This window comes from Camelus bactrianus, chromosome 15 (assembly GCF_048773025.1).
Source record: "Camelus bactrianus isolate YW-2024 breed Bactrian camel chromosome 15, ASM4877302v1, whole genome shotgun sequence".
NCBI lineage: Eukaryota > Metazoa > Chordata > Mammalia > Artiodactyla > Camelidae > Camelus > Camelus bactrianus.
The window spans coordinates 31,838,124-32,986,419 of NC_133553.1; the positions used below are offsets into that span (position 1 = coordinate 31,838,124).

Consider the following 1,148,296-nt stretch of genomic DNA (forward strand, 5'->3'; position numbering starts at 1 on the left):
GGGAGGGAATAGATAAACAGTTCAATCTTTCATGTTTACCTACCTGCACAAGCTCTTCTTCAATCAAGACTACAACATAAATATAGTTTGGGAAAAGGATATTATTTTTTCTTAAATATGTGTGTGTGTGTGTGTGTACACAGATATATGCACACACATATATATATCTCTGAAGTCTATCTCTGGCCAAACTCAGAAAACATAGATGTTTATCAGACATGATCTCCAGTAAGTATCTCCTTGCAAGCCATTGGATTTTTGTCTCCCAGAGGAGACACTTTAAAAAGGTTGTCACACAATTTCCAGTCTGACAGCCAGAATTTCTCAGGCTGTGGCCCAGAGTTCATGACAATCTGACAAACCAGTGGTTTTATATAGGGCTGTGGGAGTCAGGGAAGCCTGCTAATAGTGTTAAGCTGGTGACTTGCAAAGGAGTTGTGGGTCTGTGTATGTATACGAGTAGCCTCCTGGTAGTCACGCTTATAATCAGGACCCAGAAATGCCTTTTCTTTACTGACATCTTAATCATCCCCTTACATAAAAGCATAAAAATAGTGTTAAATTGGCACTGAGTCCCATAGGAAACATTCCTGTTCTCTCTCATCATTTCTACGGCACCTTTATCTTCAGTCCCACATGGTATTTGAAATGGCAGTAGTACTCAAATCTTCCACACAGAGAAAACCCCAGGGTCTCAGGAAGCAGCTGGGCTGGTGTTTTCTCTTCTTTAGATGCCACGGCAAAGCTGAAGAACACCGGGTGGTGGCTTTTAAAACTTTGGCTTACACAAGTGTAAATTACAGGTTGTAACGTGCCCTATACACATCTTAATTTTAATAAATCTGTCACTGTTCATCTTTGCCAGCTGACCCTGAAATTTGGGGGTTTATTCTGTGATATTATGCAACTATGATCTTAGATCTCCTCCTGCCCACCCCACTCCCCTCACCCTCCAACACACACACACACACACACACACACACACACACACACACACACACATACACACACACACACACACACACACAAGAAAACCCTGGGCCATGTAAACCAGGACTTTCTTTTTTTGGAGGGTGAATGCAGTGTACTTTATTGATGGTACATGACAAGATAGGGCTCCCTGAGCACCTCACTGTCTTCAGGGGGTTTGGGATGGAAACCGTCTCAAACAGGAGATTCTCATTGTGTTGGGGGATAGATCTGGGGCAAGGACTCCCAGCAGCTGGAGCCCTCTCTCTCCCTCTTGCTCTCTCACTGGGGCTTGTGGTCCAGGGAGCTCTTATTCCTTGGAGGCCATGTGGACCATAGGGACCACTCCTCTGTTGCTGTAGACAAATTCATTGTCATACCAGGAAATGAGCTTGACAATGTGGTTGCTGAGGGCTATGCCAGCCCCACCGTTGAAAGTGATTGTCACTGTTAAAGTCATAGGCGTAAACCTGGTCCTCAGCACAACCCAGGATGCCCTTTAGGTGGCCCTCCAGCACCTTCTTAATGTCATCATATTTGGCAGTTCTTCCCAGGTGGCCCCATCAGACCCACGAATAACACATTGGGGGTGAGGACATTCCCATTCAGCTCAGGGATGACCTTGCCCACAGCCTTGGCAATACTAACAGAAGCAGGAATGATGTTCTGGGCAGCCCCATGGCCATTAGACCCACGGTCTTCTGGGTGGCAGCAATGGCATGGACTGTGGTCATGAGTCCCTCCACAATGCCAGTGTTGTTATAGGTGACCTGGGCCAGGGGTCCAAGCAGTTGGCGGTGCAGGAGGCATTGCTGACAATCTTGAAGAAGTGGCCATACTTCTCATGGTTCATGCCTATCGCAAACATGGGGTCATCAGCAGAAGGGCAAAGATAGTAACCCTTTTGGATCCACCCTTCAAGTGAGCTCCAGCCTTCTCCAAGGTAGTGAAGACCCCAGTCACTCCACAACATGTTCAGCACCAAGCATCACCCTGTTTGATGCTGGTGGGACTTTACTCCTGGAAGGTGGAGATGGGCTTTCCATTGATGACAAGCTTCCTGCTCTCAGCCTGGACTGTGTCATTGCACCTGCCATGGATGGACTCATATCGAAACATATACAGCATGTAGTTGAGGTCAGTGAAGGGTCATTGATGGCAACAATATCCAGTTCATCAGAATTAAGAGCATCCCTGGTGACCAGGCTCAATATGGCCAATCCGTTTACTCTGTCTGACCTCCACCATCAAGTCTCAGGGCTGTGGCTGGCACTGTACAAGGCGTGTACAAGACATGGCTGTTGGTTGAAGAGGGAGGAGCAGAGAGCCAAACCAGGACTTCCTTGACTGAAGCTACAGAAAATCTTGTGAAGCAACGGGGCAGGTTGTTGGTTGCTACTAATGAAATAAAATTCGTATTTTATGGTAAAACCAGAAAAATTTAAACATAAAAATTTTCTCTCCCATTTGGGCCTCCTCCCTCCCCTATAGTATGTGTTGTACATCTGCATTAACCAGACCTCCTTAGAAGATAAGCTTTTTTCTTAATCTTGTAAGGGGTCACGATGACCCACTCTCACTTTATGTGTGCAGATCTGGACTGTGTAAATATGCCATTTAATGTACAACCTCTTGTCCCCATAATTGTGCTTAGACCTCTAATGGTGGAGTGGTCCTCAAAGTTTCTGAAAGACTGTTTCCCAGGTTATAATCCTCACTTTGGCTCCAATAAAATTTTCCATTTCTTTCTGAAATAACTATTGATTAATTTTTTTGTCCACATGCATGGTGTAGCTGGCAGGATATCAGAGATACCCACCAGAGGACACCTGGAGTCTACCCTGAAGCGGTGCTCTGTACCGGCACGGGCCTGTTGAGGCCCACAGGCTTCTCAGTGCTCCTCAGGTGTTCGGGTGAGTTCTCCTGATACCTGGATCTCATTGTTTTTAAGTAACAGTCCTAAAAATTTTATTCAAGCTGTCTCTACTTAAGGCTTGGAGTCTTAAGGGGGCGCCAGTGCATTTCCGAGGTAGGGGCCTAGAGGGACCTAGGGCAGTAAGTAGGCCTAGGGAAAACTTAGGTGGCTGAGTTTTTGTTAAATTTGGCTTAAGTTGAAAAAAAAATGTTGATATATGGTCTGAATAGACCATTTACTTGTGAAATAAGAGACTGAATTATCCAGCTCCGAAGAATAAGGAACATTTGTTCCTTCTGGCCACAAGGTGTCCTCAAGTGACTGAGAACCTGACGGGAAGCATCTGAGAACCCTCCTGACTGCAGTGGCCCTTCAGGGGAATCCCATTACAGTCATTTAGTAAATACCCGTGCATCAGTCCTCTGATACCCTTTAGGTGGCCATGCAATTCTTTGAGGAATTAGAACCAGCCGTCCTTGTTTTACAGACCTAGTCTTTACAGGACAGGTGTGGCTCCAGAAACAATTCAAAACTCAACAATCTTTTTACCACTCCCAAACCTCCCCTATTTATCTTAAGAGGCAAGTAAATTAAAAAAAATTCTGGCCTTAAGGGAACAAACGTTCCTCTTAGGAGGAACTTGCTTTTCTCCTCTGCACCTGAGATGTTCTACTTGGTCTCTAAGAACTCTTATCTAGGCCATCTTTTTAAAATGCAAATTTCAGGACTGTAATTTATTAAAAGAAAAACCAAAAGGGGGATAAGTAAATTGGAACTTGACTTGTCAAGGACAAAGGCAAATCTTAGGTGTCTTCTCCATTAATCTAAACAGGTGGCTTTAATTTCTTCCACCTGCCAGAAACTCAATTTGAATCCAATTTCTTTTGTAACTGTTGGGTTTTATATTATTGTACCTGACTCATGGCTGAACTTTTGGATTGGAAATTATGGGGTCTTTGTTTGTGTCCGTTTGTATGTTTGTATGTATCTATATGTGTGTGTGTGGTAGATGTGTGGTATTGCCAAAATTAATTTGTAAAAGATCTCTATTTAATTGGCTTAAAGGAAATTAAGTGCTTATATAAACACTCAGAAATATAAAAGAAACTTCCCCAAATGAATTTCCTGTGGTCTAGGATTAACTTTTAATGAATGAAAATGAATTTAAGTTTGCTAGTTTAAGACAGATATGTCTTTAGAGTCATCAACATTAAGTTGAATACTTTTATTGTACCTAAGTTTACTAGAAGTAAAATAAGATCCTATTGTTCCTGTTACAAAATTTATCTTCAAGAAAAACAATATGATAAAAAATTTAAGTAAATTAAATGTAAATGAGATAAGAGGTTTTTTTAGATGAACTCTTTAGGAATAATTATATTTTATGGTGTGTCTATACAAAAATAGTTTCTGCTGTACTGGGTAAGAAATTAGAGAATTCTAATAGAAAACATGGTGGCTTCATAAAACTGTTAACAGAAGATTAAGATCAAGAATTACTTACATAGGATTGTGTGAACTAATGAATATGGTTATAATATGGGGGGCTTTTTGTCTGAACTATGACTGGTTTTTGTTTTTTTCTTGCTTTTCTAAGTTTTTTTTAATGGAAGTATAGTTCATTTACAATGTTGTGTTAGTTTCTGGCATACAGCAAAGTGATTCAAATATATATATATTCTTTTCCATTATGTTTTATTACAAGATATTGAATATAGTTCCTTGCGCTATACAGTAGGACCTTGTTGTACATCTATTTTATATATAGTGCTTTGTATCTGCTAATCCCAAACTCCTAATTTATCCCTCCACCACCCTCTTTCCCCTCTGGTAATCCTAAATTTGTTTTTTATGTCTTTAAATCTTTCTGTTTTGTAAATAAGTTCATGAAATATTACTGGTTTTTAATCATTTTCCAGATATAAAGACACCCTTCCCCTCAAGCCAATTATGATTTACAGCAATTTGGTAAATTATACCTTTGTAAGTAGAATTGAAACATTTATCTTTTCTCTCTACCTAATCCCTCCAGAAACTGGAAACTCAAGTTCCCAGCAGCCTTATCAGGTGAATAAGAAAGAATGCCTCCTAAAAGGTGCAGGAATCTCAAGATATTTTGGGGACCTTGAGAAGTGAGGAGTCCACCCAAATCTATAAATATCTCAGGCAGAATCTAAGGGCAAGCACTTGGTGTGGCTTTCCTTGCCTTGAGAGGCCTTTTGAAAGTTCAATTTGAGATTCCTTATAAAGAGTTTCAGCATAGCCAATTTAAAAGAGCCAGAAGAATCAATTACACTTAAGTAAATAATCAGGCCAACTTTATTGAAATTAGACTTATTTCTCAAACAAACTGGCCTTAATTTGGCTATATTTGGTAGAAATTAGGGTAATTTTACAGAGGAAAAAATTGTGTCAGTGGATATTAAGTTCTAGTGTTGTCTTTGAGGTTTTTTGTGTTTACTGCCTAAGACTCACTTTCCAGATGGCTCCTTTTTGCTAAAAGTGACATTACTGTAAAGTTTAATTGGATCATTAAAAGCACATTCTAAGTTTGTTTCTGAACAGATACCTTATGGCCTATAACCAGAATATGCATAATGAAGAGACATCAGACAAAGGATTCTTAGCCATATTGGAAGGGCAATATTAGTCCTCCTCTCCTGACTGAGCTGCAACTCCTGTTTCTGACACCTGACTTCAAGTAAGGCCAGCACTACCAGACCAGGATGAGAAGACAATATCTAAGTTAGATAGCTGACCAAGATGCAGGACTAGTCCTGTATGCTAATTACTTTGATAACTGCTCACACTTTTGCTAATGAACCAAATGTATTTCTTCCTTGGGCTCAATTGTATGCAAGTTTCAAAAGTCAATCTGATTGCTGGGTTTGTGGCCAATTACCTATGTCTGGTACTGCTCGGTGACTTTGGTGGGTTTCTCCTTTCCAAGGCTCTAATTGTATGGCCCTTAGAAATTTTATTTTAGAAGAAAGAAACTCTAGTACTGTGCAAGCTACTACCAATATCAGTAAGTGGGACTCTCTTACCTGCCAATTAATGACACCTGTTCTGAACTTGGCCATAAATGCCCCCTTTGACTAGATGTTAACTATTGGGTAGTTCCTAACAGGACCCAGTGGATTTATGGAACATGTTTATGGCCTTAGCTCTCCCCAGGTTGTTTAGAAAGATGCACAACTGATTTCCCTCAGGCTCAAGCTCACTTACGGGTAGCCTTGGAAACAGCCCTTGCCTATCTGCCTTTAATGTAAGCACGCTGGGTTCCATCAGTTTTCCAATGGTATGATCATTTGGCTGTGGTATTTGTTCCTTCACTGGAAATAGAAGATACCATTACTCAAATAGAGGCTTCAGCAAAACTCACTCAGTAAGCTTTGTGTGATAGTAGTCAAGCTGTTAGCATGCTCAGTTCAGAAGTTTCCATGATGAGAAAAGTGGTCCTGCAGAATCACATGGCCTTGATTGTCTAACCGCTTCCCAAGAGGGAATCTGGGCTATAATACATACTGAATGTTGGATTTTTGTAACCATTGTGTCTTCTGATGTAACTCGTCTTGTGACACCTATGAAGAATCAAATTTCTGCTCTGAATGACCCTCTTCCCAGTTTAGGGAAAGTATTAGGAAAGTGGTTTGCTTTAGAAGGATCTTGGCTTAAAACTTTACTAATGACATTGTTACTCCTACTGGCAACTTTGATTATAATTTGTATAATTTATAATGTGATTGTTTCTTGCCTTCTGCACTGTGTATCACCTACTCCTACTAGATAACCTAAGCAACTTGAAACTACTGATTACATCTGTAATTCTCTCTAAATTAATGGTCATGCACGAGGTACATGCAAGGTAAAACTGGCATAAGTTCTATTGAACAACTTGGAATTGGCTGTTAGTCCTTGCCAGACATCTTACTAGAACAACACTCTAAAATTAGGAAAGAAAAAGCTGGGCTATTTAAGACCCGACATTGAGGGACATGATGGACCCAGGTAGGTAAGCAACCATCATCAAGGGATCAAATATTTGATCACCTAACACTTTCTATCAAAAGACTAATAATTAAAAGGAAGGAAAAGACTGTCTCCATGGTTATAATCCTTAGATTGACTCAAATAAGATTTTCCATTTCTTTCTTAGGTCGACTGTTGATTAAGTTTTTTGTAGGCACCGCTTTTAGGCACTAGCCTTTTCTTGTTAATGGAACTCTGATTTTGTTAAGTATGGGCTGGCAACAGACTCAGGAAAGATGGGGGTGTCACCCAGTCTGGTTGCCAGATTTAGCAAATAAAAAGATAGGACATTCAATTAAAGCTAAATTTCAGACAAACAACCAATAGGCAATCCTATCTCCCCAAGTTCTAAGGATGAACTCTGGTTAAGACAAACGAGGCAATCCCTTTCTCCTTGCTAGTGGTTGGTTTGGGGATGGGCATATAACAAAGTTGGACCAATTGCATCTGAGGAGAAATCTGGGGGCCTTTGGGAAAGATTTTCCTCCCTGATTAAAAATAGAGAGAGAGAAAGGAGAGAAGTGTGAGAAGTCCTTCATTCTTCCTGCCATCGGTAATCTCATGTGAAGATGTGGTGCTGGGAACAGCAGCAGTCATATTGTCACTGTGGAGTAAGAGTCATGAGAAAGTCAGAAAGACTGAGCCAGAGCTCTGACATTGCTGAACTTCCAAATTAGGCAGCTCTGGAATCTTTTCTCCAGATTTCTGTTTTATAAAATAATGAATGTCCTCACTGTTTGCGCCTCTTTAGTTGGGCATTCTGTTTATGCTGCTGTAAGCATCCTAAATGATTCAGCTGAAAGTGTTTTGCATCTCACTCAGCTGGTGTCAAATGTCTGTGATTCTTAGATAGACCTAGAACTCAGCTAAAGAATTTTACCCCATGCAGATAAAGTTATTTTTATTATGAGATCTACTGGCCTAGTAGTATCACATGGGTCTTTCTCAACTTCTCACACTTTCAAGAATCACAGAAACCTTCCCACAGACTTTGGAAGGTGGATGGGAGACAGCGATTCTGGCCTCCTGGGATGGAATAGTTATTAACAGTTCTCTATCTCCTCAGTGTCACTGACAGCTTCGGAGAGCTCTGCTGGCTGCATGAGGAAGTGCTAGCCAGGCAGGCCAATTTCATGGGACAAACAGACATTGTTTCACAATTTTAGTTGTGAAATGGACAACCTTTAACCCAGAAGAAGTTGGGATTGGTGATTCTGAGATAGTATTAGCATCTGTGGCATCTGTGCTGTCAGTTTTGATTACAATACCCACTGTTTGTTGGTTTTATTTCTAAACATTCTATAATGAAGAAAATTTATCAAATGTTTAGTGGCCATATTTTTAATATATGGCAAACATTTTTATTTTCAAAAAGTGCACATGGCAACTATAGAATTCAGACCAGTAAGTCTCCCATCCTAGTCTCCTTTTTTCATTTTCTAGAAGCAACCATTGTTATGTTTCTTGTGTATCCTTCCAAACATTTATATACATAGACAATTATATAAATATGTGCAACTTTTCAAATGCAGATGGTAGAACATAATACATATTAATTATATCATGGAGATCCTCCCATGTCATTACTTTAAAAATTGCCTTATTCTGTTCATGGGCTGCATAGTATTCTCATGCATGGTTACATTAATTACCTATTAGCCAATCTCCTGTTGATAAACACTACAATGGACCTTTGTCATGTTTTCTGGTTGGCCTGCTTCTCTGGAACACTTCTCATGTTGGAGGAAATACTTACTCTCCAGTTTCCTTGGAAGTTCCCCAACAAGTAGCACCCAGGCCAGTCTCCAAATCAGAAGTGGACCCCAGGGGGGGAAATGTGCTTTGGGCAGGACATCCATTTTGCTGGCAAGGGTGTAGAACAGCCTTATGATTTTGAGGGTAATAGGTTTTACAAAGTGAATTCCTGGTGCAGAAGAGATATTGGTGGTACTACTGTGAGTCATAGTTGCAGTTACAGTCATGTTCTGGGTTGCAGTGCAAATTGTGGCCTCTAGTTCTTGGTCACAGCACAATGTTCTGGGCCTTTTACTCATCAGGCTATTTTTATATGTGATTTGTGGCTTTATTTCTTGAGGTTTAGTATCAAGCCTATTCTCTAGCCCTCCCAACAATTATCTTTACAATAAATGACTACCTGCTGATAAGAGTCACTTCTGCTTGCAACCAAGAGCCCTGTCTGAGATATTTCGTTTTCCTTCTAATTTGTTATTTTTTTAGGAAAAAAAAAAACTTCAATGACAATCTTTCATATTCATCTTTGTGCTTGTGTGGGGGTAAATCTGTGGCATAACACTCTAAAAATGGGATTGCTCTGAGAGAAAATATTGCAAAAGACACATTTGATGAAGGACTGCTATGCAAAATGTACAAAGAACTATTAAAACTCAACAATAAGAAAATAAACAACCTGATTGAAAAATGGGCCAAAGACCTTAACAAACACCTCATCAAAAATGGCAAATATGCATATGAAAAGATGCTTCACATCGTGTCATCAGGAAATGAAAATGAAAACGTTACACACCCATTAGAACGACCAGAATCCCAAAACACTGATAACACCAAATGCTGCCGAAGATAGGGAGCAACAGGAACTCTCATTCATTGCTGGTGGGAATGTAAAGTGGTACAGCTACTCTGGAAGACAGTTTGGCAGTTTCTTACAAAATTAAACACTCATACCATACAATCCAGCAATTACACTCCTTGGTATTTAACCAAATAGGTTGAAAACTTGTATTCACACAAAAATCTGCACATGGATGTTTCTAGCAGCTTTATTCATAATTGCCAAAACCTGGAAGCAACCAAGATGGTGGATGGAGAGGTAAAGTATGGTACATCTAGACAATGGAATACTATTCAGCATTAAAAATAAATGAACCATCAAGTCACAAAAAGATACGAAGGAACCTCCAAAGCATACTGCTAAGTGAAAGAGGCCAATCTGAAAAGGCAACACACTGTGTGATTCCAACCATATGACACCCTAGAAAAGATGTAACTACAGGAACAGTAAAAAGATCAGTGGTTGCCAGTGGTTCTGGGAGAGGAAGGGATAACTAGGTGGAGCACAGGGGAGCTTTAGGGCAGCGAAACTATTCTGTACAATACAGTAATGGTAACAACAGGTCATTATACATTTGGCAAAGCCCATAGAACGTACAGTACAAAGAGTGAACCGTATCGTAAACAATGGACTTTAGTTAATAATAATGTGCCAATTTTATTCATCACTTATATTTACACCACTAATGCAAGATGTAACCAGTAGAGGAAATTGTGTGCTCAGGAAAACAGGATACGTGGGCAATCTCTACTTTCCAATCAATTTTTTGGTAAAACTGAAACTGCTCTGGAAAAAAAAGTAAAATATTAAAAAGACCTATAATGAAGACCACTTTATACTCTAGGATAAAAAAGATGAACAATAATAAGAATTGGCAAAGATACGGAGAAATAGGAACTCTCAGGAATGAAGTACTGATAGATGTTACAACGTGGATAAATCTTGAAAACATTATGATAGGTGAAAGAAGCCAGTTACAAAGGGCCACATATTGTATGATTCATTTATGTGAAGTGTTTAGACGAGGCAAATCCTTAAAGTCAGAAAGTAGAGCCCCACCCCCACTCCCTGGAGACCGGTAGGGAGCACCTCTCCCCCTCCCAGCTAGGGTGTGCCATCAGAGGCCTAGTGGGGAGCCTGCCCTTCCCAGGGTGTCAACAGAGGCTCTGTGGAGAACCTGGACTTCTACTCTCATCTGACAACAAGGTGATTGTATGTAATTATAATGTCAAGTACAACCAGCAAATACAGGTTTGAGAAAAAAACAGCTGATTCTTGGCAAGCATACAATACAACCAGTGGGAGCCATGTGCATGTGATTACTTTAGAGAGTAGTCTATTGGCTCCTGCATTTTAATGGGTTTTGGCCACTGGTCTGTTAGCAGAATAAGCGGAGAATATTTCTCAGTTGCTGAGGTGGTCAAGTCAAGACTAGTTAGGGTTGTGACTGCAATTCTGCATGGAAATATTGCAAATTAAGTGAGCCTTTTGCATCTAACCCTGCTTACTACTTTGAAGTTACAGTGCCTATCCAAAGACAGAGCAGAGCACACTATAAGCACCATTCATACTTTGGATATTGAGGGCCCCTTATGGACAATTCACAGTGATGGCTCCTTGGAATTACCTGTCAGAATCAAATACAAAAATTCACAAAGGAGGCTCTGCATGATCTGGTACTCACATTGCCCAGGAAAAGCTGTTTCTATGCTATTATTATCCAGGACAATCAAATTAATCTATAAATTTAATGCAATCCCAACCAAATCTTAACGGGACTTTTAAATTGGAATTTAAGAATTCTGATTCTCTTCTAAAAGAAAATATTCAATAGCAGTCAGAAAAAATCTGAATAAAAAATACTGCATGGGAATTTGCCCTACAATATCAAAAATGTAAATATAAAAATACATAAAGCTATGTTAAAATTTTACAAATAGATTTATCAATGTAAAACTAAAGAGACAGAAATAGACAAATGGATCTGTGGAATAAAACACAGAAACAGATCCACATGAAGCTTATAACAGAGGTGACATTTAAAAATCTATGAAGGAAGAGTGGCTTTTTCAATAAATTATGTGAGATAATTGGCTATCCACTGAAGAAAAAATAATTTTAGTTTGACCCTCCTGGCCCATCACATTGAACACAGATGGTACAAAAAGGAAAACAGTTAGGGAAAAAAAGTTAAAATATTTTAAAGGATTTAAAACTATATTTTTAATAATATTGGGGTGGAGAAAGCCTTCCTAAACAAGGTACAAAACCCAGAAACCATTAAAAAAACAGATTTGTGCTTATAAAATTTAAAACTTCTGTTAAAAGAAATACTATAATAAAAGCTGAAAGAAAAGACAAAGTGTAGGAGAAAAAATATTGTTGCATTGAATGAATATCCAGAATTCTGACAACAATTTAAATCAACAGAGGATATGACTAGGAAATTCATAGAAAAATGCAAATCAGAAAAAAAGAAAGAGGAGGAGGAGGAAGGAAAGGAGAAGAGGGAGGAGGAAGCAAAGAAAAGAAAGAGAAAAGAGGAAAGGTGCTCAAACTCAATAGTAGTTAATAAAAGCATATTAAATGAGATGGGTTTTGCCCATCAGATTGTTCAGCATTTAGAAGATTGCTTAAAGACACAGTTTTTGCTATGTAATGCTTGAGTTGCAGGAGGTTTCTAAATGGTTTATAATTTCCAATACGATTTGTCTTTAATTCAGGTGTTACTTAAAAGTATATTTTAAGCTTCCAGATGGACAGGGCTTTTAAAATATTTTAGTATTGGTAATTCATGAATTGTTCAACATGTATAAAATCAAGTCAAAAACACAGTGTATAAAAAGAAGCAGAAAGATGAGAGAAAAGGCTCCCCTCTCAGCCCCATCTCCTTATCATCCCACCCCCACTCACAGGCATACATCTTTGTTTCTTCGATACCCTTCCAGAGATAGTTTGTGCATATACAAAGAACCATTAATGTAGGCTTTTCCTCATCATTTTCACTACAAAGGGTGGCATAGTAATATTACTACATGTTTCTTCTTACGAATATATTGGAAATGAGAGCTATGTCGATGACTATCGTATATTGTTTTTAATTACTGAGAAATATACCTAGAGCATATGAGATACATTTGTAATGCTTAACGTGAATTTTTATGATATTCCTACCCAGTGAGGAGCTAGAACACTGTACCTTCAAAGCTCCACCAAAATCATATCATCCACCCTTTTCCCTTGAGGTAACCATGTTCCTGTCTGTTAATCATTCCTTTGCTTTTCTTTATGGTTTTACTTCCTTCATATGGGTCCATAAACAATACAGCTTAACTTTTTTTCTGCTATGAACTTTAACAAATGGAATCACAGTGTTCGATGACTTTTTTTTAAATAATTAACTTTATTTATTTATTTGTTTTATTTTAATGGAGGTGCTGAGGATTGAACACAGGACCACGTGCATACTAAGCATGCGCTCTACCACTGAGCTACATCCTCCCCTCCTCAATGACTTGCTTTTTTTAAAAATCAACACTAGCCTGTTTATGAGTATGGCTGTGGTTAATTTTTTGTCATTACTGCGTTAACATTCCTTTAAGAATGTAACACTAGCTTTTACAGACTTTTGGATTGTCTCCAGTTTAGGGTTATTAAGTTGCTATGAAAGTTCTTGTACCCTCTCCTGGTTTAGAGCAACAATCCTCAAAGTGTGGTCCATGAACCCCTAGAAGTCCCAGGGATCTTATCAAGGAGTCACTAAAGTTAAAGCTATTTCTTACATGATAGTACTAAGATGTAACATGTCCTTTACACTCTGTGGACATTTGCACTGATGGTACAAAAACAGTGGTGAGTAAAACTGTAGCCACCTTAGCACAAGGCGAGCAATCCAGTTACCTTACACGTCAAAAATACAAATGATATGGGGTGTACTTCTCTCCCAAGGTATAAAATCAGGTAGTACATGAAAAGTGCTTTGAAAACTCCAATAATTATCATGACAATAATTGAATTTAAGGAATGTGTAAGTCCTTTATACACAATATAATTTTGAATCCTTAACCCTGTGAAATTCATGCTTTATAGATGAAGAAACTGAAGCTTAAGGTTAGGTAAATGAACCAGTATTTGAACCCAGGTCTGTCCACTAGAATCCACGCTCATAATCATTAAATGGCACTTTAAAAATGCTATGTGAAGATAAAATACTGCACTAGAAAAGAAGGAATATCTATATTTAGTTAGAGTTTCAATTCTTCATATGGAAATGAATCTTTTCACCATTCCCCTTAAATATCATAATTCTTGAAAGTTTTGAGTCCTATAGGGTTCCCCCTCTTTTCTTATGCAAAGATAGCTAAAGTGCAGGAATTTGAGACTAAATTTGGCAACTTTGAAATACCAATGGTGGCACAGTCATTTCCTTACCTGTAAAATGGCAGCCAAGGTAAGGTCCTTGCATGAAGTGGGTGATGGATAAATATATTAAAGAATGAACAAATGAGAGCCCAGTTAGGTTTAGAACTCTGGCAGATTGGTGGGTAGGACAGCTAGCCAGGACCAGTGGCCCTCAGCCCCCAGGTGGGGGGCTGTCAAGAGGAGGGCAGACCTCAGGGCAGAGTCAACCTGGCATTTTCTGGTACTAAGTCTGCTGAGGGGCCTGGAGAGCTTGTGCAGAGCTGGTTCCGGGCAGCTGGATGGGGCCAGGCAGAGGTAGAGACCAGGTGTGGGTGGCCATGAGCACAGTGTTCTTCACAAGACCATAAAAGTCTACCTCGAATGTTCTATTTTTAAAGCCAAATAGTAGCATTCTTCCTCCTGCCTCCAAGGTGAAAAATCTCAGAGCAGCAGTGATTGTCCTGGTGGAGGACAAAGTGGGCGAGCCAGGGAACAGACTGAGCCACAGGGGAAGAGAAGTGGCAGAGGGAAAGGGTGCATCTTCCGCCTTCAAATCATGATGCTACTCCCTGCAGACACCCTGGCCATAGACACTGGAAACCTCCCCAAGCCATCGCTGGTCCCCTGTGCCCCTCTCTCCTCAGCAGAGAAAGACCTGTGCACGGGAAGAGGGGCTCTTTATCCTTGCCAGGGATGGGGCTCAGGTGGACAAGAGCAGCTGCAAACAGTACAGGAGCCCAAATTCTAGCCCAATGACGGTTTTTATTCCCTAGGAACAAAGATGTGGGGAAGAAATTCCAAAAGCAAACAGAAGCTTGAATGACGACACTTAGGGTGATGTGGCTCAGGAGTCAGACAGACAGCATACTCCACAGTGGACTTGGTCAAGCCCTGGCTTCTTGGATCAATATTTGCCCCATCCCCAAGTGCCTATTACAGAGGTGGAGGGCGAGGGCAGCGAGGTGGAAAGTTTCCCTATTCTACGCGAAGGAGATGAACGTAGCGGTCTATTCGGAGAGGCCTCTCAGGGACACTAAAACCTCCCTTTCAAGAATGGAGGTAGACAGATAAGATTGAGAGGGGCCTGGGTATCACAGACTCCCTGAAAGTAGTGTCACAGGGGCCCTTTGTGGCTGACAGCATCTGTGTTTCGATGAGACAGCAAGGGAAGCAACAGCTGGCCAAGGCAGCTCTGAATTTTATGGGGAGATGATCAGTCTTGCCAGAGTAGGCCCAGCACTGCTGTTTCTATTCACTTCAAAGGAGCTTGGTGATGCTGAATCAGAAGCCATTATCCTTTTCCCAGAGGATTCGCCGCTAGCTTCTTTTCTGGCAAAATCTTGCTCTGTGCAAGCCTCGTTCTCTAGAGAGGAAAAACCCTGTCCTACTCAAGCCTCCTGTGACGTGACAGCTTCTACTGCAGCACAGACCCCCTAAGAACAAGGTGCTTTGGTGTGGGTTAGGTCATCCAGTCCTCGTCAGGGAACTCATCCCTGTACCACAAGGTGGCCTCTGGGCTGGATCCCGAGTCCCGATCACAGTGAGGTCTCCTGGAGGATGAAGGTGGGGCTGATACCCTGGTGGGCTGAGCCTTCCTCAGCCACTGCCATGGCCTCCTTGTCCCTGCTGCCCCTTAGCACCCCGTTACTCATCTTCTCCGGAAACGCAGTGGTGTCCACAGACAGGTCCTGGGGAACACAGAGCAAAGGGAGCAGTGGGGTGAACATGAGACAAAGGGGTGGTGCGGGAGTTCATGCAGGAAAGGCGACCCTGCTTTGTCCTGACAGAAAGGAGACCAGCGAGGGGCAGTGGGGAGGAAGTGAGAAGCAATCCTGCAAACCCGGAGGTGAGCACAGGGGCGGGCAGGGAGAGGAAAGGCCAGCAGCTCTGGGCCCCCCTGCTTCTTGGGGCCAAGACCCTCCTGCCCACCAAGCCCCTGCTCCCCTGTGGGAAGGAGCCGGGGCAGCTGCTGCAGGATGGCCTAGACTCAGGCCAGTCATCAGAGAAAGGGGGGCTGGGGAGGAGTCAGAAAAGGGAGGGGAGGGAACCCCCACCAAAGGCCCAGCAGGAGTCTGAGAGGGAAGGGAGGGGCCATCTGGACGACAGAGGTCCTACCTGGCTGCGGGTTTTGCAGTGCAATCGCTTCTGACAGGACAGGGGCAGGAGGGCAAGGAGTCTTGGCAACACTGGGTAAATGGTCTGAGGGTTCAGGGTCCGGCCCCGCATTCCCCCTGAAGACAAAGCACCCCTGAGGCTCCAACTGTGCAACCAGTGCCCACCCTGCAGCCATTTGGTCTCGGTGCTCCGAACCCCCACCCCCGTCCACCTCCTAGAGCTTAGCCAAGACACCTGACTGTTCCAGACGCCCAGGAGCCCAGGATTCCCTGAGCGCCCTCCCTCAGCCCATCCTTTTTCCTCTGTGTCCCTATCCCACACCCCCTCACCAGTGAGCAGACTGACAGCCAGGCCCACCACAATGACCGTGGTGGAGTTGTGAGCGCTGTACCATAAATACGAAAGGGAGTAGAGCCGCTGCAGCCCTGTGGGCCTGGGGAGAGCAGAGGGTGAGGGCAATTAGCAATTCACTGACAGGGCGCTCCTCGGGCACCTGCCTCCCCCAACCCCACACTGTCCCAGGGTCTTGGGATCCAACACCCAACACTTCCCTGGGCCTCTGGCAGCCCACCCCTTAGCAAGACCCTGGAAAACCTCTCAAAAATGAGCTATTATCCCCAAGGAGAAAGAGAGTGACTCACTTGGAGAGGGTGGTCGAGGGCATCACTGTGGCCAAGGTGACAGTGGTCAGGTTGCTGGGCAGGGAGAAGCTGGACCCATTAAGGGGAGATGGTGCTGTGCCTAAGTTCATGCTGGTCACTATGCTCCCAATGCCGATCCAGAAGGCCATGATGAGTCCAGCCAACAGGCCTATGATGGCACCCTGCCCAGAGACACGGCACACTCTCCTGTCCCAATGCCAGTCCCTCTACATCTTCACACCAGTGCCCAGCATCCACCGTGAGAGCCCTGCCAAGCCATTCCCCAGATCCACCTCTGCACCTGACCATGGAGCCAGATGACTCACTCACAGGAGGGTTGGCACAAGGAAAGAACATCCCAAGGCAGAAGAGTCCGAGCAGCGGGCCCCCAACCATGCCAAAGATGCTGAGTGCTGCCTGTGGAGGACAGGGTAGAGAAAAAGAGAAAAGAACAGACAGGCTCAGAGACCCCCCCAGCCTCACCACCGCCACTCCCTCAGAGCCCTCCTTGTCAGAGAGCAGAAATGATTAAGGGACGGTGCTTTGGATTCTCCTGACACTGCTCCTTGGATGTCTCTAAGCCAACAATGACCCTGGGGCTTTTGGCTACTTGGGAGTCTGTTCACAGCTAAAGGCAGCCCATCAAAGGGGAATGTCTGACACCACTCCCTATGTCATTGCTTTCACAAATGCTGTCTTCTTCAACTTCCAGTTTCAATCAGCTCCTGTTTGCCCTTAAAAATTGCTTCCTTCTTTCCATAGTCATTACCTGCAGCACAGGTCCCATCTGGGAGGAAATATAGGCCATTCCCAGACAAAGCAGCCCATAGCCAAAGGCTGGGGAAAAAGAAGGGAGGAAATAAGCAGATGTGAGTTAACATGATAAAGAGGGGGAAACAGAGCAAAGCTCTGTCCCCAGCCAAACTGGGACCTCTGTGTCAGGACCCACTCCAGGTCCCCCCACCCCCTGACCTCACTGCTGTGTGACTCAGAGACCTCCCCAGGAAGCTCCCTGACACGTGAACAGGGTCCGTGCTTCATGGGCAGGTGCCGAGCCCAGTAAAGCTGATGCTTCAAAGCAGATGGACGACAGTGCTTAGGGTGTGATGAGGAAGCATAATCCCACCGATGATTCTGGAAAGCACGGTGGCCCGGACTTCAGAGAAATGAGGGAACCAGGGTCGAATCAGGTCTTCCAGCGTAACAGTTGCCAATGAATTAAAAGCAGAGGATATGGTGCTGAAAGGAGGAAGAGAAAGACGAGGCTGGGAGCTGAGAAGGGCAAAACTAACAAGGGACCCCATTGAGGGAAGAGTGCCCTGAAGGCAGGAGAGGACATGTGCAGCCCAAATGCCATCCTGACAGCTGGCAGCCAAGGAAGAGGCCTGGGAGGCAGGGACAGCTGGCCTTTTCTGAGTTGGGTACAGGTATGGTTCAACTAGATCGATTCCTGGTATCATAAAAAAAGAATTCTTCACCAAAAAGGGGCATCGCCAGGGAAGGGATATGCTCTGTCCCACACAGGTGAGCTGTCCCTTGTCATCCACACATGAACAGGCACAACAAGAAACTCAGAGGGATCCTCTCCTCCACCCGTCACCTTGGACCAAGTAGGGTTCAGCACTGCCAATCTGACGGAAAAGGTCAGAGAGTGTACCTGAGGGAGCCACTGAAGAGGCAGGCGACAAAGAGCCCAGGCAGGCCCGGCAGGCCTCGCAGGAGATCCATCACAAAGTACAAGACGAACTGCAGGCAGAGCAGAAGGGCACAGCTCTCGTCAGAAAGGAGCCCTTCCCCAGGGTGAGCCGCCCTTCCCTGCATGTGCCAGCCAGTCTACAGAGACTGGGGGTGTTAGGAAGGGGGCCAGGCACTGAGGGTGACCCCACAGTAAGTAGAGAGAAAGCGAGCTCTGGAGAGAGAAGGATGCAACCCACACCCCAGCTCTGCCCCAGCGAGTGGCATGACGAGCATGCCAGCTGCCATGTCCGGCCTCTCTTCTCCTCTGGAAAATGAGGCTGTTGGGAGAGTTAGACAAGACCAGCGTGACAGCTCCCTGCAGAGCACGTGGTGCAGGGCGGTGAGTCTAAAGGTAGATCCCCACCCCAGTAGGGTGAGCACTGTGATTAGGTGGGGGCTGGGATCCTAATGTTGGACTGTAGAATCCCAGAGCAGGAAGGACTTTACATCCATTTCTCCCCTAGACTGGGAGTCCTTTCTGCAGTAACCCAGACACTCCTCTTCGGGGGTCCACGACAGGGAGAGGGAGGCCTTCTCACCTGGTCAGGGGCTGCTTGAGACTGCTGGGTGCTCATGGGATACTCCTGATAGTAGGCAAACATGACCAGGCCAATGAGGCAGCCCATGCAAAGGACCACCTGCTGGCAAGGGAAGACCACGTAGCAGGACCTGCAAAAGAGGCCGGTGCCAAGAGGGCACGTCCCTAAGCCCCAGAAAGCAGACCCACGTCCTGCCCAACGGGTGTGTGTATGCTCTGGCATCCTGCCCCCACCCCAGCTGCCCTCTGTGGAACCAGGGCCCACTCCCCTCCCCCAGCCCAGGCGCCCCCATCTTCCCATCCCCGCACTCACAGCACAGCAGCCTTCTCCGTGCGGGAACTGAGGTAGCGCTGAACCTGAGCCTGGTTCACTCCATACAAGGAGAGCATCATGAAGACACCCCCGAAAGCCAACGTCCAGAAAGTGTGCCTCACAAAAGGGTCCGGATCCAGCCTGCCATAAATGCCAGTGTGTCAGTGTTGCCCTAGAAACTCAGCCTTCCTCGCCCCCTACAACCAGAGGCAGGAGGCAGGGCAGAGAAGAGACACTGTGAGGGCTGAGGAGCTACTCAAGGCAAGAACTGAATGGACTAGAGACAGGGCAGCAAGTTGGAGGGGGGTTTCCATTTCTCCTCCAGTCCAGGAACTCAAACCGACCTGACACTCAACCATCACCTCTGCAGTGCCAGCTTCCCACCGTTCTCAGTGCTGCACCCAGGCTTCCACAATGTGCCCTCTGCTTACTACGGCCCTGGGCGCAGGCTCTAGGATGGGCTCAGCTCCCAGCACTACAGACCCTGGCCAGGGGAAGGGGTGTACTTACTCGATTCCAGAGATGAGGCCGTGCTGGGAAGCCACATCCCACACATGCCCCAAGCCGCCCACCTTGGCCGACCCCACAATGATAACCACCAGCTGCCCTAGGAACATGACCAGTGTCTGGAACACATCTGTCCAGATGACTGCCTTCAGTCCACCCTGCAGGAAAGACAGCATGCCTGCCACAGATGTCTACGAAACCAGACCACCAACAAGGGCACTATACTGCCGCCAGCTGTGTATAGTTGGTGAGACCCTGCTGACATCATTCCCACTCCTTCCCTTCCTGTCCCATTATGGTGGGATGCTCATGGGATACTCCTGACAGCAGGCAAACATGATCAGGCCAATGAGGCAGCCCGTGCAAAGGACCACCTGCTGGCTGCTCCACCATAATCCCATCCCATTTCCTACATCCCATTTCATCCTATCATAGAATTTCATGCCATCTCCTCACCTATATTCTTATCTCATCTACCACCCACCTACTTATCTCATCCCTCTCTTCCTTTTCCTCCCATCTCTCCTGATTTCATCTCTTCTCCTCCCTCCCCTAAGCCTACCTGCACTCACCAGAGCAGTGTAGATGGTACAGACAATGCCTAGGGTCAGCACCGATAACCAGAGATCAAAGCCGGTCACTGCAAAACATATCAAAGTCACATTCCAGCCTCTGAAGGAGGGTTTCCCAGCAGAGAGGCCAGGAAAGCCGTGATAAGACATGAAGCATTTGGTCATTAAAGATGAAATGAATCATTTACCACAATGGAAAAAAATGTTTGCAAAGCTCCGCCAAAAGGTGTTGATTAACCAATTCAGATGGGGCCTGGTAATGTTTGATTAGCTTTCAAGCGAGGTAAACCAAGCCTGCCTCCTCCTCTAGTAGTAAACAGCCAAGGGCCCAGGCTGAAGTAATTCCCTGGCTAAGGTTAGATTCTGTTCCTCTACTTGCCCTTCCAAAAGGCTTTTCCCCAGCCTGCTGTGGCTAGGAGCCCGGGGTTGTGACTCCTTACCTGCATTGAGGGCCAGTGATGGTGCATAGAGGACGACACCCATGTAGATCACCTGTTGGGTACAGAAAAGAGAATGTGAGGGTAGGCAGAGTGGGAGGGACAATGGACCTTGGCTCCAGTAACCCAGTGGCCTCCCTTCACCTGGCCTCACTTCTCTTTCCCCTTCTAACTTTGGCTTGCTGCCACCATAGTAGCTGTGCTGGAAATGGAAGAAATGGGAAACCGGATGCCTCTGGGGGGCTTCAGTGACACTGAACCCCTGGCAGGGATTTCAGTCTTGCCAGTCTGAGAGCAGGGAAGGCTCCAACTGCCTCAGCAAGCCCAAGTTCAGTCCCCCTACTATGCCTCAGGCTCAATTTCTATCCTCATTCCACTTACCATCTGAAAGATGAAGGTCACGGTCCCACAAACCCGCACAGCTGTATTGAATCGGAGCTCCAGGTACTAGGTAGGAGTAGATATATACATTAAAAAAAAGGTATTCCTGCCCACTCCACCCCCGACAATTCACACACAACTTCCGTCAAGAGGCCCCGGAGCAGAGGGACTATCCAAGTCATATCCACTCTGGGCCCCACTCAGCACAGCACCCTTCTTCTCTCCCTACTCCCACCCCAGCCTGACCTTGATCAGAAACAACTTGTAAACACATGATGTGTTCCCTGTCACTGTCATTAGGCAGAGATCTGGGGGCCCAGACCTCTCATATGTCCCCTGTTCCTCCTCTCCATCTCTGACCCTGGGCATCCTATGTGCTCCTTCCTTCCTCCCTGCTCACCTCATAGGCACTGGTGAGGTGCAGTCGGTAGAAGACAGGGATGAAGACGTGTGCAGGGATCAGCAGTCCCAGGAAATAGGAGCAGCCCAGGAACCAATACTGGGTCCCGAATCGGTAGATCTCAGATGGCACACCCAGGATGGCCACGGCTGACTGGAAGGTGGCCAGCAAGGACAGCGCCACAGGAAGGCAGCCCATCTTGCGGTCTGCCATTAGGAGCTGGCCGATGGAATGCCGGCCCCAGCCACGATAGGCATGATACAGCCCAATGGCAAGGGAGAGAACCAGCAGCAAGACAAAGACCACATAGTCCACCACGGAGAAGGTGGATGTGATCACGTTTGTGTCTGAGGTTGGGGAGAGGGGAGTGGAGGTGGTCACCCCCACACTCATATCCTCTCTGCGTCTGTGACCTGCAGTCACTTGCTGCTCCTGGGCTCTGGGCTGCCACTTGGCGGGGCGGTGGCAGGCAAGTGGCTACAACCTGACTCCCAGCCACAGTCTCACAATCCTCTTCTCTCACCAAGTGACACTGTCCGGGGTCAGCTGCAAAGAAATTAGCTCTTAGTCAGGCCTATTCTGGCCGCTCACCCTTGGGCCTGTGCACCCCACACCCATCAGACTTAGACCAGCCAGCTTGGTGGCAGCCCTTGAAAATCTGGAGGTACTGATATGGGTTTGGTAAGGTAGAGAGGGGAGGGAGGAAGCAGAAGAGTGAGACAGCTAGGAGACAACTAACTGGCCAATACCTTTTTGGGTGTACACAGCTGTGAAACTAAAGAACCTTCTTAGGTCTCCACCCTACTAGCGAAAGAAAAGTCAACTCTAGTCCACATTTCTTCTCAGAATTCCCTGCCCCCACTTGCAGGCACAGACCCAGTCACTACAATGCACTCAGCCAGCAGGACCTAGCCTGGCGCCACAACCCAGCAGAGAAGAAGAAGCAGAGACTAATGACAGCCTGGCCTCAGCCCCCACCTCCTATGATCCCCTGGGTCACCTTCCTAACAGCACCCCTTCTCAGCACCAATCACCAGGGAGATCACCTCCATGGCAGCCCCAAATTCCATTCCAGGCATCCCCAGTCCAACCTCTCTGTTCTCCCCAACATCACTAAATAAGCCCTGCTAACCTCCTCTCAGCTCCTCTACCTTCAACAACCTAGTCGACAGCAGATCCGGGAAGAGTGGTGGGATTCAAACGTGAGAGGGCAACGTGCTGGAGCCAGGGGTTCAGAGTTACAATTGTAGGGGCACTCTGGAGAGAAGCAAACCAGGCAGGGAACTGGGGGCAAAAGAAACAGTCCGGGAAAGTGGTCTTATCCCACTGGGGCAGACACCTACCTTAAGAGGCAATCTCTGTTCGGAGGCAGAGCTGCCTGCAGAAGCTGTGTGTCTGGAGCCGGGCAGAGGCTGAGGGTCTGCTCTATAAGTGGCTGAGGTGAGATGAGGAACTGGGGGTGGAGTGAAGCTCAGAAGCTATTTGTTCTGGCCCCTTCAGGGAACCAATCACTGTGGTCCAAATGGCCCTATCACCCTAGGGCCCCCAAACTCCAGCTCAGCCCCAGAGGCTCCAGAATGGGGAGCAGGGAGCTCACATTCAACAGCATTCCTGGGTGGATTAGGCTTTTGCTGCAAGTTACACTTGGCACTGTGTGCTAGGGGGAATTGCAAAGGAGGAGCTGGGAGAAGATGGGGAAGTTGCCTTTCTGAGTCCTGCACAAGAAATACCAGTCCTCAAAGAATGTACTATTACCCTCAGAACAAGGACCAGAATTTCAAACTGAAAGAAATCTTAAGAGATCACTATTACAACTCCCTCACTTATCGACAGACACTGAGGCCCCATGTATTTAAATAGCCTAACATGATGAGTTAACATTTTTTGAACACCTGCTACCTAATCCAGCAGTGCACTACATGCTTTATAAGCACTAGTAATAATAAATATTGAAAAAATAACCATAGCTCTCACTTTCAAAACACAATGTCTCAGGTTGTGCACTTTACATGAACACTCTCTAGTTTTCAACCGTTACACAGCGCGATACAAAACAAGGGAGAAAAAACGGTGTGGTGATTCACATGGCCCCTTCCTCCCAGAACCAGTGCAGGAGCAGTGTTAACTGTGGTCAGTCACTCATGGAACAAAGTTTAGATTTCAACGACTCTAGAGGCAGATTAACATAAACTACATTTTCTCTTCTTGCCTACTAGGAGAAAGATCAGCCTAGCTGTCTTCCAGCTCTCCTACACTGTGCTCTTGGACAAATGTTGCCTGGCTGGTAAGATATGGCCTCACACAGACCAAACCTGATCTCTGAACCTCTTGGGGCCAATGAAGAGAGGAAATTAGAGTTGGCAGCTCTTGGATCACATGTTCTACTGAGTCACAAATGTTACTCTTCAGAACAACGTTTCTGGCAGGCTAGTCTAGTCTAAGCGAAAGATGCCCCGGGCCTTTGTACATTGCAACATCTGGAGTTTTCTCACTTCTCTTTAGCAAGTTTTTACTGTTAGGGCAGAGATGACGGGAATTACTGGAGATTAAGAGGAGAGAAGATCTCTGCCATGTACAAATAACAATGTGTAGAGGTCAAGGGTTAATGATACGGATAGGAAGGCAGTTAGAGAAAGGAGGAGTGGCCCCAGTATAGAATGGAAAACACGTGTACAGAAATGGAGACCCTCTACTCCTAGGGTAAACTGGCAGGGCTTCCTGAGAATTCTATTTGCATGAAATGCAAAGAACCCCCCTGGATGGCTCAAGAAAGAAAGAGCCAGAAAAGACAGCAAAAACTTGACCCAGTAGCAAAGCCTTCATTAAACATGATTCTAAGACAGGATAGTGGCTTTCTAAAAACTCTACACTAATCTAAACCCCATGGACTTGCATCTCTCTGAGGGGCCCAAAAGTAAGAGCTGAGTTGTTTGACTATAACTGTAACACACAGGGCACAAATAGTGGGCTGTGGGACCCTTTTTAAAAAGTCTAACATATATACATTCAAGAAAGAAAATCACTCTTCACCACTCTAACCCTATCCTCACTTTGGTTACAACTGGATTGCTCTGACTCCTACAAAAGGCAAAAGCGCCACCGCAGGACCAACCTTCCCAAAAAGATTCCTTCAAAATCTGTCCTTGTGCCTAGAATTCCTCAGGGTCTTGAGAGGCTTTAGGAACCCTCATTAAAATACTAATAATTACTAATGCCTTAGAAAATGGGCCAGCCCTCTGAAAGTAAATCATTTGAGGAGATTCCAGACACCTGGGGGTAGGTGGAAGGGAAGCCAGGCTACTAAAAATGAGCTTTGGTTAGCTTTCATGAGCTTTTGCTGGCTCTAACCAAAGCCAACCTCAGCCCCTCCCGGCGCGGGTCTCGCTTTGCGCCCTTCCATCAGGGCCCTGGGCCACCCAGGGCAGCCCTGGTCTTCCCCTTACCGCTGTGGCTCAGCCAAGGCTAAGAAGGTCCCGTCTTCCCGAGATCAGCATCGCTCCCTTTTTCTAGGAAGGCAAAGAAGATGAGGAGTTAGGGAAGCGTCTACCCCGTCCCTACCTCCACGTGGGCTAGGGCTCCGGACGCCGCGTGGTCTCAGGACTGGGGTGAAGGGGACAGGGTGTCTGGGCGTCCCCAGGCTCGTCTCCTCCCGCCGGGGTTTGCCCTTGGCCCGTCGCTCCTCCATCACCCGGCATTACCCTCTTTATTTCCTGGCTTCTCTCCTTCCCTCCACATGCGAGGTGGCGAGACCACTACTACTTCGCCGCTGGCGCCTCAGACCTTCCCGGGCCCCCACGCTGGGGGCCGGCTCACCGCGCCCATCCCCTCTCAGCTCCTCCCCGTCCCTCCCTGACGCCACTCTCGGAGCCTGTGCCCTGGCCCACCCCCTCGCGGCCCGCCCCCGTCCGGCCCACCTGCCGGGTCTCCGCACGTGGGTCCGGCGGCCGCGGGACAGCCAGCCCCGCCGCACGAGGCCGAATGACAGTGGGACCCCGCCCCCTGCCCGCCCCCGCCGCCATGTTTACTGAGGGCGGATGGATTGTCCGCGAACTGTTGCGGGACGCGACCCAGACGTCCATGCGAGAGGAACGCAGGGCCGAGAGAGCGGCAGCGGGGAGGCCTTCGCTTAAGAGGGAAAAGGAGAAGGGGTTGGTCAATCTCCCCGAACGAGGACTGGGGCACTCGGAGAAGAGCGCTGACCTCCGCAAGCCGCAACGACCCTCAGCCTGCTCTGGGAGCACTGGCCATGCGGAGTAGCGGGGCTGGAGGACTAGACCCCGCCCGGGCGAAGGCGCTACAGGGTAGGGGCGGGGCCACACGCGCAAGTCTCGCGATCGCCTGGGAAGGACGAAGGGAACGGAAAATGGCCCCTGGCAGGGTCTACAGTGACTTGAGCTTGGTGCCCTGGGCTGCAGCCCTGCTCCTGGTTCTTATCGTGGAAAGGGCTTTGGCGCTACCCGAGGTACTGAAGCAAATTAGAGGTTGGGTTGAAACAGAATTGCTCGCCTGCCCTCGACTCTCCCCCCTACCCTGCCTGCCCGCAGCCCCGATTTCGTCCCTGGGGCCTTGCCCGCGGTAGCTCAGCCGGCTCCCACTCCCGAGTACTCACGCTGCTGTCTCCCAGCACCTTCACCCTGCTGACGTCCACAGAACTTTGAAATCTGACCTTTTTACTCCTTAATCTTTGAATAACTTTAAGTTGTTCTTTCCACAAACGAGTCCTCTGGCCATTCTGACGAATGCCATATATCGTGTGGTGGCAGGACTACTTTCTGTAATGCTTAATGCGTTCTTTGTGTACCTGCAGTCCTTTTACACCCGGCCAAATCGGGGCTGGCAGATTGAGAAGTCATTGGAGAGGTCATAATAAATATGTTCGAATAGTAATTCTCATAGATGACGTCCTTATCTGAGTGAAGTCTGGTACAGAATTTCTCAGGTGCGCTGTTTTGGCGCCTGGCTCCAGGGGGAAGAAATGCGTCTTCTAGTAAACCTGACATAAAAGTAGGAGGACACTTGTCCTGTGTTAGAGGAATTCTGGAGAGTGTACTGACAGGTAACAGTTGATCCTCATTTGTTTTTTTCTTGGTTTTTCTTTCTGAAGTCCTAATAGTTTTCTCTTTTCTGCAGATATGCACCCAGTGTCCAGGAAGTGTGCAAAATCTGTCAGAAGTGGCCCTTTATTGTAAGCGGACACCACAGCTAATGCTGCATGCCCGCTGCTGCCTGAATCAGAAGGGCATCATCTTGGGGTGAGGGAAGAGAAGACACCCTTGCATACTGGAAAAGAGCTCCCAAACCAGATTCTTCGATCCTTGCCTGACTGAGATAAATTTTGGTGCCTGTTTTGGAGACATCTAAACCATGAGTCTCAGACTTTTACATCTGTTATAGCATTTTTAGCTAGTAAACAACCCTGTGGTTCTTCCTGGTTGGAAATGCATAAAAGTCATAATTTTTGCCTTTTTTTTTTAAAGGCTTTTACGGTTTTGTTTTTGTTTTTTGTTTTCAAAGCTTGTTTCTTTTGTTTATTATAAACTCTTTGGATTATTTCCTGTGTGTCTCCATGAAATGACTCTTAGCTTCCCGGACACTATGAAATATGGTTTTCTTCCTTTTCTGATTAATTCATATTCCCCTTCTTGTCCCCTTACGTAGGTTAGTCTCTGCTCTTTTTCCCCTTTATACTCTTGAGAAGCCACCTATTATTATGGCTTCAGCTGTAACCATAACAAAGGTGTCTCCCAAAACTGGATCTCTTTTAGTATCCTTTGACCTCTCTCCAAGCTCCAGGTACTTGTGGGTACCTCCTGATTCCTATTAGACATTTCCTCTTTCAATGCGCCCTCACTTCAGACTCAAAGTGTCGTGTGTCTTGCTTCCATTCTCCTCTTTTCTTTATCTACCTAAATACATCTTTATATTAAACTTTCTGAAAACCAATTTTTTTTCCATTATTACTCTTTGGTTTTAAAGTTAGACTTACAATTGTCTGTTGCCTTAGGATAAAGTTCAAACCAGGAACTACCACAGACTGGCCCAAACCATCTTTCCAGTATTACTTCAAATTATTTGTCCACTCAATCCCTCCATGAGGGTCTGGCTTCAGCCAGACTCAACCTACTTCCAAAAGCATTCCACCTTTGTTTCTTTGGTTAGGCCTCTCACTACCTAAAATTGTCCTCCACCAAGTTATGACATATCCATCCTTTAATTCCAACCTCTCCTGTGAATGCTCCCTAGTACTAAATACCAAAAGAATATCTTTTTAGTTTTTTTACTTCCCTTAATCCTTAGTGTCTGTACCACTCAAATTTAGTTATACACTGTCCTATGATTTCTTTCATATTGTAATTTAATGTTTATATTATTTTTATTTTTGATGATGGTCTTGTTCCCCTACTACGCTGTAAGCCACTTGAAAGCTAAGATACTGAATGTTATTTTTAATTCTCCCAATTTTTGCAGTTAGTAGGCACTAAGTATTTGTAGAATCAAGGAACAAATAGTATGGTCCTTAATATCCAGTAGTTTACATCCATCCAATCTGTGGTAGAAGATGCACTTGGGGAAAACTTTCATTTATGTGACTTGAATTTTCTTTCCATATGAAAGCGTTTTGTGGATCTGAGAATCATATTGCAATGTAAGATTTGCTAATTTGGACAAGAAACCAATTTCTTTCAAAAAATGCATAGGCATACGGTTAAGGACAGAACTGTCCAGTGGAACTTTCTGCCATGATGGAAATGTTCTGTACCTGTACTCTCCAGTTCAGTAGCCACTGGCCGATATTAGTAGTTACTGAACACTTGAAATGTGGCTAGTGAAAATGAGGGACTGAATTTATTTTCTAACTTAAATTAAATTAAATAGCTATATGTAGCTAGTGGTGACTGAATTGGTCAATGCAGTATTAAAACATCTACCACAGTACCTAGTTTGTGGCCCTGACACAGTTGTGTTCAATTGATATTAGCTGAAAAGGGAGTTATATTAACTTACTGTGGATGAAGGGGAGAGACATAGCTTAGCTTTGCTGATTACTTTATTTCCTCAGGCTGGATCTCCAGAACTGTTCTCTGAAGGACCCTGGTCCAAACTTTCCTCAGGCACATACTGCTGTCATCATGTAAGTCATTAGTTATTCTCCCTCTCAAAAGGTGACTATGTCAAAGGGTTGATGGGAAAGTCTTTGAGGACAGACTCCTAAAAAGATGTTTGAATATTGTCTACACTTGGATAGCTCAGAATGAGAACTGGATTACCAATCCAGAAAGATATATGAATGGAAGTAGGGTGTTTTTCTAGAGCATGGTGCTAACAGTGTGTGCTTTGCAGAGACCTGCAGGCAAACCCCCTCCAGGATGAGTTGGCCAATGCCTTCCATGGCTTTATTCAGCTCCAGACTCTGTGAGTAAGAGTATGGGGTGGGGGAGAGAATCAAAGAGGGGCAGTGCTGTGAGCTCAGCACCTTTAGGCTGCTTATTACATCTGTTTATGTTGTGTTCAGGATACTGCCACAAGATGTCAACTGTCCTGGAGGTATTAATGCCTGGGATAATGTCACTTATTATATAAACAACCAAACCTGCCAAGGACAAAGGAACCTTTGCAACAGCACTGGGGACCCAGGTATGTTGTCTCACCTCCACTCTTCTGCAAACTGCCCTTCCTTCCTTGTATTTTGCACTTTACTTCAGAAAGACAGTAAAATTGCCTTTTGTTCAAGTTTCTGAAGCTTTAACCCCTTGGAAAGAAAGGTCTTAAAATATATTTTGTTATGATGGTGATGTTCTGATTATTTGTAGTTTTCTTTTGTCTTTGACCTAGAAATAGTTGAGAGAATCAAAGTTGAAGCAGGTATTTGAGAAATATACCTAAATAAGATCCAGTGATGTTCCCTGTTTTTCTCTGGCTCCCAGAAATGTGTCCTGAGAATGGATCTTGTGCACCTGATGGTCCAGGTCTCATGCAATGTATTTGTGCTGATGGCTTCCATGGCTACAAGTGTATGCGCCAGGTGAGAAATTAGGCCTTCTATTTAGAGGTAAGAGGAATGCATAGAACAAGGACCTCTCTGAAAGAAGAGCCATAAGACCAGGAGCTGATGCAAATCACCTAGAGAAGGAAACTAGAATTGCCCTGGGTGAGGGGTCAGGTATACTAGGAAAGAACTGCGTGTTAGGTTGTAAGCCCTTGGTGTGACCCTGTATGAAGTTTTTTTGTATGTTATTCACAGGGCTCGTTCTCACTGCTTGTGTTCTTTGGTATTCTGGGATCCACCACATTATCCATCTCCATCCTGCTTTGGGGGACCCAACGCCGAAAAGCCAAGGCTTCATGAACCACACAGGTCTTACTATTGACCTAAAGATCATCCCCATCTATCTTAGCCCAGACAGGGAGATTTGCTTTCTAGACATCGTTGGTCGGCGGGTCCTCACAAGGCATAAGCCACCTTTGGAAGGAAGATGGAAACTCGCACAACTCTGGGGTGTTGTGGACACGCCAGTCCCGGAGTGGACTAGTCACCAGGTCCCATTTGTGCTGTTGACCATAATAAACATTTCTTTTTCTTCTTTTTTCTCCCCCAACACCTTTTTTCGGGGGGAAAGGCGCCCAGGCTTTGGCTTTGTGTGTTTCTTGGTTGGAGTGGGGAGAGGCTACCTTGGGACAGCCGGTTTTCTCAGGGTTCCCTTAGCTTTGCTCCGCGCAGAGGAGGTGACCCCACCCTGTGCTGCCCTGGCCCCGCCCCTTACGTTCCCGGCCCCGCCCCTCACGCCGCCAGCTGCCCGCGCCGCCGCAGTCTGCCGCCGCCCAGAGCGCCTGGGCTACTGCGCCTTCCGCGCCGCCCTTGCTGCAGACACCGGCGCGGTTAGCCACGTGGACCGACTCCGGGCGCGCTGTCCTCACGTGGTTCTAGCATCGGCTGGGGCTTACTGCGCTTCCCGCATCTCTGTACTCACCCCGCCTCTGAGCTCCGTTTCCATGGCGGCCCTGGTGTTGGAGGACGGGTCGGTCCTGCGGGGCCAGCCTTTTGGGGCCGCTGTGTCGACTGCCGGGGAAGTGGGTAAGCAAGTCTAGGCTAGCCGCTGATCTCATCCCACTCTCTCTTGCCTCTCTCTGCCCAACCTGTCCTGCCCAGACCCCGCCATTTTCCCGCCTGCACACCTTCTCCCTGGCCATTCCCCAGCCCAGACCCTTTTATCCGTCACAGTCAAGGCAGCCTCCACTGGGGCGTTCTCATCGCGCGGGGCAGTGCTCCGAAGAGTGCCGTGCCTGAGCCCCAGCCCTGCCTCTTTCTTGCAGTGTTTCAAACCGGTATGGTCGGCTACCCCGAGGCTCTCACTGACCCTTCCTACAAAGCACAGATCTTAGTGCTGACATATCCTCTGATCGGTAACTACGGCATCCCCCCAGATGAAGTGGATGAGTTCGGGCTCAGCAAGGTAGCCACACCCAATGTTTTCTCTACATTCCTTTTCAAATCAGTAATTATTAACTGTTAGTGAGGTGAAGACACTGATATTGGCTAGGCATCCTGGAGAAAATAGGTAACACACTGAAATGATAGACCAGCACTATGCAGGGCTGTTAGGTACCTTGAGAAGCAGGGTGCTGGAGGCCAAGCCAAAGAGTTTGGGTTCTGGTAGGGAACCAGTGAAGATCTTTTTGCAACAGAGTAGTGTGGTAGGAGCAATGCTTTAAGAGTACATGAATTAATGGGAAAGAGACTGGAAATGAGGGTCACTCCATTCTCAGTGATGGTGGGTCACAATTCATCTACCAAACTGGTGAAGTTAATTGTCATCCTCTAAACTTGCTTTCCTTACCACGCCCCATTTTTTACTACTTTTCAGTAGAGTTCTTAACATCTAGATAAGAAAACTTGGTTTTCTCCTCAATGAGGTTTCTCCTATTCCTCCTCCTCTGGAATTTGGAAACTAAGTTGCCCTCTGAGAGTTCAAGCAATAAAAAAAAAAAAGGTCAGCATAAGTTAATTGTAGTCACCATAGCCTAGGTGCAGTAGTCCTCAAAACTCATTTTATCCTGATTCTAGGCTTACTGAGCCTATAATTCTTAATATGCCTTCCCAGTCACCCTGACACTTGAGAGAGGAAGCTCTAGGAAAGTAACCTACTTGTAATTCCTTGAGGGACCATTCCTCATCACAAGCCTGTAAATTCACTGCATTCTAGTTGATAATGCACTATCTTAGTTAACTTAAGACAGTCTTCAGCTTAGTCAACTCTAGATACAATGTCAAAATTGAGTTTATACACTTGCAAAATTGAGGCCCTGACAGAACCAAGGTGATTAAGGCCTCCTAAGCCCACCAGGAATGCTTTTGTAGCACATGTGCTATAAATGCTCTTGTCCATACGCAGACTAGTCCACCTGACCATGGAGGGTTCTGCCAAACTACTCTTCAGGTTCCTAAAGAACAGTCTCAACATTCGTCTTTCTTTAAACCTTCCACTACTAAGCAGTTGTGATTTAAATATGCCACTTCCTCCCACATAAGCAACCTGCTCTCTATTTAGTTTATTATATGCTTATCTATTGGGTAACAAATTTGTGTTACCTTTTCTTGTTTTTAACTTTTGGGGAGGGGTAGGTAATTAGGTTTGTTTGTTTATTTACTTTTTTAATGGAGGTACTGGGGATTGAACCTAGGACCTCCTGTATGCCAAGCACGCACTCCACCACCGAGCTACACCCTCCCCCAACCCTCCTCCCCCAACCCCCGTATTACCTTTTTTAATGATAATCCCCTATTGGGGGGGGTATAATCATGCCTAGTATTATACCTTGAGCCTTTATTTAGTAAGGTATTGTGCCCCTACCTATTTTACACTCTATTTTTATCACGCTGTCATTATAATCTTGTTTATCCACTTTACCTTGTTAATTTTCAGGTTCCCTAAGTAGCAAATTAACATCATGAAGATAGGGACTTTTGTCTTTTTTCCTGCTCAAATTCCTCCGCCAGCATCTGTTATAATGCCTGGCACCAAGTGGACACTCAGTAAATGTTAACTGCAGTCATGTGTGAGGCAGCTTGCTCTTGAGTTCACAGTTCTCTGATGAAGACATATGGACACATTTATAATACAATGTAAATAGCAAGACAAGTGGAAATAAAGTGAGCTTAGGTATAAATGCACCCTAAGGAGGAGGCACAAGCTGCAGTGGGTGAGAATGGGGGTGACTTCACGGAAAAGGGAATAAAAGGAAAGGAACATATCATTTCAGTTATTAATCAGGCACCCCAGGCCCATGTGTTCAGGGTTTCACCTAGGGGACACCGTCGCTGGTAAAAGGCAGAAGCATGAGGTGCTTGGTGTGTTAGAGGAATGACAGGTCATTCAGTGTGCCTGAAGTACAGGGTCCATGGCCTTACAGTGGGAAAAGATGACACCAGGAGGTATGTGGCCCTGAGCTCCTTACAGTCTCCTCCTTCCATCGACAGTGGTTTGAATCCTCGGGGATCCATGTGGCAGGACTGGTGGTGGGAGAGAGCTGCCCTACACCCAGCCACTGGAGTACCACCTGTACCCTGCACGAGTGGCTGCAACAGCATGGCATACCTGGCCTGCAAGGTATGGTGCAAGCACAGGTGTGTCTGGGTGAGGCACAGGAGCCCAGATGGAAAGAATCAAGAGGTCTTTGTTGACTATTGGGAGTTGAGTCAAAGGTTGTGATAGAAAGTACCTGATTTGAAAGGTTTAGCCTGGGGTCTGGGCTGCAGGAAGAAACTGAGTTCTCACTCAGATGGAAAATTTCCAACGTACAAAAGAAGAGAATAGGAAAATGAATCCCCAGGTTCTGTAATCATCAGCTCAGCTAAGCTTGTCTCATCACCACTGCTACAACCCCTAGATCATTTTGAAGTAAATCTCAGATGTAATATCATTTCATCCACAAATGGTTAAATATATTTGAAAAAGGAATCCTTTTTAAAACATGATCATGATAATATTACCATACATTTTAAAAAATAACAATAATCCCTGAATATCAAATATCTAGGCAATGTTTAAAATGTGCTAAATTTCAATTTTTCTAATTTTTTAAAAACTTTATTTGAATCTGGATCTACACAAGGTCTGTACATTGCATTTGGTTGATATGTCTCTTTAATCTGTGGGCCTTGTAACCTATTGGACACAGTTTTCCTTTAGAGTATCCCACAGTTTGCATTTTATTGATTATATTCCTGTATTGTCATTTAGGGTGTTCTTTTGTCCCTTGGTATTATTTTCTGTAAACAAATAGATCTAGAGTCATGGTTCAATTCAGATGGGATATTTTGGGGCAGGAATACTTCTTGGTAGTATACTTCCAGCAGGACAGCCTGGGATTTTGATGCCCGTAGAACACCTATGTGACTGGAGGCTCTGGAATAGAAGTGCTCCTGGAAGCCTAACCTCATACATGACTGCTTTGAGGGGGTGATCTCTCAGAGTGTGCTGTTTTGACAGGAGTGGACACTCGGGAGCTGACTAAGAAGTTGCGAGAGCAAGGGTCTCTGCTGGGAAAGCTTGTCCAGGATGGGACAGAGCCTTCAACCCTGCCATTCTTGGACCCCAATGCCCGCCCCCTGGTGCCAGAGGTCTCCATTAAGGTACAGAGGTAGAATGGGAAGAGTATTCCAGGCTATAGCACAGTAGTTATATTCTGTCCTTACCAGGGATGAACACCTGAGGGAGGATCAGAAGAGGCCTTGAAGGTAGGGGTTGGTGTGTGTATATTATACCTACTAATCACAGCTGTCAATCATTGCCCTTTATTCCTCTATTTCTCAGGTTCCACGGGTATTCAATGCAGGGGGTACCCCTCGGATCCTTGCTTTGGACTGTGGCCTCAAGTATAATCAGATCCGATGCTTGTGCCAGCGTGGGGCAGAGGTCACTGTGGTACCCTGGGACCATGCATTAGATAGCCAGGGTGAGTAGCTGGGGTCTAAACAGGACCACGGACAAGCAGCATGGGTGGGAGATCTGTCCCTTGGTCCAGTTACTAAGAGTCAGTGTGAGTTGCGGGGAGGAAGGTGGAGATAAGGGCTTTTGCTCCAGTGGTGTGTCTCTCTAGCCGAACTACTGCTTTTGACATTATCTTTTCTGCCCACTCCAGAGTATGAGGGTCTCTTCCTGAGTAATGGCCCTGGTGACCCCACCTCCTATCCCAATGTGGTATCCACACTGAGCCGTGTCTTATCTGAACCTAACCCCCGACCTGTCTTCGGGATCTGTCTGGGACACCAGCTGTTGGCCTTAGCCATTGGGGCCAAGACTTACAAAATGAGGTGGGATTTGTGGGGAGAGGAAGGGCCTGTACCTCTGATGTGACGGACAGGGAATCTTGGGAATGGGAATAGAGTTGGTGTTTATTAGTAAACAGGAGTGGGGGCTGCTGAGAATCACAAGAGCAGCAAGAGCTGGGTTTGGTACAGTGGTGAAGGGAGGGTGAAAGGGGCGTATGATTCAGTGTGTTTCCATATCCAGATACGGGAACCGAGGCCATAACCAGCCCTGCTTGCTGGTGGGCTCTGGGCGATGCTTTCTAACATCCCAGAACCATGGATTTGCTGTGGAAACAGATTCACTGCCAGCCAGCTGGCTTCCTCTCTTCACCAATGCCAATGACCACTCCAATGAAGGCATTGTACATGACAGCCTGCCCTTCTTCAGGTGAGCCTGGGTGCTTCTGGCACGATAACTGGATCTGTACAGCTCTGAAGCCCACTGAGACTTGAAGATCAAAACGTAAAGCACAGCAGCGGGCCCCAGTGATCTGTCCCACTACCTACCTGCCTCCCTCCGAGGCTGCCGATGATGATGGCAGTTTTCATGATCCAATCTATTTAACAGTGTCCAGTTTCACCCGGAGCACCAAGCTGGGCCTTTCGATATGGAAGTTCTTTTTGATATTTTTCTGGAAACGGTGAAAGAATCCACAGCTGGGAACCCTGGGGGCCAGACAGGTAAGCACCTGAGTCGAGCTAGGTTGTGGAACTAAGAACAGAGTTGGCTCCAGGATAGGCATAGGTGGACATGCCTCAGGAAACTGATAGATGTTTGGGAGGTTAAGGGGGTGGGGAAGAAGGGCAACCAAGCCAGGATGGTTCATTTATGCTTCTGCTATTCAAGGGAACTCCAGTCACAAGTCCTGGCTTCTGGTCCTGCCTCTGCCACTCATTAGAGGCATGACTTGTTCTGGGTTCTTCTCTAAAGTGAGGGGTTAATCTAGATGATCTCTGAGGTCTCATTCAGCCCTAAGCTATGACTTTTCTTTGCCTCCATAGTTCGAGAGCGGCTGGCTGAGCGCCTCTGTCTTCCTGGGATTCCCACCCCAGGCTCTGGCCTTCCACCACCACGAAAGGTTCTGATTCTGGGCTCAGGGGGCCTCTCCATTGGCCAAGCTGGAGAGTTTGACTACTCAGGCTCTCAGGTAAAGCGTGTCCGTCCCTACCTCTCTGGGTGTGTAACCCTCAGGGATGGATAGGGCTGAGGCATGGACATTGGTTGTAGGGAGGAAGTGAAGTGACCTAGGAGGCCTGGGGAATGTGTGGAAAGGTGAGGTGGTGAGGAACAGAAGTGAGTTACTAGGGATTAGGAGTCCAGTGAGGGGAGAAGAAGAAGAAAAGTGCTTCTCTAAAACTGAAAATCTCACTTCTGCAGTCGAGGCTGATAACGCCATTTGTGTCCTCTAGGCAATCAAGGCCCTGAAAGAGGAAAACATCCAGACATTGCTGATCAACCCCAACATTGCCACAGTGCAGACTTCCCAGGGTCTGGCCGACAAGGTCTATTTCCTGCCCATAACACCTCACTATGTGACCCAGGTATGACTGGGGTGAGTCTGGACTGAGGAGGGGACTCACGTGGGCAGGGGGATCCTGTGGTCACTCTGGGTTTCTCAGCTTTGATTCACTCCCAAACCCCGGGGTCTTAATGCCTGTTATTCCTCTCTCCTTCCTCAGGTGATCCGTAATGAGCGCCCAGATGGTGTGTTACTGACTTTTGGGGGCCAAACAGCTCTGAACTGTGGTGTGGAGCTGACCAAGGCTGGGGTGCTCGCTCGGTATGGGGTCCGGGTCCTGGGCACACCTGTGGAGACCATTGAACTGACCGAGGATCGGCGTGCGTTTGCCTCCAGGATGGCAGAGATCGGAGAGCACGTGGCCCCCAGTGAGGCGGCGAATTCTCTTGAACAGGTTCGAGGGGTGGTTGGGGTTGACAGGATTGTTTTCTTTACATCATATTTTCTCTGGGTCCAGGAACCCTCTGCACAGCACACAGTCAAGGCCTGATCTGTTTGTTTATTTCTTCTCATCACAGGCCCAGGCAGCTGCCGAGAGACTGGGGTACCCTGTGCTGGTGCGTGCAGCCTTCGCCCTGGGTGGCCTGGGCTCTGGCTTTGCCTCTAACAAAGAGGAGCTCTCTGCTCTCGTGGCCCCAGCCTTTGCCCATACCAGCCAAGTGCTGGTAGACAAGTCCCTGAAAGGATGGAAGGAGATTGAGTATGAGGTGGTGAGAGATGCCTACGGCAACTGTGTCACGGTGAGTGACGGAGGAGAGGTGACAGTAGTGTCAGGCTGTGTGAGCCTTGTAGGAGCAGGCTCCAGGGCTGATATCTTTGAGAGTTCAGTGTCCCCCAGACCCAGGATGGGTGCATCCCCTGAGACAAAAGGACCCTGGGATGCAGCCTCCTGCCTCTCCTGACTTCCTTTGGCAGTGACCTCTGTGGGACCCTCCCTTTCCAGGTGTGTAACATGGAGAACCTAGATCCACTGGGAATCCACACTGGTGAGTCCATAGTGGTGGCTCCAAGCCAGACGCTGAATGACAGAGAGTACCAGCTTCTGCGGCAGACGGCCATCAAGGTGACTCAACACCTTGGAATCGTTGGGGAGTGCAATGTGCAGTATGCACTGAACCCTGAGTCTGAGCAGGTGAGACTCCAGGCCGTGGAGCTGCTACTAGCTGTTGGACCTCCTTCCATAATTTTGGGGCCTCTAGACCAAGAGGCCTTTTGACCCTACAGACCCTGGAGTAGAAGCCGGGATTATCTTTGGTAGGGTTGGGCCTTGGGTTGGGAGTGCAGCTTTATTTTCTTGCCTTTCTGAGACCTTTCCTAGGCAGGCCTTTGAGGCCAGTTACCTGGGAACTCTTGCCGTGTTTTCTCTCTTTGCAGTACTACATCATAGAGGTGAATGCCAGGCTCTCTCGCAGCTCTGCTCTGGCCAGTAAGGCCACAGGCTATCCACTGGCCTATGTGGCAGCCAAGCTGGCTTTGGGCATCCCTCTGCCTGAGCTCAGGTAAAAGGATAGGGTGCAGATCAGGGAGGTAAGGGGTTGGGGAGCTAAAGAAAATATTTCTGGGACAGGGAAAATGAAAAGGACATTGGCTTGGATGTGTGGGATGGAGAGAGCTTTCTGGAAGCTCACCATTTACATCTCCTGCTCTGTCCTTCTGGCCCCCAACCTGATGGCTCCCAGGAACTCGGTGACAGGCGGAACAGCAGCCTTTGAACCCAGTCTAGATTACTGTGTGGTGAAGATTCCTCGCTGGGACCTCAGCAAGTTCCTCCGTGTCAGCACAAAGATTGGAAGCTGCATGAAGAGTGTTGGTGAGAGAAACAAATCCCAAGAGACCCCTCCCCAGATGACCTCATGGGGCCCCACACATCCCAAGAGTCTAGAATGTCAGCGAGTCAGTTCCCTGGCATGGCCTTTCGGCTCCTATGTGAGAAGCTTCTTGTGAACACAGTTTCTCAGAACTAATAGGGACATTTCCAGCTAAGATAGGAATCCTCAGGGGTGGGGTTCAAAGGCATCTGGAAATCTGTGTCAGAATATACATGCCACCTCCGCTCCCCAGATGGCATGTCAGAATCTTGGGATGAGGTGACAGCCATCAGACTATCTCAGCTCTCATTTTACAAATGGTAAGCAGGTGCCACAGAAGAAAAGTGATGTGGCTGAGTAGAGGGCAGAGCCAGAAACTGAAAACTGGATCTGGTTGCTAGTTGCATGTTCCTCTGTTATACTACATTGCCTGTCATGGGTGAGACCAGTTCCATTAAATTTCACCCACAGCATTTCATGGCATTTCGCCCGTGGCCTCATCGCTAGGCTGTTAATGCCAGTGACAGTTTGTTCTCCATGCTGGTTCGAATACTGATGCTTCAGGGAAACAACAACTGCTATTTTCCTGTGGCCACTTCTAAATCCAGGTCAGCACAGTGGCAGCCATGCTGAGTGTATCTCCTTCGCTGGGCTCTTCCTGCCACCGTCACTAAATGAAATGTTTTATTAGCACAATGTTTAAGGTCAGAGCAGGACATCAGAGATCTTTTCATAAAAGCAAGAAAATTTAGTAGTGAATAATGAATGAGTGTGACGGTCAGCCTCCAGGCAGTGGTGGAGTATGCTGGCATTGAGTAAATATGCTTCCTTATAATGTCCCTTTAATTGCCTTAGTTTGTCCTCTAAAACATTTTAACCAAAACAAGAATGTACATGTGCCGAAGTGCCACCAGCTAAGAATGATGGCATTTCATTGTGCTCCAGATTTCCATTAAGAGCAATAGTAGCCTTTGAACACAGTAAGTTTAAGCTCAGATATTATTTCAGAATTTTTAGAAATCTTTTAAGACTGCCAAGTTTTTCCTTCTGGAGATGAATTTCTGTTAAATGAAAATTATAATAAACATGGGAGTGAAGCCATGAATTGTGGCTAAAAAAAGTGGATTGAAAATAGGACAAAGATTCATTTCTAGATGAGACATTTAAGCGCTTTACATCTACTTGAATATTCTCAGAATGTCATCTTCTTTGGTAACTTTGTAACTTTTATTGTACAAGAAAAATACATGAATCATTGGGAAATTAGAGAAGGTAGTTTAACCAGAGAAGAGTAATTACCTATAATCCTGTCACATAGCTGTTAATTTGGGGATATATATGATTCCAGGATTTTTCTAGGCTTGCACTTATGAGTGCATTGGGTTTCTCTTTAACCCAAGATAAAAGCTTTTATAATGCAACCACATTACAAAGGCATTGAGCAAAATCACTCTTGTTGCACTTCCTTAACTACTGTTACCATCTGGGTGTTTTAAATTTTTTCTTAACAATTGGTAAGAAATACTCGAAGAGCCTAGGGTAAATTTTCGCAGGACATGAACAAAACTTTATAGAGGAGGAACTCAGTATGCAAGCCTGGTGTGTGGGGGAAGTTCCCTATGACAAGTAAGTTAGAATGAGATAAAATTTTTGCTTATTAGCTAAAGTTGTTTCAAATGATTATACACACTTCTTAGAAGGCTGATTAAACTTACATTTTGTATTATAAAGCGCAGATTTCTATAAAGCAACTAATAGTTATCAAGATCCAGAAAATTTGTCTCCCCTATTGCCCATGCAGTCCTGGAAATGTATCCTGAGGAGATGATCTAAAGCACAGAAAACATCACGGCCTCGCTTAGAATGAGGAATACTTCCAAGCTAAATATCCCTCAGCAAGTGAGCAGTTACCTTGTGGTAAACCATACAGGAATTAAATTGCTGGTCATAAAGTCACATAGCAATGTGGGAACATGCTTTTAATGAGGGAGAAAGCAGGATAGAAGTTGGATGTATACTATAATCATGTATAAAACATATATTTGAAAAAAGTCCAGAAAGAGGTACTCTAAAAATGGTAGTTGTAAAGGTGACTAGCTCTGGATGGATTCAAAGAGTAATGGGATCATCTTCCTGTTACTCAGACTTTTTAAAATTTTTAAAGGATGAGACAGATCCCAGATGGTGTCATCACAATATGAATAAAGCAAACCAAATAACTGGATAACCATCAGTGATTGGGCCACTGTGGTAAACTGTAACATGTTCCAGTATCCACGTGCTCTTTTTAGGCATTTTAGTTCCATTTCACTAATAACCACAGGACATGAAAATGGTAGGGAGAAGAGCTACAAGTGTCTGGTTTCTCAGTAATGAAACACCATAAACCGCACCACCGTGGCACCTGCCTCGAGAACCTCCCAGAGGCTTGCCCGGAAACCACAGACATTGTGGGCAGCATGCCCCCACCTCCCTCTACCCCCAGCCCACACCCTTATATCCTGTTCCTCCAGGTGAAGTCATGGGCATTGGGCGCTCTTTTGAAGAGGCCTTCCAGAAGGCTCTGCGCATGGTGGATGAGAACTGTGTGGGCTTTGATCACACAGTAAAGCCTGTCAGCGATATGGTAAGCGGCTTCCCTCCCCCCCCGCAACACCCCTGAAATGGGCCCTGCTTCTCTGTCCCCAGGCCATGAGCTTGTTACCGGTAACACAAGCAGCAGTCACTGTTGGACATTAGCCGTGTTTTCACTTTGCTGAGAATTCTGTGATTTCATGTATCATCTGTCATTATGTGAGGATGTATCATTAGACTTATCTTCATAGATGAGGAAACTGAGGTTCATCTGTCCTCTCCCTCTTAGGAGTTGGAGACGCCAACAGACAAGCGGATCTTCGTGGTGGCAGCGGCTCTGTGGGCTGGATACTCAGTGGATCGCCTGTATGAGCTCACACGCATCGACCGCTGGTTCCTGCACCGAATGAAGCGGATCATAGCACACACCCAGCTGCTGGAGCAACACCGGGGGCAGTCTTTGCCCCCAGCCCTGCTGCAGCAGGCCAAGCGCCTTGGCTTCTCAGACAAGCAGATTGCCCTTGCGGTTCTCAGGTCAGGGATGGCGAGGAGGGCCTCAAGCTGAGAAATGTGGGGCAGAGACCTTTGTACCAGTGAGGGGCCCTCAGAAGGGAAGGGAGGGGAGTTGGGGGGAGCTTTGGAGGCATCTGACCTTCATCCCTGGGAATTTTCCTCTGTGATCCCTGCCCTGGAATCTCCCTGCTGTACTCCGTCCATACTCCACTCCCAGGGCCTATGTTTCTGACCCTTCTCCTCTAGCACAGAGCTGGCTGTTCGCAAGCTGCGTCAGGAACTGGGGATCTGCCCAGCGGTGAAACAGATTGACACAGTTGCAGCTGAGTGGCCAGCCCAGACAAATTACTTGTACCTGACATACTGGGGCACCACCCATGACCTCAGCTTTCGAACGCCTCATGTCCTGGTCCTTGGCTCTGGCGTCTACCGTATCGGCTCCAGCGTTGAGTTTGACTGGTGTGCTGTGGGCTGCATCCAGCAGCTCCGAAAGGTCCAAGAGCTAGTCTTTTGTAACGTTTTCTCTCTACCGTTCTAATCAGCTTCAGCAGCTACCTTCCACCCACACCTAATCCTGGCACTTCCTAGTAATTGCTGCACCTTACATCTGTCACAGGGCTTTGGGTTGAGGGCTCCCCTTAGGTCATCTTGTGCCCCACACATGCTTCCTCTCCAAAACTTTGTATCTACTTCTCAGATACCTACAGTGCTGGCCCTACTTCCCTCCCAAGGCAGGTGTCCTGCACAGCGATTTCAGAGGCAGCTGAGGCGTTGCTCTCTGAAGTAGGGGCTTTGGCTTAGTTTCTTCATGCTCTTCCTCCCACGTAATTGCTAAATATCTTTCCCTTCCTTGTCGCAGATGGGGTATAAGACCATCATGGTGAACTACAACCCAGAGACAGTCAGTACTGACTATGACATGTGTGACCGACTCTACTTTGATGAGATCTCTTTTGAGGTGAGAGGGATGAAGGCTGCCTGTTAGCCTGGGTGGCCAGTCCAGTAGGAGTGGCTGGTGGACCTAGGATTCTTTGGACCTTGTGGGGTTTGAGAGGAAGTGGGTGGAGGACAAAGAACAGTGAGCAAGAAGTCTCAGACCCCTGACCCTGTTTGTTATGCCACCTGTTTCTCCTCCTGCACCGCAGGTGGTGATGGACATCTATGAGCTGGAAAACCCGGAAGGCGTGATCCTATCCATGGGTGGGCAGCTGCCCAACAACATGGCCATGGCTTTGCATCGGCAGCAGTGCCGAGTGCTGGGCACCTCCCCTGAAGCCATTGACTCAGCTGAGAACCGTTTTAAGTTCTCCCGTCTCCTGGACACCATTGGCATCAGCCAGCCTCAGTGGAGGGAGCTCAGTGACCTAGAGGTGGGCTGGCACCTGGTTGGGAGGCCAGAGGCTGGATGACGTCATGGGTGAGTGTGACCAGTTCAGCTAAGCTCCCTGTGCCCTTAGTCTGCTCGCCAGTTCTGCCAGACCGTGGGTTACCCCTGTGTGGTGCGCCCCTCCTATGTGCTGAGTGGTGCTGCTATGAATGTGGCCTACACTGATGGGGACCTGGAGCGTTTCCTGAGCAGTGCGGCAGCTGTCTCCAAGGAGCACCCCGTGGTCATCTCCAAGTTCATCCAGGAGGCCAAGGTGCGAGACTGCAGACAAAAAAGTCTCTGAGGGCAGGCTCCCAGTCATGGAGGCAACTCCCCTCTCTGGTCCTAGAGAAATTTGTATACACAGTGAGCTGGGGAGGATGGGTCATGCCAGGGCTCGGGAGGGAAGTATCCTGCAAGGGCAAGTGGGAGAAGAGAATGGCCCTTGCTCTCCATCACATTGCCTTGCACGTCCCCATACCCCGCTCCCCCAGGAGATTGATGTGGATGCTGTGGCCTGTGATGGTGTGGTGGCAGCCATTGCCATCTCCGAGCACGTGGAGAATGCAGGTGTGCATTCAGGTGATGCCACGCTGGTGACCCCGCCACAAGACATCACTGCCAAAACCTTGGAGCGGATCAAAGCCATTGTGCACGCCGTGGGCCAGGAGCTGCAGGTCACAGGACCCTTCAATCTGCAGCTCATTGCCAAGGTAATAAGAGGGGGCTAAAGGAAGAGACCGAAGGGCCATAGTGCCTCCTTGTTCTATGTTGGCCAGAGTGCCAGGGAGCCCTCGTCAGAGTAGGAAAGCTGGAGAGGAAGGGTTACAGCTTGCATCCCACTGTTGTCAGGGTTTGTAACAATCAGTCACCCTGACCCGTGTCCCAGGTTGATTACCTACAGAATGGTGAGTGAGGGGAAGAGTCAAGGTCACGGGGTTATTGTCCAAGCTCACCTGCAGAAGGCCTGACCAAACCCTCTCTGCCCCAGGACGACCAGCTGAAAGTCATTGAATGCAACGTGCGTGTCTCTCGATCCTTCCCATTCGTCTCCAAGACACTAGGTGTGGACCTAGTAGCCTTGGCCACACGGGTCATCATGGGTGAAGAAGTGGAGCCTGTGGGGCTCATGACTGGCTCTGGAGTCGTGGGAGTAAAGGTAGGAGGGTTGAAGCCTGAGGTTAGCAGTCAGAAGCAGGGAGGCGAGTGGTGGGAGAGAATTTACCTCCCATGCAAACAGCTTGTCAGTTGACATATAAAACGAGCACCTCCTGTGGGCAAGGGCTTCCTGGGCCATCAGGGCAAGAAGGTGGGCTTTGTCCCTTAGAAGCTTCTGTTCTAGTTATGGAAGGCAAGAGAAGTGGGGCCCCCAAACAGCTTATTTCTAGAACAGTCTGTGATAAATGTGCGTGGTAGAGATAGAAACCAAATTCTAAAGGGAGTGCCCCTTCCAAAGGGGGTGCCCTGGGAAGACTCGCGCGCAGAGGTGGTATTGGGATTGAGCCTTGGAGGATGGTCAGGATATGAGATTTGCCGAACTCGTTGAGAAGTATTCCAGGGCCCGGGAATGGCCTCGTGGAAGCCAAGGGCAGCCCAAGCATGTTGCGGGAGCAGCTGACTGACTGGAGGGTACACATAGAGCAGGCACAGGGAAAGCTTGCCCTGCTGTTTGGAGGAAGCCAAGGAGAGGGGACCATGGCCACCTCTCCTGGTGTGGGGAGCTGGGTGCCTCATGCCTGGACCTCCCACGTCCTGCTCCCTCAGGTGCCCCAGTTCTCGTTCTCTCGCCTGGCGGGTGCTGACGTGGTGCTGGGTGTGGAAATGACCAGTACCGGGGAAGTAGCCGGCTTTGGGGAGAGCCGTTGCGAGGCCTACCTCAAGGCCATGCTAAGCACTGGCTTTAAGATCCCCAAGAAGAACATCTTGCTGACCATTGGCAGCTATAAGGTACAGAATCTGGGGTTGGGGGGGGCCAAAGAGGTGGGGACAGAAGGCCTTGGCTCTCTGGGCCAGAGCTGACCTTGAAGTGGAGGATAGGAGAAACAACCTCATCCTCCTTCTGCTTGGTTCAGAACAAAAGTGAGCTTCTCCCAACTGTGCGGCTGCTGGAGAGCCTGGGCTACAGCCTCTATGCCAGTCTGGGCACCGCTGACTTCTACACTGAGCACGGCGTCAAGGTATGGGATGCCCCTGCCCTCCCCCTACTCACCCTTCCTTCAAGGATGTGAGAGCACCCAAGAATTCTCTCCCTGTTCCTCTGCTTTTATTGTCATTGTACAAATCATATATTCCATGTAGAGCAGTAGAATATGCAGAAAAAAAGAGAAAAAAAAATCCCTTACAATCTCTCCACCACTGTTAAAATTCTGGCGTATTTCCTTCCAGAATATTATCTCTGTGTGTATGTGTGGGGGCTCATACTGCAGAGTCCTTGGTAACCGTAGTGTAGATCTTTCCTGTCAAGAAATATACTTTGCTGCCAGGCTCAGGCTGGCCCCAACGTTGTCTCTGGGACACAGGTAACAGCTGTGGACTGGCACTTTGAAGAGGCAGTGGATGGTGAGTGCCCGCCACAGCGAAGCATCCTGGAGCAACTTGCAGAGAAAAACTTTGAGCTAGTGATTAACCTGTCCATGCGTGGGGCTGGGGGCCGGCGTCTCTCTTCCTTTGTCACCAAGGGCTACCGCACCCGGCGCCTGGCTGCTGATTTCTCTGTGCCCCTCATCATCGACATCAAGTGCACCAAACTGTTTGTGGAGGTGACTGAGACCTGGGTGCTGAGGGGGAGGCGGCCAGCGTCAATGGGGGAAAGAGGAGGAAGTGAGAGTGTCCTGGGGTTGGGAAATCTCAGAATGAAGCAGCCGTGCTACTAATCAGGCTTTGTGGCTGCAGAGAGAGAAGGTGGGAATAGAGAAGCAGAAGCCTGGTTTATAGGAAAACCCAACCCCTACCTGCAATGCCCAGGCTGCCCTGAAATCAGAGCTGGCCATGGTTTCCACCTGCAGGCCCTCGGACAGATCGGGCCAGCCCCTCCTTTGAAGGTGCACGTTGACTGCATGACCTCCCAAAAGCTCGTACGGCTGCCTGGTAAGTGCGTGTCTCGGGAGAACCTGGCTTCGGGACACTGGTAGCAGCTAGCACAGTGCGGTAAAAGGTGGCTGTGGCTGTGGGGCCTACTCTCTGCCCTGGACTACGGGGTGGGGAGGCCCCAGAAGCTTTCTCACTGTGAGCTCTTTCATTTCTCCATCCATGATGCCTTGACTGAGGGATCTCACCACCCTCACTTGTATCGGTTGTTGCTTATTTTCCTGCCACCCCAGTTCACATTCTTGATGCCCTTTACGTCTCTGAGCCTTCCTCTAATCTTGCTGCCTCCATATTCTCCCAGGACTGATTGACATCCATGTGCACCTGCGGGAACCAGGTGGGACACACAAGGAGGACTTTGCCTCAGGCACAGCCGCTGCCCTGGCTGGGGGCGTCACCATGGTGTGTGCCATGCCTAATACTCGGCCCCCCATCATCGATGCCCCTGCTCTGGCCCTGGCCCAGAAGGTGAGCCCTTGCACTCCTGCTTTGTGGTCACCCACATGCTCCCACCAACCTGCCCTGCTCCCTCTGCCCTCCCCAAGGGCCCAGGCCGTGGGTGCCAGGCTGACACAGAGGCTGCTGGGCCTTATCTCCAATGCATCCTCTCCAGCTGGCAGAGGCTGGCGCCCGCTGTGACTATGCCTTATTCCTCGGAGCCTCGTCGGAAAATGCAGGGACCCTGGGCGCTGTGGCTGCGTCTGCTGCGGGGCTGAAACTCTACCTCAATGAGACCTTCTCTGAGCTGCAGCTGGACAGTGTGGCCCAGTGGATGGAGGTAGGGGCTGGGCAGGCGGGAGGAGGCAGCCAATGAGGACCCCACAAAGTGGGCTGAAAGAAGTGGGAGTTAAGAAAGCTTGGTGAGCCCTCTTGGCTCTGATAAGTATGGAGAATCCAGGGCTCTGCACAATCCCTGAACTTTCTTTCTGCCCCCAGCACTTTGAGACATGGCCATCCCACCTCCCCATTGTGGCCCACGCAGAACGACAAAGCGTTGCTGCCATCCTCATGGTGGCCCAGCTGACCCAGCGCTCAGTGCACATCTGTCACGTGGCACGGAAGGAGGAGGTGAGAGTCCAGCAGAGGTCCCAGTGCTCCTGTTGCTTTCCCAGTAACTCCCAGAGGTCAGCATAATCCTCAGGGGCAGGAGAGGGTCGGGGGAGCCTGGAGCCAGCACCTCAGCATGTCTGCCCCGTAACTCTCTGAGATGGGCTGTTGGCCGTGGGACTTTGTAGGACAGGGCCTAAAGGGAGGCCTCTGCGAGATCTCAGTCTCATTGATCTCCTCGCAGATCCTGCTGATTAAAGCTGCAAAGGCACGGGGGCTTCCAGTGACTTGTGAGGTGGCGCCCCACCACCTGTTCCTGAGCCATGATGACCTCAAGCGTCTGGGACCCGGGAAGGGCGAGGTTCGGCCTGAGCTTGGCTCCCGGCAGGACATGGAAGCCCTGTGGGAGAACATGGCTGTCATCGACTGCTTTGCCTCTGACCATGGTGAGAGGGCCCAGGATGTGCCACCCCTGCCCAGCCAGGCTCGTGCCCAGCTCAAGGGATCCGGGTCAGGACCTGGGCTCCATGAGGACTGGGACTTGATCTGGGTGGGACTCCAGCCTCTAATACAGTGCCTAGTCTGTCGTAGGTGCTTGATAAATATTTATTGAAGGAACGAATGAGCAAATGAGTGAAGTTGTAAAAGAGAATGTGGATAGAAGGTGTGGGCCCTAGAAGGTGGCAGCAGTGCCAGTTTCCTATCTCCCAATTCCCGGAGAAATAAAAAATTAGCATCAGGGATAGTAGTGAGGCAGTGCTGTCCTGGGGGCGTGTGTGCCTTCCCAGATGTGGAGGGTGATGCTCTCTCCCCCAGCCCCCCACACCTTGGAGGAGAAGTGTGGGCCCCAGCCTCCCCCTGGCTTCCCGGGGCTGGAGACCATGCTGCCACTGCTGCTGACAGCGGTGAGCGAGGGCCGGCTCAGCCTGGACGACCTGCTGCAGCGATTGCACCACAATCCTCGGCGCATCTTCCACCTTCCCCCGCAGGAGGACACCTATGTGGAGGTGTGGAGATGGGAGCCGGGAGGGGGTGGGGGCGGAGGCTCTCCAGCCCTGGGAGCTGTTGTATGCTGCAGCCTCTGCCCAGCATAACCTGTAACTCTGGCAGGTGGATCTGGAGCACGAATGGACAGTCCCCAGCCATATGCCTTTCTCCAAGGCCCACTGGACGCCCTTTGAAGGGCAGAAGGTGAAGGGCACCGTCCGCCGTGTGGTCCTACGAGGAGAGGTTGCCTATATTGACGGGCAGGTATGTGTGTGGCCCATGCCCAGGCCCAGTCGTGACCTGCTTGGTGCCCTTTTCCTCCCACCCCAGCACATATATGTGGTCCCACTACCACTGCAGCTGCCCTGGATGCGGGTGGATACATGTCCATAGGGCATTTTTTCCACTCGCTGGCTCCCACTGCTTTAGTGGAAGGAGTTGGGCTCACTTGCCTGCCCCTCTCTTCTGTCTTCAGGTGCTGGTGCCACCAGGTTATGGACAGGATGTTCGCAAGTGGCCACAGGGGGCTGTTCCCCAGCTCACACCTTCAGCCCCTGCCGCCAGTGAGATAACCACGGTATCTGCACTGCTTTGGGGCTGGGGTTGTGGGCGTTGGGGGGTGTAGCAATGTTGCAAACATTGGTGGTTCAGGGGTAGTGGAAGGCTCATCACTTAATAATTAAAACTCTTACCACCTACCCCTCTGTCTTCTGCAAAACACAGAATTAACTCTTGGTTTAGGGGGCGTCCTATGGGAAATGCAAGGCCATTACTAACCCAATCAGAGAGATGTCTGGGGTAGAGAGATGTCATGGGGCTGCACACACCTCTAAGAAGCCATTTGGTCTGCCCCTGTTGAGAGCAGCACTGTGGAACAGTGAGGCTGAGGGACATGATGGAGGATGGCATCCCAGTGGACAGGGAGTAGTGTGGCTTTTCTTGAGGGATTGAATCTGATGAAGGGTCAGGTCAGTACCCGGTGTTGTCTCTCCAGACCCCAGAAAGGCCCCGCCGGGGCCTCCCAGGGCTTCCTGACGGCCGTTTCCATCTGCCGCCCCGAATCCACCGAGCCTCTGACCCAGGTTTGTCAGGTAAGAGAAAGATTCTATGACACACGGAGGGTGGGTCACCTGGACTTACAGATGTGTAGGGATGGGCTTCTCTTCCCCTCAGTGTCCCAGATGGGCTGGAGTTGGGGGCTGCATGGCCTAGAAACTCTCCCAGGTCCTCCCCTCCCAGCACCTCACGTTTGTCCACTTACCCCATCCTTTCTGCTGCTCCCCATCCTCATCTGACCAGCAGTGCTCTCCCTTGCCTAAGTCAGCCCACCCAGCGTGAGGTAGGCATCCCACAGCTTCTTCTCACAGGCCCTTTTTTGTTGTGGGCAGCTGCGTTCCTCCGCCTGGGAGCTGGGATCCCATGGGGCAGCAGAGCGTGGGGTAAATCCAGGTTGTCGGTTGGTGTGAGCCTGGCCGTTCCCCTTGCCTAGGATCCCTCTGCCGACTGGGAAGGCCTGGGAGGGCACCACTGATCACACATGACAGCCCCTGTGGAAAATCACGTGTCTGTCCCTAGAGCTGCTGGTCCTGCCCTCCCCTAACCCGCTATAGCTACTGTGGTGTGATTTGGTTTAACAGACACTGTGATCGGAGTCTGGGGGAAACGGGGGCTCTTCACACACCTCAGCCACAGGCTTACATCTGTCTTGTCATCCTGTTTGCAGCTGAGGAGCCAAAGGAGAAGTCCCGGAAGGCAGCTGAGCCAGGTGAGAGACTGCCCGGAGCATGCACTCACCTTGGGGACCTCTCTGATCTGGCCTGAGTGTGAGGAACCCTCTGACCAGCCTCTTCTGCCCCGTCCCGCACTCTGCAGAGCTGATGGGAACCCTTGATGGCACCTGCTACCCTCCACCACCAGTACCTAGACAGGCGTCACCCCAGAACCTGGGGACCCCTGGCCTGCTGCACCCCCAGACCTCACCCCTGCTGCACTCATTAGTGGGCCAACATATCCTGTCTGTCCAGCAGTTCACCAAGGATCAGGTGCCTGGAGGAGGGTGGCTGGGGACACCAGAGCTTTGAGGACCTGGAGAGTTGGCACTGGGGCCTCTGGGGGCCCCTGCCTTTCCAGCTGACTCAGGATCTTTTTTAGATGTCTCACCTGTTCAATGTGGCACACACGCTGCGCATGATGGTGCAGAAGGAGCGAAGCCTCGACATCCTCAAGGTCAGAGTCAGGGCTGGGGGTGCAGGTCCCTGTCAGGGGGCCTGCGCAGTGGTCAGAGGGGGCTCCCTCCCTCGCCATAGGTCCCTCTGTGAGTCCACACCCTCCGCTGTAGGTAAGCCCTACTCTGGGAAGTCCTGCTGCTCTAGGCCTCCCCCGTGTTTGCCCTCCTCCAATCAGTATGCAGCTGACTTGCAAGGCCCTGAGCACCAGCACACAGGCCCACTAATCTGGTCACTTGGTCTGTGCTAATGTATTTGTGGGAGAGGACTAGGGTATTTCCTTCTTTCTTGAAGAATGAATGTCTCATTCAGACACTTAACAATGGCTTTTTGGAGGCAGACCTTTAGCTCAGAGTGACACCATGGTGGAAACGTCAAGGCTGCAACAGGTCAGGGGGAGGTTTGGGGAAAAAGGTTTTCTTGGCACCCCTCTTGCTGGGGAGGCAAGCAGCAGCCTGGGCACTCCCCAAGATGAACACATGTGCGCACATGTGACTCTTGCCTCCCCGCAGGGGAAGGTGATGGCCTCCATGTTCTATGAGGTGAGCACACGGACCAGCAGCTCTTTTGCAGCAGCAATGGCCCGGCTAGGGGGTGCCGTGCTCAGCTTCTCGGAAGCCACATCCTCCGTCCAGAAGGGCGAATCCCTGGCTGACTCGGTGCAGACCATGAGCTGCTACGCCGACGTCGTCGTGCTGCGGCACCCCCAGCCAGGAGCAGTGGAGGTGAGGCTGGCCCGTGAGCTGGGGCGGAGTTGACTAGGCTGGACCCAGGGGTACAAGAGCCCTTCTGCTCACATTTTCTGTGACTCAGATTGAGCCAGATGGGCAAGGGGACCCAGGAGGAGCGGGACTGCATCAGGGAGTGGGGGTTACTGAGACACAGAAGACAGGATTCTCCTTCCTTGTCCCCGTGTTCACAGCTGGCAGCCAAGCACTGCCGGAGGCCAGTGATCAACGCCGGGGATGGGGTTGGAGAGCATCCCACCCAGGCCTTGCTGGATATCTTCACCATCCGGGAGGAGCTCGGGACGGTCAATGGCATGACGGTGAGGGTGGTGGCAGGGGTCGGAGGCCTGCCCCGGGGTGGTCTGGAGAGAGAGGCCGTTGGGAAGCAGTTCCTGCATTTCAGGGCCTGTTGCATCAAGGAGGCCTACATCCTGGTCCTGAGGCTGAAAGCTTTGAAATGAGGGTGGGGCTGTGCTGTCTGGGAGCCTTCTTGGTGACTGGCTTCCTCTCCCAGATCACAATGGTGGGGGACCTGAAGCATGGACGCACGGTACATTCGCTGGCCTGCCTGCTTACCCAGTACCGCGTCAGCCTGCGCTACGTGGCACCCCCCAGCCTGCGCATGCCTCCCAACGTGCGGGCCTTCGTGGCCTCCCGCGGCACCAAGCAGGTCAGACCCTGGGAGGCCGTGGGGGCCCTGGGTTGGGCTGTTGGTGCCGGCGTTGCATTCACCCTGGCCTGGCTTCGCCCTCCAGGAGGAATTTGAGAGCATTGAGGAGGCGCTGCCTGATACGGACGTGCTTTACATGACTCGAATCCAGAAGGAGCGCTTTGGCTCCACCCAGGAGTATGAAGCTGTGAGTCCAGGGCTGAGAAGTCAGGGCTGGGGCTGCTGAGCACCCAGACTAGCAGCCAGGAAGACCGGGCCCCAGGAGCTTGGTCAGGGCCCCTCAGTGGTGATAACTACATATGGAGACAGGGAGAGCCCAGCTCATGGGCTCATTACCCACCAACCTCCACCCCCACCCTCCCTGAGGTGCTGATGGGGCCCTGTCTGCCTCTTTGCAGTGCTTTGGCCAGTTCATCCTCACTCCCCACATCATGACCCGGGCCAAGAAGAAGATGGTGGTGATGCACCCAATGCCTCGTGTCAATGAGATAAGGTGACACAGTATCAAAATTGAGGATAATGCTTGGGCGGGGAGTGCTGGGTAGGGAGAGCACTCAGTCCTGTTCAGGCCTTCATGGGCAGCAGAGTAGCTCTTTTTTCCTTCCGTTGCAGTGTGGAGGTGGACTCGGACCCCCGAGCAGCCTACTTCCGCCAGGCCGAGAACGGCATGTACATCCGCATGGCTCTGTTAGCCACTGTGCTGGGCCGCTTCTAGGGCCCAGCTCCTTCACCTCTTCTCAGGCCCCGCTGCCAGGCATGGAATCCGGTGCCCTCCTCGGAGGCAGCACACTTAGTAGACGCTCTGGGGCCAGACAGGTCATGTGCTCCTATGCACACACACAGAGACCACGCTCCAGGCACTGGGCTGGACTGGAGCGGTCTAGCCTCGGGGCTGGGGCCTCAGGCACTGTAGCCCAGTCAGCCCCACCTCCCTCACCACACCTCAGATCTGTAAAGATACTTTTCACTGACATAATAAAACAGCTGAGCTGCCTCTGCTTCCTGCTTCCTTACATGTATTCCAGCTTCAGCAGAGGATGCTAAGTGTAACAGGCAGAGCTTTCTTCTAGAAAACCAGAACGGTTTCCTGAATACAAGGGCAGCCTTATGTTCTGGCCACAGGAAGAAGCCAGGCCCCGCATTTTCAGAGTCATGGCTCTGTGGGGTTCCGGGTAGGAACACGCCAGTCTGTTGGTGCTCTCTGAGGCCTACACTACAGTGATACGTGTCCAGCCCTCCTTCCTCAGTTAATTTGCATGAGTCACGGTGAAAAGAGGGCTGAGCATCCGGGTCCTGACTGGTGAGGTTCATTATCCTGTAGGCCTTGACGCTTCTCTCCTGTCAGGTTAGTCCTCTCCTTCAGTGGCTGAGGCGGCCATTGCATCCTCAGAACCTCACTTAGATTTCTCCAGCTGTCGTCACTGGGAGGAGCCCCTCCTACCTACTATCCCTGGGAGACTGCCAGACACGACTTTCCAGAAGGGACTAGAATCAGTGGGGCAGATGCCATGGAGGGCTGAGGAGCACTTCGGCTTGGAAACCCTGGGGTAGAGGACTAGGGTGGAGCAGCCCAGGTATCTTAGGGCTTCTGTGGATCTTTCAAAGTGTGTGAGCTGTTCCTTTGCATGGACTTCAGTAGCAGAGAAATTTCATGATCCAACAGACTTTAACTTAGCTACTCTCTGGGTACAAAGCCCCATGTGCAGTGGGAGTATAAGGATGAACAAGGTAATTCTCACCCTCAACTTGGAGGCCTCTGAGGAGGTCAGGCATCCAGTGACTTCTACAAATTGAACTGCCACAGGTTGGCACACGATGGTCCAAACTGCCACAACATCATTTAGGAAGAACCTGCTTTGTGGCAAAGAGCTATTAGCGTGTTACAGGGATGGGGAAAGGAGGCAGAACTTGTGATATGAAAACAGTGTAAGCCGGACTTTCCACGTACTCTCATTTAATCTTACACCAATCTCCCAACCATTTACAGATGCAGAAATGCTCAGAAGAGTTACTGGGTGGCTTAATCAAAGTCACATCACTATGATTCACATTTTCAGGACCATTTGATTTCAAACCCATCTTTCTATTAAAACAAAATGGAAAAATTCACTTCAGGCTTTCAGTTCGTCCAAAACTAGTCAGAGAGACAAGCCATGCAAATCTAAACAACCAGAGAACAAATCTAAGGTGTCTGGGGAGACCTAGTTTTCAGAAGAGAGACCAGCACAGATCTAGAGTCTGAAAGGCCCACAGAGTTGGGGTTTGGGCTGGTTTGGCAGGTGGGTGGGAGGAGGATGGAGACTCTTACTTTTCAGTTTGAACATGGGAGTGGTAATCATGTGTCTGCAGCACAGTGAAGAGACACCCCCAAGACCCTGCAAAGCCTTCCTGCTCTGTATTGTTAGGTTTGAGAGTCTGATGAGCCAGACCAAGAGGTTTGGATGTAGATTCCAACAGAAATCTGCAGGGGTTTATGAGTTTATAACCACAGGCACTGTTTGAAGAAGGGTGGAATTAGGCATAACACAGTCAGCAATCTGGTCCTGTCTCGTCAATGTTAACCCTTTCCAGGCTTTTCAAACCCTGACCCTCGTGAGTTCTCCCTCAGGTACCCAGAGAACACCATTGGTTGGAGAGTATCATTTCTAGAAACCTACTCCTTTCTAGAACTTCAGTTACCCATCTTAGCCTATTCGAACAAATCAGAGATTATTTTCCCAAGTACTTGGGGATCTGTCACCCACAGATTCCCACAGAAGTCAGCCTCACCCTCGAGTAGAAGCCGTGTTTGCTGCCAAGCGGCACACACATTCCACTGAGTTGCTAAGTGGTGGGAGGTGTTCCCTCCCTGACCCTTTCTTTGGCTCTCCTAATCATAACACAGCTCTAAGTTGAATAAACTTCTTTCCCCAACAACCAGAAATGAGATGACACTGGGAAATAAAAGGCTATCAGCAAGAAACGAAAACAGACCTTTGGACAAAACACCCATGTCTGAGCCTCTTCCACATCCATTAAGAAACAATTTCATGTGCTCCATGTGATTACCATTAACCATAAAGATTTTTTTTAAAAATCAAGTTTCCTGGCCTCCTTTCCTCTTGAGATACTTAAGAGATTTGATCTATTTCTTTTAAAAAAAAAGAAAAAGTTAACATGGCTCTAATTATGTGCCAAGCACTGTTCTAGCACTTTATAAACATTAACATTCTTTTTTACTTACTCTTGGATGAACTCTTTAAATACATCCCCCTGTTGAAAAGAGGTCTGATATTTGCTGATTATCCTTGCAAAATCATTTGCCCCAACTCTTGTCTATCCTAGTGAAGAAGAAAATCCCCGGAAATAGGTATTCCACTTGGAGCTTTGCCACCTTCGTCCTATTCCTGCCACTTATCACTAACAACCTGCAACCACGGCAAGTTGGTGCTCCTTAGGGCTTTAAGTTGAAAGGGGAGAGTTGGAAGCTGCCAGCGTGGCATTAGGTGTCTGTAATTCTGTAACTATATCCTGTAGACTACAGGGCGACATTGCTGGTGGAGGCATGGGGCTGAGAATGAGGGCCAGGAGGAGATGCATGTATAGGGAAGACCAGTCTGACAGCAGCATCTAGAGGAGATGGGGGTAGGAGCCATTCCACCACCAGGGAAGCCAACGAGGATGCTGCTGCACTAAACTCTGGTGATGGGTGAAGAGGGCCTGAACTAAGACACAAGAATGGATGTTATAAAATACTAAAGGTAGGAAAGTGGAAAATGGCTCTGCAGTATGGGATCTTGAGATTAGGAGAGTGAAGGTGGCTGTAGACCAGGGAGCCAGCTTGGGATGGGGAAGGATGGACTCAGGACGGTACTCTTCAGCTGCTGACTTATGTGAAGATGTCCTGAAAAAAAAAAAGATGTCCTTTAGATAATGAAGCTGGGGAACTGGAGCAAGTGCAACAGAGATAAATGTGATATGTGTGTGTGATAACATAAGGGCCACGGGAACAGAGACGTTATTCACTAATATATCCCAAGCACCAAGGAAAGTATTATTGAGCACAAAGTAGGTGCTTCATAAACCATTTGTTGACTGAATCATCAACATAAAGGTAACGGAAGCTCTTTAAATACATGCCTCTGTGTTCACCAAGAGAATGGGAGCAAGAAGTAATGAGCAGAAGGCTAAAACCTGAATCTCAGAAAGGATGGAGGGGAACTCAGAAGAAAGCCCTCAAAGAGGCCTAGAATTTCAGGCATGTGAGGTACAGGGAGAGGTGTTGGCAGGATCAGATCCCACAGTGGGCCGAAGAGAATGAAGTCTGAGGCATGGACTTGGTGATAAGACTCGTTACTCTGATGCTTGGTGGTGGGAAGGTGGATACCAAGTTTATGGGCTTAGTGAGGGGCTGGTTTAGAAGCTGAGGTCATTTGCCAAGGAAAAAAAGGTGTTGGGATTAGAACCTGAAAGTCTAGAAAAGGCTGGGAAAGCTGTCACGGATCCTCAGAAGATTAATAAAAGGGTCACCACATAAATCTTAGCAATGTTCTCCTAGGGCAGTCTACCCAGGCAATAGAAATAAAAGCAAAAATAAACAAATGGGACTTAATTAAACTTACAAGCTTCTGCGCAGCAAAGGAAATCATAAATAAAACAAAAAGACAACCTACAGAATGAGAGAAAATATTTGCAAATGATATGACTGACAAAGGTTTAATTTCTAGAATATACAAACAGCTCATACAACTCAATAACAAAAAAAACAAACAACTCAATCCAAAAATGGGCAGAAGACCCACACAAGCAATTCTCCAAGGAAGACATACAAATGGCCCATAGGCACATGGAAAAATGCTCAATATCGCTAATTATCAGAGAAATGCAAATCAAAACTACAATGAGGTATCACCTCACACCAGTCAGAATGGCCATCATTAAAAAATCCACAAATGATAAATGCTGGAGAGGGTGTCAAGAAAAGGGAACCCTCCTACACTGCTGGTGGGAATGTAGTTTGGTGCAGCCATTATGGAAAACACAGATGGAGAGTCCTTAAAAATCTAAAAATAGACTTACCATATGATCCAGCAATCCCACTCCTGGGTATATATCTTTTCTTTTTGCGGAAAAGATACACCCCAATGTTCTTAGCAGCACTATTTGCAACAGCCAAGACATGGAAACAACCTAAATATCCATTGATATGACTAGATAAAGAAGATGTGGTGTATTTATACAATGGAATACTACTCACCCATAAAAAAGAATAAAATAATGCCATTTGCAGCAACATGGATGCACCTGGAGATTGTCATTCTAAGTGAAATAAGCCAGAAAGGGAAAGAAAAATACCATATGATATCACTTATATGTAGAATCTAAAAAAAAAAAAAGACACAAATGAAATTTTTTACAAAACAGAAACAGACTCACAGACATAGAAAACTAACTTATGGTTACCAAAAAGGAAAGGGGGTGAGAAGGGATAAGTTGAGAGTCCGAGATTTGCAGATGCTAACTACTATATATAAACTAGATAAACAACAAGTTTATACTGTAAAGCACAGGGAACTATATTCAATATCTTGTAGTAACCTATAATTAAAAAGAATATGAAAAGGAATATATGTATGTATATGTATGACTGAAACATTATCTTGTACACCAGAAATTGATGCAACACTATAAACTGACTAGACTTCAATTTAAAAAAATAATAAATAAATAAAATAAGATAAAATAAAATGGTCACCAAGCAGGACTTAAGGGGAAGCTAAAAATGGTGAGTTTGTGGTAGAGTTGGGGAGGCAACATCCAGGGCAGGGTCTCGGCACGTCACCCACCCTGGAGGGCCCTAGAAATATCAATTACTTCCTCCTTGACAGGTACCTAATTAGTCACCACCAAATGGTGCTGCAGATTTGCCCTGGGGAGTCAGCCTGTAAAGCACTGGCTTGTTGGCCCATGGGTGGGAGCCTAGGGACTAAAGGGAACTTTATGGGCTTTGTATTTACCCCACATCCATTCCTTCAGTGTCTTTTCATTCTTTCCATTCCTTCGCCAGCAGTCATTACTGAGAATCTCCTAAGTGCCAGGCTGTGAGCTGGTCACCGGGGAGACAAACATGAGGGGAACGATGCCTTCCCTCAAGGGCCATGTGATCTGCAGGGCAACCTCACCCCCTCGCTACGCCTCCCAGAAGTCCTGTGTGACCGGGTCTGGTGCAGCAGGTGGGCGGATGGCAGGGAGCCAGGAGGTGATGTCTGGGCAGACTCCATGGTCAGGGAAGAGCAAGTTTGCTATTACAACATCTGAAACCTGCTTATTTTGGTAAGCTTTAGCTGTCTTTTATTTCCTTGGTTTGGTTCCCTTTTGATTCTCCCTAGGCCTTTGGCAACAGTCCTTTTTAAATTTATAGACTATCTCAGTTGAGCCAAAGGGAACAAGAGAATGAAATCGGATGTTCAGGCTGTTTGGGTCAGAAAGAAATTCAGGCAGTAAATCCTGGGACCAGGTGCCATGAGCACAGCACCAAACATAGACGAAAACTCAGAAGGGGGGCACCTGGAGACCCACCTACTCAAAGCTTTCCTGTTCTATTCTGGGAAGATTTTATGTTTTCTTTTAAGAATGGAAACTGTTCTGTACAAGGAGGCTGCAGCCTTCCCTAGGAGATAGCTCTAGGCTAGGACAGGGGAGGCTGACCTTGGCTGCACTTTCTTCCTCTCCAATTGTGAGGTATCCACTTAGGAACTGACCATAAAGTCTTCCAGAGGTGTTATAGGAAAGAACAAATCTGACTCCATATTGGTTCTGTTTCTTTTACTTTAACCTTTATATTCTATTGCTTTTGCTACAAGTTAAGAATGTTGCCTATAGCCTGAAATATACAGGATAGCCCATTCTCAAGGCTCTGACCTTTAAAGGCATTAAGACTTTTCCATTCATATAGAGACAAAAAGGTACAGAACAGAGAATAACATTTGTCTTGTTGGAGGTTTACAGGAACATTGTGACCAGACCTGAAAGAACAAAGGACTGTGGCACCAGGAGGTTTGCAAGAACCAACCACAACCCCCTCCCCTTTTAGTATAAAAGAAGCCTGGATCTAACTCCAGTAAGATGGTTGTTTGGAACCCGAGTCCACCATCTTCTCGGTCTGCCAGCTTTCTGAATAAAATCACTATTCCTTGCCCCAACAACTTGTCTCTCAACTTATTGTCTTGTTGTGTCTCAAACAGTACGAGCTTGGACTCGGTAACAGAGAGGGTGGAAGTTCTGGTGCAGGAGAGGCAGAAATAGCTCATGACTGGGATGAGATGTGCCCTTCCCATGGTGGCCACAACGGCCTCTAGAATGGTGGCCAGCGCAGAGGGTCAGCCCAGACACAAGGAGACCTGTCCTCTGAATGAGTTTCACCCAGGCCAGGTAGGGGTTACTTCCTGGGGCTTCAGGATGCTGTAGCCAGTGAGCAGATGAGGGAGGCTGGGTCAGAAGGAGGGTGGAGAGTGGGGCTGCAGCAGAGGGGCATAGGCTCTGGCAACCCTGGGCCCCCCGCCTCCCCATGCTCCCCACCCAATTTCTCTGGCCAGTCCTGGCAGCAGGGCCCACTTTGTGGGACCATTTGTGATCACAGCTGCATGTACAGCCTCAGGTTCTGTCCCACAGGTGCCTGGAAACTGCCCAGCACCCTTAGGAAGGTGTTGACCAGGTGCTGCTGAGATGGCCCAGGGGCTCAGAGCAGGGCAGGGAGGCCCAGGGAGCTCCCAGAGCTGGGGAGAAGGAGTCCTTCAAGCATAAAGGAAACTCCCTAGATGCAGTTCTCCACAGAGTGGAGGAATCTGTCAAGAAGAGGGACAGGGGTCTTCCCAGCCTGACTTAGGTCCTGAGAGTCTCCCACAGCCTTTCTGGCTGCCTGGGCTGCAAGCACGGCGGCGGCCTCAGGGGGTCACTGCTCCACCTCTGACGGTGTGGCTCAAGGCAGTCAGGTTGGGCCTACAGCTCACAGAAGTCGCCGAAGGAGTGGTGGCAGCGTCGCTGGAGTGGGGGAGGACACTGCCTTATCACTCTGAGCTTGCTCTTGACCCCAGACAGGCTGCTCCCCTCATCCACTGGGTCCTCAGCCCTCACAGCCCTCACAGGAAGGTGCGGGCTCTGTCCCTGGCCAGCCGGCCAGGCAGCCCCCTAGGTGAGCAGCTCTGTAAGGGGGGCGGGGCCTGCCCAGCTGCCCTATTCCCTCCCCACTTCTCCCTTCCCCCACTCCCCGCCCTGTGTCTGCAGCATGAGGCCCCTCCAGTCTACAGCCTCCTCTTCTGGCTTTTCCATCCAGCTCCTCAATTTCTCTCAAACACTCCTACAGCTGCACTCTGAGCCCTTCCGCCTGTCCACCTCATCCTCCTCTGGCTTTCCCTTTTCTCTGGGCGATCTTCTCCCGGTTAACCAGCTGTGTAAAGAGCTGCCAGGGCTGGGCTGATGGATGGGTCCTTCCCCTGCTCTGCTCTTCCTCAGGCCTCCCCTTTGTCACCCCCCACTCCATGCTCTTCCCAGCCCTTTCTCCTCACCTCTCCCTCCACCACTTATTTTATCATCAAGGAAGGACACCAGGAGGAAAGGGGCTTCTGGATAAGCAAAGGGAGAGGTGGGCTGGGGAGATAACAGAGCTGTGCAGGCAGCTCCTGCAGATAAGGATTTCCTGGACTCCCTCGGGAGTGCCCCGTGAATGGAGGAGAATGCTCCTGATCCTTCTGTCCTTCCCTGTCCCTGACAGAGCAAGGCCTGGAGTCAGGTGGAAAAGCGGGGTGGTGTGGCAAAGGGCTGGGGACTTAGTGCAGCCAGAACTGAGTTTGAATCTCAACTCTGACAGTTACTAGCTGCATGATCTTGGGCAAGTAAACCTCAGTTTCTCCATCTGTAAAGCGCAGATAATACTATCTGCCTCACAGCGCCGGGCACCAAGTATAAGCTCAATAAATGTCAGCTCCGGCCCGGCTGTCAGGGTGCTGGACAACCCTGTTTCCCTGAACTCTCTTCCCCCACATCCTAGATTCCACCCAAAATGTAACCCTTCCCTACATGCCCTCTCTACACCAGGCACATTCACACCCACAATGTCATGTAGCCCCACTTTCTATAATAGAAAAGCTGGGATGCAGAGAGAGTACCAAGGACCAGAGTATTAGTAGAAGAACCAACACAGAGCCAAGGAGCCTGAGCACAGAGCCCCAGGATTGGGGAGCCACTGGCTGCAAGTTGCTGGGAAGGAGGTGAGACAAGGTTTGCTGAGAAACTCAACTGGGCAAGAGCTTCCGAGGGGCCTGAGTGGGAGCTAGAGCCCAGGCTCTGCACCTGCCCTTGTCATTTGCTGGGTGACCTTGGGGGAAGTCCTTTTCCCTCTCTGAGCCTCAGCTTCCTCATCCTCAGCTTTCAGGGAAGGGGGCAGAGAGGGATAGCATGCTTTGTGAGATCTCTTTTTGCCCTGAACATTCTGTTCCCTCCGATGCTGCAAAGGGACCCAGCGTCATGCATACAGGGCAGGGCTGCAGCTTAAGGCCATTCATGGGGTGAAAATCTAGTCTTCATTTCCCGACTCTCCATTTCCTCACTCTTCCCCACCCCCATCCTGCCACTTGGGGCCTGTAATCAATGAGTCGTAAAATGAGAAAGTATCGGGAACTAGCAAAGCATGGAGAGCAGCTGGGGCAGCCTTGGCGCTGCGTGTGACGGACTGCTAGCCCTGCGCCTGGGCCAGCCTCTCACGCCCAACTCAGGCCAGCAGGCCAGCAGCTACGCACCCAGCCTGGGCCAGCTGGAGATCAGAGTGGGGAGGCCTATTTTCAACGAGTCCAAAAGCCTCACCTTAAAACAAGTAATGAAATCTATGGGTATTGACCAGGAAGGATGCATCCGGGATGTACGGCTGTACCATAAAAGCAGGTTACATGATCTCGGATATAAAGTGATCTCTTTGTTATTACGTAGAAGTGTTTGTGCACACATGAAAATACGGGCTGAGAGACTCCAAACTGTGAATAGCAGTTATCTCTAGGAATAAAATCTTTTAGAGGGGAAACATTCACTTTCTATTTTATATACTTTCCTCTGATAGGCTCTTAAAGCAAGCTTTTATAATTTAAAAAAATGAAGATAATTTAATAATAAAGATATTTCCCACTGTGGGGGGAGAAGCCTTGCAGAAACACGCATGGGCTAATAAAAACACTCCGTGTCTTTGCTTCAGGCTGGAATTATATCAACCTAGGGTAGGAAGGCCAGTGGACTCCTGCTAATCCAGAGCACTAGATCCAAAATAAAGCACAAAGAGTTTGATTTTTTTTTCCAAAGAGCAGATGAGAAATCCCTTTATGAGACTGGTGTGTAAGGTCAAATCTGTCAAAATATACAATTCTTAAGGCAAAGGGGGGAGTAACTGTAAAAAGAGGACCTTGGTGTCCACAGCCTAATCCTGGACTTGCAGTTGGATGTTGTGAGCCAGGGTTGGGGCAGTCAGGACTGAGGGCCACTCCCCCGGCGCCTCACAAAGCTTGAGAACAAAGCCGAATCAGCACTGTGGTCCAACCACTCTCCCCCGAAGGGGGAGCTTCCGTCCAACCAGCCCACGGCCACTCTGGCCTGCAGGAGCCTTTTGGAATGACTCTCCAGGATCCCTTGGCTCCCTGCCATCCAGCTTTCTCTGGCAACCAAACCCAGAACACATGGGTATCTCCCTGAGCCAAGAACCCAAGCTCAAGCACACTGTGAAATAGTGGAAGGTAGTAAAGGGACTGGAGGTTTTCAACTACATCAGGATGGATATTTGAGGGAGGAGAGGATGGAGGGACTGGGAATGGGGTAGGAGAGTCATGGAAAGTCATTCTGGCTGAGGGATTCCAACACTTCGCAGATGACCAATTCTATTTCCCCCTCCTAAGCAGTCAGCACAGAGGCTGAAAGATGCATTTAGACACAAGTTTATTGGCAGAGCTACGGCGGAGTCCTCCCTTTCTCAGGGAGAGCTGAGGACACAGCACCAACAGAGGGATGGACAGACAGACCCTCAGACGGACACATGGATGGTGCAGACTCATAGAGACCACAGCACAGCCATAGAGGCACAGAGACACACAGGCCACAGCACCAAGAAATGCACACACACAGGCACAGACACAAAACCACAGGGCTAGAACACACGGACAAAGTGCGGGCTTTGGGGCTCCTGCATAGACAGAGCGAGGGCCACATGGGGAGGGGGCCCCTGCTGACCTCCCCCAGGCACAGGCACACCAACAGCGCACAGACAGGCAGATGCCCCCAGCCAGCCAGCCACAGAGACAAATGAACTGCCTGGAAAGAAGGCTGGGGGCGCCGCAGACCGTGGGGAGTGGGGACCACAGGACTTCTACACACCCCCACTGCACTGATTTCCCTGTTTGGCCTGACTCTGGCCCCACTCCCCACACACACTTTGGTCTTGCCCACTGGGGCTGAGGGGTTGACAGGTGGAAGCGAGGAGAGAGGAAGGGGGATGGGCCCAACTCCATTACTTGTCCATGAGCAGGGAGGCAGGTGCTGAGAGTCCAGGGCTGAGTCTGGGCCTGGCAGTGGAGTGGGGATGGGGCTGGGCCTCAGGCTTGGGGGGGCTCCCGGCAGCGCAGGCACTGGGCCATCTCAGGCTGGTACTGCTCGACCTGCAGGGTACAGCAGGAGAATCCAAACCGGGAGTGGAGCCGGGATGTGGCTTCAGCCAGGACAGCTTCAGGGTCAGCCGTGGAGTCTGCAGGGGAGTGATAAGAGGCAGCAGGTTCCCAGGGGAGTCGGGAAGCAGGCGGGGTCCAGATAAGGACGAGTGAAGGGGGACCCAGGGGTTTGCAGGGCATGAAAGCCGGATTGAACGAAGAGCTTTATTTTCTTTCTGTATTATATGAACAGTATAAAACGGTCCAAGAAAAGGTTGAAGAGACTCATCCCTAATCAAGCTAACACACTAAACTGTTCTTATTTTTCTATTCTCTTCTGCTCTTTGAGTATCAGTACACAGCTGTGTGTTTCAGCAGCCATACCCCTGATTTTCCAGGACAATCCAGATGTTAAATATTCTGTCCCATTGTCCCTCTAGAGTTATCATCAAATATTCTACAAAGTATAATATTTTTGGCATCCAAATTGCATGTCTCTGATTGCTTCTTGCATCTGGAAGAATCTCAAAAATCCTTTGTCAGCTTGTGAGTCACCATATATACTTTAAATAGTTGAATCATAATGTAGCTATAATTTTATATTCAGCTTTTTTCTCTTAGCATTATACCATAAACATTTTTCCTAGTTGCCATACAGTCTTCATAATCATCATTTTTAATAGTTACAAGATGCTGCACCAAGTGGAGGAGCCATAATTTACCTAACTTTGCCCCATCACCAGACCTATAGGTACTAATGATGTTTTAGAGGGTTGCTGGTTCCCTGTGCCACTTCAGAGAGGGTGAAACCTCTCCCAGAATACCCTGTCCAGGGCTTCTTGCCTCCAACGTGCATGAGAGAGAGAGATACAAGAGACAGAGATAGAGATTAAGAAAGGCGGAGAGATGGAAACAATGCCAGTAATTCAGACCATGTTACTATGTTTGAAGGGTGGAAGGGGAAGGGAAAAATGTTCCTAGGAAATCACTGGCTGGGGCCAGTGCAGACTCACCAATGGCCAGGTGTGCGGAGGCAACGTGGTAAGTAAGCGTAAGGGACCACAGGTGCAGCTCATGGGTTGCCCGGACTCCTGGCACTGACAACAGGGCATCCCGCACGGGCTCAAACCCCACACTTCGGGGGGTACCTGCAAGCAGCACCCGCCACGACTTACTGCAAGGGCCACTCCTGCCCGGAGGCCAGGACCCCACCTTCCCCATCCTATACCGCTCTCCCTATCGATGCCCACGGTTGACCCCATCCCTGAATCCTCCTTCCAGCAACAGGCCTTCTCCTCACACTCTCTTCAGAGAAAAGAGGGGTGCCTACTGCTGGAGTGACGTCAGAGAGGGCCCCGGGGGTGGGGAGAAGTGGTATCTGATTCACCTTCCATGAGGACGCGGAGAACATCTCGGAGGGTGGGAGCCGTGGATCCAAGGGCACAGATGGAGAAAAGGAAGGTGCTGATGGGGTCAGCTGCCTTGTATTGAGGCTGTAGAGAAAGAAAGCCCTAAGCCTGGGAATCGGGGACTTTCAGAGGAAAGTCTAGGGGCATCCTGGACAAACAGGCCCTGAGAGGCCCCTGAGGACCCTGCTTGGGAATGGTAAAGGGACCATAACCCTGGGCCAGGAGTCCTGGGGAGCAGGAAGCTGGAGTGGGAGGAGGAAGGCTGGGGGTCCGGGAAAGGAGGGCCGGGGTGTAGAGTTGGGGGAGGAAGGCTGGGGTAGGCTTGCACAGACGGTACCTTGAAGTAGATGAGGACGGAGGCAGCCAGCACCCCAAGGCTCTGCAGGAGGTCCCCCAGCACATGCACAAAGGCTGCCCGGACGCTGGTGTTCCCCAGGGGCAGGGTTTCCCCGGGCCCTTCCTCCAGCGGCGCATACTCTGCCCCTCTAGACCCGTGGCTGTGAGGGGGGCCAGCCTGGTGCAGCACAAAGGCCATTCTGAGGGGGAAGCAGAGCAGCTCAGCCCAGGCCGCCTGCTCACAGCCTCCTCTGCCTGTTTCCACGCCTCCTCCTCTCACCTACCCAGGAGCCCTTTCTCCACCTATTTTCTCCCTATTTTCCCAGCCCCAGGAAAAAGCTAATACTGCCCAAGAGAGACAAATAGTGCAGCCCGGGGGCATGAATACTGGACTTGGTGCCAGAGATGTGAGTTCAGATCCTGGCCCTGCTGCTGAAATAGCTGTCTGCCCTGGGGAAGTCACCTGGTCACCTCTCAGGATCTATTTCATTAACTACGTACTAGGAGTGATAGTACCTACCTCGTGCAGTGGTTGTGACCTTTAAATGAGACAATACTGATGACAGCCCCAGCACCATGGCCTTCAATAAAGTTCTGCTGACTCTGAATTTTAGGCCTCTACCCCAGTCCCCTCTCAGGCACCCCCCAGGGCAGACAGATGAGAACTGTGTGTGCGTGCTGCAGGTGTGTCGGGAGGGGAGAGCAAGCTCCCCCACCCTGGAGGAGGACCCCTCGCCCTGAATCCCACATGGTGCCTGCTCCACACCGGAACGTACAGCAGATTGGCACAGACTGCGATGCTGGCGGTCAGCAGCATGGCACCCCCCTCGATGTGGTAGTCGCTGTGCAGCAGGCGGATGAAGGCCAGGTACAGGAGGATGCCAGTGACCATCCAAAGGGAGACCACAGAGGCCAAAGCCCCCAAAGTCTCTGTAGGGGGAGACAAGCCATCAGAGACCTGCCCAGGACCCTGAGAGGCACCAAGACTGGAGGGTCATCAGGCCACTGGAGGATTGGAAGGGCCTTACCTGAGCGGTGCCAGCCAAAGGTCATGGTGCGGGTGGCCGGACGGGTAGAGAGCCAGAGAGAGAAGAGGCTGCCCATCATGCTGCCCACGTCTGCCAACAGGTGGGCGGCATCGGTCATGATGGCCAGGCTGTGGGCCAAATACCCACCTGCAAGGGCAAAGAGAGGTACACTCTGGTCCATTCAGCAAATATGCAGCGTGTGTAGAGGCTTGGAAAAGAGGTCGAGGGGACATATACCAAAATGTGAACTACAACTTTTCTCCAGTGACAAAATTACATGGAGTTTCCATTGTCTTCTTCTCACTTATTCACATTTTCTAGTGTTTTTATAATAACATATTTTCATAACAGGAAAGTAGGGTTGTTTAAAAGACCAGTTACTACTGAGAAGCCAGCCCTGGCCCCAGACCTTGCTCTGAATCCCATTGGTACTGTCCCTCACCCTGAGTCCTGGGCACCCAGCTCCCCCATCCCAGCCACCCCCATCTTCTCTGCACCTCTACCCAGGAACATCCCTGGGACTCTGGGTGGAAAGTGGCCTAGGCAGGAGTCTGGAGGATGAGGTTGGAGGAGCTGCTGTCCAACTTACCCACCACCTCCCCGGCCATGAAGATGCAGCACACAGCACAGGCGGCACACAGCTGCCTCTGCGCCTGCAGCCTCTCAGGGGTGAGACCCAGCTGTGGCTGGGGGTCCCTGTGGCAGTGGTGGAAGGACATCTCCACAGGTTTGGGCTCTTCAGGGAGGGCCTCTGAGGGCTCTGTGAAGAGACTGAAGCAGGCAACACATTTGAATCTGGGGCCTGGTTCACAGGCAAACCTGCTCCTCACTCCCAGGTCCTGGGTCCCCCAGACTGGCTTCATCCTATGTCCCACCTCTTGCTCCCTCCCCAGGCCTGATCAAACCAAGGAGCTATGTTGACAGAGGGCCACATGAGAGAGAGGGGCTAAATGGACAGCTCATATCTCAGCCTTCCTTTTCCTTTCATATACAGAGCCATAGAATTTCACAGAACCCGTGGAAATCACCTTAGTCTACTGCTTATTAAAGAATTAGAAGTATGAGGCTCAGAGAGGGAGAGGACTTATAGAGGCCACACAGCTAGTTAGTGGTCGAACTGAGGTTAGACTCCAGCTAAATGAATTCATGATAGGCATCACAGGAATACAAAATGAGCAGGATACCCTTTCTGATCTCTTGGAGCCTTTGGTGAATAAGACAAACGTGAACCTAAATACCATGGGATGTAGCAGAAGTTAGCTATTGCCTGAGAGCAGTTAAAACAAAGTGCTACCAGGGCTCAGATAGAAGAATAATGCTGCCTCTAATGAGGAAATCAAGAAAACAACTGAAGGAGGCACCTGAGAAGGGCCTGGAAGGATGGGAAGGATTTTGATAAAGGGGAGGTACACATGCTAGGTGAAGGCACTATGAAGGGGAGGTGGTGTGAAAGTGTGGGGTGGGGCTCAGCACGTGGTCCTAACCTCAGTGCCCCCTCCCAGACCTATCTCCAAGTGCCTTCATTCACAGGTCCTTCACATTCCCTCTCTAGACATGCAGCTGAATGTGGCCCTTTAAGAGAAGAGTAGAATGTTGAGACCCCAAAAGTCTGAATTTCCTGGCACAGAGAACTAGTGTCCAGATTCCAATGCTGGGTTGTCATGGGGAGGAGAGAAAGCAGACTGCTGTGGCTGGGGATGGTAGCAATAGGAGCACCAGATTTGGAGTCTGCCACGTGTTAGCTGGACCTCAGTCTGACCATAAGCACCCAGCAGAAGCCACCTTAACTGCAATAACATAAAACTACCTTGACAAATGAACAGGGTTAGGGGCCTCACCTGGGGATGCTAGAGGCTAAGCTCAGGCTGGCTGAGTTTTAGGTCCATTATGGCCTAATTCTCACCCCTACTACTGCCCAACCTGAACCCCAGCAAGAACAGAATCTTCTACAGCATAAAGAACCTAAATAGAAAAGTACAGTCCTAGAAATATTCACAAGGGTGTGACAAGAATACCCTTTAGAGAAAATTAAGGCTCCATATAGAAATGTGATCACAGCAGTAAAGTGGGGAGGGGTGCCTGGGGCCTTCTGGCTGAGGAAAGCTCTGCCAAGTGAATGAATTCAGGTGAAAGGTGGGTGGGGGCACATTTGGGGCTTCTGGGGAAAATTCATGTGCTAGCAGGTAGATAAATTTCTTGGAATTCCCTTTCAAGACTTAGAATCTGGATGTGTATGATTCCAGGTGTGTTTCCAGAAGAGATGGGAGATGAGGGTGGCTTTGAAACCCATCCTTATTCTTCAATGAGCTGTATCAGGCAGTGTACACATACTGAAGCTTAGTCTAGTGGGAGAGACAGATGTGTCACAAATGACTTACTCTGCAAGGAGAAGCTGGGACCAGGAGGGCTATGAACAAAGGACTTTGAAGCACAAGGGAGGAGTGACCAACTCTAAAGGGGATGAGGAGAACTTCACAGAGGGAGCGATGTTTAAGATAAGACCTAGGTGGAGAAGGGGGCTCCAGACGCATGAATGCCAATGACAAGATAAGCAGCTTGGAGTTTAAGTGTGAGAAACCAGAAGAAGGGCTGAGGGCTGAAGAGGAAAGTGATGGGCTCACATGAACATAAAGGGAGATACAATGATTCATCTTTCTTGCGCCCTGGGATAGATGACCTTGCTAATGTACTAGTCTGGGAGGAAAAGAGGAGATGAGATGGAGGGGTTGAGAACAGACCAGGCCAGAGGCTCCCTCCACAGAATTTTAGAGGAGGGGCAGGTAGGTAGGGAAGAATCTGTTCCAGAAAATACTGCAGGATTTGGTGACTAATGGTCATATGAGAATGAAGATAAGCTGGGAGTCAGAGATGCCGGTCTGAAGAGCAAACAGATGTGGGTAGCTTTGGGGCAGTGGGCAAGATGCTTTTCCAGGCCCTGTAAGACACAGTGCAGCCAGGCATCAAGGTAGCCACCCATCAACAGGCTGCTCCCTTTTGTTCTGCATTAACTGGGCACTAAAGAAGCCTCACTGTGGATGTGTGGGTGTGTTGTGTGAATGGTTGGGGGGGGGGACTACCTGCTGTTTAGAGAGAAGGAAAGACAGTTTTCTGGCCCTTTAAAACCCCTGATAAACAAACAACAAATAATACTGAGCAGGGTAGAGGGGAGATGCAGAAAGGGGAGACTGGCCAGAAGCAGAGTTTTAAAGGTATGTGAAGAGATGCCAAGGCCAGGGCAGGAGCCCCCACAGCTGCCGGCGTCTGCAGTCCTCTGCAGGGAGGAGTGAGACGGGTAGCCTTCCCTCCCTTCTGCTCACCCACTCCCCACCCACCCAGGCTTACGGCCCCCACTCAGGGAAAGCGAGAAACACATAGGCACCACATCAGAGACAAAGGGAAAGGGGTTGGGACGAAAAAGGAAAACTGGGAGAGATGAGGAAAGAGGAAAAGCTGGAGACCCTGTCAAATTCCCGAGATAAACGGACAGTGGGCCAACAGACAAAATGGCTAGAGGAGGTGGCCAGGGAGGGCCTGGCGCGGCCGCTCAGAGGGACAAGGCGCACAGAGCCAGCGGGCGCCGGGCGCGGGAGGCCAGCGGGATGCGGAGGCGGTTCTCCGGCCGCCCCCGGCCCTCTGTCCCGACTGCTCTGCGCGCCTCATTTCACACCTCGCCGCCCCCGGCCCGTCTGTGCAGAGCCGGGAATACCCCCACCGCCCAGACCGCACCTGCTCCTTCCTTGCCGCCCCCTCGCTTCCCCGCGGCCACCTGCCCCCTAGAAGCCCAGAAGACCCGCCGCGGAGCCTGGGCCCATCCTGGGCCCCGGTGCCCACAGCTGGCCTCTGGATAGGGCCGGGGGCCTGCAGTTGGGGCCCCGAAGCCTGGGCAGTGAGGTGCTCCCATCGTCAGGGCCTCAGGGCAATGCGTACATCGGGGCACCTGGCGCAGACTTCGGCCCGACGGAGGGGCAGTAGCTCGCCGGGAAGTCCGATGCGGCGGGGACAGCGGAGGGGTCGGGAAGCTTGTGGAGCGGGCCGGGGAGCTGTTTCGCGGGACCGGGAGAAATAGGGTGGCCGGGAAGAGGCAGAGCAGACTGTTGAGCGGCGGGGGTCCGGGCTGGCTGGGCTGACCGGGGGCGTCTCTGTGGGCCGAAGGGGACAGAGCCCAGCGCCACAAAGCCGAGGGGGTCGCGGGGCGCTGGAGCCGCCTGCCGGGGCCGCGCCGAAAGAGACAACGAAATGGACGGAAGACAGGAGGGTGGCGGCCCCAGGCCAAGGGCCGGCCCAGGTCTGTCCTACCTCTTCAAACGCAGGCCGCCTACGGCGCCGCCGCGGTCCCGGGGGCTCACCAGGCGAGTGGTCTCCGATCCCCCAGTGGTGGCAGAGGGTTCCATTTCCCCCAGGCCCCGACCGTCTAGACCCCACAGATAGAGGGAGAGGAGGGGCCAGCCCCGCGCCAAGTCCGAGTGGCCAGCCGACCCCCGGAATCCCCGCAGGGCCGCGGGGCCACCAGAGTGGAGGGAACTGCGGCGACTGTGGCGCGCGGGTAGTACGAACTGCAGATCCCGCGGCCGCTGGAGCCCCGCCCCGAGTGGGGCGAGCTCCCCAAGCCCCGCCTCCACGCTCCTCGGCCTCACCCCCCACGCCTAAGCCCCTTCCCCGGAGCCTCGCCTTCCTGACCAAAGCCCCATTTCCTGGTGCCAGAGTCAAGATGGGGTGGCAGGAGCCCTTAACGCCCCGGCTGGATTCTGGAGAACTCTAGATATCCACAGCCCCACCCCTAGGCGGTCTAGCCCCGCCCATCAAAGCCCCGCCCACCGGTTCCAAGCCGAGCTCCTCAAGCCTAGGAACCTCTGGACCAATCTTCGCCAAAGGGACACCGCCCCGTGCACGTCCACACCGGAGCGTCCCCCCGCCACCTGTCACTCGTGGCCCCAGCCCCTCACACGGAGACAGAAGCAGGGTGTGGAGGAGAGTACCACAAAGAATGTGGGCAAGCAGTGTGACACATCCAGGAGAACCACAGGGACTCCCGCCAGAAACCCCTCTGTGAAGGATGTGGGGTCGGAATTCGCGAGGAAAATCTGCTGCCGAGTACTTTACCACTCATTATTATTTATTTATATAGAGACATGGAGTGACAAAAAGGTTCCTGCTCTCCTTCGATCCATCATTATCCCTACTTTTTGGATGCGTAAACTGAGTTCCAGAGGAAGAAGCGTCCAGGGTCGTGCGGCCAGTAAGTAAAGTGCTGGAACTGGAATTGTATCCTCTCTCTCCCTCTCCGGTTCAGGGCGCTGCACTGGAGAGAGTGCGCGCCTTAGTTTTGTCACTCAGAAGCTGGGGCAGCCTGAGGGAAGAGCGGCGCCACCTCTCTGGAGTCACAAGCCCCAAGTTCATGGAGGGAGGCTGCAGTCAGTTTGTCGGCAGGTGATTCCTTACCTCCAAACCTGTAGCACCTTCCCGGGTATTACCTGATTTTGCCTTGTTCTAAGAAAGCCCCCAGGGGCAGGAGTGACTTAGAGCAAAGTCGGTGGCTGAGCCTGGAATCGAAGCTTCAAATGCTCAATGTTCTCTTCCTCTCACACCTGCCGCCAGTGTAGGATGAAAAGGGGGTGGTGATTGGATTGTGCACTCCAAGCTGTGACACTCTGTGAAGAGGAGGGTCCGTAGGAGGAGGGGAAATACTGAGCATGGATGGGAAAGCTTGGAGGGTGGGAGTGATTAGTGAGCCAAGGCAAGAAACCCAACAACCCCACCCTTCAGAATACCCTGAGTTTCAGAATACCCTTCAGAATGAATTTAGGGTTCTGGTGATAGACATCTACCCCCAACATTGTTTTTCCAAACAGAGACTGAGTGTGCACTTCCAAAAACAGACAAAAAAACTGGAGAAAGCGCCAATTAGAGTGGTTGGAAGTGATGGGGTTAACCCGGGAGAGCTTCGCGGAGGAGGTGAGGCTTGAACGGATTAGGCAAGCTGGGCGGCGGGCTGGCTGTTCTGGCGGGGGAGAGTGCGGCTGATGCCAAGGTTTGCGGGCGGCGTGTGCTAACGGATCGTTCTGCGCGGGGTAGCGGTGCAGAACGGAAGAACGAAAGGGTCTGCGCGCGCCCTCGGCGCCGCGCCTCCACCCACGCCCTGCTCGGGGCCGACTCCGGCCTCTTCTCTGCACGGTCCCCGCAACTCCCCGCCCAAGGCCTAGCCCCAAGTCCACGTGGGGCTAGAAAGCGAGGGTGAGGGGGTGGCTTTCGTCCTCCAACCTCCTCTAGTGGCTTGGGGCCTCAGCTCCTTCCTTGGGTTTTAGGGTGACAGACTGAAGCGGCGAGAGGGGAAGCCACTAGCCGGGCTAAGGTCACCTTGTTGGTCCGTCTCAGAGACGGGGTGGAATTCATGTCCCCGCTCGCCGATGCCAGGGCCCGGGTCACGTCCTGCCTGGCGCCGTCGGTTTTCGAAGCTCCGCACCGGGCCTGAGGCTTTGCCAGTTCTGAGAGCTTTGGAGCTGGGACACGAGGGCCACCACTCAATCCAGGGCTCTATGCGGTAGCCTCGCCCGAAGCCGCCCGGGCGGGCGACCTCGAAAACGGGCAGAAACTGCGGGGCCCTATGCGGGAAAGGAGCTTCTAGGCACGCCTCAGCCGATGACGACAACAGGGGACGTGAGAATAACAACAATGGCTTCCTCCGGGATTTCCCTTCCTTGGCAGCCGGTGGCGCACGGGCGGCAGCGCCGGGTGCCCGAGAGGGGGCGCAGACGCTGGCACGTGCTGCCCCGCCACCACCCCTGGGCTGGAGTGAGAAAGCAGGGAAGGGAAAGGGGCGTCGGAGCAGGTAGATAAAAAGGGCTGCCCTTTGCCTCGGTTCCCTGGCCTTGGAACGTGCTGAGAGCACTGGCGAGAATACCAACAGTTCCTTTTGCCTGGAAATTAATGCAAGAAAAGCCTGGCAGTGAAACAGACAGACTGCACCTGTTTCTCAAAGAACCATCAAGTGGCCCTAAGAAAATCTTTGCAAAGGGTCCTCTTGAATGCCAGGTCTGAGGAAGACATTCTGCACCTGATACGAGCCAGGAAAATTGTGCAGATGTTGAAAGGACAGCTTAGGGCTGGTGCTCTATATGGAACTCTAGTCTTCTAAGAACAATTCATTCAGCATTTACTGAGCTCTTATTTCCTGCCACGCACCTTGCTATCCTAGCTGGGGATTCCTGGTGCATAAGATAGATGTGTTCTCTCCCCTCCTGGCTTTAACTTCATTGCAAGAAATTTCTATTCTGCAGTTTTGGGTTAATGGTTTACCCACATGCTCCTTCCTCAGATACCAATTTTCCCTAAGGTGAGTCCTTGGGCCCCTCTTAGTCCCAAAGGTGTTATGGAGGCAGGAAGCCCTGGATGTTCCTGGGAGGACAGGTCAGTGCCAGCTTCCAGAGCAGAGGGTGACAGAGCAGGTCGGAAAGGGGCTTCAGAGAGACCCAGGCTCAACAAATACATATTTGGAGAGAAGGAAAGCAAAGCCCAGTGGTGATTTAGGCTGGGCTGGAGATCTCAGGCAAGATTTGGGATCCAAGCACGTGGGCAAGGGTTAACACTTAAAAGGTCCAAGCAAGGCTGAAGGGTACATTCAGAGGTGTTAACCACAGAAAACCTTTCCTGACTTCCCCCAGGCTGAGTTACGTGCCCTTCCTCGGTGCTCTCAAGACCTGCTGTGCTTAGGTGATGGTAGCACTCACCACTCTGTAACAAAATTGTTTGCTTGTCAGTCTCCTCACTAGAGTACAAGCTCTCTGAAGACATATGTTGTCTTTCTCACCACTGTGTCACCAGTACCCTGTGGTTCCTGATACACAGTCCTTGATAATCCTCGATAAAGCCATCCCAGAAAGGAGGAGCTGATTGTCAGAGTGGAAGCAGGATGGAGGAAGTAGTATTTTAGTCAAAGCTAGAAAGGATGAGGGAGGGCTGCAGTTTAAATGTCACCTCCCCAGGGAAGCCTTCCCTGACCTCCTAAACCAGGCTAGTGCATGATATACATTCTCATTGCACACTTCTTTATCTTCCTCAGCACTTAACATACTGTAATTGAATTGCTATTTACAGTAGCCAGGACATGGAAACAACCTAAATGTCCACGGACAGGTGAATGGATAAAGAAAATGTGGTAAATATACACAATGGAATACTACTCAGCCATAAAAAAGAATAAAATAATGCCATTTGCAGCAACATGGATGGACCTGGAGATTGTCATTCTAAGTGAAGTAAGCCAGAAAAAGAAAGAAAAATGCCATATGATATTGCTTATATGTGGAATCTTAAAAAAAGGACACAAATGAACTTATCTACAAAACAGAAACAGACTCACAGACATAGAGAACAAATTTATGGTTACCAGGGGGTAAAGGGGATGGGAAGGGATAAATTGGGAGTTTGAGATTTGCAGATACTAACTACTATATATAAAACAGATAAACAAGTTTATACTGTATAGCACAGGGAACTATATTCACTATCTTGTGGTAACCTATAATGAAAAAGAATATGAAAAGGAATATATGTATGTATATATATAACTGAAACATTATGCTGTACACCAGAAATTGACACAACATTGTAGACTGACTAGACTTCAATTAAAAAAGAATGCAAAAAAAAAGAATGCAAATTTTAAAAATTGCTACTTGGGGATTCTTTGTTTCTTCACTTGGCTTCCAGGATACCATAATCTAATTTTCCTCCTATTTCACTGACTGCTTATTTTCAGTTTCCTTTTCTGGTTCCTCCTCATCTGCCCCATGTTTTAATGCTGGAATAGTCCAGGACTCAGGCACCCTCTTCTCTCACCTTTCTACACTCACTCCCATGGAGATATCATCCAGTCTCAAGGCTTTAAGTACTATCTGGAAACGGCAGAAAGCAATGATTGTTGAAGCTGGGTGATGAGTACACGGGGGATCATTGGACTATTCAGTTTTTGTATGTGCTTGAAATTTTCTATTAAAAGGAAACTAAAAAAATTAATGGCATCTTAGATGACAGTGATTCCCAGATCTCTCACTTGAACTCTGAATTTGTATACCCAAGTATCAGTTTGACCTCTCCTCTTTAATGTCTACTAGGCATCTCAAGCTTCATCTAAAACTAAGCTCCTGATTGTCACCTCCATCCCAAAACTCCTCTTCCAGCAGTCCTCCCATGTCAGAACACGGTAACTCCATCCTTCCATTTGCTCAGACTAGAGACCTCAGCGTCATCCTTGACTTCTCTGTTTTTACCCCACATGCAGCCTGTCAGCAGATCCTGCTCCCACCCTTGTCCAGCCCCTATCGTCTGCCTTCTTGATTATTGCAGTAGCCTCCTAGGTTGTCTTCCTTTTTCTACGCTTGCTGCCCTATAGTCTATCCTCAATCCAGGCTAGGCAACTAGGCCAGATCTCATCACTCCCCATCTCAGTATCAGCCAAAGTCCTTCCACAGGTCTGCAAAGTCTAATGTAACCCAGCCCCTTCTGATCTCACTTCACACTCCTCCCATCTCAGTCCCCAGCCACTCTGGCCTTTAGGCGTCCTGCAACACACCAGGTATGCTCCCACCCAGGGCCTTTGCATTTACTCATTTCTTCACCTATAATACACTTTGCTAGATGTCTTCACGACTCACCTGAGGACCTGCTTCAGGTCTCGACTCAAATAGCACCTTCTCTGGTGGTGGGCCCTCTCTGCTTATCCTTTTAAAAATGGCAGTCTTCTCTTAAAAAATTTCCATCTCCATCTCCATCTCCTGCTTTATGTTTCTCCATAGCAATTTTTATCACCTAATGTACTGTATATTTTACTTATTTTATTTCCTATCTGTGTCCTCTCACAAAAAAGCTCCATGATGGCAGAAATTTTTGTCTATTTTTTATGCTGCTATATCCCCAGCACCTAGAACAGTGCCTGGCACATGCTAGCACCTGACGATATTAATGAATGTCTGTCTTCCACACTTAAGCTATGATCTATGAGAGTCGATTGTCATTGTATCCAAGGTACCAGGCATATAGCAATGCTTAATAGATATCTGTTGAATAAGTGAACAGATTAAAAGGATAATTCATGAGGGAAAATGGTGCAAGGGCAATGGTACAGAGGTGAGAAAGAACAGGAAAACTTAGAAGGGGAAAAAAAGACTGATCATTATGGAAGGTTTACTGGATGGCAATAGGAGACAATGTGTTTGGAGGTATGAAGTTGTAGAGTTCATTGCCAGATTTAAAGGGTTGTTTTGCATCCTGCAGGCTATGAGCAAAGAAGTGGGAATGATGGGAGCATTGCTGTATGAACACTGATCTGGCAGCAGTATCCAGGACGAGACTGGCAGTTAGGCGAGCATCATGAAAATCTTTTTAACTGAGGTGCTTCAAGGCCATGGGAGCTGAAAAGAAGGGACAAGTGAAACAGCAATTTTGAGAAAAGAAGTTAATAAGACTTTCTGGCCTGAATTTGGGGGAAATAATGAGTCCAAAGCCCACTGATGTTGGGGTTTTGAGCAGCACTACCTTGGAAACAGTCATAACATTAATGTACATAGAGAAAGCAAGGGATACAACAACCAGTTTGCGGGTAAGGTCATGAGCTCATATTTCAGAGCATGGTTTTGAGGTACTGGGAGACTGGCATATGGATGACACTAAACTGAGCTAAAGCAGAGTTGTGCCAGCTGAAGCCATGCCTATAGGCTGCGTCTCTGAAGTAGAGAGGAGACAGCAGAAGCTTTAAGACCAACTCTTAGAAGAATATCCACAATCAGGAGGTGAAAGGGAGAGAGGCCAGCAAGGAGCACAGGAAACTTACCAGAGATGGAGGAGGAGAATCAGAACAATGCAGAGCCACAGACTTGAAAAGATGTAAAACTGGTGGAGCTGAACAGAAAGGAGAGAAGTGATTTAAGGCCCAAAGTCTCCTCCCAAAACATAGCCTGTTATTTTCACTTCATTTAGTCATACTGCCTAAAATTCTGCCAGTTATTCCTTTTGTGTAAGAATTAAAAGGGTGAGGTATTAATAGTCATTCTCACTATAACCTGAATTACCGTGTTTTAATCAGACTGCTTTCCACCTAACCCTTAGGGATGAGATCATTTTATGGAGGTTAATCTTTTTTATTAGAAATGTTGAAAGGAGAGGACGTGAAGAAGGTAATTTTGGAGTTCTGCTGCTCAGAGAACACTGTGGGTGGTATTATGGGTAGCCAGAGGGCAGCATGAGGGCACTGGGTAGAGGAATGAGAAAATGGGGTTCTAAGAGGCTCACGAAAGGATGTAGAAAGGGGATAAAAGGATTCCAATGACAATTTCCAAATCTTCTTAGAGGGAGGATCCTGATTTACCCCTTCTTTCCAGAGACAGGATGGAAAGCAATTTTTCTCTTCACTAAATTGGGAGGAGACAGGACAGAAAGAGTGATGACAATGGTGATTATGATGACATAGCATTTATCACGTACCAAGCACTGTTCAAATTAAACATTTCATCCTCCTAACAACCCTAAGAGGCAGAGACTATTATCTCCATTTTACAGGTAAGGCAGGTGTGCCCTGTTAGGTCTGCAGAGTCTGGGGTCGCAGGGCAGAGAGGCTAGGGGTATAGAGCCTCCTCTCTAGCTGGAAGCCTGCCACCTCCCACCACGAGACGTCTGCCCTGGGGAGGATGGGCCAACAAACTGGGCTGGAGGTGTTTTTAGTCACGTGTAGTATGTATGCCTTCAACTGAGGCAAGGGAAAGCAGGACATTACCTGACATCACCAAGAAAGGAGGTGAATATCAACTACAGCTTTGGTCCGTCTCTACACCTAGATTTTAAAATGGGAAGGGAGCTGGTGTGTATAAGGAGCAGTCAGGGTATAGACACTGAACCTGGAGTCAGAAGACTTAAGTCTAGACCCTACTGGCTGACCTTGGGCAGGTTAATCCTTTTCTCTGGGTCACACTTTTCCCAATTACAAAATGAAGGCACTGGATAAGAGTGAATTCTCTGAGGTCTCTTCCAACTCAAAAACTGTACAATTCTAGAACCTGGTAGTTGGGTATGACAAATTATGATTCCTCTCTCCCACTGCATATGTTTGAGAGCATGATATTTTGGGTATAAATATGCCAATGTCTGCTGTCTGTATGTGTATATTCCAGTTATATGACTAAAACTTTAGTTGTTTGTGGGTAAATAAGGGATGCTTCTCGGTTTTCTCTAGGAGAGACCAATGGCTCTGTGAGGTAGTAAACACTAAGATCACTGACTCAAGGTACGGCGGGAGGGCAAATGATTCCAGAAAATATTTTAGTCTGTAATCATTCTTTAGCATGGTTATTTTCATTTTTTCCCATTATTTTCACAACCAAATTTAATTTAATCTTGACCTCAACCCTGTGAAATGACACAGGATTTTACAGAAGAGGGAAAAGAGACTCAGAGATTAAGTGACTTGTCCAAGATCACACAGCCTGTTAAAATCCAGAGCTGAAACTAGGAAGTAGGGCTTCCACCTCCTGGCTTGTGTACTCTTTCCAGTTCTGTGCTAGGTGTCAGAAGAGAACTTGTGCATAGAAAATGGAGTCAAAAGGGGTCTGTTTCTAGGTGAAGGCCAAGTGGAGGGCCTCTGCCAGAGGAAGCCAGGCCGACCTGCCTGCTCTGTTCCCATCCCCGCAACCTGCTGGCTGCCCTGCCATTTGTTTCAGAGCAGAGGCTCAGAAGACTCAAAGATAATGGCTATTTCAAGAGCCACGAACTATGATTAGAATTAATTAGAATGTCAGAGGGCAGCGATAAGAAGTAATAGCATTCTGGAGCCTCTGGCAAGATGTGAAAGATGTTTACTAACTCTTCTCAGAACCTAATTTGCCCTCTCTTCGGCTCACTTCTATAAAGCAGGGATGTGATCACACCACCTTCCAGGGTTGTGGTGAGGATCAAAGGAGACATTTAGGTTAAAATGCTTCTGAAACAGTACATACACAAAAGTGTGCTTGTTGATTAAACCAACCAACATTTATTGAGCACCTACACTATTGCAGGAACTGTGTTAGGAACTGGAGGAAAACTAAGACAAACAAGACACAAGGAGCTCAGAATTGCCATTACTATCTCCCTTAGCGCCTTCTGTCTTCTTGGCCCCTTGTGTCTCTTCTTGTCTAGGACCGCATGAGGAAAGAGGGGCTCTGTAGTCCTGTCTAATGCCCCAGCGAAGTGCTTCTGTCCCAGGGAATCGTTGTTACGGCGCAAACACTGGGCCTCCATTGGACCAGCAGAGGGCTCCCTCTGCTATAGCTCACTCAGCAAATCATTAATTCACTTCCTGTGAGCCAGGCATGGTTCTCCATGCTGGGGGTACAATGGCGAACAAACATACAAAGTCCCTGCCCTCATGGAGTTGATTGTCTACTGGTGAAGGCAGACCTGAAACAAATCAACATGCATATATATATATATATATTCACAAATCATGGTGAGGGTGTTAGGAGATGGGGAGAGAGGAGTGGAACTCAATTTAGAAAGACACTCTGACACGAAACTGAGAGCCACACAGATGAGAAGTTGGCCACGCCAGTAGCCTGGGGAGGGGTCTTCCAGGCAGAGGAGTGATAGGGAACATGGTGTCTTCAGAGAACTGACAGAGAAGCAGTGCAGCAGAGACCAGAGCAAGCAAGACAGCAGTACTCAATAAAGCTGGAGTGAGAGGACCACGCTGGGCCTGCAGACTGAGGTAAGGAGCTCACTGTACATGTGCTGCACTTCCCATGCCTTCTGCTCTCTTCCCAGGGCTAGTGAAGAAATGACTCAGGGTGTTCTGCTAGTTCTGTCATTCCACAATGGTGACAAAAGGCTGGAGGTCAGTTAGAGAAATCTGGCCTAGTACAAACCATCAAAAAATTGTCAGCTTTAGCTCCTTTAGATGACAAACCTCACAACTCATCTAACCCAGAACCTATGAACTGGATGAGTGATGCCACCAATTTTCATCCCCACCCCTATACTGATCACAGATCTACGGACATAAATCAACACAGTGGTCGCTGTACCTGTTGCACATGGACTCCTCAGTTAGTTTGCTCAGATGGTTCACATCTTTGGGGTGAGGTATTGATTTATAACCAAAAACCTAGAAGGGGAGGTAAATGTGCACAAGTAACTGTAATAAAGGGAAGAGATAATAAAAGCCACAAGAGGAGTAACAGAGTGAGGACGAAACAATAAAGCTCTTTCAATTGCATGTTATAGGAGACACTGAGTGCTTCTTTGTGAAGAAAACCAACATCATGAAGTGGTAAATTGTAAGTGGTGCAAACCTCCTGTAGGAGATCACAGGGAGTGAGGCCAAGTAGAGGTAGGTGCGCTCATTCCCTGTAGGTGGCATGTAAATTGGTTAGGGAGGCCAACTGGTACTTTTGGTAACTTTCTAGAAAGAAAGTTAGCAATATGGATTAAAAGCCTCAAAAAAATTCGCTTTGACCCTGTAATTCCATTTCCAGGAATCTACCCTAAAGCAAAAAAAAAAAAAAAAAAAAAAGATTTATTTAAAGATTTATATATAAGAATTTTCATAATAAGGTCGTTACACTATCAAATGATTAGAAACAACTATCCAATCTGGATTATATAATTACATTATGGTACATCCTCACAATGTAATCATATTCAAAGGAAGCTTCTGAAGAACAGTAATGACGATTGGAAACGCTCAAGAGATTTTAAGGTAACATATAAAGAAACTAATAACTACAGTATGTAATTATTAGGATAAATGCTTTTACAGAGCAAGGTGGGAACAACTGAGGGAATGAAGGAAAGATTTCTAGGAATACTGACATATGATGCAGGTCTTAAAGCATGCTTAGAAGTTTGCAGGCGCAAAGGAAAAGCAGACCAAGTGGAGACACCTAAATGCTGAAAAAGAAGACTGGGGAGAGAATATACCTCTTGAGAAAGGTTTGCAGCAACCATACCTCTTACACAGCCACGGTCTGCAAGCGCTGTTATCTTTCCTTAAGTGAGTGGATGAGCCCTGACCCTAATCAGGATGAGTCCCCTCCTACCGGAGAAGGGATATCCCCGGGAGGCTACACCCCAGAATGGAGCTGGAACCGACGCTTCGCAGCCCTTAGAGGCTGGAGCCAGGTAGATCCCTACGCTCATGCGTCCCCCGAGTGAAATAAGTCCCAGGGCCGATGTAGCCTCACCTCCCAGACCTTCCGGCAGCGCCAAAAAGAGACCTGGAGTGGCGACACAGTGCGCAAGCGCAGGCGGCCACTGGACCACGGGCCGTGTGAAGTTTGGCACCTTGATGGAGGTTGTCTGAGGCTTCTGAGGCTGAAGAGAACGACTTCGAGGTAGACGGCAGGCTGGGTGGAGGCTCCACACAGAGCCAGAGGGACCTGGAGAACTAGAGCATTCCCTTCTGAGCTTGTTGGCTTGATTCTCCCAGGTCACAGCCTCTCAAGCTCTCCCCAACTCTCTGGGGTCCACTCCCAGTTCCCTCTTTGGTCTCCCCCACAGCGCCCCTTTTCCACTTCCTCCTTTATCCCTTGTCTCATCCCTCTGTTCTCCCCGAGGGGCTGGGGTGGGATGGTTTGAGGGGGGACTAGGAGGAAGAAAGTCTCTGGCCTAGTGCAGGCACTGCCTTCTGGCCTGGCTTTTGGACATCTGACTTCTTTAGACGGCTCAGGATTTGGTCTGACTTGTTTCTCCCTTGGAAATTGAGGACCTCCCGAATTCTTGACCCAATCTATAAAGAGGCTGGAGCCCTGCTGGACTTTCAAACCCAGCAAGGAACTAGAACAAGCTCTGGGCTGTTTATTCAAGGTACTAATAGCTCTGGACAAGATCAGTCTTTTCCCAGGGTTTAGACCTCCCCTTGCTTCCCTTCTGTAGAATATGGGATGTCTGGAGGTCTGTGTATCTGAAGGACACTAGGACATGTGAGGAGAAGATGTTTCCTCTTTAAAATCTGAATTTGAATGTCTTTTCTGGTCACCAGCACTCTCCTGCTAGTCACAGGTCTCACTCACTGTTGTCTTATACTTGTCCACTGTAGTCACTTATCTGCCCAGCCCCTGAAGGTGGTGAGTTTCCAGTCACTGGAAGTTCATTTCTCTGCGGCCCCACCTGTGGAAGTTCTCACAGATGCTTCTTCTGCTCTGACCCAGATCATGACTCATGTGGACGAAGCAGCCCGCCGATTGTCCAAATCTGGGTCAACTCTCTACGCAGTGCTGGAGCTTAAGAAGGGCGCCTCACCTGAAGACGTCAAAAAGGCCTACAGGTTCAGACACAGCCCTTTATTAAACCCTGGAATTCTCCCCCTTAAGCCCTTTTCCTTTCTCTTGCTTTCTGACCCATTTTTAAATCCCCAGGCCTTCACTTTGGGGCCAGATGGGGTCAGCATCCTCTTCAGTGTGACATGGGAAGGAATTGAGGCTTGGGCTGCTTGCCTCCATCCTTGGTACCATATCTCATGCATTCTTTTTTCACTATCTAGAGACCTATCCCTGTCATTCATCCTAACCGTCCCTCCCCAGCCATTCCCCCCATGCTCTCCCCACTCTCCTTTTGGGTATTGCTTGGGTAGGAGACTGGCTTTGAAGTATCATCCAGACAAGAATCCAGGGGACCCACAAGCAGCAGAAATATTCAAAGAGATCAACACAGCCCACTCCGTACTGAGTGACCCTAAGAAGCGGAAAATTTACGATCGGCATGGCTCATTGGGAATATATATATATGACCACTTTGGCGAAGAAGGCGTCACATACTATTTTACGATGAATAGTTGTTGGTTCAAGGTACACAATTCCTCCTAGTCTCTTAAGAATAAGGAAGGAGGGGGGTGAGCCTACTCTCCTGGGACAGCTAATCCTCCTTTCCTAGGACAAATGCTTCTGTGGTCTCATATACGGGGGGCTGGAAGATTGCGGGATGGGAGTTTGAATGGAAATACGGAACTGCTGGCCGGAAGCTGTTCTTTCCTACCTTTTAGACGCTTGTCATCCTGTGTGCTCTGCTCACCTGTTGCTGCTGCTGCTGCTGCTGCTGCTTTTGCTGTGGAGCACTTAAGCCACCACCCGAGGAAGCAGCTAAGAAAAAATATGAGCCAAACGTCCAGTATCAACCTCCAAGGTCAGGTGAGAACCATAAAAAGGGACGGGGGTAAGAGCTGGATTAGGGATGGAAGAAATGGTTGGGGGTGAAACTGTGAACTCCCAAATATGGGAGTCTCAAGTCAGTATTGGGGCAAAGTGAGGAAGGAGAAGGGGATACCCTTGGTTTCTGAGGGACTTATGCCACAAACTGACAGCTTGAGTGTAACGTTGGCTTCTCCTGACTGTTAAGCTGGTTGAATGGAGTGGGTGTTAAGGTAAGGAATGGGGTGGGAGACTATGCCTCGAAAAGGCAGTAGTTGAAGACAAATTCATTGCATTTACTCAAGAGAAAGATAATGTCTGAGATTATCCCCTAAAGTGTCGATTGACTGAAGTTCACACCAATGCCACCTACTGACATGAATGCATAACTTCAAGTAACTGTTTTCTCACCCGCAGGCTAAAACATTCTTACTTAAATTGTTTATATATGTTTTTCAATTCCATCATAGGACACAGATTTAGAAGAGGGGAAGATACTTCTAGTGAAGATTAAAAAAAGATGAAGAAGAGTGAGGTAAGAAAACTGAAATACTGCAATAACTAAACGGTAAGATAAGAATAGACACTAATTTTCAGATGAGGCATTAGTGGAAAAGTTTATATCCTTTTAGTATGGGTTTCAGGTGTTTATATTTTTACCTATAGGGGGTTTGCTTTGAATTCTGGGTGGTCATTTCTTCTGGTTTAATAAGATGCCAACTTCTTTTACTCTTAGGTGCTGACCTAGTGAGGGTGTCTTCTGCTGCCCAGTCCACTGGACCCGCTGAAGAGAGGAGCACGTAGCCCTGACCTGACATTGACCCTGATTTTCTCCTCTTCTTGTAAGAATCCCATCTTCAAAAACATTGATGGCATCCATCCCAGTGAGGATGACATCTTTGTTCTTGATGGTATCATTGACCCTGGCCACACAGGGTCACCCAGCTACTCTTCTTTTTAGCTCCAGTCCCAACTTTAATCTGTTAGAGAACAGCCCTCCTATCCCTACCCTTGTGAGGTTTCAGGCAGTAGTGACAGTCATTTCCTGAGCATTATTTTTCCTGTGCCTTCTTTGGGATTTGAGCCACTGTCACCTGGTAGGTCCGGCCCCTTACAGTATCTCCATCAAGATCCTGATAACCAAGCATGGTAGATCCTATCCCAGATCTGCTGTACCAGCTAACCCTCCTCTGTTGCCACTCTGTGAACCAAGAACTCTTAGTGTCAGCCCCATTCCTAAGCACGCACACCTTTCTGGGGCTGGTCTCAGCTTCTTCTGGTGCCCGTGCACATTGCCAGCGTCATTCCATGCCACCATGAGACAACTCAGGAAAAGTATCAATGCATCTGAGTCTTTGGGGTACTTATCCCACCTTTGGATTCTTCCCAGACTGCAGCTACCAGCACAGCACCCATTAGCATGGGGCCTGCGGGTTGACCGAAGTCCACACATCAGAGCCTGCCCACCTCCATCCTTTTTACGCAGGCTGATCACTGTATGTTTTGTTCGTAAAACAGGGGCATGCAACATGTGATAGGGTAAAGACCGGGCTTTCATAGACCCTTTCTCCACGTGTGCTTCTTCACACTGTCTGTTTGGTGTCCTCATCACCCCGTTTCCCGTCTACGCAGGGTCAGAGCCTAGTACCTCCTCAACTTACCTCTCCTGACTTGGAGAAAGGCTAAGGGATGCCAGTAAATAAAAGAACTTTTGTCCAGTCCCAGTGCATATGTTGGGTGTCCCCCAAAACAAATCCTGCTGGGGTAGAGAAGAAGTCCTGTAGGAGAAAAAGAGAGAGGACTGGTGCTCACATCTGAGACCAGGCTGCCTTGGAGAGCAGGAGTCCAGGACAACTGTGGAGCTGGAGCAGAGGCTTCCCAGAGCCTTGTGATTATGACTTTGTCACTGCTCTAAAATTTCGCTGGAGACCCAATTCCCCTGGTGCCCAAAATAGGTCCCTTGGCATTCAGGTCCTTTCTGCCCAGCTCAGCTTCTCTAGATTTCCTAACAAATTTCATGTCCTTGGAGTGGCTCCAGTGACGTGTTCATGGACCAGAGTCCCACACTTCCTCAGGGGCACGCTCATGGGGTCCTTCCAGGCCCTGGCACACCTGCCGGCTCTAGCCTCCTGGGCTTCATTTCCTAGGGGGACAGAAGGAAGGTCTGAGCAAGAACAAATATGGACCGGAAGTGTTGGACCAGAGCCTCTCTCTGTCATCTCTGGTGCCCTTGTTCTGAATCATAGGGTTCAGAAGTAGAGGGCCAAGATTACTGGCTAAGCCTCAGAGTCAGAAACTCTCACTGACTGTAGTTCTGGCAAGATCCTTCCTCCCACCCCAACCCATGTATGGTACCTCATTCAGGCTGATTCAGATTGTGTGTCACCACCCTGGACAAAGGTCCCAGGCCCACAGGAGCCCTCTGAGTGAGAGCACCTTTGCTGTTCTGACTTCCACCACAAGCAGTGAAGCTCACCCCTGCTCTTGCTCAAGGGAGTCACCCGTTCCTGAGTGAGTCAGGGTCACTCACTCAGTGACAACTGTGGCTCGCCTTACATGAGCTAAATTGGGAATTGGAATGTCCCACAGATGCCCCTTGTTCCCCACCCCCACGTTAAAATTAATCTCCTCTCTGGGGAGTGCGAGACAAACAGTGCTGCCCAGAGAGTGACCAAGAGACGTTTGGGAAACAGAAGGAGAAATTTCCAGGGACCAAGCCATTCAGGGAGGGAAGGATAGGAAAAGCTCCATGTGCCTGGCCAGGGTGCAGGACAAAGAGTAACGAGAGACAGAGAAGTGTCTGAAAACAGCCATCTAAGGACGAGGCGAATTGTTAGAGGAAGGGACAGGAGAGATAGCAGAGCTATTTCAGGAGTGAGCAACAGAAGGGAACACAAGAACCCCCAGACTGTCCGAAGTAAACGAGGAAGGGTCCAGGGGCAGTGAGAGAAGGCCAGGACCAGGGCCAAGGCCAGGGTAGGCACAATCGCTGAGGGGATGAACTTCACAGTGGGTTTCAAGCCGCTGCTAGGGGATGCACACAGCATGGACAGCCTGGAGAAGCAGCTCATCTGCCCCATCTGCCTGGAGATGTTCTCCAAACCGGTGGTGATCCTACCCTGCCAGCACAACCTGTGCCGCAAGTGTGCCAATGACGTCTTCCAGGTAGGCCGGGGCCAGGAGATGTAGTGCAGACTTGTGGGAGGCTTCTCATCAGGTGGGCGCTGAGCCCCCAGCAGGTGATGGGTGGAGCGCTCTACGACGTGGGTGGTGCTGTCCTGTCTGAAGGGCAGACGAGCTGGGGGTCCTAGCAGACTCCAAAGTAAGCATGAGTCAGCAGCTGCTCTGCAGGCTGGCGAGTACAGCCTGTGCATGGATAGCAGCCGGAATGCTGGCATCTACAGAGGACAGAAGACCCCCATAGACACCAGGAAGGAAGTAATCCTACCCCAGGCTGTGTGACAGTCCGTGCTAGACCCTGCATTCCAGTTTGGAGTTTAAGATTTCGAGAATGATATGGAAAGTCTGGGGAAAATAGCAATGAGATAATGAAACATTAAAAAATAAACTCTGTTGGGAAAGGTCCATAATGACAGTGAAACTATTCATATTTAAAGCAAGGCTGGAATGCATCCTTCTTTAGGGGGCAGAGTTAGATAGTGGGCAGGAGACTGGGAATTCTCCCCCAACTGAAGTTCACACTTGCACCCCACTCCAGATTGTTCAGTAAAGGAAGCTTGCTGGTTAAAGGGACTGAGGTCACTTAATCAGGGAGAAGGCAGAGAAGAAATTTTGCTTCCCAGAAATGTAACCAGTTTTGGGTTTTGTGTGGTTGTGGGGCAAACAAAGCATAGCTCATCAAATTCACAGATATCATTTTAGCTACTGGTTTCAAAAATGAAAGCAGCACATACCAGAAGGGTTTCTGTAAATGGGCTTTCTTTCTTGCCCTATGCCATTGGTGTAGGTTCTAGTAATCTATAAAATGGAACAAAGATCAGGTCAAGTGAGGGGTAACAGCACACACGCATGCGCGCACGCACACATGCACACACAAAGTCCTTCCAAATGAAGTAAAAACTTAGAATAGAACAGAGCTGGCTGCCTTGGTAGGCATGGCAGCGATAAGGAACATCATGAACACATACTCTTCATCTGTATCAGAAATTATGAGATGTGTTGAACCCAGTGATTTTTAAACTAAGAAAATGCTTCCTTTTTAAGTTCTTTGGAGACAGCACATTTGGGGGAAAATACTGGGCTGGCTAATTCAGGCCATCCCACAGCTGTGCCCCGCATCCCACCCTCTGTCTGCTGTCTCCCGTCTTCACTGAGCGCTGAGCCCCATGGTCTTTCCTGCCATCTTCCCAACGAGGCCCATTCCCATCTCCTTTTCCTCAGAATGTCCAAACCTGCCATTTTTGGCTCCAGAGACCCTCAGAGCCAGTGATTTTTCCTCTCTGGGGGTCTGGACTGATGGCCATGTCTGCTCATCCTGGGCGTCAGGTCATGTATAAGAAGCTACACCTTGCCCACCATCTTGGTGTTTCCCTTGGTCTGAGTAACCCTGAACTTTTTCTTTCAGGCTGAGATGCCTAGGAGGGAATGACAAAAAGATTTTGCCATCCCTTCTTATGAATTTGTAGTGAAACATCCTTTCATTAGAGCTGGAAGTATGTGAAAGGAAAGAGAAGTCTTGAAAGTGAAGGTATCATGTTCTATTTTTCAAAAAGGGACAGCCAGAATATTAAAGTGCACAACACACAGTATCACTGGGCAGAGGGACCCAGGGATGGGTCCTATATATGGAGACTGGAGGATGTTTAAGTGACCTCCCTTGTTCAAGTCAGTCCTCTGTATCCAGGCACATTGCTTTGGTTCCTTGAAGCTCTAGAATACTGACCTGGGCCCAGAGAGACCTGGGAATTGTTTGGGTCAAACCCTGTGCAGAATATTGGGGAGATAATATGATTCCCAGGGCTTGGAGACGGTTCTGTGGATCTGTACTGATGTGTATCTTTTAAAGTGCATGGTACCCCTGGACCTTCCAAAGAGAGAGGAGTGAACAGCTCATTTCCTTGCTGCTTTATTTGGGACGGCCTGGTGGGAGGCTGACCCAGTTCTTCAGCTGCACTTATGTATATATACATCTCAGTAGATCTCCCTCTGAAAGGAGCAGATTTAGTTTTTTCACACATTGCCTCCACATTTTGACAACTCTAGGCATAATCAGATTGTCTGTTTTCTAAGTATGGGGACAAGAATAGGATTTGCAGTTTCTCTATCTTAAAACTACTTAGGAAGAACACCCTTAGAACATTGCCTAGAAAGTTCACAGGACTTAGAAAAGTGATACCAGTATAACACACACTCACACACACGTATTTAAACTAGACTCACCCTATACCTGCCTTTGTTCACTCTCTGTGCTGTTGTTCCATACCCACACATTCAGACCCACATCTTCCTTTTTAATGGCTGCACAGTGTCCCATTATTATGATTGGGCCACAGTCTATTTAATCAGTCCTGTGAAAGATTTGGATGGTGTCCAGTGTCTTGCTGTCCTGAAACCCGCTATGAGGAACAACAAACAAGAATTTGAGGGAATTTTGGTTTTAAGACATCAGGTTAACTAGGGAGCCAGGAAGCAAATTGTGAAAAGTTAAAATATTTCATTGAAAATGTTGAACAGCACTGGGGGTTTGGGAGGAAATCATCCATACTCAGACCTCCCCCAACACAATTATTTTCATGTTTGCAGATTACTTTCAAGCCCTTGTCACCACATATATTTTTACATAGTTGCCATCACAATTTAACTAGCTCTCTTTAGAGCTGTAATACACTGCGCTCTCTCTCCCTCTGAATTTAAACAGAACAAAACACCAAAACACCACGTTAACCCCCTCTCATTTCTCTCTTTCGCACACTTGCACCCACTCAGCTACCAGGCATTTTGACTAGAGGAAAGCTGTCAGTGTGGGAATTTGACACAAACATCTTCCCATGTGTTTCCGAATCTATAAACTCTGTTCACTCCTAAACTCCTTTAAAACAGCCTTCGGTTTATTTTTAAACCTGCCCCCGCTTCCCTGTGGGCACTTGTTTTGAGCTGCAACCTGTTGTAACCGAACAGGCAAGCAGAAGGCCTTGTAAGGATGTTGTTCAGAAGCAGCTCTTCTGGAGGGTGTCCATTGAGGGAGAGGTGTGCAGAGATGGAAGTAGCAAGAAAGGGGCATCCTCCTCTAATAAAGGGCAGTCTGGGAAAGAGATGGCCCTTTTCACTTCATCCCAAATTCCAGTTCTTTCTGGGCTAACTGGTAGGATCTGCTGTCGTCACGTACAGGCCAGCCAGTGAAACCCTACACAGCCCGCCTCCCCGGCCGCTTCCGCCTGCTTCCAAAGGCACCGGGACGTCCCCTTCCCAACCCAGCCTTGAGCAGGTCTCCTCCTAGGAGAAATTGGGCTGTTAAAATTTTGTGACTTGTGTTAACCTTGTAGCAGGGTTAGAGATCTTCCTTACTTTAGGGAAAAAGCTGGGTTTAGTGGGAAACAAGATCGTAGAGGGAGGCTCGGCCTTCCTGGGCTCTAGTCCCACCAGTTTCTTCTTTAATTTGCCATGTGATCTAAACCGGGCAGTTTTCACCTCTTCAAGCCTGTTGTTGACACACATACCGGTGAAAAGGATGTTTTAAATTGCTCTTTAACGTCCTTGTAATTCTAACAATCTGATTTCACAAATTCGAGAAATATCATTATGGATTGCCATTGTTGAAGGGCTTTGCATTCTGTCTCTAGTTCGACCTTTAGCTCATGCTTCTGCTCACCAGTCCTCTCAGCCAGCCTCCTTGCACAAACCCCTATGTCACGCTCAGTGCCTGGCCTGTCAGGCAGAGCTAGCCCTCTGCCCAAAGTCCCTCTCCCACCCACAGCTCAGCTTTTGCCGCACCTAGATTCTTCTAAGGCTTTTACACTTTTCTCCAAATGTCTGGTCTTCCATCACCATCTCCCCACAGTTTCCCCAGTATATGCTGAGGATCTGGCTCAGAGGACCTGCATGGCCACTATTCATCCTTGGCCAGGCCATCAGTTGTCGGGAGATAGCCTCCAGAAACTTGCCCTTGCATCCTGGGCCAGTATCGCAAATCTGCATCACTGTGGGTAGCCAGGAAAGAGGGAGAACATTCTGAGATAAGTACAGATTTGATAGAGGAACTGCATTCACAGAGCATCTTTCTAGATGGAACATTTCTACTGGATGCTATGGACCATTATGAAGGAAATAGCACCATATAGCCTAAAAGGGAGACAGCTCATGGCATGTGTGCCAAAGAAAAGTCCTGAACGTGGCCTAGAATTAAATTCCATGTGTTTATTCCATTCCATTTTATCCTTCACAGTTAAGAAAGAACAGTTATTTATGTTCTGCAGCTCTGTGTGGTCATGTATTTGTAAGGTCTAGATTAGGGTTGTTAATAACCCCCTGCACAGTGCTTTATAATTTACAGAGTACCTCCTCGTGCATGATTCCATTTGAGTTAGAATCGATGTCATTTCCATTTTGCAGGGGAGAACACAGGAAACAGTTTACAGTCACCCAGAGGGACAGAGCAGGGACATAAGTCTAGGTGTTCTGTTTTTTGAGTGATGGGATTTTCTCCACACATCACATTACTGACCCATGAAATTTTACTTTATGGGGCTGGCTCCCTTGTGTAACTGCAAGATTTAAGGAAAGAACACAGACACTTATGTGTACAATAGAGCCAATCAGTTACTGCTTAGTCTTGAAATAGAAAGATAAACAGTAGCAGAAGATAGGTTTTGCTAACCGGATATTGTCAGCTGAGAAATCTTCAGCCCAAGGTCGGGACTCTCAGCTATGGAGATGTATTAAGGAAGTTGCCGTCTGCACCAGAGAGTATAAAATCCCTGTTTGTGATGAGACCATGTAGGGACTCACCATCAGGGCAGGAAGTAATCTCTTTTTGTGCCATAGACCTCCTTGTCAGTTTGTAAAGCCTATGGATCCTTTCTAGGGACAATGTGTGTGTGGTTTTTTTTTAAGTACAGTGTTTTTAAATGCATAAAACATAATACATATGACTATAAAGAAAGCCGACTGCATTAGAACACAGTGTGCGTTCTTATGCGTTCTCAGTGGGGCTGATATTACCTCGAGTATATCAGTGGTATTTAAAATTTTTATTGTGATTTTACTTTTTAATTTTTATTTATGTTTCGTGTTCATGTAAAAAATGTCCCCCAGCTTTATTGAGGTATAATTGACAATTATATATATTTAAGTTATACAATATGATGATTTGATGTATGAGTACACTGTACAATGATTACCACACATCAAGCTGGTTAAGACATCCATCACCTCACATAGTTTCTCGTGTGTGGGGGTGGGGTGGGGTCTACAGCTCTCTTAGCAAGTGCCAAATATATACAACATAGTATTATTAACTATAGTCATCATGCTATATATCAGGTCCCCAGAACTTACTGATTACATAACTGAAAGTTTGTGTCCTGTAACCAACATCTCCCAGCCCCTGGCAACCACCTTTCTACTCTCTGCTTCTGTGAGTTTGACATTTTTAGATTTGTGGTATTAAAATTTATTTGGGGGGGGGGTTAGCCATATAGGGCAAAAAGTGTCTAAAACACTCTTAGAAGGTGCAGGAGTGAAAAAAAGCTTGAGAAACACTGGAATATAATTACCAAAATAATTAGAACATGTTTGATAGGGTAATATATGTGTTTCTCGATGAACACGTTAAATAATGAGATGAAACAGTGGGCCTGATTACTATAATTTAGAAGTAGTGATAAGTGTAAATTGTTTTTGGAGATTTGATCAACAACTGTAATGTGATATGAAAATGGCTGTGATTTCTGTTGGTGACAAAGTCACAGGTACTACTAAACCTATGTGGTTTGTTGCCTACCTTCATACTTGGGGAAAGCACTCAATTTCTGCTAGATGTTAGTGAAAATGAAGATGTAATTTCTTCCCCATCCAGATTCACAGAACCCTCTGAACTCTAGTCACAGGTCTTTTGGGGGCTGCGGTCCCCAAGTTAAGTTCTCCTGTATGACCAGCATCTTCCCAAGCATCCAGGCTTGAAATGCCAAAATTGCCTTTGGCTCCCTCCTCTCCCCACAGCCCAGCCACATCCAAGTGATAGGGCATATTCCACCTCTGGCACCCCTAGTCTTTGCAGGATTGCTGCCACTGCCTGATTGTAGGCCTGTGACTTGCACTGACTGTGGCCCTTGCTTCTGATCTATGCCTTTAGCCTATCTTTCCCCTCTCATGTATCCAGATCACTTCTGTTAGATTAATATTCACTCCAATTTTCTCTTTTTCCTCTCGCAGTTTAGAAACCTTGCCTACAAAATTGTTTCGATCTTTACCCTTGGATTCAAAGCCCTCCATGATTTTACCACAAATGAAAAAAAAAAGCCCTTCATGGTAAAAACCCACCTTTCTAGCTTCCCCTCATGACTCCTCTGACTGTAACCTAAACTCCTGTAGTCCCTGTGGCCTCATGCTGTCTATTCTGTCTTCAAATGGTAACTTCTTAAACATCTTCCCCCTTGAACCAGCATAGTTCTTTACAGGCCTCCTAAGTACTGTTTTCTCTCGTTAACGCTTCTGGCACTCTAGCGCCCCCTTTTCATTCATGGCAGGACTGAGCATTGCATTTTCAGAAAGTAAAGTTTTTTTTCCCCCTCAAACCCCAAAGTCCTTTTACAAAGTTTGGAAACTATATTAAAACAAAAAAAAAAAAGGAGAAGATCACCCACAATTCTATCACCCAATGGAAATTATTACAAAAATATTTAATTTTTATTTTATGCACTTTATAAAGTAATTCATGGGCTATACAGAGAAATTTGGGAAATGTAGATGACTAAAAGAAGAAAATCTTAAACCCTGTAAACTCCATCACCCATTGAAAATTGGGGATACCACTGTCTCTATAAACATATGTCCTGTTTTTTTCACAAATCTCTCCCCATGTTAAGAACTGTTAAGATAGTTGCATAATAATTCAACTGTAATAACTCATTTAATCTTTATGATTAAATGACTAGCACGTTAACTATCTGAAAAAACAATTTTATTGTTTATTCTGATTGCAAAAATAATACAGGTATATTATGTAAAATTTAAACCTCACAGATAACACAAATTGTAGAATGTATAAATCTACATTTAAGCCATCTAGAACCATCTAAAAGTACTAAAGCTATTTCAGAGGAGATGGGATTTCAGAAACTGCTGACATCAGTCAGGAAGAGGGCGCTCCAGGGACAGATCGGGGGAGGCACAAACTTGTGAGATACTGGACCACAGAAGTCAGAAAGTTAGAGAGAGGGAGATGGTGGCCTGCATGGTATGAGAGGAGAAGTTGGTCATAAAAGCCACCAACTCCCTTTCCCCCATCCCACAGGCAAATACACATTGGTCAGTATTCTTATCATAAATATATCAATTAAGGCTCATTGCACACAGAACGTCAGCCTGAGTGCTAAGTACAAAGCCTCTTTTTAGATCTGAGGGAATCTGAGCCCTGAGAGAATTATTTTCCCAAGGTCATAAATGGCAAATCCCAAAAGAGACCTTCAAACCAGTGGTACTTTCCCTATATCATGCTGCCTTGAATGCCTTCTGTTAAGGGACGTTATCAAGAAGGGATAACAATTTTATCCACCGGTACAGATGATTTTTTCATGATAGCCGTCCAGCAAAAGGTTTGGGACACAAGACACACATGTTTTGATACGGGAAGGGAGTCAGGAAAGACTTGGAGCAAACTTCCCAAACTTCATTCTCATTTCCCCTTCCTGATTTTTGCCATAGCTATGTACCACCTGTACTATCATTGAATATTTTCATCTAAAAGAACTCACTTTTAGAGCTTAAATATTACCATTCTACATGACAAAATCCATGAAAAAATCATTTTATAGGCTGCTTTTTTTTCTAATATACATTAAAATAAACACATAAAAAGTTTAAATGTCCATCCTTATACCACTGAAAGTCTTCATGCTTGTCATCAGTATGTGTACCGTATTTTGGGAAATGGTGAGCACATGGGCAGCACAGTGAGGCCTCTAAGCAACATGAGTGTTGTACCATGAGTTAGAGGGCCCAGAAGATCCAAAGGGTAAACTTAACTATTTTATTACTATCCAAATGTAACCCTAGTAACAAAGGTCATATATATTACATATACGTACATATGTGTATATAACACACACCCGTGTGTATATATACATACATACATGCCTGGGACTAGCAAAGGAAGTGGCATGTGGAGTTGGATGGGAGAAACATCAGTGAAGCAAACACAGAAAGGAAAGTGTATCCCAGAGGTTAGGAGGAAAGCCAGCCAGAGATAGAATATGACAGGAGGAGTTGAGCTTGGAAGAGGGAGGGGACTCTAGGACCCAAGGATGAATGACAAAGCTGTGCTCAGCCATGACAGCTGCTCCAGGGAGCAGCACCAGCCCTTGACCGAAGTGTGAAGAAGGCAGAGGTACAACCCTCTGCTCCCGGCCCTTACCACCTGATGTATAGCATAAGGATTGAGAGAATTTCAGGGAACCCAACTGTAGGAAATACACCTAAATGTACAAAGTCACAGGTGACTATGCTCTCCATTACTCTCCAGGAGTGAATAGTCTTCCATCCACTTAGTATTAGGTTCAGCTGTAAGTGGCAAAAAAACAAAAATAATAATGGCTTCAAGAAGGTAAAACTTTGTTTTTTCTCACAAGTTAAAGTGTGGATAGGCAGTCCTGGACAACCTCATCAGAGACTCACTCTTTTTATCTCATTGCCATTCTCAACATGTGGCTACCTCATGGTTCAAGATGGCTGCTTCAGCCTAAGCCATTCCATCTTCATTCTAGACAGCAGGAAGGAGAAAAGAGGAGAAATAGGGCATGCCCATCCCAAGATACTTCCTAGAAATTGCACAGCACATTTCTATGTATATCCCACTGGCCAGAACGCAGTCATTTGGTCACACCCACTGGGAAGGGAGGCTTGGACACATGGTCTTTATTCCCTGTGTCTTGCTAAAACTTCAGGGGCTCTATTGTTGAAGAAGGAAAAGGAGAAGGGGGGAATGTCAAGAAACAACAAGCTGTCTCCACTGGTCTTTCATCTCTGTGGCTCTCCCCAAATTGACCCTTTCTCTTCCTGCTGACCAGCCTTCTCTGTTCACAGTGTCTGACCCCTCACACTTTCTACTTCTGCTTACACAGACTGGCCACAATGTCAGCTCTTGTCCCAACTCCACAAAGCATATTTCAGTTCTAAAGCCACACATGATCAGACTCAGCCTCTGGGTCTTGATTCCAAGTTCTCAGAGGGAAAATTTGATTGGTCCTGTTGGATCAGGTGATCACCTCCTCAATTCTGAACCAGCCGTCTGTGGCTTGGGTCACAGTAGGGCTTTCCTTTATAGGTTGGGGTGGAACAAGTTCTCTATGAGGTGTAAGTGGGAGGAAAGGTGAGCATCTCTGCTAAGTCTTCCTTCTGAGCTTCCTCCTGTTACAACACCCAGCCCACTGGATGTGGTTGTCAGTTTGCTCTTCCTTAGGGCAGGGAGGTACTTATTCTTATCTTATCCCCGGAGCCTACCAATTACCGCACGCACTCAATATTTGTGGTGGAATGAATAATCCAATCTGGTCCTTAATTTTACAGAGGTTGAATACTTGCCCAAATTCACATAATAGCGCAGCATCAGGGCAGCACAAGAACCCAAGACTCCTGATTCCCAGTCCCTGGAGTGATTTCCCTGAATTAATCAGCTTGATGTGCCTGCCCCATTATTCAGCACTTGTCTCTGTGCCTCTGTCTAGGGCTGCAGAGAATCTCCCCAAGACATGGCGCAGGAGAGCCCCAGGCTGGAGGACATTGGCTGCACCACTGAGTCCATTTCCTACCTCAGCCTTCCTGCTGAGGTCAATGTCTCCCCAGAGCTCCAAGCTGGGCCCCTTTGAGGAGATTGTGCCCTTACTAGGCCTTGATCAAAGCTAGGCTCTAAATGCACATCAGAGACACTTAAGGAGGTGGGCCGAATAATGAGGCAAAGCTGAGAAATGTCTCCATGGCCACTCACCCTGAGTTGCTCTCAGAGGAGCACCCAGCCACAGAAAAGAGATGATGCCTCCCTTCCACCCCTCTCCTGTTCCACAGCTCCCTTGACCTTCCCCCTATGTCGTCCCATTTCCCCCATGACTCACTGTGCCTGTTCTCTCACTCTCTGTGTCCCACAGGCCTCGAACCCCCTGTGGCAATCCCGGGGCTCCACCACCGTGTCTTCGGGAGGTCGTTTCCGCTGCCCATCTTGCAGGCATGAGGTCGTCCTGGACCGACACGGCGTCTACGGCCTGCAGCGAAACCTGCTAGTGGAAAACATTATCGACATTTACAAGCAGGAGTCTTCCCGGTGAGCTGTTAGGGCCTCTTGTCTCTCTAAAGTGCAGGGCCTGGGACACAGCCAGGGAGCCCATCAGGGCCAGAAGGGAGGGGCTGAAATGACCAACCTGACTCTTCAGATTAGTGATGAGAGGACTGGACCCTGAAAGGAGGAGGGACTTGCCCCCAGCTTGGAACTCACCCAACTTAGGTGGCCTCTGATTCCTGGTCAGTGCTTCACCCTCTCCACATGGGGAGGGGCTGGCAGTCCACCAGCAAGGTCCTTGCCAACCCTCCATGACCTCCTGCCCTGTGGGCCTTCTCTGCCCCCTGGAATAGAAACTGCTCTTGGATCTAGGCCTTCTCTACCCCATAGCTCTATTCCTCAAATGAAGAGGACTGTGGAAGTTGCTCTCCTGTCCAGCCACAGCACCAGCTGCGGAGGCAAAGAAGGTGGTGGTGGTTGGTGGAGGCTGAAGAGAAGGCATTCATGGGGCCTCATACTCTTGCCCCCACCAGCCTGGCCCCTGACCCTTCTGCCACCTTGCCTGCCCCCTTCCAGGCCACTGCACTCCAAGGCTGAGCAGCACCTCATGTGCGAGGAGCATGAAGACGAGAAGATCAATATCTACTGCCTGAACTGTGAAGTCCCCACCTGCTCACTCTGCAAGGTCTTTGGTGCCCACAAGGACTGTGAGGTGGCCCCACTGCCCACCATTTACAAACGCCAGAAGGTATCAAGAAGCAAAGCTAGTAGGCATGTGGGTGTGGGGACATAGGACAGGGTCTCAAACTGCAGCCTCTTACTCCACTTGGTTTTAAAGGCAGGCAGATCAGGGCTGAAGTTCCAGCTCTATGCATGACTCAGTGTGCCCTTGGGTGAGTCATTTGACCTCTCTGGCCCTCACTTTCCTCACTTGTAAAATGGGGATGAAAATGCTTCCTTCTGAGAATTGTAAGGATAAAATGAGGAATGGATCCAAGCAGAGACTTAAGTGTGGTGGACTAGGTACTATCAAGGCCATCTCACTGTCACAAGACTAAGTTCTACATAAAACATAATTTAAAAATTGGTACACACATAGGAGTAAAGGAAATCTCCAAGTAGGGGAGGGGTGGGAAGAAGAGGAGGGGGAGTTAGCTGAGAACAGAACCCTGAGTGATAAGCACAGAAAAGGCAGGATTTTCCTGAAGGCAAATTATTACTGAACTTGAGAGATGAGACTGTGCCTCCAAAATCCTAAAAGTTGGACCTGCAATGAAGACCCACCCAAGGATCCCAGGTTAAACTAGAATCCCAGGAATCCCTAAAGTGGTCAGTTGTGCCACGTGGCTTTTGACAAAAGCAAATATAAATTCTGCCTGGAGGGAAAAACTTTCCATTTAGGCCTTGGGTTTTCCTTGGATTGAGAACAATGAAAGATTAGTCCATGACTGAAGATACACAAAGAAATATACTCATGAGTGAAGTCAGCAGAAACAAAAAGTATAGATTTAGACACCCAAAGATTTCAGATATTAGAATTATTAAAGAATTGAAAGTCACTGTGTATAAAATGCTTTAAAAATGGAATTTAAAAATGAGCATTAATAGACTATATCAAAAATGCAGATTTAATAAAGAACCAAATAGAACTTTTAGAAATGAACATATAATTGTTGAAATAAAACATTCAAAGGATGAATTAAATGACAGATTTCTCTCAGGAAGAGAAGACTGAAAAAATAACCTAGAATACAGCATTGGGAGATGAGAAGGTTGCGGATGAGAAGGTCTAACATATATCTAATCAGAGTCACAGAATGAGAGAATAAAGAGAATGGAGAAGAGGCAATATTATCCTAATGGATAATAACAAAGAATTTTTCAAAACTGATGGAAGACATGAATCTACAGATAAAGCATCTAGCCCAGTACTTGGCATTTGGTAGATATTTGGTGAATGTCTCTTCCTTTCTCGTTTGGTGGTGCAGGACTTCCTCTCTCTACCACCTTCCAGAATCCATAGAATGTGCTTTCATACTTCTTGGATGGTTTCAAACTCTCTAGATAGCTGTAAAACTGCCCTGAAGATGCTCTGATGGTGGAGCAGAGGGGGTAGTCCTCTCTTAGCAGCCCTGGCTGGGGTGGTAGGGGTGCAAGCTCTAGACCAGGTCCTCCAGCCCTAATTGCTGGCCTGTGTATGTGGCAGAGTGAGCTCAGTGATGGCATCGCAATGCTGGTGGCAGGCAATGACCGTGTGCAAGCAGTGATCACACAGATGGAGGAGGTGTGCCAGACCATTGAGGTGAGCCTGGGATGGGTGGGAGGGAAAGTTTCTGGGCTCTTAGAGGTGCATCACAAGTAGTGGGATGGGCTTACCCAGGCTGCTGAATCGCAGGTCTGTCCCTCACTAGCTCTGTGACTTTTGTCCAGTTACTTAACTTCTCTGTATTTGGATTGGCTTGATTTTAAATACATAAAATAGTGATGGTGAGAATGATATGATGGCTACCTCACTGGATCTTTTTAAGAATTAAATGAGAGAACACAAGTGAAAACTAGGGCCAGAGATATAGACAGCACTCATGAAGTTTCTTTAAAATATCATTATTTGCTAAGAGAATAGATCTTAAAATTTCTCAAAGCAGAAATAAAATTTTTTTAACTATGTGTGGTGATGGATGTTAACTAACCCTACTGTGATCATTTTGCAATATATACAAATATTGAATCATTACGTTGTACACTTGAAGCTAATATGTTATATGTCAATTAAACCTCAACAAAAATATATATCATTTTATTATTATTACTGAAAAAAAATCTGGGAATCAGCAGCCCTTGGCTAGAGTTCTAGCTCTGCCACTAATTTGAGGTATAGTTGAGAAGTCACTTTTCTTTTTGGCTCTCTAATGAGGAGGGTGGGACAAACAGCCGGCTGCTCTCTCAGCTGTGAGGTCTCATCTTTGCTCCTGGTCTTTCAGGACAACAGCCGGAGGCAGAAGCAGTTGCTAAACCAGAGGTTTGAGGCCCTGTGTGCGGTGCTGGAGGAGCGAAAGGGTGAGCTACTGCAGGCGCTGGCCCGGGAGCAGGAGGAGAAGCTGCAGCGCGTCAGGGGCCTCATCCGCCAGTACGGAGACCACCTGGAGGCCTCCTCTAAGCTGGTGGAGTCCGCCATCCAGTCCATGGAGGAGCCGCAGATGGCGCTCTACCTGCAGGTGGGCCCTGGGGGAGGGTGGCAGGCTGCCTGGTGGCTGGAGTAGGGGCCTTGGCACCAGGAGACCACGTTCAAGTCTTATCTCTGGCACCTACTTGACCCACAGCCTTGGGCAAGGCACCCCCTCTGAGTCCGTTTTCTCCTTAACGAATTGGGACGCGCATCCCCACCTACCCCGCAGGACTGTGGTGGGGATCAGAAATGGGACCGCCAGAGGCTGACGTAGTGCTTACTCTCACCCTCCTTTCTTCCCTGCAGCAGGCCAAGGAACTGATCAATAAGTGAGTAGATGGAGCGGGAAGGGAAAGAAGGGGCCGCGGGGGCTCCGCTGCCACGGGGGGGGGGGCTAAGGGGCTGGTAATTTCTAGCTGAGCCGCCGCCGCTGCCGCCGCTTCAGGGTCGGGGCAATGTCGAAGGTGGAGTTGGCTGGACGGCCAGAGCCGGGCTATGAAAGCATGGAGCAATTCACCGTGAGCGTGGAGCACTTGGCCGAAATGCTGAGGACCATCGACTTCCAGCCGGGTGAGGGAGCGAGGAAGGTAGGGGGCGGCGGGCCGCCGGGACCAGGCGTCCAGACCCTCCGGGTCGGGGCAGGGAGGGGCATGAAGGCCAGAGAATCAGGGACTTCAACTTACCCGGCCTTCCTTCGACCCAGGCGCTTCTAGGGAGGAAGAGGAGGAGGTAGCGCCGGACGGGGAAGAAGGCAGCGCAGGACCAGAGGAAGAGCGGCCAGGTGGGCCGGAAGGTGAGTGTGGCCATGGCGGGGCCCGGCTGGTACGCTCCAGCCCACTCCTCCAGCTATACCCCAGAATGCTGCATCAGGTTTGCTTGTAGCCCCTACTCCCAACCTCAACCAGGAGGGGCGCGCCCCCTAGCGCGCTTGCCGGAGTACAACTTCTTTTCCCACCATCCATTCCTCTGGGAGTTTGGGAGACCAGGTCCGGCGGGGAAGTGAAGGAGAAACCCTCGTGGCGGGGAAATGGGGGTGACTTGGGCTTCGGAGTTGCCTAGTTCCTTTGTAGTGCCTACCCACTGAGCTTTCTTTCCTAGGCACAGGCCTGCACTGACCCGCCCTTGTTGGGGAGCCCGGCACCGGGGCCGGGCGCTCTAGTCGTGAAAGATCTTAAGCAGAGACCACCGTGTCACACAGCTCGACGCCACGCCGCGGGGGAGGGGCTCAATAAAGGGCTAATGCGTCCCAATCCGCAGCTCCTTTCACTGCTCGCTGTCAGCCTTCGCTTCGCAGACGATCGCATCACCATCCCGCCCTCTCCAAATCTGGGACCATTTTGGCGGCGGAAGTGGAATGAACCCCTGTTGGGCACCTCTGTCATATTAGGCACGGATTCCCCAGCCCAGTGCCAAGGGATGAGGGTCGGGGTGGTGCAGCGCCACCAGGGCTTGAGTTCCTGGGAGACATGGGGGATGACGGAGACCCCAGGACCCTGGCAGAAAGCCTTTTTTGCGGAGCCTTCTGGCAGCATCTGGTTCCCTCCCGCTGGCCTGGGAGGCCCCACTTGCCCACGGGTTCCCACCCTGCTGTGGTTCCCCTCTTCCCCGCAACAGAGGCCAACGGCTCTTCAGCACTTTTATTAAAAACTAGTAATACGGAGAGTGCTCAGGGTATCCCTAGGCCGCGCTAGCCCCGCGGAACTGGATCAGTTCCTGTCACACGCATGTCCCAGCTTGGGGATAGAGGATGGGGGTCGAGGTTTTCGGGGACCCAGACCCCGCGGATCACTTGCCCACCGAGTCGAATATGATGCGGTTCTGTTCGGCGCGCTCCCGCTGACTCTGCGTCCGCGCCAGTTCCAGCAGGGTCCGCAGCAGGTGGAAGGTGAGGTCAATGGAGAGTGGAGGGTCGTCCCGTCGCGGCCGCTCGCCTGCGATCCCGGGTCCCCAACCGCCTTGTCCGGCGTGGCGCGGGAAGCGCTCCGCCAGCAGCAAGAGGAGCGCGCGGGCCCCACCACCGTGGTTCCGCGTCCTCGGGCTCCAGCGCAGACTCGGGTCCTGGACCCCGGCCGCCGCCGTCCTCGGGTTCCACTGGCTGCTCCCCGGGCGCAGCTGTGCCAGGAGCAGCAGCGCAGCCAGCAGCGCCGCGCGTCCCGCCAGCCTCATGGTGCCACCAACCCTGGACACACAGGAGCAGCGCAGGGTGAGGTGCGTCTGGGGCAGTCGTAGGTGGTGCCACTCCCCTTCCCGCGCACTTCCAGCGCCCCTGCCGGGCCCCTGAGACTGCCGCCCGGTGCCCACAGCCTTCTCTCCAGCCCCGGCCGCTGCCCAGTTCTTTGCCACCCTTTTCTTCCTCCCTCCCTCTTAGTGGGTCGCGGTAGGTGAGCTGAGCGCAGTTCTGGTGCTGAGGGAATCTGGGCAGATGCTCAGAGCCACTCACAGGTTGCCGGAGAGCGTCTGCACGGTGCAGGACGGAGCTCCAGTCTCTGACCCTCGGGGCGGGCTGAGGGGGCCTTGGGGAACACAGGGTCTGTCCCGGGACCGCCGCCAGCCTTATATAGCACCAGGACAGCTCCGACTGACGTCAGCGAGGAACATGCACTGGTTGTAGAGCAATAAACGGCCGCAGCTTCGAGTCCGATCCATTGCGGCTGTGAAGACCCGGAGGGGCGCGCCTCAGGACACTAGCCTCTTCGCGTCTCTGGAAGTGACACCGGACTCAAGAAAGCGAGAAGCCAGCTAGGGCATAAAAATTGCTCTGGGAGCCATGAGTTTTTCACCCGCTTAGAACAGCCGGCAGTGACTAGGGGTCCCATCCCCAGACCAGATTAGTCCAGATCTCCAGCCTTCTCTGGCAGACGAAGGGAGGCTGGACCGTGGGGCTGTCCGTGGTGCTGACCTTGTCCTTAGCCTCAGAAGAGGCCAGAGGCACTGGGAAAACGCTGTGCTGCTCAGACCTAGTCCCTTGCCCTAGCAATCAGTTCTGTAAATGGAGGCATCAGGACAGCACCGATGGCACTCAGCTACTACCATGGTACCCACCCAAGAGGCAGCTGAAGCAGCTTGAGCTGCCAGTATTCTTGATCTTATTCAAGCCCCAGGACCTGAATTCTAGGGCTGTCTGACTGAGGTACCATGAAAAAGAGGGTCTCTACACTCAGGGTACATTCAGACAACAAAAGGCTAATCCATCTGCTTTTGTGGGTTTGCCACAAGGCAGGAGTTTAGCCAAGTTAAGTTTTCTCTTGGGAATCACAGCAGCAGCATTATCTTTGACCCTCCAGGTTAAGATCACTGGGTAGGAAGTAAGGAAACTTGATGTCAGTCTGTTTGAGCTGCTGTAACAAAAACACCATAAACTGAGTGGCTTATAAACAACAAACCTTTATTTCTCACAGTTCAGGAGACTGGGAAGTCCAAGATAATGGTGCCAGTAGGTTTGGTGTCTGCTTTCTGATTCATAGATGGCATCTTCTTGCTGTGTCCTCACATGGACTCTTGCTTTGCCCTTATGATTTAATCACTTCCCAAAGGCCCCCACCTCCTAATACCATCACCTTGGGCATTAGGTTTTCACCATACTAATTTGGGGAGGATATGAACATTTAATCTATAGCACATGGGTTCAAGTTTCTACTCTGCCACAAACTCGTGGTGTCAACAGGTCACCTCACTTCTGTGGACCCCAGTGTCCTCATCTAAAACAGGAGACTGGGCTTGGTGTTCTCCAGGCTTCTTTCCAAGCTCTAGAAAATTCAACTCCCCAGTAGTTTTCTGCTAAGTCTTACTTATTGCCTCTGTAGGTTGTGGATGACCTACTTAGTAACATATTTATGGAGGCACCATATAAAGGGTTTGAGGGGATCTCCCAAAATGGAGCTACACTAGGGCTGGGGAGGTTTAGAAAAACAAATGTGTGCCCATGAAGAATGGGGATGAGTGGCATTTGCAAGGATATGAGTATAAACCAAAGTTGACAAACTCATATAGTTCAACAAGTACTTATGGAGTGCCTACTATGTGGTGGCTATAAGACCATTATCAAGGTTTTGGTGATTTCAGTAGGAGTCAGGTTACATTTTAGAGTGAAATTGCCTTTCAGAGTGTTAATCCCATCAAGTTCTGCCCAGGCATCGAACCCCGTGAAAACTGATGTGCCCACTTTGAGGAGGTGGTCTGACCCTTCCAGGGTCAAGCTGTATCACTGCAAGGTGGAAACAATAGAGTGAGGCAGGCTTAGAGCCGATGTGCCTTCCAGGACAGGTAGGAGTTCCAGATAACAGCAACACACTGGACAACAGCCAACCTAAGGAACAGGGATGGCATCATGAAGAAGAGGAAGAATAAGGAGCAAGCAAGCAGGGAGAGATGGCAAAGTGCAGTGCAAAAGGAGGGATTACCTCCAAGAACATCCAGATTTAGGTCTCCTTCCTTCAGCCCCCATGAAGGGATGTGTGGTTCAGACCAGAGGACCACCAGCTCAGGTTCTGGTGCTGGCCCAGAGCTCTGTCTCCCAGACAAGAGCCTCAGAGTTAACCCCCTTCAGCAGCCATCTTTCCATGCATGGCTGTTATTCACACTCCCGTCCAGGCTCTTTCTAGATACACGTCTGTCCATCTTGTACAGATCTCATCTTCCAAAAATGGGCTGCCCACCATATAAAGTAGTACCTCTTCTTTATTTTAAATTTACCTTGCTCTAGTTTCAAAGAGCACTGCAAGGACCCTAAAGCTTAGGATTTGGTTCATAAGCCTGTATTCCTTTTAGCTATGCTATTCATGTCAATTTTGATCCTGTTCCCTCTGAAGAGTTTCCTGTTTTTTCCTGTTCCCAAAGCCACTTCCAATAATTTAACCACTCATCTTGAGTTCCACTATATTTTTTATTATGGTTTCAGCAACTTCCTGTATTACGTAGGGTAAAATAATACTTTGCTGTGCACTAACCTGACCAAGTTCCCACTAGTCTACCTTTCTGCCTAACCTAGGCTGAAGCACAGTAGGCATTGTCCCTGCAGATATGCCACAAAAGTTAGAGACAAGGGTTGTGGAGCAAAAGTCTTCCTAGGAAGATGAAAGAAGGCCAATGGGCAGACACTGGGACAGCTGTGTAACAGATGAGAGGTTCTGAATAAAATGCTCAGGAGTCTGAGGACCTCTGACCAGGGCAGAGTGTTCTGGAGGGTCTAAGTAAGTTAAAATGAGAATCAATTTGTCTCTAATTGTTCATAATGTACATCTTCCTTGAAGAGTGGGGCGGGGATCTGTCATACCTGTAATGAAGAGGGACCAGGTAGAAGTTGGCTAACTGCACGGCAGGCCAGAGCTATAAGAGAGAGAAGGTAAAGGTTGGGGGGCTGCCTCCATCACCTGACCCAGGCTCACTGCCCTGCCTGGCCTTACTCCAACTTCTGCAGACAAGAACACGCTGCACAACCAGGTGAGTGCTTCCCTGAGTACAGTGCCCACACCAGGAATGAGAGAGTAATCCCAACTGAGGGATTTCTGTGTCAGGAGGACCCCCAATCCCTGGGTACTTCTGGACTCAAGAAGGCAGGAGAACAGGCAACTGAGGGGTCAGCTCTTACATAGTAGTTAGTGATGAGGGCATCAGGATAATCCTGAGGAGACAAGAGAAGGAACAAGTGAACACCTGCATTTCCAAGTGGCTCCCACCTCCCAGTCTGAGTATCTCATACAGACTTCTGTTCAAAGGAGACACTCCTGCACCCCACCCCCTCAGGACCCCACCACCTCCTCCCCTCCCCTACTTGTGCCTCTACCCTTCCCATCCCCATGAAGCCTGCCTCATTCCCCCAGGCCTGCCAGTCTGCCAGCCAGAGATTGTCCCCACACCTGCCCAGCTCACCCGCTGGAGTTTGGCCCAATTGTCCTGGGTTGATAGTCCATTGAGGGTCCCTACCAGTGGGAGGAAACAGCCTAGAAAACATGGGGCAAAGCCCCCCTAGGGAAGAGAAATTAAAAGGCCTGTGAGCACCTAAACCCCTGCCCTCCCCCAACATGGCTTACCCTTCCCAACTCCCTTTCTTTCTGCTCACCTGATCCAACAGCATCTTCTTTAGTGCATCCACCTTGGTGGTCCCAGGGATGAGCCGGTCCAAAACCCTATACCAGCCTCCTACTACAGGGCCCTGAAAGTAAACCCCAGAGAAGGGAACAGGGATGCAGAGGGGAGATCTAGGCTTTCATATAACAAAGCTCCTCCCCTGAGCATTAGAAACCAAACCCCTGGGAAGCAGACACTCAAGGTTGGCTAAGATGTGAGAGGGGCCAAGAAAAACTAAAGGATGACAGGGAACTAAGACCACTGTTCAATCCACCAGCAGCCCTTACCACAAAGCCACAGCCCAGAGAAACCATGGTCAGGGTCCGGCCAGTCTGGTGTTCCCGCAGACCTCGTCTCTCCACCAGCTGCTGTGAGATAACGTCACCCAGGCCCATCAGAGACCCTGTGCAGGGTACACAGGTGTCAGGATACTTCCCAGGGGCAGGGTGCCATCTCAAGAAGGGAGGTAAGTCTGCTGACTGAATGAGGCTCTGGCACTCTGAGCCCAAGGGCTTAATTTTGGGGCAAATGGCCAGTCTCTTCCTGCTGCCTTAAGGTGTCTAACAGGACACCTCATATGTGTCCTGTTAGAAACTGGGAGCAGCAGCCTTGAGCAGGCCAGGGCCCAAGAACTCTGCACTGAGCAGTGAAGGGGAGTCGGAGTCAGAAGCCACAGGTAGGAAGGAGAATCTAAGGTGCCAGGGGCTGAGAAGCACCAACTGTCAGGACTGGGAAAGCCTTCCAGATAATTCTGTGCAAACCCCTTATTTTAAAGGTATGGAAATGAAGGTCTGGGATCTAATATCCCAGCAGGTCAGTAAGTGGCTAAGCCAAGGCAAGAACCAGGTGGCTTGATTTCCTAGACGGTGTTCTTTCCAGGACACCGTACTATGAAAAGATCACGCGTAGAATGGTAAGGGATCCTGAGGGTTTTTTACCCCAGCTCAAAGCAAGACCCTGGCCAATGTCCTTCCCTTTGGTTTTGGGGTCTCTCTTTGTGGAGAACAGCAAGAATAACTCTAAAACATGAGTGCTCAAATGGTCCCAGGCAGAAGCATGACTGGCTGAGTTAGAGTTCCTGTGTGGAAGAGTCCCGGTCATCTCCTGGCCTGATCAGGTAAACCCAGGCCCCCATTCAAGACCCAGACTGAGCTACCAGTAGGTATTATGGCCATTTCTCCCCAGGTCTTTGCCCCCGCTTCCCCTCCCCTCACTTGCACAGATACCCGGCTCCAAGTGGCACAAGCTGGATACCCACACCTAGAAACCAAGACAAAAATTACCACTATTTACAGAGCCCCCACTCAGTTATGCTGGTGTGATGGTTTCTAGCAAACACATACTTCTAGGGCCGCTTGGGAGTGACCGTGTGACCTCTGGCTTGCCTGTCCATCTCACTGAGTAATGAGAGCCCCCTCCAGCCCAGCAGCCACCACTGTCCCTGTGCCCTCAATTAGCACTGGGCAAACACATCCTCATCCTTCAACCCCACTCCTTGGCCCAGAGCTGGCTCTGACGTCGGTGCTGGCTGCACACTCACTGCTCTTCCCCCGCACCCTCTGCACAGCTCTGCCCCTGGCCAGCCTCGTCACAGGCAGCTGAGTAAGGCCGAGAGCTGCGGCTGGGGCTGGAGCTGGGGCCAGGACACCCACAGGTGACCTAGGCTGCTGGCATGCCCAGCCGTGGAACAGCTCTGGGACCCTCAGTACACCCATCAAGGGAGCCCTGCCTCTCCTCTCCCTGAAACTCCCAGAGTGGTGGAGGTTCTTTCCAGAACATAGCTAGACTTGGCCTCCCAGAGGGCAAGTACAGAATCCTGGACATCTTTGTTCTTTTATCCCCCACCACACCTAAGCAAGCACCTGGAAGATGCTCAGAAATAAACTGAGGAGAAATGTCAAATGTATCATCCCAGAAAACAGGACTGTCCCAGGATGGGCACTGAGAATGCTGTCTAGCCCAACGGACCGCACTCAGGCTCATGGTGTGGGAGCAGGGGAACTGATGGCTTGCTCCACGCAGTTAGCACTTAACTCCATATCCCCCTGCCCTAACAACTTGGGGTCACCAGCTGCAAGCCCAGGGAGGGGAGTGAGCTGCTGTGGCACGCATAAAGGAAAGACTGACCCTGAGAAGGCCTGGGGAGGGTGGAACAGAAAGACAGCCACTGCTTAAGTGAAGGAACTAACAGTTTGCCCTTCTACTTTGGCAAGACATTTACAGTATACAAAGGGCTCTCACACATTTAATCCTCACAAAAGATCTGGAAGGTAGAGGTCACACCTCCCTTTAATGTCTTGGAGAGATGAGGTGACTTGGTAAGGAGTGAGCTGGGGCCTGAACCAGGCCTTCTCTCAAGGGGAAGCCAGCCGGAGGCCAGGGAATTCCCAGCACAGGCTGAAACTTGGGCTCAGGGGGCAGTGGCACCAAGAGGCTCCTGTGGCTGCTACTCACAGGGGGTTCCTGCCCAAACAAGGTCCCAAAGGCCTGCATATCAAAGACACTTCCTGGACTAAGGTACTTCCTCTCTGATTCCCCAGAATGTGTTCCTTTGTTCCTTGTCACTTTGTGGAGGGCAAGGAGCAATATTCCTGGGAGGGAAACAGTCACAAAGAAAGGTGTGTCTTCCCTCTTCAAGGCTTACCATCAGTCACACACGAGCTAGAGGCAGAGCAGGAATGAAAACCAAAGGGCCTGACTTCAAGTCCCACAGCCCTGGAAGCCTGCAGTCTTTGAGAAAGATGGATCCCAGGCCCCCAAACCATGCCCATCAGGCCGGAGAGATTACCAAGTGAACGGGCAGCAGCAGGAGTGAGTAGGTGGTGTGGAGCCTGCAGGCCTGCCAGTTCTGTCCCTTTCAGACAGAACACTGCCCAGGTCTTCCTCTGCCCACAGATCATCAGGGGCCTGCAGCAGCTCCAGGGTGGTCTAAGGCTTTGATCCAAGCATAGAGCAAGACCTGCATTTCTGGTCCAGGTGATTGTTTGAGCAGGAAGGACTGACATTCAGATTCCTCATCCCACCTTCCCCAACCCAGAGCCCAAACACGACCAAACCACTCTAGACTCTGGGGGTCTTCCTAGACAGATCTGGTTGGTCTGGACCCTCCAGTGTTCTGACTCTCCTTTCCTTGGACTTGTTTCCAGGGGGTTGGGGCTGGAGGCCAGCCGAGACATAGTGCCTGAGCCCTGATGGGGCAGGAAAAGGGGCTGCTGGGTAGTAATGCCCCAATGCCAGGCTGGGCGAGGAGCCCAGCGGGTAGACACTGGCGCAGGTTTGACATCATGCCCCTGGGTAGGTGCCAGTTCTCATGCCGTCACTGCAACCAGATTCAGCACGGGGTTGAGGTGGGGGTGGGGAGAGCCTACCCCTGAGCACAGATCTATTTGGGATCACCCCATGCCCACTAGTGGAAAAGCCCCAACTTCCACATCCTCTCCCTAGGCACAGGTGGGAGCAAGTTCTCCCCTTCTCCTATTGTAGTCCTCTCCTGGCTTTTGTGTGTGGACTCTCAGATGCAAGAAACTAAAATATCAATGGAAGATGAGAAGGCTAGGGGACAGGAAGTTGGAATGAAGAGCAGGAAGCGTGGCCTTGACTATAGGAGGCCTGGGTCTGCAGGTCCAGATGCTGGCATGTGGCCAGGGTACTGCCTCATTTCTCTCCAGAAGTCTCCAACAATTAAACAGCCCCTTGGGACAGGGGCTTTGTCTGGCAGAGCCTGGAGGTCACTGAAGCCCAGCAGTGAGAGGGGAGTGCCTCCTCTGGGATTGGTCAGAACGCTCTCCCCACTCCTGCCCTGAACCCATCCTCCTGCTAGAAAATGAGACCAAGCAAAGGCTTCTGTAGCTTGTCAGGTATCTTAAGCCTACACTAGCTGGGGCTACACTCAGCATTCTGAGGCCAAAGGTGTCTCAAGTGCAGGGCAGTGCACTGGGGAGAGTCTGGGTTCTAATGCCAACTCCACCACTGACCATGAGGCCTCATGCCTGTCACTCCCTCCTTGTGCCTCAGTTTCCTTCTCTGTAGTATCAGGGGCTGGACTGGATAGTCTCTAATGCCTGTTTAGCTCTCATATTCTGGCATAATTCAGACTCCAGGGAAACCAGTGTGTGCAGAAGTTCAGCTGCTTCCACAGTAGGACCAGAGTGGACTAAGAGGGATGGAGCTGGGCCCTCAAGAAAGGATGGGAGAAAGCTGACTCAGACTCTGAAGAACACACAGCAGACCTTTGCCCAAGATGCCCTGTTCCTGACTCTGGCGTGGCCAAAACTGGGTGTATCAGACACTTCTTTCAAACTATCTCAGATCTTTTTGATTCACTTATCTATTACTCCAGCCACAACTGCAGTTCACCTGATAGGTCCTTGTCTCAGGCCTATGCCTTACCTGGGGCTGAGCTGTTGATGCTTTGCCCGGAAACTATGCATGTGCAACCTGGTAGAGCATGGACGTTAACATCCCATGTGGCAAACCTTTGACCAATTTGGGATAAAGCTGGTGGGTAAAGGTTTCTCCTTTTCTCCAGAAAAGATTACTTACCCATAGAATCTTCAGAGGCATTTCAAAGAGCTTCTCAGTCAGTTTTAAGGGATTGAGCAGCCATGTGCCCTAAGCTGTACCCAATTTGATAATGCAGCCTTATATTGGCTATCCCTCCCCACCCCTCATGGGATTACTTCCTGCTCCCTCACAAAGTACCTGCAAAGAAGCTTCAGGCTCTGTTTTTTGGAGAACCAAGGTTAAGATAGTTATCCACATTCAGATTTATGGCAAGTGGAACAAACCCAACCCAAACACCACTTTAAAAAGAATAGCTTGTTGCATTTGGGTTGCCAATACTTATAGAAAGAGCCAATTCCGGGAGCCTTTAAGTTGCTTAAGCGTGTTTTGATTTCTAAACCATTTTCATAGAGATAATCTCTACACTGACTCTGTGAGGTCACATAACTAAACTCAAACTCTTAAGTGAGGAAACTGAGGCTCAAAGAGGTTTATTGTCCTGTCCTGATTTACATAAGTGCTATGGCTGAGATTCAAATCTTGGTCTTCTAATTCCAAGTCTGAAATCTCTATTCTGTTTTCCAGTGTGATGAGCTATCCCATGGGATCTTAGGACCTACTGTGCTGCGATCTAAAGACAGCTCAGCGAGCTAAATTCACCTCCTCCCTTTATTTGTAGTTTTATCTGAATACACTGAGCAGCAGGGAAGGAAAACTCTGAAAGGTTTTGGAAAGTCTAGAGAAAAAAAATGCTACCTAGAGCTTGCTTCAGGGCTGAGAGGGTACAGCGTCAGGAAGATGGGTGGGGTGGATTGGGGGGTGAAGTCACAGGGCTCTAGCACACACAGACCAGCACTCCCGTCCAATCACATATCTGCACTTGGGCCCCTTGGAGCTAAAGCTCCTACCTTTGTCAGCTGCAGATCCTTTGGGAAGGGACTCACAAGGATTATCCTTCCCTCCCTATTCTTGATGGCCACAAGGGGGAACCTTCCTTCCGGCAGTTAGGGTCCCTAAGGGAATCTGAGGCTGGGCAAAGGGCCCAGCGTGTCAGTTCCCATCACAGCCACACAATCCAGCATGAGTCACCACACACGCAGCCAGGTGAGTCATGCAGGCTGACGGACACTCTAAGGACAGGACGTGGGGTAGATGAGCACAGAAGGCTGGAGAGGGGCCCAGGGAGGGGCAAAAGAGTCCATCCCCTGGCCAGTCACACAGTGAAGTTTCTGGTGCTGATGTGTGGCTATTCCAGTAACAGGATTGCTGTTGCACCCTGGCTTTCATTAGCTCCCCCACCCCTTTCAACAGTCTTCTTCTCAAAAGCCCATGGTACTCATTAGAATCCTGTTCCCTTCCTCTAAACATAGGCAAGATCCCTGCCTGAACCTGATCACCCTTGCATTGTCCCAGTAGTTATAGACCTTCTAATCTTTTCCCCTGTAAAACTTATCTCTGTGCCATCCTCTCTCATATTAGCTAATCTGCAAAATGAAAATGGTAACAAATACAGGTAAATCACTGGGCTACCTTTGTGAGATTGCCTCTCAATTACTGGGTTTATAGTAAATATAAATCCTTGATTAGTATATTGTTTGGGGATCCAAACAATCCATAGGCAGTAAAACTACAAGAAAGGCAAAATAATGATGTAAACAAAACTCAGGAAATTGGTTATCTCTGGGGGTGTATGAATTAAGGACAGGCACTCAAGGGGTCTCAAAGCTGGGTGCTGATACAGGAGTATTCACTTTTATGTTACTCATATGGTACTTACGTATCTTAACCATTCTTTTGTGTGTTAAGATATATTTCACAATAAAAACAATACTAAGAAAACTAAACTAGGGTCAGAGTCTGATTCCAGCACTTATTAGGTGTGTGATCTAAGTGGACTTAAGTAATCTTAGCCTACTGACTTTTGTGGGGACCCTATGAGATAACGTGTGTTGAAAGTGTTTTGCACACTGTAAAGTGTTAAAGAAGCCTTTGTTTGTTTTCTAAGTTAAGGCCTCCTGGGGCAATGCCTTTATCCTAAAAGGATGACTCCTCAGCTTTTTAAGGACTTTTCAGATCCTACTTTACAGCTAGGCCACCTATGCATACCCCTTTCCTTAAGAACAGCCCTGGGGACCCTCCCTCCAAAACTGACTGGGTACAGCTTGGGATGAGAGCTAATCCTTCAAATGGGCTAAATAGAAGCAAAACATAAGGGAGGTGTTGTGGGGCAAGCTTCTGCCTCCCAAATCAGCCTGCTCCGGTACCACTCAGGTCTCACAGGGACACTCACCAGCTGTCAGGACCTGTACTTTCCATGGGTGAGCAGTCAGAGCCCGCTGATAAGCCCGCCAGAGAGCCATGCTTCCTGTCAAGGCGAGAGGAGATGGGGGTCACACTCACTGCCCCTCCCTACAATTAAAGAAACACTCATCTTTCCCTTCTGCCCACTTCCTCTCCCCTTTCCGTTTCCAGTAAGTCCTAAGGGGCAGAGGCTTCCTGTACAGGTTCCTCTTACAGGGGTCGCCTTAGACAATCAGGGAAGAGAGGAAGGCTGTGGGCGGCTATGGAATCCCAACGGCAGCCACCCGCCCACCCCACCCCCAGCCCCGAAGCACGGTTTTCTTGGGGCCTCCGTCCTGACCGAGACACACAGGAGGAAAGGTTTGCTCTGGCTTTCATCCAGAGCCTGGTCGGTCTCCAAATTCAGACTCTTAGTTGGAACCAGACCGCATCCTCCCTGACTCCAACTACACACCGGAAATAGAGCCTCTGACTCCCTGGGGCCTGGAACGGTCACCCGCGCTGCAGGAGCCCCGTGCGTGGGGCGCTTTAAGCCGGTCATTGCGGATCTCCCGCTACTCACCTGTGCGCGAGCTCAGCCCCTACCACGTGACCTGAACGGGAGGGACTTCCGCCCCAGATCCCGCCCCTTCCGCTAGGCTGCTCGCGAGGCTTTCCCCTGCATCCAGAGCAGGAATGGGAGTGGACTGCGCCGCTAATACCTGCGGAGGGCGGCTCCGCTCGGTGTGCGCCGGCTCTTGGTGTGGGGCTCGCCTGCCATACTTCCCACTTGGGTCCGACTTCTGCCCCCTGCCCCTTCTCTCCCCGGTGCCAGGGCCTCAACCTAGAAAGACCCTCACTGTTGCCGCGTCCGGAACTGGCCAAGGTCCTGACATCCTCCTCGGTCTCAAGAATCATAGTTTGGAAACTATGATTAGCCATAGTTAATTGCGTGCGTATGGGTGGGTTTTTTTTTTTTTTTTAAGTGTCTCTATGTTCTTCACTAGCCTCAACTGTGAGCTCCGAATGGGTGGAACTGGGTCTTGTTCGTATTTGTCATCCTCACAGCAACTAGTTCAATGCTTTGTCCACAGTAGTCTTTAGAAACGCTGCGTAAAGATGACTCCTCCAATAAAAGCATTGGAATTACTGAACTTCAGCACATTTAGGTACTGGTTTCATAACTAGTGGGCTGTGCAGCTTTCGTCATCACTAGCCTTGAACTTAACGTTCCTCACCTGTGAAATGAGAAGGTCAGACTATGCATTTTTTGAAACTGGACTCCTCAGTTTTGGAGGTTTATAGAGGTTTGGAGAGGAAGCATCACAGGTTCTTCTTTACCTCAACTTTTTTTTTTCTTTTAATGTGTATGCTTCTATAAAGAGCCACTTTTAAGCAAAGGGGCCCACAACTAAAAGTGTTTGGAAACCAATAGGTTAGGTGACTTCCTTTCCAGCTCTAACATTTTAAAATTTTGTGAATATAGTGCAACATCCTTTCTAGGGTGGTGGAAACTCCTGGGAGTAGATTTGTCAGGCTGGCAGCCTTTGCCTAATTATCTCCAGGGAGCCCACATTTTAGGAGACAGCCATATCTGACTCTTTCAGGCTCTCTACCTGGTTAGCTCCAGCTCCAATGTACTCAATCCCTGTATGATTAAGGCAGGGAGAATCCCGTCACAGACACTGCAGAAACCTAGTAAGGAAGCAAGGGAATTCGATGCCACAGGTTTCTGTATGAAAAACACCATGTTAGAGGAGTGAATTTACAGTAGTAAATGTAATAGGAGACTAAATATGCTAAGTTGGAAAGTTGTATTCTGAAGTCAGACTGTCTAGGTTCAAACCCCAACAACACCAATCAGTAGTTATATGACCTCATTCAAAGTGCTTAACCTCTCAGAATCTTATCTTTACGATGTAAAATGGAGCAATACCAACTTCATAGGATTAAATAACATATGCTAAAGTATCTGAAGTAGATCAAGTGCTTAATAAACACTTGTTTATCCTCTTTTCCTTCCTTTCCTCTTGGGAACACATGGGAGGGAGACTAATTTTACCAGAGATATCTGGGAAGCTCCTTGATGAAGGTGGTATTTGAGCTGGGACCTTAAAGGATGAATAGGATTTAGGTGGAGATGGCAGAAAAGTACACTCCAAGAGAGACTATTGTGAGCAAAGGCACAAAGAAGTACAAGAACCCTTGGATAATATGAAGTGGATATATTGGGAGGGAAGATTGGATGGGGAGTGGCCTGGGGAGAAAAGGGTTTATGGGAGAGAAAAAGTGCAAGGGCTGAAAGCATCTTCCTGATTTTCCTTTGGAGGTTGAGATTAGGGCAGAGACTCGGCAGCAGGTGTAGGGCTGCCTACACCAACCTTCCACCTCAACAGTGTGAAATGTTGAGGTCCCATCTTTTCTAGCTCTGAGAGTGGGATTTCATGATGCAGTGTCAAGGGGCCTCTGTGTAGAATGAGCAAAGCTGCTCTGCAATGGGAAGCACTTCCCACTAGTCCTCTCAAAAACAAAACTGGCATAACCTGAGCTGGATCACAACAGGATGGTGCAATACCTGGCTCCTTTGCACTGACGTGGGTTGCAGTCACTCTGCTGCTAACAGACTAGGTTGCCTCCAGGTCTGTTTCCTCTTCCATACAGGGAAGAAATTTAACTACTTGATTCTTTTCCTCTTAAAGGGGATATTTTAACATATAAGTTCCCTACACTGGAGAGGCAGAAAGCTGTTCCCAGATACTTGGCCAATCAGTCTAGAGTGCCAGTTTTGTTCCAGGTAGGCACTGAACTAATCTCCATTCTCTTCAATAGGAACAGGCTGCATGTTTTTCTCTATTTCCTGAAGTCATCTGACTACTTCCCCCCAAAACCTCAGATTGTACTCATACATTCTAAGACTATGGTTTGCCTACTCCTTGCTGGTGTCTATCCTTGCTTAGAAGGCAATATTACAGTCACTGTGAATCTGCAACATCTCACAAGAGGGCTCTAACAAGATGAGATATAATACACTACTTTACTTGGGTTCTCAACGTCTCCTATATAGTTGAAATAAAGTAGCTAACCATGTTTAATAAGTCAACAATGCCATAGAATCACGAAGGATCAAAAATCATGACGTGTAAAGAATGGTTAAAGTAACTGAAGATATTTAATCTACAGAAGAAAAGACTTGGGAAACATGATAGCTATTTTTAAATACTTAAAAGGGCAATCACAGGGAAGAATGACTATATTTCCTAACACCCACGGTAAAATTTATAGAGGTAAGCTCTTTGACTTGATATAAAGGAAGATTTTTTTAAAACATGACTGGGGGTGTTCAAGAAGGGTCAGATGACCAGTGATTGGGAATATTTCATAAGCAGGAGCAAGTTAAGATCTGAACCACTGTTCTGTTGGCAGGGTGTTTGCGGTGTTCCTTAGTTAAGGAAGCACTATGAGCAGCTTCAGTCCAATAAATTACTATCACCCCCTTGTGGGCCTGTGTGTTGGGTACTCAAAAGAGTTGGGAAGGCAGTAATATTGGATCCTGGAATACAGTCAGACAGGAGCCTTCATGCAGATACCTTTTCCAGTTCTCCAAACACCCACTCACATGTGGTCTCAAAAACACCCAGTACCTTTACTTAGCTTTACCCACTTCACAATATGCTCAATATGAGCAATCTGACTCCCAAGCCTAGGTCAGGCCTGAGTGTTTCTTGTGAGTCATGGTTCTAGGCTGAGGAGCCTTGAGAGTTAGCAGAGGGAGAGCCCCCCTGCCCGCGGGGAGCTGTGATGACAGGAGAAGTCTGTGGAAGGAGAGGGATCTAAGGAGTCCTGGGGAGGCAGGTCTAAAGGTCCAGGCCTGGCAGCATCACTGTCCAGGAAGGCCCCAGTTCCTATGGCTGTGTGCTTGGGGCCAACTGTTCTTGGCAGATTTCATTCCAAGGGTCCTATGGGGACCACAACTAGGGACTGGGCAGAAGGCGATGGCTGGTTGGAGAAAAGCCAGGCCCTCTAGTAGGGGAGGCTGGCTGAAACATAGCATTGAAGTGGGCACGGCTTTCAAGCTGCATACGGTGGCCCAGTGGAGAAGTGAGTCCACGGACAAAATGAATCCGAACCAGCCCTGACTGCCCCCCAGAGACCAGCCATCCATAGGAATCCAGGTTTGGGCTGAAACGTACCTGGGAAAAGAATAGAAAAACAGGAGAGATGCTCACAGTTGTTGCTTTAGGGTGAGTCCTAGCTGTAAGAGCAAAAAAAAATGGGCCACAATCTGAAAGGACAGGACCACGATGGGGTAAGAGGTAGGAATGAGAAGACCATGAATGAGGTATGTCTATCGTGCTCTGGAGGATGAGGCTGCTGGAGCTGTTTTCCCTCCTTTGCCATCTCGGTTACCTTTTCATCTCCCATTTCGTTGATCACAGGCCCAGAGTTGGGAGAAAATGAGACGAAGGATGGCGAAGATGAGACAAGGTTCTCACCTTATGAATAGCTTCCAGCTGCAGCCTGTCCAGGCAGAGCTGCGAGTGCCCCTCTCCCTCCTGCATGCGCAGCATTGGTTCTCTGTGGAGCAGATCATGGAATGAACCCTGGGAAGGAGGGGTGTGATAGGAGAGAGAAAGCAAGCAGCTTCTTAGTTTTGCATCTTTGAGCTGGAACTCCTACTATACAAGGACTCAAATTTTCTACTTTTTCTAATGCCACACCCATTCTCCTGGCCTCAACTTACCAAATCTGTGTCTTGAAAGAGCAAGTAGTGATGGTTGACAGTTTCAGCATAAGTTCGAGCCTTGGGAGGGTTGGGGGCCCCAGATGAAGCAGAAGAGTGGTCTTGACCTTCAGGACTGTCCTGATATGGCATCAGATCTGCTTTATATATAGGCTAGAAAGGAAACCGTGAGATTAGGTTATATAATACTGAAAACTGAATACAAGTTAAAGAGAGAAAATTGGTTTGGAGCAGGAGAGACTCAAAGGTGGAAGAAAGTAGTATGTTTAAACATACGTTCAGATGCACGAGGGTAGGAAAAATTATACATAACTCTGTGCTATGACTTCAGAAAGACTATCAGGGCTGGGAGCCCTAGTACTAATTTGTACTCTCCTGCTAATTGGTAGCACTAATTTGGGAGGTCATGTGGATTAGGACCCAACAGATGGTGCTGCTATTAAGTATTCATATACGTACAAATCTCCGCTCTATCGGTCGCTTGACGTTTATTGGGTTCAGTGCCATATCAGGCAATATAGCTGCAATGAGCTCCCCAGATATATCTCCTGCGGCTATTGTCCCAAGCCAGTCGGATCCTGAAAGACTCTAATAAGAAGAGACAGATTTTTTTTTCATTCATTCATTCATTCAGTCGTTCATTCATATACATTCAGTTCTGTGAACTGGTCTGGGGAGGGAAACATTCACACAAACAAAAATGAGTTTATCATAACCCATATCCTTGATACAGTTACCACACACCTATCTTCTCTTTCTATCCAAAACTACTGCCTCTTTATGACCACCACTAGGTGAGTAAAGGAACTGTTTTCCTGTGTAATGAAGGTTTCGAAGAGAGGGGCTCACCCAGACAGTGCCTTTTCGAGGAGCAGTGAAGTAGGCCTTGAAACCAAGGTAACCAGCATCAATATAATGAATTCCACAGAGTCCATAACTGTAAAAGAAAAAAGAAAAAAAACTTCCTTTTCCTAAGATTCATTTCTTTTCCCAGAATTCAAACTCCCTCAGTGAGACAACCCTCAACCGTTCTCTCCCCAAAATAATCTTGCACACTGCACCCCAGCCCTCAGGGCCTGTCCCCAGAGCCCCTCCTCTCTCCACCCTGCCGTACGAGGCATAGCAGTTGTCCTGAGCCACAGTGACACCATTGTAGGGGAGCAGCCAGGCCAGCTCTGTACTCAAGAAGCGCTTGATAGAGTTTATTGGTTCATAAGGTCGTCGAAGGTCCCAGAATTTGATTTTCCGGTCGCTTCCTGCAGAGACTAGGAAATGACTGTGGGAAGATGGGAGAAGATCAAATCTGAACAAGTCTGGAAGAGTCAGCCTGTCCCAGTCTTCACCTCCCACCTCCACAATTCTCTGATACCTGTTAGCTTTGCACCACTGAAGGGTGCGCACAGCCTGGTCATGGGCTAGGAAACACTGGAAGGGGTAGAGCTTCAAGGAGCCGTCAGAGAGCCGTATCCGCTGCAGAGGCGAGTTTGTGGGAAGGTTCCAGAAAACTACCATGCCTGAGATAGGGACAGAATGTGTAGGTATTAATGTCAGGTTCTCTCTTCCTTGCTCTAATTTCTTTCTCTGGCTTCTAGGATCTATGTCTTCTGCCCTCTGGGTCTCTTAGATCTGATCCCTTAGGAACGGATATAGAGACCATGATTAGCTAGCCAACATTCCCTCCACGGTTTAAAGACTCAACCTGATATTTTCAGTTCCAATTCTCATCAACAAAAAAGTAATAGCTCAGTCTGGGATCTGCAGTTGAAAGATAGGTTGAATACACCCAGTAGCCTCTACTCTCTACTAAATATAAGTAAAGGGATTTTTCTTTTTTAAAGCATAAACCCTCTAGGACAGGGTTGGCAAACTACAGCCCATGGGCCAAATACAGCATGCTGCCTGTTTTGGCAAACAAAGTTTAGAACACAACCACACCCATTTGTTCACCCAATGTCTGTGGCCGCTTTCATTTTACAATGGCAGAGTTGGATAGTTGCAACAATGGCCAGACAGCCTGCAAAGCATAAAATATTCACCACCTGAACTTTTACAGAAATGTTTGCCAATTTCACTCCAAGGCAAAGAGAACAGGCAAGGAGCCAAAAGTAAGCCAAAAGGAGTGGAATGGAAAGGAAAACAAATGGACAAATAGAAACTAACTCAGCTGACCTAAAACAAGTTGACCCCTGACCAGACTGGCAAAGGATGAGGTAATCAAAAGTATAACTCTGATAAAAATAAAAGACAAATTACAGAACAGTAAGAATTTAATAAACAAAAGTTGGAGAAAACATGTGAAGCTAAAATTCCCTTCATACATAAACTCAGGAAACGTAGAACCTAAGAGCCTTTCTTGAAAAAACTTGACAGTAAATTACAGCTAAGCAATGTAGGTAATTCAGCAATGGAGGGGGAGACTGAGATGAAAGGACTGCTAGAGACGTGCAATCACTTCAATACAGAGTTAAGATAAGTAACTTTGGGAATTAAGAAGGAAAACAGCATCGAGAATCACATCCCATGACAATGTAAGAATAATACCACCAAAAGAAACACAATTAGAAGATGGAGAGGCAGATGACAGGAAGCAGTGCTAATTTCCCTACCTCCCAAGCAGAAAGTCTACTGATGTGCCTAGAAGTGAAATTGTCATTTAGAAACAACTACAACCTAATAATGCCAATTGCTTATGTTATTTATAACCTTCTATTTTTTCCTTTTTAATCTTAAAAGTATCTTTATACAACGTCTCTATGGTGAAGGAACATTCATGGAGAGCTTAGCTAACCTTTCAGTTTCACTTGCCTTCTTCTTCTATAAAATTGAAGTATAATTAAATGTAATCCTTTTTAAAAAAAAAAAAAATTTTTAGGGGGAGTAGTAGTTAGGTTTTTATTTATTTATTTATTTATCCTTAGTGGCAGTACTAGGGGTTGAACCCAGGACCTTGTGCAGGCTAGGCACGCACTCTACCTCTGAGCTATACCCTTCCCTCTAAATTTAATACTTTTTAATCTAAAACAGTTTCTAGAGTATGATCCCATTTTTATAGAATTTGTTCTCTCTCCATCTAATTTTTTTATCTTTATACATGCATAGAGAATCACATAAAATCAACTCATAATTATTTTTTGAGCAGAAAAATTCTAGGGACTTTTTTTCTTTCTTCTTTGTGTTTTTTCACATTGCATGAATATATGACCATAATAATCATGTAACTATATAATGTCTAACACTAAACCAAAAAGGAAACAACAGCCAAAAAAACAAGCATATATAAAAGTTTAAAGAGCAATTGCTCCTTACGTTTTGTTTTGTTTTGTTTACCATTATAGTATCCAGCAGCCAGGTGGTGGTGGGGCCGGGTAGGCATCCAGGCCAGGCTAAGGCACTGACCACACTCAGAGGGGTCCGAAGCTTGCATAGACCCCACCTGCAGGGTTGCCACACATTGGACCTGTAGGGACAGAAGAGACAGGACTAGGGTCAGGGATAACTATTGTTTGGAACGAAGGCTCAAATCAGTGACTAATCCAGCAGGATGGGTAGATTTTTCAGGGGTAGAAGGAGACTTACTGTGGAATCAGTAAGGGAGGCTCTAGAAGATGGAGCCTCAGCCAAGGTAGCAGGTTCCTCACTCACCTTATAAATGGCAGGCTTCATTGCATCTGTGAGGGAAGAAGAGCAGTAACTGAAGAAGAGCTCTGGGTCCAGAGGACTGAGGTCCTAATTAATCAAGCCTTGCTCTTAGATCAGCCCCCACCCTTTCAATAATGCCTTTCCCTTACGCTCTTATCTTGCCACCACCAAATGTATGAACCTGCCTATATCTGCCCCCCAAAATCTTCTTTCCTCCTGTTCTACCCTTCCTCCCATCAGAATGGCTAATCATGTCACTCTGCTTTCTTCTCATCCTCCCCTCTTCCAGAGTGTGGTTCATAGGGTTATCCTCCCCTTCTCCTGCACTGTCCACTTTCTCTCTGCCTACTGGATCACTCTCATATGCTCATGTAAACATGCACTCTTGTCTTCCATTTAAATCAAATGAACAAATCAAAGCCTTCTTTAACCCTTATTCACCTCCATCCTCCACCCTCATTTATATGAAAGAATTGTCTTCACTTCCTCAACCTCCCACTCCTTCCTCAGCCCACTCTTCCACCTGACCACCAAACACGGGATTTCTCAGGGTTCAAATCTGGGTGCCCTCTTCTTTAAATCCTCAGTACTGTTGAAAAATAAATTCAACAAATAAGGGCTGCCTTTCCCTGACCCCTGCCTCTTCTTGCTCATCTTCAGCTCTATACTCTCTCCTTCTCTTCACAACAAAGAGAGTGTTTATGTGTGATGGGAGGGCAGAAGAGGCTGAGGACAGAATTAGGGGGATGAAGGGTATGGCAGGGGAGTCAAGGCCCAGCCTCCAGCCTCAGCCTTCGGCAGCTCTTTACACATCCAGTTAACTGTGGTGGCAAGAGGGGGAAGACCAGAGAGCACAGGAGAGCAGGGAAGAAGGGGAGATAAAAGGTAGTGTGCTGAAAGGGGGCAGTTAGAAGACTGTAAAAGAGAGCAGCACAAGAGGGCTGCCCAAGAGAGGTCAAGAACAACGTGTGTGAAGTCAGAGTGGGAGAAGTGACTGGCTGAGGCCTTGTACTAGAGAGACTGGGCCCGGAGGAGTTCCAGGGGAGACAGATAGACCCCACTCAGCACTGGCCACAGCTAGAGCAGCCCCTTTCTCCCCGCTGTGCTACTCACCTGGGGGCTGCTGAGCCAGCAAGGCCTCAGGATGGGGCAGACTGAACAACAGCACCTTCCCATCTGAGCAGGCAAGAGCCAGGAGACCCAAGCGGGGCAGGAGAGGGGCCTAGAGAGAGAAACCAGGTCTGTGCTGAGGCTTGCTGCCTTCAGGCATCTCTCAGAACACTTTGAGGTTCTGGTCTCTGACAATATGGAGTTGCTGGGAAAACTCCACCCACCACTCTCCAACCTCCCTTCTCCAACTCTGGGAATACCCAGGGCCTCTTTGTTCTGGCTCTGAGTCCTAGGGCCTTCTCACAGTCAACTGGGAGGTACCTTCCGAGGGGTGCCTGGAAGCTCCCATGCTCCACTGGGGCAGAACTTGAGGTCCCAGATGCAGCCATGGTCGCAAGCAATCCCATAGACAAAGTGGGCTCTGTTGCCAGGACTGAGAAGAGAAAGCATGTGGGGAGAATGGGTAGGAAGGAGGGGCCTGGAGCTGCCAAAGCCTGTGCTCCCCTTGCCTCAACCCAATCTGAGTCTTTCCCCTGTTCCCTGCCCAGCCCCATCCTTCTCTCCCCCTCAACCACCCTCCCATGGCAGTGTCCCAGCCCCACCTCACCAGCTTTCTTGCTGCAAGGTCCCAAGGCCCCAGAGCTGGAGCAGCCCAGGGCCCGAATGAAGCTGGCTCAGTGGGTGTGTCTCATTCATGTCAGGGCTGGAGAAAAGGGCCACATACTGCGAGGCTGCTGCCCCTTCTGGCACTGGGCACCAGTCCAGAGCCCAGAGCGGTCCCCCCGTGAAGAAGGACACATCCCACCGCTCTGGGTGTGCTGTGATAGAGCTAAATCTAGAGAAAAGTCAGAGATGGGATGAACAAAGGAGTTAATAAAAGGTACTAAGGATCAGCAGGTGACTGGATCAATAAATTGTGATACATCCAGACAATGGAATATTATTTGGCACTAAAAAGAAATGAGTTATCAAGCCATCAAAAGGCACAGAGGAAGCTTAAATGCATATTACTAAGTAGAAGAAGCCCACCTGAAATGGTTACATACTGTATGATTCCAACTATAAGGCATTCTGAAGAAGGCAAAACTATGGAGACAGTAAAAAGATCAGTGACAGAGTTAGGGCTGGGGAAGGTGGGGGGTGAATAGGTGGAACACAGAGTATTTTCACTGCCCTGAAAATACTCTGAATGATACCATAATGATAGATACATGTCATTATGCATTTGCCCAAACCCACAGAATGTACAAGAGTGAACCCAAAGGTAAGCTGTGGACTTTGATTATGATGTGTCAATATAGGTTCATCAACTGTAACAAAGGTACCACTCTGGTGGGGGATGTTGATAATGGGGGAGGCTGTGCAGGTACGGGGCAGGGAGTATATAGGAAATCTCTGTACCTCCTCTCAAGCTTGTTGTGAGCCTAAAACTACTCTTTAAAAAAAAAACAAAAAAAACCTGTCTTTAAAATTTTGAAGGAAAAAAAAGGTAATGCAGACAGAAAGGGAGCTAGTGTAAACTAACTTAAGCAAGAGCCAGGATACCACAGTCCACAAGTGAGAACAGTCCTAGCCACCGTCTGTATCTTCCTCCTTCCCTTCCCAAAGTCTGTCTAGCTCTAGGCTCATCTTCAAAGATGATAGGCTGTACATTCTGGTTTACTACAGTGTTCTCTCTAGGGCCAGTCTGTCCAGGTCTATCTGAGTAGATGTGACCTTGAACACTAGTTTAACCTTCAGTCTTCCTAGGCTCCCTCAGTCTGGCCAACAGTGATGAGTGCTGCAAGTTAGAGGGGGTTGACCAGATTTAGCCAGCACTCCTACCCTTCGGACCAACTGGGCCAGCATTAAGGCAAGAACAGGGCCAAACTATCATCCCCTTCAACATTCATTTTTCCTATTTCTGTCTCCCAGAGTGAGAAAAAGAGATGCAATCCTCACCTGTTTATTCGGTAGAGTGTTCCATCTTCAGGAAGTCCTTCACGTTGTACAGAAAACAGTGGAGACTTCTCCTCCTGGGGCAGGTAGGGAGCTGCCTCACTGGGGGTAGGCAAAAGGAACAGCCTGAATCTGGAAGAGTTTCACCCATCCCAAGATTCCCATTATAAATCTAGAGTCCTCTGTCACCATTCCATCTCCAGTGATGTCACCCACTTCTAGACTTCAGAGATGTCTCTTCAACTTACAGTTCAGATAACAAGTGCCACTTCCAGGCTAAAGGAATCCATTCTGCAAACTCCCAGTATGAATACTTCTGGTCTCGGCTGGAGGAACAGAAGAAGCATTAATGAAGGAGGAGTGAAATTCTAGAGCAGTGCTGCCCAGTAAAACTTTCTGTGATGATAGAAGCAATCTACTATCTGTGCTAAGACACTAGCCACCAGCCGCAAGTGGACACTTGAAATGTGGCTAATGCAACTGAGAAACTAAACTTTCAATTATATTTAATTAATTGAAAATTAAATTTAAATGGCCTCATGCAGCTAGTGGCTACCATATTGGACAGCACAGCTCTAGAGCTCTTGCCTTTAGAGCAGTGTGTTTAGTTATGAATGTCTTTACAGTGTTCTACCCTGTGCCTTTCTGCCTTTCTGCAGCCCCACTCCTAGATCATCATTTGCACTCCACCACCACCCTTTCATCCCCAGCCCCCACCCCCCAAGTCTCACAGGTTCTTGGTGAGATGGAGGCACTTCCAAACAGGAGCCATGATGTGATTTGGTAAGCCATTGGGAGCCACTCCCCGGCAGTGTGGCTTCTGCTTCTGAGGATCAAATTGAAGAAAGTGTTAAGGAGAGAGAATTTCAAAGGCTGGAGAAAGTCCCCAGGAGCCAGCTTTCCCAGCTTTTACTTCTCTGCGCACTACTTCCTCTCTAACTTTTTCCCTATTTCCCTTAAAAGATTTATATCTCAACTACTACAATGACTTCTCCACCTTCTGCTCATACTCCTCTATCCCAACTACAAAAACCTGTTAACCTGTTTTCTGTTGATCTTCCTTGGTATGTCTCCATGGCACTTGATTCAGAGGGCTCCCATTTTCTTCCTGAAACTCCTGTCCCATGGGATAGTCTCTCCTTATTCCTAATATTATTGTATTATAATATAATATTATTCCTCACTAATATTCCTTCACGGGCTCTCCCTCCTAATAGGTTTGGTAGGTGATGGTATTTCCCAGAGTTCTTCTGTCTTCTTCTCAACCCTCAATACATGTACTCCTGGTAATCTCATCCCATGTCCCATGGCTTTGACCACCAATTTTATGCCTGATTATCAAGTTTACATCTTAATAAATATAAACTTTACTCAGTTTCAACTTTCCTACAAATTCTAGACCCATACACTGGGTACCAAGCCACACTAGAGCCTGAGGTAAAAGGAAGTATCAGTAATACAATTCCTGTCTTTATTTAAAATTTTGATATTTTCTTTATCATAGATTTGTTACAGTATTTTTGGTTTTTAAAATGCTGTATTGAGGTATTTATCTTGATTACTAAGGGGTTTGGTGTTCTCTGAAATGTTACACTTGGGAGAAGTAAGGCACAGGTCCCGTACATACGACTGGCAACCAGACATCTCCAGAAAGATGGCCCATGACCCACCAGTACCTCCAACTCAACATGTCAGAAAGTAAACTCATCACCTTCACCCGTCCTGTGTTCCCTACTCTTCCCATTTTCCCAACTTCAGTGTTGGAGAGTACCATCTAAGCTAGAAATTCCTACTCCTTCCTTTCCTTCAGCTCCCAAGTGCTGTTAATTCTCTTATACATCCCGTTTCTGCCACCCACCTTCTCTCCCTTCATTGCTTAATTTAGGCTCTCACTACCTCTCACTTGGAGAACTGAAGCTGTCTTCAACCGTCAACTGCAAATTTACCTATTTTCCTAACTGATTATGTTACTTTTCTGAAAACCTTTGTTGTACAGAGTTTCTGCTTGGCATGACTGAAGTTTTGGAAATGGATACTGGTGGTGATGGTTTCAGTACATTGTGAACGCACTGAATGCCACTGAGTTGTATATTTTAAAATGGTAAATTTTATGTTACATCTATTTTACCATAACTAAACACACACATACACCCTTTGTTGGCTCCCACCAATTTTAGTCCTTTCATCCTCTCTAATTTAATCTTCCTCACCATTTTACCCCCCGCCCTATGCCACAGCCATAACCAATTTCTGGGAAAACCATCCTCTCCAGCAAACTTCTGTTCCTTTCAAGACCTAGCTCAACTATTGTTTCTTGGTGAAATCTAAGCAGTTAATCATCCTTCCTCTATATGCCCAAAGCATTCTGTTTGCTCCTGGTATAGCACTTGTCACACTGTGAGCTCTGTGATGCAGGACTCTGTCTTATTCATGTTTCTGTTTCCTAGCACAGAGTAGATGCTCAATATCTGAACAAGTAATCTTAAATTACACCCTCAGCCCCCGCAATCTCGATTGTGTTTGAAGTTGCTCCTTTTTTAACCTATTTTGGCCATCCTAGGTACTAAGCCAAAGCTTTCCTTCTGGGCACCTTGCTGACCACCTAATAATCCTACTAACTACTTCCCCATTCACTTTCATGTCCGTTCAGGTTACCCCTGAAGTGGATCCTCGTGCGGTGCTTCGGGGAACTGCAGGCTCAGGGTCAGATGAGCTCTCACTTGGGGCCTCACTTTCTTCTCCATCTTCAGCCTCAACCTGGAGAACGAAGTCTTCATCCCGAGTGGTGTCCTCCTCTACTTCCCTACCTTGACAGACTGCCTGCTGCCGGCTTTTCTTCGGTTTGGTGGGGCTGCCCACCTTGGGGCTCTCAGGACAGGACACTGGAGCAGGCAGGGCTGTTGAGAGCTCTTCAGCCAGTTCCTGAAGATACAGAAGTGCCCTGTGGGACAGGGCAGAGTTACAGCCATACTCATAGACACTTAACCGAGAGCCCACTTTGCCAGACATTTGGCCAGTCCTTATCTCACTGGACCTTCCCAGTAACCCTGTGAAGCAGCTATTAATACCCCCTCCCCTTTGACAGATGAAGAAACAGAAACCCAGGAAAGTTACATGACATGGCCAAGATGATTCACATTACATCTGTGGAATCTGAACCCAGGTCTTCTGACTCAAGTCCAGAGCACTTTTCACCCTACCACAGTCAAAGATCATTGAGGGTAAAGGGAAAGAATGGAAAGGCACATATGTACTGACATATACTAGGCAGTAAAACTGCAATGAAGACTCAGAGGAAACTGTGAAAAATGTGATAGGATACGAGGTACAGAAAGAAACCTCCTAGGTAGACAAATTTAGAAACAGATAAAAGTTGCTACAGTAAGAGTTAGAGGACTGCTCAAGTCCCCAGAACCCAGACACCACCCCTGCTAACCCGAGACCTCATCATAGTCCTCTCATCTCTTCAACATCTGCCCCACCCTGATCCCTTCACCCTAGCCCCCCTCCATCAAGCTGTGCCCCACAATCCTTACACTTGGGCAGCCCTTCGGCGGGGTCGTTCCCCAGGAGGAGTCTCAAAGTCCTCAGGGGGCCTCTTTGGAGGTGGAGACTCTGGCTGATCTAGGTCTTTTGACAACTTCAGCAGTAGCACATCTGCCTTGGACTTTCGACCTCGTTTCTTAGTCATGGGGTTGGATAGAGGGTTGGATTGGTCTAAGAGACCAGGAACCAGAGGGGATGATGGAGGATTAGGCTGCTGGGGCCTTGTGGGGCCTTTCCGTGTCCTACCACCTCTCTTCCGGCCAGGCTTTGAGGCCCTAGGCTTTGGGACCTTTGACATCTCTGAAGAAAGATCTGTAGAGAAGAATATGGATCTGTGAGATGCGACCAGAACACAGACCTTTTTGGAATAGATTACACCACACCAGGTTTGTAAGATCCTATGAGGTTACCCTGCTCTCATTCATTTTAAGCTGAGCTTGGGGGGATAAAAAGTTGAAGGGTCAAAGTACATACCTTGCTGTTCCAGTCTGGAGAGGCTTTGCTGCTCCAGAGGGAGCCTCCTCTCATCAAGAGAATCTTCAAATCCAGGCAAAGGGGTAGGTAATGACATCTCTATGGAAGCCTCCACACTGGTTGTTTCTGAAGAGGCCTTGACATCAAGCTGGTTTAGCACCTCTTGTCTGGGAGAGTCTACCACAGTCATGTTCCCCACGGGGCCGGCCTCCCCCAGGGCAACACAGCCGACCCCGCAGGTATCCATCAGCACCCCCTAAAATGGCCACCCCTGCATACAGAGACATACAAATGAGTAGAAGATAAAAGCTATTTGCACTAGTTCAGATTTTTCTACTTTCCTGTCTTTTCTCACAACCACCCCCCACCCCCAACCTCCCTCCACCTTCCTTGCCAACCAGAAACCCAAGCTTCCTGGTCATTTACTCAACAATAATTATGAAACATCTTCTACATGTCAGGCACTATTCTAGAAACTGGTAACATGGCAGTAAGCAAGACAGAAGAGGACCCTGCCCTCAAGAAACTTACATGCTAGTGGAGCTGACAATAAATAATAAAGCTACCACTTAGTAAACGCTTACTACGTACCAAGTATTGTACTAACTGCTTTATTTATATGGTTTAATTTAAATAAAGCTCATAAGGTTTCTTGTAAGGATATTAAAGTGAATGGACAATTATTTAATTCCTCTCCCTGAAACCCAATGAAATGAATCACCATCTCCTACTTAAAAAAAACTAAAAAACAGAAAGAAAAGAAAAAAAGAGAGAGAGAGAGAAAAAAAAAAAAAAAGATCACCTGTTATGAATCTAGGGAAGGGCCACAAGTTTCTAAAATAGACCATAAAGAATAGCTGCCAGATACTATAAAGTTTAGATCAAATTGAAGGAGGGTAGACGACTTAAGCAAACATCTATCTTTGTGAATCAATCAAGGTACAGATTTATTTAAGAATAAAATATGACTATACATATATAAATTAAACAATAAGATTTACTGTATGGCACAGGGAACTATATTCAATATCTTGTAACAACCTATAATGGAAAAGAATCTAAAATATAAATATATATATGGATAACTGAATCACTTCACTGTATACTTGAAATTAACACACTATGGTAAATCAGCTATACTTCAATAAAACAAACAAACAAAAAAATAATAAGTAAAAGAGTTCTTTAGTGTCCTGCCAGCAATCTTCCAGCAGGATGAGGTAGGTGGAAGCCTATGAGAGAGTTAAGGAATATCCTACTACATTAAGAGACCGTTTCCACATTGAAGAATGGACTAAAAAAATGGTCATGAATCTTCATTTTCTTCAAACCCAGGAAATCAGCTGTGCAACCACAATCCAAAGAAAACTGATAGATACACAAAGCACTGATTACCAAACCAAAAACCCAAGCAACGCAGAACTCTGCAAAGGCCCAGTTTGGGTCCACAATAGTCTACTTGTCTGTAATAAAAGGGGAGAAAGCTCAGATTCTGAAAGGAACACCCCCACAGGTCTATAAAGGATAAAGAATTTATCAACTTCAGTGGGAAAACGAGCTAATACAAATACCACAAGAAATATACAAATTAAAGTTCCTAACTCTCTCTCTTGAATAAGCTACAGTCTAAGCAGATTATAAACTATAACAACAGCCAACCCTCTAATTCAGGTGCTAAGGATATAATGAAACATCATGTGCTAAAGACAAAACATAACAATACCAAAGTAAACAGTGGTCACTGAGAATCCACCTACATTGTTCTTCCATAAATAGCAAGCCCTGAGAGAACTACTCCATTCAAAATTAGTAATAAGCAAAAAGGATCCAAAGGGACCTATGTATAGTTACTATAGAAAGAATAAAAAGGATATAAACAAATGAAAGAAGATGAAAAATCCTCTTTCAAAGAAATACTCCAGAAAACAAGAAATTTTCCAAGAAAAACTTCTGTATTTTCAAAAAGGCCAAAGAGACTATGGAACCCAAGAAATGAGAGATCAAAGAAGAGATAAAACAATGGCAAGGTAAAAAGTGAGCTGGCAGTCATAAGGGAAAAAAAACGAATAAAGGAATAAAATCGAAATGAAAACCAGAGGAGAGGCAAAATGTTGAAACTATACTACTTAAAACAGATCAGTGATATGAAAGATGTGTTTGAGAAAAACCACACAGATTGCAAAGAGAGAAAATAAGGTGATTAGTGAGAATATGATACAGATGGAAAAGAGAAAGTGGGGAGACAAAGAACAGAGAAGAAAAATGGGAACAGGAAAAAAATGTTCAAAAACCTAACAAAAGAAAACTTCCTAAAATGAAAAACAGAATACATACTTTCCTGAAATAAAGGAAGACCTCAGACTATAGATCAAAAGGGCTTATGATGTAAAAGGAAACAAAAATCAATAAAGAATCATTAAGACCAAGAAATATCTGAGTGAAGATACTAAATTTCTCCCACAAAAGGGGAAAAAAAAATCAGTTCAGCCTCAGAATTCTCAGAAACATTTGATGCCAAAAGATAAAGAAACACTGAGGATCAAGAGAATTCTTTACTTAACTGTCATTCATGTAAAGACACGATGACATTGTCAATATGCAAGTTGCTAGGAATTACAAGACTTAAGCCCACTTACTTAAATAAAAGTCCACTTGAAAACCTAATTTAGTCAATGAAAGATAAATCAATATAAAGAAGTTCCCAATGAAGAAACTGTAGTATTAAAAGACTTGTAGTAAGGATTTAACCCAGTGATACAACATTTGAGTTTAAATAACTGTGGGTACAACAGATATAAAACAGATTCTAACCAAAAAATTTCAATGCTCCACAATGTAAAAATGCCAATATTCTGACTGTAGTAGATTAGGGCAAAAGAAGTATTCTAATATCACTTCTAAGGTTGACAAATTGAAAAATATAGGCTTATTAATACCATTTAGGGGTTTAATAGAACTAAAAACAGTAATACTATATTGCTTCCAAAACATCCAGTAAAATAATAACCAGAAGGAATTTTTTTAAAGACCACATAACAAAAGATCGAAAATAAAGGAAATACACAGATAAAAGAACAAGGGGGAAAAAACCCACAAGGTGACAGAAACAAGATAAAACATGCATTATAACAATAACCATATCAGATAAACTCATCCATTAACAGAAAGAATAAAGAGTTGGATTGGTTTAAAAAGCCAAACAATTATGTGGTTTTTAAGAGATGTCTAAAACAAAGGAACTCAAAAAGCTGAAAGAAAAATGATGAATTAAAATATATAGCGTAAATGTAAACAAAAAGAAAAGAGGAGTTTTTATAGTAATAGCAGAGTTGAATTCAGGGGAAAAGTATTAAATGGGACAAAAAGGGAGTACCTTATAATGAATAAAACTTCAAATCCTATAAAAGATATAAATATATGCCATGAACCTTTAAACATTAAATAACATACCATCAAATATGCAAAGCAAAATATTCAGGAAATATAAGACCTAATCATTCTTTCAATCATTGAGAGATAAGTAGATAAGGACAGAGAAGATGTGAATGATTGTTGACCTCCATATTGGTCACAGTTCAGTTGCACAGAACAGAATCTTCTCTAGCCAGCTCAAGCCAAAAGGGCTTTATTACAAGGTAGCAAATGGTTCACATCAGTGGTTCTCAAGTATGGTCCCAGAACTGGCAGCATCAGTATCACTTGGAAATTTGTTAAATGCAAACTTCCAGCCCTACCCCAGACCTACTGAATCAGAAACTCTGGGATAGGGCCAGCACTTCGTGTTAGAACAAGCCTTTCAGATGATTCTGATGCACACTCAGGTTTGAGAATGATCTGCATAGAGGATCACTGGAAGGGTTGGGGGAAAAAGTTTAGGAACAAGTGCTCATCAAATTGAGAAGCTGTTTACAGCTGCTGGTTCAAGAACCACATAGCCTCTCCTATGCTGTGATGGGGAGCCGCCAGCTGAATCAAGAAGCCTCTGTAGTAGATGATGGCTCCATAAACAAGCTGCCTCTGCAATAATCAGGTGACTAACTGAGACTCTTCTCTGGCTCAGACCCAGAACCATACCCAGAACCATACCACCGCCACAATCTGCACCAGGAAAATACATGTCTTCTGGCCTGCCTCCCCTCTAAACTCAGGTCCAAATATGAGTTCCTCAAGAGCATATTTGATTGGCAGGATCTAAATCATATTCAGAATCTTGGATAGAAAAATCCCAAGAATGAAATTTCTAGCTTTCTAGGCTCTCAAGTGGAGGTTGCTCATTCTCTCATACTCCACTTACCACAGGGTAGAAAGTGGGATCAGTGTCTTCTCAATTCCTCTCCAGTGCCACTTCTTGACCAATTGTCCTCCCTATCTAGTAAAAACCTTTTTCCTTTGAAGCTCATAACATTCAGCTAATACTGCTATTCACTCCACTGTGACCCCTGTAGCGTGTCATCATATAAAACCTTTTAATCTCTAAATCACTAAGACATCCACTATCTGATCACAACCTCCCATCATTATAGCTAGATTGCTCAACTACTATCACTATATCTATTCCTCAATTGGATTAATACACCAACCATTGATCTCTTCAATCTCTCCCTATGTCAGTCACATCCCACTAGCTTAGACTCCTTTATTTTAATCAGACTCTTGTTCATATTATGACCTTCATTTCTTTTTGCCTTTTTGTTCCACGGGCATGGCAAAATTCAAGCCCTGAATGAACAAACCACCTGTCTTCTCCATGTGTGCATCTAAGCTGTCGAGTACCAGCAATTACACTTTGTCTCTAGTTAGCTCCCATACCCTCTTATCCTCCAATGTCTGATCACCTGGTTCTTAGCAGGTGACTTAGCCTGAGATTTCTGAAACAAAAACAAAAAAATATACTTCAATTTCTTGTCAAGTAACCTAACACTCCCTGCCTCTGAGCCCCTCATCCACTTTCTAAGGCCAAATCTTCCACTTGTGTTCTAGCCCCATGTCCCCTTCCAGCCCACCCAAGGAAACTGGAGTAGTTTATCCTTTTCCTTTCCATTGGCTCCTTCCAAATAGGATTTAAATACGTTTTTAATTCTCATCTTAACACAAATACAATATCCTTCAACCCATATTTCTCCTCCAGCTAATATCCTCCTCCTCCTCACAGTGAAACTATAAGAATTGCCTGCTCTTGATGTTTTAATTACCCTGCTTCATCCTAACTAGGATATCATTCCCAACTCAATAATTGCTGTCAATCAGTCCAATGGACATTTCTCATTCTCCTTCAACTTGACCTTTCAGCAGAACCAAGGCTATTTAGCACTCATTTTTTGAAACATTCTCCTTTCTTGAGAAGCAACTGAAATGCAGTAACTTCCCAGATTTTTACAAAATTTCCTCAATCTTTTAATGTCTTACATCAATTTGGCAGCTTCTTTGCTTGTTTGCGAACTCACCACTTTTGTCTTTCCAAAGTATTCAATTTAGTTTGCTTTCTTTTTTAGACTTGTTTTTATAAAATTTTTAGTTGATACAAAATACTAATAAATATATGTAGAATATAGAGAATAACAATAAAATATGTGGCGGTGGGTATAGCTCAATGGTAGAGTGGGTGCTTAGCACGCACAAGGTCCTGGGTTCAATCCCAGTACTTCCATTAAAAAAACAAAAACAAAAACAAAACACATTCGTGTATCTGTCATGTTTCTACTTAGTTTTAATAGAAACAATAACTCTTACATACTCAAATTTCTTTAAAATTTTTCTAAAATAATCATTTGAAGTGAAATTACTATACTGGGTTAAAGGGTATACATGTTTCAAAATTTGATATTGCCTAAGAGTTCACCAAAATGAAAATCAATTTATACTTCCACTAACTGTAAAAATGGGTTTTACCCATTTTAATTACCATACACATGTCAATCTTTAATTTTTGCCAATCTGATGGGTGAAAGAATTCTTCCCTGTTGTATTTATTTGCACTGTCCTGATAACAATTGAAGTTAGCAACTTCTTTTTATATGCTGGACATCTATGTCTCTTATGAATTGCCTGTACACATAAATTGCCCATATTTCTATAGGACAAATTGATCTCTTCCTCATTGATCTGTGGAGTTATGTTATGTTATTTACATTGCAAATATTTTCTCTCCATATCTATTTTTTTAAAAAACTTTGTTTATAATCTTTCTTGCTAAACTTAAGTTGAATTTTATAAGTTAAATTTCTCAATCTTCTCCTTTATGGCTTCTGTTTGTTTTGTGTCTTAAAAAGGCATTTCCTACCCCACTGATACAAACATATCCTCTTTTATTTTCCTCCAATAATTTTTCTAGTTTTGAATCTCACATGTAGCGCTTTAGTCCATCTGGAATTTCCTTCTGATAAGAGATATGAGTATTTACGTATTTCATATCTATCGTCCCTGAAAGTTTCATAAGATAGGGATCTTGCCTATCTGATTCACTACTGTTTCCAGAATCTGGTACATGGTAAGTCCATTAATTAACCTGTGTTGATCGAACAACTTCTCAAGGTAAAAGAATCTCTATAAAGAATCACTTCTCACTGAAGGCAGCAGCAGGGTGTGGTGGTGAATTTCCATTTATGACTTTACAGCACACGTTCTGCACACAAGTAAAGGATGTTAAGTAAATGTGTACTAGAGTTCATAAAATTTTACATCTGCCCCCCAACTTGTCTGGTTCTCATGCTGCTCCAAGGCTGCCAGCCTGATCTTCCCAAACAAGGAAAATGACTAGGTAACATTGTTCCTCAAGTACAGAATTACTTTACTATACACACACTGTTTGGTCTAATATATCGTTTCCCAAAGTGTTCCTATGGTACAACTGGTGGTATGAAAGATGATTTCTGTGATACAAAAATGAACGATTTTATTTGACTAATTGTGTTTTTAACTTGCATTAAAAACTATAATCAGCCCATGAAACCTATGGGTTTGCTGTTGCTTACTTAGATCGAGACTAAAGCACTTAAACCTTAAAATTATATGAATTTAAAGAAAATTATTTTTTTTTAAATACTGCAGTTGATAAGAAGTGATGGCAAAAAGGGACGAAGGCATAGGAATGACTTGAGTTTGTGTAACAATATGCCGCTGGGGCCAAGACGCTTGGCCATACCCTGCAACCCGTTAACAGAGCTACCACGGAGAGGCTGAAGTCACCACCTCTCACTTCACCAACAGAAAGCCAACTTGCCGCGGGATAAAAGGACTAGACAGGGAAACGTAACTGGCCCTTGTCTGCGCCAATGGGGTTGCAGCGCGCGGGGCACAACCCCCAAGGTTAGAAGAGTCTCAAGGAGGAAGAGACTGGAACATAGCAGAATGAGGAGACTGACCCGCTACCACTCTAGGGGTGACCGTCTGCCCTTCCTCAGTCCTGGGCTTGGGGGTAGCTTTTACCACCAGCCTGTGAGTGGGGCAAGCCCAGAGTTTTCTAAGGTTGAGGACTACAGTAGGTTCGCAGAGTCCGAGGGACGCAATGTAGCAGCGCCGGGGCCGGGACACAGGATGCAGTGTTACCGACACCGCGTGGGGAAAGAAGGCAAGACCCGCGGATAGCAGAGATGGGGGATGCACGGTTGCCAGTGGATTAGGAGGTGGGGAGTATGACGGTTTCCGTAGGCGCTCAGGGACTGGAGGTCGCGATGCTGTGCAGGGGGGGGAAAGCAGAGTCGGGAGTTGGTTCCCAACATCTTAGTGCTACCAAAAAAAGAAGGGGGAGGAGTAATCGCGGGGCCCCGCACACCCCACTGCGGTACACTCACCCTCACCAAAGTCCTTCCGGAAGTCCAAGTTCGAAGATGGCGCCGCCTGTCTGGTCGCCGTTTTATGACGAAATCTGGTAGCTACTCTTCGTTGACGTCCCTCACTCCCTCCCACCTCCCTGGCCCCCCCCCCCCCCCGCCCTGTGCACTAGGTAAATATGTGGGCTCGGTGAGGAGTTTGTGCCCCAGGACGTTTTCTATTAGACTGGGTGTTCCACAATGCAGTGCGGCGAGCGTCCTCGAGCCCTTTTGGAGTGGGCGCAGCTCCCGGGCCTTAGTGGCGTCGGGGACGCTGCACGGCCTTATGGGAATTGCAGTGTCCTGAAGGGAAGATTGACGCCTGCGCGTTGACGGTCGTCGCGCCCCCAGGGTTCCCACGCGGTCCCTACACCAGCCTCGAGTGTAGGATCCCAGGCCTGGGTGTTGCTCCCGAGCGCTGACTCCTGGCTTTCTGTCAAGACTACCAGGCCCGTGGCGGGCAGGGCCGGGCTGATGTGAGTCTTTACCGGCAACCCCGGCGCCGTCAGAGCCGAAGACAGACTGGGAGACAAAGGAATCCTTGCCTCGGGCAGTCAGAGGACGACTATGGCTTCCGCCACGGAGCAGCCCCCAGCAGATCCAGCCACTAGTGAAGTCAATGATGAATCCGAGACAGAAACACAATAAAAGGGGGTTTGGAAAGAGGACGGGCAGGGGAAGGAGCAGGAGTAGAAAAGCCTGGCATGGTGACGCCGTAGGAGAGTTCAGGGTGAATATATACCTGGACACGAAAGGGTTGGGGTAAACCAATCTTTCTCTTCCCAAATCTCACCTATGAAATCCCCCTGGTTCCATAAAACTTAAAAGAAAAGCATGGGAAGAGCTAGCTAAGATTTAAAAGCTGGAGCAAAAGGACCCCCATCCCATTCTCTTTAAGGGGCCTTTAAAGACAAGCCAAGGCTGTGCTGTGGCTTAGGACCGACTCCTTTGTGAGAGTGCAAAACTGGGCGCTGTTGAGGCTGCAGTTCCTCTAGTAAATCGTATCTTCAATATTTGTCCTATGGACAGCTGTCAGCTTCAAGCATTTACTTCTGTAATCAACAAATATGACTCCTCTCCACTCTGTTGCCTCAGATTAGACTATATTTGATGTGAACTATTCCAAAACCTTTTTTGTATTAATACTTGGATTTATTTTTGGAATAAGATACTCACACGGCTCAAAATTCAAAAATACAGAGTATGAAGTGAAGACTCCCTTCCACCTGTCTCCAGTCTCCTAGATCACATCCACAAAGGCAATCAGTTTTTTGTTACAGGCCCAAGACATTTTCTGTATACACATGCAAATACATGTATATCTTTTCCCCTTTTAATTCAAACAGCAGTTATACACAGTCCTGGACCTTTTAACTGACCATACCTTGGAGGTTGTTCCGTTTCTGTACATAAAAACCTTACTTTTTGTTATGACTGCTTAGTATGTAATTGCATGGATGTAGCATAATTTAGTTAGTCCCTTGTTAATATGAATGGATATTTAGGTGGTTTCCAGTCTTTTGCAATTATAAACAAGGCTGCTATAAATAACCCTGTATCTACCTTACTTCAAATGTGCAACTATATGGCTAGCATAAATTCCTATATGAATTGCTACACCAAAGTTAGGTGCATTTGTGGTTTTGATTGATAGACAATCTTTTTTTTTTTTTTGATCTGTTTCTCTGCCTCTAATCTCTACCAGTTAAGTTTCTAAAGCACAGAGCTAACCCCACTGAACCTCTGCTTAACTTTGATGATTGAGTGGTAGACTCAATATTAAAAAAAAAAAAACTATGAATTCATAATGATCTTTTTAAATAAAGACAGAGAAAGCCAAAAATTCAACTACTCATTATATGCCACTGGAAGTAACCACTGATCAATTCTTGAAAACTGGCAATTAAAAGGAAAGAATTAAGCATTTATTCTGCCTTTCCAGTATGAATTGTAATTCAGAATAATAGCTGATAAGATGGAGTTCTTTATAGAAGATTATCAGCTAATAAATACGGAATGATAGAATTAGGGGAAAAATTACCATTTTGCATCCTCTAATGAGATAATTCAGGCAACAATCAACAGTGGATGAAACCACTAAATGAGTCTGTTGGGAATCTTTAAAACACCTGGACCCACTCATCACTGAAAATGAACCAACCAACCTGATGCGAGGCAGTATGAAACACAATAAACCTAGCTTCTGGAACAAGTCAATGTCATGAGAAAAGAAGGGGGCTGGGGAGGTTGCTTTTGATTAAGAAATGTAAGACATAATAACCAAATGTAATGTAAGGATTTGTTTGGATCGTGATTCAAACAAACCAATTGTAAAAAGCCATTTTTGAGACAAGGAAATCTGATTACAGCTTGGACAACACTAAGGAAGAATTTAGTAAGTGTAATAATGATTTGGTAAATTTCCATATTTTTTAAAGACACCCTGAAGTTTATAGGAGTAAAATAATGTAACGACTGGGATTTGCTCTAAGGTAACTTCAGCAAGGAAAAAAAGGGAAACAAAAAGAAAGCATTTGTAGCAAATCTTGGTAATTACTGCATTTAGTGATGGGGATTCTTTGTATAGTTCACTGTACTTCCGTGCTGCTTAAAATTTTTTAATAAAACACACACAAAGCAGATGATTCTCCTTTTTCTAGGCTAAGCACATGGTTAGACTCTCACAGTTTGGACCCAATCCAACCTACCTTTGCAGCTTTATCACTCACTCTCCACATAAGCCTCAGTTCTAGCTTTACCACACTACTTGATATTATGGAATTGGCCAATCATTGTAAGGCCTATTCTGTCTATTTCCTCTGCTGATCTGCCTTCCGGTTCTTTTCCAATTGGGAAATTTCTTATCCCTCAAGGACTAGGTCAGAGGTTACCTGTGAAGTCTTCTCCAACCTCACTAGATCTGGCATCATCCTTGGTTGCTTCCAAGGAACTCTATTCATACTATTAGTAGAATTTATCTCATTGTGTGGACATAATCTGTCTTCCTCCATCATAACTGCTACTTAATAGCAGGTAGCATAAAAATTAAGGGCAGTCTCTAGATCCAGAATGCCTGACATCACATGCCAGTTTAGCTAGTGTGTTACCTTAGGCAAGTAACTTAACCTCTCTGTGCCTTAGCTGTGTTGCCTTGGCAAATAACAACCTCTCTGTGCCTCAGTTTTCTCATTTGTAAAATCTCACTTCATAGAGTCGCATTAATCTTCCTATATGTATAAGAAAGGGACTAGAATACCTTCTGATATGCAGTAAGTACTCAATACTAAGGATACAAAGTACACGTAATCATTTAATATAAACATCAATGTATTGGTTTAGTATAAATATTAATATAATAATAATATTAAGGACAGGATTCTTCTTTGTCCTTATCATACTCCTACTCATATCAAACTCAGCGGATGGCACACAGATGCTCAATAAATGGTGTATGACTTGGATAGTTTTTGGTCTCCCTACTGACCTTCACTTTGGCCCCAAAGCACTGGCATGGAGCTAATCACTTGAGAGCATCTACATAAAGGTTTGTCTGATGTGGGGAGCACGTGCTAAGAAGGGCTGAGGAGTGTGGACTCCTAGCCTAAGTGGTGGTGATGCTAAAAGAGATAAAAGGCAGCAGAGATGCTGAGTGCAGGGAGTATGTCATTTATTGACCTCTTTCCCTCCCCACTCACTGGTCACTGCTCTTGACTCGTAGGACAACAGGCACAGAACTGCAAGGGATCATCCCCAGCTCTGTGATCACCAGATCCACCAGTTCTGGGGGGGTCACATCATAGACCAGATTTAACAACCGTAGGGATGAGTGGTTCTGCCAGTTAGCCAGGGCCACACGTTCTCCTCGCTCACACAGCAGATCATCAGGGTCATCTGCAATGGGAGGTGTACCCTTTTATGTCCTTTCATAAAACAATCTGTAGTTTAACCTCCCCTCTCCCTCCCAAATCTTCTCAGGTCCCTGGAACCATCTCTTCTGCCTCCTGGGCCTCCTTACCTAGCTCATTAGAGACAAAGGCATCAGTCTGCACACGCTCACAGAACTTGTACGTTTCACAGCAGACCAGTACTGGCACATTATGGGCCCGTGCCACCAGGGCCAGCTGTGCTGTCCCTACCCGTGACATCACAGACCCATTGGCTAGGAGGGCATGAGCTCCCAATAGCACCTTAGAAACCTATTTTGGAGAGTAGAGAGGGGAAAAAAAATGTCATGTGTGATCAATACAGAATAAGATTCCCACCTCCTACCCACGACAGCAATATTAACACAATGAGTAACAAATCTTAACGATGGCCCTTGGAAAACACTTGACATTGATCCATAGGACCACCCACAGGAAAACTAAACTCTGAAGTTACTTTTGTCCTGTTCCCTTCTAAAGATTGCTACTTTAATATAATGTTTTGTAATAGCTAGACGTGTTGTATAATATGCCATAGATGTTTTTCCTACTAAACACGGCTATAAAACTCTAGTATTTCTAAATAATCACAATGTTGGGAAACTGAGATAATGTCTATCATTTTAACACCCTTTTACTCCAACTTTGGAGTCCCTTTCATCTGCCCTCACCTCTGGGAGCACATAGGAAGCTGCAGGAATCAGCAGGTAGGAGGCAGGGACCCCAGCACGGACCAGAGAACGTAGCGTGTGCTTTCCCTCCAGCCGTGGCCGGCTGTCCACCACTACCACCCGAAACCGCCGGCCCTCAGCCCAAGCCTCCTGAAGAATTCGTGATACCAGAGATGAGCTGGAGTGAATGGAGAGGAGGATTCAGTTATAAATGTCACTAACTGATGATCAGCTCATTCTTGAAGGGCAAAGGGGCAGTCCCTTCTTCAGATCACTTCACTCCCCAATTTTCTCAGCCATAGGGCCTGGCCCATACCATCCATATACCAGGATCACATCTCCATTACTGATCTTCTTATAAGCAAACCGTGAAATTGCCTGAGCTGCAAGCACAATCTTCTCTTGCACGTATCGATCGATGGCTGCTTGAAGTTCTGACTTAGCCTAAATGAAGTAAGATACTTAGGGGACAAGAAATGGACACATTTTTTCCCTCTGATTATTATGCCAGATTCTTGAATATATGTCTAATGATGGGCCTAAAGGGGGCCCAGGTCACATCGTCCAACCACCTCCTTAACCCTTGACGAGGCAGACCAGAGCGTGGCCCCTTCCTGGGAGTCCTGAACATGTTTCTAGCTCTATCCCCCGGGTGCATGCCTTGCTCATTCCTCATACTCATCACCTCCTCTTCCCGCTTGGAGCTGCTCACACCCGTGATCTCTTTGTTAAGGAACTTGATGGCGTTGTACATGCTCGCTGACAAGGGACGGCACTGAGTCAGGAAGCTACAACAACAACACCTTACATTTGTGCAACTCTTCACAACTCACAAAGCTTTCACATTCAAAAACATTTCTTAAAAAAGAAGACAGAAAACAGGAAAGTGAAAATTGAGGTAGAAGAGCAAGAAAACAGGTCTAAGAAAAGGACTGAGCAAGGTGGGAGATGGGAGTAGACATGCAGTGGTTCTCCTTACCTGAAGTAGGGCTTCAGTTTATTCACTAGGTCCCTTGAGAGTTCTTCACTGGGAGGTGTTGTGTAGTCCTGAATCACCTATAGGGGGACACAAACTGATCAGCAAAATGCCCTCTAAGAAGAGTCTCTGAAAGGGGGATAGGGTTAGCTTCACTGAGCAAAGTCTTCCGAGGGTGGAGTCATTCCCTCTTCCCCCCAGCAATTACTTTGGCTGAGAGAAGCCGGGGTAGTGGTGGGGAAGATGAGGCTGGGTCATAAGAGGGAACAGGGCGGGACATACCTGCTGCAAGGCACGAAGCAGGGCAATACACCGGGCATTGGAGCCACTGACCAGGCCCTGGGAGTACTGCAGGCCGAGCCGCACCATGGCTGGGTGGATCACAGAGGATGGGATGCTGATGGGATGGCGGTGTCACATACTTTGCAAGGGAACTTGAGCACCTACTGCCCACCCGCCCCCGATGAAAAGGAACTCCCTTCACTAGCACAGACACCCCCACTTCCTCTAGTTCTGCCTTGTGTTCATGCTTCTTCCCACAGATCCTATCTCAGGTTTCCAGTCACTTTCAAAACAGTTAATGAAACTTCTCGAACTTAAAAGCTATTAAAATTTCATAAGATCCTACCTCATAAACTGGGTCAGAGAGTTTTGTCTGCTGTACTGGGGTAGGTGGGAGAAGAGACTGACTTTGGATCCATAATCCTTTCGTGTAGGAACCTTGACAAAACAGAGGAATAGGACCAACAGCCCAGAGTTTACAACTATGGGATGATGCTGGGAAGGAAGTAAACAATCAGTCCTCATTGACCCAAGTACCCGTTTTTTCCAGGATCCCACTTTGCCCCAAGCAACTTTCCTCCCTCTATCCCATCTCCCTAGGCTCTTTCTGGCCACACATCAAAGCCACTTCCTACCTGCTGTCGCTCTGGTTTTTTAACAAGCCTTCTCAGAAGTGTGAGTTCATCAGCCTGAGCGTGTTCAGGTAGACGCTTCACTCCTAGAAGACAACAATCATGTTTTCAAGACACTGTAGGTGATAAGGAGAAGTTTACTTTCAGGGCATAAAGGACACCAAGAAAAATTTGATTCGGGGTGGGAAGACAGGTGAGAAAGAAGTATTAGAAGAAACAGGGGTAGGATGAGGTTGAGGACAGAATTGTGAACTCTGGGGACCAAGGTGAAGAATAGGAGAGGAGAGCTGTTTTGCTGTGGGGAAGCCTGAGCTAACATAGGAATGAGGATCAACAAAGATCTTGAAATGAAGGGAAGATACCTGAGGGGGTTTCTCCAGCTGGGCTGGGGCAGGCCTGAGGAGGTGGCCCTCCTTGTTCTCCTTTTCTTGCCTGTTTCAGGGCCCGCTCAGCCTCCTGCTTCGCCCGACGTTCAGCTCGAAGTTCAGCTTTACTCCGACCTGCTGGAACTTTCTCCTTGACAGGGCCCAACTGACTGTCCAGCCTTGGCAGGTCTTTGGTCTGGCCTACTAAAGGTAGCAGGAAGAAGTGCTCCAGCCCCAGGTAGGTAATATCTATGCCCAGCCAAAGCTTCTCTTCCTGTTTATCTAAACTTCTTCTCTCTTCACTTGCTCAAACCAACTTTGTCCTATCTCTCCCTCTTCTCTCCCACCATATTCCTTTACCAGCTCCACACCCAGCCCTTTAAAAGAGCCGCCGCACCTTGACACTGGGCTACAGATACAGCAGGGGCAGTTTCTGGTTCTGCCCCCTTTTCCTCCTTGCGTTTCTTCTTCTGCTGTTTCTTTTCTTTCCGAAGCTGCAGCTTCTCTTCTTGGGTCATCTCCCTCCCTCCTGCCTAAGACACAGACATAGAATAATGCTCTTCCCCAACAATTCCAAAAATGAATAAACAATACTGAATACTTACAAGATTCCCACAAGGTCCTTAATCCTCCCTGTCACCGGCTACCTGTTAAAAGCTTACAACCCACAGAAATCAAAGCTTCTCCTCCAGGGTCAGAATCATACCGTTAGGGTTGAAAAAAACTCTGTAAAATCTCCCGACTTTACTGAGAAATAAAGTGAAGCGGGGATGAAGGCTGTGGAGGAATCAAGTACACAGCCTACTGCGTAGCGCTTAACAGGTGATTTAGGAGGGCACCCTCACTTACCCCAGGCCCAGGAGCAAGCTCCGCCTTCATCCCAGATCCCGAGTCTGCATTAGAAAACAGGGCACAAAGTGAGCCGGACAGACTCCGGGAGGGTTTAGGGGGACTCGTACTCCGCGCAGCTGGCCGCTGGGTCGGCATGACCACGGCTCCGCCACCAGGTGGGAGGCGAGCCAAGGATCCGCGTGGGGACGCAGTGCGCGACAAGATCAAAGGGGAGGGGGAGGGGGAGAGAAGGGAGAACGCACCATTCCCGCGGGAACAGGCCAGTGGGTGGCGCGGAGTGCGCCCGAGGCAGTACGGGCCAGAGTACGGCGTGGCGCGGGAACCGAACGACAGGGCCCAGAGGGGCTCAGAGCCCAGCAATAGCCATCCGGAGCCCGTCAGCTCGCGTACCTGCTTATGTGCCCGGCCCTTCACTCACCCTCGCGAACAGCCACAGCCACGGCAGCCATCACCCTCCGTCCTAAGCTCCGCCCGCCGCGGTCCCAGGGACTACAGCGCCCCCTGGGCCGACACCCGCGGCGAGCAGCCCCAAGGACTACAAGCCCCGACATGCACTGGGGCGCCGTCGAGGGCTACGGGTCGCGATAAGCGCCATCTCAGCTTTGGGCTTGCAGTCCCGACAGTCAACGCAAGCCGTTTGGACTACAGATCCCAGGATACCGGGGGCGCTACGCCTCAGAGCCGACGTCCCTTCCCACCCTTCCCACCTCCGATCCCAAGCCCCCCCAAAATGGCGAGCGAGGCTGCGGGGACGCCCTGAGTAGCGGAGGCGAGCGTGCAAAGCCGCTGCGGCCCTCACAGTCCGGAGCCCGGCCGGGCCCTGCCGCAGGGAACATGCACTTTTCCATTCCTGAAACCGAGTCCCGCAGCGGGGACAGCGGCGGCTCCGCCTACGTGGTGAGGAGCGGCCGGAGCCCGGCGGGGCAGGGGCGGGGATAACGGGCCGGAGCCCTGAGTGGCCTCCGAGGTCTGGCCACCACCTTTCGGGCCTGGGTCACAGGCCGCCGACCCCGACGGCCTCACCGGGAGCTTGTATTACATCTCATATTCGTCCAGAGATCGCCCCAGCTCCTGTAGGTCCTTTGTTTGGCCGCGTCGCCTACCCCGGCTGGGCCGCGGCGACTTGGCGGGCCTCCTGGTGAGGAAGACTGCAGCTCGAGCGCACGGGGTTCCCTCTCGACTGGTCCTTCCGCTTTTGGACCTGGCTCCGGGGAAAACAGACTGGCAAACATTTGGAAGATCTCGGCACGTTACTCAGGAAGAGCTGTGCCAAGCAACTTCCGGCCAGGGTTCTCAAGGGGGTCGCCCAGACCGCGCGACCCTAAAATGCTTGCCTGCTTTTGTGTCCTCAGGCCTATAACATTCACGTGAATGGAGTTCTGCACTGTCGGGTGCGCTACAGCCAGCTCCTGGGGCTGCACGAGCAGGTGGGACTAGCACCCCTGCCTTGAGGCAGCTTCAAGCCTTTTCCTACACCTGGGCATCAGTGTTTCCATTTTCCCCCTCGTCGCTTTCCCGTAGGATGTAGTTCCCCTTTAATCACTGCCACAGGGGAGGATCTGGTGCTTTATCTTATCGTCTGACATTTCCGGGGAACTCCCTATGAAGCTTAATGTCTGCCACTCTTAACTGCTCCTCCCTACACTCACGTCCTCCTTCCTGCTTCTCTGCTCCCATCTTACACAGCCTGTACACTGCCTTTGCCTGTGCATGGAGGAAACGACAACCTTCCTCCCTCCGCTGCCAAAACATCCTTCTGTCATCTGAGCTGCAACTTGAAACTCTTTTCCCTGCTCATACAAACCATTCACCAATTTCCTTCTGTGTTCCTTGACTCACCTGAGTGGGTGTAGGTGTTTCATTTATTCTTATGTGTCTGTGATGTAATGTTTCTCTGTTCTCACCAGATTGTGAGCTCTGTTTAACTTGATACAGAGTCCTGGTTCTACTGATAACTAGTTGTGCAACCCTGAGCAAGTTCCCTGATTTCTTTGGGCCTCAGTTTCCACAACTGAAAAATGGATTCCTTGATCTGCAAAGTCCCTTTAAGTCCTAAGATACTTTGTGAACATACTTAGCTATTACTTAACTGTTTGTACACATAAACTTCCCTTACAAAGCCCTTTGCTTGCTGTGAGGGTTCAATGAACAAAGCCTTGCTTGATAATCAAGGGGTTCACTAGGCCCTGGCCTAAACAAACCCTCCCTATGCTGTGAAGGGGCTGATTTATACACTGTAGACCAGAAAGAACAGCTCCCTTGGGATGCTGCCTCTGCCAAAGGAATCATTTCCTGGATGACCAGGGTAGGCAGGGGAGCAGGGACTGAGGAGAGGGAAGGGGAGCCCAAGAGAACATTTTGAGTGTGGAGTGCCTCTTCTCATTTGCTGTGTTGTGTGAAGAGTTGTATCTCTTTCTCCAAATAGCTTCGGAAGGAATATGGGGCCAATGTGCTTCCTGCATTTCCCCCAAAGAAGCTTTTCTCTCTGACACCTGCCGAGGTAGAACAGAGGAGAGAGCAGTTAGAGAAGTACATGCAAGCTGGTGAGTGGTTGGAGGGGACTTTAGGCTGACACTGTTCTATAGAAAGTTCTAAAGTAATTTCTAGATCTGGGAAGCCTCTTGTTTGGTCTATTATTTAATTAGCAAAAGTAAATAGCAGGCAAGGATGCTCTAGGTACTAGGAAAGCATTTTGGGCACTGACATCTATGAGAAATAGTAGTATAACACTAAATAGTCTTAAAGCAATTTCGATCAGTGGGGAGAACTTAATTTGTATGATGTACTTTAGGTGAACCTTATTCCCTAGTTTTGTAGACTGGACTCACCTACATGGTAGCCAAGGGCAGGGCAGGTGAAGAATTTATGCAAACAGTGAGTGAGGTGAGGCCAACTGGGAGATGTGGCAGGCCACCATCAGCCCAGGAAATGAGGTCTGGGGGACAAACCAAGAAGAGAGTTGGGGGAAGCCAAGAGAAAATCCTAAGTTACTAGAACATCATTCTCTTGTCCCCACAGTTCGGCAAGACCCATTGCTTGGGAGCAGTGAGACCTTCAATAGTTTCCTGCGTCGGGCACAGCAGGTAAGGGTTTGGGTAGGACAAAGATTTAAGGGAAAGATTTCTCTATAGGGCCACATTTCAATGAGGTGGCTACAGGAGAGTCACCCTGGCACCTTTTTTTTAATGGAAAGGGGCTTCTGCTGTACCAATTAAATCAAGGAAACCCAACCTGTAATTAAGCAGATGAGAATAAAGGCACCAGAGGGACCTAGAAGTAAAGAGTTGGGAAGGGGTCAGAGCTGGATGGTGGACATGTTGTTAACAAGGAGGTGCCAACCATTTCTGTGTATGCTCACAACCAGGAGACACAGCAGGTCCCCACAGAAGAGGTCTCCTTGGAAGTGCTGCTCAGCAACGGGCAGAAAGTTCTGGTCAATGTGCTAACTTCCGATCAGACTGAGGACGTCCTGGAGGTGAGGTGCTTGTTTTGCATTGCCCCTCCTACCCCCTGCACCCCAGGGTCCCAGGCTTGGGGTGATTGGAACCACCCAGTATAATGAGCGTACTTCCTTCCCTGTCCCCAGGCTGTGGCTGCAAAGCTGGATCTTCCAGATGATTTGATTGGATACTTTAGTCTCTTTCTAGTTCGAGAAAAAGAGGATGGAGCCTTTTCGTGTGAGTTTCCCTGGACTTTACAGCTTTGCTCTGTTTCCAGTAGTGAATTTGCCTCCCTGTCTCCCCTAGTAATGTGGCATTTCCTCAGGGCTTCTGTCTTGATTTCCCTCTCCTGAGTCTCATGACTTCTTTTTTTTTTTTAAATCATAGTTGTACGGAAGTTGCAAGAGTTTGAGCTGCCTTATGTGTCTGTTACCAGTCTTCGGAGTCAAGAGTATAAGATTGTGCTAAGGAAGAGGTCAGGCTGGGCTTGGAGGAGGGAGGTGCTGGATTGCATTATGGGGCCATGTACTGAGACAGAATAATCTGGACAAGTGGGTAGTGCTGGGTGTTTCTACCAGGCCTCTCAAGTTTCCTCCCACTGTATCACCATTGGCCTGATAGTTCGAGATTGCTCCTGTTTTGCCCCTTTTCCATTCTACCTTTTGCCTTCCCCCAGCTTAGCCCCATTACCCCTTTCCACCCCTTGGCCTCACAGTTATTGGGACTCTGCCTATGATGACGATGTCATGGAGAACCGGGTTGGCCTGAACCTGCTTTATGCTCAGGTGAGCTTGGAGCTGCCTCAGAACCCTTCCCCTGAGAATGATTCTGAATGTCCCACTCAACCAAAAAAATTCTTTCATGTCTTTACTCCCAGTTCATGGGGAAGTTCCTAGACTACTCTCAGGGCATTTGGCACAACCTCTACTCTCCCTACTTTGTAAGCTGATATGGTCAAGGACTCAATGCTCAGATGTAGGGTTAGGGGTCAGGCTGGCCAGAGATAACTGGACACTTTCTTTGGACTTCTGACTGGGAGCCCTGAACCACCCTGCCCTTGTCTCCACTGTAGACAGTATCAGACATTGAGCGTGGGTGGATCCTGGTCACCAAGGAGCAGCACCGACAGCTCAAATCACTGCAAGAGAAGGTCTCCAAGAAAGAGGTGAGCCCTGCCTCCCTGTCTCCCTCCAAGGGAGGTCTGGTCTGCCCTACTTCCCCTCCTGACCCATCCTACATGGCGACTGGGTTTCAGTTCCTGCGGCTGGCCCAGACACTGCGGCACTACGGCTACTTGCGCTTTGATGCTTGTGTGGCTGACTTCCCGGAGAAGGACTGTCCGGTGGTGGTGAGCGCAGGCAACAGTGAACTCAGCCTCCAGCTCCGCCTGCCTGGCCAGCAACTCCGTGAAGGCTCCTTCCGGGTCACCCGCATGCGATGCTGGCGGGTCACTTCCTCTGTGAGTTGGGGTAGGAGGGGAAGGCCTTTGGGATGGAGGCCTGGCAAGGCTTGAGTTTCAGGGAGAGAGGCAGATTGCACTCAGCCAAATTTCCCTTCGTCTCCCAGGTGCCATTGCCTAGTGGAGGCACAAGCAGCCCAGGCCGGGGCCGAGGTGAAGTACGCCTGGAACTGGCTTTTGAATACCTCATGAGCAAGGACCGGCTCCAGTGGGTCACCATCACCAGCCCCCAGGTGTGAGCCCACCCTCAGGCCTCCTCTGGAGCCCATTGCACCATCTCTCTTAGATACCCAAGTTTAGGGCTTCCAGGACTCCATGTGAGTGGGAGCCCTTGTCTTAGGGGTGCTGGGCTCAGGATGACACTCTAGTCAGGCTGAGCTCGCTCCTTGTCCCCAGGCTATCATGATGAGCATCTGCTTGCAGTCCATGGTAGATGAACTGATGGTGAAGAAATCCGGTGGCAGTATCAGGAAGGTAAGCACAAGTGTGGACCAAGCACCTAGTGGTTGTGCTCTCCCTGCCTTTTGTCCTAGGTGTGATGCTTCTCCTGAGAGGGAGGGGGAGGGATTGGGATCCCAAAGAGAGTGAACCCACCCTTATCAGCATCTCATCTCCATCCTCAGATGCTGCGCCGGCGGGTAGGAGGCACTCTGAGACGCTCAGACAGCCAGCAAGCAGTGAAGTCCCCACCACTGCTTGTAAGTACTTCTCCCTGGTCAGTAACCCAGCCCCCAGCCCCCAGCCTGTGCCTCACCTCCCCCAGTGAATCCCTGACACTTCTGCTTCCTCTTCCTCAGGAGTCACCTGATGCCAGCCGGGAGTCCATGGTCAAACTCTCAGTGAGTTTCCCACGAGGGTTGGTGAGGTTGGTGTTTGTAGGGGATTTCAGGGAGGCTTGAGCCCTCTGACCCCCCACCCTGCCTTTATTACAGAGCAAGCTGAGTGCCGTGAGCTTGCGGGGGATTGGCACTCCCAGTACAGATGCCAGTGCCAGTGATGTCCACGGCAATTTCGCCTTCGAGGGCATTGGAGATGAGGATCTGTGATCTCCAGTGCTTGGATGTCTGCCCACTATCCCGGAGGAATGTTTAGAAACTTGCCCTGTGCCTGCATCCCCCAAGCCGGGGGTATCTTCCTTTCTATCTTCCTCTTTTCTCCTCTTGGCCAGGGGCCTCCCCCTCTTCCCCACCCTGAGGCTGGCTACACACAGGATCGTCCGCTCTTTTCAGAGCTGGCCCTCAATGCCAAATTAGCATTTAGTATTTTGCACAAAGTCCACGGGACCATGGCTACCTGCCTGGGGAGGAACTATAGCTCCCCCAAGGCTGCTTCTGGCTTCTTGGGGCCATGAGCCAAGGGGATGGGCAGAGGTCTGTGTATGGTCTGGCCCAGCTCCCCCTCATTAAACTCAGCCTGACTGCTGCCTACCTCCGGTTCCCTCTCACTGCCCCTGCTCCTCCCATCCCAGCATGGACTGCTATGCTAAGGGTGAGGCCGAGCTGTGCTTGCCATTGCCAACTCAGCATAGACATGGCTTTGTTAGTGTCTCCTTTATTATAAAGCACTGAAATAAGTTAAATAAACAGGTGTGAGGCTGGGCAGTCCCCCAGCCAGTTCCTCCACTGCCCCTGGGAGCAGTGGAGGTGAATGCAGGGCCCTTCCCACTGAGCTTATGATGTGCATCAGTCAAGGCAAGGCCCCCTGGTCCATATGGGCCCCCTGCCCATGGGGTTTGGGCTGGTCCATATAGTGCCTAGGTTAGTCTGTGAGGAGCCCCTGGCCAGCGGGGGAGGAAGAAGGTGGCTTCTGGTCCATCTGTATAAAACATACAGGAGGGTCAGGGCTAATCCGCAGAGCCTGGGGGAGAAAGACCTAGTTCAGGGTGAGTCTGTATGGAGAGCACGGTTACCAGTGGCACCCAGGGCTGTTGCACCCCGAGAGCTCAAAACAGAGGGGGGACTGTGAGGTGGGGCCCAGCCCTCAGAGGCAGAGAGGCCAGGCCCTCCTGCCCCACCATGGCCATGCACCTTCTGGTGGCGTTTGTAGTTGTCCCAGTGGCCTGTGGTGTAGGCGCAGGTGGCACAGCGGAAGGGCTTCTCGCCTGTGTGCCGCAGCATGTGGCGTTTGAGGTTCATGCTCTGGTTGCAGCTGTAGTTGCAAAGGCTACATCGAAAAGGTTTGTCCCCAGAGTGGATTCGACCGTGACGCTTGAGGTTGGCCAGGTTGCCACAGGCATAGGGGCAGAGGGGGCACTTGTAGGGCTTCTCTCCTGTGTGGACACGCTGGTGCCGCTTCAGGTTATCCAGGTGAGCAGAGGCATAGGGACAGCGGGCACAGCGGAAGGGCTTCTCACCACTGTGTGTCTTCATGTGCCGGGCCAAGTGGTTGGGATAGTGAGTGGCAAAGGGGCAGAGGCTACAGGCAAAGCCTTTGTCACTGGGGCCCTGTGGTCCCCCACTGGCACCCCCTCCAGCCTCTCCTTGCATGCAGCGCCCACACATGGCAGCTCCCAGCCGACTACCCTCCCCCTCCTCCAGCTCTTGTCCACAGTTCCGGCAGGTCCAAGGGAACAGCAGCTCTGGCAGTGGTTCTGATCCAGTCCCACACAGGCCCTCCCCTTCACCCCGCAGCTGCCCACAGTCCGGCAGGAAACTTGCACCACCTGGTGGCACATGGAGGCTCAAATCTGGAAGCAACAGAGCATCTGTGGGAACAACGAGACCTGCACTATGAATCCAAGTACTCCTAAGGCCACCCACCCATGTCCCAGGTTCTTTGGTCCCTGGCTTTTTACCTTCAGGTGGCCGGGGCACTGCCCCCTCCTGCTCTGTGGGACTGGGAGGCCGAGTTGGACGTGGAGCACAGCAGCGGAAGCCACAGGTCGGGCAGGGAGGAGTGGGGGGCCCTGCATGGGTGCGCTGATGCCGCCTCAGGTTGCCCAGGCTGCTGCAGGCAAAGGGGCAGTGGGGACAGCGGTAGGGCTTCTCGCCAGTGTGGGTACGGGTATGTCGCGTCAGGTTGACGAGCTGGGCTGAGGCGTAGGGGCAGCGGCCACAGCGGAACGGCTTCTCCCCGCTGTGTGTCTGCATGTGCCGCTTCAGGTGGCTCGAGTAGTGGGACACGAAGGCGCAGAGGCGGCATGAGTATAGTAGCCGTGGGGGCAGCGGGGGCCCCCCACCCGGCCCTCCTGGCCCACAACACGGCCCCTCACCTGTCAGCCCCCCACACAGCTGGCAGGCTGGGCCTGGCCTCTCACCCCTGGCCTCCCCTGGACCCCTGGCTGGCTCCTCAACTTCACTCTCCGTGCTTAGTGCCCGGCCGCCCCCAGACTCGTCGTCGCTCAGCCCGTAGGGAAGCCCAGGCCTGGCCCCCAGAGAGTCTCCTGGTGAGACAGACATGAGAAGAGACATCAACACAGGGTAGGACCAGGCTCCAAATTCCCTTTCTCGCTTGTGGTCTCCCTACTTGCTTGGATCCACCCTTCGCTTCAGAGATCCTAAAAATTCAATGTGAATTATCTACCTCTGAGCCTGGACTGACCTACTGATGACAGTTATATATAAGTCCAGTGAAAGGAAAAAGATCATGGGTTCACAGTGGAATCAATAATTAAGTAATTAACTGATTCTTGGGATAAGAAAGTAAAAATACACAAGACAGACACCTGAGATTTTTTTCTAAGCTACATACAGCACGGTCTCTTGCAGCTGATGATAAAATAAAAATTATTTGGAGGGAAAAGGAAAGAGTAATGCATGTAATATCACTCTTAAGCCTAAAGGATGGATTCTCTTTTTCACGTGGATTCCCTCAGTGACTCAAAAACACCTTTGTAAGTGGCATAAGTGGTTAAGGAGTGCAGCAAATTAGGATGGGGTGATGCTAAGATCACAGGGAAGAGGAACGTGGAAGGCTACTTAAGGGTAGAGACTAAAACTTCAACACAGAAGGGGCTTATGCTGCAGGTAAAAGAGTTAGATTAGACAGTACTAGATTACTAGCTTTAATGAGGTTGCTTCCTTGAACTTTTTAAAAGTAAACTCATATAAGGAATGAGCTAAGGAGTGGGGCAAGGTTATTAAAAAAGCATTTACTTTTAACCAGTTGCTCTATGTGATTCTGCCACTGTCCACTTCATACCACCTCTGGACCAGGCCCCATAACAAAGTTATGGACCAATAGGCAAATGAAGAGATCTAGCTCAAATCTAAACTAAAGCAGCCCTAGGTTGTGGTAGGAAACGGTGTTTTGCTTACTGGCACTAACCCCTAAACCGCCACCTAAAGGCTGGGGTTAAAGCAGTCATTATTCCTTAACTAATTCCCCCAAACCCACCTTCAGAGTCTCTCTCGAAGCTCATGAGCTGGTCGCTGTTGCCGTCACCTTCCTCCTCTTCCTCTTCCTCTTCCTCCTCAAACTCCAGATCCTGGCCTAGTAGCAAATCACTTTCCAATACCAGGGCCCCAGGTCCTTCGTCGAGGGAATCTTCGGTATCCACTGAAGAGGGGAAGGGGCTTGAAGATTCCCCCTCAGGAACCGTGCCCATCATCCGCACCCAGCGAGCCCGCCCTCGCAGACCGTACTTCCCACACTCGTAGACCCTCTCGGGTTCCCTTAGTAGGAAACTAGGAGACCACATCGCCCACCTCATCCCTCAAGAGTCCCCCCTCCACCCCGACCTGAACCCACGCCACTGACCCCACCCCTGCTCCTCCCCACCTCGAAGCCCCTGACCCCTGACCTTTGACCCCCTCGCATTTCACGGGCTGCGGGTGGCTCTGCTTCCTTCGGGGCATCGTGACCGGCTCCAGCCCGACGCGCCTCCGGCCTGCGGCCGCCCGGCCCCGCCCCTCCCAATTCGGCCCGCCCGCTGTTCCTTTCAGGGCCCACGAGCCGCCCCCATGCAGCGGCGCGGGCCCCGGGCAGCCCCCGGCGCCGGCTCCGGCGCCCAGCTCAGGCCGCTCCCGCTGCCGCCGCCGCCACCGCCGCGTCCATTCATGGAGCCCCCTACCCCCCCTACGGAGACCAGCTGGTACCTCCGTACTCCCTTCCGCTTCCGCTGCCGCAGAGCCACACGGGACGCGTAGTCCGTGGGAAGCAGAAGCAGAGAAAGCGTCCACAGCGTGACCAGGAAGTGATTGTGACGAAAGCAAGCGGACGAACCAATCAGGGATCAGCTAGAACGAGGCTGGCAGGGAGAGCAGGAGAAACCCAGCCCTGGCTTCAGTCTTACAAGGGCGGCGATTCGATCCTAACCTTTCACTTCAGTAACGAGGAAATCATCCCTGATCTGTGTGAGGATGAGCCGTGAACGGCGTGAGCCTGGCAGCGTCTCGAGGAGTTACAATACCCGGGCCCCCTCTCACTTTTATGCACACGCGCACATACACTAGGTAGATGGGGGGGTGGGGTTAGTATGGAGCCAGGGCACCCTGGGTGAGTGGCCTGGACAGAAATGGCAGGAGAGAAAAAAGGACACCATGGGCACGATTAGGTTTTGGCCTTTAGTCTGAAAAAGTGTTGATTGAAAGTGTACAACAGATCAGGTGCAAGCGGCTGGGGGCCGTGGAGCCGCCAATAAAAAAGAATGTCCTTAAATAAAGTTCACAGAGTAAAAACCAGAACCACCAGTCCTTCCCTCCAACACAACAGAGCACAGGCACAGAACCGGTGAAGAGCCCCAAAGAGCAAGGAGGAGGCTGGGGAGGACAGCAGAGGCTCCCAGGTTGCTGTGTGGAGGGAGAGCCCTCTTTGGAATGGGCTGAGCAAAGCCCCCCAGCTCCCCCTGCACACCTCATAACCACTGCTAAGGCTAAAGGAAAAAGACAAAACTCAGTCTCAGTCCGGAGGGCTCAGAAAACAGTCTAGGTGGGCAGGGGTCTGGACAACTGCTAGTCCCGCTTGGCCTTCTTCTTATTGTCACTGTTGCCATTTTCTTCAGCCCCCTCAGCAGAGAGCACCTCCTCCAGTTTCCGCTTGCCACTCTCCGGCTGAAGCTCTGCTGTGTTTCGGGGCTTGAAGCAAATGATGATGCAGGTCATGTTGTCACACCCTGTACCGTCCCCAGAAGTGTCTGGTGCCAGGCACTGATCCAGCAGCTACAAAAAGGACGGGGTAGCTCAGCTTCAGTGTTTGAATACCTTTCTGGGAATCTAAAGTCCCACAAGAGGGCTGGCCCTGCTGAAACAGGGTGGCAGAAGGAGGGGAATGGGCAACAGGTATCACAAAATAAGCCACTTGCTAGTCCATGAGGCGTAAGAATAAGTCAGGGAAAATGAGGGAAGGTGGAATTTTCTAGTCAGGGTTTAGTATTTGTCAGTAATTAGTGATTCTCGCAGGCTCTGGCCTTAACTCAGGTCAAAAGAGAAAAACTTGCATACGCAGACCAGATACCCTCTCTCCTCCACCCTAGGACTTACCTCTTCCACAATGGATGACAATAACCGAAGCTCCCCATTTTCATCACGCTGGCTTATCTTTGATTGAATAAAGTCTATAACTTCCTGGCTGCTCATCACATTCCTGGGGTCAAAAACAACAGTCAGAATCTTTTTTAGTCCCACCAAGGCAGAGTAGGGGAGTATGGATAGAGGTGACAGATGGCCAGGGCCAGGTAAACACCCACAGAGAATGTCCTCAGCTCTGCCTTAGGCTTGGGGGTCTTGACACCAAGCTGCCTATCTAGGATCTCATTATAGAGCAGCTTAAGAAAAGGGACTGAATGCAGCTACTAGAAGGATGATAGAGCAGCTAAGAGCCCTAAAAGAGAAGTAATGCTGCGGGGGAAAAAAGGGAATTTTAGGGTGTTCTGCTGGTGCTCACCAAATGCCATCACAGGCAATGACCATGAATTCATGATCATCAGTGAGAGTCAGCACCTTGATGTCAGGAAGGGCCGAAATCATCTGTTCCTCAGGTGGCAAGTTCTTGTTTCTCTTGTAGAAGTGGTCTCCTGAAATAAAGGAATGGTTGGTTGATGTATACTTTGAGCACTGATTTGTGTTCAAGGCCAGTCAAACCCTGCTATTCCCTTCCCTTCTTAACAAAGTTCCATAATTTAATGGAATGGAGAACTGAGTTCTAGTTTTTCTGCTTTCAGTCCTGTCTTGGGTTACTGAGCCTTAAGTCACTAAACTTTTCATCATCCAGAAATGATACCTATCTTCCCTATTTCACAGATGTTTAAGGGGCAGAAGTAGTAGATACAAAGGTATCTGGAAAGACACAAGGGCTATGAAGGTTACAATTTACTATAGGTAGACTGGAACAGAGAACAAGACCTCGGAAGTATTTCCAATAGTTTCCTGGCCCTTACCAATGGCTCTGGAGAGGTTGAGGCCACCGTTGACTCGCCCATCCATGGTGACCTTGCCACCAGCATTCTTGATGCGTGCTAGCTCCACTTCATCCTCCGGTTTGTGGTCATAGGACATGTCTAAAGCTTTGCCAGCCTCAGACACCACACAGCGGGAGTCTCCTGCATTGGCTACAATCAACTGCTTCCCTCGTATCAGAGCCACCACTGCTGTTGTACCACTGTCAGAGCCAGGCTTAAAAGGAAGAAAGGGAGCATGATGGGAGCTTCTGGACACCAGCTCCTTATCAGTGCTCCCCAAACCATTCCCCTATGCTTTCTCCTCTCACAAGGACCACCAAGAGAGCTTTAACAGACAAGAGGAGCATAGATTTAATCTCTTCTGAAACTACAGCACATTCCCTCCCTTTTCGGAGACAATTCTATCTGAAATACCCGGTCCCCCTTGCAGGATAAATCCCCTCATGAGTATGACTCCAGTGATAAGATAGGAAGGGGACCCCTCTCCGAAAATCACAATCAGAGGATTCACATTTGGCCTCTCAGCTTTTCCAGACTCACTGCTCCTGTTCCCCACACACACCTCTTCTTTGCCTTCCATCCCAGGCACCATCATCTCCTCCTCTTCTTCCTCATCCTCTTCAGCCTCCTCAGTGTCATCCTCATCTTCCTCATTCTCTGCCTCTTCACTGCTGTAGCCATCTTCTTCCTCGCTGCATTCCTGCCAGACGATCCCAGGCTACTGAGACTGGGATTGACCCCCTTTCCCCTCCTCCCCCAACTCACAGTCAAAACCAAGAGGCCTTGACTGAACACAGATTCTCAAACCACAGAAAGATGCAAATATATGATAATAATGGGAAAATGTGGAGGAAGGAGGAGAGGACTAGGATGGTACAACCTGAACTAGGTTCAGCAATTCACTAGCAGGAAACCATAGGAAAAGTCAGAGCTGTCAGCTAAAAGCAGCTTCCAAACAACAGGACTCGAAAATAAACTGCCCACATAAAGAAACACCCAAATATCCAAAGTAACAACCATCATCTTCTTGCTTTCTATCTAGGATACAGACTCTGAAAGGCCAGAACTAGATCTATTTGTTATAATATGAACAAAGGAAGAGGTTAAGAGGGCTAATGGTACCTGTGTTGATGGAGATAATGACTTCAAGAAAAGCTTAGAATATAGTTGGGGGATGACGTCAAAATAAAAGACAGAAAAGAGTACAAAGCTATAGAGGGCAACCCAACAAGTCCTCCTCTACAACTTCAACATCTATCTGCCCGTAACAGGTCCTTACCTCGCTGTCTTCCTCTTCCTCCTCTGCCTCATCTGACTCATCCTCACTGTCCTCAAAGAACTTGGACTTAGCAACTCGAGGCAGCTTGTCAGAGGCTGAAGAGCAGGAAGGCCCGGCCTCACCAGTGGGAGTGCCAGGCTCACCACCTTGGCCTGCCTCAGTCCCACGTTCCAAGTTGGAGGAAAGGCCCATGTGAGCCTTGGCTGTGGGGCCATTTTCCTCTGAAGAAGTTTCCCTAGATGGGTCCTCAGGTCCTGCCTCTCCGTTGAGACCCTGAGAACCTGGTTCCTCGCCTGTCCCAGCTCCAGATTTGCTGTGGGGAGCACCCTTATGACAGTTCTGCCCGTAGCGTGTCAACAGCTCTTCGATAGTCATGGTAGCCTCTTCATGCAGCAGTGCAGCCTCCTCATTGTCCACTGTAGGGAAGAGGCTAAATCAGCGCCCCCATGCCAGACTCCTCATGGAATCAGTCCCTCACTACCTCCACAGCCCTTGAGACCTGAGTTCCAACTTCCCACCACCTCCCACTCCTAAGCCTCCTCTCATTTATCAAATCTCAGAAGAATACCCTTTTGCTTCCTTCTCAAGCCATATCAGCCTCCAGAGACTTCCTTGGGTCTTTGTCTTTCACCCCTCTTCTTAGTCAAAGGAACACTAGTTACTACATGTTCCCTATCACTTCTCATTTTTTTATTGGTAAGGTGGAAATCCTACTCTGGCTGAGGACCCAGGAAGTCCACAGTACTAGTCCAGGCCTATGGCCCAGGCTTAACGACTGACGGCTATGGGTATTGGCGCATACAGTCTTGAAAAAAGATCACGTAAACATTAACAGGAACCAGAAAGATCAATCACAAAGACAAAAGATAATGTATACAGAAATGCTCACAACTACACTATGCACTCAACAAAGGTTAATTCTCTCTCTCCTTTTCATAACCACGTGTAGTACATGAGGACTTCCCAGGTCCCTAGGAAACCATCTTCTCTCAGTATTGGCACATAAACAATATATATTAAAGAATAGTTCTTTAACATTTGAAATGTGTAGTTTACTGTACAGAAACCATACCACAATAAAAGTGTTAAAAAAAATTTTTTAAAGAAAAAAATTTTTTACTGCTTAACTAAAAATAGAATAGTTCTTTAGTATGCTGATTTCCTCTCAAACAAGGGACACCACACTCACCATCATCCTCATCAGCTACTTTTTCTTTTTCATCCTCATCCTCAGTAGGTCGTCCTGCAATCTGTGCCAGCTCCTTAATGACTTCCTCAGTCGTTAGTTTGGCATCGATAGCCAAGAAGGCATCTTCCAAAGCCTGAATATACGCAAAATAATATGAGGCAAGTGTAGGAAAAATTACATAGGAGTACAAAATCAATTGCCTAAATACAATCCTGAGCACAAGGATGGGATGCAAATTAGAGAATGATCTGCCACACTACGAAACACTCATAGGTAAATAAAAAACAGCTCAGAGACTTGGGAATCAATAAGGCAGCTCTAAAAAGGCCCAGGTGGGAGTAACTCATTTTAGGCACAGAATTCTTTAAGAGGAAGTACAGTAAGGAGAAGCTAGGTGGCAATGAAAAAGGAAAAGCCAAGGACTGGAAAACAAGGGAAAGTCTAGAGAAGTGGAGAATGAACAGTGTGGGAAGACAGACCTTCTGTAGCTTGCCTTCTTTGTAGGCCTTCTGATCTTTGATGATATCAGGAAGATATTTGGCACAGTACAAGGCAACTTCCTCCCCTAGAAGAAAGGTAAGGTCACCCAGAGAGCACTGCTTCTCACACATAGAAAGTGATATAGTATCAATATACCATATTAGAGTGAATTCCAAGGGTTGGGGAGATAAAATATCTTAGCACAACTGAAACCTATTTGAAAGACAATGTTTTGGGAAGTTCTGACCCAGAAAATGGATTTCACCATCACATCTCTCAGGGCCATGCTAATACATCCCTTGGCTCTTCTCACCTGTATACTTAGTTTTCAGTGAAATAAAGTTAAATGCTAATGTAGGAAGAAGCTTCTTAGACTAAACCAAGGCCTACTAATACAATACCCTACTGGGAAGAAAGAATGGCAGAACAGAAAAACAGCACCAGGCAGGAAATGATATCTGAGGACCAGAACCCTAGAAAATAAAAGAACAAAGGACCTGAAATTTGGGGGGAGGGGAGGTTCCTAAAATATTACCAATATGATCTGCTAAAATTACCTCCATGTCCGTCATAGACAGAAAACATGGCTGTCTCACTGTCCAGCTCAGGAATACAGTTGTGAGCATCCTAGGAAAAAGAAGAGCATGATCAGCATTTCTGAGAGTCAAAGGATATTCTTCCTTGTGCATTCAGGTCATAAGGATCACCTTCATACCTTAATCTCACTAACCCTTCCCTGGCTGCCCCACATGGCCTAGAAATAAGAAAGGAAGATGGGATGATAAAATGAGAACAGTACAGGGGAACAAGAAAGGAAGGGGGGCAAGGGAGGGAAGGGAGGGGAAAAAAGGAAAAGGAGGAAGGGAAGAAGGGAGAGAGAGAGATGAATCAGGTCACTACCTCTGCAGTCTAGCAGCCTCAGCCTAGGAGATCTCAGTCCAGATGGCAGAATGTTTGGATGTTGGAACTCTAGACCTGACCCTTTTGGATTTGTGGCAACTATGGGAAGAACCAGAATAAAGGATCTTTAAAGTCACTTCCAGACCCATTCTATGAATCAGTGAACTTCAAGGAAGAAAATGTTAGGGAAGATAGCAAAAAGTGACAGAGGGCATCACCAACCTGAAAAGTTTCTAGAGTCCTAAGACAGCCTGAGTGAAAGCACTAGAAATTTGAAAAGATATACACTAATTACACCCCCTCTCCCCAACAAAAAGCACCATCTAAACAATTAATTCCCATTTTCTCTTAAAGTTTAACTCACTTAAGAAGTTACCCCTAGGCTAGGTGGAGGATACATCTACAGGAGAACAAATATCCTTCCAACAAATAGTTATTTAAACTACACTGTTTAGTACTTGTTAACTGGAATTTACAGTGCCCCATGTAATCAGCCTTCCCACCTTCTACCCCCACCTGGAACTGAGACTTCATTCAACTCTGAAGGCACAGCACACCTGAGGAGAAATATGCAATGGTCCTGCCACATCAACATTTTGTTTGGAAGGCTGTGTTTGATCAAATTCTTCTAATAATAAAACTCTGCCACCCTAAACTAATGTTCCAGGCTAAGCCAAAGTTCAGCCAAGACCATCAGACCTAGTTAAAAGGGTACCACAGCTTACTCTGCCTCATCTTGGAAAACTACCCCACCTTCAAGTACTCTCTACAGACAAAAAGGATATAATTAGCTATTTACTTTGATTAAGTATCCCTATGTAAAGTTAATAGTTCTTCTTGGTCTTTCAGGTATTAGCATTTAAAATTTTCTAATTATATTGATAAGAGATTTGAGTGCAATAGTTCTGTTGTCCCTAAATAAGACTATGCCATCATTATACAAGTCTAGAAAAGAACTTAGTTATTTTAAGGTATGGAAGGAGAGCATTTAAAAGAAGCTACCTTTGAGGGGTGGGAAGGGATAAGTTGGGAGTTGAAATCTGCAGATACTACTATATATAAAATAGATAAACAACAAGTTTCTACTATATAGCACAAGGAACAATAGTCAATATCTTGTAGCAACCTATAATAAAAATATGAAAACGAATATCTGTATACGTATGACTAAAACATTATGCTGTACACCAGAAATTGACACATTACTTCCTTGACTATACTTCAATAAAAGAATGCAAATAAATAGGCAAGCTCTAGCGCATGCGAAAAAAAAAAGTCCTAACCTCTAGTTAAAAAAAAAAAAAGGTGGCTCCATAGCACAATGGATAGCACATTGGACTTCATTAAAAAAAAAAAAAAAAAAAAAAAGCTATCTTTGTATCTCCCTCTGTCTCAAGGAGAAAGTGCCCCCAAAGCTAGTAAGCTTCCACAGAAGGCCCTTGATGGCCTAAGACCATCATCACCAACTACCTCTTAGCCTCATCCTCAGGATCTAGAGAGCACCACATACCAAAGGTCATCTCCCTTTCTCCTTTTTCCAACCACTCCACAACCAGCCATGCTGACATCCCTTCCCTCTTCTGTGCCTTCCTTTCCTCTCATCAACATCTTAGCACCTTCTTTTCTTTTATGATCGTCCTTTGCCCCAGCATCCTCTACCAGTGGTTCTCAGACTTGAATGTGCCTAAGAATTCATCTGTTCATTTACTCATTCATCAAATATTTGAGTATCCATTATATGCTGGTATTTATTCTGGGTGCTCAGGATATATCAGTGAACAAAATAGAGACATGTGCTTCATAAAAAACATTCTAGTGAGGGATGTAGACAATAAACACAATAAATAGGTAAATCATACAGAATGATGGTATAATTCACATAGAAAAATGGTAGTGCTGTGGAATAAAGAAAAAGTAGAACGAAGTGAGGAGGACTGAGCTGGATGACAGAAAAGCAGTTGGGGAATCGGCATAGGACACAGCTCAATACAGGCATGCCAAACCCATAAGAAACTGTCTTAGCAGTCACTACCTAGGTCATGCTGTGAGTATCTAATCAGTTTCAGCAAAACAGTTGTGTCACATTAATGTTGATTTTAATTCTGTTGATTTTGCAGTTTGACTTGTTGGCATGGAATTTATGTTCAGTCCTATGTTTGCACACATTTAAGTAACATTAAATTAAAATCATTTTAGTGAATATTGGAGTTCCACAAATACTGCCTTCCTTAAAAAAAAAAAAGGAAGATTTCCAAGATATTTTGTTAAATAAAGCAAGCAAAGTACCCAGTAATATATTTAGTAAGCTGCTTTTCGTGTAAGAGAGCATTGGAATAGATACAAAGATACACAGAAAAGTAATAAAAGCAGTAAACTGTGGGAGGGCATGAGGATACAGACAGACGGATCGGAGCTGGACACCCATGGGAATGCTTAGCTTTTTCAAATGTAATTTAAATATTTTTTAAAAGACTCAATATACACCAAAATTTGAGATGCTGGTCCAACTAATTCTACCTTTTTGGTAAAGGAGAGAGGAGGAGCCTTCCTGTCGACTACTTCCCAGTGGAACAAGAGAATCAACTGGTCTTTCTTTGCCCTGCAATGCCATTCTAAACCACAGCTGTACCATTTCTTTTGAACCTACACCTCTATTCAAAAAAACTTTTTGACTTTCTCATCTATTCCTCACAAGACCATGTGATTTTGAAACAGAAGATCTAGCCTTAGTGAATATATGAAAAAATACTTAACCTCAATAGTAATCAAAGAAATGAACATAAAAAAACAAGGAATTATCCTTTTGTGTAAATTAGAATGATGAAAAAGATTAACAATACCCAGTAGTAATAAGAGTGAAAATAAAAACATTCTCACATTTTGATGAACAGGAATATAAATTAGTAGTTTCCCAGAGGACAACTTGGTAGTATGTATCAAAATTTCAAATGTGTATATCTTTTAATCTAGTAATTTGACTTCCAAAAAGTTTATTTAATGAGAGTAATAGCACAAGGATACAAAGATATGAAAGACTGTTCATTACAAAAAAAAAAGAAAAAAGAATGTCCATTACAGACTTATTTATAATAAAAAACAATTATAACCATCTAAATTTCCATGGATAGATTGGATTACAGACAGTACATCTCTCCAATGGAATACACAGCTGTTAGAAATGATGAATATGGGTTCATTTGGAAATGAATTCACAATATATTAAGTGATAAAAAGCGAAAAATAAAAAAATCTGTATGTATATGTTAGAAGTCTGGAAAATCACATATCACATTTAGTGGAGAGTGAGATTTGGGTAATAATTATTTCCTACTTTTCAAGATTTTTATTTTTGTACAGCTAGCTGTATTGTTCCATTTTGAATAATGACCACAACACAACAAACCTATGAATTATCCTTACACTGCCAAACTACCATACACTGTGTGATCTCTGGTCAGCTATCTCTTGGTTTGCCTCTGTTTTACCCTCTAATATACAGAATAAGAGTAGCTACATTACTAACATCATCACAGGACTGTTGAAAGGATGATGTAAAATGTAAAACTTCTTTGTAAACTGGAATGTTATATAAGTATATATATTCTGCTCTGAAATTAAGCACTGGTTCACATTTTCCTTCTCTCTCCTTTTTCTCAAAGAGGAATGCCCAGAATAAAGATTCACCTTATGCCTTGAAGTCTCAGTTCCCAGAACTACTCCACATTACATTTTTCCTCCACCTCTTGGTGAGGCTTTGGATCTGTATCACTGGAACTGCTCTACCTTTTCTAAGTACTTCAATTTCCCTCTTATATCTTGGATCATAGCCTCCCTACCTTTACCCTTGTCTGTCTTTCTGACCCTTTCTGAGCCAGAGCTAAGTATTTTAACACTGTCTCTCAGCAATCTAGAAAAACTCATCCAACCTTGTATAACCTGACCAATTGCTTTCTTTACCCTTGAATCAGAGCTACTAAGTATTACTAGACATAAAATGTCATGAAATCATGTTGATTGTAGTCACTACTTCCATTTAGCATTTTTTTCTCTATTCTGCATTGACTCTTAAATATATTAGCCACAACCAGTCACAACGTTTCCCACACTATTCAAGTTCTCAAAGCTATTATTCTTTCACTCAGATGAGCTAACCTAACCTCCTACTTTACTTAGATCAAGCTCATATTTTAAGATCTACCTCATCTTCCCTATTCTAACTCAAAATTTCTCCATAGCTTTATCTAACCTCTCCTTCACTTCTGCCTCAAAAGTAGTATTTCTCCTCTCTTCCCAGATTAACATTTCCTCTAAACTCCTAATCTCAAACACTTTTCCTCCAAGATCATACTTCACAGAGCAGGCAATAACCATAACAACAATCCAAACAGCCATTTTGCAGGCTTCACTCTCCCCAACCGTTGTATAAATTGGTACTAAACAGCACCAATCATGTCAGCTTTCTTGAAAGTTCTCTTGCGTTCTGTGAAGAACTGTAGTTTTATACCTCCAAATGCCTATTTCTACAGGATGTCCCTTCTCCACCTCAAACTTAACATATGTAAACAGGAACTCAGCTGTCTCCAAAAAAATCAGAGCTTCCCCTACAGGTTTTATTTCTGTCAATGGAATCTTAACTCTCCCAGGCAACACCTAATACCAGTCCTCCTTGATTTCTGGGCTGTCTTCCATCACCCATCACTGAGTCCTGCTGAGTTTTCCCTCATAACTATGATCCTGGACTACTTTACTCTAAATAGGATTTTAACTCCTCTCCTGTCTCTACTCTTTGCCCTCTATAATCTAACCAACATACATCTAGCTGCCAGATTAATCTCCCTAATATAATATCTTATTGCTATGCCCTTCAATGGATTCTACTGCTACTGTTAGAGTAATTCCATACAACTTATTGGCAATTTAAGGCACTCAATCAACATTCCTACCCATCTCTATAACCTGATACCACTCCCTGAAAGACACTACTCCACTCAACACTGACCACCCTACCCCAGCAAAGTTGTAAGTGTGCCTGCCTCAATCTTACCCGCTTTTCTTCTAATATTTTTTTCTTCTCCCACTCTCCTCCTCCCCATTTATTTATATTATTTCCTTAAGGTTTCACCACCTCCAAGAGATCTTTCTTAATCATACTAATACTGTGATCATTCCCCACTCTAAACTGTTTTAATATTTATTGCCTCTACCAATAACTTGGCCCTCAGCATATGCTATCTTGTATTGTAATCCAACATCCCATAGGGGAAAGGGGAGTCCTAAGTCTAAAACAGTATGAAGACAGACTGTCTTAAATTTCTTTACAGCTCTGGGGCCTAACACTATGTTCTGTAACATAGCAGGACTTCCACACTTGCTTATGGTGGTGAGTTCCCAGCTGCCTCAGAACAAGTATCTTAGGGATAACTTCTCCTTCATTTACTACCCTAAACCTAGACATGTACCATAATACAACTATTGAGATGGTCTGGAAGAGATGATGCAGAGTACATAGATCACCTGAATCAGGGTTCTTAGGTCTTGCCTTACTAAATTGTATATCACACAGTTCCTTCTGACCTTCTAGACAACCGTATTAATAAAGGCTTGGTTATCCTTTCTGATGTCAGTCTCCTAAGGTTATAAATACATCCACAAAGGCTCCTATGTCACTGGTCAACCATTTAGACTTATGATACATAAATTTATCTAAGTCTTTACAATTCAAGACCAAAAACTTTGAAGGTGGTTGGCAAAGGAGCTACATTTTTAGTTTTAAAAAGTCAAGTAATACTAGCTGACTTTTAAATTTATATGCATGTATTACCACTGTACTACAGACTGAATATTTTGTGTCCACCTAAAACTCATGTTGAAACTTAATCCCCAATGTGAAGGTATTTGGAGGTGGGGCCTTTGGGAGGTAATTAGGTCGTGAGGGAGGAGCCTTCATGAATGAGATTAGTGCCACTGTAAGAGACCTCAGATTGCTCCTTTGCCTTGTGAGGACACAGCTAGATCAACACAGCCATCTATGAACCAGGAAGTGGGCCCCCTCCAGACTCCCTGATCTTCAACCTCCCAGCAGGGTTTCAAAGAGATATTTATACATCCACATTCATAACAGCTCTATTCACAATAGCCAAAAAGTAGAAACAACCTAAATGTTCATCAACAGATGAATGCGTAAACAGGGTGGGAAGGGACAGATGGGATCTCAAAATTGTAGAATAGATAAACAAGATTATACTGTATAGCACAGGGATATATACACAAGATCTCATGGTAGCTCACAGAGAAAAAAATGCGACAATGAATATATATATATTCATGTATAACTGAAAAATTGTGCTCTACACTGGAATTTGACACAACATTGTAAAATGATTATAAATCAATAAAAGATTAAAAAAAAAGATGAATGGGTAAACAAAATGTGGTATATACGTACAATGAAATATTATTCAGCCTTAAAAAGAAAGGAAATTCTGACACACGCTACAACACGGATGAACCTTAAGGATGTTATGCTAAGTGAAAAAAGCCAATCACAAAGACAAATCTATCTTTATATGAGGTACCCACCGTAGTCAAATTCATAGAGACAGAAAGTAGAATGGTGGTTGCCAGGGGCTGGGGTGGGGAGGGGTGGAGGAGTTGTTTAATGGGCACAGAGTTTCAGTTTTGCAAGATGAAAATAGTTCTGAAGACTGGTTGCACAACAATGTGAATGTACTTAACACTACCGAACTGTATGTTTTAAATGGTTAAGATGATAAATTTTGTTATCTGCATTTTACCACAAATAAACAAACTTCCTACAAAGAAAAGCCCAGTCTCAGATGGCATCACTGGTAAGTTCTACCAAATATTTAAAGAATTAGTATCAATTCTTCACAAACTCTTTCAAAATATAGAATAGGAGGCAATACTTCCCAGCTCATTCTATGAGGCCAGTATTACCATGATACCAGATATCACAAGAAAACTATAGACTTTGTAATACTCATCAATTCATCTACAAATTCAGTGCGATCCTTATCAAAATCCCAGGTGCCTTCTGTATGGAATTTGACAAGCTGATCCTAAAGTTCATATGGAAATACAAGGCACCCAAAAAAGGAGGAACAAGAAAAAGAACAAACCTGAACGACTCATACTTCCCAACTTCAAGACTAACCACAAAGCTATAGTAACCAAGACAGTGTGGTACATAGATGAGTGGAAGAGAATTTAAGAGTCTAGAAATAAACTCTCATATTTATGGTCAATTGATCTTCAACGATGCCAAGATAATTCAATGAGGGAAAGTAATAGGCTTTTTAACAAATGATGCTGCGACAACCAGATATCCAGATGCAAAAGAATGAAGTTGGATCCTTTCTTTATACCATATACAAAAATTAACTCAAAATGGACCACAGACCTAAATGTAAAAGCCAAAACTATAAAACTCTTAATAGATAAACTAGACTTCATCAAAATAAAAAATTTTTGTGCTTCAAAGGACACCAACAAGAAAGCAAAAAGGCAGCCCCCAGAATGGGAGAAAATATTTGCAAAATCACATCTGATAAGGGACTTGTGTCCAGAATATATTAAACAAACAAACAAACAACACTTACCACTTTGCAACCACTATGGAAAATAGGCAGTTCCTCAAAACGTTAAACATGGAGTCACTAAATGACCCAGCAATTCTACTCTCAGGTATATACTCAAGAGAAATAAAAACTTATTTCCACACAAAGACTTGAACATGAATATTCATAATATCATTATTCATAATAGCTAAAATATGGAAATCCAAACATCATCAGATGATGAATGAATAAACAAAATGTGCATACAATGGAATATGATTCAGCCATAAAAGGGTATGAAGTACTGGTTGATAATGAAATATTATTTAGCCATAAAAAGGAATGAAGTACTGATTGACTCAAGATACAACATGGATGACCCTTAAAAATATTATGCTTAGTAAAAGCAGTCAGACATAAAAGGTGACATATTTTAATGAAATGTTCAGAATAGACAAATCCATAGAGACATAATGTAAATGAGTGGTAGCCAGGGGTTAGAGGAGCGGGTATAGGGAATGACTGGTAATAGTTGCAAGGTTTCTTTTGAGGGTGATGAAAATATTCTAAAATTGATAGTGGTGATGGCTGCACAACTCTGAATATGTTAAAGACTACAATGTACACTTTAAATGGATATGGTATGTGAATTATATCTCAATAAAGTTGTTTTCAAAGGGATATGTATATACATTTTTAATTACTATATACGATTAAAAGTTGGTAATAACCCATCTTGCAACTAGATCTAGAGGTAAACAGAAAACATCTCCACTAGAATTGGTATTCAGTTTATAGTGTGTCATTAAACATCAGTGATTCTCTAAGATCAAAAGATTTGTGCCTCCAGACTGCACAATTTTGATGGCAGGTACACAATGGCAAGAACTACTGATAAATTAAAGTTAAACTTCTACACTCAGATTCAAGCCCTTACTTCCCAAAGTACAATTCCAAGATGATAACCCAACAGAGAGTCAGGGGTTGAGAAGTAGCATTAACAACTGCTAGGGGATTGAGCAATGGAAATAATTTAAGTAAAATATTCTTGAAATCTTGAGAAATAAGTTCTGATTGTAACTCCTTGAAAATTTATAAAGGAGTAGTACAGTAGAAAACAATTTCTCCATACTCATGGACATACATTTGATATCATTTCATACTACCTTTGAATTGTGAAAAATAGGTACTGCATGCTAATCAAATGATATCCTTTTATGAAAGTTGCTTAACTACATCCTAGACAAAGGATTTCTGATCTGGTTCAGCAAGCAAAAAGTTCTTTAAGCTACAGAGATGAGACACTAAGCTGAGGATCAGACAATACATGCTCTTCAGCCTCGGATGCCCTGTCTCAAGTGGAACCCCACAGCACGTTTGTGATACCTCATTTTCTATTTCCCCTATTAATATAATGATTGAAACTGTCATGCATGTATCTTAAGAACTTTCTGCTCAGCATTATCCATACTTAATTCTAGATGACCCTCTGACCATTCATAAGCAAGCTTCTATGTGGCAATAAACAGCTAGCCTACTCAAAATTACTCTAGGTATTGATGCTGCCTTTAAAAGGGGACAAATATACAAAAAAAAAAAAACTTCATAGAAAAAAATCCTAACTCCTCATAGGAAGCACTTCCATAGAACCTCATAATCAAAAACTAAAAGTACCCTAGTCCCTTTAAAACTACATCAACTAAAACTGTTTTCAAATTGGACTTCTCATTAGCCACCAAAATCTTAGAGCCTTTCCATATGTATTTCTCAGGCACCCTTCCACAACCTACCTGTTAACCCCCAAAATATATACCTCAACCAGCTTGAGGGTCCCTCCAAATCATGGAGAAGGAAGAGAAGGGAACATCAACTGTGGAATTTTGATTACCCCTCCTCAAAACACCCTGAGGTTCCACAGCAAGAGGGGCTGGAGAGGCAGAAAGTATAAAATGCCAGCTATTGATAGTTGTCACCCTTGCCTCAAGAGAAGGGATAAAACAGTGCTCTCTAAGGCTGAATCTATGCATCAGTCAGGATTTTAGCAGCCTTTATAATGTGTACCAGCGTGATAAACTTACCTCAACTGAATCATTAGGATCAAGCAAATAAGGTCAATAAAATTAATAAGTTGGTGGAATTAAAGCCCTAAAGGTTAAGAGGAACAGGAGTACATTTTCTGAAAAGATAAGATTCACTCAAGAGCTAGAAGTCAGTTATTTTCTTGCCATAGGAAATAAACTGTTATACTTTAGGGAGAAAGGAAACAAAGCCAGAAGGAAAAGTATTTGCGCAGCAGAACAGGATCCCAAACAAGACTTCAAGAGGATTTGATTAGGTACATTTAACTATTCAAACAAAGGTAAATTCAGAGTCCACATAAGATTTTAAAACCCTAAGTGGTTATCTCTCAGGAGGAAGATAAGGATCTAAGAAATAGCCTAGCAAGAGCTGTACAAACCAAACAGCCCCTGATGAAAACAATCATGTTCTAATTACCAGAGGAAAAACCAAAAATAAAGGGAAGTGTCCTGCAGACAAGAAGCAAACAGTACAGAATCACTGAGCAAACGACGACTTGGAAAATTGAATATCCAGGCAACTCAATTCATAAAGAAAACTAGAAAGAGTACCAAAGAAATGGGGAAATAAAATAGAAAAACCACAGCAGAGGAAAGTGGAAAATATGGAATGAGAAACCTAAAGGAAAAGCCTTACTGTGAGATGAGACAGTCACCTCAAATCTTACAATTTTAACAGAAAATGCCATAGAAATGGAATCTCTAAATTACCTAAAAACCCAAACCCCAGCCTTACATTATGGCTTTCCTTAGGAAGCTATATCCAGATATTTCTCCCAGTCAGACATCACATTTACCAAGCACCCAGTAAGCTCTATACTGGACACCACAGTGAAATATGGATGCTTCACCTCAGGTTGACACAGATGAGAACAGTGTTCAACATGTGTCCTGAACAATTTTCATCCTACAGATTCTTTCCAAGTCACAAGTATCCTAACCCCTCCAGGCCTCAATTTCTGAGATGTAAAACTTGGGAGCCAAACTTGGTGAGATGAACTATAGGATCTTCTCCATTCTTGAAATTTTACATCTAATGATAAAAGTCTGCTGTGGGTGTGAAATCTGAGTCTGAGGACAAACCATTTAAGCTTATACTGTCATTCCAGAGCTAACCACAGGGAGGAGTGAGGGATTTGAAGAAATTCTCGAGGGAGATAGTATTTGGCTGTTACCTGAAGCCCACCTAGTAAGTGGATAAACCCTCAATCCCAGCCATAATTAGAGCATTTCCCTGGCTCCTCTGCCTAGATCTCACAATACTCTTCACAAAAACGCACCTTACATATGTCTTTCTCCCTTTCCTTCCCATCATAGTTTTCTCTGTTCTCCTTTGTAGTTTCACATCCGTTTGCCCAATACTATTCCTTTTTATCTAGAATTTTTGTATTTTCCCTTTATACATAGTGAATTTTACTATAAAAGAAAAGTCAGCTTTCTGTACGTTAAGATCCCCCAAAAAAGTGGATAAAATGATTGAAAATCAAGAAAACTATAAACTACAACAAGCACAGGCAAATGACAATTACTAAGTTTTAGAGAAATCCCGAGTGAGAAAAAAAATCAAAATAAAGATGTAATTATAATAATTGACACAATTCAAATTTTCCAAAGGCCATAAAAAGGCCCTGAGAGAATACAAACTAGTGACAATTCTTGGAGGTCAGGGCAAACCTCTGAAATTAACATGCACTGCCCACGGCCAGGCAACTAGGTATTAACAATCTGTATGTCCGGGCTTCCTTTCACTGTCAAACTCCTTGCCCAGAGACCTCGCACATCACATATTAAAAAAAAAAAAAAAAAAAAAGTACAGTCATTCACACCTATTCGCCTCTTTCTAGCCAAATAACTGGGTAAACAGTCCCTCTTTTCATACTCCCACACTAAACCTCACACCGTTTATGAGCCTGGAGGGCTGGGATGGTACAAGAGAATGGCGCGAAGGCACGGGGAGGTCGGTCAGTGGGCGGAAGGTGCCTCTCCCCACATGGCCCAGCCCTCCCCGCCAAGCTGGCCCCTGGCACACGGTCCCCTAGCACCGGCAGCTCCCTCTCCCCCCGCCCCACGCCCCGCTCTCGCTGTCGTCTATTCAAACTGTCGTTGCGGCCGCAGGCTCTCGATTCGGACCCTTCCCGGGGGATGACCCCATCCCCCCGCTCCCTTTCTCCGTCGGGTTCCCGCCCTGCAGCGGCCAGCCTAAGGGCCGCTCCCGCCTCACCTCCATGGAAACGCGCCAGCCTTGCATGGCGGAGAAGCCGTAGGGCAGCGGCAGGCGCGAGGCGCCGACCCCATCCCCGGAGCACTTCACCGTGTTGGGCTGGGAGAGGTAGGCACCCATGGCGGCGGCTGGCCGGTGGCCTCAGGGGCAGGTGAGCGAGGCGTGACCCGTGCCGGCGCCGGAGCCAGAGCCCCGCGGGCGCTCGTGGCAGGAGCGGGCCGGGCTGCGCGGCCGACGCAAGGTGCCGGTGCAAGGCGCGAGGCGGGCCAGGAGGCGGTAACGGGACGGGAGCAGAGGGAGCGGAAGCGGAAACGGCGCCGCTTCAGACCCCGCCCGGCCGGCGCGGCGCGGCGCCGCGCAGCGCTGTAGGCAGTCATTTCCTTAGCAACTCGCCCCGCCCGCGGGGACAACGGCCCGCCCAACCGTCGCTCCCGCGAGATTGGCGCGGTCACGCCCACCAACGGCCGCGGCAGGCTCCCGGCGGCCCAGCAAGCTTCTTGTACATTGTACCTCTGTTCTGCTGTCCCTCGCCTCCGCTCCGCTACCCCGGCGTCTCGCGTTTTGTCTGAAGCTCTTTTGTGTGGGACCTGGCGCTTCCGGTCTATCCTCCAGCGTGTCAGCTCCCTCTCACCACCGCGCCTTCAGATACCGCAAACCCCGCCCGATACGGTTCAGTTAAAGTTGACTAATATTTGTTCTGAGCTGATGAAGTACCTGGCCAGGCCTTGTGAGGCCTGTGCGAGTAGGATGTGAGAGTGTTTTTGACAGAAGTAAATGAAGACCTTGATCTGTGACCCACTCAGAAGAAATCAAAAGAGAGTAGGAGAGCTGTGGCTTGACGTCCTCAGGATGCCCCAGGCATGCGTTTTGCCAGGGGAAGAAGGAAATAATGTTAACAAGGTTGCAGTTGCGGGAATGAAAGCAAACTGCATTTGGGAGGGTTTTTGAGGAAGCTGCTGGTCTCGTTGGAAAGTGATTTTAAGTGGTAGTGTTAGATAGGATAGAGATGGTCTTAAGAGCCAAAATGGGTGAACTTGGACTTCACTGTTATCCTGGTGTAGCATTTTGGGTCTGTTGGTCTAGTCTTTGTGTGCAGTGTAGATTGGAGAGAAAAAAGTCTGGTTAAAGGGCTCTTCATCTAAGCATGAGATAAGGGCTGGGATTAAGGTAGTGGCACTGGGAATACAGATAAAGGAACAAATTAGGCAATAAGAAATTGACAGGATTTAGGAATAAATTGGAAAGGAAAGGGAAAATTCTCAAAGGTTAAGCAGATTGATTATTTTAAAATACAAAACTAATCATGGCTTTCTCTTGCTCTTCAGACAATACAAATTCCTTAACACAGTTTACCAGACCCTTCATGCTTTAACCAATTCTTGCATGTCTCTCCCATTTTCTCTCCATTTCTACAACTCGGTGCTTCAGCAATATGTCTTTGGGTTCCTCCAAAGCCATGCTTTCTCTTCCTATGCTTTCACCCATGGAAAACACCTTCCCACCCAGCTACCTTCATCATTACTTCCTTGAGGAAGTCTTCTCTAATATCCCTACACTGGTTTGGGTCCCCATTTGTTTGTTTCCTGTTAGACTATAAGCCTTTAGGAAGGTGGAAACTCTGGCAGACTTACCATTGTATACTCCAGCATCCCTAGCACAGTGTTCAATAGCATTTAAATACTTGTTGAATAAATGTCACCAAAGTTTGACCCAGAATTACAAAAATTGGTGGAGTTGTTAACAGAAAATGGTGTATTGGAGGGGGTAAGGGCAAGGTACATGCTACTTTTGGGAGGAAATGATAGGTTGGGTTAAGGTGACAACTAGGTATACAAACATTGAAAATATTGGCCCTAAATTAGACTATAAGGGTAGAAGATGGTAATTAAGCCTGTTGGTCATCATGAACCTGGATCCGATCTCTGACCAAGACAGTGTAAAGGGAGCATGAAATTACTCAGCCCTGACCCCTTCATTCCTCTAAGAATGGAATATGACATTGTTAAAAAAAAAAAAAAAAAAAAAGCACGAGTTTTGATACATATTACCTATGTGGTTTTTTCACAAGTTACTTATTCTCTCTCAGACTCAATTTAACAGTTCCTCATCTATAAAGCAGACATACAGCATCTTCTTTTCCAGATTGCTTTAAGGCTAAGGGGAGCTGAGTATAAAATGCCAAGCTTGCATAAATGTTGTATTATTACTCAAACAAATGTCTACTATTTATTAAATATATATACATATACAAGGTAAATATGGAATGAAAATAACATTATGTTCACAAAAAAAAGAGAGAGAGAGATGGCCTGAAACAAAGTGGGAGAAAACTTGAGGAAAAAAAGTGGGAAAGAAAATATGATTCTAGGAAAAAGTAAGGCACTGGGAGGGCAGTGGTGTCTCAGGAAAAATGAAGATATTAAGGGATCTTAAGAAAAGAGGTGGGAAAGAGGCAAAGAATATGAAGATTATCCTCTCCTTACTCCATTTCTATTTTCCCCAAAACCACTGTGTTACACTTATGAGTATGCTAAGTTTTCATGCTTTGATAGCGAAAAAAAAATTTAAGTGAAAATACCCCAAAACATTGTATTAACAGATTGACTTTTCTGAGTCTGTCTTGAGCTTTGGAAATCTGACCAATCAAACATGGTAGCAGAAGCAGCTTCTGAATATGTACTTTAGGGGCTGGCCTAAATGAATAAAGGGTCTCTAGAATATATAGCAAGTTCCTCAACAACAAGGGATAAAGGCATGGAGCTGGTTTGTTGTGCATAGAAAACAACTAATTCTAAGCATTTGGTAAGTCCTATACATATTCACAATTATATCCCAGTATTACTGTTGCCTTCTTTCAAAAAATAATAGATTTTTATAATTAAAGTTAGATTACTTACATTTTCTTGTCCCTCAAATTAATCAAACATTGAAAATAACAAATACTTGTCATTTTTTAAAACCCTTTTTGTCTGTTTCTATTAGCCCCTCTTGAACTTCTTTCCAGTTACCTCTCATAAGAGAAAGAAGAAAACAGGTGGTTTAAACTACTGTTTTTCAAGCATGAGTAATTTTGTATCACTGAGACATACCTGCAGATCCCAAGGGATTTAAGGGACACACCGCTCCCCCTACCCAGGCTGGGCAACATTGCTTTAAGTTAAATGCTAACTCCGTAGTAGTATGTGACACCAGTTAAATTGTAAACTTAAACATAACCTCTAGATCAACCCAAAATGTAAAATGATAATCCAGGTGATCCAGAAGATGCTAACATGCTTATATCATAAAACTTAAAGCACAAAGTTTCTCATAGAAGTCTCAGAGTGCCTTGAGAATTCAAAACTCCCAGAGGGTAACAGACCATAGATTGAGAAACCTAACCTACATGTGGAAGATGTTAAGTGAGGAGAGAATGAGAGAAGGGTAATAAGTTGAAACCTAAGTCCTCCCAGGCTTTTCCTAGGGTTCCTAATTCTGTTTTTTACCATTCATATATTTCCTTTATATCCAATTTCTAATGACATTATACTATTCCTAAAAGATTGCCTTTGGAAGCTCAGTATTTTTATGCTTTATTCCCTTCCTGTGTGTGATTAAAGATGACATATTGGTCCAGGGAGGGGGAAAAAAAGAGTAGGGGCAAAATTTAGGGCTAAGAAAGAAGGAATACAGATACTTCAAAGTTACTAGAAAAGAGAAGGAGTCCATTTCTGAAGTTCTGGTCCAGCCTATACTCCTTGTTATACTCATAACATAAAGTCAGAGAAGTGTTATATTTTACAGTTGCAGCTTTATATTTCTAGAAGGCAAGATGCAAATTCATTTTGAAGCAGTCTACCTTTACTTAGGGAAGTCACTAGAATGAGCCCCCAACACATACATAAAGCAAATACCCATGTTTATCCTAAAGAAAATCATGAAATGACCATTAACCAAAATTCAAATATTTCATATGGAGCTGCTGGGGTTAATGTATTTACTAGTATTATAAACTGTGTCTTTGACAGGATTGTGACCTTGCAGGGAGAGAGAGATCTGTTTTTTCCCCTAAATAAGAATATAGACTGGAATGTTTCTTCAAATATTTTGTTGTTGTTAGGAGACCTATGTATATTTTTATGCAAGTGTCTGCTCACAGGTGATCACAAAACTGGAGCCTCCCTGAGGAATGTGCCAATCTTATCTCCACACCTCACACAGAAGGACAGACTGATCTGAACAGCTGGTGTCTCACAAAGTGGTGTTACGTAGAGCCAAATTATCTGAAGCCCAGAAAGTGCCCATGATTTCTGGGATTGCAGCAACCAGGCCAAGGTGGAGGTGAGTTTTTCCCTCTCAGGAAAATGATAGTCCTTCATTTAGTTGCTCTAGAATGAAAATAAGCAGGCTTTGAAGTGGAAAAGAAAGATTCTCTTTGGACTCATGCCTGTTGCTGGCATTAAGACTTCAAGATGTGGCACAGGCTGGAGTTTCCTGTGGGGATAGTGGGTAGGCTGAGCTGGCTCTGCCTTACTGGGAATCTGAAGAATAGCCACTTCTAGTGGCAGTTATGGGCTACTCTCTGTAATGTCTCTGCCTCTGTTTTGTTAAGTAGCCTGGACTGAGCTATGCTTTGGGGGATCAAGTGAGGAGAACTATGTCCCCTGGGATGGGGCCATGTGGAGAGCCTGAATGAGGTGCAGGCAAAGTTCAAGAGCTGCAGCGGTTTGGAGCAGGGATAGCTGGCAAAAGGAATAGTAATTTCTAGGGAGGATCTGTGGCACACTGACCCATTCCTTAGGGATTCCTCAAAATACTTTAATAAGAGAACTCCTTTGCTCTACTGGCTCCTGAGAATTGACAGATTGGCCCAAGAAAAACAGAGTATTGCTTAGAAAAATACTGCCGCTTCTTGTAGTCACCACAAGAGCAAAAGTTCTTAACTGAGGCTCACATTCAGAGTAATGAATGGCCTCACATTTGTAATCTTTTGGCTCTATGATTTGCCTAGGGACTAAAGAACTAACAGCAGTAATAGGAAACTTGCTAGCTGGAATCTTGCTACCCTGTCCACCAAAATGGCTCGCTCATTGGTTCTTTCCTCTCAAATGGTTCTTTCCTCAACCTTGATAGTTTTATGATGATTATGTTTAGCTTAGTACACAGCCAAGATCTGAAGAGGATCCTTCTGCAGAGCTTCATAGTTCTCTGTATGTATCTCCATCCTTTCTGGCACTTTGCCCTGAAAATGTTGGCCACCTTGGCCTCCCTGAACTCCGTCTTCTCAATGCAGTGAGACTGTCAGGCTCTATTTGTGTTTCCTCTCTCTACAAAGTGGCCTGAAAACTCTCTCTCAGCTATAAGCTGGGGTACTCGTAGAATTCACTTCATTTGTTTCCCTTCTCTCAGGGATCACTATCCTGTGCTGCTTGTTGTCCAATATTTGATAACTATTGCTTCATACTTTTTGTCCAGTTTTCTAGATGATTAAGGCAGGAGGGTGAAAGTGGTCCTTTTGCACCATCATGGCCAGAAGTGGAAGTTTTGCCAAGCAATTTTATAAATTGTTATTTATAAATATGTTTTTTCAGTGAGACTGCATGGGTAATTTTTTTTAAGTCCTTAATTGTTTCTGGTATATCAAAATGTATTTTGCCTTCACTCTTTAATGATATTCTGACTGAGGATAAAATTCTAGGTTTACAGGGAAGTCTTTTATCATTCTTACTGTTATTTTGTAGGTAATCTGTTTTTTCCTCTCATCACTGGTAGCTTTTACAATTTTCTCTTTAATGTGTACATATCCCTATAATGCGCCTCAGCATGTGTTTATTTTATTAGCACTAAAAACTTATTTTTAAAATTTGAGGACTTATGTCTTTCAATAATATTTAAAAATTCTTATCTCATGTTTTCAAAGGCCGTTTCACCATCATTCTGTTTATTTCCTTCTAGAATTTTCATTATACGTGCTGGGGCTCTCCATTTATCCTGTCTCTTAACTATCTCCTTGTATCTTTGTGCTGCACTTTGGGTGAATTAATTTATTCTCTCTTCAATTATACCCAGTTTAGAGCTCTTACTTTTTCTTTAACTGCACATATTTTTAAAAATTTACATATATGTACTGTTCATTGTTTCTAAGAAGAGTTTAGAGCTCTAGCTTTTTAAACTTACATAGTTATCAAAGGAATAAAGCCAACCACAAAATAAGAATCAACAGAATGCAGTAATCCAGTCATAAATGGTAGTCAAATGTGCTTACACATATTCAAGAAATCAATCACCTAAGTTGTAAACAATAAATAGTTCATTTGTGTCCTTTTTTTTTTTTTTTTTAGATTCCAGATATAAGTGATATCATATGGCATTTTTCTTTCTCTTTCTGGCCCACTTCACTTAGAATGACGATCTCCAGGTCCATCTATGTTGCTGCAAATGGCATTATTTTATTCTTCTTTATGGCTAAGTAGTATTCCAGAGCTCTTACTAACTTTTAATTTTCACTGTTTTGTTTCTCTTAGTCACAAACAAATCAGCCAAGGAGTTCTTTTTCTTGTTCTTGGAGAGGGTTTTGTCACTTTCTTTCCAAGCTTCCTCCAATAATAAAGTGTCCTTATCAGATTCTCTCTCTAATTTTGTCATTTACTCTCTTAAGAATGTTTTTCCTAAAATAATAATAATAATAATTTTATTTACAAACCATAAATAGGCTAATAGACTCACAGATATAGAAAACAAACTGTGGTTACCGAGGGGAGGGGGGAAGAGTGGGAGGAGGGATAGATTAGGAGTTTGGAATTATTACATACACATGACTCTATATAAAATAAGTAAACAAACAAGACCTACTGTATAACACAGGGAACTATATTCAATTTCTTGTTGTGAGCTGTAATGGAAAAGAATATATATATATTGAATCACTTTGCTGTACACCTGAAATTAACATTGTAAATCAACTACACGTCAATAAAAAATAAGAATTAAAAAAAAAAGAATATTTTTCCTAGAGAGTCTCTTCTCTCTTGATGTAGGAAACTTTGTGAAAACAAAGATTAAATTTGAAAATGAAAAGCCAGAGGTGAGGTGGAAATGTTGGAAATCTTCAACTCTTATTGCTTAAAAACTGAGGCATAAGTCACAAAAGTTGGAGTGGAAAATCATAAATTTTATGGTCCAATTCCCTATCTTCTGAGACTCGGAAGTCAGTAAAAACGGACAGTTCAGTCTTCTCTGGACTGTTCTTCCATGCCTTAACATTTCTATTCATCCTTTAAAACCCAGATGAGGCAGACATCAATCTTGTTCTAATACTTTATGTATTAATTTCCTATCGCTGCTATAACAAATTACCACAAACTTTGTGGCTTAAAACCGCACAGATTTATTCTCTTACAGTTCTGGAGGCCACATGTCTGAAATTGGTTTCACTGGTTTAAAGTTAAGGTATCAGCAGTCCAGGTTCCTTCTAGGGGCTCTAGGGAAGAATCCACTTCCTTGCCTTTTCTAGCTTCTAGAGGCTGCCTGCATTCCTTGGCATAACTACAGCCTCTTGCTTCTGTGGTTACATTTCTTTCTCTTCTGTAGTCAAATTTCCCTCTGCCTCACTCTTTAATGGGCACTTGTGATTACACTTAGGGCCTGTCCTGATAATCCAGGATAATCTCTCCATCTCAAAATGTTTAATCACATTTGTAAAATCTCTTTTGCCATATGAGATAACATTCACAGATTCCAGGGATCTGGATGTGGGTATCTTTGGAGGCTGTTTTTCAGCGTACCACAGCTTCCCCTGTATTTTTCCTTTATGAAGTCAGTCAGGTCCTTCTCTATTCAGCCTATGGAAACTTTATACATACTTCTGTTGTATTTGTTAGGTATTTTCACTTTTTTATTTACACAGATATCTTCTCAAGTAAGAGTTCTTTAAGGACAGGAACTTTATCTTATATATTTGTCTGCCAGCATGGCACCCAGGACGTGCTCTTACAAGCCAATAAATATTTGTTTAATTAATTTTACTCTTTGATTCCAGCCTGGCTGTGAGCTATGAAATAATGAAGTGTTAGACTACTAGTCCTAAAAGGAATATCCAAAGGCTTTTCCTCAAAGTCTGAATCTATGTTTTTTTAGAAAATAATTTTAGATTTAGGAAAGTTGCCACAACAGAAGTAAATTAAGTATATGAAAACAAGCAAAAGGTTTACATTAGGGGTTTCAACCCAGAAAAAGCTGTGGAATGACCTGATAATTATTTTAAACTCACAACATCCCTATGAGATAAAACAGTATTACCTTTATGCCAATAAAACACAGAGCAAAGTAAATATCAAATGAATTTGATTTGAACATAAGTGAATACAATTGTGGAAATCAAGTAATTTCAGATGAATTCTTTTGTTTGTTTGTGGTTTGGGTGGGGCAGGTAATTAGGTTTATTTATTTACTTATTTAATGGAGGGACTAGGGATTGAACCCAGGACCTTATGCATGCTAGGCATCCACTCTACCACTGAGCTATACCCTCCCCCTCAGATGAAGTCTTAATTTAGATGAGCTATATTTTTATTCCCCAATGCACCTGTTTATCTATTATGTTTATCTTAGAAGTTGACTCAATGTCTTATGACATAGAGGTATAGAGCTAAATCATGTTCCCATTTCATAACTTAAATAATGAAGCTCAGAGGTCTAAGTTATGAGGCAATGCCCAAACAGAGACAGGGATAAGAGTGAGCTAGGATGATGGTTACCACCTTTCAGCCTAATGACAGGCCAGGCTACCTGCATCAGAATCACCTGGGAAGATTCTAAGTGTCCAGATACTTAAGTCCTCCTGGTCTCTAAGGTTCATGTTCCATTAATCAGGTAGAGTCCTGGGAATGTGTCTGTTTTAAAGCACTTCAGACAATTTACAATTATCAAGAAATCTAGAGTTCTCTTAGTTAGAGGTCCTACAGAAAGGTAAATGCCAAGCTTGAAGCAAAGAAACATTTTTGTTCCTTTGATTATGTATTCATTCTGAAAGAGATTCTTTTGGAAGAATCCACATCACATTCCTAGAAGAATGATCAGATTGGAGGCGTGACTAGTGAGTCTCACATTGAGGAAGAAAAGTGTTTTGTTTTGTCTTTTTCTATTTGAGGAAGAAAAGCTTTGAGCAGAAATCCAATAGAGTTTCTAATTGCCCTAGTCTATGGAAACCAAGATCTGAAAAGATTCTGGACAGCTTTACTGAGGTATGATTTTCACATCATAAGACTCACTCACTGTTAATTCAATGATTTTTAGTAAATTTATAGAGTTAATGCAACCAGCATGTCACAATCCAAGCTATAGTCCACTTGGGAGATGAGGTCAGCTGGTCACTTGGGAAACTAAGAATTAGCCATATAGGTTTGGGTAGTCTCAAGGCATTGCCTTTCTTTATTCTACATTATTTAATAAACTGTTTCTTTGTTAAATGTTGTTTCTTTTTTGAATAAAAAACATGTACATGTGGCACCAAGTTCAAAGGCATAAATGTGTATAAAATAATTCTCCCTTCCACCCTATCACCCAGACATCTGGCTTCTATTTCCAATAAATTAGTTCTTAAGGTAGATTACTAACCTGAAGTGGAAATCTTTAGGCAAATTAAGTTTGAAATGACAGCAGAGCATCCAATATTATTTTGGAGCTTGGGTAAGAAGTGCTAGAGATAATATAACTATCATTCTGGTGATATACTGGAAGCTTATCAATGGACATATTTTCTAAAGGATGGTGTAGAGAGAACAAAGACTATAACTTTGGGCACATTGACAGGCACATTAATAGGAGGGAAGAACAAAAAGTAAAGATAAAGGAGAAAAATAGGGTAAGAAGTTGAGAGAAAAAGGAAATAAACTTGTATTATGAAAAGTAAGAGTGAGGGAGGATATAGCTCAATGATAGAGCACATGCTTAGCGTGCACAAGGTCCTGGGTTCAATCCCCAGTATCTCCATTAAATAAAGAAATACACACACACACACACACACACACACACACCTGCTTATCCCCTCCCCCCAAAAAGAGTGATTTAAAAAAATAAATAAAAGTTTTAAAAAAAGTTGAGAGGAGTTTAAATAACATGCTGTTCAGTGGTTCCAAATTTTAAAGAGGTCATGCAGAATAGGGAATGAGAAAAGGCTTGCAGAATAGAGGATTACAATAAACTGAGAGTGAAGTTTCGGCAGAGATAGAGAAAAGATTGGATTCACATTGTAGGATATTGGGAAGACAATAGGATTTTCCTAATATACAAATAGCTCTTACAAGCCAATAAGAAAAAGATGATTATTCCAGTAAATAACATAAGTAAAGAACATGTACAGGCAAGAAACTGAAAAGGAAATGCAATTGGGTAATAAACATACGAAAACTGGTGCTGGAACAACTGGGCATCCACATATAAAAAAAAAAAGAATCTCAACAAGAACCTTACACACTTCATGAAAATTAATTCATAATGGATCATAGACCTAAATGTGAAATGCAAAACTACAAAACTCCTAGAAGATAATATAGGAGAAAACCTAAATGACCTCGGGTAAGGTGTTGCCTTTTTAGATACACCAAAGACATGATCCATAAAAGAAATGATTAATAAGCTGGACTTCAGTAAAATTTAAAATTTCTGTTCTGTGAAAGACAATGTCAGGAAAATTAGAAGACAAGCCACAAACTGGGAGAAAATACTTGCAAAATAGACATATGATAAAGGACTGTTATCCAAAATACATAAAGAACCCTTGAAACTCAACAATAAGAAAACAACCCAATCAAAAAATGGGCCAAAGACTTTAACAGACACCTTGCCAGAGAGGACAGCAAGGATATACAGATGGCAAATAAGCATATAAAAAGATGCTCCACATCATGAGTCATCAGGGAAATGACAAAACCATAAGATACCATTACACACCTATTAGAATAGCCTAAAACAGAACACAACACAAATGCTGGTGAAGAGTATGGAGCAACAGGAACTCTCATATATTGCTAGTGGGAGTGAAAAATAGTATAAACACTTTGGATGGCTGTTTGGTGGTTTCTTATAAAACTAAACATACTCTTAATGTACGATCTAGAAATTGCACTCCTTGGTATTTCCTCAAGGGAGCTAAAAACCTGTGTGCACACAAAAACCTGCACACAGATGTTTATAGGAACTGTATTCACAATTGCCAAAATCTGGAAGCAACCTAGATGTTCTTCAACAGGTAAATGGATAAACTGTGGTATATCCGGACAATTGAATATTATTTAGCACTAAAAGGAAATAATCTATCAAGCCTTAAAAAGATATGGAGGAAATTTAAACGTATATTACTAAGTAAAAGAAGCCAATGTGAGAAAGCTACATACTCTTTGATCCCAACTATATGTCATTCTGGAAAAGGCAAAACTATGGAGACAGTAACAAGATTAGTGGTTGCCAGGGATGGGTATGCAGAGCACAGAGGATTTTTAGGGTAGTAAAAACACTCTGTATGATATTATCATGATGGATATATGCCATTATATGTTTGTCCAGATGCATAGAATGTACAACACCAAGAATGAACCTTAAGGTAAACTATGGGCTTTGGGTGATTATGATGGGTCAATGTAGTTTTATCCTTAGTAAAACATATACCATTCTGGTGATGTTGATGATGGAGGAGGCTGTGCAAAATGGGAGGAAGAGGGATATATGGGAAACCTCTGTACCTTCCTCTTAGTTTTGTTGTAAATGCATAACTGTTCCTAAAAAAAAGGATGTGTAACTTCACTACTAATTAAATATATGTGAATTAAAACATCTGGATATCTTTTTTTCTTGATATAGCACCAAAGTTGAAAAGATTGGTAATATCCAAAGTTGATAAGGATGTTGAGAAGTGGGAACCCTAACGTACTCTTTGTGGTACTGTTATTTGATAACTTTTTGAAGAGCAACTTGGCAATATCTACTCGAAACATTTTTAGTCTTTGACTTAGAAATTCCACTTTTAAGAATGTGTGAAAATCATTTTCAAGGCAAAGAAGTATCTAGCAGGATGTTCATTACAGCTTTATTTATATTAATAAATATTGGAAATAATTTCAATGTCCCCTGGTAGTTATTAATTAAACATTGGCACATTTGGGTAATGGAATACTCTACAGTGGTTAAAAAATTAAAGTAATGCTATATGTGCTACCATGGAAAAAAGTGAAAAGAGTAAATTGAAGATTATGTGGCATAAGCTTGCTGTTATTTTAAATTATATACACATGTATTATACAGACAGAAAAAGAACTATGGAGAAATATACATCAGTCTCGATTATTTTGTGAAGTAATATTAGAAGAGATTTTCACTTTCTACAGCAATTGTTAATCCACAATATTCATAGGATTGTGGTGAGGATTAAATGAGTTAATATGTCATAAGGCAATTAAAACAGTGGCATATAGCACATAGAAGCTACTGTACAAAATTGTTACACTATGTTAAATATTTTTGAAATTTTGATTTTTTACAGTAAGCATATTTATCTATATTTGGCATATATTTTTTAAAGCAGGAAAAAAGATAGTAAAAAATGATATGGTGAAAATGCAGGCAGTATTTGAGCATTTTAAACACGAATGAAAATGAAATGGGAGCTTGAGGATGCCAATGGGTCCTCTCTGCAGATTTGAAAGGAGGAGCAAGTTGAAAGGAGTGAGTTGAAAGGGAATGGTTGATGAGAGTAAGGCTCAGACAGAAGAAAACGGCAAACTATAATAGTATCAACTGATATTTAATGAATGTTTACCATGGGCCAGGTGTTCCAATTAATTGCTTTGGAGGCTACAGAGTGAAAAAGTTAATCTGGAGAGGAGGAACAGTCTTTGAGATTAGAACAAAGATTCTTAACCTTCACTCTCTGAAATGATATGCTACAGTTGGTGGGCAGATGTCTTTTTAAAATATCCAGAACAAGGTCCATAGCTTTCATCAGGCTTCTAGAAGTGTTTGAGCCCTCTCTTTCAAAGGTGAAAACAATCAAGGAAGGATGAAAGTTTGATTTTAAAAACTATTTTGAGAAGAGCCAGAAAGTGAGAGGGCTTCTGCCAGATATTATTCTTTCTTTCAGTTAAATAGGATTAGAGATTCCCCTTAAGGACAGTGAAATTTGATGATTACGACATTCACAAGTTCTAATGACTGATTCATCCTCCTCTCTCCACAATTCGAGTCTAGGGGCAAGGTTACTGTCTTTTCTTTGGGCTCCGGGTTTAGTTTTCTAAGATCAATGGGCTCACCTAGAATCTTTGCACCTCCTCGCGGTCACTAATCCAGATTCTTTCCAAGTATCTTCAAGGAAGTCTTCAATGAATCTTACTATTTCGGATTCTAGATTTGGTTCTCACCAATTTTTGGTTAATAGCTTAATGCCTCTAACTCAATATTTTTGCATTTGTCAACTATTTTGAATGGTCATTTAAATTTTTCATGAGTATCAAATGAGAGAACATCTGTGAATACCTCTTGGAAAATTTTGGCAAATATCAGTACTACTCAATTACGAAGCATTAACTATTAAATGCTATTTTATTTTCAACTATTTCAACTATGAAAACCATCAAAAATTTCAGCATTAATGTGTTCAGTCATTTTTTAAAAGTTTCCTGAAGAATTGGTGTCCTGCGCAGTCTCACCCCCAAATAATGAAAGTGGGTGGGCACTCCTCTCGGATTGAGGTTACGTCTTTCGCTCCTTTTGTCTTTCAGTCAGACTAGAACTGTCATGGCGCCTTCAAGAGGAGGAGGAAGGCCTTCTTTCGCCCAGAACTATCGTGGGCACCTGGAGTGGACAGAGGGACAAGACCCAGTTGAGACGGAAAATACCGAACCCTCCAAGAGGTCTCAGCCGGACAGGCTCTAGGGGAGGAGACGGGGTTGAAGACCGTCCCTACAAGCGACCGTCTAGCTGGGGCACCGCCCACGCTGGCCGCCTTGTCCAATGGAAGCCCAACGGCAGTGCGGCACCGCCCATCTGTTGGTCCGGACGCCGCGAGGGCGGGGCCCGCAGTTCGGTTGCGCCGCGGAGCGCAGCTGTGAGGGAGTCTTTCTGATCCGGGGCCCCGGAACCCGAGCTGAAGCTGAAGGGCAGGCTGCGGGGAGCGGAGTCGGGAGGTGAGCGCCGAGGGGACGAAGGGGAGGGAGGGTTTCGGCGAGAGGACGGAGTATCAGCCTCCGCGGCCCGGACAGTGGGATCCCGACAGGCGGGTGTCTGGAGGCCGCTCTGCTCACTGGGCGGCCAAGGCCTGGTCCGCCGGAGCCAAGGGGCCGCCTCGGCCCCACAGTCCCTGTCCGGCCCTCCCCAGAGTGGCGGCAGCGGCAGCGGCAGCGGCGCCCACGCCCGCGCCCGGAATTCTGCCGGCGCTGGGCGCGAGGCCCGGCGTTCGTGTCGAACTCAGGCTGTTGAGAGGCGGGGCCGGCGGCGGGGGCGGGGGCGGCGGTCGCGGGCCCGGCGGCCTGCGGAAGCGCAGCGTCGGGGCCGCGCCTGCTCTCTGGGCCGGCGCGCAGACTGCGCGGGGGCGTGGCCTGCGCCCCTGACGGCGTCGCCGGGCTGGCCTTTGATGAGGTGGCTGCCGCGCGCTCCCGGGCTGGCCCCACAGGCCGGCGTCCGCTCGCAGACAGCCGGCAGGGCGACCTGTTGGAGTGAAATTCCTCCCCGAGCTTGCTTTATGTCTGACTGGACAGACCTGCAGGTCTCAGGCCCTCTTTGGTCCGCTCAGGGTGAGGGCAGCTGAGAGGCCTGTGGCCTGCGAGCTGTTGCTGAGGAGTTGAAATGCCGAGACGCTGCAGTCCAACAAATGAAAAACTTTACAGGAAAAAACTTTGCAGCGGTCCACCTGTATTGCTCGGAAGTGAACATTATGCGTCTTAGAGTGGCTGGAGGCGTCGAGAAGATTCCCTTTTGGAGCATAAATGGCCTTTTTCATGTGTGATCTCATTTAAACCTATGAAGGACCCCGAGACAAAAACTCCCAGAGTTGCAAAGGTTTCCTCTTCGGTAGCCTTCACTTTGCCTACTGGGGAGAGACTGGGGAGGGAGAGGACAAGCATATTCAAAGGGCATCTTTCTGACTGATGAAGGTTTGGCGTCTCTTGTGGTGCCCTACTGTGTATTGTCTCTACCCTTGGTCCAGAACTTTTTTTAGGGCCCATTGGCTACAGGCTTCCCGTATTAGAATTCCACTGGCATTTCTTCATATAATCTAACTGGGAATTTTATCTGGCTGTTCAAATTCAGGATAACATTCTGTAAATAAAGTTGCTTTAGAAAGTAACCGTATGAACTTTCTTACCATCTTTTTAGTTACATTTCAGGGGAAAATCATCTGTAACTGAAGTTTTATGGTAGATTGCTAAGATATACAGATAGATAATAACTTTCCTGGCTGATTGAATGAAATCTGCGGTAGGCAAGGACCTAGAAAAAAACACAGGTGAAATAATATCTTGCCAGACTTTCTCTGTAGTGCTTTGTTGTCCTCTGATATTTACTGGAATGTCACCTAATAAAAATCTCCTGACTTGGGTTAAGCATAGTGTTGGTTGGGGACAGAGATGGGCAGAAGGGGGCATCCAAGAGTTCTAAAAAGAAACAAGAGCTTTTCAAAAGATTAGCATTGATCAGAAGCTTCTGTATATTGAACTGACTTAAAGGAGCAAATCTACTTTACAGTATCATTTCCATTCTGGAGAGTGCTTCCTTAAGCCCAACACACACAGATTCCAAAACCTTCACAGCCTTCGTTCTTAGAGATATGGAAGTGGTTGTCCTGTGACTGTCTGGACAAGTTAGTGACATTTAGCTTTTGAGAATTTTTTCTTCAAGTACCCATGTCCATGTGTAATAATACACATTATAGGGTAAATTATACTGTATAGTACTCTTTCCTATAAGAGCTGTATCTCGAGTTATTTGTGCTTGAAAGAAATACCTGTGTCAGATCCAGTGCCTCAGAGAATGGAGCCTTTGAGCCATGTGAATGAAATGAAAACTGGAAACTTAAAGTCTTAGATCTGCCTTAAATTTGTGGCTTTGTGAATGTGGGCACCTTATTTATTTTGTTCACTATTGTATTTCAAGCTCCTGACTTGGTGCTTGGCCCACAATAAGTGCTTAATAAACATTTGTTGAATGAGTGAATGAAAAAAAAATGTTGCTAAACAATACCCACCCATTTGCCACACTCACATCACAGGGAAGGTGAGATCATCAAGGATGAAGTCACTAACCACTGCCAGTCCCTTGGCCCAAGGGTAACCTCATCATGGACTAGCAGGCTCATTCTGTGCATAGGAGGGATAGATAGTGAATGCCAGAGTTAGTTCAAGTGGAATAAGTCAGCTGAGGATTTCAGCTGGATAAATTGGCTGAGAGGTCTACAAGTCCAGTCTTAGGGGTCTGGAGTCATCTATTCTGAATAGTGCCCACGTAGACCTTGGTTCTTGAATACATAGCAAGAGGTAGGTGAGGATTCACATGGAAGGCTATTGGGTATTTGCTGAGAAGGGATGGGACCCTTGATTTTGCTGTTCATCTGGACCTTATTAAACACAGGGTTATACTACCATAAATCTTATGTTTGCCACTCCTGGGTGAGTCATCTTCAACCAAGATAACTCCCCTTCTGTAGACTAGGAATATTTCACTGTTCATTCAGGACTAATTCTGATTTTGGATTTAAAGGAAACAAGGGAGATATATGTTTTATTTTTAACCCCAGCTAAGGTTATTAGGATGGAATCTTTATGGAATCTATCCTAACCCTTTCTGCCTTTGCCCTCCACCCTTGCTACAACCAATGCAGGCCTGAGTGTTTGTTCCAGCATGTCGGAGGGGGAGTCCCAGACAGTACTCAGCAGTGGCTCAGACCCAAAGGTAGAAACCTCGTCCTCAGCACCTGGCCTGACGTCAGTGTCACCTCCTGTGACTTCCACGACCTCAGCTGCTTCCCCAGAGGAAGAAGAAGAAAGTGAAGATGAGTCTGAGATCTTGGAAGAGTCACCCTGTGGGCGGTGGCAGAAGAGGAGAGAAGAGGTAAGGTAGTGGTAGTGTTACTCTTGAGAGAATGAATTCTAAGAGGTAAGAGGTGAGTTTCAAAGGAGCAGACTAAATTAACAGGTCAGAGCCTGGGAGAAGATGGTCATATAGAGTATTAAAATGGAGAGTTCATGTGATAACTTTAATTCTCTTTCATTTGAATTTTTTCTCAGGTGAATCAGCGGAATGTACCAGGTATTGACAGTGCATACCTGGCCATGGATACAGAGGAGGGTGTAGAGGTTGTGTGGAATGAAGTACAGTTCTCTGAGCGCAAGAACTACAAACTGCAGGAGGTAAGTAATGGTGAAAGGATGCAGCCTGAGGGATGTTAGTACACTGGTATTAAATTGGTTTGAGGAAGCTACCATGAGAAAAGTATGTTGGGGTTAGATCTTTTCTCTGGAGGGATAGAGAATGGCTTTTTAGGATTATAATGCTTTCTCAACCCTGTTAACCCAGTGTCTCTGCTCTCAGGAAAAGGTCCGTGCTGTGTTTGATAATCTGATTCAGTTGGAACATCTCAACATTGTCAAGTTTCACAAGTATTGGGCTGACATTAAAGAAAACAAGGCCAGGGTAAGAACTTTCTCCTGAGCTTATTGCAAAGAGACTAGCTGTATTTATTGTTCTTTTTACATTCAGAGAATAAAATAAGGTAGTTTTGAAACAGCTGAAATCAGCTGCTGTGGAAATGAGAGTAGGGCTATGACTGCCACCTATGCCTTTTGTCCCGTTATAGCTGGGGCACAAATGAGTGCATATTTGTTTCCTCCTTCCCATAGCCCATATTGCTCAGTAGCTTTCATTGATCTATTAAATCTAAGGAAGTGATGCTAAGAACAAAGAGAGAGAATCTTCATTTAAAAAATACCTAAGCTTCCAAATTTTACATATATATAGTGTATATGCTACCAGATAAAGGATTGTTTCTACTGTAAGGCCTTATTTGTATGCTTTGCCTCTCCAGGTCATTTTTATCACAGAATACATGTCATCTGGGAGTCTTAAGCAATTTCTGAAGAAGACCAAAAAGAACCACAAGACTATGAATGAAAAGGTATAGAGGGAGAGTAGACAAAGCTTTAGACTGGTTTGGGGGTTTAAAAAAGATTATGTTAATTACGAAGCTGATCAGGAAGGGGTGGAGGGAACTGGTTGGAGGGTTAAACAAGGGGATTACTGCTGACCCTTGGATCAAACTCTGTTCCAGGCCTGGAAGCGTTGGTGCACACAAATCCTCTCTGCCCTAAGGTAAGTAGGATCTGGTTAGTGTCTTTCCCATATTTATTCCTGATTTAGTTCCTCCAAACAGATTTCAGGGCACTACTCTGCTGTTCTTTTCTGCCTCTCCCCACTCTCTTTGAGTCATATACTGTCAAGATTAGGCCCCTATGGGTCTTTTAAAGGGTTCATCCTAATGCCTTGACCACGATACTATCTCCCACCTCTTTCTCCTAGTGCTTATCCAGCTATTTAACTCCTCAGGCATAATGGAGATTCAGAGTGTGGGTATAATTTTTGTGGTACCAGCAGGAGACCAGGCCCTTGCTCCTCTTAACCCTTGGGTTCCCCCTGCCCTTAATTTCCCAGTGGCCCCTCTAACAGCCCAGTGCCCCCACAGCTACCTGCACTCCTGTGACCCCCCCATCATCCATGGGAACCTGACCTGTGACACCATCTTCATCCAGCACAACGGACTCATCAAGATTGGCTCTGGTGAGGGGAGGGAGAGGTTCTGGGCAGGGGAGCCTCGGGAATTTGGGAACCATGGGGGTAAGATGAAAGGAATGGGGGAGAACAGAGCAAAATTCTGAGGTGTGGGCTGGTGATAAGAGAAAGGACCTTGTTAGGAGTAGTTCATAGGGAGAGGCCCATCAATTAGTGGAGAGTGGGTAGGGTCTAATCTTGTATCTTTTTGGAGGGAAACTTGGGTTAATACAGAGATCTTGATAGGAGGTTGGAAAAGGGCAAGAGTTAGGTGTAAGGTCTGACTTGAGCCCCTGGGGCCAGACCCTGCCAAAGGAGGTTCCAGGCTGTGCCTGCTGTGAGTGCTTTCATTTGCTGTGTATATGTGTGCAGTGTTTAACATTTCTGTGTGCTGTGTCTGTATGTAGTTTGTGTGTCCATTTGTCTGGGGCTTGGCTGCTCCATCGCTCACAACTTTTCTCTGTTTTCCTCCCTCCCGCTTACGGGCTGCTCTGTTCCCAACAGTCTTTCATAGGATTTTTGCTAATGGTGAGAGCTCCCTCTGCCCCATTTGGGGCTGTGTTTGTGCTCCCCCTGCTCCTCTTTGCGGCTGCCCAGTGCATGCAGTCGTGGGAGCAAACCCTGTTCCCCTACCTCCCCTGCCTAATTGTGCCTGCTTGGCTTCTGCCCTACCAGCCCTCCACCTGCGTGCCCTTCCATAACTTGCTTGTTTCCTGTGGATTCTGCCTGGCTGGCTACTTACATCCTGAATTCTTATTCCCCACTCATCATCAGGCTGGTTCCCTAAGTCATACTGTGCTCCCAGACTCTCTGTGACTTGTAGCCATTGTTTATGATCTGAGTGAGTCCAAATTGGGCCTGGCCCTGGTTCCTCGTTCAGCCCTGTGACAGGCAATGTTGAGGGATAAGAAGGTAGAGCAGGTGTCTAAAAATTTTGGTGCATTACAAGTGAAACTGCTTTAAGGGTATTGGTTCAATTTTGAGCTATTTTGAGTTTCAGTCAGCAAAGGTGGGTAAGAAGGAGGCTGTTGGCTTGGTTGTATGTTAATCCTTCTTTGTTTTCCAAGTTTCTGAGGTCTCTTAATTGTTCCAGATTAGGAAGGGATGCCAGTGTTTTGATGCTGTTTGCAGGGTGATAAAAGAACTAGATCAAACATTTTTATGTGATCAGGGATTAGATGTACCTGGGCTTTGGGGAAGGTAAGCAGGTCACAAGTGAAAGTTTTCCCTTAGACTGTGTCCCTTGCCTGCCCCAAACTCCCATGTACCTGTTAGTTCAATGTGGGGCCTTTGCTGCTACTGAGTTAGGGACCTCAGATGAGATGGGGTAGACCTGAGAAAGGGGAGGTAGGTGGTGTTCATGTTTAGTCTGGAGTTCATGATGGGAAAAGGATAGATTTGTGCCTGTTGAGGGTTAGAGACTTCAGGAGAGAATTGGTCTTTTGGGGGCCTCTCTCTGGAGTGAGACTGTACTTTGTTGATGGTGGTCAGATTATGGGTATTTCCCCTACTCTCAGTGGCTCCTGACACTATCAACAATCATGTGAAGACTTGTCGGGAAGAGCAGAAGAATCTCCACTTCTTTGCACCAGAGTATGGAGGTGAGGCATCCCAGTTTCTCTGCCCTGTGCCCATCCCTCAAGTTTTCTGACTTATAACCTGAGAGACAGAGGTAACATAACTGAAACTTCTGTCCTTCTTTACTGGCATACAAAAAGTTTTAAGACATTTCTGCCATCCCCTGCCCCAACCTCTCTGATTTCACCAAAGCTTTTCTGTTTTTCCTAGAAGTCACTAATGTGACAACGGCAGTGGACATCTACTCCTTTGGCATGTGTGCACTGGAGGTGAGGAGACCAGAAGGGTGGGTGGTGGAAAGGGGTCAGATTAGATGAAGAAAGGGGAAGTGGAGGGTTGACAAGTAGGGTACTGGTCTTGAGGGAGTGATTGAAGTTGTTAGGTCTAAATTTTTCTTTTTTATTCTGCCTCATTGCAGATGGCAGTGCTAGAGATTCAGGGCAATGGAGAGTCCTCGTACGTGCCACAGGAAGCCATCAGCAGTGCCATCCAGCTTCTAGAAGACCCATTACAGAGGGTGAGAATTTTCAGGATCACTCCCTCCTTAACAGACTTTGAAATGTCTTCAGGTTTTTCTTCCTTCCACCTACTGGGAATATGCTGTCTTTTAAGAGCAAGAGAATATAAATCAAAAAGGACAAGCAAAGCAGTGAACATTTCCCTAGGTGTTTTGTGTGTACACACACACACACACACATACACACACAGGTTAGTGGTTTAAGAAGAGTAACATTGGGATTAAAGGTTGTGTGTTAATTTAGGTGTGTCTACATGAATGCAAACTACTTTGATGGTTACATCAGGTAGTAGGTATACACTCTCAGACAACCATGTTGACAGTTTTAAACAAACCAATCAGCTTGAACTAATCAAAGCAGTCATTTAGGGTTTTATATTTATATAGTGTTAGTTAGGGAGAGTGCCCTGAAATAAATGAGCTAAGATTTAAAAGATACAAGGGTTATGAATCAGGAAACAGACTTTAGTAAGTAGAGTCTGGACAGAAAGATCCAAACAAGGACAGTTTGTAACTCATTAGTTGTAAAAGGGAGCAGGAGAGAAAAGAAGGCAGATTAGTAGGAAGTCTTGTGGCTAGTTCAATGTCAGGGTGGGATGTTCAAGTGAAACATTAGGTGTATGGCCTTGTTGGCCTTCCAGATTGAAAGAGGAAACAGGTTAATTGTTATATGACCTATGGGAGGTAGAAAAGTGGGGGTTAGAAGAAGCATGGGGAAATCCAGTGAACTGAAGTGATGTAGCGGACAAAGGAAATTGTGGTAGTGGTCTTGGGAAATAAAAAGATGATGAATATTTTTGACCACAGTGGGTGAGTTTTGGAAGAGAGAGGTGAATTTGGTCAGGGTTGGAAAAGAAGGTAAGCAGTGAGTGGAGATAAAGCAAAGAGAGAGATTGGTAAAGAAAAGAGCAAGCTGTGGTTGAGGAGCAGAAAAATAATTAAAACCAGAAAGTGAATGATACCTTTCATATAATACCTTATAGTTTTCAAAGCCCTCTCAAATAGTCTTACACTGGATACAATGACAGAGATAAAGATGAACACAGTGGGGTGCTTTCCAGATGCCTGCTCCACTTCCTTGTTCCTTTTTCTAGGAGTTCATTCAAAAGTGCCTGCAGTCTGAGCCTGCTCGCAGACCAACAGCCAGAGAACTTCTGTTCCACCCAGCACTGTTTGAAGTGCCCTCGCTCAAACTCCTTGCTGCCCACTGCATTGTGGGACACCAGCGTGAGTCCTCTTGACCCTCCTAGGAATTTTTTTTCTACTCTGGAGCCTTGTAACTATCACTGGCATGTTCTTTTCCCTCTTCTGCTTCCAAATAGGCCCCAACCTACCTCCCCACTCCCCCCAGGACCCTTCTGCCTTCTGTGAGATTAGTCTGAGCTGTTCTTCTATAACTTCCCCTTCCATCATACCCTCCAGACATGATCCCAGAGAATGCTCTGGAGGAAATCACCAAAAACATGGATACCAGTGCTGTACTGGCTGAAATCCCTGGAGGACCAGGAAGAGAACCAGTTCAGACTTTGTGAGTAACTAACTGAGAGGTTTTGAGATTGGTTACCACTACCCTGAGGTTTCTGTCAACTGTCCATTCTTTGGGAGTGGTTGAGTCTGCTCTTTTGCTTGTTTCCTTCCTTCCATCTTCTTTCTTTTCTTCTCCAGGTACTCTCAGTCACCAGCCCTGGAATTGGATAAATTCCTTGAAGATGTCAGGTGAGAGAAGAATAAGGAAAAAGAGCTTCCTTGAGGAAGCAGGGGTGGGTGTCCTAAAGGATTCACGGAGCCAGTCTGACCTGTCTCTCTGTAGGAATGGGATCTACCCCCTGACAGCCTTTGGGCTGCCGCGGCCCCAGCAGCCACAGCAGGAGGAGGTGACATCACCTGTGGTACCTCCGTCTGTCAAGACTCCAACACCTGAACCGGCTGAGGTGGAGACCCGCAAGGTGGGGCTGTGGGTGTAGATGTCTCTGTGGTCCTGGTGGAAGGGAGGGAGGGCATTGCAAATAAGGCTTTGTTCTTTAGAGAAGATGTGTTTCTGCTCCTTGGCATCCAGGTCCTGTGGGCTGAAAAGGCTTCCAGCTCTTGTGGGATTTTTACTCACTGGTCCTTACTCTACTGACCCTCTCGGTCCCCTCTACCTAGGTGGTGCTGATGCAGTGCAACATTGAGTCGGTGGAGGAGGGAGTCAAACACCACGTAAGACTCAGGGCCAGGGCTGCATAGGGCTGGGTGGCCAGAGGGTGGGGAAGAGGGGCCTCACTTTCTGACTGTCCTATTCTCCAGCTGACGCTTCTGCTGAAGCTGGAGGACAAACTGAACCGGCACCTGAGCTGTGACCTGATGCCAAGTGAGTCTCTCCTTTCCCTTGGAGGATGGAGAGTCTGTGAGCCTTAAGTGTGAGGGACATATTCAGGGGTGGGGAAGGTGACAGTGCAGTAACACATTGACTGGTAGAATGAATATCTTAGCCCCTAAAATTGGAGGGTGAATCTCTTTTGCTTGTATCATTCTTTCCCAGCCAGGGTCACCTGACTGGGGCTATGCGAAGGGCTCTGTGCCCCTCTGCTCCGCACTGTGCTCACCCTCTCCTGTTTCTCTGTCAGATGAGAACATCCCCGAGTTGGCGGCTGAGCTGGTGCAGCTGGGCTTCATTAGTGAGGTGAGGTTTCTGCCTTCAGCTGCTCTGGCTGGCTGTCCCCTCCTCCCCGCCCCCATCTCACTGAGCTCTCCTCCTCTAGGCTGACCAGAGCCGGCTGACTTCTCTGCTAGAGGAGACCCTGAACAAATTCAATTTTGCCAGAAACAGCACCCTCAACTCAGCCGCTGTCACCGTCTCCTCTTAGAGCTCACTCGGGCCAGGCCCCTAATCTGAGCTGTGGCTGTCACTAGATGTGCTACAGCCTTCCTGCCCCTTCCCCCCAGTCAGTATTACCCTGTGAAGCCCCTCTCTCCTTTATTATTCAGGAGGGCTTTGGGGCTCCCTGGTTCTGATCATCACCCTCTCTACCCCTTCCCCCTCTCTTTCATCCCTCTGCACTTTGTTTACTTGTTTTGCACAGACGTGGGCCTGGGCCTTCTCAGCAGCCGCCTTCTAGCTGGGGGCTAATAGCGACCTGCTGGTTCCCGCCCAGCCTGTGTGGGAAGGAAGCCCACGGGCACCGGGGGAGCTGAATTCTACAATCCCGCTGGGGCGGACGGGGCGGGAGAGAAGGGTGGTGCTGCAGTGGTGGCCCTAGGGGGGCCATTCGATTCGCCTCAGTTGCTGCTGTAATAAAAGTCTACTTTTTGCTACGAGCGTCGTGTGTGTTTGCGTCTTCCCCGCTAGGGGGCGGGGGCGCGGAGCCACGCCCGGGCGCGGAGGTTGGGCCTGCAGGTGCGCTCGGGCGGGCGGAACTGGCCGCGAGGGCGAGGGCGGGGCCGGGGACCAGGTAGAGCTGCCCCGCGGCGAGGCGCTGAGGTACCGGATGAAGTGCCGCCGCCTCTGCAGTTTCGGTAATTTCTGGCCCTTTCGGTAGCGTTCTTCCCCGCGTCCACCGTCGACCCTTCCTATGGCCTCTGGCCAACTCGAAACGGCCGCCAGGGGCCACCCGGCTTCTGTCCCGGCTCAGGCCTGCCCCTCCCCCGTGCTTTGCAGACGCAGCCCGGGGCCCCCGGCGGCTTATGCGCGTGGGGCTCGCGCTGATCCTGGTGGGCCACGTGAACCTGCTGCTGGGGGCCGTGCTGCACGGTACTGTCCTGCGGCACGTGGCCAATCCCCGCGGCGCCGTCACCCCGGAGTACACCACCGCCAATGTCATCTCCGTGGGGTCCGGCCTGCTGGTGAGCACCGCGAGCCAGGGCGGGCCCCGGGCGGGCGGGCGGGCGGGCGGGGCGGGAGAGCTGTGGGGGCCTCAGGTTTTGTGTTTTCCAGAGTGTTTCCGTGGGACTTGTGAGCCTCTTGGCATCTAAGAACCTACTTCGCCCACGACTGGTAAGGGGACTTCCGGAGCTTTAATGAGGAAGCCTAGAGTCAGGGAAATGGGGGCTGACAGCTTCATCTCTTAAGTGGGAGGAGGAGCCGCAAACAGAGAAACCCAGGTGTCTCATCAGGCGGAGAGTCAGCCACCCCAGGCACTCATCCTGATTTTCTGCCCCTACCAGCACTGGGCCCTGCTGGCACTAGCTCTGGTGAACCTTCTCTTGTCTGCTGCCTGCTCCCTGGGCCTCCTCCTCGCTGTGTCACTCACTGTGGCCAATGGTGGCCGCCGTCTTATTGCTGACTGCCATCCAGGACTGCTGAATCCTTTGCTACCACTGGACCAGGGGCCTGGACACACTGACTGCCCTTTTGATCCCACAAGAATCTATGTGAGTCCAGTCTATTCCCAGCCTTTCTGCAGTCCACAAGGTCCTGGTCCGGCTCTTTAACGGCCCCTACTTGCCACTCCTACCCTGCTCCCTCTAGTCTCCCACATTTCCTCTTTGCCTTTTAGGATACAGCCTTGGCTCTCTGGATCCCTTCTTTGCTCATGTCTGCAGCAGAGGCTGCTCTGTCTGGTTATTGCTGTGTGGCTGCACTCACCCTACGTGGGGTTGGGCCCTGCAAGAAGGAAGGGCTACAGGGGCAGGTAAGGAAGATGAATACGAAGAGTTCATTCAACACAGACTGTGTTTGAAAAGATGCTGAATTATAATTCAGGGCCAGAGTACTAACTCCATCCTCTTCTGTAGCTGGAGGAACTGACAGAGCTTGAACTTCCTAAATGTAAAAGGCAGGAAAATGAGCAGCTACTGGATCAAAATGAAGAAACCCAGACATCACAGAAAAGTTGGGCTTAAGGACAGGTAATGGGCCAGGAGGACTGTGGCCTGAGAAAGGGTGGCAGCAGCGACCACTTCTAGAACTGGGTGAAGTCCTTTGCTGTGCTGCTTGCCCTCTGATGCAGGCTCTCCTTTCTATAAAGCAGGTGCTGACCCAGATGCTCAGTCCACGAGGGTTTTTCACTCACTTCTAGGATGATATAAACAGGTGTAATAAAAGAACTTTTTTCCTCTACCTGATAATGATTCCTTTTGGGGGAAAGGGGTGCTGGGCTGGTGTTGGGGGGTGACTTGATGAAAAAAATACAGTGGCCTCAGTTACTTACAAGACTTTAATGAGGGACAGAACCTATTAACTCTACCAGTTACTGGAAGGAGAAGCTGGTGCTGGGCAGCCCCCCGCACCACTGACTGATGAACTTCAGCACGTCCTGGCACACGGGGCTGTGGGAGGTCTGAGCAAACAGAACACGAGAGGAACTCAGCAGTGCTGAGAAAAACATTCCAGATATAAAGAAAAGCAGCTCCATCTCAGCGTGGGGAGCAGGGGTCAGGGCCTGTCCTGCCTTCTTCACAGCCCCACCCACTCTTCTAGTGGTTGGTGGTGGTTCCTCTAAAGTGCTGTTCTCGCTGTCCCCATCCCTCAAGCGTCCCTCTCTAACCTTAATGGCCATAAGGAACTTATTCCAGTTGTCCTTGTTAGCTGCCTTCCCTGGCCGCTTAAGTTCAATTTTGTTCCTCAGAATAGGGTATCCTGTGGGGAAAGACAAAAAGATGAATTGGAGTTTGAGAGGACTTGAGAAGGGGGAAGAAGAGCAATTAGGGATAGAAAGTAGGATGCTCTTGTCTTCTGCATCCTTTACTGAATCACAATAAAACTATTTCTTGATGCTGGTGTTTCCCCCCCACCTTTCCGTCCACCAAAGAATACAGGGTGCTGTAGGATTCTGTACCTGTAATGAGGCAGGGCAGTGCCTGAACTCCAGTGCTGGCTGCCACCAGGGAAGCCTCGTAGGCACCACGCTCATCCTGAGGCAGAACCTGCTCCAGCCGCTGGTCCACTGAGACTGTGATCACCCAGTTACGAACCTCTTCTCTCTGAGCCTCCTGAGAAGGGCAGAGCAGCATAGGGCAAGTGGACAGTGGTGAGTAGGGGGTTTGCTAAGCCGTCATCCTGTGTACCACCTTTCACCCACAAATGATCCTCCTTGGATTGGCAGTCACAATCCTAGCCTTGGCTTTTTCCTCTGCTTGTACTTTCACTGTAGGAATAGTGAGGCCTGAAGCCCTTCCAAAGATATTGCTGACCGATGCCCATTACAGAGGGTTGGGAGGATCACCCTGAAGTGTCCTCCCTTCTCTGCACTCGTGCTGGTGAGGCTTCCTGTTCTCCAGTCCTGTGCCCTTACCGGGACGTGCTGCTTGGCTGGAAGTGGCACCTCAAAGGGAATGTCTGTATCCTGAAAGTCAGAGTGGTCAAGGGCATCCAGAGTCCCTTCTTCGATTGCCTGTGGCAGAATAGGCAGCCATGAGACAGGCTTGGTGTGACAGGCAAAACCTCCCAACCTCTGGGCACAACTGCCCCACTCACATCTGTCAGATCCAAAAAGCGGTTGAGGAAGATGAAGGCCATGTTCTCCCAGCCAACTGCCTGCAACAGAGATAAGCTGTAAGTGGGAGTGAACAGCTCTTCTCCAGGACACACGGGGAACAGTCCAGGAGGATGCAGGAAAATGATATCCTCTGTATCACCAGCCCCACACTCAGCTTTGCTCTCCCTGTGCAGCTGGGCTAGTCTACCCTCCAGCTTTTGATTTTCTTCTCTCCTTAGCCCCACCCTTCTTGGCCACTGCTTACCTTGGCAGCAATGCCTGCTTCATAGAAGGCCTTGTCTGCAGGTAGTAGTTGGGTGTGACGTAAGAGTGAAATAGAAAGCCTGGCAGCCATAGTTTCCTATGGATTAAAGTCAAAGCATTAACATCCTGGCACTATAGTGACTGAGCTACCAGACCAATGGCCTTATAACTGAGGCAGCCATAGAGCCAGAAAACCAACAATCAATATTAAATTGCTCTGGATCTGAAGCAGTTCTGGGTCTTAGCTTTTCACATTTGCACAAGAGAACTGGGCCTAGATTATTTCTAAACTTCCTCCCACCTCTAGAATTCTACTGTCCAACTCCATGAAAAAATATATACAATATACTATTATAAATAAGCCAAAGGCCTATATAAGTTATACAAGGTCCATGTAGAAATCATGGGGTTTGAATATCTGAACATTATGAGGCTGGAGCTGTGTGGGCACAGAGCCCTAAGAAGGTCATAGGAGTATAGAAAGAAAACCATCTCAGCAAGGGTTAGATTTATTTAAACAGAAAAGAAGCTAAGAGAGAAGTGGGCCAAGCTTGAGACTGTCCAGAACTTAAATTCATTCAGCTTTATTTGAATTTGAAGATGTGTATGTAAGACTGAGTGATCCTCCCTGCTCCATCTCACCAGCTGTTTGACGCTCTGGGCTGCAGAGCGAGTGGCATAGTAATGAGCGATCAGCAGCATTGTTTCGAACTCCTCATGGGCTGGAGAGTTTGCCTCACTGGACTTCACCAGGTTTTCACACTAGAGTGGGAAGAGTCACAGCCTGAGTCAGGGGTCAGAGGAGTGCCAGGGCCAGAGTGGTCAACTGATGGCCACCTGGACAGAGGAAGGTACAGTCTCTCTGAGGGTAAAGGTTTGTGTGCATGAAAGAAGAGAAGAGGACAGGGACAGGTGGAATCGCCTGTCCACCCTTGGCCAGCCCACTTCCTCACCAGGTTGAAGAGGACATCCCGGAGGTCAGCCCAGCTGTAATAGGCCTCAGCGCTGTTGGTCCCAGGTGAGCTCACCATGTCAGTGAAGATCCTTTTGTAGATGTTAAAGTTCTAGAGATGGAGGAAGAAGGAGAGCTGAGTGATAAGGGGACAGCTAGAGGAGAAGGTCAGGGGAAGTGGGGCCAAAGAGAGGAAAACAGGCTGTAAATGTGTGTGCGTGGAGGAGCTTAGGGACAATGCTGGAGAAAGTGTTATTAGGGAAGAGAGAAGAGTAAGAAAACAATTATTTCTTCCTAACTGGTGCTCTGTGAGTGTGGGCAAATGTGTGACAGTGAATGCGCAGTCACAGTGTTAATGGGATAATATTCCAGAGAGCTGTGATGCTCAGATAGAAGAGCGGTGTTCATTCTCTGGAGGCAGTTAATAAGGCCCTAGAGGTGTGTGCACGATTCATCTCTGAAAGACTGTTTCCTGTGTGTTAGTTAAGAACAGGGGGAGGTTGCAGGGTATTTCTTCAAAGGGTAAATCCTCTGGAGAGGCTGTACATTTCAAAAGAGGCTGAGTGGGGTCTCTGGGTATGATGCTCTTTTAATGAAAGAATCCTTTCAGAAGACAGTTTCTGAAGGGATGGGTGGTTCTTGAGGAGAAGGTAAGAATTCCCTTGAAACATTCACCTCAAGGAGCAGGCTGGTACCTGTGGGTTAGCAGGGGCTCCGTGTTGCACATACAAGGCCAGTGCCTGGGCATAGCCTCCCTCTCGGAGCAGATGAGTCGCATACAAAGCCACGTACTTGTGTAGAATCTTGTAGTTCTGTTCCGGGGGTGGAGGAAAAGCAGGGGCAGGTTGGGTCAGGAAGACCAGGCAGTGAGGGTGGGGTGCTGACTTGTGGCCGTGGATTTGTTTAGGAGGCAAAGGGCACAGGCGAGCTGGGCGCAGCTAGGCTTCTGACCCCAGTGTCAGGGTGTGGAAGACTGAGCTGTCTGATGTTGATTAGGGATCCTTGGGTTTGGGCTTTGGAGGAAGTGAGAGATAGACAGCTCTGGGACAGGTGGGGAATCGAGAGAAAATACACAAAAGAGCTGGGACTGGGGGAAGAGAGCAGTACCTGCTTGGCAGCTGTTTCAATGCACTTGTCCCACTGGCCCTGCTCCACATACAGGTCCAAAGCGGCCACCACATCCACACCCACCAGCTATGGATGAGTTGAAAAGACAGGGTTACACGAGGGGAGAGATGACATGAGGGGGAGAAGAGGGAGAGAACCTCTCCGGTCTCCATGTGTCTGCCTGCTGCTGACTCTGCAAGTCTCACCGAGTCCACTTTGCCCTGGTTCTTGAGGACCTCTTTATAATGCTGGTCCACATAGTCTTCATACCTGTGAAGATGTCCAGAGATCTTACCCTTCCCCTGAGAACTTTCTCCCAGTCTTTACAAAAGGAAGTAAAGAGAATTTCTAGTGAGAAGGGTCATGAGCTTACCGGGGATCTAACTCCTTGGCCACACGCTTGGCCTTGTTCCATTCCTCACCCTCAATGAAAGCATCGATGGCTTCCTTGACCAGGTCCAGGTTCAGATAGAGCTCTGCAGCCTACACAGTGGGAAATCAGAGACTGGAGATCACCTTTCCCCTTCTTCCCCAGTCTCCCTTCTGGGAACTCTGGGGAGACAGAAGCGCATGCCATGCCTTCCAAGAGACCCACCTCACACAGCTGCCTGAGTGTAGATGTCACCCTTCCACCCACCTCTGTGGAGTCTCTTTCTTCTCAGTCCCACCACCCTACATACCGCACTGTGCTTTCTGATTCCAATCAGTTGGGGTCCCACGGTCCGAACTACTTCCAGACTGCGTTGGGGAGGTAGAAACTTGATGGAGAGTTCGGCTGCCTGAATGGTTGAACAGAAGATAGAAATGGGTAGGAGAGACAAATACTGCTGGGGGGGTCCTCGACCTGTTCTGTTTTTCCCCTCCCAGTTGCCAACTTTCTTGCACTCTTCCTCACCTTCCACGCTCTTGGGCAAACTCTGCCTCACAGTCCATCAGCGCCTTTAAATGACCATCAGAGTAGCTATCTGTTCCTCTCAGCTCATCCCCTTTCAGACACTCTCTCTGCTGTCAGAGATCACTGCCTTTAGTGTCCTGCCATGTTTAACAAACTGGTTTCTCAAGTTCTTTGTCACAAATAGAATCTTGGTAGCATGGTATAGAGAAAGAACCCCTAAAAATAGAAGTCCAGGGCATTCTGCAACTATTTGTGTTGGACTTTTCTGAGCCTCAGTTTCTTCATCCATAAGAGTGATGGTCAGTCTAGATTTGTACTGTACAGAACAGTAGCCACTAGTCACACCGTGGCTCGTCCCACTGAGATGTGCTGTAAACTTAAATATTTCAAAGACTTAGTATGAAAAAAGGAATGTAAAAAACCTCAATAAATGTTTACATTGATTACATGTTGAAATAATAGTTTAGATATATTGGGTTAAATAAAATGCTACAATTATTTTCACTTGTTTCTTTATATTTATTTGAATGTGGCTACTAGAAAAATCTTAAATTACATGTGTGACTTCAACCTTTGTGCCATGCATTATATTTTATTGGACACTGCTGGTCTAGATGATCTTGGAGACACCTTACAACCCTAACACTCAGTAATTCTACAAACCCACGTGTTCCATACGCTCACTCTATTTCCACTGTGATGCTGACATCCTCACTAGATTTAAATTTCCACATGGTCCAGTTTAGCTACATTCTGTGCTAATCTTCCTGGTCTTTCCCCACCTATTCTTGCTTCTCTTTCTATACCTGCCAAACCTTTCAACGTTTCAAGTGCCCTCATCCAGGAAGCCACCCTCTGACCACTCTGAGGAAGGTATAGTCATGCACAGACCCTAGTGAACAATGCCCCAGAGTAGGACACAGCAGATGCTTAATAAATCCTTGATTAAAATCTGCTCAGCTCTCATAACCAGTCATTAGTTTCTACTTCCTCGCCCTCTAACTTGTCGGGGCTATTTGGTTACAAGGCCTCAGAAAGCTAAGGGAAATTTTGCAGGGGCATCAGCACACCAACATTTTATTTAGGGAGCTGATCACTCTTGCCCTCTCATAACTACTAATACTGTATTTCCTTGAATTAAGGCACATCATTTAAACCATACATGTGCCCTCATCTCAAAGACACAAAGACTCTGTCTTAGAATTGATGAAACATACTGGTTTGGCTTAATCTGCTAGAGGTTTCTTTTCAGGAGCTGCTCGGTGGAGGAAGAGCCTCTGCTTTCTTCACGGCCTCCATCTGGCCCAATTCCAGCTCTGGTCCCAGGGCTATCTCCTCCCTCACAGAACCTCCCTGACCCCTCCAGCCCACAGAGATCCCATTCTTCTCTGAATTCCACTGGAGTCACACACTTTAGTCTTCACTCAGATGCAACATTAACTAACGGAGCCATGTGTTAGTCTACCTTCCCCCAATTTCTGGCTGTGCGGGTTCTGTCTTATATCCTCTTTTAGAGCCTTCATAGGTTCTGGATCTAGCATCCAGCAAGCACTCAATAGATACCTGCTCCCTGACTGAAAACAAAAAGACAGAGGAGGAACAAGATGGCCGTCTGAGAAGGAAGGCTGGGTGTGAACGGAGGCCAGGGAAGCGTAGGGCCAGGCAGGGTGTGGCAGCCTCACCTTCATCCAGCACTTCTCCACCAAGCTGCTGCTCCCTGCGTCCCGCACTTTGAGGTAACAGTCGACTGCACGGCCATACTCTCCAGCCTGCTCCCACTGCCGCGCTTGTTCCACCAGTCCCTCCATGCCCCTGTGGGGCCGAGAGCTCATGCCGAGGGATGGGGAGGGGCAGCACGGTCCACCCTGTGTGCACCGTCTGACCCCCCGCCGTCCTGACAACATTGCCTGGTCCCCTGGCTTCATATACCTCGCCCCCTTCTTGGTAGCTTCCCGCTCATACTCTTCCTGCAGGGCCTCTAGCTGGCCAGGCACGTAGTCCTTGCAGATCCGCAGCGCGTCGCTCCATAATCCAGCCTCCTACCAGATTTCCAGGTATCAGGACGGTAGAGGCAGGCGTGGCAGTTTCCCACTGCCACACAGGTGCTAGGGCCCACTGATCTCTGGGTCCTTGGACCTCTCTTTTCCTTCCTCTCGTCTCCTCCTCGCAACCCACTGTTAACCTCCCAGATTTTTCTCAGCACAGGGGTCAGTGCAGTGCTCTGAGGGTTCTCACATCCTCTCACCCTCCTCATAGCCCTGAATCTGGTGCCCTACCTTATAGTAATTGAGGGCCAGGCCGGGTCTCTGGGCTCGAAGCAGCAGCCCTTCCGCTTTCTGGAAGTCCTTCTCCTCCAAGGCACCCCGGGCCTGCCCCACAAGCACTTCGGCAACACTATCAGGGTCGTGGGCCTCAGCCACACGCTGAGCTGCTTCCCAGTCCTGGTTATGGACAAACCTGCTCCCAGATGCAGACACAGAGGAGGCTGAGTGCAGGACTGAGGCCTCAACAAGGAGAGGCAAACAGCCATGTCACAGAAGGGGTATAAGATTTATTAGTACTAGGTTTAGATTTAGGTGAAGATGAAAGATCCTGGGGCTGAGTCTGGGAGGACAGAATTAAGGAATTTATGGGGTAACTCACATAAGGACTGCTTCCTTAGGTTTACCAGCCCTGATGAATTCAGCTTCAGCCTCTTCAAATTTACCCTAGAGGGAGAGAGGCAGCCATGCATGACTAGAAGGAGACTGACATCAGAGGCAGCCATGAGACAAGAGGCCTGAATGCCTGGCAGCAGTGGGCTGGGGGCAGGATGGAGGACTCTGTGGTCAGAGTCAAAAGCAATGGAGAAGAATCACATCCATACCTCATCCTCTAGGTACATAGCGTATCTGAGATGAATCTCAGGGGTTTTGTGCTTGAGGGCCAGCCGGGAGAGTTCAAAAGCAAATTCAAAGGAGCTGAAATGGAAGGTGCAGATAAGGTTTGCCTACTCTACACTTCCTTTCATAAGAGGAAAAGAAACACAGAGGGCAAGGACTGAGGGGAGGAAAAGGGACAGATTAAGAAAGACAATCAACATGAAGTGACAGAGCAGCAAAGAGAGATGTAAAGAAGAGAGGCAGCCCTGTGATGATCACACCACTGTCACCGCGGACCAGGAGACACTTGGGAAAGCCTGTGCTTCCTCTGAGAAGCGGGTTCCTGGCCTCAGCAGGCTGTGAAGGTGGGGGACGGGCAGGAGGGAGGCGAGAGGAGTGAGCTGCATGGCATTACAGTGACTAGAAGGAAGGACTCCTGGTGCTCCCTCCTCCTGAGCCACATCTACACCAGCGGAAAAATAGTCTTTCAAAAACAAGTAAAAACTACCCTCAGCAATTTGACTCAATACAGGATTACTACTGGTGTTTGTAACATTTGCTTAAGAAAAGCTCATTTGGGGCTGAATAGAACTTTTTCCAAAGAAGATATACAGATGGCCAATAGGTACAAGAAAAGATGCTCAACATCACTACTCATCAGAGAAATGCAAATCAAAGTCACGAGGTATCACTTCACATGTGTCAGAATTGCTATAATCAAAAAAAGTCTACAAATAACAAATGTTGTTGAGGATGTGGAGAACAGGGGACCCTTGTGCACTGTTGGTAGGAATGTAATTTGGTGCAGCCACTATGGAAAACAGTATGGAGGTTCCTCAAAAAACTAAAAATAGAATTACCACATGATCTAACAGTTCTACTCATGGGTATGTATCTGAAGAAAACAAAAATACTAATTTGAAAAGATACACGCACCCTAACGTTCATAGCAGCACTATTTACAATAGCCAAGATATGGAAGCATGGAAGCAACCTGTATCCAGTAACCGATGAATGGATAAAGATGTGGTATATGAATACAATGGAATACTACTCGGCCATAAAAAGAATGAAATTCTGCCATTTGCAACAACACAGATGGGACCTAGAGTATTAGGGGTATTACACTTAGTGAAATAAGTCAGACAGAGAAAGACAAATACTGCATGTTATCACGTATATGTGAAATTTAAAAACAAAACAAACGAATATAAGAAAACAGAAATAAACTCGCAGATACAGAGAACAAAGTAATGGTTACCAGTGGGAAGAGGCAAGTGGGGGAGGGATAAAATGGGAGTAGGGGATTAGGACGTACAGACTATGATGTATAAAGTAAATAAACTACAAGGATATATTGTATAGCACAAGGAATATAGCCAATATTTTATAACAATCCTAGAGTATAATCTATAAAAATACTGAATCACTACGTTGTACACTTGAAGCTAATACTGTAAATCAACTATGCTTTGATAAGTTAATAATTAAGTTAAAATAAATCAGAAAAAAAAAGAAAAGCTCATTTTGCATTTAACAGAATCACACTTCCATTACTCAGAAGTAAATTACTGGCTTAGTGTATTTTAGCTTTAAAAGCTGTTCTCTCTCCACCTTTCTCCTTAGAAAAGCCAAAGATTAAACACTGTTCTGAGTCCCCAGGGAAGAGTTACTAATTCATTCTTGACTCTTTATCAAGTTCTTTCAAGGATCTCTCCTCACCACATTTCTTCACTCTTGCCTTAGCTTTTAGAAATGCTTTTCAGTTATACAGCAATTTTCACTCTATATAAAAAGGCTCTGTCTGGTAAGGGGCCAGCAGAGAGAAGGCTTGTGGCCTCACCAGTTGTCGGCAGCATGGTCAACAGCAGCTTCCAGGAGTCCCAGCTTATTGAGCAGTCTAACTGCAGCCTCTCCTCCCAGGCTCTTTGCCCACAGATAGGCCACGTGTTTGTGGGCATTTGCTCCGCCATGAGCCTTGGCCACCTGAAAAGCAAAGCCACCTGGCAATCCTCCAGTGCAGGGGTACATGGCTGCTCCCTTCTCATTTCTGACCTGACCTCAGCTTGGACAAGGATCAAGTGCCTCTCCTAGAGCAGTAGGAAGAGGGCTAAGTTTCAGGGTCTATTAACCTAAAGGATGGGTCCAAGGATGGATTTCAGGTGGTTCACAAACCATTAAAATTGGATGTGAAATTTTGCATGCAGGTGTGGACATTTTTCAAAGACACCCAAGAGCAGTTTAGAATTAGACAAGTAACTTGAGAGTGGGAAACAGGGAAGGATGTAGCCTGTATATCCTCACTCAATGAGGGTAGGAACTCCTTACCCGGTAGGCCTCTTCCCAAAGCCCACTGGACCGGTACATGTTCACTATTGCCTTCCATTCCTGGGCCTCAAGGTAGTGATACTCAGCCTCCTGTAGTCGGCCTTCAGCCTCCAGCTCCTGGGGAAAGTTGGGTCAGGATGGAGAGGTGGGGAGATGGAGCCTGTCTGGGAAAGAGATGGCAAAGAAAGGAGAAGGGCTCACCTTGCCCAGATGTAGGTGTGTGTCACTGAGGAGATCTGGGTGGTGCTTCCCTACTAGGCGAATCATATCATCATACAATTTGTGCTTTTTGAACATGGTGATGGCAAGATCAGGCTCTTCCACTGTCACATATAGCCTGCGGATTGGAGATATACCTGGGGCCTCCTAGACCTGCTGTCAGCGTCATTCCTAAGAGGTCCTGTCACTGCCTTCTGGGCAGAGGGCACATATCTGCAGACCCCATCCCTCCCTCCAGCCCTGTAGCCTCATGGCCTGCGACACCTCCCCTAGGCCATGGCTCACCTTTCAGCCTCACGGTACTTGCCCTGCTTCTCCATCTCCTGAGCCTGGGTGATGTACAGCACTGACACATCTTCTGGTCTCATGCACTTCATTGCCAGCTGTGTAGACATGCAGAGCCAGGGTAGTCTTAGGCACCAATTCCCAAGGGAAGCCGAGGGAAACATAGAGCAGACAGGGAAGTGGGGCTTCAAAGGAATCTGTTTTCTCAGGAACTCTGAACTTTCCCAACAAGCACAGGAATTTGGTTACTGCCACTCTCCTAGTCAGTTTAGGGAATCCCAAGTCCATAAGGAGCAGAGTAAGAACTACACCCTACTAAGGCAGGAGGGTCAGAGATGCACTGTGCTGGGAGCATATGTTCCCAATACCTTCCTCCTATTGGACCCACTGGGCTCTGGGAGCAGGAGCAAGAACAGTTACCAGTGTGCCTTGAGCTTCAGCAGTGGTATTTCAGATCTCCCAGTACCCAAGCCCATCTGCTCACTTCAGAATTGCAGGTTTGGGAACAAAAGCCTCTCTTCTCCTTGCCTCTCCCTGTGGCTAGGGATCAAAGATACCCAGACTGTATTTTGGTACTCTTCCTCAGCTTTCAGGGAGCCTGATGAAGCGGGGAGATCAGAAACTAAGGAAAGTGGCAACACAACCACAGGGGTGGAACTCTCTTCTTATGATCTCCACCCACCTCCTACCTTGTGGGCTTGCTCCCAGCGGCCAGCCTGGGTGTACATGTCTATGGCATCTTTTGTCCGGTCTCCCTTAGTGTAGAGCTCCTCAGCAATCTGTGGTTGAGAAAGGGAGAAACAAAAGTCAGAGCAACAGAGTTAAAGCAGCTTGCAGGAGGGAAGAACAAAACCCAGCTGGGATGGAGCAGAGCCTGGATACCCTTATTGTATAATCACAGAGAAGACAAGATGACTATAGGTGTTTCAAACTTTCTGCTGCTTTGGAAAAAGACCAGCCAAAACAGTATGAAGACAAGACAATGGGAGTCTGAGAGGGCCTCCGGTTTCTGCAATGCAAGGCAATTCTATACTATAACTGTGTGGGCATTATTCACGAAGCATCACACATGCTGGCATAGAAGAGAGCGAGAGACTCGCTTTATTATGTCTGGGAGAGTCGTCTATGTCATGTTAGGATGAAATGGGGGAAGTACACCTCTTTCTTCCCATTCAGGGTGGTGACGCTGTTGGGCCCCAGGAAGAAAGATTTGGTGAGATGGCCCCCACTTCCTGCTCTGGGCTCTCTCCTCATCACCTGGTACTATACTGCTTCAGCTGCAGAAAGGGGCTCTTCCTCACCTCATACTCCTGCAGAGACACATAGTGTTGCGCCACACGAGGATAGTATTTGGACGCAGTGTTCCGGTCCTGTAGATCTAATATATAAATTGCCTTCTTCCACTGGCGGGCACCCAGGGCAGCCTCAATTGCCTTAATAGAGCACCTGGTGTAGTTGGGCAAAGCATAAATATGTATGAGGAAAGAGGAAAATGGGTGGAGGCAGACACCTCAGGCATACTCCAACCAATCTTTTGAGATTTCTTTTCTCTTAGGTAAGGCCTTGGTGCCCTTACTTGCCCCATCACCTCTCACCTCATGCCCAAATCTCCCTTGAACCCCCATACCACCACACCTGGCTTCAATGTAGTGATTAATGGCTGCATCAAGCTGCTTCTGCTGTACCAAGTGGTCTCCCCACGCCTCCTCAAGTCTCACCACCTCCACTGGGAATGCCAATCGGGCCAGCTCCACCGCTGCCGAGATAGAGAGGGCACTTAGCTCAGATTTCCAGGGATGGGACTCAGGAAAAGTAAGACAGAGAAATGATGCGTAGAACATAGGTGAGAAGTAGAGGGACGGAGGAGAACTGAAGTCAGTCAGCCTGAACGGATGCACAAAACAGGAGTTGGGGACTGTTTGGGCAAAAGTCCACAGTGAAGGACGGGTTGTAGGTGGCTAGTACCTTTCATGAATGCGTTGCCTTTACAGTAGCACTCCAGGGCCCGCTGTGGATTTCGGATCTTCTCAAAGAGATCACCTGCCTGTTAACATATCCCATATTACTACAAAGATACCCCTACTACAAAAGTCAAGTATCAGTCCCAAAAGGAGAATCAGCCACCAGTCAGGGAAGGCTGTGTGCTCCAAGACTCCTCTGGGTAGGAGGGGGTACTGAGCCCTGGGGATAGGGACAGGAATAGGAAGCCAGCCGTACCCTTTCATACAGTTCACTCCTGATAAGGGCTGTGGTGATGTGTTCTACCAGCTCTGTGTTGGCTAGCAGTTCCTCTCGGGTCAGCACCAGCCGAGCAGCTTTGGCAGGGAGCCCAGCTTTGAGGTAGAGGCTGATGGCTGCTAGGCCATCCCCTTGGCTCTCCTGAAGTTCACCTGCTCGCTCCTCTTGCTGCGTGTCCATCAGCCACTGGTAGTAACCCCGCCGGAGCTTCTCAAGGGCTGGGTGCCCCTGGACACGCAACAGAGAACTAGGAGTCATATCCCTCCTTCCTGCCCTGCTGCTTCCCATGCTTCTCCAGTCCCACTGCAGCGATGCAAATCCTCCCAGTCGTCAATGCCCTAGCTCACCATATTAGGTCCCAGCCCCAACCCCATTCCAGTTCCTATAGCCTCTTTGACAAGAGGAGGTTTCTGATATTGGTGGAACTGAGTCCTGAACAACTGTGGGGAAGACAGAACTGGTACCTTGGCTTCAGCCACAGCAATACACTCATCCCAACGATGTAGCTCCTGGTACATGTCCATGGCCTCCTCAACAGCGTTCTAGGGGAACCAGGCAGAGGAAAGAGGGACACCAAAAAGATACAAGTATCAAAAATCAGCCAGCTCTTCTCAGACTGGCCAAGACGCCAGCCCAGGTGGACTAAAAGCCTTACCCTTTACTTATTATGCACAAGAAGAGGGGAATTTGTGTGAAAATAAAAGAAGGTTAAATTTAAGGGCACCTTATTTGCACAGGCCACTTCAAAATCTATTTTTCTTAAAGAGCACTCCTCAAATGGTATAAACTTTGGGCCTCACAAAATCTGGGTCTACCTCCATGCACAAGAATTTCAAAGACAGGCTCTGAAGTCTAGGGGTAGATAGCAGACTTTATATGAAAGAAAGAAGTAACTGTAAGGACTAATGCAGAGGAGGAAATTAAGGAGTGAAATTAACTGGATAAACCTTTCTAAAAGTTCTCCCCAAACCTCTGGAAGCCCAGCTGACCAGTGCTCGTCCCTCCCCTGAGTTTGCCTTGCTTCCTTTTCCTCTGGTCCCCTTTTCCATCTGGTCCCTCTTCTATTACCTGTTCCAAGAAGATCATTTCTGCCAGCTTGTAGTTCTTCTCCAGCATGGCTAGACGTGCTCGGACCTGATAAAAGTCTGTTCCTTCTCCACCCTGCGGGAAAAAGGAGGTTCTAGTTATTCTGTCAGTGCTGCAAGAATCATTCTGTCTGTGTAGGCTGAGACAGTAAGGCCAGAGAGGCATGGGAGATAAGAGACTTGGGAAACTGAAAAACTTCACAGGGCTTGGAGGCTCAAGGTTTGATAAGCACTTCCAAAATGCTCCAACTTAAGGGTGAAGGTGGGGTGGCAGGGTAGAAGAAATTAGCCATGGCTGGAAAGCTAAGAGTAGGGCTGAGTGCTAAGAGAAATAGCTTGAAAGACAGAATGAATCAGGAGAATACTTGCATATTCCCGAGACACTTGATCTGCAATCTCATTGGTCTCATGTAAGAATCGAGCTTTCGCTACATGGCCCAAAGCAGAAAAGCACCTATAGTACGGAAGCAATAATGGTAATATTATTACAGGATCATCATTAACTTGTTGGCTCAGCAGATATGTAATGAGAATCTGTTATATGACAGGCACTGTTCTTGCCAATGGAGACACAAAGGGGTAAGACAGATGAGGGCCCTGCACAAAGGGGACTTACTTTATAGTGGAAATAAATAATTAGTAAATAAATAAACAAAGATAATTTGAGAGAATCAAAAATAAAACTAAGAGGATTATTTAAGTTAGCAGTCAGAGAGGGCCTGTTTGAGGAGCTAACATTTGAGCTGAGATCTGAACACACAAAAGAGTTAATCATGGCAAGGTAGGAAAAAATTATTCCAGGCAGAGAGAATGGCTAGTGTAAAGGCCCTAAGGCAGGAGTGAGCTTGGTGCTCACAGGGACAAAAGGATGCCAGTGCGGCTGGAGGCTAATGGTCAAGTACCTGATATGAGAAGGAAGCACAGGCCAAATACTGCAGGGCTTTAGGACATGGCAAGGAGTTTGGGTTTTATAGAAACTACAATACCGGAAGGTTCTGAGCAAGAAAATGATGTAATCTAATTCATGTTTTTAAAAAATTACCTCCTGCTGCTATGAGATGAGTGGACCGTAGGGGTGTAAGAACAGTTATCAGTGAGACCAATTAAGAGGCTTTTGCAACACTGCAAGTAGGAGACGGGGGTGGTCTGTTCTAGGGTGGAGATGGCAGAGTTGGACAGATAAGAGATATGCTTTAAAGACCCTGGATCAGAGTCCTGAGGACTCACTGATAGTTGAGCTGTGCGGGGATGGGAAAAAAGGGATCAACGATGACTCCTTGCCAGAATAGCAGCAGCTGACATTTAATGAGCACTTGCACCCCGTGCTCTCTGCACAGAGTCTCTCATTTGCTCTGCTCCACCACTCTTCTTTACCACCCCAGAAGGTAAATTCTATTAACTATCCCCATTTTCCATAGAAAGAACTGAGAAACTAAGGCTTGGAAAGGTTAAGTAACCTCTCTAAATTTACACAGTTGGTAAGTGGGGCCAAGATTTGAAATCAGAGTCTGAAGTCCCATGTTGGTCCTATTAATTACACTCCTATCCCTTACTTGGAATATATACATCAACGCATGGACTGTAGGGTACAGTTGTTGAAAACTTTGAAGGGGCACCTAGTTACAAGAAGAAACAGCAAAAACAATAAAAGACACACTCTTATAATCTAGGATGAGAGGATGTTTGGGATAACTGTACCCTAAAGGGTTCTATGACAGATGCTGGCATGGGAAGGGAAGCAGGGCCTTAACACTGGGTAGGAGCAGCCCACAGGGAAAATACCCACATGGCCATCCCTCCCTCCTCGCTCCCTGCCACCTGGGTTCTACAGCCCACTTCACCTCTCAGCAATGTGTAGCTGCCTTGCCTCGAGTGACAGCTTACTCAAGGTTTTCCACATTGCCTCTGTTTCTGGGGTCATTTCCAGAGTTTCCAAGAAGGCTGTTGCCCTGGAGAGGGAAGGAAGCAAAGAACAAGGAATGAGTCCAGAGTCAGGAGGGCATGGAGGAATATCAGTGATGGGGCAACGGGAGGAGAAGCTCAGGCAATTACTTGCCCTTTTTGTCTAATCTCCTCCTGGGATCACCAGGTTCTTTTCAGATATCACCAGTCTGACCACCCATCCCAGGTCCTCCTCTGTCAGAACCAGACTCTCCCACCACCTCGCTGGTTATCAGCCTGCCCCTCACCGAGTGTAGTTGCCGTCGTCAATGGCTGTTCCAAACTCGATAAGGCCCTCATCCAGTGTGTAGGCAACTGTAGTCACACCTTCCGTCACCATCACCTCGGTTTTTCCCCCGCCCCGCTCCAGACCTACAACATCACCCTGTAAAGTTCAATGCCCCCCACCCCATCAGAATGCCAGATTAGCGTTTCCACTGACTCAGCTGCAGAAAAGACCCACCTTCACCCCACCTGAGTGTTCTCACATTGAGGGAATTCAGTTACCCTTATTCTTCTAACATTTAGTTTCTCTCATCATCTATGGTAATATCCTTGGGTTAAAGTACACTCATAGCTATGACAGCACAATGCCTGGGGGTGAGGTGACAAAGTGTGGTACCCACTTCCACAACTCAATATTTTTAAAGGCCCCTTTGTTAAAATTCAACTTGAACCTGTTGTTTTTAACGTATTGCTGAGGCCAAGGGAAGAAATCACTAGGAATGCTTCCTACTCCCTCCACTTCCACAAAAAAAAAAAAAAAAAAAAAAAAAAGAAGAAGAAAAGAAAAGGAGAAAAAAGAAAGAAAGAAAGAAAAGAAAGAGGTCAGTAAGCTAAAACCTGAAAAGCCTGAGCAGGAAAAAAATGAAAGGTGAGCAAGGGGAAAGGGTACAGTTGCCCCAAAGGCAAACATAGTATTAGAAGAATAAACTTTGGGTCCTCCAACAGTGTAGGGGGCCAAATCCAACGATCCCTCATTAAACTTGGGATCTTCTCTTTCAGTAAAGAGAACCAAAGGGGTACAGGTCATTAATATGCCTGGTTCCTGCAGAAGCAAACACAAATCATCCCTGCAGGAAACATGTCCATTTGAGACCCCAGGATTCCAAAAGATGACAACGTAATATGAGGTCACAATAAAAAATTACCAAAATACAAGTTAACAAACCACAATAGAGGAGTAAATAATAACTATGAACAACAGTTTTAGACCTCCACGAATCTCAGATATTAAAAAAGACAGTTGTAGAATATAAAATAATTGTGTGAAGATCTAAAAGATGAAATGAAAGATTAAACAAGGAACAAGAGAATATCAAAAATGGTCAAGCAGATTGGAGAAAGAGCCAAGTAAAACCTTATGAAAAATTTAATTTTCGACGTAAAAAACTCAACAGATGGTTTAAATAGCAGATTAGATAATGATGAAAGTGAATTAATTAACTGGAAGATATATCTTAAGAAATTATCCAGAATGTAGCATGGGATGAGGAGAAAAGAAATATGAAAGAGAGGTTAAAAAGGCCTAGAAGACAGGACAAGAAATACAACATATGCCTGAGTTTTGACAAAAAGACTGGAGAATGCTAGAGAAGAAGCAATGTTTAAAGAGATTATGGTTGGGAAATTTCCAAGACTGCTGGAAATATGTGTACTCACAAACACAGGAAGCATAATATATAACAAGGAAAATAAATAAAAAGAAATTTATGTCTAGACACATTGTAGTGAAATTTCAACACACCTAAGATTTTAAAAGCAACCACAGAGAAAAGACAAATGACCTATACAGAAAGAGCTATTAATAACTTGTCAGAACAAAAGAATTCAATCAGTGGGACAATGTGTGCAAAAGGCTAACAAAAATTAACTGTCAATCTAGAATTGGGTACTGAGTGCAAGTACCTTAAGAGCAAAGTTCTAAATAAAAACATTTTCAGATAATCAAAAACTGAGCATCTATCATCAGAAGACTTTCACTAAAGAAACTTCTAAATGATATCCTTCAAGAATAAGAAAAGTAACTCCAGAGGGAATATCAGCAATGCAAAAGAAAAGGTGAACAGAGAAACTGGCACTATTATGGTAAATTTAACAAATTCTGTCTGTATAAAATAATAATGTCTAACTTAGGGGTAACAGAAGAGAAATAAAATACTAGACAACAATGGCAAACAGGAGGTAATCAAAGTAAAGCCTTTCATTGTCCTTGTACCATCTGCAGTGGAGTGTGGGCAGGGCAGGTTAGATGCTGATTACCGTTACTCTTTGTTACTTTACATACATGGTAAACTTCTAAGGGTAACTGTTATAGAAACAGGATGTATGACCTTCAAACTAAAAAAGTGAAGAGAATTTTAAAAAGGACAAAACAAACCAAAAAATCCAATCTCAATTAGTTTAAAATGGAGGCAAAAAAGGAGGAAAAAAGAGATAGAAAAAGAACAAAAAGAAAGTAGCAAGTGCTCTACCCTTACCCCCACCAGTCACCCTAGCCCAGCACAGGGGCCTCTTTTCTTTGTTTGCATGGGCTCCTCCCAGAGTTTGGAATATTACTGTGTGTGTGATGTGGTGTGGGACAGGAGAGAGGGTCTCATCGATGGTTTGAAAAACTGAACTCTGAACGGCTTGTAATAGAATCAGCACACAAGGAAATGACAGGGAACTACCCCTCCTGTTGGAAATCATCCAGCATAAGGGAATTCCTTATGCCTTGGTGAATTCCCAGGGCCACTGTAATAGAGACCCACACTCCAAGGATCTAATATAATGTTGGGGATCTGAACAAAGATGGTTCTGGGGCCCGGTCCACTGTGGGAAGGAGTCTAAGCTTCACTTGCTAACTCCATCAAAGAGATTATGGGTGGTGGGCAGAGAAAATCAAGCAGCCTTCAGATCTTCCTTGGGGTTCTAATTAATTAGCTTGACACTAAGTCTGAGGTGTTCTGGTGTCAACATACCCTGATAGAGGACATGGTGACCCTCTCAGGTGCTTCAATGTTGTACCATACACACAAGCTGTTTCGGTTCTGAGCTACCAGCACATCACTTCCTGGGACCCACTGCACGTAGGAGCAGAAGTTGAGGATCATTGTCTTAGAGCAGCTTTCGATGTCGTAGAGATGCAACTGAATGAGGAAGAAGCAGACAGCACAGTTAAGAGGAGATATGGGTGTCTTCTGATCTTGACCATTTTCCTAATGGTAAAATATGGTGAGCTAACCTACCAGTCAGGTACACGCTGAATTTCAAAGCTTACTGACCTGCAAGCATAAACCCTTGAAGTGTATGCTGCATTGATATATTCTGATTCTGGTCAAATAAGAGATAACGAAAAGAGCAAAGAGCTACAACCTAGGAATTTAAGTTAGGTAAAGGTCAGACTTTCATTTTTATAAAAACTCTGGGCTAGAGTTACCAGCCTGGATTAAAGAAGTAAGGCCACCAGACAAATTAAATGGTCTGGAAATTTGGGATGTGGCTTTCACATCACAATGAAAAATCACCAGAGTTCCTTTTGCCCCTAAGGTTGAACTCTTTGGTGATTTCATATTGAGATCAGAATCAACAAGGGGCTGGGGGAGACTGTCCTCAAGTCAGCTTCAGTGCTGCCAGATAAGCGTAGCTGAAGGGCACTGGAGTGGTAGGTGTGGATAAAGGTCAGCTAGGCATGAGAGCGAGGAATGTAAGGTAAGGATGTTTCAAGAAGGCACAGATTTGCGAATAGTAAGAGAGACATCAACTCCCAAATTCCTCTCTTGAGTTTGGTTGCCATCAAAATACAATCCCCTTAAGGGTAAAATGGGATAAGCTGTGATACCAGATATGAAGAATGTTGATTCTTCTGTGCCTTTTGCTATGCTAATGGCATAAACCCAAGAAACTATGACCCATTCTGCATCCCACAATCCCTGGTAGCACCTAGTACCAAATCCCTCATGCACTAGTCAATGGCTAAGTGAGGCCTTAGCAATCATCCTCACACGAAGTTTCCGGTCTCTGAAGAGCAGTTTGTGTCCAGTCTCATTAAGTTCCAGCCAATCCACACGGCTCTCATGGCTGATGGTACCAATGTTGTAGCCACCAATCAGATCCACTAAAGAATAAAGGAAACAGGGTTAAGGAGGGAGATTCCACATAATCACACACAAGGTACAAGGCAGCCTCTGAACGTCTGGCTTTGAGAATGTTGCATAAGTCTAGAGCGTATTACACAGGAATTCAAACGGTCAGCACAACATAATTTTGCTAAGATGCTTAAGATATCAAGTTTCTTCTAAAATTATAGAGGTTTTGTTTAACTCTGTAATTAATGCAAAGCATCCAGACCCATCAAGAAATGTGAGTTCCCCTGGGACTCTTGGAATTGTCTCAGAGCAGGTCAGAAGTACAGAGCAGCTGGCTCCTATTAATCACGATGAGCCCCAATCACAACAAGAGAAAACTGATGAATAAAATGACCTTGATTATCATACGGGCTCTGAGGAGTTCCCTGCCCATTTAAGCGCCGATAATGTAAGAGCGCTGAGGGGCAAACAGTTGTGAAGGCACACAGACAAAATACAAGGAACCCGACTAAAGTTAGGCTGGTCAGTGCAGAGAATGAGTATTAGTTTGGTCTGAATTTTGTAGACATATAAGATACAATTTGTTTAGAATACACCACTCAGGGTTGGCTAGGATGCTTTCAGGGAGTCTCCTGAACACAGGCAATTCAAAACTCTTACTGATATCCATTATCAACAAGCAGTGTGCCTGCCTTTGTTAAATACACTTAAGTTAAAGATCAAATGCCAGCTGATGTCCACAACTGGGAAGACCAACTTACTTAAAAATGAATCTTCCTTTAATTAAAAAACAAAATGATGAATCCATGCTTTAATGCCACAATTATAAGTACACTCATAGAATGCAAGAGCTGTGAGGACTCTATTTCTGTGAATACCCTGAAATTATACACAAAATTATATGTGTATATATATTTTTTTCTGGGAAAGGATCTATGATTTTAATTGGATACTCAAAGGGGTCAGTGACTTCAAAAGGTTAAGAGAAGAACTCTGTCATTTTACACACACTGAAGATGAGACCTACAGAGCGAGGTGAATTGTCCAAAGTCTCACAGGTCATTACTGCTGTTAGAACTTAGGCCACTGGACTGTACTATTATTTCCGTTACAGATACTTACATTTCTGAGCTCAGCAACCTCATGTGAAATATAAAATTCATGAAATATAAAAATATCTTAAGAACAGATCCATATGTATACGGAAACTTGATTTATGAGAGATGACATTACAAATTAGTGGGTGAAGAGTGGGCTTTCAATGAATGGTTAAACATATGGAAAAAAATAAAATTAGAGTCCTACCCACGTTATGCACAAAAATAAATTCCAGGTAGAAAGCAAAATTTTTAAATGCTAAAATATAAGAGGGAGTCGGGAAGGATTTCTTAAGTAAGACCTCAAAAACCACAAACTATTTATTAAGAAGTGATAAAATGGACTACATTAAAATTAAAAATGTCTGAACACTAAAAGACAGTGAAAAGGAGAGAAAAGACAAGCCACAGGCTGAGACAAAATACTTGCAATGCAAATAACCATCAAAGCCTATATACATACACACACAAAACTCCTTCAAGTAAATAAGGAAAAGACAACCTAATTTCAAATAGAAGTAAGGGATGTGAACTGGCAATTCACAGAAGAAGAAATCCAAATGGCTAATAGACAAATGAACAACAAAAAAATTAATACAATAAAATATTATTTCACATATATCAGACTGAGCCAAATGATGAAGTCAGGCAATTTCAAGTATTGGAGAGGATGTGGAACTGTAACTGCTGGTGGGAATGTAAATTGGTACAACCTCTTCAGAGAGCAATTTGGAAATATTTAGTGAAATTGAAGATGTACCTCCCTTATGATTCAGCAATTCCATGCTAGTTGTAAACCTTAGAGAACTGAAATGCTGTAACAGTAAAAAAACCAACAACTTAAATGTCCATCAATAAGAGAAGACAGAAAAGATCTCAGGTAAGTATAATGAAATGTAAGGATCTGACAGAACCGGGTATGGGTACACAAGTAGCAGTAATGATATTATTATTATTAGTAACTAACATTTATTAAGCACTTATTACGTACCAGGCACTAGTCTAAGTGTTTTTCATATGAAGTAGGGACTATTTTTACCCTCATCTTGTGGGTGAGGAAATTGAGATACAGGAAGGTTAAGTAATTTACCTAAGATCACATGAGTAGGAAGTAGAGAAATGGGGAGGTTTGACTCCAGAGCCCTGTTCTTAACAACTACACTATCTGGATATGTTATTCTCCAACCTTTTCAGAGAATACCATGCTATTCTCTGTATTTTTTCCCCGTGCTCGAAACATTTCATGATAAAAAAAAACTATTAATATATAAAATAAGATTTATAAATGTGAACATTTGTGAAATGCAAATAAAGTTGGTCATCACTACTTACTAACAACAAACTATACAGAAATAAGGGCCCTATCAGTTCTAAGAGTCTCTGATTTTATGAAGTCTAAACAGAAAAATTCTTACATTTGCTAATGGTTCTCCTCTACAACTCACAATCTTCCACCCCTAAGATATATGCCTAGAGAACATGAATAATTATACATGCAGGCCTTCATGTACCAACGCATCTATATCTAGACTTCTAGATTTGGACATGGACACACGGATTTAAACATTTCACATATCCACTGTTAAAAATGAGGTCACACATTTATCCACTGCCTGGTGGATTCCTGGATTTTCCACTGCATACAATCCTGTGATATGGAAGTGATTTACAAACATCTATTATATTATTAAAATTATGAGAGTCTTACTCACCTATAGCAATAGTCTTAATATCAACAAGATAAGCCAGTTTCTTATTATCCTCCATTCCTCGCTGACGCCTCTCATTAATACGGACACTGAAACATGAAGGGTCAGGTGAGACAAAATGGGCTTAGGTGGTTGGGATATTTATCAAGAGCTCTGAAATAACTCAAGGGAAGAAGTTTTTGGATTAATTCGAGGATATAGGAGGTAGAAGTCAAAAAGGAATTCTTTTGGGTTTCAAAAATTTAGAGAACCTTGTGTAGTTACCTGATGAGATGGGGGTTCATGAATTCAGTACGTACAGAACCTAGGGTATCATTACTGCCATATTCCACCAGTGTTAGCTCTCCAGCATTAAAGATCATGCATACCTGGGGATGAACGGAGCTGTTATATGGTGGAAAGACTGCATGAAGAAACAGAAAAACAGTAGAGGGACGTATACTATCAGTTTAAAGAGACTCCCACTTTTCTCTTTATTCTGTTCCCCTGCCTGTTTTATCCTCCGCCTTTATCTGCTCTTTCCTCAACCCTTTGCCACCTGCCATCCTTCTAACACAGAAGCTAGAAGGAGGTTTATCAAGACAGTGATGGTGAAACAAGCTCTACTCACATTTTCATTTTCAAAGAAATACTTCTCATTGCCACCGGAGCCCTGCCAAGCTACCTGTGAAGGGGGTAGAAGACATAAAGAATAATGTGGATAATTATCCAAGACAATGCTGCAAGAACGACAGGGTGGGAGGCAGAAAGATCGAATTTTGGGAGGCTTTGACTTTGCACAGAAGAGATGCTGTCAGATTTTGCCCACGTCCCTATGTTTCTGGGAGATGGTATAAAAACAGTCCAATAATGGTGATTCACATTCCAGGATTCTAACCCTCCCAGGTCTCATTCCCTGAAACCAGGTCCTCAACACCAGTACAAGAGTTTCCTGTGGAGAGCCTCCCTCCCCCAAGGGACCATGGCTCGCCTGAGGAGCACCTCAGGATGCCTCATTCCCCACCTCCCCACCTCTGGTTCCTACCTCACTAAGGCGATTAGTGTTCAGGTCCCCCAGCAGCAGTGTGTCTGACGTGTGGGCCACCAGGTAACGTTCCTTTCCCAGGATTTTCACCTCTTCCACCTCATAGCCATAGTGTGACCTGAGTACCACCCTGGTCCCCGATGAGAGGTTCTTCACAATCACCTTGGTAGGAGATGAGTCTGAGCTCCCTAGGCTTCTCCCAATCCCAAACAGCGGTAAGCACACTGTGCCCTTCGCCCGCCTCCACAGTGCTAAACAGAGTAACATCTTGTTTCCTTGCCTAGGTTATTGTTGGTAAGAAGGACACCTCATATTTACATAATGCTTTACTATACATGAAATGCTTTCATATTTTATCTCTTTCGATGTTTATAATACATCTGATTCTGAAAATTCCACCAGGTAAAATCAATCACTCTCCCTATGTTCCCACAGCTCTTTGTACAAACCTTTATGATAACTTTACCACAATGTGCTATATTATTTTTTGATTATGTCTGGCTCCTTTGCTGGAATGATCTTCTCTATTCAGGGACAACATATTACAGATAATTATCTTTGAATTCTCGATGCCTAACAGTGCTGACATATAAAGAATGCATAAATATTGCTGGAGAAAAATGAAAGAAAGATGGAATCAACGAATAATAAATGAAGGAAAGGAGGATGGAAGTAGAGAAAAAAGTCGGCTTGGGAACTAAGAAATTAGCTTGTAACATCATACACAGTGAGTTCAGAGGCCCTAGAACAGAAGAATTCAGAACTATAATCCTATTTATCAACTTTCCCAGTTGACATATAGGCAATGAAGTTTTAAACCAGGAAGATGTAAATGGCAATCTCTGTAGCCCTTAAGCCTGGTGTTTAAACCTTTTCCTACAATAAGCTAGAAGAACTATAGCAGGAAAGTTGCCAGAGTTGCCCTGACACGTTCTGTTCCTCAGAATAGCTCTGCCAGAGGTTAAATTTGACACTGTGGCTGTGGCCAGATGGCAGGAAGTATTGCAAGATGGCAAGATCTCGGTGTGGCAGGCTATCAGCTGCTTACCTGGCTAGGTCCCACATATGTCAACTCAAACTTATTCTTGTAAATACTCCTTCGGAGACAGCAGTCAAACTGTTCCACTCCACCACAGAGTGTGCCCTGGAAGGGAAAGGGACAGCATACAGGGAAAGTAACACACAGTATGGAGGCATGCGGAGGGTATTTAGAGACACTCTCAAAACCTAGGTTCTAGAATCTATAGAAGAGCTGGCAGTATGAGGGATGGTTGTTTTTGGAAGTACCAGCAGGGAAAGAGGTGGCAATAGCAGGACTCAAGGGCATCACACAGTGACGAGATGTAAGGGAGAAATCAGCCCTGCCTATAAAACTCTTTTGGCCTCCAACAAGGTATGAATTTCTCTTTCCTGCCTGTAATGTTAGAGTTTTAGGTTGTGGTCGAAAGGGAAGAGGAGATTCTCTAGCGTCAGGAGAGAATGCTTTAGGATAAGGCAGGAATTTTCCTAATTTGAAGAATGTCACCATAGCAGAAAGGGGTTACAAGTAACACACCGCACAGAGTCGTGAGCCATCCCGCTTCCAGGCCAAGGCAGTGACGGTATATAAGTTGGCAATCTCCTTGGGCTTTGCCTCTTCCCAGATGCTTCTCCGAGGGCTCCAGTTTAGCACCCGAAGTCTGAAAATAAGTATGTGGCTTTTAGAAGAGATGGAGGCTGGGTAGAAGAGGAAAAACAGGCTGGTAACTGAGGGACATTAGTCTTGCTACATCAGAGAATAGATGAAATAAAAGAGAACAGATAAGTTAGGGAGTCTAGGATGAGAGAACAAAATGTTCAAAGGAAGTAAGTTGGGAAAATCAAGTCAAAAATAAAAGGGAAGAAGAGTGATAGGAGTGGAGAAAACAAAAGGAGATTGTGGCTGGTTAGAAAAATGAGCTGTTAGCAGTAGAGAAATGTGGAAAAAGAAAAGAGAAATGGCAGGAGTCAGAGAAGAAAGGAAGAGATACATGAAACTGAAGGGGACAGAAAGACAGGACTGAGAAAGCTCGGGTTAAAAAGTGCTCCAAGGAAGTGATGAGACCCTGACACTAGCTGTTTATCCACTGTTCCATCATTTATTCATTCATCCATCAAACATTTGCACAATATTATGTACTAAATACTAACTTAGGCCCTAGAGATTAAAAAAAAATGAATAGACCCTTTTCTCAGGGATTCTTTGATTAAGCCAGATAGATACAAATACCAGAGTATAATATAATGTGATAAAGACTAAGTCAGTAGTCTGAAAAGGGGCAAGGGGAACACAAAGAAAGTGGAGATGAATTCTGCTGTGGAATCCTGGGGAGAGGCACAGAGACACAACAAGAGCACAGTGCATTCTGGAATTGCCTACATGCCAACGGAGGGTGGGAACAGGAAGAGGAAAGTACATGAACTAAAACTTGAGAATCACTTGATTCTGATTCAGTCTCCCACTCTGGGTGAGAATAACTGGGCTAAAGCAAAGAGTGTACAGGGAAAATAGGCAACTGAAAAGAGAACCCACCTGTCATAACTTCCCAGCACAACAGACTGGCCCCCAGGACTTGCTGCAGCTGTGGTGAACTCCCTCTCCTGAGGGTCACGGCTATAATCAAAAGTTTGTAGTACATGGCCTTCCTTCCCATATGCCACAATCCTCCGATCACAGCCTGCAGCCACAATGCTGTTAGCTGCCCAAGCCAAGGCATAGGGTGGACACGGATGGTTAACCAACTTCCCCTAAGACAAAATTAGAGGGTTTCAATCACTCTGACTCTGACTCTGAGGACTCCACCTCAGAAATTTCTCATTCCTAGCATCTGACACACGCACTCTGACTATCCTACTCTGCAGAAATCTTTCTCCCAACATTTTCCCACCCTAACACATCCTAATCTGAAGACTTCACAAATTGTCTTTCTGTTTTACTCTCACACACACATATGTATAACATATACACACAGTTATTGATCCTGGGTTCAAGAGGAAACTTCTTGTGTTTGAAGACCTTTAATATGCTCCCCCAAAGGAAGCTGTCCTACACATTAACCAACACTGTATAGGCCCACAGGGAGCATATGGTTCCTTTATTTTAGGAGGGATGCATTTAATTATTACAAAAGTAACTCTTTTTTTTTAGTGGAACTATATTTTATTTAGTATTTCTTAAAAGTAAAGCATTTAGAACAGTGGCTGACACATAGCAAAAAAAAATATAGGACAATGATGATGAAGATACACAAGTAATTCTTAATGTAAATAATTTTAACAATAGGGAATTAAACAGACTAAAATCTTTAAGAGCTGATTGAAGAATTCAGCAAGGTAGCAGGTTACAAGATTAACGTTCAAAAATCAGTTGCATTTCTTTACACTAATGATGAATCAACAGAAAAAGAAAGTAAAGAAACAATCCCCTTTAAAACAGCACCCAAAGTAATAAAATACCTAGGAGTAAACCTAACCAAGGAGGTGAAAGAATTATATGCAGAAAACTATAAGCCACTGATGAAGGAAATTAAAGAAGACTTTTAAAAATGGAAAGATATTCCATGCTCCTAAATTGGAAGAATCAATATAGTTAAAATGGTCACACTGCCCAAGGCAATCTACAGGTTTAATGCAATCCCTATCAAATTACCCAGGACATATTTCACAGAACTAGAACAAATCATAATAAAATTTATACAGAATCACAAAAGACTAGAATTGCCAAAACATTACTGAAGAAAAAGAAAGAGGCTGGAGGAATAACTCTCCCAGACTTTAGACAATACTACAGAGCTACAGTAATCAAGACAGCATGGTATTGGCACAAAAACAGACATATGGACCAATGGAACAGAATAGAGAGCCCAGAAATCAACCCACAAACTTTTGGTCAACTAATCTTCAACAAAGGAGGCAAGAATATACAATGGAATAAAAACAGTCTCTTCAGCAAATGCTGTTGGGAAAACTGGACAGCAGCATGTAAATCAATGAAGCTAGAACACTCCCTTACATCATACACAAAAATAAACTCAAAATGGATCAAAGACTTAAACATAAGACAAGATACAATAAACCTCCTATTAGAAAATATAGGCAAAACATTACCTGACATACATCTCAAAAATGTTCTCCTAGGACAGTCTACCCAAGCAATAGAAATAAAAGCAGGAATAAACAAATGGGGCCTAATTAAACTTACAAGCTTCTGCACAGCAAAGGAAACCATAAATAAAACAAAACAACAACTTACGGAATGGGAGAAAATTTTTGCAAGTGAAACCAACAAAGGCTTGATCTCCAGAATATATAAGCAGCTCAAAAGACTTAATAAGAAAAAAACAAACCCAATCCAAAAATGGGCAAAAGTCCTAAATAAGCAATTCTCCAAGGAAGAAATACAAATGATCAATACGCACATGAAAAAATGTTCAATATCACTAATTATCAGAGAAATGCAAATCAAAACTACAATGAGGTATCACCTCACACCAGTCAGAATGGCCATCATTCAAAAGTCCACAAATGACAAATGCTGGAGAGGCTGTGGAGAAAAGGGAACCCTCCTACACTGCTGTTGGGAATGCAGTTTGGTACAGCCACTGTGGAAAAGAGTATGGAGATTCCTCAAAAGACTAGGAATAGACTTACCATATGACCCAGGAATCCCGCTCTTGGGCATATATCCAGGAGGAACCCTACTTCAAAATGACACCTGCACCCCAGTGCTCACAGCAGCACTATTTACAATAGCCAAGACATGAAAACAGCCTAAACGTTCATTGACAGATGACTGGATAAAGATGTGGTATATTTATACAATGGAATACTATTCAGCCATAAAAACCAACAGCATAACGCCATTTGCAACAACATGGATGTTCCTGGAGAATGTCATTCTAAGTGAAGTAAGCCAGAAAGAGAAAGAAAAACACCATATGAGATCACTCATATGTGGAATCTAAAAAGAAAAAACAACATAAATACAAAACAGAAACAGACTCATAGACATAGAATACAAACTTGTGGTTGCCAAGGGGGCGGGGGGTGGGAAGGGACAGACTGGGATTTCAAAATGTAGAATAGATAAACAAGATTATACTGTATAGCACAGGGAAATACAAGATCTTGTGGTAGCTCACAGCGAAAAAAAAAAGTGACAATGAATATATGTATGTTTATGTATAACTGAAAAATTGTGCTCTATACTGGAATTTGACACAACATTGTATAATGACTATTACTCAATAAAAAATGTTAAAAATAAAATAAAATAAAATAAAATCTTTAATCCCCCATCTTTTCTCTCTCAAGAATAAACCATTCTTTTTTCTATGAATATATATAAAATATATATTTTATATAAATGAAAAAAATTTTCACTTTTCATTATTCTCAGTCTTTGTTTCCCAGTGCCTCAAGGTCCCTTCCACTTGATTCATGCTTTCCCATAAATATTAGGCTCTGATCCTCTCTGTGGCCCCATCCGTCTCTCTCCCTGAGATCTCACTCCTCTAGCCTCCTCCCCCAGCACTATAATCTAAAGTCCTTAGATGTCCAACCTCCTCTAGGAGAGCTGTTGGGATTTCCTTACCCTCTATCCCAGAGCATACTCTGTTCATACCTGTGACTCTCCAGAGCCTTCATCATCAAAGAAATACCTAACAATGGTGCCATCTGCATGACCAGAGAGAATTCCTTTCCCAGAGCAACTAAAAAAGGGGAAAAGGAGGAAAGGAGAGAAAAACAGGAAGAGATTAGAGCGTTCTGTTTCACCAAGAAAGTCCCCTTTCTCTGTCAAACGCTACCCTACCTGTGGTTCCTGCTACCAGTCCTCCCCATCTATCATACTATGGTCTCCCAGCCCACACTCCCTCATAGCTTTTCCTACCATTTCCAAGCTCTTGGGATACCACTCTTCCTTACTCACTTCGTTGTCAGTGACACCACATAAGAATCTGTCCCATAGATGGTAGATGATTTATTAGTTTTGGTGTTTGCTAAACGAACCTGAAAATGGGAGAATGGACACAAGTCGGGTTAGGCTACTTTCAATTTCACCCAGGTCCTAAGGAAAGACAAAGAAAAAACAAAGACTGGTCCCTATGTAGTCTCCCCCAGAACGCAACTTGACCCTAAGAGAGATTTACCACATTGCTCTTTTTAGAACAATTATCCCCATCCATAACCAATCCTCTGTTTCTCCTCCCTCCTTTACCTTCCCTTCAGCCAGTCCAAAGACAATGATATATTCTGCTGGCCACTGCAAACAGGTAACAGCACTCTGTAAGAAAGAGAGAATGAAAAGGATAAATCTGTCTTTGCATGTTAGCACACTGATAACAACGTGAACCTAAACAGTCTGCCACATGTTACCACCCCAACTGCCTGTAGGGAAGGACAGGACGGGACACGACAGGGCTCTAAAGAGGAAAGCACAGAGGGATTAGCAGCCAGGCAGCACCATTCACAAAGCAGGTAAAGTCAGAGCCAGATGTTAACAAATGCAACTCCTGGTTGTATTTATAAGCAGATATATCGATACATGCTTGTTCTTCCTAAACTCCCATGGACTGGTTTGAGATTTACCGTCTGGATGAACTTGTTACAGATGACTTTCTTGTCACCCCTGCCAAACAAAAGGAGGAAGCATGTTAAAAACCATTTCCATAAGTCACAAATGATGCCACAAAAGATGCTGGAGTGCGGGGAAGGAATTGTAGATACTGTCCCTAGCCCGTTAGTGTTTCCTACCACTCCACAGAAGCCCTTCAAGGAGGCATTAGAAGGAGCCTGATATTTGGAAGAATAACAAAGACACAACATCACTCCGGGCTCCAGAGGATCTCACAGGGTTTCCTTGTAGATCTAAGACTGATTCCTCCAGGGATGGGATTACAGAACATGCGGTGCAGGCAAAGGTAGGGAAGCAATGACAACAGACTCCAGAAGGCCTCTGCCTTCCACGCCCCTACCTGGGGCTCCTCATCCTCTCTGTTCCTCCTCCCCAGTGAGGCATTGCTTCCAGCCTTCTCTTTCTTCTCTAGGCCACCCCATCTCCCAGTCTCTATCCTCACCAGTCTTCTCCAATTTTGTAGACATAGATGATGTTGTCAGTCTGTCCTATGGCAATCTTAGTGGAATCAGGAGAAAAAGCCATGCCTTTCACCATATAGCTCTTCCTGCCATACTAAGAGTCAGAAAGAAAAAAAATTAGGAAAGGAAAGAAAAATAAGCAATGAGTATACTTACAAGGTGTATGTATGACTATAGTGGGCTTGAGGGATTTATACTGAGAAAAGGGCAGGCCATTTCCCATGCCTGTGGCTAGGAAGCTGGTTAGTTTTCCAGGTTTACAAGGCCCCATCAACAGGTTAAAGTACACATGAGTATTCTCTTCACCTTCATGTCAGCTGGTTTGGTGGAGAACTTATCTCTCCGCTCCCCATGTTCATCATACAGCAACACCACTCGGTCCACTGTGCAGACAGCAAATTTGGCATTGTTCTGGGACCATGCCATGCAGGTGACCTTTGCAGCTCCATCCTGCAGAGACAAAGAGGGCAAAAATAAACCCAGGTGCTGGCCTAGAATTCCAAAATCATTTCGAATTCCATTACTTCTAGTGTGACTTTTGTCAATTTTCCTATCAAAGACCTTAAAACAAAGAGATGCCCATGATCCATCCTCTTCTCCGAGGCCATAAAGCCCTAGACTGTGAGAGCAAAGTGCTTCTAGAAACCCATAACGCAAATGCACTAAGAGGTGACATGCTAAATCAACTGTAACAATGTGTCCCTGCAATGGCCTCCTCATCCCCTCATATCCCAGGTCTGCTATTGAAATAAAGGCAATTGGTCTAAGTTTTGGTCCTTAGCCATTCATTCAGTTAATGTTTTTTCAGTACCTTATAGAGCAAGGCATTTGGCCAAGGGATGAGAGACAAAGAGCAAAACATGGTCCCTGCCCACGGATCTAATAAGATGGCACAAAAATGGGAAAAGTCCCATAAGAGAGGCACATACAAAGCACTGTAGTAGTTTAGAAAAGCCTTAGATAATTTTCTGTTTAAATGATCAACATTAAGCTTTTAAGAATGGATACAGTCGAGTGGAGAAATTATCTGTGGTAGAAAGAATGGCACAAACAATGGCAAGTCTTGGTCAATAAACAGTAATTTAATTTAGTTGAAACTGTTTTATAACTAGCAGAATAGACAAGGTAAGGCAAGAAAGAGACTGAGGCCAGTTCAGGAACGGTCTTAGAAGCTAGGCTAACAAGTTTAGGCTTATTTCGTAGGAAAGGAAGAGACAGTGAAAGTTCTGGAATGGGGAGTAAAATAACCAGAGTTGAGACTTAAGATAAACAATATCACTTTGTTTTTGTTTTTTTCCTTAACAATCCACTTCATAGAAGCCCAAGTGAGAGGTGATCAACTCTCAGTGAATTATTCTTGTCATATCTGTCCCTCCCACCACCAGCCCTGGTTGTCTATTGTGGTGTACTAAGGATTTCCCACCTTGAAATAAAGAATTTAGTTTCTGCTCCAGTTGTTTGATTAGTTATTTGGGCTCTAGAGCTCTAACTTAAAACATTGTTACTTTTCACTCCTAACCTACCTATCTCCAAAGTCAGAGGTAAAAAGGCTTTTTTTTTTTTTTACCAATATCCTCAAACCAGAGTCAGAAAATAGCCACACCACCGCCTTTAGACCTCTCCAACTCTTGATTAAATTAGGGTAGAATGGTTGGGGGCTTCTCACCAATTGTTGCTGATCATCTTCCTTCATCGTTTTGCCCAATCCTGGACATTCAGCCCTTTCTTACATCATGACATCATCTTATTTTGAGAGATTGAAGGAGGATTTCATTTCCAATTATTCCATTAGTAATAAAGGAATTTTAAAATCACAGATTCAGGGGATGGCTTACTGAGCAATGAGCACATCTCTTTTTTGTTCTAATTTCCTTCTATCCTCCTAATGCCATATTCTCTGTGAAGCCTTTCTGATTCCCATAATCAATCAATTCTCCTTTCTCCTTGCTAAGTACTTCATATGAATTATCTAATTTTATCTCATAACTGAGGTAGATGCTATTATTATGCATCTTTTACAGATGGGGAAACTGAGGCACGGAAAGGTTAAGTAATTTGCTCAAACTTACATACACAGTTCGTAAATGGCAGAACCAAGATTTAAACCCATGCATGTCTGACTCCATAATCCACAATTCTAATTTCTTTATTATACTGCCTTGGTACACCTTAAACATTCAGTTATGGCTGATACTCTTACTAGCTTTGTATTATTTTGTCCTTTGCATTTTGAATGTCCTTCTCTCGTCTATCAGCTTTCATGCTGCTTTTCAGTTTACAATGTTCTCTTGTGTATACTACCTCCTTTAACTCTTCCCCGCTTAGTCTATGGCTGCGATTATTATTACTCCCATTGTTCAAATGTAGAAGTTTGGATGCGTGCTCAGAAAGACTATGCGATAAGGGCTAAAGTCAGCGGTATCAGGTCATTTACTTAAAGCAGTCGTGGCGCTAGGGCTTGAATTCTGCTCTCCTAACTCCAAAACCCAGCCATTCGTCATCATGTTCCAGGGTTCCTATCCTAGCGCCCATGCCTCTTCAGAATTTGAGATCTTCACCATCAGAACGAGAAGTGTGGTCGTCTGCACTACCTCTGTAGGGCTTGCACCCAAAAGCGCTTATTTAAGTCGGTGTAGACTTGTGCTCGTTGTTTACAAATGCGCCTCCCTCTCTAGTACGAGCCTCTTGAAGGGAAGGGCAATCACTAATTAGAGCCCCAAGACCCGACCTGGTACTGATTAGTTAAAGGGAACATAATGAAAGCTGCGGTGGTTAGCGGCTCATCTCGCCCACTCAACATTCTACCGACAGAGAGGAGTCCAAATCATCGCTACAACCTTCAGTCTTCTGCACACAGTAGGCGCTCAACGTTTTAAAACTTCAGTCCCCCACTTTTCTTGGAACATTAAGGCGAACGGGGGAGGGAAGAGGCGCGCGACTCCTCACCTGAGGGCTCAGCAGGGTCCTCAGGTGCTTCAACTGCATGACGAACACCTGTCTTTCAGATGCCACCAGACAGCAACAACACCCGTGGTTACCTGGACAACCCGCCACGCAGCTGCAGCGACAGCCGCTGACGCCAATGCTACCGGAGCTCAACAAGCGTCGCAAGGTCACCACGTAGCTTCGCGGCGAAGCAAACAGAACGTGCGCAGGCGCCGTGAGATCTAGGGCGGGACCCTGAGAGGGCATGATGAATCCTCTCCTCTACCAATCCCGTCGCGGCATGCAAACCCAAACTCAAGCCACGCCCACAAGCCTCCCGCAACTCCGGTCCTACGTAATCGAAGTCTCTCGCTCTTTGATGTACGTAAGCGTGGTGGAGTGCATGCTTTTAATCCTCACAACCCTGGAAGAAAGCAGGGCAGTTGCTATTATAGGCCTTTTCCAGTTGATGGAATTGAACCGACATAGGTTATATAACTTGCAATGGGATCACAAGGCTGATAATGATAGCTAACAGGGAATACTGAGTATGTGTCTGCCAGGTACAGTACAAAGTGTTGTACATGTATTATCTCATTTAAATCTCAAAACTACCTTTTGAAAGAGATAGCATTCTTAGTCCTATTTTACATAACAGGAGACTCAGGATTAGAGGAGTCTCTTGCCTAAACTAACACAAATGCGTAAAGGACAAAACCGCAACTCAACCTAGAGCTGGTATTTAAACAGCATCTATATTCCTTCTGAATTTCTAGCTCCCTATCTCCCTGCCATGTTACTATATATCCTGTGACACTCCCATCCCCAGAAATGATGATGTGTCCAGAGTCTGAGAGATGAGTGCTTTGGAACCAGTGGCCAGAGAGAAGTAAGTTACCTTACTTCTGAATTGGGTAACGGTGGGTTAAAGACTGCTGCTTAGATCAGGATGCTTTTATGGTCAGGGCAGAGGGCAAACCAGAGCTTGGCTCACCTGATACGTTAAGTCTTGTGATAATGGAGGCTGGAGCTTGGTTAAGTAGAAAAGATACTGACTTCTTGATCTTCATTTGGATTGGGGTCCCCTTCAGAATTATTGGTCTAATTTCTTACAACATAGCAGAGAGATCAAGATGCAGAAAAGGAGAGTTATTTATAAGCCTCCTCTGGAAGGATCATACATTGAGAAGACTGTAACCCTTCAGACAGTGTAGCATATGCTGTCCAGACAGATTCTTGTTTCTGATGCCTTTCCTCCATAGTGGTTGCAAAAGTCAACAAGTATTTCTCTCACTGGCACCAACCCCCCTTGGAACTTAGGAAAAAGTAGAGGACAGTCCCTATCTTCACAGAAACAAGTAGGCTCCAGAGCCCAAATTATAATTCTTTTGACAGAAGAGTTCCAACCCGTTTTATTTCCAGAATCCTCATCAGGATATAGTGGCAGATAGTGAATATAAACTCATTTATACTTTACAATTATTATTGACTTTGACTGAATGAACAGAGAGACAAACAGACAAAAGGGAAAGTAAGGGCAGGGAAGAAGAGGCACAGGAATGCACAGGAAAGGAGCACTTGGCACCCAGGGATCCATTAGTGTAGCTGCTCTTTCATTTGTCCCAAGACACTGTTCAGTCCTTTTCTGAAAATTAGCTCAGGGTTGATGAAGTCAGAGGGATAAATGGTGAGGAGCTGGGCTGCTGATGTGGGCAGTGAAGATAAAAAGGCTACCGACCCTCTCATGTGACATAATCTTAATTTCCACTGGTGCAGGAAGAATTTATATTCTCTTTTTTTCCTTCTCCCCTTTCTCACCCATCAAAGCAAAAGGAACTAGGACTCTAGTTTTCTATGCTCCTTTCTGGCCCTTCTCTACCCATTCCAGGCAAACACCTTAGAATAAGAGTTTGCTCCTGTATAGTTGGTGGTGGTGTGAGGGGCAGTTGTAGTCAAGGGAGAGACAGTGGAGAAATGTCTTCAGCATACTATACGTATACCATAGAGTCAGCTCCAGTTTGTCCAAGAAACTTTATTGGAAAAATGTCCAAGGGGTGAGATCACCAGCAGCTGGAAAGGCTGCCAGGTGAGAGGGGGAGCACCTGAGGCTCCATGGAAGACATTGGAGTAGTGCAGTGCAGCATCTGCCTCCAGGCCCAGACAATTCCTTTTATTTGCTGGGGGAGGGGGAGTACCCACAGAAACACTCCTCTCTGAGACCCAGAGGCAAGATGTAGGGGCAGCTGGGGATGCTGAGAGTCCTGATGCAGGTGAAATGAGGGCCCCATTTGGGACCTAATGGGATAAAGTTAAACAAGTGACTCTCCCCTGGACCTGGGGGATGGAAGGACATATCCCACCTGATGTCCACTCCCCAGGTCCAGGGGCACAGACCCTGACAGACCTACCTTCTGGCCCTGCTCACAGTGCAAAGAGGATGGATACCAGGCCTGAGATTGTGGGAGTGTCATTACCCTCTGGGAGACTGTGGGATCCTTCAGTCTTGGGTAGATCACCATCTTAGGCTCTCCCTGACCCCATTCCCATCCCCAGGTTGTTAGTGCATCTGTCTTCTGGTTCTGTTTCTTCACTCATACGTCGATGGTGTTAATAGATGGTGACTTTTTCTACAAAAAAAAAAAAAAAAAAAAAAAAAAAAGATGGCTTGAGTCTATAATTTCAGGAAGGTGATAGCCTCCTCCATCCAGAATTTCTGTTCTCCCTCTTTCCTGCCCTTCTGTGCCCTTCTCCCTTTTCCTTGCTGCTCCTAGAGGCCAAATCACCCCTCCCTCCCTCCCTCACTGGCCCCACATCACCTGTCTTGTCCCCACTGGCCTCCCCTGAGGACTGTGTTCCGGCCCCTTCCCCTTCTCCTTGGGGTTGTTGTTGGAGTCGTTGTCCTTGATGATGTCATACTGACGGCAGAATAGCCCAATCACAGCTGAAACACAACAGTACAATCCGAGCCTTGATCTTGACCTCCCCACTCACAGCCTCCAAAGGCAGTGAGATACCCATGCAGATTCTAGAAAATCTGCAAAGAAAATCTTTGAATTCCTGGTGCTCATGCACAAGCACCCCCTCTTCATCATCCTCTCTGGGCTCCCAACAGCCTCCTCTCCCTTTCTTCAAACTTTTCCTGCTCATCCCCCTCAACTAAACATCTCCCCAGGCCACTGCTCTCACCCCCTTTTCTTCTGACAACCTTCACCACCTCCCTCTCTCACGGAGCCCCACTCCCTCAATCACTGGCCCCCCACCAGGTGCTTACTCACCAGCCCACATGAGCAACACGACCACAATGATGACCACTTCTCCTGTCTGCAGTGGTCGCTCTCCGTCCAGACCCTCAACTGTGATGTCACCTGAGAAGGAAGGAGACAGACCCCAGGTTATGGAGAGCAGCTAGAGAGCTATGTCTATGCAGACAGTTAAGGATGGAGATGCGGGGAATTAGAGTTACAGTTGACCCATCACAGTGTCGCCCTGGGGTAGCCCCTCTCTGGGAAGCTGTTGGTGGACAAGTGGTTAGAGACCAGAAAGCAGGAGGGCTGCAGGACAGGTACTCACTCATGCAGGCTGCAGCTGCTCTGAACTGAGGCTGTGTAAAAGGAAGCTTAAAAGCCCTTCCTCCAATTTGTTACCAGCCTGTCTATACCCAGTCCCTTGCCAACCTGCTTCCCTTCCTTTCCTGGCAGTACAATGAATTAAATCATCCTTCTATTCATCTAAGCTAGACTGCTTCTTGCTTTGGGGAAGTAAACAAGAGACTAAAGACCAGGTAAATAACCAGAGAATCCAAAGCTTTCGGGAGTGAGGAATAACTGAGACTCTCACCTGGGCTTGAGCTGTTTGAGGGTAGCCGGTCAGAACCCTTGAGAGTTCGGAAGTGCACCCGGGGCCCTGGGGGGCTTTCTCCTCGAAGGCCAATGCTTCTGACCTGCACTGTGTAGTCACTGTCTTCAGCCAGGCCCCAGAGGGCACAGGCCCGAGTGGTGGTGTTTACCTCCCGGATCACACGTTGCCCAGGGCCATTCTGTCGCTGCAGGGAGATGAGAGCAGAGGGCAGTCTTACTCTGGTCCCGGGCCACAAGGCTCAACCCAGGACTCTTGAATATCTAAGCCTTCCAAGGAAGTTGGGTGAAAAGGGCAGCTTGAGCCAGGGAACCCAACTCCCAGATTCTCCCCTGGCTGGGAGGGGAGCGTGGAAGGGGTAGGGGAGGTAACCCGAGGAATGTTCTGAGATCCAAGGACACAAGTTGGGGGAGCAGAAGGGTGATTCATACTTGCTGGGAAATGGAGTAGCCAATGACGATGTTGCCTTCTGGGACGTCCCAGGACACAGTAGCCGAGTTGGCTCTGAGGTGAGTGACTGTCACATTCACAGGAGATGGAGGCCGGTCTGTGGGTGCCAGTGTGTTAACAAGTTAACAGGTTCCACCCACGGACTAGCTCTGGGACAACCCGCTCCTCTCCCCGTTTACTCACCCGCTCGCACAAAGCCCAGGTCACAGCTGACCAGCAGGAGGACCGTGGGGCTTAGATATGGGGAGAGGGGCATCAGTGAAGCCATGGTCCCCACCGAGTCCGCTGGGAGGCACTGAGGCATCCGTTTGACATCCAGGCGGGGCTCCTGGAGGCGGCAGGAGTTGTGGGGGGTCAAGGACTAGCCAGAACGCACTGGTGGTAGGCAGCTCTCCCCCTTGGCCCACAGCAGCCCCAGAGCACCCCCCCTTCCCCATGCCCTCCCCGCCCCCGCAACACCCGGGCGCCCCCAGTGCACGGCTCTGCCCTGCCCACACCCACCTCCGCCAGTCCTCGCGGTCAGGCCTCGGGGGGCTGCTCGGTGCCCAGAGGGCGGCCCATCGCCCAACTCCGTGGCGCTGCCCCTACCCCATCCCGGCGCGGGCCCGGCGAGGCGGGCAGCGCTGGACCGAGCTGCGGGCAGAGGGCGGAGACGTAGCGAGCGCGGGCCGCGGGGCTGCGGAGCCCCCAGAGCTTCCACTGGCCGCACAGTCTGTCCGAGAGCGGGGGGCGGTGCCGGCGCGGTCTGGCGGCTGGCTTAGGTCCCCGGTGCGGGAGGCAGTGCGGCTGCCTCCGACGGCCCCTGCAGCGGGATGTGACCGTCCCGGCGAGCCAGCCGCCGCCTTCTGCAGAGCTGGCCCCACTCGCTCCGCCGCAGCCCGGCCAGGACGTGCCGGCCCGCCCCGCCCCGCTGGGGTTCTCGCCGCCGTCATCACCGCCCCCCCAACCCGGTTCTTTCGGGGCTCCTCCCACGACCCTCCCATTGGCGGCCTCCCGGGTCCCCATCCCTTCCGATCCGGCTCCACCAGCTGAGCCCGGGGGCGGGGTAGGGGCTGGGGGTGGGGGTGGGGGTGGGGCGAGAGGGAATGGGAGAGGCGCAGGTGCGAGGGTCTCGGGCACCTGGGAGGCCCCTCCTACCCCGGATGGAATTATCCAAGTTAGGAAGAGGAATTCCACCTCCGGTGCGGGAGGGGACAGAGTGATTGAGATAATAATTATTTTGACAATTTCCTACTTGTAGACTGCGTCAGCTTTTAAGTGCCTTCCCCATTCATAATCTGATATTGATTCCCTTCATTCTCTTATTCATTCTTTCACTTATTAGGCAAATATTTATTGAGCGTCTTCTATGTGTCTGGCATGTTAACAGCTGGAGATAACGGCGATTATTAAGAGCCCTGGGTTTATAGGGGAAGTTAACAACCACCTTTGTCTTAGCTCTGCGCCTTACTGTGTGGCCTTGGAGGAAAAGGTTAATCTAAGTCTCAGGTTTCCCACCTGTAAATCAGAGCCCCCAAAACCTCACAGGGCTGTTGTGAGGATCAAATGAGACAATGTTGGGGAACGATCTTTATAAATCTTACAACACTGTGTGAATGAAAGATTATTATTAATTCACAGTAATTTGTTAGTTACTTCATTCACTCAATAAACACATAAATCCTTAAGTTTGGCTGAAACCTGGGTGTGAGTCCCAATTCTGTCAGCTGTATGATCTTCAGCAACTGACTTAACTTCTAGACTGAGCTTCAGTTTTATCATCTGAAAAATGAAGGTGTCGATATCATCTTAGTGTTAATGCATCTGATGAAATATTCTATGTGAAAAGTGCATTGCTCAGTGTAAATAAATGTTGGCTAAAGTTGTATTTAGGGCACATGCTTTGGTTTCTAATTCTCATGGCAGTATGTCTATTTCTGTGGCACTTTCTCCTGTAACATCCAGTTCAGTATGTGCACCCCTGGGGCTCTAAAGCTTCTGTTGCCTTTCTTCTGAGAGGAGAGAGTGAAATGGGGTAACTGGGGCAGGGAGGACTGTGTGTGCTGAGCTTGTGATCAAGCCATGGTCCAGGTCTTCTGACCTCTGCTGACCCTGAAGCTCTTGATCTCTGGCCTCCTGATGCATCCTGGTTCCAGAGCACTCATGCCCAGGGATTCTCTTTGCCCTGGGCCTGGGTTTTGTCCTTCCAGGTTCCAGGCTCTCTAGAGAAGAGGACATTGTACTAAGGACAAGAGTTAGGAACTTGGGTCTTGCTCTTCAGGGGGCAAAGCAGAGGCTGCAAAGAGGGACCTCAGGAGCTCCCCTGGGGTGACCAGAGGGTTGGGGGGGGGCCTAGTGAACAGAAAAGGTGCAGGCAGAGGCGCTGAGAGGGTGTGGTGCTTAGAGAGGCCAGAGTACTTGGGCTAATCATTACTGTGGCTCAGATAAGGCCCTGCCAGCTGCAAGCAGAGTCAGTGTGACAGAAGAGTTTGTGTGGCTGAAGAGGCAGGTACAGGGGTGTGTCCATAGCATCAGACCATGCCAGGGACAAAATGGTTTCAACATGTGATTGAGACACCAGAACCTGGCAAGTGGGAGTTGAGACCCCTTCTCCATGTTGGCCTTCTGCACTGATTCCTAGAATCCTGTCCCATCTAGACTTCCCTCCACCCTGGGTTTCTGTTCTCCCCCTCCTCCTCCCCATCTTCCTTCCTCATCTTCTTTCCCTGATAGTCCCAGAATACCAGGTGCAAGCTAAATGCTTTGTGTGTGTGTATCCCAGTGTTGTGCCTGCTGCCACTCCCACCTCCAGTTCAGCAGGCGTGAATGAGGCTTTGGCTCCCTGCCTGTAACCTTGTCCCCTCTTCCCTCTGGGTATGTTGTCTGGGTATGAGGCAGCCCTGCCAATCCAGAGAAGTCAAACCCACCGACCCAGGATCTGGACAAAGCAGATGCTGAGCAAATTGTTCAGCTGCTGGGGCAATGTGATGCTGAGATCTTCCAGGAGGAGGGACAAGTCATACACACCTACCAGGTGACCCAGGCCCATCCTCCTTTGTTTCACTCCACAAATACATAAGCCAACCCCAACCTCACCTCTACATCTGCCCTCTCAGACCATGGTCCCTAATTTTTGAAATCCTGAGAGAACCTCCACTTCACCCATCACCCCCTAGTCCACTGTCCTTTTTCTTGGCTGCTGATGTCTGTCTGTTGCCTACAGAGACTCTACAGTGAGTCAACTCTGACCACCATGGTACAAGTGGCTGGAAAAGTTCAGGAAGTGTTGAAAGTACCAAGTCTCCATCTGCTACCTGCCTAAACTTGTCTTCCTATCTACTTTTTTCTTTTCTTGGTCTCTATTTTTCACTTTCTTAGACCTCAGTTCTCCTTTCTCTCAGTCCTTTCTCTGGGGTCCTTATTATCATCTTATTAATCAGTAGTAATTATAACTATTACTGCTTCATACTTTATAGTTGACCATGCACTTTCACACCCATTACCTTTACAAAAAACTTGCGAAGTTGGTGTTATTGTCTCCACTTTTTTCAGATGGGAAAACAAAGACTTAAGATAATCACAGTAGCTTACTGAAATACACTAGCTAATAATTGCTGGATAATGCTGATTCTGTCTGTCTGTCTGTCTGTCTGTCTATCTATCTACCTACCTATCTATCTTTCTATTTATCTATGAATGACAAAGCTGCTTTCAGACCTTTTTGTAATAAGTAAGCATTTGAATAAGTAGCCAGACTTGGGAGTCAGACTGAAGTTTCTTTCTCAAATCAAAGGTTTCTTTCTGCTGCACCACAGTGGCTATATTCTGTTCACTTTTGTAACAAGAAGGAGGTTTTGTTACTGACAAAGAAAAGAATGTGCTTCCCTCAACCTGAGGGGGGTCCTGGAGACTTAGGCATTTTTCCTTTCTCAGGAGCCTGGGGGGAGGCAGTGGGGCTGGTGGGGCTGAGTGGAGGGGGCACCTCTGGGAGGATGGCATTCTTCATGTCGGTGAGTACTCTGATCCCCAGTTTTGCTCCTTCTGCCTTCTCAGGGTGACACTCAGGACCATAAAGCTCATCGTAACTCAGCTCCTAGGTGGAGCCCTCCAGCTCCAGCTTTCTGTCTTCTCCAAACCCTCGATCTCACTATGGAGTCCCATTTCTGCTGAGCCCATCTGAGCCCCTGGTCTACTGTCAATGTCTCTCCATCCCAGCACCTCAAGTCAGTCATCTCCAAGGAGCATCTTTAAGTGCCAGATTCCAAGCAGTACTGACTTAAGCACTGGCCTGGAGAATCATTATACAGCCTCTCCCCTGTAGGTGTTGAAAATCCAAGATAATCGTTCCTTCACCGACATTACTATTTCACGTTCTCTCCCCCTTCGCAGGTCTCCTTTAACCAGCTGATGAAAGGTCTAGGACAGAGACCTCTTTACACCCCTCCTCATTGCCGGAGGTGACAGGTAAGCCAGGTTAGCCTACGAATATTGTGTTTGGCCTGAATAATGTTTTTAAAAAATTTAATCTGAATTATTTTAGATAGAGACTGTGTCCAGTTTGCTTTGGTCCCACCATTCCTTATTGCCTCACACTTGGCCCACATTACATACTTATGTTGCCTGAATAGCCCTTGTAGGTATTTGAGTTCTTCAACCCTAGAGAGCATTTATCATGGTGCCCGACAAATAGTAGGTATCCATTCAGTGATAATTTTCCCTTCATTCCCTTCTCTCAAAGCAGCCAGCCCTAATAAATTGTAGGCTTCTGCATCCCAACCAGTGCCACTGACCTTGAGTCTGTCCTGTTAGGTCTATGGTGGCCTCTAGGGAGGGGACAGAAGATAGTGCCCTGGATGGGATTGAGAAATTGAAGAAGGTCTGTGTTTTCCACTGACACTCAACCAGAGACCTCTGTCCTTTGCTTCTCATGGAGACATAAAAGCCCCAATATCCCACTCCCTGCCCTGGCTCTTGCCCTGACATCCCTGCCCAATAGGTTTGTATCCTAGAGTCCTCTTGGTGGCACTACCTCACCTGTCCTCTCCTAGGTGGCTGCTGGGAAGAAGCTGGGTGACCATCATTGGCATTTCGGTGAGACTCTATGTAAGTGTGAAGACAGGCTGGGTGGGTCGATTTTACAGGAAGAAAGGGGGTGGGAGTGGAATAGCATGGAAGATACATTGACAAGATTTATCTAGATTTAGCTAGAAAACAGAAAGGCTTTCTTAAGGAATTTTGATTTTACTCTCACTAATTAGGATCCAGTGGTATGACTGTGGGACGAAGGGGAAGGAATCCTATCAGAATAACTATGTACCAATCCATTTGACAACCAGAATAGATGGACTAGTCCAGGGGTCAGCAAACTAAGCTGGCTGGTCGGTCCAGCTGCTGCCTGTTTTTGTAAATTAAGTTTTACTGAAACAAAGCCATTTGTATTTACATATTGTCCATGGCCACGTTCATACTTCAACAGTAGAATTGAGTAGTTGGACAGAGATCAGAGGACCCCAAAAGCCTAAAATATTTACTTTCTGGCTCTTTACAGAAAAAGCTGACCTAGGACTAGTCCTCTGCTCCTTAAAGTGTGGTCCTTACACCAGCAACATCAGTATCACCTGGGATTTGTTAGCAATGCAGACTTTCAGCTCCCCCAACCCCCACCCTGGACCTACCGAGTCTGAATCTGCATTTTAGCAAGACTCCCAGGTAATTTGTTTGAGAAGCATTGTACTAGATGACCTCAAGTTTCCTCTCAACTCTGCAGCTTTGACTCTGACTCCAAAAATTCACTGAGCAGAAACTAGACCCCAGCATTCATGTGGAATGAGGCACACGAGAAGACTAGGACACGGACCTTATGGAGCTTGCAGTTTGTTCAGTATTTTCAAACCTTAACATGCAGAAGATTTTCTTGGGGGAACTTGTTAAAAATGCTGGGCCGTGGGCCCTCCCATTTGAATTTCAATCCAGTGGATTTTAGCTAGGCTCAGGAATCTGCATTTAAACAAGTATTGGGGGGGGGGTCCTGATGCACTAGAGTAACCCCCCTCATCACACCCTCTTCTCTTTCCCTACTATCAGGCTCCCTTTGTGGCAGGCCAGATAGATGACTGCATGGATAACCCAGCTGTCTTTTTGCCAGTCCCGATTGGCTTCAACCCAGTGAGCATGGCCAGGTGAGCCTTCTGTAATGAAAGGTGGAAACTGGCCAGCCCCCTGGGGGAAGCTAGTGAGGAGGGGAATCTGAAAATCTATAGTACAATCACAAAAGAGAGGGCAGGGAAATAGGGTCTTTTTCACCAAATCTCAAATTATTAAAATAACTATAAAGTAAATATTCCTAAGCTTATGAGGTTTTTTTGTTGGTTGTTTTTCTCATTTCAGAAAGGATTGAAGGTAGCTTACAAAGGATACCTAAAATAGAAGAAGGCATACGTTTAAAGCAGAGAGTGAAGAAGCAAGGAAAACAAGGGTCAGAGGATAGTATGGGGTCAGGAAAATGCACACCACAAAGATCTGTACTTTCATCTGTGGTAGAGCGCAAGCATCTTTCCAAAGGAGTAATGGGTGCTCACTGGCCTCCTAGTCTCCTTTGCCCAGATCCCTTATTTTAGGGCCCTTTCTTCTTCATTGCAGGCATCCTTTTGGTCCCCTCTGGCTACTCACATCTGCCACTCTGTTCCCCTTTCTGAGATCCCTGTGCCTCCAAACCACCTCCCGCTTGTTCTCTAAATGGCCACTTTCATCTCAAAGAAGGTCGGCACATTAAACCAATAATTCTCAGGTGTGGTTCTGTGCATGCACTGCCTTGGGTCTGTTAAAAAAATAAGAACTACCCTTGTGGGAGAGGTCTGATGTTGTAGGTTTGGGGTAAGGCCTTTAAATACCTATTTTTTGAAAGCATCCCTGGAGATTCAGATGCACAGCCAGTCCTGGGAAAGTCTGCTAAATAAACCATTGGAGTGGGCCGCACAATGAAGATGAGGGCTTCCTGTCTCTGGAGGTATTCCAGTGAAGGCTTGTTGATTACTCAAGAGCAGCTTTGTGTATTTAGTGGTGGTCTTGGGGAGAGGGACAGCTGAATTCTTTCTGGGGTAACTTTTCAACTCCCAGATTCCAGGCTTGCAGTGTAATTAACATGAAGGTATTAATGAGCTTGATCTCTTTTAATGGAGGACTTTCCTTCACCAAAAATGTATCTGCTGCAGTGGATGCTAATTTCAGGCACTGTGACTAAGTGAAATGAAGGATTTCAAACAATGTAGGCGTGGAGATCTTCCAGTTTTTCCTTAAATCAGTGGCTCCCAAACTTGCCTGATCTTGAGTCGTCTGGGAAGCTTTTTAAAACTACAGATTTTTGGGCTCTACTCCAGAACTACTGAAGTGGACTCTCAGGGTGGGCGTGGAACCCCAAAATGGGTAGTTATTACAAAACAAACCTCCCCAGGTGATTTTGATGACCAGCCAACTCTGGGAGTCTCAGTTTTAAACTACACAATAAACAGTCTCCTCTCTCTGCTTAGGTCTCCTCTGTCTTAGGTCTCTAGGAAGTTTCACAAGTAGTTTGAGGACAAATTATTGGAAACACTTTACCCATTGGGTGTAACTTGTGATACTTGTTTGTCCTAGAAATGATACAGATTTAAAAAATATAAAAGTATTTCAAGAAGGGATGGAATCTTTGTAGGAGTGCAATGATAAGAGGAAGTCAGGGAGGCCAGAGACAGAAGTAACTCTTTGAGGTCCTGCCACGATGAGGGATTCACAACTTATCCCCTTTCAAAGCCAGGAGAGCCAATACAGATGCTCCCCATTCTTCTCCATGGTTGCACCTAAGCAGAAAACAAGCTTGTTGCTCTCCTCATCCACACATTGCTTTGTTCCTGATTAATTTATTGAAGGGCTGTTTCCCAGGTGTTAGGTTCTACGCTTCAGACGGTGCGGCTTGGTTCTCTCAGTAGGAACTGTTATCCCTCTCTCAGGTAGTGAGGGGTTCCCTATTTGGAGAGATTTTCAGAATGTATTTCCAGGAATTGGAAAGGCTTCTGATAGACACGAAGACTGAAAATAAGGTGGTGATTTTGATATTTGGATGATGGACGCTCCCCCAGGGGCCTCCAGAAGGTGTGGCTGGTGTGGTCATGGCAATAGGACCTGTGGGAGGACCAGGACACAAGAAAATTCTGGTCTCAGGCTGGAATTTTAAGCCTGAGTGTTGACTTTCCTCTGGGCTTAAACTGCTGAATGTTTTATTAACCTTCAGCCTTGGAGTTCAGGGACACAGTGCCCCTATGAGCATCAAAGCACAACCTTCTAGGAAACTGTTGACCTCTGACCCCAATCCCAATGTGGTCTTTGATCTCGACTGCCATGTGAGGCCCTTCCTTTAGAGCCTCACAGAGATCCCCCCATCTCTCTGTGGACCCCAGAAGTGACCCCATTGAAGGTTGGAGTTCAACATTCCAACAAATAGCAGAGCGGATGCAGAAGGTGCAAGAGTAACAGGTAGCTTTTATGCTCAGTCCTGCGAATGGGGTAAGACCTCCCCTGACCCCTGCCCCTTACCCCTACCTCAGGATGGTTTGCCACTTAGGGCCTCTGGTTTTAGGTTCTTGTTACATATTGTCTAAACTTCTGATGCTGTATGTCCACTAAAATGTTGTAAACCAAATGCTATTTTCTCATTTCATTTTTCACCTTAAGATGTTTTGTTTCCATTCTGACCCTGTCTCTTAAATCAGTAATCATTAAACACCTAAATGGTCTACAGTAGTTTTCTATTTAAAGAAGCTCTTTTGCATCTGTGTGTAGAAAAGATTGAACAGACTGGTGAATTGCTTTATGTCTCTTTTATATGTTTAAATTTCAAATACGGGCTTTAGGAAGAATGGGATGCTGTGGGGGAGGGTATAGCTCAGTGACAAAGTGCATGCTTAACATGTACAAGGTCCTGGGTTCAGTTGCTAGTACCTCCATTAAAAAATAAAAAAGAAAAGCTTGGGATTGGGTAAACCACTCAGTCAAAGGGATCTGGGCAGGTCATCTGCAGTATATACTATTTAAAAAAAAAAAAAGGGATATAGTTTCATTCTTCTGTAAAAGGGGACCAAAAGGGTGCCTGAAATGAAGGAGAAAGGGCCCTAAAATAACAGAAATAGCAGAAAACAAAATTGGTGTGGGCCTTCTAAGCCTCCAGCACTCCTGCTCCATTTTCCCCTCCACTGGATTGCGGCTGTATCTCACTAGCGCCGTCTGCCCTTCCTTTGACCTCGCAAGAACTTTAGTCAAATCCCTGCCCCTGCCCCTCTCGGCCAGGGATGGGTACACCTGTGACACTCTCCTTGCTTTTCTTTTTTCAAGACAGGAAGTCAGGAACTCTGTATTACACACAAGTTCTGTATCTTTCATCTCCCAGGTGCTCGTCTCTCCTCCTCTCTGCAGTTACTTATTTTTAATCTCCTTTTCTCAGACACTGCTCTTATCATTCTTCTTGCTCTTTGGTGTGTCATGTTCTATATCTGTACCTGTGTCTGTATCTTACAATCAATGACTACTTTGTTGGCCTGCCCAAAGAACAAGAAATGTGATGTTTGGATTAACAAACTATTTTAAAAGTGGGGGATGGAAGGGGCAGAAAGCTCTCAGGAAAAAAAAAATCTCTGAAAAACCCTTATCTCCAGCCAACAGGAGGCCCAATTACTCTGGCTTTCTCTCCAAAGTCCTAAATATACCACAGAAATGACCAGAGGTGGCCCTTTCCCTCTCTCTTCTCTTCTCTCAGTTAAGCCCTCAACCCAGCATTCCTCCTCACAGCGCACACTGGGGGCCACAGGTCCTACAGATGCATGCCCGGTGGCCACTAACAGATCACGTGTCCAAGAGCCATAACCAGATTGCATGCACAGTGGTCACTAACTAGTAAACTCTAGGACCCTCCTTCCTCTCCCGATTTCTCCTGGGTGTCATCACCTCCTCAGCCTGAGGGTCTCAATGGCTCCTCCCAGATGAAAGGTGGAAGCGCCACAAAGATCCTGCTGAAAACCCTGTTAATGGCAGCTCACAAGACTGTGGACCGCGGCATCACAGCATCTCAGAGGTAGGGAGGATCTGGACCACAGGGAGATCAGAGTCAGGCAGCGGGTCGGGTGGTGCAGGTGGGGGAATGGCAGATCCAGATTTTTCCCCTGGGAAAGGAGCTGGTAGAGGGATGCTGCCATCCCCATCACACAGTCACAGAGTCTGGATTGGTTCCAATGGACCCTCAATTCCTCAGGTCCGGACCTAATCCCTATGCCCATCTGGGACATCCAAAGCTAACCTAGCTTCCGAGAGTCTTTGATTTGGGGATGGTCCAGGTCATGCAGGGTAGAGTTCATCCTGCTGTGGGCCTCCCTCCCTTCCCAGGGTCTCTAGCCTAGCTTCTGCACTGCTCACTTACATCCTCATCAACTCTCTGATCCCTTTCTTCTCCCAGTGCTCTTGATGTCCTGTCCCTCTTTCTGTTCTTTAGTTTTGTGCCTGCTGAAGCCCTCTCTGTACCTCTTGAATGCAATCTGGCTCAACTTACTGCACCTCCACCGGCAGAACTTAGTTTTAAGGGAATTGTGCCTTCCCCAGCCTGGGAAGTACATAGGATTTCTGAGGGAGCCCTGCGCCTGCCCTGGGAGCTGGTGACCTTTCTCCAAGATGTCTTTTGGAAATCCTGCGGACATTTGAATGAGCTTATTAGGTTACCTATAGTCAAAGCCCCAAGATCGCTACCCTGATGAAGCAAGCCAGCACCAGGTGTGTGGATGTGTACTTGGAGAGGGGAAGTGGCCTGGGTGGGAAATGTCCTGAGAGCAGGGGAGACCCTACGAGACATGTTAACATGGGGAGGGTAGCGGGTCTGCGTGTTTGAGGGTCATAGTAGGCTTTTTGTTTGTTTACTCCTGTGTTCTTGCATGGGTATCTTTCTCTGATCTCTGGACTATTTTCAATGTGATCTCTCCTCTCATGTCCTGACCTCTGCCCCATTCTCAGCCTGGAGAAAAAAGGCCAAGTGTACCTGGTTGGCTGGCAGACCCTGGGCATCATTGCCATCATGGATGTAATCGAGTGCATCCACACCTTTGGTGCTGGTGGAACCCCAGTCTAGACTTTCTTCATGATTCCTTCTGATCCAACCAATTGGTCTGCTATCCAAACTCTTCCCTACCCTCAATTCATGGCAGCTTCTCATTCAATGGCCATCCTGCCCTACCTCAATACACATTTCAAACTCTCCTTCCTTTGAACCCCACTTAGTACTTGATCCCTCAATTCCAAGCCCCATGCTTAGCTATGGCCTCCTATGTGTGTTACTCCTCACCCCTATACCCAACTTGTCACTTTTCCTTTTTCTTTTGTTCCATATTTTCCCCCAGTTTATTAGTTTTTGTATTCCTATGTTTTTGAGGTAGACATGTTTTATTTAAATTTTTTACATAGTCAAATCTATTAATCTTTTTGTGTGTGTGTGTGTGTATGTGTGGTTTTTGTCTTTTGCTTGATTCTGGTTTTTATCTTTTTAACTGTATTGAAATCGTTTAAAATAAGGAGGCTTCCTTTAGAGCTCATAAATCTTTACTTGTAGAAATATTTTTGATGTAAACTCCGCCTACACTTTTATTTTGAAAAATTTCAAATCTGCAGAAAAATGGCAAGAATAGTACAATGAACACCCATATGCTTTCCCCAGGATTCACCAATCATTAACATATGCCACATCTGCTCCATCTCTTTTTCCCCCTGAATCATCTGAAAGATATCTGGAGATGTCACGGCACTTCACACAAATTCCTGTGTCCCCTAAGAATAAGGGCATTTGCCTACATAATTACAATGTAATTATCACACTTGAGAAAATGACAATTAATACAATACTACTATCTAATATACAGACCATATTCAAATTTCCTCAATTATTCCTATATTGTTCTTATTTTCCAGACCCAGGATCCAATCAAGGATAATGCATTACTTTTAGTTATCACATCTCTTTGGTTTCCTTTAGCTGAGTTCCTCAGCCGTTCTTGATGTCTTTCATTACATTGCTATTTTAGAAGTCTGGATCAATTGTTTTCCAGAAGTGCCTCACTTTGTATTTGCCTGATTGTTTCGTCATTATATTCACATTGAATTTTGGGACAGGAGGCCTGCCTAGATGAGGGCTGTGCCTATGTCAGTGTTTCCCATGAGGAGGCTCCTGATATCAGTTTGTTCCTTTATTGCTGATGCTACGTTTGATCATTTGGTCAAGGTGGTGTCAGATTTCTCCGTATCTTATTCCTCAGCCATCTTTCACCCACGATTTTAGCATTCACTGATGATTCTTGATTGAATCAGTTATTACTCTGATGATTTTAAAATGGTGATTTTTCTATTTCTATCCTTCTGTCTACATTTATTAATAGGCATTCTTCTGTAAAGAAAATCTCTCTTCTCTCCTGCAGCTTATCTATGTTTGTCAGTTTCGTACTGATATGGACCCATGAATTTTTGTTGTTGCTGTGTTTTAATCCATGCTTGTCATTATTCATTTTAATGCTCAAAATGAGAGTTCATTCAAGTTGGCCCCTGTGTTCTTGTGACATATCTATCCACATTAGCATTTGAACACTCTGCTGTGTTTCTTTTAGCAAAAAAAGAAAACCTCCTTTTCTCTTTATGCAATATGTATATTCTTTTGTGCCTTGCATTTTTGCCTAAGATATGCTGAAAATCACTCCACTTCAGTTTATAAATCTCTTCTTCATTATTTACATTTGTGTGTGTGTGTATGTAAAATAGTTTACCCAGTCATCTTTTATGTAGGAGCACAAAAATGTTGGCCCACATTCATTTTGTACACTCCCTCATTCCAGCCTTAGACTCATTCATTTTTCCAAGGAACCCTGGTTGTGGTTAGTGGAGATTGGTATTTAGAAAGCTAGGTGCTAGGTATGCTCACTGCTACTGGTGTGTCTTTGCCCCTAAGTCCTTTCAGTAGAAAGAACAAGGAAATAAATAAATATTTTTCACACATGTACAAATATATACACATATATGTATACACACACACAAACGCACATATATTCTCCGTCTCATCCCTATTTTCCTGTAGTGAGAATGTTGATTTCCAGCATCATCAATATATTTACCCATTTGTTCAGTCCTACAATAAATGACAGTTTTGAAATTGCTACCCTAATACCACTGTCATCAACAAACTTACCAATAAGTGGTCAAGATTTTTGCAGTTCTTTTTGTCCTTGGATCACATCCCACTCAAGATAGATAAAGTGTTCAAAAGTTACTTGTATTAAATATTTTCTTTTTCTCTGTGGTTATGTTACTAATGTGATATATGATTAGGTTCATTTTTGACTTTTAACTTATTTTCAATTTTAGAATTTTTTCAGTTTTTGACTATGTAAAACATAACATGATTTAAAAGTCAGAACTGTAGAAAAAGGAATTATCTCCTTTCCTTCTGTATTCCTTCCATCCCATTCATCCCTGTAAGTAACCAATTTGTTAGTGACTGACTTCTCCTCCTGTGTTTCTTTTTACAAAAAAAGTGTGTGTGTGCATATATCTGCACTTCTTTCTTATACAGGAAACAGCATACATTGCTCAAGGGTCAGCTGTATATTGTAAATATTTGGGGGTGGTTAACCATGCAACATTCTTTGCTTTAATTTTTCTGGAGTTGAACTTATCAATCTGTCTTTTATTGAATATGGATCTTGAGGAACAGAAAGCTCCCCTCCCACCCCCATCCCCAGAATTTAAGGGAACTCCACCTGTGTTTTCTTCTACTAAAAATGGTCTCTCTCTCTTTTTTTTTTTTTTTACATTTTGATCTTGAATTCATTAGGAGTTTATTCTTGTATATGGGGTGAGGTATGGATCCAATTTTGTTTTTCTAAATGATCATCCAGTTGTCCCAAAATATATTTTTAAAGTCCATCTTGTCCTGAGCAATTTGAGATGCTACTGGTATCAAACACTCAGTTCCCATGTGCCCTGGTTTATTTCTAGACTTTTTGTTCTGTTCTACTGGTCTGTCTATTGATGTGCTGGTGCCATACTGTTTTATTATAGAGGCTTTATAGTATGTTTAATGTGTGAGAAGGTTAGTCCTCCCTTCATTACTCTTCTGTAAACTGCTGCCTTTTCTCCATATGAACTTTAAAATGAATGTGTCTAGCTTCAAATTATGTAAAATTTTAAATATTTCTTGTTAATGGTAGTTAATGGTATAAATGGTTAGTGATATAGCCCAGATTTCATTGATCTTTTCCCCACAGGGCAGTCTGACATACAGCCTAGAGTCTGAGTACTGCATACTGGCCAGCTTCATTCTGAGTGGTTAGATTTCTGTTCTTAGATTCAGGGTCTTTGTCAATCATTTGTTAAATATTTTCTACCCTCTAAAAGGGTAGATTTTGGCCCGAATGTTTTAGTAATTACATTAAATGTAAGTGGAATAAATGCTCTAGTTAAAATCTACTTTAGATGGAAAATAACGTATATTTAGATTTCAGTTTATTTTGCATCCAATAACATGACAAAGGGATATAGAAAGGTTGAAAGTAAAAGAGTGGGAAAAGATATACTGTGCAAATGCCAACCAAAAGAAAATTCTATAGCAATATTAATATCCGACATAATAACTTAAGTCAGAAAACATTATACTAGAGATAAAGAGGGTCTTCATAGTAATAAAATATTTAATTCATCAGGAATAAATTATGATTTTAAATAACAAAATATATAGAGCAAAACTCTGCAGTACTCAAAGGAGAAATAAATCCACAATCATAGTGAGAAATTTTACACACTTGTGTAGTAATCTTTGGAAAAAAGCAGATGAAAGCTTAGGAATAATATAGACTTGAACATTAAGATTAGCAGATTTGACCAAATGGACATAGACAATATTCTTCCCATCTCCCATTCCCCTACAGGCAGAAAGGGAAGCTCTGAAAAGACACTATTTTTCTATCTTGTTTTTTTAAATTGAAGGATAATTGATTTACAATATTGTATTAGTCTAAGGTATACAGCAAAGTGATTCAGTTTTATGTATTTTTTCTAATTATTTTCCATAATAGATTATTACAAGATATTGAATATAGTTCCCTGTGCTATATGGTAAATCCTTGTTGCTTATCTATTTTATGTATAGTAGTTTGTATCTGTTAATCCCATACTCCTAATTTATCCCTCCCCCACTCCCTTTCCCCTTTGGTAACCAAAAGTTTGTTTATGAAGACACACTATTTTTAACACTTGCAGAATACATCTTATCGTTAAGCACATAGAATTTCTTAAATTAATCATAAACTGGGACTAAAGTCTTAAAACATTTCAAAGGGTTGAAATTAAAATGTATATTCTTATCACAATGCAACTTTGTTAGATAATTAGACAAGCCCTGTATGTCTAGAAGTCTTTTAATGAACTACTAAATAACCCACGGATCAAAGAAGAAATCATTATGGAAATAAGAAAATAGCTGGAACAGGATGATAAAAATTTTACATATCATAACTGGTAGAATAAAGCTAAAGTAGTAATTAGGAGAAATTTGTATCTTCAAATGCACAATTTAGATGAAAAAGCTAAAAGTGAATGATCTAGGCATTCATCTCAAGAAGTAAGTTAGAAAAAGAACAGCAAAATAAATCCAAAGAAAGTAGAAGTAGTTTTATGTCGCATCTCAATAAAGCTGGGGAGGTGGGGAGAAAGCTGAAGTAAGGAAATACTAAAGACAAAGGCATAACTTGAAATAGAAAACATACAGGAAGTTGGTTCTTTGAAGGGATTAATTAAAACTGACAAATCTCTAGCAGGTTAGATAAAGGAAAAGGAAAGAGAGAGAGAACACCCAATCAGAAAAACAAAGGAGACACTACTACATTTGAATAACTTTGTCGATACATATGAAAATGTAGATTAAATGGAAATATTGCTAGAAAATATAACTCTGCAAGGCTGATTCAAAAAATCACCCCAAATTCTCAATAGTATTATCACCTTCAAATAAATTGAATCTGTAGCCAAAAATCTTCATCAACAAGAACTATCGGCTTGTATGGCTTCACTGATAAGTTATACCAAATGCTGAAAAAGAGTTCCAAACTTATACAAACTCTTTCAGAACATAAAACCCAAAAAGGAAACATTCTCCAACTCATGAGTCTAGCATAACCTCAATACCAAAAGCCTGACAAGAACAGAAGAGAGGAAAATTACAGGCCAGCCTCACACGTGAAAATAAGTGACAATAATCCTAAACAAAATATTGGCAACTGGAATGCAGCAATACATTTGAAGAAAAAAATGTCCAATTAACTTATGAAGCTGTGTTCACAAGTTAGTAATTATTTGTAATCAGAGAAATTTAAGTTAAAACCACAATGAAGTATCATTACCACAAATACCAGATTGGCTAAAATTAAACCACCTGACAATACCACATTTGGAATGATAAAAGAGCAAGAAGATCTGCCATACACCAATGGTGGAAATGTTAATTGATGTTACATCCACTTAGGAAAAACAGTTTGGTACTGCCTGCTAAAGTTTGAGTCACACAACCTAGCAATTCCACTCCTTAAAGCAGTGATTCAAAGTGTGGTTCCTGGGCCTACAGCATCAGCATTACCTGGAAACTCATTAGAAATGCCAAATTTCTAGGCTCCACTCTTACTTATTCAATTAGCAATTAGGGTCCAGCAGTCATCTTCTTCTCCTCCCCTTTCCCCTTCCCCACCTCCTCCTTCCTCCTCCTCCCCTTCCTCCTCCTCTTCCTCCTTCTCCCCCACCTTTTTTTTTTTCTTATAGAGGCACTGGGGATTGAACCCAGGACCTCCTGCATGCTAAGTATGCACTCTGCCACTTGAGCTGTACCCTCCCCCCATCAGCAATCTTTGTTTTAACAAGCCCTCCAAATGATTCTGATGCATGTTGAAGTTTGAGAACCCCTGCCATAGAGAAATAGAAACATATGTCCACCAAGACACATGGACCAGGATGTTTTTAATAGCACTGTTTATAATAGCCAAACATGGAAAACAAGTCAAATGTCCATCAATATCATAGTAGATAAATAAATTATGGAATACTTATATAATGCAATAAAATAAAAAAAGTGAATGAATCTCAGCTATATAAAATAGCATGGATAATTCGAACATAATGGTGAGTAAATATTTAAGAACAAAAAATGCATTTTTGTATACATATAGAAAAAGGTTCTTGTTGAACTATATACATGTTTTAAGAACCCAAAACTGCCTCCAGCCCTAATCATTTTTTAGAATTCCAGGCTGGCATACAACTAGTACCTGCCACATAATATGTGCTCAGTATGACAGGCCTCATTCTTTACAATTGTGATTTTTAGTGACTGCAGAGTATTTTATAATATGTATATATCATATTTATTTAACCAGGTCCTTGCTGATGGCCTTTTCAAGAATATGAATTTGGCTGCCCTAACACACTGAAAATTCTATGAGGTGAGAGACCATGTATGTCTTTTTCTAAGACAGTACCTGCTATTCAATAATTTTTTAATTGAGTTTCCTTTTCCAAATTAATTTTTCTGTAAGAAAAAATGCCCTGGCCAGTTTTACTTATCTTTGTTACAACATAAATTGATTCCTTATAAATTTTATTTTCAGTGAACTAACTCTAGAGAATCTAGTCAATTCTGGGTGTAGTGACAAAATAAGTGTTCTAGACTTGGAAAAGGAGACCATCAATTCTGGAGTACTGTGATCCTCTAAGGTCATTTAATTTCCCTATATGATAGTCTTCTCTGTCTCAATGCAACAGCATCTAGGAAATGAGTCAAGACTTGGAGTTAGAAATCCATCTCTCTCACATTTTCTGAAAGTATCTACTTAAAGTACCCCAGCTTTTTAAAATGTACTTCACCCTGTATTCTAATGTGTGGTTTGGAACATATGACACCATACTTGGCCGTCTAAGGAGTGCTGGCTCCAGAGAAGATGCTTATAGGGCAGAACAGGCCACTTGGAAGGCCTACTCCTTTGAAATCTTGCCTCCATACTTTCTGGTTTATCACAAGGGGTCCAGCCCAATCCTAGAAGAATCATAAAGTAGATTCCCTGAGCATTGGCCATCAGAGTAGAGCTCAAGGGCAGCTGCAGGAAAGGGCAGCAGGTGCATGGCTCAGAGAAGAGACTTAAGCAGCAAGCACACTGGCTGGACCCTTGGAATGCCCATTGTGATGTCATATGGAGTCACAGCTTTAAGGGAGAAAACTGTTTGGCTGAGAGGGAATGGGGTTGAGTAATGGCGCCGATTTGGGGGCTGACCATCGTACTGCCACCATATGTCAGCCTTCTAGTATTATCTGGTTTCCTTATCTGGGGGCTTTGGGTGCTGTTTTCTGGGAAGAAGAGTAGGGAGCATGTGGCAGCCAAGACAGACTCAGAGGTATGTGATGCAACACTTTCTAGAAATTCGCTGTTCCCTGCCCCTGGAGACATAGAAATTCCTAATCTTGGGTCATGGGAGGAATCAATGGCAGAAAGAGGGAAGTTGGAATAGTGCCTATGGATGTCTTCCTATAAGTCACTCTCAATTCTTTTCCTTTCAATTCTTTTCAACCTTGAGCACCTGTTATATATGGTAGTGTATTAGACATTGAAGAAGAATAAAATACCATCCCCAGCTTCTAGGAGCTCGAGGTATAGCGGGGGAGAAAGTCAGATAGATATACATATATATAATAACCCAAAGAAAAAGAAAGAGATAAGTTAATAGAGGTCTAAATATTGCTAAAGAGATGAGAGGTGAAGAGTATTCTAGGATCTACAAAATGCCTTTTGGGGGAGCTTAGATTTGAGTTGTACTTCAGAGGAAGAGTAGGATTTTAAAGGTGGGTAGGATGGCAGAGGAGAGTAGTGGAAGACTTTCCAGACAGAGAAGGAATTGATTGGGGAAAGTGTGGGAAGCAGAAGAATATTGATTATGTTTGAGGAGAGGTGATGGCACCTATCTGGATGGAGTGTAGAAGTGTAGGGAACTGGTTGGAGAAAAGTGAGAGAAAAGGTTGGAAAACAGATAGAGGTCACATTGTAGATGGCTTCCAGTGCCAGGCTGTATACTTTGTATAAATATTATTCTGTCTGCAACTGAAAGACATCAAAGATTTTAAAGCTAGGTGAAAATGAGCTTAAATCTGTGCTTTAGAGTACAAACTTTAAACTTTAAAAAAGTTTAAACTTTCTTTTCTCAAACTTGTCACTTGGGGGTCTAATTAAAAAAGCAGATTCTGATTCAGTAGGTGTTGGGTAGGGATTGAGATTCTGCAATTCTAATAAGCTCCCAGGTATACTACTGCAGTTGAACTGAGCACCACACTTTGAGTGTGAGGCTTTAAATAACTCCAGTAAGTGCATATGGTAGTTCTCTGGTGTAGCTAAGCCAATAGGAGGCTATGTTAAAGACGTAGTGGGAAGGAGGGAAAAGGAAATGAAAGAATCAAAACAGTAAGATGGAAGAGAGGACATTGATTAATTCCCCAAATGTTTATCACCCACCAACACCACCATGTATAAGCCACTCCTCTAGACACTATGGATACAGCAATACATGGAAGGGACAAAACTCTTTGCCTTCCAGGATGTGAAAGAAGAGGAGGATCCTGAGGGAAAATGTGGATATGAGAAATGAGGCAGAAAGAGAGCAAAGGGCCTGAGTCTTTTTTTTTTTTTTTTCCCCTGACTGGATCTCAAATACAAAGAGTTGACTATAAACATTATCATCATTTTCCTACAAGGACTATTCATCTTTACATCCCCTCTGCCTAGCATACTACCTGGTATATAGTAAATGCTCCATATATATTTGTGAAGTGAATGACTTCTCAATTTTAACCCTGAATGATTGACAAGATGATGGCATTTTAAACTATATAGGAAACATTTGACAGAAGTTGTAAATATGGTAGGAGGCAGAAAATGTATATGGAGATATTCATCAAGCAGCTACAATTAGTGGTCTAGACTTGTGCTATCCAATCTACTATCCACTGGCCACACATGGCCATTTAAATTTAAATTAACCAAAATTAAATATAATTTAAAATTCAGTTCCTTAATTGCACTACCTACTTTTCAAGTGCTCACATGTGGTTAGAGGTTATCATAGCAGATATAGAATATTTCCATCATCATAGAAAATTCTATTGGACAACACCATCCTGGACACTAGATCCTGGAAACAGACATGGCTATAGATACATTTGGCCACAAAGTCCTTTCATTTTTTTTCTGAGAAACATTTCTCAAATGTAGCAATCCAGATTCAGTATCATTGTCTTAACTGGGATTCCCCTTGAACTATTTTCTAACTCATCTCCTACATTTTCCAGCATAGAGCATAGATCCTGGCTCTACAAAACAAAACTACAACGTATACCTTATAAAACCTCCCAAAGCTGATCGTGTCACTCTGCTAAAAGTAACTAAAGAAACAAACAAAATCTCTCAGCATCCCACTGCCTGTAAACTTTTGGACTCAAACTTCTTTCATTGCCAGAATTTGTTAAGTACCTTAGGAATTTAAGAATCATTTTGTCCCTTTTTCATAATATATAACAAGTGATTTTAGATAAATAGTATTTCATTTTACAGCGGCATGTTTTCTTAAAATTGCAAGGTTCATTTTAATATCGTCTTTAACAGTAAGAGATAAATGTTCATTTTTTCCCATATAACAAGTGATGCATGATAGTTAATTGACTTTAATTGTAACAGGTATGAATTTTTCCAGAACACTTATGTATAAGAAATGGCAAATGTATTTCTTTGTCTACATCAAATATAATCCAGCCTAAACCTCCTATCACTTAGATTTGAAAAAAGTCCAGTATCAGTTTTTCTTCCCCAATCTTTGTGTTATATAAGAACGCCAGAGTGGGTACAATTTATCCAGAACAGCAGGGGGCCAGGTCCTTAGCCATGGGAATAGCTGTAGCTTTTTTCTTTGCCATCTGAAGGCAAAAATTGTGGCTGTGAGCCAAGCTTGATCACAGAGACCTTTGCTAAGGCCCCTAGTCCACTATATCTGAGCTCTTAAGTAGGATCTGGAGGAATAAATTCCATTAGGCTCAGTGCCTCACTACCCTGCAGTGTACCTGCAGGGTCAATGTTGTTTCCCAGTTTCTTGGAGTCAGTTTACCTCTTAACTCCTGAAGCACTAAACACTAAACCTCTGGCACAATTCAGCTTAAAATCCCCCACAGGCCTAGTCTTATATGAAGGTTATCTCATATATTGAGGCAAGTCATGTGTTGTAGGTTACTGCCAATTTTTGCAGCACTGAAAAACTAACTCCCTGCTGTGGATTAGGAGAAGCAAAATGGTAAGAACAAAGGCCTGGCTACCTTCTTTGGTGAGGGGAAACATTAGTTTCTTTCCCAGAAGGATGCAGCAATAAAAACAAAATATATTGTAAACTACTCAGTGTCACTCTTCTACATGAAATAATAACATTTCTTAATACATATTTATTTAAGAAAAAGCTTTGTCAACAAATACACTTTTTATTCAGGTATACAGGTTTCCCCTGCGAGTCGAAAGCAGAGAAAGCCTATGAAACTTTTTGTTAAGCCAAAATGGCGTAAAAAGAAAGCAGCAATTACCCTAGGACACATCTTGCTAGCAGATGCACAAAATAAACTGAGATAAAGCACAGATGCTCACAGACACAGTTCAAAGCCACCATGGCTTGATGCTGAGATGCTGAGTGTAGTTCCCAGGGAAGGAGAATGGTGGTGCCATTCTCGCTGCTGGGAAGTGCGCTGCCTCTACAGCAGCTCACTGCAAAACAAATGAATTCTTTTGCCTTTTCTTCCCCCTCTTTTTTTTTTCATAAAAACAAAAATCCTCTTCGGATTTCTTTCAGTTAGCAAAAACAGGGACTAATGTAGGTCTTTCATAAAATGGAAGTGGCATAAAGCAAACTTTCAAAAAGTGGAGGATACCTGTAATTATATGCAGTAAAATGCACAGACCTTAAGTGTACAGTTTGGTGAGTTATGATAAGTTTATATACCCATTAACTAATGTCCCAATCAAGGAATAACATTGCCATAATCCTGGAAAGTTCCTGCATGTACTTTTCTAGTCTGCTCTCTTCCCACTCAAAGGCCACATCCATTCTGATTTCTATTGTCCTAGAGTAGTTTGGCCTATTCTTGAGACTTGTAACAATGGTATCATACAGGGTGTGTTCTTTTGCTTTTGGCTTCTTTTGTTGAGCGTGATTTTAAGATCCACAAATTTAAAATTAACAAATTTTAAAGTGACATTAATGTTATACTTGTTACTTTGGGGACCTAATGTATATTGAAACATAGAATGTAATTTACCTGTTGTGGCATAAAAAATAGACCAAAAGTTTGCTTTCTTGGCTCGGTGGCTGGAATTCTTGCATACTGCATTTCAAAAAAGCAGTAGTTTATTTTTTTGACTTCAAAAATTTGGTTATCTTATATGACAAGATAAAGTTTCAGGATTTTTCTCCTATTTAAAAAAAATTTTCTTGAAGTATAGTTGATTTACAATGTTGTGTTAATTTCTGGTGTGGTTTCAGGATGTTAACTGCAAATAACACACTGTTGATGTGGAACCCTATTTCCAATAGGAGAGGAATTGCCTGGGCATGTGGTATACATGTTTAATTTTAGCAGATGATGCTAAACAGTTTTCTAAAGTGATTGTATCAGTTGAAACTCCCATGAGTAGAGTATGAGAGTTCCACTTTCTTCACATTCTTGCCAACACTTGGCATTGTATCTTTTAAATTTTAGTCAATCTAATGGGTATGTTTGGTATTACACTGTTGTTTTAATGCACATTTCCCTGATGACTAATGATACTGAACAACTTCTCATGGTTATTAGTCATTTGGAAATCCTTTTTTTATGAACTGTCTGTTCAGTTCTCTTGCCTACTTTTAAAGATTGGATTGTCAGCCTTTTACTTATTGATTTATAGGAATTCTTTCAATATTATGAATATGAGTCTTTTGTGAGTTATAAATTCTCCCACTCTGTAGCTTACCTTTTCACTCATAATGGTGTGTTAATAAACAGAAGTTCTTAATTTTAATGAAATCCAATTGATCAGTTTTTGCTTTTATGGCTAGTGATATTTTTTGGTTTGATTCCAGTGTGAGGAATCTTTGCTGAGACTGTGATGATATTTCAGAACTTGATCATTTTCCAGTGACTTCAAATAGATGTTTAAATTTTTGTTTTTGTCCAGTTTTTCTAGTAGTTTTTGTTCAGAGGATTCACATTATGAACAGAAATCTTAGATTTTTTTCTCTCCATTTTCCCTCTTATACTACCTTGAAAGTTATGTACTGTTTCTGTTCTTTTAGTGGTTACTCCAGAAATTTCAGTGTGCATACTTATCCAAGTCTCTATTCAGAAGTATTTCATCAATGCTGTTAAGCTCATTCACTGAGGTTTTAATTTCAGTACTGCATTCTTAATATCTAGAAGTAACATTTGATAATTTTTCAAATCTGCTAGATCACTTTTTATCGTTTTCTGTTCCTTAGAAAAATATTTAAACTTGGGTTGGCTTTTATGTCTTTTAATGTAATATGCGTTGTTGTTTTCTAATCTGGATCCGATAATTTTAATAACTGACATTTCTGTAGGTTTGTTTCTGCTTCCTGTTGCTTCTGCACACGTGCTTATTTTAAAATATTTAACATTTCTAAAGTTGGAATGTGGCTCACAATTAATAGTTCATAATTTAATTAGCAGGATTTAAAAAAATTCTCAGTGGCATGTAGAATGTAGTACATTTTACAATTGGTAGCATCTTAGATTTAATGAAATGCAATATTCATAGTAGTGTTTTGAAGCCTAGGATGAAAATCTTCCTCAGAGAGTATCTCATTTGCTTTTGACTATGGTACCATCAATCCAGGGCCACTTTAAATTCATGGCTTGAGGGTTTTGGGGGACATGCAGATGATGTGAACTTGAGCTGCAAAGTACACAAAAATCAATCTGTAGTTACAACTTTCCAGGAGTTCCCTCCAGTTCTCTGAACTTCTCAGTTTCAAGGCAACTTTCCTTGCAGTTCCCTGGGATTAGGAGTGAGTGGCAGATTTGTAATTTTAAGGTTCCAGCTGGATATGGTAGGGTCTTCACTGGATTTTTTCCCCCCTTATAGTTTGTATTTTTGAAGTTTTCTTTAAGATGTTATCCTGTGCCCTAGGTCACAAAGATTTTCTCCTACTTTTTTTTGATGTTCCAGTCCAACCTTACAGATTTTAGTTTTTAAAATATATTTAAAGTCCACTTCTATAAGTAGTATTAAGAAGTGATCCAATTTTATTTTTCTCTTTATAGTGAGCCAGTTTTCTCACAATTATTTTCTAAAGAATCTTTTCCCCATTGATTTATGGAACTCCCTCTATCATATTAAATTGCTATATATATACAGGAGTCCCTCTTTGAGTTCTCTATTCTGTTCCATTGGCTTATTTGTCCCTGTTTTTATTACCACAGACTTGTAGTGTATCTTTGTTTTTGGTACAGCAAGTCCTTTCTTTGCTCTTCTTTTTAAGGTTGACTTAGTTGTTAGTGAACCTTTATTTTGCCATATCAATTTTAGAGAGTTTAACAGTCATTGAAACATTCCAACTGAAATTTGAATTGAGAATGCATTAAAGTATAATTTAATTTGGGAAGTACTGACATCCTTATAATTATAAATTATACCAACCAGAGCCTAGAATGTCTCTCCATTTATTCAGATCATCCTCTATATCCTTTAATAGAGTACTATAGTCTTCTACATGATAGTCTTCTGTATTCTTGGTTAATACCTTGACACTTCATCATTTTTATTGCTATTGTGAAGAATATCTTTTATTACTAAAATATTTTTCTAGTTTTTTTCTTTTTTCTGCAGTAGAGAAATGCTACTGATATTGGTAATTTGTTCTGGTATTCAGAAACCCTGGGGAATTCTTTTATTAGCTCTGATGGAGAATGTCTTTGATTATCATTTCAATTGCTTTCATACTTATTGGTCTACTCAAATAATTATTTCTTTTTGCTCAATTTTGGTATTTTATTTTTTTTCAAGAATTTAACCATTTCATTAGATATTTCACATGTATTAATGTCCAGTTATTCAAGCTGTTTTCCTTCTCCTTCCTCTTCTACTTCAGTTTTCAAGGAGATTTATAGTTACTTTTACCTTTGGTCCTAGGGGCATTATCAGCCCAGGACCACTTTTATTTTCAGTTTGAGGGTTCCTGACTGCAAAGTGAGTAGAAATTAGAATTTCAAACTAGTATGAGAATAGATTCTTGGTTAAAAATCTCAGAGAAGGCTTCTTTTCCCAACCCAGAGCTCAAACTTCCTTATCTGGTGAGCAGATTTTTTTCTAACCACATTTTTACCAAGTGTGTAGCAATTTGAGAATCCTGGCTTTTTTCTGGGGTCTCATTCAAATACCCATTTCACATGGGCCTTGTCTTTTGTCTCTATCTTGCTGTTAACCTAAGCCCCTCAGTGGCTGACAAAGCAAATGAGCTAAGCCATTGAAGTATCAACTTGAGTTTCCACTCTTGTTTTTCAGCATTGTCCTTATTTTTGGTCTGGAGATTTCCCTTAATTTCTTGTAAGGAGCTAAATTCTTCATTTAAAAAGATGTTTGTTGTATTTTACTCAGCATTTCCAAGTGTTTTGTAGTGGCAGATTATTTAGGTCTATGATATGTAAAGATCATTTTAAGGTAAATATATTGAAAGATCATTTGTACATTCATCAATCTGTATTTCAATGTCAGTTTTCCTTTTGCTTCTGTTTTTAATAAACAGTCCATTATGGACATAAATAATATATGGCTAAGCATAAAGTCAATTTAAAACTGTCTATAAGTCAAAATTACCACTGTACCTAGGATTATTCAACTAAGTAATAAACTGGGTTACTGAATCATGAGCATATTTGTGAATTCCCTAAATTGTTGTGTAGACCCTTTAAATACACCCTCGGAGACTGATGTCCTAATTTAAATGGAAGACATTTAAAAAAATGTTTTACTTGAAATAATAACAAATGTCGTACCTGCCTTTAAAATGACCTTGAACACCCTTGCAAAAATCCCAGGAGTTTACTAATTACTGGATAGGAAATTCTGACCTATAGGAAAAAATAAAAATCCCACATTATCTGGCATAATCTGGCTTCTACTTACCTTTTCAGCTGCATCTCTCACTACTTAACAAAAATGCACCTGAGAATCGTGACTCTCTAATCTTCTTAGTGATGTTCCCACTTGCCTAGAATGCTCTTTCTTCACCTAAAAACCTACTGATTCTTCAAACTCCAATACAAATGGCAACTTCTTGAGTAATTCTTCCCCTTTCTCCCAAGCAGTTAATCACTGTCTTCTTTATTCCCTCACACATATATTTCTGTTACAGCATTTACCACATGGTATTGTAACTTATCTGTTTAGACATCTGTTTTCCCTACTAGTTTAAGTTCCTAGAATACAGGGATCATATTTATCTTTCAAGTCCTAGCACCCCACACAATACCTAGAACTAGTAAGTACTCAATAAATAATTTGTGAATAAATGGATGAGGTAACTGTTGCTGTGGTTATGGATACCAACTCTATCAGTATTTGTGTCTATAAGATGAAATGTGCTTTCAATAAACCTAGAACATTACCTGATTTTATTTTTTCTTTCTGTGCCTTTCTAGACTTCAAAACAGCATAAATTGAAAAACATCCAGAAATTCACAGGTCAGAAAGATCCTATCCTTTACTCTTCAGGTCAAGGCTAATGACAAATCAACTGCGGGTCTGCTTTAGGACTCTTAACCTTTGATAACAGGTGGAAGGGGGAAGGTTAAAAAAGATTATGCAAAGGAAAGAAACATGCCTATTCTTTCTAGCTTCTCTATTTCCAAAGAGATGTAAATAGCTCCATAATTCTTTCTATGCTTCCTATCCTCACGCTTCCTTTCCTAATCTCCTTTAAGTGCAAAACTCAAAGAATTAGAAAAGAAACTTGGTGAGACTGGAGAATGGAAAAAGGGTAACTACTAAGAGCTTGGTGTGGGAAGTTTCAGTACCTTTTTTTCCCTACTATAGACACTGGATAATACACATCTTTTCCCCCAAAGATATGTGTTCTTTTGTTTCCCCCACTTCATCTCCCTTCTACCATGATTATTTCTGCTCTTTTCAATGGCTTACATCTACTACATGGTGAGGGCAGCATAGTATAGCTTTAAAAAACAAAATGAAACCTAGGTCAAATCCGAGCTCTTCCACTAATTAGTTTTATGATCTTAGGCATGGCTTTGCCTTTGATACCTTATTTGCAAATCAGGGGGTTGGACTAAGGTGATGTCAACAGTCATGATACTAATAGATTCTTCACCTCTACCCCCAGCTCCACAGTGGGAAGAAAATCTCAGGATGGGTTGCATTGAAGCTAACCTGACATGGTGAGTAAGGTCAGTCTTCACTGTGTTTATTTTTTCTCTCTTCAGCCTATGCTACTGATAAACTCTAAAAAAAAAGTTATAAATAAGAAACCTGGGACTCTTACTTCCCTCAGTATGATAGCTGTCTCCTTTCTAAGTTAAGTCACTCTTCTCATTGTTTTCCTTACCAGTACTTTAGTATAACTTCAGTTACATTGACATACTCTGTTGCATTCAGCTTTTCAGGACTCCCTGTGGGATGGGGCCAGGAATATTTACTCTGGTCAATGGACAGAAGTCTTCGACAGATCTTCCAACACCTGGAAAGTGCAAGGTCAGGTATTTCTGGGTGGGGATTGAAGGTGGTAGAATTTTCAAGAGGGAGGAAGGAGGGAGTAAAGGAGGGTGGGAGGAAGAGAAAGAGGGAGGGAGAGGGAGAAGAAAAATGGTTAATTTTGGCAGTGGGGGAAAGTTCTGGGTTCAAATGAATTTTAAGAACCACTGATCTGTGATCATTCTGATTGGAATAGGGACAAATGCCTCCCTTTGTCGTGGTGGAGGAATTCTTTCCATAAATAAGTAATTGCTGTTGAGGAAATTACTTTCTTTTTTTTGCTCTCCCTCAGGCCAAAACATTTTGTGTTTGAAATGGCCATTATCTTTCCCCTTTTCTACTTTTCCTTTCCCTACTTTTTCCTGTTTCAAAACAAATGGAAACTTTTCTCTTTGTTTCTTAGATCAAATCTTATGGAATCATGTTTACCTGAACCACAGGATATGATTTCTTCTTCTACCTCCTCTGTTTTTATGGAACAGGAGCCTGTTCTACCCTGTTGTGACTGTAAGAAGGCAAAACATTCTACTGACCATAGCATCTCCTCTGGATCATCCTGCAGCTCCAGCCTGTCACACCTTCCTGTCTTTTCTGAAGGAACAACCTGGCAATTCCGGAGCCACAGTTTACCTATTTTCCCCCAAAATCAACCTCCTGTGTTCAGGAACCAAGGCACATCTCTGCCTTCTTTCAGGCTCTCAGAGCTTGGGAAATCAAAACTTTTTCAGAATTTGGCAGCTCTTTCCCACTTAAGACCTGAAAGCACTTTTATCAATTCTCCTTTTGAATCCCCAGATCTCTGCAAACAACAGGAGAAAACAAAGGATGAGAGAAGGAGCAAGAGTCATTTGACATCAGATCATAGGCCAAATGCTATTTTCAAAGAGAGACCACTATTATCAGGATCAGCTCCAATCCAGCTCTCTCCTTTGGCTAGGTGGGAGTTAGAGGGACATATGGCTTGGAAGGTTTGTACTTTGCGGGAACAAACAGTGCCTCTGCCTGTGAGGGAATCGTGGGCGATGCTGAATTATTTAATTGAGGTACAAGGAGGAGTCCCTGAACCAGAGAAACCTATGCCCATTCATCAAAGCACTGAGCAAAGTATCAACAATGAATCCCCAGACCTTCCATCATTTCAGCTCCATGTAAACATTGGAGTGGAATCTGGATTAAATAGAACAGAAACAAAAATTTCACAGACTCTTATCCCAGGTAAGCAGTCACAACCTGGGGATGGCTCCCAAATCCTTGGATCCAGGCCCTTAATGACATCAATGGGCAATCTACCTCCCAAAAGTTTAGGAGTTGACGTAATTCAAGAGGAAACCACTTTACTGCAGAAGGACCCAAAACATGTGCTAGAGCTCAGTATAGAGCAGAGGGTCATAGGTCTTCCAGAAAAGAGGATACAGCAGCATAAGACCCAAGTGACTAATGTGGAGTTGACCCCACGGCTACCATATCAAGTCACAGATAGCATAAAAGTAACTCCACTGGCATTACTTCAAGTCATGGATTCAATGGGGATGATTCCAGAGTCACATTCAGAAGTAATAGAATCTGTGGGCTTGTTCCCACAGCCACCAAATGAAGTTGTGAAACCAATGGAAGGGATGGAAACAGTGATTATAAGCCGAAAACCATCATGTCAAGTCACTGAATCAGTGGAGGTAACCCCAAGGCCTCAGCAGCAAGTTATGGAATCAAGGAAGATAATCTCAAGACCTCTAAGTCAAGTCGTAGGTAATGTGAAGGTAACTCCTGTAGCACTGCTTCAAGTCATGGATTCTATGGGGATGATTAAAAAATCACATCCACATATCATAGAGTCAGCGGGAATGACCCCAAGGATGCAATATCAAGTCATGGAGTCAGTGAAAAGGACTACATTGTTGGACCATCAAGTCATACAAGCAGGAAAGATGAGTCCAAGGCCACAACATGCAGTTATGGAAACTATGGGAATTACCCCTGAGCCACAGCATAAAGTTATGGAATCAGTGGATGTAGCATCAAGGCCACAAAGTCAAGTCATAGAACCACTGAAGACTACTCCAGGGCCAATATGTCAAAATACAAAATCACTGGAGATGATCTCCAGGCCATTGCATCAAGTGATGGATTATACGAAAGTAACTCCAGTGGCACTATTACAAACTATGGATTTCATGGGGATAATTCCACCAGCACAGGCACATGTTATAGAATCTGGGGGTTTGACCCCAGATTCACAGTCTCAAATTGCAAATATGACCCCAAGGACAATTCAGTCAGATGGTTTGACTTCTTCTAGCTCTCCTACTACTGTTGGTCCACCTGGAATGGTAGAAGCTGTGGACTTAACTCCAAAGTTACCACCTAAAGTTATGGAATCAGTAGGGGTGGTTCCAATGTCATCACATCAATCCATACATTCTCCAAAGGTAACACCAGCAGCACTGGGGTCACCCATGGTTATGATCACAGCACCAGAGTCACAAGTTGCAGAAACTCAGGATTTGACCCCAGGGCCAATATCTCAAGTAAAGGAATCTCTGGAGTTGACTCCTGGGTCATGCCTTCAAGTGCTAAACTCTGTGGGAATGACTCCACAACCACAACATCAAGACACAGAATCTATGGCATTAACCCTAGGGCAACCTCATCAAGTCATGGAATCTTCGAGGTTGACTCCACGGCATCAAATCCTGGAGTATCCAGAGATGAGTCCAAAGCAAAGCCATCAAATCATAGAAACTATGGGGTTGACCACTGACACAAGGCTACGAAAGAAGAAATCTGTAGAGTTGACATGGTCACATCATCAAATAATGGAATCTTTAGGGCCAATCCCAAGGTCACTGTGTCAAGTTACAGAATCTATGGGAATGAACCAAAAGCCACCTCCTCAAGTCACAGAATCTGCAGTAATGTCTACTACATCACTGCTTCAAGGTGTGAAATATATGGGGATGAAGCCAATGCCACAACTTAAGGTTACAGACTCTATGAAGTTATCCCCAGGATTGCAAAATTTGAAATCTGGAAAACTGATCTTTGGACCAGAGTTGCAAAGTACAAAATCTGTAGATGTAACCACAGATTCAATCCTGCAGATGGCAGGATATGAACAACTGATCCCAACTATGAACTCTATAGAACTGGCCCCAGAAATACAACTGCAGAGTATAAAACCTGATGAGTTGTCCCCCGTACCACAGCTGCAAAGTGGGAAATCTGTGCAGTCAGCCCCAGGGTCTCAGCTTCAAGGTGTGAAATCTATCCAATTGACCCTGGAACCACAACAACAAAGTGAAAATTTTGCTGAGTTAGCCAAAGTACCACAGTTGCAAAGTAGGGAATCCATAGATTTGGCCCCTAGTTCACAGTTGCAAGGTATGGAATATGTTCATTTGGCCGTACCATCAGAGTTTTCAGGTATAAAAACTGTGGAGTTGACCCTAAGACCACTACAAGAAGATACGAAATCTGTGGAGTTGGCCCCAAAGCTGTGGTTACAAGCTACAACATCTGAGGAGATAGCCCCAGTACCATTGCTTGAAGATGTGAAAACTCCTCAAGTGGTAGAATGTAGAAGGTTGATTCCTGAGACACAGGTAGAAGGTATGAAATATGAGGAACTGATTCCAAAGGCACACATTCAAGCAGTAAAATCTGTAGAGCTGCTCTTCAAACCAGATCATCAAGCCACAGAACCTGAAGGATTGACCCTGTGTCATCAAACTTCAGAATCTTTAGGGATAATCTCAGAGCCAGGATATCAAGAAACAGAAGCAAAGTTGATCTCTGACACTTGTCACCATGCAGAAAAGTCTGTGGGGTTGATACAATCATCTTTAGGAACTACTCCAGGGCCACTGAGCCAAGCTTCAGAATCTATGCAGATGAATTCAGTGTCATTCCAAGGTAATTTTGAGCCAATGCTCCAAAGTGTAAAAGCCATGGGGGAGATTCCAGTGTCACAGTACATAATACAAGAATCTCTGGAATTAGTACCAGGATCAGAGATGCAAGGTATGAAATCAAAGGTGTTGACCCCAGAGTCCCAAGGTATGAAGGTTGTTCATCTGAATCTAGGACCATATTTAGAAGTTATGAACTGTGAGGAGCTGATCTCAGAACCACAGTTTCAAAATGTGAAATCTGTGCCATTGACCTCAGAACCACATTCGGAAAGTATAAAACCTAAGGAGTTGACTCTGGGGCCACTAATGCATGATAATAATTTTGTGGATTTACATGCACCACTAGAAGAATCTAGTAGGTTAATTCCTGAGGCACAATTACAACATGTTGACTCAAGAAAAATGATCATGGAACCACATTTACAAGGGTTGAAATCTGTGGGTCTAACTTCCAGACCAAGGCATCAAGACATAGCACCTGAAGAGTTAACTTCTGAGATCTGGCCACAGGAGGAGGAATCTGTGAAACTGATCCCACAACTAGTCTTAGAAACTGCTGGAGTGATGCCTAGGTCACATTTTCAAAGTTTTTCAAAGATGACTCTAGGTCAAGGCTATCAAGACACAGAAACTGTGAGGCTGACTTCTGAGGCTTTGCTCCAAGCAGCATTAACAGAAAAACCAACAGGTCAAGTTATAGAATCTGCAAGGATGACTCTAAGGCCACATCTTCAAGTTACAGAGTCATCAGAGATACCCCTAAGGTCAGAATATGAAAATACAGAAACTGTGGGGTTGGCAACGTTTCAAATTGAAAACATCCAGGAGGCAATGCCAGTACCACCATATTCAGAAAAAGGATCTCTGGAGTTGACTTTAGGACAAGGGATGCAACATGAGAAATCTGAGCCATTACTGCAAAATTTGAAATACGTGAAGTTAACCTCTGAGTCAGCCCCATTAATGGTAGGATCTAAACAGTTTATTACAGGACCAAAACCACATGTTACGGAGTTGACCCTAGAATCACAGCTCCAGGGAGTAAAGTCCAGGCAGTTGGATACAGAGCCAAAATTACAAGATGTGAAACATGTTAATTTAATTCAACAGTCAACTACTACTGGAGTGGTAGAATCAGAGAAGCTGATACATGAGCCCGTGCTACAAAGTATGATATCAGAGGAACTGACTAAAGGGGCACAGCTCCAAGGTGTGAAATTGACCCTAGGGCCACAGTTGCATAGTGTTAGATTTTCAAAGTTGTCTCCAGAGCCGCCACTTCAAGGAGAAAAACCTATAAATTTAATCTCAGGGTCTCCACACTGTGGTGTGAAATCTGATGAATTGACCCCTGGTCCCCCAATGCAGGAAATAAAATTGTCAGATTTTATCCCAGAGCCAGAGCATCAAAGTGTTGTATCTGTACAGTTGACTACAGAACCACAACCTCAAAATTTGAAATTTGTGGAACTAAACTCAGGACCATGCTTGCAAGATGTCAGATTTTCTGATTTGACTCCAGAACCAAAGCATCAAGGTTTCAAACATGTGCAGTTTATACCAAGAACACAGCTTCAAGATATAAAGTCTGTAGGATTTGTAACAGAGTCATCTTTACAGTTAAGTCAAGGGCTCCCAATTGAAAATATGAAATCTGTTCTGTCTATTGAAGGGTCACAGTTTCACAGCATGAAATCTGTGAAATTGATCTCAGAACTACAGTTTCAAGGTGTGAAATCTAAGGAACTGAATGGAGGGCCAAGGCAGAAAGATGTTGAATTTTCTGAATTGACTTCAGGGCCAAAGCTTCAAGGTGTCAAATTTGGGAAGCAAACCCCAGGATCACTGTTTCATAGTGTGAATTCTGTGGAGACGACTGTAGAGTTAGGGCTTCAAGATTCTAAATTAACAAAGATGTCTCCAGGTCTTCAAGGTATGAAACAGGTGGGGCCATGGCTACAAGATGTCAAATTTTGTGATCTGACATCAGGAACTCAACCTCAAGGTGTGAACTTAACCTCAGAGTTAAACTCAGGGCCACAATTACAATATGTGAATTTTTTTGAGATGACCCCAGAGCCAAAGATGCAAAGAGTAGGATCAATGGAGTTGACCCCAGGACCTGAGGAGCAAGGGGTTAAGCCTGAGATGCTAGTATTGAAGCCACTGTTTGAAGGTGTAAAATGTGTAGCAGTAGACCAAATGTCAAGCTCTGAAGGTGACATTTCTTCTGAATTACCCTCAGAGCCACACATACCAGATGCAAAATCTATGGAGTTGACTCCTGGGCCACAGTTGCCAAGTGTAAACTATTCTGAGTTGACCACAAGACCACAGTTACAAGTTATGAAACCTACTGAACTGATCCATGGACCACAGTTGCAAGACGTAAAACCTATGGAATGGACCCCAGTCTCAAAGCTCCAAGGTTTACAATCTGAGGTACTAATGCCAGAGCCACAGCTGGAAGATATGAAATCTGTGGAGTTCACCCCAGGGCCACATTTGAGAGGTATGAAATCTATGCTGCTAACATCAAAGCCACAACTGGGAAATGTCAAATCTATGGTGTTAACTCCTGGGCCACAGGTAGGGGATGTGAAACCAGTAGACATGACCCCAAGTTCAAAACTTCATGGTTTAAAATCTGAGTTGTTTATCTCAGAGTCACAGTTGGAAAATGTGAACTCTGTGGCCTTAACTCCAGGACAATGTCAAAGAGGCATGCAATCTATGTTGCTAACTCCAAGTCCACAGCTGGAATGTAAGAAATCTGTGGTGATAACATCAGGGCCACAGACAGAAGATGTGAAATCTGTGAAACTCACCCCAGATTCCAAGCCTCAAGGTGTGAAATCTATTGAGTTGGCTCTGCATTCAAGAAATCAAGAATTAGAAACTGTGAAGATGGCCCCAAGAACACAGCTGCAAGATGTGAAAACTGTGGAACTGAAACTTGGGCCAAAGAAGGAAGATGAGAATTCTGTATTTTTTGCACCAGAGTCATTGCTCCAAGGGCCTCAAATGCAAGGCATGAAACCTTGGGAATTGACTGCAGAGCCACAAATGCAAGATATAAAAAATGTGGACATTACCTCACGTTTAAAGCTTCAGAATTTAAAACCTGTGGAAAAGACTCCAGATCCAGAGCTGCAAAATGTAAAATCTGTGAAGCTGACCCCAAGGCTAAAGAAGCAGGTAGTAAAATCTGGGGATGCAACCAGAAGACAAAAGTTTCAAGGAGTGAAATATGTGGATTTAGCCCCAAGGCAACAGTTTCAAAGGATGGCACTTGAGAATTTAACAACTGGGCCAAAACAGGTTGGTGAGATATCTGGAATTTCACTAGAGCAGCAATGTGTGAATTCAGAGCAACTGAAGAAAGGATCTAAATCAGAAGATGGAAAGTTAGTAGATCTCAACTTTGAGTTACAGTTGAAAGCCAAGAAATCATTTGAATTGACTGCAGAATCAAATATTCAAGGTGTAAAATATGAACAGTTGGAACTTGAACCAGAGTTGCAAAGAAATAAATCTCCCAAGTTGACCCCAGGGACACCATTGCACCAGGTAAAATCCTCAAAGTCAGCCTCAGAACCACAGCTTCAAGGTGCGAAAACTGCTGAGTTAAAACAAGAGCCACAGCATAAAAACATGAGATATGTTCAGTGGATACCAGGGCCTGAGTTCCAAAGTGTGAAATCAATAGGATTAAATCTTGAGTCACAATCTCAAGGTGTCAAATCTGTAGAGTTGAAATCTTCAATACAGTTAAGAGATGTGAAGTCATCTGAATTGCCTCTAGGGTCAAAAATTCAAGGTGCAACATGTATGGAGTTCAACCCTGAGCAACAGTTGCAGAGTGTAAAAACTCCTACGTTGTCCCCAGGACCACAACTGCAAGAAGGGAAATGTTTGGCATCAACCTCAGAGCCACAGCTTCAAGGTGTGAAAACTGTGGAGCTAAACCAAAAGCCACAGCTTAGAAGTATGAGATCTATTCAATGGAAGCCTGCACCAGTGTTTAAAGGTGTGAAATCTCTGCTAAATCTTGGGTTACAATCCCAGTATGTCAAACCAGCAGAGTTGAAACCTTTGATACAGTTGAGAGATACAAGGTCATCTGCATTGACTCCAAGGCCAAAGCTCCAAGATATACAATCTTTGGCATCACTTGAAGAACCTCAGCCTCAGGGTGTCAATTTGAAACCTTGTCTACAGTTTAGAAATATGAAATCATGTGATCTGACTTCCAAGTCAAAGCTTTGTGATATAAAATCTATGATGTTCAAATCTAGGCTTCACTTGCATGATGGGAAATCTCCTAAGTTGACCCCAGGGCCACAGCTTCAAGAAGTGAAATCTTTACAGTCATCTCCAGGAACACAGCTTCAAGGTGTGAAGTCTCCAGTGCTTACACAAGAGCCACAGTTTCTTGAGGTGAAATCTGGGGTATTAAGCCAAAGGTCACAATTACAAAATGATAAAACTATAGAGTTGAACTTCCCACTACACTTGAAAAGTATGAAGTCATCTGAGCTGACTCTTCAGACAAAATCTGAGGATTTTGACTCCAGGACACAGTGGCAGGGCCTAAAACCTTCTAAGTCACCACCTGAGACAAAGCCCCAAGATACAAAATTTACTGAGTTAAACCCTGACTCATGGTTGCAAGATACAACATTTTCCAAGTTGACTGTGGGGACAAAGATTCGAGATGTCACATCTACAGATTTCAACCCTGGGTCATTGTTACAAGATGTGAAATCTCCTGAAGGGACCTCAAGGACAAAGCTTCAAGATGTAAAACATAAAGAATTCAGCCCTAGTCCCCAGTTGCAAGTTCTGAAATCTTCTGAGCTGACCCTGGGATCAAAGCTTCAAAATGTGAAATTGGTGCTCAACCCCGAGCAACAGTTGCAAGGAGTGAAATCTTCTAAGTTAGTCTCAGACACAAAGTTTCAAGATGTGGAATCTGTGAAGTTCAAACCTGGGCCACAGTTGCAAGATGTGAAATCTTCCAAATTGATCATGGGTGTAAAGCTTCAAGATGTAAAATCTATGAATTTCAGGTCTGGACCACACTTTCAGGGTGTGAAATCTTCTGAAGTGATCCCAAGCAAAAAGCTTCAAGGTGTGAAGTCTGTAGAACTGAAACCTAGTCCAAAGTTACAAGGTGAGAAATCTGATTTGACCCTGGGGAGGAAGTTTCCAGGTATGAAGTCTGTAGAGTTGGACTCAGGCCCATGCTTACAAGATATAAAATGTTCTGAGCTGATCATGGGTATAAAGCTTCATGATGTAAAATCTAAGGGGTTAAGTTCTAGACCACACTCTCAAGATATGAAATCTTCTGAAGTGATCCCAGGGACAAAGCAACAAATGAAATCAGGGTTCAATTCTGGACCACAGGTACAAACTAAAAATTTTTCTGAGTTGATTCAAGGGATAAAGCTTCAAGATGTGAGATCCTTAGAGTTCAACTGTGGTCCCAAGTTACAATGTGGGAAATCTTCTGATTTACCCCAGAGGAGGAAGCTTCAAGGTGTGAAATCAATGGAGTTTAACCCTGGACCACAGAGACAGGGTGACAAATCTGATTTGACGCTAGAGTGGAGTCTTCAGGATTTGAAATCTGCTGTTCCACAGCTGCAAGGTGTAACATCTTCAGAGTTGACACCAGAAACAAAGCATCAAAGTGGAGAATCTGTGGAATTCATCACCAGGCCGGTGTGGCAAGATATGAAACCTTTTGAATTGACTCTAGGTACAAAGGTACAAGATGTGAAATCTTTGGAGTTCAACTCAATCCCACAGTTACAAGATAGGAAGTTGTCTATGTTGATACCAGAGGCACACCTTCAAGGTGTGAAATCTGTGGACTCTTTCAACACTGCGGCAAAGTCACAAGAAGCAAAATCTTCTGAGCCTATAAAACTTCAATTAACAAAGTCTGCAGGGGTCATCCCTGGCCTAGAATTTCAGGGTGCAAAACCCTGTGAGTTGGCCTTGGAATCAAAGATTCACAGTGGGATATCTTCTGAGTTCAATGCTGGAAAGCAGTGGCAAGATGAGAAATGTTGTAAGTTGAATCCATGGCCAGAGCTTCAAAGTGTAAAAGTCACGGTGTTCAATCCTGGGAAACATTCGCAACATATAAAATCTTCAAAATTATGCAAAGGGACAAAGCTTCAAGATGTGAAATCTATGGAATTCAATTCTGACCAACAGTTGCAAGATGTGAAATCTTCTGAGTTGTGCCTGGGAACAAGGATTCAAGATATGCAATCTTTAGAGTTCAATCCTGGGCCACAGTTGCAAGAAGTAAAATCTGAGTTGAGCATGGAAATGAAGCTTTCAGATGATCAATTTCTGGAATTCAAGCATGAGCCTATATTGCAAGGTGGGAAATGCTCTGAACTGAATCCAGGGCCACAGCTTCCGTGTATAAATTATATGGCATTTGACACTGGGCCACAGTTGCAAGTTATGAAATCTTCTGAATTGAATCCTGATCCAGAGCTTCAAGGCAGAAAATCTAAAGTGCTCTGTGTTGGGCCACATTTGCAAGGGGTGAACTCTTCTGCATTCATTTCAGAACCAAAACTTCAGTGTGTAAATTCTACTGGTTGCAACCCTGGCCCACATTTGCAAGGTATGAATTCTTCTGAATTAACTTCAGGTTCAAAACTTCAACATATAATGTCTTCTAAGTTGAATTCAGGGACAGAGATTCAATGTGAGACATCTATGGTGTTCAACCCTGGACCACATTGGCAAGGTCTGAAATCTAAATGGATTCCAGAGTCAGAGTTTCTAAGTGTAGCACCTATGGAATGCAACCCTGGGCCACAGATGCAGTATGCAACTTCTTCTGAGTTGAATATGGAGCCAAAATTACAATGCTTGAATTCTATGGGGTGCAAAAGTGAACCACCCTTGCAAGGAGCAAAATCTTTTGAATTGACTTCAGGGGGAAAATGTCAAGATATGGGGTCTGAAGTGAATCCAGGCACAGAGAATCAACGTGAGACAGCTATGGTGTTCAACCCTGGACCACACTGTCAAGGTATAAAAACTGAACTGATTCCAGAATCAGATTTTCTAAGTGTAGGACCTACAGAATGCAATCCTGGGCCACAGATGCAGTGTGAAAATTCTTCTGAGTTGAATCCAGAGCCAAAATTACAATGTTTAAACTCTATGGGGTGCAAATGTGGACCACCCTTGCAAGGAGCATCTTTTGAATTGACTTCAGGAAAAAAATGTCAAGATGGGGGATGTGAGGTGAATCCAGGCCCAGAGAATCAATGTGAGACATCTATGGTGTTCATCCCTGGACCACACTGTCAAGGTAGGGAATCTGAATTGATTCCAGAATCAAATTTTCTAAGTGTAGCACCTACAGAATGCAACCCTGGGCCACAGATGCAGTGTGCAAATTCTCCTGAGTTGAATCTAAAGCCAAAATTACAATGTGTAGATTCTGTTAAGTGCAAACTTGGGCCACCATTGCAAAGTGTAAAATCTCTTGAATTAACTTCAGGGACAAAATGTAAAGGTATGAGATCTTCTGATTTGAATCCAGGTCCAGAACTTCAAGGTATAAAATCTGTTATGTTCAGTCCTGTGCAGCATTTACATGATGTAAAATGTGAATTGACTACAGGGACAAAATCTCAAGGTATAACATCAACGAAGTTCAACTCTGGCCCACAGCTGCAAGGTGTCAATTCTTCTGAATTGAATTCAGGGTCAGAGCTTCACTGCACAAATTCAGAGTCTAATCCAGGGCCACAGATGCAAGGAGTGAAACCCTCCCAATTGAATCCTATGTCAGAACATCACAGTACAAAATCTATGTTGTTCAACTCTGAACCACGTTTGCAAGGTGTAAAATCTTCAGAGTTAACTCCAGGGACAAAGTTTCCAGAAATCCAATTTGTGGTGAACCACCTTGGGTCACAGGAACAAGTTGTACAGTCTGTGTTCACTTTGGGCCCTCAGTTAAATGGTATGAAATCTCTGTTATTTTTACCAGAACAACTGCTTGAAGATATGAAGTCTGTGAAGATGAACAAAGAGCCATTGCTTTGTGATGCAAATTCTATGAAATTGATTTCAGACTCTGAGCTGAAGAACCTGAAATACAAAATGTTTGCACTAGAGCCATGTTTTCAAAAAGTGAAATCTGTGGACTTAAATCCAGGGCCACATCCTCAAGGTACAAATTCTGAGGAGTTTCCCTCACATCTTAGGCAGCACAGTGTAAGATCTGTGGTGTTTGCACCAGAGCCATGTCTTCAAGATGTGAAATCTCTGGAGTCAAAACCAGAGCCACAACCTCAAGATGTGAATTCTAAGAAATTGATTTCTTGCCTCAGGCAGAAATCTGTATTGTCTATATCAGAACCATGTTCACAAGATGGAAAACCTATGAAATCAAACCTATTGCTGCAACCTCAAAGTGTGAATTCTTTAGGGTCGTCATCATGCCTCAGGTCACAATGTGTAGACTCTGAGGTCTTTGCACCAGAGCCATGTTTTCAAGATGTAAAATCTGTAGAGTTGACACTAGGGTCCCAACAACAAGGTATGAATTGCCAAGAGGTGACTTTAGGATGGCAAGGTGTGAAATCAGTAGCATCGGCAACAGAGTCAACTAAGAAGTCTATAGCAGGACCAATGTTGACTAATGTCAAATTTTCAAATTTGTCTCCAGAATCACAGCAACAAGGTGTGAAATATTTAAAGTTTACTCCAGAACCAAAGTTGCAAAGCATAAAACATGTAAATTCATCTACAGGGTCTCTGCAGCAAGTTATAAAATCTGCAGAGTTAACAGCAGAGTCACTGTTTCAAAGAGCGAAATCTGAGGTTCTAACTCCAAGAACAAACTCTGAAATCACAGATTCCTCTGAGATAACCCCTAGGCCAGGGCATCAGTTTGTAGTACATGCAGAGATGATCCCAAAGCCAAGGCATCAAGTCCCTAAATCTGTGAATTTGATTTCAAAACCAATTTATCAAGTCAGAGATTCTTCAAAAATGGCACAAAAGTTGGCACATCAAGGCACAGAAACTGTAGAGAAATCTGTGAAGTTGACCCTGAAGCCAAAAGGTAAAGTCATGCAATCTTCAGGAATGCCTCTGAAGCTAGATCTTCAAGTACCAGAATCTGTTGATCTGACTCTAGTACTAAGGAATCAAGGTTCAAAATCCTTAGAATTAACCTCCAAGAAGGGCAATAAAATCCCAGAAACTCTGGAGTTGGTCTCTCAGTCAGGGCCTCAAGTTAAGGATTTGGGGGAGTTACATACAAGGCCACTGCAGCAAGTTGTGGAATCTGACAGGATGACCCCAGAGCCCAAGCATCACATTTCAGAAACTATGGGGTTGACCTTTAAAGCAAAGCTTCAAGGGGAAGAACTTCTTGGAAAGACCCCAAAGCTAATAAATAAAGCCACTGATGCAGAGAGATCTTCAAGGCCCTATCCTCCATCCCTAGAATCTGTGGAGGTGATCTCTGAGAAAAGACTGCAAAGGGAAGAGTCTGTAGTGTTGATTACAAAGTCATCACATGATGTCCCAGAATCTTCAGAGGTGACAGAAGGGCTAAGATATCACATTTCTGAATCTGCAGAGTTGACTTCTGAGACAGGACTGCAAGTAAACAAATGTAAGGAGTTGACCCCAAAGTCATGGTCTCATGTAGGATCTTCAGAGATAACATTAGGTTTAGGACATCAAACCCCAGAATCTATGGGTTTGACCTCTAAGCGATTCCTAAGGGGGAAATCTTTAGAGTTGCCCCCAAAGCAAACAGGTCAAATTGCGGGACGTGCAGAATCTACGGAGGTCACCGCTGAGACATGGCAGCAAGGGGAGGGATCAATGAGGCTAACACAATCGCAGAATAAAAGTATGAAATATTCAGAGACAGCCCCAGCACCACTGGGTCAAATTACAGAATTTACAAGGATTAGTCCAAAGCCACAAGATCAAGTCACAAAATCTACAAAGACACAGCTTCAAGTTGCTCAAGCAACAGGGGTAAACCCAGTAGCTCCCCCTAGAGTTGTTGAGTCTGTCAAAGTGACTCCTGGGCCACCACTTCAAGCTGTGAAGTCTGTGACATCATCATCAGGGCCAACCTCTCAAATGGTAGACTATGTTCACTTGACTCCAGAACTACAAAATGTGAGACTGCCAGAGTTTACCTCAGGGCTACGGAGGCAAAATGCAAAATCTAAGAAATTAATCACAGAACCAAAGCACCAAATGTTGGAAACGGATTTTACAGGGTTTAAAATAGTCCAGACTGTGGGGCCACCATTTGAAATTGTGAAATCTGAGGAATTAGCACTAGGGCCAGTTCCTCAGATTGCAGAACCAATAGGAGTAGCTCTAGGATTAGGGCACAATGTAGCAGATTGTTTGCATTTACACCTGAGGCCACATCTTCAGGAACCAGTAGAACCTGTAGAATTAACTCCAAAGCCAAATTCTGAAGTGAAATCTGTAGGATTAACCTCCCAGCCAACATCTCCATTCAAGGAACCTACAATGTTGACTCATGAACAAGGGCTTCAGGCTGTGAAATCTATAGGGATAAAATCAGGGCCTCAAGTCATTGAATCTGAGGATTTGAATCTAGGACAGGTGTATCAGAATAGGGAACCTGAGGACAGCTCATCAGGAGAAGAGTTACAAATACAGAATTTTTTCTCTAGGTTTCTACACAACTCTTCAAACTCACTCATCTCAAGTTCTGCCAGAACATCTGAATTAGGCCCTTGGGATTCTGAGATGTCAGAAGTGTCAAGATTGTTAGATATAAAAAATCTGGAGACAGATATTTTGCAGCCTGAGGAGTCTTTTATAGACCTTGCTATGATACAGTCTTCAACTCTTCCCTTGTCTTTTCATAACCAAACCTCTGATAAGATAGCTAACACTGTGAAAAGCCCAAATTCTGTGGTCCCAGGAGTAGATGTCATATCTAAGGAAAGGACTCAGAGGAAGCAGGTGGAGGAATCAGGGAGCTCACTCCAGAGTCTGTCTCAGCATCCACCACCAAACTGGAGATCACCATCTAGGACCTTCCAGGCAGGATCAGGGGCTCAAAGAGGCCTTACCTGGTCTGCCCTGGGCAGGCAACGGAATGTCTTAGAGAGTCACTCCTGGAGGCAGCGGCTACCTAGAAAATATCTCTCCAGTATGCTAACACTGGGGAATGTCTTGGGGACCACTATGGAAAGGAAGCTTTCTTCTCAAAAATCTTCAACAGAAAGAGCCACTACAGATACTTGTCAATCTATTCAGAATTTATTTGGGGTTCCAGCTGAACTGATGGAATTTTCCCAGAGCCTGCTTGAAAAGGGTCAAAGTACTATTTCTCAGCCTTCAGTGGTCAAAAACTACATTCAGAGACATACTTCATGCCATGGTCATGAGAAAAGAACAGCCTTAAGGATGTGGACGCGTGGCTCCATGTCCTCCATGATACAGCATTACTCTGGGACTAGAAAGCGAATAAAGAAAACAAACTCAAAGCCCAGTGATATATCCCAGGAAGTCATTCAGCACAAGCCTGTTTCATGTACAGGAAGTCAGCTTCCTGCCCCAGTAAAGTTAGAGTCTTCTTTCAACGTATTTTTTGCTAGGAGAGATCCTGTTCCAGTGGAAGAGATTAAGAACTCACGGAGTGGTTCACAGACAAGGACTTTTAAGTCCCAACACTCCCTCAAGCCAAGTAATCTTTCCCAGGCCAAGACTGACTTCTCAGAACAGTTCCAGCTGCTACAAGATCTACAGCTAAAAATAGCAGCAAAACTGTTAAGGAGTCAAATACCCCCCAATGTGCCACCACCTCTAGCTTCAGGTCTGGTCCTAAAATACCCTATCTGCCTACAGTGTGGTCGATGTTCAGGATTTAATTGCTGTCATAAATTACAGTCCACTTTTGGGCCTTACCTTCTTATCTACCCACAGCTTCACCTTGTAAGCACTCCTGAAGGCCATGGAGAGATTAGGTTGCATCTTGGCTTTAGGCTGCGAACTGGGAAAAGACCTCAAGTCCCAAAGTATCATAGAAGAGACAGATCTATCACACCAAGGAGCTCTAGATCACTATCATTAAGGAAAGCTAAAGTCTATAATAGAGTTTCCAAGAGTCCTACCTCTACAGTAGATTTCCATTCTGGGTCTTCCCAGTCTCCTGCTCCTGTACAAGTCCACATCAGGCGAAGGCAGCGTGGCAGCTCTGGCCTAGTGGGAAAGACAGAAGTTAGAGAGCCTGGACACTATGAATTCACTCAAGTTCACTCTCTACCAGAGAGTGACTCTGAAAGCAACCAGGATGAAAAATGGGCTAAAATGAGAACCAAAAAGACCCATGATTCAAAATATCCAATGAAAAGAATCCCCAAAGGAGTTAGAACACAAAACACAAAGTTCTACACAAATGGTAAAGCCATAATACAGAGTTCCTCCAGGGAATTTCCAGCCCAGTTAAGAAGGAAGAGGAGTGGAGCATCTCAGACAACTACCGCCTCTTTAAGAAGACAACCTAAGAAATCCTCCCAACCGAAATTCATTCAATTGCTTTTTCAGGGCCTGAAGCAGACATTGCAAATAGCACACAAAATTTTGGCTTCTGTTAGGCAGAAGCCTGAGGACAGGACAAGGCCAGACCATTTGTCAAGTAAAAATTACCTTCCAAAACAAAAAGCCAGAGACTATTGCTTATCAAGAGACATCGAAAGACACAGGATACCAACTGTCAAGCTAAGGCCAACAGACTCAATCACTAAGCAGGAGAGCACATTGTGGGGAGAAATAGACCAATTCAGATCAGCTCAACAACCAAAAAGAGACAGCTCTTTCCAACCCAGACCTATCCAACTGCCCAAGCCCATAGGTTCACAAAGAAGTACCACTCTCAAAACCACCTCAACGAGACAGCCTTTGGGTCCTGTTCAAAATGACAGTAGTAGCAGAGCTAAGAAAAACTTTTACAGAAATGAAATCTCTAGCCAGGAGTCCAAGAACTCCAAAACAGGAACCAGAGTTCATGCTGGAGGGAGAATCCTACTTGGTTCCCCTATGAAGAGAACCTCACACAGCCACCTTAAAGAGAAACCCACACACAAGGAACGACACCATCACAGCTTCTGTAGGGAAAGAACCTCATGTAATTCTTCTCAAAGGAGCCAATACAGTCCCTCTGAGAGGGGCCATCCCAGTCCCTCTGAGAGGGGCCATCCCAGCCTCTCTGAGAGGAGCCATCACAGTGCCTCTGAGAAGGGACATCGCAGTGCCTCTGAGAGGGGCCATCGCAGTGCCTCTGAGAGGAGCCGTCGCAGTGCCTCTGAGAGGGGACATCGCAGTGCCTCTGAGAGGAGCCATCACAGTCTCTCAGAGAGGAGATGTCGCAGTCCTTCTGAGAGGAGATGTCGCAGTCCGTCTGAGAGAAGGTGTCGCACTCCCTCCGAGAGGAGCAATCGCAGCCTCTTTGAGAAAATCCGTCGCAGTGCCCCTGAGAGGAGAGGACATAGTGCTTCTGAGAGAAGACAGCACAGGCCCTCTGAGACGAGAAGACACAGTCACTCAGAGAGGAGCCACCACAGGCCCCCTAAGGAGAAACTCAAGCACAGCTCCCTCAGGGAGAGGCCCAGACATAGTCTGGCTAAAGATTTCATGAGTAACTCAAATACGTCTCCTGGCGACCACACCAGAAAACTCCAAGGCAGGGCAGGTTTGCAGGCCTAACGCTAGTAGATGGGAAGAGACCTGCCCCCGTTATTCATTGCCTCACTGAAATCTCCACCGAGCGGCCCTTTCCTGGCTTCTTTCCTGCTCAGCCTCGGCCTCCACTTCCCGCGCTCTCAGCGACAAAAGAGCTTCTACGTCTCTCTACCTGGGGGGAGGGAAGGCGGGAATGGATCTGTTATTCCCTAAGATAAATAAAAGGGCAATAACTGACCTCCCTGTGCCTCTACAAAGACTACTCGTCGTGCTGGATGGGATTGGAGTGGCAAGAGGGGTGGTGCAAACCGAGGGAATGAGACGGGGCTCGGGGGGAGGCTCTGAAGCCAAGTTGAGGCTCCAAATCCCACCCCCAGCTTCCCGGGTCCCACAGTGCAACCCCGGGGCGGGGTCTCAAAGGAAGCGGGCCGCCGCGCGGATGGGGGGTGGGGGGCTCTCGTCACGTGACTCTCCCGGTCGCAGCCCCCTCGGAAGCAGCTAGGCGGAAGTAGACGTACGAGACCGAACTCGCGGCGCCGACTCCACATCCGGGAGCGGAGAGGAGAGCGGAAGTGGCGTTGGTCTGGCCGGAGCCCTTGGGTGAATTTGTTAGGCGTGGAGAGGGAGTGATGTCTTCGAGACTCGGTGCAGTGCCCGCCGTGAGTTTCTCGGTTTGACCGTTATGCCTTAGGGGTAGCGCTGGCGAGCTCGCCACACGCCGTCCCTCCCTTTTGTTTCCTGCTCAGTGTTGGTTTTATCTGAGCCCATCGTAGGCCCCACCCTTCTAGGTCAGATCTACCTGTCCCCTCTTTTTTCCTCCACTTTCTGCTGCCTGTTCCTCATCCCCTTGGACTCTGTTCCTCGTCGGATTGTCGTTAGTCTCTATTGCCTTTACATCCCCATTGCTTCCCATATCCGTTTCCTCCCTTTCCGCCTCCCTTTTAGAGCCTCTGTCTAGGACAAGGCTTTAAGAATGGGAGAAATGAAGGCTTTGGTGTTGTCACCTGCTTTGACCCTGTAGGAGGATGGGGCGGCACACTTTTCCTAAAAAGTCTTGCCGCCTTCCATTTGAGGTAGTAGCCCCGGGAGAACTTCGTTTCTCCTCATGGGAGGTTCTTCTTTTTGTGGTCAAGGTTCCGAAGTCCCTAGCATTCACTCATGTGCTTGCAATTTGCTAGACCCCGGGACCCCCATCCTTTAAGCAGCAGAGGAGCACGAGGATCGTGGGAGCTAAGAAGTAAGTGAGGTTTTCTGCGGTCTGTTTATAATTGTGTCGCCAGCACTGTCCAATAGCAATTCCTCTGTTTATGAAGATGTTCTGTATCCACACTGTCCCAAACTGTAGCCACTAGCCACGTATGGCTTTTGAGCGCTTGAAATGTGGCTAGTGTGACTAAGGAAGGAGTTTTTAATTGTCCTTAATTTTAATTAATTTAAATTTAAATAGCCACCTGTAGCTGGTGGCCATCTGATTGGAAGTGCAGGTCTAATCTTAGTGTGGGGAGGAAAACTTAGATTGCAAAAAAAAAAAAGTACGAATTATAATAGCATGAGACTCTGTAGCCCTGCATTTTTTTTTCAGACATCAAATATGTACTCATGAACACATTGATGAGCATGGGAAGGATTGGTTAAAATGACTGTAAGAAATCCTTGTATTTTCAAACTACTTGGCTTTAAGACTGGTTGGTTATATTGTATACTGCATGTGCTAAGCTTTTCGGTATTTGTTAATACAGAAAAGATTCTTGTTAATGAGATACTCATTGGTAGGGATTAATTCATTCATATAACATTTACTAAATATCTGCTGTGCCAGCTGTGTAGTAAGTTAGATATACAGAAATGAAAAACATAGAACTAGCAGTCTAACAAACCTAGGCAAGGAGATCAATACAATACAGTGTAATTAAATGTTTTTAAACAGGAATTTAATATAGCCATTGGGGAAAGGGATAGTTTGGAAGGAAGGGTTACCAGAGCAAATCACTCCTAAACAGACTTGAAAGTCAAAGAATTATGCAGTTAGCCAGAAGGGAAAGGTTTTTTTTCCTCCTTGAAGTAAGAACAGAATGTGAATGGGTAAAAGGATGTGGTGGAATAGCAAGTGGGTAATTGTTAAGAAATGTAAAGATTAAGCAGGAGGGTATAGCTAAGTGGTAGAGTGCGTGCTTAGCATGCACAAGGTCCCAGATTCAATCCCCAGTACCTCCGTTAGGTAATAAATAATACATACATACATACCTAATTACCTAACTCCTCAAAAGAAATGTAAAGATTAATGGGCCCTCTTCTGTTAATCAGAATCAGAATCATGGGGGTCAGGGCATCAGAATCTTAATTTTTTATTTAATTTTTAAGTGGCCTCCTAGGAGATTGTGAAGTTTGAGAATCGGTGAGAAGTGAGACTAGAAGAGAGTAAAGGATGAAACCTTTATTTTTCAGAGAAAACATCAGTATTTAAGGATTGGGTAAAATAAAAGGAAGCTGCAAAGGATACTGAGATGAACTTAAAATATTTTTCCAATGAAATCTAAATATTTACACCTAGAGAATGAACTAGCGGCTCTTAAAAATTCCTGGTAGATCAGAAAGGAGTTGAAAGTAGTTTAAACTCTTCATCCTTATGATCAGAAGCTGAGACAGGAAGGTACAAATGTGGAAGGTGCCACAAACAACAAATTATTTTAAAGTAACTACAGTTATGATAATTATTGTTTGAGCCAAAGGCTTCTTCTTGTCATATTTATGGGAAGGGAAGTTTGAGATTAATCTGGTTTTTAACAAATAGTCAAATGCCCTGAGTTGATATGTAGTATAAAATACTTGAGAACTGATTTTACTAAGTCCTTTAAAAATAAGAGACCTAGAGGGAGGGATTCCCTATCCACTTAGACTTAATTCCCAAGATGTTATTCATGCTGATCATATAAACTATTGATTTTTTTTTTAAACTATGCTTGGGCTTATTCATGAGAGGGGAAGTGGGTATATCTGAGTCCTACACCAAGAGTAAAGAAATTCCTATGAGGAGAGTTTCCTAAAAGGAGTCACATGGGACTTGACTCTTAATGGCCTGTTGATTCTATCCAGTCTTTCTAGTAGAGATTGTTCCCATTTGTTTGGGATGGTGGGTTTTAGCCCTAGAGTACTGCCAATTCCCATTAAAATTTTTAAAAATATTTTTATGAGGTATAATTGAAGTACAGTAGACTGCATATATTTAAAGTAGGTAATATCATCAGCTTTGACATATGTAAGTACCCATGAAACCACCATCAAGATAACATTTCCATGTCTCCCAGAAGTTATTTTGTGTCTCTTTGCAATCCATCCCTCCCTCTACTCCTATCCCCAAACATCCACTGACCTGTTTTCTGTCACTGTACAGTGGTTAGCATGTTCTGGGATTTTATGTAAATGAAATCAGATAGTGTGTCCTCTTTTTGCATGATTTCTTTCACTCAGAATAATGATTTTGAATAAAAATAGTTTTTATTGCTGAATAGGATTCCATTATGGATACCATAATTTGTTTAGCCATCTACCTTGAGAGACATTTGGGTTATTTTTAATGTGGGGATATTACAATAAAGCTGCTTTTTCATGTGTAAGTCTCTGTGTGGAAAAATGTTTTTGTTTCTCTTTTTTTATTTGTTTTTTCATTTTTCAGTTTTATTAGGTAGAATTGTCAGAGTTTGACTGCTATATAGTATATTGCATATGAACACATATACACAGTTTTTTGCACATATTTAAAAAAATTTACATATATGTACTATTCATTGTTTCTAAGAATGTTTAGAGCTTTAGTTTTTTAAACTTACATAGTTACCAAAGGAATAAAGCCAACCACAAAATAAGAATTAATTCAAAAAGATACATACACCCTTCTATTAACAGCAATTATTTATAATTATTATAAATTTATAATTGCCAAGATATAGAAGCATCCTAAGTGCACATCAATAGATGAATAGATAAAGAAGATGCAGCACATATATGTAATGGAGTACAACTCACCCATAAGAAAGAAGGATATTTTGCCATTTGCGGCTCTTCATTCTCTTTATATTTTTTTTTTCACTTCAAAATCCAGAATTTTATAACTGACATAAACATTTCCATTGCATCAAAGACAACAAAATACCTAGAAATAAACCTAACCAAGGAGGTTACCTATAACCTGAAAACTGTAAAACACTAATGAAGGAAATTGAAGATGATACAAAGAAATGGAAAGATATCTTGTGCCCTTGGGTTGAAAGAATCAACATTATCAAAATGGCTGTATTACCCAAAGCAATCTACATATCCAATGCAACCCCTGTCGAAATATTCACAACATTTTTCACAGAACTAGAACAAACAATTCCAAAATTTATATGGAACCATAAAAGACCCCAAACTGCCAAAGCAATCTTTTGTAGGTCTTCTTTTTTTTTTCCCTCCTCTCTTTCTTCTTTTTGTTCTCTTATGGTTTGATGACTAGAGAAGTTCATTTAATATTTGTTGTAAAGCTGATTTGGTGGTACTGAAATCTTTTTAGCTTTTATTTATCAGTGAAGCTTTTGATTTCTCCATGAAATCTGAACGAAAGCCTTGCTGGATAGAGTATTCTTGGTTGTAAGTTTTTACCGTTCACCACTTGAAATATATCATGCCACTCCCTTCTGACCTGTAGAGTTTCTGCTGAAAAATCAGCTGATAACCTTATGGGTGTCCCCTTGTATGTTATTTGCTGCTTTTCTCTTGCTAATTTTAATATTTTCTCCTTATCTTTAATTTTTGTCAGTTTGATTACTATGTACCTTTGTGTGTTCTTATTTCAGTTCATCCTGTGTGGAACTCTGTGTGCATCCTGGACCTGGGTGACTTTCCTTTCCCAAATTGGGGAAGTTTTCAGTTATTATCACTCCAAACATTTTCTCAGGTTCTTTCTCTCTTCTCTTTCTGGGACCCCTATAATGTGAATATTAGTGTGCTTCATGTTGTCCTAGAGTTCTATCAAACTATCCTCATTTCTTTTCATTCTTTTTTCTTTTTTCTGTTCTGCAGTAGTGATTTCCATTAATCTGTCTTCTACCTCATTGATCCATTCTTCTGCCTCATTTAGTCTATTCTTGGTTCCTTCTAGTGTGTTATTCATTTCAGTGATTTTATTCTTCAACTCTGTTTAGGTATTCTTTATATTTTCCAACTCTCTTCTGAAAACTTTGCTCTGTGCATTTATACTCCTCTTGAGTTCACTGAACATCTTCACCATCATTACTTTAAACTCTTACTCAGATAAATTGCCTATCTCCTCATCACTTATTTCTTCTTCTGGGATTTTATCTTGTGCCTTTGCCTGGAAGGTATTCCTCTGCTGCCTCATATTATCTGTCTTTCTATTTGTATTTTTAGGTAGGTTAGTTATGTTTCTCAACCTTTGAGGGGTGGCCCTCTTTGGGAGACATCCTATGTGTCCCAGCAGTACACTCCTCTCTTGTTACCCAAGGGCCAGGGTCCAGCCTGTCCCAGTCTGTCCTGTGTTTGTGGATTCTTTCCACAGGCTTTGGGATTGTTATTTTCTTATTTCTGGTATCTGCCCCTGGTGGATAAGGCTGGACTAGAGGATTATGCAGGTTTCCTGGCAGGAGGAGCCGGTGCCTGCCCACTGCTGGGTGAAGCTTGGTCCTGGACCTCTGGTGGGTAGGGCCATGTCTAGAAGTTTGTGGCTCAGAAGGTCTGCTGATGGGTGGGGCTGTGTTCATAGCCAGTATGTTGTTTGGCCCAAGGCTTCCCTTCAGGCTGTTGGGTGGGGCTAGGTCTTGGTGCTAATGATCCAATCAAGATGTCAGCCTCTAGGAAAGCTCATGTAGATTAACACTCCAGGAATGTCTGTCACCAGCTTTTATGTCCCCTGGGTGACCTTCCAAAACCAGCAGGCAGGCCTGGCCCAGGTTCCTATGAAATCGCTGCCTCTGCCCTCGGACCTGGTGCATGCGAGTTTCTGTGTACGCTTCCTAAGAGAATGAGGTGTCTGTTGCCCCCAATCCCATGGGGCTCCTGGAGTTAAGCTCTGCTGGTCTTCAAAACCAGATGTCCTGGGGGCTCCTCCTCCTCCCAAGGCTGGAACCCTGGGCTAGAGAGCCGGAAGAGGGGCTTAGAACTCTCACTTCTGTGGGAGGGCCTCTGCGACTTAACTATTCTTCAGCTTGTGAATTGCGCATCTCTAGGGTATGGAGCCTGATTATATCATGAGCACACTGCCTCCTACTGTCCTGCTGAGGTTCCCTCTTTATGTTTCCAGTTGAAGAAGATCTTTTTTGCTAGGTTCCAGTCTTTTTCTCAATGGTTGTTATCAGTCAGTTGTGGTTTCATTGTCTGTTTTTCTCTTTATTAATACCTAACACAGTATTTATTTACTAGGATGGTGTTTACCATCTTAGGTTGCTTGCGTCATATGTCAGGAGTATGTTTAACTTTTTAAGAAATTGTCTGTTTTCCAAATTGCTGGTATTTTATATTTCTAGTGTATGAGAGTAAGTCTCTAATTTTAGCTTAAATGGATATATTGTGGTATTTCATTGTGGTTTTAATTTTCATTTTCCTGATGAGTAATGGTGTAGAACATCTGTTTGTATGCTTATTAGCCATTCATATATCTTATTTTGTCAAGTGTCTATGTCTTTTGCCCACGTTAAAAAAAAATTGGGGGCTGGGGAGGGTATAGCTCAGTGGTAGAGTGCATGTCTAGCATGCATGAGGTCCTGGGTTCAACTCCCAGTACCTTCATTAAAAAAAAAAACCCTTATTACCCATCCCAAATAGGGTTTTGTCTCATTATTGAATTGTATTATTTAATTAAAAAATTTTTTTCTGAATACAATTCCTTTGTCTGATATGTGTCTTGAATATTTCTGCAAGTTCATGGTTTGCATTTTACTTTCTTAATGGTGTTTTTAGAAGAGCAAAGATTTTAAATTTACCATTAAAAGTGATAAAATTTAATTTTTTTCATTTATGTTTCATGCTTTTTATATTTAAGAAAACTTTGCCATCCCTAATTGCAAATATTTTCTCCTATGTTTTCTTTTATAAGTTTTATGGGTTTTACATTCAGGTCTATGGCTCATTCAGAGTTAATTTTTGTGCATGGTACGTTATAAAGGTCAATTTAATTTCTTTCCATTTGTACATCCAGTTGTTGAAAAGACTATTCTTTCCCTATTCAGTTGCCTTGCTGCCTTTGTCAAAAATCAATTGAATACGTGTGGGTCTGTTTCTTTTTCACTTTCCTTACTTTGTTTCATCGATGTATGCATCTATCTTTTTTTTGCCAATACTGAGCTGTCTTGATACTGTAGCATTAGAGTAAGTCTTGAAGTCAGATAAAGTCATCTAATTTTGTTGCTTTTTCAAAATTATTTCAGCTATTCTATTTTCTTTGCCTCTTTATATAAATTCTACAATCAGTTTGTCAGTTTCTATAAAAAGAAACATGCTAGAGTATTGATTGGTATTATATTGAATCTATAGATCAGTTTAAGGAGAATTGCCATTTTGACAGTATTGAGTTTTCTGATTTATATGCACATTATATTTTTCCGCTTATCTAGGGCTTTACTTTCTCCCACTAATGTGTTGTAGTTTTCACTGTAAAAGTCTTGGATGTCTTTTGTTAGATTTGTTCGTAGATTCCTAGATTTGCTCCTAGATTCCTGTATTATTTGTTACTGTAAGTGCTATTATTTTTATAAGTTCATTTTCTACTTGTTTGTTGTTAGTGTCTAAGAATACAGTTGATTTTTGTGTTTTAACTTTGTATCCTGCCACTTGCTAAATTCATTTTTAGTTCTAGTAATTATTTCACATATTTCCTGAGATTATCTTTGTAAACAAACTGCAAAAAATCTGTAAAAAAAAAACTGCAAGTAGGGGCAGTTTTACTTTTTTCCTTCTGCTCTTTATGTCTCCAGTTTCTTCTTATGTCAATTTTGTAAGTTGTGTTTTTTAAGAAATTTGTTTACCTTAATTTGTCAATTTATTGGCATAAAGTTGTTCAAAATATTCTCTTAACTATTTTAATGTCTGTCTGCATAATGTGTAATGATAACCCTTCTTTCATTTCTTTTTTTAATGAGTGATGTTGAATAGAAATCTTCTCTGTAGAAGAATTCCAAATAGTTGCTGTAGATACTCAACCATTCATTAAGTAGGTGGTGCTAACTCCCCTCTCCTGAAGTGTGGGTGCCACATAGTGACTTCGTCTGGTAGGGCTGTGTCCTGGGTCGCTGTCTCTCGGGACTCAGACTTAAGTGAGTCTGTTTCATTTCATGGCTGAACATATTCAAACGGCCTCAGACAGCGGGCTGGGAGCGTCCTCCTCCGGTGGACACACAGGCCACGTGGTCCAGGAGCCGCCATCGTGCCGCCTGCTCCTTCCTGAGGAAAACCCCCTCTTTCATTTCTTACATTGATTATTTGTAGTATCTTTGGTATCTTTTTTTCTTGATCAGTCTAGCTACGGGGTTGTCAATTTTGCGATCTTTTTGAAGAAACAGGTCTTCTCTAATGGCTGTTTCCTAATTTATGAATTTTTCCTTTTTATTATGTTGTCTCTATTCTTTGGGCTTACTTTGCTCTTCTTTTTAAGGTATCTTAATATGAAATCTCAAGTCATTGATTTTAGCTCTCTTCTAAGATAAGCATTTAGAGCGTAAAGTTTCCCTCTATGTACTGCTTTAGTTGCATTCCACAAATTTTGGTATGTGTATTTTGGTTGTTATTCACTTAAAATATTTTCCAGTTTCCCTTGGGACTTCATTTTTGACCCATGAATTACTTAGAAATAGATTGTTTAATTTCCAGATTTATTTTTTATTTTAGATACCTTATTGTTTTTGATTTCTAATTTAATTCTGATGTGGTTAGAGAATACATTATGTATTTATGTATTTATTTATTTATGTTGGAGGGGATGTAACTTATTTATTTATTTTTAATTTTTTAATTTTTTTAGTGGCGGTACTGGAGATTGAACCCAGGACCTTGTGCATACTCTTTACCACGCACTCTACCACTTGAGCTATATCCTCCCCCCTAGAGAATACATTATGATTTTCATCTTTTTAAGAGTAAAGTTAATAGCCCAGTATATGATCTATCTTGTGAGTGTACAGTGTGCACTTAATGTGTATCTTCTCATGTTGGATGCAGTGTTCTGTAAATGTCAACTAAAGCGAGGTGGCTAATAGTGCAATTCAGATCTTCTTTGTCTTCACTGAATTTCTGTCTAGTTTTATCAGTTCCAGAAAGGAGACCTTAAAATTTCTGCTAAGATTGTAAAATTGTCTGTCTTTCCCTTTCTAGCAATCTTGCTTTGTGTACTTTGAGCCTCTGTTGTTAGACACATGCAATGAGTAATTGTCTTCCTGATGATTTGTTACTTTTACTATTATGAAGTGTCCCATTTTATCTCTGGTAATACTGTTTGTCTTGAAGTCTATTTTATCTGATATTAAAATAGCCACTCCAGCCTTCTTGTATTTGCTGATGGCATGGTATGATTTTTTTCATCCCTTTACTTCTAGTCTACATATGTGTTTATATTTAAAGTGTGCCTCTTGTAAGCAGCATATACCAGGATTTTTTTTTTTTTTATTCACGCTGTCAATCTCTGACTTTTAACTTTAGTATTTAGACCATAAACATTTAAATTAATTATTGGTATGGTTGGATTTAGGTCTACCATTTTATTATTTGTTTTCTGTATTTTGTTCCTCTGTACCTTCTTTTGGATTATTTGAATGTTTAGCATCCCATTTTAATTTATCCATTTGTTTTTGACGCTCTCTCCCTCTCTCTTCAGGGGTGAGGGGAATGTTTCATAGTGGTTGCTCTAGGAATTACAGTGTACATATCTATCCTTTCATAGTCTACTTAGAATTAATATCCTACCACTTTGCTTAAATATAGAAGCCTCACAACCACATAGATTACTTTAACCCCCTATCTGCTGACCATTAAGTTATAGCTGTCATATTACATCTTATATATTGAAAATCTTACCAGATAATGTTAAATTTTTGCTTTAAAAAGTTTTTAATATTTACCCAGCTGTTTACCATTTTTCTTGCTCTTTCTTCATTCTTTTTTTTTCCAATTTTTTTTTTTAATGGGGGAAGTAATTAGGTTTATTTATTTATTTATTTAAGTGGTGGTACTGGGGATTGAACCCAGGACCTCTTGTATGCTAAGCATGTGCTCTACCACTGAGCTATACCCTACCCCTCTTTCTTCATTCTTAAAAACCCAAATTTCACTCTGGTGTCATTTTCCCTTCAGCTGGAATTATTTCCCTTAGAATTTTTCATAGAGCAAATCTTCTGACAACAAATCTTAGTTTTACTTCATCTGAAGTAAAGAGTATTTTCACTGAATATGGAATTTTGAATTGGTGAATTTCTTCTCTCAGGATTTTAAAGATGTTATTATTCTGTCTTCTGTCTTGGCTTCTTTTGAGAAATTCATGATCATTTGAATCATTGTTCCATGTATGTAATATGTTATATTTTTTTCTAACTGCTTTTTGTTTTAATCTTCAGTTTTGAACAGTTTCATTAAGATATATCTAGATATGGTTTTCTTTGAGTTTATACTGTTGAGTGTTGAGCTCTTTCAATCTATAAAGGTAAATCTTTCATTAAATTTGGAAGATATTTACACCATTATTTTTTTTTTCAAAATTTTTTTCTGCTTTAGTCCCTCTTTCTTCTTATTCTGCAGTTACAACTACATTTAAGTTAGATCTTTTGATATTGACCCATAGGTTGTTGGGGCTGTGTTGACTGTTTTACAGTCTTTTTTGCTTTTTGTTCTTCAGATTGGGTAATTTCTATTGATCTGTCTTCAGATTCACTGATTCTTTCCTCTTTCATCTCTGTTCTGTTACTAGCCCATCCAGTGAATTTTTATTTCAGTCCTAAAGTTTAATTTGGTTCTTTTTTATGGTTTCTGTTTTTCTGCTGATAAGTCCTACATTTTCCTTCATTTCAAGTGTGTTTTTCTTTATATCATGAAGCATAGTTATAATAGTTGCTTTAAAGTCTTTGCTAGTTCCAACATCTGCATCATCTTGGGTTGACATTTGTTTATCATCTGTCCTGTGAGAGTTCCTCACATTTTCCTGGTTGTTTGTATACTACATAATTTTGGAATTTATTCTCAAGATTATGAATGTTATTTGTGTAGACTGTGGGTCTTTTCAGAATCTTCTGGGGGAATGTTGCTGTTTTTATTTTAGCAGATAACCTGTTTAGGTTCAGACCATAAGTTCTAACCTGCTTTCTAAGGGCATTGGTTCAATCTCAGCCTTTATTTGAGTCTATTTTAATGATGGTTTAGGTCTACCTTGTACAAATCATAAGTCCCTGTTACCATTTTCATCCCTTCCTCCCGGAGACAACCATACTAACAAATTTGAAATTTTCCTTAAATATTTATGGTCCTTGTAAAATAGCTAGTGCTATTTACATTTATATTTGTTTTTAATTTACTGAATTGACATTGTACTATAAATCTTCTGTTTCTTTTTTCATTCTAAATACGCTTTTTAGTTATGTTCATATCTCTAGATGTGTAGAAATAGTTTATGGCTTCTAACAACTAGTATTTCATAGTAGGTAGGCATCTATCATATTTTACTTTCATTTTTCCCTAAGAATGGTCACCTGTGTTACTTCCATATCCCTGCTACCACAAACCTCCATATGTAATTCTTACCAGCTCTACCTTTAAAGTGTTGTCTTGAATCTGTCAATTTATCAGCTCTACTACGAAACCTTAGTTCAAGTTCAAGCTTTCATTATCTCTTATTCATACTGTTTCAACAAGCTGCTAACTCTTCTTTCATTCACTCTTCCTCCACGGGTCGGTCATCTTTCATGTAGCATCCAGAGTGACCTTTCTAAACTGTAAATCTAAGGCAGCCCTCACTCACATGGTTAGTTAGCTGGAAAAGGGATGTCTCAGAGATCGTTGGACTACACTTTGAGAACTGACGCTCTACTGCATCTTGAACCACCTAGAAGATACTTTTTAGCTACTCAGCAATATTTGTCAACTACATATTGACTGGTCCTAGATTTGGGAATTTGGATCAGCTATATAACAGACTTCTGGCCAGTTCAACTCAAACAAGGTGGCACCCTTCCTTTAGCTATGGGATCTAAGTAGCATTGTTGCCTACGTAAGACGGGGTGCCCTGATATCAAGATTTAGGGAGGAGGCTCAGGAAAAGGAAGATGGATCAGACTAGAGCCTACAAACTATGCTCTTCCTTCTTTATTCTCAGAGATACTATTCAGTTACTGTTCCTCTGCCAGAGATATAGAGAGGCCTGGAAATACCTGGTTACAGATCCAGGGGATCATCTGAAGGGTCATGGAACACCCTATTGCTTTGATGAATTTAGGAAGGAATGCCTACTTGGGCTACAGAGTGATCATTTATGTGGACTGCTTACTCTTTCTGATTACAATGGAGTATAATAATTATATATATTGTGTTAGAGCAATTGTTTTAATTGTTAGAAAATTGCTATCTAAATTCTATTTTTATTATCAAGCTTCCTAGTTTTTTGCACAGGTTACCAACTTGGTTATCTTTTTGTAATACAATTAACAGGAACTTTACTCCAGACCCTCTTTTGCAGTATATATCTTTGTGTCATATTAATAGCAGGACCCAGTGTTCCATAAAGGATAATAGTTTCCAGTACACTATCCCTCACGATGATTCCTTAAGCGGTTCATCATCCGCCTCTTCGTGTGAACCAGTGAGTGATTTTCCGGCATCCTTCCGAAAATCTACCTACTGGATGAAGATGAGAAGGATCAAGCCAGCTGCTACTTCCCATGTTGAAGGTATCAGAATCTTATTCCAAAGACAGAAAACTCTCTAAAGTTCTATTTTGAGGTAGCTGTTGTAAATGGCTTTTAAAGCATTAAGTACCACATACATGTTTCATATTAATGATTGAAATTTTTTAAAGATGTTAAGCTATCATATACTGTTAACTTCATGAATGGTCCCTCTATTTTACCTAGTGAAATTCTGCTGATCTCACTCCTCTAGGTTATACTGGTATCAGCTTTACCTCTTCGTATGAATTGAGCTTTCTTTCCTGTTGTTCTAGTTTGATCCTCTGTTGAGGGTCTAGGGACTGGTGTAAGGGATATTCTGAGTAGAGTTATCTTAGTGGTCATAGTCTCAGGGGTTCTTAGTAGCCTATGTCTTTTTTTTTTCCCCACATGACAGAGAGTCGTTACTTTTAAATGATTATCAGTACACCAAGTAATAACATGTAACAAATTCTTGAATTCTGTCATCTAGTAATTTTGATTAAGAGACATTAAAAGCAGCCCAAACAATTGTACTGGTACTCACTGTTCTAACTCTTAGCCAGAAAGGACTATTTTAAGGCTGGCTGCTGCTTCACATAGGTTACAAATAAGTATTTGCTACTTTTTCATAGATAAAGCCCCTGACCTTCAAGAAAGCTTTAGGGGAAAAAAATTTTTTTAATCCCTTTCTTTCATAGGAAAAAAATTTTTTTACACTGTATCTAAGAAAGAAAAAGTCAGTATTGATATATATGCTGCTTGAGCGAAAAGGCATAGGAAAACAACATATATCCCATTAAATTTCTAAGAAATATGAGGTAAAAAGAAATCTTTGGATAAGCTCTAAGTTTGTACAAAGAAGCTAGATTTGCTATTCTGCAAAAAGTGAAGGAACCAACTACATAATATACAGAAATAATTTAATGCCTTTCCACAAGAATATAACTCAAGTCTTGCTAAGGCTTCACATTCCATGAAGGCATTGAAAATGCCAACCATGGAACAGGTGCTTCTGTCTTCCTCCTCTACCTGCTTATGTGGTAGTTTTTACGGTTTTCAAGCCGGATGTCACAAAGTAGCCTTATATCTTGAACTGTTTTTCTGCTTCAGTGTTAGCCTCAAATCAGGATTAAACAAATCACACTGCTTGAAGGACCTTATTATTCATAGGGAACAACTGATCACTTGGGATGGAGAACAGCTCAAAAGGAAAAGGCAAGATTGAGTCAATTAATGAGAAGTTATACTAACTTCCCTAAAACTGTTACCAACACTTCTGTAAGGCCTTGCTCGCTGATCATCTTTCCCTCTGATGGTCTTGTGATCGATGAGTTGAAGGCAGGCCCAGATGTTCACTTATAAACTGTACTAAGTTTTTGTTTTGTTTTTCTGTGTTATTTCAGGGTCAGGTGGAGTTTCAACCAAAGGAAAAAGGAAACCCAGGCAGGAAGAAGATGAGGACTATCGCGAATTTCCTCAGAAGAAGCATAAGCTTTATGGTAAGGGAGTAACTTTGCTAACTCTTTTTCCCTGGGTGCCTTGGCTTTATTTGAAGGTAAAAGGGAGAGGGATCTTAGGTTTTACCCCTTGAAGCACTTTGAGCCCTTTGAATTTTCTGGCAAGGAAAATAGCCTCCATCCTGCCTTACATTACCCTTTTCTTCTGTTATGACTTACATGAGTCAGTTGGTTGAGGGAGTGGGGCATAGGGCATTGAGAAGAGGAGGGAAGAGGTTTTGGTACTAGAGACAGGTTAGCAAAGGTGATGTGTTGGGCTTCAAGTTTCTGTCTTGCATCAGGGAGGAAGCAACGGCCTAAAACTCAGCCTAATCCCAAAGCCCAGGCTCGTCGTATTCGGAAGGAACCACCAGCTTATGCAGCAGGTATGCTTTCTTTTGGAAGCTTTGTGAGATCTGGTTCTCTCGTTGTGTCTTTTTTGTTGTCATTGTTGGTAAAGGAATGATGTACCAAAGCATTTCTTTAAGGAGGCACTTATGAGGGCATGGGTTTGGAAGACAGTCAGACCCTTGTTTAAGTTTTGGCTCTTTGTTAATTTTCTGACCTGCTTCTTAACTTCTGCAGGTTTCAGTTTCCATGTCTCTAAATAGGGATAATTAAGGCAGTCAGAATTGTTGTGAAAGTTAAATAGGATAAAAACATTTAACAAAGTCTCAGGCACATAGGAAACACTTAGCAAACTGGCTGTTACACGTCTCAGTATCCTACTCTTATATGCTGCTATGAAAAATTTTACACATTGTCAGTTATACCTCAAAAAAACTGTGAAAAAAATTATTGCTTATTCTTTTAAGCCACTGGGCTTTGGCGTGGTTCTCGGATGGTCTTTGTCATGGGGAATTGAGTAGGAGTTTCAGAAATTCTTCACTGGCTTAAAAAGATTATTTGTAAAAGTTGTACACAGCTATAGTCTCTCCCACAGGAAAGAGAAAAACCATTTTATGATACTTTTCCTAAATTCTGGGGTTGTGCTTTTTGTTTCTGGAGGATACTACAGATTATAAGTGTTCCTTTCTTTCCTTTATAGGCAGTTTAGAGGAGCAGTGGTACTTAGAAATTGTGGATAAAGGCAGTGTTTCCTGTCCTACCTGCCAGGCAGTGGGGAGGAAGACCATAGAGGGCTTAAAGAAACACATGGAAAACTGCAAACAGGTTAGATATTTTGTGGCATTTCATAACTGTTGTGACTTTTTATTTTTAAATATCTGGCACTGTGTTGGATATGTTGGTTACTGTGGAGAAGAGGCAGCCTTGTGTCATAGAGAAAACGTAGGCTTTGGAGTCTGACAGTCTTGGGTTTGAATCTTCATTCAGCCACTTAGTTGTGTCAGTTTTGTATGTGTGGACCTCAGTTTCCTCATTTATAAAATAGAGATAAAATAATTACTACTTGTGTAGTCCATCAGAGGATAAAAAAGAAATAATATATGCTAAGTGCCTACCCCTTTGCTTGGCAAATATTGACACTCAGTAAATGGTAGTAATTCTTATTACTTTAAAAATGAGTAGCTTTTACTTCTTTGCCCTTGAGGACATGACAGTGAGTTTCTGGGATTTTGAGATCCATTGACTATTACAGAGATTGGGAAATAAAGAAGATACAGATGAGAACATTTGAATAGGACTTTGTGACATTCTGTTTCTCTGTTGAACAGCCTGGCACTGAGCAGTATTTTTCCCTTGGCAGGAAATGTTTACTTGTCATCATTGTGGGAAACAACTTCGTTCACTGGCAGGGATGAAGTATCACGTCATGGCAAATCATAATAGCTTGGTAAGAGTGTCTTCTGTCCTATATGAGCCCATGTGGTATTTGGATGTCTTTACTTGGATGAGTGTAGATAACTCAGTGGAGATGGCTAAGGCTCTGGGACTTCATAGGGCTGTAAGTAAGAAGAGCCTTTTGATAGAAGAATTACATACGATGAAATCTTTGTGGTAGATACAAAGGGTATTTATGTGTTTAGGTTAGCCCAAAGGTTCATATCCTGGGAGGTAGAGGCTTTGAACTTTTACTTCCATTACATTCACTTCAGTGTGTAGGAAAAGATGGAGAAAGCCAGGAGTTAGATAACTCAGACTTCACTAGCTTTGGTGCTAGTCCAGTCCTTTGTCTCCTGTGATAGAATTTTTTTCTGTATCTGTCTTTTCCATGAATCATATGCTTGTTTGCTTCTCTTGCTTTCTAGCCCATTTTGAAGGCTGGAGATGAAATAGATGAGCCAAGTGAGAGGGAACGTCTCCGAACAGTTCTCAAGAGGCTGGGAAAGCTCAGGTGCATGCGTGAGGTAAGAGCCCAACGACAGCAGCTCCTTCTGCCTGGAGTCTCAGCTCAATGTCTTTCTGTAGTTCTTTGCCATGTCTCCTCCCTCTCCCTTATAGATCTGGTTTTGTGTCATCAGCCAGCATGAGAGTGGCTCCTGTTTTTCAGTGTCTCCTCCCTCATTAATAGTTCTTTATTTTCTTTCTCATCTCCAAAAATTAGTTTTTCTCCTCTTTCCCCTTGTTTGAAGGAGTTTCTTTATCATCCTTTCTTTAGTGTGATGAAGAGATTGTAGTAACCTTGTATAAGGAACTTTGATATTGCTGGTATTTGATATTGGGGTGGAGTTGGATCATAGACCAAGGAGGAAGCTCTGATGCAGAGGAGGTGCACAGTTCTAGTTTATTGAATGCTGACTAAATTGATTGAATATCATGCTTGGTGGTAGATAGGGGAGCAGTCAGGCCAGGGACAAGTAAGGGTTGTGCCAGTAGGAAATGCTAGAGATGGTCTAGTGATATTAGAGAGTCTGTTTGTATGATGTGGTTGAGTGCTTTGTGGCTGTTTAGAAATTTAGAGATCATATCAAAATATGTAAGATTATAGTATAGGCCTCTCTCCTGTGTTCAGAGTTGCTCTAGTAGCTTCACCAGCATCATGGGATATCTGTACCATGTCAGAAAATGTGGCAAAGGGGCTGCAGAGCTGGAGAAGATGACCCTGAAATGTCACCACTGTGGAAAGCCGTATAGATCGAAGGCTGGACTTGCGTATCATCTGAGGTCAGAGCATGGGCCTGTGAGTACTGATTACTTTCCAGACCCTGTTTCGAGATCTGTTCTGTGGTGACTGCTCACCCCTACATCTTTCCTACATCCTTGGTTCCTCATTTGTGTCCCCTTTTAATTTGAATGCTTGTGCTCTCTCTTCCTTGTTCTTTGTGCTCTTTCTTTCTGCCTTTTGATCGTTCTTAGATTAGAGAAATCAAATTTCATTGTATAATCTGGGCAGAAGTAAACTCAATATTATATGTTTAAAACTTAAGGCATTCTCCTTTAGCTAGAAATTTTGTAGGAAGCTGTCCAGCTGGTTCCTCTGTTCCAATTTTTTTGTTTGGACTTTGTCTTTTCTTGATTACATTTCTAAGCTGTAGGGAAAAAAAAAACCCTCATTTTTTTTTAGCACTAAGTTTCAGTGTATAATTTACATATGGTAATTAATATTCATCCTTTTAAGGGTACAGTTGTAAGAGTTTCGACAAGTACATACAGTCATGTAATTACCACCGTAATCAAAGTATAGAAGAATTTGATCATCCCTCCAAATTCCTTTGTGTCTCTTTATAGTCAGTTCTTCCCACCCGCATCCCCTGGCAACCACTGATACTATCCCTATAGTTTTACCTTTTTCGGAATGTCATATAAATTGAACCGTATAGCATAGCCTTTTGAGTCTAGCTTCTTTCACTTAGCATAATGCATTTAAGGTTCATCTATGTGTTGCATGTATCATTAGTTTATTCCCTTTTGTTTCTGTCTAGGATTCCATTGTATGATTGTTTCACAACTTGTTTATCCATTCACTAGTTGAAAAGCACTTGGGGTTGTTTCTGGTTTTAGGCAATTATGAATAATCTACTATAAACACTTACATAAAGGTTTTTCATGTGAAAATAAGTTTTAATTTCTCTTGGGTAAATACTTAGGAATGAGATTGCTAAGTCATATGATAAATGTATGTTTAACTTTATAAAAAACTGCCATAGTATTTTCCAAAGCAGCTGTGTCCTTTTGCATTCTTACCAGCAAAGTATGAGAATTCTAGTTGCTTTGCATCTTTATCAGCACTTGCTATTATCAGTTTCATTTTTTAAAATCCATTCTAGTAGGTATGTAGTGGTATTTTACTGCAGTCTAAATTTGCATTTCCCTAATGACTAATGATGACTAATGATGTTGACCATCTTTTCATGTGCTTCTTGGGAATGTCAGTCTTTAGAGAAGTTTCTTCCTTGGTGAAGTGTCTGTTGAAATCCTTTATTCATTTTATTGTTGGAGTTTTTGTTGTCTTACTATTAACTTTTGAATATATTTTGAGTTTTTTATATATTCTCAACACAAATCTTTTATCAGATACATGTTTTGCAAATATTTTCTCTCTGTAGCTTGTCTTTTCATTTTTTTTTTTTTTAGTATTTTTTAAAGGGCAGAATTCTTAATTTTCATAAAATTCAATTTATCTTTTTCTTTCTTTTATGGATAATGCTTTTGTTGTTGTATCTAAGATATCTTTGCCCAACCCAATGTATAATTTTCTTTTACTGCATTAAAAAAATCACCATAAAGTTAGTATCCTTAATGCAGTTGTATTATTTCACAGTTTATTAGGCCAGAAGTCCAGGTTACATCCAGCACACTCAGCTGGTTCCCCTGCATAGAGCGTCACTAGAATGGAATCAAAGTTTCAGTAGAGCTGTTCCTTTCTGGAGGCCCAAGGGGAGGATCTGTTTCTAGGCTTATTAAGATTGTTCAGGAATTCAGTTCCATGCAGTTATAGGACCTCATTTCCTTGTTTGCTACAGGTTGGGAGTTGTGCTCAGCTTCTAAAGGCCACCTGTATTCCTTGGCCTATGGTCCCATACATCTTCATATCAGCAGCAGTATTGAGTCTCTCTCATGCTTGGAATCTCCCCTGCCTCTTTTTCTGTCATATCTCTCTTACTTAAAGTCAACTGATTATGGATATTAATTAGGTTTACAAGAATACCATGTTTGGCTGATGACTGTAGCCTAGCAAAGTTGACACAGCAAAAAACCATCATATCCAGGGTCACAAAAATGTTCTCTCTTGGTTTCTTCTAGAATTTTTATACTTTAATGGTTTACATTTAGGGCTATGATCTATTTGGGGTTTGGGGTTTTTAAAAATTTTTTTAATTTACCATCCAGGTCTTTTATTTTCTTGATGCCTATCATGCCATGAATTCATAGGGAATGAGTTCCAACAATTCAGGCTTCTTTCCATTGGTTCTCACAAAGTGTGCTTCTCTGGGTGGAGCAGGCTGGCACTTCATTTGAACCCAAGTACCTTTCTTTTTGGCTTTCTTCTTTGATCATTTTCCTTCGCTTGTTTTGGGAAGCTATCTTAGCTCTTGGAGTGTTTAATATGCTCAGTATGCACATTAATTCTCTTGGCAAGACTCTTGCCCTTAACTTGTTTGCTTACAACAATGCCAACAGCATGCTGGGTAACATTGTAGACTTCCAGTTTTGCCCTGGTAACATTTGTGGGGCATTCCTTTTTGAACAGTACCCATTCCCTTGATACCTACAATATCTACCTTTCTTGTAGATTTCCATATATGTGGCCAAAGGAACAACACCCTGTTTTCTAAAAGGCATAAGAGAACATATAACGAAGTCTCCTCTCTCCTTTTGTGTTGGTCATTTTGGCAAATTACTGGAAGATGGCGGTTCCTAGAATTCATTTTGAATTAATTTTTGCACATGGGTCAAAGTTTATTTCTTTGGATGTGGATATAGCTTGACTTTCAACCACTTTAACTTATTACAACACAACAGATTTTATCCTAAGAAACTGTTTTACCAGTGAAATATTCATTAAAATGGTGGAGCTTTATTCTAGTGGTTAGCAAGATAGTAAATAGCTCTTTTGATATTTAGAGCAGGAATAATAGCCTTTAATCACTGACTCTGATGGAAGCCATTTCTCAGGCTTGTGTTTTACTATGTCTCATTCTTGTAGATCTCCTTCTTTCCAGAGTCAGGACAGCCAGAGTGCTTAAAGGAGATGAGCCTGGAGCCAAAGAGTGGGGGCAGAGTTCAGAGGCGTTCTGCCAAAATAGCTGTATACCACCTGCAGGAACTGGCCTCTGCTGAACTGGCCAAGGAATGGCCTAAGAGAAAGGTGCTTCAAGATCTGGTACCTGATGATCGGAAGGTGAGGTAAAAACTGTAAATTTTGAATGATTATGTCTGATACTTCGCTTACTTACAGAAAAGTAAATGCACTTGAGTGAGTACATAATAAACAATGTTTTGCTGTTTTATCTTCAGAGATAGAGTACATCTGTTCCAGCCTCAGTGTTTGGATTCATGTAGGTCCTAGAGTGACAGTCTTTTTCAGAAGTTCCTTAAGGAGACCTGTTAATGTTAGACTACTTCCAGGGGGAACCTGAATTCCCAGATTACTTTTTTGTTTAGTCTTTGCCCAGTGTTTCAACTTTGTTAGTTCATATGTAGTAGTTTAAGATTTAGTTTAGGTAAGTGGTATCAATTTGTTTTAGTAGCAGTAGAACTCCTCTCCCCACCTACTTTTTTTTTTATAAATAAAAGATTATGCAAAACACTATATATAAAATAAATAAAAATGGAGTTGCCCTGAATAACTGGGGGTAGTGAATGCAAAGCCTTGTCTACTTAGCCTTCTCCTTGATACTTTTATCATTTCCCTCCAAGGCCCCTAGTGTATTCTGAGGGGTGCAGAACTCAGAATCAGAATATTCTACCCAACAAGGCTATCTTTCAGATTTGAAGGAGAGACAAAGTGTTCTACAGACAAGCAAAAGCTAAGTGTTCAGCACCACTAAACCAGCTTTACAAGAAATGTTAAGGGAATTTCTTTAACCAGAAAAGAAAAGACCACAACTAAATATGAACATTGTGAAAGAAAAAAAAACCTCTTTGGTAAAGGCAAATATACAATAAGGTAGGAAATTAACCACTTTTAAAGCTAGTAGGAAGGTTAAAAGGCAAAACTAGTAAAATCATCTATGTGTACAATACAGTTAAGGGATATGCAAAACAAAAAGATATAAAAATATGATGTCAAAAACATCATACTGGGGAGGGGAGTAAAAAACGCAGGATTGTTAGAATGCCTTCAAACTTAAGAGCTCATCAATTTAAAAAATATATATTGGTTGCTATATGTAAACCTCATGGTAACCACAAACCAAAAATCTGCAATAGATACACATACAAAAAAAGAGAAAGAAATCCAAACCTAACCTAAAGAGTATTAGCAGATCACAAGGGAAGAGAACAAAAGAAGAAAAGGGAACAACAAACAAAAAATGACAAACAACCAGAAAATAATTAACTAAATGGCAATAAGTACATACCTATCAATAATTACTTTAGATATAAATGAACTAAATAATCCAATCAAGAGACACAGTGTGGCTGAATGGATATATAAATAAGACCTGTATATATGCTGTATAAAAGAGACTCACTTCAGATCTGACTGAAAATGAGGTGATGGAAAAAGATGTACCATGCAAGTGGAAACAAAAAGAAAGCTGGGGTAGCAACACTTGCATGAGACAAAATAGAACTTAAAACAAAGGCTGTAACAGACAAAGGAGGATGTTACATAATGATCAAGGGATCAATCCTACAAGAAGGTATAACAATTGTAAATATGTGTGCACTCAACATGGGCGCTCCTGAATACATAAGCAAATATTAAACATAAAGGGAGAAATTGACAGTAACACAATAGTAGTATGGGACTTTAACACCTCATTTACATCAATGGACAGATCATCCAGACAAAAAAATGAATAAGGAACCATTGGCCTTAAATAACACATTAGACCAGATAGGTTTAATAGACATTCCATGCAAAAACAACAGAATACACTTTCTTTTCAAGTACATGTGGAATGTTCTCCAGGATAGATCACATGCTAGGCCACAAAACAAGTCTTAATAAATGTAAGAAGATAGAAGTCATATCAAGCATCTTTTCCAACCAAAGAGTATGACACTAGAAATCAGCTACAAAAAAAGAAAACTGCAAAAAGCACAAACACATGGAGGCTAAACAGTATGCTACTAAACAACCAAAGGGTCACTAAAGACATCTGAGGAAATAAAAAAATATCTGGAGAAAAATAAAAATGGGAATACAACAATCCAAAAATCTATGGGAAGCTGCAAAAGCAGTTCTAAGAGGGAAGTTTTTAGTGATACAAGCCCACCTCAGGAAACACAAAAAATCTCATATAAACAACCTAACCTTATACCTAAAGGAACTAGAAAAAGAACAAGTGAAACCCAAAGTTAGAAAAAGGAAAGAAATAGTAAAGATCAGAGCAGAAATAATTGAAATAGACACTAAAAAAAAGGGAAAGAAAAGATCAATGAAACTAAGAGCTAGTTCTATGAAAAGTTAAAAAAATTTTGATAAACCTTTAGCCACACTCATCAAGAAAAAAAGACAGAGGGGCCAAACAGATAAAATCAGAAATGAAAAAGAAGTTACTGCTGACAACACCAGAAGTACAAAGGATCATAAGAGATTACTACAGACAATTATATGCCAATAAAAAGGACACCCTAGAAGAAATGGAAACATCCAATCTCCCAAGACTGAATCAGGAAGAAATAGAAAATATGAACAGACCAATTACTAGTAATGAAATTGAATCAGTAATTTAAAAACTCTACAAACAAAAGTGCAGGACCAGATGACTTCACAGGTGAATTCTACAGCACATTTAAAGAAGAGTTAACACTGAATGTTCTCAGACTATTCCAAAAAATTTAAGAAGGAACACTTCTGGACTCATTCTATGAAGACAGAATCACCCCGATATCAAAAATCTGACACACTACAAAAAAAAGAAAATTACAGGTCAGTAGCACTGATGAACATAAATGCAAAAGGCCTCAATAAAATATTAGCAAATCAAATTAAACTATACATTAGAAGGATCATATACCATGATCAAGTGGGACTTATCCCAGGGATATAAGGCTGGTTCAATATCTGTAAATCAATCAATATGATATACCACATTCAAAAATTGAAGAAAGAAAAGCATTTGATTGTCCCAATAGATGCAGAAAAAGCTTCTGACAAAGTGCAATCCTTTTATGATAAAAATTCTCAACAAGGAGGTTACCAAGGGAACATACCTCAGTGTAATAAAGACCATCTATTACAAGCTCACTGGTAACATCTTCAGTGATGAGAAGCTAAAGGCTTTTCTTCTAAGACCAGGAACAAGATAAGGATGCTCACTCTTGCCACTTTTATTCAACACAGTAATGGAATTCCTAGCCACAGCAGTCAGACAAGAAAATGAAATCAGTGGTGTCCAAATTGGAAAGGAAAAAGTAAAACTGTCACTGTTTGCAGGTGACATAGTACTATATATAGAAAATCCAAAGGATGCCACACACACACAAACCAGAAACCAATTAGAACTGATAAATGAATTCAGTAAAGTTGCAGGATACAAAATTAATATACAGAAATCTGTTGCGTTTCTATATACCAAAAACAAACTATCAAAAAAAAAATCCCGTTTACAGTGACATCAAAAAGAATAGAATACCTAGGAGTAAATATCAAAAAGGAGGTCAAAGAGCTATACTTAGAAAACTCTTAAGACATTGATGAAAGAAATTGAAGATGACAGAAGCAAATGGAAAGATACACCATGCTCATGGATTGGAAGAATTAATATTGTTAAAATGACCAGAAGAGAGGAAATGCTTAAAAATAAAGCCAGCTTTGTACTCTGATTTACCAGAGGTTCTTTAGTTTACCTTTCTTACTCCCCTCATTACCTCAGTGGGCTTTGGTTCTGTTTTTCTGTCTCAGAGAATCTGCTTCTTTACAGATACTTCCATTTTTCAAGCAGGAGAGTTCTTTACTCACTGGAAATACAATTCTGTGTTACCAATGGTGGGCTTTGTAAGAAGTGTCTCTCTAGGTGTTAATAACTGTTTTCTGGGAACTAGTTAGAGTTGTAAAAAATAAAGACTGGTGTCAAAACATGTGAAAAGAAGTGCTAGGAATAATTCTATTTTGCAGTAGAAGCAAAGATTAAGTTTCTATTCCCTGAGTTTTCTCACATTCTTGTTTTAGGTTGAACCTTAATTTTTTGTGTGGAAGTATTTTTAAAATATTAAGAATTAACATGATGTCATTGAAGAAAAATGATAAATGCAGAAAAGCAGGAAAAATATTAAAATCACTCAAAATTTTAGCATCCAGAGAATACTACTGTTAACATTTTGATTTATAGCCTTTGACTCATATACATATATTTCTATTGAATATGTTACTTTGTGTGTATATATGTACCTTGAGTATAAAGCATACTTAGAATATATATGTTATATATATAGAGAGAGCATATTTGTATCCCTCTCTCTTTTTTTGTTTTGTTTTATTTTGTTTTCCTTTCTCTCTCTTTTGTGACAAATATTTTAACTGTATAATGCTCTGTCACTAGTTTTTTTTTTTTCAACTTTAGATGAAGTGTTATATCTGAAAGTCTCCTGTCCTCTGTTAAAGATGTTTAAGATGTTTGTCTTAAATTGTTTCAAGATAAAACAATAGGAAGTTATGCTTGTGCATTTCAGGAACTTTAAAGAATCTTACATACTATAATTTTTTTATATATGAAAATGTACTTCTGCAATTCGAGAATTACATAACCTGAAGGTAATTCTGTTACTTTGGGGATATTTTGGTTGAAAGTTGAATTCCTCCAATAAAATGTTTCTTGTCTTACAGTTAAAATATACTCGCCCTGGGTTACCTACCTTCAGCCAGGAAGTACTACACAAATGGAAGTCAGATATCAAGAAGTATCATCGCATTCAGTGTCCTAACCAGGTGGTTCTTTCTCATTCATTTATTCAATAAATGTTTATTAAGCATCTGCTATAGTTTTAGTTATTCATTCCTTTGTGACAAAGCACCTAAACCTCAGAGGCTTAAAACATCAGTTACTTTATTTGTTAACAGTTTTGCCAGGGCTCAGAGGGCAGTTCTCCTGCAGTACATGGCATCAACTGGGATCATTCATGGGTTGCATTCAGTTGGAAGTTCTGATGGGGCCTGAATGTCGGGTGGCTTCTAAGCGGCCATTTCCCTGCTTCAGCTGGGAGATTGGCTTTCCACCTGGTGTCTCTTGCATGGTAGTTTGATTACCAGCAGGGTACATGGTGACTGAATTCTCAGACAGAGTATTGCAAGAACATCCAAGTGAAAGCTGCAGATCTGTTAGGCCTAGCTTCAGAATTAGTTCAGCATCAATGCCACAGCCTTCTGTTGGTCAGAGGAATCACAGGAGTAACTCAGTTTCAAAGGGAGGATAGATAGGCTCCACTTCTTGATGGGAAGAGTGGCAGAGAATTTCCAGCCATATTTAATCTATTACAGCTGTTATGTGCATTACTTTGGGAGGAGTAGATATACAAGAAATAAGAGACACAATTGCACTAAAGTTAAGCTGATTTTTGGAAAAATCTGACCATACAATTTTGTGTGTTTTTCTAAGTATCAGAAAAAATACCAGGGAAGAGAATGTTTTAAGCTTTTCTAAACAACTTATTCACCTCCTTTTCTTTTACTTTTCCTTGTTTTCTTCTTGCTCTTCAGCTTGCATGTGAATTCTTTTTCTTTGTGGTTTGTGGTGCAGTTTATTGGGCTTCTTCCTCCCAAAGGTAGAGTGGATTAGTGTAAATGGCCATATTGCTAAGAAAAGGATGCTGTTTGGTATAATCTTCACATGATTTCTTCTTCTCTTTTTCAGGGTTGTGAGGCTGTCTACAGTAGTGTATCTGGCCTTAAAGCTCACCTGGGCTCTTGTACATTGGTTTGTAATGTTCTGAACTCTTTATCTTACTGTGACCTCTAAAATAATCTGACATGGAAGAGAATTCAGATTTGGTGAACAGCTAGTTGTCCTGTTTGCTGTTATCTTTAAAGGCTGGTTTAGTTTTTGTTTGTTTGTTTGTTTTTGTCCCAGAGATTCTTGGTCCTTTACTGGGTGGAGTGCCAGGGTATAGTCAAGATGCAGAACAGGCCAACATAGCCATAAATCATAGCAATGAAAAAATTTGGACGAAAACATACAGTTCTGAGTCCTACCAGGGATTTAACTTCTTCCACCTGAGCCTCTACCACACTGGGCCTGCCCTGTCTTATTGGGCCTTCAACTTCCTAGAGTCACCTTACATGTGCTTATCTGGATTGGTGAAGATTCTCAAATCCATCTGAACTATACTGGCTTCTGGGGATGGGAGGTGTCCCTGGGTGTCAGGCTGACAGCCATTCACCTCACTGAATCTTTTCCATGTTGACCAAGGTGCCTACAACCCACCAGCTGTGGGGATTGCTGCCACTTTCCATTCCCATTCAGAAGTATCTCCACACAATATGAGCACCATGGAAACTAGAAGCTTCAGGAGGGGAGAGAGGTCTTAGTTCATGGCAACAAGGGACTTGTAGGCATCCAAACCAGACCTGTCCAGAAATGCTTAGGAGTTTGTCATTTCAATCTTAGTTTCTGAGTCCTTCAGCTAGGTCTTGTGGAGGTTAGTCTTCTAATTCTGGATTCCCAGGGCACTCTTTGCAGTAGTGGGTTGATTGTAGTGGGTAGAATTGCACATTGGTCTCATTGAACTTCAGGAGTTTGGTCATTTGGTGGGAGGAACCAAGAACCTGGAAGTGAAGCCATAAGGGAAGATAGAAAAATGTGATGTGTTACATAATAAAAGTAGAGGAACTTCAGGTTGTGTTGGGATTAGGAGGGAGTGGTGAGTATTTGGTGTAGAATTGCATTAAGATTAGATGTATAACAGTGATAATACGCCCAAGCAGGTTTTCCTAAATATATTGTCATTTTGGATTTTATTCCTTCTTCATTTTGCTAAAGTAGTATCCTCTCTTTTCATCTCTAACAGCCCCTACCCATGGCCCGGGTTTGTGTTGCTGAATTTACTAACCATTCTCTTTCTTTCTCTCTTAAAAATAGGGAACCTTTGTGGCTGGAAAATACAAATGTCTTCTGTGTCAAAAAGAATTTGTGTCAGAGAGTGGTGTCAAGTATCACATCAACTCTGTCCATGCTGAGGTGAGGTTTCTGTTTTCCCCCAGTGTTTTTGTAAATATGTGGACCCCGTGAATATGCCATAAGAGAAGTGGATTTGTGCCTGTTTTTGTGGGCTAGGACTGTCAAGGAAACCAGGGTGTCTACTGGAGACATTGGGGTTAAAATACTACCTAAAATTTGACATTTAATTGTATTTTTCTGTGAAAGCATTTGAAATCACTGTGAGTGTGAGAATCGCTGACTCTTCTGATTGTCTTAAATCCAATTAAATGATGCGTGTGGCAACTAGACTGCATTGACACCTTTGGAATGTTTATATAATGTTTACTTCTGCTTTCTAGTATTCCAACGTCTTTGAGCAACCTGTTTGTAATATTATTGAAATACCGCATAGAAAGAATGTAAACAACGTTCTTGAAAAAATTAAGGCAGTTTGAATACTAACTGTACTACTAAGTAATAGTAATACATCAATGTTAATATTCCCAAATGTGATAATTGTAGTTATGCAAGGGAATGCCCTTGTTCTTAGGCAGATACATGATGATGTAGTTAGGGATGAAGTATCATGTCTGCAACTAACTTAGAAATGGTAGAGAGGAAGGAAGGGAGGGAAGAGAGAAATTAACAATGGTCAATCTAGGTGTTCATTGAACTATTGTAACTTTTCTTGAAAGTTGCAAATTTTAAAAATTAGAAAATCAGAAATTCTGTTGAAAATGCTGTTAAGTTCAGAAGGTCAAGAGTTTTCTCTTGGGGAAAGTTTTTAGGATTCCAGGTGAACAGAGAAATTGTTTACTATATAGTGAAATACCCTTACTGTGGAAGCTTAAGGAATAGAGGGTGCATTCTCTTGAATATCTTACTGCAGAAAATCTTATTGCCTTGTGAGGGAAAATAGCACTGTTCTCTGCCCTCAGATATAGTTCTTAGCAATGTGGGCTTTTGTTAGTGTCATCCAGTGTTGTTCCTGTTGCTTCACTGGTTGAAGCTTTAGTAATCCCTTTCCATATCTGAGATTTCTTCGGGTAGGCAGTCTTATTTTTTTTACGATAAAAGTGTACCTTTTTAAGGCGCGTAGGGAGTAGCTCAGTGGAAGAGTATATGCTTAGCATGCGTGAGGTCCAGGGTTCAATCCCCAGTACCTCCACTGAAAAATAAATAAACCTAATTACCTCCCCCTGCCATAAAGGTGTACTTTTTTATGCTCCAGAAAGTATTTGAAAGATAATTATCTCCTGACAAAATCTGGCCTTTGTATATTCATTTGTTTCTCTAGTTTCCGTCTCCAGCAAATTTTACTTAGTTTGGGACTTGCTCCCCAAGCATTTGTTTAGTAATTTATGCCTGTATTTATGGACTCTATGTGGTGGTGTAAACATCTTTACCTGTTCCTCCCTTTCTGCCTCATTTTCTTACACTGCATTTTTTAAACAGAAATGTTGAAACACGTGAAACTAAACAGAATAGTGTAATGAACAGCTTTCACAGTCCTCAGTGCATGGCCCATCTTGTTTTATTTATAACCCTACCCACTTTTCTTGTCCCTTAAAAGCTTATTTTAAAGCAAATTCCATATCCTGTGTCAGCTCTCAGTACTTCTTTCAACCTGTGTGTCTAAAAATATAGGACTTTTAAAAATATTTAACCGCAATAAACATCACACTGAAAAAATTAATAGTGGTTCCTTAATCCATCATATATCCACTCATTATTTACATATCCCTGATTTATCTCATTTTTTTTTTTCAGATTTGGTTTATTCCAATCAAGATCTGAAGCAAAGGTCCATATACTGCATTTGTCTATTTTAATTAGAATAGCATTATCTAGTAGAAATGTAGTGTAAGCCACGTATGTAATTCAAAATTTTCTACTAACCACATTTTTAAAAAGCATAAAGAAAACTGGGGAAATTAATACTGTATTTTAGTTAACCCAATATGTCTTAAATACTATCTTTTTTAAACATGTAGTCAATACAGAATTATTGAGATACTTTATATTTTTTTCATGTTAAGCCTTTGAAATTGAGTGTGTATTTTACATAGAAAGCATATCTCAGTTTGGATTAGGAACTTTTCAAGAGCTTATTAGCCACACAAGGCTAATGGCTATCTCACTAGGCAATGCACATGTAGAAATTTCCTTCATTTTTTTCTCCTGTTATTTAAGAAACCAGGACATTTGTCACCTATGTTTACCCACTTCTTGGATTTGGCTGATTGCATTCCTGTGGGCAGTAGTCCTCTATCCCGGCTATTTCCTATAAATTGGTAGTTAAAACTAGAAGACTGATCAGACCTCTTGTTTAGATTGACATTGTTATTTGTGTGTGTGTGTTTTGATTTGTTTTTCTTTTGCAAGAATACTTCTTCATTGGATTCTGTGTCCTCCAACCCTTAATTTTTTGAACTGAGATTCAGGTTAAGTAATTTTCTGATGGTTCATGGCTAGAAACAGAGCTGAGATTTGCACCCAGGTGGTCTAGCAGCAAAATTCATGCTCTTAATCACTACACTATCAAGCAATAAAAGTCACCTCGGGCCCAATGCTTTACATATGATGAGGAGATTTTTAAAAGGGGAGGAATGGTTGGGATGATGCTAAGTAGTCAGACTTTGTAGATCTCTTACTAAAGTTCCCCAAATTATGTCTCATACAAGAAATGCTTTTAATGACTCCTCTGTACTGAATTTCTCCAGGCTCTGGTTTCATATCTTTCTTCCTTCCTGTGTTCTGCCTTAATCATGCCTTTTAAAAAAAATCTTCCTACACTGCTTCCAGATGCCCTTCCTATATTTTGACTGGATAATGTTTCTGTTTTGCCTCTGTAGGATTGGTTTGTTGTCAATCCAACAACGACCAAGAGCTTTGAGAAGCTGATGAAGATAAAGCAGCGGCAGCAAGAAGAAGAAAAACGGAGGCAGCAGCACAGGAGCCGAAGGTCTCTAAGAAGGCGGCAGCAGCCTGGCATTGAGCTTCCTGAGACAGAGCTGAGTCTTAGAGTAGGGAAGGATCAGAGGAGGAGTCATGAGGAACTGCTAGTGGCGACCTGTAAAGAACCAGAGCAGGAGCCAGTGCCAGCACAGTACCAGAAAGTCAAGCCCCCAAAGACAAATCATAAACGAGGAAAGAAGTAGGCAGTCAGTGTGAAGCACTCCTGGGAGAGTGGATGGGATACTGTGGTCTCGGAGACCTGTGCTGGGAGGCCTGAGTCACGGGGCTGAGTCAAGAGAAATTTACTCTTTTAGCTGTTTGTGTAAGACTGTAACCTTCTCAGCTCTTTCCTCCTGTGTAAATTTCACTGTTTTCCCTACTGATTCCCTTGGACCCTCTACCACCCCATCCTTTTTGGTAGGTTTTCCTGCTATTCCTGATTGGAGTCCTCTTGTTTTTCTCTTATCTTGCCCAAAGAGCTCCCTCTTAAGGCCCATTATAGGCCCCTCTTGCCCCGTATAAGACTAAGAAATCTGTTTGGTTGTCCTTTCCATACTGGATGTAGAAAGTTCTTGGAAGTTCCATTGACTTCGTAGTCACTCCACCATCTAGTTTGTAAAACAATTCCAAACTAACTTCTAAAAACCATACTGACTTATCATTTTGTATTTGTGATGTAACAAGCCTAGAACCTAGAACTGTTGTCACTCCTATAATAAGGTTGCCCTGTCTGTTTGGGTGACAAAATTTATGGAGGCTGTTTGTCGTCTCAATATGGTTTCAGGATTGAAAGTGAGAAAACAGACTTAGAATAAAAAGGCTAGACCCTCCGGACACAGCTTTTCCTTGGGAAATGCTTTACTTGTCCCAGATGGCAGTGAATAACTAGACCCACAGGCATGAAATGCAGCTTTAGGAGGAAGGTGTCCCACACATAAAATGACAGGAAAGAATATAGTAGCAGCAGAAATAAATATTGCCTCAGATTTCCTAGCTGTGAGGCCCTATCTGTTGCTATGAACAGTGCCCTCCTGCAGCTTGTCTTGCTCTCTCAGTTTTAAGGATTGAGAAATACTGTGTTGCCCCTGATGTTTTGACACAGACCCCTAATATTGCTGGTACTGCCACGAAGGCCAGTAGCCAAGGTGCACATTCCTTCTTCCCTGGACTTGACATGACTTGTTAGTCTGCACTCTGTTAAGTACTCATTTCTCCCTTTAGCCAAAGTCTGTCTCTATGAATTTTCTGAGAATATCGTATAATCTTGTCCTTGACTCTCTTTTTAAAATGTTGTGTTCTTGTCCTCTTTATATCCTGAGACTTTGACACCAGGTGTAGATATTAATCTGGAGTTGGAAAGAAAATTTCTTTTTCTGAACCTCCTGCCTACCTGATAAGGTCTATCTGGCAATTTCTCTTTGAGGCTGGCTTTTCCTGGAACATTGGTTAGAGCAGCTCTGTTGTTGTGTTCCTGGATTCTCTTTCCTTTTTCCATAAATATTGGTCTCCTATATTCTTGCCAATTTTTTGTGGCATATGCCACATAAAAAGCCAGAGACCCTTAACACTAATATGGACCAGTAGTACCTTTTCAAATTCTGAACGGCTGTTACTACTTTTAACTCTGTTTTCTGTGCTCCTCCATATAGCCTTAAAATGTGGGCTTTTTGAAGACCACTTTCATACATGGGAGCATTGAAACCTGATTGGGATACTGCCAGAACAGGTTGTTTTGAAACAAGGGAAGGACATGGTCTATCCACTCAACATTGTCTTTGGCAGTTGCTCCCTTAAAGCCCTTTCCATACATGAGGATTGTCAGGGAGGAAAATGGAGAAGCTCTGTTAATTTCTGGTGAGTAAGACTTGGGGAATGTTTGGCAGTGGCAAGAAAAATAAATGACTCTGTGTTAGAATGATGTTTCCAGTTGTTCACTGACTGCAACGTGCTGCCTGACTTCTTGCTGACACAGTGTATGGGGGGAGGAAGATGACAAGAGATGAGAATGAATTTGGAAGAAATAGTGTGTAGTTGTCTCAGTAGTTCTTCAGCTGTTGAAATCTGGTTCAAATGAATACATGCATACCTTGCTTTATTGCTCTTCCCTTTATAGGTATCAGTTTTAATTAAGGCATATATATTGTTTTTTTGTTTGTTTGTTTTGCAGGGGGGAGGTAATTAGTTTTATTTATTTGATTTTTCAGTGGAGGTACTAGGGATTGAACCCAGAACCTCAGGCATGCTAGGCATGTGCTCTACCACTTAAGCTATACCCTTCCCTCCCAAGGCATGTATATTGTTGTTTTAGACATAATGGTATTACACACTTTAGACTACAGGGTAAACATACCTTTTACATGCACTAGGAAACCAGAAAATTCATGTGACTTGCTTCATTGTGAAATTCCCTTTATTGAGGTGGTCTAGACCCAAACCCTCAATAACTCAGACATGTGCCTGTAATTGGTTTGAAATTAAACATGCCCAATTTCATCCAGGACCCTGGTAGGCAATCCTTTTATTTAACTACCTGAGCCAGGGGTCAGCAGGACTCACTAGAGAGGATGTTAATCATACTATTGAATTTTTAAGTTTTTTAACCACATTCATTAGAATAATATTCACTGAAGTTGGACTGTATCAAGTGTAGCTAGACTTTGGAGCAATGTGAACTCCTTGCATGGTTTGGAATGGACATTGGTACAATCAATTTCAAAAGAATTGGTGGGATCTAGTAAAATATGCCCTGAGACTCAGCAATTTCAGGCCTGAGTCTATACAGAGAAACTCCTCCTGTCCAGGTGTGCCAGTAGAGATCTTCAAGAATGATATTGCAGTCCAATTTCCAGTACACACTGGAAACATCCTACACCAGAGACTACTGACTGTCCACCAAAATCTGCTTCACCTTGCAGAGTTATAGTATTACAGAAGAAATGGCTAGACTGCACTTCCAGCCCTCCACCCCAATCCCCTATAGTGTTGGGGTAGCCAACTAACTTCTTTCTGGTGGGATGTGAATAGAAGAGATATGTATCAATAATATGCCAGAACTTTTAACAGAGTGAGTGTACCTCGATGCTTTATTTCCTCTTCTTCTGGCTGATCATCTAGATGCAGATGATATGGCAGCTCTAGGGCATGGTAGAGCATAACATGGAAGGTGTTGATTCCGTGAATCACCCCAAGAAGTACTATTTGACAATGAGGAAGATTTATCTATCTTAGACTATTATATGAGCAAAAAATGTCTGTTCTTTGAAACATGATACATTCTTGGGTCTCTGTGAGCCTTATCCCCTACGTTTGTCCATCATCAGGAGACTGGGTAAGTTGTGATAGTCAACTATCACAGCTATCAAATAAACCAGGTCTTGTATCATGGATACATCTCAAAAATAATGTCTGGGAAAATAAGTTATTAAAATATTTATATTTTAATAAAATATAGAAAAATATCATGAAAACATGCACAGGTATGATACACACCAAATTTAAATAGTGCTTATGGGATTCAGAGGGACTACAAATGGTAAGTTCTTGTATCTTCAGATAGATAGTGAGTTTGTTATAGTTTTCTGTATTTTTTGGTATGTCTGAAATGCTTCATGTAAAAAACCAGTTCATACAAACAAGAAAAGATACATTATGCTCATTTCCTTCATCAAAGGGAACACTTTAGGAATTTTACTTCTGCTTCATTTTCCCCTTTCATTTCCACCCCCACCATCACAGTTGGCTCTCCTCTATATTTTCTCTTCACATCCATGTCTGCCATCCCTGTCCAAACCATCACCACCACCTCTGGTCTCAACGCCATAGCTTCCTCAGTGGATTCCTTCTTCTGCTTTTCTCTGGCTTGGTACACTCCTCATACAGCTGTGTGAATTTTTTATATTGTAAATCAGACTTAATTCACATGCTCAAAGCCTAGTGATTTCTCAGTGCACTAAGAAAAAAGTCATTTCCTTTATCTTATCCTTTAAGGCCCTCTGTGATCCCACCATTAACCTTTTAGCCTCTTCTGCCTCACCTCCACCTTTGTTCTCTGGCCATTCCCCAACTACACTTAGCCACACTGACTCTTCTGTTCCTTGATCCTTCCAAGCTCCTTCCCATCTTAGGGCCTTTGCATTCACTGTTCCCTCTGCCTGGAATGATTCTTCCCCAGTTCTTGCACTGCAGGCTTCATTTTATCATTCAAGTCTTAAACCTAAATTTCAGCTCGGAGATTTTTTCCATCCAAACGCACTTTCTGTAACATCACCCTCTTTCCTTTCCTGCATAGCAAAGAGTAGACTGAGATCCTAGTTGGCCAACTTACTGGTGGCTTGCAGATACGGATTTCCAAGGACCTTTGTCAGATGACTCACCCTTTAGTCTTCAGCCCTCAGAATGATACTCAAAGCAAGAGTCAGACATAGTATACCAGATCAGATTTATCTGGGATGAGAGGAATTCAAAAGAAACTGAATTAGATCATCAGGATAACACTGGCAGGATGGGGAATTAATAGCAAAATAAAATTCTTTATCCTTCCTATTTTCAAACCCCTTATCTTTAGTTATTTTCCTATGGTTGGTTTTTTGTTTGTTTTTTGTGGGTTTTTTTGCATCCCCAGAGAGTAAGGGCTTCAATGTGTCTTGGATACCACGGTTTTGAAGTTCAGGCTTTCTGTGTTTTTAGCTCCACTAAACTGAACTATTCAGGTTAATGTACCTGTGGGCCACCTAACGTTCTGCAGTTTTATTATGTACACACTAGTATGAAGAAGACATGCAGAGTTGGTAAAGAGAAGAGAGAGAAAGTGTAAGAGCATCGAAACAATAGTGATCATTGGGTAAATAATAATCCGAGGTTTTTATTTTCAAATAACAAAAATTTTGCCTAAGAACCAAGAAATAGCACATTTAACAGAAATTCAGTGCTAGGAGTTAAAGGCACATTGAGGGAGATTCTTTTTCTGAATCCAATTTTAGAGGAATTCACTTTACATATAAAACTGAAAATCCAGGAAAATTATTGTGAAGTTTTTCATCACTGACAGTCTCTTGAAAACAAAGTTGATTCTGTGTTCCCATTGGGGACAATGTAAAAATACGGAGTTATATTTCTGTACAGGGTCCACATAAATCCCTGGTCTACCTATCAGTATGTCGTAAGTGCCAAAGACTGTAACTACCTTAAAAGTCTATACTAATTTAAAATACTATTCCTAGTTCTACTTAAGGGGCATAAACATAGGATAGACGTGAATAACAAAGGCATTTCAAGGACAAGTAAGTGCATATGTAGTAAGAAAATGTAAGTGACTTAAAACTAAAGTACTCACTCTGCAGAACCTTCAGTCATTTTACTTGTCATCTTGGAATTTAGGATGTTATTAGGGAAATAAATGGCAAAAGACTTTAAAACGTTCTCCAAATATTTGAAAAACCTTTTGATACTTTTTCCTGAAACAGGTAGAGTCATTCAGTACCTCATTCAGGCTAGAGGTATTTCTCCACAAAGATTATTTTCGAAAGTCAGAGCTGACCTTGTGTACATCCCTCTAATTCTCATCCCTTCTCACAATTGTATGGGCTGAGTGTCAGACAGAAGGTCATTCTGCCTAGGGCTTATTATACTTGCAATTAGAGTATTTTTCAGTCTTGAGAGAACTACTCAAGGAGCTTTCCGGTCACTGTCACAGACTTTACAAAGAGAGTAAAATCACTTTGTCTTTGTATGCTAACATGGCCAAAAGATGAGGATACACTGTTGTTTATGGAACAGAGAGCACACATATACATCAATCTGAAATGGTATGCTTCGGGGGCGACTTTTTCTATAAAGAAGCCTAAATTAGCTAGGTGAAACACACCACACAAGTGTTTTCCTCAAGGTGGTGTTCTTGAACTAGTTTCACCAGCAGATTTCTGGCAAATGGTATTGGGTTATCTGGAGGTATGAGAAACATCCTGTTTATTAACAAGAGCTAATTAAAGAAAAACCTAACTTTAAGGGAAGGCAGTCCCACAAATAATCTAGCAGTACTGCTGGAGAAACACCGAATCCTTCACACTAACACATTATGATGGTTATTTTACCATAGCAACCAGAGATCCCAAAGCCTTCCTAACCAGGTTTATGTTAGGTAGCACCTAAGAACCCTTGCTCCAGTCCGGACCTAGTCAGAGTTATTTTAGGAATTACTCTGGAAGCATCCTTGATTTGGTGCCTAGGGCAGGGTTCAGTGTGGTCTTTGGGAGTACCCTGTCCATTTGGGCACAGATTACGCCTTTCTTGCAGCCGTTGCCTCCCGCGGCTTAAGCACTCCAGGTACCACTGCTCCTGCTGCAGCTGCTGCTTTTTCTTTTTTATATGGCTCTGAGTAGCCTCCAACTTCCGGTATTTCTGAATTAGCTGTGGAATTTCCTTCTGTAACCGCTGGTTCTGTCTGTTGACACTACTGTGGAAGTCCAAAGTGTACTGCTTTGCTGCCTTCTCCAAGGCCTGAATCCCATTTGTTGGTCTCTTTCCCACTCGCCTGGCGTCTAGCTCACTCAGTTGTGCCGCCAGTGATGCTTTTTCCTGGAGGAATTGGACCAGCATGGCCTCCTTCTTTGCAGCTGTCTCAGCCGGGGTTTTCTTTATCTCCTCCTGTAATGTCTGAATTTCTTTCTCCTGTTTCTCCTTTATTATGAAAACGTCCCTCATTCGGTGCAATTGCTGATTCAGATTGGATAGGATATTTGCCTTCTGTAGGAACTCTGTTTTAAGCGCTGAATTTTTTTCCACATATTTGGAGGCTAATTTTTGTCTCGTTTGTTCAATCTCCCTACTTTGTTGTAAACAGTAGTTCCACAGCTTCTCGGCTCGCTGTTTAGCCTCCTCAGTGTGCTTGGTCATGTATTCCAGAAAGAACTGGTTTTCCTCCTGAACATGTGCCTTTTCGGTGAGTAACTGCCTGGTTTGCTCCACTAGGGGTTCTAGCCGGACTTGAAATTCTTTGATTTGCTTGTCCAGCTTCATCATTTCCACCATTGCCTTTTCTTTAAACCTCTTTTCTGCCTTCGTTAGCTTCTCTTGGTTGAGAAAATTATATACGAAACTAACATCCGGTTGAAGGGGGTTGCTGGAGTCTTCCGCTAACCTGAAAGAACAAGAGACATTCCATTAGTTTTTCACGAAAAATTAGGAAGTAATTTTTAAAACGCACACTTGAACCTCAATTCATACACGAAGATATTTAGGGGCACCTATGATATTCCTCACACAAGGCACGTGGGATAGAGTTAGGGGTAAAGGCGAGGGAGTGTAGCTTACAATGTGTCTTCAACTGCAACCCTGCGAGGTATCTCAAATGTGAAGGGAAAACAGGTTCAGAGTACTGAAGTGACTTGGACACGACATACACGCCAGCGAGTGGCAGAGCCGGGGTGTGAAACCCAGATCTCACAGCTTACTAATACTACAGCCGCTCCAAAGGGCCACTGGAGCCGTCTGGGCGGTTGCAGTACATGGCTGGACTCTTTCATCACCTTTCTGGGTGCCGAGGGCGCTTGGGTGGAGGGAAGCGCCCCTTCAGTACCTACTTGATAAGCTCGGCAGCCAAACGTTCCTCCCACAAATCACGGTACGATGGCTTTGGGGAGACCGCCCGGGAGCAAGCCCTAGAGCCGAAGGCTGGCGAGAAGCAGAAATAGCTTCCCCATGTGACGCGTTTTCCCAGTTTCTCCCGGCTGAGCTCCACAGGCCTCCGCGCGGCCCAGCGACTCCAGGGGTTGTACCCCGCCCAGGTCGAGGACCGTCCCGCCGTGAGCTGCTTAACATCCTTGGCTGCTGGCCGAGCCCTAGGGGTCGCTTCTCCGGCTACTCTGTTTCCCGCTCCCTGGAGGCAGACAGGAAAACGCACTCTCTTCCCGTTCGTACTCTGGGGGCCCCAGGGTCCCCTCTCGTCCAGCCAGCCCGGGGTCTTTCGCAGCAGGCCCTGCCCGACAACGATGAGCGGCTCATTGGGAGGCCCCCTGCAGTCACTCAGCCAGTGCCTCCACTTCCTAGACGCTGTTCCCAATTGGGCCCCCATCCGGGTCGTCACGGACATAAGCTAGGGCGCAGGCCTCGCCCCTTGGCCCTGCCCTTTCTGGCCCGTTGTGTTGGGTTCGGTCCGGTTCGGTTTGGTTCGGTTCAGTCGGGTTCTACGCGCATTCAGAGCCGCGTACGTCGCGGGAGTCTCTCTAGCCTCCAGCGTCTCTATGGTCGAGTGGGCGGAGCCAGGAACAAGATGGCCGCGCCCGCAGCTGCCATGGAGCCGCAAGCTTCTGGGGGTCCCCGGCTCCCAGTGTGTCTGTTGGTGTTGGGAATGGCGGGATCTGGGAAAACTACCTTTGTACAGGTGACCTGCACGGCGCGGGCGTAGCACAGGCGCGAGTGAAGCTGTCTGTGGGCGGGCGGAAAGCCAGGGAGAATGTGAGGGAGGTCTCTGGGAAGTTGGAGGGTACCGGCGTCTGGCTTTCACGGATTTGCCAGCAACTCCGGTTTCTTCTCCGCGAAGCCCTCTCAGACCCCAACCTGAGTTCATTTAGCCTCTCTTCTGCGCACCTTCAGTGACTATTGGTACTACCGTACTTGGTATTGAAATTGTCTTGTCATTGCCAAGTCCTCAAAGACAGGGGCTTAGAAGTAATTCTGGCGGTTAATAGAGGGCGAGCACACAGGCTTTTGGTGTGGATTCGTAAAGAATTCCTTCTGGGGCACCTACCATATTTCAGACACTGGGGAATACAGCGGAAATGAGGTTGACAAGGTTCCCGCTTAGACAGTGCTGATAATTTGTGGGGGAGATGGAATCTCCCGGCCCTACTTCCCACGTCAAGGGGTTTTGGAGAGGACACTGTTGGCTCTGTGGTGAAGAAAGGTAGCTTTTCAACTGAATAAATGTTGGAGGTGGAGATCAGAGGGGAATATTTAAGGTAGAGGGAAATGGAAGTGCGAAATTCTTCTGGTAAGTTGGATAAAGGGGTGGAAGTTCTCTCTTGTTCCCTATCATGCCTCTTGGTCTCAGTCCATCCCTCTCCCCATACCTCACAGAGGCTCACGGGACATCTGCATAGTCAAGGCTCTCCACCATATGTGATCAACCTGGACCCAGCTGTGCATGAAGTTCCCTTTCCTGCCAATATTGGTGAGTGAACTGTACCAGAACTTATGTGAAGTTTCTCGGAGAATGGAAAGCTGTCAGCCTATTCTACCAGTCTTCAAAGCTTTCATTTTTAATGTTTTCTAAACTTTCTAATTTCATTTCCCTTGAGTTTGCTAGCATCCTGAAACAGGCTTCTCTCAGATCCCCATTTTCTCTTTGTTTACTTCTTCTCCTTTCTTAAATTTCTTTTCTTTTCCCTTGCCACTTACCTTTCTCTCTACCTCTTTTTGACCTAGGGTGTCAGCTATATAGTTACTTATGAAAATGAAGTGACAGAAAGTCAGTCCTTTGGCTTCTAAGCCATAAACCCTTCAGCAGGCTCTGATACAAAATCCTTATTTGTGTAGTTTCTTCTTTTCAGGTTTAGAGCATTAGGGTCTTGTGCAGTAGTTTGCTTACTGATCTGTAGGAATTTTGCCAAGTTACTTGGGAAAATTTGTGTCTTTGCCTGTGTGCATTCTTGTGGTGAGTGGTTCCCTCCCTGTTATCATCCCTGTACATTTCATCCCTATGACCCATTTATTTTGTAACTGAAAATTTGTACCTCTTAATTTCTAGTATCTACTTCTCTTCCCCCATCTACCCCCACAAACTAATGCGTTTGTAAAAATCTTGTCTGCATTACCTTTGTTACCAGTAAGCAAGGAGTAAGAAATAGAACTTTTTCCTTGATTTAACTCTCTTTTTCTATGCATATGGTCACTGAGAAGGTATTTCAATTGTTTAAAACTTTTCTCCTTCTCTCAGACCATCCTTTCTGTAACTTGTTAGCCCCTAGCCTAACATTCTTCTTGAGTTACTTGGCAGTTATCCTTGACCATAAGGAAGAAAACCAGTGTGAAGCTGGAGAAATTACTAGAAGAGAATGATGACAAAAGAAGCCTCAGAAGCTAGTTTCAGTTTCTTGTTGTAAGGGAAGGTACTTAGAGGGCACCTTTTGTACTCCTAGTCTTCTGATCTTACTTCTTTTGCTGTCACAATTCAATGATGTTAGCTTGAAAACTTAGAACACAGATTTGAAAAGTAACTCAGATGCTGAGAGAAACTGATTTGCTTCCTCAGAAGAAGCAGAGATGACTTGAGAGGCCTCTTCGCTTAGATATTATAGGTGGAGAGTCTCAAACTATATTGTTTCTTATGTGTTAAATTCCAGTTCATTCCTTTTTCTCCCCAGATATTCGTGACACTGTGAAGTATAAAGAAGTCATGAAACAGTATCCTTTTCCACATCTACTTTGTTGTTTGCTCATCCCTGGGTGGTTATTGCTGTATGTTATGTGGCTTTGAAATCGTATTTCCTTGGGAAATATACTAGCAAAAGTATCTGATTGCTTTCATGTAATTTTATAAACGGCAGGGAAGATGAATGTGGGGAGAGGAATTGTGGGTGATTAGAAATCCTATTTCAGCTTTGTTCTGTTTTCTGCCATCATCCCACACGGCGGGCTGTGGTAATTAGCACAGAGAATAAGAGGCTAGCTGTTGATGTCCCTCCGTCCCCCGTGGTAGTATTACATTGGTTGATATATCTATTGGTTGCCATCTCTTTAGACTGGAAAACTCAGAAACTAGTAGAAACAAGTCTTAGTACATTGCTGTGTGAAATGTGTACTTTCCATTTAGGTAAGTCTAGGTGGAAAGACTAATTCTGCAGGTGACTTGATGAATGAGGATCAGAGCAAGGAGTGATATATAGATGATCTTCATGGTAGTGTCATCAGGCTGTCACTGCCTGATACATCTGTCCATTCCATTTTGGTCCCATTTTGCCTGGCCATCTCTAAACTGATAAATAAGTGAGGAAGACATCGATAATGAATGTTTCCCTCAGGTTAAGATTGTGTGGTACATACTAGTCAATGGAACACTAATGTTATCATGCTGTTTTTGTGAGGGATTGTCTAGGTATAAACTTTATCATCTAACTTGATCTAAAAGCAGTTCAAATCCTTAACTTAGTGTCTAGGTATGGACTTGGGCCCAATGGTGGCATAGTAACCTCACTCAATCTCTTTGCTACCAGATTTGATCAGGTATGTCTGTCTTTACTTACATATAATTGGCTGTGTCAAAACTTGTGACTCTTAAATGCCTTAGCTTGATCACATTGGGAAAGAAGGGCAGTCAACCTGGATGTAAATGTAGAACATAAGGAGGCACTTTGGTAGACAGAGAAGTAGGCTATGAGAGAATGATCAACATGGTGAGATGCTTCACACTGAATGTTTGTGGCAGCCAATAAAACAAACACCCAAGAGACCTGGGTTCTCTTCTTGATTCATTATAGGCTTGCAGTGTTACCCTGAGGATGGAGTGGAGGGATGGGGAGTGGGATGGGCTATTAGGCATGGAATGGAACGATTATGGGGCTTTTTACTTGTGACAAATAGTTGTCATTTGTTAGGTTTCCTTTGTCACATTCTACTTCCTAAAGAGTAATTTGCAGTCAGTAATTTTTTTACCGATTTCACTCAATGAAACAGACTGTTGCCCCAAGAGATATGACTTGACAGTAACAGATCAAGTCATCAGTTGCTCTGGTACTTGCCCTGTGCTCCGGGGTGTGATGTGGTGTGGCCGTGTTTCTTTGGTTTTCTGGGCATATTAGCTGGGGTCCTCAGATGAGAACATGGAGACTCAATTGTTGATTGTTCCTGTGAGGTGAGCCACTTTGGAGAGGATCCTGAGATTTTTGTGTTGAACTTGAATCCTGTTGTAATTAGCATCTTTTTCTTTTAGGTAATGAAATTTATTGAGAAGGCCCAGAACATGTCTAAGTAAGTGATTTCAGTCTAATACCTATTTATTACTCTGTAGTTAACACATTTCTAGGCTTTTTGAAGGATTTGGGGATATTGTCAAGTTCTGAAAAGGTGTAGTTTGAGATGAATCCATAATAAATGAAAAATTGTGGGCAAGAAAACAATCATTAAGATGTTTTACAGTGTAGAGCTCAATTTAATAGTATCCCACCACCAATCAATTTCATACATGCCCCTGGCTTCTTTGGAGGTATTTTGAGAATTTTGAGCCCACATTCATTTGCCCACCTGTCTTCTCTTGCTGGTTGGCATTTAAGTCTCTGAAATCCCTTTTTAATCCTTGTTTAAATAACTATAATTTACATGATCCAAAGAGAATATTTTTTAATTTAGGAAGTATCAAAATATAAAATAATATTAATCCTTATTATCATTAACCACAATTAACTTTTTAAATTTTTAATAAGTTTGCTTTTTTAAAAGACAGGAAGATAATTTATTATCTTTGTAAAAAGGATATAGGCTTATTACTATAAATAATTCATACATAATATTTAAAAGGTGAAACTATCACCCTTGTCACTAGAAATAATTATCATTATCATTATTACTCCCGGTGACTATCGTTCCACTTGTTTCTATTCTTATGTACATAGATAGAAGAATGGATGAATAAGGTGCTTCTACAAAATAGGATCATACTGGAGTAGTTTTTAAAAATAATAGCTTTACTGCAGTATGAATTCACAGACCATAAAGTGCATTCTTTTAAAGTATGCAATTTAGTGTATTCACAAAGTTGTGCAGTGATCGTCTCCAAAAGAAACCCCATACTCTTTAGCAGTTGCTCTATTTCCCCTTTCTCCAGGCTCCTGGTGGCTGCATGCTTCATTTATATTCCCACAGTAATATATTGAGGATTCCAATTTCTGTACACCCTTGTCAGTACTTGTTATTGTTTTTTTGTGTTTGACTGTAGCCATTTTAGTGGGTATGAAGTGGTAATGCATTATGATTTTGATATATATTTCCAAAACAATTAATGATGTTGAACATCTTTTAGTGTACTTTTTGGCCACTGGTATATATTTGGAGAAATGTCCATTCAGATTTTTAACTTTTTAAAAAAAAAGAAGTTTCAGGTATACAACATTATAATTTGGCATCTGTGTACACTGCAAAGCGATCACCCCCAGAAGTCCGATTACCATCTGTCACCATACAGTTGACCCCCGTCACCCATTTTGCCCGCCCCCAACCCCTTTTTCCTCTGGTAACATCAATTTGTTCTCTGTATCTGTGGGCTTGGTTTTGCTTTGTTGGTTGATTTTTGTTTTTTTTTTTCCCCAGATTATTCTACATATGAGTGAAATCATATGATAGTTGTCTTTTTCCTTCTGACATTTCACTTAGCATAATAGCCTCATGGTTCATCCATGCTGTCACAGTTGGCAAGATTTCATTCTTTTTTATGGCTGAGTAGTATTTCATTATATATATGTATACACACACAGATACACACACATCTTCTTTATTCATTCATCCATTGGTGGACATTTAGATTGCTTCCTTATCTTGGCAATTGTACATAATGCTGCAATGAACATAGGGGTGCATATATTTTTTCTACTTAGTATTTTTATATTCTTTGGTTAAACACCCAGAAGTGGAATCACTGGATCGTGTGGAAACTCTCTTCATTTTTTGAGGAATCTCCCTTCTGTTTTTCATAGTTGTCGCACCAGTTTTTATTCCAACAGTGTATGAGAGTTCCCTTTTCTCTACATCCTCTCAAGCACATGTTATTTGTTATCTATTTGATAAGAGCCATTCTAACAGATGTGAGGTGATAATCCATTGTGGTTTTGATTTGCATTTCCCTAATAATTAGTGATGTTGAACATCTTTTCATGTGCCTATTGGCCATCTGTATGTCTTCTGTGGAGAAATGTCTATGTATTCAGATCCTCTGCTCATTCTTGAATCAGGTTGTTTGTTTGTTAGTGTGTTGTATGTGTTCTTTATATATTTTGGATACTAATCCCTAACTGGAGATGTTATGTGCAAATATTTTCTGCTGTTCAGTAGGCTGCATTTTAGTTTTGATGATGGTTTCCTTTGCTGTGCAGCAGCCCTCATTTGATGTAGTCCCATTTGTTTATTTTTGCTTTTGATTTCCTTGCCTTTGGAGTCAGATCCACAGAAACACTAAAACAGATGTCAGTGAGGTTACCACCTAAGTTCTCTTTGAGTAATTTAATGTTTTTAGGTGTTACATTCAAGTCTTTCATCCATTTTGAGTTCATTTTTGTGTATGGAGTAAGATAGTGGTCTAGTTTCATTCTCTTGCATGTGGCTGTGTATTTTTTCCTATACCATTTCTTAAAGAGACTTTCCTTTCTCCGTTGTATGTTCTTGGCTCCTTTGTTGTCAATTTATTGTCCATATATGTGTGGATCTTTGCTCTTTTTAAAAACAACTTTATTGAGATACAGTTCATATACCATACAATTTACCCATTTAAGTTGTACAATTCTGTATCTTTTAGTTTAATTACAGAATTGTACAACCATCACCACAATCAATTTTAGAACATTTCATCCCCCTTCTTTAGTTGTCACTTCCCTATTCTTCTTTTCCTCTCTCCCCTCCATTTTCTTCCACCCTCACCCCTAAGTAACTGGATGATTTCCCAAGAGATTTGCAGTCTGTTTTTGCTTATGTCTCATTTTTAATGCAGTATGTTTCTAAAACTATCAGTTTCCCCTGTGATCATTTGCAGCAGTGATATATTGCTGCTCCTACCAGTTAGCCTGAATATTGGACATTGAACAGAGCCTGGGGAATGTGATAGGGACTTTAAGGACAATGAGAAGCAGTGGGACTTGGCATTATGAAGAGTTTATTTCATTCTTGAATAACCGGATGTTAATGTTTTGTGGGATGAAATATCTTTCAGAATGCATAAGTAAAAACTTCTTTAATGGATGGTCCTTTTTGACGTAGGTATGTCTTGATTGACACACCTGGACAGATTGAAGTATTTACTTGGTCAGCTTCTGGGACAATCATCACCGAGGCCCTGGTGAGTATTCTAGACTTGTTACTGAGGGTAAGTAGAGAGCCAGACAGTAAAAGCGTCTTATGGCCTGGGGTCTTAAGTGGGCTAGAGTCACAGAGCTCTGTACACCTGCCTAAAGTGGTACACTGTCCTTGCGAGGGAGGTGGAAAAGAGTTTGTGGACAGGTCAAGGACTCTCTGACTAACGCTTTGATTATTTTGTGGCTTTAGGCATCCTCATTCCCAACAATTGTCATTTATGTAATGGATACATCTCGAAGTACCAACCCAGTGACCTTCATGTCCAATATGCTCTATGCCTGCAGGTAATTCATTATTGTTGAGCATAGTATTACGTCAAAGTATCATACTTCAGTCTTCACTTCTTTTCCTTCATTTTTGAGTCCTGAGTGCTTACGCCTAGATTTGTGCTCATTCACATTTGCCACTCACTTTACAGCTCCGGTCGGGGGAGGGACTCTGGGTTGAGAAGGGAAAAGAAGCACAGATGCCGTTGGCATTCTCTAACAGCACCTTCTCCTCTTCCTTCCTTGCTGTTACAGAACAGGTGATAAATGAATATGAACCTTCTGGTAGTTGCCCCCAGTTGAATGAAATCCAGTTCTAAATAGAATAGAGCCTCCTGGTCTAAATGCTTTTTTCCCCTGTGTTGTGATAGGCAGAGTGAAATTATAACATGAGAAGAGACTGGAATAAAAAGACTCATCTGTAATCCTAAATGCACATGTTTCCCCAAGTGTGGTGCCGTTAGGAGAGGAAGGACCTGCCTGACTAGGCTATGTGAGTGCATTAGACCTAGGAGCAGGGCAGACCATTACTAATGCTGAATGTTATTTTGGGGGTATGCAAAAGCAATCACTCCAATTTGTTTCTTCTAATATGATTAGGGATGTCCCTTCCTGTTAGATACAAGAAATCCTAGTCCAAATAGAAATCTGATGTTTGCTAGCATAATTTTATTGTCATGTTAATTGTTTGAAAGACAATTATTTGGTAAAAACAAGCCCACACACACAAAACCAGGATCAATACCAAAGCATTACTACTCCAAGAAAGAGAGAGGGAGTCTATGTATATTGCTTGCTGGATGGTGGTGATGGTTTCCTGCTTGGGAGGGAAGAATGTGTGAGTGCTATGTAAGAACGTATACTTGTATTTAGAGTCTGAACTCATCCCCCCTTTTATTACTCAGATCCATCAGACTGATAACAGTCAAGCAAGAGTTTAAGTGCTTCTACTAATAATGCCTTGATGTTTGATTTTCAGCATCTTGTACAAAACCAAGCTGCCTTTTATTGTGGTCATGAATAAAGTAAGTGGATTCTTCTTCTTGTGAGTGAATATTTCTTTTTCATCAGAACCTTGTATTATCAGAAGTTTGGGTAAGTGAGAAGGATTATTTCAGATGCTGGAGAGCAGATTCAAACTAGCCTGAAGCAAAGTCATGAGCACTTCTGGGAAATGGATTCAATCAGATTGAATGAATATTTTTCACTGATTCTTTTCCAAAGTTATTTTAGGCTAGATAGAGTAGCCCCTCCATCACAGTGTGTGGATTATCCCTCAGAATCGGAACTGTGTAAATGGGGGAGAGACTGCTAGTCTATTGGAAGTGGCAATTAAAACAAACAAAAACAAAACTCTGTTGTTGGTTGTCGGCTGGGATGCAAGAGACTATGTACTTGACTTTAGAGCCTGGAATGTGCTGGCCTCCACGGTGCCATAGTCACTTGGCAGTGGATAGCGAAGGGTCTATTTTAACCTGGAATATACATATCTTCATTTAATTATTTATACCGCACAGCAGTCTTGGCTCTTTGTGGCTTGTTGCAGTGGAGGAGGAAATGGGGGAAGCAGAGAAAGAAAATATATGAATGATTGCTTTTTGCTGTCACCACTTAATTAAAAAAAATTTTTTTTGCCATTGATTGATGTCTGACCTAATCTCTGATTGCTAATAGTTGACTTCTTTCTGGTATAGACTGACATCATTGATCACAGCTTTGCAGTGGAATGGATGCAGGATTTTGAGGCTTTCCAAGATGCCTTGAATCAAGAAACTACATATGTCAGTAACCTGACTCGCTCGATGAGCCTGGTGTTAGATGAGTTTTACAGCTCACTCAGGGTAAACTTTCTCTCCTGCCCATGCTGATGGTCTACCCAGATAAACTCTTAATCCACAGGGCTGACTTTGAACCCATTTTAGTAAGGAAGTCCATTACCTTCTGGGAAGTAATTTTTTAAGGTATTGCTTATTAAAAACTGGAGGTTTAAAAAATAAGTAAGATAGGGATCCTGCCTCAGAGAGTTTATGGTCTAATTAGGAGAGAAGGCTAACACAGAGTTGAAACATGATATATTGTGGTAACTTACATTGTGGTATCTTAAGAAAGATTGGAAGTTGGACCTGATGGTACTGAGGAGGTAGATCATTTTTGAAATGAGAATTGTGGAGGGTGTAGCATTTAGAGGTATGCTTTGAAGGAAGGGTAAGATTTGTGTAAGCAAAAGTGGGTGTACATGGCAGGGAGTATGTTAATTGCCCAAGCAAAGACATTGAGGTACTAATTTTTATAGAGAAGAGACTGTGGTTTGATTTGACAGGGAATAGATGAAAAGAACTGATACTTGTTTGGTCCTAATTATCTTTTTCAGTTCTCTATTTTCCATAGACTTATTTCCATGACTGTAGAGTAGGCATGCTGTTCTGTCTTGCTTTAGCTTCATTCTTTGCCAGAGACTTCTTAAAGTATCTAAACCTCTTTTATGAAGATTTTATTAAATTTGAGCCAAATAATGTAAATCATTTAAAAATATATTGTTGTTTCCTTAGTGGCATTAATGATGCTTTTGGCAGGTGGTGGGTGTGTCTGCTGTTCTGGGTACAGGCTTAGATGAACTCTTTGTCCAAGTTGCCAGTGCTGCAGAAGAATATGAAAGGTGAGGTTAAAGGAACATTCTGTTGATGACATTCTTAGTTACCCACAATTCTGGTATGATAGCAGTTTTGCTAGCAAAACATTTTTTATGTGATGTACTGAATCTGACCACACTTACAGATAACAAGTCCCTGTTAACTTTTTAAAAAAAACTGGAGTATAAAACCTTCACTGTATTAAATGACTAAGAGCAGGAGTCATCAGACATTTTTTGTTAAAAACCCACCAGATAGTAAATATTTTAGGCTTTGTGGGCCATACTATCTGTCACAACTACTCAACTGTGTCATGGTCGTGCAGTAGCAACTATAGGCAGTTCCTAATCAAATGGGCATGCTGTGGTCCAATAAAACTTTATTTATAAAAATAGGCTGTGGACCGCATTTGGCCCCTTTGCCTCATTGGTTGATGCCCTGATAAAGAATACAGACTTTGGAATCAGATAGACGTGGGTTAGATTTCTTTTTCCTCCACTTAATAAATGAGTAACCTTAGCAGGTTTTCATCATTTGTAAATGAGGGATAATAGCACTTATTGCTAAGGTCAATGTGAGGATTATTTGAGAAAAAAAAAAAGCACCTAGCACAGTTGCTGACACAGAGTAAGCATTTTTCTTAATAAATGGTTGTTATAATTATTGTCATGGTTAATACTGGCATTCCATTTATTTAAAGGAAGTTTGGGTCAGAGCACCTCTACACTGTATTAGGCCTGATAATTAGCTGCTTTCTAGCAAGATCCTAAATAGCCCCATTGTGCATTTCAGACACATTTTGATTTTATTCATCAGATGAGATTTTTTTTTTGTTGTTTTGTTTTGTTTTTTAATGGGTGTTATCAAAGCCTCAGGATAGACTATTCTGTATCCTTTCATTATTGCCCAGATAAAGGAAATAATTCTATATTGGGCTTCCTGAGCCCAGCAGGCCTAGCTTCTTTTACTCATCATTTAAACGTCTTTTACTCATGTTTATCCAAATGAATGATGAATTCATCGGTCGTGGTCTCTCCAGAGTTGATCTTTCCAGCTCAGCAGTCAGTCTTTTGTCTCTTTGCTGGTTTCAGGGTAGCGGGCAGGCACCTTGGCTTTTAATTCCTTAGGGACAGAATCTCAGTGACTAAGATTTGTTACATCTGATGTTTGGTGACATAAGATCATTTGCTATTATCAAAGTACCCGGGAGGGTGCAGGATAGATTATTAATCAAAGGGATTTAGAAATTGTTTCTCTTTCCAGAGAGTATCGTCCTGAATATGAACGTCTGAAGAAATCACTGGTAAGAGAGGAGCTGTTTGTATATTTTAGGGGCACTAAAAAAACAACCTCAAACTATATACTAATACTTTTGCCATAAATGCTTTTGTTTTGGCTCTCACTGTATCTTTTAGGTACTTCTTAATTTAAATCTGTAAATATGTATGTATGCTATTTGGATGAAGAAAGTCCCCTTAGTTTTCTTCTCTATATTTGAAGAAATAAAAATCAGATTTTTCCTGCTACATATATTGAGTCCTTCTTGTGCCACGCCTTCACCCCTACTCCGAAGTCCATTTAAAGGCTAGTCGTAGAGTTTTGTTAAAGAATAGAGAGGCAGTTCACAACTCCTATCCCAGATGATCAGGTGTCCTGTCCCCTTTGGCTACATTGGGCCCCTTATCACTGAGCCTTCCTGCTATGTCTACTTGAGGGTTCTTTTGTTGTTCTTGTGTCCAATTTCTGGCCCTCTAATGCCATCTGCAGAGCCCTCCAGAGTGAACTTTTGCTGTCTGGGCCCACACTGCTCAGTGTTTCTGTCCCCATATCAGCCATCCCTTATCTGCCACAATGTTTAAGTAGCCTCTAGTATTTGTATAATTTATCATCTCCAGTTAGAAGTTTAGCATCTACCTTGGGCCTCCTTTTTTAACATGATGACATTTTTCTCTATGCATATAGGCCCGCGCACAGAGCCAGCAGCAGGAAGAACAGCTGGAACGCCTTCGGAAAGATATGGGCTCTGTAGCCTTGGATACAGGGACTGCTGCAGGTACTGGAGGGTCTCTTGGTGTTAGGAACCAAAGAGGGGTGCACTTACTTCCACCTAGTAGGTGGCTATTTATATTTAAGAGAAAGAGAATAGGATAAAGTAAATGTAGTATTTTATATCTATCTATATTGATTGATCTAGGTAAATCCTAGATCTGCATTGAGTTGTCTCTTGAGTCTCCTTCAATTGTGAATGGATCCTTTGTATTTTGTGACATTGATATTTTTGAAGTGTGCAGGACTTTTTATAGAATGTTCCTCAATTTGAGTTTGATATTTCCTCATGATTCAGTTCAGGTGGCTCATTTTTAGCAGAACTTAACAGATGGGAAATTGTGTTTTTTCCATGTATCATATCATGAGGCTCACGATCCTGATTTATCCTTGATGACTTACTTAAATTGGTGTCTGCCAGGTTTTTTTTACCTTCATAGTAATTTTTTTGTGGGGTGATGCTTTGATTAGATAAATGTCTTTTTCATTTTCAAATGTTCACCTGCTAGTTTTACTATCCATTAATCTAGGCAGGGATAGTCTCCATCTTTCTGTGACACGTGTTGCAGGTATTTTCTCCTTGTTTGTCCATTGCCCTTTGACTTTGTTCATGGCGTTCCTTTGCCATGCAAAAGTTTTTATTCTGTTTTGTTTTAACATAGTCAGATTTGTCTTTTATTGCACCTGGTTTTGAGTCAGACTTGGGACTCTTTTACCTACACCTGTGTTAAATAAAGAGGCATTCACTCATGTTTTATTGTAGTACTTAAATGGTTTTATTTTCTACATCTGGATTCCTTCCTGATCCATTTAGAGTTTATTCCTAGGTATGGTGTGAGGTATAGGTCTAAGTTACCTTTTTCATAAATAGTTGTACCCACACAATTTATTAAAAAGCCTACCTCTGTCCCATTGATGAGATGCTACCTGTATCATATACCAAAGTTTCATATGTACTTGGGTATATTTCTGAATTATGTATTTTATTCTTCTAGACTGTGTGCCTGTACTGTGCTGCCTTAATTATACAGAGGCTTTATAGTATGTTTTAATATCTGCTAGGGCTAGTGCCCCTCAAAGTTACCATTTTTAGTGTTTCCTTGACTATTCTTGCACCTTTAGTATCAACTTAATGTAGTTCTTTGGTATTTTTACTGGGATTGTGTTATATTAATTAATTAATTAATTACCTGACATCTCTGTGATATTGACTCTTCCTGTTTAAGGACAAGGAATGTGTCTATACTTATCAAGTCTACTTTTGTGTCTTTCAGGAGTGTTTTCCTCATGTAGGTTTGGGTTAAATTTGTTAAATTTATTCCAGTGATTTTGTCTTCTTTGTTATAAGTGTTGAAAATGGGATTTTTCTTCTAACTGGTTATGTTTGTGTATGTGAAGACTTTTCATTTCTGTATATTAGTCTTTCTATTCTGCTACTTTACTTTTTTTTTTTTTTTTTTTTTACTGTTTGAGTTAGTTTTGTCATTGATTCTCTAGGGGTTCCTAGGTTGGTGCTCAAATTTAAGTATATACATGCCCTCCTGCCCCCAGCCCATCATTGGTTGACTGGCCTTTAAAGAAGTGAAGTTCTATTCATGACAGCTGTTGCTATATGCCTAGTAGAGAATAGCAAAGCCGCTTGGAGGAGGAGGTGCTGGAACCTGGCTGGGTTTACTGGTTGAGTGGGTCACCTGTGCCATCCTTGTTGTCCTCCTCAGCAACATAAATTTCTGTGTACTGTGGTCCTTTGGAATCATTCATGACTACATGAAATGGCAAATGTTAAATCTGCTGCAAAGGGTCTGCTGTACTCAGATAACCTGGTAAAGGTTAGGGGAGTTTCAGTAAATCTTTTGTGGAAAATCACAAGTCCAGTTGTATAATTCTTAGTTGGGCAGAGAATGAAGCATTGACTGTCAGCACATCACTGCATCATCCTTTTTCAAGACCACTGGCCCCTTGAGATTTGTGCCTCTTGATGTTGCTGCTGTTGGCCACCCTTGTTTCCCAGCTGAGCTCTCTTAACCTTTTAGGCTCCTGAAGAGGGAGTTGAGTGGTCATGACCTTCCATGATTTGGTTTTAGGTTCTCATAGAGACCAATCCCCGCAGGCTGAATCCCTAGCCTCAGAATTACTTGATTAGACTTTCTCCTCATAATTGGAGTTCAGCACTTATTCCTTTTCCCTGGATGGGGAACTCGACTCTATTAGTATATTCCATTTTTTGTTAATTCCTCTTTTTCTTGAATAATACCCTGGCTCCTCTACTCTCTATCATTTCACCCTTTTTTCTCTTCAGACCCTCTCTGAACTTCAGTTTCCACCAAGAAGCTTCCTTAACACTCAACACTTTTACCCTTGACTCATCAGCACACTGGATCTGCTCAAATGTCTTTAGCCATCATAGGAAAAACCATAGCCTCTTCCAAGCTGTGAGCTAGTAAAACCAATGACATTACTATTCAGACATGCTACTTGAGAATTATTTTCCTTAGCTTAAAAATGAGACCTCTTGGGCTTTTTGCATTACAAAGGCACTGTGTAAAATAAACTAGTGTAGAAATGTTAAGTGGTATTAACAGTACATTTAGACAAGATAAGATTCTGCATTTTATCATGATCACTTTCATCCTGCCATTTTTTAATCATAGTTATTTATTGATTCAAAATCACTCTTTTGAGGAGGCCTGTGTTCATGACATGCTGCTGATACGTGTTTTCACTGTAGGCAGCTCATCTCCTGTGCTGGACCCTTCTGACTTGATCCTGACTCGGGGAACCTTGGATGAAGAGGATGAGGAAGCAGACAGTGATACTGATGATATTGACCACAGAGGTGAGAAGGGGCTGAGGTGGCCATGAAAACTGAACAGCTGTGGGGAGGGTATAGCTCAATTGATAGAATGCCTGCTTAGCATGCATGAGGTCCTGGGTTCAATCCCCAGTACCTCCAGTAAAAACAAAAAATATGTAAATAAACCTAATTACCTACCCCTCAAACAACAACAACCAAAAACCCAATAAACCTAAAGTTTAAAAAGAATTATTTAAAAAAAAATCATAAAAAAAAAAAAAAGAAAACAGAACAGCTGCTTATCCTCCCATTGTTTGCTCAGGAGCTTCCTGTTGTTGAGAGAAGACCTTAAGCATGCAGCCAATAATAGGGGAGAGAGGAAATGGTAAAGGATGCAGCACCAGGAAAGAGTTCCTGGCCTTCCTGCTGAATGGTTAATATTGAGTTTGATTACAAGCCTTTTGTGAGTCCTGTGTCTTCCCATCTTAAGGTGCTAACTCAATCTGAGGAATCTAGGATTGTTTATTGTAATCATTGCTTTAAGAATACATAAGAAGGCCTCAGCAGATCTAAACCAGTTAGAAAGGACTGTGACGTTGTGGATAGAATATCTCTGGAAACCCAAAAGGCTTCCACATGGCATAGTTTCATGGACTGTAGACAGAATCTATTTCTTGAAACAATCCTTTTAGGTCCTAGCTATGCCCAAAAGCAAAACTCTTTCTAGGGTGCTGGGTGCTAAGATGTAAATTGTCTCATTGAATAAGATTTGGGTGGGGGGAGGGTGTGGCTTAGTGGCAGAGTACATACCTAGTATGCACAGGGTCCTTGGTTCAATCCTCAGTACCTCCATCAAATAAATAAACCTAATTACCCCCCTGCCCCTCCCCCCCAAAAAAGAAAAAAAAAAAGATTTATTGAGGTATAATTTACAAACAATAAATCTTACCCTTTTAAAGTGTATAGTTTGATTAATTTTAATTTAGATATATGGTCTTTAATCCCCATCATAATCAAGAAACAGAACACTTCCATTACCCTAAAAGTTAGTTCATGCCTGTTTTTATTCAGTCCCTTCCCCCACAGTAATTCCTGACAACCACTGATCTGATTTTTGTTCCTATAATTTAATTGGAATCACAGTATTTAACTTGTATTTGGCTTTTTTTACTCAGTGTAATGTTTCTGTGATCCATCCATGTTATTGCATGTATCAGTAACATGTTCTTTTTATTGCTGAGTAATATTCTATTATGGAATACCTTTGGATGTACCTTTGTTTATCCGTTCACCAACTGATTGACATTTGGGTTGTTTCCAAGTTTTAGCTATTGTGAATAAAGCTGCTATAAACATTTCATAGGCCTTTGTGTGGAATAGGTTTTCATTTCTCTTGGTTAAAAATACGTAGGAGTGGGATCTCATTTTAGTTACTTAACAAAGGAGGTATTCTCCCCACTTAAAGGTCAAAGAAATTGTACATTTTGGGCAACATGATAAATAGAGCATGCTTCTGGAAGATATTTCCTTATTGGGAGAAGTGAACATGTAGTGTCTTAGAGTACAGTTGACCCTTGAGCAGCCCGGGGTTTAGGGCTGCCCACCCTCTTCACAGTTGAAAATCCCTGTAAACTGACTTATTTAGAGTTGGCCCTCTGTGGTTCCGCACTGTGGAGTCCACCAACTGTGGATCGTGTCGTACTGTATTTACTATTAATATTTACTGTTGAAAAAAATCTGTCTATAAGTGGACCCATGTAGTTCAAACCTGAGTTGTTCAACTGTACTATTTCTGACGGTTGGGTGATAGCTGCTCTAATCCGCCTAATTGGGGGAGTTTAAGAAGAATTGACCTTTTTCCTTACAGTTACAGAGGAAAGCCGTGAAGAGCCAGCATTCCAGAACTTTATGCAAGAATCAATGGCGCAGTACTGGAAGAGAAACAACAAATAGTTTCTAGCTGAAGTCCAGAATTTTGGAACTGTATGTGAAGGAACTGTCCTTATTTCTGATTGGGGGCTACAGTAATGGACAATTTTGTTCAGAATAGTAGTTTCTCTTATTAGTGAAATCTCCTGACTCAGATGAAGCCAGGGATAGGATACCTTTGGACCTCATGGGTAGATGCTGATTCCCCTTGGCCTTTCCCTTGGATTTATGCAAAGAAGGATATTCTGTTTTTGGATACTGATGTCCCTTCAAACCTAAAACTGCAAGTTTTTTCATTTGAACTCACATACTTTTGCTGCTGATGGTGGAGCAGACAGAGAACTTAGTTCACTTCAGATCTCTTCTATTAGGCTAGATCTGTAGCTTCTACTTCCTCAGCATCTTACCCTTGAACCTACACCATGAGTTCCCGTCCTTTTAGCAGAAAGGGAGATGGAAACAGGAGCTTGTCCAGAGCAGCAGTGGAGTCTCCTTGGCAACCAATCAACATTGGTATGAAATGTACCTCACACTGGGTAGCTCATTATAGAACACCAGGTTCATTTGAGGAAAGTGGGCAAAACATAATTAATTAATAAGAATTTTACTTTTGATGGTGACTTGGATAAAGAGTTTTTAATTTTAACTTTGTTGTAAGCCTGTCTGTCATAATTTCAAATAAGAAAATTATCACAAATAATCACTTCTTTTCAAAAGAGAGGTTTAAAGCCTCTATAAAGATGTTTACTGAAGTTTTGTGTACACACACCTAGTAACCAGGTACAAAGCCAGGCCCTGTTTGTATTGTTCTTTGAACTTAATGCAGAGTATCCTAAGTGATTTATTCAAAGGCCATGATTTGGTCAGGTGCACATTCCATACCTAACAGCCATGGTGTTTGCTCTGCCTCCACGTTCTCAGTATCTTAAAACATAATACATTTCTCTTAAGGAATTTTATCCCTGCCTAATCTTTATTCCAATTTAGTGTTCCTCAAAATATGGTCTCTGGACCAGAAGCATCAGCATCACCTGGGAAATTACTAGAAATGGGATACTCTAGACCCGAGTCACAACTGTGGGGGTGGAGTCCAATAGTCTAGTATAATAAGGCCTCCAGGGGATTCTGATGCATGCTAAGCTTGAGACCACTCTCCAACTCAAACAGCCTGTGACGTAATTCCAGGCCAGGTCAATCTCAGGTATGAAAGCTCACATGACCTGCTTTATCAGAGTACCCCAACCTTGACCATTTGGTGCCTATTCTCTAATTTAAACATTCTAAAAATAAACAAGTATTTTACCATGAAGTATTAATTTCAATATTCTTTGAGTATTGGGAACCACTGGTCTAAAAACTTGAACCTGTTCTTTAAGAGGAAACCATTTGCATAGCAAAACTCTGAACATAGCTGGTTTTTCCCCTTAGTGCCTTTGAATACTTTTTCCTTAAAGAGTAACTTGTCCAGCCTGTTCTATAAGCTCCATAAGGGCAGTTACAAAGTCTTACTCCTCTTTGTATTCCTTGTACAGGACCTAGTACATAATAGGTCCTCAATAAATGTTTGCTAACTGAATGGATTAAATACTAGGTGGCTCATGGTGGAAACTGATTGCCTGATGTCTACTCTCATAAATAAATAAGGGAAAATGAAGCTAAGCCTGGAATAGGAAGGGTTTAGGTAAGTGTGCTAAGGATGTACAATTAGCAAGTTTATAAATGATCTGGTAACAGTTTAGAACCTCATTTTGTTGCTACTGCATTTATCTTTATTTTCAATGCCTGGAACATTTAAGGCACTCAATGTGGGCCTTGATGTGTGGTCTACTAAGGGAGTGTTCTAAGTTTCACAAGACTTGTATTCTGCACCCCCAAACCAAACTTCAGCAGTATTTATCATGCCCACATTTGCTAATTACTCCTAATTATTCCAGTAGCTGTATCATTTATTTAATAAATACTGATTGAGTCTATCAGATGCCAAGCAGGGCAGATACTGTGATAGGTGAGTAACAACAGTAAAGTTGTTCAGCACAAGATGTAAAATAGAAAGGTGCCTATTTTTATCCTTTTAGCGGCTGCTCATCCGGTAGGAGCACAATGTGCAGATACAGAATTGTAGCAAAGGTCCTCTGATGGCCAAGCAAATGCAACAAATGAAATAGGCACAAGCCCATCCTTGGACAGGTCCTATTAGCCTCATTCACAAGGGAGAAAATGAAAGCAACTGAAAAATGTGCATGGTGAAAATATAAAAAAAAGTATGTGAGTGGAAATAAGAATGTAAAGACAAAAGGATGGGGATACAAGGGATAAGTCTAGAGAAGGAAGAAGGAAATATGTGGCAGAGACAGGGCAGTACTATCTGAATAAGCAAAAAGGCTGTTTACCACAGACCACTCTGATTTTATGAGACTTCATGGGCAGCAAGAACAGTTTGAAAAAAGACTACTGATATTTAAGTTGTGCAGTGTTCAGCTATTTCCTATCAGGTATTAGCACTGGACTCCCAATGACTTGAACCAAAAATGAAGCAAGTTAAAAGGAAAAACTGACATCTGGTATCATCATATATTGATTTTTGAGCCTGTTTAAGCACAGCTTTGAGATTTAATAACATCTCAGTCTTCATAACATCCCTGCAAGGGAAATCAAAGCAGTATGATTCTTCTCAGTTGTGTGAGAGAAATGGCTCTGGAGAAGCTAAGTCACTTGTCTAGTCACACAGTAAAGACAAGAGTTAGGGACAGTGCTTTGGTCTCTGGATTACCACCCCAGTGTTGTGATGTCTGTGAAAGGTGGCTTGGTTGTTGTGGAAAACTATAAAAACTGGATGCAAAAGGAAAATACAAACCTGTTTGCTTAAATCCAGTGCCACTGAAATCAGAAAAAAACACTGTGTTTAAGAGTAAGAGTCAAATCACTGTTCATGGAAACAGTTGAATACATTTTCTGCTAGGTCTTGTAGGTCTGGACAGAAAATCTCCCCCTTTGCCTTTTATATTTTCCTCATCCTCTTCTTGCAGCGCTGGTTGAAAACAGGGGAGGACCCCATGAGGCTGTCAGTGGAGTGGGAGCCATAGCTGCTGTCTGAGTCATCAGGGCTCTGGGGGATCCCAGCTTCACTCATGCCTGACATGGGCTCCTCGAACACATCACTGCCCAGCACGCCATGCCCGGACACGTTGCCTTCTTCACTCTCTTGAGGCTCCATTTTTACATGGGCCAAGTTCCAAAGAGGGGAAGCATTCACCTCCGTACCTAAGAATGGAAGAAGAACACAGAACTAACAAGCAGTAAGCCAAGTAAGCCAAGGCTGTAACAAAGTAGAAGGCATACACCACCCAGGGCCAACTGCTGGCCTTTGAACTCAGTTTTCACTCTGATTCCCTACCTGGCTGGAGAACATGGTTGTTACTCTCTGCATCGAGAAGTTACCAACTCTGAATATCTTCCTTTTCACTTCCTCACCCTCTTTTACCCTTTACCTCCTTTACCCTCACCCTCCTTTACCTCACCCACCTCCATTTTCCCTAAAACAGTAAACAGTTTTCCTGTAGAATTATACAGGTGGGAACATTCCCTGTCTCCTGGATCAAAGTTAGGCACAACCATGAGCTCTTGGTCAGGAGTTACATTTGCCTGTCCTTCCTTTTATGGGGCTGTCTGGTTTTATTGCCTTTTGTTTGGGTCCCTGGTCCTTTCTTACATTATGAAAAGTTAATGATCACTACAAAATGCTAGTAGCAGTTCCCAGACTGCTGGAAAGAGACATGGCCCCAATGTCTGCAACAATTTCTCTTTAACTCTGTGTGTTCTAGCAATACTGTTCTGTGGTTCTTAAGACTTCCATGGTGAAAGGCTCTCTGCCCAATACTGTAAAAAATGTGGCCTAATTCTATTTAGGCCACACTGGGGGATTTGCTATATGCATCATTTGTGCATTGATGACATGACAATTTATATTTGTAAAGAACTGATGTCTAGACTAAGTTGCAACTTAACTGACTTAGAGATGGAGTCATCCTGGTTCTGAAGGTAATCACAGGGTCTATCTGGAAGAGGAGGCCAGCTGCCTGTCATTGGGTAACCCTATTTCAATCCCTTTCAGTTCCAATTTGTTGGGGGTACTTTAGGAAGGAACCCCAACTATTCACATATCCTTAATCAATTAACATCACTCTATCTTTCTGGAAGTTGCCTTAATCAATTGAGCATAAGCATCAGGAAAGACCAGTACAGAATACAGAGAACAGGAGGCCATCTGCACCCCGCCACCCCAAGCTGGGTCAGCTGAATTAACCCTGGTCATCAACAGGATAACACCTAGTTAGTGCATCTATATCCTAACTAAGAATTATTTTAAAGAATGCCTGAGCTGTGCTTCTTATCTCTTCACTCATTACACAGAGAATGTTGGTATCTCTAGATCAGTGAAGCTATATTTGTCTTTAGACTTTCCATTCTCCTGCCCACCCTCACTTTTCTTCCATTTCCAGAGTTTGATTCCAAAACAAAAAGTACTGAGATTGGCAGATTTCCCAGAATCAAAATGAGTAGGTTGGTTTCTCTTACTTGAAGCCTGTGGTGAAGCCTCGACCTCCAGGTTGGATGGGAAGCGCTCGCTCTGAGCCCCGAGGACTCCCATGGGCAATGACTGGTCTCCAGAAGCCAGGTCAACCTCCAGTTCCTCACTGACAGGGAAGGTGATGTCGCTTACAGGTTCCTCCTTGATCTTTACAGGTTTAGTGTCCTCTGTGGCCTTCTCAGGATTGACAATCCTTTCATACTCTTCAGAGAGCTGTTTACTAATCTGTTGGCAAGCAAGAGCCAATTTTCCAAGGAAATGTTAAAAGCAAGCTGGATAATCAGATTGTAGCATCCCATGGAAAAGCCAACAGAACAGGACTATGAATAAAGCATCCACTGCCAATGGAAGGAATTTGTGTTGAGTTTGCATTTGTAAATGACAGAGACATGTCAAGAAAATTTGTTTGGCAGAGAGTATGTATGTCATTAAAAGGTGCATAAAAGTGAAAAATAAACAGACTGTGTTACACTAAAAGATCACATTTTTGGCTATAAAAACGAAAGACAAAAGATCACATTTTTTGGCTATAAAAACTAACATTTGACATATGTACCACAGGTGGATAACAAACGTAGGAAATCTGGTTCACTTAGCAAAAATTGTTGAGTGTTAAGAATTCCTTATCGTATTTTAGATTTGGGGAAACCAAAACAGTGAACAAAATGCTTAAGGCCACAAAGGTTGAAGAGATTAGATATTTTTGGTTCTAACCAAAAATGGTGTCTCCCCCCTAACCCCAAATCCCACCCTTGGGCAGTATCAGCTCACTCTGTTTTGTTTTTCATGGCACTTAACACTATTTGAAACGCCAATTATATTGATCATTGTTTACTTGTTTTTGTTTCCCTCAGCAAGAATGCAAACTCAAGGGACTTGTTAACTGATGTTTCCCACAGTGCCTGACTCACAACATGCACTCAATAAATATTTGCTGAATAGAAGCAAGCTAACCACATTCTCTCAAACTCCACCAACTAAGGGAGACCCCTGGGTCTGTCCAGGTCAGTGATGAGGCCAGTGGAATACAGCTAGGGCCCAGCACAGCTGGACACAGGGCACAGCTCTGTTGTAAGACCCTGTTCTCAGCGTTCTAGAGCAAGTGTTAACAGGGTCCTGCTGAACACCCCTAGATTACACACCTCTACCCACTTCTACTTAGGCTCCTCTCACCTGTAGCATGTAACTGTGATAGTCCTTGATGCGGTGCTGCCAGAACTTCTGGAGGGAGAGCACACTGCCAATGCCCACTTCATGGAAAACCTGCTCCATGACGTCGGGGAAAGGAGTCTGCCCCAGCCGGGCCTCCTGATCCACAGCAAAGCGCAGCAACTTGGTGAACTTAAGGCAGTACTCATGTGCCACGTCAGTTAGGGTCTCCAGGACACTTTCATTAGCACACTCAAAGCCTGCGTGAGCCAGGATTGTGGCCACTGCCTGGTAGAGGAGCTGCCGGCAGGAGTGCCAGCTGAGTTCAGTCACAGGTTCCCCTTTCCCACTGAAAAGTGGAGACATGGTAGTATTATTAGTGCTCTTGCAAAGGAGTGACTTGTCCTGTCTCCCTAAAAGGCTTACAATTCCAGTCAAACCACTGGCTCAGCTTCCCAGGGGAATTCTAGGCAGGTTACATAGCCCAGTTTCATTCTGCTGCTGTCAGGGCATGTCTCAACCATAGTATTATCCCTGAGCTTCCTCAATTACACAAAGTTTAAATAGACAATAATGTCTATAATAAACAGTATAAAGAGTATCTAGTGGAAAGGAAATTTCGTTCTCCTTGTATCAACTGCTCAATTTTGATCACTTTTAGGATCTGATTAATTTTAAGAGTATAGCTCAGATATGGCTCAATGGTGCTCTAATTATTTCATCAGAATGTAGGTTCCTCACATCCTGGGCAGTATATGGACTTTTAGAAACTCACAGTCCCATTAGGAGATTCTTATTTGACTACAACAGACCATTTGTAAAATTGGAAAGCAATTCAATTTTACAAAAGCGATTTAAAACATACACAGCTTACAAAACATTTTTATCATATCCTATGCGACTCTAGATGCCATGTTCTTCATAATATACTGTTTTGCACCTAATCACTACTGCAAAATCCTAATCTTCCTAAAAAAAGAAAACACAGCTCAAAAAGCTGTCTGATCTCCTAAAAATAACTTTTAATAAGCTTCTTATAATTTGCCAGTTCTCCTGAAATTTCCTACCTATCTTCTGCCTCTCTCTGACAAAGGGAGCAAATAGATAAGAATATAACAGGGTACAGAAAATAACTCTTCCTTGGTTCACACCTGGCACAGGTCATCCCGTGCTTGCTGTACAAGAGTGTGTGAGGAGCTACTATTCGCCCACTTTACTATTATCTGCTCAGTAGCAACGACTGCAATTCATATGATGACTGGAAAATAAGAAAACCAATTGTCAAATAACTTTTCATTTACTATTTACATTGTCATTTCCTCTGGCCAGTCTCTCTGGGGTAAACGCCAAAGGCTTCAGAAGTGCCTAGTAACACCGCTAAATCAGTATTGCTTTACTTGAGTAATAGTACTCAACCTGTCTCAAAGGAGAATAATTCTTTCAGCACCCCTATAGCTGGAGCAAATTATTTCTGTTACACAGTTTCTTACTTATGTATAAAACTAAGTATAGACTTTTGATGTTCACAGCTCTTCCTAATAATTAAAATTAGAAAACTGACGCAAAACTACAAATTCTAAATAACAGGAATAATTTAAAATGATGGACAGTATTATTTTGTGGAAGCTAAATTGCCCTCAAAGTGTAAATATGGTACTGACTGCTACTTGAAGTTGGGCATATCTGTACTAACAGGTGCCAAGCATGTGATGGCACAGTTCTCCCTCCCTTTTCACTATTCCAATGTCTTCAGAACCTTCGATTGGTCTATGCACCAAGACACTTTCTGGCCTTCAACTGGCCCAACAGCAACTTTTAAATATTAAGCCTATTTCTCTTATGTTCTCATTAGTTTGGGACAGTTAAAATAGTAGCAACTATTATTAATAGGTAGGTGCAATAAATGATATGCAATTATTACTTATATACTACTTTTGCCAATCATACTTAATCTGAATCTAATTTTGTGGAGATAATCCAGTAAGTGGGCCATTCTACAAGACAACTGACCTGAACTCTTCAAAAAGATTAATATCATGTGTTTTAAAAAGGAGGCAGCTGCTGGCTCTTGGCTTCTTGGCTGCCTCTGCCTCCCGGCTCCCCACTCCCCTTTGTTTTGCTTCCTGCCCCCACCCTCGGCTCGTAACTCCTGCCTGCCTGCTGTGGAGATGGCTTTGGGCCTGAGGTCTGATCCTGGGCCCAGCGAGGGAGAAGGAGAGGGATGCGAAGGAGACGGGCACCATGAAAGAAGAAAGCGGTACTGATGTCCTTGTTAGCTCCAGGAAAAGGCAGGCAAATGTGGCCATTTTTTTGCAGGATCCAGATAAAGAAACTGCCAAAATTGACAGGACTGTGAGAAGCCAATGTGCCAGTCAGCCTTGGGACAGTAATAAAGTCTGTGACAAGCCCTGATCCTTGATTCCCACACCTGATAAAAAGGATGAGCTCATATACCCAAATTCTGTGTATAAGCCTCAGAGTTGCACGCTGTCCAGAGCCTCAACACTGCCTGTTCTGAACTGGGCAATTATAGATAGGAGGTTGGAAAATCATGTTAACTAAGGAAAAGACATGCTTGAGGGATAAACACTTTATGCAGCGGCACCTTCTTTTGCAGCCTAAATGTGAGTGATTCTCCTAGACTGGTTAATGGAGGTGTATGAAGTCTCTAAACTTCACAGACAGACGTTCTACTTGGCACAGGATTTCTTTGATTGGTACATGGCAACACAACAAAATGTAAAAACGCTCTTACGGCTTATTGAGATTTCATCTTTATTTAGTGCTGCCAAACTTGAGGAAATCTATCCTCCAAAGCTGTACCTCCAAAGCTGTTACAGATGGGACTTGTTCAGGAGATGAAATTGTTGCCATTAATCATTATGAAGGCCCTTAAGTGGCATTAAAGTCCCCTAACCATTGTGTCCCGGCTGAATGTATACATGCAGATTGTGTATCTAAATGATTTTTATGAAGTGCTCCTGTCACAGTATCCTCAGCAAATTTCCAAACAGACTGCAGAGCTTTTAGATCTCCGTGTCCTGGATGTTGGCCGCTTAGAATTTTCCTATGGTTTGCTTGCTGCTTCTGCCTTGTATCATTTCTCTTCATCAGAACTGATGCAAAATCTTTCAGGGTGTCAGTGGTGTGATATAGAGAAGTGTGTCAAGTGGATGGTTCCATTTGCCATGGTTACAAAGGAGCCAGGAAATTCAAAACTTAAGCACTTCAGGGGAATTCATGAAGATGCACATAGCATCCAGACTCGATAAACAGCTTGGATTTGCTGGACAAAGCACAAGCAAAGAAAGCCATATTGTCTGAAGAAAATAGGATTTTTCCTCTCCCCACGGAGTCCTCACCTCCTCCCACCCTCAAACAGAGCAGTAAGAAGCAGAGCGGTGGGCAGGGAACAGCATGACCACACCAGCATCTTCTACCAAAGACAGCTGTGCAGAAGTACCTGCTTCAAGTTCTCTCCTGTCTACTGCAGCAGAGGCGTGCATTAACTTTTACAGATACTTAAATGGAAGAGCATGTGTCTTCTGCAACAGGTTTCTGTGGATGGCATTGGACAGGGAGAAGTGTTTTTTATTGGATGCTTAGATTTTTTAGTAAGTGAGTCAAGTACACCAGCCACCTCCAGAACACCAACGAGTGCTCCAAATGCTGCTAGGGAGGGTGATAGTTGACTTGATTGACTTTGCACAAATAGCAAAGGCTTGAAGTTGAGGAGTGCCACGTTGCTGTTGGTCTCCCCTTGTGTGTTCTGGGTTGTGTTGCAGTAAGCAGAACAGGTGGTTGTAAGTGTTATGGTGTGGAGCCCACAACCAGCTGTGCTGGGGGCCTGCCCTTTCCATACTATCAGTCAACAGTGTACAATGTCTTTTATGAACTATTATTTTGTAAGTGTTGTTATTTTTTTTTAATAAAGATAACACTATCTTTGAGGAAAAAATAAATAAAAAATAAAAAAGAGGAAGCTATTCTGGCTTAAAAGACATTAAACAGGCAGAAAAAGACAAATACTATATGAAATCACTTATATGTAGAATCTAAAAAGTATAACAAACTAGTGAATATAACAAAAAAGAAAGAGACTCATGGATACACAGGACAAACTAGTGGTTATCAGTGGGGAGATGGAAGGAGAAAACAGGCAAAATAGGAATTAAGAGGTACAAACTACTATGTATAAAATAAATAAGCCACAAGGATATATTGTACAGGTCAGGGAATATAGCCAATATTTTATAGTAACTATAAATGGAGTATAACCTTAAAAATTGTGCATCACTAAGTTGTATACCTGAAACCTATATAATGTTGTAAATCAACTATACATTAATTTAAAAAAACAGACACTAAAGAGGCATAACAACCAAATACAATGTGTGAGTCTTTCTTAGGTCCTGGATTAGGGAAAAATATACCTATAAGAGGACAACTTTTGAGACAAATGGAGAAACCTGAATATCTTCTTATTAAATGACATTATTTCATGAGTGTTCATTTATTTTGGGGTGATAATGATATTGGGATTATGTAGAAAATTGTCCTTACTCCTAGGATAAGGCGAGGAATTCAGAGGTAAAGAATACTGAAGAATTTAGGGGTGAAATATTGCAATGTCTGCAACTTTAAAATATGTGGCAAAAAAAAGTCTTGGGGGGTGTGTGTGTGTGTTTATGTTTGTATATTTGTGTGTATATGTGTGTACACACACACATGAGAGAGAGAAATGTAGCAAAATGTTAACAACTGGTGAATCCAGGTGAAGGGTATTTGGGTGTTTATACTATTATTTAAACTTTTGTATAGGTCTGACAAATTTCAAAACGATTAAGTAATTATTTGTCACCAAATGCAAACTTCCATACTGAAATCTAGTAGTACCAACAGGTAATAAGGCAGTCATTCAGAGGATCTGGAGGAGGGCTTCTCAAACTTAAACACACATATGAATCTGCTAGAGTTACTGTTAAAATGCAGATTCTGATTCAGCAGGTCTGGGTGGGGTGTGAGACTGCATAAAAAGCACCCAGGTGATGTTGTTGCTGCTGATCTTGGACCAGATTTTGAATACCAAGGATCAAGAACATTTTCACATTATTGTTTCTTAAACTATGTTACTGAATGAAACACGCACAGTTAAAAAATTCTTGTATAGAACTTGCCCAATAATATGAGAATAAGTCCATGAATCTCATTTTGAGGACACTGGGCTAACCCATAGTATACGTTTTAAGTGAAACAGAAAGACTAGACACTGAGGACTATGAGGACAAACCATTGTAGTACCTCGCTCCTAGTAAAGTGCTTGACACATAATTAGGCACTCAATAAATACTTGTTGCATCAGAAAATTTAAAAATACAGACTCTGGATTTGGAAGATCAGAGTTCAAGTCCTAGACTTCCCACTAATTACGTGAGCAACTTTGGCCAAGTCAATTACTCTTATCCTCAGTTTCTTCATGGAAATGTTGTTACATACTTAACAGGGTTGTTGGAAAGACTTTTTGAGAAAAGTAAGATATAGCAAAGTCTTGCCTTACCGATAAAAGTCACTCTCTGGGTCACTGTGCCGAATCTGGAATGGTGCGTTGGGATTCTTACAATCTAAAGGAAGGAGGTCATCGGGAAGAGGAGGTGACCCAGGACAGGATGGAAGAGGTTCACTCTCTTCAGTCTTTACACCTTCTGTCTGTTGCTGATTCTGGGCCTGAGCTGTGGCAATGAGGTTGCGCAGACGTCGGTTGTGCTGGATCAGCTGAATGGTATGGATGGTGAGGCTGCAAGGCTCTGAGGGAATGTCCAGCATAGTGGGGCGCTTGGGCTTGTTGGCTGAGGGTTGGTGCAAGGGTGGGTCATGGACTTCCACCAGTCGGAACTCCCGAGGGAGCAAGTCAAAGGAACTTCTGTTGGTCTGGCTTGATGAAATTGGTATCTCTCCCCAATATCTCAGCATTTTGGAATAAGAAAGGAGAGCTTTCAAGTTAAATGTAGATGATATCCTAAAAGTAGTGTTTTTAAATCTCTAACAACTGCAGGTTATAGGCTTCTATAGTGAAAAATATGTCTAGCCAGTTATTTGCATAAAAAGTAGGCAGTTCAAGACCACTTAGAAAAATATCAACGTCAGCAACACTGTAGGACCAAAGATGTTCTCCCTGAAGAAATTAAGAGACATATTGCTGTTAGATGCCAGCCAGCACAACCACACACAGTGACAGTTCCTCCTGGGCTGTACCACAAGGTAGAGTTTGGGTCATTAGTAGACTAATAGCTGTAATAGTATCTGGGGTTATAGTGTCCATGTTTTCCACCTCATCCCACTAACTCATTGCCAGAAAGACCATCATACCCAATTCTGAACAATATGCAAGGCAAGATACTTAAATTTGAGACCTGGAATATTTCTCAGAGTATCTTGACACATCTGTTCTGGATCAGTAGGAAAAACGGAGTAGAGTTAAAGATAGGGAAAGGTGGTACTTATTCTGTGAATGCCAGGTATGGGAACCTTTAACAGGTCCTGGTAGAAAAATTTATAAACCACTAATCTAAATGATCTTATGTGACATATAAAGGGAAGACTCTGAGATTTCTGCTGTCTCCTACCTAGTATCCTTTCCTTCAGTCTCTCCTTATATCTAATCTACTTCTATAGTGATGCTAGAGTTAGTATTTCTAACTCAGACCTAATGCCTTTCCATTGCCTATTGGAGAAACAAAGTTTTTGGTTTACCATTCAACAAAATTTACAATATGGCTCTGACTCACCTTTCCAGATTAATTGCCCACATGCCTCTTCAGATTCAATAAACATTCACCAAACGCCAGGTACCATGTGAGGAGATAAAGACTAATTAATGCAAGATCCTTGCCCTGAGGTGAGGTAGAAAAACATAAAAAGAACTTTTCAGTATTAACATTTCAACAGGCACAGACCTGGTGCAGTGAGAAAGCACAAAGGAGGAACTTCCTGGAGAAAATGACTACCTTAGTTCTAACAGTATCAGACTACTCAGATTGAGAACGCCACGCATCTCCATAGCAGACCTTTTAAGCTGTGATCTCTGCTAGAAATGCCCTGTGACCCCTATTCCTGGCAGACTTGTATTCACTCTTAAGTATGGCTTAAATCACCACCCTCTAACACCTCCCCAGCACATCTCCCTTCAATATATTATTACAGCACTTTGAACATTTCCATCACATTATTTATCCCTGGATTTAAACTAGTACTTATCTCTATTTTATTCTTCCATCTATCGCTCACAACTGTGATCTCAGTATGGTGTCTGGCATTTATTGAGTGAGTACTATGTGCCAGTCTTTGCCTTTACTGTTTAATTCAATTTTCCCAACTACCTTACGAGGTAAATACTATGAGTATCCCATTTTCCAGATGTGTAAGCTGAGGCCCATTGTCTTGCCTAATGCCAGAAATGGCTGAGAGGGAAAATCAGGACGATCTCGGTTTCAGGGTCTGCACTCAACGACTACATTAATTGCCTCATTAATTGGTTTCAGAAAGAATAAAAAAAGAACGAATAAATGAATGAACCAAGTGACAACAAAAATCGTCCTCTCCCCTAACTCCACCGAAAGGAGCATGAAGGATAGGTACCAAGACTAAGCAATGCCCAAGTCCCTGCAGGGGCTCTTCGGTCACCGTCGGCAGGCGCAGGCTCCAATCACAGGGTCCTGGGGTCGCCTAATGCCGGGGCAGCCCGGACACCGGGTGGTCTGGACCGGGACCGAGGCAAGGAGGCTCCGCTAAGGACTGCCGCGTCGCGCAGGAGCTGGGCTGGGACGACTCCGAAAGGCCCGAGGGGAGGGTCGCGCCAGGGCCGGAAGGCTAGTGCGTTGATTAATAGTTCAAGACTGCCGGAAGCGCTTCTTTTCAATCAGGCTCTGCTGCAGGAAGTCCCTACAATCCGGTTGCAACCTTTAAAGATGTCCCCATTCTGACAGCACCCGACCACCCTTTTCTGTTTTCCACTTATTAAGACCTCCCCAGGATACTCACTTCTTCACAATGCTCTGGCTCGTGAAGAAACAACTCCATCATCGCTGCCAGAGGAGCCGCTTGGAGGTGGGGAGAATGGGCCATGGAGAGGAACGTAGAGGCCGAGTGGGAGAGGTTTCCGAGGAACAGATTTCGAGGCTGCAGCCGATTAAGGATGGCTGATAGTTCTGCTCAGGCCGAGTCGCTGGCTCCGCAAGAACTCAATGGCGACTTCAAGAGACCAGCCCTGCCGGTGCCCCCGGCGGTGAGAGGCAAGGCTTCGGCCACCAATCCTTCAAACTCTGAGGAGGTGAAGAAAGAAATGCCCACGGCGCTGCTGGACTCCGATTCCGGAGACCCTGACGTCCCTCTGGCCCAGCGGGACAGCGGGGAGACTAGGAGTCTAGCGGAGGAGCAGCCGTGGTCCCCTACAGCAGCTACTTCCCCTGGCGGCCCGGCCCGGGCTCCCCCTTACCGAGAGCCGCCGTGGGGCGGCCCGGCCACGGCCCCTTACAGCCTAGAGACACTGAAGGGCGGCACCATACTTGGCACCCGGAGCTTGAAGGGGATGAGTTGCTGCCTTTTCGGGAGGCTGCCTAGCTGCGACGTGTGCCTGGAGCACCCTTCGGTGTCTCGCTACCACGCCGTGCTGCAGCACAGAGTGTCCGGCTCTGACGCAGAAGGCGACGGCCACGGGCCTGGCTTCTATCTCTACGATTTAGGAAGCACCCACGGCACTTTTCTTAACAAAACCCTCATCCCACCCCGCACCTATTGTCGGATCCACGTCGGGCACGTTCTTCGCTTTGGAGGCAGCACTCGGCTCTTTCTTCTTCAGGTAAGTGGAAAAACCTAGAATCGAAATCTCTGAGGCACCCCGGCTGCTTTCCTGAGTTCCTTACGCTTTCACGGAGGAAGAAGATTGTCCCAGTCAGCGATTACAAAACTGGAGGAATCTGGCTCCTCATCTCCAGTACACATTGTCATATTTCTGAAAGTGACTTCAACAATCCTGAACTCTAATTTTTTTTTAACAATCCGGAACTCTAAAAGAATTCTTTCGCTTAATTCATCAGGGACCTGAGGAAGACCGAGAGGCAGAATCCGAGTTGACAGTAACTCAGTTGAAGGAATTACGCAAGCAGCAACAAATGATGTTGGAGAAGAAGATGTTGGGAGAAGACTCAGATGAAGAAGAGGAAATGGATACTGCTGAAAGGCAGAGAAATACTAGTAGTCAAGATGATGAAATGGGCTGCACCTGGGGAATGGGTAAGACATTAAAATTGCTGCCAGAGGTTAATATTTTAAATTCATTTCCACTTATATATATATATAAATCATATAGCTTTCATGACTCTTTGAGATAGATAGGACAAAAACAATTTGCACCTGAGGTCACCAAAACCCAGAGAGATTCATTAATTTTTCTGATGACAAAAAACTGAATTATGGGCACAATTGGTTTCTTATAAAGTGTTTTACAATGCACTCACTTGTTCAAAACTCTTCCTCAGTGTATAGTTTGTTATTATTATTATTTTAATTGAATTAACTAATTAATTTATTTATTTTTGTTGGGGGGAGGTAATTAGGTTTATTTAACTTTGGAGGAGTTACTGGGGATTGAACCCAGGACCTTGTGTATGCTAAGCATGTGCTCTACCACTTGAGCTATACCCTCCCCTATAGCTTATTATTTTTAACCATTAAAATTTAATTAAGTACTGATCCTGATTATCACTGGAAGGGGTGGAACTGCATTCAATCAAATAAAATGCAATGTGATTCAATAAATGAGTTCCCTCGAATTTTTTTGTACTTTGTATAAATACCCTGAAATGCGAAGTACCTAATCAGAGAAAAACCTTAGGCAAAGGAATAAAGTAAAATTTCCATAACACCATACGTTTTGGAGGATGGGTATTCAGGAGCTAGGAATATGAAAAGATAGAAGATGGCCTTAATAATATGTTGTTGGGTAGACAGGATAAATATGAAATTATTTGTGTTAAGTCAAACAAAGGCTAAAAACCATAAGTGTGCTAGTGTAAGTGTTCAGAGAAGAAAGCAATCTTTGAGGACTTAGACCGACACTGTCCATTACGGTAGTCACCAGCCACATGTGGTTACTGGGCACCTTCAGTGTGGCTAGTCCAAATTGACATGTGCCGTAAATATAAAATTCACACTGGATTTCAGAGATTTAGTGTGAAAAAAGATTGTAAGTATCGCTTTCATAATATTTTTATATTGATTACATGATAACTTCACCTATTTCTCTTTTTTCATGGGACTATTAGAAAATGTAAGATTATATATATGACTTTCATTATATTTCTGTTGGGTAGCACTGACTTCGATCTTTGGGAAAGTTTATAAGTTTATAAACAGAAGGGTCTTGAATGAAAGGAAAGGAACCCTTAGGAAGCTGAGGACTGGGAGTGGTATTCAGGGCAGAGATTGGTGATTTTAGGGGAGTACTGAGTAAACTAGTCTGTTTGGTAGATATGATAAGTATTACAAAATTATACCCCTAATATATACTCCTATACATTAGGAGACAAAGTATTAGACCTGGGTATGAAAGAATGAGATGCCAGACTGAGGAGCTTAGATTTTTTTTTTTTTCGGGTAGAGAATGTGGTAGGTAATTTTGTTTTTAAAATACATACAGTGATGAATAAGGTGCCATGAAAAACGTTTTAACTTGTCACAATATAGAAAACCTGAAGATGTTCATACGGGTGGTTTTGTGATTCTCTTCCCCCACCCTACCCCCACTTTCTTTCTTTCTTTCTTTTCATCACTGATAACTGTATATACACCCTGAAAGGATAGTGGGTGTCATTCAGACAGTCTCTTATGTCTGATAGTCTTATCCTTCTTTCCCATATCCTATAGGAGAAGATGCTGTAGAGGATGAGGCTGAAGAGAACCCCATTGTCTTAGAGTTTCAGCAGGAGAGGGAGGCCTTTTATATAAAGGATCCAAAAAAGGCTCTCCAAGGTTTTTTTGACCGAGAAGGTATGTAAACAGATTCTGACCCTGCCAGTAAAATGTATCCACAACAGTTTTGTTTTCTAGACCTTCAGGTACTTAGAAACGTTCTATTTTTTCTGCTGTCCTCCTTGTTCAGTTCTTGCCTGTGTGGTCAGTTGCTTCAGGTTTATTTTGAAAATAGTGAAAATCTTGTTAGTCTTTTTTCAAGTCTTGGGAAAAAGGAAGTACTTTTTCCTGACTCATCTAATTCCTCTCAAAAGATCCTAGGCTTGGATTGTGGGAAGATCGACCCAACTTAAAATTTTTTTGTTTCTAATTCACCAGATCTTTTGTAATTCTTAACATGGTTTTTCACTTTATATGATTTAAGGAGGATTGTTTCAGTAGGGATGCTCTGAGGAAACATCTATGTGTATGTATGTGTGTTATATGCATGTTTATGTATGAATATAAATATATATATGAACATTGTATTCTGCACTTAATATTTATGCTCCTAAAAACTAGGTAGCTGTGGCAAATTAACAACTTAAGTCTACAACTTATAATCAATGTGAAAGCTACTATATATTGGACAAAACTGTATATAGAGAGTTGATTGTTTTGATCTGAGTTTATGTTTCTCTGCCTCAAGCTCATCCTAACTTCATTATCAGATGATAATTTCTAGGAATGTGAAGTTAAGTGCTTTGCAATTTAGTATTCAGTGTGGTATGAGAACTTTATATTCATATTTAGCCGTTGCTCTCTTTCCCTTCGTATCAACTAGTAATTTTCAGATGCTATTAAATTTGTTTTGTCTTTCTTCCTCCCACAGGAGAAGAATTAGAATATGAATTTGATGAACAGGGCCATAGCACTTGGCTCTGCAGAGTGAGGTATGTCCTTTTCTCGTTAATGTCAACTTCTGGAAAGTGGCCAATTTCAGGTTTAAATTATGGTTATAGACAACCCAAAGAGCAACTTTAGTCTTAATTTAAAGTTAAGGCTTTTCCTGAATTTGGGCCTTGATAGTTTAGTAACGCATTGGGGGTGGGGTGGGATGGGTAAAAAGTGGACAGAAAGGATTTGAAGTCCAACCTTGGCAAGATAGAACAAAATGAACTGGGAGATTAAAAAGCCATTTCAAAAAACATGACTATTATCATAGCATAGTACTTTTTTCATGAAAATTGGAGCTTAATGCTGTGCTGTAATTCCTTCCAAACCAATGCAGATTACCTGTGGATGATTCAACTGGAAAACAGCTGGTGGCTGAGGCTATTCACTCAGGAAAGAAAAAAGAAGCAATGATCCAGTGCTCACTGGAAGCTTGTCGAATCCTCGATACTTTGGGATTGCTTCGGCAGGAGGCAGGTGAGTATGTGGGAGCACTTTTTTTCTTTAAAAAAAGAAAGAAAGAAGAAAATTGAATACATAAGGTAATAAAACCTTTTTTTAGGCAGAAAATATAAATTGTGCAGAATCCTATGAGGTGTAAAGAATAAATTCCCTAACTCATACCCAGTACTGTTTATATTCTCCAAGACATTTTCTATGCATATAAATGGGATTCAGAACTAGATCCTTTACCAAAAACAAGCACTCATACACAAATGCATTTATATTACTTATACTCTTTTGTGACTTTTTTAACATAAGAATGTATCCTGATATTTTTCCATAACATTGCATTAAATTTACCTTATTAAAAAAAAAACAAAACCTGTCTGGGTATTAATTATTTATTAATAAGGCTTATATTTTTATTTATCCTAAAATTAATTTTTACTATTGCAAAGTAACTTATGTATAATTTAAAACTATTAAGGCTTATAAACAAGATATAAGTGTTCTTTGTTCTGCCCCTCCCCAGTCTTCATCCCTAGAAGGCTTTTAACTCTTTCAATTATTTCTTCTGGCATTTTAAAATATCCATATTTCTAAGCCAATATCCTGTAATAATCTATGATTGCATATAATCTGCAAACAAAAACAAAAACAGAATCACTATGCTATACACCTGAAATTAATATACTATTGTAAATTAACATACTTCAATTAAAAAAAGTAAATGTAGAAAAAAAATCTGTATCTCTAAAAAACGGGTATACTTTTATATTTTGAGTCATTTATTTTGAATGTTATCTATTGACTTTGTTAAGTTAGTATTTTAGTATTTACATGATTATGTTTATGCAGATATTAGTCACAATTGAACAGTTTTTTTGTTGTTGTTTTCCCTGAAGTTAATAATTGTGTTTGTTTTTCATGTGTTTGATTTTTTGATACCTCTTACTCATTCTTCCCACACCTTTCAGTATGTTTTCCCACATGGTCAGTCACATTAAGTAATTTATCAGTTCTGATTTTTTGGGAGACATTTCTCCTGAAGAACACTGTTCTCATTCTTTTAGGGGTTACTGCTCTCTAGGCCTGCTGCAGAACAGTCTTCTGGGACTTCACCTTACTGTTTTCCATAAGATTTCCTTTCTTTTTCTCCAGGGTTGAATTTTCTGTTTTTCGTGACTCTCAGATTCTCATATTTCTTAGTTTATTCTCTTGTTTTAGTGGAGCACATCTTTCTGTAGTTTTAGCAGGTTAGAAAGCTGGTACAGCAGTAGGGGGCACGGATGATGGTAGTCTTCAATGGATTTCACATCTTTCATTTTTCTTGGTCTACTGTTGTTTTGGTGGACATCCTTTAGAGGATTCCTGAGAAAGGATGTATTGCAAGTAAACTTTATTAAACTCTCCACCCTGAAAATATAATTATTTTAGAAGAAGGTGAGTAGGTAGGGAGGAGGATCTGTTTCTCAGCTTTTACCCAGTCCTCATTTTAGCACTACTATCCAGCCACAGTTCAGATCCTTCTGAGGATTTTCTTGATTGATTCTCAGCTTTCCCCACTGTTGGTTTTTAGGATTCTTTTTTTTTTTTGGTTCTGCTAAGTTAGTTTCCATTCATCTGTCTACTTTCTAATTTCCAAAAATTTGGTGTTGCTGTCCCCACTCCTTTTCTCATTGTCTTTGTAGATTAATGTCTTTTAAAGAAGATCTCTTTGCTGCAGTTTTAGTAGGGTATGAGGAGAGAATGAAATTAGATGTGTATTTCAGTGTACCAACTTAACCTGGAAATTATCAGGTTTATATTAATAGGACTGTTTTGGTTGTAAGTAATAGAAACCTAATTCAGATTAGTTTAAGGACCAGGTTAGTGGCTGCAGAAGCTGGGAAGAGTACCTCACAAGACTGAAGGAAGAGCTGCATGAACCAGGACCTCAAGTTCTGGAAGCAGAACTTAGTGCTACCAAATCAGAACTCAGTATCAGGAGGACACATAAAAGCTGTCTGTGTGAATCTGTGAGTGAGTCTGTCTCATGCGTGCAGGTTTTTGTTTGTTTGTTTTGCAGACAGATTCTCACCCCATGTTGAGAAACTGGGCGCTTACGGCCCTGGACTTATATCTTCCCTTTTTAATAACCTCATTAGGAAGAGAGCCTCTTTTCCCCTATGTCTAAATATAAGTATGAAGGAAGGAGTCTTATTGATCTGGCTTTGGTCACATGAAACCCCTAATCCAAATGGAATGGGGGAGGAATTTTCTAGAGGACGGGGGTACTTTTACCAGAACAAGGCAGGTAAGATGACATGGGGTAGACAAAAAAAGTAATAGCTCCCATAGTCCCCTATTGATGGGCTTTCTAGATTTTCACTGTTACCATGTTGCATTGATATATATAGGAAAAATTCCCGTAAGTAGAATTGCTGGATTGATTGCACTTTTAATGTTGGCAAATGTGGTAAGATTGACCATCAAAAAGATTATGTCAGTGTACATTCCTACCAACTGTTTGAGAATCCATTTCCCCATACTCTTGCCAAATTGGGCATTATTAACCTTCTTCTGTTTTTTCTAGTCTAATAGGTAAGAATTAGTTTCTCATAATTTGTTTTTTTTTAGTCATTAAAAAAGTTTAACATCTTTTTAAATGTTTGTTGGCCATTTGTCTTTTTTTGTGGACTGCTTTTATTATTTTAAAAATTTTCTTTTGGATTATTGATCTTTTCCTCATTTATCTTTTTCCTGTTTCACTCATTGATTTTTGAGAGCTTTTTGCTCATTAAATAAATTAGCCCTTTGTTTTAACTTTTTTATTGTGGTAAAATATATGTAACATAAAATTTACCATGTTAAGCGTTTTTAAGTATACAGTTCCTTGACATTAAATATACTCATGTTGAGTAACCATCACAACTGTCTGTCTCAAAACTTTTTCATCATCCCGTACTAAAACTTGGAACCCAATAAACAGTAACGTCCCATTTTTCCTCCCTCCAGCCCCTGGTAACAAGCTTTCTACTTTTCTGCCTATAGGAATTTGACTATTTTAAGTACTTCATGTATGTGAACTCATGCAATACATGTCTTTTTCTATTCGGCTTATTTCACTTATAATAATGGCTTCAAGGTTTAGCCCTTTGTTTTTATATGTAGTTTGGCAGCTTGTTGAATCGTCTCTTTCAATAATTGATGGCGATATTTTAAGCTACTTGCTTACTTGCCTTCTTTTTCTTTTTCTCTTTTTAAAATTTATTGATTATCATTTATTTTATCTACCTCTAGTATCTCGGAAAAGGAAAGCCAAGAACTGGGAAGATGAAGACTTTTATGACAGTGACGATGACACATATCTTGATCGGACTGGCCTGGTTGAAAAGAAGCGTCTGAACCGAATGAAGAAGGCTGGGAAGATTGACGAGAAGCCAGAGACCTTTGAATCACTGGCAAGTATTACTTATAGAAGTAGCTGTGGTGGTTTAATTTTTTTAATGAAATAATGTATTGTTTAAATTTGTTTTATAATTACAATTTTTAAAGCAGTAGCACTGAAATCTTGTACTGAAGTATAACTTTTGTGATCCATAAATTTGATGGTTACAAACAACTAGTCTTATCTAAGTTGGGGAAGAGTTTAGCTTGTTGCTAGAGACTCTATCCACCTCCAGGTGAGTATTGACCCATTAATGAGCATTCTTTGGATATGATCTTACCTCCCAAAAAAGAAAGGAAAAGTTCCAAATTGGGACAATCTGAGGTAAACTTGACCTTAGGCTTTTGGCAATCAAGAATCATGAGAGGAATTTTGAGTAGTTTGGTAATGCAGGCCCACCTCAGAGATTTTGCAGGTTTGATTCCGGCCCACTGCAGTAAAGCAAACATTGCAATAAAGTGAGTCACATATATTTTTTGGTTTCCCAGTACGTGTAAAAGGTATATTCACACTATACTGTAATCTATTAAGTGGGTTATAGCATTATTTCTAGAAAATAAAAAGGACCTACCCTAATTAAAAAAAAATACTTTATTGTTAAAAAATGCTTACCATCATCTGACAATGCAGGGTTGTCACAAACTACAATTTGTAAAAAATGCAATATCTTCAAAGTTCAGTAAAGTGAAGCTCAATAAAATGAGGTATGCCTGTAGTCTTAAACAGTGTATCCTTCATGAAATTATCATAAGATGGCCTGTGTTTCACTATATTAAGTAGTATGCAGAGCTTAAAACATTACCCAATAGCTATCCTTTGATTCATCAGTGAAAACAAATGCCTTGAGTTCTTTCTTTTGAGTAAAATAAAGTCTGTGTTTTATGCATTCCTTCTGTTTAAGTCTTAGTTATTTAATTCAGAAGTTAATTCAGTTAGAATTAAACAAATGAAAAAAGTTAACTCTAGGAGGAGCAGATTTAATTGGACTTCTGAATTATTCCTCTTAAAACTTTTCACAATAATAAAAATAAGAGGAGGAAGATAAGGAAAGCTACCATATTTTGAAAGAAGGAAAGCATTTGCTAATCTTGTTAATTTGCCCGTTCCAGGTTGCAAAGTTAAATGATGCTGAAAAGGAACTCTCTGAAATTTCTGAGAGACTGAAAGCCTCCAGCAAAGGTAAGGTAATGACTCATTAAACAAATATTTATTTAGCATCTACTGTATGTAGTGTACTCTGCTAGGCACTGAGGCTACATTGGTTAATAAGATATATAGGGTATGGATTCCTAAGGAGAAACATAGCATTTTAGAACTAGAAAGAACTTTATAAATTACTTGGTGTAACCTCTAATAGATGAATTAAATAAAGCCCATTGAGGCAAAGTGATGTCCTAAGACATAACCAGTTTCCTTATTCTTAATATCAATAATGCCATCTGTCTAGCTTTATGTTAGTGACTTTTCTATGGAAACTTGGACTGAATTTTAAAATATTTGAGGCCACTTTTCTGAATATTTATTATCCCTTTCTTGGACAGCTCTCTCAGAGTCACCATCTCAGGACTCTTTAGATGCATTCATGTCAGAAATGAAATCAGGGAGTGCGTTAGATGGTGTGTCCCGGAAGAAACTTCACCTGAGAACTTTTGAACTGAGAAAGGAACAGCAGAGACTTAAAGGGTTGATAAAAATTGTAAAGCCAGCAGAGATTCCAGAACTAAAAAAGTAAGTCAGTCTTAGTTATACTTGGAATTTTAAATAAGTGTATTTGCATAGATAACTGAATTATATCTTTATTTTTTTAGGTAATCATTATGGACTAGAATATAAGAAACTCTTTAAAGCACAGAAGGCAGTGGTTTCGTGGAGTAACTAAAAGCCCATTTCATTTGTGATATATAGACTGCTACAGGATTTTTAGAGAAAACTGTATTGAATCCTCTTTCACTGGAGCGCTCTGAGCTTTTCACTTACTCTCTTAGTGCAAAGTAAGCTGCTTTAAAGAGTAACATGCACAGAAAGCTAATTGCCCTAATATTTAAAGATCCACCAACGAGACAAATGGGCAAACTATATAAACTGACATGCCACTGAAAAAGAAATATATGTAGCTCTTAACTGTATGAAAAGATGTTCAACCTCACTCATAATAAGAGACAAATACTACAATGTAATACCATTGTTAATCTATGATTTTAAAGCCACAGATGAAAAGATGTGAGTGCAGATTTGCAGACATCTAGAAGATTTTTGAGTAATTTGTAAACAAGATTTTAAGAATAATTTTTCCCAGAGTTGGTTAGTACTTTTAAGTGAGTGAGTGTGAATGTGTGTGAGTGTGTGTGTGTGAGAGATGCAATCTTTCAACTTGACGATATTTCAAAATTGTGTTCTATGTGGTCATAACAAATTTTTGAAAATGTTGTATAGGTGGTTATAGAAATAAGCAACCCCCAATGAATACATTCCAGGTGGGCTTTTTAAAAAGTGGTACTACCTAGGTGTGTTCACTCACTTATGAAGGTAGTTAACTATAGAAAATTTGTGTTTTTTTAGATCTCTGCTGTTTAGTACAACACCTAGTAGTCACATGTGATATTTAAATTAAATAAAGTTAAAAATTCAGTTCCTCAGTCACATTGGCCATATTTCAAGCTGCATGTGGCTAGTGGCTACTGTATCAGGCAGCGCAGACATAGAACATTCCCAGTGATGGAATATCTGTTGGAACATCATTGGAAAATGATGGCTGTCCGTCTGCTGTGTTCTGTTGGACAGTGCTGCTTTTGATTGTCATTAAGCATTTACTATGTGTACAGAACCTGTAACTTGATGCTGGGGGCACTGCATAGAAGAGTATTCATTGAGAGGTATCTCTCTTTACAGAGCTGTAGACATGAAATGTTTCTGGAGCTCTTGATCATCTGTACAGAAAATTTATCCCCAAATTACTAGCAGGCTTGTTCAAAGATTTATATGTGGTTTGGATATTTAATACAGTGATTCATAGTTCAGTCCACAGAAGTCTATTTACACAAATGATATCAGAGTTAATCGATAGTGCGGAGGTAGGTTAGCAATAGAGTTAGACTTCCTGGGTTTCATTCTCAGCTCTGTCATTTACTTCTTGGGAATTTTGAGGCAGGTTATTTCACTTCATTGATTTTTGTTTTCCTCATCTGTAAATTGGAAGTAATGATAGTGAAAAGATTAAACGAATAGCATTTAAAGTGCTGGCATGTATGTATTATTGTTGTCATCATTGTCACAATTTTTACTATTTCTGTTATACTTAGTAACTGTTTGTAATATTGTTTTTATGGAGAAAACATAAAAACTCAGGAGGCATAGTCCAGACTAAACAAATTAACAGTGAGTTTTAATTTCAACCCTGTAATCCTTTAATTTGATAAGTCAGCCCTGAGAGGTGTTCTGAGCTAGAAGACACATAGCTTCCTTCAGAGCCTCCCTTCCTGCTGCCTGTGTGTCTGCCTAGTGTCCCCTCCCTTTCCTACTTTAGATACTGGCCTTCAGATCTTCTCCCTCCTCTTCTCACTTGAGAGTGGAACTTCTAAACTTCCTCTCTAAGTCCACCCCTCGTCCATCCACAAGCAACCCTTGATTATAATTTCATCTTCCACTTTTTCATCTCCTTTGGTAGTCTTTGCATGTTTTCTGGCCAGCCAAGCTATTTAATGGAGCTGAGAAATATGTGCTGGTCTTGCCTTTGCCTTTCTCTGCTTCCTGAGTCTTGTGGAGACAGACTGTGAAGGGTGATGTGACAAAGTGTCTTTAAGGCCAGGCAGGCAGGATTCCTGTGGTGGCCTTAGCAAGGCAGTGGGTCAGTCTCTGGTAGAAAGGAGGTGAGTCTCAGCTCAAGAGCACCACTGAAGTAAAAGAAGGCAGTCGTGGCCCATGGGGCTTCAGGGTAGGTAGACAGGGTAGTCAGTTTCTTGTATGGGTCCTGTGGGTCAGGAGTGCCAATGCTGTCTTTACATTCCAGGTTGCAGGGTTGTCCTGTAGTCAGTGAGAAGAAAGTGTAGGGCTTTCTTCCCTCTGTCTCCTCCTGCTACCTTGTCATTGTCACCTCTGCCTATTCTCTGAACATGTCAACTCAACTGCTGTCCTGTTCGTTTTTCGTCTGTTCTTCTTCTTCCTTGCTGTTTTCTAATCTCTGCAATCTTTTTGCCCTTCCTCTGCTTTACTCTTATGTGCTTAGCTTTATATCCAGCCAGTGAGAATGTTGATGAGCTCACTAGTTGTAGGGTTTCTTACTAGGTCTTTGTCATTACTCACTACACAGGCTATCCTGCCTCCTGCCCCCTACACACACACACTTTTTTTTTTTAAACTTCTGTGCACTTTTGTTTATTAAACTTCTGTGCTCAGAACTGTTGTGTGTGGTTATAACAAGTGTGGGCTCCAGGTAAGTAAAGCACTGTGAGTCCTCTTCAGAGACTGGTGGGAAGTAGGGCTTTACACCATGGGTCCATCTCCTGCCACTTCATGGGGATGGGATCATGCTTATATATTCCCCTTTGCCAGTGACCTGTGTACTGTAGGCATCATTCTATGAATGGGAAGTCGTATAGCATGTTGCAAATTACTAGACTAAGGTAGCAGCCTCATCTTGTCCTTAATAGCTCTATGTCTGTGATAATCAGCAGTGTTGTCCATTCATACTCTGTTGTCCATTCATACTTCTTTCTTCTTGGCATATGTGTAAATGTTCACTTTGTGGAAATTTTTGTTTTGCCAAAACTTTCTTTGTCATGGCATTTTTAGATAAAACCTTGGCCTCGCTGGAAAAAGTACATATATGTAAAATTATTGTTTCTTCCTAGAACTGAAAGTCAAGCTACAGATGGAGAAAGCAAAGCTAAAAAGCTTACATTGCCTCTCTTTGGTGCCATGAAAGGAGGAAGCAAATTCAAATTAAAAACTGGAACAGTAGGGGTAAGTTGTGAGTCAGGGTGTTAAACTTTTAGCTCTTGTGTTATCCTAAGCTAAGTTTTCTCTTTTCTTTAAAACTCAAATGACTCATCCCACAGTAATGTGCAAAAGGGCCGTGGGTTTGGTATGCTCTCTTCTTTCCCAGGACGTGGTTCTTGGATTTTTCTCTTCAGCCTAGATTATCAAGAATTGATAAAATTGATTCATGCCAGTCAATTTGCATGTAACTGATTTGTGAATCAGAATACCAATTTTTTTTAATTCATTAATTTCTTCTTCTTTCTTTTAAATTGAAGTCAAGTCAGTTTACAATGTTGCATCAATTTCTGGTGTACAGCATAATGTTTCAGTCATCCATATACATATATATGCACAGAGTACCAATTTATTAATTTATGATGAATGTTGCATTTAAGAAAAGATTTCCTGCATTTGATGCTTTTTTCCTGGTGGATGGATGTTGTAATATTCAGACTCAACTAACATTTGTTAATAACATAGTCTGTGCACCTGGCTCCTGGCTCTGCCATATGGTTTTTCTTATTTCATTTAATCCTTCCAACACCTTATGACATGTGGGAATTATCACCTCTCACAACTGAGGAAACAGGGTCAGGGAGGTTAAATACAAGATCACACCACCATCAAGTAACTAGATGCAGTCAAATCCAGGTCTTATGTCTCTTGAGTTTTGTGATCTTCCTACTATCCTCTGATACTTCACTGGTATAAGTTTTGTTTTATGTACATCCTTATTTATAGACTCAGCTTGTAAAGGGTTTTCATCACCCCAAAGAGCTGAACCTTGTATAATAATGTGCTAGGGCTGCCATGACAAAATACCACAGACTACGTGGCTTAAATATCAGAAATTTATTCTCTCTCAACTGTGGAGGCTAGGAGTCCATGATCAGTGTGCCAGCAGGGCTGGTTTCCTCTGAGGCCTCTCTCCTTGGCTTGCAGGTGGCTGCCCTCTTGCTGCTTCTTAATGTGGTCGTCCCTCCGTGCACTTGCACCTCGGGCGATTCTCTCCTGCTTTTAAGGATGCCAGTAGTATTGGATCAGGGCCACCTGAACAGTCTTATTTTAACTTAATCACCTCTTTCAAGATTTTATCTCCAAATATGTTGCATTCTGAGGTACTGGGGGTTGGGACTTCAACATGAATTTTGGGCGGGACACAGTTCAGCCCATAAAACCTTGAATTATGGTAAACTGTCCTTTGGTGGCAGAGATCTGAAGTCCCAGACATGTGTTCTCAGTGAGAACTATATGGTTTACCTGTGATGGAGGCTCTTCTGTGAAGTTGGGGAGAGAGGTTACTTATGTTTTAGTTAGAAGAAAAATTCTTTACTAAAAGGCTTTCCTTAGGATTATGGAGCTAAATCCTGTATTTAAAAAGTGATATACCCAGTGTATACTTTGGCCTTCTTTATATTCTTTAAGCTGTGATCATCTTTTTCTAATACTTTTATTAAAAGGTCTTGATTAGAATATTTGGCCTTATTCAAGAAATTTCTTCTTTTTCTTCAGGATCTGTTTTATTGATTTACATATCTTGTTTCCTTGAAATTATGTTAAATCTAAAATGAAAAAGCTGCACAAATGATTTATTTTTTAGAAATGTGTGTCTCATTTACTCCCTAGAAGATTTTATAATGAATTAAGATCCTTTAACATCATGAGGGGTAATGGGACAGAATTCCTGCAGTTGGTACTCAATAAGTGGTCCTGGAATACATGTTTTTGTTCCCTACAAGCTGTTTCAAGTGTTTCGTGCTTATTATTCTTTTGACCCTAGAAACTAATAAAGATACTTCTAAAGGGTCCATAGATGGATACAGTTTCATGTGAAAGTCCTTCCAGCAGACTTGGGTGGGCTCTGTCAGCACAGAGCAGTTAGACATTGTGCTCGTTTAGCTTAACCCCCTTGAAGAGATTTGTCTCTGCTGTATTGTAGAACTACTTGTTCATAGTTTTGTTTCTGTCATAGAAGTTACCCCCCAAGCGTCCAGAACTACCCCCAGCTCTAATGAGAATGAAGGATGAGCCTGAAGTAGAAGAGGAGGAAGAGGAGGAGGAGGAGGAAGAGGAGAAGGAAGAGGAGGAGCATGAAAAGAAGAAAATGGAAGCTGGAGGCAGTAGGCTACCGCAGGAGACAGAACCAGAAGGAGCAGTGCAGGACACGAGCCCCACCACAGACTCCTCGAGTTCTAAAGAAACAAAAAACCTTGGTAATGTCTTCCTTCTCCTTCCTGTTCATTCGTTGTGGATAGGTTTGAAAAAGCAAAGCCAGTTCTTGCCTGTGCTTTTTGACCTTGTGATACTTTGTGATACGTGATATAGCCGACTCTGGGGAAACAAACTTTCTTGGTCTTTCTTTGGTTGCAGGTCATCATTTATCCTTATTGCAGAATAAGGGCAAGTACTTCCAGTGTATTCCAGGATTATAGAAAATTGAAAGCTGTGGAATCTGAAACCATAGCTGCTGTAGAAGAGTCCTGAGCTGTTGTCACTGTATGATTGGAGGGCAGTAGAATAGGGTGGGTGACGAGGCCTGATCAGGTGGTCTCAGGATAAGCCTCCCCTTACTCATTTCCCCCCATCTCTTAAACAGAGGCTAAAAATAATGATACCCACTGGACATGATTCTCATGAAGCATCCGGCCTTATTCATTTTTTTGCCCATAGTACCTAGCAGAGAACCTGGCATGTAGTATTACCCACCTTAGCAAAAGGTTGATGAAAAATGTGAAAGAGAGAATTGATTGGTTTTTTGAATGTATTTTCTTCTGATTATAAAAGGATTATATGTTCATTTTAGAAACTGAATCATACATAAAAGTCCAAGGAAGAAAAGAGGAATCTCCTACAATCTCACCCCCAGAGATAATTGTTATCTTTTTAGTACATTTTTAACCCTTGTTTACTGCAGGGGTTATTTTCCTGCAGGTTAGCCAAGCTGCTTACATTAAGTTTAAGACTGCACAGAAAATAGGGAGCTGGAGGAGGAACAAAAAAACACTGGCATTAAATCATGTGGGAATGTGTGCATGTGGACTTCCAAAACAAAGCTGGCCTGTCCACGTAAAAACAGCAGGCCTGCTATGCAGACCTCTTGACTCACCTTCAGTTGTTCGAGAAATAGAAAAGTTACTGTTTCCTCATCTGTGAGAAGTAAATCTTTTGTTTTTGCATTTTCCTTTGTTTAGTTATTGGCACGATGCTTGGCTTTTTCAAAAAAAGGTGCTTATACATACTTTTTTCTGAGTGGTCTTTGATCCATACATTGTGAGGGGTATATATAAACAGTCAGCATGTTAGGGGAGCACTAAGTATTGTAGGGTTCTTTTGTTTGTTTGTTTAGGGGACCAAAGTAAATATGTGTGTGTAAAAATAGCAGATTTTAAAATTTGGTTTATAAGATACTTGAATTAGTATATCTGCAGCTGATTAAGGATTACTCCAGGCCTTTTTTTTTTTTTTTAAACATTGGGATTGTATTGTACATGCTATTTTATAATCTATTTTTTCTATGCCTTAAAATATTCTTTTAAAATGTGATTTTAATAAGGGGCAAAGTGTCCCATCACATGCATGTGCCTTAATCAATTTAATCAACTCCATATTATTATGCATGTAAGTTATTTGTTAATTTTTGCTGTTATAAACATACTTGTATATAATAAATCTTGGTGCTCACCTCTGATTATTTTCTTTGACTATGTTCCTAGAAGTATAATTTTTAGGCCAAGGAATATGTACATTTTTAAAGCTTTTGGTAAGTATCACTGAAAAGTTTTACCTCAAGAGTTGGCCAGTTTTTAAGCTGGACAATTGGCGGTTCTCTGTTAGACATCTGGAGGCGTATTTATTGAAAACCTAGTTAAGGTTAGTTGAAGCTAATGATGGTAAAACTGGATGATTACGTATGTACTTAGCTTTTCTTGCTTTTGTTTTTGTTTTCTTGGTTCCCCACCACGAATTAAGTAATACAATATGCTTTGGTTCTGCATTTTATAGAAAACATGTCTCAACTCAGCCAAGTGAAACAAAATAAAGATTATCAAGAGATCAGTGAAACAGCTGCATCACGTGAGGAGCCCTCAGGCAAGTAGCACAGGGACCCGGGTGCTGTTCCGCCCGCAGGCAGCCGGCTGGTGTCAGGGAGGAGGGGTGGCGGTGCCCTGAGGGGCACAGACACCAGGTGGATGCCGCTGCCAGGGCTGTGGGCAAAGATGGAATATATGAGAGGTTCATGTGTGGTGCCAGCACGTTTGCCTTTCCTTTCCTCCTCAGCCTCTTCCCTGGGCTTCCCCACTCCCTGACCCACAAAGCACCTAATGCCTGCATGCTTCCCTCTGTCCGTGCAAAGCCCCCTGCAATTTTATGTCTCTTGGAGTTGAGTATGTGCCTATCATGGGCATGATTCCAGCACTATTGAAATAAATTGGCTGAAAGTTTGGCCTATTAAAAGGACTGGTTTTTTTTTTCCTCTGGTTTTCTACTGCTTTTAACTGTAATGGTTAAATTGTAAAGTAGTAAAATCAGCCCCATTTTCCTTTACCTTTTCAAAAGGTGTGATTAAATTCAAGCATAGGATCTGAAAACTAAGGTTATTAATAAAGGGACAGTTCTCTTTATATAGTCTTTATAATAGTAGAAGGAATTTTTGAGAATTAGATTGTGGCAAGTTTTCTTCAATAATTATAATGCTCTCTTAGGAGTTTTTCTCTTCTGTTTTATCTTTCTGAAATGGCTGTCACCTCTTTATTTTCTTTTTCATAAATTAGCGTCAAAGAATGAAAATGAGAAAAGCAGAGATGAATTGAAGAAAAAGAAAGCTCCTGGCCCCGGCAAAGTAAGTACCTCAGTCATAATCTTCACTTCTCTCGAGGTAAAAATGAATCCCCTTGTTGTGGACCTCTTCTGAAAGAGGGATTGTCCTGGCAGAGTTCTCAGCTGCCTTCTACCCTCTCTGCTAGAAATCTCTTGTCAGAGTAATGGGAACCCTCCCAAAGTCCAGGTTCCGAGATGCCAGCTAAGGGCCAACCTTGCAAAGAGGCCTTTCAAAGGATAGCAGGCAGGCTTGCTACATTAACTCTTTTCTGCACCTGGATCAGAAGGCAAATGTCACATTTTCCTCTGTGTGGGTTGTATCATTTAGAACTCATACCTGTGTTGACTGCCCTTTTAAAAAACGATCATTTCAGTCTCACTGGCTGAAAATCAGCTTGTTGAGACTTTTTGGAAAAAAATCAAAGTTCGAAGAATGAATGCTCCCCCATTTTTGGGTTACTTTATGTCAAAATCATTAATGGAAACTGTTCTCTCTTAATTTTTGTTTGCTAATAGGGATAGGGACAGTAATTCTTAAGAGTTAAAATTCTTTTGAATTAAATAACCTACTTTTCTTTGTAGCTTCCGCCAACACTTTCCTCAAAATATCCAGAAGATGACCCAGATTACTGTGTGTGGGTCCCACCTGAAGGTAGAATCTTTTTACTTTTCTTTTCCTCTAAGATTAGGTTTCTGAATAGGTAATATATTTAAGGTTTAAAATAAGAAATTTACAAGAGTATATAGTGGAAAAATCTCCCTTCTGGAGGACCAGGTAGATTAAAAGATACAAAGAGCCATATCAACCAAATATAATTTGTGGATTCTGTTTGGATCCTTATTCAACCAAACAAGTATTAAAAAAATTACAAGCCAGTCAGATAATTTTGAACACTGGCTGGTTATTTGATGATACTAGGAAACTATTGTTAATTTTTTAAAAATGTGAGTGATGTTGAGTTACGTTTTTTAGAAAAAGTTCTTATCTCTAGGAATATGTACAGACATGTTCACAGATGGAATGATATCTGAGATTTGTCTTACAATAATCCAGTGCTGGAGGATGAAGGAAGGTAGGGGAGGGATAATAGATGAAGCAGGATTTGCCACACATTGATAAAGCTGGGTGCTGGGTACATGGAGGTTCGTTATGTTTTGCTCTTCACTTTTGCGTGTATTTTAAATTTACAGTTAAGTGAAAAAGAAAAAACTTCTGACTGTTCTTTAGCTGCTCAGTTTTTCCTCGAAAGACAACCAAATATTAGTTCCTTATAATTTCTTATATGTATTATGTAAAATGCCTATGAAAGCAATAAAATACATAATATTTCACCGCTCTTTTTACACAAATGGAAGCATATTCTATACCTTACTGTTTTGCACTTAATACCATATGGAAATCTTTCCATAGGTACTTATAGATTTCTTTTTTTTTTAATGGTAGCATAGTTCTTTTTTATAGTATGGATCTATCTTACTTATTTAAGTATATCTATCTTACTTATTTAATCAGTTCCCTCAATAAATGTTTACTGTGTTTCCAGTCTTTTGCAAGTCTGCAGTAAGTATCCTCTAATATGTAATTTTGCAAGTGTAGAGGTAGGTGCACTTGTAGAAAAAAATTCATAAAAGTTAACAAACTGGATCAAAAGATACAAACTTTCTTAAGATACTATAAATTGCATTCTGTAGGGATTATACTAGTTTATGTTCCTACATAGACTGTTAAGGCAATGTATAAGATGCTTCTTTCTCCATATGCTCATCACAGGTTGCTTTTCTATGGATTGGGTTTCTAATATACTAATAATTAATAGAAATTTAGTTACTAGAAATGTTTGCTTTTTATATGCTAATAAGTGTTAGGGTAGAGGTAAAAAGAGGACTGTATTTTGAAGTTGTACACAGAAAGTCTTTTACCTTTTGGTCCACTGATGTCTGGATATCTCTTCCCTCCTGACTTGGAAATGTGAATGTCTGTCTTTCTTTTCACTCTGATCTAGGCCAAAGTGGAGATGGCAGGACCCATCTTAATGACAAATATGGCTATTGATTGCTTCCAAATCCCAAAGGAAGACCTTGTGGACCATGTGACATGGGATATTTGAATAATACGTCAAGTTGAATGTCCAGAGAAGGAGTTCAGGTGATCATTTGTAAAATATGGTGACTGGCCTTTTCTTCTGTGCTCTTTGCTTCCTAAATTTATCTGCCTATCTGATTCTCTTGAATTTGATATTTATGTTTAAAAGTGTTTGTGTATGTATGTAAAAAGGAACCGTATTTTTTGAGAGTTAGTAACATGAGAGACATGGCTCTATTAAAATAAGAAGGTGAAGATGTCTCATGTTTATTTAAGGCTACAATGTCTTTCTTAAGCTTTAGGGACTATACTTTTCCTGAGCAATGGGGTGCTTCTGGCAGTTAGACTCTTAAGATTCACTGATAGTTTTCTCCTCAAATAAGTGTTGAAAGATGAGGCCATGCCATGGATGTGACCCTTGGTGTCCCTGTCATTCTTGGAACTACAAATAGATACACAGTGGGGCCTCCTACTCCCTCTCACTGTAATCCTTTTGCCAGGTTTGAGAACAGACCCTGACTTATCAGGAGACAGGTCAGACCATAGCACACCTCATGCAGTCAGGTACCAATCCTGATAGAAAAAAGTCAGTCTTTTGAATATCCTGGACTCTGACCAATCAGGTTAGTCTCTCCTCCAGTGGAAAGGTGCAAATAAGGTCATAGAGTGAAAAACTGGATGTGTTTTGCCCACTGTGGGGCTTCTTACCTCTGTAGAGAGGGGAATAAAAGTTTCTTCCTCTCTGGAAATCTGGAGAAATGCAAGAATATGTCTTATTCCCAACCCACACTCCCCTCTCCCCATCATTAGTGCCTCACTTTCATAGGAAAGGAAAACCTAAGAGTGGAAGCAGGGTGGAGAGCCTGAGGACTGGGCTGGAGGCAGACATAGTGAGCAGGCAGGAGGAAGGCTGTGGCCCAGCAAGAGAGACTGGATGAGGATGGTGCTTTCCCAGTATGGATTATGCTGGATGCATGAGGTGGGCAGGAAGCAGCAACGAGGAGCTTCAGTTACCCTGACCGATGTCTGGTCTGTTAAAAATAAGTCTTTGATTTCTCAAAAAACAGTACCAGTATTGGTATTATGAGACTGTTAATTTGCACGTCATTTAGACCAACAGGGAAGAACTTGTTGACGATGTAAAAAGTGACAGCAATTTGGCAGCAGAGTAACCGTGCTATCTTGGTTCAAAACAGTGGATAAAGGTCTGAGCCAGATCAGTGGTCTTCAAGGGTGAAACTCTTTATTCAAACAAAACTGTATACGGGATCCTAATACTAGAACAGGTTAAAAATATGCCTGCTCTGGTTGAAATGAGGGCACGGGGATTGGATCTGCACACACAAACCTTCATGCATACAATCCCTTTCTCCTCATTCCACCCTCAGAATGACCCTGAGGAGTCCTAGAGGCTCCACAGAGTGTAGAATGCTTTAGGGAGGTAGGTTTCTAAATGTTCTGAGAGCAGTGGGTTTGGTCCTGTGTCTAGAGACCCTGAAGGCAAAAAGGACTCCAGAGGCCAAAATAAAATATAAATGTGTAGCTTGTACAATTAACATTAGTGGTCAGTGCACTTTATTCAAAAGGCCTGCACATGAGTCTCAGCTTCCCTTTGCTAAATAGGACTTTGGGGATATGACTTAAATTCCCTGAGCCTCAGTTCTGTCATGTGTGAAGCAGGGACAGTAATGCTTCCTGCTCTTTGAACCTCAGATTTGTTCCAGGATCGAATGAGATCATGTCGATGGCTGTGCTTCACGGGGCTTTGTAGATATTGGTAGTTGTTATTCATTATAAAAAGGAGACAAATCCTGACATCTGGGCTGACTTCTTGTCTGTGAGAGAGGAGATGGATTAGATCAGCGATTCTCCACTGTAGCTGCATATTAGAATCACTTAGGGAAATTTTTAAAGTTTTTAATTGTAATGCTTGGATCCACGTCAGATTAATTTAGTCAGAATCTCTGAGGTGATCCCTTTTAAAAGCACTCCAGGTGATTTTAACGTGCAGCCCATAGTGGAGAACCTCTAGAGCAGAGTCAGCCAAACTTTCCTATTAACGGCCAGGTATTTTAGGTTCTGCAAGCCACACAATCTGTCACAACTACTCAACTCTGCTGGGGTACAGATGGCAGAGACAATACACAAATGAATGAGTGTAACTGTGTTCCAGTAAATATCTACTGATAAAAACAGGTGGCAGGCCAGGTTTGGCCTAACCCCAGCTCTAGGCTAATTCATCTTCAGTGTCTCATCTGGCACAAGATATTCCTTACAATATCTTTAAGATATTTGAAAAGTTTCTATTCAAAGGGCTAATTATCCCCTCGTGAACTATATGGGTTGTAGTTTTGTGGTTACCAGAGATCAAAGTGATCCATTCTCCTTTTCATAGAAACAAAAGGAAAGTTATTAGTCATTACAAAAAACATTGTTACAGCAAGAACACAACTGGTTAATTGTAAGCAAGGTGTGCCCGGACAGCTCTACTGGCCTCCCAGGAATTCTGTATCATATCTGCCTCCATATTTAAACAGCAATGGGAAGCCACTGGGGTGTTAGTGATGGTGAAACGGTCAGATTTGCGTCTTTAAAGGAACACTCAAGCTACAGTGCAGAGGAAGGATGAAAGAGGGTGAGAGGATGCAGGAAGACCAGTCAGAAGTTTGCTGCAAAAGTCCAGGTGAAAGATGATGGCAGCTTGAACTAAGTGGAGATTGAGATGCAAAGACAGAAAAGAGGTCCCTGCAATATTTTAACAAGTAGAATGGCTAAGGTCGAGTGATGGATTGTCTGGGAGTGATGGGGAAGGAAGGCTGGAGGGTGATTTCCCAGCTGGCTGGCTTATACATCTGAATAGGGGAATGGCATCATTTGCTGAGATGAGAGGACGCTGGAGGAGGACCACGTGGAGGTGGAGAAATTGTCCATTTTGGACAAGTTGAACTTGATGAACTTCAAGACATCTAAGTAAAGATGTCCAGAAAGCAGTTAGATACAGAGGTCTGGATCTCAGAAGAGGGCCCGAGAAAGGTTTCAGTCTTCTACTGGGTGAATCTGAGTCAGGTGAGCTTAAAGACCAAGTGACAGGCAGGAATTTTGCAGGTAGACCTCTGTCTTAGACAGCTGACCTTCATATCTTTGGTATTGGGAACAAAGTTTTTCTTGGCTATGGGTACTCATTTATTCGGGGAAAAGTAAAGTAAGTGCCACAGTGAGCAGCATTCTGGAAAGAAAAGGTCAGGAGTATGTATTTAACATTAAAACAAATCTCTTTGACTGCTTTAGGAAATTTCTAAGGATTTTTCACGGTGCCTGGTATATGTAGTAAGTGTTGACTGCCTGCTATAAATATTTTTCCCGGAATTGTCCCGATCTAGGATAGGAAGTATGAAGTCCCATTGTCTCCTTGTCGCCCAAGCCTTTACCCATTACTACTTCACTGGAACTGGATGGAGTTAGCTCTTTGGGAAATATGACACATTCTCATCAAACTTTGAAGCCATTAGCCACAGCCTGGGGATGTGTTGCTTTGCCATTGAAATGCTGCCACCTCCCGGATAGGGTGTGACAAGTGACCAGCAGCTGTGGACGGCTTCCTGAGTGTAGGAGCCAGAAGGAAGCCTGCCAGCCCTGTGGCAGTCAAAAGCAGGAATCCAAACCCCTGGTGGGGCTGAGTTCCCATACAAGGTTTGGTTCAACCCTGTTTGACCAAACAGCCTAGACCAAACCAGGCTTGACGAATTGCTGGGAAATGACATATAAGTCTCCTTAACCTTTGAAGGGTGGGTCACAGCATCAAACTGGTATGATGTGTTCTTGTGACAGGCTGCTCTTTGATCCTGAGGTTCCTCACTTGTTGTGGGCAGAGAACCATTTTCAAGGTTTCTTCTCGGCAATCTGAGTAGGCTTTGCCTGGCTTTGATTTTAGAGGTTTAGCACAACCACAGCCCGGATGGGACTGAGACTTCTATTCCACGTGAGACCAGAAGTCTTTCTTCCCCAGGAGGACCTGGCATTGGTGACAGGTTTGAGGATTCAGCATGTGATGAGGGGACAGTGGTTTCCACGGAGGGTAGCTCCACCTTCTTCGTCCCCCAAGTCAGTCTTAACAGTTTCTCCATGTAGAGGTTTTAGGATTCATTCCTCTACATTGCCCACTGCCCTGACCCAAGCTCCCCTTGCCTCATGACTCCTCACACACCTCCCACCCTCTTGTCCCTGCCTCATCAAGCTCTCCTCCACACATCTGGGTTATCCTGAAATGATCACTGAGCAGAACACTTTGCTCTGAAATCTCAAAAGATTCTCCGTTATCCAAATTCATTCGAGGCTTTAAAAATCCCTTATCATAGGGTTCCTTTACTTTTGGATCATCATAACTCATCCACATCTGCCCTTGTCCCTTTCTGCCACTTGACCAAGTGTACCCGATATTCTGGTAATAATAGATTATTTGCCCCAAACACAACTTTTTCTTTTACTTCTTCCTGTATGTTCCATCAAACCTTGCTGTACATGGCCTTGAGCCTCGGTTTCCTTGTCTATTTAACAGACAACATAATAGCTAACTCATAGTATCATGAAGCTATCTATTAAAACCTTTAGCCATGCTTCATACATAATCCACTCCCCAAAATGTAGTTGTTATTAGTGTCATTGTGGTCTTCCTTGCTCACGTCTGTCTGCTGGGAAGATTCTACCCATTTTTTTAAAGTTCAGCTTGAGTCTCACTATCTTCAGGAAACCCTGATCACCTGGATGTCACTAATCTCTCTTTCCCCACCAGCTCTACAGCATTTTATTTCTACTTTTGTGGTAGCCCTTGCTCAGATGGCCTGATACCTGTTAATTATATGTATGCTTAGTTTATTTATGTTTATGAACATTATGAGTTGGGGACAGACACTATCTTATTTTATACCCCACCTGCACCCCGTGGCACCTACTAGTTCACAAAATAGGTGCTCACTTAACTGTTGCTTTACATGAGTCAGGGTTGGAGGTCAGCTTCTAATCCTGGCCCTCCCTACCTTTGGGTTTTCTGGGCAGAGAAGGGACCTTAGAGCTGTTTTCATCTCCAGAGCTTATTCCAGACGAGCTGGACAATCTAGGAACTAACCGTTTTAGCAGGGTTAATGCAGATAGAAGCCTGGATTCCTGTCCTATTTGGGGCAAAATCAGGCAGAACTACCTCTTCCCGTCAAGGAGCTCCAGACTCCAGCAGCTGGCTTTAATTTGGGCTTTAAGTCCTCTGCTGGCCCTGGAAAATCTTGATCTTGAGGGTTGGCTGTGGTTTCCTCAGACTGTCACGCACACCCCTTCAAGTCAATGCAGCTGTGACAGAGAATGGCCACAAGAGGGCAGTAAAGACCTATCACTATGCAGCAACTTGCAAGTGGGGCCTTTTAGATGACAAATGTTTCAAAGCAGAAGATAGTAAGAATCAGTGAAGAAAAGCAGGCTTCTGAAGGAGTTCAGGGCAGCAGGTGATTCAGGTGAACAACGTCTTTGCAGGCAAAGACCTGGAAGCAGCAAGTTAGGTCTGGTAAGGCCCAGATGGTGCTCCCCAAATCTCTTCCCAGCCTGTTGTTTCTAGTGCTTAGTTTCACCTGGAGAAAGTCATTCTCCAGTCGCAATGCAAATATTCTATACAGGAGTTTGGGCATTGCCTATTCATTACTTACAGTCTATTACAGAGGATTTTTTCACACCTATCCCTCCCCTCACTTCCTATCTTTATTGAGGAGTAATTGACAAAATTGTATATAATAAAGGTGTACTTGATATTTTGATATATCACACTCATTTTGAAAATCCGAACTTCCTGTCAGTTTTAAAAGGTAAAAAGAAGAGATATTATCACCTCTGTTTAGGGAAACTGAGGCTCAGAAACATGAAGTGACTTGTCCAAAGGCATGCCAATGCCAAGATCATAGTGGAACCAAGTCTAAAGTTTCTCCGATTCCAGATCCTTTGCTTCTTCCTTCTAGTTTTCTGTTGTTTGTTGTAAGTTTTGTCAGTTTCAAGAGCAAACACTACACCTGCTTCCTCTTTTTGTCTCTGAATGGTGCCCCCTTAATCTTTAGGACTGTGAGTGGGAGTGTTGTCTGAGGCTCTGCCCCTTAGGAGTTGGATTCCATGATCTCTCTCTTACCCTCCCTGATTCAGTAATTCTGTGATTTGGAGGCACAGCCCTAACAACGACAGTGGTGGTCCTGAGTGATCCTACTGGGTGAGCATTTCAACAAGGGCAGCCACTTGGCTGCCAGCCTGTGAAGGTCCATGATTAGTAATGCAGGGAGGGTGGAGGACAGTTGGACAGTTTCCCAAAGTGTGCTCTAGTATCCCTGGCGTTATGAGAGTTGACTTTAGGGGAGGAGGATGAAAATGCTTAGTTTTAGCAGTTACACATAAATAGACACGTTATTATGTATACAAATACACACATACATATTGTTACGTAGTTATATATTAGAATGAGATCAATTTTTAAAGTGAGTTTATTTAGAGAAAAACATTAAGTAAGTAACAGTGTGGTGAGATGCAACAGGACCCAAAGTGTGAAGCAGGTCTACAGTGAGTGAAGTTCAAGGAACTGTGGTGAGGTGGGAAGATGTTGTAACCAGAATCACAAAACTAATTTCAAGTCTGGCCCTGTGACCCTTAAGCCATGTAATCCTGATTAAGTCACTGACCTTCAGTAAGTCTCAGTTTTCTCATCTGCTAAGTCAGAAAATAATTCTTGCCCTCCTTAACTCAAATGAGGATAAATGAAAGCATGCTGCAGCCTGGAAAAGCTCTGTGCAAGGATCCGGTGGTGCTAATTTCATGATTCCAGGTTTTACCAAGGTCTATGCAGGACCTCTTTTTTACCACCCCAGAGGATGCCTTCCAAGCTAGTGTCCATTTCCCAGATCCCAAGGACTGAGTCCAGTTCAGTTTATTGTCCACACCTGGGTCTGCCATTCTGAGGATGGGGAAGGTTTTTGGAGAAATCTTGGAATCAGTCTGGGAACAAGTCCCAACACGTCACTGTTTGCTTTGTCATCCTGAGTCAACGACCTCATACAAGGAAGGGAGGGAGCAGAAGGAGCTGTTCTCTTCCAGATACCTAAGGAGGCTTCTGACATCTACTGTTTTCCTTGTCATGAGAAGAGCAGGCGCCAGGCTGCGATTTTTAAGGTCTGAGCTAATCCTGGAAGTGAAGGAGAGCAGCACCTCCCACAACTGGCCAGACTCCGCTTCTTGGCGAGCTTCCTGGAGCAAAGGGCCAGAGGGGGCTGCAGTGGGCACTGGAATCCAGGCTGTTGCCCCTGCTCCCTGGAGGGGCTCCAGAATATACAACCTTGTTACCGGTTCTGACCAGTCTTCGTGCTACTCGGGTGAACGCTAAGGATTGGCATGTCTGTCAGTCAGGGGAAAAGAGCCTGAGACTAGGACAGCTCCTGGATTGGTTCTTGGTCTGGTCCCCATGGGACAGCCAATTAGGGTTGACAGAGGCTTCAGTGGCCCCTGTGTCATCTTCGTGTACTCCTACATCTTCACACATTCACAGTATTCAATGAATATTTTCTGAGCACCTACTGTGTACCAAGCCTTTTGGGGGAATGAAGCAGCCATGTGTATCAAAAAGCTGCACAGGACCTTCAGGTCACCTTTTTTTTTTTAATTCAAAAGGATTTATTAAAAAACCAGTAAAACACTACTACATTGTGACACTGTCACACTGGGCTTTTAGCACAAGACTTGCTCTGCAGTGCGGGGCAGGGCATAAAACACAAACTGATTTTGAAGCATAGCAATTAAGAAAACAATGAAAGCAAATTTCTTTTAATGAAAACTCAGAATTAAACTTCAGAGAGACCCAACATCATACTTCCATTCAGGTGCATGATAGAAAAAATTTAGTTTGAACTGCTGTTAGCAGGTGGCAGGAGCCACCTTCAAATGAATCTTCAATTTGGAAAATACTGCCTCACCACCTGTTGGGGATAAGTTGTAAATGGAATAATTTAGTATGGTTTGCAGCTAGTTTGATGACCACCTCGCCTGGCTACTTTCCCGTAACCACGCTACTGGTCGCCATGATCTTCGTATCCACAGTAGTTGTTGTAACCAGTGTAGTCATACAGAGTCACCTTTTTACCACTGGGATTCCTTCTGTCATTCTTACCCCACCCCCTCTACTACCCTGGACCTAATTAATGTTTAAATAAATTATTTTGTCAGCCAAACAAATTGCATTTTTAAGATAACCATTTCCAAGGCTTTTGTAATCAAATATTTATGTAACTTATGCAAATAAGTGCTTCTGACCCACACGAAATAATAACTAGCATGACTACACTGAGTTAGTGTCCAGTCAGACAAAAGCAAAGCAATTCAGCATTTGAGCTATCCTGTTTATCCTGGTCGGGCTTTTTAAAATTTAAAGAGTAGCTGGCAGACTACTGGAGGAGTCAGTTCAAGGTTTTAGAGGTAGTGACATAACAGCTGGGTTTTGAAGGATAAGCAAGAGTTCACAAGCAGAGAGAAAGAGGTCGCTGTAGGCAGAGGGGGGCAGAACCATCCAGGTGCAGGGCCCAGCACCTCCATCCCTGGGCTGATTAAGTGGATCAGGCTGTGGCTTGAACTCAGAAATTAGTAGAAGCTGGGGTTTGCAATGGAGCTAATGAGGGTGGAGACTAGAATTAGGGATCTTACAACTGAGTGATTTAGTCTTATCACATCATGATCCTGGAGAAACTGAGGCAGGAAATCCTGTTGGAGTCCCTTTGGTTCCCAAGGGCAGGAGGGAAAAAGACAGCAAAGGACAAGCCAAAACTGTGTGCCAGAGCTGGCTGAACCCTGCTTCCCACCGTGGCAGCCCCTCCCCTAAGCTCCAAGAGCAGACCATTTTTCTGTGATTTTTTGGCTCATCTTTTAAATATTCCAGAGTTAGGACAGGCTGTGCCATGGCTGAACAAACCTGTTGAACAAATAAACAAGGCAGGCTGTGGGGCCGGCAAGTCTGTCCTGAGCTTGGACCTCGGCTTCTTCCTTCGACCACGAGAGGTGGGAGCATGGGACTGTTGGGGTCCCTTCCTGCGCTGTGATCTAAGCAAACTGCCCATGGAGAGGAAAACTCCAGAGCTACCAGGTCAGAGGGAGCCTCCTTCCTTTTCACTACATGGTGCAGCTAAGGGCTGGGAAAAGGGGGATCTCTTCACGGCAAATGCTGAAACCGAAGGCACCCATTTGCTTATTCACTCATCAGATACCAAATGTCCGATCTGTGCTGGGTGTTATGCTGACCCTTCCCTTAAGGAACATACCAGGAGTTATAAAAGCTCTAGCTGAGGAGAGAAAGTCACAGTTCCTGCACACACCGAGTTCTTACCCACCTCAGGGCCTTTGCTCCTGCTGTTCCCACCATCTAGGCTGTCAAGCCCTCCCTCCTTCTTGTTCTTCAAGCCCAGCTTAAGTGGCATGTCCCCAGTAAGGCTTTCCCTGACCACCCTACAAGTGGTAGGCTTCCCCATCTCTCCCCGTCGCTCCTGCCACACTCCATCACCCTCATAGAATTTATGGCAGTTTGTAATTATATGTCTGCCCTTCATTTAGTCATTTATTTTCCTCCTTTTGACTTGAGTATAAGCTGCCCGAGAGCAAGAATTCTGTTTGTATTTTTCACTTCTGGACCCTTGGCAGCATATACTTGTAGAATATGTGAATAATACTTTGGCACGTGCCAGATTTTTTACATAGATTCCCTCATTTAGTTCTCTTGATGATCCTAAGGAAAAGGCATTATTTACACTTTGGAGTGAAGACAGATGTCCAGAGTATCTTGCAGTTGGCAGGGCTGGGTTTGAACCTCATCTCCAAGTTAGGGCTCTTTCTACTTCACTGCACTGCAGTTCAAATGACGTGAGGCCCTGTGCCTGGCACTAACGAAGCCCTGGCTTGCACTTTTTCTTCTTTTTCTTTTTCCTTTTTCTTTTGAAATAATTTCAGTTTACCAAAAAGCTGCGAGATTAGTACAAAGTACAAAGAACTTTATACTCCTCACTCAACTTCACCAGATGTGAACATTTTGCTACATTTGTTTTAATATTTCTCCTTGCATGTGTTTTTACACGCTTATGCACGCATTTTTACATGCTTATACTTTTCTGGACTATTTTAGAGTAAGTTGCAGACATTATGCCTCTTTAACCTTAAATATTTCAGTGTGAATTTTTCGAGAACAAGGACATTCTTTTACATAAAATTGAAATCAGGGAATTTAAAATTGATATAATACTACTATTTAATGTACAATCCATATTAAAATTTGTCTGATTGTTCCAATAATGTTATGTTTGATTATTTTTCCCCAGTCCAGGAGCCAGTTCAGATCACACATTCTTTTTAATTTTAACTCCTTTTAATTGTTCTATATCTTTAGTTTTTAATTTAAAACAGTTCCTTAGCTTTTGTTTTTCTTTCGTGACATCGGTGTTTTTCAAGAATCTAGGCTTGTCATTTTGTAGAACATCCCTCACCTTGGGTTAGTCTGATGTTTGCTCATGACCAAATTCAAGTTAGGCATTTGTTGGCAGGAATCTCACAGAAGTGATGCTGTGCATTTCAGTGCATCGTATCAGGAGCCAAAATGATGTCTGTCCCAGGATTGGTGACATTAACTTGCATCATTTGGTTAAGGAGGTATCTGCCAGGTTTCTCCACTGTAAAGTTACTGTTTTTTCCCTTTGTAATTAATAAGTAATTTAAGAGGAGATCCTTTAAGCCTGTGAATACTCTGCCCTCATCAAACTTTTCCATCCATGGATGATTCTTGACTGAATCAATGATTAGTATAATGATTGCAAAATCAAGATCTTGGTTTTCTGATTTTAAAGCTAGTGTCTATATTTCAGAATAATAGCATAGAATGAAAGGGAGGCGGGAGCATGAGACATCTGATTCTATAAACAGTTTCTCAAAGGTCTGTTATGGAAAGTGGAAGGTGACTGATACTGACTTTTGTTAACCCTACTAAGAAAAAAAAACTGGAGAATCAGACTGGATTTTAAACAATAAAAGCTGTTACTTCCTAATGAAATAGTTATTTCCCCTTATCCAGCACTTACTAAATCCCAAACTCCTTACCAATCGGTTAGCAGACATGATTTCATTTGGCCCTCATAACCAGTCCATGAATGAGTATTGTTATCTCCAGTTTGTAGTCGAGGAAACTGAAACTCAGAAAGGTTGAGGCATTTGCCTAAAGTCGTACAGCTAGGAAGTGGAAGAGTCTGGATTCCGACTAAGATCTGCTGGGTTCCAAATCTAACTCTTCTCAGAGGGAAGGCACTCTGGATTATGTCGTGACATTCAGCCTCAACACACATCCCTGCCAGTACCAGTACCAGTTTTCAACAAGTTCCCAGCTTATGAGTGAGATATGCTCCCAAAGTGAATGTTAAGCCCTAGGGCCCGAGTCCTGCAAAGAGGCTGGTGAGGTCTCAGTGCTGTGATCTTCTGGCCCCAACCAGCTGGTCCTTGACCCTTAGCAGCCCCCTGGCTGGTGGCCTGAGAGGACCTCCAGCAGCTCTGCTGCCGCCCCCTTCAGCCCAGGTGGCTGGGCCATCCAGACATTGACTCAACAGTTCCCCTTGCCTGCCCAGCATTGCTGCATCTCCTGTGCTTAGAAAGGCAGGAAACTGAACTCCGGTATTTTAGAAAGTCTTTCAACAATAAGCTTGATTAAAAGGGGATTTTCCAGTTAACCCTGGAGAATTTCAGTTAACCAATGACTTATTGTACTCTAGTTCTTTGAAATGTGGTTATCTATGTTCATTGTGTATTTAGGGTAAATCTCATTAACCAGGCAATTCAATTAAACAGGATTTCCCTAAACAGGGAAATCCTAAAATTACTATTTTGTATAAGCTATAGAACTAGAGAATAACCATATTGAGAAGGCTTTGGGGATCATTTAATAGGATTCTTCATTGTTCAGATAAGTAAACTGAGGCCCAGAGAGGGATGTAACTTACCCAGGGTCACACAGCTCATTACTGACATAACGGTAACTAGGAACTTCTGGTCCAAAGTGCTGTCTGCCACATCAAGAATAACTACAGAGCAGGAACTCTTTATGTCCAGGGTTACCTGCAGGCTGAATTTAGCCTGCAGCTGTGTTTTGGTCTGCACACTTTTAAAAGTTGGGAAGTTTCCCATAAAAACTCAAATTTGGTGTTTCTTTTGAAAAGCAGGAAAATCTGGCCACACTGGGCCTCATGGCAGTGAAGAGAGCTGAGTAGCAGCAACCCCTCTGGACTGGGGACATGGGGTTACATCCCACCACTCCCTGTCAGCACACACCTGGCTCACCTCACCCATTTCATGCCCTGCTGGTCCCTATAGGCATTGGAATCAGGATTCTCTGCTTTCTGGTGGAGGCCACTCCTTGGTTAATAAAAAAGAGGGCTGAAGCGGCCAGACTGAGAAACAGGTGAGACAGTGAGGAATCAGAAGCAGTTGTGTTCAGTGCCAGGGTGCAGTGCCAGGGATGCTGGCTTGTCCGGGGAAAGCTCAGATCAGGGGCTAGAAAGAACTCCAGGAGCTTCTCATTAGGTGAAAAATGTGAAAAGCTAAATAGCAATAGGAGAGAGAGCCCTTGGCAAGATAAGATGCACTGGCGAAGTCAATGGAACAAGCAGGATGTACTAAAGCAGTTCAGATGGTCAAGAAGTTATAGTGGAGGTGGGTCTTGACTCAGAAGTTAACTTATTCTAAAGGATGGAGAGACTATGGGCAGAAAAACCAGCCAGGAAGCTGCTGCAGCCATCAGAGCTGAGAGCTAGGGTTAGGTGGATGAGGTGGGAAAGGGGAGGAAGGGATGGATGCCAGAGAGACATCCCAAAGCAGGGATGGATGGGATTTGGTGCCTGCATGGAGGTGGGAGGAAAGGGAAAGAGTCATAGCTGACGGGGCCCTTGTGTCTGGGTGACCAGGAGAATATCATGCCCCATACAGAGAAGGGAAGCCAGGAAGGAAAGCTGGGTGGGGGAAGATCAACTTTAGATATGTTGAGTTTGAGATAACAACAGGTCTTACCATCATCCAGTGGGCAGTGTAAACTGGGATTGGAACTCAAGAGAGATCACAGCTGGTAGCCTAGAGGAGAAAGCTGAAACCAGAATGGATGAGATCCCCTCCCAAGGGGTAGAGGATGGCGAACTGAAGGCAATGTGATGAACCCTGGGTAACTGCCACCCTTAAAAAGGCACAGAGGAGGAAGAGGAGGCAACAACAGAAACAGCAGAGGCATGAAGAGGACTAAGATGGTGTATCACTGTAGGAGCTCAGGAGAAGCTTAAGAAGAGAGAGCCTCTACAGTGTCAGAAAGCGTGTCCCAGAAGTCAAAGGAGAGTGGACTGAGAAAAGGTCCCTGAACTGGACAATTAGGGCATCATGCTGAGAATGCATATTCAGGCCGGCACTCTAGAGACATCCCATAGGGCTGGGAGAAAGAAAGACATAACCAGAGGGCACCCTAGGGAACATGGAAGGTGGGAGGGAGACATCAATGATGGAGGGCCCCCTTGCAGCACCTGTGGAAAAGGGAGCTCTGAATCAAGATCAGCCAGATTTCAAAAGCTGATTTCCCATGTCAGCTGCTCTGTATTTGCCTGAGGATGGCCTCTTGACTTCTCACTCATCTTTCTGGAGACTCTTTCTTATTTAGGGCTCATTTTACCTGTTATTTAAAAAAAAATTATTGGGTGCTGCCCACTCTTAGGGGAAACGACAAGGTCTGAGTGATTCAAAAGAAGTAAACTAGCCCCTTCCCTTGACAGAGAAGGTGCCTCTGCTTACAGCACCTTGTTTGGCCCCATGAGGGAAGCTTTATTATCAGAGTTCCTTTCATGCAAGTGAAGCGGAGGCTCAGGAATGTCAAGGTACCAAAGCTACTGAGTGTTGAATTCAAACCCAAGTCTCTCCAAATGCAAGTGCAGAGTCCTTTCCACTGCCAGGGTCAGGCAGGCCCAGGAAGCCAACCAGGATGGAGACCCAGGGGCACACCCCTACGCCCAGGAAGCACTTTATAATCTGCCCTCTCTTTGCCCACTTAGGGGTGAAATCTTGCAAATATAGTCACATTGAGTAAATATAATGAGGCCTATCCAGGGGAGGGAAAAAGAAGGGAGTAGTGAGTCTGACTGGGAGGAAACTGGCAAGAGGAGACGGATCTATGGATACTCAGGGCCTTTGAGTTGGAGCTTTTAACCTGGGGTTTGGGACACCTAAGTTCTCCCACACAACCCTGACCTTAGAAGCAGAATTGAAGTGTGTGGGGGTGGGGGTTGCCTGCAGATATTTTCTGGACAGAGGGTGCATAACTTTCATCAGGCTCTCAAAGGGGCCCTGGTCCCCCCCAAAAGTTGAAAACCACTTATGCGGAAGCATCAGCAGTCCCCTTGGTGGATCTGAGACACACTGGTATAATTTATATCCATCCCTGTCATTTTTCTAAATCCTTGCCTAGAAATATATTCTAGCTGGACTCTTTCACCCAGCAGAGGGGGGATGTCCCTCCTAAAAGCCTCTTTTTGGGTAGGCGTGGCTGAGTGAGTCCCTGCAGAAGGGTCGAGTCCCAGCTTCCAGGGGGCGGGAGGGGGAGGCTGCGGGAGCCGGAGCGGATGTCACGGCTTACCTCAGAGCCCGAATTAGAAGGCTGAAAAAAATCACAGCAGGAAATAATGTGGTGCCTAAAATAGAAGCATCAACTGGGAGAGAGGCCGGGGAGTAGGTGGCATTTCAGGCTCCCGCCGCGTCCTCCCCAGCGGCTGCCTGACAAGTGCGTCGGAGGCGTGTGGATCTGCCACGGGGCCAGAATAGGCCAGAAAGGCCGAGACTGCATTTCTCTTTGGGAAGGAAGGGTGCTCAGAAAACAATCACTCTCATAGGGGGAGAAGGGGTCCTGCTGCCCTTGTCATCCCCCCCGCTCCTCCACTGTCCCCCGCAACCTCCCCAACCCCCCTTCCTTCTACCCTGCCCCACTCCCCTCTCCTCCCCCAACGTCCCCTCTTGTCTTCCTCCTCCCTTCCCCACCTTTGGTCTCTCACCTTCCCCACTGCCTCTGTGCCTCTTCCTCCCCATCTTCCCAATACCCCTCCCCCATCTCTCCTTCCCCAAAGTCCCCTCCTGCATTGTCACCAACACCAGCGCCTCCATTTCTACCCCTCCCACTAGGCCCCGCCCCTCTGTTCCAAGCCTCCAGACTGCAAAGCCTTGGTCTCCAGACAGGAAGCTGCCTGGAGGCCCTCACTGCCTTCCTAGGCAATCGAATCCAAGGTTATTCTAGGAGCAACAGCCCTCAAGGTCAGCCTCCCTCTGCCTAACTGCAGTAACTCCTCCACTGGCCCTGACTCTGGCACGGACCCCACCTCTGTGAGACTGCCAGGGCCTGGTGCCTGAGGAAGGGCCAGCAGGCAGGGATTCCTTCACCCGGACCCTTGCCTCAGGAGGGATTGAGAGGAAGCAGAAGCTTTGCCTGCAGACCTGGGCTGGCCCTCCTTCCATGGCTGTGTCTGTAGGGAGGACCCTCAGAAAGTTCCCTGATGGCTGTGAGGTTTGCCAAGCCACATGCCCACTGAAAGCAAACAGCCATAAAATAGCCCATTCTTATGGAGCGTTTATGTGTTCATATTAGTTGACCTAATCCTCACAATCCCGTAAAGTAGGTACTTTTATCATCCCCATTTTACAGTTGACTGAGACAGAAAAATGTAAATTGACTCGGCTATATTCACAGAGCTAGTGGGGGAACGGCCAGAATTTGGGCCCAGGTGGTTCTGACTGCAGGTCCTACTGAATTTCACACACCATTGCTCTCAGCTGAGGGCCCTTCGACTCAGCTTTTCTCTCTAAAAAGTGAGTTTTGTTTTCTCTTCACTGAAAATTAGCATAAGGTATCTGAGAGTCTAAGCATGATGAGTGCTTGGAGATTTCCATTTTTAAAAAAATCAGATATTCTTATTTTTACTTCCCGGGGTGTTCTCCCCCCAGCTGTTGCTCTCCTGAAAACAAGCTGTCTCATTTTTGCCAGTCTCAAGTGCTGCGCGTCCTCGTGGCCGTGCCGAGTGGGACGGGCGTTCATCTGTGTTCCGGCGCACGGCCCACACGCGTGCCTGCGCCACTGACTCCTGCCCAAATCATGCCTGTGTCACTCTGGGGTTAATGGCTTATGATTTGCCAAACAGAATTCTCAGGAAAGGTATGTGGCTAATGCGGCTTCACACAGGCTTTGTTCCCTGACGGCTGGGTGTTATAGGAATCATGGTAAGAAACAGTGGCTAAGGTTGTGGGTAGGGGACTACCCACAAGTAATGTTGGAATGAAATAATAATATAGTTGACATTTATTAATCCTTACTACCTGCAAGGCTTTGTTTTAAGCATTTTGCAGAAATGATCTCGTTTAAGTGATACAATAACCCTATGATATTAGTACTATCATCACTTGATAGAAAACTTGAGTTCATGTAAAGCCCAGGGGCTGGGGTTCTGATGCACTGAGCCAGCACTAACTGCAAATTAAAAGGGGGTGCTGGCTTTTCCAAAGTGACATTTTGGTCACTTGTTGAAATGGACAAGTTATTTTATTTTGAGCCAATGGAGGGTAAAAATGCAGTGAAAATAGGCCCTTATATTGCTGGGAACAGTTTAATTCGAACAGTCTTAAAGAAAGCCATTTGTTTACATGTATCAAGAGACTTAAAAATGTTCATACTTTTTACCTTAGAGCAGTTCCACTCATGGGAGTCTGTCTAATCCAAGAAAACAAATAAATGAAAAAGTAATATTTGGCATTATGATAGGCAAAATTTGGGCATGACTTAAATGTCCTTCAATAAGGGAATGATTAAATAAGTCATGAAAAGAATTATGACCATCTCATGCTGGAATATTATAGTGTCATGAAAATGGTGGTTATGCTATCTATGGTTATGTTAGAATATTGGGATTAATGTGATTTTTCTTTTTCATTCTTTCTTTAATGTGGTTTATTTTTTGTAGTACAAGTTAGATTTCTGTAAGAGCTGGGAAACGGTTGGAAATGATCAAAAGAATCTGTTTCCTTTCTCCTCTCTGGACTTGAGTTTCTACCTCTATAAATAAAACAGTTAAACTAGAAGTTGATGACTTCTAAGTCATCCCAGTTCTAATGTTGTATATTCTCTGATACATGCAAATGGCTCTTTTTGTTATAGTTGCAAAGCCAAAATTCAGTCTTCAAGCTAAAAATGGACAGATCAGACTAGAACCTGTTTTGTGACCCTGAGCTCAGGTTATGCTTACATGTGTCAAAGCCCCCATATTTATCTGGAAAAGAAGAAAACAGAATGCTGTCTGAATCAGCATAGACACACCTTTAGGCTCAGTGTTCCCACTGGGAAGTCAAGGGCCTCAGACTTGGGGGTCCTGGCACTGGGTGTCTAAGGAGTGACTTCTCAGCTCTTCCCAGTGTTGAGGGGTTATCTTAGACCAACTCCCTCATTCCCCTGCTATGAGCCTGTTACATGGAGACCAAGTAGGAGTTCTCTGACCCTGGGAAATAAGTGAGGCTAGCAGTCAGGGGAAGCGTGTTGTAAATTCATTGACCTGGAGAAGCGTGTGTGTGCGCGAAGGGAAAGGCCTGGAAGAATGCCACTCTGCTGGCACAGCCTTCGTCAGAGCCCTGAAAAGGGCTGAGTGGGCTCTGACTCAGCTCTGTGACTCACTCCCCGTGCTGCCGTCTCCATGCTCTGGGTGCATCCTCTGGACCATTTCAGCTCAGCCTCCAGAGGAGGAAGGCAAGATTTGGGCCGACACCTCCGGATGACTCACCCTGCTGAGCTGGAAGAAGGGGGCCAAACCCCCCCTCTCCTGCACCCCTCATCACGCCCTGCCTCCCCGGCGGCTCCCATGCAGCCCCAGACCTCATGCTTAGGTTATGGCTGCTCTACCAGGGGCCCCCACCCAGGCGCTATGCACCCCCACTCAAACTGCCATAATGTCCTTGGTCCCTTCACCTGTTGTCCCCTGTGCTTCTTGTGGGTGTCTGAGGTCAGCTTGTAAGGGGGCTTGTAAGGCTCTCCCAGATCGCTTGTCAGTCTGTTTTTCGCCTCTCACAGAGCTTTCCTGCTGACAAAATAGTCTTACATCCCTTTTCTCATTTGAGTCTCTGTGAGACCCTAAGAAGCCTGGCAGGGCAGCAAATACCACCCTTCTACAGGGGAGGGCATGGAAGGTCAAAGATGCGAAGGAACTATGAAAGAGACTCATGAAGGACACCGAGGCTGGGGTGGATCGAGGCTAGCCGGGGAAGGGCAGAGCTGCAATGCTTTTGGTTGGACAGTGGGTTAGGGCAGGGGGACGGTGCTGGCCAGTTTGTGACATGACAAGTAGTACGACTGCCTGAGGGCTAGGCAGATGAGGTGTTTTGACTTTATCCTGAGACCAGTGGGTAAGCACTGAGGGGTTTCCAGCAGGGGACCCAGGTGTGGTGTGGCAGGAAACTGGAGCAGGGCAAGCTGGGAGGCTGTTTCCCTAGTTCAGAGGAGAGCAGATGGTCTGCCTGTGCAGTGGCTCCTGGGATGGTGTCAACCCTGAGAAAATTGTATATATTTATTCCTGTCAAGGGGTCGGAGCGTTCTCTATATGGTGACTGGAGCCAGGCAGTGGGTGAGATGGCTCAGGAAAGAGGGAGGGACACTGGGGACACCAGCCCATAAGAGGTGAGCCAATGCAGGTTGGCCCTGCAACAATAATACCCTCACAGGGTGGCAGGTCATAATGTTAAAGCACCAGCTGGCGTGACCTCCGTCCCTGCGGACAAGGCCCTGTGAAGGAGACAGGTCACTCTCGCCTCACAGAGGCTCAAGGGTGACATGACTTGAGGGGACCCCTAGTCCTCCCTCTGTCATGGTTCCTCTCCTCCTTCCACCCAAGGCTGGGCTGCACGGGTCACCACCCAGGAACTGAGGACACAGCCTTGGCAGGCAGCCAGCAAGCGGCCTCTTGGGAGAGTTCCAGGAACCTCCAGTGGGCCCTGGCTGCGGGCTCTGGGAAGGGCTGGGCTCCCTCAGCCCTTTTAGCCTTGGAGGATGGTAGAGGGGTAGGGTTTCCAGATAAAATATGGGATGTCCAGTTAAATTTGGATTTCAGATCAACAACAAATACTTTTTAGTATAAGTATATCCCAAACATTCCATGAGACATACTTGTATTTTTAAAGTATTTGATGCTTATCTGAAATTCAAGTCTAACCGGATGTCTGTCCTGTATTTTTATTTGCTAAATACAGGACAGACACCCATAGGAGTACCTTACTGCCCCTGCATACCAGGGCTTTGGGGATTTTTCCTTCATCTGAGGCAATGGTAAGACCCAGCCTGTGCATCCCTCCGCCTGCCCTGGGGCTCCATGCAGGGCTCAGGGTTGCCTGGGGAGACATACCCTGTCCCTGATGGCCTTCCAGCTTCTGGCTCAGCCCAGCAGGCATCTAACCCAGGCTACTGTGGCCTTCCACGTGCCAGTGGTTCCCTGCTTGGGTGGGCAGCCCTCTGCCTCTGATCGTGGGGCCTAACAAGGGAGGGGATCAGGGCTCTCTGCTCTGCTCTGGCCGGCAGCATCTTGCCAGGCCTGGTAGCAGCCCTCAGCCAGCTGGCAGCTTGCACTGTGGGACCCAGACTGAGGACTGGAGGAAAAGGGAAATTGTAAGCTCTGCTGTGGGCTTAGGGTGGTGGAGTGTGTGTTTGTTCAGAGGCCTATGTTAGCCCTGGCCTGGGCTCTACAGAGTTCATGGTGTTTTTGCATGTCTGAACTCATTCGACCCTCACCGCCTCCTGTCAGGTGGACAAGGAGGGTATTTCAGCCGTCCCCTACTTTATGGATGAATGAACTGGGGCTGAGAGAGGTTCAGTCTTTGCCCAGAGTGACATCCTATCACGTGTGAGTGGCAACTTCATCCTTGTATGGAGCCAAGTGGTAATGGGAGTTGACACTCTGGGAGAAGTTTCTCTGTTCCCACGGTAGGGGGCAGACCTGAGGCCTTGCTTTGAGAACCTGATGGACAAGTCTACTGCCCTGCCCAGGCCAAAGGCAAGACAGACAGGCTGGCAGCTCTCACTGGTGGACCTTGGAGAGCTTCCTCAGGATGCATCTTATCTCTACCCTCCCCAGACCTGGAGTGGGTGGCAGACGTGGTGAGGACCTTCCTGGGGCAGCAGGACAGGGTACTGCATGCTGAGTAAGGATCTGGGTCAGTCACAGCAGAGTCTCGGTGACTGTCGAACCAGACTTTGAAGGAGGAAGACACAGTGATGTGTGTGGCCGAAATTGCATATGTGAAGAGTTGTGTGTGTTTATTCCACAGATATTTTCTGAGCGTCCACTACCTGCCAGTCACCATTCTAGACACTGGGGATACGGCAGGATAGAACAAATATGCTTACAGAGATGCCTCACAGGTTTTCTTCTCTTGCTTGTGAGCTGACTGTCTTGACTCCACAAATGGAATGTTAAATTCAGCCCCTTTATCAGCTTCTAGAAAAATATCCTTTCCCACCAAACATGGGGTGGGGGTAGGGCGTGTATGTGGGGGGAGGGTCATTTTACTGAAGATTTACGAGGCCACGATGAGAAGCCATCACTCCTCTCACAGCCTCTCACTCTGTGCATCAGTCCTCAGTGTACATGACCCTTCTCCCAAGTCTCCCTTTGGCTCTTCAGCCATCCGGGGGATGCACATCCCTCCCTCCCCCCGATTCCCACCCCTGCCTCCCAGCCTAGCCAGCTTTCCTCTTGTGGCTTTCTCCCAAATATCCAATCTTGGGAGGGAAGGCTTTTGGGTCGTTCTCCTGTCACTGTTTAGCCTTGAAGGACACAGTCTCTTTCTGTAAGGCCCTTACTTTTTGACGTGGGGGTGTTGTCCCTAATCCCGCTTCTATTTCTCAGAATTATTCCCGAGTGAAATGGCCTCGTATCGGAAAAGAATTGTTCTCAGATCCCTCCAGCACCGTGGGTCAGGTCAACCAGAGACACCCTTGGCAGCGACTTGCTTTCAGTGTTAGATCAGCCAGTGGAAGACCAAGCCCAGTGTGTTTATGGGAGGAAAGGTTGAGCTGCTTCCCTGTACTTTGAATTTGGAGGTAATTTAGGACCTTGTTCTCATTCTTTTGTTAATAAAATAAAACAATAGACACATACTACCATCAAAAGAACATTGACAGCCTGTGTTTATGTTTTTATGTTGTGTCTGTCTCTAATGCAACTGCTATGCAGATTTTTAACAAAATGAGTTTTCACTCAGCGTTGGAGAGTATGATAATCAAAACAAAACAGGAGGGTGGTTTTTCCCCCTGTGTCTTTCATTCTTGCTCTTTCTCTTCCTTTTCTTTCTTTTACTTTTTTTTTTTTTAACACTTTCTCCCTTAAAACAGATGTTGACCCTTCTGTCAACATTGACCTTGGCCATCTCTGACAAGGCCAAGGCAGAGAAACTGGGTTCTAAGAAGGTCTGTGTTCACTCTGCAAAGATCCCAACCAGGAGTCAGGCAAATAGTCTTTTCATCTGCTGTTCTGAGGGACTTTGCTGCTCTGCCCCACCCTCCCTGAAAAGGACCTCCTGTGTGACTTGGACACTTGAAACTGGTGCCTGGGACGAGAGATGTGTGAATGAGGAAAGCAAGCAGAGGGTAAAGAAAAGAAGGGAAAGGAAAGGAATAGAAAAGGAAAGGAAAGAAAAAAGGAACAATGAGACTAGAGAATCAGTGTAAACTTTGTGAACTCAGTGACAAGGATGACAGACACTGGTCACTTACACATTGTAATTAGGAGTTGGATCTTTTGGCTGAAGGTAACTGAATCACAGCTGTAATTAGCTTGGGCCCCAAAGGAGATGGAGTTGGCTCATTTAAGCTGACTGTGGAGACAACAGAGAGGGAACAACTGGGTTCATGGACACCCACGGGACTCACCCTACCCTCTTGGGTGTTGGTTCCTCTGCAGCTCTCAGGGCTGGGCCAGAGAGGAGAGAGCTCCTCCCACCAGCTCCAGTACTGACATAAATCCCTAAGACATCTCGGCCAACAGCAGCATTCCAGTTTTCAATCATCAGATTTGGAAAGTGTTAAACTCTGATACTCTCAGCTATTGGTGAAGGAACAGGAAAGTGGGGACGTTAATGCTCTGCTACCCTGCTGGAGGGGGTGTGAATTGTCCTAGCCACTTTGGATGGACAGCTGGCGCTATTTATTATGATTTTAAATGAGGATCCTATTGTTCCAGTGATGCCACTTCTCAAAATCCAGACCAGTAACTCTCATACATGTGCACAAGAAAACACCGGGAAGGATATTATTTGAAGTGTTATCTGTGGCCCCAAATTAGGAATAACTTAAATGTCCACTTTTAAACCATGGTATATTTTATATTCTGGAAAAATGGAAACTGTTAAAAAGAATGAAATATGTATTGACATCAACTCCTAAGGTATTTTGGTGAATGAATGAAGTGATTTGCAGAATGATACATACACTATGGTATCACTCAAGCATAAACAAAAACAAAACTTTGAAGTAATAATAGATATATCTATGTATATGTTTATAACATATTTCTAAATGCATCCAAACGCATAGAAAAAGGTCTGGTGAGGGACTAAAATTAGGGATGGGGATTGTAGGAGACTGTCAGCTTTGCCTATTTTCAATGATAACATACTCATGTATAATTTGTGCATTTATACTTAATTTTTAAAACTGAAAAAGCTAAAGCTATGGAGGCATTCTGATTGGTTAGAGTTGGGTCATTCCTAGACTAATCACTGTGGCCAAGGGGCTCCTAGGATTCTCTGACTGGCCCCGGCCGGGTTACACACTCACCCCTGTGGACAGTGGAGCAGTACACTTGATTGGCAGCTCCTTGCATAGTTAGATGTTGGAGTGGTGGAAGAGCAGTTCCGCCAAAGAGGGGAGGTGCTGCTGTAGGCAGGCAAAATAATAAATCTCCATAGTGAAAGCTTTGGAGCCAGCATTATCTTTGTGGGTTTGTGTAGGTGTCATGCAAGGCTGAAATACTTTGTTCAGTGTCTTTCTATTACAATATAGGACGAGGATTTGTTTGCTCAGTGCTATATCCCCAGAACCCATGAAAGTTCTGAGTATGTGGTAGCTGCTAGGTATAATAGATAGTGGTTGAGTGGGGACACCACTACCATAGTCTGTGATTATTTTAATAGTAATCTACAGATGGACAGCTGCAAAGGCCTCTCCTCCCAATGCTCTCCGCAAGCACAGAGGGAGAAAGGGAGAGGAAGACAAATCACCAGCGCAGGACTCCTCCCTAGGCCCAGGAAGTTGCCGTGACAGGTGCTGGGACAGTGTTTGACAATGACCTGGACAGGTGTGGGGTTGGCCAGGGGGAGTATCTTCAACCCAGTCACTCACACCCTCTCATGATTAAGCGGTGCTTCCTTTGCAGGCTACTGAGAGTTTGCAAATGCTCCCTTAGCCAGTGTAATAGCCTCGCAGATCAGCTGTGGGAGATGGGGCCACAAGGGAAGAGAAGGTGGCAAAAAGGGCCAGGTCACCCAGGGCGAGTGACCCTTGGGGTAGTCACATAACTCACCTAACCCTTGGGGGAGAATCCTTTCATCCTCTGCAAAGTGAGGAGGATATCATAAGCAATCTCTCTGTGACCCAATGAACATGCCCCTCTGCTATTTCCATTATGCTGTAAACATGGAGGTGTCAACCACAACCCTGAGAAGCCCGGTTTTCTGAGGGAGCCCCCCCATGGAGAGAGAAGAGCAGAGTCCCAAGGACTGAACCTTGGGTGGTACCCTCAGCAGGGAAGGAGGGATTTGTGAAGGGCACCGTGGAAAAGGATTGGTCCAGGGGAAGAATGATTGGCAGTTGGAGGTTAGGAAAACCAAGAGTGCAGAGGATTCCGGGAAGGGGCCCCTGGCAGTGTTAACATTCCACTTGTGCTGTTGGAGCCATGATGCTCTGGAAACAGAATGGTTCCAGAAAACAAGTGAGGCTGGAAGCCAGCCTACAAAGGAGAAAAAGGGAAGTGGTGTCCAGTTCTCCCTTGAGAACTTTCCTAGCTGTATCTAGCCTGCGAGGTGAGCCCAGGGAAAACTGGGTAGACCCTTTCCTCCCTCCCACCCCTCTCCTAGGTGCTGGCCGGCCTCCGCTTGGGGGAACAGCATTCTGCCCCAGGTCTATGGGCATGGAAGTCTCAATCCTGAGCCCTAGGTCTGATCTCAGTCCCTGTCACCCCCTCTGCAAGAGAACTGGGTCCTTCTGAGTCCTGTGCCCTTCCCCCTCCCCCCTCTCTACTCTGGATGAGCTGAGGTCCTGCCTGGAAGGGCTCAACCAGCTTTCTTCCCAGGCCTGGCCTCCTGAGGGTGTGATGGCAGGATGAGCTTCCTTTAGCCAGGTCCAGAGCGTGGCTGCCCAGAACCTCTGTGTCTCAGACCACACGCTTATCCTCTCCATGGTCTCCCCTCCCATGCAGATACCCCCAGTCCCTGTGCCTCCTCTGCTTTTGAGCTCCCAGAATACCTCTCACTTGAGAATACTTGCTGAGTGGAGAACTAGGGGAGAAATAGTATGATTTTAAGACAAAGCATTAAAGTATTATAATGTTATACAAACATCAGTATAGAATACACAAATAGTATAATATTGTAATGTATATAACATACATATTTTTATATAGTTTATATTTGGGGGTTGAAGCTTTACTGTAAATGCACAATTTTGTATTCCCCCCTCCCCTTTTTCTTGTCACCTAGCACCAAATCCCAAGCATTTTTCCTGATCATAAAAAACTTGTGAAGGCATTTTAATTAAGGCCAGGGGAGGCCAGTGTAGAAACCAGTGTGTATTTGTAGGCAAAGGAGAAGGTGTGAGGGGAGAGAGGCAGCGGAAGGATGCTGTAGGGGGAAGGGAGCATCTTCCTTCCAAAAGTCCAGGTGGGGCCAGGGCCATGAGAAATGGTGCCAAGGTGGTCAGGGCTGGAGATGTCCTGGATGAGGAGGTGGATTGGCCCCTGCTTTTATTCTCACTCCTGCACATGTGACCCTGGAGACCAAGCAGTGAGTCTACACCCTTCAGGTTTGATGGATTTTCTGGTTGAAGAAATTTGATAATTTCAGCTTTTGCAACCAAACGGATTTAGTTGCTGAACGCTGGGCTGAATCTGGCTTGGCTGAGTCTTCTGTAAGGAACCCAGGGGAATTCGAGTTGTGCATTATTTAGTGGAGAAGAGAAACCAAGCCAGATAGCTCACGAACTGTGCAGATTCCAGGATGCATTTTCAGACACCTTTCTTTCACTTCCCACCACCCTGTCCGCTCCCCAGCCCTCTGATCACTGGCCACCTTGACTCCCACAGCTGAGGTTCTGCACCAATGAACACCTCCATCCTTTGCTGTGACCATTATCTAGCATTTGATGAATGTCCTTCATTCACTGAAAGTATTTATCCTGTGTGAGATCCTATATTAAGCTGTTGTTATAAGACACATCTTTGTCCTCAAGAAGCTTCCATCTACCCAGCAGTCAGCTTGAGGGACCACAGAGATCACTGAAACTTTTGTCTGGATGACAGACCCCTCTGTGAACTGATGACAGCTTTGCATGATTCCCCAGAAAAATATACATGTATATAGAAATTTGCAGACAATTGAGGGCAGCACCAACCTCCTGAAGCCTATTTACAATTTAAAGGACTATGTTCCCTAAGTTGCAAATGCTTGATCTAATTTAACTGTCTCATTTTATAGATCTGGAAACTGAGACCTAGAGAGGGAAATGACTTGTCTGAGGTCACAAAGAGGGTTAGAGGCTGAGCCAGCCCTTGAAACCAGGATTACTGGCTCCTCAGACACTGTTCCACCAGACCTGCTCTCTCTTCCCTGTTGGCTGGGAGAGCCTAGCTGAAAAGGGGACCTAGGCCAGTTCCCTTTACAGCTGCTAAGCCCAGTGGTGCCCAGCCTCCAGGTTGTCTTCCTCACCAGCTGTCTGGTCCTGGGGAATGTGGGCTGGTGGTGCTCCCTGAACAGTTGCTCTGACCCTGACCACCCCAACTGGTTCCCCCCAGACGTCAAGGGAAATGTTCTGGAGGGAACAGGATGTGTTTTTCTGCAAAATCATTTGTCTCACAAGATGATTTGCATACTGGTGGGGACACAAATGTCATTCCCTGCCCATTTCCTCCCTAGAGAAAAGTGTTCCCATCACAGCTTTCCCTGCCAGGGAGGAGGCAGCTGTGTGGGCCAGTCCCAGCCCCAGGGGACGACTTCCTGATAGAGAGGAATCAAATGTTAGTGAGGGCTCCCAGAAGTAAGGAGGCTCCTTTGTTTGACCTCTCCTCACTCCCAGGGCTTAGCTGGAAGGGGCTCCAGCTCTGGCAGATGGCCCACTCCTGTGATCCCTCGGGCCCTAGGCATCTCACCTGATGTTTTTATTACATCTTTTGGAGTTCAATTACTGAAGATTCAGCTGCTAGAAGAGAGGAGTGAGGTGAAGATAGGTGAAAACTAGTAACAAATACTTAGTACTTACTCTGTGCCAGACATTGCTCTAAGCGTGTTACAGGTACAGTCAATTTATTTAATCTTCACAACAATCCAGTGAACTTGGGTCTATTATTTTTTTCCATTGTCTATGTGAGAAATCAAAGTTCAGAGGGGTTAAGTAACTTGCCCAAAGTCACACAGCCAGGATTTGAACTCAGCCTATCTGCCTCAGAGGTAGGGACTCTAAATACTGATATGAGGGAGAATTAGAAGGTTAGAGGTCCCTTGACAGCTGTGCTATAGTCCAGAAATACTGGCATGACATTCAAGACCCCTTATGATCTGGTTCCAGCCACACTGCTATCCCTCCCTGCCTCCTACCATGGTCCATTACCAAAACTGTCCATGAATCTGCCCCAGCTGGTCTGCACATACTGTTTCCTCTGCCCAGACAGCACTTCCCCATTTCCCTGTCTGAAATGTCTATCCACTGAGAACCTCTGAAAACCCCTTCCAACATCTGCACCTTGAGTCAGACAGGCCCTTTTCTTTTCTTTTCTTTTTTTTTTTTCCAATGTGGCTCTCATCAAATTGTCCTCTAATTATTGGCTAATAAGTCTCTCTCACTTCTAGATGTTGCCCCAAAGGGCTGATGTCTGTCTTACTCATTTCAGAATCCTCAGCACCAAACCTGGTACTTGATATGTGGTAAATATTCAGCAGATGCCTGTTAGGTGCAGTGGACAAAGCATGATACAAAACACTATGTACAATATGCTCAATATTGTATTACATGTGCTGTAAATACACCACAACCTGACTATATCCCAAAAATGTTAAGTGATTTTTCACAGAATTTGGACTTTACAGATGATTTTTATTTCTTTGTATGTGTACATTTTCCAAAACTTCCATAATTAACATGTATTACTTCTGTAATACCAAAGGAAAACTGTTATTTTTAAATTATTTTGGAACGAGTAATAATGCTAATATTTTTAGGACTTACCACGTAAAAAATTAAGAGCTTTTTGTGTACTATCTCTAATTCTCACAACGATTCTCCTTGGTTAGTAATAGTGGCATCATTACCATTTTACAGATGGGGAAACTGAGGTCCCGAGAGGTCAAGTAACTCACTCAAGGCAACACAGTAAATAGTGGGGTTGAACTTGGAGCCCAGCTTTCAAACTCCAGAGCTTGAACTACAGCCTCTCTGCAACTACCCTCTAGGGGTAAGATAGGTAAATGGAAAATCTCTTTTAAAAAAAAAACCAACCTTTTATTTTGAAATAATATCAAACTCAGAACAGCTATGAGAATAGTACAATGAACTTCTAAATATCCTTCTCCAGGATTTAAGTCATTAATGTTTTTCCACATTTGCTTTATCGCTCTCTCTCTCTGTCTCTCTCTGCATATACACACTGTTATTCTTATAACAGCTTTATTGAGGTATTATTCACATCCCATAAAATTCACCCATTTAAGGTGTACAATTCAATGACTTTTAGTGTATTCACAGATATATGCAACTATCACCACAGTCAATTTTAGAACATTTTCATCACCTCAGAAAAGAAACCACATACACTTATGATATCTCCCCCTAAATCCAACTCCCTCTAGCCCTAAGGAACCGTGAATCCACTCTCTGGCTCTGTAGCTCGACATCATTTATAAATGGAGTTATATAGGCCATTTTTGTGACTCGCTTCTTTCACTTAGCATAATGATTTCAAGATTCACCCACATTGTAGCATATATCATACTTCATTTCTCTTGATAGCTAAATAGCATTCCAGTATATAGCTATATGCTACATTTTATTTATTCATTCAGCAGTTGATGGACTTCGGGTTTGCTTCTACATTTTGGCTATTATGAACAATGTTGCTATGACTATTCATGTACAAGGGTTTGTGTGGACTTAGGTTTTCATTTCTCTTGGGCATGTACCTCGGAGTGAATTCCTGGGTCATATGACATCCGTATGCTTAACTGTTTGAGGAATAATAATGTACATATTATTATTATTACTTCTGGACCATTTGAGAGTTAAGTTGTAGACATGCCCCTTTATCCCCAAATACTCAGAGAAAACAAAGGACTTTCTTTTTCATAACTACATTTCAATGATCAAATTTATGAAATTTAACATGGATACAATAGTACTATTTATTACTTAGTCCATATTTAAATTTTGCCAATTATGCCCTTAAAAGCAGCGATTCCACCCCCCCCCCGCCCCCGCCATCCCGCCATTTAAGATGCAATCCAGGATCAGGCATTGCATTTAGTTCTCATTGTCTGTAGTCTCTCCCAGTTCCTCAGTCCTCCTTTACCCTTCTGTGGCTTTGTAAGATACCCCTCAGTTTAGGTTTATTCCATCGTCCATTTGATGGGCGCTGAGGTCAAGTAGTGCAGCTGCAGACTGGAAGGCACACGCCATGCCCCTTCCATCCCGGGAGGGGCTTAGGGGAAGCTGCAGGAACCAGGGAGGGGGAACCAGGAGGATTTCCTGGGAAGTGCCCCCAGAAAGGCAGAGGCTCTGCGGAGGCCTCTTCCTCACCCTTTCCCAAGAACTACCAAGAGAGAACAGAGGTTGTGTCTGGGGGCCAAGTGCTTCCCGTTGTGGCTTCACTGAGGGCTCCTGAGGCTTCGAGCAGCCTGAGCCCCGCCTGGGAAAGGCTGCAGAGAGAGACTCGGGATGTCCGGGAAAGGGCGGTGGGGAAGACCGGCAGGCCCAGTGCTAGGAAGGAGCTGCCCCTTTCTGGGAAGGACTTTGATGCAAGAGCCCACCCCCTTCACCCCGCCCTCCCCCGCGCCTGCGCTTCTGCTTCCGGCAGCCCCGGTGGTTCACTGGCAGGCGCTGGGGGAGGAGACCGCGGCCCGATTTTAATCCGAGGCACGAGGTGGGGATCGGGAGCTGGTGGGCGCGTCTGGCTTCGCTTGGCCCTAAGCCTGTTTGTTTCTCTAGGACTCCCCGCCGAAGGCCCCAACAATCTTTGCAAGAGGCCTTCTAGAAACTGTCAACACGATTGATAGGAGCAGAATCTTCAGTCCTGCTCGCCTCCAGCTGCCAAGCAAAGTTCTGCTTGAGGTAGCAGTGGCGCATTCCTTCGTTTATTCATTCATTTTTGTGGCTGAAGATCCGGGTTCCTCACCTTTTCATCTCTCTCTTGGGGAAGAGGCTCACGGGGCTTCCAGGTGGCCGTCCTGTCCCCAGCCGGCTTCTGTGGAGAACATCTGTCCTCAGAGCTCCGGAGGGCCTGCCCTCCCTCAGCTTCAGGGCCTTGGGTTCACGCCAGACCAGGGCTGAGCTGTTCCCAACTCAGTTTACAATGTGGCCACAGCCATCACCTGGGAAAGGCGGAGCCTTAGGGAGCCAACCAGAGAGGAGTAAGCAGGGAGAGGAGGAAGGAAACTCACACCTGGTGCACAGGTGAGCCCAGAGACCAGCAGAAACGTGGTTACAGGCGGAGTTCACGCTCTGAAGGCCTGCAGTCACGCTGTTCTGTCCTCACAGGCTGTTGCAAATGGGAAAAGTTCACATAAGAATCCAGACTTCTGATTTTTCTTGACTAATAAAAACATCTGGTGACCCTGAGACTGTATTCCACTTGGCAGCCATGGTAAGTCAGGAAACCTTATTGTTGAAGCTCTCTTCCCTAGTTCTGTTTCCTACCTGTTCCCCAAGGGCACCTGTGATCTCACTCAGGCCTCGCCACCACCCTGTGAGACTGGGAACGTTAACTCCATTTTATACATGAAGGAAGCAAGGGCAGAGGTCAGTAGCCTCGCCCAAGGTCCTGGCCAGGGAGAGACAGCTCGGGTTCTCACCCAGGTAATCTGCCTCCTGGTCCATGCTTTCTGTGCTCCCCTCAACTTTTTCCTGCTCAAAGAGTTGGTACTCCCAGCAGCAGTTGGATGGACAGCAGATGCAGAGAGCAAATGAAAACCTTCTGGCTGTTCAGGTCTGGGGCCTCCTAGGCCACAGCAGAGTCCTGAGCTGGGCAAAACAGCTCTCCACTGAGGTTCTGGAGAGGCGACTCTTTTCCCAAGCATGGGGCAGGAGGTGGCTGGTCAATGGTTCCCCCGCAGCTCAGGCCGGCGAGAGGACCAGTGCACCTCGGTGTGGGGCACTGAGAGCAGAAGTGGCTGGTCAGTCTAGGTGGTGTCTCCCTTCCTGGCTTCTCTCCCTTTAGTGGAAGCAAGCTCCCAGGCAGCACCTTGCTCCACTTGGTCTTTCTGCCACACATAGTGCAAACCCATGGCGCAGCGGGGCCAGAACTGCCTTAGTCTGCAAACCGCAGCGCAGTCTAGACCAGTCAGGCTTCCTTGAGCAAAGTGCTCTTTCTGGTCAGTTGTACATTCTCCTCCTGGAGAGGCTCGCTGACTCTTCCCAGAAGGGCTTGCCCACTACTCCCTAGCAGTTCCTAGGAATGAATGGAGGAGCAGCACCTGAGAGTCACAGGGTGTCAGAGGAAACAGAGTAACTGCTTTATAAAAATAGCTCAGCTGTGTATAGCACTCTACAGTTTATAAAACCCTTTCACATCCATGTGTATTATTTGGTTCTCACAACTTTATGAGCCAGACAGAGCAGCAGTTGGCAAATATGGATTATCTAGGAAAGTTCTATTCTCAGTCCTGCCACTTACTGTGAGCAAGTGCATATCCTCTTTGTAGCTTTTATTTCTTCATTGACTAAAAAAAATATTTTTTTTAATAATGGGTGAACTGTGGGGTTATTTTAGCTTATATAAATTTAATAAAAAAGAAGATAATGATCTCTCCCAGCAAGGTTGCTCTGCTGTATAGAACTCCAGGGAGTGCTATTCCCACAGAATACCAGGTAATGGGTCCCCTAGAAATTGTGCAACAGGTGGAGCTCCTTATGTGCATGTCGTGAGGATTAAATGACATAATTTATGTCCTAGCACAAAACCTGTGAGATAGATGGTGATTAACAAATGCTTGTCAAGTGAGTGAACTGCTCACTCAGTCATGATGGATTTTGAGGGGAGCTCACAGGAAGAAGGAAGTAGTACTGGCTCCCTGTGCTGGTGTTGCATTTCCTGCCCATATTTCTGTGACTCTTGCCAAGTTGCCCTTTGTCCTAGGCTGCTGGGCTCCCAGTCGGCTGGAGGCACAGACTTATCAGTGGGGACTGGAGAGCTGGGCCTGGACTGGGTAATGACCAGCCTTCCGCTCACTTGAAGTTTCCGTTGGGGGGCTGGAAGCCACAGCATCCAGATGGCTAATTGCTTTGTGCCTGTGTCTGCAAATCACAGTGATTCACTGTCCCTGCTGAAAACACGCTCTCTTTTCAAAGATTTAATAGTTTCCAAAATTAATTTAGCCTCATCTGTTATCCCCCTGCCCTTCTGCACTGTCCCCTCCCCCCAGTGTCCTCCCCCATCCTGGGATGGAGCTGCTGCTTCAGAAAGCTGGCTTTCACTGTGCAGGGCATAGTGGAGAGGAGCACAGACCCCTTTCCAGAGTCACCTGAGCAGATACTGAGTGTAGAGTTTGGGGAAAGAAGCCCAGGAGGGAAGGGCTGGTGTCAGGGGCACATTTATCTCCCACCATCCTACATGCTTTTGGCCATGAAGCCCAGGTCTGACTGACACTCCCAGAAGAAGATCTCCAAGAAGCTCGTGTTTGCACTGTTTTGCTTACAGAATTCCCAGAGATCATCTGTTTTTTATATGTGAGGGATGTGGTCAGTTTTGTTAGTTTTAGACATCTCATTATGGGCCCATGAGACCCTGGGGCCGAGCCCTGGCTAAGAGACCAGAATTTAGGGAGTTTACCTCCGTCTGATTTCTGAATTGTTTCTTTACCATCTTTGGGCTTCTGCTCTTCCCCAGTAACATAAAGAGGGTATAATCCTTTCCTCTTAATGATATAATCCCTTCCTTTAATGATATAACTCCTTAATAATAAAATTGATTTATTTAATAAACATTTATTGAACCTCTCTATGTATCAGGCATGTGCCAGGGATTGAGGGTACAGTGGCAAAAAAAACCCCCTCCACAATCCTGGTCCTTCCAGAACTCAGCTCACAGTCCACAGTGGAGAAAGAACAGGCCCGAGGCCAGCAGGCTGTTGGATGCTCTGCAGGGAACGTTAGGGGGCTGGGGGCACTGAGTCTTGTGGAGTCAGGAAAGGCTCCTCGGGGGAGGTCATGCCTAAGCAGAGTCCTAAATAATTAGAAAGAGTTATCTTGAAGAAGAAGAAAGAGGAGGAGAAGAGGAAAGAGGAGCAGTGTTCTAGGCAGAGGAAACAGATAAGCACAAAAGCCCAAGGAAGGAGAAGCCCTGGTTCATACTGAGGATCTGCAGACAGTGCAGTATGACTGGCCAGAGGACAGTGAGAGCGGGAGTGGCTGGACACAAAAGTGGGGCCAGAGCAGCAAAGGCCTTTTGGCACCTGATCGAATTATCACGGGGTTTTAAGCATGATCCAATGTGTGTTCTAAAGAAATCACTCAGGTCACAGTGTGGAAAATTGATTGGATGGGGTAAGACTGGAAGTAGGAAGATCAGATATGCAATGGCTGTGTCTAAAAAGTATTCTGAGACCCTGGGTGAGATATTGTTAGATATTCCATTTTTTATGGAACAAATCAACAAAATATCTTTATAGATTTGTAAAATTCTCTCTAACTCTTTCGGATTCTGCTTTACATACTTCAAGACTGTGTTGTTAAAAACATTCAAATTCCAGTTATATTTTCTTGGTGAATTTTTCTGTTTATCAGTATGAAAGATCCCCCTTTGACCGTTATAATCCTTTTTATCTTAAATTCTGTTTTATTTAGTCCATCACTAAGGGACTAGTTGACTCAGTTGTGGTATACGTATACAATGGAGCACTATGACGTTGTGAGAAAGAATGAGGGACACCTCCCTACGTTCCTTTTGAGTTACACCTAGCATATCTTGTAAAGATGAAAAAGCAGGGTAGATAAAATATGTATAGTATAGTATTGTTTATTTAGGAAAAAATATTCATCTACATGTGTGTTTGCTTGTATTTTAAAAAGCAGAAGAATAAACCGTAACATTTAAAAAAAGCTCTCTAGGGGAGAGAGAGACCGCTCAGAGAGGTCATTGATAGAACATAGACTCCTCTGAGTAAACGATTTACGCACTTGACTTTGGAGCCATATAAATACTATACATAATCATAAAACAATTAGAACAGAAAAAAAGCAATTATTTTTTTAAAAAGAAATGACGCTATGTATCAAATTGGTGGCAAAACTCAGAAAATCATTTCAAGAGACTTTAAAACACAGTGATTTGAGGGTATGACCATAGAGAAACATACCCTATGAAGTGATAACAAAAACTGTAAAATATTAAAATTCTTTTGGTAATCACATTATTGGTAATATTAATATTATTCTGGAACTATTATGTATAGGCAGAATGAAGCAAATAAGAAATTATGTTAACATCATTAGGATCAAAGGTTTTCAGTGTAAGAGAAAAGAGATACAAATATAAATATAAATATAAAGCAAAATCCTAAATTTGAGTTGAAAATATAAGTATGGACTTACAGTCAGTAAAATAACCTGCTTCCAGGTGAGCTCCCCTGAGAAGGCCTAGAGACCGTGACCAGCCCAGACTGTGATTTCTAAATACCAGGGCCCACTAAAAGGAACCAGGGCTCCTTAGGGGAAAGAGCTGATGACAGGATAGGATAATGTACAAGACGAGTGTGGAAAAATTTGTCAAATCAGAGAGAAAGAAACTGTCATAGACTTACTAGGATCTTGCCAAAAGGACAGTAGCACCAACTTGAAGAGGCTCTAACTGGCCAGAGACGGGGTCGTCTAGGCATCAATAAGGACAATTACTGCAGTGGATTAAAATACATCAAAGATATTAAAACTCAAGCTAACACTACTTAAAAAAAAATAGTCACCTCTGGAGCATGCTGTGGATATAGCTCATCATTCTAAAAACTGGTAAGGGGTTAAGCATTTAACCTCTTTCCTATATGAACTCAGGGTGAGCAAAAGGCTGATGAAGTATTCCAGCTAACAAATGAAAAAGAAATAAGAGATTTAGAACAGCATCACTTTGCCAAGCCCTAATAAAATGATGAATTTAGGCAGTGATTGTCTATGGCCAGTAAACTCACAGAGAGAGACATTCATATATAATGTGCCTCTTGATGAAAGTATGCAACACAATCTATTATATATTCTGGCCAAAAGCTAAACCTGAATCAGATCAAAACTCTGTATCTAGTTACCAGTTCACAGGAAATACAGGGTACAAAGAAAGATGTAAAGAAAAGTACAAAGAGGCAATCAGCAATATCCAGAACATGGGAAATTCTACAAAAAAAAAGGACACAATTTCTTATACATATATGATATAGAAAATTATAGAAAATATAGAAATATAAAACATTTCTATATTATATATAAAATATAGAATATAGAAGTATAATTTTAAAATATATTAAACACATAATATAATATTTAATATACATAAGGTATATAAACATATATAAGGATAAAAAGGGAGGGACTCATCAAATTAAAAAAGACTTAAAAAATATATCAAACAAATGCAACTTGATATGATGAAGCTAATGTTAAAATGTTTTTTAATTGTTTTTTTAATGGAGGCACTGGGAATTGAACCCAGGACCTCGTGCATGTTAGGCATGAGCTCTACCACTGAGCTATTACCCACCCCCCCCCAATATTAAAAATATTAAATGTGATACAATAGCCAAGAAGTAGAAACCATCCAAATGTCCACAGATGGATGAATGGATATCTCTTTGATCTTTCTGGTCATGATCTAGGAGGCTTCCTCACTACTATTTTCCAAATCATTGAAGCTCCATACCTCAGAATAGAACTGCAGAATATAAAACTGCTTAGCTACAGTCTAGAATTGGCTTCTCAGTAACATGTATCCCACAACTCATGTTTCAGTCATCCAGCCCTTTTTGTTTCAATGTAGTTTTTGTTTGATTGTTTGTTTGTTGGTGTTTGGGACCAGGATCACAGGGAGCTGGCACCTTTGGCTTCTTCTTTTTGCTGTCTATGTGAGTAAAATATTGTCTAAGTCTAAAGTGGCTTATTGTATTTTTACTGGTTAAATCAGTCAGGCCTTGACGTTGCTTTGTCTTGTATGTATGAGCTTGACAGATGCTAATCTGTTGATTTCCTCCATGGTAATTGAGGTTTTGGTTTCTTACATTTCTTGTCTCATGTTCCCATGTAAGTGTAGCATGGTTTAAAAAATTAAATCAATAGTCAATGTTTATTTTATTGTGACTCTGTAAATATTGTTTACTGCTGAACGATATTACATAATTACATTCCTTCTGACTTTGTGTTTCTCTTGCAGTTAACAGTTGCCATAGTTTTTCTTTTGCTTAGCTACTCTTTAATAACTATTGCTAATATTCAAAATGTTTTCTATGTATCTGTTAAATATCTAGCAATGTTTTTATTTCCCAAATAACCAAATGTATCAAATAAGCTGTCACTATCTTCCCTTCCTGCCTCTGTACCCTTAGTCTTCTTGCTTCAATTTGAATGGGCTGCTCTCTACACCTGGTGTTCAGGTGTTATTTTAGAACTTCCTTTTATCAGTCTTCTTTGAATTGCTCCTCTGTTTTCTAGAATCTTTTTGTTCCTTGTTCTTGGCTTTTCTTCCATTTCACTGAATCATATCCTTCACTATCTTCCTAAGAGACTGTGTGGGAGGTAAACTTTTTGAGTTCTTACGTATTTGAAAATATCTTTATTCCACACTTACACTTATGCTTCATTTGGATAAGTATAGAATTCTATGATAAAAATAAGTTTTATTCTGAACTTTGGGTACCCAACACTACTGTCCTCCAGCATCCTGTAGTGATACTGAGATGTCTGATGCCATAGCTTCTTACTCCTTCACATATGACATGACTTTTCTCTCTAGAAGCTAAGATCTTATTTCTTTTATCCAGGGGTTCTGAAATTCAAAATCATTGCATTGGTACTTTCCCTCCATTCCACTGGACCCTTTGTGGGTACTTTCAATTTGGAGATTTATGTCCTTCTCTTCTGGAAAATTTTCTTACATTGTTATTATTTAAAAAATAATTTTCTATCCTTTGTTTTTTTCTGTTTTCTGAAACTCCTTGAATCATCCTCTAACATTCTTTTCTCTCCTAATTTTCATCTATCTTTCTGTTCTACTTTCTGGGGTATACCTTCAACTTTATTTTCCTACTCTTTTTTTGAATCTTTTATTTTAGCTCTCACATTTAAAATTTTTAATTACTTTTGATCATTCTCTAATTATTCCATTTTCCCACCATATTATTCTTGTTCATGGATATGCACCTTCTTTTAGCTCTCTGAGGCTATTAGTTAAATGTATAAATAAAATTTTTTAAAAATGTTTTTCTTCTCCTTCCATCATCTCTGTCTCTGAGTTTGTGTGTTTGTTTGTTTATTTATTTGTTTATTTATTTATTTATTGCTTTGGTCTCCCTCTTTCACGTGGGATACTTTCTGCAAGTTCCTGGTGATCCTGGGCTACTTAGTCCTATGTAACAGTGAACATCAACCTGATTGGCAAATATGTGTATGGGCAGGGATTTGGCTGGGGGGCCTTACTCTCAGGAGATTTTATTGGGAGACCATGAAAAGCCAATACTTGGAGGACTTCTCTTGGGAGCTAGTAATTTTTTTCCAGTGAATCTTCTACCTAGGGGACATATGCCTGAAAGTTCCTTTCTGGGAGTGGGGTAAGGGAAGGAGACTGGCAGAGGGCCTTACTCTGAACATGTAGAGTTCTACTTAATCACCCTGTTTTCAGCCAGGCAGCTGCCCTCTACTCTTGCTGAAATCCTTGAATTTGGAGATGTCCTGGTTCAATTTCTCTAGAGAAAAAACTTCCAGTTTCTAGCATGAACATGGTTGCCTGACTGTGTGGGATAAGGACGGGATCTAGAGTTGTAATTTCTCCATAGATCTTTTTCAGCCAGTTCCCTAAAGTTTATCCCGTGCTTCAAACTCACTTCTTGCAGAAGCTGCTGCCTCCAGGCCCCCTGCGTCTCTGGGCTCCATGGGGAGAATCTGCTCACTCCTCACCATCAGCTCCCTCTCTAGGCCCTTCAAGTCTTAGTTTCCTCTACTTTACTAATTCACTTACCAGTCTTTGGCCATTTTCAGTCATCCAAAAATTATTGAACTCCCTTGTCCACTGATGGCCTCACTTCCATTCTCTGTATTTTCATGAGTCTATACCCTAAAAAGAGTCTGTGGAGGAAGAAGAGGAAGATAAAGATATACAATTAGTTTGTTATCCCTAACTCGAGGTTCATACCTACTTAAAAAAGTGTTTCTGGTTTTATAAATATTACGTTGTAGAAATAATCAATATTAACATTCTGGTGTATGATATAATCACCTACTTTTTTAAAAATAAACTTTTTATTTTAGAATAGTTTTAGATTTACAGAAAAATCACAATGATGGTACAGAGTTCTCATATACTCCACACCCAATTCCTTCTATTACTAACATCTTACATTAGTGTGGCACATTTGACACAATTAATGAACCAATGTTGATACACCAGTATTAACTAAATCCAATCTTATATTAAGTTTTCCTTAGTTTTTCTCCAATGTTCTTTTTCTGTTGCAGGATCACATCCAGGATAATATATTATCTAGTTGTCAAGCCTCCTTAGGCTCCTCTTGACTGTGACAGTTCCTCAGATTTTCCTTGTTTTTGATGACTTTAACAGTTTGGGGGAGTACTGGTCAGTTGGGATTTGCCTGATGTTTTTCTCATGATCTGACTTGGGGTATGGATTTTTGAGGGAGGAAGACCATAGGGGTGAAGCACCAGTCTCATCACATCCTATCAAGAGTATGTCCTATCAACACTACTTATTACTGTGCATGTGGACCTAATCACCTGGCTAAGGTAGTTATTTGACAGATTTCTGCGCTGTAAATTTACTCCCCCTCTTTTCATACTGTTCTCTTTGGAAGGAAGTCATTACAGGCAGTCTACAACTTAAGGACTGAGGAGTTCTGCTCCACCTCCTTGAAGGCAGAGTATCTACACAAGTATTTGGGATTCTTCTGCATGGGAGATATATCTGTTCTTCCTCATTTGTCTAATTAGTCAATCATTTATTCATTTTACTATGGACTCCTAAATATTCATTTTATACTTTGGGTTATAATACAATAATACTTTATTTTCTTGCTCAAATTGTTACAGTTTTAGCCATTGGGAGCTCTCTCAATTGGCTCCTATGTTCCTTTGTGTTCTTTTCCCCTGCCCCCATCATTGTGGAGCTTCGAGCACTTCCTTACTTTCTGGCACTATAAGATGCTCCTGGATCAGCCTGCATATTTCCTGCCCCAGTTCTAGAATCAACCATTTCCCCAAGGTGACCTAGTTCTTTGTTGGAGAATGGTATTAGAAACTAAGATCTGGACACTCGTTGCTACTGGGATGTCATTGCTTCTAGATCCTGTCTGCTTACATAGCAAGGAAATAGATGTGTGTATAGTAACCGATGTATATACACATATCTGTAAATATTTCCATATGTAACCATCTGTATCTATATTAAGCTTTTTAAAGTATAATTTACAGTGTTATGCCAATTTTAGGTGTACAGCATAATGTTTCAGTCATATATATACATACATATATTCGTTTTCATATTCTTTTGCTCTCCAGGCTTTTGCTTGCTTGTTTTTTTCTGGTCTCTCTCCAGCTGAAATGTCCCTCTGGAGGTTTACTGACAGGAATGCATCATCCCAGGTACTCCCTGAGTAACACACCCCTATTCTGCCAAAATCTATGCCTAAATGGTTAACTGGGTGTAAAAGGCAGGGCTTGCCTTTGCTGGGAGAGAGGAGTGCATTCTCTACATTCTTCCTCACTGTAGACAAAGTTCTCAGAAGCCACTTTGGCTGCAGTGAGAGATAGAAGTATCCCTTAAATGGTGTGTTCTCATATCACCACACTCCACTGCCCGAGAAAACACTGCTATAAATAGCACTTGGTCTCCTCATCAGTCCACCACAGCCTGGTTAGCCCAGACATGATAGAGACTTGGTGGGAAGAGGAAAAAGCAGAAAAAAAAGATAAAGCAGGAAAAGGAGAGGAAGAAGGATGATGGGGAAAGGGTAGTGATGATAATAATATATATAAATAATGATTTTAATAATTACTTACATTTGCAAAAAACTCTCACATGCACGGTCTCATTTATGAGGTATACCAACTCAAAAAAGTACATATTTAGTTCATGTAAACTATCTCAGAAGTTGAATTGGCTTTTGTGGGTTCTAGACTCAGGAATAGGTACATGGCCCAAGGTGGGCCAATGAGAGTTGGTCCTGGGACTATTGGTAGACCTACTGGAAAAGGAGCATGTCCTTTTTCCATTGCGATTTTAAAATAAGTGTGGGTGGATGTTCAATATGTCTAGTTGTTTGTTTATTTATTTATATGCTTATTTATTTATATGCATAGAGGCTGATCTGAAGGCAGTATTCCAAAAATGTTAACATCAATTAATTTTTGGTGATAGGATAACTGGTGATATTTATGGTTTTTACACATTTGTGTATTTATATTTTATATAAAGTAATGTATTACATTTATATTAACAGACTTTTCAGTTTTAAATGATTGTTTTTAATTGTCTTATAATATCCTTGTTATAAAATTACATACATACATAGTAATATGTTTATAATATATTATTATCTAAATAATAGATTAGTGTAATTTTTACAGTAATATAAGACAGAAGTCCTTTAACCCCCTAGTGCCCATTTATTCTTTCCCTTGGTCACTGTCTCAAACCTAGTTATTTCACTATGCCTAGCAGGATGTGCATCCTTAATCCCAGGATGATCCAGTTTCCTAGAACAACTTTTTCGAAATAAAGTTTTTAACCTTTTCAAAGTAAAGTACTTAGAAAAAAATTTTTTCAAAATAAAACATTTAGGAACTGAGAGGTTCTGTTGGTTTTGTCCATATCCCATCAGACGTTAGTCCTCATCAAAGAACAGAGTGCGGAGATGGGTGAGGCTCTGCTCTCTCGGAAGTGCTCCTGCTCTGGGCTGGCTATGGCAGGAGGGCTGGGGTTGATGTGCAAATTCTACTTGACTTTGTAGTCTTTTAGAAGGAGCTCAGTGGTTTTTTTCTGTAGCCCTGCCAGAGAGAGGAACAGATCACAACCCCCAAGGAAAGAGAAAGAGCTCTTTCTGGGATTCTCTTTCTGGGATTCCCTCCTCCAGTGTTTATGAGAACTCTCCACAGACTGGGCTGCCCTTCCTGCCAGTCACCTGCTCAATCTGGCTCTCTCTCCCACTGGGGACACAGGCCCCTCCCTCAACTCCCCAAAGCACACCTAAGGCCAGGCTGCAGCATTAACAAAACTCCCCAACCCTGAAGAGTTGCCACTCATTCCAAAAGAAAACGGCCTTTTACAAAGTTACAACGGAGAGCCTGTTGCTTCACATTGTTCTGAATTGCGTTGTCTTTTTTCCAGAATAGGTTTAAGTTTTATCCTTGCATAACCCAAAGTCCTATTAAAATATTTTCCTAAAAACAAAATGGATTATTCCCACAAGAGCAATTTGTTTCCACCTCCACAGGAGATAGAGGAACTGGGATAAAAACCTCAACCCACGCAGTTTAGAATAGCAGTTTGTCCCTTTTTCTCACCATTGCAGTTTTCAAAATAGTAGGGACCACTTTCTACACATTTTAGTCACTACTTACTTAGAAACAAAAGCCTGAGTCTGACAGAAGGGCAGGGACTTGGCTGGCAGGGGACTGTGGGAGAGACTCAGGAAGAGGGAGGGAGGTCAGTGGACACAGAAACCACCAGTTTTCCCAAGACTGGGACTTTACATCTTGGAGTCAGATGTGGGAGAGAGGAACGGCGGCAGCCAGCAGTCACGGGCAGTTTGCCTAACCACTGAGTGTTCTGAGTGTTCGTTATTTCATCGTTAAAGGAGGCACTTGGGATAGACGACCTCTCAGGCCTCTTCCAGCTCCCCAGACTCTCCTCCGCGAGGTCAGTGAGGCAGGGGGCTGGCTCCCCAGGTGTAGGTCTCTGCAGGCCTCTTCTCAGATTGCATCAGCGCTGCCTGCCTTCCTGCGCGCTCATTCTCCTACCTCCACAGGCGCCCACACCTCCCTCCTCCCCTCCCCAAACTTCTTAGCCTGAGATAACACCCTTTTTGTTCTCTTGGTGACTCCACACCCATGGGGAGAGGGAATGAGGAAACCTTTGGGAAAGTGCCGCCTATCTGATGAAGGTAAGAGGTAAGAGGCTGCCCCTTGCTCCTTCCAGGTTCCCAAGGGCCCCCACCCAGTTCAGGAGGCGTTTCTGGGCTTGGCTTCCTGGCAGGCGAGGCTGGCAGGCACTGGGGGAGCTGAGGAGGGTGGTGGTGAAGGCCTTTGGCTCGTAAATCTTCATCTGGGGATTCATTAGGGATTTTTTTCCAAGGACACCGCCAGGGAGGAGGTGGGTGTCACCCAACGGCTTCTCATCAGACTCACAGTCAGGTCTAGACTGCTCAGCCTGGCATCTAGGATTCTGCAGAATCTTGCCTCGGCCTTCCTTGCCAACCGCCTCTCCTGCTATTCTTCCCAGACCCACTGAGCTCCAACTCCACAGAACCACTGCTGTTCCCCGGGACATGTTATGCATGTTCACACCTCTGTGGCTACTTTGCTTATTCTGTTTTCTCTGTCTGGAGTGCCCACTGCTATTTCTCTTCTCAAAGAACTCCTATTCATCCTTCAAGACCCTACTCAAAAGTCAGCTGCCACTTCAGAGCCTTACTTGACTCCCTAGACAGGGTTGGTTGCTCTGTGCTCCAAGGCATAGGGTTCCCTCCCTGGCTCATCACCCAGTAGGGTAATTACTAGGATTTGCATGTTTATCTTCCTCCTAGTTGCTCCTCTAGGGCAGGGACTGTGTTATTCACCTTTGTAAACCGGTGCCAGGCCCTAATAAATCCTCAGGCAATGTTGGTATAGGACTGAACATCATTTCTGTTGGATCTGTGGTATTTTTGAGGAACATTAAGAGAATGCTGGTGTTACCATGGACATTTCCTGGCCCACAGTGCACTCTCTCTCTAGACAAGAGTCATTTATCTGTCAGTATGTGTGTTCACACAGCATCAGTATGGCACTCCTCAGGTAATTTTACATCTGATTTGTTTATTTTACACATTAACCTTCTGGGTGGTTATTGTAGTTACCATCATAAGATGAAGAGACTGAGATGCCAAGAGATGAAGCAGCATCATGTTCAAGGATACGAGACATGTGTGGCAAAGCTGGGAGTTGGACTCAGGCATTCTTGCTGCGAGAGCCACAAGATCCCTGCCTACAACAGAGATTCTCAATAATGGGTCTTTGAATCAACAGATCAGTATCACCTGGGAACTTGTTAGCCATGCAAATTATTGGGCCCCATCCCAGACCTATTGAATCAGAAACTTCTAGAGGGGCCCAGCGATCCGTGTTTTAACCACCTGCAGGTGATTCCGTTGCTAGTTTTAAGAACCCAGACATACATCATAACTACTCCACTGGCTGCCCAGAGCCAGAGGAGGGAGCTCCAAGGCAAACTTTTACCCCTAAACAATCATGGCAGCGGGGATGGAAACCTAGCAGGTCCAGTAGAAGGGAAGAAAACGCAATGGCTGGGAGTTACGAGTCAGAGTTCTAGTCCCACCAGTTCTGCAATTATTGATGGTGACTTTGAGCACCTCTCTGGGCCTCAGTTTTCTCACCTGTAAAATGAAGATGTTGACTAAATGATCTCACCTCTAATTTCCCTTTACGTTCTATTATTCAACTCTCCTTTGGAATAAACTGTTGTCTACACCAGGAATGGAATGAAGACAGAGTACGAGTGCTCATTTTTAATGAATTTTTCCCATACTTGGAAACTGATCGGTTTCCAAATTCCAAATCCCTGGACCAGCTATCCTCTGTCTTCTTCCTTAGGAGCCGAAAGTGAGAGCAAACATTTGAGTTGACTCATGAAACTTTATTAGGCAAAAAATAGAAAATCATCTGATATTGATTTAGACCCCCTTCCTTTGCCTGAGGCTCCTCACACAGGTCTTTTCCCTGGTCTCTCTCCTGTCACCGGCTTCCCTGCTACGACTCTGCCAGACCCTCTTGTTCACGAGACCGTGTCCCAGTCCCCCTGTGAGCTCAGGTGCATTTCCTGATTCTCTTTATGGGTTTGCCCAATTTACAGGCCCTTGCTTACTTACCGAGGAAGGGTGAGGGGCGATGTGTCAGGATGACTTCCTAGGTGCACCAGGGGCTTGGTGGCCTAATGGGGGAGCCCCCCCGGACACACTGAAGCCCTATCCTACCATTTTCATGTGGACTGAGCACTTTCCCTGGAGCACAACTAATAGTGGGTGGGGCTGTGCCATTGGGTACCCGGTGGGGCCCAGCATTTAACTGGCAGCTGGAAAACCTGTGTACAGCAGGCTGGGAAGAAGGAAGACTGCCTCTTACCCCTTTGAGATGATGACGAAAATTCAAGGCAAATAATTGCGTTGTAAAAGTAGAGCCCTGCGTCAAAAAGGTGTTTTGCAGAATTTTAACCACTCAGGACCTGGGTGTCAGCAAGAGAACACGTCTGAGCTCTCAAGTCCGGAGGGGCCGTGAGAACATGAGCAGTGTTAGAAGTCGGTCAAAGTACACATCGCCTTCAGCAAAAACACACATGCCAGGTAAGTAGCCCAAGTGTCTGTCAGATCAGCATCATGCTCAGAGACAGACTTTCAGCCTGAGGTTTCTAGGGTCCAGGAAAAAGTCTAAAAAATGCAGGACATCACGTGTTGCTGGCAGCCCTTGGGTTAAAAGCCAAAGAAGGTGATTATGAAACAAGGCCCCAGGAAGAGCAGGAGCCAGTGTTGAGTCTTCATCAGCTGAAGCTCAGTGAGGCTTGCATGTGACCCAGGAAGGTAGCTACCTCTTGGATTGAGCATCTATGGTCCTACCTGTTAATAAAGAATGTGTGTGTGTTCCAAACTCATCAAATTGTTTGCATTAAATATCTTCAGTTTTTTGTATGTCAATCATACCTCAATAGAATGGTTTTTTGAAAAAAGGGTATGTATGTGAATTTGTGTGTAGTTGCAGCTTCTAATATACGCTTTAAATCAGCGTACATTGTCAGTGGTAATTGATCTCAGCCCAGTACTCTGGAGATCTGTGTTAACACCTTCTGTTGATGGCTGCTGTCTTTGCCCATCGTGAACCCCCATGGTGGGCCTGGTAGTTGAGTTCAACTTGAAATCTGCGGACTCGCCTCAGTGGCCCTGAGACCTGCCAGGATCCAGAGGGCTTGAAGGCCTGGACAAGACCGAGGTGTAGGTTAGACTTTCTGGGACTGCTCCAGAATGCAGTCTGCTCCTGTCCCAGCTCAGCCTGAAACTGGGCTGCTCTCCTGCAAGACGTTGGTTAAGGGATTCTTCTGCATCTGTTCAGTATGGATTTCAACCGCACTCCTTAGAATCTCCTAAGCATCTTACTCTCAAGCTTATATGACTTCACAGATGACAGAGCACTCATTTCCAGTGTTGTTTTCCATTCAGACGTTGGCCAAGCCCAAACACCTTGGTCCTTTGGTTGTTCCTGAGGTTGTACAGAAAAGAGATGTGAGCTGTAGTCTGAATGAGCTGATGCAATCTAGCTGTGGGCAGTTTGGCAAGTCATTTTGTTTGCTGGGCCTCAATTTTATCACCTGTAAAATGGGGGTGTTGTTTCAGATGCCCTCTGAGTTCTCCCAGCCTTAACATTCAGAGATTCTGGAGCCCACCTTGGCCAAAACAGAAGGCTCAGAGGTCCTATCCATCACCACACAATGCCCAAGTGGAGGTAAAGAGGAGTGCATGCAGTCGGTGTCAGGACAGTGGGGAGGACTCTGGGCCAGATGAGTACTTTCTCTTTGTGGACTTAGATTTGAGGAGTGCCTGTTGGGTGGGGCCTGGCTGGAAGGAGTGAGACAGCCTCCCCCAGACATCCCCCCCTGAGTGGTTGCCTCACAGGCTGTTACGTAGCTCTCCTTACCACTTTCCAGGGTGGGGCAGGGAAGGGCAGATGCGTAGCAGCTGATGCAACAGGCAGACGCAAACCTGTGTTCTTCGAAGACTAAGCAAAGTTTGGTTAGCCGGGCCAACCGGGGCTGCAGCTGCAAGATCCTGCTCTTTGCAGAGTTTCAGCTTCCTTTTCTCTCCTTATAACTTAAATGGGGTCCACTCTCTGCTTATCAGAGCCAGTGATTGATAGTTTGTGTTAGGGTTTACCCACATCCACTTACTCGTGGTGCTCTTTAACCTCAGCTGAAGACAATATCCTTGCTGGCTAGGAATGTGTACACGCACAAGTATATATACCACACCCACACCCACGCACACACTGTGGGGTCATCCAGAAGTAAAATAGTTGTTCTGAGAATCTGCTCCCACCAGACCATGCTTCCCACGAGCTCTTCCAGGAGGAAATGGATCCAGTCAGAAGGAGGAGAGAGCTTTAGAAGATCTGGACGTTTCCTCTGTATTGCCAAAGCCTCAAAATATGCCCTTGGGAAGGCCATTTCTACTCAAGTCCTCATCTATCAAATATAAATGAGACTCAGGGCTACTTCCCATCTTCCAGGGATCTGGATGCCCCAGACACAATAACTCAATCTTTTAATTAAAAAAAAATTCTGTGAGAGGGAAAGAAGAGAAGGTGTGTCAAGTCCTTGACAAAAGGAAAATTGCAAAATATCACTCAAAGTAGCTTGATAATGAGCATTTCCATTGTAAATTGCAAAGAATTTTGTCTTACTAAACCCATACTTCAAAACTGTACATATCTTGTGAACGGCACAAGAAGGAAAGACTAAGTACAGTTAGGCCCTATGTCCCTCGTAATCATAATTTACATTGCAGTTACTATGTGCCAGGCCCTGTGCTAAGTGATTTATATGAATTATCACATTTTATTCTCATGAAAACCCTATGACATAGTCTGTTATCATCCCCATTTTACAGATGCAGAAACTGAGGCACAGAAGTTTAAGTAACTTGCCCAAGGACACAAGGGCTAGCAAGTGGTAGAACCAAGGTATATTAACCTGGGTCCTCTGACTCTGGAGCCTAGGCTCATAAACATCTGAAAACCCCACATATACAAATAGAGAATTTAAGTGGGATAGAATCCTTCAAGTTACAAAAGATCCATCAGAATGTTCTCTAAACCCCCAATTGCTCTGTACCTTCAGTCAATAAAACCCATAATTTTATTTTCTGGAGTTCATTTTATGTCCAAATTTTAAGGAACATATTTTTTGAGTATAACATATAGCCTTTTGCTCTTTGAGAAGGGTCACTCCCAAACCTTTCATCATCAAATCAGTTCATTTTAATAGTGAACAACTGACTTATTTTCTTATTGGTATTGAATAAATTTAGAAAGCAACTTTGGGCAAGGTAGTTATAATTTAAGTATGAATTTTATAATTATCCATTTGTATATATTCATACATAATCAAATTTAATCAAAAGGACAGCCTGGAAGAGTGAAATTATAGTGTTTTCATGGTGGAGCAGGAGCTGGTGGTCTTTCTTCTTGAATCAGCCATCAGCTTGATTTATAGATGTTTTATCTCATTAACCTTTATGTCATGGAGATAATTAGTAACTCTGGAAACTGCAAAACACACTTGGAGCTGTCCCGTAGCTCTTTAACTTTGTCGTGCACCAGATTAAACTGGACCCAATTATTCTGAACCATAGAAGACATCTTTTGAAAGGCTTTGTCTCCTTCATTTGGAATGGCTTACTGGAATGAAAATCAAACTTTTAATGTGGATCCTGATTTTTCTCTTTTGGCCGTACATCATATCACATCAAAACCATTTGAATCCTTAAAGCTCTTGCTTCACAGAGAGACAAACATATGCAGATGGTTGTGATTACCCCTGTTTGGGTAAAGTTGTCCCAGGACCCTATGGAGGGTCCCAAGTTCTCGCTGCCTGCCTTCCGCCTGCTGGTGAGCATCAGGGCAGCCGTGCTGAACCCAGCCTGTTCAGGAGGCTACCGTCTTGAGGATGCAGAAAGTCCCTCGGATGCTAACAGTGCTGCAGGCATTCTTCTCCTTCCCTGTCTCCGTTCTCCCTTCTGGAATGAAGACTTTTGTGGCACAAGTTATTATAGCCTATCTTCCCTTCCAGTTTTCTATGAGAGGATTCTGAGCTGCCTGACCCCCCATTTCTTATGGCTGGATTGGTGATGGCTTAGGATGGAAGGATGGTAGAAATCAAACAGGCTAAATTAATCTACATAAGAAAAAGCAGGAAGCTACTCTCTGGAGAAAGAATGGCCTGGGTAGGCTGTTAAGTGGGACTCCTAGTGAGAAAAATGGCCTCTTCATCAAGAAACTGCTCAAAGATTCACATGATTTTTAAGACATTAGGAGTTCAACTTATGTTTCTTTTGAATAGGACACCACATGAAGATGGAACTTCATAAGGGAGGAAGAAGGCTCAGGCTTTATTCAAGATATATTTCAAATAATTTTCTAAGAGAGGAAAGTGATTTGGGTAGAAAAATCCAAGATGATGACTTGCAGTGGGGGTTTCTGAATTTGCATGGTCTTGGAACAGGACTATGAAGTGTAGGGAGGGTAGAGAGGGGCTTGTGGGATGAATATTATCAGGTGGTGGTCCTTGGATTTGTGGGTGAAGTTGAGGTTTCTTTGGGGGTGATTTCACATGAAGGGAAAACTCCAATGCTGATACCAAACTTCAGTCTCTTTCCTTGGTTTAGTTTGAAGACGGACTAGATTGTTAACATATAGAAGAATTTTTGTGTGGGCCCTTGCTCCTTTAATGCCAAACTGATGTTCTAATGCCAGTTGACATGTCTCCCGGCTGAATGACTCAGCCCTGGCCTCATAGACCCTCCACAGGCTCTCCCTCCCTCAGGGGTGCAGGTGTGTCTCCACCTCGGTCAGAGGCCAGGAAACTAACCACAATCTCCTGGCTAGAGACGTAGGCTTCTGCGTTGGAGGCAAAACAGGGTGAAACACAGGCAGGCAGGATCCCAAACCACAGGAGCTCAAGTTAGGTCATCATTGTGGACATGACAACTTGCTGTCTCTCTCTCGGTCAACAAAAAGAAACAGACCCATTCAAAAATGGCTCTAAAAGACTGGGAATTTGCATGACTGTGGCAACTCGCCATTGAATGCTATTCCAAAGCAACTGAGAAAGTTAATTAGCCATTCTTTTCCCAAGCCAAGAGAGGTGCAATGATACACTCACACCAGTTTATAGTAGGACAGTGGAGTACAGGAGTTTAAATCACTTGTCGGGCAGCCAATGAGTACAATGTCTGATTTCATTTCCCTCCTCCGGTGCACTTGGCAACTTGGGGGACTGCATGCTGGGCAAGAACCTTCTTTCCTGGAGACATTGCAGAGACATTCACAGGATTGTCCGTCTGTGGGACCAGCTTCTCTGGGGCAGTTAGAAATTAGGTTGAGGATAATGTTGAGGGGAAGAAGCCATGATGGAAAATGATTGTTTCTTTGAAAATAGTTATTCATGGAAACTGCCATGACTGGTATGACCACTCACTTGGTCATTTCATTTTACCTTAAAGGTGGACCCCAGCTGGGGCAGAGATGGATGAGCCCTTGGTAATGCACAATTACTATTTACTCAGTTGACTTGTGGGAATCAAGCAAATGAAATTGCCTGACAATAAAATGACACTGCTTTAGAAAGTATTCTGTCATGTTCGCACGTTATATTTAAAATAATCATTAGGAAAAAGGATCTGGAGTTTTAAAGAATCTGTGAGAAATCTGCAGACCAGTTTGTTCCTAGGGCAGGATGAGAATGGATTTATTTGGGCTGAAATCCTAACTTCTGTTGTCAGAGTTATCCAGAAAGTTTGGATAATGCTACACGTAGGAAAAACAGAGAAATGTTTTCTCTTCTAGACTGGCACCCCAGAAGACAAGGAATAAAAATCACTTCAAATATGAATTATTGATCTGTTCCTCTAAGGCTAGTTAATAACAAACATGACTTGTCCTTTGTAGGACTTAATATTTCCCCAGCCTGCTTATATCACATGGAGTTTGTACTTAACACACAAGAGCCATACTGGTTGCCTTTGACCCTGGGATAGTTCTTACTGACAACTGTTTTAAATGGAAGAGGGGAGTACTAGAATTGATGCTGACTGTATTAAAGTCTACAGGTTATAAAATTGTTTAGGCAGCTTCGTGGAATCCTCCAGAACAGGTGAGCTGTTATTTCTGGAGCTGAGGCTCCTCTGGCCGCCCATACCCCAGTGGCTGGCTCAGCCCCAGGTTCTTGTGGCAGACCTACTTGGGAAGGCCAGTGTGTTTTCTTGGCTGCATTTCCATGTAGCCTTTTATTCGTCAGAGATGAGACAACTTAGTACATTCCTGCTTCACGTGGCCATGAGCTCTTCTCTGTGCCAGCATCAGGACTGATCTTGTCCTGGGCAGAGGGCTAGAAAGACCTTGACCCTAGTAGTAGGCATCAAGTCCTGGTGGTTCCTGACCCCAGAAACTGGACTCTTCACTTGACAAATATTTCTTTTGAGCCAGGCCCACAAATATGGTAGTAACTAAAACAGATGAAAATCCTTGCCCTGCTCTAACTTCGACTCTGTCTAAAGAGACTGAGTCTTGTCCTCACATTCCCAGGTTTCAACCTTGGTTCCCTAATCAGTAAGTCGCTTCTTCTAGAACAATCTTTCTCAAACTTCAGCGTGCATACAAATCACCTGGGGCTGCAGATCTTGATTCAGTGAGTCTCGGGTGGGGTCTGAGATTCTGAATTCCTAACAAGCTCCCAAACGATGCTGCTGCTGCTGCTGGGGATGTTGCCTGGATTACACTTTGAGTGGCAAGGATGTACAGCCAGCAGCGTCAGCACCATCGGTGAGTTTGTTAGAAACAGAATCTCAGGCCTCACTTCAGACCTCCAGTCTCAGAATCCATCCTTTAACAAGACACCCAGGAGTTGAGAAACAGTGATCTAGAACAGTGATTCCCAAAGCATGTGCACCATCAGAAGCACCAGGTGAGAATTAGATACTCCCCGTGGGCCCCCACCTCCAACCGAGTCATATAATTTGGCAGGGAGCACCCCAGGTGATTCTGATGGATACTAGGTTTGAAAACCTCAAGGAGCATTTTCAGAGGGCATTTTCCTAGGCTCAGGGGACTTCGCGGTGGAAAAAGCCTCAGAGGTGATCTGATGATAATCATCCGAGATTGTGGGCTCCTCTGGAGTTACTGTCCCACAAGTCCCAGGTAAGAAATAGGCCAAGTCCTTGCGCAGGGTCTCATGGCTAGGACCTGCTGGGGCCTTACTCCAGGTTCTTCCACTGAAGCTGCCTCCTGCTACTGGGATGCAACCCAGCCTTTCCCTGCCCCCTTTCCTCATGATGACCTTGCCTTGGCCACACCCGAAAACTTCCTCTCCTCCAGCTGAGAGTTGCAGCCCATTACCTCCAAACCTCCACACCCTCACAGCTGCTTTACTTCAGCACCCACAGATGCCACCCTCTCCCCACTATGTCATACACCAACCAAACCACAGGTTTAATTGCCTGACTTTCCCCCAAGACTGATTCTGTCAGCCCTTTGATAACGTTTGCGGCTCTTCTCTGGGCAGGTGAAGAGTGAGGGTGGGAGGGGTGTTGTCTGCTGGACTTCCATCCATCTTTCAGAAAGGCAAGTACTCTTCCTGCTCTTTGTCTTCTGTTTCAGTGCCTCTTTTGCTAAGTGTTCTGCAGCCTCTGCAATGTATGTGAGCATCTCCTGTCTTCGCTTAGTTTCAAGACTTCCATATTCTTTTGAATTGGCTATGTTCTCCCCTCCCTGCCTACACAGGTAGGTAGGTGCTGCTCACCATCAAAGTGAAGTGGATACACCTGGAACTTATGGTCTATGATAGGGACCTTAACTCGGAGTCCACAAATCCCTAGCCCAATACTTTAAAATCTTGAGTGTACACTAGAGATTTTAGTGTACACTAGGCAATTAAAAGAAAAAAAAGCCTTGATGTCTAGACTGCAATCACATCAAGTACATCAAAAATTCTGGGGGTGGGAGGCAGGCATTAGTAGTTTATAAAGCTTTGCAGGTGATTCCGATGTGTAGCCTAAATTGAGAACTACTGGAAAGTCCTGGTAAAATTGTTTCTGGATGGGCGTATGTGCATTTCTTGGAAAAACTAAGTTATAGCTTTTAGCAGATTCTCATAAAAGTTTTTGTGACAACTTTCTCCTTCCCTTTCTCTCCCTCAAGAAAGACTGATCTAAGATAATAAGCAGGAAGAACTTACCAACTATTAAGGAAACACGAAATATGTGTATTAACTAAATAGACAGGCATTAACATGTAGAGCAGAGAAAGTGCCTCTTGTTGCTTCACAAGTGGAGGGGACTTGGGAATGTTGTGTTTGGTGGGGTGGGAGAGTCCTTGCCTCTCCCAATTAGTCAGGAAAATGGTGTGATTTCAGATGCTACCACAAGAGAGATCTGATCACACCACTTAACTCCCCCACTGCCCACAGAACCAAGGCCTCGCCCCCAACTGTAACATCCTGGTTCCCTCCTTCCTGGTTACCTAGCCCCAGCCATCCTTCTGGTCACCACACTCATTTCTTCACACACTTGAGCTCCAGAAGGATGATGCTCACTGCTCATTTTTTAGGAACCTCTGTGCCTTTGCTTCTGTTCTTCTCCTGGTTCCTCCCACTCCACCTGTCTCGAGTGGGTCTGGGAGGGGAGGTAGGACTGAACAGACAGAGAAAAGCTAGAGGCAGGGTTCCCTGGCGCAAAAGGTTCTCAGCTCATATTAGTCAAAGTGAGTGGGGCAACTGCCTTGTGTTAGGAGCACCTGCTTGGGGTTCTGGGGAGGGGAGGTAGGGGAGTAATACATAAAGAATCAGAAGCTGTGGCCTTCAAGGGACTTAGATGCCAGTGGGGAGGCAGGCCAGTGAACTGAGGAGTGCAGGCAGACTGATAGGTGCTCTGAGAGGAATCTGGGGAAAGGAGATGTGGGGTGAGGAGTGGAGGGTAGGAGAGACTTCACCCAGAAAGGAACTGATACTCTTCCGGAAAGAGCAGGCCCCAGTGAAGGGGTAAGGGAGCTCTCTGGGTTTTTTTTTTTTTTTTTTTTTCATACACACTAATCCCATTCATGAGGGCTCTGCCCTCATGACCTCCCAAAGACCCCACTTCCAAACACCATCACATTGGGGTTTCAACGTATAAATTTTGGGGGTGACACAAATATTCAGTCTATGGCAGATACTCTGTAACTGTGGTCCTGAATTGTTTCTGAAGTGCTGTTTCCTGTCTCTGAGGCAGCACAGGTCACGAATGGGCTTCTGCTCCAGGCTGTCCTGCTGCTGCTAAGGTGGCTACAGGGCTCTCTTCTGCCTAGACCAGGTCTCTGCATGGTCAGATAGTGTGGGATGACAAAAGGCTGCAGGGCCCTGCGGGTGGGGTTTGAGCCCTCAAACTGGAATCCAGAGCATTGAGCTGGAAGACAATGTGTCCATCCCATAGTCCAGAGCTTCTGTGACCCGTGGAGTCTGAGATTCCGAGGACATCTCTTGCGAGATGAAGCTTTACTTTACACTGTGAGCTCCTAAGATGGATTTCATCTAAATGAAGATTCCATGGTTTAAAATAAAGCTTGAAATCCACTAAAATCTAGTCCAGTGGCTGTGCCTCAGACCATGGCTTCTACATATCACTCTACAAAAGGGAACCAGAGTACTTTGGAGAAATGGCTGATTCTAGGTCTCTGCCAGGGAAAGCACAAGGTTAACCTGAGACAGCTGTTGACAGCAAGGAAGGAGGTATGTCAAAAGAACACTGGACCAGCTTGAAGGGACTCCTAATGATGTACTTTGGGAAAATTCGAACATCAAAAAGAATAATAACCATGTTTGATTGTAAAACAATGAATAAAAAGCCATGATAGTGATGCTAAAAAGTTAAAGAAAATTACAGAAAGGGGGAAAACCTCTTTGTCACCATTGGAAGTGACTCTGATGCTAATTTCTTACTCTGAATATTGATTAAGAGAAAACAACATTTAGTTAATTAGTAACAACTAAAGGTAATGTATGAACCTTGACCGAATACTGTTTTTGAAGAAACCAGCTATAAAAGACAATTTGACTATGGCTTAGGTATTAGGAGACTATTAATTTTTTAAGGAATAAAAATAGTATTGTAGTTATAATGATCTTATTCTTCAGAGATACATACTTAAATATTTAGGAGTGAAAGGTTGTGATGTCTGAAATTTGCTTTTACACAGCTTAGCCAAAAACCCTAATTTTATACACACATATATAAATAATATATGTATACACATACATATACATATATATTTATGTATTCACAAATATTTAAAAAATTCAATATACATCAACATACATAGCAAAATCTTAACATTTGTTGAATTGGGTATATGGTTTATTCATAATACTGTCCTTTCATCTTTTTGATATATTTGAAATGCTTCTTTATAGAAAATTGGGAGGGATACTGCACAGTGAGGCTCACCCCTGGCATCTGGGTCTTTTAAAGGAACACAGGTGACTGATACACCCTCAGGGATGAGAACCACTGATCCAATGCCCCCACTGAGCATGAAACTGAGGTCTGAAGAGTTGAAATGACTTTCCAAGGGACAGAACAAAGATTAGAATTCATGTTCCTTAGCTTCTGGTCCTGTGTTCTTTTAAAATAAATCCTCTAAAAGAATTTCTTAGATAAGAAACCTTACCCTCTTGAACATGAGAAGCTCTTGTTTGCCAGCAGCTGAATGGCACAAGGTGAGGAAGGAATTTTTTTTTAATTGAAGTATAATCAGTTGCAATTTGTCAATTTCTAGTATACAGCATAATGTCCCAGTCATGCATATAAATACATATATTCATTTCCATATTCTTTTTGATTAAAGGTTATTACAAGATATTGAATATAGTTCCCTGTGCTATACAGAAGAAATTTGTTTTTTATCTATTTTTATATGTAGTGTAACCTTTGCAAATCTTAAACTCCTAAATTTATCCCTTCCCACCCCTTTTCCCTTGGTAACCATAAAATTGTTTACTATGTCTGTGAGTCTGTTTCTGTTTTGTAGATGAGATCATTAGTGTCCTCTTTTATCTTTTTTTTTTTCATAGGTTCCATGTATGAGTGATATCATATGGTATTTTTACTTCTCTTTCTGGCTTACTTCACTTAGAATGATGATCTTCAGGTCCATCCATGTTGCTGCAAATGGCATTATTTTATTCTTTTCTAAGGCTGAGTAGTATTCCATTGTATAAATATACCACAACTTCTTTATCCAGTCATCTGTTGATGGACATTTAGTTTGCTTCCATATCTTGGCTATTGTATATAGTGCTGCTATGAACATTGGGGTGCATGTATCTTTTCTAATTAGAGTTCCCTCCAGATATATGCCCAGGGGTAGGACTGCAGGATCATACAGTAAGTCTATTATTACTTTTTTGAGGAATCTCTATACTGTTTTCCATAATAGCTGCTTCATTTTCTCTTTTAAGTAATTTTACTAGTTTTAGTGAGGATAATCCATGAGAATTAATCTTCTTTCACGTGTTTGTAAAATTTAATATACAGATAAAATCACACATTAGGAAAAAATCCAAAAGACTCTATCCCATTAGTTGGGAAATGAGGTCTCCGATGAAGTCCCTGACGTTGAAAGAGCCCAGGTTCCTTGCAGAGAGATGAAGATTGGAAGATAGCAAAGTGGTTAGGTCCCAGTGTGTACTGGGAAAAGCATGGGTCTTTGCCAGTCAAACAAAATCTGGGTTCAGATTCTGACTGCCATTCGCTAGTTTTGTGATATTAAGCAAATTATGTGAGTGCTCCCAATCTCAGTTATCCGGCTCCTACTGCCAGGCACTGTGCGAGGTGTTTTGAACAATTGTTAACAAGATGCACAGGGCCCTCCAAGAAATCCAACACATAATTAAGGAATGGGGATATTCAAGTGGAGTTCTTAATTCTGGAGGGACTGAGAGTAGATGTTAACCAGGTGGAGGTGAAGTTGGGACCAGGGAAGCAAAAGAAGGCAACAGTTTAAGGAAATAATGCGGGAGCCTGATAACCTGGAACAGCTGAATAACATACAGAATTCCTGTGGCTTTACTGTAGGTGGTTGTGACAATTTAGTGAAACAAGTATGGAAAGCACCTAACTCCAACCCAGAAGTAGGAGTCAGGGCTAACCAAGTCACTCTTTAAAAGGGGGAGGGCACTCCAACCTCCTACACCACGAAATAAAGAGACCTAGCGAGTGAAAGACGCAGGAAAAAGGAGGGCGCCGATCCGGACCTGAGGTTTATTCCGGGGGGCGTGGCTGCGGACAACTCCCAGACGTCCTCTTCCGGAACAGGCCTGTGCCCCGGAAGCAGTTGTCTGTCGAGGGGGCTTTTGGCCTGTTACGGAGTCCAGAGGTGTGTCATCGCCATGTTCTTGTCCGCGGTCACCTGTAAGTGGAGCTGGAGGCGGCGGCAGGGCTTGCAGCGCGGGCGGGAAACCGTGACAGGCGGGCCCCGGGACTTTGTGGGGCGGTGTGCTCGCACCGGCCGGGAAGCTTCGCTACGGCTTCCCAGGCCTTCAGGACTACAGCGCCCGGCATGCCCCGCGGCGCGCTCTCTGCGGGGAGAGTGGGTTCTGGGGCTCTGCGGTGCTGGTTCTGGATCCGGTTGCGGTTCGTTCGCACTGTAGAGTCTCCAGCAGCAGTGGGGTGCTTTCCCTCATCCTCTGAGCGGTGTGTCAGCAGAATCACTGGCCGTCCTAACTGGAGAAAACCTCAGAATTTCTAGTTCACTCGGTTAGAACTCTAAAGATGAGGAAACGGCTTCGAGAGGAGCAGTGATTGACCCTAGGTCCTACCGCTGGGCTGGGAAAGAAGCCCTCCGGCTCCCAAGACGGTGCTTTTCCACGCACCAGGCTGACTTCCCGGTTAGATTTACTTTCCCTTCTCCATCTGATGCGATGGTTGTTCTAGCTTGCATAGGTTAACCTATCAAAAACAAGAGACTTGGTCCAGTGCAAGTACTTGCACCTTAGAAAAGGAATAAATGGAGCAGATCTTACTTTAGAAAGATTTAAAAGGTAACCAGCCCAACTGAAAAGAGATTGTGCAAAGCATTACATCCAGAATTGTGGTGGTCTGACTAATCTTTTAAAAATCTTCTGTAAAATCTTAAGAGACTTCTAATAGCTTAGGGGATAGTTACTTGAATGATAACCATGGTATACTTTGGTACTTAAATATTTTTGATTATTACTGACATTTATATGAACTTTGCATAAGGTAATAATATTGATATTTTTTCTTTTCTCTTCCAACCTTTCCTTTCTACAAAACAGTTGCCAAGAGCAAGTCAAAGTAAGTAAAAGTTTTTCCTTTTATAAACTTGTTTATGTTAGATTCATTAGGCCAGCTGCTGCCAGTACATCCTTATGTAAAACTAAGCATTTGGCCTTGATTTTCTAAAGGTTGGTTTGAGGATTACTTGATGAAGATTCATTAGGCCAGCTGCTGCCAATACATTCTTATGTAAAACTAAGCATTTGGCCTTGATTTTCTAAAGGTTGGTTTGAGGATTACTTACTTGATGAATTATTTCGGCCCTCTGAACTCTTTCAAAAAATATTTTTCCTCTTGCCCAGCTGACCTATTTAAGTGAGCATTCAAATAATTTGCTTGAAGGAGCTCATGCTCTCTTGTTCCTATACAAACCATCAGAGTTCCCATGCTCTCTTTGGACTACCACTATATTTCTGTTTCTTCAAATTGAGGACCAAGAGCCATTTGTCTGGAGCCCAATACAGGAATCTAGCAGAACAAACTGGGGTTTGATTAATCCACAGAGCCTGTTTTGAGTTTTGTAATCCTTTGCATTCATGGTAAAAATACTTCAAAAATAGCAAAGGCTAAAGATTCCGTGCTGTAGCAAAGAGACTATAAATGCCAAACTGATATCTCAAAATAAAGTTTGTAGACAGAAACTGAAGATTTTCTGTGTTAAAAATAGAAAAATTGTAAAGCAGCCTTTGCTTACAACAAGACATGTCACAGATCCATAAAACGAGATTTTTTTTTTTTGGATTAAAGTTAATGAAAAACATGTATGTTAGTGTTTTTCCTCTCAATATCTTTTATTGAGTCATACAGTTTTCCCCAGAGTCCAGTTATTTACGTTAGAATTTCCCACTTCCAGGTTCTATAGGAATCTCCCATGCGTTCAGTTTTTTTTAGAGATGCTCTATGCCTCTCATGTTCTTTGTCTCCTTCTTGTGCCATTTGTCATATATGTCCTGCCTTATAGATCTTGTGTATATGACTCACCTTCCATTCTCTTACTGTTCCCTGAAGGTGCACATGCAGCTTATAGGGCTTTGCACTTCCCACAGTGCTTTCCACAGAGTAAGCACTTAATAGATAATTTGTTGTATCCTTTTGAATGAATGGCTAATTATTGTCTATCTTAATCAACAGATACTGTATCCCTCTTATGTATGAGGCACTGTGCTGAACATTGAAAGGGATGCAAAGATAGGTAATATATCTTAGATGCTTCAGATTCTTCGGGGAATTAGACGAGAAATAAAATAGCATGGTCTACATAGGGAGGCAAGACATGTGAAAAAATAATAACCAGTACAAGGTAGTAAAAGGTCCAGTAAGGCAAAGCATGAACTTTATGCTTTGGATGACTATAACTTAAACAAAATATGAAGGGGAACAAGGTTTTCATGTTAACAATGTAAAAGTCCCAATCCCTTTATTTTGTCCCTTCCTGATTTTACTCTTATCACTCATCCCTGGAAGGTATTGCTCTTCTGAGATAGCCATCTTTACAATTTCCTGACTGGCCAGCTAGGGTTACTAGTACTTTTGTGTTTTCCCTGCTCCTGCCTTCAGCTCCTTTTGAGAGGCGGGTGTCTGCATTTTTTCTCACAAGGTGATTTTATTGTTCTTGTTGCTTTGGTTGGGTCATTACCAAGGCAGTCTGTGTAATGGAATAAACCTTGGGAATCAGAACCATTGAAATTGTGATTTATGGAAAACATAGGCTGTCTTAGAGCTGGAATTAAGGCTTGAGTATGTCCCACAACTAGTACTACTATAGAGGGTTCTGAAAATGTGCCATGCCCCTATGATTGATTTTAGTCTATGTCCTCAGTGTGTAACAGCTTACTTTTAAATCTTAGGACCATTCTGGTGAAAATGTTGAGTCAAGCTGGGACAGGTTACACCTTCAACACTAAGAGGAGCCGACTACGAGAGAAACTGACTCTATTACATTATGATCCAGTTGGTAAGATTCAGAGAAGTTACTTTACAATAAATTCAGATGTTTTCAAGGCAGTTTTGTGGCCCCTTTGACACTATAACATTCATTCCAAGTATGTATTGAGAGTTACTGTGGTGCTAGTTACTGTCCCGGGTACTGAGATTTGCCAGGACACAAGGTAGAGTCAGTCCCTGTGCTCTTGGCACTTACAGTTTGTTTTGGAAGGGAGAGAGGAAAAATGACAAATTGTGCTAAGTGCTATGAGAGAGACAAGCAGGATGCTGAGATACAGGATAAAGTTGCGGAGAGGTGGATTCCACTTTTATCCCCCGCTTAGGTAGGATAGATCAGGGAAAGTCTCTCTTGTAGGAGATAGTTAACCAAAGATTTTAAGGTTGGAAACCAGCTCTGTAAATATAGGTAATGTTCTGGAAACAGAAAGAGAAGAATGTCTTGAGAAAGGGAGGGAATGCTCTCCTGGGGTCATCTGGCCAACAGTGGCAAGTAATTAGGTACAGATTTGAATAAAAGGAATGTGTTGTCTATATATTTATTAGGGCAGGAGGGTAGGAAATTTCATTTCCTATTTTGTATCATCTGCTATAATGCCATAATAAATGGTACCTTTAAGTGGCCTCAGTAGGTAGAAATATTTGTCTAAAAGAGACAAGTGTTCCTAAGGCCAGATTGCCTGCTCACAAACAAGAGTTAGTACTTGATTGCTTTTGGTGGAAGCCTCTTCTGTTTTTTGATTTCATGGACAGATTTAGGCAAAATAAACTAGTAAACAGATTATTTATTTTAAAACTCCAGGCCATTCATTTCATTTTTGTGCCCTTCTAAATAGCAGCTTTATAATTACTTCTTAATAGTGGCTGTACTGGAGCTTTTGGGTTGGTGAACATGCCATGCTCAGGGAGGGCATGGAAGTTTTGCTCCCCTTCCCCATACCTTGCCCTGTGCGTCACTTCCTTCTGGCTGTTCCCGAGTTACTGTCTCCAGGCATACAGGGTCAGAGTTGAGTTGAATTGTAAGGCACCCAGCTGGTGATCAGAATCGGAATTGGTGCTAGAACCTTATTTTCCAGAATTATCCATTATGTAATGAAAGACAGGCACTTAACCTCATAAGAAACCTTTTCATTAACTAAAAAGAAGGACTCATAGACTTTTGGCCAAGATGGAGCAATGGGACTGAATTTACCTTCCCACTTGAAACAACAACAGAAGGACGATAGAAGCAACAAAAGACAGTGATCCCTGAGAGAAAGGAAACAAACTAGTAATCGTGACTAACCAGACAAAATGGAAAATTCTGTCCTCTTTGCTTACCTACACAAGTCTTCATGTCTTCAGATACCACGAATGCATCATAACACGAGCACCTGTACTCTCCAGGCAATCTGAATCCAATTTTATAGATGAGGAATCTGGTGCCAGGGATCGTAATCAAGGACACACAACTAAAATATGTGACAAAAGAAAGATTTGAACTCAGGACTGACTCCAAAGCTCTGAATCACTCTACGAGGGGACTTGTTAAGAGATTTCATGGGAGACCAAAACCCACTTACTGGTCAGTGACCTCAAATTGGGCATTAGTGCAAATCTGGATGACAACTACATTAATAGCTGTTTTCAGAGTTTGTACAGGAGGTCTCACAATCACTGTTCATTATGCTGCATTCGTCAATGTCTAAGAAAAAGAGAAAAAATTGCCTTAAAGAAAAAGGGTCTGTACCAATGTAAGGAGACATTTAAAAAAGGCTCTGAGAAACCCAGTTGTCAATTTAAAATTGGCATGAGTTCCATTCTTTAACGGAAGTAAAATTCCCTGCTGTTTTTATGGTGTTAAAATTTTGGGTCATTTTTTATTGTAATAAGAAGGGAATTCTGGGTTTGAAACCAGGTGATTAGGAGTCTGAATTTCAGGATGGTATCTAATATCGTGGAAAAATTATTAGAATGATAAGGTATATGTCCTAGTCTGGGTTGATATAACAACGTACCACATTCTGGGTGACTTATAAACAACAAGAGTTATATTTCTCAGAGTTTTGGGGCCTGGGAAGTCCCAAGATCAAGATGCCATCATGGTCACTTTCTGGTGAGGGCCCTCTTCCTGGTTTATAGGAAGAGGTTCTTGCTGTGTTCTCACACAGTGGAAGGGCAAGCCAGCTCTGTGGGGTCTCTTTTATAAGAGCATGAATCCCATTCATGAAGGCTCAACCCTCATGACCAAAGCATCTCTCCAAGGCCCTACCTCTGAGTACCATCATCTTTGGGGGTTAGGATTTTGACATAAATTTCAGGGAACACAAACATTCAGACCATAGCAATGTGATAGTGGATTGATGTGATGTTTTTCTCCCTCTGATTTCTTTGTATCACCTAGTGAAAACTCAAAGCGATGAACTTTACAATAAAGTAATTGTTTTTCTAGCATTTTAGCTCCTCTGGAGGTTTTTTTTTTTTTAGCAACTTGTACAACATTAATAAATATTGACCAAATAACCTTCTGTGATATTTTAAGTGTGCAAATGTATTGGAATTTTCCCTCAGTAGGGAGGTATTAGGAACTTATTGTTAGATTGATTTTAAGTTTTGAGATTGGGAAAGGGTACACCCGTACAGTTCTCACTGTAAGGTGAAAGTGGAAGAAAAGATTCATATATAAATTTCTAACAGATGATGAGAACTTTTCTGTTAAGGAATGGTCTGAGCCTTGACAGCACAACTTTGCCTCTTCTGAAGGAGAGAATGTTCTAGGAGAGCAGAACCTGCCTGGCTGTCTGCCCACCTGCTCAGTGTCCTGCAGCCTTGTGTGATGATGTTTGCCTTGCTGCCTGCCCCATTGCCCAGGGTACTACATAGCTTGGCAGTTCTTTCAGCATATCTTACTCCAATGAGTGAGTGGTTAGTTTAAGGGTAATGTTTTGTTTGTCTGCTTTATGAAGGAAATCAGGCAAGGAGACATGGAAAAATTCCCCAATATTTGAGCACTTCATGGTATGGCTAGAACCAGCTCTGTCCTTTCAACCTCCTTTTTTCTCATATGAAACTAGATGCGAATTTCCAAGGAGGAAGGATTAAAGGCTGAGACATAAGCCTATTAAACTTTGTTAAATATATATGAATAAGTTTATTATAAGGAAAATGAAAACTTGTCAGTTTTAATTCCTTGGCTGACTAAACAAGACAATAAAGACTTCAATTGAAGCAGAATAGATTTAGGTTAGATGTAGGGAAAGAACTTGACAGATTCATTCTTCTATGAATTAAGAAGCAAATATTTTGACAGAAAATTAATTTATGTTTACGATTGTGGATAGCAGTGTGTCATTTCAACTCAACACATATTGAGTGTTCACTGTGTGTCTGGCAACCCTGTGAGGGAGATGGAGTTAGCCCTCGCACAGGGAAGGAAACTGACAGAGGAGTATTCTGAGAAATTTGCCCCAGGGACTCCCAGTGCATAAATGGTGGAGCCAAGGCTTGAACTCAGTCTTTCTGACTCCAGGCCCCCTATTCTATTACTTGGAGTCAAATCAATCTCCCTTTAAAAAAAAAAAACAGGACTTTCCCCTGTGATCAGCACTGTCATTCTTACCTGCTGCCACCATTTCTCTGCACCTGATGCCCTTTCTTGTTTTAGTTCATCCAGACACTGCTGCTGCTTCACAGGCTAAACTTCACCCTCTCCGTGAGGCGTTTCCCTCACCATTTCAGTCCCCTTTGATCTTTAGGGTCCTGGGGTTTACTGGACGTTCATACAGGCACCTCACAATATACTGATATTAACTCAGGACTCTTCTTAGCACAGTTCTGTGAACTTAAATATTTATTCTTTGAATTAGGGGTATGAATGCAGTGAGCCAATCAAAATTTTTCATGAATAAAACTTTGCTTTACTGATCTTCATCAGTTGCTCCTGTTCAGGGTCATTTAAATAATCTGATTGGTTGTCAATGAGACAAGTTCCTTTTTTAATCCCTTTTTTAGTTCCACGTAGAAAAACATGGGGGAAATATTTCTTGCAATGAATAACATTGTCTGATGGGAAACTATTTTGATTCTTCACTATCATCTTAACAATGGCTCTGTAGTCCTCCTTGGACTTTGAGGGAACATCAGTCCTACTTATATTCATATTAGATGATTTGAAGTATGTTTTTAATATATGTACAAATTTTATGTACAAAATAATAAAATATATTAATTTTTATTCACTTTATAGATATAATTCTGTTGACTGGTTAATAGTTACTAGGTTTAGCTGCCCATCAGAATTATCTGAGGGTTTTAAAAAATAATAGACCTCCAGCCTCAATCTAGATCTAAGAATCAGAATTAGAGTAGAGGTGGAGGTAAGAAGTAGAAATGTATTTAAATAAGCTCCCTAGCTAATTCTTAATCATAGGCAGTTTGAGAATCTCATATTCAGAGTATCCGTCATTGATGATAGAAGAATAACAAAAAACATTGCTAAAATCTCTTTGTATGGTAGGGACAAGTGAGTTGCTGTTGTGTCATAACATAGTCTTTTGATTCCTGGATCTTCCAAGGTGCACTGTTTTTGGTTTTTTGGCAAAGAATTCAGGTAGGGTGGGTGTATGGGGGGGTGTGTGTGTGTGTGTGAGTGAAAGAGGGAGAGAGATGTGTGATGTTAATGAAGTGCTTTACAGCAGGAACTATGAAAACTTTATTGCTTAGCATCTAGTCTAATTTTTCATGCAGGCAGTTAGCATTTTGGTTTTGGGTGTTTCAGAGAACTGTACTCCGTTATGATACAATAATGAGATTTTGGTTATGATACTAAATCTCTTCTTACCAAACTAGAAAATCCGTATTTGGGTATATGAAACCATTTGTGAAAAGTACAAGGTTTACTGTGTATTTACTCTTTCAGCCAGGCTTCCTTTCCTTCCGTGGTCTACTCAGTTTTTACTGTGCTTTTTCTGGAGTCTAGCTCCCAGCCTGTGCTTGCTTTACCTCCTGTAAGAGTGGACATTAACTGGGTAAAGATGTTGTTTTTCATTTCTTGCCTGTAATTTTCTTTTTTCAATTTGAATATTTCACTTTGGTTGAAATGTGACCTTGTGGGGTACCAAGGGTGCTATGGATTGGCTGGTGGACTTTTCCCTTGTTTTCCTTACCATTTTCTGCAGTCTTCTCTGGCCTCTGGGATTGAGGAACTGAGTTTGCAAGTCAGCTCCATCCTCATGACAAAGGAAAGTAAAAGAAGAGAAGGGAGAGGGCTCATGGTCTGATACATATTTTTATTAAAAAGTGATGACGATATTTTTCAGTTTTCTGCTACAACCCTTTTTTCTCCTCCTACAGTGAAAAAAAAAGTCCTCTTTGTGGAACAGAAAAAAATACGCTCTCTCTAAACAATGGATTGAAAATGAATTTGATTTATAAATGAGAAGACTGAGGGCGGGATACTGATTCAGAAATTCTGCAGCGTGTAATAAAAGAAGAGGAAATGGCACGGAATCACTGCCTCCTGTGATTTGAAGGCCATTGTGAAGGAAAACAATGCAGTGAAAGAAAGTTCTTCATATTAGGACATATATCATTGCATCACATTTATTTATCCTTCTGGATATTTTTATAGCCCTTAATAAAAAATATTAAAATAGCCTGTGCTATTGTCTCTTAGTGATATTTTCCCCTACCATTTGAAATGAGAAAAACCACGTTACTAAAAAATAACCATTGTTTCATATAGTAAAAGAAAATTTTCCATAATGAAATTTGTCCAAGAGTTTCCAGTCGGCTCCTCCTTATTCTTCATAGAAAAGGCAAAGTCACAGTCCAGAGTGATCTTGAAAAAACTCCCATTCAATAACAGAGGTGGCAAAGGTGAGCAGGAATGATAAGAAAGGAGCCAGCCTCGTAACACAAAAGAAACCAAGAGAACGTCTGTTTTTGATGTGTGCTTATAATTAGAGAACATGCCATTGGTCCATATTCTCAAACTCGGGTCACCGAAGACAGTATGTAGGGTTTTGTGGGACATCTTTGGACTCCTTTAACTCCTACGTTGGTTTGTTTGTTTGAATAAGAGGCATTATAGTGTATTTTCATAAAGCTAGTGGCTAAGGGCTTCTGGTGCATGGCAGCACCACACAGCTGACCAGCTTGGCAATTCCAGTGATAATCCCTCATGTTCAGGTAAGGACTCCTGCTCTATCCAGGTCTATACACTTTCTCACTCAAGCTGTTGTTTCCCACAAATTTTCAAAATTGCCCATTTTTCTCCTTCACTTGTCAGATTTCTGGCTGGAGATAAGAAGGATCAGCTCCTATGGTGAGCTCTGCTGGTTCATATCCTACCACATTTAAAGCATTTATGAGGAGAAGGATAGAGTGTCTATCGTGACCACGAGCATTAAGAAACCAACGCTGTTCCAAAATAACAGGTGTTCCTTCCCCATGGCCCGATCTGTGTCCCGGGAAGAAATGTGAGGGCAGCTCTTTGGAAATGGAATTAGACGCCCGTTGAATCTTAGAGGCTTGTGGCATTATAGTCAATCAGCTATTTTCTGGCATCTTTTGTTAAAGCTCTGGTTCAAAGCAATAGTAGGTGAGATCTTGGCTATTTTTAGATTCAAACTATACATTAAGGTCTTGGTTTACAAGAAAAATCCTTCATCTAATCTATCTAAGCCCAATATAAAGGTTCTGTGACGTGCATGAATCCCCTTTTTCTTTTTTAAACCTTAAAATCTGGCTTAGCAAATGACTTGTCTGTTCAGCATGTGGGCTGAAAGTAGCCCACAGGTGGTGTTTACAATTAAAAAAAAAATCAGTTGTTGATACTTAAAACATTGAAAAATTTCAATAAACATCCAAACTTCTGGCTTCTCCTGCAAAACCAGAAGCCTTGACAACACTAAAGGCAAAGCTGAATATCAGTTGCCCCTCTTAAAAACTGCTCGAGTGGTCCAATTCATATGCTCCCTTCCCTTACTTAACATTGTCTGCTCTGGCTCTAGGCGCTGTTGTCCGCAACCTCTGCTGTATGGTGTACATATTGTATTCATGATGTGTTGGCAACGGAGTGTGCTGGTTCCTGAATAGTGGTAGTGTCTGTATAGGTCTTCATTGTGGAATCCTTAATTCTGTCTCGTTGACTTTTGGATGAAAAGCAAAGAAATCATCTATAAAGAAAGAAATGAAAGCTTGAGGATGACTTAGTAAGTGAACATACTATTTGCAAAGAAAGAAGCTGACATTTTATAGTAAGCTGCTAGTTAAGAGTGGCCATCCCCAAGTACATTTTATTTCCAGGTATATTTATTTTGGAGTTGATAGCAATCAAAACAGATCAAGGGGCAGGTCTTTTTTGTATGGATAAGATGACTGTGTTCCTGTGGCCTGGACACTGACTGCTGCGATGAAATTGGATCTCTTGAGCATTTCTTCCAAGGACAGATGTGGGTAGTAAGCCAGGTAGAAGGCCAAAGCTCCCACAAAACTGTCACCAGCACCCTGTAATTAAAAGCACAGTTGTAGAGATAAGCATGTAGTCATCTGTTGCCCAAACTGTATTTTCAGAATATTTCAGTACACTTTTTATTTTAGAATAGTTTTAGATTTACAGAAAAGATACAAGGATAGTAGAATTTCATATACCCACCCCAGTTATGTAAACATCTTACATTACTGTGGTACATTTGTCACAACTAAGTAATAGCATTAACTGAACTCCATACTCTATTCGTGTTTCACTAGTTTGCTTGGTGTCTTTTTTTCTGTTCCAAGATCTCATCCAGGGTACCTGGATTACAATTAGTTGTCATATTTCTTTAGCTCCTGTAGGCTGTACAGTTTATTAGACATGCTTTGTTTTTGATGATCTTGATAATTTTGAGGACTAGTCAAATTATTTTGTAGAATGTACCTCAATTGGGGTTTGTCTGTTTTTCTCGTGATTAGACTGTGGTTAATGGTTTTTGGGAGGAATACCACAGAGGTGAAGTGTCATTCTCATCATATCAAGGGTAGAGTGTCCACACATCACTGATGTTAATCTTGATCACTTGGCTAAGGTAGTCTTTGCCAGGTTTCTCCACTGGAAAGTTACTTTCATCCCTCTTTTCATTCTGTACTCTTTGGAAGCAAATCACTAAGTGTTGTCCACACTTAAGGGGTGGGGAGTTACACTTTACCTCCCTGTGGGTGGAGTAGCTCCATAAATTATTTGGAATTCTCTATGGGAGATTTGTTTCTTCTCTCATTTATTTATTCAATTGCTTATTTATATCAGTATGAACTGAGGGATATTTATTTTATTCCTTGGGCTATAATCCAGTACTACATTATTTTGTTGCTCAAGTTGTTCCAGCTTTGGCCATTGGGAGTTCTTTTAGTTGGCTCTGGTGTCCTTTGACATACTCCCATCATTTTGTTTTTTGAGTGCTTTCTTATTTTCTGACATAAGATGCTCCAGGCTCATATTGTATACTCTTTGCCCTAGCCCTAGCATTAGCTGTTTCTCCATTAAAAATTCATGCAGAAAGTGTTGAGAGCCATTCAGATGTTATTTTCAAACTCAATGTAGGGTCATATAAGGCTTAGTTCCATTTTCCCTGAATCTCCAATGGTCTGAATTGGTGAAGGCCATATAGGGACCCATGGAAATAGAAACCAACCAAAGAAAATCTGTTGCCCTCTGCCTTCAGGTAGAGCAGCGCCTGGTCATGTGCTCATCTAACAAATGAACTTTTAAAATAAATTTTTTATTGAAGTGTAAATGATTTACAATGTTAGTTTCAAGTATACAGCAAAGTGATTCAGTTATATATATACATAAATATATATATATATATTTTTTCTCTTCATATTCTTTTCCATTATATGTTGTTATAAGAAATTGAATATAGTTCCCTGTGCTGTACAGTAGGTCCTTGTTAAACAAATGTATTTAAAATAAATGTGATGACACAGTTTCACTTGAAAAATCTTTCTGGCATTTAACAGCTTTCAGGGTCATTTTTCAGTTTTTTTCCAGTTTGTTGCTTCCTTAGTCCCAAGAGCTTTCAGAACAAATCTTGAGGCTATACTTCGGCCTTTATAAAGAGCCTGGGCGTGCAAGATTGTGTCAGTTGCTGTTTAAGTATTTAATGAGCTATGTGCCCAGCACAGTGATGGGCACTAGAAAAGCAGTAAAATCCATTGTGGATTAAATGCTAAATAGTGTGGCAGAATTCATAAATACTGTTGAATTTTAAGGAAGTGTTTGAAGAAAGCCTCCCTAAGGGGAGTTCTTGTGAAATGACAGATTTATAGAGAGAAGGAAGGCCTCAAAGAACAAAGATACAGGAGAAGGAAGGAACAGAGTGAGCTCATGAGACAGTGAATGGCTTTAAGGAGAATGACATTTCCCCTTGTTTACACAGATAGGCAGTCAGTATTAAACTTGCCAAGAAGTCATAGTAATGGAGGTGTGAATTCAGCACTTTCCTTCCTCCCATAAATGCTTTCTGAATACCGAAAATGTCTCAGGCACTATGCAAGGTGCCTTGCAGTTGTTTATCAGTCTTTCCTGATGGAAACAATGGAGAGACAGACAGACATGCCCTCCCTCAGTTTGCAGCATAGCAATGTGACAAGAGAAAGATCTGAAGCTGGAGAAATTATGAGCTGGATGGAGGGTGTCTTATGAAAACATGGAAAATACTACAAGAGATGAAGAGTTATGGCAAACTCTAATAAGATTCCAAATCTTGATTCTTCCTTACATCATATGTAAAATTAAATTCCAGGTAGGTTAAAGGCTTGAATGTAATAAATAAAACAGTGACATAGTATGAAAATTCAGATGAATATCTGAACATTCCCAGGTAAGGAAGCCAGGAAACCCAAAAGACATAATGAAAGTAAACAGATTTTAATTTTTAAAAATTAAAAAAATATATCTCCAAAGACACTGTAAATAAAGTCAAATGAAAAAGCACAAATTTGGTGAAAATTCTTGTAATACATATGATACATTTCTAATACTCAAATAACACCTCCAGATTGCTGGGAAAAAGACAAATCCAGGATAAAAATGGACAGAAGATACAGGTCTGTAATTTCAGAAAGGGAAATGTAAATTGCCAGTAAACATGAAAAGAAGCTAAATTATTAGCAAAGGAAATGCAAATTAAAATAAACTTTTTTACCTATTAGATTGATAAAATTTGTTTTACATACTCCTATTGACTAGTGGGGTATTTGACTACAGACAAGATTTTTTAAGAAAGTTTAAAATTATTGTACCTGTGTCTGAAAAGATTATTGAAATGACTTAAATCGTTTCCCACTATAGCTAAAGCCAGGGGAACAATTCTTGATAGAACTATGTGGCTAGGAGCTTTATTTTGACAATAGTGATTTTCACAACTTAATTTACATTCATTCTCAGTGCTACACATTGTGTTGATAGAGACAACAAAGGCAAATCCTTCCTGTATTAAAAATAAGGGGTTTTTCCATAAAGAAAACTCTAGGCTATATGACTTCACTGGAGAATTCTAGAAAATGTTTAAGTAAGAAATAATACTAATTCTACACAAATTCTTTCAGAAAATAGAAGAGTCAAGGGAGCACTTCCCAAATCATTTTATAAGACCAGCATTTATTTCTGTGATACCAAAACTAGATAATGACATTAGAAGGAAAAAAAATATCAGGATCTCTCATGAATATAAATGCCAAAACCTTAAAAAATTTTAGCAAATTATATATATATCATGACCAAGTAGGGTCTATTCCAGGAATGCAAGATTGGTCGTGTTGCTTATATATGGAATCTAAAAAAAAAAAAAAAAGATGCAAATGAACTTATTTACAAAACAGAAGTAGATTCACAGACATAAAAAACAAACTTACTACCAGAGGGGAAGAGGGGAGAGATAAATAAGGAGTTTGGGATTAACATATACACACTAATATATATAAAATAGATAACCAACAAGGATCTATTGCATAACACAAGGAACTATATTCAATATCTTGTAGTAACCTATAATGGAAAATAATATGAAAAAGGATACACACACACACACACACACACACACACCCCTATAGGTATAACTAAGTCACTTTGCTGTACACTTGAAACTAACACATTGTAAATCAACTATAATTCAATTTAAAAAACCCTAAATATAACTGAAAAAAAAAAACGTTATTCAATACCTCAAAAACCTCATGATAATTCCAACAGAAGCAGAAACAGCATCTGACAAAATTGTACATAAAAATTCATAATAAAAATTCAGTCAATTTGGAACAGAGGTATAACTTGATCTTCTTGATAAAGAATATGAAAAATCTACAGTTAACATCATACTTAGTGAGAAAGACTGAATGCTTTCCCCCTCATATTGGAAATAAATCAAGGATTTAGTCTCAATACTTCTATTCAACATCATATGGATTGCCTTGCCAGTGTAATAAGACAGGAAAAAGAAAGAAAAGGTATACAGATTTGAAAGGAAGAAGTAAAACTTCTTTGTAGATGGCTTGATCATCTATGTAGAAAATCCTAAGAAACCTAGCTAAACTACTAGGAATAGTAGGTTTAGCAAGGTAATAGTATATAAGGCCAGTATAAAAAATCAATTTTATTCCTATATACCAGCAATGAACAGTAAGAAATTAAAATTATCAAAGCAATACTATAGAAAAGATGATGCCAGTTCTCCCTAACCTGATCAATAGAGTCAATGCAATTCAAATAAGAATCCTAGCTGGCAATTTTTAGAAATTGGCAAGCTGAGTGTAAAATTTATAAGTACAAAGGACCTAGAATAGACAACAATCTGAAAAGAACGAAGTTGGAGGATGTAAACTATCTGATATCAAGACTTATCACAAGTTACAGTAATCAGACAGATATTGATACAAAAATAAACATGTAGATCATTTGAACAGAAAAGAGTGTATAGAAATAGACCCACAGATATGTGGGCAGTCTATTTTTAACAAGGTAATTTCAACAGATGAAAGGATAGTCTTCAACAAATGGTGCTAGAACAAATGGGTATCCATATGCAAAAGCATGAACCCTTACCTCACACCATACTCAAAAACTAACTTCAAATGGCCCAGAGACCTACATGTAAGAGTTAAAACAACAAAACATCTTGAAGAAAATATAGGAGGAAATCCAAAACCTTGTGTTAGGCAGATTTCTTAGGACACCAAAAACATGAATGAAATATTTTAAAAACTGATAAATTGGACTTTAACAAAATTAAAACTTTTGCCCTTCAGAGGAGTATCAAGAGACAAGCCACAGACTGGGAGAAAATATTTGAAAAACATATATCTGATAATGGAGTCTTATAACTCAATAATAAAAATCCAATAAGCAAACAATCTAATAAAAATGGGGAAAAATTTGAACAGAGACATCAAAGAAGATATATAGACATCAAATAAGTATATAAGAAGAATCTCAACATTATTAGACACTAGGGAAATGCAAATTTAAAACAATGAGACAATACTACAGACCCATTAGAAAGGATAAGATGAAAAAGACTGAAAATACTGACTTCTGGAGTAAGTGTGGAACAACTGGAACTCATACATCATTTGTGGGAATGCAAAATGATAGACACGTTGGAAAATAGTTTGGCAGTTTCTTATAATGTTCAACATACATTTATAACCTAGCAGTTCTACTCTTAGGTATTTATCCAAGAGAAATGAAAACATATACCCACGTCAAGACTTACATGTGCATATTTATACCAGCATTATTTATAATTGCTCCAAATTGGAAACAATCCAAATGTCCTTGAACTGATGAAAGGGCAAAGAAACTGTGGTATAGCCATATAATAGAATACTAATTAGCAATAAAAAGAAATGAACTGCTAATACAACAACATGGATGAATCTCAAAAGTATTATGCTAGGTGAAAGTAGCCAGACAAAAGGCTACATTACATATTGTATGATTTCATTTATATGAAATTCTAGAAAAGGCAAAAGGATTGAGACGGAAAGCAGGCCAGGGGCTGGAGATTATCAACAGTAAAGAAACTGCATAGAGAACTTCCTGGGATGATAAAGTTCTATATTATGATTGTGGTGGTGGTTAAATGACTGTATATACATTTGTCAAAACTCATTGAAGCATACACTTAAAATGAGTGAAATCTTATTATATATGAAAATTATGTCTCAATAAAGCTGACTTTTAAAGAAGGCCAGGGTGGGGCCAAGGCATTGAGACATGCAGGAGCATAACGTATAAAACTTTGGCAATATTTCCTAAGCACGTTGGGCTTATTTCTGATTTCCCCTAAAGAGTGTGGTTGGGCTAATTACTGAGACACTCTGGGCCAGGCTCAATTGAGTGTTAAGATTGGCCTATAGGAGCCTATTTGTCTTTATATTGAGAGCCCTTATTCTACCTCTGTTCGTCCACTGTAAATGGTTCTCTTTCCTTTGACAGTGTGGGCTTTGAAGTCAGAAGAATTTGTATTTGCATCTTGGCTTTGCCACTTAGTAGCTTTGGGACATAGGAAGATTAACTTGGATTTCTTATAAGTAAAATGAAACTATTAACATCTTCCTCATAGGGACTTTGTGAATCTGTCATTCCCTGTTCCTCAGTGTCCTTCCCCAAAATCAGTGACTAGAACTCTTATCATATGTTGCTGCTTCACTGACCTTCCCACCTTACTCCCTTGCCCTCCCTTGCTCTTCCGCACACCTGCTGCACAGACTGGGCACACTTGTTCCATCGTGGGTTCTACCCCCGCCCTTCCCCCATCCTTACCATGTTCTGCCAAGTCCCCCTTTCTCTGTGTCTAGTCTGAAAGACATTGTTGGTGCCAGTCTTTGCCTTCTCTCTCACTTGTCTGCAAAACCCCTTTCTTTCCTTTAAGAGGCCCTGTACCTCTGTGACTTCCCAGAGTACCCTATTTTGCCACAGCTACTTAAAACACTTCAATCACCTATGTGTTCAAGCTAACAATGCCCATAAAAAGATCAGTTTTCCATTTCCTCTTCACCTTTGTAGATACTGAGGTATAGATTTAATGTTCAAGTTCACATAAGAAAGAGATCTGCTTGCAATTAGGTTGACCACAAAATGGAGAACTGACTTATCTAAGGGATGGATTCCAAAGATATGTTGTTAACAGTTACATTAAAATTTATTAAGAATCCATAAGTCTATACTGATATTAAATAAATAAATGAAAAAATAAATACTGAACAAAAGTCATCCTTAAAGTAGAATGCCAACCAGTAAACACAGAAGTTTGAAAAATCACCATTTTGAAACCATCATAGTAATAACTAATTCAGGCAAGAATTACCAATGGATGCATTAAAACTGCTGGATAAGTGTTTGATGAGGGCAAAATATTTACAAGTTTCAAAGTATCTCTCCATGGATTACCTATTAATTACAAAGGAAAAAAGTAACTTTCGGTGGAGCAATCTGGTGGACACCACCTTGACCAAGTGATCAACATACCAGTAATGAGAGAAACTGATGTCACATGCTCTCTGATGTAGGTCCTTGACAAGGACATAAGGTCACTTGTGTACTATTCCTGCCCCCAAAGCATTACCTAATTTGGATCATGGGGAAGCATCAGACATACCTACACAGAAAAATTGTTTAAAACAATGAGCTTGTGCTTTTCCAAAAATACCAATATCAAGGAAGACAAAAAGATTGAGGACCTGTTTTATAGTACAGACTAAAGCAACATGACTTAATTCAATGTGATACATAATCTTGGATTGGCTCCTGGACAAAAAAAAATTATAAAGAACATTATTGAGCTGTTCATGTAAGATAAGATTATCTCAGTGTTAAGTTTCCTGATTTTGGTAATTGTAGTTTTGTTATGTCCTTGTTCTTAGGAGATAAATCCTGAAGTGTTAAGAGGTTACCCTGTCTGCAACTTACTTTCAAACTGTCATCCAAAAAAAAAAAAGTGTATTTATGTATTTTAGAGACAGCAATAAAACAAAGTGGCAAATTTGTTAGCATTGGCAAAATGCTAATAACTGGTGAAAAACTATGTGAAGTGTAAATGGGAGTACTGCAACTTTACTAGGTTTTATCTTTTTAAAACTAAAAATTATAATAAGAGAAGTTTTTAATAAAAGAAATTTTACTAAAGAAGTTAAAAAAAAAATCAGTATCAGTCACTCTGTGAATTTGCAAATGGGCCAATTTCAGCCTTTCAATGATTTCCATCTTTTTCTTAATTCACTTAAGTGGATATCTACTATACTTTGGGGTAAACTGAATTGAGAGAACCTCTTGCCTGCATTTGGAAATACCCTGTGTCATTGAGGCAATTTCCTTTGCAGCTAAGGAGTAGGCAGTGATACCCTCTTGAAAGTCCAGGGGACTGGGAGGAACCTTTTCTGGCTGTGACAGTGATTGCAGGAAAACTGAATTCTGGGATGTTAGTGGCAGTGTTGGCAGTGCTGTGATGGCATCCAGTGCCAGTAACACAACTGGTCGATTTTATTTTCAACCGAGAACCCTGACTGAGGCAATCCCATGTGTTAAACTTTTCTGAGAGGCCAGCAGTCTTGCCTAGTTCTTTCCTATCTGCTGACTCCCCAGTTATACAGTCCTTCTAAGTGGTATATGCTCAGTTAATGACCGCTGATGGACCGACTCTCAGCGGCCCGGGCCTCCACCTTCTCACTAGAAGTGAGATGGTCGGGTTGGGGGTGGTGTTCCATATACTTCCTCACAGAGAGGACAGCAGTCTGGCCTCATTCCCAAAATACAAGGAAGTAGGGAGGCTCCTGGCTGACAGGGGCCATCAGCTCCAAGACATGAAGACCAGTTAATATTATCTTAAAAGTCACATTACATGCAACAATGGAAAAGCTCTTTGAAATTCAGCATGAGAGGGGTAGCAAAGTACTACTTAACTGTCACAGAAAAGTGTAAGGGCATGAACTTCTATTGTTTGCTCTTCATCAGGAAGCAGCAGAGCTAGGTGCTTTTATACACGCACAAGACTGGCCTCATTTCACCTTTATAATGACCCCCCTGACACTTGACACTTGAGAGAACTGAGGCTAAGACATTAAATGATTTGTTCAGGGTCACCCAGCTAGTAAACGGCAGAGCTGCAATTTGCATCCAGACCCAGTTGATTCCACACTCTGTTCATGTTACACCTCACAGTAAATGACTGGGAGGCAGGCAGGTAGGCAGCGGGGGAGGAAAGGAGGAAGGAAATCACCAGGCAAAAAGAGTCTCCCTCCCTTCGGATATCTCATACTTGTTTGTTCTTCTCTTAGGACCCACAGACATTGTACTGACTGTTCTGTGTACAGCCCTGCAGTCTGGGACAACCTGGAAACTCTCTGAGGGCAGAGCCCACATCTCTGTCCCCTCTGTCTCTTCCACTGCCTCACCCAGGGCTTTGAGTTGACCTGACCCCTGGTCCTAGTTCCATTGTTTTTCTCTTCCAGTGATCTCTCCCAAGGGGGCCAGATGACCCTCGCTAAACCACCTTGGGACCTTCTTTTGTGTCAGTGAAAATGGAGGTTAGGTTGCCACAGCCTAGAGTTACTTGATAGTCTTATTGTTGAATCTATTTATACCACAAGGCTTTCAAGTGCCAATAAATTACTCGGCTGTTGATTCACATCTTCAGTATAACTATTTTTATACATTGGTATAATTTTTTTTTAATGGAAAGTGCTTTAAAAGTGGAAACTGTATTGTATCACTGTGATTTTCCTGTAAGTAAAGCACTTTCCAATCAATCATTCTTGGAATAATGGAATAGTTCTCATTGATACAACATGACGGTTTTAACCTTTTACTGAAAATTATTTTTGTGCCAAAAGGGGTGATGGCATAATTCATCTTTCTTCAATAAAAATATCCACGTGGCTACTATTCATTGTCTTCTCACAATAATTTCCTCTTAAGGAAGAGCTGCTCTTAGAGAATGGATGTGGCATTCTGAAATTCCGGCTCTCCTGAGGGCCTTCACACTCCTGGGCTCTGAGAAGTCCTGGTTTGTGGACCTGTGGGGGCAGCTGGAGTGACAGTGAAGTGAAAGGGCAGCAACACTGATGGAGAAGCTGAACTCTCTAGGTGAGGGTTGGGGGGTGGCACTGCAGGGCTCGGGGTGGGGATGACACTTATGAGCTGCTGACGAGGGGACCCCAAGGGGAGAATCTGAGAAGTGGGCGCTCCTCCAGACAGCACCCAGAGCTGGGGTGTGGGGTCGGGGGGCAGCCTCTGCCACCTCACCCTTGACTGTGACCTAGGTCTGCTCCCTCACCGAAGGAACCAGCCCATGGGAGGCAGGAGCACGTGATAAACCTCATGGAGCTGGCAGGAAATGCTTGAAAACAGCTGCAGGGGGCCCCCTAGCAGATCTCACCCACGCGTTGAGCCAGGTTCAAGTGGTCCGCGTGAGTTCTTTTATCTGAGGTTCTGCTCATCGTCAGGTGCTCTCTGCTGGGTGCTGTGCAGGTTGTCGCCTTTAGTTCACAAGAACCCCGTTGGGGGTGGGTGTAGCTGGGATTGCAGTGTCTGGTTCCGCAAGGTGGCTCTGCACGAGGCCGCCCAGGTGAGGGGGTGACTGTGGGTCTGCGGGCCAGGCTCAGCTCCCTAAGCCGGGGGCCTGTTCAGACAGGTGCCTTCTAACTTGCACAGTGCACCATAGAAGCTGGCAGCAAGCCTAGGGGATCCTTATTTTAAAACTGAGCAAACTAGGATTGGAGGAGGTTAAATAACTTGCCCAAGGTAAGAATAAAGGTGGTAAATAGCAGTCAAGATTATACCAAGGACATCTGTGTAGAAATCTAGCAACAGAGCAGGTGGAGAAGCTATTCTGGGAAACAGACTGGTCTTCTGGCTACTGCTCAAATCTTTTTATTTCCCCATGGGGAGGGCTTACGTTTTCTCTAGCAGTGAAGAATGACAGGGGTGAGAGTGGAGACCATGAATCTTCATTGATGGCCCTCTGCATGGGGTCCCGTTTCCCTCTGCGTGCTTGGGGCAGGAACAGAGCATGTGAACCAGAGTCGCCCTGGGCAGGTGTGGGGAAAGAGGGAGGCTACAAAGGGAGCAGAGGCTTCAGGAAAGCAAAACCGGACAGAGACCCAGAGAGTCTGACCTGGGTAGGGAGGGCAGAGAGGTCAGGAGGGGGTCAACAGTTCAGAGGAAAATGGAGGGAACTAAGGAAAGTGAGAACAAGTGAGTGTAGGAGAGGAGGTGAGAGAGCTGGTTGTGGTCAAAGAGGAGGATGTGAGATTTAGTCCCACAGAACTAAAGTCATGCCAGGTATTAACCATTTCCTGGAAGTCGTTATGGGAGTGGGAGACTGGGGTGGAGGTGAGGAGTCACTGGAGGTGAGGGCATGAGAACTATAGAACTATGAGACCTGGTGACGGTTCATCCTCGTGGTCCTGAAGTCATCCTGCATGATGGTAGCCCTGGCAGGGGCACGGGAGAGAAAAATGGTGAAGTGGATGTCAGAGTCTTAAATAAACAGAGAATGATCAGGAAAGGAGGTTGAGGCTTTATAACTGATTTGCATGTGCCCCAGAGATGCAGGAATCTCTCCAGGAGGGCAGAGGAAGGATGGCTGGAAGCTACAATGAATGTGCCTTCGGATCAGGAGCAGCTTTCACCTTCAAGGGCTGTATGGGGAGCTAAGCTGTAAAAGAGCTTGCTTATGAGGAACAGGACAGCCAGAAGGTTAATGGGGGAGAGAAGTACAGAGCAGTAAGGGATTGTCCTGGGTCCCCGTGTCTCTCTGACCCTCCTTCTTTGTCTCTGCCATGGGTCTCTCTCTTCTTCCTCCTGCATCATCGATGTTGGTATTCCAGGTTCTGTCCTTCACTCACTGCCCTCCTTATTCCCCATAATTTCCTGGGTGTCTCAAATAGTATGCTGTTATAGTTTCAACTGCTGTGAATATGCTGAGTCCTAAGTCATTATCTTTAGCCCAGGCTCTCCTCTATCTTCGGGTTCATGTATCTTAACTACCTGTGTGTCAGCCTCATGTCTCTTGCAGGCAACTCTAACTCAGTGTGCCCGAATTGAACTCATAGCTGACTGAACACGGGCCTTTTCTTATCTTTTCAGTTTGTGGCACATCCACACTGAAAATCTGGGGGCGGGGGTCTTCTGGATAATCACCAGTTGCCAAGTTTAAATTCTAAACATTTCTCTAATCTGTTCTCTCATCTCATCCCTACTCCCATTGCCCTCCTTCATGCTCCATCACCTCTGGAGGACCACATTAACTTCCTAACTAGTCTCCCTGTCTCTAGTCTGGCCCCATCCACTCCATCCTCTATACTGCTGTAAATCTGGCCACCTCACTTCCCTGACTAAAGCCTTCTGAACATTTCTCATCTTTCTTAGGATAGAACTATAGCTCCTTAGCATGGCACACGAGGGCCCCTAGCCCACCTCTCTAGTTTCATCTCTTCTTCCTTTTCACTTATGGAACCTTGGGTTTACATGGAGATATCTCAGCTTGAACTCATTCCTAGACTAACTCCTACTCCTCTTCTAAGACTCAGCTCAGGTATTAACTTAGTCATCATGCATTTGCTGACTGGCACTATATTCAAAGCACTGTGTTTCCCCTGATTCCACGAGTCTGGGTTAGGTACCCTCCTAGACACTCCTGTCCTCTGGTGTGGTCTCCATCACTTCCGCACCCTCAGGATACTGCAAGGCCAGGCTCGCCGCTAAAATACGTGCCGACTGAATCCAGGACTGTCAGGAGGATGGGTGTGGAGTGATTAGGTGAGGAGCACACACCGTCCCAAGAATGCCCTGTAGGAGGGATGACAGTGAGACAGACTTGTGCAAGTCCTACTTTGCCAGATTCTAGCTGATGGAAAAATGGGAGACTTGTAAGGCATGATGGGAATTAAGTGTGGCTGGGGGAAAAAAAGAAAACCCAGTGTGGTGAAAATCCGCAAGGTAAGAACTTGTCAGGCGCCTACAACAGAACCCAGGTGATCGTGCAAGACTGATGTCATTGCAGGGCTTCATTTGTTAGGAATCTGTACCCACGCCGCCGGGTGATTCATCACCCAAACTGCCGAGGGACCATAACAGTTAAAGTCCTTGCGTTCCTCCCTGATGTGTTAACACATTCCATCTGACAAGTAGATACCACTTTCCTTTCTTTGCAAAACCTCTCCCCACACAAAGCTCTTCAAAGCTTCCACTGTGGACCTGAATTCCTCAGCCAGGCTCGTGGTTTCAGAGGCCAGGGAAAAGGCAAATGGGAAGAAACATGACTAAATCCCAAGTCAATGGGCTATTTCTTCTTCATAAAAAAGAATCCTACAAGGGGCTCAGGAAAGGGACAGAGAACAGTGTAAACCCGCTAAGGTCCCTGCTACCTTTCAGCCCTGTGCAGGCAGAGCTGCTGAGGTGGCTTCCCCTCAGGCTAGCTTGGTGGCAAGTCCTGCTTTGCTTTTGCTTCCCAGTTCCAAGAATGGGGCTTCTGCCTTGTTCCTGTTGGGAGGAGGTTGAGGCATGAACATCTGGTTGGGCCTGGGAGAATTTACAAGCCATTCTTTGTCTTTAAAAGGGCTAATCATGGATGGGCAGGAGACATGGTGTCAGGAACCTTGGGGAAGGAGCACAGAAGGACACACACCTGGTGTCAAATCCTGCCTGCTGCCCTTTTTGTTATCTGTGTCAGCTTTTAAGGATGGTAAACCAACCGTGAAGCCCCTCTGTACTCAGCTGGGAAAAATGTTTTTCTCAAGTAGGGACATGTCTTCTCCACTGGGACGATGCAATAAATGATGTGGAAGCCGACGGCCCTGACTTTAAGTCCTGATTTCCCCACTCTGGCAAGTGACTCAGCGTCTCTTGTGACTATTTATCTGTAACATGGGCACCTACCTCATAGGGCTATTGTAAATAGTGAATTGGATAATGTATGTGAAAAGGCCTAGCACAGTGTCTGGAGCAGAGCAGGTGTTCAACAAAGGTGGGGGAGACCAGATGGCATCATCTCAGAGGCCCCTTAAATTTGCTAACGTTTTTGGAAACAAAAGCCCATGATCTAAGGCAGAAGGGTTCTAAGGAACAAAGAGAGTCATGATCCTAGGGCATGTGACCGGCTCTCTGTTCCCAGCTCAGAGTAGAAGGATGAGGGCGTGCAGGGACGCTCTCACAGGCAGGAAGGGGCAGAGGGGCAGAAGCCTGTCCTGTGGCTCTTGATTACCAGAGAAGCCAGGCTCCAGGGAGTTCCAGCAGTGGCCATCTGTTTGTGCTGGAATCTCTTAAGTCCATTTCTCTGTCAGGGCAGGGGTTCTGAGGCCTTTAAAGAGTGTGTGAGCAGGAGCTTAGAGAAATGTAAAGTGAAGAGTAGAAAGGGCCGGGCAAGACTGGGGAAACCTGGTAAATCTCATGCTTTCATTTGGGTGAAGGAACAGAGGGAGGACGCTGAGTGAGGCCATGGGGAGAGGCCCGGAGCTGGGGAGGGCTGGAGGACAGCACGGGAAGGAAGGGTCCTGCTGGCTGGGAAGTCTCTGCACCTCCATCTGCGCTGCTGCTTTGATGGAGGACCCTGTTTCCTATCACTGGGCAGAGGGCTCTGTGCGGGGAGGGGAGGTGGTGGCAGAGCCTGGGGGATGGCAGGCAGGCTGAACAGATGGTGCAGGACAGTGTGATTTTGGAGGACATTCCTCTAGCCATGCTGGAACCTGAAGCCAGGGCCTCTCTTGGTGAGTGGTGGACATTGGGCCCCTGGTCTGCCTTCTCCGTGTGACTGACCTCACCACTCACTCAAGTGTGAGCAGAAGGAGAAAGGCCCTGCCGAGACCCTTCATTCCATCCAGGGCGCACGTTCTCAACTGGGACCGTATCTTCGCATGGGGGTGAAGATTCGTTCTTGCATTGGTAGGGGTGTGGGTTGTGGTAAAAAACAGTTGTAGATATTACAGTGATTTGTGGCTCTCCCAAGGACCACAGTATGTAAACAGACATAGAGACAGGGACTATGAATGGATATCTGTGGTATTAAAATTTTATGGGAGAAGAGGACAATTGGGAAAAAAAAAATCTCTTAAAAGTTTCCTTGGGGTGGATGGGTGGGTGCGTGGTAAGTAATTTTAAAAAAAGGTGTGTGAGAAACACCAAAGTAGGGCCTCTTGCTACAAAGAACGGTCAGGGTCTTTCAGTGCATTAAGAAGCCCTAACCAGCAACCACCAAATTGCAAGGCTTGCTAGGCAGGTGTTGGTAGCTGCCTGTTTTCTTTCCACTGAGCCAGAAATTCCTACATTTCCCAGCCAGTTCCCTTCCTGTTTACCTCCATCTACACTCTCCATGGCCACCAGCAAGCCGCTGGCAAGCCCCAAGCCCTGGAGCGAGGACTTTAACAGGGAGATTAGAGCTAGTGTGTCCTGGCCTATCTTCCAAGGCAGGAAAGGGCAAAGGTTCTCTCCTGGGCAGACAAAACTGAGCCGTCAGTCTGTAAACATACCACGAGATAGGATGCTGCTTTCACAAGAGCTCCGTTTCACAGCGCAAATCTGAGTATTTCTCTCTTTTCTTATCAGCGCATATTCACATCATAAGGATGACATCATGTCCTTTCCATCCTCAACCTTCCGGCCTTCCCTGTAACCAGATGAGTTTAGGAGCATCACCATAGACACTGAGAATCCACTTTTCTTATCATTATTGTGTAAGTGCAGCTGATTCTTCTAAATAAATCTGTAGAGGGAACATGGACTGATCATTATGTCATAAATGTACATGACTGGCTTCCACTATTAGCTGCCTTAATTTATTAAATTTAAATTTCAATTGTTTGGCTGAGATAGATTGCTTTTAAAATACTCTGACTGAAAGAAAGCAAATATTTTCTGCCTTAATATATTTCAAGTGATCACTGTTTCATATTGATTAAGTATGAAACCACGTGCAGCAAAGTTTTGATGTGATTTTAATTTCTGTCTTTTAAACAGACACAGTATTTTCCCCAGATCTAGAATTCATTAGGAGTTAGATTTTTTCAGTTTGATTGAGATATAATTCAATCTGCCCATTTAAGTATACGATTTTCACAGGGTTGAGCGACCATCACCACAATCTAATTTTAGGAAATTTTGTCTCCTGTAAAAGAAACCTCAGACCCATTAACAGTCTCTCCTCATTCCTCCCTACTCGCCGCTGGCCCAGGAACCACTAATCTGCTTTCTGTCTTTACAGATTTGTTAAATAGGCACACATTTTGAGCAAAATCATTTCCTGTTCTAATTCCATAATTAACCAACAGCTTATCTTCCCATAATTAACCAATAATTTAATCATAATTAACCAATTACATTCATACAGAAGCTCTTGATTTTAGCTGCCACTTTGTATGAAAAGTGAGGTTGATGTTGGCCTAGTGGGAACTGTTCTTTGTTACTAAAACTGCACTCCCAACAAGCACAAGGCAACAGGTTTAGCTTCCTTCCTGCCCAGATATGTTCACTCAACAGTCTGTAGAGTTTCAAAGGTAAATTACGAATACACCGGGAACTTAGTGTTAAAGAATTCCTACGGTGAAGTTGTTTGTAAAGGCTAACCTCTAAGGGAAGAGCCACCCACATTCGTCTCAAGCACAGACACATTAACTGGTCTGTTTCTAAATCTTGGTTTCTAGATTTGGTTTGCTGGGGGGATTTTCTGTTTGGTCCTCTCTGCAATGACTAGTATGTGGCAATAGACACTTAGCTTCCTTCTTAAAGGTCATGACTCTCTAGCAAAGGGCTGAAATGGGTGGTTTTAGTACAGACCCTTGCATTGCTAGTGTGTGACAGGTCCTGGGCACGAGAGTGCAGTGCCCACAGTCCATCTTTACTGAGCTTTCCCTAGAAAATAGCATGTCTGAAATGGATATATTTTTCTAGCCCCTTGCAGCCAGTAGTCAGGCAATGGTTTTCCTCTCTTAACACCACATAAGTTGGTGAGTGAGATGGTAGAATCTTAGGCACATCCACCAAGGAGATGAATCAGTCATTATTTGGACAAAAAGGTGGATCTGGCCAAGGGAATGGTAAATACAGGCCTTTCCCCAGCCCTTTGCTCTGACATAATGCTCAGACTACCAGAGTCCTGTCTGCAGAATGACATGACTTTCACTTTTCTATAGAACTTTCTGATTTACGGAGCATATTTGTAGATGTGATTCACTCTGAATCTCATTACAATCTGGTGAGGTAGCTAGGGCGGGCCTTTCATTTTCCAGATGAGAAACCAACTGTAAGAACTTGCTTATGGTCTAACAACTAGGTGGCAGAACTGTGGTGTCTCAGTGAAAGGCCAGTCTCTATTAAAGCAGTCCCCTGGGGGAGGCCATACATGTACTCCAACTGTGCTCAAAAAGATTTTGAAGCTTGTTCTTTGGAATACCTTAAAAATCAGTAGCACCATCTTTGAATATCCTCAGTGATGGCAATATTTCATCTTCTAAGTCAGTGGTTCTCAAACTAGAGTGTGCATCAGAATTGCTTGGGGCTTGTTAAAATGCAGATTGCTGGGCTCCACCCCCAAAGTTTCTGATCCATTAAATCTGGGGTGGGGCCCAGGATTTGTGTTTCTAATCAGCTCCCTGGTGTTGCTGGTATTACTGGTCCAGGGCTATACCTTTAAGAACCACTATCCTAAGGAATTTATTTCTGGAAAGAGTGAATCACTTAAAACCAAGTCCAGTGATTAAGATGGGAGATCAAGTTAGGGAATTCCACCACTGGCCAAACACAATGGGTGACTATAAGGAACATCACTGGCTCTGAGGGAAATTTGAATAAAGCGCTCCAAAAAGGTTCTGAATAATGGCAGTTTGATGGGACTACTCCTTTTGGATGCTTGCTAAAGAATTCTTCTCATGTTCAGTAGCACGGTCATACATTCATTATCAACCTTTTATCTTCCAGCTTTAGAAAAACAAAAGAATCCATGGAGGCGACACCCACATTAGAGAGAATCAATATTAAGGAAGAATTAATAGCTATTTACGGCAGTTGAACTAGTCAGACTAGTAGAGTGGGGTCCTTTCTATGCTGCAAACATGATGGGTTAGAAGACGAAGGGAAAACTTTGACTCTTCCTACCCTACCTTTTCTGTTGCGATTAGAATGGAAAAAGTGGAAAGATCTAATTTTGGATGCCAAAGATAAACATGCAACATTTTATAGGGGAAAAATCGTAGCAGAAAAGAAAAATGAACTACATTAGGTACTTAAGCTGGGAGTCAATCCTTCATGTCACAGTGGGGAAAAAAAAGGGTGGAGGACTGCCTAAATATTGGTTCTAATTTTATTTCCAATTCTACATTATATTAAATTCTCCTTGTACTCCTCTTTAATTTATAGCAACTGCTGACACAAATTGGTGTGCCTTCTCTTCTTTGACATCAGTATTTTTCTTGAATTATGCATTTCCTTCTGGAATGAGGTTTATGGGGCAAAAGCCTTCTTTCACTTAGATGGATGAAAACAGAGAGGGATCAATGGGAGGTTGAGTGCAAAATCAAAGTCAGGTGAGGTAATATATGTGCAAGGCAGCATTTCACTGCCCCAAAAGATTGTAGGTGGTATTAAAAAATGACTCTGGTCTTTCAATTTTCAACATATTGATTAAAATTCAACTACTAGAGAACAAGAAAAACTCTACCAACCTTCATCCCACAACTGCCAGATTCTGCATTGATTGGTACCCTACTAGTATTTAGTGACAATTTGTAAGAGTATGATGATCATAATAACTGCATCAACTTTGATTTGATCTAAAGTTGAGTCAAAGGCAAAAGAACTTGCCAGCCTGTTGCCACGTGTTTTCCCTGTCCCAGCCTTCCCCCTTGGATGTACATGGTTGTGGTGTTCTACCTCTGAGGTCAGCGCCATGAACTGATCTGGCTTCGTTATTGGTGACATGTTCCTGGTCCAAGAAAGCTAATGGTCTGTATTGACAGGTCATTTGCTGGCTCCATTTGGGGCCCGACTCAGTGTCTCAGAGTCCACTCTCAGCTTCTGGTTGTTGATGGGTTCTGGGCTGGCCAGTCACACCAGTACTGAAATGAGCACTCTGATGAAGCTGTTTTGAGCTAGCGCTATCCTGTAAGCAATCCTTAGCCATCTCTGAAACCCCTCCATTTTTAATCTTTACCCATCACCCACTCCACCCCAGGAATGGAAACCGGGGATAGGGTGAAACTCTATGCTTTGTACTTTGCTTGTTAGTTTAGAAAAGTGGAGAATTGTGTTGTAGTAATAATAATTTCAGTGAAAATGTTCCTGAATCAACATGGCCCCATGAAAGTAGCTGGATCCTAATGCTCTTTGGCTGAATATGGCAATGCCCAGCAGCCACGTCATGATGTCACTTCCTCTCCAGTGGCTGGGGTCTGAAAAACCTGTGAGGGTCTGTTGTCAACCTGGGAGTGGGTGGGCCATGAGTCCAGGAGCCCGGGGCTGCCCCGGCGCCTCTGCAGGGGCAGGGCTGGCGTGTGCTCGGCAGGGCCACTCTCTGGCCCAGCCCTCACTGCTCTTCTGTCTGGCCAGCCACCACAATGGCCTGTGGAGACTCAAAACTGGTTAAAAAAACCCCATTCTGGCCAAAATGTCTGTGGGGTATTAATTTATTCTATAATTTAAAGAATTCCACTATTAATGAAAGAGAAGTAGAATCTTGAGTATGAACTGAAATTGGAATAAAAAAGGCCCATTCTTCAGGCACTATTAATGGAAGCTTTGTATATAAATAACTTGATATATTGGTGAATAAATGGCACTTAAAACTAAAATGTCTGTTAGTGATTCACTGGATTCTAAAGACTGGCCTTGCTTTCTGTGGTCAGTGATCTTTTTAATTTTTGACTCCACTATTCTAGACAGAAAACAGTTAATCCAATATGATTTAGTATCACACAGAAGATTCCGCTAAAACATTTTCTGCCAAATGTTCGTCTTCTAACAGCTGCTTTTTTTTTTTCAGTGAGAGGTACTTGAAATAAAATCATTGTTCTCCACGAAAACTGCATGCTAACTAATATAGAGCTACAGGATTATTAAACAGCCAAGGCATTTGATAATATTAGCACCAACCACAGGTTCCACTTCTGCTGATGCACAACATTTTGAGTAATTAGTCATTGCACAATACTGTATTTATATCCTTTCTTGCTTGAGCTGTTAGGCCACAAAGTCAGCAGGCAGTTGCTGTTATAAAAGGGTTCTCTGAGTTATTTAAGTTTCTGCTTCCTTACATTTGCTGCTTCACTCTTGGGTCTTGGGCCAGGTCTACACTGTGAAAACGAAGGAAGGAACTGAGCAATTGTTCTGCGAATCTAACTGCTGAAAGCTGGTGTGGATGATTCACAGCAAACTCTGAGCGCCTTGGCTGGAATACCTGGTATTTTTGTCTACACAACCCAAATTCAGCACATACTGGCTGCTTTGTCACTTTGTTAGGGGGAGAGTGTGTAGTCTCCTGAAGGCTGTGTTTCTATCAGGAGTAAGCGAGTGTTTAGGGCACAGGTGGTAGGGCAAACTATCTGAACTAGCATTATGTTGGAAAAGAGTTTTCTTCAAATGTTATTTACTTAAATGAAGTTGCATAGATCAGTGATCCCCACCAAATAGGGGTGGCAGGCAGCCAGGCACGCCCAATAGAAGGTACACAGGGATCACCAGAGCATTTCATCTCATTTTATTTTTTGTAAAGACACAGGCAGAGAATCACTGATGATATGAACTGTTTCTAATGGGAGTAGGTCTAAGCTCTTTGGTGAGTCAGGGCTCAAAAAAAAAAAAAAAATGCTGAGGAACCACTGAGACTGGTAGAATGATTTATTTGTTTTGACTGAGAAATAATAAGCATCTTACTTAGTGCCCCTCCCCCATTTTTTAAAAAAGGAAATGAACTACCGTTATGTCCTCTGAATTCTTAAGAATCACTGAAATGAATGGAAGTAAGAGGAGGAAAGTGACTAGTTACCCCTTTAAACTCTGTCCCACTGTAGTACAGTTTTATTCACCCGCCCATGCACACACAAACACAGAGATTATTCACCTGAAGCACACATCATCAACACTGAAAATACACAAAGTCTGCACACTGCTAACCAGACACACACAAACTTTCACACAAAAGGCAGACAGGTGTTCAGCAAGCTATGAATCACCCAGCTGTTTTCTCATTTCTATGTCTACCTCTTATCAACAGTAATGGGCACTGAGGGCAATGGGCATGGCTCCAGCTCACTGGGCTCTACAGTTTGGCTCCAAATGGTTTTTTTCGCCTCCTTATAATTCCAGGCCTACCCAAGAAACACCTTCACACAATGGAAACCACTTAGGAGACCTACAGCACAGTCCTGGCAGCTTCGCTGCTGAGAACACTATTGCAGCATCCTAGGAAGATGAGCAAGAAGCAGACTACCTGCTCACTGCCCTGCTATCACACTGATGTCTGGGACACTTAAGGAGCAGGGGAAAGTAGAGCTTAGGCGTCAGAAGCTAAAAAGTCTTTTTTTTGTTTGCTTGTTTTGGGAGGGGAGGTAATTAGGTTTAATTAATTAATTAATTTCTTAGTGGAGGTACTGGGAATCAAACCCAGGACCTAGTGCATGCTAAGTAGGCACTGTACCGCTGAGCTATACCCTCCTCACAAGAAGTCTTAATTGTCAATGGGTAATTAATCTCCCACAACCCCATACCATCCCTTCTTGCTGGGAGAGGATTTCCTGTCCATTCAATTAGGTACCTTCTAGGCTCACAGAACACTCTAAATCTAGATTTAGATTCGGCTCTCTTGACTTTTGCTAAGGTTTTAACAGTTTTTCTTTTTTAACCCTCTACATCCTACCTCCACCTCCAAGCCCCTCTTCTCCACTACCACTGCTCTTCTTTTAGTCTCTGGCCATTATGAGTTCTGAAGCAGAGGCAGGGTTCCCAGGTCCCCTGGGGAACCCCTCAGATGTCAGGCACCAGGGACGTGTACATGCAAGTCCTGTCCTGGCTGTGGGACAGTACTTTAGGAAAAGGGAAAAAACAGCCTTGTATCTGGCCCTGGTTCAATTCCTCAAAGTGAAGATGACATTTCTGGTAAGCAGTTACAATTAGATTTTTAGAGCCCTGGGTTTTCAACTGATCACATGCAGGATTAGGAAAGATAATTTAAAATATTTAATTCTGCCTGATTAGCTAGTAAATGAGGTGATCTGCTGATGTGGAAGTAATGTGATAGAGTTAATATGGCCCCCTGGCATGACAGATGTCTTGTGCCTGTCGATCAGTCTCTTTAGCAATTACTTTGTCCTCTGTCCCTTTTTTTTTTTTTTTAAATAGTCAGTGAACTTCTTTTTGTCATCTTCACCTTTTCTGGCAGTCAGAGTCAGCAGAGTTTGCACAGACATCATGCCCAGTTACTGGTATCATTCCTAAGGTTAAGATGGCTGTTTCAGAGCTTCCTTTGGATATGAGTTTTCTTTCTTCTAGGATGCCAATTTCAGAGATGTCATTTACCCTCTGTAACTTTTTTGGGGGGACCTGGCCTTTCTATGACTGCAGGTAAAACAACCTAAGGATATATTTTAAAATATGGAACTGGGTAATTATTTTGTTTACAAATCATTAAAAAATAGCATTTGTATATGAGATTTATTCTTTCCCTTGGCATATTCAATGTAGAATTGAAGGAATATAAGGAATCTTATAGATCTTCTAGTGCCCTGAGAACCCTGGGGCTTAGGGAGGCTAAGTGACTCTTACACACACTGGTTACTTTCCCAGAAGGAACTAGAACTCTTGTTATTTCAGGAGGGCCTTTTATTATATGCCAAGCACTGTATTAAACCTTGGGGTTGCCCCCAAATAACTCTGTGCTGGACCTTGAGGATGGGTAGGAGTTTGCTAGGTAGGGAAGGAGGAGTGTTTTTTCATTCCTGAAACTGGAGAAACAGTTTGGGAAAATTGAAAAAGAAGAATTACATTTCCCATAGCCTCTCTAGTTAGCAATTGAGGCCCTTATTTAAAGAAGTTTAATGAAAAGATGTTTTGGTTACAGTGTCTAGGAGTGGTGTATCTCTCTTCCAGGTTTGATCATTCAGTCACAAGAATGAATGAATGTGATCTGTGACTGAACCTTTGATATCTGGACTGGCACCATCCTGCCACACCACCTACCACTCAGTCCAGCTCCTTGCCCTGTATAGGAAGATGCTGGAGTTGAATGACAGTGGGACTTGGTTTTCTGTCCAGTAACGTACAGAGTGGAGGTCATACCCCCCCTGTGTAATGGTGAGTGATGCAAGCTCCTTGTCCATGCTACCTGGTACCCCAAAATATCCAGGTAAAGTGAACATCTAGACACATAGGGACCTACTAGTGAGTGCCAAGATGTAGTGAGTGCTTTCATGTGCCAGGTGCTGTTCTAAGGGCTATACATGGGTTATTGCATTTAGGTGAGGCAGCACTGTACTGCACAAAGCAGGCAGTGCTTTTGGAAGATCTGGAAGCTTCTGAAGATCTAGAGAAATGGAACAATTTACAGAAGTCTGTATCATAAGAAGTGACAAGGAGAGTCAGTGCTAGAATGCCAAATAGGAGAGGCTGGACACTAGGCAAACTGCCACCAGACCAAGAGGGTGCAGTAGAGAGAACATGGATGTTAGAGTCAAGCAGACAGAAAGACAGACCTAGAACCAATTTCTTGGCTCTTCCAACTTACCAGTTGTAAGACTCTGGGCAGGCTGTTTACCTTTGGGAGTATAATTTCCTCCTCTCTAAAGTGGGCATTACCTCGTCTAGCAGGGTTCTAAGCGCGTGAGAAAATGCATAGAGTCCAGCACAATGCCTGGCCTAGAGCAGTGTCCTGCTTTTCTTTATTAGCCAAAGGATTCTCACGTCCCCAAGAATCTGTAAGAATCAGGGAATCTCAGAGATCTCCCACTCCAGACATGTCATGTTTGGATGTACAACCTGAGCCCCAAACATAAGAAGTCATTTGTGCAAAGCTGCCTGCTAGTTACTGGCTAAGTCAGGATTAGGACCCAGGACAGCTCTGCTCTCACATCGGCCCTTAGCCACTGGGATTGATGGTTACAGTTGAACCATATGCAAAACCTTTGAGAAATTTCACCAGAAAAGGTGATTCAGGCTGATCCTGTTAGTTCGCTTCAGCTTATTTTCTCCTCACAGAACAGCTGACTTGTCAGCATTCACTTTAGGTCGCTTCTGCAGCACGCTCTTTTGCTTTCTTGTGTGTGGTGGTCTACTTGGTCTTCCATAACAAAACACCACAGACTAGGTGGCTTAAACAACAGAATGTATTCCTCTAGTTCTGGAGGCTAGACGTCCAAGATCAAGGTGCTGGTGAGATAGGTTTCATTCTGACGCCTCTTCTCCTGGCTCGCAGGAGGCCACCACCTTGCTGTGTGCTTACATGACCTCCTCTTTGAATGCACAGAGAGAGAGAGAGCTGTCTGGTGTCTCTTCTTACAAGAACACTAATCCTGTAGGAGCAGAGCCCCACCCTTACAATGTCATTTAATCTTGATTACTTCCATATAGGGCCTATCTTCAAATACAGTCACTTTGAGGGTTAGGGTTCCAACATATAAATTTGAAGGGAGCACAATTCAGTCCAAAAGATTGTGTTGCATATGCTCCATCTGTCACGAGCCCTTCCATTCAGGAGGCTTCAAATAGGAGGCAGGTGAACAATGAAGTACATGAACTATTCATGTGGTCAACAAGAGGCATCACCTATGGCCTGGCCCCTTTTACAATTCCTCCAGGTCATCCATTAACCAAAGATCAAGAAACATGGGAAAGCCAAAGTCTGATCATTCATTCTATTATTAACTGTGAGAATGATGACTAAAGAGTTAAGCTGAGATATATAAGCAGATTCATTCAGAAAGGAAACTTGAACATGAGTGAAGTATCTCTGAAGATCTGCCGTGCATTTGAGTGACAAATAGAAACAGTGCAGCTTTGACATTTATTCTGATATTTCCAAAGGAAACTGTATAAAATAACATGTTTTTGAGGGAAATTGTTTCTTTAGAAAGATTAAGGAAAAAATTGTCATATGTGTAGAGAAATATCCAGATTTAAGGAGGCTCCAGTGCTGTGGATCTGAAGGTCATGTGGATCAGTTTCTTTGGCATTGGGACTCTATCCATTTAGAGGTCATCCTAAGTCAAAGGGCTACTCAGCCTCCTTATATAGAGATTTGGGAATACTTGAGAGGTTCTTTATGAGACCAAGAGTGATTTGTGGCCTATCTGGCTCCTTTGTGAGAATAATGCCCTGTTTGCCCTTTGAGAAATGGTATCATCTATCTTATTTGCTAGATGTGGCTCCAAATAGTTTTGTGCTATGTCCCAAAGTCATATTTACTCCAAATTTCAAAGCAATACTTGAAAAATACAGGCTTATGGAGAAACTCAAACAATACTATCCCCCAGCCTAGTCCCCTTCCTGTGAGTGATGGGAAACAGTTTGGTGGGTTTTTTTTTTCTTTTCATATTTTAAATTATGCTTTTACTTACAGATAGCTAGAGTTAGTTTTAAATCACTGGCACCATACTATTATCATTTGGCTTTCTCCTACTGATGATTATGTAGACCTGTTAGATCAGGTTTTTTTGGTTATTACAAACAGCTGAAATAAACATTCTTGTACAAATATTTATATATGTGAATACTTCCGTAGGATAGAATCTTAGAAGGAGATATACTAGCTCAAAGGGAAAACCTATTTTAAAAATTGGTACTGTCAAACTGCCCTCTGAAAACATTCTGTGAATTTGTATTCCCACCAGGATTATGTGACAGTATGTGTTTTCTAATTTATGTAGCCTGTGACGTTATCAATCTTCATTTTTCACTGACCTGATGGGCAGTGAAAGAGATCTCACTGTTATTTTGAGTTGCATATTCCTGATTTCTTATGAGGTTGAACATTGTCTCATTTCTTTATTTTTTTTTATTTTTTCTTCAGTGAATTGCCTATTTACATTATTCTAAAGAAATATTTGATTTTTTTGAGTTGCAGAGCCTTCCCACAATTAGACATATTAATCCTCTGCTGTTGCAAATATTCAAGTGTGCTGTTAACAGATATTCAAAAGTGCAGATATTCAAAATATGCATAGAAAAATCTGGAAGGGTTTATACTAAAATGTTAACAATGGTTACATCTAAATGGTAGGATCATGGATATCTGACTTTCTTTTTTATACTTTTTTATGTTCTCTGATCTTTTCTCCTCTTGAAGACTAAACATGTATTAATTTCAGGAGTAGAAAGAGAAAAAAACCAATAGAGTTGATTAGGTGTGGGTAAAGGTGATGAAGGCTCTCAAAGCAATTCTAAAAGAGGATTTCCCAAGGTGCTTTGAGTATTGTCAGTATCAAAATTACTTAATTCTCCTAAGGTCAAAAATCTAAAGGAAATAACAGTCACTTCTTGGGTAATAAATTGGTATGACAGTTAAAGTCAGCCTTATTATTTTATAGTTGTCTCTTCAGCACCCAAGATTCTCTCATTCTTTACCCAAGTATTTTATGGCCCAACCCTTTCTCAAGTATAGGCAATGAACAGTGAGGGGCACTCAAACATCTTAGCTATAACAGAAGTTTCTGGACAGAAATGTGCAAAGTCTCTATTCAAGGACTAAATGGCTTCTGAGCTCTAAAACCCCTCAGAAGTGCTACCAATTCTTAACAAATGCAAAGAATGTATGTGCTGATTAGAAAGAAGGAGGTAGGAGAAAGAAAGAGTGGTTTGCCTAAGAAATACAGTTAAAGGTGTGTCACAGAGACTACCATTGGCAGAGCCATGTGAGAGCTGGTGAGTACTTGATCCTGTCAGCAAGATGAGGGCTAAGCAGGAAACAGGACCTCAGTTTGCTGGACTTGAGAAACAACTTCTTGAGAGCACCTAAATTCAATGATTCTAATTACATGACAAAATTAGTTTGGCTTTCCACTGGCCAGGGGACTGAGGAGGAGAAGATGGCGTGGGGTTGGGTGTGGGGCGGTCACACCAAGATAGAAACAATGGACTTTCAGATGTAGGATTTTCAAAGACTGAACTGTCATTCTGGATGGTACCTCAGAATTGGATTAATGGGGGCCTCTCCTTGAGAGCAGCCTGGATGGCTGAAGGCCAGACCCCAGGGAGGGGGGCATATACCACGGAGAGTTTACCTTGGAAAACTGTGGGCAACCCACCAGCCCCAGCAATCACCCCGCCCTCATGAGTGCTTCTATGCAAACTCTAACAGAAACGATTCCACTTCTACTGGTGCAATCTCTAGTTTGGAGCTGATTCTCAAGCCCTGGGTTGCCCTTGGGGGCACCCATGCAGCTGGGCTGATGCTGCCAGGGAATACTGCAGGACTGGAGTGTAATGGACAGGGAGAAAGAGGAATAAACAACAGGGCAGATGAATGACCCATACCTCTGGCTTTTGATTACTCTCAGCTTACTGATATACCCTGAATTATGATGATTTATTACAAAGCAAGTGATTCTTGAGACAGCAGATTGAGTCTATGGGCGAAATTCTTGAAATTAAGAGTATCAATGCAGATTCTGGGACTTAACCATTTATATGTAGAAAAGCAACTAATAAATCAAGAATTTTAGAGCTTATAGACCACGGATCATTAATGTTACAGTATTTTATGTCACTATCACAATAATCCTAAAATATCACCATGGTTATATGTGTGTAACTCTGACTATGGAGTGAATATTCAGTGCCATCATGAACACAAGAAGCCCCTAACCTTCAGGTTGGAAGGACTTGGGTGAGGACTTGAGCACCACGTCATTCTGAGGCTGAGATTCAGATAACATATAGAGATGGGAAAAGAGACACATCTGTCTTGTCTTCCAAACTGAGCTGGGGACATCTGCAGCTACTGCCACCATCTCAGTCTCGTACAATGGGAAAAACGGATGTAAAAATAGAAGCAATACATCCAGCTATTAACACTGAGGCAAAGCCGGGTATGGCAGTCTGCAGAGGCACGGGTGCAGAGTGGACGACGGCTCCTTCTAGGGCACACTGTCCCCACTGGATGGCGTGCCAACTAACTCAAGAATTCTCTACCAACCACGCCATCCCTGATTTACTCATTTCCCCCCAAGCTCTAATGAGGTATGATTGACAGATGAAAATTGGATATATTTAGGTTGCACAGCATGATTTTTTGTTAAGGTGTACATTGTAGTGGATGACAAGGAGGAGAAAAGCGAGAAGGTTACACACTGCCTGAGAGCAAGTTATACCTCCTGGCAGGAAAGTGAAGGAGCCTATTTGTTCAGAAGAAAATGTCTCCCTGGGAGTTCCTCACCTCACCGAGTGGGTTAGCTCCTCTCTATTAGACTTATGAAGAGGCCAAACAACTGTGTGCAGAACAGGCAAGAATTTTAATAATGAGAGTGCTGGATGAGAGGATAAAGACAGCATACGAGAGCTGCGGGAGATTCTACACCCAGAAAGTAACTACCCTTGTTTTCTGTGTCACGGCTGTTCCACGGGGCGGGGGGGTGGATTCTGAGTGCCCATTCAGTAGATTCAGTATGGATCTTTCTGTTGTTTTTGGTTGTTCTTTGTTTTCTAAATTGAGATATAATACATCTACTATAAAATTCACCCTTAAAAAAGTGCACAATTGAGTGGTTTTTAGTATATCCACAAGGTTGTGCAACCATCGCCACTATCTAATTCTAGGACATTTTCATCACCCCAAAGAGGAACCCTGTACCTATTAGCAGTCACTGCCCCTTCTCCCTTCTCCCCAGCCTCTAGCAACTGTCAGTCCACTTTCTGCTGTGATAGATTTATCTACTCTGGATATTTCATATAAATGGAAGCATACAGTATGTGGCCTTTTATGTCCAACTTCTTTCACTTAGTAATGTTTTGGATGTTCGTCCATGCCATAGCATGTATCAGGATTCCTTTTTATGGCTGAATAATATTCTATTGTGTACATACCACAATTTGTTTATCCATTCATCTGATGATGAAAATTTGGGTTGTTTCCAATTTGGGGCTATTACGAATAACACTCTGTGAACATTTGGGTATAAGTTTTTGTGCAACATGTTTTTACTTCTCTTGGCTGTATACCTGGAAGTAGAATTGCTGAGTTATATTGTTAACTCTAAATTGAACTTTCTGAAGCACTTCCAGAGTGTCTGCCAAAGTGGCTACACCACCTTATGTTCTTATCAGCAATGTTTGAGGGTTCCAGTTTCTCCATATCCTAGTCAGTAGTTGCTATCATCTGTTTTTGATTATAGCCATCCTAGTGGGTGTGAAATGTATCTCATTGTGTTTTGTCATTAAAAAAAACAAAAGCACCCAAGCTGCTCATAAGAACTTAGTTTAAAAAGACAAGGCTTAAGTGTAAATGCCTCCTTCCTCTCTACTCTCATTTCTGTGGGGCAAATACTTTAAATTCTTTTACTGGTTTTGTCTGATATTTATCTTCTATTTCTGGTAGTATGCTTATACCACTGTTTTATTAAAAAATCTGTTTGAGATATTCTCTCTTGAATTCCAACTATGGAAGCTGAGCATTTAATTCTCTTATCTTCCCCAGTGTGCACACAAATACACATTCACTTTATCCTTCCATTTTCACAATATGATTATAATCTCCATTTTTGGTTAAATCAATAATTGGCACTTACATTGTTATGACTATGCATTCATAGCCATGTAATGTACAAAATTTATATTTACTTAATCATACCTTTTCCCCTCAGACTCCAGATGAGATAGAGGAACACATTTTCTTTTTTATTCCCCCACTCTCAGTTTTCTACATATTAATTACTACCTCATCCTCCAATTCTGCAAGGGAGCTAAAAATCTCTGGGCATATTCAAACACAATGGATATTCCACTGTGTCTTTCTCTTTCCTTTTTTTTTTTTTTTTTTTTCTTTCTGAAAGACATTCCTTCCAGAGGCCACCACTCTCCTGCTCCAATCTGGACTGCCTGGCATGGGCTTCCTGCGTAGCTCTTGTTCTGGAACTTTCCTTCACCATCACTGACTTCTTTCTTCCTTTGCATTGCCTGTTTCCTGGCTCCCATATCTTCCTCTGTCTTAGTTTTGTCCCAGTTTACAATAGCATACCTTCCACTAACTTCTTTATTCCTCTCTTCCTCCATTACTGTCTTCTTTTGTGTTAAATAGATATTTTCTAGTGTACCATTTTAATCCTCCTGTTTCTTTCAGGTTTCTTTGTTGTTGTTGGAGTTCTTGTCTTAGTGGTTGCACTGGTAATTCCAATTAACACCTTAACTCAATCTAGTTTAGATGAATACCAACTCAGTTTCAATAGCACACACAGTGGTTTATGGATGCATTCATGCTATCATGGTAGAGTTGATTGACTGAGACAGAGCATGTGTGCATATGGCCTGTAAAGCCTAAAACTTTACCATCTGGTCCTTTACAGAAAAAACTTGCCGATCCTGATCCAGTGCCCTGATCTTCCTGATCCTATTTTTTCTCTCCTGCCTCCCAGGATTAAGCAATCTGTTCTCTGAACTCTGTGTTTCACCTCTCCTGAAACTTACAAATTAACTGCAAGTGCTAAGAAACCAAATGAAAAGGCACAAAACAGTATCAACAAAGTGTGAAAAGCTCCTTGGTACCCACAGTTGTATGTAAGATGCTCAAAGTTGTAATCATTACGATCTATGAAATCTAGTCCTTCAACATGAAATTACTCTGAGGATTATTACTACTGATTTGAATTTGAGAGTTTCTAAGGCTGGTTTCTCCATCATTTAGTCCCATGCCCAAGCAGTGCATTTCCATACGAGTGTTCTGTGGTGGGCATGGGTTGTTTTTGTCTGACCACCATTCACTTCCCATCTTCTGATAAGAGTTCTTCGATTTTTATTTGACACCAGGGATGGCGACATAATGTGGGGCACAGAGTGGGGAGGGGGCTGCCAGGGACCACCACCTGGAGGGGGCCCATCTGAGCTCAAAGCCCACCACAAGGCAAGCAGAGCTGACAGGGAGAGAGTGAGTCCTGATGACGTGGTTCAGCCTCTGCCTTCTGCTCTACCTTTGAACTTTCCAGTTATGTGCACCAAATAAATCCCTTTTTCTGTGTAAGCCTTTTGAGTTGTGTTCCTGGTGCTTATGAGCAAAAGGAATCGTGACTGACACAGACTTTGAAAGCAGAGGCTGAGCTATTTCTGGGTAGCCACGTAGGTCCACCTTCTTCACGAGGACCCTTCATTTTATTTTTAGCAAGAGACAAACAAACATTTCTACTATAGTTCAGGACCTGGAATAGTTTTAGTCTAATGCAGGATTGATTTCAGAACTAAGGATCCTCTCAAATTCAGGTTACTGTCCTTCTTGACAAAACAGAAAAACTAATGGTTTCAGAAATAACTAAATACGACAAGAATAATATTCTACGAAGTAGTTTATCAAGTTCCTGATAAAGCACATTTTGAAAGGCAATCAGGATGTAATTTCATGGAATAGAAACATTCCTTGCACTTTTCTATTTTCAAAGCATATTTGCATCCAAAACTTCATCAAATGCCCTTAGACTTCCTTTTTGATAAATGACCCACGTTTTAAAGTCTTTTCTAAGCAAACAAACATATTTTATTAATAATAATAGGTCAGTTTCTTATAAATAAATACCCTAAAATTTTTATTCTTCCTCAGCTCTAGTTTCCTGTCCCCAACATTTACTTACTTTTCTACTTTAGGCCATAAACAAATAATTTTTATTTCACCAGCTATAGGGGAACACTGAACCTTTTTCTAATTTGTTTCCTTTTCTAATTTGTTTCTAATTTCATCCCAGCTCCGTAGCTGTGACTCATTCACTTAACCCACTTGTCCTTAACACGGCCCCGCACACAAGAGTGTCGGTGGAGTCCACAGGCTTAGTTTTGAACCTCCAGTTCTGTTACTTCCTTGCATGATGATCCTGAGCAAATTTCTAAATCTGTAAAATGAGGATAATAACAGTACCTTCCTCATATAGTTGTTGTAAAGATTAAGTGAGATGTATGCAGGAGAGACACAGGAAGCGTGCAGGAAATGCTATTATTATCCTCTGGCTACCAGAACGGGTTCTGCTAACCAGTGCTCCTTGCTGTTTCATTCCACACCAGAGGCTTGTAAGCCTGGGTGATTTGTTTGTCATTTCAAATTTAGGCCCTCCCAAGGGCAGAGACAATAAATACTGATTTATTGAATGAATGAATGAATATGGGTAATATGGGTATAATTTTACTGATATTCTGATTTTATGGATGAAGAAACTGACTCAGAGAGGTAAAGTGACTTGAATAAAGCCCCACAGTGGGTTAGAGAGGGTTAAGACACACTTCCCCTGCCTGGTTGTTCTTCTCGTCCACCATATTTCCTCTTAGGGCCTCTACCTCAGGATCTAAAAATTCAGGTGCAGCATCTTGGTTACTAAACGACGATTTTCAGGAGCCAAAAGAGATTGTGAAATTGAAAAACCTACCGTGGTATCCACAGCCTTGACTTTCTCTGCAGGGATGTGCTTTGGGACAGTTTCTGTCTGTGACAGCATCACACATCCTTCAGCACCTAAGGTGACGATTACGACCCGGCAGCCCCTTTCTGTGAGCACCAGCGCTGCCTTCCCAGCATCCTCGGGGCTGCTGACCTCCAGGCCGGTCAGAATCTCAGCCTGCAACACACAAAAGGGAAAAGAAACAGTTGTGGGAAGAAGTAGCTTGGGTCCACTTCTAAATTAGATTCTTCTGTTTTTCCAGAAAATGTCTCCCTTCTTTGTCATATAACAAATGCAGTGGAGCACTTTGGTGGACACTGGCTCAGGAAAAGAAATAAAATAAAACAATAACAATAATCACAAAAACTAGTTATAAAACACATTCTTGAGACAACTGGGGAAATTTGAAAGTGGCCTGAATATCAGATGGTAGTAGAGAATCATTGATAATTTTCCTAATGGTATTGTGGTTCCTCTTAGGAGATGCTCACTGAAGTATTTAGGAGGTGAGGGATCATGTCTGCAAATTACTCTCAAGTAATTCAACCAAAACCAAAATAAGTACACATGGAGCAAGGGGAAGGCAATGCAGCAGAATGTTAATAACTGTTTAGGTGGAGAGAGTTAGGGAGAGCAAAGAGAATTCTATAAAAGAAGGAAGAGAAGGGGGGAGGGAAGAAATAAGAAAGGAAGAGGTTACTGCCAATGATTTTGATATGAATCATGCCCATAAATTTCACACCTAAACTGTTTTAGGCCTCTCTTGGACCATGATGCATTTTTCATATTACTAGTTTGCAGACCACTCATTTCTTTTGTTTGTTTGTTTGTTTGTTTTGCTTGAGAGGATGGAAGCGGAGTAGGAGAGGCTCTGATATGTAGCAGAAAAAGCACTGCACTGACATTCCGAGACATCCACTACTCACCAACCCTGGAACCTTCCCCAGGTCACATGCAAGCTGTAAAATGAGGGACTTGGAGAGGATCAGTAGTTTTCTCTCAGAATATTAAAATGTCTCTGGCTGAAGTAAGGGCGAGGGGCGGCAGCCCTGCTTCCTCATCCCCTAGGCTCCTGTCCAGCATCTCCCGGGAACCTTTATGGCTCTGGGGTAGGCAGTTGCAAATTCACTGGACTAGATGAATTATATGCTACTTTTTGACTTAGAAAGTTTAAAACTAAATTCGGTCTTTTCTTTATTACAGTTTAATCACATACTATCTCTTCTTAAGAACGGGTCTATCCCTGTCTCTGCTTGCTCTGAACATGCCTAGATGAATCCTTTATGTTGCCTCTAGATCATTCCACAGTGTCTACTCATTCTTGGCATCAGTTTTCTCAGTAGCACGGGTTTCATTAACTTGACCACACATCCCCCCTTGCCATCCTTTCCACAGGCCCTTTCAGTCTGTTGGTTGGTTATCCTGTGAGGCCACTTTCTATTTTCTTTTTACAAGTTTTGCATTGATCTTCATTATTGGGATCACTTATGTGTGTTGAGTTGGATGGTTTACTTTCAGAAACATTGATTTCTTGTGGTTTTTGAAAACCTTTTAAACAACTATTCTTTAATGAAAAATCTTGAACATGAAAAATAATGCACACACACCCATGTACCTCCCACTCAACTTAATGAATTTATTTTATTAAATTTTACTTTATTTGCTTTTGATATTTTTCTTTAAAGAAGTTAAATGATATCTTCCATATATATTATTTAGCAATGTGCTTTTCCTCTTAACATTTTAAAATTTGTGTTGACAAATGTAGCTTTTAAAAAAAAAAACCCATACTATGTTCCATACTGCAAATATGCTACGGTTTAAAAATCCATTCTCTTTTTCATGGACACTTTGGTTTTTCCCATTTTCCCCTTTCACAAGCAATGAAGTATAGGATATTCTTGACATTTATAAGTAATCTTTTTTCCTCTGGTTGTTTAAAAATATTTTTATCTTTATTAAACCTTGATTTTATATGGTTCCACTAAAATGTACGTTAGTAGAGAGTTAATGTTTATCTTATGTGGTACTTTTAATACACTTTTGATCTGAGGGCTCATGCCTTTTCTCAATTCTAGAAAACACCTTGCAGTTTTTCCTCTTAATACAGCTTCTCTTCAGTTCCCTCCAATCTCTTCTTCCTTCACTTCAGTTTGACATATATTTTGAAGCCCCTCAAGCTGTCCTTCATTTCTCTAACTTCTAAGGAAGTTAAAGTTACTCATACTTATTTTAAAGTCTTTTTGGAATTATTTTATTATTTGAATTTCACCTTGGGCAAATCCATCTTCAGATGGTTGATTTTGCTGGATTTCTTACCGCATTATGTTTCTTCATTTGCAGGCTTACTCTGCTAATAGTGAGTTGGAGATTCGGCACATTTCACCCCCTACCAGGCTTATCTCTGCCTTTCTAGTGGTTTCACAGCTGCACCCACCAGGTCCCTGAGGGTCTCTAAACCACAGCCACGTGATATGTTGGCAACAGGGAATTCCTGTTCTGGGGTTATTGACAATATTGCCAATCCAGTCACTAAGTTACCAGTGGGTTGGTTTCCTTCCTGATTAGAGGCAGTCTCTCTGCCCTCCTATCTCTGCAGGTTGGGAGCTTTATATATATTGTAGCCTCTGGCAGCAGGCATAGCAGCTTCCTCCACCCTTTTTCCTTAGCAGGGAAGCCTTAGCCCAGCATCTTTGCTTTCGAGTCATGGGCACCGCTCCAGTCTGCCATGAGTGGCACGCTTTCAGTACCCATTACCCAAAGGAGGCAAACCTGCAGCCATCTATGTCTGCTTCTGGGACTGGAGTACAGCACATCTAGGGATGAATGCTCAGTGATTCTGTTCCATTTCTGATCTGTGGAGTTATTTATCTTGTTTTTGAGCTTGTGAGTAGATTTTCATTGTCTCTTTTTACTTTTATACATCAGTGGTTTGAGTGCGGCACAGAGGGAGTATCTTAAAGCATGAACTTACATTGTTGTCATGATTAGAAGTCATCCATCAGAATGTTAAGCTTTTAAACTTTTTCTTTTTCCCATTAAGTGTTTGAGATTAATTTCCTTAAAGACCAGAGTTCATTTGTTTATTTATTCAATAAGCACTTACTAATGCTTACTAGGTGCAAGCTATGTGCCAAGTACAATATAACAGGTGATAATCTCTGAAGATAACCATCCATATATATCACATCATACAGGCTCTTTTCACACTGTGACAATGACAATCTTCTGCTGAGAGGTTGGGTACCGGGGTAGAATTTCCTCAGTCAGTAGAATGGGGCGGGGGGGGAAGAGATGCTGTGTGACTTCCAAAGCTAAGTCATAAAGGCCAACGTATCTTCTGTTGGGCTGTTGTGCTCTCTCTCATTATCCCTCTCTCAGGAGACTGGATCTCGATGGAATCCAGTTACCATATTGTGAGGAAGCCCAGGCCATAAAGAGAAGCTGTGTGTAAATGTTCTGGCCAATAGGCAGCGTCAACTAACTAGCAAGCGTGTGATTGAAGGAAGGTTCAAATGATTCTAGCCCTCAGTTGTTGAGTCTTTCAGCTGAGACCCCAGATATGGTAGAGGAGAAACAAGCCATGCTGTGCCCTGTCTTAATTCCTGATGCAGAGAATCCATGAGGGACAATAAATAATTACTGCTGTTGTAAGCCACTAAATTTTGGGGTAATTTATTATGTAGCAATAGATAGCCATTGGGGATATAAGAGTGAACAGGAGATGTCCATACCCTCATAGGAGAAGACAGAGTTATTGAATAAGCAATTTGAGCTGTGATGAGTGTTTGAAGAATAAATAGAGATGCTCTGTAACAATCTAGCAGGGAAATCTAAGCCAGTTTGGCAGTTGAAGGTAATCTAACCTCTTATTGTGAAATGGTCCCTATCTCCCACAATTCCTTTTTCCTAGCACAATGCCTGGCCACGGTGGTTGCTCAAAAATATTGCATAATCTATTGTGGCTTCTTAAAATTAGTTTCCTTGTGGCAGTCTTTTTTCTTGTTTCCTTTATTTTCTGAGATGAAATTAACAAAAAGGCAGGTCAGGAAATCCTAGAAACCTTCATTCAGTCTTTGCACCAAATGGAAAACTATTATTATAGTTCATTAATTATAAACTTTCTTTCTCTGTATGTTGCATTGTATATGTCTTGCCTCCTAGTGTTGGGGGAGAGTGCTAGTCTAATACTGTTTGGCCTATAAAAGGAAGAAGTATTGAAATTTTCTTCCTGAAATGCTTCAGACTGAGTTGCACAATATGAATATACTGATAAGAGATTTTACGTGGAGATACGTATTATGACCCTCATATGGACTGAGAGGGTACTCCCCTAATGGAGTGGCCACCAAAGGCTCTCATGGCATCAATGGAGAACCTATGTCTGTCCACCAGTGCAATCACAGGGTCTTCACAACAGAATGTAGCAAATGTTCCAAGGGCTGCACGTTAATTAGGTCTGCTTGATAAAACAGAATTCTCAGTTAAATCTGAATGTCAGATAAATAACAAGTAATTTTATAGTATAAGTACGTTCAGTATATTTTCCTTGCTTATCAGAAATTCAGGTTTAACTGGGCATTGCATTTTTGTTTGCTAACTCTGGCAACTCTAATACTATACTAATTAGTCCACAGAATATGCAATGCTTAAAAAAGAGAACAGAACACTGATCGTATGAGGGCAGGGGCAGGGACTAAACTTGGCTGAGGTTTGATAAGTACCCAATTATGGGTATGATTCAGGGAATCCTTTTTCTTCTAGGACTCACTAGTTTCCTTTTCTCTACCTCCCAGTCAACCAAAAAATCTGCTTTCAGCTATGCCCAAGAATTCATATGCAGTCTAACTGATAAGGTTAGTCTTGATTCTTTGCTTTATCCATTTACATGAAGGTCTTTTGTTTCTCAAGGCATGAGCAAAACCTTTCATCCTTACCTCACTTTCATTGCAGCAGAACACATCTGAGAGGGTGTAGAACCTGGGGTCCAGGTCAGCCATGGCAGGAGCTGGGTTGAACAATGTTTTCACTACAAAGGAATGAAAAAGGGGTTCAGTGGTTATCATTTTTCACATGGTGCATTTGCAGACATTCAGTAAGGGAAATACCCAAGCGCAACCGTTTTCCCTATTAAATTACAAGTCAACTTGGGGGAAAGGGTATAGCTCTGTGATAAAGCACATGCTTGTAGCATGCACGAGGTCCTGGGTTCATTCCCCAGTACCTCCATTATTCAAAAACAAACAAAAAAACCTAATTACCTCACCCTCCCCCCAAAATCAGCTTGGTTACAGATATAGAAAAGTCTGAAATCTCAACCTCCACGTTAGCCTAGTATCAATTTCTTCTTATGTCCATTTGCTCTACTTTTTACTTTACAACATTTCAGTTTCAAAGGTGAGCATCAATATTTACCACTAAGGTGATTACAAAGTCATGACAAAGGGCAACAAGAACATTAAAGGAAAATTTAAATGTTGTGGCATGAAAAGACATGTATAAATGTGAACATTTAGGCTGGTGAATATTTTTGTAGGTTACTTTAAATACTTAGTTGCCAGGTTAGTTCATAAATCCATTTTCCAGAAAAGATGAAGAAAGATGATAGAAAGGAAACAATGAAGAGTTCAAAAGTTTCCTGGTATGGAGAGTAAGCAGGAAGTTCATGTACATATATATGCATGCTTTGTACACCTATGCATGTCTTCCAAATATATTACAATTACTCATGCAAACATACCCACTCACACATAAGCTTACATTCTTGGCTTCTGTAGGCAATCTGGAAACATAAAGGAGAGACTGATAAAGGATGAGAGATTCAATCAGAGGTTGAGAGCTAGCTCAGACTAGGAGACCACAAGAGGAGGATGGATGGGCACAGCAGAAAAAGGAAAAAATGAGAATGTCAAAGCCATCACAGTGTCCGAAGAAGTGCATTTTTCAGGGGAGGAAAGTGAACCTCAGAGAGATGAGGTCACAATCTAAGGTCATACACTGGGAGATGCTGGGAGATGCTTAAGCTGGGTTCCTACCGGGGTCCTCTAACTTGAAGTCCAGGGTTTGGTCATTTCTAAAATGGTTGCCTCTCTAGGCCAGGACTCTGTCCATAGCAACACAAGCCCCCCAGGCCAATTCAAAACATTTTAAAACAGCCTTTATTGTGGAACTTTGTAAAAATTAAAAAACAGTATTTAAAAATTACATTCACAGGAAGCTCCCCCTTTGTCAAAACACTTACTTATCCAACTAGACTGGCTGGTCTTCTTTTCCTTTACCCAGGTCCACCATGCTATAGACCTAGAGTAAAATTCTCTAGCTGCAGTCTTAGAGACTCTTCCAGAACAGTGATTCACAGACTTGGCTGCTCAGCAGCGTCATTAGGAGAGCTTATTAAAATGCCTGATTTCTGGGCTCCACCTCAAACCCACTGAATCCAGATCCCTTGGGGAAAGATCAGGGAATGTGCACACAGGCAAGTTCTCCAAGTGGCTCTCCCACGGCTAGTGTGATCCATTCCATGCTCTTGGGGTGATGCATATCAGCATGTGGCTAGTGGAAGCTTCCACTACTTCTGATGGGGCTGGGGGGCGGGGGCAGTGGCTGTCAACTGCTGCACCTTCCTTAGTCTTACTTAACATTTTGGTTTGGTCAGTGGATTTTGTCCAGTGGTTTATGGGCTAACACTATTCCCACATTTTCACTATTTTAGAATCCAGAATGTCCACCCACAGAAATTCTATGGTATATTTTTGGCTGCTCATATTTTTGCACAGGGTTATTGTGTAGCTTAAATTAGAAAAGCCCCGTGTGAACTGTAAAGTGCTGTACAAATGTAAAGAATTGTTACTGTTATTATATTGTCCTTTACCTATAGCCCAGCAGCCCCGCCTGTCCACCCATCTCTTCTGACTTCTGTTGAAGTTTGTAGCCTGGCAACAATCTCTTTCATTGGTTTTCCCACTTCTGCAAGGTCTTAGAGATGTCAATTATGCATAAAGGCCCTCATTGCCCAGCATTCTGACACACCCACTTACTTTTTAGGTTTTCAAAACAAATATGCTGTTCCCGATTTTCCTCAAACTTTAAATGCAAATGCCATTGCTCACCTAGTCTGATCCTCAAATCTGCACTCAGGAGCTCTGAGCACAGGTTAGAGCAAACTATCAGTATGAAACAACAGGGCAGAGCCATTCTTCTCACAAAAGTTCCATTTTATCTCAGAAGATCCTTGATCCAGCAATTCCTTTTCTAAACCTATCCTACAGAAATACACAGGCATGCAAAGATGAGGTACAATGATGTTCATTCAGCTCTGCTTGTAACAGAAAAAACAAAAAGACACCTAAGTATCTATCAGAGTGGATAGGTTAGAAAAAATATGACATGCATATCTAATGGAATCCACTGCTGCTGTTAAAAAGAATGCAGCAGACCTCTGCTTTGTGACAGAAAGATTTCTATAATTTACTTATAAGTGAAAAAGGCAGTTTTATAATAAAGTCTTTAGTATGATCCCCCTCTTAAACAAACAAAAAACCCCTGTCTGTGTATTTACATTTATACACTTACATAGAAGAGAAAGAAGTCTGAGTGGTTACTCACTAAACTAATAAGTGTTTAGTTACAAAATGCTGAGAACAAATCTGACCACAGATTAACTGCTGTGCACCATGCAAAGACATAATTCTTAAAATATATATAATACCTTACATCAAAAAATGAGTACATTGTGAGTGAAATAATGTAATTTCTGGGTTTTGCTTCAAAATAATCCAAGGTTGCAGTGGGGGATGGGGAGTAAGGCATAGATGATACAAGACTGGCCAAGTGTTGATAATTGTTGAAGCTAAATGATAGTGTCTATGGGTTTACCATCCTATTCTCTATATGTTCATGTAGATTTGAAAATTTCCACAATAAAAACAAATTTTAAGGAAACAATTATATTGAATTTTAAGCAACAATTGCTGGAATGAGAAATTCTACAATTTAATTTGACTGTAAATACTGTGTAAAAATCAATGAAAACTTATTTGCCTGTATTTTATCAAGGGAAAGCACTCTTACCAAAAGTAAGTGGATACACTGGCTTAGAGTCTGACTAATAACTAAATTTAGGGGAAAAGTGAAAATGCCATAAAGGACTCCTTTTGGCTCGTGCTACCATAAATCAGCATGAATACTTTACCATGATGAAAAAAAGTGAAGAATTAGTAGATGTAGCTAACCAAAGAAGAATGCAAGTCTGTAATAGACAAGATGGAAAAAAATGATGTCACCCTGGAACCATGCAAAACTAGAGAACACAGGGTGTTCCAAGTAGTGACTGGGAGCTGCAGAGGTGATTGATAGCATCCAACAGTAATCATTATTCATTACAACGTAAGATGGACTAAACTCCTGGTTGTCTTAACAGCACGTCAGTGGCTGGCACAATAATGTCGATGAGGAACTGGTGATGCCTAGCAGGGCGGCTGTATAGGTATAAAGACAGGAAAATGGGGCAGAAGCTCTTAGTGATGTCACATGGAGGGCGGGGGATGGACAGTCAAGAAGGCCCTAATGACAAGCTCAGAGAAACAGGAAGAAAATCACCATAAGTAAAGAGACCATGGGAAGGCTGGGCTACCCAAAATGCTGGCTTGGCAGTCTCTCACTCTAGGGGTTCCTTTCTGTGACTTAAGCAAAAACACTCAAAGCTTGGGCCACATGCTGGACCATGTTATTGTGAAAGTCATGGTGGCCAGCCAAGAAATTTTGTTTGCCAAATGGAAAAGGACTAAAGTGGCATTAAAACATATTTTGTATCCTACCTAGAATTGAATCTTGGCAATCTTACAATCTCAATTATTTGTAATTGTTCCTGTAATGTTCCATTTGCTTTGAAATGGATATAAAGACCAGAACCAACCTGCATAATTTCATCACAAGCAGCTGCAGCACCAGCCCTGCCACAGGCCCATCTCACAACACTGTGACCTAGAGAGGAGGGCGGCTGAGAGGGCTCCCAAGTCATTTTTTGATGTTGCCGGTGCTGTTTAAAACCAATGCTTTCATTTTGGTAAAGACAGAGATTTCTGAGACAGTCTATTGAAAGATGGAGGAGGGTCTTTTCCTCTGTATTTTAACAACTGATATATAATCCAGTTATACAATGTGTTTAATTCAAACTTCACTACTTGTAAGTATACAGATAAGGGAGTTGTGATAATAAATCCACAGATGATGATGATGACAACGATGATTTTACCATCTTTCTCATAGATGGAGTACTGCTGATTGGCACATATGCAGCCTTGTGAGGCAATGGACAGGACACTCAGCACTCAACAGACCTTTAAGGTCTGCTCGTTCTGCTCTGTGATCAGTCCATTCACACAATGTGACATTACAGAACTGTGAGAACTCTCAGTCCCATTCCCTTGTTCCACAGAAGAAACTGAGGTCCAGTGCAAGGAACTGACTTACTTGCATGAGGTCCCCCATTTGCTGAGTGATTAATTCTGAATTCCAAGTCATACTTCATGACTCCCAAACCCACTTCTCTCAGGTGAGAACGAAGATACATTAAATTCAAACACACACACCATTCATAGTATAGAATCTAGCCTGTATCTGACTGGTAATTACCAAATAGGGACCAGCTGAGCTCTAGACGGAGGCACGTGTGGGTATGTGTGCTTGTGTGTGTGTGTGTTTTATGGGGGAGACTAGGGGACACATTACTGAAAACACCCTAGAGTCTTGTCTCTGTGACTTAAGCAGTAATAACACTCAAGGCTTAGGCTACATATTGGACAGTGTTACAATTCATGTGTTTTACTTTTCTAGAGATACTCTTTACAAAGGCTGGGTTCCTTGAAATCAATGGGCTGTGGCAGTTTCTTTATTTAAAGTGTGCTCTAGGACACAGAACTTGGGTCTTGGAGTCTGGAATCCTGGTTTCTACACTGACTTTGGTTGAGCTAATTCCTTAACCTCACCGAGTGTGTCTTCTCCCCTTCAATCTGGGAGAATAATGCCCGCCATACCTTTATCATAAGGTTTTTCTGAGGATCAAATAGATATGAACATGCTTTATAAGCTATAAAGTACAGATAAGTGCAGGTATACTATACACAGCAATATGACTATGTAAGAAAGATCACACAGAATTAACACTTAGGCGTGCTGGCTCTCAGGAAAAATGTGACGTAGGCTAGGTGGTCTTTGGCTCACCGTCACCTACCCTCACCCATTCCTGATGCCTCAGGTTCTCCAGCTCCTCAACTGGAAGATGCCTGGCAGGTGATGGAGGAAGCATTGCTGGACCCCACCCATCCGGGCAACTCTAGCCTCATCTGTGAAAGGTTAGATCCTCAACTGTGGTTGCTGTACCTTTCCTCCACGAGCTGGGTAGGTAGCAGGCTATTAGACTAGGACAGGGGAAACAGCATCTCTGAGAAGCAAGGGGTAGTAGGAAAAAAAAAGTTAAGTGAGACTATACTTTGACCTATATAAGGAAAGACAGGAGCATGAATGGAGTGGCACATTGTATTCACATCACCCGGTGAAGATGAGTGCAGGGCAGAGGATGCCTACCATAAGCCTGAGACTGTGACACCCTGAGAAAATGTAACCAAGTAGGTTTTGGCTTAGAATTCTTTCTGACAGCTTCGAGTCCATTAAAAATACATTAAGTATCAGTGAGAATTTGCCATGGCATGTTGTTTTGCCAAGAGGAAATATGTTAAATCAGGACATACATTTAAAAAATTCTCCACCAAATCATTTTAGTAACTTATTTTCCATTTATTGCTATGGAGAACACTATTCACTTTGGAAAAAATCACATAAATACACAGACACACACACATACATTTACTGTTATTTTTCTTCTTTTTTTTTTAGTTTTGTATCTTGATGAGAAGTTTTATCTAGAAAAGTTGATGTGGTTCTCTCTCTGTTTTCTTCTTAACATAAATCACAGAACAATGGCCACAATATCAAAAAGAAGTGCTTGTCTTAGAGTGGCTACTTTTTATTTTGACCAGAGGGTGCTGAGATCAGGGTATTATCCTAATTTTAATTTAAAGAGAGAAGTGAAAGAGAGAAGAAAATTGGTGTTTACTGAGAAATATGGCATCATATTTTATTTTATTTCATTCTTAGAACAATTCTGCAGGGGAGTATTGTTATATGAATGTAACAGACAGGACTCAGAAAAATCAGGTAATTTTGTTAGGACCACAAAGCTAACAAGGAACAGAAATGGGATTCTAACTCAGAAGATGCTTTCCCCACTAGTCAGTGATGAAAAAGAAGCAAACAGAAAGAAACTCTCTAGATTTATAAAAGTTTTCTGTTTGCTGGGGATGAGAGAAGGGGAGTGGGTGGGAGAACAGATGAATCAAGATTAGCCATGAGCTGATGATTGCTGAATCTGGGTGATGAGTTTCCTTACACAATTCTGCCTACTTTGGTGTGTTTGAAAATTTCCAAAGTTCAAGATTAAACAAGACAAAAAAACTGCTTAAAGGACATTGACAACACAGAAAATGCTACATATAAGTAATCTTTTGTTTTTATAGAAAAGACAATAAAGTTTTACAAAAAGGAGAAAGAACTAATCTTCAATTCCTTGAAATGTTTACCAAAATGTACTTGGGCAGTGATTATATGTGACCTGCAGCTTAACCTCTGCTTCTCAGAATGGAAATCATTCTACTACTTAGAGTGTATCTTGGACAATGGGCTCCTTCAAGATTCTAGTTACTACTTAAATTATTTCTGCTAACTAGATTGGAGATTTATATTTTGGATTATCAGAAATGCTATTCATATTCTTTTTATCTTATTTGTAAGGTTTTCTAACATTATCGAGAACTACAAGAAGACAGTGAATCTCACAGATGGGAGATAGAGTATTTTAAGGCAGAAAAAGTATGGCTTTGCTTAATTTGAAAGGTTAACTTTCATTGAGACAGTGATAAATGCTTTTATAGAAAGAATGACAAATGTGTAAAATTACCTCCATTGCTATGGGCTATTGTCAGGGCTTCCAAAGAAGTTGCCGGAGCTACTTCTAGCTGGCAGATCATTACTTTGGTTCTGCTAATGGCACTGGCTGCTTCCCTCAGGTCTTCAGTATTCAAAAGTAAATTTGCTCCAGCCACTATGACGATGATATTCTGGCCTATAAAGAATTTATACATATTTATATTAAAAATCAAGCAAAACCAAGGAACAGTATCCTGCAATGTTACAATCACCCTTAGAAAGTCTTTATACAAGATGTGTTATAAGTATTATTTTAACATTTCTAAGCCATTCAGTTTAAATTTTGTATTCCTAATATATCTTCTTTTACATCTCTGTAAGATTCATATTATTCTGATCATCTTGAGCAAAATCTAAAAAAGATTTCCCGTATCAATAGTCTTATATACAAAGAATATTAGCTGATAAATTCTATATAACATACTTTAAAATGTATGTGGTAAAGATTCTGAATCCTAAGTGACAGGTGTCATAATGATGAGTATAAATAGGACTAGGCTTGCTTAATGCTAAAAACTAACGCTCTGTAGTTTGTGTCATATGTGTACCCCAACGTATTCTGAAAAGTGATTTTGTAAATCAAAGCACATTTTATAACATCTAATAGATGAAGAACTGTACTAAACAACTTAAGGTAGAGAGAGTGATATTTGGCTTATATTGTTCCAGATCAAACAGAAGAAGGACTAAGGAACCTTACATACTCATCCCTTGGACCCAACTCTCTACAATCCAAGTGGGGACGGGGTGGTGGTTGGTGCCTTTTCTCTGTCAGGTGGTCTCTCAAGAGCTGTGCTGTCCAATATGGTAGCCATGAGCACAAGCCCCATGTGGCTACTGAGCCCTCGAAATGTTGCTCGTCCAAATTGAGATGTGCTTCAATCGTACAATACATAGCAGATTTCAAAGACTGAGTACTAACAAAAGAAGGTAAAATATCTCATTAATTTTAAAGAACATTTTTGATTACATGATGACAGGAAAATATTTTGACCATATTGAGTTCAGTGAATCTATTAAGATTAATTTTACTTGTTTCTTTTTAGTTTTTAAAATGTGGCTAATGGAACATGTAAACTTACGCACGTGGCTGGCATTATATTCTATTGGACAGCCTGACCTAGAGGGATGAGTGGCAGCAGTCTTTTCTGTGCTCCAAGCTGCTCGTGCTGATCTTGTATAGACGTGACCTAAAATTACCTCTGAACGCAGAACACATGCTAGCCTCTCATCTGACCACAGATGTTTGTTGGCCACAAGGAGAACTTAATAAAGTGGGGATGGTTCAGCATAAACCCAGTCTCTGCACTGGAAAAATTCAAAGAACCCACACACTGAAAGACAGCATACCTCCTTGCCTTTCTCCTTCAGTGACCTCATTCTCTCTGCTAGAGTCAACTGCTGCCCATACTGCTGACTCCCCAGGCAACATTTCTGGTCTGGCCTTGGCTGATGAGTGACAAAGCCCAAGACTAAAGCTGTCTGGTGGACACTGCCATATGGCTAGCTCATTCTTGCCTCAAATTTAACTTGTCAGAATTGCCACTCACCCCTTCATTTCAAGGAGCTGATTGTTACTTCTCAGGGTATTTGTGTTAGCTCTTCTGCTACAATCTATACTCTCGAGGGCATTACCATGTACTATAAACCAGACAAAGTCTACCATAATAGGCACCCAATACACAATATTAAATTATATCTTTGCACGGAACACACAGTATTTTGTTAAACAGATAAGGAAGAAACAGAATGTAAAGATACCCTAGAACACAAAAAAAAGGTTAAGACAGGGAATGAGCTGCTGTTGGCAGCAATAATTACTTAAGATGTAGCTTAAAGTAATGGACACAGACTGTCTATTCTTAGAACGAAAACTTTTATCTGCTGCCTTAAAGTGGAATACCCTTTTTGGTTGTCTTTATTGCAACTTTGAGATCACTAAAGTAGAGCTAAAAAACCCCGTAACTTCTGTGAGAAATGATATTGTGAAACTGCAGTATAAATAAAAGATAGATAGATCGTGACAAATCCTAATTTGACACAATGCACCCTGACTGCCCACGATGCACTAGGTTCTTCTGTCCTAGGTGTTCCATGAAATGCTTGGTCCTTTTGAATATTAGTTCTGATTTTAAAAATCTATGTAGGTGTTTTTTATATTTAAAATAGTTGGAAGAAATTATGAAAACTTTACTTGAGGGTAAAGGGAAGTTACTGTTTTTAAAGACAAATGTTTCAACTCTTGCAAGGCCTTGTGACAGGCACAGTTGTATATATAGACTTTTGAGATTTGATTGCTGTTTAAAGAGCAGACAAAATTGAACACTAAAGATAAGTTAGAAGTAATTGGTTGCTGCCATTTGCTCAGTAAATATTCTATAAATATGATTCATCAACTTTCTTATGCACCTATCTATTTACATTTATTTACCTAGTGTAACTGAAATGACAAGTGAATACTTAACTGCTTTTAGAGACAAATATCAATCCTGGGTTCACATGAAGGGTAAGGGGATGTTACAGGATATAAGTATTATTCTGAGGCAACTATACCACTTCATATGTATTGGGTGGACAATTTCATATTTGAATGATCAACTAGGGAAGTGTAAATAAAGAGAAACACATATATTTAGGTAGGAAAGACCACACATTAGGCCTTGGAGTGGTGGGTATGGCCAGAGATCCTCAGGAATAGGGTGAATATGGATGCTTCTGCTTTAGTTCTGGAAATGCTGCTTCAATATGCGAAACACATACCTTCATTATTGACAATTATAGAAGCAGTTCCTGTCGCAGCATCTTTAGTCTGATATGTAAATTCTAAAAGAAAAACGAAATTACAATCACGTATGTACAGCCTGGCAAGGATAATCTATTTTAACAATTTTCAATGCACCACTAATCCTTGGAAAAACTTTTTAACCTTTAACCATCTGGAATGATAAAAAAGAGATAAGTAATCAGTGCTAATTTATACCCATCACCTATATAAGGAGGAAAATACAAGCCTTCTCACTTAGTTGTGCCTTTTCTCTACATTAGTAGCAACTCAGCAAACCACCCCCATCTTCAATTCCTTCTAAGTATTCACAGTCGCATACATATGCATTTTTCTAGACCACCATATTTCTTTTCTTCGGTGAAAGAAATGACAGGCTTGAAATGAAAGATTAAAGGTCAAACTCATAAAATGCACTTGTTTGATTTTCCTCATTTTCATAAGCTTTGCATCTCATCAAGAATTATGGTCTGGCGTGTAAATGGAAATGTTGATCAGGCAGCCTTTGGCAGCAGCAAAGAGCCTTGAACTGGAGCCAAAGACCTGCATTCTAGTCCTGGCTCCAGCTCCAGCTAGCTGTGTGCTCTGGGACAAATTCAGAACCAATCTGGCCTTCAGTTTTCTCTTTTGTGAAATGATGGTATCAGCCTCAGTGGTTTTGAAGATCACTTCCAGCCATGACATTCAATGACTTTTCTTAAAATAGCTTTTGTGAATGCAGCACCTGTTTTCTCTTGTCACCTGCTTTTGAAACATTTCTAAAAGATGAAGGTTTATAAGCTCCTATCATTTTATTCCCATCTGGAGCAATATACATGCAAGAATTAACCAAAGGACACTTAAGCAAGACTAGACAAAGCTGTGCATAAAAATTCTCTGGCCACCAGGGGAGGATCTAATAATTCTTTTCTATATTCAACTTTTCTTGTAACCAGATTCTGGAAGAAAGTTATAAAAACTAACTTTAGGAAAGATGAAATTTTACCTGTAGAAATACCATTCTGTTTTAAATTTTCTATATAGTCATTGCCAAAGGAGTCTTTGCCAACCTGTACCAAAGAAATGATGAACGTTAGACCTTTTACATTTAGTAAAATGCTACAATGTGGTTTTTAGAATACTTAGCACTTTAAAAGGGCATATCTGCACAGTACTTTACAAACATTAACTAATTACCCTTCTTAATGTTAAGATGCTAGACTTGGTTTCAACCCAAAGAATTGTTATATATTCATGTTCCATTTCTATCCTACCTCAAATATGAAGGGTTTAACGACTGTCACAAGTTCTACAGCTTCACTCTCATTTTGACCTGTTCATGCGGAAATTCCCACTGAGACAGAGCTGTCCACTATCAACAATCCTTAGTGTTTATAAAGAATCTCAGTAGTTCATATTTCACTATACATGAAGGCATCTTTGTAATGACCTGCCTGGTAGTTTAGAATCTTCTTATTGTCTTCTCTGACCCTGACAGGGGGGCCAAAGAGGAGAAAGTTGAGAGAGCCCTAACTTGGGTAACTTGGTATAGTGGAATTCTGTAGTTTTTGCATCCTAGCAGCCACTCTGATAATGATACTTCAATTTTTCCTCTTCCATCCATAGACAACATGATTAGGGGTGGCATATTTGTTACAATCAGTGAATTTACATTGACACATCACTATCACCCAAGCTCCATAGCTTACACATGGGTCCAGTCTGGTGTTGTACATTCTGTGGGCTTTGACAAATGTATAGACATGGATCCACCATTATAGTCTCATACAGAATAGTTTCACTGCCTTAAAAATCCTCTTTGTGCTGTCTGTTCATCCCACCCTCCCCCCAGCCCCTGGGAACTGCTGCTCTTTTTGATGTCTCCATGGGTCTGTCTTTTTTGGGATGAATGTCATATAGTTGAATCATACAGTATGTAGCTTTTTCAAACTGGCTTCTTTGACTTAGTAATACTCTCCTAAGGTTCCTCTCTGTCTTTTTGTGGCTTGGTCACTCATTGCTTTTTAGTGCTGAATGATACTCCATGGTATGGATGTATCTCAGTTTATCTCTCTATTTACCCACTGAAGGACATTTGGGTTGCTTCCAAGTTTTGGCAATTATAAATCAAGCTGCTATGAACATCCATGTGCAGGCTTTTGTGTGGATGCCCTCCTATTTTAATTTTTAATTTTAACCAACTATCACCATTTAAATATTAGGAAATTCCACAAAAACGAACACATTTCTGGGAGGTCCTAGAAATTCAGAGGTTCTGGTAACATAGGGCTCACATTCCTGCAAGACAACCCAGCTGGACCTGCCCCAAAGGTGGGCACATGCTGTCTAGTTCACCACAGCCCCCACCTGGCCTATGGAAATTTATGCTACTTGCTTGACCCCTGCAGGCTTGCCATTCCTGAACTTTACTTCTATTTTTCTGTCCTGCAGGGGAGCATGATGTCAGTGCATGACGTCTCTACCCGGGTCACAGCCACTCCTGGTGTGTTTGCTCTTCCACAGAAAATCGCTCCTTTCTGGACATATCAGTAGAAAGAAACCTAGAGGTTTACTTGATCAAGATGCTCAATGAGTGATGATAACATTTCCTGGTAAGCTTTTGGACTGTCTAGGTTAAGGGTTGGAAAATTTTTTTTCTGTAAAGGGCCAGATAGGCAATTAGTTTAGACATTATGGGCCAGATGGTCTCTTTTGCAACTATTCAACTCTGCTCCTGTAATGTGAGAGCGGCCAAAGACAGTCTGTAAATAGAAGGATGTGGCTGTGTTCCAATAAATTTTATTTACAAAAATACACTGTGGGGAGGGGCAAGATTTGCCCCATGGGCCGTAGTGTGCTGACCCTTGGTTTAAATGCAATGTCTGATTCCTTCTTCCTCAAAGAACATTTTCCCCTGTGCTCCTTTTCTGGTGGAAATGCTCATTAGGCAATAATCTCAAACAGTATGTAATAATTTGTTAATAGCAAAATTTCCATCTCAACAATGAAGAGCATCCACACAAAGGGCTGCTGTGTGGAGAGTTCCCTGGTGGAAGAAGGTCATCTACTAAAGGTTTTCTTCATGGAATGCTGGCCACTTATCTACCAGGGAAGTGCCCAGGCATCCTGTTTCTTAGGTCAAAGAGTCATACCAGAAAACAAAATTTTTTATAATAATAATAATAATAATTGATAATAATAATAATTATTATTATTATTTAACAGTCTTCCATGGGCGATCAAGGTGTTACCTAGTTGGGAAAGGATCATTTTAAGAATGTCCCTAGGCATGTGGGGCCTGATACAAGTTAGAGCAAAGAAACTCCCCTCCCCTTTCCTATCAGTTTTTTTTTTTACAGGCAAAATCTAAGGTGAATACCAAGGGTAGGCTTGGTAAATGGTGGTGCTATTATAAACATGAGGAAGTGCTGGGATTAGGAAGAATTGTCAGAGGGGAGGAAGAAACCAAAAACCATGCAGCTTTTGCCCTCAAGAAATGGATAATATTGGAGGGAAAATAAGACATAGAGAGGCAATTATAACACCAGCTGGAATATCATGCACATCAGAGGCCTAATTAGGAAGGGGTTTCATGCTCAGGGTCACCGCTTTTGCAGGCTTGCTGTGGTTGTACTTTAGAGGCTGCGGTAGCCTTCTTTCTGCCCAGAGAATTCTGATTGGTTGTATCGCTCGGAGATGGTTATGGTTCCAGATTTATTCTAGTATTGATTCTGTGGCAAATCTTTTGGCTGGCCCTGTAAACTCTGTGTGAGAAGGGGAACAAAATACTTTGCTTTTGCCTTCTCTGATATTTCCTTGTCAAAAATAGACGGAAAAGTAACACCACTGCTGAGGATTAGAAGTTGACTCCAGCTCCATTAACTTCATGTGTAGGTTGTAGTGATAATTACAAAGTAAAAGAAGCGAAAAAAACCTAATAGGAAGACAATATTTTCATTTGTGTCATGGAAGTTAGAAGTCCCTACACATTAGCTGTGTGGTTTGGGGCAAGCCATTTTAACCATCTCTAGGCCTCAGTTTCCTTATCTGGAAAGTCACAGCCAGTTTGCTGGGAGGATTAAAAAATATATGCATGAAGGGACACTGAAAACTTTAAAGGATCAAGTAACAGTTTGGTGCTATCACCACCACCACCACCACCACCACCACCATCATCACTGCAGTACTGCTGCTTCTATCTCTTGGGGGAAGGGGCAGGGCTGTTGCTGCTAGGATTCATCTTACAAACTACGTTACTGCTCATCTGCTTCTCCCTGACAGTTTTAATTCTTCCTGTTACTGCCTATCTTCAACAGAAAAGCACTTGATCATGGAAACAAGCAGGTGGGTGCATTAAAATATTTTTAAAATGAGACTGTACTACTATTATTCTAATAAAACCATAACAGATCCATTAATAGTTTGGTGTAACTAATGCTGTTTAATGTAACCATGTATCTTATTCCTTTCATAAGAATAATGTAGCCAACTGGGAGCATATCTATGCCTAGGGTTACAATATTTTTTGTATCAAAAGGTGGACAAGGAGATCTGAGTCCTATTTAAAACTGTCCTCTGTGTATTAAGAATTGCACAGATGACTAGTACAATGTTATATTAAAAGAATGCCACCTTCCCTACTTCCCCACCCTCAAACCTCTTACACATTCATTTATTCTTCTGGATTTACTTTAAAAAAGGTCGAGAGGAGTGACCACCTTCCAATCTCCTTTGCTTGCTTCTGATTTAAACAAAAGCCTCTTCCCCAGTAACTGGCAGTTGATAACCAGAAATCAGAGGGGTAGAAGCCAAGCTGAGTCATTCATTGCCCGCCACTGAGAGGTGAGTGAAAGCATCTTGAAGGTGAGCGATACAAATGGAAAGCCCGTGAAATAATAAGGACTTTCATAAAGGAACCTTCATGGGTATCTTCTGATGCTTTCCTATTTTCCCAGTCACACTTTGGCTATCAAATTGATGTGAAAACTTTAAATGTAAGTATCTTGGCCATGAGGCAAAATGGCGCCCAGGGGAGTCAGGACACCTGGAACTGAATTTCCAGTGAATTTCCACTGTCATTATCCTAATTAAAATTCTTTACACTTTGCTGTAAATTGTTCCACCTGAGCCAAGTTATAGGGTGGGACTGGTACGAGTTATCTCGGGCAGGTAGAAAACCAGGAGTTCTCAGCCTGAGCATATTAGCATCCCCCAAGGATGCCCCGGTTACACCGCAGACCAATTAAATAAGACCCTCTGCAGACAGGACTGTGGCAAGCTCCCCAGGTGATTACAATGCATGGCCTCCAGTTGAGGGCTGGGTTAAAACTGGGAGAGTGTTTGTAAAGGTTTGTGTGGAAGAAATGAAGAGGGAGAGCACAGCCCTGCTTGGTACCATGTTGGTAAGTCCGCTAAGTAGGAGCATGGAGAAGTGTGACCCATGGAATCTGCTGGGGGCAAGGGGCCCATCAGTGTCCAACACAGGCATCAAGGTATTGTAAACCCCCAGGATTTCCTTGGCTTGTGTTTGCGGACTGCAGTCTCATTTTGACGTGGCTCAGGCTTGCTTCCCCTTGCTTCTATCTTTCTGAAACTCATATTTGGCAAAAAGGTTGGATTTCTCTGTTTTCCAGAGTGGTCAGTAGAGGCCCTCTTAACTTGGTATTATCATTTGACTGGACCCTATGTGATTACAATATCTTCATGTCTATTTCCTTGCCTTCACTTATGAGAACTTAGAAGTCCTCTCCTCTCTCCTCCACCTAATCAAACCTCACCTGTTTTTCAAGCATCACCCTAAGGCCTACCTTCCCCATTCTAGCCCTTGTTAATCTTTGCATTTCCGGAACTCCAATAGCATTCCTGCTAGATACCATATAATTAAACATTTAATTGAATGCCATCTTACATTGTTTGCCTAAACAATCCTCCTTAAAGTCTAGTCTTCCTAAAAGCTTATTGGAGACTCTACCTTAGCATATACTTATCCCTCCCGAAGCCCTGCACATTAAAGGGGTTCTGTAGGTATTTGATCATCTTAGTTGCATGTCTGTTCATTTTCCTCGGGCCTAGCTTATCATTCTTAAAGGGACATGACTTACAGGCAGACAGACTATTCTAGTTATGGCTCCAGAAAGTTTCTACCCAAGATTTTGCTTCTAATAGCCCTCTTGAAGGCACTCTCACATTCTTTTGGCTGTGGCAGTGAAATACTTTCAGGCAGAAAGATTCTGGGAAAACGATGTAGTCTGAGATAGCCTGTTCGTGTCAGCCTGTTCTGGGTGAAAGAAGCCAGGTCACCAGCAGCTATCAACCACTTGCATGTAAGCTGAGGCAACTTACAGAACCTCACATGCTCTTCAGGAAATTCTGGGCCTAGCTCTACCCTGAATATTGTAGAGCAGCACTGTTGAATGGAATTTTCTGCAATAATGAAATGGTCTATATCTGTGCTGCCCAATACGGACACTTGTAATGCAGCCAGTATGATTGAGGAACTCAATTTTTTATTTTACTTTAGCTAAATCTAAATAGCCACATGTGGCTAATGGCTAGTGTATTGGACAGTGCAGCTGTGGAGGGATGTGAATTAGGATCAGGGAAAACAAACGGGCTGGGTTTATCAGGAGCAAGAGGATTTCCTCCAGCCAAGGGGACTGAGGTGCTTCCTTCACTCTGACCATGGGGAAGGATCTCTCTGTATTGAGGGAGAGGCAGTCAGTGGCTTCCACAGTCTGGAATTATGACCAGTGCTGAGGAGAGTAACTTTCGTTGGCACTGTTGTGATAAACGTGATACTTCAAACTGGTTGAGGAAGGGGTTGCTTGGAATCCTCGAATGGCAGAAAACATCTAGTAGTTCCACCCGTCAACATATATTTGAGGTAAATGAAACCGAGGACCAAGGTACCATACCCAAGGTCACATGAAATTGAACATTCTGCTAAAAAAAAAAAGAATTAACACATATATTAAAACAGGTTACTGATTTTCAAAGTTAGGACACATAAAGATATAATTAACACCAAAACTAAGCTGAACATAATTTAATCTTTGTGACTCAAGGCATTTTGTGACTTTCCCGTGCCCGAGGGTCATCATGAAAAAAACTCAGGAGACTAAGCTGCATTTGTTGCCATATAACAAAACCCAGCAGTTGCTTTTTTGAAGAAATTCTCATAGTGACTTCATAACTTGTCATTTGTGGCATTATCATAAAAGATGAGAGAAGAATTCATAAAATTCCATTTGTTTATGCTGGCTGGTTGTTTAAATCCTAGATAAATGGGTGTTTACTTTAATGATGGCCTTTACTATACAAAGTTAATATTTCAGTCACCATTATCAGGCCTGCTTATCTGAGAATAATGGTGGGTTTGTGGTAATCCAATTATTTCTTCCACTCTTCCTATATGAGGCGTATTTATTTATTTGGTTAGGGTCACAGGATCCCTGTATTTGGAACCCTAAGTGACCAAGCATTCCTATCAATATAGCCAACTAGTTTTAGCCAGTCATCTGTCAACAGAGTTCAGGAAAAGACAGATTTCACTTCATTATATATTACCTGGAAAGGCCTGGTGACTAATTTTTGATCTGTGAAAATTAGCATCTCAAGGCACGATCAGTGGATGTTGACAGTAATCTAACACAGAAGGTTAACATGATGGTTATGGTTAACATGATGGGTGCTTGAATACACTGCTTTTCAAGCTATTTATGATAAAGGCTCAGGGTTTTGTTTTTTCATTTTGAATACATTGTGGACTAATGGAAAAATACAACAACAGTAAAATAAAAACATGAGTTATATAAAATACAAGGCCTAATTTATTATTACTATTATATTCAATAGCTATAAAGTTACTGTCAAATTGCTATAAAAGTCCCTAGCTGCTTACTCTCAGTTTCTATACTGTCCTGACCAGTGGCAGTTTGCAGCCTGGCCTGAGGACCGGATTGTGAGTAGCACTGCTCTATCATACTGCCTCTGTCACAGAACTTTACACCCAACCATCTGAACAGGAACCAGATGACGCTACACTTCACCTTAAAAAAAAAAAAAAAAAAAAAAAAAAAGAAACCAGATGATAGATTACATTAGAGAGTTTAGACTATTTCATGTTTGAAGGAGGCAAGACCAGGTAATTTCTTGAAGGTCCTCCCAGTTTGCTGATTTCCGGTGTGGGTCGTTAGGGTCCGTGCCTACTTGTGGCTTCCTTCCACCCGCACAGGAAGCAAGGGCTCTGTGCTCATGCTGGGCCACTGCATCTTGAGCTCTTTATTCTATCACCGTCCTCCTGAGCTGCCAATTTTTGATGTTTAGAAATAAGTTCCTTCTCTCTAACATTTGGCCTCAGTGGAATGGAGGAGGAGGTCCTATGAAAGGTGTCCTAACAGGCTTTTTGCCTGGCCAAGAAGACTCTCCTTTTCTATGTCTGCCTGAATTTTTAATCTCAAAATATCATCTCCAATGATCCCTGGACCGTGGCCTTGGCCTCTAACTCAGTTGAGTACTGGCCTACACAACTCGTAACTACTTGAAGTGTTTCATTATACATGTTTCACTGTATGCATCTTGAATGGACTCTTGCTTAATAGTCTTTGTCACACTCTCCTGACAAATATTTCTCCTTAAGCTCACTATCAGAAGTTGTGCATGTGCCGTCAGTGTTCCTTCATCAGAGGTTGAATTTTAGCTGGTTGCAGAGCAGTAGTAGGTAAGTTAATGTTGCTAAGAAAACCACAGGAGATTTTCTACCTGTTTTTCTTTGGCTCCATCTGTTTATTTTTATCTTTAGTTAATTTCATGATTTTGGTTTCTACTTGTAATTTGTCATCTTAAAAAAAAACTGCTATAAGGCAGTTTGGCCAACTTGCTTAATAAAAATATACCTCACAATTGAATGAAATATTATAATAGATAACAATAACTTCTATTATAAAAGATATCTTATTTTTCTTTTTAAGAAGTGTTAAGAATATTATGCAATTTGTTTAAGCTTAAAAAAATCCATGTCTAAAGGCCCCAGGTATCTAAACAAAGTAACCCTGTATAGGTTTTAGCTGAAGCCATGTTTCCATATCCTCTCTGTACACCCAGGCTAAATTCCACTGTGGGCCTGAACAGCAGACGACTAGATCAGGCCCAGTAGAAATAAAGAACTTTCAGAATTGTACAGGTGTTCACGTAAACCATCATACACAGACCAGAATAAAACAAACAGCACCTTTGTTTAATAAACCTCCTACTGGAATATTCCCCAAATACAGCCTTCTACCTTCTATTCCTCTCACATCCACTCCTCTGGTTTCGTGATTCATTTCCCAAGTTAGTTCCACATTCAAATATTTCTATTTGGTGTTTCTCTCTTTGCCACAAATTCAACACACCTAAAATAAAACCAATCTCAAACTCTTTGCATTGGATGAGATCCCAGGGGACATTCATTTTTTACTTTAATGGCTACAGGAATAGCTTTTATAAAGCTTCCAAGAGAGGGCTATCTCACCTCTCCTTTCTCATCTCCAGCTCTAGGGAACTCCTCTCTCTCCAAGGCACCCATTTTTGGTACCTTGCTTCCAATACCACTTCTCTGTCCAGGTTTTCCAGCTCGGAAATGATACCATCTTCTTTCCGGTTCCCAAGCCCCCTGCACCATCTGATTGTTCCCCAAACCCTCATTTTGTATCAAGTATAGGATGGGTCAGGCCTAACACTTTTAATCAGCTCCCTCTCCCAGCTCCATAATTCCTTGCACATAATAAATCATCAATAATTAATTGGTAATTAATTGAAATTTTAAATCTATCAAGAGCTCAACCTTAGCAAATGAAGGTTTCTTAATTTGAATCTTGTGCTTCATGTGATGTTTTTGACCAAATAGCCAGATGAGAATTATATCATCAATCAGAAAGATACAGTTCTTAGCAGATGAAGTGATAATTGTATAGTTTATACATCATTTAAAGACTCCTGTAGAGAGAAAAGTGCTGTATGCAAGGGGAAGTGACATTTCAGAGAAATTTTGGTGAAATTACCCAGCTCACAGGAGAGAGATCAGTCTTCTAAATTTCTCATATTTTTCTTCTCCTCTACTGTACAGACCCTGGCTAGCTTTCCAAAAACAAATTATCTTTCCTGTTATACTAGTAATGCTAGCATCTTAAAATTTCATTGAAGATGCCAAAGTTGAACCTTGGCAGCCAGTTTATTTTCAAATAATTTCAGTAGAGTGGATAGAAATAGGATTAGTGTATTTTACATGTCCTTTCTTTATAAACCTGGAAACAGAACTATGCCTAAAGATCAGTTATATGTGGTTCATTAAGGCCCAGATTCTTTTCTGATCCAAGATACAGCAGTAGAAAATAACTTAGAGCTGAGTAAATCAACAGTTGTTAGAGAAAGTATTCAAAAGCTGTGTTGTTGGAGTGAAACCTGCTTTAAAAAAAAAAAACCCCAGGATGGTTCATGCTGTTGTTTAGAAGCTGGACTACAGAAACCCACTGGAGTAGGCGAATTCCCCTCGGTTCTCACACTCCAGTTATAAACTCATTACATTCAGGGAATGCAGCATTAAGTTATTTGAGGACTGCTACTTCCCAGAGGACTCAGCGAGGTAGAAACTAGTGTAAAGGACAAGGAAGATTACTCTCTCCTATTTAAATCTTTAAAAACAATGAACCTCCCAAAGACTCAAATAGGTACTTAAACATGCATGTACATGTACTTGTTTATAGCAGCACTGTTCACAATAGCCAGAAGGCGAAAACAGCCCATCCACAGATAAATGGATAGACAAATTGTGGGGTATACAATGGAATATTATTCAGCCACAACAGGAATGAAGTACTGATACATAACGTAGATGAACCTTGAAAAATTATGCTAAGTGAAAGAAGGCAGACACAAAATGTCACATATCATATGATTCCATTTATAGGAAATATCCAGAATAGATACATCCATAGAGACAGGAGGCAGATTGGTGGTTGCCAGGGGCTGAGGGGAGGGGAGATAGAGAGAAACTGCTTAATGGGTAAGGAGTTTTACTTTGGAATGATGGAAGTGTTCTGGAACTAGACAGAAAGGGAGGTTGTACAACATTATGACTGTACTAAATGCCACTGAATTGTTCACTTTAAAATAGTTTAAAAAAGAACTTACATCTCAAAACCAGGCTTTGCCTCTAGAACCCTCTCCACTGTACTGTACACTTACCTTGCACACCATGGACGTTTTTGCTCCAAGCCGAGCAGCCTGGACACACTGGTTGGCACCTTTCCCTCCAAAGCCAATAAAAAACTTATGTCCATGGATGGTTTCTCCAGTTTTTGGCAAACGAGAAGTCAGGCTATCGTAATTTAAAAAGAGAAGGTGGGAAAAAAGCACACTGGTAACTGCAGTCAATTTAAGTTCTTCGGAAGACAGAGGGAAGGTTATCTGGTGGAGCTCTAGTCTCAGCAGCCAGAACGGCAAGCAGAAGCAGAGATGACCTCTTCCTTGAAGATAACATTCAGTGGTTTGCATCACTATGGAGATGCATCTGCTTGACAAAATTCCTCTCTCCCCCCCCTGCCCTACAGCCATCCTACTGTAGCTCTCCTCCAGACGACATTTCTTAGTGTCTGTGTTGCACCAGGATTGTTTGTGGGTGCCTCTGTTTTCCATCTTGGAGAACCCTTGAAAGGAAGTAACTTCATATTTCCCTTTGTAATGCCCAGCCCAGAACTTTATTTACAGCTGGGACTTACTAAACGGGACCAAGTTAATGTGTGTCTCTGTACAGGTCTGTCTGGTCACTGAACAAGAAGCAGGAAGTGTGCCAGGATTCGGGGAATCAGGTTCAGGACCTAAGGAGAAGAGGGAAGTCGCAACTCCAGGCACTAACGAATCTTATTTATTTCCTTGGGTGGAGTGGGAGTGGGGTATTTAGACGGCAGGATTAGGTTTTACTCCTAATCTATCCTGTACACCACCCATTTCATGCACTGACTCAAAAGGGCATCTATTTAAAAAAATGGATTCTAAAAATCTAAGTTTAGTTTAACGTTTTTACTATAGAAAATACCAAACATATAAAACTAGAGAAAATGGTATACTGACTTCCCCTACCACCATGTACCCATCACCCAGATTCAACTACTGTCAACTCATGGCCAATCTTGTTTCAGTCTATACTATACCTTCATTGACTTCTCCAAGAGCTAAGGATTTTTACTGACATGACTGAAAAGGAGTTCTGGGTATAGGGGCAAGTGAAGAAGATGGGCTCAAGTGGCATGAGGACTGGCTGACTAGCCAGAAGGGAGTGGGCAAGGGCCAAATGGAGCCAATGGAGGGATGGCAGGTGTCACCAAAAAGGTCAATTAGCTTTAGACAGGAAAGAAAGGCCAAGAGAGAAGTTCACAATAAGTCAATGAAAACCTACTGTTTTAGCAGATTAGAAATTTATATTCATTTCCCAAATAGGCTATGATCTATTTGAAACCAGTATCATCTTATATTAGAGTAATAGAACAGTGCCAGTTCCTACAGGTCCCTAACAGCCTGTTTGCAATGGGAATGACATGTGATTGATGCCAAGAACATAGGATCATGTCAATAAAAACCAAGTTTGACCTGTAAACCACCTTTCTGTAGTTCTAAAAGTCTCAGTAAACTGGGCTAAAGCTCCTCAATTGCCTAGCAGTGCACTGTCAAATATGGTTATTTGAGATTCAAGAGATTCATCAATAATTTGAAAACATCCCACTCCACTCCTCCCCTTTTCAATTCTATTTTTATCTCAGATTCTAAATGCATTTATAGTACTGATGAAAAAAATATACATCTACAAGGTTCACTTCTGAAAAAGGTACTCAATCAAGAGAAAAATGGTTTTAATGTAATGTTATTATCCTGTCATTGAATTTAGCAATGACAAGTGATGATGAGATTTTGATTTGCATCAGAAATCTTAAAACATTTTAGGATTCTGTTATGAACAGGCAATGATGAGTAATCTATGTGATTGAGTAACTATGTGAATTCTTGGCTTATTGATGCTGCTACAAACAACATTCACAACAACCTTAAAAAGAAAAAATACCCAATGTGGCTAAAAACAGGCCAAAATAACTTAATTAGTAAGACTGTCACTAAAGAAACTTATGACTTCCACTATATTTATACTTAGATCTGGGTCACAATTCATTGGTTTGAATTAGGTAAATTTTTATTATCAACTGGGAAATCATGAAACTATATCATCAGATTATTATTGGAATGTGCGTGTATGTGGGGGAGGAGTGAAATCAAGGGTACAGTGAGTATGTGTTTGACGTGGGAGCAGATGGCTGGGATTTAAACTCATTTCTAAACAACTTATATTAACACAAGCACTGTACTAATTTAGCCATCACTGAAATTCCTCACTCCTTTCAAATGGAATTCTACTATTTTCTTTTCTTTGGTATCTTTGTCCTACTTTTATCTCTGTCTTCCCTCAATGGTGGCCTTTCCCTGCATGAGGACAGGGACCACACTCTGCAGCATCTTAACGCCATTTGCTGGCTGAATGAAACTTTGTGAGTCTCCTTTTGTCTCTGGAGGGTGGCAGGATATGCCACCCCAAAATATGACCATGGGAGTGCAGGACATGCCACTGCAAAATATGCTGCTGTGGTGTATTGATTGAGTTGTAGGCATTTGAAAAAGAGCAAATGCAGGGATAGCGTTTCTCTAACTCCCTTTATCTGCCTAAACACATATCCTCCAAAAGGAACTCAATTGCCATAAATCCCTTCCCTGGGAGTTTCACCAACTGGAGAGGACTAACTTTTGTGACAGGACAGGAGACTAGAAGTCAATACCACAGCTAGACAGATGTCACAGACTATCACACTTCCCATCTATTCTTCTCTGGAGACATTCATCTTTCCTAAAAATCCCCTAAGAGGCCTGCCACTCCCCTCCCCTTTCCACCTTAAGATGATATTTAATTGCAAATTCCAGGTCCCTTGGGGATTCATTTTCCCCTAGGTATCTCCCATGTATACCTGAGGGATACATGTTAGTAAATCTATTTGTTTTTCTCTTGTTAATCTGCCTTTTATTATGGGGGTCTCAGCCAAGAACTCAGAAGGGTAGAGGGAAAATGACTTTTCTTCCCCTGCATCTCTTTTCCATGTCTCTCCCAAAGAGCATCATTCCTTCTTCTGAACTGAAGACGTGGAGGTGTTGACAAATGGGAAGGAGGAGTCAGGGGTGACTGTTCAGTAGCCTGGCAATAACAATTCCATGTTTTACAAGACCTTGCCCACTGCATTGCCAATACTGGCAGCATTCCTTTTCTATAAGCAAGAACTGTAACTAGAACTCATGTTATCATCCCTTCATTCCTGCATTAACTCAACATGAATTCATGCAGTAAATCAGCATTTGCCAACGTACCTCCTACTGGGCAAAATCAGCTTGTTGACAGTGAAGTAAAACTTAAAAACCACAGATAGTATGATCTGATTCATGTTTCTTAAAAGGTAAAAAGATACATGTACGTGTTCTATGATATGTAAATGTCTAGAAAAGGAAATGTTAGTGACAGATGTCTATGAGAAGGCTGGGAGTGGGGAGCAGAAGTTCATGCTTTACTTTATATACTTATGCACAGAAGTATATGCAACCAGAACGTCTTTGTGTTTTATGAGAAGCCACTTGTTACTACTTCAGATTTATCTGGCCTCCCTGCATCTTTTCCCAGCCACCAGTTGCCTCCAGCTGGCTTCTTCCAGGTGCAACCTAACAGAGCCTTGCCCAGGCCACTCTCTCCCCGCTTCAAGGTTTCTGTTTTGTTCCTGGCTGTCTTGTGGGATGGAGCAACCTGTTAAACATGTCAGGTATTTTGGTATCGGCTCTTCCTGCTTCCCGGCTTCACCTTCCCTGTCCCTTGGTCTTGCTCCCTGGATTACAGTCTTGCGTAGAGGATGCACACTTAAGCCTTTGTTTTACTAATCTGCATTCTGTTGAACTCAGATTAAGACAGTTCATTGCTGATTTTTTAAAAAAGCGAATGAATTAGAGTGGAAAGTAGAGAGCAACTAGAATATTAGTTACAAATGAGCAGAAGCATTTCTGAATTATTGATTCTAGTTTCACTTTGAATTAGGCTTTTCTATCTTTTTTCTTTATTAAAATCACAAAATTATGGTCAGGTTCAGGAAAGGACCTGCACAAAACACCATCCTCTGTATGAAAGCATCAAAAAAAAAAAAAAAAAAGGCATCATCATAACTCTTTCCAGTTCAAACATGAGCTTTAGGAAGGTGCCAAAAACAGACCAATTAAGTGTTCAAAGGAAAAAAAAAGCAGTACTGGTAGAAATATACTGTTGCTACCATTAAAAAATTTAAAAGTGTAAATTTATGAATGAAGGAGAAAACCAGTTAGAAGAAATATATATGAATTTAAAACAAATTCATAGCTTAAAAATGTCATATTTTAAAGTTGGACAGAAGGAAACACCGATAAATGGTCATAAATGGTCCCCTCAGTCTTCCGGGCCACAAGAGGCCATGTGGTTGGGCGAGTTTGTGCGAGGCAGGAGGCCTGAGCCACTGACTGACTGTATTACCTTTGACAGCTTTTCCCTCTTTGAACCAGCTTCTTCTCTTGCAAAACAAGTTTAATAATACTTGTCAACTCCTTAAATGCCTGGGTTTTGTGCTCTGAGTTATTTCACTGACAGGTGTTATCAGAACAACTTATCAATTGCTTTTAACTTCTTGACAATGATGTGCCTGTTACGGATTCTCAGAGATGATTCATACCAGTGAAAGGAATGACCTGGTGAAACAGGGATGAGAAGTCTTTTGACCAAAAAGGTCACACTGATACTGGCTCCAGCCAAAAGCCAAGGAATATGTTGCTTTTTGGCTTTTGAATTTCATTACTTCTTCTCTGGGCTGCAAGCTTCTGCTACACTGTACACCCCTAGAACAGGGGATTGTACCAGTAGTTACTTCCTGATTAAAATTCATTATTCCTACTGCCTGTATTCTTCAACCGTATCTGTTCTTCTCAGCATTTGTGTATGTCACATTTACAAGGATGAGGGTAATTTCTAAACCAAGCCAGTGACACCTATTTCTACCTCTGTGAAAAGAACTTAGCCTTGAAACTAAAATGTCATTCTGTGGCTCCTCACCCGAAATGTGCATACACATGATTTATTTAAGGAAGTGAAACATGAATTATGCTTTAAATGCTTCTTAACTGATTTTGACTTCTAACTCTTATCTTTTCCCAGCTAACAAGCCTGTGGCTTAAAAGTCATTTTTTTTTTCTGAAGATGTGGCTACTCATGACTTTATAGAATAGATAAACAATACTCTAGCTAGAAGTGGCCAGCCTTTCAGTGTCATATACTTGACCCTTATTTAAATTTTGCTTATATATGAAAAAGTGTGCCAGGCCCTGGGAGAACCAGTAAAGCTGAACATGTTAGTTCTTCTCCCACACATTTCAGTCTTACATGGCCTTACGTCATTCACATCTCTGCTTAAATACTACCTCCTCTGAGAGGCTTTCCCAGACCACTGTACAGGTGAGATGCCACCTTCCTAATTTAATGTTTGTTAAGTATTGACACTAGGTTTTTGGATCAGATCCAGCCTTTTAATTACTCGTAATTATGTTAGTTCTCCATGTCCCAATCCCCTGTGGGGTGACATCGTGAGAGAAACTTTTTAAATAATGATTTTTTTGAGATTTATATAGGACAGCTAATACAGCTGCTGCTTCTCCTCCCCTCTGCGGTGGGATGGAGGGGAGAGGATGGAGAGGGAAAAGGAGGGAGGGAGAGAAGAAAATGACCTATTGACCTTTGCTTTTTAATGTAAACAAATCCTCTTAGGGGAAAAGAGGGGGAGGTGTTTAGGTTTACAACCCTAATGTAAATAAATGCATCCAAAGAAGAAGTCTCTAAATCTCTTCTGAGATCTCTGACTTCTAAGGTTTTGTCATTCAAACATTCTTTAATCCAGGTGCCAGCAACCTTTCTCAGACAGTCCTGATCATGCAGAAACATGAAAACATTCACGGAGCATCACTTCCCGACAATTTTTTTACAGCAATATCACTACCCAACGTTACAATACGCTTCTTATTTCTCTTGCCCTAACTTCTTTTGGATTAATTGCATTCCACTTCTTCACTATTGATGTGTTATTAATTCTACCTCATTTTTCTTTTTTTAAAAGTGATTGATCTAGAGTTCATAATAAGCACTTTAACTTAGTTTATTTCCCAACATTACAAAACCACTTTACTTACAAATGTAACTTACTTTACAGTAGTATTCTTCAATTTCCCCTTCCTAACCTTTGTGCTATTAGTGTCACACATTTTACTTCTACATGATATAAACCTTATAAAGCTGTGTTATTATTTTTATTTAAACTGTCAATTGTCTTTTAAAGAAATGAAGGAATGAAAATAAGTCTGTATTTACTCACATATTTACCATTTCTAGGACTTTTCATGCCTTTGGATGGATATGCATATCATCTAGTATCATTCTGGTTCCACCTAAAGAACTTCCTTCAACATTTATTGTAGTGCAAGTTTCTGGTGATAATTTCTCTTGGCTATTGTTTTTATCTTTATTTCCCCATCATTTTGAAGGATACAGAATTTTGTGTTGACAGTTTATTTTTCCAGTGCTTTGTAGATTTCATTCAATTTTTTTCTAGCTTGCATTGTTTCCGGCAAGAAGTCTGCAATCAATCTTTCTTCCCCTATATGTAATGTGTATTTTTGACACTAGATGTTTTTAAGAATTTCAAATTGGTTTGCAGGAATTTGATTACAGTGGACTTTGATATGGTTTACATTATGCTTATCTTCCTTGGGGTTCATTGAAATTCTTTGATCTATGTGTTTATATTTTTCTTAAAATTTGAAAAAATTTCAGTCATTATTACTTCAAATATTTTTGTGCCTCTCTCACTCCTTTTTCCTTAGATGTCATTTACACACATGACAAACTGATTGTCTCACATCACAGAGGCTCTGTGCAATTTGTTCAGTCTTTTCCTCTATGTTTCAATTTAGATAATCTCTATTTACTGTTTTCAAGTACATGGATCCTTTCTTCTGTAATGTCTACTCTGTTGTTAAACTCATCAAGTGAGTTTTTCATTTCAGATATTGCATTTTTCACTTCTTAAACTTCTATTTGGTTCTTTTATACATCTTCTATTTTCCTCCACACCATGTTCATGTTCTTTAAACCACTGAGCATATTTATAAGGGCTCTTTTAAAATCCCTTTCTGCTAATTCCATCATCCTTTCATCCTTGTCATTTCTGTGTTGATTTTGATTTACTTCTTTTTCTTGGTTATGGATAACATTTTTTTTTGATTCTTTGCATGTCTAATGCATCTTCAGCATTTGATTAAATGCTGAATATTGCAAATGTTACATCACTGAGTGTCTTAATTTTGCTGTATTTTTCCAAAAGGTTAAACTTTGTTTTTTCAGATAGTTAATTTGTGAATCTGTTTAATCCTTTAAAGATTGCTTTTGAAGTCTGTTAGAGTGAGTTTAGAGTGACCTTTACTTCAGGGCAAGTTTACCCTTTCTACTAAATTGTGGTCCTTCTTGGATTGCTACTGAATGTTCCAGGGGTTCAACAATGTCTCTGGCTGGATAGAACTCAACACCTCCCATTCCTGTATAATTTCTGGGTCATGTTGAGCTTAGAGCTCTCCAGCAGTTACCCAGCTTTGTGGAGTTTCTATGTATGTCCCTTTAGCATTTAGCAACAGATAAAGGAGACTCCTATGCAGATTTCTTGACCTTTCCTTGATTAACTCTTTCCTCTCCAGTACATGTTCCCATAAATTTTAGCCATATTAAGCTATGAACTCAGATTTCTCAACTCACTGTTGTTGCCATGTTTTCCCGGAGTTCCTCCTCTCTGTGCCGTGGTCAGTAATGGGCCTTCAGGACTCACCTTCTCTGTTTCCTTTCTCTTCTGGGAAACACTCCTGCTGTCCAATATCAGAAACAGTTGCTTCATGTTTTGTCCCATTTTCTAGTTGTTTATGGTGGGAAGGTATGTCTTGTACTAGTTATTTTAATATGGTCAGAAGTAAATGTTTTTGAATGAATGGTCTATACCTTAAAAGACACTTAGATAGGTGGGATGACAGATGCCCATGTACACAACAAATTATACCATGAAGTGAGAGCAGGGAAAAGTGCTGTGTATGACTGTAGCCCAAGTAGAATGGTTATTAAACAAATATGGTCAGGGGGAGGGTATAGCTCAGTGGTAGAGTGCATGCTTAGCATGCATGAGGTCCTGGGTTCAATCCCCAGTACCTCCATTAAAAAATTAAAAAAAAAGAACCCTAATTCCCTCCCCTCCCAAATATGGTCAGAATAATAGGGACAAGAAGGGTTCACATCCTTCTTCATTCTTCCAGTGTGGGATGTAGGACTGAGTACAGAAGGCACCAGGAGAGGTATATGGGTCAAAATATTAAAAATACATTTAAGAATTAAAATACCAGCTAACATCCACTAATCTTTTTGAATAATTATATATACCTCTTTACTCCTAGCTGAGAAAAGTCCTGGAGAAAGAATAGGAGCTTGGATAGGGAAGTGTAGAGTGAGCTAATTTTGGACTACAAGTTGCAAGAGAAGACGGGGGAAATACAAATATATGTGTATGGAGGGTTAGTGAGTGGGGATTGACAGCTATAGGATGGCATAAAGGTATGTGGGAAAATCAGGATGCAGAAAAAAGGAGCAGAAAGAGTTGTATGGACTAAAGCATTTATTGAAGTTCCTTGTGAAAACATTTTAATTCATCAAAGAAGACAAGCAAAGTATGAATAGTGACAAATAACTATAAAACCAATATTTTATTTTCTATTTTGCCAATTAATTATAGTAAATTTTAAATTTCAAAATGGCTTCTGTCATCACATTGTAATTAGCTCTAAGCCTTTGCTTCCTGCCATCTGCTGGTGTAGGTAAAAGAAATATAAATGGAATTATTTTTATCCTAAGCAAAATATAATTAGATAATTAGAAGGCTAAATCAGCATACAAAAAATAATGTATTCTGGAATCAATTATTAAATTTTAAAATTTATCTGCTAGGTTTGGGTTTTGGTGCTCATGCCTCTTTCACATCCCATCACCCTGTATAATCAAGAACTGGTTATATTGTATTTGAGCTTCACAATACATTTGTAAGATGGGTTAGGGTAGGAATATCATCATCTCTGTTTTAGGAAGAAAGTGAGAATTCAAAAAAGTAATGGCTTATCAATATGTACCTAGCTGTCAGGTGGATGAGCCTAAACTTTCATTCTGGTCTTATGATTCCATTGCTATGGTCTTTAAACCATACTGTGCTACTTTGCTTGATAATCAGCTTTCTCTCAGTTCCTTTTTTTCAAGAAAACTTTTAAGATCTATTAGCAATATAGTATCATTAACTATGGTCACCCTGCTGTACGTTACATCCCCGTGACTTATTTTGTAGCTAGAAGTTTGTTCCTTTTGACCCCCTTTACCCATTTTGCCCATCCCTGAATTCCCCTTCTGGCAACCACCAATCTGTTCTCTGTATCTATTAGCTTAGCTTTTAAATTAAAAAAACTTTTTAAAAAAAGATTACACATATAAGTGAGATCAAATGGTATTTGTCTTTATCTGTCTGACTTATTTCACATAGCGTAATGCCCTCAAGATCCATCTCTGTTGTCGCAAATGGCAAGCTTGTCTTCTTTTCTTACGATGGAATAATATCCTTTGTATATATACACACCATATTTTCTTTATCCATTCATGCATCAATGGACACTTAGGTTGTTCTATATTTAACTTTTTGAGGAATCTCCATTCTGTTTTTCATAGCGGATATACCGATTTACAATCCCACCAACAGTGCACAATTGTTCCCTTTTCTCTCTTACTATTTCTTGTCTTTTTGATAACAGTCATTCTAACAGGTGTGAAATGATATCTCATTGTGGTTTTGATTTACGTTCCCCTGATGATTAGTGATGCTGAGCATCTTTTCATGAACTTATTGGGCATCTATACGTCTTCTTTGGAAAAATGTCCATTCAGAACTTCAACCCATCTTTAAATTGGGTTTTTTCCTATTGTATAAGTTCTTTATATATTTTACATATATTTTCTCTCAAATTTGACTTTAATATTGGGCAGTCGGTAGCTATGAAAGACAAATATTTGTTTAATATTATTCACATGAGCATAAAAATACATTCTCTACTAAAAACGACTTAGTTCATTCCATTCCTCCACTTCTTTTGACTGTGGCACTAAGTGATGTTATAGGGAAGAATGTCCACTCTTAAAATCTTATTTATATTTCAACTCTCTTTGCATATCCTATTCCCTATCCCTGGAAAATTTCCCCCCTACTTTTTTTCTGAGCAACTCTATATGCATCCTTTAAAAATTCAATTCAGATATTACTTCCTCCAAGAGTCCAAATGTAACAGTGTGGGTTAGTTGCCCTACCTCTACTCCCTAGCAATCCATGCATGTTTCTCTCACAGTCTGTATCACGTTGGCTTCTATATCACTATGGCCTACGACTGCGCCTACACACACCATGTGTCCGATAAACATTTGTTAAAATATAAAATACATTAATAGTGCCAGATACCATTTCTGAGTGCTTATCACAAGATAAATACTGCACTAAGCACCTTATGACCACTAAATCACTTAATCCTTACAATAACCCCATGAAAAGGTTATTATTCTCATCTCCATTTCACAGATAAGGAGAATGAGAATTAGATTAAAAAACATACCCAAGTTCACCCAGTAAAAGACTGCAGAGCCAGGATTCAAACCAAGGTTGGTCTGACTCCAAAACCCATTATATTATACACAAATGTACTTTATGTCCCTTGCACCTATTTATATTTCATGTTTTTATAACTTCTTGTGTAATTTCTGGTAGCTGTGCTTTTGAATAACACTGGGGTTTTGTAAGCTGAACTAAGACGTTAAGATGGAAAGACCAAATGATGGTGCTCCTCTCCCTAGACTCTAGAAGGAATTAAGTTGATGGACAGAATATTCTCAAATTAAAGTTTTTCTTCTTAAATCTTTGGGTACACTACTCTTTGTGTAAACTATAATCTAAAAGAAGAGAGAAGGTAATTCCATGTGAAATATGAATATAGTTAACTTAAGCATAATATCCTATGGTACTCCACAAAAAGTCTCCTGACTTACTTGTGTTCTACAGCCTTAATTGTTTGAGAAACAGTATTCTAAAGGGTAGTTTATTATAAGACAGCATATTTGAAATTAATCCAAATACATCAGAATTCACATTAAATGTGAATGGATTATATTCTCCAGATAAAAAACCAAAAAATATCAGTCATAAAAAATAAATAAAACCAACAAAAGACTAAAATCCAGCTATGTGCTATTGATAAGAGACACACCTCATTCATACAAGTTTTATCATGAGACTGCAGCAATTCAGTCACATTTTCAGGCTCCACTTCTAATTCTAGTTCTCTTGCTGTTTCTATCACATCTGCAGTTACTTCCTCCACTGAATTTTGAACCCAAGTCATCCATGAGGGTTGGAATCAACTTCATCTAAACTTCTGTTAATGCTGATATTTTGACTTCTTCCCATGAATCACAAATGTTCTTAATAACATCTAGAATGGTGAATCCTCTCCAGAAGGTTTTCAATTAACTTTGCCCAGATTCATCAAAGGAACCACTCTCTATGGCAGGTATAGCCTATGAGAGTGCATTTAGTAAATAATAAGATGTAAAAGTTGAAATTACTCCTTGATCCATGGGCTGCAGAATGGCTATTGTGTTAGATGGCATGAAAACAACATTTACCCCCATTGTACATCTCCATCAGACCTCTTGGGTGACCAGGTGCATGTCAATAAGCAGTAATATTCTGAAAGGAATTTTTTTTTTTTTCAGAGCAGTAGGTCTCAATAGTGAGCTTAAAATATTCAGTTAAACCATGTTGTAAACAGATGTGTTGTCACCCAGGCTTTGTTCCATTTAATGAGTACAGCCAGAGTAGATTTAGCACAAATCTTAAGGACCCTAGAATGGTAAATGAGCACTGGCTTCAATTTTAAGTTGCCGGCTGCATTAACCCCTAACAAGAGAGTCAGCCTGTCCTTTGAAGCCAGGCATTGACTTCTTTTCTCTGGCAATACAAGTCTTAGATGGCATCTTCTAATATAAGGCTGTTTCATCTACATTGAAAATCTGTTGTTAGTGTGGCCACCTTCACTAATGATCTTAGATCTTCTGGATCACTTGCTGCAGCTTCTACATCAGCACCTGCTGCTTCACCTTGCACTTTGATGTTATGGAGATGGCTTCTTTCCTTAAACCTCAGGAACCAGCTTCTGCTAGCTTCAGACATTTCTTCTGCAGCTTCCTCACCTCTCTCAGCCTACACAGAATTGAAGAGAGTTGGGGCCTTGCTCTGGATTAGACTTTGGCTTAAGGGAAGGTTGTGGCTGGTTTGATCTTCTGTCCAGACCACTGAAACTTTCTCCATATCAGCAATAAGGCTGTTTTGCTTTCTTATCATTCCTGTGTTCACTGGAGGAGGAATATTAATTTCCTTCAAGAACTTTTCCTTTGCATTCACAACTTGGTTAACTCTTTGGCGCAAGAAGCCTAGCTTTCAACTTATCTCTGCTTTCCACCTGCCTTCCTCACTAAGGCTAATCATTTCTAGCTTTTGATTTAAACTGAGAGATGTGTGACTCCTTCACTTGAACACTTGGAGGCCACTGTAGGGTTATTAATTAGCCTAATTTCAATATTGTTGTGTCTCAGGGAATAGGGAGGCCTGAGGATAGGGAGAGAAATGGGGGGAACAGCCAGTCAGTGGAACAGTCAGAATACACACAACATTTAGTAAGTTCAACGTCTTAGATGGGTGTGCTCAAAACAATCATAATAGTAACATCAAAGATCGCTGATCACAGGTTACCATAACAAATACAATATTAATGAAAAAGTTTGAAATATTGCAAGAATTACCAAAATATGACAGAGAGACACCAAGTGAGCAAACGCTGTTGGAAAATTGGTGCTGATAGACTTTTTCAATGCAGGGTTGACACAAACCTTCCATTTATGAAAAAAATACTATCTGTGAAGCTTAATAAAATGAGGTATGCCTTACCAAAGATCTGCTTATAATTTTTATCAGGCTAGCTTAAAGGACTTTTGAACAACTGGTTTGAACTGTGTGGGTCCACTTATACCCAGATATTTTCACTAAATATGTACTACAGGGCTACATGATCCGTGGTTGGTGGAATTCACGGATGTGGAACTGTGGATGTGGAGGATAACTGTAAAGTTATTTGTGAATTTTTGATCGTATGGGGTTGGTACCCCAACCCCTGCATTGTTCAAGGGTCAACTGTACTTGTTTGAAAATTTAGATAACTGAAAATTTAGATCTGTATTTCTCACTTGAAAATGAAGACTTGTAATTTAGGAAAAAATCAATATTATTGCTACCACAGTCTATAGATTATAACATTTTAAACCAGTGGTAAAAATCCAGATATAAAATATAATATGTAAAGAACATTTAAAAACTGTTGCACAAATTACTTTCTGCAATATTATGAAAGAATTGCGTTAGAAAATATTGTTGATCACAGAGGAAAAGCTGGTATCTAATATGTGATATATTTGGGAAACAAATCAAGATCAAAACACTCCCAAACAAAACAAAACAAAACAAAACATCCCAAACAAAAGAAACAAAACCTCCAAGTTTAATTTAGAAAACAAGTTAACCATATACAAAGATAATTTACAACTGTCTTCTGCAGAAATATGAGAAATGCCCCCAAGTCAAGCTTGTACTATAAAAACTGTGAAGAAAGTAAAGTAAGGTAGATGGAGATATTTAAAATGTTCATATGAAGATTTTAAGATCATAAAGAAGAAGAAATCTTGTCGTTAAAGATCATACAACAAAAGGGTAACTCATCACTATGTGGAAAATACTAATGTAATTAAAATTGTATCCAATGAGGTGGATTTTGACTCAGTGTAACTATGGAAGAAATACACTGGAATCATCTCAGACCAGTTTTGGGATACTCAGTCCACTGTCAGCACACATTTGTCATGCTTACTATATTCTAGGCTTTGTGCTGAGGTTCTGGGGACATCCAGACCTGGTCCTCACTGAGCTTACAGTCAGGTGTTAACACTGTATGCTCACTGTCAAAATGGAGGAAGATCCAGCCACTTAACAAGGAGGTAACTGTCCTGAGTGGAACTCACATAATTCAAGAACTGATAGCCATTGGATGGTGTCACGTGACACAGCATGTCAGGTGTTAATGCTTTGTATTATCAGAGCTGAGAGACTGTATAACCAGGTATGGTGCTACTTATAAACTGATGTGCTCACTTGTGACAAGTATGGCTCCTCAGAGTCAGGAATAACCCTATCATTCTCTCAAAGGGTGATTTCTTCCAATTACTATAGTGTTGCCACATTCACACTACGTCATAGCTCCTGCTTTTACTGATAAATCACTTGTTCTCCACCCTGGCGGCACATCAGAATCTATGGAGGGAATTTATTTAAAAAATACTGATGCCTGGGCCCCAATGCCGGAAGTCTGGTTTAACAATTCTAGTTGGCAGCCAGTGTTGAAACCTTTCTCTTCCTCACGTCCACAGTGTTTTATGCTGGCTGGAGTTTTAAGACTCAATTTTATGGTTCTGCCTTAAAGAGAGTTCTATAAAAGAACTCTCTTTTATACTAGACTCTGTTATTTTTTCTCTGAATACTCTCATTTAAAAATCTTAAGGTGTAGCCAACAGAAAAATGGACAAAGGACACATGGATGGGCAATCATGAAAGAAGAAATACAAACAACCAACAAACACCTGAGTAAAAACTCAGTCTCACTAGTATCAAAACAGGAGATAACACTGTTCACCTTTCAAACTGGCAATGTGTTAGTTTTCTAGGAAATAGGCGTTTCTCACATTGCTAGTGGGAGTGTGTTTCACAGCACTTTTTATGAAGGCAAATTGGCAATACATTACAAACATTTAAAAAATGTTATTTCTGTTGATCTAGTAATTCTACCTCTAGGAATTTCCCTAAGGAAAGACACAAGTCCAAAAGATGAGTGTTCAAAGAAGTTCATCATAGCAAAGGGAATCAACTTAAAGGTATAAATTTAGGACAGTGAATCAATAAATTTGGTGTCTCCAAGTAACAGAGTGGTGACAGCAATGTTGTGTTGAGTTTGGGGCAGTGGAGAAGGTGTAAGGTTTACTGAGCTCCTCTTCTGCAAAGACATCCACCCCTCTGCCAAACATACACTTAGACACAACACGTATGCGTGCACATGGGGACACATAATTGCCTAAGAGGACATAAAAGAGGGATTACTAGCAGGAGCTAAAAATAGGAGACAAAAAACTCACAAAATAAACTGGAATAGGAAAAGGAGGCTTAAATGGCTAAGATAAAGGGTAGGCAGTTTAAAAAGAAATGTAAGATACAAAATGGAAAAGTGGTACTACTGCTATGCAGACTAATATGGTGGCTCCTCAAAAAATGAAAGAAAATTACCATATGATCCAGCAATTTGACTTCTGGATATATATCCAATAGAACTGAAAACAAGGACTTGAACAGATATTTGTATACTTATGTTTTACAGCAGTATTATTCACAATAGCCAAAAGATGGAAGCAACCCAATGTCCATCGATGGATGAATGGATAAGCAAAATGTGGTCTATACACACAGTGGAATATTATTCAGCCTTTAAAAGGAAGGACATTCTGACACATGCTGCAATATTGGTAAACCTTGAAGATATTATGCTAAGTGAAATAAGCTAGTCACAAAAGGACAAATACTACATGATTCCACTTACAAGTAGCAGCTAGAGATGTCAAATTCATAAAGGAAAAAGTAGAATGGTGGTTGCAAGGGCCTGAGGGGAGGGAGGACAGGGAGTTCATGTTTAAATGGGTAGAGAGTTTCTGTTTGGGAAGATGAAAAAAGTTCTGGAGATGGATGGTGATGATGGTTGTATAATACTGTGAACGTACTTAATGCCACTGACCTGAACACTTAAAATGGTTAAAACAATAAATTTTATGTTGAGTATATTTTACTATGATAAAAAAATCTAAAAAAAAAATTCTGCATGACAATATTAAGTCCACTGATGCAGATAGCTGCATTTGGTCCCCTCTACCCCAAGGAAACTGCTCCCTAGTAGCACTTTTAAACATCTTATCTCTTGCAAATATATGTCAAACTTCTGAAATGCTACTCTAATCTTCACAATAATATGTTAGTATTTGAGAATCAAGAGATACAAGTTTTAATCCTGGCTCCAACAATAACAGGTATTTGCTGGGGCAAATCACTTAACTCTTCCCAGCCCTGTTTCCAATAATTAAAATGAACAGGGCACAAAACAGAAATGAACCCAGGTTCTTTCCTACTCTAGTTTCGCGGTATTTAAGTTCTCCCACCACACCTTGGCTACATTATAAATATCTTTGTTACATGGGTGGTTGAGTTTGCGTAGTTTCTGTTTTTTAAAGCATATTCGTATGTTTAACATCTTCTTACTTTCACTATCTTCAAGAAATAGTTGTGAACTTCCTGAGTTAAATGTCATTAACTTCTCTATTACAGTTATAAAAGCATATCAATATTTTTTTTCAATCTCAAAACCAAATTTAGGATCCCTCCCATCCACCGAGAGGATTTGATTGCCTTTTAATTATTTGATAACATTTATTTTGATTTTTAAGGAATATAATCTTTTCCTCTTGCTAAAAAGCATGAAGCATAGAATTCTTTTGTTCCATAAAATGGTTCTTTCCAAGAACTTTGCTTTCCAGGTCTTGTCAAGTTGAGAAAGCTGTCAGCGGCAGGGTTTTGATCATTAAGGCCCAGAGAGCAGATGTTGATTAATGCCCTTTTTAATTAACAGATGTTTTCTGCTCTTTTACTCTTTAAATATTTCTTTGACATTTTCCCTCTTATTTAAAAAAATTTTTTTTAAATTGTAATTTCTTTTCCATTTTCTAATGGGGGTACTGGAGATGGAACCCAGGACCTCATGCATGCTAAGCGCATGCTCTACCACTGAGCTCTACCCTCCCCCTTCCCTCTTCTTTGTCCCCATCACTACTGTCCTGGTTCAGGCCCTCATGAACTCGTGTGAAGAGTCTTACCTTTCAAATGGGTCTCCTTGTCTTCAAGGAGAATGCTTCTGATACATTCAAAATATTGCCTTCTTTTAAATCTGCCTTTGTGAAATACAAATCTGACCATGTCATTCCTGTACTTTGAGCCCTCCACTGGCTCCCAGGGCCTATGGAATAAAACCTAAGCACCTTAGCATGGCTGATGAGGCCTTTCATCAGCACCTCACATCTGATGCTCAGTGTACACTATGCAGACCCAGCGGCTGCTGGCCCCAGGACACCCATGCACATCCATGACTTTGCTCCTGCATGATATCCCAACTGGCCAGTAAGAACTCCTTTCCCTTTTTTGCTGGATTAGCACCTGCTAATTTTCAAGACTTGGCTCAGGAGGCAACTTATTCAGAAACTTTCCCCTGTGCTCCCACAGAACCTGCAGGAACTTACCACACTGTACTACAGTGATCTGTCTTCGTGTCTGCCTTCTTCCTTGGACTATAAGTTCCTCAAATGCAATGACCATGTTATATTATTTGCAATACCCTTGGCAGTTAGCACAGTCTCAGTATTTCAATATTATATACAAGTTATCAAAATACTGGAGCAACATTCATCACAAAGCCCACCTCACCTTGCTCTCCCTAGAATGCAGGCAGCAGGGCATGAAGAGCTAGCAAAGGAATACACTGCTAACAGCACTGCTTAGTAATACCAAATAACAGGTGCTCTTTCTTTGTCATATGTAATTTACTTACTAACATATATTTTCTTTGAAGGGACCCAAATCAGAAAATTTCCCACAAATGATTTCTTTTGAATTGAGGGAATTCAGTTGACAGAAACATGTTTAATGAAATATTAATTTAAAAATTGATTGGTAACCGATAAGCAAGTTTCAAGGCCCATTTAAGGAGTAGAAAGAATAATGAAGGATGCTATTATATTCCTCTAATTTTGGGAATGCATGATACTTCTTAGATCAACACTCCTTTGGCTTTTACTTTCCTGAAAATGTGACTACCAAAGAGATGTTTCTGTTCTAAATATGATAGGTCAAGAGGCTTCTGGTGGAAGGCAGGTTAGAGGGTACTGCAATATGTCAAACACATATAATCTTTTCTAGGTACAGTATAAAATTTTGGACTTTTTTTCAAGAAGTAATCTAGGTCCAATGTTTCATCCACTTTGGATCCAAAAGCTTCTAAATTTACTTATGCCACCATCCAATTAAAATCTTTTGAGAATTAAGCAATCATTTCCTGACTTGCCAAGGATTAAATTTAGATGCTTGGTTGAACATGAGCCTTATCTCTCCAGCCATCACTTTTAATTGGAGCATATAAAAGGATAACATAGGGTTTTAGTTGACATCATAGTCTATTGCCATGGAAATGTAAACATGGGTTTGTATCAAGCTTGTCTCAAAGCAAATTTTAGGGGTACAGAGAAACTGGGAGACAGATAAATTATGCAAAACGTATCCTCTCAATGTGGAGTGCCCTAAGAGCCCAGACCTCAGTGATCTCATCCTGCCTCATGGCTTTAAATACCATCTATACACTGATGACTCTCAAATTTATATCTCCAGCTAGATCTCTCCTCTGAACTCCGAACTCATATATCTGTCTTCTTGACTGTGTCAGCTGGATGTCTAACAGGCATCTCAAATCTCACACGTCCACTGTGAACTCCTGATACTGCCCTCTCCCTACCCAACTTGCTCTGTCACAATCTTCTCCATCTCAGCAAATGCCAATTTCCCCTTCCACTTGCAGAGGTCATAAAACTTGGGGTAATCCTTGACCTAGCTCATACTCCTCAGTAAATCCTGTCTGCTTTACCTTCAAAATATAATCAGAAGATGCTCACTTCTCCCTACTTGCACTGTTTTCAAGCTATCATCATTTCTTGCCTGGATTATTCTAATGAACTCTGAACTTGCCTCACTTCCGCCCTTATGGGTCATACCATGTCACTTGTATGCTCAAACCCTCCAATGGCTTTTCATCTCATCCAAGGTATGACCCAATGTCCTTTAAATAATCAGTTGCTCTCCCTCCGCCCTTATTTTCTTCTTCAGCCATATTGGACTCGTTGTTCATGTCATAAGAGGTCCACTTCTGCCTCAGGGCCTTTGCACATGCTCTTCCTCAGGTTATCTGCATGGCTTGCTTCCTTTTGTCCTTTAGGTCTTTACGCAAATCATTTTCTCAGTGAGGCTTTCTGTGGCCAATGATTTAAAAGTACTACTTCCATCTCCCTTTCATGCTTTATTTTCCTCCTTAGCATTTATTGAACAGACTGTGTATTTTACTTATTTCTAGTGATACTGCCTGTCTCTTCCACTAGAATGTGGGCTCCATAAGGCAGGGATTTTGGGCTATTTTTCATTGCTGTGTCCTCTGTACCTAGGGAAGTGCCTGGTATGTAGTATAAAATCAGTAAATATTCATTGAATGAATAATTTAAAAACTAGTGATACATGTCATAAGAAATTAAGATTAGTGAAAGCATGATTAACCAAGGTCTATAAGCCTAATGTCTAAAAAAAAAAATCATCTGTTATTGGGTTTTCATGAGAATCTGTCTTTGGAGGAAATTTGACTTAATTTTCCACAAGAACAGGCTTGATTTATCTTTGCAGCATGGAACTTCAGAGATGATTGCTCAAGAAGGAAGAGAATAGTGGTAAATACAAGTGGGTATTAAATAATTGTTCATTGTTTGCCATGTTGGATGAGCTAATGATTATTAAAAAATTATTAGTACATAGAGCTTACTATTCATACTGGATTGAAATAAGAAATGGTAAAAAAAAAGGCTGCTCATTGAATTAGCAGTGTCTGGCACACAGTAAGGTAATATATAAAGTGAGTTGGACTTGGATGCCATCCAAGAGGGCTTAGCTACTGAAGTAGTTTTATTTCTAAAGTGATTCTACAGTGTAGGTATGGGTGTCCAGGCTGGTTACAGTTAAACTTAGTATCTTCATTACTGTTCCTTACTTTATATCCATCTTTCGACCTGAAAAATTTATAAACCCTTAGTTGTTGTTCCTTATCAGCTTACAAAGCTTAAATTTAATGAATGCAGATGACAAACACTTAAATGAACTGTAGATGAAAAAGGCAATATATATGAGCCAGAGTTAGAGGTACAATGACATAATGGAAAGATAAAGGTTGGGAAACCTGGGTTCCCACTAACTGGCTGTGTGATTTGTGGTGAGTCATTTGACCTCTCTTTAATTATCTCATCTACAAAGTGTGGAGGATGGATGGATAGGCTTCAGTGATCCCCCAAGCTCTAAGTATTATAAGATTTTTTGACTTTAAGCTTAATCACTGTGGTAGGCAGAATTATGCACCCACCCCCTGCCCCAACCCGGCCTCAAGGATGTCCACTTCCTAATCCCCAGAACCTGTGACTATGTTATGTTATATGGCGACAGGGAATTAAAGTGGCTAATAAGCTACCTTAAAATAAGATTATTTTGAATTATCCATTTCAAAAAATAACAAGGGTTCTTAGAACATGGAAGAGGGAGGCAGAAGAGTGAGCATCAGAGTGATGCCATATGAGAAAGACTTCACCGACCATTGCCGACCTTGAACATGGAGGAAGGGGCTATGAGCCAGAATGTGGGCAGCCTGTAGAAGCTAGAAAAGGCAAGAAAACAGATTTTCCCTAGAGCCTCCAGAAAAGAGTGCATTCCTAGACACACCTTGACCTTAGTCCAGTGAGACCTGTGTCAGACTTCTGACCTCCAGAATTGTAAATTAAATTAAATTTGTATTGTTTAAGCCATTAAGTTTGTGGTAATTTGTTACAGGAGCCCCAGGAAACTACTGTAATCGTGGTATGTACCACAACTCGCAAAGCTGGACCCAAGTTTTTCAGGGATGCAGGATTTTAAATAAAAATCCTATACTCAGGTATTTAATAAAGATCTTCAGAGGCAGAAGTAATCAGAAACCATGAAATGTTTGTAGGAAAGTCATGAGAAAGAGTCTATAAGGGAATAAAATTTTTACTAGCGATTCATGTGAAGACTAGAAACTTGGATATCTTATAAAGGAAAGAAAATGGCAAAATTAGAGAAATAAAAAAGGTTATTCATAATGTAAGAGTTTCTTCTCTGGACTTCACCATACTCATCTATAAACTGAAGGGCTGGGAAAAAAAATCTCAATTCCTCTAGCTCTGAAATAAAATTCTAAATCCTGACAGATGCTTTGGGACCCTGCCCTCCCCCAAATTTCAAGAGTATTCATTTTAGAAAGTAGTATCATTATTTTTAACGTGTGATGGTCAAACCTCACAGAAAGCTCTTAGTTTAATAAGAAGGTGGCTCTGAATTCTAACCCTGACATTCTTATTTAGGTAGGGTGCATGGGAAAATTGTTTTGTTTTCTTTCTCTTCTGCCACTTCACCTATAAAAGTATGGTAAAATTTTAGCTGGATGGATTTTCTAAGGAATGAATTATTTTAGATGTCTGAACTTATGTAACTAAACTTTAAATATATTTGATGGAACTATTTCTAAAGTGAAACACATGCCCTATTTTTATATAAAATTTAATGATTACCATATTCCCTTTTCTTGAAGAGTCATCACTAGTAACATCTACTGAGTTACTCTAGTGAGCTGTCAGACAGTGATGCTTTAGACAGCAGTCAGCAAACTACGGCCTGCAGGCTGTTTTTGTAAGGCATATAAGATCAAAATAGTTTTTTATGTTTTATACTTTTTTACATGTTAAAAGAAAATAATATGTTAACAAGTTTCTTCTCTATAGCACTGTGAACTACATTCAGTATCTTGTAGTAACCTATAATGAAAAAGAATATGAAGACGAATATACGAATATAGCTATGTATATGTATGACTGAAACATTGTGCTGTACACCAGAAATTGACACATTGTAAACTAATACTTCAAAAATAAAAAACAAAAAAACAAAACAAAAACAAGAATATGTGACCTAGAGCATATGTGGCTTAAAATAATTACTATCTGGCCCTTTGCGAAAAGGTTTGCTGACTCTGGCTCTAGAGAAAGGTGTGGAGGCCTCTTTACCAAATGTGCAAAACTAGACTGAACTTTATGCTCTTTCACTAAAGGAAGTACATCTGTTTTGGCACAAGGTAGCTCAAATATTTGTGGAAAAATAAAGGCTCTTGGAATTTAAAATTCTTTTGTTGCTACACTGTCCTTACTTTCAGGGTTTTAGTAGTCACTATACCTCCCTCTAGCAGCTTCTCCACCTTTCTAATCTCAGTCTGGATATTTGATAACCTAGCTTATAAACATTTTAAGCAATGTAAGATTAAGTTGGCTATGTGAAGGCCCTAAAATTATTTTCTAAGTAAAACACAGGTGGTTTAGTGCATGGACTTGGTGACTTATTTTGCTTGTCCCAAGGATTTTTTATTTATTTCTAGGTTCTTGGTTATCCTTCGGAAAAGCAAGGTTGAGGACAGATGAGGTCTTATTGTAGTATTTCTGATCATTTTTAATTTTTATAATGTAAAAATAGCATTATATCTAAAAAGCCACTCACCAAAACATTGAACTGAAGCAACCTGAATGGTAGGATTTTCTTTTACAAGAAATAAATATTACTTTTGCAATAAAAAAGCCATTTTCATTAAAAAAAGATAAATTGGAAAGATCTCTCCAACCAGTTTCACTAACCTAACTCTATTTTCATCTAGCATATTTTGTTTCATTACTTGATTACTTTTTTATGGTTGTAAATATTGTTTAAAAGTTTTTATTTTGACTCATAGTTGGTTTGCCATAGGCAACCTATGGTTACTCTAATACTGAAAAATAAGCTTTAAATATAAAATGCAGAAATGCCAACAATCAGTATGGTGAAAGGTGACTGATCGCATTTTTGACCTCTGTTCCACTCCTTTTATACACGTTCAGACAAATAATACCCAACCTGGATAATGTTATGGCTCAAAACACTTTACTTCATTTAGTCTTCTCATTCTCGGAGGTAAAATGACTTGGCCAAAGTCACTAGGCTAGTTAGGGGAGAGAGAGTCTCAGTAGCCTGGTACAGAAAACAGGAACAGTTCTTTGGAAGCGCTTCTAGTGACACTAGGGCTTTCACTACACCCTAGCCTTTATGTTCCCTCACCTGACACTTACCTTTACAAACTCAAATCCTGCCTCTTATACCCCATTAAGGCACATTAGGGCTGAGGAAACCTGTGGCTCACACGGAAAACAAACACTCTCCATCCCCAAAGCCCCGTGCATGGCAGTGAGAGGAGAGAACACTATCCGTCCCTCCCGAGAGCCGCTGACTGCGTCCTGGCCCCGGACTAACCTGACCAGGTCGGTCATGCAGGAGCCCACCACCACCACTGCCGCCACGTCCTCCTGCTTCTGCTTCCCGGGTTCCCCAGACGCGGCCATTGCTCAAAGTCCGCGCTCTCCAACCCGGAGGCTGCCCTTTAACCTTTGCCCGACCCCGTAACCAGAGACGCCGCTCCCACGCTCCCTAACGACGTGGGCCTTCGGACGCCTATGCGGGGCGCCCACCTGAATGCCCGAATAACCCCGCCCCACAACTGCCGCCCGTTCTTCCAGGAATTGTCTCCCTGCACAGCCTTCCGTTACAGAGCCCTCCTGAACGTTCCAGACTCCGCGCTGCGCGGCGCGCACGAGGCAGACGCCAAGGCAGGAACTTTCAGGCACTGCCCGGACGCCTTTCCGAGCGCCCGGCCTGGCGCGGCCGGGGACGCGCACGCCGCCCGGCTCCCGGGCCGCAGAAGGGGCGGGGCGGGGCGGGACGTCCGGGGGCGCGCACGCAGCCGCCCGCGGTGCGCGCGCAGGTTGGTGCGTCGGTCGGGGGCGCGCTCGGGTAACCTGTCCCCTACGTAGTCGCCGGTTACCGATCGGACTAAGTTCCAGGTACCTGGACTGGGGCTGGTGCGGGGAGGTTGGATCCCCAGTCGCACAGGTGGCGCTGAGGACTGGTTTAAATATGCCCAGGGCTTGCCTCCTCTTCCTATAGAGGAGGCCCCTGTTCCAGAGATGCCCTGCTCATCCCCATCACGAGCCACCTCAGGAACGAGCCACCAAGGCCAGAGGCCGCTCCCTCCAAGCCTAGCCCGCCCCCTGGTCCCTGATTAAGCTCAGACTCCTTCCTCCTTCCCGCGTGATGAGGGGATGATACAATTTGGGAGAAGGAAGCGTGTTCCCTTTTAGATACCCCCTTTTAGAGCGGGGTGGTCATTCTTTGGGTTTGAGCTGATTTGTTTTTCACGAATGTTGCCCCTTGGAGAAATTGCTTCCCCAGTGTAACTTCCCTCGTGCGCTGTATGACGTCGATGTGACGCAGCAGGACGCCACCCCTTTCCGTTCCATGACGTAAGCAGGGCACATGTTTCCGTGTTTGTCATCTCATCTTAATTACAAGAAACTAGATGATGCTTTAGACGTCTTTGTATTCCCCAGGCCGCCCGTCAGAGGACCTCATGTGACCCTGTTTTGAGGCAGCAGACCCTTGAAAAAATTGTATTTCTACATTTTCCTTCTGTCATACGCCAAAATCAGGAAATAGAAATTGCACAAGTAGCATTAAAGTTAGTCTGGCCACCATAGATTTTTATCTGTCAGGGATCTATTATTGTGCTTCGATGTGTAAACGCTACTACTAGGGTTGATCCATGTCCTTGGCTTAAGAGGACCCCACGAAAGAACCATCATTTCTGGCTATTCGGTGACTTCTGATTTGGGAATCAGTTTTTTTTTTTTTACTCTTAGAGAAGTCACAACAGCTACGGTTGAAACATTTTAATACTGCATGAAATCTTGCACTGTCAAAAGATAGTATTATGGCACTTCTGGAAACAAAGACAAATTCATTACTTCAGGTGTCATTCTAAGGTCATGACAGTTGCTGAATTGGATGCGGTATTGTCACCTTAAGTATAGTTTGATTTCTGGAGCTGGTTTTTTCCCTTTAGCGTTTGCCTAGTAAATCATTCAGGCCAGCTTCAGCAGTCGGCCAGCAATAGTCTAATTTGATTCTAGTTTTTAAGCAATCATTAATTTAAATTCATGACTTTTTGTCTGTTCAAATTTTACTAGATGTATGCTTTAAAACAAATTCACTTTGCTGGTTTTCTCTTTGGCAAATGAAGTTATAAATGTTTATTTGAGAGGATGATGTGTATAGTGGACTCTTAGGGACATCTGGATTTGAATTCTGATCCTTCTGCTTGCTAGATTTGTGACTTTGAACAAGTTACCTAGTCTTGCTAAGCTTTAGTTTTATCTGTGAACTGGGAACAGTAATATTAACCAGAGAACAGGGTAGCTGTGGGGAAGTAAATGAAATTACAGATAGAGATGGGTAACATGGTGCCTGATAATCAGTAGATTTTTCAGAATGTGTTGGTTCTGTTCCTCTTTTTCATAGAAATGTGAGGTAAAACAGTAATAGGTATTGTGGGAAAATACATGGAAGAATAATTTTGTAATGTAGATAAGGTCCTTTTGCTTTTTTCCAGCATGAGTATTTCTGTTTTGCATATGATCTAGATAAGCATCCTTTCAAGAGCTGTGACATCAATGGGTAGAAATAAAAATGGAAATGTTGCAGAGTAGGAAAAAAATAGGCTTCAAAATGCTAACATGGGCTAGTATACTATTCAAAGACAAATTATAAATTCCCCACATCATCTGTAAGGTGGGAATTCTAATACATGCCTTATCATCCAGGGTTGTGAAGATCAACTGAACTAGTGTGTATGGAAGCTTTTTATAAATGATAAAGTGTTATAAAATGTACATGATTTTTATGACTGATGACACAGTGCATGAGATGTTTATTCTTATTTTGTGATAGCAGATGATCTCCCTCCACCATTCCAATATGTTAAGTGGTTGGAAGAGGAGCTTGTTTTATATTTGCAGAAAGGATGATTTGAGTACTAAAATATAAAGCTTATACTGTTTCAGTGGTACTTCTGGGTGTCATCACTATATAGAGTCATGATGTTGTTATTTTTTTGAAAGATCACTGCAGCCCTTCCCTTTATTACTATTCTGAAATGATTAAACCAGGTACTAGTTTTCAACATTTAGCAGGAGCTGTAAATCCTCATATGGCATAATATATGAAAACTAGAATTAGAACATCGTTGACTTGTAATTGTAACTTGAAGGAAATTAATTTGCTTTTGATGTGGGATTATCCTTCAGAATGAAGAAGAAAATGATCATTTAAATTGACTTATTCACCTCTGAAAGTGGAGGCTTTCATTTAGAAATCTATTAAGAGGAATTCATGTACTCCCTCCTCCAGCCCCATGGGTTTCCAAATAATTTAGATATCATTTATAGGTTTTACTTTTATGTTTTCAAGTCTCAGAACTTCTTAGTGCCTTAAAGTCAAAAACTGTTAGATCCGTGTTGGTTTGTGTTGCTTAATAGCTGAATAGGTATGTGTTTTCATGATTTAATTATTAAGTAGACTTTTGCTACATCTATTCCTCAGATATAGTGTCTTCTTTTTTTTTGTTTTGGAGGGCATAATATCTTCTCTCCATAAGTAAATATTTCTTTAGCTTTGTGTCTCCTTATTCATTTATTTATTAAAAGATGTTTATTGGGTGCTTAGTCTATGCCAGGTACTTTTATTGAAAACTAGGGATTCAAGACAGTCCTGCAGGGGAGAGGTCACTAAGCAGGTAGTTATAATACACTGTGGAGGGACAGTAATTAAGAGAGGTGTATCAGGAGTAAATAATTTTTAGTAAGTAACAATTGCAGGTAGGTTATTCCTGTTCCAGAATTTTACATAGTTTTATCAAACAAGTTTTTACTCCTTGTGAGAACACAGAGGGGGGAATTCCTAACCTAGTGGTGTGTGTGTTTTGTGTGTTAGGGGGATAGGATTGTCAGTAAAAGTTTCTTGAGGCTTCAACTAAAGTAGAACCTGCCAGTTGTAAGACAGAGTGGGATAGCTTTTAAGTAGAATATGGCAGTGTAGGAACTGGCTTTGGAAAGGGGGAAGAGATTGGATTTCAGGGGTTGCTGCTTTTCCTGAAAAGTCTATGTCCTGAGTAGGTGAGCAGGAGGGAGATAGGTTCTTCTGGATGGCCATTAGAAGATGCTGCTACAAGACAGGAAATGAGTTATCACGCAAGAGACACTTCTGTGTGCTGTGCTGGTTTCCAGGAAGCTTGTTATATCTTGTTCCTTTGGATATTCTGATCATCATTCTTTCCTTCTCCTTTCAGCGGTGATTTGCAAGTCAAGTTAAAATGTCCCCAGAAGTGGCCTTGAACCGAATTTCTCCAATGCTCTCCCCGTTCATATCTAGCGTGGTCCGCAATGGAAAAGTGGGACTGGATGCTACAAACTGCTTGAGGATAACTGACTTGAAATCTGGGTATGTACCAGAACCCATCCAACCTTTACCTGATGATTAACCTTTCTCACCAGACTCTTAAAAATTGAATACCACAGAAATTCAAGTCATGATCTTATCGCTTGATTCAGTTGGTTTTGTCCAGTTTTTGACATTTATGTTTCTAGGTGTTTTATTTGTGCTTTATGAACAGAATGTTAATTTTTTTTAAGCATATCTCTTTGTTAATAGAATGCTGTGTGGCTTTTAGCAAGTGTATTTTTCATCATTGACTTGTTTTCTTGCTGTTTCTTCTGTAATCCAGTATGCACTGTAAGAGTTAGGATTTGAGATTCTGAATCTGATGTCATTTGATAAGCCTTCCTAATAGGAAAAGTACAATAGCTACCCCAAGTGAGTCATTTTTCACAATAGGGTTGAAATAGTAAGATCTCAGGCCTCGAAATGTTGCATTAAAAAGCCCAACTTTTCAGTAAGCCAGAAAGAGAAAGAAAAATACTATATGATGATATCACTCATGTGGAAACTAAAAAAAAAAAAGACACGAATGAACGTATCTACAAAGCAGAAACAGACTCACAGACATAGTTATGGTTACCAGGGGCAAAGGGGGTTGGAAGGGATAAATTGGGAGTTCAAGATTTGCAAATACTAACTACTATATATAAGACAGATAAAAAACAAACTTCTTCTGTATGGCACAGGAACCTATATTCAATATCTTGTAGTAACCTATAATGAAAAAGAATATGAAGACAATATATGTATGACTGAAACACTATGCTGTACACCAGAAATTGACACACTATAACTGACTATTCTTCAATTAAAAAAATAAAAAGAAAAACCCAACTTTTAATTTTGAAATACATTTACTTACAGAAAAGTTACAAAACTACTACCGAAAATTAACACTGTTACATACTGATAATTATTCTGTAAGTCTTATTTAAATTTTGCCGGTTTTCCCGTTAACGTCCTTTTTTCCATTCAAGATCCAGTCTGAGGTACAATTTGCATTTGGTTGTTGTGTCTTAGTCTTCCCAACCTCTGAGAGTTCCTGTCTCTCTTTGTCTTTCATAATTCTGACACTTTTAAAAATAGCAATGGTTAGTTATTTTGTAAAATGTGGCTCAGTGTGGGTTTGTCTAGTGTTTTCCCTTTATTAGAGTGAGAAACACTTTTTTTTTTTTTTTTTTTTTTTTGCCAAGAATACTACAGAAGTGATGCTGTACCACTTTCAGTGCATCAGATCAGGGAGTAATGATGTTCCTATGTCTAGTCATTGGTATATTAACTTTGACCACTTGGTTAAGATTGTGTCTACCAGGTTTCTCTACTGTAAAGCTAACTGATTTTCCCTTTGTAATTAGTAAACATCTTGTGGAATGATGCTTTGAGACTGCAAATATTCTGTTTCTCATCATACTGTTGTCCATTAATTTCAGCATCCATTGATGGTTCTTGCCTATAGTTATTATTAATGTGGTGCTTATCTAAGAGTGATTTTTTCATTTCTGTATTCCTCCCACATTTAGTAATTTGAATTCTTCTGTAAAGATGGGGTATCCCTTCTCCCCAAATTATTTATTCAGTTATCTGCTTATGTCAGTATGAATTTTTAGGTATTTACTTCATTCTGTGGATTATAATCCAAATAGTGTCTTCATTTGTTTTGCTGCTAAGTTGTTCTAGCCTTTGTCATTGGGAGCTCTGTCATATTGGCTTTTGAGTACATCCCCATCATTTTTTTGGCATTTTCTTACTAGAAGTGTTGCATTCTTGATTCTCTTTTAGCTTTTCTTTTTTAGGCCCTTTTGCCCTTTGTCTTCTACAAATCTTGCAAATCTTTTCTGACTAAGCCGAAGGCCTGGATATAAGGTAGTAAGACAGGGAAGACTAAGTTAGTTGGACCCTTCATTGGAACAGTAGGATGCTTTTTAAAAGATCTGGTACTACCTTCAGTTTAATTGAGCAGTGGCTATGAGGTTTCTTTTTGGGGTGATGGAAGTGTTATAAAATTGATTAGTGGTGATGTTATACAACTCTGTAAATATGCCAAAAATGACTGAATTATGTACCTGTAAGGGTGAATTTTATGATTTGTGTATTTTATCTCATTAAAAAAACCCAAACCTGTGTGCCAGGGATGTTTCCTGGCCTGAGTGTATAGGACATAGAAAAAGGTCTTTCGTTTTTAGTTTATCACAAACATTCTTCTCAGAGATATTGAAGACATGACAGGGGACTGATGGCCAGAGGACTGGGGACTGGTTTATGTAAGATGATAAAAACCTGAACTTCCTACTATTTTGTCAGTATCCTCAGAGAACAGTTTGGTTCAGCAACATAAAGTCACCTCACTTCTTTTCTGTAGACTTCCTCTTTGGTGCTTCCAAATTCCTGAATGTTTAGTTGAGTGTTTAAATGCAAATAGTGGATCTGATGATCAATTTGAAATGAATCCACTAGACCTGGCCCTGTTTGAACTAGCTCTGTGAAAAATATTTGAAATGGCATATAATGATATGCAGTATTTCTGAAATTTGCTTTCTTTAGATTTAAAAAAAGGAATGAAAATACCTCTACCTACAGTAACAAAGTTGCTACACATAAAATGATGTGAAAATCGTAATTAACCTAGGACATTATTGATGCCTCTTATGTAGTACTTGTTTGAAAGATTCATGGAAGTTCTTTAGGGGCTCATTAACAGTTCTTTCTTCCATCAGCCAAAGTGTGAATTCCTCAAGTTTCTATAGCAAAACAGTGGCAGAGTTAGGGAAGAGAATTTGTGTGTATATGTGTGTGTGTATGTGTGTGTGACTTTTGGCACTCTCTTTCTTTTAGATCAGCAGCACTTAGTTATGAGGATTGGGATCCACATTTGGGATTTCTGTTAACTCAAATGGGGCATTACCTGTAGGGCACAGTATACCTGGAAGGAATAAAATGAGGAGACTGGTATTTAGAGGTCACAAGAACCAGTCTCATTACTCTATATAGCTACTTGCCCTTGAAGAGATGAGGTACCAGAGTATCTGTATCCTAGGTCTGGCTCACAGGAGGAGTAGAATAGACAGGCAAGAATCTATGCAATGTAAGTTTTTTTTTTCATAGCAATTCATCTTTATTTCTCTTATGGCAACTAAATCATTCTCCCTGATCTAAGACCATGTGTGTTTCTAAACCCCATTGCTAGGCTATTAAGGACAGGGTTCTTGTTTAATTTATTTTTGTGCCTCCTTCAGATCTACCATGATGCCTTTTGCATGTAGTGTGGTAAGTAAGGGTTGAATGAATGAATGAATTAGGCGTTTTCCCAGAGAAGGTGCTTGGTTTGGGGATTAACATGGTATGGTCTTATGACTTGGAACATGTTTATTGGTCTGATAGTTTGTTACTGAAATTCTGTTATACATGATTCTTTTAAATGACATTCCCTGACAAATGAATTGACATTTTTGAAATTACAGTCAAGTGTGTTAATAGTGCTGGGTTTACTTTTCTAGGTGGAATATTGAGACCTGGAGGGGCCGAATTTTTAATTTTAGAGAATTAGTCCATGAGCCTGCTGAATGCTTATTAACTCTCTGCTCTATGTTAACTTGGTCACAAGCAGGTGCTATTTGTAAGATGCCATCTTTTGTCTTTTTCAGTGATTTACTAATCTTGAAGGTGTCTCAGTGTTCAGCATTCTGGAGCGATGCCTGAGAGGAAAGCAGAGAGGGCTCACTGCGACCTGTGGCATCTCAGCCTTAGTGTTTCTTTTCAGCACATCATCACAGTGACTCAGCCTTACTGGCACATGGCTGTGCTTGGGGCATCTGCTGTGACATCTCATCCACCCACAACTACCTGTTGCGTTTTTTGGTCCATGTTCTGAATTTCAATACTTAGTTAAAAATAGATACTCAGTGTGCTTGATTACCAAATCGAACAGTTTTAAAAAATAAGCTTTGCAGACTGATCTCAGTTTGGCTGCATTGGTCTCTAGCTGGCAGGCTGAACCTTTCTTTGTTAGCCTTATGCCTGGAAGGAAGCTGCTGCCCTGGGAGGCAATAGTTTAATTTTGAAGATGGGCGACTTTTAACTTTGTAGTGTCTAGTTGTTCAATTGGTTTTTCCATTTCACTTGCTTTTCCATGTTCTTCTGTGATCTTTTTCCTTTTTTCCTGTGCATATCTCTTTCCTTTATTCATTATATAATAAATGTATCTCCAAACAATGTATAGCATTATTTTGTATGTTTAAAAGTGTATATAGGTTTATGCTATATATATTCTTCTGCAACTTGCTTGTTTTGCTTAGCATTAAGTTCCTGAAATCTATTTATAATAACACTTAACAGTTCTAGTTCTTTCATTTGCTTTGCTGTAGCATATTCCATTGTCTGAATATGCCTGTGGTTTTTAATTCACTCTCATGCTGACTGACTGTTATGTTGTTTTAAATTTCTTTTGACAAAGAATGCCATACTGAATATTCTTCTACCTTCACTCTATATCTAAGAATATTTTCTGGGGCAGTCTTTTGAATTGGTTGTGTTTACCTATTTTTGGTTGTAAAATCAGTTGAATGAGTCACCTCAAGATTTAAAAAATGAATGAGAAGAGAATGGAACTATCAGAATGTGTCACACAGAGGAAGACTAAGCACTGCTTTGTGAATTTTCCTTTCAATTGAATAAGTGTGTGTGCACCGGGTCACAATGTAACATAGGTGTGTGATGATCAAAAAGTTTGAAAGCTACTCCTTTAGAGTATATTCCTAGAATAGAATTGCTAACTCTTAGGGTGTATGGTGTTCCATTTTATTAGATACTGCCAGGTTGTATCAGTATCCTTCCACCAGAAATGGATGGGAGTTCTCATTATTCTGTAGCCTCAACAATACTCTGTGTTGTCAGACAAATTTTTGCGAAGCTGATGGGTGTGAAATGATATCTCATTATGGTTTTAATTTGTATTTGCCTGATTACTAGCGTAGTGAAGAATTTTTTCATATCCCTATTGTGAATTCAGATTCCTTCTTTTGGGAATGACCTTTGCCCATGTTTGAAGTAGATTGTTTGTATGTTTTAAATCGATGTTAAAATATTCTTTACATGTTTTTGATATTAGTCTTTTGGCAGTTACTTATATTACAAATATCTGCATTTAGTCTGTGGCTTATATTTTTAATTTGATGCTACTGATGTCCAGAAGTTTTAATTTAATTAAGTCAAATTCATCAATATTTTCCTTTTTAGATTTGTACCTCTGTGTGTGTGTGTGTGTGTGTGTGTGTGTGTGTGTGTGTGTGTGTATGTGTATTTTTAAGAGAGAAGAGGGAGCACTTCAAGAAATTCTGTCCTATCCAAAAGTCATACATCTTTCTCTAAGAATTTTTAAGTTTCCTTTTTCAGCCTTTAAATAGAAATTTTTTTTTCTATAAAATATGTTGTAAGATAGGAATTTAGCTTTTTTTTCCCAATGGATACTTGGTTGTCTCAGCATCATTTATTTGAAAGGTCATCCTTGGCCTGTGGCTCTGCAATGCTACCTCTTTTATTATAACAAGTTTCCATCACACATGAATCTGTTTCTAGGCTTTCTGTCCTGATCTGTTGGCCTCATTGTCCTTGTGCCAGTGCCCACTGTATTAACCATTACAACTTTATAGTGTGTCCTGGTAGCTGGAAGGAAAAATTCTCCTCATCCATCTTGTTCTAATTCTTAAAACTTGTCTTGCTTAACCATATATCCTAAATATTTTTTGATAACCTCATTTAAATAGTTGCATACTGTTCTATTAGGATATACCATAATTCAGTTAACAAAACCCCCTCATTTTAACTCAATGAGAAACGGAAATGAAGGGAAACTGACCTGGTAAGGGCTAATTGAGAATTGGTGGTCAGGAAAGCTCTCTCTGAGTCATGAAAGATGAGAATAATTCAATGTGAAGAGCTGGGGAATTTGGTGTAAAGAGACTATCATGTGCAGAGGCAGGAGAAAATTCACATGCTTCAGGATCTGCAAGGCCACTGTGGTTGGAATATAGTCAGAGAGTATGAGAGGGAAATAAGATAAGATTCTAAAGCTAGTCAGGAGCCAGATTTTACAGAGCCTGGTGGGCCATATTTGGAAACCTGGGTTTCATTCTGGATTGAATGAGAAGCTATTAAAGGATTTTAAGCAGAGTAACATGATCTTATTTGTATTTTAAAAAATCACCAGTTGATATTTGGAAAATGACTTGTGCAGAAAAAGGTAGACTAGTTAGCTGTCTGTTCCAGTAGACCAGGTGAGAGATGATAGAGTCATCTGGTGGTGGTAATGGAGATGGAAAGAAGTGAGCAGATTATGAGTTTATTTAGAAGGTAAAATCATGAGTGTGTTTACTTTGGGGTTTGAGAGAGAATCAAGAATGACTTTCTCTTTCTTAGCTTGAGTGAGTGGGTAGATAGGCGGTCAAGCCATCTGCTGAGACAGGGAAGACTGGTGGAAGACCTGCTTTAATCTGGATTGATTGTTGTCTAGATCTGCCGGCAGCTACCATTGTATCATTGTATCTTTCCCTTTGCCTCTTTCCTGTGTGGAATCTCGTATCTTACTTCTTGTTTTATCCTCTAGCTTTGTTGGAGCTTACACTCCAATAGCAATTGTAAGAATGGGAGAAGAGGAGGACAATTTTTGAGTTCCTGAAAGTCTGAAAATGCTGTTATTCTGCTTTTAAACTTAATTGATAATTTGGGCCAGTACAGAAGTATAGGTTGCACATATCTTCCTTTTGAATTTTGGAGGCCTTGATCTGTAATCTTGGGGACCCTCAACACATACTGTTGTGGTTTCATGGATGCAGTATCTTCTCTTCTCTCTAGGGATGTTAACTATAGTTTTTTTTTTTTTTTAAGTTGAGGTAAAATTGGCTAAATGTTTACAAACCATTTCTTCTATACCTTGTGCTATCTCTGTTTTGCTCTCAATCTTTCATGTTGGTGGCTTTTCTCAACTTGACGATTCTTGGCTCTCCATGTCTATTTTTTTTTTTTAACATTTTTTATTGATTTATAATCATTTTACAATGTTGTGTCAAATTCCAGTGTTCAGCACGATTTTTCAGTTATTCATGGACATATACACACTCATTGTCACATTTTTTTCTCTGTGAGTTATCATAACATTTTGTGTATATTTCCCTGTGCTATACAGTGTAGTCTATTCTACAATTTTGAAATCCCAGTCTATCCCTTCCCACCCTCCACCCCCCTGGTAACCACAAGTCTGTATTCTCTGTCTGTGAGTCTATTTCTGTCCTTTATTTACGCTTTGTTTTTGTTTGTTTGTTTGTTTTTGTTTTTGTTTTTTAGATTCCACATATGAGTGATCTCATATGGTATTTTTCTTTCTCTTTCTGGCTTACTTCACTTAGAATGACATTCTCCAGGAGCATCCATGTTGCTGCAAATGGCATTATGTTGTTGGTTTTTATGGCTGAGTAGTATTGCATTGTATAAATATACCACATCTTCTTTATCCAGTCACCTGTTGATGGACATTTAGGCTGTTTCCATGTTTTGGCTATTGTAAATAGTGCTGCTATGAACATTGGGGTGCAGGTGTCATCCTGAAGTAGATTTCCTTTCTCCATGTCTATTAAAGAGTGAGGCTCTAAAATGTGAATTTGAAACTCTTTTTGCATTGGCGGGCTTTTCAACTACTGAGCCTCACATAGTGTGATTGTGATTTAAATTTATCTCATATATATTTGATCTTCATCTGCCATTCCAGACTCACAGCTCGAAAAATGCTTGGAATTTCCTAAGTGATAAGAGCATTGAGGTAATGTTTGTTTTTTTGTCCTCAGTTCCTGAAAATGCTTCAGGGAAGGTAAATTTTGGTCTCCACCCAAGGATGGGAACTGATTGCCAGGAGAACAAACCATATGTTTAGAGGGTTAGAACTTTCAGTCCCATCCCTTGACCTCCAGGAAGGGAAGAGGTGCTGAAGGTTGAATCAGTCACTAAAATGGGCCAGTGATTTAATCAACCATGCCTATCTAATGAAGCTTCCATAAAAACCCAAAATGTCTGACTGTTGATTCATATCCTTTAATGTCCTTTTATAATGAATCATTGGTCTAGTGAGTAAATGTGTTTTCCTGAGTTCTATGAGCCATCCTTGCAAATTAATCGAACCTGAAGAGAGGGTTGGGGGAACCTCTGATTTATAGCCAATGGTTAGAATTATAGGTAACAACCTGGGCTAGGGACTGGCGTCTGACATGGAGGGTGGTCTTGTGGGACTGATCTCTTTACCCTTGGAATCTGATTCTGTCTCTGGGTAGATAGTGTCAGAACTGAGCTGAATTGTCAGAGACCCTACTGGTGTCTGAGAATTGCATGTTGTGTGGGGAAGCCTCCACACACACATATTGGAATTGGGTCCAGGAACCCTTTTGCAGGCAGGGAAAAAAACCTGGCCTTTTTATTAGGTGATTGTCAGATTCATTAGCTGGATATCTTCTTTCTGGGACTGTAAAAAGTAAAAGTGCCTGTTTGGATGCAATTATTCCTGTGTGTCAGCAAAATTCCAATTATTGGGCCAAAGAGTATATAAATTTTAAGACTTTTGATGTATTTAATATATTGATTCATGCTATTTATATGTAAGGATATATAAATATATACATACTTCCTCCAGAAATGTATTATCAATTTATACTCCCACTAGTAGTATGTGAGGATGCTAGTTCCTCTAGTTTTGATAATATCAGTATTATAAATTTTGTAAGATTACTTGCTAATTTATTAGATGGAGGCGATATTTAATTGCTTTTTTATTTTGCTGTATTTATTGATGTGTGTGTGTGTGTGTGTGTGTGAAAATTACCAATTCATGACATTTGTCTTTTTCTGGTGGGTTATTTGTCTTTTTCTTATTGATTTGTAAACTTTTTATATGTTCTGAAGATTAACCTTTTGTCATAGATATTACAAATTTTTCCCCCACATTTTCAATACTGTTCAGTTAAATTAATTAATTTATTCAATATACAGAATATCTTCAATATTACTCATTTTTGAGGCAGTAATAAATGTACAGTGTATAAAAAAAGAAAAGATACAAAAAGGGTATAAACAGAAAATGTCTCCTTCCTATTCCTTTCCCCTAATTTTCTTCTCTGGAGGAAACAGAGGCAGAGAGTTGAGGAAGCCTGCCTTCCAGGGCCGGCTAAGATGGTGTGCAGGCTAGATTAGGGAGCTCTGTTGGCGGGTGGCGAGCTAGTGTGGGCAGTGGGTGAGTGGGGTTGTGGATATTACGGGGCAGAATTTTGGCTAGGGTTCAGGGTTCTTACCTAGGTACCAAATCATCTAGAAACCCACTAAACAGTGCATGGTATTGATATCTTGAGTGCTGTTACCATGTTCATCTTCCAGGAATTACTCCTTGAGCTTTTTTAACCATTAGAAACACAAGTTCTTCACACTCCTCATGCCCCAGCCCATACTCTTTTCTTCTCTTAGATCTTTGTCTTGGGTAGCTGCCTGTCCATTCTTTTTTTGATTATAATAGCATAACACAGTAATGTAAATAATGTTAATTAAACACTTAATATGTCTTTTAATGTTTCAAAAAACTGTCACTTGTTTTATATTTTGTACTTAGGATTTTGAGGGAAAAAGTCGAAGTGGTGATATTGGCTTTGACCCAGTGTACTCTGAAATCACTGGCCTTGGGAACTTTTGCTAGGATTCCAGTCTTCCCACAGCGTCTGGGATGGCACGTGCTAGGATAGATCTGAATCTGGAGTTTTAGATAATTGTCAGTCTTGGGCTTTTCCTGCCCTGCAATGACTTCATTTCAGGGTGGCTTCATTTGGTCTGGAAGTTGGGGTAGGAGAAGTGAAGGGAAGTAGCCAGTCTAGTGTGTAAAGGAAAGAGGGTAGAAGATTGATTTAGTTTATTCCTAGCTCCACTTTGCATTGTTTAAGAGAACCAAAAAGATCACTCCTACTGTTATCTTTTGTCCTTTCTATTCTGTGCAATTTAAGGGTGGTATTATTTAACTAGTTTTTGTTTAATTAGAATGACAATTTTGCAAAATTCTTTAAGATTGAAGTGAGGGTTTTGTAATACATTTAATAGGGACATAAATTTGTTTTAGGTCCAAATTCACTATTCCTATGCCATCACTTAACATGTTAAAGGACTCCTTATGCCCATGTAGAACAGCCGCCTTGTTAGTTTCCATGTTGCTTGAGTAATCTTGTTCTTTGGTGCCATGGTCTTGAAAAATAATTTCGTAATTTCCCTTTTCAGGGCCACATTTCCTAAGTAATTTGATTATCTTTCTCATGGCATGTTATGAAAGTTGTTTTTCCCATTGACCTTGCTTCTCTTGACTTTTTGAAGAATGTATCCTTTTTGTTTTCTGAAAAAGTTTTTATCTCAACCTTTGTTCTTGTCAACTTATTGATAAGAGATCTTGAATCAAGTGGGAGTTTTGGGAAACATTTTCATGTTCCACTGTTAAGTAGGTATAATGCCCTCAGAACAATTGTTGTTTTTTAATTTTTAATTTTTTATCTATAGACTTCTAGGACTTTTTCAGTTAAAAAACAATGACAATTTTTGTGATTCAATAAAGTATTAACATGTAGGTTCAATTTGGGGCTTAGCACATACATTTTTTTTTAAATGTGGTAAAATACACACAACATAAATTTACCATTTTCACTGTTTTTAAGTGCACAATTGGGTGGCATTAAGTATAATCCCAGTGTTGTGTAGCCATCAGCGCCATCCATCTTCGGAACTTGGTTAAACTTGCAAAACTGACACTCCGTGCCCATTAAACAATACCTTCCCATTGCTCCCTTCCCCTAGCCCTTGGCAATCACCATTTTATTTTTTTGTCTATGAATTTGACAACTTTAGGTACCTCATATAGGTGGAATTATGGAGAATTTGTCCTTCTGTAACTGACTGTTTTTTACAGAGCATAATGTCTTCAAGGTTTGCCCATGTTGTAGCATGTGTCAAACTTTTTTTCCTTTTTAAGGCTGAATAATATTCAATTGCATGTATATGCCACATTTTGTTTATTCATTCATCCATCGATGGACGCTTAGGTTGCTTCCACCTTTTGGCCATTGTGAATAATGCTGCTATAAACACTGGTATGCAAACATTTGTTTGAGTCCCTGTTTTCAATTCTTTTAGGAATATACCCTAAAGTGGAATTACTGGATGATATGGTAATTTTGTGTTTAATTTTTTGAGGTATCTCCATACTGTTTTCCATGGTGGCTGTCCCATTTTACATTGCCACCAGCAATGCACAAGGGATCTAATTTTTCCACATCCTCACCAACACTTGTTGGTTTCTATTTTTTTTTTAAATAGTCATCCTAATGAGTATGAAGTGATATCTCATTGTGGTTTTGATTTGTGTTTCCCTAAAGATGTGGAGCATCTTGTCATGTGCTTATTGGCCATTTGTGTAACTTATTTGGAGAAATGTCTCTTCAAGTCCTTTGCCTATTTAAAATTTGTTGTTGATGTTGTTGAGTTATAGGGGTTCTTTTTATATTCTGGGTATCAAATCCCTTATCAGATACATGGTTTGCAAATATCTTCTCCCATTCCATGGGTTTTTTTACTCTGTTGGCAGTATCTTTTGATGCACAAAATTTTTACTTTTGATGAAGTCCAGCTTATCTATTTTTTCTTTTGTTGCCTGTCCTTTTGGTGTCATTTCTAAGAAATTATTGCCAAATCCAATAAAGCTTTCCCCTTATATTTTCTTCTAAGAACTGTATCCTTTTAGCTCTTATGGTTAGGTCTTTGATCCATTCTGAATTTGTAATTAAAATTTTTTGTGTATAGTGTAAGATAAAGGTCCAGTTTCTTCTTTTCTTTTCTTTTCTTTTCTTTCTTTTCTTTTCTTTTCTTTTCTTTTCTTTTCTTTTCTTTTCTTTCTTTCTTTCTTTCTTTCTTTCTTTCTTTCTTTCTTTCTTTCTTTCTTTCTTTCTTTCTTTCTTTCTTTCTTTCTTTCTTTCTTTCTTTTTCTTTCTTCTTTCTTCCTTTCTTTCCTTTCTTTCTTTCTTTTCTTTCTTCTTTTTGCATGTGGGGATTCAGTTTTCTTAATACTATTTGTTGAAAAGATAGTCTTTTCCCCATTAAATGGTTTTGATACCCTTGTTGAAAATCATTTGACTGGATATATGAGGGCTTATTTCTGGGCTCTCTATTCCATTGACTTGGTCTGTATGTCTGTCTTTATGCCAGTACCACCACACTCTTGAATACCGTAGCTTTGTTTAAGTTTTGAAATCAGAAAGTGTTACACCTCCAACTTTGTTCTTCTTTTTCAAGATTGTACTGGGTATTAGGGATTCTTTGAGCTTCTATTTGAATTTTAGGATGGCTTTTTCTATTTCTGCAAAAAAAATGTCATTGAGATTCTGGTAGAGATTGCATTGACTCTGTAGATTACTTTGGGTAGTATCAACATTTTAACTATATTAAGTTTTCAGTGACCACAGAATATCTTTTCATTTATCTATGTCTTCTTTAATCTCTTTCAGCAATGTTTTGTAGTTTTGGGTGTCCAAGTCTTTTGCCTCCTTGTTTAAGTTTATTCCTAAGTATTTTATTCTTTTTGATACTATTGTAAATGGGATTGTTTTTATAATTTCCTTTCCGGAATGTTTATTGTTAGTATATTGAAATGCAACTGAATTTTGTGGGTTAATTTTGTATTCTGCAACTTTGTTGAATTTGTTTATTAGTCTTAACAGTTTTTTTTCTGGTGGAATCTTTAGGGTTTTCCACATGTAAGATCATGTCATCTGCAAAGAGAGAATTTTACTTCTACTTTTTCCATGTGGATGCCTTTTATTCTCTTTCTTGCCTAACTGCTCTAGTTGGGACTTCTAGTACTATTTTGAGTGGAAGTGGTGATAGCAGGCATCCTTGTCTTGTTCCTGACCTTAGAGAAAAGGCTATCAACCTTTCACCGTTGGTTTTTATTTTCCCTTCAATTTATTTTTCAGTAAATCTAATATGTTTATTTTAAGTTAAAAATAAGACATAGATCATGTGACTCATTCAGGATTGTTGAATGGCTTCCCTTTGCTCTTAGAATAAAACCCTCAGGTGGTAGAGCCTGTGCTTTGCATGCATGAGGTCCTGTTTCAATCCCCAGTACCTCCATTAAATCAATCAATCAACCAACCAATCAGTCAGTCAGTCCACCCCCCCTATCCAAAAAAGAATAAAATCCCCAAATGTGTACTGACTTACTGTGTGATTGGGTGCGTCTCCCCATTCAGCCTCATCTTATGTTGTTTTCCCCATGGACTGACTTTCTCTCTGATCCCAGAAGGCCCCAAGGCCTTTTCCATCTTGGGGTTGTTGCTCACTGTCTTCCTTTTCCTGGGTCATTCTTTCCTCTCCTGTTTTGAATTGTCTGATTTTTACAATGCTTCAGATTTGGCTTGAATGTAGCTTTTCAGCATTTCAGAGGGCTCTCCTAGCCCCCATCAAAATTAGTTCTCCTGGCTGTGTTCTCTTGTATCATCTTCTTTTAGCACTCACTCCCATTTGAAATTATGTTCACAGCTGATTATTTATTTAATGCTGTGTCTTACACCAGATTTTTAGCTCCGTGAGGGCAGACACTGTGCCTATTTTGTTTAGCATCTTTGTATGTGGCACAGAGGAGGCACTCAGTAAATACTTGTTGAAGCTCTAAGAAACCATGCTCTGAATGGAGTGATCACAGTGGCCCAGCACTGGGAAGGGCACGTCACTTAGAAGTGTTGTCTGTACTGCCAAAGTGCCAAGCTGGAGGGGTATTGATCAGGACTAAATGGCAATCTGCAGAATAACAGGTATTGTATGATTGTGTTTATGTGCAGAAGTCTTCTATATGTATAAACCTATGTATATCTAAATGTACAGGGAAAGATTTGGAAGGATATTTAGCAAACTCAATTCAGTGATTGACCTGGAAGAGGGAAGGAGTATGAACAGTGAAGGGATACTTGGTACTTTCATTTCCATATTATTAGAATTTCTTTTTACAGTGAGAGATTTTTATTTGTATAATTTATTATACAAAAAAGGTGAATTTGGCTTAAAAGCAGTTTCTGCTGTAGGAGCCCAGTGGGATGTGACAGCAGCAGGGGACATTTGTATTAGTATTAGCAGAAAAGACAAACGTTGGGATAGAAGTCATAAGAAATGGACTTAAGGAAGAATGAAATTCAAAGGAAAGCATCTTTGTCACTTCTTTGTGCTCTTCCTGGTATAGGTTTATCATCAGGACTTCGTGTGAGTATATCATTTATATTGTAGGAATGACAGAACTTTCAGTAGCATTCCTGGAAAGAACATAAAGTTGATTTTACTGTGAATCAGATAGTGGATACTGACCATGGCTAACAGTGAATTCTGAGCTCTAAACAAACAATATCTTTCTATCCTCCTGCCTATCTATTTATCTGTCTGCCTATTTATCCTACAAACAAATAAGCAGTAAATGAATTTAGCATTTTTGAATAGTATAAAGCTCTTTTTTTTCATTGGCTGTCTTGGCCATCAGTAAATCTGTGAGGAATGTTTTTCTAATCATCCCTTAAAAAAATTTTTTTTTAGATGTTATGTGAGGACATAAGTCTTGGGGAGGTTAAGCAGCTCATCCAAGGTTACTTAGTTGGTAAGTGGTGGAGGACAGGAGTGGAGCCCAGATCATCTCTATCAGCTGTTATTTATTTATTGATTTTTCAGGAAAGCATTGGCCAGAAAAAGAAAGGAATCACTTGTCAATACAGTATACTGTGGAACAGGTGTTTCGGCCATCTACACTTGTGAAATATCTTTAGATAAGAATGCTAAGAAAACCCATCTACTGTATAGAATTCAGATAGAAATCTGCTAGTCAATTGAGACTAAAACTTAAACATTAGGAAGAAGTCAGAGTTAGAAGTCATTCAGAAAAAGTAGCTGTTTAAAATAGCAATATTTTCCAGGCAATAAGTTACTACAAGTAGGCTAGCTCTCAGTGTAGCGGATAATTTGACAAGAGTTTGTAGGTGTCCACAAATTAAAGAATATGGGGAGGGAATACGATTTCCTAGTTGGAATTGTGGCAGAAATCAAACATATGCAGTTATTTCAGTAAGTCTGTCACTGATTCATTCCTTGACCTAAATTCTCAGACTCTTTCATGTCTTTTTGCTTTTTTCCGTTATTCAAGTTACTGAACAGTTAGAAGTTTAATTGATATTGCAAATCTTAATTAAAAGTATATAACTATTGGCATTGCAGAATAATTTCTTATAGCCCTGTGTATTTAATTTTTCCTAAGAATAGTATTGATCATATTTTTGTGTAATAAAAATGTCTTTAGGAGTTGTGTGTTATTGTCATGTTTTTATAAATGTAGACATTCCCCCTTATCCATGGGGGATATGTTCCAAGACCCCAGTGATGCCTGTAACCACACATAGTACCGAACTCTATGTATACTATGTTTTTTCTCTACATACATACTTATGATAAAATTTAATTTATAAATTAGGCACAGTAAGAGATTAACAACAACAATAATAAAATAGAGCAATTATAACAGTAAGCTGTAGTTAAAGTTATCCGACTGTGGTCTCTCTCTCTCAAAACATCTTGTACTGTGAAGACCTTTTTTCTTCTTAAGATGATGTAAGATGATAAAATGCTTATATGAGTAGATGAAATGAGGTGAATGATGTAGGACTTGTGACTTAGCGTTAGGCTACCAATGACCTGACTGTCTGTTGGAAGGAGGACCATCTGCTTCAGGTGATCCTGGGTTATTGAGCTGTGACGATGTCAGTGGTTGGATGTCAGGAGCAGACTATGTCAGTGGTTCGGGATTCCTGATGGAATGACCTGAGATTTCATACTGCTACTCAGAAAGGGCAGTATTTATTTTATTTTACTTCTGGAGTTTTCCATTTAATATTTTCTGTCTTCATTTGACTATTGGTAACTGAAACCTTGGAAAACAAACTGCATCTAAGGGGGCCTAGTATATATTTATTATATCCATTTTTGTACATGTATATGTGAGAAATAAAAGAATCTGCAAGTCAGAAAAGTGATCTGGGGACCAAAATAGTTCAAATGGAGAATTGAGAGTCCGGGTAGAATTGGCAGAATTTCGAGATATCAAGTCTTTAATCATGATTTCAGGATGCAGCCGGCCACTGCTTTAGGTGTGGAGGCCTAGAGCTATACTATCTTTAGACTTTCTAGAAAATTATGACTCACTGCCACAGATTATGGCAGCAATCATATTGTAAGATTGACCCCTCCAAATTGGATCATCAAATTAGTATCTTCTTAAAAGGAATGAATCCAAGAATATGTTGGAGCTACAGCTGGATGCAAATGAAGTCGTGTTATAAATTCTAAGCAGTCAGATAGATAATCTGATGATAAATTTTAAGCAGTGAGCTATATTGATAATACTGTCAACTTAGCAGGGATATCAAAAGAACACTTGGAAAGGGATAAATTAATAATGCTTGTTACTGTAGTGAGGAAACCAAGGTGAATAGGGAGTTTGGGAGACATCAAAGAAAAGCAGTTCATCTTCATAGCCAAAGACCTTCAGCATCTAAAAGGTCTTTAGAGAAATGTTTTCTCAAACTGTTTGGTGAAGGACTAGAGTTTTTAAAAACTTTCAATCTGTCTCCAACTGATACTTTAATAAAATATAATTAAAAAATTACTAGAAAAATGAAATTAAAAGATAGGAAATACAAGGCCTGGCTTTTTTATATTAGATTTATCAGATTTGAAACTACTTATAAATTGCTATGAAAGTTTCTAAATTCTTAGTCTCAATATCTGCGCTTGTCTCATCATGGATTAGTAACAGTTTATTGTCTGGTACTGGTCCAGGGGCCCCATTTTGAGTTATCACTATTCAGAGGGTTTCTGCATTCTAATAGTCCAGGGGTTGGCCTTTTTAGAATTCCCTATCAGGGATGTGACAATACAGTAGTACATTAGTGGTGAGTAATTCCTAGCTACACCTTGGATAATCTGAGGTTTTTTTTTTTTTTTTTTTTTTTAACAAATACTGTAGAACAAATGGGGTATAGGGTTATAGTAATGAACGCTTCTCAAAATTACCAAAGTTTTCAGTTAGTTGGGTCAGCAAAAACTCAGCATCATTACTTTGTTTATGTGTTCTGCATAGTTACAAAAGAAACATGACTTTTGATTAAGGAGAGAATGTTTACAATATAGTCTTTTTTGGGGGGAATTTTTCCCCTTTATTCCTGCACATTTAAGTGCTATTTGCTTTTAAAGCTATATATGGATTTATATTTTCTAAGTTGATAAATATCTTAACACTGTAACCATGACTTGGGTGGCATTTCAGTTTCTCTTTAGTTGTAGTTGATGAAGATTTTCATTGAGTAGGCTAGGCACATTAAGTCGATTTTTATTACATTGTTTTTGTTGAAATATTGACATTTGCCATTTCAAGTTTGTTTTATATAGTTCATGGTCGAATTCATTTCTTTTTAAAAACAATAAAGAAGTGGGGTTGGCTTTTGAAGTCAGATGATAGTATAATATTGTCTTAATCTAGTCTAGAGTTGTAGAATTTCAGGACTGGAAGGCATTAAACTCTAACAACCACTGGGTGATGTATTTGCCCTCCCAATGCTTCCCTGCTAAGTGCCTGTCCAGGCTGTGCCTCAGTGTCTGCAGTCACAGGGAGACTCCATGGGTCCCAAGGCCACTCACTGGGCAGCTGGGACTGTTAGAAAGTGCTTTTACATCTTGACACAGTGTGGAACAAACTTAATGAAGCCTCCATGTGACAACACTTCAACTAAATGAAGATGGCTGTCATGTTCTGTATTTTCTCTTCGGCAGGGTAACACTGAGCCTTTGCTTATACCGTGTGATTTGTATTCTTTCACCATTCTCGTTGGCTTCTTCTGAATGTGCTCCAGTTAGTCTCTCTGCTTCTTAGAGGGTAACGCCTAGAGCTGAATGATGTGTTTGAGGGATGGTTTTGAGCAATGTGGAATACAGTACTGTTATCTTCATTTTTCTGGAAGCTTCATTCTCTGAGATTGTATTGGACAGAGCTTTGTGTTGAAACCATTGGTAGGTTGTAACCCATGGTGTGCTATGAAATCATTTTAGTGGGTCTTGATTCAGATTTAAAAAATGTGAAATAGGATAAAATTGGGTAAAAGTATCAGCCATATCATGTAATAAAACTAATAAGTATATTAAAATTTTGTTTCAATTTATATATAATAGACATATACACACATGTACACACAAATACACATATATGTCCATGTATGCTCAGTGCATATATGTGTACTGAGTGGTGGGATTAAGTGGTGACATGTAAATTTCCTACTGTGTGTCAGGAAGGTGTGAAAGCCTCTAGACTAGACTAGAGGCGTCCCCTCCTTACTTTTCTCTGAAGTGCCTTCTAGTCTCTCCTAGCTTTGCCTCCTACTCAGATACTCCAGTCCATCCTCTTCTTTGTTCCCTCGTGGGTCTCCTGTTGTGCAACATGAAGGGCATTCTGGGCTCCATTAGATTTGATTTGGGACCTGGGAAAATCCTTTTACTGCTCTGATTCAATCTCTTCATGATGGGACCCCCTCTGATAATTTTTGTCTGTGGAATAAAAAAGGCATAGTAGTGAGGTGAGTAGGTCAATTGAGGTTTTTGTTTGTTTTAAATTCTGAAAATTATTATGCAAGTGGAATTAAAGCTTTGATGAAAATAGTGTTTGAGATGGACTTTCCTTCTCCATAGTTTTGGTTCTGCAGTTTGTGCTTTTGACTTCTCATAACAGCAAGTACTTACTCTGTGCCAGGCACTGTTCTAAGTCCTTTATATGTATCTAGTCAGTGGATCTTCATGACAACACCATGGAGAGTGACTATCATCCCCATTTTACAGATAAGGAAACCGAGGAAGAGACAGATTATTTAATTTGCACAGAGCTTTAAAGTTCATAGTGTATAACGGTTGTATCTCAAGCAGCAATCTAAGGAAAAGTCCTCCAAAACCACCTAACAACCTAAAATACATCGATGGCACATTTATCCCGTTATCCGGCATTTCCAGATATGCTCATCTAGCAGATGCTACATCTTTGCGTCATCTCTTAAATAGAAGAATTTGAGAATGAAAAAACCTTTCTTCCATCTTTAGAAAGCACCTTTCACCAAAGGGAAAGGGCATCCTTTAAACTTGAGAATCTGTTAATTCTCCCCCTTCCCTTCTCCACTCTTCCATTCCATCTCCCATTCTCCATTTTTACCTCTACTTCGTTATCTGTTTCCACTACAGTTCACTCTTTTACTTGTTTTTTCTCTTCTCCCTGTCCTCCCCTGTTCCCTACCAGTTTTCCACTTATTCTTTTCTGTATCCTGCCCTTTGTTCTGTTCATATTCCCTCAAATTTTTTTTTATAAGAAAAGCATATGTTGAGCACCTAGTAAGTGTGAGGCTCTGTGGAGGCACAAATATAAATAAAACCAATATTATGAAAACCAGTAAGAGAAAGATAAAAACTGCTAGTTCATTGCCTTGAGAATCTGAGCCACTGGAGCATGCCAAGATAAATACTCTTCAGTCCTTTCCTGTAAGGAGCAGGAATTGAGATTGGGATTTAGATACATAGGCTATAAATGATATAAAATATAAAACAGAGTGCAGAGAATAGGGAGTGCATCCACGTAGAACTCATTTTGGGTCAAGGAATGAAAATGGTGGCCTAGAAAGCTACAGGAAAATTTTTTTGAACAAATTGAAAGTGTTTATTATAAAAGTTGCCTTTTCTAAAATTATTTTGTACATTAAATGCATAGAAATAGTATGTAAGTTGGCCTTGCTGCTGGGGGTTTCTTATAACATTTTTTAATGTAAAAATTACCAGTATTCCCATAGTTGGAATAGGAATCCGTCCAGGACATTTATGTAGTTTGTTTTGACTTTGATATGACCTTAGAGTGCACTTGTCTTCTCCAGCTCCACTTGCTCACCTGTACTACATATGCAGTAGTTATCAGGTGCCTCCTGTGTGCCGGTGGGTATGCTGCTGAAAGCTAAAGGATTCAAGGTTTAATGTTCTCTAGTTCATTAAAGCACTTTTGTTCTAGCAGAGTATCTGTCTCTTTGGTTTTGACCCTATTTGAGGACACTTGCAGGTACATATTTTTCCTTCCTCTCTCTTGATCAGATCCAACTCATTCTTTTGAGGCCAGTTGTATTTCAGTGAACCTTCCTTGGTTACTCCTGCTAAAAGTGGTTTCTCTGCTCTCTCAACTTCTATTGTGCTCATTTTCTTTAACCACTAATTTGGCAATTAATCATGTTAATTGCTTTGTGACTTGTATCTATTGTTGTCTTGAATTCTTATTTAAATTGTGCCTTGTTTGACTTTCACAGATTTGATTTTTGTCTTCTGATTACAGTTCAAGGTTCTTGAGAATAGACACTCCGTTCTGTGCCTTTTATAGCAGTGATGTTTTTATTATGTACCTTAAGATAATTTGATTAGGAACCCCCAATACATGGTATTTATTTACTTATAAAAACATACTTGTATATTGTAAAACATACATAAAATGTATTAAAAAGAATGATATAAAAAGAAATAAACATTACTCTAAACATAATTTATATTGCTTATAATATGATATTTTCACTTGTCATACCTGAAAAAAGAAATCTGAAACAATATATAGATACTAATGGAAGAAACACAATGTTGGCTACATATACTATACCCTGAGACTAGTTTTCAATCCCACCCACCAGTTACGTGAAAGATTTTGTTGAAAATTTGCTTGTGCCTGGTATTATTGGTATTATTTTCTGGCCATAGATTCTTTGCAAGATTCTTTTTAAACTGCTTGTTCATTTCTAAAGGGCTTTAGTGTAGTTAAGATAAGACAGTGGATTCCTTTCATCCATGAAACATCACAGTATCACAGTATGCTGAAGGCAACTGAATAATTGCAAGTACCACCATCAGCGTCTTGGGATTGTGGAACTCGCATTTTTCCCTCAGGACACTTGAACAACTGCTGGAACTGAAAGAGGGTGCCGGGGTCAATCTGTATGTTGTATATCGTAAGGATTAATTTCTCTCTCTCTCTCTCTCCACATGGACAAACACACACATGTACACACACATACTCTTTTCCCATAAGATTTTCTTCCTGCACCCCAGTCCATTGTCTTATATACTCACTCGAAGACAAGACCATTGCCCTGTTAGGTAAAACACTTTATATACCCATCACAGTAATGTTCAACAAACACTTAAAAATTGATTTGAAACTCTGTACCTGCTAAACACTATTTCCTGTCTCCCCTCAGCCCCTGGCCACCATCGTCCTATTTTCTGTCTCTTTGAACTGGACTGCTTTATGTACCTCATACAGATGGACTCATATGGTATCTGCCCTTTTGTGATTGGCTTATTTCATTTAGCATAATGTCTTTGCGGTTTATCCATGTTATAGCATGTGTCAAAATTTCCTTCCTTTTTTAAGGCTATTGAATAATATTCCACTATATGTATTTACTACATTTTGTTCCTCCATCATCAGTCAGTGGACACTTGGGTTACTTCTACCCTTTGGCTATTGTAAATAATCCTATTAAATTTTTCTTCTTCAAGAGAATCTGGTCGATTCTTGGTTCTTGACATTCCATTTACATTTTAGAATCTGCCTTTCAGGTTTCAGATCAACTTAAGGAGAACTGTCATCTTTTCATTATGTTTCTTTTAATCTATGGGCATAATATCTGTGCTCATTTTTTGTTTACTTTTTTCTCAATGATAGCTTTCTACATAGAGCTCTTGTGCATCTTTTGTGACATTTATCTTTATGTATTTGATCGTTTGATGTTATTTTCAATGATACCTTTCTAAAATTTTTTTTAACTGATTGTTGGTGGTATATAGATATATATATATAGTATACAGTTGATTTTTGTGTATGTTCTTTGTCTAGCAACTTTACTAAACTCAGATTTTTTTCCAAGGATGCATATGAACATTTTAAAAGCTTTCTACATGCAGTCATATTATTTGCAAATAAGGATAGTTTTATTTATTCCTTTCCAATATTAATACCTTTATTTCCCTATGCTACATTCTCTGTAATAGCTAGGACCTCCAGTACAATGTTGAGTAAAATTGAGGATATCCTTGTCTTACTCTTTATGTCAAAGGGGAAAATTTAACATTTTGCTACTAAGTGCAATGTTCTTGTAGGTTTTTTGTAGATGACTTTTATCATATTAAGGAAGTTTCTCTTTTATCCTCATTTGCAAAGAGTTTTTGAACCATGAATCGTTATTTAATTTTATCAAACACTCATCCTACACTTATTGAGATAATGCTATTAATTTTTTCTTTTATTCTATTAACTGAGTGAATTACATGCACATATTAGAAAAGAAGAAAGGTTGAACGTTAATGATCTAAGCATCTGTCTCAAAAAATTAAAGGATTCCCCCCTCCTAGTTAACTGTTAAAAATAGTATTTGAGCCCGTCATTCCTACTGAAATCATATCGTAATTTAAGCCACATTTTTGTTATAGGAACACCTACTAACATTTAAAAATACTCCCTATGCTAAAGTAGAGTTGAAAATCTCTCATTTATAAATGGAGATACAGCATAGAAACTGAGAATAACAGTTGATGCCACATGAACTGGCAAACACATTTTTTTGAATATTTTAATTTTATAAATTTTAAAGCATTCTGGGCTGAGTCACTTATTTTGGTAATGGCGTTTTGGATTCCTATGCTAAGAATTAAACCTACCACTTTCTAGTAGGGCCCAGAAATAGATTTTAGGCTTTAGAGATGTAGAGGATGTACTTGGTATATCAGGAACATCATATGTCATCAGGTAGGTAGTTCCATTCTCCTGGATAACGGTCTAAAAAATCAACCTCAGTGCAGTTTTTCTGCCTTCTCTTACCAATTCTAATTCATGAGCCTTCTTGTAGAAAGGCCTAAGACTTGACCTATTGGGTTTTGATGTAGTCAACTAGATGGAACATAATTCCCTTCCAAGACTGAGGGTGAGTCTGTGAATCGAAAGGTCAAATGCCTTCACAGATAAAATGCCCATTTTATAGATTATTTAGATAGCTGTTAAGATATCCTACTTTAGTCTTCTAGCTTCTTTATTGCTGAATTTCAGTCTAGAAACCATGATAATTTTGAAACTGATTTAGTCTGAGTGGAATTGTTGATGTTGGATTTTATTCAGAGAAAATAAATTCCATAAAATGAAAATGTGATCAATGTCAGCTAACAATAATTCACTCTAATTTATGACCTAATAGTTATTTAAAAGGCAGTTATTAGTCTTTAGCCTGTTTTTTTCATCGTCACCTGTTATTTTAGGTTGCCAAAGCTGAAGACTTCCTTCTCAGCTGATGTTAAATATTGTTGGTTAAGCACAAACGTCATTATCAAGAAAACAGGAAGCTATTGTAGGAGAACATGCCAAATGGTGAATTAACAGTCAGAGTAAAGGAAACTGACGTAGACTCAGGGAAGGAACCCTAGACTCATCTACTTTGTTCTTTTTAGATGGCTTGAAGAACAGAAGAAATCATTATCTTTCCCAGAAAGTGTGTCAAATAATAGGTTTAGCATTAAACTAGAAACCATATATCCTGCATTGTCTTAAAAATGCTGATGTCTAAAAGGTTGTCGAATATCTTCTTATAACTTTGTTAATGAAGATTAATTCTTGGCTGTCACGCAAATCATACAAAGTGTTGTGAAATTGCCTAACTTCCTCTTTATATTTTAATAATTTGAGTTCGATCTCAGTAATTAGGAAGAAGTCATAATTTAGAGGATTCAAATCCAAATTTACTTTTTACTACTTGTTTAAAGAGTTTGCTGAATAAATCAAGAGTGTCAACATTGTAGAGTCTGTTTAATCAAGTTATAAGGGCCTTGTTCCCTCTTCTGTATCATTGATTTATTTACATGTATACAGTTCTTATTACTAAGAAATCATTTTCTTTTCCTTAAAGTATGTGTGGTAAAACACTTTTTGGCAACTTATTGTCAGCTTGTACTTTCCATTATTATAGGTATTTAATAAAAACACATTTGTTGAAAAGAGTTATAATGCACATTTTTTTAAAAACTAATTCTGGTTGTTTCCCCTTTAATTATTGAGAGATGATTTAGTGTGGTGGTTAAGAAAATGGGCTCTGGAGCCAGACATCCTGGGTTTGGATCCCAGCTTTATCACTTACTAGCGAGTTACATAGCTTCTATTTGCCTTAGTTTCCTCATCTGTAAAATGGAGGTAATGGCACCTGTCTCTGAAGGTTGCTGTGGGCTTAAATGATTTAATCTCATTAAAGAACTTAGACTAGTGCCTGCCACATAGTAAATGCCCAACAAATGTTAGCTGTTGTTGTTCTTACTATTATTTATTGTGAAAATAGAGGGATTTTAGGTGATGGTTCTAAGTTTAAATTCTGGGTTGCATGTACAAATCTTCAAAAGGAGGACTTTCCACAAATAGTCACACTTTTACCTTTCTCAGAGTGGAGGATGAGAACATCTTTCCAATTCCAGTTGAACTGTCAATTTTTGTCAAGAAAAGAGCACAAGACTGAGTCAAGATTTATGCAAACCTTCCATTCAACAGACCTTTGTCTCCATACGTAGTTGGTGGAGTACCCACGTCCTGGTTGCAGTGCTGGGTGCTAGAGATGTAAAGATAATTTAAAGATGCTTAGGCCAGGGAGACTAAGACGTGGCCAGAATGCCCTTGACATGGTTTCCAGTCCTGGCGTGCTCACTGAGTGTGCCTGTGAGACCCTCTGGCCTTCACTGTCGCCATATCTAAAATGACAGTTTTTGAGTTTAATTGATGATTTACAAGCATATGCTAAAATTTCATGAGTGCTGGGTGCTTAGCACTGTGCTAGATGCTGTACGAAGACATTTTTAAAAGTATAAGACAGTTCTGGGTACCAGGAATCTTATGATCTGGTAGGGAAAGGAAACCACAATTAGAAAATACATCAATAATAATATTGAGAGTCATGTAGTGAGATGTAAAATAAGAGATCGTAGGGATGAGATTATGAGAAGGTTATGTGCTTAGCATTTCATTGTATCAATGGTTAGCTGCAATTTCTGTAATAAAGAACCAGAGTAAACTGCCTAATTTGATGCTAACCTGAATTCCCACTTGATAATTCCGACTTGCATAATCTGTAGAAAGGGAGTTCAGCCTGCTTTGTTCTCCCACGTGTTAAACTTTAAAAGAATGCATTCTCAGTGTACTGAGGTAATTAGAATTTAGTGTGAAAGATACATTTTTAGGGCATAGTTCTGCATCCCAGAACCCTTTTTACATTATAATACTTTATATGATTTTGTTCTTGTCAGCTGCTGTATTCCCAGCACCTAGCACACTGCCTGACATATAGTAAGCACGCAGGAAATATAGCTGAGAGACAAAATGGAAATTACATTTGAATTGTCAGCAGTTTTTAAGTAATTTGAAATTTATTTTACTATTAAAAGATATTCAGTTTAGAATATTGTTTTTTTTAAACCTTAGATCTATCTATGTGGTAGGACAAGTTACCATTTTACAAATGTAATTTTAATGAAGTTGGTAGCTTTTTATTTAGTAGCTTTTTCATACTTGTGTAAGGAAATGTTCCTCTAGGTGAATGAGCTTTCCCACTGTGTTAGTTCTCTGTTACTACATTTGACTGCACCTTCACAGGAGGCCTTAAACATCAGAACTGCCCCACCAAGCCATTCCCAAATTCTGACCCATAAGAAACAGTGAGAAATGATAAATGTTAGAAACGTGAAGTTTTGTGATATCACAATATAAAGTCTTTCATATACTTTATCTGAAGGCTGTTCATCAGTAAATCACCCTGCCTTCTCCTTCTGAAAAGGAGTGAAGCACTTTAGAAGAAAAAGATAAATTAACTCATTAGAGTCTAGTTTCCTGAGTCAAATATAAAAAGAGTATATTTACTCTTAAAATATTTATATATTATAGAATAGTTCATGTTAATTATAAAAATCAAAACAGTGCAGAAAGGTAATCAAAGGAAGTTCTAAAAAATCATCCCGAATCCTGTCGTATTTTGGTGGCTCTTCATCTGAAATGCTTATGTACATGGAAGCACACACCCAGATCTCTCTCTTCCATAAGTGGAATCATGCAATTCATATGTGTTTTTCAGTCTTTTTTAGCCCACACCCTTTTTTTTTAAACACTTGTCCTCCTTGATTAACAGAAACACTAATGCCCTCCTTGAGTGTGATTTGAAATTTCATAGTACAATTAAGTAGCATGACCAAACCCAGTTTTAGACAGAGGTAATTTAAAAGGGGAAACATTTCAGTTTAATCTTAAAAGGACCTTTACATAACATGACTTTGGCTTGTTTCCCATAAAACTATTAACCCTAGATAATATGGAAGACAGAGCATAACACATCTTTTAAATAATTTGCTCACTGGAGGAGGAGCTGAGAGCTATTTAGGAGAGTTCTGTTGATAGCATCTTAGCCTTTCTTCTGTTCCCTTGAACAGTTTAGTTCTTGGCCCCAAATGTGTGTATTCCTCTCAGCTAAACAGCAGACCTGCAGTTAATGGGAGATGAGCCCTTTTAACCTGGGTATTCTCCTGTTTGGGAGTATTACCCCTGCCACAATTCCCACTTCAAGTAAGTGATCTTTCTAACAGCATACAAGAATGTCTCTAAGGTGAGTTTTTCTTCCATCTTTTCTTCTTTTTTGTGATGTTTCAGTGGCCCTTTTAGATAGGCTGGCCCACCCATTAACCTGTCTGTTTCCATATAAAATTTGGCTATCATCTCATACTTTATACTCTTGACTTCTCTTCTTCCTAAACTGGACCCTGTTGAGTAAATCCCTCTGGATGGAGATGCCACTGCTGTTTCCCTGGTCCAAGGGCCCAACATCTTTCTTGCCTGAAATGGACTCCTTTCTGGTCTCTTCGTTTCCATTTTACCTCTTTACCCCTTTCCATACAGTATACAGGGTGATCTTTTAAAAGCATTGGATATTACTGTTCTTAAAACCCACTTTGTGCTTCAAATAAAACCTGAATTAATTGCTGCCGCTTCCGAGGCTCTGCGTGGTCTGCCTTTGCTTTCCCCTTGTCCTGATCTTTTGCTGTTCTCTTCCTCAGTCACTCTATTCTAGCTGTGTTGCCCAGGCATATCAAGATTTCTTCCCCCAGAAATATCAGACTTGTTCCTGCCTTCACGCCTCTGCACCAGCTGTTTCCTCTGCCTGGAATGCTCTTCCCCAGAACTGTGCATGGTTGGCCTCTTCGCGTTATTCAGGCTTTAGATTTCACCTCCTCCAGAGGCCTTCCCAGTCTTCCACTCCAACGTGGCTCCTGTTTTCTTGCAGCTTCCTGTTTCGTTTTCTGCATCACATTTAGCAATCTTTAGCCATCTTTAGATGTTTGTCTCATATTTATCGTTTCTTCTTCCCTTGCCGGAATTTAAGTATCATGAGACTATAGATCTTGTCTATCTCATCCACCCTGTATTCCTAACACATAGAATGATGCTAAGTAAATCTTATCTAAGTGAAAAGAATCAGTGAGGGAATCACTCAGTTGGAGAAATGTATTTTTTTACCCTCTGGGGTGGCTGGAACCAGCCGTTCAAGTAGTGAGGGAGGAAGGGCCAAGCACAAAAACACTTTCCTAGTCCTGGGTAAGGCATAAAGTGAATAACAGAAAGTGTGGCCCAGCAGTGAATGTAACAATCTAGAAACTCATTTCACATTGAAGAGGGACAAGCTATTCAAACAAATTAAAATCAGATTAATCCTGAGATTTCCTGTACTATTAATAACTTCAGTCATTAAGCTATGTAGGTAATTGGATCTTCAAGCCCCCCAAAAGACACTTGATTGAATGTTTTTTATCTTAAATCATTTAAAAGCATTGTTGTTTGGATATGATGTAAGAGAAAAAATTCTTAGCATTGCTTTAGAGTCATTTCGGCCATTAGAGACTGCTTTATATTTTGTAATGCTAAGATGGATGTGTTTTCCGTAAATGTTTTCAAAGAACTGCTATGTTGTGGGCTCGAAAAGATTACAGTATAAGATAAGTATTTTAATACCTTTAATAAAATGCCCTGAAGAATTTTTTATATTGAAAGGTAAAGAATGTGTTCTTAAAAACCTGTGAGAAATTAAATTAGGTTACTCTGCCACAGTAGTGCAACTTTGTTGTTTACTTTATAAACAGATGTTTTTATTAACTCCTAAAGATAAAGAATAATAATCAGCCTAGTGATTTGTATTGAATACTTCAGAGTTAAAGTTTCTGTCTGTCTCTTTTCTTTTTCACATTCAAATAGTTTTGGGAAAAAGTAATAGTAAATCTAATGTGAGGTCTGAGTTAGCTGTTTCTGAGCCAGCACCTCTCTAGTTTAGTGTCAGATGAGTGTTACCCTTCAAAGTGGCCATCTAGGGAAACTGCATGTCTGTTGCAACAAAGCTTCTGTTCCTTCAACTACTTTTGTAGGTTCTTTCTCAGAAATATTTCATAGCCAGTTTTGGAATTATGAAAGAAAATTAGCCTTCCTGCTCTATTTGGCAAATTAGAAACTTTACTTTTTTTTTTGTCTAAAAAGACGTACAACTTCCTCAACTGACTTCATATTAACTTTTTATTAATTTATGAAGCCATGAGTGCTCTTATGACTCATAAGATCACGGGAGATATCTTATAAAGTAAATCTGTGTAAAGAGCACAAGAACATTGTATACCTCTGTGAAGTAATAGATTAAAAAAAACAACAACAAAAAGCAGGCTGTTGAGACCTGGGTGACTAACTCACCCCCCTTATAAATTTGCATTTTATCTGAAACTGAGTGTAGCGCATTGTGCTCTCCTACAGATGTAAGTTATGGGGTGCCAACTCTAGAGGAAGCGCTTTATTTTTGGGGAAAGAGAGAAAACCATCTGGTACCAGAAAAAGGCCAAAAGTGGGCTCTTTTTAGTACTAACTGAGTGAAAACTAAGAGTCTATATTTAAAATATGACCGTAAAACTACTCTTCTTTTACAATTCTTGGCACCAAAGACTACAGACCTGTTTTGGATCATATACCTGTTTTCAAAGTTGAGATACGCTTCTTTGAGAGAAGTAGCTGAAGCAGTGTTGGTATTTGTTGTTAGAAGGCAGATAGGTTTTACTGTTATTTAAATGAGTTTCTTTAGAGCAAGTCTTACTTTTATTTTGTCTTCGCCTCCATGACTATTAAGAGCTTTTATTTTTTCCTATAAGCCAGGGTTTTAATCGTTTATCTGTAAGGATCACCTTTTATTTACTTTATTAAATATCATAAACATGTGGGGTTTTACGAAACTCTTTTCATCTCTTTCTTTCTTTTTTTTTTTTCCCTCAAAGCTGCACGTCATTGACTCCTGGACCCAACTGTGACCGATTTAAATTGCACATACCATATGCTGGAGAGACATTAAAATGTAAGTAAATGATGACTGTTTTACTGAAAATGTAGATTACAGTGCTAGCTTTTGGACTTTGTGCTTTAGTTGTATTTCTGGCTTTTAGGTATTATTTCTTAAGGTATTTTCATGAGGATTTACCACTTTTTGAAAATTTGTGTTTCAATCTTAGTTCTAGTGAAACTAAGGTAGTCAGCCAGGAATAAGTTGTGATCAAGTGTGCACGCACATGGTATATGTTTTATAGCAAAGGTCAGAAATACAGATGGCTACAAGGCCAGACTGGTAGGTAACATGAATGAGGGAAGGGGGCTGGGTGTGGCAAATTGGGGCATTCCTGTTTCAGCTTGAAGGATTGCCCCTGCTGATTTATTGAGAGAAGATAAGCATCTGAATTTTTATATGAATTCTGTCAGTGTTAGATGTTGGCCACTCTTTCAGAATTACAAGCATTGTGGGCCAGCATTATGCAGGCCAAACCAAATGTGTGTGTGGGCTGCCTTGAGCTTTTGGATCACTGGTTTGTGACTTGTGAATAGTTTGCAATAGTTGTTGGATTTAGTCCACCATCTACACTGTTGGTCTCGGTCGCATCAGCCCTTCTCTGCCATTGTTACCCGTGCTGAAGCTCTAGCCTAGAATGGAAATGATGATAGCTTTGGTTGGCTAGTATAATCTCATCAGGAATTTTCTCTCTTAAACCTGTACTTGTGGTGTACGGGGTATGAAAGTCTCTCTATTCTTACAGAGAGAAATAAAGAACAAAGATGGTGAAGATAGGACAGATGAATGAACAGTGCCTTCGAGACCATGGACTGTGTGTTTTACCATCACAGGCCAGGAGAGGCCACACCTTCATTTTCTGTAGAATCACTTTTTATTAATTTACCAAATGCAACATGAACTAAAAATGTGTGACATGCTGACTTACTAACTTTGCATTATTAGATCATTCTTTGGCAACCATTAAAACACAAAAGAATTTCACCTGGCTGAGGTAGTAGGACAGATTAGATTGCTACTATTTAAAAAAATTGTTAACTAAATTTAAATGAAATGATCAAAAGTAAGTCATTCACATGGTTAGAAATAGAAATAATTCAGTTTTTTATGCATGAAAGCAGTAGTCCTCTGTCCCATTGCTCCTCAGTCCTAGTCCTGTTTCCCAAGGCAACCGCTTAAAAATTGTTAAAATTGTTTAAGTGTTTAGTTCTTTTTGGGATGATCTCCATATGTCTAAATAATATGCTTATGCCTCTTGTTTCTTAACTTATCAGTTTTAGATGTTATCATTTGACTTCCTGCTCTGATACATGTGGCATCAGCCTATTTTCACTGCACCCTTTATCTCTCTCTTCTCCTTTTCTTTAATGCAATTATATAGCCACTGTTAGTTCCTGTTCCTGGTCAGCCTGTAGCTTTAAATTTTTTTTCTTTTCTTTCTTTCTTTTTTTTTTTTTGAAGGGTTATTTTAAGTGTGGTAAATATGCTTAAAATATTTCTATAGTTAAATGAACAACCCCTAAAAATTCTTAATAAGTGCTTGGCACATGGTTACCACTTAGGCAAAATCTCTATGCAATAGTGATGAGTACGTAGTATGCTTTTATTTAGTTTCCCAGTAACCATGGATAGTGTCTTTTAGCTTCCTACTCTATAAGATGAAGGTATTAGCCCCCGCCCTTCCTTCCATTCCTCTTTCTTCACCTCCCAGCTTTGGTTTTCTATTACTTTCCTTTTGCATTGTCAAGATCAATAACTTGTTGCCTGTTCTAAATCTATAATTGCTGTCCATGCTTTGTCTATAAATTGCTTGAATGATTATCCTGCGTACCTGCTCCTGTAGTTATCACTGTGGGCTTTACTTTTTACTATTCTCTTGGATTTGGCCTCGTAGTGTAGAAACTATGTCTTGAAGATCCTGTGTTTTTAGAATTCTTTCTTGGTAAACAGGTTATCCTGTTATCTTGCTGGAAAAACAGTCTCAAACAGCCTGCTGGGATGCCACTCCCCTCTCCATCCTTCTACCTTTCCTGTAGCCTTGCTGAAGCTTGTATTACCACGGTCATAATTAGGTATCTTAATTTCTAAGAACTCTTTCTCTAGAGCTCTGTTCCTCTTTCACAACATCTTGTTCTTACTTTATGAATACAGTATATTAAAAGCTTTAAAAGACTATAGAGTTTTGTTGTTTTTTAAAATTTTTTTTTCTGTTTTCTGAATTATTTTGATTTTTCCCTGGGGATTATATTTTTGTTTATCATCTTTTTTTAACCACTGTGATTCTATAGCCTTTCCTCAAATAAAAAGTGGTTATTGGTTGTCCATTTATATTTGAAACACATGATAAAACTCTGATTGGGATTTCTGTATAGGCAAGGCTAATTGAGTATGCGGGTTTTAATGGTGGACAAGCTGAGCAACCCCTATGTATTATGTTTTGGAGTTCAGCTGTTCTAGCTCTCCCCCAAATAGTGTATTCTATTTTTTAAGAAAAGCCCCTGTATTTTTTTCTGGGGATACACATCTGACCACCATGCCATTGAAGAGGGATGGATATATAGATTATAGCACATGGAGATTTTAGTTGATCTCCCTGTTCGTATCCCCATGTCTCATTCTTGCCTCCTCACACCGGATGACTACAAGTTTTTATGGGTTTCCAGAACAGATGGCTTCCTCCTCATCAGTAGCCTCTTCCTCACTTTACTGCAACCAAAGCTTTCTCTGCCCTGTCTCATCAAGTACTACTCCGCCATCTGTATTCTGTCTTCTAGGAATTTGTAGAAATGTCTCATCTACTGATTTGCCACTGTTTTCCCTTCCTCTTTATTCTCCTGTTTTGGATTTTTATCTTTCTATTCTTTCACTATCATTGAATGGGAGGTGGGTCTTAGAAGAGAGAAGAAATAAAAGTTTGTGGTCAGTTCAGTCTTGAGCCAGAAATAATGTGACTTCACATGGATCCTTCTAACTGTATGAGTTTATGTTAGGAAGCATTTACTAATATCCTGTACCCTCTCAATATTGTAAGATTTTCATGGGAAGCCTCTTAATAACATTGGTGATTAGGGTATTTGAACTGGGATTTACCATACAAGTTAGTTATGTCCTATAAAATTATTGCTTGATATCATCATTATATGTTAGGGACTTAATTTAGTCTGAAGAATGCTCTATGATAATTGACTAATAAATAAACTTTGTATGCTGAGATTCTTGCACATTAAGGTGAGTCAAGATTCTAGCCTTAATCAGCCCGTAGCCAAATAGAAGGAAAAGGCAATTGATTATGGAAACTATATTTACCAAAGTTCATTGAATTGGAAGAATGAGGTTTTTTTTTTTTTTTTTCCCTTCTGAAATTCCTGACATTATCCTTTCTTAAGGCTGTTGGCCATATGATTAACTTTAGTTTTGGAACCAAGTTATAGCAGGGGGTGCAGAGCCATGGAAAGATTTGATTAATGGACTAGAGGAAAGTCGTATGTACAAATTCCTTCTAGGCTTTGGAAAGATACAGTGTTTAGGGTGCCATTTCACCCTTTGCTTTAAAAAATTATCTGAAAAACTCTCAAATTCTTACCTTTGAAGTACCCCAGTGCTTCAATATTGGAGGCCAAACGATAAACTTCTTTAGATTTCTAGATGGAAATTGCTTTAAAATATCTATTGAAAATGTGATAGAATCATCAAAAATAAATGAAATTGACTACAGAAATTACAAAACATGAGTCATTCTTCTCTGACTATAGAAATTGAAGAATTTACATAAAGGAAATCAAAACAAAAACCTTTTGAACACATAGTTAATACTCAAGTGAAGATCAGTTGAACCATCTTTACTGGACTATTGTTCTATGCACCTGCCCACCTAAATTTGTTCTTGTCAGTAATTATATAGCAAGGTTGTTTTGTATGATATTTAGGCCATGGCTATTTGAAGTTTCTTTCTTTGTAATTGTACTTATTTATTTCAAAAGTAAATCTGTTTACAGTATTTATACAGTTATCCATTGGTATCCATGGGGGTTTGTTCCAGGAGCCCCTGCAGATACCAAAATCTAATCCAGATACTCAAGACCCTTAAATAAAATGGCGTAATACCGTTGGTCCTCTGTCCCCAAGGGTTTCACATCTATGGATATGGAAGGCCGACTATAAATGTTTCTAAGAGGAGTTTGTTGAGTTATGATGCATCGACAGTAGTAGTAATGTAAACAACCTCTTTTTCTAAAGTTTCCCATTCAAAACTTATGGTGTGTAGTTTTAAACTATAATTTTAACCAAGGCTGAATCAGTATATTCAGAGCTTATAGTAATTTTACTACATAACTTTAAACTCAGCAGAGTTAGAGATGGAGTTTTTTTTTAAATTAAATTATATCAGCAGTCCCTAGCACAGTAAAGATACTCGACTAAGTATTTGTTGATAGAATGGGATAAATGCATGCATGTATCAGTGAATCTTAGTGTTCAGATTTTTGTTGGTTGAAGTATAGTGTTGTAACATTCTGTTACTCGTATCAGTTTTTGCCAACAGAAATTCAGTCTTTAGAAGTTATTTATTATACAAGGAATTTGTAATTGGAACATTGCTCTTACCAATTCAGAAAACAGGAAGGACGTACTGTACTTTGCAGATTTGGAGTCTGTTTCCATTCTGTCTTTATATATTCTACTCTGCCTTCTCAAAGCGGATTAATGAAAATGGTATGTAACAAATTTTATATTTTGGAATATTTTATATATTATACAACAGTTCTTCTATAAATAAGTGTTTTATCTATGGATAAAGGAAACTTTGCAGTTAATGATAGTAAGAATGAGAGGCAGAAGAGATGGCATATTTCTACCCATGAATTCATGAATTGATTCCTACAGAATTACCCACATTCAAAATGAAATAATTGAAATCAAAAAGCCCAGAAGATCACAGTAAATTAGGAATGATGTTATTCTTTTCTCAGCTCTTTTATTGTGAAGAGACAACTGTTGGGCAGTAAAAGAGTTGCCAATTTGTGTAAGATTCTCATGGAAAATGTCAAAGGATATCTGAATTAAAGAGAAGCCCTTGAATTTCATGATTGTAGAAGAGCCAACTGGTAGTTACTTAAAGAGGATTGGAAAAGTGAATCTTCAGTGGTCAAATTGATTTAAATAAAACATGTATTACGGTCTAGAATGGTGCCACTAGAACTAGAGTGAAAATATACCAGATATGTCGAAGTTCACAGAGGAAGATAATGAACTTCATATAAATGCATATTTGTGAAAATAGTCACACTCTGTAGCATTTAATTCTTGAAGAAATTAATGTGTTTGTGTTTTTGTGTATCCTCCTTAAATAGGGAAGGGAGTGAGGCTGTTTTGCTCATGTTTTATTTCTAATCTCTGCCTTACTGCCTGGCATTTAGAGGGGCTAAGTAACTGTGTGGAATGAATGGACCATGTTCATTGTTTGGATCTGACAATGATGAGGTTTGATGAGGAAGTGACAGAACTCTGAAATATCCTCAATTTTCCAAGTTTTTTGAATAACACTATTAGGTAACTCTAAAGAGAGATAATTGAAATATTTCAAGTTATATCAAGCAAGTCTGCAGCCGGAATCAAATGGTTTCCTAACATTGGTTTCAAATTTGAAATTATCATTTGTTTAAAATCTGTATTTTTCATACTAACAATTTATTTTAATCAAGGACTGTTTGGTTATAAGAAACCCATTGGAACAAACATAGAAAGTTTGTTTGTCTTTATAAGGAATTAAGTGAATTCCATGGTGCCCAAGGGCAGGAAGTATAGCCAGGCCTCATAGGGACTTGAAGGATGGTAGACATGATGGCAGCCAGTCAGCAGCATCTGTGCCCTTGTGAGTATTTTTCTCCTGCAACATATTTTATTGTCACTTTATTCTTTCTCCCCTCCCCCAGATTTCTCTGTTTCTCCTCATGTAGAGTAGAAATGGCTTCGTGAGCACCCTACGTTGTGACTAAGTTCAGGACCACTAGAGATAGCCTGTGTTCTTTGAGTTTAAATTCCTGAGAGAGGGGATCTGATTGACAGCGTGGTCTGGGTGTCCATTTGTGATCCATTCATATGGCCAAGAGTTCTGGTTCAGGTATTATCATGGTTCCTAGAGGCCAATTTCAGCACAAAGTAAGCATGGGCTGGGCAGGTACCCAGAGAGGTATCTATTGCACTGTTTCAGGAGTTCTTTCTAAAGAGCTTCCAGATGAAACTAGAGACATTTTCCCTTTGTCTTTAACAATAGAAGCAATGCCATTGTTTATTATCTGAGAAGAATGATGAATATTTCAAAGCCATTTGTGACAGAGTCAAGAAGTCATGTCAAAAAATTATCTCTAAAGGTTTTGAAGTTGAAAGTCTTTCCCAGAGGAAAAGCCTTTTTTCCCCCAGAGGAAAAAGTGAAAAAAAAAAAAAAAAGATTATGATTTGGATAATATAATTTCTCCCTCATGTCTTCAGAGGAGCAGTATAAAATTACAGTTCATTTCCAAGACTTCAGTACTGCGCCACTAAATTTAAATTTGTATTTTTTGGAGAATGATTACAACAAAATGAAACCAATCTTAGAACTGCTACTTAAATAGGATGCATCATTTAATTAAAAGTGGTCAAATATACACAAATATTTTTATAGACACATTGCAAATAGTGTTCCAGACCTTTGGCTTTACTGAATCTTGAAATTCAACTTCATTTTTGATCCTATCTCAACTGGTTTGGTGGGATGTGTGTGTGTGCGCGTGCGTGTATGCGCACATGCACGTGTGCACGCGTTAACACAGTGCTTCTTGCATCTCAGGTGTATTACATATTACTTTGTTTTAGCCCAGTCAGCATAGTAAACTCAGAATGCTCTTTTTTCCCCTGCTCTTTGTCCTCTAAAGACAGACTTGTGTAGCACTGAGTAAAGACACTCGGGGCTTGGCAGTGATGTCTGTCAAACAGAAACTAAGCACCAAACTGGTAGCACCAGAAGGTCCTAGTGGTGTTGTGGGGTTTGTTGCGTCAGCTGAAAGAGATATTAAGGTTCTGTTGATTTAATCTTATCTATGAGAATTTTGCACTTTTCTTGGTTTGTTATTCTACCTTTTATTTTGAACTTTGGCCAGTTAGTCGAAAAGCTGGCTGCTGTGGCTATAGCTGTTGGCAGTTTTGTTGGGATGACAGTATTATTTTATGAAAAATTTCTTGTATTGTTTAAAATAGATAATTTATTCAGAAAACATTAATTAAGTAGTTTTTCTGCTTTAATCCTTTCCCACTTCCCTTCAGGATTTTACTGACTGAATCCCTCAGCCTAGCATTCAGGCTGTCACAGTCTGCCCTTCCAGCCTCTCCGTCACCCCCTCATTGGAGCTCAGGGGACAACAAACCGAGTCAAAAGCCCGTACAAGTGATTTGCTCGTTATAATTTCCAAATATTCTGCCTTTCCTCTTTCTGCTTCTGTTTACACTGTTTGGGCTTCACTAGGATGGACCAAAGCAATAGCAAGATGGTCTATTTCCTGACATAATTGGTTCTTCATTTGCCTTCAGCAACCTGCCGCTCTGATGGTTGTGCTGTCTGGGAGGCTTCTTGGCCAGTGCTCTTCTGATCTCCGAGAGTACCTGCAAGGAGAGTAGGAGTGAACCATTTTTACTATGACTTGTGATAGTTGAGTTAAGTAAAAAGCTGGACATGAAGTCCAGGGATTTTGTATTTTGCGTCATGCTGAGAGGCATGATCACTTCCCTTGGTAGCATAGTTCATTTTACTTTATTTTTGTCTTTTAAAAAGATTCGTTTACTTAAAGATTATTATTATCTAGCGCTCAAGGTATTTTTAGAGGCTAATTAGGGAAGCAGGTCACCTTTAATTTAGTGAATGTTCAAAAAAATGCTCATTGAAAGGCAAGTAAGAAGTGCTAATTTTGTGGATTAGACATTAACTCTCCCTCAGATTTTGAGGATTCCTTTGTCTTGGCATTTCAGAATGTTTTTTTCTTGGAATTCATGGAATGTTAGAAAAAGTTTTAAGAATAGCAACTAATTTTATTAAAAATTTGTGAAGTCAGCTTAGTTATAGCTAACTATATATATACATTCTGACTTGATGGTGATTATAGTTTTTTACAAAATGATATGACTGCTAAAACTAACTTACTGAGCATATATTTTATAGTTATACTTATTTATATACACGTTCTCATTTAATCACACAGTCACTTTGAAATAGAAATTCATATCCCATGTTTTTATATTAAATTTATGGAAGTATAATTTATATAAAATAAAATGTATCCATTTTAAAACAGTTTCATACATTTTGGCAGTTATAAAAAGCTCTTTAACTACACTACAGTCAGGATACAGAACATTTTCATCCCCCAAAGATAATAGAACATTTTTTTCCCTTCACAAATCAGTCCCTTCCACCACCATCCCCAACTCCTGATCCTTATCCTCTCTCTGAAATTATAAAACAGTTCTGTTTTTGAATTTCATGTAAGTGGAATCATATACTATATAGTTTTTGGTATATGGCTTCTTTCATTAGTATAATATTTTTGAGATTCATACATATTATTCCTTATATCAGTACTTTGTTCCTTTTATTGCCAAATAGTAAAACATTGTATAGATATACTACAGTTTTTTTTTTTAATTCACTCATCTATTGAAGAATGGTTGTGTTATTTCCAGTTTTTGGCTAGTATGAATAAAGCTGCTATTAAGTTTTTGTACATGTCTTTTTGTGGAAATATGTTTTCATTTTCTTGGGTAAATAGCTAGGGGTGCAATCACTGTGTTGTAAGCTAAATGTGTGTGTTTAACTTTGTAAGTATTCGCTGAAGTGTTTTCCAAAGTGGTTGTACTGTTTTACATTCCTACTAGCAACTTATGAGCTACCTAGTCATTCTCTGTTCTTACCAACATTTGGTATTGTTGGTCTTTTAAATTACATCTAGTCTAGTGGATGTGTAGAGGTATCTTATTGTTTTAATTTGCATTCTCATGTGCTTGTTGGCTATTTATGCATCTTTTGTTCAGTGTCTGTTCAAATGTTTTGCTTAATGTTTTAATTAGATTATTGGTCTTTTCATTGAGTTGTAAATATTCTTTATATAGTCTAGAAAGAAGTTGTTTGTCAGTTTGTTAGTGTTCTCTTATAGTCTGTGGCTTCTTTTCACTTTCTTAATGGTGTCTTTCCAAGAGCACAAGTTTTTAACATTGACGAAGTCCAATTTAACTGGTTTTTTTATTATTATTATTATTATTGTTAATGCTTTTGGCTTCTTGCCCAAGAAATCTTTGCTTGAAGGTCTCAAAGATTTTCTCCTGGAGGTTTTATATTTTTACCTTTGATATTTTGGTCTGTGATCCATTTTGAGTTAACTTTGACCATATGTATGTTAGTTAATCATTTAGGTGTAGGTCCATTTCTGAACTTTACACTTTATTCCACTGATTTGTCTTTTCTTATGTGAATATAACACTGCCTTGATTATTACAGCCTTATAGTAAATCTTTAAATCAGTTACGGTAAGTCCTACTACTTCTTTTTCAAAGTTATTTTGCCTATTCTAGGTCCTTTATATTTCCATAGAAATTTTAGAATCGGCTTGTCAAATGTCTACAAAAATTCTGCTGAGGCTGCAGTGATCTGGAGGTCAGTTTGTGGATAATAACATTGAGTCTTCCAGTGGATGAAAATGATAACCTCTCCATTTAGTTCTTCTTTAATGTCTTTCAGTATTTTGTAGTTTTTACTGAACAGGTTTTGTACAAATTTTGTTAAATTTACCTCTGAATATTTTTGATGCTAATTGGTAGTATATGTATTTCTCTTTGTTGCTAATCTATTGATATAATTCCCCTACATTTCTTTTTCTTGCCTTAGTGACCTGACTAGAATCTCCTACAAATTGCTGGATTCAAGTGATGAGAACAGACATTCTTGCTTTGCCAGATTTTAGGGGAAAAGCAGATAGTCTTTTACCATTAAGTATAATGTTGGCTGTATATTTTTCACAGGCTCTGTTTATCAGTTTGAGGAAGTTCCTCTCTATTCGTAGTTACTTGAGAGTTTTTCATTCTGTTTTGTTTTAAAATCAAGAATGGATGTTGTATTTTGGTAAATACTTTATTCATCAATTCACACTTTATTCATGTGGTTTTTAAAAATTTTTATTAATATGGTGGATCTCATTGACTGACTTTTGAATATTCAACTTACCTTATATCTCTGATAAAAACTCCAGTAGATCATGATGCCTTTATATATGTTGTTGGATTCAACCTGATAAAACTGTTTAGAATTTTGCATTTGTGTTCATGAATGTTATTGGTTTGTAGTTTTCTTTTCATGCTTTTTATTGGTTTTAGCATCATAGCAAAACTGACTTCAGAATAGAATGAGTTGTGAAGTGAACCCTTTTCCTCAGTTTTTGGGAATGGTTTGTGAAGAATTCATATTATTTCTTCCTTAAATGTTTGGTGGAATTCTCCAGTGAAACCACTTTAAAGTACAGGTTACATTTTCTTAATAGATATAGAATTTAGTTCATCTACTTCATCTCGAGTGTTGGTAGTTTGTATTTTTAAAGGAATTTGTCCATTTCATCCAAGTTGCTGAATTTATTGGCATAACCTTTTTCATAATAGTGTTTCTTTTTTTAACATGTAAAATTTGTAATATAGTCACATCTGTTTTTCCTGATATGGGTAATTTGTTTCTTCTCCCTTTTTTCTTTTTATCAGTCTGGCAAATTTTTCAATTTTATCTTTTCAAAGAACCAGCATTTGTCTTCATCCATCTTTTCTGTTGTATTTCTATTTTCTATTTCATTGATTTCCATTCTGATCTTTAATATTCCTTTTTTCTCTTTGAATTTTCTTGCTCTTCTTGTTCTAGTTTACTAAGTGGAGACTGAGGTCACTGATTCGAGATCTTTCTTCTCTAATATAATGCTATAAATTTCTATCTAAGCACTGCTTTAGCTGTATCTCACAAGACTAGATCTGTTGTACTTTCATTTTAATTCATCACATTTTCTTGTTTCCCTTTTAATTTCTTTTTTTTTGACTCAGGTTGTTTAGAAGTGTGTCATCACATTTTCTTATTTTGCTTTTGATTTCTTTTTTTTTTTTTGACTCATGGACTATTTAGAAGTGTGTCATTTAGTGTCCAGAATTTTCTAGATTTTTCAAATATCTTTCTTTCATTGATTTTGAATTTGGTTCCATTATGGTCAGAGAACATACTTTGAATGACTTACACCCTTTAAAAATTTATTGTGACTTGTTTTATAGGTTCCGATATGGGTTGTCTTACTAGTAAATGTATAGCATCTTGTAAGGGTACAAAGTTGCTGTCAATATATGCCTTCAGTTTATTAATTATCTTTGTATCTTAGGGTGATTCTCTTTTTTTTTTTTTTGCAAGATTATGGTACTGGCAATAATGCCTTCATATCAGAAAAGAGGGGCTTATAGCTTTTCAGAGCAGGTGAAGCAGAAATTTAAAAATTCTGGTCTGACCTAAGAATGAAAGCTACTTAGGAAAGCAGGTTCTTAGTGGAAGTGTATGGACCGCCCAGATATGCTTCTGTTTCTTTTGAACTAGTCCTTTTTCTTTATTATTTTGACCCTTAAGGACATTGAGCTGCCCTCATCTCTAGCATATTTCAACAAAATTTAGCGTAAGACCTTTTGGGACATTTGATGGCCATTCCAGATGGTGCAGGCACTGCGGGTCATGTCATGTTGCACAGCAGGCTTGTTTTATTATCTGATTGCTGTTCTCCACTGATTTTCACTGGATCATTAGTCTGCTCTGGGGGAAATAATTGAGATTTCATATTTCCCTTCTCCCAGAAGATATGCATGTCAAAATTTCCTAGTATGTGACATCGTTCATATTATTAACTTGTATATATCGATTCTTAATAAATCAGTCTCTCTTTTTATATTTATATATGTGGCAGATATGGCTCTTCTATTTCTACTGAAATTAAAAAGTGAGACTTCTGTCTGATATGACCAGCCTAATTCTTCATAGAACAGTTCCTTTAATACTCTTCCCAGGCTGCTGTCAGACCTGCAGTTTATTGAAATCTTTCTTCACATTTCCAGAGTCAGACAAAATCTTCTGATTCTTCGGTTGGTTTTATATCAGCATATAAAAAAGAAAAGCAGCAGTGGTTTTACCCCTCACATCTCCCTTCTGATGCCATTCACATTAATACCATTAGTAACAACCCCACCAAATAAATAAATACCTAAATAAATAAATAAAATTTTGTTTTTCTTCTGCCTTTGGCTACTGGGCTAGGTTGTAAAAGGAAGAGAACAAAATGTATTAGCAGGATCCCGTCTTTAGTGATGGGGAGTGAGAGCCATTAAAAAAAATAAACCAGTTAACAAAAAATATGGCAAAATAGGAAGGTGGATGCTAAGAGGATTTAGGAAGTTCCAGGGAGTTTTACAGATATGAGATTTTATGTGAAGACCAAATACATCTAACTTGTGGGAGAGATGAAGGGGCAAGGGAAGCGAGAGTTAGCTTGAGGAGCAAGAGAAAGGAATTAAAACATTTTTTTTTCATGTACTCTGAATGAAATTTATATTTTCCCTCTTCTTGGGCCTGAGAAATCAGACTTTTCCTATTATTATCATTCTCTCTGGGAAATCCTGTTTGATAGTGGTGCTGTAAACCTAAATCGATGTGGTTGCATTCAGCGTATAGAAAAGTTCCAACTCATCTCTAGTTAGTTCTCCCTTTGTACTTATGCCTAAACTACTCCATCTGGAGAAGTGCCAATTTGCCACTAAATTTAAATAAATAAGAACATTTCTCATCAATAGGGGTGGCAAATTTAGCCCCTCTTTAGAGCACTGAGCAATTTATGACCATATGTTAAATACCATAAAACAGCTTTAAAGACTTGGTCCCTGGCCATTGCCAGATTGCACCGTAGGAGTACGCAGCACTGTGAGGGCTGGGAATGCTTCCTTCGGCCCTTGGAGGGCTCAGTAACTCACTGATGTCACAGCCAGAGAGGCCTGTTTTCAAACATTCCCTTCATAAAGGTGAAATACAAAAAGATTCCCTTTTGGCATTTGGGTGCAAAGAAGGCAAGACTTCTTTTTGATTCTGAAGGGTCAAAATTAGTATGGAAAGTGTTGTGTGGGAGAATGAGTAACTTGGCATCAGTGAGCCCAGAAGGCAGGTCTAGGAATAGGTAAGAGATATCCTACTCATTCTTTTTCTTGGAGCATGAACTGGACTTTTATAAGGCATAAGCAAACCAAATACCACATGTTTCTCCATCGTTTTCTTTTGGCCAACTCTCATGGAATTAATATTAATGTTAAAAACAATTTTTAAAATTTCGCCCTATAGGGCTGCCAATTATAAGGATGTCTTTTCTTCCAGGAGTGTGACTCATTATTTGGTGAACTCCAAATATTAGTTTTTCTTCTTACCATCATCACAGCCTGTGAATCATTTATGGCATTCCGTGGGCTCATGGCTGAGAAAATGAAGGTGTGTGCCAGCAAACATGTGATTGTTGGTCAAGTAAGTGCAGTAGGACCTTAGATGGACTTTTAATACATGTGAGGAAACCACTGGTTCAGGCATGGGGCAGTGTTATTAAATAGGAATAGGCACCAAGAAGCTTTGTATAGTATCTTTCTGAGTGTTCTCTTTGAAGGATAACTCTTCCTATAAAGGAAGAGATGAAATTTGGCTGTCAAAGGCCCAGGATTCCTAGCCTTCTTAAATGTACACGTGCCAGCCTGAGGGCTGATTTCCTGTCGGTTCCTGTGTGGTTTGCACTACATCCTCTTTGCAACAGATAAGTATTTTAGGTCATCTATCATAGCCGCTACCCTGTAAATTCTTGGTGGTTTGATCTCAATTTGCAGAAGGCAGATGGCATGCTTCTCTAGGAAGTGCAGCGGGAGAGCTCCAGTCTCCCTTTTCCTAAGGCCAGGAAGTAAACTATTGTTATTCATCATTGCTTTTTCCTTTGCAAGAACAAAAATCTTTAAACTTTGGCAAATTCTAAAAGTGCTTGGTAGCAGTTTGAAATTACCCTTTCCATTTTGTTGGTCTAGGGCAAAACTTGAGTGATCTTTGACATCATTTATTAACCTTGCCTGGTTTTTCCTTAACACAGGTATGTATGCATTAGTAGAAGTTTTCCCCCTATTGCAAATGAAGTCATGCTTAATCTTCAGAGTCACATCAGGGTGCCTTGTTTTATTTTGGCTTTGATTTTCAAGGATAATCTAATAACTTAGGCCATGCTATTGCCCAGTTATTTCTTCTGTTTTTCTTTACTTTAACAGCGGGAATTTTTAACTCCTGTTACCAGCATCCATTAAGACTGTTCACTTTGGATATGACTTAAGTATTTGCATTAGATTTTCACTCTCTGGTGGGGAGGGATAGCTCAAGTGGTAGAGCACTTGCTTAGCATGCATGAGGTCCTGGGTTCAATCCCCAGTACCTCCTCTAAAAATAAATAAACCTAGTTACCTCCCCCACCAAAATAAAATAATTAAATAATACTATAGTAAATAAAACATAAGGTTATTAAAGATTTTCACTCTCTGGAACACAGAGATAATTTAAAGCACATTTCTTCACTAGTTAATGTAAAGATAAATATCATTTTTGTTGTTCTAATTTGTCATGCTGTAGTGGATGAACTATATTGTGGAGTTTAGAAAAGAGCAATTTTCTTCCTTTCTTATGACTCAGAGGTCACATTTTGGCAACTTGGTTTTATTCATGTAGAATAGGAATTACCTTTAGCCCAGTTCATCTAAGAGAAGAACCTGTTTATAAAGAGAATACAGACTCATGCATGAGTTATTTTAAATGGAATCCGTAACAGCCTGTCCTGGCACACATCATTTCTACTTCTGACTCGTCTTCTTTTCATCTTTATAAAAAACCCCATCTTCTGTAAGGTTCAACACCAATAGTGTAGCTCTTGGGTTTTATGTCTGCGTGTGTGTGTTCTTAAGATGAATGAAGGGAAAGGAAAGATAAGTTGTGCTGCTTTACAGAAAAAGAGTGAACTTTCTGAAGGTGGATTTTTTTGTCAGTTCATGGATATCAGGCAGTATCATCATAAAAACAGCTCAAATCCTTAGGTAATGCACTAAAGATAGCATGAAGGAGGAAATTTGGATTTCAAGACATAGGAAAACTTGTTATCCAGATTATTTATATCCAATCAAATCTGTAGTTCCTGAAATAACATACTGTTAAACTCTACCAGCAGAATCCCTGTGATCTCTAAGGTCTGTATGACCCGCATGGAAGCTGATCAGGAAATGTTTGTTTATTAAAGTGAGTGAAACCAGAGCACTAAAAGATTACATCTTATGTGGGAAGTCTTAATTGGAAAAATATTATCAATGGGACTTTCAGTAGGACAAGGGGTATCTGAAAATTTGAGAAAGAGTGCCATGGTTTCTGCATCAGAGACAGGGAAAGAGAACTCTGAAGGTTATATACATCTACAGGTTGACATGCATATTTAGAAAGAACCAGGAAAAAGACTCACAAAACTGGTTTTGCCAGCACTTGGGCTGCAATAGGATGAAAGGACTTTACTTTGTAAAGAACAATTCTGAATGGATTAATCCCTCATTATAGAATGATGAGTATAGAACATTAGAAAGAAAGGAATAAATTGAGTTTTTCCCGAGAGTAGCAGAACTTTTGATTCTGTCAAAGGATCTCATAGGCATATCATGAAATGATTAATTAGACATGAAATATGTTGCTTGACAGTATGCCTGAAGTCTGTCATGACTAAAGAATGAATGCTACTTAATGTTGAAATCAGACAATTTGGTCATCTTAATGTAGAGCAAATTGCAAAATTGTTTCATCTCCAGTTAATTTTTTTTTATTGTTCTTATTTTCCTGTTTCTCCTCTTTCTGTTTTTCTAAGTGTAATTTCACTACTCTTGGGTAAGACAAGTTACCTGCAGTTGCACTCAAACATCAGAGCTTTTGCCTGCTTTAGCAGGGTTAGCCATCTCCTGTAGAAAGGAAAGAGAAGAATCCATGAATCTCAAAGCACTTTCACATATCCAGTTGTCCAGTCATTACAGAGTACCTCCTCAGTCCAGATTCTGAAGCCCGGTATTTGAGGGACATCATTGTTTGGCACCATCATAACCTTTTCAGCATTCTCTTCTCTCTCTATCCCCTTCTTTGCTATAAACCAGGTTACTTGGACATCTGTCCCTAACCTTTTCAGCTCTCTCCTCTACTCTCCCTTCTGAATATCTTGTTCCATTGTAGTCTGGTCATCATTCCTTGGGCACATAATTTGCTTTCTACCCCCTAAGCTTTGCAAATTCCTTTACTCTTGCTTATAATTACCTTCTCAGATTTCTTTGTTTATCTCAGGCTACTATGGACAGCACTAAAAGTAGACGTTTTAAGAAAGAACTGATTAGACTGAGCATGATTTTAAACTGAAACAAAGCAGTCAGTGAAGTAGGAGACTGTGGCGTATTGTCCAGAGATGGCCCCAATGATATCTCCTGTCCTACCTGCTCTTCTGTGCTGTGTGTGACCTTGCCACTCCTCACTCAAGAGTTGGAAAATAACTTTCCTCCCCTTGAATCTGTGTGGCTGTGTGGGCTTGTGACTATTTTGACCAATAGAATGAGATGCAAATACTGCTGTAAGACCTCTGAGGCTGGATCATAAAAGGCAATTCAGCTTCCATCTTAGCAGGAAGACTTGTGCTCAGAGCCTTTGGCAAAAGAAGTCGAAATGACTACTTCAAGGTTGCCATGCTGTCAGGTAGCCGAGCCACATGACTAGTTTGCATGTAGGCACTGCAGTTGGCAGTTCTTGCCTTCGAGTTACCCCAGCCCAGGCACCAGATGTGTGAGTGGAGCCATACTGGACCCTTCAAACTAGCTGTCCACCAGCTGAATCCCACTGAGTGATCTCAGTCAATGCTGTGAAGAGCAAAAGAATCGTTCTGCCCGTAATTCTAACCCACAGAATCTGGAGCATAATAAAATGGGGGTCGTTTAAAGCCTCTGAGATTTGGGGTCGTTTAAGTAGCATTAGTGATTAGAGTACAGACCCTGAAGAATACGAGTGGAACAAGAGCCTGGAGGAGGTGGAAGAGGTGGGACAAGAGCAGAGATACAGAGGTTGTCTCTGGAGGGAGAAGGAAAAGACAAAAGGGGTGAGAAAGAAATGGGTAAATTTTGAGGAGAAAGGGTGGTAAATTCACATTGATGGTCTATTATTCATTATGTAGGTAAATATATGAATATATATTTGAATATCCATGATTTATTTTCATATCTGGGTGAAGTTGGAGTTTCAGGTCACCTACCAAGAGGCAGAAGGTCTGGAGAGGGCCTGGCTGTCGGGTGGAGAGTGTCAAAGACTGTACAGCTGACTGTTAGGTCCTTGCCCTTGACAAATACTTTTATGAGGAAGACAGAGGCTTGGCATTTAGTCATCATGGTGTGCCTTCCTGAAGCGAACTTTGTGCATAGTGTACGCTGTCAGTGGGAAGTACTTTGCACCCTACAAAGAAGTGGGGGACTCTCCCCAGAGGGGTGCTTTGGACTGCTGGGGCTCTGTTTATGAGTTCTGAACCTCAGTGTGGCTCTTCAGTATTTCAGATAACCCAAAGCTACTTGTGGTTTTGGGGAATGGAAGGGATCCTACCTTTGGAGTGGGGACACTGGTTTTAAGTAGCAGCTTTCTTGAGAGAAGAGGGGAACAGATCTACAGTTACGCTTTTTGTCCACGTTGAAGACTCAGCAAGTGTTGTTAATTGAGTAATGGAATTGCTTCTATAAAAGAATTTTCTGTAGCCATCCAGCAGCCTGGCCCATAGCCACATGCAAGTCAGTTTGTTTCTCTGAAGGAGTACATGCTCCATGTCTAAATGTACTCTTAAGAGTCTGGGAATCCTGCAAGTTTCAGGTAGTTTTCTATTTAGTAAAATATTTAATTTGTTGTTGAAATCTTTTAATGTTGTAAGAAGAGAGATGCCGTAACCTCACTGAAATACTACTGGATGCTGAAACACTTACTGGATAAAAGAGCACTACTTTCATGACAGGCTAACCATGGTGTATCAACCCTTTACTTCATGTATTATGGTCAAGACAGAATTTGCCCCAGTGTTAGAAGGGATTCTACTATATTTCAGTTGATCTCTATTAATGCTTTTATTTCACAATTTCTTAATGTTTTATTTATTTATTTTTCTACTGTGTTGGGAGTGACCTTGGCACTTCTGAAATGTGACTTGTGTTTTGCTTATTTCTCCACCCCTTCCCTGAAAATTGCGGTACACGTAGATAACTTGCTCTTACAGACCCTGTTTGATTTGTTTCTTTCTGACTTGCGTAACTTTCCTGGCCAGAGCGTGACTGTCTCTGTCCTTTGTTATCATCAACTTAAGTTTAAATTATCAAACAGAAATCTGTTATTGTGATACCATTGCTTTTAATGAACTGCTCCTTTTCTGTTGCTTTGTTTTTCACTTTTTTCTTTTTCTTTTTTGTATTTTTGTTGAATGATGACTAAAGCTTTAACTATTTTTACTTTGGTAATAGTTTTATTATTTTATCATTTTATCCTTGTTTCTGTAAAGCATTTTTTTTAAATCGACTTCTGAAGAATTTTAAATTATTCATCCTTATTTTTCACCATCCTAAATTTTTATTCATTTTAATCCCCCTTCCCCTTTAGTTTCTTTGGATTATGGGACTTGCTTTTGTTTATTGTTAAACTTGTTGTTTGACTCTGTCGTGTGTGAACTCAAAGGATCCTTCATGCTACTTTTTTTTTTTTTTACATCTTTTTTGGTCCAGCTGCTGGGCTTTTCAGAGTTTTTTGACAGTAGGAAGTATTATTCAGTTTTTTTGTTCATGAATTCCACAGGCTAGTGCTTGGTTTTCACAAAGTTTCTGAAAGTTTATGAGTGGGCTTTTGCACGATCTTTCAAGCCCTGTTTTGTGGGCGCCAAAGCACAAGGCTCAGTCTGAGATTGTTCTTTGTGTGCTAGTTTGATTCTGCTGCGGGTGCTCTGGTTTGTGCCAGTGGTTGCAGTCAGCAAAAGACACATTGTTAAACAATGAACTCAGAACTGAAAGAAAGATTGGTGTGGTTCCCCTCCTCCCATCTAGCATTCTGTGGTTATTTCTCCTGATTTTTTGGCAAGTGTTGCTCATCTGTATCAAGCTGTAGCCACATTAGCTTTAAATTTTTGCTTTGTGTAATTCAGCTAGGAATTAGAAAGACGCATTTGCAATCAGATAGCATTCCATATTTTCTAAAGTATTTTTACTTGAATGATCTCACTCTAATCTCCCAACAGCTTTCAGAGGGCCAGTTTCCCTGCTTTACATACAAGTGAGGACTCACAGAGTCTAAGTGACTAGGTCACATAACTGGGAAGTCAGGGACCCAAATCCAAGACTTCTGAGTACAAACAAGCCCGATGCTTTTTCCACTGTAACATGCTGGAAAAGAATTACTGTCTTTATTACCATACAGTAACAATTGGCTTCTCAGTAGAAGCAAGTAAGAGCAAATCAACGTGGTGAGTAAGTTATGCAGGAAATAAGAGCAAGCAGTGGCGTTGCTGACCAGGAAGTAAACCAACATCAAATGCTAATGCCTTCTGTCACACATCAGCCAGGAAAGGTGGTGGACAGTTTGACTAATACCTGACTGGGAAATTAACTGACAAACTTCCACTTTTGTGTGGCTCTCTCTTGGACACTTGAAGAGTAACAACTCATGGCTGGTTATTTTTGTTTTGTTTGTTTCTGAGGGCAGAAATCGCAAGGAGAAATTGCTGAAAATAGGGTGAGAAGTTAATCAGGTTTATGAGAGGTAAAGGCTTAGTTTCAAGTCAGCTGTAGAGAATAGTCTTAAATGCTGATTTTACTTTGTGTGTCTTTAAGACTAGTTAGCCTGTGATCTTCAGTTATCTTATAGACCCTGACCTAGCAACATAGCTTTATGATTCAGCTCTGTTATCTGGCCTAATACATCTTTAATTATCTTAATTATGTCTTTTTGAAATAATAAAATCTGTTGTTTAATTTACAACCAGATCATAAATTAAACAACAGTTTTGAACCATTTTCTAAAATCACTTGGATGGTTCTTCTTTAATGTGGGAAAGATGAGGGAAGAAAACTTAAAGGTCAAGATAACTTAAAGGTCAAGATAATAAGATGGACTAACTATGTATAGCTAAACTCTTTGGGCATTTTTGAGTAAAAAAAAAAGGCTTTTCATTTTAAAATGTACTTAACATTTATTTAGAAATGAAATTATCAAAAGATTTTGACCTTAGCATATGCTTTAAATATCAAATACGAAGTTTTATTTTATGAAACAGAAGGAATCTGAAAGAAATGAGATATGATCAAAAGCAAATTTAATTAAAATAGAATACTCTCCCCTCAGCCTATTAGTCTTGCTACAATTCCTCTTAAGATACATGGATTTGTCAGAACTTATGTCATCCTAACAATTAACTGAAGTGAAAGAATTTATTTTTTAGAGCCAGAGACCCTTTGATGTCATCTAATCCACTGCTAATTGTAGTAATTTCTTTAGTAGTGTCCTTGGTAAGTGGATATATAGCTACTATCATTAATAGGAATCTTATCATGAGACAACATCACAATGCTCTGCAAAAAATATTTTTCTCCTAGGGACAAAACAACTGTATTTCCTCATCTGCATGACCATTTCATGGTACTGAAAGGAACGCTTGGCAGAATTCTTGTTTGAATTAATTAGACATACCAAAATTCCTTTTATGGCGATGATCTTTTTGAAAAATGGAATTACTGGAATTACTAGAATTACCAAATAATTAGGGTTGAGAAATTGTGGATAATGTTAGCAGACTACAGATGAGGAAAAACATGGTCCTGATATTTAAAGAAAATGAAGGAGAGATATATTCTTAAAATGACAGCTTAATTTTTATATTGATGCTGGGGAGGATTCAAGATCTGATTATTAAATGGTTTGAGAGCATTTAAAACATTTTATATCTTTAGTAGCCAACATAGGTTTACTTAGAAGCAAGTTATGCCAGACTAACCTTATTTCTTTTTGATGGTAGATTGGGATATAGCAAATCATTTTAGCAGAAAATTTGACCATTTCCCTGTGATGTCTTTCTGGATATATAAGTTATTAAACCAAAAAAAAAAAAAAGGGTCTAAGTAGATTTGCAGTAAATTAAACAGTCATTGGCAAATCTCTGAATGAAGAACTCCAGGGTCATATTTTTGACTATGTTTTGTTCAAGATTTTTGTGAATTATGTGGATAATTACTTTTTCAACTTGTGGAGGGCACAGGTTCAAAGAGACTGATACTATAATAGTGTGACAAACAAATCCCAGTAGGCTGGTAATTTGGATTAGAAACAATGGGGTGAAATTGAACAGTGTCAAGTCCCTTATTTAGGTTTCAAAAATTAGTTGTATAGGTAGAGAAAAGCAGTTACATGAAAAATGACCTGGGATCTATAGTATGAACCAGTAACATGATGTGACTACTGAAAAAGCTAACACAACCTTGTGCTGTATCAACAGAAACATTGAGTCCCCAACTTGGAGTGAGCTTCTTCTGCTGTGCTGTGACATAGTAGACCATACCTGAGTGTGGTGTTGACATTTGAGTACCACAGTGCAGGAGAAACATTATCAAACCAGTGTGTGCTTGACAGAAATTGTGACACATAGACAATGCTCAAAGAAACTAGGAGTGCTAGTTTTTAAAGACAGAAAGGGCCTGGAGTGGAGGCTGAGAGAGGTTAGGTAAATTGTCCAAGAGGGTACCATTAGTTAATGGCAGAGCCTGTTCTCTATTCTTAGTTCAGAGTTCTTTCTACTCATCACATTTTGTTCTTTCAGGAAGTAAAACCAATATGACCAGGGAGAAGTTACTAGATTTTGACTCTGCACAGGAGCTTTATTAAACAATTTTTTTTATTGTAGTTGATTTATAATGCTAGTTTCAGGTGTACAGGAAAGCGATTCAGTTACACATATACATACATATATATGCACATATATTTTTATATTCTTTTCCATTATAGCTTATTACAAGAAATTGAATATAGTTCCTTGTGCTATATAGTAGGTCCTTGTTTATCTGTTTTATATATAGTTGTATGTATCTGTTAGTCCCAAACTCCTAATCTATCCCTCCCCTTTTTGCACAGGAGCTTTTAATAGTCAGTGTTGTCCTCTAATATAAGGAACTACTTTGGGAAATAGTGAGTTTTGCATTACTGGGAGAATTGAAACAGATACCATATAACTTCTTTATTAGAGACATTATATATTTTAAGGGATAATTCTGAGCTGTTGGAAACTAAGGTGGATATCATATGTGGAAGGCAATCAACCTTATTCCTCTTTACATCTCTTGTCCTGGTTAATAATTAATAACGCCCTCTTTCCCACTCTAGGTGTCCCAGTTTGAGTGATAAATTATGTGATTGCCTTCATTATAAGGTTTCTTCCAACTCTATGTCTGCTGAATGAAAATTATTTCAGCACAAATTATATTGTTTGCCATCAGAGTTCAAGTCTGGTGTCAATAAGTGGAGTCTTTGAGAAAGTCACTTAAATTTTTTTTTTGAAAATTTCAAATGCAAAAGTAGGGTGAAAGGTGTAATGAATTCCTAGGTACCTAACACCTAGCTTCACAATTCTCAATCCATGGTCAGTTATGTTTTACGAGTCCGCCGTCAACTTTTCCCCAGATTATTCTGAAACAAATCCAAAGTGTCATATCACATCATCCATAAATATTCCATTTATTTCGCTAGGGGATAATGAGTCTTTTGAAAACATAGCTTTACTGTCATCGTAACTCTTTAAAAAGTCAATACTAAGTCTAAAATCTTTCATTACCAGGCAGTATTCAAATTTCCCTGGGTTGGTATATGCACACAGATACATATATACATACATACTCCACATATATATGTAAACAAAACGTGTGTGTGTGTGTTACAGTTTGTTTGGATACTTACAGTGCATACATTGCAGTAGGTTGATATGTTATTTACAGTGATTTCATCCCTGTCCCTCCTTCTTTCTCATTTTTCCTCCTCTTTTTCCTCCTCATGGTCTTTTACCTCCCGTTTTCTTTTCTCCTCTTCCTCCTTCTTCAGTCTTTCTTTCTCTCTTCTTTTTCTTCTTTATTTTAAAATTATTTGTGAAGAAATTAGGCCACTTGTCCTACAGAGTTTCCCCTGTCTGAATTTTGTTGATTTCAGCCATGTCGTTTAGTATGTTTCTTTGCTCCTCTATATCCTGTATGAATCCACAGTTCGGTCGAGAAGCTTAATCAGATTCATGCTTATTTATTTATTTATTTTTGCCAAGAATATTTCACGGTATAACATAGTCTCCCATTAGGAGGCCTGTAACATCTGGCTGTCTTTTGAGGTAGCATCCTTTAATGGTCTTTGCTTATTTAGATCCATTCATTTGTTAAGAGTTACAAAATGGTGATATTCTATCATCTCTTCTTCTTTTATTGGCTGAAGTACTTCTGTAAAGAGAAGTTTTTTCTGATCGGCTGTTTGTTGATCCTGAGTACAGTCCCTTTAGAAGAATAGACTAAATGCTTGATTCTTCTCTTTTCTGATTTTCAAAATAATGAGTAGTTTCCTTTGCATCTTCCAAAGATAACTTAATTTTTTTAGCATATCATTATTAACTCGTGGTTAATTGGTTATTGATGTATTTTAAGCTCATTACACTTATTGTTGTTAACATTTGCAGGGACCGATCTCTGGCCAGTGAGAGCCTCTTCGTGGTGTTCCTGAATCTTGTTGATATGACCCCAGAAGCCTTTGATAGCTTTCTTGCTTCCTGGCATGACTAGATGTTCCAGGCTCATCTTGTACTTTTTTCACTCTGGGCCTCAGGCCAGCCTTTTCACTCTTCTTCTCTCTCCAGGGAACAACTGGGGAAGCAATTTTTTGTAAAAAATTGTTGTTCTTTGCAAAATTGTGTGTCTGTCTCTAGTGAGTTGCTGAGCCAGATTCTCTCAGATCTCAAGCTACAATCAATCTGGGTTTGATTAGGTTGGTACATCAGATAGCTTTAGTAGCTTGAACCCTTCTCCTCTATTTGAAATAACCTTGTTTTTTAGTCTTTCCTTCCTTTTTTGCCTTTTGGATGCAGGCATGCTGTGTTCCTTTTCTGGTTGTGGGGTAGAAGTGGAAGCACCGAAGCCCTGTCTCAGGGCACAGGACTTGAGTGGGTCAGACTGAATGCTGAGCAGAACAGAACTTGCAGAGTTGTGATTTTGGAACATCCCACCCAGTCATGGTTAGATACTAAACATTTCATTTCTCCAGGAGAAATGTGCATTTCTTCATTGAACAGCCAAATTTTCTGCCTTACTTTGGTTACCTAAAATTGCAGAGCCTGAGATAAGGATTTGGGTACATATAGTTTATTTGGAAGGTGACCCCTGGAAGCACAGTGAGGAGGTAGGGAAGAATGACAAGGGGGATGGGGGAGAAAAGCCAAAAAAGGGTGTATAAATGAGTGGGTTATTGCCTTGGGCAGATGAGGTTAGATCTGACTTTTAACCTCCCAGCTGTGTAGAACTCCTCAATATTGTCCCAAGGAAGGGCAAAGAAATTAGGAAGTTGTTTATATGTATCTGTTCTCATCCTTTATTCTTAATGTCATTCACTTTCAGGCACCATAGCCTGTCTTGTTTGTTTTGTTTTGTTTTGTTTTGTTTTTTGGTGCTGGCCGAGCTCCCTTTTAGGCCAGAGAATGCCCTTTGGCAGACAGATGAAGTTACTTGAGCTGGGTAGCCACTGGTTTCTAGGACAGGGGGGTGAGTGGGGCTGGATGAGGTAGGGGGTCGTGAGATGAGGAGGGGAAGTAAGAGAATGAGAGTGGGGTTTGGGGTGGGGAGGTTGTCTTGCTCCTTGAGACCACTTGGCAATATCTGGGGACGTTTGCGGTTGTCACTACTGAGGGAGGAAGAGAGTATTTCTGGCTGGGATCTACTGGGTCGAGGCCGGGGATACTGCTAAACATCCTGTAACTCATTGAGTGGTCTATACAACAAAGAATTATCTGGCCCAAAGTGTCAGTGGGCCCGAGGTTGAGAACCTCTGGTGTACAGGAGCTCAGAGGTACAGGTGAGCTCTGGGGTGGGCCGTGGGTGGGGCACGATGCAGCTGGATGTGCTTTGGGTTTCCTGCAACTCTGCTTATGCTCATGCTGTTCCCTTCATAGCCTCATTTCTAAATCCTTTCCTTCTTTAATTTTTTGTATATATTCTACACTGTTTCATTTTTTATGGAAGAATGTGTTACTGTATTTTGTAAAATTTTTTCTTTCAAAATTGTTTTTGTTATCTAACATCCAGCTCAAGAGCCACTTCTTTGGTGAAGCTGTCTCTTATATTCCTTACCAGTTCCGACATTTTCACAATTTCCAGGGCATGTTGTCTGTTTATTGTGACACTAATCAGTTTTTACCTGGAACTGTTTTTTTTTCTGTCAAGTTGTTATTTTTAAACATAACATCTATCCTCTAAAATTTTTAAAAGAATCATACAATGAACATCTGTAAACCCTTTATCTGATTTGTCAGTTGTTAACATTTTGCCATATTTATTTCTCACTCTCTCTATTCACACACATATGTGCATATGTATGCGGATGTAGATGTGTATTTATATCTATATGTCTAAATTTTTTTTTCAGAACCATTTCGAAGTAAGTTGCAAACATTCTGATGTTTTACCTCTAGTACTTCGATGTGTATCTCCCATGAAAAGGACATGTCTCTTCTACAGAATCTCAGTGCCTTTATTGCACTCAAGAAATTTAACATTGATACAATAATATTATCTAATATATGTGGTCCATATTTATATTGCTACAGTTGCCCGTTAATGTCCTTTTAGCTTTTATCCTCTGATTTGTAATCCAGGGATAGATCATGCACTGTTTTTACTGCTCATATCTCTTTTATTTTCTTTAATCTAGAACAGTTCTCTTACCTATTTTTTTAAGTCATTCATGATATCTATGGTTTTAAAGACTCCATGCCTGTTGTTTTGTAGCATGAGAATGTTCTACAGTTTGGTTTGTCTGATTATCTCTTCATGATTGTTTTTAGGTTAAACATGTTTGTCAAGCTTTCTAAACAGGTGATGTTATGTCCTTCTCAGTGTACTCATCACACTGTCCATGATGTCCATTTGTTACATTGTTGGTGCTGCTAAGTTTTACTATGTGGTTAAAGTAAAGTGGTATCTTCCAGATTTCTCTGTTATAAAGATACTTTTTATCTATTGCAGTGTGTTATCTGTAGGGTGATATTTGAGAGTGTCCTGTTCCCGAAAAACCTTTTGTCTAACGGTTTTAGTATCCATTGATTGATCCAATCCTGAATCAATAATTTATTAGCATTTATAGTTATTTTCATAAATGTCTTACCTCTAAGAGCGTATTTCCAGATTGCAAACTTTATTGGAGCAGAATCTCTTAATTCTTTTTCTGTTACTGACGTGACTTAGAGTATTGCATATGTTTAATATTTTTGAGGTATTAAGTGAATTAATAAGTGAAAATTATCTCTTTAGAAAATGTGAAAAAAAAAGTCTCTTTTATTCTGCCAGTTCAACGTAAATCTTTACAGTTACATTCTCTTTTCTTAAGCTTCAAGTATAGAATAGTCAGTTACCATTTCTTTGGTATTGCTTCACATTTCAAGATTTTTTCCATAGTATCCTCCAAATGACAGTATCTCTTCTTCTTCTCTGTAAATGCTAAGCTCCTTAATCTGTACATTAAACCAGTCTTTTAATCTTTCTCACTATGATATTTAGTTTACAGAAAATGAAATGTAAATACATAGTAGTTTAGAGGGTCCTGGCCTGGGCCTCTGTATAAACCATATATAAACCAGACACCTCATGTAATTAACCAAAATTAATTAACATTAGGTTTCACTATTTCATGACAGTCATCATTACTGATTTGTTTAAAAATTATATTTAATTCCTAACTACTTTTTAAAACTACAAAAAAAGTCAGAGAAAAGTTGAAAAAAGCAGACTTTCTTTTTGTGGTATCAGATGCATTGTAGTTATTAAAAAAGAATTGGTAATAAATTATATTAATGAGACATTTTGTGAATATGCATTACAAAATCATTAAGACTACAATTTTGTGCAGTAGAATATTTATTGCTCAATAAAGTAATGCTAATTCATAGCATTTGACTTAAGATATTGTTATTTTATGCACTGAAATAAGAATACAAAAATTCAAGGTTAAAGGTTCATTGAAAACATATTAGAGCATTTGAAGATGGGACATTATACCCCTTTTTTAATTAGTCTGAGTTTCTTAGAATCAGCAGCACAGCAAATTCCTTCTGATATACCTACGACTCATGTAGCTTAATTTCCTGAGAATTGTCTCTTACCCTTTTTACTCTTTTCATGTGGCTACTACTAAGTTTAAAGCTATGCATATGGCTGTATTATATTTCTGTTGCACAGCACAGCTTTGGATACTAGAAATATGAAGAAGGAGTAGATGTGGCCTCAGGCTGAAGGATCTGATACAAGGAAGTATTATAAGGAAAGGGGGGAAATTTGAATGGTCTCAGTTTAATCTCCCCTCCACTTCCATCCTTTCTTCTACAGATATTTTTTGAGGGCCTGTTTCATGCAAATTATATCAACTTTCAGATTTAATTCTTTATAGTCTCTTCCTTAATATAGGAAAAGAAATTTTACCTCTCAAGACAAAAAAGTGTGCTGTACTATGGAATTACTGATGGTATCTCTGAATTTGTAGGGAAAACGGAGTATATCTTTGAGGCACTTGGTAAGTTTCTTTATGATATCCTTGTGATTAATGTTTAGGTTCATAGTATTTTGGGGTAAATATTATTGTTTAAATGGACTGCACCCAAGAGGTACTGATAATTGAACTGTGGCTGCCAGAGAGAGAGTTTTCTAGAAGCATGCTTAGCCAATCTCTTTATAACTTGAAACTGGGGGTGCCTACCCCAAATTGGAATGGAACCTAACAATATTATGATGGGCTGTAAATAGAGAGGTAAATCTAACCAGATTGGAATGTAATAGGGATAAATCTAAAATTCTGAAATGGCTTCCGAAATCCAGCTGTCCAAATTCAGAATGAGGGATATATGGCTTAGCATTAGTGTATATGTAAAAGCTTTGGGGCTTTTAGTTGATAGGAAGCATAAGTTAACGTTGATATGACTGCCAGAAAAGCCATTCCAATCTGCAGTATATTTATTAATAGAAGTTTAGTATCTGAAATGAAGGCAGGGATTTTTTTTTTTTTTAACTTGATTCTGTGTTCTTCAGAGCACACCTGAAATCTTATGCTTATTTCTGGGTATTACTCTCTGAGAGGACTGAGGACAAACTGGTATACATGCAGAGAAGAGAGAGGAGAGGATGATAAAGGAAATGGAGACCAAATCATAAGAGGACTAGTGAGAGAACCTGGGGTATTTAGCTTGGTCAAGGGGTGACTCATGGTGGGGTTGAGAGAGGGGTCACAAGAGCTGCTTGCAAATGGTTGAAGAGCTATGATATTAAAATGAAACTAGACTCATTCCACAAATTCCTAAGAACTAGTGGATGAAATTTTCAGAGAAAGAGAGAGTTTATTTCAGTGTAAGGAGACGCTATCAAGAGTTAGAACTAACTCTTGGAAATGTGTTACCTCTCCAGAATCTTTGTAAAACTGTTTCTTAAACCTACTTTTCCATTGAAAATCTCCTTCAGCCTGGCACTTCCACAAGATTCTTTTCTGGCCCTTACTTCTTATAGTTGGAGTTTCAGTAAATAATCGTTCTTTATGTAGCAACTGATAGGAATAATTCTTCCATCATTGGCAAAACTCTAGTTATTTACCATTTGAATTGTTTCTTTGATATTGTGTTTTCCTAGCAGTTATTTAAGCTTTAAGAGAGACAAAATATGAGGATACTATTCGCTGGTAAGAATAAGGAAAGGAGCTTGTGAACAAGCTGTATTTCTTCCGTAGCAAGACATGTGGTTCACTCTGCAGGTCTGGTGATTGGGCCTTTCTGAGATGATGCTGATATGTTCTAAAGAGGGCCAGCTGCCAAGGCATGAGCGTGTAAATACAAACTTCCTTACACCTCTTCTGGTTTCTTTGAGGAACTGTAGATGTGTGTTTTCAAGGAGAAGATCTCCTGCCCCGCTGGTCTGAAAGTCGTAGCCCAGTGATTTTCAGGGAGTCGTGAATGGACTTGAAACTGCCATTTTGCTGTTAGATATTTATACACTTCTAGCCATTTTAGGTATTTTCTTTCTTTTCTTTTCTTTTCTTTTCTTTTCTTTTCTTTTCTTTTTCTTTCTTTCTTTCTTTCTTTCTTTCTTTCTTTCTTTCTTTCTTTCTTTCTTTCTTTCTTTCTTTCTCTTTCTTTCTTTCTTTCTTTCTTTCTTTCTTTCTTTCTTTCTTTCTTTCTTTCTTCCTTTCTTTCTTTCTTTCTTTCTTTCTTTCTTTCTTTCTTTCTTTCTTTCTTTCTTTCTTTCTTTCTTTTAAACCTCATCTTATATCACCTCTGATACTATTTTAATTTCTTTGTTCTCTTGCCGACTCTTCCTTTTAATGAAAAGTTGAAGTAAGCAGTATCCCTGTAGTCTGTTACTCTGTGTTCGTATCATCCTCTCCAGGGTGAAATAAAGGAAATGCGATATTATTGCTCTTCTCCATGATTTGTGTTGGTCTTTTCTCCACATCTCTGCCTTGAGGTCTGGGACTATGTTTTCTACTTCCTATATAACTCCCCAGGTGTCCAGAATGTACATCTGTGCATGGTAGGTTTTTAATAAATGTTCTTGACTGATTTACTGACCCTTCTCCCAAGCAAGGAAATAATGCCACATTTTATTCCAAAGAGGCTATAGAGTATTAAGGTAAAGTGTTTTAGGAGTTCTTTGAGGTTGAAGGTGAGAATTTGAGAAAGTCTGAAATTTAAGAGTGAGATTCTGAAAGATATTTAAATTTATTTGTTTTGAAAAATACCTGTATAGTATTTTTACTATGTATAATATAGTTACTCTCTTTCCCCCTAATAGGATCCTTTCCGTTGAGGGTATAATAATTGCTATACATTGTTTCCCTTAAAAAATTCATCACATATTCAAATACTTTTGACTATTTAATTTTTCAGTCAGTTAAAAAGTTTAAAAAGTAACACTCCCCAGTACTCTCCTTTAAAAGGACCCATTTGGGAAACTTCTTGAAAAAATAAAGATCTTTGTAAGTATTCATCTTATAAAAGCATTCTTTGCTTTTAAAAAGAACTCACTGCATTTTTTTTTTAAAATGGAGAATTCTCCAGTTGCGTTTTTGAGATGATTTTATTTATAAAAAAATAAATTTACTTGTAGCCATTGAGTAAACACTTCCTACTTTATTTGTGTTTAAGTTTGGATTAAAGTGGGATGGATTTTTGCATCAGATTGAAAAAATAAGAGCTTTATTGAGATATAATTCACATACCATGCAGTTCACCCTTTGAAGTGTACAATTTAGTGGTTTTTAATACATTCACAGAGTGGTGCAACCATCAACACTAATTCCAGAACATTTTCATCTCCACAAAAGGAAACTTTGTACTCGTTAGCAGTCACTCCCCATTCCTCCCTTTCCCAGCCCCTGGCAACCAGTAATCTACTTTTTGTCTCTATGGATTTATGTATTCTGGACATTTCATATAAGTGGTATTTCCCAATAATCATACAATATGTGGCCTTTTGTGTCTGGCTGTTTTCACTTAGCATGAAGTTTTCAAACTTTATCCACATTGTATCATGTGTCAGTACTTTTTTATAGTTGAAAAATGTTCTATTGTATGTATATACCACATTTTATTTATCTGTTTATCAGCTGATGATCATTGGATTGTTTCTACTTTTTGGCTCTTGTGAATAATGTTTGTACATCCACGTGCAAGTTTTTGTGTGGACATATGTTTTTGTTTTTCTTGGATATATACCGAGAAGTAGAATTGGTGGGTCATGAGGTAACTGTATGTTTAGCATTTTCAGAAACTACCAAACTATTTTCCTAAGTGATGGCACCTCTTTGTATTCCCACTGGCAGTATCTGAGGGTTCCAGTTTCTCCACAGCCTCACCAATACTTGTCATTATTTGTCTTTTTGATTGTAGCCATCATAGTGGGTGTGAAGTGGTATCTCATTGTGGTTTTGATTTTGATTTTCATTTCCTTAGTGACTAATGATGTTGAGCATCTTTTCATGTGCTTATTGACCACTTCTTTATCTTCTTTAAAGAAATGTCTATTCAAATCCTTTGCCCATTTTTAAATTGGATTATTTGCCTTTTTATTGTTACGGTATAAGAGTTCCTTATATTCTGGGTACAACTGCCTTATCAGATGTGGGATTTGCCAAATTCTATATTTTCTCCCATTCTGTGGGTTGTCTTTTCACTTTCGAGATAGTGTCCTTTGAAGGAAAAAAGTTTTAAATTTTTATGAAGTCCAGTTTACCTACTTTTATTGCTTCTGCGTTTGATTTCACATCTAAGAGAACATTGCCTAGTTGTAACGATTTATTCTTATGTTTTCCTTGAAGATTTTTATACTTTTGTTCTTACACTTAGGTCTTTGATCCATTTTGAGTTAATTTTTGTATATGGTATGAGTTGGGACTCAAGTTTGTTCTTTTGCATGTGGCTCTCTGATTGTCCTAGCATTATTTGTTGGAAAGACTCTTAGTCTCTTCAGGCTGCTGTAACAAATTACCATACACTGGGTGGCTAAAACAACAAATATTTATTTCTCACAGTTTTGGAGGCTGGGAAGTCTGAATCAAAGTGCTGGCAGATTCAGTGGGTAGGGTCTTCTTCCTGATTCATAGACAGTCTGCCTTTTCATTGTAACCTCATATGGCAGAAGCGGACAAAGGGGTTCTCTTGGGTTTCTTTTATGAGGGCACTAATCCCATTCATGAGGGCTCTGCCCTTATGACTTAATCACCTACCAAAAGCCCACCTCAAAATACCATCACACTGGGGATTAGTTATCAACGTGAATTTTAAAGGAACACAAACATTCAGTCTATAGCAGACTCTTTTACTTGAAGTTTTTTAAATTGTGTAAAATAAATAACACAAAATTTACTGTCTTAATAGTTTTTAAGTAATGTTTCTATATTTCAGTAATGTTAACTACATTTATATTGTTGTGCAATCTCCATAGCTCTTTTCATCTTGTGAAACTGAAATCTGTACCCATTAAACAACAACTCCCCATTACTCCCTTCCCCCAGCTCCTGCCAACCACCAATCTCCTTTCTGCCTCGATGAATTTGACTACTCTGCGTACCTCATATAAGTGAACTTGTACAGTATTTGTCTTCTTATGTCTGGCTTATATTACCATAATGTCCTCAAGGTTCATCCCTATTATACCATGTGTCAGAATGTCCTTTTTTAAAGCTGATTATTATTCCATTGTATATGTATACCACATTTTGTTTATCCATTCATCTGTCAGCAGACACTTGGTTAGTTTCCTTTAGTCCATTGTGAATAATACTGCTGTGAATCTGGGTATAAAAATATTTCTTTGAGACACTAACGCTGATTTCACTTCTTTTGAGTATATACCGAGAGTGTAATTGCTGGATCATATGGTAATTCTATTTTTAAATGTTTGAGGTACTGCCACATTGCTTTCCATAGCAGCTGCATTCTTTTATATTCCCACCAGTGGTGCACAGGGGTTACAGTTTCTCCACAGCCTCGCCAACACTTGTTTTAGTCTCTTTCTGTCTTTTTTAGTAGTCATCCTAATGGGTGTGGAATGATGAAAAACTCTTCTTTGCTGCTTCGAATTATCTTGGCACCCTTGCCAAAAATCAGTTGACTATAAATATGAAAGTTTATTTCCAGACTCTGAATTCTATTCCATTGATCTGTATGTCTGTCCTTGTGTCAGTACCACACTGTCTCAATGACTGTGGCTTTGTGATAAGTTTTGAAATTGGGAAGTTTGAGTCTTTCAGCTTTGCTCTTTGTCAGGATTACTTTTTGGCCATGCTGGACCCCTTGCATTTCCATGTAACTTTTAGGATTGGTTTGTCAGTTTCTGCCAAAAAAGCCAGCAGGGATTGCATGAAATCTGTAGATTAATTTCAGTAGTATTGCCATCTTAACAATATTAAGTCTTCTGATCTATGAACGTGAGATGTCTTCCCATATATGTAGGCCTTCTTTAATGTCTTTCAATGTTTTGTAGTTTTCACCGTGCAAGTCTTAACACTTCTCTTATTAAGTTTATTTCTAAGTATTTTATTCTTTTGGTGTTGTTGTAAATTAAACTGTTTTCTTAACTTCATGTTTGAATTGTTCATTGGTAGTGTATAGAAAAGCAGTTGATTTTGTACATCTCTCTTGTATCTTGCAACCTTGTGAAACTTGTTTATTAATTCTCATAGAATTTTTGTGTGTGTGTGAATTCCTTAGGGTTTTCTATATGCAAGATCATGTCATCTGTGAATAGAGATAAGTTTACTTTTTCTTTCCAATCTAGATGCCATTCATTTCTTTTTCTTGCCTAATTGCCCTGGCTAGAACCTCCTGTACAATGTTGAATAGAATTGGCAAAAGTGGATATCCTTGGATCAGATTTCTAATGTTTAGTGGTTTGGAAATATGTATTACTGACAATGCTCCTTTGAGAAATTGAAAATCCAGCTTTGTGTCCTCCTTTAGTAGTAACAAAGTAATAAAATTTCTTCTATTGGAATTTAGCATGCTATTAATTTTTGAACATCAAGGCACAATAGATTCTATCTTGGCTTTTTCTAAAACTTGAATGCCTCTGTTCTATTAACTTGGGAATTTTTTTCTAAAACTCACTAAAGTAAGTCAACTGTAAGACTTTAAAAAACACATCTTTAATGTATATATTCTCCTGAGGAATTGTGCATGCTGGGTATAGTTGAATAAGAATGAGTAATCGGGACATTCATATTGTCTTTGCTAGCACCTCTTAGTCTTGGCTTGGGTTAATGGTTTATAGTTAGCACATTTGAAGAAAGTTCGTAAATTGTAGCAGACATAGTTGAAAACCAGAGATGATGATAGTGAGTAGGGTGAAGGAGAGGTAGTGATTATACTGTTTTGGTAATTTAATTCCACACCCAACTTCTGAAGGGTATATTTTATTGTTCATATTTATTCCCTACAGAAAGTGATAGAAGTAACTCTTCATACTTTATTCTTTACCGTAGATTTTATCGGTAGTTAGATACCCAGTTCAGAGAATTTCTTTCATATGTTGAGCATTTCTTGAATATATTCTGTATGTATTGTACTTTGCCCTGTCAGAGACATGAAATAACTATGAGAGCATGCTCATTCTCTGAATGTTTACAAGGTATTTGGGAAGCTCAGGAATACGTACTTACTTTGTACTGCTGTGTGTTTGTGGTTCTGTGTATAAATTCTGTCTCCCTCACTAAATGTAAGCTCCTTGAGGATAACCATCTTTGTATTGACATGGTGTGTATCACAGTGCCTCTCTTGTACCATGAGTTTATTAGGAATTTTAAAAATTAATGGAAAAACAAAACCAATATAAGACTACAGTTAAATGCTCAGTGAATGGCATAAACAATCAGTATTGTTAGATTTCAGAAGTAACAATGATCAGTGTGTACTGGATTTATTAGGGAAGGCTTCATGCAAGAGAAATAAGTAAGTAAGAGGGCTCATAAAGGATAGGTAAGAATTGAGCAAGGGGAAAGAGCATTTCAACTAGGTGTCATAGTTTGGAGGTCAGCGAGCTGATCGTATTGGCTGGAATAGAAAATTGGTATCAGCTTGTAGATAGAAAGAAGGGTGGGTCAATGAGCAGCAACACTGTATTTTGGAGGCCTTACATACCAATTTGAAAAGTTTACTTTTACTCCATTTGACATTAGAGAACCATTTAAACTTTTTGAGCTAGGATGTTTTGGGGCAAAGCAGTACTTTAGAAGATTTACTTTATGATAGTTTGTATTATGGGCTAGAGGGAGACTGTTATTGGGAGACCAGTTAAGAGGATATGGTAATAAATTCTTCTAGTCTGTTGTACTCTTTAAGAACAGAGTTCTTTGTTTGATTTTTCATGCCTAACAGTGCCTAGAGCAGAGTTCAAATATTTGTTCTTTGTGGGGAGGGAAATAGCTTGGTGGTAGAGTGCAAGCTTAGCATGCATGAGGTCCTGGGTTCAATCCCCAGCACCTCCATTAAAATTTTTTTTTCTTCTTTGGATGCATCAGTGTATGGACTAAGCGGGGCCTGAGTTGAACTGATCGCAGCAGGAAGTATTCATGTGAGAAACACTTTGGAGGAAAAATTGAGATGACTTGTTTCATGAGTGTAAAGAGTACGGGTAAGGTCAAAGATGACATTAAAGTTTCAGCATGGGTGACTAAGGGATAGCAGTGCCTTCCCTAGATAAAGGGAGGTCAGTCAGGGGAAGAGAGGAGTGAGAAAAGGGACAATCACGAGAATGTTTTTAGACTTGCTGTGTTTGAAACTGAAATACATAGTACATAGTGATAGAAAGGTTCAAATGAGAACTGCAGTCTGAATGTTTAAATTTGGATGTCACTATGAAGATATTATTTGAGCAGTAGAGATGATTGGACTGATATAACACTATGGTGTGTGTATGGGTGCAGACATTGTGTGCGTGTGTACAAGTTTACACACTCATACGCCAGAGCCCCATATGTGTGTTAGACTGTGGATATACTAGTCTGCTTATTGGTATTAGCAGAATGATGAAGACCGAGCCTTGGGGTGAGCAGAGGACGTAAAAGGGAGCTAAAGAGGGAGAAAGGAGGAGAACAGAAAGCTAGAAGAATTTACAGCACAAATGTGCTAAGGAGCTTTTGTAATTTGTCTTATGCTTCAGTATAATGCCAGTAATAACAACAGCAGTACTCTGTATGACCTCCTGAGTGCTTACAATTTGCCAGACACCTTTCTGGCATGCTGCCTCTTTTTACCCTCACAACAAAGCTGTGATGTCAGTACTGTTATATCTCCTTTTTCCTGATGAAGAAACTGAACTCTAAGGAAGTTAAAACTTGCCCAACGTGACTTGAACTAATAAATAAATAGGGGATCTCTTGGATATAAACCTGACTTTTTGGACCCCCAGCCAAACATTCTTTTCATTATACCGAAGGTCTGTATGTTTATTTTCTTCGAGACAAGGGCTGTATCTTTAGAGACCTAGTCCTTGATAAAGGCTTATTAATTAGCAGGCAGTGAGTGGACAGTAATGCTTCCTATTGTAAAAATCTGCATGTACTTTGGATTTGGTTGTGTCTACTTTTCTACTTGGATACTTATATTTATCGTGTATTCGAAGATAACACTTTTTGATTGCATGTTGTTGATGTTAATTTAAAAGAAGATATCAGTTCTTTTGTTTGAAGAATTAATCATTCAGAAAGTGCTTTTCGAACTTTTTGTTAAACTAACATAAACTTCTTTTAGAAGTTTTTCTGATGCACTCCTCAGATTATTCATGTATTAGCAAGGAAATAAGAAGGGCCTGACATTTTCTTTTATTTCAGGGGATATCATTTTCAATGCCCAGTACCCAGAACTGCCTCCTGATTTTATCTTTGGAGAAGATGCTGAGTTCCTGCCAGACCCCTCGGCTCTGCATGTGAGTACTGGGGGCGCGTTTGGACGATCTTCATTTGTTGAAAGGAAAATAAAGTTAGCTTTTGACAGTTGCTTAACAGATAAGTTTGCCAAGCATATGGATTTTTTTTCCACCCCTTTTTTCTCTGTCCTGTGAAATAAGTACAACTCTTTGTGTGCCAAAATAGTTTAGAGTTTTTTTTTCCTTGCAGTTTTACTTTCAGGCTATTTTGAATTAATAAAAGTCTCTAGCATATTGGTTAAAATATTTTTACTTCAGTTTAAAGAGACATGTTGAAAACATTCTCTTTGTTTTAACTTAATATTTCATGCCTGCAATCAATTTTCTAATGTTTACTAACACTTCATCACAGGATTTTTTAGGGGAATGTTTTCTTGGCTCTTCAAGAGGCCTTTTTTTTGTATAGAAGTGAAAGTGGCAAATTTGGACTTGTATCTGCATTATCTCAGTATTATTATCAGAAGGGTAAAGACCAGATTAAGTGTCCTTTATTGAGTAAGACCCAAAACTTCGTAGTTGAAGTAGAATGTTTCTGGATTTAAAGCCGAGAGAAGGGTGATAGTACTTGTCAGAGCACATGCGGTTTATATAAAAATTGTATTTGAATGGCTGGTAGAGAAAAACATGTGCTGTTCTGTTTAAAAGGTCTGGCCAGACGAAATGTCTCTTTCTTTCCCTTCTCATGTTCGATTTTGCTATGAAGTCAATGCTATAAGAGGTTTTAATATTGTTCAAAAACTATGTTCTTAGTTTTGTTTTTTTGGGCATTTTTTTGTCTCATTAAAGTTTTCTAATTAGAAGTTTGAGGACTTGCTTTGAAATGTTGCCTCCCCTCCCTTTTTTAAAAGGGAAGTATTAGACAGGAAGTATTAACCCAAATCTAAAGAATTATCTTAAATTTGGGAACACAGCTGTAAAAATATGGTTAGAAAGAGTAGGATGGTTTTGTTGCAAAACTTTTAATAATTACACGTAAACTGTTACTTTGGTTGATTTTTTTTTAAATATTGTTTAAAGATGGTCCCTTTAGATGCTTTATGTTACAAATTCACCCCATATTGAAGCTGAAAGTCTTACCTGGAGAAAACAAGGCAGAAGTACCCCTATAGACCTGTCCTGTGTTAAATCTGCCCAGTGCAGGATAGCACATGCTAAATGCCAAAGAAATGTTAGAGGCTGAGTGCTCCAGAAGTTTCAAGAAGGTTGTCAGAAGAGACTTTGTAGTGTATTCATACTCAAAGAGTGGAACAAAAGTTGGGAGTATGGCTGAGAGTATTTCAACAAGGGGACTGACATAAACAAATATGTATAATATATTGTAGAAGGAGGTACCGACAGGTTTCCTGAAGAGTAAATTACTATGAAGAAGGGCTAGAAAAGGTTAGAAAGATAAACTGGGGTAAGATTGTGGAGTACATTGAATGCTAGGTTAAGAGCCATTGAAGGAAATGATACTTTGAGAGTCATCTAACAGCAGTGTATGTAGTCAGTATAATAGGTTAAGAAGAAATTGGGGACCAGAATTGAGGATTGTTGTAAAAATCTAGATGGGAAAGAAGGAACTTTGAGCTAGGATGATGCAAGAGGGAACACACACAACACTGTGATGGAAGGGATAAGAAATATATGTTTATAATTTCTTTTTTGGAATTGCCCTTAAAATTTGCAAGACATATCTTCAATATTGACAAGTATTATGAGAGTATATTTTTTTATTTATCTATTGATTTATGTGAGAGCATAGACTTTTTTTTTTATTGTATAGTCAGTTGCAATGTGTCAATTTCTGGCATACAGCACAATGACCCAGTCATGCATATACATACATATATTCATTTTCATATTCTTTTTCATTAAAGATTATTACAAGATATTGAATATAGTTCCCTGTGCTATAAAGAAGAAACTTTTTTTTTTTTATGAGAGCATACACTTTAAAAGCTAGAAAAGACCTTATGGTTCATCTGATTCCACTTTTCTGTTTTAGTATTGAGGAAATTGACCTAGATTTATATAATTGTGTTAGAGTTGATATTATAACTCTACTCTTCTGATAGTCCCTGAGTGAAGTTATCACAAATGTTTCTGAGAAATTAGCTGAAAAAGAGCAGCCAAAATACCAAAGCACCATATCTAGAAGAGAGGTTATAAATATAGAGGAACACCTTCCCTTTAGCTATAGTTGATCTAAGACCTCAGGCAGGCTACCCAGTGCTTCTTCACGGACCAGTGGGCTGAGCAAGCCTAGATAAGCAACCAGGGTACAGCCTCCACTAGCTGGGTGAGGTCTGCATATCCTGGAGGTAGCCCTCGATGTTCGTTGTCATCTGGCTAAAACACTAGGACAGGGTGAACTACAAGACCTGATCCTCATCAGACATTTCTCTGAGCACAGTTTGCCTCTGAAGGACTCTCTTCAACTGTTAACAGGTTATGATTTAGTTCATAGATTTAGTTCAGACTTTTCCCTTCCTTCTTGAAGTACACACAGCATAGTCACTAATAATCTGATTAGTCTATATACTGTTCTGAATGAAGGGGATTACATATTTTATCACCCATGGAGTGGAAAACAGAATGCCTAGACTTCTTGGATTTTTCCGCTGAAGTACTAGCTGGGGAAGGGAATGAATATGTACCCTTAGAATCTACAAGTGTAGTCCAAAGTAGTTCCTGTGGCAAGTATGGAATTTCCTTGAAGTTTCTGGTTTTATCTTAAAAATTCATGAAAGTTTTGTATTTGATTATACATTATATCTATGTTTTTCTATAAAAGTCTATTAAACTATAAATATTTGAAGAAAAAGATGGGCTTTCCATTGTATCTTAGTTTGAGAAATAATAGTTTTAGATACTGTATGTGATCTTTTAGTTGTTTAATTTATTTTTTAAAATTAATTAATTGATTAATTATTGAGTTATAGTTGTTTAATTTATTTAAATTTATTTTGTTCCAAGAAATGATTTGGAGTAGCTTAAATAAAGGATACACATAAGGTTAATAAAAATATATGAGGTGTTCTGATCCATTAGATGAAGCTCCTTTTTTCTAAACTCAAACTCTTCTTTCAGGAAGGTGAATTCCATTAAGAATTTTGAGATTCTCAAATGAATGGACAATGCTAGATAGATATCAGATCTAGATCTCATAGATACTAGAGAATCATAAAATTATTGAGTTAGGATCTTAGTGGGTCAGTTGTTCCCACTTCTGGCTATACATTAGAATAATTTAGGAAGCCTATTAAAAATACAGATGTTTGGACCCCACTGGACATACTGAATTAGATGCTTTAGGGAGCCAAAAAGTTATGAAACTCCCTGGATGATTTTTATGTATTAGTCCATAAACTGCTATTGGAAACCACTGATTGAATCCATCTTTTACAGTATTATCTCCTATAGAAGGCTATTTGCCTTTGCTTAACATTATTTCCATTGAGGTATCATTTTCCATTTTGGGGCCAGCTCTGATTTTTAAAAAAATAACAGCTTTATTGAGACATAATTTATATGTCATACAATTCACCCATTTAAAATAGTGTATAATTCAGTGGTATTTAGTATATTCAGAGTTGTGCAACTATTATCACAGTCAAAAATTTACCCTAAAAGAAACTGCAAACCCATTAGCAGTCAATTCCTTATCCTCCCCACCGGCACCCTTGTTCACTCTAGGCAATAGCTAACTAATCTACGTTCTCTCTATAGACTTACCTCTTCTGGATATTTCACATAAATGGAATCATACACTATATGGCCCTTTGTGACTGTCTTCTTTCACTTAGCATACTGTTTTCAGTGTAACATGTATCACTACCTCATTTTTTATTACCAAATAATATTCCATTATGCACATTTATCACATTTTATTTATACATTGTCAGTTGATGGACATTTGGGTTATTTCCACATTTTTGGATATTATAAATACTACTATTGTATGGAAGTATTTCTATTTCTCTTGGATATATCCCTAAGAGTGGAATTACAGAGTCAAATGGTAATACTATGTTTAACTTTTTGAGGAACTCCCAGACTGTTTTTTCATAGGGGATGTTCTCTTTTACATCCCCATCAGTGGTGTAAAGTGTTCCAGTTTCTTCACATTCTCACCAACACTTCTTGTTATCTGTCTTTATGATTATATCCAACCTAGTTGGTATGAAGTGATTATCTCATTGTGGTTTTTGGTTGGCATTTCCCTGAGGGCTAATGATGTTTTGCATCTTTTTGTGTTACTTGGCCATTTATATATCTTCGTTACAGAAATATCTGTCCAAATCCTTTCCCCATTTTAAAATTGGGTTATTTGTCTTTTTTTATCATTGAGGTATAAGAGTTCTTTATATATTCTGGATACAAGTCCTTATCAGATATATGACTTATGAAATTTTCTCCCATTCTGTGGATTATCTTTTCACCATCTAGATAATATTGTTTGAAGGACAAAAATTTAAAATTCTTATGAAGTCCCACTTGTCTATTTTTTCTTTTGCTGCTGGTGCTTCTGGCTTCATATCTAAGAAACCATTGCCTAGGCCAAGTTGATGAGGATTTACTCATGTTTTCCTTGGAGAGTTTTATAATTTTTGCTCTTACATATAGGTCTTGGATCCATTTTGAATTATTTTTTGTATATGGTGTGAGATAGGGGCCTTCCTTTATTGTTTTATAAGTAGAGGTTTAGATGGCCCAGCACAGTATTGGAAAGACTATTTTTTTCTTATGAATTGTTTTGGCATTCTTGGCATTCTGAAACTCACTTGACTATAAATGTGTGGGTATATTTCTGGATTCTCATTCTATTATGTTCATCTATATTTTAAACTTATACCAGTACCACACTGTCTTGTTTGCTGTGACCTTGTAATAAGTTTTGAAATTGGGAAGTGTGAGTTTTCAAACTTTGTTTTTCTTCTCCAAGATTGCTTTAACTATTGAGTCTCTCGCTTCCATATTAATTTTAGAATCAGCTTGTCAATTCTGCAAAGAATCCAGCTGGGATTTTGATAGAGATTGCATTTAATCTGTATATCCAGCTAGAGATTACTGCCATCTTAACAATATTAAGTCTTCTAATCCAGGGACATGAAATGCCTTTCCATTTTTAAGTCTTTAATATCTTTCAATGATGTGTTATAATTTTCAGAGTACAAGTTTTACACTTATTTTGTTAAATGTATTCCTAAGTACTTTATTCTTCCTGTAAATAGACTTGTTTTTAATTTCACTTTTGGTTTCATGTTGTTGCTGTACAGAAACAGTTGATTTTTGTGTGTTGATCTTGTATCCTGCAACCTTACAGCTCTAACTTTTAATATGAAGTTTTTCTACTGAGCAAAAATCTCTCTACAGACTTATATTCTTTATCTCTTTCTGCTTTCTTGAGGTAAATCCGTTCGTTGTGGAAGCTGGATGATAACGTATTTTGATATTGAGATGTGATTATAAAATAGTGACATTGCTTGCTTCTTCTTTGACCTCATAAACTGAACCTAAAGTGTTTCTTAAAGTAGAAATGGAAGCAGTATTGCAAAAAAGATTATAGTTTTTCCAGAAGCTACTTTTAAGATCAAGACTCATAAATTGTAGATTTGTTAAAAATTTGCTTCATTGTTCTACTTTATGTATGCTGATAATGTATTCACCAAACCATGAAGTCAAAGTAACTGAAAGTTATGCCCTAAGTTCTAAGCAATGGATGTAAAGCCTGAACTCTACTCCAGATGTGTTCCCTGGTTAGTACTGGAGACACTACTTTATTTAATAGACAATGTGAGAAGATCATGTGAATTCAACATAGTACATGGCAGAGGGAGCAATTAATGGTTTGGGACTGGTGGTGAAAAGTTTTATATACGACAGTAATGTGATAATTTTCCAGTTAATCTGTACATAGAAGTATTTTTCAGGGACACTTAAGAAGAGTTGATTCTTGATTGGAGTGGTCATTTGTAGAGCTTTTTCCTGTTTGCACTTTCATCCTGAATCTCAAGTCCTAAGCATTTGCTGATTAAAGAGCTGTCCCTGCAGCATAAGTTAATTTGTTGGTGGGTTTGCTTTTACTGTATTCTGTCTTATGTGTTTGCCATACTGTTTCATGTGTCATGTTATAAGTAAGATGCAGACTTATTGATGCCCTCTTTTACTAATGAAAAAGCATAAAAATCAACAAAAGACGAATAGAGGAAAATCCTATCTGTCAGTATTGACTGATTACACACTGGGTGTCCAACACTGTGTTATATGGGACTTGAACTCAAGGAGGCTAACTTTTAGGGAGATGTAGATACATGAAAATGGTGGCCGTAGGTGGTATATAATTCAGTGTTGGAATAATTGATACAAAGAAGTGCTGTGGGATAATTGCATAGTGTTTTCACATACAGTATGTAACGTAAGAAGAGAGGATGATCAATTAGTTAAGACAGAGGCTCCATTAAAATGAGAAAGGAAAGTTATGATGAGTTGGAACTGTGGGATTAAAATCATCAGAAAGAAGTTGGAGCTTGTGCTGAACCCTAAGTGATGGGTCTGCTATAGCTGCTGTAATTGCTTCTCTGATCTTGCCTCCTTCCATCCTACACCTTGCTCATTCTTCTCCAGCCACACAGGCCTCCTTGCTATTCTTCAAAAATTCTAAGGACCTCCTTAGAACTGCTTTATTTGCTATTCATCATTTTCATTCCCTTCTGCATGGAACTTTCTTTCCTCAGTTATCTGAGTGGCTTGCTCTCCTACCTTCTAATGTCGTTACATTAGGAAAGCCATCACCGCTTTCCATGTGCAAAATAGTGTAATACCCTTCTTCTCTCATCTTTTTCCTGCTTTATTTTCTTCATTGCACTTTATCAGCATTTGGTAAAACTTGAGCTCCTTATTAGGTATCTGTTTCTGCTAAGGTTACCAACTGCCCTTGTTTGCCCAGGGGTGAAGGTTTTCTGGGATTTAGTATGTTCACTACTAAGATGGGACAGTCCCAGGCAAACTGGGATACATGGTCACCTTTGTTTATTCACTGGACTAGAAGCTTCTGGAGAGAGTGGGATTTGTTTTGTTCACTACTGTATCCTAGTATCTAGAAGAGTGCCTGGTGCATGGGGGTGTTCCGTGTGTATCTGTTAGGTGAATAGTTTGCCTTTAAGGTTCTGCATTCCTTAAGAGACTTGCTGGTTTCCAAGATTAGAAAATGTTTTAAATAAAAATTTCATAACAGAAGAAAAGATTCAGTTTTAGAAATCTGGGGTAAAAAATCAGTTAACAGAAACTCTGAAGCAGTGATTTTTTTCAGCCTTGGGTTTGCAACACCCTGTGGTCTGTTCAGCTACCTCAAAGGTTATTGTGAAATTCTTTCCCCTCAAAGTAATAGTGATAATTCCCTTTAATTTAAAATAAAATTGCATAAAGGAGGAAGGGAGGATCATACGTTTAAATGAGAACATGTTGCAATTATAGCAGGGTTGGAAACCACTGATATCTGACTTCCTAGTTTGAAGAAGGTGACGACGATGTTGTGCTCGGGACCAGCATCTTCAGGATAGGGAACGTAATGCTACTGCTGGTACCACCCACCGGTTGTATAATTCCTTCACTTCCCATTCTGCCCACCTGGAATGTAAGTGTGGAAAGATATGTTGTATTAACTCCTTGTCCCTTCTCCTCTCCTGCTCTTCTCTGTTCTCCCCAAAGAAAGACATCTTTGAAATGCATCTGTACAAAATAGTGTCCATCCCCTGTGTATGTAAAATATATTCAAAATATATGTAAAGAAACCACTAAGCTAAGACGGACTGCATGACCCACTGTTGAAAAATGCTGCCCTGATGTTGGTGTTCCTGCTCCTAGACACCTCCCTTGCCCCAGCCCATAACGTATTCTACAAGAGAGCGCTCTGCATTTTTCAGATAGCTATTGAATGCCTCATTTGAGACCTATAAAACTCATCTTTTACCCTCAAGCTGGACATAATGCTCATGACAGATAAGTGAAGAGAATCGCAGCCTCGGGTGATATGAGCAGGCATAGAGGTGTGTGCACAGGGTGCTGCAGGGACATATAGGAGGAGCACTTTACCAGACGCAGGGACACTAAGTATCAGGGACTTAGAAGCATATTATTTGGTTGTTTATAAATAATACATTTTTATGTAACTTGAAGAATAACACTCCTACTGAAGAGTACAAATCATAAGTATGTAGCATGGCAAATTGCCAAAAAGTAAACACATCATGTAACTGGCACCTTGATCAAGAAACAGAACACATCAGCTTCCAGAAGCCCCACTCATGCCCCCTCCCATCACTGTGACCACCTTGCGCGAGAGTAAACACTATGCTGACTTAAATCATCATCATTAATTTTGCCTCTTTTTGATCTTTCTACACTTGGAATCAAACAGCATGTACTTGTGAGTCTGATTTGTTTGGGAACTTCACCCATGCAGTTGTTGTTGTTGTATGCTCATTGCTCATGGTGTTCCACTGTGTGAGTGTACCTCATTTCCTTTATCAGTTCTATTACTGATTAGCGTTTGGATTATTTTCATTTTTTTGCTGTTGTGAATAGTGCTACTATGAATATTCTACATGTCTTGGTAAATATATGTGTGCGTTTCTGATGGATATGTACTGAAGGGTGGACATGATGGCTCACATGGTATAGAGAATTAAGGAGAGGACTGTTAATATACACACATACACATACACACATATAATTTTGAAGACGTGTTATAAACAAGTCTTTAAAAACACAGTTGTATAAAAACAGAACATCTTGAAAGCACAAATACAAACCAGGTGCACTTAAAGTGAACCAGTGTATTAGTCGGAGTTCAGTCAGGAGACAGAAACCATATCAATATGGAGTAAAGTGGAGGGAGAATACCCAAAAAGGAACAAACTGGGTAGACCCGTTCTCTCATGTCTCCCCTGGGGCCGAGACTCTGACCTCCTTATTGCAGAGGGTGTGGTGCAGCTCCCTGGATGATGGAGACTTTCACTTGGGGGTGCTGCAGGCCAGAACTGGTACATAGCCTACTGGGTGCTGGTCGTCCAGGACTGGCGAGGAGAAATGGGCTGGGTGCCAGTTGAACAGGCTGGAGGGTGAGCACTGCTGGGTCTCCTGCATGCCTCCGGCAGCTGCACCATAGGAGCAGCTATGAAACGTACACTAGAACCAGGATAAGATGCTCCTCTTTATGTTATGCCTTACCTTGTCCCTCCATCACTTTCTATTGACAAGCTAAATCTTGTACCAGCTGCCAAAGGAAAAATGTTTACAGGGCCCAGCTCCAGTCTCATAAACAGGACAAAGAAGAGTAGATTTGGGAGATGAGAGGCAATAAATGAATAACCAGCACTACTAAGCAACACTTAGTGTATCTTCCAGTTTATTGTTTTCTGCTGTGACTAACTTGTTATTAAATCCATCTAATGAGTTCTTAATTTTAGGTAATATATTCTTCAATTCTATAATTCTGTTTGGTTCTTTTCTGTAAGTTCTTTGGTGAATTTATCTTTTCATCTATAGTTTTCTCCATTTTCTTGTACATACTAATCGTATTTATTTTCAAGTCCTTATGAACCAATTTCAGTATCTGGAATATTTTAGGGTCTATTTGTTTTGCCTGCTTTTTTTTTTTCTTTGCTTCTCAGTCATGTGGTCCTGTATGTTTCTTATTGTTTTGAGTGAATTTTTAAATATTCTGGTTAAAAGACTATAGAGGCTCCAGATGATACTCTCATCTTCTGGAGAGAGTCTTTGTCCCCTCTCACAGGCAGACACGTGTTGACTGATCACCTGACTCCAGACAGACTGTGCTGGCTTGAGGCTAGTTGATGGCTTAGGTAAGGGTCTGTCTACCTCTGGTTTACTACTGTTTCTGAGGTAGAGCTCTTCAGGGTTTTCAACTGGGAGTCTGGAGTGGTCAGTGTTCCTTGACCCTTCTAAGTGCCTTGACCAATAAAATATTTTAAAATAGGCTGCCGTGTTATTTATCAAATTATTCAAACATCCAAACAGCATGGATCTTTGCCCAGACAGATCCCATACTCTAAATTTTCTCTTGTAAGACTGCTGCTCTGCTTTTCAGAAGTGGTTGCTTAATTTTTAGCTTCTTGCCCTTGGGCTGCCCCGGAATTTATCACATGTCTTGAGCTGCGTGTTTGAAGTCTCTCAGGACTCTGTTCTTATGATTCTTCTGAGTCCAACAGCAGCTTTGTGCTGTGGAAAGCCTGGATTCTCAGCCTTCCTCCTGTGCCCAGAATTTGCAGATGTCCCAGGGGTACCTCTCCCTCATGTTCTCTCCTTTCTGAATTCTCAGCCTCTCCAGTTCTCATTGCTCCAGCAGACATCAAATACCTTCAGATATCTGGCTTTCCAGTTGTTCTTATTGAGATTGCTGGTTTATACAAAGCTACTCCATCCTATCTGGATGCCTAAATCAGTTGTCCTACATATAATTTTGCCCTTTACTTTGAAAGCAAAAGTATAAAATTTTAGTGGGCCATAAATACCACTTACTTTGTTGGCAAGAATACAGAATTAAGAAAAAAAATCATTAAGAGTAAAAATATTTGGTTTAATAAAAATACTCAATAACATTAATTAATACAAATTAATAAAATATAAAAGATGATATACCTCCTTTTTTATGAAAACCTGGATTTTAAGTTCCTGAAGATTTTCCTAAGATAGAAGGAAACAAGGTTAACATTATTTAGAGATGGCATCTCTGGTTCTCTTGAGCTAAATGCAGCTTGGATTCAAAGGATGTATCAAGTATGATCCAAGTGAATATGAGAAAATTACCAGAAATTTCAATGCAAAATTGGTTTATGTGCTGATGAGTTAAAACCTCTGTATTTCCACTATTACCTATTTTTACTTATCAGCTATGGAAACATTTTATGAAGTAGGAAGAATGCTGATATTGTTATTTGTAAAATGTACCTCCTAAGGGGAGATAGTGGAAGACCTTTGGTTTAAAGATGATGATTTATCAGTTCATTTATTTTTTCCAAAGGTGTTGCTACTATAACCAATTGTGGATTAAGGAGAGGAGTATTAATATATACACATATGCATACACACATAATTTTGAAGGCATGTGTTAAAAACAAGACTTTAAAAGCACAGTTGTAGAAAAACAGAACATCTTGAAAGTACAAACAAGGTACATTTAAAATGTTTACTCTCATAAGACAAATGAAAAAAAGACAAACCAAGTTATTTTTTGAAATCCAATGGCAAATATAACATTTAGCAGATGTTACCAGTTTTGGTTTACTCAACTGAATTTGTAAAAACGCTTTTGGGCAAATGAGGTACTGAATTGCATGTGAAGTATTCAGTTAAAAAATGTGCTTATTTGGAAGAGTTACTTAATGATCAGTTTCGAAGATCATCATTGTCTTTGGCCGGTCATCTCTCTTTGTCATCCTCTCTTTATCACCTTTTTTTCCCCTCCAGCACTCTCCCCAAAGAGTTGGATGTTTAAATTATAATAATGTATTTTTATTATTAACAGCATATAAAATACAGATTAAGTACTAAGAAAAGCACATCCTTAATCCCATACAATTTAGAAATGAGTATTATTAATATTTTAGTGTATTTACTCCAGTATTTTTCTGTCTGTCATGTGCGTACTTGTCCTCTACAGTTGTCAGTAATTTTTTCTTAAATTTACATACTATTGTAAGTGTTCTTCCTTACAAATTCATCTAAAGCATCTTTTAAAATTGGCTTCTATTCTTTTGACCTGTCCCTGATGGTTAGTGCCTCCTCAAGAAAATAGATGTGTCTTAAATCAGTCCTTTTTCTTTATTTTTAAGTTTGTTTTTCATTGAAAACAATGAGCTTCACTTAGGGCTATTAACTAAGTGAAATGCGAATAATTTGTGAATTCTTAATACCTAGTAGATGATGGTGATAACTTACTAAAAATTTATAATTTATAAGTCTAATTTCTGTGAACAGGGATTCTACGCACATTTCTCTTAAGAAAGTAAGGGTGAAATTAAGGTTTTAATGAAACAACATGCAAACTATTTTCGGCTAACACATACACAGCATTGAGTGGAGATGAAAAACTCTTCCTTTCAAGAGGACTTTGGTTTAATTGGAGAAACAGAACCTAAACATAAAAAGAAAAATATTGTAGCATACAGCAGTGTATTATCATAACTCATCCTGCATACCTCTGTAGCTCTACTGTTTTGTCCAGTGGTTGTTTGTTTCCATTTTAATCTTCTCTGCCATTCCTAGAGCACCTTGAAGGCAGAGACCATATCTTATTCACCTTTAATTTCCCTAACACTTATTTGTGGTAAGGCACTTAGCAAGTTACACATTATTTTTTAAAAAATAAATTAATGAATATGCTAAGAACCACATTAATGGTACAGGAGTTCTGATGAAGTGATTATTGCACCTTTATGATTATCTGAGGCTTTGTGGGGGGAGGAAGGATTTTAGCTGGGTCTTTAAGCAGGATTAGGATTTAGAAGGTGAACAGAAGGGATGGCACTGTAGTCAGGAAGACAAAGTTACAGAGAAGCATCATAAACCAAGAATGGCATGTTGGAAGCATTGAGCAAACCACTTTTCTTGGAGTAGAGCTTGCATAGGTGGAGTAGAGCTTGCATGAGTAGAGCTTGCATAGTTAGAGTAGAAAATACAGTTACAGAAGCAGATTGAAGCAAAATTGTGAGGGGTTTAGAATACAAAGCTAAAGATCATTCATTATAGGTTTAGGCTGTGATTTTAAGGAACTGCTGCAGGTTTTGTTTTACTTTGTTTTCCTTTTTAAAAAAATTATGGTTTATCTTGACGTGCTTTTGTGAGATGTTCATGGTCTGAAGATATTTTTTTTCCCTAAAGTGTTGAGGAGTCTAGAAATTTTTGATGCCTTTATTTTTTAGCCACTTGTTGTTAGGTACACTTCTGGAAATAGTTGTGAACTTCGTATCTGTCCATTACTTTTTCAGAGGAGTCAAATTTTATTCTACATTTTTAAAGAAAAATATGCTCTTGATTGTTGATTATGTTCCCTCAGAACCTCTAAGTTGATTATTTTACATTCTCTGCTTGTTTCAAAGGATGGTCTTACAACTAGCTTACCTTGTGTGCTTTTAGTATACAGGGCCTTTTGAGTGAAGAGCAATGTATTTTTTTAATAAAGTTTTTAGAACTTTTAGTTTCAGAACGTTTAGCTTTATATTTACAGAATTATTGTAAAGATAGTGCAGAGAGTTTCTGTGCACCGTGCATTGTTTGGCTATTGCTGACACCTTACATTACTGTGATACATTTGTGGCAATTAATGAACCAATGTTGATTCATCATTATTAACTAAAGTCTCCACTTTATTCAGATTGCCTTCATTTTCCCCTAATGTCCTTTTTCTGTCTAGGATCCCATCGAAGATACTACTTTGCATTTAGTTCTCTTGTCTGTTTAGTTTCCTGTAGTTGTGACAGTTTCTCAGACTTTCCTTGTTTTTGGTGACCTTGACAGTTTTGAGGAGTATTTGGCAGGTATTTTATAGTTTGTCTCTTAACTGAGATTTGTCTAATGTTTTTGTCATGGATAGACTGTGGTTATGGGCTTTTGGTAGGAAGGCCTCAAAGGTCAAATGCCATTCTCATCACATCACATCTAGGGTACACACTATCAGTGACTTATCACTGTTGATATTAACGTTGATCACTTGGCTTGGGAGAGTGTTTGTCAGGTTTCTCAACTGTAAAGTTACTTTTTTCTCCTCCTTTCCATATTATCTTCTTTAGAAGGAAGTTACCGTGTGCATCCCACACTTAAGGAGTGGGAGTTATGCTCTACCTCTTTAAGGACAGAATACTTAAATTACTTGGAATTCTTCTGCATTGAAGATTTGTGTGTTCTTCCACATCTCTTATTTATATCAGTGTGGACTTGTAGATATTTATTTTATACTTTGGGTTATGATCTGATACTATTGTTTATTTTGTTACTGAAATTGTTCCAGCTTTGGCCATTGGAAGCTATTCAGTTGGCTCCTATATCCCTTTGACATACCCCCATTATTATAAGCTTGTTTTTTGGGGCACTTTCTTTATTTATACCACTACAGGATGCTTAGGCCCATCTTATATATTTCCTGCTCTAGTCTCAGAATCAGCCATTTCTCCAAGAAGCCCTAGTTCTTTTTATTTATTGGAGAAGTGTATTAGAAACCAAGATCTGAGTGCTAAATGTGCTTGTTACTACTGGGGTGTCATTTCTTTTGAGTCCTCTCAGCTAACAGAGGAAGGAAATACAAATATCCATAAATATTTTACATATTAACCCTTTGTATCTACATTAAATGAAACATGGTTTTATACTGGTATCTCCAACTCTAATCCACTACCACTTGGATCATTCTAGCCTCTGGAAAGGGTTATTTTAAGATATCATTTGTGTGTATCCTGATCTCTGCTCTTTTGTGGTATTATTTCCACCTGATTATTTGGTAGTTAATTCTTTCTGCAAGCATGTATTGAGTCTTTACTACATTTAAGCTTTTGTACTAGGTGCTAGGAATACAAAGATGAATGATTCATTGATATCACAGTTTCTTCAGTACATGTTTATTGAATACCTTTCATGTCAGCCACTGTGCTCACTGTGCTCACAGTTCAGTAGCAGAGAAAATCTGGCTATAGACAATTATGATATAAAGTAGAAAAGAAAAATAATAACAAAATTTAGATGGAGAATGCTTCAAGAAGGGAAATCACATGATGAATTGTATCAGTTAGAACCTGGTAGCACTCACATAACAGAAAATGTAACCAAACTGGCTTAAGTAGAAAGAGGATTTATTGGTTCACATAACAGAAAAGACCAGGGGTAAAGCTAGATTGGGGTATGACTGGTTTGGGGATCAAACAGTGTCCTCAGGACTTTGCTCTTACTTCTTCTTTGCTGGTATTGTTCTCAGGCCCTTTGTAACATCGCCTATTGGTCAACATCACAACACCAGAGGAAGAGGAAGTCTGACATCGTGAACAAAAGTCTTAGAATTGAGACTTGTCAGTCTTGATTAGCCTCATTTGGGTCATCATATCCATGAACATTGTTGCTCTGGGCAATGGAGAGTGCTGGTCAGCTTAGCTTCGTACATATGCTCCATTCCTTTCACAGGTGTCAATTTTATGATTATTAGTTGTTACACATTTTTGTTTTGTGGCCTTGTCTATATACTTGTTATATTTCACAATAAAACACTTTAAAAAGGAATTGGATATATTTAGCATACAAAAATTAATCAATGTAATTCCTTAGATTCAGGAAGTCCACTTAATCCTAAGCAGATATATATAAAGAAAAGCACTTCTAGATACATCATGGCAAAACTACAGCAAACTGGACAATAAGAAGAATCTAAAAACAACCAGAGAAAATAGAAGAGCCACTGTTTGACTGTTAGCTGACTTCTTATAGCAACATGGAAAATAGAAGACAGTTGAATGATATCTTTAATGTGGTGAAAGGAAACCATGACCATTTAAAATTCTGTATCTAGCAAAAATATCCTTCAGGAATTAAGTGAAATTATTACATTTTTCAGGTAACAAAAACAGAGTTCATTATCGGCAAACCTTTACTAACTTTACAGGGAGAAGACAAGATTTCAGTTGGAAGATGAGAGATGCAGAAAGGAATGAGGAGCAATAAAATATAGTGAAGGGAGATAGCAGTAAGGAGGGTATAAAATTATGACTCATCCAGAGGGTATTTTAACTAGAATTGCCTTACACATTTTGGTGGACATTAGGACTTATGTCCCCAATATACTTCATACAGGCAAATATTAAAATTAAGTGACTTTTTCTTGATGTTTACTGATTTGGGAGTGGGGACGTGGGTGTCTATAGGGTAAGAAAAGAAAATGGCATTAAAGCTTGGCTTTGAAAGTGGTTGACTTAGTATTGACCATGTCTGCCATCCTTCTTTCTGCTCTTCTGTTCTTGTATTGCTTTGTGTAATACTGTTATTTTTTCATGAGAACCACTGGAAATATACCGAGCCTCCTGTCTCCTAGAGATTCTGATTTACTTATTTAGTCTAGTTTAGAGCCTAAGCATCAGTGGTTTTAGAAAGCCAGTTCTAGTGTACAACCAGGGCTGCGAATTGAGGGTGCTACAAATGAATATGGTTAATATGACAGATCTGAATTCTAGTTTCAGCTCTGGTGATTACTATGTGGACTATGCTGGCTGAAGTACTTAGCATCTATGGGTTTATTAATAAAACTGCTAATATTAATACCTATCTCACAAGGCTGTTGTCAAGAATAAAGAATGCAACACTTGAATGAAAAAATGGAAATAAAACTGTGTGGAAGCCAAAATGACCAAGGGCAACGTATAATCTTTACTATAGGAGGTTTAGCATATGTTTGTATCTTCAGAGAAGTCCTTTAATTTCCCTTTATAACGGGAAGCAATTTATTCTGATTTTTTTGAATGTACATTTAAACTCATATAGAAGTGAGGTTTTGTACTTATTGAAAGTCTTTAGGTTTGGGGTTATTTTGCTACACTTGGGTTATCTACAGGGATGGGAACATTAAAAAGGGAAAGAGTATTCTAAATTTTGAAACTGATTCTAATGTATGCTTTCTCCAGCATTTTTAAAAAGCAAAAAAACCTTAGTCGTTTAAAAACATTTTTTCAGAGAAATTATCTGTATCCGGCTGAGAATTTTATGCCAAACTGCAGCCCCCACACAAGCTTTGGAGAGCCAAGATGTTTAAACCTGCAAAGTAAAGTGCCAGCTCAACCCTTCCACTGGTCTGATGTAATCATTCAACCACAGAGTGATTTGTAGCCTTGAACTAACAGTGATTCAGTAGACCTTGTATATATTTAAAAAATGTTTTTAAGTTGTTGAGATATGAAAATGCCGTAGAAGCACAATATTATTGTAAGCAAAACATTTAGCACAGTTAATGCAGTTTCTTGAATATGTTTCAAGAACACTTATGAAGAAGCCAGATTAAAAAGTAAAAAATCTGTATTATTATAGATTTTTCTGAAGAAAGGTAGCTAATTACTTATAGTAGCTAAAATATAGGATATCAGAAATGATCAGTCACATTTTAAAATCAAAGGAGTCCTTTAGAAGATTTGAAAAAATTAATTGGTGAGAATAGTGATTAATATAATAATTTTATGTAATTTGTATGTTTAAAGGCACATTTTATAAGGATTTATTTATTTTATTAATTTGGAGATGTTTGCAAGGTTAACATGAACTTTTAGCACAGATTCTGTGGGAATTATTTTAAAAATGTAAAATTTTCCCAGTGAAGATTGATTTAATTTGAAAACTAATTTTTGTATTAAAAGCATAAGTTAACCATTTGTTTTACTTTCAACCCCTGCCCAGGTAATACTACTTCTAAACCCAAATTCACTAAATTCACCCACATTAAATTTAAAAGCATTTTAGTATCAGGAAAAGATGAAATATGCTTGTCTTGATATATGAATATAACTGACAAGAAATAATTTTCGGATTAGCTACAGATTTATGTTTTAAATGTCTAGTTCATAGTGAATAAATCATAGGCAGCCTTAATAATATTTTACTGAATCAGAAAATCTGTAATAGTAATTTTCAAAGGATTTAAGACTAAAAATAAACAATTGAAATACTATCCATTAACCTAATGACTTTAACTTCCTGAAGAGAGCCTAGGAGTCATTTCTTAGTTTTTGTTAGTACTTTTTTGTACCTTTTAATTTATAACCATTAACACTGTGATCTAAATTTTTGTGCTGTTTTACAACATGCCCTGTGAGAATTTTTGTCTTCTAAGAAAATAATTCAGTGTAAGATGTTAATAACATTTAAGATAAAGGATTAATGAAGATTTTGAAAACTGAGAAATTCTTTTAGCTGGATTTTAAAGAGTAAGGTTAGTTTAATGATACAGCTTCTTTAACTTTTAGCATAAATTTATAACTAGCCATTTTTAGAAGTCAAAGCATTATTCTTAGATATAATTTTTAGAAATCAAAGCAAAACAAACTTCTTTCTAACTATAGAATTGTCTCATTAAAAAAATTTTTTATTATGGAAAATTTCAAACACATGCAAAAGTAGAAAGTATTATGTAATGAATCCTCGTGGGTCTGTCACCCAGCTGCAGTGATCGTCAACTCATTATCAGTCTTCCTTTATCTGTACCTTCATCCACTTAACCCCTAGCATATTATTTTGAAGCAAATCCCCTACATTTTGTCATTTCATCTGTGAATATTTTGGTATGTTACTAAAAAAGATGAGGAATATTTTAAATAGCATAACCAAAATATCATTATCTTGTCTAAAAAAATTAACAGTAATTCCATAGCATCATGAGATAACCAGTGTTCAAATTTCAAATTTTCTGAATCAGAATCTACACATTGTGATTAATTGTTACACCTTTTAAATGTCTTCTAACTTGTAGTTTTCTCCATCTTTTCCCCCTCCATTTGCAAATTATGATGGAAGAAGCAGAGCCATTTGTCTTATAAAATTCCCGCAGACTAGATTCTGTTGAGTGTATTCCTGTGGTATGGTTTAACATGTTCCTTTGTTCTTCTGCATTTCCTATGAATTGGTAGGTGGATCTGTGTCCCAGATTTTGTGCACCTTCAACCACCTGGTACATAGTCACAAATCAAAAATAACCCCCACCCCCCAAAAAAAAGAGGTTCTGAATTTTGTGATAAGGACTATTTGCTTTATTTCATACATAAGCTATAGAGGTATTTTAGCTTTTATTCGTATAATTGTGTAGAACACATGACTGAAGATTAAAATTTACAATGACACTGGTTATAGCAAAATGAGACAAATGTGTGTATAGTAGGTAGAAAAAAACTATCAAAAGCAACAGAGGAATTATAAAGGTACAGTTATCCTGAAGTCATTCATTTTAAGGAGAGATGGCCCTATTCACTTAAAAACCTCTAATGATATTATTGTTTTTAAAAAGTAGCAGTATAATATGCTCTCATAATAAAGACCTTGATTCACCAGGAAAGGTAAATTATATTTAACATGGCTTATTTTAAAGAATAACGACAACAACTAGAGAGTCAACAGTTTGGCACTTAAAGGACTGAAGAATTGTATATCATAGTTGTGAAATATGGTGTTGTGGTTAATCTGCAATTCCTGTTAATAATATATGTAAATATGTACATTTTAAAGATGAGTCATATATAAAAATTACAGAAATTCTACTTTATCAAGAATAACTATGAAATAAGTTTCACTGGTTAATCGAATATTCAGACTCATAAAAATTTACTGTAGAATTTGTATATAGGTCACCAATTCTTTTAAAATGATTGATTTTTGATAAAATACCCTTTCCACTAAAAGTAGAACATAATTTGATCTTTCTGTGATGATTCAGAAGCTTTTAAGGGACTGTTTACCCCATCAGAATTATTATTAACCTCGATTGCATAATATTGTAGCTGTGTAGTAGAGTTCATTAATGTAGATTTCCAAAGTAATGTTAATTACCAGAGAGAGTTATCACTGGCTTAAGAAAGCCCAAATGAGACAGAGTGTAAGTAAAGAGACTTACAGGAACCAGCATGCATGGATATATATGTGTGGCTGCATATATAGATGCACATATATATAGTGCACATGTGTATAGGCTACTGTTAAATTGATCATGTATATTGTTAAATATGAAACACATATATACAGACTTGTGACAAGTGTAGCGATTACCAGTACTGAGGAAGTTGCAAATTGAAAGAATTTGATCAAAATTTACCAAGAGGAAATTGGCTCCAAGGCATAATGATTTTGGCTGGAGAAGATAGTGATCCTGGCACAGTGCACTCCCTATTTCCTTGTGAGGCCTCCAAGATTAAAAGAATTAGCTACATAGAGGCAGATGCTTGGTAGTTTTCTGGAAGCACAATTATAAGGTTTATGAAAAACAGGAAGATCAACATCTCTTGCAGGTTTTTTGAACTGGGAACTGATTTAATGTGCAATTTTATATCCTTTAGACCTTGTCTGTTGAGCCATGATAATTTGATTTTGTTTGAATAATTTTTTAATTCTTATTTTAAGTGTGCTCACTTTTGGAAAGAAATTATACCTTAAAATGCTTTTAAGGTAGTATTTTTTCAGACTGTTCAAACTTTTAATGATTGATGACTATAATTAGTCATATTGCAATATTGTATTTTCAGAATTGCTGTCCTGTTTCTTTTGTCTACTTCTGCTCATAACCACAGATTAGCTTGGCTCCCAATAGCCAGTATCTTTATTGACCCTGAAAAAATTTCAGATCCTTTAATATATTTAACTTGGCTTATAATGAATTGAATAGTGGTGATCATTCATTTGACAAATAATTTGAGTAGCCCATGGTGTCTAACACATCCTTTGTGCAAAGATGAATAAGATACTGTCTCTGTTCTCAGATAGTTATATAGTCTAATAGAGGGGAGATAATATGAAATAACTCTATTACCCAGACAATCGGTCATTCTTCATGAACATTAGTGGGTGCATGGAATAGAAGAACTTTCTTTTTATCTTTAATTTTCAATGCCTGAGGAACTTTAGCCGTTCGTTTGCATTTTGCTTATGTGACATCAATAAACAGCTTATGTGGTACCATAAGTAAAGGAACCAAGGAAGGAAAAATATCTTAGTAAATTCTCTAAAATCGTAATTCAGGTGTTGCAAACTCAGATGCCTAAAGAAGCCGCCCAAGTAATACAAGTGAGTGAAAAAGATCAGCCTAAAGCAGTTGTAATTGGTGGGGATTGTGACCTACTGAAGTGTGTATGCCTTGTCTAAAGATTTTCAAATAAAAATTTTGTGTGGGTCAAAGAAAGCATGTCTGCAGGCTGAGGCTGCCAATTTGCAACCCCTCTGTAATTCCTTGATATAAATGGAGCCGTCATAAAAACATTTGGGAGAAAAGATGTTGATTTAAAATTAAACACAAACAAATACGTCCAATTTAAGAATGATCACACCGTTTAGTAAGCTATTTGATGTTTTTTTCCTGAGACATAGATGATATTAAATTAGAGATGATGGGATCCCAGGAGGAGCCAGAAAGATATTGCAGATCTAGGCAGATGGGGGATCAAGTTTAGTAGAATCTACTACTGTAGGAGAAATAGGAATTTGCAAGAATGATGTTGACTCTCCATCATTGGAGACTTTTTTTTTTCTGGGTATGGATAGCCCTGAGTTCCAGGTGTCAGTTATTGTTAGAAGTCAGTCACAGGTCTGGAGACACATTCTGTTGCATCCTGGGGATGTGTAGGGCAGTTCGAATGGAAAGCTCTAGAGAATGGAGCCTTTAGTCATCATTTAGACAGTGGATCTTATGTGAAGGCCTAATGAGTTTATGTGAAATTATTTGGGTCTTTGATCACAATAAGAAAATTTGTCAGAAACATGATCAAATTTTCTGGGTTTCTGCCTTGCTATCAAAGTGTCTGAACATGACTCCAAAAATCACAAAACAGATACTTTAGGGCCAAGAAGTGGGTATCACTCCAGGCCTACTGAATCAGTGTCTCAGAGGGTAGGATCTGAGAATCTGTCTTTTTAGAAGATGTTTTCACAGTTATTCTTATGGTAGCCAGGTTGGGAACTATAGCTGTAGGGAGAAAAGTTTTCTGTACTTGCTGGGAGATATCAAGCTTCTTTGGTCAATGAAGATTACATATTGACAGTCTCTGTTAAGGGTTTTTTTTTTTTAAGTGGTTTTTATTGACAGAAAGAACCCCGTTCTCTTTGATGAAAATGAGTTAATAGGAATAGATATTGGTGGCTCAGGATATAAGGGCCTTGTTAGGGTTCTTGAGGCATTTCATTGGAGGGTATGTATTCATGATGATTTACTCTAACTGAGACCCAGGGAAGATTGTTTGGGTGGTACAATTTGAAACAGACACTTTTCTTTAGTTGACTTTGAGGATTACCACAGTGTTGAAAGAACTAGTGAAGAATGGCTTTGGGGACTGGAGAGAGATGGTAAGTTTAAGGAAGTGAAAATTGATGCAGCTGAGTAATCACTACGTATTGCTAAGTTGACAAATTATTGGAGGCAATCACTGTGGCTGCTTTGTGGGGGCCCATTTTCAGTCTCTCTGGAGAGAGAATTTGTGCAGAGATGTAAAGGTTTACTGGTCAAAGGTACACGTTTGAAGTTTGGCGTGCAGCCAGCATTCATAAGACACTAGTTCAGTTTGTCCATGCTGATTATGTTTCACTCAAGTGGAGGAAAGGTAAAAATATCTCCTGTTTACAGGACCGTGAAGGCAGTAAAGACCTCCTGTCTAAGCTCAGTGCACATGAAGAGCTGGGTGCTGCTTGTTGTATGCATACCCAAGACATGTGTCAGTAATCAAAGTGTTCTTATAAGGTCTGGCCCGATTGTTCACTTTTCTCCTTTATATCCATCAACAGGACTACTGGCTTCTTCAAAAGTCTCACTTTGTTACCCACTGAATCAAATACTTGAATAATGTTTGAAAAGCTCTGGAATGGGGAATATCTCAGATACCTATTTCAGATCCGTTTTAGGTGCATTGAATGAGTTGTAATATATAAGGGTAGATTCTTCCATCTTTTTCCTTTTTATTTATTTTTTCTTTAAGAGAAATGACTATAATCATTGTTGGGTCATTAATTAAATAGAGTAATTATGTAGATTTTTCTGCTGCAACTGTAAGAAGGTGCTTAACTATTGTCTCTGGCAGAAAATATAAGGACCAAATCAAATCTATAACTTGGATTAAAGGGTTTTTAAATAGTTATGAATTTATGCACCTCTCCCTCTATTCTTTGTCTTACAGGAAGTAAAATAGTGATATGGTGTGTCAGTGCTCTTTCTTTTGTTTTCTTTTTTCTTTTTAGTGATAGAAAACCTAATTCATTACTGGCTTAAACAATAGAGGGAATTCACTGGCTTACAGAACTTGAAAGACCGCAGGTGGGCTTCAGATAAGGCTTGGTCCAGTGGCTACAATAATGCCGTTTGAGGACCTAGTTTCTATTTCATTTCTTCTCTACTCTGCCTTCCACTGTGTTGACTTTATTCTTAGTCTCCATGCCCATCCAGCAGCTCAAGTCTCTTCCTTTGTGAATACAAAATTGTTACTCTAGCTCAGACTTTATATTCTTCTACCATGGGAAGAAAGAACGCTTTTATTTCTCAGAAGTCCCAGCTGCTGTCTTCATTTATCTTGTTGGGTTTGATTGGATATGTGCCTGTAGCTGAATTTTCTAGGTGCATAGGAAATGTTGATGGGGTTCGGCAGTCAGGACCTATGGAGCTTGAGGTGGAAGTTCTTACTCAAAACCTATTCCTGAGAATGGGGAGGGGTGGTTTCCCAAAGGAAATTTGGGTTTTTGTTACCAGAAGAAGGGAAAGGGATGTTGGAAATCAAACAATAGATATCAACTGAATGTGGGTTTTGACATGGACATTATCTGGACGTGAAGTGAGGTAGAGTTTTTAGGGGGAAGGATAAAGATACTGAAAGCTCTTCCTGCCTTGTGTATTGTATTTTGTGGATATCATTTCCTTTAGATGATGGTTTACTTTGCGTTGCTTTTTCTTCCTTGTTCAGTTTCCCCTGATCATTTACACACAAACTGTGTTACTAGGACATTGGTTGCTCCAAAGACTGCTGGCCAGGAAGGCCCAAGACTGGGATTTTGGCTAAGAGGAGGAGAGTCTGGTGAATACTGTGGGTCTGAAGTTAAGTCCAGTAAGCTCAGCTCAGGAGAGGAGAAGCAGTTGTATAGGATAAATCACTGTAGCCCAGGGGCCAAGTCTAGCTAGGGAAATCATTTAGGGCAGAGGTCAGAAACCAGGTGTCAGATCCTGCAGGTGCTTCTCTAATAAAAATAACAACTTGATTGAAGCTGTTTGTTCTCTGTCTTGTTCCATTCTGCTCATTCTTATGGATCTCTTCGTGATTATCATAGTTGAAAAGAATTGAGAATCTACCCTGAGGTCTGGTCCCGACTGAGGCAGGAAAAAAGTTGTCTTGATCTGGGAGACTGGACTCCTGTGATGTTGTGACTCCCCTTTGGCTATGAAACACTCAGTGCCAGCAGAGGATCACTAAGCTTGAATCATTTTTCACCATGATTTAAATAATTTTCTCCAAGCTTTAAATTTATGTGCAGAAATTAGGATTGGGATCTTCTAAGTTTAAAAGACTCCTCTCCAGAATACATCAAGTACTCCTAACACTCAATAAAAAAACCCCCAAAAAACCCAGCCCTATTAAAAAAAAAGACTCCTCAAGACATTTTCTAATGAAAAGTGAAACACTCACAAAGTGTTTGCTTTAACTAAATGATTGCAGTTAATTTCTTGTAAAGAAACACAGAAGCACACTTTAACTTAAAATAAGCTCACACTGTTGTTTCTTGTAGTACAGCCAGGAAAACCAGTAACAAGCTGTTTCCTTCAAAATCACATCCCTGGATGATATTCGAGCAACCTGGACAATTTAAATACATCCCCAGGAAAAACAATTTGAATTAAGTTAGAAATCATATTTGCTAATTTCATTTCTGCCATTGCATTGTTGCCTTTTATTCTCAGAGTCTGAGTAGCCTTGATTGAGAAAGCGTGTGGCACCAGTGACTTAGGTCAATAGTAGCATTCATTTCAGAGCCACAGCCAATCTGGGGTCACAAAATGATTTTTTTTTTTAATTTTTGCCGTCTTGGTGAACTGGATGCATGCTTAACTTAAAGGAATTTAAATTTATTTAAAACACTTTGTTGGCCAGACAGATTTTTAGTGCTTAGGGTTCATTAATCAAATTTTAGTCTACACTGGCATTTTATCTAAAATTGAACTTAATAATATTATTTATTCATCCTTTTTTGAGAAATAGTAGATGTAAAACTTGAGCATTTCAGCTTCAAGTAGATTTGATTTTTTTTAAATGAGGGTACTGGGGCTTGAACCCAGGACCTTATGAATGCTAAGCATGTTCTCTACCACTGAGCTATACCCACCCCTCCCAAATAGGTTTGATTTTGTATTTATAAGATATCACCTTAAAGTTGTGTAGATAAAGATAATATCTTAGTCATTTAGTCACCATTAAATTCAGCACTCTCTCAAGTGTTTCTATTTAATGATTTTAGTGTTTCCAGTCTTAATTCTCTTATACATATTGTGGAAAAGATACCATCCCTGTTCTCTAAGTGGTTATATTGTTAAGAGAAGAAAGGCTAGTGAAGGTTCTGGGGAGAGTACTCTGTTCTTTCTTTTCAACTTTGTTCCACTTGTGGAGAGGGTTCCAAGATAGAAAGGAATCTGCTTTTTACTTTCTTTCTCTTAGTAAACAAGGAAGGCTGAATCAAGAGATGTGATTTGAGATTCCTTCCTTCCCCTGCTCCCTCCCACCCTAGTTTGCTTCCATCTCTCCACCCCTAATTCCAGAGAAAGAAGCAGAACTTAGAAATGTGCTGGGTGATTCCAGAAACTTATTTGAAGTGGTAGTTCAACATGGTGTGGGGCTGCGTGCTGGTCACTTTTTTTACGAGGAGCTGAAAGATCATCTGTACAGCAACTTCTGATGGGCAAGAAAAGGAATATTACAATTTTTCGAGTTCTCTAAATGGAGCTAAAGCTATAATTTTGAGATACTTTTTGTATATTTTAGATTAAAAACATGCTTGCCTGTGGAAGAAAGTTAATAAGTATGCCAGCTCCAATGATTCTGTTACCCTAGCACAAAACTAGGGTGGAAGAGAAATTCTGGTGTCATGCACCAGTAGGTCATCTCTTGGTAGATATTTGAAGATGCCCCAGAACTCCTCTGTTAATTGAAACTTTTGCTTACCTAGCAACTGTTGGTGAGACTGCCTACTGAATGGCATTTTTAAAAGTTCAGATTTAGGATTCCTTATTTTGCTTTTTCTCTATTATGAGCCTGTTGGTTCTATCACAAAATCATGTGGGAAAGTGATTTCTCGGCAACTAAGTTATTCGTGTATTTTGCCCAACACATTACTTATTCCTTCTCAATGGTATACAATTGTCATGTTCTGACATAGACTTAGTATCACATTACCACTAGTAACCAGAAGATTTTATTGATTGTAAGCCAAGAATGGACTGCTGTATTTTTTCTGCAAAGACCTTTTAGAAAATCCTAGGTCACAAAAAAGTTTAAAAAAAAATCCAGGGAACTTGGTTGTTGATTGACAGGCAGGTCAGAACCTTGGAGAGCTCTAGAGAAGGCAGGGACAGGACCACAGCCAGAAGCTGCCATGGCTGTCCCCAGACTAGATTTTTTGGGGGGAAGATGGCAGTTCCACTTTGCTTATTGTCAAGATCTGGATGATATAAGGAGATAAATCCCTTTTACTCCAAGCACGAGCTATATACATAGCCTAATTTGGTGACTTGGGGCTAAAGTCCTAAAAACTAGAGAAAGTGTTTTTCTTTAGCACATCTTCAGGATTCTCCAGGCCATTTTATAATTCTGGATTCCTCCCAGGAGGGCTTCCAATATTAAGATGAAGATGGTCACAAATAGGAAGGATAAAAGAAGCATAAGATTTCACTGAAGTATTCACCACTTACTAGACTAGATCCATTTTTCTAAAAAATAAAAAGTTTTTTCAAATGACATCTTGGGTAAAACTTCAACAAAACCCAAACCTAACCCAAACTAAACAAAAACAGAATGGCAGGTGTTCTGGTTAAAGCAGGTTAAGAGGTTGGAGTGCCTCCTACTCAGATTACTCCTGGCTCCAGCAGTAGCCACTGAACACAGGCTGCAAATTGGTACATTTTATCAGAATACATTCTATTTACTTGTCAGACATAGTTCTTAAGTAGGTGTGAGGATTTAACTTAACTGTACTTCTAAGAATACTTTTACTAGCCCATCCATATTAGTCCCAAAAGTGGCCTTATATTGGTTATCTTCTTAGCTACTCATTTGGATGTCACAGATTTGCTTCTCTTTCTAATTAGCTTCTGTGCTTTCAAGAACCCACTGAGTTTTCAAGACTATAATTAACAACAACTTCAAAGAATGTGGCAACATTCTCAAATCTCTGCTTACAAGAATGAAGAGAATTATTAGAATATTTGAAAATAAAGCCACTGAGGATTATAGAACTACCTTAATTAAATTTTTCCCTTACCAATATTTATTTCTGTGAGTACTCTGCAAATTGTACTAGAGCAGAATACAACTATGATATTCTCTCCTTTCACACACCCTATTTTGTTCTTAATAGTTGACGCTTCTCAAATATAAAATCCAAAAGCATTAACTGCAAGTTAACTATAACTATAAGAGATATGATTAGGAGTTCTGTGTTGTCTTTTTTGTTTACCACATGACTGTAAATAGATGAAGGGTAGTTTTATGGAAGAGGGAATAGACTTGCCCTGAGGAGTTGCAAAGTTAATTTCTTTTAATTCAACTTTCCTCTCATCCACTCCCAAATTTATGTTAACTCTACTTGAAGAAGCTAACAAGTTGGTATATTTTAAGAAAGTATGAATAAATGTTTAAAAAATTTCATTTAAATTGTTTCAGATGATATATTAGAGTAGCTATAAATACTTAACCCTGTCCTAATGTATAGTGTAGACATTCATTTCCAATAATACTTAGTCTTCTTAAAAACAGGTCAAATAGAAGATTTATTTTTGTTATCTTTTGTATTTTCCTGATAAAGTGACATATAAAAATTTCATACTGTCCAGTTATAGTTCTGGTAGAAATGTAAGATGCCATTGGTCAGTTCCTACAACTTTCTATTCAAGGAGTGTAATACAAAAGAGTTTTGTTTGAGAGACGTGTAATAAATTCCTGCAACCATAGCCATTACATTATAGCATATTGCATTAGCTTTCTGGAAATGTTCAGTGAGGCTTGGAACTTAAAAAACAGTAAGTTTAAGGTTACTTGAAGCATATTTATTTAGGGTTAAATGATGCAAGATTTATTCTCCAGAAGGCTATGAAGCTGGCTCACTTTTAGTTGATCAGAAGAGATAATTGAAGGCTGACCTCCTAAAATATATAGATGGCAAGTGGAATTTCTTAAACTTTGAAGTTTGGAATGAAATATCTGAAGTCTGCTATTTTATTTTAAAAGATTTATCTTTTTCCATTATGAAAGTATGTACATTTGTTATACATGTGCACATACATGCATATACATACATATGTATAGACATATACTCAGAAAATTTGGAAAATGTAGAAAATTAGGAAGAAGGGAAAAGAAGAACTCTTCTTAACAGCTCCCAACTATAGACATTAGTTGTTAACATTTCTTCTAGTAGTTATTCTGTACATAGATGGTTTTTGCTGTGGAGGGTTGAAGGGGATGAGATAATCTCATAGGGGTAATCAAAAGTTGTGATCATTATATATATACTTTATTTTGTCTTTATTTAATATTTTAACAGAAGTATTTTCTATGCTGTAGCAGACTATTTGTGAATGTATTGGCTGCATATTATTCCTTTGAATGACTATAACAGTTTTTCAACTGTTTCTTGTTATCAGGCTTCTTTTAGGTTATTTATAGTTTCATGACATTGTAAATGAATATATACATTTTTGCCTATGAAGATTTTTCCCCTTATTTTTGTTGTTTTCTTAGATAGATTTCTGGAAATAGGATTTCTGGATTTCTAAGGGTATTGAGGTATTGAGAATGAACATTTTTAAGACTCTTGATAAATGTGTATATATGTATACACACACTGCTGTTACCAAGCTCTCATCTGTAAAAGTGTCTGTTAAACTATGTCCTCACTAGCATTAGCAACATGCTACTAAAAAAAAAAATCAATGGATCAATGATGAAATCAAAGAGGAAATTTAAAAATATCTTGAGACAAATGACAATGAAAAGAGAACCACGCAAAATCTATGGGATGCAGCAAATGCAGTCCTAAGAGAGAAGTTCATAGAGATTGTCTAATTTAAGATGTAAACTTTGTTTCTCAGAATTATTGCTTGATTTTCTTCTCTTGTGGGCAATGCTTGGTGAGAGGCAGGCCAAATCAGTGTGTCTGTGGGAACAAGAAACAATTTGTGGGACTGAGGCCCTGTCTTGGAGTGAAAATCAGGCTAGTAAGTTCAAACTAAGACCTGATCCAAGGGGGCTAGTTGAACCATGGGAAGGAAGCAAGGTACAGAGCTTCAAAGAGTAGAGGAGGAAGCGCAGAGTGAGCAAAGCCAGTGGTCATCTGTGGGAATACCTAAGAAGGGCCAAACATTGGTGCCCTACAGGGTCCCAGCATGACTCCTTGGGGGATATGAGTAGTCTTCTTGGAGACTAGTGGGGACCTGATACTGAGGGTTGGAAGGGAGACTTACTTTATTCTTTATACTCTTTCATGCTATTGAAAAAATGTTACTTCTTTTACCATGTGTATAGTATTATTTCAGTGAGACTTTATGAAAAAGAAGAAATCAGGAAAATCACTTTTTTTTTCCTTACTAATAAGGTAACATACTTTTCATTTATTGTTTTCTAACTTTTTATTGAGATATAATGCTGATATAGCATTGTGTTAATTTTAGGCAAACAGCATTTTGATTTGATATGTGTATGTATTGCAAAATGAATACCACAATAAAGTTAACTTCCATCACCATGCATAGTTACAGATTTCTTTTTCTTGTGATGAGAACTTTTAAGATTTACTCTCTTAGCAACTTTAAATTTATAGTACAGTATTGTATGTTATATACCATGTTAGAGTAATGCAAAACTTTGTCATAAGAAGTTTTAGATTTTTTAAAGAAATATTTCTAATTTATTCCTGTACTTCATCCTTTTATTAATTGACAATTTTTATTATAAGCTTTATTTTTTAAAAGAAAAAATTTTTCCCTTACAAGATTTTTTTCCCTTCATTATTAGACAGTGATGGTCCCATTGGCTTATTTCTGTCCTTCATCTGCCAAAAGATCTGAACCTAGTACATTGTTTCCCAACTTTCTTCTTTCATTGGTGTCCTTGTGAATGAATTTGCTTCAGTATGGCTGAGAAGCCTTGCTTTGAATGAGTGAGACATAAATTGGGGGTGAAGTGAGCTCGTCATCTGAAAAAACCTTCACTGTTTCTCGAATAAAGAAGCTCACATTAGGAGCTGCAGAAAGGTTGGACTTTTTCAAGTCTGCGGGGCCAGTGATTTGGGAGTTGGAGTGTATTTGAGAGAAATGTGGGAAGGTTGAGGGCCACATGAGCAGGAGCGTCCCTCAGGTCAGGGAGCCTGGCCAGAGAGCCCAAGTGGGGGATCTGGACGTGGGACAGGTTGTGACTACCATGAGGCAGAGGCCCGCTCTTTGGTTAGAAACTGTGATTTCAGTGACCTGAATGGGGGAGAATTGGCAAGTTTACAGTCTACACTGTCAGTTGTTGACGCTTGAGTATCTTTAGGGTTATTCAACCTCTCTGGTTAACCAGTCTTTAAAAAACACTGGAGTAATACCTTCCCTGAAGTGCTTCATAGGTTTTTAGTGAGAATGAATAAAGTTTCATAATAGTAGTTAATTCTTTTGCTTTTGTCTATTTTCTTTTATTGCATTTTATCACATTTTCCTAGTGCATTTTTCATGACTCTTTTCTGTGTTAGTATATTATGTGTCCTATGCCTACTCTCTTGACCATCCTCATTTCAGACCTCTTCTTCCATGTGTTAGCAAAAATAAGTAGAATAAGAACTTTGTGCATAGAGAGAGAAACTTATTTTTCTCTTTTTCGTAAAGAGCCCTGTTAATTTATGCTGCCTCACTCTTTCCTTGAAGAAGCTATGGGCATTTTTTTCTATCTTCTACTTGAGAGAGGAAAGCCCCAATGTCCTGCATTGTTAGATCTGTTTTTAAAATATGCTTTAGTCTTAGGAAGTGACCAAAATCTTGTACATTTTCTGTGTTCTCCCCTTCCAGGCAAAGTAGTTCAAAGCACGAATTACTTAATATGTAAAAGTGGTCATGCAGCAGCAGTAGAGGAATTTTTTCATATCGAGCATGTCTCTGCTTCCCTTGATGGGAATGTTTTTCAGCTAAGTCATTTCCCAGTGAAGTGTGCATTGACTGGCTGAAGAGGTCAAATGCATTTCCATGTATTTGGAAGTTGTGTTTAATGGAAAAGGACTGTTTGGCATGTCTTTACTATACATTTAACAATTAGGTTGAATCATTTGAAATGAATTCAAGTTGGTAAGATATTTGCCAGCTTAAATGCTTTCATAATTAAAAAAAATTGTGTGGATATAGGCTTGTAACTTGCCAATGGCTAAAGAGAAATAATGGAATTTAAAAAGTTTAAATTGAGGCCTTTTCTTTTTGTACTGGAATGAGGACTTGAATACATGGCCAGGAAATGGGAGATTGTGTATTTTTCCTCTTTATCAGTGTTTAATGATGATCTCGGAAGGAAATGCATAGCAAGCTACATAATGATCATTTTAAGTTCTATACTGTGTTGTTACATCCTGTTGGTACTTTAAATGTGATCTTGAGTAGTTCAAAAGGAATTTTTAGGCTCTTGAGGTCCAGAGGTTTGTCAGTGAGGATTTTGTACTCTTCTTATCAAATCACTTTGTAGCAAGGGCCCTCTTTCATTTACTATATGATTGCTGGAGCTCTTATTTTTAACTGTGTTTATCAAGTCTTTATTTGGATATCCCTTAAGACCTATCTTTCCTGTAAATAAAAGAGCATTTAGTGATATCCCCATTGTCATTGACTCCCTAAGTCATCCCACGCAGTGGAGCAAAGTAATTACCATCCTTTTGAAGGATGCCTTTCTTTACCTTTTGCTTATTTTCTTTTGATAGAAGACTCTTCTGGTGAGATTGGTCATAATATTAATGAATGTGATTTTCTGATATTATATAAATGAAATGTGTCAACATTTGGAACATCTGCATAACTCAGTGAATCAGTATCTTCTATGACCAGTGCATGATGGTACAGTCATAGATGAGTCAAAGATCCATTTAGAGTGCAGGATAGACAAATGGAATTTAGAGTAAGAGTGTAAAATATTTACTGATATAGTTTCAGATTCCACGTTGCAACTAACCTTTAAGAAACTGCCACTTGTGGAGTTTTGGTGGAGTATCAAAGAAGAATATCCAGAATTATTTGAAAAGGCTATTAAAATAGTCCTCTCTCTTCAAAGAACAAATTTGAATGAGGCTGGATTTTCTTCATATACTTCAGCCAAAACATGTTATAACATTGAATGTAAAAGCACATATGAGAATCCAGCTCTTTAATTAAACCAGACATTAAAGAGACTTCACAAGAATATGAAGCAGTGCCATGCTTCTCATGATTTGGGGGGAAAATACAATTATTTCATTAAAAATCTTTTTATTTTAACATGTAGTAGGGCTGTTATTTTAAAATTAAATATTTTAAAAATTTCTGTTTTGATTTTTAATATAGTAAATTTAACCCATATAATTCATGTATATAGAAGTTCTTTGGGTCTTTAATACTTTTTAAGATAGTGTAAAAGGTTCCTAAGACCAAATGTGTAAGAACCTCTGCTGTAGTGCTTAATCAGACTTGGAGCCACATTACTTAAGTTTGAAACCCAGCTTTATTGTTTAACATCTGTGAGCTTAGACAAGATACAGAACTACTTTTTGACCTCTGTTTCTTCATCTATAAAATGGTATAATAATAAAACTTATAAGGTTGTCATAAGGATTAACCTGAATATATGAAAAGTTCTTAGAACTTATATAGGACTCAGCAAGCTGTATAATTCTCAGCTGTTGAACATTTGTAATGTGGTGTTTTCCTTATGGATGCTAAGTTTGTAGATTTCTAGAGATGGTGTTTTTAAGTATTAACGTGGGCTGTTATCAGTGAAGTTCCTTTACTTCTTCTCTACCCTTTTTTTCTCAAAGACAGTGGTTCTCAACCTTCGCTGTGCGTTAGAATCACCTGGGGAGCTTTAATTAGAAAACAAAACAACACACCTCAATACCCAAGACACACCCCAGATTAACCCAGTTAAATCAGAATCTGGAGGTGGGGGGCAGGTAGAGCCCAAGCATTAGTATTTCTAGGTATTCCATTATGAAGATTGATGACCACTACTCTGAAGATGAATATTCAGACCCTCTGCCCTTGGATTCTGTCTTTCCCTCCATGTTCTCAAATAAATTGGAACTAATCTCTCTCCCCTACCTCTCACATCACTGTACTTGGAGGTGTGGTTGGTGTTCCTGCTCTTCAGTGCTCCTGTCAAGGAGACTGTCTTTCCCTGTTCCCTAACCCCCATCCCCAGCTTTAGAACTCAGGCCAGCAGACAGTAGGCCCCACCACTCCCTCCTTGTCATCCAGAGACATTCTTTGAAGATTTTAGCACATGGCTTATTGTTACTTTCTCAGTAGTATTGCTCTTGTCATGATTCCATATTCATATAAATGCGCCTTCCAACACGCTGGCCTCCCAGTCCCAGACTTACTTTCCTCCAGTGACCTCGTCTTCCCCCTTCCCCAACTGGGCACACTGTCAGCCAGACCTTGTCAGACCAGTTACCCATCACCTCCATCATCTCAGCTGCAAACATCCCATTCTCTGAGGATGCCTCTTGTCTTTCTGATTCGTTCTTTTTAGTATCTAAACTCTAACAATTCTTCCAGGTCACCAGGACCATTAGTCCTACCACCTTTTCACTAATTCTCACTTGCCTTATGAATTTACTTTGCTTTTTCCTGGCTGAAAGTCCGTGGTCCATAATTATAATCATTCTTTTGCAAACTCTCTGAGATCACTTGCCCCTCTTCCTTTTGTATTTACCTGGCAAAATCCCTACCTTTGTTAAATCCACATTCTTCCCATTCCCACATTGCATCGCACCCAGGCAAGGGAATTTATGCAAATTGGTCTCAAAGATCCAAGTTCAGTGGGGCTTTTAGTGCTATCTGGAATCCCTCCTCCATTTCCCCAGTCCATTTATTGTTCATTGCTCTAAATGACTATTTCACATTTTCTTCTCCAACTTCCAATATGTGCCCCCCCGCCCCCACCTTCCTTACTCTCAGCTGATGACCTATTTCAAGGAGAAAATACAAGCTCTCAGGAGAGAATGACCACAAGCTCCTGCCACCACATGGGACTGCGTGCCTGCATTCCTACTCCTCGGATGGCCTTTTCTCTTGTTTCTGTGGATGGACTCTCTGTGCTTATTTCCAAGGCCAACCCTCTTGGAGATCCCATTCCTACCTACCTATTCCTTATTCTCTCCCATGGTATTCCCTTCTCCCCCTTTTATGTCAGCATGTCTTCCCCTCTCTATGGGATCTTCCTCCAGGCTGTAGACATCTGAGAAAAACTCTCTTGACCCCACTTTCCCCCTAGTTACCAGTTTGAATTGTCTGCACTATCTGTCAGCAATTTCTTTCTACCCGTTCTCTCTTAAAACCTCCATAGTCAAGCTTTTACTTCAACGAGATAGCGCTTGCTGAGGACACTGCTGACCTGTGTGTTAACAGACCCTGCAGTCCATTCCGAGGTCTCATCTTAACTCATCAACACCATTTGACACAACTGATCGCTTCTTTCTCTTGAAGCCCTTCCTTCACCAGGTTTCAGGGATGCACGCTGTATTTTTCTCAGTATTTATTACTATTTATTATTTACTTTGGCACACTGAAATGTAAGCTCCTTGAGCAAGGACTTGGCTTGTTCTTGTCACTGCCTCCAACAGTGGTTGATACATAATAAGTACTTGATATGTATTTGTTGAATGAATGTGAGCTTGAAAATCTCTTTATACTTACCAGATCTTCCCCTGTTCCCAGCTCCTTTCCTGGTCATAAGCTATCACATATTTCCTTCCTCTTTTTCTCTGAACTTTGCATTTTCTTAATGGTATTTTCCCTCATCTCTAATCTATTTGTATCTTTTTCAGGCTGAACCACCACCATTATGCATATATTTCTGTGGGGCTCTGATGTTTACAGAGCATTTATTTATATCTGATATTACGGATGCCGATGGTCTGTGGATCTCATTTGAATGATATTAGCATTTAATGCTGATTTTAGGTGCAAATGGAAAAAAATTAAAATTATAAAAGAATAAGAAACAAATTAAATCTTCCAGGACTAACATTATGGTCTTCTAAGTTTCTTGTTTTATTACTACCCTCCTTTACACTTCACTGTTTCTGCCTACTCACAACGGAATTCCTCCTTGATTTTCTGCACGAATTTTTAGAAGGCAGGAGAAATCACCAAGCTCAAAAGACCCTTCTAACTTCAGCTCTGAGTTTATTGTTAGTTAAGAGTAGTCTGTTTCTCCTAGATTTTCATCGCTTTTTTCCCTCTGTGTTGATGTGCTAATGTGATACTGGACTTGGACGAAAATTCATTTGTTACTAGTCTTTTATTTTTGGCTTCTACAGAACCTTGCCTCCTGGAACCCATCAAATCCTGAATGTCTCTTACTTGTGGTGAAGGAGCTTGTGCAACAATATCACCAGTTTCAATGCAGCCGCCTCCGTGAGAGCTCCCGCCTCATGTTTGAATACCAGACATTACTGGAAGAGCCGCAGTATGGAGAGAACATGGAAATTTATGCTGGGAAAAAAAACAACTGGGTAAGGTTTTTCGAGAATGGGGAAAAAGAGTCACTTTATCTGTAATAGTATAAAATAATCAATTCAGATGTTTATTTATAATAAACCCTGGCCATTTCCTTAGATAAACATGATTCAGATTGTCTCTGTACTTTGTCAGTCTCACATCCCCAGCCCCTGACTTCTGAACATCTGGGGCTAGGGATGTGAGACTCCAAATTTTATAAGCTTCCCAGGTGATACCTTTCATGAGGGTCTCTTCAAACTCTAAATTATGGGCAAATATATAGTATCCCAGTCAGATGAGAGGTCAGTAACTCTGGATGTAGCTAGTTATACGGAACCTTTTATAGTTTCTTTACATCGTGTGGTCCTTTAAAAATGCAAGCCAGAGCCTGTCACTCCTCTGCCCAAAACTTTCATATACCTTTCTTTTTCTCTCTTAGTAAAAGCTGCAGTCCTTCCCGTGATGTAAAAAAGCTCTATGTGATCCCCGTCTTCACCTTCCTCCATCTGTCCTTCCTTCTCTCTCTCTCCATCTCCTACTTTCCTGTCTAAAAATAATCAGCTCCAGCCACCCTAGCACTCTTGCTGCACTGCAGATGCAGCAGATGTGCTCCTGCCCCAGGGTCTTTGCATGGCTTTCCTGTTGTCTGGCCTGTTTCCCCTGATATTCACAAGGCTGACACCCTGCCTGCTCAGAGTTTTCAGTCGTGTTCTGTTCTCAAGCAATGCCTGCATTAACACCCCCAATTTTTAAAAACAACTTTCTAGGTATAATTTTGATACCATAAGTTCACTTGTTTTAAGTGTAAAATTTAATGATTTTTTAAAATAAATTTGCCAACTTGAGCAACCACCATCAGTCCAGTTTTAGAATGGTTCCATCACCCCAGTAAGATCCCTCAATTAGAGTTAATCCTGTTCCCACCTCCAACCCCAGGCAACCACTAAACTGATTTCTGTCTGTGTAGATTTCCTTTTCTGAACATTTCATATACAGGCAATACCTGGGAAATATTGTGGGTTCAGTTCCCAACCATTGCAAAAAAACACCCAAATAATGTAGTAAAGCGAGTTACATGAATTTTTCGGTTTCCCAGTTCATATAAAAGTTATGTTTACATTATACTGTAGTCTGTTAAGTGTGCAATAACATTATATCTAAAAAACAATGTACATACCTTAATTAAAAATACTTTATTGCCAAAAAATGCTATCCATCATCTAACAATGCAGGATTGCCACAGACCACCAATTTGTAAAGAATATAGTATCTTCAAAGGGCAATAAAGTGAAGCCCAGGAAAACGAGGTCTGCCTGTGGTGGAATCACACAACATGTTGTCTTTTATGATTGGATCCTTTCACTTTTCACACTGTCAGTGGTTTGAGGTTCATCCACGTTTAGCATGTATCAGTACTTCATTTCTTTTTATGACTGAGTAATATTCCACTGGATGGGCATATCACAATTTGTTTATCCATTCACCAATTGATGGACATGTGGGCTGTTTTTACTTTTTGATTGTTACGAACAATGCTGCTATAAATATACATTCACATGCAGGTCTTCGTAACATTCCCTTTTAAAATTGTAACTTGCAATTCCCCCTGTCTTTATCCTGTTCTACTTTTTTTTTTTTTTTTGGCATCTATTTATAACAAACCATATAATTAACTAATTGTATTAGTTATATGTTGCTGCATAAAATAATCATTCCAAAATTTAGGGACTTAAATAAATAATGTTTATTATCATAGTTTTGGTTTGTTGGGGATCTGGGTAGACCCTCTGTTTCAGGGTCTCTCATAGACTGCAGTCAAGGTACTGGCCAGGGCTGCAGTCATCTTAAGACTTAACTGGAGATGGACCCATTTTAAGTTCATTCCTGTGATTGTTGGCACTGTTGTGGGCTGTTGACCTAGGGGTCTCATTTCAGTTCTGGCTGTTGGCTGGAGGCTGCCCTCAGTTCCTTGCCTCTTCTAGGGCCGCTCCACAGGGCAGCTTATAAGATGGCAGCTGGCTTCACCAGAGCAAGCAGGCAGGAGTGAGTAAGATGTGTGAGCAAGACAGAAATCACAGATTTATTACCTAATCTCTGAAATGATATCTCATCACTTTTGCTGTATTCTGTTTCTTAAATCTAGTCTACACACTGAGGGGGAATTACGTAAGAGTGTGAATACCAGGGATCATTGCAAGCCAGTTGGAAGCAACCTACCACGCTTACTTGTTATATTTATTGTTTGTTTGTCTCTCCCCACAGGAATGTAAAATTCCATGAAGGCAGGGATCTTTTTTTCTGTTCACTAGTATATTATAAACACCTACAACAGTGCCTACCATATTGTTTACAGTCCGTAAACATTTGTTGAATGAATGAATGAACAAACTCTAGTTTATTTCAGCACAGAAAAAGTTTAGGTTCCCTTCTCTGTATTAGTTCTTTTAAATTTCACTTAGTATTTATTTTCTTAGGTTAAATATGCCTCTCCCTTTTTGTTCTTCAGCTCTTTCTTAGAGTACATTTTTCCCAAGGTCTTATACATGATTTATTGCTTTGAATCAGTAGGATTAAAATTTATTCTTGTTACAAATCATCTTGTTTGTTCAGTTCAAGGTTTTTTTTTTTTTGGTTATTTTGTAAATTTATTTTGTTTATTTTATTGTGGTAAAAGACACATAAAATTAAATTTACCATCTTAACCATTCTAAGCATACAGTTTAGTAGTGTTGAGTACATCCACATTGTTGTGCAGTAGATCTCTAGAACCTTCCCATCGTGTAAAACTGAAACCCTATGTCAATTTAAATACTAATTTCTCTTCCCTCCAGCCCTTGGCAACTACCTTTTCAGTTTCTGATTCTATGATTTTGGGTCCTTTAGATACCTCATGTAAATAGAATCCTACAGCATTTGTCCTTTTGTGACTGGTTTATTTTGCTTAGCATAATGTCTTTGAAGTTGATCCATGTTGTTGCATGTGACTGGATTTCTTCCCTTTTTAAGGCTGCCTAGTATCTGTTGTACATTTATACCATGTTTTGTTTATCCATTCATCCATCAGTGGACATTTGCATTGCTTACACCTCTTGGCTATTGTGACTAATGCTGACTGCACATGGGTATATACAAAAATCCTGCTTTGAATGCTTTTGAACATACCCCTAAAGTAGGATTGCTGGATCATATTGCTGATTCTATTTTTAATTTTTTGAAGAATCTCTATGCTGTTTTCCATAATGGCTTACTGTTTTACAGCAGAAGTTCCAGGTTTGAAACTATTATTTTGAAACTTTAATCTGTTCACATGGATAGTGAGTTGGACAAGTTGGACTTGTTGGACTTAGTTTATCCTCTAGCTCCAGTATTTCTCTTATTAAATAATCAACTTATTAAATAATCAACTTAGTCCTCAAAAAAGGTGTTCGGTTAATTTGGCATGATTTCTTCTTGGTCAACCTGTGTTATCTTTAGTGCTGATAGACTCATTTAAAGACAAGAATCACTGTCAAACTAATTGATCTTTAGTTTTAAGGCTTTTCATTCCCATCCAATTCCCCCTTTTAATATTAAGGCTGAATTTAAATGTATCCAGTTTTATGGTACTGTTTCTGAACTAAGAATTTTTGAAATTATGTTCATTGGCCTAGTTGTTACTTGACTTACAGTTATTCTGGGTGTAGCAGTTTAAATGTATTTAAAGTAGCTAGATAGTTTGAATTTAGAGTATATTTAAAACTTCCTATTTAATGTTCATGACTCTCCATTCTTTACTTATAAAGTCTACTACTGCTATATTTACCCCAGTTTATTTTGATTTACCATTGAGTAATTTGTAAACATTAGGGCAGTGGTTATGGACTTAGGGAAGTAAAGAAACTGAGAATCTCCATAACAAGGTAAGGTGAACAATTAAGAGGGTAAGCTGACAGCAGATCAGCCCCCGGGAGGACCCAGTAGAAGTGGGAGCTGAGATTCTAGAAGTAAAATATAGGCATATGAGTTAGTTCCTGGTCCAGAAACAGGGTATAAAGATGAGTCTTGAAGAGTGAAGCACATTTGAGCTTGGCGTGCTGGTTCAGGAATGTGTTAAAAGGATGGCTTGCTAATGGAATACAAATCCATACCAAGAATCTGGTTGAGAAACACAGGACCCTAACAGAAAGAAAGGAGTTTGATTTTGAGCCAAGATTTTTTGAGTCAGGTACTGTATTAGTTTCCTATTGCTGCTGTAAAAAATTACCACAGACTTGGTGGCTTAAAACAACACAAATGTATTATAGTTCTGGTGGTCAGAAGTCTGAAATGGGTCCCCTTGGTCTAAAATCAAAGTGTTGGCGAGGCTGCATTCCTTCTGAAAGCTCTAGGGGAGACTCTTTGAGGACATTTTAAAAGCTGGCAGATATGCTGCAGAGATATTATCTCTGAGAAGTTATGGAGGAGCAAAAAGATCCTAGAGGACTGTAGAAAGTAAAAACATTCTGGAGATTTTTAGAAGAAATTACATGCAGGTCTTTAAGTGGATGATTTGTAGACATTTAAATAAGAATGCAGTAGTCAGTTAGAATAACAGTTGGGTAACTAACAAACAGTCATGGCAAATATATTTTACCCTTTTAAGGGAAGTGAATATCATTGACTTAGATGATCTCACTTTCAATAAAGCATTCAGTCCTTCTTCCTTAGTAGTCTGCTAACTATGTGCTCCTTTCTTAGTTGTTTGAATGTATGGAGGAGCTATGCCGAAAAGATATACCTCTTGTCGGCCCTTAGGTGTCTTGTGGACTGTCACAGCTTCTCCTTTGACCCTATTTTGTTCATTGTTCTATTAGGTTATTGAAAATTGTGCTTTTCAGTTTACTACAGAATCAATATTTAAAATTATTTTTATATTTACATGCACTGGGATGCTGTGCCAGACTCATAAGATAGGCCAGGATAGGACTGATACACATTTACGGAAAGTCCACAATGCTAGATTTTGCTAGATAAAAAAAGCAGTCAGCTTTTGCTTTTGAAGGTGTTAAAATCCAGTTGAGAAGACTCAAACATATTTGTAAGAAATGATATAGCAGTGCTGGATAGATTAAATCTCATGTGCAATGTATAGCCTGTACATAAATTCAGAAGAAGACTCAATCACTGAGGAATGGAGTGACTGAAGAAAGCCTTCACTAATGAACCAGAACTGACATAGGCCCTAAAGAAAGGTGGACATAGATAGCATTAGAGGTAGAGGAGGTCAGTAGGTTATATGGTTGGAGAAAAACTTAGAGACATAGCATACATGGGGAACAAGAATTGTAAGCATACATATGACTGGTTTACCAATCAAAAAATCACATCCATTATGTCATATTGGAGTATTCTAGCAAAAGGACATTTTTATGTGAAATAAATTGATATATGAAATAAATTGAAATGTGGAAATTAATATACTCTCCAAATAAAACATTGTAAGACTCAATATGTTCTTCCTGGGCTAAATGTTAATCCATGTGTTTTGATTCTCCTGATCGTACTAGTCCATCTGATAAATATTTTCTGTAATAAATCCAAGAGAGCATAACCATTGAATATCCTTAGATTACAAAATCCTGTATTCATTTGAGAGAATGGTGACTTTTTTTTTGCATCAGATTTCTTTTTTTTAATTGAAGTATAGTTGATATACAATTTGATATAGGTGTATAATACAGTGATTCACAATTTTTAAAGGTTATGTTCCATTTATAGTTATAAAATATTTACTATATTCCCCATGTTGTACAGTATATTCGAGCTTATTTTATACCTAATAGTTTATGCTTCTTAGTCCCTTACCCCTAGATTGCCCCCCTTCCCTCTCCCCACTGGTAACCACTAGTTTGTTCTCTGTAGGATGGTGACTTCTTGTTTTCACCTTTGTCATCACTGAAGTTTTCTTTCTGCCATGAGTGTTTACATTCTTAATCTTCCATTTCTGGTCTAAAAGTATGAGGCTCTTAAAAACCTGAGATGCCTCTTCCATTTTACTGTCAGCTGGCAAATGGAAAAAATTTAAAAACATAATAAAAGAGGGAGAGGTCTCTGAACTCCTGTCAGCTTCTGACAAGCATGCTAATTTGAAATATAGTTCTTCCTCCAACCCACCGCAGGCACTCTTCTTTTTTCTCCTTGACTTCCAGTTAGAGTTTCAGCAAGTAAACACTTGAAAGTAAACGTTAACCCCCACTACCCCCCTGCCAAACTCTATTAATTCTTTGCCTTTGTCTTTTTCATGAAATTGATTCTCTTACTGCTTTGCCCGTCTCCTTTAATGAGTAGGTAGGAGTTTTGAGCATTGCATTCCTAGTCTGTGGTGGTTTTATAATTTTTAATAAACACCCATTTTTTTTTTAATGAGGAGAAAACAGATGATACCTTGGGATGCAAGCTTACCTGTTCAGAATGAACAATACTTGGGTGCATGTTATTTTTTAAGGGTATATTAAATCATTATAGATTCATAAGAAGTTGCAAAACAGTGTGGAGAGGTCTTACATACCCTTCACCCAGTTTCCCCCACTGGTTATATTTTACATAGCCAAGAAATTGACATGGGTACAATGTATGTACATGCCACCTTATCACATGAGTAACTTCCTGTAATCACCACAGCAGTCAAGATCACCACAAAGATCTCTCTCCTGCTACCTCTTTGAGCAGAGTTATTTTTAAGATTGGAACTTTAATTTTGATGAATGCCACAATGTAAGCTTACAGGTATTAAAATTATATATACTGTTCTGATAACAGTGTATCAAATAAAGGTACATTGTAAGTTTTCTCAGTGGGTAAAGCCTAAGGTCCCTATTGTACGTATCACCTGTCTTGTCAGTGTTTCCTGCATTTATCTGTTGTATCTAAAGAACCAGTGTTTGTTTAATAGCAACAAAGCCCAGTAAGCAAATTTGTGAATTTTTCTTTGGCTTTTGTTTTCATTCCCAGAACTCAAAATTAGCTCATCATACCCAATGTTTTGATCAAAGGCATTTTTTCTTTTCTGCTATGAAATGAATGTTTTGAGATGTTTAAAACCACATCTTTTCCCATATTTTACATATTAAAGATCACCAATAGGTGATCTGTGAGATAAAACATTTTTTTAGCAACCAATTTTTCCCCTTTGTGGGTATTTTTAAACTAGTGATATATAATGGAGAATGTGAAGCAGTTATCCTTTTTTTGTTGTTGTATTTGACCCCAAATCCCAGCAAGATTTTAAGAATTTATGACTTATAAATTAAACTCTGGCAACATCTGAAATTCCTGTGCAGAAAAGAAAGGAACCATTTCATGGTAGCTCCTCACTTAAGTTAATGCCTAATGCCCCTGTCATCGCATCTCGCTGTGCTATTACATCTGAAGGGAAAGTGGATAAGCAGTGTTAAAAGATAAACTGAGACATATTAGAATTTCTAAGAGTTTATTCGAGTGAACGTTGATGCAAGGTGGTTAGGTGCTTTCTACTGATCAGAGTTAGGGCCAAGGTTTTTAGAAGACTTGGAAGCAAACAGGAAAATTATGTGATTGGCTATAGCTTAAATGGCTGCATTATTTGGGAAAGACTAGCTCGCTATTTGTGATTGGCTGTTTTTCTTAAACTTGAGGCATTTATAAGGATTGATTCTGGCTAAGGGTTTGGTTTGCTTAAGTCTGCTACCAAGGCATTAGGTCTACCTCGGTATGTAGTGGCCTCCCTGCTTGATTATTTTATAGCCGTGTTAAAGTGTGAGGTCTTCTAGGGCTAAGGCCGTCTAGAAGTGTGTTGTAGAGAGAGGGATCTGGGAGGCAGGAGCTTTGGATTCTAATTCTGTCATTAAGTTTTGTGTGTATGTGACTAAAGCTTTTCCATGTGTCATTTTCCTGGAGATAACGACTCTGTCACCCCAACCTTGACATGAAGATTAAATTAGGTTCCATGTGGGTGGGAGGCAAACAGAATGAAGCAAATGTGAAGTTGTGTGATACAAAGCACTATTATTATATTAGCCTTCTTTTCTATATATTTGAAGTAACATTATAGTAGGTGCTCAATAAATTCTAGTTCAGTGCTTGTTCCTGTATTACATCTGAGAATGCTGTTGATCATAAAGTACCCTGTGTGGGCCAGCAGAAGTTGCTATTACCAACCTGCAGATAAAGTATGGAAAGCAAGGGGAAAGGGAAAGGTACTTTTTAAAGAAGGAAAACATTGCTTATCTTTCCAGGAGTAGTTTTGATGGACCCCGGAGGATGGGGGAACAGATTTCAGGGTATCAGGAAGGGAAGTGGTGAAGACAAAGTAAAGACAGTAGGTTTAGACAATGTTTGGAGGAAGAAGGGAAAAGCATATTAGCTGCAAGAGACAATGGGGTCCCTTGATCCTTCCCACTAACCAGGTGTCATTTCCCAGCCATCCTGTCAGGAGTGTCCTAGGTTCATGGCCTTTGGCAGCTGAGGTAGGTCTTCAGGTGTTTGTGACGGGAAGTATCTAACTTAACGTAGGAATTAATGGTAATGGAAAAATATCTTGAACTGTGCTGCCCAACACAGGAGCCCCTGGTCTTAAATATGTGGCTCTTGAGCACTTGAAATGTGGCTAGCCTGAACCGAGATGTATGCAAATGTAAAATACACAGCAGAGCTCAAAGAACTGGTACAAAAAATGATCTCATTAATAATTTTTTATGTTGATTATATGTGGAAATGATAATATTTTGGACATAGTAGGATATATTATTAAAATTAACTTCACCCGTTTCTCCTTACCTTTTGAAATGTGGCCATTAGAAAATGTTAAATAATCTCAAATCGCATATGTATACACGGCTCACCCTTGTGTATTGCGTTATCTTTCTCTTGGATACCACTGGTCTAGAAGGGCGGGAGAGGAGGGCCAGAGTGCTCTCAGAAGAGGGGCCAGGATATCTGGAGGGTCTGGAAGTGGATGGCTTTCTAACCACTGGCCACGAGGATGGAGTGGTGTTCGGATGAAGCCAGTCCCCTGTATGTAGCAGGGATACAGGGGCCTCTCATGCTCCCCGTTTAATTTATGCTACTTGGGAGTCATGCCCCAGTGGCATTTGAGCTGTAACTTGTAGTTGCTCCTCTGGAAAGAGTGTATGTAGCATGATAGTCAAATCTGTTACAGTCACTTCTTAGAACTGTACAGATTTATTTGTTTGTTTGTTTTTGTTTTTAACCACATAGAACTGTTAGAAGTTGAACATTATTTAAAATAACTGAATCCATGACAAGGGCTCTCACATTTTTATTGTGTGTGTACTGGAATTTGTTATATTGAATTTTGACCTGTATGTCAGTAGGAGTACTTAGGATCTTGCTCCCTGTAGTTTATATCTTAAGTTTTTACTTTATTCACTAAAAGTAGTGTGTGTGTGTGTGTGTGTGTGTATGAATGAGTGGACCCAGATTACTTCATACCTCAAGACATTTAAAGTGGACATGATAGCTGTCTCAATCTTACTGACATTTAAAAGGACCTTTATTATTATTTTTTAAATAATACAAGTATCAGTAGAAAATTTGGTTTCTTGAGTAGCAGGACACATCAAGTGGAAAAGATGTGGTTTTACAGAAGCCTGTAAAACACAAAGAAACCCTTTCTGTTTCCTCTGCCTGCACCTTGCAGGGCAGCATATGAGGAAGGGCTGGAATTGAGCCACCAAATTGTATTTGGGAAGCCACTTGTTTGTTCTGAAGTCTTGGGTGCTTTGCCCCATTTTTGATGGCATTTAGATGTTGGGAAGACCCCTTGCAATTTCCTCCACATGAAGAGAATCTACAAGTATCTTTCAAGGACCAGCTGAGTCCAGTTTTTAAAGCTTTCTCTTCATATAGTAAAAGGATAAAGATGAAGAATCTTGCATTTGAAGTGTTTGGTAAGAAAGCCCCTCAGACTTTTTTATGGCCTTTGGGAAATACACAAATAACTCAACCCCGCCTCCCCCAAACAGTTTCCTAGTTTTTCAGTTATTTTCAATGAATTTATGGTGACACTAACTTTTTCACCATAAAAACTGTGGGAACCATGTTGATTCAATCAGGAGGCACATCAGCCAAACAGAATTCTTGCCTGGGAGTTTGGAGTTAGTTCTGAAAGAGTAAGATTGGTCCTGTTATGAGTAGCTGGTCTGTAACATGTAAATCTGGGAGCTTTTTTTCCCTCATAGCATCTAGTCAAAACAATCAAAAAGTGGTAAATAGAGAGAAGGTGACAGTAACAGGAACCACAGAGATAGCAGAGATAAGAAACCGAGAAAAAATTCTGGGGGCAGTAGAGGACTTTGAACTGAGGCTGGGCTGCTTTTTTAATCTTAGATTCCCTAAGATACCTCATTTCTTTTTAATAAATTGTCTTTTATTTGCTCAAGTGAGTTTGAATTAGAATTCTGTCACCTGATGCTGAGTCCTAACTCAGTAACCTCCAAAGCATCCTGTAAATCTCTTTCTCAAAGCATTGTAATTGTAATACTTTGTCTAGTCAAGACATACTTTAAGCTCCATGAAGACAGATTGTATTTTGTTGGTCTTAAGATTTCCATTACCCAGCCTGGGTCTTGGCACCGCAGGTGCTCAGTAGTGTTTGTCAAATACATGAATTACAAATATCTCATTATACACACTTTTAATTTTCAAATCCCTTAAACTTTTTTTGAGTGGGTAATATGTTCATATTATTCAAAAATCAAAATGTATTAAAATATATTTAGTGAGACGTCTCCCTCCATCATTGTCTTGTCCCTCCCACCCAAATCAAACCACCTTCCTTTCCTTCTCTCACACCAAGGAAGCACTGGTATAACTTTTTCTAGTGTAGCTTTCAGTTTCTTATGCACATATAAGCAAATACAAATATATATATATATTCCCTTTTTTATGCAAATGGTAACATATATACTCTGTTTTATACCTTACTTTTGACTTAATGTAGCACAGAGATTTTTTTCCATATAAACATTCCTTTTTAAAATAATTGTATATTATTACATTGTATAATTGAACCATGGTTTATTTAATCTGAATTCTATTGCTGGGCATTAAAGTTGCTTTAAATCTTTCTCTGTTACGAACAATACTGTAATAAATAGTCTTGTATATGTCACATTGCATGTGTTCAAGTATGTCTATAATATAAGTAACTAGAAGTGGAATTGCTGGATCAAAGCTTTTTTTTTTTATAATTTTTTTAAAATTAGCTATCTAGGTTAGTAGTCACATAGGTTTTATTTTTTTATTTTTTTGGTAGGGGGAGATAATTAAGTTTACTTATTTATTTATTTATTTTATGGAGGTATTGGAGATTGAACCCAGGACCTCGTGCATGGTAAACACATGCTCTGCCACTGAACTATACCCTCCTCCCACCATGTATTTATATTTTATCACCAGAATGCTCTCATAAAGTTTATACCAATTTATTAACCCAGCAATGATAGATGAGAGTGATTGTTTCTCTATAGCATTGCCAATCGTATATTAATATATTTGCAAATTTCTGTTCGGTTCCACTTTGCATAATGGCCAGGTTGCTCCTGTTGGACCAACCCATCCACAGATATAAAGCCATGTGCCTCAGGGCTCTGGAGAGTAATCAAAAGCAGGCAGATACTGGATGGGGGTTGATACTTAGGAGGGAAAACAAAGCTTATGTATGGGACAAGGTCAAAATATCTAATATGCGAAGGTGAAGCCCTAGAAGGAGACGAGGGGAGAAAAAGAAAGCAGGAAAATACTAGATTAAATAATGCCCAGATATTTCCAAATATGATGAAAGAACTATATTTACAGATTCAAGAATCTCAATAATCTCAATTCAAGAATCCCAACTAAGACAAATGCAAGGAAAAAACAAGGCACGTCATAGTGAAAATACTAAAAACCAAACATAAAGAGAAAATCTTAAGTGACCACGAAGGTAACACTTTATATGTAGCTGAAAATTGTGTCACTGGTAACTTTTCATCAAAAACAATGGAGGTGAGAAGACAGTGCAGTGATATCTTTAAAGTGCTGATAGATTTCTGTCAATCTGGTGAAAAATGATGTTCAATTTAGTTTTAATTTGTATTTCTTTTGATATGAATGAGATTAAGCATTTTTTCATGTTTAAGAGTCATTTGTATTTCTTTTCTGTATATCGTTTCTCATTTCTAAAATAGGTATAATGGGACCGTATAGCTCAATGGTAGAGCATGTGCTTAACATGCACGAGGTACTGGGTTCAATCCTCAGTACTTCCATTAAAATAGGTATAAATGAATTATATCTACTGAAGAGGGTTTGGGAATAATTAAATAATATATCTTAGAAAACGTTTTTGTGAAGTATGAGATGCTCTAATTAGACCAACTTTGGCTTTCCTTTTCACATACAGTAGTGCATTTAACAAGGAATAATCTCCAGGTTTAGGCTATTTGTTGTCAGAGACCATTGAAAGAATCATCTTTACCAGGCTGGGCTGTCACCTGGCTCTAAAGTTACAGACACTCTTGAGTATATCTTAGCTTTTAGCTATTAAGAGCAGTCAATTTCAGGTGACTGTTTGTTGACAGCGAACAGTCTCCAAGAAAGGATGTAAAATTTCTCTTTGCAGGGCAACCCGGGTTTGGAATCTATTCTGCACAAGATATCTGTCTCTTCTAAAAGGAGAAGAGAACTCTGACACAGCTGCTCTTACCAGAAGAAGAGCTTAAGCCTAGTTGATTGCCAAAACTCAGTCTTATTAGTTTGTTACTTGCCAATGTACTATAACTTGAAAAAAGGAAGGCTGCATGTATTTATTGCTAATGCTGGAAAATTGCCACTAAGGCAGTTGGCAGAACAGTTGACATTTTAACAGTTCTAGGTCAGATAATCTCCGTCTATCCAGAAGGTTTGACCAAGGATTGACAAAAAAAAAAAAAGAGATCAAATGATTCTGTTCACTTGGCTGCATCTAAATGTTTCATTTTCAGCTTACAGGAAAGATTACTATGGAAGCAATCTTTGACGTTTCAGCCGTTACAACAGAGTGGCCGTAAATGGCTTGAGTAACTGTTGGAGCTTCAAATGCAAATATACAGGAAGAGTCGCTGTCTGAAGTAGAATGTGAGAAGTATTTTTTTCACGTGTGTTTTGCTCCTCATATGATATTTATGGTTCAAATTTTACATTAAGATATGTTTTAAATCGTCATTTACTCAGTTTCACACACAAGAAAGATCAGCTCACAGTGGCAGAACTGAAAGCTGGGTTCTTGAGTCTTAGTTCCAACGAGTATGAAGTTTTCCTTATTTTCTCAATGGCAAAATAAAAAATGTATAATAGGGTTTGAAAGTTGGAGATCATAAAGCACTTTTATAGTTTCCAGGAGACCAAATTCTTTTCAGTCTTGAGGTTTTTTTTTTGTTATGAATTTAGTTGTAAATCAGCCTGTTGCTGATAAACACAAATTTATATTACTCCTGAGATCAACATTTCTTTTATTATGAATTTACTTGTATAAAACAATTTGCTGCCAACAAACATAAATTTATATTAGTTCTAGGATCAACATTTTAGGAAGGGATAAAGTAGGGATCGTCTGAGCATTTTTGAAAGAATGTTGGTCTAAAATAGCCAGTAGAATAAAAATACATTGTACAAACTAAAATAGGGCAAAAGAGCTAAAATGCAGTGCATGGACTAAAATAACTAGCAGTTCAAATGAGTACAAGTGCTAAATATGTCATTAATTTTCGATTACCTTATATGTACAAGAGTTCTTTTAATTTTTTTAAATCCCACATTTTACTCCCTTTGTTATTGTTTTCAAAAGTATATTTAAGAACCCTGAGTCTAACAAACTAAAAGTTTTGAGACTGCCATTTTAACCTACAGATTGACATTTTCAGACTAGTAGGTAGAAATGGCTGTGTATTGATTGGTACAGGGTTTACCTCTATAAATTGAAAATGAAGAAATGAACTGAATTTGATTTATTATCTGTCCAGCCACCTCCCTTCCTCAGCCTCTTCCAATCCTATGTTACTTTTTAAAAACCTGCCTTAACATCCCCAGGACTGACTTAGCAAATATCCCACCGAGATGCAGTAGCCATTGGAGGGTTCACCCGTTTTATGAATGATTGTTGCGCATCCCTCAGGAGTTTAGAAATGGCTCACACTATGGGGAGGAGAGTTCCTGGGTGACCTCAGATCAGTGTTAGTGTCTGTTTGTGCCAGTGACCTTCTTGCTGGTTCTTGGACATCTAGGTGTGCTCCTGCACCAAGCCTCTTTACACTTGCCGTCTTTGCCTGGAAAGTTTTCCCGTACGTTTCACATGGTTTGCTCCCTCACCTCTTTCAAAACGTCAGTTGCTACCTTGCAGACTACTCTGTGAAGGAGCTACATCCTTACCGTTTGAGAGTTTTGAGCAAAGGAGGAACATAATCTGACTAGTGGGTTGAAAGGATCGCTCTGCCTGCAGTGATGGCAGTAAACTGCAAGTGAGCAAGGACTGAAGCAGGGAGGGTGGTGGCTGTTATCCAGGCCGGAGATAATAATGGCTCAGATCAGGTGGTTGTGGAGGTGGTGAGAAGTGGTTGGACTGAGGATGTAAATTGACAGCAGAGTCAGCAGGATTTGCTGCTGCTTTGATTGTGGAAGCTAGAGAAAAATAGGAGTCAGGGATGATTCTGAGGTTTTTTGGCCTGAGAGAATGAAGGAGTAGAGTTGCCATTTATTGAAATGAATAAATATCCAAGGAAGGGCACAAAATCAGGATTTTGATTATAGTCATGGCAGCTGGATAAATGAAACTTGTACTTAGGTCCATAGAATCACACTTCACAGGGTATGTTAGCCCTCTCAGAATTTAAAATAACCCTAAAACCACACCTTTCTAATAATCTGGGACTGTAACAGAAGTAAGAATTTAAGTAGGATCTTTCACAAATCTCCTCCCGTTCACCACGTGGAGCTGTTTATGGATCCTTAGGTGGCTCTTAACTATTCTTTCAAGTACTGAGTTGAGAATAGTCTGCATGTATTGATGTTCTATGCTGTGTCAAGGATGATTCTGAGGTTTCTTGCCTGAGACTAACGAATGGAATTACCATTTACTAAAATGAGGAATAAATATCAAAGGAAGAACGCAGCTGCTCAGCTCTAAGGACTAGCGCTGTTTGTCACCATTGTCGTTCCTTTGGTGGTGGAGTGTCTTCTGTGACCTCAGCTTTGATTTTTTCCATTCACTTCTCTCTCTTCTGGCTTTTCTGTCATGGGGTCAGGCTTGTGGTGATAAAGAAGTGCTCTGTCCTTAGCCAGACGTTGATGTAAGTTAAAAGATGTTGTAAGCAGTAAAACAAACAACACCCAGCTATGCAGATAGAGTTATCATTTTTATCTTTTGAGCTCAAGGTTTATATTTCTGTTTTCATTTTCAAGGTTTTAGGTCAGAGTTTTAAAATTAGGGCCAGGACCTTGAAGCTAGTTGCTTGGGTGTTTGTAGAAAGGAGTGGTGACTGTTGTGGAATCTTCTGTAAGAGGTGGGCATGCGTCCTTACGTGTGTTCATCAACCCATCCGTAAAAAATATTTGTAAATGCCTGCTGTGTTTAAAGATGTGTTTTAGGGAATTTGAGGTGCTGTTTTTTTAAGGAGGGAAGGCAGTGGAGATTTAGGGAGCTTTTTAGTGGTAACAGCATGAAAAACATAGAGATCTACTCTTTAGACTAGTTCTAACTCATCCCCAGAGTTCTTTATTCAAACAACATGTCATAGTGAAACCCAGTATGTCAAAATCCCAAGCTGCACTCCAGGCTTGCAGTCAGAGAGGCTAGAAGCCCCAGGACCCCACCAGCTCAGCACACTTTATTGCATGGCAGAATTCCTTAGAACCCCTAGGTGTCTGCAGAGGCCACTTGGAAAAACTGCAATTCCTTAGCCTTTCCCATCGTAAAAAGAAAAAAAAAATTATGATGATTTCCCATCATCATAAATGGAGAGGGAAACTTTTCTTTTACATGAGCTTTCTCTTTTAGAAAAAAATAGAAGCTATTACTTAAGCGTAGTTAAATGTTTTAAATCACCAAACCTCTGTACATCTTTCCTATAGAGACTAGTTCATAGAAAGAGTTACTGAAAAATACTAGTTGGTGATAATGATATTAACAGATTGTCAGGAGATTAGACTCTTACTTGGGGTACCCACTGATGTAACTGGTTTATATGGGTAGGTACGAGTTTGACCTTTGTTTTTACTTCCAGACGTACTGTAAAGGATGGTGATATATGTCATTAGCTTATGGGTTGTTAAGTATTAGTGAAGTGGTCTGAATGCTTTAGTAAAATCAAATGAATTGAATGGGCAGGTCTGTGCCTATTGTTTGAATTAAAACAATCATACATTCATGTATTCTTTTCATACTTTTAAAAAACAAAAAGGTAGTACTACTGCATTATAATTCTACTGCACATTTAAAATGCAGATTTAAAAAATTCTAATTGTGCTTTTTAGTAACTAATAATTTAATAGTGCTTTTTGATCCTCCCCTACTTTTTCAACCTTCTTTTCTTGCTTGATGTGAGAAAACCCAAATTGAAGATGCCTGCAGTTTGAACAGGTTGAACTTGTGGCCTTGGCTGTAATTGTCACTTCACAATCGATTCTGGATTTTAATCTTATTATTATATCTTTTTTTCCCCACAGACTGGTGAATTTTCAGCTCGTTTCCTTTTGAAGTTGCCGGTCGATTTCAGCAATATTCCCACATACCTGCTCAAGGTAAAAGTCTATGATTATCAGTATGAGAATATAAATGAGCTTTCAAAGTAATTACTTAACTCTGAATATTTGTATGGTGTGCCAGCATTTTGTCCAGGTGATGAATTCTATTAAAAATTTTGTTGCATGAAGATCCACTGAGTCACTATTACCTAGAAGCTAAAATAGTAGCCCTAAAAATAATTTCAAAATGGATTTTCCTTGTAAGATAAAATTACTATAAGTAAATTAAACATTAGAAAAAAATTGCCTTTAGTTAATAATCTTTTGGGGATGAAAGACTCTCTTAGAAATTATCTTAATATGTATTCCGTCTTTAAGTAGTATTGCATATTAACTGTGCTGTGCCGACTGGCATTTCATTTTCTTTATTTATGTTAGCAGTTGATCTCAGGGACCTTCAAAGTCGGACTGTCATGAAGAAACCCAGAATTGAGTTAGGCCAATGAGTATAGCATTCTTTAAAATGTGGTGCAGGCAAGATGTGGCTCGGGAATAGCTGCTTTGGGGAGGGCTCTGCAAATGCTTTGTGAAGAAGAGGTGAAATCCAAATCTTCACTAGGCTGTGGTTAGTATGAAAGAAACTGAATGGACCGGGGAACCAGCCAGTACTGAACAGAAAGCCTTAAGATGAAGGCCCAGGTTTATCATAGATGAGGACTTGAGTTGCAGTTTAAGATAGGACCTCAGTGCCAAGTTGAGCCTGTGGCGGTATAGCTCTGGCTTAATGTAAGAAGAATTTCTGCCTTCCTCATTTGATGTTCAAAGAGTTAATGATATTTATAACAGTCTACTGAGAAGATAGGATCCTTGTACAAGTTTTTCTGTGTATTATAATAGTCATAAATAATATTAATCTTGATAATGATTAGAATTATGTATGGTCTGGAAGAATATAAACTATAGACATTGAAAAGATTAGGGAATCCTTTTTTTTTTTTTTTACATTCCATCCAAGGGATTTATTAGTTTCTTTTCCCCTAAGTAAAACGTGGGATCTTTGTGCCTCATTAAATTTTCATTTTTGATTTCTAGTTGACTATTTTCCTGCTCTGTATCCAAGAGTTGTAAAGTCCAAGTGAGAATGGAAGTCAGCAATTTGTGTTAGTTTCTCAATACTCCTGGTGTGGAAAATATACATATTAGATCTGTGATAACCAGGCATAATTGATTTGGTTTCAGCAATTACTGTGTCCTATTAGAACAGCCAACAGTCTCCTTGGAAACTCTTAGATCACAGACTCATTGATTGCCATGTATTCCAGTTAAAACCCTATTTCACCTCACTTAAAACTAAATTCAGTAGTATATGAGAGTACATTGTTCATATAATCACTTTAATCCATAATTTACAGTTATAGTGCCTTTGTTTGATGTGTTGGGCCGTATCAGTTTGAATGGTATTGAAATTTAGTGTTGTCTCTGCTCATGTTATTGGGGGTCAAAGGAAAAAAAGTACTTCTTAGATCATAATCTATGTGAATTTTTTCTCTTCAAAATCAAATTTCCATATTTTATGTTCAAGAATTTTGACTTTATATTATCATGCCCTTACTTTCCTTGCCAGTCAGGTAGGGAAACATTGAATTCTATTTGGCACAATGGGAACCCGTTTTTTCCCTTCCAAAAGTACAATGAAGTGACTTTTCTGCCATAGATGGAGATGCCTCCCTTGCAGCACTAATGTCTTTCTGGATCTTTAGTTCCTACAAAGAGAGTAAAACAGCAAGGACAGAAAAAGAGAAACCCTGTACAACACAAAACTAAAGAAAAAAAAAATCTACCTGCAGACCAGAAGTAATCCAGAATACATACTGAAGGTTTTAAGATCAAAGTTCCTAAAGCTGTGTCATAATCTTGGAACATTTGGTTATACTCTTAAAACTAAGTTTGTGTTAGGAACGGCTTTACATATTATTTGCATTTGGATTCTCCTAATCTAATGAAGTGAAAGGTAAAGTAGAATTTTTAACTATTAAGATATCATGGAGTTTGGCTACATATCCTACCATTTTGCTACAGTGAAATGAAATTTCATTACCCTATTATGAAGCTATCATTCACTCATATTTTCAAATGTACCTGTTTCATCTACAAATAGAATTTTTTATGTTAGAGTGAAAAAGCCATTAAATACTCAGTGATATGATTTTGCTTTATATTATACTATAAGCATATATCGTTCTTTCATGGGATAGAATGAATTAACTCTGTAAATGAGTCATGACTTCAGCATCTGAATTTTATTCTGAGGTAAGTCAAAGGGTTAGATAAATGACTTACATAAAAACTCAGTCAGTTAAAAAAAACTTCTGTGTTAGTTAGGATTCTTTATTTATGGGTGGTAGAACTCCAGCACAAACTAGTATAAATTAAACAGGAAATGTAGTACAAATCCTCTGCTTCCGTAGTCCACATAGCAGAAAACAGATTACAGTTAGACATAAACCAACTTTCCCATGTCTGTCCTACTTGGGCCCAGGTGTGCATCTCTGAACTTCTCAACTGAAGAGAATGTGGTCCATCCATGTTGCTGCAAATGACATTATTTGTAGTAGTGTTCCATTGTGTATACTGAGTAGTATTCCATTGTGTATAAATACCACATCTTATTTATCCATTCATCTGTTGATAGAAACTGACTTATTTTAGTAAAATACTTCTATAACTTAGCTGTTGTATGTAATACACCATGAACATTGAGGTGCATGTATCTTTTCAAATTAGTGTTTTTGTTTTCTTTGGATAAATACCCAGGACTGGAATTGCTGGATCATGTGGTAGTTTTATTTTTAGTTTTTGAGGAACCTCCATACTGTTTTCCATAGTGACTGCACCAACTTACATTCCCACCAACAGTGTACAAGGATTCCCATTTCTCCACAGCTTCACCAGCATTTATTTATGATCTTTTTGATGATAGCCATTCCGACAGGTGTGAGGTGATACCTCATTGGGGGTTTGATTTATATTTCTCTGATGATTAGTGATATTGAGCTTATTTTCATGTGCCTGTTGACCATGTGTATGTCTTTTTTTGGAAAAATGTCTATTTCAGTTCTTGTGCCCATTTTTAAAAATTGTTCTGTTTATTTATTTATTTATTTTGATATTGAGTTGTATGAGCTGTTTGTATATTTTGGATATTAACCCCTTATTGGTCATGTCATTTTGCAAATATTTTCTCACATTCAGTAGATTGTCTTTTTGTCTTGTCAGTGGTTTCCTTTGCTGTGTGAAAAATTTTAAGTTTAATTGGGTACCATTTGTTTATTTTTACTTTTGTTTTCTTTGCCCTAGGAGACAGATGCAAAAAATATTGCTATGATTTATGTCATGTTTTCTACTGGGAATTTTTCAAATTTTCAAAGCTTACATTGAGGTCTTTAATCTATTTTAATTTATTTTTGTATGTATGTGACAAAATGTTCTAATTTCATTCTTTTACATGTATGTGTCCAGTTTTCCCAGCACCACTTATTGAGGATGTCTTTTCTTCATCGTATATTCTTAGTCATAGATTAATTGACCACGGATGTGTAGGTTTATTTCTGGGCTTCCTATTCTGTTCCATTGATCCATGTGTCTGTTGTGCCAGTACTACTGTTTTGATTACTGTAGCTTTGTAGTATAGTCTAAAATTAAGGTGTGTGATGCCTCCAGCTTTGTTTTCCTTTCTCAAGATTGTTTTGGCTATTTGAGGTCTTTTGTGTTTCCATACAAATTTTAGAATGATTTGTTCTAGTTCTGTTAAAAAAAAAATGCCATTGGTATTTTGATAAGGATTGCATTGAATCTGTAGGCTACCTTTGGTAGTATGGTCATTTTAACAATATTAATTTTTCCAATCCATGAACACAGTATAGCTTTCCATCTGTTTGTGTTCTCTTCAATTTCTTTTTTCAGGATCTTATAGTTTTCTGAGTACAGCTCTTTTACCTACTTAGATAGGTTTATTCCTAGTTTTTCTTTTTTCCACTATTATATTTGCTTTTTAAAAGAAATTGAAGTATAGTTGATTTACAATGTTGTGTTAGTTTCTGGTGTACAAAAATGTGATTCAATTATACATATATAGGTACTCTTTTTCATACTCTTTTGTATTATGTTTTATTATAGGATATTGAATATAGTTCTCTGTACTGTACAGTAGGACCTTGATCATCTGTTTTATATATAGTAGTTTGTATCTGCTAACCCCAAACTCCTAATTTGTCCCTCCCCCACACCTTTCCCCTTGGTAACCGTGAGTTTGTTTTCTATGTCTATGAGTCTCTTTCTGTTTTGTAAATAAGTTTATTTGTGTCATATTTTAGATTCTACTTATAAGAGATATCATATGGTAATTGTTTTTCTCTTTTTGACTTACTTCACTTAGTATGATAATCTCTAGGTCTATCCATGTTGCTGCAAGTGGCACGATTTCATTATTTATGGCTGAATAGTATTCCATTGTGTGTATATATGTCACATCTTTATCCAGTCATCTGTTGATGGACATTTAGGCTGTTTCCATGTCTTGACTACTGTAAGTAGTGCTGCTATGAACACTAGGGTGCATGTATCTTTTCAAATTATAGTTTTCTCCAAGTATATGCCCAGGAGTGGATTTGCTGGGTCATACAGCAACTCTGTTTTTAGTTTTTTAAGGAAACTTCACGCTGTTTTCCATAGTGGCTGCACCAATTTACATTCCCACCAACAGTGTAGGAGGGTTCCCTTTTTTCTATACCCTCTCCAGCATTTGTTATCTGTAGACTTTTTAATGATAGCCATTCTGATCTTCATTGTAGTTTTGATTTCCATTTCCCTAATAGTTAGCGATGTTGAGCATCTTTTCACGTGCCTATTGGCCATCTTCTAAATTATAATTTTAGATTGGAGCTGTATCTCAGATGTCTGTCAGTTGACCTGCTTTGCTACTCTATCCCCATGTATACTGAAAGTTCTTCAAGTACAGTGTATCTGCTACATAGCATGTTTTAGTAACACGAATTAGTTCATAAATGATTGATAAATAGTAGGAGCACGTCAGTATAATGCAAAAGTTGCCAGGGTTTAGAGTTTATATTTCCTAGCATATTAATAGTTTGACCACTAAATAACAGCAGCTGAATGGAAGGACACTAAGGCAGAGGAGCTTAGCAAGCTGTGGAGGATATTGTATGGCACACAATGTGCATTCACTCCATATCCTTCCACTTGGCTCAATTTTGCAGTACACTCTGTATTTAAGTATTTATTGCATGGCTTCTCCCCATCTTTGTGGAAAAGAAAACACAAGACAATAATCCAGAGCTCTCCCTCTCTGGCATCTTTACACTTTGTCCAAAACCTGCTTCTCCACTGTAACTTCTAATGATGATGACCCTCTGCTGTTTCCCGTTAACTCAGCAGTTTCCATCTTTCTTTGTAGGCCCTTTCATTAAGTTGCCTGTAGCTTTTTAAAAGTCCTATATTTAGTATAACAGTTCTTTGTTTATTAGGAGTATTGCATGCCGTTTTAAGTATAATAGTTACTGGAATTACTTTGGTTTTTGTTAATGCTGTGGTTACATAGTTGTATAGGCAACTGTAAGGTAAGGTCTAGCCTTACCATATTTTTCTCATAAGCCTTTTATTCTTAATGTGTAATTTAGTAGAATGCAGTTTTTTAAAAAAGGAATGCATATATCACATTACAGCAGAAACACTTACATTCAAACAACCAGAGATTCTCTTCTTTTATAGGCTAGACGTCTTTAGTCCTTTACACTTTTATGTCATAAGTTTTTAAATCCTTCACTATGCTCATACTTCTCTTCAGGAATATATTCCAGTTTGCCAGTATCTGTCTTAAACTGTGGTGCCCAGAAATACATCAGACAGGATTGATCAGGTCAATGCTGATTAGTATTTACTGAGCTTGTGAAAAAAATCATACTTCCTTGTTTTATGAATCCTGTTTTATGCAGTTGGTTTTTTTAAGGCAAGTATAGATGAATCCCTTCATATTGTCTTTTTGAATTTACTCTATTTTTTCAGCCTGTTTATGGGGGAGGTGTTGCCACCTGTAATTCAGAAAGGGAAGTATGGATTGGAACCAGGTAGCGCAGTGACAGTAACAGGAATTATGGGATGTGCTCATTACAGGTTGACCATTTTTTATTTGGAGCTGTTTTCTCTTTGGTGACATTTTCTCTACCCACATCGTAAGCTTACCACCTGGCACCTGACAGGGGTGATGTCAGCTTATCACCCTCATCTATTATCATTAATCCATTTTTTTCAATCAGCAGACCTACAATTCAAATAAAAGTAAAATCTGATTTGGGGCATAAGATGATTGCGTACACAATAGTAATGCAAGTCATAAAAATTTTAAATCCCCTAAGAGAAGTACAGAGTTCTTTAGTGGGTTGGTGAGAGAGTACATCTGGTTAGAAAAGACTTTTATAAAGGAGGTGACACAGGATGGGCCTGAAAGACTCATACTGGTAGAGAGAAGCTAGGGAAAGAATGAGCATGGTTTCAGGTGGCAATGAAAACACATTAGGAGAATACGAGAATGATCTAGTTTGGCTAAATCATAGAACATGTACACTGATTAGTGGGAGATAAGAAAGGAAAAGCTTTTTAAAAAGGTGTAATGACCTAGGTAAAGCCTTAAATACTCAACTAAGGAGTTGAGTAATTTTTTTGAGTAGTACTATGATTGGGATTGTATTTACAAACAGAAATCTGCCAGGAAACAATATATAATAAAATGATTGGGGAGAAGGAGGAGGGAAATGAGGCTAATAGTCAGAGTTCAAAGGATGTAAAAGTGAATATTAAGGCTCCTGGTGACCCATGTTTCAGACTTGCTGAAGTTTTCATACCTGCAGCTGCCATGTTTACTCACCTAACTCAATGATCAACCTGTGAAGATGAGGAGGAGGAAAGGATGCAGTCAAAACCTTTTAAGTCAGTGCTACCCCAAATGTATGTTTTGGTTCATGACAAGATAAGTACAGAATTGATAGTCTTTAGAAACATTTAAAGCAGTTTGACAGAATAATCGTATGTCTGTTGGCTGTAATGATAAAAATATTGGGTTTGCATTTTGATGTTTTAAAATTTTTTTTCTTTTTATATTAACTCATTTTTTATGTATTTTATGAAGCCTTCAATCTGTGGAGGATTAGGAAAAACAAAACAAAATAAACAGTAACTGTTTCTTCACTGTGGATAGTTTGAGACGTACTGTTCTAGCCCACACCTTGCCTTCTATGGCCCCTGGCCGCCATTGCCTCCCTTATGCTGAGACACAACAGGCGGTTAAGTATCCTTGGGGGTTTTCAGTCTTATTCTTTTTTGTTGAGCTGGGATTTGTATTCACTGTTACCCAATGTTCCACTCCCCCAACCTTTTTAAATAAGTGCACCCCCCAGGATTTGGAGTAAGAGAAGGAACCTGTAACCCTTGATTAGAATGTCATCTGTTAGAAGAAAAAAAGAGAGAGAGAGAGATTAACAGGACACTTAGATTTTGATCTTGTTTTATGACAAAATAATGTCACAGTGATACCTGCCCTCTTTCTACCATGTTCTGAAGATCCCTCTGCTTTCTTGAACACATTTGCTGCAGCTTTGTTCTTCCATTATGACCATACTGTTGGAATGAATGATACCCAGAAACCTGGTTAGTGTTGCTGGATCATATGGTAGTTCTATTTTTAACTTTTTGTGAAACCTCCATACTGTTTTCCACAGTGGCTGTACCAATTTACATTCCTGTCAACAGTGCATGAGGGTACTGTTTTCTACACATCCTCACATTCTATCTAATAGATCTGAGGTGATATCTCATTGTAGTTTTGATTCGCATTTCTCTGATGATTACTGATGTCAAGCATGTTTTCATGTCTCTGTGGGCCATCTGTATGTCTTCTTTGGAAAAATATCTGTTCAGATCTTCTGCCCATTTTTTAATCAGGTTGTTTCTTTTCTTTTCTTTTTTTGATGTTGTGTGACTTTGTTTGTGGTATGGCTTCTTTTGTCTTTTTTGGTTATTAACACCTTATCAGATATATCACTTGCAAATATCTTCTCCCATACAGTAGGCTGCCTTTTAGTTTAGTTTTGTTGATAGTTTCCTTTGCTGTGCAAAAGCTTTTAGTTTGATGTAGTCCCATTTGTTTCCATTTGCTTTTGTTTTCCTTGCCTGAGAAGACCTTTCTAAAAAAAAAACATTGCTAAGACTGATGTCAAAGAGCATACTGTCCATGTTTTCTTCTAGTTTTATGATTTCAGGGCTTACATTTAAGTCTTTAATCCATTATAAGTTCATTTTTTGCATATGATGTGAGCAAGTAGTCTAGTTTTATTTTTTTGCATCTGGCTGTCCTATTTTCCCAAGACCATTTATTGAAGAGGCTGTCTTTTCCTACTGTATGTTCTCACCTCTTTTGTCATAGATTAATTGACCATACAAGTAAACATGGGCTTATTTCTGGGCTCTCTATTCTGTTTCATTTATCTATGTGTGTTTTTGTGCCAGTACCATACTGTTTTGATTATTGTAGCTTTGTAGTACTATTTGAAATCAGGGCATGTGATACCTCCAAGTTTGTTGTTCTTTCTCGAGATTGTTTTGGCTATTTGAAGTCTTTTGTGTTTCCATAGAAATTTTAGAATTATTTGTAGTAGTTCTGTGAAAAACATCATTAGTATATTGAAAGGGATTGCATTGAATCTATAGATTGCCTTGGGTAGTATGGTGATTTTAACAGTAATAATTCTTCCAATCCATGATTGTGGTATATCTTTCCATTTGTTCCTTTTGTCTTTAATTTCTTTCATCAGTATCTTACTGTTTTCCAAATAAAAGTTCTTTTTTTTTTTTTAACCTCCTTGGTTAGATTTATTTCCAGATATTTTATTCTTTTTGATGTAGTTGTAAATGGAATTGTTTCCTTAAGTTCTCTTTCTGATAGTTTTTTGTTAGTATATAGTAATACAACAGATTTCTCTATGTGTTTTATATCCTGCAACTTTACTGAATTCATTTATTAGCTCCAATAGGTTTTGGTAGCATCTTTAGAATTTTCTGTAATAGTGTTATGTTATCTGCAAACAGTTTAAAGTCCTTTACTATTACTATATTACTGTCAATTTCTCCCTTTATGTTTGTTAATATTTACTTTATGTATTTAGGTGCTCCTATGTTGAGTGTGTATAGATTTACAATTGTTTTACCTTTTTGTTGGATTGATCCCTTGCTCATTATGTAATGTTCTTTTTTGTCTCATGTGACAGTCTTTGTTTTAAAGTCTATTTTGTCAGATGTAAGTATTGCTACTCCAACTTTCTTTTTGTTTCCATTTGTGTGGAATACCTTTTTCCATTCCCTCACTTTCAGTTTGTGTATGTTGTAAGCGCTAAAGTAAGTCTTTTGTATGCAGCAAACATATGGGTCTTGGTTTTTTTTGTTTTTTTTAACCCATTCAGTCATTTGATTGGAGCATTTAGTTAACATTTAATGTAATTATTGATAGGTATGTACTTATTGCCATTTTGTTAATGGCTTTCTGGTTGTTTTTGTAGGTTTTTTTTTTTTTTTTGGTTGTTCCCTTTTTTCTCCTTTTGCTCTCTTCCCTTGTGATTTGATGACTATCTTTAGTGTTATGTTTCAATTCCTTTCTCTTGTTTGTATATGTATCTATTATAGATTTTTGATTTGTGTTTACTATGAGGTTCATGTATTGTGTATATACACACACACACACACACACACGTATGTAAAGTTGTTATTTTAAGTTGATGATGTCTTAAATTTGAACACATTCTAACAACTGCATTTTTACTCTTCCCCTGCTGCCACATTGAATGTTTTCAACATTATATTTTATATCTTTTTGTTTTTGTATCCCTTAATTACTTATTGTGGATATAGATGATTTTACTGTTTTTGTTTTTTAACCTTCCTACTAGCTTTAAAAGTGGTTTATCTTTAGTGTATGTTTGCCTTTACCAATGAGACTTTTCTTTTGTACTTTTAATATTTCTAGTTGTAGTCTTTTCTTTTCCACTTACAGAAGTCCCTTTAATATTTCTTGTAAAGTTAGTTTAGCGATGCTAAACTGTTTCAGCTTTTCTTGTCTGTAAAACTCTTTATCTCTCCTTCAAATCTGAATGATGGCCTTGCCAGGTAAAATATACTTATTGTAGGTTTTTATCTTTTCATCACTTTGAATATATTATGTCACTCCTTTCCGGCCAGCAATGTTTTTGCTAAAAAGTCAGCTCATAGTCTTGTGGGGGTTCCCTTATATGTAACTAGTTGCTTTTCTCTTGCTGCTTTTAATATTCTCTCTTTATTTTATTTTTTGCATTTTAATCATAATGTGTCTTGGTGTGGACCTCTTTGGGTTCATCTTGTTTGGGACTCTCTGTACTTCCTGGACCTGAATGTTTTTTTTTCCTCAGGTTAGGGAAGTTTTTAACTATTTCTTCTTCTAAAAATTTTTATGCCCCTTTCTCTCTCTTTTCTCCTTCTGGGATTCCTATAACATGAATGCTGGCACACTTGATGTTGTACCAGAGGTCTCTTAAACTATCTTCATTTTTAAAAATTCTTTTTTCTGTTCAAACCTGCTGGTAGATGTTGCCAGGTCCAGGTGCATCTGGCAGTGAGGTCTAGAGTGGGGTCCCAGGGCTGGTGTTGGTCTTTTGGTCGGCCAGTAAGTCACTGGTGCTAATAGGCTAGAGGGAGAACTTAATGGCACTTGTGAGCACCAGTGTCTTCGTGATATTGTGAGCTCCCCAAAATGGCTGCCACCAGGATCTCTGTTCCCAGGGGCAATCCCAGTTGCCTCCTGCTTCTCTGGGAGGCTCTCCAAGATGAGCAGGTGGGTCTGACGCAGGCTTTTTTCAAATTATTGCCTCTGTACTGGTACTCAGAATGTATGAAATTTTGTGCATGCCCTTTAAGAGTGGATTCTCTGTTACCTACAGCCCTTTGGCTCTCTTATATGCGAGCTCTATTGGCCTTCAAAGCCCTGTGTTCTGGGGGCTCATCTTCCTAGTGACGACCCCTAGACTAGGGAGCCCAATTTCAAGCTCAGACCCTTTATTCCTTGGGGGAAATCCTCTGTAATTGTGATTTTCCTCCTATTTGCAGGTTACTTGCCCCAGGGTATGTGTCTTGACTGTACTGCGTGTGTGCTCCTCCTACTCATCTCGTTGTGGTTCCTTCTTTATATCTTTAGTTGTGAAAAATATTCTACTAGTCTTCATGCCATTCTCATAGATAGTTGCTCTATAAACAATAGTAATTTTGATGTGCCTGTGGGAGGAAGTGAGTTCAAGGTCTTACTTCTACACCATATTGGCCATGCCACAAATTACTTTTTAAAATCATTCCTAGTCATAAGCTGCCAGCATCTAGGGTTTAGCATAGGTATCATTGGTTCAGGTACATTTGATGAATCCTCAAGTGGAGCAATCCAACATGCTTTGTCCCCTTGGGTTTCTATGTCTGCCATCTGTGTAATGACTATTTATTCAAAGAGTACATGGTTTAATGTAACAGCTAGCATTTAGGGAAGGATTTTTGTCAGAATTTTGCCATTGATAGAGATGGCAGTGCTACACATGTGTGTATTTGATCCTGATAGCTACCCTCTAAGGTGGCACAGTGGATGTCTATTGTTTTGTCTACGTAGCATCTCTCCTCCTCCATCTTGTAGCAGTATCCCATGTCCACCTTCTCTTCCCTACAACATCCCTGTATTTCTGGTAGGGCTGTACATTTCAGCTCCTCTTCTGCCTGGAAGGGATTAGTCCTAGGGCTGAGTACATCATCCAAGCTGACCTAGTCAGTCTTTCCTAGAACATTTGAAAAATAAAGTAAAAAGACAAAAACTTTTTCTTTGCTGTAATATTGATAAGCTGGAGTGAACTGAGTTTAGGACTACAGGCAGCCATGTTTCTCACTATGTAGGAAAAGTCTCTAGGTCAGCACTGCCCAGTAGAAGTAAAATGCAAGTCACATATATGAGCCACATATGTAACTTCTAGTTGCCGCATTAGAGGAACTAAGAAAGAGGTGGAAGTAGTTTTAATAATATGTTTTCAAAACATTACTTCAATATGTAAAAAAATTAAAATTATTAATGAGATATTATATATATGTATATATTATATTACGTCTTTGAAATCTTGTGTGTATTTTGCTCTTTACCACCTCTCAATTCAAACTAGTCATATTCCAAATGCTCAATGGCTACATTTGGTTAATGTCTACCATGTTGGACTATACACCTCTACACAGTGTGAATGAAGAAAGCCACTGTGGAAAAAGAAGTAAAGATGAGGACTAGAGACTTAGAGAGAACCCATTCTGTCAATGCTGAGGTTTTTGGTTTCAGTCCTTGAAGTTTGAGGCTCTATCTTGGCTCTAATTCCTATGAACAGCTGTCCTTTGGAGTCTTTGAGCCTCTCCCATAGTTTTCCAATAAACAATCTTTTTTGCTTAAGTGAGTGTGATTTGGGTTTTTGTCATTTATAATCAGAAAAATCTTGACTCATACATGAAGGCATTATTACCTCCATTTTTTTTTTTTTTTTTTTTTTTTTAGATGAGGAAACTAAAGCTGAGAGAAGTTCATGGGTTAGGCTGGGCTATCACATCTGTACGTGACGGGGCACAGGCTTTCAGTTCAGGTTCTCCTCACTCAAAGGCCCATGCACTCTCCAGCATGAGAGATGACTGTGGAAGCTAGTGGTGGAGCGTACCCTTTTCTTTACATAAAGGGATGGAACTTTATTCTTACACATTCAAAGGTCAGCATAGTTTTTTCTAGCCTCTGATATAATGGAATTATGAAAATATTTCTTTCCTTGACAGAAACTTTTTGGTGGGAATGCATAGTAGTCCTGTCAACACATTCCACCCCCACCCCTCTCTAAAAGTTACTCTAGCAAGTCACTTGGCAGTGAACGGAACCTGCTTCAGATATGCATATTCTTGCATAACCTGTGGTCACATGTGTAGACTGGTGGCATCATCCAACCTTGTTTCATTTGAAATATATCACAGCCTGTCCAGGAAACTTTATTAGCAACTCTAAACAATTATGTCATTAAAGAGTAAGACTTTTGAGTTCTGTTAAGGCTGTGTAAGATCTGTTTTCCACCCTAAGTACAAGTTAAGCAAGTTCTTACAATAATTTTAGAATGATTCAGTCTTTTCTGGCTGCCATCACTGATGTTGCAAAAAACTGGAAATCAACATGAGGCTATTCTTTTCTGTTTTTCAATCCTTTTGAATGATTACAGTACTCTAATGTTCAGTTGATCCATTTTAGGAAATTGTCACAAACTCATATGCTGAGAATTATCATGCATAAAGCTGAAGTTTTATGCTAGAACACTCAGGCAATCTATAATCGCAGTAGAAAAAATTATAGTTGATAGCACGTAGCTAAAAGTTCAACTTAATTTATTTATCCCATTTATTTACACACTATCTGATGTTTCGTTATTAGACGATAAAAGGACAGTTCCAGGCAGTTTAACTTTAGTGGGTAGTGTGACATAAAACTACCCAGAATTAAAATCTACAAAGCAAGAGTGCTGTCTCATTTGTAAGTGTGAGATCTGAACCTGCCACCACCATCACATCTCTCATTCAAAAATCCCATTTGTGTCTCTATTGTGCCATGTATTAAAAATTTGAGAAGAAGGATAATGGGTTCACATTGAGGGTCTTATCATCGTGATCCTGCTATACAACTCTTGTTTCTTACCCACAGTTCCTACAACTGGCAGCCAATTCTTAGTGCTGTAGGAACTCTGCTTATGAGATCCTGGCCATGACAGGAGCCACCCCTTGGATCTAGTTCTCCTTTAATCTTCTCTCTCTTTTCTAAGCCTCACTACCCTAGTTCTTCCCTTTCTTAGATGTAGGATGTAGGAAAGGAAACTACATCTGTGCACACACTAGTTTGGAGAGACTCCTGGGGTGGCTGGTGAAGTTCTATTTCTTGATCTAAGTGGTTCTTTCAAGGGTGTTTATCTTTCAGTAATTCACTAAGCTGTAGATATTTTTTTGTATGGGTTTCTGTATTTGTAGTTGTATTTTTCAATAAGAAGGTAATTATATTTTACCTCCATTTGCCCTGCCTAGTCTTGTCTTCTGCTAAGAAACTTGGGGCTATGAAATCTATTGTGTGTAAGAAAATCTCCTTCAGAGACATCCTTGGAAAAGGGTCCATCCATCCTTCTAGTCAACAGATATTATTGGATTGTTACTGTGTTTGACACTGCACTTGATGCTGAGGATATATATGCTGGAAAACATGATAAATGTGATGTGTCCTCACTGTGGTTTCTAATCGTATCAGTGATACCACAGGTTAAAAGGCTATTTATTTTTTAGTGTACTGTTGGGGAATATTGTCTTAAAGATTTATATTTATATCTGAAGTCATATGACTTGGTAGACATTTATCCATAGGTAGTATTGTAGTTATTTACTATTGCATAATAAATCATTCCAAAACTTAGTGCCTTAAAACAATAAACATTCATTTTGTCATGGTTTCTCTGGGTTAGGAATTTGGGAGTGACTTAGCTGTGGGTTTCCAGCTTGAAGTTTTTCATGTGGTTGCTGTCAAGATGTTGGCAGTGATGTCGTCATCTAAAGGTTCAGCTGGGCCTGGAGCATCAGCTTCCAAGATGGCTCATTCCCGTGGCCGTTGGCAGGAGGGCTTCAGTCCTCATCACATGGGCCTTTCTGTAGGCTGAGTGAGTGTCCTCACAACATGGCGCCTGAATTCCTCCAGGGCCAGCAGTCTGAGAGAGTAAGGTGGAAGCTGAAGTGCCCTTTATGACCTAGTGTCTGAAGTCGCACACTGTCCTTTCCCTTCATTGACTTCATTAGTTTAAGTCCAGCTCACACTTAAGGGAAAGACAGTTAGGCTCCAATTCTTGAAGGTAAGAGTATCAAGGAATTTGTGGACATATTTTAAAACCACTACAGGAAGTAAGTAGGTCAATAGACAAACACTAGGCTCTGAAAGCTCATGAGTGTTACGTTATCCCTGTATCCCTCTCCTTACCTGCATCAGCCTTACGTGCCACCCACACCAAACAGGTAGCCTGAACATTGCTTACTCTTCCTTGGTTTTGTGTCATCTTTGGCTTGGAATACTCTATGTTACAATTTCTGCCTGTTGAAGTCTTACCCATGAGATGTGGCCTTATACCACTGTCACTTCCAGGAGGAGTGAAAGTTTGGGGAAAGGCCTTGAGGTAGACAAGTTTGAATTCTGTTCAAGGAAAAACAAGATTGTTGAGTGTGGAATGCCAGGTTAAAGGATTTGAACTTCATTTAGTACATGGTAAAAAGTCAGAGGCAAGAGACAGGCAATGTGGTGCCCTCAGATTCTCTGGGGATGACATATGGCGGCAAGAAGCCAGGTCAGAGGAGACGGCAGCCGTCCGGAAGTGAAGTCATACCCTGGAAGCAGTACGATAGGAAGGAAGGGATGTTGCTTGTGAGTTTAAGCTCTTTATGGCAGAATTAGTCTAGTTTGTCTTTGTATTTCCCTGCGTTCTAGCATTCTGTCCTGAACCCAGTGTATACTCAGGAAGAATTTGCTTGCTAAAGAAAAAAAAATGTGTATATAGTATATGTAAAATGATTTTCTTGATAATGTAGATGAGTTCTTATATTATTCAAGTGAACTCTACATTTTCTACTGATTTTTTAAAAAGAAACATTATGATCCACATCATAGCAATTAAAATCTTAAATCTGAAGATAACAGATAAAAGGAAATATACTTCTAGAACTCAGTCTGTTTTTATTCAGTTTATATATTTTACTTGGTATGATGAGACTAGCCTAATAAAAGGTAGAAACAGACCTCTGATTATGTAATAGCCTGCAATTATTTTTATGGCTTTTGCATTCCAGTCTTCTTATACAATATTTACAATGTACATGCGTCACAAGGGCACAAAATACAAGTTCTAACAATCTTAGCCATAAATCAGAATCAGTCACGCAATGTGGCATTTGTGAACTTGCTTGGCTGATGCAGATGACCTTTGCTAAGAATACATAAAATTCTAAGTTTACAGCTCTGTGGTAGATTTGGGGTTTTAAGTTCTAAAATTTAATTACCCTTCCCACCCTATAATGAATTCTGCCAAGACATTTCGATATTGGTTTAATTGTGAAGATGGAGGAAAACTCATATATTACATTTTGAAAGAAAACAAAATGTTTTAAATATTGTATGAATGTGATGAGAATTTCAGCAGATTATGGCTACAAAAGATTATGATTCAGCCTGAAAACATAACCTATGGAAAATCATCAACTGTGCAGAATGAGCTCTTCCAGATGACAGATCTTACTAGGAAAACCTGCCAATAAAAGAGAGAACACTTGGAGAAAAAGAATCCCGTTGACTTTCAACATATGGCCTCGACACTGACATTCTTATAGCTTTTAGTGAATAGCAACCCAAAATAACTGGGTTGATAAAAACCAAAAAAAAAAAAAAAAAGAGTGGATTTAAAAAACTCTGCTCTGATTTTCTCCTTTACTTTTATTTCAGAGGATGTTTTTCATGGAGCATGATGAAGGGTACATCTTCATTATATTTTCATCTTTGAGGATGATAGAGACTCCTTGCAAACTGAAAATAAAGACATATATATCCATGTAAACTTACACATTAGTGAGAAAATTTCCATCTTCCTCCGTTACCCTCTTTGTTGGTTTTCTCAACCTCATACACCCTGCATTGGTCCTTTTCTTCCTTGCTCTTCTTTCCAGGGATCCTGTATTTATCCCTTTCTTTGATTCTGTCTTTCAACTGCTACTTAAGAAGAAAGAGGCCATGACAGATTATCTCGTTTACTTCCTAGGTATTATGCAGATTGTACAATGTGTCTGAAAGTTTCGGATTGTTAGCTCATGTATTCATTCTCACTTTCATTCAAGTATTGAGTACCTACTGTGTGCCAACTAGAGAAATGTATAGTTTATAGGCTGAAACCTAATATATTTCCAGCTGTCTTTAGAATATGGTAGGTCAAAGAGTTAGTTACAAGTTAAATGTATAGGTCAAGTATACTTCTAATATTTCCTTCCTGAAACGGAACTGATCCAGATAGTCATTCCCTCTAGAGAGCTCTTAGTATCTCCTAAATTCCATTAAGGTTGGGTTGCCCCCCAACCATGGGAATTTAGAGTGGGATTGACCCAGCAGGAAGATTAACTGCCAAATAACTGCAAAGCAGTGGATAAATGCAAACACACAGAAGTGTCAGTGTTCCAGCTCGGCTGCTTGCTAGTTGAGCCCCTTTGTATGTACACAGTTATACCTACTTCAGAGAGTAGCTGTGAAGATTAAATGAGTTGGTATCTATGAATGTTATCTGTTATCATTCCTGGTACTATGATTGTGATAAAAAATAATTCTTAAAATAACAGGACAAATATTTACTAATTGCTGTGGTTGGTACAACAAATCCAAGCCTAGATGCTATAATGAATAAACTTTAAAAAGTTAAACCTACTTTAAGGCAAGTTTCAAATAGCTTCATTAAACCTAACTGTTATCAAATTACTTTTTCACTCTAGTTTTTCTTTATAGTTTTTAGAAAAGCTTTCATTCTTACAAAGCTTTCTAGTGTCTTTATCTCCCTGCTCCGGGGCACTATGAAAGCGTTTCCCCTTGTTAGCTAACCTGAAAGTTTGTATCTATGGCAACTCCTATTCTAATGCCCCTTGCGTGTCTCTTTTTTTCCTATGGAGAGAAAATACTTTGTCATCTCTTACCTCCAATGCCCATGCTCTCTTCAAAAATCCCCAGGGAGGTGTTAATTTTGACCAGTAAAAAAAAGAAAACTAAAACATTAGATCACATGGAAAGCATCGTCTTAACTGTTCCATCCCCAGTTCCAGGAAAAGCTCACTTACTGCTATAGTCTCCGAAGTATCTTACATATTCATCTTAAATTGTGAACCACTTGGCTTTGCATTGGCAAAGATATTTTCATAAAGAGATTATACATTCCTCTCTTTATATGGATATTAAGAAACCATCAGAACAAAGCAGTGTTTCAAGTGTAAAATTCATTGAACTTTACTCTCAAGTGAAAGTTACACTCAAGATGTGTGCATTTTAGTTTTTGTAAATTAGATCTTAAAAAAGAAAATGGCGCTAAATCACAGGTAAGCCCTGGGCAAGAGTTCAGGCTTATAGCCAGGTAGCCTATGTCTGATCTGCCACCACACACCCACCACTTACTGTGTCGCCTTGGCAACTTATGCAAACCCCCTGAGCTTCAGTTTCCTTAATTATAAGATGAGAATAGTAGTATCTGTCCCAAATGTCACCTATTAGAGAGTCCTCCCTTGACCTTACATGCCCCATCTCAATCACAACCTTCTTCCTTACTTCAAAAGTAAACATGTGAAGTCAAATTGTAATAGTTCTACATAATAAAACAGAAAAATGAAAAAAAAGAAAGAAAAAGTAACCATGGCCCTGAGTTTTAGGAAGGAACCCTTGAGATTCCTTACAGTTTCATCACCCAAGTGTGTATCCCTCAGCTATAGTTGTGTCTGACCTAAATTCGATATGTCTTTCAAGTCTTTTTTTCACCTACAGATTCCTCCTTTATTCCTTTCTTTTCCTTTATAATTCTTTGTCAAAGAACCCAGGACGCTTACTTGTAGAGTTTCCTATAGTCTAGGTTTTGCTGATTGTAGACTCATTGTGCTGTTAAGTATGTTCCTATGTATTTCCTGCAAATTGGCAGCTGAATCAAAAGGCTTAATCAGATCTGGGTTTAATTTCTTCGGCAAGATTATAGGTGGTGGTGTGTTCTTTTATCAAGAGGCCCACAAATGTCTGGTTGTCACTCTTTTTGTGACGTTAGCAGCTGTTGGTGCTTAATTCTGAGATCCATTCATTCACTGGGGGTTGCAAAATGGTGATAACAATAATTTTATCAGTCTGTTTATTAGCTGGAATAATTTAATAAGGAGATGCTTTCTCTCATCTACTATTTGGTTAGCCAAATAGTAGTTCATTTGGGAAATTCAGGTTCAAAACCACTGAATTTCACCCCTGTATTTTTTTTTTCTATCATGCAAATCTATCTGTTAAATTTAATTTTTAGTCTCTTGATGTCAATTTACATAATGATTAAATTCCTGAAAAGTAGTTAAGTATTTTCTCATATATGTTATAGTAGTTTGACAGGAAAACAGTTTGGGTTTAGTTCCTTTGGTAAAACTGTAGGTGGTCTTCCCTTATTCCTTTAACAATAAAGACAATTTATGAGAAACAGACTATATTGAAAACCTGTTTATGAAACACAGTAAGTTCCAGTGTTCGATTTTGCTCACTCTCAACCTAGCGTGTTCTTTAAGCTCGGCCGTGTTGTCTGGCTGTGTTGGTGCCCACGCTTTCTCTCTGTGGAGCCAGCGATCAGTGCCACTGATCTTCCTTCGTCTTCAGTGCCTCCGAGGACCCCCCAGTTTTCCTCAGTGGTGATGGCCCTTTGCTGCTTCTTATCTGGCTGTGATTTTACTTAGGAGTTTAACACACCCCCCCTCACCCCCAAATCACAAATGAATTCAAAGAGCATAATCTTGGAATTTTATTTCAGCTAGAAAATTGCATATGTGGTATTTCCATTGGAGCTGAAACTGGTGAAGCTGATAGAGACCAGATCTTGAATGTTGCAGAGAGCAGACTGCATTTTGTCAGTTTTACTTTTCAAAAATGTTTGAAGCGGTATGTAAAGAGATAAGAATCGTTTGTTACCACAGCTTTCCTTCTGTGACAGGAGCCATGACAACAAAGTCCTTCTCTGACCCTGAACTCAGTTCTTACCCAAGATTTAAGATTGCAAGAGCATTTTTTAATAAGTAGTCAATTACAACCTTAGGGAAATGCTTGAAGCGGGTTAAGTGTTGTTCTTTCAATAGGATGGTATTTCCAAATGTTCAACCACTTGACCTTCAGACTCTTCCTTGCACTTATTTAGGAAAACTTGATAGTCTGCAGTGCTTTGAAGTCTCCCTTTGTCTCTATTTATGCATAAGCTTAAATTCAGAACTTTTTTGGTTGTTCAGGTTAACATCTCTTAGGGCCAGAGTTCTCTGTAATCTCTAGTCTAATATCGCATGCCACTGATACCATTTATATTTCTTAATGCAACAGATATGGAGTGCTTAAATTCTGAGAGAAGGGGCTAGGACCATCACTCATGGAACAAAATCCAGATTTAGCCCTTTGTAAATTTGTGTGGGTTATAAATAGGATTTTTTTTTTTTTTTACTTCCCTAACCCTTCCTAAGAGAGTTATACTATTGGTAAATCTTCAGTAGACTGATTTTCCCCTTCCGTGGACTTTTGCATTTTCTCTTCTTTACTGCCCTCCATGGCATTAGTAGGGGTGAATGAAGATGAAAAGTGTGGAGTATTTATTGGAGGGAATGGTGACCCAAGCAGAGAAGGACCAGCGGATGGTACTTGTTCACCATGCAGAGGCACTCCATTGATTTGGATAAATTCAAATTTTCAAGCTGTTGTTTGAAATATAAAATTTCCTTGAGAATAGTGAACTTTATACTTTTAGTGTACATTTAACTAAGTAGATATTTGAAATCATGCTTTTGCCAAGAATTTTGGGGAATGGGTGACTTGATACAGACCAGGAAAAGATAGTTTTTTAAAGAAATTCCCATAGGGCATTGCATAAGGCAGTCACAGATTTTCCTGGTTTATAGACCCTCGGAACCATATCTGCATTGAACCCTGAAGATTTTCCATACTACTTAGTCAAGAAGTCTGCTGTTGTCTTTGGCTGCTTCCAGTTTAAATACAAAGTACACCCAGTGTAGATAATACAAGTTCCGACAAATAGGCTTTTTTCTTGATTGCACTGGAAACTGGATCTAGCAGAGTATATACACTGGGATGCACGATTATCTGGATAGGACCACAGGGCTGCTTTTTTTTTTTTTTTTTAAACTCTCTCTCTCTTTTTTTTTTTTTGGATGCAGATTAACTTGGCCTTCAGGCTCCTGACAAGTTAGTGATGGCAACTGTGGGGCCCCACCCCTGTAATAAACAGTAGCTCCCTAGTACATAATGGCATTCCCTTCTAGGCAAGGAAACTTTGTACTTAGCTAAGAAGGGATGAAGCTATAGTCATCCCTTGGAGTGCACGGGGGATTTGTTCCAGGACCCCCAAGGTTACCAAAATCCTCAGGTGCTCAAATAAATATAAATGACATATTATTTGCTATAACCTATGCACATCCTCCTAGGTGTACTTTAAATCATCTCTAGATTACTTATAATATGTAATTCAATGTAAATGTTACACAAATCATTGCAAATAAAATGTAAATCCTGTGTTGCTAGTTGCTGGTATGTGGCAAATTCAAGTTCTGCTTTTTGGAACTTTCTGGAATATTTTTTTCACTGAATAGTTTTGATCTGCGGTTGGTTGAATCTATGGATGCAGAATCCATGGGCCAACTGTAAGGTTAAATTTGAAAAAGCATTATACCTTCCTATTGCCATTTCAAATTAGAGCTACTACAAACACAAAGGTTGTGTGTGTGTGTGTGTGTGTGTATGTGTGCATGCGCATGCATGCCCAAGCCCAGGGTATCTTTTTTTCAGGGCCATCACCTGCTTTTGTTTACCATAAAAGTCTTTGTGTTCTACAGTTTTTGACAGATATGGAAAGTCATTTTAACTAATTGTCCAGATGCAGTACACAGTGTTTGCTGATGTACTTCAGAAGTCATGGCAGTAGGCAGCTAACTCAACTTGAGTGTTCTTTGGCATGTATGGTTCCTATAACTATAATAGGAATCATTGTTTTCACTTCATTGGACTAAGACTCTCTGCTTTCATATTGTCTCGTACTTTCCTCCTTTATCATATGCATTTTATAATTTTATATTACATAAATTATATATTGTAGATTATGAGATTTCATTAAAATTTTGAGGTAGAAAATCTCATCCCTGTTTTTATAAGATTTTACATTAAAAATGTTTTTGGAAATAACTCCAGTTTCAGTAATCTAACACACAGTTTAATAGAGATCATTTAAATCCTAGATGCTCACTTAACATTCTGAATAAAGAATTTTCTCATTTCTTTTTTTTCTTACTTTCTTATTTCTGTACCATGAGCTCTTTAAAGACAGATTCAGTGCCTTATTCGTCTTTGTATCATCAATACCTAATTTAGTATCATCAATACCTAATTTAGGTGATCAGCAGTGTTTTTCAACTCAACGTATTCTTTCATTAATTGGACATTGGCAGTGGGCGTAAACGACTCGGAAAATCCATGCGTCTTCTCTTAAACACTATTGTCTTCCATTTAGGAACTGAGCAGGCCTCACAGCCTTTAGGTTTTGGAGACAAACACTAAAATTACCCAGAGTTTTGCCTACTTATTGACAATAGAATTAAATATAATTAATGGTGGCGGAGAGACTTGCTAGTTATAGAAGTCCATAAATGTTTGTAACAACAAAGCACAGCCTTCTATATATTTTTTGAGGGGGTGGAGGAGGTAATTTAGGTTTATTTATTTATCTATTTAAACAGAGGTACTGGGGATTGAACCCAGGACCTCATGCATGCTCGGCATGCACTCTACCACTGAGCTGTACCCTCCCCCCGCAACCTTCTATATTTGAGTGTCTTCTTACAGTGTTTGGAAGTAAACCTTTTGCTCTTTAAGGGCCAAAGTTTTGAGAGAAAACTGCTGCTCTTTGTTTCTGTATGTTTTATGAATTTAAAATATTTTTATAGTATATGTAAGATGCTATTAAAATTGTAGTAACTCTTGGCTTTTACGCTGTAGTATAATTATTCTTGATTACAGACTTCAGAAGAGGTAGTGTATGGAAGAGCTATTTATCTCACAAAAAAAATTCACAGAAGATTTCAGAATTTACATTCTAAGTAAGAATAAAGGCCTTTCTTTTTGAGGTAATTTAAACCTAAATAAATGTTATTTCAGAGAAAGATGAAGTTCTTTTTTTAAGGACAACTGTCTTTGGTTTTGCAGAACACGTATTCTTTAGCATGGATTGTTGTGAACACCCGAGGGCCCCCAGGACCTAATTTGATCATATCACTTCAATTCTTTTCCTAACCTCCCTCCCCTCACTCAATCCCACCCCAGAGAAAATGCTCAGGAGATACAACAAAGGCACCAGATCATGTTATCAGACTTCCTTAGTTCACTATAGTGCCAGTATCTTAGGAAGGTTAGGACAATGTTAAATGTAGTTTTTATGAAATCCATGATTATATCAAGAAGCAGAAATAGTAGTGGAGAGGAAGCAGGGATGGCCACTAGGTTTTTGGCTTGGGTAACTGTGTAGCTAGTGGTACCATTTACTTAGATGGGGAGGATAGGGATGGGAGAGGGGTACAAGCTGGTACAGTTTGGTGGGGGTTAGGGGGGGTGAGAGGTTAGTAGGTTGAAGGGTTGATTAAGAATTCCAGTTTCCACATGTTAATTTGGAGCTGCCTAGGAGATGTCTAGGTGAAGATGTCCAGTAGATCGGGTCAGCAAGTCTGGAGTTCAGAGAGAGATGGAGGTGAAGATATCAACCTGGAAGCGTCTAGCATGAAGGCATTGCTTAGATGTGCTAGAATGACTGGAGTCACCTGAAGAGCCCCCAGTCCTGAGGAATATGTGGAGGTCATGTAGAGGAGAAGCAGTCAATAAAGGGACCGACCAGGGGGTTACTGAAATGTAGAAAAACCAGGAGAGAGTGGTATTGCAGAAACCAAGAGGGGAGATGTTCCAAAAGAAAGCATGGTCAACTGTATCTAATGCTGCTGAGCAGTGACTGAGAGGGAAATAGTGTTAAAATATGGTGGCTCGATTGCTTGTTCTGCATTTATCCATTCATTCATTTGTTCACTTGTTATTCATTAAACAACTGGTTCTTCACTTAGATCTTAAAATTATTCATATTTGCAAATTGAACCAGTTTTTCGTCTCTTGATTTTTTGTCGAGCAAACATACAAATTAACGTATACTCTTAAATAAATTGAGGAATATTAATCTCAACTTCTCTAGCAAGTTACTTTCTAAGTAAGAGAAATTTGCCAAGAGAAAAATGACGATAAAAACCATTTCTCAAAAAGCCCTTGGTTTGCAGTGCCCTGTAGACTACATTGTTCAGAACATGGTTCAAATAGAAGAAAATTGCTTTTAAAACCATGTAAAATTACTTCGGCAGTCTCATTTTTAGTAGCCCTCTACAAGCAGATTAATTTCATTGTTTCATTGAACTCCCTATTTGATTAACTAGTGACTTGATTTAGTAAACGTTTGTCAGGTGATGTCTTCCCTGGAGATGTATTAAGCTTGGAGTATGTAAGGCATCTTTTCCTCTTCAAACGGTGTTAAGTTAGGAAAGTGTTGTGGTAATACTATGAGTACAATTGTCTGAGAACATTAAGAACCTTAGTCTGGATCTTTTGTAACCATAAAAGGCAATGTGTCATGCTTTCCTGTTTTGCATGGATGAGAAGGGAGTCAAAAACACCAAAAGAATTTTTATTACATAGAAATATTTCCTTCCTAGCAAGCAGTGTGTGGAGCAATAATGAGCCTAAAAACAATCTTACATGGTGGCGGGAGAGGAAGGCAGGGAAATGCGGTGCGGTTGTACAGACTTGGGGCTGGTCCTGAAGCTGCTGGGTCCAGCCAGGGTCCCTTCTACACACCAGCCTGGCACTTTACCTTCCTGTGCATCTGGTCACAGCTCTCTGAGAGGCCAGACAAGTTTCCGTTTCCTCTCTCTAGAAGAGAAACTTGTCGAAGACCGTGGTGCAGATCATTGGTGAAGACAGGCTAGAACCATACTTCCCTAACAGCCAGTGCGTGGCTAAGACTGGAGAGGTATCCGTGGTGTTGAGAAATTGTTTCCCGTGAGGCCAATTAGTCCAGAAAATGTTGCTTTTAGAGTACCCAGTGGTAGCTTAAGCATAGTAGAGCCTCACCACTAAATACCGTCAGTGCACCTCAACTGTGGATTTGAGAACAGCTTAAAATGGTTATCACATTACAACACACGTGAGGAACCCGCATTTTCTAGCAGCCAAATCGACATTTGGCCCCTCTCATTTGTGATGCCATGCTACCCTCATTTCTTTACTATCATTTCCTTCATTCAGAAATTTGGTCATTTTTAAGCCAAATTAGAAGAGACCTGCAGTTTCTTTAGTTTGTTTCAGACCCATTACCTTTTGGTAGATGGAACCTGCTTCCTCCTCTGGGTGTGGAAATGATACAGCTACCGAAAAGGCACAGGGACGTTTCTGTCAGATGTTCTTAAGATGTGCTTACTGTAGTTTATTTGTTAAACAATTCTGTACTATGCATAAGAATTAAGGTAATAGTACAGAATACGTTTTGTAATTTTTTAGTAATGAGTTAGTAGTAACAAAGTGAAGACAGCCTCAAGTTGTTTATGTTCTTTGGAGGTGAAGAAACAAATACTGAGACTCAACAATGAGCGTTCCCTAAGATCTTGTGGTGTAATCGTGGTGTGACCGTGGTGTGACCGTGGCACATGGTTGTGGCGGAGAAAAAAAGAAAAGCCCAAGCCCTTCACTCTGATGGAAGTGATTTGCAAGTGAGGAGCAGCTGTGCTCCAGCACAATGCATCCGTCAGTCCTAGGTTAGAAGAGTCGTGTTCCTGGGACGACACCACAGTGCATTCTCAGTATTGTGCGAACACGTGCTGGTAGTTCTCTGATGTGGCTGAGAACTGGTATTGCATAGCTTTAGGAGAAATGTTTTAAAGATAAAAGACTGAGGAGCAGAAGTAGGGAAATGGGAGTACTTCTACCATCTGAATTCTGTTAGTGGTTCCGAGCAGCAGAGGCTGTTACCCCCAGGTCCCTGTCCCGGCTTTCTCACTACGCTGACCCGGGGTGGGTTATTGAACTCATTTATGCCTTTGTATCTTCTCTAAAGTGAGTATAATACCCACCTCATAGTCTAGTTGTTAGGATGAAATTAAATCATCCATGTCCACTTCATATAATCTCTTTCATGTAAGTCTGCAGACAATGATAGTAGTTTTGAGGTGGTGGTTATTTTTGTGGTACCTTAGTTCAAAGGCTTTCAGGTTTTTTTTTTTTTACTAATAGACTCTAAGCTTGATTAATCCAGTCAACATTACAGGGACTAAAAATGTTCTTTCACCTGGAAACATTCCCCTCATTATCATTTCTCTGTTCCTTTATACAGCTTTCCTCCCGTTCTAAGTGAAACTCAATTCTTTCCTCCTCTGTGGAGGCCTCATTTCCCGCCCCCTACCCCACTTATCCTGATGTAAGAAAATATTAAAATGTCACCTTTTGTCCCCCTGCACCATTTTCCTCAAGTGGTCATGCTGACTCTGTCCACTGAGGACTCATTCCCACCTCTGCAGACAACCCCAGTACCTGGGTCATACCATTTCTCCCGCCTCTGCCATCCTCCCTGCCAGTGTTGGTATGTGAGATGACAGTCCACTCATGACTCTTCAGCCTGCCAGACTCCTCCCACCCCCCTCTCTGCCACCCACCTCCCCTGTTTGCTGTGCCTTGTGCTCCATCATCTCTGCTCTGCTTCTTGGATCTCAGTTCTCCCCTTGGTTTGCAGAGTCTCTTCCATCCAGATCGGTGGCCATGGACCTTTGCCTTGAGCCATTCACTCTGGACACTGCTGATTCCCTGCGCTGCCTTGTCTTGCCAACCTGCTGCTTCAGTAGCACCTTCATAGCCCTCCTGACTGCGTGCTTGGTCCCCTGCGTTCCTCGCTGCATGCTCTTCCCCTTTTTGCAATCTGATGGTAGAACATTATAGAAGAAATTCCCAGAACTATACTGATTTGGTCCACTGCAAATTTGTGATTGTAATTTCATTTTGGGCCCTTATGGTTCAGTGGTAATTTCTTATCGAGTCTTTAGCATATTCTCTCCAATGGCTAAAAACTGTTTTCCGTTCTCCGTGTGCTTCCAGTTCTAACTAGCCCACCCTTCCTCTTGGGAGGTGATCTTGCCGCTTACTTGACTGAGATTATTGATGGCCTCTTGCTACTGTGCATGTCGTCTCATTGTCCCCGGGAGACTGATGGCAAAACGTTCCCTGGCAGCATTGCGTCTCTGAGGTCTGGTTGAGCCTTTGAGTAACCAGGTGTCTAACTCTTGCCTTTGTCCAGCTTTAGAAAGTGGCCATCTTTGAAATAGACAATGTTTCGTGGATGTATATATTCAGTTATTTGGCGATCTGTATTTATTGAGTATGGTGTACAGATAAAGACAATTAGAAAATTGTAAGGAAAATTAGACAGTAAAACACATAGCCCGCTCTCCCTTTCTCTAAATTGATAATGAGGTAGAATGCATACCTAACTGAAGTAAAATTTCATTATTATGTACTTGGTTCTAACCATAAATTTAGTTACCTTAAAGGTATCCAGCTCTTTCTTATGGTGCAAGGTGGAACAAGGTGCCACTGGATGGGTAGCATGGCTGTCTTTTCTTTCTGACTCCAGGGGTGTAGTAGCTGCTATTATACACATGAGTGGCAGAAACACAACAATAGCCATACAGAATTTTTCCACTTGCGCTAAACACTTGGAGAGGGTCTAAAGGCAGAAGAGAAGTAGGAACTACCAAATTGATTAGAATAATGGGTCTGAAAAGGCCTCTCTCTATAGGGTGTATTAAGAGGGAAATCAGAGCTGGGCTTGGAAGGGAGATGTGTCATTTGATGAGGTAGTGTGCAGAGGACGTCTCAGGGATGTGAGTGGCCATCTTGGCTGGTACAGCCTGAGAGGAGGTCTCAACTCTGTGGAGAGATGACCACAGACAGGGCATTTCTCTAGAGGAAAATGTAAATGTAAACCATTGTCAAAGCTTATACATAGAATTTGCCCATTAGTTTTTGTGTGTGTTGAATTGTATTTGAAAGTAGAATTTGAATGGGATCTATAGCCCAGGCAATTCCTTTCCTCCTTTCTAGAGTTATAGGTCTTGAGGGAGCCAAGGGGATGTGGGAGGAAAGATACTTCTCATGTACATGCCCTTGGTGTCTTCATTTTGGGTGATTTCCTGAAGAGATAATGATGATGCCTTTTCATGTGCTATTGGCATTTCAGTCTCTTGCTGGAAAGAGTAATCCTAGAGATTTGATCCGTTAGAGGAACCCAGGGAGCCTAAATTGTGGACTCTGATAGGTCTGGGACAGTAGTTTAGGGGTCCTTGTCCACGGTCCATGAAAATGAGCCCTGAGAAGCCCTTCTTCCTTCTCATAGTTTGTTAGGAAACCATGATAAAGAAAGAAACCCAACGTAATCTTAAGTGTCTCCATTTTTGACACTTTCCCCGTCCTGCATAATTTATTTTAAAAGACAGAATGCGTATTCAGGCACTCCTGGTGTCATTTTACTTAGTGTAGTGTTAAAAGCAAACCAAACTAATCTCTCTTTAAAAAGTAAAGAGAAGATTGCTCTCACAGAATGAAGAGTAATAAATAGTACTAGAACCAATAAAAGGAAAGCATTACCAATGCATTTTTACAAGAAATAACACTTTTCAGCCTCTCTCCTTGGTGCATTTGCTAACTTGAGTACTGCTTTTAAATGTCATTTATAATCAGATCTAACATAGGGAATGTTTTATATACCACATTTCAATTTGGAATGAAGAGAACATTACTTGTATTGTGTTAACAAATACATAAATATACACTTTTTTCAAGGTGGATATTAAGGTTTATTGGGCAAAGAGATACTTTGTCTCTGTTACTGTTTAACTCAAGTAACAGTAAATCTTTTAAGTCTACCAAAACATGAAGTCGTTGCACAATGCACGCTACATTATAAATGTATTCTTCAGAAGTGATTTATGCATCTGACTTTTATGGCACTGAATTTCAAAACCTCATAAAGAAATCATCTTAGAGAAATGTCATCCTGACCTGTGTTGAGGGAGAGGTGATCAACTTCATACCAACTTGACTTTCAGAGTTGCAGATGTAGTTGAAAAATCACATACTGCAGGTATTCAATAAATGTTTGTTAAGTGAATGAACATTTAGCATATTACTTGAGTTGTATATTAATGATCCTTCTAAAATTCGAGATTTTTAGCCCCAATGACCAAAAGTTTATTTCTTGTGTATCATATTCTGGCTCCTTCCTTTGGGTCGGGCAACCCAAAGAGAATCCTAGTGTTTCTGGGATGTTGCCTCAGGATCATCACGAACTACTTGTGTGTACTTTAAAAATTCATATCACAGCATCTTTAATACATGGCGGTTTTAATATTTTGGCATCTCCTACACATTGACTTATCAGGGAAGTCTTTATATCTTTATTTTACTTTAAATGAAGTACTGTTTTCAGAGATGATTTCCTTAAATCCATCTGCACTGAAAAAATGTAATTAATCTGACATTTTGTAAAGGTTTCATTGAATTATATTCTTGTCTTATGCTGCACAAGGATAAGTACGTATACATTTTCAGCTAAGATTGGCTTTAGGATGTGTTAAGGAAAAAAGATAACAGTACATATTTTATGATCAATATATTTTAATTAGTCAGTTTCCAAATGAGCCTGTCCATCTGTAAATTGTAGATAGGATATGCCCAAGTGTAGGAAAAAAATATGATTTAGAGCTTAGACAAATAGAAGAAAAATTTTGAATATGTCTGTGTAAAACTCATATCCAAGAATAGGCTGGTTTGTATGTGACCCGATGTCCTAACACACTGACACAGGCCTCAGTACAGGGGAAAACTTGACTCAGGCTTTATAACACAAATACCCTTGAGTTCATAGACAGTTTTTTTTTTTTCCTTCCTAACTAAGTTAATTTAATTTTGTTACTTATTAACCACAGTGAGTTAATTTAGACCCCAAAGTAAACATGCCTTCACCTTGGAGGAGCTTAAATTTTCACTCTATAGATGGACAACTTTATCTATGAATACTTGTTTAATGCATGTTGACAGCTGTTTCAGGGTGAACTTTTTTTTTTTTTAAAGTTTAGCATGGCCTATAGTTCCCTTTGTGGTTGATTGAGGTATTCTTTTGCTTGAAGGAAGGCAAATGTTGAAATATGCTTTCAAGGGCCTTATTAATGGTCCTAATTTTGTAATTTTACTACTCTAAAATTTCACTTAGAAAGAAATGGCAATACAAGAACTTATTTAAGGTTTACTTTTCCCATCTTCAAATTAATAATTTCAAAAAAGTTCTTATGATAAGCCCCAAAATGCTCCCATAAGTCTCCCACAAATGCATCTTTCTTGATTCCAGCATAGTTTCTTGAATTGTTTCTAATGGCTTCATGTATCTTTAGAACGTCTGCATTGTCAGCCTACCCTCTAAATTAGAAGAAAACAAATCTTTACCTTGACTTGGTTTTCCTCTCCTCTGCCACCCTACTTCAACTGCCTCTTGATATATTTTTGTTTTGAGGATGCAAAATCAGTTTTAGTATCAGTTTAAGCAAATCTTAATTAGCAGAGAAGCAACTCTGCTGTTGAAACAAAACAAATAAAATCTACCCATGTAATTTCTTATAATATATCTGCCTATTCATTTTCTTCTTCTTTTTTTTATTGAGGTATAGTTGATTTACAATGTTGGGTTAGTTTCTAGTGTACAGCATATTGATTCATGTATAGATAGATAGATAAGGATATAGATATGTTCTTTTTCATATTCTTTTTCACTATAGTTTATTACAAAATACTGAACATAGTTCCCTGTGCTATATGTTAGGACCTTCTTGTTAGATGTGGTATATTATATAATGGAATATTACTCAGCCATAAAAAAAATTAAATGATGCCATTTACATCAACATGGATGGACCTAGAGATGATCATATTAAGTAAGCCAGACAGAGAAAGACAAATGTCATACGATATCAGTTATATGTGGAATCTAAAAAAAAAGTGATACAAATGAATTTATTTATAACACAGAAAGAGACTCACAGACATTGGAAACAAACTTATACCATTTTTTCTTCTTTAGTATGGATAAACCAAAGGTGACTGTGCAGGTGGTTTGGACCCTTTCAATGTGGAGACTCTTTATCTTTCAGTTCTAGGAAGTTGTCTTATATTTTTCCTTTGAAATTTACTCCATTCCATTTTCTCTGTTCTTTTTCTCTAGAACTCCAGTTTGTTGGATACTGGATGTCTGTGTTTGATTTTTTTTCCTTTTATTTTATTATGCCTCCCTTGGGTCTCTTTGCTTTTTTCATTCTGATTTCTGGGAGTTTTGTGTGTGTGTGTGTGCACTTTATCTTCATTTTTTTCCATTGAATTTTTAAATTTTGCTATCATATTTTTAGGATATTAATTCTTTTTTTTTAAAATTTGTTTTTCTGTTTTCTCTGAGTTTCTTCTTTCTTTTGTTAGATGCTTTCCTCAAAAGCCTGGTGGTTCTTTGTATTTAAGAGTGAGATACCAAGTCTGAATAGAAACTGTGTGCATGTGTATGTATGTGTGTGTGTGAATGAGTGTGCGTGGGGGGTGGAGAAGGAGAGAGATCTTTTGTGTATTTGTAGGTGTGTAGTGTTTGTTAATTAAGGGCTTAACTATCAGGCAGTGATCTATCTTTTTCATTGGGAGATCCTATCAGTAGGTCTTTTCTGGGGGGATTTTTTATTTCTCCAGAGAATGTGTTTGGTCTGGTGCCTGGAGATGGAGGTGGGTGTAAGATCATAGAGGCCTGGCTGCTGATACTCTAGGAGTGAATTTCTGGTTTCAGCACTGTGATGTAAAGAGCTAGAACAACATGAATCCCATCATACCACAAGATAAAAGCTGGACAGATTTTCGTGAACCCATCAAAGAGCTCAGGTCACGGAACAAATGACCATCCCCAAAATCTGGAAAGAGACTGGGGTCTTCAGGAGACCCAGGACGTAAGCATTCACTTACCCGAGGTAGAAGGTTCTGGATGCTTGTAGGACGATGAAACTAGAGATTCTGATGGGTTGCTAGAAGCCAAGGCTGTTGAGAACCTGAAGTTCCAGGGCCTGCAGTCATAGAACAGGCCCTCTAACTCTTTTGCAATTTTATATAAATTTTGAATCAATACCCCTCATTTCAGCCCTTCCTCTGATCTCAACTTCCACAGAACCCAGTACTTCTACCTTGCCCTTTGGGACTTTCTCAGTGTGAAGAAACAAATTGGAATTGCCTTCTCATCAACATGGCCTTCTGCAGTTTAATTTGTCATCTTAACTGGAAGTCTTCTCTGCAATATATTTTTAACTGAAAATAGCCTGTTACAAAAAAGAGGGTACAGTACCAATCTCTTTTTTTAAAAAAAGTATGACTTACACATGTAGAAGTCATAGATTGTGGGTGGTATTTTTCTTCTATTTATATTTTCTGATTTTTCTATAATGTCATAAATAAAAAATGTTTAACAGAATTTTCAGAAAACAGACATATACCTGTAATTATTCACTACTACTACTTAGAAGATTCTCTCTTTTTCTTTGTTTTCTTTCAGCTTGTTCTCATCTAACTGTTTAGGATAATAAATGACTGGTATTCTACTGAAACTTGACATTTAGGTGCATAAGGTAGTGACACACAATTCTTTATAGCAGAACCCAGTGATTGCCTTAAAGCTCACTGTTAGGATCCCCTCCCTAACCCCAGGGCTTTAAGTTGAACTGCTCTGGAGCTGCAGGTGTGGGAGAAAATGGCCCATGGACTACAATTATCCTCTTCTCCCAGGTACAGGTGGGGCAGGGTGGCTATTTAATTCCCAGGAAGTTCTGAGCTGCTCTGTGCCAGTGGTGCTCAACCTTGGCTACCCCTGGAGAGCTTAAAAAACTCCCAATGCATAGGTTGGGAGTTAAATCAGAAGACCAATTAACTCAGAATCTCTGGGGAGGGGACCCAGGCATTCATAGTTTTTACAACTCTCCAGATGACCTTAGTGCACAGCTGACATCGCGAGTCGCTGCTCTAAAGGACAAATTAAGTGCTTTCATTTCTAAGTAGCCCTCTGGGTCTTCAGGGCTAACCTGGAAAAACAGTCTACTCACTGCATCTCAATATGCACTTGGTGGGATTCTGTAGCCACTTTGTACCCTTTGACTAACAAGCCATGCTCATTGTGTGTGTGTGTGTGTGTGTGTGTGTGTGTGTGTGTATCTGCTTTGATGTGACAGATCTTAAGCAGTAAGAGGAAAGGCAGTCTCTTCTGTTTTATTATTATGTCCCAGGTGTCTAGAACAGTTCCCATCCTAATAGGTTATCAAGAATATTTGTAAAATTAATGAATTCAAATTCTTTTACCTGAAAGGGGACAAAGGATGTTAAATGGTCAAAGCATCATTCCACATTCCTTGATTTTTGAGAGCTCTTCCAGCCCCAAGTGTGTGGGATTCAGTAAGGAAAGGTGTCTCTGTCATTCCCGTGATGTGAGTGTTTCATGCCCATGCTGTGCACAGGGCTGTGATGGTTATGATCAAACACACACCTCAGGCTTTGTGCCTGGGAAGAACTAAAGCTCGGAGGCCAGACCTTTGGTGAAATAACAGACATTTCAATACAAAAGTGAAAATCCCTGTGAGCCAGACTCACTTTTCCATCTGACATGTGTGTCTCGGCCGTCTCTATCTTCTAGTCATTGTTCTGAATGCAGGAGGACCTGAGATGAGTTGAACAAATTCCCTGGTGTTGGTATGTCATTTTAAAATACAACCCTAGGGTCTGATTTTCATTCTTTTCAGATTTTTGATCTTTTCAGTCAGATTTTGGGCCAGAGCCCAAATGATAGATTTCTGGGTATTATAGTAGATGATGAAGTCCATAAGTACATTTGAGGTTTACAGTAAACAACCTGATGAGGAAAAAAAATGGGTAGTTATTTTATTACCCTTATTTTACAGATGAGGAAACACTTTTAAGGCACTTTGAGTAACTTGCCCAGGTTTGTAGCCAATAGTAGCTCAGCTGGGACTTCAGTCTGGGTCCTCTGACTTTAAATCTTGAGTAAGAGGCTTAATATTATACTTGTTACACTGTGGCAGATTGGGTTGATTTTGTACTTAGTGCAGTGAAGTTAAATACTGTTACAAGAATTAGTCACAATAAATTAGTTTCAATACCATTAATATCTGTTTTGAAATTACCTAGTAGTTTTCATTAATATTTGTTTTGAAATTACCTAGTAATGAAGCTCTGTGGTGTTGTTTTGGGGTGTGTGTGCGTGTGTGAGTGGGTGTCTGTGTGTGTGTGTGTTTAATGACTTAACATTATTTTATAGAAAGATGGGGCATTTGAAGGTGCCCTCCGATGAGTTGGCAGAGCCACTCATTACATATCAGGCAGGATTTTTCATTCTCTAGTGTTCAGATAATCTTGGAATAATTTTTACCTGTCTTTGTTAACAGGAATTATACTTACAACTTCTTAACTCCTAATGCATGAGTAAAAGGTAGTAATCAAGAGATGGCCAAATGACAGAGTGCTTTTATCTGGCACAAAGAACTTAGGTCACTGAGAAAAGTAAATTACCTCTTGTAGTTTCTATTCTCACTGTTGTTTTTATGTCCTTATTGTCTTTCCTGGAGGTATCACCTATTAGAATATTTGGTTTTGAACTTGAAATAGATAGGTATGCTTCTAGCTCAGGGTCACTCCAAGGGGGTTATACTTATTTAAGATCTCTATTCTTTAAGATAGATTTATCTTCTGGTTTACCTCTGGAAGACATCCACGTGTAAATTATATGTTTACCCCATATGCTTGTAATGAGACTAAATACAGAATATTAATTTCCTTGTAGTTTGGTTCCTTTTCACTTAGCCTTAATTTAGTTTAGTTGTGATTTAATCATTCCTTTGTTCACTGGTTCATTCTTCTATCCATCCAGCAAAGGTTTATTGACCAGCTACTATGTATTTCAGGCATTGAATAATACTGGGGCTGAGCCTTCAAAGTGCTAACAGTTAGTGGGAAAACAGATAAGAAATCAATTATTATAATAATTGAGAAGTACAGACTACCTGTGAAATATTGGAACCCAATATGAAAATCAAAGATTAATATTGCTGTGAGAGATTGGTAGCATGAATCTACGGGAAACCAGGGGGCTGGAGGAGGGTGGCTAATTTATGAAATGATAAATAAATTTTTATCTGTCCTCAGCCAGCTTAAGGAACACACTGAAATAGCCAGGAGTATTTTCTAGCCCGTTCAAGGCAGGCCCAAGTTGGATTATCAGAACAATGAGCTGGTTCCCGCTCAAATTTAATTCAAAAGTTTGAAATCAGATTTGAGGAAGTTTTCTATAAAAAAAGAGCAAAAACAATACAAATATCTATATGTAGGGAAAGAGGTGATAAAATTATGTTTAAATTTAGTATTAACGTCTATAATGAGGAGGATTTATGGTCACTACAGTAAGTGCTTTATTAATTCAGAGACCTTTTCAGTCTTGTTTGTGGCTGTGCCTGGCCCAGGGTAGGTACTCAATAAATCTTTATTAAATCTCAGTAAATTTAGAGGCATTTAAAAAAATCTAAATATAGATAGAAAGGGAAGATTGTGTTAGTCACAGAATACAGTGCTTTAAGTAACTCATGTTGGTCTGACCTAAGTATTCAATTTTTTTAAATTGTAAACTTAAACATCCTTACAAATAAAGAATTTGATGACTATTTGGCTATATTATTACAAGTTAAATGTAGGTTAAGTCATATAATTATAGAATGTTAAGAGTAAAAGAGCTTTAGAAATCATCTAGCCCAATCTTAAAATTAATGTAAACAAGTAGGTTTTGAGTCATTTATATGACTCAAAAATTGAAATATATGAACAGGTATACATTGAAAAAACTCATTCCCACCCCATTTTCATGTTCCCCCATTACCCTTCTGGTCCCCTATAGGGAATCACTTTTTATTACTTATTCATATATATCTTTCCAGGATTTCTTTATGCAAGTACATGTATGTATGTATGTATGTATGTATGTATGTATGTATGTATGTATATGTGTGTGTGTCTGTGTATTCTTATTTATTCTCTTCCTTATACAGAGGGTAGCATACTACCCCATATTCTGCATTTGGGGTTTTTTTACTTGAACATATCTTGGCAATCTTTTCATGCCACTATATAGCTCTCTCTTTGGTTTCTTTCTTTTTTTTTTTTTTCCCCACAAATGCCTAGTAGTCTGTTATGTGGTTGTATCTTGGCTTCTTTAATCATCTTCTATAGACACCTTGTTAGTTTCCAAAGTTGGGCTATTATAAATCATGCTGCAGTGAATAACCTGTATATACATCATTTCCTGTGTTTGCTGGTATACTTGTAGGACAAATTCTTAGAAGTAGGATTGCCAGGTCAAAGGATAAACGCATTTGTAATTCTGATGGGCATTGCCAAGTTTCCTCCATAGCAGTCCTCTCATTTTAAAGGTGAGGAAACTGAGGCTTTGAGAGTTGTCACGCATTAGAAGTGGCAAAGTGAGGACATACCTCCAGGAGGCCTTTCCAGACCAGGTTTGGGTCAGGTACATTTCCTCCACGTACCCATAATACCCTTCGTCCCCCTAACAAAGCTTTTATCACATGTGTTACAATTGTTGATTTATTTTCCTGTCTACACGTTCATCACTGTAGTTCTAATACCTAGCACAGCACAGGACCTGATGCAGAGTGAGTGCTCAACAAATACTTAATGAATGGATGAATGGAAGCAAGTTAAGTCTTCTGACTGATTCATAGTCCAGTAATCATTCTATTCCACTTGACACTCTAAAACTCAACCTAAAAAATAAAAAGTCAGCTATACATCTAAGTGCAGGATATAGGGATATCCTGTGATATCCTGTGAAAAAAATTTAGGGCATTTTGGATTCATATGAAGAGAATTTGGGAATCAGCTGTCAAAAATCTCATATAATATAAGACTTCATTAATGGAAGTGCTGTTTTTGGAACAAAGGAGGTGATAGTTCCAAAAGCTGTCTGGGCTTTTAAGTAGTAGTATTCTGGGTGCTGCATCCCAAGAGGCATGTAGGTGAAGGAAGGGGCTAACAGTCGAAGGTGATTAGGTTAGTGAGGGACCTGTCTTTCTCCCAAGTATGTTTAAAGGACAAGGGCTATTTATGTAGGAAAAGAGACAATTTAAGGAAGAGGTTTAAATAATTGAGAGGCTTTATATAGAGTGGAAAACTTTTCTCCATAGTTTCAGAGGGAATAACTGAAACTATTAAGTCAAACTTACACATCTGCAGATTTTAACTCAAAGTAATTGAGTCTGGAAGTGAATGCACTGACTGCTCTGTGAAATGGCAGAAACGATTTGGCCTTTTGGGTTCTCGTCATGGCGAAGACAAAGCAAGCCGAGACTTGTGCAGAATGGGAACGAGCCCAGCTAACACAAGGACTGACCTCCTCCGTCCCTACATCCCCCCCGCCCCCCGAAAGGGAGACCTCTTTTCCGGGGAGAGCCCACTAGAAGCATGCTGGTGTTGCTTTCCGTGGAGTCCATTCCAAGGGGTTGCAATGTCAGGAAGGAGTTTCTGAGGGAAAGTGAGAGACATGGGAAATAGAGTCAGGTCCTGGGACTGAGGACGGCAGCACCCTTGTCAAGTGACCTGAGGGTCAGAACTAGGCTGTAGTTTCAGTAGGTCACTAGCATGAGAACCAGTCAGGCTCTGGGCCACACATGCTAAAGGTTCCATAGAGTGAGTGCAGCCTGATGCCCGTGTGGCTAGTTTAAGGGCTTAATCTATACTAAGCACTGGTTTGAACCTAGTAGTAGTCCTCACAGCTGGGTGAGCAGGGTAAATGGGGCCTAACAAGAAAATATTTAGGCAAAACAAAGGTTAAATGGCTGACATCTGTCAGAAATGCCATTGTTCTCAAAATTGTACTGCATGTAGGTTGTACAAAGGTTGGAAACCTGTTGACATATGTTGAGACACTCATTTAGAAGCAGAGAGGTTACAACAATTTGAGAGCATTATTGATCTGAAAAAAAATTAACTTATGGTGGAAAAAATAAAGGAAAACTTTTTTTCCTCGATGGGGGTCGGGGAAGGTACGGAAAGCATACTAGATAGTCTAGGCTTTGGGGTGAGCAGGGGGATTCAGGCCAATGATTCCCCCATCCTGTCATTTCTAATACCACTGAGCCATCCCCAGCTATTTCCATGTATACATGGTTTACATAGTTGCCATTTTTCAGTAATTACAGAGCATTCCATTATGTTCATATTTTAGTATTACCAGCCATTCTCCTCATTCCATTAGATATTTAAATTCTCTTTCCTTTCCTCCTTTTCCCTTCCTTCCTTCCTTTGTCTCTTCTTATTTCTAATAGCACTGCCATGAACATGTTGTTTTCTTTTGGATTATTTCCTTGGAATAATTCCCCCATTATTGGGTCAAAGGATAAGCATAGTTTGTTACACGTTCCCAGGTTGCTTTCAGGAAAGATTAGATCAGTTTATTCCCAACAATGTGAAAATTATCTCCATGGTTAATTAAAGCTGTTTTCTGTGGTGCATCAGAACCTTACCTTGGAAACTAAACCCATCTATTGGACAGGATGGTCACTCTAGGAAGGTAACAGTGCTGGGTAAAGGCAAGGCAGTCAAGCTGGCAGAGAGAGAGAGTTGTTACAGTAATTGATACTTCATTTCGGTCTCTAAGAGCATGAGCAAGAGCAAGGTGGGGACATAGTTGTAGATCTGTGATGCCTGACAGCAAAGCACCTAGGGACAGAAAAATAAAACTCAGATTCTTTCACTGGGATGCATAGAAAGTAAGTTCTTGACCATATGTAACCAGGCAAGACCCACAGAACATAACCAGAAAATCTGAGACTAGCTGGAGAGGTGGCTGGGGATCTGGGAACAGGAGGCAAAGTTTTGTGTACCACAACCCTGGCCTAACTGGATTTTTGTCATTTTTATTTGTTTTTGCTAAGTTAATAGCTTTATGATGATATCTTAAAATGGCCTTTCATTGCCTTTTTAAGCTGTACATTTTTCAAGGGTTCATGTTTCTTGGACCACTTTTTTCAGTTAAAACCTGGTTACTGACTTTTTTTTATATGCCATGTATAGTAACCATGTATCACATTTGTCACATTTCACTATTCTGCTCTGTCCTTTAGATCTCTAATGTTATATTACATTAATATATTTGATATTTAATATATTTGGAGGGATAGAAATTTTGTTATAATGGAAAATATCTTATCTGTGATAATATTTTACTTTTGGGGGCAGTTATAAATTTCACTCTCTTCCATAGTTGGAATAAATATGCTGTTCTGGTTTCTTCTACATATGTTTTCACTCTTCAGCCTGCACATATGGTATGAACTTGAGGCTCAAACTTAGCTCTTTGTATTTCTGTTCACGTTTTAGTTGCTCACTGGTACTTTTGCCTCCAATAGGTTTGCTTCTGGCTTATCATAAACAAATCCTTTGTATTTATTTATGAATTCTATTTTGAGTGTTTTCTGTTTCAACTAATACCATATCTTTCTTTAAAAATAATTTTTCTTTTATAACAATTTAAAATTTGGTGGTTTGAAATCACGGTCATAAATTCAGTGTTTCTCCTTGGTATTTTTTCTACTTTTCAAGCACATGTGTTTTAGTACCAATATCAAGTTCTGTAAAATCAGTATTTTATTTAATCAACATAATAATTTAGGGGATGTTGTCATCTTTACTATATTTAGTTTTCCCAGCATGGAGCAAATTATGTTTCTCCATGTATCCATCTTTCTTTAATTCTGCCATCAGACTTTATGTCATCTTTGTATAAGATGTCTCTAATTTTCTGATTTAAATTAATACTCACTTACTGAATTTTTTGTCAACCTTGTAAACAGGACCTCTTCCACTGCATTTTCTTGCTGTGGCCCATGGTACATAGGCCTGTAGTAGTTTCAAATGGATTTTTATCCTGCAAATTTGCTGAAGTCATTATTTTAAATAAATGACTTAGTTATTTTAAATGACTGGTTATTTTGAATTGATTTTATTGAGTTATATAATCATATAACTTTATAACTTGATGATACAGATCTGTGTCATATATAAAACATATTTTTTCTTACCTTTCTATGTTTATGCTTTTAAATCCTTTTCCTCTCTAATACCTAACTGCCCATTAGGTGAAGTAACTACCTTTGCTTCTCTAAGACCTAGGAAATAGGGGAATCAAATTACCCTGTGACAGTTGCAGCCAGCACATAAATGAATAAAGACATTAACATGCGATACTCTATTTGGGAGATGAAATGGATCCCAGGTGAGCAATATTAGACCTGTTTGAATGTGAATCATGTATCTGAAGAAAGAATGTATCAAACCAAAACTAGGGAAAGAATAGGAAAAAAAGAATATTTTAGAGTCAATTTGGCAGTAACTATTCCAGCATTATCCAAAATAAAAGGTGGATTAGCCAGTGAGTTTTGAATAATCTGAAAGCAGCGATGAATGCAGGAGGATGCAGCTCAGACTAAGCACTCTTAATATCCCACTGGTCCCACTGACAGAGTTGTTCCTAGGGTGAGATTGGTGTATCAGGCTTTATTAAAATGTAATTCCTTTAACTCACCTTCTTCTGACCTTTGGCTCATCTGCCAACCCACATGGGTCTTCCTAATAGGGGATTGGGGTATCCATTCCCTGTGACTGTGATTTCTCGTCACAGGGTGATGGACTGACATTATGGGAAAGGAATGCACTAGCCATATGAACTCAGGATATTTTAGTACTCAATTTCCCATGGTAAAGTAGTGATTTAGCATTCTGGTTGTATGTCACCTACCCTTGGACACTGGCTCTGCAGATGATGTGCAAACAGAATCAAGTTTCTGAGCCTAGAAGGCTCATCAAGAATATAAATGTGCTCCTGAGGCCTCTTGGAGACAACCTGACAACCTGGTTGTGGTGTTTGCATTGGCAGAATGCTCAGAACGGGTATTTTCGTTTTCTACGAGCACTTACTACAGTGATGATGTGATTCTTGCTACTTCCCCTCTTCATGTGATGAATTATATTATTTTCCTTGTGTTCAGTCATGCAGTCCAAGTATAAACTTTGCTTCTTTGTAGTGGAAAACTGTTTTAATGTGGTCTTGTGTTTTATTTATTAAATTTTTATTTAGTTATTAGAGCCATACTCATAAAAAGCATTATGAATATCTTGTCTGTTTATGGAAAATAAAACTATATTTGCCTTCATCCTACAGAAATGTTGAATCACAATGTTGTGAAACTAATGTTTGTTGATTATACTTCAATTAAAAAAACTGTATTTGCCTTCTGAAGTAGATTGAAAAACATAACATTCTTCTCTATTTTTGGAAAATTTAGAAACATTCTACACCAAACTCATTGGCTATAGGAATTTTTTAAAACAGTAATTTCTAATAATATTTCTTTTTGTTGTAAATTGTCCATTTGAGTTTGCTATTTCCTGGTATCTCTCCTTTGTTCTCTTGTTATTTTGAATTTTTATCCATTTCCAGTTAATTACTAATTTATTAGCAGATGACTAAAATTTATATTGTCCTAATTAAAGAATTATTTTCTAACTAGTAGTCTAGATTTAATATGAATTTTTCTCTGCATTGATTGCCGGTACTTAGCTGTTTATTAGGTTTTTTCTGCTCTTGGTTTTATTTTTGCTTTTTCTAATTTTAGTTTGCTATCACTTCTTTTCTCTTTGCCTAAATTCTTTTAGATAGTTAATAGTTTTTCTTTCCATAGTAATCAAGACAGTTGGAAAGAGGTCTGCTTGTCCTTAAGATGGCTGCCTCACTTTTAAAAGTCCTATTAGTTGAAATACTCTCTTTATGACTATATGTGTGTGGTCATTCCTGCAGCCAGTGGATCATTTGAGTATTGCTTTCTGATCTTCACACTCAAATAATGTTGTTACATTTTATCTAAATAGGGATAGGAAGCACAAACAAGAAGACACTGGAGAGGAGACTATGACTAGAAGAGAGAAGCTGTTACCTGTTGAGATTTTGTGGCAGCAGAGAGAGGACAGCCAGGAAGTGAGCTACCAAATAAAAGGGCAGATGAAGGCTGCTGGCCCACAAGGTGTAACCCTGACTGCAAAGTCAAGGGGCTGTGTGTAGGCCAGGCCGAGCAGGAAGTGGCTTCTAACACCCTCAGTTGTAGTGCCACTCATTTGCCATGGTCAGGAGGGACCAGACAAGAAACTGGTTCTGCACAGACAGGCCAGGATTTGCCAGCGAAGAGTTTACATACACAGAAGGCAACAGACAGGTATCATTTCCAGGGAAATGGGCCAGGCTCGGTGTGCATGGATAGCAGGAAACAGGTGGGTCAGATGTTCCAAGGTGATGGGGGATAACAGTGACAACGATGGTGGCCGTCGTGGTGGCTACCCTCTACATGTGTTATTACTAATACAGTAGTTTTATAGCTCCTCCATTTTACAGTTGAAGAAACAGAGGCTCATCCAGGTTTTAAATAACTTACCAAGCCACATTGACATATGGCAGGTAAGCAGTGGAGCCATGACTCCCAGTGGCCCATCCGACTCCAAAGCCCATGCCCTTCCTACTGTATCACATTGCCTGGGATCCAACATGCACGTTCACCATGATTCAAATGGCTGACACAACAGGGCTACAGCTGCTGAACCAAGGATGGAGGTTATGTGCTTTTCAAGTCTGGTTTTTCCATACCTATGTGTATGTCAACAAGAAGTGGCAGGTGTGTGTTGGCAGGTAGAGTGAGGCGAGGTCTCCTAAATTCCTGCCGCTGACACTGTAATCCTAATGCTTCTCTGCCTACTTCTCTCACCTGTGCTAGAAGTGATATTTGTGTAAGTTTATGGAGCAGAGTGAGGGCTGAGACAGAGTCTATGTTTCCAGGCTGTGACATCACTTCCGGGTGGCATGCTCCTGGTCTGTGTGAGGAACCCACTGGCCTCCCGGTGTGCCCCACATAGTCAGCTATAGCCTGTGCAGGCAGCCACCCAGGCTGGGGGAAAATATTTGTTTATTTTTATTTTTGTCTCACCTTCCTATAATTTCTACTGTTTGTGCATGTTTTATGATGTTCATTATGTGTTAGCACAGCAGTTCATTGTGTGTAGCTTATAAGTAAATACATATAAGATATATTGATGTGGACCCCAGTCATTTCTTACTGATAGCTTATGATTTTAAATATTTGGAGGTCAGCACTCTAGAGCAATAGACCCCACACCTGGATGGACAGTTCAATCTCTTGGTAAGTTGGGGGGAAAAAATAGTCCAGACAAGGACCAGAATTTGAACCACTGATCTAGGGTATGGTCCCTCAAAACTATCTGACCCTTCCAGTTGCTGGAAAAAAATCAATTAGGGCTGATTGTAACAGATGGGCTATTGGAAACCTATAGTGCTTTGAAGACTCTTTATGAGTCAGCTTACTAGTTTGTTGTTTGTTATCCTCTGTTGAAAGGTAACCTCCAGGAGTTATCTAGCTGCTTCCCCACTTATTCCTAGAATACTGCCTGACACACAGAAGTGTTCAGTAAATATTTGCTGAATGAATGAGTGAGTGAGTGAATAATGAAAGTCTTTTCCCACTGTGTTTAGGTAATCCATGTCCCTTCTTTCTTTACATACCAAAGAAAGAATTAGTTGTAGCTTTGCTGCTGTAAATTTGAATGATCTGATAAAGTCCTTGGTTATTCCACTGAGCTGATTGCAATTTTTAATGTTAAAAAACTATATAAATTTTCACATTTTATTGTATTTCTAATACCATCAAAGAAAACAGTGGAAGTTGGAAGGTGACTTAGTGGTCTGCTTGTATTTTATTTCTCTCTTCAAGTCCCTGTGTCTTTAAGGAAAGGGCTGAACTCCAACTTGGTCATTCTCCAGATCCAAGAGGAAATGGATTGTAGCAGTTGTGCCTTTGTAGAGCAGATGTTTTGGTTGGAAAGGCTATCAACCATCTGACTCATAATAAATCCTCAATTCCAGTAAATTCCCAGTTTTCAGTTACAGTAGGTAGGATGCAAGAAAACAATGTCTTCCACTCTGGGATCTTTGAACTTCTTTCACATGTTACCACCGCTCCCTGTGCATTACTGTGTGAGAAAGGATGAAGTACTATGGGAGGTTAGAGCAATTCCAGGAATAGACTCAGTCATTTGGTGTTTTTAAGGGAGACCATTGGAGGTAAACCAAAGCCATGGACTTGCCTGACAGAGTACTAACGATGAGAAACATAACAATGTTGAGTGTTCTTATGAGTTCCTCTATTAATATCATTTCTAAATTATGTTAATTTGAATAATCTCTAAACAAGCCTATAGTTTTCTTTTGTTTCATGGGGAGGGTTTCCTTTTTTCTTTTCCTTAAAACTTTGAAAGTAATTATATGGTTTCTTACAAGATATTTTGAGTTTCAGAATACTTGTTTTATGGGGAAATCTACTCAATGCATATAAGCTTCTCAAAATTCTACCAGGATCTTACGTCCAGTATTCCAGATGGATAAATCAGGATTACAGAAATGATATTAAACACGTCAGATTTTGTATTGTATGCTTAGCAGAGGGAGTTCATTATTGCCTTAGTGAAGTGCCAGCTTACTGTCCTCCCTCTGCTTCTATCTAGCAGTCAGTTCCTTTCTAACCATCACTGAATTGAGAAGAAGACCATAATCTTCACAGAAATAACCGAGGAATTCAAGGTCCCATTGCTCTAGTTAGGGGCCTGGCTCTGATTGCTGAGTGCTTCTTAGGTGACCTTTCCTACCAAGTGAAGCATTGAAGGTTTGGGAGGAACAGTCCACTTCTCCAGGCTCCTAACATTTCCTGCTGTGGTTTTTGGCTTTCTTATCAAACATCAAATTGTCCAGAAGTAACACTATTTTGTTTATACTCCTACATCATTTCATTCTTTCCATTTTTAGCTGATTAAAGGATCATTATATACTCAATAAAGTCATTTAACACAGTACATTAAGAGAGCATTTCTTTGGCCTTCATATTCTAAGGCATGTTTGTCCATCTTGAGAACTGCTGTCACATCTCTTCAATGATGGAAAAAGTAGAATAAATAGTGTCCCTGAATTCAACCACTGATAAAAGCTGGGATGTGGGAGAGTCATGGCATGAGGTAAGAGGCAGAAGATTCTGACTGTGGCGTAACAGGGAGAGGGCAGAAGTGGTTAGTTCCGTGAGAACACATCTTACGCATCTTGTCTCTCCCACGGTGGACAGCATGGTGCCTTGCACGTAGTGAGCTGCTGGATTATAGTGGGAAAAGCTTGGGCTGTGATTTAGAAAAGACAGTTGTTTCCTGATGCTCTACTTACTAGGATAAGATTTTGGACATTTTGCTTAATCTCTTTGAGACACTTTTAAATCTGAAAATTAGAGATAACAGGGTTGTTGGTGATTTAAGTTTAGGTGTGATGTGTGGCTCCCAGACAGAAATCAGCCTTATTAAGCAGTTTTCTATAAGAAGCTCTGCTAACCTAGGATTGAGTACTTTTGGTGTCAGATCTTAACTCAGGATCAGGTGGTAGCCACCCATTCCAGATGGATAGCTATAACCAAGCCTGGCAAGATTCCTTAATTTGGGGAAAATGACAATATTTGGGGAAATTACTAAGTCCATATTATGATTTGAGAATTATACATGTTTTATTATGCAATTAATATAAATATGTACCATAAAACAGCATGTGTAATGGGTTTCTGATTTAAAATTTCAGCTTCTCTCTTCCTTTTTATTCCTGACTAAAAGAACAATGTCTTTGTATGATCTGGTCTGGATTTTATCATCTTTTAATTCTTTTCTTTTTTTTTAAATTTTGAAACAATCTCAAATTTATAATAGAAATGTAAGCATAGTACAGAGTACTTGCTTTTTAACCATTTGAGAGTAAGTTGTGACATAATGCACTTTACCTTCATATACTTCAGTATATTTCTAATAAATAAACACATTCTCTTACATAATTACAGTATAGTCATAAAAATCCGGACATTAATCATGATATAGTACTACCTTCCAATTCTAAGACCCCATTCAAATTTTACCAATTGTCCCAGTGATTTCCTAACAGCAGGAGAATTCCCTTTAGACTCATGGATTGTATTCACTTGTCGTGTGTCTTTAACCTATAATAATAGTTCCCCAATTTTTCCTTGACATTCATAACCTTTTTCCAGATTAGAGGCCAGTTTCTTAAAATATCTCTCAATTTGGGTTTGTCTAATGTTCCATCATGATTGGAGTCTGTTTATGTGTCTGTGATGCTGTATTCAAGTGATGCTGTATTCTCACTGCCCTCTCTCAGGTGGCACACCCTGTCTGGCTGGCTCATTACTTGATCAGTTGTTTAAAGTGGTGTCTGTAACGCTTTCCACTGCAAAGTTACTCTTTTTCTTTTGTAGTTGGTATTTTGTGGGGAGGTCCTTTGAAACTATATAAATACTCTATTTTTCATCAAACTTGTATTTATTTATATCAGTATGGACTCATGATTTCCCCTTTGAATTAATGGATTATAGTCAATTACCACCATTGTTTATTTTGATGCTCAATATTATTTCTATACCTATCTGTGTGTATTAAATAACTATGTTCATACTGTTACCTCTGATTCCAATTCAATACGATGGATTTGTTGTATTTTTCTCTGGTATATATTTGTAACTTTCTTCTTTGAAAGTGCTAAATCCAGTTTCCATTATCCATAATACATTATAATACATTATATATGTGTAATAACCACCCCCATGTATGTAACCAGCCTCCCATTGCTGCTACTGTCCCTCCCTCATGTGGGCACCTTCCTTACTCTGCTCGGGCTCTGACACCCTGCACCAAGCTTCCTTTCTATGGGGACATCCTCATTCTGTTCTGAACTGCTGTAGACCCCCCCCCCCCCCGCCAATTCAGCCTTGCCCTCCAATCTATCTTTCCCAGACTATTAGAACATTCTTTCTAAAGCAGTCTGATCATGTCATTACCCTGTTTGTAATTTCTTTATTGCTTTGCCCATAAAAGAAAACAAACTCCATAGCTCAGATGCATGGAGGTTGTTTATGGTTGGGCCCTTAAAGTCATCTAGCGTCATCTCTCTCCCCACCTCACTGTGTCCAGTGTTTCAGCCTTCCTGAACAGTGCCCCACATGTGCCCCATGCCTCTGTGCTTCCATGTCTTTCCACGTGCTGTTCTCTCTTCCTTTCACTCCCAGGTACTTTTTGATGCCTTTAGAACCAACCTTTGGATTCCTTGCAACTAAAAATATTATCTCCCCCTTGAAAAGCTGTGTGTGACAACCAGTTTTGTGCTTTCCTTAACACCACTCCTTTTTCCTGCCATAGTTTTCCAGCTCTCTCATAACACATCTGTATTCTAACAGTTTTACCAAAGGGCCAGTTATTATTTACTTATTTTTCCTACTTGTCTATGAAGGTGTTGAGGGCATATGTTCCTAGCGTCTTCTAGGTAGTGCCTGATACATAGATGGGCATTCATACATGTTTGTAGAATGAACAAATGAGGCTAGCCCCAAAGGTATACTCAGTATAGAAGCAGAATGGAAATAACTGAAGACAGAAGAAAATAAAAGAAATCTGCACTGTATGTTGTCCAGGCTGCATTGGTCCATAGTGGTCCAGCTATGGTTTATCTAGGGGGAAGGCCTGGTTTAGTTTGCTGAGACACTGGGAAGGTTTTCTGCTCTTATATTTTTTTAAACATAGTTCGCTTTTTTTTTTTTTAACGTAGTTTATAAAACCTGTTTTGGATTGTTGTACAGGTTTTCTTGTACACTTTAAACATTTGATTCAGTAGGTAGCATACCCAAGAAACCTAAGAAAGTAAAGGGTTCAGCCTAGTCTGCTATCTTAATTGCATTCTTTCATGCTTATTTGATATAAACTTTTTTCAGTAAGTTGAATTCACATTCCAATGCGAACTAGAAATGCTAAGCTGTTAATAGCTTCCTTGGAGAGTTGTAACTTGCAAGGATGCTTCAATACATTCATCATCATTTATGCATCGTGAAATGTCACAATTTCTGTTCATAAGAACAAAACTGCAAATGTTCATCATTTGGTTTATCTTAAATCTGTTATTAGCTTAGAAATTAAAGAAATATTCTTCACTAACCTAAGCCAGTGATAAAGTCTAACTCAATTTATAGTTCTTCTAAATCTGGTCATCAGCACTTCTATAATTAGTAAAGTTCTAAATAACAAAGCCACCTACTCAATAGTTATGCTAAGTCCAACATTTATAGTGTTTCATTTTGGAAACTTTGCAGTATATTACGTTCTTCTTCATGTGAAAATTTCTACTCTTCATCCTTTTGGGAGGTCTTCTGTTTCCTTTTTTATCCACATAGATCTCATCTAGTAAGTGACACACAGAGTTTTCAAAGCAGATTTAGATGCAGCAGAATGATGTAGTGAAAGAAAGCGTTGATGCAGGAGTCAGCAGCCATGGGTTTGCTTTCAGCCCTGTGGCTATTCAGCTCTTCACATTAGACAGATCACTTCCCTTATCTCAGTGTCTCCATCTGTAAATCTATGAAGTATAGGTGTGGAAGTCAACGGCTACTAACTTTATTTTTAATATAATAGAAACCCTTTTTTTACAAGTGAAATCTTTCTCCCAGTGCCCAGCATGCAAAACACAATAGTAGCTGCTCTTAAAAACACATGCTCTTGGTCCCGAATTGTCCTCCTGACACAGGGTAGCAACCCCTGGCCCAGATCTCGAAGGGGTCCTTTTAACATTCTCTGATTTTATTTACCCCTTGCTCCTGTCATTTCAGCTATGGCACATCTTCACCCATATCATGGGCGCAAAGGGGAAAGTCTCCACAATGCCGACTGTCTTGACCTGGTGCTTTGTTTGGTTCCTCCATAGCTTATGGGTATGGCTGGTTAGAAGAATGTTCGGGAAGTACCTTATCGTACTTTTCAGCTTCTATCACGATTCTTTCCTCCATTTAACTCTCAGTTTTGGGAATGTGCCACAGATAGTTATTTTTAAATCCTAGACTTTGTCTAAGATACCTCTCATACTCTTCCTCAGCCCCACGCAACATCACAGTTCCTCTGTGTCCCCCTGTTCAGTCACGGGGGGTCCAGTGCTTTTCAGTTCTCTCTCTATCTTTGGACCAATTTTCTCTTCCTTAAGTGTCAGTTCTCTGAGCCAGTGCTTCTCACACTTTCCTGTCCTACAGATCATCTCGGAATGTGTTAAGTATCCCCCAGGTGAAGCTGATGCTGTTAGCCTGAGTAGCAAGGTTCCATCTCACAGGCTCCAGCTGCCAGCTGTTTGCACATGGGCCACAGCTGCATTTGGGGCCTGGCCTGGTCCTCTGTCTCCACGCATTTTGAATTAGGTAGTCTGGAGTACAGAAGAGGTAGAACTTTCTTCACTGGAAAACATCCAAAGCTTGCTGTTTCACATCACGTACACTGTGAAAGTCAGCGCCTCTTTCTCTGCCTTTTAACTCTTTTAGAAGTTTTGTGTTTTTCCTCTCAGGATACCCATTTCTCCTCTGCTTTGTCTCCTCTCTTGTAAAAGCCTGCTGCCAGGAAAGAGGCCGATGAGTTCATGTGCAATACATAGAAACAACTGATGACATTTCAGCCTTTTCTGTATAGAGCTTTTGACCATGAATCATGTACTATCTTATAGAATCTCTTATTGAAGAAGAAAAAAAGGAACTTTTCTCATCAGCATGTGTTTACATCTGCCTCTTTGAGTCGGGAGATGGATTCTTGCAATTCTTTTTTTCCATATTGTTTCTATCAAAATGTCTTGCACGTGATAGGCAAATCATAAATGAGTATTGACTTAGTGATAGCACATGGTGTGATGTTTGGAAGTTTATTAAGAACGGCAGATTGCTTTTGTCTTTCTGTAGTTTAGGGTTTGATCTCTCAGTCAAGTGTTCGAACTTGAATTTTCCCCTTACTCTAGGGGATGGACCCAGAAGATAATGGCTCATTCTGCCCAAACTTACACCTACTTATTCATATTGGAAAGGCAAGTTCATAAGCAGGTTCATAGATCTCTGCTGTTGCTGCTAGGGAAGCATATGTAGTCATTCTTTCATACACCTATTCATACATTTGTTCATAAAATATTTATTGGGTGCCTGTTTTTGTGGTAGGGATGTGTGGTAGGCACTGGGAATATAAAAATGAATGAAACATTGTTCTTAAAGAACTCAGCTGAATATGTGATAAGGGCACATATGTAAGTAACTTGAAAACACAGAGGAGACAATGAAATGTTACCACATAAAAGGTGTAGCTAAAGACCTGTAGGATTTCAGAGGAGAAACCATTATATCAAAGGGCGGGATCAGGAAGTCTTGTGAGAGGACATGGCATCTGAATGGGACTTTAAATAACAGATAGAATTGGGAGATTTGGAGTGGGGGGGGTGCAGGGCTGGAAAAAGGCATCAGGGTTGAGTCAGTGGCAGAGTAGAGGCATGACGGATGGATGGCAGGATGGAGTGTGGGCACCAGCTGCAGTTAGGGTGTGTCAACAGGGGTAGTGGGAAAATGGGGTTGGAAAGATACCTTGGAGGGGCTGGAATGCCAGGTCACTGTAGGAGCAGGGGGCACTTTTGAGTCTGAGAGAATGATGCAGTCTTCACTCTGCTTCCCAGAGCTCATTTTCTACTCTGGAATCATTCCTCCGGCCAGTTCCAGGGGGATACGGCTCCAAGCCTCTAGTTTTCTTCAAAGCTCCTAGCTGCCCTTTAAGTTCTACAGATAACATCAATATGCGAATCAAAAGATCTCTGATTACTTCAAGGAAAGAGTGTCTAATAGGCGCCATTCTCTGTTTTAACACCTGTGGTTTGTGATTGTCGCCAGTTAATTAGGGTGCGGTGCCAGGTGGCTGAAATAGATTGGAAGTAACCAATTGCCTGGTTGCCATGGGCACCAGACAGTTTGAGCCAAATAACTCGCTGGGTGGGTGGGTGCAAAGGTGTTATGCGCTTCTAGGGTGCTTTTCCCTTCTGTCCTCACGCACACAGAACCACCCGGGAAGAAAATCTCAACCCTGTAGCTCAAAGCTGCCTGGAGAGGAAAGGATAGGGTGTAGCTTTAATAGTAGGAAGTAGAGCGTGGTAATGGAAATGATGTCAGACCAAGAGTTGGAAGGAAGGAGTAAGAGAAATGAAACTGACATTTAATGAGCACCTTCATGCCTGGTTCTGTGCTCAGCACTTTCACACACATTTGCCAAAACCATGTGAACCTGTTGCTTCCTACAATGCCCACGTTTAGCATGTCGCATGGAAAAAATACAAAAACATGTGAACTCTTTGCAAAATAATTTTTATTTCTGTAGCTAAAAGATCACCATTTTAGTGCAGTTCTTAAGTTGCATGATGAACTTGCCAAACATGTTATGTATTCAAAGAGTGTGCTGCTATGGGTTGTCTGCCTTTAGCACTGGCACTCCTGATACCTTTTCATTCACTGAGTGAGGTTTAGGGGGTCTGTAGAGCAGGGAGTGCAAGCTGTTCCATCCAAGGCCCAGGATAGGTTATTGTGCTGTTTCAGGTCCACCGGGATGAGAAGCAGTAAGTCCAGGGAAAGAACCTTGCTGCAGCCAGAGCCTGGTTCTGTGGCAGATTGCTCTAGCGAAGCTTTCTCCCTAGCATTGTGGAGGCATGCAGCTCATCTTTGTCCTAAATGCCCTTTCCAGGCTCTGATTAGGGCCTGGCATTCCATAGTATGTAACAAGTATTCAGATAGCTCAGTGATGAAAGTCTCTTTTTAGCACTTAATTCTGTAAATTTTGATTCACCATGGTTATTGTCTGTATTAGCTGGCTTAATAATTTACAAGAGAAAATACTGGTTATAAGTGAAGGAAAACCACTTCAAACCAGCTTTAAGCATGTAGGGCCATTTATTGACTTTCCAAAGCCAGGGGAAGGTTGAATAGCCAAACCACAGTAGGAAGAGAACATAGCTGGAACCATGGGAGCTGTGTCTAGAGCCACGGGAATGAAGTGGGTGAGTGCAGCCCAGGACTCCTCTCTCTCCCATCTCTACTTCCCTCAGTGTGTTGGCTTTGTGCTCTCACATCACAGCCTGGCCTCTTCCATGGCTGGGAAATGTGGCTACTGACAGTTTCTTTTGCCTCTGCAAATGGACTGGCCTCTCTCTCTGGACCCATCTCAGCTGTTCCCAGCGGGTAGGAACAGGCAGCTCTGCCAGGAGCTATAACGGGTGGGGACCAGAAGAAAGGGGGACTTCCCAGGAGAAGAGAGGGTATCAGGCAAGCAGTATCGGGTACCACTTTAAGTCTGTTTTTTAATCTTTTACAAAGAGCTATATGTACTATTTATATAAAATCTTTATCTACCTTTTCCTTAAGTTATGGACACATACTGGTCATGTGTTAAATCGTGCTCACATTCGTTCCATATGTGCTTAAATAAAACTCACTATTGTTTTAACTTGTTTTGTCGGGCCCTTGGGTAAAAGTCTGGCACAATGTTTGTATCGATAGGGTTGCATAAAATCACACCTCAGATGTTTGAGGATGTGGTTAAATATGATTTGTAGAACAGTTGCAAAAATTGATGTTTATTTAAATAAGCTTAGCTTCTCATCAAACTCATTAAGAACACATTGTTAGGGTGTTAGGGGAAACCCCACACTCCAGATTCTTTCTCTAGAAACATTGGTGAGTAGAGAAGGTGGTGGAAGCAAGGAAACACCCTGTGCTTCCAAAGAGGACCCTGGCTGGACTGCAGAGACTCCATTTCACACACCTTTTAGTCAGTCCTGTGGCTGCTCAGAGAGAGTTGGTGGTTCTCAAGGCTATGTCTGTTAGGTATCATAACTGCTGGGGCAGTAGTTGACCAATGAAATCTTGATCATCATTATTTTAAAAGAGCCAGGAATTGTTTTCCCTCAAAGTTATTTGTACAACATGTGTTTCAATTTAGTTTTATAAACAGAAGCTATAACCAACATATTAAGGGTAAGTACAGCTTCACTGGCAGATTCCTGCGTAAATGAGAGTAATAAAATGGTCTTTGTTTATGAAAATAATAAGCAAGCTATATATTAAAAAAAAAAAACCCTAACCCCATACTGTACCATAACATCTAATAGTAATGAATTCAAGATGTTACTCTTGGAAAACAGGGGTAGGTGACAACAGCTCTCTCCTGGTGTCCTGGATGCCCCCTCTAAGAGCTGGCTGTTTCAAGGACATTGCGGTTATCCTTTCCTGACCTGACAGTCAGCCCTTCTTATTTCCACCAAGCATGGTCAGTTCGTCATAGAAGGTGCCTAACCATACATAATTGAAGGAAGGTTGATATTCTAGCTTAGAACTCCTCAGTCCTCATCAGTGTTCTTGGAGAAGCCATCCTTCCTTCGCTGAATCTGTGTAGAGATGTCAAGCAAATACATTTTATTTGGCAAGGTGACCTTTATAGCTTTTAGTCTTTATATGCTTAAAATTTTTAATTTCTTGCTCCATAGTTTCTAAAAGTAAACACTGAAACACACTAAGCATATATTTCTCGATTTGTTTTGATTACCTGTTATGTCTTGGTGCAGGCAGAATAGTCTATTTTGGGTAAAAAGGGAATAAGAAATGGTTCCTTAAATTGCTTATGTTCTTTTAGAGCATATAGGATTTAGACACTAAATGGAGAACAAGAAAATGCACAGTAAGTCTCTGTTATCTTTTCTACATACAGGTTTCCAGGTTTTTGATGTCTCTAAGCACTGAGACTGAATCTTTTCTTTGTGTTCAGCAGCATGTCAGTGGAGAGAGCATCGTGGTTAAGAGTCCAGGTTCTGAGTCAACACACATGGGTTCAAAACTCATTTTCATCATTTAATCTCTTTCAGCCTCAGCTTCTTCTTCTGCAGATGTGTAATAGTACCTACCTTACAAGGTTCTTATGGCGATTGTATGAAAGAATGCATATAAAGCACTAAGCAAAATGACTATTGAGTCACTGGATATATGTCAGCTGTTACTATTAGACATAATAGGAAGTAAGAGAGCTCTACCCTGCCCTGAAGAAATTCATAATCCATTTGGAATATAAAATACACACTTGTCTAAACGGCATGGGGAGTTCATAAGGCAACATGTAAAAACTACCAAGGGTGGATGTAGACAACACTGCAGTTGAAAGAAAGCTAAACAGACCAAGTGCATTTACAGAGTTAAATTAACATCATGCCAATTCAGAAAAAGGAGAGAAAGAGCATTTTTAAATCATTTCAGTTTATTTGTTTGTTTGTTTAGTGGCTTGTTTTTTGGGGGGTGGGGAGGTAATTAGGTTTATTTATTTACTTAATGGAGATACTGGGGATTGACCCGAGGACCTCTTGCATGCTAAGCATTTGCTCTACCATTGAGCTATACCCACCCCTCACCCCCCAAGAAAGAGCATTTTTAAATTATTTTTTAATTGAAATATAGTTAATGTACAATATTATGTTGGCTTCAAGTGTGCTACATAGTGATTTGACATTTACATACATAGTGAAATGGGCACCACAATAAGTCTGGTAACCATCTGTCCCCATGCAAAGTTATTACAGTGTTACTGACCATATTTCTTATTCTGTGTATTATAGCCCTGTGGCTTATTTGTTTTATAACTGGAGGTTTGTACCTCTTAACCCCTTCACCTATTCTGCCCCTCCCAACCCCCTCAAGAGAAAGAACTGTTTGATTTGGGGATGGCAAGTGTAAAGGTGCTAGTTAAGATCTAGTCAGGTATATAGGGAGTGGCCCAATTTGTCTGGACTAAGCAGGGAGAATTTTTTTTACTCTCATTTCCATTTGGAGAAACCGTATCAGAAGTAACTCTTTTAAATGCTACCTTTCACAAGAGATATCAATATATCAGAATAATTTTTAGCCAATAACTCAGTATGTGGTGAGATAGGCTGTAACTAGGCCTTCAGAACCCCAGCTTCTACAGCGTGGGAAGGAGGAGGCTGGGGGCCGGGTGCCACACCAGCAGACAGAAGGACCAGACATGGCAATTCCTCTTCCTCATGGGTTTGGTCCAGCTTCCTTTCTCTTAGATCCATTTTGCTCTCTGACTCTTCTGCTTTTCTGGGCACTTGTATATTTCCCAGTACTTTGATGAAGAGGAAATTACCTGATTTCCAAAATGACCAGTGTCATTATTGGTCAGAGACCCCTGATCAGGGAGACCAAGGTCTTCCCTTCCATACATTGTTTTTCTTGTTCTTCCATATTTCTTTTGCTTAGATTTAATTCCACCCCCAGCATATTCATTTTCATGTCTTAATGCCAGTAGAATCCAAATTCAAGTTTTGATTTAATTGGGGCTGCTTATGCTGATATATAACACAGTGACTCAAGAGGACTTTTTATCCCAAATCTCCTGTCTTAAGTAATGAGAGGCCACTGCTGAGTCTAAGCTATCTTTGATCACTTTCTTGAAACTTTCATTCCCTCCTCACTCCTTGTCCCCTTTCTCTGCTTTAATTTTTCTCCATATTTAATTTTATTTAATTTTTATTTAATTTTTCCCCATCTATATATTTTACTTACTTGTTAAATGCTTGTTAGATGAATGGTAACATCATGAGAGTCTTATTCTCTTAAATGAAAACACTCGACTTTGAATAATCTAAATATATATAATTTGATGACGAATCTATAATATCAAAACACTGGAGCCTCCAAAGCATAAACCTCACTTAGTATATTTTAAGATAAGTTTCTGTTTTGGAAGTTTTTAATTTGCTTACATCTTTTCAAAAACTCATAGCTTTTGTATAATGCGGTGCTTACTCAGACCTAGTTTTTAGTCACCCTAGGAATCATGATTAATCCTGGGTCTAGTTTGATATCATTTTAAATGTAACTCAGAACAGTTGTTACTTGATTTTGGCAGAACGTGTAGTAGCGTCTTTACAGTCCTTGTGTCCACAAACTGGTTTTGCTAGCAATGGTTGTAGCTTTGTTGGAAGCCTTTTGAATTGAGAAATACAGTGGCTTTTTTACAGTCTTCCTATGTGACATGTGACCTGTGATTTGTAATAAATACTGTTCAGCTAACATCTATCAGCAGTTAGTTAATTGATAGTTTGTACCTATATTGACACGCAGCACGGGGACTTGTTTAATAACTGCTTTCCTCACTTGGAAAATTAGAATGTCAAAGAGGTACAGCAAATGATCAATTGTACTTGTGTTTATTTTCACTTTCAAGGTTAATTGTTGTCTCTTTTCTACACCCTTTTGATATTTGCAGAGTCCCAATTGAGAATAGTTGTATAAATAAACCATTATGACCTAAGCAGAATGTTAACTTTTATTAGAGGTATAATATGGTCCAGATTGGAGTTTTCTTTAATAAAATCTTAAATGGTCCTAGATATAAGGAACTACGAAGACGAATATGGAGAATCTTTCTAATTGAAAGCATTTTCTGTTTATCTACATCATTTACTCATTCTTACAGTCATTCCTGCATAAATTTAGTTTTTTTCAACCAATTTGCTATATATGTACTGTGTTCCAGACACTGGGGATGCAAAAACGAACAAGAAAAACTCCTAGCCTGCAAGGAACTCATCATTTAGTGAATATTCACTGTAAGCCATAGGAACCCCTTTCTGCTACAGCCAAGTGCTGAGCCAGATCCATTGCTAAATCTCAGCCAAATCTCATGGCCATTGTTGCCTCACCATATGTATATCAGTGCCCAACATCCTTTTAGAAAGGTAGGAGGCAGTATTTTTTTTTTTTTTTTCAGTTTCAGCAGATTCGGCATCTTCCTTCCACCCCCTCCCCGACCACTTGCCTGCTGCAGTTTCAAATAGCACAGATAGAAAGCCCTAAAAATGTATACTTGTACATTTTTAAATGTCCCCTACTACACCGTAACCACCCCCTGTTTTCCAAATGCTGCCATTAGTGGTTACAATAATCATCTGTAATGTTAGCTTCTAAGAACCATGGTACAAGAGCTTCTTTTATAATTTCCCAGATGGGAAGGAACACATGTACAAGCCTGTTAGAGTTGCAGAAACTGGAAACAGCGCTATGTGGATTTGTATTTTTGGAACTCTTTGGGCTTATTTAAGCTTTCAAAGTCAAACTTACATATCTATTAGGAATCAAATATCAACTCGGGGAAAACTCACGTGCCACAGCAGGGGAATAAATCATATTAAAGTAGTTTGTAAAAGGAACTCCTGGAAACAACTCTTTTCATATTCAGACTGATGGTTCATGTACTCTTTGCAGGATGCCAGATAATAAATGATGGTTATATAAACCAGGGTCATTCCGTTTGTTTGGAGGACTGGCTCTGAGCATTTCTGTTCTTTGCTTAAATAGTAGTGTAATGAGAAGTTAAGAAGTAGGAAAGGGAGATAATTATAAATTATCCATAGGCATATGAAATACTCTTAATTAAAAAGGTTTTCAGTGGTCCCTAGTTTTTTGCAGTGTGGTTTTTTTTTTTTTTTTAAACAAGATTTTGTGACTTATAGTCAGAGCTTTGACATTTCATAAGGAAACAGTCATTGGGGAAAGGTATCTGATAATCAATTCAATGTTAGATCTTTTTTTTATTGTCTCTCTTAAGGTGATGAACCTAACTCGAAAGAGGATTCCTTCTGCACTTAGATCGTGAAATGAATTTGTCCCTCTGAGTGTGAATTTTTTCAAGCTCAGCTTCAACCTTGGTTTTAGATATTTTGTGAGTTTTAGAGTCATATTATATAAGTACATTGTTTCTATTTGTTGAGACTGTAAGCATTTTTAAATTTGCATCCTTATTTCACAGAAAGGAATATTCAAGATTGGATACTTTATCATCTGTAAAAGAGCAAGAAGTGATAGATAAACTCAGACTCCCAATCTTGGCTTTCCTTTTAAAACCACTGGTTCTGGGAGCCTTGGTGTATCATGAGGGACAAGAGGAAGGAGTCAGTACTGAGTTTCCAGACATCATTGGTGACAACGGCTTTTTTTTTGTTTTGTTTTAGTTTTCTTCAAAGCAACTTTGTGTGTGTGTGTGTGTGTGTGTATATATATATATTTTAAAGTATAGTTAGTTTATAATGTGTCAATTTCTGGTATATAGAATAATGCTTCAGTCATACATGAACATACGTATATTCATTTTAATACTCTTTTTTCCAGAAATTACTACAAGATATTGAATATAGTTCTCTATGCTATAACAGTATGAACTTGTTGTTTATCTATTTTATATATATTACCTAGTATCTGCAAATCTTGAACTCCCAGTTTATCCCTTCCCACCCCTTTTCCCCCCAGTAAGTTTGTTTTTCTATGTCTGTGAGTCTGTTTCTGTTTTGTTAATAAGTTCATCTTTTTTTTTTTAGATTCCACATATAAGTGATATCATATGGTATTTTTCTTTCTCTTTCTGGCTTACTTCACTCAGAATGACAATCTCCAAGTCCATCCATGTTGCTGCAAATGGCATTATTTTATTATTTTTTATGGCTGAGTAGTATTCCATTGTATAAATATACCACAGCTTCTTTATCCAGTCATTTGTGGATGGACATTTAGGTTGTTTCCATGTCTTGGCTATTATAAATAGTGGTGACAGCAACTTTTGTAATGCAGGTTCCTGAAAATTGCCATATGTGGAGAATAAAGGTTAGGAATTAACATTAATTTGCTCATTGATTTATTCTTTCTTCAATCATTGAGCGGTTTCTGTGTTCCCAGCACTGTACTAAGGTCTTCATTGTACATATTCCTCCATCATACCACCTAAAAATATATTCCAGATATACATGTATTACAATTCTACATGTAAAAATAAAATTGTAACAATGTTAGATGAAAAACTAGGAAAATAGTGAAATAACCTCTGAGTTATTAATCAGATTTAACTCTATAGAAATCTAAATTTTCTGTGATTGGAGAAGAGCCCCCTGACAAAATCAAAAGTCAGAAAGAGAAAATATTTATAACACATGTAATAGACACGGGTTAGTAAATCTAATAAACAACAATAACTAAAAAACTCCAAGAACCTTTAAGCAAAATGGGCAGAGGATTTGAAGAGAAAATTTACAGGAGAAATATAAATGACCCGTGAACAAGTAAAAAAATTGCCCTCCTTCATTCATTGGATCTAAATAGACTCACCATTTTTCCAGCTATCAGATTGCCAGCATTAAATTAAAGGGTGACAACAGCCAGTGTTATCCAGTTACTCAGGATGAAAGGAAACAGACTCTGTCTCATACTGATGCAAATTCACAAGTCCAAATGTGAAATGCTGCAAAATTGTTAGAAAAACAATCTATTAAATGCAGTTAAAATATAAAATGTTTATAACCTTTGACCCAACAAGCTAAGTTTTAGTTACCTAATAAGAAATATAAGTCTCATCAACAAAGGATATATATATATACAAGAATATTTCTGGTCATACTGTCGAGTGGCTGACAACTACAAACAGCCTGAATGTCTGTTGCTAGGTGAATGGTTAAATAAAAAATAAATCCATGCCATGGAATATTATGTGGCTATTTAGAAAGCAATTGGTAGAATCCTATGTATAGTGTGACTCCATTAGGGAAAACAAAACAGAAGGTTAAAGAGTTATTTGTATGCAGGTGTGTCTATGTGTGTGTCTGTTTTTATGATCATAGGAAGGGCTGTTTAAGGCCACTTACACAGTTACTGTTGGTTACCTTGAAAAGTGAGGGTGGAAATGCTTTTTCTTTTAAAAACTTCTGCGTCGATTGAGTTGTTACAACAAGTCTAAATTTTGTAATGTAAAACCAAAAACAACTGAGAAGTTAAAAAAGAGAGAATGAAAAGGGAGGGGGATGTGGCCAAAGAGGCAGGAGGGTATAGTTTCTTAGAAGCAAGAAAGAGTATTTCCAGAGGAGAGAGATCATCCATCTCAAATACTGTTTAGAGATCAGGAGATAAGGACCGAGACTCATTTGCTGTGTGTGGTGGATGCTGCAGTCCTGGTGGTAGACGCAGTCTCGATGAACTGGTGGGGTTGGAAGGCTGTTATAGTGGGAGCAGAGGGAATGAGGCCGGGAGTGTACGGCTCTTTCAGCAGTCCGTGAAGGGGAGGAGACATGCGCGAGAGAGAACCCAGGGAACTAGGTAGAGACTAGCATGATTCTTTTCATTCTTTTTGAAATTTTTATTTTTTAAGATGGGAGAGGCTTCTGGTCCTTTTCCATCCCTGTATGTACTTGCTACACTTGTGCATCCTGTAGGCACAGTAGAAGGCAGAGCAAGGACATTGAAGCTGTTAGAGGTGAGCAGCTTGAGTGTGAGCACCAGCTCCCCAAGATGCAGGAGAAGCAGGGCTGGGGTTAGTTTTAAATAGAAGGAAGGACATCACATCTGAGATTCCCAGTGCTGACAGGCAGTGATTCTTAAAGTCTAGGTTGGGACCCTCCTAGGATGGCGGCTGAGCCCTCCTGAGGACCTGAGAACTGATTCAGAAATGTGGCTTAGTTCCTACTAGTCCCTCTAGGTGAGAGATGGACAATTCTACTAAGTTTTGAAAGAACTTATATTTGACTTGGAGCCACTACCAACTAAAAATAACTTATTAAGTGTTATTAAAATTTGTTATTCATAAATTAATATCAACATGCTACAAGAATTTACTCTAATTTGGTATTTTATTCAGAAGTCTGACAAATACTCAGCATTTGGCAGTAATCATAAAACACATGTACATAGTTGTAAGTGCCACAATTTTAATTCAGGCACTTCATCAGTGTGTCATCAGTGTTGACTTGAGTTGGTTATGACATTTGATTGTGGCTATTCTTGCTTTTTATTATAAATTACAGTAAGTTTAGCTTTATCATTATCAATTTAGTTTTTTGTGGGTTGTTTGGTTATCCTTTCAATGTTTCTTGATACATATTTGGATCAATAATGTTTTTGTCTTACAATATTCTTATAACTAGACTTTTAAGATATGTGTGTATTGTGGTTCCCATATGAACCATCCATAATCATGTTACTAAACAGATGTGTACGTAACACCCTGACACTTGCTTGTACAGTGACACACTTCGTAGTGATGTGTTTCTTGGTAATATTTGCTACTTAAATAACTTATGACATACCATCAAGGTAAATAAAATAAAATTACTGCGTATTTTAAGGTTTTGTTGTCATCTAGTGATATAAATCAAGCTTATAATGCATTTTCTTCTTATGAAAAGTCAATTTTAAGCCATTTGTATATCTCATATAAATTATAAGCCATTATATATTCTTGCTAGCAACGTGTATTGTAATTTATTAACTTTGTTTTTGTCTAATTCTTTGTTACTGCCAGATTCACTTTTCCCTTCTTGGAACATGGAAACAAGTGAGATCGGTGAGGGTCTTTTCCTCACTGTGGTGGGCCTTGGTCAGAAAGTTTGAAGTGGGGAGAGTATAGCTCAAGTGGTAGAGCACATGCTTAGCATGCAGGAGGTCCTGGGTTCAATCCCCTGTACTCCTTCCAAACAAAAGTAAATAAGTAAACCTGATTACCTCCCCACTTAAAATAATAAAAATAAATAAATAAAATTAAAAAAAAAAAAGAAAGTTTGAAAGCTCTCACTCTAGGGGAGTGACTAGGTATGTGGCAAAGGATGTATGGAGTTGCAAAATTCGAATCTGGGGAACTCACATCCCCGGCCTCTTTTTGCTAGTGGACTGTGAGCTGGTCACCAGAACAGTGTTCCAAGACTGATGACATTGTGGTTTTCACTACCTGTTTAAGGATGTGAATGAAGACCCAGGAGAAGATGTGGCCCTCCTTTCTGTCAGTTTTGAGGACACTGAAGCCACTCAGGTGTATCCTAAGCTGTACCTGTCACCCAGAATTGAACAGTAAGTATCAGTGTTGTTTATTTTTTGTAGCCGGATGCTTCTCCTTGTTAAACAGACATGCTTGCTGTTTCTTTTGCCCCTCTTGAACTCTTGAAATGATTTTTCTTTATCAACTTGTTTTCTTAAAAATGAATTGTATTCACAGTTTAGATTGCAGAGTAAATGCAGTGAGTATTTGCCACTGAGGTCTTTGCATGAGTCTTAGTTGTACAATTTGCAGTGTGAATACTGTGCCTGACAGACTGAGTCCACAATTGTGACTCCTTCCAAATGCTGCCTGAGTGTGTGTGGTTATCCTGAACAACATCCTACCCAATTTCCCGTGTATTTTTAGGTATTCTAGTTGCTTGTAAAAATGTAACTAGTCTCCTTAACATACTAAAGTATTCAGAAGTTAGTAAAGGGAATAGTAAAAGCAGGTAGTTTAAAAAGACGACACGTTTGAGTTATTTTTCTGTGTTGAAATAGTTCTATGTAACTTTACACAACATTCAGGCTACATGGTACAAGTAGTTTGACATCACATTTGTGGTTTAAGCCAATAACGTTATTCATCGGTAATGAATCTTATAGGGACTAGCCTCACAATGTGCTTATTGTTGGCTGAAATGCTTTACTAGCTTATTCTACTTCAAAGGAAGCTGAGGTTCATTGAAAATGGATCGTAAGCAGATTTGGTTGGGAACTTCTGACAGGACAGATTTTTCATCAGCAGAGAGAGTTTTTACAGACTCTGATTGAAATGTATTATTAAAATTCTCTGTAAGTCATTTAGTCAGGGTTGGCTGATTTCTGTCTGAGATGTGGTCACCATCCACATTCACATACTAAGCTGTTTTTACCCCCTCTGACCTTAGTTGCTCAAATTCATGAATCATGGACATACCATCTGACACACTGATATAAGACATAGCTGTTTATACTCAAATACGGATGATTACGAGCATTAATAATCCCCGGCATTCTCTCATCTATTTATGGACCTCTGATAGCAGCTAGAACAGGATTTTACAGTAGCAGGCACTCAATGAACGTTTTAATTTTTAATTGAAAATACCGGCCCATAACAGTAAGAGGTCAAAGAGTTTTGGAGGCAGTACAGTGATGTGGTAACAGGTAAGGGCTCGGGGTCAGGCATACCTGGTTTAAACCTGGGTTCTGCCACTTGCCAGCTAGCAAAATATTTGACATCTTTGAACTTGTTTCCTCATCCATAAAATAAGGGTAATAATACCTATTTCGTGGTGTTGTTTTGAGGATTCTACTGAATACTGTTCATAAAGCATGAATTGCAGTGCCTGGGACTATAGCACGTAATAGCTATTCATGTTGTTATTACTGATACAGTTTACACGAGGAGAACGAGTGAGTAAGTGGTTAGCAGGACAAGTATGGGCAGAAAAGGAGAGGATGAGTAAATAAGTAAACAAATACTAGCTCTGGGGTAGCTACTCAGTTGGTACATAATGAATTAAACTAAGAAGGTATTTTGGTGATGAGAAAAGAGAAAATGATCACAAGATGTGGGTAATAAGAATGTATTAGTTCAGCTGCAGCCAAGAATTTGTCAGCGCAGAGAAACATTGTTTCCAGACCTACGTTGTTTTTCATTGAAGTTACTGCACCTAGTTTGCAAGTAAACTTGCTAATAAAATGTTTCTCAGTCTCAAAGTTGAAGATGTGATGGGAAAAATTACTAGTGAAGGGTATATTTTAAAAGATATTTTATTTCCTATTTCTAAAATATAGCTTTCTACGTTTTCCTCCTTTTATGTAAAGAACTGGCCACACTTATTCTCCAGATCAGTTGCCTATCATTTCCCCTCCTCTAGCTTGTCCTTTAGCCAGACTCCATCACTTAAGTTTTCTTAATTCACCTGTACTCTTCCTGCCTCTGTGCCTCTGCTGAAGCTGTTAGCGCCATGTAAAATGCCCTCTCTAATGCCCTCTTTATGTTGAAATATTACATATTTTCTAAGACATTATTCAGATGCCCTCTACCACCCATTTTCCCCGAGCACAATTCACCTAACCTCCCCCTGAATTCTTAGTACTGAATTTATATCACTCTTATAATCTGCCCACCATAGATTTAGTTAGTGGTGTGCATTTTATTTTCATCTTTTAACTATATTGCAAGCGGCTCAAGGGCAAGGAACAAGTCTTTCCATTCCTTTAAAACTTTTACAAATGCAGTGCACAGTAAATAATAGCAAATGATAGTAAATAATTGGCAGTGTTCTAGGTCAGTAAGTAATTCTCACAAGAAAATGTGAAAATGCTGCACTGAGAGGTTGTACATTTTTCCTGGCTGATACTAGTTCACTTACTAGAACTGGCTACATTTGTAATACCAAAGAAAACGAGCCGAAGTTTTAATGTTCTTAAGTAGAAGCTGTAAAAATGAGGTTTTAGAGAAAGGTTAAAATGGAAAGTGGTCAAATTGTGGTATGACCTTCTAAGGGCTTACATAGTTGCTAAAGTTATTAATATCTTTGGTTAACTCTTGCAGGGTTCAGAGCATAGAAAAGAAGTAACATCATTGCAGTTAGGCCAAGGTCATAGGATGGACTTTAGGAACTGAGTAAGGAGAGGTTGGTACTATCTTTGGCATTGTGTTAAGCTCTCTTCTGTTTTCTGTGTTTCATACTATCCTGTCAACTTTTAACTATCTAGGCATTGATAATAGGCTTAGACTTGGAGAGTTCTTTCAGGAGTCATGGAAAAAGCATCCCATGTGGACCCGCCCAAAGGCAATGCCAGACGCTTGCCCTAGCTGAGGCTTGTACTCTTTTTGGCTTCTACTGTGCCTCTTTCTAGGAAGTCCCAAGCCTCATGCAGTGCATTTGACAGGCAGAGGCCCAGAAGACCAATAGCCTGATCCACATTAGGTAAAAATTGGCAAGAAAATGCTTGTATCCTCACCATCTGCTCTCCATGGGCATGGAGAGATATCCTGAGCCCGGGAGATTCCCCATGTCAGTCTGGCTAATATATGTCTGCCCCAGCTTGTCCGTGCAGGAGGCAAGGGTATGCTCACATTAACTAATTTCAGAAATAGGAGAAGGCTACTTTGGGGTCTTGTCATCACATGTAGGGAAAGGCAGCCATTTGTTGTACCCTAAAGATTTCTAGGGACATGAATACCAAATGCCCCCAATTAGACACTCCCACAAAAGGGAACATCTGCAGGCACGTTGGGTAGGAGACTCCCACGTGTGCTACAATTTATGAAGCTCTGAAATGCGATCCCACTTCAGAAGTCTGTCCTGGAAAAGCCGTCTGGTGTTTCTAGCAGTGCTGGAACATGAATGACTGCATGCCTTTGTGGTGTTCAGATACATGTTGTTTCCGGGTCTCCCACCGTGTTTGTATGTGGCTTGCAAAGTAAACGCTTCTGAAGACTTTGTGTTCTTCTCGCACAAGGGACGTTTATGAAATACACACATTTCAGGGTCCATACGTTTGTTTTGCAAGGAACCAAAACTGGTCAGTTGAATTAGACACTAAGTACTGTTGATTTAAAAAAAAAGTTAGTGGTGAGGTATGCAACAAAAGCTCGTCATGCAAATTAGATTTTGGTTGAGTATTAAGTGTGTGTATCGGGGAGGGGGGACTAGATTCTAAACCAGTTGCCTTTTTTTCTTCCTGGCAGAAAAGCTGGAATTTAGGGTTACATCATCAGAGCTGGCACTAAAGCTGCTCCACCTTTCCCTCCTCCCTAGACTGTTGGCAGTTGCCACGGTGACACCAGAGGTTAAATGGGCAGCAGAGGCTGCACAGCTCTCTTCCCCGAAAGGTGTGGGCCCTTGTCTTGGCTTGAGCCGGTTTGTGGGAGTGGTTTGGAGAAAACCAGCTCGTCACTGCCTGTGCTGTTCCCACTCTGTGCATAAAAAGAAGACTTCAGCCCCTGAGGCAGGCCAGGTGGCATCTTTCACAAGTACAGAATTTGTTTTTAGAACTTTGTGTTGTTAAGTTACAGTCTGCCTTGGAAATAAGTACTCAAAGCTGCCCAGCCCACAATTGCTCACCGTCAATGAGGCCTGTGTGCCTGCGTGTATCCACGCATGTGTTCTTTCAGGCAACAAAAACGCAGTGAAAAGTGACCAAGTGTAAGGCCATTTGCTAGATACTTCAGAGGGTGCTGAGGAAATTGAGATGTGGCTTATGCCCTTAATTTGCTCATAGCTCAGTAAGGGAGATAAGAACAAACATGGCAAGTTCCAGCTTGAATGGAAAAAAGCACCATGAGACTTGCCATCAGATGCCCTCTGTTCCTCCACTTACTACCTGGCAGTCTTGCCCAAGATACTTAACCTTTTTGAGCCTCATTTCATCTTCCATAAAGGGGGATAAATCTTAAATTTCAGTTTCCTCTACTCCGAAGGCGGGTATGTATGAAAGTGCCTATTGTAGTGTTTGACACATGGTTGCCATTCAGTTGGTGCTTCTTGAGTTGTATAAACACTTAAGAAAAGATTTATTAATGACTGAAAGACTTTGAGGGAGATGGAGATCCAATTGACTTGGTGAGGAAGGGACATTGGAAAATTTGGGGAAGTGTGGCTCTTCCAACGTAATGTGGCTTTTCTAGAGATTAAACATGTAATACTGTAACAATTATAAAAATGTATTTGTTTAGTGCTTTAAAATATTCACACTGCTTTGCAGTTTACCTTCCTGATTGGTCTTCGTGATAGCATTCCTAGCAGGAGTTTTATCCCTTTAGTCCTTTTCCTTCTATAAGCTGCAATTCGTAGACTCTTCCTTGTATCCTTTATTGCCTTCACTTCCTTTTGTTGCAGAAAAATAGGTTCTTGCTTCGTGCAGGAAAGAATTCAAGAGCAAGTCATGGTAAAGGGGAAGGAAGTTTATTTAGAGAGGTACACATTCCATAGACAGAATGCCGGCTGTCTCAGAAGGCAAGAGAGAGAGAGCGACCACAAGATGCAGAGTTGTTAGTTTTTATGAGTTTGGTAATTTCATATGCTAATGAGTAGGAGCATTATTCTAACTACTTTGGAGAAGGGGCAGGGATTTCCAGGAATTGGGCCCCCCACCCACATTTTGAGCTTTTATGATCAACCTAAGAACTGTCATAGCACCAGTGGGTGCGCCGTGAGGCTCAGGGTCTACTGGAAGTCGAATCTTCCGCCATCTTGGTTCTAACCAGTTTGTCCTGTCCTCAATTGCTGTGTCATTCCTTCAGTGGTTATGCCCTGCCACTTTCCCTCCTGTCTCACTTTTCACACCCATTAAATTATGCTACATTATATTTCCCATGACTCCACTTCTAGGCCTCTTACATGGCCTTACCTCTTGATGAATGACCCCAGATCCTCATTTCTAATCCCAACATTCCCCGCTGTTTACAGATCTGCTTTTCTAGCCACTTGATAGATGAGTCTATCTGTGTGTCCAGTTGACACCCCAAATTCCAAGTGCTTGAAACCAAACTCATCATTCCTCCGATGAACGACTGCTTCTGCTTCACAACCTTCTTCCTTGTCTTTGGTGCCCACGTGCTGCGTCTCAAGGGCCTTAGCCAGCCTGTTGTTTTCTACTAGAAACCCTCTCTCCCCAGTATCTCTATTCTTATCATTCCTCCTTCATTTCAGTTCAGTCCTTCCATGGCCATGTCTCCTGAAGACCTTCTAATTTTTCTTCCTATTTTAGTTTATCCAGCACAAAACTGCCACTATCTTCTTGAATTAAGTTCCAGTCATGTAATGTCCCTTCCTTGCTCCACAGTGTCAGTGCCTCCCTGTTAACTGAATTAAGTACAGATCTCTCATCATCCGGAGAATTCTGTTTTAATCCCAGTTGGCCTTTCTAGCCCAATCTGGGTCCTGTATATTTCCTGTTGTTCAGCCAAACTGTTTTGTGTGTGTGTGTGATTTCCTGTGAATACACTTTGTATTTTTTTCATTTTCATATCTTTGCTTGGGCTGCTTCTTACAGTAAAACATTGAATTTCATTCCCTCTCCCATAGGATCTTACCTCTTAGATCTTCTCAATCACCACCTCCTCTGTGGAACTTTTCTGACCACCGCTACCTGCCTCCCCAGCATGGCAGCACTCTCCTCTCCTGTGTTTGTGGCCCTCTTGTCATATTATGTCCCTGGACTATAAACTCCTTAAGGGTGGGCTTCTTTTTCCATCATTGAGGGTTGGAAAGCCACTAGCCCATCTCCTGCCAGCCTGGCCCTGGCCGTGGGCCCTGTGTGAGGTTCAGTCACAGTTGCCACCGATTGGACTCCCTAGTGGGGCAGAAAGCTTTGAACCTGTTGGGTCCCGGTGCCTGCAAAGGCAGGTGCTCTCCCTCCCTGTTTCCTGTTGCTGTGCCCTGGGGCTAGCCAGCAGGCTCATTTCCCTGTGGACCCTCATCTTGTTCCTGAGAGGTAGGGCTTTATTTTGTAGGCGTGGCTTATAAGCTGAATCCTGGAGGTGTAAATGTGCTTTTGATCCCATGTGACCTGACATCTACTGCTGTTGTGGCCTGTCCAGCTTCCCTTTCCCTGCCTTTACCCCACAGTGTGCTGGCCACAGACAGACATGGTCATTTGGAACATTTAGATAGCCTGTAATCCACAGAGGCTGGGATAAACTGAACTTGGACTAGAGGACCTAGAGAAAGGGTGGGGGGAACCACAAATTAAAGTAATACTTAGAGTTAAAAATGAGATTTAATGAAATTATGGGTTTTAAATTCAGATAAATCAGATAAAATCAGTTTTTTTAAAGTGTAAGCAAATTCAGTATTTTGTGATTTTATTTAAATTTAATACTGAAATCAACATCTTAACAGGATGGGAAATTTCAGTTTTAGATGCTCAAAAGATTTTTTTTTAGAATAATTAAAGAAATTGTGTAACTAAACAAAGATAGATTTAAAAGAAAAGTAAATCTTGTCTTTTTTCTTTAAAAAAAAAAAAAAAAGCAAGCCCAAGCAAAGGTATGCGTCAGTTGTCTCAAAAGATGAGACCCCAAATCTCTTGGGGTGATTTTGTGTCAGGATTTAAGTAATAGAACATCATAGTAAACATGGTTTAATTTAGCCTTACTTATGTTTACTTGAATCACTGAGATAATCCTATAATAAATATTGTGCTCCTGGAGGTTTTTTTTTCCTTTGATAAATATATAGTTCTGAGTATGCTAAAACAACCAGCTGTCAGGAGACCATGTGTATTTGGTTTCAGTGGAGCGAACTATCTTCGCCTCTAGGGACTTGAGATGTTCGTTTTACTAGTCTGGGAGCAGGGCCAAAAGGGTTCTTCGTGACTTAGAATGGAATTCTAAAGAGTAAGTTCAGCAAGTTTTCATTAGTGAGTTTGGCCTTTTGTCTTGCCTGTGCCTCCCAAAAGATCAAGAGCTCAGCCTGCACTTTGAAACATTACACAAAAGAACCAGAATGGAATTTAGTTAGGGGAGAAAATCAATCAGCCCCCAAATGCCATATTTTTGGAAACATTCTGGTGCAGAACTCCTGCCTCCCCAGCTGCCTAAGTTAGGGATAGATTAATGTTTTTATCTAGCTTTCCTTTAAGGCAGAAAATAGACATTTGGAAGAAAGATGTGTTTAAGTCTGTTATAACTTAAATCTCACTGGTACGTGTTTCTTAAACTTGTTTGACCCTTAAACTCTGTCTTAGATTGATTTTGTGTCTTTGGGCAGTTCTGTGCTTTGTTTCTTTTAAATGCTAGTCTCCTCTCTACAGCATAATGATTAGCTTAAAAAACTATGAGATATAATGTGTCCTCATTTAAAAAATCAGGCCTACCACCAGAGTTTTTTTTTTCTGTAGTGAAGACAAGAAGTTCATGATTTTCAATTTAACACTAAATCTCAACAGCAAAGCTCTAAGCGCTGATTACTGTTTAATGCATTCAGTGTTCATTTATATTTATTCATCAGTAGGACAGTATTCTTCAGTGGAAGGTCTGAGATGAAAAGTGGTAGTTCATGAAAACATTAGGCTATGTGCTAGACAGGAACAGAGAAATTAGAAAATGGAAGAGAAAACGGTCTAGAATGTTCCAGAACTGATGGAAGGCACCAAATAGAAGAAGTACAGTGAATCTCAAACAGACTAAATAAAAAGAAATTGACACCTAGACACATTATCTAAACAGCAAAGATGAAAGAAGACAAAGTCGACACATTATGTTTAAAGGAACAGCAGATTGACACAAACTTCTGAAAATCTTGGAGAGCCACGGGCTTTACCCAAGAAGAATGTGCAGACACAAAAAGTTTAAATACAGTTCTGAAAGTAACACACCTGCCCCTGAAGGCAATTCACAAACCTTATTTAAGGATCCTTGTTCTAGATTTCATTTCTGCATTGTTAATGCCTTCTATACTAGCTTATGCTAGAACAATTACTGAAACTTGAAATTTAATATCTAATGTGTAAATAAATGATCATCTAACGCTGCCTGTCACACCTTCTTCAAAATCTGCTCTTCTTATGTGTTCTTATTTTCGTTAATGATTTTGCCGTCCTTCTAGTGACCCAGGCATGCAGCCTGGGCATCCTATTTTTGATCTTCCTCTCGCCATTGTTTTCTATATAGAAACAGCTACCAGTTGATGTTGCCTCGATGGTGTTTCTCACACTCATTTCCTCACCCTTCCCCTGGCCCAGTTTCAAGCCTCTCTGGTCCTTACTCTTTGCCAGAACAGTCTTTCAAAAGCAGAGCGCCATCCATGTCACTGCCTTTCTTAAACACTCCTAGTGTCTTTTTACTGAACAGGCAAGAAGACTGCCTGCTACATTGTCTGTCCAAGGAGCTCAGTGCCCACCACACTCCCAGCCCCTCGTGTACCACATCTGCCAGACACTTGGACCACAGGAGATGGAACCAGGGATGGGTACTCCTGGGGATTCTCCTTAATTTTTTTTTTATAAGTATAGCTATATTTGTTTATAACAATTTATCCAGCATGTTTAGGGGTCTTGTAGCAGGAGGACTCCTCAGATTATCTAGTTGGCCATATTGCTAAGATGTTCTTCTGAATTGTGCCCTGTTTGTTCTGGTTTCCACGAGGATGACTGTGATTATGGATGTGCTTTGAATGATATTCCAGTGATATTCTGCTCTGCAGCTGTTGAAACTCCTTCCTGTTCTTCTTTACTTCATGTGGTTTTTAGTAAACCTCTACCCTTTGAGATAACTTAGCTGAGCCATTGTCATCTCTCAACCAGACTACTGAAATACTCTTGTAACTGGTTTCCATGTCCACTCTTTCCCCACTTCTATCTAGTTGCCATGTTGTAGGCAGGGTGGACTTCCTAAAACAAATCTGCCCTCATCATTCTCTTGCTTAAAAAGCAAGTTCATCACCTTTCCTCTTAAGTGATCACTCATCAGCTTTGTCCAACTCGTGCTTTTCCCTGTATCTCCGAGGCATATTTCTCTCTCCGTCTTTCTCCTTTTTTTTTTTTACTACCTAATCTAGTTTATCATCAAGTTCTAGCATTTTTTCCATTACTGTGTTGAAGTCTGAGCTCCTCCAAGTCTCTCTCTTCCTAACCTGCTGTTTCAGTTACCTTTCCCTTTAATCTTTTTTGTTGAGAACTGGGTGGAAGTAGAAACCAATGTGTAATTGAAATTTCATGAAATTATGAGAAAGATGATCATCGGGGCTATAAGGCAGTCATTCCCATCCCTTTCAAGTGTGAGGACCTGTTTTTACGTCAAAACCTTTTACACAAGGGTGTAAGGAAGGCTTGACTACAAAGAGGCAGCACAGGGAATTTTTTAGGATGATGGAATTGTTCTGTATCACGATTGTGGTGATGGATACACAACTCTGTACATTTGTTAAAATTTATAGAGCTGGGCATGACAAAGAGTGACTCTCACTGTGAGTAATAAACAGACTTAAAAACTGTTTCACAGACCTATGCAGATAGAAGTAATAGTTTTTAACATTGTATGTTAATATATGATGAATTATGTGCCTTTTAAATGAACTTATATTTTATTAATCACAACAGGTTGTATATTCATATTTGAAAAAGAGATATATAATACCTTTGTATGTGCTGTATGTATGTGATATATACATATGCATGTAGATGTGTGTGTATATGTACATACACATCATAGACATATTTTATGTATGCGATATCACACACACAGAGCATTAATTTGGTCTTCAGATGCTTGGTGTCCAATAAATTATTCAACCTGTAAATCTAAGGCCCCATAGTGTCATGAAGCCAACTAGTTGGGAACACTTGTTTTAAGGGGTTTATAATAAATGACCATTTTTCTAAGAATTCTGTTGTTCATATTTATTGATAATTGCTTCAATAAGAGCACATTTTAACTTCTTTCTTGCTCTCAAAGTAGCTAACATAATTACTGTGTTAGGAAGCAGTTTTTAACCTCATTGCTTCTGTCTCACAGTGGAGTGACAGATTCAGGAAGAACCCTGCCGCTCGCACTCCTCTCTGCCCAACACAGACACTGAGGTTTCTTAATTTAGCTCATGGTGAGAACAGAGGAACTCCACAAGGAGCAGGGATCCAGGACACTGCGACCTCACAGTTTCCTATTGTGTTTGGGCCTTGACCTCCAGGAAGCTCATGTGGTTCACAGCATACCTTTGCCCAGGGCTTCTAGACTCTCAGATGTTCCACTGTTTTCTCATGTTTCTCAGTATGTTTCTAGCTACACAATGATCTGTGAATTGGTCTATTACATGAATATAACCTCTTTTACTTAGTTTTCAGAGCAGGGTGTGGATATGGATAGGGGCATAAGTCAGTTGGGCTTTAAAAGTAGTCAGTCTACCTCATCTTCTCCCTAAAAATGTGCGTGATTTGTTATGTCCACAACCTGGTTTCAAAGGGTAATTATGTAGTACTAAAAAGTAATGACATAATTCTTGATTACAAGTGTTTGGTGTAAGTAGGTAATGACTAAGGCTCTCAATGTGTAAAATTCATACTTAAAGTGGAACCCCTTACACTCTTGTTAGAGGAAAGCTCTAACATCAATGTTGTCGGATTTTACTGTGTGAACTTTTCTTAAAGAGTATGTAATTTGATCCTGGTATGTCTGATTTTGATTCCCATAATACAGGGCTAATAATTACATTGGACTTTTCTGTACTTGTTAAAATTCAGATGCCCTGTCTTTCACTAGCAGCACTAATGACTTTAATGAATGGAGAAGCCTTTTGTTTAAAACAAAACAAATGAAGAGTTAACATAATATTGTAAATAAGACCGTAACAGGGAGTGGCTGTCCTGCCTGTGAACATTATCTTTTACAGACAGCTTCAACAAAACAGAGGTCATTCTTGAAAAAGACTAAAATCTGCTACCTTGCCAAATTTCAACTAAACCAAACCATTAATTTGAAGAAGTTATACATTCGTGGAAAATTAATTTTACTAACAACCCTCTTTTTTTCCCTACATGCAAAGAGCTTTCCCCTCCCACTTTTTAATCCCTCCCCTCCCTACTCCACCCCAGTCTTTTAAGAGTATGATGTAAGATTGGGTTGTTCTGTGCCAAGTTTTCATCCTGGAACACATTTTTATAACCATGTCTCTCTGAGAAAAGTTTATGACCAAATGGTGATAACACCTCCATGTTTCCATTTCCTCCTCTGAGCTAGTACTTTTTTCCTAACTTCAATTTTGTTAGAGTTTGACATGACCAATGTAATATTTGTACACCAAAGCCAAAGAAAATTATTTTGAAAGCTTTTGAGGATTTATTAACTATTCTATCATATATGCTTCCTTGAAAGAAAACAGATTATAGAGTATATTATTATTTTTTAATTTTAGACTTTTCTGTTCAAACCCTTCAAAATATTTGTTTGTAGGTATTGTTTTGGTGATTGGTGTTTATTATTTCTACTCTGTTAGCAGCTGTTCATTCAGTTTTGGTGCACTCTTTCTTAAGGGTACAGATAAACTTGGCCCTGTTTGTTCTCAGTCAGTGGAGAATTTAATGTTAAGGATCCAAATGGTAGAAACAACTGAAAGGTCATCAGTAGAGAAATGACTTAAAGTACTTTGGTATAGAATGAAATAGGAAGAACTAGGTAGATTTCTGTGTACTCACACATAGAGATTTCTGAGTTGAAGAAAAAGAGCAAATATCAGAAAGATGAGCAGAATCATACATTTTTATGTTAAAAAAAAAAGCTAAACATCAAAACCATGTATATATTCCCTACAAGTGAGTGTCTGTGTATATGGTTGTGCATGTGTATACTGGATACTAATCATAGCTGACACTTAATGAGTACTGACATCACGTGTTCTTGGTACACTGTACGCATTAACTCATTCAGTCCTCACAGCAACCCGGGAGAGTTGGTTACTACTATTGTCCCCATTTTACAGATAACGAAACTGAAATTCAGAGAGGCTCAGAACCTTGCCTGAGTCACATGCCAAGCAAGTTCGTGGTACTGTGGTTTGAATCTAGGCCCTCTGACTCTTAATAGGGTAGAGATCAAAGGGAACTGTAGACTGTTGGTAATGCTTTCATTTTCTTCAGGGTGAATTTAGGCACCTCAATTATGAAATTAAAATTAATTTGTAAAAAAGTTGAGAAGAATCAGATTGGAAGAGCTTTACCAGATGTTTGATGATTTACGTACTTTTTTGGTGGAGCCTGTGCTCTGAGTATAATAAATGCTATTTTTGTGGGGCTTCTGAACAGTTGGTAATTGTCTGAAGTCCTTTGCTTAATCTCTCTCACCTACGACAGAGGTTCTCAGCCTTAGCACTATTGACATTTGGGGCTGGATAGTTTTTTTCTGTGAGGGGCTTTCCTGTTCAGTGAAAGATGTTTTGCAGCACCCTTGACCTCTACACAGTAACACCCAACTATTTTTTTTTAATTGAAGTATAGTTGATTTACAATGTTGTGTTAGTTCCTGATGTACAGCAAAGTGATTCAGTTATACATAGATACATTCTTTTTCATATTCTTGCTCATTATAGGTTATTACAAGATATTCAGTATGGTTCTCTGTGCTCTACAGTAGGACCTTGTTGTTTATCTGTTTTATATACAATAGTTTGTATCTGCTAATCCCAAACTTCTAATATATCCCTCCTTATCTTTCCCCTTTGGTAATCATAAGTTTGTTTTCTATGTCCGTGAGTCTCTTTCTGTTTTGTAAATAAGTTCATTTGTGTTATTTTATTTTATTTTTTTTTAGATTCCACAAGTAAGTGGTATCATATGGTATTTGTCTTTCTCTTGTCTGACTGACTTAGTATGATACTCTCTAGGTCTATCCATGTTGCTGCAAATGACATTACTTCATTCTTTTTTATGGCTGAGCAAAAAAAAAAATCTATCTATCTATCTATCTATCTATCTATCTATCTATCTATCTCACAGCTTCTTTATCCAGTCACCTATTAATGGACATTTAGGTTGCTTCCATGTCTTGGCTGTTGTAAATAGTGCTGCTATGAACATTGGGATGCAAGTATCTTTTCAAATTAGAGTTTTCTTCAGATAGATGCCCAGGAGTGGGATTGCTACATCATATGGTAACTCTATTTTTAGTTTTCTAAGGAATCTTCATACTGTTTTCCATAATGGCTGCACCAAATTACATTCCCACCAACAGTGTAGGAGGGTTCCCTTTTCTCTATACCCTCTCCAGCATTTGTCATTTGTGGACTTTCTAATGATGGTCATTCTGTAGTTTTGATTTGCATTTCTCTGATAATTAGTGATATTGAGCATTTTTTCATGTGCCTGTTGGCCATCTGTATATCTTCATTGGAGAAATGTCTGTTTAGGTCTTCTGTCCATTTTCTGATTGAGTTGTTTGTTTTCTTGTTATTGAGTTATGTGAGCTGTTTGTATATTCTGGAAATTAAGCCCTTGTCAATCACATCCTTTGCAAATATTTTCTTCTAGTCCATAGGTTGTCTTTTTGTTTTGTTTATGGTTTCCTTTGCTGTGCAAAAGCTTATAAGTTTAATTAGGTCCCATTTGTTTATTTTTGCTTGTATTTCTATTGGCCATGCTAGAACTATTGAATGACTCTGGATGCTTCTCAGCCTCTGAGATCATAAGGCTAAATTGGGCTTTGATCGAAACTAGAAGGCCTAGGAAGTCTTTAACCCTTAGTGAATCCATTCTGATCCTGGCTCGGATCTTAATCTGAAGAACTCTTATAAAGACCAAATTCCCAGCATTTCTAGGAATTTTAAGAAAAGTCAATATATGGGCTTTTCAGTTCAGACCAGATGTAAAGGTGCTCAGGATTCCCAGAGGGAGTCCTAGAACTGAGGAAGTCTTCTGATTTCAGCAGATTGTCTTGGACCCGAAATTGGACACACTGCAGAACAAAGTAGGATCTGGAGGATCTGCCCATGATCTGGAGCCTTCTGAAGATCTGAAAGGAGGAATTTGCACTTAATCACTGTTCCTCTACATAATCACTAATGCTTGCATACAGGACAACTAGCAAGTTTCAGATAGTTGCAGAGTGAAGAGAGGGTCTATATAGACCCTGACCTTGGGTCCAATGGCTCTGAACTCAAAAGATATGGCAGGCAGGCCCCAGGGCAGCTTTGCCCTGCCACGCCCGGCGTGGAGCCTCTCCTCCCGCCAGCTCTTTGGAGCCCTGTCTTTTCTTAGAAATTAAAGTCACTTCCTTCTTCATTTTAACAAATCATTTTTTAACTTTCTTTTATGTCATTTTCTTAAGTTCACATCTTTGTGATACATAAAACCCTCCTGAAACAGATCAAGAACTTTAAAAATATTATTTAGATTTTTTTGCCACCTCCATTTTTAGCTTTTGTTTTTAAAGAAGAAAAGACAAGTGGCAAGAGAGACATTAAAAATGGATCATTTTTCCCATTAGGAAATTCTTTCGGTAATATGACACATTTTCTAACCTGGATGTTACACTCGTTTGATTGTGTGGTCCTGCCCTGCTCAGTGTGGGACTTTAGCATCCTTAGACTTGCCTGTTGCAGGAATAACCCGTCAGTAATTGAGACCACTTAATATGTCCCCATACATTTTCATATGCCCCCTTGGGAGGTGCTGTCACTCCAATTGAGAAGGAAAGTAATAACTTTTTTCCTTTGAATTCCAGATTATAAATTGAATACCTTGTTTGGTTGTTTATTTGAGAATCTTATTCCTATTCTTAGCAGAGATTTCTAGGAATCCCAGAAGCACTTTACTCTTATTCTGGGGTTGTCTGGCCTGTTACCTTCAGATCAGGATCTCATCTCTTCGTACGTGGCATCTGCAGGGACAGTGTCACATAGCTCAGGCTGGCACGTTTTAGGTTTGGCTTTCCCTTTCCCTGAATCGGGCTGCACAGAGGCATCTACGTTGGTGCCACAGTAAGGTTACCAGGACTGGTTTTTAAGCTTACTAATTTTTCAAGTGTGGGCAGCACCCACTAATAAGTTACATTTCAAATTGTATGTGTGTGTCGATTATTTGGACTCTGGGACATGTTTTGCCATGGAAACCATTCAGTACATAGTCAGGTTACCAAGGAAACTGGATGTACTCAAGCCATAGTGCCTGCCATGTATATCACCACATTTTGAGGGGGTGGGACCAAGCCCTTTTTCTTTCTCTTCAGTGGCTGTCAGTTGTACAGCTGGTCTTTTTGAGGGGATGGCGGGGAGCCAGCAGTGATGGAGTCACAGCAGATTGGTTAGGCTCAGTTCACCCAGTAGAAGTCCACATAGCAAGAGGCCCCCAAACAAAGCTCAGGCATATCTTCTCTCTGCAAAGTATAAATGCAGAGAAAATAGCAGCTGAACTGTCACTCAGTTCTGGGTTGTTATCTGGAAGAGTGGTGAGCAACTTTCCTTTATTGCTTATAAAACCCATTCCACATCCCTGAGCCAGGAAAACTGGAGCCAGAGTGAACACAGAGTGGATGGAGAACTTTCCTTTCTTCTTTATGTTTCTGAGTATCCTTGCAATAAATGGTTGTCTCTGTACATTGCCTGTGGGGATCCTTTGTCCCCCAGAGAAAGCCAGCCGGCTCAAACCAGACATGAGGCCTGTCCACAAAAGCTTATTACCCCATGATCTAGATTCTTGAGTGTTCATCGCAAGGCATTTCCCTGTTGTTTGTCACTCATTACAGTGAAGATAGGAATTGAAAGACCCCCAGACCTGGTGTACTGTTCTAAGGACAGGAATGTTAAGAGTGGTACAGTTGTCGTGTTTTCATTGTCTTTTTTGAAATCAAGCTGAATATAACTGAAGTGTTTATGGTGCCTGTTTATCACCTGCCAGTCCCCTGGTGGCTTAGACTTCAAGTTCTGGGTACACAGCTCCCAGCCCTTTGGTGTTACTTCCTTGGCATCTTCACTTGGAGTCCTCTAGTCAGGGTGATGGCTTCCATCCGCCTGTCTTGTCATTACCCTTAGGGGCTTCCTTATTTTAGTCTTTTATTTCCCATCCCTGCGTGCTAGCTGAGTAGCAGTATTTTCACTCTCCGTATATATTGCACTTCCTACTTTGGAAGTATGTTCTCCGCTATTATCTCTGCAGGCTAGATAGGACAGGTGTTGCCGTCCACGTTTTCCAGAGTTCAGGTCAATACCCAGATACCTTGAAGGACTTGCCCATCTCTCTCGCCCCCTCTTCCGGCAGGTCTGGAGCTAGAACTTGGAACTTCCCGGGCCCAGGCGTCTCATGCCCTCCCCACTGCAGCGCTGCAGGCCTGTGCTGTCGCTGCTTCCTTTAGCTCGGCTTATTCCTTGCGGTTAGCCCTCTTCAGATTTTTACTTCGGTGCTAAACATCCCTTGTAGAGAACTAAGCTTCCTTCTCTGGCTGCCCTAGTCAGTGTTCTCGGCACTTTGGCCCTGGCATACCTCTTACTTCAGCAAATTGGCACCCTCAGACAAGCTCCTGCCGAAGCATATTTATTAGTGAATTGGTACCTTTGCATATTTTATAAAGTGAATTAATGCCTCCAGGTATTCATCTTGATGGTTAATAATAATATTTCGTTTTATATAGCCTCTTTTCATCAGAAGCATATATTATCTTCCATTATGTAGGGGAGGCTAACTTGTTAAATTACTTGTCTAAAATCTTAACAATAATAGCAGAAGAGGGGAGAAGGGAACTCATTTCTTTGAGGAGCTAATGTGAACCAGACACCGAACTAGGTGCTTTAAACATGTGATCTCATTTTGTCCTGGTAAAAGCCCTGTGATGTTTTATATTTTACAGGTGAAGGAACTGTAGTTCAGACAAGCTGAGTAACTCACATTGCGAGTAAAAAGTAAAGGGAAGATTAAAATCAGCCTTCTCTGATTCCGAGGCTCATAGTCTATCTACTATCCCACATCCCTTCCACTTGGGCAAAGGGCGCCGTTTGCAGGACTTATAGTAACAGACAAAAGCATGCCCTGGACGCGGGGTGACACATTGTGGAAGGAGGGAAGCTCGAGGACTGCTGTTTCTTTTTCCTAAAACCACCAGAGAGGAGCGAACTCACTGCTTTCTCTTTCCTCTAAAGATTGTGGCTCTGTGGACAGATGCTCCGGTGTAGGTTTGGGCTTATAACTTTGTTGAACTATATATAAGGTAAACTAACCGAGAGCAATCTATAAGTGGCTTAGTGGCTGTTAAAGGAGGGCGCGTTCGAGGTCATCATTCATGCTAAGCAGTTAGAAAGCTGCTTGGAAAGAGTGGTGCTTCTCTCTTGGAAAGACAGTGAGACCTGGGGAGAGAGGACCAGCCTGGAAGGCAGGAGTACCGTGTTGTCGCCCTGGTTTCTGCCTGTCACTGGAGCCATGGGACCTAGGTTAGTAAGTCACCTTGCCTGTCAGAGTTCCACTTCCCTTCCCTTTAAAGCATGGGAACTGAGCTGGATGGCCCTCCCAGCAGCTGCAGTTCTTTGTTTTTTCAATCATCCATAGAAATTTCTTTATCATATTAGTGGGAGAAGAATTTTTAGAAAACGAGGCTGTGAGAATGATGAAAAACCTCTTACTATTCAACATCCTTGCCAATTATGGTTCTTGATAGGGAACCTGGCATGAGTAGCTCCCAGGGGCCTGACTCAAAGAAAACAGGGGGCCACGGTAACGCACCTATCAGATTTGTGGGTGAGATAGCTATTGATTAGTGAGTGCCTGGTGAATAGAGTTTAGGGTCCTTAAAGATCCCTGTGATTTAGGGTTTTGCTTTGTAAGTTCTAAAGTAGACATATCTGAGGTTTTGCAGTCTCTCCTGGACGCTGTGTTTGCAGGTCTTACTGTTGACTGCAGAGGACTTGCGATCTTTATGCCTGCGTCCTCCAGGCAGATCGGCTGCCCTTGAGGAGTGAAATAACTAAGAAAGAAAGATAAAGGCATACTTTTCCACTAGACGGTCAGATTTTTCTACAATAATTCTTAAATAGTGAAGTAAAACTAATAACTACTTACTAATACTTAAATGACAGATATGAGAAAAACTATGATTTAGGGCAAGATAGTTAAAAATAGTTGGTACAAGTTGGTCTCTTCCTTAATAAACGAAAATTTTTAACATTTGCTGTTTAAGCTACCTCCAGCTTTCCCTAAACAGAAAATTCAATTCAAATCCTTTGTTGGAGAGGAGAGCTTCCGAGTTTTCTTGGAACCTCAGGCCCCTTTTGGTCTCAGCGGCCTTCCTCCCTTCTCGTGGTCGTAAACACTCGCATGGCTCACGACCAGATGACTTACACAGCTCCGTGAGTGAGTGATAACCTAATCCTCCCAGGTGCTGCTTTTAAAAGCCTGCTTTTAAAAGAGTAATCCAAATGAATCGATCATGTTGGACTCTGTAAGAGTAAACTCGCTGAGTAGGTATGTTTTCCTGAGGCGTTTTGGCTACAGCAGACTGCCCCCAGCATTACTCCTCTGCGTGCTCAAAAGAGCCACATTTCTGTTTAGCAACACACCTCTTAAAGGTTTCAAACTCTTGCTTAAAATTTTAGAATGAAGATCCACAGACCCCTCAGGGCTTGCCCCTCTGCACTCTTCCCTGGCATCATGGGATTGCCACATCAATGCAGTGGGGGGGCTTTGGAGCTTTCTTGCCGCGATTCAAATGCTTTCCTGTCTCAGGGTTTCAGGACTCCTGCTGCGCACTAGGCAACTTCTCACCTCTGGCCAGTGGCCTTGATACCAGCTTCGATTTCTTTCTAGGCCAACCCTTCCCCAGGGAAGAGGTCCCTGATCTTCAGAGGGTCTTCCCACTCCTGCAAGTGTTTGGTTTTAGAATACCAAAAACCAGCATTGTAATCACAAATAATTGTAATCTCTTGTCGGGTAAGGAAGGGAAGGCTTCACAGAAGAGGTGTGATTTGAGCTGAGTCTTAAAGGACTCACCAGCTACTAGCATTGAGCCCTAATTACAGATCAGTTGATTTGGCTGGTGACTACACTGAGAGTTTCACATAAGTTACATGCTTTTCCTTGTCAGTAGTTCAGTCTGTAATTTAGTTGGGGGCTGAGTGTGTGTAGACAGTTCTTTTCTTCAAAGCCATCCTCTGCTTCATTCAGCTACATCTCTTCTACCCCTACTTGTCTTTGTGATAAAAGCTTCCAGTAATCACTTGAGCAGTTTTGTGTGTTATTCTTAGTGGATAACACTTTGATACATTAACACCTCATAACATTTCACATCGAGTTGTTTTTTTCTCCCCCATGGCTTTAGCATTTAAGAATGTAAAGACACATTAGGATTTTGGATCCCGTTTCTTGGATGCTCCTCTTTTCAGAGGCTTATTCACAAATGCCTTTTTGCTCACTTTTTTAACTTTACTTTTTCCTTGATGGGCATTAAATTGGTCCATTGTCACACCTGTTCTAGGAGGTGCTAGGAGGTGTATTTGAGAATGCAAAGCATGTAAATCATTTTTTCTGTCTAAAAGGCTAGTCATCTGCAGTATTCTGTTCATATACACGTGGATTTCTTGATGTGGCATTTCTGGAATGGTTACTCATTTCAGCTTCTTTCTGGTCAAGACTTCAGAAATACTAGTCTAAATCTCAGCCACTTGAATTGCTGTTTAATTGAAACTGTGTTAAAAAGTAATTAATACTTTCCAGTTGTTGTTGCTGTCTTTGAGACCTCTTAAGTCTCTGTTGAATGTGTTGAATCAGAATTTTACTGTTTTATGAAATGGAACCCCAAAGCAATACTTCTCAAAAATGTGGTCAGGAGACCACTTGTTTATAGTATACATTTCTTGAACCTGTCCCAGACTTACTGAATCAGAATTTTGAGGGCTCAGAAATCTGCATTTTTAAAAGCTTTGTAGGTGGTGGTGTGCACACAGAGTTTGAGAACTTCTGCCTTGAAGTTGGATCAGCATTTATTTGGGATTTATTACCTAATTTTCTCCAGGACATGCATGATTGAGTTCTGGACTTTTTTTCTCTAGACTCTCTTTGATTTGAAGTCTGTGAAGCATACTCCTCTGAAGGAGTAGGGTCATACCTTCCCTGGTATTCAATAGCATTACAGAGAAAGTTAGGCTCCGACAGTAATATCTAAACCCAAGTCACTGGACCATCCTCTGAGGCCTCTTGTATGTGGCGCTGCAGAAATAGATGAGCCAGCGGACCTACACACATGGGATGCTTGGAAATCACCTTCCTGGGTCACACAGGACTAAGTAATATATTAGACATCAAAATATAGCTGGTCTAAGCTCTGGAGCCTTATAATAATAGTAATTAACATAATGATACTTTGTATTTCTCAAGTGTCTTTAAACTGAAGGCCTTTAAATGACATATTAAATGTGGTATGCAACAGCTTGGCAAGAGAGGTCAGTGTTAAGTTTCTCATTTTATAGATTCAAAATGTGAAACTGAGTAAGAAAGTTAAGCTTTGACACCTCTCTTGGATAATGACACATCCAACTTGGAGAAACAGGAATATTTCAAAGGAAACATTTGTGATTTCGGGGGGGGGGGAGTTGGGAGAGTGGTGGTGGTAGGGTGGTAGCTATTTTGGTGTTCCAGGGTATATCCTGAGTAAAAACAACCATTTTTGGTTACTTTAATCAATTCCTTTAATAATTAGAGGTGCTTACCTGGAAAATACCATCATTTTATTAGAATTTCTGTGCATTTTGTAAATCTCACATTCCTTCAGGCTTCTTCATCTGCCTTTCCTCTACTGGGCCTTCTTTATTTTTTAATTGTTTATAGAGTCAGAGGATGTTAAAAAAAAACAAATAAACCCTTCTAGAAGGGGCCTTAAGGATCGTATCATCAGGCCCCTTTGTTTTATAGGACAACATACCTGAGACTAGAAAGGTTAAAGAAAAGACTGAGCCAGAATGGCCCCGAAAGTTTGAGTATGGGAGATACGAACTTCTCAGTTCTACTCTCTTAGCAAATTCCAGTTGTGCAATCCAGTGTTATCAGCTGCAGTCACCGTGTTTACTTAGACCCTCAGACCTCACTCATCTTCTAGCTGAGACTTTGTACCGTTTTACCAGCCTCTCCCTAACCGCCCACCCCCACCTCCAGCCCCCAGCAATCACTTTCCTACTTTGTTTCCAGAGTTTGTACATTTCTGTGTTTTATTATATATATTTTCTCAAATGAGCTGGAATGTGTATTAAACGGATACAGTTTAGAGTTGAGAATCAGTTCAGGTCCTTCAGAGACCCCGTGTAGTTGTCACCATTTTTTCTTCCAGGTTTTCTTTCTTTTATATTCTTTTTATAACTTCGACTTTTGAGCCTGTAGTAATTCCTTGCTGTACTGCCTTTTAAATTTTCTCTCATTTGCTTTTCCTGTGTTCTTCCTATCATCTCCCTTCTCTCTCTTCTGCTTTTTGAATGGTTGCATCCTAAGTAATTAAATATCCCAGAAAAATAAAATTGAAAAAGTTTAGGATTTAGAAAAAGCAGTCTTCATTAAAGAAAAATGAAAAAGTACTGGGAGACTTCTGGAATATTTGAGTTTTTTTCTTTTTTAAGCACTTCAACAGCTATAGAAATAAATCATTCTTTATTATCTCAGTCTTCAGCCTCCATTAGCCCAGCTGCCATTGTGTACATAACTAGCACTGCTCTTGGGTGATTTCTTGTGACTTTTGCCTTACAAATAAAATGAAGAACAGTTCCCAAGATAACAGATTAAGAATTTGAAGAGAAGATAGGAACTGTATTCATCAAATAATTGACCAATGGACCGACATCATCTCTGTGTACTGTGCCTAATACAGGCTGCTGAGAATCCTGGTGATTTATGCAGCCGCGTTCTTCATCTTCACACCAGGATGACTGAGCTAAAGCTACACAGAAAATATAAAAGTACTTGGGGAAAATGGAAAGGGCCATACAGAAGTCTTGTATTAGTGATTTCTCATTTGTAACAATTCTGTTCTATAAATATTTATTGAGAATCTAAAAAATAAATATTAGTGTACTAAAGGCCAAGTGCTGGGGATCCTGAGCTATAGGGAGAAAGTGGAAACAGTGAGGAAACAATATTTGTTCTTCCCTCTGGGGAAGAAAAGTAGAGGGACAGAAATACTAACCACATAGCTCCCCATCCCAACCGCCAGATGGGGCTGTCAGCCGCAGGCAGCTCAGTTGCATTCTGCCAGGCTTCCAATGTGGACGGCAAGGGGAGGAAGAAGTGTGGAACTGGCCGTCGTATGTATGGATAATTCATAACACGAGATATCTGTATGTTAGGCAGAGCATTTACCTGAATTCTCTAGATCACTTTACTGATTTTACCTCTTCCATCCCAGAAGAAAATTAGAGTGATCTGATGTGATTTGTTTATGAAATAATGCTAGTTATTATTAGCACTTCCTTTTCTGATGGTTACAGATTTATTTTGGGCACAAGTACAGATAGATTTTTCTAAGTATATGTACCTACATTTAAGAGACAGCATGAGAAAACTTATTTCCTACTTTTTCCCCCTGTAATCTTGCTTTCCTAGTCAGTTTTTACCCTTCCTTCAAGATTCAGATCCAATGCCACCTCTTCTCCAGAACCTTTCTTGGTACTGTTCTACCAGACAGAGTTAAGAATACTTTCTTTCATACTCCTACATGGCTCTTTAAGCTCTATAATAGTTCTTAGCTTACAGAATTAAAGTGTTTTTCAACTTATCTATCTCTGCGACTAGTTGGAAAATTCTAGAGACCATATATTATTTATATTTCTATACCCACTGCTGATGCAAAACCAAATACAAAGCCTGGGAGGTATCAGTCACAGAATAAGTAAGTGTTACATATTTGTGAATTGTAGTTCTTCGTAGACTGTTCAAAGTATATTACATTATTAGTAGTTACAGAGCAGTCTTTCCCAGGATTGTAAATAAGCTAATAGGAGTCATCTTACAGAGCAATTAATTTTAGAAGACTTTTAGAAAGAAGTATTTACCTTAACAGGGAAGGGGTTATAGGATTAGTTTCAAGGACCACACTATGCCTATGGCTTATCTTTTCACACTAGAGGTCCACTCCCAGTGCAGCAGATTTATGGAATTTTAAGACTTTACTTGGAATTTTAATTTTGTGACTTATTTGGGATGCATTTCTTATTACTTTGATTGAAAAAAATATTTTCTTTAACTGAGTTTAAGTAGTCTAGGGACATCTTTGAGTAAGTAGGCCAAATTTGACTCAATATTATAAATTTTTAAATGGAACTTAATGGGAAAATGTGATTCACTCCATTCAATTCAATTGATAGAATTATTCTTCATAGCTGACTTTTCTTTAAAATGAATTATGTGTTTCTCTTTAGAAAACAAATGCATTCGTCTGTAATGTTTGGACTTCCATGAGAATGAAAATAGTAAGCTTTTTAACTTAAAGAAAATTTTAGGTCTTTTTTTTTCTTATAAAAATGATGTTCCAATTATTTCCCTGTGTATGGAAAATTTCCATTTTTCTAATCTTGACTGGAAAAGTTTCTCTTGGGCAATTTAGAAAACTAAAAAATTGTATTTCATCATCTTCATTGAACATTTATCAGGTGCCTGTTATGGAAAGGTCATATTATAATCCCTTGGAAAAACCCCACTTACCCAAAGGTGAGACTCTTGGCAACCCCCGGAAAAGAACTTTGATCCCTGGACTTGGAAAAAAGGGAGCCTCAGTGTTACAGGACCTATGTTAAAGACTCACTCTGGTTTTGTTTTATACTGACCTGGCAAACTTGGCTAGTCTATTTTTATACCCACAGCATATGTGAAGCAACATATAAGAAAATAGGTAGGCTGCTATGGGCATACTTTGGTAGCAGCGAAAAATATAGCTTTAAAAAGCAGAAAAAAACCCAAATTACAATGTACTAATTGACAGCCCCAGTGTTGGTTCTGCATCATTAATAGAGTTTGTACCAAAATCCATGAATTCTGTTTAGCAAATTATTTAAGGACGTGAGCTGGGGGATCAGACAGGCCTGGGTTCTAATCTCAGCTACAGTATCTACTAATGACATAATCAGGAGTGATTTACCCAACCATTCAAGCTGTAACCTTCTTCTTTGTCAAAAATATCATGAAAACAATCTAAAAACAAACTGAAAAGTTATCTATCACAAATATAACGAAAGTTAACATCATTTCTGTATAAACTGATCAGAAGAACACTTAAGATCTCTTTGTAAAAGAATAAAGAATAATGTCCTTCAATTTACAAAAGAAGAAATAAGACAGGTAACGGATATAGAACAATGTTCACCCTCACCTAATAATCCAAGAATTCAAAATAAAATCAGCACGATACTTGAGTCAGGTTTGAGTCAACAGGACAGTAAAACTATACAAATAAATTCAAAATGAAGAAGCTCACGTAGGGAGGAAAGACAGATCCAAAGGAAAACCAATCATGACTGCTTATATAATGTTTATCATGACGGGAAAGTTAAAAAGTGCTGATACACTGTTCTTAAGAAAGTAGCTGCCACTTAATGCCTCACTGTGTGGCCCTGAAACTCTCAGCGGCAAAGGTGGTTTCTGGAAAGGGATTCCTTGCCGCCATTCTGGAGCCCTGTGCTACTGCTGTTTGACCCCCGAAACAGTTTCCAGGAGTGTTCACCTCTTAGGACTGGCAATATTCACACTTACATTTGTACCCTCCATTTCTTGGACCTTTCTACTCTCTGTCTCCTTCATTATTTGGAAGCCAAATTCTTAAGCTTTCAACATTATAAAAAGGCAGCAGTGTAACACAGCTTGAGATGTCTGCCCTCCTTCTTGATCCTACTTGCCTGATGCAGCTTTGCCTGCATTATGATTATTTATTATTGCATGACTGACACTTTGACTTTTTAAATAGGGATTGTGGGAGGTTTTTTAAATAGAAAAGAAGTTGGCAGAGTTGGGGAATTTTTGTTTATTCTCATTAATGCCTTTGTCCTTTCTCTGTTTCAAGTGATCACCTGTGGTTTAAGCTGTCTGGCAGCCTCAATTCTGCTTTAGTTCATGCCTGGAAATTTTACTGGTATGGAAAGCATACTTTGGAGCTTCAGTACCATCAACAGAATTCTCTTTTCAGTTGAATGGCTGAGGGAGAAAGCATTTGATCTAAAATTCCTATATTCTGAGTGAATTGATTTATGTCAAAGCATTTCAGGAATTTCTGTTTGTTAAGAATTAAAAAAAAGTATAGTCCTTTATTCATTTACCAGTTTTTTGAGTGCCTGTCACACGCCAGGCACTCTACTGACACTATTTGGGTGTACTTAGGGAGTTGTGGAGTAAGGATGCAGATGTCAGACCCTCAAGAATACGGTTACTGGTAGAGACGAGCACAGAAGTAACTAGCTGAACAGTGTGACGGATCCTGTGCTGGAGGTGTGCACAAGAGCCACGGGAGCCCAGCCCAGAGAGAGCGGTGAGCTCTGTCTGCTCCAGGGCCCCAGGACTCGCAGAAGAGGTGGCTCCTGATTAGGACACTGAAGGAAGAGTAACACTCTTCCACGAGGTGAAGGAGAGGAGGTGCATTCCAGGCAGAAGGGACATGTGAAGGAGGCCCCGAGGCAAGAGTGTGCCTGCATTTTCGGGCACTGTGACGGGACCAGTATGGATGTTCAGTCACAGGTGATCCTGGCTGTAGCTCAGTCAGGTGCCAGAGTTCAGTTGGGTAAAAGGTAACGATCCAGAAGGGTTTCACATCCTCTCAAAAACTCAGAAGATGCCAGGTGTTTAGTATGTTCTTTTTTGCTGGGCTCTAGGCACAGAGCCTGCCGTGTGTTTGGGCGGTAGCCAAGGCCCTCCAGGCCCTTAGCCACCTGGCCAGCCGTGTCAGTGTCTCTCTTCACACAAGGTGCTGACAGCCTGTCCCCCGTGCGCTCAGCCACAGTGCTGGGCTGCAGAAGCAACAATTTAAAGGAGCCCACACACGTACACCTACACACAGTCACCACCCACACAGCCACACAAATGTGCTTTTTTGTTTTCCCTTCCATTATTCCTAATTAAAAGTTGAGCTCCTGGGAGGTACTTTCTAAATATTTCGTGGCCTTTGGGGGGGTTAGGGGGAGGCACAAGCACTAGCATCTGGCACATGCCGATATTACATGCACGTTTATCCAGACAACTGAATTAAGGGAGCATGGGAAGGGACATAATAAATTGTTTTTTTTTAAAAACCCAGTAGGTAGGTGAGACTTCGTAATGAAATAGTGAGTGTGGGCAGAGGAGTGAAGGATGTGATTTGGTGGGTGTTAGTGACAGTGGTGAATAGGAAAGTTTGTAAAGTACAGAAACTTGTGGTCCAAGGGTTGTCAGAATCTGGTACGTGAAAGATTTCTACTATCCATGCTATTTTCTTTTAATTTAATGTTATTTAGTCAAATTTCTGGAGACTACTACAAAGTTAAAACTACTAGGTGTGGTTCTCTGTGGATTTATTAATGGTGGTTTACAATTGTGGTGATCCCATTTTTCGATTACGAAGAGCCAGCTTTCCAACAGATCCCCATTAGAGGAAAGGCTCATAACTGAGGAATTGTTTAAACCAGCCAGACATTTTCAGGGAATTATGGGTACACAGTTTTCTTTTTAAGTGGCTTATAAAGCATTTGAGAAATGGCATTGTGGGGCAGAGAGCACATGTCTAACCAGTGCCCTTTTGGGAGGAGGGACACTAGTTGGTAATTCTTGTTTTGAGTTGTCTGAGCCCCAGGGCTGCTCTGTGACCCCTAGGGTTCTTGGGGTGGCTCCAGGAGCTTGGGGCTGGTGCCGGAGGAAGCTGATGATCAGCTTTCAGCAGTGCAGTGGGGACGGGGACAAGAGCTGCGGCGGAAGTAGCTGGAAAGCAGAAATTAGGTGTGGATTAGATGAGGGGATGCCGATTATTTTCCCCAGTTTTGAAGAGCATCTGGTTTGGTCCAACCTCCCAGTGTCTCAGAGCTCCTTCTTCCTTTTATTCTGGAACCACTTAGAACCCAAACTCTCCTTCCACTTTTCAAGTACAGGTTAGCCAGAGCTCTGTGGCCGACCTGTCCCGGATATTATCCTGAAACCCCTTGAGCAATGCTGAGCCCTGTGTTCATAATATAAAAGGGAACATGAGTGGGTGTGTCCTTCTTGGCACTTGTCCCCCTCCAGTTTGTTCTTTTGCGGTCAAAACATCTTGCACAGCAGTTACTCAATGCCAGGCTGGCACGGCTGCAGCTAATTTAACCACTCATCTGTTGAGTGAGGTGCTGTTTCCATTTTACAATTGGGGTAAACTGAGGAATGTCTTCTTTGTTTAACTTAAAGCCAGTGATAGACCCTGATAAATCTAGGACCAAGCATTTGGACATTCTTTTCTTTGCTTTCAATTTCAAACATAATTCACTAGATTATACTGTTTCCTGTACCTTAATTAGCATAAGTTTACATTTTAGTGATTGTAACCATCTCTTCAATCAATTACTGATTCCCAAAAAGAATACCAGTGTTTTCAAATGAAGCCATTTGAATTTATGCTCAGGTGGCCAGGGATTGGCAATTGTTTAAACAGAAAATTAAGAAATTTGAAATGTCCTTTTAGTGTTTTCATGCTCCCCCAGTAGGTGTTTAGGCCAAGATGAAGAAAGGACCATCTTTGAACTCTTAGTTCAGGATCACACCTGAACTCTTAAAGTAAAGATAAAAGGCACTTGAAATGTAAAACACTCTTCTGCAGAAGAACACTTGTGAGACACTAGAACTTGTGGAATGGTTAAAGTATAGACTCCAGAATCAGACCTGGGTTTGAATCCCACTTGCAATACTTAACGAGCTGGGTAATACCGGACTAGCTCCTAGGGTAGAGCCTGCCATTCACAACCACACACAGGGAGCAGCAGGGCATGAGAGCCCTCACTGGTGTGTCCTCCTCCAGCCAGGCTCCCTACTGAGTGCTGTTACACACATGAACTCATTTCATCCTCCCTCCCCCACCGGGGACACGGACACACGGACACACACACACACACACACACACACACACACCAGCCAGTTATTCCTCTCCCTTCCATGGGCTAGAACAGTGTTAGTTGAACATTTGAATTTTTAAGCATCTTGACTGAATATGACACTGCATCAGTGACATTTTGATAGCTGTCATTGCATGGTTTAGTTCCAGCATCTTTCAGCACATTCGGAAGCATCAACCTTTACATGTTGGGGCTTCTCCAGCAGCAATTATAGCCACAAATGAAGAAAAGCTATACATGTTCCCACAAAATATCGAGATTTGTGTCACAGGCCTCTGGTGACAAAGACTTGTTTAACTGCGAGATGTCAAGCTCTTTTTTTCCCTTCAGATAAAATTAAACTGTGGGGTAGCCATCCAGTCCATACGAATAAATTATTTTTTCAATCACAGTTCTATAGAAAATCAAAACTGGTACCAAATATCTTTATTTACAAGGAGTTTTTAATTGTATATGGACAGATAGAGTAGGGTACCCCAAAGAAAGGATGTTGGAATTGTGTCTTTAGGTCAGTTTCTGGCATTTTCCCCCTGGTGAAACCAATACTCTTGTCCACACACCTTCCCAGCCTGCAGCTACTCTGATTCCTCTGTGACCTTCTTCTGAATGTGAAGCTCTGAGCGCTGGTAGTTGTTCCAGCCAACTCGGTAGGTGGACTGGAGTAAGCTTTATAATTAGTTTTCTTAACAGCCCCACCTAGCCACTTTCAAAATAATTCTGTTAAATGTGGCCTCTTGTGCTGTATGGAGTAAGGCAGTAGCCGGCTCTTCTGGGCGATGCAGAGAGCTATATGTCTATGGGAAAGAGCATTTTTTCAGGACTGAGGCAGGTCACAGAAAATGGATATCTGAAAAAAATCCCATGTGACTCAGATGATCAGGGCACAACTTAAGTCATCACGACTTAAACTCCTTGTGTAGATACACGGAGCCAGGAACAGAGGCTAGGAGAGAAGCATAAGGCAGTCGCCCCTGCCTGGTATTTAATAAAGTGCCAGATTTAGACATTAAGGCCATAGTGGAAGAGAATAATGAGAAAACTGAGCTCACTGGACCTTCAAAAGGGAAAAGGGAAGTTAAGCAGATGGCTCAGCAAGAGAAGTTTTGACCATGACCAAAAGAAAGATGAAGGTTGAGGCAGAGTCTTTCCCCATCTTGATACCATGCACTCCCAAGAGTGAGGCTTGTGTAGGATGGGCTAGGCTGGTGAACTGGGTCAGAGGGCATAGAAGTGGACCCAGGTGGCCCAGGACTCGAGGGTGAGGTGATCCAGCGTCAGGAGAATGGGAAGAAGGCCACCCACCGCTTGGGGGCATTTCCCTCAGCGCGCTGCCTGCTGAAAATGGCTAGAGTGTTGCCATCAGCTTCATTTCTAGGCCCACAGCTGCTCACCTCTGCTCAGTGGGGGAAACTTCCAGATGATCCCAGAGTTGGAGAAGAATTTTCCCATGGTCCTCTCTTCTTAACAGGAACTCCTAGACTCAGTGACTGCAGGGGCACCTCTGGTACAAGGAAACAGACTCTTTCAACTTATTGTACTTAATGTCTTGATACCAGGGACCATAGGGATGGAAGACAAATGCTGATCCCTCTAAATGTGACACGTCTGCTCACTTTAATGCAAGCAGTAAAAATACAGTGTTGATGGAAACCTGTGCACATGGAGCAAGGCAGTTCTGCACGTACACACGATTGGGATTTGTTCCTCCCTTCTATGTGGTTTTTGTTGTGTCAAACACAACTGAGTGAGAGCCGGCCTGCACAGCCCTAACTGGGGTTAGTGGAGTGCGTCTGGCCTGGAAGAGGCCTCTTTCTGGACCACTTTCTGGGCTGCCTGAGCAGAGGAAGCACAAATATAAACCTCGGGCACATAAGGACACACACAGGCCACAGAGCCTGTCAGGGGCTCTCTTGTGTTCTGAGTGAACAGATGTTTATCCCACAACATTCTTCTTGGGATTTGTCCAGTGCATTAAAAACACACACACACACACAAAACTGTTTACACTAATTATTCCCTTTTGCTGCCTTTGCTTGTTTTGTTTTGCTCTTTCCTTTTTCCCATACATTAAGAACTATTTGTGTGAGGAACTTCTGCCCAGCTGCTTTCTGGAACAGACCCTTCCATAGCTTAAACCAGGAACCCTTTGTTCTTGGATCGGAGTGGAGCTCAGATTGCCTTGTCACATGTAGCTTGGCGCTTCTTCCCTGAAGTTTATAGTCTTTTAAAAATCCATTTCCTTTTTACCCCAAAGATAATCAGCTTTCATAACTTTTCTTAGAGTAAATTAATCCAGATCTTTTCATTGTTCTGGGGTTTCTCTATGATTAAGTCAGTATTTTACTCAGCAATCATGTATTAAGCACATCCTAAGTTTGGTGAATACCACACCACGATACTAGGTATTAAAAGAAAAATTAACCCTTTTCTCATTCTTGGTTTGTTCACATTCCTCATTTATTTACTCATTTCCTTCATTCAAGAAATACTTTTTTAGCTCCTGCTGTGCACCAGGTCTGCACTGGGTGCAGAGAAATCAGTAATGAGCAAAACCAGGCATGGTCCTTGCCTTCAAGGAATTTCCAGTATAGTGGTAGAAAAAAGACATGTAAAGAATTAATTGCAATTCAAGGTGATACATGCTATAATAGCAGGGTGTTCAAGGTTCTTGGAGGAGTGGGTAGAATGTAATTGGCTTTGCCTCCGGCATCAAAAATAACTCCACAGAGTACTTGACATGGGAGAGTATTCCAGACGGAGACAACAGTATATCCAGAGAAAGGCGGTATGAAAGAGTGTGTTAGAAAAATGATAATTGGTTCAGTGGGGTCAGTATCTAGGGTGGAAAACCAGGAGTTACAGAAGATGAAGCTGGAAGAGTAAGGTAGGCAGCCAGGTTGTTAAGGTCGTTTTGCATGCCACGTTTAAAGATCGAGAGTATGTCCTATAGAAAATGGGACAGAGGGGCAGTAAAGGCTCTTAAGCAGAGAAACTATGTACTCAAGTGTTATGAGCTGAATCATGTTCCCCCAAAATTCATATGTTGAAGTCCTAATCACTCCCCTCCCAGTATGTCAGAATGTGACTGTATTTGGAAATAGGGTTTTTAAAGAGGAAAAAGTAAGAGTTAAAATGAGGTCATTAGTGTGGGCCCTTATCCATATGACTGGTGTTCTTGTAAAAAGAGGAAATTAGGGCACAGACACATACAGAGAGAAGACCGTGTGAAAACACGGGGAGAAAAGAGCCATCTACAAGCCAGGGAAAGAGGCCTGAGAAACAATGCAGCCTTGCCAACACCTTGATCATGGTCTTCTAGCCTCTAAACTGTTGTTTAAGCCAATGACTAGTGAAACAGTTTCATAAGAATATTTAAGTAGCTTAACAGAGGAAAACATTTTTGAATACTTAAGGATTTCAGAAATATATTTATTTTGTAAATACAGTTGGCCCTTTATATCCGCAGGTTCTGCCTCTGTGGATTCAACCAACCAGGGTTTGAAATATTCAGGGGAATAAATTCCAGAAAGTTCCAAAAAACAAAAATTGAATCTGCCCCATGCAGGTGACTATTTATATAGAATTTACAATATATTGGGTATTATAAGTAATCTAGAGATTAAAATATATAGGTAGGTGTGCATAGGTTATATGCAAATACTATACCATTTTATGTAAGGGACTTGAGCATCCATGGATTTTGGTATCTGCTGGGGTCCTAGATGACTATAATCCATGTATTTAATAACAGACCATTCAAATCTACTTGTTAAAGCAGTGTGTTAAGTCTCTTTGGTAGACAACACTTTGTGGCTGAGATTTAGTTGTTCTATATATTCCAAAGTAGTTAACCTGCAGTACCTATAAAATCGAGAAGATAATAATGTTCAGATGGTAAGTGTTTTTCCTGTGCTGTCTTATTTAATCTGCATTTCTACCCCATGAAGTGGGTACCATTAATATCTTTCTTATTACTAGTGATGAAGCAAAGTCTTAGGAAAGTTAATAATTTTCCCAAGACCACACAACTGGTAACTGTTAGAGGCAAATTCTCCTATTTTTCTCAATAAATGAGGATTTTCATTAATACCTGGAAAGACTTTCTTGGACCCTATCCAAGGGCTTTTTGTTACAGAAAAACTCAAGGAACTCAATGTAACACACTTTCACCAAGAAGATTTCCTATGATCTAGACTTGGAAGATAATTTTAAAGAAGGTCCAGCACAGAGGTGAACCATTTTAATATAAAGCATCAGAACTGCCTGTGTTGAATGGATAAAATATATCTTTTCTATCTTTGGCTGTTTTAAAAGTTGTATCCTTTAAAGCAAATTTAAATAATTTATCCAGAATCTGATTTTCTTGGAAGGCCGTCACTCATAGGCTCACAGTCTGTAATCAGAGTATGTTTGGTGCTTTTTTAAGCCATGGCCTGCTACTTCTGCAAGTCTGCACGTGGCCTGGTGCAGTATCGTGGGAGTTTGCCAGTCTGCTTTGTACGGGCAATGATCACTCCTAGTGGCTATTAGTTTTCTCCTTTCATTTATTTCAAATTCTCCCCCAATTGGAGGTTTTGAAAGGTGGGGGTGTGCAAAAAAATGAAATTGGTTGGGTTTATGGCCCAATGTCTTTTTTACCTTTTTTGTCCAATGCATTGTTGAAAGTTATCAGTGTTTAAAATTCTCAGAGGACAAGAAGATTAGTTCTGAGCAAGTTTATAATCTCTGAAAATTGTGTCTTAAATGGATTTGAAGGACCTGCCTAAAAGTTGAATGGTGCTGCAGACAAGAAGATATTAGTATCTTCACATTTTTCCCCTCTGTGTCCTATCTCGGTATAGATCTAGTAATTTCCCCTATGGTCCAGGATAGTTAGTCTCATTTCTCCCCAAATCAGTTAATTCAACCAAAGTTTCAGAAAGGCAGCAACATTATGAGTAAGGGTTCAGTCTTACTACTCAGTCACTTACTGGTTTGACACTAATGCCTCTGTTTTTCTTCATGGTATGGTGGGGCTTCTGAGCAGTGATGAAGGACGTAGCTCTGCCTCCACGTGGGGCTTCTGATTATCTTCCTGCTCACATCGAGGACCTGATAACTGAATTTTATTATGGGTTTGTTTAAAACTTTGCTTCTTTTTAAACCCCAGTAAGGACTGTGGGTCAGTTTTTAAGAGCCCTTTTGAGCCATATATTGGAATTTTATTTCAAGCTGTGGTAACAAAGTCAGCCTGAAACACATTACTTTAATAATTGTTGTAGATGTCTGGTTAAGAGGGAAAAATCACTTACATTTTTAAAGACAGTTTAATTTTACTGTAAGTATGTCCAATATTGATGACATTGTTGCTTATTACTCATTATGAAAGATAACATGATAATAAGTGTTAAAAAACTTTATAAAGGTTCACATCAATTGTTCCAGGATTTCAGTATATTAGTATGATTCTAATCTGGATCTAACCTAATCTAACCTGAGGCCTTTTTAACTGACATCTTTATATTCTTTGTGACCTCTTCAAATAAACAATTAAATATCCAGCAGTAAAGTGTTGGATAATTATATTGTGGCATATCAATACAATAGAGTTCTATCAGCCATTTAAAAAAATAATTAATGAAAATACATTTATAACACAGGACATTCCAAAAGTCTGAAGTGCGTTGTAAGCTTTAATACCTTCAGAAGTATAAATGTTTCAGAGTTCCAAAAATCATTCGTTGAAAGTTTATTTAAATTTCTTTTATACTTATTTCACTTTGTAAATTTTGAGTCATATAAAAATTTTTGTTTCAGTTATCATTTGTCAGAGAGACTAAAACAAAAATTAAAATTAAAAAGTTCTATTTGAAATTTTACAAATTTCAATGAGCATTTTATCATCTTAAGCACAAAAATTATAAAACAAAAGATAAGTAAGGATGATTATTAAAATAGACTTATTAAACAGCATGTGCAGCTTGATTCCAATTATGTAAAAAATACATACTTGCATGCATTGGAAATAAAAAAGAAAGGCTATACATCAAAATTAATTGTGGTTTTCTCTGGGTTGGTAGCTAATGAATTGTTTTAATTTTCCTCTGTGCTTTTCTCTATTTTTCAAGTTTTCTACAATGAACACGCACTACTTTTTTTATTCAGAAAAATGTTATTTAAATACCTTAAAGAATAGAACCAATATTTTGACTTCTCTGATACCCAGAGATCTTAATTCTTGTATATAAAAAGCTAATTCTTGTATGTTAATTCCATTCACTAATTGCCACTGAAGTAATTAACTTAGCTACTAATGCTTGAAAATAAAGAACAATTAAAATATAAGAAAGATTCCTCCCTAAAATAGCTAAAAGCTATGTTCTATATATTTATGTTTGATTGGTATATCACATTTTTAAAAGTTATTTTTAGATGTTTGTAAACTGCAACAGAATCATACAACTGTAATAGGGAGATTAACAGGCTTTTTGGTTATTGTGTAATTTATGATTCCAAGAGATTATACAAAGATTAATGAGTAGAAGCTATAAAGGAAAAGAATTTAACTTTGCAAGAAATTCACTTCTCTCTAACATTTTAAAACATTTTTAGAGAAAAATCTAAAAAAAAAAAAAGAACATAAATACAAAACAGAAACAGACTCAAACATAGAATACAAACTTGTGGTTGCCAAGGGGAAGGGGGAGTGGGAAGGGACAGACTGGGAGTTCGATATTTGTAGATACTGACAGGTATATGTAGAATAGATATATGAGATTATACTGTATAGCACAGGGAAATATATACAAGATCTTGTGGTAGTTCACAGCAAAAAAGAATGTGACAATGAGTATATGTACGTTCATGTATAACTGAAAAATTGTGCTCTACATTGGAAATTGACACAACATTGTAAACTGGCTATGACTCAATAAAAAATGTTGAAAAAAGAAAAAGAAAAATCAAATAGTTTATCCAAGGATATACAAATTTTAAAAATTTAAGTAGAATGTTATATAAAAAAGGATATACAATGCAAAGTATATTGCCTCCATCCCCAGACCCCCTAGATTTCCTGTTCCTCTCCCCGAGGAGAGCCAGTTACAAATCTGTGTTCTTCATAAATATAGAAGTATCTATGAATATATCTTTTCTGTCACTTGTATGATATCATACTGTACAAAGTATGCTGCAGCCTTCTTTTTTTTAAACTTGAAAGTACATCATGGAGATGGTTCCCTGTTAAGCCAGGGGTGTCCATTGGATGTTTATAACATAGTTTATTTAACCAGATCCTTGTTGATGGGCATGTGAGTTGTTTTCATTTTTCAGTCTTTTGCTACTGTCGCTAACAATGAATATCTCTGTACATACCCTGTGGAGTACAATTACAGCAGTCGTGTCCATCAGATGGTGAGAGACGGGGTGGGATGCTCATATTTCTATGGTGCTTGATAGTTTGCAAGGCTTTTCCCAGATGCTTCCTTATTTACCTCACTTGCTTGCCTTCAGAAATGGTTAGTTCTCCACTGCTGGAAGTGGGCAACCATCAGGTGCATTTACAGAGTTGCTCTGGAGAGAGGATCACTTATTCATTGGTTGGGGTGCCTCTGGTTAGGGAGTCGAGAGATGAAGCAGTCCATTCTTGTTTTTCTGTCCAGTAAGTCTTACCAAAACACTTATTTTTATTTTTTTAATAGCAGTTGCTATTTTCTTACTAATATCACTTAAAGGCAGGGGAAAGAGAGAGATCTCATTGTGCTTTAATTGCTTTTCATGTTTAGTGCCCTGTGCTCACTTTTAATTGGACTCCTGTGGCTGAGAATTTCATTTACCCCTTGCTAGAGGCACCTCCTGATTCCATATTAATTAATAAATTATGTCGATACTAGGGCTGGCTCTTCAGGGTATGTGTATCACCTGGAAATGTTTAATGACTTTTAAGAGACTCGTCAAAGAAGATTATAGATTGAGACCTTATTTTCTTCAGATTTAAAAATGCATGTCATTTTCTTCTCTTCAGGTAACTTAGAACCAAGGGCTACTTGATGTCTTTGTGCGAATGATTTCAGAGCAAAGGACTTTCTTAGCATGTTATATATTCTTCAGAGTTTAGTTCAGGGTGTGATCAAAAGGGAGCAAAAAAGTCAGAGGAACTCAGGAAATGTAACCGTGCTAAAGATTACCTGGCTCTGCTGCGCTTTCTTTCATTTTGTTTTCTGTGGAGGGGTTGGAGGGGTGCGTGTGTGTTTACACTGTCCAGCATCCTATCCTTGAGAGAATCGAGCGGCCCTTTTTTCCTGGCATCTGATGGCATGATCAGATGAGTGCGTGTATTCAGGCCTTTGAAGAACAGCATCTACAATGATGTACATGGGGTTGTTGTCCCTATTTCTAATTGTTTGACCTTCGTTGTGTTCATTTTTCTTATCAAAAATACAAATTCTTGTCAAGTTTGGAGGGTTTCCTCTGAATGGTCACAGAGCAGGGAAGATGCAACTGTGTTTCATGCCCCCACATTTAGCCCCAAGGTCCCGACCCTGCGTGCAGCTGCTTCCCGGTCCGCTGCTGGCTGCTTTGGACAAGAGCGCTGGAAGGGGAGGGGCCCGAAGTCCAGGGCTGCAGGCCTTTGCCTTGGCATGTCTTTTTCCTCAGGATATTCTGGAAATGTTCTTTCTATCAGTTTATAGTTCCCCGGCAAAGAAAACTTGTCTCAGCAAGATGTGGCTGCTCTGAGGTGGGGGTGTGTGTGTGTGTGTGTGTAACGGAGATGGACAAAAGTATTCCTGTAGTCTCTTGTTGAGTAGAAGAAGAAATCAAGTTTAGAGTATCCTCAACAGAGTGTTCCAAATCTACTTTCTGGACTTGACAATTTAAAGCAACTTCTAAAATCTAAAACCTCATGTATTAGCCAAGGCTTCCATGACAACATACCGTAGACTGGGTGACTTAAACAACAGAATTTTATTTCTCACAGTTCTGGAGGCTGGAAGTCCAAGTTCAAGGTGCCAGTCTGGCCAGTTCCTGGTGAGGGCTCTGCTCCTGGCTGGCAGACAACTGCCTTCTCACTGCCTTCCTCACGTGGCAGAGAGCAAGCTTTCTGGGTCTCCTCTTAAAAGGGCACTAATCCCGTTGGACCAGCGCCTTCCCCTCATGAATTCATCTCACCTGATGACCTCCCAAAGGCCCCATCTCCAAATACCATCACACTGAGAGTTAGAACTTCAACACTGGAATTTGAGGAGGGCACAAACATTCAGTCCTTGCTTGAGTTAGCCTTGTGTGGGGACAGGTTACCATATACTTTTGACAAGACCCTAACTGAGCAAAAACTGACTAATGATAAATAAGTGACCCTATTTACTTTCCCCGTTTTGATGTGAACACCCTGGGTCTCATAAGACTTTAGGTAAGGACCAGGAAGGCTCCCAGATCTCTCAGATCCACACAGACCCCAGGAAGGGATGAGGAAGGGATGTCCTAGGGTTCAGAGTACCAGGAGGGTGTACTTGAAGTCATTAAAAACAGCTACAGTGACCCAACACAGCTCCGGTGGTGTGGCTCTCAGGCTGTGGAGTGCAGCGCTGGCGGAGAGAGCCGGGGTGGGGGACGGACGAGGCTTTGGATCACACAGAGTATGGCTTTAATGCGTGCCGGCTGCCTTCATGCCGGGATCACAGCATCCCTGATCTTTCCTTGCTGTTTTTAGATTTTTAACTCAGTCGAGTCTAGTTGTTGGATTAACGTGATGTTGTTGTTTCTGTTTGATTTATCACAGCATCATTTGACAGTGTACTGCCAAGAAATCAACGACAGCTCTGTATTGCCAATGAAAATTTCTGGCAGCTTAAAGCATTCTGTGGTACAGGTTGATACATGACCTTTGGGTTTGCAAGCCTTGGATATAGTCCAGAAGAAAATGAAAAATGAAGACAAGATTGAGAAATAGGATTTACCAAGTTTAGGAGAATTAGGGAGATGAAGAGAAAAATAAATGTTAACCCTAAAGTCCTTTAGTATACAGGTATTTGAGTGAAAAACAAACAAGTTATTAAGGGACAGGACCCCTTGCTTTAGAGTAGAATGGTACTTTCCAGCCAATTTGAGAAGTGCCTTTCACTCAGGAGTTTGCATTTTGCCAATAATCTTCCTAATAAGATCAGAAATGTGGTCTTCCACAGGACTCTGCCGTAAACCCTTGGGATGGCCTATCCACCCATTCATTCACTCGTTAAACAAGTATTTATTGGGCGCTTACTGTGTACCAGGCCCCGTTTCAGGCACTTGGGGATACAGCACTGAGCAGAACAGACAGCAGTTCCTGTCCTCATGGAAATTACGCTGTAGCTAGTGGAGACAGACAATAAAATACTCGAGAATTATGCCAAAAAAGCAGGGACAAGGGACAGGGTGTGTGGGTAGGGGTAGGGGTAGGGGCGAGAGATGGAGTGGCTCTTTTGGGTAGGGTGGTCGAGGAAAAGCCTCCCTGAGAGAGTGACATTTGGGCAGAAGGAAATACAAGAGTAAGCCATGCGTAGCCCTGGGGGAGGAGTGCTGTGGGGAGGAGAATCGGCAAGCACAAATCCTGAGGTGGGAGTTACTGAGAGTGATCGAGGATCAGCAAGGATCCCAGTGGGGCTGGAGCACAGGGTAGGGCTTAGCAGGTGGGGAGGCAGCAGTGGGGGAAATGAATGATGTGATCTGGCTATCCCTTTATAAAGATCACTCTGACTGCTGTCACGCAAACAGATGAAAGGGACAAGAGTAGAAGCCAGGAGACCAATTAAGAGGCTCCTGCAAGAATCCAGGTGAGCAGAGTAGTAGCAGCAGAAGTGATGATGAGTGGCAGGTTTCTGAATACATTGAGGCAGCTGAGGATTTGCTGATGGACTGCATGGGGAGTGAGAGTGGAATTACGGTAATCCCAGAGTCTTTGATTGGTTGGTTTTTATTGGTTCAACTAGAAGAATGGGATTGCCCTTTACTGAAATCAAAAACACTGTGGGTAAAACAGGTTTGTGAGGGAAGATTGGAGTTAGGTTTTGGATGTATTAAGCTTGAAATGGCTATTACATCTCATGTGTCAGTTCGACAGTTGGACATGTGAATCTGAAGCTCAGGGGAGAGGTCTGGTCTGGAGATATGTATTTGAGAGTTCTGGTAGAGAGGTGGCATTTGAAGTCTTGAGGCTCGATGAGCTCATATAACCGCAAGTGTAAGGTGGAGGAAGGAAGACTGAATCAGCCCTGGAGCTCCAGGTCAACCAGCCCAAGGCAAAGGTGAAGGTCTAAGTCAGGGATCAGCAAACTTTTTCTGGAAAAGACCATAGAGCAAAGAGTTTAGGATTTGTGGGCCAACAATTCAACTCTGCCAATGTAGCACAAAAGCAACCATAGACAATATATAAAATAAGTAATAAGACTGTGTCCAATGAAACTTTACAAAAACAAGCAGCAGGCTGGATTTGGCCTATAGACCATAATTTGTACCCTTGGTACATCCTAGCGCTTGTCTCTATGCCAAGAGTTTTCCTTATTCTTTCTTTCTTAGACTGTGGGACTTTCTTTTATTCCAGGAGTCCCTTTTGATTAGATAGCCACACTGTGTGACAGAGCCAGTATCTAACATTACACTTTACTATTAAATTGGGCTGGCCTGATTCAACCAAGAGAAATCCTAAATTCAAGACTTTATTTTAAGTTCTGTGCCTTATATTTAGTTCACTTATATGAGGAGAATTACATAAAAAATTACGGATGATTGAGAATCAACAGAGATCAGTTACAGAAAAAGGAGGCAGATTTGCATCAGGAGAGATTTAAGTTGTGTATAAGTAATAACTTTTTGATGATAAATATCATTAAATGTTTTACTCAAGATAGTTCATGGGATAACTGTCTTAAAAGATGTTAGTTTCCTTTTGATTTTACTTTTTAAGGGTATTTGTATGATTTGGAGTAAGCTCTGTGTGTTTTATAGTCTGAGGACAAAGGCATAATGCATGGCGTTGCGTTCTCTTTCTGACCATTGATAGTAATTATCTGTTCAATTAGTAGCATGCATTTAAGGTTGCTGCATGTCTTTTTATGGCATGGTAGATCATTTCTTCTTAGCACTGAATAATATTGCAATAATAATAATATTCCAGCACTGTCTGGATGTACTACAGTTTATTTTCCACCCATCTACTGAAGGACATCTTGGTTGCTTCCAAGTTTTAGCAATTATGAATAAAGCAGCTATAAACACCCATGTGCAGGTTTTTGTGTGGACATAAATCTTTAACTCTTTACAGTAAATACTAAGAAACACAGTTGCTGGATTGTATGGTAATAGTATGTTTAGTTTTGTAAGAAACTGCTTAACTCTCTCCCAAGGTGGCTGTACCATTTTGCATTCCTACCCATTGCTCCACATCCTCACCAGCATTTGATGTTGTTGGTATTCTAGATTTGGGGTGTTCTAGTAGATGTGTAATGGTGTCTCTTTCCCTGGTGGCATGTGATGTGAAGCATCTTTTCATATGCTTATTTTCCATCTGCATAGCTTCTGTGATGAGGGGTCTCTTAAGGTTTTTGGCCCATTTTTTTATTTGGGCTATTTGTGTAATTATCTGTTCATGGGTCTTGGTCAGTCAGTTGGTTGGTTGGTTGACTGGTTGAGTGGGCAGAATTAGGTGTGTACGTCCAAAGAATTGTCACCAATATGTGAGATCCTTATTACCATCTAAAGAAACTAAAATTGCGGAAGGTCAGTGTCAGAAAGGATTTTGGAGCATCTGTATTGTAGTTCAGGGTCCCCAGCCTTTAAACAGAAGACCGAGTTGGGGTCAGAGAGATCTGTTATGGAGTTAATTGCAAAGACTGTGCAAATTCATATGTACACCAACAGTTGTTTGCAGACTAAATAAATAATGTCTAACATCTGTATACCATTCCTTCAAAAATGAATGCAGCCTCTATGATTAATAAATTGGAATTTTATTTTCAGCATCACTGCATCGAAAGTATCTTTTTATCATTATTTATTTTCTAATTGCATAGATTCTTGAAGTATAACTGTTGCCATTTGATTAGTCTGAAAGAGGTCTTGATGTGTTAGAATGTCCCTTATGCCCAAAAAGTTTGGGAAACGCGTATCTAGTCCGACTGTACAATTTACTTTGTGGGTTGGAACACCGAAAGCCAGAGGCATTACCTGACTGCCTTGGGGTTGTGGAGATGGTCAGTAATAAATTAAGGACTAGACCCTGATTCTTTTGGATCCAAAGTGAGTTTTTTTTTTTTTTTTTTTTTTTACGTTTATCATTTATGGGTCCCTTTAATCCAAAACGTTTCCCTTTGAATCAGGAAAATTTACAAAAATCTACTTCTCCCCTCAATGTAAGTGAAGGTCATATAATAATGAGGCATGAAGTAAGCAAGCAGTAGGGACACAGTGTGACAAATTATGGTGCCTGGGTCAACTTTAGAAAAGACTGGGAATTTCTCCAGCCCAGCAGCCACCTTCTCATGGAGCCAATCACAGGTTCAGACGGCATCTAAACAATCCTGACGGGTGTTCACTCCATTATAATTCTTACACCAATAATGCAGACACACTGTCAAACCAGCCACACAGCTTTTCATGTTACTTTTGGATAGAAGATGCTACACGAAAGTGAAGTGCATTGATTTGTTTATGAGAGCTGAGGGCAGACGCCAGCATCTGTTAACCAAATGGTGGTGGTGTATAAAATGCATCTCCTGTTGTTTATGTTTGTGTGTGTGTTTTTATTTTTCATAGTTTTTTTTAAAGAAAGGATTTATTTTCCTGGGAATTCTTAATATCAGGGAGCCACAATGTAGTTCTTTGCTCATGAAGATACACACACATAACTCTTTCCTTCGTGCTTTTATTGACACAAAACTTAACTCCTAGTCTGTTGAGCAATAAAGTTTGCATTTGGGCACAGGAGATAAGTGTACACTTGCTCAGTTGGGTCAGCAACTCCTTTACTATTATTAGCCTTCTTTTGTAAATGAAATAAATCTCAGGCTTACTGTGGACCTTAACCGAAGATCCAGGGCTGTGACTTGAGAAGATTATCTGCACTGCCTTCTACTCGGTTTTCTCTCTCTGTCTCTCTCTCTCCCAGTAGTTTTACATTTCATGAAACAATATATATAGGAGTTTTACACTTCATGAAACAATACATATAGGAGATACTTAATATTAGGGACATCACTGGATGAAGTGCGTACACTACTTTCTGAGATGGCTTTAATTAAGTCACGTATTTTCTTAAGCCTTTATTTAGATAATTATCTTCCATGGTTCATAATGAGATGGAAAAGATTTACGCCTCTACTGTCCTGAAACTTCTGTGCTTCTCTATCACGTTATATGAGGCTGAAAAGAATAAATAAGGTTATTTAAATCATCAGTGACTGTAACCCATTTATGTTGAGAAATGGGTCTTTGAATAGGTTAAAAAGAACATAAAGGCAGGTGTAGAAGATGCCTGTCAGCTGAAAAGACTCACCCAGCTTAGAGTAATATTAATGTATCAAAACCTCATTCCTTCTCAGAACATAATTATATTAGGACAGAACTCCAGAGGTAAATTCATCTGCCTGCAGACAGAGCCATACACCTGAAGCCCAGGTGGGTGTTTGTGTTTGGGTCTGTTTCCAGGTACAGTGATCTCATGTTCTGCCTTTACTGAAGAATTGTGCAACACTGATACACACCTGTGTTTTGATCTTTAAAATCTGTCGTGGTTACATGTCAAGCAATTTAAAATAGCTTCACAGATGATCCAGAATGCACACCTGCCAGAAACATCACTGGGCACAGTTTGGGAACTGGCGTGGACTCTGGTAATATTAAACTGTAGTTATATTGAAAATATATTAGGTCTCAAGTTCCAGTCTTTTGCCTGAGACTCTTGTCTGAGCGCATCTTGGCACACAAGCCTTCCGCAGGGCAGGGGTCAGTGCGTGAGGTCTTCCCAGTTACTCCTGAAGAAGAGGGAGACAAACTGCCTAGAAAGTAAAGCCGATTACCTGGATCACCACCTTTCCTTTATTTTCAATATTTATCTTAAATAGTAAAGTATTTTTTTGGTTCTTTTAAATACATCTTTTTTATATAAGTTAGTTTAAAGGGTGACAGTTTAAAGTACTTTCTGAAAGAATTGGCCTTATGTGGAATATCACTGGTTTCTTTCTTTAGAAGCTGATGCACACCCCAAAGTGGGATTTAGTGTGGGAAATGGTAAAGAAAAGTGAAAGAGAGAGCTGAAGGCTGGGCTTCCTTATTTTATGAAAGGGTGACTCATGAATGCAAATACATGCATTTCTGTCAGGTCTGCAAATCCATAGTTAATTCCCACCTTAGCCTACCACCACATTTCAGGGCAAAATGTTGATGTGGTAAGTTTTTTTTTTTTTTCTTTTTTTAACATCTTTATGGGCAATTTCAAAAATACACTGAAGTTGAGTACTACAGTGAACCTCAGGTACCCATCTCCCCCTTCTTTTACCCGCGTTCAGTCTTGTGCTCTACTCTCTTCCCTGTCCCAGCCCCTCTCCCCCCACTGGGTTGTTTCTGAAACAAATTCAGAAATGTGTGGTAAGAATTCTTATCTTTGGGGGGACATTTTAGAGGACATTACCATCAAAAGAGAGGTAAGAAGTGGATTCTGGGGTTTAAAAAAATTTTTTTTAATTAAAGTATAGTGGGTTTACAATGTTGTGTTCGTTGCTGGTTTACAACACACTGATTCAGTTGTACGTGTGAGATGGACTCCTTTTCATATTCTTTCGCATTATAGGCTATTACAAGGTATTGCCTATAGTTCTCTGGAGAAGTGGATTCTAGAAGAGAAGACAGGAGGAGAAAAGAGAAGAGAGGCAAGTCAAATTGAACAGTCATGAGGAAGGTGTAGCCTAGACCATTAATCTGTACTATTTATTGTAACATTGTGGATCATACAGAATTCAACATTTTTACTAATGGAAAAATAGGTCTTGATGGTGTGTGTCGCTGGCTCTATGGTACATGAACGCTGGTAGTGGGCTTTTTCCGGTCAGGTGCACTTACTTCTCTCTCCTGGGTGCCTCTGCAACTCAGCCCAGGTCTTGCCTAGTAGGCAAGTGGCAGGAGCAAGATACTGGGCTCCTAGAGACCTGAAGAGAATGGCCATTGACTGAGTGTCTTGCAGGTAGGAGGCATGTCTGTTTTGTGTAGCACTGTTGTGGCTTCCCCAGGGCCTGGCAGATATTTGTTGAATGAGTCAATTCTTCCACCTGTAAGCTCTCACTTGAATAAGCAGAGGAGGAATTACAGGCGCCTTTTCACCTACAGTTCTGTTCCACAGTGCTTTAAAGACAAAGCAGAGTGACAGGAACAGTTCATAGGATTCTTTGCACTTTGAGTCTTTTAGTGTAAAATTTTATCTATCCTATCTATTTATCTGTCTATCTGAAATCTAAAAAAAGTTCTTGATAATGGCCTCTGGCTTTTACCAACAGAAATGGAACATATATACACACAAGATAGTTATTACTGTTCTTCTATAACAGGACCATTGGGATGACTTTTTAAAGATGCCTCATTACTACTTTTGTCATTTGAAAGGACGTACATCCCCCTACCCATCCCACCTGCAGCCTAGGCAGTAGATACGAATGAATTCTTTGGGTTTGAACCTGAGGGTTGCTTGGTATCAGAAATAAAGTGCAAATCCACTATTGATCGTTCATCTCATACGGTCCATAAATATCAGCACATTTTATAATGAAACACGGTGGATTTTGAACCAATATTTCTTAATTAATTGTGCTATAATGACATTGATTCTTTTCCCCCAAATACATTTGTCTCTTACTGATTATTCCTGGTTTTGTTTTTAAGAGAATACTGGCTGGGATACCCCAGCACTCTCCGTAGTGAGTCTGGGTTAAGCAGCCATCTGTTAAATGCATTGTTGCATATGACTGTCACAGACATTCACCCACACAGTCCCTGTTATCTACAGCCTGTAATGTGGATTGAAATGGTTGACATGGAGAAACTCAGAAAAGTTGAGACTTGCATAAGATGATAGTTTGCAAACATAGGCTAGATCCTCAGTATCTTATTTGCAAGTTCGATGTTTTACTCTCTGGACTAGGTAAATCCTGAGACGTTTGCCACTGTATGACCTGAAGCACAGTGCCTGCCTCACATATTTGCTCCTGATGCCTCTCATGCTATCATTTCTGGGCATATATCACTTTCTTCATTCCACCTACACATTCACCTATGTGACAGTGGCATAATGTCCCAACTATCTGGCTTGTCACTTAAAAAAACGCTGTTGATGGCTTCCTTAAACTATCTTGTATTCTTTGTGGTGAATAAGCTTGAAACTAATTTATTATGTGGGTGGAAGGGACCCTACAGTTCAAGGGCTTGAAAACAAGTTGGTTACAATCTTAAACTATACTGAAAAATAGCAGGGCCAGAATCCAGAATCCAATAATGGACCTGAAATCACTGAAAATAATTCTTGGCTATTGAAGGGTAGAATTTGGCCTGTATCTTATAAACAATTGCCTGTATCTTGTAAACAGACTTGATCAGATGCTAATTTATCAGAACTGCACACACCAGAGACTGAAATGGAAAGTGGAAAGAAGCCATCATGGAACTAAGCTTCCCCCAGCAACAGGCCCCGGGGCCCTTTTAGAACTGCCATCTAAATATGTCGTGGGATGGTCTCTGTAGTGCTTTCCTTCCTTGTGAGCTCCCTGAGGAAGGAAATCCACAGTTCCTTGAACCTCTTAGTCTCTAGGCTACAGTTGAACACAACAAACACATATTTATATTTGGTTTTTATCTGCTTAGTTATAAGTTAGTATTGAATACAGATAGACTAGAGTTTTAGACAAGTTTTGTTTGCTGAATTTATGAGTCCCTTCATTAAAAAAAGGATTTATTTCCTGCTTGCTTATCAGTATTCCAAGCGTTGCAGATCTATCATTAAGTACAAATTATGGTTTTTACTCCCAAGGGGCTTGTGATTTAGTCGGGCAGATAAGACATGTACAGGAAACAACTAAAGAACACAGCAGCATATAGAACAGTGTTGTGGGATGCAATTAGAGTAAATGTGCTGATTGGGTATTATAGGCAGTGAGAGCAGAAGGGAGAGGCCAGCGTGGGCTAGAGTCTTCAGATCCTGGCACATGGTGGTCACACAGAAAACGATGATTGAACAGAAGGACAGGAGATGAGAGACAGGCAGAAGAGAATTAAAAGTTTACATCTTAACTTTGAAAAAGGGTTGTTTTTGTTAAATGCCATTTATGATAGTATCAAAAATAGGAAGTACTCAAGGATAAATTTGACAAAAGAGGTTGAAAACCTCTATGCTGAAAATTGTAAAAGAAAAATTAAGGAAGACCTGAATAAGTGGAGAATACATTGTCCATGGACCATTAGGCTCAATATTAAGATGTCAGTTCTTCAGGGGGAGGGTATAGCTCAGTGGTAGAGTGGGTGCTTAGCATGCATGAGGTCCTGGGTTCAGTCGCCAGTACCTCCATTTAAAAAAATAAACCTAATTACGCCCCCGCCCCCATTAAACAAACAAACAAAAAAAGATGTCAGTTCTTACCCAAATTATCTATAAATTCAAGGCAATCTCAACCAAAAATCTCAGTAGACTTTTTGGTACGAATTGACAAGCTGGCCCTAAAATATATACACATAAATGCAAAGGGCCAAGAATAGCTGTAACAATTTTTTAACAGAGAATAGTTGGAGGAAGGACTTATACTGCCTGACTTCAAGACTGACTATAATGTTACACCAATCAAGGCAGTGTGGTATTGATATAAATAGATAAAAACAGATAAATGCAACAGAATATTGAGTCCAGAAATAGGTCCACACATATATGGACAATTAATTTTTGACAAAGGTGCTAAGGTAATTCAATAGAGAAATGATAATCATTTCAACAAGTGATGCTGGAACAATTGGACAGCCATCAGCAAAAAGATGAACCTCAACCCTTTCCCCATATCATATACAGAATTAACTTACAATGGGTTATAGACCTAAATGTAAGAGCTAAAATTATAGAACATCTGGAAGAAAACATAGGGAAAAAAGTCTTAATGGTTTTAGCTTTAGCAAAGATTTTTTTTAAGTATAATACACAAAGAACATGAAATATAAAAGAAAAAATTAATAAATTGGACTTCATCAAAATAAAAATATTTGCTCTTTAAAGGCACTATTATAAGAACAAAATGCCAAGCCCATAGACTGGAAAGAAAAAAATTTTCAGAACATATACCTGACAAAGAACTTTTATCTAGAGAATACAAAGAATTCTTGGAATTTAAGAATAAGAAGACAAACAGCTCAATAAAACACAGGCAAAAAAGATTAGAACACATACACAGTAATTCGAGAAATGCAAATTAAAACCACAAGGAGATAACACTATACACCCACTATAATGGCTAAGATTAAAAACACCAACCAAACCAAGTGTTGGCAAGGATATACAGGAACTGGAACTTCCATGGGAATATAAAATAGTATATCTACTTTGAAAAGCAGTTTGGCAGTTCCTTACAAAGTTAAGCATACACCTGCCGAATGACCCACTCATTCTACTCCCAGGTACTTTGCAAAAGAAATGAAAGCATATGTTCACACAAATATTTGCAGATGAACTTTCCTAGCAGCCTTATTTAGAATAGCCAAAAGGTGGAAACATCCCAAATGTCCATCAGTAGTTGATTAGATAAACACATGGTGGTATATCTATACAGTGGAATATTATCCAGCAATACAAATGAATGTACTATTGAAACATACAACAATGGATGAATATTAAAATGATCATGCTGAGTTAAAAACTAGACAAAGAAGAGTACATACTGTATGACTTCATTTATATAAAATTCTAGAGAATGCAAACTAATTTAGAGTGACAGAAAGCAGATCAGTGGTTGCCTTGGAGGTAGGAGTGATGTGGTTGCAGGAGGAAGAGATTATAAAGTGTAAGAGGAAACTTTGGGGGATGATGGATATGTTTGTTACCTTGGTTGCAGTGATGGTTTCTCCGGTGTAGTCTACACATATGTCGAAAGTCATTAACATTGTACACTTTGAAAATGTGCAGTTTATTGTGTGTCATTTATTCCTCAAGCTGTAGGGAAAAAAAGTGTTGATTGCTTAATATGACCATTTTCCTTTAAGTGATGACATCAGTCAAAGAGATATTTCCAGCAGGAACTCAGTGTCCCACTGATGTTGGCAGGAGACTATACACAAAGCCAGGTAGAAAAGCTCACATAATCACAATTTGTGTGTCTTTGTTGACTGGGTTTCTAGCTTCTGTTTTTTGTTGTATTGGCATTCATTTTCAAGAAAGTTCTTGAGCAATAGTTCTGTTTAGGGTCCTTATGGAGAACAAATTAGGCACATTATAAAACTACATTTTGATTAGATTTTAATTTGTTTGAGATAGAGGCTAAAAATTCTGCACTCTTGAGCCCCTATTCCTCAGGTGTCAATCAAGGCACTAGACTTTTGTACCGTGGTGAGTGGACCCCAGTCACCCCTGAACAAGGGGTCAAGTCTGAAGGCCTGGTCTCTGGCTCTGTCTTTGCCACACATAAAGACTTGACACTGACAAATCGTATCATACAGTCCTAGTTTCCTCATGTGTCAAACGAGAGTAATAATAATAGTACCTGTCCTGCCTGCCTGCCAGAATTGATATGAGAGTCATGTATCCACTTTTTAAAAACTGTAAATTTGCATAAAAATGCAAGGTGTTATTGCTGCTTCTGTTGTTATCTTACCTCATCATCTGCTTATTTGTTGCTCAAGAAAATGTGATCTTTGCAATTTACAAGGAGGAGAAGGCGATGTCATGATAACTTCTATGGAGAAGCAGAATACGTCACTAAAACTTATGACACTATCACCATGGTCACTCTGCTCTGAGCCTTCAAAGCAGTTCTCTCTCTCTTCCCCCTTTTCTCTTCCCTCCTCTGCTTCCTCATTTTGCTTCATTCACTTAGTCAACAGATATTTGCTAAGCACCTGCCAGGTGTCAGGTCCTGTAGGCAATAGAAAAAAAACCCAGGAGGAAAACAGATGGGTCACTGCCTTTGAGAAGCTGCCCTTCCAGTGGGGGTTGTGGTGCAGTTTGATAAGCATTATGGGGGGATAGGAGGGGATGCTCTGGAGCACCTTGGAGGACCCCTAACCCAGATTTGGAGAGTCAGGGGAAGGAGACATCTAAATTGAGACCCAAGAATAAGTAAGGATTAACCACACAAAGAATGGGAGAGAATGTTCCACTCAAAAGGAACAGCATGTGCAAAGGCACCAAGGAAAGCTTACTGTGACTGGGGAGTCGAGTGGAAGGCAGGTAGGCAAGAGGTGGAATGAGGATATTTTCTGGGGACAGATCATGTTGGAACCTCGTGGTGAGAGCAGGGGGAGCTGTGTCAGGGTGTGAGAAGCGTCACTTTGCCAGCTCCCTGTCTCTGCAGTAGCCACCTGGTCACAGCTCCCAGAGTTCCCCGTTGGTGGTCCTCAAGATTAAGAAGGTTGCTGACCTCTGTCCAGGCAAGACTTTCTTGGATAGGGCTTAGCTTACGGGGACCAAACTGACTTTGTTTACATTACTCTTCTGCCAAGAAAACAGAAACCTCTCCAAATAAACAGTGACTGTCACTGATGCTGGTCAGTAAAACCATACTTTTCAGTGTTTCCCTCACAACTTGTTGTACGGTTGCAACATGGACATTTGAAATGGGAATCACATACCAGAGAGAAAATTGTGCTCTAGCACGGAAGACCAGAAAGATTTGAGGACAGGGGAAGCTGTCTGAGGTCAAAAGCAATGACATTTTTTTTAACAGTAGGATAATTAATTTATTTCCCCTTTCTCCAAATCATTGGCATCTTTAAAAACACCTTGGGGAAGATATGTCAACTTTTAAAGGCTGCAGGAATACAGTTAAGAATACATCTGCATGGGGCAGGGTGTATAGCTCAGTGGTAGAGCACATGCTTAACATGCACGAGGTCCTAGGTTCAAACCCCAGTACCTCCATTAAAAATAAATAAATATGTAAATATATAACTACATACATAAATAAACCTAATCCCCCCCCCCACCTAGTTTTTGAGTTTTTGTACTTGTGTTGATCTTCCCTTTATCTTTCTATTTTACAATTTTAGGTTTCTTTGGACAAGGTTTCTTACTGTACTTTTCAGATTCCTTGGTCCCTTATAGATAGTAATCTGACATAACCCTTACAGAATTTCCCCTAGGTGTCGGGCTAGTTTGTTGTTTGTTTTTACATCCAGATTTCTGTCTGCGGGAAAGAACATTTCTATGACATGAGAATTCCAAAGGGCAGAGGGCATGGACCCTATGGAGCAAGTTCCTGGATTCATACTTCAGCAACCAAGGGAGCACAGTTTCCATCCTTTTAGGTGGAGGGGCATCTATCAAGAAGGCCAGCACCTTTTGGGTGCACTAGTGAACCATTACTGAACAAAATATTGTTGTTTGTTCACATTACATATGTGTGTGTCCATGTGTGTGAACAGACTATGTGTGTAAAAGTGGCTGTCATTGGACATAAGGTCTCAGTAAGTGTATGTGACACAGGCTATTAGTCAACTTAGCAGCAGAAATGAGTGTGCCAGGTTGAACACAGTGCATTTTTTCACACCAAATAGTTGAAAATTCAAGTCTGCGTAATACAGAAATAGCTTTGTACAAGTCTAACACACACATTAAATATTAGTTTGAGCAAGCAAAGACAGACTCTCATCCCAGCGACACTGGGGCTGTGACTAGTGCCAGCGAGTTGGAAGGCGGGGTGCCGTGAGCCGCCATACTTCACAAGTAAGGCCAGCTTCCACCATGGTGAGCCCCATGCTTCTCAGAATAGTGCATAATTAAGCCAAAGTTGAAAACTTTTTCACAAATTAAAAGCATGGCATTTGGAACCAGGGTCCCTGCTTACCAGTGCCCACTGTGCCATTAACTTCATCTGTGCCAGTGAACCTTTTTTCTAACCTCAGTTTCTTCACCTCTGAATTGGCACACCTGTCTACCAGAGAAAGTATATGCTCCAGGAAGATGTGAGACTTTATTTTATCCTTCTGAGGATACCATTATGGGTAGAGGATAAAACGTTCTTTTGAGTCACACAGACTCTGGGTTCAAAGCTTCAGTGTACATATCTCCTTGACCACAATTTAGCCCCTCTGAGCTTATTCCTTTATCTGTAAAAATGCAGCTCATAACACTTAACTTACTAGGTTGAAAGAAGTATAAGAAGTAATGTATGCAAGATCACAAGACAGAGGACTTTCATGCTTCACAAGGGCTCAGAATGAGCTTTTCTTCCTTTTGCAAGTCCTACAAATACTCGCTATGGAAAATGGACATGGTGTATTTGGTTAGAATGTTTCCTCTTTATGATTATCTACATGTCCTACCCTTAAACCTAGATGGGAGATGAAGATGGTAAAAAGATGAACTAGATAATTGCTATTTTTGTCAGAAGGAATGAGGAAATTATGTCTGTTGCAGCCATAGTTTAGAGCACTCGTAACCACACCTGATTCCACAGTTGAATCATTCAACTTTCTGACAAAAGAAATACATCTCAGCTTCTGTTTCTCCTAGTATGTAAGATTAAGTACCTGAACAACTCTCTGGCTAAAAACTCTAGAAATTAAATCAGGTAAAATAAAAACCGAAAGGAAGTAACATCCTCAAAGGCCAGAAGTAATGTTTAAGCAGGAATCCAGTGGAGTGAGTTAGCATTCAAGTCAGCTTTCAGCCCAGAGCCATCTACCTATACATGATGTCCTTGGATTTGGGTTCTGAAAACTTGCTGAACGTAGGGAGCAGGAGGCAAGTCCAAGGTTTTGCCCAATGTGAGGGGTCCAATAAGAGGTATCCATAAAAACCTGGGACCCCCAAAGTGCCGTCCCCTCCATGTAAGGATAAATGAGAAAGGAATCTGTAATACAGAAGGGGACAGCAAGGAAACATGCCTGCCATCCCCTTGGTGTTGGGTAGAAGGGAGCAAAAACTCTTTCCTGAGAATTCACCACCACAGGCAGGCTTCAAGCAAGTTTGCAACCAGCGTTTACACCGTCAGACAGGCTAAAAACCTTTAACAAAAGAATTTCCTTTAACATGGTTTTGGACGGTTGGTACCCAGGCTGCCTTCCTGGTCCACATCCAAAGCACCTGCCCCCTCCTTACTTTCCTTGCACTTAGCCCAAGTCACTAGATACCAGGAAAGCCTGAGACTGGGTCTTCTCTTGACCTTCAGGTATTAGAGTTGATAGTTGGTTACAATATTCTTCATTAATATCAGTCTTACCTCAGGCCTTTAGGTAAGCAGAGACCCACTGTGACATCTATAATCTTTGGTCTTGACCTGCAGAATGCAAAGGAAGGAGAGACAAAAAGAGAGAAAAGGAGACCTTTTTTATGCCCTAACTATATTAAAAATCAATTCTGATGGTAATAACCCCCTAAAATGAACAACCCCAAAGCAGGCACTTTGTGGGCTTTAGGGTTGGAGGCCAGGGGACTGTGGATTAAGAGTGTGGTCATTTTGCCAGCAGGACAGAGAGGGGAGCATTCTGACCAGAGCAAAACCCCTGGAGCAGCCAGAGGAGGAGAACGTGGGTGTCTGAGCTTCAGGGTTCCCCACAGAGCCACTCCCACTAAGCACCCTGGGAAGGCAGGCTCAGGAGTGCCCACTGTTTAGGCCCGACTTTTTAATAATCAGATAGAATTTGGGGCTTGCTGGCTCAAATTTGTGTCCCTGTTCCCATGGTTCTGTTCCAGCATGGTTTCTGCCTTGTCTTTGCGACTCTTGGATTCGTTTTTATAATGCAGTGCTAATCCCTTTGCTGGGTCAGCACTGAGGGCAAACAATTGATTTTGGAAGCATTGTGCCAACTGGTGTAATCCCAGAAGCAAGGTGGCGTGTGTTACATTACATGCTGAATTGACTTCTTGGCTGACGCACAGCCTCTGCTCTTTCATTACGTGCTTGTAGCAAGTTGCATGTTTTACGTGCGTATTCTTGGCTAGGCTGGCACAGGTTAGTGCCACCCAGCTCTTCCCGTTCCCAGCCTGTATTTGCTGTTTGGGCAGCGGTGGGTTTTTCTAGCAGAGTACAGTCTTTATTTCTAAATGTAAAAGTTTCATGAATAACTTCGTCTACTACTGTACACCCCACTCCTGGAATTGTGCTTGGCAGATAGTGAGCACTCAATACATTTTCTGAACGAATTATTATTTTTATAGACTATAGTTGAAGTCCAGAGGATAGAACTGAGACTAGGTATTTGCTAAGGAGATCAGGAATCAGTGTCTTAAGTTGACTGGGGAAGAGCTCGGAGGGGTTGTGTTGTCCCTTTAGCTGGCAGGAAAGCAAGTGAGGAGCAGAGAACCAGCTAGTGTGCTGGGTCAAGGTCAGCAGATTGGGTTCTAGGAAGGTAGCTGCATGCAGCCATTGAGTTTCATGAGCCTGTAACTGATGAGTTTCTGGCCAAAACTTGGAAGCCATTGTCAGTAGATGTCGAACAAAATGCCCTGGACAATAAGACAGACGTACGTGCTCTTTCCCTAGACTGACACTAAAGCAGGGCATTGGGAGGGCTGGCTGGTTCCACACACCCTGTTAATTTGTAAAGTCAATATTAAGAAACCCCTGTTCATTCCGTACGTGTTAAGAAAAATGAACTGCTAATCACAGTTCGCACTGCTGTCTTCTCTACTAAAGTATGAAATGTGCCTTTTAGGGAAATGTGTGTTTTACGCTTGTTTACCTTCTTCGTGGTTGACTGAGAATGTACTTTCCGAACAGGCATTTCTATCTCCTAGGCTATTGACAGTGCACGATGCTAAAAGGAGAAGGCAGGACAAAAGGTTGGATCTTTTCACTACATTCCTTTCCCTCATCAGTCATTGCTGAGTCCTCTGTGTGCACTTTTCACAGATCATCATTCACCATTTGCCTCTCACTAAGCCCAAGTGTCTCTCTGCTGAATGTTTTTGTGCCTTATTACCCTCTACTAATGGAAGGCTAAAAAGGCTAATTTGTTAGAGAAATGAATGAAATATAATGTTATCTATAGATATTAACCCTCTTTTTCACTCTCTGTTAATAAAAGCAGTGCATTCATTTCAGATGGAAGAAGGGAACATGAAATCTCCATTTCTAACCATACTGTACACTTACTCAGTTAGCCAGAGGGGTCAAGTGCACATTAGTAGGCAGCTGGGAGTTTGCCGAAGCCATTAATTGGCCTCGCCGTCTATAAATAATAGTTTAAATAATTTCCTCTTCTTACTCACTTGACTGAAACAGCCAATCAAATTCAAACAATAGGTAGCATCATTGACCTTTCCAAAAATAGACTAAAAGTACAAGGTTTGGCTTTTGTTATTAAAAAATCTAGGCTGTTTACAAGTTTACCAAATTTTCTGTTTTTTTCATTTGGGGTGGGGGGTAGGTGGTAAATTTCACTAATAACCAAGGAGTTATGTCCTGTGCGCCTTTTTTAAAAAAGCAGTAAGCTATTCAGTATTAAAATGTCTTTTTTGTTGTTGTTTTTAAGGATTTAACTATAAGAAAAGGAATCCTAGTATTATACAATGAGGATGGCAAAAATAGACAAGATGCCAGATTTTAGAAATGAATCTGAATTTCGTATTCTTTGGTCCTAATATCACATAATGATTGTTTTTACCCTAAAATACCATATGGCTAATGTGGACCCAATCTCCTCAACATTTGTTTGCTGCCTTACGCACACATTTTCATTTATATTCCTTTTTTTATATATGGGAGCTTCGAGTAGGATGCCAAGAGAGATGATATTTTTGAGGAAGCCAGTGCCCACTCGAAGAGGAAATGATGGATGGTAGCCTATGTGTTACACGGTGCTCTAAATCTCGGTGTGCGTAAGGAGCAGCCTTTGGTTTATGTCTTTAGTTGTCACCAAGAGACCACTGTTAATTTTGCTAAAAAGCGCTTCTGTTGTGTTCCGGTGGATTTTTAATACAAAGGGGAAGCAAGAAAAAAAAAATCAAGAACAAGTATGGCCAAACTCTTAAGATCTGGCTCTGTCAGGAGTTTCATCTCCATTTTGTAGCCTCATCTAATCCACAATAGTTTCTTGCCAGGGATTTCTTAAGTTTTGAGACTTACAAAGACGCTGGCAACAAACTGCAGTGCATCAGCAGGAACAGGTTGCAAAATGAAGACAAAGCCTCTGGCAGGACACAGAGGACCAGTAGAGGCCTGGGTGCAATACAGAGCTGGAGCCCTGACTGGTGAAAGATCACCGTGGTCACCGTGCAGATGCAGAGACGGGATGTTCCTCCGCTGGGGGAATCATGTGGGTTGAGCCGCCAGGCCGGTTGGCCAGGGAAATAATCAAGAACAGCAGGCCAGGGGCATCCTTTGCCAGAGGAACTTAAGAGCTTTAGAACTGAGAGTGCCCAGTGGTCTCAGAACAATCTCTGGATGCAGTTCACCCCTCCACTCTGATAAGGAGCCTGAGACCAGCTTGAAAAGCACTACTGGGTCAGAGAAGGGAAATAAATCTGAGGGAAGATACCAGAAACATAGTTTAAATACTCCTTTATGGAGTACAGTCCATGTCCAGGGTGCTTACTGTGTTCCTAATGTCGGATTCCTTTAGCCTTGCTCTACCAGCAGTTCTCAACTTTGACCCTTCTCTCCCCATCCCTGCCTCCTCCCCAACCCCACGTGTCCCCTGCATCCTTCGTCCCCCCTCTTTCCTTCCCTTCCCTTCTTGTGTCTCCTCTCTCCCTATCCCCCCATCCCCTCTCCCTTCTCCTCTGCTTTAAGAAGTAACTTTTCTCTAAATAGCTTTATCAAGGGCTGCTTATATTGTTACAGCGTTAAGTAACAAGTTCCTCAAAGGATAGAAAATTCTACTTTAATTTCAGCATCTAGTTGCTTCAGAAACAGCAGGGTAAATTGGATTTGCCAAAGTTGGACTTAGTATTATTGCTTTAGTTTATGTGTTAGGGACATTTTAGTTGGGGCTTTTGTCAATTTAGTATGTACAGCTGGAGGAAGAGTAGGACGTGGCATGATTTAACTTGTCCATAATATTATTTTTAAATATCCAAAAGAAAAAACTGAATCCACGAGTACAAATAATCAAAACTCTTATCCTTTCTTTAGACGTAATGGGAAAAAAAAGAGAAAATAAAAGCAAAAAGAAAGAAAAAGAGACAAGTATAATAAAAATCTTTAACAGGTAATACAAATCAAAACCTGTAAAACACGATACAAATATGTGCCTTTAGCACTTCCAACATGGGGGGACATTCTCCCATTTTTTTACTGCTGCTGATTATGACAAAGAATTGGCATATATTTTATACCTTAACCTCACCTATGTCCTCACACCCCGACATAAATAATAACCTTCTTGCTGATAAATCATTGTGGGACACCTCCTGTCTCATGCATGGGGTAATGATGTGCCAAAATTAACACATTCCAGAATTAGGAAAGTCAAAATGAAGTGTCAGAGTGAGAGAAGGTGTCCGGTTGTACTTCGACCTTTATAATGAATTCACTTAGTTTACTTTTAAGTCTCTGTAAATATGTTCCTATAGAGCTGCCTTATATTTTAGGATCTAGGTTTCTCATTTCAAAACATCTATCAATTCATTCCATAAGAAAAGGGTTATCTGTGGAGCATTCTTACAGCTTGGCCAGACTGCTCTTCTGGGAAGGCCATGCCCCTTAGAGTCTCATCGGCAGTCCTGGAGGATGCTCGCTGCTGCACATTCTTGCCAACACTTTGTATTATATGACTTTATAACTTTTGCCAATCTTTATGACATCTTGCTTTAGTTTTTATTTCTCTGATTACTAGTAGGTAGATCATCACTTTGTTTGCTTTTACCCATGTAAGTTTTCCCTTCTGTGAATTGCCTGTTCATATTTTGGGCCTATTTTTACATTATTTCTTATCTTGTTGATTTGCTGGAGTTCCTTACATATTTTAGTTTTTAATCCCATGTTTTAGTCTTTGCCATTCTGTTCTCCCTGCATGTTACCTCTGTGTTCATTTTGTCTGTTGTGTTCATTTTGTCTGTTATGTCCATCTTTGAACACAAATCCTTATTTATTCTATTTAGATTTTTGTAGCTGTCTGGGAAAAATGTAATTTTGTGTTTGCATCGAGCTAGAGATTGGCAACAGATGGTATGGAAATTATCTTGGCGAGGTCATGACCTTAGAGAATTCAAGAACCAGCCTGATGTCTGAGACAGAAGCAGTGTGCAGGATGCATTACCTAGGAACTTTTAGGGACACTAAGCACGAGGGCACACCAGTGCTTGAGTCATCTGTGGGGCTCGTACTGGCTCTTGGGAGTATCTTTTCAACAGTGCCACTTCCAGATTGGGTTGGTGAAAACCCTCTTTTTACCAGCTTCTCTAGTCACTCTCTTCTTCAGCCAACGTGACTCACCAAGTCACTGAATTGAAGACTGCTGCCCAGGACAGTCAATCAAGCATGCACCCAATTTTTCATGAGAGCTTTTGGTGTGATAAGACACTGGGGTCGGGTGGTGTTACTGCAGCATTACCTAACCTATCCTAACTAATAAAGTAAGTACTCTTATCATCCCCCATTTTTACAGATTAAGAAGGCACAGAGATTAACTTTCTCACATTTGTGTAAGTCTGACTCCAGAGCCCACCATTCTAGCTTCAATGCAGTTTTTCCTGTGAAATTAATGAGATCTTAACTTTCAACTGGCTGAGGTCCCAACTTGTTTGTAGAGTATGGAGTGAAGCTAAGTAACTTTGCTTGTTTTAATTAAATAGACATTACCAATCTATGGCATTTATATGTACCTGGCTTACAGCTACAATGGATGAATATAAATTTATTCCCCCTAAGAAACACTAGAATAATTTGGCTATTTCTAGAGGAGTATATAATTTTGTCAACACTTCACCTTTCTAAAATGATAAAAATTATATTCTGACTTTCTTTTCAGATTGGGTAGTTTGTTTAGATTATTCCATGGAAAATATATTAGGACTCAGGAAAGCTTTCATGTAGGGCAGATGTGGAAAGATAAAATTTTGAAGGCTGGTGGGGTTTCCAGGTGAAAGAGTCTGAAATGAGCAAATGCATTCATTTTCCAGTATTTGTTGAGCACCTACTCTATCTCAGTCACTCTTCTGGGTGCTCAGGACAGATATTTGAGCAATACAGACAAAAGTCTGTGTCCTCGTGGTGCTTATGTTCTAGCAAAGGTAGGAAAGAATAAGGCAGGTATTTGCAAAACTACCAAGTTACAGCAGAGGAAGTAAAGCTCAGAGGTAGATGGGTAGCCTAGGGAACCTTGAATGCCAGCCTGAGGAATTTGTATGTAATTCAGCCAGAAGGAGAGAGAGCCAGGAGTCTCCTCTCAGGATGACCTGATCAGAGCTGTAGGACAAGACGCCACTCCACAGGTGGAATTCAGGAATGTTAATTAGAAAGATGAGGAGAGTAACTAGAATTGTTGACATCTTCCCTGAATCTACATTTTTCTTCTGGGTTCTTGATGGTGACAGTGCTGATTATGACACAACGATGGTGATACTGTTACTGCTCCATGAGATGGCACTGGGGCCTAAGGCACCTCTCCCCAACACACACACACCCCGTGCTCCACTTGCCCATCTGCTCTTGTTGCCAAGCCAGTGCTCTTTGGCACATTCCTCAAGCCGGAAGAAGGGGCATCTTTTTGTCATTCATCTTCAGGGGAGGGACATGTGTCTTTTGATAATTTTCATAAAGATTCCTGATCTGCCTGCAGCAGCCCTGATTAAGTGGCAGTGCTAGGATTTGACTCCAGCCCTATCGACAAACCCTGTGTGATTTTGCCACTATTTACTACTATTACAGCAACTGCCTCTACTATTACTACTACAAGGGGGAAGAGAGGGAAGGAATAGCCTCTGACATTCCTTGAATGCTTGCCGTGTGCCAAGCACAGCAATCAGCGATGCCCATGTGTTGTTTCATTGGCTCTTCAGGGTCTCCCTGTGAGGGAGGTACTGAAACTAGCTCATTAAGTGGCAGAACGGGCGTTGAAGACAATCTTTCTGACTCCAAATCTGAGAGCTTACCCGCTATGGTAGTGTCTCTCCTGACTGCTTAAGGGTGAAGTACCTCTGAAAACACGATTGCTGCACTATTAGAAGTCAAAGAAAACAACGACAACGCATTTTTAAAGCAACAGACTTGACCAGGGTGTAGCAGTAGTCCAGTACTCTGTCAATAAATGTTTCACTTGATTTGTGCACACAGCCATCTTGAATGCTGGCACTTGAGGGAAACAAAAATAAGGTTGAATTCGAGGACACTATAAAAATAAAGGTTGTTGTGAAGACTGATGGTTCTTTCTGGACACTTCTAAGAGAGTTCAGTTCAGTGCTATTGGCTGGCTGTTAATCAGGTCTGATTTCACTTCCTTTCCCATAACGTGAGTATAGGTCTAGTTCACTGCTTAATCCTGGTAGCTTCTCCTCTGTGATTTAGGTCCCTGGTTTCTGCTGTTATTGTTTTCATCTTGCTTTGTTTGTTTTCCTCACAAGTGGAACAGAGAGAAAAATCCATTTTTCTTGAGGCAGTTCATTAAGAGTTGTGAGTGAGAGGGAGAGGTATTAAAGACCCGTGTGTGTGTGTGTGTGTGTGTGTGTGTGTGTACACCTACACCTGTGAGAGGGGGATTGTTCACCTGCAGCAGATTTCACTGAACTGTAATGGATTCTTCTGGCAGGTAGGCAGCTCCGAGCACTTTTCTTCAGAGTTCATGCTGGTCCAGAACAGCCTGGCCGTGATCAGAACACTCAGGATGAAACAGAGGGAGCACAGCTCAAGGCTCTGTGTCCACAGCAGGCCGTTTATGTTTATGGAACATTTCTTAACTGGGTGTTGCTATTTAGGAAAAAAAAAAGCTAAATTGTTGAGTTTGTTTTTTTCAAGTACGGTAGGACAGTGGTTTTAAAACCTTGATTTTTTTTTTAAGTTAGCAGAAATACCTGCCTTTTCCAACCCCAGTCTGTATAGTTTAGAATCAGGACCCAGTCTGGTTGGGCCTTTGCTTATTACTCAGTCTTTCTGATGTCCAAAAAGGGTCCCTGATCACTGCTTTTGAGACAGATTCTTCTTTTATTGTACCTTTCCCACAATTTCAGTTTTCTTTTTTTTTTCCTTGCATAGCTCCTTGAGTGTTCACCCTCTTCTCCTCTTCTTCAGACCATTATGTAAGTTCCTAAGCAGCTATAGCCAGCTAACAGTTTTATACTCCTCCTGTTTACATGGGATCTGGCAAACGTAGCAGGTGAGCCTAGGGCTCTGGAGTTGACAACTGGGATAATGGGGTAGCAGCCTCTAACAAAGTTTTTGATGAAACTGATTGATGATCAGTTTCACTTCTCTTTCCTTTTTGACCCTTGGCCCCTTTCTCCAATGGGAATCAGGAAGCATGGGCAGGTGATTCTAGTCACAACTCTGCCTTCGCTGGCTCTGTGTTATCAGGCAAATCTTTTCATGTGTTTGGGTCTCAGTTTCCTGAAATGTACAGTGAGGCTAAATTAGGTCTGAGGGTCCCTAACTAAGTTATTTGCACGATTCACTGCTGAGTTGGTCACAGTTATTGTGACACCCCATCCCCACAGCTCAGAGAGGCTTTACTTGCTAAATGTGGGCTCCCTGGCTGTGGGTGTCCATAGCAGGAAGTCATCATCACTCTCTTCCAATTCTTTCTCAGAGTGGAGTTGGAGTTGGGGTGATGATTACTTTGTTTATCTGTCAGGCAGGGTTGTTTTCGATCCTCGCTGCACTGGGTGGGGAAGGTTCTGATTACCTATTAGCGATCTGCCAGGGTTGACATCCCATAGATTGAGGGTGGAGACTTGGTCAATAAGAGACACTTTGGACTTTAGCCTGATCTTCAGATTCCCTATAGAAGGTGTGGCCTTGCGGGAAAGGGTTACCTTGATAAGGAACAGAAAAAAATTTTAAGTTTCTAGACACTGACTTACAAGCATTGCTAACTGGGAGAGAGGAGGGAAGTCCTGCCAGATTAGTAGAAGGTGATGTACATACCGTAATTGTGCTGGTATTGTTGTCACATTCATTCATTCAGCATACAATCACTAAACAGCCGTGTGTCCATACTTGGCAGCCATCAAGGGTTCTGTATTCCTCAGGACCAATACTGGGGACTGTTTGTTTTTACTTAGACATATGGCCTGCAGTTAGGGTTTCCTGCCATTAGGAGGTAGTGAGTTTTAAATTGTGCTGTATAATCCAATCCAAGGGGTTGGAATATATACATGGTTTACTTGAGACAGAGATTCTAGTGTGATTTTCCTTTTTAAAAATACAATTATTTCGTAAAATAAGTAGCCTTAAACTCTCAGGCTAGATATCTGTATTTTAAAGTAATTGACACTAAAGGGAAGCAGAAGTCTAGGTATAATTACGTACCTCATTCACACACTTCTAACCGTTCTGACTGTTAACCCAGTGGTTCCATGTCCACAGTGTCTAAAGAGGGACATTCTTCTCTTGCACTTCCTTCTGTAAATGTAGAAATCCTTGGGCTTATACATGGCTCATTGGCTCTGTGGCATTGCCTAATATCATCCCATCTCTTCAATGTGTTAGCCTCTTGTAAAAGAAAAGCCTGCAGAGGGAGCTGGGGTAAGGGAGAGCCTCTCTTCCCTGGCTCTCCTCACCTGCTTTCCTGCCTTTTATTAATTTATAAGGTATTTGGTACTGCTTACGTGCCTGGGATGGAGCCAGGTCTTATAGCTACGAAGATAAATAAGAAAGATGTGCTTTCCCCCCTGAGCTGCTCACAGCCTACGAGGAAGAACAGCATAGAAAATAGTGAATTATGCTGCACGTACACATGTGTATGCTGCACGTGGAAAATGGTGTGTTTGCATCATGGATGAAGTGAACTAGAAGAACAGAAGAGACTGCTGGTACCTTGGGAAAGACGAGGGAGTGGGAGTGGACATTAAAGGAGGCCCTGGAGTTCGCCCAGTGGCAAAGGTGGCAGCAGGAGATAGTATTTCACCTTCAAGGCTCAAGAAATGAGGAAGATGTCAAAAGCATGTGCTCCTCTGCTTTTTTTTTTTTTTTCAATGAAAAGGGATTTTCTCTTTTTTCCCCTTAAGAGAGAATTATAAAATGCAACGGAAAGGAAAAGCAAAGGCAGACAAAGCTCCCGCCTCCTAATAGTGCCAATGGAAACTCCTGGCTTAGGCGTTCCATGGAACTGAAGTACAGTACCGAAGCTTAGTCATTAACTACTTTTGGCCAGTCCCTTAGGAATGAATCTCCAAAAGGGTAGAAAAAAGTACTTCCTCAGAGCAGATTCCTTGAAGTGATTATATATTTTTTAAACAAAACATTTAAAACATTTAAGCAAAACACTTAACAAAGATTTTGGAACAGAGATATAAAGTGATTTCATCTCAGTGTTAGCTCTTAATTCCTTATGCAAATGGACAGTGGTAAAGACTGTCCTTTGAAATAATTCAAATATTTTCAATCTCTTTTCAGAATGTGACCTATATGATTTGGTTCTCCAAGTTTACCATGCTGCTTTCCTTGGCTCAATAATAAAGTGAGTTTGCATTCCCTGAGCGTATAGTACCTTCAGAGGGTACCAGAGAATTTCATTCTAATATTGTCTGAATTTCCTGTTAGTTACCAAAAAAGAGAGTAGTCAGGTTGGTTTTGAAAACTTAAAGACATCAACTGCTGTCTTTATATTGACTTAGATTGGGACTTATAAAAATATTTTTTAAGAAAGTTTTCAAGCATACACAAAACCAGAGAACATAGTATAATGGACTCCAGATCGTCATCCTCCATTTTAACACTCTGTTATACTCTATACTCTATCAATCCTCTCTTTATCCCTTTTTAAACCCACATGTGTGTGTAGCTCTGTGAAATTTTATCTGATGTAGTTTCATGTAACTATCACTACAAACATCCAGAACTGTTACATCACCGCAAAAGAACTTTGTGCTGTTTCGTATTTGTGTTATACTTAGAGATAAATTTATCTATATGATTATTTATTTATTTATTTTTGGAGCACAATTATAAATGGTATTGTGCTTTTAACATGTTCGTTGCTAGTATATAGTAGGATGTTTAATTTTTGTATGGTAATCTTGTGCTCTACAACCTTCCTGATTTTGTGTGTTAGTTCTATGAGCTTTTTATAGATTCCTTGGGATTTTCTGCATAGACGATCATGTCATCTGCAAACAAGGGCAATTTTATTTTTCCTTTCTGATCCATATATATACCTTTTATTTCATTGTCTTGCCTTATTATGTTGCTTAGGACTTCCAGTACTATGTTGAATAAGAGTGGTGAGAGCAGACATTTTTGCCTTGCTCCTGATCCTAGGTGGGAAGCATATTCAGTCTTTTACCATTAAATATGATGTTTGCTGTAGGGTTTTTATAGATGTTCTTGATCAAATTGAGGAAGTTCTCCTTTATCCTTAGTTTGCTGAGAGTTTTTATCATGAATGTCTGTTGGATTTTATCAATTTTTTTTCTGCATCTATTGATATATGATTTGGCAAGTGTAGTCTATCCTGTAAGTGCCACCTTCCCCAAGTACTCATTGTAGGCCTCATATTGCCAGTGGTAAAATATGTTAATCTAAAGGTGAGGAAGGTTCCAGAGAAAGCAGTTTGGCATATGAATTCACGCTATTGTTAATTCTATACCTGTGAACGTTAAAAAGAATTGATCAGACACATGCTGAAGGTCTGGCCTTTGAGGTTCTTTCCTTTCTTAGCATTGTTGCGATATTTATTGAGGCAGGTATACAGCAGAGAAGTTAAGAGAATGTACTTTGGAATCAGAGTTTGTGGAGGAGGGTATAGCTCAGTGGTAGAGTGCGTGTTTAGCGTGCATGAGGTCCTGGGTTCAATCCCCAGTATCTCCGTTAAAATAAATAAATAAATAAAACTAATGACCTCCCCTCATCAAGAATTAAGAAAAAAAATAATAATGGAATCAGACTTTGTTCTGATGTAGCCTTCGTCATTTACTAGCTTGAGCAAACTACTTGTCTCAGTTTATTCATCCGTAAAATGGGGCTAATAACTATCTCATATTGTTGTGAGGATTAAATGAGATTATATATATAATGAACACATAACAGACATTTAATAAGTCCTAGCTGTTGTTGTTGTTGTTGCAGCATTCACAGGTTTAACAATAATTTATTAAACTCTGACATACATAGCACTGTGCTGGGCATTTAGGATGCAACAGAGTTGTATTAAGTGCAGATCCAGTCTTAGAAGAATGTGCCATTTAATCAGACATCCCATATATTTGACTACAAGAATGAAAACTTCCTTGTCTTCCATCCATCCAAGACCAGTCAGGGTTTGGTCCTTATCTTCCCACTCCTTTCCTTTATACCTGTCCTCTTTCTCCCTTTCTCCTTCCTCTTTCCTTCGTTGGTTTTTGAAACAATTAAGCTGTCCAAGGTGAGCCAGTTTCTTCCCCACCCTACCCCACCTCCCCTGCGCACACACACTCTTGCCTACTCTCATGGGAATTTCCTCTTTCCCTTTCTCCCTCATTTTACTTTTTCAGTTTTTCATAGTGCCCATACTTGTGTTTTAGGCTATCTTTCTCTTTAATCTCTTCCGTTTCCTTAGAGAACCTCAAGATGGCCCAGCAGCCTCAGGACAGCCCCTCCTCATGGTTTACTCTTCTGTTTCTGAGCCAAAAGTGACCGTGATTATGACTAAGCTGAGAGACGCCTGAATCCAAAGTAATAATAATTTTAAAAATTAGTGACATTAATGTCTAAAAGCCTTGATGGTGCCCAGAATTCCTTAATAGAATCTCTACTAAATTTACTACTTCTCTCCTCATGTTCTTCTCATTAAACCTTATTTTTCTCAAATGACAGTATCAAGAAAAATTAAAAGCTTCAACTTAATTTTTGTTTAACTGCTGCATTTCAAAAGAATTCACTTCTATTATTTTTCTCAATGCAAATTTATAGTATTTTCTGCCACTTTGTGAATTTAAAAAAGCTTTAATGGATTGGCCCGAGTCTAACCTCCTTTACAACATTATTTTCAAGGAAAATGCATTCCCCAAACTCCTCACAAACAAGCCAACTTTGGGAACCCACTTTATTGGTAAATTGGGCACTCCCTGTACTAAATGTTCCAACTTGCAGAGGACTGCAATTCTTTCAGGTATTTTCAAGAACCAAACCAGCCTGTAAGTGCAGTACTTGGTTCATCCTCCTTAGAAAGAAAACCATCTAATTAGAGTTGTCATAACAACTCTGTTTTCGTGTACTGTAACAGACTCATGGGCCTGAAGTTAAGGTGAATGGAACACGGGTACATGTTGGTGACAGAAACCATCATCCATGATCTTAGAGTATTGGCTCCATTTCCCTCCTAGCTTCTTTCCTGATGTATGTCCCTAACAAGCATTTATTAAGCACTTCCTGTGTGGAGAGCTTATAGAAGCCCATGAAATATCTACCATAAGGAGGAAGAAATGATATAAAACCCTCTCCTGGACATAGAATAAAATCCATATACCTTCCCATCGCCTTCATAATGCGGCCCCTGCCAGCGCACTTGACCTTCTCTCCCCCTCCCCTGTGCCATCCACTTTGGCCACACTCATTGGCCTCTTTCTGTGCTTCCAGCACTCCCACCTTTGAGCTTTTGCACTCACTGCTCCCTCTGCCAGGAAGACTCTTTTCCTCCAGACATTTACTTGCTTGGCTCCACTTTATCATTTGGGTAGCAGTTTAAATTTATTTCCTTGGAGAAGCTCTCCTTGATTGCACTGAAGTTGCCTCCCACATAAATAGTCATGCTCTGTAACATCATGATATTTTATTTCCTTCTTTGTGTTTTCTGTTCTCTTCAGTTATTTTGTCATCATCTTATTATTGCATTTGGTCCCTTATTAGAACGTGAACTTTATAAGAGCAATAACCATATTATTGTATTCCCTGCCATGTCTATTAATATTTGTCAAATGAATCTGTGAATGAGTGAGTGAGTGAAGAGGAGAGTGATTGTCAAGAAAGGCTCCATGGATTGGCACTTATTTAAGTATTTTGGAAAAGGTGATGGATATAGTTGGGCAGAAATAAAAGGCATTTTATGTGTGAGGAATGATCTGTGTGAGTAAGTGCTGTGTGGCAGTCAAAATCATTTGTTCAGTGAGAGCATTTGTGAGTGTCAGGAGGAACCGCAGTGAAGGGACCACTTGGAGGGGAGTGTAAAGGAAGCTGGATGGTTGGAACTCAGAGTGTTGAGGATGTGGTTCAAGTTCAGCCTGAGAGATACAGGGACCGGTTCCAGATTCAAGAAAGTAAACAATGGGCCTAAAGTAGAAAAAGCAGAAAGCCTAACGTGCTTAGGCAATTCTCTATTTGAAGAAACATGTCTAAAGTTGCAGAGTCTCAGGGGAGAGGGGAGAAGGCAGGGCCAGTTAGACCAGTGACCTAGAAAGTTTAAAAAGAACTTTTAACTGCAGTTTCCTCCAGGGTAAGCTGGTTTTCGAAGTTCGTTAAAAAGTGTGACTTTTCAAACATTTGACAGTAGATACCCACTAAATGAAATTATGTTTTATTTGGGTTTGAATGTTGATTCTCTTTCTTATAAAAGAAGCAGACAAGTATGGGAAGTATTTGAACTCAATGATAATAATAATAAATAACATTTAAAAGTATATGTGAGGCACAGGAGTCTTTAATTCACTTTTCACAATAATCCTGTGAGCTTTACTATTACCCCCATTTTACAGATGAGCAAAACTGAGGTTTAGGAAAGTTTTAAACACCTAGCCCTAAGATCAATATACTAAGTGGCCAAATTGGATTTCAAATCCTTGAGCCCATCAACTTCAGACCAAGGGCTCTTAACCTCCTCATTTTTTAAAAAAGTTTTTATTTCACATCATGTTATGTATCTCCATGCTTTTATTTGGGATGCTGACTTTCCTACTAAAAATAAATTGCTTATGTTCAGCCCACAGATACTATTATTGTTCAGATTATTCAAGATACTAAATAGCATATTAACATTAACTGAAAAATCACCTAGCCAGTTATATTTTGTATTACCTTAGAGAAAATTAAACTCACTGAACTCAGATTTTCTTTCCCTAGAATTCTCTTTGTGTGTCATATAACAGTGGATCTAATGTAAACATAAGAATCGAAAGGATAATTTACATGGCTTGGGAATAAAGTTTTTTATGTTGGTATTTAAAAAGAGAAAACAAGTTACAAGAATAGAATGAGGAACTACCTTATATCTTTTACCCAGTTTCCCCAATTGTTTACATTTTCCCCATTTGTCTTATTATACTCAGTATTTTTATTTATATGCTATGATTATTTTTTAACTCAGCCCTTTGAAAGTAAGTTGGGGACATGGACTTTACCCTCTACATGCTTCAGAATGTATTTCCCAAGATCACGGGCATTCTCTTATGTAGACACAGTGCAGTCATCAAATCAGGAAATGTATCATTGACACAGTGCTATTATCTAATCCACAGTCCATATTCTAACTTTGTCAGTTGTTCCAATAATATCCCTGTTAGCTATTTTTCACCCTGGTCCTGGATCCAATCCAGGATCACATGTTGCCTTTAGTTATCATGTCTCTTTATTTTCCTTAGTCTGGAATGGCTTCTCAGACTGTCTATCTTTCTTGACCTTAACAGTTTTGAAGAGTAAAGGCCAGTTATTTTGTTCCTCAGTTTGGGTTCATTTGCTACTTCCTCATGGTTAGATTCAGATTATGAATTTTGGCAGCAGTGTGCAGACACAATGTGTGTTCTAAGTGCATCATACCAGATGCACGTGAAGTCATTTTGTCCCAAGATTGGTGATGTTAACTTCGATCGTTTGGTTAAGGTGATGTCCACAAGATTTCTTTACTGTAATGTTACTAATTTTCTCTTTGTGATTAGTAAGAAATTGATGGGGACGTGTATTGAGACTGTAAACATCCTCATCAGACTTTAACCCGCTAGTTTTAACATCCATTGATGATTTTCTAACATCACCTTTCCTTCTACATTTATTAGTTGTCTTTCTACTGTATGGAAGAGCTTTCCTCATTTATTTATCCATTTATCTATCAAGAAAGGACTTAATGATTCCATTTTATTCAGTGTGACATATGCCATTACTATCATTATTTATCTTGTTACATACAGAAAGATAACTTCATCTCATCATATTTACTTAAAAGAACAGTTGTATTTTGAGTGCTGTATTAGATTTCTATTGCTGCTGTAATGAATTGTCACAAATTTAGTAGCTTAAAACAATACAAATGTATTGTCTTACAGCTCTGTGGGTCACAAGTCCAGTATAGTTCTTACTGAGCAAAAATCAACATGTTAGCAGGCTGCATTGCTTTTGGAGACTCTAGTGGAGAATCGATTCCCTTGCTCACTTGGGTTGTCGGAAGAATCCAGTTCCTTGCAGTCACAGAGCTGACATCCATGTCCTTGCTGGAGATCAGCAGATGACCTTCCCCAGTTTTCAGGGGCCACCTGCATCCATTGGTTCACAGCCTCTTCCTCCTTCTTCAAAACAACAACAGTAGATCCAGTCCCTCTCACATTTCAGATCTTTTCTGTCTCTTCTTCTGTTGTCACATCTCTCTTACCTTCTCTTCTGTTACCTGTTCTACTTTTAAGGACTCCTGTGATTAGACTGAGCCCGCTTAGATAATCCAGGATAATTGTGTCAAGGTCCTTTAACCTTCATCACATTACGAGTCTCTTTTGCCCCATGAGGTAACATGTTCACAGGTGCTGGTGCTTAGGGCTTGGGCATCGTTGGGGAGCCCTTATTCTGCCTACCGCATATGCCCATCCTTGTTTAAGCTTTGTGCTGGGAGCTTACTTCTATTTAATCAGACAAAGCATCAGGCAGAGGTTTACAAGCAAAGAAACTGTTCAGTGAGAGATTGTTTCATGTTTAGTTAAAAGGACTAGACTTGTAGTCAGGAGTGGAGCTAAGAAGAATACACAGTAGTAATGGGGCCTTGACAACAGCGCTCGAAGGGTTGGACAATCCATTGAGGAGCCAAGCAGGCAGGTAGGACTTCGTGTCCAAGTATCCCTGTTGCAAAATAAAACTGTGATACTCCCGGCTGTGGGGGCTTCAGTGCACCCAGGGCTGCTGAGAAAAAATTGTACTGGACAGTCATGGCTCAGTGTTCCTGTTTCCTGAATTTAGTACCTGCCCTTTTTACAGCACCTAGACCTCCTGCTTCTGAATAACATGCTTTCACCAACTAGTCAGCTTCTTAATTTTGTGCCAGCAAAGTTTATACAGTAAGATTGCATCTTTCAGGTGTTATGGGATTTCTTGTGAAGCTTTCTTTAATAAGAAATACTCCTAGTTTTCTGGATCCAAATATCTACCTGTCTGTCTACACCACTGCGTGAGACCAGAGTAGAATGACAGAACTGAAAGATTTGCGAGTTAGTTGGTCCCATCCTCCTTGGGCGTATAAGGAAACTGGACAGCAGAAAAGCTAAGTGGTTGCTAAGGCTCCACAGCCAGATGGTCTGTGGTAGGAGGCAGGGCAGTGGTGAAATGTGGAAGTAAATGGCCTGGCTCAGTCTGGTGCCCGTGATTTACTGGATGCAGTAATTGAGTCACTTACTTAACCTACCAAGCCTACTGTTTATCTGTGAAATATATCAACCTTACAGCGCTTTTGTAAGGATTAAATAAACATAGTAAATGAAAGCTCTCAATACAAGGCCTGGCTCACGGAAAGTGTTCAATATGTGTTAGCTGTTATTACTGCTCTTATAAATAGTAGTAGAATTCCGATCAATAATATGGAGTCCCAAAGTCCTTGGGAATTTTAGGTTCCCAAGCCCAGAACCAAACTGAAATCCTCTGCACGCCGCTCAGATGCTCCCTCTCCATTCATTCATTGGGTCCTTGCCTTTCCCACCCGTTCCACCCTCACTTGTCAAGTTCAGTACCTTCTGTTTTTTGCATTTACTTCTTTTTATACCTGGTTCCTCCCCACCTCCCCTACAAAGGTAATACATGCCAACTGTAACCTTCAGTACCAGCAAAGAACCAAGTGTACAGGGTAAAATTCCTACTTGTGTCCCACTGTAGCTCCCCCGTAGTCTGGGGGTTGCTCTGCAATGTGATCTCCTCATCCTCAAGTGGAAAGTGGAATAAAAACCCCTCCCCACTTGGAGTTTCCTCAGTTAATCTAGAACTTCTGTCCTTTCACCACCACTGCCTCTCTCTCTCCCTCTCCCTCTCTCTCTCTTTCTCTCTCTCCCCGTCTCTCTCTCTTTCTCTCTCTCCCCACACACAGTGAGGCCCAAGGAAGGTCTCTGAGCCACCGGGCAGACCCTGTCTTCTCTGGTTCTCTCCCCTTTCTGCCTCTGTTTCCTTCCATTCCCATCCAGGGGATGTGCTGTCTCCATCCTCTTCCCTATGCTGGGGCTTCCCTGACCCAGGTGGTACCCTCCTCTTCCTTACGACAGTGGGCACCAAGTCTTCACCTCAGTGAAAAGAGGGAAATGTGATGTACTGGGAAATGCAATGTACTGGGAAATGCAAAGTAGGGAGACTTACTATTTTCACGGTGTTGTCCCCGTGGGCTCAGCTGGGGTTTTGTTATTGTTGCCGCTGCTTTGTCACAGGCAGAGAATGATCTGTTACCTACTGTTCTGTGACTTGCTTTTCCCTTTAACAACCTCTCGTGGCCAGTTCGCTAACTCGGGACCTGTGGGTCACTGTCTGTCTTTCTAGTTGCTACGTGGTACTGCAGTGGAAGATTCCACTCTAATGTGTTCAGCTCCACAGCTGACAGATCCTTCAGTTGTTTGAAATGTGTTGTTTATGTTTATGATTTGGTCCTACCCATATGAACTTGTTATTTATTCTCTAGGATTTGGCTTCAGTTCTCCCCTTTCTAAGGAGGCTTTAGTCTCTCCGAATATGCCCAATCCGTCTGTTGTGTCTAGAGGACAGTTGGTGTGTTTGCTGCTCAGGGAATTTGCACGGCTGCGGCTTAATACTCTGAGGATAGGATGCGAGTGAACGTTAAGGGCTTCCTTTGCTCGGAAGAGACCCTGAGCCCACGTTAGTTCCTAGTAAAAAGAGAAAGTACTCAGAAAAGCGAGTTGTCTTGAGTTTGCCATAGCCTATATGAGAAGTGGTCTCCATCTGTCTGGGAAAAAGAGGTGCTGATGTGAGCCCAGCCCACTCCTGACGGGCTGGAAGCTCTGTGATGGACCACTGGGTCCTGCATGCTTTGATGCTCAGGGTTTGCCAGGTGGCCCCAGAGTTGTGGGTCCCTCTGTCCCTTTCTCCCCAAGGACTATAAATATATGGGGTTGTTATTTTTGGAGAGTATTCAGGACTCCTAAGAGTTAAAGAGTGTCTTAAACTGAATCCTTACATCAAGAGGTCCATTCAGCATGTTCCTCTGTGTGAATCTGGGTGAAATTGACACCACTGATGCAATATTGACAAAATCACATCCCATAGGGTCCAGATTCAGTAGCTTTGGTTCAGCCATACCACTTTGTAAATAAATCGTGTTGCTGTTCCCCTCTGGGCTGTTAATATTGCTCTGTTAGTAAATCTTAAGTGTTTGGGTTTTTAAAAGCTTACAAAAACAGTAGTAATCAAAATTCTGAAGCAACCAAGAAAGTGAGTTGCAAAGAAATTATTAGACCAACCTCAGTTCTCTTTGACTAGATAAATTGGCATTGTCCTTGTCTACATTTACCAAAACTTGTTTCCTTCCTGATTAAACCTCTCTCCTTCTATTGCATCTTGTGCCACTGGGTCAAAGGAAGCAAACACATATGCCTTCTGGGGTTATTGCGTTCCCTGCAAACACAGATTTCCCTGAGCTGCCTGGACCGGTTCACTCCTCCCTGGCCTCCTGCTGCTGCTTCTCAGGCCTGCCCTGCAGTCTTTGTCTGGGAGTGTGTAGACCTGTGCTTACTGTTGTGGCTGTTTTGAATCATCTATTTTAAAGAAGTTGATAAATTGATAAAAATAATATTTAAACCGATGAAAGTTTTTTTTTAAGTAAAACATACAGGTTAATCAATTATGATATTCAGAAAGAGGCTTCATTTTGCACAGATGGATATTAACAGAACTGAACTCTTGCTTCCTTCATTAGTAAGTAAACAATTTAGTTAGTAAGATAAAATGTTTTTGAAATGACAGGAATCTACCGAATACATGTTATTTTGGTTAAAGCTGTGACTATGCTTATAACTTCCTTGATCCCTCACCTCTTCAAATCCCCAGGTGTCCTTTTTCATTGTCTTTTCCCTCAATTCCCTCTCCCCAGTGTCTCCAGAAAGCGGCTCCTCCTGCTTTCCAGGGGCACGCTGGTGGGTTCTGGAGCACGCTGCGTGGAGGGGTGGGGGTTCTACGGAGGGGAGCAGCGCCCCGATCCAGCATCGTGCCATTTCATTAGAAGGATAACAGCCTGTACTCAGGTTTGTGGACGTTTCCCAGGGCAGCAGCTGGCACCAGGGCCAAGCACCTCAGCTGCAGTGGCAGAATGTAAGCAGAGGCGGTGCTTGTAATCAAGCACCTGCCTGCCGTCCCCACTTGCCTTCATTACATACTGCCTTGAGCTGGTCGTACTCTGTCCTGATGGGCAGCCGAGGTGGTGTGGTGGGGAGGAGGGGCTGGAGGAGGGGCTGGAAGATCAGTGGGCAGCTGGAATGGCATGGGTGATTTGGCTCTTTAAAGTAGAGATGGGGCCAGACTGAATGTTGCCAAAATTGGAAGACCAACAGTTTCGCCTATTAGCTGAGAAGGTCTTTAACTCCTAAGGATAAAAGACTCTGCCTTCTGAATGTTTGATATGGCGATTCTTAAGCTGCTGCGGGGCAGCTGAAAACCTATGCTATTGGTCCATATCAGAAGCAGCTACAGGATTTTTTTTTTCCAATGATACATTTTCCCTAGAACAGGGATGGGAGAAGAGAGAACCTCTGAGGGTATCACATTACTCGGGTGCGCCAGGGCAGATGAAGGTGGTCAGTCACTGCCTGGTGGCGTGCCTGTTGACCACTCATATATGCTACAGGTGATGTTCAAGAACAGGCTAATTGCCAACATTAACCAAAATCGCATGTGACTGCTCCGTGTGAACCAAACCAAAACAACAACAAAATCACTTACCTTCATGCCGTGAGCAGTTTAGTTTACCAAGTTAGTCACAAAAGATAAAATCACCACATCAAAAGTGCTCAGCCTCTAGCTGGTGTTTTCATTTAGGATGAGTGTTAGCCAGCTGTTGTTAACATTAACAGTAAGATACATATCCTAAGGACATGGAGTAGCGACTTCCAAATATTTTGGAATCGTTGACACCTCAGTGTTGTCTCTGAATGGTTTGCATGGTGGACACATGTTTTTCATTTTTTTAGGAACCACTTTAACTTTACATAAGCCCTTTTGTGATAAGTATGGACATCAGGAGTGTTCCCAAGCCAGACCCAGGAATTGCTGCCCATGAGCTCGTGTGTCTTTTAAATGCCTGCACGCAGATGCAGTCTGAACTTTCTCCAGCTTTCTCAGATTCAGGGTGCTGTGTGCTTCAGGCAGTGGGCCTGGGTGTGATTTCCCCTCTGGTAACAGCAGAAGCACGCCTAAATAATGCTTTCGGCCTCTGCTGACCACCCTGAGCTCTCACAAAACTTTGAAGGTTTGGCCCGCGTACCATCAAGAAGCCGACATCCCATCCTAAGTACAGGCCTAGCCTAAGGTTAACAGTAAGACCAACATTTTGTTGCTTCATTTTCCTATTAAGCTCTGGGTTGCTGATTGAAGCAGAATTCCAATGTATTGACACACCACCGCATTGTTAACACGATAGGGAGGATTTGATTATGGGAGAACAAGTCCAAAAACGGTAAATGGGCAAAAAAAAAAAAAAAAAAAAAAAGAAGAAGAAGAAGAATCTGGGGCCTTGCTTCTCAAGGCAGCTTTTGTGGTTGCATTCCTTTATTTGATGTGGTTCCCTCCTTCTCCTGTGCCAAACGGTGCAATGTGGAAAAATGATGAAGTTGCAAAAAAGGGCAGGGGAGGGGGGGAGGGGGGAGATAGGGAGTGAACAAGAGAAAGAAAACAGAGCTTAGGGATCAAAGACAGAAATACCTGCCTCTCCAAGCAGGAAGAAGAAAGAAGCACTGGAGTCCTTTCCCCACTCCTGGGTAAAGACCGAGCCGCTGTCAGCTGGCGCCTTTCAGCGATGACCCAGGCCAAGTGCAGGAGGCAGGGAGGCAGGGAGGCAGGGAGGCAAGGAGGCAATGAGCTGCCCTTAGAGGCACCTTCAGAAAGTCAAGGCTGAGCACTGCAGGTTACCAGGAACAGAGGTTTAACCTGGGAGGGCCCTGGGGAAGAGGCCTGGAGAACAAAGGCGGCCTCCATCATCAGATCCTGGGAACCAACACATTTTAACACCTGCCAACCTGGAGCTGAGTCAGAGGACAGCATTGGAATCTAAATGAGGAAAAAGGTTTCTATGCAGGAGCAGGATTTTATTTATTTACAATTTTCAGGCTGGGCAGCTCTTCTGTTGTGTGGTTTGTGACTACCCAAAGTGACATTTTCTGAGTTTTAAAATTATCTCTTTTTGCACCGTGAAAAGAGCATATATGATTCATCTTAATATTTCTGAGGATCAGTCACCAGTGAACAGCTAGTATTTTGGGTGGGAGGAAGGCTTTTGTAGGCAGCTTTTTCAACTAGCATAGAAGAAAAAGCACCAGAATATGCCTCAAGCGTCATTCGAAATCATATAAATAGCTCTCTCTTGCACAGTTCTAATCCAATATCATTATGAGAACTCCCACAGTCCGCGAGTTGCCTAATGTTCACCTCACCATTGCCTGAAAAAGGCTAATGCTTGTGGTTTACCTGCTGATTGAATATAGTTTCTAAGAGATTTGACCAAAGGGCTTGTTTTTCATGTTGACTAATCTAATCTAGATTTTTTACCCATATTCCTTCCTGAATATTCTTTCTACCCTCAGCATCCATAGACTTGTCAAGGGATCCTATAATCCTAGATCAAGAGTCAGCAAACTGCGGCCCACTGGCTAGATCTGGCCTGCAGCCTGCTTTGTATGGCCCGAGAGCTAAGAATGCTGCTAACATGTTTTAAATGGTTAGAAAAATATTTAAAGAATAATATTTTGTGACTTGTAAAAGTTCTCAGAAATTCACATTTCAGGGTCCATAAATAAAATGTTATTGGAGCAGAGCAGTGCACACTCGTTTACATACTGTCTGTGTCTGCTCTCCTGCTGCTGCGTTAGAGTCAAGTTGTTGCGACAGAAACTTTACGGCTGCAAAGTGAGCAATATTTACTACCTGGCCCATTACTGGAAAAGTTTGTCAACCCCTGTCCTGGACCAATGAAACCTTCCTTTTCACAATGACTGTTTCAGAAAAGAAACATACCTTTACTGACTTTTAATGCCCATTTTGGAAATTTGACTCCCATATCTTTCTTTATTCATTCACCTTTAATACCACACATATTTATTGAGTGTCTCTGATGAACTTGGTCTTATTCTTATTGCTGGTGTTATAGCAGTGAACAGAACAGACAAAGATCCCCGTTTTGGGGGATTTTGCATTCTAGTGATGGGTGATGCGAGAGACAATAAACAAGTGCAGTATGTAGGTGGTTTTACAGAGATATATGTCATTAAAAAGTCAAACAAAGAATAGGGAGGTACTGGAAAAGAGGGTGGGTTATTTTAAATAGGTTGTGGAGGAAGCCTTACTGAGAACGTGATCTTTGAGTAAAACTAGAAGCAGTTGAGGAAGCAAGCCCTGCAGGTAGCTGGGAAGAGAGTTGAAGGCAGAGGCAACAGCAGAAGAACTAAGCCAGTGCCCTGAGGTGGAGCGGCCCTGGCTTATCCACAGAGGCAAGAATCCGGACGAGAAGTTATGCCAGATTGGCCTGGTCTAGGGAACCAACAGGTTGGAGCTGCCATGGGCTGAAAAGGATGAGAGCAGGAGCAGTAGGTTTTGCAGGCAGAGTTTGCTTGTGAGCAGGTTAACTTTGAGGTAAACTTTAGACATCCACGTGGAGGCGTTGAGTAGGCAGTTGGTTATATGAGTCCTGAGTTCAGGAAAGGTCTGAGCTAGAGGATAAATTTGGAAGTTGTTGATGTAGAAGAGATATGTTAAGCAGTAAAACTGGCTGAGATTCAGTCTCGGACTCCACACTTCTCCTTCTCCCAGGACATCTCTTACTCTGTGACTAAACAGAACTTTCTTAACCTCAAGTTTTCTTTCCTGCCCGGGTCCCCATTGGCATGCATCAGGATGGACCATCATATCTTCTTATTCCCTCTGCAGGCACATGCCCTTTTATCATTGATGTCCCGGGCAGCCTCAAGTAGGAAATAGGTTTTTCTCACTGGGGCAAAAAGCTGCTCATTGTGGCCCAGGACCCATGCCCTGCTGTCCACAGAGTTCCTGGCCTTTGATCCCGTGCCTTGCCATGTTGAGTGGTACCTGTCTTCCTTCGTTCCAGCCCCACTCTTGATGGGATGACTCCTTTGCCTTGCCTTCTGGTTACCTGTATGCCGCTGTACTTCATTTTGCCCACAGACACCCTTCGCAGTAATCTTTTTCCTAGTTGTTTCCATAAATGTCTTATCTCCCCTACTAGGCCTTGAGCTTCTTAAGAGCATATCTATGTTTTCTTCATCTTCCATGTTGTCCACAGTGCCTTTCAAATAGTCAGTGACCTAATGCCTTGTGGAAGCGAGACAAATTTGGTTTTACCACATGCCTCCCCATTCCCAGTCCCTGCTGTGTGTCCTCAGGGTGAGGTACAGGGTGTACAGAGTACAGGTGTACAGGGTGGAGCGAGGTGCAAGGTGAGGTACAGAGTCGGGTGTGAGGCCCACCTGCACCTGCAATCGCTGGGGGACAGGGTCCCACCTCAGACCTGCTGAACCTAATAGATCAACTTCTGTGGGGAAGGGCCTGGGTGTCTGAGTTTTTAAAAGGCTCCCTAGATTACTCTTATGCAATCATGAAAACAGCACAGAGGAAAGATTCAGTCCCACTTACACGGGGATAAGTTTAAGTTGCCAGCCTTAAACCTTCGACAAGTCATCCCTCTCAAGCCTGGATCTCCACAATGGGAATATTAACACTTGTTACCTACTTTCTAAGGATGTTGTGAAAAAAAAAAAATGAGCAGCACTTTGGAAACAAATTGTAAAGTGCTAAGTGCCAGCAGCCTGGTCAGTCTCATCTTCTGGAATTTTTAATTTGTTTGTGTGTGCGTGTGTGCACGCGTACGCATGCACAAGCCAAGCTCCAGCTACCTACAAATTAGTTCTTTGAGCACAGAGATCAGTGATGTGTGCATGAAGTTGCCTTCTACTGTTTATGTGCCTGAGCCTTTAGTAAATACCAGTAAACAGGAAACAGGTGGGTATACTTCTCTACCTTGGTCAGGGAGAGGGATTTTTTTCTCTGCATCTTCTTTTGACCATCATTAAAACCTGTGTGCAGTGAGAAAGAGGGAGCTATAAAAATGCTTGTGGATTGAGTCTAGGATAACTATTGTATGCACTGATTTTTTCCCCAACTTTATTGAAGTATAATTGACAAAAATGTAAGCTGTTTAAAGTGTACAATGTAATGATGTGATATATGCATATATTGATTTCTTTTTTTTTAGTAAATATATTTCAAAAGTAGCTCATGGGAAAAGTTCTCTCTCACTTTGTAATAGCAGAGTAGTAAAGCCATTCATTGGCGCTTCAGGGTTGTAAATTTATAACAAATTCACAAATTCACTCATTCCTGATGACTGGAATTTGTAAGTAGATCCTCTTCTTGAAGAAGTGGAGATGGAGTCAACTCAGGTAACAGGCCCAGAATCAAGATGAAACAGGAGGGAAAAAGCTTTTCCTTCCCTTAGTCTGTCCATGTCTTGCGTGGCCGGGCATCATTATAAGTAGTTCATACCAAATCTTAATAGAACATCTGCTAAGTTCATTGTTGTTTTTTGGGGCTTACTTTAAATGCTTTTCCACATGCTAACAAAATCCTGATGGTGGACATCTGTTAAGATTGTCCCTTAAAGGCTTTTTTGAGATTTTAACAAACTTAAACACGTTTCTGAACAAAAGCTTGGTTAGTGTTCATGTCATTAGACAGACTCTGTTTGAAATTACAATATTTTCCAAAAACAAAAAAAAAGAAATTACAATATTGTCTTTTTTTTTTTTTTTTTGTATTTAAGTTTAAAGTTTCTTTGCTTCCGTTTCACCTTCTCTCACCTGGAAAGTGTCCATCAAGTCCTCTGGCCCTCAGAGTTTCCAGGGGTTCAATGACCTATAATGAAAAAGGCCCTAATCACTTCAGTTCAGGCACCCAAATAAGCTTAATAAATGTTCCTGGAAAGGGCCTCAGGGGTTCCGTCAGTCCTGGCGTCTGCCTGAAACACCCAAGCCAGAAAGAGCCTGATGGATCTGACACACCTGGAACCAGATGTCAGATCTGCAGATAAGGATGCAGAAGTCACAAAAGTCATCATTGAAGACCTGAGAGTGGAGTAGATTTAGGTCAGAGAGACCAGGATTTAGATGCCTCTCTGCCATTTTACTGCCTACGTGACTTCAGAGAGGGTTATGTAGCTTCTCTAAGCTCCAGCCTTCTCATCTGTAAAATGAGATAACACCTCTCTCATAGACTGACGTAAAGAAGAGATGGTATCGTGTAGGAGAAGCACTCAGTACAGTGCCTAGTACATAGTACTTCATAAATGGTACTGTAGTTCACTACTCCATTCTGGGGAGAATTCATTTTACCACCTAAATCCCTCATGTTGCCTTTTAAACTTTCTTCATTTATACCATGACTAAGCAAAGAATAACTGATTCAGATTGTCTATATGGTCTTCCTTCACATTTCTAAATTACTCTATTTAATAATTCCATAACCTTCTAAGTAATTTAACTTAGCAGTTTCAGCTTCCTTAGACTTTGCTCCAAAGAGGAACATTTTCTGAGTGTTTAATCATATTTATCATTGTCTCTGAACACTTCCATTTTTATATGTCCATCTAAAAATGGGAAGCAAGAAATGGAATACAGCACTCTAGTAAGACCTGATTATATTTGTGAAGAATGTTTAGTGGAAATACTAGGTCAGCCACAGATGTCATACAGCCAGGCCCACATTGATGCTTCAATGAACCCCTCATCCCAGTGTGACTCCCCGAATTTTCTCCTTCATGTAAACTTGTCATTCTGAGCTTTTATTTTCTTCTCCTCTTATGCGCATTGAGATTTTCCCATTTTGAATTACACCCTGGTTTTGTTTAACTGAGGGGTGGAGAGACTCTTGAGACGGCTCAAAGTTGAATCTATAAATGAGACAAAGGCTAACAGCAGCTCTAGAAAATGCTTTAATAGGAAAGAGAAAATCCAGTTAGGAAAAAACAAAAGCAGAAAAACAGAGCCTCTCCTTAGTGTAGTATTTATGTACTTCTGGGTTTTCAGAACCTATATATGATTTTTTGTTTTATCCTACCAAGTTAGCTTGTTGTGACATATGATATCTTAAGAAAAACTGAGATGACGAGGTGGATGAAGCTTTTTGAGGATAATTTTAGCCACTTATACTACTGTTTCAGTATATAGGTAGGGATTAGAGTTCTAGAAATCCCATACCATCTTTCTATGAAAGAATTTCTAAAGAAGAATGACGCTGGCTTTGGAACCAGAAAGACTGGGATTCAAGCCCATCTCTGCAGCATACTTGCTGGCTAACCTTGGACAAGATACTTAGACTCTTAGAACCTCAGTTTCCTCATCTGGAAGTTGAGCTAATTAGGTCTACTTGGCAGGGTTGTTGAGAGGTTTAAAGATAATGAAATGCCTAGTAGAGTGCCTGGCAAAGGTGGATACTCAATAAATAACAATGACTTTTGTTTTATTGTAATGGTTTTCCTGGCAGGCCACCGGGAAACGTACTCTGTCATTATAGCATGCCCTAAATTCTTGAGGTCACTGGCATTTCTCTACCTTGAAAGGAATCAACAGCAGTGCCCTCATCATGTATTCAGAATGGGAAGCTCAAATCCTTGAACGGATTTAGGCATACAGTTCATGTTTATTGGATTGAATTGGAGACTCACCCTTTCCTTTGGATTTTTCTTAGCTTGGGAACTTGGGGCAGCTGGTGTCCACCTGTCATCCTTGAAATTCCCCATTTCCATGCTTTACCGTCCAGCACTCCCCTAAATCCTACTGTGGAGGAGGCAACCATGTCAACTTCCTCTCCCTTAAAACCCGATTCAAAGGCAAAGCAGGACACTAAGGCTGATCCAGGCATCTCTGGCAGCACCTGGACATAACCCTGGATGTAGAACATTCACACAAGATGGATTCTAGAATAATGTCTCTCTTGGAGTGCTTGGTGCTATTTTAAAATTAGTGTAACTCTAATTGTTATTTAACCCTTTAACCCTTGAGAGAGATGGGTCTTTTTAAAAGTAGTGTTGTCTCTACTGTACTGATGGGAAGGTTGAGTAGGACCAGAGAGAGCAAACTTGGCGGAAGCAAGGACTACAGTTGAAAATCATCCACCCTTCTGGTTTTCTCCAGTGCCGAATCATGTTCTCCTCATTTTATTTGGCCAGTAAGGTAAAATCCCACATGGGGAGGAGGGATTGCTGCTCCATAAAGGGTTAAAACCTCATTGTCGCAAGTCAAGCTTGCAGACAGGCTGACTCCCTGCATTTTTCCATGTCAGAATGCTCAGAAATATTTCCTTTATGCTGATGAACTGTGGCCAAGTCAGATCTTCAGTACCAGAGACGTGCTGAATATTTGCAGATAGAGCAAGGTCCACAAAGGCTCAGTTAGCTGTATTCGCATGGAAACAATAGTATTAGTACATAGACATCTCTTACATTTGACTTTTAGAGCCAGTGAGGCAGACCTGGAAATGTTTGTTTCCGGCTACCTTTCGGTCTCTTCAGCTTCACTATTGGAAGGTTTTCTCAAACTCTGGCCTTGTCCTTCTAGTTTATATATAAAGATTCAGTTTCAGTTCTAAGAATTATCAGGTAATTTCATGTTTCACTACAGTCCATAAAGAGATAGAAGGTACTTTCTCATCAAAGCAGCCCTTTTCACCCTTTTCTTCTCCCAAGTTCAGCCCGAGACCCTGCTGCACCAATTTAGTTCCCCCACCTTCTAGCCCTGCTTTCTCCCGGCATCGCTCTAGAGATCAGAGGAGTCAAGAGCAAGTGGTCCCTTTCATCTACTCCTCAGCCCTTCCCCAGCCCCAGCTCAGCCACTTTGTGGGTTAGGGAGGCCCTGCCTTCTCGCCAGCCAGCCCTGCATTCCTGGGAATAGTTGAGTGAGGCCTGGAACCTCTGTTGTACATGCTCAGCCTAGTGTTTTTTGATTCATGAATATTAAAGAATGAGAGATCACAAGGCCGTACCTCCTCCATCTTGCACCCTTTGAAAACATAATAGCTCTTTTATTTCATGGCACTTGACTCTGTTTATCCAGCATGATCAGGGCAGCATTCAGGCTATAGCAAGCCTGTTAAATATTTACCCAGGTGGCGGATATTTATACATGAATCAGCAGCACTTATCAGTGTGTGACGCTGGAAGTCAGGTTCAGTCCCCTCGCAAGCAAAGAAAGTACCGAGTTAAATAAAGGGTGCAGTAGGTGTCCTTTTAAAAAAAAAGAAAAAAAAAAACTCTCGGGTAAAACTATCCTTCAGAGTATCTGAAGTGCTTCACACATTGAGGCTTACCCTGCACGACTAAGTCATTCACAGTCAGACATGACAGAGTGATTGGTCCCTCATAACCAAGAGCCAGTGAGTCCGGTTGTTTGATGGCTGAGGTGGGAGAGTCCTGAGGTGTGGACAAAATTGAGAGGAATGCTTGCCTGGCTGCTGCATGGAAAGTCACAGGGGAGATGAGCTGTCCATCAGGGTGCCTGCTGCTGTGGTCGTCTGAGAGCTTCTAGAAGCCTTTCAGCCTCCTTGGATCCTGACCCTGCTCACTGGTAGCCAGACCTGCTGTTCGTTTCCATCCCTGTAGCTTTTTCAGGATGAAAATCCCCCTGCTCTCAGGCAGGCATTCAACTTAGCGGTAACAAAAGCGTGGACTCTGGCGACAGGCTTACTACCCGAGTTTGGATCTGGCTTTACCATTTCCCAGTTGTGTGAACCCAAGGAAAGTTTTTCTGCTCTCTGAGCCTCAATTTCTTCACTTGTAAATTACAGTGATAATTCCCAGCTCATTGAATTGTGGAGAGGATTAGATTAGATACTGAGAAAGCACCTAGCAGCAAGTGTTAGTCCTCGATAATCATGGAAGCAGAGAGCAGGGAGGTGGGCCTGGCACAAAGCAGCTGGTCTCTGGATTTCTCCATCCCTCTGCTTCTTCCCGTTATTATAGGTAGTTTTTGTTTAGTGGCTGTATTTCAGAAGCAGAGAGAGAGTTTCAAGTTTAGAGGATTACCCATACACTATTTTCACTCCTTGTATTCAATTTAGTGAATGATTAAGAACTAACCTGGTAATATTTTATACAAAGCCCATTACTGTCAGTAAAACTGTCCAAATTATTTTATTTTTTAGAGTTTTATTATTCCAAGGATTGCTCCTCTAGGTAACCTATGAGAAGCCTGGATCTTGTATTCTCTCTTATACAGACATTTCACCAATAACCACAGGCTATAAACACTGGATTTATTTTTCTTGTACTATAGGATTTTCTTCTTTTATCAGTTTTGCATCCTAATGGAACCATTAGAACCTTCCAGTGAGAGGTGTGCCCTTTGTGTACTTTTGCATACAGAAGAGGGGACAGAAAGCCTTCCCCTAGTTCACAGAAAGTCACAAGAATTTTCCTAGCCGTCTTCAGAGTCGAGGCTACATCTAATCCAGTGTCTGCTCTGAGAGTAGCAAATGGAAGTGGTTGGTGTTCCTGCTGAGTCTGTGAGGTTGCAGGGTGCACATGATTCATTAATGTCATACTTAGTCAAACGCTGTCTCCAAATTTTCTCAGTTGTCAGATTTGTTGTGCTTTTAACTTATCACCTGAGTAGAGTAAGTCAATGGTGAATGTTTCCACTCCATATTGAGTTCTTCACATCACCTGGAATTTTGTTTCTTGGGATTTTTCATTCCCATAAATAAGTAAACATAATATTCATTTTTACCCTGAAAAATTAGTTTCATAAATCTATAATCAATAGGGAGATGGGCTGGGTCCGAAGTCCTTTCAGTAGTCACATATATTGTTCTTTGTATAACAAAATCTAGACTGAATCTATCTGCGCGAAACTATGTAAGAATGATTTTCTAGACTGTTATTGTGAAACATTTTGCTACCATTTACAACCTTATAACTGCAGGGACTTGGATAATGAATAATTACAGCATTAAGGGATTTCAGGGGTCTTTGTATATTCCATCGTATTACAGAGAGGATTTAAGGGGCTTACAGAAATATATACATTAAAATAAAATTCAAATAAGAAAAGTTAGGACCAAAGGGAAGTGAGAGTAGGAAAAAAGATGATATCAAGATTAAGGATGATACACAAAATGCATGCTATAAGGTTCTGAACAATTTCTTTTAATAATCATAGGCTGGTTAATTTAAATCACCAGGAAATTTCTGGTAACTAATTCTGGATCAACATTATGCCTTCTTGCTTGGGTTGATGATTTTTGACCGCACCTTCTTGTTTAGATGAACTGATTATCAGTGTTTACTGGTACTAGTTGCACACTTCCTGCCCATATTGGGCCACAGACACAGGACCAGGTAGCATCATATTTCAGAAAATATTGAATTAGTTGCCACCATTTTAAAATTGAGAGAGTAAATCATCTGGATTTCTGGCTTCACTTGAAAAATAAGGATCCGGTTAAGACCAGGCTTGTGTTCCTATATGTCAGAGCTCAACTGGGGCTGAGCAGTGAGAGTCCTTCCCACTGTGTGCAAATCTCCAGTTGCTTTGAGTCCCTACCCTGTTCTCTCCACTCATTTACAAAATCTGCCTGGGCTGGGCAGACCCCAGAGTTTGCAACCCCTGCCCTCGACCCCCTGTGTCACATTAAGAATGAAGAAACTAAAGCCCATGGAGGCTGCCCAAGGCAGCAAAGCCAGGGCATTGCAGAACGAGTCCATTACACTGTGGCATCAATTCAGTTGTGCTCATTTAAGGTGTTTACTGAAGGACTTTACCCAGGGCTGAATTGGGCATAATCAAGAGAATAAAAGTCTGTGTTTCAGTAACAGGCACAACCCATGAATGCTGATAGAACATTTACCCATGCCAGTCAGAATTTGCTGTGTGTGATAGGATCGTGAGTCGTCATCAGTCATCAGTCATGTGTACCATGAAATGGATTAAAATATAGAAACGTGATCATAAAGTGAAGCCCCTGTTCCCACCCATCATCCTTAATTCAGGCAGTTGGTGGGCAGTTTCCTCTGATAAGAGAAGCCAGGTCTGTTTGGGGGGTGTCACTTCTTAAATTGTTTGAGCCTTAAGAGAAGTGTCCATTGTACTCTTGTCCTTTCAGTGCACTTGGAGGCTCCTCAGCTCTTCATATCCCAGCTTTTCCAGGAGGAGGATGTCTCATTGATTATGTTCCTCAAGTGTGCCACCTGCTCACCAACAAGGTAAAAGCAAGTCCCTAACTCTCCCACCTTGTGAGGCTCCTTCCGTCAGTGCAGCACCTACCCCGCCTCATGGAGCAGGCACCATCCTCTCCACCCCATCTCCTCATTTGCATCCTCCATCTGACATCTGCCTTTCCCACTTTGAATTACATTTCATCGGGTTCTCTCCCTATTTCTTTGCCTCCCTTCCTTTTCTGAGGATTCTGACCTCCTCTTCCAGTCTTAGCTTTATCTTTTAAATTTATATCTCCTCTCTCTTGAATGTCCTTTATGCCCTAAGTTTTTGCTGGGCCTTACACCTTCTTGTGGTTGAAAACTTTTGAACTCTCATTTCCCAGTTATCTGCTGCATGCCTCTGGGTGTGTGTGTGTGTGTGTGTACACGCACACACATGCGTGCACGCCACTGGTTAATATCAGGGTAATTTTGTGGAGCTGCCCTCATGTCTTTCCTCTTTTCTGTACTGTGCTTTTTAATAGTTGGTTCTTGATTCCCCTGTCATTGCTAGGAGCAGTTTACCAGAGTCCTGCTTCTAGGGGCAGGATTTCCAGGCCAGCTGGTCTTGTAGCCAGGTACATCAAGACTATCTAAAGCTTTCTCGTAGCTGCGTTAATGAGCCCTTACATTGGCAAGTAGCTGAGTTTACGTTAATAATTATTGCCAGGTATTTCTAAAAAGTGCAAGAATATACTTGTTAATGTCCAGCCAGTATATTTAGCCTAAAGCTGGAGATATTAATCCACAAGCAACACTGACTTTCTTTCCTCTCCCACATGGACTGATTCAGTTTGCTGAAGTCCCAAAGTGCTGTATTCTTTGCCCCTATTGACTTATTCACATTGGCTTGGAAAATAAATCTTTTGTTTGTCTCTTTCGTTCAAAAAATAGCTCATCTCTATATAGCAAATATTTTAGAAGTATAATAATATTTCAGAGGCTTCAGTATTATTTTTTAAATGTCAGAGAAACTAAGATCTGGCAACTATGCAGTCTGTGGTCTTGGCACAGGCTCCCGGGCATTTAACTCTTACGGAGTACTGGCTGTTCATTGGGACCAAATTCCCCCAGCCTCTGCGCTCCTACCAAACTGATCGGAGGACAGAATTCTTATTTACACTGTGGGACTTTGCACTGCCTTCAAATCCGTGTCCCAGTATTATAGAGGAAAATGCAAATTTGGTCTTCCAGAACTGAGAAGAAAAGCTTTTATAAAGCTCTCCAATTGAGATTAATTTCTAGTCATACATTTTCCTCAAAAAGATTATAATACTGTTTTCCCAGAAATACAAGAATCAGTCAGTTTTTCTTATCTGGTCCCCTTTCATTAATTTTACTTGTCTTTTAAAATTGATGTTCTTCTGCTTGCTACAAACGAGGACAGTATGGGCTGCTTTTAGAAACAGTCTCTTCAAATGAATTTCCATAATTACGTTGGAATCTATCTTTATAGCCAGTTTTGTTGTGGGTTTCTGTTAAAATGGCTTTCTGTTTTTAAAATCAAGTATACAGAACTGTTTTCATCCCCTTTTTAAACAAAGCCACTTAAGCAAACTTATCATCTGTTTTTCTTTTCCCAAAATAACATTTCTGATCCTGCATTAAGCCTGCAAAGCAAGCACTGTTTTTATAAATTGACATAAAACCCCTATTATATAAATAGAATTGTTTTACTTTTAAAGGGTACAAAATGGCTATCAGTACCAATTGTGTCAAGGTTATTTCAAGCACTTTATCTCAAGCTTTTGTTATTCATGGAAACTCAGTGTGGCTACAGCCAATATAAACAATTTGGGGGGTCTCTTTCTCCCACTGTTTCAGCCGTTTTGAAGACGTTTTATAAGGAATGTATTTTTGGGTTAGAAGCTGATGGGTTAGTGACTAACTTTCAGATTTCTAGCTTAATGAGTTCACAATTTTTTTTTATAGAAACTGTCGTTGATAACAAGGAAATATAGAAAGGCAAAATAAAATATCCTGTTGTAACACTCCTTATTCTGAATATTACAAATTTAAAAAGAAGGAATTAAGCATTATCGTGCCTTTTCAGTAGGCGATATAGTTCAGAATCACCAAATAGACCCATTTGATGAGAGAAAGCTCTTTATAGAGAATTGCAGCTGATAAAAAGGGAGACCTTTTTTTAAATGCAGAAAGAATGATAGAGTTTTAAAAAATCACCATTTTTCAGGCCCTAATGAAGGCATTCAGACAAGGATCTCACCAGATCCTAAAAGCATTAGGTGACAGGTTGGTGGGAGCTAGATCTTCACATGCTTCGAGAGGTACAGCCCTGGATTACTCACTATGGCAAAGGGAAAACAGCCCTTCAAAGTGGAGCAGTATGCCTGTCTTTGCTTTAACCGATGATCAAACTCAGTATCACTTACGAAGTTTTCTTGCCCAAAATATTTAACTTGAATCTAATCACATCTTTAGCTCTAATTTCCAATTTATAGGAAATGTGGAAGGTAGAGGGAAAAGGAAAAAAACAATCAGATCTAGAATGTAGGACATTCTACAATACAACTAGCCCGGTCTCTTCAAACAGTCAGTATCATGTGCACGTGTGCAGGCACACACACACACACACACACACACACACACACACACACACCCGCAGGAGGCACTGTTATTCTAGAGTAAAAGACTTTCTAGATTAAATTCTAGATTGGCCCTGTTTATACCCTGCTTTTAAAAAAAGTGTTTTGGGGACAATTGGAAAGTTTTGAAAATGGACAGGATACCAAATGAGTTCAGAGAATGATTACTAAGTTTTGTTGAGTATGATAACAGTATTGTGGTTATGTAGGAAAATGTCTTGTTTTTCGGAGCTGCATGCTGAAGTGTTTAGGGGCAAACTGTCATGATGTCTCTAATTTCCTTTGAAACGTTTCAGCAAGATTGATTGATAGGTTGATTGGTAGGTAGATGGCTGGAAAAGCAACTTGGTAAAATATTCAGAGTTGTTGAATATAGGTGTGGGAATATGAGTGTTCCTTTTACTATTCTTTCTACTTCTCTGAATCTTTGCAATTTTACATAATAAAGCATTTAATAATTTCCTACTCCGCTTCTCAGTTTTGGGGTTCCTATTCCAGGTGCAGTATGTGATTCAAGGATACCACAAAAGAAGAGAGTATATTGCGGCTTTCCTCAGTCACTTTGGCACGTAAGTTCTTTGTTGAGGTCGTGTATCAATGCCCCTCCCTTGCGGTGACCCTGAGGTAGGGCTTGATTAAGAAAATAGCACTTAGTTCCTCTACGTGCTACCTTTCACTGCCCTTTTGTTTCTTTTGGGTATGTTGCTTACACTCAAGCTCCCTGGAAGACTTTTTTTTTTTTTTCAAACATTGTTTAGCAACTAAGAGAGTCAGATCTCTTCCCTGGAGCAGCAACATGACTCGCCCCAGTGCAACAGTAACAGTAACAGTGGTCATAACACCTAGAGCTCTTCACAGTTTGCACAGTACTTTCATCTCCCATCACCTCGCAGTAGTCATGAGGTGACCCAGGCGGGCTTTCCTGACACGTTGGACTGAAGACCCTGAAACCCTGACAAGTTCAGCCACCCAGTGCAAGTTACACCCCATGAAGAGAGAGCGCCGGGCTGGGAACCCTGTTCCTCAGGACTCAGGTCTCCTGACAGGACTCCCACTCCTGACAGTGCCACACCGATTTGGGGAGGAAATCTGGCATTAGACACACATTTGGGATTAGGGGTTGGAAGAAGGCACTGCAAGGGAGAAGGGAGGTGCGTGGCTGTGGTCCTGGGGTGGGGGGTGGGCAGAGAACGTCTCTTCGGCTGCCCTCCCTGTGCCCTTGCCCTTTCCTGTGGGCTCTGCAGCTCCTCAGCTCTGTCCCCTCGTTGATGGCAGGGCCTTAGCACCCGCCCACTCACCTGCCCACTCACCCGCCGACCCTTCCTCCGGGAGAGGGCATGTGCTCTCCTCCCAGTCTGCTGTAAAGGGTGGGGCCTTCTACCCACTGGGGGTACGAAACACTGAGGGTTTCGTGGTCTGGTTATAGCCCACCTTATTCCAGAGAAGGGGAGAGAGAGGGGGAGAGAGAGAGAGAGAGAGAGAGAGAGAGTGTGTGTGTGTGTGTTTGTGTGTGCACGCGTGTGTATAAATAAATAAATTAGAACAAAAGGAAAGTGGGAATAGGAAAGAGAAGATGAAATTAAGAATCAAGTTGGGATATAATTTTATAAATATGGCAGAACTATAAGCAAAATTTCTGACTCCTCAAAGCAATTTCTGGAAATTTTCTCATTATCTCAAGTGGAATTTTTCATGTCTCCAAAATAGAAGAATCAACACCTCAACATTATGACTGCCTCTCGCAGGAGTCTCTAATACTTAAGAATTTTTTCAGCTTTATTTATGAGCATTTTGAGAAAGTACTTATGGTACAAATAGTGGTTAATAAATGACACCATTAGTCTTCTCATTTTTGAATAAGATTATCTTTAGTGTACATATAATTGAAAATGGAGAAGCTAACACAGTGACTTACAAAGCATACCCCGAGGGTGTATGTGCACCTCACTGCTGGTATTCAAGAAAAGTATGAAAATTGCATTGACGTTTGTTTTTAAATCTCATTTTTTGTGTACACTTTGGTGTTTTACTGATCATATGCTATAGTAATATAGTAGCACTTGTATACAGCTCCTAACCCATATACCAGCACGACCATCCACTGTACTGTATGTATAATGAAGAGGATTCTGTGCTTGGTTTTGCTCATGGGATGCAGGATCTAAAAAGTTGGGATATCAGTGTTGTAAATTAATATTGAGTAAATTACACATTCATGAAAAGAAATATAAACTGGTGAACAGGTTTATTGACTTACGTCAGAAGGTCCTAGTGATATATCAGCAGTCTTTGGGCAAATCACTTAGCCTTCGGGGCCGTAGTTCCTTAACCTTCACAATGGGTGCAACTGTTCCTTCCTACTTAAACCTGAAGGACATCAGTATTCAAGGTCTGATTGGCCTGACTCGGCCAGAGAGAAGGCGTCTCTAAGGGCAGCAAAGGCCTCCTTATGTGGATGAGGGAGAACATTATTCTTGTCCTCGCTGTGTGGTTAGTATTGTCACATTATGGTCACATCCCGCAAGCTCTCCGCTCCTGAGGGAGATGAGGGAGGTGAGCCCGCTGGAATTCTGCCCTGGCCCTTCCGCAGTCAGGAGTTGCTCTCCTTTGATGCACGAGGTGTGCATCTCCCGCCTGAACCCAGCATCTGCCCAGCCAACATTGCTACTTTGTCTTGAGCCCAGTGGGGAGATAGGGGGACACAAGAGAAAGGATGCCAGGTACTTTGGAAGAAAGTAATCTGTAATCCTGAGCTTGGTGATATTGTCATTGCTCATTTCTGTGCAGTGCCTGAGTGACAGTGAGACAGCACAGGCACTGTTCAGACAATAGAGATGTTGCCACTCAGATTTCTTATTTTGTCCTTTGGCTCATAACTAGTAACTAACATTTGCATAGAATTTTATGGTTTACCTCACTTGGTTTTCACCACTCCGTGATGAAGTTTGCAAATATTATTATTTTTGTTTTACAGATGAGGAAACTGAGGCTTCAAAGGTTAAGTGATTTGCCTGAGGTCACAATAGATAGTTAATGGTAAAGCTGTGGCTTCAACCTGGACGCTTTCATTCCAAATCCCACATCCTTCCTGTGGTAACACTCGTTTTAAATGCATCTCGGATTTAATAACCCCGACTTAATGAAGACATTCTTTACTTGGTTCCATCTCTGTTATACCTTGTTTTTATAAGGGTTTTTTGTTTGTGTGTGTATGTTTTTATTACTTAGGGGTGTCGTGGAATATGATGCAGAAGGCTTTACAAAACTCACTCTGTTGCTGATGTGGAAAGATTTTTGTTTTCTTGTACACAGTGAGTATACTTTTGCTATTAGCATGTCAGCATACATTTAAAAATGCACTAAACTGCATGTATTAATGACTGTGACAAGCTTCAGTGTCCTGACTTGGCATATTTACTGCACGGTCTTAAAGAGAAAATATCTCTAGACCAGTAGTTTTCAGTGTATGATTTTCCATTCAGGGAATGTTTGGTAATGTGTAGAGACACTTTTGTTTGTCACAATGGGTGGGGGACCAGGCGTGGCAGTTGTCATTACTGGCACTTAGTAGGTAGAGGTCAGGGATGCTGCTAAACATCCTATAATGCATAGGACAAGTTCCTAAAATGGAAAAAATTAGTGAGTACAAAATGTCAGGAGTGAAGAATTTAAGAAACCCTACCCTAGACAGATTTCCATTTTCAGAATACCTTTCCAGGATCAGGCCTCAGAACTTTTAGGATTACTCAGAACATACTGTTTTGATCATTTGGTTGTCATCCTTAGTAAGTGAAAAAATCTGTAACTTTGATAATATAATATATATGTTAAAGATGGGACAGTGTTTTAATGAATTCCTAACATGAATACTCCGTGTTTTCCACATAGTAGACATACTTAAATGCTTGTGGTATTATAGTAATCAGTCAGTCAGTAACATTGGTCCAGCTTTTGCTTAATTTGCTTAAATTTAGAGTCTCTTTTGTTTATTTCTTTGTTATTTAAGAGCCAGTGACCTCTGGTGCCAGGTTTAAGTTACAAGTCAACTATGCACTTTATTCTTTAGTAATTTGGTCTGCAAAATACCTAATCTTCCAGCCAAAGGCAGAGAAGTTCCAGTTCTCCCAAATCCAGGGAAGATTCTTTTCTTTTACAGAAAAGCAGTGGGTTCGGGTTGACTTCACTCAGTGTATGGAACTACCCTAGACCTTAACAGACCGTTTCAGGAAGCAGAGCTTTGGCCAAGCCATCAGGCAGTGTAAAGATAATGGCTTGGGGGATTTTTTTTCCCTCAGCAGATTTGCCTTCTTCGTTGGGATTGACTTAGGCTAAAATAGTTCTTAAATTAATTTGTCTTACATGACTTTGCTCCAACAGATAGTAGGAGAAGAAACTTGAAAGTGTCCATAGTGGTTGAAGGAAGAAAGCCTCTAGTGAAAACCTTACTAGGGTATAACCCACATGGAGGTAATTGAGGATTGGCTGTATGTACTTTAAAGAAGTTCTCCCTTTCTTTCAAGGTGTTTCCCAGTGATAACCACCTTGTCATGCGCGCTTCATATGAAGCTTCTACTCAATAGCTTGTTTCCCATTGGGACCATCTTTTCCAGTGCATCTGAAAAGCGCAAGCATGTTGCTCTGTGTTAACTATGTGCACAGATAAACAGAGAATTGGAGAGGGAGAGATTTTAATCTTGGATGTGCCTTCAACTAATTATATGACCTTGTTCAAATCTCTAAGACAAGCCTCCCTCTGCTTTAGTTTCCTCCTATGTCACTGGGGGCTTGGTTGTTAAGTCCCATGGAGACATCAGTAAATGAGCTTGACCTCCAGCTCAGGGCCAGGAGGAGGAGGAAGCCCCACAGTCAAGGCCTCCTGGCAGTCCCGTTTGCTCACCATTATCTGTGGCCCTATGTGCTGAGCTGCATCCTGGTGCTTCCAGCTGTCACTTTTGGTCCTGGCCCATATGTCTCATGGCTTTGGTTTTCTGTTCTGAGTGTTAATTCCTTGCTGGGCTCTCACTTCCCATTTGCCACCTCCACTTGGCCCCATCTTGATCCCAGTGATTCTCTGTCTAGCCTGGTAGCTGGACCCCAGATCCCGATTGTATGCATGATTTGTCTCTCATGACCCTGGACAGCTGCCTGGGTGATCAGTCTGGTGTGTTTCTTCTAGCCCAGCTCAGCAAGAGGGACCTATACCCTGTTGCAAATGGTAGTGGCTACGGTCAGGGTCCCCCAGAGTGGCTATGAGAGAAGGATACAGAAGGAAGGACACACAGAAGGACAGTCACAAACAATAAGTTAGATGACTGTTTCATCCAGTTTTTTTCATTCCGAAGTGGCATGAAATCTCAACTCTTTTTCCTGAAACTGATTTTGATCTCCTAGCCATGATTCCACTTTCAAAAAAGTTGAAGTCAGATCATATCTGATTTAAGGGGGAAAAATTATACTTGGCACTGATCTTCCTAACCTGTGTTTGTGCATCCAGCTCAAGGATGGTTGTTCTGGTGGTGCTGGCATGGGGGAAAACACGCGCTGCCCAGCCCCTGCCAGCCCTCTTCTCAGTGCGTGCAGTGTTACAGTGCTTCTTGTCCTTTGGAAGGCCTGTTCCCCAAAGAATATTTTGTCCACAGTACCATGTGTCCAGTATTTCTTACCGCTCCCTCTCTTCGTTACTCTCTCAGTTTTCCTGTCAGACTTGTAAAAATAAGTCTCAAAGTCATATTTTCACTGAGTTTTGATCACCTTCTTCAGAAACATAGAACCCCCAGGGACTCATTAGAACACCTCTGGGGCCTTGCGGTTTGTTTAATTTATTTTTTGCAAAGTGTTTCCTCGGGCTATTAGTCCTTTCCTCCCCAAGCGATTTGTTCCTTGTCTCTTAGCATCACAGCCCACTTGGCTCTTTGGCAGATAAGACCTTGTCTGTGCATCAAGGGGCTTTGGTGCTGTTTCCTGCTCCATCTTATCTCACAGCCTGTCTTTAAATAAATTATTTCCACCCCTTTGCTTCTTTCTTGTATCTGAAATGGAGGACTTGCTCTGTCAGAGCGAAGCTTGGTGAATAATACATTTTACTCAGTTATACAGTGAAACGTCTGATACTTACCTTCTTTTGGAAGCATCTTCTTGTGTGGTCACAACCCCCAAGGGACCACTTGTTCCCTTTTTTTCTTTCCATGAAGATGGGAAGGTGAATATGGAGTGGCAGAGACTTAATGATAGAACGTTGCAGTGAGTTACTCTGAGATCCCAAGAACATGGAAAAGAAAGGAGGAAATGCCTAGAGATGAAGCCAGTCTTGTGTGGCTGGCTCACTACTCCACGGAGATTGAAGATGTGGCAAGACACCAAGTAACGTCTCTGCTCTCCCCACCCTCTGCTCTGCCCAGGCCCGGGAAGACGACTCAGGAGGGCAGGTGCTGGCAATAATTCTGAGCATCTTGGATGCTAGAGGAAAGAGGCACTCCTCTCTTAAGGCAGATGGCTCTGACCTCAGGCTTTGCCAGAGTGTGCGGAAGCAAGAACGCCCTACAGGGAACCATTGTGCATATTCTAGGACCTCTCAGGAGACACCACAACTTCCTGGCATTCTGGCAGTTCCAGGAGTGGGCTGTGGCCATAATTGTGGCCATGGAGCATTTCCCTCCATTTATTCCTTCTTTCCTTCCTTTGTTCATGATCAGCATCTCACGTGATTTGAAACCACAGCAGGGTTATTCAGAAACTGTTTTCAGGAAGGTTTCCTGGTCATCATCTAAGAATTACTTGTAGTGGTTATGTAGGTAATTCTGTATTTACCAGGCTGTTTTTACCTCCAGAGGTAGATGCTGTGTAAGCCAGCAGCTTTTCAGAATGCTGGGTGACAAGAGAACCAGCTAGCAAGACACAGTAACACAGAACAAATGCAAGCTCTGGGGAAAACTGGCTCTTTTTCGTGGGCCCCAGTCAGCTGCACAGGAAGGAGTGCAGCTGCCTAAGGTCGCAGGGTTGCTGCTTGGAAGGGGAGGGTACTGAGGTTGTGACTTCCAAGGCAGGTGAGAGCCTGTGACTGCATGAGAAGCTGTCTTTTCCCACCACCTGTAACTTCTTGGTAAATGACCCTTTGAGTCATCCAGCCTGGACCCTAGGCCTTACCCCTGGCAAAATACCTGTTAGATCAAATCTGACCATTTTAGCTGTTCCGTTTCATTTTTTTCTCTTTTCTACCCCTATCCCAATCAATTTGACCAATTCAACTGAGTTCTAAGTTTACTGAGAACCTGCTGTGTGCTCAGTACTGTGCTAGGGCCCCACGGGATATAAGTAAATAACTCAGGCCTGACCTTAAGACACTTAGAGTCTAGCACTCGGGTTGGCTGGCTACAGCCTATAGCCAAACTCCACCCTCAGCCTGTTTTATACGGCCCTTGAGCTAAGAATGGTTTTTATGTTTTTAAAGGGTTGTTAGGGAAAAAGAAGAAGAATTTGCAACAAAAATGGTAAAGCTTACAATTTTTACTCTTTGACTCTTTACAAAAGAAGTATGCCAACCCCTGGTCTAATTAATGAGAAAAGAGATCAGATAAAAGTGGAGTACAATAATGCGCATTTTTTAAAGAGATATTTTGTGAGCTTGCCTATTGTATGCAAGGTACAAAGTAATCTATGACACAGAGAGAATTTCATATGTTATATACATAAGCGAGAAATAGAAAAAGACAGAGACCCCCTCCCTAACAGGGTTTAATGAGAGAGACAAACAATAAAAAAGTAAGCTGGCAAATATGTAAATTACAAATTATGGTGACAGATACCATAATGGAACGAAACAGGGGGCTGTGAAAGAGGCTAAGGGGGCAGCTGTTGTTAAGATGGTCAGGGAAGCCATCTCATAGGAGGTGACATTTCAACTGAGACCTTAGTGAGCAGCCATTCAGATTCAGGGAGGAGATTTCCCGGAAAGAAGTCAGCTTGTGCATAGAGCTACAAAAGTAGCAAAGAGCTTTGCATGAGCTAGTATGGCTGGAGCACAGTGAGCAAGGAGAGGGTCATATAAGAGAAGTTAGAAAGAGTATCAGGGCCAGATCAGATGGTGCCTCACAGGCCGTAGGTATCAGGATTAAGGAGTAATAGACACTTGAAAGACTATAGTTTAAGTAAGACAGAAGTTTGTTTATTTTTTGCATATAAATAGGCAATCCAGGGCTGGAATGACAGATCAAAAGGTCACATAGGACCCAGGTTTCTTCAAGCTTTAAACTCTGTCATCCCTTGGGTGTGGCTTTCTTGCTTACAGCACAAGAAAGCTGTTGGAGCTCCAGCCATCACATCCATAATCCAGGTAGCAGAACAGAAAAAAGATAGAAGAAGGATATAAATTTCTCATTTATTGAGACTTTCAAGAAGTCTCTTGTGCCACTTACAATTACATGTCACTGTTTCAGAACTTAGTTCTTATAGCCTCAACATGTGAGCTAGGGCCGACTGGGAAATTTGTTCTTTAGCTGGGGCAGCAAATGTCCAACTAAAAATCAGAGTTCTCTTAACTTGAGTGAGAAAGAGAATGGCTATTTAGTAAGTAACTAACTACAAGTCTCTTTCAAATAAAGACAGGGAGTTTAGATTTTATCTAGGTCAAGTTTCCATCAGAAAGCAGATGGCACATCACATGGGTCACTAGGGAGAAGTCAGTGAGAAGACTGTGTTCAAATGTGTGGACAGAGTTAAAGAAAACCAAAAGGGATGATTAGCAGCAGCAAGGAGTCATGACCTTCCCTAGGACTGTGTAGGCAAGAGGAGAGTGGTTACAGAAGCTGGAAAGAGCCATAATAGCTGGAGCTGTAGGAAGGGGTTCCCTGGCAGGAGCTGGGCAGGGCCTTTGGTTGAGGAATGTAGCTACTATTCATCTATAGCCGTGCAGGAAGGGGTATTTCTCCTTTCAGTTCCATCAGTTTTGTTGTTAGGTACATGTACATTTATAATTGTTACATTTTCTTGTTGTATTGGCCCTTTTATCATTATGGAATTATCCTCTTTGTCTATAGTGATATTTCTTTTCTTAAAGTTTATTTCATCCATTATTAATAACCCATCCCAGCTCTATTATGCTTATTATTTGCTTGATATACCTTTTCCATCCCATTGCTTTCAACCTTTTTTTTTTTTTACCTTTAAATCTGAAGTGTGTCTCTTGTAGATAACATATGGTTGTGTTTTGCCTTTGTATAATTTAAGCAATCTCTGCTGTTTTATTGAAAAGTTTAATCCATTGGCATTTAATATAATTATTGGTATGGTTGGATTTGGGCCTGCCATTTTGGTGTTTGTTTTCTGTTTGTTCTCTGACAAAAACATTCCTTTTTTGTTCCTGTTTTACTGCCTTACTTTATGACAAACAAATGTTTTTAGTGTACCACTTTAAGTTCTCTGTTGATATTTTTAGCTACCTTTTTTGGAAATTTTCTTAATGGTTTATTCTAGAGATTACAGTATGCATCTTTAACTTGACACAGTCTACTTTACATTAATAGTGACTTAATTCTGGTAAAATATAACAACTTTGCTCCTTTCCCTCCTCCTTGTCTGTGCTATTATTGTCATATATATCACATCTGCATTTGTCATAATATAAACACAACAATACAGCTTTTTCTGTTATTGCTATAAACAGTTTTACATTTTCAAAAGAAATTAGAAGGAAATAATTTTCTTTGTATTTTGCTCTGTCCATGATTTCCAGTAGGTCTTAGTAGGACTTCAATTGCTCTGTTACTCCATGATCATGGTTGTTATAGTGGCTGCAGGAGGACGTGGCAGGGTTCATTCGGTCTAGCCGATGATGAGTTTCTTGCTCTGATTTTTTTTCTTTATTTTAAATAATTAAACTTCACACAGATTTCTTCATATACTTCTTTTGGCATTTGTTTTTATCTGTCTCTCTTTCCATTTATCCATTCATTCATTAGCTTTAAGTTTATATTAAGTCCAGGAAACAGTTGTTTTGCTTTACAGAGAGCTCCCTTTCTGGTAAGACTTTTTTTTTTTTTTTTTTTTTTTGAAGCTAGAGGAAATTGACAACTGTAGACTAATTCTGCTAGTCATTTAAATAATTCTTTCCTCATAGGCCTGTAATCAAGGCCAATAAGCTGGAAATCAGGACAGCTTTTGAAACTAAGTAAAAATCAGAGGCTTCTGTTTATTGTTGCAAATGCCCCTTCCAAGCTCTGACTGTGTCAGGCTGTGTGATTGCTGGCATAACCAAGGAAATTATTTGCATTGATGTATCACTGTCATTTCACCACTCAAAGGCAAAGCTGTCAAAGCAGCAGCCACTCAGTTGCTGAGCAAAGTGGTGTGGACTCATCTCTTTGCCAGAGAAACAATGTCTTATAGAATATTTAGCAGCAGCAAGCAAGATGGCTGCTAGATAATTCAGCAGAACCAAAACTGTGGCTTCTCAAATCTGCTTACTTTTTGCATACAGATCCCATTTTTATATAAGTAAATAGGTTGAAGAGTAAATCAGAATCAACAAAGTGATTAAAATTTGGAACCACGATGATACATATTAGAATTCATTCCAAACCAAATTTATAACAGGTGTAATACTATTTTAGAATTAATATATTTAGCTCAGATCAGGTGTGTAGAAAGCTTTGTGATTTAATTTTTATCCTTTGTAGTAGTAATAATAACTACCAAAGCAGCAGGAACTAAAATTGGTTATGAACAAAAAGTGAGACCCAATCAGTTCTCTGCACTGTTCAAAATGATAAATATATATATATGTGAAGAGAAAAGAAAATCTACTTTCTAAATGCCTTTTTGCTTTGATTATGAGAACTTCAGTGTCTTTTAGATACTTTAAACATTTTGGTTAATTTTTATCCTGGACTTCCTTGAAAGTGGTTTAGCTCTGCTAGGCAAAGTGGTTTTCATCTTTTGATTACACACACAAACACTCCCTGTTCACGGTTTACAACTCAAATAGCGCCAGTCCTTTAGCAACCACTGTCACTATTTTGATTCAGATTGAAACTTCTGTTTCGTGTTTAGAGTCTACTTCCAGAAAGTCTTTTTTTTTTTTTTTCTTTTTTTTTTTGTAAGTTCAGACGTTGGTTGAGAATTCATTTCATTATTTCCACTGGGAATATTCTCTTTATTCTAATACCTTGTGAGACCTTTTCAGTGACCTTAAAGGACTTCTTATAAGGAAAAAGGTTGTAGATTAGATACACAGTACCATACAGTGATTTTTTTCCCTGTATACCCTCTTATATGTGTTGTATGATTCTTTTCAACTGTAATTATGGAATTAAAGTAATTGCTAAAGTGAGTTTATCTGATTAAAGAAAGGTCATGAAAACTCGGTGATTTTGACTTAAAAACGTATGCAGCTGCTTTGAAGTTAACAAATTGTCACCCAGGAAGGTACCAAACTCAATGAAAGAAAGGAAGTTTTTTACAAAGAGTAACTTTTGTGGTGTCACTCTCTTTCCGTGTAACCTTCTCTTAGAGTTAGTTTTAAAGTATTATTGAAACATGAGCATTATTTTGGAGTAAAACGTTTGCTGTTGTTGAAGATAATAGTTATGGTAATAATAGTTAACAGATAGTAAGTGCATACCATGCTTCAGATACTGTTGTCAGTACTTCGCATATGTATATAGTTTTTAATCCTCACAGCATCCTTCTGAGGATAGTTACTAGTAATGCCCCATTTTACAAATGACAAAACTGTGGCACAAAAAGAGTAAATCTATTATTCACTGTGAGCAGAGTTAAGATTTAAGTCCAGGAACTGATTCCAGAGCCCATGTGCTGAACTGCATTACTATAATGCTTCAGGTCATTGGTTGGCAATATCCCCAAGTATGTGATGAAAGCTGAAAGCCTTTGGAGTTTGACAGAGAACCTGGAAGCCCCAGGAGCAAAAGTAGGGGGGTCGGTGTCCATCCACGCACTTGGAGATATGAGTGCACTGTCTCCTCCTTCAGGAGCATGAGTGGACATCTCACCAAAGACATTACTGATCTGAAGGCAGTGAGGCCTGAAGCTGGCTTCACTTTTCAGTGGTGGTGACAGGTTGTCCAGCTGTGATTTCCTGTCCAATGGCACAAACATATTGGCTCAAGTAGGGTTTCACTCTGTAGCCACAGAAGAAGCAAAACTAAGTGGCTTAATGAAAGAACTACCAGCTCCTGCTGATCAAAAACTAGTTTTAACCTGTTTAGACATAGTGAATGTGGTCAGTTGTAATGGTTCATTATATGAAGTCCATGCAAGCTTACAAAGTCAAATGCTGTGTGAGCCAAATAGACAGCATAATTGTGGGAGTAGCCCAGGATCCCAGACAAGAGGGAGTGGTAAGTACTGTGACCAGCTACGTGCTCCTTTACGTGATTTTGATTTTTTTTCTTAAAGAATACAATCCAAACATTTTTGTTAGCTGGATCTATCCTGATAGTTTTTTAAAAAACACTTTTTAATAAAAATTTCAAACGAACACAACAATAGAGAGAAGAATATAATGAGCCCCCCAGCCCCTGTAACCCATATTGCAGTTTTGTCTACCTTGTTCCTTTTTTCTTTTTAATTTTCTGGAATATTTTGAAGCAAATGTGAAATATTACTTCACCTCAAAGTAATTTAGTGTGCAACTCTAACAGATAAGAATTTTTTTAAAAGGTGTATCGAAAATAACATTACTACACCTAATTTTTTATATCATCTAATTCCCAGTCTATGTTCAAACTTCCCTGTTTGTCTCAAACATACTTTTTTTTCACAATTGGCTGTTCAAAGCAGGATCCAAACAAGTCAGGACCTGTAAATCTTGACAATATTTCTTTAGAATAGAAGAGATGTGGACCCAAATAATGGATATCACCACCCGTTTTTCTTCCCCATAATTTAGATAAGAAAGTAAGGAGTGAAATCATTGAAAGCATCACTTCACCCATGGGCCTATAGAAATCAACTTCTCAAATTAGTAGACCACCTTACAGTTTCAAAGCACTTTTAATGATCTCATTTACAATATGAGCAATCCATCTCTATGCCAATTTTGAATAAAATTCTTAGCACTTCAATGAATGGTTAGAGGTCAGGGGTTTTTAATACTTTCTGTGCCAAAGACTCTTTTGGTGAACCCTATGGATCCATTCTTCACACAGTGTTTTAAAGTGCATAAAATAAAATACATAGTACTACAAGGAAGCCAATTATGTTAAAATACTATTATCACATTTTTAAAAAATAATTATGTAGAGATATAAGAGCTTCTTTATAATATCTTAAATAACAATATTCATGGCAAATCTAATAACCACTGCAACTTTGAAATAGTGGTGAGCATAAAGAATATTTGGAGATATGAGCAACAACTGCAATGTGATATAAAAATGTTTGAGATTTCTATTGATAACAAAGTCAAGGTACTGCTAACATGGCTACAGGTGGCTGCCTGCATTCATAATTAGAGGAAATGCTAAATTTTCAGCTAAAGGTAGGGAATATAAAGATATACATTTTTTCATGCAAATTCCCAGATGCCCTGAATTTCATCCAAGAACCCTTGTGGAGGGGGAGGAGGTAAAAGGAGATTCATGGACCTCAGATTAAGAATCTCTGAAAACTCCCTGTATTACAGAGGTAGGATGTGGCTGAGTGCCTGGCTCAAGGCCATGCATAATGTTAGGGGAAGAAGAGGACTAGAAACCGGGTTTCTTAAGTCCAATTATTCTTCCTATGTTTGAATGGTTGACTTCGAAGATACTAAGACAGGTAAGTATTTTTACAAATTGTGTATGTTCAGTATTATATTGCTGACATCTTAACACTACCCTGAAGAACTGAGTAATGTTCAGCATAAGGAAAATGCTAGAAAGTAATGCTCAGATTTAAGGTTGAAAGACTTTTCCATTTGCATATTGTATGCTTCGTAATTGTATAAATTCAACTTTCATACACGGGACATATTTTTTCCATCTTTTTTTGAGATATAATTTACATATAGTAAAATTCACCCATTTTAAGTGAACGCTTAAGTGAATTTTGGCAACCTCAAATAGTCATAGCACCACCATCAAGACATGGAACATTTTCGTCACCCTGAGAGTTTCTCATGTGCCTTTGCCTTTGATCCCATCCCTTGACTTCCAGCCCCGTGTGTCCATGGACCATTTTCTGTTATATAGTTTATTCTATTATAGCATTTCATAAAAATGAAATCATAAAGAATATAGCCTTTTATATCTTATTTCTTTTACAATTCTTTGTGTGGACATATGTTTTTATATCTCTTGGGTAAAAACCCCGAAGTGGGAATGCTGGATTATATGGTAAACATATGTTTAACTCAGTAGCATACAGCCCTATTGTTTTCCAGTGGCTGTAACTTGTTACATTCTCACTAAAAATGTATGAGACTTCAGTTCTTCCACATCCTCTCCAACACTCGCTGTTATCAGTCTTTATAATAATGTGTGGTAGTATCCCATCATGGTTTTAATTTACCATTCCCTAATGGCTAGTGATGTTGAGCATCTTTTCATGTGCTTATTTGCCAAGTAAGTTATGTTGTGAAGTGTCTGTTCAAATTTTTTTTCTATTTTTTAATTGGATTGTCTTATTTTTAAGTTATGAATTCTTTATATATTTTGGATACAAGTCCTTTGTCAGTTATATGTTCTGCAAATGTTTTTTCCCAATCAGTGGCTTGGCTTTTCACTTTCTTAACTGTGTCTTTCAAAGAGTGAAAAATTTAAATTTTGATTAAGTCTGTTTTATTACTTGTTAATTTTAGGGACCATGCTTTCTGTGTTTTTCTTAAGAAATTCTTGCCTAATCTAGTTCAATAAAAATTTCTGCATTGTTTTCTTCTAAAAAGATTATCGTTTTAGCTCTTAAATGTATGTCTGTGATCCACTTCAAGTTAATTTTTGTGTATAGTATGAGGTAAGGGACATGGTTCTTTTTCTTTTTTTGTATACTAATATCCATTTGTTCAGCACTCTTTGTTGAAAAGACTGTCCTTTCCTCATTGAATTACCTTGGCACTTTTGTCAAAAATCAATTGACCATATAAGCGTGGATCTATTTCTGTACTCTGTATTATGTTCCATTGATCAATGTGTATGTACTTTCATTATATAGTAGTCTTGAAATCAAGTAGTGTAAGTTCTTTAACCTTGCATTTCTTTTTTCAAACTGTTTAGGCTGTTTAGAGCTTTTACTTTTCCATACAAGTTTCATTTTAGATTGAGCTTGTCACTTTTTTCACAAAGAAAGGACGATTGGGATTGCACTGAATCTGTAGCTCAGTTTGGGGAGAATTACCACCTTAGAAATATGGAATCTGAATCTTTCAATTCATGAACATGGTATATGTTTCCATTTATTTAGATCTTCTTTAATTTTTGTTAGCAGTGTTTTATAGTTTTCAGTATTCAGGTCTTGTACATCTTTTGTTAAATTAATTCCTAAGTCTATTTTAAGCTATTGTTAATGGAGTTATTTAAATTTTGATATTCTAATTGCACATTGTTAACATCTAGACATAGAACTGATTTTTGTATGTTGAAAATTATATACAAATTTAGTATGTAAATTTGTAGATTTCTTAGAATTTTATGCACGCAATACAGATTATCTTCAAATACAGTTTTACTTCATTTCCAATGTATATTTCCTTCCTTCCTTCCTTCCTTCCTTCCTTCCTTCCTTCCTTCCTTCCTTCCTTCCTTCCCTCCTTTCTTCCTTTCTTCCTTTCTTTCTTCCTTCTAGTGGCCTCCAGACCTGACCTATGCAATAATTATACTCATTTGTTTGTGGATTTAGTCCTTTATTCATCAAGTATTGAACACCCTCTTTGGTTCAGGCACTCTGAAGACTCTAGGGGTACCAGGATGAATACTGCCTATTCTGGAATGGCTCAGTGTAGTGAGGAAGATAAAGATGTAAACGCAGTGAAACATTTAAACTGCAATGCTAGGCGTACTCCAGATGTTATGAGAACACAGAGAAGGGGCATCCAGCCCAGTAGGACAGGAGGGCTGTAAGAACATTTCAGACAGAGAGGCTAGCATAAACAGAAGCCGTGAGGGAAGACATAGCAGTACATAGAGGAACTGTAAGTGGTTTAGAACCTCTCTAATGTACAATGGATCCTGGGGACTGTCAGAGATTGAGAGTCCGCCAGAGCCCAGAAGTCAGAGAGCGTGGTATTCCTGGCCGATGAGTATGGACTTTATCCTGAGGACAGCAAGAAGTTACTGACGAGTACTCACTAGAGAAGGGGCATTTATTTGCTTTTTTTTTTTTTTTAAGGATTATTCTGGTATTATGTAGAAGGTGATTTGGAATGTGAACCTAAAAAGATAGTTTAGGCAAAAGATGATTAGACCTAAGCTAGAGCAGTCATCATAGGGATGAAGAGGAAGAAAAGATTTCAAGAAATACGTCAGAAGTAAAACAGGCAAAACTTAGTAACTGATCCCAGACATGTGAAGGACTGAGAAGTAGGGTGCCCAGTTTCTTCCATAGGTATCTAGATAACCAACAGTGCCGTCATTTGGAGCAGGGATTATGTTAGGAGGAGCCGATTTGGAAATGCTGAACCCAGTCTGGGATGTGTTGAGTTTTATGAGCCCCTGGATATCCAGGTGAAGATCCAGTGAGTGAACGTTTACATGGGACAGATGTGTGGGGGAGGTTCTCACCAGCTTAACCTGGAATCCATCCCAACCTATAAAGTCCTGGTCGTCCCCAGTTTGGATGATTCAGAACAATTTGGCCTGAGTGAACCTTCAGCAAAAGGGTGCAGTCATACTTCACACTGGACAGGGAACTGGTTTGGAGCTTGAAACCCTGCTGCTAACTTTTTCCTTCCCTAAAGGTGGTCCAAATTCTTGACACAACCTGACCTAGAATGAACCGACAGAGGCTTTGGGGGAGTGACTTCTGGGTTGAGAATGACCCTTGGCTAAATTTAAGCCCTTGCCTTTAGATAGGTGAGGATGAAGGGAATGTCAAAATACAATTAAAAGGGCAAATACTGTATAATTCTACTTATGTGAGGTACATAGAGTAGTCAACGTCATAGAGACAGAAAGTAGAATAGAGGCTACCAGGGAGTGGGAAGACAGGGGATGGGGGAATTACTGTTTAGAAAGTTTGGGAAGATGAGAAAAGTTCGGGAGATGGTTGTTGGTGATGCTTGCACAACGTGAGTGTCCTTAATGCCACTGACCCATATGCTTAAAAATGGTTAAAATGGTAAGTTTTATGTTCTGTATGTTTTACCACAATTTTAAAAATGAGCAAATAAAAAAAATTAATTAGAAGGCAAGCGTCTTATTGACAGCATTTTTTCAGTCTCAGTTAACCTGGTATTTTTTTCTTTAATTTATTCTCACTTAGAGGTTATTAAGATGATAAGAAGTGACCTCTAGTGATAGGTGATGATAATAATAATAACATTAACAATAATAATGCCATTGTTGTAAATAATATCATTTACTGAATGCTCATTATGTGAAAAGTGCTGTGCTAAGTGCTTTACATTCCTAATTCCATAGGATTCCCTCAACAGCCCTACCAGATGGCTACTTATCCCACTTTCTATAGTAGAGGGAACTAGGTCACCTCGAAATGAACTTGCCAGAAGTCCCGTAGCTAGTAGTTGAACTTAGACCTTTCCAGAACTCTTGTTCTCAGCAACTCACTAAAGCTTTCCAGGCCACGTGCCGGGACACACTGCTGGGTTGGGAATAGGCTAGATACTGACCACTTCAGTCCTTGGAGAAGCTGGGCCCCATGGTCGGCGACCTCTGCCGGCCTCACACATTACCCCCACCTATCATAAAATCATAGCGCTTTCTGGTCCATGCTATGATTTGAACGAGGTTGAGGGGCACAGTACGATACTATATTGCCTCTTCTGAAACAGTTAATAGACTCTAGGTATGTGTGTGGTTAGGAGAATTCCAAACCCCAGTGTACATGATGGGCACGAATCCTAAGTCTTAGTTCTCATCTGTAAATGAGTTGCTCCTCCCAGTGTTACTTCTGATGCTCCCAATTCTGTCTCTGAATCTGTCTCTTTGTACTGTGAGTCTTTTGAACTCTCCTGAGTGTTGAAAAGGTGGATTAAGGGTTCCCTGTCTCCAGGGAAACCATAGTACCTGCCGGTGATCAGTAAACTTTGCATACAGGTGAGCCTAGCAAAGATAATTACCAAACGAATCTATCCATGTGATTGAGGCCAGAGAACTAGCAACTGTAGGCACATTTTAAATGCCAACCATCCAGCAAACTCTCTCGTAAACTGTTGTTTCCACTAAGCTTGTTTTCCAATAAAGATACAAATTTAGTTCCATGCATCTTTCCAGCTAGTCTTTCAGGTTAGACATAGAGTCTTATTTAGCTTTATAGGTCTTAGCATTTGTAGAAAAGAGGTTTGTCTTTTTAGTTCCCCCCAGGTGACAGCTGCATTTAACTCCATGAACATTTAAGCATATTCTTTGTGCCAGGCACCATACTGAATACTGAAGATAAAGGGCTGAGTGGGACATGTTCATTTTCTAAAGGGACTCACAGCCTACTGTACTAGGATTCCCTGAGGCTTTTCCCAATGAACAATTTTTTTATATCTCTTTGGCTATGCTAATATTTCTTATTTTTCATTTGGCTGTAGCTTGGAAACCTCATGTGTATTGTAAACTGTCTCCTGTGTTAGACAAGTTAAAAGAATTTGCAAAGTTTATCCTTAAGCTCTTGTTTGATGGAGACCTCAGAAATGAATTGTGGTCTCAGCAAAACATCTCCAAATGGCATAGCCTTTGTTTTAGGCTGGAAGAATGGAGTGGGCCAAACCCTCAGTTCAAACTTTTCCACCACAGTCAGTCAATGAGAAGGTAGAACCCGTTTCGATGGGACAGCACTTGAACGCTGTATTTACAAGAAGATGAAAACATGCTCAGCTGGCCTCCAACCAGGAGGACAGAATACTTCAAAAGACCCGTCCTCCTGGGAGGTGAGCAGCCTCAGATTGCAGGCTTAGTGGTCTCCACAGAGAGCAAACAAAGAGAGGCTATACACTCTGATGTTCAAAGATGGTTTACTCCAGCATCACTCATTGTTGCCATTATTCCAGCGATCATGGGGGACTGTGGAAAACCAACCCAGTCACAAAGAATTGCTTTTTGATTTCAGCTTTTCAAATTCAATTCTTATAACAACTAGAAAGTCCTTTGAAACAACCCAAGTTTAACTTTAGTACCCTGGGAGCATCCGTGTTTTAAGCCGCGTAGGACCCAAAGAGGTACCCACTAGTGGTTAGAGTGCAGAAGTGAGAGTAAAGACCTCAGCTTCTGCTTCTCATCTCATTTTATCTGGTGAAGTGAGTTAGGTCAGCCTCAGTTTCCCCATGTAAAGTGATACTGTAATTAAATCGATTGGTGTTCTTAAACAGAGTAAGCTAAGGGGCAGCAAATTGAAAAGCAGGGGTAACTGCCCCAGTGAGTCCCCCTCCATGACTCCTGGGAGAGAGGAAGAGAGGGAGAGAGGAAGGACAAAGGATCTTGTGCATGGTTCTCTGGCATATGCAGACTTGTACTAACACACACGCGCAGATACACACCTCGGTGTCAACACTCAGCAAACTCATACTCCTGGAACTAAGGCTTTGAGAAAAACAAAAGTAACTGTCACACACACAAAATATAGAAACCCTCCCTAAGAATATTGCTTCAATTTTTTTAAATTTTATTGTTTGAATAGGCAGTATATTCACCTAGTTAAACATACACCCCCCCCACACACACACACACTGCAAAAAGTCTCACCTTGACCCCTGCTCAGTCCATCCTTTTCCTCTTCTTGTCACTTTTATTAGTTTTTCAGTTCAGGCTTGCAGAGTTTCTTTATGTGAATAAAATAAATACAAGTATATAACCTTGATTTTTTTTCTTTTTTACACATGAAGTATCATATTTCACATTCTGTACCTGGAACAAACACTTTTGATGTCTTGTGACCACAGGTGCATAGTTCCTAATGTCCCCTTAGTCTTGGTTACTGAGTTAACACAGACGCTCAGAGTCTGCAGCTCTCCAGCTCTTAATAAATTTAGGTGCAATTTATATGATGCTTCATCCTTCTAAGTTGTTATTAGAAATGTCTCTTCAATATCCTGTATCAGACTTTTCAATATTTCAGAGTACATCTCATGTAATTTGACCCCCCCCCCAACCCCATGAAGTTTTAGGGCAGGTATTGCCCTTGTTTTTAAGGTGAAGAAATGAAGGGCAAAGGGTGTGCATTAGGTCACATATCTGGGTCTGAGGTCCGTCCTCTGTACTTAATGCCACTTTACTCTTCTGTTTTCCAAAAACAAGGGAGACACTGCCTCCTCCTTTTGTTAATACTTCTCCATTTTTACCGTATAGTCTTTTAGAGTTCTTTTAACAACTTTTACTTTTGAGATAATTGTATGTTTATGTGTGAGTGTAACAGATACCACAGAAGGATCCTGTGTACCCTTTACCCAGTTTCCTCCCGTGGTGGCCACATCTTGAATGACTGTAGTACAGTGTCAACAACCAAGACATTGAAACTGACACAACCAAGATGCAGAACGTCTCCATCACCACAAGGATCCCTGGCACCATTTTATAACCACACCTCTCCCCTTCCCTCCTCACCTCCTGCCCTGACCTGACCCCTTCTTACCCACATGCAGACTTACTCTAATGTATTTCAGTGGAGGTTGTGTTAGTCAGGAAAGCCTAACAGATGTAACAAGCAACCTTTGATCTCTGTAGGTAACAGTCAAGTTTTCTTTTTGTGTGATATCACTTCGCTGATGGTCATTAAAGAGTTGGGGAGAGAGCTCTGTGTCATGCAGGCATCCTGGGCCCTGGCTTCTTCTGTTTAGTGGCTTCACCATTCGCTGTGGCCTCAGCATCTTGCACTGCATGGTCTGCCTCAGGCCAGCACATCAGGGCTTGTAGGGGCTGGTCTAGAAGTAGCTTTTATCCCTCCCACCCATAGTCCATGGTTCAGAATTTAGTCATTTGACTTCACCTCAGTGCAGGAATGCTGGGAAATTTATCTGGCTGTGCCAAGGGGAAATGCGTTTGAGGAGCACATATAAAGGAATTGTCCTGGTGGCTTGTTAGTTGTGGTAAAAACTAATGGGGGAGTGGATAGAGAGTGTTAAACTCACCCAGTGGAGTAGTATACAGCTGTGGAAATGACAAAATGATATCTGCACACACTAAAGGTGAACTCTTACAGACCTAATGTTTCCTGAAAAAAGCAAGTCATGGGAGACCTACTATGTGATAGAATTTGTATAGAAAAACCTCAAAAGCAAGGAGAACCAGACAATGTATTATTCAGGGACACGGAAATAGACATTAAAACCATGTTTTTCAAAAGCGAAAGAATGATAAAGAGATATTTGAGGAGAGTGGTTCTCTCTGGGGAGCGAGGCAGGAAGACTGAATGGAGAGGAGCCCACAGGTGGCTTTGGCCCGTAGGTTGTGTCTGTTCCAAGAGGGTGTGTGGATTCATGCACGTTCTGTTTTGTTTTTTTTTCCCACTGTGTGAAATGTGTGTTACAGGTATTCTTTGACATGTATCAAATATTGCATAGTAATTTAAAAATGAACTGGAACACTATAATTGGTAGTAATGCAAATAAATCTTTATTAGTTATAAGAATGTGACAAGGAACAGACCCATCACTTGAAAAGATGACTCGCATTGATTGGTGTTCCTAACGACGTGAAAGTGACTCACTGTGGGGCTGGGCCCACTGAAGATCACAGACATTGCCGCCCCTATGGTTTTGATCAGCCCCAGTGCCCTGGTCAGAATCCTGTCTGGTTCTTCTGTATGCATCAATCGTCTTCATGCTTTTAGTGTGTAGGGGTGACCTGATGTCTGCTGCGGGGATTATTCCCTGCAGAGAAAGCCTGCAAGGCTATATTGTGATCCTTTCCAATGAAGGGCAAGCTCTATCTAAATTTCCTAAAAACTGTCTCTTTAAAAATATTTTGTACCTACAAAGATGCAACTAAATCCAACATTTCAGCAAACAAAAGCTGAGGGTTATAACAAACAGGAATAATTGCTATACAGTTATCAGCACAGGTATCGACCCAGCTTCCAGGGCAACCAAATGTCTTAATAACGACGTCAAATCTTCTTTATCGTGAAGTGAAAGACCTAAAAGAAGCAGCGCAGGAACAGTCGCCAGCCAGGATCCATCTCTTATCTGGCTGCCGGCAAACTGTCTTGTAAATAATCAATCCGGCTCCCTGCGTTGTTGTTTTCTCCATTCCCACTCCCTTCCCCTTTCTCCTCCCCCTCCCAAGTTTTAGCCTCTGTAGTCTCCACCCTCTGTCAGGGATGCTCTGCTCTCTGCACCCGGAATGAGTCAGCATATGGATATGTACCCACGTTTTCAGGGAAATGGACTGAGGTTATCAAAAAACCCAATCTGTCTCACCATAGATAAAAATCAAGGCATTTTCCAGCAGCCTAGAGAGTCCAGCAGCCGCACGCATTCTGGAACAGGCAGTACACCTCCTTTGGGAAATACCTCTCTGGGGAGTGACTTTTGGTCTCCTGGGTAAAATGTTCACTTCTCAGACAGCAAACCCTTTGTAAAAAGGGAAACAGACTCCATCAAAACTGGGTGGTGACGAGATAAAGGCAGGCCACTCCTGTTTGAATGTTTGTCATTTTGGTGGGGATTTTGTTTAACAAGGTGCCTACCTTATCTGTCTTCTCTAAGATTTATAGCTTCAGAGACCATAAAAGGGAGGCCACAGATGTGAACATGGGCTGTAGAAAGATTAAAAACAAACCTAGGCTATTCAATAAAAATAATTTCGAGATATTTTGGATTTGTCATTTTTTTCACACTGAAGACCACATCTGAGGCTCTAACAGTACTTGACTAATTGTACGTAGCAGTCCTTGGCTAACTACGCACAATATGAAAATGCAGGAAAGAATATTACCTCGGCGTTTTTATGTAGCATGTGCTATTTTCCTTTACTCTGCCCTGGAAAACAGGGTTAAATCTACTATTTCAATTCAATTAAAAGTTACTTTTTTGAACCCCTGTCTTAGACCAGGCACTGTTTCAGGTACACAAATAAAATATGGTCCTTCCCTTGAAGAACATAAAATTAGAATATCATCAACATATGCCATTGTCCTAGAAAATTGTATTACAATTATCTCTTAAGAAAGGACTGGATCTAGGAACAAGCTTTCTTGGTGGCGATGTCTGGCACCTGTGTTCCCTCTTTGTGTGCTTTGTGCCTCAGGGTTTTGGCCACTGCTGCTATTGGTCATGGACTTGATCGTACCAACACTGGATCTCACCTTTGTCTTGTCACTCCTGAACCTGCTGTTCACCCAGGTGGCAAGATTATTCCTTCAATCTATGATCCCTTCTGCTGCTTCTGTGGAAGAGAAAGTATCTGGGCCCTCATCCGGTCACACTGTTGCAGAAAAGGGTGTTACAGCTCAGTTGTGACAGCAACCTGGATCTGGGTGAGAGACCAAGCAGCACTCAGAGTTGGAGAACTCAGGTTTCTTATGCCAGCAGGCCCAGAAGAGTTAATACTCCAAGCTCTGGACCCCGTCTGTAGGTTTACACAGGCTTTTATAGGCTGCCAGTTTACACTTTGCAACATCATATGCAAATAAGGTATAACAAAAGTTGACTAATTAGGAACAAGCTTTGTAGAAATGGACCAATCAGGAGGGAGAGAAATAACCAATCAGGAGTGAGCTCCATGCAAATTAAGTACTACAAATGGACCAATCAGTAGTTAGCTTAGGGAACCAATAGAATTTTAGGGGTAAGTTCCACTTTCCTAGAAGTAAGCCGTTTCAGAGGCAAAAAGTGAGATAGAGCCGCTGAGCCAGGGAACCAGATGGTGCTGGCAGGAGAGTAGTGGCCCTGCCTGGGGGTCCTGCTGGTCTTTTTTTATGGGGCTTCCCACCTCAACACTAACAGCTGTGCTGCAGGGAACGCTCCCTGTGAGACAGTCATTGTGCTAGGTACCTTAAGTGCCTCGTCTCATATAATCCTTACAATAGCCCTGCCTGCCCTGCCAGATAAAAGTCACTGTCTCCAAATGGACAGGTAGAAAGCAGGGAGGTGTAGTAACATGCCTGAGATCCCATAGGTGGTAAAGGCAGGACAAATTAAACAAGGTCCCAAATGTTTAAATTCAAACCCCAAGCCCTTTCTGCTCTTCCTTGCCTTATCTTGCTCACACGGTGATGTAAAGCTAGTATTTCTTGATTCCTAGAATGATGTGAGCTTGCCCCGTTTCCCTGGGATGTGGGCGTCAGTTATGCAGGGGGTGTGTGAACACCAACTTGACATATACAGATTATGTTCCAGAACCTTGAAGACAAAAAAGTTTGGGGAGCATCTTAATTTGGTTTTCCCGATTTAAAAGATAGCCGTCCATGAACACACAGCTAAATCGCAGTGGAATGCTTTACTTGTCTGGCAGTGTTTGAGATAAAAGGAGGCAGCTGCTTCACGTGTATGGAATTCTTCAGAATACAGACCCAGAGTCTTAGCATTTTCCCCTGTCATCCAAATAGAAGAGGTTTTTGTAAATGCAAGGTGATTGGGTGTGTTTGATTTGGTTGGGCCTCGAGCTGGACCAGAGCCACCACCTGCCACCAGGGCCTCTTCCTGCTGCATTGGGGAAATTGTTCCTTCAAGGTCTCGCCCACCCAGGATGTGAACCAAAGTAACCTCCTCTCCTTGTAACAGGCATGACTATGCTTCCAACTGCAGTGACGTGACTCAGTCCCAGTCTTCAAATAGTTCGTGGTGTTCTTGTTCAAAGAAAAAAATCTTGAGCGATTAACCTGCCAACATACTGTACAGGGAACAAGGTTCTTATATATCCATGCCACCCCTTTTTTTTTCAGCTTTATTGAGTGTATAATTGAAAAATAAAAATTGTAGATATTTAAGGTGTACAACTTGATGTTTTGATATACATAGACACTGTGAAATGATCACTACACTCAAGCTAATTAACATATCTATCACCTCACATGGTCACCTTATTTTTTCCTTTTCTTTTCTTATTTTTGTGTGTGGGGACAACATTTAAGATCTACCCTCTTAGCAAATTTTAAGTATACAATACAGTGTTGTTAACTGTAGCCACTATGCTGTGCATTAGCTCTCCAGAACTTATTCATCTTGCATAACTGAAACTTTGTACCCTTCGACTGACATCTCCCCATTTCCTCCTCCCCCACAACCTCTGGCAACCACCATTCTACTCTCTGTTTCTATGAGTTTGACTATTTTAGATTCCACATATGTGTGAGAACATGCAACATCTGTCCTTCTGTGTCTAGCTTATTTCACTAAGCACCGTGTCCTCTGGTTTATCCATTTGGTCACAAATGGTAGGATTTCCTTCCTTCTTTAAGGCTGAATAATATTCCATTGTATACGTAAACCACATTTTCTTGGTTTCTTCTTCCATCAGTAGGCACTTAGATTGTTTTCGTATCTTGGCTGTTGCAAATAATGCTACAGTCAATGTGGAACTATAGCTATCTCTTCAGGGTACTGATTTCATTTCCTTGGATATATACCCAGGAGTGAGATTGTTGGATCATTAGGTAATTCTATTTTTAATTTTTTGAGGAATCTCTATACTGTTTTTCATGATTGCTGAACCACTTTACATTCCCACCAATAGTTTCCTTGCTTGCATTTGTTGTCTTTTGTCTTATTGCTATAAGAGCCATTCTGATAATGAGGTGATATCTCACTGTGGTTCTAATGATTAGTGATGTTGAGCACCTGTTGGCCATTTGTATGTCTACTTTTGAGAAATGTCTATTCAGGTCCTTTGCTTGGTTTTTAATTAGGTTATTTGTGGGGTTTTTTGGTTTTTTGTTTTTTTGCTATTGAGCATGAGTTTCATAAGTATTTTGGCTATTAACCCATTATCGATACATGTTTTACACATTTTTTCTTCCATTCCATAGGTTGCCTTTCACTCTGTTGATTGTTTCCTTTGCTGTGCAGTAGCTTTTTAGTTTGTTGCAATCCCACTTGTCTATTTTTGCTTTTGTTACCTGTGCTTTTGGTATTATATCCAAAAAATCTTTGCCCAGACCAAGAAGCTTCTTCTGTTTTCTTCTATTAGTTTTATAGTTTGGGGTCTTATGTTCAAGTCTTTAATCCATTTCGAGTTTTTTAATATGGTGTGAGGTAAGCATCCAGTTTCATTTTTCTGCATGTGGATATCCAGTTTTCTGAGCAACATTTAGTGAAGAGACTATCTTTTCTCCATTGTGTGTTCTTGGTAATCTTGTCAAAGATCAGTTGACTATAAGTATGTAGGTTTATTTCTGGGCACTCTATTCTGTTCCATTGGTCTATCTGTCTATTTTAATGCCAGTGCCATACTGTCTTGATTACTATAGCTTTGTGATATATTTTGCAGCCAGGAAGTATGATGCCTCCAGCTCTGTTCTTCTTGCTTAAGATGGTCTTGACTATTTGGGGTCTCTTGCAGTTTTATGTGAATTTTAGGAATTTTTAAAATTTCTGTTAAGAATACCATTGGGATTTTGATGGAATTGCACTGAGTCTGTAGATCACTTTAGGTAGTGTGATAAATGTCCATTTTCTTTACAGCAAGGGTTCCATTAACATGTAGAAACTGAAGCAATCCCATAATATTGGAAAAGATTTTAGATACGTACAGAAAGTGTGTATCACCCCCACATCCATCCTTTATGGAACCAATACTTAAAAGGGAAAAGGCCAATCATGAATGTTAACTATACAATATAATATTGGAATACTCTGTTTCATCAGTTTGAAAATGGCATGTTTAAAATGTATTTTCAATCTGCATAGATATGTGCGCAAGCTTGGTGATTACCCCCAGCTTATGACATTTATGCTAATTAGTAACATTTAATAATTTCAAATGATTACTCATCTAGTTCTAGGCACATGGTAGATTTTAGAGGTGGCTTCTACTGTCAAGGGTATTCACTTTCGGTTGGCATGTTTGTAGAAAGTACAGATACAATGGGTACAAATACCTTTTAAGGGGAGGAGAAGGGAGAGAGTTATGTTAACTGGTGGGGAATTGGGAGGATTCTTTTGGGAGAGCATCCACGAGATTTTAAGATTCTACTTGGAAGGTGGGGCATAGTGTGATAAATAGGAGGTAAGGGATTCTAGTATTTAGAGCATTTTAACTGTTCACAAAAGCAGCAATGAAGGTCTGTGACCAGACTGCGTTCAGAGCTGTCATTCAAAAAGCCTCATAGAAATCAGAGACTTATCCATTATAAAGTTGTATGACCTAAATGAAATAGCAAGATTTTTTTGCTTTGGTTGAGAATTGTGTCACTTTGGTTTAGTAATGTGGGTATTTCATAGGGACATGGTTGTTAAGGCAAATTCTCTTAAAATTTGGAGCTTCAGGGAGGGAAGTAGAGTGAGGGATGAACCCCATATAATAAAAAAAGGCAACCTATTGCTGGGACAGACTCAAAGATAAGGGCAAGGCCAACTTGGCCCAACTCCAGGAGTCAGGCCTCACCAGAAGTCAGAACAGTCCAATGAAGGTGTGGCTTGATGGACATTCATGTTTGCTCCGAAGAGTGATGAGGGTGTAGCAGAGAGCTGAGATCAGACAGAAGTGTATTCAGGGTGGGTCAAATTCAGTGGTCACCACACAAAGTAAACAAATGCTTACTGAGCCCCTCCCATGTCAGGAATACAGGATGGTGCGAGACGGTGCCTGCCATCAAGTTGTTCATTGTCTAGCGGGGAAGTGTGTGAGACCAAGAAAGCCCACAGTGGGATAGGGACTTCCAGAGTTCTCTGGAACTGAAGAGGGTTCTGAGGAAGCTGGTGAAAGCTTCACAAAGACCCCATTTGAGCTGGGAGGTGACAAGGCTGAAGTAGCCTGTGGAGTGATGAGAGAGATGGAGATGGGGAGGCCGGGGGAGCCCAGCAGACCGGTGTCACTCAGAGCTGGAGGAGCCTAAAGTCCTCCCAGCACCAGAGGTCGTCTTCCAGCCACTGCCCTCAGCCAGTCTTCTGGAATTCCACAACACTTTTTTTACTCTGGCTGATGAAGATAAAAGACAGGAGCTGAGACAGGCCCGTGGAGCTGAGACAGCCTCTCCGGCTGGGAGACAGTTTTTACCAGATGCCCTGGAGCCAACAGCTTCTGCTCCACCCAGCCTTTAATGGCAGAACCAGACTCCCAGGAACTGAGGCTCTGAATCTTGGCGCAACGGGTAATTTCTCCTCCTCCTTTACACTCTTTATCCACTTGGGCCCTGCAGGGTTCCAGGTCCGACCCTCCATTAGAACCCTTCAAAGCCTTGAGAAAGTCTGACACCTGAACACCTCCCTGCCTTTCTCCTCTCCCCACCCTTGTCTGTTGTGGAATCAGAGTCCTGAATGGGGGGAAGGGCGGGGGTGGGGGTGCGGAGTGTTGCTGGTTTTTATTTTAAAACAATTGTGTATTTTAAAAACAGCTTCCTAGGTAAGTCTGGTGCACAGCTAGTCCTGAGAACCACACAGATAGAACACACACCTCTGTCAGAAACCCGGCTTGAGTTCCCAGCCTCACCATATCCTGGCCCTGAGACCGTTTCCTCATCTGTAAAATGGTATTGTTGCTTATCCTGCCTACTTTACAGGGGGTTTTGTGAAGATTAAATCACATGAAAGCAGACTGGAAACCATCCTGTGCTACAGAAATGTAAGGTGTTATTTATCCCTGTGTGGCCACTCCCCTGCCTCCACCCTAGTTTATAGCCAATCACCGCTCCAGGATTGTTTCACTGGCCAGCTGGTTTGTTTGTCACTCTGAGCCCTGCCACTAAATTGACTGTATTGAAACACCACTTTCATTGTGTTTCTCTTCTGCTCGGAAGTGCCTGGCGGCCTCCCTCAGGACACAGGCTCCCCTCACCCACCAGGCTTTCTCTCTCACTCACCTTTGCCTCTTTGCTGTCTCCCCTTGACCTAGATATATTTCATGCACCATTTCTTAAAACCGATCTCCAGTTTTCTCTCTAACCTGATCACCTCCATCTCAATCTGAATATAAGTATGAGACTTTAACGTATATTATCTTGAATGGTTCTTTAATTGGTGTGCATATTTGCTTTATTATTCTGGTTAATTTGCTCGCAGAGTTCCACGACTACTATGTCTAAAGGATGTTTTAAATTATGTCGTTATGATGTAGAGGGCCCCGCATGGTGTTAGGCACTTGGCAGGGGGCCAGCAACCACGTGCTGAGATGGGAGGCTGGGTGGTTGGGGCAGACTTGAAGTCTGTAGGTGTCTTTTCATAATCAGAACCCTGAGGACTAGATGGTTATTCTCCCCATTTTTCAAGTTAGAAGAGAGAGGCTGAGGGAGATTGAGTAACATCAAACTTGTGGGAATGACAGGGAAACAAGGGACACTGTCCTGTGGGAGCCTGAGTGCAGCAGAGCCCACAGGTGGGTGTAGACGTGGAGGGCAGCTCCTGCAGGTGGGGCCAGGCCATGGCGGGGGCCTGGGGCTGGGTCTGAATTAGTGAAGACCTAGCAGAAGGGACCAGACCCAATACACTGAGGTAGGCACCACTGCGAGGGGCAGCTGCTCCCCAGAGTGAAAGACAGAGTCCAGGTGACTCCAGCTGGCCTCCTTGGGACAAGTCAAGTGAACAGGAGGCTGGAGAGAGTTAATGTGACTCAGCATCTGCCCGGGAAGAGCCAGGCAGTGGGCTTTGCAGGCCATTTCCTGGGGAATTTTCAGATGGACCAGTGATTTCATCTTTCTATTCTAAAGCACCCCCTGCCCTGGGGAAGATTGATCATGATCATGTGGCCATCCAGTTGAGGCCAAGTGGTCTGATCTCTTAAAGGAGAAGCTGAAACCGCAGTGGAAACTTGCTAGGCCTGAAGGTATCAGTAATTCCATTCCTGATCAAGACTGATGAGAAACCCTTCCAGTCTTTTCTGGCTCCAGCCAGAGTGCAGATTAACAGTGCTTTGATGTTTCAGTATCACTGCCTGATTTATGAAGGTATAAGCTCCTTGCAGGTAACCTGCTGCTGCCTCGGGTTGAATTCATTGTACTTATTGTCTAACTGGGACAGGCCTGGGGTGGGGCTGGTGAGAGCTGGCAGTGCCAGACCCAGAAAGGCAAGCGAGCTAAAGACCAGCAGGCAGGCCTGAGGCTTGGACAGCTACCCAGCAAACGGGTGGAGAACCAAGCTCAGTTGTGTGCAAAGAATCCAGGGCGTGGCGAGGGAATCAGCTACTGGGACAGTAAAGATGAATGTTTAATACATATGCATTTATTAGCGTGGCTGGGTCTTTTGTCAAAAATGTTGTAAATTCCCAGTTCAGGATTTTAGAGTAAGTTAAATTACTGCTAGTTCTCCTTCAACAGCCAGGAATCACCCCTTAATAAAAGAAAAGTTCAGAGTCTTTGATTCATCTTCAACCTGAAATATTAAAGTTCTAGTTTTCATAAGCTGTTAGAGATAACTTTCAAAGGATTCCTTCCCCATTCCCACCACATACCCTTGCCCATGACAAAGGTAGGAGTATTTTCCTAACATTTGATGAAACCCTCCTCCCTTCCCAAAGTCTACCAAATTTTGATCTCAAAAAAAAAAAAAAAATGGGGCTAATAGGACAGTAAGATTTGTACCTTCACAAGTAAATATTACAGTTTATCTGGGTAGCTTGTGGAAGCTTGTCAGGTCGAAGTGACTCACTTGCACAGAAGAAGTTATTTTTAGAGATGTAATTTGTACTGTTTAGAAAAGAATAAAGAGATGGTAAAAAGCTAGATCGCTCATTATAGTTTACAGAGCTCATGAACCCAGCATCCATGCAAAAGATGACTAAGCAACGGGTCGGTTGGTACTTTCTCTCAGAATTTTACAGACGTGAGTCACCCACTTGGGATTGCAGACGCAGCACCGAGGTACCTGTGACTCAGCTCCCATTTAGAAAGTGCGCTAGAATTCAATTCTGATACCCTTTGGTAGTTAAGTACTGAGGAAATTACATACCAAAGCAAAAAATGCCTTTCTACCACGCAGCCATCTGATGTTTTTATCAGGGGTTGATTTGTCTTCACCTCTGGCCTTTGATAGACTCTGTGAGCAGTGCCGGCTGATATGCCCATTCATTCTGCTGCTGTCCACTGCAGGGCCACCTGCTTCGCGTCTGGGGCCCTGACCCTGGTGTACATCTGTCCCTGGTAGAAATCTCAGCTTCACCCTTCCGGCACTGAGCTGTCTGGCATCCAGGCCCACTTCCTTTAACCAAATGTGTGTGTGTATGAAAATCTTCAGCCTAACATGAAAATCCTAGTTTTCATAAGCTGGGATAAATAGCTTACAAAGGCTTGCTCCCCTCCGCACCGTGCCCATGTCAGGGAGTAGGAGAAATAAAATCGTATTTTCTTAAAGTACTTTGATATTTAAAAAAAAAAAACTATACATACAAACATATGTACCGACGTATGTGAACACACGTTGAGAAAAACGATCTGGGTACGTAAGCAGACGTGTTGAAGCAAAGACGTGATTCTCTCTGCAGGGAGGGCTGCTGCTTTGTTCTCGGGCGCAGGGCTCTGCTGGCCAGGTGACCCTCGAGCGGCAGCCCCGTGCATGGATGGCGCCCTGGTCATTGGGATACGCTCATTATGCCGTCTGTTCAGAGTTAAGCCCTCAGATGTGACCCATCCTTTCAAACAAACAGGAAATGGCCCTTTGCTATTTGTAGACCATAGATCATTATCAATAGATAATTCATAACCAACAAAGAATTTGTATATTTTTATCAAAGAAACCTGAACATGGTTACAAAAGCAAATATTCCAGAAAGAAATTCAATGAAAAGTGGAAGTCCTCTGCCCCACACCACTCATGGAGGTCACCTTTAACCCCTTCTGTCACCTGGCAGTTACCTCTGAAACTGTCTCATTCCTCACCTGCGGTGCCTGAAGCACTCTTACTAAGAAATGTCAGGGCATGAGGACATTAAAAACGTGGTCCTATTGTCAGAGAAAAGCCTTGTGTCCATTCGAGTCAACTCAGCAGACCTTTGAAGATCTCCTATGGCCCAAACTCTCTGTTGGGAGCGGTGGTCACAGAAATGTGTAGGTGCACTGAATTTACAGTCAAGTAGGGGAGGCAGATATGCAAATACATTAATAAAAGGTGCTCTAATACAGGTGTGGAAGATGCTATAATACAGGTGTAAAGTACAGGTGTATAAAACCCCTCTGTGGGGTTTTACAGAAATGCCCTAGGGCTGGGTCTCTAAGTGCTGATAGAAATATGCTACGGAGATAACAAGGGAAGAATGTCCCGGGGCAAACACTGTGCTTGTGGACTAATGTGGTGCATTCAGACGATCGGGGATAATTCATAATATTGCATTTTTAGAGTATGTGAGTTAAGGGAGTAATGGGAATGAGGCAGGGAAAAAATGTGCCTAATGATGGAGAGCCTTGTATGTGAGGAGTTCAAAGTATATCCCATTACTGACGGAGAGCCTTGGAAGGATTTTAAACAGAGAAGTGCCATTATCTCACTTACGCTATAGGTCTGATGGCCGAGTGGAGGGTGAATTTAAGTGAGAAGAAGCCGGGGCTAGGAAAACCACTTGGGATAACTAGTCCAGGCCAGATCATCTAAGGCACTGAAAGGAAGTAGGGAGGGAGGGGAAAGGACAGGTGCTAGAACTGCTCCAGAGGGAGAATCAGCACGTCTTAGTGAACATTCAGATTTAAGAAGTAAGGGAGAGTTGCAAATTGCTGGGTAATTCCCAGCTAACATGCTGAGTAGAGAGTGGAAAGTTAAAAAGGGACCAGCACTGGGGGGAAAGACAGTGAGTTGAATATACTGAGTTGGGGTGTTTATGTGATAAGCAGGTGGAGATAGTCGGTAAGCAGACAAAAATGGGGGACTGAAGCTCAGGCAGAGCCATCTTGGTTGGTGCAGATTTGTGATCTGAGTAGCCCGGGAGGGGCGCCTGCTGCAGGATGAGTCTGTCATGTGAGAGGGTGAACACAGCTCGCGGGAGGCAATAGCTGGTGGTGGTCAGGAGACTGGGATGGAGACGAAGGAGCAGCGGAGAGGTAAGGTGAGAACCAGGAGAGAGGAGCACCAGGAAGGCTGGAGTGGCAGGTGAAGTGAGAGTGAACGCACTTGCGTTGGTAAACAGCGGTCATCGTGCCCAGGGTTGGAGTGGGAAAGGCAGGGGAGGAAACACGCATAACTGAGAACAGGCAGAGGCCGGGTGTGGACGGTTGCGGCATGAGCTGACAGTGAAGCCGATGAGCCGATCCTCTTAAAGGAGTTCAGAGAATTAGAAGAAGAATGAATGAGAAGTAGCCAGTAGGAGTGGTGGTCAGGAGGGGCCCTTATGGGGATAAGAGATTCTTTAGCATGATGAGAAGGAACCTGCGACAGAGAGGTTCCAATTTAGAGGGAAAAGAGAGAAAGAGAATTGAAAGAGCAAAACCCTAGCAGTGGCATAAGAGTATGGAACCTAGAGGGGTTGAGTATAGCTCGGGGGTAGAGCGCATGCTTAGCATGCGTGAGGTCCTGGGTTCAATCCCCAGTACCTCCATTAAAATAAATAAACAAACAAACAAACAAACAAACAAACCTAGTTACCTCCCCCCCACCAAAAAAATTTTTTTTTTCAAGTATGGAACCTGGATCACAGGTCAAGGAAAGAGTTTTGGACACGAAGGAACTTCACCTCCTCTGAGACAGAAGGAAAGGACGCAGGTATTGATGAGTAAGAGAGGCAGGGAGGGAGGAAGGGCCAGGAAATGGAGATAATTTGCCCTTGAGTGTCCATTTTTCTCTAATAAGTTGGTTGGAAGCAGGATTATCTCCTGAGTGCAAATATCAGGGATGGGATTAGGATTTTTAAAGAGGCAAAGTTTTGGACTAGTCATTAGAGCCGGCACAGCAAACTAAAAGTTGTTTCATTCATCTCTGCATGACCAGCACCTCACAGTGCCAGGAGGGTAGTCAGCACTTAAAAATGTCTCTGAATCAGTGAATTTTCAAATTGCGGTCAGAGAGTAGTAGTTTAGAAGTTAATGATTTTGCAGCTGAGCACAAGTAGATGTTGAGAAGGTTGGAGGTGTGGCCACGGGGAGGTGGGTGCTGGATAGGTTGCCCTTGTAAATGCCGAAGTTACTCTGGATGATGACAGGAATCAGAATGCAGAGGACTTGAAGCAAGTGTAGACATTCTCAAGAACGCTGATTATGTAACCAGGAGACTGAGTAGATGACAGCAAAGAAGATCCACAGAAGTGATCCAGTCAAATGGTAGAAACTTCAGATGGGGATGCTTTTCTTGGGGGCAAGGCTGGGTGTGTAGGTGAATCTGGGAAAACAGGTGGCTTCTACTCAAGGGAGTGGCCGAGGGAGCAAGCCAGGTTTCACCTGAGACAAGGAGGTGGCAGAAGGTTCTGAGAACAAAGTGAGAAGGCTCCCCTTGGAGTAGAAGCAGAGGTAACCAGGGTGTGGTAGAGACTGGGTGTTTGTCCTGAGAGGATCCAGAATGACCCCCCAAAAATGGATTTTTTTTTTCCAAAAGATGAGCCTCACTGAAAGTGAGAGGCTGGTTAGCGGGGGAGGAAGTGGCTGAGACATGAGGTGTCTGCGGGTCTGCACAGGGGCAGTGAGTGAGCAGGCAGCCCCAGCAGCATGGAAAGCCCTGGTGGAGAAGTTGACACTGTGGTTCCATCAGACCCTCAGAGAGCCACAGTTAGCTGGCGGCCAGATGGTCTGGGAGGCCACCTCCACCAGCAAGTGTTTTCCAGGAGAGCTGCTCTGGGGCCCACACTATCTCAGCTTCAGAAATGCCATTAGGCACGTCTCGAGGCTTCTCTGATCAGGGACTACGAAGAGCCACGTGGACTTGGAGAGTAAACACTTAGAAACTTTTCTAGCAATTTGACATTGAGGTGGCATCTGAGCATGGTTGTTGTCTCGGCCATTCAGTTTTATTTTTCTTTATCAGTCTGTGACAGATTGGAAATTAAAACAAAACAGAACAGAACTGGCTGTTCACCTCAGAGACTGGACAGAGCACAGCTCGACGCACGTCCCCCTTGGCCCGAGGCTCTGACGCAGGAACACCCTGCTGCTCAGACGAGGCCCAGTGGCCTGCCACCCTGCTCTGGTCCTGCGGTCCCAGGAGCAGCACAGCCTGTCCCGCTCAGTACTTCTTGGCCATAGAGTTCAGTCCCTCGTGAGCAAAACATGGAGGAGAGTGAAACAGCTGGTGCCGCTACCTGGCCTGGCTGCGCGACCCCTCAGAGCCACGTGGAGTCCGCACTTGACTTTCTCTGCCACACTGGGGTGGACAGGCAGCTTGGGGGCAAAGTAGCGTTGTCCCTGGACATGAGGGTTAGTTGGCCAGAAACCTCAGGACAATTCGGCAGTGAGGCAAAGCAAGGCCGTTGATCTCACCATCTGCTTCTTATCCAAAGAAAAATGGCGCGTTATGAAACAAAGGGGAAGAAAACAAAGCCTGAGTAGTAGCTAGTCGGTCTCTCTTCCTCTGAGCCCCAGTATGTTTAATGCATCCTCCCACTTCAGGACTTCCATACTATATGTGATTCTCATGTTTGCTGACTTGCCCAGTGATGAGCCCTGGAGGGCAGAGTTCATCTTTGCTTCATCTTGAAGTCCCCTGCCCTTAGCACAGGGTCAGAGCAGATAGAGCAACTCAGAAACTTTATAAATGAATGTGCAAACTCACATCCTCTTTTCTTATTTGACTTAAAATAACACATTTGGTCCTACTCTCATACCAAATCATCACTGATTTTTAAATAGTTTAAAACTCCGTAGGTCATTCTTTGCGATGCTGAAGGATGCCTAACTCTCACCGGTCAAGAGTCCCATGGTCAGAAATGCTTACGGTCACATTTCTGAGTTTCAGACAAGCAGCTCTCTCTTCTCTTTTTGTACAAGTCTTAAACTGCCCTGCTCCTTAAACCAAATACATCCATACACACGTGTATATTTAGGTAGAGGGGTGTGTGTATGTACACATGTGAAAAATGGCACCTCTTGGTGAAGCATTCCTCTAGATCTGGGGTTCTCACACCTCTTCTCCGGATCCATATTGGTGTCTGTTCAGGCACCTCTTGGCAGATTCCAGTTTAATTTTTCTGTGAGCTAAGTGTGAGTGATGACTTAGCAAGTTGAACATTTAAAGAATCAAACCTGTTTTTCTGTGCAACCAATTAATAATATACCTAAAGTGAACCATTTGGCTTATAGAAACAAAGAGCGTTCCATCACAGAGAGTACTGGTAAGGGGTCAAGAGTAAGGCGGGGCAGGTGAGACTAGCTGCTTTGTTGTAAGAGCAGCAGGCAGGCTGAATGAGAAGGGGTGAGCTGTTGAGTCCAGTCAGGCTCTGCTGAGGTGTGACCAGGTTTAAGAGACTTTATTTTAAAGTCCTTTGGATCTTCTCTTTTTTATTCCTAATCTGATTCTTTCCATCTGTCCTTAAATGCTCTTGTGTATATGGCCTTCAACTTGTTTATTGAAACCTTCATCTTAACTGGAGCCTGATGGGCTGTATCACACTTTCTTTAGAAGAAAAATATACGTAGGCCTTCCCTGAGCTGCCCCCACCAGCATTTAAGAATTATATTTTTACCCAGGAGACCTTGGTTCATCCCTATGGGCTAGAACAAGGGGTAGAGTTAAGACGATTAAGCTGGCGCCACCATGTAGGACAGAGAGAAAAGCGATTCCTGGAGGCAGAGAAAGCTTACAGAATTACTTCAGGAGTGAATTGATTAGTGTTTGGAGCCGACCTGAATAAAATGGTTGCCGGGGGAGGCCTAATGTGGTCATTCTTAGGTTTAACCAAAAGTATATTCAGCTGTGTAAAAGCGGGCCGATACTTTTGAAAATATACATTCCTGCTTCTGTTAATCCACGATGGAAGTAGATGTGCTCCCAGCCCCACCAGTCCCCCATCCCCTGGTAGGAGAGTGCCTTGTGGACCATCCTCTCCAGGATGTGATGTCAACAGCGAGCCTTTCCAGAGATGGAAACAGCAGGACAAAGAGTCAAAGGTGACTCAAAGGTTTTGTTTTTGGCGGAACGGGTGAGAGAGGAGCAAGCTTATGGCTCTGATTTCAGATGTGTGATTTAGTTCAAAATCGTCCCTTCCCCAGTCGTTAGCAGAACATCTTAATGATGTCAGGGCCACTGGATTTGAAATCTGAAGACCTGAGTTTAAGGTCCAGCTTTCACATAACTGTAATTCTAAATTAGCTACTTTCTCTTCTTGAGTTTCCACGCTCTTACCTGTAAATGAGTTGTATGCCATCTCCATCGAGAAGACTGCAGCTGAGACGATACATGTGAAAACATACCTGAGCCAGAAGGCTTATGTTAAGACATATAAAGACACTCACCAGGCCTCTGGAATTATCCAACTGAAGCAGAGATGAGCAGTCAGGGAAGGATAGGGAGATTTTTGAGGATATTGAGAGATGGGACTTTCTGGGACTTTCTAAAGGAGGAAGGCTGAGGCCAAGGCTTCAGGGTTAACCTCACCTGAGTTTTGTGAGGGGCTGTTAAACAGATGGAGAAGAGAAGACAGTAAACATTTTAAAAGGAAGGGAAGTACAGATCAACACAGTGTTATGGAAACCGTAGTTGAAGAACAGAAGTGAGCCACAGTGTCAAATGCCATTAAAACCCCATAAATAGGACCATCAAGTATTTTCCCAAGCAAAAGGAAGAAAACCAGGAAATTGAAACATCAAAAATAAAAATTCTGAAAAGTCTGAACTCATTGTACCCAGGGGAATAACTCGTAAGGTCTGAAAGACAAACACATCCTGTCCTGCTCTCGGTCTGTCATGACTGTGCGAGTCAGTCTCAGACTTCTGTGCACGTTCCTGATTGATGGCCAGGAACATGCTTGCCTGTAGCCACCCCTGGCTAAGGTGGCAGATGAGCCAAAATGCCCCTGAGTAGAAACGCCTTCCAGAATGTCAGAAACAAGCAGTAAATCTAATTTGTAGCCCTTGTGGTAGAAAGAACATGGGCTCTAGGTCCGGATGGACCAGGCTACTGCTGGCCCATCTCTGCTTCATGGCTGCAAGTAAGTTCCTGGGTTGGCCATGGGGACAGGCTTCCTCTCTAGTAAAAAGGAGCAAGAGAGAACCATGCGGCAGGAAGCACCCAGCACATGGTAGGTATTCAGTTAATATGGATTTCCTTCTTCTTAGCATTAAAAAAAAAAAAAAACTTATTTATTAGAATGGAACACAAAACAAGAACCCCATGCCTAACTTTGCTGTAGTAAGAGATTTTTTCAGATTTGGGTTAAGGAAGAACACAAAGTCGTTCTGTACAAGCAGCTGTAGTAGCTGTGGTTCCCTTGCTTCTGCAGGGAGATGCACTGAGTCACAAGTGGCATCGTACAGTGGGGCTCACTGGGTAGGGGGGTCAGGACCCTGGGGTTCTCTGTGCAGCTGCCCAAGCAGCTTCCACTCTGTACCGCAGGCCCTCAGTTACCAAATGGATAGATGATTTCCAAGGCTCCTTTCTGAACTGTGGTATAACAAGTACGTCCACTGTTGTGACAAGACATGAAGATTTTTAAGAAGTATCTCACCTGCCTGTTGCTCAGCTCTGCCCTGAAAGCACACATGTCCAAAACACAGACAAGAAGAAGGGAATAGGCTGAAGAGGTGTCACAGAGTCCATGTGTTTCACTCACAGGGACCTCCAGGCCTGACTCTTACACCTGCTCATGAGCTCAGTGCGCTGGTTCCCAAGTCCCTAGCAGCTTAGCTGCCCAGAGGTCTGTGGGATGTAGGTGTAGCCTAACCTACGGCCTGAGCTGGGCGGCAGGGATGGAGTGAACCAAGAAACTACAGACAGCAGACACGAGACACTTAGTATAGGGCTGGCGTGCCTCATTCGGCCTGCTGTCATGACTATATGGCCCACTCTAAGAGTTAATATTCGTAATTTTAACTTTGAGTCATTTAAAGGGGGATATGGCAGAAGTAAATGTGAAGGCTACCTTAGAAGGATTTCAATCAAAAACAGTTAAAGGGGGAAAAAAAGTTTGGAGCTTCCAAGAATAAATCCTCAGTTATTAGGTACAAATACGCTTCTCTCAGGGTAACAGTGGTCTAGGACCTTTGCTTAAAAATGACCTATTCCTTTAAATTTGGATGTACAAGTCAAGCAACTCATTTAAATCAAAGGCTTGGCTCAACACGATCTCCTTGTGTTTATACAATGTATTCTCTTTCATTCAAGTTAGTTAGACAGGAGGATATGACAATTTAAAAACATCATTTAAGACAGCAACCATGCTTTGATCCGAAGTGAAATTTCTATTTGGAATTGACATCAAGGAGGAATATGAATTAATGTCCATTCTCCTACTGTAGCCCCCACCCGTTCTCACAGAAGAAATAATGACCAAGGAGCTGGTCCCCAAAACAACTTAACAAAAACCTGGATAATTCACAGACCAAATCATAGTCTTTAAATATATGAAGACTGATTACATTTCTGGTCTTTTTTATCCAAGCACAAAGGAAAGCTGTCTGACCAAGTTTTCATCAGGTTGCCTCTCTGTTCAGATGGTTTCTGGCCTCTGGTCAACTTTTGCTTCAAAACCCCATTTGACCTTACATTCTCCAGAGCTGTGATTTTTTTAATTTGAAGGAAGAAAATTACAGAATTAAAAGTGAAGAGTTCCTAAGGACTCCTGAATTTGCCCCCAAATAAAAAGGTGGACAAAACTAAGTTAGAAGCTTAACTGAAGGAACATGCCTACCTTTAGTGTGTGGGTTGTATTTTCTTAGCTGGAGGTCGGGTTAGAAAATGAAATTATGTAGACTTAGGTTTGTTTGTTTGTTTCTTTGCTTCTAAGAGAAGAGTGAGTAATAGTAGCAATCCTTTATGGATGTCTGCTACGTGTCAAGTATTCTCCATATATTCATTATGTCATGTATACTGCCCACCAGCCTTGTAAAGTAGATATTCCCATTTTAAAGATGAGAAAACCTAGACTTGGAGAGTTTAGTAAATGGCAAATGGCCTGAGGTCACCCCGGTCATAACTGGTAGAGTAGGAATCAAACCCAGATCTGTCAAATTCCAGAGATAATATTCTTTCCACTGTACCATCCTGTTCTTACATTCCTTTTAGGCACCAACCTTTATTTATCGAGCACTTTCTATGTACCAGATACTGTACCACATGCTTTTTTTTGCAACCTGGAGGTTAAAGTCTTTCTAGTTTTATAGATGAGGAAACAAAGCCTAGAGGTGTGTTCATCCAACCAAAGTGATACAAGGCTAAGTGGAGCCCAGGTCGCCACCTCCAGAGCACGTGCTTTCTTCACATGACCACTGAGCCTCACCTAGATAAGCCCTTTTCTGTCCATCCCACCAGATAGACCTGAACCTAAAGAAACCAGGGGACAGAGTGGCTTACCTTTGCACATTTCCATAACCACCTGATCTAGTGGGTCAGACATTTTCCTTTGATTTGGATATCTCAGCACAGTATAAATCTGGAGTGGAGAATCCTTGGAAAGTATAATACACAAATAAAAAATAAGTTCACGAAGGTTTCTGCATAGAGGAATGACACTGTGACCAGGGCTTCTCACCTCATCTTAAGAGGAAGCACACAATCACCCTTTAGCGGCATGGTTCCTCCCAGTGGGGAGGGTACAGCTCAGTGGTAGAGCCCATGATTAGCATGCACAGGGTGCTGGGTTCAGTCCCCAGTACCTCCATTAAAATAAAAAAACTTAATTACCTTCCCCCCATAACAAAAACAAACAAGGACTGCCCCATATTTGACCTAATTCTGTCCCGACCCTGTCCTATACCCAACCCCTGATCTCAGGCCCTACCCGAAGGATTGTCTGCTGAGGAAGTTAAAATTGTTTGAGAGAAAATGGAAGACTCCTGTAAACGGATGACAGCCCATGATCAGGCTTTCCACTCAGATTCCACTCAGCCTCCGTTTGACCATAAGTGACACACTAGTAAGTCTTCAGAGATGTTTTGTAAAGAGGAATCAATCCCTAAGCTGGGAAGTGAATAACTGTGCTCCTCTAATAATAAATAATAACTTATTTTTGATTTGTGTGTTATACTTTCCAAAACATTCTCCATTCTGGGAGATTTATACCACGCTGGGGGTACTTCAATTAAGAAAAATGCCTGACTCACCAGAGCTGGGGGTAGGGATATCGCCCCTAGCAATGTTCAAGGTGGCACACTGCTCATGGAAGAAAGTCCACATTCCTTGGCTTTGTGCTCACAGCTTTCCACAGTTGGGCATCTTTATCCAGAGTCCCTTTGCACCAATCCTGTCAGCCTGGATTTCCTCCTCCCCAATCACTGGCATTCCCTTGCTTTTCTCTGCTCTGACTGCTCACTACTGTTCCCTCAGCCTGGAATTCCCACATCTTTCTCCCTCCCTTGCCTGTCACAGTCCTCCCACTGCAGTGGCCTGTCAGCATCCTAGTCATCTTTCAAGACCCTGCTTATCGAACAAGCCTGCTTGAAGCCCTTAGACGGGTTGTCTTTCCACCCCAGGCCCCTCGGTGGTTCCTGCCTCTTTATCACCCTCTCCATCACCTCCCTTCCTGAGAACAGTAGTGGCGGAGTGCAGCTGGCACTGTCAGGGGAGGACCGAGCTTTGCTCAGCTTGGCCTCCCTAGGGTTGCTCACAGTAGGTGCTATGGGAATGCTTGTCAACTTGGATTCTTGTTGCTGTTTTCTCTAGAATAAAGCTCATAACCAGATCCTTTCAAAAATTAAAATGAAAAAACTAGATTAGTTCCAGAGTTTTTTTTTCCTCATAAAGCCATGTTAGTCCTCTCTTTCTTTGGAGTTGTCACAATAGTTGCAAATTTGTGCCTGGCAGGATAGTCTCATTTTTTAAGACTGGAATTTAAACTGACCAGTGTCATTCCCCCTACTTTAATTATTTTAAGTTTGTCCTCTTTCTTCTAATCATCTACATTTGGTATATCATCCATGAATTTTTGAAATTTAAAGATTTTGCCCAGCTTTTAAGTACCAAGAATTTTACATCTGAATATATTTTAATTTACTTAAGGATTATTTTAATCAAATTCTTCCTTAATTTAGCCAGATTTCTGTTTTAATCCTCCCAGGCCAGGAGTTTATTTATTGTGACTACATTCTTTTAAAGACAGAAGTTTAAACAGCATTAAATGCTATTTCTGGTGTTCTCTCTTGCTAAATTTTTTCTGTATCTCATAAAAATAAAAACACGTTTCCTTTTTTTATATGTCTAGTGTAGTCAACATTCCTCATTTTTATGATCCATGCCAGTCACTCACTAGATATATATCAACTGCCTAGTGTGTATCTAGCCCAGTGTTCACATGTGGAGGTTATAAAATCATGGCAAGAACACTTAATTGTTAGTGATGCAGCCAAGACTGGATTCTGGTGACATTGGAGGATGGAGAAATCACTGAGTGACAGGGCAGGCAAGAGAGGCTTCCTGGAAGCAAGTCTGGCTTGGACTGGGTCACAGAAGCAAGAGTGGGTTGAAGGGACTGAACAAGAAGCCAGGCCTGAGGAGATGTGGGGGTCCAAAAGGGAAGCATCCCCAGGGGACACAGAAACCAGGCGCACCGCTGGAAGCCAGAAAGCAGGGAGCACAGAGTCACTCACCATCCACCTCCAGGAATCGTGGGTCCTCAGTTCCAGCATGAGGCCTGCAACGTGCAGTGTGCTCACTCAGCGTGTGATGGAGGAGGGATTTTTGTTATCACAAACAATGCTACAGCAAACCTTCTCCCACCTGCCTTCTTATGCACGTGTGGCGGTGTTTTAGGAGTGGGAATGCTGAGTATGAAGTATTTACAGCTTCACCTTTATTGTGCAAGAGGTTCTAGAAATCTACATTTTCCTCGCCAGTGATAAGAAACCCCAGGGTTCCACAGCCTTGACAACACTTGAGGATTGTTGGGTTTTAAAATGTTTGCCAGTCTAGTGGATGTGAAATGGAATCTCCTTGAGGTTTTAATTTGTGTTTCCCTCAAATGCCCCTTTTCTTTAGTTCCACAAGCATGTATTGTGTATCTCCTGTGTTGTGCCATACACTGTGCTAAGTGCTTGGGGTACTAAAATAAGCAGTTCATGGCCCCTGCCCGTAGGGGCCCTCAGTCTTCGCCATGGTTCCTACCTAGGGAGATGTATGACCTAAGGTGCATTTTCAGAAACCAGAGGTCTGAGGGGAGGCCCAAGCATCTGCTGTGTTGATTCCACAGTGATGCCCGATGCTCGCTTCCAGCTAAGAGCATGTGAGCTCATGGGAGGAGCCGCCTGGCTGGCTCAGTCGGGGTTTGTTTATGTGGGCAGGGCAAGAGACCCTGGCTCCTCCCTGGCCAGCTATGATGTCCCTTTCATCTGGAGATTCTTCTGAGAATTTATGTGAATGGCTCATTGGGTATTGGAATGATTCATTTGGATCTGTAAAGTACCTCAAAAGCAAATGCTAAACAAAATATATGAGCAGAGGCCAGATTTTCTATAACTTCAACTCTCTGATACAGTTGTAAACCTGGAAGGAAGGAAGGAAACAACCAAAAGGGGAGGAGGAGGAGACGGTCTCTGAACTCGGAGCTGTGCCTGAGGACAGCGACCCAGAACTCACACGGCCTCACTTCACGTCGCGCAGCACCTGCTCCACACAGGTCCTCCTCGCAGGACCAGGTCCTGGTCAGGGAGGGACACACGTGGGATGAAGTAGACAGAAGCAGAGAGAAGAGGCAAGAAAGATGACATTGAAACAGTTGGCCTTGGTGAGAAGTGGCAAAGGGAAAGGGGCTGGCTAGGAAAAGGCAACAGAAATAAAGAGAGAAAGTTTGTGGTCAGGGGGCAAATTGCATGTCACACTCGTTAGCCCTGGGGACCTCAGGGTACCACACTAAAGGTCCATCAACTCTTTACCGGAGGATGGCTCGGAGGATCTGGCTCGTGGTAGGAGGCATCTGTAGAAGAGCCAGCTACGTCTCCTTAACACTTGAGCCCAGTGTGTATGATGATTTTTTCATGTGCTCTCTGTCATCAAGAAAGGCTAAATTATTTTCAGTATATTATATTTACTGAGTTGTGAAGACATGTACAAAATTTAGAAAAAGGTCCATCAAAATAGTTAAAATTAAGCATTGTGAACATTTATGCTATAGTTAGAAATTTCACATATATCTAAGTGTATAAAGCCAGATTTAAAAAAAATAACAAACTAAGAAAAAGGGGAAGTTGGGTGAAGGAATGGCTATTTATTTTGTACCTTGCTCTGTTTTTGTTCAGTCCTTTCAACCACACTATGAAATAAGAATTATTATCCTCATTTTACAGATGAGAAAAATCAAGATTCAAAGAGATGAGGTATTTTGCCTGTGGTCTCACCACTAATAAATGGTGGGGCTAAGAATTGAACCCATTCTTATCTGACTCCAAAGGCTGTATGTGCCTTTTTTCCACTATACCGTGCTGTCACCTCCCATATTCGGATTTTTAGATTTAACAACAAAGTTCAAGACACTTCAGGCTTTAGTTTGGTAATACTACTAAATCCCCAAAGGTAACCTGTTTACATGATCAAATCAAACACAAGATAGTGGAAATCTGAAACCTGCTTAACAAAATCTCATAAATGTTTAGTCTCCCCTGTCACTTAAAAATAAGGCAGTGATAGTAAAAGGAAACACTATTTAATTTTTAATACCTTGAGTAGATATTCTTCTGAATGGGAAAACTTGACTTTTATATTTCTCGTAGGCGAGTATTTTGGATGTGTGGTATTTAACTTCCCAGTGGTTAGAATCTGTGTGTCTCAAAAGTTTAGTGTGTAGTTAGTAGGATTGGGGGTGGGCAGTAAATAAATGGCAACTTCCCTAATTAGTTGTGTGCCCCCTGTGGGGGCAGCCAGGGAAAGAGAAGTGTCCACACTTCTTGGGAAGAGTTGACCTCAGATGGAATCGTCGTCCAAAGGGGAGCTTCCAGCAAGTCAATATGGGGTTAAAACTATCTCCTAATGAGGCTTCAAGGAACTGGAGGGGCCTGAGAGAACTGGAAATGGGAGCATAACCAGAACCACCACAAAGCGAGTCCACGAGCACCTTCCCTCCTGACCCAGAAACTCAAGAGTATAGAGTTTGGAAGGGTTGGAGAAATGAAATAATGGCTGACTTGTGAATAATGATGAAAATATTTGATGATGTGACTCCCAGGGAAGCAATTATGGTTAACCCCTCATTTGTTTGGCATTTTCAAGGATTGAACTGTCCCACATAACTGAATTTTCCAGACAACTAAAACTTTCCTATTTATGTGCCTTGAATGTTTTTAACCATGCTTGGTGGAAATAGTTCTCAAATAGATTATACAATCTATTCCCTTGAACAGAAGCTGTAAGAAATAATGTTTTCTTAGTTGCCTTTGACTCCAAGTCTGAGAAGACCTGATTAAAAGAAGTTTAAATAGTCAGGACTCATAACTGTCTCATGTAACATGACATCCAGATCTGGGCAGTAGCAGAGATGATGGATTTGACAGCGGAGTGATGTCAGGCTGACTTTCCCCACGTGGTCACAAGATGAGGGCACAGCTTCGCCTTAAGAGCTCATGTGATAAGATGTAGGCAGGAATGAAATGGGGGTCTTTAACCAGAGAGGAAAATTTTTCTCAGAAGACCCCTCACTGACTTCCTCTCAGGTTCCATGGGCAAGACTGAGTCATTCCTATGCCTGGGCTTTATGAAAGGCTGAGGGAGTGAATACTCAGCACTTTTGGACTGTGGGGTGGGAGGAGGGCGCTGCCCATAGAAAAGAAGGCTGGAGAATGGCTGTTGGATAGGCAACCAAGAGTGTCAGCCCTGGTACCAAGAATGGGAGCGAACATCACTATGTATGGTAATCGCTTGAGGGATGGTTGAGTGCTTTTTTCCTACACTGAATGGCCCAGACTGGGATGCTTTTTGATGAACTAAGTCTGCTTTTATTTACTATTCTCTCACCTTTCTTTGGGCCAGACTGCTGGTTATCACTACTTGTTGTTCATGTACCTTGTCCTAATCTTGCCATAATTAGATTTTTTTCTGGAAAAAAAAATCATATGATCAAACTCATTAGAACTGTGCCTGAAATGTTCTGAGTATCTGACAGCTTTCCTGTGGATCAGATGCATAGCGTAGCATTTCCTTTGGCTGTTCAGTGTCATTTTTCCCATTGTTGAGATTTGGGGGAAGTGAGGAGTTTCTAGAGTCTTGTGAACTTAGATACAACTCTCATGAAGTCTTCCTACGGGGAAAGGATGAGCATTTAGGGACAGTGAAGCTTATTTGCTAGAGAAGGGAAAACCATCAGAACCTCAGCATGATTTAAAGAGGGAGGCAGCAAACTGATCAGTGCATTCAGCTCCCTCTCAAAGCTGTATGGCTGGTGGTTGCTTGAACAGAACCACCACCACCAGCTCTGGGACTGTGACCCGTGGAACCAGTCACCGCAGCGACCATCCAGCATGAGACAAGCTGGTGCAGAACTTAATTATTCCTGCCTGCTGCCAGGGCGTCAGAGCCCTGTGAGGGACTCCTGTGAAATGCCCAGGTTGAGCAGAATTAGGTGTTTGGGTGTGACTTGTTTCAACAAGTTCTTGAAGACAGTCATGCTTTGAAAATGGTTATTGAAATTATACCGAACAAGGGAGGACCATCCCTTCTGTGGGTAGAGAGCTGACCAAAATTCAGTCTCCGTCTACAGGTGGAAGAAAATAGGAAGCAGTTGTCAAAACAGTACTGACAGTGAGTAACTGAGCCACATGGAATGGTTCTACTCTGAGAATCGAACCCGAGCTCATAGACAGGTTGGGTTCTAAGGAAGCAAATGTGAAAATGTTCAGATTTGATGTGGCTGAGACTCTGAGCCCAGACTGCTTAGAACCTTGGGAGTTCCCTAAAGCAGATTAGCTATTTGAAGGCCCGCAGTCATTATTTTGCTATGCATCAGAAAATCTTGAGCTAGCCTATAGGCAAAATGTAGTGACAGAAACATTTGAGGATAAGGAAAACAGGTCTTGTTTGTTTGTTTTTTTTAAACACTCTTTTAAAAAAATTAATTATTAATTTTTTTTAATTTGGGGGGAGGTATTTAGGGTTTTTTTTTATTTATCTTTAATGGAGGTACTGGGGATTGAACCCAGGACACTGTGCATGCTAGGCACACTACCACTGAGCCATACCTTCCCCCCTTTTGTTTTTGTTTTTAATTCTGACTAATTTGTACCATTCAACTCATTCTTATAAGAAAAATGCAAAGTTATTTGTCATAAATATTTTAGGCATTAACTCCTTCTTACACTTAGAACACTTTGAAAGAAGGCAACCTTTTATTGACTGCTGACTGATCCAGACAGAGTACATCCTAGTTAAGCTGAGCGAGATATTTATATTTTTCTAATTTTATTTTCTCACATGTGAATTCATATGTATTACCGATTTTATCTCTGAATTGCTCTGACCATTCCTGCCATGCTAATAATCCAGCCACTGTGTTCAAATGTTAATATTGGCTTCAACTATACTTTTTAAGAAAACTCTCCATGGAGAAATAGTCATGTTATCAGTGCTTTTGAGGGGATCATGGTACAGATCAACATACAGCTGGCTAGCAATTTTTTTTTTTAAATCAGAACAACTCACTTGCCCAGGTAAATAAATTTACATTCACATTTTGAATTGTTTCTGGTCTTAATTGGGCATTTATAGAAGGTCAGAGTGAATGGTTCAGAGCTAGGTGGGAAAATCATTTTTCAGCATATCAAAATACTGGCAACTCATTTTCTACAACAAAAAAGGAGCCCCTCAAAAAAAATTTCATCCCAAAGCTTCAAAAAGCTGATAGTTTGAGAATCATGAAGTTTGTGGTATTGTCTGTGTTACTTGAATACTGAATGGTGACTGTACTTACTTTAAATTTAGAAATTATTCCCACTGAATTTTATTATTTAAAATTATTACTGTTTTGAGGGGAAGCTTGCATGTTAAATACTTTTCATCAGTGCTATTGCTATTTCTCTGGGGGTTAATCTGAATATCATTTTATATTTGGAAACTTGTATATAAAATAAACATAGTTGAAGTCAAATTAAAGTATATGTGAATAGGCATTTTTATAAAATTAATCAGAGGAAATGAAATGAATCAAAAGAGGGAAACAATTTCAGAAAACAATATTTATTGAAAATGACTGAAGATGTTACAGATCAAGCTCTGTAAGATGAAGGGGTTTATAAGGGTTTTCTGAATCCATTTGAGTGAGTCTGTTTTTCAGGTTTTGCATTGTTCCTATATGTTACCAGATCTCTGCTTTGGCACAAATAGACATGTATTGAAACTGCATTGAGGCACTTGGAAAATGTGACTAAAAAGTGGACATTGAAAATTTTGCCACTTTTCTTTGGTTATGCAGTGATTCATTTGTAGAAACCCCCTGTGGCACTGACTCAGAGTCAAATATACCCAGAGGTCTAAGAGGCCTTACCAACTGGACATTTTTTTTTTTAAGTTTGCTACAAACCTAACTTCCTTCAAGAAATCATTTTGGGTACTTAGAGGGCCCAGTCCAAGTCAAATGTCACCCTAAACTGACACAGTGATAGATGTATAACTATCTAGTATGTATTTTAATTTCATATATTTGTCTCATGTAGCCAAAAAGATGAACCTTGTACATCCTTCACAGTAGAGACTTCAGCCGCCTAAACTGTCATCATGACATGGCGAGTGTGTTGTGAGCAGGTTATACCAGTATTCTCAAGAGCAGGAGGCAACGTGACCCAGTTGAAGGAGCTTGGGATTTAGATCATGGGACTAGAGTTGAGTCCTGCCTCTGCGTAGCTATGGCATGAGCAAGTTAAGAAACCTCTTGGCATCTCAGGTTTGTTCATCTGTTAAATGCAGATGGTAAAAATAATGTCTGCTTCAAGTAGTTATAAGCATCATATTGGATAAAGAATATAAGATTACTCTGTAAAGCTAGAAAAGTCTGTGCACATTTTTCTTGTTATTATTTTTTATAAATTAATATGCCTACCCCTTGTCCTAGAAGTGAGGAACAGTCACATATTATATACACATTATATACCTTGAGGAATGTGCTATTGAAATTGTGTTTTTAATGAGTTTACCTTAACTAAAACAATTGATTTAAAGGATCCCCAAGTGAACAGGTAAGTCACCTAATACTTGTTAACAGGAAATATTAGAATCAGTCTAAACTATAGCAGTAGATAGATGTGGTGCTCAGATTCGGCCCTGTTGAATTCCATGGAGGAGCTCCCGCTGATTTAGGAGATGTGTATGATAACACATAAGGAAAAGTGTAAAACTGCTGACTATCAAAATTTACTGCTTGATTGGAAGTAAAGTGACAACTTCATGTTTTTCTGGTGGTCCAGTTACATATCCTATAAAAAAGGAAGATTGTCACTTGCCCTCTTGAGCCCCTTTCCACATTCATTCTTTAAGGAGTCTGCATCCCACATCCTCCATTGATTTCTAGATGAGGAAGACACTGCCCAACCTTTGAGGAGTTTATGATATAATTGAGACTTAAAACAGATATACAACTAACTGCCCCGTGGAATACTAGACAAGGTAAGTGTCGTAGCAGGTCAGGTGGCCGGGGTGCCCAGCTTCTATAACCATTTCATAGCATTCCTTCAGCACCTATGCATCATGCCTAGTATTGGTTAAACTTTTATTTATGTGTGATCTGCCTCTCTACCTAGACTGTAAACTCCTTGAAAGCAGGGAGGGTACACTGTGTTTCTTGGTCCCACTCTCCATACTTTTCACCTAAGCCTCAACCAGGATTTGTGGTTCACATAGTGTCTTGTACCTAACATTCAAATTTAGCTTAAAAAGTATATTAAGGTACATTTAAACCCTAACCAACTTTTCCTTGTTTTCTGTCTTTGCAGTTGACCTGCCCCTGTTTTTTCCTCGAGACCAGCCGACTCTCACGTTCCAGTCCGTCTATCACTTTACCAACAGTGGACAGCTTTATTCCCAGGCCCAGAAAAATTATCCATACAGCCCCAGATGGGATGGAAACGAAATGGCCAAGAGAGCAAAGTAAGTGAATCAATTGTTATTTCTTGCAAATGGGAAACATTTTTTAAAAAATCCAGTCCAAGGATTGGCAAGCTGCTGCTTGCAGGGTAAACCCTGACCTCTGCCTGTTTTTGTAAATAAAGTTTTATTGAAATATAGCCATACCCATTTTTAAACTGATTTTCTACGGCTGCCTTCATGCAACAATGGCAGAGTGAGTAGCTCCAGCAGACCACATATGGTCTGCAAAACCAAAAATATTTAGTTTTTGGCCCATATAGAAAAAGTTAGCCAACCCCTTATCTAGCCTGATGAGGTAGATTGCCTTTTTTATTTTAATGGGTTCCAGGATTTATCTGAAATCTACCTCTCTATTTGCATTAGAGAATAAGTACTAGGTAGGAATTGGAGTTATGGATAAATGGTGTCAATGATGAAAATGTTGGCAGCTACTTTCATATTTTCTTAATTAATGGAAAATTTCGGCTAATGGTAAATGAATAGAATTTTGCCTAGTAGTCAGTACATGGGTCCAGTACCTAGTTTTTCATATGGAACTAAAATGTCTCTGAAGGAACAGAGTGAATTATATACCTCGTTGCATCTCTTGCCCCTCCCCAAAGTAGGGCCTGTGTCTTCTTTGGTTAAATAAATTGCCACACAAATAGCTTAGAACTTTTAAAATCCTTATGAAAATAAGTTTGATAGAGGTTTGAGTTGGCTGGAGTTTGGAATTTAGAAATACAACTATTGCACACGAACCTCTCTGTGGAAAGCTTTCACCCGTCATATGGACTAGGTCAGCGTAGAAATATGCAGAGTATTTTTTATAGGTAAAACTTCAGTACCCAGAACACCAGTCTTCATGAACCATGGCCTCCTAGATTGAAGCAACAGTCGATCAGCATCATAGTTTCCAAAAATACTCACAGTTAGAGTGGCAGGTCTATTACTTTATCACTCTGAACCGCCAAATGCTCACACCTGTGATCCCAGCTGAAAGATGATCAGATCCAAAGAATCACAGAAATGGAGAATGTCTATGAAGCATCCTCTTCATTTGCTCATCCAGTATTTACTGAGCATCTACCATGTTCCAGGCAGTGTGCCCATGCTGGGATGCAGTGGTAAACAAATGAGAAGTTGTCCATGTCTTCATGGAATTTATACCCCAACAGCAGAGATCAAAGCCTTTATCATATCAAAACTTGTGACAGTTTGAAGTACTGACTGAAAAAATCTGGCCTTCCAGACCTAGAATGCTCTTGATAGGTAAGACTTCTTTCTCTTGCCTCCCCCTCCCTCAGACCTCTTTCCCTCCCCAGGTGCCTCCTGCCTATACTTTCTGTAGTACAAGGCCTTCACTCATAGCAGGATTGGGGCTCTTAAATAATGAGAGTGGCTTTCTCTAGACATCCAGACCGCCACAGATTCATGAATGCAGTCCCAGAGCTGTTGTTATCCAGACCTTCAGTGGCTCACTTTCCCGGGTGTCTTACCTTTTTGTGATACCCAAGTCTGAGATTCTGTTTAAGGAAAAAAAAAATGTATGCAAATGTAACTAATAACAATGAGTAAGACTTACTTATTTTGAAGGATACTTGAAAAAAATGGATTATGAAGTAGGTTTTATGTTTGAGGCCCTGCAGTTGTTTAATTTTCTGGGCTTTCCCTGTGTGTACATAGGATCTGCCCTTAGAAGATGGGCTGTTATTTGTGGTATGTACTGTGGAGTCTGAACCAGACATGTTTTTGTGGTTTCCATGGCAAAGCTATCTTGGGTGTGTGTGTGCATGCGTGTGCGTGTGTGTGTGCGTGAGTGTGTGCACGCACACGTGCACATGCTCCTTAAGTAGACATTTTAGCGTGTATGAATTGAGTCTTTAAGAAGCTGCAGACCACAAGCCTATGATTTCAGTATATTGTTAAGTGAAGCCTGTTTATCTTCACAGGTTGATTCAGAGTTGCAAGAGACATTTGCTTTACATTACCACTAGCCTAAAGAAAACATCTGAAGTAAATTTTTAAAAATCTTCTTTCTACTATAATGAAGACAGATCCATTTTAAATGTAATAAAAGAGAAAGACAGTTGCTCATGCTCGGAAGAAGAAATACTTTAAAAGGTCCTTTCTTAAACTGACCTGAGTAACTTCCCTGGGCTGTGTTAGAAGGCCAGGTCATGGATAAACACAACCTAAGGACTGTCCTGCAATACAGGCTAGAGATCGATGGAGAAGGTGGAGAGAAAGGACAGAAAGAGAGAAAGGTCAGCTGCAGCATTCCTTACACGCCCTGCTTCTTTGTCCTGTGAAAATATTGTATGTACACAGTGCATGAAAGGCTGTAATTCACTTGGAGAGCTCGGCCCAGGACATAAACACTCTCACGGTTTATGGACAACATTAGAGCCCGTGAGTGGAGTCAGCTGTGTATTCTCTCCTGTAGAGCAAAATTCTGAACGTGGGAACTCAGAAAGGACACTTTCTGGCACTGACCAGGGCTTTTCCTATGACATGTACTTCTTGCTCATGGCTGTCCAGCAAATCCTGTGCTTACAAGTGAAACACCCTCTGCTGGGTGAGCACAGGCTTCAGGGTCACGTGTGCCCCAGTTCCTATCATAAGTTCTCATCTCTAAGCTCTGTGGCCTCGGGCAGGGCTATTAACTTTTCTGAACTTCATCCTATAAAACCAGACTCTACTCCTCCCGACGGATGGGCTTGATATGAAGGGTCAGTCAGTGGGTGGACGTGTGAGGTACCCTGGGGTTTAGTTTCTGCTTTGTCCCCATGGTGCCTTTGCCCACTGCTTTCCTCCTGCTCTCTTCCTGTTCCTTCAAATCTAGTCATCCTTCCAGGTTCTTCCTTATGGTTCTTCCCTCCATGCTAACTTGCAGGCAGCTCTTTCCCCCTTTCCAGGTTCGGTTGACTGTTGGTTTATACTGCTTTGAAATCTCTTTTGTATTATTCTTTGATTTTTCCCATCTTCGTATTTCCTTAATCAAATTGTGAGTTCTTTGAAATCAAAGATTTTGCATATGTATCTTTTAAAAGATATTTATTACAGTGTAATTTATAGTATGTAAATTATATACCTACAATGAAGTGGACAGAATTAATGTATCTTTTGATGGAGTTTTGACAAACTTACCTTCTGCCCCTTTTCAGTTAGTCTCCTCACCTCCAAGACAGTGCTGTCTGATTTCTATCATTGTGTCTTGGTTTCTCCTCTTCTAGATACTTCTTATAAATGCAATAATATAGATTGTACTCTTTCATGTCTTTTGGGTCAACATAATTGTTTTAGATTTATCTGTTATGGCATTCTTTTTTTACTGCTGAGTAACATTATATGAATGAACTATAATTTACTAATCCATTCATCTGCATATGTATGTTTGGGTTGTTTCCAGTTTGGGGATTTTTATAAATAGAGCTGCTATGAACACTCTTTTTAGTAGATATGTTTTCAGTTCTGTGGGTAAATACCTAGGAGTGGGAATTTGTGTATGATTAACTTTGTAAAAATCTGACAACCTTTTTCTGAAGTTGTTTTATCTGTTTCACTCCCACCAGCAATATGCCAGGTTCCAGCTGTTCCATATCCTCTCCAACACTTAGTATTGTCGGTCTCTTTAATTTTAGCTATTCTAGAGGGGATGGAGTGATATCTTATTGTGTTTTTAATTTTGATTTCCTGATGATTAGTGATGTTGAGCATCTTTTCACGTGGTAGATCTTCTTTTGTGAAATATCTGTTCAAATTTTCCTATTTTTAATAAGGTTGTTGGTCTATCTATTACTGATTTTTAAGAGTTCTTTATATATTTGTCAGAAATGTGTTTTGCAGATATTTTCTCCCAATCTATGGCTTGCCTTTTCATTTTCTAAACAGTGTCTTTTGATGAGCAGAAAGTTTTTATTTTTAATGAAATCTATTTTATTGGGTTTTTTTATGTTAATATTTTTTGTATGCTCATAATTATTTGCCTGCCACAAGGTCATGAAGAGATTCTCCTATGTCTTTCTCTAGAAGATTTGGTTTTGGTTTGACATTTAGGTCTATGATCCATCTCAAGTTAATTTTGTGTATGGTATGAGGTAGAGGCTAAAATTAACTTTTTGTTTATACATCTTCAGGTATTTCAGCAGCATTTCTTGAAAAATCTTTCCCCATTGAATTACCTTCATGCCTTTGTCAAAATAAATTGACCATATATGAGTGGGTCTATTTCCAGATACCTATTCCAGCTCTCTATTTTTCAGTTTGTATACCAATACAGGAAATGTAAATTCTCCAACTTTAGTCTTTTTAAAGATAGTTTTGGCTGTTCTAGGTCCTTTGTATTTCTAGAAAAATTTTAGAATCAGTTTGTCTATTCCATCCTCAACTCCCCTCAAAAAAAGCCTGCTGAGATTTTGATTATAATGACACTGAACCTGTAGATCAACAAAGGAAGAGTTGACATTTTGACAATACTGATTCCTCCAATCAATAAACATGGTTGTATTTAGGTCTTCTTTAATTTATCTCAGAAATGTCTTAAGATTTTAGCATAGAAGTCTTGAATATTTTTAATGTTTTTGCTTTTATTGTAAATGATAGATTGTTTAGATTTTATTTTCCAGTTGTTACTAGTATGTAAGAATACAAATGATTTTTCTATATTGACTTCGTGTCCTGTGACATTGCTAAGTTTACAGTTCTACTGAGTTCTAGTAGCTTTTTTTAGATTTCTTAGAATTTTTTACATAACCGGTCATATCACCTGTTACCAGATTTACTTCTTTCTTTCCAGTGTTTATGATCTTTATGTTTTTTAGTTTCTTTCTCTTTTTTACCTACTTGCACTGACTAGGACCTTCAGTCTAGTGTTGTACACAGTAGTGTGAGCAGACATCTGGCCTTATGTTTCCACATTAAGGTTGATGTTAACAGTAGGTTTTACATAGATGTCTTATCATATTGAAGAAATTCCCTTCTATTCTTACTTTTCTAAGAGTTTTTACCATGTGTGAATGTTGAATTCTGTAGAGTGATTTTTTTGCATCTATTGACATGATCCTGGGGTTTAGCTTTATTCTATTAAAGTGGTGAATTATAATAATTGGTTTTTGAATGTTAGACCAACCTTGCATTCCAGGAATAAATAAATCATTCTGAGTAATAATATCTTAGTCTTTTTTATATTATTAGATTTGATTTGCTAAAATTGTGTTGAGTTTTACATCAGTGTTCTTGAGTGATAGTAGCCTGAAATTTCTTGTGTCGTCCTTGTTAGATTTTGATAATAGCATTATTACTGGCTTTATAAATGAATTGGCAAGTTTCCTTCCTTCTGTTTTCTGAAAGAGTTTGTGTAGGTTTGGCATTATTTTTTTTTCTAAATGCTTGATAGAGTTTTATTTGTGGGAAGAAAGTCAATGTCTATACTAAAAATAGGGATATTCAGATTTTTAAATTTCTTCTTGTGTTAGTTTTAGCAAGTTGGGTTTTTTTTTTTAAAGAGACGTATCCATTATATCTAAGTTGTTGAATTTATTGGCATAAGATTGTTTATAGTACTTTGCTATTAATATTTGTAAGAGCTGTGGTGTTACGATTTCTTTCATTCCTTACAGTGAAGATTTGTATTTTTTTCTCTCCTTTTTTAAAAAAGTCTAGCTAAGAGGTTATGCATTTTTCTAATCTTTTCAAAGAAGCAACTTTTGACCTTGCTGATTTTATCCATGGTTGGTTTTCTATTTTCTAAATTTATGCTTTTATCTTTATTTTTCTACTTATTTTCAGTTTAATTTCTTCTCTTTTTTCAGTTTTCTCAAAATGGAATCTTAGATCATTGATTTTAATCTTTTTTTAATATAATCCTTTAGAGCTATAAATTCTAAGGTTTATTTTAGCTGTATCCTGCAAATTTTGATATTTTTTCATTATAATTTTTTAGAAATATTTTCTAATTTCCTTTGTGATTTCTTTTTGAACAATAGGTTACTTATAATTGTGCTGCTTGAATTTCAAGTGTTTGGGGGTTTTTCTAGATATTTTATTGTCACTGATGTCTAATTTCTGTTTTGGTCAGATATAATCTGTATGATTTTAATCCTTTGAAATCTGTTAAGATTTGTTTTATGGCCCAACGTATAGTCTATACTGGTAATAAAGAGGCCATGTGAACTTGAAAAGAATGTGTGTCCTGCAGTTTTGAGGTATAGCATTCTATATGCATATTAAGCCAACTTACTTATTAGTGTTATTCAAATCTTCTGTATCCTTACTATTATTGTTTGCGTTTATTATTATATCAGTTACTGAAAGGAGATGTTAAAATTTCCACCTATGGTTTTCGATTTGTCTATTCTCCTTTTAGTTCTGTCATTTTTTGCTTTCTATATTTTGAAGTTTTGTTATTTAAGTACCTATATATTTAGAATTGTTATGTCTTCTTGATAAACTGGCCCTTCTGTCATTATGAAATGACTCTCACTATTTCTGGTGATACTCCACTTGAATTCTGCTTTGTCTGATATTACTGTAGTTACAGCAGCTTTCTTGTGCTTATTTTTTGCATAGTATAACTTTTTTCTTCTTTTTTCTTTCATCTTATATGTGCCTTTATATGTCAAGGAAACCTTTGTTGGTTTTTTAAATCTTGTCTGATAATCTCTGCCTTTTAGTTGGAGTTTTTCATTCTTTTACATTTCATATAATTAATGAGCTGGTTGGATGTAAGTCTATCTTCTTACCGTTAGTTGTTTAATTTCCCTTGTTCTTCATTTCTTTGTTCTTCTCTTCCAAATCTTCCATTTGATTTATTTGAGAACTTTTTAATATAGCATTCTCTCTTCTGTTGGCCTTTTAGTTATAGCTCTGTGTCATATTTTAGTTATTAACACACTAAAATACATTCTTAATTTATCTCAGTCTACCATGAATTAAAATTATAACACTTTAAGTGTAATATAAAAGCCTAAAACCCTGTAATTCTCTTTATACTTTCTACTGTCGTTTGCAGTATTATACTCATATGTCTCACTTCTTTGTATATTATGAATCCCACAATATGTTGTTATTACTTTGGCTTTTAACAGGCAGTTGACTTTTAAAGAATTTAAGAAAATAAAGAAAAATTAGGCTCCATTTTATTCTGTAATCTCCAAATAAAGGTAATGGAGAATCATTTCCTCTAAAAAAAAAAACCCTCAAAAAATAATAAACTTATTTTTAAATGTCTTCCTTGGAACAAGCTATCAGAGAGCCATATCCAACCTATGTGCAGAGGACATTGAGACTGTCAATCACCAAGAAAAGAAAGCTGCACTTGCATGACATCCAGGCACCTCTGCCTGCCCTGTGGACTTCACCATTTACAGTTCACCCTCATACACTTTCTTGGGATCATCACTGCAGCAGAAGGTACAGAAATCCTCACCACCTTTCATGCAGATAAAAAAACTAGGGTTTGGAATGACTTAGTGAGTTTCTTAAGGGCACACCACTAGCTTCTAGTGGAGTCAGGGCTCAACGTAGGGCCTCTGACTTTCTGCACATCCACACCCAGGCAAATAAAGTTTCCTATTATTTTTACTGCTAGTCTGAGCCTCCCTCCTCAGAGGCCTGGCATTGAGTAACATAAATACAGAGAAGAAATGCTTGTGGCAAGTAAGAGCACTGCCCCTAAAGTCAAGAGAGAGTTCGGTTTAAACCTATTTCTGCTATTCACTGGCTGTGTGACTTTGGGCAAATTCATGACCTCCCTGAGTCTGTCTCCTTATCTATAAAATGGGGAAGCTAGTTTAGAGAATCAAATGAGCTGTGTGATTTTCTATTGTTGGTTAACAGATTACCACAAACTTAACAGCTTAAAGCAGCATGATTTATTATCCCACACTTTCTGTGGATCAGGAATCCAGCACAACCTTTCTGGCTTCTCTGTTCAGGGTCTCAAACAACTAAAATCAAGGTGTTGGCTGGGACTGCTACCACATCTGAGTCTCAGGGCCTTTTCCAAGCTCATTCAGGTTGTTTGCAGTGTTGGATTCCTTGTGCTTGTAGGACTGAGGTCCCTGTTTCCTTGCTGGCTGTCAACTGGAGGCTATTCTCTGCCACATGGGCCCCTCCATTGTCAAGCTTGCAGTGTACATCAGATGCTCATGTTTCCAATTTCTGACTTCTGTGTCATTGACATCTAGACTCAGATTTAAAGGGTTTGTTTGATTAGATCAGGCCTACCAGTTAATCTCCCTTTCTTAAAGTCATCTGTTTCATCTAACATAACTTGCTTACATGAATGAAATTCATAATTTTCCTGGAGATTATACAGGGAGTACACACCACCAGTGAGTGAGGAATCTTAGGGGCAATGTTAGAATTCTGCCTACCACACAGGGTAATGCAGATGAATTGTCCAACATAAGATCTGGCATGTTTTGAGTATTCAGTAAATGTTAACTATCAGTGTCATCATCCTTGGAAGAAAAACAGAGATTTTTAATTAAAAGATAATAGAGTCAGCATTGCTATCTACTCATGCACCCAGTAAACAGTCCCTTAACCTCAGTCACCTGGCCAGAGGTTCTTAAATTCTAGGCTGCCCCATCCATGGCTGCTATCCCCTATGTTTGTGTCTTCTTGGTGGCAGTACAGCCAATTTGAAAAGTGGAAAAAATTCATCTTTCAATTGTTTAATCTACACAAAACCAACTATCACTAAAAAACAACCACTAAACTAAACAACCACTAAGCAACAACTAAAAAACAACTAAAAAATTTACCTACCTTGGTATCTTGTACATAGTTTTAACTCTATCTAGATGAATGAATCAGATGATTTTTTATAATCCTTTCTAGTCTGATAAATCCATGAAGAAATGGAGTGAGTTTTCCCTGAATTTCACTGTGTAAAGTATCAGGCTGACTTCAGAGGCCTGAGTAGGTTCTTAGCATAGAATTTAACCCCCAAACCACCTACTGCAATGACTTGTCACACATTAAGTCCATTATATAAATGGAATTACTTAAAAATATTTCAAAAAATATCTCCTCAGTCAACATGTGGGAGTAATTCATCATTAACCTTCCAAAACATTTTGTTGTTTCCCTTCTTGCCTCCAGGTCAGAAAGAGAAGTTATTTTCTTCCTTGGAAATGTATGCAGATAGTCCCGAAACAGTCCACAATTTCCTCTATGTCGCTCCTCGCTGAGTGTACTGCTCTTATTTGTCATTCACTTGTCTTTGCAGAATAACTTCCTCTTTCAAGAATTTTTTTCTTAATTGTATATGCTGGCTGACTTCAATTATTTTTCATTGTTAATAGCTTAGTATTCTCAAAGACACTGCTTTCTTCAAACTTCTCATTAGCTGCCAAATGCTTCAATCCAGTCTTATGCATTAGTCTTCTAAATATGTCAGATTAAAAATAGATCTTCTTTCCTCAAGAGAAGGGGGTTAGATGTCCCCACCTGATTTGCTCGCCACTCCCACCCATTACTGTGACCTCCAGGGCCCCTCTGGGATGCCACGGAGCACAGTGTGGAAATCCCAGTTCTAAGACAGTACTTCACGCAGTGGTAGCAGGAGTCTTGAGGCCAGAAAATTCTTTGGAGACCAGGGTAGGGCTCGTGTGGGGAGGGGGTGATTGTGAAGCATAAGTGGTTACCATGTGAGCCTATTTAGATGTTTGTCTCTCCAGAAATTACTCACTCACATCTTCTGGTCAGATTGAGTTAGGCACCCGGCTCTCTGCAGTCCCTGCACTTGGTCAGCTGGCCAGAGGGAGCCCTGGCTGGGCCAGCTTTGGGGCTCAGGTATCCAGATATTGCTCAGTGTCAGGGCAAACCCAGGTGGGGGACTTTGCAACCCCCTCCCTCTCCCTGGACCACTCCATCCCCCCACCCTGCCCTTCCCCTCATCCCTCGTCTTTATATCTGTATTTCTGGAACTCCCTTCTGGCACCCAAGGGTAGGGCTTGGCTGGGAAGGTAAGAATTGTAGCCACTGAGATTGCTCACCCTACAGCGCTTCTGCAGGGGGAGCAGCTGCAGAACTGAGCTACCCTGGGCAGAATCACTGGGAAGAAGGGAGAGTACTGAGCGAGGCCAAGCGACCAGGGTTTGGCTTCCGGGGGGCCCATCAGGGCTCAAACCTTAGTGACAGAGCCTGCAAGCCCAACTGCTGCTATGATTCATGGGTTTTCTTTTTTCTTTTGTTTTGCCGTGAGTTTCCCAGGAATGGTTCCCTTTAAAAACCCCCAACCTCATCTCAGCTGAACTCCCCTAGAGAGAGAAGAGGGAATTTTCCAGGCCCAGTCCAGCATAGCTGGGGTGATCAGAGCACCCTTAGAGGACAGGAGAGGAGCTGGTGATGTGCCTACTGAGAAATAGGGGAAGGTTGAGGGCGCCAAAGCCTTCCACTCCCCCACATGCCCGGGGTTCCTGTGTGCAAGAGCTCCCCCGTCCCTCCTAGGCTTGAGAAATAGAGGAGCTGTGAACAGAAAAATAAAGCAAACAAATCACGTGAAATTATTGGATCCTTGAACTCTCTCAGAGTCATTTTGAAAAGCATCTTCAAGGGATGCGATATGTTTTTCTTTTTGGAAGAGACAGCAACAGAGATGGGGAGGAATCCAGATCTGCCTGCCGTCCAGGCATCCTTTCCAAATTGCGTAGGTCAGAGAGAACATGTTATTTATTAGAACCTGACATCTGTTGCTGTGAAATGATAAGCTCCATTAAAAAGCCTGGCCATCAATTACCGCTAATACCACCAGCATCCTGGAGCGGGCTGCTCACCGTCCTTCCAGCCCGCGCAGACCAGGCTGCACCAGGCACGGAGCGTCCGCAGCCCCGCGCAGCCTCCCCACGCCCCTTCCGTGGGGCCCCTCAGGCCGTCTCTTCTCTGTTCCTTTGATTCTACTGTTTGGCCTCTCTGAGGTCTCTTTTAAGGACTGAAGCCCCTGGCCATGCTGCTTTCTCAGTGGAAAACAGGGTGATGGTTTGCTTTCTGGTCTTGGTCACACAAGCCAGAAGAAGCTGCGCATGGAAGAGTGGCTGGGAGAGCAACATATCTGGGTCCAGGGGATTCACTCGGGTGTGCCGCTGTGAGAGCTGCTGATCAGCTCGGGCTTGGGTTCCGATGGTCCCTCCCAGCCACTGGGAAAGTGTCCGTGATGACCACGTACAGCTGCTTCCTTGTTTGTGAGTTACGCTCATGTATTTTCTTCCTTGGAAGAATATTCAGATGACTTAGAGTCAGAAAGGAAAGAGTAGAGGAGTTGGTTTGGGATTTTTATAGTACATCAAAGTAGAAACACACTTACTAATGGAATCTGAGTTGCCTTTGAACTGTTGGAAGAAAAAAGTACAGTAAGTTAAGAAGTACAAAGAATCATGGCCTGGGAGTTACAAGACCTGGGTCTCATCTGGGCGCCATTGTTAATTTTCTGTGTGAACTTGGAAAAGACTCTTCACCTTTCTGGGCTTCTGTACCCTTATCTGAAAGTACTGGACCAGTAGCTGATGGTCACTAAGCTTTAATATATTTCTGGGATTTTAAGTGAAAATTGTGTTTAAGGTATCTTAACGTACTTTTTTATTCATGTTGAAAAAATTCCATCTCTGTTGCCAGAGGTCAGACACAAATTGAAAACATTACTAAATGGAATTAAGTACACTATGTACGTGCTGCTTTTTTGTACAACCCGTATCTGATATTTATAGAACACTTCAGTTGTGGAACATGCACACATCTGCCCCAAATACACACCCAGTAAAATAATTCTGGATGTAATACTTTTTCAGATGTCAAGTTAAAACAGCTTCTCAGGAATTAGGCTTGACTGTTGAGACATGCGTGTTGGTTTCTGACAGGTGCTGCCAGGGCTGCTCAGGGCTGTCACATGTGATGTGGAGTCCAGCCAAGGCAGGAGGGCCAAACCCTGTGTTTCTATCACTCCTCGTTAAGGCATGAGTTCTAGAAAAAAGGGAAGTAGCGAAGAACCACTATCCAGTCTGTGCACATCATGAATGACAAGCAGAGGCCTTATTTCTGCAGAAATGGGATTCTGTCTTGTCTATTATCAGATCCTTCAGCACAGGGGCTACCTGTGAGAATGAACTATACTCATGACCTTTTAAAATAGCAGCTTTATAGAAGTGATCAAAAACAGGGAGCAGATACTGGGGTGGTTATCACTACTTCAGTGACCAGCCCCCCTGCCAAATCCACAGCTAACAGAGCAGACCTAAGTTGAGGGACTAAGCAGGGATGCATCTAGGAAGGTAAGTGTGACAGTGGGGGCCGGTCTCAGGACATAGAACATGGAAGGGACCTTAGAGATCATCTAGTACAGCCAAGACTGAATATTGTAAGTATTAACCGTCGTGGTAGAAATTAAATAAAGCGATTGGTATAAAACCTTTAGCACTGTGATTGGCATAGACTTGATACTCAATTCATCATGTTCATTTCCTGAAAGAACTTGTTGAAGGCCATGCAGTATGAAGGTTAGAACTGTGTGCCCCTGATCACTGGTCCAGGGCCTGGCCCAAGCCCCTCTGACCGCCTATGTTTAGTCTGCCTGTTTTCTGCTCCCTTGCTCATGGAAACAGCACAGCAGAGTCAAGGGCTGGAGGGTAGCATGCCTGCATGCATGTACCCATCCACCTTCTACAGGGCAGCCTGGCACGGGAACCTTCTTCCTAGCGGGTCACCCAGGAGGCAGAGGGCTGCTGTGGCCATGGGGAAAGCCCAAGGTATTCTGGAGCAGAAATAACTCTTCTGAGAGTATGAAAACCTGGCACTGAGAACTTTTGAGGGAAGGTAAACATCCCTGTGGCCAAACTTATTACTAGAATCAATGGGCAAAAGAAGAAAGCGGTATTATAATGGAGCAGGCCAAAGGAAAGAATACTGCTTCACAGCTGCCTCCATCAAGAAGAGGATGAAAAATTCCAGTGACTCCTCTCTTCCCAGACAGAACCCCTGGCACTTAGTCATGCCTAATGGAAAATGGAAGCCAAGAAAGCAGAAGTGAGGCTGCAGTGATCTAGGGAAGTCCTTAATCCAGAATCACTTCTGAGGAGAAAACGTGGCTTGCCTCCTAGGGTGCCCTGGATGGTCAGGGCTGAGTCTCCGGGTAGAGATGCCGTGGCTGTCGGGAGAACAGGCTTTAGAGCAGCCCTGATCATGAGAATCAAGCAAAACAATGGTTTCTGTAGTTAAGTTGTTGCTAGTCATTCGTTCAGCCAACATTTAAGAGCCGTATACACTCCATTGGCTCCTCAAACAACATGGGGTTAATCCACATATAATAGAGTCAACTCTCTGTAACAAGGGTTTCTCTGCATCTGCGGATTCAACTGACCACACACTGTGCAATACTGTAGTATTTATAATTGAAAAATGTCTGCATTTAGGAGGACCTGCACAGTTCAAACCTGCACTGTTCAGGGGTCAACTGTATATAAAGAGCATGTGCAAAGCACCGGGGACCACACACACAGGTCACTACCCTACAGGTGCTAAAATGTATCCAGCTGTGTTGAAGAGCCCCAACTCCAGAGCCTGCTGATTGATTTTTGGGACAGCCCGTCACTGGTTGAGATTCTTTTCCGAAGCTGGGGCCATCCATGGCGTTAAGTCCCCAGGACATTGAGTGCAAGTCAGAATTGCAAAGCAGGAATCTCTGGAGCTCTTCTGAAAATCAAATTCAGAAAACCAGAGTTTTCCATAATTGCTCATTTCGGTAGGCAAGAAGGTTTTCCTTAAATTAACAAATTACGTATTGATACAAAGATCTGCCTTAGCTTAGAGATATAAATCATAACAGATCCATCTTGGCCTTGAACATATTAAGGAAGGCAGTAAAAACTTAAGGTGGGTCACACTGTACAGCACTATAAAGGAATGTTTATCTTGGGCCCTTTCACTCCTTCTTTGCTGCCTCAATGCCCAGGAGACCCACTCTTCTTCTCCAGAGTTAGGGCTGCCAGTTTTAGCAATTAAAAATACAAGATACCCAGTTAAATTTGAATTCCAGATAAATACCAAAGAATTTAAAATAAGTATATTCCGTGCAATACTTAGGACATCCTTATACTAAACATTATTCGAAGCTTATTTGAAATTTGAATTTATATGGCCATCCCAGGTGGAGGGACAACTCAAGAACCAGTCAGAGCCATCCATCTGCCTACTTGGGTAGGGGGACCCACGCATCTTCTCCCCCAGGTAAGAAAGGCCACGCTCAGCAGAGTTCGGCAGTGCCTTCCGGTCACTTCCTGGGTAGAGACATTAAATGCCATGGGTCCCCCTGTGTGTGTTTGGAGGTGGGAGCCGAGGTCAAGTGGGGCAGGATGTCTTGTTCCCATCTTCACATCTTCCCAGTCTGCTTTCTTCAGAACATTCTCGCAGACACTTGGCAGAATGAAGATGGCCTTTGTGGTCTAATAACTTGTCTCATGGAATAAGAGCAAGCCCTCTTTCACAGCGTTTCTTCCAGGAACGTTGCTAAAAGGGTGGGCGTTAGCTGTCCTTGCAGTGTGTGTGACTTGTGACAGCCAGAGCAGGCATGGTGGTAACTGACCAGATGCGCCTGCTCCGGGCAGTCTGGGCACCACAGTCCTGGAGCTGGAAGGACAGTCCAGCTGCCCCACTGTGCCACGGAAACAGAAGACCCAGAGAAGGAGAGTGCTTTGCCCAAGATCACACATCTCTCCAGAACTGGGCCTGAACTAAAGTCTGAGTCTACTACTGTGGGTTCTTCTGTAGTAATTCAGGGGAGCTGAGAATTCCCGACACATATGTCTGGTGACTTGTGACCATCTTCTCTGGATTACTTGAATGACAGCTAGTCACCAGATCTCCACTCAGCTGCATGTCCTCTGGCGCTGCCACTCTCAGCTGTGCACCTGCCTCCTCCTCTCCTTCAGGCTGTCTGTTAAGCCTCTGAGAGCAGGATCACTGCTGGTGGGCGGTTCATGGCACTTTCTAGACCATCCAGGTCTTGGCCTTCCTCCAGGATGCCTCCTTGCTGATCCCATTGCCCCACCCTGCCCCAGCCTTCTGCGGTTGAGACGGAAAAATCCACCTCAAAGCAGGTGGCTTTTACCCTCTGTTTCAGAAGAGTCATTTGTCCACGTAACAGGAGGTGAAAATTAAAACAAAGCAAGGCGGAGGTTTGAGCAGAATAGCACCCTTGGGCTTAAGAGTGCCTTTGACCTATTCCTCCCAGACTAGAATGATTATCTGGCTGCCAGACGGTTCTGAGAGGAATCAGTTCACTTGGTGGTGTCACTGACGAGGTGGTGTTAGTCCTAAGACCAGCTGGACTTGTGCCCTCAGAGAGCAAGCCTGACGGTGCAGGCAGAGCCAGCCCACGTGGAAGCCCGGAGCGGTGATCATGGGATCTTCCACTCTTCTTATTTTCTTGTTCTTGCCACAACCTGTCATGAGACCAAGAAAACTTGTTTTGAAAATGCTTGACAGCCAAAACAACCTGTTCTCAGCCCCGGACGACAGGGTTTGTCCTCTCTGACCATGTCTGTGCTGTTTGATGTTTGACTAGCTGCTGACTGGAAAAAATGAATTTGCTGTTTTCTTCTCATATTGTTCACAGACAAGTGCCAGTCACTTTCCAAGTCCTTGCTTCCCATTTTTTCCAGCCCTCCGCCAGAGGCGTTTTAAGACTGTGCCTGAGTCTAACTGATGAATGAACGCTGGCAACATGTACTTACAAGGATATAACTGATGGTTGCATCTCTGCAGACTGAGCTTGATATGGGGTTGTCTTTCCCAATCCCATCAGATTTTTTTTTTAAGAAAAATTTTTTCATTGAAGTATAGTTGATTTATAGTGTTGTGTTAGCTTCTGGTGTACAGCATAGTGATTCCGTTATATATATTTGTGTGTGTGTGTGTGTGTATATATATATACACACACACATATATATACATATATTCTTTTTCATATTCTTTTTCATTATAGACAGTGAATGTAGTTCCCTGTGCTATACAGTAGGACCTTGTTGCTTATCTGTTCTATATATAGTAGTTTATATCTGCTAATCCCAAACTCCCAGTTTATCCCTCCCACCTTCCCCTTTGGTAACCATAAATTCGTTTTCTGTCTGTGAATCTCTTGCTGTTTTGTAAATAAGTTCATTTGTGTCATATTTTAGAGTCTACATCTAAGCGATATCATATGATATTTGTCTCTCTGTCTGATTTACTTCACTTAGTATGATCACCTCTAAGTCCATCCATGTTGCTGCAGATGGCATTATTTCATTCTTTAATCTCATTAGATTTTAACCTGTGATTTTCCATTTGCATTTTGGGGCCTTTCTGGTGAAGTTGAACATGTGCGTCACAATCTCTAGTTATCCCAGTGGCTAGCTTGGCTTCCATACTGGTGGCTCTGAGGCCTGCAGCAGTGTCTCTGTTCCTCCCCACAAGCCATTCCACTCCTGGATTTAGATGGTCTCAGTGGGTCCTGTGGCAGGAAGGAGCCACTTCACTCTCCCTTGGCAGATAGAAGGGTTGGACTGGTTGAACAACTGACAAACAATAGGCAAGGGCAAATTTAGCCAGCTGCTTGTTTTTATAAATAAAGTTTTATTGGAACACTGCCACATCCGTTCATTTACGTTTTGCCTGTGGCTGCTGTCACTCCCAAGGACTGAATTGATGGGGGTTTATTTTGCTGTATTTTTCCAGTTTATTTTGCTGTATCTCTGTATTTGTTTATTGGTCCCAAAGTCTCTGGCATCCTTGGTGTCCATCCATTTTGGTGAAAAGACACCCCAGCTATGTAGGTCTGACTGTATTCAGTGGCATGGTTCAAGGTGGGACACCCGTTTGTACCCACACGGAAGAGAACGCTGATTCGTCTGCTTGATAGCTATGTAGGAAAGGGAGCCAAATGCTGCCTTGAGAACCTGCGTGGCTGCCCAGACCCACCCACCTGCTGTTTGTGTTTGCCTTCGTCTCTGAGTCCGAGCAGTGAGATGGGGCAGGAGTAGCTCAAAGTGGCTGGGTAAGTTGGTGACTGTGGTGAGAAAAAAACAGGAAGATGCTTTGAAAAATGCAGAGACTAGAAAAGAACTAATCTTTTTCATCTTCTTCCCCGATGGCAGTACAAACAAGATTCTAACATAAAATTTGCATCCCAGTGCAATCCCGTACCCATGTTCCCAGTGCATAATAGGGGATCCAAAGCACAGAACTGCATGATCCTCTGGTCAGGGCCACCCTAGCCTATAAAGAACCTTTATAAAGAGAAAGATGGCCCTTTGGGTTGGTGCAGACTTGGCTAGTAGCTTTGGGTGAGGAAAACCTGCCCTTTCGTGAGGCATCTAGCTCTAGATAAGCACACAGCTTAGCAAGTGAGCAGGGGCTGGATTGTGGCCCCCAATTACTCCCTTGGCCAGACACCGTTGTGCAGGGCAGATGCCACATTCCCTGGTGTAGCAGCTGCTCCTGCTACCTGGCAGCTTAGAAGTCCAGGGAGGTCCTCTCACAAGGCCTTGCCGGCCAACAGCAGGTTAATTCTCCTTGGCCTTGGTTTTGGAGGCTACATTAGCCTGGGCTGGCCCCCAACACACCCATTAAGACCTGTCCCCTCTGCACTGCTGGAGAGCAGGGGTGGTTCAGAGCCTTAAGGCTGGGAGCTGGGTGCCCCCCGTGGCTGGGGGCACAGAGACATGGCCCTCCCCCAGTTGCACCAGGAGCCTGGATCCAATGGAGGTGCCTGTTTTGGAGAGCCCACATCCTCCTGGTTCTTCTTTGCCAACTCCTGACCTAAAACTGGCTCAGCTTATGGAACGCACATGATTTTCCACACAGTTGTGTCTCAGAGGTAATATGCTAGCAGCACAAAGAAGTGTGTTAAGAGTCCAGAGCAGACGGGCTCACGGTGGTGGAGACTGACCTCACTCCGCAGGCATTGGGTTATGCGTTGCCCAGTGGTGCAGTGACGACATTCCGCCAGGACCACCCTCCTCTGCAGGGTGTGTTGTCAGAGCAGTTTTGAGAAGGCTATTATGAACTCTCCACGGGTGCGACAGCTTTGTGGTTAGATCTGATTTCTACCTCTCCACTCACACTGGAAATTGTACTGGGGCCAGCCATGTGGGCGAATTTTGCAAGATTCCGAACCTACCCTTTCATTCTGCATCTACCAGCGGTTCCCAGCAGCTCAGGGGCTAGAGGACTGAGAAGAGAGAGAGGCTGGGAGCCCAGAGTATCAAGGACTCAGTGTCTACTTCCTGTCCACTTTCTTTGTTCTAAAAGGCCGCTGGGAACAAAGAGGAATGTATTTTGTCACTGTTCTGAGCCCCTAAATTGTGCAGAGTGCTATGCTAAGGAACAGTTAGGGTCCTGTGGACAAGAGCACTTCTCTCGGTGCCCTAAAAAGATATGATTGGAGAGGAAAGGGCGGAGTGTGGGCATCAGCGCCACTGCACCCTGCGGGGAGGGTGGTGGAGGCTCCAGTGAAACTGACCTTGAGGAATAGCCCTGCACGCTAGCTTGGGACCAGAGCTCCCCAGTTAGCAAATGTTTCCAATTTAAAATTTTTGCATTGCAGATCACCAGACTCATGATGAGGTCCCTCACTTTTAGCTGCAGATACTCTAGCCAGATGTGAGATGGGGAGCGGTGCTCAATAGGGCCCCTCTAGCGGAACATGGGTGCCCCAGAACCATGCTCTTCCTGCTCCAAGTCTGCTCCAAAGCCGCACAAGGCACCAAAGGTCCTCCAGGGCTGGCAGTGTGCCGTCGCAGAGCACTGGCTCAGATCTGATCCCACTTTGCCTTCACCATGCACCTGACCTTGGGTAGGTTACTTGCTCTCTCCAAGTCTGTTTCTTTGCATGTTTGGTGGGAATAGAGTAATGTTATCTGTTTCTTACATATGACTGTTGCTTGGATTAAAATGAGATTATTTTAAAAGCATATTGTAAACTGTAAAATACCAAATACCAAGTAAGTTCATTTACTTATTCAGCAACTACTGAAGCCTACTAAGTGCTGGTGCTTTTAGGCCATGTCCCGGGTATTCTAGACCTTCTTGTAACCAGGAGCTATTCAGCGAATGTGTATTGAATTAAAGTGACACGGGGGTTCCTCAGTGTGTGCACGTAGCCATGTGATGCGGGGGGGGGGGGGGGCGGGGTGGAGGGAGCTACTCTGGTTCGAATTCTTACCGTGTGCCTGGCACCGTTGTCACATAACCACCACACAAGTCGTGTAGAACCATCAGAGAGAAATACACAGAGACTCAGGGAGGTTAAATAGAATTTCCCTGAGACACACAGGCACTAAGTGACAGATCCATGTCTGAATTCAGTTCTGATTCCAAACGTTCTCCTTGCCTCAGCATGACACCAGCAGATTCCCTCTCTAGCCCACTTTTCTTCTTCCAGGCATCCTCCAGATCAATGAGCCAGGGCAAGTCCAAGCCAAAGATGATCACCCCTAACTCTAGCCCAGGAAGTGGGAATCGTGTGAGTTCAGAGTAAAATGAGGCTCTGTCACCACAAACCAATGGTCATGTTCACCAGGGTGCAGGTTTTAGGAAAACAAGAGCTTTTGATGGATGCTCGAAATTCCTTCCATGCTAAGCCACTGTGAGAAAAATCTCACTCAAAAAATGTACTCTTGGCAGAGGAGGGTGGATGTCTTTTCAGGCATAAAGCTACCAGCAAGGACCCAGAAATCACTCAGGGGAGTTGCTGCTTTCCCCAGAAGATCTAACTTTTTGAAATAAACTTAGCAAAGGATTCTATTCACCCCTCTGCCTGACCCAGTGCTGAGGTCTCCCGTCCCTCTAACTCCTGGGAGAGGAGGAGGATCGTGGAGCTCTCTCCCTCGTGCTGGTTTCTAGCTCAGCAGTCAGTGCATCCTTTCCTCAAGTTTAGCACCAAGTATGTATTCTGATAAAGAAGGGTTAATAAAAATTTTTTTTTAATCTTGCTTTTTTTTTTACATTTTTTATTGATTTATAATTTTTTTTAAGAAAAAAAAGAACTAAAGAGTTTATTGTCTCTTGGTCTCCAAAAACCAGGCCTTGCAATTGACAGTTATTGCCTAGACTTAAGAATGGATTTAGGAAAGAAGGGTTTTCATTCATTGACATTCATTCAACAGAAAGTGAGGATATTTCTGGGTCACTGAGGTGCAGCCCCCAGAGATGAACAGAGGAAGCCTCCGATGTCTCCACCAGTGGGGGGAGATATCTAAAGAGCTGCACTTAAAGATGGGCTGACCCAGGGCTCCAGAGCCAGCAACACCCGGGAACTCCTGCCCAGGAAGGCAGCCTGGCGGGGGCTGGGGGGAGCTCAGAGCATGTGGCAGAGGCCTCAGCTCCCCCCACCATCCCAGTTCCCCGGGCCTCACTGAACCTTGGTGAGTGTGAGCCAGCAAGCTCTGCCCAAGGATGACCACAGAAGTAGACAACATGTCCACCAAAGACATCACACAGCAGCCCCAGACAGTTAAGGTGGGATTGTTTTGTCCCAGAAGGCAAAAGTAGGCCCCACAGTGGGGGTTCCCAGGGGACAAATTCCAGTTCAGGAGAAGGAAGAACATTATGGCTATTGGACATGCTGCAGGCTCTGTGGAGGGCCTGATGCTTGTGCCAAGCCTTGAGGGTAGCTAGATTTGGGGTAGACAGGGAGGCCCCCAAAATGTTACATGGTTCAGGAAAGTACCCTTTATCTGCAAAGCAAAGAGACTTCTACTTAGCTGGCTCCCTGAATTGCCACGGGGAATTAATTATTGTTTGTGAAACTCTTGAAGATTCCCCGATGAAAGACCTTATATAAATGCAAATTATTATTATTGTTATTAAAAGTGCTAGACGTCTGGCCTGCTGGATAATGCCCTGGCATAGCTCTGAGCAGAAACAAAAAGCCAACTCCAGGCTGAAAGTTTGCTCCGGGTGTTCCAGAGCAAAAGCAGGAAGAAGGAGCCGGCGGAGGAGAGCTTGGCTCCTGCCTGTAAAAGAGAAGCCACTCAGCTCCCACCAGGGTTAGCACGCAGCAGTGCTGTGTCCCCCCTGGGGCCAGGCCTTGTTCAGATGCATGCGTTGACTCCTGCAGGGAGCAGCCCTGGACTAGCGCAGAGCTCTCCATGAATGAGTGAATGTTCGGTTCTCTGCTGATCTGAAGGATAGATGCTGGCCCCTACGTTCGTGGGGTCCTAAGTCGGATCTGGAGACAAAAGGGAGCTGTGTAGCAACCTCAGACCGGCAGTGCCTCTGATGATGCCAGTTAAGGCTCTGGAGGGAACCCCTTTAGCAAAGTGCTGGGAGAGGTCATTTATTAACTTACTGCTTCCGCTTAGGAACCTGTCTGGCCAAAGTGGTTGGATTGATACCAAAGCAGTAATAATAACCATGGATAATAGTACAGTCAGCCCTCCATGTCTGTGAGTTCCACATCCGGAAATTATTCCAAAAATAGTCAAAGAAAAATAATTCCAGAAAGTTCCAAAAAGTGAAGTTTGAATTTGCCAAACACCAGCAAATGTTGTCTGAGAGAAGGAGGATCCCCAAATCAATTAGAAATCACCTCTCTGTCACACTCGCATTGTCTGGATGAGGAAGCAGAGGAGTGACTCAGTGTCACACAGCAGAGCCAGAGGTGAGGGCCAGTCTCCACACTCGGTCGCCTGCACTTTTTCCACTGGACATCATGGTGGTATGGAAAGAATGTGCACTTTGGAGTCAAGCAGCTCTGGTATCATAAATAGCTGTGTGAGATCTTAGAAAAGTCACTTTGCACCTCTGAAATCTCATAGATTTCTCATTGGCAAAAATAAAGATAGCGGTGTCCCTCACTTTTTGAAAGTTCGCATAAAGCATGCCACTTTGCTTTTACAAAAGACCTACCTTAGTGCCTGTTTTCACTAACCAAAAGAAATCCAAAGAGAATTTTCACTTTTATTTTTTTAAAAAAGGCAAAAAGCAAAAATATGGTTCAGCATTTGTTTTGCAGCGAGCCCTCATAAGGGCAATGCACATCCCGCGCAACCAGAGTGGCACCACCAGGCTCCTTCCCTGGGAACCACACTCAGCATCTCAGCATCCATCACCACAGCTTTGAACTGTGTGTGTGAACGTCTTTGCTTTGTCTCGATTTATTTTGTGCATCCGTTAGCAAGATACAGTCTAGGGTAACTGCATCTTTGCCTTATTCCGTTTCAGCTTCCAAAAGGTCTCACAGGGATGCTTTACTTTCAGGTGGTGGGGAACCTGTAATGATACCTGCCTGGTGGCAGGCCCCTCAGGAGGAGTGAACGTAAGAGTAGAGATGAAAGCAAATAGCAGACGGCTAGCATGTAGTAGGCACCTCCCTTCCTGTATACTCCTGGCTTCCAGACTTTTTTTTAAACCACAATCCTCAGGAAGACATTCATTTTACATCCACAAAAGTTTCACAAAAAAAATATTTCTCCTTGCCACATGTGATGTACTCTGATTGTATTTCATTTTATTTTAATGCTGATTGGGCCCCACTAGGTGGATTTCACAACCCGCTAATGGATTACACCTATCGTTTGAACAAGCCTGTTTCATACCACGGGTGGATATCATTTATCCCCATCGTATGTATGTCCCTCCTTTCCCTCCAGGCCTTCCTTCCCTCCCTCCCTCTCTCTCTGTAACTGGCACATGGGGCCACAGAGCTACCTGTTGCCAGCATGTGCAGGGCCCCAGGCTTGTGCAGAGTGGAGCGGGCCCCGCAGCCCAGGAGGGCAGGGGAGCAGTCCTTCTGCTCCTCTCCGTCCTCCCCAGGATGTTTGAGGCCCTCCACCTGTCAGAAGTTCTGCCTCCTGCCAGGCTGCTATGGAACTCGCCCCCATGCCCAGCCCAGCAGAGCCCACCTTCAGGCCTTTACAGCCATGGCACCTTCAGCCCAGCAGGGAGGGTAGGCCTCGGGCATCCTCACCCATTCCGTAGTTTCTTCTTTTGGGATTGCTGCTTTGCCATCTGTAAGCCCAGAGAGCCAGGCATCTGTGAGTATCATTTCAGCTGCCGGGCAGGGGGATTTGACTTGAAAAGCAGAGGGACAGTGACCATCCTTGCTGCCCCTCCCCCAGACCTTCGAGGGGAATCTGTGAGCATCCAACTAGGAGGGCGAACACCCAGAGAGCTGGTGTAACCAGACGGTGAGCTCAAAAGGCAACAGGCAGGGGCCCAAGCAGCTGTGGGAGACATCAGTGCTGGGAGTCTCGTGGGAGAAACCAGATTCACAACCAGGCAGACAACAGTTAAAAGCCCCAGAGAGACTCTCTGCGGAGAAGATTGTTTTATGCTGCAAAGAGTTGATCTCCTAATTGTTCTGTCAGTCCTTTGGGGGTCTGGCGCTTTCCTGGGGAGGCCGATGTCTGGCGATGTGGAATGGAAGGCTGGAAGCACGATCCCCACTGGGGTGTGACCTGGAATCCGCGTGGTCAACTCGGCTAGGACCCTGAGCACTTCCTCTTTGAGGGTCATCCTTTGGTTTTTCCCCTTTTGCTGACTAAGCAGGGGAGGGTAATCTGTGATCTTGGCAGTGACTCACCGCCATCAGACAGGCGGCCGGCTTCTCCCCAGCAGTCCAGCGCAGGTGAGCTGCACATGTAGCCCTCCTCCCGACTGGGCCTGCAGAGAGATCCCTGCACCCTCCACGGGCATCCTCACGGCTGCAGGCAAAGCCAGTGCTGAGCTCCTGCCCGAGCAGCCCTGGGGAGAGCTAGCAGAGAACTTGAGATGCCCAATGCCAAGGCACCTGCCGTCTAGACATGCCAGCAGGCGCAGAGCGGGAGACGAGGAAGACGCGGGGTGATAGCTCTGCTCCAGGGTCCCAGGTTTCAGGCAGCACCACATTCCTCAGCCCCCAACACATCTGTCTTTCCCATAGCCCAGCCAGGTGCACCACATCATCTCAGCTGACCTTCCCAAGGTCGGGGTGGGGGCAGCCTTGCCTTTCTCAGTGGCCATACTGCCACCTCATCCTCCCAGCCTCTCATCAGGCAGGTTCATGATAGAAAGAGCATCAGGGCAAGGAGAGAGTGAGGACTGGTCAGATTCTGCCTACTAGCTCTGGGGCCTCAGGGCTGCCCCTTGGGCCAGCCATTCATTCATCCACTCATTCATTCATTCATTCATTCATGCACCAAAGAGACATTTACCTGCTGTGAGGCCCTAAGGGAGGTGAGCACCATACGGCACTAAGGATAAGCCATCTCCAAATCCTGCCCTCAAGGGCCTTACAGAGAAGGCCTGTGCCACATGAGAGGGACCATCAACTTCTGCGGCCCTTAGTTTTCCCTTCCCTGTAATGATGGGACAGTATGACCTATGAGGTTTCTTGCTGTTATAAAATGTTATCATTCTAAAGTACATCTTTAAATAAGCCAGGTGTTTACATTCGTTTGAGAAATATGTTTTGAGCTGCTGTGTGCTGGGCACTAGACTCAGACGTGGGATGCAAAGATGGATAAGTATGACAGGTCTTGTGATCTAGTGGGGTGTGGGAGAGAGGCTGGACTGTGACAGATGCATGAAACAGGCAGGAGCCCAGGGCAGGAAGGCAGCTCTGTGGCCACAAGAGGCTCAGGCCCATGCGGGCTGCCCCGACCCTCCCCTTCATTTGACCAGCTGGCCCTCTCCTGGCCTCCTCCCTTTCTCAGACACCACACCACGGGATACCAGGAGAGCAGAGGCCTGCAGCGAACCCCTACCCCCACCCCCGCGCTCTTGGCCCTGCAGTTGCAGAAGCTGGCTGCAAGCTGCTCTAGCCCCAGAGGAACTGGCCAGGCTCCAGAAGGCCTCATTGGAGAGTCTCAGAAGGAGAGAGAACCGCTAGGTAATTTTTTTCGTTCTAGTACGCATTGGAAAATACCCTGTGATTTAGAAGGAGCCAGATTTTATCCCAATACTTTGATGTCTCGAAATGGATCCCACTTGGTTGTTTGTTGAAGTCCTCCTAAAACAGCATTTTATTTAATTCGACACATACTGAGACTGCAGTCCCAGCCTTCTCACGGGCGAGGAGCCCTAGCTGCATAAGACAGAGTCTAGACACCAATCTAAACATCTCCAACTCCAGGCAGACCGCGACCAGGCCTGAGGCTGGAGGCCCGATGCGCCCCGGAACCAGCAGAGGGGAGACCGGTTCCAGCTGAGGGCGAGGACTTCTGCCTGAGGCTGTGAGCATGGGATACAATGTTCTCAAGATGATATCAAGCCTTTGCATCTCAAGTGTGTTAGTTTCCTTGTTTTATGAGCTTGGAACCCCTAAAAACGAAGCAGGCCTACTGGAGGGTTGGCCCATTTAGGGAGACTGTGTGCGAACCGGTTACAACCACTTGTTTGTTCCTAAAGCCCACAGCAGTGAGCCAGGCTGGCATCGCCCAGGGCACAGTGACAAAACAGGCTCCCATCATGCCAGGCACTTGCTCACCAGGGCCCCCGGAGGCGGATGGGCAGTCTTCATGGGGGCCTTGGGTGGGTGTGGGGTGACGGGCCCTGAAGCAGAACCGGGTTTCTTTGTAGAGATTCTATTACAAGGATGACCCCTTAGACACGAGGAGAGTAACCCCAAATGAGTCAGTGTGTACAGTGGCCGTTCAGGACAATGAGGACAAGGCAAGACCACAAGGATGATTAGTGGGACTTGTCTTACACTATTTACAGGACTGCTTTGATTTTCAGACCACAGTCGGTTCGCATATGACTGATTAAAAACATGTGCCAGTTGAAGTCACAGCTGCAGAAGATGACTGGAAAAAGAAACGAGCCTTAGATGTTTGGGAACTTGCCTCTATGTGCCAAAATGAATTCTGACTTGATTTGTATGTCCCTGATTTCCTGACAATGAGGGTCGTGTCCCTGAACCACTCCTGCCACCCTGCCTCACCCTCCTCACCACACTAGCCCGACTCAAGCAAATATCAGAAGGCTTATCTGATGCTTGCCCAAAGAAAAGCATTTTGGAATTCCAGAGAGAGGCTACGGAGTCCTGTAATGGAAGAGGACGATTGTTTTAGGCTCTTGAAGAATAAAAGGTCCCAAGTAAATGAGGCTAAGGCAGCAAGACCACAGGGTCCCCTCCGTGAGGTCCTGCTCCAGCAGGAGGATGTGCTCCAGAGGCACGGGGGACAGGGTGACCCTGGGCAGGTGTCTCAACTAAACTCGCCAAGCTTCTGTCTTCTCACCTGCAAAACAGGACTGTGACTCCTGCCACCTCGATGGGGTTGTGAACACCCCCTGTGCAATGTTTCTTCTGCTTTATGTGTTTCCTTCCTTTTCTGGTCTCCAACCTCTTTGGGCTTTTTATTCTCTGTTTTTGTTTTCATTTTCTTAAAGCTATACTGATTCAGAGGTTGGGATGCTGATTTCATGGATTTTTGTCCTTTTGAGAAGGTCTGTTGGATGAATAAAGACCTATAATTCCAGGAGGAGAAAACCCTTTTGATGAGACTTGTTGAACAAAGGCTCCTCACTGCCTTCATCTCGAGGCCTCTGAGGGTTTCCCTGACTGTGTCCTGCCACAGCTCTCTTTAGTGCTCCCGGAGTCCCTTCCCCAGAACACATTGATGATTGAACTTTCCAGGCATTATGTCCCCTGACAACGTAGTATGAGCTCCCTGACTCTGGACCTCCTCTCGGTGGGAGGACAGGGCCCTGGCTGGGAGGAACAGGCCTTCCTTCTCTCTCACGAACTGCTCGAGGTGCCTCTGAACACCTGCTCGGAGCTCTGCCATGTTTGTGAGAAAGCGTCCAGGTGACGCCAACCACCGCCTCACCGCACCGCCACCTACGGCGTGTTGGGGTCTGGGCTTGGCTGGTGCCTTCATTTAGCAGATGAAGAGTCAGGACACAGAGAGGTTAAGTGGCTTGCACAAGGTCACAGGGGTATCTCAGAACCATAACTGGGTGGCACTAGAGATAAGCAGGGATACATCTTCCTGTTACAGGGGAGGAAGCCGAGGGCCCCCCCGGACAAGCCGAGCCGGGGCCTGGGCTAGAACCCGTGTCTCCCGCCTCACTGCCTAGTGCTCTTTTTATTTGCCCCACAGCCTCCCCTTTATGATACATGTTGCCCTGGACAGAAAAAAGTCTGTTGGAGGACTGGGCCAACTTGGGTGCCCCCATCCAGGGTAGCCGGAGCCACGTGATTCTTAAGCATGCCTCTAGTCCACAGCTGCGACCTCCCCACAACCAAGCCCACACAGGACCCCGCCCAGCAGCTGGGGCAGGAGCCAACCGGGGGTGCAGGTGCCTCCCACCGCAGGGCTCACCCTTAGATAGCACGAGTATGCCTCCAGCAGCTCTGAGCTGCATTTCAAGAGATGCACAGTGTCCCGACGACTTGGCCTGGGTGTCTGGTCCTGAGACTGACCATCTCTGTGCCTCCAATGGCCAGCTCGATAGGATAAGTGAGCAGTGATCCAGGAAGGCCCAGGGGAAGGGATGAACTGAGAGCAAGGACCTTAGGGCCTCTCTCCCCACACAGGGGTTTTCTCTGCTACAGCTGCTGATGCCCTGGCTGTTCCCATGGCCTCTCCCCCTGAGACCCCACTGGGTCCCCATGGTAACAGGTTACATCTACTGATCATCTGGTTTGCCAGGCACCCGGCCACGTGCTTAGTTGGACCATCTCATTTCATCCTCATGAGGACCACCCTTTGGTGGAGGCATTATGGTTCCCCTTTTATAGCTGAAGAAATCCAAGCTGAAGAGGTGAGTCCCTTGCCTCGGTGATACAGCCCATGAGGAGCAGGCCAGGCCTTGAGCCCAGGTGTGGCTGACTCCGAGCCCCATCCTCCACAGCCTCCAGCCTGCAGGGCCTCGGAGGTCGTCTGGCACAGCTCCTGTTTTGTAGACGAGGGATCTGTGCCCAGAGAGGGGAAGAGATTTACCCCCAAACCCAAGGCCCGTGGAGCCCCCCAGCACCCTGATTCCTGATCCGAGGGGTCTGTCTCATCCATCCACGGCCGTGCCTGTGCGCTGAGGCCAGGAGCCGGTCCTGCTGAGAATTCATGGAAAACCTACCCAGCCTTGGCCTGGGGTCAGTTCTTTAAGTTTTATTCTCCTTGCCTGAGACTCTGGGATTGGAATGAGTAGTGATTATATAAAACCCTGAGCAGAGGGACGGAGAGCAGTGAAGAGGGTCAGAATCTAATGTTGTCCTAAGGCATATTTAGCTCTAATTTGGTCTAAAAATAATTCCCCTTCCAGTGTGAGTAGAATGAGAAGCTTGACTGACTCAAGGCCTCTCTCCCCACAGGCCCTTTGGCCAGTTATCGGGGACATGAGAAGACTGCCTCCTTCTCCCCCACATACCCCCGTAACACACTTACAATTTTAAAGCTTACCATACACTTTGTCTTTGGGTCAAAGAGTTTTTTTTTAAAGGTGACAGACAACTAATGCCATTGGCACAGGAGATACTCCGGGCGGCTCTCCATTTTCTCTGAAAACTGAAATAAATGAAAACAGCACTTAAAAAAAAAATCTATAAATGGATGGGAGCCAGTTGTCATTTTCCCCTGCTTCCTCCCTTCCCTGAACTGACTTCGTGAGGATCTGCGTTGAGAAGCGCTCACTGACAACAGCTGGGAGCATCATGCCTTTAAATAGCCCTTCTCTGCGCTGCTTCCCCTTGGCGTCATGCACTCGGCCCTGGCGGGGGAAGCCCAGGACAGAACAGGAAACTTTAGAACTTTCTGAAGCGGGAAAGAGCTTGCTCTAAAGCTTGCTCCCTCCTGCTAAGACCTTTCGGTCTAAGAAGCTTGCACTGATGCAGCCTCTCCCCCAAGAAGTTTCCAAGCTAAAACTGAGCTGATGAGATTTGCCTCATGAGATGTGCCCAGCGTGACGCTGGGTCTGAGGAGAGGGGTTGGGGAGCTCTCCCTGCCCCGATGCCAGGGCCGTTTCCAGCAGCAGCAGCAGCTCTGCTCAGTCATCGGGCGCATGTTGGGGAGCCAACAGCCTCTCCCCTTAGTGTCCTCACCTGTGACTTGGGACAGGGGTGCCACCCCGCCCAGTGGTGCTGGGGTGGGTCATGCTCCACAGTGCGCTTCAGGCAGGAAAGCAAATGCAGCAGAGGTTGGCAGCAGCCTGTCAATATCTGACCCTCTGAAGAGGAGCCACCAGGCTCCCCTCTAGCAAATGCCTGTATTGCTGGGGACATAGCAGCAGGTGAAACGTAGGGAAAGGATGAACGGTTTTCACATCTAGGTGGCAGCAGCCATTGACAAAGGTCCTTCCCACACATCTGGTGCGAGTGTCACATCAGGGTGGGCTTGTCGCCCCTACTCGCTGCGGGGAGACAAAGCTCAGGCTTCTCCAGCCCCGCCAGCTTCCCTCTAGGTCCTGGGCTCCTTCTGCCTCATCCCAAGTGCCCCTCTTCCCATAAGGACGATTGTGGCAAGGACTTTGAGGTCCCAAGGCTCAGAGAAGGTGGCAAGACCATGTGATCAGGATGAGGGTGGAGGAGGGTGCTTTACCCTTCTCAGTAACGGTTGGCCTAGGTTGAAGTTTGAGGACGGATGAATGTTTTACAGTTTCCTTCTTTAGAGCCTAAACACTGCATCTGCCAGCTTTCTGGGGTTGCACTCTCACCATCTTGAACAGCGTGTAAGCGACATGCTTTAACTGCTCTTGCAAAGCAGCAACCGTCAGTAGTTACCTTAATTATGGCCACAAAGTCCTCGCTGAGTGCTCTGTGTGGGCAGGCCTGTGGGGTCACCAAGAAGAGTACATGCTCCCTGCTTTCCAGGGCTGGCAGTGCAGCCCCACCTTTTAGCAATGTACACACATGCCCTGTGCCCTGTGCCCTGGAAGCAGCACAGAGTGCATCTGCATGCAGGGAGGGAACCTTCTGGCGACCAGGGAAGACTTGATGGGGGCAAGGGCATCTGGCCTGAGCATGACAAGAGCCCAGAGATGGAAATGGCATGTGTGGGGAAGAGCAGGTAGCCTGACCAGAGGGAGTGGGTGTGGAGCTGGCTCCTTGGACCCTGTGTGGGCTGTGGCGGGGGGGGGGTGGCGGCTTACGACATCCCCTGAGGGCATGTGACGTCACAGTGAGGGGACTTACCTGCAGTTTTTCTGGGAGAGGAGTCTTAGCTTCTTAAAGAAGGGGGTGCACGATCCCCAAAATGGTAACTGAGGGAAAAAGTAAAGAGTGCAAGCCATGGCATGCCAGGCTTCGGGTGCGGGCAGATGAAGGGTCTTGGTTCGGGGAGTGACGGAGACCCACGTTCAAAGAGAATGGACCTTGCTCACACAGAAGGGTGAAGTCAGCCTTGGGTCCTTGGGAGAAACAGCAGTTTTGTTGGAAGATAACAAGACGGGGATCCAGGGGTGTCAGGACATTGGGGAGGAAGAGGAAGAACTTCAGGGTGAATTCACCACAGGAGTTTAGGGAGAAGTGGAAACTCAGGGGTCTGTTACAGGAGTGCCATCAGGCCAGAGCACTTTCAAATATGTCAGATTTATGACAACTCGCATTTGAAACACACTGGTTTGAATTTTAGAGAGGCATCCAGGTCATGAGGTCCTGCAGCTGGTTGGAAATGGGGGACTGAAAGTTTGGGAGAGAAATAAGGGCTGGAGACCCAGACTGGAGGGGTCTCTGCTGGGGTGGGGGGCACGAGCCTGAGAGGAACCATGCTGTGCACGAGGGGAGCTGCGAAGGACGGAAGAGACCAAAGAGAGGTTTCATCCAGGAGTGGGGAAGGAGGCAGGCAGGAGGGGAGAAGGGAGGAGGCCTAGGAGGTGTCATGTGGCAGGGAAGAGAGCTTCCAGACAGAGCAGCCAACAGTTACATGCTGCGGAGAGGCTGCGGACAGAGCTAGGACTGAGACAGCAGAAGCAAAGCGGTGAAATTTGAAAGACTTTCCGGTGACTTGGCGTTGGGGCAGGGAGGCTGTCAGGTGTCATCTGTGACTGCACTGGGCGGTGATCTAGTGATGAGGCCGGGGCCTGCGGAGCTGTGTGGGGCTCTTCGCCCTACTCTGAACGGTCCCGTTTGAGATGACGGCTCCGCTGACTTCTCCCTGGTGGGTTTCGCATTGTTGCCTCTCCCTGCTTCAGCAAGTCTGCCTTTGGCCTTTACGTCAGCTCCTCAACTGCGAATTTGGTCTTCTGATCTTCTGGGAGCCTGGAGCATCAGACTTCTTAGAACCATATCCTAGATAGAATGGACTTGGGTAAGGCAGGCGAGGCCTTTGTGGGACTGTTGGTGATAGGTCTTGGTGGCCCTTCCCAGCTCATGTCCCAGGGCTGGGTGAACCACTTCTGGATAAGTCAGCTGTGACTGCTCTGACCTCATGGAAGTCGGGGCTGAGGGAGGAAGGACTGGGAGGCAAACTTGGGTGACCAGGGCGTGGGGTGCCCACCCCACCCTCTCCAGCTTCCTCTCCCTCCCCTCCCTACCTCACCCTTTCTCTCCTGTCAGAGCCTTTTGTTCCCCGCTCATAAGCCGCCCATGCCCCCAGGCCTCCACTCCTGCCGTGTCTTTCGCCAAGAACACCTGTAAAATGCCAGGTCCACCTTCACCGATTGCCCCAGACTGATGCCTCCTGTCACTTCAATAAATGCCCTCTCCACAGCAGCTGGCATTTCTGATGGGTCTGCTGCTCCTCTGAACTGAGACCTCATCTGGGTCATCTCACAGCCCTGGCACCTCAGACAGTGCCTGGCACAGAGTCGGCCCCCACACAGGCCCCTCTCCTGCTGTTGAATGGCAGGCCCGCGTCTACGGATTTGAATCTGGGTGCTGGAAAGGCCAAACGGTCTGCCCCAGATCCTGTCACTACTCTGTGACTGATGGGGGAAGGTTCTCCTGATACCCAGCCTGACTTTCTTCTCAGTAGACCAAATTTCATATATGTTTGCAAATAACTGGTGACCATGGATTACTTAGAAATCCCTTTTATGAGACCCTCTTTGTATGAAGTCAGAGACCAAGCGAGTGAGAAGTACAATCCTGTTGATAGTTCAGATCATGAACATGACTGGCGGTTGGCCTGGTCACTCTTTGGCCTGTAGCTCGGACCCTTGGCTTTGACCCAGGGAAGGGCTGCGGGAACCTGGGTACTGATGTCTGATAGGAATTGGCAGCCAGGAAGGTCTGCGTACTGGCCCTTTAAATATCCGTGAAAGATAGCACAGGCGTGACTGCATAGACCTCCCTTGGAAAACTCTAGAGGGCTTCACATCAGCAGGGAAGGAAAATCCAACCCAAGATGCATGAACAATAAATAACAACTGTTCCGAGTTAGGTTGAAAGCTCTGAGTTGCACTTTTTTTCAAGTTGTTTGTGCTAACCACAATTTTTTTTTCTCCCCCTTTCCCACCAGGGCTTATTTCAAAACCTTTGTCCCTCAGTTCCAGGAGGCCGCGTTTGCCAATGGAAAGCTCTAGGAAACACCAGTCTTGAGAGGTGGCCAGCCAGACTCCTCTGTCCACATGTGTGTCAGCACATATGGCTGCTTCCTGGAAGCCATTGGAATGTCTTCATGGCAGTGTTTCGCTCACACAGCAGCTTTGCACCCCATCTGGAACCCAAACTTGAGCTGGCTGGCGGTCACCTGGATCCCAGAGCGCCCCCCACCTCTGGTGGCTCCCTCTTCATCCCCGTCAGTATATTTCTTAGTTGGAAGAAATAAAGTCACAAATCATGATGCAGTATTTTTCCAGGAAAAGTAAGACACATAAATGCACACACCCTTATTCCAAAGCCTTTGTCTCTGAGACCTCTTTCAAGTTTTAAGATTAAACACCCCTTTGCTCCCCCCCCGAAACTCATGCCTTGTGTGTGTGTGTGTGTGTGTGTGTGTGTGTGTGTGTGTGTGTGTGTGTGTTTACACCCCAACATTTCCTGTTTTGGACAGTCCTCCGCTGGAAAAGGTGCTACCTGGATGAACCTGACCAGCTGGCAAGGTTTCAGCCACCCACCCAGCTGGGCCTAAGGCTGGCACTCAGAAACAACTGGTTCCAGCACCAACCCCCTCCTCCATCACCCCACTCCAGGCCCCTGTGTGTGCACTGTGTACAAAGCCCATCCTGACCCAGGAGGCAGGCAGTAAAGCTTGCTGAATGCGTCAGTGAATCCATCCCTCGCTCTGTCACTCCTCCCGAAGCTGATGGGAGAGTCGTTTGGGCTTCTGCAGCACTGTGCCAAACATACCTGAAAGACATGGGTTAGGCCTCGTGGGTGAGCACTGGGCTCAGGGTCTGCCAGCTCCGCAGCCATCCAGGAACAGAGCTGGGGAAGGTACCCTGAGTAAGCTCCATCTTTCCTAAATTCAGAGATTATCAGAGCTGGACGGGGTCTCAGAAGGTGTCTTGTTTCTAACCCCAACCCCTCTCCCCTGCTACTCCCTGCAGTGTCAGAGGTGAGAACTAAGGCCCAGGAGCTAAAGAAGCTCTCCCAGGAAATCAGGGCAAACCTGGGAATTGGGAGCCACCACGTGACTTCCCTGGACTTACACACAGGCTGACCACGGCTAGCTTACCCGCTCGATGAGGCGTACGGTTCAGTTTAGTAGGGAGGTAGGCCCTCTGCCCAGAGGCAGCTGGCCTGTGTTGTCTGTGCTCTTAAACACACCTGCCTTCAATCGAAGGTGAGGTGCCCGGCCCCACCCGCCACAGGGCCTGCATGGGTGGACCCCGGCCTCTCACCCTCCCTCAGTTCCTCCTGTGGCTCTTAGAGCCGGGTTTTGCCATGTAAGCCTGAAAGGGAAGCAGCTCGAGGCCCTCATGGGGGCCAGTGAGGGACGCCTGTCCTTCCTGTATTGGCCAGCGCCCGGGAATGTTCTCAGGAGGCGGGAGAACAGCTCGAACAGACCTCCCCACTTGGCTTCCAGCTGGCGGGCTGCCCAAGTCTGGGATCTCTCACTGTGTGAGTACTTTGCCCTGAAACCTTGGGAATTCCCATGACAAAGAACAGTCCAGTGTCCTGTATCTGCACCCTAGCTCTACCACTAGCCAGCTGTGTGACCCTGAGTAAGTCCCTTCTCTATGTAGTCAGAACCACCCGGGGGGCTTTTTAAAGAACCACTGCTCGGGCCCCACTGCAGGCCTGCTGAATCACAGCTCACCAGATGGGCCTTGGGCATCTGGATTTTAATACAACTCCCCAGATGATTCTTTTGAGCAAACCACACTGGGGTCTCTTCTGACCCTGGCCAGCTACCTGCCTTCTCGGCCTCGGGCAGCTATGTGCCAGGTTCCACCCTCCTGCTCCATGACACACTCACGTAAGATTGCCTGGCCACCCCCTACCCTTGGAGGGACATAGATGGGGCTTGCTGCCCACAGAGCTGAGAGTTGACTGAGTCAGGGTTTGCTTCAGACCCAGGAGGGATCTCCAGCTCTGGTTCTAGCGTAGGGTGGTTGGCAGTTGTGGGACAGGGTGTGGTCACATGGCCTGGACCCTGGGCATTTCAAATCACCAGTCAGTCATAACAGCAGCCGATGCTGGGGCAGTGTGATCTAGGAGCGGCCCTCCTGCCCCTGCCAACATCTCGGGGTCCACGTGGATCAGGCTCGTTGAAGATATGCCTGCACGTCTGTGAAGCAGGCCCAATCTCACCAGAAGTGCTGGCCGCTTTCCCCCGGCACCTCCCTACAGCAAACCTATGAAGTCAGCAAGTGAGGAGGGTGGCCCCTGTTCCACAGATGAGAAGACAAAATCAGAGCGGTTAAGTGAGTAACCCATGATCAACAGCCAGTCAGTGCCAGTCAGGACTCAGCCTGGGCTCCTGGCTCCAGATCCAGTGCCACTTCTCACATTTCTCCATGACTCCAGTAAACAGATTTTTTTCTTCCCCAGTGAAGGATAATGTACTACATACAGGGTTGTGAGCATGGAGATTATATGATTTTTAAAAAGACTTTCAGCCCCCTTAGCACAGGAGGAAGGTTTGGGCTGATTTTCTTAGGGGAACCAAACAACAGAAAGTGGCAATAGCCACTTCATATATCAAATGCCGGGGACTCAGAACCAGTGTTTGCAAGATTTTATCTCTACCCCCAACAGTAACAGAAGTGGTGCTTGTAAATGGGCGACAGTCGCCTGTGTCTGTTTTAAACGCTTCTTGCTAGTTCAGCCCATCACTGAGCACTGTACCTGCACACAGAGTGCAGCCCAGGACTAATTAGTAAATGGCTATAAAATGCTTTGAAGATGAAAAGTGCCGTGTACAAGAGCACGTTATTATTACCTCGTAAATCCTGTCTCCAGCTTACTCAGCCCTTGTAATTTTCAGTTGAATCTTTAGCTCAGCACAGACAAGGAGAAGGACCCAGATGTTATTAGGGTTTTCTAATAATAGCTGGATCACGGCATCTCCTGGGGGGCCGGGGAGGAGGCACATGAGACCTGGGCAGCGGGTGTTCAGCCTTCTCCCAGGCACTTGGCTTCCTGAGCACCTGGCGCCAACAGGGAGACATGCTGCGTTAGAGAGCCCATTTTCTCCTGAGGATGAGCTGGAAAGAGTGTGAGATTGAGGAGGAGAGACACTTATATCTGAATCCTGCTTCTGCCCACTTAGTGGCTGGTAAATATTTAACAAGCAGTCCTTCAGCAGTTTAAAAAAGAAGAGAAAAAACAGGAGGGGCCCTGGTTTGTATTGTTTGCCAGTTTCCATGTGTCAATACTCCCACTGTGACCGATTCCGAACTCTCCAGGGGAAGGTCCCTGGACACAGCTTGGGAAGAGCAGGGAGGATCGAGGGGTAGGGGCCTCCACTAGGGTGAGAGGGCTCCAGTGTGCGTCCTTAGTTAACCTCACCAAGTTTTCTTTTCCTCATCTGTAAAATGGGAATAAATACCATCTGCCTCCCCAGGTTGTGAGCGTTAAATAAGAAAAGTACATAAAGCACAAAGTATGATGCTTGGCACACAGAAACGTTTGATAACTAGTGAACGCAGACCAGAAAAAGGCTTTTCTGATGTTGACTTTGGCCTTCCTCTAAAAAGTCAGAATGCCCCTGTTAAAAAGTCCTGCCAATAGAATATGGCCTTTGGAAGAGTAACCCTGCCCATATTACTAGGCAGACGAAACGAGGTCATCCTGATTTTAACGAATGGAGAGGATTAGACGTGTCCGTGAGAGTTCCCTCCACCTCTGCCTCCACACCAGGTCTGGCTTTGATGCCGGGCAGGTGCTCCGGCTCTCACGGTGACCTGCTTCTTTGCCCAGCCCCCATCTCCTTACAGGCAGGAAAATCAGAGCAACACAAACCACTTTTGCTTCTGACTTAGTTTCGGTTCCTGACAGCTACAGACCCTTGTTTTGGAGTCACAACCAAGCCAGAGAAATGACCACATTCGGTTTGCCTCTTGCTTGGACCTATAAATAGAATGAACCCAGAACCTGCTCCAGTTCATGGGGACTGGCCTGTCCCACAGTTAAGAACAGCATCTAATGGTCAGATGACATCGAATTCATTGGTGCGTTTAAAAATGAAAATAAGAGGAGAAACATGACCTTTTTGTTTATGCATCTATAGGGCCCACATGCAGCACCAGGAGAGTAAAAGTCAGGACCAGACAAGTAATAGATAAGGTGCTGAGCAGCGTGATGGCCAGCGCTCCACCACCGCCCTTACTGAGCTGTGAATGACACTGCAAACTAGCTACTTTTCTAATCCTCACAACTAAGTCAGTGTTATTACCCTCATCTTACAGATAAAGATAGAAACTAAACCCCAAAGAGGCAAAATATTGTACCTACAGACAGGAAACAGGTCTGTTTCCTTACTCTTCCATTCACTGTACTTTCCCATCCTTCCTCCATCTCCCTCTTTCCATACCCTTACTTTTTACACAGAGGAAGTGAACTCAGGTCTCTGTTTCCTCCTACGTCCTCTTTCCATCTTCCCCAAATGAAGAGATGTTTATTCAGCATCTACAGTATACAAAGCCCCGAATAAGACATTCATAGACTTATTTTTGCCATTTTCCCCAGGAGGAGAGGCGTTTGGCATGATTGGGACTGGCCAAGATCAGATGGGAGCAGGAGTGGCACCCAGGGCTGCTGGTGCCAAGGCTGGACTTCCCACAGGGGGTTCTGTGTCTCTGTGCACCCAGCTAAGACATGGAGAAGCAGTCTTCGTCTATGCAGATAGGACTAGCTATGTGGCTACCTAAATATATATAAATACCAACGGACTTTTCAGATGGTTGAGCCGGGGCCAGCCAACAATTTGAAAAAATCTGACTTCAAAGCTTGTGCCATATTCTCAGGTTAAAATTCAACACATACTCAGTTGAAATATGGCCTAATATCTGGGGAAAACAAGATGAAAATAGTTACTGTAATCATGAAGGAAAATTACCAAGGTGTTACCAAAGACGGCAGGATTCATGACTGACTCCAGGTTAAATATGAAATCATTCCGAGGGCTGTTTCCTAACATAGCTCATGTTTTCCTCCTTCAGCGTTCCCACATTGGCTCCTTTAGTCTTCCTATTCCCCTTGGTTTTGCTTTTGTTTGTTTTTGGAGGGGTGGGTGGGGCATGTATTTAGGTTTATTTATTTATTTATCTTTTTGGGATTGAACTGGGGATTGAACCCAGGACCTTGTGCATGCTAAGCACATGCTCTACCACTGAGCTATACCCTCCCCGACTCTGATCCCCTTGGAAGAGCCACACTTTACAAGCCTGTGGGGTCATGCTTGAGGTCATGATAAATTATGACTAATGGTGGCAATAAAAGTAGCCCCACGAGCAACCCAGGAATGACCAGGAGGGCCCTCCCTGCTCTGGGCCAGCTGTCTAGGCACCAGCTTGGGATGAGACAAATGGCGGGGGACAGACCCACCACCCCCTTCTCCAAAGCCCCAGGGAGCAGAGTCCCTCTACAGAAGGGCCCTCATCCCACAGACTCTGGAGCATGCCCTTTGAGCCAGTGTGGGACCTCCCAAGAAAACCCATCCCTTTGGATGCCACCCTCATACTCCTGCCGCAGCTCCCAGAGCCCAGTGGCTGTCTGGGCAGATGCCAATGGAGTAGAAGCTAGGAGGGTACCAGGCGCCCCCTAGAAGCAAGGTGGTGGGTGGGTGTTCATAATTGCCCTCTCGAGCACCGTGCATGGTATTCTAGGCTGTGTTCCGGGTCCTTCGCATCCATCACCTTCTTGGTCCCCTGACACTTCAGAGAACTAGGACAGGCCACCACAGCACAGAGAGCCCAAGGGAGGCATGAGGGCTCTGGTGGCAATTCCTGAGAAGACCAAAAAGCATTTGAGAAAGCCAATGTCTGCAGAATAACAGTACCACCTCCCTATGGGAAATTTTGAAGGGATCACGAGTCGTTTGGGTGCATAAGTTCAAGGAGGTTCATGGAGGGATTTTACCTTGGGCTCATTTTATAGCCCAGCTGAGGCTGGTGTCATGCCTGGGGACATGCGGTCTGGGGCAGGGGTCGGCTGAGTGGCCAGACTGCCCTGAGGGGAGACTCCTTGGTGGGTGCCTCATTCATCTCGAATCACTCGCGCACCCACACACACACACACAGCCGGGCTTGATATGGCCCTGGTGCTGCTGATCCTGCCTCAGTGCCCATCCCCAGGACTCAACACAGGCCCAGGTCTGGGAGGACTGCTCACCCCGACTCCACCCTCCAGCTCTTGGCTTGTGTGGGCTGGCGGGTTGCACAACCTGGCTGTCTCTCCTGACTTTCCACCAGCACCAACACCCCAGGCTGCCCTCTGGTGTGCCCTCTTCCTTCACCTGCTGTGGCCCCAGCCACCCAGAACTGGTGGCCCCTGGAACCTCGCCCACTCCAGCTGCTGGTCAGTCAGCAGCCGGTAGCCACCAGGGAGCAACTCCTTCACAGAAGTCACTGCAGACTGGAGCCTCGCGTGGGTGAGACCAAGCCCTGGGCTAATTGGCTTGTTGTCGGAGTTGAGGCCTGTGGGCTCTGGAGCCAGCCTGCCTGAGTCAAATCCTGCCTCCACCACTTACTAGAGACAAGAACTTGGGCAAGCCACTTAACCTCAGTTTCCTACCCTGTGAAATGGGCAACTACCTACCTCCTGGCCTGGAGGAGGACTCAGTGAATTCAGATTCATGAGATGCTTAGAGCAGCATGGGCACAGAGGAAGTGCTCAGGAAAGGCTCTCTGTAGTGTTACTGCTTTTTAGGTCGCTCGTCGCCTTTTTATTCCTTCCTTTCCTTCCCTATCCCTGCCCTTATGCTTCAAGTGACCAAAGAAAAAGTCCTTTTCTACCCCTGCCTTAAAGTCACATAGATGCCAGTCCCTCCATCAGCCCCCCAGGCCTGCTGCCCCCGGGGCTGTTCACATGCCCACGCCCCTCCCCTTGGCGGCCCTCATTGAGCCTTGCTGAGTGACCAGTTTGACCTCGGGTCCCCAATTCTTCACTTCCGTCAAGCTGCTTGGACCCCTTGTTTCAAAGAGTTTTGCTTATTAAACTGCATTTATTTCATAATCATTTATTTCCCCTTTGAAACCAATGACTTACATACTTGCTAGAGATTCCAGTGAGCACTGGAGACTGGAAGTTACATCACTGAATGGGCATGTTTCCAGTCCAAACTAGAACATTTTACTAGCCAGGGGTTCCTTCTCACTGGTAAACAGAGCATAAACATTAGCCACCCTTAAAATCTTGACTGTCAATGACGGACCCCTTTACTGCTTTCCAGACCCCAGGTTGGAAATCCTGGTGTGCCCGGGGCCAGGCCCACAGTCCGACTGGAGAGGCGGGAGGAGCTCCCAGTGTAACCATCACAGCTGTGGGCTCCCCCTCCAGCACCCCCTCCCCATGTGCCCACATGTGAGCTGCCCTGGTCTTGACAGGCTGCCCAGAGAGTGAGACACAGGTCTGGAGAAGACAGCATCATCCAGAAACCTTGAGGAGAGTCCCACACCTGTGGAAGGGTGGCCAGGCCTGTACAGGCTGTAGGAAGAAGGGCCAGGGCCATCCTGGAGCCCAAAGGCCTGCACTGAGATGGGCCGAGTTCAAGGAGGACGCAGGTGAGCCCAGGCTCAGACAGGTCAGGATAAACAGACGTGAAGTAGAACAGAAACCAGTGCCCAGCCAGGCAGCCCTCCATCTGTTCCCCACATGTTTATCGAGCTCTTTCTACGTGCCCAGGAGTGGGAGCTGCTTCCAGGGAGAAGTAGGAATTGAATCCCATTGATGCATTAGACAGACATCTGTCAGCACCCTCACTGATCCTCGTACTGATGCTGTGCTGATGATAAGACCAGCCCTGTCCCCAAAGAGCCTGGAAGATAAGACGAGTCCGCACCACCCGCTGCTGATGGGGGAGGCAGTGATAAGTTATGTGGGAGAGCAGCAGATCCACAATCTTTACTGCCAGGCCATGCAAATCAGGGAGGGCTTCCTGGAGGAGGGGCCAGCTAAACACAGATGCAGCCTCTAGGCCCTACCGATATTTCATCCCTTTACCTCGCTGTGGTGTTTCAGCCTCTGGTCTGGCTCTGCAGCTGGGCCGAGGAATACATGATACCTAGTTTGGAGGCTTTCAATGATTTCTGGAGCATCTACCTGGTGCCTGGCACTGTTCTAGACACTGGAGATAACAGCAGTAAATAGGGTACAACCATCCCTGCCCTCATGGAGCTTCCATTCCAACTGGGGAGAGACAGCCTGAACTGGGTAGGTAGGAAATTGTGCGTACGGTAGGAGATAAGGGAGGAGCAGAAATAAAGCGGGGGTGGGGTGGAAGCGTGCTTTTAATCAGGGTGGTCAGGGAAGGCCTCGCTCAGGTGACATCTGAACCAAGACCTAAGGGGGAAAAGTGAAAGGGGTGGGGCACAGCCCTCCCTCTCCCCCTCCCAGAAGCTGCCCCATTCCCAGGGACCCAGAGAGTTAGTCCCAGCATGGAGCATCCAGAGGTGGCGGCCAAGAGCGGCAAAGCAAGAAGCCTGGGCTGAGTCCTGGCCACCACTCTGGGGCCACGAGGGGTGTTAACTTCTCCGAGCCTCAGGTCCCTCATCTGTAAGATGATGAGTCCTCCTGTGAGGCAGGCTGGGCTTGGAGAAGCGTCAGGAACCGTGATATGTCACAGCAAGCAGTTTGCCTCGGCTGCCACTTAGCACAGAGCACCCCCGGCTGCGGGGCTGGGATGAGGTGAGAGTGCCACGTGCGGAGAGCACCAAAGATGCTGATGCCCATCCCGCCTGCGCTCTCTAGCTGGCCCAGCAGAGGGTGGAGGGAGGGCAGGGAGCAGGTAGGCCACATTCTCCCACCTCGCAGCTCTGGAGAACCCGACATAGGCAAATAGGGTCCCCTGGGGTGCCTGAGAACAGCCCACAGTGAGTCCTGCCGGGTAGATCTGCTTCTCAGGTCTTGGATCAGCCCGAGGAGGGGTGACCTGGAAGGTGCCCACCTGAACAGATGTCAGCCAGTAACAAGCTTCCAACCCTCCATGTCACTCCTGTGAAAACTGTTAGTATCTCAGTCTTTTTCCCATTGAAAGGAGCAGAGGACAGACATCACCCATGACCCATCCTCCTAACATGGCCACGTTGGGTGGGTAGGTATTTAACAGTGAGCAGCAAATTCTTTGTACCTGTTCCGTGGCAGGAAATGGTAGCCCAGCGAGGTCTGAGGAACAAAGGAATTTCCTTCCAGTCTTTCTTTCTGTTCACTTTCAACATGTTTAAAACCAATGTAAAGCAATTATGTGTTCTGTTTTGCTTTTTTACTTAACATTATTTCATGCGTGTTCGCCATCTTGCTACAGTCTGCACAGCTACCTTCAGAAGATCTACCTCATATTTCTCCATAGTTTCTACACCACTTTTATTTTCGGCCATTTGAATTATTTCTTGATTTTCCCTATTATAAATATGTTCCATACATTATTAGTTAAACCAAAGACTAACGGAGGGTGACCAATTAGCGAGCAACAGGGACGTGAGTGTGGTGGTGGGCCAGTTCATGCCTGGAAGACTCCAGAACAGGGGGACATGGGGGAATGTGCTGCAATATTCTGGCAGGTGGTGGAGGAAGCACTGAGGTGGGTGGGACAGCGAGGAGAGTGTCACGTCTCCAGGCTGAGCTTGGGATGGGAGGGTGAGAAGGGAGGCGGTCTCTGAAATGGTTGGCTTCTAAAGGCCTTCCCAGAAAGGCTATGGTGTCCAGCTGCTGCAGGTAGAAATTGGGAGCCCCTGAAGGCTTGTGAGCAGGGGAGGGACAGGATCAAAGTGATATTTAAGGAAGGTTTGTCCATGCAGTGGTTGGAGGTCAGCCAGTAAAGGGCAGAGGGATCCTAGGCCAGCAGCTTCTGAAAGAATCACACCTTGCAGTGGGGCCAGAGAAGGTGGAAGTAAAAAGGGGCTCTTGAGATAGAATCCAGCTAGGGAATCAGAAACTGTGTCTTGGGAGAGGTGGCACTTGTTTTGTCCCATGGGCTTTGACAGGTGGGAGCCGGGAAAAAACATCCCAATGCAGGCAGCTGCAGGGTCGTTGGCTGGACCAAAGGAAAGGCTCTCGGCCCAGAGACGGGATGGTGATGAGTCTACTCTGTTGAGTGTCCTACTCTGCGCCGGACCCGGGTTCAGCCCTTCCCCACACCATCTCTCACCCTCACAGTGACCCTAAGAGGTAAAAGTTTGTATCCCCATTTTATAGACAAGAAAATTGAGTCCCCACAGAATGGCCACCTGGCTCATAAAAGGCATCGCTAGGAGTAGAATTCCGGTCTCCAGGCGCCCTCTTCCACCTGGGGGCTGGGCGCACGTGATGGGCTTGGGGCTGAGTGGAAGGGGAGATGAGCTAAGTGGGGAGATCTGCAGCCACGCCCACACGGTCCGGGTGCTGCCCGCTCTGGGAAGGGCCACGGGGCCCCCCAGCATGAGCCTCCTCAGAGGCAGCTCCCTGGGCAGTGAGGAATGACCTGGAGCCCAGTCCTCACTCTCCCAGCACCCTCAGCCCCACTCTTGGCCCCTACTCCTGCCACTCTGTACGAAAGGCAGACAGCAGGGAGCCTCGCCCAGGCAATGGGTGACTTTACTCTGGCACTGATGAATGGGCCACTAATGTCCAGGCTTCTAAGGGCCATCAAGACCATCTGGGCCAATGCTAACACAGGTGGGCAAACTGAGGCCCAGAGATGGGCAGGGACCCAGCATGAGGCTAAAACCTGATCTGACTCCCAGTTCAGTGCTTTTTCATCTGCCTCTTTGACTTAGCTGAGGCAGGGACCAAACCGACTGGTTTCCAGCACTACGGGGGCTGTTGTGGGGATAAGGGGGTTAGGAAGACCTCAGAGGCCCCGTGGAAGGTAAGAGGGGCCAGTTTGTACAGGGAAGGGAGGGGAGGGGAGGGGGTGAAAGTGCAGCCCCAGCCCCCCAGCTACTCAGCAGACCCGTGCCCTGGGCTGCAGCTGCCCAGAGGGCGCACCTTCTTCCAATTTGCCAACAAGCCCTGTAAAGACCACTTGCAGCCCTGATTCAGGCCACCTGCCCCATTCTAGAAAGGATCCCTGACCGTCAGGGTGGTGGCTGCAGCTGGCTGTTGGAGAGCCCCTCAGCCTGAGGGAGGACAGGCGGGCGCAGGGGCACCCGGAGCGCTGGCCCGGCCCTGGGCTAGCTGCCTCTTTCCTCCTGCCCGGCCTGGGCACCAAGATCTGCTTCTGTTTCCAGGTACTGTTTCCTCACATTGTGCTCATTCCTGTGAGGGCCACGGGCACCTGCTTTGGGCTCCTGCCTCTTCCCACCCGGCCCCTGGCCCACCCAGAGTCCCATGAGGCCTGCCCTTACCTTGTGTGTGGGGCTGCCACACCTGCCTGGCTGCAGTCAGCCAGACCTCGGCTCTCAGGGCCCCTTGCCTGGCTCTGAGCCCCCAGGGGCCTGGCAGCTCCCCACCTGTGCTGAGCGGGCATCCCGTCCCCGGGGCCGGTGAGGCGCCACACACGTGTCAGAGCTGACCTCCCTCTGCCTTGTGTGTTGTGTGATCTTGGCAAGACTGTCCCCTTGAGTCCCGGTGTGGGTTCTACCCCCATCCTCACAGTGTGTCCTGAGCTGTGGACCCTCCCCTGGGCCCCCTATGCCTTCCCTCTCCATGAGGAGGCTCAGAGCCTCCCGATAGTGACCAAGGCTGGGGAAGGAAGCTTTGTGTTTGTTTTGTCCTTTCTTCCAGGGGCTCAAAGCACTTTTATAAGCACTAATCACCTTTATCCACCCCGCTGTTGTCTTGTTTGCTCTTTGTATTTTATTGTTAGCTGAGGTGTTGTGTTTATCCCTCGGGCACCCAGCGAGGGGAATCCCCCACCCAGAGGTGGCGCGGGCACAGGACGCCTCGGCCAGGTCCCGCCCTGGCTGCTGCCCGACTCCTTCTCCCATACCTGCCTTTGACCCCCGCACCCGCCCAGCCAGCAGGGAAGGTGTCCCTGGGAGACCACTGACGGTTGAGCGGTGAGGCGGTGGCCCTGGAGGCCATGAGGTGCAGGGAGGAAAGGCGTGGGGCAGGAAGCCTAGGCTCCTGTGCACTGTTCCTGTGCGACCTTGGGCCAGTCCCTTCGCCTCTGAACCTGGTTTTATGGACATATACAAAGGAGGTAATGAGACTCTTTGACTATCAAATCGGATTCCATGACAGTGATCTGTAAGTGCCACAGCTCTGGGCAAACATCCAGGGCAGTGCACTCCCCTCCAGGACGAGGGTCGGTTGAGATGACTCTGTGAGGATGTCAGCCCAGGATCCCACTTGGATTCTAAGATGAAAGGAGATTGCTCCCTTCTCCCTGCATGGCCCTGAGCCCAAGTGGCTGGAGGATTGGGCAGGGGAGGGAGATGGGTCAGAAATCAGCCTCCGGGGCCCCCAGTACATGGTCTGACCTGAAGGGGCTCCTTCCTATGCTCCACACCAAGGGCAGCTTATGTTGTTGGTGACCCTCAGACACAGGGGGGTCTTCACAGTGCCTTCAAGTGGGGCGAGTGTGATGCCCGCCCCGCCAGTGCCTGTCGGCACAGGGCCACCGGTTGGGCAGCAGGATTTGCTAGTGTGGTGCTGGCCTGCCCGGAGGAAGGGATGCCTTCTCTGCCTCCGAGGTTGCTGTCTGCTGACTGAGCCTTGCCCCCGCGGGGGCTGAGCCTGCAAGGATACATGCTTCATTCTAATCCACACAAAGGTGCCCGGTGTCTGGTGGAGCCCCTGCCCGACTGGGACGCTGTCTGGGACAGGCCACAGTGGGCAGCCCAGCAGGGTGGGAGGGGATGCCCCGCCACCCTGCTCCACAGTGGGCTCACCTTGCCCAGGCCCCTGGTGCTGCCCTAGAGCAGTGGAAAGCATCCCAGCATTTCCTCCTAAAGTCACCAGTACAATAACAATACACATCCCCTAGTCCCTTGTCTGCAATTCCAAACTCCCCAAACCTCTGAAAACCCAAATTGTTTTTCATAACTTATTTCACAACAAAACCTTGCCTGATCAAATGTGAGGCTGCCTATAATTTTTCCCACTTAGGGTTAATATTCATGGGTGTTAATGAGGAAATACTGATGGTTCTTCTTGGGGTGCTGCCCAGGCCTGACCGGATTATATGAGGTATGGGAATAGGCACTATATTACCTTTCTAAAAATGCAAACTTGTGTATAACTCTGAAACACAAATGACCAAAGAAACCAGAAGAAATTACAGATCTGTAAAAGCAGCACTTAATGTAAGCCTTGTCATATCCCAGACACTGTGCTGAGTATTTCCCTCAGGTAATCCCAACAACTCAACTTATTTCCATTTTATCAGTGAGGAAACTGAAGCCCGGGATGTTCAGCCATTTTGCCAGTCACAGAGTTAACTAAAGTTGGTGCCAAGATTTGAACCCCAGCAGTCCGGCTCCCTGCTATTAACCCTACACTGTAAAGATGAGGAGCTTGTGGTCCAGAAGGAAGAGGGACTTGCTTGAGGCCATCCAGGGCCATCCAGCAGGGAGCTGGGTCTGGGTCCTGGAGCATCCCCCCGCCCCCCACCGCCCGCCCTCCTGTCCACAGGGGCCAGAGGGGGGTGGTAAGCCCCCCAGTTGTTCAGGGGCTCACAGCCTACTCAGCCTGAGTTTGTCCAGCCCACCAGGGAGAGTTTAAAATAGAAGTTCCCTCAGAAAGTCTTAAGATCTTACTGGATTGAAACCAGATGACCCTGTGCAAACAGACCCACCAACAGGCGCGTGGTCTGGGCATGTGCGGAGCCCCACGCCTGTTCCCAGCCTGCCCCCGGGAGGGAAACTCCCCTGGGGGTTCAGAGAGGCTGGCGACACAGGACACTGGACGGGACAGGCCTTGGCTGATGGGCAGGGACACTTTCGCTGGCTCCACCTGTTTTCCCGTTTCTGAAGCTGGATGGAGAATGTGGGAGAGCGTTTCCCCATTGCCGCATGCTCCCGGTAGTTTCTCTCCTCCACTGACTTGTGCTTCCGAAAATTTGCTCCTTGATTTGCACACCCTCATTCATGCAGCAAACATCCAGAACATTCCTGGCTTGGAGACCTGGCTGTGTGGGAAACACTCGGGACACAGTCCTGCCCTTCAGAAAGCTCCAGACACACTCAGTCATTGCAACAAGGCTGGAAGTTTAGACTGGGGGTGCAGGAGTGATCCCCGGTTGGTCAGGGGGCACTTCTCGGAGGCAGTGATAAGCAGGAACCTGGAGGCAGGGAGAAGGGGTGTTCTAGGCCAGGGGACAGGCCTGGTCAGTCCAGAACAGGGTGCATAGAGGTGGCGGAGGGTGGGGCAGAGGCAGGAGGGAGGTAGGCCTGGGCACCGTTAAGGGACCTCCCAGCCCCATTGAGCTGATCCTGAGGCAGTTGGGGAGGCAGGAGAGGATTTCATGTCTTCCCTGATCCAGGCTAGTCTAGCAAGACACATCTCCCGGCAGTGGCCACGTGGAAGTGGCCTGAGAAGTTTCCATACCAGTCTCCTCTGGGACAGGGCCTGTCCCTGTCACCTCAGTAGCCCAGCTCCTTACAGGGCTGAGCTCTTTAGGGACAGATCACTCAGCCGAGGTGACTCAAGGGCCAAGATGTGACCTGTGTGCTATATGACAATCTTGAGGTCTAATTTCTGTGACTAGAAATCAGTCTGCTGCCTAGAAGGATGAGACCCTCAGGGAACTCTGCACCTGAACTGAGTTTTATCTGAGGTTAAGAAATCATTGTTAACTTTATCAACAACTGCTGAGACTCGGCATTGTGATGACATAAACAAATGAACAAACTCAATCTGTTGGAGATAAAAATGGAAGTATTTATGGGTAATAATATGATGTCTAGGATTGTTTTAAAATAATTTTAAAAAGTAGGATGGGAAGTGAAAGAGATTAGAAAATGTGGACGAGGGCTGAAGCTGAGTGGTAGGCTCACGGGGGTCGTGATACTCCTTTATCCTCTTCTGTATGTTTGGACTTTTGCATGATTTGAGTTACAAGTAGAGAGACGATTGTGTGCATTTCTGGAGGTTCATCGACCCCACAGAGTGACTGGAGCTGGGCAGACATGACCTCACTCACTCCGCCTTGGAAGTGGACGGGATGGGGGATCCTCTGGAGTTAGGTGAGAGCACAGGCCCACATGGGCCTTGGGCCTCTGGTTCAGATGATGGTACCCTAAGTTGGCCAAGAGACACCCCCCCTCCAATCTCCTCATCCAATCAATCAGTCACTGGTCCTACCTCCAAAATTGAAGCAGAGAGCCGTGCCCAGGGATGGGGGTCCACCTAAGCATCCTGCTCTTTGAGAGCAGAGCTTGAGCAGCAGGGCTGCCAGGATGCAGAGGGCTGGGCCGATGGCTTCCAGAGAAGTCCAGGGGCTAGTCATTGGCAGCTGATCCTCACCATCCTGGTCACCTGCAAAGGTCATCGTGGCCACAGCAGCCACTAGTGCACACAAGGTTGCCCAAGGGCCTGTGGTGGCCACATCTCTGGTCCTTGTGTCACCCCAGCTTGGCCTTTAAGTGGGCCTTACCGGGCCCACTGTGGGGACGGCAACTATGTCCTGGGGCCCTTGCTTCTCCCTGGTTCCAGAGCCTGGGGCTACAGCTGGGCAGCTGGATGGCAGGGTGGTGTGGAAAAGTGCTACCCTCCCCATCCCACCCCTGGAGACCACGATTAATTACCATGGCAGGAGGGAGAGGGGGAGTCTTCTAAGGACTGAAGGAGGCAAACCTGCTTCCCCGGGCCCCGACTGCCAACCCAAGTCTGGATAATTGGAAAAGCCTTCCTGCTGATTCCTTCAGTCTCCACCCAGATGCTTAATGAAGAAAAGGGCTTTTCTGTGCTTCTCCAGCTGCCACACACAGCCTGGGCCGGCCCCACAGGGCTGCAAAGGCCCAAAGACTTGACTTTCCCAGGCCCCTCCCACCCAGAGCAGGGCCCAGGAGGCAGATTCTCAGTCACGAATCAGCCTGTGAGGCCGGCTCTGAGCCTGGGCCTCCTGCCAGGAGCGTGAGCTGGGGGAGCTGGGCTCAGACACCATCCCAGCGCCTTGGCTCAGGGCTTGCTGCCCTTGGCCCTCCCCTTCCCCACCTCCCAACCACCCCTGGGCCTGGCAGACCAGCTCAGGGTCCTGCCCGCTCTGGGGCCCCTGATGACGGAGGAGCAGAGGATGGGCTGACTAGAGAGGAGTGTGGCCGAGGACAAGGGACAGAGAGAAGCTGCCCCGGGCTCTGGCTGTGGAAAATAAACCCCCAGAGTACAGGAAAGTTCTCCTCACCCCACCAGGAGCTGCAGGCGGAAGGAGCAGGCAGGAAGCTGCGGTGAGTTAGGAGTGATCGTGATGACCACCAGTGACTTTGGGGACAGTGTCCGAGGGGCCTAGGTGCCCTGCAGCCAGCACAGCCTCCATGGGCTCGCCTGCTCCAGCTGGGCTCTGGGGGCCCAGGCCAAGGACAGAGGCGCCCTGCCTGGTTTCCTCCCAGAATCTCCCAGACTCTCCCAGAGACCACCCACGTGGGCTCTATCAGCTCAGATTATTGTGCAGATCTCCAGCTCAGCCCACAAACCCCACAATCTCTGAGCTGCTCAGACCTTCCTCTCTGGCACTGCTTAGTCCCAACAGCTGACCCGGGAAGGCATCTGGGCCACAGGAAGCGATGCAGGAGGTGGACCTAGAGCAGAGGAGGGTGGCCTCGCCCTGGAGAAGCTCCCGCCTGGACTGGCCATTGACACAACCTTCTGAGAGGCGCCCAGGCCTGTACCAGGGTGAGGACAGTCACCCAGCACCTGCTTTGTCCTGTTCAGTCCTTGATCCCTCTTTCCAAAAGCAACCCCTTCCCAGGCCTGGGGCTCTGTCCTAATGGAACTATTTGCTATTCCTCACACATGCACCATGAACCTTGGCTTTGGCTGGTCCCCTCTTGAGAGTGGCCTTTGCCTCATCTGTGACCTTCATGGGGCCCTGGATCCCCTGTGTCCCTTCCTCTGCACACTCAGTACATCTTGCTGGAACCTGGGTTCTTCGGCCTCAGGTCAGAGTTACTGGAGTAAGGACCACAGTCCTACAGTCTGACAGTTCCAGATTCAAATCCCAGCCCTGCCACTCCCTACCTGGGTGACCCTGGATGAGGGGCAGAAGCTCAGCTGCCTCATCTATAAAGCAGGAATAGTGGCCAGTTCACAGGTTGTTTTATAACAGGGATTGAATGACTTCCACACACTTAGTATGGGGCTAGGCACCTAGTAATACTGGGTAAATACAGTGATTATGAACATGGTGGTGGTGGCCCTCGCCCCTGTCATTATCCCTGAAAAGAGTGTAGGTTCCCTGAGGACGGGAACCACGTCTTTTTGCCTCTGTGTTCTCTCCCCTCCCTGCTGTCCCTGCAGAGTGAGCATGACTGACACAGTGTGGGGAGGCTCAATTAGAATTTGGATCAAGTAGAAGGAAATGGGGCCCCCGGGGAGACAGAAGGTCCACCCCGCTCCCCAGCAGTGGACAGGTCTGAACTGAGATACTCTGGGTGGCTCTGGCCTCCCTCAGCTCCAGCCTGCAGTCCAAGCTCCTTCCGAGGAGGCCTTGCTCAGCCACGACCCCTTCTGTCGTGGGTACATGTGCCCTCGGAAGGGAAATGGTCTTGTCCCAGGAGCATAGGACACCTCGGCTTCTCTGAGGAAAGGTAGCATCTGGGCTCCTTTCTGTGCAGCAAACACTCCTGATGGTGGACCAGGCGCACTGTGAACTGGGGCCTCGGGCAAGTCCCAAACCTCTCGGAGTTTTGGGTCTGTCATCTGTCACCAAACACTCTACACATTACCTACTTCAGAGGGTGGTTAGAACATTAAATGAGATAATAAAGCACAGAGCCCGGGATAAGGTGAGTATTCAACAGATGGAAGCTGTCCCTTCCCCATCCCCTGGCCCTGGCATACCCCATCCTTCGTCTGGTAGGCAGGGGGCAGGGAGGGGGTGCCCAGGTCTGAGGAAGGGGAGGGCTGCTGTCCGCCTGCCCTCTCTGGATGGTACCCCAGGGCCTGGTGCTCTGTCACCTGGGGCCCAGGAGGTCTCAGCTCTTCCTCCCCAGCCTCAGGAGCCTCAGCTCCTGCCCCGATTCCTACGTTTAAAGACCCCTGTCCAGGCCTCCACAAACCCTCTGTGCTAGAAACCCCCTTCCGCCCTCCCAGGTAAGCCTGACCCTCAGCCAAGCCTCAGGACGCCTTCAGCTGCCCTCTCTGAACCTTCAAAGGACGAGTCAGAGCAGGCCCCATTTCCCAGGACCAGCGGAGTCTCTGCGCAGTAACGTCGCTTCTGGTTTATCTGGAGGAAGGAAGATGACGTCATGAGGTAAACCGCACAGCCTGAAACCACGAGGCTGGCTGCCCCAGTGTGTTTGCTTTTCAGCAAGTCACTCATGTGCGCAGCGGGACAAAGCGCCCGGGCTGTTCTGGTCAGAGGGGAGCCGGGAAAACAGAGGGAGATTTTCAAACGTGGAACCACAAGAAAGGAGAGGGCTCCCAGACGGGATGGACGTCAGAGGCAGGGCCGGGCGGCTTCCTGGGGCGCTGCGGGAAGGGGGCCCACGGGGTGGGGCGGCTCCTTGGCACCTGAGGTACTGGGGATCGTGTTTACCGCGGTGGGCGTAATGAGTAATAACAACAACAATAATAATAACAAAAGTGCCATTTGTGTGGGTCCATGACCCTGTTACCTCCTGAACAGCGCCCCATGAGAGTGGGCCCGGCCCCGTGAGGTGGGCGTGATCCCCATGTAGAGATGAGGGAGATGAGGCTGGTGGGCCTCGAAACAACAAAGCTTGTTTGCCATCAGGCTGAGTGACCTTCTGCCCAGAGGCCTGTGTGGAGGGCTCCCAGGTTCAAGCCTCAACCCTACTGGGCTCGTCTCTGCGAGCCTCAGTTTCTTCATGTGGCCAATGTCCTGCCTCATATGCTAAGAGAGTTTCTAAAACGACACAACTACAAGATTAGCTGTTGGCAGCACAGAACCGAGGTTCTCCCCACCCCGACCCTCAGGCGCTCCTTCCCTGTCATAGCTGTTACCATCCTGATAAGAATTACCCATTAGATTCTTTCCAAGAGACCTCCAGCTGTGAGCCGGGGGTGAGGAGCACAGGTGTGAAGGTATGGGGCTTGTGGGGAGGGCCCCGGGGGGCCAGGGCGGCTGCCAGGAGGAGCCTCTCTTGCCACTTTCCCAGGGCCAGCTCAGCACCTAATGTGTGAGGATTAGTCATAAGCCACTGTTTGACCCCAAAAGTCATAGTTCACTGGGTTGGTGCCACAGCGATGCTTCCCTGACTCACAGCCCAGGATGACACGGAGGCCTGGGGGACAGCTGGAGATCCCGCCTGCCCAGCCAGAGGTTCCGGGGTTTCCTGCTCGCAGCCCTCTTGCCTGGTGGCTGTGGCTTTAGGGAACGAGGGCTGTGGGCAGTGGGAGGCGGGCAACTGGGAAAAGTTAGATTATACGGTCTCTGGGTTTCTTCTCAGCACTGAGAAGGGGGCTCTGCCTCGGCTGCTCTCAGGGAGGACGGGGTAGTTTGGGCTTGAGGCCTGTGCCCCAGGAACTGCCAGCACTGCTAGCCGCCCCGCCCTACTCCCGGGCCCTCCTGGTCTCCCTGGGGCCAGGCTGCCGGATGCTCAGAGCTCACCCCCTGCTCTGGCTCCAGAAGTGGGAAGAGCTGCAGCATGTCTTGTTTTAAAGGCCTCCAGACCCCTGAATCCCACTGTCTCCCAAATGGGCCGAGTGAGGCCAAGGAAGGGTAAGGAATGTATCCAAGGCCACAAGCAAGCCAGGGAGCAGCTTCCACTGCATCAGTTGCCTTGTGTTTGCACCTGAAGGACCCCTCTCACTGGAGAGCTGGAAGCAGCCAGGTGGGAAGGATTCTTCAGCAGCCCCGCCTCCATCGCCTCTGCCACGGTCAATACAGGCATTGGCTCTGACCCTCCGGCTCCAGCACCATCATTTGCCCTTCCTCCTCTGCAACACCCCCCCTCCCCCCATCTCATGCTTATGGGCTTTTATTTACTCATCCTCAGAGGCAGAACAGTGCCAGTAGGAGGCAGGAAGCAGAATCAGGCAGCCTTGACCTGGGGTAAGCTTTTATTCTCACTGTGCTTTAGTCCCTTGGCTGTGAAATGGGAATCCTAGAGAGATCTTCTCATTGGGTTGTTGGGAGGCTTAAATAAGTCGATGTTGTAAAGTGCTTTAGAATAGGGCCTGTCACATAATGAGTACCCAGTAGATGCTACCGTGCATTCATTCATCCATTCTATCCTGCCTGTTTCCAAGTAGGTCTGAGATGACTCACAATGGAAGACACAGATATAATAGGCCTTTAAAGTCAGGTTAAAAGAACATAAGGCTGGGATAGAGAAGGAAAGAGGTGTCCCAGAACCATGGGCTGTTGCATCTGAACATGGCTTCCTGGCAGGCTGGTCCTCAAGGCAATGCTGGTGGCACTGAGCTCTCCTTTTCTGATAAAAATGAAGTGGACCAGCTTTTCAGGAGGACAGAAAGTTCTTCTGGTGCAACTTTAGAAATGACAGTAAATAATGCATTGGGCAGAGCCTCCCCTCGCCTCCCCTCTCCACCCCGAGAAGCTCAGGGACTCCTCTTTATGCTATTTCGCTCTCCATCTCTAGAAGCCTGGGGGAATGAGGAGCCAGGCCTGCTGACCTAAAGCAAAGTCCGCAGCCATCCCAGGACAAGGTGCTCAGGGCCCCGGGGTGGAAGCCGGAGTTCTGGGAAAAAGCCAAGCCTCTGAGACTCGAAGGGCCTTCCCTCAGATGCGGAGTTAGCCCTCTCCCAGGGGCTGCTTCCCAGCAGCCGGAGCCGTAAGTGCCCCAGGGAGGAGGCCAGGGAATGGTCACTGAGAAATCCCGGAGCTGCCCACACACTTCCCCTTCTCTCAAATGCCAGGAGGCCAGGGGAAGGTGAACAAGGCACCCTATTGCTGAGTCACTGGAAAGACTGGGGGACCTGGAAGGGAAGGGTCTCATGCCATCTCCCCAGGAGCCCTGAGGGGGAGTGTGGCCCTTGGTGTGGCCTGAGACCATCTCCACAGACTTGGGGAGCACCAAGGACCGAGCTTTCGAAGCCTCTCCCTCCCTGTCCCCCCACCCCTGACCCCACGCCTGCACATGAGCACACACACACACACACACACACACACACACACACACACACACACACACACACTTCATGAGGGCACTGGGGACAGTGGGAACTCTCTCCTGTCTTGTGAGGCTCTGCCTCATTTACAAAAGACTCGTGGAGCCTTCAGCGCTCACCCACCTCCCAGCTCAAGGAGTCCACCTAAGCTACCCCCCAATTCCCCTTCCTAAGCCAGGCCCTGGGGGTGTTTGCCCAGCAGCCTGTGGGCTTCCACCCTCAGCTGCGGGCCTTTGTGCAGCAGGAGGAATCCCCCTGCAAGTGTTCCTCACTGCAGAGAGCCTGCAGAGGGGCCCGTTGCAAGGTGTACCCGCTCCTGGGGCCACTGTCCACTGGGGCCCTTGGGTGCAGCTGACCCCCACTCCCCCATCCCTGTTCCCCTGAGTCAGCTGGAGGAAGCAGAGAAGCTGGCCTGGCAGCTGGCCTCGTTAGTCTCAGTCTTGGTTGGGGAAATGCCTTTGGTACCAGCACGTAACCATCCAAGACGTAATGATTCGCCCACATCAAGGTCTGCGCATGTATTGGTCAGGAGAACAGTTTGCCCAGAGGGGTTTTTGAGGCCCAACACTAGACACGAGTGTGAGGGAAGTCCCAGCCTGTCCTGGTCCCCTCCTATAATTTCTAGCTGGTATCAAGAGGCAGAGCAGTAACAGAGGGGGTGGGAGGCTGGCCTGGGACAGGGTTGGATTTGGGCTTGGGTCTAGTTAGGTGTGTGGGTGGAAGTGCCTCCTCTGCAGCCCCCTGCCCTGGTCCTTTTCACCTCTCACCTGGACTGTGGCAATACCCTCCCCCTGGTCCTCCCAGCCCAAGCCTCACCCCTATAATTGATCTCCCCATGAGATGATCAAGGGCCTAGTATCTCCCTGGCTCATAAATTGTCAATGGTTCCCAATGCACATGGAGAACAGAAGACTCTCAGGGCCTTGCAGTCGGCCTCAGCCACATTTCCAGCCCTGTCCCCCTGCTCCTAAGAGAACCTTCTGCCCCAAACAAAGGCCTTGGCTCTTTGGCTCTAGGCCTCTGCTTCTCCTGGATGGTCCTCCTCTCCCTCCTCTCAAGGCACAGCCCGAGTTCTCCCTCCTCCAAGATGCTTTGCCTGACTGTCCCAGGGGGAGCACTGTATAAACTCTTGGCATTCATTTGATGGGGAAAGAGCTCAGTTTTGGAGCCAGATAGGCCTGGGTTATTCTCAGCTCAGGTCTAATCCCGTTCGCTAGTTGCAAGGCACTTAACTTTTCTGAGCTCCCATCTCCCACTCAGGAAATGGGAATGAGGCCCACCCTGCAGGGTACCTGGGCTGAGAAGCACCTGTTGTTTTGGCCTTTCCATTGTCCATTCCTCTTCCTTTTGGTGATATCATCTGGATTTGCAGTTGGATATGTGGTCCAGGTCCTGACCTTACTGCCTGGTTCCAGCATGAGCATATGATCCAGAATATTCCATTGCCCTGGCCACAGAGATAGGTTCCAGGGATGGGCATGTAACTCACACCAGACCAATGGGACCTGTGCTTGAGACTTTAGCTAGAGTCACTGAGACTTCATTTCCACTGAAATTACCAGACTGACAGAAGGAATGCTGGGGCCTTTGGCCACTGTCGTGGGTTCAATTGTGTTCCCCAAAAGATATGTTCAAGTCCTAACCCCCTTTGAAGGTGATTTTATTCAGACATAGGGGCTTTGCAGGTGTAAGCAAATGAAGATAAAGCCTTACTGGATGAGGGTGGACCCTCATTCAATAACTGGTATCTTTATAAGAGGGACATTTGGACACAGAGACAGGGACAGGGAAAAGGCCATATGACAATAGAGGCAGAGATGGCAGTGAGGCACCTACAAGCCAAGGAGCACCAAGAATGGCCAGTCAGCACCAGAAGCTGGGAGAGGGGCATGGGACTGCTTTCCCCTTGGCAGCACCGGCAGGAACTGGCCTTGCCAACACCATGATTTCAGGCTTCGGGCCTCCACCACGGTGAGGGAACAACGTTCTGTGTGCTAAGCCATCTACGTTTGTGGCAATTTGTTACAGCAGCCGCAGGGCACTCCTACAGCCGCCAGTTGGGAAGCCTGAGCCTGAGCCTGAAGTCCGCACTGGAAACGGGGCCACGGATGCGCACTCTGGGCACTGCAACAGCCTGTGGGTCCAGCAGGGGCCAAAGCAGGAGGTTTACCAGCTGTTTCAGTCACTTGAGTCTATTTAGTCCTGATTTCACTTAAGTTTCTTCAGCTGAGTTTCTGTCTCTTTCAACTGAGGTCTAATATAGAAGGAGCAGGTGTATGCATAGCATAGCATAGCATAGCATAGCATAGCATAGCATAGCATAGCATAGCATAGCACCGGCTGATAGGGAGCACTCAGTTACTATTATTGCTGATGTTGTTGCTGTTGCCAACTAGAATGACCGCTCTCCAGAGCAAGGGCCATAGCACTTGTCTGTGTCGCTGGCTGGGTTCCCTGGAAGCAGGCTCTGAGACAGAGTCAGTGTGCCGGATGTTTCTTAGGGAGTGGTCTTGGGATCAAACCCTGGGCTCAAGGGAACAAGGAAGCAGGACTGAGCAGAGGGAAGCTGAGCAGGGATGCCCCACGACAGCCTCAGCTGGCCCCATTGGAGTTCTGGAACTTGCACTGCTCTCCAGAGTCATTCCGCGTCAGATCTGTGTACTCCGGAACCTACCTGTCCTGAATCTGCGCTGCCCTGGGAAAAGGCGAGCTCTTGAGAGCGGTCTTCCCAGCTTTCCCGGCAGCTGAGGCCATCCCTGAGGGGCAGGTGTCTGGCCAGCCCTCCCAGCAACTGGGACAAGTCCTCACCAAAGGGGAACAGGGCGGGCCATTATGGTGCCCACCACACTCGGGGCATGCCCCAGAACCTGGCACCCAGTAACTTTTCATTGTTAAAAACATTCATTCATTCATTCATTCACTCAAACCTAAGTTTGATGCGGCAAAATCAGGTTCTTGGTGGTCTGAGCTGGAGTCCTTCAGGAGAGGGGTCCTGGTGGATGTTGGGTATGTCGAGAAAAAAACATGATGGGGCTGGTGGGGATGGGCTCAGTCTGGCTGTGATCAGAACTGGTGGTGCAGCCTCGCTTGGCATTGCATAGGTCTAGTGAGTGCCAAAGGATCAGCGCGCTGGGGCAACCTTTCAATGGCTTCTTTTTAGAACTGCAGGCTCCCGGGGCTATAAAATCTCTCTTCCTTTCTTATGTTGATTTCTTTCTGTTGGGGAGGCTGGCTCAATCTTTCGAGTTTCCTCTCCTGTGTCTCCTCCCTCCCTAGGCTGCTCTTCCTAGAGCTGGGGTGTCCCCCAAGTCCCAGCCCCAGTAGTGGCCTTGTGCCCAGGCTGCACAGTGAGCGGTGCTGGCCAGCACCCTGGCCGGGCCGGGCCCTCCCGGGAAGCCGGGTGCTCCCTCTTACCAGATGAGAAACCAAGACTCCGAAAGAGAGGAAGCTAGTTGTTCAAAGTAACAGTCAGTGGTTGAGCCAGGAAGCGGGTCCCACTTCTCCCTCCTCAGCCTCCCTCATGCGCAGCGCAGACCGCAGCTCAGGCTGCACGCAGCCCCCTGTCTAAGGAGCATCCAGCCCCTCTGCCCACAGCTGCTTTGTACATGTGGCTGCCTCCTCAGCACAGTGTGCCTGGGACGGGGCTGCCAGTGCCACAGGGGTCAGCCCAGCGCCTTGGCTGCGGTTTCAGCAGGTGTCACACCTCCCAGGGCTCCACCAGGAAGCAGGGAACAGCCAGAAGGGCCTCCGAGGCCACCTTGTCCTGTCCCATCCCCTTCTCCTGTCACAGGTGCATGGAAAGTTCCGAGGCCTGACTTTCCTGAGGCCACACAGTGAGTTGTCTATGGGGTTAGAACCCAGGGATTGTCCTGTTTTCCCTAAAGTTACTCCCCTCCCCGAGTTTACATAGAGCCCTTAACTCTTGTTTTTTCTTATTTCCAAATGGTCTTAACAGGGAACAACACAAGAATCAGTTTTATTACACTGGCTAGACCGTACACCTCTTAAGGGTAGTTGGCCAGCAGGGAAGGATGCTGGGGATGACGGGAAAGCAAACCGCTTCACCTGTGTGCTGCCCCCGCTTTAAAGTAACCTAGTCTGCTGTCTAAGAAGGTGGCTCCCTTAGATGAAGGTCATTTTGCCCTGTGAGCCCCTGGCTGACTTGGTTGTGCAGAGAAGGATCTAGAGTCAGGCAGGAGGGGATGTAGAGTAGGCTGCCTGCAGATAGAAGACTGGAGAGGGCACATAGGAAGGGAGAGGGGAGAGGAGAGAGCAGGGTCCCGGAGCCCAGGAGAGCTGAGGCCTGGGACTTTGGGGCCATGCAGGCGGAGAGCAGATGGAAATCTCATGACTGAAGGGCGTCTGAAGAACCCAAGTGTGCTGTGTTCACGCGGAAGTTCTTTGCTTCTCTGCCCTCCCCGTCTGCTTGGCAGTAAAGACCACCTCCAGGAGAAGGGGAGGGCTTCTGATGGAGAGAGAAGAAGGGACAGTTGCTGGGCCTGGGTTCTCCCAGGGTGGCACCAGAGGAGAAGTGCAGAGGTGGGGCCCAGAGGCTGAGGGGCCTTGACCCTAAGCCCCCCACCTCATCCCCACTCCGAGTGATCTGCAGAAATCCTGGGGAGGGTCTTGGATTTCTCGGAGCCTAACGTGGGGTTTTGCACTGAGCACGTGTAGACCTCAGGCAGCTGGGAGACCCCAGCTGACTCGGTTGCACCTCCATTTTCTGCTTTGCTCTTTCCCACACCTCTCTTTGGGAGCTGGCATCATGCCTGCTTTCCACCAGCGGCACCTGGGGCCCAGCGTAGGTTAAGTAACTCACGTGAGTCCCCGGACAGTTCTTGGTCAAACTGTGCTACCCGCTGCCTGACCGCAGCCCTGGCAGAGCATGGAGCTCACCCCAGCTCTCTAAAGACTTGTGCACTGCAGATGGGGGAACCCAAACACAGGCCCTGCCTCCTCCATGGATTTGGGTTCGAATCCTGCTCTGACACTGACCACCTCTGTTACTTTTGGTAAATCAAACTCTGAGCTTCAGTTTCCTCTCCTGTAAAGTGTGGGTTCTGATTTAGGCATGTGCTCGATGCTGAATGAGTGTTAATATTGTCATCATTGTGACTCAGCATCCAGAGCCCCGGATGGAAGCCCTCTCCTGGGAGGGGCTCACCCTGCTGAGCGAGTCCCATCCTTGCCGGCCTTTCCACTCCCCCCCTAGCTCTGTGATAAGGTGCTTTTGTAGAGCAAGCCCCCAAGCTCACCCTGGCCTTTCCTGTGTGCCCTGTCCCTTGAGGAATGAGGGTCCTGCCCCTGGGGAGAGGCAACCCTGGCAGCAACCCTAGGAAGGGCCCGTGACCACACAAGGCTCCAGCAGGGGCCTTTGGGATGAGGACCATGGCCGGAAATGGGCGGGATGGAGGCATGTGGTAGAGGTTGGGTGCTTGGTTCCCAGCTCAGATGGGGAACTGCAGAGACCACCCACCAAACCACAGGCCAAGGACCTGCACCTTTCTCTGCCTCTCCACGCTCTCCTGTCACGGAGGTCCCAGTGGCTGGATCATGCTCCTGGATCTGAGGCTTGACAGATTAGCACCTGTCTGGACTGGAAAACCTGCTCTTGACACCCTCCTGCCCTGCCTGTCTTTTCTGCTCTTCTGTCTGAGCTGCAGAAATCTAGGTCCTGGCCAGGGGCCCCCCTTTCTCTTCCCCTTTCTGCTCCGGGATTTGCTCAGCCTCTGAGCAGCCACCAAACCTGCAGCACTAGGCAGTCCTGGGCTCAGGGTGCTGCAGGACTCAGGTGGCCTGGGGTCCTAGCACTGATGCCCCTTCCCCACCTTCAGGAGGCATCGTTACCCATTTTCCAGATGAGGCCCAAGTTTGCCCAAGTCCATGCAGCTTGCCAGTGGCATGTGGGATTTGAGTCTGGGGACTGGCTGGTGCCAAAGTCTTCTGAAAGGATCTGGAAATGAGAAAGGGAAGGGAGGATGGGTTCTGCCTGTAGGCAGAATGGGTCAAACACGTTTCTTGGGCAGTGTCTGCAAAGGCCTTTTAGCATGACTTGAAGAACATTTAATTACTTAGTACAAATAATAATAATAGTTTCTGCTGGGCTTACTTTGTGCCAGGTACATCCATTAACTCATTGAATTGAACTGGTCCTAGAGTTGAGATTAGAAAAGCCATCCCTCCCTCAGCAGCAGTTCTGACATCTGACCTTTGCGTGCCTGGATACCTGGCCTCCCAGAGCACGGTCCAGCTTCCCCTCTCACCTCCTCAGCTGGGCCCAGGAGAGGACAGGGCAGCACTACCTCAGCTCCAATCTGTTGCTCCTGTGTCAAGCTTTCACCTCTATTAAAAAAAAGAAGTTGCCTCCCACGTGGGGTCTTTTCAGCCGGTCAGGCCACCTCTCCCCTTCCCCTGTGGCATCCTCACCAGCCGCCAGGTCATGACCCCACTGGCCTTGGCACTGACTCTGCCAGCCTCTTGGCTTCCATCTGGGGAGATTTCAACAGCCAGATGGGCTGTCCATCCAGATCCTTGCCTCATAGTTTCTTGACTTTTCCAAGACCTGTGACTTCCAGCTTTTCTTCAGCAAGCCAATGCTTGGCCAAAATCTGAGACTTGACCTCACCTAGAAGGGCTCCGGTCTTTCAAATTCCCCTCAAGGCTACAACTTGCTCTTACAGGATCCACCCCCCATCTCCTTTTCTCCCCTTCCCCTCCTTCCTTCCCTCCGTGGCTCCAGGAGCCCTCTCTTCTTTTGCACGTTCTTTGCATCCTGTTTCCACCCCACCTACATGGCCAGCATCTAACCAAGACAATAAAAAAAAGGAATGTCAGTCTCTTCTCACTTATAAACACTGATACACAATTCCTAAGTAAAATATTAGCACACTGAATCAAGCATTATATTCTGAAAAGTACATCCTGACCAAATAGAGTTTATTCAGGGAAAGGGACATGGTTTAATACTGTTAAATTTTCTACTATAACTCATATCAATAAATCAAAAGAAGAAAAACAACTTGGCCATTTAGATGGAGGCCAAAAAAAGTGTATTTTATAAAATTCAATATCCATACTTGCTTAAAAAATAAACTCCTAATTAAACTAAAATAGAAGAAGCCTTCTTTAATGTGGTTTTATAATGTCTATGTCAAACCAATAGACAGAACCAAGTGTGGTGCCAAAACACCAGGGATATTGCTATTAAAGTCAGGCACAAGAAGAGGGTGCCAGGATTTGCCAGTGTTCTTTAACATTATTCTGGAACAATCAATGTTCTTGCTTAGAGGCAATTGCCTAGAAGCAACGATACCCTGGTAGCAATAAGCCATCAAGAGCCCAGATCTTAGTTTTAAAATATTATTATCCACTAAAAGGAACTGGAGCTAATGGCTGATCCCAGGGCTAGAACAGCAAAAATACAACATGAGTTTAAAACATCTTTTTTTTTGCGAGAAAACTAAGGAAACAGTCAAAGAACAATGGAGACATGTCAAAATGACACAGAAATCTGCCTGAAGGCTAAATCTGGGACAGTTTGAGCATCAAAATAAAGTCATGGTAACAGATTACAACATTTTGATTAAAATACAAATCCATGAGACCATATTGATATAAATGAATGAATGAATAAAAGATGGAAAAAAGAAAACTCTTCCTTACGGTAGAATACCAACTAATAAATGTAGAATGAGTGATGGAAATAGATATTCACCATTTGGCAACTTCCATAGTTGTGGGTGAACAAGGCTGGAGTCATCAATGGGTGCTAATGCTGGTAGGCAGAGATTTGATGAGGAACAGGATATTGGCGTAGCCTTGGAGGAGCTCCCCAACACGTACTTATCCAAGACAAAAGGAAAGATGGTGAGTTCATAGTAGAGAAACCTGGCGGGCACAAACCTGACCTGGTGATCAAGGTTAACATCACTATTGGTAGGACAGGTCAGTAATGCATGGCCAGATGTGATGCCCTAAGATGAGCCCAGCATCATTTCTGTGGTACTCTTGCCAAGAATGCTCACCCTGAGACTGGACACGAGGAAACGTTGGATAGATTCATGTTGGGGGACATCCTACAGAATGAACGGCCTGTACTCTTTAAGACTGTCAAGGTCGTGAAAGACAGGGAAAGACTGACCAGCTCCAGACTGAAGGAAACTAATAAAGCATGACAACTAAATGCCACTCAGAATCCCGACTTGGATCCTGGACCAGAAAGGCAAATGAGGCATTGCTGGGACAGTTGGAGAAATCTGAATGGGGTCTATGTATTAAAGGATGGCATTAAACTCGTTTTGATTTCCTAATTTGGAGGGTTGAATGACAGTAATGAGGAGAGGGTGTTGTTTGGGGGGAGTACAAACTGGAATATTTAGGGGTCATGGGGCCCCCTGTCTACAACTTGTCATCCAGTGGTTCATGGGGGGAAAAGGCATATCCATATATATGTATGGAGAGAGATGGAGCGACAGAGACATGAGTAGAGAGAGAAGACACAAATGTGGTAAAATAATTTATCAGAGTATCTGGGTGACGGGGCTGTAGAAGTTCTTTGTACTGTTCTTAAACTATTTCTATAGGTTTGAAGTTATTTCAAAATAAGTGAACAGTGAATAAACTTCACACCCAGTTGAGGTGCAGATGGCCCCCACCAGGCTCTCCCCACAGCCACCGCAGCAAACATGTGGTACTCAAGGCTCAGGAGCAATTTTGCTCCAGGTTAAAGGCCCCCCTTTGTTCCTGAGACAGAATCTCCAAGCTTTCACCACTGGCTCAGGCCCCCATCTGTCTCTCTCCCCACCCCAATTTTTCAGAGAAATTGTAGGACATCACGAAGAGTCTCTCCTAATTCCCCTAGCTTACTCTACATCCATCCTTAGCTTTTATTCTCAGCACCCTGCGACGTGGTTCATCTAGCCTTGAGAGAGAGTGTAAAACTCCCCTCACTATGGAGCCCTGGGTCTGGATAGGTTGCTCTTCGTGACTGTGACACTGCTGTCATCTGAGACGTCTCTTCACCACGGTTTCTACTCCTGGTTTCCCAGCTTTTCTGCCTTTTCCCCTTTTTTGGGGGAAAGTACATCCAGTAGTAACAGCTTCCAGTGAAAAGATTCATAGGAGTTAAACTTTTTTGAGATTTTGCATGTCTGAAGATTTTGCGAATCTGAGTTTTTGTATATATTTTTCTACCCTCACACTTAGTTTTCAGTTAAATAAATATAGGCTGAAGATTGTGTTCCTTCATAATTAAAAAAACATAGCTCTTCTTGTCATACTTGTCTGCTTTCTTTCAACATTGCTGTTGAGAAGTCTGATTTCATTCTAACTCCTGAACCTCTGCATGTGACCTGCTTTCTTTCTGCTCTGAAGCTTTTAGGTTTTTTACTTTACCTTCACTCTGAAATTTAACAGTTATGGTCCTTGGTGTAGGTATTTTTTCAATTATTGTTTTAGGCACTTGGTATGTCCTTTCATGTCGGCCACCCACATCCTTAGTCCTGGGAAATTTTTCTTGTATTATTTATTACTTCTTTGATTATTTCTCCTCTCCAATTTATCCATTGTCTTTCTCTGGACTTATTTACAAGCAAATGTTGGAACTCTTGGATCCATTCTCTAACTCCCCTGTCTTTTCATTTTCCCTCTTTTCTAAATGTCTGCCTTTTTACTTGATTTTCTGGGAAATTTTCTCAAGTTTATCTTCCAACCCTTCTATTAGATTTTTTTTTTTAGCTTGTCTATAATACTAATTTCAAAGAGCTCTTCTTTATTTTCCAATGGCATCTTTTAAAATATCATCTTGTTCTCATTTCATGGATACAGTAGCTTCTCTCATTTCTCTGAAGAGTACAGGTCATTTTAAAAAGGTTTCTTGTGCTCCCTTATTGGTCTGTTTTGCTCTTGTTAGTTGGAGGCAGGGAGGCTCAGGGTAACATGCTTCAGGCTCCTAGCCAGAGCCTCCATCTTGAGGCCACTCGCTTTGACAATTACTTGTCCCCCTTATAATCCCCTCCCTTCATCAAAACCTATGTACCCATCTTATGCCTGTTTCCTTAGCAACCTGCTGCCACTTCTCTAGGACACATCGAGGGAAGGAGCCCTACAAATCCAACCCTGGGAGCAAACATCTCAGCCTTTCTCCACTCCACCTGTGTCAGAGCTCTGCTGGAAACAAAGGTTTCAGAGGAATTTCTGGTGACAGGAAAACCAATGAAGGAACTACTTTGGGTGAGAAGCAGTTCCCTCCCTATGGTACTAGTAAGCTCCCTCTCTCTTGGGGAAGTGGTCTCAGGGGATGGCAGTGTGCAGGAGCTAGCTTGAACCCACTTAAGAGAGTCAACTGTCAGAGTTTCAGGAACTGGGTGAGCTGGTCGATGTCACATCAGCAGCTTGAAGGCAGCCGTGATACTTATACCAGGGAAATTGGTAAACACACTTGTCAGATTTGGGGGTTTTGTTTTGGTTTTTGAGAGTTTGCTATTAAACATTTACCAGCACACCCTTGAATATCACTGCTCCTCCTTCAGTGCTCTGGTTCCTAGGCAGTGGGGTTGAGTTGCAGATCAAGGACCTGGAGTTGTGCAACATGGCAGCCCTGGTGGGGAACACCTCTGCAGCTTGCTACATTAAAGCACGGATTTTACGTACTTGGATCATGGCTTAGCATACAAACTAGTGCAACCTGTCTTCAAACTACAAGCTCTGGGACATTTCTATTTTTTTAATCACCATGTTCACATAGCAGGGCACCAGAGGGCCAGCCATAGGCACCAGGGGCTCCCTACTGTCTCCAGGGAGCAATTGGATCTCCTCTAGAAAAGGCAGACAGGGGACTCTCTAGTCCAACAAGTCCTTGATGGGCAGACAGCCCAGCATCTCCCACCTCATCAGTCTTAGTGCCTCACGCTTCTTTCCCTTCTTGAATGCCCTTGGAAAGGTCACTTGGAAGGCTGGTCTGGTGTTGGTTCACTGGAACCTAATGTGATCTCATCCTCAAGGCAACAGGTGGAGTTTGGGGAGCTAAGAGAAAGGGAGAGCCTGTGCCAGCACCCCAGAGCAGCGGGCTGCTCTGCATCTCCGCTCTCCTTGTCCCGTCTGCTTTCATCTCCCGCCACTGCCCTCCTTGCAGTCCCCTCACTGCCAGCTTCTGCTGCTCAGCCAGGCTAGAGATGGGCTGCCCCAAGGGAAGAATCCGGGAAACAGGTGATGAGGTACCTCACCAGCCCCTTGTGGACCCTGGCTGTCTGGCCCAAAGGAAGATGCTCAACTGTACCCTGGGGGCTGAGGGTACAAGGACTAAGGTGGTCATAGATTCTAGGAATCCTGGGCTAGCTCTTTCCTCTTCTGTCCTGCTCTGACTTAACTTCTCTCTGTGCCTTGGTTTTCCCAAATGTGAAGTGGGACTAATCATCCTCAAAACACCCCTGCAAGGTACTAATTACCGTCTGTAAGAGACTTTGAGATCTTTGGATGGAATATAACAGTACTAATAATGGATAATAACACTCTGTCCTTCTCCAGGGCCTTTCATCCATGGATCTCAAAGCCTTTTACAAACCTTAATTAATTCTCACTACATCCCAGTGCAGGAGGCTGATGGTCATTAGACTGATTTTACTGGTGGGGAAACTGAGAGAAGCCAGGAGGTTGGCTTGAGGCCTCACAATAAGTCGGCAGCCGCGTGAGGGTTAGAATTCACAGCCCCCGGCCCCTGGGAGAGGCCCAGATGACATGGGCTTTGGTCCAGCCTGGCAAGGAGGCTGATGGGGTTCTGGTAGAGCCTTCCACCTGCCAGGGCCCTGGAGGGACTGCCAAGGGGAGTCTGGGCCATTGAGCTCCAGGGAGACTTGGGAAAATAGGAGGAGGCCCATAGGCATGGGTTTTGCTTTGTCTAGTGATTTGAGAAAAGGAGTAGCCTTGGCTGGGCATCCAGTGTGTGCCAAGACCCTGTGCAAGACACTGTGTCATTTGGTCACATCTCACCTGTGAGGTAGGCATACTGTTCCCATTTCCCAGGTAAGGAAACTGGCTTGTGGAAGAAGCCAGTATTTCTGCTCACCTACTACGGACCAAGCAACAGGATTTTGCCTTCATTGTCACTACTATGGGCCACAAGTCATCCAGGTAGCAGGAGACACCATTAGCCATCATTTTAGAGATGGGGAAACTGAGGTATCCAGAGGAAAACTGACTTGCTCAAGGGTGTGACCTTAAACAAGTCATAGTATTCAACAGACTCTCCCTTCCCCAACCCACCCCCAGGTCCTCAGAGTCCCCCAGCCCTAACTCCTTCCCAACCCCAGCAGGCAGGCCAGGTTGGTGAGATCATGTCAGGAAGAGCTTTGAAGTTCTCCGAGGCAGCAGCCCAGGTCCTCCCAGGGAAAGATGAAAAGTCTCCTGTCCTGGGCTCTTAGTCATCTCACAGGGAAGCTCTCAGAAGATGGAAAGAGCAGGGTCACCTGGGTTGACCGTGAATCACCTGGGGACAGTGGCCCGTGGGCTTCCCTGTAGGTCACTAGGGTGGCCTCCCATGTCCTGCCTGGGGGACTCTCTGGGGAGGATCGGGCCTCCTGGGACAGAGACCTTGGCAGCTTCCACAAGGCGATGTTCTTTCTCCCACCCAGCAGATCTTCTCCACCTGGGAGCCTGCTCAGACCTGCCTTCCCCCTTGTACCTCCCACTGGAACAGGGCAGAAACAGTGCTAAAAGAGTGATATATGATATTTGTCTTTCTCTGTCTGACTTACTTCACTGAGTATGATGATCTCTAGATCCATCCATGTTGCTCCACATGGCATTATTTCATTCTTTTTTATGGCTGAGTAGTATTCCATTATATATATATACATATATATATATACACACACACCACATCGTCTTTATCCATTTATCTTTTGATGAACAGTTAAGTTCTTTCCATGTCTTGGCTATTGTAAATAGTACGGCTATGAACATTAGGGTGCATGTATCTTTTTGAATTAGAGTTTTCTCTGTATATAAGCCCAGGACTGGTTTGTTGGATCATAGGGTAAATCTATTTTTAGTTTTTTAAGGAATCTCCAAACTGTTTTCCATAGTGGCTACACCACACTACATTCCCACCAAGAGTGTAGGAGGGTTCCTGAGGGGGCTTTTGAAACCTGAGGAAAGAAATGGAGGAGATGACAAGATAAGTTTTTGTCTCTGGGGTGGGTTGTGGGGAAGAGTGTGCAGAGGACACAGTACTCACAGAATAGGACAGGTCGGGGGCAAGGTGTGTGGTGGGGAGAGGACCGTGGAGTGATGTTCAGGGCCAGGGTGGGGGGTGATGGAAATGCTAAAAGTTCCAGCAGTGATTTTGTTCACTGCCTGCTTAATCTTGATAGAAATACTATCTAATATTTGTACAGCCTTTTACCCAAGTTAGCAAAATGCTTTCCCTCCTGTGTTGTCTCTTTCGATCCCCCTCCCCACCTGAGGGAGAGGTATAGTAGTACTCCCAATCTGCAGATAAGGAAACCGAGGCTCAGAAAGATAAAGTCATCTCAGGGACACATAGGTAGTAAGGGGCAGACCCAGGCCTCTAACCCAGGTCTCTCCCTGAGACATGCTTTTCTAGAAAGTTCCATACCACAGAGTCTCTCCTGGAACCAATGCAAGGCAGGCCTGACCTGAGTTGAGGGCCTGGATTCCAGCACCCACTTGCTGGGCTCTTTTCCTCCTCCTGAGGCCCCTTGGGGTGGGGGTCTGGCCCTGAAGGAGGAATCTCGTCTCGGAAGGTGAGTCCAGGGTGCGGCCCGCAGTGGGAGGGAGGTGCTGGAGGCTGCTGCTGGCTGGGCAGGGTGGGGCCAGGCGGGCACCGGGAACAGTGTGACCTGGACAGTGTGACCTGAAATAATTGGGTGCTGCCTGCAGTGGCTGCAACAGAGGCAGGGAGGCCCCTCTGTGCCTAGGGGTGGCCTCATCGCCAAGGCTGGGGCCTCTCTGCCTCCCACCCCACTGGTTCCCCTTTGGCCATGGCTTGGCAGCTTCCAGGAGGCGATGTTCTTTTTCCCACCCAGCAGATCTTCTCCACCTGGGAGCCTGCTCAGACCTGCCTTCCTCACAAAACTCGGTAGCAACTCCCTGGGGCAGAAAATGTCTCTTCTGAAAGCAAGACAAGAGTTTAATTAAGCCCTGAACGCGCACAGTTGAGCCTGAAATTAGGGTGGTGACGGGAAGGGGAGAAGGCAACTGAGGACAGGGGGGCTTCAGCCCAACCCCGGCCCAGCTGAGCAAAACAAGCCTGCAAGCAAACATTTACCGAGCCCGTGGGCCTGGTTACAAAACGTTTCTGCCCCGGAGAGGGAAGAATGCCGTGTTCCCTCTCGTGTTTTGGGTAAGTCTGTAGAGGATTTGGAAAGTAGAAAGAGGGAACCAGGAAGTAAAGTGAGGCCACCTCTGAGACCAGATTCCGGGGCTCTGGGGTGGGGCTGGGGGGCACCTGGGAGTCCTGCTGTGACTGCAGCCGGGCAGGGGGAGCCCTCCCCACCCGCATGGCCAGCTGGGCTCTGGGTGAGCCAGGCCAACCGCATGCACGGGTGTGCCCGGGTTGGGGCTCCTGCCCGGCACCCAGCTTGGCTCGCCCAGATGGGCAAAGCTCACTCTGCTCCCCAGGGAGGAAGGCAGCAGCCAGCCCTGAGGTGCCCTACTGGCTGGGCTCCTGGCTGTAGGGACAAAGCCGCTGACACTGGCTTTGCAGATGGCTGCAGGCCTTGGGGCTGCCAGGCGCTTGGAGGGGGCCGCTGACTTCAGCCCCTCTTTCTCCCATCCTCAGGTCTCCCCAGATTGTTGCTGAGACAGTCAAACCGCAGCCTCCTCTTTTACCTGGCAATTAATCGTGCTGTGCCCTGCAAGCTGGGTTGGGTCTTACTCTGCCAGGGACTGAAGGCAAGAAGGGACGGGCGTGTTATCGCTTGTCTCGGGGCAGAGAGGCGGTTGCGACAGAGCCCCTGAGTGCGTGTAAAAGTGCATGCGTGCAGCAGTGAGGGAACGGGCTGTCCTTGGGGTGCCTGCCTGGCCCTCCTTCCCCGTGCGTGGTGGGGGGAGGGGGGCCTTGGGCTGATTTCTGTCACTGGGGCAGGGGACCCAAGGACAGACCCAGCTTGGTTGACAAAGAAGCTGCTCTCCAGGGCTCTGCCTGACCGGTCATCTGATCACTTTGTGGAGATGGCTGTAGGTTCTATGACTTTAAGGGATTCTTTGCCGAAGACACCAAAGTGGGGGCCTTTGCTGGGGACCATGGGAAGCATCAGCCAGTCTTCATCCACTGTTTGCTTTTCCTGACCAGGGCCTTATACTCTGATGGCTTCCCCTTCCTGGGACAGGTGGGAAATCCTGGCACAGCTCTCCAGTCACTAAACCACAGGTATCCTGGAGGGGTGACAGCTGGTGGCCAGAGGGTCCGGAGAGGCCCCAAGTTTCCTTCTGTGAAGCATCTCTTACCCATCTGTGCTTATTTCCCCTTGACAGTATCCCCAACCCTTATCCTGTGGCCGCTGTAACAAATGACCACAAACTTTCTGGTCTAAAACAACAGAAATCGATTCTCTCACAGTTCTGGAGACCTGAAGCCCAAGATCAAGGTGTTGGCAGGGCCTCTTTCAGCCCCTGGGGCGGCTATAGGATTCCGTAGCCTTGGGACACCTGTCTCTGCTCTGTCTTCACATCAGAGGCTTCTCCTGTGTGTGTGTGTGTGTGTGTGTGTGTGTGTGTGTGTGTGTGTGTGTGTGATCTCCCTTGGCCTCACTCTTAGAAGGACACTTATCACTGGATTTAGGGTCCACTGAGATGATCTAGGATGACCTCCTTGTGTTGAGATCCTTAACTTCGTTACATCTGAAAAGACTCTTTTTTCAAACAAGACCTCATTCATAGGTTCTGGGGATTTGGACATGGATTTATCTTTTGGGGGCCACCTGTTACCCCAGCCAGTGGTCAGTCAGCCACAGGTTGGACACCTTCAGTGGTGGGAAGCTCGCTGCCTCGTGGGTTGGCTCAGTTTGCATCTAGACAGGTCTAATTATTTTAAAGTTCTTACTTGGGTGGAGTTGAAATTCCACTCAGCAGGAACCTTTACCCTCTGGCCCTAATTCTGTCCTTCAGTGCACATAAAGTACCTGCTCTTCCCTCCATCTCCTGCCCCCGATTAGAGTGCAAAACAAAATCAGAAAAAAGATGAGCACGCTCAACCTTGGGGTCATGAGACCTTGACTCACTGGTGGCTCTGTCCCTAGGAGCTTGTGCCTAGGTTACCTCACCATAAAGCCAAAAGGCTGGCTGAGTCACTCTTTTCATGGGATGCTTTTGGGAAAGGCATCCTGGATATTCATAATTGGCACTGGCATATGAAAGGCTCTGAGAAGTCCTGAGTAGAGAAACCCATTTAAGTCAGTCTTTTCCACATGTATTTGAAAATTGAGTCCTTTTATGGCCTAGCATCTTTTATCACCCCACAAAACTTCCATGCTGCTTTGGAAGGAGAACTGGTCTCTGTGATGCCTGGGGGTCCTTTCCAGCTTTCCCAGTCTATTGGGGTCAAACCAAACAGCTGAGTTCGAGTTGTCCTTGGTTCCCATCATTGTCATTGGTTCCCATCCACAGAGTTGTTGCTAGACATTTTGCTGGAGGTAACAAACGATTCAATACAGGGTGAGAGTGAAGAATCTGGAAAATGAGAAGCCCCTCTCCCAAGCCGCAGACAGCAGGGTGAGGTTGTGGGTGATGGCCTCCTCCCAGGGGCCACGGGCCTGCCTAGGGCGCTGTGTAAGGAAGCCGGGGAGGAAGGAGCATTTCCGATGCTCTGCCCCACAGGACCTGCTCATCCCAGGGATCCAGACTTCACTTCCACCTGCTCAGCCCTCCCTCGTTAGGTAAAGCTACCTCTGAACCTGGCTATTCCCAGAGTTTTGCTAACGGTCCCAACCAAATCCCTCCTACATTTGCTAGAGGAGAAAAGTCTCAAAGAAGAAGTCAAAAATCTGAAATGGGAACAGGAAGAAAGCTGGATCTCCCAAGGGAAAGACAGTGCTGGTGGGGGAAGGGAAGGGCCTGAAGGTGTGTCTCAAGGGGAAAAGGGAGAGAGCCTGAGGCTGGGATGGGCAGGGTGGGGGCTCCAACTCTGGGCCCAAGAGAAAGACAGAGACATTGAAATGAAAGCTAAATAAGGAGACTGGAGTGGACTGAAAAGGCCATGAGGTTTATTCCCCTGCCCCAAAGTGAGATCTGGCTAGGCTACTATCCTCCCTGAGAAGGGGCAATCCAGTGCAGATCCACATGTTCTGTTTATTGAGTGGAGCCCCTGTTACCTGACAGTTTCATCTGAAGATTCTCCTTGCTCGCAGATACAGCTCGGGGACTGTTTATTGAGTGCGCATGTAGCAGGCACTATGCTAGCTGCTTTCATGTGTATATTTAACCTTTACATCCTCTAGAATTTCACAGGTGAGGACACCAAGCCTAGGGAGGTTTAGTATCTCACCGAAAGTCAAGAGGCAAAGTGAGAAATAGGACCAGATCTGGGTCCCAATTCCACCCTACAGCTTTTGATGTTATTTAATGATGCAGTTTCTGGATCCTGATGGTGTGGGCAGTTCTACCTTAGATCTGACCTGAGTCTCTCCTCCCCTTGCTTGGGTTGGATGGAAGGACCATGTAAGTAGGTTGGTTCTGCTCCCAGCCCAGCCTCAAGAGACATCACCCATCCTCTGGTACAGGTAGTAGCCTTCCAGTTACTGGGGTGGGGAATGTTTGCCTTCTGTTAATGAAAAGAAATAGATGTGATAATAAATAAATGCCCAACCCAGTGCAGTAATCGATGTCTCTAACAATAAGGCTCTGTGTTTGCTCTCGGCTGTGGGTTATACTCACTGCTCAGGAGCCCCTGGGCACGTCATCCAGGGTGGGGCCCCAGGCACACTTACCAGGGAGGGAGCTGACCTTCCTGCCGTGAGCTACCAGAATTCAACCCAGGCAGTGAGGCTCCTGCAGACTTGCTTCTCGCTGCCCCAGACCAGAGTGAGGGAAACACACCAAGCTCCGGGGTTTGCGGGGCAGTGGAAAGGGTGCCCTGCACTTTGCCTTAGGAAATGAGTCTGGTCCCAGCTCTGCCTCTGCTGTCTTGGGTAACCTGAGGCAAACTTGTTTCCCTTTCAGAGCCTCAGTGTCCACATCTGTATAATGGAGTGGGGCAAGGTTTGCATCGAATGATCTCTCTTGTTTTTTCCAGCTGTGACATTATGGGACCCTGTAGCCACTGCTCCTCCCAGAGTTGCTCTATGCATGGCTGGGGGTTGGGCTCCTGCAGCTCTAAGAACCTGAGTTCTTCCTCTGTGGACATCCATTTCTGTCCAGCTTCCCTGAACCCCTCCGTTCTTTCCCACTTTTTCTAGCTTTCATGTATATGGAATTCCCGTTTGTGACACGCTTCCAGAAACTTTATCACATTTGAGCCTCACCCCAACCCAGTACTCACCATGTGTCAGGCCCTTCCCATGTTGTTTCACGGAATCTTTCTCATAGCTATAGAAATCCTTTGGGGAATAAGCAGAGGATAAATAAATAGGTGGTAGATGGATATTTAGATTAATGCCTCCATGTATTATCCTCACCATGGCCCTGGGGCCTTGGTGATACAATCATCATCACATCACAAGGGAGGAAAGAGACTCAGAAGGATTCAGTAACAGCCCAAGGTCGCTTGACCCTCAGGCAGCGGAGTCAGGCCTGGAACCCAAGCCTCTGTGATCTAAGCCCATGGTCCTTTCTGTGCACTGAGCTGTGCACAAATTGGCACCCCCCTCCCCACTTGGCAGATGAGTGAACTAGGTGTATAGAGATGAAGTGACTTTGTCAAGGTTTGCAGCTCTGAGTAGCAGAGCCAGGACTCAAACCTTGTCTTTTGCCTACAAACTCAGGGCTGTTTCTGGAAACATCGCAGCTGCCTCAAAAGAAAAACCAGTGGAGTCCCTGCCTCCCTCCCCACTTCCTTTATTCCCTCCCTTCCTTGCTTCCCTCCTTCTAGGAACATCCCCTACCTCTCGGATGCTTCCTTGTCTGAGGCAGAAAATCGCATGATGTGTTCACTGTTCAGGTAACAGAGCCACAGCTCCCTGGGCTCTGTGTGTCTCTAGAGGTGCGGGTCCCCATGGCAGCACATGCCCTCAGTGACCCACAGCAGCTAATCCACAGGGGTGTGCTGACCCCCAGGGGTGCTCAGTAGGGGGCCCCTCTTGGTCTGTCATACTTGAGGTGTCTGTGAGTCTGTGCAGGTCCACCCTCTCCATGTGAGCACGCCCCCAATGGTTGGAGTGCTGGGGACGGCCCAGGTGGGAGCATTGAACATGGACTCTGCCCTCCCAGGCCCTGGGCACTCCCACCTGTCTCCTCTCAGTCTCCACTCTGGGCTCTTCCTGCTCCCTTCCACCCTCTACTCTACCCTGCCATCAGAGTGAGCAGCTTAAAGGCAGCTTTTTTATATTCAGCCCATGATATGTGTTTCTCAAGTAATGAAAAAAAAAAAAAAAAAACTCCCCTTGAGGACAGTATTCAAAATTGTTTGGAAAACTCAGGCTTAAGGCCATAGCTCATACTGTATCTTCTTCTTCTAAGAAATTATCGATGAGGAGCCATATATGCTTCTGATTGCTCTCCCTCTCATGTAACTATCACAATGTAGATCTCTCTCCGCTCATACGTGTGTGTGTGTGTGTGTGTGTGTGTAGGAGTGGTATTTTGGGGTAAATTTATTGACATATAAAACATACATCCAGCCAAGTACACAAATTGTATGTACCACTCACTCTGAGTTTTCACAAAGTGAACACACCTGTAAGCCTGACCAGCCAAGAAACAGACCTCTGCCCTCATGCCCCTCCAGTCGGCCTGACCTGCAATGACTTCTAATATCATAGATTCATTTTGCCTTTTAAAATATATATATAATGAAACAACACAATAAGTGTCACTTTGTGTCTAGCATCTTTTTTTTCTTTTAAATTGAAGTATAGTTGATTTACAATGTTGTGTTATTGTCAGGTATACAGCAAAGTGACTCAAAGATTCTTTTTCAGATTCTTCTCCATTATAGGTTACTGTAAGATATTGAATATAGTTCCCTGTGCTATACAGTAGGTCCTTGTTGTTTATCTATTTTATATATAGTAGTGTGTATATGTTAATCCCAAACTCCTAATTTATCCCTCCAGCCCCTACATTCCTCTTTGGTAGCCATAGTTTGTTTTCTATGTCTATGAGTCTATTTCTGGTTTGTAAATAAGTTCATTTTTGTTTATACTCCACATATAAGTGATAAGTGTGGAATATATTTGTCTTTCTCTGTGGCATCTTTTGTTCAACAATATATTTGCTAACTTTGCATTTGTGTCTAGTATACATACAAACATACACACATATACATATATGTATATACATACTCTAGTGCATATATCCACATACACATACCTGAGTGTGAAAAATATAAAATTTCTCCCTTTTCTTGCTTAAATATTCTAAATCAAATCTTATGTCACTTCATCCCTACGTCCTTCAGCGTGCATCTAAAAACTATGACTAGTATCTTACACGAGCACAGGGAATGCCATTCTCCCACCTAACAAAACAAAACAAAAATCCTGGCCATCATCTACTATCCCATTCATATTAAACATTCCCAAATTGTGTATTTATAAGAGAGATTCACAGATACAGGTGTAGCTCTGACCCTGTCGCTGCTCCTGCCTCCTTTCGTGCCTCCTCCAGTTGGTGTGTATTAGCATTGCCTTTGAAATGAAATCCAAACCCCTCCCACATCAGCCACGGATCTCCAAGTCTGGCTCAGAACTCACACAATGGTCAGGGTCAGCCGATTAAGACTCCTGTGTGGTTTCTGAATCCCCTTTATACCACCCACCAGGTCCTGGCCTCTTTGTGAACATCTCCCCCAAACTTCCCATGATATTTACAGGTAGGACTCCCTTCCTTCGGCTGAGGTCAACTCTGCCTGCCCCGCTCCCAGCATCCATCCTTAGCCCTAGGGGGCATACCAAATAGGCCTAGCTCTTTTTCTACAGGGAATACCTTCAGATTTTGGAAATAGCTCAGGACCATTCTCTCCTCATTCCCCATCCACTTAGACTATGAATTTTAGAGCATTCCCCTGGCCCCAGTCCACCCCCTCTCTTTATTCCTGCTCCATACACGCGTACATCCCCAATTCTGGGCCCTTCCTAATGCTGTCTGCTCTGCAGCCTCCCCACCTTCACCTGTCAACAACCCATCAGACTCCCGAGGCCAGTGTCACTGCCACCACCTTCAGGAGGCCTTTTCTGAGGTATTCCACCTGAAATGTTCTCTGCATTAGCCAGAGAACCTTCATGGCTGCCTTGTGGTGTTTATTGTGTTCTGACTTGTTCTAAACTTAAGCATCTTTCGCATCCCTCACCAGATTCCAGATTCTTTGAACACAACCTCTTCCTTACCTGGGTTTGTTTTTCTTGGAATTTCTAGCAAACAGAAGTGCTAACAGTAGGTACTCTCTGTGTGTTCACTGGTGGAATCTATTACTTGCCATAAACAGATACTCAACTCATATTGGCTTAAATGGAATAGGGAATTTCTTGCCGCAGGATGGAAAGCCAGAAGCACAACCAATTTAGGCATGCCTGGGTTCAGGAGATCCAACAAAGTCAGCAGAAACCTGTTGTTCTCCAGTGCTCAGCCCTGCTTCTCTCTCAGTTGGCTTTATTCCTCATAGCCTCTCCCCAGGTGGTAGTAAAGAGTATTGTCTCCCAGCTGGAAACAGAGTACGCCTTTCCCAAGGGTTTCAGCCAAAGCCTTAGGTCTGACTCTCAAAGGCCAGTCTTGGGTCCTTTGTACAACCTTGAACGGTCAATAACTGCTGCCAGGGAAGTGGGGGTTCTGTTTGGCAGGACTGGATCATGGGTCCTTGTGTCCATCCCTAAGGCTAAAGGGTTAAGGTCAATGGAAAGTGGAGGCTCCCCCAAAGGAAATCAGGAGGCTCTTACCAGAAGAAAGGGGAGTGGATGCTAGGCCAGCCGAACAACCGAGATTCGGCAGCCCTGGAAGGAGGCCTGAAACAAGCGATGAGGCCTTCTGCTCTCAATCCTTCTCTGAGAGCCTCTTATAACCCCTGTGGGCCCAGAGTGTGGAGGAGAAAAACAAAGGCCTGGCACATGGGAGTCAGGAGACCTGGGTACACCCTGCTCTACATGCAAGGTAGGTGTGACCTTGAGCCCATGACTTACTTTTCTTTATCTGGAAAATAGGGCCAATAATGTGGGACCTGGCTACCACATACACTGTTGAGGGGATCAGATGAAACAGTGGTGGGTGACATGTCTGAGTCTGTAGAGACAGTCTGAAATGATTCAGTGCCATGCTAATGGGAAGATTCATTAACCCCTTTCGTACCAAGAGCCTGGGGCCTGAATACATGTGTTCAAATCCCAGCTCTGTTTCTCTTTTGCTATGAAAACTTGGGTGAGTTTACCTCTCTGACTTCAGTTGTCCTCACCTGTTGAATGGGGATAATAATTATAGAGTTGTTGTGAATATTAACTGAGTTAATATATATGACTCAATTAAAACACTGTCTGGTCCAAGGGAAGCCCCATAAAAGGTTTTAATAGGTGCCACCATTGTTATTGCTTCATGCCCCCACTATTGTGTGTGTTACTCTTTATTTTTCTCAGCTAGGTTGTAAACTGCCCGAGGGCAGGGTCCACCCAGGCCACAGACTTCTCTTCTGCTCCCCTGCCTCCGTTCATGCTGGGCAGATCCTGGGGCCAGGCAGATGGATGGTTGTGAGAGCCTGGTAGGATCCAGGACTCTGACCAGATTAGAAGTGGAGGGAGCCTGCCTGGAGCCTCTGGCCTGGGGTGGGGTGGGACGGGGAATACTTGTGCTGGGGTCGGAGTAGACCCCTGGACTTCTGGGTCTTCAGAATAGGAGGATAGGAGAGATGTGTTTCTGTGCGGGACTTGAAGACGCCTGGCAGGAGACTCATCCCAGATGGTGGAGCAGTGGGGAAAGAGTTCCCCCTTTAGGACTTCTGTGCTTCCCTTGCCCTATGACAGGGCCTACGTTCAGTCTAGGCTCTTGGTGGCAGATGAGGAAGCAGAAGCCTGGAGATATCAAGGGACTTGGCCCAGGTCACACAGCTGGCTACAGCAGGGCCATCTTGGACCTCTATTTCCCAACTCAAAGCCCAACCCTGAGCCACCTCTCCTTGTGCAGATCTTAGACCCTGAAGAGGAAGTGAGGGAAGTTGTCCTGTTCCTTCTCTCTGGACCCGACAAACATTCCTAACCAGGGGTAACTTTGTTCTGACTCATAGGGACACTTCTGAATAACAGCACTGGCCACTTTATCTCTGGAATGTTTCTGGCTTACATACACACACACAAAACTGGGGAAGTACCCTTTTTTTTTTTTTGCCTGAGTCTTACTAGGGCAGTGACTATTCAGTCTCTCCTAGGGGGCCATAAGCAGGTGACCAGAAAGGGCTCATTTGCATCTGCTTTCTGGGAAGTGTTGTATAAACTTTAGTATGATGCTAAATGTGGTCTAAGGCAACAAAGAGGTTTTGCTGTTGTTCACTTTTTTTTTTTTAAATTAAAGGTAACATACAGTAAATAGAGTGCCCTAATCTGAGGGTAGAGCTAGATGAATTTTTTTTACATACATATAGATGTAACTACCACCCAGATGCGGAACATTCCATTTTAATACTATTAGGACTGCCTCTAGAGCAATAGTTTCTTGACTTCCTTGTTTTCCTATCTTCTCCTTGGTGTGTATCCCATACATGAAATGGGAATCATGGTGGGTGAGGAAACGTCTCATGTCTCAGAGTGCTTAAGCTGGGATGGTCTCCCTTGGAATGTAAAGGAGGTTGTGTAAGGCCACTGGGAGGAGTCAGCATTGCTTATTCATCCAGCTCTTTCCTCCAGATGCTGATCTCTTTTGATCCGTGGTTCCCAGCTTTTTTTTCTGCCCCCACACCTGAGGGATACAACACATTCCCTCTGGATTAGTGGCTGAGTGTATCAGTGAAGTTTAAAGGGAGGGGAGGCACAACTTGAAACGCTGTGCGGGTTATTCTGATGTTTATCCCGACTCCAGGGTGATGCATGAGACTCCCTGATTGTATTTCCCTCATCCTGAAATGCCACTCATGAGAAGATACATCTGGGTTGAAGAGCATCTGTGCTGGTTATTCCCCATTTGCTGAGTGTGCCTTCCTGACTCCTACCAGATCCGCTGCTTACCCTTCCTTGCCCATCTCTGTGCCCTGGGAGGCTGACTAGGGGATGGGAGAGATGGTCTGCTATCCCTTCCCTCATCCCCTTCAGCGTTCTTTCTGGCAGGGGCTGCTTCTCTGTATCCTGCTGGATGGCCCTCTTCCATGGTCCCAGTGTGCTAATGATTTTCTCTCCTTTTCAACCCTGGGGGTGGTCACAGTTTCCAGCTGTTACTAGGCTCTTGGTGCGGCAGGATTCCTTGTTGCTCCCTTAGCCCCGCCCATGGAAGATGCTCTCTAAGGAGATGCTCCATGGAAGCCTCTTCCATTGAACCATTTGGGCTGAAGTCTGTTTCCTGATGGACTCCTGACTGATCCAGAGATCTGTGGACAAACAGAAACGCTTCCATATTAAATAGTCACTGATTATAGCATGCATCCTGGTTTTCAGAAATGTTAAAACATCAGCAAAATGTGTGGCTTCCAATAGAGAAATGATGGCAGATTTGCTCAGGCATGATGGATAGAGGACCATTTATCATTAAGCCATGGAGTTTGACCTGTCAAGGCTGGGAGCATGGGTAACAGGCAGAGCACGGGGCGTAAAGTCAGGTGAGATGGGTTTGAATTCTGGCACCCACAGGTTGGGAAATCTGGAGTAGGCTGCCTTGCCACTCTGTTCCTCAGCCTCCTCTTTGGCAATCCAGAGTCACCCTGACTGTTGTCACACCCCCAGGAGGGATGTTGTGTGAGGAAAAATGAGGCCATGTATGTGGAAGGGCTTCATGAACTGCCTGGCACTCTGAGCAGGCAGCCATTCAGGGATTCAAGTCAGGGGCCAGTGTTGGACAGGAGGGACAGGAGGAAACTCCTAACTTCAGTGCAGGGAGGGCCCAAGACCAAAAGAGGCAGTGAGAAGACAGCTCAAGCTGCCCTTTTCCCCTCATCCCAGTTTACCACCTCCTCTTCTCTTACTTGACATGACCTTTCTCTGCCCTGGGTAGTGCTAGGCAGAGAATTAAGGAGCACCTATAAGTGTAGGACAAAGTCATGCACCAGATGAAGTCCATGCTTTCTGGAGACCAGGAAGAGAAAAACAAAGACATTCCAGGAGGAGGCAGGTCATACATGTCCTGGGTAAGAGGAAGAGTCTGGTGTCATAGAGGCCCACCTGCACTTCCAACTGGGTCACTAATCCTCTAATTCTCCTGGGCAGGTTACTGAATGTCGCTTTCTTGACCTGCAACCAGAGAATAATACCCACCTCAAATGTTTGTTGGGAGGATTGCATGAGACAATCCTTTATTCAGCCTGGTGCCTCACTATTGGTAAGTGCTCAATAAAGGCTGGCCCCTATTCTTAGCATGTTATGCCAGGGAGCCAGAGGATCCTTTCTAACTGGGTGATCCTGGAATGACTGATTCCCCACGGAGGGGCAATGAACGGGGCTTGGAGGCTAAATACTCAGTTTGGCATTCACAGGCCGAGGCACCAGCCGGACCCGGGGTACCAGGGCACCAGCTTCGCGGGCCTGGCGCTCGCTCGGGGACTGAAAGGTGAAGGCGGGGTGAGGAACGCAGGCCTCCCGGCGGGCAGAGGGAGCCAGCACGAGTTCTGGAGCAGGGGAAGGCCGGGATCAAAGCGCTCCGAAGCAAGCCGGGGCGCACCAAAGAGAGGCTAGCGACTTGCATCAGCACAGATTCCGTGATGCTCTGCAGACGTCTCAGGGCTGCTGGGCTTTACGGGAACCCACAAGAAAGGAAAGGGCTGGGGAAGAGGCAGGGCGGGGGCGTGCGAGGGCGCAAGGGTGCTCTCGCCCGCCCGCGCGCTCCCGGCGGCGCCTGCCCCGGCTTGGGCGCGCCCGGGACAGCGGAGGCCACGGAGGAAGCTCCGGCTCCCTTTCCCCCTCCTTCTTTCCCCCCAAATTACTGGAAGGACTGTGTGGGAGAGACCCAGAAGCACCCGGATTTTCAAGCGCGGGGTGGGGGAGGGGAGGGCCGGGCAGCCGCTGCTGCTCAAAGATAAACTAAAAGTGCGTCTGTTCGCGCAGCTTCTACACACGGCTGTTCCCGGGAGGGCCCTGGACGCTGCGGCCGCGCGTCCCTTTGCAGCCCCCCAAGATCTCGCTAAGGGCCCGTGTGGCCCGGGGGGAACGCAGAGGCGAGTGAGAAAGTGTCACGATTTCTTCTCCTCTGTTTCCCCCCCAACCGTCCCCACCCCCAGTTTTCTGGGTTTTGCCGCTGCTGCTGGGGAAAGGGCTGATCGGTTTTGCGTCAAAGGACTGCATTTACTCAGTCCTGCTGGGAGAGGCGCGTAAACACACCCAGGCAGGCAGGACGCAGGGATGAAAAAAAAAAAAAAAAAGACAACAAAACCCCAGGCCCCTGCGCCGGGTGCACGCACCCGCCTGCCCCACACCTCTCGACCCAGCCGGGGAGTTGGGGACTCTGCCCGGCAGGCGGCGGCGGAGGTTTCGAGGAGTCTGGCTAGCCTTGCCTCTCCGCACGTGTCCTTGGGGATGGAGCTCAGGACAGAATGTGTTTTATAGCTGTAAACAATGACCCCGAGTATTGTTTGGGATTACCGTATCTTGGGGCCATTGGGGCGGCCAGATGCCGCCAGCCGTCCCGGAAACGCCAGCGCTTTATATAGAGACCCGGGAAAGCTTCGAGTTCCCGGCTGTATTTTTCTTTCCTAGCAACACCCCCACTTTACAGATAAGGAAACTGAGGATCGAAACTGTGATGTGCTACAGTGCACAGCACTTCAGTCTTCACACATCTTCCCATTGGGTCCTCACTAGGACCCTGTGGGGGTACATACGGTGCCACTCAAGAGTTGGGTAAACCGAGAGTAAGGCAGAGCCTGGACCAGAACCCAGTTTCCTTGACTCCTGGTACAACGCTCCTGTGGATCACCGCTGCAGAAGGTTCCAGAGATGATTAGTGCCTAAGAAGGTCCTGTCTCAATCCCTTCGTTTTATAGGAAGAAGCTGAAGCCCAGAGAGGTTAAGGGACTCGCCCAAAGTCTCACAGCTCGTAAACAGCACAGCCCGGCGTTTGTACTCCAAGGCCTGTGCTCTTTACCCCGCGCCTCGCCCCGCCCCGCCCACGAGGCGGGAGAACCTGAGTCCGGACTACCTGTTCCCTGAACTTCGCTCCAAAACAGCTGAAGACAATGTTGGGGCACACCCTCTCCCGGGTCTCCCTCTCCCCCCACCCCGTTTTTTTTGGTTTGTTTCCAAATTCGTAACAGTCCAGTTTGCTTTTAAAGCTCGATTATTCCTATTAGATGCGTCCTAATTGCCTGGTTTAGAAGGTGGCCGGAATGTCTTGACTGGTTAATTTCGTCAAGTCTACTCTAACAAATTAATTTCAGGGCCGAAAAAAGGGGGGGTGGGGCGGGAAGCAGTGGGCACCCAGCCACCGAGGGGAAAATAGGCAGGCCCGCCCCGCCTGGCGGCGCCGCGCCCCGCCAAGGCTCGGCCGCAGGGAGGCGCGGGTACCCTGCGCGCCCAGGGCGCCCGCTGCTCCCGGCGGCGCCGCGGAGGGCGCCGACGACCGCGCGCGGCCGCTCCCTCCCTGCGAGCAGCTCTGCGCGCCCGGCTCCCGGCCTCGCGGTGGCGCCGCACTGAACCGCTGGTCTCGCTCTTTAGGACTTTATTTTCTAAAACACGGCTCCGAGGCCCGCGCGGCCGCTTTTGGGGGCCCCGCCCCGCGCCCCTTCCCAGGGCGGTAGAGAAGGGGGGAGGCCGTGGAGAGCTCGGGAGCCGGCGAGGGAATCCCTCTCCCTCCACGTCACCCGAAAGCGAGGGAACCCGCACTCGCGTCTTCTAACGCAAATGACCATCTTTGGCAACATGTGCCAGTGGAACAGACCAAGGGCGCAGGGCCTGGAGGGGGTGGGTGGGCGAGCGTGGGGAAGAGCCAGGGTGCCTCAGCTCCCCCAAACTATGCCCGCGGTCCGCTCCCACCCCCGCCACCGCCTTCCTTCCTCGCGCCGGGTGTGTGGCTGGCGTCAGCGCGGCCGGGAGCCGGGGCAGGGAGGGGAGCGCTGCGCCGCGCCCGCCTCCTCCCGCGCCTCTTCCTCCTCCCCCTCCTCCTCCTCGGCCTTCTCCTCCCGCCTCCCCGCGCGCTCCTCCCTGCAAGGTGGAGTCTGGGGTTGACGTGAGGTACAGGGGCTGGAGAATAAAGAGTGTGGAGTTGAACTCGTGCCATTGTAGTGACTCATCTCGGGCAGAGCGCTGGGTCTCCGAGCGAACCAGCGAGCAAGCAAGCGGCGCTCGGCGGGGACTGAGAGAGGGAGAGAGAGAGGCGCGGACGGGCGAGGCGGGCCCGTCCGGGAGCGGGCGCCGGGGAAGGGGTGCAGGTCTGGGCGCCGGAGCCGCGGCACGCGGAGCGGGACCGCGTCCCTCTCCGCGCCGGCTCGGCTGAAACCACACGGGGCGCGAGCCGGGCGCAGGCTGCCTTCTTCTCCTAGTCAACTGTCCGAGCCGCTCGAAACTCCGGCGACGAGTCGGCCACAGGAAGTTTATTCTCAGCTCCTTTTCTAAAAGGAGGAAATAGAAGTTTCTCCAAGCGGGCAGCCTTTCTTTTCGCCCCCACTCTTTTTTTTTTTTTTTGCCCTGAAATCGGGGCCCCCTAGACCTGCAGGCTTGACTCGCCGGGCTACTATTCTTTTTTAATTTCCATTTTTTGATTGAGCCGGCGGTCCCGCTGGGCTCCGATTGCGCGCGGGGGCAGGAGGGCGCGCTCGGGGGAGGGACCGAGGGACGTGCGGACTTTTTAGAGGGAGGGACCGGGTGGACAACTGGTCCCGCGGCGCTCATAGAGCAGGAAAGAAGTTCAGCGCTCGGCGCTCGGGGGTCACTGTTCCCGGGGTGTCGCCGCCGAGGGAGAGAAGCCCGGGAGCGAAGACTAGAGGCGCGGCCGGCAGGGAGCGAGAGCGCAGCAGCCGGTGCGCGGCCGCGGCGAGGGCGGGGGAAGAAAAACACCCTGTTTCCTCTCGGGCCCCCACCGCGGATCATGTACCAGGATTATCCCGGGAACTTTGACACCTCGTCCCGGGGCAGCAGCGGCTCTCCTGCGCACGCCGAGTCCTACTCCAGCGGCGGCGGCGGCCAGCAGGTAGGTGCGGGTCCCGGGTGCACCTGGCGGCGCGGGCGGACCCCTGCCTTCCTCTAGCGCCACTGCTTCTTTTGCTTTCTTTTCCCTTTCTTGGCTTGGCGAGAAAATTCCTACGGGCCACCATTGTAAGTTCTGGATTTTCGTCTTGTCCTACCCACCCCTCCTTTCGCTCCCCCCTTGACCCCAGCCAACACTTTTTTTTTTTAAACTGGAGCGGCGAGTGGGCGGAAGAGCCGGCAAACCCCATACTTCACACTACGTCTTATCCAACCAAGCTCCATGAATTGCAGGCCCCCTGCCCAGGAACCTGTACCTCCTTTCCCAGGAATTCTCATCCATTCTCTCTCAGTGGTGTACCAAAAAAAAAAAAAAAATCTTTGCACCCACGGGCTTATCCCGACGTCCAGGGACCTTATTCCTGCGAAAAAGCCCTCTTCTCTTCCTCCGTTCTCCATAGGACTTAGTTAATTTCTAAAAGAGGTTGGGGACTCGGAAACATGGTTGGGGTTCTTCATGTAATCCGGAGGGAGGGCGAGGGTTGTCGCTCTGGGAATCAGGTGCGAAGGTCAGGAAGGAGGAGGTCAGCCTTGATTGGCTCGGGCTGCGTCTATGTGCCCGGCGCCCATCCATCTCCTGTTAGGGTCGGAGAAGGAGCCTGCACTGCCACCAGAAGGGGCGCCTCGGGGGTCTGGGAGTACCTCGGGCGAAGACGCCTGCAGAGAGAAGGGGGTGGTGGAGAGACCTCGCTTAGGCTCCTGGGTGGTTCTGGAAGCCGAAAAACAACTTGTTTCTAAAGCAGGCGGACTGGTTTGCACTGGAGGGATTGTGCGTTCGATCTGTGCGTCTATAAATACCAGAATAAATACCAGAACGGTGCTGCTGGGTTGGTGCTGCTCATGAGTTGGTTGGTGGGCCTACCCTCTGCAGCAGCAGCACCCCTCTCCCCCAACCCCAGGCTCCTGTGGGAGCTGGCTTAACAAACGAGGAGGCTAGAACCTGAAGCCCGCCTGGATCAGGCTCTGCGCAGTCTCTAGCCAAGTTAGCCACAGCAAGAGTTGCTCTGGTAAGGCCGTGGCCTTGGCCTCTAGAAACCCGCCAACCAGGAGGGGCTGGGGTGGGCTTATGGGGAGGGGGACCCTGATGGAAAATAAAATGGAAACACGGCTCTCTTTGATATCTGAAGAGGGGTATCTTGTTCTAAAGTGGCTCCTCGTACCTGGTGAGCCCTCAGAATGGCTTTTCCGTCTTCCCTCTACCTGCCCTGGTGTCCCCATAAGCACCTACCGTAGAGAACCTAGGCTGTGCATTGAGAATGCAGTCAGGGCACCCTTCATAATGAGCACCAAGGTGATGAGTTTCAAATCTTGTCCCAAAGTGTTTGACTTCATTTGCTTTCCAGCCCCACTGGTGGTTTGTATTGAATCCAAGTATCATTAGGCAACGGGTTGGAGTCATTTATGCCCATTCCCTCACTCTCCAATTCACCAGCCCCCTAAATGTCCCTCTCCTCCTCTCCAAATCAGGAAGGGATCTTTTGATTTCTCATCTGCTCCTTTGGCTGTGGTTTCTGTGGCAGTCATCATTGAAACGTTAACAACCTCGCCGCCTGGCTTTGCTCAGACCCTGGAGCCTGGATGGGAAGTCAGACCGGACATCAGTGCCCCGATTGAATAATCTGTGTCACTAGGGCTTTGAGCCCAGGATGTGAGCAGAGGCAATTCCCTGTTTTGGAAGAAAATCAGACAGGAAACCAGTGCTAGGAAGAAGGAAGAGAACTCAGTCCAGCAGAGTGTAATGGGGCCTCATTACCGAAGCAAAAAGCAGCTGTTGGCTAATTCCTAGCATGCTGTAACACATGAGGATTTTGCAATTAGTAATAACTGGTGCAACGGGGTTCTTGTATATACGCCTTGCCTATTCGTCCCAGCAGCTTGAGTGAGGCACCTTTCAAACCAGAGGGATTGGCAAGGTAATGCCGCTTTGGACAAGTTTTTCAGCCTGTCCACTCCTGAGGGAGGGGGTAGTGGGAGAAGGAGGGGGTGGTGGAGGAGGAGGGGAGGGTTTTTCCATCAGCTCTCTGACTTTGAGCAGAGCTGTCCTGTGGTCCTAAGGACTGATGTGAGAAGCTTTTGTTACTTCACAAGTCTGTGCTAGGACCCCACCCGGGCTCAAGGTAACTTTATTACATGCCAGATAAAACCTGTAATCACTTTACTGCTCTTAGCTTCCTTTATGGGGAGACTTTCCTGGAAGTTAGTGATGGGCTGTCCTCCTTTTTTGGCGTCTCAGGGGACCAGTCAGTGTAAGAGGGTTCTCTGGTTTTACCTTGGGTGAGTGAATATTGTTTTTTCCTGCTCTCTTTGTTTGTGGGGTCTAATATTCCTAGGGGTTTGCTGCTGTTTACTCAACCTAGAACTTTCTTCTCCTCTCTCTCTCTTCATGAAGCTTGATCTTAACACACGGCCATAAGTTCCAGTGACTTGGGGGTCAGGGAGGGGGGGCAGGTAACTCTTTGTTAAAACCTCTGTTCTTGTATATGGCAGGAACTTGAAGCATGAAAAATATTTCCTGTTCCAGTTGTAGTGTTAATCTCAAAGGTTGGCCATTGGTGATTCTGATTTGTCACGAATAGTTACACACACCTCCCCCTCCTGGCTGCTGCTTTTTGTTGTTGTTGTTTTCTGTCTCTCCTAACTTTCCTAGGAAAACACCTCCCAGATATATGCCCTGCCTGGCTGCTCCGCTCTTACGGTTTCAGGCCCTGAGCATTACGCAATCCAGCCAGTTACACAAACATAGGTCATTTCATAACTTGTTTTCATCAGCTGGGCCCCCTTTTAATGAAAAAAAACAAAACAAAAACAAGACCCAGAACCTCTCCAAGGCTGCCATTTTGTCTGTTCCTCAGATAACTAGTGAAAATAAATCAAGGAGGATAGTTCCTTTTTGGGACCAAGGAATACCAGACTAGGTCTCTTCTTTGGCAGCCATCCTTTTCCAACACACACACAGACACACACACACACACACACACACACACACACACACACACAAAATTCCCCAGAGTGAACTTTTGCCAACTATACCAGGCTGGGACATTCCTCAGATCAAAGAACTTTTACCAGAAATGACTGTGATTCCCAAGTCAGCCCCAATCATACCTCTCTAGTGCCCCCTACAGGACATCCTTAGAAGGACTGTCTGGGGAATGTATTTTTCCAGCCCCAGAGAGTGTTAACTTGGTGAGTTTTCGGAATTCTTAGGATTTTTTTCCTTTTAATTCAGAACAAATAAATGTCATATATTTAACAGTGGTTAACTAGGAGCTGCTTGACTTCACAATGCCGTTTCTTTTCTAATTTTGTTTTGTTCTAAATAAAATCTGGTTGAAAAAGGAGTGCTTTTTTTCTTTCCCTGTTTCAATATCTGTCTGTTCATTGCCAGCACAATGTCTTCAGATTCACAAGGCTTATATTCTTGATGTTGTTTGTATTAGGACACTGGGAATTGTTCGGGGAGGTGGTCTTCAGAGCTGGTGGGAAGGTGGGAGGTGTATATTAAGGGTCTCGTGTTTTTTGTTTTTTTTCTCCCTTGATTTTACAGATGTAGATTAGGATCAAACAAAATGTTATCCCAGGAATTTGTCTGTTCCGCTGATTCTTGATGGTGGAAGTCAGTGTCACTTTTTCATCAAAGTGGATGGGGTGAAACAGCAGTCATGCATTGTCTGAGTGGCAGCTGAATTTTCCTATCCAAACCCCTGAGTGCATTTCCATTATTTTATTTCTGCCTGCCTTATTATTCTAGGTGAGTGCAAAGTTAGGAGCCTCAATTTTTTTTCTTTTCTCTCTCAATACAAACACACCAGCTCTTCTACATCCAAATCACTGTTGTCCCCTTTGTAATTGTTCCTTGAGGAAACTAAATGCTTATTTGAATGCTGTGGCTATTAGTCAGACTCAGGAAGGTTTTACAATGCCCCCTCTTTGGAATTGCCTTCAGCAAATTTTTTTGAAAACCCTCTTTCCTAACACATCTTTGTCCTTTGAGGATGAATTTGATGTTTGGGAGTTATCCAAAGATCTGACATATAAGGAACCCAGTCTGGTGTATTAGGTCTGGGTGATCTGACTGGGCGCAAAGCAGTGCAACCCCAAGTCCTGTTGGTTTCAAGACAAGGCGCACCAAAGCAGGCACCTTGGCCAGCTATACCTTAGATTTTTTTTCCTTCTGTTAAACGGGAATAAAGACACTGACTTTGAGAATTCAGGAGGCTGTATTTCCAGTCTATTTGTTGAAAGAAAAAAAAAATCACGTCATTACTTTGTGGAGTTGTCTCATCCGTGCTGTAGGTGGTATCTTTTGACGGTCACAACATTTCAAAATGATGGCAGCTGCCCTGATGGAGGCAAATATGTCTGTTCCAAACCCCACTTGGTAACTCTACCCTTCTTCGACTCACTGGGCTGGAGAGGGAAGTTGTAAGATCCCTCTTGTCCAGGACTCTCTCTCACCCTGTCCCGTGGCAGTGACTGGGCCATGCTCGCCTGCTGTGGTCGTGGAGAAGATGACACGGTATGCCCTTCCCATGGAGTGCAAAGCTGTCCAAGGATTGGTGGGGTGCAAAAGGGGTCCACAGAAGAGTGGAGCAAATTCCCCTGTGCTTTGGAGTGGAGTTCCTGGCCAAAAGAAAGCTGGGAGAAAAGAGACTGGGGAACCTGGCAGATAATTCCATATCAGTCACCTTCTTTTCCTTGCTTTTTTCTTTTCTTCCTTCTTGTTCTTCATCTTGGCCATTAGGCGAAGGAGGATAACGTGGTTCTTTCAAGTGAAACTGACAGGAGGCACACTACCTGAGATACTGTTTGGATACTGTAAAATTGGGGGAAATCATGAGTTATTCGTGACCATTTCCATTGTGATGTAAGTAGCTTTCCTCAGATAGGAATGAAAGGTCAAAGTGATGTCCAGTGCAGAATCTGTGGAGATTGGTTGAATTCCCTATGGAAAGCTTTGGAGAACATCCCAAGTTTGGTAAAAAATATAGAGCATTTGAATCAAACTGGACTGCAACAGGAGGCTTCTGGGGCATTTGAGGCAGCATTTGCCCTTAAGCTCCCTCTCCTCTTGCCCTGAGCCAGTCTCCTGGGATGTTGGAATTTTTCTTTTTCCTGTGCTGGGAACCTAAAAAAGGGGGTTCTTAAGAGAAAGAACCCAGTCTCTTCCCAGGCGTGCATAATCATTCCTGCCTGCCTGCTGAGACAGGTCACAGGTATTCATGGAGTTCATGGCTCGAGTGCTTGGTGCCCTGGTCAAGAATCAATCTGATGGAGAAATGCCTGGCTGGGGGGACGCACCCAGAACACCAACCCTGACTTCCACCATTTCTGCCCAGCCCCGGAGTTTCTGGGATAAGCCCTGCCCTGTCCATACCTGTAGGAAATGGGAACCTATACCCTACTTCCTAGATCTTTCTGTAAAAGGATGTGGTTGTGACGCTTATTTCTGAATCCAAGGCCCTATAGAATTCAGAAAGGTCATTCTCCCAAATTAGCGGCTGCTGGGCTGCAGGGACCTCTCTGCCCTGATGAAATGGGGTGGCCCTCGGGGCCCTGTGTTCTGAGCTGTCTGTCTCATAGGTGGTGGGAGGACACACATACTTACTGAGCGGCCCCACAGCTCCCTTAAATTCAGGGTGCTTCAGGATAAGGAGGTTCTGCTGCCCAAAGACCCACAACAAGGCTTATAAAGCATCAAACTCCAGTTTCAGGGTCCGGAGATCCAAGCTGACTGGTGAGAGTCCATCCTTGAGTCCCTGGGTTAGAGGGACCATTCTGATTTTTGGCTTTCTCATTTCCTCTTTATTCTTTTCTTCCCAACCTGAGCATAAGAGATGAGAACGATCCTCCAGGACAGGGGGTCACCAAACTATGGCCCAAGTGTTTTTGTAAACAAGGCTTAAGAGAGTGCAGGCACGCCTGTTTGTTTACACATCGTCTGTGGCCACACTCACGCTACAATGGCTGAGCTGAGTAGTTGCAACAGAGACCTTATGGCCTGCAAAGTCTAAAATACTTACTATATGGCCTTTTACAGTAAAAGTTTGCCAAAATCTGCTCTAGGAGGTCAGGGCCAATTTGTCCTTTTATAGGCATTCTTGCCCACCCAGAAGTCAACAGGATGACACAGTTAAACAAAGCATTTGTGGAAGCTCTGCCAGGCTGGATACCACACAGCCATCCAACATAGCATCTTCGATCCTGTCCCTGGAGGAGGAGCTTCCAAGGGGGCTGGAGAGCCCCGGGGGAGTCAAGTAGGTCCCCGGTTACCTCCTGTAGCCCCCGACACCCAGTACACACCTGGTGCCACAGCAGGGGTCAAATTGCCCAATGCCTGCAGCTGGGAAACCCTATGTTGGTTTCTGTTCAGTGTCAACCCGTTTGTAGAGAACCATGATTTGTCCCCAACACGACATTTGACTGATTCTTGGGTCTGTTGACAGAGAAGAATGCCAGCCTCACTCCTGGGACCACAAACTCCTAGGCTCACCTTTTCTGTTCCACCCCAGTGTCACTTTCTGAAAAATACCTTTGGAGTTGAGACAAGACCCATCTGTCAGATTTCAAACTTTTGTCTGTGTCTCCAAGAGGCTCCTCTTGGAGACAAAAGCCTTCTTTATCAGAGCCCCCATCCCCTGTGGGGACAGGACATTGTTTTCCTTGCAGTTTAGAGCCAGTGTGTTATCCAGATGGCTTTACCTCCCTCTGAAACACGTTGTACACGCATTTAGAGGCAGTCATTACCTACTGCCTTGTTTTTATTGCTGTCTTGTTTTGTCTAGACCAAGCCATTGCTGCAAGGAATCTGGCTGATGGCCGGGAAAGCAGCACATTCTGTAGACCTGCCATCACAGAGCAAGGGAACTGGAGGGCCCCGGGGAGGGGCTGAGAGTCAGCTACTTAGTCCTAAGAGATCTTAGTCTCTAAGCTTTGCCTCAGGTTTTTTGCTGCTTACCTCCTCTAGCCTGAGACCAGAGCTCTCGCTCTCTTGCTCTCTTTTTTTTAGTGGAATGAGGAGTGAATTTCTTGGGTGCTTTCCTAAAAGGAAAGCTGACAGTTCCCCAACAGAAGTAGAGGGTGACATTAAACCATTGCACTGGATGCCTTGGTGTCCTTCAAACCCAGAACCTGACCTGGGGAAAGAAACAGGATAAAAATGTTGGGTGCTTCCCAGGAATGGGAAGCTGGTGATTCTCCCTGGAGCCATCCCATGCAGAGTACACAGATACTTACCGTGGTGATCCCTGATGGTGGTGGTGGTGGTGGTGATGATGATGGTGATGCCACCTTCCACTCACTTACAGCATTTCTCAACCCTGGCTGCATGTTCAAATCTCCTCAGGTGTTTTTAAAATTTACCTCGGAACCCCACCCCAAAGCAGTGATTTTGGAACTCTAATAGCGAGGCTGGCTTTGGTATCGGCAATTTTAAAATGCTCCTCAGAATATTCTGCTGTGCAGCCAGGGTTGAGAACGACTGGTATGATTTTATAGCCTGTGATTACAAGCAGCTTTTTATTTAATCCTCATGATTATGCAGTGAGTTTGGTGTTAGTATCCCCCTTTCCAGACAAGGAAACTGAGTCCTCAGGGATTCACTGAGGCTTCAGATCCAGGTCCCCTGACTCAGACTACCTCCCGCCCTCCTTCCTGATCCAGCAGCCCAAGGGAAACACAGCTGCCTGGGCCTTTGCGCTTCTGCACACACTCAGCTGCTCACGTGTTCTCAGTCCTCCTCCTCCTCACAGCCAGCCCTGGTTGTCCGTTTTCTTCCCCTTGAAGATCTTTTCCCACTTGGATCCTTCTGTGTTCACTGCACCCGGCCCTCCTTCCCATGTGCACACTCATATACACCTGCTGCTCTTCAGTCAGCTCCTGATAAAAAGCCCAATTGTCTGCCTTGGGAGGTGACTTGGAATCCATTCATTGCACTGGGCATTGCTATTCATGGACTCCCAGAACCCCTTGTGCTGGTAGAATCCCAGAATCCCAGAATCCATTGCACGGAGTAGTTCTCTTCCTCGAATACCCTTGGCCTGTTGCCCCAGGGCACTGGGAGGTAGGGCAGCCACATTCCACCACCCAGACTGGGTCAGGCAGCTGGCAAGCGAGTGAGCAAGGAAGGGTCCCCAGCTCCCTCAGCCACAGTGAAGTACTCTAAGCTTCACTTTATTTGCACAAAAGAACCCAGATGTCATCACCAGGGGCAAAGACGTGGTGGCAGTTGCCGTTGCTGCTGGTGCTTCTAGTCCTGGTTGGTCTGATTGGGCCAGAATAGGGGGGATGCTGTCACAGCCATGCTGATGTCAATAGGATTTCATCTGGGATCACATGGACCTGGGGGACCTCCTGGGTGAGAGACCCCTTGGCTGGGATGACACTGACGCTCCTTCTGAGAGCAGTAGGGGTGGATGCCAGCACTTGGGGCTGGACTTCGAGGCAGGAAGCAGCAGCGCTACAGAAGCTTGCGTAGTGCTGTGTTCGAGAGATCTGGCCTCTTTGTCAGGCTGAACTGGGTTTGAATCTTGCCCCCACTGCTAACTAGAACGTGGCCTTGGGTAAGTTACTTAATCTCTCTAAGCCTAAATTTCTGCCTCTAAAATGGAGATAATGGTAGTTCTTACCTCAGAGGGAGAATTAATGGGCTAATCTAGGATAAACACTGCGTGGCACTGGTCATTTAGTGAGTGCTCAGGAGGTGCTGGTTATTATTGCTGTCATCGTTCCCCACCTCCGGCTCAGGGCAGAAAGGATTTGCAGAGCCTTTCTGTAGACACAGGAACCGCCCGAGGCTGAGGGTCCTATAAGGGGAGTGCTCCCCCTGAAGCTGGAGGTGGGGGAGGCTTCCTCGCCTCCCTCTTCCTCGCTTTCCAGGAGCTGCCCTGCAGGGAGGGCAAGCCCACTGCTGATGGCCGCTGCCCGTTTTAGCTTTTGTACTCTGTCATCATCTTATATGTTAAATAGCATGTTCCAGAGAGCTCTGCAACGTGGTCTGGGCAGAAATTAAGCAACAGGGAGAAAACTCTGAGCTAGCAGCACCACGGTTTCCCACAGACATGCCTGGGAGCCGAGACTGGTGTGTAAATAGGTAGAGAGACACACAGTGCGTCTGTCCCAGGTGTGATGCGGGTGAAGGTCCAGAACGGACAGCGAGGGGACTTCTGGCAGCAGACGCCACCACTTTTGGGTCTCATGGATTAGAGGACATCTTTTCACGGACCTGGTCTCCCCCTGATAGGGTCACAGCCCCATCCGGAACCTGTTTGAAAAAAAGTAACAAAAGCAGGCATAAGCTTCCTGGTCATTTTGTCACTCTGAAGCAGTTGGTGTGCAAATCTCCTTAAGGGATCCTAAGCTGGTACCTTGGGGGATAATTGCCAGGTGACCCAGAGGCTTGGGAGGTCCAGGTGAGAGGCCTACCCTCCTACAGAGGTGGGCTTAGCTGGCTTGGAGGGCTGCAGAGAGGGCCTACTGAGTGTGAGCTGCTGGGACCCACATCTGGCCTAGAAGTCACTGGGGATGTGACCACATCCTTGCTGAGCCAGTTGAGTGTGGAGTTCCTAGGACCTCAGTCAGGCGTGGATCTGACATGAGTGTCCCAGGAATAGTTAAGATCCCCTTGATTCTTGGCTGTGCAGGAAGCCCGCCCAGGATCTTGGTCCCCCAGGTACTGACCCTACTTTCTGCTTGTCTTGTTCTGTTGTATTTATTGGGCTCAAACCTATTTTTCTCCTCATTTCAGAAATTCCGGGTAGATATGCCTGGCTCAGGCAGTGCCTTCATCCCCACCATCAACGCCATCACGACCAGCCAGGACCTGCAGTGGATGGTGCAGCCCACGGTGATCACCTCCATGTCCAACCCGTACCCCCGCTCGCACCCCTACAGCCCCATTCCGGGCCTGGCCTCTGTACCCGGACACATGGCCCTCCCAAGACCCGGCGTGATCAAGACCATTGGCACCACCGTGGGCCGTAGGAGGAGAGATGAGCAGGTACTGTTCAGAGCAGGAGCCACGTCAGTGGGTTTCAGGGCCTTGTAACGCAGAGTGTTTTTCTGAAGACTGGAGGGGAGCAGGGGTCAATGTTCTGGGAACACTGGGGAGGAGAGAGAGCTGGGACCCAGGAACACATGGCCTTCATCACTGGAGGCAGAGCTGGAGACCTGCGAGTCAGGCCTGGCTCTGTCATCTCCTCCATGTCCCTTAGAATCTCTGAGTCTCAGTTTCCTCAGCTGCAATATGGAGATGGTGTCCTGCTGGCCAGGACTTGCTGTCGCTCGAAGAGATCATGGTGGAAAAGCACGTAGTGAGTGAGGCGTCAGCTTGTGGGCAGGACTTTTAGGACCTGTCTACAGTGGTGTCCTCTGATCCTTGGCAGAGGGGCCACAGGACGAGCAGCCAAGGAACCTTGGCCGGGAACTTTTTTGGGTTAGTCCTTAACTGTCTCCCAGTATTTGGTGCAGACAAGACACCCAGTGGTCCTAAAGAGGCCCGCTCTAGGTCGGCACTGCCCAAAGTATTTCCATACACCCCCCCACCCCCACCCCTGCAACACTGATGTCCCAGGCCTCCAACTCAAGACAGGAACCCATTTCAAGTGCCTAGAAATTCTAGAAGTGCAGGGACTCTGGGTCTTTGGAGTCTGGGGTGGTAGAGAGGGGAGGTCAGATATCATCAGCCTTTTCTTTCCTCAAGGAGTTCAGCTTTGAGCGGGAGTCAGCCTGGCTGGGAAGGATGCTGGGAAGGGGCGGGGCCTCTGCCCTCTGGGCAGCATCTACTCAACACTCAAAAGGCCTGTCGTCTGTATTAACAGTGAGCCAGGGCAGCAATGGCCCCCTGATTCCCAAAAGAGAAATCAGAATCATGCATAATTCTAGAAAGGAGGGAATGAACCTTTAAAGAGCCCCATCTGCCCCCCTTCACAGATGACATAGCCAAGGCCTGGGCACAGCTATCTGGGGCCACTTGGCAAGGGAGTGGGGAAGTGTGGCCTAGAACCAGTCCCCGGGACCCCCCATGCCATGCTCCATCTACCACACCATGTCACTGAGAGTCTGGGAAGGGACAAACTTTAGCAGTAGAATCTCTTTTTCAAATGAAATGTTAGCCTGGAGAATTATTTCAGTTACAGCTTTGGAACCCCTCCTCATCCCAGCTACTGACCACCTCCACTTGGGATCCCCAGACCCACATTGTTCCAATCCAAGGACCTGCCAAACATGGTACCCAGTGGACAATTGTGGATCCAGTCCCCAGGATAGTTAGAATTACAAGGACTGCTTTCTGAGAAACTGGAAGCTTTCACAGGAGCCCTGTTCCTCTGAGGACAAAGCTGGGCCTTGTGTTTGCTACATGTTGGTTTCTTCTCTTAGGGGCGGGACCGGTGCAGGGGCAGCATGGGGAGGTGTGTGTAATAGATGTTACCAGACTCAGTTCCCAGTTGCTGTTGGGCTTCTGCTGCCGGGGCAAGTGGCCAGTATCCCCCTCACTGTTGCTTTTGGTACTTGTGGTTGTAAATATTGCAGTAGCCGTGATCCTAATGTCCTTTGTAATTGTGCTTCCTTTAGGGGGCCCAGGGAGCCAAGCTTGATAGTCACTGATGAGCTAGCTGGCTTCTCCCTGTATGCAAGGGACCCATGAGTGAGAGCCAGGCTTGTGAGAGACTCTTGGGTTAGCAGGTCAACAAAGCAAGATGTGCTCTTCATTCTTTTCTGGACCTAGCTCACACCAAATTTAGAAGTTTATATCTGGGAAAGACTTTGGAGACCAGCTCTTCTAATGTTCCCTCTGCACCCATTTTACAGACGAGGAAGCTAAGCCCAGAAAGGAGAAGGGCCCTGTCCAGGGTCACGCAGTGAGTTAGTAGCAGAGCCAGGACTGGAATCCACCTCCTTTGACCTTCAGCCCTGTGGTTTTCCCACCACACCACCTAGGCGTGCCCTAAAACAATCTGTCTGGAGAATTTCCTTCCTTTTTTGAGAGGGAAGGAGAGAACCAGGAGCATTTGATCCCATGTCGATTAGGAGTTCACACAATCATCCGGCAGCTTGGAGGAAGCCTTGGGGGCAGCATCCTAGAACTTCAGCCCTTTGGGTTCCTGGCCCTGGGGTCTATTCTATGAAACTTACTTCCGCCTTCCCAGCCTCCCCCAGGGGGAGGAGCCTGTTACCAGGAGCTGCCTGGTGCCTCACTGCTCTCCTCCTGAGCCTGCCCCGGAGGCTCCCTCTGAGGCCAGCGGTGGTGACTTGGTGGGGGCAGGGGAGGGTGTGTGTGGCTTGTGGGTGGGTATAGGTGGTGCTGACACACTTAAGCTGTAATCCTGTTGTCACTGCCTCTGAACACTTCCTATGGCAAGAGCTCCCACAGGTTGCCCTACACCTCAACAGATAGGGGGAGACTTTCTAGGGCAAGTGGGAGCCCAAACATGTCCAGAAGCAGCAAGGGGGAAGGGAAGCTGAAATGAACCAGGGCCAGGTCTCGGTCTTTTCTGCCCCTCATCAGTGAGGGACCAGGGTGGCTGGCTGGGCCTCAAGGGAAAGCTGATACCTTTCCGTGGTGAGCCCTGAACCCGGGACTGTGGTGGGGCCGTGAGGCTCTCCTGAGAATGCTCTTGGGCTCAGGGTGAGATGGGTTCAGGAGCAGGAAGTGTTCAGGGCCTTGGCCAAGTGACCTTGTGATCTCAGCCCATAGCCGATCCCTGCAGAGAACAGGGCACCTGAGTCTGTGGACTGTGAGTCTCCAGTTAATTTGGATTCTTTCAGGACTCAGAAAAAACATCAGAGAGAAGACCTGTGAATCGCATCTTCTTTCTAGCACTTTCTAGCTGAGAGAGGACTCAAACTGCCTCTCATCTGATCATCGCAGAAACCTTGTGGAAGGCAGGGCAGGTCCTACTAAACCCATTTTAGAAATGGGGAATCTGAGGCCCAGAAGGTTCAGTGATTTTTCCACATTCACCCAGTCTGTGTTTGGTTCCCAGGCTGCCTGACACCTCTCAGAGGAGAGACTGTAGAGTCGTTGGCTTTTCTGGGGAGGCAGAGGACAGGGCTGAGGAGGAGAGCGGAGCCAGGACTCCAGTGCGAAATTCTAAGACCAGGTCTTTGGAAGGGGCCTGAAGACTAACATGGATGTTACCAGATGGATGGGTTCAGGCTCAGTGCTCCCACCTGGAGGCTGCTGCGGAGGGCAGGTGGGGGTGAGGGGTACAGCGATGCTATGCTCTGCTTTGCTGTTGGGACATCACAGCGATACACCTGAAGGGCTGCTGCCGGGAGTGTCCTGGGGACTCTGGCCTGGGCCCAGTCAGGGGAGCGGCTCCCTCCCTCACAGGGTGGCTGGCGATCAAGGCAGCATCTATCCTTGGGGCAGCTTCTCTCTTGCCCCTCCCAAAAGTGGCTTCAGCCTTTTCCCTATGTGTCTGTTGAGGACACAGGTCTTATTCCCTCAGAATCTTCTAAGCCCCTGGCACTGCCCTTGGCACACAGGAGGTGTGCTGTAGTGTCTGTTAACTGAATGGGGTGCTCTTTCCTTTTGAACTGCTCCCTGTCTTGGCCCACAGCCATCTCCTCACATCACCTCTGCCTGCGCGGGGCTGGGTAGCCATTCCCTGGAGGGGCTCTGTGCAAATGGCATCAGCCCTGCTTAGAGGAGCAGAGGAGCTCTTGCCCTCTGGCCTGAGTCACAGCCCCCTACTCAGCCTCACTGTAAGGAGCTGGATTGTAAACTCTGTAGGGGGAGTTTTGTTCATTTGGTTTGCTGACAAATCTTTAATCCTTCAAGCCGTGCCTGGCATGTGCTTGTTGGTTGAATGAGTGGGTGTGGTGGGCACCTGCTGAACCTCCGGGCTCCTGTCCTTCTGTGGGTCCTGTCCAGCCCAGCACTGTGCCAGGCACCCTGGTGAGTCCTTGGGCTTGAACAATGAGGAGCCGGCACGCTGGGGCTGGCAGAGGAAGTTGGGAGTGGAGTGGCATCCCCAGCACTCCCTCTGGCAACAGAACATTCCCCCCTGGGTTGTTCTCACTCTGGGCCCAGCTACTTAATCAAATGGGGATAATGAGGCTTGCAGCGCAGGCAGGGTGATGGGGAGGAGTAATTAGCCAGAGTTTGGAGGAAGCTGCTTAAGTGGGCAGGGCCTGGCCCAGCTGGCACGAGGGGACTCTCTGGGGGAAGCAGCCAGCTCATCCTCTTGGGCCTTGGCACCGAATCAGGGCTGACATGACACACGCTACCGTCGTGCCTGGGCTGGCGAGCCCCTGACCATGGCTGCCCTGTTTTCTCCTCAAACCTGCGACATCACCTTCTGGGGATTCGGCTCCAGGTGCCCTCCCCGGCATCCAGACAGCAGTGAGCTGCATGTTCTGGGACCTCTGAGCCCAGCCACACTCCTCTGCCTTCCTCCCTCCCCTCCTCAGTCCCAGAGGGCTTCTTCCCCTACTTAAAATGCAGTTAAAAACCAAAAAGCTGGTGAACCATGTACTGGAGCCTAACCGCCTAACCGTGATCCTTGACCTTGGCTCTAGCTGTCCCCTGAAGAGGAAGAGAAGCGTCGAATCCGGAGGGAGAGGAACAAGCTGGCGGCAGCCAAGTGCAGGAACCGTCGCCGGGAGCTGACAGAGAAGCTGCAGGCGGTGAGGAGCTCTGACGGGTGGGAGCACTTGTGGGGGGCCCAGAGCAGGAACCCCAGGGCTCCTGGCCCTCCCCACTCCTTGCCCCTAGGGGCTTATGTATGAGTCAGTGGAGACAAACATTCCTTCCTTTCACCCCTGAGTTAGCACGTCCCTGATTAACAAGGGACTTAGGGGAGGGGGCTGGCCTTCAGCAACAGCCCGGGCCCAGAGGGAGAGACCTGGAAGGGCTTCTTGGGCCTGAGTGGTCCCTGCACTGAGGCCAGCTGGGCCTCCCGGGTGAGGGATGGCAGAGGGTGTCCGCATTGCCAGGCCTGGGCAGGGCAGGCCCAGACCTGCCCCCTCCAGGGCTACTTCCCAAGGTTCCAGCCACCCCCATGCCTGCCGCCAGCATGAGCGGCCCAGCCTTGCTTCAGAAATTTAGTTTGGGCAGCGAGGAGACCTGCTGTCTGAGCCCCTTCACCTCTGCAGGGTCTTCTGCTCTCTGGGTCTCTTGGGGATGGCTTACATTCAGCTGAATTGTACTATCTTGGGGTTTTCTCGTAACCTCCATGCACAGGAGCATTCCCCGCCTCTGCTATGAGCCTGAAGCTGTCACCTTGGTACCTCACGCTGCCCTCGTGAGTCATTCTCCCCTGCTGCCTAATTGCCCACACCTGGGGGCCCATGGCTCTGCCCTTCCCTCTCGAAAGCTTGACCTGACCAACGTCACGTAAGTCCCTCCAGAGCCCAGCCCTACAGGGGGGCCGTCTGCCATGCGGAGGAAGCCCAAAGCCAGGAGTAACTCTCCTGGGTGGAATGTTTTCAAAGTGAGGAGGTGAGGGAGACCCTGTTGGTGGTCCTTACAATGATTGGCCAGGATGGTGCTTTGGAAATCATAATTACCTGGCACATCCCATTACTTTATTTAATCCTCCCAGTTACCATCCACCTGCTTCTGTTTCCCTTTGTCCATCTGGAGCCCTCGCTCTTGGGTCTTGAGTGTGCACTGTGTGAATTCTGTGGTGCTGGTAGTAATGTCCCATGGAGGTGATAGAGTTGGGAAAGATGAGTGGGGGTTCTCGGACGCCAGGGGAGGTGGATCTGTTAGTGATCAGCACTCCATGGGAGATTCCCCCAGGAGAGCCCTCCACGCTGCGAACCCTTTGAGGAGCCACACCCCCGGGTCTACCCAGGGTACTCCTCCCACCAGCCCAGAATAGCCTGCCCTCCGAGGCCCCTCTGCTTCCCTCGCTCAGAAGCCTCACACCCTACTCCCCCGCCTCCCCACGACCCAGCCACGCAGGCCCCTGAGCCACATCCTCCACAGGAAACCTCTCAGAAGCTCATGACGTTCATCAGACCCTTGAGACAGATGGAAACTTTTTTTCACTCCGGAATATGCTGTACTCTGCTTACCAGAGCTCTGGCCCATGTCAGCTCATTCTTGAACAGGAATCTGTGTTAGGGAAAAGTGGGGACGAGGGCGGTGACACACTCCTTTTTGTCTTCCGTAACAACACCCTCCATGTGCCTTTGCTGTCTCTCCGGCTGACGTGAAAGGAGGGGTGAGGTTCTTCCAGTGGGTCCCTGCCGTCCTCACGTGCCTGCCCAGGCCATCAGGGGTCTCATCTGTTAAAGCACAGGGGCTGAACTGAATGTTCTCCCAGGTTCTGTGAGTCCTGAAACATGCTTTTTACTTAGAACAAAAAAGGGAAGAGGGGCAGTGATGATCCGACTGGGATGGACTGAGCATTTCCTACAAGCTACACACCGTCCTAGGCGTGTGTGTGCAGACAGAAATCTCCACTGTTATGCAGCTTAGAGTTGAGTGTGTGTCCACGGGCGAGCTGGATGGGGGTGAGGAGGTCTGAGAAGGAGAGAGGCGTGGGGCGCGTGCTGGGCTCCCTTCCCCCGCCAGATCTCACTATTACTCACCCTGCAGGGGTACCAGGGGGCCATCCTGGCCCCAAGACAGAAGAGCGTACTAGTGTATGGTTTCTGGTGTCAGATACATTGGGGTCAAATCTGGGCTACCCTGTCTGCTTGCTCTGTGACATGGGGCAAATTATTAAACGTCTTGGAAACTCAGTTTTCTTATCTGCCAAATGGGTTGCTGAAATACCCGCTTAAAAAGCTGCTAGATTGAATGAGATAATGCCTGTGAAATGCTTAACACGGTGCCTGGCACAAAGGAAGTGCTCAACCATGGAGGCCACAGTGGTTAATTCACCTTTCCTCTAAGCCAACTTCCCTCCTTTCTCAATCTGAAGCTTTGGGAATAAAAGGAATCTTGAACCTCCAGGTGGCTCAGAGGCAGTGGGGTATGAGCTGGCTGCCTTCATGGTCAGTCCTCTGAGGACATGGCTGGCTTTCCCTTTCTCACCGGGATTGGATGCCCCCTCCCCACCCCTGCCACTGTCCCTCACATGCCCCTCTTCCCACTGCAGGAGACGGAGGAGCTGGAGGAGGAGAAGTCAGGCCTGCAGAAGGAGATTGCCGAGCTGCAGAAGGAGAAGGAGAAGCTGGAGTTCATGCTGGTGGCCCACGGGCCTGTGTGCAAGATCAGCCCCGAGGAGCGCCGGTCTCCCCCAGCCTCCGGGCTGCAGCCCCTGCGCAGTGGGAGCAGCGGAGGAGTGGGTGCCGTGGTGGTGAAGCAGGAGCCCCCGGAAGAGGATAGCCCCTCGTCCTCGTCGGCGGGGCTGGACAAGTCCCAGCGCTCCGTGATCAAGCCCATCAGCATTGCTGGGGGCTTCTATGGGGAGGAGCCCTTGCACACCCCTATTGTGGTGACCTCCACTCCTGCCATCACTCCAGGCACCTCGAACCTCGTCTTCACCTACCCCAGCGTCCTGGAGCAGGAGTCGCCCGCTTCACCCTCCGAGTCCTGCTCCAAGGCCCACCGCAGAAGCAGTAGCAGTGGGGACCAGTCATCAGACTCCTTGAACTCCCCAACTCTGCTGGCTCTGTAACCCAGCTCCCAGAGGGGTCCTCGTCACTGCCTCCTTCCCAGGGACCAGCACCTTCTAGCACTCCAGGGCCGTGAGAGCAAGAGGGGGAACCTGCTGGAGAGCTTCCTGGCTCTGGGAGACCCAAGGGGATTTGGTGGTGAGGCATTGGAGGACTTGGATGATCACCTGAAAGTCATGGGACCTCCTCCCTTGTTCATCTGGCAAAGCAAATCCTGTTTCTTGAAAAGCCTTGGAGAACTTCGTTTGGTGGACTCCGGCATCTCTCTGGCTTCTGAAGAGCTTGAAGCTGGTGTGGACCGTTCCTGTCCCTTTGTTACGACATGTCTCTGGAGTGATGGTGTCCTTCCCCGCCCCACCAAGCATGCTCAGTGCCTTTTGGTTTCACCTTCCCTCTATTTGCCCCTTCCTTCCCCCAGTGTCAATTTTACTTCCTCTTGGTTTTTATCAAATTCACCATGACATTTCATCTGGGTGGTCTGAATATTAAAGCTCTTCATTTCTGGAGATGGGGCAGCAAGTGACTCTTCTGCTGGGGCTGGCTTGTCCAGAAGGGGACAGTCAATGTGCAATACAGAACCTTCCCTCCCCTGAAACTCCCCAGCCCACCACCATCTCCAGAACCAGCAGCAGGGCTCCATGAGCTCTCACAGAGATGCTGCCATCACGGAGGCTTGGAGGACCCTCCCTCCCCATCCTCAGACATGGCCTTTGGAGGAGCGGCTTGGCCAGAAGACAGGGTATGAGTGAGACAGCTCGGGCACAGATTGGGTTTGCCAAACGCCTAATTACGAGGCGAGGAATAGTGCCAACAAGCCACAAGGGTGTCCTAGCCAGCTTCCCTTCACCCGGCATCTTGAGTAAGACGTCTCCTGTAATTACTGCCCTGCCATTCTGCCCCTGGACCCTTCTCTCCAGACCAAGGAGGCACCCCTAGGAACCTCACATCACTCCCAAGTCCCTGCAGGCTCCGCCCTCCCCCACCCTGCATCTCAGGGTGACGCCACCCATGGAGGTTTAATGAGCATTGGCCTGGCCCCTCCCCAGATTGCTGCTGTGTGGCCCCTCCCCAGGCCTCAGAGGCGCCTCTGCTATGGATGGAAAGGCAGGGGGAGGAAGGAGGGAGGCAGCTGGAGTGGGGATCGCCTCGCAGCAGCCCCAGTACCTGCTTCTCGCCTCTCAGTGAGGTGCCAGGCCTTTTCTACCCTCTGTGGTCACCTGCTGCCTGATGGATCTAGTGCTTTCTCTCTTACACTCCCCTGCTGCCTCGTCCCCCTGTGCTCCTCAGGTCCGTCAGCCAGCTGTGAGCAGCTGGCCCAGAGCTGTCGCTGTGGCTTGCAGCTTATGCGCCATTCCTGGGGGCTGCTGAAATCAGAGATGAGATGTGTTGCTTCCCACTGCCAGCAAGCTGCCCCCTTCCCATGGCTTGGGGGGCGAGGAAGGGGGTCTTCCTGCCTCCCCAAGAGCACAGCTTGGCAGAGTTCAGCGTGGTCCCTGCCCCTCACCTCTCTGAGCCCTTTTCTCCCCAGGGCATAGCTCCCACCCATCTTCCAGGATTGGCCTCTGCTGGGCTAGTGCTCTGAGGGAGACCTCGCTGTTGTGGTTCATCTCTAGAGATCATCGTGTGATAACTTAAAAATATATGGATATTCTTTTAAATCAACCTAGTGGCGATTAAATCTCAAAGTTGGACTCAGGAGAGAGGGAGAAAGAGTGACACAGTTGCTCACCTGTTCCTTCAACAGCCAGGCCTCTCACTCTGGCTGTTGTTTAATGTCCATCATCCACTTACTGAGCACTAGCCACAGAATGGAACAGCTGTATGCCTGAAATATGCAGCCAGCTATGACTGGAAGTGACATGTGGAGGGACAGGGCACACAGAGAGAGGAGGCTGAAAGATAAAGGAAGGATCTGTTCCCAGATGCTTTAACGATGTTATTTCCCACATTCCTTGGCTGTGATGCTGCCCTCCCAGTTTCCCAGAGGTTCTGGGAGCAGCGCTCCTGTTAAGATTGGGCAGTTGGGTTTCTGGCTTCACATTAATCAAAGCAGCCAGGAGACAGGCGAAGAGAACGGGGATGCGCTCAGCTCTGAAAGGCTTAATCATCTCAAGTGGCGTTTGTGGCCAACTGGGAGCTATTTGCTTCTTTTTGCATAAATATATATATATATATATATATATATTTCTTAAATGAAGCTGCTTTCTGGTGTTTTATTTCTCAAAATCCCTTTGTGCCCCTCTGCACTGATCCCAAGGCAGCTCCTGATCTGTGACTTGGGGCCAGGCTGTAATGCTCTTGAGATGGAGTTTGGCTTTCGTTCAGATTTCAGTTCTGTGTTGGCTTTGGGACCAGCAGAAAGCAAAAAATCCGGCTGCCCCGCAGGACTTTCGAGGCCTCCAAGCTGTGTTTCTATTCAGGACCCTCTGGCTTTGTTCTGGGAGGTAGTTTGGTTTCTCCAAAGCCAGAGGTTATCGGGGAAGGCTGAATATTCACACCTGACTCACAGTTACATGTTCTCAGTTACTTCTGGCTGGTTCTGCAAGTTCATGCCAGACACCAGGCCCGCCGCCTCCTCCCCCGTAGAGCTGGCTCAGGGAGCAGCTGCAGCGGGCCTTTGTGCCTGGGCTGGGAACCGCTGTGTTTTCCCCATGTCCCCAGCCGTGAGGCAGCTGGTGCGGACTCCAGCTGGGCTGCAGGCAGCTCTGGGATGGCACAGGGCAGGCACTCCTTGACAGGCTGCTGTGAAACACACGGTCCCCTTGGCGCCCTGGCCTGCCTCTCTGGGACTAGTCCTCTTCCTGACCGGGTGGGTGGGATAGCTGCTGACACAGGAAAGAGGAGATCCCAGGTGAAGCTTAGGAAATCACCAGAGCCAACTCGGATTCACTGGGGAAGTTTTCGGAAAGAAATCGTTGTTCCGCTTGTGAGAAAGGCCTGGTGTGTCCACCATGGGCAGTCCCACAGCATCTCAAAGCCAAGGGCCGTCAGCGGCTGTTGCTTCCCTTTCTCAGGCTTTGGGGAAGGGAGTCTCCTCTGCTCCCGCTTGGCTCCATTTTAAGGAGGAGCTCAACATGGAGGCATTGGGTCTTTTCTCCCCCTTTCCTTGATGGACCAGTAGTGCTCCTTGCAATCTCACCTTTTAGCTTCCAGGTTGATTTCCTTCCCTGATCAGACATCCACGTGGCCTCTTTAAGAAGCAAAGAATAGCACCTACTATGTGCCGGGCCCTGCGTTAGGCACTTTTATACATATACCCTCTTTAGAATGAGACTAAGTGATGAAGACTTCCCTCATTAAAGGCTCCCATGTAAGGGATACACAAAAGCACTTGGAGGTGAGAAGGTCTTTCTCCAAAGATCCAAGGCAAGATTGCCTTTGGTCCGAGGTTTGTTCTCAAAGACCCACCCCTTACAATATCCTCCCATCTCTCAACTTCTTTGCCCTGGGATTTGCTCCTTTGCATTCTTCAGATGGTTGGAGGGGTAACCTGAGTCCTTATAGAATTTGTGGACCAATAGGATATGTGGTGTGTGTACCTTTCTTTCGAAAACTGAAGTAAAGGTATCTTGCTACTTTCTGCTTGTTGAGTCTTCTTGGCATTCATCTTAAAAGCCAGCATCTCACTATTTATTGACAAGTTCTGTGTGTGTGTGTGTGTGTGTGTGTGTGTGTGTGTGTGTGTGTGTACATTTCTAGGTGTTTCTAGGCCCATGTCCTCCTGCAGCTTTTAAAAAAGAAACCCAGTCATCCCACTACTAAATTGACACCTTCTCATGCTTCTAGTATTTTGGCCATACATCAACAGAGGGTTTTAATTTTCCAATGCTGACATGTTCAGGAGGAGCTGGGTCAAATTTTGAGCGGGGTATGGGAACAGGAGGCGGAGAAGAAATTGACGTTTATTTTATTATTTATTTTAAATGTTTACATCTTTGTGTTGTACCATGCCCAAATAGAAAAAGATAGCATTAAAATGCTCAGTTCCTCTCTCCCTCTCTTTCTTCTTTACAATTTTAAAAAAAATTTAGGCTAATGATGCTTTTTGTTTGTTTCTAAAATGATTTGTGACTTGTGCTGTATAAACTGTATAAAAAGGTTCTGTTTTTAAAGATGGACTGTCATTCCTTTGGGGACAGTAGTCACCAAGAAGTCTACATTGTAAGAGAACATAAGGAAAGATCCTGCCCTGTTCCTCAAAAATTGTTTTCTCTGTATGATTAAAAGTTTATTCCATTTATTTTAGTTTGTGGTTACTTGATGTCAAGGAAGAAAATTTTCACCTTTGTATAAAGAATAGGTATCAGGGTGTTTTTTCCTGCAGTGAGAGATGTATATATAGTATTTTGGTATATAGTGGACAATCATAAGCTTTGTGCATCTGTATTTGAGGTATGTCGATGATGTGGAGTAAAGACTGCTATAAAATCCTGAGGCAAAAAAAAAAAGTTGTACAAGATTCCTATAACTTGACGGGGAATTTAATTATCTTTCTGAGCACCTTTTTTTTTTCCTTTTTTTTAAAGTATTGGTGAAATGGTCCCATTGGAAAGACTTCTAAATAGGCCTCTCTAGGCAGGACCATGAGCTCAAAAATCTTTGTATAGTTCTGAAAATTGAGGAGTAGCTTTGCTCTGAAGCATCTCTGGTGGTGTTCTGTTGTTTTGTTTTGTTATTTTACTGTAATACAAGCCTACAGTATTTGCACTAAAGAAAGCTTGTTAGAAAAAGCTTGCTGCTATGGAAGAAAGAACATATTAGAACTTTTTTTTCCTTTTTTTTTTTTTTTTTTTGGTTAGCTTTTCCACTTTCAATTGAGTAGCATTTTGTAGAATAAAATGAATTAAGATTGAAGAGCCTCTGATGGTTGGTTTATTCTATCATTTCTTCCCATCTCTCCTGTCACTTCTCTTTGTCTTCTAGATTTTTCTACTTTTGGCTTGTGGGCAGAGTTGGTCTCTGGTGGGAATGGGGAAGCGGGGAATGGCTCCCCTGGAACCTCTTTCTGCAAAACTGAGGTGAGCTGCTGAGAGGGGCCTCAAACTCCCCCACCCTTTCTCATCCTTCTTTCTCCCCTGGATCCTCTCCAACCTCTTCCAATCCTGCTCCCCACTTCTCAGGGCCTGATTCTCAGCCAGCTGCCAAGTACTCCCAAGGTGTGAGCCAGTAAAGTTCCTGTCCCTTCGTGGGGGTATCTTGTTTGACCAAAGTTGACTCTGGAAACCCAGGAATCTTCAAAAAGCCAATCAAAGTTATCGCTCACATTGACCAGGTGGTCACATGAGATCATGCACAGGAAAGGGCTCTGAAAATAACCAAGGCATGCAAGTAACTGGGACAATCACAGCTCCAGATTTCCTTTTTGAATAGATGCAGGTTGTTGGGTGTGGAACACTGAGAAGTGTCAGCCAGACCCCATTGCCCTGTAGCCCGGGAAACCCGGGGTGGATGAGGAGCATCTGTGCTGGGTGGTGTGCCGGCAGCCTAAATGGTGTGCAGGCACACCTGTCATTAGTTAGCGCTGGCGGATAGGTAGGCCCTGAAATGGCACCACTCCCCTCTAACCTGCTTAAGACGACCTCAGGGTATAGCCAGAGGACCCAAGAGCACTGGACTGTGAGTCACGGGGCCCTGAATCCTAGGTCTGCCCCCACTACCTATTGGCCATTGAACCTCTCTGAGCCTTAGTTTCCTCTGTGTAAAGGGGGAGGGTAATGATAGTACTATAAGAGCACTCCCGCTGGGAGGATTCTGACGTCTCCTCCCCTCCCTTTGGAGAGGGCCTGGGGTATAAGGGAACGGGGGACTCAAAACTCTCAGCACCAGGCTTCCGAGTGGCCATTTCTGCCTGAGTAGACAACACAGACAGAGTCTGGGGTGTCTCAGCGGTCCCTGTATTTTCCTGAGCAACTGATGTGTCTCTGTGGTGTGAGTGTCAAGGAGGCAGATGCTGGGAATGTTGACATCGGCTTCTGTCGGCTTTCGGGATGATGCTGTCCGGAGAGAAGCATGTGTTTCTGCTTGTCTCTCATGCCTAGGCACTGCAATAACATTTTTCATCTTCCAGCAACACTTCAAAATCTACTTGGTTTGTTTAAATTTCCACCTCTTCACCCACTTTGGCAATTAGAGAGGCTGATGGTTGCCAGGTGCTTATTAGATGGCGTCATCAGCAGTCCTGCTTCTCTGAGCAGTTGTAACACCGTAAAAGCATCCAGACGGCTTTTTAGCCTTTTATTGAGAAAAACAACAAGGGGCCACCGCTGTTTGGCTCTAACAGGGGCTGTTGGGGAATTTTGCAGTCACTGCTGGGTCTAGACTGTTTTGGTCCAAACCAGTAAAGTGACCTGGGTTGATGGTAAATTCCATTGATTCACTTTCCAACAAAGTTGGAGTTTGAAAGATTAAGCAGGGTTCTCTTCCTCGGGAAAGACGTCTTGCTGAGGGATTCCTGGGACGGTCCCCTTTTGCTGGACCTAGAGTTTCCCAAGTAAACACAACTTTGTCACCGGGCTTTCTTTGTTCGCTGGACCGCCGCTGAGTAAGGGAAGAGGAATTTCTCCTGGAGCTGGTATTTTCCAAGGCAGTCTGCAATGTTTGTCTCCTGGGCTACTGAGTGAGACGATGTATGTGAAGGCCTATGAAAAGGTATGATGTGCTAGAAAAATAAAAGGGGAAACTTGGTTATAAAGTTGACCGATGCAACTTGATTGTAACACAGCCTCTGGGCTCCAGGGCCATGTTTGAAACGGAAGGGTGTGATTTCCCTTTGGGTCTGGTGTGTTTGAAGGATGGATGGGGACTTGTACGTGGGCGGCCCAGCCCCCGCCGGCCCGGGCCCCCCGCCAGGCCTGCACGCAGCAGGCCCCAGCGAGGAGGAGGGCTGATGGCCTCCCCACCCCCAGCCGCGCACCTGACCCCAGAAGCTGCCCTTGCACCTGCCCTTGTTCTTGCTGACAGAGTCTGTTCCTCCCCTGACAACACAACAGAAGCACTGTTTCCTGAGAAACTGTGAGCTGTTAGGACAAGTCCGCACACCCTTCCTTACAGCTAGCCTTTGCCTCTGCGGGACCTGCCTGGAGTGGAGAGACACGGTAGCCTGGGACTCTGCCTATAGGGGCAGGATCCTCCTCCTTCCTCCCCACTGGGCCCTGATGGACAGACGGCCCAGCACCCAGCGAAGTGTATGGGGCGCCATCCACAGTCTGCCAGTTGTTGTCTCTGGAAAGTTCCACTGGTTTAAAGGGAAAAAAATAAAGCCTGCTTCAGGCTCCTCCTCTGGAATTAGAAAGTCCTTAATCAAACTAAATACTTTAACAAGTCCTTGTAGCAGCCAACGGAGTAACAGACCAAAATACACACACTGGGCTGTGCTGGGCTGGAGCTCAGCTGAGTGTCTCTGGGGATGCTTTGAGGACACGGCCCTGCTTATCCACGGGGGATCCCATTCCTTATCCAAAGGTGAAATGTAGGGGGCTGCCGGACCTTGGCTCTGGGGCCGCTCTAGAATATAACACTGTCTTGCCCTGCGGGACATTTAAAATTTATTCAGTGTTATTTAGGTGATAGGCAATTTTTTAAAATCGAGGTGAAATTCACATGTACATGAAAGCAACCACTTTAAAGTGAACGATTCAGTGGCATTCAGCACCTTCACCATGTTGGTCCGCTTTCATTTCCACCTAGTTCCAAAACATCGTCACCGCCCGGAAAGGAAACCCTGACCCATCACGCAGTCACTCCCGTTCCCTCCGCCTCCAGTCCCTGGCAGCCGCCAACCTGCTTTCTGTCTCGATGGATTTATATTTAGGTAGTATTTTTGAGAATCCCAATGACTATTTTCTGAACTAAAAAACAATCATGAAGCATTAGCATGGAAAATAAGAGCTATGGATAGCAATATAGTTTCCTCCTTATTTGAGCGCTTCATGAATTTCCTATGCCTTCACATACGTGGTCTTGTTCAGAAGCCCAAGAGACAAATGTTGCTGAACGTGTTGGAAATTATCAGCTCCAGGAGAAATTCCTTTTCCCTTACACAGCGGCGTGTCTGGTACACTGGCAAATACAGTCGCTACCTTGATCTGCTGCATAAGGCATGCATTTGTTTCTCAAGTAAAGATGGAATAAGCCTGAAAGCACAGACCTCATTTACTAATGTAAACAGACCCCCTTTTTTGTGTTATAAATGTAGGAGAACCACATTTAAATTAATTTAAAAAGTTAACGTTTAGATGGAGGCTGTCACCGTCATATTCTTATAGGTATGAGGAAGTTAATATCTCATTCATTCAAAAATATTTTTGTATCCCTACTAAGTACATGACACTATATAGACACCATTGGGGACACAGTTGTATAAGGCGCTGTTTATACAAGTGTTATATAAGGAGTCTCTGCTCCACAAATGTTTTCATTTGAAATATCAATTAGCTGCAAACTAGAAGCTTCCCTCAAGGAGATTAGATTCTGATAGGAGTGAAGGGGCAGGGAAGATAGACATTCATGGTGGATGCTAGGTGACTGGGCCTATGGCAGGTGGGGTTTCAGAGAAGATTCCACAGTGGGAGAGGCCGGGACTGGAAGGAGGAGTGGGCACCTGCGCAGGATGGAGCAGAGGGCAGGCATGCCTGGCACAGGGAGCAGTCTGAGCAGAGACCTGGTGCAGGAGGAAAGAGTGGGGCTGCTTTGGGGATCAGGAAGGAGTCCCCAACATTTGGAGCATGGGCAGGTTTAGGGGATGCTGGAAATTTAGCCTGAGATCTTGAGGGTCTTAATGACAGGTGTGAATATTTTCATCAGTCGGTCGTTCAGCACAATGTAGTGCCTGCTTGTGCCAGGCTCTGTCCTTCATGCTGGGGCGAGAGATAAGGAAGCACACACATACACGCCAGTATAGACACATGTGCACACACACGTGCGCCCCTGCCATCGTCTAATGGGCTGGGATCATGTAACTACAAGTTCACTGAGTGTCTCAAAGAAGATACATACTGTGTAAAGGGTATGTGTCATGGGTACCACCGGGACTTTCCCTAATCTGGGGGCCTTCCCAGAACTAGTGGCATTGAAGTTGAGACCCCAAAAGTAACCAGAAATGACAACTTTGTTTTGTGGTATTGGGAGCTGCAGAGGGGTTATGAATGATCAGGGGGCGTGGTGGGTGACACAGCCATTCACACTCCAGGAAGATGAATGCAACAGATGTGCAGGATGGGGCTTAGGGGCGGGGAGGAAGGGGGCCAGGGGCAGGGAGTCTGTGAGAAGGCTCTGCCCACAGCCCAGGAGAGAGCCACGTGTCTCCTGCCTTCCCTCCTTCACCTGCTCCCTGAGAAGGGTCCCTCCTGCTCCCCGAGCCTCCTTCCTCCACCCAGCACAGGATCCCTCATCAAGCAGCTTCCTCCTCTTCTTATCCTGTTGCTGACCTCTGCCTCTCGAGGGCCTTCCTGCGGCATTAAATGAGGTCAAGTCTCGTCCATCTTAAAAATAGTAAGAGCCCTGCTGTGACTCCAACCCCCAGTCCATCCTCGGAGGTGTTATCTTTGCTCGCAGTGCCCACTTCCTCACCTCCCACTCTTCCCTCTACCCACTCAAGTCTGCTCCCGCCTCCACTGCCCTGAGACTTCTTCCTTGTGACCAAATCCTGCAGATGCATCTCAGCCCGCATCTTCCTTGACCGCAGCACAGCAGCCGGCACCGCTAACTGCTCCTTCTTGGAAATGCCATTCTTTTCGGCTTCCCTCTTCCTGCCCTTGACTCTCATCCCTCCCTCACCACCACCAACTCCTGTCTCACCTCCCAAGTATGTTTCAGATCTCATGTTCTATCCAGCCCTACCATCACCACCCTTGTAGGAGCCCCTGTTCCCCCCTCACCCAGACAACTACAGCCACCTCCAAGCCCCACTCTGCAGCCGGAGCACCACACCAATTTCATACATTCAGTCTCTCCTGCTGCTGCAGGTTCTGGGGCCCCACTGCCAAGCTAATTATGTAAGTCTCCCGCTCAACGCCTGTCTTGGAGGTACATCAATTAGCATTACATTCAGCTGCCGGTGAGGGAACACACAGTTTTATTCTCTCCTATAAAAGTCTGGAGCCAGAGGTTGAGGGCTGGTCTGGTGGTTGTATGACGTTGCTAGGGTTCAGGATCCTCCAGCTTTCCTTGCCTGTCCATTCCCAAGATTTGGCCCTAATTTTCATGATCTGCATTCTAGCAAATTCTAGCCATCATATTTGCTTTCCAAGAAGCAGTATGGTGGAATAAGAGAGGAGCTGCCCCTCCTCTCTCTTACTTCAACTCCTTCCCTTTCACAGAGATTTCCGTGAAAAATCTTATGATGTTTCTGTTCATATTTTGTTAGCTAGAAGTTACACCCAAGGTTGGAATTAGCTGCAAGGGAGTCTGAGAAATGTAGTGTTGAATACAGCTTTAGTGATGGCCTTGTTGTGTTATTAAGGAAGAAGGGAAGACCAGATCTTGGAATAAGTAACTAGCAGTTTCTGTTCATATTCAAACAAATTTTGGCTACCCTGAAACTCACGTGCTCCCTTCTTCTCATACATCGAATTGTCTCCTCTCCTCCCCAGGGAAGGCAACTCTAAAGCCTCATGCAGATCAAGGCCCAGGGTCATCAGGCAATGTGCAGTCCTCTCAGTGGGCTTCAGATGAAGGTCTGAACACGTATAAATGAAGACACTCCACCCCATACTTACCATGCCAGGTGAAATAGGAACAGGATCACTGCATTGGAGACTCCCATTCAGAGAAGGGAAGCCGGGGAACAATCTGACACTGTTCATAGCAAGGATCAAATGCTGATGAGCGGGAGTGGGGAGACCCATTTCAGGCAGTGATGCAAAACTCTTGGTAGCCCATCTGGCCACCCTTACTCTGTTCTCTATGAAGTTTTGTTTTTGTTTTGTTTTGTTTTGTTTTGTTTTTTTTGTCCGTTGTCTGTATCTCTGAGCTTTTCCTTCTGGGAGCTTCTTCCTGCTCCATTATCCCCCATGGCTATGCTTGACATCAGCATTGATGAGTAAGTCCCCTGGGTTCAGTCTACTTCCTGCTGCTGTGGGCTCTGGGGTCCAGGGATTGTATTCCGAAGTAATGATTAAATGACAGGTCATAGTCAGTGCTTTTTGTTGTTGTTTGCTCAGTTCATTTTTTTTCCCCCAAAAGGCTTAGTAGGCTTTCAATCTATGTGTTTTTTGTCCGTTTCTTATACAAACCCCACAGTTAAAAGATGTGGCGCAGCCATCATTTTAACACAGCATAGGAACCCAGGCTTGAGAAGGGCCTCCCAGGGCTCCCCTCCCTCCCCCACCTAGCCGGGGTTCTGGCTGGAAGATGGGCCACTGGGATGCACACCTGACTTCCCTCTGCATCTGCTTCCTCTCTCACCTCCTCCCCAACATCCTCCAGACCAGAGGTCAGGGCTCTGCCCTCTGTTCTCTTCTTTAGCGAAAGCTCTAAGATTAATCCTCTCAGGCTAGCTTCTTGATATCTTAAAGAGAAAGTTAAAGACAGCCAGAACATCCTTTTTCTTAATAAAAACTGTCTTTCAAGATTCTTGTCTGGCCGAAAAATCTTCTTTTCGATATCTGAAGCTAAATATACTTATCTCCTTCCCTGCCTTTTTAAAATTTGATCATTCTAACATCACTTTCAAGGCAAGTAGATGATTGCACTGACCAGGAAGGTCACGTACACAGAAGTGCAAAAGTGAAATGCAAGTTGTCCTATTTTTCAAAATAGGATTCTGCTTACATCAGTAAAGACTTCCTATTTTGCTGAGGGTAAGTCCATTTTGCTGAGGGTAAGTCCAAAATGTGTAAGAGGGTTCTCTGGGGTCTGCTTCCTGCTTACCTCCCCAGCCTCATCTGGTCAAACTCCCCGCCTCACATTTTCACAACCACCACACTGGACTTTTCTCAGTTCCTTCAACACATTTTGCTCAGGACCTTCCTAACAGCTTTAGTGGAGTCTGGAAAGCTCTTTGCCTCTCTTTCTAATTGACCACCTTCTGTTCATTTCTCAGGTTTCGATTTAAAGGTCACTGTCTCAGGAAGGATCTCCCTGACATATCCATCAGAGCACCTTGCACCTTTGGGACTATTAATTATTTTGAACCATATATTCAGTGTCTGTTTCCTACTGGAATGTCAGCCACAGGAGGGCAAGAATGACATCTATTCTGTCCGCCTGGCACATCCTGAGGTCATCATAACCCCTAACCTAGGTTAGAATGATGAGTTTCTAAAATGCAGATCTGCCTGAAGCCCTTCCTCTTTCACTCAGGTTAAAGTCAGGCTCCTTTTTGTATTTTCCAAAGAGCTGCATGATTTGGCCCCACCTCATCCCACTTGTGCCCAACCGTCCCCCCCGCCACCACCCGGCCCCTTCAGTGTTCATCTAGACTGAAATATCTTTCAGGTATTATAGGGGCTGACCTCTGATGCTTGCCTACAGGTCTTCAGGTAAGTTATGCCCAGTTCCAGTATAAATAACTCTCACTCATCCTTCAGCTCTTAGCTGAGAACTGCCTTGATTGGTGGATGGACTTGTCATTCATCCTGTTCTAGGTGCCAGGAACTGTGCTAAGTGCCGAGGAAATGGCCTGAACTAGACAGACAGGGCCTCCAGTTTCTGTGTTATCTCCCCCCACCACCCTCACCTCTATGTATCTCTCCTTTGGATTCTCCTGCTCTCTGAAAACCCCCTATCAGTGCCTCCTCACACTGTTGCCACGACTGTTTACCTAACCCCCCTGCTAGCTCAAGAGCTATTTGTTGAATGAATCTCTGAAGCGTCAAAGTCCTCCACTCGGGGTAGTTAACAGAGATAGGAAGTGGCACGGGATGGATGAGCTGGGCTCCAGACACTGTGGGCAGGGAGCAAGGGCAAGGTGGACCAGGGGCAGGGAAGAAGCGAAGGAAATAGAAGTGGCCCCTGCTCCCCTCCTTCCTCAGGGAGTTTACAGAAAGCATGGCCTGGGGAAGGTGCTTGGGACCAAATGTAGAAGATCACATTTGTATGGTTTATCCTGTTACCGGAATCGGTGCACCCAAAGAAACTGAATGCGGGTTAGTGGTTGTCAGGGGCTGGGGGGAGGGAGGATGGGGAGGTGTTAGATCAGTGGGTAGGAGGTTTTCTTTTGGGGTCATGAAACTGTTTCAGAGCTAGGTAGAGGTGGTGGCTGCACACCATCATGAAGTGTCACGAATGCCACTGAATTGTACATTTTTAAAATGGTTAATTTTGTTATGTGAATTTCTCCTTGGGAAGGGAGGAAGGAAGGGCTTGGAGCTGGACAGTCAGGGGAGACTGTGGGGCTATTTCTTTCTGGCTGGGGCTGCTTTGACAGGAAAAAGACTCCCAGGCCACCTGGTTCTTATCCAGGTACAGGTAAGCTTGGAACACCTGGACACTGGCCTCTAGGTGCACCTGGGCATGGGGCAAGAGCATCGCAAGCTTCTCAGATGCAGGGGCTAGATGGCAAGCTTCTCTGGATGGGACAGACAAGGAATGCCTCGGGACACATCTGCACCAAGAGTTAGATCTCAAAAGCAATGGTGAGTAAGTGTGAGTGTGTTTGTGAGGGCATGTGATTGGCTTGTCTAGCTGAGGGGCAGTGTGGTCAAAGGGAACCACCCAAAGTGGTGCTGCCTTCGGGTCCCTGCTCTGCCAGTGAATGACTGTGTAACCTTAAGGAAGTCCCTTTTCATTTCTCAATAAAAATAAAAGCTACAGTGATTGCTGGTGGGAATGAAAAATGGTACTGTCACTTTGGAATGCAGTTGGGCAGTTTCTTACAAAACTAAACATACTCTCACCATATAATCCAGTAATCAATCTTCTTGATATTTACTCAAAAGAGTTGAAGACTTACGTCCACACAAAACCGTGCACATAGAGGTTTATGGCAGCTGTCTTCATACTTGCCAAAACTTGGAAGCAACCAAGATGTCCTTCAGTAGGTGGATGGAGAAAGAAACTGTGGTACATCCAGACAATGGAATACTATTCAGTGATAAAAAGAAATGAACAATCAAGCCACAAAAAGACATGGGGGAAACTTGAAAGCATGTTGCTGAGTGAGAGAGACCAATCTGTAAAGGCAACATACTGTGTGATTCCAACTATATGACATCCTAGAAAATGCAAGACTGGAGGCAGTAAAAAGATCAGTGGTTGCCAAGGATTCTGGGAGAGGGAGGGGTGAATAGGCAGAGCACAGAGGATTTCTAGGGCAGTTGAAACTATTCTGTGTGATACTGCAATGCTGGGTGCCTGGCATTATACATTTGTCCGTAGAATGTACGACACTGAGTGAGAACCTAATGTAAACTGTGGACTCCAGGTGACCATGATATGTCCGTGTGGGTTCATGGACTGTAACAGGTGTACCACTCTGGTGGGGGATGTTGATGGTCAGGGAGGCTGTGCCTGTCAGGGGCCATGAAGTATATGGGAACTCTCCCTACTTGCATCTCAGTTTTGCTGGAAACCTAAAACTACTCTTAAAATAGTCTATTTTTAAAAATGGGACCTGTCTGAAAAAAAAAAAGGCTATGACTGTTGAGTGTTTACTCTGCACCAGCAGAGCCCTGCACCCCTACTCTGCCTTTAGTCCTTACACCATCCCCTTCATAATCATCAGATGAGGATGGTCAATCTCTGACAGAGGGGTGACATGTCCAAGGCTGCCCCACTGGTCATCGAAGAGCCACAAGCAACTCTGCAGCACCTGTCCTTGGCCACCTTTCTGCCTCAGTTGACCGTTCAGGTGAGAAGGATAACATCACTGCCTGGGTGGTTATGAGGTGCTAAATGAACCCCGGGTGGAAAGGTCCTGTGTAGAGGTTTTCAGAGAAGTTAGTTATTATTTGTATAAGTGGAAGATTAGGAAGATGCTATGTAAACGGTATGTGTAATAAGCTCTTGGAAAGAAGAGTTCAGGTTGAAGCAGGAGCAGTCACCTCTCCCAGGCCTGGAAGGACAGGAGCGGTGTGTGGGTTGTGGAGGTGCCAGGGCTCTCCCCTCCTCTCTGTGGGTTCTCGGGGGTCCTGGTAGTGGCCAGAGCCTTCCCTGCCCCCTTCCTGCACACCAGGCCCAGGACCCCGCCCTCAAACAGCAGTGAGGTGGAGTGCAAAGGATCCTGGGCGGCCCCTCCTACTTTTTCACGCTCAGAATGGAGCGCAGAGCTGACCCTGAGAGATTTAGCACAGAGTTAGCAGCCATTCAAGGCTTTAAATCCCCACTGGGTCGCTCGTTAGCCAAGGACTTGGAGGAGTTACTAACCTCCTAGAACTTCCATTTTCTCTCATCTGCAAAATGAGGATCACCCCTTAGGGTTATTGGGTGGATGGTGTGAGGGTGACTCAAACCTGGTAAGCCCTGCGTAATGATTTGTGGTTATGCAGCCTCCCTTCCTCATTACCACCTGACTGGGAGGTGGAGCCCGGAGAGTGGAAGCTCACTCAAGGCTACACAGCCTGGGCTTCCTCTGCCATCACTTCCACCCCTGCTGTGATCAGGCCTCTTCTGAGAATCCCGAACAGATAGGATGAATGATAGACTGCATTTCACACCCAAATCATCTGCCCTCCAACCCCATTTGGCAATGAAATTAGAAAACAAGGCCAATACTTTGTCCCAGCTCTGCCACCAGTTTGCAAACTGGGACGGTTTTGATGAGTTCCTCTGCACTGCCGCTCTGCCCCCTTCATGGTAGACGGGCCCCCATGGGGTCAGCACACCTCTCTCTCCAAGAACAACCTCAGCCTTTCAAAGCCCCCCCGGCCTGTTCACCTGCAGCCAGAATCAGTATCTGGACCTCCACTCCCCGCCCTGCTCCAAGTGGACCCAGACTCGTGGGTATTTCTCTGATTTGGTGACTTCTGGCGCCTTCTCAAAAGTGCTGCCTGACATACAGATCTTTTGTTCAATTAAAGGGAATCAAAAGGACACAGTTCTATTTGGAACATTTGACGATAGCCCTGGAGATACTGACAGACACCTTGGCATTGTGAAACAGAGCCCGGAGCCCCGGCTCCCGTGATGCTGTCTCTGACACCCCACAGCCAGACAGTTAGTGACCAGCAGTCCCTACCCTGGGCAGGTCTCCCTCTGGGGTCTCTGCTGCTCTGGAATCCCTGTTTCCTCCTGTCCCCTCCTCTCGCCATTTCAGAGCCCCCACCCCATAACCTCTGCCCCATAAGCCATCACTCCTCCTTCCCTGGTCCATAGGCCCTGCTGCCCGGGGCCATCCCATGGGCCTGAGGAGCAGGTTTCAGCCGTGACTGGATGAGGGTAGGGATATGGCACTGTGGAGACCCTGAGGGGTCCTCGACCACCAGGCCTAGCTGGGAGATCCCTGGACAGTCCACAGGAATGACCACTAGCAGTTCAGCTGGGCTCCAGCTGTTCCAAGCACTTAACAAGTAACCTACGAACCAGACACTATCATTACCCCCACTTTAGACCCAGAGAGGCTAAGTAACATGTCCAATGCCACACAGCTTGAAACAGGCAGAGATTTGAGACTATCATTTAGGCCATTGGAACACCAGAGCTGGACACCCACTAATTTAATCCCACCCACCCCATCACCTCTCCCTTCTGCCACTGATGGGTGAGTTCTATGATGTCTGTAGTTACATCTTCAAGACACAGCTGTGTTCTTTCTGCGAGTCAGGTCACGCGCACAGGGCGGCTGGCCACAGGTTGAAGTCCCTCTACCTGCTTTCTCCACCCAGCCTGGCCTCACTCCAGCTTGGGAACCCTCCAAGGGTGCTATGATCTGAGTGTTTGTGTCCCCCCAGATTCATAAGTGGAAGCCTAACCCCCAAGGTGAAGGTTTTAGGTAGTGGAGCCTTTGGGAGGTGATTAGGTCACGAATGGGATGAGTGCCCTTATAAAAGTGGCCCCAGAGACACCCCTCCACCATGGGAAGACACAGCAAGAAGTCAGCTGCCTGCAGCCCAGGGAGGTCCCTCACCTGACCAGGCCGCTACCCAGCCCCTGGGCTTCCAGCCTGCAGCACTGTGAGAAATCGATCCCGTTGTTTATAAGCCACCCAAACAGTGGTATTTTGTTACAGCAGCTCCAATGGACTAAGAGAAGTGGTTTCACACAGTCACCTTGCTGCCAGGATGATCTGGCCGGGCCTGTGGTCAGCTGCCTCGCATACCACGTGGAGACCTGGCGGTCAGCTCCGATGCAGCAGGTCTAAGGTCAGGCCTGGAAGCTCCCTCAGCCCCAGAAGAGGCTCCCCGAGAGCTTGTCCTGTGATTTCCACCTGCTTGGGGCTGAGCCATGGGAGGCCTGGAAGTGGGGGCAGAGGGAAGGCATTGCCTCCGGCTCTGCCCTCCCTGTCCCCTTCACCATCCCTCCCTGTCTGCATCAGCTGCTAAAGGAGCAGGCCCTTCCCCAAGCCCCTGCCATCTTCTCTCCTGCCCTCTCGTCTAGGCAGACCCTCTCTCTTTTCATCAGACACAGCCTCAATTCACTCACATTAATGAGAATGTGCCTACACCTCCATTCAGCATGGGGCCTGGCAGGTAGGGGCTCAACAGGTGTGAGTTTCCCGTCCTCTTGCCCATCACCTCTCCACGGGCCTGGCCACAGCCACGCAGCCCAGTCTGCCTCAGGTCACCACTCTGTCACCTACGCTGCCTGATAAAGGGCCCCTCTAGGCCTGTTGTCACTGGCAACACTTCTGCCTCCTCTCTACCTGCGAAGCTCTTTCTTATCCTTCAGAACCCAGCAGACATGTCATCCAGTGCCACCCAGGCAGGAAGGGGCCCCCACCCCAGCTGCCACTTCTCAGACTACACACTGAGAGGCTTTGATACTGTGGATTTGTTTGTTGTCCATACACTGAGCTCCCCAGGGATGGCTACACGTCTCTTCTTTTTTCCCTTGGATTACTTAAACAATTTTAAAGTACACAAGGAATCTGTGAATATGTGCATACTGTAAAAAAAAATTAAAACTATACACAAAGAGTGTAAGTCCCAGAAAACAATTAGCAAGGCCCAGTCTAGGAATCGTCTGTTCATATCCTTTGCTCGTTTTTCTGCTCTTTTTGGTTTGCAGGTGCACAGGTGCTCAGTAAACATTGACTGATTGAAGGAATGAGTGGGAGTAGCTCCCGGGACTTCTAGAAGGACACAGGCCAGGCTGGGCCAAGCCTGAAGTCTGCTGGTGCCCCTCACCTCCTCAGGTTGGCAGGGAATGCCTCCAGGGGAAAGACGAAAACCAAGCAGGAGGTGGGTGGCCAGGAGGGGTGGGGGGGTGAGGGAAGGTGTCACCTTCTATTCACCCACTGAGCACACTCCTAGGAGACTTTTTGAGGGGGATGGTCTGGTTTCTCTTAACCCTCAAGGAACTGTGGCAGACAATTTTGTAGCTTGAGGTGTCCTATGGACAGTGCTGGGATGCTGGTGTCAAATCTTTCCATCTGTATCTCTAGATTCCAGATTTCAGGTACTCAGATGTCCCAAGACAGCTGCTCTTCAATATGAAAGATCCAGGCCAGTTGTAAAGGAGAGATGGCCAGTGACTCGGCCAGCTGTCTCCTGGACACAGGTGGCTGGCCAACACCCATGGCGGAGGCAGGGCTTGCCTTGACCCGTCCTGACGACTCATTTTGGTCACTGTGGCAAAGGAGACAGCTGCCCAGGAGGCCCAGGCAGGTCTCTGGCTGGTCACCCAAATCAATGGGAATGCCCCAGTGACCTCTTGGGGAGGGCAGATAATGATGGGCTCAAAGCACTCAGCCCTCAGGGAATAGCGCTCCAGAGACCCTTTCCACGTAAGACTCCCAGCTCGCTGTGGTCTGGGCCCACCATCCCTGCTTCTTGACTCCTTCTGTCCCCTCCACCCCAGTCTGTAACAGCAGGAGGTAGAGACACACAGCAACAATTCTTTTTTTTTTTAATTGAAGTATAGTTGATTTACAATGTTAGTTTCAGGTGTATAGCAATGTGATTCAATTATACATATACATAAATATATTTTTTTCAGATTCTTTTCCATTATATGTTATTACAAGAAATTGAATATAATTCCCTGTGCTATACAACAGATTCTTGTTGCAATCTATTTTGTACATAGTAATGTGTATCTGTTAATCCCAAACTCCTAATTTATCCCTCCCCTGCCCTTTCCCCTTTGGTACCCATAGTTTGTTTTCTATGTCTGTGAGTCTATTTTTGGTTTACAAATAAAATTTGTATCATTTTTTTTAGATTCCACATATAAGTGATATCATATGATATTTGTCTTTCTCTGATTCACTTCACTTAATGTGATCATCTCTAGGTCCATCCATGTTTCTGCAAATGGCATTATTTCGTTCTTTTTTATGGCTGAGTAGTATTCCGTCGTGTGGAATATATACACACACATACACACCACATCTTCTTTATCCAGTCATCTGTCAATGGACATTTGTTTCTATGTCTTAGCTATTGTAAATAGTGCTGCTATAAACATTGGGGTGCATGTGTCTTTTCGAATTGTAGTTTTTTCCAGATATATGCCCAGGAGTGGGATTGCTGGATCATAGGGCAAGTCTGTTTTTAATTTTTTCAGGAACCTCCATACTGTCCTCCATAAGCAACAAGTCTATCTTGATTCAGTCTGGCATTCACAGAGGGGAACCCGAGGTCCAACTAGAAGCTGAGATAGTCCTCATTTCAATAGAGGCTCTTGGTATGAAGCAGTGTGAATATCATGTAGCCCCATTCTTCCCAGTCAGCAGTCCAGGGGTTGACTTTCCTGTATAACATTCCCAGGGCAGAATGGTTACCCTGTTTTTGCTTGAACTCCTGCAGTGATGGGGAACTTACCTCCTAACAATGCAGCTGGTAACATCCCCAGGCAGCTCTCTCAGCTGGAGAGTTCATCCTTACACTGGGCCTTCCCTACACTGTGTCCCATCTGCTTACTACTTCTCGCTCCACCATGCCAGCAGAAGATGGCCCTTCCCTGTTCCTCATGGCTCTTCAAAGATTTGAACGCAGTGAATGGGTTTCTTCCTCTAAAAGGAAATATCATGGGGTTTAGCAGAAGGAAAGAAATCCAGCCCTGTCAGTTCTTCTGGAAGCTTTGCCCTGAATCTCAGGCCTGCTACAGAATGGCTCTGTTTTCCTGACTTCTCTAGGGACATGCACATGGGCCCAGGGCAACGGTGTGGTGGGTCTCTAGGCCCTTTGGATGGCAGACACACAGCCTTGCTGGCTGGGAAGGCCTCATGCCACTGTCTGTGTCCTAGGGGAGCACTTTGGGGTCCCTAGAACCTGGAGAAAGGGACACGACATCCTACAGAGAGCAGTGTCCTTGGAATTTGACCCCCTGGCTCCATGTCCTCGCTTTACCACTTCCTGGTTGGGATCCTTTAAGCAATTTGCTTAAACTCTGGGCTTTACTTTACTCCTCTATAAAATGGGCAAGTATCTTGTTGTCTTGTTATGAGGATCAAATGACACCACGTATGGGAAAATGTTTTGTCAACCAAAACACGCTCTACAAATGAGTAACCAACTTCAGTTATGGGCAAAGGGCTTGCAGGGCTCAGAGCTTCTTTGGTCTGGGCCTCCTTAGGTGGGGAGTGTCTGGAGCAGAGTTGGTTTTAAGAGGACTTTGGACTCCTCCTCAAGCCCTGTGGATGGTCCTTGGCCCCTCAGGGGCTCCCCACTGTAGGGCTCACAGCCCCCCATCCTGCATGACCCTGCAGGGCCCCTGTGCCCATGTCAGAAGGAGCAGACTCCAGCCCAAGTGCCTCAGCCCTGCTTTGGAGACCTGAAGAGAGCAGGTGAGCGTCACGCGGTCGGGGTTTGAGGTGGGGGCCAGGTGGGAGGTACAAGGTGGGGCCCCCTGGCTTCTAGTTGTTTCTCCTCACCTCTCAGGAGACCCCAGGGCTGCCTGCCCAGAGCCGCATGTGCACAGCCGTTCATTTAGACAGAAGTTAGCTCTAATTCCCCAATAGACTGGGCTCATTGAGAGAAGCAATGGAGTGGCTGGGAGTCGGGGTGCAGCCTGATGACAGTGGAGGAGTATGAAGTGTATCATCTAATCCATCCTCGCTGGACAGACGAGGTCCCTGAGGGGCAGGCTGCCTCAACTGCATAGTGGGGAGCTGGTTTGCTGTGTTGGGGACTCCTGTGTCCCAGGCCAGGGCTCTTTCTGGCCGCTTCCTTGGCTCTCTGCAGACTCTGTGCCTACAGCCTGCAGCCCAGGTCTCCATCCCTGCTTCTGGCGGGCCCGGGCCCATGACTGGGTAGGGATGGCTGCCACCCTCACCCTCCTGAAGTCACAGGAGCAGAAAAGCCAGGAGCCTCCACAAATAGCAGCATGTCGCCACCCGCCGAACCCCAATCTGGTTTATCCTGAGTTGGCAGAAGCACTGGTGAGATGTACTTCCCAGGCGGGGCTGGGCTGGGCAGCCCTGTCCTTCCTCATGCCACACACTGCAAATAAGGGGGGACCCTGGTGAGGAGGAAAGTGAGGTCTGGATTATCTTGGGGAGGGGTGAGGTGGGTCTGGGGAGCAGCTTGTTGGGGCACATCCCCACCCCAAAGTGGGAGCGCCCATCCCAGGGGGCAGCAGCTCAGGCCAGCAGGGCCAGATACAGGGCAGGTACCCATCTGCTCTGCTTGGGCTCCCCAGCTATAAAGCAGGAACAAGTCCCATCCCTTACCTGCCTGAGGGGACACTGAGCAGGGGTGAGATAATGTCTGCACACCCCAGTCCTCCCCGGGGGAGGCCGCCTCTAAGCACACATCTATGTTTACTGCCTAGAGCTCTGCCTGGCTCCCTCTGGGGGCCCTGCTGCTCCCTGGCCCCTGAGACACGGGAGCCGGGCCAGTGGGCAGGCCCCACAGGCCCATCCTAGGCCTGGCTGAGGGAGCGCTGAGTGCCCAGCCCCTGGCTCTCTGCTCCCCCCACACCCCCGCCAGGCCCTGGGCCCGGATTAACTCCTCATAGCCCATTGTTCAGGGTTCAAGGAGCCGCCGCCCACTCCTGGCATTCTGGTTCAACCAGGAGTCTGGGCGGACAGGCATGGCCAGACCTAATGAACAGGGTGTGCCCGGAGGAGTTGTTAGGAGCCTGGTGACAGCTGTGGGCGGGTCCCCACCCACGGCCGGTGGGCGGGGCCGGCTTGCACAACAGTCACCTGTGCTGGGGGCGCCATACCCTCGTCTTGCCAAGTGTTTATTTTTAAAAAACAAACACCCAGCTTTGGCGGTGGGGCGGGGAATGTTTCTAAATATTTCAAAGACATCATGACAACACTTTTTAACCCCCAAATCTATCATATTAGAAAAGCTGCTGCAAGTTTGTAAGATTGCTTCCAACTGCAAAGAGGGTGGAACGTCAAAACAATAACTGGGTTCGTGTCTCCCTCAGCCAAGCCCTTCCCCGTGATTTTCAATAGGAAGGGACCTCTGCAATCACTGGGCAATTGTGGGCAGGTGGGCCTCCCACCGTGGCCATCCTCCAAGCCTCTGTGAGGATGGGCTCTCTGCTCCCTGCCGGCAAACATAACTGCAGCTTAGCTGCCTGTTGTCCTTTCCTGGGCAGGAGGGTGGGTTCCTGGGCCTGCCTGGTTTTCATGTGTAGGGCTATCACCTAAGATCTGCAGCAGCTCATGGAGTTTGAGACCAAACCAGTCCTCCAAGTAACGGCCATGTGGACCAAGATGCTGTGTGTCTTTCTGTGTCTTCAGTGGACCATTTCTCTGTTTTCGAGAAGCTGGTTGCCTGCCTTCGAGCAGAGGTTAGTCTGGTGGGTAGTGGGAGGGGGCCTGTCGAGAACGATGCTGGAGTGCGTGTGTGTGCACTGGGACTCTGGCGTTCAGGGTCCTGCTGTCAGCTGGGAGGTTTGCAGCTTAGAAACTGGGCTGTGGAATCAGAGGCCTTGATGGGAAAGTGGTGGGAAAGACAAGGGCAGGTGGGCCTGAGAAGAAAAGTGCATTGGTAGCAACGTGTTCTGGGTGCTGCTGGGTCTGGCCGCACAGTGAGAATCTGGTGACACCAGTCTCCCAGTGGGGTGGGGCCTAGAGTAGAGGCTGTTCCTCTAGAATCCCTTTCCAATATCATTAGCTCCCAGGCCACAGCTAGGGCATCTGCTCAAAGTCAGCCGATCACCATTTCTGTCATCAGACAGCTTTGCAATGTGCTGTGGCAGGCTCTGAGGAGACCAGGAGATCAAGCGATCCTTCAGAGATCTCCGGTCAGCATGACTTCTGGTCCAGCTCAAGCCTAGAGCTCTCTTCTGTTCCCCAGACCCTGTCAAGCCGCCCACCTGACACCACTCATCCAGTCTTTGCAGGGCAGCAGGTGAACACCATCGCCTCTGCTGAGAACACCTGTGGAATTAAAAAAAAAAAAATGCAAACCTCGTCTTTGCCTCCCACCCAGTGCCCCCTCAGTCCCTGTGCTCCAGGCGCAACGGCTCCTTCAGGCCCTGGGACGTGCCAGACGCTTTCTTCCATCCACCTCTGCGACACACTCTAATTGCTATTCTTACCTCCATGTTTCCAACTTATTTCAGAGAAATTAAAACCCTACCTTCCCTCTTCTGGGGAGCATTCTCCAGCCCAGCCCTTAAAATCTGTCCCAGTGGAGGGAGTTCCTGTCACCAGCAAGGGATAGGGGATGTTGGAAGGATCTGGAGCTTAATTGTGGGGGCGGCAGGAGACAACTATAAAGGGGGTGGGGTGGGTCAGAGTAGAAAACCTAGAAGTGTCTTCAGCCTTATGATGAGACAGGTCTACGTTGTGATAAAGGGAGTCAGGTAAGGGGACAAGGGCTATGCCTAATTCAGTAGGAGAACTCGAGCAAGTCTGCTCCCCATTCTGAGCCTCAATTTCCCAAGTGACAAAGTAGAAGTGATGAACCCCACCTCTCAGGGTATTATGGGGACCAAATGATTAGGAAAAGTTTTAACATAGACCTGAATGTAGGGGATGCAGAATAAACGCCAGCTCTCTCTCCCTTTCTCCAAAGGCCGGGGGGACCCCCAAAGAATTGATGTCCTCCAGGGCACTCAGCACAATGCGGGTGTGGAGGGCCTGGCCAGCAGGGCTGATGGAGACTGTGAAAGCCGGGTGTTTAAGAAATTGCCGGCACCGCGGCCATCATGCTGGTCTCTTAATTAGCCCGAGTTAATGAACAGCATGATTCATGATCCCCTGCTTCTCCATGATGCCCTTTCTGTTTGCCTTCCTCCCGCCTTGGCCTGACAGCTGCTGCCACCTCCATTCCACCGTCCACACCACCCACAACACAGCCACGCAGCAGGCCTGGAAGTCAGCCACATGCAGGGGGAGGGTGTTGGTGGTCCTTGGCCCCCTGAGCCCCCAACCCTGCCCCTGTCTGGCTCTTGGACTGGTTGAGACAGAGGGGAGTCCCAGCCAGTGCTGTAGAAAGCCCTGAGTGAGTCTCTCAACACAGATGACAGATGACAGACTTGGCAAAGGCCATACAGGGTGTTCGGGGTGGAGTCCAGGCTAGCGGGCTGAGGCCTCCCGGGGCAGGGGCACATCATGCTCTCCTCACCTACTTCCTTCCTTCAGCCCCGCTGTGCACAACTGAGGCAGGGCCTTGTCCTTGTATGTACAGACCTCTAGGGGACTGGCTAGGCCAAGTTCTCAGAAAATGGGTTCCTGGGAGAGGCCTCCTGAACCTTCCAGCTCCATCCCTCTCTGTCCTCTGGGGAGCAGAGGTTGTGAGATACCAAAGTTTAAAGGTTCCACCACGTTCCTCAGCCAGAGAGCAGGGCAGCCCTACCGAGAGGCCCTCTGTCCACGTTGGCACTCACTTCTCCACTGCCACCAGCACCTTCCACGTCCACTAATTGGCCTTGCCTCTTTTATTTCGAGGACCACATGAATGTTATGTTAGGAAATTAACTTGTTTGTGTTTGACTCCTCATGAGGAAGGTTTGTTAGGCTGTCTGTGGTAGCATATTTTACTTGTTTTTATAAAATTGTGGTAAAATACACATGACAGAACTTACCATCTTAACCATTTTGAAGTGCCCAGCCAGTTCAGTAGTGTTCATATGTTCACACTGTTGTACAACCAATCCGCAGAATTTTTCATCTTGCCAAACTGAAACTCCAGACCCATTAAACCCAACTCCCCTTTTCCCCCTCTACTCTGGCAACTGTTTTCTTTGTTTTTTGTTTTATTTTAATTTTTATTGAGGTATACTCTGCATACGGTGAGATGCATAGATCTTGAGTGTAAAATCTGATGAGTTTTGACAGAAGTGTACATCTGTGTAACCACGTCTCCAAACAAGATATAGCGTCTCTCCATCACCTCACAAAGTTGCCTTATTCCCATTTCTTTTCTCTCTTTTTAAAACCAGTATTCTTAAGTATAATCACCATTAGAGCTGCAGGACTTTTCTATCAATCCCCACCCCCTACCCTGAGGCAACTGATGTTCTGATTTCTATCATCATGGATTAGTTTTGCCTGTTGCAGTACTTCACATAAATGACAGCATACTAAATGCACTCTTTTGTGCTAGCTTATTTCTTTCAACATCATGTCGCTGAGATTCATCCATGAGCATTTCTGAGGACAGGCAGACCTTGGAGATATCGCTGCAGATAAAGCAAATAATGCAATAAAGCGAGTCACATGAACCTCTGGTTTCTCAGTGTGTACAAAAGTTATGTTTACACGATACTGTAGTCTCTTAAGTGTGCAATAGCATTATGTCTAAAAAACAATGTACATACCTTAATTAAAAAGTACTTCAGTGTTAAAAACTGCTACCCATTATCTGACAACACAGGGTTGCCACAAACCTCCACTTTATAAAAACACAATATCTTCAAAGCATATGAAAATGAGGTATGCGTGTAGCTTGTTCATTTCTATTGCTAAGTAGTATTCCAGTGTACAAAGATACTACAATTTGTTTATTCATCCACGCGTGGACGGACATTTAGGTTGTTTCCAATTCTTGTTGCTATGACTAAAACTACGTGAACAGTTTTTGGGCAAGTTTTTTGGTGACTATATGTTTTTATCTCTCTTGGGTAAATGCTTGGGAATGGAATTGTTGAATCATAGGGCAGGTGTATGTTTAACTTTATAAGAAACTGCCAAACAACTTTCCAAAATGCTCAGCTCATTTTATGTCCCCACCAAGAACGTCTGAGTTCCAGTTGCTCCATGTCCTCGCCAACATTTGGTATTGTTGTTCTTTTTAAGTTTAGCCATTCTAGTGGGTGTAAAATGTGATTGCACAGTGGTTTTAATTTGCATCTGCTGATTAACACAATGACGTTGAGCAATCTTTATTTGTTTCTTGGCCAATCTTCTTTTGTGACATGTCTGGTCAAGTCTTTTGTGCTCTTTTATTTATTTATTTTTGGCCTTTTTTATTATTGATCTGTTGGTATTCTGTATATATTCTGGATACTGTAACTTTGTCAGATATATATATATAATTTTATATATATATAAATTTTTATTGAAGTGTAATTGATTTACAATGTTGTGTTAGTTTCAGGTGTACAGAAAAGTGATTCAGTTATACATATACATATATTCTTTTTCAGATGCTTTTCCATTATAGGTTATTACAAGATATTGAATATAGTTCCCTGTGCTATACAGTAGGTCCTTCTTGTTCATTTATTTTATATGTGGTAGTGTGTATATGTTAATCCCAAGCTCCTAATTTATCACTCTGTCAGATATATGTTTTGTGAATATATCTATGTCAACAGGCTTGCCAATTTTCTTAATAATGCCTTTTGATTTTTAAAAACTTTTGGTGAGGTCCAATTTATCAGTCTTTTTCTTTTTCTTTAATGCTTTGTTTTCTGTTACCTATTTAAGGAAACTTTGTCTTCTGAAAGGTCATGAAAATGATCTCCTCTGTTCTCTTTGAGAAGGTTTATAGTTTTAGATTGTCTGTTTAGGTCTATAATCCATATTGAAGTATTTTTAAGTATGATGTGAGGTAAGGGTCAATGCCCATTTTTTTTATATACGAATATCCAGTTGTTCTAGCCTCATGTAAAATTAAAGACCTTCCTTCCCCATTGAATTACCTTGGTGCCTTTGCTGATTCATCAGTTGACCACATGTGTGTGGATGTCCTTCTGGATTCTGCTCCCTTGATCCGATTGTCTTGATTACTGGAGCTGTACAGCAAGTCCTAAACCGGGTAGTGATGATCCTCCATGGGGCAGCTCAGTTTTGAAATACCAACCTGTTCCCTCCAGTGTTTGTGCTCTGCCCTTTCCAGCGCTCAGGCGATGCTGTGCAGCTTGCCAAGGGGAAGTGACCACAATCCCGAGGTGCAGAGCAGACGAAGAAGGGAGCCTTCCTGGCTTCGGCCGTGAAAGCCCACGTCCTCTGGGGAGCACAAGGTGGTAAAGAGCAGCTCCCCCTCCACTTCTAGTCAACAACCCTCCTGAGACAGAGAGGGTTGAGCGCCCCTAGTCTGGGTGGAAGGAATTACAGCGACCCTGCACACCCTCCGCTGGGGTCAGGATCTCACGGAGGCAGGGCGGCCTTGCAGAACCTCCCCTGTCTCTGATGGTCCAGGGCAGCAGAATGAATCCTGGACCCTCACCGTGGCCCTGGGGGAGAGCTGCACCCTGAACAACGGCCATCCCAGCAGAGGTATGAAAAGTTACCCCAGTGCCCTGGCTCCCTGCAAACCTCCTAGAAAGTCAGTCCTGGCCCTAAGAAAAAGGAGAAGGGATCATGAATTGGCTGTGATTAATATCCCGCCACTCTTGGTAGTGAGGTGTCATAGCTGAATTATAAGGAAGGAGAGAAAGTAATAGCTCTTAAACATCCATGTTTCTTGCTCAAGTTTTCCTCTGCCTTATATAGAACTTCTAACAAATGACATTTCAGTGACAGAACCTAATGTTAATAAAGAGTGAATATAGGGGAGAGGAGCCCCCTTTCTGCTGGGAGAGGAGCTGGCGGGGAGGAATCAGGGGGCATCCTGGCCAATCTGTTTGCCTGCCTCATTTACGTTTCATCTCCTGGGTTTAGGATCTCAAAATGTCACCAAACAATCCATCCTCCTGGTATGTTCTTCTGAATTCTTGTTCCTCTGTCCTGAAAGGCCTTAATAGTCCTTCCACTTTGTGTATCGCTCTTATTTGGAGCCATTCAAAGGACATCATGGTGGGTCCCAGGAGACACCTCAGGATCCTCATGGAGCAAAGCTTGGAGGCGAGCCCCGTCTCCTACACCGAGGCTCAGTGTGAGGACATGGTCTTGTCCTGGTTGCAGAGAATACTGAGGTGGGGCTGCCTCGTGCTTCACAGTCCTGGCATTATTTTCTGTGCATCCGTGTCCTGACTACGCCCACTTTAGGTATGGGGAAACTGATGCTTCAGCTCTATTTATTAAGTGCAGGACAGGCTAGTTTGCATGTTGTTTTGCTTATAACAGCATGTTCCGCTTCTACCTTAACTCCAAGAATGTAAAATACACATTTCAAAACGCATTGAATTAATGCATCCCTCTGCTGGGATCTCATTTCCACCAAATGTTCAGAAATGGGACATGTGGAAAATGGAAAACAGACCAAAAATATTTGCTTGACTGGCACTGTGGAGCAGGGTGTCCAGGAGAGTGTAAACACACACACCCACTCCGCATACGCACCCTGCAGGTTGGGCCCTGGATTACGGCCCTTTCAAAGCAGCCAAGGCTGGGCTGCCAAGTTCAGGGTTGCCTGGGGCCTGGCGTGTGCTGGGTTGAGGCCAGGGGTGATTGGGTCAGAGAAACATAGTGTCCTGGAGCTTAGTGAGAGCCCCTGCACCCACTGCCTAGGCTGCCCAGAAAGGGTTGGGGTTGTCACCCCATGTTGAGAAAGCCGTCAGCACACAGGGGCTGGCAGAAGAGGGGAGAATTGGAAGGACTGCTGTCTCGCTGCTGAGGAAAGCCTGCTAGGGTCCTGTGGCCCCTTCCCCCAGCAGAACTCCTGGCACACATCTCAGTGGCCCTGCTCAAGGGAGCATTGAACTCATTCACCCTCCCAGCAGTCGGGCCATGACGTGCATGGGCCTCTTACTCATCCCGAAGTCATCAGTCATGTTTCCAGGAGTATGAGTAATTCAGGGAGGGAGGGGGAAGGAGAGGACTCTCGGGTGGGGGTGGGATGATGTTGAAGAGGCAATGTGGCCCAGAATGAGCCTTTGTCCTTCTTGCTCCAGAGCTGGAAATGCTACTCTTTTTGAGAAGCAATACACACTTAATCTGCTGCAAAGGGTGGAGGGTGTGCATGTAGAATGCTGCCAGTTTAAGGAAACTGGAAACCGAAGCAACAAGGACTTCTCCCTTCCATTCCTGGGTAGCTGAGAAAGTGTGGTAGCCCAGAGCAGGGATGCAAATAGGGTACCTTTTGTACTTTTCAATAGAATATGGATTTGCGTTGGTCTAACACATTATTCCATTTATCACTGTGAGGGAGCTGAAGCTGAAAGGTCATGTGAATTGCTAACGTCCCACCGCTGGGAACTATTAGAGCTGGGATTGGAACCCAGGTCCCTAGACTAGTCCAGCATCTTCATCTCTGGATGGTGAGGTCTGGTCCTTGCCAGGCTTTTGACTTGTTTTTCTGCAAGATCAGCTTTCCAGAGCTAGGCTCAGCCTGGACCCAACAGTTGGTCTATATCACGTTCTCACAGAGCAGTGGATGCTCCTGGTGAGGTTCAATTCCAGATCATTTTCCCCTCCTCCTGCTATGGGACTTGGCTGCTTTCAGGGTAGAAGCTTTGCTGAAGCATTAACAGGTGGAAAATCCAGGAGACCACATTGTAGGATGGAGAGTAGGAGAGCCGGCCCGCCCAGACTGTGAGAGGTGACCAAGGGTCCTTCTGGCCCAAGCTTGAGGAGTCAAGCCCAGCGGTCAGGCATGTCAGCTGTGGATTGCCTGAGAAGCTGGCGTCTTCACCCTGAGCCTGAGTTTCTTTTGTTTCCCGTCATACCTCTCCCCAGAGAAAGGATGGAATACATCCTTAATTCCCTGGAAAAGGAAACCCTGTGGGAAATACACCTGGAAAAGGAACTCCTACTTTGTGAGCACCTAATACCTTTCCAGACATTGTGCTGTGTTTCACATGTACTGTCTTTTGGGATCTTCACAAGAATTTCCTGTGCAGCAGGTAGTATGATCCTCATGACACTGGCAAGAAACTGAGCTTGCATAACTTGGGCTGCATCACCCAACTAGTGATGTAAAGGAGGCAAAATCTGAATCCAGATCTGACAGCTCAGCGCCCTTCCACAGAATCATTCTGCCTTAGAAAGTCTACAACAGCACAGGAAATATAGCTGAAACCACCTCATCTCAGGGCTAACCTCAGATCGCCATCAAAGGGAAAGCCGTTGTCACGGGAGCATGGCTTCTTGAGATCAGAGCCTCTTATCAGCTGAATTGTGTCCCTCCACTCCCCAATCTGTATATTGAAGTCCTAATGTGATTAAATTTGGAGACAGGGTCTCTGGAGAGGAAGTTAAGTTAAAATGAGGTCATATGGGTGGGCCACAATCCAATGTGCTGGTGTCCTTATAAGAGACTGGGACACAGACACACACAGAAGGAAGACCACGTGAAGACACAGGGAGAAGGTGGCTGTCTGCAAGCCAAGGAGAGAGGCTTCAAAAGAAACCAGTTCTGCAGACCGCTTGATCTTGGACTTCCTGCCTTCAGAACTGTGAGAAAATACATTTCTGTTTAAGCCTCCCCATCTGTGGGACTCTGTTATGGCAACCCTAGCAAATTAATTCAGAGCCCCTTTAAAAAATTCTCTCTGTGTTCCAGGCCCTGCACCCAGCAGGCACAGAATCCACGTTTGTTGACGGGTGGAAGAAAGGAAATGCCTCTCCAATAGGCAGAGAGAATTCAAATTTTGATTTTTGCAACCAGCCTCTGCCCTCCTGTTGAAACTTCCTGTTTCTGAGGAACAGAGATTTTTTTACAGATCCCAGAGGGCATCCAGTAAAACCAGCAGCGATTACCAAATAATTCTGGTTTTGATGAGCTCAGTGGGTATGAATCAGAAGCAGACAGAGTAGCGTTTCCCTTGAAATACACCCAAGGTTAAATGTTAGAGGGAGAAGCAAAATTACGTTTGGGAATTTATCGCCGGCCAGGAAATATCAGCGGTGTTGGCACCCTAGGCCAGGTGGGAAAGGGCCTTCCTTCCTTCCTCCTGCACAGAACGGGAGCCACCATGGGCCTGTGGAAGGCCTGATGCTGTTGCTCACGCCGGGACGCATCTTTGCAGCTGTCTCCTGGGTCTCCTATTTGAAAAAGGGTATTCTGGGGTGAGGGTCCCTCCTGGGAGCCCTCATCGTCTTGGTGGGCTGCGGCCTAGATGATAACCAGGGTCCAACTACCCCAGGAGGGAGTCCTGGGAGCTTCCCCGGAGACATGGAGGTTTGGGACAGGGAGGGAGTCTGGGGGTCCACACAGCTAGGCGCCCCCAGCCCCTGACTGTGATGGGATCAGATGCCGCAGGGGTGAGAAGGTCAAGGCGGGGCAGGCCACACATCACAGAGAAGCCTGGCTGCTTTTAAGGGCACCCCCATGGAGCTGGTTGTGGCTGGGGAGAAGCTGTAAAACACCGCAGAGAGTGAGTTCAAGCAGGAGGCCCTAGGGGGGCCTTGTGGGGGCTGGGTTTGCAAGTGGCTAAGAGCACGGACGACCTGGCTTCTGATTTTGGCTTTGCCATTTATTGGCTGAGGGGCCTGGGCAAACTCCATTGCCTGCTGCACCTCAGTCCTTGCAGCGGTCCACTGGGGAAATCGGACCTCCCTCCAAGGGTCACGGGAGGGTGGCGTGGGATGATGAGTGATGAAACCTCCGGCGCAGGCCAGACCCCCGTGAGAGCTCCATACAGGGCAGTCTCTCTCCTTAGCCAGCCAGTCACTCATCTATCAGAGTCAACTGCCCACTCCAGAGGCAGCCTGGCCCCAGAGGTGGTCTGACCACGCTGTCCTGGGTTTACACCTTCCGGGGGCTCCCTGTCTGGAAAGAGCATCTCAGCTCCTTCACAGTCTGGCTGCCCTTCGTTCTTCAAGCTCATTTCTCGCCACCTCCCCCTGCACCCTCTCAGGAACTACTTACAGTTCTTCAACCCTCCCCCCTTTCCCCGCCCTCTTGCCCCGCCTTCTTGCCCCGCCTCCCAGATCAACCTCCGTGCCTTCCAGCACGATGCTCCTTCCTCTGCCTGAAACTCCCTTCGCCTCCCTCCTTCTGGCTCCTGCCTACTCCTCCCACGCCACTCATCACAGACACCCCTCCCCAACCTCCCCTTCCCTCCTGGGGGCGCAGTCTTTCCTGACACTCCCTCTGAATGGCACCGTGCCCCCAGCCTCTGGTCACATCTCCCTCTGCCCCCTGCACACCTACACTCTGCAGTGGAACTGTCTTCCCTTCTATGTCCGAGCTCCCAGGGCCTTCCAGTCCTCTCTCCCTCCCCAGTGCCTAGTCTGGTGTCCGAAACACAGTAACAGCTCAGTAAACAAGGGTTGAAAGACTTAATGACTTACTAAATGAATGACTTCTCCTGGATACGGGGACCAGTCTCATAAATGAGTCACTGTGCCTTGTCCCCACCCACTGACCCGGGTGAAACACTCCCCGTGATGATGTCACTAGTCACCCTTAATTCTCAGAATCACCCATGCTTTCTTTCTTCTCCTTTTGGTCCTATCTGCTTTTCATCCCCCTCCTCCTCCTTCTTTTCCTTCCTCCTCTGCGGGCAGCACATCTAAATAAGGCTATGCTCCCCCTGCCCGGGGCCAGCTGGGGGATTAATTGTCACAATTTTCACCAGGTTACACTCTTGGATATTGGTGAGAGAGAGTCATGAAATCGATCCCCAGGTGAGCAGGTGGGACGGATACGATTCTTGTGGGACACCTCGAGTTAGACAGACACAGAGACCCAGCAGGAAATGTGGGACCCTGGTGCTCTTGAGTTAATTGAGTAGGACTCCCCCCAGGAATCTCGGGGCACATGGGTGAGGGAAGGAGGAGGGTGTTTGACTGATACTTGGGCCAAGAAGAACGGGCATGGGGTGTGGGAACCTGGCAGGTTTGGGCCCTTAAAGCCTCCATATTCTAAGGCATCCCTGGTTCCGGTGTGGGTGGTGAGGGGGCACCATCCTGGCCCATACACTCATGCTGTGATCCCTTGGGGAGGGCAGTCATCCTCCTACAACCCAACTCAGACCATCAGGTAGGCACCCAGAGGTGATGCTCCATCTGTGAGCCCCTGCCAATCCCAGGGGACACCTCTGCCCCTTTCGTCTCATTTTCCCTCCTTTGGCACCCCCTTTCCTTTTGCCTGCGACTCCCCTCCACTTCATTAAATGTCATGGAGGTGTTTCTGGCTTAAGTTATGAGGCGCTGACCATTCAGAACGTGCCTCTAACACTGCCTTTTTCCAGCTGTGTACCTTTCCCATGAGAGTGAAGAAATAAATTAGGACCCTGATTCTGGAAAACTGACATTTATAGAATCATGACAAGAACAGATGGGATATTTATGAATCTTTAAAAAAAGTACCACAAACATCTGAATAGAAGGCAGCTTCTGAGGCTGGAGAAAAATAAGATTATAATGAAAAAAATGACTGCTACCTCATGTATCTGGTGGAAAATGTATAGCATGAATTGACCTCGAAGAGTTGGTTTGTAAATAAGTAAAAGTAAGTAAACCCAATAAGGATAGATAAATCAAAGGATGCTGCTTGCTGGGTTCTTAAGGGGTAGAGGGGCACCAGCTGGTCGCACGTCTCCAGCCCCATCTTCTCACACTGCATTCCAGTCAACTCCTTGTCTGTTTCCCCACTGGCCAGTGAGCCTGGAGGGCAGGGGCTTTATACAGCATCTCTCTCTCAATCCCTCACGCCTAGCCCGGGACCTGGAACTGTAGGTTGGGTGATCATATAATTTATCCTCCAAACTAGGACACTTGAAGGGTGAAAGGAGGCTATTAATCTTTATGTCAGCACAACAGTTGTAATCTGGAACTAATGAGTGAATGAACAAATGAATGAATGATTCTTTAAAAGGTTGAGGCTGTTGGCACTGAGGCATCCATGGCTTCCTACATCCACTGATGTCACTGTCAAGGAGAAAATTCACCTGCGTGTATCGTGTGTACCATAACGCAACTGGCTCATCTTTATTCTTCTCTTGCAGACAAAGAGTCTCCCGCAGACGATGCTCAGAGCCTCCTCCGCCGTGAGCTCTGCTCTCTTAGGTACCAGGCACTGAGCTAGGCGCTCTGTGCTCTTACTGCATTTAATCCTCCTACCACCCTTGCGAAATAGATACTTGTTACCTTTTGCAGGTGAGTCAGCTGAGGCTTAGAGAAGTTCAATAACATGCCTAACGTCACACAGCTACCGACATCAGAGCTGCGGCCCAGGCCCGTCTGTGGGACACTGAAGCCCGTGGTTTTAATAGTCCCCAACCTGCTTTTGTGTGGCCTTAAGACGCAGGCCTGCTCTCTCCTGCTCGGTGCCTCGGTGCCCCAGTAATACCAGGTTCATCAGTTGGAGAGGAGGCCTGGGGGCCCGGGGACCGGGGAACAGAATGGGAACAGAGAGTTCGCCTCCGTGAAGGCCAACCTATGTCTGACTGTGGGGTGAATGGGGCAGTGGCCAGGCCAGGACAGTGAGCTGTGGGCTCTTCATGGGTTACAAGCCACTCCCACCCCCACCAGTGGAGGGCTGTGGAATTTTCTCGAGAATGGCCTGGCCATTTTTCCAGAAGGGCCTCCTGAGATCCAGCCCCAGCCCATCAGGAGAGCAGGCCCAGTGATCTGAGGTCTCCAGCTCAGGGTGGACCAGGCCACACCCAAGAGCCTGGGGAGAGAGGCTGGCAGGGGCCTGGCCAGCCTGAGATGGAGGAGGGGAGGACAGTGCCAGGACCCCTCTTCTCTCACCAGCACTACTCAGGTGCTCAGCTGGGTGGCTGGGGGCAGGGGAAGGAGGTGGGCCAGGCCAAGTGTAGGCCAGGGAAGGGCTCAACCATGGCTCTGCTGATCACTGTCCCCCACCTGACAGCCTCTGCCTGTGACTCAGACAGGCCTTGTCCCGTGGCTGCCAGCCCAGCCTCATCCTGGAGGCTTTGCTGGCCAAACACAGCTAACTGGCGCCCTCTAGTGCCTGCCTCTCACGGCCCAGTTGCCCGTCTTGGAAACGGCACATCACACACAGCTCCACTGAGCCAGTCCCGATGGACAGTCCCCAGACCTATCATATACCTCCCAAACAAGGACACTTCTGAGAGTGAGAGGGGGCTCTGTTGATAATGAGGTTGGGACAGCAGACAAAACGGGACTGTCCCAGGCAAGTCAGGGCATCTGATTGCCCCACCCAGATCAGAAGCATCCCCTCCCCGTTGTAGCTACCAGAACCATCTCTGGGAGGTGTCCCATTTAGGTAAATGAGACCCCAATAGCACGAGGCCTGGGAGAGTAGGTGGTCAAGGAACGTGTGATGGATAAACAATGATCAGCTACTCTTGGTGGTGGTAAACACCAGTTCCATCTGGGCAGCAGGCAAGCTGCATCCAAAGCTCCGTGTGAAGCAGAAGGAGGGCTCTGGTTCTGGAATCTGGCACAGAGCAGGAGGGCTGGTCGGGGGGCTAATGGAGTGAACCCCCACACATCAGCCTATGACTAGTCAAGACATCCCTCCTCCTGCCATTTTGGGTCTTGCTGGGGCAAGAGAAGGACTTCTTGACTGGGTGGCCTCTTCCTTCTTGTTTTGCCGGTGGGACCTCTGTCTCCCAGGTCGTCCTCCTCATACCAGCTTCCAAGATGACCTCTCTTCTGCTGGGCGCCCTTGGTGACTAACACAGCAAGTGTGTGGGCCGCCGCCTGTCCTGGCTTCCACCCTTCCCCCTCCATTTCCTCATCACCGCCTCGTGGCTTCTTGGGGCAAGGCTTCAGGGAGGTGTGATAATGCTGACTCCGTGGGGCACCCTGACGTGGGCTGATGTAAGGTGGCCGGCATCTGTGACCCCTGCACCCAGTAGGTCCCAGCGCAGGGACTACGTCTTACCCTCGGGGAGCCGGCAGAGCTGTCATACATGCAGATAAACCTAGTGGAAAGCCCACGGGCCAGAGCCAGGGCAGAAGGACCAAAGCAGGCTTGGGAGTGCAAGAGGGGATGGTGCCTTAGGACCAGAAAGCCCAGAGAAGACCCGGCAGGATGGGAACAAAGGGTTTCCACAGGCGGATGTGGGGGGAGGGCCTGCTAGGGCGCAGTTTGCAGGGAGCTTAGGGGAAGGGCTCTGGGGTGGCACTCTGTGCATGTGTATAATTTGAAGAGACATGTAAGTGAATTTTACAAAGTCAGGCAGATTTAGGGGCTGGGCAAACTTCATTTTGAAGAGTTCTTGGCCTAGGGATGACTGGGCAGTTCTGGTGCCTTGTGTGGGAAAGGGAAGAGAGCTTGGAGTTGGTTTTTGTGTTCCTCAAACCAGTTTGCCCACATCCTTGGCATCTGTGCTCAGGGAAGGACTTGTTTGGAGCCGTTCGTGTCTGGGCCTGCGGGGCAGAGTGCCTACATGAGGCCAGCGGTCTTCCCAGGAGCTCCCCCAGGGTCACTGGCCACTGCTGGAGTGGCCGGAGCGTCCGGCTCTGCCCGCTGTCCTCCTCCTGCTCCTCGCTCACCCCACCCGTGCCCCGCAGCAGCTGCAGTCCGCAGGTGCCGGCCGTGGGCTCAGCCCCACACAGGCTCCCGCCACAGCAGCTCTGCTTTCTGCGCCGCCTTTTCTCTCCCCGGGGCCCTGGCTCTAACGTAAGACTTCCTTCTCCTGCCCACACGAAGGGCTCTGCACAACCAGCCACAGACACACAAGCACTGGGTCTGGAGGAAAATACCCTGGGTTTGAGATCAGGCTCTGCCGTTTACGAGCTGTGTGGCCTTGGGCAAGTCAAACTCTTTGAACCTCAGTTATCTCATCTGTAAACTGGGGATAATGACACTCGATGGTACTTATCTCATGGGGTCGTCATGGGGCTGCAACGCGTGATGCACGTGCAAACACTCTGCATGGGGCCCCGCGGATGGGAGGGATTATTATTGCTGGGTTTATTTTTTCATAATAATGTGTCAAGTTCCAGTGTAGAGCACAATTTTTCAGTTATACATGAACAGATATATATTCATTGTCACATTTTCTTCCACTGTGAGCTACCACAAGATCCTGTATATATTTCCCTGTACTATACAGTATAATCTTGTTTATCTAGTCTACATATGCCTGTCAGTATCTACAAATTTTGAAATCCCAGTCTGTCCCTTCCCACCTCCCGCCCCCTTGGCAACCACAAGTTTCTATTCTATGTCTATGAGTCTGTTTCTGTTTTGTATTTATTTATTTATTTATTTTAGATTCCATATATAAGTGATTTCATATGGTATTTTTCTTTCTCTTTCTGGCTTACTTCACTTACAATGACATTCTCCTGGGACATCCATGTTGCTGCAAATGGTGTTATGTTGTTGTTTTTATGGCTGAATAGTATTCCATTGTATAAATATACCACCGCTTCTTTATCCAGTCATCTGTTGATGGACATTTAGGCTGTTTCCACGTCTTGGCTATTGTAAATAGTGCTGCTGTGAACATTGGGGTGCAGGTGTCTTTCTGAAGTAGGGTTCCTTCTGGATATATGCCCAGGAGCAGGATTCCTGGGTCATATGGTAAGTCTATGCCTAGTCTTTTGAGGAATCTCCATACTGTTTTCCACAGTGGCTGCACCAAACTGCATTCCCACCAGCAGTGTAGGAGGGTTCCCTTTTCTCCACAGCTTCTCCAGCATTTGTCATTTGTGGACTTTTCAATGATGGCCATTCTGACTGGTGTGAGGTGATACCTCCTTGTAGTTTTGATTTGCATTTCTCTGGTAATTGGTGATATTGAGCATTTTTTTCATGTGCCTATTGATCGTTTGTATGTCTTCCTTGGAGAATTGCTTGTTTAGGTCTTCTGCCCATTTTTGGATTGAGTTGTTTGTTTTTTTCTTATTCAGTCGTATGAGCTGCTTATATATTCTGGAGATCAAGCCTTTGTCGGTTTCATCATTTGCAAAAATTTTTTCCCATTCCATAGGTTGTTGTTTTGTTTTACTTATGGTTTCCTTTGCTGTGCAGAAGCTTGTAAGTTTAATTAGGTCCCATTTGTTTATTCTTGCTTTTATTTCTATTGCTTGGGTAGACTGCCCTAGGAGAACATTTTTGAGATGTATGTCAGGTAATGTTTTGCCTGTATTTTCTTCTAGGAGGTTTATTATATCTTGTCTTTTGTTTAAGTCTTTGATCCATTTTGAGTTTTTTTTGTGTGTATGGTGTAAGGGAGTGTTCTAGCTTCACTGATTTACATGCTGCTGTCCAGTTTTCCCAACACCATTTGCTGAAGAGACTGTCTATTCCATTGTATATTCTTGCCTCCTTTGTCAAAGATTAGTTGACCAAAAGTTTGTAGGTTCATTTCTGGGCTCTCTATTCTGTTCCATTGGTCCATATGTCTGTTTTTGTATCAATACCATGCTGTTTTGATTACTGTAGCTCTGTAGTATTGTCTGAAGTCTGGGAGAGTTATTCCTCCAGCCTCTTTCTTTTTCTTCAGTAATGTTTTGGCAATTCTAGGTCTTTTGTGGTTCCATATAAATTTTATTGTTATTTGTTCTAGTTCTGTGAAATATTATTATTGCTGTTTTCATACCACACACGGCCCAAACAGAACAGTCACCCAAGAACAGAAACACTGCTGAGTGCAGCTTAAGTGCTTGGCACTGCTTCTTTATTCATTCAGTCCTGTCTAGTGAGCCTACTGTGTGCCAGGCACTGTTCCAGGCACGTGGGCTATACAAATATGGGCCCCCACAGTCTTGGGAAGAGCTCCCCCACACCCCAATCTATCCAGCACACACTCTGACCTCTCTTCTGCATCCACAAATCTAGCCTGAGAGGCCAGGCAACTTCAGGCAGCTAGGAATTCTCTTCCTAAGTACCTCGCAGTTACCTGATGACCCAGCAGAAGCCCTTAAGTGGATAAACAAGGTCATTCCGATACTTGCTGGAACACTCAGATTGTTATAGCAAGAACAGAGCACAATCATTAAGTCTAATGGCCCATTTTACAGATGAGACAATTGGGGTCCAGAAAAGTTTAACTGCCTTGCCCTCTGTTACACAGTTGGTCATTTATTCATTCAGTCAACATTTATTGAGTTGTGTCATCTTCTGTGTCATCTTCTAGGAACCAGAGACAAGGCTCTGCCTTGGTTTTGGTGTATGTGAGCAAGTAAGCTAATTTCAGGCAGTGATGAGTGCTAGGCAGAAAATGGGGTCTCTAGATAGGGAGGGGAGTGCATAGGGGTTAGGGGGGTTAGGGAGGTCAGGGGAGGCCTCGGGAAGGGCTGACGTTTAAGCTGAGAAAGCAAGTATAAAGCTTGAAGGACTCCAGTGATCCCCTTCCTCCACTTACAAGGCAGAGGACTGCCTCTCCATCCCTGCCCTGTGGGAAAAAGAAATGTCATCAGAAGAGAAAATGAAGGGCGAATAAGGCTTTCTGAGCCTAAAGCTGGGCAGCTGTGGCCTAAAGAGCCAGGTGGTCCTCTTTGTTACGCAGAGCTCAGGGAGTCTGAGGCTGCTTTTGTTTTTTGATACTTTATTTTTTAGAGGAGTTTTAGGTTTACAGCAAAATTGAGCAAAAAGTGCAGAGAGTTCTCGTATACCCATGGTTGACAGATACCCTCTGCGCTCCATGTGCACAGCCTCCCTGCCATCACCATTGCCACCAATGCGGTATGTCTGTTACAGTCCACGAATCCACATTGACATGGATCATCCCCCAGAGTCCACGGTTTACCTTAGGGCTCACTCTTGGTGGTGTGCACTCTATGGCCTTTGACACTTGCTTCTGTCCTCATAATATCAGACAGAGTAGGCTCACTGCCCTAAAAACACCCTGCGCTCTACCTATTCAGCCCTCCCTCGCAACCGCTGGCAACCACTAATCTCCATCGTTTTGCATTTCCTGGGATCTCACAGAGTTGGAATCATAGCACATAGCCTTTTCAGACTGGCTTCTTTCACTTAGTAATTTGCACTTAAGTTTTCTCCATGTTTTTTCATGGCTTGATAGTTCTTTTTAATGCTGAGTAAAATTCCTTGTCTGAATATAGGGGCTCCTTTTGTTTGGGGTTTGGGTTTTCATTTGGGCTTTTATCTAGCTTTTTCTGCAGTAAGTTCAGCCTGCAAGAATTTCCCTCTTCAGTGGTGGGGGTGGAGCAGGGATGTCGCTGGAAAGGATGTGGCCTCTCTGGGCCCAAAGGCTGCATCACCCCCGGTCTCCAACAGGTGGCCACACCACCCTGCTCTGGCCAGCTTCTAGCCAACAATGACTGCGGGACAAGGGCATCTCAGGAGATTGTGTGAGGGAACAGGGTAGAAGTGGTGGCCCGTCCCCATGGGCCACCTCTTTCCCCTTCCGTCTCCCCAGGCAACTCGGGTAGCTGAGCTATAGTTTTTGGTCTGGGGAAGGGAGAGCACCTGGAGTATTTTGCCATTCCCATTCTTCAAAGAAAGAGGTTCTGGTGCCTGGCCCTCACACAACGCTGTCTTCTAGAAACTTCCGTCATCCTCACCAAGGGATCTGATCCTAAGTAATAGTTCCCTGTGCAAATAACCCCATTTACATGGTGGGGGAGCCCCCCTGGGGTAAGGAGAAAGGATACTGGTATAGTCTGCTCTTAGAACCAGCAGCCTAAAGGGGAAAATATTTCTGGAGGAAGAGGCTGCTCCTTTTGTCAGTAAGATGGAGCCACGACAACTGTGAATACGTACAGAAAACGTGGGATATCCACACAAAATATTATCCAGCCGTACCCAGGAATGAAATTCTGATAAACGATAAATATGAATGAGCCTTGAAAACAGTTTGCAAGGCGAAATAAGCCAGACACCAAAGGATGGTCATTGTGTGATTCCACTTATCTTACATACCCGAACAGTTAAATTCATAGAGACAGCAGTTAGGATGGTGGTTGCCAGGGGTGGGGTGGGGGAGGAGGGCGATGGGGAGTTATTGTTACTGGGGACAGAGCTTCAGTTTCAGATGATGAAAAAGTTCTGGAGACGGATGGTGATGATAGTTGTACAATATTGTGAATATACTTAATGCCACTGAACTGTACACTTAAAAATTATTAAAATGGTAAATGTTATGTTAGATATCTTTTACTGCCATAAAAAAAACTCAAAAAAAAAAGGTTGAACCAGGATCATAAAGTGCACAAAGCCCACTGAGTTCTTTCAGTGTTGTTCCTACAACCCTGCTCTGCAACAGTCACACATGGAGCCCTGCAGCCCCAACCCAACACCTCAAGGAGGGGGACCTCCCTACCTTGAACGAGCATTGACTCTTAAGCTGAAAGCCCTGAGTTGGTGCCTAATCGCTGAGCCTCAGTTTCCTCATCTGTAAAATGGGGGAAAGAATGCTCGCCCCATCCAACGTCACAGGCTCGCTGAGCTTATGTACATGGAAGTGCTCGTAAATGCCGAAGCACTCCGCACAGATAAGGCATCATTAGCAATATTGTCCTCACTGCCGCCCTTGGTCATTGGCTCCCTTTGGGGACAGCTCTAATCGTTGGAAAGTTCAGGCAGAACTGTGAAGTAGCAAAGGTTGCTCTTGGTATCACCTCACCTCTTAACGCACGTCTTAGGGTGGCCCTCTTCATTTGGCAACTTCATGCTCCATTCCAACCCTCTCTTATCTGTTTTTTTTTTTTTTGTCACTGATCTTTTTAATAATCTAACATAAAAATACTAAATTAAATAGATAGCCTGGTTTTCTAATAGAGTCATTTGCTATTTCCACAGTTGTTACTTTTAAAAAAAAATTACAATTCTGGGTCTTTTGAGTTGTTGCTGTTTCACTTACTTGGATTTCAGGGAGAGAGTCAGGTCATCCCAGTTACCTCACATAATCCTCTTATAGTAGAAGCTGAAGCACAGAGAAGTCAAGCCTCCTTGGGTTTGACCGTGAGCAATGCTAACCTCCTGTCTGTGTCTTGTCCCTCGGGAACTGTTAGGGAAAACCCACTTCTCCTGTGTGTCTCCTTCACTGTCACACTTCTGTCACACTCACAGTTCTTCTGATGCCAGATGTGTGGGTTCCCCCCTTACACCAAAGAATTTTGTGACACCAGCTGGATGTCCTACAGTTTAATTTGGAATTTAATTCAATTCTGATGCTGTCTCCCTGGGGAGAGCAGGTTAAGCGCCACAGGTTAAGAGCTTAGTCCCACAAAACTGCTCCCCGCCCCACTTTAGATGCCACTTGCGTGCCCAGGTTGTCACATGCGCTGCTGACTGATTCCTACAACCCCCAGCTCCTTGGGTTTGACTAGTTTGCGAGCGTGGCTCACAGAGCTCAGGAACAGGTTACTTACTGTTTGCCAGTTTATTATGAAAGGGTGTCCGCAGCAGCAGCAGCAGCGGGGAGAGATGCAGAAAGCAGGGCGTGTGGGAAGGGTGTGGAGCTTCCGTGCCTCTCCGTGCACGCTCCTCTCCCAGCATCTCCACGTGTCCACTGACCTGGAAGCTCTCTAGACCCTGGACTCTTGGGATTTTTATGGAGGCTTCATCACATAATGATCAATCATTAACTCTACTTTCCCTCTTCCCTCTCTGGAGAACGCAAGGAGTGGCTGAAAATTCCAAGCTTTCAATCATGGCTTGGTCTTCCTGGTGACCAGCTCCCATCCAAGAACCACCTCATTAGAAAAGACACTGCAATTGCCCAGGAAATTCCAAAGGATTTAGGGACTCCACATCAGAAACCAGGGTCAGAGACCAAATATTAGGACAAAAGATGCTCCTGGTGCTCTTATCACTTAGGGAATTGCGAGGGTTTTAAAACTCTGTACCAGGCACTGGGAGACGAATAGATAGAGGTATAGATATTTTTCTATTATCTCTTAAGAACTAGGGTGCCACCTCCTCCAGAAAACCTTTCCAGATACTTCCTCCCTCGTCCCTCACCTGAGCCAGATGGGGTTTGGGGAGCTGTGTGATGCAATGAATGTGTAAGTGAAATTATAAAGACCTGGTTTGAATTCTGCCATCATTTACCGTGCATGTGACCTTGTCAAACCTCTCTAAGCCTCAACATCTCTCTGTAAGTTAATAGCAATCAATTATTTAACAGGAGAGTAATGAAGATTAAATGATCTAACCAACACTTTTAGAACATGGAGGGCACTCAATGAATAAATGTTTCCTTCCTCTGAACTCTCACAAGCTCTTTATCTGAGCTTTCAGCCTTGTGTTATAGGTATTTGTGTCACTCATTCATTCAACAAACATTTATCTGAATATGAAGACTATAAGTATTATGAAGAAAACTAAAGATAAGGGAGGATGGTTTGGAAAACCTTCACTGATAAGGCATCATTTAGGCAGAAAATTGAGGGAGTGAACCCTGTAAATATCAGAGAAGGATGTGGGGGGAAGAACAAGGTTCCTGAGGCAGGCACATGCTGGTGTGTTTGAGGAACAGCACGGAAGCCAAGGTGGCCAGTTCAGAGTGAGCTAGAGAGGGAGGGAGGAAGAGCAGAGAAGCAGCAAGGGACCATGTGGCCTGGGGCCTTGGTCGACTGTGGCAAGGACTCTCTTTGCTTCTTGCTGAGGTGGGAAGTCAGTGGGGAGTATTGAACAGAAATATGAAAGAAATGACCGAGGTCTTAAAAGGATCGCTTGCACTGCTGTGTCCTACGTCATTGAATTACCGTCACAAGGGTAGAAAGAGAAAGATTGTGTAGAGGCTATTGCAATCATCCAGGCAAGAGATAATAGTGGCTTGGACCAGGAAGGCAAATGGAGGTAGAAAGAATGGTCGGATTCTGAATACATACTGATTTGAAAGTAGAGCAGAGATTACTTTCTGGGGAGTGAGAGAAGGAGCTAACCAAGGTTTTTGCCTGGGGACTGTGAAGACGGAGTGCCTATCACCAAGATGAGGAATGTACAGGGAAAAACAGGTTTGGGTGGGGCAGAGTGGGAAGCTGGAATTTGGTTTTGTATTTACCCGGTTATGACTATTTCCCACGCTCTTCATTTGTTTCTAATGACCCAAGTTTCCTTGTACTGCTTTCATTCAGTCTGAGAACTTTCTTTAGCATTTTCTGTAGTGAAGATCTGCTGATGGTGACTTTTTTAAGGTTTTCTTTATCTGGAGATATCTTTATTTTATTTTTAGTCTTCAAGGATGTTTTTGCTGGGTATAGGATTCTGGGTTGGAAGTTTTTACTTTCAGTACTTTACAGATGTTGCTCCACTGGTTTCTGGACTCTGTTGTTTCTTTTCTTTCCTGTCCCCTACACTTTTTTCAGCTTTATTAAGGTATAATTGACAAAAGTGTTAGGTATCTAAAGTATACAGCAGGATGATTTGATATATGATACATTGTGGAAGAATTGCCTGCATCAAGCTGATTAGCATATCCATCACCTCACATATTTACCTTTTTTGGGGGGTAGGGTGAGAATATTTAAGTTTTCCTCTCTTAGAAAATTCCAATTATACAATACAGTGTTATTAACTTTAGTCACCATGTTACATATTAGATCCTCAAACCTTATTTATCTCATGCTGAAAAGTTTGCACCTGTCTACCAACCTCTCCCTATTTCTCCTACCTACAGCCCCTGGCAACCCCTATTCTACTCTTTGTTTCTATGGTTCTGAGCCTCCTTTATTTTAGATTCCACATATGATATCATGAAATATTTATCTTTGTCTGTCCGCCTTATTTCACTTAGCATTATGCCCTCCAGTTTCATCCATGTTGTTGCAAATGACAATTTCCTTTTTTTTTTAGGGCTGAACAAAACACCATTGTATGCATGTACCACCCTTTCTTTATCCATTCATCTGTTGGCAGACACAAGGTGTTTCCATACGTTGGCTATTGTAAATAATGTTGCAATGGACATGGAAATACAGATATCTCTTTGAGATAATGGTTTTGTTTCTTTGGATATATATCCAGAAGTGGGATTGCTGAATCATATGGTAGTTCTATTTTTAATCTCTTGAGGAACTTCTATATTGTAGTGACTGTACCAATTTACATTCCCAACAATAATACACAAGGGTTCCCTTTTCTCCACATCCTCATCAGCATTTTTCTCTTGTTTTATTGATAATTTCCCTGATGATTGGTGATGTTGAGCACCTTTTCATGTACCTGTTGGTCATCTGTATATCTTCTTTGGAAAAAATGTCTATTCAGGTCCTTTGCTCATTTTAATTTTTTTTATTATCGACTTTTTATTAAGATTATAAATTTAAACAAATAATATGAACAGTTTTACCCAGTGATATACAGTTCAGAATGCACAAAAATACAAGGGAATGAGGGAGAAGAGCCAGGAAAGGAAGGGATGGCAACTTGTTTTGGAGTCCACATGGTGCTGATGGCAGAGAACCAGAGGAGCTACAGATGAACCCCACCTTTTTACAACAAAAGGTTCTAAATTAAACAAAATCTATTGAGCTGAAGACACAGGACAGGGTTCTCACAGGCTCGAACAATGCTGGATTCATGAAATGCAACCGAAGGCTGAACCAGGACAGTGCAACTTAGAAGCACACACACAAACACCACATCTGACCAGGAACTTCCCTTTGCTCATTTTTAAATTGGGTTATCTGGTTTTTTGCTATTGAGTTGTATGAAATTTTTTTGTATATTTTGTATATTAACTCCTTATTGGATACTGGCCTTCATTGTTTCTGATGAGAAGTCAGGGTCATTTGAATTGTTTCTCCCCCCTATATGTAATGTATCTTTTTTTCTCTGGCTACTTTCAAAATTTTCTCTTTATCTTTGGTTTTTAGCAGTTTGACTACAATGTGCCTGTAAGATGTTTTCTTTGTATTTATCTTGCTTGGGGTATACTGGACTTCTTGAATCTGTAAATGTGTATCTTTCCCAAATTTGGGGGGAAATTTTGGATATTATTTTCTAATTATTTTTCCTGTCCAATAGTCCCTTCCTTTCCCTTCCAGGATTCTAGTTACACGTGCTGGACATTTTGATAGTGTTTCTTAGGTCTCTGAGGTGCTATTCATTTTTTTCCCAAACTTTATCTCCCCTCTTTCTTCAGATTGGATGCTTTATACTGATCTAACTTCAAGGTCATTGACTCTTTCCTCTGTTGTCTCCATTCTGTTGTTAAGCATATTCAGTGAATATTGTATTTCAAACATTATCTTTTTCAATTCTAGAATTTCCATTAGTTTTTTATAAAATAGAGTTTATTTCTCTGCTGAGGTTTCCTATCTTTTCTTTCTTTTTTTTTTCCAGTGCCTTCACTTTCTTTTTTTTAAACATTTTTTTATTGAGTTACAGTCATTTTACAATGTTGTGTCAAATTTCAGTGTAGAGTATGATTTTTCAGTTACACATGAACATACATATATTCATTGTCACATTTTTTTTTTGCTGTGAGCTACCACAAGATCCTGTATATATATATCCCTGTGCTACACAGTACAATCTTGTTTATCTATTCTACATTTTGAAATCCTGGTCTGTCCCTTCCCACCCCCCTGCCCCCTTGGCAACCACAAGTTTCTATTCTATGTCTTTGAGTCTGTTTCTGTTTTGAATTTATGTTTTGTTTTGTTTTGTTTTAGATTCCACATATGAGCGATCTCATATGGTATTTTTCTTTCCCTTTCTGGCTTACTTCACTTAGAATAACATTCTCCAGGGACATCCATGTTGCTGCAAATGGCGATATGTTGTCAGTTTTTATGGCTGAATAGTATTCCACTGTATAAATATACCACATCTTCTTTATCCAGTCATCTGTTGATGGACATTTAGGCTGTTCCCGTGTCTTGGCTATTGTAAATAGTGCTGTTATGAACATTGGGGTGCAGGTGTCATTTTGAAGTAGGGTTCCTTCTAGATATATGCCCAGGAGCAGGATTCCTGGGTCATATGGTAAGTCTATTCCTAATCTTTTGAGGAATCTCCATACTGTTTTCCACAGTGGCTGCACCAAACTGCATTCCCACCAGCTCCTATCTTTTCACTTATTACAAACATATAATCCCTTTCCTCATGAAGTATAGTTATAACAGCTTACTTTAAAATTATGATCTGCTAAATGTAACATCTGGGTCATCTCAGAGTCAGTTTCTGTTGATTATCTTTTCTCTTGAGTATGGGTCACATTTTCCATTTTCTTCATGTTGAATATTTGGGGCGTATTCTGGACACTGTAAGTTGTGGAGATTATGGATTCTGTTACACAACTCTCCTAAAATGCTGGTTAGTTGGTTTGTTTGTTTTAGCAGGCAATTAACTTGATTGGATCAAAATACAAACTGTCCCTTAGGTCACAGTTCAAATCTCAGTTCGGTTCTTTTATTCTTATCTGGGTATCTTAAGCCTGCCTCATGTGGTATGATTCAGAAATAAACCAGAGATTTGGACAGAGTTCATACATAAAATGTATGTTCTTCCTCTCTGGTTCTCTCTTTTCCTAGATACCCCACCTCACTTTCTAAAGGCTGTGGTTGCCTTAAACTCTCTCCTTTGAGTCTTCAGGCCAATAGGACTGAAATTTTTCTATCATTTTATCTGTCCTATGTGACTCTACTAAGGCCTGCTTCAGGCAAAAAACAAACAAACAAAAAACAAAAACAAAAATGGGAAACACATCCCATGCTTTCCCTTTTACCAAGTGTTGACTCCTCTCCAGAAACTGCCTGCTTTTGTTCACTCTCCAGGGCCTTCAGGTGGTTGTAGATTTCAAGAGTTCATAGCTGACATCTGCAGGAGTTTGTTTCATAGGCGCTTACCACACTACACTGTCAGTAGTTACGTTTTGGTCACATTAAGTTTGAGATGTCCATCAGACATCTAAGTGGAGATGTTCAGTAACCAGTTAGATATGTACCTGAAGTTCTGGAAAGAAATCATTCAACATTTGACAGGATATAGATGATGTATAAAGTCATAGGAGTGGGTAAAATCAACCAAGATGTGAATATACCTTTAGAAGAGGAACAGATCCAAAACCAAACCCAGGTGTACTCAGTGTTTAAAGATCAGCATGATGAGGAAGGATTAGCAAGGCAGATCAGGAAAGAGTGGATAAGAAAGGAAGAGAAAAACCAAGAGAGTGTTGTTTTCATTGAAATCCAAGTGAAGAAAGGATTTCCAAAAAAAGTCAGGGTAGTCAACTATATCATATGCTGCTGATAGATTAAGATGAAGATTAAAAACTGACTGCTGGATTTAGCAAAATGAAAGTCATTGGTAAACCCAAGAATAACTGTGTTGTTTAAGTGGTGGAGTCAGAACTCACTGAAATGAAGTGAGGAAATAAGTCCAGGAGAATGGAGAATTTATCAAGGAATTTTACCATCAGAGAGAGAAGAAAAATGTGATGGAAGCTGGAGAGGGTTATGAAGTCAAGAAGTTTTGTTTTGAGTTTTGACATCAGGAAAAAATGTACCATGGTTTGCTAAAGTAGGAAGTAGTTGAGAGGGAATAATCGATGTGTTGGATGAGAGAGGAGACAGGACCCTGTGCACATGTGGAGAGTTGGTCTTAGATAAAACTATGAGCAGCTCATTCATAGCAACTGGAGGCAAGAAGAGAAGCTGTTGGGTATTGGATGTGATGCGGGTGGGAAGGACTATTATGAGAGGACCCAGAATAGGGGGAAGTTAAAAGAGGCAGCAGGACAAAAAAGAAATCCTCTTCATTTCTTATGTTAGTTTGTGTTGGATTTTGTGTTGCTTAAGACCAAAATCATCCTAAGTGATAAATATAGTTATTATGAAGCCTTCAAAAATGAACTTTCATAGACCAGAGCATTATTATTTATAAGAAATTTCTGCAAAGTAATGAACCTTCATATTACTAGACAGACCAGAAGTTCTGGGTCCAAATGGGTGTTTGCAGTTCTTTCACTTATTTCTGGGAGGTAATTCCAAAGAATATTGTCATGCCTCAGAATATCTTTAGACTCTATTTTGTTCTGAATTACTTTAAAAGTCTGTGTTCCATGTTTTGAATACTCTCAAAGATGACAAATGGTCTTTTGTTGGTGGATTTGGTGTTGGAAGTAGATATAAACTAGTTGGAGTTTAGTCTGGTAAATATCTTTTTAGATCAAAACCTGTTCCATAGGAAGTTCAGTGCAGCCTGGCGCTTTGGCATGGAAAAGAAAACAGTTACCATCCAGAGTTTGTCCTTTTGGAGTAAAATGTCACCTCTTAGATCCCTCTTGGTAAGCCTGACCATTCAACCTTATGGAATATTTTCAGCAGACACCATACTGCTGATGTCAAGGAAAATAGTCAACGTGAACTTCATTTCTGATGAGCAGGAAGTTAAATTTTCTACTTTGAGGTACAGATAATCACTCAGATGTGTGTGAGGCAAGAGAACTACAGAATTGCTTATCTTTCACAGCGAGTCTGCATCTTTCTTCCTCTCTTCCTTTTCTTTCTCTCTCTCTCCTTCACCCCTTTCTCTCTCTCACTTCCCCTCTCTCCTTTCTTTATTGAGCTATAATTGACCTACAACCCTATGTTAGTTCCAGGTGCTCAGCATAGTGATTTGATACTTCTATACATTACAAAATGATCACCTAATAAGTCCAGTTAACATCTGTCACCATACAAAGATATTACAATATTATTGACTATATTCTCTGAGCTGTGCATTTCATTCCTGTGACTCATTTATTTTATAACTGGAAGTTTGTACCTCTTAATCATCCTCACCTATTTCACCTATCCCACCCATTCCCCTCTGCTCTGGCAACCACCTGTTTGTTCTCTGTATCTATGAGTCTGTTTTGTTTATTCATTTGTTTTGGTTTTCAAATTCTACATATACGTGAACTCATAGGGTGTATGTCTTTCTCTGGCCTGCTTATTTGACTTAGCATAACACCCTCCAGGTGCACCCATGTTGTCACAAATGGCGAGATCTTATTTTTTATGGCTGAGTAGTATTCCATTGTATATATACACCACATCTTCTTTATTCATTCATGTACCATTTGAAACTTAGGTTACTTCCATATCTGGGCTATTAAAATAATGCTGCAATGAATATAGGGGTGCACATATCTTTCAAATTAGTATTTTTGTTTTCTTTGGGAAGATACCCGGAAGTGGAATTGCTGGATCTTATGGTAGTTCTATTTTTAATTTTTTGAGGAAACTCCATACAGTTTTCATAACTGGCTGTGCCAATTCACATTTCCATCAACAGTGCACAAGGGTTCCCTTTTCTCCACATCTTTGCCAACACTTGTGGGGTTTTTTGTTTTGTTTTTTGATAATAACCATTGTAATAATTGTGATTTTGATTTGCATTTCACTGGTAATTAATGATGTTAAACATCTTTTCATGAGTCTGTGGGCCATCTGTATGTCTTCTTTGGAGAAATGTCTACATATTCAGGTCCTCTGCCTATTTTTTAACCTGGTTGTTTGTTTTTTGGTGTTGAATTGTATGAGTTCTTTGTATAGTTTGGATATTAACCCCTTATAATAAGGGGTTTACAAATATCTTCTCCCATTCAGTAGACTGCCTTTTCATTTTGTTGATAGTTTCCTTTGCTGTGCAAAAGCTTTTAATTTGATATAGTCCTATTTGTTTATTTTTGCTTTTGTTTCCCTTGCCTAAGGAGATATCCAAAAAAATATTGCTAAGATTGATGTCAAAGGGTATACTGCCTATGTTTTATTCTAGGAGTTTTATGGTTTCAGGTCTTACATTTAAGTCTTTAATCCATTTTAAGTTTATTTTTGTATATGGTGTGAGAAGGTAGTCAAGTATGATTCTTTTGCATGTGGCTGTCCAGGTTTCCCAACACCATTGATTGAAGAAGCTGTCTTTTCTCCATTGTATATTCTTGCCTCCTTTGTCTTAGATTAATTGACCACATAAATATAAGCTTATTTTGGGACTCTCTGTTCTGTTCCATTGATCTATGTGTCTGTTTTTGCACCAATACCATACATGCATTGATTACTGTGGCTTGAAATCAGGGTGCATGATACCTCTAACTTTCTCTTCTTTTTCAGTACTGTTCTGGCTATTCAAAGTCTTTTGTTTCCGTACAAATTTTTAAATTATTTGTTCTAGTTCTGAGAAAAATGCCATTAGACTTTTGATAAAGATTGCATTAAATCTGTATATTGCCTTGGGTAGTGTGGTCATTTTAACAATATTAATTCTTCCATTCCATGAGCATAATGTATCTTTTCATTTGTTTGTATCATCTTCGATTTCTTTCATCAATGTCTTAGAGGTTTTTTGTTTTTGGTTTTGTTTTGAGTACGGGTCTTTTACCTCCTTGGTTAGATTTATTCCTAAGTGTTTTATTCTTTTTTATGGAATTGTATAGGGGTTACAAAAGCACCTAGCAGCTTGTAATAAAGGAGTCATCTTGCTCAGGTTCAAATCCTGGCTCTACTATACTAATTGTTTGACTTCAGACAAGTTACTTAGCCACTCTATGCCTCAATTTCTGTGTAAAACAGAGATATTAATAGTACTCATCTCGCATATTTTTTATCAATCAGGGTTTAGTGCAGAAAGTAGCAGAGAAATAGTTTCTGCCTTATTCTCACATTACAAAATTCAAGCAAGTATCTCTAATTGGTGGAAACTAATTCATATTCAGAGCCTCACTTGCAAACTGCTTTCTCGCCTCTGCAGTAGGAAGGCACTCAGAAGGAGGATGCTATGGGACCTGAGGAAGCCAATCCACACCTCCCAAGTTACCATCAGGATGATGTGAAATGATGTATATGAGAGCTTAGTAAATGTTCAATAAATGTCAGTCATGGTTACTTTCAGCACATAGCTGGTGCTTGAAATATATTTGTTTATTCATTCATAATGGAACAGAATATAATCTATTCTGTTTACGCAAAGAACAACCCTCTACCTCCATGTATTATGAACCCAGGTTTTCCCGCAGCAGGTCTGAGTCTCCCTATTTCAGTGAATGTCATTCAGGCTTTAGACACTATGTCTAGTCTACTGTGGAGTGTTGCTGCCCTTTATTGAGAAAACACTAAATTATTTGAGATAATATATGTAGAATGTTCTGAATATCTCTGGAGGAATACTTAGGAAACTGATGGCAGTGATTTCAATGGTGTGTGCAGGGCTAGGGGTGGGGGTGGGAATTAGTCGGGGAAGAGAAGGGAGGGAAACTTGCATTTCACTTGCAGTGAGAAGGGTCAATATTCTCTTGTTCCTTTGAATTTTGTAATATGTCCATATATTACCTATTCCAAAAATTATAGAAAATTTAAAAGTCTTTGAAGCATTTGCTGATTTATCATTGGCATTCAACTTCAAAACAAGCCCATCCTAGTGTCAGGCTGCATGAGCCATAGCATCCTGGTTTTTAATGTCCTTTTAGGGCACTCATCACAAATCAGAGTGGGTAGAAATGGGTTGTTGACAGAACAATTTCCAACATGAAAGGCAACAGGCATTGTACAAGTCTGCCCCCACTCCTGTTCTTGTGAAATGGTGTCTAAACAATCTGCTCCAGCCCTTAGATGAGCTCCAACAGGGTACTTCTGCCCTACAAATACTGATGGCCGGGTGTCTTCCAGAAGGGTCCTTAAGGAGCAGCTGTTCGTGGGAGGCAGCTACTGGGGAGAACAGTTCAGCATAGCTCTACTATAGACCACACCATTGCTCTTATTTCTGAGTCAGTTCCTTCAGTCTGCAGATAACAGTAAATGATTATTTACTATTCAACAGGCTAAGTAATTCAGGAAACTATGAAGAGGGGCTAGGGGTCACGTAGCTAATTCACTGCCATAGCTTGAGCACTTAGGTAATCTTAGGGGAAAGGCATCAAGGGGCTGAGATAGAAGGGTCCAGGGAACAGACACTTGGATCTTTGGGTGACAGGTCTGTTTACCCAAAGGTCTGGTCATGGTATAGACTCCAGTTGCTCAGTGGGTGAAGAAGTTTCGGGCTTAACCCTGGGGAGAGGTGAGGAGTATGATCAATGAAAGTGCCAAGATGGTGGCTGTCATCATGACAGGCATGTCTACAAGTGGCAGGACACTCGGGGGAACAGTCTCATCTGAGATTGACACCATCTTCTCGAGGAAAGTCTAGGATCAGCCTGTGCATTCTGCCACAGTGTCCTTGATCGGTGTGTGGCTGTTGGCATGACTGACGCCATGTTGGGCCTTTACAGTTTCTCCTGTCCTTTGGCTGACCCTACCCAGGACTGTACTGTGCAGTGAATCACTTCTCTGTCATAAAGGGCTTTGTAGTTAATAGATGTTGTTTAATAACCATTAGGACCAGGTGGATTCTATGCTCTGTTTGTCCCCAAACAATGATGAAGACCTTTCCTAACACACTCCCGGCATCCACAAGACTAGTAACCCATTCATGAATCTTAACTTAGGAATGCGTATCCTATTTCCAAGCCCCTACCGCCCACCCTAGGTTAACTATAAAATTGTCCCAGTGGCCCCTTGGCAGCACGGAGTGCAGCTGCAAGTGCTTCCGGATCCTTGTCTGCCTGATCCAGACCCCACCCTGGGAGTTAAGTTACTCTAGAATGAACTGATTCATTGATTATATGGAGCTGCCTGCCTCATCTTTCGGTTTCAAGATGCCTTCTCAGTTTAGTGGTACTTTCGTTCCTTCTGTCCTCCATCAGAGGTTGGTCCAGGAGGTTGGTTTATATTCACCAATTTCACATCCTAACTCATTGCACATACATATATGATACATACACTCAGGCATTATTGAAATTAACCTTTAATGAAAAAGTTTGTACTAATTACATCATTAGTTGTGATGCATTCTGATTTTTTTTTTTTTTAATGCTGGTTACAACCAACCAAACTGATTTCATAACCCACCAATGGGTTGTAACCAGCAGTTTGGAAAACACCACTCTAACAACATAAGCTAATCAGCTTTGGTCTGTCTGATTCTCAAGGGTGGTGAGCCGCACAATGGTCCCAAGAAGTCTCTTACACAACTGATTATCTTGGCATATCTATCCATTCCCAAAGATTTGCACGTACGAACTTCAGAGCACAGTTATGTAAATGTACACTTTGTCCTTCTTGACCTGACCTCAGACAGACTCACCTTCCTGACACTGAGAGACATCGTGCTGAGTTCACCTCTTCATTCCTTGGTTCTCTGATCTATGAACCCAGCACTCCACCCCTCCTGACTCGGTCCCCATGGAAGATTCCTGAAGTTAAAATATTTGAATCACAGAATGTCAGGGGTGAAAGAGACCTTAAGAATCATTGAATACAACCACCCTTTTGATGAATCTCAGTGGACTCCAGTCTCTGCTTGCATTTCTCCAGAGACAGCGAGCTCACTACTTACATGTGCAGCCCCTTCCATCCTTGGGCACCATTGATTAAACAAAACTCCATCTTCCTATGTTTCCATTTGTTATTTTTTTTGCATCAAAGTTAGTCAGTGTGTCTTCTTGCAATAATGCCTGGCACATAGTAAGCACCAGATAAATATTTATTTCTAGTATTATTAGCAGTGATTGTATCAGTGCTATTTACAGTAGTAATAATTTAGCCCTTTTCTCACACGACCGCCCTTCCTGGGTTCAAAGGAAGGCATCGCATTGCCTGGGTCCTCTCTTTCCTCTGCTGAACACCCCCAGCTCCATCAGTCCTTCTTGATGTAGTGTGATTTCCTGCCCCTTCACCTCCAGCTCACCGTCCTCCTGACGCAGGTAGGTCTCTGACTGGTCAATGCCTCTCTGAAAACACTAGCCTTCAGAAATGGCCTCTGGACTCCTGCGTGGAGTATGAGGGCAGAGAACAGAGACTCTCAACTCCCGTGACCTGAGTGGTTGGTGGCTAATAATGCTGCCCAGGATTTTTAATAGCCCACATCAGAGCAGAGATGGTCCTTCAAGTGCAAATACTGGAGGGAAGGCATCCCACCCCCTAGAGCATGTTCCCTTGGGGGAAATGCACCAGGTGGTGTCCTGGAAGGAATGAGGCCAGGAGGCATAAGGAGAGCCCACCCAGGAAGAACTAAATATTCAATAGCTGCCCCAGGGAGTCTCAGCCGCAAGCAAATCGCAACAAATCTCAAGTGTTTCAGGGAATGAGTGGTGGGGCTGCGATGGGGATGGGCCACGAGCCTCACATGCTCCACGTAAGGGAGGAGGGACTTACTCTGCTCAAGCCAATTATCACCACGCAGGAATGTGGGCCCTCATCCAGATCATCAACTTCTTCCAGAGAAGCCAGAAATTTGAAGTTTTAAATAGAGAATCATCTCATTTTAAAATGTCAACTACTATGCAACTACTAAAAATAATAATAAAATAAAATAAAATATCAATGAATTCAGCATTAAAAAAAAATTTGTGTCAGGCAACAGTGTCCAGGCTAGACCAAAGCCCCATGACCCTCAGGTCTCCTTCTCTCCCTGCGGAGCAGGGGGCCTTGGGGGCTGGGGCTCGGGGGAGCCTGGCCCACCCTCCTCTTACTTCAGTCTCTACAGATAGTTCTCAAGTCACTGCTGGAGCCAGGATCAAACCCGGGAAAACAGCTCTGTTATCTGAGCAGCCAGAGGGAGCTGGCCTGCGCTCCTGGGCGGTCGGAGAGAGCAGTTGAGCCTGGTGTACCAAGTGGAGGAAGGCTTGAAAGGAGCCTCTGCCCACACTCCCCCCCCCCCCTCCGTGAATGAATTCTCTGTCCCTACAGGGGGCGGGAACATTCCTGCCTTGTCAGCATTACCGGCTGCTCGGAGGAGGAGGGAATCCGGCTTTCCTTGGCCTCTGGCTTCCTGAGTGACTTCAAACTCTCCTTCCTAATAACTGTATTTGCTTAGGTATTTGCAAAGTAGTGAACATGAAAATGCTTTTGTGTAATTTCAGATAGAAAACATGCAAGACAGGGTAAAAACGTAATTGCTTATCCTAAAATTTTTGGCTCATTGTGAGATCCACAGAATCACGGACTTTTAGAGTAAAAAGGGGCCTTTCAACCAGCTAACCAGCCAAATGAGAAAAACTGAGGCAGAGGGTAATTTGTTTAAAATCTAGTTGCTGGTTCATAGTTCCTTTGTTTCAGGTCATCCTCCCTGTGCTTTGCGTAAATGAACCCCGACTGCTCCTCAGCCCAACCCACCACTCACACACTTCACAGCTGGACTGATCAATGAACTCACTTTTGTGAGAGTTTCGTATTTCACACCAAGTAGAACATTTGCATAAAATATTAATCAATTTTAAGATACAATTTTATTTGAAAATAGTAATAAAAATATTAATAAAGCCTTCATTTATATGTAATACATGAAATAATGTGAGTCCCCAAAACTTTTAAAAATTCTTCACAAAGTGCAGAATTTGAAACCTGGCGGGCCAAGTGAATTATAAACTGTTTATGCTGTTGCCACATGGTGTTACAGCTTTAGCTAGTAAACAGAAACTACTACTGTACACAGTCAGGATTGGTTTTAATTTGCATGAGCTTTAAAATGTGCAGGTTTTCAAAATGCATTTTCCACATAAGATGAATGGCCTGGTACTCCACTGAACAGGTTTTATTGTTTTCCCAACTGGATGAAACCTACTTGGGTCTAAGACTCCTGGCGATGTGGGAGACATCTCTGGCTGCCTGTCTAATAGCCATTACTCCTTTCTACCTCGGGAGCAGAATCCCAATTTTGCTTACATATTGATCAACAGTATGCTCAAGGAAGATGGTACCAGCCCTCGGAGATGAGTCATGCTTGATCTAGGCCAGACATGGTAATCCCATCTTCCTGAAATGACCCAGTTCTTCTAAGTGAATCCTGGGGAGGAGTCAGCTAGAGACCTCTGGGAATGATTTCCTCTGACAAAAAACCAGAAGGACATGCACCAAAACGCTGTGTTTCTTTCCTGCCTTTGGACATTGTTATATAAACATGGGATGCTTGGAGATGTGGCAGCCACTTTGCAACCCTTAGGGAAAGCAAAGGTCATCAAAAAGAACACCTATATGCCAGACCGAAAGATGTGGTTTATGGTAACAATAAAGGGACAGAGAAGAAAAGGGAAGAGGTATAGAAATGTGAGGTTTATACGGCCAAACCTCCCAGCGAGTCAGGACCAAAGCTGGATGACATTGGGTTCCCACTCTTGGTCCCTGAGCTCTTTCCCCAGCACTAGTGTTGTGAAAGAAACACATGTAGGAGAAGAGGGCACTCTGAAGGCATGGGGATTTGAGGGACCCAGAGTGTCCTGTGCACACTGAGGAGAGTGTGGGACACTCTTGTGTGTGCTTTGGGCACATGTGCTCTGGAGAAGACACAAGAGGTTCACTGTGCCCCATAGTCATGTACGGAGTTGCATGATAATGTGGAAACCCTCCTCCCCTTGGAAATTAAGCCATTATCAACTCACTCAGTCATTTTACTAATTTATAAAATGCTGACTTTGGGCCACATCCTGTGTTGCTTCTTTGGGGGATGCAAATAAGCAGAACCCAGCCTGGCTGCCCTTTTGGAGTTTGCAGTCCTGGATAGGAATGGAAATCAAACTCACAAATAATTAGGAAGCAAAATAGGACAAATCAAATACCAAGTAAAGGGCCCAGGCAACCAGGGCTTGTGGGTTCAGAGAGGAAAATGGTCCCTGGGACTTGGGTAGTCGGGGAGGGCTGCCTGGTGGGAAGGACAAGAAGGAGTCTGATGGTGGAGGTTTGGTGCCTGGAGGACAGGAGACTGAGATTCTCAGACAGAGGTTGGGATATCAGAAGAAGGAGGCTTCATCTTACTTCTTCCTTGCATTAATGGGAGAAGCTTAAATTTGAAATCTCAGTCTGCATCCTAATTCATGGTTTCATTTATTTCAATAAATTTTTATTGAGCAGCTACTGTGTGCCAATATGTGCTGGCAATTGGGGCTATAGAGAGGCCCAGGAGCTCTGTGTCTGTGTTGGGACAGCAAAAGACTGGGGATAAGTTCTTCTGAGGGGGAGACACATAGTACCACCAGGCCTGGCCAGAGGAGGGACACCAAGGACGGTAGGGGGATGGCAGGGTGGTTTTTCAGAGGCAGAGATGGGAATTTATCTTGGGGTTCTAGAGAATCTGCTAGGCTGGGGAGGCTGCTGGCCTACTGATGAACCCATTCCCCACTCAGCTTTCCAGGAAGGTCCAGTCCCCTTGGCCAAGAGCTTACCCTGTCTCCGTGTGTGGATGGTACCCCTGGGCGGTCTGATCATTTCGGTCTGTCATCCCAGAGGAAGAGGGGTTGAATAAGGAAAGACTCTGCTCTGCCACTCAAAACAGATTCTCTTTGCCTTGAGTTGTCTGGACATCTGTAAGTTGACACCTATTGTCCTGGGATGAGGAAGGCGGTGGCAGGGCTGCACCCTCGGCACGTCTTCCTCTGTAGGCCGAGCTTGAAGGTTGTTGGGAGGAGGTGGGCAATTGTGAGCTGCCTTGAGAGCCTGCTTCTCTCTCACTGGGGACCACCAACGCTAACATCTCTACTGGATGGAGGTGGCTCCATCTGAAGTCAGCTGGTTGGAGAGAACACCACGGGCCTTGGGAAGGAAAGTCCCAGAGTGTGGTATTCCATCGGCACAGCACACAGAGATGAGGCCATGTTGATGGGCACTCCTGGTGAGGCAGGACCCACTTGGGCACAGCTTCTTTGGCCATTGTTGGGGGTTTTCTCTGCTCAGCTAGGCCTATTCCTACCCAAGATCGTCGTGTTGAAGCGACAGGAGGAACTGAGAAGTGGCAAAAGTGGCCCAGTGCATTGGGATGAGGTGTGTGACCGGACGGTGAGCTAGTTTTGAAGTGGGAAGGCACCTGCTGGTTTTTGTTGGTTTGGGAGCATCTCCAGCCACAGGGAGGTGTTGGACTTCCCTAGGATGGGTCATGACGGGTCCATCCTCATTTCCATTCAACAGATACTTTCTGCGTAGGATCCAAAGGGTCACAAAAAAAAGTTCCTGCTTTGGGAAGTTTGCCACCTATAATAGTTGGCCAATGTGGGTGCTGACAGAGACACCCAAAATGTTCTAGATCTTCAAAGGAGAGTGAGATCACAGCTGGTAGGAGGGGTCTGGAAATAAGCTCCCAGAGTAAACATTCCTGAGTCTCTGTTGGGAGTCAGGTGCCGCATCGATCACTTCGTACACCAGGCTTCACCTCATCCTGACTTTGCTTAGGTATGGATTGGCACTTCCTTGTATAGATTGGGAAACAGGCTCAGAAGACATGAAGCTACTTGCCCAAGGTCACACAGCTGCAAAGCCAAGCAGATTAAGGTCAGATGATTCTGACCCCAAGGAGCATAGCTGTACGTGTTTTGCTGGGCTGCCCCATGAGACAGATGGAGTTTGAGATGAATCTGGAGAGCAGGAGGGAGCTTGTTAGATGGAAACAGAAGGAAGGTGTTTCAGGCTGAAGTTACAGCCTGAACAGAGATGGGAAGGCAGCATGGTACCAGAAATGTGTGGTTTGCTCAAAGGGAGTCTCTTAGGTAAGGGGAGAAGGGAAGGTTTAGGTTCTTTGTGGAAGGCCTTGAGGACCTGGGCCAGGGTTTGTGCCCCTTCCAGAAGGCCACAGGGATCAGTGCTGGAGGGAGGAGGCCACATGACAAAGAGAAGAAGTGATGGCAGAGAAAGGAAGATGCAAGTCCGTGGAGGAAGAAGGAGGGCAGTTGGACATGTGGGCTGGAGGCAAGAGGAAAGGGGCAGAGTTGCCTCCCTCATGTGGGCAGTGGAGTTTCTTGGGGAGGAGCTGCCCAGAGAAGCTTGTCTGGGGCTGAAGGTGCAGCAGGCAGACCTCAGGATGGAGCTCAGCAGCCCCTAGTCCCCAGGGAGGAGAGTGAGGGGCTGAGCATGAGGCCGAGGAGAAGAGGGAGAAGAGGACGTGTGACTGGTCAGGGTGAGAAATGGCTCTCTGTGGACTGGTTGGGGGGATTAGGAAGGGACAGAGGCCGGTGAGAACCACAGATGATTCTCAAATACTTTCCCCAGTCCCTGCCCTGGCTGTGCTGTGCTGTGAGTCCTGAGTCTGTGGTCAGGCTGAAGGGACTCTTGGGGGAGCAGGTCTCTAGGGGATGATGTCTGCTTTCACAGGTCCCTTGAGGCACCTGTGGCAGGTCTGGTCTGTGCCCTGGGCCAGGGTCTGTGCCCTGGACCCAGGCTGAAACAGTGACGCCCATAGTACCTCACCTCTGGGCATCCCCACCCCACCCCACCCCATCAGACCTGCTGGCCACCTCTTTATGGGTCTGCCCAGGGCTCACCTCCATGCCTTCGCTCAGGCTCTTCTGATCACCACACAGTGGTTTTTCTAGACCAGGCTCAAGGTTTGCTGCTCCAAGCAGCTTTCCCTCAGGGGCCCACCCCTCGCGCTCCACTCGGTGGCTCTGCGTACACTTAAGTGCTCTTTCCTCCCACTTGCCGTCTCTAGGCTTTATTTTTTGTGTGTGTTCATCTTAGCCCCCCAAAGAGATAAGGTCTTTGAGGGTAGGGATCACATAGCTTTTCTGTCTCCTACATCATATGTAAAATTGGCTCGTAGAAGGCCCAGCACTCACAGAATGTCTAATGAATAAGAATTTCCGTCCACCCACACATGGGTGCTGTGGCTCTAGGAATGTGACCCCAAAATGTACCCAGAGGATGTGATGAAATACAGGCAGGGGGCCGGGCAGGCAGGAGCTGAAGCATGCCGCCACCATGATGGTTCAGCCATCACGAATGAAGCTGGAATGATGCTCAGCGGGGAGGGACCTTGGTGATGACCCAAACTTCTTACTCTGTTGACTGGCAAACAGAAGTCCCAGGTGAGGCATAGGTGCCCTCAGGAGTGCAGAGCTGAGCTGAGGCTCTGAAGAAAACACCACAAAGACCAGCAACAACCCCCTTTGTTAAAAGCCAGTGTCCCAGCCCTCACATCCTTGGCTTCTCAGCACATCTTCATGTTGGAAACACTCTCCTCTCCATGACTCCTCTTCTACTTCTCTGGCCAGTTTTTCTTTGTCTCTTTTGTAGGTTTTTTCATCTCTGGGAGGCCGTTACATATCAGAGTTCCTTAGGATGCAGCCATGGGATTTTTCTCTTTTTCCCCCTCTAGCCTCTCTCCCTGGGCAGACCCATTTCACCGCATCTGGAGTGGCCATCTGACTCCCAGAACTTTCTTCCGAGTTTTCGATCAATCTACCCACTACCTCTTTGGCATCTTTTGAGTGTCCAGACCTGAATGTATGACTTCTCTCAGTATTCTTCCAAAAACCTCATCCCTGCCCACCGATCCCTACTCAGTGCACAAACCACCGTCTGTGCCAGCAGGCAGGTTAGAAAATTGAGGCATCGGTTTTGCTCCCCTCTTAGATATAGTCCATCAGTTCCACTTCCTGCACATCTCCCTGCATACTTCTGTCCATCTGCGCCACCATCAGCCTCTCCATCTCCTGCTCAGGGAGTAACAGCCTCCTGACTGGTCTCCCAGCTTCCCTCCTTGTCTCCCTATGGTCCATACTCCATCAGCCCCCTTTTTAAAACATTAGGCAGAGCCTGTGTCTCCCATTTACAACCCTTTATTAGCTCCTCGTTTCTCTTGAGATAAGGGCTCCGATGTTCCCAAGGCCTATGAGGCCCAAACAGCCCCTCCAACCTCTCCTGCCTCAACTTCTCTTCACTCTGCACTGCAGCCACCTGGCCTTTCCCAAGGTCCCGCTAATCACAGAGCCTGGAAGTGAGCCCGGGAGAGATCCCTTGGCCGCAAGTTTCCCTGTTGTCATTTTATGTGCATTTGTAAAACGAATTCATGTTTCCCTCTCTGCGTGCCTAGGAATATAAGCTCCAGGAGGTCAGGGGTCTCAAGGGGCACCTAGAAGTAGCTCAGGAAGCACGTGAGGCCTTGCTCCTGGGTTCCAGCCACCAAGCTACGGGGCAGACATGTGCTGTCCCAGGACACACGTCTGGGCAAAGTGCGAGCACCTGGGCCCAGCGTTGAGGGCAGTGGAGTGGGGGCCAGGGGAGGGTAAGAGGGCCTGGAGCACAAAGCTCCAGGGAAGTGATGGTCACAGGAGAAGAAAAGATACTGACCAAGGGACCTGGCCTTGAAATTGGGGGAAGAATTGCTTTGTTTCCTGGCAATATGAGACAAGAGGAAGGAGAGTGCACTTTGAGCCTTTATCACAAGGTGGGCAGTTCTTATGTTTTCTTTAAATCACTACCACACACCCCAGATACAGACACATCTTCTTTCAAGATACCTGCTGACCAGGACAATTACAGGGAGCCTCGGCGCCTTGGAGCCTCTGGGTAGGTGGGGTCTTATTGGCAGAAGCAGCTGAGATGAGCTCAGAGAGAGAAGGCTCCTCCTCCAGGCTGTGCTCAGCATGGCCAGGCCTGGGGGCTCTGAGCGCCCCGGGGGAGGGGACTGTTACCAGGTGCTGCTATTCCAGAGGCCCTGGGGCTGGCTGGGCTCCTAGGCAGGGGCCACACCGCACACAGGCGAGGTCTGGTTCCGGAAAGATCTGGGGTGTAGATGAGGCACTTGTGTGACATCTGAGTTTTGAAATCTTCAAAGGAAGCAGGGGAAATTTTTCAGGTTGGACAAGCTGGACCACAGAGTGCGACCGAACGAGATAAAGAGAAGCCCCAGGCTGGACACAAGGAGGAGGCTGTTCTTGCCTGTGGAAGCATGGGCTACTGACTCCGTAGGCAGGTAGAAACCCAGGTGACTGCAGCGCTGACCAGGCTGGACATACGGCACATGCACAAAGCACCTCTATTCTCTTTCATCAGCTCCTGCAAATGTTTCTTTGGATCCATTCTTCCCTGCAGGGAAACCCAGGCTGCGCCCATGATTTTCTGGTTGCTCTCTTATAACAAAATATCCAGTGCTGTGGGAGAGATATCAAAACTCCCAGCTCTGTTGCATTGAAAGCGTCTCCCCCGACCCAGTCGTGCTGGGGAAGTTGAGGAGGCAGAAGGAAATCAATGGTCTATGCTCTCTCCACCTCCTTTGCCCCCTCTGGGGGAGCTCTGCTGCTCCTGCAGGGAGGGGACAGGAAAGAAGGGGCGGGAGGGCAGGGAAGGACCTGCCTGGCGCCCTGCCCTCAGGTCCCGCAGCCTGCAGAGCTGGCTGGTCTGGAGGGAGAGGCTCTGGCCACTGTGGAGCCTCTAATCACTGAGGTTCTTTTATCCATGGTTTTCTGCACCTTGGCTTGGCCGCACAGAATCTCTCTGGCTCCACCAGTCCTCACAGGACAAATGTAGTATTTTATTGGTTGGTTTTTGGTTTGTTTTCTTATTTTTTTTTACCAAAAAAAGATCTCTCACCATATATACATTTTGCTTCTTAGTTTCTTCACTCAAAATGTCTTACCCTGAAAAGCTTGGCTGGTAGGGGTGGGCCACCCAAACTCTTTTTCGTTGCAGTGTAGTATTCCATCATGTGGCTATACCACAGCTATTCAACCACTTCCCTTGTGACAGACAAAGACTTTCCAATATTTCAAACAACAGATGCTTTGTTCAAAAGAGCTGGAATGCTACAGGAGTCGATGTTGGCAAGTCTCAGTGGTCAGGAGGGGCTCCGACAGGACTCACGTGATGAGAAGGCACACAAGTCGGGGTGGTGGGGAAGCCCTGCACCAGCAGTCAGAAGCCCTGGGTTTGAGTCCACTTCCCTTCTCTAGGCCTCTTTTCCCTCCTCTAAAACAAAAGGGCTGGGATGCCACAGGGTCATAAACCCGGGGCTTCTCATCTGAATCGCCTGGGAAGCTCTAAACACAGCCACCACCACCACCACAACTAAACAACGCCAACCAGAACGGCGCCTGGGCCCCACTCCCAGAGAGTCTGATTCTGTTGGTCTGGGACAGGGCGCTTGCTCCGTCCGTTTTTAAAGCACCCCAATTCTAATATGCAGCAAAGTTTGAGAGCCACTGTTCTAGACCAGGGCTTCTAACTCTAAAGTGCACACAAAACGTCCAGGGACCTCCTTAAAATCCACTTCCTGATTCAGAAGATCCTGGGTGAGCCTCCAAATCCAGCTTTCTAACAAGCTCCTAGATGATGCCAGCGTTGCTGGTCCTAGACTGTATTTTGAGTGGAAAACTAGATCCTCTGAGCTCTCTTTCAATTCTAATGTCCTTTCTGACCATCCTATCTACACACTTTCAGCCGACCATTGCCAGCTGAGATTGGTATGTAGAGTGGAGCTGAGAACTCAGACCAGAACAGAATGGTTCCCCAGGACCACGCAGGGCAACTGGGGAGGCCCAGGGGCTTGGCTCCAGCCGTGGGTGGATTGAGCCCAGAAGACAGTGGGCAGAGGGTTGGCAGGGCTTTTGAGGTCCAGCTCCAGGTCCAGTGCTTCTGTCTCAGCCATAATTTAGGCAGCAGTCAACCCAGGGACCTCTAAGAGGAGGCAGCAGTTTCCAGCCAGGACTTCTGAGTCAAGCTGCAAGGAATTCAGGTCTGGGAGTGTCGCCTAGGAAGAGGCCTGCCTCCAGGCAACTGCATTGGACACCAGGAAGGCGGTTCCTAACAAGACAGGGTGCAGAAGCACCATCTTTTTTTTTTTTTTTTTCCCCAATGTCCCTTCTGTTTACAGGATCTTTACCTACAAAGTCACGCATTTATTTTGAGTTTTATGTTGTTTCTATCTCCAAGACCCTTCAAAGTATTCCACTAGGTGTTATAGTTTAGACAGTGGGCCTACCTCCCATTTGACTTTTTACTTGCAAACCAGGTCTCTGATTTTGGGTTTGAACTGTTACATCAGCTTTGAGACTGACTCCTGAATCTTGCTGGAAAGTAATTTCTAGTCTGTCCCTAAAATCTCCTTTTGATTCATCTTTTCTCTGCTTACCACACTGAGTCAAGATTTAATCGATTTTGTGTCATTTAATTTTTCAAATAGACTTTATTTTTTAGGGCAGTTTTAAGTTCACAGCAAAAGTGAGAAGAAAGTACAGAGAGTTCCCATGTACCCTGTGGCCCCTGATGCGCACAGCCTCTCCTGGCATCAACATCCCTCACCGGACTGGTGCATCTGTTACAGTCCATGAACCCACGCTGCCGTGTCATGATTATCCAGAGTCCACAGTTATGTCTTTTCCAGGATATCACATAGTTAGAATCATACAGTATGTAGCCTTTTGAGTAAATATCAAGGAGTATGATTTCTGGATTGTATGGTACGAGTATGTTTAGTTTCATAAGAAACTGCCAAACTGTCTTCCAAAGTGGCTGGACCATTTTGCATTCCCACCAGCAATGAACGAGAGTTTCTTTTGCTCCACCTCCTCACCAGCTTTTGGTGCCATCAGTGTTTTATATTTTGGCTAGAATAGGTGTGTGGTGGATTTTAGTCTGCATTTCCCTAATAGCGTATGATGTTAAGCATGTTTGCATGTGCTCATTTTCTATTTGTATCTCTTCCGTGGTGAGGTATCCATTCAAGACTTTCGCCCAGTTTTTAAATTAGGTTGTTCATATTCTTATTGTTGAGTTTTATGGATTCTTTTTATATTTTGGATGACAGTCTTATATCAGATAAGTCATTTGCAAATATTTTCTCTCTGTTTGTGTCTTGTCTTCTCATTCTCTTGATTCCAATTAATTTTTACAGGGAAGGTCCCAGAAATCACTTTTAGTAAATTCCGGCCTCTTTTCTGGACTCTCTTGATGCCTGTTGGTTTAGCACGCATGCGGGGATCCCTTAAGTCTGACCCTAGATTTGTCTCTTTTGCTAATTTAGCATTTAATCTTCCTTCCAATGTGTGAATTAGTTGGCAGAGATCTGGCAAGCCTAGATCATAGGCTCCTGGGAGAGTCGGAATTCTCCGAAGGAGGCCTCTGTCTTATCAGGGTTTGGAGAAATCTGGGACAACAGTTCTTAGTCGAGCTGAGACCAGAGTTCAAACTCTACGGCAGGTGGTGTGTGTGATTCTCAAACAGGATGCATTTTTAAAGGAAACTAATGTTTTGGAGTGTCAAGGGGCTTATTAAGAAAAGGCAAGAAATCCAGGCAAGCGGAGGGAAAAGGTTAGAGGGCTGGGGGTCAGATCCGCCTGAGTGGAAGAGAGTGTATGTTGGAGAGGTGGGGTATTGGAGGCGGGGGTTAATAAAGGGGACGCTTTTATCCCAGATAGTTTATGTTTTAAGTCATCAAGTTCCTTGTTTAGCCTTGACCAAAAAAAATTATTCAGAGAATTGGAGTTTTAGAATTGGAATTCTGCTTAGAAGCATCAGGGTACCAACCAAAACACACTACTCATTGGGCCTAGGGAATTTTGTTTGGGTTTTGTTCTAAGGTACCTCTCAAATAAGCAGTTCTAGTTAACTTAAGTGTTCCCCCAAAGTGTCCACTGAAGGCCCAGTCAAATCATTCTTGGTGAAGTTCTGCTGGAGGGGGACACAGATTACATGGAGGAGACTCCTTGTTCCCGTCAGTTGAAGTTAATCATACAACTTACGAACAGCTTCAACTTATTAGGTCTCAGGCCCCTGACCTAACGATCGGCCGCATCTGGACACAGACCCAACTATCTGAGTCCCTGGCAGGTGGAATACATCAGAGAGAGAGGGTGCTGTCTCCAAATCAGAACCAAGCTCTCAGGAGAAACAGCCAGGATGCGAGGACGTTCTCATCTGGTTTTCTTGGTGACTTACAGCAAAGGTTGCCCTCAGAGGGTACTGATCGGGCTAACTCTCCGGTCTGTGAGGCCGGCTCAAACAGCCAGCTTAAAGCAATGATGGCTGCATCCTGCTGTGTGGTCCTCCTCCTCATGACATAATAACACTCAAAGACCCAGGGCAAAAAGGGACAGGCAAAAGCAAATCACCAAGGACGCAGCTCAAAAGGGGAGCACGAACCAAATATAAACACCCAGGACTCGACAAGTGAATAAAACAGCCAAAGAACTCAACACAAAAAGAGCAGAGTTGAGGTCCAGGGCAGACTGACTTGTCGACGTGGAGGATGGTCCACAGGCAATGAGGTTGAAGGGGCCTTGGTGGGCACCACACACGGACAAGAGCCACAGTCCTCAGTGACAAGCAGGAGAGGCTGGATCTGGGTCACAGCACTGAGATTACAGTCAAAAATCAAAGAAAACCCAGGACGAAATTAGTCAAGGCTGTTTATTTGTAAATGTGCTGCCACAAGGGAACAATGTGCAGTCAGTTTCAGAGGCGTCTGAAAGGACAGTAAGTTTTATGGAGAAAGAAAGAAGAAATGCCCAGTCTCTGACTGGCAAGCATTCTATCAGGGGGGATTTTGGAAACAGAGGAGACTCTGACCTTCATGTCCACTTGGCAGTCCTTATTGGTTCATAAGCCATAATTACAAGGTTGGGAAATTTTCAGGGTTTTCTGGGGTTTTTAGGAGGACTATGTTGAGAGATTTCTCAAGCAAAGGAGGGTACCTGGGCCAGGCAGAAGCCAAGCCAGGCTCCCTTCCTTTGTTTGGTAATGTGTTGTTCTTGGTCCCTAGAGTGCAATTCTTGGCATACAGTTTCCTCCTGTGTGCAAAGCCACTATGTTATGGCCTGTGCAGGGGGTTTACAAAGATAAATGGAGTATGGGTCACACCCCTTCCAGCAAAAGGGACAACTCCAACTGGCCAGTGTTTGGATAGCTGACAAAATTTAGTGATGTAATGCAGCTACAGAGAGGGCAGGACTGGATTCTGTTCACCAGGGGCTCCGGAGAATGACTGGAATGAAGCCAGTGTCTTCATTGATGTAGCAATTCCCGAGCATCTGCTGACATCAGGCCCTGTGCTAAGTGCTGAGGACACAGCAGCAAACCATTCGGTCCTCGCTCTCCTGGAGTTCATGGTCAGAAAGACAGGCTAGACTTTGAACAAACAATTCCAAGGGCGTTGCGTATTGGATGAGAAGCCAGGCCAGGGAACCCAGAGACCATGCCTGACAATGACATGGCTAAGGAAAGCATTTTAGAAAGAAATATTTACACTGAGCCTGGAAGGAGAGTTGGTGAGGCCAAGAGGTGGGAAGGGTATTGATGTGGCCTGAGAGTTCCAGGTAAAGGCTCCAAGGTGGCAAAAGGATGGCAAGTTCAAGGAAGAGAAAGGAGCCTAATGAGCCTAGGTTCCAAAAAAAGGGGAGAGAGGAGCTTGAGGCTGGAGATGAAGAGTGGGGGACATGCAGGGCCTTGTAAACCGTGCCAAGATGATTGGGCTTCATCCAAAGGACAGTCAAAGGGTTTTACACGAGGGTGCAACATCAGGTTTGCACTTTGAAAAGATCCTTCAGGCTGCTGTGTGGGAAAAAAAAAAAGACTGGAACAAGCATAAGGAGACATGGGAGCAGCTATTCCAGCCATTCAGGGGAGCAGAGATGGTGACATGGGCCCAGGTTGGGCAGTGAAGATGGAAAATGGTGAGTGGCACATGAGGTGATCAGGACATAGAATTGAAGGGACTCAGCAAAGAAGGATCTTTTGGGGCTGAGGAGGCCAACTTTCCAAGGCTCCTTCTTGGGTCTGTAGACAACCACTATTGCCCTTTCTGGTAGGACTGCAAGTGAGTGGGCAATGATTAGATGTTGTTCTTAACGCCGTGAGTTTGAGGTGCCTATGAAACATCAAAGTGAAAATGCTGATTCCATGAATGAGTTGTTGGGGTTTGAAGGTTAGAAGAGAAGGCTGGCTGGAAATTGAAATGTATGAATCATCGACACAGAGATTTTAAATGAAGCCTTGGGGTAGGGGGTGGGGGTGAGATCGCCTTGGGAGACAGAGAGGAGGGTTCAGGCCAGCGTCCTGAGGAGCTCCAGCAGCAGAGGAGGAGCTGGCAAAGGAGGCTGAAAAAGAAGAGCTGGAGAGAAGAAACCAGGAAGCCAGAAGCACAGGAGCCAAGGGCAGCATTTTCTGAGACTAGAGGTGGCAGTCAGCTGTCAAATGCTGCTGAGATGTCAAGCATGATGAGGTCTGAGCACCTCACTGACCACTGGATTGAACAAGTTGTTGACCTTAGAGTATTTCTGGTAGAATGATGGGAGCAGAGGCCATGTTGGAGGGCAGAGGAAACAAGTGAGTGGAAGGTGTTTTAAGAGGTCACTCCACCCTGGGGATGGGCGAGGGCACTGGGGTGGCCAGCCTGCAGGGGACTGGTACAGGAACCCAAGGAAGAGAGGTTAAAGATCAAGAGTGAGGCTTGGAGCCTCACTCTGATTAAGAAAACACCATCTCAATATCAACTGAGAGGAGCAATTGGAAACTTGGCTCCAGGTGGCTCCCAGGAGCAGAGAAAGGGAGTGGGGAGTAGGGGGAAGCACCTGGGATTCCCACGGAGACCACGCTGAGATTCCAGCCACTCTCTGGAGCACCTGCAATGAAGGCCATGGCCCTGGGTGTTCCTGGGCACACACGTTTGCACCTAAGAAGACTCCAGTGGTCAATCGAGGAACCAATAGAAGTGAACAAAAGTAAAGAAGTGTCTTGAGTTAGGAGGACTGGCCTTTGGAGCAGAAAAACCAGTATTAAATTCTGGCCTCACCCCCTGCTCTCTGTGTGATCTGGGGCAAGTTTCTAAACATTTCTGTGGTTTGTTGGAGGCTGTTTTCAGAAATGTGACAGTATGAAAATGTGCAGGGGTTAGAATGGAGAAAATTAGGAATTTGAAAATGCTTTTCCTCAGGTTTTTCTCTTCTGGGTCATAACCATCCAGCTATAAATAAGGTCCTTCCAGAATCAGGGAAAGAAGGAACCACAGGCTGGCCCGCCTCAGCCGGCAGTTCCCCGAAGAGAGGCACACAGGCACTCCCCGGAAACAGGACCTGAGGTGACAAACTTCCTCCGGGCTGGGCCCGACCCAGGCCTCGCTGTCCTGATGGCTGGACCTCGGCGCAGAGCTGCCCGTCCGGCCCAGCCTGGCCCAGCATCCGGGCCCTGGGGCAGAAGGTCAGCCCCCATCCACTGCCCACGCCCTCGCCTGGCCCTCTCCCTAGGTGGTGCCCATCAAAGGTAAACAGGGAGCCAGCCAAGCAGACACTCTCGTGCATCACCCTCATTACTGAAGCGATTAGCCCATTTGCAGTGTGTGGGGGTGGCTGACAGCCCAGCCCCACAGCGAGCTGGTGACGGCAGGCCACAGCCAACCCCTGCCCTACAGCCAAAGGCCCAGAGGCTCCATTCTGGATCAGCCATGTGGACGACGGATGTCGCCAACTGGTGAGCTGCTCTGGCTGGTGGGAGGGAGGCTCTCTTCCTTCTCTGGACCCCTGACGTGGGAGAAACCTTCCCGGGTAGGTGGTCTGGTCTGAACACAGACCAGGGAGGCATGTGGGGTCAGGGCACTATGGCTGGGGCTGCGGGAGCCGGGAGCCTCCCAGCATGGTCTGAAGCACGTGAGATTCCCGGGAAAGACCAGGAGACTTTGGTTATTCCTGCTGAATTTGAAGAACAGATCATAGCTCTCACGGGATGCAAAAGGAATCAAATCAGGGAAAGCTTAGCCATGTAACAGAGGACCCCTCAGGTTGCCCCTGGGTCGGCAGAGAATTCTCAACCAGGGCAATCCCCCGGCCCTGCCCCGTGGGATCTCAGCTCTAGAAGGTCCAGGGAAGAGTGTCTCCTGTGTTCCAGTGCCTACTGGCCATGCCGGCTGGCCTGTCTCCATGGGACTCCCCTTCCAAGATTGGACATGTGGGCCCTGGGCTGTATGTTGGTATCGTGCCAGGGCAGGGTCTGTGCGGAGTCTCTGGCTTGAAGTTAGCCACTCCTGGGCTGCAGTGTAGAGGGCAAGGGCTTGGGGTACTATCCTTGGCAGCTGAGCAACCTTGGGCATGTTACTAACGTTCTCTGGGGTTTCACTTCTTACCTGTAAAACTGGACTAAAAATTCCATTACTGCAGGTGGTCCAGGTGATTCAGCCCTACATGATGAGTAGGAAAGAGCACTGGACTGAAATCAGAGAATCCAAGCCCTAATTCAGGCCCTGAGTCACAGACTGGCCCTGATGCTTTCTTTGCCTCAGTTTCCTCCTCCGTACAATACAGGTGGACAGAACTGACCAGATGGCTCTTACAGTTCAGGTGCCTTCTGACCAGTTCTGACCTAGTCCCTGCTGCTTTCTTGCTTTTGGTTGGGATCCTCCCCAGGAGGGGAAAGGTGGTCACAATTGGGAGTCCACCAGCTGGGGTGGAGCAGAGCATCCCGGTTTGGTTCACTGGTTCTCCTGAGATGGTACCGAGGGGGACAACGCCTCTGGTGCTTCCACCAGGAGAAGCCAAGTTTCCTCCACAGGTTAGTGGGGGCCCTGAGCCTGGGCCTGGGCTGCGAGGTGGTCAGGCTGGGTGGTCTGCTCAGACTCAGCACCCAGGACAGAATGGTCACATTGCCAAACTCTCCTGCCAAGCCAGGTGCTTGAAACAGATGGTACTCTCCACCAGCACTCAGTTAAGAGCCTCCCCAGACTTCCCTCCGGAGGGGTGGTTAAGGTCATTTCACCAGGCTCGTCTCAGTCATGCCAGGGAGGAACTAACAGATCTGGAGGTAGAAGACTTGGCTCAGAACCTCGTTTGTACAACTTACTGGTTGAGTGACCTTAGTTGAGGCTTTTAACCCCTTGAACATAGCTGGTATTAAACGAGCTTGATTAGAAGATGCCTAGCAACTAGTAGGTGCTTAGCAAATGCTAGTGTCTTCACCTGGGTGTAGGCGCACTAAGGCGTATTTATGGGCAGAGGCATTGCCCCTCCCCCCACCCCTTCAGGACTGCTCAGCCAGGGTCGGGGGCCGGGGTTTCTGTTCAAGACTTCCGGCTGATCCTCTCAGGCTGCAGACTGCCCCAGCAGCGGACTCTGTGCTGTGCGAATACCGCCATCTTCCATGTGCTGGGAGGCATGAAGGCTGGGAAGCACCGGGGAGCCCAGAGTCTGGAGGTGGTAGAAGAAACACAGGGACCAGCAAGCGAGCAGCCGTGTGGCTTGGAGGATGTCAGGGCTCATGCTGTGGGGACCCCACGCTCCCCCTCTGTAAATGAGGGTCAGCCAGTGACAGTGCCCTGCTCTGCACGAAGGGCTGTGTGGGAGGGGGAGCACCCTGTATGCTCGAAGTGGGCGGCTCGTCTTCCCCTTCCCCAGCTGCCACGGTTCCATTCTTCACGCTGCATATGAGAGAATGGAATTCATGTCGTTAGTCTCACAGGCTGGGAAACCGAGACACAATGAAGACGATACGACTGCAGGTAATAACCGTCATCGTGGATGACCTGGAGCTGCCCACACATCCTGGTGCTCAATGGCTGGGCCTCTCCAGGCACCAGAATCTGGCCCTTTCCCCATCTACTATTGACCTCAGAGGAAAGTCCCAGCGTTTTACCCAGTGTGTTCCCGTGGGTTTCCTCTCTGCGGAGGCTGCCAGGTCAGTCCGACTTTGTCAGCATCCACAGACTATTGTGGCATCAGGCCATGTCCTGTGGACCTTTGGCTCATCCAGGGCAGCAGAGATGAAGCTCTCTTCATCCTTCAGTGCTGGGCACTGGGCAGGGCTGGCTCCCCAGGAATCCACCATTGATCTTGATACCGAGTCCCAGCCTAAACCAGTTAATTCAGAAAGTCTGAGGGTGAAGTGCAGGCACAAGTATTTGTCTTAAAAGCTCCCCAGGTGATTCCAATCTGCAGCCAGGCTTGAGAACCACTAGGTGGGAAGATAATGGTACAACCTTGGGGAAGACCATGAACTGTGAGCCTCAGTGTTGCTTCTCCATTATTTTTTCCCATCGTGTTTCGTGGTATTGGAGCATCGTGCCTCACTCTTTCTCCTCAATCTACGTTATTCTGATGACTCTTTGTTCTGTCCTAAAACATGATTTGTCTTCCTTTCATCTTTCTGTTCTGTCTTGTTGAGCTGATCTTTTTATAGTAGTCTTGGTCTATTTCTTTTTATTTTGACTTTCACTCATTTATTTATTCATCCCATGTTTGATGAATGCCTGTTACCACAGGCAACATGCCAGCTGCTAGGGACATAGTAGAGAACAAGGAGGCTGGGTTTCATCGAGTGTATGGTCTACTGGGGTTTTCCCTGTCCTTCTTTCTCTTTTTATTAATAAGGCTGTGATATTTGAAAATCATATTTTTTCTAGACATACTTTCCTGGTCACTTCTTCATTTTGTCTCTTACTTTTTCACTCCTTAACTAAACTCTTCTTATCTTTAGTATATTGATTATAAGAAAATCACTTGCCCTAGGGAAGCTAAATCTGCTTAGTTACTCAGATTGGACAATGTTTTGCACATGTGTGCATGCAAATCTTGCATCTTGTATACTCAGGAACACTGGCATCTGGATAACATTTGGGTTAGGAGAGTCCTAATCCAAGCCTCCTTTTACATCTGTGACTGGGAAGGGTTTTGGAGAACACTGGCCTGGTTAAACCAGTTGTCTCTTTGCCCCTTGAGAATATTCAACCAATGAATGAAGACTTGTTGAGGGCCTTGTATATGCAGGATACCAACCTAAGTGCCATGGTGGGGAGGGGTTCTGGAGGTGCCAAGATGGCAGGAAGAGAAAGGCCCTGTCTTTGCATGCAGGAGTGAGTGATGTAAGGTCACCATGGTGAAAGCCAGCAGGTATTTCAGAAAAGTTGAAACTTGGGGCAGACAATTCTCTGGGCATCACTGGCATCCATGCAGATTATTCTCAAATAGACAGTACTCTGGTTCCGCCCTTCTCACAGTTCTGGTGTGTACCCTTCAGCTGTGGGCCTTTCCTAAAGTAGGCACCAGTGGGCACTTGTCCGAGAGGACAGGTACACACTTCTACCATGTTGGCAGAGCTCACCAAGGAGCCAGGGACTAGGTTTTTCCTTTTGAAAGAAGACAACAATTTTATTTACTCTTTGCTCACGACCAAAAAGCTAGATTTGTACTTTCTTCCCAAGACCCAGATCCAAATCACAGGCATTGCTTCTAGCACACTGGAATTTGGTGTAGCTGTATCCTCAACCAGAGGGAAGAACAAATCTATTTTCTTTTTCTTGAAGTCCAGGAATTTCTTTGTGGATCTAATCTACTACTCTCTGAGGTAGTGATTTTCAGTTTTTCTTTATCTGTTACCCATGTTTAGAAAAACGTATCACATCACCATGTGTAGCTCAAAGTTTCTTGAAACATTACTTACTTTTACTGTATGCAATGCCCTCAGATATTTTATATTCCATTCAATTTGTTCTTAATTGAAGTATAATCAGTTTACAGTGTGTTAATCTCTGGTATACAGCATAGTGATTCAGTTTTTTATATATATATAATATATATATATATATATATTCCTTTTCATGTTATTTTTCATTATAGACTACTAAATGGCATTGAATATAGCTCCCTGTGCTATACAGTAGGGCCTTGTGGGTCTGGTTTCATGAAACAAGGTTTCATTTTCCTTGTAGTTCCAGTTATATAAAAATCTGTCAAAGTTCAGTAGGTATTCTGTGAGAATTGTTTCACATGAAGATGTATTTTTTAACACCTTTATTGTGGCATGGTACAGTAAACTACACATATTTCAAATGTATAATTTGTTGAATTTTGATAAATGTATACACCCATGGAACTACCTCTTCAATGAAGATAGCTAACATTTCCATCACTCCCCAAGAGGTGCAGTTTTTGAATTCCCAATTTATCCCTTCCCATCCCCTTTAACCCGTGGTAACCAGAAGTTTGTTCTGTCTGTGAGTCTGTTTTTGTTTGGTAGGTAAGTTCATTTGTGTCCTTTTTTTTAGATCTGACATATAAGCGACATCATATGGCATTTTTCTTTCTCCTTCTGGCCTCCTTCACTGTATTTTTGATGTGTTCATTGGAGAGAGTGAGCTCTGTGTCCTTCTGTTCTGCTATCTTGAAGCCCTTCCTCCATTCATTTTTTTTAATGGGCTGATCATCCACCAAATTAAATTTATGGAGTAATAATAGGTTGTGACCCTCAATTTGAAAAGTATTCTTCTGAGGCCAGTGTTGCTTTAATCCGCAGGGGCTCTGGGGCCAAAGCTTGGTCTAGCACCCCCTTGTGGATTCTTGGACAACAGCAAACACTCAACTTTTTCAGTCACCAGCCTTCTGACCAAGGTGTGGACTGCTGTCCCTAAAAAAGATTTGAATTCATGGGCCTGTGCCTTTCCCAAAAGGAACATCTGCTAATGTTTGCTAAAATCTGAAATGGAGCATCTTTCCTTCTCTAGGACATGTTCTCTTAGGACATGCTAGTAGCAAAAATCAGAGAACAAAAGTATATAAAGTTTTGGAGCTTGTCTCTGGCTTTTGGTGAGTCCTTTGTCCCTTGTCTTCACAGCTGCTAACAGATCACACGGGTAATAGGTGCTAAGTAAGCTAACACATGGAAAGAGCACATCACAGAGGCTGACAAGTGTGCCCAAGAAACGTTATGCTCCAGCTGCCCTACAGTTGATGAGAATTCCTTGATGCATTGTCAGAACTCAAAGATTTTTCTTTATCTAAGAGGGAATTCAGTCTGTACTATATATAACTGCCTCACACAGGTTAAAGATGTTTTTAAGTCATTTCTCAGTTTTTCTAAATGGAAAAGAGGTTAGAGATTGGTATGTGTGCCAGTCTGGTTGGGCCATGATGGTCTTGCAGAAAAGCAGAAAGACAGATGTGAATACACGGATCACAGAGCCAGGCTATTTCTGCCCACACTTCCCACCCCTACTTCCAACTGGCCTAAGCACGACTGGGGACCTGTCAACACTCATTCAGTCCAAGTAGGTTCAGGGCTGCTCCCTCAAGCTGCTGGTGGCCTAGAGCTGGGTGCAATCTTAACATCCTTAAAGGGAAACAGCAGCTTTGGGTCTCCTGTTGAGCTTGTGAGCAGTTCAATGAAGATAACAGAAGCATCTATGCCTAAGTGGCCCCTGGAGACTTGCCTTCGGGTTTATTTCTTCTTCCTTCTGTGTGAGCCACTCCCTGCCAGGCTCCAGGCCCAGCCGATGGCCAGCTGGGCTGGCTGTGTCAGTGCCTCAACACTCCTGGTGTGACCTGAGGCCTCTGTGCAGCCCTGAGGCTGCACCTTTGGCATAGCTAAATCAGTGGTCACCGGCAAGTCATGTTTTTCTGAGCAGATGAGAAAGGGAGACAACATTCATATCAGGGAGCCAGGAACAAAGGGCCACCATTTTTCCCTTCAGTTTATACTTAAGACAACCCAGCTATAAGTGTAATTTTAAACAATTGAGAAGAATGTCAGCAGAGCAAGATCTGAGGCTGGGTAATAGAAACCAGCTCCAGACTCCTAGCTAGATCTCAGAAGCTAGTTTCTCTGTCCCGCTGCCATAAGGATGGCCAAAACGCAGGGATGATTTCAGTATATTTGTTGTATTAACCAAAAGCAACTGTTCCTTGACACTTGCAGGAAAAAACTTCAATTTCGCCCTCAAGGATATTTCGTCACCCAGGCTTTAAACTCCAGTTCTGTCTGCCCAGGTTAGCCCCAGCCCAGCAGTCTGACTTAGTTTGCCCCTAGAAAATAGCTGATACTATCAGATGAGTTCCGCGGCTCACCTCTCTGGCTTGTATCGGTCAGTTCAACATGCAGACAATATATGTGTGGCACACACATCAGCCCAACAGTCCCAGCCATTCATGGCTCTGGGGGCGCCGTCAGAGAAAACCTCTCTGCTCCATGCAGACCAGGGAACCCAGCGGCGCTCCGGAGACACTGCGGGAACACATTTGACAGCAAGAGAGCTCACGTTTGACGGTGGCATTTTGGTTTACAGTTATTAGAAAGTACTTTCACTTTTATTATTTTAATGGCTTTTATTTCCATAGCTTACAGCAGAAAAGCTGAGGCTAAGCAAAGGGGCGCACCCACGCTCTCACAGCTGTGACGGATCTGTGATTCCAGCTCAGTGTCTGCGATTTCCAGTCCCAACACGGGTCTTCTGGTACCTTCGTCTAGAACATACCATCCATCTTTGACCTATCTACCTTGAGAAATCTGCCTAAATGTTAATATTTATCATTTACAGCTGGCCACTGCCCTCTTTCAAAGGTGAACACAGTAAAATTTATGACAGGCACCCTATCAGACAACACAGGAGCATAAAAGCCAGAGGAAGAGTGATAGCCTGTCATCTGCGGAAAAGGTTCATCCAAGACGCAAGGCGCCTGGCGCATTGTGGCATGGGGCTGCGGCCACGCACCTTCCTTCTGGGGCTGCTGCTGCTTCTGGGGCAAGGTGAGTCTGCTTTTTGCTCACTGGACGACCAGTGAATCAACCCTGCTGGTGTCCCATGGAGCTCGGGAGAGAAGTGTGTCCTTTTCAGAAGGCACAGGTGAGCCCCAAGCGGGCTGGAATGCTGAGGCTTAAGTGCCCAAAGCTGTAGGGTGAGAGGCGGGTGTCGGGACAGTTGAGAAGTGCAGATGGGCAACAGCCATGTGGTGGGGAAGCAAACCCTGGGTGCAGGAGTCACAAAGACCCGGCTTCTAGTTCTCTGTGCTGTGTGGCCTTGGGCAAGTTCTACCTCCATGGACCTTGATTCTTAAAATGGAAATACTGCGAATGATAAGCACATGTTGATCATTAGGTGGGCTGTTTGCTTTTGCTAAAAGGACACAGGAAAGCAGATTTCGGGATGCTAAATTCTAAAGGATTGCCCACGTTCTTCAGTGCTACTGACCCTGACTGAAATGAGTGAGTGACCAGCCAGGGCTTTGGGTCTCTCCTGAGCTAGTGGTTAGAAGACTGTGCCTCTGCCCCTCTTCTCCCGACCCCTGGCTCTTCCTTCCTCCATTCGTTCAGAAAGGCAGAATATCTTAAACTGAAAAGGGCCTCAGTAATTTTTTTATTCTCTCCACCTGAAAGGCCTGGGCCCAGAGTTAGAAAGGACTTGCCCTGCAGCCCCTAGAGGGAAAGGAGGAGGTGGGGACAGAGACCTGGGGGCTGACTGGGGTCCAAGTGCTACTTCTGCTGCTTACCTAGGACCTGTCAGTCACCCTCGCTGAGTCTCTGGGTGGGGTGCAAGGTGGAGGGGGAAGACCACACCTGCTCTGCTTACTGTGGGAGATTGCATCTTCCTGATTACTCATGAGGCTTAGGAATTTCTCTGTTTATTGACCATTTGAATTCCTCTTTTATGAAGTGCACGTTCAAGTGTGTTACCCATTTTTTCTATGGTTTGTCCTTTTTCCCACTGATTTTTTTTTAAGGAGTTTTTCAGTTTTGTTGGTATAGCCGACAGATACCTTCTGTTCTGAAGCTTGTCTCTCCACTCTCTTTATGGAGACTTTAAGTGAGCAAGAGTCTTAATTTGGGGGCGGGAAAGAAATGGAGACCACCCAGGTGGAACAAATGGAGGCTGATTATTCAGAGGATGCTATAGCGAGGGAGGCAGCCACCATCACTTGCATTTGGCAGAGACTCCAAGGCAGGTAGGAGAGTGGGAAAGCTTGATGGTGAAAAGCAGGAAGGCTTGGGGTCGGGGTGCTTTGATTGGCAGCTGTTGCTATGGGAAGCTAGCTGAAGGCGGCTAACTAGAAATGAGGCATTTAGGTGATTCGTTTGGGGAAGATACTTGGCTTTCTCTGGTTGGTCCTGAGTTGGAAGCAGGGAAAAAAATAGGGGAGCTGCAGTCCTGACTGTTTCAGGCTGATTGCCACAGGGAACAGGGGTGGCGGGGGGGGGCTTCCTTGCCTGCCTACTCCTGTGGGTCAGAGTTCTAGTGTCCTCTCTGGTCTGGCCATTGTCTCTCTCTAGTCTCTCCATTTCTAAAAGTTTTTAACCTTTTCTGCTTTGAGCTCTTTATGTCTACTTTAAGACCTTGTCTTCAGGACCCCAAGGCAGGAGATGTTATCCTATATTTCCTCCTAAAAACTACACATTTGCTTTTCTCACTTGGTTCTTTGTAAAGACATCTGGGACTGATTTTTGTGACTAGTGTAAGAGGAGGGCCTAATCTGATGTTTTTTCATGCAGATACCTGGTTGCCTCAGCACCATTTATTAAAAGTCAGTTGCTTCCTCACCGCTCTGAAGAGCCTCCTCTTTTCGTATATAAAGGATTCATATGGGCTTGCATCTGTTTTAAAACTCTATTCTGCTTTATTAGTCCCTTTGTTTATCCCTGTGCCAAAATCACACTGTCTTAATTCTATAACTTTATAGTAAGTTTTATTATTTGGGAAAAACAAGTCTTTCTATTTTGTTTTTCTTGAGAAATGACTTGGCTTTGAACTTCCATATAAATTTTACTACTTGTCAATTTCTACTCCCCCTAAAAACCTGTTGAGCTTTTGATAGAAATTGCTTTTAATTCTATGAATCAAGTCGGGGAAAATAGAGTTTATAGTTTTCTCTGAGGCCTCGCATATATTTTGTTAAATTTATTCTTAGCTATATAATATTTTTGTTGTCAGAGAAATGGAATGTTAAATTGTTATTTTGAAAATGTTATTGGTCTATAGAAATAAATTTTTTAAAATTTTGAACCAATTGAACTTATAAATTTGAATAAGTTATCTATATATCCTTTTGGATTTTCTGTACACATAATCTGCCAAGAATGAGAGTTTGGTTGCTCTCTTTTCAACCTGTGTACCTTTTCTTTCTTTTCCTCACATGCTGGCTGGTCCCTCCCCTACAATTTTTCATGGAAGTGGTGGTTGGAGGCATTCTTACTTTATTCCCAAGTTGAAAAGGAAAGTGTTGAATGTTTCTTCAGTAAGTGTGAGGTTTGCTACAGGCTTTTCTGTAGATACTCTTTATGACACTAGGAAGGTTCTCTTTTATTCCTAATTTGCGAAGAGGTTTTAAAAAAAAATCATGAGTGGGAGTTGAATTTTATTTAATACTTTCTCTGCACTTACTGAGATGATTGCCTAATTTACTCCTTTAACCTGCTAATGTGGTGAATTAAATTCATTGACTTCATTCTTTTGTTCATTTTTCCAGCCGTTGGTTGTTAGATTCACCAAAGACCACACGTTGCGTTTGCTTGTGCTGCCTCTTTAACCCCTTTTAATCTAGAATAGTTCTTTAGACTTTTTTCTTTTTTTCTTTATTCTATGTCCTTGAAAAACTGAAGCTGGCTTTTTTGGTGTGCATTTCAATTTGGATTTGTCCAAACTGTTTCTCCATTACTAGAATCAGATAAAGCTCTTCAGGCAAAGAAGATTGTACTGTGTCCTTGATTTGCCACATTTGGGGATACAGGTGATATTAGCAAATATTAGCAAATATTTGAATTAGTGGTATTAAATTTGATAATTTGCTTAAGGCAGTGTCTGCCAAATTTCTCCCTCATAAAAGTACCTTCGCCCATGTGATTTATAAGTATGTGTAGGGAGATACTGTGATACCATGTGACTGTTCTTGTACCCGATGGCTTTAGCATCTACTGATGATTCTTGCCTGAATTATTATCATAGTGAACATAGAATGGTGATTTTTAAATGTCTGTCATTCCTTCTACTATTGGTAGTTGGTGTTCCTCCATAAAAATATTCTCTTCTCTTCCCATTCTTTTTTATATTAGAAAGATAAAACCTAAATGGACTTATGGGGTTTTTTATCAGTCAGTATGTCATAATCCAGTGCTCTCATTATTAATTTTGATGCTCGACTTTTTACCAATTTGACCAGTAGCATCCCCTTCAAGGTGATTCCTGTTTCCCCATCAATTTTTAAGCACTTTTCTAACTTACTGGAACAAGTAATTCCAGGCTAATCTATTTTCCCCTACCCTAGCCGTGCAGTTAGCAATATCTTTAAAGTGCCAATTGATAGGGGATTTTATTTAGAAACCAAGATTCGGGTGCTAGGGGTGTTCTTTGCTGCTAAAGTGTCATTATGTCTAAGCTCTCTCAGTGGACATAGCCAAGAAATATAGTTTTCTTTTTAAAAAGATGAATTTATACAGTTCTCTCTAATTTTAGTTAGAATTAAGATTTTATCTTCTTCCCCTATTTCTGATTTGTATTGTCTTTATCCTACAGTGCATACCAGGGTTACAAAAACATTGATAAATTTATTCATTTGCTGAATCCTACAATACATATAACACAATCCTGCAAGTAGTACAATAATACCACCACCACAGACAAATGGAGTTCAAAATTTCTTTGCTGTTTTTTTTTTTTTTTTTTTTTCGTCTTTAGAATATATTCCCCTCAGGATGTATAATCAAAATACTTTGTTCGAAGTCACTTGGATTAATTCTTTTGCCTTTGTTTTCTCTGAATGGTTATGTTATCTATTTGACAAGTAGTTTGTATTCAGTTATAGAGTTTCTCCCATTCTTGTTGATTTTACTTTATTTTTTGAATATGTAAAACATTAACATAGATCCAAAGTCAAAACTATATGAAAAGATGGACTCGGAGAAGCCCATGCCCGTCCCCAGTCCTTCCATCCCATTTCCACCCATCCCTGTAGGTGACCAATTTCATTATTTTCATACCTTTCCTATGTTTCCGTTTGCAAATATATGTTATTATTTTTAATTCCTTCTTACACAAAGATAATATCCTATAAACATTTTTTGTATCTTGATTTTTTTTCACTTAACAATATATCCTAAAATTACACTATATCTGTCTAGAGATCTTTTTATTTTTTTCCAACTGTAGGCTATTCCCTTGTGTACCATGTATATTCAACCAGTCTCCCAATGTGGGCATTTAGTTGTTCCCAGTATTTTGTTATTTTAAGTAAGGCTGTCATAAACAACTGTGTATATATGTCTTTTTCATGTTGTTGGAGGTGTAACTTAGTCTTTAGTCTTTTGTGAATTAATCTTGCTCAGCATTTGTAGTGTGTCTTGAATCTGTGGCTTAATATCTTTTATCAGTTTTAAAAATTTCCCGGCTAATATCTCGTGAAATATTTGCTCCTACTCCGTTATTTCTGTCTTTTCTTTCTGTAGTGCTGATGACATGTTTGTTTTTCTCGCTTTATGTGCCATGTCTCTTAGCCTCTCTTCCAGCTTTACATCTTTTTGTCTTTCTATACTACATTCTGAGTAATTCATTATGACACACATCCTAGTTTGTGCATTTTTCCAGTTGTGTCTAATTTGCCATTAAACCTAGTCATTGAAGATTTTGAAAATTAGGTTATTTTTTAAATTTAATTTACATTTCATTTTTTACCAAATTTGCATTGTTACTTTTAAAAATAATTTTGTGTTCCTATAAATATCCTCATTTGTCTCTTTTTTTTAAACATAGTAGTTTTATAATTTTTGTCTGATAATTTCAGGATCCAAAGTCTTTGATCTATTTCTGTTCTGTTTTCTTCTGCTAATACTTGCTCCTGGATACCTTGTTTGTTTATGTGCTTGGTTATTTTTTTTTTAATGTGTGATGCTTTGGCTCCTTGAAAAATTACTTGTGAGACTCTTTGAGGCTTAGAATGGAGATGCCTGTCTTCAGAGACTATATAAACATCATGTGCCAGGCACTTGGGACATTACCATTTGAGGATCACTTCAAACTAAATTCATGGTGTGAGATTCCCTAGAACAGCCAAGCCCCATGCTAAACACTGAGCATATAGAACAGCTTCCTTTTAAGAGGGATGTACTATTCTCCCCATTTTACAGATAAGAAAACTGAGACTCAGAAGTTAAATAACTTTTGCCCAAGCTCATCCAGCTAATTAAGCACGGGAGCCAGAATTCAGTCCTGAGTCTGAGTTGAGAGCCAGGGCCTTTCACCACCTCCTTGCATTACAATAGAGCCCAAGGGAGGAAAGAACCAAAACAGGGGATTTTTGCTTGAGCTTTTAAATGGGCTCAACAAAAACCAGGTGAAAACAGGCTTCGGTTTAGAAAACTGAAACCTCACTATCTCAGAATACAATGGCTAAAGCAAGTTGGCAAGGAATCTAATAAAATACAAGCTTTTGCTAGAATTTCATTTTCCTGGTGTGGGCCAGAAGTTCCCCCGGAGACTGTCACACCTGTGAGTGAAAACTCTTGCCTTGGTAACACACCCATGCCAGGCCTGCCACTGCAAAACCGAAGGTGGGAACCGGGTAAACCCATTGTGTAAGGAAAGGAATGCCTCTTTCATTATTACAACAAGGAAAACTTGTCAAGGTTTATTTCACAAGGGCCTAGAGTCCTTCCTGGAGGTTGCCAGTCCAGCCTTCTAGAAATACTCTCTCCCCAAATCAGAGTAGAAAGCAGCGTTGATGAACTTCTTGTGGCCCAAGTCCTTCCAGTTGTGGACAGAGCTGAGGGGTGGGGGTGCAGGCAGGGAACTTGCTTGAGTCACCTGTGTAGCCGCTGGCAGAGTTCCATCCCTGGAACTCTGGTGTCAGACTCTCCTCTGCGTCAGATGCCTGAATCTCCACCCCATCTCCATCCCTGCTGCAGCTCACACACTTGCCTCCAAATTCCTGTTCTGAGCAGCAAGCACAGGGGGATTTTTCTCTGGGGGCTCAGGAGCCCTGCTTTCCTGGGATGTCATCTGCACCTTGTAGATTTTTAGGATTTTATTGTCAATCATCATTTTCATCAAGTTGCATTTTTGCTGCTGTCAGTTAACTGTCTGAGCACCCTTCTAAGAACCTGAGTTGGGCTGAGCCTGGCTGGGAGATAATAAACCAAATGTGAGGAACCCTCTGGGGAGAGAGAACTGATCTGCATAAAATCACTGGAGGAGAATTAAGTACCAAAATAGGTGCAAGTAGCTGTAATAAAAGCAACAGGATTCGGAGAACTGGGAGATGAATGTGGGCTGGAGAAGCTTCACGTGGGAGGTGAAACTCGATTGAGCGCTAGAGGATGTGTGGGATTAAGACAAAGCCAGAGGAACAGGGAGGGCATGCAGATGGGGGTATAACATACCCAAAAGCAAAGTCAGGGCTCAACATGGCAGAGCTGAGCAGCAGGGAGCAGGCCTGTTGGACTGGTGTGAGGGGTGGTATTGGAGGAGGTGATGACTTGGGTAAAGTGGGATTTTGAAATCCCTGGATGAGAACAAGAGAGATTATCATGGGGTCTTTTGGCTTGAAAAGACTTCTAACATGATTTAATCCAAACCTTTTACTTTACATTTTAAAAAACTGAGCCCTCTGGAGGTTAAGTGACTGGCTCAAGATCATGTAGCAAGCCTAAAATTTGGAGTTGCTGTCGTGGGAAGTGGGAACTATTGAGGTTCTTCAGCGAGGAAATGTCCTAGTGCAAGGGGTATTTTGGGCAGAATGAGCCTGCTGGCTTCAGATATCAAAGGTCTTGAGTCAAGAGAGGCAACATGCTGGTGAATCTGTGTGCCTGGCTCCAAGAAAGAGGCCCAGCAAGGAGTTTGCTGGGCTCTGGAGAGGCCAAGTGCTTTTCTCCTGAGTTAGGCATCAAGTTCCTCTTGCATTCTTGCATCTCGGGGAGAAGCAGTGGTCCTCAGGCAATGCTCCCTTCTTCCTGCCAGAACCTCCCAGTTGCCTCCAGGAGGAGACCTTCCTGATGGGGGAGACGTGAGGCCCCCACACAGTTCCCTGCAATCCCCTTCCTGTTGGAGCTGGCTAATCATTGCTTCTGCTCCCATCCAGCTTTGGGGGGCCCCGGTCCCCTTTAAATTCTGGCCCATGGTGGCTGAGACAAAGCTGGAGTTCGAGTGATCATGGAGATTAGTGGAGGAGGGGTCAGGTCTCTGACCTGCTACTGCCCACATATCACTCAGTCACGTTCACCACGGGACCCTATTCTTTGGGTTGTTCCTTCCTGGCTCTGCCTCAGTTGTTCCTAAGAGGAAATCGACAAAAATATAATCTAAAAGAGAAGCATTTCTTGTCTGAGGTCACGCAGTGAGCCAAGGACCAAACCTCAAGGCAACTTTGAATGTGCTCTCTCCTGGTAGGACTGCTCCCTAGAAGCTTCTTCCCTCCCTTGGGGCACAAGATGTATGATGTCGGGCATTGGATGGGCATCAGAGACGGAGACAGGAGGAGGCATTTGTCTCTGTCTGGAATGGAATCTGTAACAGCTGTCTTCCCGTGGTTGTCTGCACAAGACATGGCTATTTAAAGAATGGTGGTTTGGGACTTCCCAAATCATCACTAATTTTTTTTATAATCTCATTAGAGTAGCAGTTGTGTCTACCCAAAAGTTGTCATTGTGTTAACCCTGCATCATTCTCTGACATCCTGATGATAAATCTGGATTGACTGATGGGCAAGGGCAGCTGAAAATACTGTTCTTGTAGATGTGGGAAAGGAATACATTTCCATACGTTGGGAACTCAGGCTGTAGAACAGCACATATAACATAAGCCTTTGCAGGCCAGACTAGGTTAGGGAGGCTCAAGTTTCACATGTGGCCTTTAGTAACTTGCTGAGTGGTCTTTGGTGAGTTTGCTAACCTCTCTGGGTCTTAGTTTGCTGAGATATTAAACAAGATGGTCTCAAAGATCTACCCACATCGGCCATTCTTGAATTCTAAGACAGAGGTCAGTCTAGCTACCGCAGAAAGAGTCTCTGGCCCTTGGGGTCACCTTCCCTGACTGTGCCTTGTGACTACCGAGCACCATGCTGATGGAAGGACCCTCACAGCCTGTGCTCCTCAGAGCACCACTGGTGCAGGAGCAGCACACAAAATGCCCTGTGGTTTCTGACACAGCCCCCTCGGGTAGTCGTGGGCAGTGACGGCTCATAGGTCCACAGCAGCATCCCACAGGCCCAAGGTGTGACTGGGGATGAGCTGCTGCAGGAAAGGACAGAAAAACCCCAAAGACCTGCTTATGGCCCTAAACAGTACAGTAGATGAACCCTGGCTGACTTGGACCCCCCACTCCCCCAGGTCCCCAGGATGGCTCACTGGTTAGTGGATGGCAGTGCCAGTGTGAGTCTGGACCCTGCCCTTGCCGATGTGGTCTGTGTGAGCTGGTGGAAGTCACCTGGCCTCCCTGAGCCTGTAAACATGCCAACGGTATCATAAATCCTGCATCTGCTTACCCTTTAGGGTTGCTGTGAGAGTATTACACTTTCCAAAGAGCCCTCAAATTTAATATACACTGAAGAGTGGCTTTAATTCCATGTGTTGGCCTTGGCTGTCTTCCCCACTGCCCAGGGCATGCGCCTTCCTTTCATCCAGGGACACAAGTCACCCCGAGCCTGTGTACAGCCTCCACTATTCACCCAGCACTTTCCTGTTCTCCCAACAGCCCCGTGAAGAAGGCTAAGGTTCTGCATATTAGTCTGTGTGTAGAGTGGGGAATGAACACAGAGTTGCAGCCAATTCTCAAGTTTCTCTTCACTTTAACTTCATATGGGGCTCTTGCAGGTCTTCCCAGCACACACACAGATTTCCCGCCAGCCGGGAATACGTGAAGAGCGTATCTCAGCCCTGCTCTTTCCTCCTCCTCATGTCTGGATTGCCCCACTGAGAATCCCATGGGTTCACGCCTCGCCCCACCTGGGAACAAAGCATCAGGCTAATGAAGCTGCAGATAGTATCCATTTGTTCCCACATTAGGCCACCTCTTTTCATTGTCTATCGTCCCCTTTGGTTTTCTCTCTCATGGTTTCTGTTTATTTGGTGTTGTCTCCTGGCAATTTTTTAAAAATCGGAAGCTGGGCATTGTATATGAAAGATTATATAATTCTATGTTCTAGATGGTGATATCTTTCCTCCATAAAGGCTTTGCTTTTGGCAAGCAGTTAGGTAGGGGCAGATCACCCTAATCTAATATTGGGAATCAAACTCACTCAAAGGTGGGCTTCAGTCTTTTTGGAGACTGGTCTATTTCCACATTACCCTTCTTCCAAGGGTCTAGTTCTCTGAAGTTTCAACTAAGAGCCTGGGACACTCACCAGGGCCCCTCCTCCTTGATGAGCACTGGACTCCCCTGCTTCCCCCAGCTCCATGGAGCTCCCTGAAGCTCTGCTCAGCATATTAACCACTTACCTGCTGATTCCTGTCACCATGATTTGGCAAAAGTTTCAAGGGCAAAAGCAGCATCAAATGTTGGGCTCACTCTCTTCATTTTCCTTTTCCCTGGCTCTTGACCCCTTAAGTTCATGGTGCCTTCATGACTCTCAGCAGATGGGCACACACACACATGTATGCACACAGTGTGGAAGTACATGATAGAATGTTTGCAGAGGGAAAAATTAGGGCCAGAAGATTCTATAATGACTGCAGGGAAAGATATCTATCGTCTTCAAAAACCACCTCTTTTGAAACTCTTTAAAATATTTTAGATTTCGAGTCAGCAGGTAGGAGCTGTCAATCCAGCCCCACCTCTCTAAAGAAGATTTTAACTTTTGTGGCTATAAAATTGTACTAATGATGACATCTATCTCTCTGGCTTGTTTTGATAATGAAACAACAGCGCTTTTCATCAAAATCAACACATTTCAATATACGCTTTGTACAGGCAGTGGGCTAGATCTTCCGCTTATAGTATTCAATTTTTTTTTAATGTATAAACTATAGAATACAAGCATATCCATGGTCATAAAAATCTTTTCTTTTTTTAAAGTAAAATACTATTTGTAGCAGGGACCAAAGCCTTTCTTTGAGGAGCATTTCTTTTTTCTCTCTCATACTTAAAGCCTGGAGGACTAGGAGGTGTGCTGAATGGGACATTTAAGACCACGGGAGAGGTACCTGCGTTCCTCTAGTTGTGAAGGTCCTGGCAAAGCCCAGTGAGGGGCTGTGATGGTGGCAACCAGCCTGGTGATCTAGAGGTAGGTCCCAGGCTCCCATGTGGGATGCCTGGGGCCAAGGGCTATTGCCGATCACCAGAGATGCCATCTTCCCACTTTGCCTTGATGACCTCTTTTCAGTGGTATCTAGATCAGGCATTGGTTGGCAAACAGTGGTCCATGGGCCAAATCTAGGCTTCTGCTTCTTTTTGTATGCCCTGTGAGCTAAGGATGATTTTTACATTTTTAGGTTCATTTTTTCACATTGACGTCTAGTTACTCCAGCACCATTTGTTGAAAAGACAGTCTTTTCTCCATTGTGTGGCCTTTGCACTCTTGTCAAAGATCAGTAGGCTCTATTTATGTGGGTCTGTTTCTGGGCTGTCTCTCTTGTCCCATGAATCTGTTTGTCTGATCTTCTGTCAATACCACCCTGTAGCTTTATAAGAAGTTTTGAAGTTGGGCACTGCCAGGCCTCTGAGTTTGTTCCTCTCCTTCAATATTCTGTTGGCTATTCTGGGGCTTTTGCCTCTCCATGGAAACTTTAAAAGCAGTTTGTTGACATCCACAAGTGGGTTTTCAAATGGTTGAGAAAAATAGAAAGGTATTTTGTGGCGTATGAAAATTACATAAAATTCAGACTTGTCTCCATAAAGTTAATTTGTTTGCATATTATCTTTGGTGGCTTTCACAGGACAGCAGCAGGGCTGAGTAATTGTGACAGAGACTGTATGGTTTGCAAAACCTAAAATACTGACTGTCTGGCCCTTTACAGAAGGCCTTTGCCAATCCCTGGTCTAAATCTTAGGCTGTGACTTACACTTAGTTTGTTGGTTCTGAGCACGGCCCACGGAGCCAGACTGCTGGTTTCGAACCCTGCCATTATCCTTTGCTAACTGTGTCACCTTTAAAATGCCACTTACCCTTCCTGGGCCTGTCTTTTAACTGTCAAGTGGGGATAATAGCATTTATCTCATAGAGTTGTTGTAAGAATTAAATTAATTATTTCATGTAAGTGCTTAAAACAGGGCCTGGTACCTAGAAACTTCATACATGCTACCACATACATTTTTATCCTGGCTTAAAAAGAATGTTACAAAAATGGTCCCAAATCTCTGCCCTGCTAATTCGTCTACCCTGTTACTCCCAGAGTGATGATCATCTTAAAATACACCCTAACACTTGACTCTACAGAGACCGGTCACAGCTCCCTGTTGCTCTTGGGGTAGCCTGGCATTCACAGCTCCACAGCCCAGCTGCCATCTCTCTCTGCAGCCTTGTCTCCCCTCCCCTCCCCTCCCCTCCCTTCCCCTCCAGTTACAAACCCTGTGCTCCAGCCCTTCCCAGTGCTTTGTGCTTGTCCACACCCCTGGGCCCTCCCATCCTGTAACTCTTTCTGTCCAGAAAGCTTTGTTCTGGGGATTTTAAAAGGGTCACTGAGACCTGGGGGCAGGTTATAGCCATCATTCGTGTTATAAGGTCCAACATGGAAATCAGTGCCTGATCTCACCATGGGCATGAACTGGAAATATATTCATGTTCCTCGTGAAACTTCAGATGGATTGTTTTCAGGGTCAAAAAGTAAGGCTGCAGAAGAAGGCTGGGGTGGAAAAGAAATCAAGCTGTTCCCCCCAGGTCAGGCCTCCCTCTGGCCTTGTCTGTTGCTGTCTGGGGGTCCCTGCATGGTATGCCCTTACAGGGAGTGTGTACCCTGGACAGAAAACTGGGTGGAGAGAAGCCAAAGGAGGCAAAGGAATCAGACCTCTGATTCCATATCAGTGTCATGTTTCATGAAGCTGTTGAAAGTAAGCATCACGATCATGTAACAATGGGAAGAAAGCTCATGATACAACATTAAAGGGAGCTTGTAGGATACAAAATTGCATCAGCATTGGTTACTCCTGAGTGAGAAGTGTGACTGATCAGGAGCCTGATGGACACGAGGGTGTGAACACGTGAAACCACTCTTGGTTGTAGGGGTGATGGCACTGTGAGTGGGGTTTTGATTCCTTTAGGGGAGTGCTATTATTGTACTATACTATTATTTATGTATTTAAAAATCTAAATGTTTGATGGGAGAACTCATAAAATGATTCTTTAAATGTATGCAAAGTTAAAAAAAAAATGCCTTAAAAGACTGGCCCAGTGTTAGCTGGGATGAGAGCAGTGTCTTTGCCATCTCCCCACCTACTTTTCTTCCCTTCACCTTACTTTCACTAAGACCCCTCAAGACAGCCCCTGTCCAGCCATTATGTACAGTCTTGGCTGCTGGGAATGCCATGATTAGCTCTTCTCCAAAGCTTATACCACCATTCAGGCTATTTCAGAATATCCTTTACCTTCCCTGATTTGTCCTGGATTCCTGAACAACAGCAACTATTTGTCCAACATTATTCTCCTCAAGAGTTCTACCCTTTGCCAGGAACCAATAAAGGAATTGGTGATAATGTGCCCATAAGTGATGTAGGGTTATTCCTGATCTCTCCCAGATAACACTTTTGCTTTACAACCCGGGGCTTCTGCCTTAATAGGCTGCGTTAATGGAAGCAGTGTCCCCAGCAATGAAGGTGAACCTTGGAGGAATGGTACCCGGGCTTTCCTAACACAAGGGATATTATTGAGCAAGCCACATAGGTAGGGCTGGGAGGAAGGGCATGAAAGCTGCAAATATGATGGGAGTTAATTCCAGCTGGATAACCTGAACTATTTTTGCTTTCTTTTAGGAAGCACCCAGGCCCATACCTCTCCTGGAGAGAATGCATTGGAAGACCAACTATGGCCGGAGGTCAGGGCTTTGTCCTCATGGGTCAGGGAGTGAGTTCCCCTCTAGAGGGTGAATCTAAGTCTTGATGCAAGTTAGCAGGTCCCTCCCAGAGGCCTTGAGGGAACAGGCTGGACACGCTGCTTCCCTGGGGACAGTCGGGCTGCCTGGCAGAGCAGAGAGAGCATGAGTGTATCTCCTGGAATTTGGGGCTTTTCATCCCAGCAGACTGAGCAGGTGGTGCCCAGAAGTGTCCAGACAGAGTTACAAATGGGCTTGTTATCTCTCTGAGCCTTGAAGCAGATACTGTGAGTTATTTGAAGGCATCTGAGTGAGGTCTTCCCAGAACATCCACAAGATAAGAATTGAGAGTAAATGCTTTTATGTCTTACCGAAATCAGTAATTCATGAGAAATTAACTTGTGTCTCCTTGTGATAGAGAAAGGTGGTCAAGCAACTCAGTTCTGCATGTTTCCCCCATTGGAGCATCTCCCCTTTCACTCTCAATTCTGGGGAGAGAACATGTGATTTCCCTTCCCAGAGCCCTCCATGTGATTTTGCAACAGAGGCGGCTCTGGATTTGCAGGGGCATCTGAGGAGGCTCAGTGGCCTTGAGGATCCGAGCACTGGTCACCCAGTCCCTCCTCTGCTCTCAGCAGCCCGTCTGGGCTTAGGATATGTGCTGGCCCAGTGAGGACATGAGAGTCTCCTGGTTTCCACTTTATCCAGTTACCAGCAGCAAATAAACAGAATGCCTCCTATACCTGCTCTATAAATAATCAAATTTAAAGAGGGAAAGTAGATAATACAAAAAATATAATAGCATAGAATAGATTTGGTAACTTTTTAGTCCAGATATGCTGGGTCTCTTGATGATTTCTTTTCATATTGTAGTGAAATACACATATAAAATTTACCAGTTTTGAGTGTACAGTTCAATAGTGTTAAGTATATTCACATTGTTGTGCACCCATCACCACTATCCATCTCCAAAACTTTCTTGTTATCCCAGTAGTTGGTTTTTGTTTTCTATCATCCTCCCTCCCTCTCCATTCTACTGTTCTTACCTGCCACCTGCTACAATCATTGCCAGTAGACACATGCCCCATTTTGCTGGGTGAATTGGGTATAGGGTTAGAAGAACATAACTATGGACGATTGGTGCTTCTGGATTCTGAGCCTAGACAGAACAAGGACATGGTCATTTCTGTACCAAGCTTTCAGGACCTGCAGGATTTCCGTACACGGCAGTTGATGTTTCTGATGTCTGGTTTCAGTGGCAGACCTCGAAGAGTCTTCCATTCTCGTGCAACCCACGGAAGTCAGGATCCGAAGTGCCTTCTAACTCAGGTACGTGACCCTGAGCCATGAGCTAGAAAGGCCAGAGTCCTCTCTCTGGTGTGGCCAGCAGAGGCTCCAACCACTCTCCTCTTGCACTCTTTGGTCATTCAGGTCCTCATTCTTCCCCATCCTTAGTCCTTCAGCCTCCTCTTTTGTCACCCTCAGTCATTTCTATGGAGGGACAGAGCCCAACACACCACTCAGAGATAAAACCAACATGGGCCAGCAGTGGTTTGCCTGGGTGAGGGTGACCTCCGGGAGCTCACCTGCAGGTGGGTGGACCATGTCACAGGAGCTGTGGGTTGGAGCTTGGTCACTCACATGCCTCCCCTAATCCTACAGTGTAGCCATAGTGGCTGCCTAGACATATTTTTCCTAAAATGGGCTAGGTTTGCCTAATGCCTGGATGCTGTGACCATTACTCCTGAGCTGGTCCTCTGCTCCAGCTGCATCATTGACCATGTTCAATGGCCTTGTTTATGTCTGCATTGTAATAATTTGCCAGGGTTTCCAGCTAAGCATACTGTTCTTACTATTCTGCTATGTAAGGCGTGTGGGTAGAAAAAGAAATCGCCATACTTCTTAGGAAGTGGCTTCTTTAGGAGGCCGCAGGAACGTGACCAAGGAGTATGTCAGTGGTTTCTAGGGAGACTTAATTCTAAGAATGCCAGTGGCCCAGGCGGGTTGGAGGTTTCTCGCTGTGCCATCTGCATGCAGCTTGATCTGGCGTTTCTGTGTGTTCACAGGCTTGGAGTGCTGTTCTCTGGCAAATCTTCAAGCTAACGTGATAACATGATGCCTTTTGAACCCAGATGGTTTTCCTTTTGATGTGTTGCTCTCTTATTACTAATGGTGGCCCAGAGCAGAAAGAGGGCCAGGAGAGGGAAATAAGGGCCATGAGTGACCTTCCACGGGACATGTATTTGGAGATCTTGAGTTCAGTTGACAACATGATCTCCAGAGAGGAGTAAACTTCTTTCAAGCTGGGCTCCCAGCAACTGCCTGGTTTCCAGCTTTGCACTTCCACGGCGGCAGACTCAACCTCAGAGGCTGTCCTCGGGCCGGGGGACAGGTGTCTGCTTCTCCCATTTGGTGACCTTGGCTCACATGGTCCGGGATGTAGCTCTGACCTTCCTCCATGGGTTCCTGTCTTTGCAGTCCACTCTCTGAGACCTTCTGATATTAAATTTGTGGCAGCCATTGGCGATGTGGAAACTGTGAGTATTTCAAGGAGATGGAGGTGGGAGGGAGGATCTGGGACTGGTGAGCCTCTGAATGAGCTCCTAGTAGCCAGGCAAGATGTTTAATTTTGGGAGAGAATATTCTCTTGAGCTGGAAAAATTCCAAAATCTAGGGTTCTGAGTTGTTTTAAATCAAACGAATGCCTCCCTTTGCATCAGGGTGAGGAAACTTTTGGAGTTTCTCATTAACAAGTTAAACCTGTTGATACATTAAGTCAAGGTCACACAGAATTTAAAAGTCATCTTCTAAACTTTCTGTTTATGAGATAAAGAACAAAAACGTCTTCTAAACTTTCTATTTATGAGATAAAGAACAAAAAATACACTCATCTTTGCTAAAGTTTTAAGTGGTATGATGTTATATGGTGAGGTAACAGGAAAAGAAATTGATAAGATGGATAAGAGAGGGGGTGAGCAGAAAGAGAAGAGGGTTGGAGAGCAGAGCGGACGGAACGCCAGTGTGATTCCCCAGTCAGTCCTGGCTCCCACCTGCCCTGGTCTTAGCAGAGTCTGGCAGCCCTGCTGCCCTCCAAGTCCAAGGAGCCCCCAGCTGAGAGGACCACTAATCAGGTATTCTCAGCTCCACCCCAGAGCCTGGCTGTACCTCCCACACCTGAACCTGGACACCCTCTCCTCCCCTCTCCAGTGTCTTCCTCCTACCTCTGCATACCACATCTCCATCCCACTGTCCTCCCGTGTCCCTGCTGCAGTCTGTACCCTCTGCAGCCTCAGCCCCTGCCCCTGCGCTCAGCCTGCCTCCTCGCTGCAAGCCCCAGCCCGCTACCCCAGGCACAGAGCTGGCTGTGGGTAAAGGGCAAGACCTCACATTAGAAACTGACCAGAGCCCAGTGAAATCGAGCAGCCAGGGCTCCCTGACCCTCGTTGTATTCTACCTGTGATGGCGGTGGTAAAACTGCACGTGTGACTGTGTGTATTGATGAGGGCGAAGGGGGAGGTTTACCAGTGGGAAGGATGTGAAAGGGGAGATGGGCGTAATGAGCAAAGAGGGTTCCTGTCGCGCGTAGCACGCCCACTTTGCCAAGCCCGTGTGTCCCTGCTTGCTGGCCGTTCCACTGCAGAGCCGGGAACGTGGGATGCTCACTGGAGGAGTCTCGAATTCTACCTTGGGCAGGGAGGTCTCCACGCCAAGTCAGGTTTCTAAAGTTAAACCAGTCAATGACTTTTGGTCCCAGCTCTGCAGAAGTTCTTCACACATGAATTATTCAGACCCCACAGCTCCTGCTGTCACTCACCTCACCCTTTCTCCGCCTGTGAGCCCGAGGCCCCGGGCGCGGGAAGATGGTTTCAGTCCATGATGGTCTCCCAGCCCCAGAATCATTGTCATTACACTGACGGGCACCTCAGCCTTCAGGATAAATCCTGAAAACACGATTCTTAGGAGGCTGCCTTCCTCTGTCTGCCCTGAGCGTCAGGTACCATGAACTTAGCCTGATTTTAATTTATAAAAGGCATCAGGCCAGGGAAAACATAATGGAAGACAGTGCAATTAAAAAGACAGAGGTCCAAAAGGTGGATGCTTTTGTCTTGAGTTCCTGGAGCTTTCCGTAGCCAAGGCACAATCACTTGCTTGCGACTGTGGCTGGCACTTACTTAATTGCTCTGGGCTTCCTTTCCCTCATAAACTTTAAAGATCAGATTCGTAAATGTTAAAATTCTTTTCAGATTAACACTTGGGATACCTGTTCAATATAAGAAAAAAATCGAAACATGTTACCTTTCCCTAGAAATTTTGCCTTTCAAGCCCCTCTTATTGGAGGACTCCATCCCAGTTAGAGGAAGGTAATGGTCAGCCTGCCCTCCCAAGGGGGCTCCAGAGGCGTGGCCCAGCTTGACAGGCTGACTGGCTGTCACGGGAGAAGGGTCGTTAAGGACAGGCAGGCCAGGTGTGGCAGTGTGGATACAGCATCACCTGTCACCACCACACCTGGAGACACTGTTCTCTGAGAATCTTGAGAGAGAGAATTTGTGTCTGAACCTGTGAAAGTAGCACAACTGGCAACAGCTGGTGCAGGCTCAGCGCTGTCTGTGTCCTGGGCACAATTCCAAGTGTCCCTAGGACCTCCCAGAGGACACTGTTCCCATGGTCTCACCTCAGCCCTATGACCAGGGAACCTCTCCAGCAGGGAGTGTCCTGTGTTAGCCAGCATTTACCAAGAAGATGATCAGAGACTTATTTTGTTCATTCAAAAAATAGTTACCGAGCGGGTATTTACTGAGCACTTATGGTGTGTCAGGTACTGTTCTAGGTCCAAGGAACATAGTCAAGGACAAAACAGGCACAAATTCCTGCCCTCGTGGTGCTTACACTCTAGGCAGGGGAGACAGACAATACACAAATAAATTTTAGATTATGGAAGGTCATAATAAAATAATCTCTTTCGTTTCTATGTAGGATGTTAATATTCCACATAGGTATATTTAAATCTAAGCTCTCCCACCTGGTTTTCTATTCAGAAGAAAATATTTAAACCTCCTATTGCTCTGAGTTCAGGCAACATGCTTTGGAGAAACCCTGACGTTCCTACTTCCCTCCCCCAGAAACGAACAAAGGCAGGTTTGGACTTTTTCAGGATCCATGGGTTCCCTCTTGTTGATGGAGGGGGGTGTCTGATAGGCACCTGGGGTCTCACAAGGACAGGCCGGCAGCCTTCCCTGGTGGGGCGGTTCACACCTTGTGTCTTTTCCAGCCTCCAGACTCAGGGACAGGCGACCTGGAGAAGCAAGAATGGTAATTGTCCCAGAACCAGAGCAGCAGAGCCTCAGTTATCTGCTTCACCTCCCTGCTTCACTGACAGGGAAACCTGAGGGCCAGAGAGGAGACGCCTGCTCCAGGCCCCCTTACGAGCAGGTGGTGAGGGAGAACCAGGATGCAGCCTCCTGCCTCCACATCCAACCCTCCCCATTCCCGCCAAACCCCTGGGCCCTTCTGGGTGAAAAGGGAGGAAAGTGGGAAAAGGCTGAATGTGGGATCCCTGCTTCCTTCCACCATTCTCCTTGCTCTGCTGTGGGGGAAGCAAGCAGGGCTGGACCAGGATCAGGCTCCTCCTGCACTGGGGTCTGCATCCCCTTCCAACTGTGGACCAAACTAGAGAGGTGGGGAGAGGGTCCAGATGGAGCTGCTCACCCCATTTTGGTGACTCCATTGCCATCTGAGGTCTGTCTCCGGGAAGGATAAATCCGGAACCAGAGCAACGCTGAGCCAAAGCTTGTTCTGAAACAGACCACAGCAGGCAAGGGCAAGGGTTGGTAGGCGACAAATGCAGTCTGACAGTTGTGTGTTGGCTTCTGCTTGCAGGACTGAAGACAGGCCACCGCAGGCATGCATGGGCGTGGTGACTGGTGAGTTCTGTGTTTTCATGGCCAGAATCTAGATCGTCCCTGTCCCTCCTGACAGCAGCATTTTGGTTAATGTAGAAGATGTACCCTCTGGGCCCCCTCATTGCAGAGCCCAAGGAGGAAGGGAGAGGCATTCTAAGAGGACAGGTAGGGAGCGAGGGTATGAGAAGGCACGTACCCTGAATGGTGAAATGTGTCGGAGGGTCTCTGAGCGAAGAAAATCCAGGAGGCATTGGGTTAAGGTTAGGGGACAGGGGAGAGAGGTCAGGGGGTGGCTGGCCCGGAGTCCTGAGGCCCTTTCTTCCCCAGGACCCCAGGGGTGGACTTACCTCTGGGAAACTGTCCATCATTGACTGTCCCCACCCTGCCGCCCACCAAGGAGAAGACCCAGCTCTCATTTTCAGTTCATTTCATTTTATAGTAACTCCCTTACTTACAAAATAAATATATCAATTCAGTTCAGGAAAATGAAATGAAAAGAAAGAAAATCAACTGTAATCCCAATTAGAGACAAGCATGGTTAGCACATTCCTTAGCACCTTCATACATAAAAAGGCCAAAATGTTATCTGTCACCTGGTTTTTTTCACTTAGTATCAGAGGTCCCTTACGACTCTATTAAGTCATCCTGAAACCCGAGGCCCTTAATGCCAGCTGAATTTGCTTGGTGGGTAATGTCACCTGGGCTTAGTGCTCACAAGTCAAGGGCGAGGAACCCACCTTTCACTCCTTAATTAGACTGAGCAGACTCAGGCCACAGTGCAGAGAGATGCTCTGCTAGGCTGACACGTGAGTGGAGCATAAGGACAAGTGAGGCAGGCGGTGCCCTGTCAACTCAGCCAGTGAATTTCACCAAGGGCCTGGGAATCAGGAGGTTCCCCACAAGGCCAGGGATAAACCAGATACTGGTCCTGCCTTCAGCCCTTGCCATCCAGCAGGGGAGGTTGAGACCTGGTGTTCTGGCCTCCAGGATCTGATTGAAGGGGGATATTGATGGCCCAAGTGATGGGAGGGTCCCCTTGCAAAGGGGCGAAGGGTTCTGAAAGAGGACACCCTTATGACTTGGTGACTGCCCCAGCTCAGGCTAGGCTTGGCCCTGTCTCCCTTTAAATGGTAGGAAAAAAAGAAATGAAGTGGTGTATTCGGGGGTGTCTAGGAGGATGGCCCTGAAACCGCAAGCACAGCTGTTGCTTTACCTGATTTCTCAGTTTGTCCCGGTTACTTTGCCCTTTGGCCCACCTGATAGCAAGACCTGATTGCCCCTCATGAAGCAGAGGGTAACCAGGGGTCTCACCTGGCCAGAGGTGCAGCAGGAGGCTGGGCAGTGAAGGCAGACCACGCACCTAAGTGCTCTCAGAGGTAGGCTGAGCTGTAGCTTTCAGGGGGTCCAGCCTACCTGAGGTGGGGTGGGGGGAGCAGAGTGCCAGGCCTGGGAGCGCTGCTAGGTGGCCAAGCCAGCAGAGGAGCACTTGGCCTTCCAAGAGAAAGTGCCCCAGGGGCATCCAGGCCCAAGCTCAGCCCAGCCGTCATGCAACCCCAGAACCTCAGAGCCCTTCATATCTAACCATGCCCTCGCTCACCGCGGCCATTTTGCAGATGGGAAAACTGAGTCTCAAGGAGATTAAACAGACTTTCCCAAGGTTACATCGTCAGTATGTGGCAGAGTGCCCGGGAGCCCAGGTGGTCCAGCCCCACAGCCTGCGCCCTATGTTCTGGCCCCACTGGAAACCCAGAGAGGGAGTGAGCGAGGACAGAGTGGGTACACAGGAGACCTAAGACAAAACGGCAGGCAGATTTATGTAAGTCCAAGGTCATGTTTGATCCCAAGGAAGCAATGCATTACAGGTGCCTTTAATTTGGAAAGCAATTCTCTTTCAAAGATGTGACACCAGGTGTTCCCATTTTGTTGTTCATTATCACAGACCCTCCTGATGCATGGGGGAGTGTTCGCCCCAGCTGCTCACCCTCTCACACAGACACGCACGCACGCAAGCTCCCTGGCCTCTCCATCCGGCCTCAGAGCTTTCAGTTTTCCCACCACGCGTGGGGATGGGCTCCTTTCCCAAGCTGGTCAGAGCTCAGAAAAGGAGGCTCATTAGGCTGGTTTGAGGATAAAGGGGCCCTGACTTCCAGCCTGGTTCCCCTCCCCCTTCTGCTGCCTGCACAGTGGCAGCTCCCTTCAAAGGTAGCCCTTTTAAAGCTGCCTGCTGGATTCCATTCCCCCCAAAGCCCCAGGCTCTTGTGGATGGGGGCAAAAAATGGGGGGCTGGGGTGAGGCAGCACCACCTCCCCACCGTGACACTCTCCCCTCTCTGCACTCCCCTCTCTCAGGAGCAAGACACAACCTAACTGCTCCTGACAGCGCTATTTTTAGTGGTCCCTGGCTGTCAGCTCTGGGACATGTTCTCGGTGTGTTCCCCGGAGCCTTCCCGCCCTGCTGTCACTCAGGAGGAGGAGGGGGCCTGCCTGGTCCCATCCCAGCACAGTCTTCCTAACTAGTTGGTAGCGCACGACAGTGAAAAGCTTTGACATCCCTGAGCTCAGGTTCAAATCCCAGCCACTTCAGCCACGAGACCTGGGGGAGCTGGCTTAACCCTCCAGCCTCAGTTTCCCCTTCATACACACACCTATGATGCTTAGCTCTTGGCCCAGCCTCACACTTGAGGGATGTTAAGTTTTTGCAGCTCCACTCACTTTCAGGGGCCTGCTACGAGGCTGAGCTCCCAGCCCAAGGCAGGTCCTGCTTGGGAACAGGGGCAGCAACCCTGGCATCTCACCCCAGAGGGGGTCAGCCTCCACAGGTGACCTCCGGCCGTCAAGACCACGGGCTCAAATCAGTTCTCTCTTTAGCCCTTTCAGATGTCATCAGACACTTCAATCCATCTGTCCTGCAGCCCGTGTGTGCCCCTGTGAAGGCAGTCGTGCCCTACAGTGGTGCTGAGTAAGCCCCTTTTCTGGCTCTCTTCCAGGTTGTATGCGCCTGTTAGTCTTGGGCCTCTAGACGGGAGGATTGGGGATGGGGAGCTGGAAAGAGGCTTAAAAATTAAGATCTCTGTTAAGTCAAAGCCAAAATGTATCTCTTGCACAGATTTTAGTCTGCTTGATGGGCCTACCTTGAAAAATTAAGTCAAGGCTTGCCTTCTAGAACCCAGGAGTGGTGCAGTGTAGCCTCTCAGAGACTGGCATCTGGGCTGGGGCAAGGGGCAGGCTTCCAGCTCTCAACAAAGTGGTATTTAACTGATTTTTCTCTCTGCTTCCTTCCCTCTGTGCAGAGACCTGTGGATTCAGGCAAAAGAACTGGTGAGGAGCTTGAAAGAGAACCAGGTAAGAATCCATCCAACCCTGGTTGGGACGGTCCCTGTCTGCGGCGAGGCAATCAGCCCAAACCCACCAGGCTGCCGCGGCCCTGGGGCCATCCTGCCCTGAGCTTGGCAACCAGTGTGGCCGGGCCCTCCATGAACGCCCTTCCCATGGTGACTCTCTGCAGGCTGTAAACACACAGGGCCACTCCTTATGTTCCCAATCTGGTCCTGCCAAAAATCAGCGCATGGACTAAAGGACTCACAGCTCAGGGAGGTGGCTGAGAGCTTGGGTTCCAGGCAGAGACCCGTGTGAGCGCAAATCCTGAATTTCCACCTGTTAGCTGTGCGATGTTGAGTAAGGCACTTAACCTCTCGAAGTCTCAGTTTTCCCATTTATGAAGTGAGGGTTATAAAAGAGCCTGCAGTTCAGGGCTTAGGGTGGATTAAATGAGGTGTTGAGGTGCCTGGCACAGAGGCAGGGCTCAGTGCAAGCCTGCTGTCATTGTCATCCAAGTGGCAACTGTTGTTATTCGTTACTATTCCCATTGCAGTTCTTGGGTGGAGGCTTCTGTAACACACATGCCAGGGCTCCCCATCCCCACTCTCTTGGCAGTTCACACACTCTTTACTCAGTAACTTTCATATGGGCTGTTATAAGCCTCCTGAAATCAAGGCAAGCTTTGCTACCAAGCTGGCTCTAACCAGGGAGTGAGCCTGGCCCACTGGAGCTGAGGGAAACCCCTGTCTTGGCCAGCCATGCATTCATGAAAGAGTTCAGGCATTCGAGCCAGGTCACTGCAGCTTGCACAAGGACAGGGACAAACGCAGAAGCTATGCTGTAAAGAGTCGTTTTCCTCCAACAAGAGAATTTCTGAATTTTTGGAATGATCTTATCATTCTGGAAAATAGCTGGGTGATCTTGAATCCAATATTTCACAGATGAGGAAACCAAAATCAAAATTGCCTGATTCACATCCAATGCTGCCTCTTTAAAAAAAAGTTTATTTTTTGTTCCATAAGTAACACATGTACATCAGAGGAAGATCAGAAAGCACAGATAAACAAAAGAACATTAAAACCATTCAAAACCATCCTTAAACCTGAGGACCAGAGACAATTACTGTTGACAATTTGATGTGTATTCCTTTCCATATTTTTTTGCAAGCACATATATCTGTATATATTTTATAAAGTAGAGATGTTATTAGATGTAGATGCTTTTTACAATATGCTTTTCTCGTTATTTCCCATGACAATAGTTATGTTTTCCAGCGTTGTTTTAACAAGCTACGTGGTGTTTCAGCTTACGAGTGTTCCCCAATTTCCACAGCAATCCCCTATTTTACACATTTACATTTTTTCTTATGAACAAGACTTCATCATTGTAGCTAAGTCTTTCACACATCCTTGCGTCCTTAAAATATGTTTTGGGAAATTGAATTGTTGAATCAAATGGTAAGGCCTTTAAAAAAAAAAAAAGTTTCTGATATCTTTTGCCAAATTGCCTTCCCATGCTTTACAGCTTTAACTTCCCACCACATACTTCTCCTTTCGAAAAAAAAAAAATCCATACATGTGGTTTTATGGGGGTGGGTGTGTGAAATTGAAAGACATGAAAAGAAAGCTGCTCTCTTGGCCCCAGGTCTCACCACCGCCTCTTTTTGGTGTTGTCCTTTTCTGCAGCAACTCGACTTTCAGAATGACTGGAAGCTCATCAATGTGTTCTTTGGCAACACCAGCCAGTGTCACCTGTGTCCCTCCACCCAGCAGGTAAACCACAGGCTGGGAGGCAGAGGGACTGCCGGTGTTGGGCTGAGTGCAGAGGGAACAAGCTAAACCTGCCTGATCTCCACCTGGCAGGCTGGGCCCGAGGCACCTATTTCAGAGTTAGGGCAGGCAGGCAGGCAGGTAAATAGACAGGCAGGCAGACAGATATCTGAGGGCTCAGAGAACCATACTGAGGGCCAGGTATTTTTAACTTCCCATCCTTCACATCATGAAAAGGAAGCTGAGGCAGAGATAAGCTGAGTCAGTGGTCATTCTGCAGCAGAGGGAAATCCACTTCCTAGTTAAAAAAATCATTTTGCCTCTTTTAAATCTGATTTCATTTAAACACTGAATTTAGGAAATAAAGCAGGATGCATGCTTTTGACATCACCTCTTGAACTCTAGTTCACCACAAGCTCTAGTTTTAATGGGAAGTTGTCTGGTTTTTGTGTCGGTAGATTGTATCTTCCAGGCTCTTTGAGTTCCCAGGAAACAAGTGACTTTATTTGATATTTATGTAGGTGACTGCCTATGACTTAAGTCTTTATTGAAGAGTGTTCAGGTTAGGATCAGTTGAAAGTGAGAGGGTGCTTAGATTCCTAGGCTATGGTGAAATAAATGGCACACAGATGACTACTCAGGAGCCTGAAGCCTGATTGCCACCAAGCTGGCCCTGCCACTTACAGCAGTTCAATTACCTGCCCCCTGTCTTTTCAGCCGCCTTCTGGGGCCTCCTTCAGGCCCTGGCACACACAAGGGTGAGGTTTCTTGAGGTGCTGTCCTCTTCTTTTCTGTGCCCCTTTCCCAGACACATACTCTTGCCTTCCTCCAAATGCCCCATGCTCCTGGCCCACCACCAAACCCCTCCTTCCCTTAGTGACGTTGGGAGAATGCTGGTGGAAGCCCACCTTCCCTGCCCAGCTCTTGTTAGATGGTATCCCTGCAGACCTCCTGGGTTTATGGCATATAGATCTTGAAGCTCGTTTACTTCGCCTCTATTTTCTCCCATGCCAAGTGAAGTTTATATGCCCTGTTTACTTCTCTGCCTTCCCATCCCCAGTTTGGTCATTATGCAGACGAACATTTACTCACAAATCCACACATTCATGAATTGAAGTGCTCAAATAAGCATTTAGGCATTGTTGCATTCCTTTATATATCCATCCATCCATCCATCCATCCATCCAACCATCCTACCATCCTTCCATCCTTCCATCCATCCGTCCATAAGCTGTATATTCATGCATAAATTCTCTCTTCTTACATGCAGGCACATGCCATTGTATTTATGATGAGTTTTTTCATACTAGCATTTGTCTGACCTTTTAGTATTTGAATCCATTCATTGATATTTACCCTCATTCATAATTTCTTCCATATATGTTATTTTACATACAAGCATTCCTACATGAATTCTTGCATTCTTTCATGTATTTATTCCTCCAATACATTATATGCATTCTTGAATACATCATGATGCATTCCTTTGTGCATGTGTCCATTTGTGCATTATTTACTTTTATTAATTTTTAGTAGCACAAGCAATGCACAGATGCTTCCTCCTCTTAAAAAACGAAACATTAGAGTTAAAGTTAAACTACCCTTCAGCCAGCAATCCTCTTCCTCTTTTTATTTCTTAGATTTTTACAAATATATAAATCTTAGTACTACTGTGTGTGTGTAAAGAGAGAGAGATTAAACATAAGTAGTATTATATCATATATACTATGGAGCAATTTTTTTTCACTAACCAAGTATTTTTGAGGTCTAGTCATGTTGATATATATGGTCTGAATGCATTCCTGTTGCTTACCAAATAGTATTCCCTTGTGTACATTTACTACATTTTATTTAGCTGTTTCCACGTTGATAGCCGTTTAGGTGTTCCTAGTTTTTCACTATTAGGAACAGTCTTGTTCATTTGAACATGTGTTTTTCTAAACACATTGTATTTCATTGTATTCAATTACAGTGTAATTTATTATATTTCAGATTATATATTGAAGTGTATTAGTGGGTCAAAAATCAGTTTAAAGGATTGCAGCCAAAAATTATAAAAAACAGAAATTAAATAGAGTCAAGTATAAAATGTTAGAATTTGTTGCATGTAGGAAGGTAAGTTTTGGTTCACGATTATTTTTGCTCCATTTATATATAGATGTGTGTATACTGGGTTGTGATGTGAAACATGTCTCACATTGTGGATCATGATCTATTTTGATCAAACTACTTTGTTTGAAGAAAAGTGCCTTGAGTAGATTCTTAAACATAGAATTGCTGGTCATCAGATACATATACTTTAAGCCTTAAAGGACTGCCTAATTGCCCTCCAAAGTAGCTGAACCCATTTATGTTTTAATATCCTGGGGCAGTCCCAACAGAGAAGGGGTTTTTCCGCACCACCAAGCAATTCTCAGACACTAGTTGAATGTGCTACAATTCAACTCAATTCTGACACTATCTACCCAGAGATAGCACCAGATCCCACAGGCTAAGGGCTCAATCCTACAAGACTCCCCCCATTTCAGATGCCAATCCCAAGTCCAGGTTGTCACCTGAGGTTCTGACCGACTGGCTGTAGATTGGAGGTTCCAATAAGCCCCAACTTGGGTTCAGTTAATTTTCTGGAGTGGCTCACTGAACTCAGAGAAACATTTTACATACTAGGTTATTGGTTTATTAGAAAAGGATATAATTCAGGAACAGCCGGATGGAAGAGATGCATAGGGTTAGGTGTGGGGAAAGGGAGAGGAGCTTCCATGCCCTCTCCAGGTGTGCCATTCTGCCAGCGCCTCTTGTGTTCACCAACTGGGAAGCTCTCGGAACCTATCCCTTTGGGCTTTTATGAAGGTTCATCACATAGTCATGACTGACTAAATGGTTGATTTGATTTCCAGCCTCTCTTCCCTCCCCAGAGATTGGGGGGAGGGGACTGCAAGTTCCAATTCTCTAATCACACAGTTGGTTCCCCTGGCAATCAGCCCCCATCCTTAGGTGTGGTCCAAAAGTCATCTCATTAACATAACAAAATACAACTTTATGCTCTCCTCACTTAGGAAATGCCTATCATTTATGAACTGTGTGCCATAAAATGGAACAAGGACAAAATATATATTTCATATTATAAATCGCAGTATCACCCATTCTCACCAGTGTCTGACAGCACCCGTTCCCTCTGATCTTTCCCCTACTTGTTCTTCTCCGACCTAGTGATTTTGTTCAACATGTGAAGTTCCCTCAAGATCTAGTCTTGTTGATACATGTGGATTAAGTTCATTCACACTTAGAACCTTGCAATTTTAATTGGCTGTAAACATATGACAAAAGTAATCATGCTTTGCCCCTGATTTCTAAATGGCTATATATACCAGTGACTTGATCTCTGTAAATTTAGCTCTGTAGCAATATTCGCTAGCATCCACTCAAATTCCCTCTTTATCGCATTTTTCTTCCATCTCGATTTGTCTTTTGCACAAAGACCACCAAGATCTGGAGCCTAGAATAAATCCCACCTCCACTTCCATTTCCCCCAGAGGACCTTGGGGCTCATAGGTCTGGCCCTCAGCCTCATTGGTCTGGGCTGGCCGGCTCCTCCCTTCACTGCCCCAGTCTTGCTTCTGCTGTCCAGACCCACCACTCGCTCCCTAGTCTTTCTGGTGATGCTTCTGGCCACAGCTAACCCAGAACCCCCATCTGAGAAGCTCTGCACAGCACTTTTGCATTTGGGAAGCACATCCCAGGCACAGCCTCTCCCTCAGGGGCCATAGGAGGGGCCCTGAAGGCAAAGGCAAGGCTGGGACTGTGGGCTTCAGGCTCCCATCGACTTCACAGAGCAGCTCTGCCCTTACGTGTGGCATATGTATGTCAAGTTTCCTGACATAGTTCATATGAGAAAAAGACATTTTACTGTTAAGAAGAAATATTAAACTCTTGTCCTGCCCTACTTAGGACCTGGAATGTTCCTGCCCTAAGTGGCCTTTGGGCTCTTTTCACAGGGAGTAGACAATGGCCTGGGTCCACATTTGTTCCACATTTGTTGTTTAGGGGTTTCTTAAGACCAAAGTCATAAGAGAGTAAGAGCAGGAGCCATTTGTTCAGCAGCCACGATGCTTCTTCAGGGCTGCTATGGAGGGGTCAGCTGTTCAAAGGCAGGTGCTTCACAGGCAACTGGTAACCTGGCTCATAGCAGTGACACTGGGATGCTTTCAGGGTCTGGACCCTTGTTTACTGCTCTCCAGTTAAAGTCTAGTTTTATTGAGCTAGTATGAACAAAAATCAGAAGAAGAGGGGGAAAAAAAGGAAAATATAGCCTGACACTGCAAGAATTTGTTACTGAATCAGGTTTGTTTGTTCCAAGCACGGCAAGTCAAATGCTGAGACACAAGTTTGCAGGGAGAAAGGATTTATTCACCAGGAGACAGGATAACAAATCTAAAATCCCCCTCAGGATATTTATGGGATAAAGAAACAGGGTGGTCCAAGGCATGGGCAGTGTGGGGAAGGCTGATAGGAGATCAGGCAAAGATGAGACATGCTTCTTCATGGGATGCATGTCCAGAAAATGCTGGTGTTAGCATGTTCTGAGGGTGGAGTTTTGGGCCCTCTGACATCAAAGGTCACCGATGGGACACTCACGCATGCCCCGTTGGACGTTTCCACCAGTCTTGTCCAGTTGGAGCTCGAGCCAGTGAACGGCTGACTCCAAGTTCCCAAAAAACAACTTGGGTGAACTTATTGTTTAGGCTATGTAATGCTTGAAGGACATGCAAGTTTTGTGAAAACAAAGCGAGCTTTATCAGTGAAGGCAGGCTACAGTTCCTTATTTATTAAGCAGGTTATCGTTTAATGGATCTAACTGATGACTGCACTACCCTCCATTTCAAAAATATGCCCACTTATTTATTGCAGTTGCCTTTAGAAACAGGTGTCAGTATTTTGGAGGGCGCCCTGGCAGTCTGACTCAAGAAAACTTAAAAGTGTCTGTGTCTTTTGACTGAATAATCCTACTTCTTGGAATAAATCCCAGGGAAATAATTTGTTAGAGAAAGTGAAGTCTGGTTGCAGGCCCATGCTCGATAATAGAGAATTCTTCTGATTCCGGGAGCAAAGGATGTAAATGGGAATGTACGAGTTCATTCGGAGAAATAAGCTTTTTCCTGACTTTGAGTTATAGAGGAGTTTATTATGTGTGACTTTACAGACAAGGGACATTTTATAGGAGCATGTTTTCCGCTAAGGAACAGGGATAGCTGGCACCCTGGGGACAACCATTCAGTGCCTGGAGAGCCTGGGTGTGCCCTGATTCATTCTGCAGCAGTGAATCAGCACCTTGACTACCAGGTTTCTGAACCAAGGTTTGCAGTCCGAGGAAAACCATGCTGGGATTCCCTAGGGAAGAGGGATGCCCTGACTATGGTGCAGGTGGACAGCGAGGACCTTTCTAGACAGAGTTCCCAAGACTCTTTAGAAGGGGAAGTGCCATGTTGAATGTCATGCTCAGGGAGAGCGAAAACGAGACAGAAGGCTTCATTGCTGGCTACAGCAGCAGAGTGGGCTGGACTGGCTTCCAGACAACAGCCTCACCCCAAAGCAGGGACACAAGAGTGGGGCCCTCCGTGCAGTCCCAGCTGAGTGATTGGCAGCTGTCTCCAGAGTCACCGCCTGTGTCCCCCCAGGAACCAGAATGGCTGCTGGACCTGCTCTGTCTTCTAGTCTGAGCCCAGTCGCCTCAGGGGACAGCCAGTTTCCAGGCAGCTTAGGAGTTTGTCTTGATGCAAAGTCTATTTTTGTTTGGATATATATGTATATATATATGTATTTTTTTACACTGAAAGGTAAGCCAGGGTCATTTTTTGGGGTGCTCTCGTTTGTTTATTGTCATTACCTGCAAGGAGTTGGGTGGGTAAGAGGTATCTTTAAATACTTGGTGACAGGAGCCCTTTTCATAGTGCAGATGTGGCAGGGAGAGGTCTGATAAGATGCCACATAGAAGTCTGGAGGTATGTCTGGGTCCTTAAATCCAAGTATAATTGTGTTCCCCTTGGACCTGATTTTCTTCAGATCAAAGTGATTCCATCAGGCTTTGGGAGAGTCCAGCCTGCTATCCCTCGTGTGAGCTTTAGAATCGCCGTGACCTTGGGTTCGCCCTTCCCTGATGTGGAATGTCTCATTTGAGGGAGTTTGCTTCTTCCTGGTGGCTGATGGGTTGGGAAGTCAGAGAATAAACCAGAAACCTAGGAAGCCCTGGGAACTCAACACTTGTTTATGGGGAACTGGGGTCTAGATGGGGCCTTTGTCACTGTCATCTCAGTGGAGGGGAGTGGGGGTTTGGGGAGGGGAAGGAACAGGCCCCCGTGAGCCTGAGCATCCTTGGTCCCAGGTCCCCCATCCCCACTCACGCTCAGCACATCTTCTTCTGCAGCAAAGCCATGTGGCGAGCGGCATGAGCAGGCTGACGAGAACGCTGGACTACCTGCACCAGGAGGTGAGGCTGGCGGCTCCCCGGCTCCGCGGGGCCATGCACCTGGGGGGAGCAAGTGCCTGCAGCAGCCCAGAGGAGGTGCCCTTTTGCGGGCAGCTGGGGCAGGTTCCAGTTTCTTTCAAATGGCCTCCCCTGGGATGGGAAATGGACTCCCGCGGGGAGACCAAGACCCTAGGAAGAGGGAAGGCTCTGGAGGAGCCAGTCTTCTCACCCTTTTAATGAAAACACGGGTCAGGTCTCGAGCTCCTCACTCTTGCAAAGGCTATTCCTGAGAGGGACGCCTGGGGAGGAGGAAGGAGCACAGCCCAGTTCCTTTCTGGGGTCTCAGTAACCCGCTCTTTCCTGAGGGCTCTGTCTGCCTGAGTCTGGGGCAGGGACGGCCTGGAGGGGTCTTGAGAGCCTCAGGGCTTCCCTGGAGGGACCAGGATGAGCACTGCAGGTTCAGAGCATCCCAGGGGGGCTCTGGGCTCTCACCTTCCCCACCATGCTGTGGTGAATGACACTTTTCTGGAATGGCACAGCCAGCAGGGCTGGCAGCTTTGAACTGACCCCGACCAACCATCTCCCAAAGGGCCTGCCTTTTGAGCCAAGAAGAAGCCAGTCATGCTCAGCCACACCCCAAACTGGGCTCTAGCCAGAGGCTCCAGAGAGGCTGCTGGGCAGCAATAGAGACTTTGCAAATGCTCACCTTGTCCCTCGTGTCCCCCTAGGTCCCTAAAGCATTTGTGAACCTGGTGGATCTCTCTGAAGCTCTGGGGGGCTCTGACTGGCATCAGGGGACTACACTCAGGTATAAAGGGAAGTGGAAGGGGACCAGCATTTGTTGACTGGTGCCACGTGCCAGGCACTGTATGGGGCACTTCACGTGCATTAATTGATCCAAGGGATGGAGCCCCAGAGAGATGAAGCCACTTGTGTGAGATCCCATGGCCAGTGAGGCAGAGTCAGGCTGTGGGCGGGGCTCTCTGCCACGTATCCTTTGGGGGACTGAAGTATCCAGTCCGGCTGATGCAGCGTCAGATGCCCTACCCCCACCAGAATGATTGGAGAGTTTGAAAAACAGCTCGGGCAAAACCTCTGTAAGCCAAGAAGTGTTACTTCCGGAAACTGGAGAGACAATTTAGCCTAACTGTGTTTTATTTTCATGAAACTTGATTCCCATATATTTCTGAGATTTTTCATAGAAGTTAAACTTTTTGATCCCAAATCCTGAGAGTTCTGGCTTTGTACCTGGAAAAGAAGTTCACGTGGATAAAGTGAGGGCAGGGACAGCTGGAGGTGATGCCAATGGAAAGGAGAGGACGGTGCTGAAGGAAGGGGGGTTTGAAGAAGGAGGAAGGCTAAGGTGCTCAGAGTTGTGAGGAGAACTGGAGGTGGGTTCCCCACGTGTGGCTGGTGAGGGAGGCAGTGTATTGGGAGATGGAGTGAGAGAGAGTGTCTTTGTAACATGCCCTTTATTCTCCCCAACATGTGCTTCCTTCCTTCCTTCTCCTGGACCCTCTGAGACTCCCAGATTCTCCTCCCCCGCCTCCCTAAGCAATCCCATTCCCAGCAGCACCCTCCTGTCCCCAAGGGGCAGCCTGAATGGCCCCAGCGCTGCGTCCACGCTCTCACTTCTGGCTTATTTTACCCTGCAGCCCCGCAGCAGAGACCTGCAGGTGCTCAGAGGAGACTTCGCGGCTGTCCAAGGCTGTGGCCCAGTGGTCCTATCAGGTGAGCTCACTCTGGGACATTGGCTGTTGGCCCTTGGTGGGTAGGTGGTCATGAGAACAGGGGTGGTAGGAACAATCAGGGAGCGAGTTTGCTAATATAGGACCTCTCCAACTGAATTCAGGACTGCGAGTCAGAAACCAAAGACAGCTGCTCTTGGGTCACTTCCAGGTGGTGATGTGGTTTCCCCGTATGTAAAGTAGGGACTACTATAATACTGATGAGGGTGAGAGTGGACATGGGTTTGGGGCGGTGGTGGTACCTAAGATGGTGAAGAGCTTTGCAGATCCTTCTAAAATGCTTTTGATCGTCATCCCTGCTTGGACCACGCATCTGTGGCTAGTGAGCTTGTTTGTCCAGGCTGGGCTTGGACCCCAGACTACAGTCAGGGTCTCCTGAAGATGTGCTTCTAGTTTACAGGAGAGACCCCGAGACAGCATGGATGGTCAATGGGAGCCTTCATCCCTACCAGCAAACAGCTCAAAACACAGTTCCCACTGACATGTGTTAACATGATGATTTTTATTTAAGAAGAAAGTTTTATATATGAAGCTGTGTGGCACTTTTCTCACTTCAGAGATGACATTTTCTGACTGGTTAATAGCACATCCCTCTACAGAACTCAACCCTTGAAAACTGCGTGGGGCCTCAGCTATGTGCTGGCCTGGTGTATACTTGTTGGGTTCCCAGAGAATAATTTCAGAGCTATCCCTGATGTTACCTGATGCTGGGGCTTCAGAGGAAAAGGGAAACCTAGTTTAGTTCATCAAAGGGCCCCAAAGTGTGAGAAAAGAGGAGCTTCCCAATAGCGTTTGGTTCAGAACAGCGCCTGGTGGGTGATCCTGACGGAGGGGTTGCCGGGAGCTCCTTGGGTGGGGAGGGGCAGGCTGAGCTTCGCTGGTGCTCCTTCCTTCAGGAAACCTGGGAACGTCTCCTGGCCTCCAGCAAGTACAATGAGCAGGAGTCCTTCGCGGTGGTCTTCCAGCCTTTCTTCTATGAGAGAGCCCTGCCGCCACCCTCAGTGAGTGAGGACCTTGCCCTTGCCCTCCTCGACCCCTCCTTGGTAGATGCCCCAGCCCAGCAGGGCTTGACGGGGCCCAGGGTGCATACTCTCAGGGGGCAGTGCTGCAAAATTCTTTTATACTTTCTTGACGATTTCCCCATGGTACTGGATAACCCCATGAGGTAGGTTCCTAGAGGCAGAGCCACCCAGAGGTCAAGAGCATGGACTCCAGCCAGACAGCGAGCTCCCAGCTCTGGACTGGGCCGGCTGTGTGACCTTGGGCAAGTTGTCTGACCTCTCTGTGCTTTGGATCCTCCTCTGTGGAATCAGGACCATTATTAATATTCCGTCCCCAAGGTGGATTGTCAGGATGAGTAAATACGTGTGAGGAACTTGGAGCAGTGCCTGGTGCTTGGGAAACCCTCAGTAGCTCTCAGGTGTGATGATTCAGGATGGAATTTCCAGGCATCACACCACATCCTCCCTCCACAGGCTCCTCCACAGCTACCCCTGGGAGGGAGGGCAGTTTGAGTTGCTTCCTCAAGCAGGTCACTGGGCAAACACCCCTTACCCCCGTGGGGCCACCCAGACCACAAGTGCTGTCAGGGGTCCACATGTGCTCAGCAAGCTCTCTCTGACGCCTCTGGGGCCTCAGTGCCGTGCGTCTGGGACAGTCCCCAGTCCGGGGTCCTGGCTCCTGCTGGTGCAGTCATCATGTCCCTCCAGGGCTTCAGTGATGTTTAAACGGTGGCTTAAAAGGAGGAGGACTATTAGTTCCCATCCCCCACCTCCCACTCAGACTACACCCCATCACTTCCCTGTTACCTGCTCCTTCTTCTTCAGTGTGTGCAACCCCACGATGATGAGGAGCAGCCTATGTGACCTGCCCCTCAGGCCCTCCCCTCCGAGCCCTGACCCCAGACAGCAATCCTATAAGTTCCCGCCATTATTGATTGGGAGGGTCTGAGAAAAAGAGTCTGGACCCATCAGGACCTTTCCATCTCTGCCAGGGAGAGCTTCCAAGTGCCCGGTGGGTCTCTCCCAACCCCAGTGGAGAGGGAGGACACAAGGGTTCTTATCTGATTTTCTTTCAGGGTCAGCAGGCACTCCAGGACCCCTCCAGACTCGCCTTGACTCTCTGGAACAGCATGGTGAGTGGCCGGGGTCCTGCGAGCCTGTCCTGCCAGCCTGGGGTTTGGTCTATGGAAGGAGGAGCAGGGCCCCCGCCGCTGAGCCCGGTCTGCCCACTGCTCTGAAGGGGGGATGCTACCGGACACCCGCAGGGCCTGAGGGTGATAACCCTGGACCGCGGGGCATCCTACCCACACCCAGTGACAGCCCAGCTGGGATGGCCTGGGAGTTTCATCTCCACGTCCTGGAGGCTGGGCTGCAGCCCTGACAGTGAGCAGGGCTCTCTGGGCAGTGTCAGTCCTGCTCTTCCTGGAGGCGGGGACGCCTCCTTGGAGTCTGTCTCGGAGATTCACGTGGAGCAGGGCACTAGGGATCAGGCTCACAGAGTGACCGGTCCAGCCTTCCCTCACTCTACACTTAAGAGCCTGGGAGGAGTGTGGACTTCAGAGTGATGAAGTGGGTTCAAAGCTCTCACAAGCTGTGTGAACTCAGGATCTCAGCTCCCTTTCTGTGAAACCCCTGAGCCAACACACGGCAAGTGTGTAGCTCACTGCCCGCCCACGGCGAGTACTCACCACGGGTAGCCCTTTTTACTATGACTGTGACAGGCTTTCCCCAGACTCTGAAGGTCCCCCAGGGCTATCTGGGATGAGTCAGTGGGTGGAATGTTAACGTCAAAAGCTTGAACCTCTCCAGGGCACCAGACAGAGACCTGATTTCGCCATGTATTTTTTTCCCATCCGAGCTGCCCTATTTTTAGAATCCCAGTGACAGAAATTTGGTTTTCTTCTTCCTTGAATTAGAAAAATTTCTCTCCCTCTCCTCAACTGATGTGCTCCGCTGAGTCCCATGAGCAGCTGTATTTCAGCGTACCTTGCCAGTAAGACTGCAGAGGGGGAGCAACCGGCCCCAGAAACAGCCCATACCAATCAGTAGATTCACATGACCCTTTGTAGAAGACATTAGATTTCTTTGAAAAGGACCCTTGTTAGTTAGCCTGACCTTTGGGGGAGATTTTCCCCCAGAAAACCACTTCGCTGGTGATATCCTGTGAAGGGCCAAGGAAAGGAACGTGCCCGTCCATCCTGCATGGCTGCCCTCCCTCCACCCTCTCTCTGGGGGTGGGATGATAATTCCAGCTCAGCCAAACCTCTCTCCTCCTCTGTCACCTTTCTCCCAAGCAACAGAATGGCACCTACATGGTGCCTGCCCTGTGCTGAGTCCAAGGAAGATACAAGAGACACACCAAATGGTGTCTGCCTTTCCCGCGCTTAGGGCGTAGCTGGAAGGGTCAGGCAGCCCAGAGGAACACGGTCATGCATGGAGTGTGCACTCAGATGTGATATGGGCAAGAGGTCAGGACAGCCTCACGAGGATGGAATTTGAACTGGCTTTGGGAGTGAGGGTGGGGATATGTCGGAGGAAGTCACGGCTGACATTTCCAGGCCAGAGGACCTGGGTGAACAGAATGAGAAAAGAGTGAACAAAATGCACTAGCAGGTGGTGGTGGGAGGCAGGTCTGATGAGAGAGGACACAGGATAAGGAGATACTGAGAATGTATGAAGCACCTTGAACTGAAGACAGACAGAAGCGGGAGAGCAGATCTTGGGAGAAAGTGCGTGCTCTCATTCTCTCTCTCTCTCTCTCTCTCTCTCCTCCCACCTCATCTTGCTGTTGATCGTCATCAGTGGTGGTGGGGACAGTGACAATAACCCGTTACTGAGCCCGAGTGGTGTCCTGTGCACTCATACAGGCGCACAGCATCGACAGGGTCCTGTAACCCGCTTGAGGAAGAGTCTGGGCAGGTGCCCGGACGGGAACAGGTCTCACACTCAAGACCAAAGGACTGGGACCCGGTGGGTGTCCCAGGGGCTTTGAGGAGGAGGAGGCTTTCCTAGGCGGGAGGGTACCTGTAGTCCTGTCCCAGTGAGAGGCCTCAGGGTTCCTGCAGCCAGGCCAGCGAGAAGAGAGGCGTGTCTGTCCCCTGGATTCCTCTCGAGTGACATGCTAGACATCCCACGGCTCCTGGAGCTACCGTGGCTGCCAGAACACATGGACAGCCCTGCAGGCCTGAGTTAATTTATGAGAAATTAGGAACATAGCAGGTTAGAGGAACAGGCCCTGAGTGAGGAGCCAGAAAACCTGGGTTCTGGGTCCAGCTGTGCTTCGGGTTGTTTCTCGAGGTGAGTCCGGTGGTCTTCCTGGGTCCCATGGTCTCTGATTGCTGGCCTCAGAAGGTCTTGGGAACATACAGGAGTGGCTTCCCCTCAGGTTCCCTCCTGTGTCCTCCCAGGGACATGAGGAGCCCGGAGTCTCCCTGCCTCCACCTCTGTGCGTCTCTGATGTGTTGAGTTTCACCAAGACTCAGAGGTAACGCCAGCTCTGCCCCTCACGCCCACGTTTGCAGACAAAGAGCCCCGAGTGAGGGCCACCCTTACGCGTGGGGAGCAGAGCTGTGACCCCAGGGACCCAGGTCCCGCCGCTTCTCTCCTGGACCTCACCCAGGGCACCGCAGAGGGGCAGCTGTGCAGGGCCACACCTGTGCCTGTTCCCCTGGCCAAGCCCCGGGGTGTACGTAAGCTTGGAGGAAAACCCCCGCACGCGTGCGTCATGAACACCCCGCTTCTGAAACACACCTGGCGCCATCCCCACTGAGTGAGCCGCCCAGACAGAAGCTGAGCTCCTGGCACCAAGTGGAGGAGGATTGTGTGTTTGGGACATAATCCATTCCCTAGGCTCTTCCTGCTCTTCCTACCTCCTCGATAATTTCAGATAATTGTTATACAGCAGTAGTGTTGACGAGACCCACCTTTGAGGAACTCGAGTGCCAGATCCAGTGATCACGGACCCCCGCCTTCTGCCAAGCCCGGTGCTAGAGCTGGAGCCACAGGCAGGATGAGGACACTCGGGAACTGCTCCCAGCTGAGTGGGGATGCTCACAGAGAATGTCTGTGGTCATCCTTCCCACCCCTCCCACACTCCAGTTCATTTCTCGGAGCAGGGAAGCTGTGCGGAGGAGGTGTAAACAATTAAAGCACTGAAAAGTGGGGCAAGGGCACAGGACCAGCGCCGGCGTCCCTGGAGTGTGCGTTTGTGTGCAGTGTTGGGTGGCGGAAGGAAGGACACATGGGGAGCATCTGATGTAGCTGCCTCATTCTCCATCCTGGGGGTGGAGAGTCAGAGTGGGTGTAAAGGGGATTAATGGCAGCAGGAAGGATGCAGGTGACTGTTAAAGAGACACTGAGGACAAAGTTCTTAATGCAAATGGGCTTATTAGGAAAACCTATGGATTTTCCTTCTTTGAGGTCTTTAAGAAATTAGGCTCTGCTATATCTTTTTGACCAGAATTATCACGATGTGGCTGTCTCAACATTTCTTTCAAGATTCTAGTATTGATTAAATTCTTGAAAGGTTGGTGAAGAGAAGTCAGGCCAGATTGACACCAGGCCACCTACCCAGGTCCCTAAACACTCCCCTGCAGAGCGGCCCTGAACATTCTGGATTGGGATTCCACACTTAGTTGTGTCTAACCATCAGAACAAAACTGAAAGGAAATGAGGAGCACAGCTCCTCCTCCAGCCCTTGAGCTAAAGGTTGCCACTCCTTTTCCAAAAGGTTGATTATGCCCTCTTATCTGACTCTGTCCATTCGGATGAAGAGCCAGTCCCGAGCAGGGTAAAGTTCCTTCCCTGAGCTGCTCACGGGCACAGATGCTGGGATAAGATATTGCTGAAGAATCTAAAATGCTCATGGAGGCTGGCAGAGCCTGTGACTGAGCCAGACAGGGGGGCTCCATCTCAGAGTCTCCTGCCTCTTGTGTCCCCGTCAAGATCCTTGGGAAGGGAGGGCAGAGGAGGGGAGGGGAGGGACCAGGTGCCCCAGGAGCCCGGCTCCTGGGGGCAGCAGGGCTGGCAGCAAACATGAGGTTCCCAAACAGTAGAAGACAGCGCATGCAAGAGGAAATCTGTGATCTCTTCCAAGCTGCATTTCTCTTTTAAGTGCTTACCTATGTATAGTGAACATTTAAAATATAACAAAAGGAACTTAAACCCCTCCTCTGTTGAGTTCTTCAACTGCCTTCACTTTCCTATCTTCCCTTCAATGCTTTCACCTGAGTTGATCCTCTGCCACTTTCCCCTGCGGGTCCACCGTACACTTTCTGTCCACCTTGTTAGATAGGCTTCGGTTATCATTTCAGCAGCTGCCTGTGTCAGCACTGATACCACTGTCGCTTATTCTGGAATTGCTAGGCATTCTACTTGTGGGGGCTGTGCTGTGCTTCACGTCGCTGTACCTCTGTGTCCCACTTAAAGACCTGGGTCCCGCCGGGTAACAGAGGGTTTCCTTCATTCCCTTCTGGTTACACAAGAGCCATGTATTTGTCATTCCTTCCCACTCCTACTCTCCTCTTGGAGGGCAGTTTAGTCGGCGAGCCAGCCAGCAGCTGGGCGGCAAGGACAGGGATGCGAAGTCAGGCTGCATAGCTGGCCTCTGGATGGTCTGGAAGCCAGTGATCCACTGAGAGCGATTTGGTTGGATCTGGACACCAGTGTCCTTGTGTCGGCTCAACCTCTCTGGTGTTCAGTTTCTCCTATAACAAGAGGGCTGGGCTGAGACTGGTTCCTCTCCTGCAATGGTGCTCAGCTTGAATGTTCATCAGAATTCCTGGAGGGCTTGTTAGAACACAGAGAGCGGGACCCCACCCCAGAGCTTTTGACTCAGTAAGTCTGGGATGGGGGCTAGAAATTTGCATTTCTAACGTGTTCCTGGGTGATGCTGATGCTGCCTGCCCAAGGTCACACTCTGAGAGACACTGGACTAATGAGCCTTTCTCAGTGGTACCCTAGGATGCTGCCACCTACATAAGACTTTTCTGTCTAAAGATCACCTTCTTTTCTAGATGGAGCCGGCAGGACAGAAAGATGAGCCATTCAGTGCAAAAGAGGGGAAGCCGGTGAAATGTCCCTCTCAGGTAGGCAAGGACTGGGGGAAGGGAGGAGAACTCTTGCTGAGTTGTGGGGAGAGACAAGGTCACAAGGAAATGGGCTTTGCTCTGAAGTGGGTCTTGCCTGGCGGAGCCATTAGCCCCATTAGGGTCTTGAATCTGTTCTTCTGAGCCTGGACACAGCTTTGCATTCTTGGCACACCTGAAGTTTACACCTATGGGCCAGGAGAGCTGTTTTAACAGAACTGAGACCCCTTCCATGCCTGCGGCAGGCATAGGAACAAACCTACAACTCACCTGGCCCCAAATGCCAAAATAGGTGTCTTAAATATGTGCCTAATGCATCATAGGTATAGAATTAATGTCACTGAATAAATTAATGAGAAAATAACTGAATGTAAATGAGTAGAATTCCTTTCATCACTTAATGCTAGGCAGATTTTTGGCTTTCTGGATGAACTGGTAAGTTTTCTGTTACAAGGCTATAAGAACTGTATAATTCATCCTTTTTTCCTCTTTGCCTTGGCTGTCAGGAAACTTAAAATTCAGTTCTCTTTGTGAAAATGTATCTACTTTGCCTGGTGGCATGAACCTTTTGTAGAGAACAAGAGATGCTGACTATTGCAAGTGGGAAATTTCAAAGTATTAATGAGCTACTTTAGGGAACTAAGTGGCAGGACAGGAAAGAAGAGCCAGAGAATGGTTTTCTCAACATTTAAAGGATGGTATGAATGTTTCAAGTTGGCCAAAGGCATCGCTAGATGAGAAAACCTAATGATTAAAGGATACAGGATCATGGTTACAATGCATTACCTTTCTCTGCAGGAGAATCCCTTTCTGTTCACCTACGGAAACAGCAACTACCTGCCCAGGTTGCTAGAACCCCACACCAAGGTTGAGGTATGGAGAGTTTTTCTATGATGGATAAATATGCAAATGAGCCAGAGGTGGTACCTCGCTGAGTCTTTGGAGCCTTCCCCGTGGTTCCTCATGTCCCGAACCCCCACGGGCAGGCTGGGGAAGGGTGAAGGAGCAAGTGTATGGCTGTCCCCTTGGTGCCTGAGGCAGGTCTGCCCTACAGCTCTGTCTTGACGATGCCGTGGTAGCCTGCCTCCTGGGGCTTCACAGGGCATATTGGGGTGCTCAGTGCTGCCCACTCCCTGTCTGTTTTGATGCAAGATGTGATTCTTTAGGCTCTCCCCAAGTGGTTGACAAGTCCTTTGAAGCCCATCTGAGCCCTTAATCTGAAGAGACAGTTAAGGAAAGGCAGCAAAATGTGCTGAAGTCTGAAAACAATTGGCATGGAGACCAAAGGCCTCAGCAGCTGGCCCGCAGCCGCAGGGCCGCCGCCCGCTTCCTCACTCTTGCTTCTCACTTATCTCATGAGTCTTTTCCCAATACTTGCTGTCAAGATTAGACAGGGCACTCCACACTCCTCTGAGGAAACAAGAAACACTTGAAGGTTGTCGTCCTCGTTCCCAGAAGCCTGGGGACCAATATGGGAAGAGACGGATTTGATCCCAGCACCACCCCTGCCTCCTTATGGTGCAAAAGAGTGTGATTTCCTCCTGGTGGTGGTGGCAAAGCTGATGGCCTGGGCCTCCACCACAAAGACTGAGACACACAGCATGAGAGACCTGACTTATCAGCTTGTCTCAGGCTTTCCAACTAATATCACAGCAGTGAGGACACGTCTGAGAGGCAGTGTGGAGCCATGAGTTGGAAAAGCTGGCTCTGGATTCAAATCCAGACTCTTCCACTTACCGGCTCTGTGTCAGTGGGCAAGGTACTTAACCTCTCTGTGCTTTGGTTTTTCAAATCTGGGAAATGGTGATAGTCCATGTCCTACCTCATAGAGTTGTTCTTAAATTGTAGTAAGTCATTAGGTAGAAAGCACTTTTAACAGTATCTGGCATGCCACAAGTTTTATATATAAGAGGGAACATTACATTCCTCCAGGATGCGTTACTGAATATCTGCTGTGTACCACTGGGATGCAAGCTCAGTGAGGGCAGGGACTCAGAGCAGGTACCTGATCACTATTTGTTGAATGACTAAGTGGGCAGATGGGTGGGTGGCTGGATACCAAGCTTAGGAGATAAAAATACAAATACATTGCTTGTCCCAAGGAACTCAGTCTGGTGGAGCCAGCCAGCAATGATAGCACAATATGATAAGTGTGTAAGGTTTCTGTGGGGAACTCTGGGAACACAGAGGGGGCACACACAGAAGACAAGAGAATGTTGAGAAGGCTTCCCAAAGAGTGCCCATGACCTCAGCCTTGAGGGTGACTAAGGTTGAGCCAGGTGGATGGGAATGAGGGAAGTGGGGGGGGGGGGGAAGAGAGAACAGAGGTGGGTGTTAGGGCCAAGACGTGGCACGTGGAGACGATGGAGAGTTGGGTTCAGGGCAGATGGTTTAGAACATCGGGGACCTTGTAGGCCATGCTAAGGAGGATGGACTTTCTCTGATGTTAATAGATAGAAATAACCTTATTCAACCAACAGCCATTGATCGAGCATCTCCTATAATGTTCTGGGCTCTAGACATACAATAAACAAAACAGATGAAAATTCCTGCTTTCACTGAGAATTTGGGCAAGGGAGTAACACAGTATGTTGAGAGAGAGGGTCCTCAGATGGATTCAGGAGGCTGGGGAGGAAGCCCAGGGGACGGGAGCAGGGAGGCTGGACGTTCCAGGAACAAGTGACCAGGCCTGAACTTAGGCTTGGCAGAGGGACTGGAGAAGCGGGGCAGGGTTGGGAGCACCTGCAGAGGATGTTGTGTTGAAGGAGAGGGAGAAATCTTAAACAATGCTCAAGTCTCTGTATTAAGTGGCTCAAACTGGAGGCCCACTTCTCACCCAGTTTCCCACATTGCAAGATCCATTTCTTCTTACTTCTTCATGTGTCTCATTGCAGGTGACAGAAGGAGCGGAAGTCAGGTGCCCAGACAAGGATCCCTCCGACACGATTCCCACCTCAGGTACCTGGCTTGAGTCAGGTTGATTTTGAAACTCATTTGAGGTCTAAAACCATCAAAGTCAGAGCAGTCTTAAGATGATAGGACAGGGAGGGGTGCAGGGCACAGCTCACTGGTAGAGTGCCTGCTTAGCATGCAGGAGGTCCTGGGTTCAATCCCTACTACCACCATTTAGAAAAAAAAAAAAAAGAATAAACCTGATTACCTTCCCTGCCTCCCCCCAACCCCCCAAAAAGATGACAAGGGCCTTCCATATAACCTGAGACAAACCTGAGAGGCTTTTCAAGGACAGTAGAAGCAGCTCTGGATGTATATTTGCAAGTTCATATCTGTGTTTGATTATTCTTTAACTAAAATATGATAACATTATCAGAAAGCATTTGCTGGGTATTAACTGTGCCAGGCCGTGCTCTGCAAGGGCCCAGTGTCAGTTGAGTGGACTGGTGTCATTGTCCCCACCAGTAAGCCTCGATGAGGTGACTTTGTTCTCTGGAAAACAGAACTACCTTTAATCAGGAAGCAGAAATAGCCAGTTCACATGCCGTGTCAGAGATGTATACAGGATGCACTCAAACACTGCACGGAACAGGAAAGCACGCTGTCTTACAAACATGCCATTTCCACTGCTTCTCGGTAAATGACCGTTGCTGGGCCATGACAATGAGGCTCGTGGAATGTTCTAGGCAGAGACTTTCCCAAAGGGGGCCTGCCTAAGGGCTGAAACTTTTCCTCCAGGTGAGCCAGCCTGGGAGTGATGTCTGTGTGCATGTGACCATGGGAGGTCACAGAGGTCACAGGAGGGCCACATGGTGGCCCGCACAACTCAAAACCTCAGCCCAGGAGCACTCCTGCAACAGTGTGATAGGTTCTCATGCTTGGTTCTGGCAGGTGACTCACTTGTTCGTTGATTTGTCCACTTGTTCACTCGTGTATTAGAGGATGGTCGAATGCCTCCTGTGCGCCTTCTAAGGATAGAAAATTAAGTTGGGAGATGTCACTGTATGCAAATCTCTGTAGGCAGACTGTCTCCTTTTGCTGAATATTAGTAGAACAGACAAGTGTCACCCTGCCCTTTTTGCATGTCTCAGCCACACGTGCTCAAATTAAGCCAAATGACTGTGACTGGCAAGTCAGTCAGAAATCTTCTCACCAAAACTTTAGTATGTAACTGGCTCTTGACTAAGTTGCAGAATAATAGAATAGATGATAAAGGTCTTACACACACACACACACACACACACACACACTTAGTCTTTAGACTTTTGCCCCCATACTTATTGACAATTCATTCCTATTGGCTGCTTACTTGCTCCACTTCAGTAGCAGAAACAAATTATTAGCTTCATATGTAGGTCCTACAATAGCAAAAACTCAAAAAATGTACGTACATATGTGTGTGTGTATATATATGTGTATATGTACATATAGAAAGAGGGAGAGGGGGGATTGGAATGTTCTAACACCAAACTTTTTACAAGTGAAATGAGATCCATCCCCTTCTAATCTTATCATTCTGAAAGGATGCTCTATAAAGATTCTGCAATCTGTCTAGATTATGTTTTCATCATGACAGTGATAACCAACCAATCCATTAGAGCATATCTGAACATCTGAAAGCCAGATAAAATGTGGACCACCTCTTTATTCCCTGACCCTGAAGATTATCATGTTTATTGGCACTTGAAGATGTAAGCACAAGAAATCTCGAGACCCTGAGATCTCTGGTGATGGAAGCTGTGTGGATAAGCAGGTGGACAGATTTAGGCCTCCTTGATCTAACCAAGGGGGCACAGGACCAAAACACTCGTGCTCACCCACTGGTTCGGGGCACTTATGGACCAAGGCTGTGCCTGCACGTCAGAGTCCCACCTGAAAAGTGTCATGTAGAAAGATGGCCACAGCTAACTGGACAAAAATGAAAAGCACGTTTCATTACTGCACTTGATCTAGGGTTGGACATTTTAATCACACTTGCGACTGTTGGGGTAGGAAAGAGACTTAGCACAGGATCACGTTACCATTACCCTTGATGACTGTCATATTTTGGGTGAGGTCATTCACTCTTCCGGAGATCATGTTTGCAGTTTCTAATTGCGATGAAGGTATCTGATACATATTACAAGAGCAGATCATCTTATCTTTAAACCCCAATGACTCAGCATGTGGTAGGGGCCCAAGAAATGTTTGTCAAACTCATCTTAATTATCGAGTGTTTCTACTTTAGCAAATCAAAGATTCCCAGGGTCGAAAAAGATCTTCAAAACCACCTAGACCAAAGTGCCTTCCATTAAGACAATTTTCCACCAAGACTATCTTATAACTGATTTACCTTCAGAGTTGTTTTCCAAAACCTTCTTTGTAGTCCCCTTTGCCAGTCTCTCTCAAACTAATCAACAGACACACCTAGCCAACGAAAAGGGACATTTCAGATAGGATACTGATTCATCAACCGGCCACGGCCCCGGGCAGCCTGGGCTCCTGGCTCTTACTCCATCCAGAGTCCACAAGTGATGAACCTCTTCCACGGACCTGTGGGGCTTTAGGATGAGATACACAGGGTTGATGTAAGTAACTTTTGTTACCAATTGCCATTTGGTAGCATGAATAAATGAATGCATGCATGCTTCCAATTCTCTCCTCCTAGTCAGTGCATACGTGCAGTTTACTGAGTGCTGTCTCCTGTGGGCTTTGTAGCTTCGTAAGTACTTACATCATTTTATGTTCCTTCACAGCCCTGTCCCTAACATAGTTGGCATAACTAAGAAAAATATGTTGGGCCTGGTAGATGACTTCAGGTTTTCCCATTGAGAAAAGGAGTAGCATTTTGTAAACAGAAGAGTAGAAATAGGAGGGGACATGGCTTGTGGACTATTGACTGAAGATGGCTCTCTTGAGGTCAAGCTGCTAATTCCATGCAGAGAGGAAAATTCATTCAAATTCAAGTGGGTTTGAAGATAGAGTTCCATAAAGCTAATTATATACCACTGTCACCAATAATATAAATCGGAATGTTTCATTTATTTTAAGCCATTGATCCCTTTCTAAGTCCCACTAGGCTGAGTTCCTTGGGACACTTATTTTACCCATTTGGCTAAAATGAGCTATTCAAACACCGACATGAAAAAGGCCCAGGTTACAGCACTGGGTGACCACCAGGGGTGTGATCTCATTGTGAGCTGGCAGTGTAAGTCCTGAAGCTGTTTCTACTGTCACCACCTGTTCACGGGTCTTGTGACCTAAACTAGCCTGTGACTAGGACTCCCCACAGGGAATAACTGCCTGCTTGTCCCCTTGGCAGGACCAGCCTACTGAGCAAGTTCAAAGTCACCCCAAGACACTCGGATTTCCCTTCCATGCAGTTTCCATGACTGAAAGCTTTGTGAGCTGCAAAGTCTCTGACACAGAACCTCTTCCTTAGCTTTCAATTCAACTGAACACATGTCCTGAGCTCCTACTATGTTCCAGGCACATATTTCTTCATAGAAACTCACTCTGAAGCTCTGCAAAGACAGAAACCAGGCCCAGCCGTGTGCCAGCAGTTGACCACCACAGCAGAAGTCCTTACATAAGTCCCTAAAATCCGACATCAAACGGGTTGGGCAGCCCTGGCTGACAAGCAAGAGATAGATGTTTTTTCAGATTACAGCCCCAGGTGGTTTAAGTGGTTGGGGTGCTCAAGACAAAACTCCCAGGTGTCCTTTTTCCTGCTGTTCCTTTTTGTGTCCAGTGGGCAGTTTCCCCATTCTGTACTTTAGGCACCCATTTTCTTGTTATTTGTGATCTTTCATCATAGTTTGGATGGCCTTCTGATAAGAGGCCTCCGCTGTAGAAATCTTGATGAGTTAATGATGTGTTTATCCACATCTTTCAAGGGGGTGGACAGTGTGTACCAGATAATGCTGAGCTAATCAGCCCACACAAATTTAATCTTATCTCTAAAGAATTTGTTCCCCAAGGAGAGCAATTGCTAAAGTGATTTGCTGGGCTTCCAGGCTGTGTCTGTATCATCCACGGTGATGTTAACAAAGCTCAAATGAAGGTCTCCAGAGTGTCAACCCAATGACATGTGTTGGGCTCTATTTTAATAAGATGCCAGATGATCAAACTCCTCCCATCTAGATTTGGTTCCTTTGATTTATTATCTCTTACAGGGAGTCCTTCAGAAAGACCAACAGGAAACCACCCCTCCCCACAACACGCGTATCAGTCTGTCGCCACATAGATGTGCACACATCAATGCGGACATACATGAGTGCACATGTATCTGTGTGTTTTCTTTCTGTCTGCTACACAATTAGGAGACAGGAATGGCCCGTTTCCGTTGCCCCATTAGCAAACTTCAATGTGTTTTCAAAGCAAATCTCTCCATCTCTCCCACATTTCACCAGCCCCAAAGATTTCCCCTAACCTTTGCACGCTAGTTAATGTTCATAGAATTCACTGGATCACACATTATGGCAGCAAGAATACAGTGATTGACTGTCATCATCAGGGGCTAAAATAAACCCTTCAAAGTTGAAGGGAGGAGGTCTTATTTTCCATTTTGTTGCCTTTTTTACCCAGAGCCTGATTTCTCTGAGAAGAGGTCATTTGCAAGTTCTCAGGCTCGGCCCTGTGGATGTGTGTAATCGGTGCAGCTGGCTTTGTGATTTGATATTGTTCTTCTAACCACATAGCCTTGGGCCCACCCCAGACCTACTAAATCAGACACTCTGAGGGTGGTGACCAACCATCTGCATTTTAACGAGCTCTCCAGATGATTCTGATGCATGCTCAAATTTGAAGACCACTGATCTCTGTATTTTGCATGCACACATTAACAACTACGTATATGTGTTAGTTTGCATGCTGTCCTAGGGAAGAGGCTGGGACTTTTAGTTTTCCAATGAGAGCAAATCCTCAGTGGGACTGGCAGTTCCCATCTGCAGACTGCATGGAAGTCAGGTAGACAAGAAGTCTCCATGGAAGGAGACAAGACTTGGAGATTGAATATGGTGTCCACTGAGTGTGAACACAGCTTCCCATGCAGGTGTAATTATACAACGTGATTTGGATGGTGACAGGCGAAATGGGCTAAATGTGGTCTAGTGATGTCGAAAGAATCTTGTCCTCTGTGTTTCACTGCACATTTTATGAAGTGACTTGGCAGAGAAGGGCTGTTGAGAGAGCCTCTTTGCAGACGGGTTTCAGTTTATCAGTCTTAAGCCACTGGCCCACCAAGATGGCGGGCTTCCTTCCCTCTGGAGTAACGGGCCACCCCCTGCTACAAATGCTCTGTTAGACCTCTTCCAAGCCAGAAAGCTAATTGACAAGTCGGTGCAGCACTGCACCTTAGAGACCGTGAGAAGGCACATCTGGGGAGAGATGGAGCTAAATCAAAGTCAGGGTGACTGTGGGGAAGGGTACCGTGGGGAAGTGGGAGATACGGGGTGCGGGGGCAGGGCAACACATGGCATAAGGAATTTAAGTGTGGTTCCCAGAACACACCTGGATTCATGTCCTTATGGGTGTAAGGTAAGGGGGCCAGTAAATGTAGGACAGGTGTATGTGTGCAAGTAAATACAGATTCGTACATGTATGTGTGTATGTATGTGTGTCTGTATGGTAATATTCATGTTAATCTCCTACCTTGCTAGCCAGGCGTAAAAGGCCTGTGGCCCTAATGTGCCTTTCCAATGTTATTTTTTGTTAGTCTCCTTCACATGTTCGTCACTTAAGTCAAACTGTTTGACTATCTGGAGGTTTTGTAGTTGTTGTTTTTGGGTTTTTAGACTTTCTTTTTTTAATTGAAGCACAGTTGATTTATAATGTTGTGTTAGTTTCAGGTGTACAGCAAAGGAATTCAGTTAGACATATACATATATATGTTCCTTTTCAGATTCTTTTCCATTATAGGTTATTGCAAGATACTGAATATAGTTCCCTATGCTGTACAGTAGGACCTTGTGGTTTATCTGTTTTATGTAGAGTGGTGTGTATCTGTTAATCCCAAACTCCTAATTTATCCCTCCCCCCTCCTCCTTTGGTAACCATGGTTTGTTTTCTATGTCTGTGAGTCTATTTCTGGTTTGTAAATAAGTTCATTTGTATCATTATTTTTAGATTCCACATAGAAGCAATATCATATCTGTTCCTCACGGATGTCACACACTTTACTGCATCTCCCTTCCTGCTTCTCTCTCCTTCACCCTATCTCGCTCTCCCTCATCCATATCTCCTCTATCCTGAGTTCAAACTTTCTTCATGAAACCTGCTCTGAACCACCCCACAACACACACCCTGGGGGTTAGACATCCCTTCAGCTCCAGAACCTCTTATCACTTTATGCCTCTCATCACGTTTACCAGCCTATAAATGATTATAACTATGGATATTTTTCATTCCCTGCTTCTCCTGTGAGCTTCCCAAGGGCATTCTCCATTTCTGACCACTGTCTCATCCCCAGAGCACCCAGCTACTGCTTGGTGGCCAATACATTTGTCGTCCAAATAAACAGCCACTTGGCTGCATCAGAGTGCATGTTTGCACTCAAGAGATGAAATAGGAGAGTCAGGCTGTGGAAGACAGTTTGGGGTTTCCTCAAAAAGTTACAGATAAGATTATCCCCTGGCCCACCAAATTCCACTCATTGGTATCTACCCCAGATAATTCAGGGGGAAGGTGCAGCTCAGTGGTAGAATGTGTGCCTAGCATGCATGAGGTCCTGGGCTCAATCCCCAGTACCGTCATTAAATTAAATAAATAAACCTAATTACCTACACCCCCTCCAAAAAAACCCCAACTAATTCAAAATAGGCACTCAAAGATTTGTAGGTGAATGTTCATAGCAGAACTATACACAGTAGCCAAGAGATGGCACCAACCCAGATGTCCATCAACAGATAAAGACAGATGGACAGAATGCGGTCCATCCATATAATAGAATATCATTCAGCCATAAAACAGAATGACACACTGGCACCTGCTACACGGTGAACCTTGAAAGCACTATGCAAAGCGGAGGATGCCAGACACAAAGGTCACATGCTGTATGATTCCATCTATATGAGCTATCCACAATGGGTAAAGCCACAGACAGAAAGCAGATCCGTGGTTGTCACAGGCTCAGGGCGGGTGTAGAGGGTGGGGTGAGAAGTGACTGCTTGGTGGTTACAGGTCTCGTTTGGGGGTAATGAAAACGTTTGGGAACTAGAGAGAGGTCACAGCGGCAAAACATGGAGAATGTACTAAATGCCACTGAACTTTTGACTTTAAAATGGTTCATTTTGTATTATGTGAATTTTACCTTGATTTTTTTTCAAAAGGAGTCAGTCATATAAAGGCATTCCCCCTTTCACTTCAGAAAAACTGAGCTGATTTTTTTTTCTAATAAGATGAAAGACTATTTTATCCCAAATATCAACAGATCCTAGAATAGATGAAGTCTGGGTTTCACCTCCTCCGCGGTCCCCTCCATACTCCCTGACCACATTGCCAGGGGCTGCTTCGCGTCCTGAGGGTAACCGCTCAGCTGTGGCATCAGGCTCACCCAGCACCAGCAGGGCCACCCCCCGGCTCCCCAAGCCCTGTGTCCGGGCGCCCCAGGGAGAGGCGGCAGACAGGCCGCACAGCTGCTACCGCTGAGCTTTAGGACAAGGATGGGCTCTCAGTATCTTCATCCAAGCCGAACTGCTGCTAAAAACAGACTGTCTCAGTTTTCCTGAAGACGCTCCTTCATCTTCAGAGGAGATGGGAAGCCCATCTTCCGTTCATCTGTGCTTTCATTCTCAGTCCACAGGCTGAAGCTGGCAGACATCAAGGTCATCGGGGCTCTGGGCGATTCTCTTACGGTGAGTTACTGCCGGTGGGAGGAAGGGGCAGGAGAGGAGAAGATTAACTAACTCTGACTAACAGGAGAAACTTACTCCTAGCTCTTAAGCGTTGCCGTCACAGTCCTGACCTCAGTCCCTCTCCACTTCCCTGCCTACCCCAGAATCCAACATTCTCTGCCTGTCATGTTTTCCTAGCTCCATTCTAACCTCATCCTTCCTCTCCCAACACTGGAATGGGAGACACAGCAGGGAGGGAGGGGACCTCAAAGGGAGCACCCGTGATGGAAGTGACCCAAATCGCACAGCTTGTCGGTAGTGGGCCGAGATGGACCAGGTCTCCCACCCACAGCACGGGGCTCCCTCAAAGACCCGGTGCTTCACTTTGTCCTATAGGAAAGGGGCAAAGGGATGATGGGACAGAAACAAGTTCTTAAGCAGGGGAGGGGTAGGGGACGGGCGAGGGTGAGAAAACAGGTCAGTGGATGAGGTGGAGGTACTAAAGATGACCCCAGCCCAGTCTGCAGCTGCTCTGGGGTGACCTCCCAGGCCCTGCAAAGGGCTATCCAGGAAAAGCAGAATCAGGCCTTTAGATCGTCGAGGCGAGAGTGGGGGAGGTCCCTGAGGCTCCCAGACTCTGTTCAACAGCAACTCATTACAGACGAGTCCAGCTGCTGTTCTTGGGGTCAGTAGAGTCCAGGGCTTCCAGCTGAATCTTCTCCCAAATACCAGCTGATAACTTTCAAGTTTGTGGCCTGTTCACATTGCTATTACCTCACTCAGGATCTTCAACAAAACCCTGGTACCTGGGACTCCTTAAACTTAATCAGTAAGAGGGTGATGCTGGAGGAGGTGAAGTGGGCACACAGTGCTGGATGCGGATCGAATGGGTGGGTCCTGGCCCTGCATCCAGAATTCTGTCCCTGTCCCAGAGCTGTCTCCCCCATGAGCCCTCAGCAACTCTTACCCCGCGGGCCCTGCTGCTCACAACCTTCTGGGGAAGACGGGTAGGCAGGCTTGGCATTGCTCATCCCAACCCCCTCCTGTGGGGTCTGGCCTGATATGGCCTCCCCATCACCCCGGTCTCCTTGAAGATGCTGTCGGGATAAGAAGTCATCAAGAATCAGCACAGCTATTCAGGACTTCCAGGGAGCCAGCACTCTGAACGTGACCTTCCTGGCAGGTGGCAGAGGCATTGCGCGCCAGAGCAGGGATCACACCCTGGGGAGGGGGCGGCTCTTGTGGAGGCCAGCCTTCCCCACAGGCTGCCTGGGAGGCTATCCCGGGGCAGGACCTTCTGAGCAGGAATGGCTCTGCTCAGAAACTGCGTGCTCCAGGCAGGGGACGGGCACCTGCAGAGTGTGTCCAGATTGTGGTTTTAAAGGATCCTGCTTTTTCTTTAGCTGAGGAGTATGTACATGGCATTTCATGTTCATTTTTTAAATTGTACATATTTGTGATGTGTTCATATAAAAGGATGACAGTATACTTTTATGAGAGCATTCACAACTTCTGAAAACTGAGGGAAATGGGACGCTGAAATGTGTCCTTTGGAAAACTGTACACTGCGGTCTAATTCTTAGAGCACTTTTGCCAGCCTAGGGTCACTTGGTCTTGGTCTGGGCAGGGCTCCACAGGGTGAGGCCGAGCGTGGACTGCCCTGGGACTCCCCGCGGGAGCTCACACTCACTTCTGGTGAGCAGGATGCACGGCGAGACGTGGTGCTGTCACGACTCTGGATTCTGAAGCATCAGGCATCTGGGCTCGGCCAGAACAAGGACTCAGACCTTCTGGCCAGAGGGCAGGGAAACTCACCCCCTTGTTGTTCCCTTTCAGGCAGGTAATGGGGCCGGGTCCAAGCCTGGGAATGTCCTGGACGTCTTGACTCAGTATCGAGGTCTGTCCTGGAGGTGAGTGCGGGCATGGCAGGGCCCCGAAGATGCCTTATCGCAGAGCAGGGGAGGGCCCATGACTGTTGTAGAGAACGATTCCTCTGGCAGAGGGATGAGTCACAGGTGCTCTTCCATGAGAAACTTCTAGGTTTAATTTAAGGAAGGTATTTACCAGCTTTGCCAAACCACTGCATTCCCCCAAACAAGCTAGGACCTGAGCAGGAGGAGTGTAGGAGAGAAACTACTCAAACGTTTGGGTTGGGAAAGCATTGGTTCTATTTCTCTCTCTGGGTAGTAATTTCAGAATGAGGCAGAGTCAAGTCTGAGCCTCAGCTGCCCAGCTCTGTGTGACCTCAGGCCAGTTACTCAGACTCTCTGAGCTGGTCTCCTCATCTGATGCAAAGACACTAATATTGCCTTAGCACTGTCTGAAGGCTTAGAGAGGATTTAAGTACCCAACACAGTGCCTGACACAAAGCTAGGTATAAATGGTAGCTGGGATCATTATTAAAGGGCCTTCATTTTACAGATGAGGAAGCATGGCTCAGAGAGGGCAAATAACCTGCCCAAGATCACACAGCCAGATGGTAAAAGAGTAAGAAGTGGAGTGGATGGCTCCTGACCCCTAATCAGGCGCATTCCCCCATCATGTATAACTTCGTGCAGACTGGTTCCTGCTCTGCCTGTGATGAAATCCAGGCCACCACAAGCTGCAGTGAGCCGCCCTCCTGCTTTATCTCTGGGCTTTGAAAGCCCAGCTCATGACAAGCATGAGAGAGCAGGTCTGGTGCTTCCTCAGCCTCTGAGGGAACCGGCCTCTCTGGCACCAGCTTGAACCTGGGTGTTGAATCCCTGGCATCCTCCCTGGTGATGCTGCACAGAGTTAAACCCCAGACATTCTGAGAGCCTTTGAAATGTTCCCAGACTTACTTGGCAGAGAATGAGATGTGGAAAAGCAGGGAATCCAGTCAACTCTGGAATGCTGCAGATTTTCATGCCTAGACACCCATCCAACTTTGATTTCCTTGGAATTTCAGAAGTGGCTCAGAAATGGGTTGCTCTCTAGAAGATAAGGGTTTTCTCCAAGCCAAACAGGAAAAGAATGATGGGGGCAAACTTTTTAAACTGTGTTTTCAATGATAATAATAACGCACAGCTAGTAGGGCTGGACTGGGCTCTGCTTCCAAGGAAGGGCCACTTTGCCTTTGGAAGACCCTGCCTCAAGGTCAAAGCTCAAAGTTAAAAACCAAACAAGTCAGCCAGGACAGTTTAAACCAGTTTTTTGTTTGGACGTTCTGGTTTCTGGGACAAGGAGAGAGGAGTTGCTGTATTCTGGTTTGTTTTTTTCAGTTTTTCTCCAGAAATAAGGAGGAAAGGGCAAATCACCGCCTCCCCAACCCTCCCCACCCAGGATGTTTCTCAGAAGGAGAAAGATCTGTCTTGGCCGTGTCTGAGGTGTTTCAGCATCGCTGGCTGTTTTAACCTTCCTTTTCTTTTCTGTCCTCACCATGCAGCGCCGGCGGCGACCAGAACCTCAGTAGCGTCATCACCCTGCCGAGTGAGTACGCGCTCTTTGGGGTTCAGGGCGGGCTCGCTCCAGTCCTGCGCGTTTCTGCAGCTCCCCCTGGCGGCGGCCGCGAGCTTGGCCGGGACTCGGCGGCAGGAGACAGCCGAGTTCGGCAGGGGGCGCTGTTTCCCCGAGCGGTCACCCTGCTCTTTTCCTTGAAAGTGATTTAAGCCTTGGAGATTTATTTTTATTTATTTATTTTTTTAAGGAGAAATTGTATTTGTCCAAGGAAAAGAAGAGAGTAAGAGGAAAAGAATGCTCAGGCCAATTCTTAGTGCAAGTGATTATTAAGAAATGATTGAGGAAGGAAGGAAAGGAAACCCATCTCTGCCTTGCTTGTCATTCTGAACAGAGCACCCCTCTGGGAGGCGTTGATCTAGGCTGGGGCTACAATTGACGCCACTGCATACAAAGGCTTTGATTTCCTGTGTGTTGTCTTAGGAAACGCTGCTATCACCTTGTTCAGGCTGTACAAACATCGCCATATTTGGGGTGCAACATTTTCCTTAAATTATTTCACCAATAACGTGCTTGGAATGATTTGTTTTAAGCCTGACTACCTTCTCTATATGGTCTTATTTTACTCGCCCTTTCATGTTCCTTAGTGCATAGACAGTGCTTGTTCTTAAAGTGCATATACAACAGATGTTACAGTTGAATTCTCTTCCCTTAAAATCTTCTGGTTATTCATTTTGCCTGAGAGGAATTCAATCGGTTCCATTCTCATTTACTTTTCTTGTAATTATCCCTTGGAAATATATCTTTAGCAACTAAGAAATTATTTGAGCTTTAAGTCACCAAGAGCTTGATGATAGAAGGGACTTTATCTCACATGGGCAGAACTGACTGCACTTCACATGTGTTATCTGTTCTTGCTATTTGCAAATCCTGTTGAATTTGAGTAGGCACAGTTCTGTGGCACAAGTACACCCTGTCTTCTTTATTTTTAAGTCCACACACAAGAGCAGTAGATAAGCCCCGTTATCGCGAAGGGGGTGGTTTGGGTTGCTTTGGTGAATGTAATTGACTGGGCCGTGAGCTGGGCCCGCATATACTGGGCTTTCTGATTCCCATGCTCTTGTGATGGATAGCATGGTTGGAAATCATCTGACTCAAACTTTCCACAACATTTCAGTAAAATGATTCGTAAAAGATCGAGACAGTGTCATCCCTTCAGTGAACTCCCCTGACACACTTAGCCCAGCAAGAGAATATGGCCTGTTCAGACCTTACTAGAGCTGTGGAGATAGATTGATTGTTGGGACTGGATAATCCACGGGGAAATAATCACGTGGAAATGTGTTGGAAAACTTAGGAGAACATAGGTTCAGAACAGAACGTCAGTTCAGCTCCCTATTCAATGGAGTCCAGCAAGTACTCTGGTGCTGGGTGCTTGGGAAACAGGAAAATGAAGCAAATGACCCTGCCTTTGGAAAGGGGGCTTTAACAGCTGGACTTCGTCAGAGAAGGAAAGGGAATGGGGCGTTCCTGGCAGAGGGAACTGCGTGCACCAGCAAGTTCTTGCCCTGTCCAGTGAGTAGTGCCTTTCTGTGACATTCCTGAGAAGTACCTAGCCTGCCGGTGCTGGACTCTGCCAGCAATTAGGGAGTCCAGGACAATCCCTTCCATTGTCAGGTGGCGCTAGTGATTTCACTGCTCTTCCTCCTTTCAAATAGAAATCAGAGTAATTTCCATTCATTGCTACAGTGTCCCCAAAGCCACAAGGAATGAGTTCAATCCATCTGTGTCGTGTCTACCCTGCAGGAGTGCTCAGTTCTAGAGAGTGCTCTGCTGGACAGCATGATGCCTGAAAGTCCTGACTGACAGCCAGCCGGTTCCTTTCCCACACCCTAGCAGCCCGTAGGTCCAGGGAAAGCACCCTGCCCCGGAGCCGAGAGACCCGTGTTCTAGAGTGGGGTTCCATTCTCAGTAACCATGTGACTTTTAACAATTCTCCTAGCCTTTCTGAACTTTGAGTTATTCTTTTTTTTTAAATTGACATGTAGTTGATTTACAGTATTGTGTTCCTGGTGTACAGCATAGTGATTCATTTATACATATAGCTATATTTTTTGCATATTCTTTTTCATGATAGGTTATTACAAGTTACTGAATATAGTTCCCTGTGCTATACAGTAGGACCTTGTTGTTTATTCTGTTTATAGTAGTTTGTGTCTGCTAACCCCAAACTCCCAATTTATCCCTTCCCCTCCTTTCCACTTTGGTAACCATAAGTTTCTTTTCTGTGTCTGTCTCTTTTTGTTTTCTAAATAAGTTCATGTAATTTTTTTTAGATTCCACATATAAGTAATAATATTTGTCTTTCTTTGTCTGACTTATTTCACTTAGTATGATAATCTCTAGGTCATCCACATTGCTGCAAATGGCATTATTTAATTCTTTTTTATGGCTGAGTAGTATTCTGCTATATATGTGTGTGTGTTCTCTTATATATATACATATACACACACACACACAGACACACACAGACACCACATCTTCTTTATCTAGTCAGCTGTCCGTGGACATTTAGGTTGCTCTCATGTCTTGGCTATTGTGAGTTATTCTTAATTTAGTCCATAAAAGTATATTGAGCACTTGTGAGCCTCCAGGATGTATACAGACCCTGCTCTCCAGAGTTCTCAGCCAAGTTTGGGAGATGAAAAAATGAAAAGCATAGATCCAATGTGGTAAAAGCATTAGAATGTATAAGACTGAAAAGTTGAACAAAATCAGCAAGTGGTTAGACTGACCAGGGTGGACGAGGGGAAGAGCCCCTAAAAATCAGAAATGAAAGAAGAGACATTAGTACAGAAATAAAAAGGGTTATGAGAGATACTTTGAACAATCATAACATGACGTATGACAATCAATTAGATAGCTTAGATGAAATGGACAAATTCCTAAAAAGATATAAAGATGCTGGAACTAATTCAAGAAAAAACAGAAAATAGAAATAGAAAATCTGAATAGATGTATAACAAGTGAAGAGATTGAATTGGTAATTTAAAACTTCCTATCCAAAGAAAGCTCAGAGTTTTCTGGTTTCACTGGTGAATTCCATCAAACATTTAAAGAAGAATTAATTTCAGTTCTTCCCAAATTCCTCTCAAAAGTAGAAAAGGAAAGAATACTTCCAAATTGATTCTGTGGGGCCAGTATTATCCTAATATCAAAATAAGAAAAAAGCCATCACAAGGAAAGAAAGCAGGACACTATCTCGTTTGACTATTGATGTAAGAATCCTCAACAAAACACTGGCACACTGAATGCAGCAATATACAGAAAGGACTATGCTCCATGACCAGAAGGGGTTTATCCCACAACTGCAAAGTTCATTTAAAATCCAAAAATGTGGTGCATCCATCCAACAGAACATTATTTGTCAATAAAAAGGGACAAAATACTGACACCTGCTATAACATAGATGAACACTGATAACATGCTAAGTGGAAGAAGCCAGTCACAAAAGACATACTGTATTATATGATTCCACTTACATGAGCGTCCAGAATCAGCAAACCTGTAGTGAGAGAAAGGAGATTAGTGGTTGCTATGGGGCTGGAAGAAATGACTGCTAATGGGTTCAAGGTTTCTTTCTGAGGTGATGAAATTGTTCTAAACTTCATTGGGGTGACAGTTGCACAACTGCATGAATGCACTAAAAACTATTGAATCATACTTTAAATTGGTGAATTTTATGGTAGATGAGTTATATCTCAATAAAGCAATTTTATATTTAGAAAAAAAGAAAAAGAAAAACGTACACGAGCAGCCCCTGAGCCAGACTGGCGTTTACTCAGCAGTAATTCATTGAGCACCTCTGTGTGCTGCCCCCGTGGCTACGCGTCAGCCTACCGGACGTTTTATTTTGGTGCTGAGTGAACAGTAATGGGGAGGGCTGTGGGGGTGGGGTCTGCCTTGTCTCCACAGGAATTTGAAGTAGGCCTTGGAGGAGTGACTACATGTCTCTTCCTTGTATTTCCAGACATCCTCCGGGAGTTCAACCCTTCTCTGAAGGGCTTCTCTGTTGGCACCGGGAAAGAAAGCAGTCCCAGAGCCTTCCTGAACCAGGCCGTGGCAGGAGCCCGAGCTGAGTGAGCACGGGAGCCTGGGGGGCGTGAACCACACTGGTCCTCCGGGAACCTGGTTAGGGGCTTGGCCTCAACTGGGGGTGTGTGGCTGAAGGCTGGGGGCTTGGTGCAAGGGAGGGGCCTGGGGGTCAAAGACGGGACTGGGTGCCCCCTTGCTGTGGGATACAGACACCTGCTAGCCCCCCCCACCCCACCCCCTGGAACTAGTCACAGTTGATTCTGATGCCAGGTACGTGCTCTGAGCAAATTTCTTTGCCTCACCTAGAAATCCCATGTTCACACAAGACAGCGGTCGTAAGAGGACTCACCCTGAGTCCCAGTTCTTATCACTGTTAATGCTCTTTCATGTCCTCTTCTCTCTGTCTCAGATTTGCCTTTCGGGCAGCTTTTTCAGGCTCTAAACTTTGCGCCCTTCCCAGTTAGCAGGAAGAGCACCAGTCCTGGGGGTAGGGGATACAGGGGACATGAATCTGAGCCTCCCCTGGCCTCTTTAAGCCTGAGCCTCTAAGAGATGGGGCTGAACCTCTCCCACGGGGAGGCTGTGAGGCTCAGTGCCATGCTGAATGTGAACGTTCTGGTGAGCTGTGAATAGTGCAGACATGCCGGGTCAGGACGGTGGTCCCGGCAGCAGTGCAGCAGGGCTGCAGGACCCACCCGGGGAAAACTGTCAGAGAGCAAGGGGACCACCGAATCATGGTCTGTGGGCACTGGATGGAGGCTTCCAGAGAACAGGTTCGGCTTTCCTGGGTCCTCCATTTCTATGATCCCGGAGCCCTGAGTGCTTCTTTGGGTTTGCTAGCTGGTCAGAGAACCAGTGAGTGCCGTGTCCAGTCTTGGAAAGATAAATGGAAGGATCCTTTCTGCTTCTTAGTCCTACATTTCTGCTAGAATAATTACAAGCTTTACCGTGTTGTTCCTAGGGATTCCTGTGTGTTGGCTGCGAGATCCCCTGACATCATTCTCTTAGCTCTCAACACCATCCTGATCACGAGCCCCTGAGTGACCAAAGTCACTCATTCATTCACGATGGGAAATGTGGCAGATTATCTGAAGCAGAGATCGTACAAAACCTAATAGGTTTTATAATGAATTCTGTGGCTTCACTTTCCTTTTGGTGGGGGAGGGGTGAAAAGCTACTGATTTACTGCTTAAAATTTGGGGCTTACATTAATGTTACCAAAATCTTGCTTTTTTTCCAAGCGTGTCAGCTGGTGGTGTAAGAGGAAAGGCAGCTCTGAGCACGATTAGGTCAGGAAGGTGTGCCAGAATGAAACCTTAGTTGAAAGCATAAAAGTAACCAAAACGGAGTATGATTCACGTGGTCCTGGACTTTTCCCTGCTTCCCCCGAGGCCTTGAGGCTCTTTCATGCAAGGAATCCACTTGTCCAAGCACGTCCTGAGCTGTAGGGAAGAGTTAGGGATTGATAATCTTTGTGACACTGTAGCACAAAGAGATGAAGCGGCCTGATCAAATGCGTGATCCCAAGCGCGGGGCCTGTCATCTTTGCGCCCCGCAGGCCTTCCTCATTCCGGGTCCTCTGATTTCGACCCATCAGACACACACCGCAGTGTGCACCTTACAGAGCAGCTTCACGTTTCCTATCCCTTGTGCTCTGTGCAGTAACTGTGAGATGGACAGGGCACAGGGCCAGATGCCTGTGTTTTCTTGACGATGTACTGAGGCTCAGAGAAGCCAAGTAACCATCCCCAAACTTGGGTCCACAGAAAAAGCAGCTGCCCTGCTGACTGCAGAGCTGCAGAGGAGGGAGCTGAGGCTCAAGGAGGTTTAGTGGTTGACCCAGAGTCTCCACCTGGGTTATCTGATTCCTACTCCACTATGACCAAGACTAGGCCAGTTGGGCCAATAGTTAAGAGAGGAAGAGAATGACAATTCATGTTTCCTGCTCAGTACTGTGCCAGGGGCTCTACTGGTGATGGTTGAAGTAATTCAGTGGATTATTTCTAATGTGGTTTACGATGTGCTGTTCTAAGTTCTTTCTGGGCACCTTATTTAATTTACCCAACTTCTCTTCGAAGAATGTATGCTTGTCATCCCCATTCTTCCAAAGGAGGAAACTGAGGGTTTACAAGGTTAAGTACTTTGCCAAGGTCCAAGGTCCCACAGCTGGTCCATGGTGGAAGCAGGATTCAAACCCACGCTGCCCAACACCCACAGGGCCCACCCTGAGCATCTCTAAGACCCATTAAGGGAGCGGGGGTTATCTCCTATCTTTTTTGGACTGTGAGAATTTAAGCAAGTCACATTCCCACAGTTAGCAAGAGGCAACCAAATGTCAAACCCAGGTTGTCTGACTCGACCACATCCCCTTGAAAGTGAGAATGCCCTTGAGGCTGTGGTCATGGCACCTCCAGAAACGGGCTTGTGCCGGGCCATGCGTGACGGGAAATGCTCGCGCACAGCCCTGTGTGTGCCCTGAATGAGCCTGGCTGGGAAGAGAAAGAAAAGTATGTAATCAAACATGCCAGTCAGAAAACAACCGCATTGACAGTCACCCCCTCACGTGTAGGATGCTCTGCCCTTGCGAGGGCACAGTCACGACTCCCACCCCCACCCCCCCACCCCCTCCCCCGCCAGGCAGAGACAAAACGGAGACAAGCCATGTGACAGAGCATGGCCATCAGTCCACTTTCTGGCTCCGTATCTTATCCCCGACCCCTCTTCTAAGTCCCCTCCCCGCCCCAGCTTCACAGCCACCGCTGCTCACAGGACTTCTCCCTGTGTGTGCCCGCAGGGATTTACCTGTCCAGGCCAGGAGGCTGGTGGACCTGATGAAGAATAACACGGTAAGTCTGCGGAGGTGCTGCCTGGGACCCCTTGAGGCAGGACTGCCCGGAGCAGGGAGTGAGCGGGAGAAATCACGGAGACGGGGAGGGTTTGCTCTGGGGGAGGACAGGGCCACGTGGAAGTCCAGAGAGTCCCCCTTTAAAAACAATAGCAAATGATTTTGCACCCGTGACTTCTGACTCAGGACCCCCAAGCCAAAGAACAGAAAGTATCAGCATCCACTAAACCCTCTGGTGTGTGAGGACCTGTCCCTGCAGCGTTCAGCACTTTGTATTTTTCCTGGACTTGACTCTGGGCAAGGCATTTACTTGTTTCCCATTCATTCCAGAATGTAAATTTCCAGGAAGACTGGAAGATAATAACCCTGTTTATAGGAGGCAATGACCTCTGTGATTTCTGTGATGACACGGTAAGTCCCCATGCCCTAACCCCCAAGAGTCCCCCGGGGAAGGGTTTCTACTCGGGGTCACCAGAGCAGTGCAGCTGGGCTGGGACTTGGCTTGCAGTCTGGCACAGATCCCACCTGGGCACAGTACTGGGGGCCCAGCAGCAGCTGACACACAGCTCTGTCCTCAAGGAACTCACACTGCCAGGGCAGGGAGACACAGACAACCCACCATGACTCGATGAGAAAACATCCCGGTGTGTTTCTAGTGCTGCACACAGAAGAGAGGTCTGGGGTCCGAACTGCCATGGAATGTGGGAGGGGGAGCAGGTGGTGTCAGAGGTTTACAGAGAGCAGGAGACTTTCCAACCGGGGCATGAACAGGAGAAGCTTGTCGGGCAGAAAGGGGACCAGCAGAGCAAAGTTTAAGAAGTGGCAGGTCTTGCCGTGGGGGATGACCCTGCCCCCTAGACCCCTCTCAGCCTGCTTTCCTGGCAGCAAAGTCACCAAGTCTGGGGTTTCCAGCTGTGACGTGAAGAGCCCACAGTGGGGCCTAGGGGCGGCCAGGGTGAGGGCGGGTGGGCAGGTGGGACCATGGGTCCCTCCCCTGCTTGCTCTGAAGCTTTGATCTGTTTATTAGAGCAGGGTTCTTGGTTAGATTTTGTTCAGAGGAAGAGTTCCACGGCTTTCAAAAAGTTTAAAAACCATTGCGATCAGGGGAAATCACCATTAAAATGTATCTGTGCTTGGGGAGGGGTTCACAGGGCCCCCTTCCCCTCTTGGTATCTACTTAAGTGATTTGATTGGCTTGTGGGTTCCCAGGCACTTGAGGTACCAAGAGGAAGTGATCAGGCCTTAGGACAAAAAATGTCCAAGCTGCAGGCGATCTTAGAGGTCCTCTGCTCAGCACCCCATTGTAGAGGGACTCAGAGGTGTGCCGTGCTTTAGCTAAGGCCCTCTGTCTAGTTGACATGAAGTGGACCCAGAGCTTTCATAGCTCCATGCAGAGGAAGGGGTCACAGCTTTGACAAGCCTGAGGACCGTGGGGTTGGCATGGAAGCTGGGGCCCCAAAAGACAACCTGTGATCCAGTGTTGCCCTTCTGGTCCTGGTCTGCAGAGGGGTTGGATGACGAATGGTGTCAGAGACATTTCCTCTGCCTCCAGGTTCACTATTCTCCCGAGAACTTCGTAGCCAACATTGGGAAGGCTTTGGACATCCTCCACGCTGAGGTACGAAGGCCGGGCCACAAGGCCTTGGAGCATCTCAACTGTAGGCCTCCTTCCTCTTGGGCTCCAGTCTGAGCTCAGAAGTGGCTCTGGCTTCCTGCTGAGACCTCCCTACCAGGTCCCCTTCACCTGGAGACCACTAACCAAGGTGTCGGTCCTGGTCCCAGCAGCCTGAACACATACATGTCAGTGGGGAGCAGAGGCAGGAGGAGGCAGGGATGAAGGAAGTGGGTGGGGCCACAAGAAAGGCCACAGACCTGATGCCCAGCGGAGAAGCTGCCCCAGACCCAGGTGAGAGGCTGAGCTGCCCAGCCTCGGGCCTCTTGGTTCTGATCTTGCCTTTGCTCAGGTGCCTCGGGCGTTTGTGAACCTGGTAAAGGTGCTGGAGATCATCAACCTGAGGGAGCTGTACCAGGATAAGAATGTCAGCTGCCCGAGGCTGATCCTCCGGTGAGATGGACATTTCTCCATGGGCCCCTTTGCAGAAAGTGACTCTGGTTACTTAGAAGAGCCAAGGGAAGGAGTGTGAGGAGTGCTCAGACCCCTTGTCGAACCTGACAAGGCCTCCTGGATGCGACATCCCAGGGCTTTTGTGACCCCAGTCTAGGCTTCCGCTCCCCTGGAATGCATTTACAACCCAACCGGGCTTCTGTCCCCTGCAGCCCAGGTCACTCTCAGTCCTCCAGGGAGGGATGAGGAAAGCAGGAGGGATGGAGTGAGCCTCTGTGGACCAGGCTCACTGGCTTCTGCTAGGGCCTGCTTCTCAGTGTGTCCAGAGCTCCCCACCATCCCTAGAGACCGAGCTCCAGGACCAAAGGAGCCTCTGGTGTGGGTGCTCCAGGCTGGGCATTCACAAAGGTAGAGCTGTTTTCACCTTCTAGAAGAGAGGGTGGTCAAGTCGGAATCAGCAGGGTCCAGAGGACAGAGTCTTCCCCGGAGCACAGAGTCTTGGCCCTAGAGGCCAATCTCCAGAGCCAAAGATGGCTCCCCTCTAATGCTACATGTGACCCTCAGGGAAAAAATGTCCTTCTAACCCAAGCACAAACCACTCCTTCCTGCAAAGCCTCCTCTGGACCGTTAGTCCAGATCATGGTGGCTATGCACCCCCATCCCCTTCTCCCCTCCCCAGCCCTGGAGCTCTGTACAGGCCCCCACTGTAGCCCTGAGCACATCACACGGTGATGACTCTTGTGCCTCCCCGCCCCACCCGGCCCTGAACTCTGTGTCTGAGTCACCACCAGCGTGGTATAGGGGTCCAGTGGCTGTTTGCTGAATGACTGAATGAATAATTCACAAGGATCAGATTTGCTCTTGGAAATTAAGGGGTATCTGGCTGTTCCCCTGTAGATCCATGCCAGTCGGTCCACACCCCTGGGGGCCTAGATCGTACAGGTCCCCTGGGGAAGGCCTGAGGCGGCAGAGCGCGGAGGGAGCACAGCTCCGGGTGACACGTGCCTGTTAGCGTGGCTGGTGCCAGGCGTGCTGTTTTCAGCTGCTGACTCATCCTCGGCTCCCACTTTCTCCAGTCACCAGGCCACTTGGGGGGTTCATTGTATTCATTCCATTTCAGAGTAGCTCACCCAAAAGTCTCTTGCTGGTGATCACCACAGGGTTTTTAGACAATTAAAGCGGAAGGTTCAGAGTAGGACTTTGTCACATTTGGAATGGCCAAGTCACTGACTGTGGGATTAGGTGGACTCAGGGTCACCTTGTCCTGCTGCTTCTCCAGTGCCCTGCACTCCCTGCCTCTCTGCTGTCCTGTCCCAGTGGCTCTGCTTTCTCTCCTGGTGCTGAGTCTACACTGAGCCATTCACACTCTTAGCACCTCCTGCCCCTGGACCAAAAGACTAGTTTTGCAAGATAGCTCATCAGGGCACAGGTACAGACTGGACAGAAACAGCTTAACTAGGTAACTGGGGATTAACAGATTCAGGCCAGACAGACTTGAGTTCAAGTCCTGACTCCCACGCTCAGCATCCATGGGACTTTGAGAAATTATTTAACTATGCTGAACCTCAGTCTTCTCATCTATAAAATGGGGATAATACAACTTTTGGAATAGCTAAAAGGATTAAACAAGTTAGTACCCATAAAGCTCTCGGCACAGGAAACATCCAGTATGTAAGCCCCATTGTTAATAGTTAAAAGGACACATGCCTTATCTATACTGTGCTGTCCTCAGACAGTCATAAGCTATCTCATCTCCATAAAAATCACTCCTGCAGGTGTCAGAAGACGTAACTATTTCATTTCCATGAGCAAATCCAGGTCTGGGAAATCTGTGTGACAGATTAGCCAGCCCAGGCCCCCATTAACACAGGCTTCTGAAACCTCCGAGTTAAATGTATTCTGATTCCCAATCCAATGTCTCTGGGTCAGGCACTCAGACGGTGGTTCTGATGGTGCGGGGCATCTCTTTGGTTTGGTCCGCAGGAATCTGTGTCCCTGCGTCTTGAAGTTTGATGATAACTCAACAGAACTTGCCGCCCTCATCGAGGCAAACAAGAAGTATCAGGTAAGCCGGGAAAGGGTTCCAGGACTGCACAGGGACTCGGGCGTGACTTCGTCGCTCTGGTTAGGAAATGAGCACACGATGACATTATTTTGACCCTGACTGGGTGTGAGGTTACCACGGGCCAGTTTGCAGATTTAAAGACACCTGCAAGGCAGCAGTTTCAATTTATTTGAATCAAGCCATAGAGCCGAGTCACTGAACACACATCTGCACATCTCACTTCCTGGCCTTACACACACACACAAAGTATTTCCAGTTGTCCATGGAGAGTGAGTATGAGCTTCAGACTCCTGGGTGGGAAATGCTTGCCACCCAAGAGAGTCTGGAGGATTCAGTGAGATAACATGCCTTCCCGCTGCCCCCCACTCCTGCGGGAACAGTGTTATTGGGGCACACAGGGAGAAAGAAAACCAGCAGATGATCTCCAGACAGCCTGTGAATTGCTCCTTTAGGTCTTTCTCCATCAAATCTTTGAGTGGAGCAGCTGACACCCTTGACTCTCTTGAGTTTCCCCCTAAATAATCATCCAGTCCCTCGAGAGAACAATGGTAGCCTTCTAGCCTTTCTAGAGCAGGCTGGAAGCAGCTTCCAGGATGGAGCCAGCCTTCAGGCCCAAGGTCTCCTTGGAGCAGAACCCCTCCCCTACTGCATCTTTCAGGGCAGCCACATCTGCCAGCGGTGGCAGGGCTCAGGGGAGTGAACCTCTGTTTATCACCTTCTGATACCGTCTCCCAGCCCTCTCGGTGACTCCCCAGCTACACTTCCTTCTGCCGTGAGCAGGCACCTTCGTCTCTGGTGAGGAAGTCCATGGTCTTCGCCAGGAGAGGGAAGGCAGCCAAGGTTATGGCCATGAAAGCAAACCTTTTCCAAGTGGGGGTTGGGTGCAAGCAACAAAGGATTATGCAATTCCAGTTAATTTAAGCTGATTTATTATTTAAGCAGAGTATCTGGAAGAGCTAAGGTCATAGGCTGAGCCACCAGAAATTGCAGAATCCTGGAATTCTAGGGACCATGCCATAAGAATCAAAATCAGGCCAAAGAACTCGTCCAGTGGAGACACCATGGACACCACTGTCACTGTCACTGCCGCTTCTAGGAATGAGATGGGTTCTGTGCTGTCCCTCCATTTTTCTATCACTAGCTTCCAAACCAAAGCCTGAGGTGGGAGCATTTACTGGGGGACCCTCGGGATGTGCGCGGGGCGTTGGAAAGGCAGCATCTGTCTTTCTCACCTTCTATAGTGAGAAGCAGGCTGTTCTTCATATAGTGGAGTTTTTCAAACATAGGAAGTGGGTTCCGATGCTGGGCAGCCAAAGAGAAGGAGAGCTATTCACCAACACGGCCTTCACTGACCGCTCTAGATTGGCCAGCTGTTCCCAGGCCTGATCTTGGTCCCTGACCCTGATCTAGTGTCCTGGAGAAGCTCACAGCTCAGCCACATGAGGCCATCGAGCCCTCTCTCTGAGTCCTCTCACTCTCTACCATCCGCGCCCTGGAGATGATCATTGCTGTCAATAGCCACCATGTGCCAGGCTTTCTTGTCACTACTTGTGTCATTTCTCAAGAGGTGCAGGGTTCCACTGTGAGCCATTGTGACTGATCCACGGAGTCACTAGCAGCATTGGGAGGGACTTAAGGGATAGTCCAGGCCTTGGTGAATATCCTCCATTTACAAATGAGTAAATAGTGGTCCAGAGAGGGAAAGCATCTTGCTGGAAGTCACACAGCTAGTTAGTGGTATTGCACCTTCTGCCTGCCTTAAGGCTCGGCCTGTAACTAGAAGACTGCCCCAGGAGGTCAGAAGCGAGGCATCCCCAGCATAGGGGATGACCTGTGGAAAAGAAGGTGTCTTGATGTCATGGTATCTTCTGAAGTGACTGCACTAATGTTCTGGGTGTGGAAGCCTTGACTTCTTCCTCCAGCCTCCTAGCTGGCTCTAAAAGATGGCAACCTGGCAAAGCTGTGAAATGCCAGAGTCTGGCAGAAGTGGGAGCCAGAATTGGGGTAACTGGTCCTCCTGGAACTGAGCCCAGTGGAAGCGATGAGGGTAACAGCTCTGCCACCTCCTAGACAGATCCGAGAGTCTCAAGGAAGTGTGCACGCACAGGAGCGCACATGCTTACAGACACACCCCACACACGAGTGATATAAATAGGCATTAAACATCGTTGTTGGTTCACCTTTGATTTTCTGAACAAATGTCAGACAGAAATGTAAGGATTATCAAAAAAAAGTCACTTAATCAAATCCACACTCCCCTTACCTCCAACCTAGTCTTTAATATGAAGATTTAAAAGAAGATCAAACGGATGGACTTAGGTTTTTCTTCTTTGCCTGCCTAAGTCCAATAGATGCAAAAGCAGCAGAGGTTAGGGGCAAGGGCTGAGATAAAGGCTGATCTGAAAACTGGCTCCTGATCAGTTGAGATTTTGCTGCAGACTGGTCTCACTCAAAGGTCAGACTCTGTTTAATTCTGTGGTGGAGAAAGAGTCCACACAAAGCCGGGGCAGGTGCCGAGAGCCCCCTGACCCTGTCCCCCTTCCTCCTGCAGGAGAGGACTCACGAGCTGGTTGAGAGTGGGCAGTACGACACAAGGGAAGATTTTACAGTGGTCGTGCAGCCATTCTTTGAAAAAGTGGACATGCCGAAGACCCCGGTAAAGCCTCATGGATAAGTGGGTGCCAGGGGTAGTGCCCAGCTGATTCTGACCATCATTTGTGTTACCCAACCTCTCTATAACATGACCCCTCTGTTCTGCCCTGTGACCAGGAGGGGCTGCCTGACAGCTCTTTCTTCGCTCCTGACTGTTTCCACTTCAGTAGCAAGGCTCATGCCCATGCCGCCTCTGCCCTCTGGAACAGCATGGTAAGATGACTGGGAGAGGAAAAACTATTCTCCCTCTGATAAGAAGAAGATCCCAGAAGACTTTCTGGAGACTTCAGGGGCCCATGGCTCAGGCTGTGTGTTCCCCATGCAGCAATGATAATAAACCCCATTTCCTCCGTCCCTCCCTCCCACCTCCCCCCCATCTTCCCATTCTCGCCACCTCTTTCTCACTCTCCATCTTCCTGCTTCTTGGTTTAGCTGGAACCTGTTGGCCAGAAGGCAAGACAGTATAACTTTGAAAGCAAGATAAACATCACATGTCCAGACGAGGTAAAGTGGACAGCACAGCATTGCCGCGATCTGTCTAAAGCCTCTTTCCCAGCCTTTTAAAGTCTCATTAAGGTTTCTCAGTCCCTTTCATCCCAGGTTCCTGTCCTCACCCCCAGCTCTGTTCACCTACCCACCCCCATCCCCAACTCCAGCCCACAGTGCCCTAACTGGCTGGACTGTGAGGGGTGACAGCATGAGAGCTCGCCTGTCTCCCCATGTCGTGGCAAGCCCTGCCACAGGTCTGGACTGCACACAGCTCTTTCCAGCTGGAAAGAGGAATCTGACAGCACTGTCCAGCTCTTGTTTTGAAGACTCGAGGCGGGGTGGACGTGAAGGGCAGGATGGGACAGAAGGGTACCCCATCTCCATGGAGCCACTGCCCCCAGGGCAGGATGGGAAGAGTGAGGAACAGGGATCTGAAATAATATCTACCAGGACGGAGGTGGGGGTCGAGGGTGTCAGAAGCCAGAGCTAAGAAAACAGCATTAATCAGGGAGGCAAAGCAGATCAAGACTGCGGTGTTCACTCACAGATTGTCAGAAAGATTCTTGGATCTTCGCAGCTGCTCCCTCACCTCTGTGAGCCCCTCTGGATTCCCAGAGGTGTCCCAGGCCCAGGACAGAAACCGCTGAGCTGGGGTTTGCCTGGGGCAGGATCTCAAAGTACTGGCTTTTCTGGTCTGGGCAGGAAGGTGCTCAGACTGCAGCAGGGTGGGAGTGGTACAAGGTGGCAAGGGGGCCTAGGAAACAGGGGACATGGGCTTGTAGTAACAGAAAGTGGGGAAGGGAGAGGGTCGAAAAAGAGATGACATGGCCACCTCTGCCAGCGGGAAGGGAGGCAGAGAGCAGAGATGTTCACTCCTGGGAGCCCCTGCCTGGTCTAATCTAGTTGTTCAAGGAGGTTGCAGAGAGGGCCGGGCGTGCCCTGGGAGGGAGCCTGCAGCCGTCAGCCTGGCGGGGAAGGGCTTGGTAATGTGGAAAGTGCTTACCCCCAGGTCAGCTTGAGGGCTGCTGAGCGGGGAGCAAAGAAGGAAACAAGCAGATTTGCTGCAGTGGCTCCCCTCTCCCACCGTCTCACAGGTCTGGCCGTATCTGAGCACCTACAAGAACAGCGTGAAGGTATCTGCTTGTTGCTTCCTTCTGGCTCAGCAGCCAAGGCAGGGGGCAGCCCCCGAGCAGGGACCGGCCCCACAGGCAGGGTGGGAATGTGGGAAGGTGCCCTCGGTGGGCGGCCACAGAGGATTCATACTCTGCTGTAAAGTCCATCCACCTGCACCTTCAGACTCGCCATGGATAACAGCCCAGAGAGGGGGCCAGCCAGTCAGGCAACTCACAGCTTCTCCAAAGACATAAATAAAGAGAGCTGCCCCCTCATAAGGCTGCTGCAGAAGCAGGGGTGGTGGGCGGTGGGCTGGGCTTATTTTGTGGATGCCCTGATTTTCACATTGGAGGGTGGGGGAGGCAGGTTCTGAGCTAGGATAGTGGATCCCAGCCTGCTACTCAGAATCCCCTAGGGAGCCTTCTTCGCATGTCCTGTTAGTGCCCCCCCACCCACCCACCCAGGGTAGGTAAAACTCTCCCAGTGAGTCTGATGCCCAGCAGGCCCCTTTCGGCCCTGAGATTCTGGGGTTCATTCCACGCCCCTAGGACCACGGGAGCTGGCTGATGTGCAGTGACAGAGCCCCTTCTGCCTCGCCGCCCACCTCAGGTAAGCTCCCCGTGGCACACCAGGACCCAGGGCTCTTCCACAAGGACTCAGAGCAGTGAATGCCCTGATGAGACTTTTCTTTTTCTTTTTTTTTTAATTGAAGTACAGTCAGTTACAATGTGTCCATTTCTGGTGTACAGCACAGTGTCCCAGTCATGCATATACATACATACATTTGTTTTCATATTCTTTTTCATTAAAGGTTATTACAAAGTATTGAATATAGTTCCCTGTGCTATACAGAAGAAAACATTTTTAATCTATTTTTATATGTAGTGGCTAATATTTGCAACATAATTAAATGACTTAGTTATGGCGAGTGCTTGCTCCCTGTATGCATGGTTGCCTGAGACCCCTGGGCCCGGTAGTGAAGCCTTACCCAACAGGACCCAAGGCGGCTGGGCTGGGGACTGTTGGCCACCCTCCCAGTTCAGCCTGCTTATGGGAGCACAAGTGGAGGAGCCACCTGAGCACCACTCTCGGAGGCCCAGTCTGGGGTGTGACCTTCCTGAGGCCCAGGAGTGGGGTGTGGGGTGCCTAGGGCGTCCCAAGAAGGAGCCAGCTCTGCAGATGGCCCTCTGGGCCCAGGCTCTGCAATAGGACTGGAAAGATCTCTGGAGTCTTCAGAAGAGCCCTGTGGACAGGGAAAGGCCCAGCATGGCTATTTCTCAGATCCTTGGTGGAAATCCAGAGCCCAGCTCTACCTGAGCCGTGCATCAGGCCCTGTGCCTCAGCTCAGACAGCCCAGCGCCCATCGGGCCGTGCACTCATGTCTCAGCTGGTGTCCCACGTGACCACTGGCACCAAAATAGTGGGATCCCACTGTGCCCTACCGGCCACCCCTCCATCTCTCCTTTCCTCCCTTCCCCACTCCCCTCCTCACCTCCCCTTCTCCCCCACTCTCAGCATGGCTCCCTTCCCATAGGTCCAGGATCGTTTATTGGGTCTCTTATGGGAAGAGTGTTTCCATCTAACCTCTCCCAGCCTGGCACCATAAAGGCTGAGTCCTCCATGGCCCAAACACATGCAGGTCGTGTTTCTGATCTCACTTAAAGCCAGAATCACCAGGCTCTGACTGCAGCTTCCTTCCCACGGACTCAAGTGTTTCCACTTGTCTTTGCAGTGCATGCCCTGAGACCAGCAGACATCCAAGTCGTGGCTGCTCTGGGAGATTCTCTGACCGTAAGGACTCTCGAGCCCCATGTGGGGTGGGGGTGGCTGTGTCAGTTCCAGGTCCCCATCCTCCTAACCCTGGGCCTGCACTTTTTACCTCGCATTCCCTGGCCCCTCTGTCCTGCTTCTGACAGTCTGAGAGCATGGCAAAGGTTTGATCTTGCAGCTACTTTTCTCAGTCTAGTGTGCAAGGGGGAACCTTTTCAGGTGCAAACTGAATTGCCTCAGTGGAGGTTTTGAACACTTAACGCCACCTTTTTAACAATTGCAAAATTTTGTCATTTGACTCAAAAAACCTTCCAAAGCTACCTGTGTCAGCGCTCTTTTCCCTTTGGATTATACTTGATGAGCAGCTCCAGCCCTCATATCTGTTTCCTCTTGGCATCTGTACCCAAAGCAGCAAAGACACCATAGTTGTGGCAAAAGCTCTGCTCTTAAGTTCTGAGAAATGCGGCTGTTTTCCATCCCAGAGCACCACTTCCCGGCAATGCTTGTGAGGCCATAAGATGGCCTCACAGAATGTCCCAGAGGGAAAGAGGAGAAGTGGGAAGCGTATGAGAAATCTGTCCACTGCAGGTGCTTCCTCCACATGTACAGAGAACTCGGGAGCAGAATGATGCTAGTGATGGTGTAACAGTGTCTCACATTTGTAAAGCACTTTAGAGGTCTCAAAACTGTTTTTACAACTCTGATCCAATTTGATCATCAAAACAACCCTGTGCAGTAAGCAGGGCATGACTTCAGTTCTGTAAGGAGGCAGGTGAGCATCCGGGAAGGGTCACAGCTGGGAGGGAGCACCACAGAACGCAAGCCTGGATGTCCTGAGTTCCAAAGTGGCAAGTTCTGGTCACACCATGATGCATGCGTCAGGGACATCTTCCAAAGCCTTGCACGCACACAGCCTCCCTTTGCTCTAACTTGCTGATTTTCCTGTGGATTTTGATGTTTTCAAAGGCTGGCAATGGAATTGGCTCCAAACCAGATGACCTTTCTGATGTCACCACTCAGTATCGAGGGCTGTCATTTAGGTAATGTTAACCCATGACCCCCTCCCATCCCCTGCTCACCCCCAGAGCGTGGGTGGGGGATTGTCTCCTGTAAATGCGTAAATACCGAAGAGCAAGGACCCGGTCTGGAAGAGGCTTTCAGAAGGAAAACTTATATATTTGTGCAAAATGTAAATGTTTGGTGATTTTACTGTCAATAATCCTTTTCTTTTAATTGTGCAGAAAAAGCAAACCGGGGTTCTTAGATTCCTGGGTCAACAAATCCAACATGAAATGCACCTGAAAAGCACCAGATCTCTGGGTCTTCACCTGCCCGTTTTGCATGTATATGTGCTCGTGTGGATGCTCCCTCGTCTGTTTCATGTCTGTCTGTATTTATTCATGTTGTTCTGTAGTCACACCTCTGCCTTTATGTATATGCACACATCCGTACAGAAAACTCCAAAACGCAGCACACACTGCAGGTGGAAATAACCAAGACAAAAATCACAGCCAACAGGCGTTGCTGAGCCCCTCCCATTTGCCTGCGTGATTGAGGCGGGTGGGTGAGGGGGATACATGGGAAGCACAGGCAAATTCTTAGGCTCACTTGACAAGTGTTATTTAAAACTTAAAGATGCCTGAGCGCTACAGGAATATAGACAAGAGAATAACTAATCCTGCCAGCTGGGGCAGGAAGGCTTCCCAGAGAAGGTGGTACCCAGTGATGCGGTGACAGACTAGCAGTTAGGTAGGGGAGAAAAGACATTCTGCACAGGAAGTAGGAAAGCTGAAGCTGTGTCAGGAGAGCAGTTGGATGTGGGTTTTCTTAAGTTTCTTTCTTTCTTAATATAGTTCATGTTTATGTCCGCGTCACAGTAATTGGCGATTAGCTCAGAATTCAAAAGCACTAGAACACCGGCCACCACAAGAGGGCAGAGCGCTAATGAGCAGTGGGGCCACCTCCCTTTCCTGCAGGGTGAATTCAAATGAAATATTTCTCCCAGGAAAGTGAGAGCGAACGGGGTGGGCGCAATGAGGGCTGTGACAGTTCCTGGCCAGCCCTGAGGACGGTCCCAGAGAGTTTTCCCAGGGCAGGAGAAGAGGGGTCCTCACTCAGCAGTAGTCACCCACAGGGAGGATCTGGGTGTGGGTAGCGTGAGGGCATCGTCACCCTGCTGAGGGCTGAGGTGAAGGCCTCCCAGCTCCCGAGGACCCCAGGTTCCCACACACCCCCAGGCAGGTCCAGGTGGGTGGTCTCTAACCCACAGCCGAGGAGCAAAATTGAGTATTGCCTCCTGACCACTCTGCCCTAGCTGTTACTGAGGCTGCAGGAGAAAGGACTGCTTATTACAATCCAAAAAGCATGAAGTTGGGCAGGTGGAGGGAGGTATAGCTCAGTGGAGTGCGTGTTTAGCGTGCACAAGGTCCTAGGTTCAATCCCCAGTCCTCTGTCAAATAAATAGATAAATAAACCTAATCTATCCCCACCAGAAAAACAACAACAAAAAAAAGCATGAGGTTGTGGCAGTTTTACTTAGTCTGAGCTAAAGAAGGCTTAGTCTGGCCTCACATCATAGCAGGGGAAGCAGACAAACCAGCCAGCAGACGCCAAATAATCCATGCCTGGCAGTGCAGTCAGGGGAATTGGGGTGATCTGCCCGGTCTCACAAACAGTTCAACTGGGTGGATTCCTGGGATTCAGACACAAACAGGCCATCTTCTGCTACATGTTTCTCTCTGCAGTAGCGGGGAGACTCAGCTATGGCTCTGTTTCTTCCTACAAGTGAGGTCCAGTTCCAAGGCCTCATGTATTCAATGGCTGCTGTCCCTCTAAACACTTTATTCTAAATGTTTCAGATACCTGCCCAAGATCATGTGTGTTAGAAACAGCTCTTGGTCAGAGTCTGAGAGATAGCTGGACACTTGACAAAATGTATAGACTAGCGTTTCCCCAACTGTGTTCCGTGAAACACTAGCCCCGGTTTCTATATTTTGAGGGAACCATTTCCTACTATAGCCTTCCCCTGGGGAATTGATATGCACATTGGCATATTAAAGTCTTTGAGAAGCCCTGAGATGAAGAAATCTGTTTAAACTGTTTCTGTTTAAGCCAATGTTTCCCTTAATTCCAGAACTCTTTCTTTGTTCGTGATACCTATTATCGCCCCCTGGGATGTGTCCATGTAGTAGACTGATCTGAGAAAAAGCAATTTTCTGAAGCCATTAAAGCTTCTGGGTAGGAAATATGAGGCAATTCATGATTCTAGGTAAATTAAGAACTCAATTTGAGCCTCTTTCTCCAAGGAAACAAAGTGAAGAGAGTGGACTGCATGCAGTCAGACTAGAGAGAATTCTCGGTAGGAGGGTGGCTGTGAGCAGGATCTGCAGGAAGGGGTTTGGCTGTGAATATTTCCAAAGCCTCCTGACCTGTGAGAATCACGTAGCTGTGAAAGGCCCCAGCTCTGGCTAGCTTAACAGTGTGGCAGAGGTCTTTAGAGAATTGCCTTTCCTTCAGTTGAAATGTTTGCTTAATTGGCATCGTTCAAAGGACCAAAATAAAATTTACTTATCAAAAAACGCATTTCTTTGTCTTTTTAATTAGGAGTTCAGTCTGGTGTTACTGAAACTCCTCTTCCAACAAATATTACTGAGCATCTATTCTGCCTTCCTCTGCACTCTGTGGGTGACTAGCAGTGAATAGGCCCAGCCTTTGAGCTTATGGTAGAATACAAATTACATTAATCTGAAGGGGCGCATGTAAACTAGATGCTTCATATGTGTCTGTTTTTTTTCACGTTTCACATAGTTCTGATCAAAATGAGGGCTTAAATATTTTTGTTTCTCCGTGCTTATTTGTATAATTCCTTCTTTTCTCCTGAAAACGGGCTCAGCGAAATTTCTGTACCCATTGGTTTTGATCAGCTGCCATACTTGTTTTAGAACAAAGAGTTTTAGACAAGAAGTTACAGTCGAATGTACTTGCTACGTGTGTGTGTTTACGTATGTCTCTGCTTATATGTTTGCTGAAGGAGAAAAGAAGGCAGAGTTAGAACACAGTGACTGGAGGAGGTATATGGATTTATAATTTCCTGCCAAGTGTAAAGTGTTCTGATTAAGTACTTTTAGTCCAAAGAAAGAAGGATCAGGAAGCAGCTAAAATAGCAGCTTTATGCAGAGTTCGGAAAGAATTGGAAGATTGAAAAAAAATGCTCAAACAGAGGCCAAGTTAGGCTTGGACGTCAGACGGGAGGTGGGAGAAAGATACCTGAGTGAGGTGGAAGGGCAGGGGTCACCCAGCTTCTTTTCTCTCCACCGCCTGGAGCTCTTGAACCTTGGATTTAAGCCCTTGACCACCCTGGTATGAACTAGTCAAGTTCATTCCAGGTATTCCCTTGAATGAAGAACAGCCGTGACTTTGATTCATGGCCTATCTTTTGGACGTCTATCCTGGTGGGCTGAATGCTAACGCTGTATTCTCAAAATGTCTTGGCCTGGAAAAATATGGTGGAATTGAGGAGGGAGGCGCAGAAGAAAAATAACAATAAATAGAGTACATTGGACTTTGTTAAAATAGAAATACTGCTCTCCTTGCCTCCCACGTGTATTCAATTTAAATGCATGAAAGGAAGTGAAACTTTGGGTGTGTCTTGAGGTTACTTTGAAGGCCATTAAACTATATTAGATGAGATGAAATTAGACTGGGCCTTGGAAGGCAATGAGGGGCCATCCCCTGGACCTTCCAGCAGAATGTACCTGACGACTGGGCAGGGAAGAGCCTGTCCATTTTCTCAAGGTTTCCAGCTCAGGCTGGTTTTTAGTTACCATTGTGGTTTTTAGTCTCTTTTAGAAAGTTGGTTAACCCCGGTGTGCCTCTGCTTCCTACTCTATAAAACGGAGCTAGTAACATCTATGTCATAGGCTTGTTTGGAGATGTGAGATAACTAATGTAGAGCGTCTGGTTGGTGGCGGGGTGCACAGTATATACTCAGCCAAGCGCTCTTCCTCCTGATTTGCTGAAGAAAAGAAACAGTTCTCTTTTGCCTTCAAATCTTCAATTTGGGAGAACCAACCCCTTGGGAAATTTACATTCTCTCCAAATCCCTCAAACACAGAGAGGTGGATCTGCCACATCTGACAGGTGCTGATGGTGCGGGCATTAGGAAAGGTGGGGCACTCTTTTATGAAACCTATGTATTGATTCAATCTCTCTCACTGGCTTCCTCACCCTCTACAGTTCAGGAGGGGACAGCTACCTGGAGAAGGTGACCACCTTACCGAGTAAGTAACCACCAGGGGCTGGAGTCTGTCCACTGAGTCCATCTGACCCCCAGGCTTCCTAAAAGCACCTCCCAGCTAAGAAAGGGGGCAATGACATCCACCTTACAGACTGCCACTGAGATGGGAGGAGAGGTCTGTGCACAGGGGGCTGAAAGGGTAAAATAAATACTGTATTTGGAACCTGAAGACCTGGGTTCAAGCCCTGGCCCTTCTCTGTGCTGGCCAGGTGCCCTGGGGCAGGTAACCAAACATTCTGAGTCTCAGATTTCTTCAACTGTCCCAGAAGGTGCAGAGACAATCAAAGGAGACAGTGAGCATTTGCTGAACTGTGAATTGTAGAGGAAAAAAGAAAGAAAGAAAAACTGAGCGGCCCTTGCTGCCTTGGCCCAGTGTGTCATCAAATCATTTTCTCGTTTGTTTTTTAAATGGGCTTGCCCCCTTCTTTTTTTTTTAATTTTTTTTTTTTAGAGGGGAAGTAATTAGGTTTATTTATTTATTTTTAACAGAGGTACTGGGAATTGAACCCAGGACCTTGTAAATGCTAAGCAAAAGCTCTACCTCTGAGCTAAACCCTCCCCCTAAGTTGTTATAAATCAGAGAGGCCCCATCTCCTATCAGGCAAAAACTCCACCTTCTACCCTAAGCTCTCTGTGCCCTGTGCACCCCTTCCTCTTCCAGATATCCTTCGGAAGTTTAACGGAAACCTCACAGGCTATGCAGTGGGCACAGGGGAAGCCAACGACACGAATGCATTCCTCAATCAGGCTGTTTCTGGAGCAAAGGCTAAGTACGGCATTTGGGGAGGGGGCTGTCAGGTAGAGAGTGGGAGGCATGTAGCCCCTTTAAGTTTGTAATAGTGACCTCTGTGTGCAAAGAGGATGTTTATCCATTTACAGCAATGATTTGAGAGGCTCTTGGCCCCTGTCTTCCCTGGCCGCCCCTGTGACCTAGGCTGCAAAGAGGCTAGAGGGCTGGACCCGGGACAGGAGCCCTGCCCCTAGAGCCTGGCCTCTCGGCCTTGCTTTCCTTTGCAGCACATTCCAATCATTCAACTAACTGAACAACCTCCAATTTTTAAATCTTACCATGGCATAATGGTGCTGGAGAGATTCACTCTCTCCAAAGCCTTACAAGATGCAATTTCCCCCCAAAAGATCAGGGAGTGCCAACCAAATAGAGGGGCAAGCCAGAAACTCCAGCCTTGGAGGCTGCATAGAGCGGCAACAAGTCATGTCCTGTCCCCACCGCTGCTTCGGAGCTAACAGGAAACGCAGCTGAGAAACCAGAGGCAGCAGCAGCAGACTGCTCTGCTCCCCCAGCATCACCTCCCATGGAGGCCCCTCACCCTGCTCCTGGGAGCCTCAGCAGCCTGGGTCTCCTTGCTCCTGGCCCAGCCTGGGAAGACCCTTCTTGGGAATAGAAACGGGGGGGCAGGCGCCACCACCAGGTGCCAGGAGATCATGGTTCTGGGATCCATCTCACACACTAACAGGAGCCTAAACTAGTGGGGAGCTTGGGATGCCTGAGATCCAGTCTTTCCATGAATTATAAACCCAGATATGTGTAGAGTTATTCTTCACGTCTTTCTAAAAGAAGCATTTAGCTAAGTTTATTTTTAAAAAGACACAAATAACATATACATAAGAGAGAAAAATCACCACCACTGGTGGGGTGAGGAGGGGAAGAAGTATGAGCCTTTTTACAATTATTGTGCCTGAGTACCAAACTGTCAGCTTCCTAGCAGCCAGGGTAAAAAGAGGAAGCATGCCAAAACTTTCCCAGATCTAATTTCAGGATCTGTACCAGTTCTTTAAATGAGACAGACAGTTTCCTAGCATGGAATCCTAAAAGACACTTTGCATGTGGAGTCTTAGAAGGGAGACTGTGAATAACAAGTATAATTGACAGTACCCTTGACTCCAGCTTTTGGACAAACACAACTGGCTTTTCAAAAGGTTATTCACTGTAATACTAGCCAGAACAGGCAAGTAGCTCCTTGTCCCCAAGCCTCAGGGTCTCTGCCAGCTGGGGGTGGGGGTAGGAGGTTAATGCATGGAAACCTCCAGTTCAGGCCCTTTAGGATGAAAAATCCAGGCACTGCTCCTCAACAGGACTGATTTCCTCTCCTTCTCAGGGAACTTGCGAGCCAAGCCCAGACTCTGATACAGAAGATGAAAGATGACCATGTGAGTGAGATTTATGGTTGTTTTTACACACTAGCTTTCTGACCCACTAAAGTCCCCAGGTGGAATGGTTTGCCATGAAAACAGTGAGCCCCCATCACTGGAGGCATTCAAGCAGCGGTAGGGCAGCCCCTGTCCAAGGCCCCCCTGAAGGAGATTACGTCAGCTGGAGGGAGGTTTGCTCTTGATCGCAATGACCTTGAGAGTCCCTCCTGATGCTAAGAATCTGTGGTCTATAAATAAACCTGTAAAGTTCTTTCATCTCTGAGATTCTGATTATGTTATTTCAAGTGGGCAAGGAAGTTTTAGAGGGTTGAATAGATTTCCTAGAGCCATGGTGTTTTTTGTTTATTTGTTGGAAATCATCAAGCATCTTCTTCCCTTTGTATAGAGAGTAAATTTCCACGAGGACTGGAAGGTCATCACCGTGCTGATTGGAGGCAGTGATTTATGTGACTACTGCACGGATTCGGTAAGGGGGGCGGGCCAGCCTGCTCATTGCTCTCAACTTTGACCTGTAGGCGTTGGAGATCCTTTTTGAGAACAGTCCCTAGAATGAACCCTAGGGTTGTCCAGCTTTCCTGTGTGTGTGCACGCACTCACACACATGCACGTGCACGCACACTTCTTACCCCACGACCCTCAGGTTTCTGGCTCCAACTTCATGCCCCAGGTAGGGTGAGGTCGCAGGTCGCAGATACTTGGTACTTCTGTTCCCCTTCCTCACAATTCCTGAGAATTCAAAAAGAGAAGCAGCAGTAAATCCCAAGCAGTGGGAAGGGGGACGCGACACTTTCTGCTTCTGAATGAAAGCTCTGGCTGAAGGTTCCAGTCTTCTGTCTGCCCCATCTTTGACAACAGCAAATAGCCAACTGTTCATCTCAGATTCTGACATGATGAGCTGGTCACAGCTGGAAGCCAAGGGAGAACAAAGCCTTGGGACTGGAGCCAGAAGTGGGGCTACTTCTGCCCTGCTGCCCTCTCTCCCTAACCAGCTCCTCTTCTCCCTCCTGCCTCTTCCCAGAATCTGTATTCTGCAGCCAACTATTTTGACCATCTCCGCAATGCCTTGGACATCCTGCATAGAGAGGTGGGTTGGGGGACTCCCACAAGCTGGACACAGCTCAACCACGGCAGGGATAAAGTGGATGCGGGAAAGAGGGTGAAATATCCCTTCCCATGAATGAGGCAGCCAAAGTCGTGGGCCCTTGTCCTTTCCAGAGTTTGGGGCCTACCCCTAAGGAAGCCTCATTCTATTGGGAATCAGCCCAGAGGGTCTCAGGCTTGAAGAAGGGAAGGCAATGTGTTTACTAATTGTCCCCTCACCACTACCTGGGGCATTCCCTGGGGGTGGCAGCTGGGTGGCTCTCAGGCTGGGCACGGCACTGTGAGCCACAGGGTGTGTCCACAGCAGGCCCCTCTCCAGTCCTATGCCCAGTGTGTTCTCTCCCCATCCCCTGGCATGGACAAGCCCTTCCCACTGCCTGGGATGGGGCACTCTGACCACCAGATGCTTCTCTGAGTGACGGAGACCCTGGCCTGCTCAGCAGAGGTGGTCCAGGTTGGGTTAGAGGGAAACAGTCAAGGGCTAATGTCCTGGCCAACAGGGCACCGACCTCACCAAGATTAAAGCTACTGGATTTGGGTTCACTGACCGATGGCTGAATGGAGCTCTCGGTATTTAGATTCGAGTTGGCCCTATTGTCTCAGTCCAGGAGGCCCATTCATGCTGCCGCCCTCGTGGGCCTAGGGCATAGCTTGCAGGGTGACAACAGCTCTCAGAACTCCAACTCACAGGCAGCTGAGCTGAGTTCTGCCTGGATCCCCTCTTTCATCTGGAGCCTCACCCTTAGGTACCCAGGGCGCTGGTCAACCTCGTGGACTTCATGAGCCCCAGTGTCATGCGGCAGGTGTTCCTAGGGAACCCTGACAAGTGCCCAGTGCAGCAGGCCAGGTAGGCGGGTGCTGGCTGCCCCGGCTGGAGAAGAACTCGCCCAGTGTCACGGCTCACGCAGTGGGGACTCCTCAGGGTCTCTGGGACTTGGTCTGTCCTTGTGTGTGCGAGTCTGTCAAGGGGTCTATGCCAGGACAACCTCTTTCTGGGAGATCAGAGCTAGGGTCCCCGTGTACCCAAGTTCAGGGTGCCAGTGGGAACCTCTGTAAAACGGGACCACAGTGCAGGAGGTCAGGGTTTAAGAGACAGTGCAGCCCAACCTGCGAAGGAGCAACATCCAGGGATGTGTACACACGTGGTCCAGCTATAACAGAAAGCATGGAAGTCATCCATGTGACTCAGTGGCCTTTGTGGGGGAGAGGCGAACTGGGGAGGGAGACAGGGAACTTCCAGTTGGGAGCGTTTTGTTTCTTAAGTTGGGCGAGAGGTAGACAGGGCTGTGTTTTTTATTCTTCCTATCTTATACATACATTTATTCATTTAACAACTACTTTTTGAAATTTTACTGTGCACAAGGTACTATTCCGAGTGCTTTAGAGATATCTTTTTTGGCCTTAAGGATATTTTATGGGTGTGAAATAATTCATAATAAAAGGAGACACAGTGGGGCAGTAGTGTGAACTCAGAAGGCGTCTGAGGGCCTGAGCACTGGGGACCCCGAGGCATCAGCCCCAGTGCTGGAGGACGCGCTCGCGCTTGATTCTTAAACACTGAATGTTGGACTTTCTTGCCTAAATGCGTCTGTTCAGCGTGATATGCTGCAGTCCCTGGGCCCGCCCTCTAATGTTTGTGCTCTGTTCACATAAGAGGGTGCGTATCCACGCACCCTTGGGACGTCATCCAGTCCCTGAATCAGGCCCGAAGCTGCCCCTGAGCCCCTGTGGCAGGGCCTCCTAAGCCCAGGCTTGGGTGGGTGAGCCCCTCCCCCCACCCCTCCCACCCCACCCCACCCCCGTCCTCCCCCACCTCACACAGCAGAGCCAGCCCCTGACACCCTGACCTCAGCTTCTGCTCTGGGTCCTCCTGCCTCCCTCTTCGTGCAGCATTTTGTGTAACTGTGTTCTGACTCCACGGGAGGGCTCCCAAGAGCTGGCCAGGTTGGAGGACGTCACCCAAGCCTACCAGGTAAGACCAAGAAGGTGTCTTCTCCCACTTGGTGAGCTCACCAGCCCAGAGCACCCTGGGGAGGCAACCGGGAAGGGAAGAGCTGACCAGGGCTTGAGGAGTAACATCACCCTTGGGGCCCCTTCCTCTGCCCACTTGGCTGCGGTGTCTCTGGCAGGCACCCCACTAAGAGTCATCCCGAAGGAATCCAGGTGGCCAAATCCTCACAGCGAGCTTGGTGGCTCAACTCGGACATTTGGCCTAAAGAGGGCAGTAGCCCTGGGTGCCCCACAGGTCCGCCTTTCCCTCCCCTGCACCCTGGAGGCCCAGCTGCCCCAACCCTCCCACCCCTGCCTCCCCAACAGGCCGGCCACCCCTGAGTGAGAAGGTTACAGGTCCTGAGCCCAGGGCCCTCTAGAGACTCCTCCGGGTTGGAGTGCGACTTCCTGCCTCACCCTTCAGAGCTTGCAGTCCACTTAAAACCAAAACCAAAAGGTTTACCACGTGGTTTCCAGTACTCAGGAGATTTGCCATCAAGGGTGTTTGTGTTCTCAGAAGAACTGGGTCAGCCCACCTATCGAGGGAGATGGGGACGGGGACGCTGCCACCACCCCCACCCTTGCCCCACCGGTCACCTGGCATCCCAGGGCCTGTGCTGAAGGCACCCATGCGTCTGTCTCCAGAGCAGCATGCGCGAGCTGGTGGAGTCCGGTCGCTACGACACACGGGAGGACTTCTCCGTGGTGCTGCAGCCCTTCTTCCACAGCATTCAGCTTCCTGTCCTGGCGGTATGCTCACTGCCCACCCTGCCAGGGCTCCCAAAGGGAAGAGGAAGTTCAAGGCAGAAATGCCAAGTGCCTCTGTGAGAGTGGAAACAAACGGGGTAGACCCAGGCAGGTCTCCAGCTGCTGGGCTGGGGGGCGCAGCATCCTTGAACGTCAGAGCTGCGTTCCCAGAGGCAGTCCGCTGTGAGATGTGCTCCTGACCACTCATAGCAGCTTCCACTTTACTGAGCACCTACTATGTGCCGGGCACTGTGCATCCCATACATAAAATCTGCACAGCCACCCTTTTGAGGTGAGCTTTGTCATCCCCACACACCAGAGGCTCAGAGACGTGAAATGTCCTTCCTAAAATCATACAGGAAATAAGGAACAGAGAGGCAAGATTTGAACACGTCTGACTCCAGACAGTTCTCTTTCTGCCCCCTACACACTGCTGCAGCCACAAAGGAGAGTGGTGTTTCCGCCTGGCCACACTGTCCACCTGCCACTTCCACTCTGAGCAGAAAAGCTCTGGACATGGACAAGGATGGGCCTCAGCTGTGTCCACCTGGACCTCCACCCCAAAGGCCTCACCTACCTGGAGGGAAGCCGGAAGAAGCTTTGAGCACCTAGGCTTTGCCCAGGCCTGCCCAAGGCTTGGCCCTCCTTTCCCCACCGAGACTGCTGGGAGCAGCTGGCCAAGGGCTGGGACGTAGTGTATCCCAGCTGGCCGGCCAAGGCTTCCCCAGGGCCTACGCTTTCAGTCCCTCCACCATAGCACGAGTTACATAAATGTGCCTAAAAACAAACGTAGCACTTTAAAAATTAACGGTGGGGAATTGTGGGGCCAGAAAGAAGGTTGGGGGCCCTGTAGGAAGCCAAAGGCTGGGAGTACCCCGAGGGGGCGGAGGGTGTTGAGAGGTCAACCCCAGGGGTCAGACCACCAGCTGAGGCCTGCTTTCCACCCTCTGCACTGGTGGGAACTTAAGGACATCTGTTTCTCTCCTTCAGGATGGGCACCTGGATATGTCCTTCTTCGCCCCAGACTGCCTCCACCCAAGTCAGAAATTCCACTCCCAGCTCTCCAGAGCCCTTTGGGTCAATATGGTAAAATAAGCAGGGTGCCCAGGTTCTCTGGGGTTCGAGTCTAGAGCAAAGCGCCAGCCCTCTGTGGAATCAGTCTTGTTCTTGGAAGCAAGGTGCAGCGGAGTGGGGGCTGGCGCATGTGTAGATGTCTATAGCATTTAAAACATGGAGTCCTTGAGGTTTCTGAATCAACTGCATCCTCTCCCTTGGGCTTTGAACTGTGATGAGGGATTCTTGCCATGAATGCAAGGCAGAACCCTCCCATGTATTCAATATTTTCTCTCTGCCAGCAACTGTGCTAGGCAGTTAAAGCCATGTTGTCTCATTAAAGCTGCTCAACAGCCCTGCCAAAGAAGTCTTATGGGTTTATGAGGAAATGAATCTGACAGAAGCTAAGTGACTTGCCCAATATCCCACAGCTGGGGACTGATAGAGCCAGGAGTGGAGGCCCAGCCGCCCTGAAATCCAGTTCTGAGCTCTCCCCACTGCAGGATGCACTGCGGGGGGATGCCCCCTCCAGAAGAAACAAATGAGAACACCCGTGTCTCTCTCTTCCTTCCCAATCAGCTTGAACCGCCAGGAAGGAAAACTGATACCCTGGACCTGACGGTGGATATACCCCTCTCCTGCCCCACTCAGGTAATAAGGAGGAGGAGCTGCCTTGCTGTCCTCCAGAAGCCCAGAGCTCAGACCCTGCCCTCTCCCCTTCACCCCCCATCTCCCTCCCTTTATCCCCCACCCCAGCTTTTCTGTTGCCCATCTTGCCCCTTGGATGGACTTTGGAGGATGGAAGTGGATGAGAATGGGGAAGAAGAGTGCGCAGAAGCACTTATTTATTTGGAAAGGGTAGTCCCAGGTAGGAGAGGAGGCCTGGTCCCGGCAGAGGGAGAAGACTGGGTGAGAGATGAGGATTCTTGAGAAACGAAGTTACGAAGCCGAGAGGATGGCAGGACCACACCTCTCAGCAGGGACAGGTGGGACAGACAGGAAGCTCTGACTGCAGACTGGAGGCTAGGAGAAGCTGCGGCTCATGGTCGTGGTCGTGGTAGTGGAGCCTGGATCAGGAGGTCCAGCAGGGAGAGGGTCAAAGAGCAAAGCCCTGGAGCCATTGAGGGGAGGGGCAGGTAGGACTGGCCTTGTGATGACTGGGGTGAGGCTCAGCCAGGGGCTCCTTTTGAGGAGGAAAGTGTAAGTGGTTGTGTTAAACCTGATTTCAGGCCTGGGGGTGGGGCAGGTACACGTTCCCATTGCCTTCAGCTCCCTTTTCTGCCCCTTGTCTTACGGCTTTTTAACCAAATAAGGTTGAGATCAGGGAGCCCTCAGCGGTAATAAAAGCAGGGTGGCCTGGCCCAGTCTGGGAGGCTCTCCCACCTCCTGGCTGAGCAGGGAGTGGACCTGCAGCTCCCCGGCTGTCTGCCAGGGCTCCAGAGGGGGTGGGCACCCGTGCTTGGACCCGTGTCCTCTGTCTGCTGCCTCCCTTTCCCCAGGCTCAGGCCCAGGCTCAGCTTTGTGCACCTTTAGCCTCATCAGGAGAGCAAGAGCTGTGGGAAGAAGGGACACAAAAGTGAAGGCAGTGGCAGCAGAGGGCTCAGATGCTGGGTCCGGTGCTTGGAGCGAGGAGATAGTCAAGTGATGGAACAGTCAGTGCAGCCTGGGTGCGTCCAGTCCAGATGGTCAGATGCTGGCACAGGGGGTGGGGCAGGGTCCTGGAGGGCCCACCGTGCCAGGTGTAAACCCTGTAATTGCTGGATCCTAAGCATGTCCAGCAGGTTCTAGGGGAGGGGCCAGGCAACCCTGGTAGTAGAGGCATGTGAGGACTCAGAGCAGAGGCTGTAAACCATACAGGGGGCAACCTTCAACATTTCACCAACCCACATGGCCATACTGAACATCAGCCATGGAAAACCCTCTCCAATCTGCCAGTTGCCCTTTCACTAGATAGGTAAAATTAACAACAACACATTCCAGGAAACCGTCACTTGCTCACCCTCCCTGCAAATATCTATTAAGTACCAGATTGGAGCCTAGGCACTGGGTTAGGTAGAGCCCTGTCACCGTGGGCCTCAAGGTGGCCTGTGCCATTCCTTGCCCCAGACCAGGCAAGGAGCCCCCAAAATCTACTTCACCCAGAATCTCAAGGCGCAGTCAGCTCCGCTCCTCCTTCTGGACAGAGCCTGACTGAGCCACCGGTGAACAGAGGAGAGCAAATCCAGCCTCCTAGAACTGCAGAAGCCCAGCCTGGGAGAAGTGTTGCCAGGCAACCCCAGAGCCCATTCCAAAAGAATCCATCTGTTGGCCAGCCCGACTTCACCGCGCCAGGCAACGTAGAATTCTGCGTTCCTCAGGTCCCATCTGCTCCCTCCCGTGTGCCTTGGAGCTATATAAAAGTCCACCAGCATCTCAGTGTGAGCTGACAGGGGCCAGGCAGCATGTATTTTAATCCTAGCTGTGTCTAAACATAGAGGCAACAGGCAGGACCCAGTGAGGAGGAGGGGGCCGAGATGAATGCAGCCCCCTCCCCGCTCCTCCCCCAGCCCCAGTCAGCTGCAAGCGCCTTGTGCCCCGCCAGGTTGGGCACTTAGCAGCACTCTGTGGCTTGCTGTTAGACATTCAGGTGGGACACATGATTTCACAGCCAACTTTTGATTTGTCTCTGTGGACCGTGACTATTGTCCCCTTCTGGTCTTCATCACCTCTCTGCCCCCTCCTTCCCTAGCTCAGGGCAGCTGGCTTGGCTTTCCCTCAGGCTTGGAAGAGAGCTCTTAGTTTTCTTGCCCTCTCAAAGCATTTGTCAGAGTTAGCCACCTCCTCCATGAAATTCATTCCTCCCTGCATTCACGGATGCAAAACCACCTTGATCGGTCTGTTTTTCCAGTTGCTGCCCTCTGTCATCTATTTTAATGACCCTCCTTCCTTTCTCCCAGCCTCCAAAATGTGGCCCTTCTCTAGCTTTCATGTCTCAGGCTGATTCTCTTTTCACTTTCTCCACACTCGGAGGTTTGTCCATTTCCAGGGTTTCCTGTTAAATTTCTTTGCCTAGGATCCCCAAGCTGTGTCTTCACTTCTTCCTTCTTTCCCAGACTTCTTCCTTCTTTCCCAGACTGTATTTCTAACCCTTAAGAGATCTTTGCCCCCAGATGCCCTCCATGGTGTGAGGTTGCCCAGAAGTCAGGTTAAATGTATGATCAGGGGACCAGCAAAATGGAGGAACCAGAGGGAGACACAGAGAGACAGAGAAAAACTGAAATAATTTCAAGTGACATTTCATCCAGCCTTTTGTGAAAAAGCCGAGGTTTGTTGGATTCCTGGACACTTACTTGATTGTTTAGCAGTGTTTCTATTCGGAATTACATGTGGGGGACTCTTTTCTTTAGAATGCATTGGACTTCTAAATCTCTCAGTCCTGCCCTGCCCCCACCATCATCTCAACCTCAACAAACATTCATTCAAAAAATAATTGTTGAGTAAGAATGCCAAAACAGGAATGAAAAATTTGTCTTCCCAAACTCTCCGATCCTTAGGACTTCCTGTCTCTGTCAGCGCTGCTGTGGTTGTCACCGTTCCGCAGGCGTGAAACATCAGGCACACTGTCTGATAGGATTCTTCCTAGTGCTGTTCCAGTGCCTCCCCCTTCCTAGTGCCATGGCCACCACCCCAGTGCGGGTCCTCATCACATTATGTGTTAAAGGCTATCTGCTCCTTCCCATCATAAAGCAACAGCGAATTATATAACCTTAGGGTCTCAGTGGGGAGGGCCTTGGAGTCCTGTTGATGCAGTCTCTCATATAATAACTGAATTATTCTATCTCATCCCTCCCAAGGCAAGTAGAGGCTATGGCCTTTACTGACACTTCCACACTCTCAAGGCAGTACTTTTCGAACAGCCAAGTGGCTACCTGTTAACAAGCTGTGAAATCAGCCTATTAGGTCATGTTTGGGTTGGGCTGATGGGATAGGATGGGATGGGATGGGATGGGATGATGGGATGATGGGATGATGGGATGGGATGGGATGATAGGATGGGACAGGACAGGACGATGGGATGGGAGGATGGGATGACAAGATGGGAGGCACAGAAACGTCAGAGGGTATTCCACGTAGTACTGCTATGTCCTCCTCTGTTTTACCAGTACCGGCTTTCTCTGAGTCTTCTCCTTAGTTCCCTCAACCATTTATGGCAGACAAGTGTTCCAAACATGCCGCAGGTAGTAGTATGTCTGCCTGGAACACGCCCCCCCTGAAGTTGGTGCCCAGGCCTGACGGTACACACCTGGTTGGGTCCGAGCAGCACAGAGCAGAAGAAAACCACCTCTCATTCACTGTGGAACTTTACACCTAGTAACACAGCCGAGAGGAGCATGACCTTTTCCTGCAGCCCCTGACTCACGTTGCTGGCTCGTGTCAGGGCAGGCCACCCCGTCTTTGCACGGCTATAACTAGGGCACTTCCTCGTGCTGGCGTTCAGTCGGCTTCACTTTCTACTTACTGCTGCTACGAACCCAGCCTAGGAGAGCTAATCAGACTAAACGGAATCCCTCTTCCCTCTGCTCAGCTCCAGGCCGTTAAACCACTCTGACTCATGCACGCACAATGCGGTCAATGGACCTGTTCTCATCATTCCTGCTCTGGTCTCATTCCCCACCACATTCCAGCACCTCTGACCCCTTAGTTCCATCTCCCCTCTCTGTCCCCTCCCTCAACCCTTGGACCACATAATCAAACAGACTCTCCAGTTTGACTTCCAGCAAGTCCAGAAGAACAGGGGAAGCCTTTGCCCTCTGGTTTCTGCCTTTGCTTGCCACTCTGGGACTAGCTTCAGCCCCCAGGCCCTCTGCCCAGCCAGGACTCCCATGAAGTGGGTGGAGAACAATCATTAGTGACCCACCTCCCACCGAGTCTTGTCTTTGAGGATCACACATCCCCAGCTCTTGCAACTGTTCCTCAGCAATTACTGCACTTTCTGGACACACTATGCTTTGATGCTTCACTGCCTAATGCTTCTCGTGTTCTCTGACTGGGTTGTAAGCCTCTGGATCCTCTCCTCATCCTGGCACCTAGAACAGTGCTCTGAACACATGGGGTGCTCCACAGAGGTGGGTCAGCTCTTTATTGGGTGCTCCCAGGTGGCCCTCATCTGATGGTGAATGCTCGGGGGACACTGAATAACATGAGCTGGAGACAAGCTTCGTTAGCCATGGTGAACTGCCACTATGAGCTCTCTCTTGCCTTGTACTGTGGCAGACGGTCCAGGGCACACTTCCTCCTTGGCTGAGTGCGCCAGTGGCCCAGGTTTCAATTAGGAATGCCAAGACTCAGAAGGAAGGATTGACGTGTAGCACCCCAGGGAGCCAGGGTCTGTGCTGAGGGCCAGGAGTTTTGTGCAGGTAGGTTCCATCCTCCAAGGGGAATGCTGAGTCTTTCTCTTCCTCTTTCGTTGGCCTGACCCCCGTGTGAGGAATGGACCCAGGCCATTCCAATCACGAAGGCCTGCCCAGCTCTGCACTCACTACCTGGAACAGGTGCCTTCTCTACCCTGCGCCTCGGTAGAGCGGAGCGATCAGGGGTTGCCGACTCGGATACAGTGCCAGGCAGGAACACGATCCCATGAACAGGATCAAGTCTGGGACAAGACGAGGTGGTAGGGCCAGATCTGAAGGGCATGCACCCCTCCTAAAGGTACTGAGTCGTCTTCCTCTCTCCTCCCCCTTCTCCTCCTCCTCTTTTTTAAATGCCATTCAGGCCAAAATAAAGCAGAACAGAACAAAACATCTCCTGGCTAGGTTCATCCCATGGGCAGTCAGCTTTCAACCCCTGGACCAGATCTCCAATGCCCTCTTCTCCAGCTTTCTGGTTCTTCCCACTCTTTCCATAGTATTCCCAAATTATCAGACCGTGGCCCTTCTACTCCAGCCAGCACATCTTGAGAAGGTGTTGACAGCTCTGGGCCATTTAGTGTTGCCTGATCTCCATCTTATAAACTTGTTCTTGCTTCACTATCAGTTTTACATTTTCTTATAACCTGCTTTCCTCCACCATTTCTTCTTTGTCCACTTCCATCTTTGTTCTTTGATTAACTCATCACCAGGCACTGAATAGACTTGGATTCTTGACTGGGCTTGTATGACACTGATAGTGAGATAAATGGGTGAGCAGGATGGGAAAAAAACATGACCCAAATATGGAAACCAATCCACAGGGGGTGAGACACAGAATTAAAAGGAGGCAATAATAATAATAATAGCAACAGATGTTAAAATATATTGATCACTGTAACATTTTGTGGAGAAGAAAAAAATACTATAATATGACTCTCCTGCCAGAGAAATTACAAAGGGAAGAAAATCATTCTGAGGGAGGTGTTCAGTTGTCAGGGTGAAAACAAAAGCACAGAACCCCGAATAGAACATGTGTGGAACCCTTTTTAGACATTTTCTTGTGCATCCTTTGCTGAAGCTGTTATGTAAAACCCTCTTGGGGGGGTGAATGAAATTCTATTTATATAGTTCTTTCTATTTAAATGCAGAAGATTAGCATTAAATAAGTCTAGAGGGCAGGGTTGTTAGTACTTAATGTTTCCTAAGCAGTCTTCAGGGCTGTCAGATAACCTCTCCCTCTGTTTTCTCTCACAGAATGAGCCCTTCCTGAGAACCCCCCGGAACAGTAACTACACGTACCCCACTGAGCCAGCCACGGAGGTAACCCCTGAAGCACGTCTCCCTCTTGGGGATAAACCGCTTCCACCTCCCAGCAACACGGGGTGTCGTGTGGCTTTCAGAGAGTTAGCTTAAGCAGAAATGTACCCTACTTACATGCTGGAAATTGGAATGTGAAAAAAGGATTCCTGAACCACACAGTCCCAGGATTGTCCTAACATGTTCTCAAGTGCTTACTTGACGTCAGCGACCAACTAGAGGAAGTACAATTTTCTTTGACCTTTGCACAGACATTGTCTCTGATTAGGCAGCTCAACCTTTCAAGAAGGGAGGAGGGGGAGGCAGTGGGTATGATGCACCATCAATTTCCTGTAAGGTGGAAACCGGGTGGGAAGAACCTCAGTTCCAGGGGCTGAGCCCAACAGGAAGCTGACACATAGCCACGTGGGTCTCCAGGGCTTGTTGGGTTCAAGTCAGTCAATCCAGCTCTGAGGATTCAGGGCCCATGGCTTTAGGGATGGTTACTCCAAAGATGGCCTCGAGGATCCTGGACCACACTAGCCTCACAGGACAGGTCTGGTCCAGACCACATCTGTCAGCCACCAGGATGGGGGCTCAACCACCAGTGTCAGTTGAGCACCTATGGTTTGTTTTGTATTGTGCTAGGGGCCAGAGGGCATTCAGAGAAATATCAGACATGGTTCTGCCCTTGGGAGTTAGAAGTTATTCCATCCTGGGCACCTACTATGTGCCAGGCACTGTTTTGGGAAGCCAGAGCAGTAGACCAGACAGACGCATCCCACCCCTCATGTGTTACCGAACTCAGGTTTGACTGCTCACCACTCGAAAGCCAGTATTTGAGGGGCAAGTGTTGGTAGGAAAGGAAAGGCTTTTTTATGTTGGAGGCTGACAACGAGGGGAGAAGGTGTACTCATGTCCAACTCCCCACTGCTGATCAGGGGAGTTTTGAGGTGTATATGTGGAGGGAGGGGGCTATGTGCAGAGCAGCAGTCAGCTCTGACAGTCATCTTGACGTTGGTCATGCAGTGGTCTGATCAGCACCATCTTGATCATTTTAAGAACAGGTAACCTTCAGTTCCAGGGTCAGTTTGTTCCCATTTCTTTGAGGCCAGTTCTTGGAATTGTGGCACCTTATGTCATGGCTACAGTCTGGACATCATGCTAACTTCTTCCACCTGGTAGGGGTTTCAATATCTACAAAACAGCTCAAAGGATATGGTTCAGAATATTATTTATAGTCCTTGAGGAGGAACTAACGGTCCTTGACTTTGCTTGATGACTAGACTGTTATTTTGTCCTGTTTGACTGCTTTCCCTTTGTTTCTGCATTTTCTCATTTCTCTGATTAAATTAATTCTTTAAAGATTTCCTCCAGACAAGAGACAGGTGGAGGACATGGTGGGGGCGGGGGGTCCTGTCCTGGGAAGGTCCCACAGGGTCTTGCTCCATTACACCTGGAGTTTACAGTCTCCTGGAGGAGGCATCCAGTAGACAGCTAAGCATGACCATTTCAGATAGTGATGACAGCTCTGAGGAAGGTGACGCAGGAAAGTGGGATGGGCAAGAGAGGGTGGCACATTCTGATGAGCCATGCAGGCCACACCTGTCTGAGGAGGGGAGATTTGAGCTGGGACATGTATGAGGAAAAGCCGCCAGCCATCTGGAGAGCCAGCAACAGAGGCCCAGGCAAGACCAGGGAGCACAAATGCTCAGAAGCGGGACTGACTTGAGTGCATTTGAGGAGAGAAGGAAGGCAGCATGGCGGCAGGCATGTGAATAAGGTGGAGAGTGGGAGCACGAGACCAGAGGTGGTGTCAAGGGCCACCTTGAACGTACAGAACCTGAATCCCTAAGTAAGAAAGATGGACTTCTGGGGGGACCCAGGTGGGAGGCTATTGGAGGTTCTAGGAGAAGGTAACATAATCTGTGTCATATTTTTAAAAGATCTCCCTGACTAGTGTGGAGAATGGATTGAGGAACAGCAAGAATGATGGAAGAAAGACCTTTTAGAAGCCAGCTGAAGCACTGAGACTCACTCACATGAAATTATGGATGAAATGTTAGCTGCTAAGCTCTGGGGCATGAGCTCACGTGGAACCTCTTATTAAAGGCATCCACACCCATGTCCTTTGGGAGGCCACCTGTAGCATGACTTCACTGTTCTCTCCCCTGCTCTGGGATGACTGCGGGCCCCATTTAAGAGCATAGATAACTCAAGATGGGAAAGACCGTGAGTGTGCACACGCGTGCCCACGCGTTACGTGCTTTGTGCATAGAAATAGACAGACACCCATTTCCTCCTCTCTAGTTTCTCTCTCGCTCCATCCACACCTCACAGCTCTTCACCTCACATGATCCCCTGCAGTGGCATAGTTCTAGCCTCCACCATGAATTCCTTAGCTAGTTCTTCTTGGGCTGAAGCTACCCTTCCTGCCCAGTGAATGTCAAGTGATGTGTCTTTCCTCCCGTTGATTTAGAACTGGGGCAGTGACCTCCTGTGTGCTGAGTGGGATCCTTCCAACAGTGTCCCTACATCAGGTGAGTGAAGACACAATCATCCCCTTCAATCAAGGGCCTTGCTAAGCATCAGGTTGGCGGGAGACCCTAAAAACACACCTTGGAGGCTTGAGCAGGTCTTGCTGACTCCCATGCAACGCAGACCCAGATCCCAGGCAGCCCATGACAGGCTGGCCTGCAAACAAGCCTCTGCTGGGTGCCCAGGTTCTCCACAAGCCACACTTGTCACCTCTACTTTGTCTCAGTAGCAGCCCCCACCCCCCTCCAGCCTCCCTGTCTGGTGAGGTAGGTTCAGTCAGGATTGGGGTCCTCTCTGCCTATGCTTATGACCCTGCCGCTGGAGGTTTCCTGGACCACTCTAGTGTGAGCTGAGCTCCTCTCAGGATGCACAAGAGCCATCAAGTCCATTGCCTTCGGTGCCTTGGTTGCTCCGAATGGATGGGAGAGGCAGAGTTCTTAAGGCCTTAGGCTGGAAATAAGTGTAATGGGGACCTGTGGGGTGAGGGCAGAATCTCAGGCTCCTAACCACGTTTATAGTTTAAAAGGAAGACTTCCGCTGACCACCAACGTTTTTTGCCTGTCTCCCTAGTCCATGAGCTTCGACCCGCGGATATCAAAGTGGTGGCCGCCCTGGGTGACTCGCTGACTGTGAGTACTTTGCTGAGCCAGGCATGAGAACCTCAGCACCCAGCCAGGCCCTGTGCAGAATCAGCTCTTCCTCCTCATTGGCTCTGTGTTCAGCATTTAGCTGACACTGTTGAGGACATACCTGTATCTGGCACTGAAATACAGCCGGGCAGCTGTGGGACATCACCAGGGCAATCTAGAATGCCCTGCCCTCTACCCTTCCACAGCCTGGCTCAGATGCCACCTCTTCCATGAGCCCTCCTCTCCATCCCCAGAAAGCAGCTGCCCATCCTTCCTCCCCCACTGTTCCCAAGCAGTTCACCTGTGTGTGTTAAGGTTCTGACCCAGGTCTGCCTGCCTCTACCAGGGAACTCATCTCCATCACCCAGACTCCCAGGGCAGTGGTTCTTACTCACACACTGCCCAGTATCCCCTCACCCCATTTAAAGATGTGTTCTTGGGGGCAGAGGGAGCCCAGTTCCTGCACACAGCACAGTTTCGCTAAAGGAATTGTATTGGCCAACAGTTCAGCTATTGCTGTGTGTGAGACACTCTGCTAGCAATTCTGAGAAAAAGGAAGTGTAAGACATAGTCTTAACCCTCTAGGAACTTGTCCATCTAGGAAAAGAAGAAATTTACACAGAAGGAGATGCATAATCATAGAGGTGACGAACAGGACTTCTGAAATTGGGTATTCGTTCCTGTAAAAAAAACAACCTCCCCATATGTGTGTGAGTGTGTTTTAATTTGGGTGTGAACATGGGGAAAGCTGCGGAAGGATGTACACCAGGCTCTTAACCATTAATTGGCTCTGGTGGTGTGTAAATGTGGACCAGGGGTCAGAAGAGTATGTTGAATCTGTGTGCAGGAGGCAACATGATTGAGGTTAAGATAGGGGTACAGTATTAATTTTTAAGTCTTTGTATCATTTCACTAGCTATGGTGAACATGGATTACTTTTGCAAGTCTCAAAGAGGATTTTCTCTTTTTTTAAGAGAGGGCATTTAGAGAAAGCTTTATGGAGGAGGTGGCCACTGACAAAGGTCTTAGAGAATGAATCAGAGAGTTAAGGACTGGAAAGAGGAGTTCGGCGCTCCTGGAGGGGATGCTGTGGCTGGTGATAGGCTGGTCCAGGGCCCTCATGCTTCACATCGACTTGCTTAGACCTGGAGGTTTGTGTGGACAGGAAAGGAGAGGGCGAATGAGGACAGGAAATTGGAAACCAGATCACGGAGAGCTCAGCTCAGTGGGGAAGGGGTTTGTCTTTGACCCTGTGGATTAGGGAGACCTGCCGAAAAGTCAGAGTTGGGGGAGACATGAAGGAACAGGTGTGCAGGAAGAGCAGGCAGGCAGCCTGATGAGAAGGGAGGAGATGCTGGAGACTGGGGTTGGGTAAGAGGCCAGAGCTGTCCCTGGTGAGGGGTAGGAGTCTCACCTGAGGAATATGGTATAGGGAATATGAAGGAAGAGATGGGTGCCAGAGAGGCTGGGCAGGAGGAATCTTGTTCTTCCATGACTTGGTTACTGGTTGTGTGTAGAGGACTGGAGAATCAAAATGAATCAGAGATTAAGTGGCCTGGAGAAAAGCTGGTACCAAGTTCAGAAAAGGTAAATCCAGGTCCCAGCTGCTACACCAGGGCAAGAGGGGCCCTCCCCAGTGCCCCCAGCCTGCACCTGAGCCCAGCTCAGTTCTGGAGCCTTCTCTTTGCCTTTCAGACAGCAGTGGGAGCCCGACCCAGCAATGCCAGTGACCTCCTCACATCCTGGAGGGGCCTCTCCTGGAGGTGAGAGTGTTCTCCATTCATTCTCTGTTGATGACACTCCCCCAAAGAGGCGAGGGTGGTGTGTTTCCCCTGTCACCCCTCTGGAGACAAGGCCGGGTACCCATGGCCCGGTGCTGAGATGCAAAGAGATGCCCTGGTACTCATGCTAGACCTAAGAGTGATGGGAAACCTGCTCCAGGGTAGACTCTCTGGTTCTGACTCAGAAATAGGATGACCTGTGGTTTTAACAAATGTGCTTTCTCTTCCCCAGCATTGGAGGGGATGGCAACTTGGAGACCATCACCACACTGCCTAGTAAGTAGCAACACAGAGAAGCACCATTACTGTGGCCATAACAACCCCTCACGGAGGCCAGGGCCCTCCCTCTGGGCAAGGGAAGAGAGGGTTGTCTGTAAGGAGGGAAGGCAGCCAGCCCTGAAAAGACCCAGAAGCATCCCACCCCACACCTGAGCCCCAACCCTGCACGTCCATCTCCCTCTCACCTGTGCTGTCTGCTCCCTCCCTCTCCAAAGACATTCTGAAGAAGTTCAACCCTAAAATCCTCGGCTTCTCCACTGGCACACAGGAGGAGACGGCGGGGCTGAATGTAGCAGTGGAAGGGGCCAGAGCTTGGTGAGTAGATGTGGGTACCGGAGGGAAAGAGGAGGGCAAGGCTAAGAGATCAGGGAAAAGAGAAGAGTGGTGTCTGGGAGCCTGGTCCCTAGACAGGCAGGAGTAGCTGCGGTGCACAGAGCACTTCCGTGTGCCTAGCCCTTAGCTGCCCCCTCACATGGATGGTCTCCTGTAATCCTCACAGCTGTTGAGATGGGTACTGGCATGATGACCCATCGAGGAGGAGATGGGCACCGACAAAGGTCTTCGAGAATGAATCAGAGAGTTAAGGACTAGAAAGGAGAGAGTCTGGCTCTCCTGGAGGGGATGGAGTGGCTGGTGGTAGGCCAATCCAGGGCCCTCATGCTTCACATCAACTTGCTTAGACCTGAAGGTTTGTGTGGACAGGAAAGGAGGGGGCGAACGAGGACAGGAAATTGGAAACCAGATCATGGTGAGCTCAACACATTGGGGAAGGGGTTTGTCTTTGACCCTGTGGATTAGGGAGACCTGCCGAAAAGTCAGAGTCGGGGGAGACATGAAGAAACAGGTGTGCTTGGAAGAGCGAGCGAGCAGCCTGATGAGAAGGGAGCTGGGTACTAGCATGAGGCTTAGACCGTTTCCTGAATGGCCCAAGGTTATCAGAGCAAGTGGTCAGAGGAGCCGGGATCAGACCAGGCTGAATCAGAGCCTTCGCTCTGCCCACTGCCCTGTAACCGCCTCTCAGGGCAGCAGGAGGAAGCACTCGAGGGTGGTGGACAGGAAGCACGTGGCCCAGGGCCAGGGCGCCGTCCAGCTGACTCCAGCCGACCTCCCCGCCCAGTGAGGCTGGGGTCAAACGTGCAGGCGGCTCTCAGCACCCCAGGTACACAGTATGGCCTCACGGACGGCCGCCCTTCCCCTTTCCCCTCTCTGGCCTCCGAATCTCCAGCCCTTGACTCTGCAAAAGCCATACGTTGACACCAGGGAGTTAGATGGTAGATCCCCGAAACACCATGGCAATTGTTTGTTTTCACTCGGATTTGTATTGTTGACAACAACCCAGATAATTAAAGTTGAAAGCTCTGGCAGAGTTCATTGATTTTTCTGCACGGAGCATGCTGGGTCTTTGCTTTGTACAAGGGTTGCTGCACTCAGATCACCAGGGAAACGGAATTGGTTTGACTCATTCTGTTTACAGGGAGCGTTCCTTTTAGACACGGTAAGGAGGGCCCCACGCTTGGTGTGAGTCTCTGAGCCACAGGAAGCGATGTCAGTTCCTCAGCGTCATAAGCAGGAAGAAATTATTTTTCTGCAAAAATTGGGCTTCAGGGGGCCATAGTGTCAACACCTAGTTACTGTTATTACCATTATTATTATTATTATTATTATACAGCCCAGGCTTCATTAACCAGGAATGGATTCCTTAGTCTGTTGACATTCAAGCCCCTTTCCCCTTTCTTGCTTCACTTCTCTTAAGCTGTCTTTTTCTATTTTACTGCTGCTTGGTGCTTCCCCCAGAACAAATAGTGGCAGGGGAAGTGGCCGAGACACGCAGCTTCTTGTTAGTGTCTCTGAAGTACCGTGTTAGGGGAAAGGAGAGGAAGCCATTGACCTAAGTAAGCAAGGCTGGAGGATTGTTCTACGAGCCTCCCTTATCTGAGAAGCAGGGGCAGGGATGGTACCGCGTATGCTGGGCCACGTGCACAGCTCATCGTGGGCACGCAAAGATTTCAAATGCCCATCCTGTACCAGTTACTGCTTTTATGACTTCTTCCATGGAAGCCTCCATTGGCTGTATCCCTTCTCATATACATATCTTTTTTAAAGAAAAACAACAGCTTTATTGAGGTATAGTTGACACGAGTACACTGCACATATAAAAAGTGTGCACTTTGATAAATTTGACACTTGCATTTACCTATGAAAACATTACTGCAAGCAAGATGATAAATATGTCCAAGACCTCCCAGTTTCCCTGTGCTTCTTTGTAATCAATCGCTCCCTCCTGCCCCTTTCCTGTCTCCCACTCCATTCCCTGGGCCTCAAGAACCACTGACCTGCTTCCTTGTCATTATGGATTAGTTTTGATTTTCTAGAATTTTACATTTCTAGAATTTTCTAGAATAATAGCTTTTCTCTTGTCTAACTTCTTTCACCCAGCAAAATTACGTCTGCTTGGGGAGATACTTCCCCGTTGTCGTGTGTATCACTGGTTCACGCCCCGTATTGCTGTAGGGTTCCGGTGACATATCTCTTATCCAGAAGCATTCATTGCCTTATAGACGGCAGACATCTGGGAGGTGAAGGGAGAGCTAGTGCCGTCCAAATTTGTCTCCCCCATCCTGTTTTGTGGGGGGCAGGGGGGAATGAGGAGATGAGAATGGTGTGGGAATCCGAAGTAACTACAGAGAAGGAAAACAAAAGGATTAAAGGAGCAGAGAGTGGGACTCAGAGGTAAAGGTTAAAGGAATCATGAAGCCTGGCGAGGAGAAAGCTGAGCATTCATTTAGGGCAATGACTTTTTTCAAACATACAAAAGGTTATTTTTAAAACAGGCAGCTGAAGAACTGAACAGGCTCAGCCTGTAATGAAAGACCTGGATGATATAAGGGAACATCCCTGATGGGAAGGATGAGCAGATTCCCCCCCTAAAGTGGCCACAGAGGACCAGGCCTGCAGGAGGGGGTGGTTGGATGCATGTCAGCCCCTGGCAGGGTCTGGAGTGACGTGGTGCCGAGACCCACGGTAGATCTTTATTTTCACTAGGTTGAGATTTCTTGAGAATTGAAAGCCTTTCGATACATGCTGAAGGAATGAACTTTGTATGACATTTTTCTTCCTGAAACATCTTGCCAGGCCCAAATCCTACAGCTTGAGCCCTTGCTCCTGAGCCAGCTCTAACATCCCTGTCTCTTCCCCCACCTAGGGACATGCCGGCCCAGGCCCGGGACCTCGTGGAGCGAATGAAAAACAGCCCTGTGAGTACAGGACCCGGGGTCACCCCAAGAGGTGCTCTGTCTCTAGCTGGGGGGCTGAAAGAGCCCCCTCTGCCCCACGGCAGCTCAGGCTGGTCTTCAAGAGGGGCCAGATGAGCTCAGAGGAGATGGCTGTCCACCTCGACGCCACCTCCGCTGCAGGGACCGCTGCAGGCAGAGATGGAGCGGAGTCCGGGGAGGTGGCAGGCCTTGCCCTGGCAGCTTTCTACTTAACCCAAGAGTTGGCTTCCCAAGCCCTATTATGTAAACTTTGGCTTCTAAAAATAGGTATCTCGTTCCAATCCTTCCTCCTTCCTGCTCCCTTGGCCCCTCTAAACCTTCTCACTAGCACTTTTTAAAATGCTCTGCGTTTATGCCTTGGAATTTGGCTCCTGGCAGGACTCCTACAATGGCTGAGTGGAAAGCAGGCTCCTCCCCAGCCCCCGCCCCACCCCCGGTCCACCCTGGGCTCCTCCTTCACACCCTCCTCCTCCCCGCTCCCCGGACCCAGACCCAAAGGGCTCTCCCCAGAGCCAGCGCTGGGCTTTTGCTTCTAGATGGCTCTTTTGCCCTCGGCTCCCCTTTGAAGGCCTTTAGATCATGTTTTCAGGGTGTGTTAATACACTCCACCTCACCCTGGACTGCAGCTCTCCTAAGAGGCTCTCAAAGGGCAAGCAGCCCTCTGTGCTGTGTGAGCAGACATGCACGCACACACACGCACACGCTCGCACAGGGCTCTGGGTGGAGTCCTTGCCCAGCGTGAAGGTGAGGGTGAGGGAGGCCCCACTTGGCATCTTCTCTTCACTGTGATGCGAAGACGGTGGAAGGCACGTGGAGGGCTGTCTGGTCTGGTGAGCACCCCTTACATGTGACACCACCCCCCGCACCAAGGTCTAAACAGTATCTCCTGTCCCCTCAGAAAATCAACTTAGAGAAAGACTGGAAGCTCATCACACTCTTCATTGGGAGCAACGACTTGTGTCATTACTGCGAGAATCCGGTAGGCCCCAGCCCAGCCCCCTCGGGGACCTGAGAAAGGAGCAGCTGGCCAAGGTCACTGTCCATACCCAGAGCCGGACCTCCCTCAGGAGGGTGCCACGGGCCAGCTCTCCCAGGCACCCGAGCCTGCCCAGCAGCCATGGCTCACACGTGCAGGAGAGGCCGAGTGGCCACCACATTGATTCCGTGATTCCAGAAGTGTCTGGAGGTACCCACCCTGAAGGCACTACAGAGGTGGCGGTCTCTCTCACACTGTTCGTTGGTATCCAATGGATAACCACCCCGACCCGCGTGGAAGCCCTGCCCCTGGTGTTTTGGTGTTTTTTGGCAGGTGGGGGTGTAGGAGAAGGCCAAAACAGTGTCATAAATAGGGTTGATAAAACTGAACCCATCCTGATCGACGGCTTGCTGTCCTTCAGGGACAACACGAGCTACCCAATCTCAGCTGGTCTGGGAACCTACCCGTTCCTAACGTTGTTTCTATGGGGAAATAAGTCCAAACTTTTGGAAGTTGTAATTTCTGGAATGTATCTTGTTCTCAGTTGGGGATGTGCTATATTTTATTGGGCCAGAAAATAAGCAGCTACCACAACTCAAAGGTCGTGGTAGAATGTTTGACAGCCACAGGCAGCAGGGAGAAGACATTTATCATTCCTTGTGGCTCAGAGACAGTCACCAAATTCTTGATGAGAACCAGCCTCCCCAACCCAGGGGCTCTTCCCCTCACTGCCCAGAATCTAGAGGCAGAAGTGACCCCCCCCCAATTCCTGTCCCTCATGCAAACAGGTCTACACTCCTGAGAGCATCTTTTTGTGGAAAGGACCCCAAGACCACCACCAGTATTAACTCAGGCCAAATCAGCCTCCAGTTGGGAAATGGGTCAGAGGTGGGACCCTTGGGCTGAGTCGGGGGAGGCAGTGCAGAGGGTTCCAGACAGCAGGGCCAGCACAGGCCAAAGATCAGAGGAAAAAGAGAACATGGCCACTGGGGTCCTGTTGTGGTTGGGAAGGCAGAGGCCAGTGGGATGGAACAGGAGAGGTGGTAGGGCCCAGCACAGACAGGGTCTGCCTTTGGGTTAGAGAAACCATGCAGCAGGGTGGGGTGGGGACTGTTCATGGCGTCTAGCTAGGGGTCAAGGTGTGTGACTTCTTATAAGAGACTGTCCACCAGCAACAAGGGCTGGGTTTCCCAGCCCGTCCAGTGCCCTTCTGTGCTGGGCATCAGGCTATTCTCCTCTTCCTCTCAGTGTGCAGCCCAGGGGCTGAAGAGAACCGTTCTTTCTTCACAGGAGGCCTACTCGCCCAGGGAGTATCTTCAGCACATCCAACAAGCCCTGGACATCTTCTACAAGGAGGTAGGAAAGCACAGTGGCACGTTCCTGGGCCCCACTTCCTGCCAGCAGCCTGGCTGGATGCTCACTCACCAGGGGCTGCTCCCTGGGTGCATCCAGACAAGTTGTGTTCAGCAAGATGCACGCTGAGCACAGCCCCACATCCAGCAAGTACCTGGACGGGATGGGAGGGAGGTAGCTGCCCAGCTCATCTGTGGGGAGGATTCTAACTGGATCTGACTGTGTGGTTTGGTGGCAAAGAATTTGTTTCTGGGGCCAGTTGGCCTGGTTGGTAGCCAGGCATGGTGGCTTACTAGCACTGGGACTTTGAGCAAGCAGCTTCTGTGTCTCCAGTTGCCAGTCTGTAAAGTGGGGCCAATAAAGAAGGTTCCAAGAGATAATAAAAGGCATGTTCCCTCTCTGGGCCTCAGTTTATTAGTTAAACTGAGGAGGGGGACATGAGAGTGTAGATGATCCCCCCAAGATCTCATAAGCAGTGACCAGTGCCCTCTAAAACTGCCTGGAGACTTCTAAACCCCACCCTTCTGCTCCCCACAGCTTCCAAGGGCTTTCATCAACGTGGTGGAGGTCATGGAGCTGGTTGGCCTGCACCAGGGCCAAGGCGGGAAATGTGTCATGCCACTGGCTGCCCAGTAAGTACACATACGTGGCCCCAGGGCTGAGGCACCTGGGGAGAGCAGGGCTCACAGCTGCTAGGGGGTGAGACCCATGCAGGCAGAGCCAGACAGGCCTGTCCAGCAGGCAGACATCAGCAATTAGCCAGGGGCTTGGGAACCCATCTGGAAATGCCGCTACATTATTGAATGTTTACTGCATGCAAGTCAATTTATTCCTCTGGACCTGAGTTCGCTTTTCTGAAAAATGAGGCAGACAGATCAAATGATCCGTAAGGGCCCCTGACATTGTCTGTGATGCCAAACTCCAACTTCAGCAAGTTGTTCGTATTTGAGAGGCAGCACCAGGCAAGGAGGTTTCAAGACAGCCGTATCTGGCCTCAAATCCTGGCTCTGCCATTGAGAAGCTGTGGACCTTGTACAAACCACACAAATTCTCTGGGCCTTTTACTCCCACCTGTAAAATCTCCTTTCAGAAATGCCCGTAAAATGCGTGGTCCCTGTGGGGCAGGGACTCAGGAAACAGCAGCTTTTATAACATCCTTGATAGGACTGTCCTTGAAAGCCAGGCTTGGAGCTAAGGTACAACGTGCAGGATGAGAATTCCTGTTGGGGCTGGAATCTTATTAAAGCTCAGCTCTGACCCTGTAGAAAGTCACCATCTTCTGAGGCCAAAGGGTCACCCAAAGTTCTTGTGACTGTTGTTATGGGGGAGGAGATTCTGCAGGGGCGGAGGAGTCCTATCAGGGGCCAGATTTGCTGGGCAGGTGACCAGGTGGTTCCCTTTCTTCCTGGAATTCGGCCCCACATGGAGATGCCAAGGGCTGGAGGCTGCTGGCTGACCCTCCCCAGCTGCCCAAGAGACCCCTCACTCTGCAGCCTGAGGGCGAGTCCAAAACACCTGAAGGTAGAGATGGGAACAGGAGGAAGAAAGGCTGGGCCACCATGGCAGTCGTCCCAAAGCCCCAGCGCTGTCCCTCCCCAGTCCTCCTCCACAGCAACCCTAGGAGCCGCGGGCTTGGGTAGAGCAGCCAATTGGGCAGCCTGTCCACAGGAGAGCTGGGCATTGGGTACCAACTATTCCACCTTCTGGACCTCGTGCCCCTGAGCTACAGTTCTGTGACCTGGGCTCCAGAGGCAACAAGGCTGTGTTGTGGGGGCAACTGTGTGTGGCCAACCTCCCCCGTGAGGCAGCAAGGGGTCTAGCAGCTTCTGGGGGTCGGGGGGTGGTGTCAGCCTCCCCGGGGCACAGCCACAGGACTGCTTGTCTCCTAGGAGCAACTGCACCTGCCTCCGAGGCTCCCAGGAGAACTCCCCGGAGATGCAGAAACTGAAGACAGTGAACTGGAACTTCCAGGTGAACCTGCCCCCCTCTCCCTGCACCACACAATCCATCTTTACTCCTACAGCAAGGATTCTGAAAGTATGCGGTGAGCAAGGCCACTCTCTCAAGGCAGATCCTAGCCCCCAAAATGCATATCCAGGCGAATCAAACACCAGTGCTGGGGGGTGGGGGCGGGGAACCTCAGCAAGGGAGCTGGGAGAACCCTGCCTCCCCGCCCCCTTCAGCCCTGAGCAGGGGAGCGGCTCTCAGCTCCCAGAGGTGGCACCATCCCCTCCCCAGAGGAGAGAGGGGCTATGTTCACTGCCCTTGGTCTCCCTCCCTCCTTAGCTTCTCAAGTCCATCTCTGCTCTTGCTGCCCCTCCCTTGACCTGCCCACCCCCACCTCCCTGCAGTGTGTCCATCTCATGAGCAGGACCTGTCTTCTCACCTCCTCTAAGGAGTTGCCCCCTCACATAGCTCCCTGTGGCAACTTCCACCAGCACTTTGCTGACCCAAAGCCCTACTTGGTTCTCGTGGTTTTTACATCTCCTCTCACGTTTCCCCAGATGGATTATAAGCTCCTTGAGGATAAGCACATCTAGTCTATCCCTTTTATGGTCCATATTTTGGCACTTGATCCAAAAACCATGGACACTCATTTCAGATTGGAGCGGGGTGGTGCCCATGCCTGGTACAAACTAAGCAGGTGCACTGAAGCAGCTCCTTTGAACCATTTGGCCCCCGACACAACCCACCCAAGCCCACAGGAACAGACCCCGTCTGCCCAGCCTTGCCTGCCCAGCCTTTCCGGGAGGTTGAGCAGCCTCTCTCCCCATCCCCAGAGCGGCCTCTCCAGGTTCTCCTACCAGCACGAGTACCTGCAGCGCGAGGACTTCGCCGTGGTCGCGCAGCCTTTCTTCCAGAACACTCTCGTCCCTCTGAATGACGTAAGCCACGGGCATGTCTGGGAGGCGCGTGTGTAGAAGCCAGATCTTAGGCAATGTGTTTCCTTCTCTTTGTGGGACTTTTTGGGCCATCTCTTTCCAAGAGTGCTCCCAAGGAGTTGGTTTTTCTGCTTTTCCTCCTTTTCCCTGCTCCCCACCTTTTTTTGAGGGGGGGCATCACTAGAGCTTAGATGTACTTGGAAAGAAAAGGAGAAAATTAACAGTGGCCAAGTTTTCCAGGCATGGCCCTGTGATTTACTGGACTGGGATAAAATGGAAAGCTTCCTAAAAATATTATTATTCATTCTTTTTCAACTATTAGGGCAGAGAGGCTGAAGGCAAAGGGATGGGCGATGGATGGCTATACTTTTTAAAAAATAAAAATTCCCAAATCAGGGAATTTCTCCATCAATATTGGGGCCGGTTGGCAGCAGACTTGAAGGGATGAAAGTGGAAAGGCTCAGGGCACTGCTGGGTTGGGGGGCAGGTAGCAGTGCCCTTGTCCCAGAAGATAATCCCCTTGTCTCTACTCACAGCGAGGGGGCGCTGACCTCACCTTCTTCTCGGAGGACTGTTTCCACTTCTCAGAACGCGGGCATGCAGAGATGGCCATCGCTCTCTGGAACAACATGGTGAGTGCCGGAGGGTCCAGCCAGCTTGTGTCGGGGGCGGGGAGCGACCCCAGGATACTGCTCTCTTTCCCATAATGACAAACCTGCTGGCTGACATGGTTCCTTTCTCCCTGAAGCTCAAAATCTCCCTCTCTCCTTCTCTCCCTCTCCCGCTGAGCTAACCCTCGCTCTAGCTACCTTACTTTCCCCCAGGCTCAGCTTTATCTCCTTCAACTCAGGGAATCTGCTGGGTTCCCGGTTCCCCACTCTAGCCCTTTAACTGCTATAGTGCTGACACCGTATACTTGTTTTGCTTTCACATAGATAGAAACTCAAATTAATAGATAGTGAGAAGCATAACCAGGGTTTCTTAAGAAGTTGGGGGAATCAATTATTACTATGATGTTTTGATTCTATTGTCGTTTTGCTTTGTTTGGCTTCATCCCCAAGTACTTCATGTTGAAGACTCATTCAGAGCTCCTATCTGCCCAGTAATCTTGCATGAGTTCACACCTTAAATATTTCCCTAACTAGCTGGATTTGGAGATACTACTATGTAGGACAAAGGAGGTTATTCTTTCGGGAATGTCCCCATGCTGCTGGGGAATAACTTTGTCATCAGGTAGACGGGATCAGAATGTCAGCTTCAACCCCTTAATGGTGTGACCGTGGGCAAATGATCTCTCTCTACAAAAATAACAAAAATGTATACACAGCCCCCAGCACAATAATAGGCCTTCAACAGATGTCAGCCCTGTTACTCCAGTCTCGACACATTCCCAACTATTATTTCTTTACACATCACAGAGGAAAGAGCCCCTCAGCCTATTTCCCCTGGCTGCCACCTATTCTAGCCTTTTCTGATGGGGAGAATGGGGACCTAATGAAATGAACCTACAGCCCAGGGCCACAGGAACAACCCAGCCTTGTGCCTTGCCTCTGCCCTTTATGTCTGGCCAATCAGCTGTGTTTGCACAGCACTTGACTGTGCACCCTGAGAGCTGTGTCCTCCTGCACAGAGCAAATGAAATGCCTTTCCAACCCACTGGCTTCTGTTGATCTAGGCTCAGCGGGTAATCCAATCCCCACCCCAACCTGCGTGTTCCCTCATTTCTCCCATGGTGACGGAACAGTCCCCACTCCTGCTCCTTTTATCGCAGTGTCAGGCCCACTGTGGCACTGCCAACCAGCACTGTGCAAATATTCCCACAGCTGTCCGCTCCCCCAGTATGTCCAGTGTCTCACTCGGCTGACTCACAGTGTTGACTTTCTCCTTAGCTACGCCACCTCCTCCTCTCTAGCAACCTCCTCTTCTCAGGACAGTATGGGAGGAGGTTTTTATCCTCGGCCTACTTAACTGCAGGCGCAGCCTTCCTCTGCTTTTGTTTTCCCGGTGTTTTCCTCCTGTTGACATCACATTCTGCCCACTGTTAGAACTTTCATCACATCTGTCAGCCTAGGACTCAGAATTGCAATCAAAACGTCTTTTTTTAAAAATTTTAGTTGATTTATAGTATTGTGTTAGTTTCAGATGTACAGCAAAGTGATTCATTAGTGTGTGTGTATATATATATATATACAAAAATTCATTAGTGTGTGTATATACATATATATATACAAAAAGAGTATATATATATACTTTTTGATTTTCTTCCATTATAGGTTATTACAAGATATTGAATATAGTTCCCTGTGAAATGCAGTAGAATCTTATATACAGTAGTTTGTATCTGTTAATCCCATACTCCTAATTTATCACTCCCTCCCCCTGCCCCTTTGGTAACCATAAGTTTGTTTTGTTTTCTGTCTGTGAATCTGTTTCTGTTTTGTAAATAAGTTCATTTGTACTATTTTTTAGATTCTACATGTAAGTGATATCATATTTGTCTGTCTCTGTGTGACTTCAAAAATGTCTGAGTTCCCTCCCAACCCTACCTCCATCCTAATTTTTAAAATCAAAGTTAACCAACGTTTATACACCGTAATTCCTGAGAGCAGTTTCTTTTTTTGAAAATTTTTTGCTTTGGAGTCCAGTCGTCTTGCAGTGGCAGAGTTGCTCCATTCCTTTAAACTCCCCTCAAAGACTGGATATCTACCCATGGTCCCATGTATCCCCCTGTGAATACAGGGAAATCCACAGATTCCCAGGAGGGGCAGGAATGCTAAGCCCTTAGCCCTCCCCTACCCCAAGCATTCCCATCAAGGTGTGGTCTTCCTACCTGGTGGCATTCTGAGCCTTCTTACTGCCAGGACCCTTCATGAGCCTCCTGGGGCTCAAAGGCCATGTTGATAACTTGAACATGACAGGGCCCACTGGTCTCATTCTGAGCGAATTAATGTAGTTCTGGCCTTCTCTTCCAAAGCAGCTCAGCAGTTCTTCCCATCTACCCAGGTGAGAGGCTTCTGTTTCATAAAAGCAAGTGGGAGGGATTAGCTCTGTAAACAAAAGGTGAATACTGCCATGGAGCCATATTATTTATACTATGAGACTGCCCATGGCTCACCAGGCACTGTCTCAGCCATGCCCCAAATTTTAAAAGTAAAACAAACCTAAAATCATCTAAGAGCATCTTATCCTGTGCTATAGAGTTTAGGGAAATAATGACATGGTCCAGTGTTTTCATCCAGAACCATCTCAGATATAAAGCTAAGCATTATGCCAACTTTTCAGATCATCATCTTACTAGAATTTTACCCCTGGAGTGACAGAAAATTAATAAGAAATCAATAGCACTGGACTGGATCTCAGGGGTCATCTAGCCAGGATGTTCTGTAACTGAAATACAGAGACATGGGGCAGTTTGTCCAGGACCACACAGACAGTTAGTGGCAGAACAGGGATTAGAACCCAGGTCTAATGGCCAAGTGGCCCGGCCACAGCACCACCCTGCCTCCCAGCTCCCAATCTGATAAGCACATGTGTAACTGGTGAATTCATGTCTCGTAATTAGGGTCCTATGACATAGTGTCTGCAGGCTTTGGCTGACACCTTGGGTACCCCACTGTGGCAACAAATACTTGAAAATGTTTCATCTCCTCCCTGAACAGTTTCTGCCTCCTTCTCTAAACACTTTCACAAAGCCAGAAACATCAACAGCACTAGGGAATGTTTTCCTCTTCTTGTCTTATGAACAATTTCTCCTCCTCTTTTCTGATGCCTCTTCCTCCACGGCTGCCTGCTCCCTCTCAGCTAACACTGGCATCTCCCTGGGCGCTGGGTGACAATGCTAGTCTCCTAACTGGCATCCCTGTCTCCAGGCTTACAGCCATTAGAAGAGCAATAATCAGCCCTGGCTGTGTATGACAATGACCTGGGGACTTTTAAAAACAATTATTACCTACAAGCACTTTGGGAAACCTTGGAATGTCTACTAAAGCTGAACATATGTATTTGCTGTGACCCCACAATTTCACTCCGATGTAGGTCCCTAACAGAAAGGTAGACACAGAGTCACCAAAAGATGGGCACAACAGAATTTTCATAGCAGCCCTATTCACAGTCCTTAAATGGGAAACTCCCCAAATGTCTACCAGCAGCAGATTGGATAAACAAACCATGGTACCTTCATACAATAGAATAGCTTACAGCATTGCGAATAAAACTTCAACAATATGCAACTACACACACACACACACACACACACTTCAAAAACAAGAGAATTAATGCATGGTCTTACTGGGGGATGAACTGTACAGGAAGAGAGGAGGAGGGGGCTTCCAAGAACTGATGATACTCTGTCCCTTGATCTGGATGCTAGTTACGTGGGCATGCCCATTTCATCACAAGTTATCAGCAGCTCACTTGTGATTTGTACTTGTTTCTCTACATATGTTAGCTTCAGTAAAAAAGTTCACTTTAAAAAAAAATGCCAGTGTCTGGGTCTCACCCTCCAGAACTTCTGACTCAGTCTGGGATAGCACCTGGGCTCAGTACATTTTAAATGCACCCCAGGTGATATTGTTATATGCGGTTTGCGAACCACTGCCTGAGATCTGTTTGCCACAGGGCAACCACAGCAGTCTTCCTTAATGAAATCTGACCAGGTCACTCAGACTTCCAAGGTCTGGCCTTCCCTGAAGAAGAAAGGCCAAGCCCCTTAGCCCAGCACCCCGGGCCTTCTGCGACCTGGCCCCAGTTAACCTCTCCAGCAGCCGCTCGGCCTCCCTTGGATTTGCACTTGGCCATCCAGCCAGGAGTGCAGCTTGCAGCACCACCTGCACTCCCACGTGCCTCTGTGGGTTTGCTCTGCTTTCTCCTTCTCTCCGCGGCCCTTTCAGCCCCTTCTCCTGGCTAGCTCTTACCCACATCAGCACTCACCTCAGGTACCAGCTGAGTCCCCAGAGCAGACTGGAGGCCCACCTTGCCCCCTGCTTTGTCGCAGTCATTTGCCGCATGGTTGATGTCCTCAGGGTCCACCTTAGGAAAGACGGGTTCTAGGAAACACAACTCCTGTCCCATGGCCAGTCCCAGGCCCTGTCTCCCAGGTCTCTGTGACTCCAGTTGATCCATCCATTTCTGGAGTGCCCTATGCAGCGGGTACTGCTTCGGGTGCTGGGAAAAGATTGTCCCCGCTTCCCGTGGAGCTCACGGTCTGGTAGAGAAAAGAGATTAAAAAAAAAACAAACAAATCAAAATAATTTCTGACTACATGCAGGGTTTAAAAAAACAAAAACAAAAACAAAAACAAAAACAGGGTGATGTGACAGAGAGTAAGGGAGGGGGAGAGGGAGGCCTCACTGGAGGGGGACATGTGAACTGAGAACTGAATGTCGAGAGGCTGCCAGGCATGCAGAGGTCCCAGGCCAGAGTGTTCCAGGCAGAGGAAACAGGACCTGTGTGGGCCCAGAGTCAGGAATGAGTTTGAAGCGTCTGAGATGCATCAAGGCCAGTGCGGCTGGAGGGGAGGGAGCAAGGGCAGAGAGGTGGGCGACAGCAGGGGCCAAGTCCTGGGAGGGCTTTGAAATGGAGAGCCATTGATCTGGTCGGCCCACTGGCCACTGTTTAGATTGACTAGAGGGAAGCAAGAGTGGAATTAGGAAGACCTCACAGAAGCTAAATTCCACGTAAGAGACAAAGGTGGCCAGGACCAGGGTGAGAGCAGAGGAGGAGAGAAGTGATCAGGTATATAGATGTGTCTTGGACTGGCTGGTGATGAAATAGAAGAGGAACAAAAGATAACTTGAGTTTGGGGTTAAGGAAATTGGGCAAATGGTTGACACATGCAGAGAGACACAGGGCTGGGAAGGTAAAAATCAAAAGTTCTCATTTTGGACATGGTAAGTATGAGCTGCCTCCTGGAAATCCACCTGGAGGTATCAGGTAAGGTGTTAAATGTATGATTCTGGAGCTCAGAGATACAGTCAGGAATGGAGATTTAGTGGGGAAACGTGGCAGTTATTAGCACAGAAGTGGTATTCAAGACCATGGGATTGACTGCGAGCTCCTAGAGAAAGACTAGGTGGGAAAAAGTAGAGGACCACCCGTCAAGCCCTAGGGCATTCATTCCAACTTTTGACCCAGGGACAGATGAGGAGAGAGTGGGGAGGTAGGAGGAAACAAAGGTGCCGTGTCACAGGAGCAAAGAGAAGTATTTTGAAAGGGAGGCATCAGCTTGGACAAATACTGCTGAAAAGTCAAGCAAGATGAAGACCAAAAAAAGTGCCCACTGAATCCGGCAATATGGAGGTCATTGGTGACCTTAACCAGAGCTTCAGTCAAGTGACAGAGACTAAAGAACCTATTGGAATGGGTATTAGAATGGGAGGTTGGCAAGCACGACCAGTGGCTACAAACGATTCTTCCTAGAGTTATGAAGAGCAGTGGTGAAGGCAGCTGGAGGAGGATGGGACTGGGGGGACAGTTAAAGGCTGGGAGATAGAGTGGGTTGTGCACTGATGCCACCGAACCAGTAGAAAGGGAGAAACTGATACAATCATCAAACCCATATGATCATTACCTTCTTCTACACCAGTTTGTTCCTGGGCTCCTGGAATATCACTGGGAATCAGCCAACCTGATCTGTGGCATTTGTTCTGTCACTAGGTGGTTCTGTGATAGTAGAAATAATACTGTCTTACTTATGTCAGCTGCCTCCTACTCACATGTTTCATCTTCTCCTTTGATGTTCACAACAACCAAACGTGGAATTTTCAGGACAGGGTTTAATGCCTCTGCCCAACCTGGGGGCACTTCAGGAGTCTTTCAGGCACCACACTGCTCATCAGCAGAGCCAGGCCCCCAGCTGATGTGCCCACTGTGCTGTGTCCAGTCACTGTGGTGTCTCTCCCAGGACCAGAGCAGCCCTTCCGCCTCTAATTGTTACTGACAAGCAGGTGTGAAAGGCTTTAAGCCAACAAAAAGCAAGGTCATGGCCAGGGGTGGTCATTAGCTGGCATAGCGTACTTTCACTTCCCTCACTGGCAGTACCTGGGAGTCAGGAGCTGATGAGGTCAGGGACAGGTAGGGAAGCAGGTTATATGATGGGTGGAGCCTAGACGTTCAGGACCGAGCCTGAATGGCTGAGTGCCAGGGGTCCATTCTCCTCGGTGCTGGCCACATGTCAGGGGACAGGCTACGGGCCAAAGATGCTAGGGGGCAGGGGAGGGGGTGGTTACAGCAGCTTCCAGCTCATTCTCAGAGGGCCCCAGGATCAAAGGCATTAAGCAGAACCTCCCTGAACCACAACTGCTCCCAGGATGTTTCAAGTAAACCTTTTCATCTATGCGGAAAACAGCCAGAAGTAGCTCAAGTGAGAAAACTGCAGTTTCTTCGGGTTGACAAGCCAAGTGTAGTAACGGTGTCATGGTAACCAGCATGTTTTCCGAGTTTTCCTGAAATTGACCAGCCCCACACACTTCACGAAGTTGGTAAATATGATTATCACCATTTTATAAAGTTGAAAATGCAGAGTGTCTGCAATCACAGCCACCTACCCACAAGGGAAGCAGGAGATGGAGGTTCTGGGCCCTGCCTTCCCATCTATTCACTGGAGCCTCTGGACCAGCCTGGTTCTCCTGGGCCTCAGTGTCCTCCTCAATAAATCCAAGACACAGACTCAGGGTCTCACTGCTCTGATGGACTCTGACTTGCCACTCTGTGAGTCAGAGGTCAGGTCCAGCTCCAGCTGCGGGGCTGCTAGTTTCTGCCATGAGTCTTGCCCCTGTGCTGGTTTCAGCCTTGCAAAGGGAGGGAATCTGCTGTGAGATACGCCTCCGACGGGGGGCTCTCCCCCAGTTTGGGAGGGAATCAGGGTTTCTTTTTCTCCCTCAGCTGGAACCAGTTGGCGGTAAGACGACCTCCAACAACTTCACCTACAGCAGAACCAAACTCAAATGCCCGTCTTCTGTGAGTAAGGTCCTGCCTGTCGGGTGGGGAACAGGTGCCTGGGTTGGGGCCAGGGGAGGTTCCTGGCCACCTGGAGGCACAAGAGTCCCCTGGGAGGCTTTACATCATGCACGTTCACTCACTACCACCATTCTCAAATCTCACCTCTCCTCACTGCCCCATGCTTCTCAGGGCCTCAGGGTGAGTGAGGGGAGGGAGGAAGCAGCGGGTCGCTGAAGCAGGAAGAGGCCCTAAGGGGAGGAAGATGAGCAAGCACTGGCCAAAACCTCATTATTCCCATGACCCCGGGGAGCCTGGGCATCCTCCGTCTTAAGCATATGTCGAGGGGGCCTCCCCTGCCAGGAAGGCTACCGAGAGCAGAGGGTCAAAAGGCAAAGAGAAATGAGACACCGTGTGTCTGTGCCGGAAGGCTGCATCCTCTTCCTCCCTTTCCAACACTGCCAGTTTCCAGGCCCGCACGACCCTCACCCAGACCACTGACCAAGCCCCTACCTCTTCCCTGGCTCTCCCTCCTCCCTTCTCCGTCCATCTTGTAATCGCTGCCTGACACAGAGCAGCCCACCTGGAAGGAACTCCAGTCTTTTCGAGGCTGCCTGAAGCCTGGTCCCTGTGCCCACTGAAGAGAGTCCAGACGGAGGCCCCTCTTCCTCTACCACTTTAGACATGCACTCTGCTCCTGGAAAACAGAGCATCTTCCCAGAGAAGCCCCACGATGGCCCCCATCTGTGCTCTCACTTCTGCCATTGGCTCCTCAAGGAGGCATGTCCCCCATCTCCGCCTGCAGGAATGTCTCACATCCTGCAAGGCCCAGATGCTGCCCTCCCCAGGCTGCCGTTCACCTCATTTCACCCTCCTGTACCCGCTCCAGACACACACCTCTGTTGGTCTCTCTTTTCTGTGTGCACCTCACAAGCACTGACTCAGGCTCCTTTGTGATGTGATTGTTTCTGAACACGTCTTATCTCCCAAATGGACGATGACAGATGTCACATCTGAACCCCCAGGCGCTCTCCCAGCTCCTAGCACTGGGCTCCCCATGGCAAGCACACCATCACTGGGAGGGAGGAAAGATTCCAGGGAGGCAGGTCCTTCACATGTTGGGTTCTTCATCTACTACAGAACCAGCTGTCCCTCCACCCGCCTTCCCCGCTCCCAGGCACCCCTGGGCTGGGAGGATGGGACTAGTTGTCCAGTAGGGGCCTGGAGGAAACAGAGGTGGGGCTCTGCCAGCTCCCCATGGGTCACCTGTCAGTTTCCAACCTTGCAAAATTAACAGGAAAGTTGGTGTCGGTAAGAAACCAAAAGTTGTGGCTAGGTATTGGCCACTTCGGACACCCCTATTCACTCATAGGGTGAGTGGATGGGCACTGGCTTTGAGCACAGCATGGATGAAGGTGTGTTACAAACAGGGAAGAGTGGTGGCACCAAGATTATTGTGCCGTCTCTGGGAGGGGGAGTAAGAAGGCCTCAGATGGATGGTCTTCAGGCCCTTAACCCTGACCCTCTCCTCCTCCCCAGGAGAGCCCCTACCTCCGTACCCTGAGGAACAGTCAGCTGCTCCAAGACCAGGCTGAAGCAGACTCCCAGGTGCTCTCCTGGGCCCTGCCAGTGGCGGCAGGAGGTGGCCTGGTGGTTGGTGTCAGTGCAATGATGATATGGAGAGCCCTGAGAGGTCGCCAGAGGGAAAATCTGCCCATCGATCTGAACACGATGCGTTTCTAGGCCTGCCAGCCACATGCAGGCTCCCATCCTAACTTCCCCAGCCACGCTCCCCACCAGCCCCTACCTCAGCTACCCCTGGCCCTCACTTCACCTCACTTCAACACCTGGCGACATACGAAGCCAAAGGGACAGTCACAACTTCTTGGGGCCTGAGACCTTTGCTTCTGAAATTGGCACATTTAAATAAAGGCCAAAGCTGTTCTATTCTTGGGTTAGCCTGCTTGCAGCTCTCACCTTCCACTGGCTGTGCAGCACAGGTGTGGGAGCCAGAACCTCGCATGTCCTGTCTCAGCCAGAGCTGTCCAAGGGAGGCCAACCAGAGCCCAGACCACCCCAGTAAGGCTCCAGCCCTGCTCCCAACAAGCACCTTGTCAGTCACCACACCACTATCTCAAATGTGGGGAAAACACTGGTCACCAGGCGGTGGTGGGAATTTTGGAGCTGGCTGGCCACTATGAGACAATCCAACACATACCTGTTATGCACCTTTTTTGTACCCAGGAAAAGGTAGAGCACTGTGGTACCTACCTCAAGGCTGGGTATGTCACGGCCTGGCAGAGAAGACAAACTCTTTCCAAAAACTAAGATGCTCTGTGACAGTGTGTGACGCAGGACTCAGGCAGTGGTAGGTCAATGTGTCCAGCTGCTTTCAAGAACAGGAGCTCCTTGGGGAAGGTTTCCTGAAGAGAACAAATTTTAAAATGTCATTTTAAAAAATGATTGGGACATGAATACTTCACATACCCTCAACCTGATTTTCTCAAAGTGCTAAATTTAGCAAAGAATTCCTCTCTCTATATTACCAGGTTTATGAGAGAGCTAGACAGAGTCTGATGACACAGGCCCCCACTCACTGAGCCCCTACCAGGGGTGAGGCCCTGAGCTGGAAGTCGGACACAGAAAATCTCTTCCATTCTGCACAACATCCCAGAGAGAGGGATGATGAAAAAGTTTTGAAAATAGAAGTAGTGGTTGTACAACATGGTGACTGCACTAAATGCCACTGAATGGTTCGCTTTAAAATGGCTAATTGTATGTCATGGGGATTTCACATCAGTAAAACACAAACAAAAATCCATTATCAACATTCTGAGTACCTCCCCGATCCCAAAGCCTGAGATGGCAAAGAATGAGAGAATTCCAGATGGACCATTTGAATGTGTGGCCTTCCCAACAAATCCTATCACCAAACCTGAGCTCCAGTTTCCCAGATACCTCATCTATAAAATTGGAAGAAAAAAAAACCCATTTCGCCTGTCTCTCAGCACAGCTGAAAAACAAGGAGCTGTATAAAAGTTCTCTGTGACTCAAATACTCTACCCATGAAAGTGGGTGGTTTTCTCCTCTATGAAGAATTGAGGCAGGGTCCGGACTGTTGGGGAAGGGGAGAGGGCCAGAGATGGGTTTGGGGAATAATGTATGGATGAAGACTGTCTGCCTTCCTCCCATGAGGGTCCATCATCTTATTTCTCTTTGGGTCCCCAGAGGACCTATCCAGTCCCAGTGTCCTCCTGGCTTCAATTTCTGTTTCTGTACAAGGGGAACAGCATACCTGCACCAAACCTTCCCGTGGATGAAAAACCAGGACTGAATCACACAAACCCTAAAGAACCATTGCACCCAAGCTCATGCTCTGACTTCAGTGTGACAATAAAGATAACCCATTCAGTTTCAGAGTTCAATTTTTTAAAATCCCTTAAGTTTCTATTCTAGTAGCTCCTACTTCAAAGAACCAAGCACTCATAACCACGAGTCTACCCTCACTTGGGTTGGGGGTTGAAATTTACACTACCTGAAAATCCAGGCGCCCCCAGCTTGAAAAAAAATTAATGAAAGATGTGGTTCCAGATTGGTAATCAAAGAACATCTTGCAGAAATAGAGAGAAATCCTCTCTGGAGGGACACAACCACCAGCCAGGCCCCCAATTCCCACCAAATAAATGCTTAAAATGCCAAAATTTAAAAATACATGAGCACACTCATTTGAACTGGAACGTGTCCTTTTCCTGTAGGAAAATGTTCAGTCTAGTTAGGACAGCCACAGCCACACCATGAGCAAAACCACCACATCTTGAGAAAGCTACACTCTGTGGTACTCTCTGCAGAGGCTTTTGAGTTCAAAAAAGAGGTTAGCATGGAATAAACTTGGTGAAAAGCCTTTATAAAGGACATGGAACTTTAGTTGAGCTCTGAAGGATGGTAAGGCGCTTCGGTTAGAGGCTGAAAAGAATGAGGTCACGGAGGCTGGGAAGACTCCACCTAAGTGGGGAGATGAAAGAGCACAGTGTGTATAGAGGTCAACACGAAAGATGCTGCGCAGAACAAACTGAGGACGGGTGAGCTAGATACAGTCCGACTGGGGGCACACTGTGGAAGGGGCAAGGAATTAATAGTGGTTGTATTGTTAGAATGGTTGTACTATCAGGCTGCATGGGATTTGAGACTATACGTGTTACTGGGGCAAGATTGGTACAAAGAAAAATAACACCGACAAAAGTTGACACCGAGTGCTTCCACTGTGACAGACGACATGGCGCACAATAACTAAACTCCCATGTCCCTGTTATCGCCCTCTTTTTACAGAAGAGAAAACCAAGGCTCAGAAGAGTTAGTTGACCAAGAGTGATAATTTCATTACACAATGGGACATTTATTAAAATGAATACTGGTTTCCAGGCTAGAAGAATAACCCCAAAATATAAAACAGATGACTCTAGCAGTGCATTGGGCTGAATTGCAAATAAATGTGGTATAAATTAAAAATCTAGAAAAGAGGGACACATATTATTGTCACAAGGCCATGATGACACTATAGGTTCCTGTGCTCCCAATTGGCCTGAAGAACTCAGCCATCTCTAGTTAATAAGCTAGGGTTTAAAAAATTAACTGTAGGGACTAAGATCTATTTTGCGGAGACAGAGCACCTAACAAATCTTTTAATTAGAGAAAAAAATGAAACAATCCCAGTGAGAATTGGTAGACACAACAAAAGACAGGATTAGACCCACATTTTACATAATCATATTGAAGACAGACTATATGTAAATAGGTTTTGAAAGATTAAATACAAAAGGAATTTAAAACATGAGACAGTAAGTATTTTTTTCAATAAAGGCAGATTTTTAAAAGAACTAAGACCCAAATGGAGCTTCTAAAAATAAAATATATTGTGATTGAAAGTAATCTTCAGTAAATTTGTTCAAATATCAGATTAGACACTCAGTGAACCAACATGTCTTGTGTATTTACTGTACATCAGGCACTATTTTTAATAGTAAGTTTACATTAGCCATTAATTCTTACAACAGCCCAATGAGATAGGTACTACTATTATCCCAATCTTATAGACAGAAAAACTGAAGCCAATTCGGTGTCTTTTAAGTGTTTTTGCAAGAATTAAATGAGATTAAAACAATAGTTTAAAAATAGATATTCAATAATTAATTCCCTTCCCGTGTCCATATTAAATCCAATAGATTATTCAGGGGGCTTTGTGAAATGACCATAATAATGAAAATATATTTGGCACCTTATGGTACACAAAGCACTTTAATACATTCTCATTTGATCCACACCACAAACTTGGAAGCAAAGTGTAGTATTGCTAAGAAAAAATATCCCAAATTTGGAAAGAAGGCAGGAGACTGACCACATGCCCTGTCAATGTCATTGTTGAACAAGCTCATCTAAGAAACATTTAGTGATCTAAAATACACCTGTGTTTGCTTACTGTTTACTATTTGATTAGAGCCCAGATACTATAAAGTTATGTTGACTAATGGATTAATGACTGGTGAAAAAGATAAAATCAAGGTTATGGTTTTATTACCCTATAAGACATTAACCAGTTTTTTATCTGTTAGCAACAGCATTTCAGCATTCCTTTGACCAACTAACAATGTAAATCTCCATTCCTCAAACTCTTCTTTGAACCAGACGTGACCATCTTAATGGTTCCCTCATCAATCGCTGAGTTAAAGTCTTTGACATATGTTCATCCTATATTCGTATGAGAATCATGTTTTTAACTTTTTAAAAAGAACAAATTTTTTAAATAACTAGGGAGAAAACTAATTTTTTTAATTATAAGAAAATACATAAAGCCATAGGATGTATTCTAAAAGCCTAGTAAAGTTGAACAAGTGGGAACTGACAACCCAGTAATTCCATCCCTAGGTGATAAGATAGCTCCCAAAGAAACATTTGCAAACGTGTCTCTCTAGGGAGATGTGTACAAGAATATTTGTGGCAGTGTTGTTCATAGAAACAATAAAGCTGGAAACCATGAGATCAATGTTCATCAGTAATGGGCTGGAAAAATAACTTCTGGTATATTAATATAATGGAGACTTTATGTATCAGAGAGAATGAGTAACCACAGCTGCACTCATCAACTTGGGTGACCCCTTCACAAAATGCTGAGTGAGAAGGAGGAAGTGAGAAGGAGAATGCATGTAATATGAGTCCATTTACACATGGTGATGGTGGTAAAACTAGTAAAGGAAATCAATGTAATCATTATCATAAAAACCAGTCAAGTTGTTACTTTTGAGAGGAGGAAGGGGGTGGTAGCTGAGGAGGGATGTAGGAGCCTGTAGGAAAAGGCTCTAAGATACTAGAATGGCAACTTCTTAACATGGGGGGTCGTTTCACAAGATCTTGCTTGAAGGTATATGCATTTCAGACTTTTTCTATATGTATATTTCATCAGATCTTTGAAGTAAAACAATTAAGGAGGAAGATGTTTTACAGAACAAAGCTACTTACTATGCTGCTTATTCATTCCACGATCAGGTGGAGAGGGCTGTATCCAGAGCTTTGCTGAGTGTTCACTACAAAGTCGCCGAAGTTGACCCGAGCAAAGAAATGGAGATCCCACATCAGAGCGGGTCCCAGACACAGCTGGCCCCAAACCAGCATCCCTGCAGCAGGCCAGACTGGGCCCAGCTCCTTAGCAGAAAGGCACTGTTAGGTGGTGGCCAGGGCTCACCAGGCTTCAGCAAAAGGAGGCCACCCAAGTGAGCATCCCCTGTATTCTACGCCAAGTCCAGAAGCCTTGTCACGATAAGCCTTCTCATTGTTCTGGCAGCTGGTACTACAACAAGCCAAGGGCCACGGGACGTGCATCTTCCCAGAGAGGAGCAGGGTCCACCCCTATCAGACCCTGGCTGCACTGTCCTACTGCATCAGGACACAGGCGCACAGTGTGGGATGAGCAGGAAGTGAGGAGGATGTGAGAAGGAGGGAAGTTAACAGAGGTTTCCCTTAAACACACTAACCTGGATGGCATTTCAGGCATTTGAACTTCATTTTTCATGATCAGTTCAAGTCTCAAGCACAAGCAGACTCAGGGACTAGGATGGCTGGGGATCAGATGGGAGCAAAAAGGGATTCCAATCCTGAATTATTACAAGTAACCTTATTTCTTCAATGATAATAAAACAGGGGTAATGTCTGCCTTAAAAGGCTGTTAGTGAATTCAGTGAGGAAACGTATGAAAAGGGTCTGGCAGTGGAGGAGCTCGATAAATCCATCTCCTGGGGGCAAACTGGGCTGAAAGTGTATCCACGAGTCCCGCTCTCCCCACCCCCGGCAGTATGTTGTCTACTTTGATTTTCCAAATGTTCTCAACCTAAGCCCACAATAAAATTATTGGCCTTCCAGCAAAAGCTCAGTCTCACCCTGGCAACCTAAGACAAGGCCTTTCCCTTGGAGAGAACCAGCCTGCAGCCCTGGGTCCCACTTAGAGGAGAACTGAACAGCCACACAGCCTGCTTCTGACTGTTCCTTTCTGAGCATCATTACATTCAACTTTGAATTGTTTGTGTTTACCGATATCCCAGAAGGACGCTGAAAGAGGCTGACAGTACAGCCTCCTTTCAGGTGTTATCATCTTGATTCCTCAAAGCTGGGGGTGGATCTCAGGGTCCAGGATACAAAGGAGTTCAGGCTCTCACCACCTAGTCCCCGGACCATCTGGGAGGCAGGTGTTTGCTCTGCTCACTCTGCCAGGGGACTCTACTATAACAAAGTCTGGTTTTAGTTCTTTTCTAAACCTGCCTGGGTTTGGAAATAAAAAAGATGGTCCTGCGTTAAAGCATCTAGTGCTCTGTGCTCTACAAAGCCAGCGTGACAGGCCCTCCCTGCACCCCTGCCCCCTGTCTGTGGGGAGAGTAAAGGAGGCGGCGGCTAAGGGGTGTCAACTCCCTGGAGAGGAAGTGCTGGGCCCTGGGGAAGAGCTGAGGAGGCCCTACCCACAGGGAGGCCTACAGAGCAGCTTGGTTTTTTTCCACTTGCTGGAAAAAATAGTTCAGAGCATAGCTCCTGTGACCGGCAGATCGATGATAATCTCATTATATATGGAGGCTCCATTTCCACCTTTCTTTTTCACTTCTATTTCTGTAACTCACTTTACACAGCAGGGCACACGACTGGAATCTCTTTGGGTCTGAAGTCCCATGAGGAGACAAGAAAACAGTTTCCAGAATTGTTCCCAGGGCAGCCGTCTTTCTAGAAGGCAGCACAGGTACAGGTGAAAACAGGATCTCATAAAATAAAATGTGAAAATTCGGGGCGGCCCTGAGTGTTAGGCACAGAACACACCTGGCATGGAGTGAACACTTAATAAAATGAGCTCCTGTTGGTATTATTCATAGGATGAGCCTTAGTTTTCATATTTGATGGCTTTTGTTCCTCTGCCAAATGCTTATTTATGTACTCAGGCACTTTCCCCCTGAGGTGATTATTTATGTTGTTCCTATGACAGAAACATTTTTACCGGTAGGTGTCTTCATTCATTCATTCCACCAGGCAGCCTGTGGAACTAAGGCTTATTATCACGTGTCCTGTGTGGGCCATGAGTAAACATTGGTGAGGAAGGCATGGGTCATCTCCAAGGGTTTTAGTCTGCCACAGGGATTGCCACACTTTTTGGATTACGCACTTGCAAAAAATGTCAGCATATGTACCACAATATAGAAATTTTTTTAATAAATTATATATACCCATTACTGTACTAATATAGTAACCACAAAACATTCACAAAAACAGAAATTTGTAGAGAAGAAGATAAACATGAAATAAAGGTTTTGCTCTTGCTAAAATAGTAGTATTTGGGAGGAGGAGCGCATTCTGATTGAATATGTTTCACTATTTTCAAAATCTTGACTTAGAGCTTTCTGATAATGACTATTCCAAGATCTGGTATTAGGTTAATTTTCTTTTTAAACTTGCTTGCAAAGGTGGTCGTGGCTGGAAAAAAAGATTCCTCACAAAGATGCACTGTTCCAAACAGAAGATGTACCTTGTCAGCTGTGTTAACTAAATCACTATTCTCATTCAACTGCACAAAGATTTCTGCTAAATGTCACTAGGGAAATCCCCTTCTCCCTGATGTCAATCTTTTTTTTATTTTTTAGGGAACTAATTGGAAGGTGTCCCATTTTTTCACAAATGGGTTCACACCCCACTGATGAAGTTGTTTTGGAAATTTCAAACCAGGTTAAAAAAGTTTTCTTCCTGATTTTTAAAAAATGTACACAGATATGAGAGTCTATGGAGGATGCTCACCTTTGTCAACTGCAGAATCACAGAACAGTCTAACAATTCCAAACATCTGTTTTCAAAATCAACTCCCAACCCCACCTTTGTTTTTAAAGGGCACCTTCACTCACCACACTCTACAACTTACTTTCAAAAAGCAATTACTTCCTCCCCTTTTCCAGGAAATTAGTTTTGGGTTTCTTTTTTCTTTTGGGGTTTTTTTTTCTTTTTAATATTTGCTAGGTGACATATTACCGACAACCAGTTGGCATCACAGAAAAGGTCAGCAAGTTTGAAACAGTTGTCTATTGATTTTAAAAATGCATAATTCATCTTCAAGCTTGACGGCTCTTACAAGCACATTGCCAAAATATTGTCATGGTGACTCCGCATCTCATTACAAAACATTGTAAGGATTCTATTATACTTAGAAACCTGGCTCGTAAGGATTACCAAACTGATGATACCCTATCTCATTTAGACACTTTTGGCTTTGCCAATCAATAGCTTGTCAATAAATGATACAATGAAAGAATTTCATTGACGGTTCTGTGTTGACGGCTCTCTTACCCAGGAATCTTTTTATTCTAGTCAAAGCAGTAGCTCTATTAGTGGAAGACACTTTCAGGGTTTTTCCAAAGCATTGTTTTTATTAAAGTAGTAATTTGCTGTTGAGAATATATCTTCACTGGTACACTTCATTTTTTTTTAATGGTACACAAACATACAGAGCAACCGTATGTACAGTTCATAACTGAAGCCATCCAACATACACCATAGGCTAAGAGATACTGGTTTTTTAAATTATATTTTATCCAAATGCCCAACACTTTGTAATTTGTTCTAACACTTGGCAATGTTTTCTATGCATCCTCCAACAGTGGGCACAGACAAGCTTGTAGCTATTCTTTCTGCACTGTGTGGTTTCCCTTGTTTTATTTTAGTCACTATGGCATGTGGCTCTTTGCTAGTAAGAAAACTTTATAAAGGGGGAAAATATACCTCTAAACATTTATCAGTAAGTTTGGTGAATTTTGTGAAGTGTTGAATTCAGAATGCTATGATTTTAAACATTGCTTTTAAAAAGTGGAGTGGTTTGCTGACATGTTACCAAATGCTCAGTTTTTAAATGTCTTGCTAATCCATTTGGCTTCATTTCATTAGCTTAATTCTGACTGTACCATAATGCACTTAGGGAGGGGTTTATTATTACTAGGGAGGGGTGCATATAAATCCATACTCAATATAGACTTCTTGATAATTTCAAAATCAATGTTTGGGGGGGGGGGTTTATCTTGTTTTGTCTTCTTGTCAGGTCCACTTAGATCATGATTGTTTTCCTTTGACAATGTGGCTTTGAAAAGCCCTTACTGTCAGGGCTGTCAGCTCTGCCATTTTTCTTGTTGCTTTAATTTGTCTGACAGCTTGTTGTCAGACAGATTTCAGCTCTGGTTCTACTCCTTTCTAACTCTGTGACCTGGGAGGACCATCGTAACAGCCCACTGCAAGTAGACAACTGAGCAAGAAGCCACTTTCAGTCTCTCAGTGCTGGGTTCACATTGTCACCCCCAGGAAACCACTCACCCAGTACGTGACCTGTGACACTTGCATGAGAATGCCAGGGTCAACCTACAAATTCTGTATTACAAAGGCCAGCTTCTTCCTTATTTTTTAGGTTAAAAATGCAAATAAGTAGAAAATTTAATATTTTCTTCCACATCCTAAGGGGTCTTCCTACATAAATTCTCTTTGGGGATGAGTCAGTGGAAATGAATTGTATTCCAGGGAGCAACTGATCAAAGAAGCACAGTTATCACTACAACCCATCATTCTAACACTCTTGCAACTCAGCGTGCTTTCCTACATGCAGGAGAGTGGTCTGAAGTTAAAGCTGGCCTCTGGACTCCTGTTCAACGAGGCATGGGCATGGAGTGTCCTCTGGGGAGTGGGGTTGAGTTATCTGTCCTGAGGAGTGGATGTTAACAATTAAGAACCACTGAGCTAGACAGAGAAACAGACAAGTCAACAAATGTAGTGAATGCTGGAGTAAAAGGTGCCTACGAGGACCCTCATGAGATAGAATGAAGAAAAATTCAAGAAGATTTCAGACTAGAAGTAATGGAAACTTTGAGCAAGTTATGAAAGATGGGTAGGGTTTCAGTGGGAGGAAGAAAAAGCCCTTGCACAGAGTTACAGGATAAATGGCAAAATGTTTGGGGAATATGGAAATATTCAGAGCTGATCAGAAGAAACAGGTAGTGAAATTGGTTAAGGACCTGAGATGTACCCTCCTCACATTAACATTGTGCAGTGTTTTCTTAACAGAGGAAGGGAGACTTTTTTTTCTTCCTTGAGAAACAGTGTCTCCTAGTGTTACCCTCCTTTATACTTGAGCCTAGGAAATCGTGAAGAAACTTGGAAGACATGCTAAGGTTCGTCCAGGGTGCATTTGACAGTATCTCATAGGTAGAAGGGAAGGATTTGTTTTAAGTAGAGGCGTGGCATGATTAGATACCTTCCCCACCTTTCTTGAGAAGATACTTAGATATAGTCCAAGTTCCACTGACATCAGAATCACCTGGAGAGCTTGTAAAAATGCAGATTACTGGGCCCCACCCCAGCTCTTCAGAATCCGAATTTCCAGGGATGCATACAGACAGCAATTTGTATTTCAACAAACTCTCCAGCTAAATTTTTCTCCTGTGTTAATCCATCACCCCACTGTCTCACCTCCACCCCAAATGATTCCAGTACACATTAAAAATTGAGAACAAGTACATTATTGGTTTTAGGAAATAACTGTGTGGTTGGTCTCTGAGACAGAATGTGTCAGCAAGTTATTATATTTCTATCTTCACATTCCTGATGGTTCCCTAAACTACTCTTAGGTTCAAACTTGAAATTCTGTGTTCATTCCTTTTTTCAACATTAAGCCTATTGCTATTAAAGTGTCTTACTCTTCCCTTCTCCCAGACTTCTATCCCTTCTCCTGTACCTAGTTCCCAAGTTCTACATAAATCATGTGATCAAGGCCAAGTGCTTTACTTTTTAACATTATATATCCTCACGGCAACCTCAGAAAGAAGGTAGTATTATTCTCATTTTTTAAATGAGACTGGAAGCTGGACTCCATGAGCTCAGATAACTCATCCACCACTATGGGTTAGCAAGGAACAGAACTAGAATTTGAAATATGTCTGACTTCAAAACCTGGGCTCTTGAAATTAAAAAGACAAATCACAAGAAGTGCTGGGGAGGGTGTGGAAGAACAGGAATCTCCACACACAGCTGATGGGTGTGCAAAATCATACAACCACCTTGGAAAACAGTTTGACCGCTTTTCCTAAGGTTAAATGTACCTTATCACATGACCCAGTAATATATTCCCATTATTTTTCCAAAGGAAAGACACATGCACCCACACAATGTGTTGTACAAAAACGATGGCAGCAGTTTTGCTCATAAGAGTCCAACACTGGAAACTGCCAAACTGTCTGACAGCAGGTGAATGGGACCAACAAATTGCAGTGTGTCCGTACTACAGGACACTGCTCAGCAGTGAAACAAAATGAACTACCGATCCTCACGACACGGATGGATCTCAAAAACATGAAGCCAAGTATCTGAGAGTACACAATCTGTGATTCCATTTATATGAAATTCCAGAAAAGGTAAAACAGATCTACAATGACAGGAAGCAGGTGAGTGGACTCCCTGGGCTGGCGCAGGGGCATTGGGTGCAAAAGGGCATGAGGGAGGGAATTCTGGGTAATGGGGCTATTTTATGTCTTGATTGTGATGGGGTTACCTATGTCAAACTCAAATTGTGCACTGAAAATGTGTGCATTATATATGTTATACCTCAATAGAGTAGATTTTTTTGAAAAAGTGTGCTCTTTCCACTAAATCACACTGCATCTTTCTCTGGCTCTACCCTAAATCACACACTCTGCCCCAGGCCAAGTAAATGGTGTAATGTGCTGTGGCATCTACAAAGAAGGCTGGGTGGGCTGCACAGCTGTCCCTGGGAACCAAGTGTGATTTTGATTCAATATCATGCCCAAGGGCATTCCTTTACTGAGCTCTAAGTGTAGTTTACCCTGAGCCCCCATCTAGTGGGCACCGCCTTTGTTTTCTTTGTTATCTGTGCTGAGGCACTGAAAGGCAGGGCCCCCTGAAAAACTTCCCCTCACTGGGCTGGAAGAGCAGCCACCACAGAGAGAAGTGCTACACCATGTCCCTCCCCAGGCCCCATCAAGAAACCTAGGGGGAGCCCAAGCAGGGACAAGGGCAAAGCTGTGCCTACCCTGGCCTCCTTCTAAGTGGCTCTCACACTGAGGATGGGCTTCTGAAAGAAAAAAGGGAGTGTATCCTTTATCCCCTGGAACCCAACATTTTTCGCCATCCAGATGCAACTTCAGGTAGCACTTTCCCCTTGACTCCTTCTCTAACTTCTCCCTGCCAAGATCACTGCTCCCTTTCCAGCCTCTGAATTTGCTTATTACCTTGGCTGCACATGAACAGCTTAATTATACTGCATATGATATTGGCTTGTTTGCTAATTGCTTTGTATATGCTTCCTTAAAAACTGTTCTCTGAGCGAACAGTTTTTTACTGCTGTTTTCACAGGACAGTGGTGTTGTACTGATGGACTGATTAATCCCATCTTTACCTCTGGACCAGGGCCCAGGATAAATCCCATGCTTTGCCCTCCTAAATTGATGTAGCCATACCACAGAAATATAAAGGACTGTAAGAGACTACTATGAACAATTATACACCAACAAATTAGACAATCTAGAAGAAACTGATAAATTTCTAGAAACATAAAACCTACCAATGCTAAATCATGAGGTAATAGAAAATCTGAACAGACTGGTTACTAATTCAGAGGAGATTTGAATTAGCAATCCAAAACCTTCCAACAAAAAAATTCTACCAAACATCTAAAGAAGAACTAATACCAATCTTTTTGAAACACTTCCAAAAATAGAAGAGGGGACACTTCCAAACTTATTTTATGAGGCCAGCAATACTCTGATACCAAAGCCAGACAAGGACACTATAAGAAAACCTTCAGGCCAATATCCCTGATGAACATGGATGCAAAAATCCTCAACCAAATATTAGCAAACTGAATTCAACAATACATTTAAAGGTACATGCACCACAATCATGTAGAGTTTATTCTAGGATTCAAGGACAGTTCAACAACCACAAAATCAATATGACACACCACATTAATAAAATGAGGGATAAAAATCGTATGTATGACATCTCAATAGATGCCAAGAAAGTATTTGACAAAATTAATCAACATTTTATGATTAAAAACTCTCAAACTCTGTATAGATGGAACATACATCAAAATAATAAATGCCATATATGACAAGCCCACAGCTAACATCAGACTCAATGGTGAAAAGCTAAAAGCTTTTCCTCTAAGATAAGGAACAAGACAAAGATGTCCACTCTCACTACTTTTATTCAACATAGTACTAGAAGTCCTAGACAAGACAATTGGACAAGAAAAAGAAACAAAAAGCCTCCATATTGGAAAGGAAGAAGTAAGTTTCTCTTTTTGCAAATGATGATATTTTATGTACAAAACCCTAAAGACTCCATCAAAACCCTGTTAGAATTTATAAATAAATTCAATACAGTTGCAGAGTACAAAATCAATGTTAAAAAATTAGTTGCATTTCTATATGCCAACAATGAACTATCAGAAAGAGAAATTAAGAAAAATTTTATTTACAATAGCATCAAAAAGGAAATACTTAGGAAAGAATTTAATCAAGGGAGTAAAAGATCTGTACACTGAAAATCATAAGATACTGATGAAAGAAATTAAAGACACAAATAAAAAGATATTCCATGCCATAGATTTGAAGAATTAATATTGTTAAAATGTCCTACTATCCAAAGCAATCTTAAGATTCATTTCAATCCCTATCAAAATTCAGTGGCATTTTTCACAAAAATTGAAAAAAAAATCCTAAAATTTGTATGGAACCACAAAATACTCTAAATTGCCAAAGCAATATTGAGAAACAAGAGCAAAACTGTAGGCACACACTTTCTGACTTCAAACTATATTACAAAGCTAGAGTAACCAAAACAGTGTGGTATTGGCATAAAAACAGACACATAAATCAATGAAACAAAACATAGAGCCCAGAAATAAACCCATGTGTATATGGTCTATTAATTTACAACAAAGGAGCAAGAATGTACAATGGGGGAAAATAGTCTCTTTTTAAAAATGGTGTTGGGAAAATTGGATAGCCACATGCAAAAGAATGAAAAAAAAAAAAACCTCAAAATGGATGAAAGACTTGAACATAAGACCTGAAACCACAAAACTCCTAGAAGAAAACAGAGGGTAAATTCTCTGACTCTGGTCTTAGCAATGATTTTTTTTGATTTGACACCAAAAACAAAGGCAATGAAAGCAAAAGCAAACAAGTGGGATTAAATCAAGCTAAAAAGCTCCTACACAAAAAGGAAACTATCAACAAAAGGAAAAGGCAACCTATGGAATGGAAAAAATACTTGCAAACCATGTATCGATAAGAGGTTAATATCAAAAATATTCAAGGAACTCAAACAACTCAATAGCAAAAACAAAACAAAACAAAACAAAAAACCTCAAATAACCTAATGTAGAAGTGGGCAAAGAATCTGACTAGCCATTTCTCCAAAGAAAGCATACAAATGGCCAACAGGCACATGAAAAGGTGTTCAACATCACTAATCATCAGGAAAACAGAAATCAAAAAAACACAACAAGCTATCACTTCATACCTGTTAGGATGGCTGTTATCAAAAAGACAACAGATAGCAAGTGCTGGCTGGAATGTGGGAAAAAGGGAACCCTGTACACTGTTGGTGGGAATGTAAACTTGTAGAGCCACTGTGGAAAACAGTATGGCGGTTCCTTAAAAAACTAAAAATAGACTTACTATATGATCCAGCGATCCCACTCCTGGGCATATATCCAGAGGAAAGTATAATTTGAAAAGACACATGCACTCCAATGTTCATAGCAGTACTATTTACAGAAGCCAAGACATGGGAACAACATAAATGTCCACTAACATATGAACAGATAAGATGTATATATATATACAACAGAATACTACTTGGCCTTAAAAAAGAATGAAATGATGCCATTTGCTGCAGCATTGATGGACTTAGAGATTATCATATTAAGTGAAGTCATACAGAGAAAGACAAACATCATATGATGTCACTTATATGTGGAATCTAAATTTTAAAAAATACATATTTTATTTACAAACCAGAAACAGACTTACGGACATAGAAAACAAACTGTGGTGACCAGGGGGGAAAGGGAAGGGGAGCGATGGATTAGGAGTTTGGGATTAATAGATACACATTACTCTATGTAGAATGGATAAACAACAGGGACCTAATGTATAGCACAGGGAACTATATTCAATTTCTTGTAATAAGCTGCAATGGAAAAGAATCTGAAAAAATATATATATATACGTATGTATATGTAAAACTGAATCTCTTTCCTATACACATGAAACTAATATTGTAAATTGACTACACTTCAATAAAAAATAAGAATTTTTTTAAAAGGCAAAAATTTTTAAATAAAACAACTTGCTTGAGATAGACAAAAAAAGAAATTAGAAATAGAACTACCATATGATCCAGCAATCCCACTTCTGGGTATACAGTCAAAGGAAATAAAACCATTATCTCGAAGAGATATTCATGTTCTTGTGTTCATTGCAACATTACTCACAATAGCCAAGGTATGGAAACAACCTAAGTGCTTATTGATAATGAATAGATCAAGAAAATGTGGCATATATACATATGCACACTAGAATATTACTCAGTCTTAAAAAAGGAAGAAAATCCTGTCATTTGTGACAACGTGGACAAAACCGGAGGGCATTATGCTAAGTGAAATAATCCAGACAGAGAAAGAAAATATTGCATAGTATCACATATAAAGAATCTAGGGGGGAAAAAAACCCAAAAAATTTTAAGGTCAAACTATAAGAAACAGTAGAAAAGTGGTTGCCAGGGTCTGCAGGTAGGGGAAATCAGGAGAAGCTGCTAAAAGGGTACAAACTTCCAGCTTTAAAATGAAGAAAGGCTGATGATCTAATGTGTAGGATGGTGATTACAGATGATGAGACTGTACTGTATAATTGAAATATGCTAAGAGAATAGAACTTAAACGTTCTCACACATGAAAAAAGGTGAGTATGTGAATTGGTGGATGTGTTAATGTGATGGGGGCAATCTTCAAAAAGCACATGTATATCAAATCATCACATTATACACTTTAAATATTTTACAATTTTTTGTCAATTATACCTCAATACGTCTGAAAAAATAAATTTTAAAAAATACTATAACTGTAAACCAACCTACAGCTCCCACAGACAGCTTCTCACTTAGTTTTCCATAGATCAAGTGGTTTGCGTGTGTTTTGTGTCTGCAAAATTTCAACAGGAATAGAAAGAATTACAAAATATCTCACCTGGTAGCTTAATATAAGATTTCCTTTCTTTCCTAGAATAATCACCCAAATTTTATTGACATAAACTGAATGTAGGCCCTTTTTGCCCTTTGTCAACTGAGAATATATTTCTAAGTCCTCTTATCCAGCAACCACTTGAAAACAGCCTAGTGAAACCAGAGACCTGCCCAGTTTCAAACCTGGCAGTGAATTTGAGTCTACTCATGTAACTCACATGTAACTGATAGAGATGGGTGGAAGAGTGAAGGCTCCCAGTTAGTGTTTTGTTGTAACCTCAGATAGAGTCTGGGATGGGATGCACTGATGTCTTGAAAGTACTGTGGCTTTGACCCTGGCATGTAGAGTCACGAGCCTGGCCAGATTGGATAGGATATCTACCCAGAGCAAAGGCAGATTGGCGTTGAGAACAGGCATCAAGGGAAAAACTAGAGAACATGCATACTCAACATGGCAAGGACAACAGTGAGTGGGTTAATCAGACAGGCAAGGCGTTCAGGGCTAAGGAGGTGAAGGACAGGGCAGGGAGCAAGGGAGGCCACAGTAGATGCTTTGGGAGGGAGACAAACAAGATGAACACGGGTGGTAGACATCCAGGTGGAGAAACCCTGAAAGGCCAGTCTTATTTTGCTTCCCAGGGAGGCTGCATCTTTGGAGGCTCTTTCAAAAACCTGTCCTTTCTTAATAAAATGATGGCACATCAAGAGTGGCTAGAGTTGCCACATAACACACAGGACACTCAGTT

General features: G+C 43.5%; 28 protein-coding genes, 2 long non-coding RNA genes and 3 pseudogenes across 71 annotated transcripts; 16 read left to right on the forward strand and 17 right to left on the reverse strand.

Moving 5' to 3' along the window:
- Positions 1-1,279: 1,279 nt before the first annotated feature.
- Positions 1,280-2,112, reverse strand: LOC105063837 (glyceraldehyde-3-phosphate dehydrogenase-like; annotated as a pseudogene).
- A 12,537-nt stretch (positions 2,113-14,649) lies between these two features.
- Positions 14,650-25,544, reverse strand: SLC5A6 (solute carrier family 5 member 6). 3 transcript variants are annotated; one of them, XM_074341810.1, is made up of 17 exons: positions 25,463-25,544; positions 24,992-25,054; positions 21,549-22,094; positions 21,149-21,214; positions 20,771-20,822; positions 20,331-20,398; positions 19,762-19,916; positions 19,252-19,392; positions 18,940-19,069; positions 18,321-18,409; positions 17,790-17,902; positions 17,433-17,500; positions 16,994-17,080; positions 16,664-16,845; positions 16,352-16,455; positions 16,023-16,138; positions 14,650-15,595 (listed from the first exon to the last, which is right to left on the reverse strand). In XM_074341810.1, exons 3-17 carry the CDS (start codon positions 21,939-21,941, stop codon positions 15,443-15,445), a joined length of 1,917 nt encoding a protein of 638 aa, XP_074197911.1. In that variant the 5' UTR covers positions 21,942-22,094; positions 24,992-25,054; positions 25,463-25,544; the 3' UTR covers positions 14,650-15,442. The 3 variants fall into 3 exon arrangements, with proteins under 3 accessions (XP_074197911.1, XP_010946799.1, XP_074197912.1); XM_010948497.3 differs by lacking the exon at positions 25,463-25,544 and adding an exon at positions 25,247-25,401; XM_074341811.1 differs by lacking the exons at positions 24,992-25,054; positions 25,463-25,544 and adding an exon at positions 22,892-24,965.
- A 1,169-nt stretch (positions 25,545-26,713) lies between these two features.
- Positions 26,714-52,381, forward strand: CAD (carbamoyl-phosphate synthetase 2, aspartate transcarbamylase, and dihydroorotase). Its single transcript, XM_010948494.3, is given in 50 exon segments — positions 26,714-26,800; positions 28,609-28,680; positions 28,890-28,961; positions 29,062-29,183; positions 29,474-29,551; positions 29,554-29,571; positions 29,791-30,621; positions 30,861-31,000; positions 33,025-33,154; positions 34,037-34,179; positions 34,361-34,502; positions 34,689-34,860; positions 35,060-35,245; positions 35,426-35,538; positions 35,860-36,005; positions 36,268-36,399; positions 36,538-36,771; positions 36,896-37,117; positions 37,321-37,509; positions 37,752-37,876; positions 38,057-38,187; positions 40,699-40,811; positions 41,049-41,293; positions 41,519-41,765; positions 42,132-42,230; positions 42,418-42,642; positions 42,730-42,912; positions 43,133-43,351; positions 43,630-43,797; positions 44,403-44,585; positions 44,711-44,815; positions 45,158-45,397; positions 45,644-45,725; positions 46,027-46,193; positions 46,339-46,503; positions 46,662-46,793; positions 47,017-47,218; positions 47,589-47,779; positions 47,883-48,023; positions 48,235-48,336; positions 48,754-48,850; positions 49,483-49,524; positions 49,632-49,801; positions 49,911-49,985; positions 50,497-50,709; positions 50,907-51,032; positions 51,227-51,382; positions 51,468-51,569; positions 51,781-51,875; positions 51,995-52,381. Coding segments are annotated over 50 exon segments (7,833 nt in total). The 5' UTR covers positions 26,714-26,753; the 3' UTR covers positions 52,098-52,381.
- A 9,934-nt stretch (positions 52,382-62,315) lies between these two features.
- Positions 62,316-70,334, reverse strand: SLC30A3 (solute carrier family 30 member 3). 2 transcript variants are annotated; one of them, XM_074341815.1, is made up of 8 exons: positions 70,106-70,334; positions 66,399-66,580; positions 65,810-65,956; positions 65,558-65,711; positions 64,783-64,981; positions 64,424-64,529; positions 64,050-64,184; positions 62,316-63,134 (listed from the first exon to the last, which is right to left on the reverse strand). In XM_074341815.1, exons 1-8 carry the CDS (start codon positions 70,198-70,200, stop codon positions 62,986-62,988), a joined length of 1,167 nt encoding a protein of 388 aa, XP_074197916.1. In that variant the 5' UTR covers positions 70,201-70,334; the 3' UTR covers positions 62,316-62,985. The 2 variants fall into 2 exon arrangements, with proteins under 2 accessions (XP_074197916.1, XP_074197917.1); XM_074341816.1 differs by lacking the exon at positions 70,106-70,334 and adding an exon at positions 69,737-69,869.
- An 11,639-nt stretch (positions 70,335-81,973) lies between these two features.
- Positions 81,974-84,058, forward strand: DNAJC5G (DnaJ heat shock protein family (Hsp40) member C5 gamma). The gene is made up of 5 exons (XM_074341820.1): positions 81,974-82,094; positions 82,401-82,614; positions 82,809-82,953; positions 83,424-83,488; positions 83,690-84,058. The coding sequence occupies exons 1-4, from the start codon at positions 81,982-81,984 to the stop codon at positions 83,465-83,467; spliced, it is 516 nt and encodes a 171-aa protein (XP_074197921.1). The 5' UTR covers positions 81,974-81,981; the 3' UTR covers positions 83,468-83,488; positions 83,690-84,058.
- Positions 82,729-85,440, reverse strand: LOC123614964 (uncharacterized). The gene is made up of 3 exons (XR_006722469.1): positions 85,309-85,440; positions 84,615-85,096; positions 82,729-82,905 (listed from the first exon to the last, which is right to left on the reverse strand). It is a non-coding gene; the product is annotated as an uncharacterized LOC123614964 (long non-coding RNA).
- A 142-nt stretch (positions 85,441-85,582) lies between these two features.
- TRIM54 (tripartite motif containing 54) lies at positions 85,583-100,813 on the forward strand. Of its 2 annotated transcripts, none has more exons than XM_074341818.1 (9): positions 85,583-86,118; positions 96,270-96,442; positions 96,974-97,145; positions 98,604-98,699; positions 99,379-99,612; positions 99,873-99,892; positions 100,009-100,133; positions 100,267-100,356; positions 100,662-100,813. In XM_074341818.1, the coding sequence occupies exons 1-9, from the start codon at positions 85,951-85,953 to the stop codon at positions 100,676-100,678; spliced, it is 1,095 nt and encodes a 364-aa protein (XP_074197919.1). In that variant the 5' UTR covers positions 85,583-85,950; the 3' UTR covers positions 100,679-100,813. The 2 variants fall into 2 exon arrangements, with proteins under 2 accessions (XP_074197919.1, XP_074197918.1); XM_074341817.1 differs by having other exon boundaries at positions 85,585-86,118; positions 99,870-99,892.
- Positions 100,814-101,348: 535 nt separating this feature from the next.
- UCN (urocortin) lies at positions 101,349-102,141 on the reverse strand. Its single transcript, XM_045511798.2, has 2 exons — positions 102,004-102,141; positions 101,349-101,742 (listed from the first exon to the last, which is right to left on the reverse strand). The coding sequence occupies exon 2, from the start codon at positions 101,727-101,729 to the stop codon at positions 101,349-101,351; it is 381 nt and encodes a 126-aa protein (XP_045367754.2). The 5' UTR covers positions 101,730-101,742; positions 102,004-102,141.
- Positions 102,142-102,927: 786 nt separating this feature from the next.
- MPV17 (mitochondrial inner membrane protein MPV17) lies at positions 102,928-117,013 on the reverse strand. 4 transcript variants are annotated; one of them, XM_074341819.1, is made up of 8 exons: positions 116,906-117,013; positions 112,423-112,497; positions 105,917-106,032; positions 105,622-105,714; positions 105,432-105,527; positions 105,151-105,183; positions 104,836-104,888; positions 102,928-103,869 (listed from the first exon to the last, which is right to left on the reverse strand). In XM_074341819.1, the coding sequence occupies exons 2-8, from the start codon at positions 112,490-112,492 to the stop codon at positions 103,800-103,802; spliced, it is 531 nt and encodes a 176-aa protein (XP_074197920.1). In that variant the 5' UTR covers positions 112,493-112,497; positions 116,906-117,013; the 3' UTR covers positions 102,928-103,799. The 4 variants fall into 4 exon arrangements, with proteins under 4 accessions (XP_074197920.1, XP_045367753.1, XP_010946793.1 ...); XM_045511797.2 differs by lacking the exon at positions 116,906-117,013 and adding an exon at positions 113,135-115,407; XM_010948491.3 differs by lacking the exon at positions 116,906-117,013 and adding an exon at positions 112,996-113,063.
- On the reverse strand, positions 115,563-135,779 carry GTF3C2 (general transcription factor IIIC subunit 2). 3 transcript variants are annotated; one of them, XM_074341812.1, is made up of 19 exons: positions 135,651-135,779; positions 127,861-128,131; positions 127,377-127,698; positions 126,496-126,781; positions 124,572-124,666; positions 124,089-124,166; positions 123,844-123,942; positions 122,510-122,737; positions 122,224-122,335; positions 121,906-122,014; positions 120,796-120,821; positions 120,460-120,610; positions 118,523-118,667; positions 118,268-118,456; positions 118,003-118,090; positions 117,613-117,741; positions 117,154-117,306; positions 116,906-117,013; positions 115,563-116,602 (listed from the first exon to the last, which is right to left on the reverse strand). In XM_074341812.1, exons 2-19 carry the CDS (start codon positions 128,105-128,107, stop codon positions 116,384-116,386), a joined length of 2,784 nt encoding a protein of 927 aa, XP_074197913.1. In that variant the 5' UTR covers positions 128,108-128,131; positions 135,651-135,779; the 3' UTR covers positions 115,563-116,383. The 3 variants fall into 3 exon arrangements, with proteins under 3 accessions (XP_074197913.1, XP_010946791.1, XP_074197914.1); XM_010948489.3 differs by having other exon boundaries at positions 118,268-118,429; positions 120,481-120,610; positions 135,651-135,778; XM_074341813.1 differs by having other exon boundaries at positions 118,268-118,429; positions 120,481-120,610; positions 123,844-123,972; positions 135,651-135,778.
- Positions 135,780-139,318: 3,539 nt separating this feature from the next.
- Positions 139,319-143,898, reverse strand: EIF2B4 (eukaryotic translation initiation factor 2B subunit delta). 5 transcript variants are annotated; one of them, XM_010948482.3, is made up of 13 exons: positions 143,788-143,898; positions 143,367-143,410; positions 142,915-143,050; positions 142,515-142,718; positions 142,156-142,238; positions 141,867-141,958; positions 141,521-141,635; positions 141,242-141,318; positions 140,948-141,050; positions 140,579-140,706; positions 140,263-140,440; positions 139,684-139,864; positions 139,319-139,559 (listed from the first exon to the last, which is right to left on the reverse strand). In XM_010948482.3, the coding sequence occupies exons 1-13, from the start codon at positions 143,816-143,818 to the stop codon at positions 139,360-139,362; spliced, it is 1,572 nt and encodes a 523-aa protein (XP_010946784.1). In that variant the 5' UTR covers positions 143,819-143,898; the 3' UTR covers positions 139,319-139,359. The 5 variants fall into 5 exon arrangements, with proteins under 5 accessions (XP_010946784.1, XP_010946783.1, XP_010946782.1 ...); XM_010948481.3 differs by having other exon boundaries at positions 142,515-142,721; XM_010948480.3 differs by lacking the exon at positions 143,788-143,898 and having other exon boundaries at positions 143,367-143,758.
- An 82-nt stretch (positions 143,899-143,980) lies between these two features.
- On the forward strand, positions 143,981-149,695 carry SNX17 (sorting nexin 17). Its single transcript, XM_010948477.3, has 15 exons — positions 143,981-144,266; positions 144,722-144,796; positions 145,795-145,912; positions 146,388-146,452; positions 146,734-146,844; positions 146,956-147,046; positions 147,197-147,284; positions 147,525-147,594; positions 147,882-147,974; positions 148,065-148,268; positions 148,376-148,501; positions 148,665-148,742; positions 148,892-148,966; positions 149,066-149,107; positions 149,201-149,695. The coding sequence occupies exons 1-15, from the start codon at positions 144,204-144,206 to the stop codon at positions 149,312-149,314; spliced, it is 1,413 nt and encodes a 470-aa protein (XP_010946779.1). The 5' UTR covers positions 143,981-144,203; the 3' UTR covers positions 149,315-149,695.
- A 108-nt stretch (positions 149,696-149,803) lies between these two features.
- ZNF513 (zinc finger protein 513) lies at positions 149,804-153,290 on the reverse strand. Of its 2 annotated transcripts, XM_010948478.3 has the most exons (4): positions 153,010-153,290; positions 152,604-152,765; positions 151,063-151,650; positions 149,804-150,972 (listed from the first exon to the last, which is right to left on the reverse strand). In XM_010948478.3, the coding sequence occupies exons 1-4, from the start codon at positions 153,062-153,064 to the stop codon at positions 150,146-150,148; spliced, it is 1,632 nt and encodes a 543-aa protein (XP_010946780.1). In that variant the 5' UTR covers positions 153,065-153,290; the 3' UTR covers positions 149,804-150,145. The 2 variants fall into 2 exon arrangements, with proteins under 2 accessions (XP_010946780.1, XP_045367748.1); XM_045511792.2 differs by lacking the exon at positions 153,010-153,290 and having other exon boundaries at positions 152,604-152,930.
- A 463-nt stretch (positions 153,291-153,753) lies between these two features.
- PPM1G (protein phosphatase, Mg2+/Mn2+ dependent 1G) lies at positions 153,754-171,646 on the reverse strand. Its single transcript, XM_074341814.1, has 10 exons — positions 171,329-171,646; positions 159,110-159,179; positions 158,552-158,637; positions 158,073-158,205; positions 156,884-157,299; positions 156,167-156,304; positions 155,584-155,818; positions 155,091-155,220; positions 154,688-154,790; positions 153,754-154,366 (listed from the first exon to the last, which is right to left on the reverse strand). The coding sequence occupies exons 1-10, from the start codon at positions 171,446-171,448 to the stop codon at positions 154,160-154,162; spliced, it is 1,638 nt and encodes a 545-aa protein (XP_074197915.1). The 5' UTR covers positions 171,449-171,646; the 3' UTR covers positions 153,754-154,159.
- Positions 171,647-185,324: 13,678 nt separating this feature from the next.
- On the forward strand, positions 185,325-195,503 carry NRBP1 (nuclear receptor binding protein 1). Its single transcript, XM_010948475.3, has 18 exons — positions 185,325-185,481; positions 188,172-188,401; positions 188,578-188,700; positions 188,882-188,983; positions 189,375-189,464; positions 189,618-189,658; positions 190,029-190,123; positions 191,632-191,715; positions 191,903-191,961; positions 192,111-192,209; positions 193,304-193,436; positions 193,632-193,737; positions 193,875-193,925; positions 194,020-194,155; positions 194,355-194,408; positions 194,496-194,559; positions 194,816-194,871; positions 194,951-195,503. The coding sequence occupies exons 2-18, from the start codon at positions 188,192-188,194 to the stop codon at positions 195,053-195,055; spliced, it is 1,608 nt and encodes a 535-aa protein (XP_010946777.1). The 5' UTR covers positions 185,325-185,481; positions 188,172-188,191; the 3' UTR covers positions 195,056-195,503.
- Positions 195,504-195,572: 69 nt separating this feature from the next.
- On the forward strand, positions 195,573-197,247 carry KRTCAP3 (keratinocyte associated protein 3). Of its 2 annotated transcripts, none has more exons than XM_074341825.1 (7): positions 195,573-195,704; positions 195,847-196,031; positions 196,123-196,182; positions 196,353-196,559; positions 196,685-196,819; positions 196,923-197,036; positions 197,156-197,247. In XM_074341825.1, the coding sequence occupies exons 1-6, from the start codon at positions 195,677-195,679 to the stop codon at positions 197,028-197,030; spliced, it is 723 nt and encodes a 240-aa protein (XP_074197926.1). In that variant the 5' UTR covers positions 195,573-195,676; the 3' UTR covers positions 197,031-197,036; positions 197,156-197,247. The 2 variants fall into 2 exon arrangements, with proteins under 2 accessions (XP_074197926.1, XP_074197925.1); XM_074341824.1 differs by having other exon boundaries at positions 197,159-197,247.
- Positions 197,248-197,326: 79 nt separating this feature from the next.
- On the reverse strand, positions 197,327-230,936 carry IFT172 (intraflagellar transport 172). 4 transcript variants are annotated; one of them, XM_010948473.3, is made up of 48 exons: positions 230,739-230,936; positions 228,099-228,242; positions 227,774-227,886; positions 227,286-227,325; positions 226,915-226,980; positions 226,627-226,706; positions 226,321-226,408; positions 223,231-223,445; positions 222,235-222,358; positions 221,728-221,823; positions 220,680-220,841; positions 220,266-220,319; positions 219,920-220,023; positions 219,659-219,744; positions 216,766-216,878; positions 215,743-215,910; positions 213,028-213,164; positions 212,680-212,787; positions 211,208-211,292; positions 210,822-210,914; positions 210,218-210,295; positions 209,733-209,981; positions 209,481-209,559; positions 209,151-209,271; positions 208,817-208,961; positions 208,205-208,294; positions 207,516-207,613; positions 207,213-207,348; positions 207,012-207,128; positions 206,527-206,669; positions 204,689-204,782; positions 204,466-204,530; positions 204,099-204,279; positions 203,752-203,861; positions 203,505-203,634; positions 201,608-201,706; positions 201,301-201,410; positions 201,134-201,197; positions 200,928-201,014; positions 200,516-200,632; positions 199,822-199,932; positions 199,511-199,630; positions 198,870-198,965; positions 198,604-198,663; positions 198,422-198,520; positions 197,966-198,119; positions 197,675-197,766; positions 197,327-197,467 (listed from the first exon to the last, which is right to left on the reverse strand). In XM_010948473.3, exons 1-48 carry the CDS (start codon positions 230,775-230,777, stop codon positions 197,378-197,380), a joined length of 5,250 nt encoding a protein of 1,749 aa, XP_010946775.1. In that variant the 5' UTR covers positions 230,778-230,936; the 3' UTR covers positions 197,327-197,377. The 4 variants fall into 4 exon arrangements, with proteins under 4 accessions (XP_010946775.1, XP_074197923.1, XP_074197924.1 ...); XM_074341822.1 differs by having other exon boundaries at positions 197,327-197,766; XM_074341823.1 differs by having other exon boundaries at positions 203,505-203,861.
- Positions 230,937-232,731: 1,795 nt separating this feature from the next.
- On the reverse strand, positions 232,732-281,185 carry FNDC4 (fibronectin type III domain containing 4). Its single transcript, XM_010948472.3, is given in 9 exon segments — positions 232,732-233,344; positions 233,534-233,658; positions 233,993-234,082; positions 234,555-234,759; positions 235,004-235,119; positions 235,206-235,290; positions 235,292-235,350; positions 278,961-279,048; positions 281,046-281,185. Coding segments are annotated over 9 exon segments (834 nt in total). The 5' UTR covers positions 281,076-281,185; the 3' UTR covers positions 232,732-233,308.
- GCKR (glucokinase regulator) lies at positions 237,533-251,181 on the forward strand. Its single transcript, XM_074341832.1, is given in 15 exon segments — positions 237,533-237,598; positions 237,880-237,908; positions 237,911-238,035; positions 238,225-238,300; positions 238,953-239,011; positions 239,391-239,441; positions 239,443-239,465; positions 239,811-239,877; positions 240,050-240,070; positions 240,072-240,104; positions 241,086-241,180; positions 243,434-243,539; positions 244,982-245,100; positions 245,691-245,789; positions 246,027-251,181. Coding segments are annotated over 15 exon segments (1,077 nt in total). The 5' UTR covers positions 237,533-237,539; the 3' UTR covers positions 246,142-251,181.
- SPATA31H1 (SPATA31 subfamily H member 1) lies at positions 262,888-275,521 on the forward strand. Its single transcript, XM_074341513.1, has 3 exons — positions 262,888-273,433; positions 274,820-275,046; positions 275,501-275,521. Exons 1-3 carry the CDS (start codon positions 263,185-263,187, stop codon positions 275,519-275,521), a joined length of 10,497 nt encoding a protein of 3,498 aa, XP_074197614.1. The 5' UTR covers positions 262,888-263,184.
- Positions 280,885-312,940, forward strand: ZNF512 (zinc finger protein 512). Of its 5 annotated transcripts, none has more exons than XM_010948468.3 (14): positions 281,054-281,186; positions 281,706-281,764; positions 293,254-293,438; positions 294,821-294,916; positions 295,216-295,299; positions 295,962-296,086; positions 296,622-296,708; positions 297,124-297,222; positions 297,828-297,995; positions 300,963-301,157; positions 305,757-305,858; positions 306,781-306,843; positions 308,005-308,103; positions 310,920-312,940. In XM_010948468.3, exons 1-14 carry the CDS (start codon positions 281,157-281,159, stop codon positions 311,223-311,225), a joined length of 1,698 nt encoding a protein of 565 aa, XP_010946770.1. In that variant the 5' UTR covers positions 281,054-281,156; the 3' UTR covers positions 311,226-312,940. The 5 variants fall into 5 exon arrangements, with proteins under 5 accessions (XP_010946772.1, XP_045367744.1, XP_010946770.1 ...); XM_010948469.3 differs by having other exon boundaries at positions 293,257-293,438; XM_010948470.3 differs by lacking the exon at positions 281,706-281,764 and having other exon boundaries at positions 280,885-281,186.
- LOC105063818 (large ribosomal subunit protein eL21-like) lies at positions 299,939-300,647 on the reverse strand (annotated as a pseudogene).
- A 2,918-nt stretch (positions 312,941-315,858) lies between the features above and the next one.
- Positions 315,859-319,108, reverse strand: CCDC121 (coiled-coil domain containing 121). The gene is made up of 2 exons (XM_010948467.3): positions 318,600-319,108; positions 315,859-318,157 (listed from the first exon to the last, which is right to left on the reverse strand). The coding sequence occupies exons 1-2, from the start codon at positions 319,106-319,108 to the stop codon at positions 317,155-317,157; spliced, it is 1,512 nt and encodes a 503-aa protein (XP_010946769.2). The 3' UTR covers positions 315,859-317,154.
- Positions 319,109-319,228: 120 nt separating this feature from the next.
- GPN1 (GPN-loop GTPase 1) lies at positions 319,229-336,381 on the forward strand. Of its 2 annotated transcripts, none has more exons than XM_010948465.3 (14): positions 319,229-319,399; positions 320,095-320,188; positions 321,381-321,420; positions 322,173-322,239; positions 322,946-322,983; positions 325,975-326,053; positions 326,260-326,354; positions 327,316-327,361; positions 328,031-328,177; positions 328,910-328,992; positions 330,230-330,269; positions 330,929-331,019; positions 333,741-333,848; positions 334,129-335,166. In XM_010948465.3, the coding sequence occupies exons 1-14, from the start codon at positions 319,289-319,291 to the stop codon at positions 334,143-334,145; spliced, it is 1,056 nt and encodes a 351-aa protein (XP_010946767.1). In that variant the 5' UTR covers positions 319,229-319,288; the 3' UTR covers positions 334,146-335,166. The 2 variants fall into 2 exon arrangements, with proteins under 2 accessions (XP_010946767.1, XP_010946768.1); XM_010948466.3 differs by lacking the exon at positions 334,129-335,166 and adding an exon at positions 335,674-336,381 and having other exon boundaries at positions 319,231-319,399.
- Positions 336,357-349,396, reverse strand: SUPT7L (SPT7 like, STAGA complex subunit gamma). Its single transcript, XM_010948463.3, has 6 exons — positions 349,108-349,396; positions 348,258-348,362; positions 347,030-347,644; positions 341,497-341,821; positions 340,311-340,548; positions 336,357-338,996 (listed from the first exon to the last, which is right to left on the reverse strand). Exons 3-6 carry the CDS (start codon positions 347,440-347,442, stop codon positions 338,734-338,736), a joined length of 1,239 nt encoding a protein of 412 aa, XP_010946765.1. The 5' UTR covers positions 347,443-347,644; positions 348,258-348,362; positions 349,108-349,396; the 3' UTR covers positions 336,357-338,733.
- Positions 343,684-344,893, forward strand: LOC123614962 (G1/S-specific cyclin-E1 pseudogene; annotated as a pseudogene).
- A 110-nt stretch (positions 349,397-349,506) lies between the features above and the next one.
- SLC4A1AP (solute carrier family 4 member 1 adaptor protein) lies at positions 349,507-428,178 on the forward strand. Of its 7 annotated transcripts, XR_012499275.1 has the most exons (21): positions 349,507-350,326; positions 350,565-350,760; positions 352,393-352,515; positions 353,309-353,369; positions 353,708-353,847; positions 357,097-357,257; positions 358,354-358,423; positions 358,786-358,972; positions 362,092-362,203; positions 364,194-364,434; positions 366,224-366,310; positions 366,994-367,061; positions 367,622-367,691; positions 369,043-369,185; positions 396,775-396,916; positions 398,653-399,117; positions 399,202-399,307; positions 411,974-413,477; positions 426,224-426,242; positions 427,356-427,416; positions 428,072-428,178. XR_012499275.1 is itself a non-coding variant. In XM_010948462.3 (14 exons), exons 1-14 carry the CDS (start codon positions 349,592-349,594, stop codon positions 369,090-369,092), a joined length of 2,301 nt encoding a protein of 766 aa, XP_010946764.2. In that variant the 5' UTR covers positions 349,508-349,591; the 3' UTR covers positions 369,093-369,377. The 7 variants fall into 7 exon arrangements, 1 of the variants encoding a protein (XP_010946764.2); XR_012499273.1 differs by having other exon boundaries at positions 399,202-413,477; XR_012499277.1 differs by lacking the exon at positions 398,653-399,117.
- On the forward strand, positions 425,198-433,797 carry MRPL33 (mitochondrial ribosomal protein L33). Its single transcript, XM_010948461.3, has 4 exons — positions 425,198-425,336; positions 426,224-426,242; positions 428,072-428,178; positions 433,497-433,797. The coding sequence occupies exons 1-4, from the start codon at positions 425,315-425,317 to the stop codon at positions 433,544-433,546; spliced, it is 198 nt and encodes a 65-aa protein (XP_010946763.1). The 5' UTR covers positions 425,198-425,314; the 3' UTR covers positions 433,547-433,797.
- Positions 433,499-517,324, reverse strand: RBKS (ribokinase). Of its 5 annotated transcripts, XR_834816.3 has the most exons (9): positions 517,149-517,322; positions 493,744-493,876; positions 483,527-483,590; positions 482,520-482,582; positions 479,731-479,895; positions 472,655-472,746; positions 467,706-467,894; positions 450,648-450,784; positions 435,410-435,653 (listed from the first exon to the last, which is right to left on the reverse strand). XR_834816.3 is itself a non-coding variant. In XM_010948459.3 (8 exons), the coding sequence occupies exons 1-8, from the start codon at positions 517,235-517,237 to the stop codon at positions 435,480-435,482; spliced, it is 969 nt and encodes a 322-aa protein (XP_010946761.2). In that variant the 5' UTR covers positions 517,238-517,317; the 3' UTR covers positions 433,499-435,479. The 5 variants fall into 5 exon arrangements, 4 of the variants coding, with proteins under 4 accessions (XP_010946761.2, XP_045367742.2, XP_045367743.2 ...); XM_010948459.3 differs by lacking the exon at positions 450,648-450,784 and having other exon boundaries at positions 433,499-435,653; positions 517,149-517,317; XM_045511786.2 differs by lacking the exons at positions 435,410-435,653; positions 450,648-450,784 and adding an exon at positions 438,767-438,961 and having other exon boundaries at positions 517,149-517,324.
- On the forward strand, positions 484,995-872,976 carry BABAM2 (BRISC and BRCA1 A complex member 2). Of its 6 annotated transcripts, none has more exons than XM_074341828.1 (14): positions 484,995-485,132; positions 486,802-486,864; positions 521,074-521,225; positions 550,734-550,810; positions 587,550-587,644; positions 623,129-623,323; positions 640,005-640,079; positions 701,980-702,089; positions 787,327-787,426; positions 790,525-790,595; positions 793,255-793,337; positions 840,163-840,316; positions 854,442-854,521; positions 872,653-872,976. In XM_074341828.1, the coding sequence occupies exons 3-14, from the start codon at positions 521,098-521,100 to the stop codon at positions 872,730-872,732; spliced, it is 1,248 nt and encodes a 415-aa protein (XP_074197929.1). In that variant the 5' UTR covers positions 484,995-485,132; positions 486,802-486,864; positions 521,074-521,097; the 3' UTR covers positions 872,733-872,976. The 6 variants fall into 6 exon arrangements, with proteins under 6 accessions (XP_074197929.1, XP_045367737.1, XP_045367734.1 ...); XM_045511781.2 differs by lacking the exon at positions 854,442-854,521 and adding an exon at positions 864,970-865,145; XM_045511778.2 differs by lacking the exons at positions 484,995-485,132; positions 486,802-486,864 and adding exons at positions 517,587-517,735; positions 818,773-818,834.
- A 49,414-nt stretch (positions 872,977-922,390) lies between these two features.
- On the forward strand, positions 922,391-945,191 carry FOSL2 (FOS like 2, AP-1 transcription factor subunit). 3 transcript variants are annotated; one of them, XM_074341833.1, is made up of 5 exons: positions 922,391-923,318; positions 924,842-925,287; positions 933,120-933,371; positions 937,898-938,005; positions 940,432-945,191. In XM_074341833.1, exons 3-5 carry the CDS (start codon positions 933,135-933,137, stop codon positions 940,951-940,953), a joined length of 867 nt encoding a protein of 288 aa, XP_074197934.1. In that variant the 5' UTR covers positions 922,391-923,318; positions 924,842-925,287; positions 933,120-933,134; the 3' UTR covers positions 940,954-945,191. The 3 variants fall into 3 exon arrangements, with proteins under 3 accessions (XP_074197934.1, XP_045367733.1, XP_010946758.1); XM_010948456.2 differs by lacking the exon at positions 924,842-925,287 and having other exon boundaries at positions 922,395-923,318; XM_045511777.2 differs by lacking the exons at positions 924,842-925,287; positions 937,898-938,005 and having other exon boundaries at positions 922,393-923,318.
- Positions 945,192-1,011,136: 65,945 nt separating this feature from the next.
- On the forward strand, positions 1,011,137-1,131,683 carry PLB1 (phospholipase B1). 2 transcript variants are annotated; one of them, XM_045511774.2, is made up of 59 exons: positions 1,011,137-1,011,272; positions 1,018,096-1,018,304; positions 1,031,434-1,031,495; positions 1,032,749-1,032,821; positions 1,033,971-1,034,029; positions 1,036,762-1,036,802; positions 1,037,370-1,037,413; positions 1,040,260-1,040,350; positions 1,040,682-1,040,733; positions 1,042,395-1,042,481; positions 1,048,900-1,048,962; positions 1,049,670-1,049,749; positions 1,050,597-1,050,672; positions 1,051,586-1,051,690; positions 1,052,767-1,052,823; positions 1,057,705-1,057,776; positions 1,058,575-1,058,649; positions 1,060,671-1,060,734; positions 1,068,502-1,068,560; positions 1,070,376-1,070,449; positions 1,071,946-1,071,989; positions 1,075,987-1,076,095; positions 1,078,846-1,078,897; positions 1,079,227-1,079,307; positions 1,080,449-1,080,514; positions 1,080,861-1,080,961; positions 1,082,945-1,083,026; positions 1,085,578-1,085,682; positions 1,085,796-1,085,891; positions 1,086,111-1,086,182; positions 1,087,262-1,087,300; positions 1,087,829-1,087,889; positions 1,089,013-1,089,071; positions 1,090,017-1,090,090; positions 1,094,286-1,094,329; positions 1,095,008-1,095,116; positions 1,096,464-1,096,515; positions 1,096,904-1,096,984; positions 1,097,537-1,097,602; positions 1,098,366-1,098,466; positions 1,099,510-1,099,591; positions 1,100,254-1,100,358; positions 1,101,346-1,101,441; positions 1,101,988-1,102,059; positions 1,108,050-1,108,115; positions 1,110,571-1,110,631; positions 1,111,200-1,111,258; positions 1,112,954-1,113,021; positions 1,113,272-1,113,315; positions 1,113,534-1,113,633; positions 1,116,521-1,116,572; positions 1,117,489-1,117,569; positions 1,118,857-1,118,922; positions 1,119,457-1,119,551; positions 1,120,809-1,120,890; positions 1,121,700-1,121,804; positions 1,122,338-1,122,433; positions 1,129,683-1,129,757; positions 1,131,276-1,131,683. In XM_045511774.2, the coding sequence occupies exons 1-59, from the start codon at positions 1,011,247-1,011,249 to the stop codon at positions 1,131,477-1,131,479; spliced, it is 4,572 nt and encodes a 1,523-aa protein (XP_045367730.2). In that variant the 5' UTR covers positions 1,011,137-1,011,246; the 3' UTR covers positions 1,131,480-1,131,683. The 2 variants fall into 2 exon arrangements, with proteins under 2 accessions (XP_045367730.2, XP_010946756.3); XM_010948454.3 differs by having other exon boundaries at positions 1,011,228-1,011,346.
- Positions 1,067,766-1,075,978, reverse strand: LOC141573473 (uncharacterized). The gene is made up of 3 exons (XR_012499279.1): positions 1,071,362-1,075,978; positions 1,070,355-1,070,575; positions 1,067,766-1,068,568 (listed from the first exon to the last, which is right to left on the reverse strand). It is a non-coding gene; the product is annotated as an uncharacterized LOC141573473 (long non-coding RNA).
- Positions 1,131,684-1,148,296: the final 16,613 nt, after the last annotated feature.

Bases quoted from the DNA above. Each gene is read 5' to 3' on its own strand.
- BABAM2 (XM_045511778.2), top strand. From the start codon at position 521,098: ATGTCCCCAGAAGTGGCCTTGAACCGAATTTCTCCAATGCTCTCCCCG. The intron at 521,226-550,733 runs GTATGTACCAGA...TTTCCCTCAAAG, and splicing joins ATAACTGACTTGAAATCTGG to CTGCACGTCATTGACTCCTG. The intron at 790,596-793,254 runs GTAAGTTCTTTG...TTTATTACTTAG, and splicing joins TTCCTCAGTCACTTTGGCAC to GGGTGTCGTGGAATATGATG.
- PLB1 (XM_045511774.2), top strand. From the start codon at position 1,011,247: ATGTGGACGACGGATGTCGCCAACTG. The intron at 1,011,273-1,018,095 runs GTGAGCTGCTCT...TATCATTTACAG, and splicing joins ACGACGGATGTCGCCAACTG to CTGGCCACTGCCCTCTTTCA. The intron at 1,079,308-1,080,448 runs GTAAGTCCCCAT...CTCTGCCTCCAG, and splicing joins GTGATTTCTGTGATGACACG to GTTCACTATTCTCCCGAGAA.
- NRBP1 (XM_010948475.3), top strand. From the start codon at position 188,192: ATGTCGGAGGGGGAGTCCCAGACAGTACTCAGCAGTGGCTCAGACCCA. The intron at 191,716-191,902 runs GTGAGGCATCCC...TGTTTTTCCTAG, and splicing joins CTTTGCACCAGAGTATGGAG to AAGTCACTAATGTGACAACG. The intron at 194,872-194,950 runs GTGAGGTTTCTG...CTCCTCCTCTAG, and splicing joins AGCTGGGCTTCATTAGTGAG to GCTGACCAGAGCCGGCTGAC.
- SLC30A3 (XM_074341815.1), bottom strand. From the start codon at position 70,200: ATGGAACCCTCTGCCACCACTGGGGGATCGGAGACCACTCGCCTGGTG. The intron at 65,957-66,398 runs GTAAGTTGGACA...TTGCCCTTGCAG, and splicing joins CATGGCCGGGGAGGTGGTGG to GTGGGTATTTGGCCCACAGC. The intron at 63,135-64,049 runs GTGAGTCTGCAC...ACTCCCCTGCAG, and splicing joins CTCCGCACACCTGGCCATTG to ACTCCACGGCTGACCCTGAA.
- FOSL2 (XM_010948456.2), top strand. From the start codon at position 923,217: ATGTACCAGGATTATCCCGGGAACTTTGACACCTCGTCCCGGGGCAGC. The intron at 923,319-933,119 runs GTAGGTGCGGGT...TCCTCATTTCAG, and splicing joins GCGGCGGCGGCGGCCAGCAG to AAATTCCGGGTAGATATGCC. The intron at 933,372-937,897 runs GTACTGTTCAGA...CCTTGGCTCTAG, and splicing joins GTAGGAGGAGAGATGAGCAG to CTGTCCCCTGAAGAGGAAGA.
- SUPT7L (XM_010948463.3), bottom strand. From the start codon at position 347,442: ATGCTGAGATATTGGGGAGAGATACCAATTTCATCAAGCCAGACCAAC. The intron at 341,822-347,029 runs GTAAGGCAAGAC...TCCACTTTTCAG, and splicing joins CCAGAGAGTGACTTTTATCG to TGGGAAAGGGGAACCTGTGA. The intron at 340,549-341,496 runs GTGAGAGGAGCC...GCTTGCCAACAG, and splicing joins ATCACAGTTACATGCTACAG to ATTAGTAAACAGCTCTCTGA.
- EIF2B4 (XM_010948479.3), bottom strand. From the start codon at position 143,504: ATGCCGACCCAGCGGCCAGCTGCGCGGAGTACGAGTCCCCCTAAACCC. The intron at 142,722-142,914 runs GTGCGGCGGCTC...TGCTACCTTTAG, and splicing joins ATCTGTAGCCCAGTGTCAAG to TAGGCCAGACCAAAGACCTG. The intron at 140,441-140,578 runs GTATGGGCCAGG...CATTCACTCCAG, and splicing joins GTGATCCTGGTATATGGATG to CTCATCTCTGGTATCACGAA.
- ZNF512 (XM_010948468.3), top strand. From the start codon at position 281,157: ATGTCTTCGAGACTCGGTGCAGTGCCCGCC. The intron at 293,439-294,820 runs GTATCAGAATCT...GTGTTATTTCAG, and splicing joins TGCTACTTCCCATGTTGAAG to GGTCAGGTGGAGTTTCAACC. The intron at 294,917-295,215 runs GTAAGGGAGTAA...GTCTTGCATCAG, and splicing joins GAAGAAGCATAAGCTTTATG to GGAGGAAGCAACGGCCTAAA.
- SPATA31H1 (XM_074341513.1), top strand. From the start codon at position 263,185: ATGGCCATTATCTTTCCCCTTTTCTACTTTTCCTTTCCCTACTTTTTC. The intron at 273,434-274,819 runs GTATGAATTCTT...TATTTTTACCAG, and splicing joins CCCTGGCCCACATTTGCAAG to AACAACTGCTTGAAGATATG. The intron at 275,047-275,500 runs GTAAGATCTGTG...ATTTGTCTCCAG, and splicing joins CACATCTTAGGCAGCACAGT to AATCACAGCAACAAGGTGTG.
- CCDC121 (XM_010948467.3), bottom strand. From the start codon at position 319,108: ATGTCCGTGACGACCCGGATGGGGGCCCAATTGGGAACAGCGTCTAGG. The intron at 318,158-318,599 runs GTAGGTACTGAA...TTGTTCTTTCAG, and splicing joins TTGGCTGCCGAGCTTATCAA to GTTAGCGGAAGACTCCAGCA.
- TRIM54 (XM_074341817.1), top strand. From the start codon at position 85,951: ATGAACTTCACAGTGGGTTTCAAGCCGCTGCTAGGGGATGCACACAGC. The intron at 98,700-99,378 runs GTGAGCCTGGGA...CTGGTCTTTCAG, and splicing joins AGGTGTGCCAGACCATTGAG to GACAACAGCCGGAGGCAGAA. The intron at 99,893-100,008 runs GTGAGTAGATGG...CCGCCGCTTCAG, and splicing joins GCCAAGGAACTGATCAATAA to GGTCGGGGCAATGTCGAAGG.
- GTF3C2 (XM_074341812.1), bottom strand. From the start codon at position 128,107: ATGGATACCTGCGGGGTCGGCTGTGTTGCCCTGGGGGAGGCCGGCCCC. The intron at 118,668-120,459 runs GTAAGGAGCAAT...TCCCTATCTCAG, and splicing joins TAAACAAAACAAAACAAAAC to GCATGGTAGTTTTCTGGAAC. The intron at 118,091-118,267 runs GTACGGCAGGGT...TTTCTTTTACAG, and splicing joins CAGGACAACTGCTATGCCTC to TTATGGACTCTGTGGAATTC.
- ZNF513 (XM_045511792.2), bottom strand. From the start codon at position 152,919: ATGAGGTGGGCGATGTGGTCTCCTAGTTTCCTACTAAGGGAACCCGAG. The intron at 151,651-152,603 runs GTGGGTTTGGGG...CTGTCTCACCAG, and splicing joins CTTCGAGAGAGACTCTGAAG to GAGACTCTCTGGGGGCCAGG. The intron at 150,973-151,062 runs GTAAAAAGCCAG...TTGTTCCCACAG, and splicing joins AGTGCCCCGGCCACCTGAAG to ATGCTCTGTTGCTTCCAGAT.
- PPM1G (XM_074341814.1), bottom strand. From the start codon at position 171,448: ATGGGTGCCTACCTCTCCCAGCCCAACACGGTGAAGTGCTCCGGGGAT. The intron at 156,305-156,883 runs GTAAGGACCTGT...ATCGTCTGGCAG, and splicing joins AGGAAGAGGAAGACAGCGAG to GAATGCAGCGAGGAAGAAGA. The intron at 154,367-154,687 runs GTAAGTCCTAGG...TCCTTTTTGTAG, and splicing joins TGTCATCCATTGTGGAAGAG to CTGCTGGATCAGTGCCTGGC.
- SLC5A6 (XM_074341810.1), bottom strand. From the start codon at position 21,941: ATGAGTGTGGGGGTGACCACCTCCACTCCCCTCTCCCCAACCTCAGAC. The intron at 21,215-21,548 runs GTGAGCAGGGAG...ACTCCTACCTAG, and splicing joins ACCTCACCAGTGCCTATGAG to TACCTGGAGCTCCGATTCAA. The intron at 17,081-17,432 runs GTAATGACTATG...TGTCCTCCACAG, and splicing joins AGATGGGACCTGTGCTGCAG to GCAGCACTCAGCATCTTTGG.
- SNX17 (XM_010948477.3), top strand. From the start codon at position 144,204: ATGCACTTTTCCATTCCTGAAACCGAGTCCCGCAGCGGGGACAGCGGC. The intron at 147,047-147,196 runs GTGAGTTTCCCT...TTTAAATCATAG, and splicing joins AGAGGATGGAGCCTTTTCGT to TTGTACGGAAGTTGCAAGAG. The intron at 148,743-148,891 runs GTAAGCACAAGT...CTCCATCCTCAG, and splicing joins CCGGTGGCAGTATCAGGAAG to ATGCTGCGCCGGCGGGTAGG.
- MRPL33 (XM_010948461.3), top strand. From the start codon at position 425,315: ATGTTCTTGTCCGCGGTCACCT. The intron at 428,179-433,496 runs GTAAGATTCAGA...CTCCTCCTACAG, and splicing joins ATTACATTATGATCCAGTTG to TGAAAAAAAAAGTCCTCTTT.
- UCN (XM_045511798.2), bottom strand. From the start codon at position 101,729: ATGAGGCTGGCGGGACGCGCGGCGCTGCTGGCTGCGCTGCTGCTCCTG.
- KRTCAP3 (XM_074341825.1), top strand. From the start codon at position 195,677: ATGAAGTGCCGCCGCCTCTGCAGTTTCG. The intron at 195,705-195,846 runs GTAATTTCTGGC...CGTGCTTTGCAG, and splicing joins CCGCCGCCTCTGCAGTTTCG to ACGCAGCCCGGGGCCCCCGG. The intron at 196,820-196,922 runs GTAAGGAAGATG...CCTCTTCTGTAG, and splicing joins AGGAAGGGCTACAGGGGCAG to CTGGAGGAACTGACAGAGCT.
- GPN1 (XM_010948466.3), top strand. From the start codon at position 319,289: ATGGCCGCGCCCGCAGCTGCCATGGAGCCGCAAGCTTCTGGGGGTCCC. The intron at 326,355-327,315 runs GTAATTCATTAT...TTTGATTTTCAG, and splicing joins AATATGCTCTATGCCTGCAG to CATCTTGTACAAAACCAAGC. The intron at 331,020-333,740 runs GTACTGGAGGGT...TTTTCACTGTAG, and splicing joins GGATACAGGGACTGCTGCAG to GCAGCTCATCTCCTGTGCTG.
- IFT172 (XM_074341821.1), bottom strand. From the start codon at position 230,777: ATGCAGTTGAAGCACCTGAGGACCCTGCTGAGCCCTCAG. The intron at 219,745-219,919 runs GTAACTACACAA...TTCATGTTTCAG, and splicing joins ATGAACCCCCATCTCATCAG to TGTCCGTATTAATGAGAGGC. The intron at 210,296-210,821 runs GTAATAGAAGAG...TGGTTCCCCTAG, and splicing joins AAATGATCTTCTTGGAACAG to AACGCTGTTGAGGAGGCCAT.
- SLC4A1AP (XM_010948462.3), top strand. From the start codon at position 349,592: ATGGAGAGGAACGTAGAGGCCGAGTGGGAGAGGTTTCCGAGGAACAGA. The intron at 352,516-353,308 runs GTATGTAAACAG...TTCCTCCCACAG, and splicing joins AGGTTTTTTTGACCGAGAAG to GAGAAGAATTAGAATATGAA. The intron at 358,973-362,091 runs GTAAGTCAGTCT...GTTTCTTCCTAG, and splicing joins GAGATTCCAGAACTAAAAAA to AACTGAAAGTCAAGCTACAG.
- MPV17 (XM_045511797.2), bottom strand. From the start codon at position 113,354: ATGGCTAATCATAGTTTCCAAACTATGATTCTTGAGACCGAGGAGGAT. The intron at 105,715-105,916 runs GTAAGGGCTGCT...GTTTACTTTCAG, and splicing joins CTCTGGGCTGTGGCTTTGTG to GGCCCTGTAGTAGGAGGCTG. The intron at 104,889-105,150 runs GTAAGAGCTGAC...TCTCTCTTATAG, and splicing joins CCCTCATCACTAACTACTAT to CTCTGGCCTGCCGTGCAGTT.
- DNAJC5G (XM_074341820.1), top strand. From the start codon at position 81,982: ATGACTCATGTGGACGAAGCAGCCCGCCGATTGTCCAAATCTGGGTCA. The intron at 82,615-82,808 runs GTACACAATTCC...CCTACCTTTTAG, and splicing joins TGAATAGTTGTTGGTTCAAG to ACGCTTGTCATCCTGTGTGC. The intron at 82,954-83,423 runs GTGAGAACCATA...ATTCCATCATAG, and splicing joins GTATCAACCTCCAAGGTCAG to GACACAGATTTAGAAGAGGG.
- RBKS (XM_010948459.3), bottom strand. From the start codon at position 517,237: ATGGCCGCGTCTGGGGAACCCGGGAAGCAGAAGCAGGAGGACGTGGCG. The intron at 479,896-482,519 runs GTATGTGTTTCG...AATTCTTTATAG, and splicing joins TATAATTGTCAATAATGAAG to GCCAGAATATCATCGTCATA. The intron at 467,895-472,654 runs GTAAGGATGAAA...TGTGTGTTGCAG, and splicing joins TCTGCTGCAATGAAAGTGAG to GCTGAGATTCTGACCGGCCT.